The sequence below is a fragment of the Ambystoma mexicanum genome, chromosome 11 (assembly GCF_040938575.1).
Source record: "Ambystoma mexicanum isolate Mex_15411 chromosome 11, UKY_AmexF1_1, whole genome shotgun sequence".
NCBI classification, from domain to species: domain Eukaryota; kingdom Metazoa; phylum Chordata; class Amphibia; order Caudata; family Ambystomatidae; genus Ambystoma; species Ambystoma mexicanum.
Window position 1 is genome coordinate 1,357,050,869 of NC_090934.1, and position 1,153,433 is coordinate 1,358,204,301.

A 1,153,433-nucleotide genomic window follows, 5' to 3' on the forward strand; every position below is an offset into this window, starting at 1 on the left:
CGGGTGGATTCTCCAAAGGGAAGGAACGTCCAGGCAAAAAGCGGCAGCATTGATGCATTTTGTGATCGGGTAATGACCCACGTAACGCAGGATTAGTTTGCGCTTGCCGGAATGCGCAGGTCTAAGGTGGAAAGCCAAACCTTGTCTCCCAGAAGGTATATTGGGGCCAGTAACCGACGCATATCAGCCTGTGCCTTCATACGGTCCTGAGCTTTGCGTAGATGATGAGATACTGCAGCACGAATGGAAAGTAGGGAACGACTTGCTGCTTGGGCTGCGGGAACCCCTACCACTGATGGCAGGGCAGTCGGCATAACTCACGGATGCTGGCCGTACATGGCATAGAAAGGAAAACAGCCAAAAGTGGCATGAGAAGCATTGATGTATGCAAATTCAGCGGCCCCCAAAACCGAGAGCCAGTTTGACTGGTATTGGAGACAGAAGCATCAGAGGTATTGTTCCATGGTGGCATTAAGGCGCTCTGTCTGACTGTCAGTTTGGGGGTGGTATGAGGAGGACAAACGTACATCGATGCCAAGTAACCGGGTGAGGGCCAACCAAAAGTACGAGGTGAACTGTGAACCCCGATCAGAAATGAGAACCAATGGGAGACCAAACAGGTGTACCACATGTTCAAAGAATAGCTTGGCTAAGGCAGGAGCTGAGGGAACTCATTGACAGGGAACAAACTGAGCCATTCGAGGGAAAGTGTCCACAACCACAAGGATCGTTGTTATTTCCTAAACCGGTGGGAGATCGACCACAACATCCAAAGATACCGTGTGCCAAGGACATGGCGAGATGGGCATTCTCTGTAGTAGCCCAACAGGTTTACCAGGCACTGTCTTACAATGGGTGCAGATCACACACTTGGATACATAATCTGCCACATCCTGCTTCATGTTTGCCACCAACACCATCGGTGCAGTACGTCGTGCGTTTTGGTTTGTCCTGGGTGGGCTGCCAAACTGGAGTCATGGGACTAGCATAAAGCTTGTAACCTGGTCCGGACATCTGGGATGAACAGACGGTCCTGTATATAGAGCAGTCCTGACACCAAATGTGCTTGCATAGTCCGAATGGCTTCAGTGTGATCCGCTGTCCAACAACGGATGCCCTCCAGAACAGAGCCTGTTGCGGCACAAACGCAAACCACATTGTTCTTTGGTAGAACAGAATGAGTGGACTTTGGGAGGCATTCGTCGTCACCAATACGTGAAAGAGCGTCTGCCTTGCCATGTAAAGGGCAAGGCCTGTTCGCGACCGTGAAATTGAATTTGGAAAATAAAAGATGCCATCGATCTGTCTGGAGTTAGTGCACTTGACAGTGGAAAGGGCTTGTAAGTTACAGTGGTCTGTAAAAACCGTGACAGGGTATTTAGCCCCCAACAGATGGTGCTGCCATTCCTTCAACGCAGACCGTATGGCTAACAGTTCCCGTTCCATGATGGTCTAGTGTCTCTCAGAAGGGGTTACATTTCTGGAATAGAAAGCCACTGGATGTAGCTGCTGGGTAGTAGGGCATTTCTGTGACAGGATGGCCCCTAGTGCGATGGCAGAAGCATCGGCCTCAACAATGAAAGGAAGAGAAGGATCTGGATGCAGGAGAACAGGAGCCAATGTGAAGGCTTCTTTTAGTGTCTGGAAGGCCTTTTGTGCCTGGGAGTTCCAAGAGAAAGGAACGGTAGGGCTAGTAAGACGTGTTAAGGGTGCCACTACCGAGGAAAATGGCTAGTAAGACGTGTTAATGGTGCCACTACCGAGGAAAATGATGCAATGAATCGCCTGTAAAAGTTCACGAACCCTAGGAAGGACTGCAAACTCTTCAAAGTCGTAGGGGTAGGTCAGTCTAAAACAGCCCACACTTTTGCATCATGCATGTGAACCCCCTGAGAAGAAATAACGAAACCCAAAAACTCTACAGAAGAAGCATGAAAAACACACCTTTCTGCCTTGGCAAAAAGACCACGCTCACGTAGGCGGAGCTAGACTGTCCGCACGTGTTTCTCATGCTGTTCCTGAGTGTCGGAAAAGATCAGAATATCGTCCAAATAGATAACAACGTATACATCCAGCATATCCCTGAAGATATTGTTAACAAAGTGCTGGAACGAGGCAGGGGTGTTTCATAGGCCGAATGGCATTACCTGGTATTCGAAAAAAGGCCGTGTTTGGTCTTAAAGGTCATCTTCCACTCATCGCTCCTGCGCATTCGGACCAAATTGTAGGCCCCCCTTAAATCCAACTTGGTAAAGACCTTGGCGGTTGTCAGCCAATCAAGCAGTTCTGAGATGAGAGGCAATGGATATTGTTTTTTTACTGTCACTGCGTTGAGTGCGCGGTAATCCACACAAGGGCGAAGATCCCCTTCCTTCTTTGGGACGAAGAAGATCGGTGAGGCAGCCAGAGAGCAGGAAGTTCTTATCTGGCCTAACTGTAACACCTTCTCAATATAGGCCTTTAGTTGTGCTTCTTCTGGTCGTGAGAGCGAATAGATACGACCATGGGGAAGGATGGCATTAGGCACCAAGTCAATGGGGCAATCATATACACGATGCAGTGGGAGCTGTTCGGACAAGACTTTGTCAAACACATCCACCAGATCCTGATACATAGGGGGCAATACAGAAGACACAGCCCGTACAGTGGCATTAACAGAGTGTGTGCTCGACACCAAGGCCAGACAAGGTGAAGAAAGAGGTGCCTCCCGATTAGGCAAACAATTTGTTGTGCACGATGGGGAAGAGAAGGCCACTGTTTGTTTTACCCAATCTATAATCGGGTTGTGTTTTTGCAGCCAAGGGATGCCTAGAATGATTCTGAACTGGGGTGCACATATGAGATCAAATTACATGTGTTCTGAATGCCCTTCTGCAGTACTCATTAACAGAGGCAGGGTTTGTTTTGTGACCTGCCCCGAAACCAGACAAGAGCCATCTACCGCATGGACCTGTAGAGGAGGTCCCAGACATGGCCTGCACCCCTTCTCCTCATTTTGAAGTCCCAGGAGCGTATTCGCCAAGGTATGTGATGTATGAGGAGCAAATGAATCAACAAAGAGCTGCACTGGGACTCTGCCCAGTATACATTAGAAGATCCATACCTGTTGAAGTGCCCATAATCAGACAACCCTGGGCAGCACGGTACCCCATCAGACAGCCATACCAGCCGCTGAGGCGAAACGAAGAGTACCTACAGACAGTCCATGAAGAGAACCAAGTGCCCTAATGGAAGGCCAGTGGAAATGACACAAGGGCCTGAACGGACTTATGAATGAACAAAATGGCTATCGAAGATAGCACGCCAGTGCGAGCAGTTGTGAAAATATATGTAATGGACGCAGGAAAGAGATGATGTTAAAACGTGAGGAAACGTTGCTACGAGACAAAATAGAAGCAACTAACCAGTTAAACGTGTGTAAATAGGCTTGGAATGCAAGAAGCTCTAAAGATATCGATACTGCTTGCAATGCTTAGTAGAAGATTAGAGTGGCAAGCACCAACCATATATCTACCTCAATAAGGCACATTATACAAGTGCAACTCCATTTTGCAAAAGCAGAAATGTACCCAGGTTGCCAGGGGCCTGACAGGCCGAGTTTCAGAACCCAGCCAGAGTCAAGAGAAGGAGCGGATTCGAAACTCAAAGAGAGCGGCACATGCTTGGGAAATCGAGGTCAACCAGAGACAGGGAGGAGAGCGTCAGCTAACAAGACTCAAACTTCAGAGCATACAAACCTGCCCCATGAAGGTCAAGATAAGGGGGGCCCATGCAGGTGGCGAGACCGAAACAGAATGAAATACACTAAAAGCTGGAAACTGAAGCAGATTCATGGTGAACAGACATGTGACCAGCCAGGCGCGAAGAGGTACCACCGCCTGATGTCATCCAGGACCCGAGGATGCCATACCTTTTCCTGATAAGAGGCTACAGTTTCAAGGCCATACCCAGCCAACTAATTGACACATAGCCCTAAGATATTGATTGATAGAAGGGAAGCAGGGTGAAACTTGGGACACCAGGCACATGGGTGTCCATGCTGCATGCTGCTAATTAAAATGGGGATATATGTCTAGGGGTGTAACCTGCCCAATCACAATGGACCGAGTTATCTGGAGTCCTATAGATAGAAGAACCAATAGGACGTTGTACTTGTAGTGACGTCAATCACAGGTGATGTAGTGGGATGGGCGTAGACGGCCACCCAATAAGAATTATCCAATCTGCATGCTCTATTATCATATACAGATATAGCACCTATACCTAAGTTACCTTTCCTAACCAATTATATTGCATGTTGAATTTTGTAGAATTAGACGTCAATGATGACGAATATTACCTATAAGAATTACTGTTCAACTGAAGTTTGAGGAAGTTGGAGCGAGACAGGTGATCGCAATGCTGCTGATTTCCATTTGTTTCTCTGTTTGATGAACTTGTCATTAAACAGACTTCCCTTTGCCATACTACTGAGTCCTCATTATTGAGTCGTCTTGGAGTAAGTGAATTCTGCACCCCAGTCCTCACATGGTGTAGCTATCTTGTCTTATAAGTACTAGAGGGTGCGCACTGATCTATGGGCCCGTCAGTGAAACCCCGCTCCTCAGTACACTTGGTTGCGTGAGGATGGTTTCAGCCATTTATTAAGTAATTATTGATTATATAATACTAAGGCACCTTTAGACCGACGGCACAAAGTAACTCTGGGCCTTCGGCAATATCACAAGTCCTTTCGCCATTCCGGCTGAGTAGACTGAGAATTTTCGCGTGGACAATGATAGAGTAAAACTTCGAAAAACTGCAGTGGGTCTGAAGGAACCTGCCTTCCAAGCATAACACTTCTCATTCCCAAGGGCAGCCAATCGGACGAAAAACCCTTAAAAGGCTGGAAGAGAAGGGGCGGTGATCCCAAAGCTAGAGAGAGGAAAAGATACGATTGGTGAGTGAAACAACAAAATCGTTACTTTGGCAAATGTCTTGTAGGCATTAGAGCCAGTAAGGGAAATATATATATATATATATATGTATATATATATATATATATATATATATATATATATATGTAAATATGGGATAATGACTCGAGCATAAGAGATAACGAGTGGATACCGGGGGGACACCCGAGAGAAAAACAAGGGATACCAGGGGGACACCTGAGATACAAACGAAGGATTACCAGGGGGACACCTGAGATAAAAACGAAGGATTACCAGGGGGGCACCTGAGATAAAAATGTAAGGATTCGCCTTGTTCCTGCGCTTTAATACAGCGGTCAGAAGAAACATGAACTCATAGCCCATATAATAAGGGACAATTAGACTACGGTGACGTTTAAAGGCGCATCAAAGGAGTTTGTTTAAACTCTGTGACGGGGTATTGATTAGAAGGCAGGTATATGTATGACCAGCTGGTGTCCATCTAGTCTGTCAAGTGTCTGTCATATGTGTTCTGGTGTACGTCGAATGTAAAATAATTGTATTATTGATTGTGTGAAATATAATTTGGCTTTATTGGATTCTGTAACTAAGAGGGAATCGCCAACGAATTGATAGTTTTCTGAGCAAATTGATATTATACATTTTGGCAGAAAAAGATTGGATTGGCGCTTGCTCATACTATTGGAAGGATAAAAAACTGTATAAACATTGTTGGCGACAAAATCAAGAATGGAGGAAGTTACTCCACTTGCACATTTGTGCAAGCAGCTACCCAAGCATGCACCAAAACTCAAGAAGTATAGCACAGAGTGGGTTAAGGGCACCGCCCACAAAATGTTTATGCCTTGGCCACAGAATGGGTCCCTTTCTAAGGCTGTTTTACAGCATATGATGACCTTCCTACACGCCACATATACAGGCAAGAAGCTAGAGAAACGTCTTGCTGTTCTAGAATTATGGAAGATGTTTGAAGAAACGAAGGTGGAGGAACCAACCACAGATTGGATACTAAATGTATGTACGGAGGGGGGTGAGACGCCTACCGCGCCACCAGCCCCTCCTGAGCCAGTCATTGAAGGGAGTGAAACAGAGGGTCTTTACATGCTAAGAGAACTTAAGGCAGCCACGGGGTATAGCAACCCTGCATATGAGTCGTCTACATACAGTAGTGATGACAATATGAGAAAGGAACAGGAAAACAATATCGCCACCGCGGTCTCAAGGGACTAGGAGAGACGTGAAGATGAAGGAAAAGATCGGGCACAGAGTTGTGCACTTCCTGATAAGGAGAAAGAGGGAAATAAACAAAAGGGAAATGAAGGTAGAGTTGATGAGATTGCATTCGCGAAAGACGAATGGATGGGAGGTCAGGTATTACTGAAGTTGGATGGAAAAGGAAGTGATGACATAAGGCCAAGAGAGAGGTCTGATGAGACGCCAATGAGAGAGAGAGAGAAAGAGATGGAAGTAAGGGATGAAAGGACAGGAAGGAAGGATAGGCTAAAGCGAGAACAACTATAGAGAAACAGCTTGATCGCAAACAAGAGGCAGCCTACGACCAGTACAGACAGAGTAAGCAAAGGATGGAAGAAGAGCAAAGGGTGCATGAGAAGAGAGCGAAGAGACGAGAAGAGGAGGGAATTAGAAGGGCAAAGGAATGTAGAAACAAAAGGATGAGGGAAGTAGACAAGGCTAGAGAAGAAGCGAGGAAGCGCAAGGAAATAGATGAGGAAACAGAACAAAAGCACAGACAGAGGGCACAGGATCTTGACTATCTGGAGCGGGAAGTTAAAAAACCCAATCCTGTTGTAGAATGGGAAGACATAGAAGAATTCCTTCCTGCGAGCGACTCAGTGCAAAGTATAAGTGGGACAAATATTGAAGATGACTTCGACACCAGAAGCATTGGGGAAACGATTGATAAAATATATGATGAGATGGGGCTAGAACAGATATCCAATGGGGGAAGGGAAGATGAGAGCTTGGAGAGCACTCAGCTATATGAGGATGTCACCCGAAGTAGTGGGAGCAGGGGACTGTCCCTAGACAGGCTGGAGACTGTGCAGAACGAAGAAGATGCAAGGAGTTGTGTGAACTGGGAGTATTTGGAGTCTGACTCCGGTGGGGAAATGGAGGATATGGTACAAGAGGAAGGGAGACGGTGCAAAAAACGGTTCCCAGGGGATCGAGTGGTATGATGGTCAGACGCTAGTGAGTCCACAAGTAGGACACCGAAGTCTGCTGCGTAGTCAGGCTGACAAGAAGGAACACCCCACGTTCAGAGGGGGGCGTCAGCACCTGCCTATGCAGATAGATTAAGGGTATTGCCTAGGAGATGGCAAGGCGGAAATGCCACCCCAGTGATAGACCGGAGAGCTATAGGGAAAGAAAAGGAAGACTGGGTATTCCAATTCCCAATGCTAGAAAAGGGGGGAGCGAAACCACAATATATACCATGGCCACACATGGACCAAGAGAACTTAAAAAATAAGCTTCCAATGCTGACATCGGGAGCCGGGAAGTGGATACATGAGTTAGAGAAAATGACGGGGGGTGTCACCTTAGCTATCAGGGATATTAAGGGCCTCTTAATTGCCATACTTGGTGAAAGGGCAGATGTATGGAAATGGGCAGGCTACCCTAGGGTAACCCTAACACCTCCCATGATGGAGCGCCATTTAATAACTGTAGAGCAGCAGTCTGGAAAGCGCTGCGAACGTTATATCCAGACACCTCTGATATGGGGGCTATAATGACTCGGAAAATGAAAGAGTCAGAGGATCCGTTGATTTAGATCCAGAACTTTCAAGGCGCGTGGGTGCTCGAAACGCATGAGTCTTGGACAAAATCTATCCCTGTATTATACCATATATTATGCCAAGGGTTGCCTGAGCCAGTGTAAAAACAGCTCAAGAAATTGGTAGGAATAGCAGCTAAACCATGGGCTGGAATACAGTTGACAATTGCACATTACTGTAGATTGCTGCAAGAAAAGAATCGGAAAAAGGAAGCAAAAGAAACTCTCAAAGTATGCTCTCGAGGGAGCCATGCTGACAAGCCCAGCTGAACCACGCGCACAGCAGGCGACTAACCCAGTGCAGGATAACCAAGGCAGCGCAGGATTTTACCCGAGGGGAAGGGGTTTTGGAGGAAGAGGATGGCAGAGTAATCAAGGTGGGTTTCGCGGTAACCAGGGAGGTTTTCAAAATAATCAAAGTGGCTTTCAGAACGCGCAGATGGGCAGTCCAGCTACGCCAGATGGACAGATGGCCCGACCACCGCCAGTGTGTTGGCTGTGTGGAATGACAGGACATGTGGCGCGCGTGTGCAGAAGCCAAGGCATGTGGCAAAATAGCCAAGGGATGGGGCAGGCATGGTGAATCAGCCTGCCATCCCGCAACAGGGCAATGCACAAAATAACACAGTGCAGCAGCAGGCGCCAGGCTTGCAGCAAGGTGCACAGCAAGTGGTTCAACCCCTGCACATGGGGAATGTACTGCAGGGACAATCCCAGCAGGCACCACCACAAATGTCACAGGGCCCTAGCTCCGGAGGGGGAGTCAACCGTGGGACTGGGGGAAATCAACAAGTATACAGTGGGCTGAACTTATATATGAAATAGGACAGCTCACGGGAGACACTGATGTGTTCTATCCTATCAGTGACACCAGACCCTAATAGGGAACCTAGCGTGGATGTCGTCATAGGGGGTAAAGAATATTCCTTCTTAGTTGACACGGGTGCGATGCGCTCATGCATATGAGAAGGCAAGTTTTCCTTGTCCAGCGAGGCCATAGATACCCAGAGTTTCACGGGAGCTCACAGTAGTGTTGCCTTTACAGACGCACTCCCAGTCTCTGTGGGAGAGCGCAAAATGAATGTACCCTTATTATATTCACGTCAGACCCCAGTAAACATACTGGGTCGGGACTTAATGACTAAGTTGAAAGTTACAATCTTGTTTACCGAGAACAGTATAGTGTGCTCCACTCCAGGAATGCATTATTCGAACGTGTGCGAAATGATCAGCGTATACTCAGGACGCATAGCCATGAGAGCTACACCGTTAGAGCCAGAAGTCTTCGCATATGGGGTGAAGGTACTCATGGCAGGATTGCCAGGCCTCGCAGATAGAACTATGAGGACACCTGATGCGTTTCTATTCAGACCCAGAATACCTGTGCACGAAGAGGAGGGACAAGTATTTCCCTTAATGATACAATCTGTCGCAGTGCGAGCGAAAATGGTATTGGTCGAATGATATGATGACGAAGGCAGACAATGGTGTGTGATTATCGCCATTGAAGAAGGGTATCGTGTGACTGACGTCACTGATGATGATCTGTTCGAAGAACACCCTGACCTAGAAGAGATGATGGTGGAAGTAAGTCTCACATTTTGGGTCAAAATGATCAAACGGGAGGTGCCACAGAGAAGGATGTTGGCGCTGATAAGTCCAGAATACTTTGATGACGACATGGCCCAAGTGCCTTCCGCGGTATGGACTACAGGGCCCTATGACGTAGGCCTCCTAAGGGGGGCAGGTGAAGTAAAAATTAAACTGAAACCAGGAGCAATTCTACCATGAGCACGAAAATATCCTATGTCCAGAGAGGCAGATGAAGGAATCGTGAAGACAATTTCCGCCATGATGGAGCAGGGAATTCTAGTGACGTCAGAATCACCTTGCAACACAGTGATTTACCCTGCCAAGAAATCAAAGGGATGGTCTTGACATTTAATCCAAGATTTAAGAGCATTAAATGATATAGTCGAAGCACAGTTCCCTCTCGTCCCCCATCCATCCACCATTCTATGCAACATACCCACTGAAGCAAAATATTTCACGGTGATTGACTTAAAAAATGCGTTTTTCTCAATCCCGTTGCACCGTGACTCTCAAGACCTGACGTCATTTACTTTCAGACAAATGCGCCTGAAAAGTACAAGGTTGCCAAAGGTGTACTGTGAGTCTCCATTCATTTTCAACAGAGTCCTGCAGATGGTCCTAAACAATATTGCAGTAGACAGTGTTGTTTTGCAGTATGTGGATGACATTCTGATCTGCAGCATCGCTGAGGAACAATGCAGGCGCGACTCTGTCCAGCTACTGACAATCCTGGCTGAGAAAGGATATAAGGTTGATACGGAAAAGTTACAATACTGTCAGCGAGAGGTGCTGTACATAGGCTAGGTAATCTCACACGAAGGGAAAAAGGTAACCCCAGAAAGGGCTGAAGCTATCATGAACACGGCTAAACCATTCACGATAAAACAAATGCAAAGCTTCTTAGGCCTTTGCAACTATGTCAGAGCATGGGTCTTCGACTACAGCTCGTATACCAAGCCCTTGCTTCAGGCCCTAAGGAAGGCCCAGACGACAAGGGAAAAAATCGAATGGACTGAAGCAATGGAAAAGGGGTTTGTAGAATTTAAGGGGGCAATTTCTAAGGCCCCAGTTCTCGGGATTCCTAATTATGCAGAGGAATTCTACATGTTCTCATACTCTGATGGCAATTTTATGATGGCAGTGCTCGCGCAGCGAACCTCGCTGCGGTACAAGCCCCTAGCATATTACAGCGGGAGTCTGGACCCAGTCAGGAAGGGCCACTTCCCATGCGAACGAAATCTAGCTGCTGCCGCGTTCGCCATTGAAAAAACTTCCTCTATTGTGATGGGGTGCTCCATGACATTGTACGTCGAGCACTCATTATTCGCCATACTAGAGAAGCCAAAGGGCATGCTGACATCACAGAGAGCATTTGCCTCTGAGGTGATCATCTCCAACCCCAATAGTTTGATGTAAAACTGTAAACCTGCTGCGTTCATAGCAGAGCCAGTTACAGAAGTAGAACCTATACCCGACTGTGCGAATTATGAGGAATTCTGTGATGAAATCTCCAGGGTAAAGGAAAACGCCCTGGCGGGTGGTGAAATCGTGTTCATTGACGGTTCATCAAGAATCGACCAAGAGGACGGACAAAGGTACATGGGCGTGGCCGTAGTGAAACACCTGGTGAATGGGGAGTTTCAGGTAGTCGTCAGTGTGCGTGAATACCATCTCACTATTCAGCTCAAGCTGCAGAACTAGTGGCACTGATACTTGCCATTGAGAATCATGCAGACCAGGAAGTAACAGTGTACAGTGACTCTGCCTATGTGACATCTACCGTGCACGCAGGCTTAGGACGCTGGAAAAGGAGGGGCTACCTCCGAGAGGACGGCACGCCAGTGCAACATGCAGCCTTATTGGACAGGCTGATGAAAGCACTACAGCTTCCAGTGGGCATAGCGGTCGTGAAATGCGCCACCCACACCAAGGGGACAGATTCCATGGAAACCATGAAGCGGACACGGAAGCCAAGCGCATGGCATCCAAAAGTGAAACAATCATGGACGTGGAGGTGGCCCGTACCTCTGAGAGAATGATGGTAGCGCGAGCCACACCTGAGGCCTATAGTAACATGGGGCAGACTCAGCTAATGGAACTCCAAGGGGAGGCACCTCAGGAGGAGAAAAATTTGTGGAAGCGTCGAGGGTGTTCCTTAAACCCTTCTGAGGGGTTGTGGAGGCAAGACAGCACTGGTAAACTAGTAATGCCTGTCTCCCTGCTAAAGGTAGCATTGCAACAACTACACTACCCTATTGTCAGGAAAGGAAGAAGGCGATGGATATGGCAGGGGAAATGTGCACAAAATACACAGTAAACAACCTTGAATCTAACAACGTGCATTCAATACCCAAGACTCGTGTATACCACTATATGAAAAGGAATGTAGGGTAAGCACTTAGAACCTCCTTATGACTGAAAGGAAAGTCGGCAAACTCCTTACCCACTATGCTATTACAGATACTGACAGCGCTAAGCCCACGTAGAGGGCAAGCAGGGACAGAATCTGTAAGCTGACACTCTAGACGGTACTGAATAAAGAATTTGGAAACAGTACTCACGAGGACCGGAATGACCACATGAATGCCAGTACTCACGAAGACCGGAAAGACCACTTGGATGTTCGTACTCACGAGGACCGGAAAGACCACTCAAAAGTCTGTACTAAACCCACAACCCTGTAGATCAAACAAGAACCCAGAAGGCAGTAAAAGCAAAGAGTGAGGATAACTAAATACCTAAACCCAAGTCAAGAGGCAAGAAGGAATAGAACAGTGAGGAAAACAAAAGATAATCACACAGGAGCTAGTTACAACAGCTTCCCACACCTAATAATAAAATAGGAAATAAATGCAAAAAAAGTGTAAAGGAAAACATGGCATGGATCCCAATAGAAGGTAAGGATCAGGAGCAGTGAAAACAATATCAAAAGGGAAACCTTCCCACCCATCCAAGGTGAAAAGGCAGGAAACTAAACCTGTAAAGGGAAGATTAATGCATCAAGTCTTTCAGTAGCAAAGGACAATTTCTAGGAAACAGTGAACACAGGCAATTGGGCTGCAGCAAAAGGAAAGCTCAGAGAAAGGCTGCCTGCAGACAGAGAAAGAGAGAAAGGGAATTCCAGAAGGCAGAAATCAATTAAGCATACAAATACGAATTCCAGGACAAGGAACAAGAAACACTAACTAGAAACTGGGCACAAAAAACTAGGAACCAGGAACAAGGGACCAGTCACGACAGGAACGCTGCAACAATGACCAGCGCTGGACTGAAGCAAACTGAGGCTTTTAAAGCTGCTTAACAAGCACACCTCTCAGTTGTGCCGCCTGCTGCACCTGCAGCCACAGGTGTTGCCTATCCTCCACCCAACCTTGTCCTGCAAGGGAGGAGGTGAAGCAGTGAGCCAGGCATTCTGGGAAGCATAGTCATTCTGGAAAGCATAGTCATTAGATTAAAGTAGCATGCTGGCTGCCAAAAACCTGGAATGGATCCGGAAGGGAAGTAACTTGGAAAATAGGGTTTTAGTGCTCCTAATTCATCACAGTACTGTAGAGTAAGGTTCGGAGGAAATGTCCAGTAGGGAATAAACCCCAAACTATGCCCCCAAGTGGCGGGAACGGGAGCGAAGGGAGCGAGCCGTGACAGTATACCCCCTCCCACGGCCGACTCCAGGTGACCGTTACCCGCACAAAACATCTTCCTTCCACGACAGGAGCGCTTTGTCTTTGGAGGTAGCACTGAGGAAAACGATGACCCGCGGGCAAAAGTAGAAGGACTCGAATGCATAGAATCAGGCCGCAGTCTATAAGAGTCATATGCAGGAATTCGGTGAGGAAGAGACTCATGGGTCGAAGAAAGGCATGAAGGACTTGCAGGACCCGAAGCAGAGTTGGAAGGTCCAGGAAGCTTAGTCACTGGAAGAGGATATGCATACATCTTTGAGGAGAGAGGCAGGCTGGTGCAACATGCCTTAGACAACGGTAGAAGTTCTGTTAGCCTCACTGCCGAGAGTGGACACACAGGAGGTGAGGAAACAGCAGGTTTCAGGAAATGTTTATGTTCGGAAGAGGAAGGTGGCGGCTGAGGTAGAGGTTCGGATACTCTGTCATCCATCTGGGTAAAGGTTTGTGGTTGAAAGTGACAAAGATTCGCCTGCATATGTTCCATGCCTTGGAGGTCTGGAGATCCAATGGGTTGTACGAGGCTGGCACTCCCGTTGACAGTCATGTAGCCACCTTGTTGCACGTGGGATACAACCGCAGGAACGTTTGGCATACTGATAGGAGTGTTAGACGCAGTACTCGGAACATCAGGCATACTAGCAGCGGGAGCAAAAACAGGCACATCTTGAACTGCAGCAGACATTCCCCTCCTTTGGCTACTAGCACCCAACTGGCGCTGCAGCTGGGGGGCCGTGCCCGTCCCCTCCCTCAGGCTCATGTGGGATCCGACAACAAAAGGGTTGTCAAGCGGTTGATCCAAACCGGACTCCAAACGTGGACCGTCCAGCCTGCTATCCTGGTCGGCTACTCGTTCGGTGACTGGGCCGTGGCGGATGGCATCCGTTTCTCTCTCGTAATACTCCAGGCAAGTCCAGCGGCCTCGCATGTAAGGCCCTCCCGAGTCGTGATCCGGCTTGATGTTTCTGAAGAGAGAGCTGGCAGAAGTCTCAGGCTCAGATGTTGCATATTCGGGAGGCGCTGATACTACAGTCAAGCAGTTGGGAGAATTGTTTTGTGTACAAGGCAGGCATTCTGGTGATCCCCCTGAAGCATAAGAAGGGCAAGATGGACGTTCATCCGTAAATGGTTGGGATTCAGGAGGTATCTCTGAAGCAGAAGAATATGCAGCATGATCAGACAAAGTAGACAGGTACGCCTTCGATATTGGCAGCGAGGCTGAGCAGGATACGGGTCTCTCACGAACCGAAGCCAACCTAGCAGTAGGCTCTGGGACCGAAGACATGCACTTAGGACATGCTACCGGAGGCTCCATGGCTGAAGGATAACCCGCTGGATGAGTCACTGTAGCCTAAGACAGGCATGCCAGAGGAAATTCTGAGGCAGAGGGCATGCAAGCTGGAGCCATCTTGTTAGCTGAAGACAAACTTGTCAAGGTCTTTGGCTCTGACTGCGTACATGGTGAAGGCTCTTGGGTGACTGGCAGACATAGCAATTCTTTATTGATCGAAGATACGTGTGCCAATGATGACTGCAGAGCTGTGGACAGGATTATTGAAGAGTCAATGGTCGTAGGAGGACAGTCTGAAGTCCCAGAAGTCGACAGACACATTTGTGGTTCAGGAATGGAAAGCCCCTTTAGGGCAGTTGACCCCTTGGCACCAGTAACCAATGTCTGAGCTGTACCCCTGCCGTCCCTCTCCTTAGTGGATGACACAGAGTCTCTTCCTTTGTAGAAGTCAAAATCAACCAGAGGAATCACCATAGTAAAGTCTCTGTTAATCAGGATTTCGTCAATTGACCATTCCTCTGTCTTAGCTTCTGAAAGTGGCTGATTAACAATCAACAGTTCAGGGATCGCCTGCCAGGTTTTTGGTTCAGTAATCTGTGGAATGAGTCCATCAAAACATGAATTCTGCACTGTCTTTGACTGCTCGTAGTGACCGAAATTGGCAGAAGGAAGAGCGAACACAGAGGTAGCATCGTTTTCCACATCAGCTTGAATGTCTACTTCAGTCTCAGCAGCTAGATCAAGGGCAGAACCTAAGCCTACAGTTGTGACTGATTCTGTGTATGCCACCATTGTGGATTGTGTTTGGAAATCAGAAGCATGTATGTGTTCAAACTCAGAGTTATGACAAACTGCTACACAGGAAATCTCAGGTAAAGGAGTGGCTTGTGAATCTTCAGCTAACAGCAATTCCTGACAAACGGTAGGCCAGTTGTCAGAACCTGTGCCCTGAATAAGCGCTGTGCTTGAAAAAAGACTTTCACTCCCAATAGATCTTACATATTGACAAGTATCATGATTTACAAAAGTCTCCGCACTCAGGGACTGAACAGTATTCACTTCATCAACGGATAAAGTTGGAGGTGTATTCAGAAAAGACTGTAACATCTTATTCTCCTCTTTTAAGGAAATGTATTCTTGTTTTAACTCCTCAAATTCTGCTTTTAGCATGTCCCGCCTTAACTGTACATCCCTATCAGTAGGCACAGGGGAAGGCATGGTGGCATCGGGGCTGGATCCTGCCCTAGCCATCTGGAAGTGCACTGATTGTATATTGTCATCTACTGCTTGCAGGTCTTGTGATCTATACTCTCTCTTACCGACGTGGTCTGTGTTTCTTTTAAGCAGACTATTGGCATCAGACCCCTTGGCATTAGAGACCACAGTAAGAACCTGTGCAGAGGAGTAAGCTGTAGACTGAGGGCAGAAAACAGAAGATATGCAAGGAACCCCTCCATTCTTCATGCTTGAATCATGAAACTGTTCAATCTGAGGTAAAGCACAACCGGAGTCATGGGGTTCAATAACAGAGGTACTTGTGTGTATAAATTCTAGCAGTGTGTTGTTTTCCACTGCTAAGGCTTGTGCGGACATAGACTCTGGATCAGAATTAAAGACAGAGCTAGGATCAGGCAATGTAGGATGGGCCACCCAGTGGGAAAAATACTTTGCACGTAAATACCCATTCGTGTCAAGGAGTTCATTTAAGTCAGGAGCAGAGATTCGATTTTCATGGGTAATTGTAAGGGAAGCTTTCTGTATAAACTTGTTAGAGGCCTTGCTGCCTTTCCTTCGTAATCTGGCCATGTTCAAACGGGAACAACGGCTGGTCATTCTGTCAGGAAAGGAAGAAGGCGATGGATATGGCAGGGGAAATGTGCACAAAATACACAGTAAACAACCTTGAATCTAACAACGTGCATTCAATACCCAAGACTCGTGTATACCACTATATGAAAAGGAATGTAGGATAAGCACTTAGAACCTCCTTATGACTGAAAGGAAAGTCGGCAAACTCCTTACCCACTATGCTATTACAGATACTGACAGCGCTAAGCCCACGTAGAGGGCAAGCAGGGACAGAATCTGTAAACTGACACTCTAGACGGTACTGAATAAAGAATTTAGAAACAGTACTCACGAGGACCGGAATGACCACATGAATGCCAGTACTCACGAAGAACGGAAAGACCACTTGGATGTTCGTACTCACGAGGACCGGAAAGACCACTCAAAAGTCTGTACTAAACCCACAACCCTGTAGATCAAACAAGAACCCAGAAGGCAGTAAAAGCAAAGAGTGAGGATAACTAAATACCTAAACCCAAGTCAAGAGGCAAGAAGGAATAGAACAGTGAGGAAAACAAAAGATAATCACACAGGAGCTAGTTACAACAGCTTCCCACACCTAATAATAAAATAGGAAATAAATGCAAAAAAAGTGTAAAGGAAAACATGGCATGGATCCCAATAGAAGGTAAGGATCAGGAGCAGTGAAAACAATATCAAAAGGGAAACCTTCCCACCCATCCAAGGTGAAAAGGCAGGAAACTAAACCTGTAAAGGGAAGATTAATGCATCAAGTCTTTCAGTAGCAAAGGACAATTTCTAGGAAACAGTGAACACAGGCAATTGGGCTGCAGCAAAAGGAAAGCTCAGAGAAAGGCTGCCTGCAGACAGAGAAAGAGAGAAAGGGAATTCCAGAAGGCAGAAATCAATTAAGCATACAAATACGAATTCCAGGACAAGGAACAAGAAACACTAACTAGAAACTGGGCACAAAAAACTAGGAACCAGGAACAAGGGACCAGTCACGACAGGAACGCTGCAACAATGACCAGCGCTGGACTGAAGCAAACTGAGGCTTTTAAAGCTGCTTAACAAGCACACCTCTCAGTTGTGCCGCCTGCTGCACCTGCAGCCACAGGTGTTGCCTATCCTCCACCCAACCTTGTCCTGCAAGGGAGGAGGTGAAGCAGTGAGCCAGGCATTCTGGGAAGCATAGTCATTCTGGAAAGCATAGTCATTAGATTAAAGTAGCATGCTGGCTGCCAAAAACCTGGAATGGATCCGGAAGGGAAGTAACTTGGAAAATAGGGTTTTAGTGCTCCTAATTCATCACAGTACTGTAGAGTAAGGTTCGGAGGAAATGTCCAGTAGGGAATAAACCCCAAACTATGCCCCCAAGTGGCGGGAACGGGAGCGAAGGGAGCGAGCCGTGACACCTATACACATGTCTAAAGAAAATATCGCTGCAACGCTCGCAGAAGACTGGTTTACACCGAATTTAGCAGAGCATGTTGCGTTCTTCATGGTGAACTGCATAATCTGCCAGCAATTCACAGCTGGGCACACATTTAAATTAATGAGAAGAGTTATCCCCCGGCCAAATGGCCCATTCCAGCACTTGCATGTCGACTATGTCGACATGATTCAAGTGTGTAACGGGTATAGGTATTTAATTGTGGTGGTGTGTCCATTCTCTAGATGGATAGAATCAGGTCCCTGTACACACCCTGACGCTACCTGTGCTGCCAAATTTCTAGTGAGGGAAGTGTTCCCTAGATGGGGGGTGTGCAAGATAATGAGATCAGACAACGGGGCTCACTTTGTAAATGCAGTCTTCGAACAGATCAGCTTATTGCTTGGTATAAAGCACAAGTTCTCATCGGCGTATCACCCGGAGGGGAATGGGATATGTGAGTGGCTCAACGGCCTGTTAAAGGAAAGGATAGCCAAGTTGAAGCTCACATTAAGAAAGGGATGGTTGCACTGTCTACCACTGCCATTGTATGCACTTCGGAACCAACCCGGCTCCGAACATCATCTTACGCCGCACAAGATAGTTACAGGCAGAAGGATGAGGACCCCTCTCACTCCCCGAGATAGAGCTAAATGTGATGCCCAGCCGACTAGAGAGGTTCTGGGAACAGAGATGCAGGAGTACCTTAACTGTATGACATCCAGTGCCTCTCTCATTTCAGGCCAGCTGCAGCGATGGTGAAAAGGGGACAGTGCAGCACAAACCACATCAGGAAGTGCTGAAGCAGACTCCGCGCAAAGTCTACATGCGCCCCTCGTCTTCCCTGGTGACAATGTGATCGTGAGGAACTTTACCAGGAAGAGGTGGGATGAGCCACGATTAAATGTCCCTTTCATCATAGAGGACTGCACCCCTTCCGCCGTCAAGCTCCAGAGCAGAAGGCCTGGATCTTCATAAATGACATTAAACCTTAAATAGGGGAGAGCCCTCCTGCTACATCCAAATGCGAAGAAACTACAGACAACAGGGAAGAACCTCAGCACGTACAGACAAGATCCATGGTGAGGAAAAAGGACGCATGAGCAGCATAATAAAGGCAAAAGGAACACTGATTTAAATTGTGGCTTATAAACAAGACATTTTCTCAAACCAGTGAAAGATAATAAAGGACATAAAACGAACACTCTGTGCATCCCAGTTACAGGGTAAAGAGAAGCACATCCAAAGCCACAACAACATTGATAAAACAAACTTTTGAAAGCTTGTCATGCCCAAGTAGTACAAAGAATCAAGACTCTGATAGACTGCAAACAAAATATTTTCTGAAAGTGTAACACAGTACCCTGCAGCAACCAGTATCGAGACTTTGTTCGCAGAATGTATGGTACATACCAGCAGGAGTCTCAAGTGGGATGTACTCCCCTATTTTCAACATGTGGTGTTATCTTATCCGTCACTCATAGGGAGAGAAGCAAGTGTCACAGACTTTATTCAAGATCCAGCTAACAAAACAGTAATCAGGCGATTGCTGACTGTCATCACGGAAGCCTTCGCCGAGCTACCCGAGCACAGCGAGGAGGACACAAATGCTTCCACCGCCAGTTGACATTGATGAACTCACATTTAATTTGTTCTTTCAAGTAATCGAGAAATGCCCAGGACTTGTCGGGAGAACAACTGACACACGCACTTTCATCAGAGACCCGAGAAATCTAGTTAAGTTGAATCAGCTGTGGACTAAACTAAATCACCTTGTGGTAGTCCACACAACAGGAAGGTGCAGAGACTGTGCAAATCAAAAAATAACCCATAACCAAGACAGAGCAAAACAGGACAAATGTTCCTATCTCCCGAGGACACCCGACTGGCACACAATGTCCTACTTAGACTAGTCACAGACTATCCAGAAATGGTGGGGAGGCCTGCAGATGTTGACGTCATCACCTTCCTTAGAGATCAGCCAACTCCCCACACATGGGCACACTCCTCTACGGCATAATGCTTCAGGTGGAGCTATCTAATGTGGGATGTATTAACTCATGCATCCGAGCCATACCTCAAAACTGTGCAGTACTGACATGGAAAACATCATGATGGCCAGAGCTTCCCAGAAAATGCACAGGGAAATGCATGAAGAATAGGCTGCCACTCATTTTTGCCGATGTTATGGGCACAGAAGGAAACTGCCTAAAACCACCATTGGACTACCCGCACAGTAGTCTGAAACCATTGGGAATGGCAATGCTGATTGCCAAATGCAACCTAGAATGGTGGGGAATTCATTTCTTAAATCTCAAAAATGGGTGCAGTACCAGTACTCACCACTATCCAAAAGCCGGCATTTTAAAACCACACCAGATTTTACTTTTTTGTGTAAAACTGAATGAACCCAAAGCAGGCTAAAGAAAGACTTACTGAGAGGTGGATACAATGTAAAGTGATATTCTGAAGTGACTTGAAGGTTTATAACAAGACTGGCTGAGCTGTGGATTGCAGCAGTTTAAGTTGCACTGGATTAAAGACACTAAAATCGAAAATGTTTAGATTAAATGAGTGACCTATGTTTGGTGTCACATGCCTTTGTAACTGTTGAAATGTCATAGTTTAAACTTAGAATCAGCATTCTAGCTGCATGTGGAAAATTGCAAGTTAATTTAAAAAGCAACAAAAAAACATGACAGTTAGCTGAAAGTCTGGTTTAAGGAACTGAATTCTGCCTGGCAACTACCCCCATCAGGAGTGAAACTTGAGTCACAGCTGTGTTCCCAGGCCTAGCTGCCCTTTTTCTGCTCACACTAAGGATATGCCATCTATCTGATAATTGAATTACCTGTGCTCTACAGGAGCTCTGAACAAAGCCCTGTCCTGGCTCAGGCAAAGGTTTTATTGGCAGGAGTCGTAAATGGTCGTAAAAAGTGGCTTCCTCCTGAGGAAAGGGGAGGGGCACTGCCTGTGAGAGCAAGCTGGCTTGGCAGAACTGGATAAACCAGTATTTCTACCTTGTGCTGAGAGGAAACCACACCCCTTTGGAGCCAGAACATAACTTTAAAAAGATGGATCATTCATAGAGCGGACATGTGAAAATTTTATAAATGATACCATAATTCTTGTGATTTTTCTGCCCACATTTTAAGAGGTTTTTCGACCCGGTGGCGTGTTCAGGGGGGTTTTAGCGGAAAAGTGGATATTACTCTAAATGTATGCATGTTAAAAATCTGAAACTTCATCAGTTAATGTCCCTACTCCCTGCACACATGTATGTAAAGTTGGGTCAATGTCAGAAAGTGAAAAATCAGTTAAAAAGTCAATTATGTGCCATTTCTGAATGCAAGCTCTTAGAAACAGCAGATTTGGACCGAGACATGGCTAAATTCAGCCACACCATGTATATGTAATTTCAAGCAACTGTGTAACTGTGAAATATGTCTTTTATTATCAAATATAGAATGTGTGCAATCTGACAGAGGAGTGTCCTATCTGCAAGCCATAAAATGACATCCCTCTGACTCACAGTTCATTCCCCAATCAAATGATAAATGGAAGTTTGACCAATTAGAAGCTGAGAGAGAGGTAGGGTCAGTGATGCTAGAACACACCCACATTCTAAACACATAAAAGCAGACAGACAGGACAGATAGGGACCTTCAATTCCATCTGCAGCGGGACGCTCTGCCGGAAAAATCCATACTTTACCTCCATCAAACCTCCAGAGAGCCAAACTAGAGACTTCAATCTATCCAGAACTAGAGACCCAGACCAGAGAACCAGAGAGAGCTGACCCAGATCACTGTGAAGAGAGAGACCAGAGCCCAGTTTAAAACCTGACCAGATCCATGGCGAGGCCCATTTCACTGAAGAATATAGTGTGAGTACCTAGAAAACTGTGCAGAACCAATCTCTTAGTTAAAATAATATAATTCAATCTATTTAATCTAAGTAGAACTGCCTCCTAACTGTCACCTGTCATTTGTAAAGCTGTCACTTGTCATTTCCTAGTTGCAAGCTGCACTTGTCTTTTGGAACTTTAAAATTTCAAATCTGAAAAACGACCTTTATTTAATCGCTCATATCTCCGCAACCGTTTGTGCTAGAGACTTGCAGTAACTTTCATTTTGAAGCTGAGATCCTAGGCTTTCCTAGGACCCCAAAACGATAGAGATAGTCCTTGTGGTTCCTCTGTAATAGCGCTCGACGCATCCGCGAATTTTACCGCGATTTGCAAATTTCTCCTCGTGTAAAAACAGCTGCTGCTTGCCTTCCATTTGCCAGAAATTCGTTTAACCTGCTAACTATCCCTGCCTCATTGCTAGTGTGAGCCTGGACTAATATTAAATAGATACCAATCACCCTGAACCTCTGAAAGGGAATTAAAAGTATTTTAGCATACTTTTCAATTCATTGCCAGCACATATCAAAGCAATTTGGGCCTGTGTTTTCAAATTTATGTAGTCTAAGTTTGCTGGATTGAACTGAATTACAGTTGATTGCATTTCTGAGAACTGTGTGCTTCCTTCCATTTCCTTGCCTTGCATCAAGGGGGGAAGGGGATTGCCAGAGAAAAGTGATTACATTGTTTTGCTGAAATCATATCAAGTTGTTTTCTATACTGCATTTCATTCATTCAACCTTGAATTTCCTTGAACCTTATAAAGCATTCTCTACCACATTATACTTCTGTACCTATTTACCAGTGTGCTACCTTATCCATTTCATGTCAACTCCTTATTGACTATAGAGAAGCGTGTTAGTGCCAGATTCTCCGTTGTTAATCTTTATCATATCAGATTAAGTGTGCTGGTCAATTATTAATTTATTATAAAGTGTGATATATATATATATTTTAATTTATCAAATAAACCTTTTAAACTTGCAAAACAGAACTACTTCTTGGCTCAGTGGGGTCAGGGGGATTCCAAGAGAGGGGTGTTATATAGGGGTAGTCATCCAGAACGCATGAACTGGACCTAAAGATATATCAATAAGGGTTTTCATTCAGTATTATAGACTAGGCGTTGACTTAGCTGTAGTGTTGAATTGAATCCCCTTACAAATTGGGGGCTCGAGCCGAGACGTTGGGTTAGATTTACCATTTGTGCAGCTTAATACAGTGTGCGAACTGACGGGATACATACATCCGGTCGGATCACCACGCTGCATTACGCTGTGAAGCATTCCTCAAAAGGGACACTCCAAGAAAAGTTCTGTTCTGCAAAAATAAAATACAAACTTCTGTAAGTCAGGACAGAGACCAATCTCTAGAATGACGACCTTGGTAGATATGAAAATAGCCAGAGAGCACCTCTTGCATAAGCTATTTGTGAGAGGTGAATGGACCGAACAGGGCCAGGATGTGTGGTTGCAGGCCATCACACAACAGGTCACTGAAACAGGGTCAGATATATATAGAGATCAGGGTCCATTACATGTGGCCCTGAGTGAACTATATATGGCTCCTAAAGCCAAAGAGGAACACAATAAGATTGCCAGGATAGCAGCATACCTGTACCTATATATGGGAGACATGCAGGATAGATGTGCTGAAAGCCAAAATCTGGCAAATAGGCAACAGATGGCATTACAGAAGGCCCAATCTGATCTGGACTCTTCTGAGCAGAGGCTGCAGAGGAGCCAGGAGGCAGAAAATGATAGTAGGCAATATATCATTAAAATAAAAGAGGATATGGGCATCCTACAACAGGAAAAGACAGACCAGGATACCAGATTTCTGGCCTTGCAGAAGGAGCACCAAGACAGTTTGAACTCCCTACTGCAGAGCCAGAAAAAGCTGGAGCAACAGATCAATTTCAACAGGGCATGCACAGAGCAGGTAGCCACCCTGCAAATCCAACTAGACAGAGAGAAAGAGGAGAGCAATAAACTGATCCTGAAAGACCTGGATACCCAGGCAGAGTTTGATCAGGAGCGCCAGAAAGCTGGTGCCTTCCAAAGGCAAAGGGACGACCTGGCGGCACAAATGCAGGCTCTTAGTCAGGAAAGAGACGCCTTAGGCCAGGAAGTCTGCCATTTAAAAAGAAAAATGGAAGAAAATCACCTGGCCCTCCAGGGGCTGGGTGATCTCCAAAAAGAAAACCAGAACTTGGTAGAGCACACCAGAAGGGTGGAAGATGCTCTAGCAAGAAAGGAGCAGGCCAATAGGGACATTGCCCAGGAGGTAAACCTCCTGCAGCAAAGACTGGCCCAGTTCTCCAGGACCAACCAGGAAGCACAGAGGGAGAATGAGGCCCTCTGTCAACACAATGATAGGCTCCAGCAACAGGTAGCGATGCAGGAGAAACTGATAGAGTCGAGTAAGGCCTTAACAGAGGAACTGAAGGCACAAATGCAGGCTCTTGCATTGCAACAGGGAGCAGGGGCGGATAGAGATGAGGTTCGCTGGGAAATGGAAACTCCGGAGCATAACCTCAGGAGTCCTAGTACCAGAGGCCCTCATACTTCTCAGTCCCTGGACTCTGCCACCCCCATGTCCCCTGGTGCACATGAGCACAGGGCCACAGGGATGGCAGATTACTATCCAGCTAAAAGTATGGGGCTCATAGGCCAGTACCACTCATAAATGGAGGGGTGGGCATCCGGGTATGGGCACCCAAGTACAGTACAGTTCAGTGGGGAACCCCAGGAGAGTAGGCCCATTAAGGGCATCCTGAAAACCTCTGCCCAGTTAGGTCAGTGGAGGGGGTACCCATCAAATCCTGGCAGCAAGGAGGAATCTGAAGACTCCTCTGAACTGCGCAGGACACAGGAGACCAGGTCCCCACATTCTGCCAGCCATTCCCAGGCTCGCAGAATCCGGGAAAACCTGGAAGATCAGACGGGAACCTCTGGGAGCAGTGCCTCTGAGTCCGAGGATGAATGGACAAGGGTTACCCGAACCAAAAAGGCCAATAAGGCAAAAAGGGCCTTGCTTAAGGACCCCTTAAAGCAGATTAAGGCGATCAGGAGCGTCATTACGCCTTACCATAAGAACGCTAAGTATTCTGTTTGGGAGCACTTAGAGTTGTTTGAACAAATGATGGAGACTTTCCATTTGAAGGACAGCCAAAGCTGTATTCAATATGTAAAGTGGACCTTCTCCCCGGAATACTCCAGTTTCTTTGCGGGGCTGGAGGACCAAAATCATTTAAGATGGTCCACCTATAAGGCGGCCATCCTGAAACATTTTTCTGTTCACAGAAATCCTCAAGAGGCTCGCAAGGCAGCCTACAATTTGCAATGTGGGGAGGATCAGGCCCCACAAGAATTTGTGCAGGAGTTAAAGCGTGCTTTTGCACAGACCACAAGAAGGGTGCGCACAGATAGCAGGGAATTTATTAATACGTTTTTCCATGCCTTGCCCAAATATATCATGACCCAGCTCGTGAGGGATTTTCACGAGAAAAGATCTTTAGACTGGGTCATTGAACAGGCTACCCGGATCTATGAGGTGCAGAAACCGGTAGATAGCAAAAGTAATGCCCAGAAAAACCCCAAAGCCAACACCACCCCTGCTGCTGCCAAGGTGGCAGAGGTAAAGGTCACCCCCGTTTTAGATTTGGAGATGGGGGGGCCTAAAAACCTACCTGCACCTAATAATGCTAGGCCCAGAAGGTCCTCGGGCCAGTCACAGACAGGGAGCCAGGGAGGCAGCCCCACAAATGGGGTCCCTCGCTCTCCTGATTATGTAAGTCCCCGTTACAAGGGAAACAGACCCATCCTGGGTTATGTGTGGACTCCTCCAGCCCAAGGGGGGGGATCCAGCCAAGCACCTAACCCAGGGAACTTCCCTCCTAACTTCCCACCGGAGGGCAGAAACTCTCCAAATCCTGGGCAGAACTTTTTCCCCAGGTATCCACCCAACTTTCAGCCCCAAAACCATCCATCCTTCTTTCCCCAATTCCCTGAGCCCAGACCACTGAATCCGGGAGAGGGGAGGCCAAGGGTGGAGGGGTACCCAAATCTTCCCAACCAGGGGTACTACCAGAGGAGGGACAGCTACCCTTCCCGGGATCAGCCCAGGGGAGAAAACAGGGCCCCGTATCAGCCTGAGCGGGTTTCCCAGTTAGAGCGCCAGGTTCAAAACATGGTGCGCGATATGGGTCACATACTGAGGGCTCAGCAGAACCCTCAGATCGGCATGCCGGCGCAGAACGTACCCAACTCTGGACCTGGTGCTCCAGAACAATGACGGGGGCAGCACCCCGATAACTCACCGGTTCCCAGGGAGGAGGCACAAAGGGAAGGGGGGTGTAAAGCCTTGGAGGAAGCTTCCTTCCTCACTTGTAAACAGCCCCTGGAAACCCAGGAACCGGAAACAAGATCTCTGGCCCCTGAAAGTCTGCCTCCTAAGGAGCAGAGGGGGGGTAGGAGAAACAAAAGACCCAAACAGACTCAGTTTGAGGAGGAGGTACAGATCTTCCAATTTGAGGGAGAGGGATCCTCAGAGGATCCTGAGAAAAGGATCTTCTCCTTCAGAGAGGGGGGAACTCCTCCCAAAGAAAAATGGGTCCCTAGGAATGCAAATCCAGACTGGGGAGATGTGGAGACTGAGCTACCGCCGCCCACCATCTCATCCCAGAACCAACAGCAAGAAAATCCCCGGGTTCAAACCCATACTGGGGACTGCCTCCAAAAAAGGGGGGGCGGCCCAGAACTGGAACCAGGGGAACCCACAATGGCTCTGATCTCCAGTTGCCAAATTTTTCTTTCAGATTCCCAAGGCTCTCCACAAGATTCTGCCCAAATCTCTTCGCTAGCGATGTCCAAAACCAGAAAGTTAGCCCACCAGTTGTCCAAAAATGTACATTACCTGTGCCCCCTTGAGGAGAAGGAGGGAAGATATTATGCCCCGGTACAAGTACAGGGGCAGGGTACAATCTCGGCACTGGTGGACACTGGATCTCAAGCTACCCTTCTGTCCAGAAGGGCCTTTGACGAACTGAATGCAGGAAGGGGAGAGAATTACCAAATTCCTCTCACCTCTCTTCCGGGACAACTACAGAACTTTGACGGGAAGGAAATTCCCGTTGAGGGGACTGCAGACTTGGACATTAAAATTGGGCGACATAAGTTGAAACACCCGGTCATAGTTGTGACCCCGGAGGGCACCCCTTGTTTACTAGGGAATGACCTCCTGAGAAGGTTGTCACCCCTAATAGATTGTGTAAACAAGGACCTCTGGACCCAGACTAGCCGACCAATAAAATTAAAACAGAGTGTCAACCATGTTAGTTTAAACGGCACATGCCACATGGTTGAACAAAAATCTGACCAAGTAGAATTTCACTTCCAGAACAACCAGATTCCAGACGTGACAGTAATAGCAGTAGGACAACAGACTAGTGATGGGGGGTCCTCTCTATTTCTGAAAATCAACCTTCCTTCCAGTTTAAGGTGGTATTCCACGCTGGAAGGAAACACTCTGAAATTCTATACCAATCCACAATCTGAAACTCCCACCCCTATAGTCCAGAAAGATGTGAAATCAGCTCAGAGCCTGGCTGATATTCAGCAAATTGGAGAGCAGTTGTTCATCCCTGTTCAGTTAAATGATGGGAAGGACTCTGTTCTCGCTCGAGCGTGTGTGAACAACGGTAAGAGCTTCATCAGCGAAGCCATGTTTCGCCAACTCCCAAAAGATCCAGCCATTCCCACCTTCAAACTGATAGACAAATGGGAAATGGACCTGGAAGCACCTAATTCCAAACATCTCCTGCCAAGCAGGTGTATGCTCAAAATCTCCATTGGCAACAAGAGCATAGTCCACAATTGTTGGGTCGTGCGAGACGTCCCTGCCGCCTTTTACTTAGGCAGTGACATTCTCAATCGCTTTGCCATTAGTTTGGACCTAATAAACTTCAAAGCTTGGTCCCGATTAGCGGATAATCCCATGGGCTTTGATGATCCAGAAAAAGCATTTAGGTCAGCTCAATTACTACCTTATGCAGTTGAAATTCAGGTTAAAGAGGAAGTCACCATCCCAGAAAGGACCCGACAATTCTCCCTGGAAGTGAAAGTTAAAAGGGGACAAGAGTTGAAAAACCCTGATGCTTACATACATCTAAATGCTTCTCTCCAACAGCAAGGGTTGGGGGTAAACCCAACACCATTAGTCAACATAGAACATGACACCATTCCAATAGAGGTGGATAACAGCGACTTAAAGAGTATTACTCTAGCCGCAGGCACCATTATTGGAATGGCGGTTGATGACCGACATTTTTCCATCGACTTAGTAAATGAACTGTTAGGACCAATCCCCAAGGACTGTTTTGACAGTGACAGTGATGACAATACAACACCAGACAGGATCTTTACCCGGCATGGGGGGAACTTCCTGGTGTACACTTCCTGCCCCTATGGTGAGGAAGATGTGACTTGTGACTTCAGGAGGGATGAGGTGATTTTCCAGGTCCATGAGGGCTGCCTTTCCCACCTGAAGCCTCCAGTCCAAATCAGCACTCTGACCAGGGACTTCTCCACCCAGCTGGAGGAGGCCGCGGAGATAGCCAAACCAGAAGTCTTTCCAGGCTTCAGGCAGATGGTGGAAGAGAGAGTCAACCTAGCTGATGCCTGTGTGACTCTGGAACAAAAGCAAAATTTGAAACAAGTTTTCTTGGATTTCCAAGATCTCTTTGCGGTAGACTCGTATGACTGTGGTCGCACCGACATCCACACAACAACAATCCCCACGGACCCTGGCATGACTCCTGTGTTTGTGAAGCAATATCGCTTGCCTCTCGCATCAATGGAGTCCCTTACTGAAATAATTAAGAACCTTGAGTCCCGGGGAATAATCCGTCCAGTCCACAGCACCTTCAATAATCCGGTGCTGGGAATATTGAAGCCAAACGGCCAGTGGAGACTCTGCGCCGACCTCAGGGAGCTCAACAAACGGGTCCATACTTCCCGATGGCCTCTGCCCTACATTGACCAAGGGCTGGCCCAGATCCAGGGGTCACAGGTATTCACTGCAATAGACCTGACCAATGGATACTGGACCGTGCCTGTCAGTAGGGAGGACCAATACAAACTGGCTTTTACCTTTGGGGGCCAGCAGTACACATGGACCCGGACTCCCTTCGGATACCTTAACTCCGGTAATGAGTTCAATATTTTCCTACATAAGGCCATGCCCGACCTGGGTGCAAGGGGTAACCTGGCTTATGTAGATGATGTCCTCATCAAAAGTTCATCTGTGGAGGAACACATAGTGGAGATCCGTTATGTTCTGACACAGTTGAGGGCCGCCGGAGCAAAACTTTCCTTTCAGAAAGCACAGTGGTGTAGAACCCGTGTTAATTTCTTGGGGCATGAGATTACTCCTCAGGGTCTCTGTCCCCAGGAAAAGAAAGTGGAAGCACTTCAGAAACTGAAAGACCCCACAACTCTGCGGGAACTAAGGAGCCTCCTTGGACTGACTAATTACAGCAGAAAGTTCATTGAGGGCTACGCAGAGATCACCAGACCCCTGATTCATCTCCTGAAGGGGGGGGTCAAGTGGGAATGGGGTCCAGAACAATCCGAGGCAGTAAGACAACTCAAAAGAAGCCTCTCACAAGCGCCTTGCCTAGCTTACCCTGTCAGAAACAAGGAGTTCTTCCTGGAGACGGGGTTCTCTAATACGTGCTTGACGGCAGTATTATACCAAAAGCATGACAAGGTCAATAAAGTAATCTCCTATGCGAGCAAAACTTTATCCTCTGTGGAGGAAAAATTCAACGATTGTGAGAAGGCACTCCTGGCAACGGTGTGGGCATTGAAGAATTACCGCCCGTTTATCCAGGGGGAACACATCATAGTGGAGACTCCACACCAGCCTCTGCAATATCTCCAAAGTGACAGAATCCGGGCCGGAAATGTGAGTAACTCCCGAATTACTTCCTGGATTCTGTAAATGCAGGGCTTTCCTGTGGAGGTCCGATATGGCCAAAACAAGAAGAGTCCCCTCGCGCAAGGTCTGGCTGACTTGCATGATTGTGCCAGAGAAAACTGTCTCGAGGACGAAAGTCTAAAAATCAAGGACAACATGGAGGCATACCTTAATTCCCCACACAAAGTCTTTGAAGAAGACAAGTGTGAGGGAATGCCCACTGTCTATGTGGATGGATGCTCTTACCATGTTGACAACGACGGGGAGAAAGAACTGGTGGCTGGCGTAGGGAATGCATGGGTGAATGAGTCCCCAGAACCCTCCGCTGGATACAAAATTGGTCCCCGAAGTAGTCAGGTGGCAGAATTGATGGCTGTGCATCAGGCCATCCTCACTGCTGTCCAGCATCAACTCCACGAACTGGTCATAATCACAGATTCGGATTATGTACGGAACGGGTTCGTGGAGCACCTGGTTAATTGGAAAACCAGAGGCATGTTATGTGCTAACAACAAACCCTTGAAACATGGGAAGTTGATCCAAAACATTGATGATTTGGTCACCTCGAATGAGATGACCATCTATTGGAAAAAGATCAAGGGTCATTCCAAAGTAGAGGGACCAGACAAAACTGGAAATGACTTAGCTGATCAGCTGGCCAAAACCGGGGCCATCCAAGGGGATCAAATTGAGATTGAGTCCCTGTTGGGGGAAATCCAGGTCACAGCTATCACTAGGTCCCAGACAAATGCTCACAACGACCTTTCAATTGTACAATGGAGTAAGGAGACCCCTGATGCTGATTTGATTACCGCTCAGAAGGGGGATCCAATAATTGGTAAATTCTACCAGCACCTTGAGGACCCTGAGAACTTTCCCCTGACGGATACCGATTACATTGGGAAAGAGGACCTAAGAGTGTTGATGAAATGTCCAAAAATGTTCCGGATCCAAGACGGTTTGTTGGTAAGGAAATCCAAAGCTGGCCACGATCAGTGGGTGGTTCCTACCTCATTCCGAAGCCTGATGTTAAGTCACGCCCATGATGCGGCCACCGCCGGTCATAGGGGGTTTCACACAACATTGGAAATCTTAAGAGAGGTTGCATACTGGCCACACATGGGGCAGGACCTCGACCAATATTTGAAGGGTTGTCTTGTGTGTGCACAATTTCAGCCGACATCCCTCACGCACCGGGCGCCTTTACAAAAGAGGGGAATGACACTCCCATGGTCAGATTTACAAATCGACTTTGTAGGCCCTGTGATTCGCTCGGCTAGGGGGAATAAGTACATGTTGACTGTGACATGCTTGTTTACCAAGTGGGTGGAATGTCTCCCAGCCCCAAACTGCAAGGCAGAAACAGCAGCTGCCTTGATGATTAACCACATCTTTTCCCGTTTTGGTCTACCTCAAAGGATTGAGTCAGACAGAGGTAGCCACTTCACCAGTGAAGTAATGACAAAGATGTGGGAGATACTGGGGGTCAAAAGGAAGTTGCATATTGCTTATCGGCCAGCTTCTTCTGGGGCAGTAGAGAGATATAACCGGACAATTGTGAGCATATTAAAGAAGTTTGTGGCAGATTCTGGGCCAAGTTGGGATATCCGATTACCTCTGGTCCTAATGGCTATCAGATCTACCCCTTCATCTGCAACCAAAATGTCACCATTTGAGTTGATAACTGGGCGCAAGATGGTGCTTCCTCAGCATTTGCTCTATAGGACCCAAGAGCAGACACTGATAAATGCCTCCACAACTCATGAGTATGTAGAGAATTTAAGGAAACACCTCCAACATGCTTTTGCGTATGCTCAGCGGAATCTAGAAAGATCAGCTGATAGCATGAAGACCCATTATGACCTGAAAACTTCCAGGAAGGAATATCAGGTGGGGGACCGGGTCTATCTATACAACTTCCAAAGGAACCAGGCCAAGCAGCGCAAATTTTTGCCTACATGGAAGGGACCCTTTGAGATCATCGACAAGATCTCCCCTGTGGCCTACAAAATCCACATCCCCAAAGGTCCTTTGGCAGCGGGGGAAGACAAGTGGGTCCACATAAACCAGTTGAAATGTTGCCATCCCAGGCACACTCTGCAACAACTGGAGGAATCCTCTGGAATCCTAGCGGGTACTGTCTCAGACTAATTCAGTTCCAATCATAAAACATACCACATCTAGTCTCTAAAATATTGTGATTTGCATGAAACTGTCTCTTAGTTATACTGTTTTTTTTTCAAAATAAGAATGTAATGTTTCGTTATGATGAAATGCATATGCTGTCCCACTATCTCACAGTGGTGGAAAAACGTCTATGAGTAGGTATTGCCGCTCTTCCTTTGTCGTCCTAGGAGAAAGAAAACCTGGAGACGGGCCAAGGAGGGCGATCCGGAGACCAGGAACGAAGATCCAATGGGCCCAGTGGACCGCCCAATATTCCCATCAGGACCGGCGAGGAGAACCGATCGATCAGTACCGGATGGAGAAGAAGATGCTGAACTGTGCCATCTATTGGAAGAAGATGAGGAAACATCCCAGATCTTGCGAGTCCCATCAGTGAAACCGAATGGCCATCGCAAGAGGGGGGCTTGTGGGATGTATTAACCCATGCATCCGAGCAATACCTCAAAACTGTGCAGTACTGACATGGAAAACATCATGATGGCCAGAGCTTCCCAGAAAATGCACAGGGAAATGCATGAAGAATAGGCTGCCACTCATTTTTGCCGATGTTATGGGCACAGAAGGAAACTGCCTAAAACCACCATTGGACTACCCGCACAGTAGTCTGAAACCATTGGGAATGGCAATGCTGATTGCCAAATGCAACCTAGAATGGTGGGGAATTCATTTCTTAAATCTCAAAAATGGGTGCAGTACCAGTACTCACCACTATCCAAAAGCCGGCATTTTAAAACCACACCAGATTTTACTTTTTTGTGTAAAACTGAATGAACCCAAAGCAGGCTAAAGAAAGACTTACTGAGAGGTGGATACAATGTAAAGTGATATTCTGAAGTGACTTGAAGGTTTATAACAAGACTGGCTGAGCTGTGGATTGCAGCAGTTTAAGTTGCACTGGATTAAAGACACTAAAATCGAAAATGTTTAGATTAAATGAGTGACCTATGTTTGGTGTCACATGCCTTTGTAACTGTTGAAATGTCATAGTTTAAACTTAGAATCAGCATTCTAGCTGCATGTGGAAAATTGCAAGTTAATTTAAAAAGCAACAAAAAAACATGACAGTTAGCTGAAAGTCTGGTTTAAGGAACTGAATTCTGCCTGGCAACTACCCCCATCAGGAGTGAAACTTGAGTCACAGCTGTGTTCCCAGGCCTAGCTGCCCTTTTGCTGCTCACACTAAGGATATGCCATCTATCTGATAATTGAATTACCTGTGCTCTACAGGAGCTCTGAACAAAGCCCTGTCCTGGCTCAGGCAAAGGTTTTATTGGCAGGAGTCGTAAATGGTCGTAAAAAGTGGCTTCCTCCTGAGGAAAGGGGAGGGGCACTGCCTGTGAGAGCAAGCTGGCTTGGCAGAACTGGATAAACCAGTATTTCTACCTTGTGCTGAGAGGAAACCACACCCCTTTGGAGCCAGAACATAACTTTAAAAAGATGGATCATTCATAGAGCGGACATGTGAAAATTTTATAAATGATACCATAATTCTTGTGATTTTTCTGCCCACATTTTAAGAGGTTTTTCGACCCGGTGGCGTGTTCAGGGGGGTTTTAGCGGAAAAGTGGATATTACTCTAAATGTATGCATGTTAAAAATCTGAAACTTCATCAGTTAATGTCCCTACTCCCTGCACACATGTATGTAAAGTTGGGTCAATGTCAGAAAGTGAAAAATCAGTTAAAAAGTCAATTATGTGCCATTTCTGAATGCAAGCTCTTAGAAACAGCAGATTTGGACCGAGACATGGCTAAATTCAGCCACACCATGTATATGTAATTTCAAGCAACTGTGTAACTGTGAAATATGTCTTTTATTATCAAATATAGAATGTGTGCAATCTGACAGAGGAGTGTCCTATCTGCAAGCCATAAAATGACATCCCTCTGACTCACAGTTCATTCCCCAATCAAATGATAAATGGAAGTTTGACCAATTAGAAGCTGAGAGAGAGGTAGGGTCAGTGATGCTAGAACACACCCACATTCTAAACACATAAAAGCAGACAGACAGGACAGAAAGGGACCTTCAATTCCATCTGCAGCGGGACGCTCTGCCGGAAAAATCCATACTTTACCTCCATCAAACCTCCAGAGAGCCAAACTAGAGACTTCAATCTATCCAGAACTAGAGACCCAGACCAGAGAACCAGAGAGAGCTGACCCAGATCACTGTGAAGAGAGAGACCAGAGCCCAGTTTAAAACCTGACCAGATCCATGGCGAGGCCCATTTCACTGAAGAATATAGTGTGAGTACCTAGAAAACTGTGCAGAACCAATCTCTTAGTTAAAATAATATAATTCAATCTATTTAATCTAAGTAGAACTGCCTCCTAACTGTCACCTGTCATTTGTAAAGCTGTCACTTGTCATTTCCTAGTTGCAAGCTGCACTTGTCTTTTGGAACTTTAAAATTTCAAATCTGAAAAACGACCTTTATTTAATCGCTCATATCTCCGCAACCGTTTGTGCTAGAGACTTGCAGTAACTTTCATTTTGAAGCTGAGAACCTAGGCTTTCCTAGGACCCCAAAACGATAGAGATAGTCCTTGTGGTTCCTCTGTAATAGCGCTCGACGCATCCGCGAATTTTACCGCGATTTGCAAATTTCTCCTCGTGTAAAAACAGCTGCTGCTTGCCTTCCATTTGCCAGAAATTCGTTTAACCTGCTAACTATCCCTGCCTCATTGCTAGTGTGAGCCTGGACTAATATTAAATAGATACCAATCACCCTGAACCTCTGAAAGGGAATTAAAAGTATTTTAGCATACTTTTCAATTCATTGCCAGCACATATCAAAGCAATTTGGGCCTGTGTTTTCAAACTTATGTAGTCTAAGTTTGCTGGATTGAACTGAATTACAGTTGATTGCATTTCTGAGAACTGTGTGCTTCCTTCCATTTCCTTGCCTTGCATCAAGGGGGGAAGGGGATTGCCAGAGAAAAGTGATTACATTGTTTTGCTGAAATCATATCAAGTTGTTTTCTATACTGCATTTCATTCATTCAACCTTGCATTTCCTTGAACCTTATAAAGCATTCTCTACCACATTATACTTCTGTACCTATTTACCAGTGTGCTACCTTATCCATTTCATGTCAACTCCTTATTGACTATAGAGAAGCGTGTTAGTGCCAGATTCTCCGTTGTTAATCTTTATCATATCAGATTAAGTGTGCTGGTCAATTATTAATTTATTATAAAGTGTGATATATATATATATTTTAATTTATCAAATAAACCTTTTAAACTTGCAAAACAGAACTACTTCTTGGCTCAGTGGGGTCAGGGGGATTCCAAGAGAGGGGTGTTATATAGGGGTAGTCATCCAGAACGCATGAACTGGACCTAAAGATATATCAATAAGGGTTTTCATTCAGTATTATAGACTAGGCGTTGACTTAGCTGTAGTGTTGAAATGAATCCCCTTATACTAATTTCCAGCGAGAATAACTTAGGAGATTCCAGTAAGACTTTCCGCCGTGGAGCAAACCGAGGACAGAGACACAGTTCTTCAATTTTCAGCCATGGAACAAACCGAGGACAGAGACACAGTTCTTCAATTTTCATCCGCAGGACAGATCGAGGAGAGCAAAGAAAAGAACTACACCATCCTATTTTTCTTTGTACTTTTCCCCTACTTTCCTTATTTTTATTTTTTATTTTATTTTTATTTTTACTCTTATTTTCATTTTTATTTTTTATTTTTCAAGTTCACTTTTATTTTTATTTTTATTGTTACAACATTTTATTTTTGTGTGATTTTTAGCAGTTCCATCGTTTCATTCCTTTGCATTGAACAGGTTCCAGCATGTCCTCAGGACCAAAGCAAATTCGAGGAGTGCACTGGGACCTCACCTACTATAGATATGCATTATGAATGTGATGTACCAAGGTTGCTGGCCTAACCCTTTTTCATAGTCTAGCACAGGAACTGTACTCCATACCCAGAGACTACCGTCATCACCCACAAGAGGAGGGACATTTGGAAAGCACTCATCACTTTAATAGTAATGAACTCTGGAACTACGAGATTAGAGCAGAAGAAGGAATAAATAACAGACTATGAACTCATTAGAAATGGGGGCTCAGAACAGTAACTTAGTTTTACCCCCAACAGAAAGGTGCCCCCACTTTCCTGGAAGAAAATGCTGCAAATTGTCTTTCCAAACGATAATGTGCATATGTATAGTTATTATTATTGTTTTTCTGTCATTAACAATCAGAACTGCTTTCTTTATTGGTGCACAAAGTGTCCCAATCTCAGTGCACCCACCAGATAATGAACATCTGGAGCCTACAAAAGCACCCAAACCCTATATAGTAACTCCAATCCCAAGAAAACCTGATGGTAAAATTAACGAACTAAAATTAAATGTAATTAGCAGTGATTTAGACACATTTGAGGTAACAAATGAAGAGAAAAGCTGGAGACAGGATCAGCACGGAATGAATGAAAACGCAGCACTGACCACTGCACGCACCCACACACAGGATGCACACAGACAAGGGCAAATGTCAATGCTACAGGGCCTCCAACGAAGGCAGCAGAGAATGGGAGACAGCCTGCTGAACAATCAGTTCCAGAAAATAGTGGAAGTAACCAAGAAAAGTCAAGTGATAAACCCAAGAGAGAGGGCTTAGCAAAATACCTTGAAAGAACAGAAGTAGCCACAAAGGAACTCACAGAGAAAACACAAACGCTGATAGATTATTTGTTCCCATTCATAATCAGAGCTAAGAAACTGCACGAGGAGCTGAAACATAGAACTGCAGAGACTATAACGAAAAGCACGTCAGCTTGAACACTGCTAACAAGCACTAGATCTACGACACAGCCACACGTTGAGGAGTTGGTGAGCCAAGGGCGGCCAGAGAACATCAGTGAAAAACTACAAGAGGAGAGGAAGAGAAACGAAAAACCTTTTCCTACCACAGCAATGCAGCCAAAGGACCATGCTCCACCAAGACACACAGAGTGGAAAAGCAGCACAGATACATTTAGAGACATAGGGCCTCATTACACGGTAGGTGCTAAGGGATTACCGGCACCGGTAAGGCCACCGGTGCCGGTAATCCCTTAGCGCCCTACTACGAGGTCCCTCAGCGGGTCCCGTCCTTAACGCCTGGTCTGACCAGGTGTTAAGGACGGGACCCGCTAAGGGACTTCAGAGCTAATAACGGTATCGCGAATTGCGGTACGGTTATTAGCTCATTCCCCATTCCCATTGAGCCCTATGGGGGCTCGAATGGGAATGGGGAATGGTATTTGGCATGGGGACTTACTGAGTCCTCCAGGGTCGCAATGAACTGGTAAGTCCCCATACCGCCTACCCAGACCCGGTATGCGGTAAGGGAGTAGCCAGACTTACATTCCTACCGTGTATTCAAAATACATATTAACACTCAATCACGGTCTATGGAGAAGTTATTCTAATGTACCTATTACATATGTATACTCAGTACACCATATACTTTTAACAACACTTACTAGGGGGCCATCGCTCAAATGAGGGAAATGGCACCTCAAGTGCAGAGGAAGGAATGATGGTGACTAATTCCAATTCTTACAAAAACAAAACAAAATTATTAAAAATCAGGCTTAGTGTTTTAATAACAACAATTAGAAAAAGCAATTAGAAAAAATGGGGCATTTTACATTAGATAATGCCCGGTTCTAGATTTTTTTAGGGCTTTCTATGCATAACGTTGTGTACTGTTTTATTTAATTAAACAGTGTGATGCTAGTGCCTAGAAAAATCTCACACCTATTGCTGATATAACACACTTAAGGATCCTTAACAATAAGGTCCTTACGTACATATAAACTTGATAAAACAGACCTACAACTCAGGTCACTTTAAATTCTTTTAGACTATGTCAAATTGCTTTATAACATAGATCATAAAAAAGCACGAGACCAGCTCATACTATGATAAGGTCGACCGGTTTCATAACCACACTTGTTTAGGTCATCTTCTTCAGGACGTATGTTTCAAGAAGGGGTGACTCCCTGATGGAAAAACTTTTTCCAAATATGTGTGTTCTTACTCCTACAAGGAAGTGAGACAAAAAGGGATATATCATTCCTATAGTGCCTTAATTGCATTTATGTGCTAATTTCCTCTCAATACAGTGCTTGAAAAAAGTATCTCTCAAACTATTAGCTAAAAGATCAACTTATATAGCAAAGCTGCTGTTTGAGAATTCAAAACAGCACCTTAAAAGGCACTTGACAAGGAAAGGGGTAGTGGAGGGGCGTGCTCAGGGGTGCTCCTTATGGTCCGATTCGTACATGCATAATGGGCTCTTGTTGGTACACCTTATAGCCCTATTGTGCAGCGGGTGTGTGGAAAAGTAATTAAAAATATTTTTTGTCTTACCGCCATGTTCAAACTTATGACGCTGACTTATGTTGCCAGTCCTAATGCGCGTTGTGCAATGTATCTTTATCCCTGCAGCCAACAAGGAGAAACAATGGAAGAATCAACTTCCATATAGCACTTTAGCTGACTCGCAAAACGTGTACTTGTCATTAGCACAGACAAATTTAAAGGATATGTTAAGAGTGCTTACCAGTTCTTTATTATGCTTCTAATGCACGTTTCTCATCATGCGAAAGTAGAAGGGCTGAAGGCGCCGTGGGATCGACTAGGGAAGCAGCTGTGTTGCTGCTTTCCTAAAAGGAAGGAAGCCGCAAGTACGCCAGCATTATAAATAGCTCTCTGTTACGGAAAAGTAGTTCTGTATTAATGCCGATGCGCTGTCTCAATAGGGCAGCAACAAGAGAAAGGTGCAAAGGCTGCTAATTCGTACCTTAGATCCTAACGTGTGTGAACACTGTCGGGTCCGCTGCTCTGGTCGCTCTGCAGCTGCTGTTTGTAACGGGCTGCCTAGGAGCGATATCCTATTTTAGTTACTCGCGTCCATAGCCTCTCTATGGTTACGACGCCATGTTGAATAAGGTGGACTCAGTCGCCATCTTTAGTCAGGCAGCTCAAATGTAGCCGGTATGTTTGCAAAACTAATTGGAACCTTGTTTATCTCGCACCAGTACGCTTGTTTTACATAGTGGAATACAAATACATTTTTATGAAGACTTACTGTCTTTTCTACTCTATTTTCTTGTTTACAAGCAAATGGTACATGCACATAAAATGGGCTCAGACTTGTGGGCGTATAATAACGACCCTGACCGGCCCATATCCCAGTGTTCTAAATTGTCTGTACAAAAAGAGATGGAGTAATGGCTAGTTCTGTTCGGATAGGCAGTCCCTCATCATTGGACATTTTTAACAACATCTTTAATGGCACTTATTATACATTACGTATTCAATAGTGCTAGGTTAACAAAAAATGTAAGTAATACATAGCAAACAAACACATCCAGATTCCACATAGAAAGTTAAACATTTTTGGAAGGGAGAGGGGGGGGTTGTATTGTTTAGGTCCACCAGTCCTATTTCGTGGGAAATTCACTCATCAAATGGTACCATCTCAGTGGCCAGAAATGGATACATTGACGCATAAATCCATATTGCAGATATTTTAACAAACAGTACGTTATGTACATCACAAAGGCATAATGGCAACCCAGGGAATCAATTGCTATCATTAGGGGTCCCTCTCTTCTAGGAAATGTGGCAACTAATATACCGGGGGGTCAAAGACATATATGTGTCCACAGGAATTGTAGTGTCACTACCAGTGAATCAGCGTGGGAGAACTGCCAACTCATTCCATTGGATTTGTTCATTCAGACCACTCTTATGCGTATTAAGTCTGAAAATCCAATTTTGTTCCCTTTCCTCAAGAGGATGTCATGGTAATTCCCACCTCGTTTAGGAAATTGTATTTTTTTCAATGACTGTCCATTTAAAGTCTTCAGGACCATGTTTTTTTGATATAAAGTGGTTGACCATTGGAGCTGTGAGTTTTTTAGTTCTAAGGCACGACCGATGTTCTATCATCCGTTTTTTAATCGGTCTCATTGTCATACCCACATACTTCAGATTACATGGACAAACTATCAAATAAATCACTCCTGATGTATTACAATTGGTAAGATGTCGTTGTACCCAAGGAGTACGTAACCCCAGGTCTATTTCCTTTGTGCGTGCCGTTTGTGGGCACATGGAGCATGACCCACATGGGGAGTGTCCTGTTGGATAGCTGCTATGCCAAATAGTTGCAGTATGTTTTTCTTTATCTTCACGTAGTGTGGTTACTAGTTTGTCTCTAATATTAGTTCTTCTTTTTAGGGCAAATTTTGGTTCTTCCAAGTTGTGTTGTCCAGTATTCAGAATTGGCCACAGATTCTTAACCTCCTTTTTAAGTTTATTCACCATAGGTGAATAACTCAGAACAGCCATTATATTATCCTGTTGTGGTGGTTTAGGATGTTGTTGAAGAGTAGTGCTCCTAGGGATGTTACGGGCACTCCTGTAGGTGGAGTCAATAATCCTCCTTGGGTAACCTCTATTAGAAAGTTGTATTTTAAGGTTTGTACCTTGTTCTTCAAAATCTGTTACTTGAGTGCATGTTCTTCTGTAACGAAGGAATTGTCCAAAAGGCAAATTGTCTTTAAGTGCCTGAGGATGGAAGCTTGAGTATCTCAAAAGTGAATTTCTGTCTGTTGATTTTTTATAGACTTTGGAGCATAACTTGTCTTCTATAACCATGATATTAAGATCTAAAAAATGTATTGGGCCTCATTCCGAGTATGGCGTTAAGGGATAGCGGCCACCGCTAACGAGAGCGGTGGCGGTAATCCCTTACCGCCATACTCCGAGTTCCCTTAGCGCCATGGTGCTTTTAACACCTGCTTTTAGCAGGCGTTAAATACCATGGCGCTAAGGGACCTTGATGTTAATTACGCCACCGTAATTTACGGTGGCGTAATTGACGCCTTCCCCACTCCCATTATGCCCTATGGGGCAAGAATGGGAATGGGGAAGGGTAAATGGGGATTGGGGAATTACCGCCCCGCCAACCTTGGAATGGGGCGGTAATTCCGCCAACCACCAAGGCGCTGCCGGTCCGGGTACGGCGTCAACCAAGGCGTTAATAGCGCCATTGGTTAGCGCCGTACTCGGAATGAGGCCCATTGTTTTTTTGTTAAATTCCAACGTGAATTTTAGGTATGGATTCTGTACATTAAGACAGGTATGGAACCAACAAGAGCCCATTATGCATGTATGAATTGGACCATAAGGAGCACCCCTGAGCACGCCCCTCCCCACGCCCCTCCCCTACCCCTCCCACACGGAGGGGAGGGAACAAAGGAGTGAAACACATTACAAACAAAATATTTAAAGCAGTTGAGAGAAAAAAGAACAAACCTACTATGCCGTGTGAGTATTCCGAATGTGCAACTGCAGCAAGGAAGAGGGCAGAGGAGTTAAGTGCTGGGGAGTCCAAGCTCATGGGTGAACCACAGATGAAGTGCGTGGAATGTTGAGTGCACCACGGCCTGGAGCCGTGTTAGTTGTAAGTGCGAATCACCAGAGCGGAGGGTGTGCCAAGGTAAATGCTGAGGGTAGATATGAGCTGGGGCGATTGCGTGTGGGATGTCAGGGGCCCCAAGGATGCATAAGGGCCCTGGACACCAATCACAGCAAATGTTGGATTAGCAGAGGAGGGAAGAAGGTAAGGAAGGAGGTAAAGAGGAAAGTCTTGAGGAGTTTTGTGAATTTAAGAAAGTCCTGCTCAAGGCACAGAGGGAGGGGGAGGTTGTACCATAGGAGGTAGCCAGCTGAGGAAAGCGATCGACCACCTGCCCTCTAGTTAGCAAAATGCTTTAGACACAAAGAGTTGGTGCTAGAGGAACGTAGTGGTCTAGAGGGAGAGTATTTAGTAAAATAAAGTTGACGGTAGTGAGGTGCCTGGGCCCAGACACCCCTGTGAATGATACAGAGGGATTTGAATTTAATCCGTCCAGCAACAGGGAGCCAGTGAAGACTTTTTAGTGCAGGGAAGATGTGGTCCCTGGGCTTAAGGCCAAGGATAAGTCTTGCTGCCCTATTCTGGATTAGCTGGAGGGGTTGCAGAATGGAAGCAGGTAGATCAGGAAGAGGCTATTGCAATAGTCAAGCCTGGAGAGAACCAGGGCTCGGGTTACATTGAGCCTCTGGGGGAAGTGACAAAGGGGAGAAATTCCTTTGAGAAGGAAGAGCTGAAAGTGTGACTTCTTGGCAATGTCCTGATTGTGTGTGAGGAAGGAGAGAGAGGAGTCGAAGATGACTACAAGGATTCTGGCTTCAGAAGAAGGAGCAGGGGGAGAGACCAAGGAGGAAGGGCAGAGTGAAGGGAAGGGAAGAAGGAAGGAGCAGGGGTCCCAATGGGAAGGATATCAGTTTTACAGGTGTTGAAGCAGAGACCGTTGGAGGTGCACCAGGACTGGATGGCAGATAGGCAGTCAGGGATGATGGGGGTGCAAGAGGGTCATTAGGAAGTTTGAAAAAGAGTAGTGTGTCGTCTGCATAACACTGGATGTTGGAGGAAAAGGCGGAGATGAGCCATGCAAGCTGAGCAAGGTAGATGTTAAAGAGCCAAGGGGAGAGGATAGAGCCCTTGGGGCACCGCAGGTGGCGAAGGAAGTAGGAGAAGAGAAGGTGCCCAGGATGACTTGGGCAGAGCAGTCAGGTAGGAAGGATGTCAGCCAGTCCAGTGCCCGTTCCGAGATACCAAAGGTATCATGGAGCCTTTGTATGAGGATGGAATGGTTGACTGTGTCAAAGGCAGAGGAGAGATCAAGAAGGATGAGAACAGCTGGGGAGTTGGAGTCCAGGGATGCGAGCAGTTCTTCACAGGTGTTGAGAAGAGCAGTTTCCATGCCTCTGGATGCCTGGAATCCAGATTGATGTTTGTGGAGACCACCAACAAGTCTGGTGTTCAAGTTGAGTCGGGGCATTTCGAGCTTCTCCAGCAGCTTCCCCAGGAAGGGGGTGATGGAAATAGGGCGGTATTTGGCAGGATAGGTAGGGTCTGCTGAAGGTTTTTTCAGGAGCGGGCAGACAAGAGAGTGTTTAAGGGAGGAGGGGAAAGAAACGGTGGCAAAAGAATGATTTCAGAAATCAGCAAGTGCGGGGGCAAGAGAGCCAATGTTATCCTTGAAGGTTCTGGATGAGCAAGGGGAACCCTGTTTAGAAGATATGGATTGGGGTATAACCTGGGTAGGGTGCACTAAGGCCCTGACCTATCGGTTTGTTGTCTGCAGCAGTGTCAGCATAAGGAGGAACCCCTAACCTTTCCAATCTTACATGTATAGAATGAATGCTTGACAAATTGTGCTACAACTTCTGACAGTATTGTACTCGACTGATTCTTAAATTAAATATTGCTTTCTCAATGGGTTGATTGTTCTATTCAATAGCTAATGCCATATGTCTCCATATCTATTGGTGCGCTGCCTGGCTACAACCTCATGGTGATGGCATCTGAACCAGTGCATTAATAATAATTGGAACTTTTGAACATTTCCCAAGGTGGGGTGTATATATTTATCAAGTAAAGATCAGGAGAATCAGACTTATGTAGACACATTTGGATATGGTGCATGTAGCATTAGCTATTGAATAGAACAATCAAGTACAATCATTATGATTCTACAGGACAGGAATAACTAAATTAGGTCACAAGACAGTGCATGGAAACCAAGAGAAACAGCACATAACTCGAGCTTTGATTGGATAAGCTTGCTGATCAAACGCACATCAGTTATATATCAATCGACAGATGAAGTTGCCTTGAGGACGACCGAAGGATGAAGCATGTGTCGGCTGTGTTTGATACCACAATTAAAGAATATATTTATAGATAACCTATTGATGAAACAATATTTCATTTAAGAACCAGTCGAGTACAATACTGTTAGATGGTATAGCTCAATTTGTCAAGCATTCATTCTCTACCTGTTTAGAAGAGACCTTCGTAGAGCGGGCAACTCTGGTAACTTCTTCAAATTTGACAGGGGAGAAGGAGGAGAAGGAGGAAGGAGGAGGGTGATTGGCCAAGGGAGACAAGGGGGTGTGGGATGGGTTGGAAAGGAGGGTAACAAGGGTGTTCAGGGTGTCCTGAGTTTTGGTGGTGAAGTGAGTGGCCAGTGCATTGCAGAGGACCTGGGAATGAGAAGGGTTGATGGAGACTGTGGAAGGGTTGGCTAGTTCCCTGCAGATTTTGAAAAGCTCAGCCATGTTATTGGATGCACCGAGAAACCTGTGCCTGTACGTGGGCTCTTTTCCTGGCACAGATGGAGAGTTTGCATTGCTTTTGGAGCAGGTGGCAGGCCAGTTTGTCAGAGGATGAGCCTGACGTTTGACAATTCCGTTCCGCCACCCTGCACTTTTGTTTCAGGGCCCCAAGTTCAGAGTCGTACCAAGTATTACGCTTAGAAGCAGATTTTAAGTGGATCCACATCACTGGGGCAAGAATGTCAAGAGTATTGGTGATGGACAAGTGAAGGTTGCTGAGAGCAGAGTCGGCAGTAGAAACTGAGGTAGGGGGGTGAGAGGGGATGAAGGTAGAAGCGAAGGCAACAGCTGACACTCGTTTCTTCGGGCAAATGTTAGTGAATGAGGTTGGCAGGGCTTTTGAGGGTTCGGTCAGAGGGCCAAATGGACCCAGGTGGAAGGAGAGGAGAGAATGGTCTGACCAGGAGAGAGAGGTGACCAGTGTGGGGGGGAGGAGAGAGAGGTCAGAGTGTATGAGGGCATCAAGAGTGTGGCAAGCCGAGTGGGTTGGACCAGAAGGGAGAATGGAGAGGGAAAGAGAGGGGCAGTGGTCAATGAAGAGAGTGAATGCTGAGCCAGGGAAGTCCAGTTGGATGTTGAAATCACCCAGGAGGAGGAGGTTAGAGTAAGGAAGAACAGAAATCAGCCCATTCAGAGAGGAACAGGGTGGTGGCGCCAGGAGGCCGGTAAATGGTACCAGTGGCCAGGTTGGAGATGGGAGAGATGACCAACTTGCAAACCAGGCTCTCAAAGGAAGAGTAGAACTGAGTGGGTAAGTTGGAAGCAGGAACTCACTCTGGGAAGATTAAGGCAACACCCCTGCCAGTGCAGTGAAGATGAGGCTTGGAGATGATCCTGAAGCCATCTGGGAGGAGGGAGTCAAAAGCAGTGACTGTGCTGGCATTGAACCATGTCTCGGTAAGAGCGAGAATGTCAAGATCAATGGGCCTCATTACAAGTTTGGCGGTAGCCCTGCCGGTAAAACCGGTAGGCTGCCGCCAAACTTACAATTTTTTCCAGCGCCCACGAATGGGCAATTACCGGGTCATTACCGCCCTGCTGGACCTGGTAATTGCCCATTCGTGGGTGCCAGAATGTAATGCTCCCCATTCCCATTGAGCCATGGGGCTCAATGGGAATGGGGAGGTCGGATGCACCGGCACCATTCAGAATGGTGCCGGTGCATCCGACATGCTGTGCTCGCGGGTGCCGCTCTGCCCATCAGTCCTGGTGGGCAGAAATGCACCCGCGAGCACAACTCGTAGTTTGCCGGTTCGTGAACTATGGTACCGGCAAGCTTACCGGTACCATAGTTCCCAGACCGGGAAACTTGTAATGAGGCCCAATGTCTTCAAGAAGGAGACAGATGTCAGCGGCGTGCTTGTTGGCTGAACGGGCGTTAACAGTTGCCAGGTGGAGGAGGTCTCTACCTTTGAAGGTTATCTGAGGTTGGGTACACGGGTGTGGTACACCAGTCAGAGGAAGGATAAAGAGAGAGTAGTAGGGGGAGATGCAGGAGAAGGAAAGAAGTTAATGAGAGAAGGCAGGATCCGGTCAAAGAGAAGGAGGTTGGGTTGAGGAGCCTCAACCAGGATAGTGCCTGTGTGATAGCCATTGACCAATCAATGAGAAGATGAGAAGCCGGCCAAAAGACTTCCCACTTGGTGCCACTGTTAATAGGAGAGGAAGTGGAAGGAGAGAACTTAGAGAAGAGCATGAGGGGTGTCCATAGATCTGGAGTGGGGACAGAGAAGAGGATATCAGTGAAGACCTCTCTGGAGGAAGAGCTGACATAGGTGTCAGAGATGGGAAAGTCAGGGTTTGCACTCAAGATGTATTTTTTGTGCTTTTTTTTAACCAGACTTTGTGAGAGAGGGGGTATAGGTGATAGTGCAGCAGTTAGAGAAAATGGGTGAGATGGAGAAAGTCCTAGGGGCGGTAGGGGTTAGTCAAGGAGTGAAAGAAGAGTGGCTGAATAGCACAGTTTTAACTAGACTCACCAGGAGGCCTAGTGGAAGTTGTTAAAAAGGTATAAATGCAAACCCGAAAGGAAATCGAATAATAGGAGACAAGAGGTGCACAGATGTAAAGGTGCACACAGCTAAATTCGATTTTTAAAAAAGGAGGCACAAATGCAATGCTAGAGGTGCACAGATGTAAAACACACAGCTAAATTCGATTTTTTTTAAAGGATGCATAATGCTAGAGGTTCACAGATGTGAAGGTAAACACAGCTACATTCGATTTTAAAAAAGGGCGCACAAATGCAATGCTAGAGATGCACACATGTGAACGTACTCAGCTAAATACGATTTTATTTTTAAAGGAGGCGCAATGCTAGAGATGCACAGATGTGGAGGTGCACACAGCTAAATATGATTTCAAAAAAAGAAGGCACAAATGCAGTGAGAGAAGATGTAGGGTAGATGAGGCAAAGAAGGCAGAGTACATATGCACAGTGAATTGAACAGAAAGCTTGGTGGAGGCGGCAGTGGAAGAGTTCAGCCATCACACACTCGCAGATCTGCAGGGAGCGTAGATGTCCAAGGAACTGAAGACAACACATGTGGGAGCAGTAAATAGTCTGGAGGCCAAGTCATAGTTTGTGTAGAGGGGCCTCCAGGTCTGGACAGGCACAGACAGGGCCTTAGGGGTGGGCCTTGGAGAGGGGGTCATCTTAACCTGCCAGCTATCTCATTGGCCCAAAGGCTGCTCTGTTGCCCAATCAGAGCAGAGGCCAGGCGGCTTGTGGTGGGACACCGCATAAGGAAATGGAGACCGCCATGAAGGAGATGCCCAGGACTCAAACAACAGCACCAGCCCCAATGGGTTGCATGAACAACAGGATCTCAATGTGTGAAGAAAATGCAGCAAAAATCAAGCCGCGACTCGGCGCAGGCAACCAGTAAACTTAAGGCAATTATTGGCAGCAAGATCAAGGAGCGTTATTAAATTTGAGGAGAGCCATGCTGGGCTTACCTTCAGGGTCTGATGCAGGTACAAGATGGATGGAGCCTCGTGGTGGCAGGGAGGCTCAGCTGGAGCAGGCTGTGTTCGTGCCTGCTGATGAGAAATGAGGAACAGCTAGCGCAATGGGGCGTAGAGGTGGGCCTTGGTGAGGGGGCCAGCGTAGCCAGCTGGCTATCTCATTGGCTTAAAGGCTGCTCTGTTGCCCAATCAGAGCACAGGCCAGGCGGCCTGTGGTGGGACACCCCACAAGGAAATAGAGACCGCCATGATGGAGATGCCCCGGACTCAAACAGCAGCACCAGTCCCAACGGGTTGCACGAACAACAGGATCACGATTTATGGAGAAAATGCGGCGAAAAGCAAGCCGCGTGCAGCGCAATCATCCAGTAAACATAAGGCAATTATTGGCAGCAAGATCAAGGAGCATTATTACATTCGGGGAGAGCCCTGCAGAGTCCTATGCAGGTACAAGATGGATGGAGCCTCGTGGTGACAGGAAGGCTCAGCTGCAGCAGGCTGTGTCTGTGCCTGCGGATGGGAAGTGAACTGCAGGGTCTGATGCAGGTACAAGGTGGATGGAGCCTTGTGGTGGCAGGGAGGCTCAGGTGTCTTACTGAATTGCTCCTGAAAAGGCCTGCTGTAAAAGTGCAGTGGGGAAACGTGAGTGTAAAAGTAATTTTCCACTGACCTAAAAATATCCACACAATCAAAGCTATTTCAACGCTGCCTTTTCAGATACCCAAAAGGACTAATGAGAAGCTCCAGATCAAATGATTGACATCCTTGAGTGGTCTGACATCTTGGAATATTTAAACTCGTATGAGGTGCATACATCAAAGCAGAGTCCTTTTGAATGGGTGATAAAGCAACCTAAAATGACATTAATAGAATAACGAAGTTTTAAAGGAGGCGGATGTTTATAACCATATTGTGTAGCTGTGTTGTACTTGAGCCCCCAGTAGCCCAAGCTAGCATGGTGAATGGTGATGGAGCATGGGTGTTGTAGTCCCTTCCTAAATCCTCTAAACTCTTTAGTGTGCCTCTTGCTTGCCCACACTGTCGCCTTAAAGTTGATGGTAGGGTGTGGTAAGGAGTTGCCAACAATGACTATAGTTGGTATCTGCTGTCACCTGGTAGCCGGGCAGCGTCATACTATCTATAAGGGACACTAGCTGCGGCCTTTTCAGAATGCAGCCTCCTGCGCCCACCAATAACGTGCTTTGAGGAAGGCAGTCTCTGCCACATATGTGCCCTCTTGAGCGAAAGCCTCGCTCCTTTCCCTGGGAGAGCTCTTTGATTATAATGTGGCCTGTGTGTTGAGAACCTCCTGGAAGTGGGATAGAAACCCTGGGCCTCATTCCGAGTAGGGCGGTAAGTATAGGCGATTACCGGCATGGCGTAAAGAGCGTTTCCGTTTCCGTGCTGGCACAAGACCATAAAAATCGGCCTATTCCGACTCCGCGTGCACGCGCTTTGCGCCATGCCGGTAATGCACCTCAGCGCCATGCCGTAAAAGGGCCCCAAAAGCCCTTACCGGCAACAAGCGCACCGTCCATAACACTACCGACATAGAGAAATTAGAGGTAATAAAAATTAAATTAAAAAACGGAACCGGAAAAAACGTCATCGCACAGGAACGGGAAGGAGCACGGCGGCCATCTTTAAAATCGCAATCCATTGCCATCCTCTCCATACAGGACCTGGAGCCATATAGTGATCAGTGAAATAGGCATTGGAGACCAGCATCATGCCCAAAACATTAAAAAAGGGTGCTGCACGCATAAGAAAGGAGCGCTTTACCCAGGATGAGCTCCAGGTACTGGTCGACACTCTGCACAAACATGCAGACACTGTATTCAGCAGTGATATGCGCAGGTCCACCGTCGTCAGGAAGAAAGAGATCTGGGCCTTGGTGGCACAGATGGTGAGCGCCATGGGAAACACCCCCCGCACCACCACGGACTGCAGGAAACGTTGGGATGACCGCCGTCTCAGGGTGCGGGCCATCCTCTCGGCAAACCGAAGTCAGGCCCTGGAGACAGGAGGAGGGCCAGGTTCCCCCATCAAAATGATGCTGTGGGAGGAAACGTGTGCGGCCATGATGGGCACAGAAGCCATAGAAGGTGTTAGAGAAATGGAGTGCGGTGCAGCGTCATCCGCTGATGGAGATGAGTGTCATGAGTCAAGACAGAACATGCATTCCTAACGTAAGTCACTGCCAAGGGCTGGGCAAGGTGTCACGTCATGGTTGGGCAACCCCCCCCCCAATGAAATCATGCTGTAACAAGTGGGACCCAGGATGATGTCAGGTGCATGGCTGTAACCCATATGGGCCATACCACACAAAGAGGCTGAATTTGTGAGGCACACGGGGCAGTGATTGTAAACATTGTGAATGTGAGTCATCACAGTACTCCGCCAACATGAGTGACCCAGACATCTGCATGCATTGACCATCCAAGCCCAGATCACTGTCCCACTCACCACCCAAATGTCAACAAATCACTGCAATCCCATTGTGATACCATAGGCATGTAGAAATGCTGACCCCCAAATCATTGCTCATGCCGTCTCTCTCTCGCCCCCCCACAGGCAGCGAGCATGACAGCGAGGACCAGGAAAGCACCCGGGCCAGTACCTCCAGGGGCAGAGTCAGGGGCCGCCGCATACCTGCAAGCAGGAAGACAACACAGGCGACACCACCTTCTCCAGCAACCCCCATGGAGGGTGCACAACCCCCACCCACACCTCTACCCATGCCTGCAGTGCCGCTGGACACATGTGCCACGCTGCACTCTGAGGAGTCCAGTGTGGCTGGTGAGAATGCAGCCATGTGCCTCCTCGATGTGCCAGACAGCCCCCCATCAATATCGGGAGCCAACATGGAGGACACCAATGACATTGGCCATACCCCTGACACACCATCATACAGCCAGGTGGCACACAGCGACTCCGGGGAGAGTGATACCCCAGGGCTCACAGGGCAAGGAGTACAACCTGCCTGTCCTGTATCCACTTCCCCTGCAGAATCTCCGGGAAGGCCTGCAGGCCCAATACCAAGCCTGCCAAGCACATCGGCCACATCGGCCATGGATGTAGTGCGCTCCCAGCATCTCACAGGCCTCATTGAGGAGTTCATCAGGGACAATCGCGAATCAAGGGTGGAGTGGCGCAATGACCTTCAGGCTCTGGGCGAGGTGATCACAGCGAGCACAAACCGGCTCTACAACGTCCTTGGCCGGATCGCAGATGCCCTGGAAGCAGCACACCCCACACCATAGCCCCAGCGGGAGGACCCACCTTCACAAAGCTCCTCCACCCAGACCAGCCCGGTCCGTCGTTCACTGCGTACATTGCGCCGCCACGACATGGATCCCCCTGGCTCTGGGAGTGCACATTGACCATGCCGGCACACACATGTGGCCTATGTTGTCCTAATTGAACTATTGTGGGGTTGTTGTGGGGGGAGGTGGAGGGGGGTGAGGGTGTGTGTGGGAGTTGGGGAGGAGGGGGAGGGGGGTGAGGGTGTGTGTGGGAGTTGGGGGGGAGGGGGAGGGGGTGAGGGTGTGTGTGGGAGTTGGGGGGAAAGGGAGGGGGGTGGTGGTGGAGGTTTTGTTGTACACGTTAGAACTTTATTATTCAATACACCGGTTGATCATCCACAAAAAACAGAGTGGACATTGATCATTGTGCATGTGTCTTTTAATGACTTGGCCTCCACAGTGCATGGTGTACATGTATCCCCACACCAAGTGCCTGATGTCCTGTCATCCTCACACCCTCAGCTGACTAGTGAGTCAGAAATATTGTCTGATCAATGATTGCCGCACGGCACGTCCCTCCTGTGCATCGGCACCGTGATGCTGTCCTGCCATTCCTTCCTCCTCCCCCTCATCATCATCTGGTGGTAGCAGTTCCACGTCAGGGGGCAGTGGCACGTTCTGGCGGATGCACATGTTGTGCAGCATTACACATGACATGGTGATCTTGGACACCTTCTCGTGGCTGTAGATGAGTGCCCCACCCGACCGGCTGAGGCAACGAAATTGTGCCTTCAACAGGCCAAAGGTCTGCTCTATCACCACCCGTGTACGGGTATGGGATATATTGTAGTCCTCCTCGTGCCTGTTCTGTGGGTTGCGGACCGGGGTCATGAGCCACGGCTTCAAAGGGTAGCCAGCATCACCTGAATGAGAATGGAATGAAGGTAAGTGTTTGTAAATTCATGGTGGAGAACTGTACTAGTCTTACATGGCAGCAGGTGATTACTGGCCATACACACATGTCCCAGGATGCATTCACCCCATAACTGGCCCGGCTATGTGTCCTGTGCAATGGAATGATGGAGGGGTAGCTTCTTCATGATGGGTTATGGTGTGCACTCACGTCTTGTTGCATGTGCATCGTATATGCATGTAGCAGTGTTGGACTGCATTCATTGATGTGTTGTGCGAGTTTTGGTGACAGGGGGGGGTTGGCTGTAGTTAGTAGCATACTCATCATTCTGCACTGATCTATGCCATGGTGACTTGCAGCAATCCTATGGGTGTCCAGGACCAGTCACACGCTGTGGGATCCCTGTTAGACTCACTTCTATGCGCTCCCAGGGATGTCTGTCCTGTGTGGTGAGATGCAGGAGTCTGCGACATGGTGCTATTGCACTGCATGGTGCAGGATGCCCTTACGGTGTGTAAGGGGCGCCGATGAGTGGTGCATGTGTCGTGGTATTTGGGCAGGTTTCCTGTTAGTCATGTTGTGTTAGGTGTCGGCTCTAAATCATCACTGTGTGGTTAGGTAGTCATGTGCCGTGTCCCTTGCCTTGGGGCACAGTGTTCTGTGAGGTGCACATCGTGCACTGGCGTGAACATTTCCACACAGGTGAAGTAGGCATCTCCCCCCCCTTTCCCACCCAGGTGAAGTAGGCATCTCCCCCCCTTTCCCAACCAGGTGCAGTAGGCATCTCCCCCCCTTTTCCCACCCAGGTGAAGTAGGCATCACCCCCCTTTCCCACCCAGGTGCAGTAGGCATCTCCCCCCCTTTCCCACCCAGGTGAAGTAGGCAGCCAACATACTCACAGCCCCAATGCACTGCCATGGCCCATTCAGGTTACTCACCAAGGAGTTCCGCAGGACCAAGGAGTCATGAGTTGATCCGGGGTATTGGGCATTGCAATGTGTGATGGCTTTACAGGCATTACACACCATCTGGACATTGATGGAGTGGTATTGCTTGCGGTTGCGATACGGCACCTCCATGGCATGCGGGACCACCAATTCAACGTGGGTGCAGTCGAGGGGACCTATGCAATTTGGCATGCCTGCCAGTGCATGGAAGGCAACTTTTGTATCATATATCTTCTGGGGAGTCCGGGGTAGGGATATGTAGTCCCTTGTGTGGTTGAGGAGGGCATCCAGCACTTGGTTGAGTATCCGGGAAAATATGGGCTGTGAAATGCCATGCATGTGTCCCACTGTAAACTGGTAGGTGCCTGTGGCAAGGAAGTGGAGCACAGACACTACCTTCTTCAGTAGAGGGGGGATGGCAGTGCTGATTTCTATGAGGCTCACTATATCGTCATGTATCAGGTCCACTATGGTGGTAATGGTGTCCCAGTCAAGCCGATACAGGGTGTGGATCTGCTCTGGTGTGAGGTTGAAGGGGGGGCTCTGATGCAGGGGATTGGGGGCTGGCGGCGTGGTAATGTTGGCTGCACCGGTAGGGCATGGTGGGCCTGTCTCACCCCCCTTCTCCTCTTGTGTATCCTCTGTGGTGGGGGCTGTGGTTGTTGTTGTTGCTGTTGTTGTTGTTGCTGTTGTTGTAGTTGCTGCCTTACAAGCAGGGCCTCCAGCTCCAGGAATGCTGCTACAATTGGTATCATCTTGGTGTGGGGTGTGCTCTTTTTGTGCTGTGCCAGATTCCATTGCCTCCACCTGATTGAGTGCACATGTGCCTCTTGGAAACACTGCTCATGGTTCTTAACACCTTCTCGGCGATGTCGTTATTTACTCCATGCCGGTAAGGTACTTTGCGGCCTTGTGGAGGCCGTTTTCTGCATGTCCACATTACTTGGGATCAGCTCCGGTTTACGCCATGCCGCTAATTTCGGCATGGAGTGTCAGGCGCGCGCCACTAGACCGCTATTTACGACCTGGAACTTCACGGCGCCGTAAATAACGGTCTGGTAGGGCAGAATAGTCCGTAACGGGAAACTATGCCGGTAATCCTTTTCCGGCATCGTTTTCCCCTTACCTCCTAACTCGGAATGACCCCCCCTGTTTATCTGATGTGGCGATGGATTTGTTTTTTGGAGGCCGAAATGACTGTGTTCCACCAGCTGCCCTCCCCATGTGAGCATTATCTGCGCCTGTGTGGACAGTTTTTTTTTGTGCGTAATACTGACCATGGGAAAATAGTGACCTCAGCAGCTCTTTTGGGGGGCATAGCGTCCCCTTGTAGTGCCAGATTCATTGGTTTGGCCCCAGTGACAAGCTGCTCCCATGTGGATGGGGAGTGGTGCCCAGGATCCTCCCCACATGACCCCCTGGGCCCCGCGTCACTTATGGTCACCCTACCCTTCACCCTAAACCAGGCAGGGAACTTTGTCAGCACCCCCCCCCCTCCAATCCAACCCCACCTCTTAACAAGAACCTACTGATTCTGATTCTTAAAGAAAATTATGGGAGGGAAGCAACACCCTCTGCTCCTTCACATCATCACATGGGTCCTTATATTGCTTTGCGGGGGCGGGGGGCGCGAGGGGCAGGTGAGCCATCATGCTTTGTAAGGCCTGCAGGCTTCATTCACCAGGAAGCCTCTCAGGGTCTCTGGCTGCTGTCCTCTTCACTCCGCAGCCCTCATTTCCTCCTGATGATCCGCCTGGAAGCTCTGCTTCCCTGGGAGCCGAGCGCGCTCCATGGGGCCGAGTCTCCCTGTCCAACTATAGCCTCGTTCAACTACTGGGATCCATCTGTCTAACAACGCTCTGTCTCCCCTGAACTCTGCTTGTTATAGAACTTGCATGTTCATATTTGCATAAAGTAAGCTCTCTTTTATTATCCACTGTTCAGTCTGTGCTGTCTCAAAGAGCTGAACATGGGTGCTACCATGACCGCACTCGCCCATACTCGGCTCATCCACCTTGGAAAGGTGGCGGTTCCAGGTCAGCTAAGATTCTATAGCAAAACAAAAGAGTTGATGGCTGGAAGGTTTAGAATAAATCTTGACCTCTGGCATTGCTCTGGGCAACCCTCCAGACCATCGTTCTTCGCCTGCCAAGCCATTACAAAAGGGGAAAAACCATATGCAAATCAGGCTTGGTCCCACCCCCAAAGGGGTAGTCCAGCCCGAACTGCTAGGTCACATCCCTTTTGCACGAGACCACAAGCATCCCCAGACATGTTTCAGCCTTGTTGGGCGTCATCAGTGAGGAGTAGCTTGGTTCTCTAGGCCCAGCAGGCAAGGGACCCACGTCTCGGCATACCCTTCCCACTCGGGGTGACAATAGCAAAACAAAAGAGTTGATGGCTGGAAGGTTTAGAATAAATCTTGACCTCTGGCATTGCTCTGGGCAACCCTCCAGACCATCGTTCTTCGCCTGCCAAGCCATTACAAAAGGGGAAAAACCATATGCAAATCAGGCTTGGTCCCACCCCCAAAGGGGTTGTCCAGCCCGAACTGCTAGGTCACATCCCTTTTGCACGAGACCACAAGCATCCCCAAACATGTTTCAGCCTTGTTGGGCGTCATCAGTGAGGAGTAGCTTGGGTCTCTAGGCCCAGCAGGCAAGGGACCCACGTCTGGGCATACCCATCCCACTCGGGGTGACAATAGCAAAACAAAAGAGTTGATGGCTGGAAGGTTTCGAATAAATCTTGACCTCTGGCATTGCTCTGGGCAACCCTCCAGACCATCGTTCTTCGCCTGCCAAGCCATTACAAAAGGGGAAAAACCATATGCAAATCAGGCTTGGTCCCACCCCCAAAGGGGTAGTCCAGCCCGAACTGCTAGGTCACATCCCTTTTGCACGAGACCACAAGCATCCCCAGACATGTTTCCGCCTTGTTGGGCGTCATCAGTGAGGAGAAGCTTGGGTCACTAGGCCCAGCAGGCAAGGGACCCACGTCTGGGCATACCCTTCCCACTCGGGGTGACAATAGCAAAACAAAAGAGTTGATGGCTGGAAGGTTTAGAATAAATCTTGACCTCTGGCATTGCTCTGGGCAACCCTCCAGACCATCGTTCTTCGCCTGCCAAGCCATTACAAAAGGGGAAAAACCATATGCAAATCAGGCTTGGTCCCACCCCCAAAGGGGTAGTCCAGCCCGAACTGCTAGGTCACATCCCTTTTGCACGAGACCACAAGCATCCCCAGACATGTTTCAGCCTTGTTGGGGGTCATAAGTGAGGAGTAGCTTGGGTCTCTAGGCCCAGCAGGCAAGGGACCCACGTCTGGGCATACCCTTCCCTCTCGGGGTGACAATAGCAAAACAAAAGAGTTGATGGCTGGAAGGTTTAGAATAAATCTTGACCTCTGGCATTGCTCTGGGCAACCCTCCAGACCATCGTTGTTCGCCTGCCAAGCCATTACAAAAGGGGAAAAACCATATGCAAATCAGGCTTGGTCCCACCCCCAAAGGGGTAGTCCAGCCCGAACTGCTAGGTCACATCCATTTTGCACGAGACCACAAGCATCCCCAGACATGTTTCAGCCTTGTTAGGCGTCATCAGTGAGGAGTAGCTTGGGTCTCTAGGCCCAGCAGGCAAGGGACCCACGTCTGGGCATACCCTTCCCTCTCGGGGTGACAATAGCAAAACAAAAGAGTTGATGGCTGGAAGGTTTAGAATAAATCTTGACCTCTGGCATTGCTCTGGGCAACCCTCCAGACCATCGTTCTTCGCCTGCCAAGCCATTATTTTGAATAAACAACGCTGTATATATTAAAAGATTAACGTAAAGAAGCAATCATTTTTGAAAAAATGATTTATTAACAAAATTAATAAATGTAAAAAAAAACATGAAAGCACAGCAATTAAGGGGGCGCCAAGTAAGGCTCCAGGATGGAGAGGCACCAGGGGGCCGTGAGCAGCACCCAGAGGACCGCAAGTTTACTTGGGCCCCCATGTTTGTGTCTATGCTGTCTGCAAAAAGTCCCAAGTTTGTTCGGTAGGGCGTAGAAGATTTACTCCGTGGGCAGGAGGCGTTTATCTTGGAAACAAGACAAAGAAGAGCAACACAGGTTCTCCGGTATTGAGCGTGTTGTCAAAAAATTATTAATTAATTTACATTTTCTATTGTTTATATACCATTGAAATGTAAAAGGAAGCCTTTGAACATTTTAACAGTTGGCATGTTCTTATTCTAAATACTCAGTAGACCTTTACACTCGCGCCCCGCACCCTCTCGTTAGCGACCATCACACATCTCTGATAAAAGGGTAACATTATGAACCCATTATCACTCCACGGGTTACAAGGTCATTACGCTCCAGTACAATTTCTGAAATCAAAATCCTGTATAATTAATTCTTTCTGAACGAGTGGCATGCACTCGAGGCCCATTGGCAAGCCGCCATTTCCTCTAATTTCTATGCTGAAAAATGGCCCTTCCTATTGGCAGTGTGTACAAAATGGCAGGTCACAGGGGGCTGCTACACCGTAGTTCAGTGGCCAACACCATTTATTCACTGCGAGAGTTCAAAGCAATTTTATTTTCCAACAAATACCATCTAGCCCTTTGCACAAAGCCAACATCAGAGAAGTTTCCGTTCCCCTAGTCGCTGCTTCGAAAAGCACTGCGTATCAGGCAAACGGGTCAGCTTGACGCGCAGCGGGCAAACAGAGGTGTTTGGGTGACAAGCCGGACTGATGAACTTGTCTGCTTAGTATTTGTTCCCCGAGATTTGCTCTGGTGGCGTGTGAACATTGCTTTCATCCATGTAAGCCATTTAGTAAAGTTATTCTGGTGCAGTAAACTTGATTTCTTGGGTTACTGTTAAAGATCATGGCTTGTTAGTCGGATGAATGTAATGTTTTGTGAGCAGGCTAATTGAGTACAGGACTAGACGGCGTGTATTAATTAGGTTATGTCGATGTTGAGCGTCTCTTTCCATGGGGTCATCTCAGTCGAAGGACCCCACAAGATATTTCTTATGATTCGTTGTGTGGTGGCTGTAGAGAAGGCGGGGGCCCACTTCCACCCAATCATCTTCAGGAACAAAGACGCATTCAATCAGCCTGTCTCCCTTGAGTGGGACAATATGGGTGCATTTATTTGGGGGACATTTGAATTGTCGCAACCATTCAGTTTAGTGCTTTTATTGGGCCGCGCCATATCGTAGGGGAAGATGCTTAACTTGTTCATGCCGATACAACTGAGCACTCTTCACCCGCTTTTTCCAAAATTGTTGACCAAAAAATGTAAAGGTGTCCTAAGTAGTCCAGCTCTCTTCCTCGTCTCCTTCTTATACTCCTTCCTCCCTGTCTACATAGATCTCTGTCTGCCACCAACTCTAGGAGACATGAACGAAACAGTCATTCATGTCGTTTCAAGAACACACGCTCTTGTAGTCATCAAAACCTGCCATGCTCTTTACTGTGCGTATGCAAAAAACTGGAGCGGTACATGGCTGCTGCTTGTGCATCTGCCATCTACAATGAAACCCGCGTTCCCACCCTGTTCTGTGCTCGGTCACCCTTAATCGTGGCTTTCCATCGCTGGCTCGGCTCTGTGCCTTGACGTTCTGCCGGCCAAGCAGCCCAAGCCCAGCTCTGGGCACCATCTGCTCCGTTTATGCGCCTTTATGCTGATGCCTAATTCATGCCCATCTGACCAGCCCCTGCTTGTTGCGTAAAAACCTTTTGGGCCACAGCTTCTCAAAGTAGATTTACCTTCAAGCACCATTTATTTATTAAATCTTCATCCATTAAAAACCATAGCTCGCTGGAGCTGTGTGCATTAAGCCTGATTATAAAGGCTGTTGCACGGGGTGGGGTTGGGGGCGCCAGGAAGAGCGGCATTTTGCATCCTCTGGTTGCCTGCATTGTCCTCCTCAGTCAATGCTCCTCGCACTTTATGCCCGATGTACGGACTGGAGCAGGACGCTCATGGGCCCTGCACCTTTGTCGTCTGGAAAATTTGATGCGTCGTCGATATAGCGACCTGTAGTCGGTCGATCTTTGGCTCCAGCGAAGGGCATTTTGCTCTATATGAATGCAATTAAAGCTTCCCTTGATGGCAGGCCACTAGGCAGTGTATGGAAAGTAAGGTGCCGGGTGCTACAAAAGGTGCAGGAGGAAGAGGGGGCAAGTCAGCGGGTCTCTTGAGGAGAATGAGTGGCTCCTTCAAACGTGCCTCACTCAAGGGCTCGTCGTCCGGATCCCAAAAGGTACGTCCGAATCATCTTGATCCTTTACAGGCAACGCATATGGGGGCAGGCAGATCTCCCATCACGCTTGCTTTTGTGTTGCTATAGCACTGCTAAAGCAGAACTCACTGTGTGCAGGGTTCGTTTAAGGCGAACACGTTTCTTGGTATTTGTAACTGATCACTAGCACTTGTAACACACTCATCTCACAGGTCCACTGTGCATGCAGACATATGGGAAGGCTTGATATAAATACCTCGAATGCTGTTAATGCAACCCACACCCTCTAGCCTACCACACTGTTAAATTCTTGAAATTCTTGTAGCCGCATTAGTTGCGTGAAAATTGTGTCCATTAACAATATTAATCCGAGTTTTCAAATCTGCAGATTTTACAGGGATTATGTGTGGCGATGCATCGTTTTTGCTCCTAAATGCCAAAGGTTGATTTGATGCATTTCCGGTGCTTTCTGGTGCCTGTAATGATCTTTGCTTCTGATTCTAAATTTGTTCCGACCTTTGTTAGAGCTAATCGATAGGGCAATGTTATGCAACCAGCAGTTTTGGACCTGTGGATTCCCCTTACATCTCACTATTGACTATGGTGGCTAGGGCTGATGGGAGTTGTAGTACAAAACATCCGGAGAGCCAAAGGTTGCAGATCCCTGCAATAGAGCAAGAGTGAACACAGGTCTGTGCTGTGCCAGTGTCCCATTAACGCCTGCTGTGGTGGTTAACACCGCAGATGGTCAAACCCACTGCATTCGTGGCAGATTAATTGGTACAATGTGTTGTTAATGTGGCTGGGTTGGGGTTCGCTGTCAGTGAAGGGCCGTTTTGGGAGCGATTTTCTTGGGACATGCGGTTTATTTTCTAACTGGTTCCTAGTCATGCATAGCAGGCATGAAGCCGCAAAGTCTTCCTACTGCGTACTACTAAACAGTCAACAGAGCTAAGTCTTTCCCTGTGTTATGATTTGATTGACGTGAGATGGGCTCCACAGTGATACAAGTGTGCCAGGCACAAGAAATATTGAATACAGTGATGTGCTCCCACCAGCGCCTGTCTGACCCACAGCTGGCACCAACATTGATATATGCGTTTCAATCAAGGCACTGGCGTTTCAATCAAGACACTGGCCGTAGGAGGGGACATATTTGGAAACGAGAGAGAGAGAGAGAGAGAGAGAGAGAGAGAGAGAGAGAGAGAGAGAGAGAGAGAGAGAGAGAGAGAGAGAGAGAGAGAGAGAGAGAGAGAGAGAGAGAGAGAGAGAGAGAGAGAGAGAGAGAGAGAGAGAGAGAGAGAGAGAGAGAGAGAGAGAGAGAGAGAGAGAGAGAGAGAGAGAGAGAGAGAGAGAGAGAGAGAGAGAGAGAGAGAGAGAGAGAGAGAGAGAGAGGTGTGTATGAACACATAGGAGGGGAAGGGGAGTGTGAGATAGCGAGAGATTATGAGAGATGGAGCGATGGCAGAGGGCGGCACAGTCTGTTCAGCAGTCCTAGATGCCACCTTAATTGCCTATCTGCTGCCCATTTAGGTGGCACCTCAAGGAGGGCACTGCTATTGTTCTTGGGAGCCGTCAATACCCAAACACTTGTACGACCTTACTCCACAGGCAGAAAGTGTGAAATATTTGTATCAAAAGAAAACTTGAAGTTGCTACACATCTTCAATCGGTTCCATGTGATAATGTCCCTGCAAAAATGTCGCCATGCAAGAATGGTGCAATGTTTTTGCAGAGACATTGGGCCTCATTCCGAGTTTGGCGCAAAGGGATACCGGGCACCGGTAAGGACACCGGTGCCGGTAATCCCTTTGCGCCCTATTCTGAGTTCCCTTAGCGGGTCCCTTCCATAACGCCTGGTTTTACCAGGCGTTAAGGACAGGACCCGTTAAGGGACGTTAGAGCTAATAACGGTACCGCAATTTGCGGTACCGTTATTAGCGCCTTCCCCCTTCCCATTGAGCCCTATGGGTGCTCAAATGGGAATGGGGAATGGCTTTTTCAATGGGGATTTACCGGTCCCGCAAAGGTCGGAATAGACCGGTAAGTCTCCATTGAACGAGGGCAGACTCGGTCCCGGTATTGGAAGTAGTCATGGCCCTAATAGCGCCATGATTACTTGCAAACTCGGAATGAGACCCATTATCCTTAGGAACATGCAGGGGACAACCCCGCAACCCCTGACATTTTTTTTTAAAGGGATCAGGGTATACCCCTTCAACCCCCGCTCCCATTTACTGCTTATATTGTCCCCATATATAATGCCGCCTATGCCGTATCCCGGCAACTATATGTATGGCGAAATTATATACAGGGACAATATTACCTGATACCCTTCAAACAATGTCAGAAAATGTATGAAGCCAAGCTTTACTGATGGACTTAGATGTTGGGTAAATTATGCTTCTTCGATGAGTGATGCGAGCTGGTTGATGGAAGAGGAAGGGTCCCGCAAGAAGCCTGTTAAACTGTAGCAGCACAATCTGGGTAATCATGGGGGTAGGGAGGCCCGGATACTGGTACACCTTCTACCCATGTATGAATAAATGAAAGGTGTACATGTTGTTTTATGGGAGTTCTGTTTGGGGGTGGTAGTGTTGCCGTACTCCTTGGGTGCATGGGTGGGGTGGGACTACAGTGCCAGGAGGCCATGGCCAAAGAACTCCACTCCCTAATTCCCAGCTCTGCTGCAATACTTATCTTTCATGGGATATCTGTCGGAATGCGGAGGTGATGTCAAACTCCTTGATCGACAAAGGGCTGAATTAATTTGGAGTCCGAAACGGATTTGGAGGATACTTCCTAGTTTATGGGTCCACTGTCATTTATAAGAAGTCAATGTTTTTAGCAAAGGGCCAAAATTACTACATTGGGACGGAGGAGCACTGACAGGAATTGAAGCCTGAGTGGGAACTTCCAATATAGGCCATACTCATGCCGTCACTCAAACAGAGAGAATTTAAAAGGTGTTACGATCTAGAGAGAGATAGAAAGAGAGAGCGCGCATGCTCAAGATACTACTGCACAAATGTTCCTTTTTACGGTGAAATTGCACACGGAGGGAAGATATCAAATCATTTGATAAAGCCTTGTGCACATAACAGGAGTCTTGCTATCTCAGCCCATAGAACGGTGGCCGTCCTCCTAATTTGAAGGATTTGAATGAATGGCCTATAATGTACAGCTGTCCTTATGTGTTTGTGCAAAGTAACTCACTTCTGCATATCTAGACTTTTTTTTAGAGAGAGATTGGGAATATAATTATTTTCGTACCCCTTGACCTACGTTTCTTAAGGGATATATTTTCAAAACACGCGTAAGGCACATGTTATTCTCTACTGGGCCAGTGGTTTGATATGTGATATTAAGAGCGTCACCTCCCGCCATCTTGCAGACATCAGGAGATCCATGGGGGCATATATTTCAGAATACGCAAGACACTCTAGGGTCGGAGCCGAAAAGAGACATGCGTCTCCCCACAGCCACCTCCACTCGTCGCCAAGGGTCTCTTACCTCCAATCTTCTTCAGCAACACTCTCTTAAGGTTGCTCTGTCATCTGAAAGGTTGTCATGGTTGGTTCTTTCTGTCCTTGAAGGATAATCTGCTTTGTTTCAATAGGAGCTCTTTGTCCCCGCAGCCGGACATTTTTAAAAAGTATGTGCTTAGTCCATACTGAAACCCATCCCCCACGCAAACCACTGACGAGCCAGCCAAAACCTTCTATACATTCCACTCTGCAAACTTGCCTGCACACAACAGGCCTTTACACACTGGGCACCAAGGGCATGGAACACCCTGCCTCTCCACGTACGCACTGCCTCCTCCATCACCACTTTCAGAAAGAGCCTCAAAACTAAACTGTTTCCCCACACTTAACCCTGCCTTCCTCCACTGCCATCGCCTGTCTACCTTCATCTTCCTTTCCTGAAAACATTTTGTAACTTCTTTTTTCAACTCCTACCTTTTCAATATTTGAACATTGTAAGGCGCTCTGAGTCCCTGTGGGTAGAGCCAGCGCTAAACAAAATAATTCAAATAAATAAATAAATACTGGAATACAGTGCCTAGGTGTAGGCCAGGTCTGTGGAGCTGCTCATCCAGCCCCACCCTGGGTTACTGGGGGGTCATGAGCGATATCCGGATGAATCACTGGAGCAGAAAGCATAGGCAAATTACAATATCAAGCAACGACCTTACAATATCAAGCTATACAAATGCACACAAATGTTATAAAATGTGTACGACTCCCTAGAGCTATAGGGGAAATGTAACATGCGTTTGGTGTTTCAGCGAGCATTATTTTGTAATTTTGCATTCAAAGACTGCGTGTTACACTTTGACGATATCAATAATGGGGCTCTTCAAACATTTCAGAAGGTCGCCCAATTGAATCTCCACCTCCTCCAAACCTATTGGACATTTAGTAAGTAAGCACGCTTCTGCCATTGGTTGTTGCCCTTGCCCCCATGCAATGAAAGAAATTAAACCTAACATTTGAATTATGATGTGAATCATTTATTGAAATACATTAATTTTAAAAAGAAACGACCAAGGGCCTGTAAGATCTTTTTTAAATACGAAAATGAACATATGCAGTAATCTTGAAGTTCCTTCACATCTGGCAAACACGTGCAGCGATTGCCCCAGTAGCAAGATTGCCTTTGTGGAAAAGGGAAAGGCCCCTTTGGCCATGTTCCATCAAGGATATCTCGTAAAAAACCATTGTCACCTTTCCCCCAGTACCCCGCAAGCCCCCAACCACTCCCCACCCCCAAACGCACCCCCTCCAACTCCCCACCCCCCGCCTAATCTGTCAACGAGGGTTTAGCGGAAGAGACGCCATGTTTCTTGCATGCCTAGGTTTCCCTGCTCATTAAAACATCAAACAATAGCTTTTGTTATGTAAGATAGGCTGCGGGTGTCCTCGCTTGGCCCCGCTTGTTGTGGAGCACATTTCTGGGATTGGCAGTGGCATTCCACAAGCAGAGCATGTTAGAATTTATAATTCCAAGGATCAGTTTCTATGACGCAACACGCTGCACCAGATTGATTTAGAATACATTTGCATGAAGTTTACCAGCAGTGTACATTTGCATGGCCAATTGTATGTCCAGACTTGTAAAATATGGGCAAATAAAAAGAAATATTTGACAAATTGTGTCAAATATTTATTTTTATTTGCCCGTATTTTAGATTTTTGGACATACAAGTGGATTACCAATTTACCATGCAAATGTAAAATGCTGGTGAATTTTGTATTGGCTTTGACCGAAACATTGAGACAGCCGTACTCTCAAAAGGCTGCCTTTCTGAAAGTCTGCAGTTTGGTTGACTACTTTTGGGTTCAACCAAATACATATACATATATCGAGAAGGGACACTTTCATAGATACATCAGAAACTGATAATAATTGACACTGCTTGTGTGGGGCTGAGGATTGGTTGATGAACAGAAAATAGGCTTTGGATCCATTAGGTTTGAGCAACCTGCTGCCCTTCATGGTTTGATTGCTGAGATCCCTAAATGGCTTGCCATTGGCTTCTCTTGCTGGTGACTCCTTTGGAGGGTTGAGTTCTTATTGGTAGAAGACACCGTGATCTTAAGGAGGACCAGAGGTAAACGTTGAAGTGCCCTGGTAAATACAGTCATCCCTGTGAAACTCTGCATGCTGCCTAACAGGCACAGATGGGGGCCAGCTTAAGTTGCTTAGCTTGCCAAGTTTGCAAACGAGGGCAAGGTGAAGCGGTGCACTCCTGCTACCTTCGAGAGCAGATGCAGTATGTTTAGCTCCCATGACGTTATGGCTCTGGAGTTTGTAAACTTTTTCTTCCAAACACCTTGGGCAGGTGCTCCACTGCCATACAGTGAGAAAGCTGTGATTGCTATGGTGGGCCTGGAGTTGGGAATTAACATTGCTTTCTGGAATCTTTGATCTGTGAAGGTGGAGAGAAGAGTACAAGAAGATGCCCTCATGTGTTGATGATTGCCAGGCCACGTGTTGAGTTGGTTTATGGTGCTTGCTGGTTTGAGTGTCCTGGAACCATTCCTTCCTTGAAGGCCTGTTTTATGAGATGAGCTATGCGTGGGGCCAATATCCCTTCACACCTTGATCTGGGGGTTGTTCCAGGAATCAATGTTATGGAGCTCCCTGGGTGCTGGGCTCGTTGTTGTACTGCTTCCCCTGACGCCACCAATCTGCTGTCTGTCTGACCTCGAGCAGTTCTATAAGCTTGGAAAGTGCATAAGACACTGGGTGGGGCAAGCTTGGAGAAGTGTTTCACAAATGTAGCCTTCTGATGGACTACGAGTGCCTTGAAGGTTCCTCTGGGTTCTTGGGTTCCATGACACTGAAGAAATACCCACACGTAAACTAATCAATTAATAGAAACATGTCTTAAGCACACCAATACTGTGCTAAAACTCCCCAAACGGCAGAAAAAGTTGTGGGGAGTGCCCCAATTTGGTCCCCAGATATTTGTTGGATGCAGGTTTGGCTGGCCTAAATATTGAATCTCTTTTGGGATCACATTCATGAAAAATGTTAGTAGTCCAGGTGTCTGCAATCCTTGGCTTTCCAGAGATTTCGGACTGCAACTTCCATTAGTCAGAAAACTCAATGGAGAGGGATCATGGGAGTCAAAGTCCAAAACATCGGAAGAGCTGCAGACCCTTTAAAGACAATTGTTTATAATCAGCAATTTAATATGCAGCATCTACGTGCCTGGTATACTGGGGACTCCTTAATGTGATGTCCCTGCATTCAGACATCCTGGGTGAAAGCATGGTCAATCATTGCTTTGCTCTTTTGCTTGGGGAGTGCCTATGTCAATGAAAGGAGAGAAATAAGCTCCATGATGCCCGACATTTCAAGTAAATGGAGACTTGCCCAATCAGCCCTGCTGGCAATTTGGCAAAGCCTGCATGCAAAATCCTAATAATGGATCTTCAATGCAACGTTAACTCACCAAAGCCACTAAGTGCTGATGGCAGATGCTAAAAGAGTCTCAGGAATGGCCCTGACATCAGGAAGTAGAAAGGTTAAGCTTGCTCTTCTGGGCTTCAAAACTGTGGTGCCACTGTCAGGGGTGTTTCTAGGTCTGGAAAAGACCCAGGGCTACGCTGATGTCGGATCTGTTGGGACTGAGGGCTAGCTAGCCGTTTGGCTGTAGATCCTGAGATTCTATCCGGGGCTACCACCAAAAGACCAGGCGCTATAGCCACCTTAGCCCCCCCCCCCAGCAACACCTCTGGCCACTGTTGCATAAGGTGCATTAACTTGCTGTGCTACTTTTCCTGCTTTGTGCATCAGTAAACATTTCTGCCAGTGCATCCAATTCACAAACATTAGTTTAAATAAACTGAATTGAGAGAGTTGAGAGTTTTGCCACCAGGCTTATTGGCTAGCACTTTGTGCAGTATCCCCGTCTACATGGTACTGCCTTCTAGGCTTGTACATAAATTGAGGGGTCAATAACATTGATCGACATGTAAGTATGGCCTGATAATGACTGCTATTGAGTCTGAGCATCATGGACAATGGGGGATTCAGGCTTATATCTCTACTAGGCACATCAAGATGGAGAGTGAGCATAGAGAGAGGAAGATAGAGTGGTGGAGAGAGATATAGAGAGAATGGAGAGAGTGTAAGAGAGGGGTGGAGAGAGAGAGAGAGATGGAAGGACAAAGAGAGAGGGGGATGACAGAGAGAGAGAGAGAGATAGAGGGTGCAAGAGAGTTGGAGTTCTTGTAAGATCAGGTTGTTGATTAGGGGTACAGAACCTGACAAGGGCATACCTAACCCACATGCCAAGTGTACATAACTGTTATAAGAGTATTACTGTATTATTTCCATTACTGCCTTACTATATTCTAAGATTGTGTTTTGCCATTGTCTGTAACCACGCAGTGATACCTCAGGGTCTGGGCGTATAACAAATGTAATAAATAAATACATTTATAGGGGTGGCTCATCCAGTGACCTGCCCCCCATGTGCCCACTATGGGTGAGGCAGGAGCCCATGAAAAAGCGGAGAGAGAACAGCGCACAGATGCACTCTCTGCCACTGCAGGAATCCCACATTGTGGCCCGTTCCCAATGGGCCATGCCTGACTGGGACCCTCAGCTCTTCCAACCAGGCACGGCACATTGGTCATGCTGGCTGAGTTACTGCAGCAAGATGGAGCCCTCTCTCTGCAGCCGAAATGAAATCGGGGAGCCCTGGCATGCGCAATTTCTGTATGCGCGGGGATATAACCATCACATGACCAACGCTTTCCTGAGTGCGGTTTCCCTGATGGGGGATGTGGTATCCTCCCTGGAGGCGGAGCAGAGATGCAGCGTGAGACTAGAATATAATATCACTCCAGGCACCAATGAGAAAGTGGCCCACGCTCAGAAATGCCAATTCGTCACTTTTAATGCCAGGCTGTGATTTCTACCTAAGGGGGAGTTTGTGGTAAAATGCATGGTAAATAGTGCATTTAAAGCATATTTGATGAGAACTACTAGGTGCACAGCTCAGAATGTCATCAAACTTGTCCTCTTTCGCCAAAAACAATGACCTACATTTACACAAAAGAAGTGTCCTATACCCTGTATTGCTGGCACTTGAGCATTGCTCTATTTTCCAATAGGACAGCCTGAGCCTGCACAGAGGGACCAGGCCATAATGTAAGGAAAGTTGATTGATTCGGTTCTCTGTATATGAGTGAGTGTGAGATGCAGGTGTCTGCGAGCATGTGTATATTAGAGGGCGGCAGTCGCCGCCCTACAGTTAAGGTGAATGACTTGATCCATAGGAAATGTGAACATTCTATTGCTAATAATTGCTGGCTCGCTGGATGGATTTGGCTGATACTTTCGAAACAAACAGTGTGTAATGCTTCTCCCCTAAGGACACCCCCCACCAGACTGGGCATTTTGGAAAAGATTCGTTAAGAAATAAAATGTTATTAAGAAAGCAAACAAATGCTGTTTTTGGCCTACTGCTTTCATTTTCCCATAGAGAAAAAGTATACATTTTGCCAAGCCGAAGCACAAAACTACTGGACGGAATTGAAGCAAATGAGAGACAACTTGGGCATCAAGAGGTGTCGCGTTTTCCAGGACAGGTTTGGGATGAATCCATCCAGGAGTTTTAAAAATATTCGACAGGGAAGGGGGTGCCCCTGCTCCAAAAAAATTTACTTATATCTCCCATTGTACTTTGCAGCAGAGAGCCTCAGAGGCTTTTTAGAAATGAAAAAGCAGCCATTTTTGTCCCAAAATTCAATTGCTAATATTTGTTGTCATGCTGGATGGATTGGATGACACTTTCAAAACAAAACATCTGTCAAGGGCCCCCCCAACCGCAAACTTTGCGAACAATACGTTATAAAATTAAAACGTTATTAAGAAAACATAAAAACACAGTTTTCAGTCTACTCCCATTTTTTCCCCTAACATAAAAAGTGCAGTTTTTGAAAAGCCATAGCGTGAAGCGAAGACCACTGGGCACATTTGCACCAAATAAGAAACAATTTGGGCACAAAGCATTGACTTAATTTCCTTGACTGGTTTGAGGTAAGTCCATCCAGTAATTTTAAAAATATTCAACAGAGACAGGAGGGTGCACCCTGATCCTTAAAACATATATATATCTATATATATATATATATATATATATATATTTAGTAAAGCCGATGATTAGCCAACAAATTGCGCTCTGCCTCATTACTGAGCTGGTGCTACCAGGCTAGAGCAGGCTACACTCAATATATGTTAAACAGAAGGGTAAAGGTGCTGGGGAGAAGAAAGCTCTCCCACAAACACCTACCAAAAAATGCCCAAACACACAAGACTTCAAATTGTGTTCAAAATTTCATTTTATTTATCCAAAAAGAGTGAACATAGTATAAAAAGCATACATAACAATACCTAAGCAGACCAGGTGTCATGCAGCACGCACCCACAGCGGGTGGAAAACGCCACGCGTTCCGCTCGACTCGCGAGCTTCCTCAGGCTAGTATGATTCCAAACGTTTGTTTCCTTGTGTTTTTATACCCTTGCACTGAAGGTGATTGGGTCTGCACAGCTGTGCAGCTTACATAACGTAAAAAAAGTTGACAGTTACATAACATGAAAAAAACCTTAACAGTTAATTGTTTAGAACTCTATGGTTCTGATTGCAACAAATCCACCATTGTTCAGTGTGTAAATACATAGTTGCCCACATTTGTGAGTTGCCTAATTCCCCATTACTATACTGGGTGTATGCCAGCTGACGATAAGCCATAACAGCCCTTCACCTTCACTTGCTTTACAATGTTAAAAAAAAAGTGACCACAAGTAAAAGCGCTAGTGCGCCTATTTAATTTAATGCTGCACCGTGATAGAAAAAATGTCTTCACGGTGCTGCTCTCTTCCCGCTAGTGGCATAAAATTCCCTAAAACGAATGTGTGCTGCTACTGCCCTGAAACCACAATGCCCGCTTCCGTACAGTAAAATAAGCCTTAAAGTGAAGGCCCCCTATATATGCACACTATAAATGCAACATGGCAATACCAGTGTATGGCCATATAAAAACAACAATAGTGTTCACTACACGGGGCGAGCATCTGTGGTATGGACAGTCTGATTCTCAATGACAAATTAAAACAATATCACGATTGGTGAAAAGTCACCATATCGAACAAAGTGACTAATGCATTAAAGTACAATATAAGACAAAAGCTGAGACCCAAGTTCCTATTCAGTGCAAAAGTATGGCTGTAAAACATCCAGATATCCATAAATTTAAATGAATATTGAAGTGTGTTGATTCATATAATACACACAGCCAGTAAGAGGGAGGGTCTACCTAGATCGGTATCATAACTATAGACAATAGTTTGTAAACTTGTGATAATCATATATGCAGAATGAATGGACATATCAAGGTGTGTTGGTTAATATAGATTAGCACCTGGATATCAATGTTTATATATATATATATGTGTATATCGGGCTTGGCACTTTGTGTACAAGAGGCTGAGAGGCTTTTCGGAAATGAAAAGCCACCATTTAGTTTTTGCTTGATTGAAGTGATTCCAACATATTACCGGGTAAGCTGCAGATGAAAGAACTTAAACTGTATTTGGAGGAGGAAAATGGATGACATCAAACTTTGGAATTAACTCCCTGTGGCGAACCAGAAGAAGGAGTGGGCACAAGTTAGACATTTCCATCTTCTTTTATTTAAGCAAAATAATAAAATGCCTATCTTGTCCTATGACTGTAGGGTTTTCCCCTGCCTAAACAAACTAACTAATGGTGCTCGTCAGTCATCAGAAATCAAAAAACCGAAACGTCCTTCCGTCCAACAACATAACCCTATCTGGCACTACCAATTGGAAACAAATATGGCAGCTTCCCTTTAGCTTGCTCTCTTCCTTTCTTTTGGGGTATTTTATTCCCTTTTCCTTTACTTGATAACCCACATTCTGTGGTATTTCCTCTGGTTTCAAATCTCTTTGACTTTTATTCTCAGTGGTTTGGGCATAACTCAATATCTTTACCCCAGATTTTCTTCCAAGAATGCCCGTAATCCTCATAAGTTTTGTTATGTAACTCTCTTGCTTTCCTCCAATATGAGGTTTCCCGTTCTATTAGCATTTCAACCTCAATGTTGCTATCTTTTTGGTAACCTTCATACAATCCCTGTGACCTCGCCCTCATTTGAATCACCCTGAGTAACCTCAGTTATTATTGGTTGATTCCGTGGGCTCTGCGATGAGACGTTTCTGCTTTGTCTGCTTTTTGCCTTCAGTTTCTCGCCTCCCTTCCAGACTCTTCCTGCTTATTTTCGCTAACCTGCGGTGGTCAGAACACTTTTGCTGATGGGAGGGTTTGTTCCTCCAGCTGGTACAAGTCTCAGCGTTGTCAGGCTGGTTCCCAGCCCACCACAATCCTCTTGTAAGGGTTGACCGCATATCTCTGCACTCTCAAATAGCCCACTTCTTAACATGAATTGAGTGCACATTGTCATTAAACCAACTTTTATTTTCACAACAGCAGCTGGGAGAGAGGCTAGACAACTCCTTAGAGATTGAAATAACCTGAGTCTCTCTTCAACCAAAGAACAAATACAGTATTTATACATTTCCAGAACACTAAACACACTCCTACATTTCCCTCATGTTCCCTTACAAGTCATTACTGTAAGGAAGGCATGGAATAAAACAGTAAGGTACAGTTCTAGGGTGTTTATTGAACTTCAATTGGGTTTAAAAACTCCTATCTAATCCTAAATCTAAAGATGGGAGCAAGCTACGACCATCAAATTACAATAATGTAGTCCTAGCTGAGTCTGTCAAAATAAAAGGGCCTATACTAAGAAACCTATTGCCAATACTTACTTCTAAATACAAATAGTGTGAGAAACAATGTTATGTAAAAGAAAAGTTTTCAAGAAATGATATGTCAGGATATTCAAGCTGTTGGCTTCCCTTCCCCACGTTTTGAGCATGGGACAAGGTGGCACACTCAAGCGTAGCACATTCATTGGCTTCTCTAGCATGAGAATGCAGTTCAAAACCTCAATATCAGGGCCTTCTGTGCCAAAGTCTCTTTGCCATTCAAAGGCCCTGATTCATGGATTAGTTGCGCAAAAAAGAAATGGGATTTGTGCGCCATTCTGCCCGCAAATCCCCATTTGTTAAACAGGGATTTGCTGGCAGAATGGCGCACAAGTCCCGTTTATTTCGGCCCAAATAATCCATGAGTTAGGGCCAAAGTCTCTTATTTAAGAGGGCCTGATGCAACACGACAAACATTAAAGTTCCTTTCTTCTTAAGAATTCACATATACAACTTCTCTGGTGATTTACTGTTCACCTCGGATCCCCCTCCGCCGGGCTCAGACTGTTATTCACCACACCATCCAGCTAGGGGGCGTTGATTACTGGATCTTGAGTCAATCAAATGGAACGGGGAGATGACACTCTATGGTTAATCACTCGTCAGCTAGGGTTCACCAAGAACTCATGCCTCATCGACTTGAGGGAACTGTTCTTTATGATATACCCCTCTGCTGTTCTAACAATAGAAAGACAGAGGTGTTGATCACACAAAAGAGTGGGGACACACGCACCACCAAAACCAAGGCTGTAATGAAAACACAGGCATTAATACAAGGCTTAAAGAATACCATCAAACAGGGACTTGAATGATCTTCCTAATACCTGGTACTGTTGGCGTCTAAGACGTATGGATTCTGAACCTAAACGGAAAACAAAAAACTATCAACCCACTATTCCTGGGAACTAAAGACAGAGGGCACAAAATCAGGAAAAATGAGTCTGGTTTATCACAGGGGAATAGATGTGGTGTGAAGGAATGTTAATAGTCCAGAACACAACGGAGGGATATAATAACAAATAGGGTGGTTAGTACAGGTATTGTTACCCAAGTGGTACGAGGGTCGCACTAGGTATGCGTTTGTGCACCAATCAGGAAAGCGTTCGGTAGTGCACGTGATGTGTTCCTGGTGGAGTTGATCCTTAATGTCTTTGGACAGTGGAGGTTAGGTAGTGCACGTGGTTATTCCTCTTGATGATTAATATCTTTGTACAGTGGGTAGTAAAGTGAACTAGGACAGTGAAGGTTCAGAGCCCAAGTGCGTATGTGGATAATGAACTGCTGAATGGGACTCAATTTAGGTATTAGGTGTCTATCTGAAGAGATACAGAGAGAAAGTAGCACCCAAACAGACAGACGTAATGCAACTGTTACTGGTGGTTGAAACAGCTGCTGCGAGTAATGGAATACTAACAGAGCTTATCTGTAGTCAATGTGGCTGTTGCGGGTAGCGAAATACATGGAATCCAAAAGCAGGCTGGGTCGGCAGAAGGAGATCAGGACGAAGCAAAACGTGAGGCAGCAGAAATCCGGAAAGCGGAAACTGTCATCAGATGGTCCGAACATGGTACCAATGGATCAGGCAGAAAGAAGTCCAAGTAACGTAGCCGAAGTCAGAAAGCAATAGATGTCACAGAGTGTGTTAAAGTAAGCTGCAAATAGAAGCGCTGTGGCTCCGCAGAAACCTGCATTTAAACTGTAGAAGGAAGGCGAGATTTGCGATGAGGCGTAGCATGCGAGAACTGTTGACGTGTCACATGACATGAAGTACGCTCTGTAGTTGGCGTAGTTGTTACTCATTTCCATGGCAACTTCCACCTATGCCAAACGAAAAACTTCGCACAGTGGTTCCATTGAGATACACGTCTGCCAGCATGCGGCGCATATGAATGCAATTTCGGCAATTTCGACTTCATGAGTGCAACACAGACAAACTTAAACATATACAACTTCTCGGGTGATTTACTAGTCACCCCGGGTCCCCCTCTGCTGAGGAAACCCTTTTAACAAAAAACCTTCAATTGTTCTCACTCTGCAAAGGTTCAGACCAAAATTTATCTACTTTTTCAAACTTTCTCTACTTCATCAAAATCAAGGACTTTCAACTGTGCGCAGGATTATGCTTGACCCGTAGCAGGACCACTTCAATTCACAATTACTCACTCTCTTCTGGATACCTTACAGACACCTTCGATGAGCACTCACGCATTGCCGGAACACTCAGTCACAGGTATTGTATCTTGCTCTTCAATCACTCAGCGGTTCGACTTTACTTGTGTCTCTTATCAAATGCAATTTAACAATGTTCATTCCAGCGTTCGCCATACAATGTTGCTGCTTGCAACTTTGGCTTCAACACAGACCAGTCTTGTATCGGTTACGCCAACTAACCAGCTGTGTTGATTTCACTGACGCTGCTTTGTTCTTGGAGCCAAGGTCGGTACCATGGAGGCTGCTGCTTTTCCCTGCCTTCATTAATGATGCAGGAGGGCCCCGGGTATCTCTGACACACAATGCAGGATTCTTCAGCCTGATTTCATGCTCTTACACTTTCTATTCTCAAGGTTTCTGCAAAGTACTGGTTCCTTGTTGAAAAGGTCAACAGTACTTCCATCCTTGTGATACCCTTCTGTTTTGCCATCTTTCTTCTCTCGTTCGGCTGCTGTCACAAAACTGCTGTTTCCTCGTGTGCTCTGCCTCGCTCAGAGTGTGCTCTCGTGCTCTGCCTTTTATCTGTGTGGAGAAACTTAATGGAAGTCAGGTGTGTGTGATGGTCAGTAATTGCCTGACCCTGCCAGCCAATTGTATTTGGACATGTCAGGTATATGCTTGGGTGTTAGTCTGTTTTCTATCATGGCGGGCTGTCTGTGTGAAAGTGTTTGTGTTGTAAAAGTGGGGGGTAGAGTTCCTAGATATCCTACCTGGTAGGATGGGATAAAGATGTTACAGAGAAGGGGATACTGCGTCTCACAGCCGATGCCCACTCCCATTCCCTGATCCCAGGTGATCCTCCCGCACTGGTCCACCGCTAGGAACTGGATCCAAAAGCGATGGCCATATCCTGGCCACCTAGATGACAGATCCTCGGGAACTAGCAGGCGAGACACCTTCTGGTTTCTCACACTACCCAAAATGCAAATGGGTTGGCCCTATACAAAGAAATCTAATCCCCACAATTCCATTGGCTGCCCTCCATGGTAGCACCATCGCCTTGAATACACAATGTTCATCACATTGCAAATACAATCCCAACCCTCTTCTTTAGTTTCTTCCTGCAAAACACCCAACCATAGCATTGCATACAATACATTTTCAGTACAGCTTTCACTTGGTCACGGACCTGCAATGCTAAATCTGACATGCATGGTTTATGTATGCACACTTTATAAGGCAAGAGAGCTAAAAAAAAAAACAACTCCTTTGATCGGACCCTAACTCATTTCTCCATGCACTCTGACACTCTAAATATGTATTCTTGCTGTTTCTCTTGCCTTTCCATTGTGCACTACAACCAGTTCAATCCCTGTGGCCTCTGTTCCCATTATAATATTGTTCCTGCTAATCCATGTAACTTTGTCAGAGGCCCATAGCCATTCTCCACTTCCAGTCACCCTGTTACAAATGTAGCTATTGCCCCTAGATTGACAATGCCAGATGGCAGATGCTTCTTTGGCCACACTTACCAGTTTCCAAGCTGGAAATCCTGTGCCCTTCCATTGTAGCTCCAAATACATATTCCCACGTGCTTTCAGCTGTTACCCTGCCAACCTCATGGCCAGCCACTTTCCCTGAACAATCTTCGGTGCTTTGTCTATTTTTATGCACGTGTGCTCAAGACTACAGCATATGAAATCTTTGCTTTTAAATGTCATCGTGCTAAGTAGCACAATGTGTTCCCCTATTATATTCACACAATGTTATGTTGCCATATGTATGCAAATCTAAGATGTATCACACTTGACAGAAAATAACACTAAAAGTAACCTTTAACAAACCTCTATCAACTATGTTAAATACATGCAAAACTGCCAAATTGTTTTCCCTATTGAGATGAAATCGATCTGCCCCAACACTCTTGTAGTCATGCCACCCTTCCGGATGGTCTCCTGGACCCCATCCACACAGCAGTTACTCCTCTGTATGTTACGCAGCATCTTGCTTCGACGTTCTCCTTGGCTCAGGTTGGCTCTGGCTTAACGGCTCAATCCTGTTCCACCTATCCTATGCGTGCGTACTTCAAAGGGCTTTGCATGCGTATGTTTCTCTACGCCCCGCCAATGATTTGCTCATCCTTTATACAGGTTGATTTGCTGTCCACGCAATGTTAAATTATTCTTCTGATGTCGTACACTGTCCAGCATTACCTGAAGCCAATTGAAGGGAACCCATGTTATTGGTATTTAAAGGTAATCCCAAATACACAGACAGTTTTGCTTGTGTAGGTAGATCCTTGTGGTAATGGGAGTATGTTCCCCTATAAGGGAGTCACTGCCAGTGAGGAACCACTTGCCAATTGTCTTTCTTAGCAGGGTCACCTCCCTTGTCTCACAGAAGGTGGCTCCCCATTGGGGAGAACGGACAAACACCCTAGATTCGTCATATACCCCATGACCTTACAGGGTCTAATACCATTCTCAACATCAGAAAGAGACTCAAAACTCTTCAATTTATGTTGTCACTCCTAGGTCAACACTGATTGTTTTGAACGACGGTGCTTAGATGGCCACACAAATACCAATAGCACAATCAATCACATCAGTCTAGAGGTTTGGCGTGGGAATGAAGACATCACTGTGAAGTTGGGGGTTTTGGGGGTGGGTTGGGGAGCCAGTTACGGGTAGAAAGATTTCAATTTATCAGGTGAAGACCGCCTGAATCTCACGAGATTATGTCAGCAGCGCTGCAAGACGCCCTCAGAAAATAATTAAGCGATGAGTGACAGGGGGTAATGAGAGAGGGTTAGAAAAGATAAAAGCAATTGAATGGAGTGAGGGAAAAAAGAAGGGAGACAAATGTTGAGTGCCGGTGAGGACGTGGACGATTTTTTAATTCTGAGCTGGGATTTATGTTATTGGAAATGATTGCTGTGAAATCATCTTGGGAATAAGAAGTTACAAAAAAAAGGTTTAACATCTGCAGTGCCTACATCTACTAGACAGGGGGCAATGTGTGTTGGTAACAAACTACTGGTGTGACATGGTCAGTGCCCACACATAGTTTGGAGGTGATATGGCTAGTGGCCCCAAAAGAATGATATTGGTTCAACACGTACAGGGGCCATGGTTGAAGGCCATAGCTAGTGAGACCTCAAGAAACTATGCAACATGCCATAGCAGAAGGCCATGGCTAGTGAGCCCTGAGAAAACCCTTGAAGTTGAAGGAAAAACCATTAATTAAGAGATAGCTATGGTGCTCAGACAACAAACCCCCTGAAATGTAAAACTAGCATTTCAATCAAGTCCACCTTGGAGTAGAAAATGCATCACACAAAACAAACCAAACAGTGATAGGGGGTAATGTCCAGGAGAGCGCCAAGGAGGAGAAAAGCAATTGAGGGGAGTGGGTGGACCATGGAAATATGAGGGTGGCACTTGGTGAGTGCCTGTGAGGACAGGGAAGAGTTTTGGACTTTCAAGTGTTATCAGTGGAATACCAGGGGAATCCCACGAGCAAGAGTAGTTCAATGACGCTGTATGTGGAGTTTGTTGCCATTATCAGGAGAATACCACAGGAATGGGGAGAAAGTGAGAGAAAAAAGTAATTTTACACCTGCAGTGATCACATCTCCTAGGAAGGGGATAATGGGTCTCTGTGCCGAAGGTCATGGCTAGTGGACCCCAATGAAACCTATTGGTGCAACTTGTACAGTGGCCACGGCCCAAGGCCATGACCAGTGGGCCCCAAACACACTATAGTATAACAAACCCCTTGAAAGTCAGTGAAAAACATTAGTTAGGAGACAGCTAAGGTGATCAGATTTAACCTGATCTCCTTAATACTCTTTCTTCTTGGGATTTTGCAATTAAGCCCTTTCCTGGATTGAATCCTACCTTGCACCTTGCCATCTCTCTGTCTCCTGGAGCAACAATACCTCTCAACTCACGCTTCTAACTGTTGGTGTTTCACAAGGCTCTGCTTTGGGTCTGCACCTCTTTACACTCTACATGGGGCACTACTCTCCTCCTTTGGGTTCTCATACCAAGTCTTCACAGGCGACACCCACATCTTCTTCTCTTTTCCTGAACTCTCCTCTCATCTCTTTATCAAAATGTTCAACTGTCTCTCTGCCATTAAATATTGGATGGCTTCGCACTCTCTGATGTTAAACTCTACCAAAACAGAGGTAATCTTCTTCCCTGCCAAAAGCTCTCTCTCATCTATTCTTGTGCCTATCCAGTTCCCACCAGACACTCTCCCCTACTCTTCTTCAGCTAGAAACTCCTGTGTCATCTATGACCCTTCTCTCACCTACACTACTTCCATCTTCAAACCTGGAAGAGCAGCTTGCCTCAACCTCGTGAATATTAGGAAAATCAGCCACCTCCTTCCTTTCAAAACCACCAAGCATCACTTTAACCACTCTTGTCACCTGTAAACTGGACTACTGTGCCAGCATCCTTTTTGGTCTGCCCACCTATGCTTTCTGTCCTCTCAACAAGATCATTAACTTCGCTACCAGGAGTCTCTTTGAACTCCCTCACTTCACACTTACTTCCTCATACCGTCACCAGGCCAGGGGCTGATGATGCAAAACAGGGCCAGATTTAAATGTCATCTTCTGGTTCACAAATCTATCCATGTTAACGCACCCCTGTATCTATCCTCCTCTATTCAACTCTACAAGCCTTCTCGTAATCTCTGCTATGCCTCCTTGATTTCCCTTGTGGCTCCTCCCCCTCCCTAAACTTCCTCTTGCTTCCGCTCTTTCTCTCTTCTTGCTCCCCTTGCATGGAATTCTCTTCCCCTAGAAATCCGCAAAAAAGTCCACACGGATTTGTTCAAAACCAAAATAAAAGCCTACCTCCCCACCTCTGAGTTACCCTCTTAACATACCTCTCATCTGCCTGCTAGCTAGCATTTTCCCCTCGCCTCTAACCTGTCCCTGTCTCTCACTTCCTCTCCCTCCACTCTAGCACTTCCCCCATCATGGTCATGTCCCGCGCACAGCTGGCTGTACCGCCTACCTGCACTTAAAAATGTCCAAAGTTGGTTATCTTTAATCTATGTATGTCCACTTATATATTGTCCCCAGTGACTGTTCCATTTGCTCCCCTCCACAATCTGGTCAGAATGTCCCTCAAACTCACCCCATTGTAACAAGCTAACTGCTTCCCGTTAAATCTGATTTCTTATCTAGTACTTCTTGTACATTCTTTGGTGATCAAAAGAGCATTGTTCATCCTGTATACACATAAACAACATATACGTATATATTTCATACTTACACATTACAATGTATTCTGCTTGTGTTTCTTTAGATGTAACGCACGGTATGGTATACATTTATAGGTACATACAGACAGCATTACAAAGAAGAATAGCATGTAACCATGTATGTACTTTAGGAGGTAATCTGTTATATTGTAGTACAAATGCATGCATAATTTATTTTCAAAACAAATGACTAAAAATATTAGTAATACCATTGCTATGTCAATAATTAAATATTTACTTTCTAATCTTCATTGCATTTCTATAAGTGTAATTATGTAGTGTAAGTAACTGAATCTTTATGCATATTATCCAAACTTTTAATTCTTATATTATAGATTATCACAAAGCACACTGGCACGTACTTACTTTTGTATGTGATTATTTTTTATAAAACTTGTAATTTAGAAAATAATGTGTTCATGTAATGTTATTACAGTAAGGAGAATTGGGTGTCCTGTTATTTTTTCTAACGTAAAAGTTTCGAATGGCAAACTTTTGAATTTTTTTTGTTGAAATGCCATTCTTTCGAATGATAATTTCTTTGTAAAAAAATTGAAAGTGCTGTCGACATGGGTTAGGGTTAGGGTTGGGGCTTGGGTTAGGGTTGGGGGTGGGCGGGTGACGTGGTGGTTGGGGGGGCTGGACGGGAATCCCCCAATATACAATAAAACCTTGAAACGTTACATGGAGCTGTCCAGTGCTGAAATTACAGCACTGGACAGCTCTATTTAACGTTTCAAAGTTACAAAAAAAGCATTGAAATGCTACTTTTAACATGTAAAAGTGCATTTCAATTGAAACCAGTCCATGACTATTGTCGACGGAGTGGTTTAGAAAGAAATGCACTTTGCATGTTAAATATAGGCTGTCAAAGCTTTTTCTTTCGAAACTTTGTTTTTGAAACTTTTGTTTTTCGAAACTTTGTTTTCGAAATTATCACTATAAACCGGAGAATTGTACATTTAAATGTGAGCATTGACTATTTTCATAACAGTTACTGTTAAACATGTTCCTACTTCTATCTATTCTTATTTTTTTTACTACTATATATACTTATATTATGTTTGAAATACCTGAAATAGATTTACCAGAATCAGGTACTTTCCCTTCATTGAAGTATTTTAATCGTTTACTAATAAATGAAATTCAACCCATTTGTATAATGTTACATATTTTTGTTTTAAGTTTTATAAGTTGATAAGTACTACAAATGAATCCTCCACATGTAATCATATCATACTTCTGTATCAGTGTATTGTTCCATGTCATGTTGTTATTATTGTTAAGTGTAATAAAATAAAATATGTATCAAAATATTCAAACTTATTTAATCAGTAATGCCACATTTGATGTAAATACTGATCTTAATGGTGATGCTACCTATGATGTAATTACTGATGTCACCAGTGATGCTATCTGTGATGTCCTCATTGTGCTCATACACTGCGCAACAGGGAGCGCATATTTAAGGTGGACTTGCTTGAAATGCTATTGCAGAATTTCAGGGGGGTTGTTTCATTAAATCTGATCACCTTAACTCTCTCTTAACCAAGGTTTTATTCACTGAAAATAAATATACATGTGTGTGTGTGTGTGTATGTGGATAAGAAGTGCGGATTTCTGCGAGTGTACATATGGGTGTATGCAAATTTTATAAGGCAATGATGACATAGGCCCTCATTACAAGTGAGCCGGTATTTTGCTGGTGATTCCATGGATAGGGTGGCACTGTTTCTGGCAAACGTAACCACGGAATCACTGGCATATCACAACATTGCAGGAGCGCGCATTGGGGCATGCCGAAAACAGTGCAACCGGCATGACAGAAACAACATCATCGCTGAGTGAAATCGGTTGCACCGCTAGCAACAATGCCGGTGCCATCGTTTACAGCATGTCACTCACGGAAACAACAGCAACAGAAACACCGGCAGCAGAAACAATGTCATCGCTTGAACTGGAAGTGCGCTAGTGGCCACTTTGCAAAACACAATCCATTGAAAATCACCCAGATCCTGTTGCCATCTGGACACCAAGACTCTGGTATCTCACTAGCAGGCATGGCATCTCATATCCCTGAAAGACATCAGTATAAGGCACGTTTTTCTGAGCAGGAACTAACCATCCTGACTGACAGCATTGTAGAACATGCTGGTGTGTTGTTTGTGACGAGCCATCGGTGCAGTACACAACAAAAAAATGCTATCTGGGAGGAGGTGGCGTAGAAGGTGTCATCCGTGGAACCCGCACCCTGCACAGTACATGACTGTCAGAAGCGGTGGGATGACCTCTGCCTGAGGGTCTGCAGGGGTGTGGGGACAGTGGAGGCTGATGCAGGGACATCTGGAGAGGGTGGTGAGTACAGCCTGCCACACCAAAACAATCACAGTGGGCATGCAAATGCAGCACACAATACAAGAAGACATATCCAACTGCATGACACCAGATCACATCCAAACCATACAGTGTCCAACGAACCATTGCCATTGGCCAAGGGTTCACAAACATTGCCCCCAAACATCCAAACACACATATGCACATGAGTACTGGTCATGTGCAGACGTCGACAACATGAGTAGCAACACATACACACGGCACACTCTCCAAGGCGGCATGCATGCACCACAAGCAATATGCCCCGTGACACACTCACATGCATGCATGCATCAAATGCGCCCTGATGGACCTGGCCCTGGCATGGTTGACCACCTACCTGTCTGACAGACACCCCCAAGTGCAATAGTGGCATTCCCTCACAGCCACCTCACTCCCCACCTGTGGCATGCCCCAGGGCACCATTCAATCACCATGGTTCCCCAACAGCTACCTTGCCCCTCTGGCCACCACCATTGCACCCCACTACCAGTGTAATGCTAATGACACACCGCTCAACTTCAATCTTCCATCCTCTTATTCCTCTTCATCCTCACTCATACATGATTGCCTGACTGCTAATCATGCTACATGCTCTGCTGGTGATCCCTGCCTTAATGCCAGCGAGACAGAGAAGCCCCTCATCGTTACCCACCCATTCCCTTGCCATCCTCCATGGGCCCCCTCTGCACCCCTCTGAGAGGCTACAGACCTTGGTGTCACCTTTCGCTCAAGCCACACCTCACCTCTGCACATCACGGGCCATGGCAAGCGGTCCAACATACAGCACCACCACCTCAGCGGCCCCCTACCACACCAACCCCCAGAAGCCCAATGTCTCCAGAGCCCTGGTTCCCACTAGGCTTGACAACAGCAACAGCCTCTCCCTCAATCTATCTCTTACCCCCTTTCGTCCCCTCAAACAAACCCAGAATAGTGCCGCGTGAATCAACATAAGTCTCAAGCACTGGGACCGATTCCCTCCAGCCTTGAAATCACTCCACTGGCTCCTTGTGACCGCATGGACCAATGTCAAGACACTTTGCCTCATACACAAGGCTGCTGGTGGCCTGGTCCCCAGGAATCACACTGGTGTCAGACCACACTCGTTCAGTCACCCCCTTCATCCCTTAGTAGCCATGGTCCACGGACACCCTTCCCTGGACTATCCCGAATCTGGACCACCCCATCCTTTGCATTGGACTCCCCTCCCCTCCCTCTCATCCCTGTCCCATCACTCCTCCTTTCCCTGCACGACATTGTTCCCTGCACTTGCACAGTAACAATGACACAAGACCCAGTACAGCCGAATCTCCTAATTATTCCACCCATGTCCATCAACATCTTGCTGGTGGTGCCTGGAAACACTTGTGTGTATGCGCCTTACAATTTGGCAATGCATGAACTGTAAACAAAATGCACAAATATCATGTCACATGATGTTGAAAGGCCATAGGATGGCACAGAGGTGACTAACGGCATGCCCATCTCACCCCCACAGACACATCAACTGACAGCGACCAAGGTGTACCAAGCACCTCACGGACACTGTAAAGAAGGTGTGGTATCAAACAGTGAAGACAGACAAAAGTTATCACAGTTCAAAGGTGTTTATTGAACTTCAGTGGGTTGGTTGAATGCCCACGGGACAAGGCGGCATAGGTAACAGGGCCTTATGCGCCAAAGTCTCTTTCCCAATAAAATTCTCTTATTGCAGAGGTCCAGTCGTAACAAACAAGCACCAAAGTTCCTTTCTTATAAGGATTTTTACATCCATATGTTCTCGGGTCTACTGTTCACCATGGGTCTCCCTCCTTCAGGCTTGGACCCCCTTTTAGCACAATGTTTGCAATTGGTCTCCCTCGATCGGGCTCGGACCACGGATCTCCTTCACTCTGGCTCGGACCCCTTAAGCACAATGTTCACAATTAGTCTCCCTTGTTCGTGCTTGGACCCCTTAAACACCATGCTCACAAATGGTCTCCCTTATTCGGGCTTTGACCCTTTAAACAAAATATTCACAATTGGGATCCCTCGTTCGGGCTCAGACCATTTAATCTCACTTTCTAAGCTTTCCTCTTTGTATCAAAAATCAAAGACTTTCGATCGTGCAATGTATTTTGCTTAAACCGTTGCACGACCACTTCGAATCACTTCATTTCTCATTCTCGTCTTTTACTTTCACTTCTGCCACTCCTTGGCTAGATACCTCACAGAGACCTTCGATTGAGCACACTCATGGTGCCGGACCACTCTGTCACTGATATTGTATCTTTCTTTGTTAAAGTTCAAACATCCATCAGCAACCAAGCTTTCCTCATGTCTTTCCTCACACTCGTTACTAATCTTAATTCTTGTGCTCTTTATACAATGTTGCCACTTGCAACCTTAACTTCAACACCTACCAGCCTTGCATTGATGTCCCCAACTCTCTGGGTGTGTTGATCTCTCTAGTGCTGCTTTGATCCTTGAGCGAAGGATGGTACCACGATGGCTGCTGCTTCTCCCCGACTCAGTCAGCCATGCAGGAGGTTCCTGGGTGTCTCTGACACACAATGCAGGCTTATCAGTCTGATGTCCTGGCCTTACACCTTTTAATCTGAAGGATTCTGGAAAGTAAGGTTTCTCACCGGAAAGGTCAAGGGTAGCTCCCTCCTTGCACATCCTTCTTGGTTTGCCGTCTTTCTCCCCTCGTTCAGTTACCATCTGGAAAATGCTGTTCCTTCGTGTGCTTTGCCTCACTCAGAGTGTGCTCTCCTGCTCTACCTTTTGTCCGTGTGGGAAACTTAATGGAAGTCAGGTGTGAGTGGTTACCAGTAATTGCCTGCCCTTGCCTGACCATAGTAGTGGGACATGTCAGGTACAATGCTCGGGTGTGAATCTGTTTTCTCCCACAGCGGGCTGTCCGTGTGAAAGTGTTCATGAAGGCAAAAGGGGGGGGGGCTAAACTTCCCAAATATCCTACTGGGTAGGATGGGGTAAAGGAGTTAGAGGGAGGAGGATACCGCGTCTCGCCATCAGGTGTCCCACTCCAACTCTCCCAAGGTGCTCCTCCAGCACTGGTCCACCCCCAGGGTCTGGATCCAAAGGCAATGGCCATGCCCGGGGATCCTGAGAGAGAGACACCTGAGGACTAGCAGGTGAGAAACCTGCTGGTTTCTCACAACACTCACACAGAGGAGGAGAGCCATGCCACGTAAAACCACTGCCAAGGCAACACCGGCCAAGCAAGGCACAGGCCAACTGAGCATGCCAACTGCCCCTGCAGTAACACCTGCTGCTGCAACATTGGCCCAGCCAGCAACCCCTGCATCAAATTCTGCTGCCCCAAAGGAGGCACAGCCAGCAGCCCCTGATGCACAGCATTGTGTGCCAACAGGATGACCACGATCCCCCACACACCAGCCTCCCATTTACATTAGTGCATCTGCAGACGATGCCGGGCAGAAGGCCAGAGACACAACTGAGGGGACACCAGAACACACCCTCTACCACTGTCCTTCATTCAGCCCCTCTGACCTCCAGAGCCCACCTCCTCCACCCGTCCCCAGTATCAGAGACATGGATGCACGCATGCAGCGCATTGAGGAACGGCATGAGCAGATGGCAGGACTTGTGTGCCAGCACCTGGATGAGACCAGGTTGATGTTGGAAGAGACTGGGTTGTTGTGTGAGAGCGTGCAGGCCACTGGCTGGCACTGTGCACATGTCCTGGGCTGCTCAGAGGGTCTGGGAGTAGAACGAGGCAATTTTGGCACTAGCTGGGTGCCTGACCCTTTCCCTGCAGGAGGCACTAGAGTGCAGGGACATGGCAGGTTCTGACCCACCCTTAATCATCACCACGCCTGGCAGCTCACAACAGAGCAGCCAGAGGCGGCGATCCCGGCACCTGTCAGGCTCAGCACAGAAGGACAGGTCTGGTGATAAGAAGCCCCGGAATCGAGCCAGTTCTAGACATCTGTGACACTGATGCCACCTAGGGAGTATTTTTGTGACGGTGTGTTTGGGAGGCTTAGTCAGGGAGGGTTAGTTGGGGTGGGTCAGTTGGGGTAGGTTAATGGTGGGTTTATTGGTGGTGAGTTAGTGGGGGTGTTAGTTGGGGGGCTAGTTGGAGAGGGGTGGTGGGCCACACATTTCCGGTTGTTTGTTCATGCAATAATGCAGATAGTTATGCATATGAATTCACTTCTGGACATTCAAATTGTGTAGTGGAGTGCTTGATTTTTGTGCCATGGGTGGTCTGCAGGTGCTGTGTGCTCGGAGGTAATTCTGTATGAGTTTCTGGCAGGCTGCACACCCATCCCTGCCATCCCTGTGATGGTGTATTTGCATGTCTACAGCTGCATCCACATCACTGTCATCATCATTGTACGCCGGAGGCATGTCCATGTCCGGGGGCAGGGCAATGTTCCGCCGGATGCACATATTGTGCAACATGGCACAGACCAGGACTATCTTCCCCACTTTTACTGGCCTGTACATAATTGCCCCACCAGAGCAGCGAGGGAAACAAAACTGTGCCTTCAACAGTCCAAAGTCTGCTCAATTGTCACCCTTGTTCTGATGTGAGCATGATTGTACGCTGTTTCCTGCTGGCTTTATGGATGTCACAGGGGTCACCTGCATGGAAATGGACACAGTCAGAGCCATATTAATGAGGTGACTGGGAAGTGCATGCATGTTGGGATTTGGCTGTGTGACACATGCATCTGAGTCTGTGCGCTTGCAGGCCGTCAGTCACCTTGCTGCACCCACTGACAGGTAATGCTGGGCAGGACATGTGTAGGATCTGACTCGCAAGGATGGGGGGGTGGTGGTGGGTGGGGCATCGTGAGGATATGCTGTGCTTTGTAACATGGGAGTGATGCATTCTGGTTCCTGTGGTGCATTACATGTGCCTGTCCATCCATGCCCAGATTGTGCTTGTGTGTCCTTTCGTTGACTCATGTGGTACGTGCCAGTCGTGCCCATCATGCCCACCATCTTGCCTGCAGAATATATCCCTCCATTAGCATGGTGCCTGTGGGCCATGCACTGGTGACAGTGAACACCCCCCCTGCCCTGGTGCACATGCAATGTGGTGTGTGTGTGTGTTGATCCTTTGACTCACCCAATAGCCAGATCCGCTGTCCACCGTAATGTGCCATGTACCCGGGCAGCGTGCTATGCGCAGGTCCATGGAGTCATGCGTTGATCCAGGGAAGCGTACGCAGCAGTGTGTGATGGTCAAGTCTGCATCACAGACGACTTGCACATTCAGAGAGTGGCACAGCTTTCTGTTCCGATACAACTCCTCTGTGGCATGGGCTGCCACTAGCTCTATGTGGTTATATGTGGCTGTATCGAATTTTAAAACAATGAATGAATTTTGAACAAAAGAAAACAATCTAAAAACAAAATAACACATATTTTCCCATTATTTTTGGCTGATTCCCCCCATACCTAAAAGTCCCCTCTTTAAAAAAAAAAAACTTTTCCCCACTCCAAAAACTACTATTCCCATTCCCAACCACATTTGTATAGTTTTAATAAATGTGTTATTTTTTGTTGTTGTTGAATTTTTGGGTTTGTTCAAAAATCTATTAGTTGCTTTCTATTCGATAACATCACTTCATAATGCTTTATGTGTGTGCAGTCCACTGCTCCCAATACATTAGCATGCCCACAAGGGCATTTAAGCGACCTTGGTGGTGTTCACCTGTGCCTGTGTCGTTGGTAGGGTGGTGTGCTGGGACACATGATGCAGGAGGGCATCCAGGACCTGCACAAGCACAATTGAAAATGCTGGCGTGGAGATGCCTTGCATCTCCACGACTATGTTATGGAAGGTGCATGTGGCAAGAAAATGCAGCACAGACACCACCTTCCACAAGAGGGGGTATGGCAGACTGGATGCCAATGATGCATTGGATGTCATCCTGGATGAGGTCCACTATTGAAATGATGGTATCCCTGTTCAGGCGGTAAAGTGTGTGGATCTGCCTGTCAGTCAGGGACCAGGGTGTGGCCCTTGTGCGGGGTGTAGGTGCGAGCTTGTGGGGCACAACTTGCTGCCCATTGTTCCTCCACATTCTCGTTCTCATCCTCCCCCTCCGCCTCCACTGCCTTTCGGCCTATTGCCACTATTGCACCTCCTGCTCATAAAGCTGCACTCCTGCATGCAGCACCTCCATGTCCATGACTGCTGCTACAAGTGGCAGCATGGTTGTATTGGAAAGTGTGTGTGGTGTGGGTGTGGTCCTTTTTCAGCAGTCCCTGTGTTTACTGTGTGTAGCTGGGTCAGTTGGGTGCAGCTGTGAGTTCTTCCTCCACACCCGGGCCTGGTTACCACTAGCTCTGTGGTGCTGGTGTTTCCGGCACTGTTTTCTTTGTGGTACCAGCAGTTTTGTGCCAGTGTTTCTGGGAAATCTACTGTTGGAATGCTGCCTTTTTTCTGTGGTGCTGGATTTTCCGGCACTGATTCACAAGGGCCCTGCAGTTTTAGTTACCTATGCTACCGGCAATGGTAGCACAGTTTACTCTGTTGCTGGCACCATTGTTACCGGCATTCCCTCTAGTAGTGCTGATGTCTGGAATGAGCGCTGGCAGTCGGAATTACTGACACGTTGTTTCCAGACTGCCACACTTGTAATGAGGGCCCTAAATTGGTGGCATCAGCACCATGCAATTGTTTGTAATTACCAATGATAATATTTTGTCAGCACCGGCATCATTAACTGTTCCTAAATGACAATGCTGATGTATATTGCTGTCACCAATGTCATGAAAGTGTTTTAGGTGGAAACGATGGCATAATGGCAGCATCAGCACCGTGAAATTATTTTAAGTAGCAATGCTGGCGAATTTTGTCAACACCATCACTATTTTAAGTGGCAAGAATGACATATTGGCAGCACCAGTGTCATGGAAGTGTTTTTAAGTGGTAAAGATGACATATACATATTAGCAACACCAGCTTCCTGAACTTGTTTTTAAGTGACAATTCTGAAATATATTGGTGGCACCAGTTCACTAGTGTGATTTAAAGAGGCAATGGTGACATATATTGGGGCACCTGCTTCACTAGTGTGATTTAAAGAGGCAATGGTGACATATATTGGTGGCACCAGTTCACTAGTGTGATTTAAAGAGGCAATGGTGACATATATTGGGGCTCCTGCTTCACTAGTGTGATTTAAAGAGGCAATGGTGACATATATTGGGGCCCCTGCTTCACTAGTGTGATTTAAAGAGGCAATGGTGACATATATTGGTGGCACCAGTTCACTAGTGTGATTTAAAGAGGCAATGGTGACATATATTGGGGCACCTGCTTCACTAGTGTGATTTAAAGCGGCAATGATGACATATTCTGTGGACACCAGCATCATGAAAGTGCCTGTGCCAACAATACATGCCATCATTGCCACTTAAAAACACTTTCTTCAGTGTCAGTCCTGGCACATATTGTGGCAGAGACATCATAGAAATAAGTTGGAAAAGGCTCCTTTGTACGGTTGGTGACATGGAATCTATAATGTTTGTATATATCCTGCCCTCCCAAATTTGATGGAAATTGTATAGCATTTTTCAGCAAAATATATGCTGGAAAATTGTACCATTCCATTTCAACCCATTATTAAAAAAAAGAAAATGCTGATGTCTCGGTGGGACACCCTAGGTTGGTTTGGGTTCCCTCGTTGAATTTGGAGCACATACAAATTCATGGGAAATTCCCATTCGTCCCATTAAGCTAAACCTGCACTGATGGCACTTGTGCGCCCTGTGATCTTTCTTACCAATTTCTAAATCCTAGTCTGGATCAGCACTGACAATATATGTCCAGGAAAAAGATCGGCCTTGAAGAAGTCCACCCGAGCAGCGTAAAATGGCCGTGTTTAAAAAGAAACCACAGAGTATACAGGACTAGAGTCTAAAATACATTTTTGGTGCAAGTGATGAGGTGCACTAGTGCATCTCATCATTTGCGCCAAAAAAAGGTTCATCTCAATCCACAAAGGACTTCAAAATGTGTGCATCACTGTCCTTTGAGCATTTGTGCAAATACGGGGGAGGGGAGTTGTGCACTTCTCTGCACATTCTGAATCCACAAACGGGGTGCACTTTGAAATGCCCAAAAATCAACGACATGCCCTTGTGCCTGCCCGGATTGAGTGCAATGCATGAGTGGACATGTACTCAGTCAATTCTGTGCACGCAACAGCATGAAGAGGCACATGGAAGACATGTTGGAGGCATCACTCTCCCCACACTGTGCATATGATTGCATTGCCAGCTATTCCACCACAATGAAGGTCATGCAGCTTCCACTGTATTCTGGGGGTCACGGTACACGTCCATGGCAAAGATGATACAGCAATTCATGCCTAGGTACTATGCTGCACTGCCCCCTGCTGGCTGATATGCAAAAGAATACTCATCATTAGATAAAGGGGGCGATGAAAGTGGCGGCGGTTTTACCTCCTATAATTTGTTTGCCATTCAATAGAAATGTTTATTTATTTATTTATGTATTTCGTTGTCTTTAGTTCCAAAGAACATTTACAACTGGTACACATAACCTTTACATAAAATAAATATATAAACATCTATTCAATTTATCATCATCTACTAGTATAACTCATATATACGACAATACATACAGCCATTTCCTATTCAACTCCATAAGATCTTATTATTATTACAAATTGTCTTAAAAGGGCTCATTTCAGTCCTTTAAATTATTTTTGACATATATCATTTTTGCTAACAGATTCACACAACACTTAAAATTCTAAGTCATATTTACATTTCCATAATTTTACAAAACAGTCTTGTAATTTTGAGCTTAGAACACTGTTATTGGTCACATATTAGAAAGTGCACTGTGCTTTGAAACGTTTATTTGTGTGGGTTGATTTTCAATAGAGGCACTCACCCATTTTCGAAAAAAAATTGTAGTGCCTTTGACTCACACATATACATGTCCTTAAATTCAATGACCACCTTCACGATGAAACAAAATATGTGCAGGCAGTAATGACAACCTTTACTCCACTGCATTGATTGTAACATCATCTCAATACATGCATGGTTGTCTTTCTTCCGTCAATAAAATGCACAACAAACTTGTCTGTAAACCGCATTCCAAACAACGTAACTTATTACTGTATTTGAGAAGTTCAAGAAAACAAAACTGACATTCATTGAACTGGCCGTGGAATCTCAAGCATGGTGTAGGCAGCTCTGTGGCACTACCAGGGCTCGGAACTGACACCAATGAGCTAGCCGTGGCATCTCGAGCATGGTGTAGGCAGCTCTGTGGCACCACCGGGGCTAGGAACTGACACTCGGTGAGCTAGCCGTGGCATCTCAAGCATGGTGTAGGCAGCTCTGTGGCACTACCAGGGCTCGGAACTGACACCAATGAGCTAGCCGTGGCCTCTCAAGCATGGTGCAGGCAGCTCTGTGGCACCACCGGGGCTCGGACTGTAAGGAATCCTTGCTTCTAGCCGTGGCATCTCAAGCATGGTGTAGGCAGCCCTGTGGCACCACCGGGGCTCTGAACTGACACTCAATGAGCTAGCTGCGGCATCTCAAGCATGGTGTAGGCAGCTCTGTGGCAGCACCGGGGCTCGGAAATGACACTCAATGATCTAGCTGCGGCATCTCAAACATGGTGTAGGCAGCTCTGTGGCACCACCGGGGCTCGGACTGTAAGGAATCCTTGCCTCTAGCCGTGGCATCTCAAGCATGGTGTAGGCAGCCCTGCGGCACCACCGGGGCTCTGAACTGACACTCAATGAGCTAGCTGTGGCCTCTCAAGCATGGTGTAGGCAGCTCTGTGGCACCACCGGGGCTTGGACTGTGAGGAATCCTTGCCTCTAGCCGTGGCGTCTCAAGCATGGTGTAGGCAGCTCTGCGGCACCACCGGGGCTAGGAACTGACACTCGGTGAGCTAGATGTGGCATCTCAAGCATGGTGTAGGCAGCTCTGTGGCACCACCGGGGCTAGGAACTGACACTCGGTGAGCTAGCCGTGGCATCTCAAGCATGGTGTAGGCAGCTCTGTGGCACCACCGGGGCTCGATACTGACACTCATTGAACTAGCCGTGGCATCTCAAGCATGGTGTAGGCAGCTCTGTGGCACCACCGGGACTCGGAACTGTCACTAATGAGCTAGCCGTGGCATCTCAAGCATGGTGTAGGCAGCTCTGTGGCACCACCGGGGCTAGGAACTGACACTCGGTGAGCTAGCCGTGGCATCTCAAGCATGGTGTAGGCAGCTCTGTGGCACCACCGGGGCTCGGAACTGACACTCAATGAGCTGGCCGTGGCCTCTCAAGCATGGTGTAGGCAGCTCTGTGGCACCACCGGGGCTCGGAACTGACACTCAATGAGCTAGCCGTGGCCTCTCAAGCATGGTGTAGGCAGCTCTGCGGCACCACCGGGGCTCTGAACTGACACTCAATGATCTAGCCGCGGCATCTCAAGCATGGTGTAGGCAGTTCTGTGGCAGCACCGGGGCTCGGAACTGACACTCAATGAGCTAGCCGTGGCCTCTCAAGCATGGTGTAGGCAGCTCTGTGGCACCACCGGGGCTCGGAACTGACACTCAATGAGCTAGCCGTGGCCTCTCAAGCATGGTGTAGGCAGCTCTGCGGCACCACCAGGGCTCTGAACTGACACTCAATGATCTAGCCGCGGCATCTCAAACATGGTTTAGGTAACCCAGTGGCACCACCAGGGCTCAGAGTGTGTGGAATCCTTGCCTTGAGCACTGGCCACATGAGCCAAGCCACCTAATGTGGCATGCACACTGCATGGGGTGTGTGTGTGTGTGTGTGTGTGTGTCCATAGAGCCCCTTTCAAGTCCATGCTGTTGTTGTGCAGCAATGGCTTGTGGTCGTGACATCAGCATCAGCATGAGCTCTTTCTGCACTTCCCCAGAATGGGCTCTATGTCAGTCCATCGCCAGGTTTTTTTTCGCAGAGTTTTTTGCTGAAAGAACTCAGCATTTTTTGTTATTATTTGGGCTGGTTCCCCCAATCCCCTCCTTCCCAGTTATTTACTACCTATTCCCCACACCCCCTTATATCCCTTTATCCATCCCCCCAATATTTTTTTTTTGATTTTTTTTTATTGGGTAAAAATTTGCCGCAAAATAATCTGCGAAAAAAACCCTGGTGATGAAGGAACGTCATATCCCAGAGTTGGTTTCATACGCTACAGTGGCGGCATGGATGCTCTCCAGCTCAGTGCAGTGCTGCTTGGCAGCTTCCTCTTCTCCATCATCTGGTGGATGATGGATGGCAGATTCTCATCCTACTTTGGGGCAGAGCCTGCTTCCCCCACGGGTTGATCCTGTGGGCCAGTGCCACTCGGGTTCCAACTCATCATTTCCTGCCTGGAGCATTGGTGACTGGAGTGGGATTGCAGGGGTCACAGGCTCAGCCCTGTGACACTGTTTCACCACATGCGCAGGTTGAGGACATTGAGGGCCAGATTCTCGAGCAGCAGCGCACATGGAAGGAGCACAGAGAACGCGCTCTTTTAATTTGCGCCGCTTTCCGAAATGCTCAGGTCACCTTATTCTCAAAGATGACCTGAGCATTTCTGGAGGGGCGGGGCTACAGCACAAAGATGCACCGTCCAGCCCTTTTGCATACATTAGTCTCAAGAGCACACAGTCCCAACACTAATGTATGAAAGGCTCCGCGCATTTCACTGAGACAAGCAGTTAAAGGGGCGATCTCGTTGAAATAACAACACAAAAAGCCTGTCCATCCCCGTTCGGGGGATGGAAAGGCTAGTGTGACAGCCAGGGTTTAACCAGCGGCTGTCACACTTGACAAGAAAAAGATTACAGGCTCGGAAAGGACCCTGTCATGATTTGCTCCTCCCCCTGCACCTGTTTTAAAAGGCGCATGGAGAGGACCCTCGTTTCTGGCCATTTTAATGCACATCCCATTTATGAATTCGGGATGTTTTTTAAAATTCCCAGAAATGCCCCCTTATTTGTTTAAATATGCAAAGGGAGAAAAAGACCCTCTGAATGAGCGCAGCTTGACGCGTCCCTTTGATTCTGGGCAGGTGCCTGGCCTTCATCCGATGCCAGCCCTCTCATTCATCACATGCAGGGGTAGAGACAATATGAGTGGCTTGCCAAATGTGCACACGTCATGGTAGTCACCTTCATATTGCTGTGCGGCTTCATGTGAACAACATGCCCCATTGACATCACGCCATTAGGCAGGAACATGTCTGTCAGAAGGCTATGCAATGATTGTGGTTGATATTTACATGGGGAGAGGGGACTACCATGCATGATGTATGGGGACACAGATGTGTTACACACCATATGGACACACCCTGATCCACAGGAGGTTGCCAGCGCTCCAATCATAATGGCTGCTGTCAGTGTGATTTTCTGACCATTGTCAGCTGTCTCTTGAATAGCCAGGGCCATGAACTTTGCCCACTCGCACCACCTCCGATACACCACCCCTTGCCCACGCCTTTCACATTCTCACCTTTGACGATCATCGAGGTAGAAAATATCATTAACAATCTCAAACCGTCTAACCGCCAAGGCGACCCTTGTCCAGCCCCTATTAATAAGGAGGCCGCTCACGAATTAGCCCCATTTATTACTGCTTTCATAAATTCTTCATTCAAAACACACACTGTTCCTGACAACCTTAAGGACGCTTGGATCATCCCCCTCCTCAAAAAAATGACCCTCGACCCAAGCATACCCACCAATTACAGACCCATCGCAACGGTACCATTTCTGCTTAAAATACTGGACCGTGGTGCCTACTTACAGATCCAAGAATACTTAGAATCTAACAAACTCCTCGGCCTTAGGCAATCTGGCTTCCGCCCCAGGCACGGCACGGACACCGCCCTTATTGACTTGAAAATACAAATTGGAGACATGAAAGACCCAGGGAAATTAGCACTCCTACTATTGTTAGACCTATCAGCGGCCTTCTATTTGGTCAACCACCAAATTCTTTGCCAGCACCTCGAATCAGCCGCCCACTTCTCAGATCCCGCCACCTCATGGATCAAGTCATTTCTCAACAACTCCATGAGGGTCTTCTCCCCCTCAGCATCCGCCGAACCTTCACCAGTATTATGTGGTGTCCCACAAGGTTTGTGTGTCTCGCTCACTTTATATAACGTGTTCACCAAACCCCTATTCTATTTTCTTGACTATCTGGGTGTCACCTAAACGAACTATGCTGATGACACCCAGATACTCATTCCCATTACAGGAGACTATCAGGCCGACACCACCTCACTCAATGAAGTCTATGCAGTCATTCAGGCATGGATGGCCCAACACAAGCTGTGCCTCAACGATGACAAGACTGAGCTCCTCATCCTGGGCTCTAACTACCGACTTAAGAAACTTGACCCAGCATTCAAAACATTCAACATCGACGGCAACACCATCAAGGTCTCGAATGACACCAAGACACTAGGCATCTACCTCGATTCCACTCTATCTCTTTCAAGGCAAACCAATGCCGTCAGCTCAGCTTCCGCATACATATGCAAACTTATCATGCCTGCCGCCCCTTCCTCACCACAGCTAACTGCATCATCTTAGCTAGAACTCTTATCATGTCCAAAATGGACTACTGCAATTCCCTCTACTTAGGTGCTAGCCAACATAACTTAAACAAACTTCAGATCATTCAGAACAATGTCATCAGGGCGGCCTTAAACTTCCCCAGGGGTCAGCACATCTCGGATACCATACTCAACTTATGCTGGCTGTCGGTTGGTCAAAGAATCTCCTTGAAATTGCTGGCCCTCACCCATAAACGCCTAAGCAATCTACCTTGCCTGCCGCTTCACTCCCCACACATCATCCCGATCACTCAGATCCGCGCAGGCAAATAGCCTTTGCGCTACCCAGATTCAAATTACAGAAAGCGGGCGGGACTAGCTTCCCCACATTAGCCTCCAAACTTTGGAATAGTCTGCCCAGTCAGCTTAGATCGGAACCCTCACTCCTTTCCTTTAAACTCAAAACCAAACTGTGGTTAGCAGAACCTGTCAACCTTCTGACTGCCTGAGATTTCCCATGCTCATGCCGCCCCACTGGTGATAACCTGCATTTTGTAGATACTCTGAACTTTCCCTGTAGAGCCATGCCTCATCCCTGTATATTTTCTTATTTGCTTCAACACATTGTATATCTTTGTACCTTATCACTCTGTTTTACTGTATATTGCATTACTTTATTCTATACTTGTATCATTATGTATTATACTGTAAATCTCATATGTGTGTCTCTGTAACCTAAATGAAGCGCCCAGATGCCCTTGGGCCCGGCGCGCTCTACAAATAAAGAAATACAAATACAAATGGTTCATCATCAGTGATCTTCAGTTAGACACCCAATGTCACAGAGAATGCACACTACAAAGGAGACAACTTTTACCATTGGCATCATGGCATACTAGTTTGGGGAACCTCAGAAAAGGCTGGCCCATAAATTGTATGCGGTACAGTGACTAGTTTTTTAACTACTTATTTGCAGAACTGGTCTGTGCCGGTATTTAAAAGAATAAATTGCAGCTTTTGCTTTTTTAAACTAGCCCTTTGTCATTAGTGCTAATGTCTGTGTACCTGTACTTTTATCTAATTTAAAAAAAGACATTTTAGACAATGCATAGGCTTTGTAGGAAACGTTATCTTGATAGTCTGAGCTACTAAAATCAGTATAACTCTGTGCTGTGAAGATTGGTGTGTTTTATAATTCTGAAGCTGTTGACTGTTTCACTTGTTTCATCCCATTCCTGAACTACAGTTCCCTTTCGTTTTGTAGTTCTTGAACTACTTATTTGCAGAACCTCTCTGTGCCGGTATTTAAAAGAGTCCCTTGCCGCTTTCGCTTTTTCAAACTTGCCCTTTGTCATTGCGGCTAATCTCTGTGCATCGGTACTTTTATCTAATTTTAAAAAAAGACATTTTAGACAATTTCTAGGCTTTGTCGGAAACGTTAACTTGATAGTCTGTTTGAGCTACTACAATCAGTATAGGACAGTGCTGCAAAGACTTGTGTGTTTTATAACTCTGAAATTGTTAATTGTTTCACTTGTTTCATCCCGTTCCTGAATTACAGTTCCCTTTAGTTTTGTAGTTCTTTTAACTACATATTTGTAGAACAGGCGTGTGAGCGCCGGGGCATGGGGGACTGGCCGATCTGTGTCGGATTGTGCTGCTGTGGCTTTCAATTTACGGTCTGCCTATAATGCTGCCGGTTATCAAACACCTGTTCTAATTGCTCTAGCCAGAAATACATTAGGTATGAGCCAGTTCCCTGTTGATATACTGCAGCACTATATGACCTGTGCAGCGGAAGGTTCTTTGTCTATTACTACTACTATACCAACGCAAACTGTTTCCGCTACTTTGCCCTTGGATTGTGTCCCTGTTTTCAGTCCTCACGACGACATTAACCCCGCTGATTCAGAAACTTTGCAGCCTTTGTCTCCACTCTCCCCTTGATAACGTTGGGGCTACTAATATTGCTTGTGAAGACCATGTGGGGACTAACTTTCACATTTCCTCCATTATTAAGGTGGGGCTTTTGAATATGCGGCCCCTAGTGGGACACGCTGAGGAGGTCTCTTCCCTGTTACTTACAAGCACATAGATGTTTTATGCCTCATGGAAACATGGATCTCTGATGTCACTAACCATGCTGCTGCCATTGCTCTTCCCAAATGCTACCAGATCTTTCAGACTGATCGTCCATCTGGTTGGGGCGGCGGCACAGCAGTGATCATCAGAGAAACGTTTATTTCACGTACTTGCAATTCTTCACCTATTGATGATTGCCAGTAGACCCTTATTAAGATTGCTATGGATCCAAACACCGTTATCTGCTTTCTCGCCATCTATCGCCCACCTTCACATACGTCACTGTTTGAAGAACAGTTCTTTATGCTTCTGGGTGATTTTATTCAAGCCGCCTCGTATGTAGTTGTTCTTGGTGATTTCAATTACTGGGCACATAGCACAGATGATCCTGAAGCAACCAATCTGATTCTCTCGTTGGAGCCTTATGGCCTGCACCAATATATAAAGACCCCTACTCATAGAGAAGGACATATTTTGGACTGGGTGCTCTCCCATCCTTTATCTTTGAATAACTTTGAAGACCTAACACGTCCTTTGTTAAATCACTCCCTCATCACTCCCTCATTACTTTCTGGATGGACCTTCCGGCTAAAGTCACCAGGTTGAACTCCAGTCCTCGCGGTGAACACACGGTTCGGAACAACCATAAGATTACACCTGCGGCTTCCTATGAACTTGCCCAATCTATGTAAGCAAACCTGCCACTTTCAGGTTGTACAAATATTTGGTTGGCCAATACATGGCCATTATTTCATCTATTATTGATACTCTTGCCCCCTCTTCTGTTAAACTCGCAAAAACTGAAACACTGGGTAAAACACATTTTTCAAATGAAATACTTGGCTGCAGAAAATTAAAAAGTAAAAAAGAGCAGGCTTGGCAGAAAAATTCCTCTGAGGACAATCTTGTCTCATACCGTAAAGCTGCTTCTGACTATAAAACTGTCATCCTGGCAGCAAAACATAATTTCTACAATGGCTGAATCAGTAATGCCAAGTCGTCTCAAAGAGAACTTTTTATCATTCTTAAGGAATTTGAGGGGAAGGCCAATTATTTTCCTGCTGTCACCAAGGTGGTGCCAGGGCTTCAATGCTAGGCTCAATCATTATTGCGACATAATTGTTTCACTACAAGCTAAGCTAGCTTCCCCTGCCAGTAATACATCTGATAATGTTCTCGACCTGTGTCCCCCTGACACTACCAACGCTATTTTTAATTTTAAAGAAGTATCTGAAGCTGAGCTGTCTGACATTGTTCAGCACCTTAAGCCATACTTCTGCCCTGATGACATCTGTCCTCCCGCTAAAATTAAGGACGTCTTTCGTTTTCTGTCCCCTCTTGTTACTAGATTGATTAATTCATCCTTTGCTATTGCTACTGTTCCCGATTCTTTGAAAAATGTTTGGATCCCTTCTGTTCTGAAAAAAGCCACTCTTGACCCTTGACCCTGCCTCTAGAGATAATTATCACCCAATTACCAATTTTAGACAGGGTTGGCTACACACAATTACAGCAACATATCAAAAGCAATCACTTATTGGGTTCCATGTAGTCAGGTTTTCGTGCTCTACATGGCACTGAGATTGCCTTGGTGGATTTAAAAGCCAATTTATGTCACATTGTTGACTCGGGACATGTTGCACTTTTGATACTCCTGGATCTCTCTGCAGCTTTAGACCTTGTCGATCACTCACTACTGTTGGGGAGTCTAGGAGCCATTGCGAACTGTTCCAATAATGCCCTGTGCTGGCTGTCCTCATTTCTGGGTCCTAGATCAGCCTGTGTTTCTTCTCGGGGCTTTAAATCCCCTGCTGAATTGCTTAGATGTTGTATTCCGCAGGGAGTTTGCCCCTCTTCTACTCTTTTTAACTTATACATTCGCCCTTTCTTCGATCTTCTCAATAACATTGTCGTAAATTACACTAACTACGCCGATGATATGCAGGTGTTGATCAAACTGACTGGCAACTATGACCTAGATCTTATACACTATCACCTCCATCTATGCTACTATCGAAGTTTGGATGATTAAGAACTCCCTTGACCTCAATGGTAATAAAACTGAGCTCATGCTCATCCGTACCTCTCAGCGCCTTGCCAAGCAGTAATCAAGAAACTCTGCTTTCAACATCTGTGGAGTTTCTATTAAGATCAGTCCTTGAGTCAAGACCCTCGGGCTATACCTCGATTCTAACCTTAAAATGAAAAAACATCTTAGTCAACTGAAGGCCTCTTGTGCCTATACAACACGTCTTATTAGACAAATCAAACCATTTTTGGCCGATTCTAACATCGTGGCCCTTGCTGTTGCTTTGGTCAACTCTAAACTTGACTACAGAAACAGCCTTCTGGCAGGCACCTCACAGTCTAACCTGGCCTGCTTACAGGTGGTGTAGAATAATGCTGTTGGAGCAGTGTGTGGCCTGTCGAGAAGGAATCACGTCTCCAAAGCACTTAACTCTCTGCATTGGCTTCCTGTTGAGGGCAACATTACTTGCATGGTGCTGTCTCTCACATTTAAGTGCCATACAGATAAGGTACCATGTGACCTGAAGGCAAGGATCAAGCATTCTCGTACTTCCCGCTCACTTCAGTCCAGTAATCTCAACAAACCTGAGCAGCCACGTTACAGGCTTATTCGCTTTGGAGAGTCTAGTTTTGATTTCGTTGCTCCATGCCTCTGGAACTCTCTACCGCTCTCTCTTCCTCTTTGCTCAGAGTTGCTTCCTTTTAAGATATCTCTCAAAACATTTCTTTTTAACTCTGAGGATTAAACTTTCTTAGTGATTCCGGCGTCCTCCCTTGGCTTTTCCATGGCTCCTTTTCCCTTTTCTTTCTTCTTACTTGCTGCACACTGATGCCTTTGGGGCGAGTTGCACCTTATAAGAGTTGATTAACATTAACATTAACTTCACAGGGTGTGAAGCCACACGAGCAATACCCAGGGAATTTCAAGTGCTTCCCTCTACAATGGCCAGGAGTGGACTGACCTACAGGGGGCTATTGAGATTTCCCGGGTGGCCTCTGCACCCTGGGCCTCTTTTATTTGGTATTTTCAAATGTTCCCATAGGAAAGGGGTTGGGCTTGCTGAAAATTTGTAATATAGGGCCACTTTGAAAATTATTTCCAGGGCCTCTTTTGGTTCAGAGTCCACCCCTAACTGTGGCTGCATGGTTAGAGGCACCCTGAATTTCAATACTACGACCAATGTTCAGTTTGTGACTTCGGGTGGTGCAGAAAGCTCAAAGGGGCACCTTTCTGCATTGGTGTACTCGGCCAAACATGGTTTGTAGGGGTTTGCTGTTATGTGAAAGCCATGCCTTTCAGGGAAGCTTTGGAATGGTGTGTGTGTGTGTTGGTTGCGAGCATTATATGAAGAGGGCACAGGTGACTGGATACTCTGTGACCCTCATATAAGAAGGACTGTTGCTCTCTGCAAACATGTAGTCACCGATGTCTTACTTACAGGCTGCCTGATATTCCTTCTTCAACCTCCTGGACAACTTCCTCCTTCATTTTGTGAGTTCATCTGTAATGCAGGCTCTTTTTTTACAGAAATATTGAACGTTCTGCGATGTAGTTTCGATCTGCGCTCTGCTTAGGCAAATACAAACGCCAAGTGACACAGTGGCACCTAGGGACGGGGTCAGGGCCTTTCACCTTTTTCACTTGAAGTAGCCTCCAAGACTTGGGGAACTCGGACCAGCTGACCTGTAGTTGCTGTCTTATGAAAAAGCAGCATGAACCTTTAATACAGCACACTAAGTGTACACTTTTCAGCGCCCACGTTACAGGCTGCCTTTGCAGGCTATCATATCCCTGGGCTTTTCAGTGTCCAGCAGTGTTCTTCTCACCACAATGCTTTTTCACTCCGGTTTCCTCTGCATTAGTAACGTGTGCTTTACAGCGCACACATTGCAGGTTGCCTTTGCTAGCACGTCCAGGCCATTGCCTCTTTCATGAGTTTCAGTATCCCAGAGGGTTCTTCTAATCTTGTTGCCTTTCTGCTCCGGGTTGTCTATATTAGCTCCTTGCTGGCTATAGGTTGCTCAGTGGCCATTTCGTGTTTCAGCTCCCTACTGTGCTCACCCCTTGACAATCTGCATCCCTGCTGCATTCTTTTGCATCCATTGTCAAAGGAGAACCTCCTCCCTATTAACACCAGACCCGCCCTATTGATTCTACATTTCGGGGATGGAGCTCAAGACCCTCCTCTTCAAGGAATGGCTCCTCGATAAAACCTAGGTCCACCCACATTTCACTCTCCACCTAACCAGAGCTTAGGGGTGGGGCGATCCGTTCCCCCCTGCGGCTGCTTGAAGATCCCTTCCTGACAAATGTACTCTCAGCCTCCTTCCCCGTTGTTTGCTCCCTTGCATCTTGATAGGTTATTTATAACACGCTTAGTACCCAGAGGTTTCTAAGTGCGGACCCAGGGGATCGAACCTGTGTTGCTCCGTGTCGTCTTGCTTCCAAGGCGAGCACGTTGCCCCTGAGCTATCCTCCCGAGACAGAAAGGATAGTTTCCCCACTGTCCTTTTTCCTATCACTTGTAAAGCACTCCTTTGCTTCCCAAACCTAGGTCTGTGCTCAATAAATAGCCTAGTAATAATAATAATTTAAGCATCCCGTGGGCGCCTCAGACAGTTTTCCCCAGCTGCAGACAAGGAGTCCCCCAAATATCATATTGAAATGGGCTCCCACCAGCTGTGACATATCTTTAGCTGGCTGTGATGACATCACCTGTGTCCTGGAACTGCAAATGTCCACAGAACTCATTCAAATGAGATACAACTGTGGACTCTTGAGTTCCTAAACCACCTAAAGGAAAGGAGAAAAGGAAGGAAGGAAGGATGGAAGGATGGAAGTAAGGAAGGGAGGGAGGGAGGAAGGAAGGAAGGAAGGAAGGAAGGAAGGAAGGAAGGAAGGAAGGAAGGAAGGAAGGAAGGAAGGAAGGAAGGAAGGAAGGAAGGAAGGAAGGAAGGAAGGAAGGAAGGAAGGAAGGAAGGAAGGAAGGAAGGAAGGAAGGAAGGAAGGAAGGAAGGAAGGAAGGAAGGAAGGAGGGAGGGAGGGAGGGAGGGGAGTGAGGGAGGGAAGAAGGAAGGAAGGAAGGAAGGAAGGAAGGAAGGAAGGAAGGAAGGAAGGAAGGAAGGAAGGAAGGAAGGAAGGAAGGAAGGAAGGAAGGAAGGAAGGAAGGAAGGAAGGAAGGAAGGAAGGAAGGAAGGAAGGAAGGAAGGAAGGAAGGACTGCAATACTTGTTTTGCTCAAACATATGTCTAAAATACAATATTTAAATAAACTTGTTCGCGTATTGTTTTGACAAAGCTTGAAGAATTTCGAGACATAATGAAAGGCACACAAACACAGTTTGACCAAATTGTAATAATGAACAGAGGAGAACTTAGCAAAAAAAAGTAAGAGGGGAAAGGAAGAGAGACACATGAACATATAAAAAAAGAGAGAACGAGGAACATAAAACTATAGAATAAGCATTATTGAAAATGGAGACATTGGAGGGAAAGAAGTTAAGAAAAAAGTTTTTGCAGTATTAGAGTGAAAGAAAAAGAGGCAGAGTGCGAGGAAATGTAACAAGACGACTGGTACCTATGTCGTGAACGGAAAACCTATGGGGAAATGTATATATACGAACAATCATAATATGTCACATTTAGACGTAGATGTAGGCGTGCACTGTCACTATTTGTAAAGCTAATGAAAAGGTCAAGAGGGCTAAAATGCCAAAACCCTACACAGCAGTACGCCAAGAGATGTTAGGGCAGGGCTCTGCAACCTTTGGGTTTCTATTGATTTTGGACCGCAACTCCCATCTGCCCCAGCCAGCATAGTCAATGGTGAGGGAACATGGGAGCTATAGTTAAACGCATCTGGAGAGCCACAGGTTGCAGGCGCCGGTGTTCAGGGATTGCTCTGTGATCTGCCTTCTGTTTTGGTGCCTTCCAGTTGCAGTAAATGTACCTGGCTTTTCAAAGCACTAACATCGTGGGACAGCGTGTCCTTTTGAAGCAGGCCACAGACTTTTGCAGACCATCTGGCCAGGGGATTCCTGCCATGAAGGCTTATGCAAAGCAGGGCCTCCATCTGGGGCTCAAAGCCGGGACATTCCCTTTTAGTGGGATCGCGCATATTAAACCCCTTCATCCGAAAGACCGGCAACCTTCGGAATATAACGCAAGCTCACCATGTGCAAACAATTGGCCATTCACATGTTTCAAGTACGGGGCGAGCAGCGAAAGCACCCTTCCATGCCAAAAAAAACACACAGATAGCTTTATTTATTTATTTTTACTTATCTATTTGCATTTTTAAAGCGCTCACACAGCCCGGGGCCATCGAGGCGCTGTTACAAGAATATGTCTTAGTTGCGGATTTATAATACACTAACAGGCCGTTTCATGGAATTCCTCACAAATCAATTTCCGCGCACAGCGTATTCATGGATTCTCGCCTCCAAAAGCAGACGTGGCGCAGAGTGGCACAGCGACCCTGCAGCAGCGCCAGTTACGCTCCCAAGAACGCCCTCGCGCAAGGAAAAGCCATCAAGATCGCAAAACCATCGCAAAGGGCTGCGCCAACCCTGTACCAGTTTACCGGACTGGCAAACAGCAAACGCAAAGCGGGGAACGTGTATTACGGGTTTCGGGAACACGCGTGCGCGAGAAGTCTCACACGCGATCTGGCCTGGGGGAGCGTGTGCGTGTATTTCAGGGGTGCGCGAGAAGTTCCACACGCGATTGGCCTGGGCGCGTGTATTTCAGGGGTGCGCGAGAAGTTCCACACGCGATCGGGCCTGGGGGAGCGTGTGCTTGTATTTCAGGGGTGCGCGAGAAGTTCCACACGCGATTGGCCTGGGCGCGTGTATTTCAGAGGTGCGTGAGAAGTTCCACACGCGATTGGCCTGGGCGCGTGTATTTCAGAGGTGTGCGAGAAGTTCCACACGCGATTGGCCTGGGTGCGTGTATTTCAGAGGTGCGCGAGAAGTTCCACACGCGATTGGCCTGGGCGCGTGTATTCCAGAGGTGCGCGAGAGGTTTCACACGCGATTGGCCTGTGCACGTGTATTTCAGGGGTGCGCGAGAAGTTCCACACGCGATCGGGCGTGGGGGAGCGTGTGCGTGTATTTCAGGGGTGCGCGAGAAGTTCCACACGCGATTGGCCTAGGCGCGTGTATTTCAGAGGTGCGCGAGAAGTTCCACACGCGATTGGCCTGGGTGCGTGTATTTCAGAGGTGCGCGAGAAGTTCCACACGCGATTGGCCTGGGCGCGTGTATTTCAGAGGTGCGCGAGAAGTTCCACACACGATTGGCCTGGGCGCGTGTATTTCAGAGGTGCGCGAGAAGTTACACACGCGATTGGCCTGGGCGCGTGTATTCCAGAGGTGCGCAAGAAGTTTCACACGCGATTGGCCTGTGCGCGTGTATTTCAGGGGTGCGCAAGAAGTTCCACACGCGATCGGGCCTGGGGGAGCGTGTGCGTGTATTTCAGGGGTGCGCAAGAATTTTCACACGCGATTTCAGCAGGGTACGTGTATTTCAGGGGTGCACGAGAATTTTCACACGCGATTTCAGCAGGGTACGTGTATTTCAGGGATGCGCGAGAATTTTCACACGCGATTTCAGCAGGGTACGTGTATTTCAGGGGGGCCGGGGAGTCCTACATGTGATTTGGCAGTGTGGGGCCTCCCAGGTGTCCCCTGTACACCCTCCACAGCCCCTGCAGGCAGTCCACACCACAGGGGACTACCCTGCATCCCTGGTCATGTCCCGCAGGCAGCCCACCCAACATGGCCATGCCCCCCAGCAAAGGCACATGTCTCATTGCACTACTGATCACCAACTCATGTCCCCTTGCACCCCCACCCCCAGCATTGTGGGGCACCTGCCAGCAGGCCCCCACCCATGTCCCACTCATGTCCCCCTGCACCCCCACCCCCAGCTTTGCGGGGCACCTGCCAGCAGGCCCCCACTCATGTCCCACTCATGTCCCCCTGCACCCCCACCCCTCAGCATTGCGGGGCACCTGCCAGCAGGCCCCCACACATGTCCCCCAGCCAACATGTCATCACAATCTAGATCCCTGGCCCTTATGGTCAGCCTCCAAATGCAAAACACCCACTCGAGTATTGCATCCACCCACTTAGAAATGGCAATGACATGATAGAAACCCAATAGCAAGTTTGGAAATGAACACAATGCCCTCACATACACCCAATGGGTGTCAGTGAATCTCAAAACCCATATCATGATATGCATGATACCAATGAGATGATACTACACATTGAAGTTTGATGAAAAAAATGTATTAAAAACAGCATAAATGGAATAAAAAATAAACAAATGCCAATGGGAATCAAAAACCAAAAGCAGCATGTCCGTAAAATAATGAAAAACGACAAATCATAATCCAAAGGAAAGGTGTCCAAAGTCACAGTTCAAGAAAGTAAATCCAAGGTAAAAACAAAACCGAAAACCATTGCTCAATGGGTAAATCAAAAAAATAAAATAAAATCCAACAGTCAACTATATACAGATAAACAAACCAGGGTCCATGATCCCAACTGAAGAAATGAAACCTACATAAAAATACTACCTAATAAAATAAAACTATATACAAAAATGTGGCCCATTGTCCAAAAGGTCCAAAATAAATAAAAAAGCAAAGGAAATCTAACACTAACTACATAACTATTTACAAGGGCAGCGGGCTAGTCCGACAGCTCACTGGTTGTTGTCATGGGCCAGGGCATCATCGAACTCCTGTTCAATGACTTGGAGGCGGGCATGTTCCCTGGCCCCGAGGTCCCGCAGGGATAATGCAGTGTCCAGCTCCAACTCCCTGCGAAGTCCCTTGAGGCACTCAGCCCGCCTCAGCGCCCTCAGCATGGAGTTCTCCGCCCTGACCATTGTGAGCCGTTCCTCCTCTGCCCGCTGCCGCTCCGCACCTATCTGCTGGCCCAACCGCTCCCACACGGAAGCCACTCCCATTCCAGGGTTCTCCTGCCCTCCGGCCGATGCCTGCACCCCTGATGTTGATGGCCCCAAGCCATGATGCCTCCCACGTCGAGCCTGACGCTGCCTCCGACGCAACTGCCTGTGCCAGCACGACGGCATCCAGGCTGATGGAAACCACTGACGCCGTCGTGCACGTGCCCTGCCCGATGATGCCGTCACATCCTCCATCTGCTGGGGTCCAGTTGCTGGTGTGTCCACCCCTGCTGGACCTCCGACTCCCGACTGTGGCAGGGATGGGATCTCCACCGAGGTGGCTGCATTGGTCGGGGCAGGTCCACAGGGGGCCCTGGTGGCATCTGGGCCGGAAGACGGCATGGAGTACGACTGGCGCATAGCCTCCACAGAGGAGGAGAGGGTCGCCAGAGTGCCCGACACATGTACGAGACCCCCGACCATGACCGCTCCCAACTGGGCCACGTTGGCACGGTGCTGTTCGTGATGACGTGCGTGCTCCCCCCGGGAAGCACGCACCTCATCACGAATGACAGCCGTGAGCAACGCGACACCAATCAGGACTTTCTCCATACGGCCAGGGGTCCCCTCGTCCACAGGTGGAGGGGAGTCAGATGACATGGACATCCCCCCTACCTGCGGACGGGCCATGGTGGTGCAGTCACAGTGTCAGGGACAGTGACATGCACAGGCACCTCCACGGCGACCTGTGCTGCCTCCTGCCCCTGCCCCTGGACTGCACCACTTGCACCAGGAGGGATGCCCCCACCAGGCCCCATGTGCGGCTCAGTAGCGGCCTCCTCCTCCTCTGTGGAAACCACCAACCTGGATGGCTCCACACCGTCTTCCGCCGTTGCAAGCCCCTGTGGGGGCTCACCCACCCCTTCCGCTGCAGCCGTGGGGGCATCCCCGCCGCTTAGCTCCACAGCGCCGTCTCCGCCCTCTTCTTCACTTTGCGCTGTGTAGAGGGCGACATAGAACACAAGCATCAGGGTACTGTACAATGGTCCCCTAGACAGGAAGCAATAGCAGATGAGTGGCACTGTCAAAGATCACTTCCATCATGTCCCTCCACAACACATGGGTCAGTGCAGGCAAAACACATGCAGTAACAGGCATGGCGCATGCTATGGACATAAGCAAACATGTCCAAGGGACTCTTGAAGCATACAAAGTTGTTTTTGGACTAACATGCATCATGGGTCATGCCTATCACATGCACACACTTCAACGTACTTTCATCCATCCGGACTCGTACACCCCAGACACAGTGGATGCAAGGATAACTATGCTGCATCAGTGAATCTGAACATTGTCACAGACATGTGTCATGCATCCATGGCATCCACAAGTCACAGACACGCAGGTCAGAAACACAGACATGGACACCATACATGTACATGGCATCAGCACCCATCCCTCACCCACACCCATGTCCAGGAACAGAGACTGGCATGCTCTCATGTGTCCATTCCGCATAGGGCTCCCCATGTTACATTTCAACACATACACCAACCGTGTGCTTCACACATTACTGGTCTCACATGCATGACCATGATGTCCCTGCACACACACACACACGCGTACATGGCCTATGTCACACATACAGGCAAGCATCAGACGGCCAGCACGCTGCAACATGCCCTGTCTCACACAGCAATGCTTGGCCACTTACCGCTCGACTCCAGACGGGTCTGCCTCTCAAGGATCTGGGCATGGAGCGCTGGGCGTACGCATTCCAGGACCCTCAGCTGGATGGTACTCATGCTGCCCCGGCCCCCCTCCACGAGGCGCCGGGCCTTTATGAGGGTCCTGGACCTGAAGTCCTCCCAGCGCTTCTTGACTTGCTTGATGTTGCGGGTTGCCACCCCCTCCGCGTTGATGGCAACCACAAAGTCGTCCCAGATCCTGTCCCGTCCTTCCTTGTCGGCACGTGGTGATCCGAAGAGGGCATCATAATGCCCCAGGACAAGCTCCACCAGGACACCAACTTCCTTCTGACTGAAGCTGGTGGCCCTATGCCCCTCTGGCTGGGGGTCGCCAGTGGTCTCGGATGGTGTTTGCCCCGACATGGCGACCCCCGAGGCAGGCGTGGGTGGGCAACTGGGTCCTGGGGCTGGGCTGTGGAGCGATGGTATCCCAGTCGGGAGTGTTCTGTTCCAGCAGGGGTGGACACAGCAACTGGACCCCTGCAGATGGCTGATGTGCAGGCACCAAATGGCAGGGCATGGTGGCAGCAGGCAGGCAGGCAGCAGCAGATGGCTCGTGGGAGGCTGCTCGGGGCTCTGGGGGCAGTAATTCGGCCTTTTGGGCAGGAGCGTGGTCTTCCGTGTGCTTACGCGTGGCCAGCTTGATACGGAGTGATTTGGCACGTGAAAATTCTGCACGTCAGCGTGTGAATCTAGGAAAGGCCCTTAGCGCGTAAGCGCTTCAGCATGCATACGCGATTCCATTGGACCCAAGGCCCTTAGTGCGTATGCGTGTCTGTGACGTATCGCGCACGGGCGTTGCTTTTCGTGGGGTGCGGTGCGTGTGTTTTGCAGGCTTTGGGGTTCACACGCTATTACTTCACAGCGGGTGGGTGTTGGCTAAGCGTTCTTCTACACGCAAGGCAGACGTTGAGTTGTACCCTGCTCCCCCAGGCCCGACCGCGTGTAAAACCACCCACGAGCCCCTGAAATACACGTACCCCGCTCCCCCAGGCCGTTCGCGTGTAAAAACACCCGCGAGCCCCTGAAATACACGCGCCCAGGCCAATCGCGTGTGAAACTTCTCGCGCATCCCTGAAATATACGCGCCCAGGCCAATCGCGTGTGGAACTTCTCGCGCACCTCTGAAATACACGCGCCCAGGCCAATCGCGTGTGGAACTTCTCGCGCACCTCTGAAATACACGCGCCCAGGCCAATCGCGTGTGAAACTTCTCGCGCACCCCTGAAATACACGCGCCCAGGCCAATTGCGTGTGGAACTTCTCGCGCACCTCTGAAATACACACGCCCAGGCCAATCGCGTGTGAAACTTCTTGCGCACCCCTGAAATACACGCGCCCAGGCCAATCGCGTGTGGAACTTTTCGCGCACCTCTGAAATACACGCGCCCAGGCCAATCGCGTGTGAAACTTCTCGTGCACCCCTGAAATACACGCGCCCAGGCCAATCGCGTGTGAAACTTCTCGCGCACCCCTGAAATACACGCGCCCAGGCCAATCGCGTGTGAGGAACTTCTCGCGCACCTCTGGAATACACGCACACGCTCCACCAGGCCCGATCGCGTGTGAAACTTCTCGCGCACCTCTGAAATACACGCACACGCTCCCCCAGGCCCGATCGCGTGTGAAACTTCTCGTGCACCTTTGAAATACACGCACATGCTCCCCCAGGCATGATCGCGTGTGAAACTTCTCGTGCACCTTTGAAATACACGCACACGCTCCCCCAGGCCCGATCGCATGTGAAACTTCTCGCGCACCTCTGAGATACACGCACACGCTCCCCCAGGCACGATCGTGTGTGGGCCTTCTCTGGAGCACATTTTTTCCTGCGCAGGGACGCTACCGCCTGCTTTCGTGTGGCAGACATGTATGGGCCTGTGCGCGTCTTTGGCCGTGCGCTGTTTTTCCCTATTCGATTCCATGAATACGTGTTGCAGGCGAGCGTGTGGGCGTTCTGCCCACTTGCCTCCTGTACTTCCCCCGTGACGCCCACACTTTCACGAGTTGTTCCCCATTCTGCGTGTGACGCCCCGTGTTACGCCTACTTTTGTTATGTGTGCCGCGCTATGTGCGAATTCGCTGTGGCCTTATCGCACGGCGTTCGATGAGCTGTGCGCCAGCGTGCGCCGCGCACTTTTTCAGCGCACATCCCACATTTTGCGCGTGCACGGACTTCCATGAATTGATGTGCAATGTTTTCTGTGCGATAATCGCACTTGCACTGCGATTTTCGCTATTTCACTGTGAATCGCACGTTTTCGCACGCGTGCGCCGTTTTTTCGGCGCACATTAATTCCATGAATCGGCCTGTTAATACCCAGAGGTTTCTAAGCACAGGCTCGGGGATTGAACCTGCGTTGCCTCGTGTCGTCTTGTTTCCGAGGCGAGCACGTTGCTGCTGAGCTATCCTCCCAGGACGTTTACATTTGTATAGCGCTCTAATCCCGTGGCCATGAAGGCGCTAGTTGCAGTACAGGTTACAGAGATTTAGACATCATTCAATAAAAGGTCAGAAAGGGTAATTAGGCGGTGGCCAACATTCAAGGAGCTCCCTAGGTGAAGACCAGTAAGACTGCTCAGAACTCAGTAAGACTGCTCAGAGCTGGCGGTAGTGCACTTCACAGTTTTGCTGCAATGATCGGGAAGCGAGAACCACCTGCTCTGGCCCGTCTGAATCGAAAGTGATGAGGCGGTGAGGTTACGCAGATCTGATTGGACTGAATAACTGGACTTTTGTGAATTTCTGTGAAAGGTAAGGGGGCTGAATTTGAAAGGCACTGTGGGTGATTGATAGTGTTTTGAAGGTGATGCTTTCCAGCTTTGGGAGCCAGTGAGCGGCTCTTCTGACAGCAGAGATGTGTTCTCGCTTCGGAATGTTGAGGGTGGTGCACAGTGCATTGTTCTGGATGACTTGCATTTTGTGGATTTGCTGCATTGAGGCGCCTGCAAAAAGAGCATTGCAATGGTCTAGTCTTGAGACGATGACGGCTCAGGCGAGGGTGAGGCAACTCTCGGTGGATAGGAAAGGCCTACAGGCATTGATAATGTTGGTGGTGTGGGCAGTGCAAGACACAATAGCATTGACATTGCGAGTTAGTGAGAGGGAGGCATCGAGGTAAACTCCCGGGGTCTTCACTGTTGGGGAGACTGGGATCGAGATGCTGTCAATGGTGAAGGAGCAATATCATTTGTTAAGGTTTTTAAGCACTGCTGGGGACCTCACAAAGAGAATTTCAGCAGTTAAGTTTTGCAATAAAAAAAAGGTATAAAAATAAAATCAGGTTTTAATATAGCACTTCATGCCAGATTTCTAGCACCTCTCAGCGCTTGAAACAATACCTCCTATAGCCCAATTTAATAGTACTAAGGTGGTTGATGAGAGTCATTACAATATTGGGACACAATTTAGCCCACCAAAGCCTTTGGTGTTGTGCTAGAGAAAGAATTTGACACTGTGTTAGTCCAGTTTTACCCAAGTTTTTATATCTTTTATTGCATTAACTGAAAATATCTCACAGATTTCGAAAGCTAATGAAACTACCATCTCAGCATAATATTTTCAGCTGGTCTAATAAAAAGGTATCAAAACCTAGATCGCGTTTGATTTGTTTTGGTACATATACTTGTTACATTTGTTGTTTCACAAAAGGTCTCCTGGCGCAAAGCACAGTGCTATAGCAAAGCAAGCAGTGACTGGCGTGCCAGACATCTAACTACCGATGGGATATTAGTGTTTTCTGATTCCTGGGCTCAGCACTTGTACCATTCTTGCATTAGTGCCAGTAAGGAAAAGGCTCAGCACTTGTACCATTCCTGCATTAGTGCCAGTAAGGAAAAGGCTCAGCACTTGTACCATTCTTGCATTAGTGCCAGTAAGGAAAAGGCCCAGCACTTGTACCATTCCTGCATTAGTGCCAATAAGGAAAAGGCTCAGCACTTGTACCATTCTTGCATTAGTGCCAGTAAGGAAAAGGCCCAGCACTTGTACCATTCCTGCATTAGTGCCAGTAAGGAAAAGGCTCAGCACTTGTACCATTCTTGCATTAGTGCCAGTAAGGAAAAGGCCCAGCACTTGTACCATTCCGGCATTAGTGCCAGTAAGGAAAAGGCTCAGCACTTGTACCATTCTTGCATTAGTGCCAGTAAGGAAAAGGCCCAGCACTTGTACCATTCCTGCATTAGTGCCAGTAAGGAAAAGGCTCAGCACTTGTACCATTCTTGCATTAGTACCAGTAAGGAAAAGACTCAGCACTTGTACCATTCTTAAACAAGGGCTCTGGAGCGGAAAGAAACCAATGCTGACATCTTGGGGATAGTAACAGACTAAATGCTCCAGTTGGGACTGTAGGGCCTGACTGGGAGAAACCAGTAGCCATTGCATAACCCATCAACTGGATGTGGTGCACCACTGGAAGCACCCGTAAAACTGGAGTGTTATGGTACTCCCGAATCCCAGTGTTATGGAATCTACAGGGATATCCTAGCAACAGGCAGGGTACACATTCTGGAGTAGTTTCAGGTGTTGGATTAAGTACGGCAGCATGGCAAGTAGCCCCATACGTCCATTATGTCCACCTAAATGGCCTTCTCTCGGATAACAATTGGCGTTATTGCTCATTCCCACAAGCAATATGAGAATGATGTTTCTCTAAACCTCAATTATTGGAGGTCGCATAAGGATGGTCAAGGCACATAACTGCCCATAATAATCTGGTGAAAGCGGCTTCTGCATTGGTTCAATCTAGACTAGGTTACGCTAACTCTCTCTATCTGGCTCTGCCTGAGTATAACCTGAGACTTGCAGGTTCTCCAAAATGCAGTAGCTCGCCTTATCTTTGAATTACGCCGCTCTTCTCAGTTGTCTACTTAACCAAGCTTCAGTGGGTCCTAGTGAAACAGCATGCTATCTTTAAAGCTATCTGCGTGGTACATAGGTGCCTTTACATCCTTTTTCGTGGCATCTAAGCTGAGGACGTATAAGACTTGTTTGCATTCCTCTAAACTTCCCTTACGGTTGGCGGCAACCTTCAGCGAGTGACATCCTATCAGCCACCTTGATGGTTGGCCATCCCAGCGTTATTTCTCAGAAGGCCAGCATCCTGATTGGCTAACAGGTTGCCAACATTCTACTCCGGTAGCCAATCAGCACTTTGTACCATGGTCATTATTCGTCTTCGGTGGCCACTTCAGCAATCAAGATGCTCTTTACTGCAGGGTACAGAATTGCTGGGAGCTATTTAACTCCTATTTCTAGCCTAGGAGAGCCTGGTTGGCTTGACACCAAGAGGTACCCAGAGCTAAATTTGGCTCCTGGGCCAACTGGTGTTGTCCAGACATGCTTATGTGTCATTGAATCTGTGTGTTTGGGAATGTGTATAAATATAACTAGGACACCTCTGAATGACATTTAAAGCATAGTTGGTCATATACATTATGCATTTTATGTGGGAGTTACATTTGTGGAAGATCATGCAACAGCTCCTGGGTTCCATCGCTCCTACCTACTGGGTGATGCTGAATACCCAGGAGCTCATTTTAGCCCCTGCTACTCAAATCCTTATTCCTCTCCCCCCTGCTGACAAGACCTCATCTCTCCCGACTAGCTATTTTATCTCTTTTATTTTCATCAATTGCATCACTATGGCAGTTACACACCATATTCTCGCTTGCCACAAAACATGGCTGCCTACCAAGACACCATATGCACATGGAGCCTGCATGTGGAGCAGAGCACTGTTCCTCTCTATCTTACAGCACATCCTTCTCTCTTGGTTTACCCTTTCTTCCTCACAGATTCGGCTTATTTTAACCAACATTTTGGAATTCTAAGCTTTATATTTTGAGCCCTAGGAAGCGTGTGTCCAGTGCAAAACATACATTGACTGAAGGATGGACTTTATGACTATTGACCTTTCAGGTAAGTGCATCCTTTTATAAAGCATTAACTAATTCATCTGCATTGCATTAACAAGCACTACTACGGCTGCTTCTTAATTCTCCACTGGTAGCATGACTTTAGTCTTCTACCGCAGCCCCTTCGATTAGATAAAGTGGAGCCCTTGCCAGGATCCTTCTGCACAGCAACCTCTTATACACCTCAGAAAATCATGCAGACAACTGCATTGTGTTTCTTTCTGGGATCCATCTGAACAAGTCTGGAGTCTCTGAATAGACAAGGGGCTCATTGGATGGGATTGGACCAAGTGGCAAATGCACTAGTGAGAGAAAGGAGTCTTGGGAGACTGACAAGTAACAAGCCAACAACCAGGGGTGAAATAACAACAGAAATCGTCTTGTTAGTTTGAGACAGAAATGACCTTGAGGAATCCATTGCCATATGTATGACTGTAGAATGTGTGTATATCTATATTTTCATATAGTATAGTACGGTGGTTGCCACACTATAGTTAAGGTGTGTAGCATGAGCCGTAGGAAATACCAAAATTCACTTGCTAATAACTTTTGACTTATATGACGGATTTAGCTGATATTTTCCAAACAAAAAGTTTGTCGCCCGCCCTACTAAAAATTATGAAAAATATTTGTTAAAGCATGAAAAAGTGATTAAGAAAGCAAAAAAACACTGTTTTCAGCCTACTCCTATTCATTTTACAATTGAGAAAAAGTCAAAATTGTATAAAGCTGAAGCTCAGAAACCTGTGGAGTGAAGTGGTCCAAATTAGGAAAAACTTGAGCACAAAGCATTGACTTAATTTCTGGGACAGATTTGGGGTTTTTCCGTCCAGTAGTTTTTAAAATATTTGATTGGAAAGGGGGTGACCCCTTTGCATAAAAATATAGCTATATCTCCTATGTTGCTTTGCAGCAGAGAGGCTTTTTAGAAATGAAAATCAGCCATTTTTTGTTATTGCTCGATGCGAGCGATTACCACAGTGATATCAGGGAATGATAAAACGAAAAAAGTGCAAAAAAAGCTATTTAAAGGAGGAAAAAGTTGCATCATGCTAGTGGTGTGGAGGGGGAAAGAGGACATCATGTGAAGTTGGGGGTGGCGTGGGGAGCCGGTTACAGTTCAGACATGTTCCCATTATCGGGGAATACTGGGGGAATCTCGCCGAGATTACTGCAGTAAGAACACAAGAGGTGCTTGAGTGAATAAATGCGTCACACAAAGCAAAAAGAGAAAGGGAGTAATGGGAGAGTGCCAGGGAGGTAAAAATCAACTGAGGTGGGTTGGGGGACCTAAGGAAAAGGAAGGAGTCACTTGGGAAGTGCCAGTTATTTGTGAGTAATCATCAAGGGATTATGGGTGGAATGAAAACTGAGGGGACAAAATAAATTGGGAAACATCTGTTGTAATCACATCTACTAGGCAGGGGGAAATGGGGTGTCGTGCCAGTTGCCCTGGTCAGTAGGCCCCAAAGAAACCTATTGGTGCAACATGTACAGCGGCCAAAGGCCGTGGCCATGGGCAATCGCCGAAGGCCTTGACGAGTGAGCTTGAAAGGAACCTAGTGTATTGAAAAATACAGTAAGCACAGCCAAAGGCCAAGCTCACTGGCCAGGGCTGAAGGCTATGGCTTGTGGGCCCCAAGGAAACCTATAGGTGGAACATGTACAGTGGTCACAGCTGAAGTACGTGGCCAGTGGGCTCTAAAAATATCGATTGGTGCAACATGTACAGTGGGTCGGCCAAAGGCCATGGCTAGTGGCCCTTGAATTAACTATGGTATATCTAAACCCTTGACATTAATTTAAAAAACTTTAGTTAGGGGTCAGCTCCCTGTCAGCATCAGACTTGCCCCACACTACTACAATTCAGAAAAGAACTCAAGACCCATCTCTTTAAGAAGTCTCTCCCCTTCAACACCTAAGCCATCACGTCACCCCCGTGCCACCTGACTTGCTAGAAGCTGTCTTCACCTCTCCTCCCCGCCACCCTGCACAGTGGTACCACTCCTCTGTGTCCCTCTGTATCCTACACCCGCAGTACATCTGTTCTGTTATTACCTCTGAAAAGCATTCTGTTATTCATCTGTACTGTTGTATACCACGTGGAAACACTCCCTTGCTTCTAAAAGCTAGGTTTGCGCTCAATAAATGTCACAATAATAATAATAATATTAATAGTTAAAGTGATCAAATTTAACGCAACAAAACCCTTGAAATTCAGCGGATGTGGGCAGTTATGATCATCTTAACTCGGTGTCCCCCCCGTTGCAAAGAACACATACATAACAGATGGGATTCAGAATGACAAAATGAGAGGCTGGCATGATAGCTCAGTGGGATGAGCGTTCGCTGCTGTGATTTGTGTGTGTGATCTGCAGGTTTAAATCCCGGCAGGGCCAACTCACCCTTTCATCCTTCCAAGGTTGATAAAGGAGTACCAACTCTGTTTGGATGATATTGTATGTGTATGTGTTCTATGTAAAGTTCTTAGGTGTAACTGCTATAGAACTAACACTTCATTAGATCCTAGAGGTCATCAATGGGGGATATGCCAAGTTAAGATGATCATCACTCACCATATCTGCAGAATTTCAATGGTTTTGTTGCTTTAAATCTGATCACCTTAACTATATATTACATGGCTACAGTAGTGGCCATGTAGTTATTGTTAAGTTGCTGTTTCCATAGGAAGAGTACTTTTTGGGCAGCTTATAACTCCACTCCCCCTGGACGAATCCTCACCGAACTTTGCAAAAAAAGTATATGGGCCACTCTGATTTTTTTTGTAAAGTTTGGTATTCTCATACGTCCAGGGGGAGCGGAGTTATAGCGGGGGTCCCAAAACGTCTTTTTTTCCCCATATATTGAATGGGGGAAAAACTTTGCGCACGGCTACAGGTGAAACTGCTGGACGGATTTTGATGAAATCTGCGGCAGGTACAAGGGCTTGGTCCAGAAAGTGTGCTTTTGTAAATTTTGTCACCATACGTGCAGCACGTTTATTTATAATTATGAAAGAGTAGGTCTGAAATAATTAGTGATATCTATGTTCGTTCCGCGGTCACACTTCCCTGTTCGGTCAACGAACAAGAAACCGATTGGCTAAGGGGCTGCCGTCATAACCGCGTACATGCGACGTCTCTGCCCATTGGCTTCTGCGAGACCTGTTCTGCGTTAGATGGTTTGGATGCCCCCGACATCTTGGATCCGCGGAAAGCAGAGCAACAACCAGTGTACACATGCTTTTTTCATTAATCTATTTTGCTGTGTCACAGAGCATTGGGAAAGGTTCAGACAGTAAGAAATGGGTGATCCATGCATTTGTTCTTCGCCCGTCATGATGTAATTTCTATGGACACCTTGTACGTACAGTAAATGTGGGGGTGTAATAACGATAGCACTTCAGTCCATGTAGTGGGTAGGAAATTTGGAACACTTCAGTCAATGTAGCAGACAGGAACATTTTTAACTCGTGAAAGCACACGGGTATAGGTAAGGCTTCATTGAAATTGACAACATGCTGTGAACGTATTATTTCTCCCAATGGCTATTTTTATATTCATTAGCACACCACCATGGGTGGCACATGCTACGGTGGTAGTGGCCAGGGGCTACAGTCTTAACAAATGGGTAAATAATGCACTTGTTATGGGGGTTGGTCGTCATGATATAATGTGTATGGACATCTTGTGCGCACAGTACTCCTATACCTACTTAATGACGTATGTTCTATGGCCTCCTTGTACGAACAGAAAAGGAGGGGTCCAATAAGGGCAGTATTTTTAGCCTGTGCACTGCATGGGGGAATTGTTACATTTGTAAGGGCACGTGTGGTTAGGTAACATTGAAATTGCCTACATGCTGTGAATACATTACTGTTTCCAATGGCTATTATTATATTCATTAGTACACTCTCATGGTTGGCACATGCTACGGTGGTTGTGGCCAGGGCCTAGAGCCTTGGATGCATGGCCGAAGGCCTTACTTCCAAGACTCTAGGCCCTGGCCACAACCACCGCCGCATGTGGCACCCATGCATACACCCCTTGTGTTGCATTTTCATTGGGAAGTTGTGGGGAGTGCGTGTAGTGTTGGGTGCATGGCCAAAGGCCATGCACCCAAAAACAAAGAGGTAGTTGTGGGGAGATACTGCACTCTTGGGTGCAGGGCCGAAGGCCATGCACCCAATAATACACTTATACCTACTTTATGACGTATGTTCTGTGGCCTCCTTGTACGCACAGAAAATGAGGGGTCCAATAAGGCCAGTATTCCAGCCCGTGCAGTGCAGGGGGGAGTTGTTAGGTTTGTAAGGACACGTACATTACTGTTTCCAATGGCTATTATTATATTCATTAGTATGCTCCCATGGTTGGCACATGCTACGGTGGTTGTGGCCAGGGCCTAGAGTCTTGGATGCATGGCCGTCGGCCAAAGGCCTTACTTCCAAGACTCTAGGCCCTGGCCACAACCACCGCCGCATGTGGCACCCATGCATACACCCCTTGTGTTGCATTTTCATTGGCAAGTTGTGGGGAGTGCGTGCAGTATTGGGTGCATGGCCAAAGGCCATGCACCCAAGAACATCGAGGTACTTGTGGGGAGATCCTGCACCCAATAATACACTTATACCTACTTTATGACATATGTTCTGTGGCCTCCTTGTACGCACAGAAAATGAGGGGTCCAATAAAGCCAGTAGTTCAGCCCGTGCAGTACACGGGGAAGTTGTTAGATTTGTAAGGACAAGTGTGGTGTTAGGGAACTTATCATAATCATTAGTACGCTGCCGTGGGTGGCACATGCTACGGTGGTTGTGGCCAGGGCATTGAGTCTTGCATGCATGGCCGTCGGCCAAAGGCCGAAGGCCTTACTTACAAGACTGTAGGCCCTGTCCACAACCACCACCACATGTGCCACCCATGCACACACCCGTAGTGTTGCGTTTTGATTGGCAAGTTGGGGGGAGTGCGTGCAGTCTTGGGTGTATGGCCGAAGGCCATGCAACCAAGAACAAAGTGGTAAGTATTAGAGATGGAAGACCCTGCACACCCATCCCATGTAAGATCTACAGACACACACCTAGGAGGGAAGCCTCTGGCCAGAGGTACTTAACGAAAACACACATATAGAATAACCCCCACTACCACACATGACCGAGGTAGTTGTGGGGAGACCCTGCAGTTTTGGGTGCATGGCTAAATCCCATGCAAGCAAGACTGAAGTTATAAGCAGTGGAGTTACAAGTTAATATGGGTGTGGTGGATTGTGATTGTTGTGTTCATGCCCTAGTTTCTTCACTTCATGGCTGCAGACGATGGTCCGCAAAGTACATTTATAAGCAGCTAATTTACAAGGACCATGTTTTACATATGCAGCGATGGTTGTGGATAGGAACTGTACTCATTGAAACTTGCTTGTAAGGCGTAGGTGGTAGGTTACTTACCGCAGACAAAAGGCCAGATTACAGGCACTGCAGTATATTACTACCATAGATCAGACAAGTTGATTCCCATGTGTAGAAAATGCCTGCCAATATACTTACTCCTTACTTTGTTCAGAATCCATACATTTTTTTTACAATTGGTTATCGTATTTGGCAGAAGAATCAGTTTTTCCATTTCTGTGATGAAAGATAATAGACAGTTATTTTTTTTTAGACCCTCATATTTAGTTTACAAACCAGTGTACTGTGCATTGCGCTCAGTTTCTGTGTTTGCTTTTCTAGTCTTTGGGTCTAGGGAAAAAAATCCTTGTCGGATTAAAAAAAACCTTCATTTCTTATGCAACTAAGTACTTCATTTTTTCCTTTCAGTGTTTTCTTCATTTTTCTAATCAATGTTATGTTTGTTGCCTCCCTGCCCATTTTTAAGAACAGTTAGATACCTGTAGGCGTATTCTAACTGAGCATGTGTTCTTACAAATGTTTGATACGCATTCATTTGTGTCGTTGTTACATCCTGTTTCCTTCATCTTTTCCATTATTGTTTTCTTTGTTGCCTTCCTGCCGATTTTTACCAACACTTAGATACCCATATGCATATTCTACCTGTGCATTTGTTTCCAATGATCGGTGATTATCATTTATTTGTGTCATTCTTCCATCCTGTTGGGTAGTTAGATACCTGTAGGCGTATTCTAACTGTGCATTTGTTCCTACAGATTTGTGATACTCATTCGTGTCGTTGACATATCCTGTTTCCTTTATCTTTCCCATTAATGTTTTCTTTGTTGCCTTTCTGCCGATTTTTAACAACAGTTACATACGTTTAGGTGTATTCTGCCTGTGCATTTGTTTCCAACGATCTGTGATAATCATTTCTTTGTGTCATTTTTCCATCCTGTTGGGTAGTTAGATACCTGTGGGCGTATTTTAACTGTTTGTAGTCTTTCACATACTTTGTTGACAATTTTAAAGTACACCTTATTACGTAAATTTTGGCTTCAAGAACATTAAATACCCGTTTGTTAGGTTAGCTGGCAACCTCTGCTTTAGAGTAATGGTGCTATCATTACATTCAAACCATCCAGAACTCTTTTTAATGTATGCAGTGAAGTGACCTGCATTGGTTGTAGCTCCTGCATGGTAGATTATTCCTAATGTTGTAAAGGATTTCTTTCCAAGTGACACTTGACCGTGTGTAAATCCAGTTAGTATATCAAAGCGCATTATAACGTAGAAGCATAACTATTATGTAGGCACTATGTGATTGTATCAGTAAGGTAGAGCGATTGTCTGAATTGCAAATACTACATAATCTGCCATGGTTTGCATTTTGTACCAGTTGCTGAAATGGAATGCTCTCACAATTTGGTATGGTAATATACACAAATCGCTCATTTGGAATTTCTTCCTGTATCACTTTGTTACAGAGAGTGCATGTATGTTTCCACATGTACGAAATTTGGAACATTTCATTTACAGGTATGCTTTTGTTTTCCAATACTAATAGTATGTACATTAGAAATTCTTGTGGATCTTCTTGTGAGTTCATAGTGAATCTCACTATTCCAGCACAGTCGTCCAATTGTTGCCTTACTCCATAAACACTGTATGTGTTGTCAGGATGGCTTGTTGCGATTCTATGCAGCGCTAACATTTGCAAACACAATTGGTCTGTGCTGCGCAGGTAAATATTGTTAACAATTGGTGGCAATTGAATAGAATATTCATTGCTACATTTGCATAGTAACTTACCCCACTTTCATTTGTAAATTTGAATGGTACAGCAAGTTCTGTATCTGAGTGCATTTTTCGTTTTTTCTGTTGCTTCTTTGCTGATGTGCCTGGTTTACATTCCCTAATAGGTTCTTCTATGTTTGTGGCAATTGATGAAACTTTAGCTTCTTTTCTTTTTTTTGCGGAATTTCCTGTTGAATTTTGTTGCATTTCTGTTTCATTTACTTTTCTTTTACCACGTTTCACTTTATCTGGAACAGGGTATCGTTTCAGATGAGGGGTGTACAGTGAACGCAATCTATTGTATTCTACAATGCAAGGAATATCAGCTTTGACATTACTTGAATCAAAGTTTATTAGCATTAGACCGTCAAGTATACGTAAGCGTGATAATGCTATGTAGCTCATGCCTTCCTTAAACACTGTTTTACCTATATCTATCATGGCTTTCTCTAGGGTAAGACCTTGGGATTTATGAATGGTAACTGCATATGCAAGAGTTAGAGAAAATTGCTCTCTACGTACATACATGTCTTTGAAGAGAAGGAATTGAGCCATTGAGCGCCCTATCCTTTTTATTTCCGAAACTTTATCAAAGCGTATATTGACAAACTGAATGCTGCTATCACGTGGGTATGATTGAAAGCCAACAACTGTGCCCAGTGCTCCATTAACTAGCCCATGCTCTACATCAAGGTTACGTTTAAGCATTACTCTACAATTTAATGATAATTTCAATACTTTTTCCAACCAAGCTGTGTTGGAGATTGAATTTTCTAAACTATTTAGTCTTGTTGTGGCTTGCTCACACATGGGTACTGTCAAACCACGTACGTCTCGTTTGTCTGTGGTGCTAATTTCTATAATTGCTTGAATTTCTTTCTTTAACATTGTTTCATTGAATTTGAAACAGCTTGCAAGAGTTGGCATTAAGGCCATACAATTGACATTTTTGTGCGCTATTTTTTCCATAATATCGGTTGCACATGCATTATCGCCATAAAATGCATGTATATGCCGCTTTTTCAATACAGCTTGTGCTTCTTGCGATGATACACCAACTCTAATACTTTTCAAAATGTTGCATAAGTGAGATCTGCAGATTGCTGCATGTTCTCAGTTAATTCTCTGCATTGGAAATGTTGCCAAATGTTAACATTACCTATGCTACCAACAGTTTTCCAGCAGAGTTTGTGGCCTAAGGTTTTAAAAATCGGTTCACCTTTTACTGGTATCAATTGTAGAAGATCTCTAAAAACGATAATTTGTTTCCCTGCAAAGAGTTCTTTGTTATTACTTTAAAGTACTTCTTGCAATCTGAGATGAATCAAAGCCAACATTAGATTGGAGACCATGCTCACTTCATCTTTTAGTAGCATTTTCATTTGCTTCAATACTCTACGTAATTCCATTGCAGCTTCTGCAGAAAGTTTGTAGTAGTCTAATTTATTTTGATGCTCTACTGGAAGCAGTAGTAATCGGTGTAAAGTCACACCGCCTATGTTGTAGGCAGCTAAACCTGTGGGGGCTGTTACAACAGCTGACAGTTTGTTGTTTTTTTCAATTGTTGGAGGAACTTGCTGATCATTTTGATTAAGAATGTTTTCCCTGATCCAGCTTCACCACTGACGTACAGCAGTATAGGTTTGTAATTTTGGCAGGTACATTCTTTATTTTCGTGTTGTACGCCATGCACAATTTGTTTTGTTATCTCTTCAAAAATGGTGTGCTGATCGCTGTTAAGTTTTCCTTGTACAGTTAAGTCCTCTGTATCTTCTTGATACTGATACATGGTGTTTTCTATTTCTGCCATAGCAACTTCAGCCTCATTTGCTATTAGTGGTTGTCCTAATGGTTCTTGACTTCCTGTTACAGAAGGTTGACTACTGTCGGAAGAGTCTTTATCTAGTTGGGCCTGAATTTCTTCTTCCTGTTGCGGCTCATTGTGTAACATTGTTTTGTACTGCGTAAAGTTACTATCGGTGATAGTGCTTTCATTTGCTTTGAAAGCATCTTCATAGCACTCATAATTATGTAGTATGTCTTCCTCTTTTCTCCATGGTTTGAAAAGTTAATGACAATTTCACATGATTAATTAAACTTTGTTAGTTAAGTTTCACTGAGCTCCCTTCACAATCGGTCACTCTATATCGATGTTTACTTTCATCGGGTTTTAGATTATTTTTGTATGCAAAGTCTTGAGCTATGTGCTATAGACACATGCTTTCCAGATTGGTACTCCTGTTCAGATAGTATGTCCTCATATGATTTTAGCACTCTTTTTCTAGATTTTGCAGGACCAAGACTGAGATACTATGTTGTCTGATTTTCCATACAAAGCAGTGCCGGTTAAACGATCTGCTGCTTCATAGGCCCCGCATTCTCTATGAGAGAGCATTTTTATGCCTAGGCTGTGCAATTTCTGTGATAATGTTTTGTCTGATGCTAGCTCATCCCAGAGGTCTTGAAGCTCTATTTTTTCTGCTTTTGTTAAGTAGGCTGTAACATGTCGTGCAACAGCAGTTGAATTGTCTGTCTGCAATGTACTGCACATCTATGTTTGCATTCCATAATAGGGCAATGATTGCATTGTAATCATTGATATATTTTGATTCTTCCCTTCTTTTTATGTAATACATGTTTTTAGGTGATTTACCTTTAACACTATGTCGAACTGAAGACATGAAGTTGTTTACTTCACCTGTTTCTGTAACTGGTCTAGGGAAACCAAAGCGGCATTTAGTGTAGTATTTATCTTTGTTTTTGTATTTACGGCGACAATATTTGCCACATTTGTGTCTTTGAAATTGTAAAATATGCCCATGCAGCTCACTATGTGTCTGTTGTGATGGGATTTCAGATGTGATATATTTCTGGATAAACTGCAAAACAGTGCTATCACTGTCGTGCACAAATTTCGGAGCACCTTTGATCCATAAAAGCATGTGAATATGTGGTGCTCCTCTCACTTGATATTATTTTCTCCAAAAGAAGTGTTGGACTTCTCCAAGGGGAGGAACAGTTTTATTGCAAATAAAGTGTAGCATTGCAATGAAACGATGATGGAAATATCTTGAGACATTAACTGGATCTAGAGAGCAAAATACTCCAGGTGTTAATAAATCTATGTTGTTTTTGTTGCTGTTTGCTATGCATAGGAACTCATGCAAATCTTCCCATGCATATTCTGCACAACTTAGCGTAACAAACCAAGTTGGTGGTCCAAGGGTTCTGATCATGCAACGCACGTCTCCGTGACGTCTGAACCAGTATTCCTTTGTACCATGCATGTTTGCAAACAAATTTGTTATACTTGACTGTAAAACCTCATCTTTTTCTTGTACTTTTCGTATTAACTGCGTAGCTGACATATTTTGAAAGTGCGTTCCAGATTTAAGAATGTGTGCAACTCCATAAAATAGTGTTGCTAATTCACTTTCACAGAGAAGGTGGAATATGTATTCCACATTTTTCCTAAATCTGGGATCTTGCGAATACATTCGTAATGAGCGGTATTCTGATGCCCCAATCTGAGTGGGTCTATCATCGTATCTCTCACCTTTGCCAGTTGGAAATAGCAGTGGAAAAGCACGTGCTTCTATACTTTTTTCCCAAATACTCATTGGTGACCCTTTGGTTTTGACGCATTTGGTAAGTTTCTAATGCACCATCTATGCTTTCATTGGAATGCAATGGATGAATTGTGTAATGGTCCAAAAGAGTGGAAACTGTAGCTGGATCCAAACGTTCGAATTGCCCAGTTTCTGATGGCTCTTGAATTATTTCAGTTGTTTGCCTCAAGCTTTCATCAATATTTATTTCCTTGTAGTACTCATTGTTATCTTTTAGATATTGCAATGCTTCTGTTACTTCGTGGAAGCCTACTAACGGTTGCCAAATTATTTTATCCTTTGTTGGTACTCCATTCACCAAGACTATTAAAGAATGGTCTATTGAACGTTCCACTCCTAGAGTGTGCACATTTTCCGTTATATCTAATGGCAAGTAAACTACTTCCTTTCACCAATTCAGAGGAAGGTAAATTTGCTGTTTTTGGATGAAGGCGTATAATTGCTTGAAATGGGTGAACTGTTTGAATTATTATGCTCTCATACAAATTGAGCTGCTGCAGGATTTATGGTAATGGAAACAATTCCAAATTATTTGTAATTGTACGTGAAGGAGTGTGGTTGTTGTCTAATTTTGCAGTACAGTAACTGCAACGTATTAGGAGTTCAGTTATTTCATATTTGCTTTCAGCTAAAAGATACAAAGCTAATTCAAACCATTTAGAGTCTTCATTGTTTTCTATTTTGTATGCTATGTCCACATTTTTTGTGTTCCTTTTGTAAAACGTTCTGCGGCAACATACACACACATGGTTTGGTATTTCAGCCGATGACCTTTTCAATTTTAGTATTTCTTTTCGTATGTGTGTAATAGAAGGTTGCTATGTGCAGAATCGTCGCTACTATGCTCTAAAACTGTTGCATTTTCTACTTGGCTTTCACTTCCAAAATACTTTTTCTGAATACTGTCCATTTCTTCGGGTGTACCATGCAGAAGAGTGGTATTTAAATTGCCTAATTCTGAAGCTGGACTTTTTGCACAGTATATTTTCTACACTAAATTTCTTACTTTGGAATCATGTACTGCTATTCTTTTGATATCATGGAAGGTACTTTTGCAAATAGGGCCAGAAATGCAGGCTAACGAATGTCCTTTTATTCCTGTGACTTTCCGCACTACACAAATATCCATATTTTGCAGCACTTTCATTTTACTTTTCTCTTTACATTTTACAAATTGATTGAGGAACTGACATGAAGATTTGAAAGCTTTGTTTGGAATGGCACACATTGATGTGCACGGCCATTTGTATACTGGACGGTGTGGTTCTGCAGAATCAAGAGGTAATTCTGAGTTTTCAGAAGACAGTTTTGTAAGCATTGTTTCTTGTTCCATGATGGTAGTTTGATTTTCTCATACCGTTGTCCACTGCTGTGGATGGCAATTGTGTTTGTTTGATTTTGTTTGCATGCTTTTTCATTAAAGTATGGCTCTGTGCTTGTTGTGTGACTCCATTCACCACCACAAACATGCAAAAAATTATTTCTGTTCACATTCCGTTTATTGCTGAGTTTCATTTGTAGTTTGGTACTTAGTTTTGTTAATGCTTTCATCCTTTTCAACACTAATATGAACAACTTCCTTTTGAGAAGGATGGCACTGTCCACGAGTGCTTGTAGAATTAACTTTCTACGGTACGTTTTAAGGGACGAGGATGATTTTGGTCCTCTTCTTAGTAGATTCTGAAGTACTCTGTGACGAAACATTTTCTTTTACTGTGGGTTGTTCTTACACTATCAAGATTATTAGGAACATTGTTAGCTGTACTGGTAGCTGTTTTTTGTGACAACATTTCTGTGTTTTGTGACACTTTTTGATGTAGGGGGTACAGTTTCGGTATTTGAGACTTCTTTTATTATGTTACCCAACTGCATTAGGTGGTTTGTACCAAGATTCTCCACTAACTCTACAACAGGTGGATGCTTACATTGGGCACCTTTATTTTTATTTGCTCTAATTCTGCGTTCCTTTCTACGGAGCTGCTTTTTGGTAGGCATTCTTTGGTGTCTGTTGAGAAAAAAAAGTATACTTTGGTCTGTTCTCCAATGTGTGTGTGCTGTGTGCATGTGTGCATAAGTGTGATGGGGATGCTCTTTGGCATGGTGTGTCAATGCACAGTGACCTCTAACTATCATTTGGTAAGGCTACTTTACTGTTTGTATACTAGTACAATGTGCTTTAGATGAGAGTACAAAGTGCCCTACTTGTGACGCGATCCATTATTAATAACCGAAATGCCACAACTTACTTTCACAATCTAACCTTCTAAGGATTCTCTATGTTCTTTCAGTACCAAACACACAGGGATTTGTCAGCCATTCCACCTGTTATTCTTTGTTCAATAAATGGATATTTGTAGGTAGAGTGGTTTACAAATAAATGCCTGCTTTGGTGCCCAAAATAAACAAATAACCCACGCAGCCTCTTTAAGGAGTAGTTACAATATGAAGGTTGTACTGTACTTACTTTTTGGCACAAGATGACCAGGTTTCTTTTGATATGTCGTCTGCAGTGTAGATGCTGTTGATTCTCAGGACAGTAGTCTTCACTGTGAATTAAAAAAACAATATCAATTACTTTGTGTGTTTGCAGTGGTCATGATACTGCAGACTTTACTTGTACTTCTTTCAACAGAGGATTAAACTTTCATATTTTACCCTAGTCGACATGCACATTTCACTTCTCTCTATGCAGTCTTTCCATACTACTTTCAATATGGTACTTGAAAATCCTTCAAAATAACTACATTTTTTAAGGGTTTGGAAATGCCTTGTTCTTTACAAAATGTAGTATGCATAGGAGAGAGGTTTGTAAGTGATAGGGCAAAGTACTAGATGGGCAAACATTTTGTACTTGTTAATGAAAATCACAATGTCCAAAAATCGGGACACCCTCCGAAGGACATGTGAGCACCACAATCGGGAGCGATTACTATTCTCATACGATCACATTGCAAGAAGCATTACTGTAGGCAGTGCAGAGTACAGAACTCTGACATTTTCACATACAAAATTGAGGTCTGCCCTAAATTCTACTTCTGAACTCACACGCTTTTGGTGGGTGTTACCCGCCTTGTAAAGGGCACACTCACCCGCCAAGCCTCCTGCATGTCCATTCTATTCAATGGACGTCTCACCCACCAAAAACAAAATCGGCTGATTTCACCCACCTTTAAAGCAAAAATGGTTGAGAGCTATGCCTAAATAGGCATGCTTGCAACGTATGTACAGGTTATGCAGAGGACAGTAAGCGGTCGTGCGATTTGTTAATGACGAATCGGCATTGTTGCACTTTAAAAGGGGGAGCGTTGTTATGTGACCCCTATGGAAATTTACCGCTTTTGTTTTGTCTATTTTACATCATAAGGGTTCCACATGTACTCTGATTAAAATGTACATACCTGTACTCTATACTGATGTATGTGCACATGCATGGAGCTGTATGTAGAAATTCGCAATCCTTGCACAGTCGCTTGTGAAGTAGGTGCTTTTCAATGGTATGCGATTTTCATTAAGAATCATCGACAGTAATTTTGAAGTGCGCAATGTTGATGACGGAGTTAAAATTAGCGATGTTCTATGTGATTGGTGGATGATTGTGCGCCCGCTTATTTGTGTCCAATGAGGGACTCGCTTTGGTACCACTGTAGAAAGGGTGGAAGGACTGGGACAGAGTTACGTGCCGCACTTTGGCAATGCTTGTCCGCTGGTAGGGCGTGTCACATACAGGTTTCTACAGCAAATCCTGCATGGCAAGACGACTGTAGGCATCAGCCAATCAGATGTTCACATTAGTCTTTTGTGTCGAAAGACGGTGTGCACACTGAAAATGGCAGAGGAACAGAGGGTCAGGGTTTTGCTGCTTGGAGACTTTTTTGTATAAGGTTTACAACACTATGCCAAGAGTAGGCATGTGGCACACCATTTCGATTTTCGCGAGGAGTGGAGGTGGTGTGGAGCGCTGACACTGATGCCAATGCTGCCGCAATTCTGCAAATTTGCAGAAACATTTGTCGAATGACCACTCCTCATGTGGTAATTTTGCACTACGGTGCTTGCCACTTGGGATACCTGACTTCACCTACTTTGTTGGCAGATTTGGCACAGTTGGTTGAAGCACTCATGACCATCTTCCCAACATTGAAATTTATTTTTTCTGCTTTACTCCCGAAAGTGCAATAGAAAAATACTTCTGTTTTCTGTCCAGATCAAAGCATCGGGAGGTGCATCATCAATCCCGGCATGCGTGCATTCATGCTACGAGTTGGTATGTTTTTTTGTTGACACAATAACATTGCTCCAAGCAATGCACATTACTTTGAAGGAGTTGGTGTTGTGCTATCCTCTTTGGGAAATGCAATGTTTTTTTGGAACCTAAGACTTGCTTTAGAGAAGGTTCTGTAATGTTTGCACGAGTAAAGCAATGACAAAAAATACAAAAAAATACATAAAATACCACATGTCTGTACGATATGTGGCCAAAAACAAATAAAGGCTCTTATCAGAGCCTACCTTAAAGGGGAAAAGGGGGAATAGTACTTTAATATACCGTTGTCACGCTCTGATCCTGTACATGTCCGCGAACATGGCAGTAGTTAGCAGCCAGTACATATCATCACCGGGGATTGAAGGGTGGAGCATGTAAATGAGAATGAGCGGAGTATGGGATTGGTCCATAAAGTTCAGTAGGTGTGTTCTGACCGACGTACTTTAGTAAGACCATCTTCTCCCTCAAAGGACACCACACAGCCATGGCTTTCCATGCTCGAAAACAGATTATCTGGATTGTGGGAGACTCATGGATACATTGGTTGAAGGTGCATGCAGAAAGCTGCAGTTTATCTACAAATCTCGGATTTCCACATGCGGAAGTGCACTGGCATGGCATGCGTGGCATGAGATGGGTGGACTTGGTACCTCTTTGTATTACTTTACAGACAGGGCATCCTCCAGATATACTCATCATTAATTGTGGAGGAAACAGTTTAGGCCATGGGTGACCCTGCTACCTTACCGATTCCGCCATGGTGAATGGCGGAATTACCGCCCCATTCCAAGGTTGGCGGGGCGGTAATTCCCCATTCACCGTTGGCCCCTCCCCATTCCCATTTTTGCCCCCATAGGGCTCAATGGAAATGGGGAAGGTGGTAATTACGGTACCGCAAATTGCAGTACCGTAATTACCTCCAAGGTCCCTTTGCGGGTCCTGTCCTCAATGGCTGGTAAAACCAGCCATTAAGGGAGGACCCGCAAAGGGACCTCGGAATTGGGTGGTAAGGGATTACCGGCCCCAGTGCCCTTACCGGTACCGGTAATCCTTTACCACCCGGGTCGTAATGAGGCCCCATATATCTGGCATTTCTTTACAATTTTCCATGAAGGAAGGACTTGCGAAGCTCATGGACATGTTTCCAAATTGTCAAATTACTTTTTTCCCGTATTGCCCAAAGACAAAAATGGTTGCGTTCTTCAGCATTTGGTCCACAAATGGAGAAAGCGAGACGCAATGTGAATAAGGCTGTGTGTGCCTTTTTAAGAGATATTGGCATGTCCTCTTTCCACAATGAAAACATTTTGTTTCGTAGCACTTTCATTTTCCGCAGCGATGGAGTCCACCTCACATATGCTGGTAATCAGATGTTTCTTCACAATTTACACAATGCATTGGTTCCTCTTTTGCAATCACACTAACCTATCTGACAATCCGTTTTCCCCAATCAACTGGTTTTCACCCACACAACACACCACCAAAAGGCACTTTTCAGAGCCGCCACTTACTCCCAACGTACACTTTATTGCGTTTGTGCTGCTTGCACCCTCCCTTTTTCCCCTCTATGACTGTCCGCAAACTTTTGCTGAACTCTGCAGGGGTCTATGGCCTTCACTTCATAGTTCTATTGTTACACTGAGAAAGCCGGCTCTGAAAAGAGCCTTTTCTGTCATTTTTTATTGTTTTTACGTTCATTAATTAACAGCACTCGACACACTAGGAGAAGAGGCGAAAGGAGGGTAAGGAAGGGACACCAGCCACGGGGATAAAAAAGGACAACTGAACAGACAAATATTACGGGTGATCTTTATTTAGGTAAGGAGCAAATCTTCTGATGCTCAGTGACTGCAGCCTCAAAAGCACTTCGAAAACTCTCCTCCCTGCAGAGTACTGCGGCACAATACGTGCACACTACTGTCACCTTTGAAAGGTAAGGGTCCACAGCATAGCGAATGGCTTGTGAAGCAGCTGGAGGGAGGCGCTCCCCCACAGGAGTGTCTCTTGTGGTGGGTGGAGCAGATTCTGAGGATGCTGTGGAGGAACTCAATCGACTACACTCTTCACATGGCACCACCTTGCGAATGTCCGCAGTGTGGAACAAAGTGATGTGTGGTTTCATGGTTGTCGTACCAAAACTGTATGCTACAAATCTCCCGCGACTCAACACCACATCGCACTGGTTACTCTTCACCAGGTTTGCACGTGCTTTTAGTACATTCCCATAAACGGAAAACAACTGCCACACCCACGACTCCCGCCGACTGCTTCTAGTGCGGAGTTCCTCCACTTCATTCTCTTCCTCCTGCTCTTCCTCAATCTCTACATCCTCAGCCATATATCTCTCTGTAGGCCCTTGGTGAGGTGGTGATGGTGGCGGGTTTGGGGGGTGGTGCAGAGGCTAAAACCCAACAGCAGCCATGGATGCCATACCGATTAGTTTCCTTTTCGTCTCTACAGCGGTAAAGGCAACGCACCTCTATCTACTATAGCTAGAAGGACAATGAAGATGCACTCGGGGGTGTGGCCTTTTGAAGGGATGCAGGGGTGTGCCTCGCGCCCGTCTTCATCCCTACAAAACGGTACACACATTTTACGCAGCAATTCATGAGGTGGCCTATTGTTTGGGATGTGTGAAATTACATTTTTACACTCCTCAATAGTTTGCCTTGTGTCTACAAGTTCATTTTTAGTGTTGCAGAAGCACACAAACTGCGGAAACTAGTCCCCACGCGCAGCATAGGTGCAGTCACAAGATGACGTCCTCAACACATCCTCCCCCTTAATGAAAGTCCCCTGGATAGCAAATGCAAAGATGCAAACATGCGCATGCGCACAAGTGTCCTACGGAGAGTGTTCGGGTTCTCAAACTACTTCAAAGTGCGACACAAGTGAGACGGACAATTAGCAACTGGCGCAATGTTGCCAATCCTTTCGTTTGTACTGCGCATGTGCACGCATGCACTGTTCACTGTATGGACAGTTCCAGTGTCCTTAGAACAACTGCATTTTGTTTGCCTACGAACTTGCCGGCCACTGTGCCTGTTCTACGGACGGCACCATTTTGACTGCGCCCAATATGGACCGCTATACTGTCCTTCCCACACTCCCTTTTTACTTATTTACACCCATTCTGGACATCTTGTGTGTTCTACAACCATGTATTATCTCGTTTCCAAGCGGTACGCCAAGGTAGTATATCCTTTGGACACCCCTTTCTGTTTATGTACGCACATTTTGAAAAGATGGTGCAGTCACACATCACATCCGTCTTACTTGGCATTAGACAGCACCCAAATTCCATTGCTTGCGGATAAGTCGAACAGGCATGCTGTTCGCGAACATTTTACATCTTTTTAAAAAAAAAAATTACCCACAAACTCTTTCTCTACAACTACTGTACAAAACCATTTACTATACACATACACACACATCAATCTAAAGAAACAGATGGGGAAACGGACACTGAAACAAATATGGGGGAATTTGGATTTAAAACAGGCTGGTTATGAGGGGAAGATTTGTGAGGGGAAGAAGGGATGGATACTTCGTCGAAACATCTATTTTCCTCTTGCAGGTTTGGGGATGGGTCACTAGGGAATGGAGAAGCAGGGCCGGTGCAGGTGGGGCAATGGTACCAAACGTTTCCTCTCACAACGTCCTCTACAAACTCCCGTAAACTTTGAAAATTGTCGTTCAAAATGTTCACTTTCTGCTCTATCCTTTTTATCCTGTCTTCTTCTATCTCGTTTGTTGCCCTTTCCTCTTTTTTTTCCTGGTCTGTTGAAAAAAATAACACCATAAGTTAAATGCCTATAAACTACTGGTCACTATTCTCCATATGCACACCATTGTGTACCATTGTTGACGCTGTCCTCAGACATTTCCCTGTGCGGGAAATACTCCTCCAGCGACCCAAAGTACTAGCCATTTCTGAGTCAAAACAACAGAAAGAAATTATTATTTCTGCACCACATACCAAAAAAAAAACACACGCACATGAAAAAATGGCTTGCACTCACTCTTTTGATGTAATCTCCCTTCGTCCTACTGCGTCCTCCACTGTCGTTCCAGGCTGCCGTGTTTCTGTGAAGTGATTACGCTGGAGGCATCCTTTTTTTTTTTTGGTTCCATCCACTTCATTCTACATGGTTATTAAATGTGTTGTTTTCTTTTCACACCTTCAGGTTTCCATATTTACTTATTACTACTTACAATATCTTTATGCCCTTCTTCAACGTTTCACACTTTTTGTATAAGACAATAGTACATTTTCAGATACTCCCTGCCTCTTTGGTTGATGGTGATTATGTCCGCCCCGTCCGCAAACAGGCGCTCAGTCCGTCCCTTTCTAAAATCAATAGGGAGGGGGTTCTGTATGTTCTATGTTAAATGAATGTCAAGTACATAGATTATACTACATATCTCTCAAAATCACATGATTACATTGCATATTCTGCTCAACATCTTCATTGCCACAATTTCATGCTTAGGTTCCACCTTCCAAAAACCTGTACAATTCCCTACAAAAAAAACTTTGCTAAGGGGACGTTATGGTTAAGTTGCCCTCCCAAAAACCAGTGAAATTCACTACAAACTTTTTTTTATTGAGGGGACGTTATGGTTAAGTTGCCCTAACAATAACCTGTTCACATCACAAAAAAAAAAACTTTTTTACCCCCCCCTGTGGTTCAAATTAAAACCGAAAAACCCCTGAAATTCGCCAGTTATGGTCAACTAAGCCCCCAACCCTGCCACCACCCCTTGTGCACTGCTAACACTGACGCCCAGACCATGAAAGATGTCATCTCACACGTCAATGAGGCCATCAATGACAACATCACTTGTTTAGCCCCTTTGTTTCCCTTCCCTGCCATACATATATATATGTACATTAACTAAAAAGACTTCACTAAAGGAATGTTACACTTCACAGTGCACCCAAACTCCACTGCACATTCCCCCTTTATAGTAAGCTAAGCAACCATAACTCACACCATCTACGTGCATTGCTAAGACTAACACCCAGGACATCAAAGATGACATCACAAATAACATTGATGACATCACTGATGTGCACTCTCTGTGGTTTTATGTAGAGCATCACTATTATGTGCAAGAGCAGTATCACAGAATCTTTACCCTTGAGCAAGTGCAATCAGCGCTTTGGGCAACTTTTGCCTAGTACCTGTAGCATTTGCAACAGTGCCTAGTTTCTGCAATTCCGCCCCAGGAGTCTGCATTTATTTGGAAAGGAAAGGTTATATTTTTCTGCATATTTCAACAGGTGTTTAACACTTTAGTAGCTGAATCTGTGGTTCAACCTTTCCATTCTCGGAAAAGTTTCTGACCACCATCTTCATAGGACGGAATTGCCAACCTCAAACAGTCTTTTAAGTTGGTGTCCCCCCAAAATTTGGCAACTCCCTCTCCGCTAGCTTTCTCTGACTTTTAAAAAAATTTAGAATGGAATACATCCACTGTTTCTTGCTATGGGTTGGCCAAAGGAGTACAAGTCCTATCTATAAATGGCTACTGCTGCCAGTGCTGCTCCTTCCTGTGCATCGCCTACCATGGCAATACAGCATCTCTCCTGTCAAGTTATACTGGCCAAATAAGTAGTGTGGTCCGTCAATGGTCAATGTGGTGTATAATTGTCAGCCTCAACTCTATTCTCCTTCAAACCCCGTTTTCCCTCCTCACCTGGTAGGCTGGTTTCTGTGCCAATTGGACTCAAAGATCTTCTTGCCTGGTAATCTCTTCTCTTTTTTAATGGATGTCTGTGTCTCACTCGGAGGGAAGCCACAGTGGAAGCTTAGGCAAGAGTCCACGCCCCTCACAGTGGCCCCCTCCCGAGAGGGACTGATGGGTAAAAAGCCAGGCATTGTGGAAAACACCCCAAAGAATGCGTCCATAGGAAGGCTTCCAGTCTGGCGTATTAGCTCCTTAGATAACAATATCTTCCCTCCTGAAGTTGGGCTGCGACTGGCTTCAGCCGATGGAATGCCACTGCAGGTGACAGTGATCAGGCGTTGGAGGAAAGAAAGAAAAAAAAGGTAAGAGAGAGCCGAAGGCTTCAGTGAGCAGAGAGAGACCGCTGTGTTGTGCGGAAGGGTCCGCACAACCAGAGTCACACAGAAACAAAGGCAGTGCGAGGTAGGCGAACACCACGAAGAAAGGCAAAAGATGGTAGGAGGTAAGTAAATAGTGGAAAATGAACGATAGAGGGTCCTAAGAGAAGGACACTAAAACAGAAAGCAAAACTAGCGTACAGCAACAAGAGGAAAGCACAAAGTATCAGCTAACCAAGCAGGGTTGCAAAGGAACGCTGCTGAGAGTGGGTGTGGCTTATAAGCACATGAAAAGCTTCGGCAGGAAGCTAGACCGCTACTCGTGAAGCGAACGTAGCCGAACAGTAGTGTCTCCTTAAACAGAAATGGGGCCAAATGCACCAAGATGTGAGACGTTGCATGACAATATGCCCCCCCAACCCCCCCAATCCCCCCACCCCCAAGTTTACCAGGATGGGCACGGTGGAATTTTCTCAGGAGCAGCGGGGATGAATGTGGGAAAGGGGTTCCCATGAGTCCTCCGAGCTGGGATATCCTTTCCAATGGACCAGGGACTCAAGGCGACCCCCTCCTGTACCGAGAATCATGCAGTGACAAAACTTCGTACTCATCACCAGACCCAGGAGGCGCAGAAAGTGAGGTAGGTCTGAGGGAATGTGACACCATTTTGACTGCGCCCAATATAGACCGCTATACTGTCCTTCCCACACTCCCTTTTTACTTATTTACACCCATTCTGGACATCTTGTGTGTTCTACGACCATGTATTATCTCGTTTCCAAGCGGTACGCCAAGGTAGTATATCCTTTGGACACCCCTTTCTGTTTATGTACGCACATTTTGAAAAGATGGCGCAGTCACATATCACATCCGTCTTACTTGGCATTAGACAGCACCCAAATTCCATTGCTTGCGGATAGGTCGAACAGGCACGCTGTTCGCGAACATTTTACATCTTTTTTTTAAAAAAATGTACACACAAACTCTTTCTCTACAACTACTGTACAAAACCATTTACTACACACATACACACACATCAATCTAAAGAAACAGATGGGGAAACGGACACTGAAACAAATATGGGGGAATTTGGATTTAAAACGGGCTGGTTATGAGGGGAAGATTTGTGAGGGGAAGAAGGGATGGATACTTCGTTGAAACATCTATTTTCCTCTTGCAGGTTTGGGGATGGGTCAGTAGGGAATGGAGAAGCAGGGCAGGTGCAGGTGGGGCAATGGTACCAAACTTTTCCTCTCACAACGTCCTCTACAAACTCCCGTAAACTTTGAAAATTGTCATTCAAAATGTCCACTTTCTCCTCTATCCTTTTTATCCTGTCTTCTTCTATCTTGTTTGTTGCCCTTTCCTCTTTTTTTTCCTGGTCTGTTGAAAAAAATAACACCATAAGTTAAATGCCTATAAACTGCTGGTCACTATTCTCCATATGCACACCATTGTGTACCATTGTTGTCGCTGTCCTCAGACATTTCCCTGTGCGGGAAATACTCCTCCAGCGACCCAAAGTACTAGCCATTTCTGAGTCAAAACAACAGAAAGAAATTATTATTTCTGCACCACATACCAAAAAAAAACCACACGCACATGAAAAAATGGCCTGCACTCACTCTTTTGATGTAATCTCCCTTTGTCCTACTGCGTCCTCCACTGTCGTTACAGGCTGCCGAGTTTCTGTGAAGTGATTACGCTGGAGGCATCCTTTCTTTTTTTTTGGTTCCATCCACTTCATTCTACATGGTTATTAAATGTGTCGTTTTCTTTGCCAATCCATGGAATGCGATGGATTGGCACTTTTTAACAATCAAGCATGGAATACGGGATGGACAGGTCTCAGACTCTGGGGCAGTTTCAGGCGAAAAGCACAGGGTTGATCTTTGCCGTGATAGAATATTGCCCTAGAGAGTTTAGAGGAGGTGTCCATTGTGGCAGATATTTCGTGGATAGCCACACCCTTGAGCCCAGTTGCCAGTCCGAAACCTCCCGTCGACGCTTGTCGGCTTGTGTTTTGTAGGAATATAGGCTGTCGGACAAGCTGGGTTTGGCAGTCTGGTGCGCCTCCAGAATCCTGGATAATCCGTCTTCCACAGCAGGCGGAGGCGGCTGTATGGGAGACAACGGAAGTATGGAACAGGGATGGAAGCCGTGGGTGCAGTAGAATGGAGTGAGTCCAATGGCGGTATGCCTTGCATTCTTATATGAGAATTCATCTGTTGGCAACAAGGATACCCAGTTTTCCTGCTCTTGATTGGTATAACTGTGAAGATATTGTTCTAATGTACTGTTCAATCGCTCCATTTGTCCATTTGTCTGTGTGTGGTAACCCGATGACAGAGCTTGTTCTATGGCCAGGTTCTGAAAACTTAGAGACGTATTGACTTCCCCGATCAGAGGTGATTTTCTCTGTGAGTCTGTGGAGTCTGAATACATCTTTGATGAACATCACTGCCATATCTTTGGCAGTGGGCAACCCAGGAAGAGGCGAAAAATGTGCCATTTTAGTTAGAGAGTCCACTGTGACCATAATACATGAACACCCGTGGGAAACTGGCAATTCCACTATAAAGTCAGTGGAGATATGGCTCCATGGATGGTTGTGGATCGGACTCTGTTCTAGCAAACCTACTGGTCTGTAGGTGCTGTGTTTGCTCCGGTTGCAAATGCCACACAATCTGGTTTATTGCTTGACATCTTCTGATAGGCCTGGCCAGTTAAAAGCCCGTCGAACCAACTCCAGGGTACCTGTCTGGCACCTATGTCTGGCCGTCTTGTGATTGTGATACCATGATAAGGCCTTTTTGCGTAGGACTGCAGACGGCAAAAACAAATGACGTTTATGGAACCGTAATCCCTCCACCTCAGTTAGCTTTCTCATCAAAGGTTTGGCATCGTGTTCAGTTTCTTCCTTCAGTTGTTCCAGAAAGGATGAGATATTCCCGATGATCTTGTTCCTAGGAAACAGTCTTTCCAGAGGAAGGGAGCGAGGACCGGTACCATTGGATTTTCTTGAAAGGGCATCAGCTAGAGTGTTCTGTCTACCAGGGATGTAAGTGATCTGGAGTCATATTGGGCAAAACAATGAGCCCACCAGGCCTGGAGGGAATGTATGCAGTCCAAAGATTGCAGAACTTGTAAGTTTGTATGATCTGTACATATGATGAATGGATGAGCACCCCCTTTTAAGAGATCCCTCCACTCTTTGCACGCCTTTTTCATGGCCAGGAGTTCTCTTTCAATTACAGAGTAATTACGTTGGCTGTCGGTAAGTGTCTTCGACAGGTATGCAATTGGATGTTCTTCATCTTTATGTTTCTGCAAAAGGACAGCCCCTAGAGCTGCGGCTAAAGCATCAGTTTCCAGGATAAACTGTTCTCTTTGACCAGGATGCTTTAAGATGGGGGCACTGCAAAACAGATGTTTGAGATGTTGGAAACCGTCTTCTGCCTTTTAATTTCATTGAAAAGGACCAGCCGCCTTTCTTAGGAGATTAGTGATAGTCAAAGCGGTTTCAGCGAATCCCAAGATAAAACATCTATAGAAGTTTGCTAGACCTAGGAATCTCTGAACCTCTTTGACCAAGGTTGGTACCGGCCATTGTAGAATAGCTTCAGTCTCCTTTGGGTCAATCTGGACTCCTTGTGGGGACAAAATAAATCCTAGGTATGAAATAGTTTCTGCCCCGAAGATGCATTTCCCCTTTTTTTGCCAGGAGATGATTTCTTTTTAGACGTTCTACGACTTCCGAGAGCTATTGCAGATTTTCTTGCCAATTCCGTGAAAACACCAGTATATCATCCAGATACACCACCAACGTTATAAACATGAGGTCTGAAAAAATAAGTTCCATGAACCTCTGGAAGTCGGCGGGTGCATTGACCAGCCCAAAAGGCATCATGTGATACTGGTACAAACCAGAAAGGGTCCAGAACGCAGTCTTCCACTCGACCCCCAACCGTATCACAAGCAGATGGTACGCGCTGTGTATATCCAGTTTGGTGAATATTGTAGCACCTTGCACGGCTTCCAGTATATCGGGTATGAAGGGCATCGGATAGCGATCCTTTATTGTCACCTTGTTTAGGCCTCGAAAGTCAATACATGGTCGAAGAACTGTGGTATCCCGTTTGGGTATGAAAAAAAGCAGGGCTCCTGCTGGTGACTTGGATTGAAGGTTGTCATCCAGGTACTTCCTAAGCACTTCTTTCTCCTTTTGGGATAAAGCGAACATCCTACCAAAAGGTGCCAGTGCATTGGGCAGTAGGTCGATATTGCAGTCTTCCGGCCTATGAGGTGGTAAAGCCATTAGAGTTGTTTCCACAAATACAGACTCATATTTTTCCAAGAGATTCAAATGGTGTGAACACCTACTGCAAGGTTCATGGAGCTGGATATTGACATTGCTTCTTGATATTGTACTGTATGTAGGCAGTTCTTCATGCAATGAGATGAGTCGAAAACCAATTTGTTGGAGGACCAATCGATGCAGGGATTGTATTGACGCAACCATGTGATGCCCAAAATGAAAGGGAAATGAGCTGCACGTATAATATCGAATTTGATCTGTTCCGTATGCTCTTGACTAGAGAGTTGTAGTAGCTCTGTAGTTTGTGTTATTGGCCCGGAACTTAGGGGTTTGCCATCAACACCCTCCACTTTCTGGTCCTCTTTGCGGTCTATGCACCATAGACCCATCTGTTCTACCCATAGTGTGTCTACAAAATTTCCCGCAGCACCGCAGTCCAACAAGGCTAAGGCTTCTACTGAGTGACCGTTCACCATAATCTTTACTGCCAGCACCATTAGGCAAGAGTCTTCCTTCTTATCGGTAGACCCGATTGACATTGAAACGTAGGTACTGGAGCCATTCCCTCGATATCCCGTCCCTTCTAAGAACTTTGACACACCAGAGTCAAAGAACTGACTCTGGTGTGTTTACTGTGAGCACCATTAACGCCGCATGCAGAGGGCCTAGTGGGGTGGCCCTGCATCCGGAACGGTGCCCCTGCTGGGCAACACCGTCCCAATGTCTTGATGGTGCCGTGTGATCACAGCGATGGGGGCGACCCCGGCCTGGGTGCCCCCAGCCCAGGTGTTCCTCTCCGGGGATCCGGAGCATGCAGGGTGCTCCCTGCTGTGTGCCTGCTGCGTGAACGCAGCCCTATGGTCCATGTTGGGTGGTCCCGAGATCTACCCACAACAAACATAACGTATGGGTCCTACGATCCGCCTATGGGCCTCGTTTACGGTATTGTGCCAGCGAATATTGCTTCCCGGCATTTGAGTTGATTGGGAGGGGTCACTAGAATGACAAGACATCTTTCAGCCTCAGCACCCATCGGGTCCTGAGCGCCACCATTTGCTGCAGTGGGGGATGTCTTCGATGGAACGGCAATGGGCATTTGGAATTCTGTTCAATGGTTCTGGTGACCGCATTGATATGTGTAGTGCCGCCATCATTGGCCTGTCGCTGCACAGTCTGGGAACAGCCATCAGCTCAGTTCTCGCTTTGTAGGACGCGTCCTCTGCAGTGGCCCTATCACCAGGGCTGGGCGAATTCCACATGTGGAAAAGTGCAACTGGGAGGGGCTTGATTCAAACTGTGCTTTGCTCGCGAAATGTACATCACAACTATTGCCCATGAAATATTCGTTTCCGACAAAATGGATTAAAACATTTGCTTTGTTAGAAAAACAAATCGATTTCATTTTGAAAGAGGTGATTCTGTAGAAAAACAATACATTTGCGAAAAAAGCAATCAACTCTTAGTGCCTCATTACACGGATGGCACTAAGGGATTACCGGCACCGGTAAGGGCACCGGTGCCGGTAATCCCTTAGCGCCATTACTACGAGGTCCCTCAGCGGGTCCCGTCCTTAACGTGTGATCAGACCACACGTTAAGGACGGGACCCGCTGAGGGACTTCAGGGCAAATAACGGTACCGCTAATAGCGGTACCGTTATTTGCTCCTTCCCCATTCCCATTGAGCCCTATGGGGGCTCAAATGGGAATGGGGAAGGGCCTTGGTGAATGGGGAATTACCGCCCCGCCAACCTTGGAATGGGGCGGTAATTCCCCCATTCACCAAGGCGGAATCGGTAAAATCCCGGCGGCAACCATGGGCGCTAATAGCGCCATGGTTACCGCCGTCTGTGTAATGAGGCCTTTAGACTTGTTACAAAAATGAAACGAGTTTTAAAACAGAAGCAACTTCATCAAAAGAATCGAAATATTGACAACAAATACATTCTAAATTAAAATGAATCATTATCCACAAAATAAGTGATTTATTTATTTATTTACCCAGTTTATATAGCGCTTTCATCTAAAGAGCTTTACAGAATAAAATAATGGTACAATATTAGGAGAGAAGCAGAGGCGTGACCCACAACTTATTATTGGTGAACTAAATCTGACAGAAAACACCTCCTTGATTTGCTTTAATAGTTTAAAACAAAATGTGTTATGTGCCCATAGCTTACAATTAAACCTTGCATATATCATTATCAGAAAAAATACAATTCCATAAATAGATATTGATATAATGAAACAGACACAGGGCTCATAAAACACATGTAAAATCACAACAAAGAATTGCAGTACCAATATAAAATAAAAACTCGTACATTTACAAACAAGATTACACAGGGAGCACTCATGGCAAAATCTCAGCAATACGCCATGGCTGCAATAATCAAAGACATTTCAGACCCGGTCATAATTTGGTTCCAAACAAGCACTGGATTATAACAATATTGGTTAGCTATAAATCTATTGTAATACTTATGCCGCAATTTTAAAGTTGTTAACCAGGACGTCAATAAATGTTCCCGTGTTTCTAGGCGATCACCAGTATTGCAGAATCTGCATCTTTAAGAGCTCTATCCAAACTCCCATGGGGAATTCTCACATTTTAAACCATTTTCGAAAATCCCCATTCCGAAAAAAAGAAGCAAAAATAAATATCTGGGGTCTTATTCTGTGCCCACCCTACTTCTGTCAACCAATGCAGCAGAAAGTCAGAGAACTTGAACTGTTTGTGGCACTGTGGCAGATGGAAAAAGCACAAGCTCCAACAGGTGCAGAAAAAGGCCTTTTCGTGTTAAAGTGGGTGTGGGGGAGTTGTGGGCACACGTTTTCAGTGTTACGGTGGGCGTGGGGCAGTTGTGGGCACACGTTTTCAGTGTTATGGTAGGCGTGGGGGAGTTGTGGGAACATGTTTTCGGTGTTACGGTGGGCGTGGGAGAGTTGTGGGCACACGTTTTCAGTGTTACGGTGGGCGTGGGGGAGTTGTGGGCACATGTTTTCAGTGTTACGGTGGGCGTGGGGGAGTTGTGGGCACATGTTTTCAGTGTTACAGGGGGTGTGGGGGAGTTGTGGGTACACGTTTTCAGTGTTATGGTGAGCACGGGGGAGTTGTGGGAACATGTTTTCGGTGTTATGGTGGGCGTGGAGGAGTTGTGGGAACATGTTTTCGGTGTTACGGTGGGCGTGGGGGAGTTGTGGGCACACGTTTTCAGTGTTACGGTGGGCGTGGGAGAGTTGTGGGCACACGTTTTCAGTGTTACGGTGGCCGTGGAGGAGTTGTGGGAACATGTTTTCGGTGTTACGGTGGGCGTGGGGGAGTTGTGGGCACACGTTTTCAGTGTTACGGTGGGCGTGGGGGAGTTGTGGGCACATGTTTTCAGTGTTACAGGGGGCGTGGGGGAGTTGTGGGTACACGTTTTCAGTGTTATGGTGGGCGTGGAGGAGTTGTGGGAACATGTTTTCGGTGTTACGGTGGGTGTGGGGGAGTTGTGGGCACACGTTTTCAGTGTTACGGTGGGCGTGGGAGAGTTGTGGACACACGTTTTCAGTGTTACGGTGGGCGTGGGGGAGTTGTGGGCACACGTTTTCAGTGTTACGGTGGGCATGGGGGAGTTGTGGGCACATGTTTTCAGTGTTACGGTGGGCGTGGGGGAGTTGTGGGCACAAGTTTTCAGTGTTACAGGGGGTGTGGGGGAGTTGTGGGTACACGTTTTCAGTGTTATGGTGAGCACGTGGGAGTTGTGGGAACATGTTTTCGGTGTTACGGTGGCCGTGAGGGAGTTGTGGGCACACGTTTTCAATGTTACAGTGGGCGTGGGGGAGTTGTGGGCACATGTTTTCAGTGTTACAGGGTGTGTGGGGGAGTTGTGGGTACACGTTTTCAGTTTTATGGTGAGCGCGGGGTAGTTGTGGGGAGCGCGGGGTAGTTGTGGGCACACGTTTTCAGTGTTATGGTGGGCATGGGGGAGTTGTGGGCACACGTTTTCAGTGTTATGGTGGGCGCGGAGGAGTTGTGGGCACATGTTTTCAATGGACTGTGCTGTGTTGCATGATTGCTCACTTCAGAACTGCCCGGAAAGATGATGCGTGTAGCCAGGGAATAATCTCTGAGAATGGCACTGTAAAAAACATGGAACAGCTGGTCTGGGATAATGCTGCCTTCTATCTGCTTTCATGTGATTAATCGATCCATGAATAAAACCTGTACCTCGTGGAGGCAGGCCGCTGACTAAGCTTCGCTAACTGCGTCGTTTCCGTCCAGCCTGACACTGAAAACGCACCCTCGCTGCAGGATGCTGCGGCTGCTACATGTGTCCTTGATCATATTCAGAGCCCAGAAAAGCGCGCCTTTTCCCGGTTATGAGAAATCCCTAAAAACTACAGGACACCTGCACCAGATGCCAGGGGTGTTGCTGGGTCTGGAAAAGATCTGGGACTGCACTATTGTGAAGGACTGTTAGGGTTCTGGGCTAGCTAGCCTTTTAGGTTGTAGCCTCTGAGCTTCTATCCCCAGCTACAACCAAAAGACCTGAGGCTATAGCCCCCTCCACGCCCCCCAGTCCCCACTTAGCAGTGCCTCTGTGGATGCCATCCATCATCTAACAGAGTATGCTTCGTAATGCGTGTTTTCAATGACTACTATTTAAAAGTTTGCATTTTGTTTGTGCTCTTTTGGCCCAAAATTGATCAATTACATATATATAGTCATGGTATACAGTCTTTATAATGATATGATATGATAGTTTATTTATATAGCGCCTATACACAATATGTTTCAAAGCGCTTCAAGGCAAGGGAGGGAACAAGGGAAAAAACAATGACATTCTTACAAGCCATGAACAGTAAGGATGTGAAATTAACTATCGTACTCGGCCTGACGACATTTCATATAGTGCAAGAGCTAAGACATAGATAAGGAAGGGAGGGGGAGAGTGGGAAGGAAATTGAAACAGACCGTTGACTACCGTACAAGGCCTGATGACATTTCTGGTAGAGCCGGAGAAAAACAAAAGATGACGGAGAGGGGTGCAGAAAGTGAGGGGAGAAACAAAACAAGCGACTATCGTACTAGGCCTTACAACGTTTCAGATAGTGCTGGAGGGAGGGGGGGGACAGTAAGGGGATGGGGGAGCGACAGACGAGGTTGCTATCATACTAGGTCCAGGGACAATTTTGATAGAGTAAGTGCATAGAAGAAAGTAAGGGGAGGAGATAGGAAAAGAAAGAAGGGAAAGGAAGAGAGAACAGAGATTTAGCAGTCAAAGAGTGGAGACGCAAGAGGGGAGAGTGAATGAAAATTGTATGCAGACATGCACATATACTGAAACCTTTACAATGACAAAACATAACGAAAATGAATGTTGTGGTGGGGTAAAGGGTTAAATATTGTGGGGAAACGGTTGGGGTGGTTTTGAGGGGTGGCAAACAGGGGTTTGGGTGGAGGGCCCCCAAAAATAAAAATAATAAAAAATAATTAAGTTTTTCATTGTAAAATGTTCGATATACGTGCATTCTACATAAAATGTGTTGTTAGAAAGACATCTAACCTATACACATCTTTATGTGGGAGTTGGTGGTGAGGAGGTGGGTTTGTGTGCTGGAGAGGTATGTGGACTCACTCCCATTTAAAAGACAATAATTGTTGAATTCTTGACAACCAAAGGTGCACGAAAAAAGGCAGTGTATGAAAACATGTAGCACCTGCCCACACATGTATTTGATTAATGTTGTCTTTTGCCAGTGAATGATCATATGTTAAAATCCAAAGTGACAGCGCTCCTTAATGCCTGAGATTATTGGCGTTGGGGCTGAAAACGGTGCCCGCTTTTCAAAATTTCGAATCTGAAAAAGATTAGTTCATGTCCTCCGTACCTTTTGATGTCACCCAATTCCTGCTTGGACGTCTGCTTGAGTTCATAGTAATTAGTGTACTTGGGAGCAATGCTATTTGATGATACCTCCTGTTTTGTTAAGGGGTGAAAGGTCGTGATTCATCGCCTCCCGGGGAAGTCACTTTGGGGTGGGGTCAAATGACATCACTTCCGGTGATGTCATCAGAGGTCTAGGGTCTTGAGGCGAGGCGTGGGCCACTTTTTTGAGGCGAGGGGTGGGCCACTTTTTTTTGGGTGACCGGGCCTATTTCTTGTCCCAGTCCGACCCTGCCCACAGCTGCAAGGTAAGCCCACCCCCAACACCTGCCAGTTGCTCGGTGGTCACCGAGGTTTGGCCCGCTGCCCCCTTTCCTGCATTTTTTAAAAAAACAGAGCAGCATGGGGGCCAGAGGAGCAAGTCCCTGTGATCCACCCAAATGTGGCTGGGGGAACCCCGAGCTTTGCCCTGGTGGCACACCACTCATTAAAAAGAAGAAAATGCAGCTGTGGGGGCTGTTAGGGGAAGACCTGACGAACCCTGAAATTGCTAATGGGTGGTCACCGGCCTTGCCTTGGTGACCTCGGCTGCTGCTTTAGAAAAGCTTTAGAAAAGCAGCAGCAGCGGGGGCCAACAGGGCAAGATCCAGCGACCCTGCAATTGTAGCTGGCGAGTCACCTGGCCATACCCTGGTGGACCCACCATTAAAAAATAAAAGCAGCAACTAGGGCTGCCATGGCAAGATCCAGCGTCCCCTGCAATTGTTGCTTGAGGGAGTTGCCGGGCCTTGCCTTGATGCCCCACCCATTTAAAATTTTCAAAATGCAGCCACAGGGGACAACAGGGCAAAACCCGGCGACCCCCGCAATTGTTTGCTGGGGCATTGCTGGGCCTTGACCTGGCAGCCTTCTAGGTAATTAAAAACAATTAAGCATCAGGGGCAGCTGGGACAGGGCCCAGTGACCCCTCTTGCACAGAGTTTTAAAATATAAAACAATATGGGGGGGCTTTCAGGGAAAGGCCCTCTGCAACAACTGGGGAGGTGGTCACTGGGCCTGGCCCTTGTGAACCCCATATTGTTTTGTCTTTTTAACCTCTGTATCAGGGGTGTAAGGAAAACTACTGTTTAACTCACTATTCGGCTGCGGCTGAATAATTGGACTATTCAGCAGAATAATAAATTCACTATTCGGTACAACCATCGTGTTTTTAACTTACAGGGGCTGGAGTAATGAATGTGGTGTATGGCCACTGCATGCCCTTGTTCAAGCGCATACAATGGGGGTCATTCCGAGGTTGGTGCTAAGGGAACAAGGATGCCGGTAAAGGATTACCAGCATCGAATACCGCTACGGGCTATTCTGACCAGCCCGACCGCTATTGACGGCAACGTAAAGTACGGTGACGTTAATAGCGGTCTGGGCGTGGGCACGTGACCCACCATGCCGGCAATAGCGGCATGCCGTAAACTGGAGGAGATCACAAGGTAAGCGGACATGCAAATAACGGCTTCATGAAGGCATTAAAAGTGGTTTATAGTCATAATATCGAAAAAATAATTTCGAAGTACAAAAATGTCGAAAAAAAATGTCGAATGCAAAAATGTCGAAAACACATACACATAATAGAAAAAGTCATTAATTCGAAAATAAAATGTCGAAAAAAATCGAAAAACCAATGTTAAAATAACTATGTAAAATGTCACACATACTAACGTTTTTTATTGGGGGGGGTCCCCCCAAACCCCCATCCCAAACGCCTACCCCAACCCCCCCCCTCCTCCCCATCCCCCCCAACATCCCCCATGGATATACCTTTAATTTTAAAAAAAAAATATTTAATTAAACATTAATTAAATAATTAATTATTAAAAAAACCCATCCCAAACCCCTACCCCAACCCCCCTCCTCCACATCCCCCCCACCCACCATGGATATACCCTTAACCATTTAAAAAAATTATGTTTTATAAACTATAATTAATTAATTATTTATTTAAACATTAATTCGAAAAAAAATCGAAAAAAATTCGACATTTTTGTAATTCGACATTTTTATTTTCGATTAAATATTTTCGACATTTTGACTTTCGACATTATTGTATTCGACATTATGACTGGATACCATTAAAAGTGCCTACCGGCATGCCGTAAATACTGGCATTGCAGACCTACCGTAAAATGCCATGTGCAGTGATCCCAAATGCCACAGGTGCACACAATCAGCACAGGTGGAGGCAATGGAGTTTGCCCCACTACAAAATGAGCACACCCACACACCACACCCCTTATCACACCAAGATCAATACAATAGCAGCATCAACACTTCAGCTGGAAGACATGCATGCATTGCAACACCAGCAACAACACCAACGACAACAGCAGGCACCACAGAGGAGACGCAGCAGGAGAAGGAGAGTGAGACAGGCCCTGCATGCCCCACCAGTGCAGCCAGCTTAACCACGCATGCAGCCCCCAATCCCAAACATCAGAGCCAGTCCCTCCAACCCAACCCCGCAGCACAACCACACCCTGTACCGTCTGGACCGTGACACCATCAACACCATTGTGGACATGATACACGACTGTCAGTCTCATTGAAATATGCACCGCCATCCCCCATCTACTAAAGGTAGTGTCGGTGCTCCACCTCAAGCACACAACAGAATACATATCTCTACCACGGACTCCCCAGGAGATACTAGAAACAAAAGGTGGCCTCCATGCCATGGAGGTGGTTTAACGCAATCACAGACTATACCACCACAAACAGGTGTAGATGGAAGGTGACGCAAGCAAGATCTTCAGACATTGTGGAGGCCATTATCCCGGATCAACCAAAGGAATGCTGGATGTCACCATGGGAAAAATCAGCACAGAATGCCCAAAATTGCAGAGGCTACTGCCAACGCTCACCATCAGAAAATCCTACACAACACAACAAATCACTAAATTCACACAAAGACAGCAATATGCGTACACAATGCATGAGCTACAATATGGCAGAGCACACCGTGTATCATCTTGAAGATGCAACCCACACCATTATTCCATGGCACAGGACACATTGAGGGCCAAAAAATATCTTGCATACAACCAGGAACATGTGCATGTGACCAACGATAATCTGCCGGCATGTGTGACTAGTACAGCTGTCCATCATTATTCACATGACATTTACCTTTAATTGCCTCTCATGCAGGTGATAGTGGCTATCCCTTTAAGCCGTGGCTCCTCACCCCTCTCTGAAACCCACAGAAAAGGCACGAGGAGGACTACAATCGTTCCCATTCCTGTACCCGTGTGGACATTGAGTAGACCTTTGGCCTGTTGAAGGCACGATTTCACTGCCTCAGCCGGTCGGGTGGGGCACTCTGCTACAGGCATGAGAAGGTGGCCAAGATCATCATGGCATGTGTCAAGCTGCACGATATGTGCATCCACCGGAACGTGCCCCTGCCCCCTGACATTGAACTGCTACCACCTGGTGATGATGAAGGGGAGGAAGAAGATGTGGCTGGACATCATCGTGGTGGCGATGCACAAGAGGGCCATACTGTGAGCAAGTCAGTGATTGCACAATATTTGTGACACACATGGCAGCAGAGGGTGACATGATGGTTGGACAGAGGGCACAGGGTGTGGGGGTACATCGACACCATGCACTGTAACTGAATAAATGACACATGCACATTGATGAATGTCCACTCAGGTCTTGTTTTTCACACAACCGGTGTATTAAATGTAACAAAGTAAACATAAGTGACAAAACCCTCAACCACCCTCACCCTCCTCCCCCTCCCCCCACAACTCCCCCGCACACCCTCATCCCCCTCCCCCTCCTCTCACAACTCCCCCACACACCTTCCCCCTCCTCCCCCTCCCACCACAACTCCCCCACACAAGTCCCATTGAGTCCCCAAAGCCTACATGAGGCTGCCATTGACAATTACTCGGCATTCCCTGGCCCAGGGGGTGGCATGTCTTGTCGGCACTTTGTACGGGCCGACCTACAGAGAGGGATTGTTTGCGTGGAACTGGAGGACGACGGTGTGGCTGCCTGCTGTGGTTGTGTGGCGGGATGCCCTGCCTCCATGGCATCCGCGATGCGGCCTAACACCTACTGGAGGGCTGAGACCTCCTCACAGAGGCAGCTGGTGTTGTCCGAGAAAGATCTCACCATGGAGGCAGTGTTGTCGGTGATGGACTGGCCTAGTGCGGCTAAGTCCGTACGCCACTCCTCTCTGGCCAGCCTGTTGTCCTGGACGAACTCACGCACAAGGGCAGTTAGAAGGTCAGCCTGCTGCGGCCCTGCGGGTGCACCTGTGGAGGTATTGGGCCCCTGGCTGTCATGCCCAGCCTGCTCAGCCTCCCTAACCCTGAAAACTGGACTGAAGTGTCCTCTGTGTGTTCATGAACGGACTGCTCTGGGTTGGTGGCGTTCTCTGTATCAAACAATGATACTTGGGGGATGCCAGTTGAGTTCGGGTATGGACCACATCCGAAAGATCATCCTCCATGGGCACCCAGATGTCCTCCTGTGTGTCATCCACAGTCAGGGGTGCCGTGGCTGCCACCTCCCCAGCCAAACTCGACTCCCCCAAATGTGGTGCCTCGCATGTGTCATCAGGCTGACCAGTGGGTGGAGGTGGTGCTTTGCCCTCCACGGGCCTTGGTGGCACAGGTGAAATGTGTACCTGGGGTGGCTTGGATGCTGGTACACAGCGCCCCTTGGGTTGTCCCCTCTAGGTTGATGGCCAGTTGCTCTCATCCTGGGAACCCCTCTGGGGTGTGTCCTGTGCAGGGGTTGCGTCCTGCCCATCGCTGTCATGGTCAGTGCCTGTGGCGGTGGAAGAGAGGGACGGCATGAGTGATGTTTTGATAGGCATCATACATACATTGGGGCAATGGCTCATCCACACAATTGGGGGTAATAAGCGTTTGTGTTTGGAAGAGCACGTCATTTGATACATGGGTGGTTAATGCAGGCATATGTCAGCATCACTCATGTTGGCCAGGAACAGTGCTGTCTGACACGCATACTATTTTTGTCATGCATGCTGTGTGACTCGTGGAATTTCCTACTTTGCGTGGTATGTTTCATGTGCGGTATTGCCTTGCACCAGGCATCTGCATGTGTCTGTGATGCATCAGCCTACTTTGTGGGAAGTGTGTGTGTGTGGGCGACCATAGCTTGACACTTCGAACTTACATTGGGGTTGACTTTCATCAGATTTGGCATAGCAGTGTTTACTTTGGACACTCACCTCCATCGCCCGATGTTGTGGCGCCACACTCCATCTCGCCTACACCTTCGATGGATTCCATCCCAATCATGCTTGCACATATGTCCTCCCATGGGGTGAGCTTTATCAGAGAACTGGGACCTCCTCCTGTTCCCATGGCCTGGCTGCGATTGACAGAGATGTTGCGCACCCTTAGTCGCAGGTCGTCCCAACGCTCGCGACATTCTTTTACTGTGCATGGTGTGTTCCACACAGCACTGACCTTCTGGACAACAAGTGCCCAGATCTCTTTCTTCCTTAGCACTGCCTCTCTCTTCATGTTGCTAGAGAAGACGGTGGCAGCATGCTCCTGCAGTGTGTCCAGCAGCATCTGCAGCTCATCCTCATTGAAACGTTCTTTTCTTAGGCGGGCAGCTCCCTTCTTCAGGGCCTTAGGCATTGTGGTCTTGGAGGTGGATGTTTTTAAACAATCAGCAGTGTCCCAGGGGTCCTGTGTGGTGAGGGTGGCAATGGGTTGTGTTTGTAAAGATGGCCGCCGTGCTTCTTCCCATTCCTGTGCAATGACGCTACTTCCGGTTCCGCTTATTAGCAGTGACTGTAAATAGCAGTGACCGCTAATTACAGTCACCGCTATTTACAGTGACTGCTAATGACGCATTGAACAATGTCGGTAGTGGGATCTGCGCTATGCTTGATGCCGATAAGGGCTGTTTGGGGGCCTTTACGGCATGGCGCTAGATACCTTACCGGCATGGCGTAAAGGTTGTGCCCGCGAAGCCGTAATAGTCCTCTATTAGCAGACTGGTGCCAGCACGGACACGCAATTTGCGCCATGCCGGTAAGGGACGTTACTTACCTCCAAACTTGGAATGACCCCCAATATCTGCCAGCGGTACTTTGAGGCAGTGCTTCATTTTATATTTTGCGCCTCAAAGATTAAGGTTCAGACTACACGTTCTTTCCGGCTCCCGCTAAGGGACCTCGGAATTGGGCGGTAAGGGTTTACCGGCACCGCTCTCCTTACCGGTGACCGTTATCCCTTACCGCCCAAGTCGGAATGAGGCCCACAGTGTCACTTAGATGGGTGCCATGTGTGATCCCATCCCATCATCACGGACCACTGAACGGTCCCTAGAACACTCTTTGCTCGCTTCTAAACATCACAAGGAGGTAGACAATTAATGTATGCCACCTCCCAGGAGGTACACATTAGTCATGGTTCAATAGGGTCTCTTTGTAGAAGAGCATTCTTTGTTGCTACAAACTCGAAAATGCACAGCATTTTCGTGTTTCGTGCACAGCAATCGGTTTGACCTAATTTCCATTGGTGCACGCTCCAGTGCAAATGAGGAAACAAGCCCTTAAGAATGTGTGTCAACGACAACTGTAGGTGTGCCTTTGGTATTACCAACGAGCCTTGTGGTAAACTGGAGAAGAAAGAAAGAGACAAGGGACTTCACTACGAATACTAGTTCTGTCAAGTGTAGCACAGTGTGGTGTTAGTGATGTATAAATTCAACATGTTGGCTGGGTGTGTGTTTAATATTATATCACATTAAGCATATGTCTGTGCAAGCTTCCTTCAATGCTCGTTCTGTGTTATTGCGCCATGATCCGGCATGCAAGTGTTTGCCAGTATACACAGACAAGTAAGCGGTATGGATTTTGGGGCGTAATGTGATTGTGTGGACTAGGCTGAGGTTCAAGAAAGGGGTGTACCAAAACGCATATGAATGGTTTAGGTATTCAGCCGAAACTGAATATGCAGCCAAATAGTTTTATTCAATACATCTTTTTCCGAACTTGAAAAACAAATATTTAAAAAAAAATGCAAGGCACTATTTTGTATGTGTCCCCATGTTTTTATTTCTCCTCATTTTAATCAACATATCAATTTTATTTAGTGCATGGAAGCTAGAAAAGTACAGATTTAAAAAAAAGCAAGAACAAAATGCATGGGAGGGTGTTGCAAATGAAACTCCATTAGCAGGCTTCACAAAATAAAAGTGCTAAGTTGCAGTGAACAAAATGGATATTCCAACGGATTTGCTTTCGTCACACACATTGCAATCTCTTCCAAGCTGTACAGTAGCTTGTGTGGGGAATGAGTTTAAAAACGTCCTTGCAGCTCACATAGAAATGTATACATGCTTTCGATTCACTTTCGATTGGAGCCAGGCATAAGGTATGAGCTAATTAAAAGTACCATTTTGCATTCATAACTGGGAGCTGTAAATAAAGAGGGCAGTTATGCGTATTGTACTAGTAGTTGAGGGGCATATGTAATTCCGTGGGATTCTGAATGAACAGAAGTTATGAATAACGGGGGTGCATTGCAAATGAAGCATATAATCATGTATTACCAGGTGTTTGTCTGAATTTATGGCAGAGGGCCTGTGTGATGTCATTTATCCAAGATGACCGCCATTACAATTTATGAATAAGAATTTGATTTATAACTCCTTTCCGAATGATCCTATCACATATTTTCTAAGGACCTATTTTGTTCACCATAAACACAGATTAAAGAATTTGGTATCTCTTATTGTTTAGATGTTTCTGTTTGCTGTTTGTTTTTCTGACCTTTTTTCCTTCTATTTTGTTACAGTTTCTGGTAATTAGCAATAAAAATATTTAGGAGCAGTTGAAGCGTGAAATTTGATTCTATCTTCCAGTAAAATCAATTTTTTCAAAATGTCGATACCTCCAGATATCGAAAGTCATTGATAAGTAGAACTACACCATCAGCCAAAGGATAACAGACTTTCTGTTATGTATCTTATTTCAACAAAGAAAGAAATCTCCCCTGTTCAATCCAAAATGTATTGAAAAGGTTTTAGAGTATATTAAGAATAGAGCAGAGTGAACAATAACAAATACTTGAACATAAGTCTACGATTATGCAACTTAATACCTGAAGGACTGAAAAATAAAAAAGCATCATGGCATTCGGAATGCTACAAGCAATGTTCTCATAAGGCAAACATGGATCGAAGCAAAATAATGTATGGAGAGGAGTTATGTGAGCCAAAACCCTCTATCTTCTGCCATGAAGAAGAGGAAGAAGTAGAACAAAGCTACACTACAAGATCAAAAATACCTTTATATGACAGAAATAAATGATTCTTTTGAAATAAAGAAAGAAAAAGAAGAAATCCATTATATTTGATAGCAACTGATTGATTCAGCAGGCGTCCGTTTGAAGAGCGCAGTAGAACTGTCTAACAATGACACATTGAAGATTCGTTTTAGAGATGGTATAGATCCTGGAGACCCACACGCAAGGGAAATTACGTCACAAGCTATGTTTGAACACACATGTAGTGAATGTCTTATGACACAAGCCTACACTAAGCGGAAAGATGCAGCCAAATTCACTGTTTTACCAAGCATCAAATGTTGAATTTGTATCTTCAATCAGTGATTTTATCCTTGAATGCAATGTATCAACAATGGGGGAATTGAAAAGCTTTACAGGAAAAATGCAGCTAACAATGGTTTAGATTCACAGCGGTATTCAAACAGTGGGGCGTGGCCCCATCCCTGGGGGGCCGCGGGAGCCCAGCATGAAATGTAAAAAAAATTTTAAAATTTTTTTTTAGATTGGAAGAAATGGCCAGGGTCACATGGTCGGGACGAAGCATGACACTGTTTCAGGCACCAATGAAAAAGTGGCCCACAGTTGTAAATGGATATTCATTCACAGACTGTTTAAATAGTACCCAAGGGGGTGCTTTGTGTTAAAATGTAAGTACGTTGTGATATTTATAGAATATTTATCTAGCAACCATGGTTAAAATGACTAACTGCATAGTGAAGTAACTCATCAAACTGGCCAACATTGGCCAAAAAGGTGGCCAATTTTGACTGGTGCACACTAGCATTGTGTATTTCTGGTACAGGCATTTCCCTATGCACCAGTCCGAGCCTGGCAGCTCATCCAAAATGGCGAGGGGGCACCCACCCAGTGGCCCCCTCACTGATTATGGAGGAGCTAAGGAGCCAGCCCAGTGAAACAATGAGCACTCCCTCAGCTGCTTTTTCCAGCTGAGGGAGTGCTCTTGGGCTGGCAGAACTGTCAAAGGGAAACCCGATTTCCCTTTGACAGTTTATTCCCCAGCCGCACATGCTCACTGAGCCATGCAAAGCTGGGGTGTTTTGCTTTGCCAGCATTGCATAGCTCATTGGAAATGCTGGCTGGGGCACTGCATGTCTGTATGTGTGATGGGGAGCGCCTGCACCTCCTCGCACATACGGACAGAGCAGCCTGGAACAGGGCGTTTCAGCACCCACATGCAGGCCAATGCAGAAGGTATGTTTATGTTCATTTATTTTATTGAGACGTGTATGGATGTGTGAATGCTTGTGTTATGTTTGAGTGTATGGTGATGGATGCTTGTGTGAATGACAGAGTGATTGCTTTATGAATGTGTGTGTGTGTGTGTGTGTGTTAGTTTGTTCTGGTCCGTTGAGCTGATTTTGGCAAGTGGAGGATAGAGGGGGGAAGGAGGGTTGTACAACAAAGGCATTTTTAAAATGCCTAAATGCCTTTGTTGCACAATCCCCCTACCCACCTGCCAAAACCAGCTCACCTTCTGAGGCGCTGTGGAGCCCAGGGGACAGGGATGGTATTGTTTTACTGGATTTCTATCATAGATGTGCAGTCAAAAATACCATGCTTTCCCCCTTGGCACCCCAGCGCCTTGCATACACACATAACCATGTTAATTGCGTTAGGCCTAGTGGGGCGCAGGGGATAGGCAAGGTATATTTGTGCTGGAAATTTTGCTGGACATCTATCATAGAGGGCCAGTAAAACATGTCATGTCTGCCCCCTGAGGCCCCCCAGCAGCAATTGCAAACTGTTTGGATATTTACCCATTTTTTTTAAAGAATGCTCTACAATGCAACATTTTAACCCATTATTTTATTTTAAAAAATCACAGGGGGAAACCCCCGAACCCTCCCTTGATTGGTTTGGACTCCATCACTGCGCTCGGTCACTATGGCATTTTTGAGGGAAATAGTTATGCCCCTCCACTTAAAAAATTCACAAGCTGCCACTGGCTCTCAGACTGTGTTGGGAACGGGCCCGGGGAGCCAAGGACTTTGGTGGGAGCAGGATGGGCAGGAACCATGGGATATTGGTGGGAGCAGGGTGGGGAGAGCCCAGGGACTGGGTAGGAGTGAGATGAGGGAGCCCAGCCACTGTGATGGGAACAGGTGGGGGAGCCCATGGACTATACTGGGAGTAGGGTGCAGTGACGGTATGCAATACTTACTGTCCATTTGGTATTTTTTTGGGGTCCCTGGCCTGCCCAAATTTTGTTCAAGGGGGGCCCAGGCAAAACATTTTTGAAGACTACTGGCCTAGTTGATTTACAATGTGAGGCAACTCGTCAGAGTCTCATATACAAAACAATCCACTGTGCTTGTGTATGGACATCACACATTTCGCAGCTATGTCTATAAAAAAAGTTAACACCAACACAGTGGGGCGGGGCAGGGGGCATCCCGAACAATGTATTGTTTGCTCAGGGGGGACTTGGCATAAAAAGTTTGAAGACCACTGGTTTAGAAGAAGGACAGGTGAAAACAAATCAAAAGTTTCATAGAAGAAAAGCTTCATTGTATTGGCATTATTGTTAGTAATCCCTAAAAGGTAAATGAACCACAACGAGTCTCACAGAAAGTAACAGCCGATGTCACTAAATCACGCGGAAGATGAATTTGAGGATATTGAGAAAAATACGAGAACCCTTCTTGAAGCAGCTACTATTTTACAGAGGGCCATACTAACTTGTGAAAAATGGAAATTCGCTGGAGGTTTTGAAGAAGTGACTTTGACAGATGTTGTTCCAAAGGAAGTTGTTCTTTTTTACAAGTGATGCTGCCAAGGAGAGCTGGATATGAAAAGTAATGCAGAAAAGGGGGATACCGCTGTAATAGGCAGGGCTCATACATTTTCACAGATGTTTATATAGGAAATGCTATCACCACAACAAGCTTCTTACATGAGCACGTCTACCACACAGCATACCTGCAAAATGCCCTTGCAAGTGGCAGTTGGACTCGCAATGCACACAGCTACCCATAGCAAATGTATCATTCAATTTCTGCCTAGCATGGGAGCTTCTATAGATTATGCCAGAGTCCTTGGATTTGAGACACAGGTAGCCACTGAGGTAATACAGCGCATGGATGAAAGTGGAGGATCTTACGTACCCTGAGAGTTGGTCAGAGTCAGATTTGTGTATAGTGCTGCTGACAACATTGACTTCCTTGGTGATATTCTGTATGGTAAAGGCACTTTGCACAGTACACTTATGGTGGTCGAAAGGGGGGTCAGATGTCCTAAGCCCAATTGAAATATCAGGACTTCGATCACTGCAGAGGATTCCTCAGTCCCTGTCTGAGGTTATGTCTTGCAATATAAAGGGCGTAGACCACAGAATCCTGTAAGCAGTCAAATCATTGATTATACAGAGAGGAATAAGGTTATTTTAGATTCCAACAGGCTTGAGTACCTACTTTGGATGATGGCAGAAGTCTTGTCATTGAGTGATTTTCAAGAATGTTTTGAAGAAAGGTTGCTGGTGTCATGATCTCTGCTTCCAAAAGATCAGGACTTGCCCGACTCCCTTGGAAGCAGACCCATAACCCCGGTTCCGAGTGCCAGCCAGTCCCAATTGGGACCTTTTGGACCCTGTCCTGGCGCCAGTGGCACCAGGCTCATAAAGATGCCCAGTCCCAGCGCTGGAAGCGCCGGGCTCATAATGCTTGGGTGGACTTACCTCCAGCAGACCATGCTGCTTACTTACCTGCCAGTTGAACCCCTGATCCTCTTCTGTTTGGGACTACTTTTCCTGTTGGGTGGGGCAGGAGCCACTCCCTAGGTTCGGAACACTGGAACTCTTCTGGAAAGCAGGAACTCTTTTCTTACCTAGGCGTGGCTGTGGAAGGAGACACCTAAGCACTACAGGAGGCTATTTAAACCACACCCGATGGATGAATCTTGCTTTGCGTTATTCTGCATTCTCTGCAGCAGAACGCTCATCGTGTCTTCTGCTTCTGATCCTGGGCCTAAGGGAACAAAGGCTTACCATCCTGGAATCCAGTCTTCAGCAGCACCTGTAAAGACAAAGAAAGAACAGGTTAGCACTACGGTCTTCAGTGGCAGCGCATCTCTTACCTGGTCCATCGGCTGTCACCAACGCCTCGCGCTGCATTCCGGCATCTGAAAGACAAAGGCTTACCTACTCTTCGCATGCTCCGGAGGTCTTCGCACTGCATTCCGGCATCTGAAAGACAAAAGCTTACCAGCTCTTCGCACGCTCCGGAGGCTTTCGGCGCTGCATCCCGCATCTGAAAGACAAAAGAAGGTGCGTTTAAAGACATTGGGCAACTTTATTACTCACGTGCCATTACTCCTTCCCACGCCGAATCCAGTGGGTATTCCAGCACCCTTCAGCTTCTCTAAAGCTCCGAACTTGTACCTGCAAGATAAAAGGGACAGTTAGTGCGCATCGTGAAGCAGGCTACAAGCGCTTACTTACGTGCTTCCAGGCGCTTCTATTCCTCGCGCGGGTTCGATCCTCAACTCTCATCAGCCCGCCATCCGCCATCGCCGGAACCCTGCAAAATAAGAGATATCATTACAAAAGACTTTTAAGACATTTGAAGTGCCCAGAATTTACCGTTCGTGCAGTTAACGACGGACAGCAGTCCTCTGAGGTCAAGAGGCCTGCACCCTTATCCAGTGAAGAAACTGGTTACGGCACCCTGCCCCGAGGCAGATGGAGAGCTCGGCGTTCACTTACCTAAGGTGAGGGTGTTAACCTTTGGGGTTCTACAGGAGAAGAGAAAGGGAAGAGGAGAGAGGCACCCAATAACCCCAGTTCATTAATCCCATATTTTCTATCTGCAGACATCTTACTCTTCGAGTCAGACAGAGGTCCAGCCCAAAGAGCCAACAGTGTGTTACACATCACCTTTGAAGATACGGCATTCAACCAGTCAAGACCGGCGCCTCTGCGGGAATCAGGTGAGCGTTACAGCTGGTGCTGGATACACATTGTACTGTCACTGAAGAACCCAAGACCGATGATTGTAATACAGAGTCAGAACCACTGACCACAGTTCAGATTTGGTCAGCTTACAATTACGTTATAAGTGATCCTCCAACTAAAGAAACTAGAGTCTGTGTACTCCCACTGAAATGCCAGCCCAGCCAGCACACAAACACAGCTCACATTCAAGACGAAGTTGGAGAAAATAGCATCTGTTATCAGCCCAGAATCAAAAACAGTCGTAACATTGGATCCTGACTTTTACAAACCTGTTTTCAAGTTAGCTATGGCTTAAAAAGACTTGTCAATGAACTGGATGCTTCGACCAGGTGAGCTACATGTAAAAATGGTAATGCTTCAAACTATTGGATGGAACAGGCATTGAGGACACCTTAATTGTACTTTATGATGCAAATGTTGTGTCGAAGATTCTATCAGGGAAATGAGTAAGGAGAGCAGTTAAAGCACACACGTCACTTAGGCGTGCACTTTTCAAATGCATCATCAATGAATTATACATAGAGTATGTTGAAATCAAGGAAAGGATGGAACCTGAGTTTAAGAAGTTGCTTAAATGTTTCCAAGTGGATGATTCCCAAGAAACAATGTCATTCTATAATTATGTTGTGAAAGTTCTGACAAATTTGAAAGTGGTGGCCAAAATGGAAACATTTGGGGCTAAGGAATCTCAAGAAAATTCAATGCTCAGAGTTGCTCTTCATTACATTCATATGGTGGACACAATGCTTTTATTTATCAGATCCGTCTGTATTCCAAACTGGGTTTTACACCTTGCATCCCTTGAAGTGTTTAAGTACTTTTTTTGCCCTCAATTTGATAAACTACACAGGTATGAATAGCATGGTACTTAGCAGAAATGTAACAGCTTGAAAGCAAGCTCTCAGACTTGTGGAATGAGTTTGAGAAGGCAATTGGGTAGCAAGCAAGACAAAAGTACCCTTTTGTGCTTTAGGTACAGATGAAGCTCTGGAACAATGAGGGCAATGAGAGTACTTGGTGCTGTGGTTACTATTACTCAAAAGTAACTGGCTCTAGCACAGTTCTTTTTAGCCTCTCCTGAGCTGTCAAGGCTTTCTACAGAAGTAAAACGAATTGTAGGAATCACAGATCATGAACGGTCAAAATATCACAACCCAACAGCATCCAAAGCAACACCCAAAAGGAAGATGTTCAACAGATCTACAACGCGATCAGGACATTGACCAATCCCGTGAATTATGATGGAAAAGAGAACTCATCAACATCTTGACAAAGGCAGTTGTAGAGAAATTCAGAAGGACACAGCAAGAATGATAGAAACAGGTTATCAAATGTACAACAGCTTTAAATAAGCTTTAAAGAAGACCAGATTGAATCTGGCAGTTGTAGACCCTGGGCACCAATGAAGAAAGAGAACCTTCAGCTGTGCAAAAGTGCACGCAAAGTTGTTAAGACAAAAGTATCAGACACCACAGTGCAGTTGAAGGCACATCATTCTTTGTTCATACATTGCTGATTGACATTGATCTACAGCAATGCTTGAGTAATTACGAATTCTCTGTGGTACCTCTTTCAATGTTCAACTTAGATGGTACAATGATTTTAGCTGCAAACAAAAGCAGCCTAATGAAAATATTTCAAGAGGAACAGCATACAGATGTTTCTAACAACATGACAGGGGTATCTTCGTTTGTTACTGAGGAAAGATTATCTGTACTAGAGCAAACATATTCATCAGCTGTCCTTGATGGAATGGCACAATTGCAAGCACTGCAGAAACCACCATATGTGAAAACATCCCATGACCTTGCAAGTGAATGTAACAAGAAAATAGAACCTTATCTGCTCAAGTATGATGAAACTCATTCAGTATTTGATACCTACCTACACAATTCACTCAAGAACTCCATGCGAAGGAAAAGAGCAGGAGACCCAACACCTGTTTAGTACAAATTCTCAGATTCTACAAATATTGAAATTATTTCCATGAGAACCCTCCTATTGCATTCTAAAACTAAAGATGAGTTAACAGTTTACTTCTCAAATAAAGCAATTCTGCATGCACAGAGGATACAAAGAGGTCTGGCAGCCAGTTGGAGAAATGAAGCCAAGTCATCAGATGGAAATGATGTTGGAGACATTGAAAGCACAAATGAGGAGGCAGATACAAAAATAATTCTTCACTCCCTTCATGTAGCACGTCATCATGCTACTTACTACCCCTCCCATGTTTTAACCTGATACTGATGTTTTTGTCCTTTCACTGTTGTGGTCACTGTTTTTCCCATCTGGAAGCATGTTTGTCACAGGAGTTGGAACTTATAAAAGATGTATAGATCTCAAACGTGCTCCTGCATAGGAGCCTCCAAAAGTGCAGGCATTACTAGACCTTCATAGTCTTTCAGGGTGTGATGTTACCAGGTGCTTTACGAAGAAAGCAAAACTATCTTTCTGGAAAGTTTTCAAGACTTCAGAAAAAGAAAACCTTGAAGCTTTGGGAAGACTTGCATATCTAGAAAAATTTAAGAAGGAAGGTATATGATTGATAGAGTGATTCATTTTTCAAGTCTACTCGCCGGGAAGAAAGACTGCGTAGGTGGATGTTCACAAAAACAGATATGCAAAGTGAAAATCTGCCATCAACAAGATCCTAATACCATACATTTTAAGGACTCATTAACAGGTGATGGAGTGGCAACGCGCTGATCAACAACACCCGAATCTACCAGTGCCACCACAATTCGGGTGGGACGACATGGCCAGGTTGGTTGACAGTGGTGGAGTGGGTGCCCTGATTCTGTTACATCTCTTAGCAGCTTTGGACACTGTCGACCACTCCATTTTGCTGTCCTGCCTGCCCATGCCTGGCCTCTCCAGACGCGTCCTTGCTTGGTTTTTCTTCCCTTCTTAAGGATAGGGGTCAGATTTTTTCTCTCCCCCTTTTTCCTCCTCCTCTTTTGCACTTTCCTGTGGGGTCCCTCTGGGCTCTGCTCTGTCCCTGATGCTTTTTAACATCTATATGCAGCCTCTTGTTTGTCACATCCGCTCCTTTGGCCTCCAGTGCTACTCCTATGCCGACAACATGCACAATTCTGGTGAGGATTGATATCTGCCTGGTGGAGGTGTTGTTGTGTTTGCGTTGGTGCCTGCTGGCAGTGTGGGAGTGGATGAACAGCAATTGGCCAAAGGTTAATGGGGACAAGACAGAGGTCCTGGTGGTGGGTTCCCCTCCGATTCCCAATCTTTGAACTCCCTCTTTTTGGCCTCTTTTACTGGTTAGTTTCCCTCTTCTGTTGACAGTGGTGAAAAATGTGGGGCTGGTTCTGTCCTCCACTCTTTCGATGGCTCTGCATGTAAGGACAGAGTGTAAAGCTGGCTACTTTTATCTGAGGTGTTTTTGGCAGGTTCATCACTTTCTTCATGCTCACCTGCGCCCCCCTGTAGCGGCTGCTCTTGTGCTTAGTCGGCTGTACTATTGCAATGCACTGTTCCTGGCTCAACCAGTGGTACTGATTCATCATGTTCAGATTTTGCAAAATCTAGCTGCACGCATGGCTACCAACTCTCCTTATGGCACTCGCACTTTGCCGGTTTTACTTTCTCTGCACTGGCTTCCGCTGGCAAAGAGTATTGAATTCAAGGCTATCTGCTTAGCCCATTGAGCTTTTTATAAGCAGGGATGTCTTATCTTTGAAAAATGTTTGTCCCGTATTGTCCTGTTCGAAACCTCAGCTTGGCTAATGCTTGCCTGGTAGTGATCCCTAGCTTCCGTCTCTCCCGTGTGGGTGGTTGTGCTTTCTCCATCGCTGCGGGGAAGATGATGAATGCTATGTTGCTGTTAATTAGAACTACTCAGAGCCATTTGGAATTCAGGCGTCTTCTAAAAACACTCCTCTTCTAGACTGTTGGTCTGTCTTCTAGGTTGTCTCTTATTGCCAGGATGCCCTTGGGTGAACGTGTGCTCTATAAGTTGTGATAAATTAACATAACATAACAAAAGGCAGATAATCAATATTCTCCTACTATGGGCCTCATCACAACTTCTGTGGTCACCCTTAAATCCGGCGGTAGCGCTATTACCGCCGGATTTAAGGGTCCGCCGAATCAGGGCTTCGGCGGATTTCACCCCAGCTCTGAGCTGGGGGGAAATCCGCCGAAAATTCGCGCTATTACCGCCGGCGGGAAATCCGCCGGCGTTATTATCGCAAAGATTCCTCAGTGAGCCCAATGGGGAATGGGGCATTCCCGAATGGGCTCAGTGGGGAATGGGGACTTACATTAGCACCGAACTCGTGATCCGGCGCTATTAGCGCCGGGGAGTTCGGCGGTAGGGCTAATACCACCCGCGCTAATAGCGTTACCGTTACCGCCCAAGTCGTGATGAGGCCCTATGTCTACTGTTCCATGTGCTCTACAATTAATCTTACAGCTGGTGCAGTGTGCATGCATCCAAGGACAGTGTGCTGTGCTTTGCAAATGCTGAGCTCAGTCACTAAGGTGCACAGAACTGTGTAAGTGTGGTGGCGACAAAGAGCTCTGTGATAACAACGATTTTATAGAAGATGAAAATGAACTCTGGGACTCAGAAGATGACCTGTAAAACCTTAATTTCGTGCTTCAAATGTAAATCACTATTGAAGTTTGAATAAATATTATATTTCAACAAGAAAGTTGCAAATTATTTCAAAATTTTGAATTTAATGAGCATACAGTCGAAGGTTTGTGATGAAGTAGCAATAATTTACCAGGCTATATCTCGGAAATGGTGAAAGATATCAGAAAATTCCTTATATGTACTCTTCTATTCCTTTGATCATGTTTAACAAAAAAACCTACTCGGCAAAATCTTCATAGAACTACCCTAATAACATGTTGCAGCTGAAAAACAAAATTAATCTGTAACGGTGGCCATCTTGGATTAATGATGTCACACAGGCCCTCTGCCACAAGTTCAGACAAAACACCTGGTAGTACATGATTGTATGCTTCTTTATCAATGCATACATTCCCTTCATTCAAAATCCCACGGATTAGGTTATTGTAACAGATGCCCCTCAACTATCGGCAGGGATTCAAAGCGAGCAGAGGATGTACCTGATCTGGCTTGACTGTTGTCCATGTGGTAATAGTATAATGGGTTCCATATTGGATGTTCTATATCTGATACTGAAATGCTTGTAAGGCACGTATCCCTTCGGCACTGCGCTTCACACTTAATTGGCTCTTTTTACAATGTCAAAATGTTAATTTCTAATGATCGCTTCCACTACATATTGTACTCATAATACAAAAGTTACAATTGTCTTATTGAGTAAAGTACACTATAAAAACGTAGACTATGTAAATGGTTTTCTTATAGAAGGTTATCATTCCAAGTTAGACAGTCTGGAACTCCTGAAGTCGTTTTTAGAAATACCACTCTGGGAAAGGGGAAGATAACAAATAACACCAGTGAGGTTACCAGCCTGCTTTGCATAAAATCAAAAAGTATTTTGGGAGCATAAGAATGACCGCCTACCTTTATACATGACACATAGGCCATGTGATTAAAAAAAGCTTGTATGCATGCATCACTAGTACATAACGCACACTGGGCTTGGTGTTCATTTCATTTTTCTAAACTGTCACCCTAACATTAAAATGTGTGCAACGTTGAATCCTAAATTCTTATTCAGAGAGAACTAGGACTTTGGTGCAGAGAATCTAAAAGAATGGCTCGGATATGAATTGCTTATTTTCTCTCCCCTATTCCCCACACCACTGTTCTCTGGCCTATAGCCCTGCAGTGCTTTGAAGCAGCCTAAAGGTGGCGTTAAGCGCTATAAAAGAAGCATACATATAAACACACATGAGCAACTTTTGGCAAATTCTTTAAACAGGGTTGAAGAAGAAGTCAATGAAGCACCCAGGGAACATAGACGTGTTGTTAGTGAATTTCCTAAATGTCAGTGATCGATGGAGGGGTTTCAGCCAGCCATTGATTTGAAACACGGTTCATCGGATGCAGGTTTGCACTCCAGGTCTCGTGTGTTTGCACTTTGTGTCCATCCACTTCATGGAAAGACCTGTGCAGGGTGAGGCTGCAGCTGCCACTGGAGGTCAGCGCAGGGCTGGCACTGCAAAGGTTAGCTCGGGTCAGGATTGGGATGCACTGGCGGGCATGGACCGGGGATATTTTGCTGAGGCTGGCAGAATTATGCTGATGAGTCTTTCATTTTGCCATTTGCCAAAACGCGAAATGAAGTGATTAAAATGATTTAACCGCAGCATATGAATTAAGCGAACTTTGTTAGAACACCACATATTTATACCATTTTACATAAAAGTAAAATGGTCGGTTTTTTTTCTAACCATTTATTTTACTGCCAAATGCGGCAGGAGGCTCCATAAACTCCCCAACCTACCTACATCCCCACGCCCTTTCTATATAGCTAACCCTAACCCACAATATATCTTTTTGCAGGGAAAAAATGCAGTAAAAAAAGTACTACAAATAATTCGACCAATTTGCTTTCGACAAAAGTGGTGAAGAAACGAATGAAATGCCCAGGTAGCTGGAGGGCAATGATCCTCACTTTCCTCTGTCATGATACAATGACTCACTCGGCAGACCTCAAGGCTGTCCCACTGGGGCTGGAAAGCAACTGAGGCCAGAGAGCAGGTCGCCCACTGCTGGCTCTCCAGCCGGATGTTGCTTTCAGCCACCCAGTTTTCAGGCGCATAATACGGTATGTATGCCCTGTTGTGCCCTGGGAGAGCCCTGGGGTGGTGTGTGGGCCTCCCTGGGTCGGGACACCAGCGCGCGGTGACGGCGCGCAAGAACACACGCTGGAGACGTCTGCTCGTTCCGGTGCTCCGGCGCGAACTGCCCGGGCACCGCCTTTATTAACTAGCGCGCATGCGCCGGCCCGCTGGGCCGCGCATGCGCGCTTCGTGTGCCACGTACACAACATCCCTCCTTTTTCCCCTCAAACAACAAACACATCAAACAGGGGAGCCAACGTGGCTCAAATCAAACTGTACTTAACAGACTTCGTTGCTCAGGCTGCCGAGTCCATGTTGAAGTCTTGGAACCTTTGCGGTGGGCGGCGCCCTTCCCTGCGCGGGTACCTGGGCGAGCCTCTCTCGAGGTTCTCTGGTCCCCCGGGGTCTTCGGGCGGTTCACCGCCTTCCTGCGGCGCCTCTGCTGCTTGTCCTTGGTCAGGAGTGGTTTCTCCCTCCGCTGCCACGGGTCCTATGCGCTTGAAGAAGGACATGTTTCTGGTTACCGTTGCTCGAGCGTTCGCAGCTGTGACCATTGAACCTTTGACATGAGTTACTCCCATTGGTTGGGTTTCGTAAGTCATCGAGAGTTTTCCTTCCGGTTTCCTATTCCGGACTAGGACGGTGTCTCCTACTGATATCTCCTTTTCCGGCAGCCTCCGCCTTGTTGTTTCGCTCTCGTTTCTCGCTGCTCTGTCTGCTGTCACCCGTGCGCTATCGATCACTCCTGGGCGTCGATCTCCCGCTTCGGGTATCAGCCCTCTGGGGATTCGCCTGAACAGCGCCTCGGCGGGTGCGATTCCGGTGGACCGATGTGGGGTGGACCGGTACTCCCGGAGAAAGTCGATTAGGTTGTGTCGCAGGTCCTCCCCTCCATTGACAGAAATGCGAAAAATTTTGTTAAGCGTCCGCATGAATCACTCAACCTCTCCATTGGCCCTTGGCCACAGCGGGGTCACCTTCCGGTGCTTGATGTCTCGTTCTGCGCAGTATCTAGCGAACCGCTGCCCTTGGAACGGCGCTCCATTATCTGAGCAGATCTCCAATGGGAACCCATGGGTGGCGAAGATTTTGTCCATGGCCAGGATGGTGTGATCGCTGGCGGTGGATTCCACGAGTTCCACTTCCGGGTACCTTGACCACTGGTCCGTGACCACCAAGAAATATAGACCTCTTCCGGTCGAGCCGAAATCTGCGTGCACTGTTCCCCATGGCACGTCGCTCCGTTCCATGGCCTGAATGGGTGGACCCCTCTCCACGGGACTTGTGGCATGGCAGGGGATGCAGGTCCTCACAAATTCGGCTACCCTGTGTTCCAGATCGGGGAACCAGACCTTCAGCCTGAGGCGCGCCTTCATCCTGGCCATGCCTTGGTGCCCTTTGTGGGCCAACTGGAGGACTCTCATGATCAACGACCTGGGGATCACGATTTGGTCCCCTCGCAGCAACAGGCCGTCCGTGGACACCGAGAGCTCGTGTCGAACTTTCCACAGCAGTTGTAGGTCCCTTTGTACCTCTGGGTTCCTCCTGGCATTGTTTAGAAGGATGTCCCGCCACTCTCCGGTGGCCACCGCCCTTTTCACTCTTAGGAACGCCTTGTTGGAGTTCGAGTCGTCCGCAATGTCCTCTCTCGACAAGGCTACTGGCAGAGCTGATTCAATGACGAGATGCACAGCGTCCCCAGCGTCTGTCGTCTCTACGGGAATCTGGGCGTTCCCCGAGCCTGGGTGGCGAGAAAGGTAGTTGGCGGGGTTATGAGTGCCTGGGCGGTATACTAGCTTGACGCCGTATTCAATGAGGGACAGCATCCATCTTTCGATGCGGGGAGGCGGCTTGGATGACGTTCCGGACAGGATAGGAATTAGGGGTTTGTGGTCCGTAATCACGACGACGGGTTTGCCAAGGATGTAAATTCTAAAATGTTTGCATCCCCACAAGATGGCAAGGGCTTCCCTTTCTATCTGGGAGTACCGTCTTTCCGTGTCGATGAGGGCTTTGCTGGCATATGCTATGGGCCTCATGACCCCTAGTTCGTCTGCCTGCATGAGGACTGCCCCCAGTCCCACCGGGCTGGCATCGACCACAATCTCTGATTCCCGGCTGGGGTTGAAATAGGCCATTGTCTCCTGCTCTGACAGGGCTTCCTTGATGGCATTGAAGGATCGTTGTTCAATCTCAGTCCACTGCCAAGCCACGTCATTCCTCGTAAGTGCCCTCAGTGGTTCCAACAGAGAGGCTAGGTCTTTGATGAATCGGCCACAGTAGTTGACCATCCCCAAGAAGCTCCGAACCTCCGCCGGTGATGTGGGTGGAGGCGCATCCCTAATGTCTTTCACTTTTCCAGGGTCCGGGGATATGCCCCCCGCATGGAAGGTGAACCCAAAGAATTCCAGTCGGTCTTTGAGGAATTCGCACTTTTCTTGGTGCAGGGTTAGGCCTACCGCCTGTAGTCTCTCGAAAGTGTTCTCTAGCCATTTAAGATGTTCAACTTCCGACCTGGCGAAGACCAAGATGTCGTCGGACATGTTAATGACACCTTTCAGTCCGGACAGTGCTCCTCTGATGGCGTTCTGGAAGACCTCTGCCGCGGACGAGATTCCAAAGTTAAGTCTCTTGTACTGGTACAACCCCTCGTGAGTAGTGAATGTCGTAATGTACCTCGACTCGGGGTGTAGCTCCAACTGGTGGTACCCAGACCTGAGGTCTAGTTTGGAGAAGACTTTGGCGCCTTGGAGTTCTCCGACGATGTCGTCTAGAGTGGGTGTGAGGTGACGCTCCCTTTTGATGGCGGCGTTTGGGAGCCTCATGTCCACGCAGATGCGTACAGCCCGCGGCTGTTTCGGCTTTGGGGCTACTACGATGGGCGAAACCCAAGGGGTGGGGCCTTCCACTCTTTCAATGATGTCCCGGTCGACTAGCTGTTGCAGCTCCTCCTCCACTTGGGCTCTTAGGTGAAAATGAATCCGGCGGTGTTTGAGGGCTGTCGGCCTAACGGACTTGTCGATGTGTATGCGAATGGGCTCTGCGTTCAGTTTACCAATGCCCTTGAAGAGAGTTTCAAACCTGTGTAACATGCTTTTCAGATCGGCGTGGTATACCCCAAACGTGAAGTGGACAATGTCGAGTGCCTCTGATGCCGCACAGCTCAACAGGGAATGTGGGCTGACGCTGGTGACAAAGAACCTAGCTTTGATGGTGTTTTGTCCATGAGAAACCGGGGCAACGAACACGCCTTGGATGGGTAGGGGTGTTTCCCCCGCGAATGCATATATTCATGGCGTGGACGCTGATAGTTCCGGTGGGCCTGGCAGGGCCTCATAATGTTTGGTAGCTAGCACGCAGACCGAAGCCCCAGTGTCAATGAGAATGGGGTTGGGAACGTCATCGATGTTGACAGTGCATGTGGGTTGGCGCCTCGTGCCAGGACCTTTTGCGATGCCGGAGATGAAGAAAACCTCTTCCTCCTCCTCTTCTTCTTCCGCGATGTCCAGGTCCTGCAGGCCCTGATCGATCGAAGAGATGCCTCTCACTCTGCGAGCGCCTCCTCGTCCAGCTCTCTCCGGTCCTCTTCCTGCCGCAACTGGGGAAGCAGCCCGGCACATCCTGGCATAGTGCCCCGGTGTGCCACACCGGGCGCATGTTCTCGACTTTGCCGGGCAGTCACCACTGTGGGGAAGGTCATACCCACAGTAGGAGCACGACGGGGCGTTGCCTGGCGTGGGCGTGGTATCAGGCCTTCTCGGCGCCCACCTTGACCTTCCCGCTGCTGACCGTCCCACAGCGAATGCATCCTCGTCATTCTTTGGTCGCGTGGCAGCGTCCATTTTCGCACCTCTGGCTTCCGCCAGCTCATGTGCTCTACCCAGGTCCAAAATTTGCTGGAGGGTCAGGCCAGGTTCTCTCAGTACCTGCCTTCGAAGTTTTCCGGAGCTGCACCCCTGCAGTAATTGGTTGCGGACCATTTCTTCCTCATTGACCCATCTGCAGGAGGTTGCCAGGTGTCTCAGACGGGCGCAAAATTTGTCTAGGGGCTCGTCGTCCAGTTGTCTTTCAGCGCCCATGACAAATCTATCAAAATCCACGTTAGCCATGGGGAGAAAATGGTCTTTGAGCGCCTGCTTGACTGCGTCATACGTGACCACGGGGATGACGAGGGAGTCGTAGATCTTGTGGACTTCTGCGCCTGCCGAGTAGATCATAGTCGCAATTTTGGTGTCATCATCGTCCACCCCAGATGCCCTGAAGAACATATCTAGTCTCTTGACCCACAATAGCCACTTTGGGCCCAGCTTGGAAGGGGGGCCAGTAGTATCGAATTCCGGCATGGGGGCTAGGGAGTTGCGAGGTCTGCGGGGGATTGGGGCAGCGGCACCCTCATCGTCGGCCTCTTCACCCATTTCTGCGTCAAGTACTCACAGTTGTCAGTCTGGAGAGAAGGGCGGCTTGTCCTGGTCTCGTGGTAGTGTTGGGGCGTAAAAACCCACTTCTTTCTTCTTAATTGCCACAGCCCTGTGCCTGCAGGACTGTGGGCTTTTCCAAAAATTGACTGTGTCCTTCAAACACAGCTGGCGAGTGGCGCACGAGCACCCTTTCGGGCCGCAACCACTGCCGCCTCGTGTGAAGGGGGGAGCTCCGCGGGTCCGTAATACGGAAGGCTTTCCGTCCCTCCGAGGTAGTCGGGGCACGGAAGCAGTCCGTACCTCCTCGTCGCCAGTGTTGTGCCCTGGGAGAGCCCTGGGGTGGTGTGTGGGCCTCCCTGGGTCGGGACACCAGCGCGCGGTGGCAGCGCGCAAGAACACACGCCGGAGACGTCTGCTCGTTCCGGTGCTCCGGCGCGAACTGCCCGGGCACCGCCTTTATTAACTAGCGCGCATGCGCCGGCCCGCTGGGCCGCGCATGCGCGCTTCGTGTACCACGTACACAACATGCCCCATGTGCTTGCATCGCGCTTTGTATTGCAATGCCACACAGAGAGTCTTTTGTAAAGAGTGCAGTGCCACAAGAAGCTTCTCGGCACAGACCGCTGATGTACCTGCGACCTGGCGACACAGACTTCGTGCACGTAGAGGAACACTCTGAGGTTTTTCTTAGAGGGCTGAGCAACAGAGCGGGGAGTCTTAGGGAGAGAGTTTCAGATAAGATACCGCACCCGTGTTATGTTATGTTATATTGATTTATACTGTGCACTGCTACCACCCAAGGGCAGTCTCCAGGCGCTCAAGTGGAAACAGTTAATCCACATATGGTTTACCGTCTGTATTAGTTAGGTCTAGGAACACCACAGGATTCCTGAAGTACTATACCTGAAACCTGCAAGTGATAAAGCAGGTTGACTATGAAAATTGCAATGCACCGTGCACTGGCCCTCGAAGGGCTAGATAAAAGCGATTTCGTTGGGAACCAATGGATTCCACATTTTATTTTGTGAATCAACATTTAATGGATTCTTCATTCATTCTACACATTAACTTTTAGAAACAGCCAGAGATTGCAAACTGTTCAAGAGAGGGGGAGATGGGCTTGGTTTGCAAAATGACACATTGAGTGGGCTGCATCATTGTCTAAGCATTGCAGCTGTCCCAGAAGATAACTGTGTGGTCCTAATAGGAACCAACAGTCGGTAGCTTAAGGCTGGGCTTGGTGTACATGTTCACTTTATCATTATCTACACATTTGTCTGTTACGTATGGCCGACGAGTGCCTGACTTTTTCATAAGGGGCTGGTGTGAATGTCAGAAGACATGTGTTGAGTGTGCAAACGGTCATGGTTTTGCAATTCTTTTTTATACCATTTAATAGATTATCCTTTTATGGAATAGTGAGGCTGATGACAACAGTTCACTATGCAGCATTAGTACCCGGCGAGGGGCAATCAAATTGTTACAATCAATTTGAATGGCCGTCGCTGGGTCGTTACACAGCCAGGTAAGAGTTACCTCAAGGACACGTTGTGTGTCCCTTGCTGTTCCTTTCCTTTTCTACCTGGCTGCCATTCTCTTTATTTACTTTTTTTAATGGCTGTCATGGAAAGGGAGAAGGGACGACGTGCAGTCCCTTCTCCCTGATCCCGGGTGGCCATTTTGGTTTCATTTTTTTCTCACGTTGAGAAAAATTGCTATTAGTACCCTGGTACAATGTGCTGGGGTACTAATAGTATTGCTGCAAGAGTGAGAACTGTTGTAGCTGTAGGAAGCACGGCTGCTGATGAAAAGGTGTGCTGCACAGCTATAATTCCAAACCTAGGTCTTTGCCTGTGTAAGTGGTTTGACTTGGGGTTTCCCATTATTTTAAGGAGTTGGAGGCAGTGGAGTAACTTTCCTTATAATGTTGGGGGTGGCGGACATGACATCTAAAGGAACGGGGCCCCTGGCAAATGAGGGGTACAAAATGGTGTGCCACAAAAATTGGTGGGGACAAGCACCCTTGTCCTCCCCCTAATATGATGTCCATGATTGGAAGGGCCTTTGCATTTTCCCCAGGACTTAATGCTGCATTTTTGTGTGATCAAGATGTGGGTTGGGGGTGGCCTATTAACTCATTGAGATGTCTGAGCCACAAAGATAGAACTTTAAGTCAGACTGCATGTGGATGACTTCCTCATATAATGTCTCTTTAACAGAGTACTGACGCAGGAGTCAGGAATTTGTATTAGTACCCTGCAAGGGTCAGTGAGCTTGTAAGAAACAAGCTCATTCGCCCTCGCCAGGTTCTTATAATGTCTCTTTAACAGAGTACTGACGCAGGAGTCAGGAATTTGTATTAGTACCCTGCAAGGGTCAATGAGCTTGTAAGAAACATGCTCATTCGCCCTCGCCAGGTCGTTACCAGCCCTACAAAGTCTTTGTCAGGCCAGTTGCTCCGTGTTCTGGCTGCTATGGAAAGTGAAAAGGGACTATGTGTAGTCCCTTCTCCCCATTCCATGGCGGCCATCTTTTTTGTTTACTTTTTTCAATGGCTGCCATGGATGCTTTTAGTACCCCGGTACAATGTGCCGGGATACTAGTAGCAATCAAACCCTTGGAGGCGGGCAATACTTGTCAGGTAATGCCCCCGGGGCTACGTTAAAGCCCTTGCTTTGCTCGGCCTTCTAACTATCACCCCAGAGGCATTACCCTACCAGTAATCCCCCCCTCATGTTCTATTGCATTAAATATAGCATTAATGGCCAATGAACCGGGATATACCAGCTATTAACGGCTATTAATGGCCCAGAGACTAGGTTAAACTTAAACAACGTGTTTGGCTCCTTTAACAGACTGAATAGCCCACTTCGATGCCACTAAGGCTATTAGTAGCCATGAAATCTGCCTGGGTGCTTTTTTCCAACGCAGGAAAATTATTTGAGCTTGGAGCTCAAAGAAGTTACCCTTATTGAAATAAACATTAAAGATGGCTGCCATCGAATGGAGGAGCATACTTTCTATTGCCAGTGTGGCCTGGCTGTGGGAAGCTGTGGAACAATGAAGGGAGAGTCGCTGCCGTGGGCGCCGCCCTTTGAGAGCAGATATGTTTAAATCTCTGCTCTCATCTTTTTTTAATAATCAAGGCAATAAACTGGAGGAGAGGACCTTAATGAACATAGGCATAGTGTGAGATTATGTGAAAAATCCAATAGTTGAACTATTCAATTAGAAATATTAAGAACATTAAAACAAGAATATAAAGACTGGATAAAGTCAGACAAATCAATTTTATAGCAGGGTAACTCAGAACAGATGCTCAAAATACTTGTAACCAATCAAGACAGGTGTTTCTGGGAAACATATTTTATGGACCAAAGTTTGCCTAAAATAAATGAGAATCCTATATCCGAATCAGTGTTGACAAAACTCTATACATAATAATATCTAAACCTTAATAATCACTCATAACTTACTTGGTAAGGACTGTAGATGGTTATTTTCTCTGGAATATGATGATATTGTCAACCAAATTATTAAAGCTAAGAATTTGAGAGCCCCGGGTCCGGACGGGATTTCTGACATCACCCTTAAAGGGAAACCGGAATTGTGGGCAGATATTTATTATCTGGAAGAAAAGTAATCCAGGCTCCTGGCGGATGGCTCACATAGTACCCATTTACATAAAGGGTGATAAATTGAACACCAGCAACTATTGACCCATAGCATTTATAGTTGCTACCAGTAAAATGTTCACTTCAATAGTATTTAGCAAACTTAATGCTTGGATAAAATACTTAACACTTTTTATTTGCATTTTGTAAATAAGGCGAACAGTAAAACATCCCAACATCCCCATCCCTTCCCACCTCCCTGATTTCGCATCTCTCGATCGATTCCCGTAAGACCTCTCAACCCATATCTCTTCTCTCGTCAGCCTCTCCCCTTTCCTGTAAATGGCAGGCACTGTATGCAAATTTTCCTTATGGGTCCCCTCCAAACCCCTCCACACCCCACTCGTTCTCTCCTCCCTCCCCATCCTCTCGCTACCCTCTACCCCATCCCCCCTTCTTGAGCCAGGTGGCCAAAAGGTCTATATATTCAGAGTACAATTCTATAGGCAACCCATCACTACCAGGCCCCGTACCCTTCCGCATGTAGCACAACGGCCACCAGATATCACCCTCCTCTATCAGAGCCTCCAGTCCTTCCCTCAACTCCAAACCTAGTTTTGGTTGCCGAATTGTGTCAAACAGCTCACCCACATCTTCTTCCAAATATCTCCCTTCAATGTGTGAAGTTCCCTATGGAATTCCATGAAAGCCCTATTAATCCGGTCCTGGGTACTACCACTATTTCCCCCGACTTGGTTCTAATTTGGGTTATCACCTGCCTCGGACTCACCCTACTTATGATCCAGGCAAAAAGCTTCCCTGCCTTATCTCCCTCTCTCTGTAGTCTAGTATCACGCCTGCTGCTATCAAAGTGTGCCATGTGTGCTAGGGTCTTATTATATAGTGCCAGGCTCTGGGCCAGTCTGTCCCCCACCAGCTTACCCTTTACAGCCTCCTTATCCAATTCCGCCACCTGCCACCTGCCCTTCTATCTGTCGTAGCATTTCCTGTAGCCTCTTCCTCATCCCCACTGTCGTTGAGAAGCAGACTCCTCTTATATTTTCCTTGAAGGCCTCCCAAAGCACCCCTATTGATGTCACTGACCCCTCGTTCAGCTCAAAGTAACTTTCAATCCCCTTCTGTATCTCGTTCTTGAAAGCCCCATCTGGCAGCGCTTCTCTCTGCATACACCACACCTGTTGTGGGATTCCCCTGCCCCTTCCCACCAGCTCAACCACCAGTGGGGAGTGATCCGAGAGGGTATGCCCCAAATATTCTGGTCCTTCGAATTGTTGCCAATGTGCCCTCCCTGTCAATAGGTAATCTAAGCACGAATACGACCCATGTGCTCCTGAATAGTATGAGAACCCCCTCTCTTCCCCATACCTTTCTCTCCATATCTCCACCAGATCTAATTCCTCCATTACCCTGTGAAGCGATACTGTCATTTGTCTTTTGCCAAGTCCCACCCCTCCCATCCCATCCAGGTGTTCGTTCAGGTAACAATTAAAATCCCCCCATAAAATAATTTTGTCCCTGTAAGCTCCTACCATATGGAGAACTGAGGGGAAGTATTCCTTATCATAAATATTCAGTGTGTACGAGTTCACTATGCATATTGAGTGCTCCTCCCATTTCCCCTGCATGACTACCGTTCACCCCACCTCGTCCTTCAGCACCTTTTCCACCTGCAAAGACACCCCTGCCACCACCCATATCAGTACCCCTCTCGCCTGTGATGAGTATAACGTGCCCACCACCTGTCCTCCCCATTTTCTCCCCAGTGCTACTAGGTCCACCTGAACCAGATGTGTTTCCTGTATCAGGGCAACCTGTATCCCCTGTCTTTTCAGGAACTCTCTCTTTGCTTCTTTTGTCTTGTACCCAACCCCCGAACATTCCATGTCCCGATTTTCAAACCTTTGATCCTCATCATTGCTGCTGGCTGACTCCTATATCCCACCCCCCTCCCACCAGGGCCCTCTTCCTATCCCCACCCATCCTTCCCCTGACACTCCCACCATCCCATTTTTTTTTTTTGCGATGTTCCCCTCTTCCGGTCTCTGCTTTCAGGCTCTTATGTCTCGTTGCTTGGTCTCCCCCCACTTTCCCCACCAGCTCCTTGCCCCTTAACTTTGCCCAACCCACTAACCATACCCAACTTGGTGCTCCCCCAACTCCCTGCCCACCCCAACTCCTCATTCCCCCCCATTCTCCCCATCTCCCTCTCCCCTTCCCCCCATGTGCCCCTCCCCCTCCCAGCCCTCAAACTTTTTCCCTTGGGGTCCTTTACTCGGGTATAGTCCCCCCATTCCTGCTGTATTGGACCCCTTGACTGGTACATCCCACATTTTCCCTTCTTCTCGTGGGCTAGCAGCCAGTGGCGTCATCAAGGGGGGGGTTCCATGTCACCCCCGCTCCCACCCGCCATCTCCAGAAATCTCCTTCTCCCTTTCCCCATTGTTGCCCCAACATCTTCTCATCAGCCATAGACCTTTTCAGTTCCCTGCTTGGGTTTTTGCTCCTCCCGACCCTCTCTCGGTTTCCGGCTCCCCTCCGTGTGATGAAGAATCTATCCAATCCCACACCTCCTTTGGGAACATAAACAACCATGACTTCCCCCCTTATATGACTTTCATTTTAGCCGGGAAGAACATCATGTATTTTATGTTCAGTTCTCAAAGTCGCCGCCACACTGTGTCGTACGTCCTTCTCTGGCCTGCAACTCCAAGGTGAAATCTGGGAAGATGCGTAGTCTCGTGTTTCCAACTTCATAGAATATCGTCTTGCGGGCCTCCTGTAATATAGCGTCTCAGTATCTGAAGTTCATGATCTTTGCCATTATTACTCTTGGCGGGCTACCCGGCAGCGGGGCTGTACCCGGCACCCTGTGGGCCCTCTCAACTGTGAAAAATGTGGATAGACCCTTTATCCCTAACACCTCCAGGACAAGGTTTTCCACAAACAGTTCCACACTGGGCCCTTCTTCTCCCTCTGGTACCCGACCAGCCCTATATTGCAGCATCTAGAGAGGCCCTTCGCATCCTCCGCTCTCATCTCCAAGGTCCTGGTCGCCTCCACCAGGCCGGCCACTTGATTTTTGAGATGCTGGATATCATCCTCCACTGTGCTAACTTGTTGTTCCACTTCCGTGACTCGTTCACACCTTGCGCAGGTCAGCCCGTACAGGGACACATCCACCCCCACCTCCTTGAGGCTCCTACCTGGTGGACTGAATCGCTTCCATCAGTGCATAGAGAGTTACCCCACCATCACCTTCTGTTGCCCCTTCCTCAGTGGCCCGGGCCGGTCCCTCCTGTTTCTGCGCTTTGCCCTTTGCTTCTGTGTATTTCTGACCTTTGACCATGCTGGCCACGTTGCAGTCCAGGCCTGCACTCGTATGTATGCTGCCGTTGCTTCAGGTCGTCCCCAACTGTGTGTCGTTGTCCCCTTCTAATCCGTCCTGGCACCTTTATCTATATGTGGTGTCTTAGTCTAGTACTTGGTGTACTGTGTGATATTATGGGGGATCACCCCCTCTTGTTCCCCTGGCTAATTCAGACCACCAGCCCAGTCCATCCAGCATTGCCCCTCCCGTGTCGGTAGTGACCTGCCTGTCCCAGCTTCCTTTCCTTGTCTTGGTATTAGCCTTTCGTCATGCTCACTGCCTTAATCATTCCCACCCGCTCTGTCCGGTGCCAAGGGGGCAGGGCGCAATCTGTTAGTAGGGCCCACGGTTTATGGGATAATATCTGCTCCCCTGCCTCTCATGTCTTTGTATTCCCAGTGCACGTCTGTCTACAATCTCTGTTCCGCTTGATCTCTTCCTTCCTGATCCGGATCACAGTATGTGGCCCTACGACCTTCCAAACTCCACATATCCCCTTTGGCGCCTCCCTAGCCATGTGTTTCCTTGTAGGCTGGCCGATCCAGGGCCGCCGATCAGTCCTTGTTCCTTTCACCGGTTTTAGGCATCTGTCCCTCCTTGCATTATGCCTGCCTGCTGCTCCTTGCGGGTTCACCTCCTCCACATCAGCGAGGGCTCACAATGCCATACACGGCCGCTTCCCGGCCTAGTCTTCCACCCTCTGCGGCCCTAGGGGGGATGGTCCCCTCACCTCCTGGGGCTGTGCAGTGAGCGGGAGTATTCCACCAATCTAGTGTGGCCCCCCTTCAGCCTCGGGAGCTGTTCGCCTCTCCCTTCATGCACGTCGGGGCTGCAGTGTCCCTCACCGGGCTTGTTCCATCAAAACCCCCAACGGGGGTTAATAGGCTGGTCCCTGCTTCCAGCCTATTAATGAAACAGCAGGCACCCACCGCGTCTCACTGGGCATCCCTGGTGGCCATCTTGGGTATGTGATGTTGTTTCCACGCCGCCGGATTACGGTCCTGATTTTCGGGGGATGTACCCCGTGTTACTTCCCCACCGGACCTCCACTCGCGGCACCAGTCTCTTCCGCACCGTTTGCACTGGTCCTGGGTCACTTTACGGGGTTTCAATTGTCGGATATTAACAGGATTTCAGTTGGTGGACCGGGAGCTCCGCGGAACTACGTGCGCATACCTCGTCGGCAAGCCACGCCCCCCTCGCCAAAAAATACTTGACAAGAATAAATCAGGCTTTAGAAAATGGTTGGGTACGTCCTTGAATGGATTTCTGATATATATGCCACAAAAACAGGCAAAACTTTGAAAAAGCCACTCTATGTGGCCTTAATCGATTTAACAATGGCATTTGACATGGTCAATCAGGCCAAAATATGGTCTAAATTAAGGTCTGGGAATGTCCTAGTCACTTAATAGACATACTGTACCTGCACACGGGAACGGAAGTTCAAATATGACTAGATAGGGAAGGTACTCTAACAGTCCCAATTCAGACACACTGTGGCCTTTGTCAAGGTTTTGTCCTTGCATTGCCCCTTTTTAATTTATATATGTCAGTTGTTCCTTCTTATAATGTGAGCAATAGAGTCTTTCTCCATCCGTTGGGGACTTTGCCCAATTGTGCGCATGGCATTTGCAGATGCTTTTGTTTTACTGGACCACAACCCTACAGGGTTGCATTGTTCAATAAGCGATTTTGCCAATTATACCAAAAATCTTGATTTGGAGTTAAACCCGAACAAAGCTAACATTTTTATTACTTACCCTATGGGTGGCAATGGCAGTAAATTTAAATGGCTTTTGAATGAGATTGGATTAGAAAATGTGACATCTTGGAAGTATCTTGGTGGCAACAGTAAAGGGTGTTTATTAAACTGTATAATGGGTGATAAAAAATGCCTAATCTAAACCTAAATCTAAGATGGGAGCAAGCTACGACCATCAAATAATGATAATAAGGCAGTCCTATTGGTGTCTTGTCAAAGAAAAAGAGCTTATACTAAAATAAAATGTTACCAATCATTAATACTAAGTTACAAAATAGTGTGGGACAATGTTCACAAGAAAAGAAAGAAGTGTTTACCAAATGGTAAGTTAGGATGTTATAGCCGGGGATCTCCCTTCCACACGTTTTTAGCACGGGACAAGGCAGGATCTTTGAGCACAGCACACACCTGGGCCTCGCCAGCACGAAGTTACTGTTCCTTTCAACGATGCCAGGACCTTCTGAGACCAAGTCTCTTTCCTGCAAAGTCTCTTGCCTTAGAAGGCCTGCTGAACCATAACCAACAAACAAAACAAATGTTTATTTCGTAATCTTTCACGTCGGGCAATTGTTCTTCGCCCTTATCCCCCTCGGCTGGTGTGTGATCGTTCTTGCCACGTTAGCCTCCCTCAATCGAATTCACCAGGGCCTTTCACTAAAAAACGTATCATTCAAAAGTCTCAATGTCTTTTTAAACAACTATCAATTGTGAACATCCCTAAGCCGGGTTCACACTTATCGTCACACTGTTCACAGGTATATCACTGTTTCCGCTCATTTCGCAGGCATCCCTCTGTCGGGTTCACATTTGCCAGCTTCACAGTTCAATCAATTTTCTCCAAAGTGTCAAAGACTTTCCAGTGTACGAGGGGTTTTGCTCGACGTTCGTAGGACCACTTTAGCACTTTACACGGGTCTCTCTTAAGGCCTCCTGGTTCTTGTAGTTTCAGAAAAAATACATGACTCAAAAAGGCTTTAGTCAGAGTCCTTCAAATGAGCGCCCTGCAATGCCTGACAACTCTGCGTCTGAACCTTTTCTAGGCTTTCTTTAAAGTTCAATCACACACATTCTTTGTTCAACAAGGTTGCCACCTACAACCTTGGGCCTGGCATAGTTCGGTTTTACTATCTATCTTCTCTGACTCACTGGCTGTGCTTAACTGTTGGAGTCTCTTGGCTCAGGCGTCAAGGATGGCATCAAAGCGGCAATCGCTTATCCCTGCTTTGGCTATCAGCGCGGGAAGCCCCTGTGTGCCATTGACACCTGTCAAACCACACGCCAGCTGGACTTCCCGGTCTTATGATTTCCCTTTCGGAGGCTTTGCAGGTTTGAGTTGAAAAGGGGCAGGGCAGTTCCCCCTTCTTCGTCTCTCCAGGTCTTGCCGCCTTTCTCCTCTGTTTGAACTGCTGATCCGGTGTAGCTGTTTCCTTGTGCATTCGGCCTTGCTCAAAGAGTGCTCTCGTGCTCCGTCTTTTATCCCTGTGGGGAAGGGAAAGGGCTGTCACGTGTGCGTAATTATTGTCAATTGCCTGACTTTGCCTTACCCTTGTGTTGGGACATGTCAGGTAAATGGCTTTGCTGTTAGTCCGTTGTCTTTCACTGTGCAGGAAAGTGTTTGTGTCAGAAAAGTGGGGCAGGGGGTAGAGCTTCTAAGTATCCTACGGGGTAGGATAGGGAAAAGGGGTTAAAAGGAAGGGGGTACTGCATCGCACCCATCGTGTCCCACTTCCACTCCCTGAAGACCCCCCATCCAGGTGATCCTCCCCCACTGGTACACCCCAGGAACTGGATCCAATAATGATGGCCATGTCCCAGCCACCTGGATGACAGACCTCCGGGGTTCTAGCAGGTGAGACACCTTCAGGTTTCTTACAGTTATCAATGAAAGCAAAAGCACATGATGTTAAATGATTACAATTAATTTATCTTTAGAAGTAATGCTCTTGCAGCACAGATGGGAGAGTGATTTGGAAAGATGGGCAATCTTTGCTTAGGCCGGTTATTAAGTTCTATAAGGCCAAAGTTATTCCAGCTCTAATATATCGAGCAGAATTCAAAGATATCAAATTTCCTTAGGATAAAGTGGAGGGTAAATTCTGGTGACAGGTGTTGAACTTACCCCAAGGTAATTGAGCTAGAGCTTGCACTTTCTCCGACTATCGTTATGGAGCAGAAAACACTCTCCATTTACGCCAGGGTCCTTTCTCGGGTGTCAAATTTTCTGTATGTGGATTTAGATACAATGGCAACTCATGCTTATGTCTGACTCTTAATCAGTGTACTGGGTACTGTTTGTCTATACTAGAAAGGATTAAAGAGTCTAAAGAGGACCTTGTCATGAATTCAATAGCCGTTAAGACAAAACTTATTTGGGAGGATTGGTCCTCTATCTAGATAAGAGAAATACATATAAATGATTTTATCAGTTATTATCTGATGAGAGAAAGCTAAACCAGTTGCTGCACTATCTATGTTTAGGACCAAATGCCCTTTTTCATAATGCTCTAAACTAATAGAAAAACTAGACTGTTTTTTGGATAAATGATTATGTTAGAAACTGATTGCTTTTGGGATAGAATTTTAAACGGGAGACACAAATCCTTAATTATTATGGCATACATCAATGCTTTTTTGGGAATTAATGAACTTCTGACTATAGTTTTAAGGCTGTGCATTGAAGAATTGAACAATTGAATGACTACTCCAACACAAATTCTGAATTGAGGGGCTTTGCTTTAAATCATAATAGGAATAATTGTAAGTGTATTGCTGGGGACATCCATTATTAATGATCACATTTTTCTAGGTAATATGCCATATCATTTTTAGATGCTAAGGATAAATAGAATTGTGGGGAATTTGAAGTAATGTTATGTAATCATGGATATATGTATTTGAAAATGGATGTAGATTAAGTCATTTATTTTAGGAAATTTAGAATTGGGGGGTCATAGATTTTAGTGTATTTCTGATGAATTTGCAATAGGCTAGTATACGTATTTATACATTGTGTATATGTTTGTTTTCTTATAAGAGTAATGTTATTGTTTGTTGATGTTTTTTCTTCTTTTGTGAAGGTTTCAATAAACCATACACAATAAAAAAATATATATGTTTAAAGAAATAAAAACGAAATGGTAGGTGGAGACATCCTTTCAAGCTGCACAGAACACGGAGCAATATCAGCACTTATTGCCCAGCACCACCTGGGTGCTAATATTTACATTTGGGAATGATTTGGATTGTTTACCAGTTTTCTTTGGTTAAAAGAGTAAACATTAGTGAATATTGTGTTGATATTTAGAATATACTGCTTTTAAACCCCTTCGCCATTGTTCTTATATCTCTGGTGTTCCCATTCAGACTGCCCACAGAGCATAGTGGCACTGCAGGAAGAGTCCTGCCCAGGGCCTGGGTGCGCGTCATGCTCTGCAGGCGCTGTTTCTGAAGTTGCAAGTTTAAAGTGTATCATCAAAAACAAAAGAATTACTGAAAAACCTTTATAAGATATGTTGGATACATGACATATTTAACTTTCTTCAAAGAAATGATCTTCATCAAAGTGCATTATTCATCTCACATCAAGATCATGAAATGAAAATTTCATTTTCTGTTATGAAAATCCTTCTCAAGATACCAGTACATAGCCCAAACATTTCATATATCTAGTGACATTAGAAAACTGTAAACGTGTAAACTAAAAATTCTCTTATACTCCATACTATGAAAATTGGTTTTGTTTTTTTTCCTACTTACACTATGACATGAATAGAACAACATTATATGCGTATAATCTTCCCAACCTATTCCACCACATGAACACCTTCCTGCATTGGGACCTTGTTTACCCCACTTGGCCAACACTACTGCAAAGGGCAATGAATGTGCTCTCATTCTGAAAAACAGGAGCTCTGTTGAGTTTTTTCAAACCAATTACAACAAGCGTTCTGACTACTCGATAATTTTAAAGGTAAATAACAGCAGACAGTGCATTTTTCCATTTGGGTAGCTTCAGTTATCAACTCTTTAACATAATACAGTGAGCATTGAGTTTCTCAATGACGCCAGCGTTTTGAGTGCATGGATTTTTCTTCAGTCATCTTAAATTCCTCAGCAGTGTTCTAATATTTTTTCAGTTGCTTAAATGTATGAAATCATATGCATTTATATAATATGAGTCATATATATTGCACTGTGTGATTCTCCATATGCGCAACCATAAAATAATTGGGGCAAATTCAAGTTGTGTCTTTAATGAAACACAAACACATTATTTTAATAAAATAAGAGTTGGAATATGTGTTGGGGCCACTGCTAGAACAAGGTGAAAACCATTGTGGATTCTTTGTATATTTTGATCTGAGAACCGTAGAGCGAAGCCAACAATTCCACCTGAATAGAAAGTCACTGCCCTGATTTTGGAATTGTGAATTTCAATTGTATTTTTCATTTGAAGGCCACCAATATTGCCAAGGAACAGTTTAGCGGTCCAATTATTTGAGTGCAAGCAGCTGCCTGAACATTGAAATGAGCAGCCCAGTTTAATGTCCAAGAAAAGAAAATACCTAAATTTGGGTACAGTTCATACCATTGTAGTTTAAGTTTATTTTATTTCGTAGGGCGTACTTGACACCACAAAAGATGGCCAAGTTTAAGAATATAGGATGGCAGGCATGCCCTAAGTGCGATGAAGAGAATGTGGGCATGATACACATGTTCTGGTCATGCCCAGTTATTGAGTGCTTTTGGGGTGAGATTGCACGTAAACTGGAAGCAAGGGGTATCAGGCTCATGGTGGACACTGCATGGGCCTGCCTGTTAGGAGTGTTCCCTAGGCCACGGAAAATCAGGCATGTAGGCAAATTGAAAGATCTGGCAAATGTGCTTGCAAAGCGGAGGATCGCTATGGGGTGGAAGGCGTGCCACAAACCACGATTGGAGTTGTGGTGGAAAGACCTGCAGAAGTGGGCAGAGGCTGAAACCATGGTATGGCAGGAAGCTAGTAGCACTGGGGGGGGAGGAGGAAACAGAGACGCTGATGGCCTGGAAACTGCTTATAGCGGAACTATTTGGGTCAATTCAAGACCCCTTGGATATAACGTAAGGGGAAACCTCAGCACAAGATGCAGGAACTGAACACTAGAAGTGGTAGGCTCAGAACGGGGGGTGGGAATAGGGCAGCAGTGAACACGGCTGAATAATGTATATGTGAAAAGTTATTATATCCACTGCAATTATGGTTTGTACTGTTTGTTAAATGTTCAATAAAACTTTTTTTTTTTTAAAAAGTTTATTTTATTTCGTTAATTACAGTAAGTCGACGGGAGAAGCCTGCAGGCATAACTTTTGATTTGTGTACATTTAGACAAAATGATTCTTTTTCATGAACTTGGTGTAGGACAATACCAGTGCTTGGTGAGCTACAGATGTACTTGCCAATAAAACAACATTATCGGCAACAACTTGATCGATTTTGGGTAAATTAATAGATACTGTTCCAAGGGCATCATTTAAAGCATTGGCATAAAGATTAAAATGATGAGGGTTCTAGTCACGTCCTTGATGCACCCCTCTAATAAACATAAGACAATCTGTTAAATACCTTACTTGTGAAAGTCTAACATGAGCCGACCGATTATTTTACAAGACTATGGTGATTTTTAAAAGATCGAAGGGGCCCCCAGTGTCTTTAAAATCTTCCAAAGTTCTTTACAATTTACAGATTTGAAAGCCTCTGGTAGAGCGTGAAACTAAGATAAATAACAGAGTCCCGGTCATTGACATATTTATCTAAAATGAAAAATATATTGAAGGCTTGCACAACTGCCCTGACTTCATCTAAAATTGTGAAGTTTTCTGCCCAGTCTCCCAAAATGTTAAGGATACTCCTGCCAAACCGCTTTACTGAAGATTCAATTAATGGGGTTGGCCTGTAGCGTTCCAGATTCAACTTATACCCAAAAACTGCCTCTTCCCAGGTGAGGGGAAATGAACCATAGGCCATAAAGGCATTTGGAAAAGAGAAAACCTGATGGACCGTAATGCGTGTGGACATTTAAACAAATCAGTAGGAACAGCATTCAAGTCAGGTGCTTAGTTATCTTTAGAAGCTAAAAGGTTTGTTGTACTCCCTTTCTTCTTTGTGTGATATTCAAATCCAAACGTAACTGAACAAATTATTCTTTCAGCCCAGATAGTCAGATCATTATAAATGGATGAGAAGACATACAATTCAGGTTAATGTTGCATCATTAGCCCAATGAGGTAGAGAGAGGGGCCAAATCCTAGGCAATAACTTTCCAATATGCTCTAAGAGCTCCAGCTGCCTGTTGCACTATATAGGAAGCGTCATTACAAATTTCTTTGTTGCGTGCATGTAATATGCTTCTACGTTGCTGTCTAGCCCTCGTTATGTTGCCTTTATCTCTAATTTACTTTCTCAAAACATTCTTCAAACTTTCTCAAAACATTCTTCAAACTTTCTCTTGCATTTTCACAATCAGCATTGAACCATCATGCGTTATGGTAACATAAGACTTACATTTAAAAAATCCTTACACATTCCTAGAAAAACTACTGACATTTCCCAGTTATGGTCTTTAATGCAACCGGAGCTTGCTGGGGATTGGAGGAAGGCATGTAATGTGTCTAGAACAGGTGGCCTGTAGTCAGGCATATTTATCCTGTAGAGAGTCCCTGGCCTTGGCGACTTGGACATGGACTATCTAGCAATGGTCTTAGACCGTGTGATGCATGGGATTGTTAAGGCGCCCCCGTTACTGGATCTGAGAAAGTGGGCATGAGAGTACCATGTGACTTTTAGGTAGAGTGGAGCTTCCAGACATAGTGGGGCTTTTCCATATTGTGCCTTGATGTCAATTTCATCATCTTAAATTTGATTTTGGCCATGACAGGGAGCCTTGTAGTTTGTGAAGAGTGAGGGTGATGTTGGCTTTGACAATCCTAGCTGCCACATTCATCCTGGGTGCCTTAACAATCCCGTGCATCACACAGCCTAAGACCATTGCTGGATTGTCCATGTCGAAGTTGCGAAGGCCAGGGACTCTACAGGAGAAATATGCCTGACTACAGGCCAACTGTTCTAGACACATTACAAGCCTTCTTCCAATCCCAATCTTTTGAGAACCACCCACAAATAGTAAGTTACAATAGTTAATCTTGGTAAAGATAACAGAATGGACAGCAAAGTGCTGATCTTATAGGAGTCGTCTGAGATGGCGCATTAGCACCAGGGAATAATTAGAGCTGCTCACAAGGCAACTCACATAAGGAGCCATGGACAAGGGAGGGTAAACATTGAACTCGAACATTTTGGTTTATACCTTAAACAGTAATCCTGGTGTCAGTAATTGAAAAAATAGCTGTATAGTAATGGAATACAATTCCAACCTGTAGAAGGAGTTAATCCAATGCCTTGACAAAGGTTTTGAATGATACATTTGGTGAAGAAGAACCGCTGGGACGTCACAATCCACATTGCAGAAGAAAGATTTAAACTCATCAACAGTGAATTGCTGATTTTCTGCCATGCTTAAATGGACTCTAGCCAATTCCTGGACTCCCTCGAGAAACTGCCCAAGTCATCTATTCTGCTATCAAAGGTTGCCGACAGCTCCTTCAGTATCAGAGAGCAGCCTCTCCCCCATTCAGAATCAGCAGCAGGTTATGCCTGGCATTCAGGAACATTATTTATGTATTTATTTGTTATTAATGTGTTATAGTTTAAATAAACTTTACACATATCATATAAAAATCCATTACTCATAAAATTCTATTTTACCACTATCATGCGAATACTAAATTCATCAAACATATATAGTTCATGGTACAAATTCTCATTTTGATAACTTCACATGCTAAAACTCACTTAATATAATTGACCAGTCGATTAGGGAGAAGATGATAAATCTTTTAAAATCGATTTCAAATATCTATCCCCATTCAAATGAATCAATCTGCATAATTAAATAGCCATTTCTTTCCTAGCATACATTATACAACTCCACAACAAACACTAAAACACCAATAGTAACAAAAATACCTAAAACACTTAAGAATCCCTATGCGAATGATACACAGCAGATCAGTTTCAAAAAGCAAATTTGCTTATTGCTGCAGTTTCTTCAAAACCACCCACCAGACTCTACGAAGTGCTATGTGGGGAGCTTTGTTTGTGGTGTCAGGACATCTCCTCCAAAATGAGGCATCTTTGATTGAGTCCATATCACGTACTTGATTGCCCAAATGATACAAATACGTAGAACCCAAAATAGGGCACTCTGTTAAAACGTGTTTGGACCTTTCGCAAGCCTGAGACTTCTTAAAGATACGACAGAAACGATCCGCAGTTGGAATCGCTGCTGCAAGGCCCACCACTGACAAAACTGGGAGACGATTTATAAGAAATAGTAATAAAAATCTTCAAAGGTTCTTCGAGGGACAGATGACTAGGTAGGGTTGAGCTTTCTTGTTTGTATAAATCATCTCTGATGCAAATCTATACCTTTTTAAGGAAGATAAATGATTGAAATGTTTACACCGATCCCAATGATCTGATTCGTTCTCACAGGCAATCTTTAAATCATAATAATCCATTTCCCAATCTGGGCTCCAGTCAATCTGCTCAAAGCATGTATCATGACTCAACTCCGAACTAAATGCCCCTCATGGCTGTATCTGGTTTTAATATATAATAATACATAATAAGGCTCGTTTTTCAATAATGTAGTTTCTAAGGCTGTCAATCCTAGTTTCAGCCTTATAATTTCCATAGGGACACACTTAGGTGTCCCCATTAAGTTCATCCAGTAATTTCCCTCAGTTCTTTGGAGCCATGTCAGACTGGAAATGGTAAGACTATTCAACCCCTATAAGACTGCTGGAACCAGACATTGGAGATATATTTGTCTAGTGCCTTCAAGAGTAAAGTCCCCTGTGCACTTGACAAACTGGGAGATCAAAAGTGAGCTGCTTAGCTTTCCCAATACGAGCGTCAATACATATTTTATATCCCCTCTGTGGCTCCAACTCAGCCCCAAGTTACTTATAATAATTGGTATACTCAATCAGAAACCCCCCCCCCCAACATTTATCTTAGGTCTAAATATTTTTCCAGCCGTAATTAGAATGATCTGGATTTTACTTCTATTGATATTCAAGCACTTTTCCGCTGCATACTTCCACAGTTCATTTGCAACTCGGACCAAGCCCATGATAGTAGGATCCAATGTAGCCAGATCATCTGCATAGGCTAATACAGAACAGTGATGTATATCCAACTTCGGGGGGCACCCCTTGGCGTCAAGGAGACACTCTGGAAGATCAGCCAGGTGGAGGATGAATAGGAGGGGGGCCAAGACACAGCCCAGAACCCTATTAACTATTGGTATTGGGTCCGTCAAGGCCCTCTCTCCATCCAGCCTCACCTGTGCTGTGGTATTCTGATGAAAGAGTATGATAAAATGGAGGATGTGTGCAGGGCACCCATATGATTCAAGCTTATCCATAATCGTTCCCTACAAACCAACACAAAAGCTGACTGGAAGTCCACAAAAAGGGCGTAAAGTCCGGGTTTCCCTTTCATACATGCCCTTTCCATCAGACAATCCATCATCCTGAAGTAATGGATAGTCGAATACCCTGGCCTGAAACCAGTTTGAAGCCTTTGCTGGATCAGCGTTGGTTGCCCAACTTTGCAGTTCTTGAAGTATAAATGAGGAAAAGGGCGTGCGTGTTGTATCAAGCAAGGCGAGTAATCTCTAATTGCCCGGTATTGAGACATCCCCTTTTTTAAACACTGGAATTCAAATCTCAATTTGCCAGGATTCGGGAATTCTACCCGATATTAAAATCTTTCCATATAATATCTCCAACAGAGTGGCCCATACCTCAGGGTCCTGTTGGAGTCTGACATTAACAAGGCCATTCGGACCTGGGGCCCTGGAGGCTTTCAGTCTACCAATTTAACCATTATTTCTTCTTTGGAGACTATTGGGGATGGATCACTAGTATCCCTGCTACAGACAGCCCTCTTCTTCACTGTGGGTTGAACTGCACTCTTAGCCAAATATTCCTGCCATCATCTTGCATTTATAGGATTCAAAGTGTTCCTATTCTTCCGGCCTTTAGCCTCCCCCAATAAATTCCATATGCTCCTCGCATTTCTAGTATTTAAAACCCCCGCCATTCTTTGCCATTCTGAACCCCTAAAGGAGGACCGCCACCAACGTACCCCATTTCTGTATACATTTTGTATGGTTTTACTTTGGACAGACCCTCAGGTGAATTTGCTTATTTAGCTTTTTCTTCACGTATCTTCCTACACTTGAACCATTTGCTATCTCTAATAGATTTATCAAACAAGATGGGAACTTCACCCTGTCTATCAACGAAATAGGTATTATGAAGTGCATATTTCCCTGTACATTTTTCAAACCAATCCTCAGTTTTCTTCTCATCCCCAGTACGAAAATCAGAGGATAAAAGGGGACCAGTGCACCCAGTGGATTTTTTTTCGCTCTATCAATGTTTAGGGTCGTCCATTTAATTCTGTTTCCAGGGTGATTCATTTTGACCCCTCCAATTCTCTTTAATGGGTTAACCACATAATCCAGTGAGACTGTCATGGTAATAGTAGCATGACCACTCCAATCGTTACCCTGCACTTTCATACTTAAAATGCTTGGTAGCGTCACACAGTTAACAAAAAAGTAGTCAAGCGTAGCTTACCTATTACCAAGCTGCCAAGTGTATTCCCCTGGGCTATCCTCCTTAGAGCGACCATTGAACATTATTAAATCCCAGTCCTCAACAAAATGTATCCATTTAACCCCTTCCGAATTATGTTTATCTTGTTTCATGATACCCCTACTACTAAACCCCAAGCCTGAGGCAATGATCTTTTTACTCGCACAATAACTGTTAAAGTTGCCTGCCAGGATGAAAAAATCTGCCTTATCACCCTTCGACCAATTGGCAAATAACACAGAAACAACATCCCCTGTATGTCTTCTCCATACGTAGAGCCACGTGGGTTACAAACATTAACAATCAGAATCCGGCCATTATTGTCAGGTGAAATGTTATCCACCTTCACAGCTAAAATGTAATCTTGGCACGTAGATGTGCAAATCCTTCTGGAATTTAAACTGTGAGATAACCCGATTGACAATCCCCCATATGGTCTTCCGTGTTACCCTTTCTGGCGAATGTTTGATGGATAGTCTACCCATCAACATAAATGTTAGTCATTAGCCATGTCTCTTGTAATATGAAAATCTGATTGTGTACAACAATGGTAATGGGCAACTAGGGGCTATGAGATGGACGAAACCATCAGTATTCCATGGTACTAAGGAGATCACTCATTTTTGTGCAGCCATTGCTGCAGATATAGCTCCAGCTAACCATTTGAGCATAGATTGTATGTCAGATAATCCTGCATTTGCCGCATTGAGGGGCAGATTATTCTTAGCGCCAGTTTGATTTGATCCCTGTGGACCAGGCCGTAATAGTCTAGTGTCCACTTTCCACGTCCAATTCAACCCCACAATTAAACAATTGCACATTTATTTATTTATTTATTTACTTATTCGCATTTTTAAAGCGCGCAGCAGCCCTTAGGCATCGTGGCGCTGTTACATAAAGTCTTACTGGTTACATAGGATAATAGAAATTCATCATTACATGGTCACATGGTGATTCCGTATTAATGTAGCCGTATCAAGACTTTTACAATTGATCTTCATGATGTTAGGAGTAATGCTTCAAGAGGTTCAAAGTATGCAAAGTCATCCGACACTAATACACGCAACTGGGGTATTTAAGTCAAGACTGAGAGAGAGGATGAGCGGGAAAACTATTTTTTCCGGCTTTTCTGATTCACGTTCTTCACAGTCAGCTTCTTGTCAAAGAGCACTGGATTCAGATCATCCAAATTGTTCACTCCCCCAGACTTTACAGTAGTTGTTTTCATTAGGCCAGATTCCAAACTTTGCACTCAATCGGGCCAGATGTATTTTCCTGCAAGGACTCTTCCAGACCCAGATCTGTAGCCACACTCGTAGCCAATTTATCATTAATTAACCCACTCGTCAATTTGCCAAGATGCTTAGACTGATGTTTTTATTGTGAGCAGCTATTTCCTAATCTTTTTAGACATCCTTCATGGAGAATTGGACTAGGTTTACTTCAACCATCTTTTTCGCTTATCCTGCGCCTCCCGGGCACGCTTAGCCAAGCGTCTCTGTTTCCTAGAGATATAAATATCAAATTATTTGTTATTCTTATTCTTTCTTATTTAGGGTCACTGCTGAAAGTGTTAAACTTGTGGAAACCCTCCAGAAGCACTTTTTCGGGGGTAGCAAGGGAGACCTCAGGGGTCGCAGTTGCGACCCCTGGCCTCCCCTAAATGACGTCCTGGACTACAGATACAAGCTGAATCCAGTAAAACAAAGTCTATGCACCTTACAATGCACAGTAGTGTCGGGAGAGTGTCCAGACGGGTGCAGACATGGTGGAGGAGAGATGACCAGTGATAGGACTGGGGGGTGACGAGGGAGACACATGAGCAGTGGCAAGTGTATCAGCACAGCTCATTCTTTGAGATGTTCAATGTGTTCACATTTGGCAACTCTCCAACACCCAGCCCTTAGTAACCATGGCCATGCCACAGGGGGCGTGGCTAGGCGGCCATGGCGTAAAACGCACTTCTGACCGTCTCCTGCCGATCCCAAATGATCCTTGAGTGCATGGGCACCTTAATCCTGAACATTCGCTACCAGAGACAGACCAGAGTCAGTGGGAACGATAGCTGCATCGAATGATGGCACTCCGCTCAAAATTCATCAAGTATTAGAGCGCCTACCGAGGAAATTGTGCTAGCGGCGGAAGACGGCGCTCAGAATCAAAGATGGCGGCCGTGCGAGCTCGCCGAACAAAGGAACGGATGGACTGAGGAGGAGGGCCCGCTGTGCACCTTGAGAGGAAGTGTCCCTGGTCGGCCAGGACAGCGGCCCAGATGACAACGTGAAGAGCCCGAGCTGTGCTGCAGCGGAACCTAGAGGAGTGGACGCCTCAGTTGCTGACACAGGCGTCCAGTGAAGGCAGGAGAGCACGTGCGCTCCGCAGACCTGGCGGCGCACAAGCGCTCTGTGGACCTGACGCAGTAGATACAGGACACCCCTGAGGGGTCCTAAAGGCGGTTGTAGATAAGGCGGCAGCATCCACCTGGGACTGAAGGGCAACAGGGGCCAACAGCTGGCCCCCAACGTACGGCTAGCCCGTCGGCTGACTGATGAGATTGCGAGCCTTTCTGATCTACAGCATCGTTGCCAGGGGCCAGTAGGCCTCGCTTAAAACCAGGGGAATGCCAGACGGCAGGACAGCCTCCAAACTTCTCAAATCCAAGGTGAAGCAGCCTACAATGGAGAACTTCACCAAGACCCTGCAACAGGCAGAGGGGGCGAGACCTAAGGACAAGATTCCACCTGCAGACATCACCCCTACACGCGTCGACCGGCAGGTCCTGGAAGCAATTGCAGACCTTAAGGCATCATGGGAAAGCAAGCTGGAGGCAGCCACTGCCGAATTTAAGGCAGCGGTGGAGCTCAAAATTGGTGTAGTGCAAGAGGAGGTCAACTTGCTTAGACTGTATGTGCGGAAAATGGCAGAACGCTCAGATGAGCTAGGGAAAGAAGTGACTATGAACACGACTGCCAGGGCCTCTCATGCTTCGGAGATCCACATCCTGAAGCAGCAGGTGATCAACCTGGAGAACAGAGCAGAGGAGGCCGAAGGGCGTGCTCGAAGGAACAACGTGCGCATAGTGGGCCTCCCCGAGGTGGAAGAAGGCCCTAATCCGATGGACTACGTCGAAAACATGTTGTTGCAGGAGATAGGAGCTGGGATCTTCCCGCAAGGCTTTGCTGTGGAGCGAGCACACAGAGCGCTCACGAGGAAACCCCCCCTGTGACCCTCCGAGGCCGATTATCGCCAAGATTTTGAACTATCGGGACAGGGAGAAGATACTGGAATATTTCAGGAAGGGGGACACCATACAAAGGGCTTCCGCGACCATCTCGGCATATCCTGACTATGCACTTCAAGTGCAGAGGCGGAGGCTGATCTATGGGCCAGTGAAGAGGAGATTGCGAGTGGCGGGGATGCGATACATGTTGATGTACCCAGCTAAGCTGAAAGTGATCCACAAAGCCAAAACATTGTTTTTTGAGAGCCCTGAGGATGCGATGGAATAGTTGAATGGCCATAATTGCCCGGAGGGAGCGGACGGCTGGAAGAAGGACGATGCAGACAAGTGAGGCCCGTTAACGGGACCAAGGTGCTGTACATATTGTGACTCTGGTACTTGATTATAATGCAGCGTAGAGATGTGTTGACTCTCAGGGGCGTCATATTTTATTGTGATATGGAGGATGCACAATGTACCATAGTAACTAACAGGAGACAAGTAGGAAGCACTCTTAACCCCAACAGTTAGGACATTAGTTAGGTCACCAAATATTGGTGACACCCTGCCGGGTTCCCGACCTCGACATTTCAAGGTGGGACCAAACGCGGGGGAGCGTGAGATCCAGGGATGGAGCTGGGCATTAGTTTGGATGTGGTTGAGGGGCGGGAGGGAAAGGGAAGTATGCTGTGGGAATAGTTGAGTGGGGGGAGGGGGGCGGGCTAGTTGAAGAGCCCAAGAGGGGGGAGGGAGGGGAACAAGCCCAATTTCATGCTGACCGGGACTGGGACGGTGACCCGGGGAGGGGGGAGGCGGTACATACTTCGTACAGTTATGGATAGTCTCCGGATTGTAACTTGGAATCTAAGAGGTCTCAACAGCTATCTGAAAAGGAATAAAGTAATGAGGCACCTGAGAAGCCTGAAAGTCGATATAGCATTACTACAGGAGACCCACCTTACTAGGGACAAATTAGAGCTAGTCAAGAGGAAGTGGAGGGGAACCACAACAGGAGCTACATACTCAGCATATGCAAGGGGGGTGGTCACATGGGTAGCACCTCATGTACCATTCCAGCTGCTTCAGTCCACACTAGACCCAGATGGGAGAATGTTAGTGGTGCGAAGGATGTTGGAGAATAGGGATGTCAGCATCGTGAACACATACGCTCCCAATCAAGATACAGCGGCCTATTACAGGGCCCTATATGATAAAATTAGCCCCCTAATGGGCAGCGCCACCATCTGGGGAGGCGACTTTAACTGTACAATACACCCCAAGATGGACAGTTCTGATAAGAAATTTGAGAGACCCACCCATGCGGCGAAGGCACTAACGGCCCTCCTGCGGGATTTTGATCTGGAGGACATATGGAGGCTACTGCACCCGGGGGACAGGCAGTACTCGCACTACTCGGCCCCCCACAATTTATATACTAGACTGGACTACATGTTCGTGTCCTCGGGAATAGCCGGGGAGATGACGGGTTCGGAGTATAAGGCCAGAGTGCTTTCGGACCACTCTCCCCTGGTGGTGGAGTGCATGCATCGACCCCCAGGGCGAGAATCCCGACGTGGAAACTCAGAGCTGAGCCGTTGCAGGATTCGGGATTCCGAGAAGACCTAAGGGAGGCCATCAACGAATTCTTTGACATCAACACTGGCAGTGTGCAGTCGGAAGGTACCCTATGGGAGGCGTTTAAAGTGGTAGTACGGGGCATGGCCATATCCAAGTCTAGAGGGCTCCAGGGGGGCATAGAGCAGGAGCTACAGGAGACAGAGAGGGAGCTCAAAGAAATAATACAGTCAGGGTTTACCTCACAGGAAGATACAGCGAGGGTGGCCCTACTCCAGCAGGTTAGCAGCGGGCACTGGGACAGGCTCTGCAAGTTAAGCTATAAAAAGTACATCGAGGCAACATGCAGGAGGAGATAAACCTGGCAGGCTGCTGGCGTGGCTTTATAAGAACGAAACGCTGCACCCAGTGATCAGGGAGATAAAGGATGAGGATGGCCAGACATGGGATACCCAAGAAGGAGTCAATGAGGGATTTCTTAGATTTTACAGGCGCTTATATAAGGACACGAGGGAGGAGACGGGGCAAGAGACTCAGGAAACCCTGGAGGACATAGGACTGCCCAAGCTTGCTGACCAGGAGCGGTAGGACCTAGACGCCCCAATCACTCTTGAAGAACTAGAGATGGTGGTACAGCACCTACCTACGTGTAAGGCCCCGGGGTCAGATGGGCTCCCGAGTGAATTTTACAAGACATACAAGTAGCAGGTGCTTCCCCCGCTGCTCGCCATGTTAAACGAGGCGTATGAACAAGGGAGGCTGCCGGAGTCCCTCAGGGAGGCGGTAATAATCCCACTCTTGAAACCAGGCAAACCAAGCTCGGACTGCGGATCCTACCGACCCTTGTCCATGCTCAACCAAGATAGCAAGATCCTTACTGACGTGTTAGCAAATAGGCTTAAACGCGTCATAGGGGAATGTAGTCCATACCGATCAAACAGGGTATGTGCCAGGCAGGAATATAATGGACAATCACAGGAGACTCCACCACATAATCGAGCAAACAGAAAAGGACCCGGGCGAAATGGCGATAGTCTCATTGTACGCCATAAAGGCGTTCGACTCGGTGAGGTGGCCGTGGCTGCTGGCAGCGCTGAAGGAAAATGGCCTGGGGCCAGGGTACCTAAGGTGGGTAAGAATGATTTATAGCTCCCCAATCACCAGGGTCAAAATCGGTGCCACGATCCCGGACAAATGGCAGCTTAGCAGGGGCACGAGACAGGGCTGCCCCTGGTCGCCCATGTTGTACATCCTCGCTCTGGAACCGCTGGCAATCTGTCTCAGATAACAGTATGGGGAGACTGGCATCCCCACAAAGGGAGGGTCGCACCTCACTTCGCTGTTTGTGAACGACATCCTGTTATACCTGCGCTTCCTAGAGGAAAACTTGCAATTTGTCCTGGAGGTAATGGAACATTACGCCACCCTTTCGGGCATAGCGGTGAACCCCAGGAAATTGAGCATGTTCCCCTTGGGGAGATACAGAGGGGCCCCAGTGGAACACTTGCCGGTCTTGCCAATACCCTGGCAGACCAGGACTTTTAGGTATCTGGGCATCGATATATACCACTCGGTTGAGGACAAACACAAATACAACACAGAGCGGGCAGTGGCAGGCATTAAGAACAGCATGGGGTTTTGGTCTAGGCTCCCTTTGGCCATGATGGGTAGGGTGGCGCTGCTCAAGATGGTGGTCCTGCCGAGACTGTTGCACTTCTTTGTGAATATTCCACATATTCTCCCTAGAAAGTTCTTTTGGAGGCTCCACAGTCTATGTAAGGGCTTCATCTGGCACAATACCAGAAACAGGGTGACTTTATGGAAGTTACAAAACCCGAGTGACAAAGGGGGCATAAATTTACCGAACTTTGAGCTATACTATCTGGCAGGACAGCTTCAGTATGTGACCAGGTGGCTGTCCGAGGAAGAGTCCGCTGAGACCAGGCTTTTGTACAAGGACCCTGCCCCTTATTACCTGAGGGAGGTGGTGTGGTTGCCAAAAACTAAGGTACAGGGAAGGGCAGGGCTCCTAACACTGGGCTGGGAAATCTGGAACAGAACGTGGCAGCTGGTGGGAATCCCAACCCCATGCTCCCCGCAGGTGCCGTTGGTAGCAGTATGCGGGGAGGACCCGCAATGGATAATAGCGATCCGTAAATACTGGGAATCAACAGAACTTGTGACCCTTGGGGATGTATGGCAGGGGGGCGAGGCACTGGGCTTCGGTAGGCTAATGGAAGACACCGGGGTGCAGGTAGGTCAGAACATTACCCACACTAGAGTCATTAAACGGGTGTCGGACAGATGGTCTGCGGAAGTGCTATCAGAGCAACCTGACATGGTCTTTGAGACAATGTATGATATCTCGGAGGGTGGGCATGAAGTGTCCCGTATATACGAGTTACTGATGTCTAGGGTGGGTAAGGAGGTGCTGCAATTGAGACGGGATTGGGAGGAGGAGGTGGGAGAACCCTTGTTAGATGGACAATGGGACAGAGTCCAGAGATACCACAAGAAGGTGTCTCGCAATGCAAGACTTATGTCACCCATAGGGCATATATGACCCCCGGTAGGATTGCCAAGTTTGGGAACCCAGCGGTGCTAAAGTGCCCACGGTGCGGGGAGGCGGAAACAGGGCTGAAACACATGTTTTGGGCTTGCCCGGAGGTGGGTAGATTCTGGACAGAGATCAGGCTACGCCTGGCGGATAAAGGGATTGCATTGGAGGTGGAATCAGTATGGGCATGTTTGCTGGGGGCAGGCGGCATGGGAATAGGGGCTTGAGTTAAAGGGGGGGGGACTGCAATGTTTGATGTATGACTATATCGCATTAGACTTGAATGTACATGTCCTCTAAGTTGTAATGTTTGGTGTGTTGATGATAAAAAATAAAAAATACATTTTTTTAAAAACCATGGCTATGCCACAGGCACACGGCTGCTTTACTGAGCATTGCTGCACTTCACACACAGGCGCAACTCAAAAGCTGTGGCCGCCTTCATCACTGGTATCTTGCTCCAGACTCCATCTTAAATGTGAACGTCAGTTGTGGAATTTTCTGGACTGTTCCTTCTTTTGTGTTTTCGAATATCTACTGGGAGCATGTAACCTTATTACGCAGGAAGATGCAAGGAGCACACAGAGGAGGGCATGTCCAGAGGCACACTGATCTATACTGCCTCGCCATATCTTTTCGCAGTTCTTCACTGATATTGTACCAGTTGGAGGAGGCATGGCTGCTTTGGCAATGCTGAGAGCATACACTGTGAAAGCCATTGCAAGGAACGCTCTTGGAGGTTTTGGCTCCTGTGTTGACATGCCCTTTGCTGCAACATCATCAAGTCTTCCAATTGCATGCACCGCTTGTTGCTACTTCTGCAGGTGCTGATGAGCCAAAAAATGAAGACATCGCACTTTGGATGCGCAAACGGATGCCTACCGATGTGCCAATGTCATTCTAATATTCAACACCCTCATTCTGCTACTGTGTCCAGTCAGTAGAAAGTAGGTCTATAGACTTTCTCGTTATTGCAGTTTGAGTGGGGGTGGGTGGGGTGATAAGTGAATTGTGCTTTCGGTGATATGGGTGGGGTGATAAGTGAATTGTGGTTTATTGTATCTTTCCATATATAGTCATGTACCCACTGTAAACAGGTAAGATACCTCAGTGGGTTCAGTGCCCACAGCGGCGATCTGTGTGTGATCTGCCGCTCGCAGTTGACAAAGCCAACTTAGCCTTTTATCCTTCCAAGGTTGATACAAGAGTACCAGCTTTGGTTGGGTGATATTGTATGTTTATGTGTTCTCTGCAAAGCGCTTTGGCGAAAACGTAATCTAAATAACACATCATTATCATTACTCGACCTGCAGCTCTTGAGTGAATTTACCTTTCAACTCATATCATCCGCCACCAATCATTAATTCACGATGTGGACCTCAGCATCTGTGGAGCCTACCCCCAAGAGCCTACCTTAGCTCTTCGCGTTTCCAGATTAAGCACCGTGATTGCCATCCCCTAAACTCCCTTCGCTTGTGTCCTCCCTGCCGTGCACAGCAGGCAGCAGCTAACACAAAACGTATAACCCCAATTGCCTGCAGCAGCGTATGCGATGAGGACGACCAAAAGGGCGTGGCCTCGGCTATGCAGTGTTTCACTGGAGTGACGGCTGCAGCAGATGGGTATGTATAACCACCTGGAGTACTGCAGGTTGCTGACCCCCGTGGTGTAGTCATTTCAGGCTAACATGGCCTTTTCAATTTCTTACAGGATTGACCCCCTGACGCTCATGGTAACAGACAAAGAGAAAACGCAAAAATGCCCTTTTCGTTTCGTTATATTTACACATATTGACTCAACATGAATTGTGGTATGAATACATAAGTGCATCCAGGAACAGTGACCGGGGCGGGGACAGTGGGGTGTTGTGAGAGAGTCGTGGAAGGTTCGTGGCATGGGGGTTATCTAGAGGTGGATGGGGCAGGGAGGGGTGACGGGGTGGGGAAGAGGGCGCATAATGGATGCCAAGCATGCCGTCACTGCATGCCCATGAATTCATTCATCTTATTCTCTCGTGCTGGGCAGGCTCGGACTGGCCTATAAGGCAATAGGGCAATGCCCGAACCAAAAACACAAAATGCTATTGTGGGCCAGTTTTCCTTGTCAAAGTGGGACACTTTTTTGGGTAGTTTGATAAGTTACTTCACCATGCGGCTAGTAGTTTTGACCAGTGTTACTGAATAAATAGCCTTTAAAATGCACAATTTGCATCACATTTGATCAAAAACCTCCCCCTGGGTACTACTCAAACTGTCACGAAAGGAATGAATTGCCATTTGCAACTGTGGGCCACTTTTTCATTGGTGCCCGAGACAATGTTATGCCCCAGTCCGACCATGGCGCTGGGTGCGACTTCCTATGAATCCTGAGTGGGAAAAGATGAGAAGTGTGTTCCTCGGATTAAGAGGCAGTGGTGGCTTGTTCTTTGACCCACTGAAGTTAACATTTTTAGAACATCGCCGATACTGTTCAAAACTGACCGAATTTTTTTACACAATTTTGGAAATCTAAACTGGAGAGCTCTGAAAAGAAGTAACAGGTGCTTCCTGCTGGAATGCGTTCAGGCAACATATTGGGCTTCAATACGAGTTTGCCGGGCTGGAGACAAGGATGCTGGTAAGCTCACAGGGACCCATGTTTTTCTGGATCAGCAAACTCCAAGTATGCATGCCGTGGCTGCTGTGCCCGACAGGTCTGACCCTGCCGGAGGCTGCGGCCACGGTAAGCAGACCTATCACGGAAGCACCGGCACCATTAGCAAGAGTGCTTCATTTGGCCCCACTCCCATAGAGTCCCATATGGGAATGGGGACTTACAATTTGCCAGCGCCTGACTTTCTGGGCCACCGGACTTGTAATGAGCTGGTGGAACTGGAAAGTCAGGTGCCGTTAAAATATTACAGGTCCAGCGGCAACCCGCCGGTAACACCGGCAGGGTTACCGCCAGACCCGTAATGAAGCCCATTGTATATAAATAAAGATTGACCTTTGCCGCCAGCTCCCTTTGCTCGTTTTGTACAGTCTCTACTAACAAGCAAACATGTTTGTTCAAAAGGCATGAGCACAGTTTCTGGCTGCACAGCTGTGGAATATCCTTTTCACCCAGGTGCCTGCTGTGAGTGGGTACCCTGGATGTGCCTGGCTCTTTTTTGGGGACCCATAAGTGTTTGCTTAGGGCACTCGAGCTGGGTTTCTGCGGACTCCTGCACATCCTGCACCTCAGCTCCATCGCTGGGGACATACCTAGATGTTTCTGGCCACCACTCAGGGGTGTCACTCTCAGGATTCTTGAGCAATGCTCCCTCCTGATGTTCTTCCCACACCTTAGCTCTGTCACTAAGGCAGTGGTCTTCAAACCTTTTATGTCAAGGCCCCCTGAGCAACAAAATAACTGTTCGGGACAACCCTGCCCTGCCCCTCTGTGTTGGTGTTATTTTCTTTTATAGAGATGGCTGCAGAATGTGGGGTGCCATCATTGTTGAAGGGATATGTTGTTGGGGAGACATTCAAAGACAGTAGGACAATCACTTCAAATCCAAACATAGAAACCGTGCAAGTAAACACGAAAGTGTCCAGTAGGGCTTTTATTTTCTCAAAATACATTCCTATTAGTATATTCAGCAGAAGGCAGTTTGATTTTACAGAGCAAGTACTAAGGGGAAGGGTGGGCCTGTCTCTCTGCAGAAAGTGAGTCAATGTGTGGCTTTATTTTTGAGACCGCCACTCTGAGGTTGTCCTCCACTTCCAGCCTTGTGCGGTATTTCTTTTTCAGTACAGCCAATGCTGAAAAGCCCATTTCTCACAAGTAGGAAAACCCAAAGGGTAAGAGACTCTATAGCAGAACTTGCCAATGTAGGATACTCCATGATTACATTCAGCCAAAAGTCGCCCACTGCAATGTTCCTAAATTCAGATTGAAGAGTAGTGCCCAACTGAACCTCAATCAGCTCCTCCTGGGCATAAAATGGAAGATGCACAACCGCCTCTGCCAGAAAAGGCTGCTTCACCCAGTCATTAATGCCAGCATTTTCTTCAGGGGAGTATTTATCAAAGCTGGACCTTAATGTTGTTAGGTGACTTGTGATTGGTTCTAGGACATGCAGCAAGTTGTACTCTGTTTCCTCAATTGCTTCTACAAGCAATGGGAAATGAACTGCTACCCCAGCTCCAATTGTTCTTTTCCAGAGGTCTAGCTTCCTCTTGAAGGCAAATACTTTTTTATTCATTGTAAATGAATTGGCATTGGTTCCATGCAAAGACATATTGAGGGTATTTAGCTTATCGAAAATATCAGCAAGGTGTGCCAAGAGCACAAGCCAGCAGGAATCATACAGATGGTTTGCTTTGCCAGTGTCCACATCCAAAATGAATTGCCGGGACAAATAGCACCAATGAGGATTCCTGTATACTTAGCATTAAATCACAGAGCATTTCAGGACTATAACTGTGATCGGAGATCTCTACATTTGATAAGCAAGTCTGTGATAAAAGGATTGTATGTGTGAATCCATAAATGTGTAACTGCTACATGGTTTGGTGCTCACATCACGGTTCACTATACTCACCCTAACATTAAAATGTTTGTAACCATGAACTATATATGCTCATTTGGACAGCTTACCTTTTTGGATACAACTATAAAATGGCTGCAACATCAGCTTCTCAAAAGGGGTACAAGGGCTCTTTTGCTTCTTGTTTCTGAATAGTTTTAGAGGAGGAAGGGCTTGGTCACAGTGTGGGCATGCCCAAACCCAATACAGAAACATCTTTAGGGAATTATATCTACAGACAGGGTAGGATACCGCACAAGAGAGACCCAATAAACAATGCACAGAAAGGCTACACAGAAAGGATTGTACCTCTTTCAAACTATAGCCTGACTAGTAATAAACTGATGAAGCATTTTAAAAAATACCAGCCTCTGATGCGTGGTATAGGGCCCACAGTTCCTCAGCCACTACCTCCTCACCATTGCGCAGGCCTAAGGGGTTACTACGGCAAAAAAGAGCAGACCCATGCTTTATCTAACAGAGCTAGCATTAGCATCTCTTATTAGTGCTGGCCTGCAGCTACTTAAGATCATGGCGTGGCAGTGTAGAACGGGCGTTTGGCTTCGTGCATTTACAATTTGAGGCAACTTCTTTGATTGCTTTACGTGTTTAAGTGTGGGCACAGTATGGCATGCTCGTCAGAGTCACATACATAAAACAGTCCAGTGTGCTCTTGTATGGACATTGGGCACATCAGACAAAAACAGTTATATGTGCTGTCACATAAGGGAGCACCACATAGACACCATTAACCAACAGGGTGGCGGATTTGCAGCACACAAATCATTACTGCACACATCACTGCATTGATTTGCCATGGACTACTGTCTGCATGGTGTCACACAATGAACTCCACTTTTCTAATCAAGGAGCCACGTGACATTGAGTTGCCATCTGGTGTGCTCGTTCTGCAGTGGCTGGCTTGTTAAGACATTTGATGCTGAGAGGATGCATTTAGTCCATGTCCCAAAGCAGCCACTATAATACGTATACAAGAAAACTAGAGTAAACCTTTGCAGGGATGCGCCATATGTAACTAAAAAGTAATATTTAAAGAAATAAGTTTTAGTGTGTCAAATAAAGAGCCATGAAAATAAAGAAAATGGTTTAAAGCATTTCTGTGTGGCACGTTAATTCTCTTTTGCAGAGGTTTGATCAGCTAACTGATACTTGTGCTGGCCTGGTGAATAAAAATGACCCATGTCCAGTTCTTAAAACTGAAATGTTAAGCATATGCTGTATAAAAACAATGGCTTGTTAAATGAGCCATCACTTATACAATGCCCCACTTGAAAGGCTGTTAACACAAAGAATGAGGGGCACAGGGTGTGTGACTCCAGAGCATCTCACATGCTGCATTTGGAATATGCATTCCTTTGTTTGCATATTCCGAACGCATCCCAGTCATTCACAAGTATGCAGAGAGAAGCCAGCCCCACATCGCAGAGAAGCACTTACCAGCACAGCAGGCTGCTTAATCTATTGTCCGGCAGCTTTCTGTGTGGGCCCATTATTGTACTCACCTACTGAGCTATTTAGCTGAGCTTTTCAAGCTGTGGATGCATGCCTACATGGGTATGAGGCTGCGGTCCACCAGAGGGGTGCACCCCACAGTTTGAATACTGATGCACTAATGTCACAGGCAGGCCACTCTGTCTCCATCTCCCTCTCTCGTTAGATGGTGTTGCCCTGTGGCATTAATTCCTCCAAGATGAGACCCAGCACGTTAAGGTGACGTGATTCTTATCACCCCTACCTCCAACGCCTTCCCTCCACCCCTAGGGGAGTGTCCAAGACCCCCTCCAGCAGTGGCTGTGGTAGGCGTAGAGGTAGGAAAAAGCATATGCCTGTCACTGTGCATCAGCAGAGAGAGCAAGCAACAACCCCATTCAGTGGGCGACTACTCTCATTCATCAGCACAGGGGAGGCCCACTAATGTCACATTGATGGTCTACTGCTCATACCTTCCAGTAGCCCTTTATGAGTATATTAAAGACATGGACCATATAACATATCACTACACAATACATTTAAATATATGCCCCACACATCATGCTCAGAATCAAAATGCTTCTGACAAGATTCCCAGTAACGAACACTCAATGAACGTTCTTACACTCTCCTGTATAGTGTCCATCTTTTAATTATGAGAAATAAATAATATAGGACATTGCTACCACTAGTGTCCCTAAACATAATACAGTTAATATGCTAAATGTTATCAATGAGTAAGCAGCTATCATTGCCACTGCCTCAAGATCAATCCATCATTTCAGAAGCAAAATAGCCTCTTCAAAAGTAATGATCTCCCTCCTCCGATTGCGCTGGGCAACCTCCTAGAATGATCTGCCCTCTCAATATGCAATACCGTTCCTCTTTCCCAATGTGATATTAAAGATGGGTAAAATAATTCATACTCACTACTCCTTAGAAGGTATGGAGATGAATGGAGGTGGGAGCCCAGAAGCCTGTTGTATGGGTGGTGAGCTGGTTGCCAGTAGGGTTATTCCCCATACAGCTCAGTCAAAATAGTAGATCTTCCCCAAAAAATAATAAGTCTGCCCAGAAAGCAAATAGCAGAGTCCTTCTGAGACTCAAAATGGCCAATAATGCAATTTCAGGGGCTTCACAATCCATCCAGTAAAAAGGAGAAATAGTCCCCCCTTCCCACTGCTTTGGTTTGCAGGAAGGGAGTTTCCAGTCTGCTTCTGGGTGTCCTCCAGCTGTATGTCTTCCTCATCAGCCAGCCTCTTCAGGCCTGCATACAGCTCATCGCCTGCTTCTACTCTATGAAGCCTCTCAACCTATCAGTGTCAAGAGCAGGATGCAGCTTAGGTCATCCCTTACTGTCGGTATTAAGCAAGGCTGAAGTGAATTACTTCAGCCTTTTACCCAGTTATGACTTGCTAATGCCTCTGGCATCACAGGAAGTGCTGTAGTTCTCTGCCGTTCTTTGTAGTTCTTTCAATAATTGCTATTTTAGTTTTGTTTCCTATTACCAAGACACTTGGCGCGCTTTCCAGTAAGTCTGTAGTGCATCCCAATAATATTGTTTGTTTTGTTCACAGTGTTCCTTAACGTTGGCACACATCCCAGAAAGCTAAATGAAATGTAATCCCCTGTTCTTCATTGTGAACTCTTTTGCATCGCCTTGCCTGAATGTAATTCAATTGCATTTCAAACAATACACAGGTTGAAAAAATACGACTATACACCTTGGAATTATGCCCAGACGTCAAGCTCTAAACATTTCTAAACATGGCTAAAACTGAAAATAGATGTCAAAGGAGCAGCTGAGGGGCTGGCATACATGAAATCAAAAACACACAGCATGTTAATGTCACAGAATCTCAGAAATGGAAAGAATTCAACACACAGTACTGCACCCTATATCAAACTCTTCCAAATGCAATAGAAAATGAACAACATCCTCACAAATGAGAAGAACACAGCACACAGTATTTGCATACCAAACTCTTCCAATGCCAGCAGAAAGTGCAATAGTTTACAATAGGAGGATAGTCATTGAGACGAAAGAAGCCCAGCGTTTTGCTTACAGCTGTCCCTTTGGCTCCCTACTTTCTATGCTAGGGGACAAGGAAAGTTCTTTCTTTTCTGAAAAAGACATTTTGAATTCAATCATTTCAGATGCCTATCTATTAATTTTCCATTGGATATTTTGACCTGCCACCTTGCTTTCCTCCGTAACTGGTGCCACCGCTGTCACTGCATCCAGAGGTGGATGGTGGGGCTTGGTACAAGGAGGCTGTACCTTACACTCACAAATTCAGCATGGCCTCCATAACTCTGATCCAACTGCAGTCCTGGACCTGACTCTGCTTTTTCACTATGGTGTCCAGATGACATTCAGGGCAGCAGGGCTGGGAGGGATCTGATCAAGAAGTGGCCAAGTGGCAGTAGGACCTCTCCCAAGTCAAAAGCAACAACCTGCCTTGATAGACATCTTGTGATCTACATCCCACTCAGTTTGACAGGTCATAGATGACTTTGGCTCGCAACCCTTATGCAGCACGGGACTTCACCATCCTGTCCCCTCAGCCATGTCCAGTGCTTGGAACTTTCTTTTTTGTCTGGCTCCCAAGATGGTCTACCTGCTCAATTAAGTAATGTCATCTTCACATACCTAGAGTATTCATAGGACCATAACATTGACCCATCTTATTGGCTAGGTCGGGGCCCTCCACATCATCAGAGGTAGGGTCTCCTTCTGAGCAAGGCCCTTTGCTATTGATCCATGCATCTTTGGCTCATAGGCATCCAAACCTCTTGGTTGCAAGTGGCAGTAGGGGAACGTCTGTTGGCATCTGGCCAACAGTATGTCTGAGAGCTCAGAAAAGGTGGGGTGATGATAGTAGCACCTTTACGTTGTCAGTCCTCTATGTCCTTCCCTGCCCCTCGCTGAATGGATATGGGAAGTGCAAACTTCCCATTTGTGAACTCCCAGCCATTTGTGGAAAGCGAATACTTGTGGCAGAGATGCCTAGTAGGGAATTCCATTTCTTTATCCTTAAGTCTTATTCATTTTTTGAGAATTTTAAATCGGGAGGATTGGAAAAATAGGCAGTTAAACTCATTGGGCCTCATTACGATGTTAGAGGTAGCCTTGCTGGTGAAACCGGCAAGTCTACCTCCAAACTCGCAACCGGGTCCGGCACCCATGAATGGGCAATTACTGAGGTATTCCGGCTCCGCCGGACCCGGTAATTGCCCTTTCGCCTTTGCGAGAACCGGTACATCCCAATTCCCATTTGAGCCCCATAGGGCTCAATAGGAATCGGGACGTCGGATGCACCGGCACCGTTCACAACAGTGCTGGTGCATCCGGCTTGCTGTGCTCGGGGTTGCCGCTCTGCCTGCCAGTTCGTAGTATGGCAGTACGGTAGAAACGGTGCTGGTAGCGCTACCGGCACCCTTGTTAACTTACCGCCATAGAGGCCCAATGAGTTTTATATCTGCATTTGCTAGAGGTGGGGAGTCATTTTTATCTATTGTCAATAAGAACATGGGTAAGATGTTATTTATTGATGTGGCTTTCGTACTTTTTTTTCCTTCCCTTATTTTTCTGTATTTTGTTATTTATTTGTAATCCTTGTTATGTAAAAACGTTTCAATGGTGAGATTTTGGTAAGGTTGAATTTTTGCACCAAAAATATAATTAAAGAAAAGAAGGCAGATGACCTTCATAAGTAAGTACTGTGATGAAGAAATTTAGTGTAGCCCTTGTTTCCCCAGCCCAGGTCTGTGCAATGTGTACTCTTCCCTTCCCGGAGAAGTTCCCTTGGATACCATCCCCTCCGAGACAGCTGGGTAGGGGGGGGGGCGCTGCACCTGCTAAAATAAAATCCCTGTTAACAGGAGAAGGGCTACACCCTGATTTCATTCAGCACTAAGGGGCACAGACAGCAGTGAATTTGATAGTGATCCCAAAGGGTGACCCCTCTTTATTTAGCTGTATTTTTGAGTATAGCCAATGTGTTATATTTAGCTGCCTTTTGAGTATAGCCTATGTGTTGAATGTAGCCTCACTTAGACCTCAGCCTTTTGAGTATAGCCACTGAATAGAACTTAATTATTCATTGAACTCCTCCCCGTCTAAATCTAGCTGAATTGTGATTATAGCCCTGTTTTAAATTCAGCTGCATTTTTTAGTGTAGCCACTGTGTAGAATTTAGCTGTGCTTTGAACTCACCCCCTTCTAAATTTAGCTGCATCTTAGAAGCCAAGAAACCAGCCAGGACACACTGGTAGTTATCACACTCCATACTTATGCAAGATAGCCGAAGGCACGGCCACCCACCCGCATGCATCTGCGATCATACACTACTTTAAGACACATCGCACAACACCTGTGCCATAAGCTATCTCTCACAGCACAGATGCAGTCTAGCTGGACACATAATGATTCTCCTGCACTCGTATACTCTCCAGACTTCCTCACAGCGCCCATCCATATGCCAGCTCGACATGGGTAGCTAGTTTGGGCTTGGCCACCCCTACCTACCTTCGTATTGGCTAAAATGCTCACACGTATTCTAAATTCCTCAAGCAAATTTCCCATACCTTGGACTTCGGTCCTTCGAGGACGTTCACCTACAGCGCTTTGAAACCATACCAATGGGAAAAGGTGCTACACAAATGACAATTATTTAATAAAACTGCTTATAGCTGTTATACTTTTCCCCTAGGATTCCCCTGGTGTGAGCTCCATCGAAATGAGGGCTTCCTTGGAGAGATCTCAGGGACCCTTAGAGTGAGTCTAGCACAACTGGCCCCCTACCTAAACTCAGGTTCCACCTGCATGGAGTGTGTGGCCAGAGGATGGCCTCTGTGGGGGTCCCATCTCGCCAGGCGACCTCAGGCAGTCCACAACACTAGCCCACTACCTCACGCCGGAGTACCTACCCTCTACCCCATTTTCTAGTTAACATTTATATACCTTTTTAATATCTTACCCTACTTAACACTTAACCCGTCTTAGCATTCCCTCTAACGCTTACCCCAAACATGACGCTCCCCCTACATAACAATCACCTTACATAACAGAACTTAAATATGTACATATAACTACCTAAAACACTATGTCACAATGGGGTGACTGCTGTAACCAGTCGCCCCTTTCACAGTGCCTTTGTGAGTCTGTCCTTATTAGCGCTGATTCTGTGCTGGTTGGATGATGGGTGGTAGGGGCCTGTCCCCTACAGATGATGGCTGGGGCCTGTCCCTTCTTCTTTCTTCACTATGGTCCCATCCATCACCACGGGCCACCCACACTCACCGCGCAGCCCTCACTTTAATGTAGTCCTGGGCGGCACCCCTGTCCGTGTAGGGGTCCAGCCATGCTCACTGCCATGACCACAGCACTTTTTTATCAACAGGGTGAGACGCATTGGCTCGGGTGGCACCCGAGCTCACAAAGGCACTCAAAGCATTGTCAATATTTTTGGGCTGGGGGCACACCAGATATCACCGCAGCGCCCGCGGCATCTTGCTAAATCTTCAGATGGCCCTGATAGCCTGGAGGCAGTCCCCATCACTGCATCATCCGCACCACCATATTGAAATCAGTGCGGCATCCCCGGTGTTATGAGGGACGCCGCCATGATCACCACTACACCAGCTGCCATGTTCAGGTTAGGCAGCATCCCCATGGCAACAGGCGACACCATTGTGATCACTGGCACACACCAGAGCCTTCTTCTGGCCCACTCCCTCAGCAATGTATTGTTAAACTCAGGGGGCGGGCTGCAAGCTTCACCCAAGCGGCTCAGTTGGTCCGCCCGGGGCTTTTCTTCACCCGGCCCGCTCAACGGAGCAACCCAGGACATCCTCTCTTCTCCAACTGCCTTCCTAACTGTCATTTCTTTTATTACATCCTCCTTGATTCTTTTCCCTCCCCTGCCCAGCGCATTCCTGGGCAGGGGAGTTCTATTCTATTTTTCTCTTCTTTTCTTTTTAAACATTCCATCCAGCCCCATGGTGGGCTGGGTGGTTTAGTCCAAAACACACACATGACACATACAGAAATAAAACACACACTACACATTAAATAAAACAATCAGCCTCATTACGACCCTGGCGCTGACGGAATGAAGGGGGCCTGTATGGGACCGGCCCCCTTCATTCTGTCAGGGCCGATTACGAGGTTCCCTTTGCGGGACCCGGATCAGACGTCTGGTAAAACTAGACATCTTTTCCGGGTCCCGCGAGGGGAAGAGGGAGATAACAACGGGACACTTGTAATGTGCCCATTGTTATGATATGATGTGATATGATAGGTTATTTATAACACGCTTAATACCCAGAGGTTTCTAAGCGCGAACCCGGGGATCGAACATGTGTTGCTCTGTGTCGTCTTGCTTCCAAGGCGAGCATGTTGCCATTGAGCTATCCTCCTGAGAGGAGGATGTTACCTCGATCCCTATTGAGCCCTATGGGGGCTCAAATGGGAATGGGGAATGGTTCCTGCAAGGAGGACTTACCGGGTCCTCCTATGTCGGAATGACCCAGTCATTCCTCATTGCAGGAACCCGGTAATGGAGCCCGATTTGGAGGCAGCCATGGAGCTATTAGCTCGTATTGAGGCCCAATGTATTATTACCCTGGTTTCTGCATCTTTAATTTTAGGGGTTCTCTCAGGGACAAGCATGTAGCCGCACTGGCCGGGCCCTGTGGGCTCACAGGCTTCATTAGGAGTAATGACGATTACTGGTAAGTAATCAGGTGTTATCCCCTGGAGTGATCATAGGGGCTGCAGGGCATTTATTTTAATGCACTAAGGTAGCAGGCCACATGTTTCTGTGCAGACAGATAGAGGTGTGACAGTGCAGAGGAACCCGCCTAGTGCTGGTGGATACCGGCAAGCTTGCACCTCTGTTAGGCACCCGAATGTGACACATGACAGAGGCGGACCTACAGCCTCTATACCAGACCCTAAGCACCTATAGCAACACTAAAACACATGTATTTACCATAAAAGCAACATCAGAACCTCTCTGTTTTGGAAAACCCCTTTTCTATCCCTTCTCAACATGTCTACGTGGCATCAAAGCTTGTGAGACAACACAGCAAGGAATTATGGGTTTATGACTTAAATCACATAAAATCTACATTTAAATGATGATGTGTAAGCTTCAGAAAACTGACCTATATAAACCCTGCACGATGTTATGATTGTGGTAAGTGGAATGCTTTGTGGAAGCTCCCATGGGGATGCATGTGGCAGCAGCATGAACAGAAGCAGATGCAGATTAATGGGATAGGCTTTTTACAACAAGAGCTTTGGCTGATGGCCCAGTGACCTAGCCCGGAACAGGGGTTGCGCTTAGGGAGGGAAAGAACGTGATCTGTATCCAGTGGCTTCAAGGGTAGTGGTCAAGGCGGGGATGTGCTGATTACTTACCTGCTATCTTGTTTTTCTGAATAGGGTGGTGCTGTCAAGCGAAATAACGTGGTATGGTGCAGCTTCCTGCATGTTAGTAACTAGAATGCATGGTAGTGCCACATGCAATAGTGTTATTTTTCAGTCAAAGGGCTTTTCTCACCCACCATCAATGCCATTAGCGAGGGGAAAGCAAAACACTTGTTTATCCACTCCAAGATGGCGCCCATGACCATGCACCAGAGCAGCTCCTGCCTTCCCCAAATAAAAGGGAAGATTACATTGCTGATCGGTGGTTAGGATATTTTAAGTTATGGGTTTTATCGATGAGCAATAAGCATTTGCCCTAAAGCTCTTACAGTGGTAATGCAGTCTGCCAATCATTGCTTTAAACACCAATAAGAGTGGGATTAGGTCAGTACGGGGAAAAAGGACACAGGGCTTCTCAACCCGAACAGAACAGACAAAACAGGCAGCCATCTTGATGCATAATGATTGAGCAGATTCTGGTCCTGTGGTGAGGCAGTTTACATGTAAATGAACGTTTGGTTTTATGATGTTTCCTTGAGAAACTGTTTTTCAAGGCCCATGTATTTTACACATTTAACCGAATAAAAAGCAGGGAGAGACCTAACCCCCACTCCGCCGTCTACATTTGCGGCAAAATGTGTAAAGAAAACACAAACAAATGGGCCTCGAACAAATGTGCCTGCGAACAAATGGGCTAGTAGCAACGTTTTGCTAGTAGCAAAAGCTAGTAGCCTACTTTGAAATAAAAAACTGCACTTTTTGTGAGGAGAAAAGGGTGCCCTCCACTACCGTAACACAAATACATTTGGCTGCTGGGCTTTAGTACTATATAGAAATACATGTAATTTATCTCTAAGTTATGTTAAAGAGTCAACGCAACTATATCACCATAAAAATAGCCGTGCCAATGCTGAAGAACTCTTCAAAACAGACAATTTGCTCCTTATTCAAGATATAAAGCTACTGCCCGTCTACCCACAGGGCAATCCGTGGATATAGTTCCACATTGTTCACCATCAATATTGTATTTCCACAAAATGGAACACACTTATATTTGCCCTTTTAACCATAGGTGCTCCCCAATGCTTCCATTATCTCAAAGAAGTTCCCCATGGGACCCAAGGTAGAATTTAGTCTACAAGCTTAGAGTGGAACAGATGTTCTGCCGCTTCCATCAGCACACACACCAACCAATGCATCCATGGATATGGCTGTCGCCTGCCAACTGAAACCTGAAGCAGCAGAGTTCAAGCCTCTTATCAATAGACCATTCAGAGAAGATAGAATTCCATTACCTCTAAAATGGGCCATAATCCATCTCCAACAGTCTACATACATAGAATTAAGGGTAAGTCGACTTCAGGCAGATCAGATCCTCAAACTCTCTGCTACAAACTGCTCCTAGATTTGGCAAAGATCAGAGTGGGAGCCACACCTTCTCTGTTCGCTGTCCAATAATTTGGAACTTATTTCCTTCAACCACCAGTCAAATCAGAATATCTCCTATTTCAGAAGAAAATGAATACCCAGCTATTCATTCTCGCCTTCAGGCATCTGCAGTTTAGTATCCGACTTTGCCCAAATACATTGTTCCCTTACCCACCACCATGCCAGAAAATCTTGCGTTCTCGCACCATTCCATTTGCCACCTATTGTTGCAGCCCCTAAAGTGGATCCTCTGGATGAGCATGTTATAAATAACCCATAAAATAAAAATGCATACCCTGCTGCTCAACTTCCCAGCTCCCAGAAATGGCTAAAGATATGAAAAATGTTTTTGTTCAGCAATTCCAATACTTCCGGGGCAAGTGCCAACTTGTAGACGAACTTCAATCAGGGTTCACTGCAATCACAGCACAAGCACCACAGTTCTCTCTTTGAGGTGTGGTGGCAAACTGCAGGTAGTGCGTTAGTTTATCTCTGCCATATTCTTACTGCTAGACCTTCAATGTAGGAATCAATACAGCCTTCTCGAATCGACTGTCTATAGTGGGAAAGGGCTCTCAACTATCAGGTCAATGGCTCAAAGCATTCCTTGAAGGGAGAGAATACATTGGGACTCATTACAAGTTTGCTGGTCCGGTAACTACGGTACCGGTAAGCTTGCCGGTACTGTAGTTACCGGACCGGCAAACTACGAGTTCTGCTCGTGGGTGCCTTTTCACCCCGCCAGGTCGGACCTGGTAGGCAGATCGGCACCCGCAAGCTGAGTGTGTCGGATGCACCGGCAACATTCATGAATGGTGCCGGTGCATCCGGCCTCCCCATTACCATTGAGCCCTATGGCGCTGAAATGGGAATGGGGAAGAATTTTTTCCGGAACCCAGGAATAGGCAATTACTCAGTCCACCGGGGTTGCAATACCCTGGTAATTGCCCATTCCTGGGCGCCGAAAAAATGTGCACGTTCGGCAGCAGCCTACCGCCGGACTTGTAATGAAGCCAAACTTGTAATGAGGCCCATTATCTTTTTAATTTTAACGTGGGGGTTTCATTATGTCACCAGGATTTTTATAGCCCAACCGATGTGACTGAAGTGGCTTCTTTGCAGTAGAGAATACATTTGGGAAAAAAGTGAATGCTGCCTCGGAAGGATAGCTCAGTGGCAATGTGCTCGCCTTGGAAGCGAAAGACACAGAGTACGCAGGTTCGATCCTCGGGTCCGTGCTTAGAAACCTCTGAGTATAAGGTGTGTTATAAATAACATATCATATCATATCACCCACCATATGAAAGGATTTGCATCAATATTTTAAAATTATTTTCAAGAACATGACTCCTATATTACCTGATATGAAACATTAGTAAATTATCCAATAGATGTCTTAGTTTCAGAAATTCTTTTACCATCAAGAATAATTGGTCAGAAAATAATGGTGGTATAGTCCCCTTTTTGTGTTTACACATGTGGGGTGGGCGTATACAAGTGCCCTCTCCTTTGCCTTCTTCACGCTCATAGGGTATAAGTTATCCAAATCAAGTCCTGAAGAAGAGGGGGGTAGAGGGTGCAGTCAAACACCACCTCTTGAATGTTGAAACACATGTCGCCATCAAAAAGAGACTTGTCCTCTTTTGCCTGATCAACTGTTCTTAGTATTGGGAGAATCTCTGTCAGTATCCACTTATGCAGTGAAGTATATTGTCTCAGCTGTCTCACTGAGAGACTATAAATTGTATTTGATCATTTGTAGTTGTTCATATGATCCGCAAATTATATGCTTGACAATATGATACAAAGCATTGCGTATGGTGTGGGACACTGCTTTTGAAAAGGGTATTTTGTCCCGCCCCCTCACCAGCAGGCTCACCCCTCATTGCTTTTTTTCATTTTTTATTTAGACTGGAGAATAAAAGGCTACTAGCTCAAATGGAAAAGTAATCACTAGTCGCAGATGGAATTAAAACCAAAGATGACACCCTGAGATAATGCAGGTTTGACCTGATCTCCCAAAGGCAGTATACATTTGAATATCTCAGATTTGTCTCATGAAACTATTCCAGAGCTCATGTTCACGAATAGACAGTGTCCAACTTTTCTTGAGATGAAAGATCAACATGAAGTTGACAGCAGCTGGTCGTAAGGTTGGGATCTCTGCATAAGACAGAGGGCACTAATCCCATTAAAGGCTTGTTTGGCAAAAGATAGGACTTCAAGATTGATTTATTTGATAACCATGAGTCAATAATAGCCCCACATTATTTTGTACTCACTGGAGGTTTTACTAGGATTGAGCAGGTGAGGCTACATATAGTTCAACATCATACGCTTACCACAATAAACGCATGCCGGTCACTTCTGTGGCATGGTAGGCAAAGAAGGACTGAGGAAATGTCCTTTCTAGCATAAGCAGATGGAGCCAGCAGTTATGAGATTCACAATGACTTTGAGGGACAATGCAAAGAGAAACATCAGCAAGGACCCAACAAGTTCTTCCTTGGTAAAAAAAAGATCGGAGTGGAAGGACCAAAGACAATAACCTGTTTTTATTTGAACCATTCCAAGCTCCAACAGACCATTGTCACAATAGATAACAAGAGAATAGCTAGTAACAACATCAGTTCTACACCCGAAGGAAAAGTTCAGACATACCTATCACTCCACACAAGACTCACTAGGATACAGCTGGATCCGCACCTCACCATCACACACTACAGCTAGATGGCCTATCAGCAACAACCCCACCCACAGGGACAAAGCGCAAACTGAACCAGAAGTATCAGAATCAAAATACAGACCCCACTAACCCCAGCTTCAAATCTCTGCATACTCAACCGACATAAAACTCACACAACCATTTATCTCCCAGCAATCCGCATGCACTTTACCACACTGCATCAACAACAAATAAACAGCACCTACAGCACGCAAGTTCTCGCCCGATATGATACTTGCACCAAACCCCAGAACCCGGTGTATACCGTGCTGAAGCCGCCAACAGCACACCACCTCTCCCACTCTCCTACTCCCGCTCCACATGACTAACCCTGCCCGCCCTCCTTCTTGTTTACAGATCCGCCAGAGCGCCTGGGGACCAATTCCTTTGGTGACGGTGCGCTATATAAGTACCTTCAACATAACATAACATAACATAACATAACATAAGAAGATTGTGGCACATCTAAGACCCTTGCTATATTAAGCAGTTTATATGATTTGGTGATGAAGTGTGATAGGTTTGTCATCCTAAGCTGAATGTGCTTGCCATCAGCATGGTTCTTCATCATGGCTCAGGGGGAGGGAATAATCGAGGGATGGAGTTATATACATCTATCGGATCACACAAGAGTGAGCACGGGTGTACTCAAATGAGATCAGTTAGCAAACACTTTTTATTTCGGACATTATTTCTAGATTTAAGCTGAGCTATAATATGCAAATATGCAGTAAAGTTTTTATTACAGAATAGAACACTGAATAAAAATGCCAATAGTGTCTGTAAAAGTTATACGCAACGTGTCTAGTGACACCCTTTGTCTGTTTCCTGCAAAAGTAACAATTCAGTGTGCTGCCTTGCGGCTTTTCACCCTTCCTTAGGCGCTACATTATTTCTAGATTTGCAGAGTAGCAGCTGGAATGAAGTGGGAGCAAAGCAGACCAGTCAGGAGCACCACATCAGTCACATGATATTGGGAGAAAAAATGGAGTGCCGATCATTCTTTTTGAAAGAGACACCCAGAAATAGCGGGGGGAAATCCATCTTTTTTTTTTCCTCACCCAACTTAATTTGTTCACAACGACACACATTTCACTGCATAAACACGCTGGGACCACAATTGTAGCGGGTGTGGCAAATACATGGATGCCCATGTCCTCTGCAATGCACAGGTCTTGAGAAGGATGTGGACAGCAATGCCCTCCAGAGATCTGCAGTTAATCTTCCATGCCTCACCTTGGAACATAAGGATTTCTTTCAAATCCACTGATTAAACGATTGAAAAACCTTTGCATGCATCGCTCCAACCCTCAGGAACATGGCAGTGGGTAGTGAAACTAACTTAGAGCACAGAAGCGACAACTAAAATGAATGCACTCGCTCCAGCAGCACCAGACTTGACACAGCTTTGAGCCACTCAGTCTCCAAAGTGATCAAGCCACATCTGCAGCATTCTGATGAAGAAACACAACGGAAGAAGAGATACACACACTGGCCCTTTCTCTTGCAATCATAGTCCCCCACAGAGAGTTACATGCCCAGACTACTTGGCTGACTGTCATGTAATTTGTCATTTGATAACTGTCACATACCGGGTTGATCACATATAACACTTGCTCAATGGCCATATGTCTGTTTCTATGAATCAGGCACACGGTAATTGGGGGAAGTTTGAGTTTGCCTTCATGTTTGATGCCTAATTCCCACAATAAAACCATGCCATTGATTTAAATGGCAGTATTGCAGCCTGAACCCCCTAATAAGGCGCACCTTTGTTCAGCAATCATGGCAATACTTTTTTGGGTTTTAGGTCAAATTGGTTATTTTCTTAATTAGGGACCTTGGTTCTTTATGTAGAATCAAAGACATGTTATTAGTTACTCACGTTTTTAAGTTTTTTTTAAAATTTGTCTTTGCATAAAGCATCTGAAAAAAAGGGGTACATTCCATAAGCATATCACACCCAGAAGGGCCTTTTTAAAATGCTTTCCAAAGGACTATATCTTCAGTATAACACTATAAATTGTAAAGGTTCCAAAGTAAGGTTTGATTCGCAAGGGACTGTCCACTTTTTCAGCTGTGAATGAGTGCCATTCCTGGGTGGGCTTTTTTTTTTTTAAATATGAACATGTTAGTGGGCCTATTAGTCAAACTGAGACAAGGTTATCTGAACTTGATCTACTTGGACTACCTAATTAAGTGTTTGCCAAGGTGTATAGTCATAGCATCGAATGCCAAAACATTGAATGCCTTACCATCTAAACAAAAGTGTGGAAAAAAAGTATCGAATGCATTTTCTTTTCTTTCTTTTTTTTTAATGGGGCCCTCCCTTACCCCCTTTTTTAACCTTTAAAACCCAATAAAATTAAATAAACCCTTTACCTTAAAAAAATGAATTAGATGCGTTTTTTCCGATGCTTTTTTTTAGATAACAAGGCATTTGATGCTTTGGCATTCGATGCTATGACTAGATACCGTTTGCCAAACATCCAGAAAGCTGGGAATGTATAGACGTGCCTCGTTCCTCACATTAGGAGGCCCTTGGGATGTTTCCTGGTGCCCCACTGGTTGAGTGAAACCTATGCAGCTGATTGACGTGCTCCCTAGTGGACAGGCCCTCCCATACCTGAACAATAGGATTGTGTGATGTGCACATACCCTACCCTTATAAAGAGTCTGAATTTAAGCTATCTACCAAAGGAGGCTGTTGATTCTCTTTTATGGGCGCTACCCTCTGGAACACTCTCCTAAACAACATTCAACCCTCTGAAATGAAGACTGTCTTTCCTAAATCTATCACTTTAGTCATTCCCAATTCATCTGCATAAGGTTTATACCAGTGCCTATTTATAGAGTTCACTTTTAAAAAGTTGGTTATTTCTTTTGAGTTTTTTGTGCAGCTACTAGCGATTTCAGAGTGATATCCCATGGGGGGCGAGGGGTGGAAAAGAGATGAAGACACACACTGAAGGGGGGGGGGGGAGCAGGGAATCAAGCAGGGACAGTGTACATACAGTGCACTCAGGAGATTACGCCGGAGTGGCGCAGCAATGGGCGTTCTGGTTTCAATATCCATTTGAAGCTTGAAACCAATTGGCTTTAAGTCGGAGTGCAAATGTCATGCCGTTCTCTTCCAGCCTAAAGTGGGAGGGGTGGAGTGCCAACGAGTTGTGCTGTGGTGATGTGCGGGTCAAATCCTTTATTCTTGGCCGCAGGGCAGCGCTTAGGCCGACCTGAGGAATCTGGCTCGGCATGTGAAGTTGAACAAACCTTCTGAGATAATCGGGAGTCTGCTGACTCAGGGATATTGTGCATTGTGAGTAATGTCTTAAAGTGAAATATTTCCTTAATATCACTGCCAATCCTCACTCTGCCACCAATAATCACAAATGAATACTAGTAAGGATACCTTGATCCACAGAAATATGGTACAGTGGCAGGGGTGTGGGTTGGTTGCTCTTTCATCCTCATAAAGTGAGAATGTGGGGTGACACTTCATCAGGGCATGTTACATTATAGGGATTTGGTACAAGAGAAGGGGATTACTGTCTAAATGAGATTAAGCCTGGGGAAAAAAAAACGTAAAATCATTGCAAATGTGGCCTGATTGGCAGAGCGCTGGGTTAAGCTTTGCCAGCTGGGCAAATCCGATGGATTAGGATTTTCACACAAGCTGAACAAAGCAGCCGCTTTAGCTGCAATTGTAGGTCTCCAAACCGAAATGTACTCCGTGAAAATGAGATGCAAATTGGGTACAAATTCAGTGCACCAAAAATCCTCATACATAGAGGATGCTGCTCCCATACAGTAAAACAGCTTACAGGTCTTCCCCCTATATCCATCATCCTGAAGCATGTGTGCCTTCTCAAATGTATTGCATGTTATGTACACAGTCTTAACTGTTGAGTAATGTTTCCCAACATACTCTCTTTTCAGTAATGTGTAGTGTTTTAGAACAAAGGGCTTCACATATAACTGAGTAGCTGCCAAGTTTCCCAGTTCCATGCAGAATCTTTGCGCTAGTCTGGGTTTTTCCTGCGCTGCATGCTGGGACTTGTAGGCCCACCCTTTCAATGGGAAAAAGAAACTACAAGTTCCAACATGCAATTGGAAGAAAAATCAGGACTGGCATGAGGTGACACGCATGGAACTGGGAAACTTGGCATGGAGGTAACCGTAAAAAAAAATCTGCTTAATAGTGATATTAACATATGTGTTCATATACATTTGCCTAGTCCTATTCTTTTACTCTGGAACCAGTCCTTGCCAGACAACCTAACTTCTTCAATTAATTTAATAGTCTTTGTAGTTTTCGTCATTTTACAGATAATTTGATATTCGTTTTAACACCGGAGCATATCAGTGTAGGATGACGTTGTTTCAGGTCAGCACCCATCATCAGATCAACCACTGGAAACATAAAAAAGTGAAAATACAAATAAAAGAAATAATACTAAAAAACCTGCAATCAACACTTAGTTGAACGCTTAGAAGCGTTCTTTGTGTCTCTCAATACTTTCTGCACTTACTCTGAGCACAAATTCATTCCATTGAAACAGCGTGCTTCCTGGCAACAGTGCTAGCCGGTAACCAGTCATTTCACCGAAAACAAAACAGAGTGGTTCATTTCACCGAAGTATGTAACACTGAAAAACACTGAAAATATTAATTAAATATATATGGGAGAGTGGGTTAAGGGGTTAAAGTGAGTCAGGATGGTGTTGGGTGACGTTATAAGGGTGGAAAAATGGGGGCCAATATAATTTGGGTCTGTAAAATCACATATAATCGTGCTAGCTCCATCACGCCCCCATGCAAAATAACTCTCTGTGCTGAGATGTTGAAAATCATAGCAACCCTTTTGTGCATTTTGTGATAAAAGCACCACATTTGGCGCACATATACCTCACTAGCGGGCCACTGCATATCTGGTCAAGGACAGCTAAGGAGGGCCTTTTCCAAAATGGCCGCCAGGAAGGTGAATTGGCCCTTACAACTGCCAAGTGCAGAACACCTAAGCAACTTCAGGCTGGGATAGTACACAATGAACAGCTATCAGGAGGGTGTGTAACATAGGTTGCAGGAAGTTATTGCCCTTATTACACTGTTTAAATGGTTACATTCAGGATACATTGCAATTCTATGCATAAGAAACATGGTTTATTGAACAGGTGTTTTTTAATATATACATAATACACCTAACCACCATATTATAGGCTTAATATCATCAAGAACCAGTCAAATATAATGTGTAAACCCTAAAATGCCTTCTATGTAATGTAGACAACCAGCCTAGCGTCCTCAGCAGGCCCAGGCAAACATTTAGTTGATCTCGAATTCCCAAGCATTTTATCCCATTGTCGCTATTATCACACTGGTATAACGACCATTACACTTATCAATAAAGCACAGTAATAGTTCGAAAAGGATCAGGTTCAAAGGATCATTCAACAACATGTGTCATTGTCAGCAATAAGACATTTTTCCAACAGTTGTTGCAACTAAGCATCATTCTCCCACTCTTTGAGCAGGAGGTACATTTTTTAAACACCCTCCTTCACAGACACGTAGAACTGTGCAGTTAAGTGCCGCCCTTTTGCATTGTCTTCATGTCAGGCAATCCTAAGTACACTTGCATGACATGAGCTCAGGGCAGGTTTTCCCTGCTTCTTTAAGTCCCGTACAACTGCCCCTACGGTTACCGGCAGCTGATATTCCAGTATTACCAGGATATTCCAGGTGCCGGCAATGGCGGGAAATCCGCATTGCATGGAGTCCCATAGGAATTCACGGAGGGATTGCCGCAAGTACTGGTGCTGATAATTTAGCATTTATTTGCCAATGGGGGCCTGAGATACTGGCAGGTCAGGCGTGGAGGTAGACCAGTGGGCCCCCACTGGCGAACTTGTGTTTCCCCAGTACGATAAAAATGCTGGTGCTGGAATTACCGGCAATTTTCCAGTACCAGGGAAACTATAATGCTTCAATCCACTCCCTCACCTGTGAAATTTGAGGGCGATAGCAGTGCTGTGAAGGGAGAATTTGCTGTTCTTGCACTCAGATTGGGGTCAATATGATCTACAGCCTCAGTTGTGAAGATGCCGTCAAGCATGTCCGGGGGCTGACCACTCCTTCCCTACGAAACTGCTGAAGAACAGAGGAAGGCAGGACTCTCTCAAAAGTATAGGGACAGGGACTGAGAGGAAGCAAAGTATTAATCATATGAAGTCCCAAGTCAATGAAACATATGCCGACAGACACAAATGAATTAACAAATTAAACTAGGGTTCTGTGATGATTACTGACAAAAGACATTGTGTGTACACACACAGACGGCGTGACGTACAACAAGCCACATAGCTAAAGCTTACACGAGTGGTGGGATAACAAATATAAGAAAAACATAACAACATGTGGTAAAGAAGCATAACAACAGGAACATTAAATATATGGTGGTTTGCACAAGTGTCAACTAGCATTTGTAAAGCACATAGTAAATAGTAGAATTTCGTGGTTTTAAAACATAATGTAGAAGTACATGTAAAGGTACAGTGGGTAACAGGGATACTTGTACACAAAGTCACTATCTGTGGTCCATAGAAATTGATGTTTTGGCAACATGGCCATCTAAGGTCAAACATATCCCAGCCTTCATCAGGACAGGTGGAGATAACAGAAATGAAATCTTCTTGCCTGTTGTAAGTGGTTTATGGTAACTCCTCTGGTAAATAAATAGCAGAAGTTGTATCGTTGCCGTTCTTTTGCATTTATGGATATAAAAATAACAGTACTCAATCTATAGAGGGGCACTCACTGTGGTCGTCTGGGAAATGGGGTTTGAGCTTAAACTGGTTGAACATTCTTAGGGTGGATGTGTGTCACATTACGGGTGGGTCTGTAAAACAGAATATAGAGGTAATGGGATCAGCATAAAGGATGACCGGCAAAACACTCTGTATGTGTGGGTAACGCATGAGGACAAAGAACGGCTTACCCAACCCAATAGACTTTTTGTCCAGCAGAGGTGGGTTTAAAAGGAAGGTGAGGTTGAAGTACTCTGACTATCTGCAAAGAAAAAATGGAAAATTACCAGAGTGGTTGAAAGCGGGTATTATGGTAAAGGAACTAGATCATGTAGTCCAGGGAACCATCATGCATTTGCCTAGTATTCTGCAATGTCATGGTAAATTGCACCCTAGAGGGATTGTATCGGCGTTTCCCACGAGTGCAGATCACATCTTCTGTTTGTTAAGTGTCTGCCGCAAGCGCAGGTCGCATCTTGTGTTTGCTTTTCACCGACTCGTGCTTCCCGAAAAGTATAGAAACAGAAAGGAGACTAGAATTTGCATCGACGAAGGCTAGAATGCTATGATTTGAGGAGTGGTGTCTTCATTGCCAAAAGAAAAATGTTCTTGCCCAATGTTATCTGAAGATGTTTGATGAGAAAGTTTATGTGTACTTCATGGAGTGAGGGATGTTAATTGACCATATGTTCTGCCACTTCGAGGGCCTGATCTTGGGGACTGTTGGTACAGAGGTCATTGATGTCAAAGGTAACAAGTAACTGTTTACAAGGATTAAAGGGGTGTAGCTCAGCAAGAAATCACATCATGGGTATCTTCAGAAAAGCTTTGCTCGAAGTGGGCAATGGTTGTAGGAAGAAATCCAAATATTTGCCAGTGGGTTCCAAGATCCAACTGCAGAGAGAGATGATTGGCCTCCCGGTTGGATTAGTAATATCCTTGTGGATTCTGAGGAAGGCATAAAATGTAGGGTTCTGACATCTCTAGAAGTAAGCAAGGAGGCTTCCTTCGGGCTCAGGATTCCCTGTCAGATGTAGTCGAACAGAGGACTTGAATATAGATCATGATCTCTGGAGTTAGTTCTAGGTCCAGCTAGGTATAGTGATTTGTGCTGGAAAGTAAACCATTGACTATATGTTCATATTGGTCCGTGCTAAGTATCACTATGCCTCTGCCTTTGTTGGTGAGTTTGATGACTATTTATCCTTTAGACTGAGGTTAGTGAAGCCAGTTTCCTTCTTGGAGAAATATTGTTTGTCCAATGTTTGAAACATAATCAGAACATTCTCGAAAGATGGTATTATTCCCACAACCTTAACTCATACTTCTGTTGCTATTGTTTTTATTTTACAACTTTTCTTGAATACCTGTTTTTCGGTGCAGCATCACAGTACCTGAACCACTGTTCCATGTTAAAACTGGCAATACAGCAATACATCAAGCCCCATACAAAACCACCCTCCCCCCCACTCTAACACTCCATTCTCAGTTATCGCGCTACTGCTAACTCTACATTTCTCCTCTTCAGTTCTTATTGTAATGAAAAGTTTTTGCGGAGAATTAGTTTATGTGTGAGCACTAGATAGTCTTTGTCAAAAGTAAGAATCAATTGGACTGGGCTAATCATGTAACTAATTGTGTACAGTACAAAGATTTCAGCACTTCCCTCTTTGTCTCTAAGAGATATGGTGTTATGACGGATTATCTGGTAAAATGTCCTTTTCCTAACATACGTGATAAATATTTAAGGTTTCCATTAAACCTATGGGACGCACAAGATATTCTGTGTAGAAGAAAAATGTTGTCACCTGAACAAAATTACTTCAGATATTGTCTAAATGTAAATCAAAGTGAAACTCTACAGCATTTAGTAGTGGAGTGTAATGCATTAATAATACTGTGAGAGAAGTGCTTTAATAGGGTCATTACATTGCATAGCTACATGTGGAGTGACCAAATATAGCAATTTTTATTTTCAAATCCACGTCCAGCTGTGCAAATAGCCATAGTACAATACTTACAAATGATTCTACCATCTTGTAAAGAATCATAATATTTCGGGTTGTTGTTTTTTAAGTTTTCTTTGATTTGTGTTTTAGGTTTTATGGTTTTATAATGTTTTTGTAAAAACAAAATGTGATTGTAACATGCAAATGAGAATTTGAATATTTGAAAAGTTGTTAATTCAACTAAACCAAATAAAACCATTTTTTAAAACATTAAAAAAGTAAGAATCAGTGACCAAACGTCCAAATACCCGAGCAGATGGTTTCCCTTGATCACTGTCACCTTTTCTGCCACCAAAATGTCGCCTCCCTTCATCCACCCCATGGCCCGAATCAAACCCTCTTTAGATTTCCAACAACATGCAATTGACATTTTTTCGCAGCTACAAACAAGTGGCTGATAAGGGTCACAGTGGATTGTGAGCTCGATTAAACTGCCTCCATGTTGTTACCCAGGAGAACAATAAGAGGGTCCAATGGTAGCTGTACTGTTGTTAGATCTTCAATGGTAGCTATCACATCCAACCAGAACGAACAATAGGACATTCCCACCATATATGAAATTAGCGCCCATTAAGCCTGCATCCACGCCAACACACTGGGCCTAATGCTGTTATTAAAAACATGAAGCATTAAGGGTGCATAGTACCACCAATAACACAGCTTAAATACACACTCTTTGTTCATTACACAATGAGATGACGAAAAGCTTCTGGCCCAACCCTATATCAAGGAATGATCCTCCAATGGGCGACCTAGCTCCATTTCCCATCTCAGGCTATAGCTAGGCTTTTTAGTTAACATGTCTGTCCCCAATAATTTCTACATTCTCGAGATATGGCCCTGGCCCCGTCTACCCCTATGGTGAACTCAAGAGCGATCGCGGCCCGCAATGCTACCTCTTAGTCCCCGTTTCGATGATCCAGTGTCTCAGCTAGGTACATCTAAATCTTTATTTCTCCCCAACTTCAAATTTCTCCTTGCACTCCATAAATGTCAGGGTGCTCCATTAGGGTACAACTGTGAAATATTAATGAACCTCCTCCCCACTCCTGGGACCATGACAAAAAGGCCCCTCTGCCCAACCCAGGAGTGAACTCAGGATGATCCATTATTGGTGATAAAGGACCTCACCCCAGGTTCACCCCCTTAGCCTTAACAGCTGTTTTCCAGTGCCCTAGTGAGGCCTTCGTGGAGGCCAAGAGACAGGTCTGAGATATTAGCTCCACTTACCTAACTTATGCAAGGGAATCCCTGAGAATACCTGGCCCAAGGGCACCCATTTGGGGGTTTGACTCCTCCTTTTCCATGTCATAATGTGGGTGAACTGAACTTCGATATTATATTTGCTTAAGTCGTGTACTCTCAGCCCCCACACCCTGCCATCCCCAAGAACTACCCTCCTGGCGATCCTGGGTTTTTTGTCCCCTCATATAAATTTTGAGACGCAGTTCTGTAGTTGCTGACGTGTTATGATTTGGATCCTGACTGGGAGGGACAAGCATGCATAGAGAAATGTCAGTGTGAGATTCATTTTAACTGCCGTAATTCTTTCCAGCAAGGAGATTTCTTGTGTACCCCATCTCTTCGGGTCATTCTCAAATATTTTGAACAGCGCTGGAAAATTTCATGTATAGATATTTTTGGGGGATGCAGGAATTGTCACGCCCAGGTATTTTATGTTTTCTGTACCCCATTTCACCGGACATAGTAGTTGAAGGGACTCCAGTTCAGTTCTTTATTTCAAATCCTACTACCCGTTTCAAAGACTCCAGTTCCGTCATTGCTGTTTTCAGTGAAGCGTGCAGATTGGTAAGTGTAAACATTACATTGTATGCTTAAAGGGAGACCTTGTATTGTATCGTATACCCCGAACTCCGATCCCTGCGATGCCCTGGTAATGCCTCACCCATTTAGCAAACGGTTCCATCAGTGAGAGCAAAGATAAGTGGGGGCAGGGGGAATCTCTGCCTTGTCCCACACGTTATTGAGATAGGATTTGTATGTCTACAATGTACCCATAACCTAGTGACTGGGGTACCAAAGTTGGCCAAGAGCATTTGGTGAAATACTGGGCCAAAGTTGTACGCTTGCAATACTTTCGTAGATAGGGGCAATACACCCTGCCAAAGGCTTTAGTAGCATCCAATGCCAAGATTCCTATACCTTAACGTTCCCTTTATGCAATACCAATTAGGTTGACTACCCGTCGCATATTATCAAAAGTAGTCTGATGCAAATTTTGATTAACCTTTCTTGTCTTGAAAAGGTTTTTTCAAAAGCAGAGAAATTAGTAGCATCCCACCACGCTCCAAAATAGTGTACTCGGAATGGTACCAGAGCTGCAAACCCAGTTCAGTTCCCACAACTTCCTTCTTGCAGTCCAACTAGAGTTCACAACCACTAGTGGGATGGGAACTGCATCGACCTATCTATTGCACAACATCTAGAAGATCTTGGATAAAGGCCTAGTGAAAGTGCTACTTCAAGAACTATTGGTAACTTTCCACACCATAACAACCCAAAACCACCCGGACCCCTTGAATACATGTTCCACATCTCTAAGGAAGCTCTACATAGTGTTTGGTGTTCCTATATGGAAATTCACTAAAGATTAAACTATGGATCTTCACATCACCATGCACAATTGTAACTTGTGTATTAACTCGGGCATACTCTCTCAACACCATGTTCTTCAATGTATACTTGCCTACTGCTCCTGAACATCAATAGAGCTCAAAGTGCCAGCCTGCCTTCTTTGCTGATGGCACAACTGTATTTTGGATCGCCGAGACACCCAAACCATAAGGTAATGTATATCATTATCTATGGAATGTAGACATCTGTGTAGCTACACGCTGGATCAATCTAAAAGCACCCAGGATGGAGCTGGAGTGATCCTGTGAGCTGCACCATTAATGCTGTGAACTATTTTTTTACTCAAGGCTCACAATATTTAACGCCCACAATACACCACAAACAAATGAAAAACACCTTCACAGATAACCGAATAGAAATCTTCTCTGTGAGTTAAGGGAATGCTCGCTGATAGACTGACGTCTCTTATGCATCCTTGCACAATGCAAGTTTCTTTAATTGGTGTGGTATGGAAGATCGACATCATGCATGCTGTCATTTCATTAACCATCCCATGTGGGAACCGTGAGGGTGAAGCAGGTGTTGGGATCATGGAGGAGATGGAGAAAGCATCTATGTAAACGTCATCTTGTGGTTAAATATATGTAAGACTTTTCCTTCTTGATGTGGCTCTGTGTGTTGAGTATTTACTTAACTCGTGTCTTCAGTGATCTCTGCCCTGTAGGCTTTAGGTTAGATCACATTTGTCCCAGTACCACCACAGGAGGGACATATGCCATCTCCATGAAAGGCACACCGAGGACTCCCCATTGGCTCCCCCTAAACCAAATGACTATTATTCAGCCAGGTAACGATAAGCATACGTAATATGTCTGTAGTATGACAGTGTGCTATCATGGTGAACATATGGTAAACAAAGTGTATTTATTATTACATAGTAATTCTTACATTTTAGATCTTGTTTTTCTAAAAAAGATAAGATATGACCATTGTTGTCTTCATCTACATATGCTTTGTTTGTCTATAATTCTCAAGAGCAGATCAGACTTCCAAAGTGTGCTATGACCAATTGTCGGTTGCTCCATTATAATCACCTCATTGGTGCTCTGACTACCTTATCACAAACTCTAGAGGACATTTTAAAACACTTTTCCAAATTTTCAGGCAATTCGACCAGATACTGATCGAACAGTAAGAATGATACAAAACCCCACTTCTTTCAACCATTTCCTAGTGTGATTTATGTTTGCAAGGGTATAACCATTAACGTGTGCGCTTTGGCCGCTTGAGTCTATGCTGTGGCAAGCTGCGTCTCCAGTACCAACGGGTCTCCCCAAAAAAATCCCCTAACGGTAAGTCACAGAGTTTGTTGGTGCTGGCAAATCGCGCTAAACCTATAGATTTTAACTACTACTGTATATGTGATTGATCAGGATAAAGTCTATATACACCACAATAAAGTCATTAACAATTAGGTCTTGAGGTAATTCTTCTGTTTGAAATGTATTATCATGTATCAGCCGACACCTGTTTCGACACTAGGTAATTTTCAAGGCCAATGACAAAATTCTTAAACACTTAGGCCCTCATTACGACCCTGGCGGAAATCGTGGTGCAAAATGCACCATGGAGCACGGCGGAAAGCTGCCGATAGCGCCATGGGGGTTGGCGGATTTTCCGCCCCATTCCGACCTTGGCGGGGCGGTAAACCCCCATCCCCCATTTTACCCTTCCCCATTTTTGCCCCATAGGGTATAATGGGAGTGGGGAAGGCGTTAATTACGCCACCGTAAAATACGGTGGCGTAATTAACAACAAGGTCCCGTAGCGCCATGGATTTCTCCGCCCGGAAAAACCAGGCGGAAAACGCTCCATGGCGCTACGGGAACTCGTAGTAGGGCGGACGGGTCCGCCGCGAATACCGCTGGCGTAAACCCACTCCGCCAGGGTCGTAATGAGGCCCTTAGTCCCGTTCATGCGCGCTATCCTTTCTTAAAGGTCAGTCTTCCAATAAGTAAACCTCCTTGAGGTGTCTTCTTATGCCTTTAAATCTTTAAATCATTCAGTGGTCTCCAAAAACTGTCTAGAGCAGGCACGCGGCACCCAGGAGAGAACCCATTTATTTTGGGATCACGTTTCAACAGATTAACCTGATAGAAACAGGACAGTTTTTGGATGTCTGACCCAGCTTCATCATGTAAAGCACTCTGCTTATGGCTCTACTGGGAAGGAACCATTCTGAAGCTCACTCAGCCTGATGTCATTGCATTCACCAGCATCCATAGGTGGATTTCATGCAACATGTCCATCTGATAGCGTTCCCGAGAAGTTTAGGAGCAGAATGGGGTGGTAGACGTAAGCATTTGCACCTGCAACCTATCTTGCACCAGGTCCATCACCACCCTATTAGGCCTATGTTATGAGCTCAGATTCAATTAAAATTATTTAGGGTCTTTGAAGTGAACGAAGACCACATACTTCAGAAACGTCCTCAGTGGGTGAGGAATGGGAGGGAACCATGCACTGGGCCCAGCATTCTGGATCTAGGGTTAGCGAGACATGAACATTTCCACCATAGCCTGGAGCTCTGGATTCCTTTAAACATTTTGGTGCCACACAAATGGAACTGTGTATCCGTTCTCAGGTATAGCCTGCCAGCTGTTGCTCCTGCAGAAGTATTTGGAACTATCTTCCTTCTGCTCTTCATAAAATTGATTCTTACTTTTTATTTGGAAAGAAACTCAAAACCCACCTTTGCCAATAATTTTAACAATACTATCAGTCATTTTAAATATCACCTGCACCCAGATACAGTTTCTGTCCGGGTTTCCCCATAAATGAGGACATATGCACTTAACAAATCAACTGAAAATCTAAGGTGCAGGTTTGATTGCGTGCTGGGCCTGAGACGACCAGCTGGCATATCAGTGGCATTCTTAATTCTACAGCACTACATAACTGTCCCTTCATTCTGAACACAAGCCCTCAATGTGTGCGCAGATGGTCCTGAATAATTGTTCTAATAATTGTTCTAATCCCTGTGATGGAAGTGGTCACCCCTTCTGCTCTGAACATTAGGATTGTAGTGTCTTTAAAAAAACACCATAGCACATATGCTTTTCCAGCAGCATATCCACGTATGAAAAACTCCAGATTTGGGACTCTTTCATTTGCCATTTTTTGGTCACTTGGTCTATTTAAAATTCATATGACACTGATATGTCCATCGATTGAATGGCATGTAAACCAGAGAAATCAATACAGGGTTAATTGAAAGGGAAATCAGTGCCTGATACTTTAGGTCTCACCACTGTGACCTATTGAACTGCACGGTTTGAAACATTTCCATTTGTGCATTTTGCACTTTACGGCTGTGGCGATGTATTTTAAGAATGTTAGGGAACAATCGCTGTCTGCAGTTCTGCTCATTCTTCCATAAACTACACATCTCCTCTTCTACTCCATCATCGTGAAATTCCTATAGATAGAAATTACTTATTTCAAAGTTCTAAGATATCTCTCTCCCACATCCAGGTTTTCCTCTGCCGGGATCAAACCTAACAACAGTTCAAATCCTGCATCTCAGTTTCTTTCTCTTCCCGCCACTTCTATGGCATCAGACATTTCACAGAGACTTTCGATTGGGCAATCTTCTTTCGCCAGACCGCTCTGTTACTGTGTATCTTTAATTTATAGTTCTTTACAATGCTTTGCTTTCTCTCGCATCTTATCAGTATATGCCCAACCTTCATTCGTCGGATACTGTTGCCATCAAGTTTCATTTAAAACAGACCGGACTTTCATTCAACTCACCGGCTGTGTTAATTCATTTTCGTCTTTCGTGAATTTGATCCTGAAGTCAAGGTGGATACCACAACGGCCATTGCACCTGCCCAACTCTGCTGTTCACCCGGGACGGTGGCTGGTATCCTTTAAACACAAAAGAGGTTTGTCTCTTCTTTCTGGCTGGGCTTCCTTGCACAACCTTCAAGGCCCAGGTATCGATCTCTCGCCGAGGATTCCAAGGTTTCTCTGTACCTCGGTTCTGTCCCTCAGCCTGTCGCTCTGCTCCACCTGGTTATCCATCACCCTGGAGGTACTGCTCTTCTCATGCACTGCCTTGCTCGTCTTGCTCAGAGTGTGTCTCAGTGTTCCAAATTTCAACCATGTGGGGAGAGCTAATAGGTACCAGGTGTATGTAATTAAGATCAAGTGCCTGAACCTGCCTGATCTTATTAGTGGGACATGTCCAGTGTATTGCATGGGTGGTGCTCCTTTCAGTCTCAGACCCCCTCTTCCTCGGCTCAGTGTTTGTGTAGGAAAGGGGGATCTGGGAAGTTGGAATATCCTATAAAATAGGATGGGACAGGGGTATTTGGAAAGGGGGGATAGCATGTCTCACCATTGGGTGTTTCTCCCCCACTTCCCAAGACCCCTCACCTAGGTTGACCCTCCCGCACTTGTCCACCCCAGGGATTGGATCCAAAGGCGATGGCCGTGCCGTGGCCACCGGAGAAAGGGATCCCCATGGTCTAGGCAGTGAAACACCCTCTTGTTTTTCACAGCGCCTAGAAAAACTTGTGTTCGGGCGCGTTATAAATAACTTATAATATCATATCATATCATGCACCACCTCTTTTACTCATTCAACATCAGAGTACTTTCCTACTTTCCATTAATGATACACCACCTACTCTACTCACTCACAGACTCCTTTTTAACAGTGCACCATTTCTTCTACTCACTCACCTTGAGATGTCTTTCCATTAACGACACTACCTCCTCTACTCATTCATCAAAAACTCATTTCAATTAATGACACCACTTCTAACCATTCATCATTAGACTCCTTCCCATTAACGACACATCACCTGCTGCACCTATTATTATTACAAGTATTATTCGTACTTTTATTATTAATAATAATAATAATAATAATAATAATAATAATAATAATAATAATAATAATAATAATAATAATTTACTTAATAAGCACAGACCTGGCTTCGAAATCCATGACCCACTTCACAAGTCATTGGAGGAAATACACAGTAAGAGAAACAGATAGCAAAAGATCAATACAAGGGAGCCAGGAGGTAACTACACGCCTCCTTTTCATTAAAGCAAGACTGCCTATTGTGAACCCTCTCTTATAGTAAAACATCATCTGACTCTGTTACGTTGATGAAACTGGGATGCCAGCATAGTTCTTCAAGCAATGGTAGCCTCTTGTGTTTTTCCAGATGTTTATGCTAATTCAGCTCATACACATACCTCATTGCTAAGGCAAATGAGATATGAAGGGCAGAGCACATCCCGGGGCACCTGATGGGCAAAACCATGTTGCCCAATTTCTAGCCAGAGTGCCACACAAACGAACAGACTGAAGTCACTCTGAGTATAATAAGGGATGACCTCCTGGCAATCAGATGTACCATAGAATGATCCACTATATATATATACGATTCTGATCTATCTGCCCTGAAACACAAGTGCAGAACTGCGGAACGGAAGTGGCAGACCTCGAGCTCATCCTCTGATAAACTGTCCTATCACCTACTCCAAAGGCAACATTGTCTCTCCATTTGCTCCAGGAAGAGGGCTCACATCCAGGCCAGTGTTTCTGGAGCTTCTCACAACACAGCTGAATGCTTAAAAATCTGCAAGGAACTAGACAATCCATCCGCAGTCTCTACCTCCCCTCTTCCTTCCCAGGCCCTCTGCACTGCACTGGCCACCCACTTCGCTGCTACAACTCAGGATTTCCTGGCTTCTCTCTCTTCCTGCCCATCCCCCATGCCCTGCCACCCTTTTCCTCTCTTCCTCCTCCCCGTCCACTCTCTCCTCCTTCTCTCCTATCACATTGGATGAGGTCACTAGAGATGCCCACTCTACGAAGATCTCTTCCAAACAGGTCTGCCCCTGTTCTTCCAGAACTATTAAGGACAACATCTGCTCCCTTGCCCCAGCACTAGCTGATTTCTGCAACCACTCTCTTGCATTTGGGTTTTTCTCCTCTTCTCTCAAGCACTCCCTTGTGCAACCCCTCCTGAAAAGCTTTCTGCCGACCCCTCGTCTCCAGCTAACTACCGCCCCATCTCTATCACTCCCTTCCTTGTGAAACTCCTGGAGAAGTTGGTCCTCCCCCAGCTGACCCAACATACTGAGCTTGTTGGTTGCTTGCACGACCATCAATCTGGATTCCGAGTATTTAGAGGCATGGAAACTGCTCTCCTGAACACTTGTGAAGAATTACTCGAAACTCTTGATTCTAACTCACCTCTGTTCTCATTCTACTCGATCTCTCCTCCACCTTTGACACGGTCAACCACTCCATCCTCATAAAGCGGCTCCATGATACCCTTGGTATCTCGGGTCGGACACTGGACTGGTTGACCTCTTTCATCACTGACCATTTCTCCCAGGTGATCCTGGGTTCCTTCTCCTCCCCCTACCTTTATCTCCCATTGTGGCGTTCCCTTGGGCTCTATCCTCTCGCCTTGGCTCTTTAACATCTATGTCGCCCCTCTCGCTCACCTGATCTCTACTTTCTCCCTGCACTTCCAGCGTTATGTAGATGACATCCACCTCTTCTTCAAACTCCCTACTGCCTCTCTTCTTACTCCCTCTGTCATTCCTGATTGCCTTTCCGCTATCCTGTCTTGGTGCAACGCTAATGTTCTCTATCTCCATGCCAGCAAGACTGAGATCCTTCCTATCGGGACCCCTGTTTGCTCTTTCCGCCCTTCACTGTGGCCACCCTCTATGGGCCCTGCCCCTTTTCCTTCCTCTGATGCCAGAAACCTTGGAGTCATCGTTGACTCCTCTCTCTCTTTCCTTCCTCACATCTTGCACCTTGCCAAGAAGGCCCATTTTCAACTTCACAGCCCCAGAGGCATTCTCCCTTTGTATTGTATTGTTCATTTGTATAGCGCCTATACACATGCAAATGTTTCAAAGCACTCAAGGAGGGTGGGAATAAGGGGAAAAACAACAGTCACTCAGAGCCCGTGAAATTCTGAGACGATAACAGTCTACACAATAGAGTAATTGCATAAAATACATTTACCAGTTAACAGTTAAGACACAGCAAATGGGCCTGATGGCGATTCTGCAGCTTTACAAGTGCAATGAAGGGGAGAAGACAAGGGATTACAGACAGACAATCCTCAGTGACGTTGCATTTGGGTTGTGCAAGTGCATAGAAGGTAACAGGGAGGGGGAGGTCCAAGTGTACCCAATCAATGGAGACTGGGGTAAGTGCAGAGAGCGCCACTCTCTTGGGTTATTCTAAGTGCAGTGAAGGAGGGAGGGGGTAGGGCCCTGAGACAAGTGCGAGAGCGGACTGGCGGGGGTGCCCGGGACCAGTGAGACGCTGAGGTAAACCAGGAGGCCAATCAGCAAACTGTAAGGAGGAGGAGGGAGAGATGGAGAGCGGAGAGGGCTACGTTAGCAGGTTAGAGGGAGAGCGGAGGAAGAGGAGAAGAGGAAAGTCTTGAGCAGTTTCCGGAACGTAATAAGGTCAGGCTCAAGACACAGGGTGGCAGGGAGGATATTCTAAAGGGAGGCACCTGCTGAGGATAAGGCTCTCCCTCCAAATCTCTGCTTGGAGAACCGGCTCACTTGCAGAAGGTTGGAGGTAGATGAGCAGAGGGCTCATGAGGGACAGTATTTAGGTAGGCAGTGTTGCAAGTAGGTAGGTCCGAGGCCCCAGAAAGCCTTGTGCACAATGCAGAGGGTCTTGCACTTGATCCTTGCAGCCACGGGAGCCAGTGAAGATATTTCAGCCCCAGAGAGATGCGGTCCCTGGGCCTGAGGCCAAGGATAAGCCTTGCAGTTCTGTTCTGGATGAGTTGCAGAGGGCGCAAGGAAGAAGGAGGGAGGTTGAGGAAGAGGCTGTTGCAATAGTCCAGCCTAGAGAGACCTAAGGCTCTGGAGACAGTGAACCGCTGTGGGAAAGTGAGAAAAGGAAGAGTACCTCTGAGGAGGTGTAGCTGACAGTTGTACATTTTTAGAGATGTCCGAAATGCGAGTGGAGAAGGAGAGAGTAGAGTCGGAGATAACTCTGAGGTTTTTTGCCTCACATGTTGGTGTGAGCGCTCGACCAAAGCGAAAGTGGGAAAGCCAGAGCAGGGGTCCCAATGTGAACGATCTTAGTCTTACTGGCATTGAGGCAGAGGTCATTTGAAGCACACCATGTAACGCTCACCTGATTCCCGCAGAGGCGCCGGTCTTGACTGGGTGAATGCCGTATCTTCAAAGATGATGTGTAACACATGGTTGGCTCTTTGGGCTGGACCTCTGTGCACTGTATGTCTGACTCGAAGAGTAAGATGTCTGCAGATAGAAAATATGGGATTAATGAACTGGGGTTATTGGGTGCCTCTCTCCTCTTCTCTTTCTCTTCTCCTGTAGAACCCCAAAGGTTAACGCCCTCACCTTAGGTAAGTGAACACCGAGCTCTCCATCTGCCTCGGGGCAGGGTGCCGTAACCAGTTTCTTCACTGGATAAGGGTGCAGGCCTCTTGACCTCAGAGGACTGCTGTCCGTCGTTAACTGCACGAACGGTAAGTTCTGGGCACTTCAAATGTCTTAAAAGTCTTTTGTAATGATATCTCTTGTTTTGCAGGGTTCTGGCGATGGCGGATAGCGGGCTGATGAGAGTTGAGGATCGAACCCGCGTGAGGAATAGAAGCGCCTGGAAGCACGTAAGTAAGTGCTTGTAGCCTGCTTCACGATGCGCACTAACTGTCCCTTTTATCTTGCAGGTACAAGTTCGGAGCTTTAGAGAAGCTGAAGGGTGCTGGAATACCCACTGGATTCGGCGTGGGAAGGAGTAATGGCACGTGAGTAATAAAGTTGCCCAATGTCTTTAAACGCACCTTCTTTTGTCTTTCAGATGCAGGATGCAGCACCGAAGGCCTCCGGAGCGTGCGAAGAGCTGGTAAGCTTTTGTCTTTCAGATGCCGGAATGCAGTGCGAAGACCTCCGGAGCATGCGAAGAGTAGGTAAGCCTTTGTCTTTCAGATGCCGGAATGCAGCGCGAGGCGTTGGTGACAGCCGATGGACCAGGTAAGAGATGCGCTGCCACTGAAGACCGTAGTGCTAACCTGTTCTTTCTTTGTCTTTACAGGTGCTGCTGAAGACTGGATTCCAGGATGGTAAGCCTTTGTTCCCTTAGGCCCAGGATCAGAAGCAGAAGACACGATGAGCGTTCTGCTGCAGAGAATGCAGAATAACACAAAGCAAGATTCATCCATCGGGTGTGGTTTAAATAGCCTCCTGTAGTTCTTAGATGTCTCCTTCCACAGCCACGCCTAGGTAAGAAAAGAGTTCCTGCTTTCCAGAAGAGTTCCAGTGTTCTGAACCTAGGGAGTGGCTCCTGCCGCACCCAACAGGAAAAGTAGTCCCAAACAGAAGAGGATCAGGGGTTCAACTGGCAGGTAAGTAAGCAGCATGGTCTGCTGCAGGTAAGTCCACCCAAGCATTATGAGCCCGGCGCTTCCAGCGCTGGGACTGGGCATCTTTATGAGCCTGGTGCCACTGGCGCCAGGACAGGGTCCAAAAGGTCCCAATTGGGACTGGCTGGCACTCGGAACCGGGGTTATGGGTCTGCTTCCAAGGGAGTCGGGCAAGTCCTGATCTTTTGGAAGCAGAGATCATGACAGCACCCCCCCTCAAGGCCCCTCCCAAACCGGGCTTCTCCGGGGGTTTGGGCTTGTTAGGAAATGTTCGATGAAATCTTTTGATTAGATGAGGCGCGTGGACATATTCTGCAGGTTCCCAGGATCTTTCTTGGGGACCGTAGCCTTTCCAGTCAATCAGGTAAAATAGTTTAGATTTGGAGATCTTGGAATCCAGGATGCTTTTGACTTCAAACTCGAGTTCTCCATCAACTAGAATAGGTTTTGGAGATGTAGTTAGTCGGGTTTGAGGTTGCACGGGTTTTAATAGAGAGACGTGGAAGACCGGATGTATCTTCATGTGAGGGGGCAAGTCCAACTTGACCGCTACTGGATTTACTATGGTAGTGATGGAATAGGGACCAAGGTATCTTGGGTTGAATGTGCGTGGTCCTTTTAGAGGTAGATATTTGGTGGATAACCAGACTTGATCTCCTACTTGATATTGGGGGGCTTCCTTCCGATGTTGGTCTGCTCCTTTCTTGTATTGTTCTTTAGCCCTTTGAAGGTGAGAAACGGCTTCCTTAAAGGCTTGGGTGATTGTAGAATGCAGGTGGTCTACTGCTGGTGTTCCAAGATCTTGGAGTGGATCCAACTCCGAGGTTCGAGGGTGACTACCGTATAAAAGAAAAAACGGGGTCTTCCCAGTTCCCAAGTGGACAGAGTTATTGTAGGCATATTCGGCTATCCAAAGGATATCTTTCCAAGTTTTTTCAGTTTGTTGTAGCATGCAGCGCAAATACTGTTCCAGAGTTTGATTGGTCCTCTCGGTTTGTCCGTCGGTTTGAGGGTGGTGGCTGGTCGAAAGTCTCACATCAATTTGAGCCGACCGACAGCAACTTCGCCAAAAATGAGAAATAAATTGACTACCTCGATCCGAAATTAGAACTGAAGGAAAACCGTGCAGTCGGACGATGTTTTCGAGAAATTCTCGGGCCAGAGTTGCTGCTGTTGGTAAGCCTTTGAGTGGAATGAAATGCGCCATCTTGGAGAATAGGTCCACGATTACTAGGATCGCATTGTATCCGGAGCATGGAGGTAGATCGGTGATGAAGTCCATAGAAAGCGTATGCCAAGGGTGAGGCGGGATGTCAATAGGGCGTAAGAGGCCGGCTGGTTTTTCCTTTTGACTCTTGTTTTGGGCGCATACTCCACAGGACATTATAAAGTCTCTGATATCTTTTTTCCAAGACGGCCACCAGAAGTACTATGAGCTCTCTGAGGACATCGTTCATAAAATATTGAAAGGCGGCCGGGGCATTGCAAAGTCCGAAGGGCATGACCTGATATTCAAATAGTCCATACTTGGTGCGGAAGGCCGTCTTCCATTCATCGCCCTCTTTTACTCGTACCAAGTGGTAGGCTCCTCTAAGATCCAGCTTTGTATATATGCATGCTTTTCTGACTTGGTCCAGGAGTTCAGGGATCAAAGGTAACAGATATCTATTCTTAACGGTGATCTGGTTCAGGGCGCGATAATCTATACAAGTTCTAAGGTCCCCTTCTTTTTTTGGAACGAAGAACAAAGCTGAGGAAGCAGGGGACTTGGAAGGACGAATAAACCCATTCGCTAGGTATTGATCCAGGTATTGTCAGAGGTGAAGATTCTCAGGCTCGGTGAGGGCATAAATTCTACTACAAGGAGGAGTAGATCCAGGTATCAGGTCTATCTGGCAGTCATAAGACCTATGAGGAGGTAGAGAGTTAGCCTGATCCTTCCGGAAAACATCTTGGAATTCTAGGTATTCAGGAGGTAACTGGGGAGCCTCCGAGGAAATTGCTGCCAGTGCAACACCAGGTCGAGGGTGACAAGTAGAGACACATTCTGGAAACTGAACCGTTCTTGCTCGCCAATCGATCTGAGGATTGTGCTTCTCTAACCAAGGAATTCCTAGAATAATCTGGAACTGAGGGGCCTTGATCACATCGAACACGATCTTCTCATGGTGTCCATCTTGACTTACTAGCGTCACTTCTTGGGTGGTATGCGTTACTGGTCCGGAGGCTATCTCCGTACCATCCACCGTAGTAATGACGTCCTTTACAGCCTTTGGACAAAGAGTCAGATTCATCCTCAAAACCATTTCATGATCCACATAATTGCCGATGGCACCGCTGTCGACGTAAGCTTCAATCGCATGTAATCGATCCGGATGTTCAGGGCTAATGAGGACCATAGGTATCACGAAATGCGAGGTCACTGAACTGGTTTTAACGCTCGGCAAGAGGACCTCTATTCTTGTCGGGCGAGGTTGTTTCCCTGCTCAGAGTTTGTGACCCTGGTAACTGCAGCTCCTACTGCCTTCTTGGCTGGTTTCACCGGACAGTCTCGAAGAAAGTGCCCCGAGTTTCCGCAATAGAGGCATAATTGCAGCTGTTTTCTCCTTTCCCGCTCCTTTTGTGTTAGTGGTCCTTTCAGGCCCCCTATTTGCATGGGTTCCCCGGAGTCTACTCCTTTGGTAGGAGTTGGTGGTTTGGAAAATACTCGAGCATCAAACTTGGAACGATCGGCCTTCCTGTTCTGCAGTCTGTGGTCAATTTGAACGACTAAGTCAATATAGTCCGAACAGTCTTGCGGGGGATTCACTACTTGGGCTAACACATCTTTGAGCTCTCCACGTAGACCTCTATAAAACAGCGTAATCCTTTTGTCCTCAGGCCATCGAGTTTCCACTATCAGTCTGTTGAAAGACGCAATATAAGCCAAAAGGTCTTGATTACCCTGTCGCAATGAAAGGAGCTCATTGTCCAAGGCCTGCCCCTGTGAATGTCTTGCAAACAGTTTTTCCATACTGAGCTGAAAAGCTTGAAAATCATGGAGAACCGGATCATCTTGATTAACTAGAGGGATCGACCAGTCTGCCGCATTGCCACTAAGGTACGAAAGCACGAAAGCTACCTTAGCTTGATCAGTTGGAAAGGCTGCTGGCCGGCATAAGAAGTGCAACCGGCACTGATTAATAAATAATGCAAACCTCTTTGGGTCACCAGAAAATCGTTCGGGCGGAGCCAGAGGTACATTCCCAGGTAGGTTGATCTGCACTGGGTTCGTAGAGGATGTTGAAGGAAGATTTGCCCCTGATGCGGGTAACGGAGTTTGTCCGGCTTGTGACTGTAGCAATTGTCTAGCGAGATCGTCTGTTCGCTCCTTGGAAATAATCAGTTCCCTTCTTAGAGCATTTGTTTCCTGACGGGCTGCATGCACTTCTGCTCTTAGTTCCCCAAGTAACTGGGCTAGCTGGTCGGTATCCGAGGTTTCCATAGTGCCTGGGTGGGAGTTTTTGCGGTAGGCTTTGTGTTCTGTAACGCTCACCTGATTCCCGCAGAGGCGCCGGTCTTGACTGGGTGAATGCCGCATCTTCAAAGGTGATGTGTAACACACGGTTGGCTCTTTGGGCTGGACCTCTGTGCACTGTATGTCTGACTCGAAGAGTAAGATGTCTGCAGATAGAAAATATGGGATTAATGAACTGGGGTTATTGGGTGCCTCTCTCCTCTTCCCTTTCTCTTCTCCTGTAGAACCCCAAAGGTTAACGCCCTCACCTTAGGTAAGTGAACGCCGAGCTCTCCATCTGCCTCGGGGCAGGGTGCCGTAACCAGTTTCTTCACTGGATAAGGGTGCAGGCCTCTTGACCTCAGAGGACTGCTGTCCGTCGTTAACTGCACGAACGGTAAGTTCTGGGCACTTCAAATGTCTTAAAAGTCTTTTGTATTGATATCTCTTGTTTTGCAGAGTTCTGGCGATGGCGGATGGCGGGCTGATGAGAGTTGAGGATCGAACCCGCGTGAGGAATAGAAGCGCCTGGAAGCACGTAAGTAAGCGCTTGTAGCCTGCTTCACGATGCGCACTAACTGTCCCTTTTATCTTGCAGGTACAAGTTCGGAGCTTTAGAGAAGCTGAAGGGTGCTGGAATACCCACTGGATTCGGCGTGGGAAGGAGTAATGGCACGTGAGTAATAAAGTTGCCCAATGTCTTTAAACGCACCTCCTTTTGTCTTTCAGATGCGGGATGCAGCGCCGAAGGCCTCCGGAGCGTGCGAAGAGCTGGTAAGCTTTTGTCTTTCAGATGCCGGAATGCAGTGCGAAGACCTCCGGAGCATGCGAAGAGTAGGTAAGCCTTTGTCTTTCAGATGCCGGAATGCAGCGCGAGGCGTTGGTGACAGCCGATGGACCAGGTAAGAGATGCGCTGCCACTGAAGACCGTAGTGCTAACCTGTTCTTTCTTTGTCTTTACAGGTGCTGCTGAAGACTGGATTCCAGGATGGTAAGCCTTTTTTCCCTTAGGCCCAGGATCAGAAGCAGAAGACACGATGAGCGTTCTGCTGCAGAGAATGCAGAATAACACAAAGCAAGATTCATCCATCGGGTGTGGTTTAAATAGCCTCCTGTAGTGCTTAGGTGTCTCCTTCCACAGCCACGCCTAGGTAAGAAAAGAGTTCCTGCTTTCCAGAAGAGTTCCAGTGTTCTGAACCTAGGGAGTGGCTCCTGCCCCACCCAACAGGAAAAGTAGTCCCAAACAGAAGAGGATCAGGGGTTCAACTGGCAGGTAAGTAAGCAGCATGGTCTGCTGCAGGTAAGTCCACCCAAGCATTATGAGCCCGGCGCTTCCAGCGCTGGGACTGGGCATCTTTATGAGCCTGGTGCCACTGGCGCCAGGACAGGGTCCAAAAGGTCCCAATTGGGACTGGCTGGCACTCGGAACCGGGGTTATGGGTCTGCTTCCAAGGGAGTCGGGCAAGTCCTGATCTTTTGGAAGCAGAGATCATGACACACCATGACTGAATTGCGGACAGCCAGTCAGATATGAGCGAGGATGAGGAGGTGGCTGAGGGTAGCCTGAAAGATAGGTACGTGTCATCCGTGTAACACTGGAAATTAGAGGTGAATGTGGCAATCACACATGCCAAGGCATGTAGACGTTGAAGAGCTGGGGGAAGAAGTTAGATCCCTGGGGAATGCCACAGGTTAAGAGAGCAATAGTCAAGAGAAAGGCTCTGAGTTCCACCTGAAATGGGCGATCGGAGAGAAAGGAGATTAACCACACAAGAGCCTGAACTGTGATTCCCAGGGTGTCACAGAAATGCGCGATCAGGATGTTGTGGTTAACTGTGTCAAAAGCAGAGGAGAGGTCAAGGAGAATGAGGACAGAGGAAGTGTTAGTGTTAAAATTTGAGAGCAGGTCTTCACGGGTGTTCAATAGAGCAGTTTCTGTGCCTCTGGATGCTCTAAAGCCAGACTGATGGTCATGGAAGCAGCCACCAGATTCAGTCTGGAGGGTCAGCTGAGTGATAGCCAACTTCTACAGGAGTTTGCCCAAGAAAGGAGCGATGGAGGTTAGGGCAGAGGTTTGCCTGAATGGAGAGGTCGGCAGAGGGTTTCTTGAGCAGAAGGTGCACAAGCGAGTGCTTAAGGCCAATTGGGAAAACCCCAGTGGAAAAGGAGGGATTGTAGAGATCAGCCAAGGCTGGGGCGAGGGAATCAATGTTGTCCTTAATGGTTTTTGAAGGCCAGGGGTCCACCTGTTTGGATGAGGCCTTCATAGACCAGACTTGTCTGGTGACCTCATCAGGTGTGACGTAGGAGAGAGAGAGGAGGGGGTAAGAGGAAGTGGGGGCAAAGGAGGCTCCAGTGCTTTCCTTACTTTTCCCCAGAAGCTCACGGTCTCCAGAGCTCTGGTACTCTCTAGGCTGGTCTATTGCAACAGCTTCTTCCTCAATCTACCTTCGTTTTCTCTCCGTCTCCTCCAACTAATCCAGAATAGGGCTGCGAGATTTATCCTTGGCCTCAAGCCCAGGGACCGTATCTCTCCAGCCCTAAAATCTCTCCACTGGCTCTCAGTTACTGCAAGGATCAAATGTAAATCCCTCTGCATCATTCATAAGGCTGGCTGGATCCGGGGACCACACTATCTGCAACTCGCTCTCACCAAATACTCTCCTTCCAGATCCATCCAATCCTCTGGCTCCAACTCTCTGCTTGTCAAGTGCTTCTCAAAGCAGAAAGTGGCCGGCAGTTCTCTTTCCTCAGCTGGCTCCCTCCTCTGGAACAGCCTCCTTCTTTCTCTACATCTCAAGCCGGATCTCCTCAAGTTCTGCAAGCTTCTCAAGATTTCCTTTCCTTCTCCTCCTCCTTCCCTCTTTCCCTCCTGTACTAAACCCCACAGTGGCTGAGATTGGCGGCCTGGGCCGACATGAGTCCTACTGGCTCCTGGCCTTATGTCTAATCGCCTACAGCATCTGCCCTCCCCCTGCACTTGCCTTTGGGCCCACACTGGACTGTGGTGTTTCTCATGTCTGCACTTCTTGTATTGGCAGGTGGTCAATACCAGGTGGTCATTGCCTCACATTTACCTGTTGCCTTGCAACTGGCTCTCTGGCATTTCCCTCTCTGCGGGACCCTCCACCGTGTCCCCTCTCTATCTCTGCACTTGCATGCTCTGAATCTCACGAGGCCTAGAAGGACTGCTGTTGTCATTTGCTTTTCATTGGGCCTCATTACACGTTAGGCGGTAAGGGTTTACCGGTACCGGTATTTTACCGGTACCGGTATTTTACCGGTACCGGTAAATCCTTGCCGCCTTACTACGAGGTCCCTTTGCGGGTTGGGGAATTTAACGCCTGCTTTTTGCAGGCGTTAAAAACCAACCCGCAAAGGGACCAGTGGAGCTAATTATGGTACCGCAATTTGCGGTACCGTAATTAGCGCCTTCCCCATTCCCATAGAACCCTATGGGGCAAAAATGGGAATGGGGAAGGGCAATGGTGGAAGGGGGAATTACCGCCCCACCAACCTTGGAATGGGGCGGTAATTCCCCTTTCCACCAAGGCGGTGCCGGTATTTTACCGGCATGAACCATCGCGCTAATAGCACCATGGTTCACTGCCTTCCGTGTAATGAGGCCCATTGTCATTTTTTTATTCTCTTGTTTCCTTCCCTTTTACCCTGTGGGTGCTTTGAAACATAATTCTTGCTGTATGAGGGCCCTACAAATGCCCAATACATAAAATAAATAAATAAACGAATAAAATAGGTTGTGACTTAAAAGGAGGATATATATATATATATATATATATATATATATATATATATATATATATATTCAGTGAAAAAACTTTGTTAAAGGGACGTTATGGTTAAGTTGCGCTACTAAAACCCTGTGAAATTCAGTGAAAAAACTTTGTCAAAGGGACGTTATGGTTCCAAGTAAAACCGAAAAACCCTTGAAATTCGCCAGTTATGGTAAGCTAAGCAACCATAACTCGCGCCACCACCATGCACTGCTAAGACTAACACCCAGGACATCAAAGATGACATCACAAATGTCATTGATGACATCACTGATGACATCACATGTGTATGTACTTTTCATGAAATATGTGCACAAGGGATTCTTATTATAATGTTGCGAAACAAGTGTCAAGGATCATTGCAATAAATATCATATCCTAATTAGTGCATTGAATGATGCATTGATATAAATAGCATTCTATTATGGGGTTCTATCTAGTATACTAAGCTACTCATACAGAAACATAACATTGTGTGCAGTGTACAAGATGAAGGTATAATATTCGTAATGTTAATATGTTGAATAATGAAATGATAATTGTTTTCTTAATAGATTTTTGTGTACTGTGAAATATGTAATAAGTAGCTAATAAAACACATGTATTACATAATTGCATTACTATAGACAAAACACAAAGACACAAGAACACATACCAATATGGGTATATACAGGGAAAGTGAAGTTAGCAAAAAAGCACAAGTAGTAGCAGAAACAATTAATAACTTAACTGATTATTTTCATGCAAATAAATGATTGCTCTGTTTCAAAGCTGCTATTTACCCTAGGTATATGTATCACTTGATGTGATTGGACCCTAAGGAAAGTAGTGTGAGTACAATGTATACAAATATGACCATATACAGGGAAAGTACAGCCATAAAAAAAAAACAGAACTATCAGAAAGTGCTCATAAGTCTAGTGATTATCTTTATGCACAAAAAGGATTGCTGTCTTTCAAGCTTGTGTCTTCCCATATATATATATGTTTCATATGATGTGACTGGACTCTAAGGGAATTACTTTAAGAACCTACTTGAAGGATACGTCTACAAATAAAATAAAATGTTTAGTTTCTGACTGTTACTGAAGAAAACCATGTTGCCTAGATATGTCAGCAAAAGAAAAAAGAGTGAGCCAGACATGTGATGTCATCAGTGATGTCATCAATGACATTTGTGATGTCATCTTTGATGTCCTGGGTGTTAGTCTTAGCAGTGCACGGTGGTGGCGCGAGTTATGGTTGCTTAGCTTACCATAACTGGCGAATTTCAAGGGTTTTTCGGTTTTATTTGGAACCATAACATCCCTTTGACAAAGTTTTTTCACTGAATTTCATAGGTTTTTACTAGCGCAACTTAACCATAACGTCCCTTTAACAAAGTTTTTTCACTGAATTTCATAGGTTTTTAGTAGCGCAACTTAACCATAACGTCCCTTTAACAACGTTTTTTCATTGAATTTCATAGGTTTTTATTAGTGCAACTTAACCATAACGTCCCTGTAACATTTTTTTTTTACTAAATTTTAAAGGTTTTTATTAGTGCAACGTCACCATAACATCCTTTTCAATAGAGGAAGACCACTAACATCTTATGTCCTCAAAGTGGGAACGCCGGGTGGTAAAAGAAAAAAAAGATGTTCCTGCGGCGTCCCGGTGTAGGAAGGAAAATCTTTTACCAAAATGGCCACCATGGAAAGGGAAGGCGGGGTGTATAAAGAGAACACAACAGGGCATGAGCGGGGGTGGGGGGGAACAGGGGAGACACATGGGCATGAGCGGGGGGTGAGAGGGAACAGGGTACAAACGGGGCATGAGCAGGGGGTGGGGGGAAAGGAAGGAAACACGGGGCATGAGCGGGGGTGGGGGGGACACGAGAGAGACACGGGGCATGAGAAGCGGGTGGGGAGGAACACGAGGGAGACACGGGGCATGAGCGGGGGGATACAGGGCACACACGGGACATGAGCGGGGGTGGGGGGAAAGGAGAGAGACAAGGGGCATGAGCAGGGGGTGGGGGGAACACGAGGGAAACACGGGGCATGAGCGGGGGGTGGGGGGTAACACAAGGGAAACACGGGGCATGAGCGGGGGGTGGGGGGAACACGCGGGAGACACGGGGCATGAGCGCGGGGTGGGGGCAACAGGAGACACATGGGCAGGAGCGGGGGGTGGGGGCAACAGGAGACACACGGGGCTTGAGCGGGGGGTGAGGGGGTACACGATGGAGACAGGGCATGAGTGGGGGCTGGGGGGAACACGAGGGAGACACGGGGCATGAGTGGGGGTTGGGGGGAACACGAGGGAGATACAGGGCATGAGCGGGGGGTGAGGGGGTACACGAGGGAGACACGGGACATGAGCGGGGGGTGGGGGGAAAGGAGGGAGACACAGGACATGAGCGGGGTGGGGGGAACACGAGGGAGACACGGGGCATGAGCGGGGGGTGGGGGCAACAGGAGACACATGGGGCATGAGAGGGGGTGGGGGCAACAGGAGACACACAGGGCATGAGCGGGGGGTGGGGGGGTACACGATCGAGACAGGGCATGAGTGGGGGTGGGGGGAACACGAGGGAGACACACGGGGCATGAGCGGGGGGTGAGGGGGTACACGAGGGAGACACGGGGTATGAGCGGGGGTGGGGGGAACACGAGGGAGACACGGGGCATGAGCGGGGGTGAGGGGAACAGGGCGCACACGGGGCATGAGCGGGGGTGGGGGGGAACAGGGCACACACAGGGCATGAGCGGGGGTGGAGGAACAGGGCGCACACACGGGGCATGAACGGCGGGTGGCGAGGAAGGGGAGAGACACACGGGGCATGAGCGGGGGGGTGGGGGGAAGGGAAGAGACACATGGGACATGAGCGGGGGGTGGGGGAGTAAGGGGAGAGACACACGAGGCATGAGCGGGGGGTGGGGGAAGGGGAGAGAGACACGGGGCATGAGCCGGGGGGTGGGGGGAAAGGAGGGAGACACGGGGCATGAGCAGAGGGTGGGGGGAAGGGGAGAGACACACAGGGCATGAGCGGGGGGTGGGGGGAAGGGGAGAGAGACACATGGCATGAGCGGGGGTGGGGGGAAGGGGAGAGAGACACGGGGCATGAGCGGGGGGAAGGGGAGAGAGACACGGGGCATGAGCGGGGGGTGGGGGGGAAGGGGAGAGAGACACGGGGCATGAGCGGGGGTGGGGTGTAGGGGAGAGAGACACAGGGCATGAGCGGGGGTGGGGGGGAGGGGAGAGACACAAGGGGCATGAGCGGGGGGTGGGGGGAAAGGAGGGAGACACGGGGCATGAGCACGGGTGGGGGGTAACACAAGGGAGACACGGGGCATGAGCGGGTGGTGGGGGTTAACAGGGGAGACAGGGCATGGGTGGGGGTAACACAAGGGAGACACGGGACATGAGCAGGGGGTGGGGGTAACACAAGGGAGACACGGGGCATGAGTTGGAGGTGGGGGGTATCACAAGGGAGACACAGGGCATGAGCGGGGGTTGGGGGGAACATGGGAGACACGGGGCATGAGCGGGGATGTGGGGGGAACATTAGGGAGACACGGGGCATGAGCGGGGGTGGGCGGCGGGTGGGATAGAGACACGGGGCATGAGCGGGGGGTGGACGGCGGGAGGGATAGAGACACGGGGCATGAGCGGGCGGTGGGCGGCGGGAGGGATAGAGACACGGGGCATGAGCGGGGGGTGGGTGGCGGGAGGGACTGAGACACAGCGCAGGAGCGGGGGGTGGGCGGTGGGAGGGATAGAGACACGGGGCATGAGCAGGGGAGGGATAGAGACACGGGGCATGAGCGGGGGGAGGGATAGAGACACAGGGCATGAGCGGGGGGTGGGCGGTGGGAGGGATAGACACACGGGGCATAAGCGGGGGGTGGGCGGCGGGAGGGATAGACACACGGGGCATGAGCGGGGGGTGGGCGGCGGGAGGGATAGACACACGGGGCATGAGCGGGGGGTGGGCGGTGAGAGCGATAGACACACAGGGCATGAGAGGGGGTCGGCGGCAGGAGGGATAGAGACACGGGGTAAGACCGGGGGGTGGGCGGCGGGAGGGATAGACACACGGTGTACTAGCGGAGTGTGGGCGGTGGGAGGGATAGAGACACGGGGCATGGGGGTGGGCGTCGGGAGGGATAGAGACATGGGGCATGAGCGGGGGGTGGGCAACGGGAGGGATAGAGACACACAGGGCATGATCGGGGGGTGGGCGGCGGGAGGGATAGAGACGCAGGGCATGAGCGGGGGGTGGGCGGGAGGGAGGGATAGACACACGGGCATGAGCGGGAGGGAGAGAGACACGCGGGGGATGGGCAGGAGGGGGAGAGACACACGGGGCATGAGCGGGGGTGGGCGGGAGGGAGAGGGACACACGGGGCATGAGCGGGGGGTGGGCGGGAGAGTGAGAGACACACGGTGCATTAGCGGGGGTGGGCGGGAGGGGGAGAGACACACGGGGCATGAGCGGGGGGTGGGCGGGAGGGGGAGAGACACACAGGGCATGAGCGGGGGTGAGGGGGAGAGACACACGGGGCATCAGCGGGGGTTGGATGATAGGTGGAGAGACACACGGGGCATGAGCGGGGGGTGGGCCTTAGGGGGAGAGACACACGGGGCATGAGCGGGGGTGGGGGGAAGGGAGAGAGACACACGGGGCATGAGCGGGGGTTGGGCGGGAGGGGGAGAGACACACGGGGCATGAGTGGGGGGCGGGCGGGAGGGGGAGAGAGACACGGGGCATGAGCGGGGGTGGGGGAAGGGAGAGAGACACACGGGGCATGAGCGGGGGGTGGGCAGGAGGGGGAGAGACACACGGGGCATGAGCAGGGGGTGGGAGGTAGGGGGAGAGACACACGGGGCATGAGCGGGGGTGGGGGGCATGAGAGAGACACACGGGGCATGAGTGGGGGTGGGCGGGAGGGGAGAGACACCCGGGGCATGAGCAGGGGATGGGCCGGAGGGGGAGAGACACACAGGGCATGAATGGGGTGGGGGAGAGGGAGAGAGACACGCGGGGCATGAGCGGGGGTGGGGGGAAGGGAGAGAGACACACGGGGCATGAGCGGGGGGTGGGCGGGAGGGGGAGAGACACACGGGACACGACCGGGGGTTGGGCGGGAGGGTGAGAGACACATTGGACATGAGCGGGGGTGGGGCGGAGGTAGAGAGACACACGGGGCATGGGCGGGGGGTGGGGGGGAGGGAGAGAGACACACGGGGCATGAGCGGAGGGTGGGTGGGAGGGAGAGAGACACACGGGGCATGAGCGGGGGTGGGGGGGAGGGAGAGAGACACACGGGGCATGAGCGGGGTGGGGGGGAGGGAGAGAGACACACGGGGCATGAGCGGGGGGTGGGAGGGGAGAGAGACACACAGTGTTCGTGTGCAGGCGGCAGATCCCGCTCCTTGGCCCTCCGCTGGCCACCGTGTACCGATGGCGTGAGCGGGGGGCTGGAGGAACAGGGGAGACACGGAGCATGAGTGGGGGTGGGGGGGACAAGAAGGACACATGGGGCATGAGCGGGGGTGGGAGGAACAGGAGACAGACACGAAAGACTTACTGTGCAGGCGGCAGATCCCGCTCCTGCTGACAAAGCCTCTCATGCGAGGAACAAAGATGGCGGGCGTCTCTGAAGCCAGACGCACTGCACGCTTTCACCACATCCAATGAGAGAGCACGTCAGATGTCCGCGGACATCACGCAAGCTGCTTGCCCAATCACCGTCTTGTCCGCGGAGCGAACAGGGAAGTGTGTCCGCGAACACAGATATCACACATTTTTTTCACTTACATTTTTGTCATTTTTTTTTAAACTACTGAACGGATTTACACCAAATAAAGCAAAGCACGCTTTCGGGACCAAGCCGCCACTCCTGCCGCAAATTTGGTGTAAATCCGTCCAGCGGTTTGGGCTGTAGGCGTGAGCAAAGTTATTTCCCATTATGTCTATGGGAAAAAACAAAAGTTTTGGGACCCCCCCTATAACTTTTCCCCCCCGGACGAATCCTCACCAAACTTTGCCATATACTTTTTTTGCAAAGTTTGGTGAGGATTCGTCCAGGGGGAGCGAAGTTATAAGCCGCCCAAAAAGTGCTCTTCCTATGGAAACACCAACTTAACCATAACTACATGGCCACTACCGTGGTATTCTGATTGCCAGGTCATCCCTTATGATACTCAGAGTGGCTTCAGCCTGTCAGTTTGTGTGGCACTCTGGCTAGAAATTGGGTACCATGGTTTTGCCCATTAGATGCCAAGGCTGTGGTCCACCCTCGATATCTCATTATATATATATAATGATATTGTTAGAGCCTGACACACTGTTGATGACCCTGGCTGGGTGAACAGTAACTGCTGGCCATGCCATAATGAGCTTGAGCCACCACTTTTCAACACTTTACTGTTGTGGCCCTTAAGATACCCAACTGCCAGGTATCCCAACTCCAGGTGTTACCACTTCTACTGTTGTGCCTTCAATATAGGCATCTCTGCCACTTGCCATGTTTCCCAAATCTAGGTGCTGCCACTTTTACTGTTGTGTCCTCAATCTAGACTTGCTCCCACTTTCCAGGTGTCCAACCTGCCAGGTATCCCAAATCTAGGCGCTACCACTTTTATTGTTGTGTCCTCAATCTAGGCCTTTTCTCACACTTGCCAAATATCCCAAATCTAGGTGTCAATGGTTTTACGTTGTGACCGCAATCTAGGCCTTTCTCCCACTTACTGGGTATCCCAAATCTAGGTGTTACCACGTTTATTGCTGTTTCCTCAGTATGGGCTTTTGTCCCACTTAAGGCATCCCATGCTAAGTACAGATAATGTGCTCCCAGACTGGGCTTCCCCCCCATCCCTTGGTATCTAAGGTACAGGTGCCCTTTGAGTGATCGCTGTGTCCCCAATCTAAATACTTCCAACCAACGCGGGTTCTTCATACCCCAGCTTGCACGGTGCTTCAAACCTAGGTGTTCCCACCCCCTCAGCCGTGTCCCCATCCCACAGGCTGCCCATCCACTCGACTGTCCAACCCCTAGGGGGTCGTCCTTTGTCCACTGAACATGGACCACTAGGTCTCTACCACTTCAACGGTTAGCTAGGCGCACAGCCTATCCTCTTTCTCAGCTGCATACCTTTAATAACCCCCTAGAAGAACCACACCCCATAGTCAACCCTACCACCCGCCACCCTGACTAGCCCATTCAGAGGTGCTGAACAGCTACTCATCTGAACCTAAACAAAACCCAACCACCTAAATTAGCAGAAACTACACCGGGCGAATAACCAACTTCGAACCCCCAGAACAAGACAGAGTTGACCCTACAACATCAACCAAGGCACCCCCCAAAATAAACTCCAAAAACCACATCAGAGCCACAAAGGAAATACCAGTAAATGAGCAAACCACAAGTGTTTACAACCCCTGGTTCAACAACCGCAACCAAAGGTCCCCCAAGATAAACACCAAAAACCATATCAGAGCCACAAAGGAAATACCAGCAAATGACAGACCCGCGAGGGCTTACAACCCCTGGTTCAACAGCCACAACCAAATGACCCCAAGATAAATACCTAAAACCACATCAGAGCCACAAAGGAAATACCAGTAAATGTCCGAACCACATTGGTTGATAACCCCTGGTTCAACAGCCACAACCTCACTAATCACAAGCAGCAACTAACCACAAATAGCGAAAGGTGAACCCCAAGGACCAGGGAGCATACCAATACAAAGAGGATGCACACTCAAAAGAATCCAACCCACAGCCCAAACACCATGCCTCGCAGCAAAAAAGACAGCAGAAATAATGATATGATATTATATGATAGTTTATTTATATAGCGCCGATACACAATGTGTTTCAAAGCGCTTCAAGGCAAGGGAGGGTACAAGGGGAAATACAATGACATTCTTACAGGCCATGAACAGTAAGGATGTGAAATAAACTATCGTACTCAGCCTGATGACATTTCAGATAGTGCAAGAGCTAAGACATAAAAAAGGAAGGGAGGGGGAGAGTGGGAAGGAAATTGAAACAGACCGTTGACTACCGTACTAGGCCTGATGACATTTCTGGTAGAGCTGGAGAAAAACAAAATATGACGGAGAGGGGTGCAGAAAGTGAGGGGAGAAACAAAACAAGAGACTATCGTACTAGGCCTTACAACGTTTCAGATAGTGCTGGAGGGAGGGGGGGACAGTAAGGGGATGGGGGAGCGACAGACGAGGTTGCTATCATACTAGGTCCAGGGACAATTCTGATAGAGTAAGTTCGTGGAAGAAAGTAAGGGGAGGAGAAAAGGAGGGGGAGGAGATAGGAAAAGGGAGAGGTGAGGAGAGAACAGAGAGGAAGCAGTCAAAAAGAGTGGAGAAGCAAGAGGGCAGAGCGAATACAACTACAGAAGTCAGTAGTAACACATAATGTTGCAAGCCAGGATACAAGATGAAGATGGGAACATCATGATTCAAGATCACCATGAGTACAAGATGCAAAGGAAGTCCAGCATGAGAGTTGAGAAAGGGTAACGCACCGTGAATTAATGAAGTCCATAAAAGTAAAATCCAGCATTGGCCACAAGACGGTGATGGTGAAACCAGAATGTAGCAGGACAGACTCCTGTGTGAGGGAAGGGGGGGCACAAGGGAACAACACGGGGGGACCAGAGAGTGTGGGGATGACTTGTGGGGACAGAGGGTGTAAACACATGTTGTTGCATGCTTACCTGCTGTCTTAGCAGGGGTTCGGGTCCTGGATCCTCCTGGTCCAAACAGGAATTGCCCTTTTCTTTGACTGCCCTTTGCTTTGGACGCCCGGGCAAGATACACCCTTGATCTAAGAGTGAAGAGCAGGAAGAAAGAGTCAGGGCTAAGAAGATGGGTGGTGCTTAGGCCAGGTGACCTAGATCCACTTACACCTGCTCCCCAGCTGCAAAGGAAAAGAGGCTGAAGGGAAATCGCAGTCATACACAAAGAACACGGTTCATAGTGATAATATCGAAAACCAAAATCTCGAAAACCAAAATCTCGAATACAAAAGGCCGAAAAATAAAATATCGAATTTTTTTTTCAATGTGTTTTTTTTTTAAATGGGGGGGTTCCCCCCCCCAACCCCCCTTTTTTTTCATTTTTTTTTATTTTACCCCTTTTTTTTACTTACCTGACCCCAAAAACATATATAAATAAATAAATAAAAAATTCGATATTTTTTTTTTCGATATTTTTTTTTTCGGTCTTTTTGTATTCGATATTTTGGTTTCGAGATTTTGACTGACTACCAAAGAACACATCACAGCGTCTCAGCTCATCCCAACTGATGTAGAAAACTGTGACTCCCTCCTTGTCAAGACGAAACTCAATGACCAAACCAACATAGTATTCCTCCTGATCTACCGACCACCATCTTACAACCCCAACTTCGCAACAAAATTAGCTGCCGCTGCCGCTTTTTTATCAACCTACCATGACAACCTAAGTCATACTGGGAGACTTTAATATCTGGTTCGAAAAAGAAAATGAATTAAGGAAACCTCTGCTGCGCAGGAAGGTGCCAACCAGCAAGACCCCACAACTCTGAAAAACTGGGTGAAGAAGAGGCCAGATGGAATGAGGACACATACAAAGAACAGAGCAAAAACAGACGATATCGCTTGCTAGCTCTCCTCATACGACTGCTTGGTAAGTAAAGACGGACCACCAACAATAGACCTTCAGGAAATAAGCAAAACAAATACTGACCCCACCGGGACGCCAAATACAACACAACAATTGTTAAACAACCCCAACCAAGACTATACCTGAACTATACTCCAGCTAGAATCAGGGACAAACTGGAATCCATTGCCCTCAACACGCCCTACATCACCAAAGACTTGAACAAAGGACGGGCACGAACACAACTCGCCAGCCAAAATTGAACCAAAACCAATCAACTCTGCCATCAACCTAATCAGTCTGCTTGACAAAAAGACTGACCACCAAAGAACTCCCCCTCCTAACACCACAACCAGGAGAGAACCACCAGCAATGGAAACCCAACCAACAACACACCAAACTGAACCAGCAATACAAACAACAACTCAAAAGGAAAATCAAACAAACTATACTGCAGCCTTCTCAACATTAGATCCATGGCAAAACACTTAATAGAAATCCATGACCTTCTAAGTGAAGGAGGCACAGATGTGCTCTTTCTCTCAGAAACCTGGTTATCGGACAACCACAGAGCCATCACGAATAAAGTAATAACGGACAACTTTAAATGAATACACGCCAACAGATAAAACCGAAGAGGAGGCGGAATCGGAGTCGTACACAAAGAATACATCGGAGCGTCTCAGCTCATCCCAACTGATGTAGAAGACTGTGAATCCCTCCTTGTCAAGACCAAACTCAATGACCAAACCAACATAGTATTCCTCCTGACCTGCCAACCACACTCTTAAAATCCCAACTTCGCAAAACAGAATTAGCTGACACTGCCGCCTTTCTATCAACCTACCATGACAACCTAAGTCATATTGGGAGACTTTAATATCTGGTTCGAAAAAGAAAATGAAACCACAGAGAACTCACTCTGCGCACTCCTGGAAACATTGCTTTTCAAGCAGATGGATCCACTCATAACGCTGGACACACATTAGACACAATTTTCTGCAGAGATGAACTATGAGCATCTGTGCCACCTACACCAATGGTATGGAGCAACCATTACCTGATACCTTTCTACATCACCCTTCTAAACTGCCAACCAGCTGGAAAGGAAATACTCATTGCCATCAAGAAAAGAAACTGGAGGAACCTAGACCAGGAGGCCTTAACAAACTTTCCAGACTCTGTCCTTCCAAGCAGAACAGAATCCATCAAATCAACCGTAGACGCAGCAGAAAACAAACACACTCAACACCTGGATCACCAAGGCCCTAGACCACCTGGCACCAGCAAAACCATTCAAAGCCATACCAAAAAAATGGTTCACATAAGCACCTGAAAGATTTAAAAAAACAACCACAAAATAGAGAAAGCAATACAACTGACAAAATAAAATAAAATACCACAGACAGCTCAGACTATATAAATCAACAGTCCTCAATGCAAAAAATTACTATTATGCCACAAGAAAAGAATTGGCAAGCAATCCACAGAAAGAACTCTTCAAAATCATCAAAGGGATTAAAAAAACCTCATCCTGCAATAATTCCATCATCCCGAAACAAGCACTTTGTGACAACATAACCAGTCATCTGAGATCAAAAGCAGACCATCAACATAACCTGGGCTAATACAACCACAACCATCGAACCACAGACACCGGACGAAACACAGACTACAGCAAAACTCACCTGCCTAGAATCAATCACAGAAGAAACCTTTGTAACACTGATCAAGGACACCAACCTTGGAGGATCCCCAAATGACCCATGCCCCATGATATCTTCAAAGGAATCCTCAACCACAGAACCCCGGTGACACACTTCCGGAACCTAATGAACCTATTACTCAAAAGAGGAATCGTACCTTCTGCCTTCAAGTCAGCATACATCAAACGACTGATAAAAAAGGAATCAGAAAGGGCAGAGGACCCAAGCAACTGCAGACCAATATCCAACCTGCCCTACCCAGAAAAGATCCTGGAAATCCCTGTGTACAAGATCCTACTAAAATACATCAAAACAAATGGAATACTTGACTGGTCACAAGTTGGCTTCAGACCAATGAGAGGAACAGAATCAGCACTCCTATCGATATGGGATGACCGGAAAATAAACGCAGACGACGATGCCCAATCAAGTATGCAATACTAATAAAAAGACTGATGGAATGTGGCATAGAGGAATCCACACTAGAGTGGCTTACCTCCTTCTTTCAAACTGAACCGATAGAACCTACCTACCACTGTTCACCTCGAACATCAAAAATATATTCTGCAAAGACCCACTGGGATCCAGCCTCTCTCCTCTGCTGTTCAACATCTAAATGTGCCCACTGGAGAAAATCATTTGAACCCACGGACTAACCGCCTACGCAGACGACACACAACTGATTGTGAGAACGTACACAACCCAGGAACAAAATAACTCCCTCAAAAACTGCCTCCCAGACATCTACAATTGGATGACAATGAACAACCTTAAACTGAACCCGGCAAAAACGGAAATAGTGCTCTCACCAGTAAAAAAAAAGACATGAAATTCAAAGCACTCTGCATCACCCACAAAGGCTTGCAGAGACAAGGAGCCGAATTCCTCCAAGACAAGATCAGCCGGGACCACCCAAGAAGGGACCTAAGATCCAGCAACGGCCTACAAATAGAGACAAAACATTATGAAAAACAGAAATTTGGCATAAGAGCTTTCTTACGGTAAATTACAAACCTCTGGAACACCATGCCCAAAGATATTAGAACCACAGAAGACCACATCACCTTCAGGAAAACAACTCAAAATCTGGGTATTCAACAGGCAATGACAACCACAAAGGGACAATGGCTGCAATAACATCACCGACAAACAACTAGAGAGTAGGCGAGATGGGCTTACACGCTGAAAGCAAGAATGTGAGTAGCTACCAACAAGTGGCAACCGAAGAGTCACACCACAGGCTCCAACAAACTGACCAATTTACTAACCCATTTCCTGCTCCTCTGACATAACCAACGCCACTACGCTAGACCTTGGGTTGGCCACATTACACATAAACACAAAGAGAATCAATTCAATGCTCACACCCACCATCGCTGAGAACCTGAAAGCAAACCTAGAGTGAACCACCTTCCACATAGTCCATAAAACCATCCACAAGTACACACCCAGACACCAGATAGTCATACAGCAACAGCCACCTGTGACTCTGAATCCCTTATGGACACAATCTAACCAGTGCGCACAACCACAACCCACCCCAACATCACATAACACACCAACACCAACACAAACACTAGCACACACCCGAGGCACTGAGTCTTACCATACGGTTACAATGAAAGGGCCTCCCGCACCAATTCCCACAACGCAAAGCAACACTCACAGATGCCAGTTCCTCCTGGTTCTAGACCTATCCTCTCATTCTATCCTCACAAACCACCCAAACCTCCTCTCTTGCAGAGCCTCGCAAGCGCCTGGAGACTGCCCGTGGATGGTAGCGCTGCATGGTATAAATCAACATAACTTAACATAAATCAACAGATCTCTGGACTGTAAAGTTCAGAGCAAGTTACAGAAATCTGTGGGTGGCAAAGCTCAAAGGGCATGTACAGTGACCTAAAAAATACTTTGCTCAATAGTGCTCAGCCCCATATGGGGATTTCCTTACTTTGGAGGAAATCCCAAAGGCAAAGGTGCATTACTGAGGAACCAGCAGGATCTCCTAGCATTATGAAATGTGAAGGCTTGGTTTTTCCAGAAAGTGCTCTAGAAATACATTGTCTGCTTGTTCTGTTGATGTCTGTAGACATTGGCAAGGCTTTATTTTAAAGAAAGATGTTATTTGGTGATTTATAGTGCACCCAAGGCATGCTCAGCACTCCATTTCCTATACATCTGAGAACATTAGGCTATTACTACTTTCCAAATCTTAATCATTGTTTCCTTCAAAAATATTTATCCTATGACAATTACAGGTAGCCATACATTGGCCTTTTTTGGTCGTCATACTAATTTAGTTAACTCCTGCTTCTATAAATAATGGTATGACACAGAGCTGGCTTCAACTCTGGATGTGAGACTCTGTGTGTCTTGTTCTAATCTTATGTTGTCTATCTGTGCGCCCTGATGCCTGCGGGCTATGTCATGTTAGAAATAAACAAATAAAAAATAAAAAAAATAAAACTAAACCAGGGTTTTGCTAACTCAGACCCACCAATGTTTTAGACTGCAAATCCCATCAGCCGTAGCCAGCGGAGTCAATAGTGAGGGGTTATTGGTGGTGAAGTGCAAAACATCTGGAGAGACACAGGTTGGAAATACCTGAACCCAATCCAAGGCCCTTTCTCCATCTTCTTTAAAAACAGACCATCTTCAGACTTTTCCACATGGGTTCAATCAAACGTTCCACTTGCTTTCTCCTGTCAAAGGTCTGCCATTCATGTGTGACATTGGGACGGTCACCCAGTTATCAAGCACCACACCAGTGCAGCTTGGTGGCAGAGTTTTGAAATTGGGTAGCTAGACCATCTGAAGAATCTTAAATCCTTCTTAGGAGAAAGCACTCAACACAAAGAGAAACAATGATGATCGATATCCCGTAGTGTGCTACCGCAATTCCTGAGAAGAAGCATCAAATTGTAGTTGGGATGGGACATTTTAATTCCAATGTTGGCACAAGGATCTGCAACCTGTGGCTCTCCAGATGCTTTAACTAGAACTCCCATGAACCCTCATTATTGATTATACTTGCTAGGACTGATGGGAGTTGTAATCCATAACATATGGCAAGTGAAAGGTTCCAGACCCTTGATCCATCCCTTTAGATTGGTCTTGAAGTTAATTGCCTTTTCCAATATACAAAAACCAATTGATATGGCAAAGCAGGATAAAGAGATGATATGCACATAAACCTCTCATCTCCCGAAATGACAATGCATGAAATCGATCAAAAATATACTCCCATCATCATGTGTTGTTCTGCTTCACAAGACTTTGCCGGCTAGAGTTGTAGTGTCTGCACATGCGGTGATCATCTGGATGCATTTGCAGCTCTGGTGTCCCCTTTAGTGTGAACTTCAAAAATACAATAGAATGTTGGTTCTGTAGCTTTTATTTATTTATTAACATATTTAAGGAAATTACTGGATAAGCAATGCTTTTTTGGCACAAGAATGCATACACATGTTTTAGCATTGATTTACAGAGCAGAGGACCAGTGTCCTTAACAATGGGTGAAAGGATGTGGATGTAAGACCTGTTGATGCAGGGGAGGTAAAAACATGAAGCAAGGACGGGTACAGAAGAGCATGATATAGGAACGGGATATTGGAGAAAGTGCTAAGTTTTAGGATATTTTTTTTTAAACTTTATTTTTGATTTTTCATATAAAACAAAAACCGCTCTGCACCAATCGGGTGCAGCCTAAAAAGAATGTTCATGACTAACAAACTTCTGTGCAAAACCCCCATCTCTCCCGTAGTGTCTGATTTACGTTTCGTTCTGTAGACTTGTTCACTGTGCTTCACTTCGCCGCTGGGGAGATCAGAGATGCGGATGCATTGCCTCTCTGTATTTGCGAGGGTTGTGATTGAGAGTCTGAGGCATCACAGTTGGAAAGTATGTAGGCGATGTGCAGGCCCCAATGCATGGAGGGGTAAAGTTCTTATAAATTCGGTGTCCATGTCTTGGCAATACGTGCTATCTTTTTTCCAAGTTGTTAGTGTGGCGAGAGGACCACGTCCCCAGGTCATAGCAATCCTCCTGTGTGCCAATACCAGAAGAAGGGCTGCCAGTCTTCTTGCCGGAGGTTGTAAGTATTTGGTCAAGCTTAGAAGTGCAATCGTCGGGAGAGGGGCTAGTTCCTCCCCCACTATATCGGCAGTTGTTTGTAGGACCTAAGACCAGAACCGGGATATCCCGGGACAGTTCCAGGCGAGGTGGAGAAAGTCTGCGACCCCTGCACCGCATCTTTCACATTGTGCTGTTAGTTCAGGGTGTTGTCGCTGTTTTTTCGCCGGGTTATAGTAGGTTTGATGCACAAAGTTAAAGTGAATTTGATTAAAGCGTGTATTTATAGCAACTTTCTGGGTTTGGCGAAGGATGTAGGTCCAGTCATCTTCTGGGATAATAGTCTGAATAGCTGTCTCCCATCGTTGTTTCGTGCGGGTGTCGATAGGTGCTATGTCTATTAGTAGGGATTTGTATATCATGGACACTAGTCTCTTCTCTCCTTTTGCCTGGATCACATTGTGTAGCAGATCCCATGTTTCTGGCTGTTTAGGGAATGAAGGAAACTGGGCTTGTAGGGTGTAACGTAGTCTAAAATAGATGAATATATTGAGAGAAGTATTACCTCCTCTCTCTTTAGCTAACTGTGGGGCTATGAACGTGCCCTCGGGGAAGAGGTCACCAAGGGATTGGACATTTACTTTATTGAGCCATAGGTGAAATACTTTTTCGCTTGTCAGAGGTATGCCGGGGATAAACTTGATTGGTAATAGGGGAGAGTATCTCGTGTGATTTTCGTATTTTTTGGCGATTCTTTTCCAGATAGCATAGGTGGAGAGGACCGTGTTCATTGTATTGTATGGTACTGGGATGTTGCTGAGAATGACAGCTCTCAGTAGGTTTGGAGATGCGAGTGCCAGTTCAACCTGCACATGTGGGCGTATAAAATGTATGGTGTACCAGTGACTCAGGAATTGTGCCTGTGCTGCCTAATAGTATTTTTCCATGTCTGGGAGTGCGAGGCCACCCTGTGATATTGGTAGAGTCAGCACCGCATGAGCGACTCTTGCTGGTTTTCCCGCCCATATTAGTTCAAGGACGAGGCTTTTAATTTTTTGGAAAAAGGAGCGTGGAAGTATCAGAGATATGTTCATAAATAGATAAAGAAGTTTGGGGAGGATCACCATTTTGGTCAGAGAGGCCCGCCCCCATAGTGTTAGGGGAATAAATTTCCATCTGTGTATGCGCTCCGGAAGGGAGTTCATTGTCGTTGCGTAGTTGTCTTTGAATATTTTGTTATGGTTAAGTGACATGTAGATGCCGAGGTATCGGACTGTGGAGCTTTCCCATTTAAACCCGTGATCATGAGGGAACCTTGGGGTGTTCGGCGTTAGTGGGAATATAACCGATTTGTAGTGATTGGTCTTGAGGCCCGAGATATGGCTACATTTGATCACTTCCCGCATTATCGGGTTTAGGTTTGTTTGGGGATCATTGACAAATAACATGACATCGTCAGCGTACAGGGAGACCACTAGTTTATGCGGACTAAGGTGAGGCCTCTGTGGAGTTGGTGGGATCTTAGTCTTGGAGCTAAGGGTTCCATTATTAAGGCAAAGATGAGGGCAGATAGGGGGCAGCCTTGTCTAGTGCCACGTTCTAGCCGGATGCTGGGGGATTTCGAGTTGCCTAGGGTAATGTAGGATCGGGGGTCATTATAGAGCAACAAAATCATTTTGATGAAGAGATTCCCCAGTCCCATTTGTTTGAGAGTCGCAAAAAGGTATGGTCATTCTACGGAATCAAAGGCCTTTTCGGCGTCCAGCAGGACAGAGATTGCTTGTTGTGTTGGGTCAAGTGCCGCAATGACGCCAAATCGCCGTTGGATGCCATAAGTTGTATTGCGACCCAGGAAAAAGCCGGCCTGATCAGCCAATATCAGTGCGGGCATAAGGGGGAGTAGTTGTGTCGCTAGAATTTTAGCCAAAATCTTGTTATTGAGGTTGATTAAGGAAATCGGTCTGTACGAGGTGCAGTCTTCCTGGGGTTTTCCTTCTTTATGTATTAGAAACAAATTGGCTTCGCGTAGTGTGGGTGGGCGGATCCCCTGCTCTAGGGCTTCTTCGTATACGCAGAGAAGTAATGGGGCTATGGTGGCTGCATGGAATTTATAGAATTCCCCTGTGAGTCCATCAGGGCTGGGTGCTTTGGTATTTGGAAGAGTTTTTATTGTTTCTAATATTTCTCCTAGTGAAATGGTGTGTTTAGGGGCTACCCAGTATAGCTCGGTGTCTTTGTGGAAGTCTCGGAGTATCTCGGGGCTCGTAGTGTTTTTGGAGCTATATAGGTCTTGATAAAATTTAGAGAATGTGTTAACTATTTCCTCCTCCGTGTAGACCAGGATTCCCTGTGCGTCACGGATATATTCAACGTGGGCAGGTGTTTTGTCTATTTTTAGTAAATGGGCCAGAAGTGCCCCAGGTTTTTGACCCTTGTCGTATTGCCGGATCTGGTGTCTTCGTCCGAGGAACTTGAGCTCACGTTCAGCTAATTCTTGGAATTTCAACAGTTCTTCTTTTAGGTCAGCTCGGTCCTGTGGTTCGTTGGATGTGGTACACTTTAGTTCAAGCTCTTTCAGTTGTCATTCGCTGTCTGTCACTTTGCGTCGTATTAGTTTTAGCATTCCATTCTCTTTTGCCATGCACACACCTCGTACATAACATTTCAGAGTTTCCCACAAGGTGCCGGCAGAATCAACTGAGTCCTGGTTTATTTCCAGAAAGGTTGTGATCTCTTGGTGTAGTCCCGTTGCAAATACCGAGTCTGATATTGAACCACCTTTGAATCTCCAGTTGGGGGCTTTCGTCCCGGTGCTGGCTAGAGTGAACTCCAGTTTCACTCTTGAGTGGTCGGAAAAAGATTGTGGGAGGATTTGACTGGATTCCCAGCAAAATGGGCTGTTGGTCGATACCATAATATAGTCAATGTGCGAGCTGTTGTTTTGGACTGCTGAGTGGAATGAATAATCTCGCTCTTCTTGGTGGGTGTATCTCCAGGTATCGGTTAACTCGAATACTTGACAGATCTCCCTAACCTGAAGGCTCACTCTGGAGGGTTTACTGGCCGTGTTGTGAGATTTATCGATTTTGGGGTCTAGTGGAGTGTTGAGGTCCGCGCCCCAGATGATTGTTGCTGAGGTGAGTGTTCCCAGCTGGGACATAACCCAATTGAAGTTGTTTGGTCCGTCTGTGTTGGGGGCATACGAGTTCACCAAGACTATTTCTTTCCCCGCAAGGATTCCTCTCACCAGTAGAGCTCTTCCCTCTGTATCTTTCTTTGACTCGATTAAGCTGAAGATGGCCTTTTTGTCAATCAAGATTGCAACCCCTTTTGCAAATGATGAATATGATGAAAAGTATCTGTGGCATCCCCAGGAATGGGCCCAGTGCTTTTCTGCGGTTGGGGTGAGATGTGTCTCCTGTAGCATGACAATACTGATTTTGTGCCTCCTGAGGTATTGCAGGATCTTCCTGATTTTGGCAGGTTGGTTTCCACCACGGATATTCCAGGTGGCTATTCTGAAAGGCTCTATAGGAGGAGAATTGGGTGATCAATGCTGGGCACGGCTTGGTCCGCCACTTTCGGATGGCTCGTGTGCGTGGGTGAGAAGCTGAAGGTATTCATAGTCGTCATGATGTGGGTGTATGGAGGCTTTGCATTAGAACGTTGGTGAACAGTCAATAATAACTTTGTGAGATTAATATCCCTCCCCTGCGTGGGCAACCCCTAACTGGCCCACGGTGTCCCCTCCCTTGTGAACAAAACCATTAACATTGCTGGGCTTGGAGCGCTAGTAGCCTTCCAAGAGGGAGAGAGGCTCCCTACAGTTGTAGGATTATGACTCTGTGCTGCCTGTCTTACGTGTTGGCGGAGGTGACTCAGTACCTCTGTTGTTAATGGCTTGAGCGCTCTGTTATGGCAGATCCCTTCGCATTCGCTCGCCGCGTTGTGGCCTTGGGTTGTTTGAGGCTGGTCTGCACCCAGCGTGATCTAGGAAGTCGTTGGCTTCTTCTGGTGTATTGAAAAATTGGGTTTTCCTTTCATGTTGGATTCTGAGTTTCACAGGGAAAAGTATTGAATATAGTATTTGATTGTCCTGCAGTCTCCGTTTTACAGCTGTGTATGAGCACCTTTGCGCCTGTACTGTAGGGGAGAAATCTGGAAAGAACTGGATTGGGTCCCCGTCGAATTGAAGTTTCCCTTTCTCTCTGGCAGCTTTAAGTATTGCGTTACGGTCTTTATAATTTAGGAGCTTTGCTATGATAGGGCGTGGGTTTGCCCCTGGGATCCATCTAGAGTTGGGGATTCTGTGTGCACGCTCTATAACGAATAATTGGGAGAGAGATTACTTTCCAAATAGTTCTATGCAGATCTGTTCAACATGGTCTTCCATTTTAGAGTGAAGTTGTTGCTCTGTGACGGTGTCCAGTCATAATGTCGAATACAATAATGTCGAAAGTCAAAATGTCGAAAAAAAAATGTCGAAAATAAAAATGTCGAATTACAAAAATGTCGAATTTTTTTCGATTTTTTTTCGAATTAATGTTTAAATAAATAAATAATTAATTAATTATATTTTATAAAATATAATTTTTTTAAATGGTTAAAGGTATATCCATGGTGAGTGGGGGGGATGGGGAGGAGGGGGGTTGGGGTAGGGGTTTGGGATGGTTTTTTTAAATAATTAATTATTTAATTAATGTTTTATTAAATACTTTTTTTTAAAAAATTAAAGGTATATCCATGGGGGTGTTGGGGGGGATGGGGAGGAGTGGAGGGTTGGGGTAGGGGTTTGGGATGGGGGGTTTAGGGGGGGACCCCCCCAATAAAAAACGTTAGTATGTGTGACATTTTACATAGTTATTTTAACATTGGTTTTTCGATTTTTTTTCGACATTTTATTTTCGAATTAATGACTTTTTCTATTATATGTATGTGTTTTCGACATTTTTGAATTCGACATTTTTGAATTCGACATTTTTGTAATTCGACATTATTTTTTCGATATTATGACTATAAACCCTCTGACCCCGATGATTCTGATATTGTTTCTATGGGAGCGGCCCTCCAAATCGTCGTTCTTGGCGCAGACTGCCTTCATTTGGGATTCTAGCATGGAGACTCTGGTGGTCATGGCCATAGTGCTGTCGTCTAGGTCCAATACTCGTTGTTCCACTGTATCCAGTCTATCGGCGTGTTTGTCGAGACGCTGTTGGAGTTGGTCGACCTTTGATGATAGAGTATCTAATTTGCTCCCTAGTCCTCCAATTCCAGCGTTTAGGTCCATTAGTATTTCTCTAATGTCAAAATTCTGGCCCTGCTCCTCAACTGGAGAAGTGTCCGGCGTGGGCGACACCGGTCTGCTGCTGACGTTGGATGGTTTAGTTGAAGAACAGGCTTCAAAGTTTAGTTTCTTTTGGGACTTGTCTGTTTTCCCCATGATTAGCTTTGATTTGATTTCTGCTGGTTTGCTAGCGTTGGTGAATTAAGCCAGTAGTGGTGATCTTCGGCGTTTTTAGCTGCTTGGGGTGCTTTTTACCATTCCTTTAACAAGCTTTTGGGGGGGTGGTTATTGGTTGCTCTGTGGTTCAGGTACTTTGGACCCAGTCTGAGGGTCCAGCCGGGACTTTCCCGCTGGTGGCTGTGGACCCGAGACCCCCGGCGCACCCGGTTGCAGCGAGAGGTCTCTGTGGCGTCTTGGGCAGATTACTCGGAGTGTGGTGACTGTAGTTGGTTGTGCTCCGCAGCCGTCGTTGTGGTATACTTGGTACGGGTTAGGTAGTGTAGCGTGTGGCCAGCTGCTTGCACGGTTTTGTCCCTCCTGCATGCCGGGCGGGTCACATGAAGGGTTTTTCTAGTCGTGCTGGTTTGGCTGAGTTTAACAATGCCGCCCTCAGGTTTTATATATGTGTGACCAAGCTGCTTGTGATGGTTGCAGCACTATTTGGTGCTAAGGGGCCTTTATTGATGTGATCCGATGGGGCCTAGTGGCTTAAACGAATCCAGCGATTGCTCCCCTGTTGTTGGTGTGATGAGTGGGCCTGTCCGGGAGGGCTCCTTCTCGCCGCTCCACTGGCCTTGTGGTGCAGGCGTGCGATCTCTGGCTACTTTGTGCGCAGGTGTTTTGCGCTTGCCTCTGCGTCTTTTGCTGATGCTGCTTGTTACCCGGGTGGGCCGGGGTGCCCGCCACGTTTGGGGCACGAATACGAGGCTGCGCCCTTCAGCGGCTGGCTCCTACTTGGACGCCGGTCTGGGTCTGATTGGGCGGGCCAGCGGGGCTTCAACACCTTGCTCTGAGCTGCGGGGATGGAGACTTTCGCATCTCTCATGGCGCCGAGGCGCACACATCCACCTGCCTTCTCGGAGCGGCTCGGGTCCACAAGCAGGGCCGGTGCAGCTTTCGTTGATGGCGGTTCGGGCCTCTGCAGGGCTCCTCCTTCCCCACCCACCAGCCACGGCGGCAGCTCGGAATCACGGCTGTTGCGGGCTGCCGGGCTTGTGATGTGTGGGCCGTAACTCTGCAGAGATTTAGCCGCCGGGAGCGAAAATGGTATCAAAATGTTCAACAGGGTACCATAAAGCTGCTCAGTGTTAGCTGCAGGCGATCAGGACACCACAGAAGCTTTGATGTTGAAAGATTAATTAGGAACTACAGAGAGCTCTCTAGGAAGCCGCCATCTTGGTTGGCTCTCTAGCGCCATCTGCTAAGTTTTAGGATGAAAGTATGAGGGATAAGTGCAATGGGGTTTATCTAGAGTGCAAGAGGGAGAGGGGAGCTGGGAAATGTGGTGGCATAGAATGCTATACAAGTGGTTCTTCAGAAAGAAGGAGAGCTAGGAGGTTGGATTTAAATAGGGATAGAGTCAGAGTAGTGCAGAGAGAGAAATAAAGATCATTGTATAGTAAGGGAGTGAGGACATGGAGAGAACAGAAACGAGAGGGAGTGCAAGGGGCCAGGAAGTGAGCCGAGGATGATCATAGGAAGCGAGGGGAAGAGTAGGGAGTGAGATGGACTGATAGGTAGGGTGGGGCAAGTCTGTGTATAGTTTTGAAGATTATGAGAATGTGTTTATGCTTAGCCATCCGTCTCATAGATAGCCATCCTAAATGACGATGGGCTGGAGAGGTGGAGGTGAAGCGGGGAAGGTTGAAGAAAGTATGGACAGCAAATTTGTGGACTTTGTCATGAGGTGGAAAAACATAGTTCGGAAGGCCATAGGGGAGAGTGGCTGAGTAGTCAGATCAAGAGAACCTAAAGAGGAGACAAGGTGCTAAAGGATAGAAGATGTCTTATTTTTCTGATGTTCAGGGGATTAAGTCTGGCTGCAGTGGCAGATTTGGAGATGAAAAGCGAGAAGTTGTGAGATGGGTTGAAGATGACATGAAGGCTGCGAGCAGAAGCAGAGTAGGGAAGGTGGTCAGGAGAGAAGACTAGAAGAGAGGAAGAGGAAGAGATAGCCTGTTTGGATGGGAATTAGAGAACGTCAGTCTTAGTGGAGTTGAGCATGAGCGAGTGAGATGTGTAAGGGTGCAGAAGTCTGACACAGTGGTGGCATGCTTGTTGGCAAAGACTTTTATTAATAAATATAAAAGAAAAGGAAAAACCTATCTTGCCCTAGAACTTAGAGGGGTTACCCAACCTCAACAAAAATACTAAGGACTCTCTCAGGATGTCCGTAAAGTAAAAATGTCCACCGTCCTGTGGCCAAACCTATTTCCATCCCTTACACTCCTCCACATATATTTAAGAAAAACAGAAGAGGATCTAATGGGGCATTGTCTCCCCTCTTCTTTCACCAATTCAAGATCAAACCTAGTTCACTGTCCTGGCAGACTTACCTGTGGGCTCGTCTTCAAATAAAACAAAGTTTCCAATCTTAAATTTGGGTGGGGTGGGTCCTCTCCACCTATTCCTCTTCCAGTTTACCAATGTAGTGCCCAGTCCAGTTTACTATTTTTCCAGACTTGCACTTTGGACCACAAAACACATGTTCTGAGTCTTAGTAGGAGTCTCTTCTCAGTCCTCATTCTCCAGCTCACAAATTAAGCGTTCACTATCCTGCCAGACCTGACTGTAGACGTTTCATTACAAAGCAAAGTTCCCGGGGGCGCTGTTGCATGGCTGGGAAAATGGCTGCTGCCTGATAGAGCTCTGACACAGGCCGAACAAATCCTGTTTATTATCCTGCATTGCGACTGTACCGGATAATATAATACCAAGTGCGGTGCACCGGAGGAGGTGGTGCTGCAGTGGGGAGGTTCCCTGCCTCCTACAACCCTGCTGTTCCATATGCAGGCCCCGTCCCTCCCAGGAGCGTGACCATTATGCTCTCCGGTGTGGAAGCGGGAACCCAACGCTTCCAATCCACCCCAGCACGTCAACCCTTCTCTGCCCACCCTCACACAGTGTCTTTGTCTCCAAGCAGACCACATCACCCAACAGCCCTGAGCGAGAGAAAGACCTCGCCGAGCTTTGCTGCTCTTGACTTCCGAAGACCTGATTGGCTCCATCAGCCTGCAGGTCCAGGCGTTGTGACATATATCTCCTGCAGCCGCGAGAGTGGATTGCGGCACCCAGCAGCTATGGGCGGGAGCCCATCCCCCACTGTGCCGCTCGGCTCTGAGCCCCATCGAGCCCTGGCTGACCCAGGTGGCCCAGCGACCCTGGCACTCGCCTTCACATAACATCTGTACCTCTGAGCGGACCACACAGCCCGATGGCCCTGTGTGTGAGAAGGAGCCCGCCAACCTGATCTGCTCCTGGTTTCTGAGGGTCTGATCTACTCCACTGTCCTGGCCTGATTGTATCTCCTACAGCTGTGGGTGTGGACAGCAGCACCCGGCAGCCGTGAGCAGGAGCCCATTCCCTGCAGTGCTGCTCTACTCTGCGCCCCCCCGTGCCCTGGCTGGCTCAGGAAGCCCAGCGACCTTTTTGGCCAACATCACCATCCCCTCCAGCCTTGACCGGAGGTCTCTGAGCACGACGCAGCAGCCGTCATCACAAATCAATCTCCCGTGTAGATGGGATCCCCTATCCGGACAACCCAGACAGATTGGGAGACAAAGGTATCCTACGAGACTTCTCATGAGTAGGTGGGGGCAAAAGGGGCACATTCATTATTCCTGACTTTCTTTGATGCTCCATAAGCCCTCATCCCCTCCTCACCATTTGAAACCAACCATAACAGGCGGGAAGGAGCCCCCCTCCGCCCCAAACACGAGACCGGTGCCTCCCCCATTCCCCTCGTCATCCCTGGAGTATTCTGCTTCTGCTCCAAAAACTCAACGGAACCCCGTATCTTAGCATGTTCCATCCTTATACAGGCTATCCTCCAACCAAGGGGTCTGCCTAAGTGGGAAGAATGAGAAGCCTCCTTGGCCCACCAAACAGCACAAAGGGGATTAGCTCTATAACTCTGGCCACTTATTGCTGTGAATGGTCTCTATCCTCCACTCTCTCTTCATCTGCCTGGTGTGACAGATCACTCATTCCCCCCTGGAGTGGCACTGGTAAACATACCCTAAAGTGCACCACAAGTCCCACTGAAAAGACAACGCATACTGTCATCGGATCCTGCCGAGAAGCAAACAAATAAATCTGTAACCTATGGCCCTATTATGGGCAACCATAAGAGTCAGGTAAAAATTGACCAAATCGCCAGATCGGATCAGATGCTCCCTCCCGCTCACTGAAATGCCAGGTCCATCCCAAATGGATATTGCCACACTAAGTGCAACATAACTAGCCCTGAAAAACAGTACTGACAACTTAGGGGTGAAAATAGACGCTCTGACCTGCAAGGTAGATATCTCTGCAGTTCAGATTGATAAATTATGCTGCCGAATGTCAGAAGCGGAGCACAGAATTTGTGATGGGAAGGATTAAATGGTGACCCTTCAGAGAGAAGTTGCAACCCTTCAAAAAAGTATTAGGAAAGTGATGGCCAAGAATGACGACCTTGAACGGAGATCCATGAGGAACAACATCCGAATGACATGAGTACCCAAATGTACCCCCACAGACCATAAGGAGTCCTTCAACAAGAAAATACCTATGGAGGTCCTTTATGACCCGCCAGTCACAAACATGTTTATTGTGGAGAGAGCACATAGATCACTGGCGGCTAACCCCCCTCCCTCTCCCCAGGGGCTCTGGAAAGAGCAATAATAGCTAACATTTTCAGCTACCGAGACAGAGATATTCTACTCCCGGCTGCTAGAGAAAAGAAGGATTTATCCTGGGGTTCAGCCAACATTCGACTTTTCCCTGACTTTAGCCCACAAGTACAGGACCAAAGAAAAGCATTCCAAGCAGTAAAAAATATCCTAAGAAAAAAAGAGATACAATATTCTATGCTGTTCCCGGCCAAGCTCAGGGTGGTCCACAACGGCAGTGTGATATTCTTTACATTCACGGAGGCTGCTGTACACTTTGCAAAGGGCATCCCGGACACAAGAGTCTAGCCCTGTAGATCTCCGTAGCAACCTATCTCATTGGTTGTTTCCAATACCGCTCTTTTTGCATGGCGCCCAATCCATGGGTGTAAACTCAATCTTAAATATTAGAAGTAAGGTGCATGGAACCCTCCAATGGGTGACAGCAAAGCAACAAATGTAGTACCCGGCCTCTGTCACATGGAGCAATCCCAGCCGCCGCTAGCTCCCCGTGCCTGACGACAAACTTAACACTGTTTTTTCTTGTTTTTTTTGTACTCTCGGGGTGTGTACTAGATGGGGGTGGACACTATGGGGCTTGTAAATTGCTGTTTCTGGCGTGGGTCGGGAGAGGGAGGGAACCGGGGTTATGTTTGCAAGTTGAACATGTTTTTTGTTCCGCGTTGGGGAGATAAGAAGTGCCGATCGATGAAACACATGTATACAGTTAGCACCTCGGCGGGCCTGAAGTTCATGAACAGCCAGATACATCCCTACTAGGTTCGGGATGTTGCACGAATACTTACAGGAGAACTTGATCAACTCACAACATTGGTACCCCTGATACAACTAGAGGAAACAATATGAACTTGACATTGTTAACTTGGAATATACAGGGTTTTACTAATGGGAAAAAAGCACTGCTGATCTCGAACTATGCAAAAAAACATGGGGCGAACATCCAATGCCTACAGGAAACTCACCTGGCACAAGATAACAAACTTCCCAACCTAACAAGGTGGGGTGTCCACAGACACGGCTCACCCTATTTAACACATTCCCAATGTGTAGCCATCTACATCCATCAATCACTAGAATTCAAACTGCCTACTCAAATTGGGGACGAGGAGGACCGTTATGTATTGCTTGCAGGAGAAATAGCGGGCTGGTGTGTTCTCATCATGAACATTTATGCCCCAAATAACGACAATCCAGACTTTTTTCAGCGCTGCGCTGCCCATTTATATACGTTCCCAACCTACAAGGTCATGTGGGTGGGAGATTTCAATGTAGCCATCTCGCTGGATCTAGACAGATCCTCATCGCCCCAGCAATCCCTCCCAAAAGCAGCTGAGAAATGGTCAGCCATAACCGACTACCATGATCTCCACGATTCCTGGCGACTACTACACCCCACAACCAGAGAATACTCATACAACTCAGGGGTACATGGCAGCTCCTCAAGGATCGATTATGTTATGGTGACATCTGACTTGACCCAAGATATCATGAGCACCCGGATATTCCCCCGAACCCTCTCGACCACTCCCCAGTATTAGTAGGTTTTCTGGTCCCAGCTCGCCCCCCTAGACACATGCAAAGACGCTGTTTTTCGAGACTAAATTGGATGGGATATTCAAACATTCTTTGAAGTAAATGTGGGTTTAGTATCAGACCCCAGGGTTGTTTGGGAAACCTTTAAAGTATATATTAGAGGTGGCTGCCTGGCGAAAGAGGGCGGTGTCTTGAAATCCATACGTAATTCCATATCCTCCCTCGAACAGGAAATAAAATATCTAAAGTCGCAACAGGGCCTTAAAGACTCTCTGGAGGTACGGTCCGTACTCCAAACAGCCAGAGAAGAAATGACCCTCCTGACAGCTAGAGAGGAGGGAAACTTAGGTGATCCCATTGCAGCTGCCTCATATGCCGAGGGAGACCGCCCAAGCCGGAATCTGTCCTGGGCAATCAAACCCGAGCACCAGTTGGAATCCATAATGTAAATTGAGGAACCAGAGGGAAACTTGACTAAAGATGGAACAGGAATCAATGAGGTATTCAGTGACAACTATGAAAGACTATACACTTCTCAGACACAGTCTGGACACAATTCTTTTGTGCAATACTTGGACAGGGTAGAGCTGCACTGGCTAGAACCCACCCTAGGGATGGCCCTGAACGACCCCCGCCCCACCTACAAAGAGTTCCATAAGGTGATTCTCTTTCTCCCCAATAGTAAAGCCCCAGGTTTAGATGGGATTACAGAAGAATTATATAAAGCATACGCTAATCTGTTGATTCCCCATCATGCAATATGTATGAAGCCGCCAGATCACTGGGGATGCTCTCAGAATCCACTAGGACTGTCCTTGTCAATATTCTACTGAAACCCACCAAAGATCCATGTAAATGTGCCTCATATAGGCCATTATCATTAGCCAACACAGACAATAAGATCCTAGCGAAGATCCTGGCCGACAGGCTCCTGCCTCCTATGCTGGCGCTTGGTCTTCCTGATCAGAAGGCCGTTCCACCCAGAATAATTTGCGCCATTTATTCTCGCTCATGCATAATGTAAACCCCGAAATCCAAATTGTGGTGGAAGCGTTAGCCGCTGAGAAGGCCTTTGATTTGGTGGAATGGTCTTTTCTTTTCGAGGTCCTTCAGCGCTTGGGCATAGCAACCGCTTATCTCCAATGGGTGCAATTATTGTACACAGCACCGAAAGCAACAATATATACTAATCGCATGTTATCTGATTATAACCTCCTGACTCTGGGCACTCGGCAGGGCTGCCCCCTGTCTCCCATCCTTTTTGCATAGGCGATTGAACCCCTGGCCTGCGCCATACGGGAATATCACGCTCACAGAGGAGTCAAAATGTATTCCCATCTCTCCATAATCTCCCTTGATGCAGATGATATGATGCTGTATGTGAAACACCCCAAGCATGATCTATTACCCTTAGTGGAGGAAATACCCGGTTTGTGGACATCTCGGGTTTGAAGATTAACTGGTCCAAATCAGAAGTACTCCCTTTGATGCCGAGCGTAGTCCGCTCCGATATTGGTGAAGCCTTTCCCTGGTATCCCAACGGCATCTGGTACTTGGGTAAACTGGTAACAACCTATCCGAAGGAGCTGTATAAGACTAATTACGTAGAAACCTTAGAAAAATGTGAACACAGGGTGAATGCAAAGGCTCTCTTGCCCATCTCCCAGGTGCCCTGTATGTCACTGGAAAAGATGGTAATTCTTCCAAAACTCCTCTACACCTTTAATAATGTCCCCATGAGAGGAGGGTAGAGGTGGTGGAGAAAAGTGAGCAGGTAATTTGTGCTCTTCACTAAATGCATAAGGGAACTGATCAAGCAGATCTTGTCTATCCTCTTGTTTTTAAGGAGGTAAATCCAGTGGTATCAAACTGTGTTCTGTGCTCTCTGCATAATTGATAATTCTCAGGTTTGAGTTTCCTGTCTAACTGTGACACATGATAATTAACTGGTGCCTGTTTGTTCTAAGATCTCATACAGGCTGTGCCACCTTGAGGGAATTTTGTGTCCTAAGGTCGGTAATAAGACCAGAACATTTTGGTCGATAGAAAAATACCTTTTATTATCTTCTAGTCATAATATGCTTTTTGGGCACCATGTACTTTCTCCAGATGTTTATGCACCAGTTTTCGGACCACATTTGTGTGCTCCTTCAGACGTTGGGCCATCTGAGATAAAGGAAGGACAACCTCCTCACATTCTTCTGACGGTTCCCTGAGCATATCTAGGACGTCCCTTGGGTCCCGACCATACAAGAGTTCAAAAGGAGAAAAACATAAAGAAGTTTGGGGAGATTTCAGGATTGCATAAAGGGCCCACGTCACCATTAAATCCCAATTTCGGCCATCAGCCTCAACCAGCTTCCTAAGAATATTCTATAGGGTCTGATTAAATCATCGCACAAGCCCATCTGTTTGTGGATGGTATACAGAGGTGTATAAAGTGGTAATGTGGAGGATTTCTTTCACTTCTGCAATGAGCTTAGACATAAATGTACTCCCTTGGCCGGTTCGAGTTTCCTTTGGGAAAACCCAGCAGTGATAAGAAAGGTATCAAGTACATTAGTATTTGCTGAGAGGTGTTACTCTTCATCGGAAACACTTTTGGTTAATGGGTCTCGTAATCAACAATGACCAACATATATTTGTTTCCTAATCACTAATCACTAATATGTTACTAACAGGCCTACAATATCCATCCCTATTCTTGAGAATGGGATGTCTATAATCAGAATGGGTTGTGGGGCCAGAGGTACATTGACCTGAATTGGTTTCTGGCAGAGTGTGCATGTGGCAGCAAAGTTTTTTAACATCTGAATGTATCCCTGGCCAGTTGAATGTGGGTATTATTTGTTTCTGCTTCTTGGTAATACCTAAGTGCCCAGATGTCAGGTGGGCATGTGCCATTTCTAAGAGAGTGTGGTGGTGACTCCTAGGAACCACCATTTGGGTCCTCGATATATTCCCTCATGTGTAACATCTCTTCGGTAAAGGAGGCTTTTCTTTATAAAAAAAGAAGGATCCTCCCTTTCTCTGCCTTCTTCCTTGGAAGTGGCATCATGAAAAGCCTCAGTCAAAATCAGATCATTTTATTGTGCAAATGCTAGTTCAGGGACTACTTCCGTGTCTTAATCAACCAAACCCAGGACTTCAGCACTAACAGAAGCATCTGTGCTTGCCATTGATGTAACCTCTTTTGGAGAGGCTCGTCGGCTTGCCTAAAGCCCTTGATACCCCATTCTGTAATCTCTTGCTCTGGGACTTTCACAGGTTTGGAAGGAAGGGCTGCCTCCAGTATACTCTTGTCTATTTTATCTCCAATTTGGATGTGGTAGGGTTTCTTCTCATGATTATGGAGCCAAATTGTTACATCTCCCCGGTAATCCGGGTCGATCACACCTGCTACTACATCTAGTCCATGCCTCCAGACCAAGCCGGACTTTGACAATAGCCTGATGTACGTGCCTTTCGGTGGGGATAAGATTAAGCCGGTGGGTATCAATTGGCCTTTGACTACCTCAATTACCATGTCCTGACTACTACTTACATCAAAGCCAATGGATTTGGGGTGGCTAGCGTAGGGTCGGAGGCAGTGCTTGTTTTGTGCCAGTGTTTGCCAGTGGCCAACACAGGCACTCTTTTGTAGGCACTGACACTCTTTAGTCTGCAGCAGAGTCGTGGGCGAGCTGACAGCTCCCAGTGCACTGCTGCAAAACCGATATTCAGATCTTCAAAAAGAAAATGCCAACAATGAGGTGGCCCAGAGAGTACAACATGGCCTCTGCAGCAGGGAAGCTGGCCTGCTATTGAGCACTCCACACAGTGTTTAGCAGCAGGCCAGCAGATGCAGAGGCCTAGGTACTCTGTGTGGCTGGCTCATTCTTGGCATTTTTGTTTGAAGATCTGACTGCTCCCAGAGCCCCAGTGTGAAGCAGATAGTTAGATCTTCTTCACAAAAGAATGGCATCAACGAGGCATGCTGTGCCGCTGTCGTGTTGGCATTTTCTGGGGGGAGTAGAAGATCACCTGGGCACTGAGTTGACCCTCGGCCTCGCTGCAGCAGCAGCACGGCATGGGCCTGGTGGTAGCCCAACAATTCAATTCTTATTGCTGTCACCAAACCCAGCAATATGCAGCAAAGCTTGCCATCAGGCCGGGGGCCCGGGACACAGATGCTGCGGCGGTTCGGGTCCTCCGGGGCAGCCAGTTGACTAACTTGTAACAAGTTAGTCAACTGGCCTGGAGGACATGACCCGTCTTTTGCATAATGCATACACAACACTAGCAGCAGACTTTATTGTATACTTAAGTGAGTAATGTTGCCCTTGCCAGACAGCCTAATTAATTCAAACATGCTAGCTGTGTCACCCAGTAAGCAATCATGCTCCAAGAGGCGTACCAGCTTATCTCTTTTCTTTTCATGCGATGCCGGGGTGCCGTGCCAGATGAGTCAGCCAGGTCACGGTTTTCTGAATGGGACTGTCCATGTGTGCCAGCCAGGCAGGGGTGCACAGACTCAGTGAGTCTTAGACACACTCTAGCTGGTGCACAAAGGCAGGCAGTGGCACAGCAGAGGTGACTGGCGACAACTGAGACTTTTTTTCGGTCACCTTGGCTTGAAGCAGTCGGGCCCGGGACAGTAGTACTCTCCTCTGAAGTCTCGGCTCAAGGTGAGTAAATCATTTATTTATTTTATTTATTTTAATTGTACATTTATAACTCGCTTAATACCAAGGAGTGGTTTATAAGCCTGAGATTCAAACCTGTGTTGAGCTGCATTGTCTTGCTTCCAAGACAAACGCATTGCCCCTGAGCATTCCTTCCTCCCCAATCATGTGTCTGATCCCATCATCCCAGCCAGGCAACTCGTTCAATCTCACTGTGCATACGCGGACGTGGAAAAAAAAGCAACTAGTAGTACTCTGGCTGCTTGCATCCAAAAAGGAGGGAGTGAGGTAGCTGGGAAGGCAGGCAATGTTGAGGGGGTCGGGGGGGGGTGGGGTTGACCAGTAACACAAACATTGGCTCAAATAGTTGGATTTCAAGGTCTACAGTAATAATGGTGTATATAGTTTACTTACAAAAAACAAAAATTGCATGATAAATCCACATGACAGCATGTAAATCCTTAACATGTTAAGCCAAAAGAATATCCTTGTGGCTTTCATTTTCACATCCTGAATGGTAAGGGATAAGTCCCAGAATGCAAGATAATGCCAACCTGAAAAATCTAGTTAACCCCACAATGCTTTCAGTGATTTAAGACAGTTGTGTAATAAACAAAGATAGATATGCAGAGTCTGTCACAAACTTCCAGCACATTGTTATTCATGATGGGCACTTTGTGTTGCTCACTTTAACGTGCACAGATTTCTGTGAGTTCTTTGAGTTGGAAATGTTCCATCATGCATATGAAAGGCTCTGCCACTGAAATGTGTTTCAACCTGAGCACCTTAACACCTGCATAGCCACGGATGCTGTGTGTGTGTGTGTCTACCTAGCTGTGACTTGGGAAACAGGCAGTGCTTGAATGTCCGGCCTGAGCCGATTATTTATTTGGCTCAGGACAAAGACAAAGTATCAAGGATGCGTTTCTTGAGCCTTTGAAGTGAAGGTACGCTCTATAAAAATTAAAAGAACTAGTGGTACGGTGTACCAATGATTGGGTTCAAATGCACTCTTTTGCCTCTGGGGGTGCCGGAACCACTAAACCTACCAAATGAATTGTTTTCCAACTTTAAAGCATTATACTTCCTCAACCCATATGTGCTCCTTCCCATCCATCCCACTACTAGCACTACCAGCAGTTGCTGCAGCGGCAAACATTTGACACAGAGCAGCAGTGTGACAGGCTAGTGGGGGGCTAATCTAGCAGTGAGCTGGGCCGCTGGTGCTGCGGCACTGCTGGGGCCGATAGTAGAGAGTCAAGATTTTTTGGGCCTTGGCGCTTTTTTTAATAAGTTTAAACTTAGTAAATGTAAGGGTCCCCCCATTTTTGCCAGCTGGGCAGGATCACACCTCTGACACCATTTGTGGCTGCATGGAATGAAGAAACTGACCAAGTGTTGACGTGATGTTTTCAATAAACTTGTATTCAAAAGAAAGATAAGCCTATCTGTCCTTAACTATAATGGGGCTTTCCATACCTAAACTAAAGACGCTCTGGTGCTCGACAGGAAGTCTGTGAAAGTCAAAATCAAAAGGCACTGTTCCAGTCAAAAACCTCCTATGCCATCTCTGTCACTACAATAAACAATAATAAAGTTCAGTTTCTGATCGTGACCAGGGGAATGACTCTCCTGGATGGAAAGGGTACCATAAGATGCCAGATTTTCTCAAAGTAAAGTTCCACTTAAATTCTGGGCTTTTCGTTACCCACAACAAAAAGAAAACAGTTCTACGGGATCCTTGTGAGGCTAGGAGAATACTTCTTCTCCTAGCTGGTTCCCCAATGTTCCTTATAGTTTTCAGCAAAACTTGTAATTCCTTTAAGGAGGTTTCCACATTGAACTTTCTTTATAATCTTTATCCTGCCTCCACTGGGACAATGAAAATGCTCCCTGAATCCCTCTTGACTCTCCAGCAACACACTCTTGTGGAACTATCCAGGGACTTGTACTTGTTCCTGTTACCTTCTCCGGGGGAATTCTTCACCGGTTTCACCAGGGGTTGCGGGTCGACTCTCTCTACTTCAATTTCCTCTTCCATGCTACTTCTGTGGCCTGTTTCTCTCCATGGCCAATTACTGCTCTTGGTCTTGGCGCAGTTGTCGGACCCCTCGGTCCACCTACGACAGGTCACGCCACCACCACTGTCACTTATACTCTCTGCATATTTGCCTACACAGCTCTGCTGTATGCTACTGTAGGGTGCCTCGGCACCACCTTTCCACTTCTTCAGGTTTTCGATGCTGGTTCCCAACCAACTTGTAATAAGCTTCTTGGGCATCCGCTGCTTGTCTCTTTAACTACGGCGGTGTGCCTTGCTGCAGTCTCCCGAAGCCCAAGTTCAGCCTTATGGCCTCAATGCATCTCCCTCGCTTGCCGGGTTCTCCTTTTGGATGTTTAACAGCTTTCAGCATACCAGAACTGCATGGGCCGCTGCTGGGAGGGACAGAAGACGATGAAGAACCATGTCCTTCTTTGCTGTTAAGTTTAAATAGCAGGGGCAGCCCCAGTGTAACATCAGTCCAATTGACAGCAGCTGATCAAGCCTATATCCCACCCAATTGTAGCATTCTCAAACTATTCCTCGTCACTGTACCAATGACATCATGGTGGTTTGATACTTAACATGAACACATAGTTTTGGACGTGAGCTCATATGTAGAAGGTTTGGGCATTAACATCAGCCTACGGGTTTGGGGTGAAAAGGGGCTGTGTCTCCCGGTAGCGGTCTTATCCCCAGTAGAGCAGTGCCTCTCCATGTGATCCTCCCACATGTTATCACCTCTAGGGGGTCTATTGGTTAGTGGCCTCACCTCCCTAGCCTCATGGAAAAGGGCTCTCCCCTTCGGAGAAGTGACGCTATCTAAAGAATCGTCACAAACTGCACACATGCCCCATGTATTCCACCCCAGGCCTGAAAGCAGTTGCTCAGAAAATAGAAGCAGTAACACACCATGGGCATAGAAATGGTATGTGATGTTGAGCTTGCAAACACTGAATGCTACGCAGGGTTTCCTGGACCGACACACAATGAAATGATGCTGCACAACAGAACGGTGTCAGCCTTCATGGAGACAATGGTGGTCCTAATGATATGATATGATATTTTATTTCTATTGCGTTCATATACAAGTGGTTCAGAGCGCGACAAGGCAAGGGAGGGGAACAGAGGAGAACAAAACAATGATCTTACTAGGCCCAGTGACATTGAGAACGCGCAAGTGCATGAGAGAGGGAGAGGGGAAACGTGCATGGAAGGGGGGAGAAGTGGAAAGTGCGGAGCAAAGGAGAAACAGATAATAATAATAAATAAATACATAAAAATAATAAAGGCAAGAAACAGTGGTAGTGCAGCCAGCAAGTGGCAAGTGCTGGGTCTATGGCAGCAGACAGGGTATGTCTTATAATTGCAGGAAGAAAAGGGTGGTCGGACTGTATGGGTACAGATACAGACCCCAGTGTAGGCGGTGGCCCGGAGGCAGTGCGGGAGGGTGGTAGGGTGAGCAGGTACCTGGGCCCGGAGGACAGAGTGTGGCCAGGTGGAAGGTGCTGAGAGAGAGTAGGGGAGAGGGGGGCGAAGGCAGAAGCAAAAAGGAAAGTCTTGAGGTGCTTCCGGAACCGCTGATGGTTCTCCTCAAGTTTCAGAGTGGCAGGGAGGCTGTTCCTGAGGGAGGCCCCAGCCGAAGACAGAGATCTACCCCCAACTCGTTTCTTTGAAAAACAACTGACCCTGAGGGAGTTAGAGGTAGAGGAGAAAGGAACCCAAGAGAGGTATTTGCGGAGGGATAGCTGAAGGTATTTAGGACCCAGGCCCCAGAAAGTCTTATGGACAATGCTGGGGGTTTTTAATTAAACGGTTGCATCCACTGGGAGCCAATGGAGAGATTTCAGAACTGGAGGGATACGATCCCAGTGCTTGAGGCCAAGGACAAGTCTTGCAGTCCTGTTCTAGATTAGTTGCAGAGGGCGGTGAGCAGAGGCAGGTACATTTAGAAAGAGGCTGTTACAATAGTCCAACCTAGAGAGAACCACAGTTTGGGAGACAGTGAACATCTGGGGAAGGAGAGGAAAGGCAGAGTACCTCTGCAGAGGTGCAGTAGGAAGTTTGACTTTTTAGAGACATCAGAGATGTGGGCGGAGGAGGAAAGTGAGGAGTCAAAGATGACCCTGAGATTCTTAGCCTCACAGGTGGGGGTAGGAGGAAGGCCAAGGGAGGCCGGCCAGAGAGTAAGGGGAAAGGATGGTGAAGGTGTGCCGATGAGGAGGATCTCAGTCTTGCTGGCATTCAGACAAAGATAGTTGTTGGCACACCAATCATGAATGGCATTTAGGCAATCAGAGATGAGAGAAGGAGAGGAGGTGGCCGAAGGCAGCCTGAAAATGAGTTGAGTGTCGTCAGCATAGCACTGGAAATTTGAGCAGAAAATGGCAATGCAGTGGGCGAAATGCAAAAAGTGGTGAGATTTAATATAACAAGCCCCCTGTTGGAACACTTTGGGAAGCACTATGCAAGTGTGGCACAATACAGTAGTTATGCGATGCAATGAAGAAGTCCCTTACCTGGAAGTAGCTGTAGATGGATAGCGAGGTGTCTGGCAGCGCTAGAGTGCCAGGTGAGCAGGCAAACAGCAGTGGTGGGCACCCTATGGAAAGCGCCCGGACCCTGTGCCCTTTGCAGGCTGCCCGGGCAAGTTGCTTAAGAATTGGACAGTGGGAGAGGAATGGAAAAAGCTAGAAACATACAAAGGACTAGACCATAAAGACAGGGCACCCTAGGAGCAGTCCAGCTAAAAAAAAACAGATAGGAAATCAAAGTAAAAACACAGATAAATCCCTGCAAAAGGCACGAAGCAGGCCCTAAAACTCCTTGCCAAGTGGTTGTTGTGCAGGATAGCTACAGATTACAATCAGGAAAGGCTGGGGCAAGCAGTAAGAGGGGGCTGTGAAGAGAAAAGAACAGGGACAATTGCTAAGGGGGTGGAAGGGGAAAGGAAAAAAAAAACATTGTTAAAGCTTTCTGTATCATTCAATGTTTTTTGGTAATTCAACATTTTCCTTTCTACGTGTTTAGAGGTTGACATTTTCTCTACATCAGAAGTCAAACCAGATTCATGCACCGTCGGGTGATGTAGATGTACGAAAAACAATCACAAAACAAAAAAACATGCGAATGGAGAATCCGTTGACAGTGAGTACGGAAGCTCACTTGTGATGGTTCTTCAGATAGTTGCCATTATGCGTCAAGGTGATATTTTGCCTGCGAGACAGCTCAGTAAGTTAAGCACCCATTTCTGGCATTTGTGTTCAGCCTGCAGGTCACAGATTGACATTCGTGCAGTTCCCACTCACTCCTTTTTTCAGCTGAAGGTTATGCATTGAGTCGCATTACATTGGGTAATGTTAGACCCTGATGCAATTGGCATTTTGACTAGCACTCAATAATTCTAAAAAAGAAGCTCCTTAGCTTCTTATTGTTATATTATACCACATGCCAAAGGATCCAGTAACAGAGCAGGCTGAGCTAAGGGCTCTCTCCAGACCCCCTGTTCAGACATCAGGGCACACATGTGTATCCCAGCAGGGCCAATGCAGCCTGGCATCTATCTGAGTTCCATCAATTGATTACCATTAAATAACGTTACTATTTTGCAGTATTGATTTAATTTGCAGCCAATCATGAATAATGGATGTTAATGAATCGTTCAGAGGTTATTGGCCCGAGTGAAGGGGTTAATTAACACCTTTAATGACTGCAAACATCATCATAATGCCATTAGCCTATATTGTCTGTTTATAGGTTTGGGGCATGAATTTAAAAAAAAAAAGGATTTAATTTCAATGATTTTTAAATGGTGAGTCACATTAGGATGAATGATGCCTTTAAACACAACCGAGTGATAGACACAATGTGCAACATGCCCAGGTTTAAGCAGCTGAAAGGTGTGCTCTGTTTGAATGGGTGAAATATGCAAATATGGTACAGAACAAGTTGAATGCTGAAATGTACAGTGTTTACATGGCATATGCTACAAAGCAGTGTTGTCTCTCCCATACAGCTAGCGAGCATCATTAGGGCAGTGTGTACGCATGGGTGCATGCCAGCAAACATGAGCGATGTTTCCATTCACATGTGAACAGCTCCCTGAAGATGTCCAAGGGAATGATCTGCTGGCCTTGAAGCCATTAGCTATAAAGAGCCATTTCTTTATGAGGCGGGTGTTCATGATTCATTAGGAAATGGGTTGCGTTATAAACTTTCTCTCAGCCAATCAGAATGTTTACATGTAGTCTCTAATCTCTGGTAAAGACCTCCTTTCAAACATCTTGACTTGAGCAACAGCCTATCAAGCAGCACAGAAACCATTGCATGAAACTGTGTAAAGGCAGGGAGGGGAGTGTCCAGACAAATTCCCCAGACTAACCACCAACAGTGAAACACAAACATGTATAAAGATGGTGATAACTTGCATATTGCCGTTCAAATAACATGTCATGTGACTTACGAGTGATCCCTTTCTTGCTCACAATAAAAACACTTTCCGGGTTAGTTGCAGTCTTCCATGTGTTAATATCCTTTTAGATCTGGCAGGGTCATTATCACTTGGGATAATGACCAATCCCCAAGGTATAGCCCTCAGCTTTGCCTCAGGCAATAACCTACGGGTGCTGGTAACTCATCCTGCTATAATGATCTCGCCCTAGTTATTACAGTTTTCAGATGTTGAGGAAACCGGCATGAAACATACATGATGTGCACGTGTTTCTAATCAGCAAGAGAGCAATCTAGATTCCCTAGGTCCACATGTGTATGCATCGCTTTGGTCTTATATAACATGCTGCATACACAGTCGCTTCAGGCCTCCGAAAACATGCCATGCGCACTTAATACCATTTGATTCACTTGTTTTGACTCTGGGGTTTAATTTACATGGGAAATACAGCTCTCTAGCTAGATGGGTAAACATTGTAGGGCATAAAGCAAATCCTATAGGCCACCTCGGAAGACAAGAAGCCCGACTCCTTCAAGTTCAGGGCGCTTTGTTGCATATTTTGTTACTACATGGCGGTGCAGCCCCTTATACAAGAGACTGCTGTGGAGTGTTTGCATGACCTATCACCCTTACTCACCAGATACTCTTTCATGGTTCGATGTGTTTTTACCTCTGATTTTTCCATCCCTAAATGTTTTTTTTTTCAAATGTTCATCGTTTATAAATTCAGAGTATCAGTAAAATGCAGGGGAACCCCAGCCGCCCCCATTCTCCCCAAATCCTAACCCGCCCCTAAAGAAAATGATCCCCTTTTCCAAACGTACTACTTGAACCGTAAGAATTATGTGTTGTAGGTGAATTTCTGGGTGATGAATATTTTGCACTGAAAGATGTGTGTTGTGAACATTCTGCAATGAATTCACTAGGTGCATTTTTTCACTACCTTACAGGTCCAGAATTAACTTTTAAATGAGAAAAGCCAAGGTGACACAATGCACAAGCTTACAAAGTCCATCAGACTTAGAATGAAGTCAGGGGAGCTTGGATATTTTCATTATTGTACCATATTAGGGTCCCATTCATCTATCGAGACTGAGCCTAGTTGAATTCTTGAACTGCACTTCAACAACAACAGAGCTTTCTTTGCACACTTAAAAAGTAAAAAAAAAAATGTAAACAAGCAATCTTAAAAGGAGGGTTTCTGAACTTGGGCTAGCGCATGTGTTGTTCTGTAAGCTTTTAGTTGATCTGCTATTTGGTCTGAAAGCTTGCAAAGCCAAAACATGCTTTCATTATTTCAAGACTGCCTCTCTGCTTTTCCTTGCTGTGCCTGTCCTGTCCAGTCTTCCCTGGAGTGAGGCCATGGTGATGAAGACATCAGAAGCCAAAAGGTGCTAATCCATGTTGATCAGTGCCTGAGGCATTGTTTGTACCCAAAGACGGTCCAAGGGGGCCAGTGCTTTGGAAAATATGAACACGTGAGGGAGATGTCAACCCACTGGCTCCTTGAGAGCTGCCTCCCGTAGCCCCACTGAAGGTTTTCTTCAAGTTGGGGCTGTGGGGTAAAATGCTTTCTATAGAGGATATAAAATATAGTGTCCCTCATTTCGAGTTTGGTGGTAAATCAGCCATATGAATGCCAAAACGGATTAAGTGGGGTCATTTCTCATTTTTCTAGTCCATAGGACCCCATGGGGATTTTTGGCAGATTCATCACTGGCAATTACTGCACGGTAAATCAACAGATTTGTGGCGGATTCACCTCTAGCTTTTTGCTGGGGATAAATTCTCCTCTTCGCCTTCGAATGTGTAATTCAGCCGTGTGGGAAAACAGCAGTAATTCTGTTACCACACAAAAAAGTGGTGGTCACGGAATTACCACCACTTTTTTTCTGCACCACGGAACTTTGAATGAGGCCCATTGAGTTTTTGATGATTCTTTCTGCCTTGCCCCTCACTTCCCCCTCCTCCGGCCACATTTCTCCTCAGCTGTGTCTGAATTGCTGGGAAATCATTGACACCATGTGCCTGTTTTTCTCAACAAATAGTGAAGGAAAATATTAGTGACGTGAGTCACTGTTTCACGGAAGAGACAAAATAATTTCTGCAACAGCATGGAATATAATTAACAGAACATTCCTTGAAAGCGGACCAAATTCCGTGATGACGTAATTTCCTCCAATGTACGTCAGCTAAAGAAAGTTTGCTATTTTTACACAGTTGTTATGAAACTGACAAACAGGGTGACAGTGGGTTAGCTGAGTGCTCTGTGCCTTTTGTTCAATTGGTAGAAAATTAAATTCAATGTCAGCTTTAACATATGTTATGAGCTGATGATGTCAATACGAGGGCTCCCTAGGGGAACACTGCTGGCCAGCCCTCCGGTTTTTGGTATGGGGCCTTCGCTCTTTAAGCTTTGCCCTCCAAACTGGAGACATTAACACTGATTGGAGAAATTGACTAAATTATTGTCATTTTGTTTGATCTTAAATACAACATTTTGAAAACATGTCTCCTTAAGTGCTAAGGACGTGTGTGTTCCTCCTGAATTCCCATAAGGAATCGTTGTAGCCTCCGCCCACTCCCGCAGTAATGCATGTAACTCAAGAGGCCCCCTGTAGGCTGCCATGGGTCGGGCAGAGTCCTGGTGACTTTAAATGAATGTGCAAATGAATGGGACAATACTAGGGGCTGATGGGCTTTCTTCTACTAATGTTTCCTGCTGCAGCAGTGGTCTGGATAGGAAGTTAGAGCAGGGTAGGCCTAGACCGGATACACATGGTCCTAAGGGAGGGGTATCTGTGGGCTGTGAGCTTCCAGAAAGAAGCTCAGAGACCTGTGGAAAATGGGTGATGCCTTGTCCCTCAGGCCGCTCCCTATCTACGTGACTGGCTGACAGTGCAGTGTCATCCATGCCTGGCGCACGCAGCCAAGGCACCGTGCAGCTGCGACACACACCTGCATCTGGGTAGGCATGGCTCCCATCTGCGTCCATTTGTGTCGGATGCACATTTCAGTAGCTTGACCCTGGCACATTCCAGCTTCATGAGCCACACCGTGCTGGACCGCACAGCTGCATCCACCCCCCGCCCACGAATGTAGCTGTTGGGCCACACTTTCAATGGCAAGTCACACCCAATGATGACCAAATCACTGCACACCTTCTGCCTGCCTCTCCTGCTGGCAGCATGCTGGCAACTCCTTCTGCCGCATGGCTGGGTACATACTGACAATGCATGGCAAAGGAGTCCACCATATAAGTGTGGAACCCCCGAAACAGATACACTGTACTGTACTGTACTCCTACGACCCACGAGATAAAGGACTCTGGCAGAATCAGACCCTAGGTCATGGATCTGCAACCTGAGGATCTCCAGATGCTTTGGACTACAACTCCCATGATCCCTCACCATTGCCTATGTTGACAAGGGATGATGGAAGTTGGCAAGGGATGATGGGAGTTGTAGTCCAAAAGAACTAGAGAGTCAAAGATTGCAGACCCCTGTCCTGTGTGACACCAGCGGTTAAGGACTGCTACTCAGTGGGTTAAGCTGTAGCCACACTCCAACCTTGGCAGTCATGCAGCGCTGAGCATATATCTCTAACCAACACCAACCTGTATACAAGGGCATCAATTGGGTTTCCCACACATCTCAAACATAGCCATGTATTTCACAGAGAACAATTGCAGCGCCCCCTGAAAAAGAGGGTGCCACAGCCCCAAGCAGCATAGGCACAGGCAAAGCTCAGAACCCTTGGGCCACAGAGTCAGTGGCCCTTAACATAATTGGGATCAATTATATTGGGTCTATGCAAAAGCCAGCAATATATTTCTCCAAAAAGAAAGGTATTCACAGAAAAAGAACCCAAGTGACTGACCCTTATTAGGGAAGTGTTCATGACACCTTCCAGACATATGAAGACATTCCATCTAATGCCATTCCATCAAGTACATTTTTTCCATCTAAAAAATGTGCATTGAATGCATGTTTTTTGGGGTAAAGGGTTCATTTTTGTTCAGGAGGATTTTAAACGGTAAAAAACAGGGGTTTAGGGGGGTGTCCCCCCAAACAAAAAAAAGAAAGAAAAAAATGCATTTGATGCAAATTTTTTAGATGCACAAATTTCGATGCAAATGCATTTAGATGCAAGGAATTTGATGCAATGACCATAAACCATGAAGACACACAAAGATAAGGGCACCTGTCATTATTATACATTGTATTAAATAGACACAATCATTGAAGGAGTAAAGCAAAGGAAAATCTGAGTGTCTTACGAGAGAGAGAGAGAAAAGAGGCAACATTCAACTAAGACACAGAGCCAGACAGGTCCTTTTCCTTCACCCTTTTGGGCTCTAGATTACGTTTAAGGGGGAACGGACACCCATTATCCATCCATTTGTCTAGAATAAAAGCAATAGGACAGCTTAGAGACATCATTTAGGGGTCGCCAGAAGTCGCAATTGCGACCTCTGAGGTCTCCCTTGCGACCTCTAAAAAATAAAATGCAAACAAAAAGGGTTTTTTTGTAATACAAGCTCCTGGGCTGTGGCCAGCACCATGTGGCTCTTTACTTCTAGAGTGGCTGGCTTTCTTGTTCAGGCCCCTTAAAAAGAACAGGAGTGCCACAAGTCTAACACTTTCAGCAATGACCCTAAATAAGAAAGAATAGGAATACCAAATAATGTGTCCTTCTGAAATTCTATAAAATAATTGCTAGACCTATTAAAGGTTTATTTCAGGCACACTTCAGGGGGTGAGTCCCTGATTTAGTCTGTTCTTAAAAGCCTCAACTCAGCCTTTCATCCTTCTGGTGTCCATAAATGAGTACCAACACTGGTTGGGTGATATTGGGTGTATAATTTTTCTATATAAAGCGCTTAAGCGTAAGTAATAACACATCATTATCATTTGGTCGTGGACGTCTGCTTGCATTCACAGTAATTTGGTAATATTGGCCTATACACACTGATCTTAACAATACATATGGCCATCCATTCTTGTATGAAATGTACATCACATTATAGTGATATTGTAACCATATATATTTTTCGTAGTGTACAATGCTATGTGATGCCACTTCGTGTCAACGGGTGAAAGGTTGTGTACCACTTCGCAGTGGGGTCAAATGACATCATTTCCTGTGATGTCATCAGGGGGTCAAGGGTCACATGATGTCACTTCCAGGAATTTTGGTGAAATGACGTCCCTAGAACAGCTACGGAAATCCACTGATGTAACGGGACACTGTCTGGAGATAGAGTTAATTCACATAAGGGCACCACACGCAACTGTACAAGGCGGGGGTGATGAGATGCAAAACACTGTCAGTACCATTTAAAATGAAGACTCAAAGAACTTCCACAGGCTTCTAGGGGCCTGCAACATGTGGCTCTCCTCTTGTTTTAGACCATGGGCCTCATTACGAGTTTAGCAGCATGGCTACTCCCAAACCGGGTACCGGGTCCGGGTCCCGCAAAAGGGGACTTACCATTCCAACATTGGAGGGCCCGGTAAATCCCTTTCGCGGGACCCAGACCTGGTACATCCCCATTCCTATTTGAGCCCCTATAGGGCGTAAATGTGAATGGGAGGATGCTAACAACGAGTCCGTTGTTAGCATGCTGGTCTGCTAGCGGGTCCCGCTGCAGACCTCGTAATAGGGCGGCCCAGAATGAATGGTGCTGATAAGGGTTCCGTGGCCGCCTTCCTCGTAATGAGGCCCCATGTGTCCAATGATCCTTCACCAGTGACAATGCTGGCTAAGGCAAATGGGATTTGTAGTCCAAAACATCTGGAGAGACACATGTTGCAGACCCCTGCTCAAGACCAAGCCTGTGGGTGTCTCTGATAATTGTCCAAACATTAAACAACACAATAGTAAACAATGACAAATACTAGACTACAAGTGAGGGCAGCACCATATCAACCACACGGGTAACGCCCCGAAGAGATGTTGAGGTTACCACTGAAATTCAAGCTTTCATGACACAAGGAAACACAATGGACCCAATGCTCAAATGTGTATGAAAAAGAGTGTATGATTACAGTAAGGGGGCAATTGACAGGTGTAACAGTGTAAGAAGGGTTGAAGTAAAATGTAGACAGGGGTCTCCACACCTGGGACTAAAACAAAAGGGTCATACATCAGCACATGGAATAATTGGACCATTCCACTACTCGCCCAATACATGGTAATCCCCATCACTTCCAGGTGAGACATTCCTCATGCCTGCATGCCAAGAGATAGAGTGGTAGTCCGGTGGCACAGGAGCAGGGCACGGATCCCGCATGGAGTTACTTTGGGATACCAGACTATCTTGATGCTTACATACATTATAACCGCGTGGCTGAGATAGTTTGAGCCTTCAATGAGGAGTGGCCCACGGGAAGGCTGACCATTAGCTCACATGGATACTGGCGTAGACCATCCCCATCACCTAGTGCTCTGCCTCGGGCGGCCTCCTCGATGAAAATCAAGGCCTCCAATCGGAGCCTGCTGTAATAGGGCATTTAATTCTGGCATGCTGATAAGATTATTAACAACGCAAGATGGCTTAAGTACAGGGTATCCAGTATTTTGTCCAAGATCTATTGATCTAATATGGTGAAAAAAGACTGCATACCGAAGACCGCAGCCGGGCCGAGTCCTGCCCAATGCTGCATATGTGTGCGTGCAGGGGCTGACAGGGCCGGCCTCAGAGCGGCCCACAAGACGCTGGTGCAGAGAGAAGATAAGTGTGTGTGTATGTATGTATGCGAGGTCTGAGAGGTGTGAGGGGTGCAGGGCTGGGGACGGAACTAAGTGAAAAAAACTATTTTATGTTGGGGAAAATCCTGGTGGCGCGTGAGATGGAGCAGAAGTGGAGCGGATGAGGGTGGGCACTTAAGGGGCAAAACTCCCTGAAATACCCATTTCCTGCCCGTGTAAGACGCCACCAAATCGACCTAAAAAGCATTTTTGGGATGTGGCTTTTAAATAGCAGGAAATAGACATGGAAGGAAAGTCCCGCCATTGGCACGAACGCCCCTTGTGATTGGGTTAATCAAAGTATCATGAGCTGCAGAATGGCCTCTCGATTTCAAGACTGTCTGCCGTATTCAGAAGCATTCCTGGCCTATTCGGCAGCACCATTGGCATTCTGAGCAGCACCCATGGCATACTGAGTAGCACCCATGGCATTCTGAGCAGCACCCATGGCATACTGAGCAGCACCCATGACATATTGAGACATTTCCTTTGCATACGCAGAGCACCAGGATGTTACTGACAGCATCTTGGAAGACTGACTCTTTAAATGCTGACAGCATTCTTGCTGGTAAAAAAGCTGAGTTAAGAATGCCCCTCAGATACCCGTGGAGGGCCGCAGAAACTGCTGCTAATCCAGGCTGGGCTAACTCGGTCATTTTTCCTTCTGTGGTCAATACACTGAGTACCACTTAACTATGCAGTAATAATAACAGAAATCATTAGAGCACTCATAAACTGGACGAATCCAGCATGAAGTGCTACATACAAATCTGAGATTATTACGGTTATTACGTCACTGCAAATCAAGAAGCCCAGAGATTTCATTAGCATCTCCTTGAAATGTAAGCAATGCCCTAACATTGCTGGGAGCCTGCTCGCTACCTTAGATCAGCTACAATATGTATATATATATATATTCAGTAAAAAAAAAACGTTGTTAAAGGGACGTTATGGTTTGAAGTAAAACCGAAAAACCCTTGAAATTCGCCAGTTATGGTAAGCTAAGCAACCATAACTCGTGACACCACTGTACACTGCTAAGACTAACACCCAGGACATCAAAGATGACATCAGAAATGCCATTGATGACATCACTGATGACATCACATGTACATTTACTTTGCATTAAAACTCTGTAGAAGGTATTCTTATTATAATGGTGACCAAAAAGTGTCAAGGATCATTGGAATAAATATCAAGTGCCAATTAGTGCATTAAGCAATGCATTGATATATGTAGCATTCTATTATGAAGTTCTATGCAGTATACTAAGGTACTCATGTAGAAACATAGGCATTGTGTGCAGCATACATGATGGAGGTGCAATATTCATAAGCTTGCCATGTTGAACAGTGAAACGATAACTTTTTTCTTATTAGAGTTTTGGCTACTGTGAAACATGTGATAAGTAGGTAATGAAAACCACTTACTACATAATAGACAAAACACAAAGAGACAACATCACATACAAGTAAGTGTTCATAACCTAACTGATTATCTTTATGCAGAGAAATGATTGCTCTGTTTCAAAGGTGCTACTTACCCTATGCATATGTAGCACATGATTTGACAGGACCCTAAGGGAATTACTGTAAGAACATACTTGAAGGAAAGTCTACAAATATAGTACCTTTTATATTTTTAATTCCTGACTGTTACTGAAGAAAACCATGTGGCCTAGATATGTTAGTAAAGGAAAAAAGGGGGAGCCAGACATGTGATGTCATCAGTGATGTCATCAATGACATTTTTGATGTCATCTTTGATGTCCTGGGTGTTAGTGTTAGCAGTGCACAGTGGTGGCGCGAGTTATGGTTGCTTAGCTTACCATAACTGGCGAATTTCAAGGGTTTTTTGGTTTTACTTCGAACCATAACGTCCCGTTAACAAAGTTTTTTTAGTGAATTTCTTAGGTTTTTAGTAGCACAACTTAACCACAACGTCCCTTTAACAGAGTTTTTTTTACTGAATTTCATAGTTTTTTAGTAGCGCAACTTAATCATAACATCCCTTTAACAAAGTTTTTTTTGCTAAAGTTGATCGGTTTGTAGTAGTAGCACGTAACCATAATGTAGAGTAACATTTGACTTCATTGCACACCTTGCGGAGAATGCCACATGACCATATGCTGGTGCACAGCACAGTGACGTGTCAGAGAATCCGTACACACTTAACAATAAGATGTATGCCTCGTGGACAGTGTGGAAATACATTTTTTACTGATGTAGGAACTTCCACCTTCAACATTTCCCTTGCACAGCTCGAACACTTAGTCGTAGTCAGCCATTAACAATGTAGTACACAGTGCATACTTTTAGCAAAAGTACTAGTTATCTGAAAACGACATGAGCTAAGGGCATCCCTCCTACCCAAGAAACAGCACCATATCTGTAATGAAGGAGCATGAGAACCACTGCCCCTACCTTACAAGTAACAAACGCACAACATTTCCCCCGTCCACCCCCCCACCATATTACTGTTTGGTGCCTCTTTCCTCATTTCCATTTGCAAATTTTCTTATTAGCTGTTCTTTAAAAAAAAAAGCCATCCGTAAAAAAAGTAAATGTTCCTGTAAGAACCACCTTTCACAGTGTAAACATATTAAAAAAAAAGTCCCATACACTCCATCTACTTTATATTTCTCAGTAAAGGACATAGACACAATAAGATTTGCCATTAACAATCTAGATTTGCAAAGCAGTAATGTGTGCTACTAAAAAATAGGATTGTGCGTTATAATTCGGGACGCCTGTGGCGTCCCGTATTACAAAATAAAATCCTTTTCCAAGATGGCCACCATAGAAAAGGGAGACATGGCCCCTCTTCGCTTTCATGGCAGCCTGCAAAAAGCAAAACTACGTGCCGTGACGCAGAACCTGAAAATGAACACACAGCGACATACAATGTAGCACATTACATTTTGAAATAATAAACTGCTTTGTAAAAGAAAACATTAACATTTTAGATTTTGTAAAGTACTTTAAGAACCACCTGTCACAATGTAAACATATATTTTTTTTAAAAATCCCATGCACTCCATCTACTTTATATTTCTCAGTAAAGAACTTAGACGCAATGAGATTTGCCATTAACAATCTAGATTTGCAAAGCAGTAACTTGTGCTACTAAAAAATAGGATTTTCGTTATAATTTGGGATGCCTGTGACTTCCCGTATTACAAAACAAAATCCTTTTCCAAGATGGCCACTATGGAAGGGAAGGCGGTTGTTCCATACATGGCCCCTCTTCGCTTTCCATGGCAGCCTGCAAAAAGCAAAACTATGTGCCGTGACGCAGAACCTGAAAATGAATACACAGCAACGTACAACGTAGCACGTTACATTTTGGAATAATAAATTGCTTTGTAAAAGAAAACATAAACATTTTAGATTCTGTAAAGAACTTTTATTTCACATAAACTGTTCGACACGATCTGACTATTCCCATTTTCAATCAAATATTAACTTTGTTTCTTGGGTCATCTTTGGAAATGTTAATCGTGATGCACACGTTGTTCTTTTCGCATATGCAAAGTTTTTGCTTTTGATAAAGCAACCGCTTTGGTCGCTCAGTGATTTCCAAGATGTCGGCATGAACTTCGGCCTACACCACCATAAAACATGTTATGTTACTCCTAATGGCCACTCCAGCGTATGGACAAATGGGTCCGGGCCTGTTGTCAGACAAAACCGTAAAGGTTAGGCAGCCGGTCACGAGTATGTGCATCTGGCGTGGAAAGAAACCATCACTTGGCATTTGGAATCCATGGCAATCACAGTACAGCAGAATGTAGCTGTTCGGAAAACGTAACAGAAAATGCGTATCAATACCCAACCTTCATCATACAATTTAAAAAAAGACAAAAATAACGTGGAAACTGCTACACAAATCGATGTGGTCATACATGATATTTTAAAGAAATAATAGCGGTGAACATGGGTGAACCTAGTGATAGTCTACAAATGGCGAGAATCTGCACTCGCCATAAGTAAGAAAAAAAAATGCCAACTGCACAGAAAGATAGTACCTCAGTTACAATGCCAAATTATTGTTGTGGTAATAAAAAATTAAAACTCACTCCTGTGTAGAGTCGTCAAAAATAAACTTACACAATATTTACAGTCTCCATTGACTTCGTTAAACCCAGACAGCAATAAATGTGCACCAGAGAATCTTCTTGAACTGATATTACATGAGTCTTACAAACGTTTTCAATACGTAACCTTATCAAATGGTATTTTTTCCAAACTTTCACTCCCTGCATTCTTACTGAATGTTCCCTCTGGCTCAAGGTCAGAAAACAATTTACCCTTATGGGTTCAGTCGCATGCGTGGGCCTACTGAGCTCGCAACCAAAAAAGCAAACCAAGTGACCTTCACTCAGAATGAAAATACATTCTGATTTTGCAACAACATATCTGAATGCATGCATGAGAACTGGTACTTCCATACACTTGCAGACCCGCTATTTCCATCAAACAGTGCAGGTGGCTGCCTCAGATTTCAAACTCTAGGATGCCAGTCTGTCTGCAATATTATTTTAAATACATTGTAACACAGACGCAGTAATCCTTCGCATGTACTCAGTGGACACTGCATGGAGCAGCAACTTCCAATTTACTGTATGACTTTGGTGACAATAAACCCCACTTTTTGACTTCCTGCTGCCACACACCATGCCAGCCTCATTAATCCTCACCTACTGAAACAGTATTTCCTAAGGTTAACAAGTGCAATGGTGTGTTGTTTTTTATATGTTAGCGGCGATGTCCGCGTACACCAAGACCCAAATGAAAGATGGCAGGCGTAGCGAAAGAATCTGACGCACTTCACGCAGTTCAACATCCAATCAGTGAAGGCGCCACATGTCCACGGACGTGATGCTACGGATTAGGCAATCGGTATCTTGTCCGTGGAGCGAACAGGGAAGTGTGTCCGTGGAGCGGACATAGATATCACTCATTTTTTTAGACACACTTTCTGGTCATTTTAAAGAAAACTACTGGACGGATTGGCACCAAATTTACAAAAGCACGCTTTCGGGACCAAGCCGCTGCTCCTGCCGCAAATGTGGCGATAATCCGTCCAGTGGTTTGGGCTGTACGTGTGCGCAAAGTTTTTCCCCCATTCAGTCTATGGGAAAAAAAGACGTTTTGGGACCCTCCCTATAACTTTTCCCCCCTTGGACCAAACATCATCAAACTTTGCAAAAATAATCACAGTGGGCCATATACTTTTTCGGCAAAGTGTGGTGTGGATTCGTCAAGGGGGAGCAGAGTTATAAGCCACCCAAAAAGTGCTCTTCCTATGGAAACAACAACTTAACCATAACTACACAGCCACTACGATTGGCATACGATTTTTGCAATTGTAATGTCATGTTTTTTTTTTTGCCACTGTTCATCTGATTGCTTATCCGCTGGAAGTGTGTGGGTCATTGTAGCTCCTAGGGAAGCCTAAAATACTAGTAATGGATCTTAGGCCCATATTATTGGTTAATGGTATTAGTCCCCTGTTCCTGGTGATTGCATTGACAGTCAAAGCATCAACAAAACATACCATTGACAACAAAGCATTAAAAAAAACATTGAATGCATTTTTGTATTTTTTTATGGGAGGATCCCCCCGCAACCCTGTTTTTTAATGGTTTAAAACACATTTTTACTGAACTAAACCCTTTACTATTGAAAAAAATGCATTCAATGGGTTTTTTGAAGCTTTTTTTCAATGGTATGGTTTGTCAATGCTTTGTTTTAGATGCAATGACCAGATACCTATTCCCCGCTGGCTTACAAATTATACCCGATTTCTCTACCATGGAAATCGCGTTATTCTCGTTGTACATCAGTGCCTTGGGGCAAGGGCCTTGGCAGGGTGACAGACATTGCAGTATTGGCTTCTTTCTTGCATGAGCTCCATTCCAGAAATAAAGCATTTTAGTTAACATGTGCAGGATAAAAAGCTACCTAAACCTATCGCCTTCGACTACGTGACCCCTCCTGGGAAACATAGCATCACTTGCTTTAGTCTCTATGTCTATGCATCTGTCACGTCATTTAGAGAAATGTTTTCACTCTGCGTGTGCCATGCCAGGTTTTCCACCGGGCCATACTTGAAACATTGCCAAAGCTCTGTGTCACCGTGAGTGCTGAAGCTTTGCAAACTGTTCAGGGAATGCTTCCTGTTTAGAAATTGTATGACTTTGTATGTGGGCTGCCTAAACCAGCTTTTTTTGTTGTTGTTGAAGCACACAGGAAGATGATTGTTAGGACATTTGTTCTAAAGTCCGAACAAAAGGACTTTGTAAAGCTATACCTTGGGCAATACAGAAACTCAAACTCTTAGTGTAAGGCTGTACCACCTGGTATATTGATCTATTAGGAGGGAGAGAGGGCTGTAGGAAGGTACAAAGAAGGTGTAGAATACATATGCTGCAAAGAAACACGTATACACTAGGTAACTATCACCCCATCACCCATCTTCCCTTTCTTGGATAAGATCATTGAGAAAGGGGTAGGCGCATGAACTGAAGAAACACATCGACACCAACAATCTCCTCCAAACCTATTAATCTGGGTTTAGATCCAGATGCAGCACAGAGACAGCAACCATAAAGGTGGTTGACGACGCCCTCAACATCCTTGATGACGGTCACCCTTGCCTCCTTGTTCTACTCGACCTCTCAGTCACTTTTCACACAGTTGACCACCAGGCGCTTACAGACACCCTACATCTGTGCATGGGGATCAGCAACCTTTCCCTACGCTGGTTGAAGTCCTACCTTGCCAACCGCCAGCAGTTTGCTCAGCTGGACTGCTCTAGATCGCCAATGCTACCTGTCACATTTGACAAGTCCAGCCGGGTTCCATCTTCTCCCCACTGATCTTGAATCTATACATGGATCTGCTGGGAGCCCTCCTAGCCACACACAACATCCACATCCACCAATACACTGACAACACACAATAAAGACATCCATAGGCTCAAAACCTGCCTCTCGCAGATCTAGTCACATCCAGTCTTGAATGTCCAGTGCTTGTTTGAAACTCAACCCCTCCTACTCCTAACCAACAACACTGAACACCCAGACATACAAAGCTGGCTACCAACCATGAACTCTGGGGGATTCACAACTGAGCTCACCTCTTGCACATCAACAAACACCTCTCCTTCAAGACGCACATAGCTAAGAAAGCTCAGACAGTTTGGTATCAGATCTCCCCCTGCAAAATGTAAAGCCCTTCCTCCCTTCCGGACAGCTTTAGATCCATTGTTCAAGCACTGGTCCTATCCCACCTTCATGGGGGCAATGCACTCCCCTAAAACCTCCCATCATCCTCCCTTGTGTCCCTTAGAAGTGTCCTACACACAGCTGCACGCCTAATCAAGAGTCTATGCAGATAAAAGCACATCACCTCAGCCTTCACTGGCTCCCACTGCACGCAGGAATCACCTTCAAGTCTTGATGCATCATGTATAAGTGAGTGGTCTTCAAGTCATCCGGCTACCTTTCGGAGAAACTCTGCATATCTGGTGGACAGCGCACCACCAGAAGCCAGGACATGTGCAGACTTTAAATCCACTCCTTCAAAATGGAAAAGACCAGAAAACAAACCACCTCCTCCTGTGTCCCAAGACTATGGAATCTCCTCCATGTCAGCATCTGACTTGCCCCGCGCTCCTATAATTCAGAAAAGAACTCAAGACACACCTCTTCAAGGAATCTCCCAGTCTCAACACCTAAGCCATCACATCGCCCCTCGTGCCACCTGACTTGCTAGACGCCACCCGCCCCTCACCTCTCCACCTCAGATGTACCCCTCCTCTGTGTCCCACCCCCACTGTATATCTGTTCAGTTGCTACCTCTGTAAAGCGCTCTGTTATGCATCTGTACTGTTGTATACCTCTGTAAAGCGCTATGTTGTTTCTCAAAGCTCGGTCCACACTCAAACAATACCATAATAATACTAGTACACTGATATATTGTACAAATAATGGTTTATTTTATATATACACAGGCAAAGAGAATTATTTAAAAGGTAAGTACTATTATAAGTCATAAACTCAATTATAAAAACTAACACAATACTTCTGGCATGTAAACCAAAGTATAAACCTAATTTAGAATAGTAGTATGCAGGTCAAGGTGAGTAAACCTAGTGTTACACATTTAGAATGGCAGTATGCTATTCAAGGGGATTAAAACCACATTATTGGACATTTAGAATGGTAGTATACAAATCCAGGTAAGCAAACCCTATTGGTAGTAAACTGTTAAACCTATTATGTTTCACACAATTCAAAGGTAAGTAAATAACTTTGTGATACTTTTCAGAATGGCAAAATGCAGTTCAAAGATAAGTAAAAACTCAGTATTATACATTTAGAATGGCAGTGAGTTATTCAAGGCGAGTAGAACCCTATTGGCAGTAAACCCATACATTTTTTCCGTTTCAGGAATATGTAGGCACACAAACATTACTTTCTAGAATAGTGGAACACAGTGCAAAGGTAAGTAAATAACTTTGTATACTTATCTAGGGCATGTGTTCTCAGAGGCAGGAGTGGGACGCTGGTTGTCCAGTGGCGAACAGTAGACAGGTCAGGATAATGCACAAATGCAGGAGAAAACCAAGTAACAGATTTTAGAGCTAGTGGAATTGTTCAGGGACTTCGTAGAAGGCTCCCTAGATGCTTTCCAAAATTAGACCTGGGCAAACGGTATGGGTAAACTCCTAAACACGTCCCTAACAAGACATGAGCGACACAAGACTTTAGGTCAGTGCTTATCTCAAGCCACATAGTGCCACAGCAGTGATGAAGATTTTACAGATGGATGCCTTCGCAATGCAGCAGCACAGGACCTAGTCTCTGGATTCTTGGTCATGGTGATGAAAAAAAGGACACTTGCTGGGAAATTGCAACATCAGTCAAGAGGAAAGGCGCCCAGCAAAGGATTCTTTGGTGCTTCTTGTCGCTCTGTGGATTTGGTGTTCTTTTCAAGGTACCAGGTGTGTAACGGTCATCGTCTGATCGCTTTGCCTTGCTATCTCAGTCCAGCACTCTGGTGAGGCAACTTCAAGGAGTGGAATATTGCTTCTGGAGGTCCAACAGGATACCACTAAAGTTCCAGCGAGATTTGTTCATGGTAAGATGTTGCACAGCACACAGCCTTGAGGTCCCAGGCCATTGGCAGTTTGCAGCCCAGAAAGGTCACAGCTCATCATGGCAGGTCTTTTTAAGACTGATTGGTCCCACTAGTCTAAGGGTCAGAGTCATCATTTTATGGACTCTTCTGTCGCATGGAAGAAGGGGTCAGCATAGGCAGCGGTTACACAGAAGGCATCTCCGGTCACTGGAATCAACTACAGCCATAATCCCTTCTTCTTCTTCCTCATCCGATTCAGTTCTGAGCACTATACAAACATATATAGATAGATAAGCTTGATCTGTATGTTCCACGCATTTTGTCTGTCATGTGAGTGCTCTGAGACCTTCAGGTTAGTCACTATAAAAAATAGATAAATAGATAGATAGATAGATAGATAGATAGATAGATAGATAGATAGATAGATAGATAGATAGATAGATAGATAGATAGATAGGTGTCGACTTTCTCTTCATCTTCCATATCCAGGCAATTTATCCAGGATCCCAACCAATCAACACACATGCTACATTCAAACTTTGGAGTGGGTAGCTGTCTTTTTAGGACAGCCAGCTTAACAGTTAGGACTGGTTCCAGGGAGGCATGCTTGAAGACAAAGGGATATAGAGTTTCTGACTCCTCCCTTGTTTCTTGTCTTCACAGACAGCCAGGGGCCTCAACGGGCTACATAAAGGGTTCCCGCTGAAAACAAAAATGAAACCAGGATCTCCCCCTCCCAGGACAGCAGAAGAAGGACCAAGAAAGGAGAAGCACACTCAAAATTGCAAGAAAAGTATACAGCCAACATTCTAGATGAATGGTGACTCTTCTGTGCATTACCACAGCTGGGTTGACAGCCTGCCACACATAATCACATAGAAATAGGTAGAACACCTCTATTGCCACTAGCCATAAAGGTATGATTGTCCCTGTAACAGAAATGTTACAGGTGCAGTGAGAAAGGGGATACAATGGATCCCCTCAGCACTCCTCATAAGGTGTGGTGCTGCTCTCAAAAAATAAATAGTAGAGAGGATATAAACATCTCTCTCTACCCTTGAGAACATGTGTTCTGCAAGGTAAGTAAAGGACTGTAACAGGAATGTTACAGAACCAGTCAGAATGTATGTAACCGCCCCCCACCACACAAACGTCAGGTGGGCTGATCTCACAATGCGGATTGTAGAAAGGATAAACAGTAGCCATCTACCCTTGGGAACAGTATTTCACACAAGGGTCCCAAGAGAAAATAAAAATGGATACCACAAGTCTCCCCAGCAACAATGCACAGAAAGTTCTTCATACTGCAATTATAAAATGTAGATGCCCAAAAAGTTATAGGAAAGTATGACTCCCAAAATAAAGTATGGAGAGTCGCTAAAATGACTTCCATGGAAAGGGTAAAAGAGAGGGTGTGTATGGAAAAAGGTTCCCACTCACTCAGGCACATAGAAAAATAGTCCACAAGCCCAGCAAAAAGTGCTGGGGGTCTCACAGGTGAGTGAGATTTAGCATAAATATGAAAATCTAGCCTAACAATGATGCAAGCATGGGGCGCGCACACTCTAGACCATGTGAGGAGAACAATTGGTGTTTGTATGTCCTCGTGGCAGCAGGTTTCACTAAACCTCAGGAGACAGGGAGAATTACTAACATCTAGAAGCTGGAAGATCACATCTCCTGAACGTTGCGTCTAGACGTGCGGTGGAAAATAAATGCATAGCCAGCTTGGCGCAGCAATGTAGCACGGTACAGGCTGTGTGCTGCTTGTATTTGTCCCCGCAAGACAATGGATGTTTGTTATGTGTGGTCATGTGACATCCTGATTCCTAGCTCAATTTAAGGATGTCATGCTGTGTGCGAGCTGGCACGAGCACAGCAGGCAGAACAATACAACGTCAGTAGTTTACTTAGTACAACAACACTAAACATATTCGCTAAAACGATCCTCTCTAAAGGGAAACGTCCCTTTAATGTATCTCACCAGGTATTCGGAATGAAACTGTGAGCTGTAATGTACCACATTCCAGGCAGGCATGTGCAATGCTCCCATGCTAATGAGAGCCCGTGCCTCACCTTCTGGGAGTCACTGCGGGCAGCTAAGATCACATGTCGCTATTATTTCGCGTGTTCCTTGGCTTACCTGGAAGTCATATGGCCCCTAACCCCTCAACAGGTGGTAAATGCCAGTGGAAAAATCCCAGTGACTAGAGAAGTTCCCAGTGTGCTTTCTGCTCCAAACACGACTGATGACATCATCCCCCGTTAGCACCCTGGAGAGTGCGGTGGTCCCTTGGAAAATATGTGCGGTAGTTCAGCACTAAAGTTCCAGAGGCTTAACATGGTGGCCCTGCCCCAGGCAGGGTCATGGACTATGTTCCTCTAAGCTGTGCACATGTGTGCTTCCCCAGGTCCCATCTGGGTGTTGCCCAAAAGAACATTAGCAGTGAAAACAGACAATGACCACATTCTCAAGCATTGATAAGGCACAAGCCACAGCGGTTACCTGCCATTTGCTTTCTCTTTTTAGATGGCTGTATTATGCAAACTAGTTTCTTCACTCTGGTTGCGCCCTCTTTACACACTACGAGGGTGACCACGCCTACCTGTTTATTGGCCCTCTATGGGATTTGGGAAGGCACATGCCGTGCTCACACTCTCCTACTTCAGCAGCGCCAACATTGCCCTGTGAGGGGAGAGGAAGATTCCAATATCATTTGCATGACCTGCGAAGAAGCATGTGTCTGGAAATATTCCTGCCTCTAGTCACACACAGCATTAGGGCAAGAGATCTTGAGAAGTCTACAATGCTTTCCAGGCAAGCGCTTGTCAAGTTTCCAGAGTTCCATCGGGCACAGACTTTAATGAACGCTACAGTAAATCTTTCCTACGAAGGAATGCTCTCAGGGAGCACTTGTATAATCCTACCCAACAATATTAGGAGGGTGGGATGATACAAGCAATCTTGGTTGCACTGCAGAACTGTCCCTTGTATACAGATTCATGACAGTTCCTTAACACTGTGCATACTATTATTGCAAGGCTTTAAATATTAATTTTACATGCAAAGTATTGTGGATGTATAGATATCCTGGTGGGTGTGTTGTTGCAACCATCCTCAGATGAGCCTACTTCACTGTTTATTGAGCCCTGGCACCTAGTATTGTTTGGCAGCACAGGAGCATGGGGGCAGAGGAGTACATTCCTTGGGGGTGAAGGACAAATCAGACACACTACAGATGCTTTGGCAGTGCAACACCGTCAAGACAGCGTGTTGTTTGCTTGCATTGAAGGACAACAATCTCTAGTAACCGTCTAGTAAAGGGCACCTCCTGTTTCTTGCCCGTGCTCAGCTTCTGAAGGTATGTCAGTATATTCATGCATGGTGTGTTTGTAGCAACTGCATCATCATTTGTTAGAGTCACTGTTATTATTTACCTCCTTGTATTACGTCCTTCAAATAAAACCTTTTCAAACTAAAAGAAAAGACCTCCAGCATCCCCCAATCTTGTTTAACTGTTAAGAGAGTAGTGTAGAAGAGTGTCCCCTACTTAAAAGACAAGGCGCTCCATCTGTTATACCCCTGAGCAGTTCCGCTATTAACTTCTAAGTCATATGCAACTTTTTGGGGGTTCTTAAGGCTTCATTCTGTTTAGGCTGGGGTGAGGAAGGGTGGGCCAAGTGACCATGGGCTAGATTCCGTGCCCAGGCATTGCACATCCTATGTCGGGATAACAGGTAGGGCTCACAAACGTTTTTTTACTTCATATTTTTGGAAGTTTGGAGTCATATTACTTCTCAGGGGACAGGGAGTAACAAAAAAGCCATTTGTGCTGCCAATCAGAGCACTTTTTGTGTGAGTTGAGATATATTTGAACTTTGTAATAGATACGTTTTTTTAATCCAAACTTATTTCCACCTAGTAATTCATGCTTATTAAAATATGTTTTTCCTTAATTGTATTCTTTAGATCGGGGGTGGGGGGTATATTATTAGATAAAGATCCTTCCTGTGGTACTTCCTGGGTAAAAGGGGATTGGATCATAAATTAGTTTGTTAGGTATATTTTGGCTCCCTGTGTTTTTGTTCAGAAAATTTGCCAGTTTTAAGGGGCTAGAGGCCGGTATGGCTCTAGTATAGTCTCGAGGGCTGTTTACGAGTAAGTGTTGTCACTTGTCTGTTCTCAAGGTAATCCAATGTTGAGGGCATGCAGTGGTACAGGAATTCTGATTATGATATTCTGGGCTACAGAAATTGTGATGCAACCAGGAAAGGCATGTTAATCTGACCCCTCATTTACATCATTCTAGTGGCACATGAAATTTTCGTAGCATGTTTTCTAGCACACTTCTTTTCGTTAAGATTATTATGTCTGGCTGGTACCATCATGTCTGATTTCTTTGCCAGCCACATGAGTAATGATGAGCAATATGTGTTCTTTGTATCACAGACGCTTTTTTTCAAGTGGCAGTGTGTTCTGCCTTTCCTCTAAGCATTGGTTGGGATTTCACAAATTATTACCACAATTACACCAATTGTGTATACCAAGGGTACCATGCCTTCAGCTGGTTCATATATGTATTTGTCTCTGCACAGGGAGACATGTTGCTATGCTATTTGGCAAATATTTAAGTCTTTTGGCCTAATTACAAGTTTGCCGGTGTCCTGCCTGTAATTCCGGCGGGATACCTGCAAACTGGCCCTATAGTTTCGCTGCCTGATAGCCTGGAATTACCGGGATATTACAGACGGCAGAAAGGGCAGTAAATCTGATCTCCACGGAGTGCCCAGAGGACTCCATGGCGGGGATTGCCAGAATTACCGGCACTGGTAATACCAGTGCCGGTAATTCTGGCATTTATTTGCCAGTAGGGTCCAGATTTACCTCCAGCTCTTGTGCTTTGCCAGTCTGGTAAAATTGCTGGTGCAGAATTACTGACAATTGTACTAGCAATTTTACCGGACAAGCAAAACTGTAATGAGGCCCTCTGATGAGCTCTCTTAGAACAGCATTTAAAACAATTATTGAATAAATATTTTTGGAAAAGGTGTTGCAAGATGCCTCTTCTCTACTGTTCTGTAAAGGATCCCAGTGGGTAGGAAGGGGGAGATTACCATCCACGCCACCTTCGGAGAAGATAGCTCACTAAGAGTGCATGCGCACATAGTGGATTAAATCAGTTGCGCACATGGAAAATAATGTGCACACAAAGGCAAACCATCTCCACACTTATAGAAAAATAATTAGAGGAAACCTGGGGAAATGTGGGGACAATTCCAGAGTGATAAGAGGGTGTTGAAGGAGATTTCTGAGTGGAAAAGAGAAGAGTGAGCAGTAGCATATTGCCCGGTCAGATCCTTAATTCACAACATTTAGATGAGGGCCTGATGACAACCTTTGACTGAGGACTTCTGACACCAAAATGCTTCCTAAGCTAGACCATGAAAAAACATGAACCTGTCCTATTTGAACAGCTACCCAAGAGAGAGACTGGCAGGGGTCAGGATTGGCAGAGTCTCTGAATGGACTTTGACTAGCCAATCAAGATGGTGGAATTCTGGGCACTAATCTATCATAGTGCCCAGATTGCGGCCATAATGGTGACACCATCAGCAACATCCTCTCTGGCCCCTTGCACACCTTTTCTGTGTCCACTGCTGCTTCCACTCTCACTTCGGGCTGTCTCCGCTCTCCTTGGCACGTTGTAGTCACAGTCCTCTGAGCGGATAGGCCTCTGCACCCCTTCGCCCTGAAGCACCGTTCCCTAATGCAAACAGATTACTCTAGTAATGTGCGGCACTTGGTAAAGTGCACCCGCTCTTGCTGGTGACGGGGCACCCACTCCTTCCTCTAGTGTCTCCTTAGTGACCCTCATGGTGCTCAGGACAGTTAACTCTGGCTTTCTGGGCGCCTAAAGGCTGGCATTGCCCTCACTGGTGGTGCTGATGCTTAAGTAGATACCGTTTATGATGCGGTGAACGGGCCTATAGGGAACGCTGGGGATTTCCCGGTAGGCACCTGCACCTTGGGCCTCTTTTGTGTGGTTGCCACATTTGCTCATAGGAAAAAGACTGGGCTTGCTGAAAATGTTTAATATGAGGCCATTTTGAACATTATTTCCAGGGCCTCTAAGAACAAAACATCATTCAATGAAGGACAACATATACAGATGTTTAAAAGGAACAAAACAATTTGTGCAAAAAACTTGCATGGATCAATCATGGGTCATAGGTAAATCGCTGGCCTTCAAGGCTATACATCTATCCATCACAGTTCATCTGATCTAGATTTTTGTTAATCAGAGCCATGAACAAATCAATGGACATAACCAGGCGTTTCTAGACAAGTCAGTGAGCTAGGACTATTTATCTGGCATACTCGACATCTGGCTTGCGTGGTGGTCGCTGGATGCTACAACCGTCTGATACTTACAAATGTTTTGGTGAGGAAAATGTATCATACGCCTTCATCAGGACTAGTATTTCAGAGAAGCAGGTGGCTGCAATCAGCAGCCAGGTGTGATGATGCAGATAAGATCAGCAAACGGTCTGGCCCCACCCCCACCGGTTCCTAGAAGCAAACAAAGTTACAAGCTGAGAAGTGATCTGTAAACAACCACTTTAAACATTACAGGTAATGCAACCGCCATAAAGAATAGAACAGATTGCGCTACACACGTAGGGTGAGAAGTAGAGTGCACTCACAAGTTTAGTGAAAGGTTGTAGATTACGCATATAGAGTTACACAGGTAGCATAGAGATAGGCGAAGGTAGGAATAGATCGAAGAATGCCTGGTCAGGTACTAATGTATGGCGCCATGGAATGCCCGAGACAAATATAACATTAACGTGGCAGAGAATGAACCAGAGGACTGCCATTTTCTAGACAGATCTTTGAATTGCCTTTATTCTGAAATACTGAATCCTGATTTCACTCTGTGAGTGACATGCCAGGTTTTCCAACGTGCCGTACTTGGAACCTTGCCAGAGCTCTCTGTGAACATGAGTGCTGAAGCTTTGTAAACCGTTTAGGGAATGTTTCCTCTTTAGAAATTGTATGACTGTGTATGGGAGTTGCTTAAACCTCCTTTTATTGTTTTTGCTGAAGCAAATAGGAAGATGAGTGTTAGGACATTATTTCTAAAGTCCACACAAAAGGACTTTATGAAACTATACCATGGGCAATACATAAACTCCAAATCTTAGTATAAGGCTCTACCACTGGTTATGTTGTTAGCAATGATTGAGCAGCGAGGCTTATTTTAGGAGGGAGAGAGGGCTGAAGTAAGGTACAAAGAACTTGTAGCATACATATGGTCCAAAGAAACACTAGGTAACTATCGCCCCATCACCCATCTTCCTTTTCTAGGTAGGATCATCGAGAAAGCAGTAGCCCCACAGCTGCAGAAACACATTGGGCCTCATTCCGAGTATGGCGGTAAGGGATAGCGGCCACCGGTAACGAGACCGGTGGCGGTAACCCCTTACCGCCATACTCCGAGTTCCCTTTGCGCCCTCGCCCTTAACGCCTGCTTTGAGCAGGTGTTAAAGTCGAGGGCGCAAAGGGGCCTCCAAGCCAATAACGGTGACCGTAATGAACGGTCACCGTTATTTGCATCTTCCCCATTCCCATTGAGCCCTATGGACCTTGGTAATTCCGCCATCCACCAAGGCGCTGCCGGTCCGGGTACGGCGTCAACCAAGGCGTTAATAGCGCCATTGGTTAGCGCCGTACTCGGAATGAGGCCCATTAACAGCTACAATTTCCTCCAAACCTACTAATCCAGTTTCAGACCCAGGTGCAGCATGGAGACAGCAACCATACAGGTGTTGATGATGCCCTCAACATCCTTGTTGATTTCCACCCCAGCCTCCTTGTTCTACTAGACCTTTCGGCCACTTTCGACACAGTAGACAATGAGTTACTTATGGAATGGACACCTACATCGGTCATTGGGATCAGCAACCTTGTTCTACACTGGTTCAAGTCCTACCTCGCTAATCGCCAGCAGTTAGTTGAGATGGACTCCTCTAGATCATCAATGCTACCCGTCACCTGTGGAGTCCCACAGGGTTCCGTCATCTCCCCAGTGAACCTGAATCTATACATGGAGCCACTGGGAGCCCTCCTAGCCACACACAACATCCACAGCCACCAATATCCTGATGACACACAGTTATACCTCAAGATCGACTCCATCAAGGACATCCATAAACTCAAAACTTGCCTCTCGCTTGATCCAGTCTTGGATGTCCAGTGCATACTTGAAGCTCAACCCCTCCAAGACTGTATTTGTACTCTTCACCAACAACACTGAACACCTAGACATACAGACCTGGCTATCAACCATTTACTCTGAGGGATTCAGAGATTTCTCATCAAACAAGTAACAGACTTTAGAGTTAGTGGAAGTGTTCAGGGACTTCATTGAAGGCTCGACAGATGCGTTACAGAATGAGGGCCTGTGCGAACATTATCCCAATCACCACCCTAGCCACACAGGAGCAACACAAGACTTTAGGTCAGTGCTTATCTCAAGCCACACAGTGCCACAGCAGTGAAGAAGAGCTTACAGATGGATGCCTTCACGATGCCGCAGCACAGGACCCAGTCTCTGGATTCTTGGTCGTGGTAATGCAAGAAAGGACACTTGCTGGGAAATTGCAGCATCAGTCAAGAGAAAAGGCTCCCAGCAGAGGATTCTTTGGTGCTTCTTGCCGCTCTGTGTATTTGGTGTTCTTTTCAAGGTACCAGATGTGTAACGGTCGTCGTCTAATCGATTTGCATCGCTATCTCAGTTCAGCACTCTGGTGAGGGGAATTTAAGGAGTGGAATCTTGTTTCTTGACGTCCAACAGGAAACCACTGAAGTTTCAGTCAGATTTGTTCATGGGAAGATGTTGCACAGCACTCAGCCTCGAGGTCCCAGGCTATTGGCAGTTTGCAGCCCAGGAAGGTCACAGCTCATCATGGCAGGTCTTCTTAAGACTGATTGATCCCACTAGTCTAAGGGTCAGAGTCATCAATTTATGGACTCTTCTGTCGCATGGAAGAAGAGGTCAGCACAGGCAGCGGTTACACATTAGGCACTTCCGGTCGCTCGAATCACCTACCGCCATAGTCCCTTCTTCTTCTTCATCAGATGCAGCTCTAGGCACTATACAAAAATATATGTGTAGATAAGGTTGATCTGTATGTTCCATGTGTTTTGTCTGTCATGTGAGCGCTCTGAAACCTTTGGGTTAGTAGCGCTATACAAAAATAAAGATAGATAGATAGATAGATAGATAGATAGATAGATAGATAGATAGATAGATAGATAGATAGATAGATAGATAGATAGATAGATAGATATTGACTTTTTCTTCAGCTTCCAGATCCAGGCAATCTATCCAGGATCTCAACAAAACAGCACACATGCTACATTCAAACTTTGGGGGCCAGCTGTCTTTTCAGGACAGCAAGCTCCCGAGTTAGGACTAGTTCCAGGCAGGCATGCCAGAAGACAAAGGGCTGCAGAGTTTCTGACTACTCCCTCGTTTCCTGTCTTCACAGAAACTCAGGAGCCGTGGCGGGCTACATAAAGGTTTCCAGCTGAATCAAAAATCAAGCCAAGGTCTCCCCTTCCCAGGACGGCAGATGAAGGACCAAGAAAGGAGAAGCACACTGAAAATGGCAAGAAAAATATACAGCCAACATTCGAAATGAATGGTGACTCTTCTGTGCATTACTGCGGCTGGGTTGACAGCCTGTGAGTAATAAACACGGAAATATAGGTAGAACACATCCATTGCCAGTAGCTTTAAAGGTATGATTGGCACTATAACATAAAAGTAACAGGAGCAGTGAGAAAGAGGATACAGGGGATACCCTCATCACTCCTTAAATTTCATTTTCTCTGCCTAGGCTTTAAATATCTCCACGGTCTTGTCCCCCTTATCTCTCCTCCCTCCTCTCTTTCTACACTCCCTCCCGCTCCCTTCGCTCTGCTGACCACTTCCTTCTCACTGTTCCTCCATCCCCTTGTGCCACATCCCATTTCCGCTCCTTTCAACTCCTAGCCCCCCTGCACTGGAACTCCTTACCTCTCTCACGCCGCTCTATTTCTACCTTTTCCTCATTCCGCACATCCCTTAAATCTCTCCTTCTCCATTCCCCGCCATGAAACCCCTCCCCTTTCTTGTTCTCTCTCCCCCTTTGCCTCATCACCTTGATCATCTCCCTCCCCTCCCCCGTAACCCCCCATTCTCACCCTTTACCCCATTTGTTTCCCTCCTCCTCCTCTTCCCCGCCCCTCCCTCTCCCTCTCAGTTCTAGAGCACTACTCGCCTCTTCCCTTCAGTTTAATTGCTCTACTTACTGTTGTGTTGGTCTGATTCACAATTGTAAATTGCTTCTACTGTTACTGTTATAATGTTAATTGTTTTATGTATCCTGTTGTTAAAATGTGCAGCGCTTTGGAGTAAAACGCTATATAAACTAAATAAATACAAATACACATACTCCACATAAGATGTGGTTCTGATAGACAATAAAAATGTAGAGAGGATATAAACACCTCTCTCTACCCTTGGGAACATGTGTTCTGCAAGGTAAGTAAAGGACTGTAACAGAAATGTTACAGAAGCAGTCAGAATGTATGTAACCACCCTGCACTCCACAAAAGGTGGGGTGTGCTGATCTCACAATGGATATTGTAAAAAGGATTAAAAGTATCCATCCACCCTTGGCAACAGTATTTCACACAAGGGTCCCAAGAGAAAATAAAAAGAGACACCACGCGGCTCCCCAGAAACACTGCACAGAAAGTTCTTCATACTGCAATTATAAAAGGTAGATGCCGAAAAAGTTATAGGAAAGTATGACTTCCAATATAAAGTATGGAGAGTCCCAAAAATGACTTTCATGCAAAGGGTAAAAGAGAATAGGGTGTGTATGGAAAAAGGTTCCCACTCACTCAGGACATAGAAAAATAATCCACAAGCCCAGCAAAAAGTGCTCACAGGTGAGGGAGAATTAGCCTAAATATGAAAATCTAGCCTAACAATGAGGCAAGCATGGGGCCGCACACTCTAGACCATGTGAGGAGAACAATTGGTGTTTGTATGTCCTCGTGGCAGCAGGTTTCACTAAACCTCAGGAGACAGGGAGAATTACTAACATCTAGAAGCTGGAAGATCACATCTCCTGAACGTTGCGTCTAGACGTGCGGTGGAAAATAAATGCATAGCCAGCTTGGCGCAGCAATGTAGCACGGTACAGGCTGTGTGCTGCTTGTATTTGTCCCAGCATGACAATGGATGTTTGTTATGTGTGGTCATGTGACATCCTGATTCCTAGCTCAATTTAAGGATGTCATGCTGTGTGCCAGCTGGCACGAGCACAGCAGGCAGAACAATAATACAACGTCAGTAGTTTACTTAGTACAACAACACTAAACATATTCGCTAAAACGATCCTCTCTAAAGGGAAACCTCCCTTTAATGTATCTCACCTGGTAGTCGGAATGAAACCATGTCAGTTTTAATGTACCACATTCCAGGCAGGCATGTGCAATACTCGCATGCTAATGAGAGGCCGTGCCTCACCTTCTGGGAGTCACTGCGGGCAGCTAAAATCACATGTCGCTATTATTTTGCAGGTTCCTTGGCTTACTTGGAAGTCATATGGGCCCTAATCCCTCAATGAACATTAGCACTACCACAGGTGGTAAATGCCAATGGAAAAATACCTGTGACTAGAGAAGCTCCTAGTGTGCTTTCTGCTCCAAACACGACTGATGACATCATCCCCCGTTAGCAGCCTGGAGAGTGTGGTGGTCCCTTGGAAATTATGTGCGGTAGTTCAGCACTAAAGTTCCAGAGGCTTAGCATGGTGGCCCTGCCACAGGGAGGGTCATGGACTATGTTCTTCTAAGCTGTGCACATGTGTGCTTCCCCAGGTCCCATCTGGGTGTTGCCCAAAAGAACATTAGCAGTGAAAACAGACAATGACCACATTCTCAAGCATTGATAAGGCACAAGCCACAGCAGTTACCTGCCATTGCTTTCTCTGTTTAGATGGCTGTATAATGCAAACTAGTTTCTTCACTCTGGTTGCGACCTCTTTACACACCACGAGGGTGACCACGCCTACCTGTTCATTGGCCCTCTATGGGATTTGGGAAGGCACATGTCGTGCTCACCCTCTCCTACTTCAGCAGCGCCAACATTGCCCTGTGAGGGGAGAGGAAGATTCCAATATCATTTGCATGGCCTGCGAAGAAGCATGTGTCTGGAAATACTCCTGCCTCTAGTCACACACAGCATTAGGGCAAGAGATCTTGAGAAGTCTACAATGCCTTCCAGGCAAGTGCTTGTCAAGTTTCCAGAGTTCCATCGGGCACAGACTTTAATGAACGCTACAGTAAATCTTTCCTACGAAGGAATGCTCTCAGGGAGCACTTGTATAATCCTACCCAACAATATTAGAAGGGTGGGATGATACAAGCAATCTTGGTTGCACTGCAGAACTGTCCCTTGTATACAGATTCATGACAGTTCCTTAACACTGTGCATACTATTATTGCAAGGCTTTAAATATTAATTTTACATGCAAAGTATTATGGATGTATAGATATCCTGGTGGGTGTGTTGCTGCAACAATACTCAGATGAGCCTACCTCACTGTTTATTGAGCCCTGGGACCTAGTATTGTTTGGCAGCACAGTAGCCTGGGGGCAGAGGAGTACATTCCTTGGGGGTGAAGGACAAATGAGACACACTACAGATGCTTTGGCAGTGCAACACCGTCAAGACAGCGTGTTGTTTGCTTGCACTGAAGGACAACAATCTCTAGTAACCGTCTAGTAAGGGGCACCTCCTGTTTCTTGCCTGTGCTCAGCTTCTGAAGGTATGTCAGTATATTCATGCATGGTGTGTTTGTAGCAACTGCATCATCATTTGTTAGAGTCACTGTTATTATTTACCTCCTTGTATTACGTCCTTCAAATAAAACCTTTTCAAACTAAAAGGAAAGACCTCCAGCATCCCCCAATCTTGTTTAACTGTTAAGAGTGTAGTGTAGAAGAGTGTCCCCTACTTAAAAGACAAGGCGCTCCATCTGTTATACCTCTGAGCAGTTCCGCTGTAAACTTCTAAGTCATATGCAACTTTTTTGGGGGTTCTTAAGGCTTCATTCTGTTTAGGCTGGGGTGAGGAAGGGTGGGCCAAGTGACCATGGGCTAGATTCCGTGCCCAGGCATTGCACATCCTATCTCGGGATAACAGGTAGGGCTCACAAACGTTTTTTTACTTCATATTTTTGGAAGTTTGTAGTCATATTACTTCTCAGGGGACAGCGAGTAACAAAAAAGCCATTTGTGCTGCCAATCAGAGCACTTTTTCTGTGAGTTGAGATATATTTAAACTTTGTAATAGATACGTTTTTTTAATCCAAACTTATTTCCACCTAGTAATTCATGCCTATTAAAATATGTTTTTCCTTAATTGTATTCTTTAGATCGGGGGTGGGGGGTATATTATTAGATAAAGATCCTTCCTGTGGTGCTTCCTGGGTAGAAGGGGATTGGATCATAAATTAGTTTGTTAGGTATATTTTGGCTCCCTGTGTTTTTGTTCAGAAAATGTGCTTTTTTTAAGGGGCTAGAGGCCGGTATGGCTCTAGTATAGTCTCGAGGGCTGTTTACGAGTAAGTGTTGACACTTGTCTGTTCTCAAGGTAATCCAATGTTGGGGGCATGCAGTGGTACAGGAATTCTGATTATGATATTCTGGGCTACAGAAATTGTGATGCAACCAGGAAAGGCATGTTAATCTGACCCCTCATTTACATCATTCTAGTGGCACATGAAATGTTTGTAGCATGTTTTCTGGCATACTTCTTTTCGTTAAGATTATTATGTCTGGCTGGTACCATCATGTCTGAATTGTTTGCCAGCACATGAGTAATGAAAAAGCAATATCTGTTCTTTGTAACACACAAGCTTTTTTCAAGTGCCAGTGTGTTCTGCCTTGCCTCTAAGCAGTGACTGGCATTTCACAAATGTTTATCACAATTACACCAATTGTTTATACCAAGAATACCATGCTTTCAATTGGTTCATACATATATTTGTCTCTGCACAGGGAGAGATTTTGCTATGTACTGTGGCAAATGTTTAAGTCTTTTGGCCTTATGACAAGTTTGCCGGTGTCCTGCCAGTAATTCCGGTTGGACACCGGCAAACAGCCTCTACCGTTTCTGATATCCTGGAATTACCGGGATATTACAGGCGGCAGAAAGGGCAGTAAATCCCCACTACATGAGGGGATTACCAGAATTACCGGCAATGGTAATATCAGTGCCAGTAATTCTGGCATTTATTTGCCAGTAGGGGCCAGATTTACCTCCAGCTGCTGGCTGGAGGTAAATCAGTGCCCCCACCAGAAAACGTGTGTTTTGCCAGTCCGGTAAAATTACTGGTGCCGGAATTACCAGCAATTATACCAGCAATTTTACCAGACATGCAAAACTGTAATGAGGTCAATAAGCTCTCTTAGAACCGCATTATAAACGATTTTTAAATGAATATATTTGGAAAAGGTGTTGCAAGACGCCTCTTCTATACTGTGCTGTAAAGGATCCCAGTGGGTAGGAAGGGGGAGATTACCATCCACGCCGCCTTCGGAGACGATAGCTCACTAAGAGTGCATGCGCACATAGTGGATTAAATCAGTTGCGCACATGGAAAATAATGTGCACACAAAGGCAAACCATCTCCACACTTATAGAAAAATAATTAGAGGAAACCTGGGGAAATGTGGGGACAATTCCAGAGTGATAAGAGGGTGTTGAAGGAGATTTCTGAGTGGAAATGAGAAGAGTGAGCATATTGCCCGGTCAGATCCTTAATTCACAACATTTAGATGAGGGCCTGATGAAAACTTTTGACTGAGGACTTACGACACCAAAATGCTTCCTAAGCTAGACCATGAAAAAACATGAACCTGTCCCATTTGAACAGCTACCCAAGAGAGAGACTGTCAGGGCTCAGGATTGGCAGAGTCTCTGAATGGACTTTGACTAGCCAATCAAGATGGTGGAATTCTAGGCACTAATCTATCATAGTGCCCAGATTGCGGCCATCATGGTGACTCCATCAGCAACACCCTCGCTGGCCCCTTGCACTCCTTTTCTGTGTCCACTGCTGCTGCCACTCTCACTCCGGGCTGTCTCCACTCTCCTTGGCACGTTGTAGTCACAGTCCTCTGAGCGGAGAGGCCTCTGCACCCCTTCGCCTGAAGCGCCGTTCCCTAATGCAAACGGATTACTCTAGTAATGTGCGGCACTTGGTAAAGAGCACCCGCTCTTGCTGGTGACGGAGCACCCACTCCTTCCTCTAGTGTCTCCTTAGTGACCCTCATGGCGCTCAGGACAGTTAACTCTGGCTTTCTGGGCGCCTAAAGGCTGGCATTGCCCTCACTGGTGGTGCTGATGCTTAAGTAGATACCGTTTATGATGCGGTGAACGGGCCTATGGGGAACGCTGGGGATTTCCCGGTAGGCACCTGCACCTTGAGCCTCTTTTGTGAGGTTGCCACATTTACTCATAGGAAAAAGACTGGGCTTGCTGAAAATGTTTAATATGAGGCCATTTTGAACATTATTTCCAGGGCCTCTAAGAACAAAACATCATTCAATGAAGGACAACATATACAGATGTTTAAAAGGAACAAAACAATTTGTGCAAAAAACTTGCATGGATCAATCATGGGTCATAGGTAAATCGCTGGCCTTCAAGGCTATACATCTATCCAACACAGTTCATCTGATCTAGATTTTTGTTAAACAGATCCATGAACAAATCAATGGACATACCCAGGCGTTTCTAGACAAGTCTGTGAGCTAGGACTATATATCTGGCATACTCGACATCTGGCTTGCGTGGTGGTCAGTGGATGCTACAACCACCTGATAGCTACAAATGTTTTGGTGAGGAAAATGTATCATACGCCTTCATCAGGACTAGTAATTCAGAGATGCAGGTGGCTGAACTCAGCAGCCAGGTGTGATGATGCAGATAAGATCAGCAAATGGTCTGGCCCCACCCCCACCGGTTCCTAGAAGCGAACAAAGTTACAAGCTGAGAAATGATCTGTAAACAACCACTTTAAACATTAGAGGTAATGCAACCGCCATAAAGAATAGAACAGATTGCGCTACACACGTAGGGTGAGAAGTAGAGTGCACTCACAAGTTTAGTGAAAGGTTGTAGATTACGCATATAGAGTTACACAGGTAGCATAGAGATAGGCGAAGGTAGGGATAGATCGAAGAATGCCTGGTCAGGTACTAATGTATGGCGCCATGGAATGCCCGAGACATATATAACATTAACGTGGCAGAGAATGAACCAGAGGACTGCCATTTTCTAGACAGATCTTTGAATGGCCTTTATTCTGAAATACTGAATCCTGATTTCACTCTGTGAGTGACATGCCAGGTTTTCCACCTTGCCGTACTTGGAACCTTGCCAGAGCTCTCTGTGAACATGAGTGCTGAAGCTTTGTAAACCGTTTAGAGAATGTTTCCTCTTTAGAAATTGTATGACTGTGTATGGGAGTTGCCTAAACCTCCGTTTATTGTTTTTGCTGAAGCAAATAGGGAGAGGAGTGTTAGGACATTGTTTCTAAAGTCCACACAAAAGGACTTTATGAAACTATACCATGGGCAATACATAAACTCCAACTCTTAGTATAAGGCTCTACCACTGGTTATGTTGTTAGCAATGATTGAGCAACGAGGCTTATTTTAGGAGGGAGAGAGGGCTGTAGGAAGGTACAAAGAACTTGTAGCATACATATGGTCCAAAGAAACACTAAGTAACTATCGCCCTATCACCCATCTTCCTTTTCTAGGTAAGATCATCATGAAAGCAGTAGCCCCACAACTGCAGAAACACATTGACACCTACAATTTCCTGCAAACCTACTAATCCAGTTTCAGACCCAGGTGCAGCATGGAGACAGCAACCATACAGGTGTCGATGATGCCTTCAACATCCTTGTTGATGGCCACCCCAGCCTCCTTGTTCTACTAGACCTTTCGGCCACTTTCGACACAGTAGACCATGAGTTACTTATGGAATGGACACCCTACATCGGTCATTGGGATCAGCAACCTTGTTCTACACTGGTTCAAGTCCTACCTCGCTAATCGCCAGCAGTTAGTTCAGATGGACATAACCAGGCGTTTCTAGAAAAGTCAGTGAACTACGTGGTGGTCGGTGGATGCTACAACCGCCTGATAGCTGCAAACGTTTTGGTGAGGAAAATGTATCATGCGCCTTCATCAGGACTAGTAATTCAGAGATGCAGGTGGCTGCTCTCAGCAGCCAGGTGTGATAATGAAGATAAGATCAGCAAACGGTCTGGCCCCACCCCCACCGGTTCCTAGAAGCGAACAAAGTTACAAGCTGAGAAGTGATCTGTAAACAACCACTTTAAACTTTACAGGTAATGCAACCTCCATAAAGAATAGAACAGATTGCACTACACACGTAGGGTGAGAAGTAGAGTGCACTGACAAGTTCGGTGAAAGGTTGTAGATTACACATATAGAGTTACACAGGTAGCATAGAGATGGGCATAGGCAGGGATAGGTCACAGAAATACATGGGCAGGTACTAATGTATGGCGCCATGAAATACACGAGACACAAAGAACATTAACGTGGCAGAGAATTTACCAGAGGACTGCCATTTTGCTTACAGAAGTTTGAAAGGCCTTTATTCTGAAATACTGAATGCTGACATCAAAACTGTTTTGCATGCAATCCCAAGTCCAACGATGTTCAGACAGAAGCTCAGGCATCAAGGTCAGTAAGGAAGGGGGACCCGTCAAGGAATCAAAACCACACTAGATAACATTCTCCAGGAGCACACAGCATGCAACTATAAAGTTAATTTGTTTGCATTGGTAGCAGTGAGAAAGTACAGATAACCTTGATCTCCAGGTGCAAATGGCTACCATGCCAAAAGGCCTCCTAACGACAAACGCACAGCGCCTCATACACACGGGCCCTGATAGCAGGAAAACTCAATAAACAGGCAAAAATGAGCTCTGAACAGCAGTCCTCAGCCACGTAATTGGAAGTGATCATTTATTTCCAAGCCTAACTAGATAGTGCACCAGCTACTCCCTTAGCATATCCATACACCGATGACATGGCAAGACCACAAAAACGCTGGCAGATAAAGCCTCAAGCCTGGGAACGAGAAGGGGGTAACTTCTTCAAACTGAATCATAGCGGTCGTTTCATCTCCACTTCCTCACCACACACCCTGGCATCACATGAAAGTGCCCACGGTCGGTTGAGCAAACTATTAACCAAGTAGGATTCTGCCCGCTATGTTGGCTAATGTAGCATGGTGCCAACGAACAAAATGTTAGAATGAAGTGTAAGATTTTTATTAGGGCGACCGTAGGAGGAGCCATCCGTTAAAGAATCTCCAATAGTAGTAGTCCTCACATATAGAATGTTTAGGTGTTATATATTATTAATCAATAGGACACGTGAATACAAGTGTTTTCTTATCACTAACCATGAGATTTGTGACGTGAATTTGATTCAAAGGTTTGGGTTCTGTATTATATCATTGAGAGAATGCTGTGTTGCATGAGCTCCTGGTCCTTTATATCCGAATAAAGCTGGGGTTTTCACTTGCAGTTGGTGTTACTCAATTCATTTTGTTATTCATCACCTAATATCGATGATCGTTGACTGGGACCACCTTAAAAGTGGCAGCTTACCCATCCTTTTTCACAGTACTGCGTGTTGGAATTTGCTCTGCGTCGCGTGAAAGTGCTGGTTGGTTCCCTTGTACTTTTGAGACCCAGCCAATATCGAGCGGGTAGCCTTGATTCCTAGCTGACATGATAGCAAAGAGTGCTCGGCACTGACAGCTTGCTGTGGACACAGGTCTGCACTAATGACAGCCCGCACTGTCACGGCTTCCTGCACCCATCTACACAACACAAGACTCTGTTCCCGAAGATGAGTTCAGGACACACAAAAAAGGCCAGGTGCTCACACGTCTTCATTAACTGAAATGTGGACAATAGGAGCAAGATGGACAACCTGCAGATATATATTTCTTTTTAGTGTGGTGGGTCAATTTTTAAGAATAACATTCTCCACATTATTGGGTGGATAGCTCAGCAGCAACGTGCTCGCCTTAGAAACAAGACGACACGGAGCAACACTGGTTAGATACCCGGGTCTGTGCTTAGAAACCTCTGAGTATTAAGTGCATTACAAATAACCTATCATATCACATAGAGTTGACACAGAAGTCATGAGTGCATAGATGGATTTTTAGGTTCCTTGTGAGTATTTCGAATGACATTTTTTTGAATGCCATAATGTCAAAAACATGTCACCGAAAAAAAAGATTAGAATGTATTTGTTTGTTATTTTTTGTTTGCAATGGGTGGGTTCTGCCCCCCAACCTCCCTTTTTTAGCCCTTTTTTTTACTCGCAAAACAAAACAAAAAAACATGTAAATTAAAAAATAATACATTCAAAACATTTTTTTCGGTAAAATGTTTTTGACATATTTGTCATTCGAATTTTTTTTTTCGACATATTAACTGGATACCGGAATTTTATATAGACCACTTTGTGATTACTTTCTTCACAAATAGTTTTTCTCCATTTGTCAACATATGTTTGCTGCCATAGGAACTTCTTCAGGACAAGGAATGCATGATACCAATAAGTTAAAGTAGTTCCTGTTTCTCTAGCCCAAGGGCTCAGTGTTACTCAAAACCCCTATTTCGCAATGAGGAAGAAAATAATCGTATAGTGGTCTCAATACGATACCACCTTATGCAGACATGATTACAGTCTCAACTGTTTTTGGAAATGTTGAGCCACCATACTTCAAAGACAAACAAGGGCAGGAAGACACCTGCTCGTTAAGTTGGGAGTGGACTAGCCGAAGTACAGTGCACGATGCACTAAGAAAAACTCTGCTTTCTAAAAAGAAAAACAACTTTCTATGCTCTTTAAAGTACATGAAACAAAATTGGGACCTGGTAGTCAGAAGCATCACCCACACTTGTTTTCCTTAAAACAGAAATCACTAATCCTTAACCTGTCAATCATCCCCCATTCTGGGCCACTTTGGCACCATTGGTTTAACCCAGCTCATTCTCTTTCTACCCCGCTAGCCTCTGCCAAGCCATCCTCTCACAATCTGCCTTGCAGCAAACACATAAACTACATGCTACACTCACACCCACACAACACACACCACAGCACATACACAAATGCAAACAAAAACAGAAGCACACACCAGCACACATGTACACACCACATACACACCACATCATGCACACACACCAACACACACAGACATCAAACACTGTCATGCCACGGTCCTGGAAGTATTGGCATAGGTGGAAGATCTCTGATTGAAGCTACTTGTGTGACTAGTTGCGGTTTAGTCCTCATCCAATATGGCCGCTGCTCCCTATAACCTTTTACTGTGACGTCTGCACAGTGCGTTGTATCCGTCCCAAGGAGACTCACTGTTGTTTCTTCGTTCCTAGCAGCTCTGTATGCTAATTGGATTTCCCTTCTTGCACTCCTGATTACCCCCGTTTTCTTACGGGTTATTACGCCTTTCGCGCCTTTTCGGTGTTTGTACCCTCAGCCTTTCTGGCATCTTGCTTGTTTAGCTTCTAGCGTTCCTTCGGTCCTGTTGCTTTTCTTTTCCACCGAAGCCTCGCCTTCGGCTTTCCCCTGCTTTCCTCTCTTCCTCTAGCGGGTAGCTGTCTTCTTTCCTCCGGCAATCTGCCTCCTATTTTACTTGCAACAGTATCTTTCTTCTTACCGTCTGCTTTCATCCTTTCCTGATACTGTTTGTATATCTGGAGTTACGCCTTCTGCTTGCTCCTGCTGTCTTCCTCTCTACAGCGGGTGGCTTTATTACCTCTTCCTGGCAGCCCAGACTTCGTTTTAGCAGCGGTTCTTAAGTAAACCATCTGCTTTCTAACTATCCTGTACTGTCAGACGCCATCTTGCGTGGTACCCACTCTGTTATTTCCGGCTTCATACTTACCTGTCTTCACGAAGTCTTTGTTGTTCCTTTAGTCCTCTGCTGCCTTTGTCAGACTTCTGTATTCTTGTTCTACCCTTTTCATTCACTCAACTGAACTTCAGATTGAGGATATTATTCTTTGGGAATCCGAATCTTCTGATTTCCATAGCGCTTAGGTGCGAGCTGACCAACACCTGTGCCGCATTCCTTCCAGCACAGAGGACAGTAGCCTTGACTTTAATCCGTTTGTGTGGACTTCTTTTCCTTCCGGAAGTGTGTCTTTTGGATTCTACAAGGACTACTAACACCTTACCTACCAGGCTTTGTTGGTGCCTGGAGGCTTTTTCCCTGGTTTTGTGCGGGCTCTCTAGAGTTCCCTTTGGCGTGGGTTTCGGATCCAGCCAAGGTGGCCCCTGGGGGAGCTCGTTCTTATTTGCACGACAAAAAGCAAAAGAAGACCAAGGGGAAATCCAAGCAAGGACGAAAGCCAAGACAAAAGAGCTCAGCAGACTCTGGAGACAGCTCTTCGGAAGACAGAGGTGAGGAGGGGTCTCTGAAGGTATCACCAGTGCAGGACACACACACATCCAAACACAGACAACACACACTCATACCAACACATACACACATGCAAACTTAAACATAAGCACATACACACAAAAAACACATGTACACACACACACACACACACCACAAACTCACATCAACACATACATGCACACACACCAATACACATGCACGCTCACATGCACCACCACCCCACACAGACATAAACACACATATGCAAACAAAATGAGACACACACACACACACACACAAACGCATATGCACACAAAAACACACATTTTCACCCATAGGAGGAAACACACATACTCACAAACAAATGCAAAGGTTTGGCTGGTGCAGACTAGACAAAAAATGTATACCTCACCAAGAAATCAGGTTAGGGTTCAAGCACTCGGGGCATAGAGAACACAGTTGGGCAAAACTCGATCGCGTGAATGGGTGAAATAAAAACATTCAAATAGACCAAGCATTTGCACACGGGTTTCTCTATCAGACAAGTGTTTGGCATATGCACTTCGTTCTTGGGCTTTAGCCGCCAAGGCTAGGGCCAGAATTAGGGGGCTTCCCTTGCTGGACTATATTGTTTGTGGAGTAGTGTGGCAGATTGGCAGAAAAATGATTTCTCACGAATGACAGTTGAGGCATGGCACGGACCTGCATGCACACAGGCAGCCAGCCACACACGCACACACACATAATCAGTCACTCACTAATTTCCATAGTGAAATACTCACTCTCACACTCCCACACTCCATCAATCCTTACCTTTCCTTACCTTTCAAGCTACCCCCACATATACACTTGGCTACAGCGACTATTTTTCAGTATTCAGCAGTCACTACCTATACAATCAGACACCATTGAGTAGGGAAGGTGAGAGAATGCGTGTGCATAGTGAATTGGTAAATAAGGGATGTGAGTGTGGTAAGTGAGATGAATGAGGCGAGTACATTGGCATATTAGGCGAATACCTGGAAAATGATATGTACCTGAACACATGATGACAATACTTGGCAAAGGGTGCTTACACCTGGGCATACAATGGAAATACCTGGACAATGTGCCTCATTCCGAGTAGGGCGGTAAGGGATACCGGGCACCCGTAAGGAGACCGGTGCAGGTAATCCCTTACCGCCCTACTACGAGTTCCCTTAGCGGGTCCCTCCTTTAACGCCTGGTCTGATCAGGCGTTATGGACGGGACCCGTTAAGGGACTTCAGAGCTAATAACGGTACCGCAATTTGCGGTACCGTTATTAGCGCCTTCCCCATTCCCATTGAGCATATGAGGGCTGCCTTTGTTCAGTGCAGTGAGGATGTGAGCCGGTAGTAGAGGTTACACTACTGCTGCTGCAGTAGATTCAGGCTGCTGTGCAAAAGATTGGGCCTCCCTTTTCTTAGCAGAAACGTGACAGACAGTAACTCAGAGGGTTGCAGCTCCAGTATACCTTACATGCAAAGTGAACTGTTTCAAGTGGGTTTCAAAAAAATCACTTTTACCAATAGTGTTTAGTTTGCGAAAGATATAGGTCACTGTTTTTTTTTTAAAGAACTGCAACCACGCCCCGTTGCAAATATAGCTCCAAGTTACACGTCGTTTGTGATTCTTGGACACACAAGCTCTGCACGTATTTACATGCCTCACAAAAACATGATATTCTCTCTACAGAACTGTAAATGGTAGGCAGACACCCAGCATCACTAAAGCACGTATTGTGCCTTCTAACCGATAACGCATGCATTTTGAGCAAAGGTTAGATTTGGGAACTACGCAGCATGGATGGCTTAAGGGGCAGCTTCCGATAAGCCCTTGGTCAGGGGACCTTAAGCTGCATAAGGGTAATGAATGCCCCCTTTGTCTGGCATTTCCTTAAGGGGCAGAGGGATATTATTGGGTCTTGAGATTTTTATGTACGCATTTGAGATTTTCAACATTGTACAAAGAGCCAATTGTTTGGCGCTAATGGGCACGAGTTGCTGAACGGCCCTGGAGAATGAGCGAATGTTCTGGTCTTTTCTGGTGCGGGCCTCGCGGCCATCACGGGTTGCGCAGCGCCGCTGGTTTCTTCAACAGCCCTCTCGAGGCATTCACTGCGCCTGTCTTCCAGAGTGTCCATCGCCCCATCCCCAAGGCAGGGCCTTCCCTCGAGAGGCAGGGCAGAAAAGGCCTTTCTTTATGATTAGTTTAATGTTCTGTTTCACGTGACCGCACGACTAGAACTCCAGACGACCACGAGGCCGGCTAAATACAGAATACTGCCACCTCTTCTTCTCCTAGGACCGCAAAATGGTTGACCTGATTAGTGGGGCTTTCCATAAAACATGCACTTCCGATGAGGCTGAAAAGCACATTTCAAGCAAGTCGCACAACCTGGACTCACAAACACTACTGTTCTTTCTGACGTAGTTTATCATTGATGCATGTTCCTTGTGGCACGCACAGCGCAACCATGATTACCGGAAGCGCCATTTGCTTGCTAACTACATACGTAATGTTTACATTCCACATCATGCCTTTCTGATTCATGAAACTTGCTTCCTACACCACACCACTGTGTTCCATCTGTGCTTGCTTCTGTTACCATACCAATGTGTTACTACACCATGTTTGCTTGTTGCTTCATGCCTGATCGTTGTTATTATGCTACGTTAGTGGGATTTCCAGCACGCCACACTTCCATTTGCATGGTCTACGGGTGCCTGTGTATTATACTTGTTCACTGCGTCACGCCATATTTATGGTTCTGGTTCACTTGTTGCCTCCCGCCTGTTTTTTGAGATCGTACTTGCTTGTTGCACCCTGCCTGTTTGACGCGTCATGCCTGCTTGAGATGTCAGCATGTCTGCTAGAAGCTGCGAGTAGGTGGAGCTTGTGTGGAAGAGGGAGCGGCACTTTCACAGCGGCTTGGGGCCCACAGGGTGAAGTTGCTTGCTTGCTCGGCTATGGAGGAAGGCAGTTCTCAGCATTGTCAATGATCACAGCGAGAAACCACTGTGGCCCTTGGCTGCTGTAGACCAAGGTTTTGGAGGACTTTTCCGATCTGGGTGTGGGTTGGGAGGGATCTGATTTTGAGAGGGGTTTGGGGCGTGTACAGCAAATGGGCAATCACCCGAGCCTATTTGTTTAACTGGGGGTCGGAGACAGGCTCAGACTGGCAATAGGGCAAAGCCCAATCTAAAAACGCAAAATGCTAGTGTGGACCAGTTCTTTTGGTCACAGTGTGCCCCTTTTTTGGCCAATGTGAGCCACTTTGATCAGTTACTTCACTATGTGGCTAGTAGTTTTGATCATTGTTGCTGAATACATACTCTTTAAATTGCACAATTTGTATTATATTTTCTAAACAGAATCCCCCTTGGGTCCCATTCAAACAGTCTACCACAAAAGGAATGAATTACCTTTCGTAACTGTGGGCCACTTTTTCATTGGTGCCCGAGACCATTTTATGCCCCAGTCCGACGCGACCCTGGTTCCAGAGCTAAGGAGTCTGTGGGAGAGTAAAGGGCTAACTTTGCTGCAGAGGTGTGGTGGGGTTTTGGCAGCTATACACTTGAGAGTGAGCCAGAGATGTTTACTGTGCAGGGCAGTGCCACACAGTCTCTTTTCTTAATGCCAGTCCATAACCTTCCTTCAGGACTTTGAACCTTCCTTCCACAGTTCAGCTGCTGCACTGGGAAGCAGACGCAGAGAACGCTCTGCAAGGCAGCTTTCATTCTCCACTGTCTCCACTATCATGGCATCTACTTCTCTGGCTGTGCATGTGAGAATCCTTCTCGGTTGTTGCAACTGAAAAGGGGTGCTCTGATCAGTCCACGTCTTTGCTTGACCATACTTGGGCCGCTGTCTAGATGGTTTATGGTGGAGGCAGCGGAGGTGACCAGCCATCGAAAGGAGGAGGAATGAAGCGTGTGTGGTTCCTGCAGGAGGACCTTTGGCTCAGGGCTCAGTTCCAGGTTGCTGTTTCTTAGGCACCTCTATGGCACGTCCAGACGTTTGGAGATGTGGGGGTAACATGGCTTTGTGTTCCACATTTCCGCGAGGAAGGTCAGAGGTCATGCTGCAGGAAATGGAGAGAGCGGTCCAGTCTATGGTTTTCTTTTGGGGGGCAGTAGGAATCTCGATATTGGGAAGTGCAGAGGGATAGTAAGGAGCTCGTGTAGACAAGCACAGGCATGGAATCAGAGTGTCCACAAGAAATACATAGAAATACATGTAGATTTATAGTGTACTCCAGTTGCGTTTATTTGCAAATATGTTGGCCATTATGAAAAACCGACTGGCCTTTACAGTTAAGTGAGCCTAAGAGCCTTTCCTGCCAGAGGGCGTTTGGCGCGGGCATTGAGGGGCACTGGACGTGATGTGGGAATGACTGAGAAATGGGAGCAGGTTTATTCACTGGAAGCTGTTAGCAGAGAACAGTGTTGGACGAAGGGCTTAGTTGCACAATGCAGCCCTTCAGTGATGGTTGTCTAGTAAAATGAAGGCCTTAGTTGCACAATGCAGCCGTTCAGTGATGGTTGTCTCGTAAAATGAAGGCCTTAGGTGCACAATGCAGCCGTTCAGTGATGGTTGTCTAGTAAAATGAAGGCCTTAGTTGCACAATGCAGCCGTTCAGTGATGGTTGTCTAGTAAAATGAAGGCCTTAGTTGCACAATGCAGCCGTTCAGTGATGGTTGTCTCGTAAAATGAAGGCCTTAGGTGCACAATGCAGCCGTTCAGTGATGGTTGTCTAGTAAAATGAAGGCCTTAGTTGCACAATGCAGCCGTTCAGTGATGGTTGTCTAGTAAAATGAAGGCCTTAGTTGCACAATGCAGCCGTTCAGTGATGGTTGTCTCGTAAAATGAAGGCCTTAGGTGCACAATGCAGCCGTTCAGTGATGGTTGTCTAGTAAAATGAAGGCCTTAGTTGCACAATGCAGCCGTTCAGTGATGGTTGTCTAGTAAAATGAAGGCCTTAGTTGCACAATGCAGCCATTCAGTGATGGTTGTCTAGTAAAATGAAGGCCTTAGTGGCAATGAAGTCGGCCTATGGACCAAGGACTTCCAGCCCATGCAGCTGCCACCTCCGTGCACCTAGCATAGCTGGTACTATATGATCAATAGATGCAAACCCTGCCTACCTAAAGAAAACAAAAACATAACAGTGCACCAGTGACATAGAAGTAACTATGCTTGGCTAAACTCTCTGGCGAAACGTACAATAACTCAAAAGGAGCACCGAGCAACCCATCTTATAATTCTGCCAGAGACCCAATAGATGGGCCCTACGGATCCTACTACAGAGCGTATGGAAAAGGGCAGCCCGACCGAGACAACACCACTTACCCCACTGACCTTGCTACCACTCTGGAATCCACTACCATGAACCATCAGGCCAGACACGGCCGGTGCTCCTAATACACTACAAGTAAAAAGGCCACCCACGGACAACCGCAAACACACATTCCTAACAATATGCTCACTCTCCACTTTGCATCTACAAACAATACCCCTCGATCAATTCGGACTAGCTGCACACATAACTCTATTCGCTTATAGAACACCTCATCAGCCTGGTAGAACGCAGCTATACTCCATGACAAAATCGGCCTAGCAGCTCACACAATCTCTATCACATGCCCCACGGCAGCCAGACACATGCCTCACGCTCCATGCTGCGAACATTGCACTGATCTCTCACATCCCCAGCATGACTTAGCAGTAGAATGCAGTGCAAACCACTCTGGCTACACACATACCAAGTGCACCCAAGCACTATATGCTTCACTATTCTCTCAACTGATACGGACCACGGTCCCCGAGGGCGTTCAACGCACAGCGTCTTGAGATCATTTCAATGGTACATACGGCGCTATACAAATGCACTATAACATAACATAACATAACTAGCCATGGCCTTCGCTCAAGACCATTGGCCCCAGCCTACTGCCATGGCCCCTTTACGTGTTACCCCAATAGCTTTGTTCTCGCCCCACTAGCCATGGTCTTCGGCCATGGCAACTCTGCATATTGTTCAAATAATATGCCTAAACAGGCCCACTAGCCATGGCCTTTGGATGTGTTCACTCTCCATATTGCACCCCTTGGTATGTTGCCCCAATAGGTTTCATTGGCACCCACTAGGTCATGTCCACTTTCCATATGGCACCATTTGGTACCTTAAAGTAACCCAGTACCCAGATCTTTTGGCCACACCCATCACCACCACCTTACTGTAGCTGTAAAAACCTTTTACTCTCGCTTAAAAAAAAATGTTCTTCCCATAACTGCGGTTATATTAGAAATGCACTACAAATAATCCTGGTTATCCATAAACGGTTGTGGTTATTTACGTGTGATTTCATTCCTGATCCCATTTTCTACTATTACTGGGGATATCCATAATATAACCCTGGTTATACAAAAATGTTTGAGCTCTGAACTTGATCCCCAGCTCCGCTAACTCCCCAAATTCTGATGGTGTCCTCTTTCCCACTCCCCACCTCTAGTCTGATGCCATTTCATCTTTTTCATCCTCCAAATGACATTCTTTCCACTTTTTGTTTGTTCGGCTAACCCCGGTCTTACCCATTATAACCCATTTATCTCTCACATCGAACAAACAAAAAATGGCAGCTTTTTCATTTCTGAAAAGCCTCTGTGCTGCAAAGCACCATGGGAGATATAGCTTTCATTTTGGGAGGAGGGGGCACCCCCTTCTCTGTCAAATATTTTGACAACTACTGGACGGAATAACCCCTGATCCATCCCCGAGACTTTTGTTTGCAAAATATCAGCCAAATCCATCATGCAACTCAAGTCAAAAGTTATTAGCAATTCAATGTTCAGGTTTCCTATGTAACTTGATACCTAACTTAACTAAAGTGTGGTGACCGCCGCACTATTATATTCCTTGAATAAACTTTAGTTAAGGGACAGTTATGGTGATCAGATTTAATGCAACAAAACCCTTGAAATTCTGCAGATGTGATGACCATCTTAATTTGGCGTCCCCCTGTTGATGACCCCTAAGATCTAATGCTTTGTTATTTATAAAGCGCTTGCCTAAGCACTTTACATAGAACACATATACATACAATATCACCCAACTGAGTTGGTACTCATTTATCGACCTCAGATGGATGAAAGGCTGAATTGTCCTTCCCGGGATTCGAACCTGCGACCTGCAGATCACACACAGTACGCAGCAGGAAGCACTCAACCCACTGAGCTATCTTGCCAGCCTCTTATTTTGTATGTCATTGTGAATTCCATCTGTTGTGTATACGCTCATGGATTTTGCAACAGGGGGATGCCAAGTTAAGATGATCATCACTTCCCTCATCCACTGAATTTCGGGACTGTACCAAAATGTCACCCAAGCACTGCGAAATGTCAATTACTGCGCTTTTGCGCCGTACTAACATGCTGACCCTCACTACACCGACAAAACGGAGCAGGTGTCCCAGGGGTGTCCCTCGCTCACCTTTGTTGGTGTAATGGGGATCAGGGATTCTGGGGTGTACCCCGCGTCCATTAGCACATAGCAGGGGACAATAGAGAAAAAAAGATTTCAAAAAAGGAAAATAAAGATCCCTGCAGCGTCAGTTCAGACCCACGTTAGGGGAGTGAACTGACTCCACAGGGATAGAGGAAAGACGGCGGCACATTTTTGTGTGTGCCTCCGAAAAGGTAAGTGGGGGGCTCAGGTAGGGGAATGCGGGGGACAGTGATCTATGTGATCACTGCGCTGGGCCATAATGGAAGTTGGCATTTTGAAAGTCGACATTATGGGCAGCGCAGTGATCCCTTAGATCCCTGAATTTCAAGGGTTTTGCTGCACTAAATCTGATCACCTTAACTGACCCTTAGCTACAGTTTTTTCAATTAATTTCAATGGGTTTTGTCCTACCATACTTTATTCAAGGGCCACTAGTCATGGCCTTCAGCCATGGCCTCTGTACACATTGCACCAATAGCTTTATTTAGAGCCCATTAGCCATGGCTTTTGGCCTTGGCCACTGTACATGCTCCACCTATATGTTTGCTTGGGGTCCACTAGCCATGGGATTTGGCGCTGGCCAGTGAGCACAGCCTTCGGCCTTGGCCATTGTATATTTTAAACACTCGGTTTCTTTCAAGCCCGCTAGTCATGGCCTTTGGGTATGATCAGTGGCCACGGGCTTTGGCTGTGGTCGTGGACCCTGCACGTGTTGCACCCATAGGTTTCTTTGGGGCTCACTAGCCATGACCTCCAGCCAGGGACATCATTTAGGGGTCGCACTTGCAACCCCTAAGGTCTCCCTTGCTACCCCTAAAAAAAGGTTTAAAACATCTTTTTTTTAAAAAGAATTGAGGCTCTTGGGCTGTGGCCAGCAGCATGTCGCTCTGTGTTTCTTGAGCGGCTCGTTTTCTGATAGATATAGCCGGCAAGATAGCTCAGTGGGTTAAGTGCTCGCTTGCAATGTGCGTGTGCTCTGCAGATTGCAGGTCGGCATCCAGCAAGGTCAACTCAGCCTTTCATCCTGCTGGGGTTGATAAATGAGTACCCACAGAGGTTGGGTGATATTGTATGTATATTTGGTCCATATGAAGCGCTTTCGCGTAAGTGCTATATAATAACACATCATTATCGTTTGGCCTTGGACATCTGCTTCCGTTCACAGTAATTTGGTAAATGGGCCTATACGCGCTGATTTTAATGATGCATATGGTGATCCATTCTTGTATGAAATGTATATCACTTTACAGTGATATTGTTACCATATTTTTCATAAGGGAACTTAGAACCAATGCTATGTGATGCCACTTTTTGTATTGTCAAGGGATGAAAGGTCATGATTCATCGCTTCCTGTTATGTGACTTTGGGGTGGAGTCAAATGACACCACTTCCTGTGATGTCATCAGAGGTGAAGGTCATGTGATGTCACTTCTGCTACCCATGGTATTTTGGCCAAATGACGTCCCTGCCTCCAGCCTTGGCCACTGTGCATATTGCAGCAATAGTTTTCTTTGGGGCCCACTAGCCATGCCCTTTGGCCATGGTCAGTGGCCATGGCCTTTGGCCGCGGCCACTGTTCATGTTGCACCAATAGCTTTCTTTGGGGCCCACTAGCCATGACCTTCGGCCACGGCCACTATACATGTTGCACCAATAGGTTCCCACTAGGTATACAAGTTCTTTTTTTTCACTCTCTTCTGATTCCCACAAGGTTCCCCCAATATTCCCCCGATAAAGCAATGAACTACATATACAGCTGCAATGAACTACTCATGCCTATGGTATTCCCTCGATACTGCAAAAACGCTTGAAAATAAAAATCTATTCAGTGCCCTCACAGGCACTAATCAAGAGGCCCTCTCCTCTTTTCGTTACCCCCCCACCCCCCAGTCCCCATAGCTGCTTTTTCCATCCCTGGCCCTCGCCCATTATGCCTTTTTACTCTTTGCTTTGTGTGACACATTTTCTTTTCCGAGCGCATCTTGTATTATTACTATGAGAATCTCGCAAAATTCCCCCGATAATATGAAAATGTGCGAACTGTAACTGGCTCCCCAGACCACCCCCAACTCTCCAATTTCCCATGGTATCATCTTCCCCCCTCCCCACCTCTAATGCAATGATATCCTTTTCCCTCCAAATAGCTTTTTTTGCACTTTTTTTCACATTCCCTCGTTATTACCACAGCAATTGCTCACACAGATCAAAAAAAATATGGCGGCTTTTAATTTCTGACAAGTCTGCTTGCTGCAAAGCACCATGATATAGCTATATGTTTGGCAGAAGGGGGCACCACCTTCACCGTCAAATATTTAAAAACCTACTGTACAGAATAACTCCAAACCTGGCCCGGGAATTAAGTAAACGCTTCATGCCCAATTTGTTTCTTATTTGGTCGAATTCCATCTGGCGGTTTTTCATTTCTTAACAAATCTTTCCCATCATTTCCAGACTGGGGGGCAGTGACAAACTTTTTGTTTGGAAAATGTCATCCAAACCCATCTGTCAAGTCAAAGGTTGTTAACAATAGAATATTTCAGATTTCCTATGACTCATGTCACTCACCTTAACTCTAGGGTGGCTATATATAACATATATATTTCTCACTTTTGGTTCTTCGATTATGGTGGACCAGCCAAACTGCTCCCAATTGCAATCAGGCCTTGTGCTTTAAACCAGACTCCTATGTGTTACATCGTATCACACTGCACATTTATTTTTTACCCCACACCTACTTCACAGTGGAGACAGGAGTAGAATTTTCCGCCATGCCGCCTATGCAACCATATTCGTAATGTCTTTCTAAATGTAAGATGCTCTGAAATGTTCTTGGGTGCGTCAGAAATGCTTTCCTAATTAACTGTCGCCTGTGTCCTAGGTTTTTTGGAGGCAGTTTGAAATCTTGGCAATTTGATCATTTTGTGGTTTCTAGGCAGGATGGTCCATGTGTTGGTGGTTTGATTTCCTAATACCTAAATGAGGCTGGTCATATCAGCTTTTAAGGAGTCACCAGGTGTATTCTTTTACTCACCGGGAGGTTTTCTAGGATGTTGTATTGTATTTTTTATTCTTATAATTCACAAGAAATCCCTGTGAATTTTGCATTTGAAGGTGTTGGAAATAAGGTCTGTTTATTGGTGGATATTGAAACATTGACTATTAAAATGATCAAAGAGGGAATTTAAACATCTTCAATGCCCATTTTTTGTAAGATTTCTACATTCCCCCAGCAGTCCCTTCCATGCCTCCTACTTCTTACCTCCTTACTGAGAACAAGGGACTGGTGGGACCACCCCATTGTCTCATGCAGTCCCCATTCCCTCCAGGGAGAACACTGTCTCCAGAAGATTAGCTCGCTCGCTCTAGGACCACATGGACTACATTTCAAATCCATATTGGGTTATCTTCAATTACTTAGCTGGTATGCATTGGAAGGCCGCCTATTTTTTTTGTCTGCTTTAACTAATATGTTCAAAACATATTTTTTAAGATGGAAACAAGAGGATTGCCAGATATGGCTAAGCTACAAAAAACTGTTCAATGTTCATTATTCAGTGCCTATGATTCAATGTATCAGTGCCCGACTCTGCCAGCCTCTGCTTGCCCCAATCAATTAGGTACCTCCTCCAACTTGTAGGTATCTGGCAATACTACAAAAGAAAGCTTGAAAGGGAGGGAATCCCCAGTCTCACAACCATTCTAAGGCCAGCCGAGCACCGGGGTCTGTAACCTGTGAAGCATGGTGAGGAGCAGGAAGAGGCAGTCAGCTGTTTATCTTGTCAATGTCTGGATGGCTCCTTCTTTCTTGCTGAGCACCTCCAGAATAAGAGGTGGCATGTTGACCTGCATGTGGCAGGGTGAGGTGGAGGACGAGGCAGTCAGCTGGTTATCTTGTCAATGTCTGGGTGTCTCCTCCTTTCTTGCTAAGCACCTCCAGAATAAGAGGTGGCATGTTGACCTACATGTGGCAGGGTGAGGAGCAGGACGAGGCAGACAGCTGTTTATCTTGTCAATGTCTGGGTGTCTCCTTCTTTCTTGCTGAGCACCTCCAGAATCAGAGGTGGCATGTTGACCTGCATGTGGCAGGGTGAGGAGCAGGAAGAGGCAGTCAGCTGTTTATCTTGTCAATGTCTGGATGGCTCCTTCTTTCTTGCTGAGCACCTCCAGAATAAGAGGTGGCATGTTGACCTGCATGTGGCAGGGTGAGGTGGAGGACGAGGCAGTCAGCTGGTTATCTTGTCAATGTCTGGGTGTCTCCTCCTTTCTTGCTAAGCACCTCCAGAATAAGAGGTGGCATGTTGACCTACATGTGGCAGGGTGAGGAGCAGGACGAGGCAGACAGCTGTTTATCTTGTCAATGTCTGGGTGTCTCCTTCTTTCTTGCTGAGCACATCCAGAATCAGAGGTGGCATGTTGACCTGCATGTGGCAGGGTGAGGAGCAGGACGAGGCAGAAGCTGTTTATCTTGTCAATGTCTGGGTGTCTCCTTCTTTCTTGCTGAGCACCTCCAGAATAAGAGGTGGCATGTTGACCTGCATGTGGTAGGGTGAGGAGCTGGACGAGGCAATCAGCTGGTTATCTTGTCAATGTCTGGGCATCTCCTTCTTTATTGCTGAGCACCTCCAGAATCAGAGGTGGCATGTTGACCTACATGTGGCAAGATGAGGAGCAGGACGAGGCAGTCAGCTGTTTATCTTGCCAATGTCTGGATGCCTCCTCCTTTCTTGCTGGAATGAGTCAGCTTCTTTGTAAGCTCCCAGCCTGCCCTCTGACGCCACTCACCGACCCCAAGCCTAAACCAATGTGCATATAAGTGGGTGGGCTTTGTAGAGGATCTGGCTGAAGTGCTGATAAGACTGTTAGTGATTCGGTGTCCCCTGGAAACTAAATAAGTTAAGGGACACATCGTCCTAAGGCGTGCACCCCACAAAGGGAGGAGGGTTGTATTCTGGCATGTCCAGGACTTTTGGGGATCACACTCTTAGTGAAGGCATAGATCATTCCTGAACACCACTGGTCTTCAGTGTGGGGCTGGCCCTCAAGGGAGGCCATACTCTTTTAAAACGAATGAATATTCTGTTTTTAATATAAAATACAAGCACAGTTTTGTACTTATATTTTCTATTAAAAGCAGTCGCCTTAATCAATTTTTAAAGAGCATGGGCCACCCCCGAACATCCTTTGAACTCGGCCGGGGAGCAAACCCCTAAGTGAGGGGGGGGCAATATTTTTTCTAAAAGGGGGCTCAGTATGAAACAGTTTGAATACCCTGGCTGTAAACTAACCCTTATGTATTCTCTATCCTGAGTGGGGCACCGCACATTTTAGAATATGTTATCTCTGGAGCCTCTACGGGGAGTTATGCAGAAGACCCTGTGGACATGTATTCGCATGAAGGTCTACATTTAAAGTTAGGTAGAGTACATTACATGCAATGTAGTCCCATGGGGCCGCTATAGTATGTTATGGAGCACGCTTTCTGGCATTTGCTTGGCGATCCTTCTCGTTAGGGGACCTCTTACATTCCAGCACGATTCAAGGAATCCTGTCCCGAAGGAACTCAAGACGGCCACCTTCCAACAGCTAGCCGTGCCAAGCTTTCAAAAGCAACACTGCAGAAGCCTGCTGTGCAGGCAGAAGCCCTCTGGAACAATTCCACCTCCATCTCTGATGCAATCAAAAAAGGGCCTGTTTTGCCTGGGCTACTGACCCAATTACCTTTTTCCTGTTGTAAGATGCCAAGCTTTCTCCTCCCTCCTCATCTCCACCTCTTCCTTCTAAGGCCCTTGCTCTCCATAATGCACCCAGCATTATCAAACCTCCGCTCATCATTGTGCGCTCTGAAGTGACAAATTGGTCCGCATGAGCACGTGAATAATTGCCAATCTAGCTATGTTCTATATATATAAATGTCAAATTGTCTAAGTTTGTAGCTTGAAGGAGCATTGTTACTTAAATAATTCTACACCAAATTGTGCATAGTTGCCTGTTAGGACCCTCCAGACATTACTGGCTACATGACATTTGGACACCCCACCCCTTTTCCTGTATTTCAGCAAAGATCAAAATTTGTTTGTGGGATTGTGGCTTGTCTAAACATTGTTCCTTATACAATTCCACACCATTTCACCAATCTACACCAAATTGTGCATAGTTACATGGAAGGACCCTCCGGACATTGCTTGCTACATGACATTTGGACTCACCACCCTTATCCCCGGATTTCAGCACCTTCAAACATGAGACGATGGCCTGAAATCGGTGAAACATCAATGTGGTCGTAGAAGGACCGGTCTCGACATGAAGAACAAAACTCAAGGTCCCTATGGAACCTCGAAAACCATGTTTCAAGGGCTGTATATGTTTGTTTCTGAGATAGGTCCCAATATGCAGCAGCACACCAACTCTCACCTCCCCCCAATGTCTGCTCTGGGGTATGTCAGCCAGCCACACGTGCCCCTTCTCGGTGCAGTTTACTTCAGGGTGCACAGCACATCCAGCGATAAGGGAATCAGAACAGCGACCTACAGGATCATTGATTTTCAACAATTGATGAGTGTTGCCATGTCTGTCTACAGAACCCATTCGGGGAACGGGTACTTTGTGCTAGGAAATAACAAATGAGAGACTGTGCCTAGCCACTGAGGTTGTATCTGACATATAATGGCTATACCTGTATGGATTTAACCCATTGCTCTCAAGTCCTAAAAGTACTTAAAGAATATTCAGAAGCACTATGTGCGGCAACAACATACAGTTTACATTTATTTTTCGGCTAGGTCTTGACTAGGGTGCTTTCTAGCTGCAGAAGGTATATATGGCGGCAACTGGACTATGAAGGCACTATATGTAGGGGATATTTGAGGCTGTCCGTGGGCACATGATGAAAGTAGTGGAGCATATGAGACTGCAAGGAGTGTGTTTGATCCTTCAGTTTCCTTTTCTTTGGTTAATTCTCAGGTTACGGTTAAACCTTTCCATAATTTTCCTTAATAAGGTATCTTGGGGGACTGATAAGTATCACATGCTTAAGAGAAACAATGCTGCCAATGTTAGCTGTTTGGAAACATCAGCTTTTTGGGCACAAAACCATAATGGCAAAGAAACAAAAACAGCCAACTGCCCAGAGTTTGGGAATAAGTCTCCATAATCGCCTCTTGAAACTGCGCAAATGCTGATTAGTGGCTCAAATCGGGCGCAAGACTTTTATTCCCAGGCTCAGTGGATGTTTTGATAGCTTAAAAACCTCCAATAAGATGGTCAAGCTCCCGTTTGGATTATCTGTATTAATTGGGAGTAATACTGAATGAATAATGGCTCCAGGTCATAGCCACTCTGCTTTAGTGCTGTTTGCTTGGCCATATTGCTCTTCCGAAGTGTGAGTTCTTCTCCATTTGACAGCAGAATCCGGCCCTGGTGTTCACGGTTGCACCCTTCATAACTATTGCAAGGATTTTGACTGAACACTGGACCTGTTGTCAATACCATGAAAAAATAGGATGGAAGTGGAGGTTCTGTGGGTGGGAGTGAGAGTGTTGTTTGAGGCCTCTACTGTGCTTCATGAACTAGGCACTGTGGACAGCGGACGATTTAAGGAAAAGGGTCCCGTGGCCAGAAATGACAGAGGGCCCCAGGTGGGTGGGTCATGGAGGCGGGGCCTAGAGCGGGCAGAGTTGCACAATGATGAACTAGAGACAAATGCTAAAGGTCTTTTGTTAGTTTTCTGTGTTTCGGGGTCTGACTCTAGCTAGAGACAGATGGGCCTCCTCACCAGATTTTGCTGTCAATACTGGTAATATATTTAAATAATCAAGCATGAAACTAATGTTGTAAATTATAGGGTTCAAGGCAATGGGCAATAACATGGGCAATGGGAAGGGACATTACAGGAGGCGATATCGCGGGATAATACCTACCGCATGCAGAATCATTTTGTGCATGTCCCTGGTGTTCTTACCCCACACACTTAAAATGTCACTGAACATCACAGACTTAAATTAGTTCACCTTTGAATCGCTAAAACATACCAGGGGTTACCTTTTTGTGTGGGTGCTGCTTGCGGCACTTGAAAGACCCCTTAACTCTAACCCGCCAGCACCATATCTCCTCCAGCTCGACGGGGCCCTCTAGAAGGCAGTGAATGGAAATGGAGAGGAAATAAGGGCATGAGAGTGAGGGAGAGAAGTAGAGAAGGGGCAGCTAACATGAACACTGATGGGACAGGAGAGTGGAGCATGTAGGAGAGCAGAAGCATGAGGGAGAGATTGAGAGTGAGGGAATGCAGGAGATAAGGTGATTCAATGGAGCCAGCTGAGGGTAAAAGGGAGAATGGGTACAGAGAATGAAAGCGGGCAGGAGAATGGGCAATAGTTAATGAGGGACAAGAGTGAGGGGAAATGCCAGATAAAGAGGATTAAACTGAGGAGAAATAGCGAGCAGGGGGTTCAGGAGTGTAAAGAGAATGGAGAAGAATGGAGGTCTGAAGAGTCAGGGAGAAATGAAGAGTGAGGGATGCTAGGAGGAAGGGAGAGAATGGAGGCAAGTGAGTGATGAATTGGGAGTGGAGGGGCAGCAATGTAAAGGCAAATGGTGTGACATGGGTAAATGAGGTTGGGGAAATTTGAGTGAAAGCAGGCAGGTGAGGATGCGGATAGCAGCAAAACGACAAAGGGAGCCGGATATTTATAACAAAGAACTGTTAGCAGAAACGGAAAAAGAAAATGACAGGAGGATTAAGGGAATGAAGCAAGAAAGGGGGACGACAGAGTGTTCAAAAAGAGCAGGAAACAGTTGGATAGTAGAGAGGAAATTGCTAGTAAAGAAAAAATAGAGAGGAAAAAGAATGCTGTAAGGGAGAAAAGGGAAGCAGGAGGGAAAGGAGTAAAACGGAGCATATTTGTGATGTGAGGTGGGCAGGTGCTTGCCCTAGATGCCCACCTATACGCAGTCACAGCTGCAATGGATTAATGAACAGGGAAACAATTAGAATGCAGCCACTTAGATAAGGTTGTATTGAAATGGACCAAAAAGATCCACGTTTGATGAAAATCTCCTTTGTGCGAGTTTTCCATGTTCACCTTATATCAAGTCGCCAGCTAAACAAGCCCAGATGAAACCCAAGGTTGGGGAACAGGGCCGGGTGTGTCTGTAGGGTGGCCACCCATCCTGCATTTTGCAGCACTGTCCCAATTTCATGTGATGTGTCTCGCACACAGCCAGCTCGTGACAAGACTAAGTCCTGACTTTTCTCCTCTGAAGCAGGATCAGCTGTCCAAACTCTTCTCAGTGCACACTTTCTGTGTGACAGTTAAAAGTGCATGTAAGCACAGCGCCTTTCCCGCTGCTCCCCAGTACCCCAGGATCAGCTTTTTGTCAACCTCATTTCAAAAAACCTATTAAGGGTTGATGACCCAGACACACGGGGCGCCTGGGTAATGACTGTTGTCCCTTGAAAGGTACGATTGGTGGGTGACAATAAATGGTAGGGGAGTATAATGCTGCATGCTGTGTAAAATAATGGGTTAAGCAGATCACCTTATATTGAATTCTCTTTCACTGTGAATACCTTGTTTTAAAACCAAATGATATTATTTTAAGGTCTACATTCCTTTTCAGGTTGCTACTGCAACCGTGCATTCAGGGTGGCGAAAATAAAGCTATGCATGTCTTTTTGCTTGACCTATTTCTATAACAATGTATATAATGTCAGGTGGTTTCTTATGTGATTTGTGTACTTTGAAGGCATTGATTGAAAAACTAATTATTTATTTTTTGGAAACCCAAACCGTAAAACATATTTCTGACCCATCACTGAGAAGAAGATGTGTAGTCAAGTGCTTAAATCACAGCCTGCATCCAAATACTGATTTCCCCACTTTAACGAAATGTGTGATCCTGGACCAATCAGTTAATCCCACTGTGCCTGGTCTGCTGACATTGGGTGTCGCTAGAAGTGATTTAGTTTGCAATTTTTGTCATGAAGAAAAACCCTCATGGTTTACTAAACGATTGAGTTGTTGGATATTAATAATAGTGAACATGTATTTATGGCACAGCGCATTATTCTCTTGGCTTAAAGGTGAATAGGAGGTAACTCAAGCATCTGCCTCTATTTTGTGTTTCTTACTACACAGCAAAATATGTCTTTCTTTCATGGCATTAAATGCACACTTTGACTTGTGTGCATGTTACAGGCTGCCCTTTGTCGGCTGCTGGCACCTTAACTGAAGACTTTAAATGTGCGCTTTGCAGCAGGTTGCAGCCTGCCTTTGTCAGCACACAGCATCCAGCAGTATTATCACCTCTTTGCCTGTGGCTCTGGTTTCATCTATGTTAGCACCTTGCTGACAGAGAAATTACTAACTTTTCAGCGGCAGATTAGTGTTTCAGCTCCCCTCTGGCAGCCTGCCCTAATGAGTCCTTTGTATTCGTTCTTATTTAAGCCACCCAAGGGTGCCATAGGCGGTGTCCACTCCCACTAACTGTAGGCAATGGGGGCCCAATCATATTGAAATCGGCCGCCACAAGCCCTGTCAAATGTTTAGCCGGACCCTGTAATCGATCGCTAAGACGCTCTTTGTTATTCCAATGTGCCTGACTGCCAGCAAGCGGGGATGTGGGCGCGCGTGTTTTGGCAGATATGAGGAGATAGGGGAGGTGTCAGATCAGTACACGGCAGGACCCGCTCTGACTTTCTGTCCATCATCTGAGTGCTAAATCTGCCTCTGACTGTGGACAATTAAATATGCCGGATCCCTTTCGGCATCTGGTGTACCAAGATCCAAAAATGGATCTAGGCTAGAGAGAACTTGCCTCCTTCAACCAAAATCAAATGAAATACTGGAAGTAGTAAAACATGCCCTTTTACCAGCAGGAAAAAACACAGGAAGTGGATAAAAGGCAATCTGCAATAAGTGTAAAAACCACATAACTTCAAAATGTAATAGATGCAGATTGATAGGCAAGCATAGATGTTAAAAAAAAGGAGTGTCAGGGAGAGGAAGGTTTGAAATGCATACACTACTACAATGTACAGACAACACTTTGCACCCCACTGCACTTGAATAGAGAGGTCCATCTACATCACGTATTATATCTCTTTCTTTTCCCTTCTGTTATCAATCTCTCCATATATTCTCCTCAGATTGCGTAAATAGAATGCAAATGGCGAAAGAATTATGATCCTGCAACAAAAATACAATACAGAGTCTGATCTGCGGTTTATTCGGCCACGATTAAAGCAGCTAAAACTATGTACTGTGCCACCAGCATTGAGACCTCTTTGTGTCAGCCTAGAGCTCTCTTCTCAATAGTTAATGCGCTCTCCTGATCAAAGAAAATGACCCCTAAGGTTATTCCTACTCAAGCGCTATGTAATGCCCTATCTTAATATTTCATTACCAAAATTGACACTATTCGACACAATATTTCTCTGTCAGGTACGACAGCCCTATCCACTACTCTCAATACTGCTGTTCATGCCGTCCTTGCTCACCCTCCTAGTAAGGAATGGTCGACCTTCCCTAAATTCTCAGAAGAAACTGTTCTTGGTGCTATCCAAAAAATGAAATCTTGTTCACCCTCGGATGCCATTCCTCTACGGGGTATGAAGGATATTGCTCCAGAATTTCTTTCTGAGATCACTATTGCCATTAATTACTCTTTCCAATCAGGGCTGATTCCCCAGGAACTGAAGTCTGCCAGAGTTGTTCCTCTTCTTAAGAAGCCTACCCTTGATCCTGCTGTGCTGTCTAATTTCCGCCCAATTTCTCTTCTTCCTCTCCTCTCTAAGCTTCTTGAATCACTGGTATTGCCTTTACTCTACTTTTCTAGAATCTTCTAATCTTCTTGATTCTGCTCAGTCTGACTTTCGTACAGGTAGAGGTATTGAGAGTTCATTGGTCGCCGTCCAGGATGACATGGCCAGGCTTTTGGACACAGCTGGAGTGGGCGCCCTGATATTACTTGATCTGTCAGCGGCGTTCGACCACTACATCCTTCTGTCCCTTCTTGCCCATTTTGGTATATCTGGCCAGGTGCTGGCCTGGTTCGTGTCATTCCTGGAGGATCGTACTCCTACCATCTCAATGCCACCCTTCTTTTCTGACCACTGTCACCTCAGCTGCGGAGTCCCACAGAGTTCCTCTTTATCACCAATGTTATTCAACCTCTATATTTGGGCCCTTGTATGTATTATCCGCTCCTTCGACGTCAGATGCTACTCTTATGCGGACGACACCCAGATTCTGATCAGACTTGATCTTGATCAGGCTGAGGTGTCGTCGCGTCTGAGGGAGTGTCTGACAGCCTTGGGAGAATGGATCAACTGCAATTGGCTCAAACTGAATGGGGATAAAACCAAGGTGATGGTGGTGGGCTGTCCCCCTGATCCTACACTTTGGGTGTCCTCCTTCTTGCCTGATTCCCGGGGTCCCCTGCCTGTTCCTGTGAGCAAGGTGAAATATCTAGGGGTAATCCTCTCGGCCACACTCAGCATGGATAAACAGATTACCGCAATTTGTCAAGCTGGTCATTTCCAGCTTAAAGTCCTTAGGAAGGTCCTCCTATGATTCCCGCTCCACTCCGCCCCCAGTGGTGGCTGCACTGGTACTATCATGCCTAGATTACTGCAACTCTTTATATCTAGCTCAACCTAAGGGAAATATATTAAGACTGCAACGTCTGCAGAATTTGGCAGCGCGAGTCACTACTGGCTCCACTTTTGGTGCGCATATCACTCCGGTACTTCGGGCCCTTCATTGGTTACCTGTGACCCTACGGATCAAGTTTAAAACAGTCTGTATTGTCCATCGCTCCCTCCATGAGCAAGGCCCCGAATACCTACAAGCTAAGTTTAGCATGCACTGTCCTAGTCATGACCTTCGCTCAGCTTCTGCAGGTTGTGTAGTGGTACCTAGATATAAACGGGCCCGTGTTGGCGGACAAGCCTTTTCTACTGCTGCAGCATATCTGTGGAACGAGTTTCCACTACCTATAAAACAAATATCAAATTACTTAGCCTTTAGAAAGGCTGTTAAAACCTTCTGATCCTTTAGTGCTGCTGACCTGTTCTCACTCTCATTAGCGCCATGATACCTTCGGTGGCCGCACGCTCAACAAATACATTTAACATAAGATATTTCACTCTAACTCTGTCATTCTCAATCTCTCTCGTTCTCTTTCCGTCTCTATGTTTTTCTCCCCTCTCTCACTAGCCATCTCGTAAATTCTCTTTCTCGTTCTCTCTCCTTTCTGTCCATCCTCTCTCTCTCTATCTCTCTCAATTTCTCTCTCTCTTTGGCCATCATATCTCTCTCTCTCTCCCCCTCGCTGCCACTCTCCGCCTCCCTCTTCCTTTAGGCAAACATGGGCGGTACAGAGGTGGCTAACGTGGCCACTCCCTTCTTTAAAAGAGTCCCTGACAGTGGGGGCTGCTGCCACACAGTGGGTACCCTTATAGATGCTTTGAAGCGTGATTGCATTGTAATGTCTCCCGAGGAAGATGCCGAATGTTAGGGTACATAAGATGGGGGTGGTAAATAAGACAGGGACCAAGTCTAGCAGGCTTTATCCGAGTAAGATTAACGACCAGTCCACTACTGAAAACAGCATAGAGATTGCAACTGCAACTGCAAGGCTGGGTGACCCATCAATGACCCCCCACCATCAGTTATTGTGTCATAGCATATCTCGCCATAGGGTTCTTGCTTGCGCGTACAGCCCCATTCTCTCAGTACATGCAGGCTCCTTTTGCAAATAGATATTGCTGCCCGCAGGATGCAATGAATAATCTGCCTGATGTTATGACATTCGCCGTCACCCTTGTCAGGTGATGGCTTACGTCACAGTTACAATAAATGTAGAGGTCCGCCCTTGCACGAGAACAGACTCTTCGTGACCACACCAGTGGCTAGTGTAATTCTTTCCAGGGCTCTGCCGCTGGTGAACTGTCTGGCACCCTAACATTGTGCTTACTAGGTTCAGCAAATGCAAGATACATCATTGCATGCTTACTGAAACTGTAGAAAGGGAAGACACCTACAATTATATATCTGATTCTAAATGGACCCTTATTTGGATCTTGGGCCTTTAATGAGGGTGTGCCTAGCTCTGGTGTGCTGTACATTGGTAGGAGTAACTGGCATACATTAGAGATGCACACAAGGGGAGCAATCCTTACAACACAGCATTAACTACTGTCCTGCCATTTAGGGTAGTAGGGCATGGTTCACATTACAGTGAGTTGGGAACCCGTGACTCTGTTGAAAAGTGGGAGGAGTCTGGAGCAGGAAGGAGCAGGGAGCTGGGATGTAGAGGATTTTGTCCAGAAGGGGTTACCAGTGAGAGGCTTTTGGGGGTGTATGTCTGACTGGGTCTTTTTTTCTATTAATTCTTTCACTAGATTCAGCAGGTATGCAGAGTAATGCACTGGTTGCCATCCCTTTCTACTTAGAATGTGGGGGAGGTGGAGATAGAGGCTAAGGATTAAGGGTGAAAGTAAGTGTTGGCATGTGAGGGAGAGCTGATTACTGGATTGAGGGTGAGTCAGGAGATGACGAATGCCACTGCAGGTACAGGTGTCCCTCTAGACCTTGAGGCAAGGCAGGATAATGCCCTACCAAGGTTGCCTCCGTATGCAGTTTGGGAGTGTTGTTCGGATGGTCAGGAAAGGTCCCCATGATTACAAGGAGTTCACGTTGTATGCACCATATGGTTAACCTGGGGTGGCGTCAAGCTGGACGTCATGTTGCAATTTTATATATATTAAAGTGTAGTTAAATGTGGATGTCGTATGTTACTTTAGTATTCTTGTTAGTCTAGAAATTGATACATATTAGCTTGCGTGCGCTTAGAAACGATAAAATGTTAAACGCACCAAATGTAAAAACATACATGTACAATAATACAAATACATGGAGATTCAAGAATCTGACAAATTAATCAGGAACACAGTAGGTGGGACCGTTTTTGCAAAAGGTACTTTGACTTTTAAACTGACTGCTAGGTTTTCAGAAGGCATGAGGCCGGTGAATGAGTAACTTCAACCTTCGCGGTTAGTATCGCTGTAGAAAATAGCCATTCGTTTTTATGGTTTCATAAGTATCGTAGATAGTAGATGTAATCTCCTGATGCATGAGAACGTGACAGAAGGGGTATCATTATTTATTTTGGTCAGTAGTAAAACTACGGCTATTCAGAACTTTCAACTGTGTGATGTAGTGGGAGATTTGTAGATTGAAAAGTTTCAATAGAACGGTGACCTCGGAAATGAGATAGCATCACTAACTCAAAGAGAAATCATTCGCCGAGCCTTTCTCATATTGCAGGGAATATTCATTCGAGCCATGTGCAAATCAAGAGTTAGGGTTTAAATGGCTTAGGCCAATTATTGCTAGTAATTATGTTTCAAGACCAATATTTAACCATGTGCTGACGTCATGACATACTACAGACGAATCCTAAGAAGAGGTGTGTTATGAATATGATCTGAAGATGACTATTAAGATAAAACTGGTCAATGAAAACATAGTAAGTGGGAAAAGATGGGACTCTTTTGAAGAGGCTTTGTCCAATCATGTTTGGGGGTGGAAGGCAATAAAGTATTTGGGAGTGTTTTAACTTTTGCAAAACTGTATAAAAGACGTGAACTGGTGTGTTTTTTTGAGACGTGGGTTAGTTCGGTCCTCCAACACCATCTAACTGCTCCCTGGAGAACTGTACAATAAACTTGCTTTGTGTACAACCGTGTACTCACCTCTTAAGTGTTGGGCCTGTTCGGGTTAAGGTGATTAAAGGCCCATCTGCACATTTGTCGAGTCAAGGATTTCCGAGACATTGGGGGTCTTCTGTCCACACCTCTTAGCTGCGCCACCTCATGACAGGAACCAGTTTTCCGTGCATAGTGAAAAAGAGGTCTGCGCACCCCATATTGGTTAAAGGTCTGTCTCCTCCCCAGAGACGTAGTGCTGTGGCCTAGCTGTACAGGCCGACTTGATGGAGCACCACATCGGAGCGCCTTTGGTTCACATGAGTGCATGTTTTGGGTATAAAGCAAGGGGGAAATAGGGGTAAAAAAGGGGTTGTTTCTTTGATTTAAGGGATTTTGGTAAGGGTAGACTTGAAGTGTGTGTGTGAAATTAGTTGAGGTTGCAGGGATTGGAAAAGTGGATTTTTTGACGGAGTGATTGAACTGTTCTGTTTTGCAAGTCCCTTGTATATATTTCATTACCTAGTTCATTATTTTAGAGGTGGTATTTTACCCTACACCACCAGTGTGAGGTTTGTCCTGATACCTTTTAGTTTGCTTGTCTTGTAGGCTGTATGTCTCGTCTAAAGGTGGGGTAGTATCTTATGGTAAATCCAACCATAGATACCTTTCTGAAGTAGACTCTTGCCATTCCCTTGCATTAGCTGTGTGGGTGGAAACCTCGCCTTGGTCTTATTAGTTAGTTGAAGTAGTGAAGGGGAAACTTCCTGTAGTCAGGAAAAGAGGATCTTGTAGTAGAGAAGGTCACACTAGTAAAAGAGAGAGAAGCGAGAGAAGCGAGAAAAGCGGTGCAGTAGTGGAATTCATTGAGCCCCTCCTATGCTCGAGTGGTGGGGATATCTCAGAAATATTAGCAGGCTAGTGTTTGTGATAAGATGCTGTCTTTTGTGTAAAAGTGAGAAGCAGAATTGAAGTAAATAGCTGAGTGAGGTGATTGAAGTATAGACAAGAACGGTGAGTGAGCGTAGAGAACAACTTAGGAATTGGTTAAGGGCAAAAAGAGGATTTGTTGGGTGAAAAATAAATCTGTGCCATCGATACGCTCAACATTTTTTCTGTGAATCTTTTTTAAATAACTTGGGGAGGAATATGGAAACTCCATTGAATCATTTGTGGCAGGTGTTGCCCGGCTATAAGGTGAACATTCTAAAATACCACAGGAAGTAGTTGCGGGAAAGTAAGGGAAAAATGATCAGTTCTTGGCCTATTGAGGAAACCTATGATACAGGGATATTGGAGAACCTGCATACTTTTTAAAATACAAAGCACAAGGGCTCGAAGTTAGAGAAGCGGTTAAACATCTTGGAATTATGGAGGATTTATGCAAAAGGGGGGAAGGCCAAAATGATTAAATTGTTGTGGGAGGGCCGAAAAAGAAGGGTGCAGGAATTCCTTCTGCACTGCCCCCATATGGGTGCTATACTTTACAGACCTTGAGTTTGTACCACCATTTTCCCCAGCGGCCACTCCAGTGGTTGCGAGATGGACACAGATAACGCCTCTATCAGTTACGATTTCTAAGAACTGGGATTTTGAGGAAAGTGGAGGGATAACTCCTTCAATGGTTAAAGCTGCAGAGAGGTTGAAAACAGAGAGCAGGAAGGGGATATTTCCCCCGACTGCTAGGTTAGCAGATAGATTAAGGGTGTAGGAGCAAGAAAGAGTAAGCCGGTAGTCAGAAGAGTAGAGGAAGGATTGACAATGAGAGAGAAAGAAGAGGTTAGGCTTCTTCTTGCTAGGGTAGAGGATAGGCTGCAAAGAGTGGTAGATATGAAAGAATGGGAAGAAATTAAGGAAGCACTAAGGCTAGCGAAGAAAGAGGTATTGCTGCTTTGGCAACAAAGAGATGAAGAGCGGGAGGAAGTGAGAAGACAGGAAAGGGATTTAGAAGAAGAGAGGTGGAGATATGGGCAGGTACTTGTTAGATTGGACAACTTGGATATCACAAACATTGACAGCCTCACAAACTCCTCCACTAGCCATACACGGTGGAGAATGTCCACAGTCTTTAAGTGACATGAGATCAAAAGGTTCTTCATTTCCCCGCTCCTCATACAATTCTTCATTCCGTCTCTCCTCATGCAATTCTTCATTCCGTCTCTCCTCATATGCTTCTTCCCCTCCTGAATCATCTTGAAACATTGCATAGCAGAACAATTGAGGTGGAAATGGAGAACAGGGATGCTGCTACTGGTAGAGGGGCTGAGCAGGGAGGATGGGAGATGGCACCCTATGGTAGTGCTGATTATGCTTCTGTGCCTGTAGAAGGGTCAGGGGATATAGTAGCCGGAGTAGATGATGAAGAAGCAGAGGAATGGGATGTTGAGCAGGGAGAGCGGGGTATAGTCACCCTACCTACCGCTCCATTAGCAGCGATAGAAAGCACACCATGGAGCCATAGAAGGCGCCAGGCCTCTCTCATGGCTGTAACAAGTAGTAGGGGAGAGATGGGGGAAGCCCCACAAAAAGCAGGGGTAACTCAGTTTCCGTTGCTCCAGAAGGGTCTGGGAAGGGCATATTATGTCTTGTGGTAACTTGATGAAGACACTCCATTTGCTCATTGCAGGGGCGGGAAGTGGATTTTTGCATTAGAGAAACACACTGCCGGTGTCATGTTGGCCATAGGGTACATGGAGAGCTTAGTCACAGCCCTAATTGGGGAACAGTCAGACGAGATTTGGAAGAGATTAGATTATCCGGGCATTCAGTTGGATACAAATACCCATGAAGGGGCAGCTTTTAATAATCTCACGGAACAGGTACGGTGGGCCTTGCGGATTATGTATAACGATATGCCTGATATCAATTCAATGTTTGCTAAAACAATGAAATTTGATGATGATCCTGCTGAACGCATCCATTCAATTCAAGAGATGTGGAGTGCAGAAACAGAAGAAGCATGGGACAAGAATGTGTTGATCTTTACCACACGCTGAAAGGACTTCCTAAAGACGTCCAGCATGATTTAGATAAAGTTGTAGGGCAGAGGCCAAGGGGTGACCAGAGATTCAAGCACATATTGTGCATTTTTGCAAAAGAAGACAAGAAAAAGAGAGGGAGAGAGTAGAGCTGGCACAAAAAAATAGAGGCTAAACTTGTTCAAAAGACATTTGGGAAAATTTGTCAGAAGGGGCAGTAATCATGAATTCTATGTAGGGACAGCAGGGACACAGTGTACCGGTACGTAACAGGGGTGTATGGAAGGGTATATCCCCGGTCCAAGGCCAATGCAAGGGTTTCCGAGGGGCAGAGGAGGATCTCCACATGGAAGTGTGTCATTTTGGTGGGTTCATAAGGAATGGGTCGTTGGTTTAATGGGCCAACAAGAAATAATTATGGAGGATTTTGTGGGATTCAGTTATGATCGTGTGGAAGGTTGAGACACGTGTCACGGGATTGTCATGAATCACCACAGTATTTTAACACTAGAGTTCAACAGATACAGGCCCGACCCTGCCATATGCCCTGGGCTCTGTGCAATCGCAGCAAGCATGGGTTGAACAGCACCCACTGACTGGGTCTGCACAGACCTTCGGGATCTCACCAACCCTGCCTGCCCAAGCATCAGGGTAGAAATGGGACAAGAATCCCTTAACTCAAGGAACAATTGCTCACTACACTGGAGCGACTGTTATCAGGGGAAATCTTTTTTCTCTCCCAGGTGCTAATATGTACCAGAAGTAGGACAGCCCACAAGGTTCTCTGATGTGCCCAGTCCTGTCCATTAGCATTGATCCGAAAGAGGAAACCTAGATAGGTGTTCAGGTAGGTGACCAAATGTTCTCTTTTATGACACAGGAGCTACAAAATCTTGCATCAAGGAAGTTGAGAACCCCTTGTCAGGCATAACGATGGGCACACAGGGATTCTCTGGGGATATCCTGTCAGTTCCTTATACTGAAGATCTTCAGATCAAGGTGGGTAATCAACATTTATTAGCCCCTTTGTTGTATTGTACTGACAGCATAGTAAATCTTTTGGGAAGGAACATTCTGAGCAAGTTGCAAATGTTGAACGCTTTCACAGAGGAGGGTATAGTATGCTCAACCCCAAGGTTGTATGCGGTAAAGGAACCAGCGCGTTTTCAGACCTATTGTAGTGACAGTGCGATTAGGGGTGTTCCCGTGCATGCAGCATTATTTCTTTATGAGGTGATGGTTTTGTTGAGTTGGGTCCTGGGGAACAGAAATCAGGCCTGGCGGGTACCATTTGAATTCTTATTTTGGCCTGATGTTCCACAGGACGTAATGCCAGGTTCCATTGCTATGATTCTCTTAGAAGCCATAGTGATCAAGAAGAGAAGGGTGGTTCTCTCAGGCACAGATGAGGAAGGTAGAGGATGGCGCATAGTTCTGTGCATCGATCCAACCTTGTTGTTGAGGGACCTGTCCGACGAGCAATTGTTCGAAGACACTGAAGGAACAGGAGAGATGGTCTTTGAAATTGGCGTGCCTTGCCAGATAGCGATAGAGTAAAGGGAAGTGCCACATTCCATGCTCATTGTTAAAAATACATCGCCATTTTGGAAGAAGGAATTGGGAAAAGTGCCGGACCATTTGTGGTCCGCAATCCTCATGATGTGGGGTTGCTAAAGAGTGTTGGAGTGGTGAGGATAAAATTGAAACCTGGTTCAATATTACCAGGGGTTAAGCAGTACCCCATGTCTAAGGAAGTGGATGAAGGGATTTATGAGACCATTATGGCTTTTTAAAAGCAAGGCATAATACAACCTTCTGTGTCCCCATTAAATACGGCTATCTACCCTGTGGGAAAGCAAAGGGTTCCAGTTGGACGATGGTCCAGGATTTGCACCCCCTCAATAATATTGTTGAGGTGGAATTTCTAGTGGTACTGAATCCTGCCACAATTCTCTGTAAAATCCCTACTGGGTTGACCCAATTCACGGTGCATTTTTCTCTGTTCCCTTACACCTCGATTCTAAGTACCTCATGGCGTTTACATATCGTTGTCAGAGATTCAAGCACACAAGGTTGCAACAGGGGTACTGTAAATCTCAGAGTGTTTTTAATATGGCAGTTCAGATCGATTTGGGAAATGTACATGTGTCCAGTACTGTAATTCAGTATGTGGACAATCTATGAGTCTGCAGTACCTCAGATTAGTAGCGTTGAGTCGTGTCGAGGAGACTCAATAACGCTCCTCACCCTGCTCGTGGGGAAGAGGTACAAAGTGGACGAAGAAAAATTGCAGTACTGTCAGGCAGAGGTAGTATATTTGGGTAAGTAATATCACCTGCAGGAGGAAAGGTAATGACAGAGAGCCAACGCAGTTCAGAATATGCATCACCCAGACACAGTGAAACAGATGCAACAGTTTATGGGGATCTGTAACTATTGTAGATCATGGATCTTCAATTACTCTAGTTATGTGAGGTCCTTACTGCAGCGACTAAAGGAAGCACAGAAGGTAAAAGGTCCAATTGAGTGGTCTGAGGAAATGGGGCCTTGCTTTCATGAACTGAAGGCTGAAATCAGCGATGTTCCAGTCTTGGCGACCCCGAATTACAAGAAGCAATATGTTCTGTTTCCCATTCAAATGGGCAGGTGATGACAGCGATCCTGACCCAGCAAACATTGCTAGGCCACAAACCTTTAGCGTATTACAATGGCCTAATAGACCCAGTTATGCAGGGACAGTTCTCTTGTGAGCAAGCTCTAGTGGCAGCGGCTTTTGCAATTCAAAACTCTTCGACCATTACTATGGGTTGCCCAGTGACATTGTACGTGGAGCATGCAGTCTTTGTCCCCCCAGGGACAAGCTCAGTATTGTAAGGACAATTAAGATCTTTTGAAGAACAGGAGGTGTCATTGGAAGAAAAGGCACCTAATCTAGAGTAAAAACTTAAGAGATAGGGCCGTCATAAATTCCTACCTTTATGCAAAGAACAGGGGCACCGCTGAGGGAAATCTGAATGATCTGGCCAAATGTTTAGGGAGGCGGGATGCCAACATCATTCTCTTGCTCATAGCTAGTAAGGACAGGCATCTGTGCAGGCCATTAAGGATCATTTAATTGGTCAAAACAGACATCGGATTACTAGCTAATTGTTTGGCATTACAGCTAGCTAGTCTACATCTAGTGCACATGGAAAAGATTGAGTTTATTTGTGGTCGGCACTCAGATAAAACTTGATTGCTCGGGATGGAGGACCAAAGGACATGGTCTTGCAGAAAAAGTCTTCATGTGAGGAAGATGAAATAAGTGATTTATTTCCCTTGAGGTATTCAGCATTTGATTAAGCTTCCATATGTATGTCCAAAAGCCACAGTAATACCAATCAATTTTTCCCTCCTAGCCCCTGCCTCACATTCAGCTCTTACTGGTACAAGAAAGGGAGAAGGGGCTGTGCCCAGCTTCTCTATTCCCTGTATATGCAACCTCTGCCCTAACTGTAGGATATATAGCCTATGTATCTGCAGGGGTGATATATAACATGCATGTCACTCTATGCCAGTGCTGAATCACTCCCTATATTGGATCCAAAATGCTCCACATCCGACAGAATCAAGAAAGTTCGGAGATGCGGATTGATCTTAGAATATAAAGTGAATTTAATTAAATCAGAATGACTAGATTTCACCAAAACAAGTGCTGCTTATCCTGTAGAACATGACCATTCACTGTTCAGACCACACAATTAAGCATCTAGGCCTCCGAGTCACTAACGGCATGCTGAATCTCTATCCATCAAACCTGAATTAAATTGGGTATCAATCCTTGAAATGTTCTCCCTATCCTAACTACAATAAGGATCAAAGCTTTAAACTTTATCGCAATGACCAAATTGCTGTATCAGTCAGATTAATACTCATCGTTGGTGCAAAAAAGGACTTTAAGACAATTAATGCCCTGTTCAAACAGCTCGTCTGGATACACCACAAAGTACACACTAATGGTAAAGACCCTCAAGGCATTGAATGAACTAGCTTTCTCAGAATGGGGAAGGGGAATTCAATATGATAGCTCGATGGGCATATGTAAACTGTTGAACCACGGCTGCCAATGAGTAATTTAGGAGTCATTGATCTCCCCTTTGCACTTTCATTCCATGGTCTTTCTCTGCTCTCGTGGAGACATAAGTCGAACAAGTCTTGCTTGAGAACGACCAGCATTACCACTCAGAAAGAGACATGATGATGATTGCTCAAGATATCTACTAAGAGACCTGAGGAATCAAAATGATGAGATCAAAAAATCATGCAGGCACATTGTTTCACCATTAATCCCTATATGACTGCAATCACTTTCCCACAGTGCGATTGCCCAATTAGCCGTAAATGCGCAAAGAACGTGCATGTCGCATTCTTGACTCTGGGAAGGTGGTGCCAATAAAATGACACACATGTTCTCAGCAGTAAAGGGGCTAAGAATCATTAAAATACATAGAAACTCATTTGGGACTCATTTCATGATTTCTGGATTATAGGTATGATTGAAATAAAATACCTCAATTGAGAGGCGCACATGCCCTTCTTAAATTGTTCTAAAATGAATGGCAGTGCACAAGGAGACAACTATGGTGTTAGTCTATTGTATTTTATCTAATTGTGTGTGCGAATTCTCAAACGCACATGTGACCACTACGAAGCTCTACTTCTTCTTCGTCCGCACCCCCTGTTTCCATCTACTTTCCACCCGGATGCCTTCAAACAAAGTGTTATAAAATAAACAACTTGTCCTGGAATCATGTGACATACTACTGCCACAGCAGTAAGGAACATGTCTGATGTATGATCATGAATGTGCAGTGTTAATGCTATAGCTCCCACACTGAAGGCTAGACTAGGAAACAGAAAAGGAGGACGTGAAGTCTAACTGTTGTTTTCTATTGGAGAGAGTTCGAGAAAGGGACTACCGCAGACCCGGCTGTATCCCGTTAACACAACTATCATAGCCTACCCAAGGCGCAGAGCGGCTGCGCTGTGAGTCCAGCACTGATTCCTGTCACAGAAAAGGAGGACGTGAAGTCTAACCGTTGTGTTCTGTTGGAGAGAGTTGGAGAAAGTGACTGCCACGGAACCGGCTGTATCCCTTTAACAAAAGTATAATAGCCTACCCCAGGCATGGAGCACCTACATGGTGAGTACAGTGCTGAGTCATGTGGCAGAAAAGGAGGATGTGAAGTCTAACCGTTGTGTTCTGTTGGAGAGAGTTGGAGAAAGTGACTGCCACGGAACCGGCTGTATCCCTTTAACAAAAGTATAATAGCCTACCCCAGGCATGGAGCACCTACATGGTGAGTACAGTGCTGAGTCATGTGGCAGAAAAGGAGGATGTGAAGTCTAACCGTTGTTTTCTGTTGGAAAGAGTTGGAGAAAAGTGACTGCTGCAGACCCGGCTGTATCATTTTTACAAAACTATAATAGCCTACCACAGGCGTGGAGCGCCTGCACAGTGATTCCAGCGCTGAATCAGGTGCTGAAGTCAGACGGGGAGGCAGGAGAATCAAAGCCGAAGCCGGGCGGAGAGAATGGGCGGCCATGACAAGAAAATTCCAGAGCCGAGAAGACGGGAAATACCACGAGGCGAGGCTCCGTAGCCTGCGGAGCACTCACCCCACCCCAGCAGACTGCTCAGAGCCAAAGAAGCCCCGCTCTTCACTGACCTACTCAGGAGCACAATGAGCACGATGAGCACAAGGAGACCCATCCCTCTACCCGGACACCCTGGATACTCCCGTAAGCAGTACCACAACTCGGGGCTAACGATTAACAGCTCGCTTGCCTCTGAGAGTCCTTTTGACTTAAAGTGTTTAACATCGCCTATACATCTTACACCAGAGCATGCCACATGTCCTCCTATGGGGCGAGGGCTTGAAGTTATAACAACTAGCCAAGAGCCACACACGAATAAGACGTGGGGAAGACTTCAGAGAATGGAGGGAACAGAAGAAATCATTGAGGCTGGGGGGGGTTTGTTGACTGTTATTTAGAAGCCAGTAACCCCAGTAAAAGCACAGAGGAACAGCCGCATAACAAACTGAAGACCCCAAACTGCACCAGTGAGCCAGCTTTGGAATTACTGGAAGCGAGAGATACACCTGGGGAAGCGTTAGCAAGAGGTGCAACACAGCCCATCCAGGACGCCCCTGAAATAACAAAGAACAGGGCGCCGAAAGGTGAGCAGGATTGCCTCCATATAGGGGGGAAGGAGGAACAAAGAGATCATGAAGTAATTCTCCCAACCCCCATAATGTACTCAAGAGACAAACACTCACGGACGAGCACCGGTGCAAAAGTAGTCGTTACCAGTTCAAATCGCCACCTTCACAAACCATAGGATGGAAAAAAATAGCCGCTTCACCCCACTGGCCAACATTGAATTTTACAGTAAACCAACCCCAAAGCTCGGGTGGTAGTGGAGGGAAACAAGTGCCCGGAAGAAGAAAATAAGCCCAATGACCAAAAACCAGGATAGGGTTGGGTTCCCCCATGAAGGGGTGAAAAGGGCTGGACATAGTCCAACCTGCTCTACACTACAGTCAAACGAACCCACGGATAATGAGCTGCTGCAGAGAATCCTGGATGAGGAAGGAATAACACCCAGGGAGCAACCAAGTCCGAAAATTACGATTCAACATAATACATTACAGGAGCGACCGTCCCCACAAAAGAGACTGAGGAGCCACTATATGGACATAGACCCTGCTTCCTCTTTACCACCAAGCATCAGATAAGCCGGAACACAACCGACTGAAAAGAAAGGGCACAGAGAAACCTAAGTGAAGCTGTGCGGGGGGGAGAACAACCAGCGAAAACAGCTGAGACGCATGCAAAGAGTCTATTAGACCTACAAAAAGACATGAATAGGCAAAGATACAAGAGCGAGCAACTGATTACCAGTGCCACAAAAAAACCTAGTCTGAAGGGTGAAAATCTAGAAAGCATGATCATTGGTGATGCCAACAGCTCCACAGAAGGCTAAGAGAAGATGAACAAGGAGAGTGGGGAGGAATATATCATTACAGGCAACCCCGTCCTGGAACTCACCTTGCCCGGCCAGATAAGGGCTCCATCAGAAAGAGCAAACCCTGCAGACAACGAGAGACTATCTCCAAGATGGACTCTCCACATCCACCTCAAAGCCAAGAAACAGAACAAACCAACCTGGAACAGTGGGGAACAAGCATCCATGATAGATTACATCTTCGTCGTGAGACACCTAATCGATGACTTAATAGCATTCGTAGTCCTGCATACAAAAGTAAGTGACCATAACATTCGAAAAGCTACTTGGCAAAAGGAAGGGAAAAGGGAATCTAACCAAATGACAGCTTCAGTAGAGTGCGTCAACAACGCCTGCAGGCTAAAAATCATAAAATTGGAATTTATGAATGCCCAATATAACAAAATCAGAACAGAGCCAGACCCACAAGGTCCCTCAGGGGCACCTGACTATACAGCAATGCTCACCCCGTTCATGTTATACAAGACAAATAGACACAGAAACAATAACAGAAATCACAGACATACCTTTGATAAACAATTGGCGATGAACAGGAGAGAACTGTGAGCGGCACTCAAGCGGGCAAAACGCAAGGACAGCCGAAACTACAAAGTAAACACTAAAAATTAAGGAACCAACATAAGAACTCTTTGAAATGGTATAAATTCACGATAGTTCTGCAAGATGCAGAAACAATTATAAGAGCCATTTCAAATGAAAGCTATGCGAAGATCTGGAGCTATATCAATTCACAGGGAAACCACCCGAAACCCCAAAGATCAGTAGTGTACCAGAAGAGACTTGGATAAAACACTTTAAAGAACTATATGACAAGCCTATCTCAGAGGACTCAAAGACAACCCGCACACAAGCAGCGTGGCACTTGACATACGACCGGGAGGATGTTTTTAACCTGATAAAATGAACAAGCACATCATGCGTGCCAGGCCCTGGCGACGTATCTAACCATATGCTGAAAGAGCACCCAGAAGAATGGGCAGAATGAACGTGGCAAATAATAGGAAACTTGATAAAAATCAAAGAGTTCCAACATTATGGAAAATGGCAAACGTGATCCTGATTTTTGAGAGTGGCAATAGGGACGACCAAAATAATTACCGCCCCATTGCCCTACTGGATATTATTGAGACGATATACGCATCCCTACTTCTAAGGAGGGTGAATGACTGGGCATTTAACACAAAGTGGCAGGACACATTCCAGTGTGGTTTTGTAAAAGGACTGGGTACCTCGCCTCCGACCTTACTACTATCAATGGTAAAAGAGCAAGTAAGAAGAAGGAAGACCAAAATGTTCATATCATTGATATGATATGATATGATGTGGCATTTATAACGGGCATGTAAACACGTGTTTTATACGTGACAAGACAAGGAGGTGGAAACAAGGCAGGACAAAATAACGATCTTACTAGGCCTTGCGTCATTCAGATCGTACAAATGTGGGGGAAGAGGGAAGGAGAGAAGTGCCAGGGAGGGGGTAAGGGGAAAGTGCAGTTAACTCACACGTGCTGCCAGCAGGCGGCTCATAAGTGCAGAGAGAAGGGACTGTAGGGTTGCAGATACAGACTCTTAAGTGCTGGGGAGGACGGAAGCAGTGGGAGGGTAACTGGACATGCAGGAGCCCGGCCCCAAGGTCAGAGGAGTTCAGAGGGTGACCAGGTGACCAGTGCGTGGAACAGTCAGGTGCATCAGCAGGGGAGAGGACGAGAGAAAGCGGAAGTGAAAAGGAAGGTCTAGAGTTGCTTCAGGAACCAGAGGGGGTTCTGCTCAAGTTTGAGAGAGGCAGGGAGGATGTTCCAGAGGGAGGCCCCAGGTGGGGAGATAGATCTGCCCCCAACTCTTTGCTTGGAGAAGCATCTGACCCTCAGAGAGTTGGAGGTGGATGAGCGGAGAGCTCGAGAAGTAAGATGTTTTGAAAGAGAAAGTTAAAGGAGAACAGTCCCAGGCCCCAGAAAGGCTTGTGAACAATGCAGAGGGTCTTGAAGTTGATCCTTGCCACCACAGGCAGCTAGTGAAGAGATTTCAGAACTGGAGCGATACGATCCCTGGGCTTGAGGCCAAGGACAAGTCTCACAGTCCTATTCTGGATAAGTTGCAAAGGTCGAAGAGTAGAGGCAGGAAGATTTAGAAAGAGGCTGCTGCAATAGTCCAGCCTAGAAAGGACTGAGCTATGGAGACAGTGAGCTTTTGGGGTAAAGTGAGAAAAGGAAGAATACCTCTGAGCAGGTTCAGCTGATAGTTTGACTTCTTAGAGACATCAGAGATGTGAGGAGAGAAGGGGAGGGTGTAGTAACAGATAGCACCAAGGTTTTAAGCCTCACAGGAAGGAGCAGGAAGAGGGCCCAGAGTGGGCGGCCAGATGGAGAGAGGAAAGGAGGAAGTGCGTGTCCCAATGAGGAGCAACTCAGTCTTACTGCCATTAAGGCAGAGATCATTGGTGGCACACTATTCCATAATTGCAGCCAGACAGTCTGGTATGAGAGAAGAAGCAGAGGTGGCTGAGACGAGGCTGAAAAAGAGCTAAAGGTCATCTGCATAACATTGAACATTGTTATGTTGTGTTATGTTAATAAATGTATAGGGGGACAAAGCCTGTGGGCATCCAGGCGCCATAGCAGAGAAGGAAGTAAGAGTGAAGATCTACTTATACAAACAAAACAGTCTTCAGCTGCTTTCTAAAAGCCAAATGGTTGTCCATTTTACGCAGATGTTATGGCAGCGCGTCCCAGGCTCGTGCTGCATGCACATGGAAATCACGGCTTATATCCACGTACTCTCTTGACCTGATCTTTCTCCAATAGGCAAGCTTTAGAGGAACAAATATTTCTTTTAGGTTGATAGGCATTCAGCCTCTCTTTAAGATAGGCTGGTGCATCACTGAAAAACACATTTATGGCAGGTAGTCAGCAGGTTAAATTGAATCCGTGCCGAGACTGGCAACCAATGAAGTTTCTTTCATGCCGCTGATGTAGGTTCTGTACGTTTCATCTGGTAGATAATGCGGGACGCTGAATTTTGGATCTTTTGTAGTTTATGGATATCGGTCTTATTTACACCTCCTAACAGAGCATTACAATAATCTACACGAGGTAGAATCACTGCTCTAACCAGTTTTTCACAATTTTCTGTAGAGACTAGTGGGGCAACTTGCCGAAGCACCTTGTGGTGGTAGTTGGTGCTTTTAGTGATGGCATCCACATAGGCACCACTGTCTAGACTAGCTTCAAGTTAAGTACCTATGGTCTTTACCTTATGTACTACCATGATCTGGCTACCATCAATTTTGAAGTTGGCATATAGGTGACCAAGCTTATCTCTGGCTTGTCGAGGACCATACAGCATAAGTTCAATCTTAGTCGCATTCAAAGCCAGTTTGTTGTCATCCACCTCTTAATGGTCAAATAGACTGAGTCTAATACTTGTTGATCCTTTCCATAGTTCCCACTGATCTCCAATGCTAACTGGAAATCATCTGCATAATTGTAGAAAGACAAATCCAAAGTCTCGAGATCCATGCAGAGAGGAATAATATAAATGTTACACAAAAGGGGGGGAGAGGCAAGCCCCTCGGGAACTCCACAGGTAACAATTTCAGCCTCAGAAGCACTTTCGCCTCAGTGAACTTGGGAGCAACGTCCTCCAAGGAATGACTTGAGCCAATTTATTGCCTCCACTGAAAGACCCCCAATGGTAGCCATCCAGTCCAAAAGGATCCCGTGATCTAGCAGGTCGAAGGCTGCCGATAGGTCCAACAACATCAGCAGCCCGACCTACTTTGTTCCAGTCCAGAAAGCATATGGGTCTGCAAATCTAGCAATGTGCTTTCGGTACCATGAAAGCGCTGAAAGCCAGATTGCTTTTTATGTAGTTTGCCAGCTCCCAGAACATAAGTCTGGAGTTGCAAAGTGGCAACCTTATCGATTAACTTAATTGACATTGGAGCAGAAAGTAGTGATGCGGTGGGCAAGAGGTGCCAGGCAGTGGTTGAAGAGCCAAGGAGAGAGGTTAGACCACTGGGGAACACCACAAATAGAGAGAGAGAGATAGAACAGAGGAAAGACCCCAGTTGTTCCTGACAGGGTCAGTTGGTCAGAAAGGAGGTCATCCAGACCAGGCCCTGATCAGTAATACGAAGGTAGTCCTGGAGACGATTGAGCAGGGTGGCATGGTTGACCGTATCAAAAGCAGAGGATAGATCAAGGAGAATGAGGATAGAAGGGAGACTAGAGTCAAGATTGGAGAGCAAGTCTTCACAGGTGTTCAGGAGAGCAGTTTCCATGCATTCGTCAATTTGGCAAAAGCCTTCAATACAATAAACAAACAGCGGCCATGGAACAAGATGAGAGCATGGAACTCCTGTGAAGACTTGGTGGCACAAGTCAATACCTTATATACAGACACCAGTATGAGAGTGCACCTAAACCTGGAAGGGCAACTGACAAAAGAGATTCGAACTGCTAGGGGAGTGAAATAAGGTTGCACGTTAGCACCCGTCATTTTCAACCTCTACCTCTTTGACCTGGGACCATTCATGCAATGCTGCAAGATAGGCGGCAAGGCACGTGAGCTGCCTGCTCTACGCAGACAACATAATGCTCATGGACCATACAAAGATAGGACCGCAGAGACAGCTGAGCATACTGGAGGAATATACAGCCAAAAACGGCCTTCAAATCAACACCAGCAAAATGGAAATCCTATGTCTGAATGGGGGAAGGCATAAGAGATCAAAGGCATTCCATTGGAATGGGAGGTCGTCCGGTAGAAAAAGTAAATCAATTCAAATACCTAAGAACGATAGTCAGCAAAAGCCCAGTGGAAACAAAGAACATCCTTGCCCTAAAATCTAAAACGGAGATGTTGGTGAACCAAGCACAGGTGCTAAAAGAGAGATACTGTTGGTACTCGCTTCTCCCACTGATAGAGTTCAACAAAGGTATGGTGGCGGCTATCATATCATACTGCACAGATGCACTGATATAGCTCCCAAAGAAACTGTGGCAGCACCTGGAAGGAATGTTTTGGAAGAAAGTATTAAGCCTCGCAAAACCAACTCCAATCCAGGTAATCAGAAGGGAACTAGGCCTGACTTCATTAAAGGCAACGGTGAACTGGAAGACACTATTTCTCTACGGCAAATGTATGAAAGAAGCCGAAGCACCTATCTGAGCAATAATACAATCTGAGCTGGAGAAAGGTCCAAAAAAACCATTGCAAAAATGGGTGATAGCCTGCAGAGAACTGCTGGACCAGGCAAATGCTACTTTAGAGGATTTATACAGAAAACCGAATAACTTAAGTGAGAAAACAAACTGTGGGAAAACGATTGGATACAAACGTGTGATGGGGCAAATCAATTCAAACGACATCAGAACCTAGCATTGGAAATCAGAGCCTTAGGAAACATTTCGGGCTCCATAAGAAAATATCCAGACCCCAATACAGGACACAGTTCATGGGGGTGAGACTCAATTTGTACAACACAAAAGTGGTCTAGGCTGTAAGAAATAAAGAGGGACCGTGAGACAAGTCAGGTAGATTCTGTAACAGTGAGCGATCCCAGGAAGATCTGAAACATATCCTCACGACATGCACTGCATTGACGGAAATCAGGATAAGATTTTTTACACGCTTCCTGGAAAACACACAGATACTTTCCGCTGAGGACTGGTGGAAACAACTGTTGGGTGGGGGGGGGTTGACAAGATCTCCCTAGTGATCGCACCAATTAAGTTTTTAAAGGAATGTCTGGGAACCGACAACGAAGTGACCCGACAATAACACAAATCTTACATCGGAGCTAAAGTGAGACAATAGGGGCCAGATAAGAATGATACCCTAAACCACTTGCTTTTGCTAAAAGTTTTAATAAACTAAAATGCTAAATCATTTTTTTTTTAATAAATACAAATAAACTGCAATATTCTCACCTGCTTGTAGTCACTGTTTAGCACAGACTAGCCACTTGCTATTCATATTCTGAATAACAATTCAAATTACATAAAAAATCAAAATGATTTGTGTGTTAAATAAGCAGACCTAAAAATAAGCTTCATACAGTTCTGAGACATTTGGGGAACACTCTCCTCTCTCAGGCCCTTTCGACTTAAATGGCATTTAACAAAGGTAAGAGCATGCAATACGACATATGGCACCAGTATGTGAGGCGACATCAGTTTTCACCAAAGAAAGCACAGGATTATGCACTGGCATGAAACGATCTATCCAGGACCACAGTATCTTCCGGCAGCAATGAGGGGAGTCTTGACACTTTGGTTCCACTGTCTGTAATTTCCCCCAGTGGGAGGCACAAGCTCTAGGCCTACAACATACTTCTGCTATTTCTGTTTTATGACTAGAGCTTTCTGGAGTAGCAACATTGTCTTGTGGTATAGAAGGTGTGTGACAAAATGACTACCGCTCTGCAGGAGAACAGGGATGAGTACTGGTTAAACCGCCTACTCAGCCCCACACTAGTACTAAAGCAGCAATGCTACCAATCATTAAGCTAAAACAGGCATAGCCCAAAATGTATACCTCCTTCGCCGTCAGGCAGAAGGCAGGCTATATGTCCAGGAGGAGTGTGAGCTGATAATAGTAGCAACACAAACAACTTAAATACAATAGACCAAACTAAAAGAATGCCCAACCAAGGTTCTATAAAAATATAGACTTTTAATCAAACAATGAAATGCAAACATACTAATTAGAAAACACTACAAAATCCTCCAACTGTAAAAGAAAACACAGAGAATGCAGAATTGTGTGCACGGTCAAATGACCAAGGGTGTTCAGGCAATCAAGCAGAGCAACAGTGTCAATATTCTGTGTTCTTTAAGAAGAAAGTAGTGATGGGGTCCTTCATGGTCACTATGGCAGTACCTGAAATCTTTGTGTTAGGTGCATTGAGGCATTGAGTCACCTTGAAACGTGGCTTTGTGTGGATCAGATCACTGCTCAAGACAATGCAAGTTGATGGCTTGCAGCAGTTCGTTTCAGCGGTCAAGCAGGGTGTGAAACAATGACTTTCAGCAGGCCGAGTAGGTGGTGGAATCGGGTTGAGACAAAGTTCTGTTCAGTCGAAACGGCACATGGAATAAGGCAAGTCATATTTTTCCGAAGCAGCAAGCTGGTGTTCGAGTCACAGCGGCAGTGCTCTTCACCAGACAGCGTTCAGATGGTACAAAGAAGCAGGTGAACAGCTCGAATGGTGAAGAATTTCAAAAGCAGCACTGCAAGTCCTGTGTTAGCTTGAATGGCATCAAGCACAGCCAAAGTGGCTCAAAAAAGTCTTGAGGCAGTACAACAGAATTCCAGATGCTTTTGGACTTCTGGATTCCTGTGAGTCCTACTCTAGGGGCTAGAAGATAACGTGAGAGCTTCTGTTTTCCACTTCCACTCCAGTGAGTTTGTCTGGCAGAGCCTTCACCTCCAGCACACAAGAGCAAGGTACCAGTGCAGCCAATAGAGCAGCCTTGGTACAACCTCAGTTCACCCCCAATGTTCCCTGGAGATGGTTAGTGGACCGAGCTCTCCTTTACCTTGGATGCTGTCTATCTTTTCTCCCTGGCAGAATACTTTGGGACAGACTGTAGACCCAACAGAGATCCAAATGAATTCTTCTTGTCATTTTTGGAGTCCAGAGATGAATCAATGAATCGGAGTTGGGGGGGTCGCCTCTCCTTTTAAAGGCAAAATGTCACATGGGATTGGTCCAAAGCAAGCCTGCTGCAACATGACCAATCTAGGTTATTGTAACCAGTGAGCTTTACCTTAACACATCACACCCAGAATACCTTGCCTGCAGAAAATGGAGGGGACAGGAAAGGGAAAGGGGTCTCAGCAGAAACCAAGATGGTGAGACCCTTTCCTTAGCCCATCTCCCCTCTCTGGCTACTCTAATTCAGCCCCCTTCCTATGACTTCTTACTTCAAAGGGACTCCAGTGAAAGGACCTTGAATAAGGCATACAATTATTATCATTTGGATCAGGGGTGCAGAAGATTAAAATGCCACCTCTTCCTGTAGGTGTAGGAACTTTGCGTTCCAGACGCAGTCAGAAATGTGCCTCTGACCTTTCATCCTGTTCTGTGCCACTGCAGAGCTGGGGCTGTAGATGTCATGATTTGGGCATGGAGCATTAATGAAAGTGGGGCATGATTAGCAGCCCACTCTTTCAGAAACAGAATTACCTGCAGCATTTTATGTTAACAAAAATCACGCGATGCCCTTCACCCCTTGCAGATGGAAAACCATCACTAAATGTTGTTACTATCACAAACACTTATAGACTCAGGTTGACCAAACTCAGAGAGAAGAAAGACTGAGTTGCCATGCCAGGATATGGTACTGTGATCTGGCATATGAGCACTGAGCTATGTTAGTTACCATCGTGGCACTCAAACATATCATTCTGCATTTCAACATTAGGGATTGCACATGAAGAAACAGTGTAATCTTGTCTGTTGGAAGACGCTGTCCCTTTCCAAATATCTGACCAAGACAACTTACCATGAACTGGTTACAATAGAGGCAGAATTAACAATGAACAAAGATGGGTCACTTTCCAGGTTCCTCTAGCAGCGTATCATCTGCAGATGATCAGAAATAGAAAAGAGCACAGGAAGGCTCAGGACAATATACAATAGGCGGCAGCCATCTTCAGGGAGCGGCCCACGGAGAGGGAGGAAAAGGAACGTCCCTTACTACCAGGAATTCTGCAACTAGAGCGCAGCTGGCATGGTTGGAATCCAGGGGAGGGAGTACAGGAGATGAGTTAGTCCTTGGAGTAGAATTAAAAATACCTAATCAACACCCTCTTGTTTTCGATTAATCCAATTGAAACCTTAATAAACATTGGTGTAATCTTCACAACTAGGTTGATCCTTTGTACTGACCAAGAAAGTTAATTTGTTAGAAAATTAAACTTGATACGTGTTTTCATAAGATATGTCTACACGTTTTCTTTGGGGCCCATTAGAGTACATCTAGTGACTTGAATGCCCAAAGACTACTTTCGCCAAACAGCAGCCTGTTGGGGAACAACAGATGCGCTTACTTTGCATCTGTGTAGCATGTAGGGAACGGGAGGATGGCAGGGAGGGTGGCAGAGTTGGCCCTTGTGATACATATGCCATGGTGAGGGCGGGGAGAAGGGTGGGCGTAGAGAAAGGGGGTTTCACGGGTGTAATTGTAATTGGTTATTTATAACGCGCTTAATACCAAGAGGTTTTCTAAGCGCAGACCCGCAGATCGAACCTGTGTTGCTCCACATCGTCTTGCTTCCAGGGCAAGTGTGTTGCCCCTGGGCTATCCTCCTGAGACATATGTCCCTCGCATAGGAAGATAAAACGAGGGGGCACTGAGAGGGTAAACTGTTTCCTTGTAGCACCGTAACGGTACTCGAACATATACGAGTTTCAGCGAAAACGGGCTGTGGGAAAGTTGAAAGAATCTTAAGTTATAGATTACAGAGTTATATCACCTCTTAAATCACTGACCACCTTTACAGCTGCTGGTCGCACAATGCCACCCGGGGTACTAGTCTTCTGGAAGGAAGCACTGCGTGACATTTCTAAACTTGAGACATCTACTACAATCTCACCTGCCACATCAAAATCGGAGAGTACCAGGGTCCTAGAGTTCTGACAGCAAGGAAAATTTGAACAGATGGTTGTAACATTGCTTAACTTTGAGTAGCATTCCTCCAGTCTGCATCAAGGCCCCACTGGTAACATTTGGGAATCCATTCTGACATTTATTTAGGAAGCATTGAGCCAGAATAAATTCAACAGTTTGAATCAAGAGAAAGCCACTCTCCTTGTGTCTACACACTTCTGACGTGTTTGACCTCCTTGAAAGAGATTCTAGTGACTACGGGCACTTAAGCTTTGAAATTGAACATTCTGCACGCACGAGGAAGCCATTTCATGTATCAAGCAGGAAGTCCCACAAGAGCAGAGCAAGGATATTGATTTGGCCAACTTCATGACAGCATATGTGAAAACAGCATTCTGGAACTCTCTTTTCAGTTTGGTGACCAATTTACCTAAAAACCAAAGTAACTGCAATCGGGTAGTCCTTGGCCCCAGCATCGCCAGTTATTATATGTTATGCTAATTGATATTTGCATAGCTCCTACTGTCGTTGTTATGGTCTCGAAGCACTGCAGTGTGAATGGCCCTTCAGTAGGCCATTGTCTGAACAAACATGAAAATAAAAGATATGATACGATATTTTATTTGTATCGCGAAGTGTTTCAGAGTGCGGAGAGCATTACAGAGCATTACAGTGCATGTGAACAGTATTTAGAATGTAGGCGACTATCACTACCAGAGATGACAAGTTTAAAGAAATTATGCTAGCCATGCAATGCAGTATGTTCAGGCACACAGAGGAAGGCTAGGTCAGAGAATATGAGACAACTGGGCCGAATGTTTCATGGGGCTGAGCAGTATTCTGTGAATCACTGCTCTATGGCTATTATAAATTGGTCTATCAACCCCTGTGGCAACTGTCTACAGTTGAGGGCTCTGCTATACTTTACATGCAGAACACATGGACATGCAATAACATGTAGTCACATGAAAATCACAAGCACATTTCACATCCCCAATTATTTGTAGCATCGAGTTAATTCAGCAGAATTTTTTTATCTTGCACAGTATGGCACTGTTGAACAATTTAATGCAGCAGAATTGTTTTATATTGAATACAAATATTGTGTTGCACTGTTGAGCATAGTGAAGAAAGCCATCTTTAATATTAGCAGTAATACATTGCCAACTTAAGAGACAAAATATAGCCTGAGCTACCCTTGCAGGTCAAATTAATTAGGCTGTGTAAACATAAAAAAACGTAATCAAGCATGGCTTTGGACATACATGACAAGCACTACACATGTACTTAAGGGTACCAACCCATTTCAGACTAATATCCTAATTGTGGAAAAGGTACATTGGTGATGTGCTCAACGACTACTGATTTGTGTATGGAGATCGATGACGTCAGGATCACGAGTCTTCATAGTACAGCGCAAATCTTCTTCTTGGATTTAACAAATAGGTCAGAGGCAGGATCCACTACCCGAAAAAGACCGCGGAGCACAGCACGGGGCGACAGTAGCTTAATAAGCAAGCCCTGAAGGACCAGCAGTGTATGGCCCATTGTTATAGCTGTGACACAATTGTTGTACCACCCCTGAATATTGTGTGCATGCCACCCCCTCCCAAAAAGTAGACTCCTAGAAAGAGGATAACTTTAAGAAAAGTGTTAATAGACTTTTCAGAATGGCACTAATTACCCCAAGGGGACATACCCTGGACAAAAACGAAAGAAGCTATCACAATAAAACATACCTGCATAGTGATGTCTAGCCGCTGTAGTAACTCCTTAGGATGAGAGATACTTAAACATTTGGCTCTGGTAACACCTACATTGACAAATGAAGAAAGACTGCGCTTAGCATTCAAAGTGGCGGTTCATTTGAAGGACCAACATGTCCCTGCAAAACCTTTGAAACAAATCAACGAAGAAACACCATCACCGCTACATGGTGACTTCCTCCTACCACAGGCCTTGTTCCGTGTGGTACTTGCAGTGCGTACACTTTTACTAAGAGGAGACTTACCTTCTGACAGGAGTCTGCATCAGTTTACCAGCTGCAACACTAAGCGGGCAGCACGCTGCGTCAGATGCCCATGTACAACACGGCCAGGGCACGGTACAGAAAATAAGCATCAATGCAGGATAAGGTGCTATGTCAGGGTGGAACCCTTGGTAACACACTTCATATCCAAAAAACAAGAAAGATCAGAGAGGTGTGTCTAGTTAACTCTACCACAAAACATACAGCTATACGCAACGATGATTGGTCTACCCCCTGGTACGTTCTGTTAATACCTAAGCCTCGGTACACCCCTGAATAATTTTTCTAGGTACCTCTCCACATGGACATGGTTTTTCAATTGCCATCACCCTCAATAGCCATAAAAGGAATAGGAATCAGTAATAACTCGATTAATCCACCTGCCTAGTGGCACATTCTGTCCACAGCACTTGCATGTGACTCACTTTGAGTCACTATTAGCCTCCTTCTTCGTTGACCACCCATTCCTAACATATCTTTCCTGCACTACAATGGCGATTTGTACTCTGTTTCCATTAGATCCTCAAATGCATAGATGTCAACAAAGGTCACAGAAGCAGTGTCTTCAAATATGTCATGAACTAGCCAAGCAAAGGGTGTCACTGAGAGCAACGTGCCCCGACGAGCGATATGGGGAGAACGTGGGCAGCAGGCAAGAGGAAAATGTCTGCTACAGTGGCAAGGCTGGAATATATTGTTGGTCACTGGCAGAGTGAATGTGTATTACAATGGCAATGCTGACTTTTATTCTCCGGCACAGGCAGCATGGAATTATGTTTTACAGTGGCAATGCTTGCAGATATTGTTGATGCAAGCTTCATCATAACAGTCTTTGGGCCCATTAAGCATGAAAAGAGGGCACATTTTGCTGACAGGTCTCATAATCTGCTTTGAGGACAACCAGATTAAAACAAGGTTAACACTGGCATATATTGCTGAGACAAGCCTCCTGAGTTTTCTCTGGCCACAGCCTGCATTAAAATGTGTTGCAATATTCCATGATGTACTGTTGGTGTCTTGACGGTTATAGGAGCGAATCAAAAGGGTCGAATGACAAAAGGGTTGAGTCAATTCGACCGAAAAAAAGGATCAACATTTTTTTTTTTTTAGGGGGGGTCCCCCCAAAAACCCTGTTTTTTTGTGTAAAAACACCTTTTTTAAGGTAAACTAGAGCACAAAAAAAATATATACATTTTAAAAAATCTCCATCCTTTTGTTTCCGGTCGAATGTACTCTCACCTTTGCCATTCGATCCTTTTGTTTTCGAAACTTTAACTGGACACCTGTCTTGACATCTATTGGAGGTGTTCATGTTTTTCCCTACAAAACCAATTATGCATTCATTGGCTTTTAACCGAATTTTTCCTAAATTGGCACTGTAAAATTTTACATTTGAACCTAATATTTAAAAAAATGTCTTCCGGGCAGTACCCACCTAAACCCTGCCGAATTGGTTTGTCTCACACGCTACACTCGCTCTGGGCCATTTTGAAGAAAACATTTGCAACCCTCACTTTGAACAATGGATGAGTTGCTGCTACTGGCGCCCTAACGACCACAAAGGACTGGTGTCAGCCTTGGGTTTGCAATATAGGTCAATAATTTGTGCGGGCTCTGATTTATGCATTGGTGCTGCCGATCTTTGCTGTGCCTGTAGAGTGGAGACTGTGGGTGTATGTTTATCCAGAATTGTTGGTGAGTCTGAACAAGCAGGGAGTGGTATTTAGGACCTGTGGAGGACAGCAGACGTTGTTAAGGGGTCAGGATCCAGGACCAAAAGATACAATCTTTGTAGAGAGTGCGAACAGCAGCTCTTGTATTATTTGCAGAGCAGCTTTGCTGTATGGGAAGTAACTTTGACCACATTAGGAGTGTCTGCGGGTCTTCCTGTGTTATGGCTGTCACGTGATCAAATATTCAGAAAGGTATTGTAGCCTTGACAAGTTCCCAGGATAGGCACAAGAGGGTGTTGTTTAACGGGATATGACTAAGCTGAGGAAAACATGATCAAGCAAAGTTTTTTTGAAGTGCACTATATGAAAATGAGAAAAATCTGTGCAAAAAGTTGTCCACCCCCAGGGCTCAGATAGTTTAGCCTTTTGGCTGTTTGAGGCGGACATCTCGTCCAAACTTGAACATTGTTCTGAAGAGGATTAGAGGCCATTAAGCCTGCGTGACCTTTCTCCTCTTTTTTTTTTCTTCTTTTTTTTAAAGAATGGGGGTTTAATGAGGGCCGCTGAATAAACTATTAGGCCCAATTGTTTCAATTATGCAAATGAAGTTGACATTTTAGCAGAAAGGGGAGACACTTCAAATTAAAAGTTTCAGCTCTGTCTGGGGCCAACCTGCCCGACACACACGCCTTCTCAGAGCAACCGGTCACTTTTCTGAAGGTGGGGGCGTGGGCCCACGAGGGGTGTCCAAAGGGGGTTTAACAAGCCGGGGATTCACGAGGCCGCTGTTGCAGCAGATTTGTCGTGCCTTGTTCCACCATGAGATGAAAATACCCTCCGGGTAGGGAGACGGGTCATGGGACTCTGCCGGATTACCTTCAAAGGGGAGTCATGAGGTTGCCTGCAGCGTCGACGCTGATTGGCTGCGGCAAGGAAGCTGCTCACATGCTTCTCATATGAGGCTCTCTTCTTAAAGTGTCGGGGCCCCATCCGCGGCAGGATTCTCTCCAGCGTCCACAGACTCTGCAGGTACCAGCAGGCGACCCGGGCAGAGGCCAGAGAGGCACCATGCACCCGGCCGTGTATGCGTAAAGGCGCCCGCCCGGCGCGCAGCAAACACGTCAGCGCCTGTGCAGAGGCTTCCGCTGGCCCCAAGGTAGGAGCTAGACTAACTCTGCATGTTTAGTGTCTTTTTCCTCTGCATGCTTCCTCCAGAATGTAACTCGCGTACAGCAGGAAAAGAAGATTTGAATTCCAAGCTTGGGCCAAGAATAAGAAACATCACTAGGCTACTAAACGGTGCCATTTGGGATCAGGGTTTTGCACACAGGCTGTTTGCTTTTGGAAGGCAGGGAGCAAGTGCACGCTTAACCAATCTGTAAGGGTGTTTGCAGTCTCTCTCTCTCTCTCTCTCTCTCTCTCTCTCTCTCGAAAGTCATGGGCTTTGAGTGATATTGGACACACGTTACAGGGCCACGTCGTTAGACAGGGGATGTGCAGGCTGTCTTCGGCCTTTCTCAAGTTACCAGGCGAGTTTTTAAGATTCGGTGAGTGTGTGCAGAAAGATTCTTACTGGCGGGCTCTAGGCCTGCCCCATGCTGGTAAATAACCGCATGTTACTGCGCGCGATAGCATCCAATCAATACTGATCTGGAAACTGACAACATCATTTTAACTCAACAAGGTAAATGGGATGTACCACGTGGCTAGACATGTGTAGTACACCCCTTTATGCTGCAGTACACGGTTAGACCTTTTCAGTACACTCCTGTATACTGCATTAGAGATTTTTAGTATACTCCTCTATTCTTCAATATGTGCTTAGGTGCGTGTAGTACACCGCTGTATGCGGCAGTGCGTGGTTAGACCTTTGTAGTACACTCTCGTATGCTAGTGTGTGCTGTTAGAGATTCTTAGTACACTTCTGTATGCTGCAGTGCGCGGTTAGACATTTGTCGTATACTCCTGCATACCACAGTGGGCAGTTAGACATGTTTAGTACACTCCTGTATGTTGAAGTATGTGGTTAGACATGTGTTGTACACTCCCATACGCTGCCCTGTATGCTGCAAGGTTAGACATTTGTAATACACCCCCGCATGCTGCAGTTCTTAAGGGTTAGATGTTTGTAGTACACTCCTGTATGCTGCAGTATATGGTTAGACGTTTGTAGTACACTCTTATACGCTGCAGTGCACGGTTAGACATTTGTAGTGCACCCCTGTACGCTGCAGTACGTGGTTAGTCGTTTTAGTACACTCCTCTATGCTGCGCTAGGTGGTTAAATGTTTGTAGTACACTCTTGAATGCTGCAGTACGTGGTTAGACATCTTTAGTACACTCCTGTATGCTTCAGTACATGGTTATACATGTTTAGTACACTCCTGTATGCTGCAGTATGTGGTTACACATGTTTAGTACACCCCTGTATGCTGCAGAACGTGGTTAGACATCTTTAGTACACTCCTGTATGCTGCAGTACATGGTTAGACATGTTTAGTACACTCCTGTATGTTGCACTAGGTGGTTAGATGTTTGTAGTACACTCTTGCATGCTGCATTGCGGGGTTAGACATCTTTAGTACACTCCTGTATGTGGTTACACATGTTTAGTACACCCCTGTATACTGCAGAACATGGTTAGACATCTTTAGTACACTCTTGTATGCGGCATTTCAGGGTTAGACATTTGTAGTGCACTCCTGTATGCTGCAGTATGTAGTAACACATGTTTAGTACACACCTGTATTCTGTAGTACGTGGTTAGACATCTTTAGTACACACCTTTATGCTACAGTACGTGGTTAGACATCTTTAGTACACTTCTGTATGTTGCAGTACGTAGTTACACATGTTTAGTACACTCCTGTATGCTGCAGTACGGGGGTAGGCATCTTTAGTACACCCCTTTATGCTGCAGTACGTGGTTAGACATCTTGAGTACACTCCTGTATGCTTCAGTACATGGTTAGACATCTTTAGTACACCCCTGTATGCTGCAACACGTGGTTAGAGATCTGTAGTACACTCCTGTATGCTGCAGTACGTGGTTAGACATCTTTAGTACACCCCTGTATGCTGCAACACGTGGTTAGAGATCTGTAGTACACCCCTGTATGCTGCAACACGTGGTTAGACATCTTTAGTACACTCCTGTATTTGTATTTTGTATTTTATTTATTTCTATAGCGCACCAGGCCCAGGGGCAACCGGGCGCTTAACTTAGTTACAACAAGATGAAGGCATGACAGGCATGTGACAGAGTATTACAAGAGTATTACAAGAAGATTTACAAAATTTACAAAGTATACATTCAAGCGCATATAGATAAGGCAGTGATATACAGGATAGTTAATAATGGATGCAGAGTAGGTCAAAGTGCAAGTAGGGCAGTAAGCTGGTGTTAGCTGTCTTGGGAGGATAGCCAAGCTTTGGTGAGGTGTTTGAATTTCAGGAAGGAAGGTTCTGCTCTAAGGTCATTGGGGAGTGAGTTCCAAAGTTTGGCTGCCAGGATGGGGAAGCTGGTTCCACCTGATCTTTGGAGATTAAAACGCGGGATGACAAGGCAGTTGGCTTGGGCCGCTCTGCGAGGTCTGGTGGAATTGTGGAAAGAGAATCTGTTTGCCAGGTAACGAGGGGCTTGGTTGTGGAGGCATTTGTGTGTGAGAGCCAGGGACTTCAAGGAGATGCGATGTGGGATAGAGAGCCAGTGCAGGTTGCGCCTGGTGTCAGATATATGCTGGCGCCTAGGAATGTTAAGGGCCGCTCTGATCGCATTGTTTTGGACAATTTGTAGCTTGTTTAAGTTGCGGAGATTAGTACCTAGGTAGAGGGCATTACAGTAGTCAACCTTGGATAGTACGAGGGTCCTGGCCAAGGTTACGCAGTTGGCAGTGGTTAGGAACGGGCGACAGGCGGTGATGAGCTTGCAAGTATACGCTGCTGCAGATGAGACTGCGTTGGACTGTCTAGTCAAGGATAGGGTTGAGTCGATGTAAATCCCTAAGGTTTTCGTGTCCTTGGCAATAGGGATGGTGTTCCCATCAATGGTGAAAGACTTGAAAGCAGGGTCGAGTTTAGTGAGTTTTTGTGGTGAACCAAGAATGAGGAGCTCTGTCTTTTCATCATTTAGGCAGAGGCCGTGTTGGGCCATCCACGCTTGGATGACCTGGTAGATGGCGTTGATGGCGCGGGAGTCAGTTGTGTAGTCTCCTGTGATGGGGATTAGTATCTGTGTGTCGTCAGCGTAATTAGTATACGTGACGCCCAAATGGTCCAAAATATCGAAAAGGGGTTTGGTAAATACGTTATATAACGTGGGCGAGACACAAGACCCTTGAGGCACACCACAAGAGACCGGAGCGGGTGGTGCGGCCGCAAGTGGGGAAAACATGCGCATAGATCTATTATCCAGGAAGGATCTGATCCAAGTAGAGGCATTTTCTGAGAAATGTGCGGCTGATTTGAGGTGATGGCAGAGAATTTTGTGATTGACAAGATCAAAAGCAGCAGAGAGGTCCAGGAGAAGTAATAACGCCAGTTTGCCTTTGTCTTTGAGCTCTTCGATCTGCGTTTTTAAATCGATAAGGGCGGTCTCAGTGCAGTCCCAGAAGTTTATTTGATTCAAGGTATTCCTGAATTTGTAGGTAGGCCGCGCGGTCAAGGATTTTTAGTAAAAAAGGTACAGTGGTAATTGGTCTGTAGTTAGTGGGTATGCTGGGATCCAGGGTAGGTTTTTTCAGAAGCGGGATGACCCACGCATCCTTAAGATTGTCCGGTACAATCCCAGAGCTGAAGGAAGAGTTGATGAGCGTAGTGATGAATGGTGCTAGGTCGTGAGCTGCTTCCTTAATAATAGGTGCAGGACAAAGGTCACCCTGACAATTGGAAGGTTTAAGGCTAGAGATGATCTTTTCCACTTCGAGAATGGAGAGTGGAGAGAAGCTAAAAGGAGTCAGAGAATCTGTGCTAGAGAGGTTTATGGTAGGTATAGGGATCTGTAGAGGGTTGGATTGAAGGCTAGATTGTTTGTTGTTGATTTTAATTTGGAGAGTGGCAATCTTACCTAGGAGAGCTTCTTGGATTTTGGAGCACCAGGTGCTATCTTTGGTACAAGTGTCAGGTGGAGTAGCAGGAGTTTCAAGTTCTTTTAGGATTTTAAACAATTCTTTGGTGTTAGATTTGGCTTGTTCGATACGTTTGTTGTATGTGTCTTTCTTTGCCTGGAATATAGCTTCCTTGTAGTTAAGGGTGGCCAGGAGTACGCGTGATTTGTTAGCTGGCGAGTGATTGCTTCTCCAGTGGGATTCTGCAATTCGTTTTTCTTTGCGCAGGGCTCTGAGATGGGGTGTAAACCAAGAGTTTAGGTGGGCTCGAGGTTTAGATTTTCTCAGTTTCGAGGGTGCGATGGTGTCTAAGGCTATAAGCATGGCCTGGTTGAATGTGTCGACCAAGGCCGTAGGGTCAGAGCATGAGGGATCCCGGTCATTGAGAGCTGGAAGGAGGAGGGGGAGGAGTCTATCGCAGGTAATGTTGCGTTTGTTACGGGTGGCCATAGCTGGGGCAATGTTGTGAGGGAGGCTGATAGGTTTGGACTCAATATTGAATGTAATTAAGTTGTGGTCTGTCCAGGCACACTGTTGGTTAGAGGTGATGTTGATGGGACAGTTGAGGGCGGCTAGCCAGTCAAGGGTTCTGCCCTTGTTGTGGGTGGGTTGGTTTAGGAACTGAGTGAATCCAGCATTAGTGAGGATGTTGTCAATAGACGAAGCAGCAGTGTCCTTGGGGTCGTGGAGGCCTAAGTTAAAATCCCCCTGTATGCTTCAGTACATGGTTAGACATCTTTAGTACAGTCCTGTATGTGGTAAGACCTTTTAGTACACTCCTGTATGCTGCACTAGGTGGTTAGATGTTTGTAGTACACCCTTGAATGCTGCAGTACGTGGTTAGACATCTATAGTACACTCCTGTATGCTGCAGTACGTGGTTAGACATCTTTAGTACAGTCCTGTATGCTTCAGTACATGGTTAGACATCTTTAGTACACTCCTGTATGCTGCAGTACGTAGTTACACATGTTTAGTACACTCCTGTATGCTGCAGTACGTGGTTAGACATCTTTAGTACACTCCTGTATGCTTCAGTACATGGTTAGACATCTTTAGTACACTCCTGTATGTTGCCGTATGTGGTAAGATCTTTTAGTAAACTCCTGAATGCTGCACTAGGTGGTTAGATGTTTGTAGTACACCCTTGAATGCTGCAGTACGTGGTTAGACATCTGTATTACACTCCTGTATGCTGCAGTACGTGGTTAGACATCTTTAGTACACTCCTGTATGCTTCAGTACATGGTTAGACATCTTTAGTACACCCCTTTATGCTGCAGTACGTGGTTAGACATCTTTAGTGCACTCCTGTTTGTTGCCGTATGTGGTAAGACGTTTTTTATTACACTCCTGTATGCTGCACTAAGTGGGTAGATGTTTGTAGTACATTCTTGTATGCTGTATTGCGGGGTTAGACATCTTTAGTACACTCCTGTATGCTGCAGTATGTGGTTACACATGTTTAGTACACCCCTGTATGCTGCAGTACGTGGTTAGACATGTTTAGTACACTCTTGTATGCTGCATTGTGGCGTTAGACATTTGTAGTGCACTCCTGTTTGCTGCAGTATGTAGTTAGACATCTTTAGTACACTCCTGTATGCTGCTGTAAGTGGTTAGACATCTTTAGTACACTCCTGTATGCTGCAGTATGTGGTTACACATGTTTAGTACACTCCTGTATGCTGCAGTACGTGGTTAGACATCTTTAGTACACTCCTGTATGCTTCAGTACATGGTTAGACATCTTTAGTACACTCCTGTATGTTGCCGTATGTGGTAAGACCTTTTAGTACACTCCTGTATGCTGCACTAGGTGGTTAGATGTTTGTAGTACACCCATGAATGCTGCAGTACGTGGTTAGTCATCTTTAGTACACTCTTCTATGCTGCATTGCGGGGTTAGGCATTTGTAGTGCACTCCTGTGTGCTGCAGTATGTAGTTAGACATCTTTAGTACATTCCTGTATGCTGCAGTATGTGGTTACACATGTTTAGTACACTCCTGTATGCTGCAGTACATGGTTAGACATCTTTAGTACGCTCTTCTATGCTGCATTGTGGGGTTAGACATTTGTAGTGCACTCCTGTATACTGCAGTATGTAGTTACACATGTTTAGTACACTCCTGTATGCTGCAGTACGTGGTTAGTCATCTGTAGTACACTCCTGTATGTTGCATTACGTGGTTAGACATTTGTGGTACACCCCCGTATGCTGCAGCATGCCACCCTTTCAAATGCCTCGGTATAAAGCCAGTTTTAGGGAATTTCTTTCAGGAGTGTGTCTGCCTTATTGTTGCAGGCCACCTTTTGAGCCACCGGAAGAGAAAGATTTAAACCCCGAGCTTAATTTGAAGTAGCCAACAGCCATGTATGTTCATCCCCGGCGGCAGAGCTACTATTTTCTGTTGTTGAAGTTGTTGGTACACGTTCATGATGTACACTGATCCATGAGCGTATAACGCAGAGGGATGCTCCAATTATTACTGCCATCTCTTGAATAGTTAATGACGAGGGGTCATGGGAGTTGTAGTCCAAAAGCTCTGCCATCCACAGGTTGAAGACTCCTGAGTCTAGCAGGTACGATGCTGCGTGTGTAATTCCCACTTGTTGTCCAATGGAGCACACGCCTAAGGTGTCGAAGGCCCAAGCGACATGCCAACCTACTCTTACCTTTTGAGTGAGATTACTTCTAGGTTGCCAACCTGTGAAGACCTACAGCGAGGTGGCGGAAGATTCCAGAAAGATGGCAGATAGCTTGGGGGTCTCGGGGCGAGGGGATAGTAAGCCTGGAGGTTCTGAAAACGGGATTCCCCAGGAGTTACGGCTGCTTCACAGAAGTCTCCCAGGGAAGCGGGCACGCAGGCCCTTCTCTAGGAAGCTGAGCGCGATTCACTTGCACTTTGCTACAGCAGCCTACAATGGGGGGTAGGGGCCCAGGGTGGGGGGGATCCTTCGACCCAGGTTCCGACTCGACCACAAGGCCAGAAGAGCCAGCCCAACAGGCCAATGTGTAACAGTAATCTAGTATATCATATAAAAAAGGATAAGATGGTAGACTTTCTCTACTCACACCCCTCTCTCTCCCCCCTCAATTAGAAAACTCTGATAGATTTTCCAGGCACTACAAGTCTTGACAACATAGACTGCGTGCAACATTCCAATTTTCAAAAAACATTCTTGTTTATTCAAAATATTTAAATTAAAACATAAAACACTACCCTCACCTAACACAGTGTAAATACTAACACTAAAACCTACAGAATCTAAAAAGCTAGGCTTCAAATTAAACACACATTAAATCACATAACAAAATACAAAAATATCCTAAATGTGTCAATAAAAAACATATAATCCCAACATGTTTCTGTTCTTCAATGCCCCTTTCGGGTGAACATTCTTCAGGGGAAACTTTAAAACATCCACTATTCTCTTCAACACCGTGTTGAATGGGTAGTTTCAGGCAAACAAAGCTTTAAAATGGTGAACCTTCAATGCACGTCTGTAAATGACCAGTATACTAATTTCTCGCCAATGAGAAACCAAACACTTCAATGGGCGTCACAGTCCGCCGAGATATCATCACACCTCCACAAAGGTGGGAAAACCCACAACGTGGGACACTGGAGGACCCTCCCTTGTGGTGCCAACCGGACCCAATCCACAAACTTCTACGATATAACGCAGTGCCAATCTGCACGTTGAGAAGAGCTCTGCAGTAAGTGCCTCAACACAATGAGATGATTTACTTGGGTTGAGAACTGATGCGGCCTGGAAACTGAACCAAACAGTAATCTAGGCCTGTACATTCTCTTAGTTCTCTGTGCAATTGATGCTAATGTCCCAGTTGCCTTGAAAATACAGAAATTCACACACATGTTCCCAAACACCTATGTTAGCAGGCACTGTTCAAATGGCTGATTCATGTGAATATGAGCAACTTGCATTCAGCGCCCGAGACGGTTTTATTTCCCAGGCCCACACTGCTTGGGCCATCGTTACTTATTGGAGGGCGCCGACAGTTGCAGCCCTTGCAGAGCTGCAGGGAAGGTGCGCGCGGGTATGTTAAGCGCCTGTTGCATATTAAACAGCAGATGTAGGTAACAGGACGAAACCACCAATGGATGTGTTGCATCTCCCGCCTAAAATGTTGAAATCAAAGTATTACACAAAGCTAGCTTTCCATGCCAGCAGCAGTGGCCTCCCAGAATTTCCTTTTTTTGTCAGTGGTGAAAATGAACAGAGTCCTATTTTCTTTTCTATTGTGATTTTAAGGCGCATGTTGTACCCTTGCAATGAGTTAGGAACATGGCACTGGCTGTCGTATAGGGAACACACATGTCAGACAAGGTGGCGTTGTACTGTGATGGCCCTGCTAAGGTAAAAGCTGCTTAAAAATGTGTATTCCATGCAGTTGCCATTTTTCTCTCTGCGTTATTGTTTCCTTTTCAAGGAGAATTTTCTTTTCCAGCAGCGGTGGGAATCAACCTTCTTCCCTAGTCCGGGAATGTCAGCCTAGTGTTCCGCAATGCCAGCCGGTGAAAAGTTGGTCCTTTCTGTGTCCAGTGCACAGTTTCCGACCCCAGAAGAGCGGCCACAGTGCCTATACGTGCCCTGCTTTGCACGGCGGCCATCATGGAAGTTGCCAGAAGCTGCCTGATTCCCGAATGCACGCCAGGCCGTAGGGCCCACCGTGGCCATGTTCTAGTGTGTGAGTGGTATTCCCTGGCCCAGGGCACTGTGTAGCTATTCAGTGTTATGCTGCTGCAGGCGCCAACCTTTACACGCTCCTAATATGAAGGATCTGTTCAATTCCGTTGTCCCTTCTTGGGATCCTCAAAAAAGTTCTTCTGGCCCAAGGGACCTTTCCATCCATTTACATAGTTGGCCCGGTAGGCACTTTGTTGTAAAAATGTAATCTTGGTCCAGCTGGTTTTTCCAGTTTAGGGCCAATCAAAGCATTGGTTTCGTAAGGGAAACGCTTTGAAAGAAAGGTCGTGTCACAACTTGTATTGGAAATTTCCAGTCATTTTTTACTGAGGGTCAATTAGTCTGGCCTTCGTTCTGACCATGGCACGGTGTAAGCTGCTACTTAGGTAGTCAATGATGTCAGGCCTATAGGATTTATTTGCTCATGCTCCTTGACCTCTCAGCGGCTTTTGACGTGGTTGACCAGGCGTCGATCTCGAATATCTTTTCTACCATTGTGGGCAGCGTGAAGCGGCATCCTGAAGTGGGTTTCATCCTTCCTAACTTGTTATAGCTCGCAGTTCGTTCAGATGTGGTCTCCTAGGCCAAGAGTGCTTCATGTGCTGTGTGGGGACACCTCAGGGTTCTATACCACTTCCCGTGTTATTTATCTTGATGGAGAGCTCAGGCGTCAGCGTATACAATGCATTGATAAAACCCAGTTCACTCTAAAGATCGCGTCCTTGGCCAACGTCAATCACCTGTGTGATTGTCCAGTCCAGGTGCCCTGGAGTATTGGCTATTTGCTAATTTTTTTAAGATAATCCATCTTAAAACTGATTTTTTGGTTGTGCTCATCTTCTTTCTTTCCATGTTCCCTTCTACAACTTTGTTTCCTTTATCTTCTCTAGGGATGTCACCAGTACTGTTTTCCATCCGTCCACTCTCTTGATTTTCCTTTGAATTGATCTTTAGATTTCCGCCTCCATATCTCGAAGTTAGCCCTAATGTTTTTCTTGCTATAAACATTGACTTCTATTATTCCATTCTTATCAATGTTAGGTCGCTTGTACAGGCATTGGTAACCTCAAGGTTGGATTTTTGTCCTTTTCCTGTTGTTCTTCCGGTCTTTTCTTAGTTTCCCAGTGCATTTTGTGTTGCTCTCTGCAGCACGTGTGGTGATGACTATGTACAATTACCAACACACCATTCTGTTTTTTCTCACACAGTAGCACTTCTTTGTACAATTTCATCACACTCAGCCAGCCTGCAATGCACTTATCTCTGGAGAGGGGGGGTGTGCAATCTTTACCTATCCATATATTTTGGACTGCAACTCCCATAACCACAGGTCACCATAGTCAATGGTGAGGGATCATGGGACGTATAGTCCAAAACATCTGATGAGGTGCAGGTTGCAGACCTCTGACTTAGGTAAGCAGACTCACTTTGGTCTGTTCAGGCATTGAAATCAGAGTATCCCTTTCAGGAGACACAAGTACACCACACTCACAATTCCTTTGCAACTCCTATGATCTGTTCATGCATTGAGATCAGAGTATCCCCTTCAAGAGACACGAGTAGAGCACATCCCGTTTCCTTTGCAACTCCTATGATCTGTTCATGCATTAAAATCAGAGTATCCCCTTCAGGAGACACAAGTAGGGCACATCCCGATTCCTTTGCAACTCTTATGATCTGCTCATGCGTTGAGATCAGAGTATCCCCTTCAGGAGACACAAGTAGACCACATCCTGATTCCTTTACAACTCTTACGATCTGTTAATGCATTGAGATCAGAGTATCCCCTTCAGGAGACACAGTTAGGCCACACCCCGATTCCTTTGCAACTCTTACGATCTGTTCATGCATTAAAATCAGAGTATCCCCTTCAGGAGACACGAGTAGAGCACACCCCAATTCCTTTGCAACTCTTATGATCTGTTCCTACATTAAGATCGGAGTATCCCCTTCAGGAGACACAAGTAGACCACATCCTGATTTTTTTACAACTCTTACGATCTGTTCATGCATTGAGATCAGAGTATCCCCTTCAGGAGACAAGGGTAGGCCAGACCCAGATTCCTTAGCAACTCTTACGGCCTGTTCAAGCATTGAGTTCAGAGTATCCCCTTCAGGAGACACGAGTAGACCACACCCTGATTCCTTTGGAACTCTCACCAACTCTATGTGCATTGAGATCAGAGTTTCCGCTTCAGAGTACCGAGAAGGACATCACGTGTTCTTTTCGAATCCACTGTGTCTTCATTCAATGAGATTAGATACTTGGCTGGTGCCAAGGCAGGTACTTTGGGCAAGGCTGACATTGCCAGGAAACTACTATTTGTGGCTCATGTGTTGTCTATTTGTAAGTAAATCGGCTGCCCGCAAGGGGTTGCACTCACTCGCATGAGATTTAAACTGAAGCGACAAGCGGGCTGCAAGAAGATCTGCCGCGGAACTTCATTAAATGCATAATGGCTTTTAGTAGTAGACATTTGAAAGAATTTAGAGTTTTTATGTCTGAAATAGGGGGCGTAGTTCTACCTCCCATATGAAATCAATCACGATTGAGCGACTTTTTTTAAGAAAGAGAGACTCTGTAATAAAAAGGTTGTAGAAAGTGGTCACTTCTATGCATCGCGTTTCAGAGCAGCCACCAATGAGGAGGGATCATTGCGTGGTATTACGCGGGCCAGTGGGAGTAAGGAAGACCCGTCCATTTTATTTACCTTGAGAGAGTACCGGCATAGCCAGCCGTGGCCCTGCCTGTCCTGCGTGAAATGGTACGGGCTCTGCTGCTACTACCTTATAATGAAGCCGTCTCGGGACTCATGGTGAGTTGAGATCAGGAGGCCAGGATCTCCTTTCATTGCTGTGGGAGAGGCAAGGAGACAGCATGTGTGTCCCAACAAGCAGGGGCTTCCCATTGCATGTCCCCACAGGGTTCTACAGGCGAGAGTTGTGCAGCTGACGGATCTGCCAAACATAACATTATGTTCATATCTGACCTTATTACACTCGAAATAGTGACTACTATAAATTCCAATACTGGGGAGAATGACACAGCCACTGCACCAGGTGCTAACTTCAGTGGTAATTGAACTGGGGCCAGATTACAGAAACTGCATTTTCACAACATTTGTGCACCAGGACAGAGTTTGCCGTAGTGCTAATACGGAATGGGGTAAACTTTGCCCTAATGCAAAAATGCTTCACAAATGTATATTTTTAGCACTATGGCAATTTTAGCTATGGTGCTTTTAATATGCCAAACTGCACTTGTCGAGGTGCAATGGTTTTTAATGTGTCCCAGTGTGTTTAAAAATAGGGCACACTTTGCCCTAGTGCTAATACCGTGCAAACTTTGCACTGGCACTAGTGCAACGTTTCTGTAATCTGGTGCATCTGATGCACGGGGGACATACGCTGCCCAGCGTGGTGATACCCTGTGAGCGCTCAGCTGACCCCCCCCAGCCCGCTGCTCACTTCCTGGGCCTGCAGCAGTCTCCTCTGAAACATCATGTGAGTTGCGAGTGATCTCGAGTCTGCACACGCTCTCTCCTCTCTGTCTCCCCCTCACCCCCCCTCCTGCTCTGTCTCTCTCCGCACAGCATCGGTCAAGACACATCAAGCAGTGTGGAGACATAGGACTTGAGTTTATAATTAAGCACAAGTTCTAAGTGTGAGAACATACATGTGCCATGGTTCACACCAACATTTGCACCTTTGCTATAAACGTGCTCTAATGATGGCGTGTGATCCCAATCCGGTGTCCTCCAAGGCAAACGTGAATCAGACAGCTTTTTGTACAATATCTGCTGTGTAACATACAAATAAATATGTTTGCTGCCGTTCTTTGTTACGTGCCCAACATAGTAAAAAATATCAGTGGGCTTCCAAAATAAAACAGACTGTTTTTAGGTTTGACCAAGTGGCTCCCTTGGCTGTTATGGAAGGTTCTAAATTGGTGATAAGTTATTATGCCCCCCTTAGTACTCGCTCCTGTCAGATAAAATGAAAGAGAAATACAAACCGCCAATGCTCCAGATAAGATTTTGAAGTGGGAGTATTTTACTCCCTATTTATTAAAGTTGGGAGTAAAATGATTTTTTAGGGAGTAAAAATGAAAAGCCAGTTCCCAATGGGAGTATTTTGTAAGCGGGTAAAAATATGTTTTAACCGGGAAACGCAAATGTTTTTTGTAATAAATATTTCTTTGCACCTAGTTATTCATACACATTAAAATATACATGTTTACTACTTCTTATCAGTCAGTAATAATAGCAATTTCTTCCTCTGGTACTATGTGTAGTGCTGGCCCAAACATATCCCTGGAGCTGTGTGAGTGAAAGCAGGGGCACAAGGTCATATGTGCCTGTTTCCCATTTTTTGTTGGGAGTATTTTTACTCCCTATGTTTCTTTTTTAGGAGTATTTGCCTATTTTTAGGGAGTAAAAGTGTCTGATAAACGCTTTTTCACAGTATATATTAACTATTTACTGAATTGAAGAAAGAAGTGTATGCATTGTATTTCATCATCTTGATTTTGGGCAAGGAACCCTGCTTTCTGCTTTTAGTGAAGTGTACACAGAAATACAGACGGAATTCACTGTGTCCTTTCAGGATTTGTTTGGGAAAAAACAGAAAAAAAGTGGAAAGGCATGCCTCTTGCTTAGCTCTCCAGATTGTCAGTCAGGCATTTCGAAACAACAGTTGTGCAAAGTAACACAAGAGAGAGGCTTTCAAATGAATTCACGTCTCTTTCATGATGTTTGAATGGCTGCAGTCCGCCACCACAACAGTAGCATCCGTGTCCCATCAAGCGCTGTGTAATTGCCGATGCCCTGCACACAAGTCCAACCTAAGTGCATAGGGTGCACAGTCCCTCACTGTGATTTCATTGTAAACTGCGGAATAATGTCCCTTAGGTTACCGCAACGGTTCGTGCGCCCCAGCATCAGTGAGAAGCGTTCCACCTTAACATTTGTATTCCGCTAGGGCTTTCATGTTATGTTATATTATGTTGGCACATTTTTAAGGCGCTCTCTGTCGTTCACCAAAGGTATCTTGGCGCTGGAAACCAATAGAAACTGACTAAACCACCCAACAACTAAAATAAAAGAGTTTTTAGGAAGCGCCTGAAGACGATGGTTTTCTGTGTCTCTAACTGCTTGTTGAAAAGCATTCCACAATTTAGTGGCATCCGCCAAAAAAAAAAGCACGGCCCCTGGTTCTAGCCAACTTGTATCGTGGGATAACAAGAAGGCAGCCATCTTGCGAGTGGAGGCAGGAACATGAAGCTGAAATTTAGCCTACAGATACTCCACACCGCACCTTATCCATAAAGGTGAACGACACAGAGTGATTTAAACGCAATACGTTTCATGATTGTGGTTACCCCTATTTCAACCAAAGTGTACATTAACCGTAAAATATATTTATCTAGATAAGGGATTACAAATTTTTTGCTACAAACTTGACTCTATCAGATCACCGGATGTTTTCGATTCAATTCTAGCTCAATCGGGCAACAAATGATTTTCCTTATTTATTTTTTGTAATTTGTTTTAAAAGACATTGATGCTCTTAAGCACTGTCCGGCTATATATGCAGCACGCCATACGCTGGGCATCTTTGGGGGACAGATTTAGAATTCGTGTATATATACCACTTTAGACCATGAGTAAACTTATTTCATTCATTACATTTGTGCAGTTTGTAACTTCCCATATTTGAGATAATGGGAATCTGCAACTAAATACCTTTTATTTATACCCTTTCATAGACAGAGAAATAGTCTCAGATGAGCACAGTTCCCAAAATTGATTACAGACACATTTCTCATGGTACTTTGGTACTTGTTGACGCTTGTGGGTTATGGACACATTGCCTGGGAAGCGTATTCTCTTTACTAATTTTGTTAAGTGAACAAAACTCTTTGATATTGGCATTTCCCTGTGACAGCGTTTGCCTTTTATACTGAGCGCCATTTATTTAGCATCGCCTTTGATGAAAGTGGAAGGGCGCGGATTAGCGGACAGAGGGAAAAGCCTGCTTAATCCCATTTCATCTGCTTGGCCTCCCTCATGGTCTCCTCTGTCTGCGACTGGGGAGCTCCCCTTTGTGACATGCTTTCCCTTTCAGCGGCTTTCCATAACAAGGATAAGCTGTGCTCTTACGCATGTTTAGCGCTGTGGACGCTGGTATATTTTGGCAACAGGGATGTACATTTATTAGGGGAGAGTGTTGATCTTCCCAAGGAAGAGATCTATGTGGTCTCGAAAGCTGCCGGACAAAAATTTGAGTTAGTCAAATAACAAGATCTGTGGAAGATCCCAGGGGGGAGTTTCCTTTTAAACAAAAAGTTGTGCGTTTTGGCTGGTTGGCACTGTATCCCGCCAAGCCAATGAAGGCCGCCCTTCGGAATTCATTACCTAAATTCCTTTGGGAGGAAGAAAATCACTGGTGTATCGAAAACAACTGAAAACCTTCCTCTTGTGTTAGTAAGTTGAATTTATTTTCTTTCACCCTCACTGGACTAAGGCTTTAGAAACATGGCAAGCACCAGGGTGCCCCTTTGTGGGCATAACCTGTCCTGTATAAGTAGAAAATAATGGTCTGACATCTACAAATAATTAAATGAAGAGTTGACCACATGTTCATTGAGTAGTAGGGAGGGCCAACGGCACGCGTGCGAGGGATCCGAGATGATGACACGTGATTTGGGTTTGATAGCCCTTCATCAGGACATGGTAATGAGAGTCAGTTGTGCATATCGGTCGATGACTGGATCACAGGCACATTACATAGACTGCGAGTTGCCCGTATTTTGTTTGACGAATAGCTCCATGTAAGAATTGCTCTCGCAACCATAAAGTCATTCACATGCACATTCAGTAGGAGAGTCAGTCACATTTATAATCTGTGTGAAATGGTGTCCCGTGCAAGGGTGAACTGGGTATTTGAAAATGCATTGATTGAGTAGGAGAGAGTGAGGGCCTTTGTCGCATTAATCCGGAGAGCTTGTCCTGCTCACATTTTCTAGGAAATGGGGCTATATATACAGGTAGGGGAGTTGGTTTTATATACATTTGATTAGCGGTCCAGGCACATGTATTTTGGGCTAGAGAATAAGGCCTTTGTGGATTTACTTGTGCCCACCTTATCTGAGTAATTGCAGGAGGCGCAGTTGAAGGGAACAATACTCCCCAACAATGGGTCAAGCTACAGAGGCAGAATCTCCGAAACCAGACAAGGATCAGACTCTGCAGTGCCAGACAGACCCTCTTCCTCATTTAATACCAGCTTCAAGACTCCAACTAGTGTTACAGCGCAGCAGGTTCTGGCATAATACTCGCTCTGGTCCACGCCAACCAATGAGGCGACACCACAATATAATGGGCTTGTGGAGGAGCCAATGGCAGTGTCAGGTCTAGATGCTGAAAGGGCATTTCATTCCTTGAGGTGGGACTGTTTATTCTGTGCCTTACAAAGATCTGGGGTTGGGCAGTCGCTGATTTGTGGATTAAATGACTCGACACAAATCCGACTTTCTGGGCATGTACTGCCCTGAGTGGGAATTGCAGCCTGGTTTGAGGCAGGGGTCCCTACTGTCGACACTTGTGTTTGGATTAGCGAGGGAACGAATGCCATGCAAAACTATCGATAAATTCAGTGGGAAGGGTCAATCGGTGGTGGGCACCCACGAGATCATCTTTCCATATATGGGCAGTATTTCATTATGTACATATATGGAATCCGGAGCAAACATACCCAGAAATGTAGATGCAGATGGACTTTGAGGTAGCAACAGGCAGGCAAATACATTGTGCCAAATCTCTTCTCTTCCCAGTAGCTGAAAACAAGAGTGGCCCAAGCCTGGATTCAGTAATAATGATCTCCTAATGGATTTCTCTACTTGGGGATACCGATATGCCATGCGGAAAGATATTCTATGGTGTAATCTCTACAGTAAAATGGCAGGGATGGAAAAATACACAGATCTGGCGTAAGCTCCATATCGATGATGGGCAGGATAGTGTTGGGGGAAAATGGTGCTACTCCCTCTGCTGTGGTCATTCCCTCGCAGTACTGGCTGACACTCAATGGAGATGAATACAACCTAAGCAAAACTAACTTGGTATGCCATGCAAGCTTAATGCTCCTGAAATGACCCTACCAGGAGTAAAACTGTCATGTTGCAAGCTACTAGACAGACTTAAAAAGGAACCTACTCTCTCAGCTCTTCACATATACGGAGCACACCATCTCTTACTCACCAAGAGTCAATTGTTATTCGCCATTGGAGAGTGGCAAGTACACATTTTGGGCTCTGACCCTATGATAGAGGTGGTGAAGGGAGTCCCATACTTTGAGTGATATGGCACAGTGACAAGCCGGAGTGGAATGGGTGTGGGGCGACAGGCAGATTCTGCTGCCGCCGCGGTGATAGTTCAGCGCTGGGCATGATCAACTCACCTGGAAAGCGTGCTGGAAGAGGCCCATCACGTAGCGGGAACTTGTCTGTATTGATTCCTACTGCGTCATAAGCAAGAAGAAAGATAAACAGGAGTACGCACCTGGGGAATCCGTGTGACCCGAAACAGACACTACCAAATAAGTGTGAGATACAAAGTAGTGTGTCTGCAAGGAAGGATGATTTGTGGCTAGGGGGAGCAGGTCTGCAACAAATGGGGCCTTCTATGTGAGGGAGATAACGTGATATTAGGCAGGAATTTGATATTCCAGTCAGGTAATTTCTAACATACCTGAAGATCCAATCGCTGGCTAGATAGCCGGGCTGGCTTATTTTATGAGCCTCCCCGGTCAACCTTGATTGTGTGCCTTGTGGGGCATCGTGTTAGGTTGAATTGGGAACAGGACCTGGATGTCACATTTGCGGAGTCAGATTGGGAGAAAGCCTTTCCTCGTGCCAAACAGGTTTCACCGACTAAACAGGCTTTACCGAATACAGGATTTACATGGATTCAGTTTACAATACTACGTAGGAGCTCCTCAGAGGTTGCCTACATATCCTCCCAAACGCTCACTGAAATGCCACAGATGTGGGCAGAAGATGGTGGTCTTCCTTCGGAGGATTCGGACATGTCTGCCCTCACAGATTCAGCGGTGGAAACTCCTTGACTACCTAACAGCACGGAAGGGTTCGGGTAACCTACACATGGATAGGATACGTGCACTAGGTTTGTTGCCAAGGGCAACATGAATAGAAATCTCATTGCACTGGCTTTGCTGTGACGTAAGCGCTCCACCATGCATTGGTGCAGCAGCGTGCCGATTTGAAGCTTAGCACAGAGATATGGTTAAACGAGGTACAGTGGAGGAGGCATGGCTGACCGAGAGGTAATACTTGGGTACAGTCCCTTCTTGCACCAGAGAAAGAGTTGGCGGAGGAAATGCTTTGAGCTGGCATGAGTACTGGGGAATGTTGCTGCGCGTATGGCAGCACTGAAGTAAGGAGCGTTAGGGCGCTATTCACAGTGGTGAGTAAGAGAGAGAATACAAAGCGGATACTTTCGGTAAACTCCAATCTTTGAGGGCAAATAATGGGGTTTGTCCCTTGCAAGGAAATGACATTCCAGTGAAGTTGTCATCTTTTTTAATATATATGGAAATTACTAGGATGAATTTTCTGATCAATCCAGCAGAATCCATTATTGGATTAGATAGTCACGAGTGTTGGTTTAGATAGTCGTTGACATGAATTGTATACACTTTATATGATAGCCCAACCGAGAGATAGGGTAGTATTTGATGCAAGTTTGCATATCTACATAGGGTCGAAGAGTTGGTCAGACCTATACTGGGTGGTCGAGTCATTTATAGGAGTGCTGATCAAACATGTGTTTTATAGGCTAGTCAGTCGTGTATACAGTGGGCACGGGAGTGGGTCACACATACAATTTATAGGAGACTAAATCACACGGGGATTGGGTGGGAGAGTGGCTCATATATGCATTGACAGAAAAGGCTACAGTTTAATTTGAGTCACCCATGAATTCACTGAGAAGGGGAGTCAGTCAGATGACCATTCATTAGAGGAGTCAGTCGCTTATTGCCTATACGAGCAATGGTTACACATAAACTGACTGATAGAGGAGGTTTAGATACTTTGAGCCCGATTCACAGAGCATTTTTCAGTGGGATTGTGCCATTATAAAAGGCTTCTTATGTGAAAGAGCTCGTCACAAATCTGTTGGTGTTGAGTAGGTCCTATGCATATTGAGTAGGAGAGTCAGTCACGTATACCTCATGTAGGGGAACCAGCTTGTTGGTCACAAGCACTGATTATTGACGTAAGATTCTTCAATAACTCTGCAAGACTTTGCCAATATTTATCTTTCTGTGTCTCTGGTTCCACACTGACCCCACTTGGAAGTGACTGACTGCCCTGAGCCATCACAGTGGACGTAAGCACACTTAGTTGATGGTTCTAATCCATTTGCAATGACCGGACTTGCACTTCACTGAACCTGCCCCGCCTTACCCCACTGATTGAACATAGAAGCAAATGATTAGATACATGGTAAAAGTATGAAGTTTCCAGTCACTAACCAGCCACACAGTCACTTGCCGCCTCAATTCTATACATACACACAGCACTCCATTTCTTTCTTGCCAAGAGTCAATTATCACTAGCCAATGACTAGTAGTACGTAGGATATTTCAGAAATGGGTTACAGCACATTGGCGATGCAGTGACTGACGGGGATTGCGCACTGCCACAGCTGGTACATTAGCTATTCTATGTTAACCATTAGCATGCTCCCTTCTGGGGGAGACAACCAATCAAGAGGCTAGGAAGATGGGCTGATACTGTCAATATAACCCACTTTCCAAACTGCCTAATGGCCGGTTCCTCCGCCCCACCTTCACCCCCTGACTCTCCCTTCCCTTCCCTTTTTTAACAATCCGCTCTTCCCCACCTACCTCATTGCTGTGGCAGCAGCGAATGCCACCACCGCAGCTGCTGCTTCCGCTCCATAAGGTTGCCATGGATATGTACGGAGCCCCACCTTCCCAATCCGTGGCTGCCATCTTGGCATAGTATTTTCTTTCCGTGAACGGGACACCGCGGGTGCTAAAAGTGTTAAGTCGTGAGGGCTTTTAATGTGGGCCCTGCGATGTTACCCCCCGGTATAGCCCGTTGAACGGGTTCTTAACGCCATATAAAAAACAATACTGTGGCTACAGGAAAGCACTCGAGCCAGAGCACACGACAGCATATTGCCATTAATGGCTAAGCCAATGCCGTGGAATATTTTTAACTATCATGTATGTTAACAATTTATAATTTTAAGATACATATTACCGAAATATGCAAATACCGAAAAATTGAAATTGTCAACATCAACAAATTTTGGGGGAAAATAAATAAATATATATATATATATACATATATATGTGCAAGGGATGTGGGGGCAGGAGGCAATGGATTGGAAAAGTGCGAGGGGCGTTGAGGGAACCACTCCATGTATGCAGGGTCGTAAATGGTGTTACAAAAAAAAATAAAATAAACAGGAGCCTGCATTCGTGAAAATCCAGTTTGGGAATATGTGGGTGGAAAGACCCGCGGCCCACAACCAAGCCAATGACGGCACGTGTAATTGATGGACGTTCTTTGTATGTCCAATAGACATCCTCTTGGCAGGAAGTAGCTCTTTTCGCTCTTTTTTTCCCCAAGTCAGGGCGCTCTCGTTTTCGACCACAGAGCAAAGAAACTTGATGTTGGTATCACTGCCAACTGAGAAGGTGATCCTTTAAGGACCTTCAGAAGTAAAGAAAGGTGTGTGGGCTCCGACCATCATTGTAAAACAGTTTGTTCCAGACTAACTGCCTGGGACATCTCTACCTCGAGACCTATACACCTTTGGGGGCCTCTCTACTGAGAGTCTTCTCTACTCTGGGGCGGTTAGTCTGTAAAGGGCCATGTTAGACGGTTGACATCTGTAATAGGCCAGAGGATATTTTTGTCTGCTAGCTTCCAAGCCCACCAAGGTCCCCTTCCTTGGCAGTTTTAGTTACTTATAGTATAAAGGGAGGCATTGTTGTAGCTGACCGCTGTAAAAAAAGGACAAAAACGGACAATCAAGGCCTGCTGCCTCCTACAATTGTCCAGCCGTTCCTCTCTTTCTCCACACAGTCAGCCTATTAAAAATATGTGGAACGCTTTGTTTATCAGGCGCTTTTTTAATGAAAGCCCTTATGGAAGACTCCCGCGTCTTTACCACTAAGGGGGCCTCCAAAAATCAACCTGCTTCATTTCAAACGTGTACAGGGGATCTCTGAATCCGAGAGACGGAGTCAGCCGGTAAGTATTGTTAAGTGGGGTGCTCCTGCTTTTAGTAAAGACTAGTTGTGCTTGATTGTATTCACAGGCCTCCAAGTCTGGTCCTTAAAAGCCAAATCCACGCCAGATTTTCAGGCTATCCGCACAAAATACATTTCACTGCACTGAATCCTAATGCGATTTAGTCACCTAGTCAGTGGTTATCCTGAAAACCTGGTGTGGTTGTATCAGTGTGTGGGATTTATAAAGCAAAAAAACGAGTTTAGAAGCACCTGGCGGAATACAAGTAAAGGGGAGGTTCTCCAGAGAGGCTGCGGTCTTCAGGTCCTTCCTGAAGTGTAGGATGGAGATAGGCAATCTTTAGTCTCTAGGACTGAACTTAGAGAAGCGTGATGTATGCTTTCCTTAGGTCAAAGGCAGAGCCGGCCTTAGGGGGGGCAACCGGGCGGCCGCCCGTGGTGCCACGTCCCCACGGTGCCATTAGCCCCCAACACGCCAGCTCGGGGGAGTCTTTCAAGGGCTCCATTGAGCTGGCGCTGTGGGAGAAGGTGCAGCAGGCAGCCTTTTACTGTGAAATGTACCCACGGCGGCGGGTGCATATGTGCCCTCCTGCCACGGGCACTTTTTATAAGAAGAGGTGCCATTAGCCCCTCACCACGCCACATCCGGGGAGTCTTTCAAGGGCTTCTCCGAGCTGGCGCTGTGGGACAAGGCGCAGCAGGCAGCCTTTTACTGTGAAATGTGCCTGCGGGGGAGGGGGGTGCATTTAAATGCGCCCCTGCGCCACGTACACTTTTCATAAGAAAAGGTGCCATTAGCTCCCCACCACGCCAGCTCGGGGGAGTCTTTCAAGGGCTCCCCCGAGCTGGCGTGGTGGCAGGCGCCTCATTGTTATTGAATGAACCCGCAGTGGCGGGCTCATTCAATGACAATGGGGTGCTAACGCACCTTATTTAACCTCCTTGCCAGAGTGAGGAGTTTAAAACATTTTTTTTTTAAATTGCCCATCCTGGCCCCGCCCCCTGTTAACCAAGGGCGCGCAGTGGCCGTGGGAGTGCGGGGGGCACCATTTCGCCCAGGGCGCTGCTGCCCTTAAGGCCGGCCCTGGTCAAAGGTCACCTTGGGAAATCACTGTGCTGACAAAGTTGACCTGCACTGTCCGCTCCAGAGGGCCTAAACACCAGATGGTGTGCAGGGTCATCCCTTGCCATTCCAATGAGAAGTGCATGGATGTCACCGCCATTCCCAAAAGTCCCCTATTACGACTAATGGTACTTTCCAACAGTTCGGGCGCCAACGCTTAATCCTTCTATTTATCTGTCAGTGACTTGATCAGAAACCAGTATCTAGACTGAGATAATCCTCTTTCGATCCGTCTCCTCTCTGAGGACTGAAGTTGGACGTTTTGGGGCCTAGCTTCAGAAACTTTGACCAGTGCAACTATAATTGTACATGGTAAAGAAAAAGGACAATAGTCCTCTGCTTGCAGCGCTCTGCACCTATGTTACTGTCGGTGTACCCAAAAGAAGGTACCATTTCAGTTTTCGGCCTGTCTGGCTATATTTATTTGTGAACAGCAATCAGATAATGTGGACATGTTTACAGAATGTTCACTGGGTAGGGATACTTAGTGAATTACATATCAAACCACGAAGTAAACCTAACAATAAAACATGAAAAAACACATGACCCTCTTTCGCTATAACAGGACTCGCTTGTCCTTGTGTCAATGCATATAACAGTTCCTGAAATCACATCCAGTATTTCTCAAACTTTTTGCATTCGAAACGTAGATGGGAAAAGCAATAGAACATTAATTCACTTAGGTGTAGCGCGCGGCAAGCAGAGGACAATTATGCTTTTTGTTTAACTTGATCTAATAGGTCACCTAGGGAAGTCACCAGATCCCCTGCTACTGCAGCATATCCCCATTTCTTTCAAGCTTTCCCATTCCATAATGCAGACGAGTGTATGCGCACTCCTGTTTAGGTTCCCTACCCCTAGGTTTGTATACATTGGGCATGGTTTTAGCACTAGGCAAAGCTAACATTGTCGCCCATGTATCCCCAGGACAATCAATGCCCTGGTGCAAACATGCATTGAAAGAATGAGGTGTTTTAACTAGAGTGCCCTCGGGCAAATTCCGTGCACCTCTGGAAAGGGTCTTTAATGTGGCCCCTGGATACCCACACTGTATGCTTAATATTAAACCAAGCTTGTGAACGCGCGCCATGATGTTCAGACAGTGAATGCCTGCGCTATTATTCGACCGGGATTAAAATCAAGCTCCGAATAAAACCATTAAACAAACCAGTGCAGTGAAACTTCAAAGGCCGTCTAGGGAGCATTCTTCCGATCTGCGCGGCTTGGGGTTGCTTTCCCAACACTGGCGTTGACAGACAAACCACTGGGGCAAGTAATGTCGTCTTTGTGAGGACTGACAGAAGGGGGTTTGCAGGCGGCGTGTTCAAAATGGAAGTCTAAGTTACTCCGCAGAACATCCTAGAAAAATCAGTCCTATCACATTTTTTGTGGCTCGGTATGCATTCCAAGCTCTAACAATTTATTGAGCCAGAATTACGAAATAGTAATTCCTGATTACCAACAGAATGAAGCCCTTACGGACTAACTTCTCGTGTTAACATCTAAGAACACCTGAAGAGATATTACCATTCACTTTTGCAATAAGGGTGCATTGAATACAACCTTACGAAGACTGAAGCCCATACAGATTAAATTACTGTGTCGATACCAAAGAACTTTTAAAGAGATATTACTACTCACTCATGAAAAGAGGGCCCATTGAATTCAACCTCATGAAGATACTAATGGCAGAGGCAACTATTTACTAGCCGCTTCGAAGAAGATTTTTCCAAACATTTGGATATTCACAGTATCAGTTCAGAGAACCTCTGCTGATACAGCTCAAAGAAAGGAAGACATAGATTGCACTTTATAATAGCCTAGGTGACTTCTACAACTCCTGATGAATGTTCCAGAATGACAACAGTGAACAGAAACATGTTGAGAGCTATAATTAGTTATAAAATTGTGATGCTATGTTAGATAAAAACAACACGTTGTATATGTTTACAATCTGAAGGACAATTAAGAGTCAAGATTCTCTTTCTTCTTCTTTATTAATCAACTCTCAGTCATATGAGTGCCAACATTAGGATATAACCAGTCACAGACTATGTTTTAATAGTTTTTATTTGAATTGATGTATTGATTGTCTTTAGACTCATTCATTGTATTTTTTTACAGATGTGTTTAATACATTTTGTTATATTTTTCAATTTACCACTAGATTCCCTGAACTGTTTTGTATGATCCAACTACCTCACTAATTACTTAAACATGTTAGTTACATGTCACGTATGTAGAGTTGATTGTTTTTAAAGAATGAAAGCCTTCTGCATCATCGATACCTTACACACAAGAAAGTCAAAGAAAGCATATGTATAATAAAATGATCTGGTATAACAACTCATGCAGGGTTTCCTTCTACATGTGCCACTGCCATGAAGCATGGGACACCACCCCAAATTTTTAATGTACCTATAGAGGCCTCGCAAATGCATCAAAATCACAGTAGACCTGCAGGTCTAGATCCTTGGTTGACATACTCGATTTTAGAAAAATTCACTCGCCCCTTGGCGAAGGGTGACAAGAAATGTCTCAGCGCTTTTTGTAAATTGGTGTATGTCGCCATTAATGCACTTCATATTTGGTACAATGCTGCCACACAGAGGCCAGTCATGCACAGTGAAATTTCATTTGCCATTTACTGCAAGTAAATGTCAAATTAAAGTTTCAAACATCCCCATAATTTTCAGCAAGTTCGAGTATCATGCAAATGGTACACACACTTCATAAAATCTACTCAACTGTGTGAGTAGATTTTGCAAGCAATGTAACTCTTAACATGAACTCTTTCAGATTCACCCAAGTAGTCAGCTATTTACCATGTTTGCATGTAGGTGCCCTACCTGAGATAGCGTGGTACAGTGTGCTGTAATATTCTTGGTTGACTGATATATTGACCAAAAAGGGGAAGCAGTTCATTACTTAGCTGCAGGCATTGTGCCTTTTGTCAACATTATTTCTAGTGCACTTCTTTATTTTGTATACTGCTTTACAGCATGAAGTGAAATATTATATTCTGAAATGTTTTCAGGTTGCCTGTGCACATGCCAGTGGCACTTGGTGTTTTCATATTTCTGACGTGATCACATATGAATATTCACATTCAATCTCCCTCATGGAGGGGTACCAATGATGCTGACTAAAAAAGATCACCATTGTTGACCGGTAGTGGCCTATCAGTCGCTGTGCCCCAATGTCTTTCCGATGGCGCCTTGGCACTTTACAGGCACAAGGATTTCGAGAAGGGTGGCCCTTGTGTAGTCACACGTGGAGGGTGAGGGAGGCATATTGTGTCCATCATATGCCCCCCACCCTATCACTTCTGCTTGTTGAGTGGAGGAAACTTTGTCCAGACAATACCCCTGCCTAGCAGCTTCTGTTTGTAGCAAAGGGGTGCATTCTGTGCAGAATATATTCCAGCCTCATCACTTCATTCTGGGTAGGAACTTTCCAAGGTGTTTTAGGGTACCCCCCCATCCATGTTTATGAAACATGCAACTAAAGCCATAAAAAGGGGCATATTGCAAGCGGTGCCATGACTGTTGATTGAGGGCCTGATTCATGGAATTATTTGCACTGCTGAAAAGTGACTTTGCACTGCCAGCTCGAATCTTGATTCATGGAACTATGCAAAGTGAATTTTTGCAGTGCAAAGTCATTGCAGAGCCATTTTTGCAATACAAAATGAACTTTGCACTGCAAAAATACACTGTGCACATTTCCATGAATCAGGGTTTGTGTTGGGCGTGCAAAGTCACCTTGCAAAATAATTCCATGAATCGGGCCCCAGGTGTTTTAACAAAAGCTTATTGTGGAGATGGATTTCGGGAATGTAACTTTCTCACTGCATAGAAAGTAATAGTGCCGCTCACAGTCGTGTAAGCAATCAATCGACAACATATGGTATTGGCCACTCGCCCCTGCCTCCTCGTCGCCACTGGACACACACAGCTGGTCTTGCAATGCCTTGTTCCTTGCTCGTTCCTTGGAGACACAAAGCTCCACAATATCCCAATTTCCCCCTAGAACTTCATTGTAAATGAGGCCCTCAACCCATCACGTCCATCCCTGGCACCTTGGCATCCTCAGTCTGACGTCTTGTTTTCTTCCAGGGTCAAAAGGCATGGATAGAGAAGACTTTTTCCAAACGCGAATGCATCTACGTAGTTGCCAACAACAAAGATGTTAGCCGGTGAGTGCGGGGGCGGGGGGTTGGCCGAGAGTTTGTGTGACAAGATACAATTGGCGCCCATTGCTTGGTGTGTTGAACACAGAAACATAGGATGTGGAAGCTGGTAGCAGGTGGTTGATTGTTGGCTGATTTTAGCAGCGTAGACTGTTCTTGAACTGTATTAGGCGCTGCATCTGATTCAGAACTTTTTCTAAAATTTTGTTGTTTTTTTCTGCCTCCTGGATACCTGCTTATGCGTAATAGCATACATTTGCAATAATTGTACAATACACTCATAGGTCTGCTTCAAAGCTCTGCAATTGCCAGATGATCGCCATCTCCCATGGAATGGTCTGTCTTGGGTTGATCAAGCTATGTATAAAATAGCACTGCCCTCTAAGACAAAGGCAATGTTGTGCAGCAAAAGGCTTGCAGGTGGGCTAATGTTCATACCCACAATGCTTTGCTCATGTGGCTCTGAATTGGAGGTGAGCTTCCAGTGATGGCTACTGGTTGGCCCTGTGGCATCTGTGACTTGGCTCAAACGATGACACACACGCACGCAAGCATGAGCATTCTTTGCTGGTGTCTTTCCATCTAAGAGAGAATTTTTGAGTAGTCCCAAATTTTTGGCTCCCCAATCTCTACTTTACTTCCAAGATGCAAGTTCTTCTTGAAATGAACAGCACTCTTAGACCATAATCTAAAGTACGACTTCGAGGTGGCAGCTGGCAGAGTTTTACCTTGAACCTCTCCTTACATTGGCAGCGAGAATCTCTGGTTAGTAGCCCTGACTAAACCCCCAAGAATACACCTTCATCTTAGTTGGATCAGATTGCGTATATTTTGGTGCTAGTCAATGTGCTGGCAGCAAAGCCTGCTGGCACCTATGCAAGAGGGTATTCACTGATTTGTGTGGGCGTCGGGGAAGTATAAACCCTAAGATTGCATAAAATGCGTTGGGTTGTGTGCTCCACCTTCCCGGGTGATTCAGAAAATGCAATAGTATTTGGGTGGGCATTTTGCAAAGGTACAAGAGAATTTCATGTGACAGCTATTTGGAGTGGATTTTGAGCAACCTTTTTGTGATTGGGCAAGTGCTGCTAGGAAAATGATTATAGTGGACATTGACAAAGATCCATTCTGGATCTGCAGATAGTAACATTGTCTAAAATGTCGGATGGGCTGACGTGTTTTATTCTGACCAGATTTACCCTCGTAAAAAAGAGATGATCCTAGCTCGATCTGTCCTAACTGGTTGGCTCTTAATTCAACATATCCAAGCAGTGTTTCTTTCCCTCGTTTGCGTATCTCCATGGGTGCTTGTAGACCTGGACGAGAGAGCTTCAAACTTTGTTGCCTGAGAAAGTGAAGCATGTGGTGAAACATCAGAAGCAGGGGTCTATCCCATGCCCTGTTTTGAATCATGATGAACTCGATGATTTTTAGAAGACGGAGCTATCAGCACAGGGCACCTACTGACTTGTGATCACCTAAAAGACTAAACTGTTGATGCAGAGTCCTAATATCAATGTGCACCACTCACTAGGAATGTTAAAGATGTGGTGAGGTCACTCTGCGGGTAGCCAGGGGTGTCAAACTCCAATCCTGGATTGGGCCCTCGAGTATCGCACATCCCACCTTTCACTCTATGTCAATGATTGTCAAATATAGTTGACACGTACTGCCGTGCCGTTTCAGGTGTTGCTGTGGTCAGCCCCTCATTCAGCATGTCCCGGTACCTCAAAATGTGACAGCAAATAGAAATGGCGAGGACAACAAACAAGTGGAAAGTCAGCCTGAGAAATGGTCCATCAGTAAGCACACTCAGAGCAGCCCGACCGATGCCTACGGGATTCTGGAGTTCCAGGGCGGTGGACACTCAAACAAGGCCATGGTAAGGGGAGCGCTGATTACACAAATGTCGGGTAAGGTGGGCACCCGCTATTCTGGCATTAAATACTTTGGGAAATCCTCATCACCATCACTTGATCGGTCCAAGCAATTCTGGTGTTGATTGGCTTGCTTGGATTGTGAAACCTTTGTTGGCTTCTAGTTGGGGTGATTCTTGCCCAAAGTTTTTCATCTTCTCAATCATAATGGGTCATAGGTCGTTGAACACACAACACAAATTCCCTCAGGTGTGTTCCATGTTTGTTTTATGCATGATTGACATGAAGAAATGCAGAGATGCAACAACACTTGTTCACTGTTCCTTGCAGTACATCCGCGTATCCTACGACACCAAGCCCGACTCACTTCTTCATCTGATGGTGAAGGACTGGCAGCTGGAGCTTCCCAAACTTTTGATCTCTGTCCACGGGGGACTTCAGAACTTCGAGATGCAGCCAAAACTGAAGCAAGTATTTGGCAAAGGGCTGATCAAGGCTGCGATGACCACCGGGGCCTGGATATTCACCGGAGGAGTCAGCACGGGTAAGACCACTACAGACTGGACTCCTCCATACGTATATTGCTTTGTTTAATTCTCTTACCAATGTAAATGTGTCACATGGTATTCCTGAACTGGTCAGGTCAGTAATACCTCAGTTAACACCTGCCATTCTATATTAACATTTATTATTTATTGACATGTTTTGTTTCTCCCAAGAATCGATCAATTCCTGAGGATTTTCAATATTTGGAACACGCCTCTGATTCGGGCTAAAAAACGTCCAACTCACAGACTTTATTTATTTTTATTTATTTGCACTTATAAAGTGCGCAGCGGCCCTCAGGCACCGTGGCGCTGTTACCGAAGATTCACTTGGATAAAAGAATACAGTAGGATAACAAAAGAAATACAATGGGCACAGATAACACTTCATACATGTGAGTTATCTGTGCACCCTACCCATTGGATCACAGATGGCCTTGCACATGGGCCGGGTTTTACACACCTAGGAACACAACACTATAAGTCTCATTATAGAGATCCTTAGTTTATGGTGAGCTTCTGTGCCTTCCAAAGTCTAACACTAAAACCAAAGAGAAATATTCTTCAATAAACTCAACTGGACATCACTTCAGGAGGCGCCTGTTCTACCATGGGTAGGTGCTGTAGTACTTTACGTGCTATCATATAAGGGTGCTTGACAGTATAGATACTTCAGGATCGGTCCGGAATTCACAGTAGCACTGCTAGTAAGGGGACAAGAATACAGCTACCTCACTGGAACACAATGTCACATAGATCCTTCAAATGAATGAAAGATGCCGCTCCTGGTCACATTTGATTAGTGTATGTGACCTAGAACCTTAACTTCCTTCACAATCACAACATTTCGACTCCATAAAATCCACGGCTACCCAGGAGAACATATACAAGTCGGTGATGCTGACAGGTCAGCCCACCACTTCTGGGTTAATTTTACATCAGTTTGAGGCATATAGATGATTTTAAGTGGTCGATGTTTTGCTGTGCACACTGCAGCAAGAAAGCTTTAGATCTTGGAATTATAGTAGAGTTAACTAATCACATACAAGCTAATGTAACACACATTGATACTGTGTAACCCACTGAGATACCTTCAAATGACATGGCATGTAGCCCATATATTTGCTATTAATGTTACTATAATGTTCTCTGTATGGATCTAGACATGCACACCTGGGATGATACGAGCATCCCTTAGAGTTTTGTTGCATGCCTCCCAGTTCAACACAAAATAGGTTCTATGTTAAGATATGGTCATAGTGGCCCACATGCCTCTTTTATGCTCCAAGAAGATCAGAGGGCAAGCTGATGACTGGTTCACCTCGGCAAATGCCTAGTAGCCATGTGCCCTGACAAGAGGGCCTAGCCAAAGATCTCAGTCTGCCCTACTTGGTGAAGTATCGTAGCACAATATTGAGCACACTGCAAAATGGTACAATATTACAAGATATCTAAGGCCTTCCTTATTCACAAATGAGGGAGCTTGCCAGAACGATTTACCGTGCCTCGTAAGGCACCGAATCCAAAAAGAACGAGAAATGAAAGAGTCTTTGCACTTGGAAACTCAAATCAAATAAGGTGAAAAAAACCACACATAGTATCACATACAAATAGCCTTGTGATCTCACTTCCGATTAATTAAATCAGTCAGCCATTTCAGTTTTGGGCCTAATGTCAACCAGTGAAAAAACAGTTGCTCAATATGAAGGTTAGGTTTGGACTTGTGTCACCATTTCATCCCACACTTACTGATCTGCCGACCAGTTTCAGCCCAAAAACAGTTTACCGTTCATCAGGACTTAAAAGCATGATTACTCCAGGATACCCAAGCATTTTAATTCAATAGCATAATGCTGCTGTCCACTACTAAATACACCAAACAAGAGAGGAATACATTACTAGACCCATATTGCATGTATTGAATGCACAATGTATTGATATCTATTCAAAAAGAGCGCAATAATACATGATGTCCTATGTGGTAGTTCAACAGCAAAACAACTGGAGCCTATTTGTCCTTGGTGAAATAATGATGTATCCAACAGAAGTTAAAAATCTTTCTGAAAATTGTCATCAGTTTACCACTACCTGCGGTAAGGGCAATATGAAGTACATACATAGAGCAAAGTAAGGGCAATGTGAGGTCCTATGAGTGTCCACTATTACATTAATCACTGCTTGGGCTAGACAGAGAAGATCTGGGGAAAAGTGGGAACCGGAAATGGAATTTCATCCAGGTACCCCATTCTTCCACTGCACTCTGTGTTATGTGTTGTATCTCCAAACTCAATCTATGTGCCTTTAAAAACATGAGTAGTGTTTTGATTTGTCTTAGGGAACTGCTATGAGACTTTGTGAGAATATGCTTGGTGAACATCTGCCGTTGTGCACTTTGTTAGTGTATGCCAATCTTGCCCCTGTAAAGTATTGCACAACTGATCCACGTGCTTAGCTTGCTTTATCATACCATGGCGTATCTCTTTCTTAAAGCCTATGTGCTTCAAGGACATGTAGGCATTTTATGGGCATAATGGAATTTTACACAATGCATCTTTATGTGGTCGAATGGAAGGTCATGTGTATGTCTTTTACATGGTTAGTAAACCTTGCCCCTTGGAAATCCAATGACTTAGGTGTCATCCGGCACGTGGGAGATGCCTTGAAAGACCACTCGTCCAAGTCCAGAGGACGAATTTGTGCCATAGGAATCGCACCCTGGGGCATCGTGGAGAACAAAGAGGACCTCATGGGAAGGGATGTAAGTACTTGTAGGGAATAATATTGAACCCTATTTGGCTGATCAACAGTGGCATGAGTGCAATGTCCCTCTATCCAACCTGGCCCTTGTGGGTGAGTGAGTAGCAAGAGACGTTCACCAACCCATCCTGACATCTTAAACTACCCATAGTCAATGCAGCACGTTTTTCTAATTTCATAACTATTATTAATAGTCTATGTGTTGTCATGTACTACTGCTCACTGACCATGTTCTGATGCTCTTACATGGTTTGAGCTCCCAAATTGCCCAAAATATTGCGTTTCCTTAATGTCACTCTAAGAGCCCATTACCTTTATCAAAAAAAGTGCAAAATATTCAGAATCTGTACACAAGTGCCCTGTTGTTGGGTGTCTTGCACTTTGTCCAACCAGATTCCCCATTCTCCACTGGACAAGGTATATCCAGAATTTGATGTTTCCTTCATGGTCAGTTTTTTTAATCATCTTTATTAAGGTATCAGTGAGGTACACATCACTCTCTTACTATCTAGAGCAATTACGGTGCAACATTCTTTTAAAAGTGCGTTTGTCCTCACAACTTCTCATCCTATAAGAATTACAGTTGGTTCACACAACAGTGCAGACAGTCACAGGGTACGCAGACATTTGAATCATATTATGTTGGCAGCTGCAGTTGTATTGTTTTTTTATTTTTGTATTTGTATTTTTATTGTGCTTTATATATTGCCTTTGTCAAAAGCGCTTTACATAAAAAGAGAACAACGGTACTTAAGAATCAGTAGTGCATATCAACACTCAGACACTTCTGGTAACAGGCAATCAAGGAGAGTGGAGCAGGTGCGTTTTCAAAGAACAACGGAACAGAGAGTAGGAAGTAATAGAGCAGAGACACAGGGAGAGCATGTTCCAATGGAGAGGAGAAAAGAGCTGAAAAGAACAAAAGCGGGATTGAGCACAGGAGGGGGGGGGGGAGCGTTCAACCCAAAAAGCCAGGAAGAACGAAAAGTATGAGAGGCAGTATAGAAAGAAAGAAGAGAAGCAAGGTAGCCAGGTGCGAGCCCATAAAGAGATTTAAAAACGAAGCAAAGAAAATGAAATTTAAGTTGAGAATGGAAGGGTAGCCAACCAAGATAGGCAAGAGAAGGAGAGACTGAGTCCCGATAGGGAAGAAGACAAAATAAGCGAGTAGAAGAGTGATTGATTTAAGAGGAGCTGGTGTGAGCAGGGAAGGCCAAAGAGCGTAACAGAGCAATACAATAAGCGAGAAAAAAATGAGTGAGGAGACAAGATGTTTCGTAGCATGAAACGTCAGAAAGGGACGGACTCTGCAAATATTATAAAGGTGAAAGCGACAGGAGCGAAATGTGAGGGAAATATGATAGGCAAAAGAAAGGTTAGAATATATTGTACATATACGCCTGATATCCTTCCCATATATTTTTAGGAGGGTGAGACCCTGGGATAGCAGGGATATAGGTCTCTTCCCTTTCATTTGAATGAGCTAATTCTTTCAGCCACAAAGGCTGTGTAGGGGCTAGGTGTGATTTCCAAAACCTAAGGATGCACATCTTGGCAATTGGACATGACAAATTAAATAATCTGTGTTTCTCCACATGTTCAATGTTTTCAATGTTTGTATGTGTATTTTCTGCTGTAACTTGGTTTCACTCATGTCTGAGCAGGCCTTGTAAATGATTTAAAATCTCATTAGATATGCAAGTAGGTTAGCTTAGTTCACCTACTCGATCTAAGAGAAATGCAGTTGACCCACGGTCATGAATGACAACACTTTTTACCAGCACTTTCTATATAATGGTGAATGTCACCATAAACCCACTTCATGTTTGGTGCACTGCTGCCACCCAGAGGCCAGCCATGCACAGTGACATTTTTATTTGACATTTACTGCAAAGTTTGTTTGCAGTAAATGACAATTAAAAGTATCAAACATCCCAGAATGTCTTTGTACTACCCAGCAAGGTACCATGCAAATGGTACTCGACCTTCATAAAAACTCCTTGACTGTGCGAGTGGTCGAGTAGATTTTGCGAGGCCTGGTGACTTACCACATATGGATAAAACAGATTGCCATGCAATAGGAAAAACACAGTAATCAGCAACACAAATGCAAGACAACCTGTGCATGAACTCTTATTTTACAACAAGGTCCTTATGCAGGATATAAATGGGTTTATGGCCAGAACTTTTCAGTGCAGTGGTCAAACATCTTCCATAATCCCTCCCTTAATTTCCAAATTCTAAATGTTTAATATTAGCCCGCTCACAGTATAGTGGACACATGGCAGGAGAGCTTTCTCTGTTATTGGAGTGAAACTATGAAACTCCGGAAATTCTGGAAAGGACTAAAGGCCTGTATCAGCATTCTAGCAAAAGCCTTTTTCAAGCACCCCCTTTGGTCCTACTGCCTACCATTCCTGTGCATCCTGTTAACACATTCTGAAACCACACCCGGGGCACTCAAATGTGAAATGCGTGAAACAATTATGTGGAAATTATGAAAAGATGTCTATATTATTATAGGAAAGGTCACTGCAAACATACAGCATGCAATGATAGAATTGAATATTCATTGGCGATATTCACATTTTACTGAGTAACTTTTCAGTTTGTCATTAAATGTGCACTCTTTGTCTGGACTGGTCAAGGGAAGCAACCGTCTACTAAAACTCTTTCGGTATAATTAACAAATTTCTGTACTTCCCGGTAAGTACTAGAAACTTCCCACAGGGGGCATACTTTCATTCATAGGAGCATTGAGCAGGTCGCCCTTTGCTAATCAGTGCTGTACTCTGATCGTTCTACACTGGCTCTACAGGCATGACCGCTACCCCCAAACGTTGTTCCTGCCCTTTACTCTCTTACTTACACAAATCTTTAAGGCCCACTTAACTGTTCCCCCACTTGGCCCGCCAACTTCCTCTGCTGCCCGTTTCTATTCTCTTGTAGCCCGCAGTCTGTGTACCTGTCTGACAGGGGAGCCATTTGCCTCTAGCCAGACACGCCACTGCACTGTTGGACCGCTAGGTTGGTGATTGGCGCAGAATTTTTAAAAAACTGCTTGCGTGACTTAACACCATAGGTACAGAAGAATTACATTTTTTAGAATCTTTGGAATTGCAAGTGGCATGCCCACCCTATTAGGATGACTATAATAATAATAATAATAATAATATATTTATCCCATCACAGAAGGTCTTCTCCTTCCCCAGCTCAATGTATTGACCTTATCAGGAGGACACGCTGGATCAGCTGTGCCAGGGATTCATTCTAGTGACCTGCAAGTCGCAGGGTGGGGTGCTGGTGGTTTGGGGGACCTGTCCATTGATTCCAGGGCACCATCACAAACCTGTTAACATTTTTCAGCAACAGAGTAGTCCTTGATCCAAAGATCACCATACACCATATGAGACTGTGGGACGCAAGGGATACTGGGGGTGGGGGGGGTAGTGGGGTCATCAGGAGATACTTTGTTTGTGGCAAATGAAGAATACATGATGCAGTCTACGATTGGGGGTGCGGGGTGGAGGGAGCAGAGCCTATGCACTTTAAAAGGCCCTGGACAGACACGGGGCACAGTTACTGAGTAAACAGAGGTTGGGTAGTTGACTAATTCCAAACTTTGTGTCAGTCAAGTGCAGCTCAGGAGTTGTGCAGTCTAGGCACTGGCAGCCATTTCCCGCTTTTAATGTCTGCGCGCGTTCCCCACGAGTGTAGCTAGGGTGCACACGAGTGAAGATAAGACCCGCAGTCTGTGAGAGGTATGAGCACAAACGTTCCTCTATTTCCTCTCCAGCCACTGAGTTTGTTGTCTGGGGAAGGTTGCAAGTGTTTAAGGTGCATGCCATCACTCATGCCTGACTCACAATAGGAGTCGATATGTGTTGTGCTTCCTCTATAGCATCATTAGGCTGAGCTTCGCCTCCCCCACGGTGGTAAGTATGGGGGGGGGGGCAAGGGTGTTTGTCCCCCCCAACTTTCATGGGTTGTGCTTCCTCTATAGAATCATTAGGCTGAATATGGCCTCCCCATCGGCGTACGTTTAGGGCAGGTACAAGGATGCTTGCCCCCCCCCCCCCCAACTTTCATGGCACACCATGTTGTCCCACTCATTTGGCAAGGGCCCCTTTCATTTAGAAGTCATGCCCCCAACCCCCAAGAAAAATCAACAAAGTTACCCCACTGGCCTCCCCTGTCACATGCCAGGTGAAGGAGATTGCACAGTCTCTTCTGATCCCTGTCTTTGTTTTTGTGCTCCAATAGAAATGCTCATGCTTTGCATTTCTGTTTTTTCTTTGACATATCCACCCTTGATGTAGGTGGAAAAGTGAAAATGGTATTGGCAGCAATGGGACCCTTAACACTTTCACTGCCAGTGTGCATCCTGCACTTATGTGGACGCAGAACCGATCACAGCCTTACATACACACATGGGTTTAACCCCAACACTTATACAAGCATGAACGTGCTAGTTGAGGGTCCCTTGCTCCCACAGCCAGTCATTCCACCCGAATGCAGATACCCCCTACTGAATTAGGTAGCGTGCATGTAAAATGTGTAGGGGCAGGTACCCCTAGTGAATAAGATGAAGTGCATGGGGACGGCATAGGGGTGTGAGGGGCAATTTGCTCTGCCCTAGGATTTTAGATACCTATAAGGAGCAGGCCTAGAGTGTGGTGGATGTTATTAATCATGCAAAAAGATCAACTTGTAACTTTGTACGTTGCAACCCCTAACAGGTAACAAAACCTTATCAAACCATGTCAAACCCGCTGAGCAAGCTGTCAGTCCTAAACAACTCCCATACGCACTTCATCTTAGCAGACAACGGCACACTGGGCAAATACGGAGCGGAAGTGAAGCTCCGGCGTCAATTAGAAAAGCACATATCGCTGCAAAAAATCAACACACGTAAGTACAAGAGGAGGGGGTAGGTGAAGTGTGATGATCGGTGCGTGATCTTTGCGTCCTCTGTTGCTGGTACCCCAGAGATGTCTGAAGGATTACCCATGTGTTTAGTGTTACGTGAACCATCTTGCAAGCCAATATTTGATTGCACCATTAGATCTTTTCTTATGCTTCATATGAGAGCAACATGGGCACGTGTTACCAGCGTACGATGAAGTCAGAACTTCCCAAGGACCACAGTCATCGGATGTGATCACAAAGCGATTAACCTGATAATTTATCAATGACTTTGATTCATCATTACAAACACGTCTTCACAGTTGCCACTGCGGCCATGTCCCGGGGCCCTTGATTCACCTTGGATATTGATGGCTGTGCAGCTTATCATCTGGAGGGGGCACCATTGATACTCATGACCCCTGGGCTTCCCTTTGTCATCCTATGCCTGGAGATTGAAGGGAGGCAGGGACAGCAAAGGGATGCTTAAGTGCCATGCTTCTTACGTGACCAACTGGTTCATTCTCAGCATTCGACATATCACCGTCCGACGTCAATTATCAACGAGAAGATTAGCTAGAGCCGTGCTGTTTGGCTAAGTACTGTGTGTAGTCGTATGGTAAAGGTGAAATAGGTGCTGATCCTCATGTGGTCTACAAAATGTCAGCTCCTTTGGTTTGCGTTGATGGAGTAGCCCAGCAAAAAGCATGTGTACGATTTGTTTCTCGTGATCTCCTTTCCATGGTTTGATGTTAGTGCATCATCTAAGTTTAGGTCAGTGGTGGGAAAACTGCAGCCTTCCAGGTGTTTCACCATATATCTCCCATGATCACCCAGCATGGACCATGCTGGCTTGAGCTGACGCAGTTGTAGGCAAAACCTCTGGAGGGCCACAGGTTGCCCATGACTGATATAGGTTCACTAATTTCAGCAGGATTTGCTCAATAACATCTCATTGTCTTAAACCATTGAAGGTCAAGGTTACATGTGCAATAATGATACAAATCCAAAACTCGGCGTGCATGCCATTCTTAATGTAGATCAGAGAATATTTGGTTAAAGTTTATTTAAAAGGGCACTTGCCTCACCGAGAAATTGTTGTAAGGATCTAAGAAGCTCGATCTCCTGTGCACAGCTGCCAAGTTGCCCCTTAGCATCAGCCCTTCCTGGTGATATAGTCCAGAAGCTGTCTTTATACAGCAATGTCAGGGTTCATGCAACAAATGGTAAAAAGAGGATATCAAATCCCAGAATGATTTAGACAATTAAAACAAAATTAACTGATGCTGTCATAGACAACATGGGGTCACCTGGGAGCCCCCCTCAAGCCCCAACACTGCATCTTTCTGTTCTGTGGTATTTCTCCTGGTCCTGGCCTCCCCCTCTACCTTTATTCATTCACATATTTCCTTCCCCTTTTAAGGTTTTCATCACACAGATCCGGATGGAAAGCCATCATTGTGTACTTCCTTTTGTGATTTTCTTTGTTGCTTTGATCTGTTGGTTTCTGGCATATCCTGTGTTTGTCTATGTGCCCAACTGAGATTCAAGAAGACAGTGCTTTATTGATCATTATTTTACATCAGTGCAACTCAATACATATTTGGTTTATCTCCTTTTTTTAAATATTTCATTTCCAATAGTTTGATAACGGGACTGCCACCCTAATATTTCCTTGCCAGGATCCTAAATGTTTAGGAGACTGAGGGCCTAATTCACAGAAGCGTTTTATAATGGTGCATTCCCATAGGCCCTGAATATCTGTCTTCCAGGAAGCAGGCTGATGCCCCCAAGCTATTTAAACTCAGGAACATGTGCCCTCTGCAAACCTAGGCTATAGTGAGAGTAAATTCCCCTATATGTGAGTAGCATTGATCCATCTCCAAACCAGGTCATTTCTACATCTGTTTTACGGACCTCTTCCTATGTGTGCTAATGTTTTGAGTAGGATATTGATCATTACTAAGCAAACTCTTATATTGTGTGCACTGTGCGATTGTCGGCATGTCCTTCTCAGGTGTGCACCTAGAGGGAATAGAAGATGAAATCATGACCCGTGTCTTGCATGAGAGAGCAGTGTCCATGTACTTTCTCTCCTAGGCCTGGGGCAGGGTGTACCCGTGGTTGCGCTAATCGTAGAAGGGGGCCCCAATGTGATCTCGATCGTCCTGGAGTGCCTGCGAGAAGAGCCCCCGATTCCGGTTGTTGTTTGCGACGGAAGCGGTCGAGCATCGGACATTATATCCTTTGCCCACAAGTATTCTGAGGATGCGGGGTAAGGCTCCAGTAACAGGTGCTGGGAGAGCTGAATAATACTCCTACAATGAACCACAAGACACCAGTACACCAACCCTTGCTATTTTAAACATGTTTTTTTACTCTAGAAACAGCCAGAGACAGGAAGTCGTAGGTTCTTGTGACATCCATGGGACTCTTGACTTATTGGCTCCTGGCTTCACCTTTCTGGCCCTGTAGAGGTCCAATAAGGATTTTGGAGCATTGGTCCTAGGAACTGCAAACAAAGAATCTGCATGTTATTACTTATTTTAAAGCACAACATGAAAACTTGTTTTGATACATTTTTATTAAACTGCAAAACATTGCAAGCTGGATATCAGCAAGAGATTCTAAGCAGATATGAATCAGCTATTGGAAGATCTCTTACATTAGAGTAAGCAAGAGGCCAGGTATTAAAAGGGATGACAGTGCGGCCATCTTTTACCAGGGACGTCATTTTTACATTGAAGCTCCTGTCCTGTGGCCAGTGCCATGTGGCTCTTTGTTTCTGAAGTGGCTGGAATTTATGTTGAGGCCTCTTAAAAAAAAAACAGGGGGTTCCACAAGTACAACACTTTGAGCAGTGACCCCAAATAAGAATGAATATGAATAACAAACAATTTTTCTGTAATTCTATACAATAATTGCTAGACTCATTAAAGTGGTGTTCTGTCGCTTCCCATGATGTCACTTGGGGTGGGGTCAAATGACATCACGTCCTGTGAATGTCATCGGAGGTCAAGGGTCATGTGACATCCCTTACGCATTTTGGTGAAATGACGTCCCTGTTTTTTACAAGGATTAAAATGCCTTCGATTGTACGTAAAAAAGGATATTGTAAGTCACCTCAGAGTTCCGTGGCCTTATAAAGGAATGCAGCCTTTGGCCTCGTTCCTCTGTTTGTTCACAGAACTCTTCTCTGACTTGCAATATCCTTATATCGTACAGTAGAGGGTACTTTATGCCATACATTTCCACAAGTGTTATAAAACCATGATACACAATTCAATGACTACATAACACAGAACTTCAAAAAGATCAAATGAAATAAAGTGAGGAATACATAAGCAGTAAAACAATTGTGCATCCACAATAAGTAACTCTACAACAGCATTCGAAATAAATATCAAAGTGTACTATTACTTATAAAAATACCTCAGAGTCCATTTTGGCCAATTTGCATCTCCTGAGGCAGACATACCCAGCATGCTCAGAAACAGCTACCATGCTGCCATTTAAAAGGAATGATCTGCTGGGGTTCAAGCAGAAGCTAAATTACACGTTATTCCTCAAACATGGAACTAGGGTTCAGGGCCTAAACACTCTGAACAAAAGAACGACTTTGCGTTATAAAGGCAGTGAAGGCTGCTCACGCAAGGTCAGTCTTTTGCTCACAGTTGCTTCTCAGTTTCGGGGGAGAGAGGGGGTATGACGCCATCCGGAGCGTGGCCTCCCTCCCACCCACTTTATGGCAACATCCCGGAAGGCCAGGGCTCAAGTTGAGCGTACACGCGGGGGGACAGAGTTCCCCACTTTTTTCAGAGGACACCTTGATAAGCAAATTTCTGGTGACACCACATTCAATTGCTATGTTAATGAGTCCCCCCACTTTTATTTTCGCACTTACCCCCTGTGGAAGCGTCACGTATAGGAAGACACACTCCTGTATTCCATCTTTTGTTCATCGTGTTTCCGGGTTCTTGGCAAACAGACTGCAGCCCTAAACTAGATATCTTTTGCGAACATCATTGTTTGCAAGCCGGACACAAGAGCAAAACATTTTCAGCACTTTCACTGCTTGCAGGTGGCACTCAAATCAAAACCATTCTGTTTCCATTTCCTCAGACGGCTTAGCAGTGGTAAAATGCCCAGCCGGAGCTTCATTGGAAGGCATCTTAGAATGGAGGTCAGGACAGAGCGCTAGTGCTGGAGGCTCGATATGTACCCACCTAGACCGAATTTGTCATGTGTTCTCACTGTATTCTGATGGCAGAGCTGTTGCGGCAAGCCTCGTGTTTCAGTGTGAAACGGTACTGTGACCAGCTAGACTGAATTTGTCATAGTCGTAGCTGCATGCTAGAGTGCGTCGATGGATAGCCGTGCCTGCGGCGGATGTCCTCCTAAGTAGTGCATTTATACATACCTTAAGCTCAGATGGAGCTTATCATTGATGTCGCTGCATCATCCAATCTTCTGTGGGGAAGAAAAAGCCGGCTACCTTTGTAGACTGTTCTCAGCACTATGGACCGGCTGCCCTTAAGTCTAACAAGTGCAATCGGCTGGTTGTCCTAGAAGATCTTCTAGGTGGGACAGACAGGCTACCAGATAAACTAGTCTAATGGGATTCTCTGAGCGCAATAGACTGGTTACCTTTATCGTCTTACAACGTATTATCCACATTCTACAAACACTTACCAAAGCAGTCTAATAAGCACAATATCAAGGAAAGCTGCACGCAACCACTGTGCGGTCCAATCGCTAAACCATAACATGTCCTTCGGCACTGAATGAAATGTGGTGCTAAGGTTTATAAAACACATATACAGAGTCTAACTTTCACAATTGACAAAATGACAATCTGAAATGCTGTTTGATCGCTTCAAAAAGGAAGGCAGGGATGGACAGAAAAAGCCCCCTAGAGCTAGCTGAATTAAGGGGGATTCCCAACAAGGAACTGCAGATCTTCTGCAACAGTGGGAGGGGCCACCAAATCAGCATCTGTGAAGCTTAGCAACCAAGGCAGACAGTTGTGGGAAATGGCACTGTACTAACAGGGTGTAAGATACCTGGGTCCTCTGCCCACTGGGAGGCCCACACAGGAGCGGGATGTTCCTGTTCGTCTCTTACTTGTACGTCCTGATGCCTTCAGACTCCGGTGCGGAATAAATAAATACAGGAGTTAGTGGGAACCCCCTGTGCCATCCCAGTGCCCCTCTGCCCCTCAGTTTCTAGCCACCACAGCAACAGCAGGACACCCAAAGCTGACGGCACGGCTGCAGCGCAGCCACTTTCGTTCCTGGGTTGGCGTGCGCCAATACACAGATACGCGCGCCTCCAATGGCATTGTGTCCTCTTCCTCTAAATGAGTGGTCCTCCCTCGTGCATAGGGGGGGAAACCAAATGGCCAACTCAATTGCCATGTGCAGTGGCATCTAGTCCCAGAGTGTTGCCAGGGCCCCCCTCCCCCGTCGTCACTTTCTTGACCCGGATCAAAAAGAAGCCCCCCCCCCCAGCACGGATCACTCTGTCTCTGTGGAATCTTATGCTGCTTCACCATCAGTTGACTTGCTTGCTAGAAATATTTGAGACATCATGAAGTATCCACACATTTCAATGAAGCTAATGGGTGGCATTAAAATAAACAAAAACACATTACTGGTGCTCGCAAAACCCACAGCATGAAATATTTACAGAAAGGGGCCTTTTTCTAAATTATTTTCTAATCCTTAATGGCCTGCATATTAAAATCCTACCTTTTGGTCCTTATTGAGGCCAGCCACTGCCACTGCGGCCGGAAACATGCGCAAGATGCGGGTTTAGTGCACATTTTCCCCAAACCTACCGGTGAGTCGCAGGCCAGAAGTGAGCAGCGCGCCCAGTTCCTGTCACCTTGCATCGTGTGACTTGTAGTTCTGCTTTTACAATGAAAAATCATTTCAAGAATGAAAAGAATACAACTAGTTCTATATTGACTTACCACAAAACTTGATAGCGCTGTACAATCACTTTGTAAGGAAGACTTTTAAGCTTAAATAATTCCAATCTATGTATCATGTCATAATTTAAAGGTGCAGACACTTTAAACAAAACTTTATCAACCGAAGAAATATGTCTTTCAAACACCAAATGGGGTTCTTTCTACTAGGACACACGATTTCTAGTCCTCACTTTTTTATTAAGAAATTAATGCATTGTGGGTTTTGTAGTTGTGGGTATAAATGGGATTTAAGCCTAAACACACGTTGCAAATGAATTGTAAAAGGAAACATCAGTCCTCTAAAATTGATGTCACAGTGAAACTGAGTCATCGTTTCATCCTACTCCAGGGGTCTGCAACCTGCGAATCTCCTGGTGTTTCGGACTCGGACACCCTCCCTATTGACTTTGCTGAGTAGAGATGATGGGAGCTGTGGTCCAGAGCATCTGGAGTGTCTACGGTTTCATATCCCGCCATACTGAAAGAGTCATAAACAAATTTCCATCAATGTGGTGGTTTTTCAAGTGATGGCTCAACGAGTGGAAAATAGCTAACACCACTAATACAAATAATTAAAATACATATTAACTGCAGAGTATTAAATTACCTGGTTGCATACAAGAAGTACACTAAACAAAGGCAAAAAAAATCTTGCTTCAATACACATAGCTGTCAAATGGCTCCATGTCATTGCTGACAGTGGCATTTTCTTCTGGATCTTAAGAAAACAAAACGTTGCATTCTGGGACTTGTAGGTTTGTTATTAGCAATTGTAACGAAGGGTCTATAAGTCCAAATACACAGTGTACTATTATCTAAAAAAAAAAGCCTAGAATCATTGTAAGTGTCTCACATGACACAAGGGCACTTAGAAACCTTAGCAGCTATGCGTCTTGTACAGATAGTTTGTGTTATGGGTCTTGTAGTCTTACGTTTTAAACACGTCGCCAATTGGCACCTACTGATCACGTGTGTTTCTTTCATTTGGTTGTGTCTCTCTCATCAGGATAATCAGTGAATCTCTCAGGGACCAGCTTCTAGTTACTGTCCAGAAGACCTTCAACTACAGTCGGAACCAGGCGCACCAGCTGTTCATCGTTCTCATGGAGTGTATGAAAAGGAAGGAACTGGTAAGGCGCTGGCACGTCCTTTCTCGCTGTTAAGTACTTAGCGCATGCTTTTATTACTAACAATTAGCAGGTGTGTGTGTGTCTGTGGGTTACACCTTTTTTTACCACCTTTTTTCTCTTACACAGGAAGAGACTCAAACCATGCCAGGCAGGGGTCAATAGTCCGGCCAGTCCTAGTTTTGCGATTTGCATTGTGGTACATCAAGTTTGACATTACACACTATAAATATGGGACCACAATACTGGAACCAGGCGTACTCTGGCCCTGATTCACAAAACTATTATAACATGGGAAAGACCCATTGAAAACCTGTTTGTAAATCAGGCCTGTGGCTCTAAAACATCATTAGTTCAGTCATCGGCTGTCCCTTAACGAGAGATTAGTATCATGAGTTCAAAACCATCTTGTCCATTTGAAGGGAAGGAAAGTTAAGGAAGACTGCAACTTCCCTAAATACATTGGGGCTCATTATGAGTTGGGCGGTATTCCGGTGGTAAATCTCGCAGAATACCACCCACTGGAATTACTGTAACTGCCATTTGGTCCAGGGTATTTATCGCCAAATTACTGGTTGTGGTGGTGGTGTTAATCTCCATTAATTTGGAATTCATAGGACTCCATGAGGGATTTTGGCAGAATTGGCACAGTGGTAATTTCACTGGCGGTATTTCCACCAATTTTGCCGATTTTTCAGCAAGAAATGGAAGGATTTACCTGAAGCATAATGCTGGAGGTAAATCCCCCACTTCAGGGCCAAACTTGTATGGCGGAGCAGGACAAATGGCGGCAATTCCGTTACCACCACTTTCACCCGCACCACCCTACTCGTAATGAGCCCCATTGGATTGCTGAATCAAAACCCAGGACTGAAATAGTCCTATCGAGTTTTCTGGTGACCCAATGCTTCAAGACCAAGAACTCAAACAAAAAAACAGGACTCTTATGAGCTACTCACGCCGGACATGGGCTTGAGACCAATGTACATAATTCTTCACCCTTTAATAGACCCCATCAGTAGCCTTTAAGTGCATGACGCTTTATTAATACTCTGTTTTGATGACCTCCTAACATGCATGTCCTATTTTTCTGGGAAATTTCTGACATCAGTCTTGGGGTCTTAGAAGGTAGTGAATTATGTCAGAATTAAATATAATTTCTATCCCCTAACATCATATTTCCCACTCTTTCAAAAGCATAGATCTCAATTTTCCACATGCCATACCAGGGCAGGTCCCAAAGATGGTTTTATTCTTAGCATTCTGGGACTTGTAGATTTGCTTTCTCATTTTACACCAAAGAATGCCAAGAAAATAGCGGGACTGGATGACCTGCTCAAGCACGGCATGGGGAAGCCCGAGTGTTCTACCTACAGTGACATGTAATAAAAGATCCTCAGCAAGTACTTTGAACAGATGATTGAAGACCTAGGAAATTGAATTTCACTCCTCCATAGTAAAGACTGGGCTCAAATTGGCAGTTTTTGCAGTTCACAAAATTATGGACAGTCATGAAATAACAGTGTTTAAAGGCATATGTTACTTATTTGAAATACAAGCAACTAACCCTCATTCACACTTTTGCTCCCCAACAACACCATCCAACCCCACCTTGCAGTATCGTTAACCTGAACGTTGATTTGGTCAACCCCCTTTATCCATTTTTGATGGCAATAGCTTGTCTCTTTCCACAAAAACACTTCTGCCCCACTCTTCTTTTTCACAGTTTGTGTGGCTTGGATCATTAACTTTTTTGGGATAGACGAGCAACCTCAACACTGAGGTAAAACATGTTTCATGATCCTAAGTTTCAGTAGTGGGTGATCAATCTTCTCCAAATTCCACAAACAGAAAGAAGCCAGACCAGAGGTGCCCACATGGTGAAGGTTATTTTGTGGAGTTTAGGTACTTTTTAGCAAAGTGAACAGTGAGTATGAAAAGAAGAATGTATAGTATGTGGCTCCAAATGTAAATACATTTGAAACATTTGTCATATTTGCTTACCTTTAGAAATTCCTAAAATGTTTTACCACAATATAAAAGGTTCAATGCCAAAATTGGCACAGCACCGCCACACATTTTCGCATCAAATCTATCACCAGCAATAACCTTCTTAAGAAATACCTATATCAATTTTACAATGCATTTCTAATAAGACATTGGAACTGTCTGTGAAACGTACTCACACATATAATGGAGGACAGACTTGGTTCACTGGTAAAACTCCTCCTCTAGAGTATTTGATGGTGACATTGGTCAAATCTTGCCATGTTGATATGACAGCATGTCGTTTGTTTAGTACTTGTTGGGATACCACTGTAGATATTATGGGTGTCGAAATTTGAGTGTTGATTATATATTACGCTCCGAATTAAGACTAGACTGCATAGACACAAATGAAAATATACAAATGTTAACCTGAAAAATACTACACTGTACCAGAACTATCCAGAAAGGCATCTGAAACATTTGTAAAAAAATCAAAATGTTGCTGCAGTAACAATAAAGTGCTTGAGGGATTTCCACAGCATGTTCAAGTGACAAGGACAGATTGTCTCTTGTCCCAACCATGTGATAGAATGTTTGCACCAATGAAAGCGTAGCCTTTATCTGCAAATTATTGAAGGAAAGAGAATTGAGTTTTTGTCTGTGCATGCTCTACTCACCCCTAATAAATGGCCATTTGCGGACAGCCTCACTCTTCTACATAGACAAATGAGTAATTTTGATTATTACAGTTCTGGAGCAGAATTATGGTAAATGCGTCCCATTAGGGTCATCTTTTCCATAGGTTCCTGCACCTATCGCTGCTCAGGCGCCCAAATAGCATCTTTCAATGGTTGTGTCACTGAGAGATAATTTAAGAGGTGCTATGTAATTTGCTTAAAAGGGCACTCCCATGCATCATTTTTATTTAAATTGAAGCAACCACCTGTATTAAACAGCTTGTACAACTATTTTAATTAGCTGGGAATAAGGCCTTTCCAATTGTCTGGGAAGATATTTTACAGTTCATTTTTCTCACTTCTTGCTTTGTCAACAAAGCAAACATTACTGGCACGGAAATCTCATTACAATGTTGCAAAGATAGACCGGGCGTGAAGGCAGGCCATTCTTCAACTATGAAGTGCAAAGAATTCAAGAATCAGTTGATCACGAAAAAATAAGCGAGAAAAAAGGACCTTTAACTTCTTATGTGACATAATCCAAGTGGTGGGGCCTTTGCTCTAGTGAATGAACATATTTGTACAAGATATACGATAAGCCAAGCAGAAATAAATTTGTACAGAAATAAATCAGTTAAAATCACTGGAAAACTGTGTGTCTCAATAGAATGAACTTCCTTGCCATACACTTATAATGTGTTGTTGGCATGGCCCAGGGAGTGAAAAGAAAAATATCTCCTTCATTCATTGTTTACATTACTTTATTGACAATAGTATGTTTCAGATAAGCATTTCTTTTTCAATGTCTGAGAATAAATAACATTTACACATTTGCTTTGGGGGCATAAACGGCAGGTGCACATTTGCTGTTTTAATCTACCTACATGATAAGAAATTAAAATCATAAGTAAATCATACAGAATTTCGGCTTTTGTAGAGTACTTTACAAAATTTGCTTTCTTTGGCACAATTTGTCCACTTGCTAGTAGGTTATATCAACAACTGTAGTTGCTACTAATGCTAGACTAACATGCATTTTTAATAATAGAATGTGTGCTCTGCAACAATATCAGCTGTTATGTGTGTGACACATATGCCCATAGTGAACTTGTTCACACATTCAGTGTACTGCAGTCATGGTTCCACCATTTTGTTTTGTCATGACATGCAGTGTGCTATTCCTGTTTATTGAAAGCAGCAGTATTTTTCTACATGAACTCAATTTGGATTAAAAAAGAAGCAACCAAGAGATGTTTTATGTTACTTGTCCTACATTGGTATATGAATATACACTTCTTCAAAAAAAAGAGCATGATTTCCCCAATATTTCACAAATGGCTTTTGGCTTCAATTAGCTCCAAAGTGTGATGTTATGCTATGTGTATTCATTAAATAAAAACATAATACATGAATTGAAATTATTTTTGAAATTATTTTTGGTGTTTTCTTGTGTAACATGTTGAATGCATATTCCTAATTTTTGTATATAGCTGCTTTGATAAGTAGATCCTCCATGAATTATGTGTTTCCATTTGCTCTTTCAAAATCTTCTTTCCTGTAACTTTAATATTGAAATTACATTTTTTGTATTTTGAGTTGAATTGATTGTTTATTTGTATAGCGCCTATCCACAATGTGTTTCAAAGCACTTCAAGGAGGGAGGGAACATGGGAGAAATAACAGTTACATTCTTACAAGTCTTTGAAACAAATCAGAATGTGAAAACGAACTATGTTAATCAGCCTGGTGACATTTCAGATAGTGCAAGTGCAAGGAAAAGTAAGGGAGGCGCAAGGGGTGGGGGGGATGAGACAAAACAGGTGGTTACATTACTATGCCTGACGGCAATTGACGTAGTGCCGGAAAATTAGACAAGAGGGAGGGGGGAGGATATGGAGTGAAGGGAGAAGGAGAAGAACAACACAAGCAGCTAACATACTAGGTCTGACGACGATTCAGAGTAGCGCTGGAGGGGGAAGTGGGAGGAGAAACAGGGAGGGGAGGGAGGAGAGGCAAGGAGGAGAGACAAACAAGCTGCTATTACAAAGTCATGGGACAAATGACCGCTACCATGTCCTGCCTCGTAATACTTCATAAGTGGCATTTAAGACTGAACATTAGCAGTTTCTTCCCAGGGAAAACTGATAACTTACTGTCTCAAAACACTTTATTAAAATATGTGTATTAAGTTAATTCAAACTATGCACTCATATTCACTCTCAAATACACTTTTACGCACTGAGTGTCCTACTGAAAAAAGTATGTTTTCTGATTCCAAATGTAGTCTATACGGAAGTTATTCATTTGCGAGGTCATACATTGCAGTTGATATGCTATTCACTGAAATGTTTTTGTGGCAAATGCTTAATTTTGCTTGCCAGAAATTAGGCATAATAATAAAAGGAATTCACAAAAAAGTGCACTGAATTTGTGACCCAACTTGTACAGACGAATACAATGCGTGCAGTATGCATATGTAGTCAAATCTAAATATGTTAACATATAAATTACTATTTTCTACAGATTACAAAAATTGGTGACATGACAGTCACTTCCTACACACACACTGCCAATTTTACAAGCATTGGTGAATTTTTCCAAAAGTATATTGACTGCTTTGATCTGGATCATTGATGTGTAAATTAGAGGTGGAGATTACTGCGGGCAAAGCATTGGGAGATGTTTGTGATCAGCCACCAAATTACGACTGTTTTACGGAGTGCAGATCTCCCCATTACTCTCACTGAAGCTCTTCCTAAAGCTCCACTTGGAATTCACACTCATGAATGTATGGAAGTGAGGAATATGACAAACGGGCCTTTCTGGGACTGACTTTTCTTTGCTTGTCTCTATTTTATGAGTTTGTAAACTCCTGTCTTTTGCAGGTGGAAGTCAGTCTTATTCTTGGAAAAGGTTTTGTAAATTGAGTAGTGGGAAACAGTAATCGATGTTTGGAACCAGCAATTAACAAGTTCCTAGAGGCACGTGATTACATTTCACTATCATTATAATACATTATATAAAAGAAACAGAATGCGATCATATAATGTTTATCATATTTATTGTTCCAAGTTCTGTTTGTCTAAGAAGTTGGAAATACAGTTCCTTTGTCTATTTAAGGATTCCCATTATACATTTCTTTTTTGGTGATGGTAATCCCCTGTCCACCTAGAATGAAGTTTATATAATGATGGTGCCAGTGAAATGTATGCAAACGTTGCTAGTGCAGATGGATTGCACCCTTGAGGAAACCTGTGGTTTACATTAGAGGTAGGCAACCACCGGCTCTCTAAAGGTGTTGGCCTACAACTCCCATTAGCCCTTGCTAGTATAGACAACTGTGACCGATCATGATAGCCAGACACAAAACCATTCGGAGAGTATTAAGAATAGGGCAATCTTTTATTACGCTTCTTTTGATTTCCAAAACTCTTTGACACACAGATGGGAAATGCAGCTTTCTCCTATCGTGATATACACTAGAAGAATCGTACAGTATGCCTCCTGTCTCGATACGTGAAATACGAATGGGGTATGGAGGGCTATTGCATTTTATATTTGTATTTAATTGATATTTATAGGGCGTTTTCGACGAAGTGCTGCACATAATAAATTAACGAACATTGGTACAAGAAATCTGAATTGGTGACAAAAGGTTGGAAAACAGTAAAGTGAAAAATAAAGTCGGGAGAGAGAGGCCAAAAGATGGCCTTTTACACAGGAACAGAAAATATGAAGAGAGCGGGAAATCGGATATCATGAGCCAGAGCGTTCCAAGGTTTAGGAGCAAGAATGAGCAGAAACGAGAAGGTCTGTGTAACGTGGTAGCCATATAGTCACCTACACCTCACTCCCTGTTTGAAGTATACACTTAAAAAAGTATTTCTGTCAATCTCATTTAAAACTCATACGATTGTGGGAGAATAAACACAACACTGAAATGTATCATTTGTTCTTTCAGTTAGTCAAATCATAAATTATTGTGAATTTATGAAAAGGTGATTAAACAAGCTCTAAAAGGAAAATCCATCACTAAATTATATTTTCTATTGTGCTTTCAGACATCTATTTTGTTCTGTGTGCTTTTCCGAGCCATTTATGTTCAAGGCGCTATTCAATGCGTACCTTTGGGTTTTCCATGCATAGTGACAAAAATGACTTTGGACTGTGCACATTTTGCTTTCTTGCAAAATACACATATAAATACCTAGTGCCCATTTTTACAAAAAGGTGGAAAAGGGGCAAATTGCAGAGATCAATTCCCCAAAATGCCAGGCATAGCAGAAGTGACACCAGATATCCGATGGCAGCGCTTCTAGTGATGTCAGATACATTCTGATGCTGAGGGTATCACACACATCACACATTCTGATGCTGAGGGTATCACACACAGTGACGCACATCATCTCTTCTTGTTTGGTTTGTCCTGCTTTGTTCACAGCCCCATAAACTGGCTCACCATTTTTTCTCATCTATATGCTATTGTACAGGCAAACGTCGGGGGAATGCCTCCGCCATCTGTAAATGTGTTATTGTAAGTCTTTTCAAATCGAAATTGACCTCTTTGATCTTCAAATAAATACCAATACTGATAAATACTTTTACGCTGATGCCACTAAGGGATGTCTCAACCATGGCCCCAAACGCCCCTTGTCTGTATGGCAGGCATGCTGCCACCAGCAGCCTGCACTCAACCTTGTCAGCAACGTCCGCAGCACTGTCGCCGTCTACCAACTCTGCCCTGGCACAGACAAGCCCGCAGCTCCATCTTCCTGGCTTTACCAACACCAGCATTGAAACAGCTGCACTGTCTCTTCTGCCACCCATTCATCTTCCCTTTTGCAACATGTCAGAAGAGTCCTGCCACTGTGTTCTAGGTCTCTCCTGGATTGTGCCATTATAAAATGCTTCTGTGAATCGGGCCCCTTGACTCTTAGCAGCCATTTGGAAGCTTCTGAGGAGCTGGAGGAAAGAGCAAGGGGTGCGAGTTATGAAAATTGTGAAATACTTCTGTTCGGTTTGATGCAGTGCCTATGATCCCTGAAGCAGGGTTCTCACAGGGGAGAAACAAGGGTAGCAAGCCAGTGTCAAGTAGTAACAGCTTTTATTCCACATGAGCTCCAAATACCCTTCATTGTATGCAGCAGCACCCAGTTCCGAAATGCTTGTGTTGTAGATTTGCAAACGTATTGTGGTCTCTGTGAGCACAGTGCACATGAAGCTAAATGCTCAGAGAAGGGTTTCAGTTTCGAGAAAAAAGCGACGTCACAAGCAGTGCAAGTGCTCAGGGATGAGAGCCATGTAAATCAGCGTGGGTACTTGGCTTCGCTGTAGGAGTACTATAAGATTGAGCGAAGTGTTCTTCTAAGGAAAAATAATTAAAAGATGAACCGTTCACTCCTACTAACCTGTCTTAAAACAGGGACAAAGTACAGCCTGGTGAAGCAGGGGTAAATCATTTGTTCATTTTGTTTGGATCACCAAAGCGCCCTTGGACTACACCATGGGCCTTATTCACAGAAGCGTTTTACAATGGTGCAATCCCATTGGAAAACACTCTGTGAATCAGGCCCATATATGTTTCCCTCGTTTTATTGCCCGCCATTGGTTGGAAGAGACAGGGTATCATACTTCTATGTCAGAGGTTGTAACTTTTGCCTCTCCAGATGTGTTGGACTACAACTCCCATCAACCCCGGGCCATCATAGTCAATGGTGAGTTATTGTGGTATTTGTAGTCCAAAACAACTGGGGAGTCACAGGTTGCAGACCCCTTCTCCGTCTGGACGTTTTGAGGTGCAGCATATGCTGGATGGCGAAATAACGAGGCTTCTCTATTTACATATTATGAAGTGGAGGGAGGGACTCCTTACACATCATGGCATACTCACATGCCTTTACTGGTTTAGTTTGTGACTTCAATATGCAAATGAAGTGCCAATATGAAGGAGAACCCCGAGAAGGACTCCCAATTCTTGGTGTTGGTAGCTGGGTTGGTCTGTCTTAAGCTGCTGAGAGCACCCTAGCGGTTGGGTTGAAATCTGGCCAGTACCTCCAGTGTGAACTACTGTGTCCACTCTTTAAGATGGAAACAGTAGTTTCAAAACAATTTCGATTGTCTGGGGTCACTAAACTTGCCACTCACTTAAATCACTGCAAACATTATATGATTCTCATGGCCCTAGTTAAACCAGATGGCGATACTTTGGGAAAGGGGAGGATGGCAATTTTCTTATACAGCAAAGGCTTTGTCTGGTTAATAGTCAAACCTTTTTGGATACCTACAAGCATCTACTTATGTGCCCGGAGAGAGGAAAATCATCATTGACTATGTTTTGTGTGATTTGGCCAATTGGGGTCTGGTGGATTGTAGGAGGATTATCATAGAAGTTGAAAGTCACCATGGACCTTGCAGTGCAAAACAATAGCCCCAGAAGTACCTCTGTTTCCTTCGGGATCTTAATAGAATCTTTGATGTTTAAAATGCCCCCGGGTTCCGTGCGCTTTATAAATACCTAAATAAATAAATAAATACATAAATAAATAAACAACAAGAGGAGAACTTCGCCAAATTGAATAGGTTGGGAGGCCTTGCTATGTGCACTTAGCAAAGGATTGTCCCAACTGGATGCAATCCTCGGCCGTCCAGCTCATACTGAACCAGTTGTAGCACAATACGAGATCTATGCTCTATGCTCAGTAAATGTGAGCTTTTTCAAAATTCCTTATATCACAGACCCAAGTTAGCTAAAAGGGCTTTCTGGTTTCAGTGAAGGCTTGTTTGTTTGTTTGTTTATTTTATTTATAATGCACGCCAAACTCGGGGGTATTAAGGTGCAGAAAGCATAAAGAGGGTTGTTCAACTTAGGTTACATTACTGTAAAGGTATATGTAATTTGGGGTTAACATACATTACATTACAATACATAGGATTACAAAGCAGTATGGTATCATACAGTTTAAACATAACATGGGAGAAAACATCAACAACATGTATATACAATAGGAATAGGCAGTGGCAAGTGATGTGAGCAGGATATGGTGAGGGTCAAATGTCATGTTCCTTAATCAAGTGGATGAGTTTAGATCTAAAGCATAAGTAAGGTAAGTCTTCCGTTAAGGTAGGTGGGAGTGAGTTCCAGTTTTGGGCAGCTTTGACCGGGAAACTACTTCCACCCGTCTTTGTGCTTTTGAATCTAGGCACTAGTAGAAGGTTAGCTGTAGCTGTTCTCGAGGGGCGGTTGAAGGATTGTCTCAAGAATCTATCCGATAGGTATTGTGGGGCGGCCTGGTGTAGGCATTTGTGTGTCAGGGAAACTGTTTTGAGGAAAATGTTGTCTTTTATGGAGAGCCAGTTGATAGATCTTCTAAGGTCGGATATATGGGCTTTCTTGGGAATATTTAGAGATGCTCTCATAGCATTATTTTGTAAGATCTGGATCTTATTGGTGATGTATTTGTTACTCCCTACATACAAGGCATTACAATAGTCCAATTTGGATAATACAAGGGCTCTTGCTAAGGTGATGCAGTTATTAGGTGAAAGGAATGGCTTAGCTGCTCTAATTAGCTTACAGGTATAAGCCGTAGTTGAAGCCATGGAGTTTACTTGTTTTTTGAAGGTGAGAGTAGAATCTAAATAGAAGCCAAGAGTTTTGACTTCCTGTGCTACTGTGATATTGCTTGAAGTCAAAATATGCTTTAACTAAAAATTCTAAAAAGAAGATTGATTCATTCATACTAATTAACAAGGAGGATAAAAGCAAGTCCAAGTTACCTTTCGCAAAAGAAGAAAAGGGCATTTACCCTGAGCACATCGAGAGAACAGCAGCTAGTGGTGAATAACATCGACACAAAGAGTTTTTGTATTTCTCCGGAGGCTAGCTCAGGGGCAACATGCTCGCCCTGGAAACAAGACGACAAAGAGCAGCACAGGTTCGATTCCCAGTTTCCGCACTTAGAAACCTCTGAGTATTAAGCGTGTTATAAATAGCCAATTATAATTATCATTTATTTGAAAAATAGGGATGTCAATTTCGATTAGAAATGACTCACAACAACACATGTACAGATGGCAGAGGCATGCATGGGGCATTCCAACAAGGTGTGCCTGTAAAATAGCACGAAGATGAGGACAGGTAGTGAAGAATCATATACCAGGGACTAATACAAAACAAACAGAAACAAAATGTATGAATGGAAAAGGTGACATTAACCTAAGGGAGCAAGTGCTTCAAACCAAAGAGGAGTACTAATTAAATTTACAACATTGCTTTATTAAGCATCAATGGCAGCAGTGGTGGGGTCAAATAAGGAGTATGTTGGAGGGAGCAGGGGAAGCTCCAGCTGTAGCAATTGAAGTTAAAGACTAGCTTTAAAGAGATCCACAGTTGGGCTGGTATTTATTGTTATTGTCGAGCAGGCGAGTAGGGAGAAAGAGCAGTAGCGAAAAGAGGCACAGGCTGGGTATGGGACAGTGAGCAGAATAAGATTGGAGGGAACAAGATGGTGAGTAAACCGAGATGCAATTAGACAGGTACTGTCGAGAAAGACCACTAATAGCTTTGTAGACCAGGTGAAGGAACTTGGAAATAGAGCGGTTGTGCATGGTGAGCCAACCAGCATGTTGTCGGTAGGTAGAAGTGGGGGGATGGTCTGGGTAGGTTATAGAGTGCGAGAAGCACACTTAAGGTCCTTGTCTAGAGGTAGGAAGTAGTAGAGATAAAAGGCCAAGGAGTAGGCTTGAGCAGTAGTCCAGTTTGCTGAGCACAAAAGTGGAGAGTTTTTGTAAAGTGGTTAGTAAGAAAAGCACACATTTTCCAAATGTTGGGGAGGTTAATAAGAGCAGCAGAGGCAGTGGTAGTGATTAATTGCTGAAGTCGGGTGTCGTTATCAAAGAGGACCCCAGATTGGGAGCCTTGGCTGAGGGAGCAAGACGGCCAGGCAGGAAGGAGATAGGGTAGGGTAGGGATGGCATTGGAATGTGGGAAAAAGATGATGTCCATTTTTGAAGGGTTCAGCATGAGGCAGTGGAGAGCCTTCCAATGACGAATAGCAGTGAGCCAGTTCGTAATCTGTTCAGAGATGGGTGGGGTGAAGGAGGGAAAGGAGAAAAGTGTTTGAGTGTCATCAGCAAAAAGGTGCTAGTGAAAGCCAAAGGATGAGATAACTCTTTCTAGGGCAGGGGTATAGAGGGTGAAGAGCAGGGGTCAAGGACTGATCCTTGGATGACACTGACATGGAGAGGAGTGGGTCGGAGGTTTGCGAGTTCCGAGAGATTGTAAAGGATTGATCTATCAGGTAGGAGGCAATCCTTAGCAAACCCAAAGGTCCTGCAGAGTGAGAAGGAGAAAGGAGTGATCAATGGTATCAAAAGATTTGAGGAAAGCAGGAAACAGTCCATGGAGGGGGGGAAGAGAGAGAGAGAGAGAGAGAAAGAGAGAGACATTTGATTGAGACTAAACCTTTGACTATTTGGGAAAGAAAGGGGCTGATAGGAGCATAAGATGGGTTGGCAATGCAAAGGATGGGTGCTAATTCTATAGGACAGATAAAGGAGAAGTAGTCAAGCGTAGAAGAGGTATGGTGGAGAAGTGGTGGACAGAAAAGGTTTGTGAGGGAGGCAGGAGGCATGTGAGTGGCACAAATTTTAGAGGAAAAGTAGTGCAAACAGCTATTTGCAGAAAGAGAGGAGGTTATGCATTGTCAGAAATCCGGGAGCCTGGTTCCGCGTTGACCTGTCGTGAAGAATATATTTCTTCCTACCAATGTGATTCTCAGGAGTACGAAAGGACAGTCTAAGAATCCAATTGATCGGAAGATGGTGTAGAGTCGTTGGGATCGTAGAGCTGAGCGGCCCGCAACTACCCGGTAGATGATGGTTCCAGGTTCCGTCCAACAACTGCAGAATATTATACTGATTACAATCAAATACACCCCTTTCAAGAGAACACGTAACAAAATCTCAACAGACTAACCTGCAGAAAACGGTTTAACCAGAGGTGTTTCATGCAAGAATGTCCTCTATACTGGGGTACTCTGGAGACCAGAAGAAGAGAAAGACAATCAATACCAGAGAACGAGTAAAAGAAAAAAAAATGGTAAGGAAAGGTAGGTTTCTTACCCTGGTTTCCCTGGAAGTGAACGTCTCTGGCAAGTCCTTCTTTTTCTCTGTAGGAACAGTGATGGTATCTGCCCTCTGTTCGGTGGACCAAACAATCCAAGGTGTAAGAAGTCACTAGTCCAGCAACCACCTATTCCCGCCGGCACGAGGACGCCTAAAAGGTGCTCAGGAAGTCTCTAGTCCAGCACCGAGCCTATACCCGCCGGCACGAGGACGCCTACAGCACCCTGGGGAAGGATAGAGAAGGGTTTGGAGGGGGAAAAGGAAGGAAGGAAAGAAAGAAGGTAAGAGGTCACCCAAGCTTGAGGTCCGATTTCGACAAAACCAAATCACTAGGCAAGAATAATCCATAAACAATCCGAGGTCAAGATACCAGAACAGGTAAGGGTAATCCAAGAGCAATCCAGTAAACGTAATCCGAGATCAAACAAAACCACAAAATCCGAGCAAGAAAAAACCACTGTCACTATTGGATCAGAAGCAGCGAGAAGTGGGCGCCAGACCATTAAGTACTTGAAGTACCGGCACCAAGATGGTCACGTGACCCAACACGTCTTCTATCACGTGGAAGATGCTGCGTCCACTGACGTAGTCTCCATGGCAACTTCCACGTGAGGCGTCGGGAACTGCGTTCCCGACGCAATTGTGTTCCGTGCGTAGAGCGTGGATACCGCAAGCCCGCCTTCCGTATGGTGGTATAACGGGACAGAAGCTTTTGGTGAGGATGAGAAACGTGAACCGCAGGGGTGATACGAGACCTGGAGCGTTTTCTGACAATGCATATTGCCTTGGGAGGTGTGAAGAAAGATTGGAGGGTAGATGAAAGTTTGTGGGGGTTATTGCAAAGGGAGGAGATTAGGGTTGTCCAGTTCAGAGGTTAGGACAGCAGGGGAAGTTTGTAGGCTAGGAGTGGGGAAGGTGTCCATAATTTGCATCAGATTCATAGGTCACAGCACATGTTTGTTTTGAGGGTCTGAATTTCGGAGGTGATCCAAGGCTGACGGCAAGGGCGGGAAGATGTGAATGTGCAAGCAGGATACCATTGGTTAAATGGAGTCATAAGTGCATAGTGAAAGTCAGAGAAATTGCGGTCGATGGAAGAGGCCTGTATAGAGTAACGAGATAGCAGAGAGGTCCTCACATCATCTAGGTAAGCGACAAGAGAGCCCTGCCTGAATGTTCCCTTAGTAATTGAAGAGGGGAGATGATGTTACTCACGGAACCGGAAGGTGTACTTGGCCCCGAACTGGATCGAGATGTAAGATGAGCCATAGAAGTCTTCAGAAAACCCAGGTCCCCTGAGTTCAAAGAATCAGGCTTCCTCTTAGAGAGGGGCTCTTTTTCACGACTTACCACTCTGCTTATTATGTAAAACAAGACAGAGTAGTCTATAATGCAAAAGAGCGGGATTGAGCGCACCACCAACCAATGCTGTAAAAGATACAAAAACTGTTTTGAGTATAATGCTAACCTGGTGTGAAGTATATAAATATTTAACACTATAGAACCGCTGGTACCTGAGATAGGAGAAATGAAGACCTTGAGAGGAAGTCCTGCGCCAATTCAGTAAGTGTTCAGAGTTCCAATGAGAAATGACAACGAAAGGATAAAATAACAAATGGGAAGGTTAGTATAGGTAGGACAACCCGAACGGCACGAGGGACACACTAGGACCGGGTTGGTGCAATTCTGGAAAGCATTCGTAATGCACTTAGTTGAAAATCCACATCATCTTTCCAGAAAGTAATCACAGTCAATAAGTAGTAGAGCAGAATGAAATCCTAAATGTGAGCAGGACTGGGGAATAGGACTTCACTGAATACAGCAAGAGGACAAGCAACCAGCAAGAGGACACTTACGATTTAAAGGAGAAATTCCTTAAGCGTCGTGTTGAAGTAGCTCACAGCAGGTCTGAGCGTAACGCCGGAAACAACTGAAAGCAGAGGCGCTTGCTGAAGGAGGGCTGGAATTCAGTTCTCAGCGGGGAAGTGGTGTGCCGTAACCCGACAGAAGGCCAGTCAGAGCAGGGAGCTCAGCAGGGGGCTCGGCAGTGTAATGGAGACTGCAAGCGGATTTGAAAACCGAGACAAGATACCAAAGGACAATCCAGGTTGCAAAACAGGGAACAGATCCCAGGTCTGGTAACGCTAGATCAAAGTCGAAGCAGGATACACGGAGAGTAATCCGATGGAAAACAAGCCATAGGGAGGCTACGAAAAGGAACGTCGTAACGAATCAATTAGCAGCAACGAAGCTCCCGCGGCAACTCGCTTTAAGGAACAAGAGGGCGTGGCTTTCGTATACGCGAGGCACGTCGGATCAGCTGACTAGCGGATCTACGTGACCCAAACAGTTTCCAAGGCAACTTGTAACGCTGCCAAAGCGAATTCCGTGATTGCGAGATACTCAGTGAGAACCTTCTTTTCTGTTGCCGTAGCGTAACAGCTGAGGAATAGAACGTGGAGGGACTGAAATGTTAAACTGAACAATAGGGTGACTAGAGACAGAGGAGTCAGTGGAGAGGTTGGAGGAGGAGAGTGAATTAGAGACAAAGACAAGGTCAAGAGAGTTTCCGCCAGAGTGGATAGGCTGGTCGTGGAGGGAGTAGAGGGAGTGGTTAGGCAGGTGGCTGCAGAGGGCGTGGGAAGGTTAGAATTCCCCAGCATGACAACGGAGATGTCGTTTGGAAGTGACACAAGGGAAAGGACAAGTCGGTCAATACTGAGCCGGAACAGTGAGAGGAGTAGGAGGGAGGAGTTGAATAGTGGCATATTCAAAAGAGGAATATGTCAGTGAGGGTAGAGGGGCAGTGTTGAGGTGTTGAGGGCCATATGGATAAGGAACCCCACACTGCTGCCCTTCCCAACAGCTTTTTGGAAAAAAGGAGCATCCATTTCAACTGGGAGCTCCCCTTTCTCTGTCCCCTGTGATAATATCAATTGGGATACTTAGTTTACCCATTTCTTACACATCTATTCATTAGCTGCTTCCCTTAGTGTTGTCTCTTCTGAGCATCGATCTGAGGACACTAGCCAGGTGGGTTTATTGGATAGTCTCTGTGAGGGTGAAGAGGAAAAAGTATATAAAGCCCTTGGCTCCGATCGATTCTAAACATGTAAATTTCATGAGTGGTTTAGGTGGTTGGAGCCAATTTGAATTTTAAATCATTTAAGACTTTCTGGGTTGCATCTGCATTTCAAGTTAATTGATTATAACAATTGTTATCCTGGTATTTCAAGAAAGGAGCAAGGAGCACGCCTTTTAATTATCTCCTTGCTGGACTTCTTGGGCACGAATTTTGGGAAACTGTTGCTCAAGGCCTCAATAGAAGAGAAAGGGCTGTTATCAAATTTTCAAGCAGAATTTAGCCGGGAACAAAGATCCATCAATCAGTGTTTCTTTTCCGTCAGAAATATGTTGTTTTGAAAAAATGCTTCCTGTACCTGTCCCTGACTGATCTCTGGCCGGCCTTTGATTATTCACTCAATAGATAGAAATATTTAGCCACTGTTTGAAGTGGGGAGAGGAAGAGACTAGCATAAGGTCTTCTAAGGACTAACACATTTGTATAGATCAATTCAGCCTCTGATGGATATTGAAAAGAGGGAAGGACTAGTTCAGGCTTGTGGACATGTCTGAGATACCATCGATGTTCAACTAGTAAATATGATAAACTATATAAATATAGTGTACATGCAGTAATATCACTTTTAAAGTAGACAATCATGGAGAGTAAATTCGAATCAAAGTAAGCTTATATTTTTATTTACAAATATGTAAATGGACAGATTCAATCCAACAAATAAAATGGATAGTCAATTGTATTGAAATTCACAAATAATAGGCAGTAGCCTTAGGGGGGAACCAGACAAGATGTTCCGTACTTGACGCGTTTCAGTTGGTGGACCTTCATCAGAAGTGGTTGAGGCTAAAAGTACAGTCGGAACATACAACAATAATTTAGCCATTAAATGTATTCAGAACATTCAATTTCACAAAGCTTCACCCCCACATCCCATATTAATTATTCAACTGCTAGAAGTACCTGTATGTAGGCATTCATTCTTGTAACACTTTGCAAGTCCTCACTAGACAAGAAGACAAGGGACCCTGATGACAGAAGGACAATAAGAAATGGGCTTAAACAAATATGTCAAAGCAAAACATACATACATGTATACAGAGATATTTACCATTCATGTGTACTCGAATGCGGGAAGTTTCTAAGACACGTGACCTATAAATCAATATAATATAGTTATTCTACCAATGTGAGTCAAACAATAACAATAATATAGAAATGTTAGCTTTCAGGGTACCTTGTCATCACTTGCCGGCTCATAATATAAGTCTGGCTTTGAATAATTGTATCTCGGCATGGAATCATACAACTCAAAGGTTCGCTAGACTGTACATTTATGGTGTCAACCGTGTACAATCCGAACAGGGGAGAATTACATTGTGTAACATATTACCTCATGGCACACAGCAGCGGGAAGATGTGTACGGCGTGACTAAAATGTTATGTGAGGCGTACGTGATAGTCGGAGCCACAGTAGAACTCAGTGACATTACCCAGGCACAACTCTCAAACCAGTTCTGGACAGAGTGTAAGCATGAACGTTTATGTGGCATGACAAAGGATTGGCACATTGTAGGCAGAAGTACTGGCCTATGCCGGGATGCATCCTCCTGGAATATGCTGTACTCCAGGTTTCCTCGCTTTCCAACCAATTCGGGAGACATTTGGGAAAGCCACTGTAATAGCCAAATTAGGTCTTGCCATCAATGGAGAAAATAAAGAAAATTAAAGTTCCCTAATGTACCTCATTAAGGAAATTGAATTTAATGACTACTCAGAAACAAGAAGGGCTAGTCACTGTATGTAAGGAATCACCCACCTGGCGAAGAGACCAATAGTCAGTTGAGCGCGTAGTGTAGCCGTTGACCTCTTCCTGACAATGCAACTCCCAATAGTACAAATGGACTGTTTGGAAGGGGAACTGCCCGGAAGACGGAAACTCGGAACACAGCTGCATAATGGAAAAACCCTCTGAGCAAGATTTGCAGGTAAGGACGAGGCGGGAACCTATAACAAAGTAAACCAAGAGAATGGACCTTAGTGGATAATTATGCGAAATGCTTCCAGAAGAAGAAAAACTAAAGACTCATCCCTTACCCAGAAACATTTAGGAAGCACGTCTTGGTGAGGTGACTGAAGAGGATCAGTAGTCTGAGAGGAAATGTTCCAGCAGTGAATGTCCCAGGATCCCAAAAGGTGTAGAAAAGTTCATCCGAGGAGTGAAGTTCCAGAAGAAAAGGACAATCCGACCTAGACCTGTACCCCGCCGACACGCGACGCCTAAAATGGATAAGGAAGTCTTGAGTTAAATGCAAACAGTACGTGAAGTGCTCCTTCGGTGAAAGTACCAGCAGGGTGAAGATGAGTGCCGTAATTAATATGCAGTGGAGAGTTCCGTGCTTTGCCAAAAGAAGTGGGAAAACAGCTTTGTGGTTCTGTGATAAATGATGGTTCAGGAAGTGCAAGATGTTAAGTTCCGAAAGGGACACAACAGAAAACGTTGAGCTGAAAGGCGTGGTCATTCGTTCTGTAGTCAAGAGTTTTCGTGGACATTCAAGTAAGGCAGCCAAGGGTATAATCAAAGGACAATCCGTTAAGCCAATACAAGGTCGAAAAAACACTAGAGTCGTGGTATCAAAAACATGAAGAGCTCCGAACGAAAATCAGAAGCAGAGTTCTGCTGTTAGGGCGGAGCTTTATAGCAAGTCACATGACCATTAGGAAAGACGCTGTGAACGCTGTAGCCGTGCACGTAGGTGCTCTGGCAACCAACGTTTCCAGGGCAACCCCCAGCGTTGTCGAAGGAATCGAGAGCGTGAAACAATGAAGCGTTTCGATCCTGTCTTGGGAGAACATGGATTTACTGAGTACCGGGGCTCCACATGTGTCTTAGATCTGGAGCAGGGCTGTTTGGCCGGACATAAAGTCCTGGAAGCTGGACCCCTAATCACAGGTTTCCTGACACGGTAGTTAGAGACAAAATAAAAAAGTGAAGCTATATGGAAACACAATGGCTCAGTAGTTCTTAAATGGACTAACTCTTCAAGTCTTCATGATGCAGGCAATACAAGCCTCCCGTTGTGTGGTTAAGTTGTGGGGCTGCTTCCTACCTCCCCAAATTAACAGTTGTGGAAAACATATTTCTCTAAAAAGGCCTTCGCTTTACCAAGAGTGCCCTGAATATCTTAGTTTGTCTGGAATTCGGTATAATGGGTACTGACTCTTTGGCATCTTTTAAAACAGTGGCATATTGGATCTGTTTGTGGGCATCATTAGATTTAGAATTGTAAAAGGCTGTCATATTAGGAAGTTACAAAGGAGTGTTCGAGCCCCTCTACTGAGAAGGAACATGGGACAAATACCCTGTTCTATGGAATTTCTTCCACTCAGGAGGGTCCACAACCATGTTTCAGCTCACTGCCCCCTTCCAAGATGAGATATATCCATTTGCATATCAGTCTTTGTCCCACCCACAAGGGCAGTCCAGCACCGAAATGCTAAGTATATCTCATCTGAGCAAGAGAAACCATCAGTAGCACCAGACACGTGTTTCGGCCTAGTCGGGCCTCATCAGTGAAGTGAAGCTGAGCCTCTGTAAGACACAGTGAGCAAGGGGTTCACGTCTGGATTACCTTGGTTTATTTAGGGTGAAAACCCAAGTTTTACAAAGTTACAAATGTGTGGGGGAGCTCCTCTACTGAGAACGAACATGGGTCAAATGCTCTATTCTATGGAATGTCTTCCACTCAGGAGGGTCTACAACCATGGTTTAGCTCACTGCCCCCTTCCCAGAGGAGAAATAGCCATTTTCATATCAGTCTTTTTCATTTTAGGAGTTTTAAATCAGAATGGTGGAACCTCCCTTCCTTGGATTAAAGGAGAGTTCCGGGACTTTTTTTTTATTGTCCCTACGGGTCGGCCATGTGTTTGTAAGCATAAATCGGTAGATCGTAGGAAACTTTCCTATGGACCTTACCCGACTTTTCGCCCCTTATCGCACTCGAAATCAGCCTCCATTTTGTGATAATCCTATCATTCCGCCGCATCGACCTGGCTCACCTGCCTTTGCGGCACTAAATCAAATCCCCCGCCCCTGAGCCTGACATCAGCAGACGCGTACTGCCCATTTCAAGCACGTCTCGTGTCAACAATCGCTGCGCCTCAGCTATTGACGTGTTGCCATGGAAATGGCAGGACGCCTCTTTCCCCAATAAGTATAAACAGACCGTTTCACAACATACAGCAGCAGATTTTCGATTCCATTCCTCTCTCTGTGTTACTTTGAGTATTCTGTGACTCGTTTCAGTGCTCTGGTCAGCTACCTTCGCCGCTTGTAGCCCGTGTGAACAGATACCAGTACCACCGCTATAAATTATTTTACTATCTTTACCGCACAATGGCCACAATAATGCCGTATATGTACGAGCCCGAGTACACCGAGGAAGAACTACTGGAAAGGCAAGCACGCGAAAACGATGGGGATTCGGACGGCAGTTGGGAGGACCAGTCAACGGATGAAGAGCCTGGACCATGTCGCATGGACGGCGTCTCCACCTGGTGCACGTGCAATCGGTGCGAGCTAATGCCAACTGAGGAGGAGAACTGCTGCTGCCGTGAAAATTCCGGGTGCTTGGCCTACATTTCGGAAAGCGAGCAAAGTCAGCAGGAAGGCGAGCAAAGTCCGCAATGCATCACCGAGCTGCCAGAGTTCAGGGAAGCCTGCCTCTCACGGACAGTGTTGAGGATGATGATGGTGCTTATGCACGAACTTCGTGGCACTGTTCGTCCGCGTAATCCGAGTAACGAGTAAGTATACTCTGTTTGTGATGTCAGTGATGCCACCACTATTTCATGGTCGTCTCCCACATATAAAATTACATTTACATATCATTGGAACGCATGTAAATTGGTTCCATATAGTGCATTTTCTAGATATAATTTTTTTCTAAGAAAAATGACATGTGTTACCTGAATCGACATTGATAAGAAAGTTTGGTCAGTTTAATACAGTTTGCATCTTTTTTTTTCACAGGTGGTACAGGCTGGTGGCCTATCGTTGCTTCACTTGGTGGCTTCACGGGAGGCTCGGACACCGCGTTCGGAGAGTAATACCTGCCTGTGCGGTACTTGCCATTAGACAACATTTCCCCAGTGACAGTGGACAATACCGCGGATTTTCCCTCGATGTGCTGCAACCTCAACTTTACAATGTGTAATGTTTATTATTTATGTTTAATTAAAATCTAAAATAAAGCCCAACATATATTTTAACAATGGTTGTTTTGATTTTTTAAATGAATCTAGTGTATATTCTCCTGGGAGGGTGAGGTATTTATAAACTCACCCCCCTGCCTTCCATGTAGTAGATCCTGCAGCCATCCTCTTACATTCAGTTAGATGGCCTCTCCTTGGTGAGGCCCTGCGGCAAACGGGTCTTGTCTGCACGACCACCGCCCCGATCCACCCCCCGCCCTATCAAAGGCAGTTCGCACCGGGGTACTTGAGCTGCTGGCAAGTGGAGCTGTCAGGGAGCGATAAAGGCCAAGAGGTGCCAAAGACCATGTACACTTCAAAGTGGTCTATAGAGCATGGGTTTGTTGTTCCCATGTCTACCTCCAGACCCCGTGTCTCCTGCCAAGCATCCCCCTCACGCTGGACGGCCCCCTGCAATCCACATAAGTGTGTCTCCATTCACGAGTCTTCCTGTGTCTTGTCTGCACGACCACCGCCCCGATCCACCCCCCGCCCTATCAAAGGCAGTTCGCACCGGGGTACTTGAGCTGCTGGCAAGTGGAGCTGTCAGGGAGCGATAAAGGCCAAGAGGTGCCAAAGACCATGTACACTTCAAAGTGGTCTATAGAGCATGGGTTTGTTGTTCCCATGTCTACCTCCAGACCCCGTGTCTCCTGCCAAGCATCCCCCTCACGCTGGACGGCCCCCTGCAATCCACATAAGTGTGTCTCCATTCACGAGTCTTCCTGTGTCTTGTCTGCACGACCACCGCCCCGATCCACCCCCCGCCCTATCAAAGGCAGTTCGCACCGGGGTACTTGAGCTGCTGGCAAGTGGAGCTGTCAGGGAGCGATAAAGGCCAAGAGGTGCCAAAGACCATGTACACTTCAAAGTGGTCTATAGAGCATGGGTTTGTTGTTCCCATGTCTACCTCCAGACCCCGTGTCTCCTGCCAAGCATCCCCCTCACGCTGGACGGCCCCCTGCAATCCACATAAGTGTGTCTCCATTCACGAGTCTTCCTGTGTCTTGTCTGCACGACCACCGCCCCGATCCACCCCCCGCCCTATCAAAGGCAGTTCGCACCGGGGTACTTGAGCTGCTGGCAAGTGGAGCTGTCAGGGAGCGATAAAGGCCAAGAGGTGCCAAAGACCATGTACACTTCAAAGTGGTCTATAGAGCATGGGTTTGTTGTTCCCATGTCTACCTCCAGACCCCGTGTCTCCTGCCAAGCATCCCCCTCACGCTGGACGGCCCCCTGCAATCCACATAATGCCACGACATATACACGTCATTCATTCACAAACACACCCCTGGTTCGAATTCTTTATAACCCACCTCATATTTCTAATGAGAACTTCTTTGCGCTTTGCTAGTCAACCCGTGAAGGTGCTGGTTATCTGCTCTTCGTCTCTGTGAACTTCCGTGACCACTTTGAGCAAACTCGTCAGTTTGCAACCTGTGAACTGCTCCCTGTTCTACGACAAGAAACTACTCTGATCCCTGCATCTAACTGTTTGTTCGTCAAGGTAAGTCCATGTACCATAATCATTTTGCGTCCAATTTTTTAATTTATATCTATTTGCTAGTAGTCATCAAATTGCATCCATGTTTTCTTTTCGTTCACGACAGTACATGCAAGGAACTAGTCACATGTTCTGAGTTTAGTCAAATTACTTTTTCTATTTTTTGAAAGTTATTGAAATACTTATCCGCATGTGAATAACGTGTATAGTTCCAAGAACCAAAACGGACCTTGCATTGAACCTTTTATGTGTCATTTACTGTTTTAACACATTGGTATTCATAGAGAATTGTTGATCTTTACTTTTCAGAACTTTCCATAATGCCTGCCTGTTCCATTGGCGGTTGCCCTTCGAAGACCCATAACAAATCTGAAGGTACTATAATGCATGTTTTCCCTAAGACAATAGATCAGATAAGAGGATGGGTCCGATATTGCGGATATCCAGCCTCTGAGCTAGAAAGTAGAGTCCTAGAAGTCTTTGCGGACAAGAGGGGTGATCGATACCGCATCTGCAGCAGGCACTTTAGCCCAGACATGTACTCCACATCATTGCTAATAAAGAAGAAAACACCGCGAGCGAGGCGAAAATTGCTCTCAACCGCTATTCCCACTCTATTCGTCCACATGCCTCCACTGGTGAGTCAAGTTTACGGATCTAGTTCTCGGCCTTGCGGTAGTGTGTAGCAGTAGCTAACAATAATTTCCCCATTTATGTATCCACTCAATATGAAGGCGGAAGATTCTCCATCCGTGTCGTTATTGCAGTCATCAGCCACTTCAAGCGCCTATCGGGTAATCTTACTTAGCTATTCTGACACTGACTTGTTTTAGGCATGTAAATCAATAGTTTTAATTGATCGTGTAATTATTTTACCTAATGGTACACCCTTGTACTCGTCCTCTAGTCTTTGTTTTCAGTTATAATTATTGTTATCCAAAATAATGCAAGTACTGTCTTTCAGGGAGATGCTGAGGAGTCCAACGCATTGACGACAACCGTAGATGTCACTCAGATGCTCGAGGTACGTTTCTTTCGTTTTTAGCCATTGATATGTCCTTCTGTCGTCGCCCTCCTATTTGTCTTCTTTTTTCAATATTGTGTTCATTACTAATGAAAGTCCTATGTTTCAGGGAGTCGATGGAGCATTAGTCCAAGTAGAAGGGGGAGCATGCAGTTACGGGTCGGCGCAACAGCTTGCAGAAGTGTGCACCGCAGTTACATCGTCCCTTGATGTTCTTATGCATTTCGAGGTATGGATACTGACAGTTCGATCAAGCGAAATCATATGACGTGATTACATCCGCTATACTTCCTTCTTTATTAACGCAAGTACTATGTTTCAGGGAGATGACGGAGCTTCTTCTACAAGAACATCACCCCTAGTAGTTGATGCAGATCTCTGGGTGGTGACACTTCCAACGATCGAGCAAATCGAATCATATTTACATATCCATTATTTATTTTAGACAACTGATCATTTGTGCAGGTCTATTTAGATGAGCCGTTGACGCCTGCTCAAAGTTTATGTTCTTTTTAACAAAATAGAAAAGCATACTAATGCAATTACTGTGTTTCAGGGAGTTGCTGAAGCGTCATCTTCAATAATATCATCAATGGAAGTCTATGCGGAGCCCGAGGTATGGATCTTGACAGTTCAATCTAACTAGATCAACAATGCGTGAACTATTGTCGTTTGAATGTTCTACACAATGCGTTCATTCGTGTTTTGCTATTGAGATGTACGTATGGGTATTGGTCCCCAAGTACATTTTGTGTTTTCAATATTATTATACATACTAATGAAAGTTCTATGTTTCAGGGAGTCGATGGAGCCTCAGTGAGTGATGGATGTGCTTATCATGAAAATATAGTCGTTGCAGCGCGAGAGGAAGTGGAGACATGCACACACGAGTCGGAGCAACAGCGTCCAGATGTTGAAGTTCGAGGCAAGAAAGTTTCAAAGAAAAGAAAGCAAAAGAAGGTTAGTGTCCTGTTCACTATATTATGTTGTCTTTCACTGTCAATAGTTCAATACTGTAAGTTGTGTTTAAACTGAACATCCCTTTTCTAATCTGTCCTCTAGTTGCGAGTGGGTGTAAGAACTAAATCTACACAGACAGTGAAGCGAACGAGAGATGTTGCTTGTCAAACCTTTTGGCAGGGACTTGAGACTGGAGATGCATCGTGCCAATGGGAAGAATATGAAGTGATTGACAACGGAGCTATACCACCACCAGCCATTGATAGTGAATGTCCTCCTGGTAGTTTGGATGCAGTCGGAGATCAATTCACAGAATCCACACCCGCAAAAAATAAGAGCGCGCGAAAGTTGAAGACATTGTTTTTTTCTCCCATCTCCGGACAAGGAACAGATGTTGCAATGGAAGAGAATGACGTGGACGACAATGAAACACCATCAATATCACTCAGCATAGCGGAAGACGATATCAGAGATTGTACCTTTCATGCGAGTGACATGTCCTCAACGTTACAGGCCGAACCAGCTGGGATGCAGAGTGAAAGTATAAGGAAAGAGGCCAAATTCATTGTATTCGATAGCTGTTTGATGGATATTATTATGATGATGAAATGTGGGCATTCGGTTGGTGGGGAAGTATGTGGGGAGCCATTGATTAATGTGACTCGTGCAATTCGAGGCACTAACCTTAAAATACATGCCACCTGTACACAATATCATCCGTTCGCATGGTCTGCACAACCCATGCTGGGGCAACTGCCAGCAGGCAATCTACTTTGTGCAGCGGCCGCACTTTTTAGTGGTTCAAGTTTTAAAAAGTTACAGTATTTCTTTCAGTTTGTGGGAATCCATTTCATTGCGAAAAGTCAGTTCTACAAATACCAAACCGATTATCTATTTCCAGCCATCAGCGAAGCTTGGAGAATGGAAAAAATGTCAATGGAAAGTACATTCGCGGGCAAACGCTTCAGGCTAGCCGGTGATGGACAGTGCGACAGCCCAGGATTTTCAGCCAAGTACTGCACCTACCACTTTCAGGACATGGAAAGTAAGAAAATTGTGAGTTCGGTGGTCGTGCAGGTGTCACAAAGTACATCCTCAGTGGCCATGGAGAAAGTTGGCTTTGTAGCATCATTGCAAGAACTACAATCGCGGGGAATGGTGATCGACCTGATAGCCACGGACAGACACGTTTCAATTGCCAAGACAATGAGAGAACAGTACAAAAATATAAATCACCAATTTGACGTTTGGCATCTTGCAAAATCAATCAATAAAAAATTGTCTGCTGCAGGTAAAAAAAAAGAATTGCAAGGTATTTCACAGTGGTCCAAGTCAATCAGCAACCATCTTTGGTGGAGCTCAAAAACATGTGAAGGGTCGTTGGAAATTCTACTGGAAAAATGGCGGTCAGTAATGTTGCACTGTAGCAACGTACATCGATGGTCGACAAATGAGCATTTCCACAAATGTGAACATGGCCATTTGTCCACAGAGGAGGCACGGAAGAAGAAGTGGTTGATTCCTTCATCACCCACTCACAAAGCCATTGAAAAGATTGTATTTGATAAAACTATAACAAAAGCTTTGAGGGGACTCACGGAATTCTGCCACACAGGAGATTTGGAGGTGTTCCACAATATGTGCCTCAAGTACAGGCCCAAAAGATTGCATTTTGGCATGGAAGGCATGATAAATCGGACTCTTTTAGCGGTCTTGGCACATAACCATAATGTTGGCCGTCAACAAAGTAGGACGACCGGAACTTTAGGGACGCTTCGCTACAATAAGGCCTTCACTAAAAGAAGTAAACAATGGGTGATCAAACCAGTGTTTGAGGATATGCAATATGAGTTTATTGAGAGACTTATCGTAGATGTCCTCGATAGGCACATACATGGAGTGGTGAACGAACCTATGCAGGGGACAACTGCATTGCCACCCAACATTGCCTCTGTTCCATGTCCACCTAAAGCAGAGCTCATTGAGAAATACACATCACGGTTTAAATGATTGTAATTTGATTGTCTGTTCTCTCGAGTCTCCTCATGTTGCAGGCCCATTGCAATTAAACCAAACAGTAATATAAATCATTTTTACAAAAATTATAGAATGTTTCCGTATTGCAAAAACATGGCCGACCCATAGGGACAATAAAAAAAAAGGCACGCAGACAAGATGTCCCTAAAACTAACTGCAGCTAACTAGAAATGTGTGCTCGCTCAAAGTGAAGGTCAGCTGCTTTGATGTTTTGCTCGGGTGGCGGAACGGCCCACGACCCAATATAAGGTTCTATTGTGATTTGACCTTGACAGGCCGGGACCATCCTGAAAGACTAAGAAAAGATAATGAATAAAATTTCAGAAACGAAACGATGAGCCACGTTCATTAGGAGAAGTAACGTCGGCAAAGAAGGAGTGGTGTTTCGGGTCTGCCCTACACAGAGACACAATGGAAAATGCAAATATAATGTAAGTAACTTTTGATGAGTTTATACCGCAATTTCATTACTATACAGTGGCTTTAAAGACGGGTTCAGTTGTACTTGTTCGTTCTATGTGGCATATTGTTTTCTACCGCGCACTATCTTGAGGAGAAACATCTGCTTTTACTGAAGCACCTCAAAACCTTCCTCTTTGCTTCTGCTTTCTCTCTCCCTCTCCCCTGCTACAACTGGTCCACTGTCTGCGACCTCAGTCCTGGGCCCTTCCACTCTCCACCTGCACTCCCCCCCCCCTCCATGCCTCGCCACGCCTTTAAACACTTGTGTACACCCAGTAGCGCTGTCCTCGCTATGAAATGAATAATTTTAATAAGGATCTGATGGTGAGACTAATTTCATTTTTTATGTTTTTAGGTACATCATTCACTACTGTCTGTGTCACGAGTACCAGACACCGGCGGACGGCTTCTACAGCCGCCAGTTGCTTCTCCGCGTGAACAACGTTACCACCCTGACCATTTTATGGGACGATCGCCAAGTACAAGTATGCCCTTACGCGGTACTAACGGTTAGATGCAACATACCTACCATTGTGGTGGCCTAGCGCCTCGTTGTTGGAACAGCCATGCGATTATCAGTGCGACAGAAGAGCTTATTTTTATCGTAAACCAACACCCTGTGTACTGCACACGAACATCGCTTCCCTCAAGACGAACTAATTTGGATCGAGAGCAAAGAAAAATGCAAATCGCTGAATATTCTCTAAACATTTGATGTCCAATAAACGTACTTTGCCAAATGTACAATCTTGCCGTTTGCTTTTAAACCACGGTTTCACATTCCGAATTGTGGTGCTGTATTGTGAGATGCTCTAAGACCCTGTGTACAGCAAAGGACCATCGCGTTCCTCAATACGAACTTTTTGGAACATGAGCAAATAAAAATGCAAATCGCTGAATATTCTCTAAACATTTGATGTCAAATAAATGTACTTTACCACATTTACAATCTTGCGGTTTGATTTCAAAGTACAGTTTCATATTCCGAATTGTGGTGCGCTGTATTGTGAGCTGATCTGTGTTGATTTCCGGGGTCTGTGTGGAGTCGCGTAGAAGACGCCTGGGCGCGTTTGCCTACGCAGCACAGTCACGTCACGGATAGAGGCGGGGAATATGAATGTTTTGATAAAGTCTGTTTCAGGGGCGGGGGATTTGATTTAGTGCCGCAAAGGCAGGTGAGCCAGGTCGATGCGGCGGAATGATAGGATTATCACAAAATGGAGGCTGATTTCGAGTGCGATAAGGGGCGAAAAGTCGGGTAAGGTCCATAGGAAAGTTTCCTACGATCTACCGATTTATGCTTACAAACACATGGCCGACCCGTAGGGACAATAAAAAAAAAGTCCCGGAACTATCCTTTAAGCATATAAATAAAACGTCTAACATAAAGTAGAGCCTTTTGATTTCACCCTGCAGTGCCAAAGAAGGCCTATACATCAAAGCATATTGAGGTAATGTTTGAGAACTACTACACAACTTAATTAGCTAGGTCATATCTGTTCATTAGGAGAGAGGTGGGCTACAAAAGGTGTATTGATGTGAGTGAACACCCCCTCCCCCACCCCATGCAGGAACTTTATATCTCAAGATCAGCTTGGTATATCATCTCTTGCTCCAGTACTGAAACTGTGCAATGCCACAAATTCAAGTAGATGTGTCATTTGCAAAGACACTGAAGAAACATCACAACACATATTTACTCAATTTTCTCTTATATCATGTTTTCAGATGACCTCATCACAAGGGTTGCATAAATAATCATGGGCTCAAACGTCACATTCAGGCTGAATCATTTTGCAAAACAACAACAGCATCTGATGTAACGTTGGTTGATCCAAATTGTATATTATTTATATATTTTGCATGTTATTATAGAAAAGTTATCTGAAATGAGAAGCAAAGTGGGTATGCATATTTCTCATGAATGATATTTAATGATGATTGTAATCAGTTGCAATCGATTTCACTATATGTTTTATGTGGCTTGTGAGATAGTGAAATAAAGCAAAGAATTGTAATAAAAGCCACTGTATTCTGATAGAGGAATGACTCTCAAGAAGGCTTGGGAGGACTTTGGTGGTGGCACAGGGGAAAAGGGCAGAATGGAAGCAGATAGTGCCCATGCATGCCAGACACATGCAATGATAAAAATGGGTACACAAGTGGGTATTTTAGGAAGACCTGGACCTGTCATAGATCCCTCTGGGTTGGATAGAAAAAAGAATTCAGCATGCCCGTTTTATCATCTCAGAAGTGGGAAGGAACAAGGTTGGGATTCTTGTTTCCAGACCGGCAAACTAGGAGTCTGTCTGCGGGGGCTGCTGTGCCTGACCGGTCTGACCCTGCCGGGTGCAGCGGCCACAGTAGGCAGACCGTTCACTGAAGTACTGGCACCGTTGGCAACAATGCCGGCTCTTCCGAGTACCCACTCCCATGGGGACTTACATTTTACCGGCACCTGACTTCCTGGCCCGCAGACTTGTAATCTCCCAGTGGCACCGGGAAGTCAAGTGCCGGTAAAATTGTACGAGTCTGGCGGCAACCCGCCAGTAGCACCAGCAGGATTACCACCGGACTAGTAATGAGGACATTCTGTAAACCCTAGATTTTTAAGGAGGGGCATACAGGAGAGTGGTAGGAGGACATTTTTAAAAATCAATTTCCAAACACTGGCCAGTACTCAAAGAGAGTAAGAGGTGGAGGCAAAGAGCTAACAACAGATGGTGGTGCTTCTTACCGCCATATGGCCAAAGGAACCAGGTGTGCAGCTGAGCCAGGACTTTGCAGAACCCACCGCCCTATACCAATAAAAGGATGCCAGACCAGGAAGTGCCCAAGCCTTTCCTGATGCCAAGAGTCTTAATTGAGGGCTATTCTTGGGCACGTCAGAGGGCACAGCCAGTGGTGCAAATCTGACCCTTTCTCTCAAAAAAGATGAATATGAGAATGTGGGTGTCACTCGTCCCTGTCCCGCATCTTTCAGGATCATGCAACGGAAGTCCTGTGATGGGAATTAAGTTGTAAAAGATGGACGGAACCAGGGTGTCCTTTTAAAAGAGAGGTGCTCACCATGCAGCTAAATCCGGCCAAAAGTCTCAAACATGCCTTTTCACTGCAGGATATCTTGACATAGGCTAGAATGAGGGGTCAAGGGAGGACATTTACTTTATTTTCTCTCACACACACACCAAACGACTTTAAGGAGATCCCAGAATCAAAAGTATGATTTCTTGACCCACCTTAACAAGCTTGGAGTTTTAATTTAAATTGTTTTATGACGTGCCTCATACCACACCTGAGTTCAGTTTCTAAGCATGGATCGGGGATTTGAACCACTGTTGCTCTGCGTGGTCTTGCTTCCAAGACCAGCGTGTTGCCCCTGTGCTATCCTTCGTTCACCACTCATCAACAAATGATCGAAAACATTTCTATGCATAGGCAAACATGGAGCATAAATTATCATTGTACTACCAGATGTCCTACATTTCTCACTATGCAATGTAGCTTTCACAAAAAGGAAGCTAGTGTGGCACCCATGTTTTGGGCCCAATCTATTCAAGATCGCGGAAACGCGGACTTAATTTGCTGATCAAAGTATGCGTTTGATCTTGCTGCCCGGCGCCTTCTCCGTGGGGCTCCCTTTTCTGTGCAGCCCCCTGCCTGCTTTGGACCCTGGCGATGCACAACCTCCACCTCCCCAGCCTCACACCGGTCTTGCATCCACTTGACTCTGCCTCACCCATATTTCTTGCCTCCCACTCCCCTCGCCCCCTGCACACTTCAACCCCCCCTTCTTCCCTGGGCCTTAATGTCACGTGTCTTCGCCCATCTCCTGCGGCCTCTTTCCAGATTCCACACTCCTCGCCTGCTCTGCCCTGCCCCACCATGGAAATTGAAGAGGGCCTCTGCTTCTATTTCCTTGGAGCCTATTATGTGTTTTTGTGTAAAACAACTGTCCCTGCCCTCACTGCTTACCGTGCAGTGCAATCTGTGCTGCGCGCTCCAGTACATTCTTAACTGGGTTATATTAGAACCAGACAGATTTGCCACACTGCTCTTTCCTCTTTCCCACTACGTAAGGCTACGACAGCAAATTTATCAGACGTACCTGTCACATCTCTAACACCTCTAAGACGCTATAAGGATTCTCACCTGCATGCCCTGCTTTTCATCCACTGAGATGGATAGTCTTGGTCTGCTGATGTGGGGCCTTCCTATTTGGAATGGTGACCCACTCTTAATTATGTTTTGGGTCCTGAAGAAGGCATTACAATAAACTATTGCCGAAACATCCATCGATGTTGGCCCTACGGCTCAATCCCGGGAATAATACCATGGATGTCTCCAGAAGACACTGCTTACATATAGAGATATACGCGGATTCATACCTTTCTCTTGACGTCTTTTTTTCACTTTGTACTGTATGTAATTAATTGTTCTAGTCCATGTTTTCACGTGACAATTAGATTGATTCTGTGTATTACTTTCATGTGTAAACCTATGGATTTGGGTACAACATTTATTTGCGCGTTGTCAAGTTTAACTGATGTATAAACTAACCCTTCATTTTTTCCTTTATTTATGTATTAAATGTCCCATATAAATAATATATATTGCTTAAATTGTCGCTGTTTGCAAGACAGGAAAACTTGATGTTCTTATTGATTAACCCGATCTCCTGTCATTGGGGACATATTTGTGTTCTGCGATGTGCTCACTGTGGGACAGCCTGTCATACAAAATACTGGCCATATGCACCGTTCGGCTAAGCCCTATTAACTTGGGCCATAGGCAGTTACCACCTGGTACATCCCACAGAATTTAACAATATTGATTAATTATAACATTGAAATATTGGCGGGCTATTGTAAAGAATGAGTCAGCAGAGGTCCTTAACCACGGTTACTAGTCTGGAATCTTATGCAATCTCTTCTTTTCCCAACATTCCATCTTGACTATGCTCATGCCAAGGTTCCAAGCACCCTCTTCCTCTTTTGTTTTGACCTGTTTAGTGTGGTGTTGCCATATTTTGAAAGTATTATAGACCTGGAGATGAAGAGTGAGAGGTGTTATCATCCCATAGTCTCATTATCTAAGTGCCCTCTGCTTCACCTCGGGCAAATACCTCTGGTGTGGGCCAATAACACCTGTTACAGCACATGTTGTAACCCGCTATTACAACCACTGGGCTGTAATGCCACAATGAAGAAAGAGCAGATTTTCCAGAAGGAAACTGCATAAACCTTCTGATAGCCTTGGAAGTTCGTGGCTCTGCCAAAGATGTATTACTGAATTTTGAGAAAAAAACTGCTTTCAAGTTTATAATGAAATGATATTATAAGTAATTTATAACGCGCCTGTACACAAGTGTTTCTAGGCGCGACAGGACAAGGAGGGGGGACAGAAGGAGGATAAAAAACACGATCTTACTAGGCCACGTGTCCTTCAGATCGCACAAGTGTGGACAGGAGGGAGGGGGAGAAGTACTGGGGAGTGGGGGGCAGTGCAGGTTACTCAATAAGTGCAGCCAGCGGGTGGCTCATAAGTGCAGAGAGACAGGGGATTGTAGGGTTGCAGATACAGACACTTAAGTGCTGGGGAAACCTGGAGGCAGTGCAATGGCAACTTGAATTGCAGGAGCCTGGTCCAGAGTTTCAGTGGGTGGCCAGGTGACCAGTGTGTGACGGAGTCAGGGACTTAATGCTAAGTTTATTTAATGAAAAGGGTTTAAAATGAATTAAACAAGACAAAAAGTAAAGAGATTATTGCTAAAACATTGCCCTAAAATAAAAAATAAATAAAAAACAAACTAGTCTTGATTTACTTTCTTTCTAAATCATCTTCATTCTCCACATGTACTGCACTGAACACTGTTTGAGAAGGCAAACACTTATTTTCAACATAAAGCAGTACTTCTGTTTTTTGTTACATATTTCATAATTATCCTTCCAAAGACCCCTTTCTAGGAATTGTAAGAAGCTTCAGGTTTCTTTTTAACTAAGAAACAATAAATCCCTCCCAAATCTCCTTACCGTTCCCAAAGATTATTATTATGGGTGATTAAAAGATTACTCTGTAATACTTAACAGCAGTTGGGTTTAATCAAGTAATACGTGTATGGGTATCAGAACAGGTGGAAATTAAGGGGATAGCTGGCTAGCTTTAAGATGGTGGAAGGGGAATGGGTAGCATATGCAGAGTAGCAGAGCAGTGGGTGGGAGGAGTTGAAGGGGTAGGAAAAGTGGGAGCAGAGGGGGAGTTGAAGGTCAAGATGGAGATGTAGGTACAGAAGGAGTTGGAAGTGCAGGAAGAGCTGAAGGAACAGGGAAAGAATGAGAGGTTAGTGGCAGTGAACAACCAGGAAGATAAGGGGAGAAATCAGAAGAAGGTGGAGAAGGTGAACATCCAGGAGAGTGAGGGGGGAAGGCAGGAGGGTTGGTGGAAGTGAACATTCAGAGGATAACGGGAGATAACAGGAATAGTTGGAGTAGGTGAACGTCCAGGAGTATCAGGGGAGAAAGCAGGTGAAGTTGGATGAGATGAACACCCAGAAAGATATGGGGAGAAAGCAGAAGCAGATGGAGAAGGTGAACATACAGGAGTATGAGGGGAGAAAGCAGGAGACGTTGGAGCAGATGAACACCTAGGAGTATGAGGGGGAAAAGCAAGAGAGTTTGGAGGAGATGAACATCCAGGAGTATGGGGGGAGAAAGCAGAAGTTGGAAGAAGTGCTGTCATGCACAAGCACAGGTTCCAGTACCCAACACTTACACCAGGAGCCTTTAGGCTTTACCATTGTTGGCACCAGCCTGGGAGAGGCACGCCCAGAAGAGGCTGCAGTTCTTTTCGGCCTCCCCTGCAGAGCGCTGACCACCCTCCTTGCTCCAGGACACAGGCAGATCAAGCCGACCCTGTGCTCGCAGGATTATTCGTTCTCCCAGTCGTCCTTGCAACTGGACGCCGCCATCTTCTTCTCCCCTTACCAATGGCATCACGTTCCGACGGAGTCAAAGACAGATGAACGGAGCTCTGGAGTTAAATTGGTTATATGTGATTTTACTGAAGTAAAATTCAGAGTGGTAAGTTTTAATGAGGTAAAAAATACTGAAAAACGACTCCATTTTTTATTTTTTTTATTTGGCTGGGGAGCCCCCAAGCATCCTGGTCCCTTATAAACCCATCCCCACCCATTTTAACCACTTACCCCACCACCATATATGTGTATATATATATATAACATTTTTGGTATTTTTTTGGTATTTTTTACTTCTGTAAAATTTACCACTCTGAATTTTCTTCGGTGAAATGACTGGATACCCGTTACGTTGCCTAGCAACTAATGAGGCACAACCTTGTTCTCATCCACAGCCATAAAACACTGGATGAGACGTAACTCAGCACTCTTGTTGCTACACTCTCCTTTCCAGCTCCCTTTATTCTCTGTGCATCCTGTCTGGGTGTTTCTTGTCCAGCAATCCTTGCCTGGTCTGTTTTCTTATTGCTCGCTTTACTCAGACTCCTTTTTGCTCTTATTCATTATTCAAACTTTGCGGTGCCCCAGTCCAGTATTTTACACCGTCCTTGCACCACGTTAATGGGGTAACTTCCCGTGGTGCAGGGAGAGCTACCCTATTTTCTTCCCCACAGAGATTACGTTTTCAGCGAACAGATTTAGGGCAGTGCTACTGTGTCACTCTTGTTTCTGTATCTGGTATCGTAAAGGACCTCAGACTTCATTGTGGCACTCCCAGCTAAGCGGCTCTCAACATCAGGTATGGAACAACCCCGATCTACAGAACTTGACAGGGGACCATCCTGGAGTATGAGTGGAGAAAGCAGGAGAAGTTAGATGAGGTGAAGATGAGGTGAAGATCCAGGAGTATGAGGGGAGAAAGCAGGAGAAGTTGGAGGAGTTGAAGATCCAGGAGTATGAGGTGAGAAAGCAGGAGAAGTTGGAGGAGGTGAAGATGCTGGAGTATGATGTGAGAACGCAGGAGAGGATGGAGGAGGGGAATATCCAGAGTATGAGGGGAGAAAGCAGGAGAAGTTGGAGGAGTTGAAGATCCAGGAGTATGAGGTGAGAAAGCAGGAGAAGTTGGAGGAGTTGAAGATCCAGGAGTATGAGGTGAGAAAGCAGGAGAAGTTGGAGGAGTTGAAGATCCAGGAGTATGCGGGGAGGAAGCAGGAGAAGTTGAAGGAGGTGAAGATCCAGGAGTATGATGTGAGAAAGCAGGAGAGGTCGGAGGAAGTGAATATCTGGAGTATTAGGGGAGAAAGCAGGAGAAGTTGGGCGAGGTGAAGATCCAGGAGTATGCGGGGAGAAAGCAGGAGAAGTTGGAGGAGTTGAAGATCCAGGAGTATGAGGTGAGAAAGCAGGAGAAGTTGGAGGAGGTGAAGATGCTGGAGTATGATGTGAGAACGCAGGAGAGGATGGAGGAGGTGAATATCCAGAGTATGAGGGGAGAAAGCAGGAGAAGTTGGAGGAGTTGAAGATCCAGGAGTATGAGGTGAGAAAGCAGGAGAAGTTGGAGGAGTTGAAGATCCAGGAGTATGAGGTGAGAAAGCAGGAGAAGTTGGAGGAGTTGAAGATCCAGGAGTATGCGGGGAGGAAGCAGGAGAAGTTGAAGGAGGTGAAGATCCAGGAGTATGATGTGAGAAAGCAGGAGAGGTCGGAGGAAGTGAATATCTGGAGTATTAGGGGAGAAAGCAGGAGAAGTTGGAGGGGGTGAAGATTCAGGAGTATGATGTGAGAACGCAGGAGAGGATGGAGGAGGTGAATATCCAGAGTATGAGGGGAGAAAGCAGGAGAAGTTGGGCGAGGTGAAGATCCAGGAGTATGCGGGGAGAAAGCAGGAGAAGTTGGAGGAGTTGAAAATCCAGGAGTATGCGGGGAGAAAGCAGGAGAAGTTGTAGGAGGTGAAGATCCAGGAGTATGATGTGAGAAAGCAGGAGAGGTCGGAGGAAGTGAATATCTGGAGTATGAGGGGAGAAAGCAGGAAAAATTGGAGGAGGTGAAGATCCAGGAGTAAGAGGGGAGAGACTCACTTTCACATAATCACAGGGATATAATATCGAGAATATAAAGGGATACAGAGAGCACACACTGGGAATCCACGGTGGCTTATCAGAAGAGCAAAACAACAGGGTCAGATATGTCTATTCATCAAAATGTACAGGCAGCGGACTTGGCAGCTGATGACAATATAGGACGTGATAGCACACTGACCTTGATTATATCCCAGGAAGTGACATCCCATGGCCTTTGACTAGGATGCCATCACAGGAAGTCCATGGAGGAAGCGCAATGGTTTACATGACTTTACGATTGCTACCAAGTTTCTATTAAATCAAATAAACAAATATTTTAGTTACCAACCATATTTTAACTACTTCCTGGATATGCCATGTATGGGGTCATGATGTGTATGGTCCACACCTAACTAAACCAACATAGGCCATAGGTACTGACTATACTTATCATCTTAGTGGATATGGTCAATAGCTTCGATCTTATGCATGGCAGGTATATTAATAACCAGCTAAACATACCACAGGTGATGTTATAATATGCAAAGTGCAGCCTCCTATATGTAGGCAGCGTCATCTTATGCCAGTTATAGCTCACATGTCTGGTACAGTTATAGTACTTAAGTACAAACTGACATATCCAGGTGCTGGTATCATTTGCCAGCTGAAACCTCAAATTCCCCAGGGGTTCCATTGTATGCCATTTAATGCCACATGACACGTAAAGCTTCAAGTGTCCCAGTAATGTTATTTAATGCTGGTGAATGTCACACATAAATTGTACATTAACGACATGTAAGGTACATCCTCATATGTCCAGGTACTACCATCATATGGCAAGTGCAGCCTCATGGGCCCTAGTAATGCCATATAATGCTAGATAATGTTTTACATGCATAATATACTCACCATGCGTATGGTACAGCCACACATATCCACACGTTGTTCCTCAGCCCTGACACACACTCCCCACTCATGCACCTGCACTTAGCTTTACATGCACCCACCGCTCCATACTACAGCTACATGTGTGCAGCTGGAGCTGCTGCCTCTTCACCAACCTCTCTGGCTGTAGCAACACTTGCATGTGAACCTCCTACTGGCATGGTGAGGGTGCCAAGAGAGGTTCCCGCCCCATGTCCCTCCTGCATCAACTCAGAAGGTATGGGAGGAACCCGGTTTGGGAAGTGCAGAGGCTAAACAAAGCTCTAAAGAAGCCATGTTTACATCCTGGCCATGGCACTGCCCCTTGAGCTCTTAACATGTTACTTAGACCAATAGAACATGTCCACCCATTCGTACGTTTGAATTTGAAGTCTAAAAAGGCAGGAAAAACTAAAAGACAGGAAGTGATTGGATGGCCATTTACGACAGATGCAGGAACACTTTAACCAAAGCACATACAACTAGAAAGGCCCTCTTGAAATGACTTAAAGATGTTTGGACTTGGGTTTCAAGCATGGTCTGGTATGGGTGAACAGAAAAGTGGTCTGCATAGGCAAGTAAGGCAAGTCTTGGCAATGGCATCTAGGAAAACATAATATTGTGTGCTCATAGAGGATTGTTTCCCTGGAACATGATGTGGGTACAACACATGGCCAGTATTTCAATCTTGAAGTTAACCTTGTTACAAACACAATTGCCCATCCATGTTTGAATTGTATGTATGCTATTTATAAAGTGCAAATCTAGCAGGGATGTAATGGAACGTTCGACATAGGGGATGTAAGTGGTGTGTGGGTATAGCAGAGAAGCTGAGATGGGTGGGGGCAGAGGAGGGGGAGAGCAATAGGGATTGAAGTAGGATTGAGTGGAGGGATCAGTGAATGGCGAGATGTTCTTTGAAGACAAGGGTCTTCCAGTGCTTCCTGAAGTGTAGGCTGAAGGGGGGGAGGCAGTCTTACCCGTTCTGCTAATTTATTCCAGAGACAGGGTGCATAGCAGGAAAAGGACAGTTTCCTTCCATTAAGATTTCAAAAGCAAGTTTGGATAATTTCTTAAGAAGTTAAATTCAAACATATAAAACAATTGAATAGAAGGAAAATAATGGAAAAATCAAGGTTACTTGGCATGTAAAGTCCAGAGCGAAGCCTCATGATAGACTTGTGAAGGCCATAACAATGGGAAGATGTCATCAGATGCACAACCTGTGCTCTCCAATGTAAAACGCTCTGTTTTAATACATTAAACCCTCCATGAAACCTGTTCTACAGTCTCGATTATCCCATTTGTATGAATAAAAAAGGAAACAGGCTAGATTGCACTTGCTAACACCCAATTTCTCCAAGTGATGTTTCACTTAAGGATTTGGGAAAATACAGGTTGGTTCGTTTAAAGTCATTGGCTGAAAATTGGAAAATTCTTATTTCTTTTTCTTTGACTCGTTATTTTCTTTTCAACAAATCATCAAAATATTACAAAAACGAATCGAAAATTGGAAAATTCGAACCGGTACATATGTTTTTAGACCCGGCACAGGGACCACAGAATAGAGTCTCAATCTTTCAAGGCAATTCGACAGGTTCTATAGAGATGAAGGAGACCATATTTACTGGCCCTTTTTGGACCTATGGACAGCTTTGAATAGGGTTAACAGGTCTGAACTGTGGAAGGTCTTGGAGAATTTGGAAAACATCTTCTGAGCATTTTGATGCAGCTTTACACAGCCACCACAGCCGTTATTCATTATGGCGGGTCAGGCGCATGTACCACATCATTCTGGATACAGACAGGTGTGTGACAAGGGTGTGTCATTGCACCTTTGTTATTTAACCTGTATCTCAATGGCCTTGAAGTCATCTAACTGCATTGGGAACGAACATCCCTCGTGTGGAAGCTAGATGTATTCCTTGTCCACCAATGACGTGGTATTAATGGCAATAAGAACTTCATGGCTGCTCGCCACAGGCAAATAAACATTGTACAGTCTTGAATAATGATATATCAAAAGGGTCTAAAGAAATCAATGAGATTCTATATAGATAATGTATTATTGACTAACACCTGGGTGCTTACAATATTTGTAAGGCTGCTGGTTTTATGGTATTTACTTTTTGCACCATTTCTGTCTGTATTTATCCATATTTATTTTTTGCCATGTAAGTTGTACGTAGTATTTTTCCACATTACTTTGCATGAAAAAAGCACATTAGATATTGGATGCCTATAACAAATGGAACTTCCAATTATAGAAATTTCTGGCACCATTTGAAAAACTTTGAAAGGAATGAAATTCCCTTTTCAACCTTTCTGTTATGTTGCTTTGCAGAGCCATTGAGCTGCCATGCATGTTTGACAACTTGAATACCCAACCAAGAGGCCTGCATTCCTGTTTTTATCAATTATTTGCAAATAAAAGCTCAATGGTAAAACAGTGATTTCCTTCTGTATTTATGTGTAACAATCAGAGAAAACGGAAAACAGGGAGCCTTAATTATTTGAGGGTAAGGTTTTCTTCCAGGACCCTATGGTCGGCCTATGTAGAAAAATGCACTACCCGCATGATGCAGATGAATATTGGGTATTTTTTCGTTTTTCCGCTAGAGATTAATGCTGCCCACCCTGTGATAGAAGTTGAGAAAGCTAAATCCAGTGGAATGGATTGATATGCGGAAGGTGTCTGGGTGAGACTGTCTTTGAATCCTAGAGCAAGGGATGAAAGGACATTTTTAAGAAACAATTTAAGTGTAATGTTTAGTACTGCCAAGAACTTCTTTATCTCAAAACTGGCCTGAAATCGATTAATATCGAACTGCAGTTTGCTTCTTTAATTTTGTGGTAGTCTCTAGAGTGTAATGAAAAGGTGGTCTACAGTGCAAAGTTTAAAACATGTCTGTACTAGTGACTCCGGAATGGAATGGATAATGTTGGCATGTATGCAGTTTAATATGAATTCATAATCCTCTTCCATGCTTTCATAGTTATGTTATCCAATTTTTTAAAGTGCTCGTTCACCCTAATGCATCTTGATGCTGGGGAAAACATAAAGACAACCGACTTCCCTCAAAAGAGTAATGTTTTGAGGAAACGCCTGAATTCCAGATTATTGCGGGTTGCTCTAAACGCAAAGGGCAAAGCATTCTACAATTTACCAGCAGCGATAGAAAACACCCGGCCTCCCACTCGAGAAAGACGAAACCTAAGGAGGCTGGCATTGGTGGAATGAAGATCTCGGCACAGACAATAAGGAAGAAATGTATCCCACATATACACTGCTGCCTGCTTATAAAAAAGCTTGATGAGCAAGGCAGAGCGCTTTAAATTCAACGCGCCTGGCCACTGGAAGCCAGTGCAGAGAACAAAGAACTGGAGAAGTGTGAGTAGTATAGGGAGAGTTTGTAGCAATACAAGCTGCTAAATTTGGCAATATCTGGAGACGATGGATCCGACCCACAGATTGAGCCAAGAACAGGGCATTACAATAGTCCCGTCGACTAAGCACAAGAGCAGCCACAACAAGTGGACGAAGGTGACTGGGTTGAAAAGTAAGAACCCTCAGATGAAAGTGGCTAGCTTTACAAACTGCACCTACCTGAGGAGCCATAAAAGAGTGGAGGAAAGGACAACCCCAAGGCTGTTCACCACCACCACAGGGAGAGGACAATTACCCAGTGTAAGGGGCCAAAACGAAGGAGTCCAAAGCGAACGTATAGGGGGAGAACCCACCACCAAGACCTTGGTCTTGTCCCCATTGAGTTTCAGCCAATTGCTGTTCATGCACTCCTCCACCACCACCAGGCACTGACACAAGCACTACGACACCTCAACCTGGTTAAGATCAACATGAACCAGAATTTGAGTGTCGTTGGCATAAGAGTAGCACCGGAGGCCAAAGGAACGGATGAGACATACAAGAGGCTGATTATAGATGTTGGAAAGCATGGGGGACAAGTCAGAAACCTGAGGTACCCCACAGGATAGTGAATTAGAAGGGGAGGATAAAGGAAGAAGAAAGAGTGATTGGCTCCTATCCGTCAGGGAGGAGGTAAACCACTCCAGGACAAGACCGTAGAAGCCTGGCAAGGCCGGGCGGGACAGCAGAATGGAGTGGTTGACGGTGTCAAAAGTAGGGGGATACAGCATTCAGAAATGGAAATAGTTGCTAATAGCTTTTTATTTGAACCTTATACACCAAATAAGGACACTCATAAATTATCCAAATCTAGAACACATATGCAAGGGTTTGTCTCCTGTGTTTTCAGCTGTTAGGCTTGAACAAGCCTTGAAATAAAGCACAGAAAAGCAGGAATGAAATACCATCAAATATTAGAATGCAAACTGTTAAGACAAATATGGATTTAATTTAATTGAATGGCAGGGTGTGCCCATCATGAAGAAATGAGGGGAAGTGCTCCAGGACACCGGTGTAAACAGGAAAAACTCAAATGTGGCACAGGCTTCACAAACCGTTGGGGAATTTAAGGGGTTATTATGAGTTAGGCGGAAACGGGAAAAACAAGGGGGCATTTGAAATGTTGCATGTTACCTACCATCCATCTAATTATAGGCCCATGAGGTGTTTAACTAAATAAGGGAATATAGAATTCAGTAAATATCACAACCTAATGAGTCGGAAGTCCACACAGGAATTTCACACATTTTTACATAAACCCAAAAAATTCAAGGGAAAAAAAGTTTCAACCCCAACTGAAAGATAACAATGTTTTACCCTTAGAGTAGAGCAATGCTCTAGGTATTGCTTCACCGTAAAGGACATTTCTGATGTTTGTTAATCTGCTTAGAATCACATGCTGTGCATAGGTCCGACATCCAGTGGTCACTGCGGAGTATTGCATTTTGTTTTTCGTAGTCGAAAAGGGGACGTCGACAAGGCGTGTCTGTAACACTATCCCTATAGTGACGTGCGTTGTACCCACAATCCCTCACGCGTCGAGGTCCCTCAGATTGTTTTTTTCCGCCCAGCTTCTGGTCGCCTTACGCGGAGCTCCTAGAGAGACATTGCAAAATACTTACTACGGACCTTGGTCCTTAATTATACTTATTATATTCTTAAAGATCCCTCCACTCGACGTTAGCTGTGAAGCTGTTTCTCCGCCAAACAAGTTTTCGACGGAGGGGAAGAGACGGAGGGGATCCTTCGGCGCTGCCGAACACGTGGCCTGGCCTCGCCGGCCAACATACAGTAGGGAGAGTGGGGGTTTGAACTTTTATCTTCTCTTTGAGAATGTCTTTCTTTCTCCCCTATCTTTCCCTTGGGGTTGTTATCACCAGTTATTATTGCCTCAGCTATGGAGAGGACACCTTTTAAGTTTTGCCCACGCTGTAGGGGCAAATACACTTGGAAGGATAAACACAAGCTCTGTAATCGTTGCTTGCCCCTCGATCATAAGGAGGACAGCTGCGCGGCCTGTAAGCTCTTGAAACCAAGAACTCTTAAAGAACGGAAAGTTAAGAGGTGGGCGGACTACGCTATGTCGAAGTCAGTTTCCTCACCTGCCGCCGCTGTTACAGAAAGTGACGAGGAGGGTGATAACTCGACGTCCGTTACGGAAGTCATTAACCCCCAGAAGGAGCGCTCGCGCTCCTCGACGTCCGTCCCCGGCCCCGACGGGCTCGGCTCACGCCCTGCTTATGGGGATGAACACCCCGGTGACAAGGATGCACATAGACCCCATAGGCCTAAGCACACAACCCACGGCTCTTCTTCGTCGAAGACGAAGGATCCATCAGCGCCGAAGGGGACGCAGGGCACTCAGGTGTCTACCTCAGACCGTAAGGGTCTCAAGCCCCACCCGCAAACGCAGCCGCGACCAGCGATTGGGCTTTCATCAAACACGGGCGCTACCTCAAAAACATCCGACGTAACGCTCCATAGAGCGGCCGTCGAGAAACAACGCGTAACGCAGGCAACGTCGATACCAGTGCCCTCTACCGACGAACTCGTTGTCGAGAGCCTGGCGAGAATTGTTTCCGAAGACAAACGTAAGCGGACGACGAAACAGACGTCGAATACCGCACCAAAAGCTATAGAAACGCCAAAAAAGCACAAGAGTAGCCAAGAACTGCCCCCTTCATCTAAGGGCACTTCTGAACTACCGGAGGGCTTTTCTGAGGGCGAGGGAAACCTTTCGTCGACGTTGTGGGAGCGTTCTAAGCGTTTGGAAGGCGAAAACACTGATTTCCCCCTCTAGACTATTCAGGGGTCCCCCATGAGACCCTTGAAAGACTCCATTCTTGTATGGAGAAAATGGAAAGGTTTTTGGGAAGCCAAAACCCACCCACACACAAAAGACCAGGAGAATGGCCCCAGGATGACCCTAGGGTCAAGATACCTAGACTGTTTCCCCTTTCTACAGACGTATATAACGTCACTGAAGAGGAGCAATACCTCCAAGAAGATGAGGAGGGTTTGGGTGGAGAGGAAGAACATGAGGAAGAGGGGTTTGAAGAAGATCCTTACACTAGTGCAGGAGTTTTTGAAGAAGATACAGCCACCTCGCAGCCCTGGCAATCCCCATCAGTGCAGCCTTGGCAATCCCCATCTGTGCACTCAGACCCTGATGCCTTTCACCCTTCTCCTCCCAAGGATTCACCTATTGGAAACACCTCTCCCATAGATGACCAACCTTCCCTTAATGCACTATTGCGCAAGGCAGCAGCGCATTTTGAAATAGACACAGGGGAAACTCTTCCTGACATAGACTTTGTAGAAAAAGTTATTAAAGAAAAAGCCCCTGTTAGTCAGTCTATTCCGCTCCTGGAATAACTCCTTCCCTTTCCAATCCTGCATTAGTCAGAGGGGTCAACCCTCGGATAGAAAAGCTCTTCAGCCCTTCGTCCTCTGACCCCTTGTACATCAGAGGACATTCTATTCCGGACTCCCTTGTAGTTACTAATACAAGAAAAAGAGCAGGGGTACCACTATCCACTAGTGAGGCACCACCTGACAAAGAGGGCAAGAAGCTCTATGCACTTGGGAAGAGAATCACGACCTCCGCAGCCTTCTCAACTAGGATTGCGAATAACAATTCCCTACTAGCTAGCTACGCAGATGCACAGTGGAGCAAGCTGCGCAGCGAAGCAGAGGACGCACCAGAACCCCTGCGTTCACGCCTGTTAGATATCATCTCAGAGGGAACTCTTGTAAACCAGGGCATCGTAAAGAACTCCTTAGATGCCGCAGAGACGGCTGGCCGTTCCCTGGTTCAGGGAATACTTCTCAAACGCCATGTCTGGCTGCGCAATTCAGGATTTAAGCCGGAAACCCAGGCTTCCCTGATAAATAAGCCCATAGAACAAACACACCTGTTTGGGAAAGCAGTTGATGAGGCCCTAGAACATGCGAAGAAGGAATTTGATACCATCAAGACTCTTGACCAAATTTCTAGGCCCCCTAACAGACGCGGCTATGGCAATAGACGCTCCTTTCGTGGCCAACGCCAGCAAAACCAACAGCAATTTTACTCTGCTACCAACTGGCCCTCTAACCAGGATAACACCCAATTCAGTCAAAGAGGCCAACGCCGTGGCAAAGGAAGAGGTCGCGGCTCCAGCCCCAAAGGTTCCACGCCCAATACCAACAAATGACCCGAAGATTCGGGTCCCCTCCCATGCATCACCGGTCGGGGGCCGGCTAACATCGTTCCTATCAGCATGGGAGGAAATATCGTCAGACCGCTGGGTTTTATCCACCATAGCCCATGGATACTGCATCGAATTCAACGGTTCCCCGAAGTACAGACCCCCACGGAACCGACGCATGACACCGGAACACCTCACCATTCTTCTTCAAGAAGTAGAAGAGCTACTGAAAAAAGAAGCTATAGAGGCTGTCCCCCTATCTCAGGTAACAGAAGGTATTTATTCAGTGTACTTCCTTGTACCCAAAAAGGACTTAACCATGCGCCCTGTATTAGATCTGCGCCCAGCGAACAGGTTTGTCAAACCCCAAAAGTTTCGTATGGTGACCTTGCAGGAAGTAATCCCACTGTTATCACAAGGGGATTACATGACAACACTAGACATGAAAGATGCATACTTTCATATTTTAATGTTGCCAGCGCACAGAAAATACCTCAGGTTCAAGATAGAGAACAAGCACTACCAGTTCAGAGTACTACCCTTCGGGATAGCATCTGCACCAAGGGTATTCACGAAAGTACTGGCAGTGGCAGCGGCCCACCTACGCAGGTTATCCATCCCGGTATACCCTTACCTCGACGACTGGCTCATAACAGGGGATTCTTACGAAACATGCTTCTCCAATACCCAAAAGACCGTAGACCTTTTGTCCCAACTGGGCTTCTCCATCAACGAAAAGAAGTCCAGCTTAGACCCCAGCCAAATCAAACAATTCCTAGGGGCTCTAATTCAAACAAAGGACGGCCTCGTCTTCCCCTCCAACGAGAGGGTCCAAAACATGCTGTTTCAGATCCCCCATTATGTGGCAGGTCGAGAGGTGACGGTACGCAAGGCAATGCGCTTGCTAGGGATGATGGCGTCATGTATTTATTTGGTACCTCACGCGCGCCTGCGCATGCGCCCAATGCAAGAGTGGCTCTACAGCCAGTGGTGTCAGGCCAGCGGGCAATGGGACGATCTAGTGGTAGTCTCGCAGGCCTTGGTTCTCTCGCTACGGTGGTGGACAAAAGAAAACCTGTTATTAGGGAAAACTTTTGCCACACCCGCAGTGGAAGCCACTCTAACCACAGACGCTTCCCTTACAGGATGGGGGGCTCACCTATCCCATTAGACTGCTCACGGAGCGTGGACTCCGAGCTTAGCATCCAAGCATATAAACCTGCTGGAACTACTGGCGTTGTTCAAAGCACTGAAAGCCTTTCAGGAACACCTACAAGGAAAGACAGTGATGGTCCTCACAGCAGCACCACAGCCATGTACTACCTCAACAAGCAAGGGGGCACTCACTCTCCAGGACTGTCCAAGCTGTCCCAGAATATATGGAAGTGGGCTCTCAAACACAACATGTTCCTACTATCACAACATGTACCAGGGGAACTCAATCTGCTAGCAGACAAACTCAGCAGAGACTTCCCCCTGCCCGAAGAGTACGAATAGCAATTGCACGAAGGCATCGTCTTAGACGTCTTCACGCAATGGGGGTTCCCGGAAATAGACCTGTTCGCAACTCTGGAGAACTCACAATGCCAAAGTTACGCCTCCAGGTACCCCCAAAACCAGTCCAAGGGGAACGGTCTGTTGATTCAATGGTCAGGGAAATTTGTTTACGCCTTTCCCCCGACTCCCCTTCTCAACAGAGTGGTGCACAAGATGCACCAGGAGCAGGTTACCATGATACTAGTGGCCCCAATGTGGGCCCGGCAGCCATGGTTCGCTCACTTGATGGAGATGTCCCTATCTCCCCCAGTGAAACTTCCCTGCCCGTACAACATGCTGTCACAAGACAAGGGCAGGACACTGCATCCATGCCCTCAGACCATGAACTTAGCAGCCTGGCTCCTGAGATCATAGAATTTGGACATTTACAACTCCCGCAGAGATGTATGGACATCCTCAGGGAAGCCAGAAAACCGAATACTCGCCACTGCTATTCTAGCAAGTGGAAAAGATTTGTCATCTGGTGTACAGGTAAGAGCATCAACCCGGTTGACTGCTCTCCCACTAACATTGTTCTGTACTTGACCCATTTACTGGATTCAGGTCTAGTCTTCAATTCCATTAAAGTCCACCTAGCGGCACTTTCTGCATACACCACTTCCCAACTTAAAGTGTCGTGGTGGAAGATACCAGTTATCAAGGCCTTCATGGAGGGGGTAAAGAGAATACACCCTCCGATAGCTAACCCAGCTCCCGGATGGGACTTAAATGTGGTACTTTCTAGACTCATGGGCCCTTCTTTCGAACCCATGCACAAGGCAACTCTTAAAGACCTCACTCTTAAGGCTGCTTTCCTAATAGCTATCACCTCCATTAGGAGAGTAAGTGAACTACAGGCTCTTTCTGTACTAGACCCCTTTGTAACAGTTCACAAGGATAAGGTGGTTCTACGCACACATCCAAGGTTTGCACCAAAATTCATCTCGAAATTTCATGTAAACCAGTCAATAGAACTACCAACGTTCTTTCAAAACCCTTCTAGCTTGGGAGAAAAAAGTCTGCATACACTAGATGTACGCAGAGCTGTCATGTTCTACATGGAAAGAACCAGACCACTGAGAAAGACTAATCAGTTCTTTGTCTCTGTGGCAGCAGGAAGAGAAGGAGATGCAGTTTCAAAGTCCACTATATCTAGATGGATTGTTCAATGCATCACTCTCTGTTACACTCTTGCTAAGAGAGAACTACCCTTCAAGCCAAGAGCACATTCCACTCGAGGCACTGGGGCTTCCATAGCGTTCATTGCAAATGTTCCCCTTGAGTCCATCTGCAAAGCGGCTACCTGGAGTTCTGTGCACACCTTTACAAAACACTACTGTCTAGATGCACACTCTAGATCTGATTCCCAGGTGGGACAGGCAGTATTAAGACATCTTTTCTCTACTGTTCCTTCTCATAACCCACCGCCAACTCCGGGTACTGCTCGCTAGTCTATGCACAGCATGTGATTCTAAGCAGATTAACAAACATCAGAAGACAATGCATTACTTACCGTAAAAGCATTTCTGATGGTTGTATCTGCTTAGATTCACATGCGCCCACCCTTCCTCCCCGCTCGGATGGAAGGAACATAGACATCCTTTTCTATATTTCTCTCTCTTTTCTGTACTCACTCACGTCTAGAAGGCTCCCTCAGGGCAGAAAAATACAAACAGAGGGACCTCGACGCATGGGGGATTGTGGGTACAAGCACGTCACTATAGGGATAGTGTTACAGACACGCCTTGTCGACGTCCCCTTTTCGACTACGAAAAACAAAATGCAATACTCCGCAGTGACCACTGGATGTCGGACCTATGCACAGCATGTGAATCTAAGCAGATACAACCATCAGAAATGCTTTTACGGTAAGTAATGCATTGTCACATTTGATGGTGGACCGCCAAAGGATGTTATGACATGGGCATCTCCCATGCCACATTCTCACCCGCTTTGCAGTATAATGCACAGAAGGGTCATTGGTGCCCCTTCTGTGCGTTTCTCTTAATGGGATAGTAGTGGCATGAACCTGTACAGTCCGATTTGTACTTCCATTCCACAAACAGGAATGGAAAGGCGTTATAAACAGTTCTCGAGAAAATGGGATAGAGTATTTCGGAAACACTGTATGTGATATTTCCAAAATGCTGCATCTTTGCCTATCCGTCTTCCGTCCTAGTGGTGGTAAACTCAGCTTCATGTTGTAACAGTATTTACTGCATACAGTCACATTAGAAATTGTAATTGTAATGGGTAATTTATAACGCGCTTAATACCCAGATGTTTCAAAGCACAGACCGGGAGATCAAACCTGTTTTGCTCCGCATCGTCTTGCTTCCAAGACGAGCGCATTGCCCCTGAAAGCTCATAATGAGGTATTAAGTGTAAATATAAGAATCCCCATAGAAAATGATACCTATAATAGCCAATCAGTTTCCTTCTTAATCCTTTGAATTATTTGTCGTGTCATAATGCCCTTCTCTCACAAGTCCTGCTCAGTAACACCAGCTATTGATTAGTAAGAACCTGCTTTTCTAATTGTTTTTTTATAGATCACTGTATTCCGTATGGGTTCAGAGGGGCAACAAGATATCGAAATGGCAATTTTAACTGCTCTGCTAAAAGGTAAGTCACTTTATAATTCGTCAATATGTGTTTTTATTTTAGCAGAAATGTAGATATATGTGGGATTGTCTATGGAGTTTCAGAAAATAATATTTCTTAATTATCTTTGAACTGTTCCATGAAAACGTTTTCAAAAACTCTGCAGTATGACTTCGAGGTAGCTAACCCTACATGGAAAACTTCATAATTGTTCATAGTTGGCTTTATATTTAAAATACATTTCATTTAATCATGCTTTGAACAGCTTTTAGCATGGGGTTTTCTCATAGGAAGAAAATGGGCCAAACATCTCAAAAATGGCCTCTTCGATTTTGAATATTTATGGCATGCACCTAGATTTTATCAGGACTTCATGAACTGAAAAAGCTTTATAAAAATTAAGTTGGCCAATTTTGCAAAATTCAACTTTTAAGATCTATCCATGTATCACGCATGTGCAGAATGAATGTGTATGTTTTATACAAACTGAACATGTATGTGCAGAAGATGTACATTTCATGCATGTATGCTACTATACCTATGAAAACTCACAACAAAATCAGGACTGATTTTGATGTCAGTTTTCATATGTTTATGAAGCATAAAGGAGATGGAACTTGCAAACATGTAGGAAATGTAAAACCCCTTTTCATCTCTTATACACATTGAAAACTCACAGCAAAGTTAGACCTCACTGTAATGTAAGCTTTCATACAGATATGTGGCATTTAAGACATCTGCAGAATGAATGTACATCTTGTACAAAAACGGTACACATACGTGTAGCCGTAGGAGAGGTACATGTACACTAATATGCATATGAAAACTCACATCAAAGTAAGGACTGACTTTCATGTTAGCACTGATATATTTATAAGCCATATACAAGATGCGAATTACATACGTGTATGAACTGTGAAACTCTTATCTGCCTCCAACATGCATACAAATTCTCATCAAAGTCTGACCTCACTTTGATGTGAGTTTTCATATGTCCAGAAGGCATACAGGACGTGCGCATTTCATAACCTTATGCCACACACTAATGCACTACTTATGCACCATACATTCACATGCCAGACACTTATAGCCCAAACACATATACGCCCACACACTCTAACGACGCACAATCTTATGACACACACACATACGACACCCGCACTTATGACTCACATACTCAAGCCACACACTTACACCACACACTCTTATGACACACGCTGTCACGACACACATTCTTTCGATCCACACTCCTATGGAACACACTCTAACCGACACACTCTCTTACAACACACAGACACTTCTGGCAATTATGAGACATACTCTTACCAAACACAAACACAACACACTCCTAAACCACATGCTCTTACACCGCACACCACACTTACAGCACATTCTGTTACAACACACACTATTACAACACCTGCACAGTATGAATTTACATCTTCGAAACAAACTGTACACATATATGTAGGAGATGTACATTTCGTACCTGCACACTAATATATGTATGACAACTCACATCAAAGTCAGGACTGACTGTTAAGTCATGTTTCATATATATATATATATATTTATATATATATATATGGAATGTATAGGAGATGTAAATTTGAGATTTGCAGACTGTAAAACTGAATATATTAAAACTCACATCCAAGTTAAGCCTCACTTTAATGTGAGTTTTCATTCCTATGAGAGGCATATATTACATGTGCATTTCATTAGACTTTACACCAGACAAATATATTACTTCTATGTAATACACAAATGCCAAACACTTACACACTAAATACACTTATGCCACACACAGTTACGCCAACACACACTTACGCGATACACTTATGCAATGCAGTCGCCTATGTATAGAAGGTCCAGAAGACATGCGCTAAATGGACATCTTCTACAAGAGTTGAACATGTACGTGTATAAAATGTACATTATGTATATGTATTCTATTATACATATAAGAACTCACATCAGTCAAGACAGATTTTGATGTGAATTTTCATATGTATCTAGGACATATAGAAGATGTAAATTGCATACATGTATGAAATGTAAACCATTTGGCTCATATGCCATACGTTCAGAAAATGCTACACTCATATCATATAGTATATTCACATACTACATACACTTATACAACATATACTCATACACTACATGCTTTCCTCACCACAAAAAAACCCACTGATATTAAATATAAAAATCGTTTTAAAGAAAGAGGTCAGGTTATTCTAACACATAATGTCTACAAACGAAGGTAGGGTACAAACACTCACTTTATGCCCCTATAAATTCATCCACACAACTCTACATACAAACACTCTCTAAGTATTGAGCAAGGTACAGCAATACCATAGTTGATGTTTGATGGATCTCCTGCCTGGGCTGCTCTCACTGAAACTGTGCACTGAGTGCCTGTCAATCAAATAACTTTCATGAGCTTCACATGCAATAAAGAGACTTCTAAAAAGAAAGGCACACATGCCTCTCTCCCCCTTTCCCTTGCTTTATGCATGCTTTATATTCAGCTTCAGAGGATTTTTCGTCCCACTTCATCCCATTCCTCTCATATTAAAATGCTTTTTGCCTTAAAGTGGATCCTTGGTGCCCATAGCTGCCAACAGAAGTTATGAGGCAGAGGCAGGGCTAGGATAGTACATTAATCATCATCATTTCATTTCTATAGACAGTCATAACTTCTCCTGCCAAGGTAGAAGATCCCCTTTTATTTTTAGACGGACTTCTATTTATGCTTCACATTTCCCAGAAATATATTTATATTTCTGTATAAATGCCATACATATTGTATGTTATTAACAGTCAGAATATTGGACATTTGTAAAATGTGTGTGTGGATGAAGTAAAGATATAGTTGAGGTTCAGGAACAAACATAAGCAGATGGGATATTAAGAACCGTTTCCTGCTGGAAGGATATCAAAGGTCAGCTGATGCTGACAACCAGCAAACAGTTTTATAAATCCTCTAAGACTGGCAAATGAATAATTGGCATAGAGGATTAAAATGTGCTGCTGTTGAAAGGTGGGCTATTCTTTGCAAACTATAGAGGTACACTCCAAACAGAATTATTTTATTACATTCCAAAGTGCCAGAGGAATAAGAATTCTAGTTAAGCACACTCCCAGAGTATTTTGATATTCAAAAGTCCACCTATTCAATTTAATTACACTGTTCTGGCTTGGCAATGAATTCAACTATCATACACTGAAACACATTTATTAACATCAGCAAAGGATGCCCTTTTTGAGGTTCTAACCCAATGTCTCTTACTTCATGTATTTATCCCCCAAGATTAATAGCCCCTTTGAGTTATTTTGCCCAATGGTGTTCAACCACATTACAGTCAGTCCATTGGGTCTAACGGCAATTCCACAACTTTAGTGTTTGTGAGCACACTTCCATATTCAGTAAACATATTTGTAGACTTCTAAACTATTAATTGATAATTGATAAACTTGACCTATTTCGGTATTATACCTTCACATGTGTATCATCTCACCAAAACAGTTATAAAATAACAATTAGTAAAGGACATCCCTGACAGACTGAAAGAGTATCATAATCCAACTTTCATGCACAAATTAAAAAAATACAAAATGTATCTGATGTTTTCTTTCTAAATCCTTGTATGGCTCAAGATCAGCAGCATTCCAAAGCCACTAGCCCAGAACTGGAAAAGTTATTTATGATAATCCTCCATGTGTCGGAAATCCTGATTACAGTCAAAAATTATCTTGGGCATAGTGCCACATCTCACAGGATAGCCATCACAAAAAGGGTACTAGAAAAATGTCGTTATTATACAACTGATGTGAGGAACTAAGGCACTTCCCACATTTTTCAAACAGTGTTTCTAGTGTTAGGTTCCGATTAACCGCGATTGTTGTACACTGTGATGCTTTGCTGTTGGTTGGCAACTCGAATCCCCCACTACACAGGGCTGATATAATGGATTACAAAGATCTTCCAGCAAAAACTAAACACTACTTTTTAATGAACTATAATCTTGTCGACTTTGTATGGCAGATGCGAAAATAAAAGTTATTGCAATGATAAACTAAGCACTTTATATCACGTTCCTCATTACTAACAAAGGATTTCAAAGTATTTAATATATAGATCAAAAATCAGTCTTGTTGTATTAAAAGTCTTTCAATGTCACCCCCCTGTTTAATGTATCAAAGAGCTGCAATACTTGGCATTTACGTTGAGACAAATTATTTCCACTTTAAAAAAAATGTGTACTTGGGATTTAGCATCCATATCAGTAGGATAGAACAATGTTCCTTTGCCTGAGTTTCACAGAGTGATTTGTTTTGTCTACATAAAGTAGGCCCCAAGGATGCTTGATTGAATGTTTCACAGGTAGCAAACTGTCTTAAGTGAATCTTTGTTCCCACAAGAATGTGTCAATACAATACGCCTCTTTTAGACCAATTAAGCCAAAGATATAGCCCAACTTTTACCCAGAAGTTGTTGGTGTGGGTTACTTATTTGTTCAGCCTTATAGGGTTTTGGGAAATGTTTATGTAGTCTGATTTGATTTAAATCCCAGTTCTTATAAAGCATCCTCCTAAAGTGTGCACTCAGGCCCGCACAGTTTATGTTGGAATTTAATTATGGCTCTGTTTTGGCCAAGATCAATTCATGTAATTAATTTAGTGTTTTAGTTGTGGTTTTTGTCGCAGCTTCATCCAGTACATCTCGTAGTTATGCTCTTTCTTTAAATTTAGCAAACCTTCCCTGTTATTGTTATTCTTAAATTATTTATTTTATTTGGGGTATTTAGTGAGTACCAACCTAGCTGGGGGAAGCAATGGAGTGCACACAAGTAGGTCATATAAGACATACAAGGGAGACAGGCATTACAAAACAGCATTCATTACCGGCATTCTATTTAGTGCAGCAGAGAATAGTTAATATTGATTGTTAGATGGAACTGATAACAATACTGAAAGGTAGCCCTGGGCATGAACATGGGGGTGCTGTGTGGTATCAAGAGGAATACTGGACTGAGTAGATGGATTCAGAGGGGGTACACCTTATGGAGCGTTAAGGTGCTCCTTGTGGAGCAGGGTCTCGATTTCTTTTCTGAATTGCAAGAGGGTTGGAGCAAGTCTGGTGTTGATGTGGATGAATTTCTACTGGTTTGTCTTACATTGTTTTCCCCAGTAGTCTATGGTGTTGGCCAAACAGTAAATGTCATATTAATTATGTTTGGTAAAAACTCATATTGTCTAACACATTTTCACACTCTGTCAGATTGATAAAAATAAAAGGGACATATTTTTTATTCTTGATTATAAGCCCAAACAATAGACTGATGGATTTCCATCCATTGATGCAAATTTAACCTGTCCATTTGCTAATTCACTATCTAAAAAAAGGTACCAGCTCTCATGTGCCTCTCCAAATACCAAATGCACCATCTATAAGTCTTGGGCAAAATATCAATGTACTTTACCTCTCTGGATGGTTGAGCATATATCCCTCAAAGAAATGCGCACAAATGTGAGAGCCATAGCAACTCTCACACCTATGCCTGTAAGGCGAAGATAACATTTCTCTGCAAATCTAAAGAGGTTGTTTGTGATATGACTTTATGAGACATGCCTAATCTTCAGGTTTTGTTGATCTATTCATCTGACTCTCTATGCTCTTCAGGGGGAAGTAGAAGTGTACAGATTGTTCACATCTATAGTAACCTTCAAAGATTCCTTGTGATGTGTTGGGTGGTGCAAACTATTTTCTCATGCGTGAACTACTGTTTGTGCATATCATGAGTGATAGCATCAGTGTTTATGATTCTAGTTGTGTTGGCTGTTTTGGACCAGTTACTACCCTAAACATTTATTGGACGATTCAAAGTCAACGGTCCTGATCAGAGAGCATGACAGATTAGAATTTAGGCAAGGAATTGTACAGTAGAGCCTAAAAGGCAATAGCCCGCAAGGCAAATATATTAATTGCTGTTCTATGTGCCAAAGTTAATGTCACCCGTGAGCTGAATGTAGTAAGATTGTGTACTGTTTGTGGGTAGGCTTCTTTTCCCCAACAAGGAGTCAATACATGCACAATTCAACATTACACCCATCAGACCCCAGCTTTCTAAACCCTCCTTTTCTTGTTAAAGGGCTGAGGCGGGGTATCGCCATTGTCAGTAGCGATAGATGGAATGCCGGAGGAGCTTCTCCCAGGTTTCGTCTTTCATCCCACCTACCTGGCACTTGATGGGTGAGCTTGCACTCCTCTTCATCATGAGGGGAACATGAGCGTGAATAGACTGGAGGAAGAAGGCGTATCGATTGTGTTATTTGTGGGTTGAGATTGTAGGAGCCCCGTAGCGTGGAAGTGATCGGGAAGATGACATATTTTGTGAGGTGTGGAAAAGAACCAGCAAAGGTGGAATACGCTCTCCAGAGGTGGCAGAAAAGATGCTTGTCTTTTCTTGGGGACCCGCGATAGCAGGATCTTTCTCTGTGAGAAAGGAAAGAGATCATTTTGGAAGACGACTCCCCTTCTCTTTCCCAGCACTGACCCAACACACAGAGAACATGGCCTATCGCCACCAGAAGACAGAACTAATGGTCACTGCAAGAAAGGTTAGATTGAGATGCAAACACACAATACACATTGCTTCATGAGCGTAAACACCCAGAGACAATGTTGCATTTCTTTTCCTAAGTGACAGAAACTCAAGCTATTCTTCACCCGCCTGACATGATCTGCTCCTCCACAGGCTGCCCCCGTAGATGGATACGTTGAGCTCAACAGAGCGGCATTGGCTTGAAGAGCCTTTTTAGGTAGTTAGGCTGGAGAGTACGATTGCTAAAGATGCCTGACAGGACTATATAACGCAACCGCATCTATTCACCCTTATTTAAAATAAGAGATTTGCAACTAACTAAGGTGTTTAAAACAGGGGCGGCTGAATGTAAGATATTAAAACAATGCTAAGAGTATATGTGCATCAGAGTACTTCCAAAAACACACAAATAAAAGATGCATGAATATGCCGAGAAGCACACATTTATTTTTGAGTGTTTACAGGCGTCTGCAGCCTTTGCTTCTCCAGAGGTTTTGGACTACAACTCTCTTGATCCCTTGTCATCGATTATGCTGGCTTGTGCTGGGAGGTGTAGTCCCAAAGCATCTGGAGAGCCAAAGACTGCAGGCCCCTTCTAGATGGTTGGCTACCGGCTTGAGAAGTGGAGACACAGAGAAGCAATGTATATACTTAGGAACACATTGGCTTCCCACTTAGAGCTATCAGTGCAGGATCTGGCGAGGGTTACCCGCCCAATGGAATACATTCATCCAGCACATTTAGTGATTTGTGAATGTCCTAGGACTTGCAGATGTATGCTTGAGGTACTTCAGCATTCAGCGAAACCTGAGAAAAACAAACAGGGACATTTTCATTTGTTTTAAAGTCATTTGAAATGTGAAATAAATAGGTTGACTATTTCAGGTACGAACGCATCTGCACCAGATCAGTTGAGTTTGGCATTAGCTTGGAACCGGGTTGACATTGCACGAAGCCAAATTTTCGTCTTTGGGCACCAATGGCCGGTAAGAAAGATTATTTTTCATCATTTAATTAATTAATGGTTTACAGTTGGTTGCTTAAATGCAGTTGGAGTTATGCAGTTTTCAATCATTGAACATGTCCCCTGTACATTAGCCAGACACTAAGTGCCTTGGCAACCCGCCCACTCCCATTTCCCTTCACTCCCTCTTAGCAGTCCTTGCAGCCAGCTGTGAATGTCTGTTCATAAATTAATGCACCCCCATTGTTCTATTGTCTGAAGGTGGAGAGAGTGACTGTCTGGAACGGGCAGGTGACTGCTACATTTTAGTAGCCTGTGACTAGTAGATGATAGGTCTTAACGAGCATGAGAATCAATGATTGCAAGAGGAAAAGCCGGAATGACTCCAACCTGCAGGGTAAAAAGCTGGTTGCCAGTTTAGGAACAGTTAGGCAACATTCCAACATTCCAAGGGTTTAGGGGATACGTTACGACATTTGCTAGGTCAGAAAAAGTTTGCATGTATTTATTTATTTTCTCATTTGTAAAGCGCACCTAACACTGAGGCTTCTGGGCGCTGTTTTTTTATTTGTAAAGACAGTGCAGCATAAAGTATATGCATACATGCCTAGCGATTATAAATAATGTATGTGGTTATGGTTAACAGTTCTGGTGAGAGTTCAGAGTAATGCATACAGTTAACAGTACTGGGCATAGTAGGTATTTCAGGCGGGTTGTGAGAGAAGGCTACTTTGGCCGCTCTTGTGTTAATAGCCAGGTTTTCAAGCTTTTACAGAAGGACCAAAAGGAAGATTCAGATCTTAATGGTAATGGAAGAACATTCCAATGTTTGGCAGTTACCACTGGGAAGCTGCAACCCCCTGCTTTCTGTCGTTTGAGTCTGGGTATGGCGAGTAAGTGCGAATGGGCTGAGCGGGTGGGTCTATTGGATTGGTTTTTGGTGAATTTGTTGGATAACTACTTAAGGGCTGAGTTGGACAGACATTTGTGTGTCAAGGAGAGGGTTTTGACCAGGATTCGTTCGTGGACCGGAACCAGTGGGCATTCCATCTCGCCATGGAATGAAAAGAGATACGCTATGAAATGATACCCAGTGACAAGACGGTCAGCTCTTGTCTCCCTGTTGCACAATCTGTGAATGGCTACATATGCTGATAGCGTCATTACGAGTGTAATTCTGGACATACCATCTGCCCTTTTCACCATTGACCATCAGACCACAGTGGGCAATATTTAGTAAGTCTTTGGTCGCTGGGTTGGTTAGACTTCTCCTTAGCGATGGGCAGCAAAGGATCCTGCTGGCACTTTTCCTCTCAGCCATGTGTAGTATCATATGTGGTGTTGCACAAGGCACAACCAGATCACCTTCATTCTTCAACCTCTACCTCGGAACCGTGGCTAAAAAATCATTCATTTGAATGCACAGTCCATTCTCCAGTGACACAAGAAACACTGAACCCCCCTCCCTATTGCCTTCTGCCTCCAGACCATGTACTCTTGGATGTGATCCAATCGGTTGATGCTGCACCCTTCAACAACAGAGGTCATGCACCTCAGAAAAGTGGCAGAAAGTACGTTCAGAGAGTATTTAAAAACCTACCTCCAGAATAAGCTATCCCCCGCGTAGGCGATTATTTGTTTTCAGCCATCTTGCATGTGCTCTGTGAGTCTGCGTGTGGCATCTAGTGCAGTGGAGGAGGTAAGTACAACATCTGGGTAGTCCGCCAATAAGGGACGTGTGGAATGCATTCTGTGGTATCCCATATGTTCAAAACCCCTCACTGGCCCTGAAGACAAGATTAGTTAGTGTCGCACGGTCGCGTGTATGACTCTGTCATGGAAGAGGGGGAGTTGAGTGGAACCGCAGTCCCCGGCTCTCCGGTGTATTTGGAGCTGTGCATGCATATTGGTGTCCCCTCTCTGAACCAATGCCTCTCAGTCTCCGTCCGGGTGACGTCTCGTTCTCTATTTTTGCAGAGAATACGAAGATCAGCATGCATCGGAACCCGCCATGGATCTTGATTTCTGAGACGCAGTACAAAACAAAGGAAACATTGCACCACAAGCACCATAATGCATCTGAGCCCAAAGTACAAGACCTGTCCTGGAGCAGGAGGAACATGTTCATTGCCCAAATAGAAATGGACTGGCCTTTCAACTTCCTAAACTGATTGGAATACCAAACACCCCCCCACACCCTCAATCGCAGATGGACTACATGGGAGCAGTGGGGCAGTAGCAGAACTGGAACTGGCGAGGAACTGCATGGGAACAGAGGAGACCAAAGAACACTCCCCAAGCCGTGTTTGAAAAGAGACTCACCCAGGACCAGAGAAAATCAAAGAGCAGACGACCCTTTTAACCACATGGTTGGCTGCAGGAAAATGGAGACTGTAAGGGGCGGGCTAGGTGGCTTTTTGAAGAGTTCAAGGGGAAGTCACGGGCCCTAATTTTAGAGCTCAGAGAGATTGATCAGGGGAGCGTCTGATTTAGGGAACCAATGAGAGCTGTAAGCTGTAGGGAACTCTTTAACTGAAAGGTATAAAAAGCCAGCAGTATCAGTTGAGAGTGAAAGGTATACGTTTGAGGTTGAAGAGGAGGAGGTTGACCAAGAGACCAGCAAGGAGGGTGTAGAAGGTTTAGGTAGAATTGGAAGAGACTGTTAGCGTGCTTTGAGAGAGTAGAGGTCAGACGTTGGCACTGGGTGGTACGAATTTGGCTGTATAACAGTGAGTGAGTGAATGAGTGAGTGAGAGGCTAACTGAATGATGTTTTGGAGGGAGAGTAGAAAAAGAGGGGAAGCCTGACAGTAGGCATAAGATAGGGTGTGTGAGAGAGGGTGTGTGTGAAGGAAGTGAGAGGCAGGAGGGTAGAGGCAAGGAGAGGCAGGGCTAGTGTTGGAAGCAGAGAGTTTTAGCGGGGGGCCAGAGTTTGTGTTTGGCTATATTACAGAGAGGAGAGAGAGAAAGAGAGAGAGGGGGGTTGGGGAGTACGGCCAGGAAATGTAGCTTGGGGAGAGGGGAGAAATCAGTTGGTGGGTAGCGACAGGAGAAGGATGAGAGAGCGGTAAGTCCAGGGTGATGGCGTGCAGAGAGAGAGAGAGAACGATGCAGGCAAGTGAGGTAAAGATTGAGAGACAGCCTTCAAGTGAAGGGTGCGAGGACAAGCAGACTACCCTAGTGGGTCTTTTAGGAAGTCTCTGCGGGATTCAGTCATATAAGGCAATGGTCTCTATTCCTCTCTAGGGCAAGGTAGAGGATTGGACAGTAGGGGGACCATGAGTACATTCATCTGAACTTGATGAAAATCAGGGTTAAAAGGGGAGACTGGGCTACGGGGGTGGGAGCTCTTCAAGGTTGAGGGACAGAGTGATGGGCCCACCCTAGAATGGGAATCGCAATTGTCTGGTATACATAGTTGAATAATAAATGTTTATACTTCTTGGCTGTTGTCGTGAGATTCATTGAACACCTTATCGCATTGGTAACAGATACTTGACATCCGATGATGATCATGGCAGTGCTGCAGAGCAGGTGCCAACTGCTTCACCAAGGAACAAACTAGCAGTATTCCCAATGGGGTTCGATAGACCCTGGCCCAATGCATATAACTATTTCATGTTGAGCCAAATGCTGTGTCAATCCTGGCAGGATGGGTGAATAACACAACAAAGACCAATGAGTACTGCAACTGAGGATGAGCAATGCCAGCGGAAGTGTGTCCGGTACTCCGGCCTGACACCAGGCAATGGATACAACATGACATGTTAAACCCATCTATAAGTCTACCATTCTTCACTTTTAACAAGGTAATGGGAAATACAATATCTACTTACATTTTACATATTTCCCATAAAATTAAACAACTGATACATTTAAAGGTATTTGCACCAGGGGTTTACACGCTCGTTCCTTAAGAGGTCAATCCACTCCAGGTTTTCAGGACATTCACACAAAATATACATGACTATAGTGGATCTAAATGAGCGTTATCTAGGAAGGAAGTGGTTATACTGAACATCTGGTGTGATGTGGCTCTCAATGGCCGGTCTTGGATTCCTCTGTTTTGTTCTTTATTCCAGACATCAAGTTGCTGCTCAGGAGGAAGTTGCCCTTTGACCCATTCTCTTTCAGTGCATTTTAAACGTCTTCATTTACCTTTTCTGGATGTTTCTGTCTTAGCCACTAGGAAGCCTTACTGCGACTGTGGATAAAGAGAAGCGATCCCCGGCGCCTCAGGCCAAAGCCATGAGAGGGAAAGGAAAGGGGAAGAAGAAAGGCAAAGGGAAGGAAGAGCCGGAGGAAGAGACCGACCCACGGAAGATCGAGCTCCTGAACTGGGTGAGATCTATGCCCACCTTCTGATACTTTGATCTCTATGACCCTCCATCCTCCATCCCCCACCCCTCCGATGGCACTCCCACTGCTCAATCTCTCACCTATTATCACTACTAGGGTGTGTGGACCTATTTGTTGGAAGAATATTTGTTTGCTGTGGTTCGTTGTTAGAAAGGAGCCCAAGTGCAAATATGGACCTAACCCTGAAAGAAGAATAGCCCCACTGCAGTTTTTGCACCACTGATGAACTAGCACCTTGGTACAAAAAGCATGGTCAGCACTATAGTTAGGAAATGCCGGTGCACCATAAATGGTTCTCCCGAAATAGCACCTCAAAACCAGTGAAGAAAAACTGTCAGCGGAAAGTAGGTCTAAATGACAGTGCTGTGCAAGATGCATGGGCAACCACTAGAACACGCACCAATCAGGCTTAAGCTGTCCTCTGTGCAGTATAAATATTCCACCGCCACAGGCAATGCCACTCTTGCTTTGTGAAAGTCCAGTGCCCACCTCCAGTTTTGATTCCCGCGAATTCCAAGACTTCTAGAAAGCCCACAGTGAACGCGGCGTACTAAGTTCTTGGCACTGTCCTCTTGAGAATATTTGCTGACTTATTTCAGACCCAGTCGCTCATAATTGTGCAATTAACAATCGACTTGATGTTCGGTTCTGATCCGAGATCAAGGAGGCTTGCCACTTCTTAAGCAACAAGCACATTCCTTGATGAATGGGATGCCATTTGATATAGCTCTGGGCTTCCCAGTCTATACTAGTGCTTGTACATAGAAGAAAATATATATATATACATATTTTAAATAAATTAATTGTGCATTAGTCAAACACAAAATCTTGACTTTTTCCACATTGCACAAAACATAGGCAAGACATCACATTAGAAAGAAAATGTTAAAACATACAATACGCAGGTTATACAATAACTTAATACAAAACGATCTCTAATTTCGATCAAACAAATCCTTTAAGAACAATAATATTTCATCCAACAGCAGGAACAATAAGAGTATCACCAGATAAGAGCAAATAGAAAACGAAAGAATTCAAATCAAGATGAGAGAAACCAGAAGATAACAACTAATCTATGGATTCTATGAATTGATGCAGATTCATAAGAGAATACATAGCAGTTGTTTATGGCTTCCCTCTTTTAATCAACTTTCTTTCCAGTAAGATTCAACTCTTTCAACAGATTGACCACTTCAGCCGTAAGAAAAATGTAATTTCCTGACGCCAGTGTTTCCCAGAAGGTAACAGAATCTAGAGATCGAACGTCATTTACGAATCTTTGGAATCTTAAGACTCTTCGATCCCAGGATCTGTACATTCCGATAATAAATGACAAATTCATGGGGCCTCATTACGAGTCAGGCGTTAAGGGGTTAACGGCGCCGTAAACGGCGCCAACCCTTAACGCCTGATTACAAGGTCCCTTAGCGCCATGGTGATTTTAACGCCTGCTTTTTGCAGGCGTTAAAATCCATGGCGCTAAGGGACCATGGTGCTAATTACGCCACCGTAATTTACGGTGGCGTAATTAGCGCCTTCCCCACTCCCATTATGCCCTATGGGGCAAAAATGGGAATGGGGAAGGGTAAAATGGGAAATGGGGATTTACCGCCCCACTCACCTTGGAATGGGGCGGTAAATCCGCCATCCATGGTGTAAACGTAGTTTACACCATGGTGGTAAGGGTATGAACCAGGCGGTAACTTACCGCCTGGGTCGTAATGAGGCCCATTGTCTTTTTGTTTCGTCACATTTTTCACAAATGTCTGTGGGGAATTTCTCCTCATCTCTGATATGAAGAATCTCTAAGGTAGACCGAATATTTAGTCTAAACCTCAGAAATTCCATTTTAATACCCGAAGGTAGATCGACAGAAAGGACTTAGGATTGTCAGTAGATGTAAATGAGGATGATATTTTTGCTGACCTCATCTTTTCTATGGTCCTGATCCAGCCCATTGTCTTCGTGGACACTTTTACTTTTACAGGATTTTGAATCACTGTATCAATCGTACTGTCTGATCTAATTAGTATTTCATTACACTTTGATTTTAGCTTACTCAAAAATATATTATCTGTTTTATTCATTATTATAGCTACATCTTCACATAGAGACAGAAAAACGAAATTAGAGAAGGTGAACTTTCTCATGACGAGGGGCCCAATCTATGAATGGAGGGTCTGCTGGAGCAGGTCCCACAGCCGTGGCCATACAACTGAAAGATGCTTGTCTCCTTTCAAGTTGTAGTGTGTTCTAAGGGTCTGTCTGCTATGAAAGGGTGCCTAGGGGACGGCTCTGCATTGCCATAGTTTAAGAGGAACATATGTGTGAAGTGGGCGGCAGATGAAGGGTGTTCCCATCTCTGTTTCAGCCTGAAATAAGACGACCTTTCATTTCTGATGTTCTGTCATTTGCTCCACCAAGCTTACCCCCTTAATATGAGGCTGATGTCCCGGGTGACATCTGCCCCATATGGGAAGTTCCAGGAGGTACTCGGCTATCTCCTTACAGGTCTTGCACGGGGTATTAGCAGGTGGGAATAATGGGAAGAGTCCTTGGTCCTTCCAGGTCCTCCTCTTACCACCTCCATTTCTAATTGCTCAGCTTTGTTTATGAGTTTGTGAAAGGAGGGAGAAAGTAGAGTTGACAATGCAAAAACAAAACAGAAATGTGGTTGTGTGTGTGCCTGCGTGTGCGTTTGTGCATGTGTGCATGAAATAAAGGGGTTCACAGTCACCAAGGCAACAAAATGAGAGAAATGCACCACATTTCAAAGGCAAAGGGCCTCCTTACGACCAGTGTGGTAACCATGGCGCTAGTAGCGCCATGGTTGCCGCCGGTATTTTACCCATTCCGCCATGGTGGATGGCGGAATTACCGCCCCATTCCAAGGTTGGCGGGGCGGTAATTCCCCATTCACCATTGGCCCTTCCCCATTCCCATAGGGCTCAATGGAAATGTGGAAGGCGGTAGTTACGGTACCGCAAATTGCGGTACCGTAATTACCTCCAAGGTCCCTTTGCGGGTCCAATCCTTAACGGCTGGTAAAACCAGCCATTAAGATAGGGACCCGCAAAGGGACCTCGTAATTAGGCGGTAGGGGGTTAAAGGCGCCGCCACCTTTCACGGCGCCGTTAACCCCTTACCGCCTGGGTTGTAATGAGGCCCAAAGTGTGGGATGGGAGTGTGAGAGAGAGGGAGATCATAGATGCAATGGGAGAAGTTAAATGAGACAGAAGTGGGGTTTTGATTGGAAGCAGAGAGTTGGTTGTGGAAAGGCAGGGAAGCAGAGACATTTTTATGGGAGAGCAAAAGAGGCACTTGCCCAGGGCACCCAACTTGGAGGGGGCCCCACAATGCTAGATGATCTGAAGAAGTAAGATTCCATTGTTCACCAGTGTTAATAGCACACGCCAGGATATTTTATGGGGTGCTGCTGAGGCTCTAAACCCTTTCCTTTCTGTTTTGGCAAGTGCATTCTGCCTTGATCAATTCATCATGTATTGCTTTCCGTGTTCACTGTGGTATACATAGTTTGTGTGTTCCTTATGACACAACTCTGTAGCATTCTTTCCTTCCTGTGGGAATTATGTCGATCATGTGCAATAAGCAATGTTGAAATGCATATTGATAAATTGAGTGCCACAATGGTTCAGAAGTTAGCTCAGTGTGTGAAACACCCATTGCAGAGATATGAGTTCATAATCAAAATTAGGATATCACATTCCAGCAAGGCTGGCTGAGCCTTTCCTATGTCTGAAGTTTATAAACCTGCCTGCAGATGTGCTTTTTATTTTTGCAGAACAACATCTGCTGTTATCAGCAATGTACCTGTACCAGAAAGGGGTTGCTATAAAAACTAACATATCATCTGTATGGTGAAGGTCTAGAAATTGGTTTGTTCAGATGGGGTGTTGGAAAACCTAGGCAATTGCCTCCAACAATGGCATACACTGTTAGTGCAAGAGGTGAATAAGTATCCAAATTAAAGAGTATGGAATAACTGCGTTCATGTTTGTATCCTGGATTTGCCAGCAGACGATACAGTGATCCTGGTCAAATCATCTAATATATCTTACATTACTGTGCTGTCTTCTGTGAGGTTTGCCTTCTTGTATGCTGCTGGCATCGTTTAGCACATGACTTGCTCTTTCTTCTTATGTATGCCATTTGGGTGGAAGGGTTGGTAGACCGAAGAGAGCAGACCATATGTTGCAGGCCTCAGGAAAGCATATTTTAAGGTCTGCTTGTTTGACACAAAAAACGCTCTGCTTTTTGGTAAAAGTCAAAGATTTTTATGCACTTTTATGAATGAAAATGTTGCAAGCCATTGTTTTGGAAGTATTTAATGCTTTAAAATACAAAAGACAAACCCAGATAAAATTTGTTAATTTACATCGATTGGTAGGCTGGTTCTTATATGCTTCCATTGATAATGGAGAGAATGAAGCTAGAATCATTCCCATTTTGCAGAACGCCCTTCTATAATATTTTGTTTAAAAATGATCATGTTTGGTAATGTGATTTGTGTACTTTCCAAGCCCGTTTTTTAAAAATAAAATTGGATTGTTTTAGTTCATGGTAAGAACTGGAAAAGAAAGTATTCAAATGCAAAAATTGCAAAGTTGGCATAAATCCCAGTTTCACACCTTAGCCAACGTGTAATCCTGGGCATCTCATTTAATCTTATATTGCTAACCTCTCAATATTGCCAGTCCCTAAACCTTTCAAAATTGTCAGCCCTTCCAAGTGATTTCCTTCTCATGATATGATCTTCATAAAAGCCTTATTCATGGTTTCACTGTGTTAATAGTGAGCATATTTATATCAAACACCACATGCTCTTATTCCTTTGATATCTAATGGCAACACTATTTGAACACCATATCCCACTTCTAATATCAGTCTGTCTGGATAACGACACCTTCCTGGTAGCTTCTAATCTGCCTCCACTATCCATGCTGCGGTATGTGCAGCGTTCTCCTTGCTTCCCGTTGGTGGTCTATATCCATGCATGAGCACCTTTACATTCAGTGAGGCAGCTAATGTGAGTTTTCTGTCCATTATGGCTTACATGTACCTTTTACATAAGGCCCTGCATTAATACTACATCTACCTTTCTGGATGCTATTGATAAAAAGCATCCTGCATATACTATAACAGTAACCCCTTTGTAGAATGCTAATGTTGGTCTTCAAATGCTACTTGTTTATCATTCTGATTAGAGCAAGAATGAAAAGGGCAGGGGGACTTAAAGGGAGTAAACGTGCTTATTATGCTGCGAGACAGCATATCAAACTATAGGTTGTGAGCGCGACGGGTGGGCGTTGGGGGGCGCGACCAGTATTCTCGATCCCTTAATTCCTTTGGTTTGGTGGAAGGGGGCCTCAAGATGTCCGTGCCCAGGGCCCCAAAAGTGCTTAAAATGGCCCTGCAGGGAAGAGCGAGTGTGTGAAAGACAGAAACATGTCTGTCTTGTCTGTCTGTGTGTAACAGGGACACTGGCATTGGGGGAACAAACATCACAAAAAGACATACTCATACACACTTCTAAAATGCAGTGGGACGGGTTGGAGAGAACAAAGTCACAGAATGGAGGGAGATGGGGCAACAGGCATTCAGTGATATGTTGTGTTATGTTATGTTATGTTAACGGTTCTTATACTGCGCACTGTTGCCCCTGCATGGTATCTTGGAGCTCTGGCAGATCTGTAATGCAAGGAGGGTGGGGTGTATGTTAGTAGGAATGAGCGGGAAAAGAGCAAGAGAGCTGTGATGTGCTGTTGGCAGCTTCAGTTCAGATACACCGGTCACTGAGCATAGGTGTGTTTGTCGGTTAGTGGGTGCCATGTGGTGTTGGGCAAGATTATGTGTGGGTTGTTTAGTTGTTGTGGTATTGTAAAGCACGTGCATGTTTAGTTTGAGAGGTGCACACAGAAGGGTGAGTTTTTAGTCCAGTTCGTTAGTGGCAGCACATTTCCTATGCCAGATGTGAAGGATGACTATCTCACGCAAGTGGGGGAAAAGCAAAATATCACAATCTGGTACATTTGGGCTAGTTGTGAAAAGAGATTACCTCACACTATTAGGGTAAATGCAGAATTTGACTACCTCATAGAGTTCTGCAAAATGGGTTGAAAGTGAGATATGGCTTACACAAGTGGGTTAAATGCGAGATATGGCTGACTAGCACAATTGGGCTAAATGCGAGATATGGCTAAGATAATTGGGCTAAAAGATATATAAGACCAACAGAGGCAAATATAATCCTCAAAGGAACAAAGTTGAGAGAGAAAACCTTCAGATACACAGATGTAAGAAAGAGCTCGAAGCCTCAGTGATGAGACAGAGAAGTTTCCTGCAATAAAACGAATAAACCTTCTGCCCACACATGCAGTATGCTGCTCCATATATCTCTTTGGATAGTGTTGGGCCCTAGTGCAGCATTCTATTTGTATTTATTTAAGAAAGGTAGTCATGAAGAACAGAAATGACTTACAAAGTGGACATTAACAGAGCAGAGGCAGTACTCAGGAAAGGCACCTTCACATAAAAGCATTGTTGTATGACGAGTAGGAATATACCATTGTCAGGTACCGAAGGCCATGACAATATGTTTAACATTAAGAGTCTGAGGCCAATGTTTACATATTCACAAATTAGATAGAGAGGGCAGAACACGGGGAGGTGGGTAAGGACGATAGTTTGGATAGGAGGCTCTGGGAGTTTAAGAAGGCCTCTTCCATTCATTCAGCAAATAAGTACCAGCTGTACTGAATAGTAGTTAAACACATATGTCCTAATTATGCCCACCACAAGGATCAGTAATGTATAGCAGACATCCCTATAGCGTTTAAGAATGGGGGGAAACTTTTGTCCATGTTTAATGTGTTTGCTCCCACTCAAAGGAGCCCCAATCTCGAATACGTCCGCTATTTGTGGATCGCATCATCCGAACAGCTGTCATAGCTCTTTTGCTCTTGAAAGATGTACCACCGAGTTTGGTCTTCTCTAATTTGGTAAAATGCATTGAGCAATTTACAAGGCAGTTGAATGCTGCTGTTTGGTGCATTCAGAAGCATTGTGCATGGACGGACTTATTAATCGCTTCTCATTTTAACGTTAACATGAGAGCAGGCCCGATAGCACAGCCAGCTGAGCACTAGTTATGACATCTGTGCACAGCTTGCTGATGCAGGTTCGAATCCCAGAAGAATTCCGCGGTCGATACATTAAGTACCATGCAGTCGAATAATAATATCAACTGTATTTTCAGTGCTTAGATACCTGCGGGTTTGTAGCGCTATATAAAACTAGGTATTATTATTGATTTTTATATTTTTTAATGAATGATTTCTTTCAAGCTTGGTTACGTTATAGTTTTTTTTAGCCTGTATCAATAATAATAATGTTGTTGTTGGTGCTGGTTAAAAATGGGGTTCGGTGAAAGATGACCACCGTGGGATGTCTGTGTTCTCGAGGGAATGCAGTGGAGTTGTTCACCTTCCATTTCCTGCCCTTAAGTGACTAACATTCTTTTTTTTTTTCTCTTTATAGAAAATTATACCTTCAATACATAAATACATATGAACATCATAAACATTATATAAAATTCAAAAGATTTTAATTTGCCAAAATAAACAGTGCTACTACATTGAGTGATAGAAGCTACGATAATCCCCTTGTACCAACATTAAGTAGTCTCAATCCCATTATACTATATCTTATATCCATTGGGCCTCATTACGACCCCGGCGCTAAACCATGGTGCTATTAGCCGGGGTCTGCCATGGTGCATGGCGGAATTACTGCCCCATTCCAAGGTTGGCGGGGCGGTAATTCCCCATTCACCATGGGCCCTTCCCCATTCCCATTTTTGCCCCATAGGGCTCAATGGGAATGGGGAAGGCGCTAAGTACTGTGCCGAAACTGCAGCACCGTACTTAGCACCAAGGTCCCTTTGCGGCACCCTACTTTAACGGCTGATAAAGCCAGCCGTTAAGGTCAGTTCCCGCAAAGGGTTCCCGCAAAGGGACCTCATAATTAGGCACTAAGTGTTTAACGGCACCGCAGCCTTTTACGGCGCCGTTAATCACTTAGCGCCTGGGTCGTAATGAGGCCCATTGAGTGTTCAATCTATCTATATATATATATATATATATATATATATATATACTGTTGTACATTATTTAAAGAGCCTCATAATGTAAGATATAGGTCTTCGCGATCCTTATTTAACTTTAGTACTTTCTCATACTTGGGTAATATTAGCACCTCGGTAATCCAGACATCTGTACTAGGCCTTTTCCTCGTTTTCCAAACTCCAGGATCAACTTAACTGCAACTAGCATTCTTAAGGCCTGGCTTAAGCCACTTTTCAAGGATTGTGCCTAAAGACATTGCAAAAAGAGCTATGGGGTTCCAAGTCACCCAGAGACTGCATTTTGGGCCTCCATGTTTTCCAGTAGTTACACCGTAAGCAGTAGGCGTGGGGTCACTAAGGAAATAAAGGGATGTGAACTTTGCTCATTTGGGGTATTCTTTACACCAGATCTCTTTTACAAATGTCAATGCTGTCATTGACAGTTTTGAAGACAGGGGTCTACAGGTCCATTCCTTAAGAGCCAAATCCACTCTGGGTATTCACAATATCCACTTGAAATACATTTTCATACAGTGAACATAAGCGGGAGTGTTTCAACTATTTTGGGTGTTATTCTGAAAGCTGGTATGATGAGAGCACTCAGGGGCCATATTTGGAAGCCACTGTGTTAAGGTTTTTTTTTCTTCTGAAATTGAATGTATAATTTTGTTTGGGGCTATTCATCCAAAGTATTTCTTGTCTTTGATGTAGGCGGCAGCTTAGGCCTCACTGAGCGATACGCTGACCTAATCCTATGGCTTGGAATCCTCAGGTGAACTCGCTGGAGCAAGCCATGATGGATGCCCTGGTTCTGGATCGCGTCGACTTTGTGAAGCTTCTGATTGAGAACGGAGTGAACATGCAGCGCTTTCTCACCATTCCACGCCTAGAAGAGCTTTACAATACAGTATGTACCGGAAGGACTCCCTTACAAGTATATGATCCACCCTGTGAAATGAACTATTTGTCTGCGGTTGTGCCTTCACTAGAATATTAAAGATGATTAACTGATTTGCTCACTGCATCTTATCTATGAACATGCTACGTTATGTAACGTCAGAGGCATAGACATGGTAGGGCCTGAGCGGGCAAGGCACTCACAAAATTGGTAAATACCCACTCAGTAATGCTGTATGGGCATTTACAGATGTTAATCTCAGTGCAGTATGCCCAACTACCTTAGCTTCAGGCCCTACTTGTTAGACAATGCTGGCTTCAACTCTGCGTAACGTGTCATTCGTAGAGCACACTCCACCATACCCTTGTAGCACTGTAGGATGTCTGGGTATTGAGTACTGGTTCTGACCAAGAACATTTCTAAGAGACTTAGTGAGACCTACTTATTCTGCTTCTGAAATCCCCCTCATTGGAAATGAGCAGATCTGGCCTAAAATGTGGCAGATTCTTTTCCGCTGTAGTTCCCGCTGTAGAATTGATAGGCAATTTGGCATCAGTGGTGCATGGGACCAGAGCGACAGTAGCACGGGTCACAATCCATTCTAATCCGGCTCTGACCACTCACATTAGCGGGTACAGAGTATTGATGGCTACAGAAACAGTGGAGGGAGGAGGGACATTTTTACATAAAATCGAGCTGATTCAAACTGGATGTGGTGCAATTATTTATAGTACTCAAATATTATGGCCCTGAACCATCTCAATCGGCATTGTAGGATGCCTGTAAATATGTTTCACATGTGCTTGCCCTAATAAAGTTATTTAATGTTTCAACTAGAATATTGTTGATGTTTAATATAGTGCACTATCACCGGAAATCTGGTTTCATAGCACATGGTACTAATGTTACTTATTACCATCATATTACCCACAATGTGGCTGGTACTCCATTTATCACATGGGAATTGGGGGAGTCAAGGGCTGAGTTTGCTGACCCATGACACACGCTATCCTCATGTTCCCAATGCTTGAGCTAACTGTGAGGAGCCAGGAATTAGACGCAGACACAGAGAACGTGGCTATAAACATTTATTTAACACAAAATGGGTTTTGAAAATACCTAACTGTCCCTATTTTAGGAGGTGGTTCCCTACCTCAACCAAAACTAAGGGTTTGTGCTATGTCAAGATGTCCAAAGCAAAATGTCTGGTGTCTAAAGTTCTATTTTGGTCCTCACATTCTAAAAATAATTTCTAAGGTGAAAAGGGTAATGTCTTTGGTCTTGAAAGTGCACAAATGTTCACATTAAGAGAAGGAAAGGCGTATCTTGAGCACAAAAGTTCTCAAATGGATGACTTTCACAGTTCCAGGGTATTGTTCCCTTCCCCAGGTTTTCGTCTTCAAAGTATTCAAAACTCCTAAGGGTAGGAGTCTTTAATCATAATTCTCTGATCAACAAAATGACTTTAATGTAAAACAACTTGGCTGTTATTCTTAATTTTATAGGATGTGTATTCCCTTGCCAGATTTATTTTTCTCTATAATGTAAAATTGAACAGTCTTTGGCTATATATGATGTATCATTATATCAGGACTTCCTCATGTGATTTCCTTTTACACATTTGCCAACTTGACTTTGCCTGGTATACTTCCCTGCCAGGGCTTTCTCATAAGCTTCATTTGACACTCTTGCAAACTTAAATCTGCTGTGTGTACTGTCCTGCCAGGGCTTCCTCATGTAATCTATGTGACACTCTTGCAACCATGAATCTGCCTGGTACTCGCCTGCTATTGCTTTCTCATGTGTTTCACTTGACATTCTTACAACCCTAAATCTGCCTGGTATACTCTCCTGCCAGAGCTTTCTCATATGTCTCACATAGCACTCCTGCAAACTTGTATCTGCCTGGTATACTCGCCTGCCAGGGCTTTCTCATATGCTTTATTTAACACACTTGCAAAATTGACAATATCTGGTATTCACTCTGTTATTTCTCTTTTGGAAAAATCGAGCCTCACATTCAGTCTTCATTTATTTTTATTTGCCTTCGGTAAGGTTGCCGAAGTGCCCCATTGTCCCAACTTCCATCTTGTGGACTCACCGGCTCTCTGTGGTTTGTGAAGGTTCTCCTGTGGTAAGCATGCAGTGGTTTCTCTGCGTCCTGTTCCTTCTCTCCGGTTTTGTGCACCCCATTTGGAGGCTTCTATTTCCCTTGTGGCTCCCGATTGCTTGCTAGGTGCTTTTCTGTGTTCAAGCGGTGTGGATGCTGCTCACCGGTACCCATGGACAACAGGTAGTCTTCCCTTCTCTTTCTCTCATGGTGTCCTTGTGGCAAACCAGCTCCTACAGTCTTCTTTCTTTGGCCTACTCCATGAGCTAAGTTTCTCCCAGCTAGTGTCTCCCTCCTGTCAGCTGGTTATGAGTTTTAAATGTCCCGGCACCAATTATGCGCTTGCAACTACTAGAGCGAAGCTTGTGCTTTTGGTCTTGGTTGATCTTCATTACTCCCCTCAGCTTTCTCGTCACAGTACTTTTGTATTCATGGAAAGGGAAGTCAGTTCTTGGTGACTTAAATACAGAGCATGGGAAGGCATGTGTAGTAGGTTCCATGAGTGAGTGAAGGGAGTAATGACAATATGCCATTAAGGCATGGGGAATGGAGGGTGTTTCACAAAAAGAAAAAGTGCAATACCATATCTCGTCTGATGATGTCATGTCACTCCTTGAGGGTTACCTGCCCCCATGTGATCCTCCCTCATATAGCCACCCCAAAGGCCAGGATCATGTAGTAGCTGCCATACCCTGGCTACATGGGGAGTGATGACACTATCAGATTCATCACATATCCCCCAGAATATATCAGTTATACAGTATTTTGAGACATAGCAATACACCCCAAATTGGTTCCACAGATGACAAGGTGTATTACTTGAACTACTGACATCAATCAAATTACAATGATATAAAACTGACCTGGATGAGATGTAGCAGTTAGAGGTTAGGAGAATCCCCCTAGTCGCCCTGTCCCCTCCGGTTAGGAAATAACAAAGAGAAGACAGGGATTCCAGGAAACCCCTCTCGGAAGAAAACCCTGTGGCTCCTATCTTGCACATGAACTGGTGGCTTCAGTTGCCTGGAATGTCGAAGTCCGTATAGTGTCATCAAAGTTGGGTCCCTCTGCAGTGTGTAATTCGTATACAACAGAGACAAATGGTTTTAATGCTAGAGACAGAGATAATAAATCAAGAGACTTGATAGTTCTCCAAGTTAGTTTACCCTGAGGCGTCTTCAGCAGGAAAAGGAATGGTGGCTGTTAAGAAGTTTGTTGGTTTCAGTAAGAAAGGCGCAGCGTACTGCGTAGGTGAATGTTTCAGATCCTAGATAATCAGAAGACAGAGAGGGTAAACGGTAAGGTGTCGGAGCATAGTGTAAACACAAGTAAGATACCAGAAAGTGTAGGACGGCAGTGCGATATGAGTGTTCGCCAAGTGTCAGCTGCGATGTTTGTAAGAACAAGTATCGAGGTTCCATGGAGGGGGATATGTTCTGTGTAGGTTTGTAGCGGGTACTGATTCTCGGCTGAGGAGAGAATGTAGAAGGGAGACTAACCGTTGGTTCGTTGTTGGTGTGCGTTGCCTAGGGAACGACTGAGCAGAGTCAGCTACCCAGAAGTGGGACGTCTATGGAAGCCAGCCGTGGCAAATGGAAGGATAGCGAGAGAAAGGAGCGTTTCTAAAAGAGGGAAATAGAATATTAGAGCGGTACAGAGCACACAGAATAGCACAGAATCACTAGATAATTAATCACAAACGTACAGAGCGCGTACCATGGAGAGTAGCTACGCGAAGCCTCTCAGTTCGTGCAGCCAAATGAATCCTTGCAACTTTAGGGGGCGGAGCTTGTTGCAGGCACAAACCACTGATGACTGGAGCGCAGCAGAAGCTGCCAGTCACCATCTTGGGGGTATCCCTAAACACCACACCTATCCGTCTCCATCGCTGCCACAGAGACCACTGAGGCTTACTACTCATGACACAATTAAACCCTTGCTTGAGATAGCAAATCAAGACAGATGCCATCAGAGTGTTGCTCTTTATGTGGTGCTTTTTGTGATGGTGTTGAATGGTTTGTTGTGAGGTTTGTTGACTATTGTTAACAGACCTGGATTTTACCGAAATGGTATTAGATTGCCTTTAAGCTTCTACATGCAACTGTGTGCTCTCTGCTAACCTCAAATTCTGACTGTGTTTGAACCTTTTATATGTAAAATAATTTCCAGTCACACAATCCTTGCTGGCATTTTCCCATAAAAAGGGGTGGAGCAACTACCTTGATAAAGTTTTCCAAGGTGTCTGACAGCAATAGCGACATGCACCCACCCTCTGGAACTCGATCCAAGTGTCGGCTCGGAATGCCCCCACAATTCTCCAATTTCGCAAATCTCTCAAACCATGGATCTTTCAACAACTGACCAAAGACTAATTCCAATGGATGCACATACTGATGCACAGACCTCACAGTACTGCGCTACTTTTAAAAAATGCCAGCCCAAATGCCACCTACTCACACTCTGTACATCGCTCTACTGTACTTTAAAAATTAAAATTAAATTAAAATACTGGTTTTTAATCTCCTGCATGCCTTGCAAGTCTCAGTGACCCATATTGCTTTTGCGGATTAACCCTTTCCAATTTCTAGCAGTCAAGTTTCACAAGTTTTGTTTAGTAGCTTATAATCGATTTTCTGCTAATGTGCTTGAAATCCAATTTCAGGGTACCACTAAAGTTGATGTCATTATTTTTGCAGCGTTTTGCTTGTTTATGTTCAAGAAATGTCATGCATGCGCTCACTGCCAACTAATAGATGGCTACATTATTCAGTTGTATGTTAACACCCGGCTTAGAGTTCGCAGGTGGAGCTTACATGATTAGAAAATGAACAAGATGGCAGTTGAAATTGTTTTCATTTTAATATCCCTGTTTTATAAACTCTTCTTCCTAAATGCAAGGAACTTATTTTTCCAAGTTGTCGTATATTGCCCAGGGGGGACCTGCTATCAGATAGGTCAATTGGGGGCTGCCAGTGTTAGAGCTGCTACCCCTGGCTCGCCCTCTTCTACCCTTAGACCTGTCCTTGCTTCCCCTGGCCACTGGACAAAGGGGTAGTGCCAAGAGCAGATGTCTGTGTTTTACCTGAAAAAGGTGGTTGTAAATGCACCTAAATGTGCCACCACTTTTTTTTACATGGAATCTAGATCTCGTTTGCTGCAGAAATAACAGGGGTGCAGGAAAAAGCATGAAGCTGCCATCACTAACAGGTTGACAGTCCATTAGTGAAGAATGCCTGAATGGTTGGGTTCAGAGGTGGGGGTGTCTGTGCAGCTAGCACCCAGTACTGTACCTAAAGGAAGGGTATGGGGGCTAGGTTCTATTTAGCTGGGAATGGGTAAGAGCAGCCTGCAGTACTCGATTGCAGCACAGCATGAACACACATCTCAACAGTGTACCTCGTTGTCTGCTTTGCACATCCAGTGAGCCACTGGGCCTGTGATGAGAGGGGTGTGCCCCAGTGGCTTCTGCCACCGATCCTCCATGGGCACTGTGTGACCTGACCCAGATCTCCCAGACCTGCATCACAGGCACACTGTATATAGACGCAAGGTGAGATAATTAATTTACATGAAGTTGTCCTCCACCTTTTAAGTAAACCATCTGTTGCTTCCTCAAGCAAAACACATGTATATTTGGAAGGATAGTTCAGTGGCAACACACTTGCTTTGGGAACAATAAATGCTTTGTAATATGGGTTCAGTTCCTGAACTAGTGCTTAGAAGCTGGAGGAGGCTGGCATTAAGCAACATATAAAGGACCAAAGAAAATAATAAAATGGGCCTTTTCTATGGCTGATGTCATGGCGCTGCTGCTGCTGTTTACATTTTAAGGTTTTAAAAGAAAATGCAATTACTGTGACCTGCCACACATCCTTCCCCTCTATCTCCCATCTAACAAAAAAACTGTGGGTTACTTACCAAATAAGCAAAACAGAAAGGTGATGGCTGGAAGGCTTAAAATCATTCATAACCGCTGGCACAGCTCTGGGGTTGAGGTGTGTGCTTGAGGCTCAATATTATGGGGGCTGTTACTGGAGACTTAAGATGTTGTGCTAGTGGCTTATAGATGTTGTGAGAGAGCGATTGAGACGTTGTGTGTTGTTAGAGAGTTGAAATGCATTGAATGCAGATATTAGATGTTCGAGGAGGGTAATTGAGACTCACACTGTTGGGGTGTTGAAGGGGGGTACTGGAGACTTAATTTGCTAGTTTGCTTGAGGTTGATGGTGTTTGGGAATACTGGAGGGTGGCACAGTGTAAACATGAAGGTGTTGGAGCAAGGCATTGGAGGTGTAAGGTGTTGGAGGGTGGGAGTGGATGCCAGGCAATTAAAGCTGTTGACGGAGGGCCCTTAGCTACCCGCAGTGGATTGTGGATTGTCCGTGGTGAAAATGGTTGGGGGATATTCAGGCCCTGGGTGACCGGTGGGAGTGGGTTGCTGTGCAATGGTTCAAAGTGCACTATTGACAAGAACATCCCTGTACGTATTGTCCATGTGTAAAAGCATGAAGTGGTACAGCCTCTGATTGTCATCTGGTTGCACTTGTGTTGGTCAGTTGCTGTTTCCAGTCTGTGGCCATACACTTGGCAGGCACCGGTGTCTGGCTTTGGGGTTTAGGCCTCTTTGAGATGCTCTGTCTACGGTTTAGCTCAAGGGATGTACATAGTCGAGGTTGTTTTGTTGGATGTCTGGTTACATTCACAGTAACTTGTTAAAATGGGCTTATACACACTGATATTAACACTACATATGGTGATACATTTGCAGGGATATCGTAACCATGTGTTTCTCAGTGTACTGAGGAACATTGCTATGGGATGACACTTCCTCTTTTGTCAAGGGGTGAAAGGTCATGAACCATCACTTCCTGTGATGTCACTTGGGGTGAGATCAAATGACATCACACCCTGCAATATCAAGAGAGGTTAAGGGTCATGATGTGTCACTTCCTCTACCCCTGCCATTTTGGTGAAATTACATCCCTGCCTGTTATGTGTGCACTTAAGTGCAAACACGCACCCTTCTGTCAATTTTCCTCATTTGCACTGCAAAGGGCAAAAGGGGCGAGGGTATATAATGCTGGCTATATCACCTTTAAGCCTCCGTTTGGCACTTTGCAATGCAAACAAAGTAAAAACTGCCTGCATTTACACATGGTAGACTGCATATGCAATGGATTCCTATGGAGTCCAAATGATTTTGAGGTGTATTTGTATGGTGGAGAAGATGGTGGTGGCAGTAAGAGATATTCCATTCTGTGCCCCCTCTCCCCAACCATAATAACGAAAATATAGCTTGGAGCAACAATCGTATTTACACATTCATGCGCCATAATAAACATGAGCTCCCGCATGTTTTAAGGGTATCAGGTAACATTATCCCCATATATATGGTCGCCGTAAATAATATCGCCGGGAAAAGGTCGCAGCGATATTATATGGGTGACCATATATGTGGGGACAGGGGCAAACAAAAAAACAAAAATGTAAAAAAAAAAAAAAAAAGAAAAAAAAAAGTTTGGGGGTTGCGGGGGTGTCCCCCGCATGTTCCATGCGATAATGTTGGCGATATTTTTGCATGGTGAGATTTTTGTGGCGACATTATTACATGGAACCGTTTTAAGCGGGTCAGTGATTAAATCTCTTATTATAACAAGAATATGTTTCATGCAGTGCTTCATGTTACTCGATTATGAACTTTTAAATCATGAATAATTTAAATGACTGTGGCTATTTTACATCTAGGCCATGTTCAAAGTGTTGTTTTTTCCCTTTTCCTTCCTTTTTAGAGTAAGCTTGACTCTCTCTCTGGGCAGCGAGGCTGAACAGTCAGGCTTACTCTAAAGAAGGGAGAGAGCTGTACAGATGTAAGCAGATCCCAAGTGAACCATATAAGAAAGACACAGAGTTACTAATACAACATTTAAGTACTTAGAGATTACAAACCCAGTCATAAAACATAGATGTAAATTAAAAGAGTGCATCTTCTAAGAGACGTATGGCACTCTCATAGGGAGGGTAAAGACCAGCACATCAATGGTAAAGCCCACACTGTAAATCTTGAAATGCTAAGGCCTATGGAAGAATAAGGGCATACTTATATACATGGAAACACTTGGAATACATTCATATGAAAATGCTACAATGCTGTTCTATGGCAGAGTGACTTCCAGTGTTTTAATATACATTAAACATGTGCATAAAATACTACGAGTGTCCAAACACATCTAGTTCTTTGGGGAAAACTCTAGGATCCCTCCCTCCCAGGGATCAGGGGGAAAATACTACCACTGTCCATTGTGAGGGGTCAGTAATGTGAGGCAAACAACTGCTTGTAGTTGTCTCAGTATTTGACATTTTATTTTAAACAAAAAATGCAAAGAAAACATAAATATACCTACTCTACTAGGGGATTCCCTGCCTATTCTAGGATCTAAGGGAAAATCTCCTAGCATACACAAAACTGCCCCTCACACTAAACAGCAAAACAGTTGAACAAAGCATAAAGTTCAGAAATGGAAGATAACCAAGCAACCAGTGTCTTGGATGACTTTTATCTGGCCTCGGTTGATCTTCTTCCCAAGGAATGTCCAAAGTCAATTTACTCCAAGGAAAATAGTCTTAAATCGGTTCTTAGAAAGTTTGTAAGAAAAAAAGTTCAGTCAAACAAAAAATCCACTGGTAACAGTTCCTTCTTCAGTCGTTGCAAACTTCCCTTTCCAAGTTCCACGAGAAAACAGCACCAATGGTAATCCTGGATAACCTGCTTCCAGTATAAATGTATTTATTGTGCATTTGTAAGACGCTTATACAACAAGAAATTGTGTTTCAAAGATGATACAGTTCAAAACAAAAATACCACTTCTGCTTTAACAACAACTCTTCTTCTGTAACTTCTGCAGCGTCTTTAATATAACTTGTCAGGATGCTTTTTTTTAAGGGGGTTGCTTTCTTCTTGGCAACTCCCTTCTGCCAATGATACTCAGAAAGCAGGCTCCTTTGCCTCACAGTCTATTACTGTTTCAACTACATTCCATATAAAGTGTTCTGACACAATTATAGACAACCACAGTTCTACTGCTTCTGCTACAACTTGATACTTTGAAAATGTATTAGGCAACTTAGACCAGACTCTTTGATCTCTACAGGTAGGCAAGGCACTCTTCTGTCATATACCATAAGAAAGGGCCACCTCTTTGCCTATTCTGTCTGTCTTACAGCTACCATAGAAATCTGTCTCGGCTTCTAGACTGCTTCTCTCTCAGCTTCAACAGTCTCAGCTTCACAGAGTGTTGATCAGTTATTTTACCAAGCGCCCAACTCCCTTCCCCAGCTTTATGTACACCTTCTGGCTTCCAGTAGTTAACCCAAAGCTGTATTGCCTGTCTTCCAAACTTGGATAACCCTTTCACCCTTGTATCAGAGGACTATGGGTTTAGAACAGCTTCACCAACTTTGAAACATCAGGGTTTAGTTCTTAATTGGGCTGGTTTCACCTTAGAAAGGATCTGTCTGATGGCTTGGGTAATGCTTGTTCTTCTCGTGACTTAACCAACTTCTACAACTGCTAAATAAGTGTTATGAATGTTACAAGAGTCAGGTTTCACTTTAGAAATTAATTTAGGCACACGCAATCTCTCTTTGATAATAAACTTCCACTTAAATGCTTGCGTTCCCTTTTCTTCGCACAGCGTTCTGCTTTAACATGAATCGGGAAACACTGTTTCTTACATGCGACTTCTCTTTGATATTAAACAGTCTTATAACATTTCAGGAACGTCAGCTGCTACTTCTTGATGGATCACCAGCATGGTTGTCTCTCTTAATAGGAGACAAACTAAAACCAGAAATGTGATGGGTGGAAGGTTTCGAATTAATCGTAACCACTGGTGTTGCTCTTAATAGGAAACACGCAGCCACTCAGTAATTATATGAATGCAACAATGGGAATATGAAGGGTTTTCTTTCCACGCTGACACGTAACTTGAGCTGCATAAATGCATGACACAATTCCCTTTGTTATGAAGACCTCCCGCTACTACGAACAAGTGTACTCACTTCTACGCAAATTATATGTTAGCTGGTTACAGTTACCAGCAAGGAGTTTCCTGTGATTTGGAGTTCAGAGCTTCATTCACTGGCTCAAAAGTCACAGCAGTTGCAAGCTGCTTCCACTTCCCGACTTCCTTTCTTCTGCTACTACTGCTACAGGCACTCTTGAGATCCACACCCCTCTGCAATACCGGTGTCTCAGATCCGCCCTCGGCAACAGAGAGTCTTCTTTTCTCAAGCTTCCCTTGGCCTGCTTCTGCACATGGGCCTCGAGTGGATGCACAACTTCAGCTCTGCATTGAAAGCAATTAGGCGCACCTGGAAATTCTATTAGCTTCTCCCAGTCTCTTCCAATGCAGCCACAGCCAAACAGGGTTTGTGAGCAGGGGACCAACTCAGAACCTGCAGGTGAAATCTGCTTTTCTGTCGTCCCAGCGTCCCTTGTGTGATTACACTTCCTAGTGAACTGCAAGCCTCATGCTCTGCTTCTTCTTCTGCTACTGCTGGCGGCCTTCCAGCTCCTGCTCCAGCTTCCTTCTACTACTCCTTCTTGCTGCAGCCTTTTATGACGCTCAGGTGGGGCAACTGGCTTCAGGTACAGGCCCTTAACACTAACTGCCTGGCCCTGGCAAAGTCTGTTAGGCCTACCAGCCTGTCCTTTGCCTCTGCATGCCTCTTCAGCCCTCTTCTTCGTCACAGTCCCCGAGGGATTCTGGAACACATAGATTATGATAAGGAAATTAGGTTTTCCTACTTCTTTACTAATTTTACCAGTGTTTTTACTTTCCTTGATTTTTTGGAGGAGGGATTGTAGGGTTTAACCTGTTTAGAGACAGATGGGCTACATTTCCTCCATCCTTCTTGGTATACCTTTGACATTGGGAAGGATGTTTAATTTTAGAGGTGCAAAAGACTTGTTCTTTGGACACAATACTTTGTTGGAGTACACCCTTGGGGTTTACCCTTCCATCCTTAATAGGAGGTTGAGATATACAAAAATGACAATAAGCTAATTCCTCTTTTAACTCAGTGGCAAGAGTATCACTCTCCAAGTAAAAATACTGTGTCTCGCCCTGCGAAGTCTCCCCACTGCCCTTGGCCTTGTCTCCACCCACGTGATCCTCCCCCAGTACACCACACTCAGGACTGAGATCAGGAAGCATCTGCCCTCTCCTGGACACCTCGGAGGAGACTTTAGGCAGGGTTTCTCCGGGGGATCTGCAGGATTCTCCACACCAAGCAAGTACAGTTCCAAAGAACCCAGGTCTGCAAAACAGCATTTATAGGTCTGCCTTGTAGTGTGCTAATAAAAGGGATGGCCAAAAACAAAATGGCTGAGGCACGACATAGGAAAACCACATTAATACCTTAGTGGCAACCATATAGGTGCATTGTCCTACTAATGGCGTAAAAGGGGTAACCTGAAACCTAAACTAAACACACACTGCCTCCAGTATACATTATAGCACACTTGCTGACTGGCAAAAGTCACCCATAGGCCACAAATAGTATTCTCTAAAGCACATCTACATTGGTAGCGAAAAGGGCGACCATGGCAGCACAACAGGTCAAATGCTTGCAGGGGCAAGGGACTTGACTAGAAGTCAATCTGACCCAAAAATAAAGTCTAGAAAAAAGAAGGGAACCAGCAACAAAACATTCAAAAGATTTAGGCATCCCAATAATAGGGACAGAGCACCCCAACAATTGAATTTTTCCCTAAAAGCCACTTTAGTTGTCTTTTTTGCTTTGTGGCATATGGTGGCACTGTGCTCCACCATTTCGCCACAACCGAACGTTGTTGGTAAGGGCGTTCAGAAGATGAATGCGTGGTTGGAATGGCAACTGGCAATGCTTATGACAGTTATTGGCTCCAGCACTGATTGTGGTTTTATGTGTTTTCTCCCATGTCAACCATTGAGGGGATGTTTTACTGTATTTGTGCCAATCAGTATTTCTGACATAGCAAAGCAGGGATGCTCAGGCTTTCTTTCCAGCGCTTTACAATGATCATACTTGCTTCTGTACTGCCAGACCCTGCCAGACCCTGCACCAATGTCTAGGGCGTCCACCCAGTAGTAATACTCCCCCAATTCTGAATCACCACTGTTATACAAATCACTGTTATGTTATGTAGAGGCATTGCTAGTTTTGTTTCTCTAATGGGAACTAGCTCCTTGAAACTCTGGGTATAGATGGCAGATGTTTGTGAGCTTGTGTGCTGATAGTCCTCTAATGCGACCTAGCCAGACCACACATCCAGGGGCAATGCTGCAGGGTTTGGCGTCTGAACTGAAAGACTGCTGCTAGGGTCTAAGAGGGAACATTCACTGGCTCCCTAATCCTGACATCATTACTGTGAGTAGAGCTTTAGTTTTACTGTTCCATATTTCAGCTGGTTATGCACATTGCTGATTGGCTGTAGACTTTAGATTTCTGGAAGTGAATAGGAGAAGAGTAGGATGCCAGGACTATATCCATCTACTTTAATCCTTATATCGGGAAATGGTTATTCTTTGACTAAACTATTTTCAATGTCCATTTATTATCTCTACAGGAGAGTAAACATACATAAATGCTAAATAGGAGCGAGAGTATTCTTTTTAAAAACATTTAACAGGCACTGCTGTATGATTGCTTAGTCATAAAACCGTGTAGGAAAGGTGTGTCTACATCTAATGTTAATCATTTACACAAGTAAAATAAGAATTATTTCCTAGTTGTTTTGAGGTTAGCCCCGCAACAATAGTGTTGCCCAATAGTAAACCTGTCAGACAGTAAGGGATAGTGCATTAATTTGCCTTAAGCACAGAATTCAACTCTTTTTTGAGCCTTGCATTGCATATAGCACTATTCACTGCCACAATACCTGCCACAGCACCAGGTTGGCATTTTGGCCTTCTCTGTGATGGAGGTTAGGCTCTGGAAAACAAGGGTTGGTGAAAATCATGACAATTCCCTATGCCAGTTCCTTGCCCTTTTGAATGGTCATCTTAATCACAGTCTTCTCCACTGACAGCTAATGTTGTTAAGACCCTGGGCTGATGGTTTAATTATGAACTGCAGTTTAAAAAAAGAGATCTCTGATGTTGTTAATGCCTTCATATGATTTCTTTCTGGCCAACACCATCCATCCATTTCTGCATACCAGCACAAATCACCCTGATTGGAGCCACTATCCCACAGATGGACTATGCATCATCAACCTTTACTGGTTTTGACATAGATAGACTCCAAATCATACCGAATATATACAATTGTAAACAACAGGGCTATATTCCAATTTAGGGCTCAGAGGAACACTAGATAGACGATTGTGTATGATGTCACTAAATAAACACTGAGGTTTAATGTATCCATATGTGTTGATAGTTACTTATTTTCAATGTTATCTTATGTGGTGCCCTGGCATAATTACTGCCTTCACACAGTCCTTCTAAAAAAGTACACTTACACCAGATCTCATTCAATTCTCTCTCATGGTGGACCCGCCCCCAATCCTCATAAAAGTACAATCATACACAGTATCCGGTCACCTTCCCCATTATCCACACAATGGCCCCTCTCTCCACCCCTCATGAAAAGTATACCTGTATATTGGCACACTGCGCCACCTCCCTCATAGAGGCACCTCACTCCCAAGGAAAAACATAGCTGACTCTTTACCACCTTCCCTAATCTCCCTCATAGTATTTCCATCACCCAAGCAAAGGTATGCCTGCCATTCTGCCACCCTCATCGCCTTCCTTCCCTTTTGTGTCTAGGACTAGAACTGTGGGTAACAAGAGGCATTTGAATCTATGGAAGCACAGGCTGTGGGTGTGTTTCTTCCAGAACTACAGCTCTGGTGTTCTCGCAGAGCACACTGCACCCACCAGCCGGGCTCTAAGGTCTACTGACAAGCACAGACAAGTCTCTAAGGGCCTCATTACACGGATGGCGGAGAACCATGGCGCTATTAGCGCCATGGTTCATGCCGGTAAAATACCGGCACCGCCTTGGCGGAAAGGGGAATTACCGCCCCATTCCAAGGTTGGCGGGGCGGTAATTCCCCCTTCCACCATTGCCCTTCCCCATTCCCATTTTTGCCCCATAGGGCATAATGGGAATGTGGAAGGCACTAATTGCGGTACCGCAAATTGCGGTACCGTAATTAGCTCCCTGGGTCCCTTTGCGGGTTGGTTTTTAACGCCTGCAAAAAGCAGGCGTTAAATCCCCCAACCCGCAAAGGGACCTCGTAGTAAGGCGGTAAGGATTTACCGGTACCGTTATTTTACCGGTACCGGTAAATCCTTACCGCCATCCGTGTAATGAGGCCCTAAGTCTGTGTCTGACTTTCTCTATTTCCCTAGGGTATTGGATACCAAGGAGGCAGAGACACTGCAGTGACATCATGGCAGTGGGAAACTATTTTCTTTTTCCATTGCAGTGATGTCACAGTGGAGGAATACAGCTTTTCAGGAAAAACATTTTTAATAAGTACTTCTTGTATAAGCCACAACAATGCTGTTCAAACTATCTACAAATTGCAATCAATGGATCACGTTACCCTTATTTTGGCTAGGCTACATTGGTGTCCAGTGTGTACAAGTATTAAATCCTGTGTAGAGCTGTCAAGGACACAGCCTATCTAGAAAAAGCATTCTCCAAGCGCGTACTGCAAGGATTTCAGGACATCTACCATCTCGGGCTTTATAGCTTAAAGGTGCCAAACCTGAAATCGGGGGGCACACCTTAACACTTAAAAACACAATATCCCAAAGGGACTTCCAGCTACCCGCCGCGAAGGAGGAAAATCATATTCGAAGAGGGGGTGATAATTGTACCGGATTGCTGTCACTTCTTGATGAGATTATGAAAGCCTATATACTAATGAAACACTGGCACTCTGAAGTGGCCTACGCATGCATGACAGCATGCAGTATATAAAACCCTATAACACACACATAACAAAATGAAACCCTCCCACACATTCCATATTGTGTGTAGATAGCTCAGATGTAAAATAATAGTTGTATAATCTGGAGGCGATTACAAATCATATATTGATTGCCCCATTGTGTACTCAGCAAATGACACCATGAGCAGCTTTTGAACCAATGCTTGTAAAACCTTAAAGAGTTCTTAAGAATAGAGGTGATTCGCCTCACTAAATGTTTAAAGTACAAATTGTCTGAAAAATATGTAATGCCTTTTAATTTTTCTTTCAGAGGTTGGGGCCTCCTAATACACTGCACTACCTGGTCAGGGATGTGAAAAAGGTACATTTTCTTACATCCTTCAGCAAAGATAAGCGACAAATTAGAATCTGCATGATGTTTGCTATGCATCGCCATAACATGTCTCGCTTTAAAGTGTCAAGAAACTATGAGCATATGGACAGCAATGTTGTTAAGAGTCTGGAAGCACCTGAATACAGTGATTGGCTCTGATAGAGCCATGGATGAACAACAGAGGGGTGGTTTGTAATGCTAGGGATCTATGTCTGATTTCCTGTGTCACTCTAAACTGTGAGTGAGGAAGGTGAATGGTCCACCTTGCTCAACCCCTGGACGATAAAAGGGAAGGGGGTCTGGTACTTGTTGCAGCATTGACAACCCCAGCTTTTGTGTTTGAGTATGTCTGCTTCATGCATTTTAAATAGCTCTGATTCCAAAGTCTGCTACTGTCAAAGTTTGGGTCCCTGTCACCACTGGGAGGAAAAAAGGATTGATATTAGAGTTTCCCCAAGTTCTGCTGTGCTTAGCAAAACCCTGCCATCCAGAATCCTAGATATCCACCCTCCAAACTTTGATATCCAGGATTTTCTTAACCAGACCGCTGTTTCCAAATACATGTTGGCAGCACATTCCAATTAATGGAGTGCCAGATAAAAGAGCTGTGCCATGCATGCTTCTGCAGATGCGTGCAGTTACCTGTCTGCATAAGACAGCCTTCATAATGACCGGTCTTGTCTGAGTCTTCCCATGAGTTATGCAGCAATACTAGCATTACCCGCATTGGTCCGTTCTCACGTCGCTCTCACAGATGTCACTCCTCCGCGGTCATGTGTTGACGGAGTGCACCTCTTAGCGCGGAAGCAGAGATACAAGAAAGGGCCTTGTGTAGTTGAAGAGAAAAATTAAAGCAAGAAGGGAGTAATAAAGAAAGAGATTGTAAACTTTAAGTCAATGCTTGAGGGAAGAATCAGGGCTCCAGTAGAGGGTACACGCAGGGGGACGAAGTCCCCCACTTTATTCAGAGGGTGGACTCAGTCCCCCCCCAGCAAAAAGAGAAACATTGCATGTCCTCTTTGAATTTATGAATTAAAGTCGACCTTTGGATCAAGTAGTCAGGTTTGTAGGCCGGACACTTGACCACTGCACTATATACCCTGATCAAAAATAACAAACAACTAAAGGGGAAATATCCCATTTCGGTACTGCAAGTCCCAGCGAAAACATTTGTATTGGTTCTTGGAGTTTATAACATGCACACATTTTAATGTTTTCAAAAACACTATTAGAAGAAAATATCCTGTCTTGGTTTTGTGTGTGTGTTGATTTTATGAAAGGCAAATGCCATTCGTCCTGTGCAATTTGGGTGGTTATACAAAGCCAATCTAATGAAATGTGCATATTTCACCTTCATATACTAATTCCTGGTGACGTCACATCCCATTGCGTTTGTTGATGAGTCCCCCCACTTACAATTTTAGGACTTGACCCCTGGGAATAATTACTACAGGGCCATATTACATTACATTTTTAATGTTACAAAATACATTTTCCACGATTTTTTCTGCATGGATAATAAAATAGTGTAGCAAATAGGTTTTGCTCCTATCCATATTACATAACACATGTTTGCACAGGGGAAAAAACATACAAAAACGATTTTGCACTATTTACAATGTTTCGATAATTATAAAAGAAGAAAATACGTGTTGCCCAAATGTTCAAATGCAAAATGGGGGAGGGGCACATGTATGTCAAAATCTGTTTGTGTTGTGCGCTTCGGTCGAAGCTACGGGCAAAATTAAACATCCCTTTACTCAATTTCTGCCAAAGTGTAAACCGTCTACAACTTAAAAGGACCCGATCAAACCATATCCAAGCCTTTTGCTATTCTACAAATACCAAAAATAGAGGAACGCGGATTGGCTGAAATGTTTGCAGCACTGATATATTCATGCACAATGATACATGTGTTGTAATTAGGAGTCTCTAAGTCTGGCCCTTGACTGACCTAACCGGAGAGGAATTTCTAGACACATATCATCTAAAGACCTTCTGTTTAGATGCAGCGTGTGTCCCCAGAAAACATGCACTGGATTTGCATTTTCAACACTGGAGTTGGAACTCTATTTTTATATCATGCATACCTTGAGAACCATATGCTAACATCCGTTTCCCACACTTTCTTTGCACGGGGGCTCCATATGCCTGCCAACTTGGTCAAGCTGTCAGAGAATGCAGTAAACCTATGATAACAGTTACAGAATACCCTATAATGCTTACAGTGCTGTCACAGATCAGAAATAACTCATGATCCAAAAATACAATCTTGCTAAAGATCTCCCACCCTCAATCCCGGAAGAAAATAAAATGACAGCCACATTCCTGCATTTTACAAGCAGAGGGTTTGGTAGAATCTGGATACTAATGATCCTGCATAAAGAAATTGTGGTTGTGTTCTATTAGATACATTTGCGGGTGCAGAAATCCTTCTTCCTCCACCAAATAGGATCAGATCTAGTTTTATGAAACAAAGTAAAAAAGGAAAAACACTTGCATTAGAGTGATGTACAAAGCTGAAAGGGTCATGAAAGAAAGAAAGCCATGCTAATGTCGCAAAGCCCTTGCGTGTGGGAATTTGCGTTGTCTCCTATGGACCACTGCTCATATTTGATGTCTCATTGTTCATGCGGATTAACTGTTCCTGTCTTGTTTTTCATGTCTGTGCCGCCATCCGTCATCCGCCTCCATTTCCATGCCGCGGCTTGCCATCACGCAGCGAATGACTAGTGGATTCGGTTGGGTTCACTTGGAGGTGACTTGCTTTGCCTAGAATGCGTAGCCGTGTAGATACCACTATTTGTATTGGCAATGGCGGAGCGCGATGTAGAGCTATAGTAACTGAGCAATGTTTCGTAGAAGGGTGTGCAGTGCAGTGTGAGCAGCTTCCAGTCATTAAATAATAAAATCAATGAACAACAGATATCTGTACACCTGAAAAAAACAATAAGAATTGTGTTCAAAAATGCATTTGACAGGCTGCTGTTGGTAGCATTTAGTTCCAATAATTTCACAGTACTTTTCAGTGTGCCTATGGATTGGATCTGACTCACTCATTAACCTACTTCAGCCCCACAAGGATCTGAGTTGAATATGAACTCTTCCCACCATTAAAGTGTGCATACATTGCGTGAAGTGCAATGTTTATGTTTGAACTAAAATCAGCCACTGATTGTCTTCAAACGTACAATGGGCTAGTTAATACAAACAGGCAATCACCTGAGTAAACTACAACATTTGTGAGTTATGCCCCTAAATAGTCATAGTTTAATACTGGTTGAGTGCAAAGAAACATGCATGGCCTGAGCATGTGGAAAATGTACATCTCGCTGGAGCTTACCCACCGAAGTGTGTGATAGTAAAGTAACCTATATAGATCCCATGCACGTTTTTGTTAGTGCAAGTGTGCATATCAAACGATTTGCATGTGGTTGTCTATAGAGGGCTAGATAATTTGGTCTGCAGTAATAAAATCACGGCAAAAATGTAATCTTTACAAAAAAACGCCGCATAAATGCTGTGTTTGACCTGGAGAAAGGTGTACCCCATTATACAATTTAAGGGGAGCAGGGGCTGCGGGGGTGTCCCACACTCCCCTTAAATGGTATAATGGGTCTAGGGGTTTCAGGGGTGTCCCCCGCATCCTTTACATGGATTGCGGCCTCAAAACCACAGCCTTTTTGCCGCAATTTTTTGTGTAAACAGCAATTTTTGTCGTGATTTTAACACATGGAACCGATAATTTGTTCACTTCAGAAATATATTTTTGAAACACGATTTTTTCAATGAAAAATATTTTGCAGGGAATGTCACGCATACCGACGCGCACGCTCTGACAATGGGGCAATGTGATCATATTGTTCACATTTTCTACACCATTTATCATCATCATATCTCTTTTATTCAGCTTAAAACCATAAACAGTACCACAAAACAATATATAATTTCTTCAAAATACAAAAACACAGTTAAAAGCAAGATAATAAGCACTAAAGAATGAATACCCAGGTTACAATAAGATAACACAATTTGCTCGTAAGTGGAACCAAACATCACCAAATATAGGGGGAAAAATACTTGCAGCCATATTAATAGGCATTAGATAAAATATGCTAACCTGACATGAAAATTAAAAAGCCAGCTAACTAAAATTGCCCTTTCTAGGGAAGAGAAAACTTGCAACCCCAGCATAAAAACATGTCTAATGTACACAAATACTCAATGTTCTGAGTAATGTCTTGAGGCCTATGGGTGATGTGGCGCGTTGCAAAGAATTTAAATAAATAAATAATCAGTCATACAGCAGGTAAATTCGACCCCTTGGATTAAAGGCATAGTTCGTCCTAGCTGTAGCTCTCACCAACCATGAACGATGAATGAATTTAGCTACTCTGCAGACCTGATCCATATTATTTGTCTATTTACACTGTTCGAGGGCTTCAAAAGTAGAGTGAGTCCCTGATACTCTAAGGAATGGCCTTAAATAAATAGACTTCAGAGAGCTTAGCTGCGGACACAAAAAAGAGGAAATGTACCTCCGTTTCCCCATCCATGCCACACAGAGCACATTTGTCTTAGTTACCAATACCCCAGGATATCATGAAGGATGCTACCTGAAGACATCCCATCCTAAAGTGGATGAAAAGGGCTTGGGCAAAGTGAGGTTGTAGTTGGTCAAAATACACTTCATAGCCAAAATCCTGCTTTACCCTTAGATAACCAGCACCCAATGTTAACTTGGTGCTTGCCTGGGCCATAGCCCTTCCTGTGCGAGATACCACTACTTTCTTCTGGAACTAATTGGAGAATGCCTTACTAATGTTCTCAGGGTGTAACCAGAGATCTTGCTCCTCCTTACATGGACAGTCCACGACACTTTAGCCCTTCCAGATTCACTACATGAATACGCTCATCCCTACATTTTTCATGGGACGTGGTATGCCACAATCTTAGCCGGTATAATACAGGCTTTAAGCAAGCCTAGACTATCTAGGGGGCTCGGATCAAGTTCCATACATATTCGGTGCACCCTGTGGAAGTTGGAGCACGTTCTTTTAGAAAATTGATTGATAAACAAGACATGTTGGCGCAACCCCAGAGTTCAGCTCCAAATGTACCAGCAGTTAAGGCCTGCTTCCCATACAATACTCACCAGGTTCTGACTGTATCACTGCTTGTTCTTCCTAACTGGTAGGAGGGAATCTAATATGCTAATTTCCGTTCTTGAGAAACCAGGGCTCTAACATCTCCCCCAATAGCTTTTGATCTATTAGTGCAGCCTTTGGCAGACCCGATTAGATAATTGTGACGTGATTGCTATATGCATGCTGATGATGGCACGTCATCATCTTTCTGTATGGTGACCTAAGTGTCGCTGCTCCTACCCTGAAACATTGCATGACTGTCCTGGCTGAATAAACGACTAATAAAAAACTTAAATAATCTTCAAAGCATTGTTCAAGCAAAGATTTTTGGCAGGATACATTAGGTAACTGACCTGATCAAGTGAACAAAGTGAACAATATATGTTTTCATTGTTGATGACAAATGTTTTTGACCACCCCAAACTCGAACTGGGTCAAGTCGCTACTTATGTGAACATTGCTGGTTGAAAAAGAAATAGTCACGATTCTTATCTTTGCCCATAGATTTTTGGTGTTCCCATAACACACTGACTGTTGCAATGCCATCCATTTAGGCCTTATGGAGAAAAAAAAAGACATTCCCAAACTCCAGCGTATTCAGAACAAGGCTGATTGACATCTTCTGAAAATTCCAAACGCGCCCACATACAACAAGTAACACAGGCCCTGTTCTGATTACAGCAGAGCATTGAGTGTAAAACCCTATTTTTTGCACATAGAGAATTCCATAGCTTCTGTTGACAGTTTTTGGTGTTATGTTAAGGGGTCTTGTTGTTTGCATGGCCTCTTGGCTCTTTGACTCATTCAAGTAAACAGGGGGGGATTATATGTGTTTTAGAGGGAATAGAGAAGGGTGTACCTGCAGATCAGCTGTGCAAGGTAGGCCAGGGTTTAGGGTTGGCTTCCTTTGGGTGTACTTGTGCTTTGTGTGCTGTATGTGTTGGGATGTTTACGGGCATTGGTGTCCAGCAAGCCAGAAACCATCACCCGTGTGGGGGCCATTTTGAGGATAAGATGAGGTGGAGAGGGATGTGGAGTTTAGTGAGTGCTTGATTTCTGTGAGTCATGAGGAGCATCTTATTGTAGAGGTGAGTAGGTGATATTTAGGGTGATAGGTTGAGAGTTAGGCAACAGTGGATTATAGACACATCATTACCTAATTTCTCTATAAAATCCCTTAAGGAATGAGATCCTTAAGGCAACAGTGGATTATAGACACATCATTACCTAATTTCTCTATAAAATCCCTTAAGGAATGAGATCCTTAAGGAAGAATAATCCTTTCACAGTCCACAAGATCTGATTGGTCCACTGAAATGGCTGATCTATTTCAGTCCAGCCACCCACAATATAGCACACAATTTCACTTGGGAGCAGGACCAAAGACACTCATTTAGCAAAAACATGTCTCTTTACCTGCAGTTAAACATCAGTCCTAATCATTGCCAGTTCATTGCTGAAGATCCAGCACCACGATGGCAAGTCTGGTCGAAAATGTGATCTAACACTAATAATGTAACATTGCCTAATTTGCATTATATCTTCGTTATTACTTTGCAAACTCTCCACTTGTAGCAGCACCACCACCCCCATGCTGATGCACTTTAGAATGTGTGCGTGCAATGTTCAATTTGAAGCCATTTATACATTCCAGCACCACACTCCATTTAAGCCCATTTAAATTAGGAATATTTCCTGTCATTAATTTGCTTTATGCCAGGAAGAATCTTTTGGTCATCAGGCCGAATATGAATGCTCATATTTACAATATGGATCTCATTTGGTGAAATTGGGTCAACAAAATAGAACTAAAAGAAGAACATTGCTATAAAGTTCAATCCCTTGACGCACAATACTTCAATGATGCAATGTCCAATAGATTTTAAATCCTACCTATATTCCTTATTTGCACCAGGGGAAGGGTGCTCAACCAATCAGGTGGCTGAAAGAGCGGGCGAGAATACACTGTGAACCGCTCATTCTTTCCAGCCACCTAAGGGCCTTCCCCGGGTGGTGCCATCTTGATTGTGGGGAGGCAATAGGGAGGTCCACCCCAGGCCCCCAAAGAGATCCTGCTCCCTTTCTTTGCCCCGTCCCTCCCTCCCCACTTACCTGCTAGACCAGAACTTTGTGTTCCGGTCCCAGCGCTCCTTCCACCTGCGTTCCCTTTTCCTTTGGAGGCGGCCAACTTTTTTGGGGCAATTGGGCTTGCTCAAAACTGAAAAACTAATATCTGCACCCCAGGTTGTGTATAGCTATCACCCCCTCATCAGGTGTGCGTACATGGCTGGTAAGGGCCCACAGTCCTCGCTGCGGCCCTCGCTTTGTTCGGGACTGCCTAAGATCACACCTGCATGCCATTACCAGCCATGTACGCCTCCGACGAAGGGGTGATTGCTAAAATATAGTGTTACAATGCTAATGAAGGTTTGGTACAATGGGGTATTAATATGTAATGAAACCAATCTACCACTGCAAAGTGGAAAGTGGGTTTATAGAAATAAGTTCTTAAACTATCTAGCTTTTTGATGATGATAATGACGATGATGATGATGATAACTGAGCTGGTTATTACCTAAAACAAAACACCTTGTTATCAAGCTACAGAAATGCAAAATAAGCCGGCCTTGCTTTTTTCTATTTTCTCTATCAATCTGCCTTTGTGATAACGGGGCGATTTCCCAAATCCACACTTAAACCTACTCCTGCTTGGAATTAACCCAGATCCCGAGTATCTTTCGCCATCTTCACAATCTAATTATTAAAGTGGCTGAAGATTTTACAATGCATTACCCCTACCTGAATATCCTATGGAATATTGCATTCTTCATTGGAAACCGCCAAGTTGTTTCATTAATTGTCAGCAAGTGGGGGAAACATGTTTGCCAGAAGTAGGGTTGCCTAGTCTCGCTCGTTATGAACAATAGTTAGAGTGCCCAGAGCAATGATTGATATTTGATTAGCGACCTACTGACAATAATGAGGCAAGAGCAGCACTAGAAAATGGCGGAAGCAGGAAGAAATGTCAATGTTTTTTGTGGCCAAACTTCACTTTCAAGTCCATGCTCCTGCGTCATGGTAATTGACCTCATCCAATTGGTTCCATGTAATAATGTCGCTGCAAAAATGTCTCCAGAAAAAAAAATTCGCAGTTTTTTGCGCAGACATTATTACATTGAACATGCTGGGGGGCCGGCCTGCAACCCCTGAACTTTTTTTATTTACAAGGGGAGCAGGGGACATCCCCGCAACCCGTCTCCATACATAATGTCACCATATATAATGTGGCCAATGGCTTTTCCCGGTGATACTATGTATGGGGACATTTTTCCCTGATACCATCTAATTTATCATATTTAAAAAAAAGGTTTTGTGTGTAACTCGAATAAATATATTATTTGTGTTTTACAACTCTTTAAATGAGGGCATAGAAAAGAGATTGTGAAAAGCGATCACAGGGACCAGTGTTTAAGACAAGGAATGAATGTATTCTGATGAAGAACCAATGACATGGCCTCATAATCAGATCTGCGTGAAATTACAGAGTTCAAAAGCCCGACCACCAATAAAAGTCTGTTTTTTCCCCCTTAATTTTTCATATATATATATATATATATATATATATATATATATATATATATATATATATATATATATATATATATATATATATATATATATATATATATATATGGGGGGAGACCCCCACAGCCCACAGCTCCCCCACCTTACAACTATAGATTTGTATTAACTTTATCCCCCCCCCCAGGGGCATGGCTTAACAGCCATGGGATAAGACATCTCTTGTGTTGTCTCCTGCCGATCCTCATGTGATCCTGTAGCCACGGACATCTATATTGCTGTATGCGCCCAAAAAACACACCTGGTGCGACCTGAAACTGCAAAGAACACGTGGATTGCCTTATAATAACAAACCGGTCAGTGATTCAATAGTTACAAGAATAAAGGTGTGTGGAGCCAGTCACGGCGACTTGTAAAGAAAATGGCGACAGATAACGTACAGAGAACATAGGTCTGAGGGAATCCTCAGTGAAGTCAGCTGAGGCGAGATGGAGATGGGAAGCGCGGGCCACAGTCCACTGATGCGACATGCACTGTGGGATCTGTGAGCCTCACACCCCGGAGACTTACGTGCAACGAGGGAGTGAAACTACAAAGGATTGAGTACTGTGCGAGTGCGCCGATCGTTGGACACTGTGCGCTGGACCGTGACGTTCCACGCGCAAGGGGAAGTCGGCGCAACAGAGGGCTGGAGCTCATGAGTAGCACTAGAATGCACATTAGCCCACCGGGGATTGCAGGACTGCAAACATACCACGTACGAGCCCTGGCAATCCTGAGGGAGCAAGAACATGGTGCTGGCTCAGAAGCCGCGCTATAAGCTGCACCGTGCCCAAATGCCTGAAGGTAGGATTCGCAAGAGTCCTGATTATAAGGTGCACGTCTCGGCAAATTGGAATATGGAGACATTGTACCGGCCGCTGGAGCGCATCTACTGGGGGTCACGTGTGCTGTAACATAAATACAGGGATTCTCGCGATGGACGACGAACCGAACACAAAGTATCAACATACCTGGCACTGAAACAGCAGAAGCTGGAGACTGCTGTGTAACGTGCAACGCAGCCAAGACCTGTGGGCCACACTGTAAAGCGCTTACTCGGAGCATCCACCCAGGCACTCCCCCCCAGAGGACACACACGACAAGGGTGCCAGCATCCAAGGCACCAGAAGGGGGGGAAGCCCTGGATTGGATGAGCAAAATGAAGAGCACTATGAGAGGATTGCCCAGAATAACAGTATAATACTTACTGCACAAATGCTGAAAGTCTGGAGCCCACACGACTAAAGAAACATCAGTACAGAGCGTGTGAAGTTCCCGAGATGAAGACCCGAATAAAGGAAAATGGTGGACGTCCCAATACAAAGGCAGATCCTTAACGAATAGAGGTGCAGTGGGTATTATAGGCATAGACGGATACTCGGAGACAAATACCCCAAATGGCCACAACTACCTAGCGTGCACGACGCGGAGAGTGCGGGCATAAAGAGTGAGACACATGCGGGCCACATACAGAGAGCTGGAGGACCTGTTCAGGCCCGCAGCCTGCCTGGACACACGGTGCCTGGTTTAGATGGCCCACATTGTGGGCGGGTGCTGGATCGGAGTGCAGTCTTACATTCTTACGTGGGAGGACACAACCCACTGCTGCGGCTCATAAATTGCTCTGAGACTCCCTTGGTGTGGCCTGTCCGGGCCCAGGCGATAATAGCTATCTAATCCCGCTGAGGCTGGCTAGTGGCGAGGCTCGCTCACTAGTCTGTGGCACGACGCCATGTCCAAGAAACCTCTGAGAACGAAAAGCAAGCAACCCACGTTAGACGAATATGCCAGAACACCACCGGGCCCAGAAGGAGCCAAGAGCAAAGACAAAACCCCTGCTGGAAGCACGGTCACCATGGGCACTAATCGGGAGATCCTTGCTGCGATCTTGGACCTGAAAGTGGCTTTTGAGACCATATTGGGACTGGCTATGACTGAACTGAAAGCAGCATTGGAGCTTAAAGTCGGTGCAGTGCAAGAGGAAGTGAACCTTCTCCGGCAAGATGTCAGGTCGCTGGCGGAACGCACAGAGAATTTGGAAAAAAGGTGGGCCCGAACACAGCGGACTGTACAACTCACAAAGCAGACCTTCACACCCTAGTGCAACGCGTGGGCAACCTAGAAAGTAGGGCGGAAGAGGTGGAGGGACGCGCCAGAAGGAACAACATCCGCATTGTTGGTTTGCCGGAGGGAGCTGAGGGACCCAACCCTACGGAGTTCATTGAATCCATGCTACTGCAGGAGATAACTGGAGGAGTGTTATCCTAGGAGTTTGCGGTGGAAAGAGCGCACAGGGCCCTGATGAGGAAGCCGCTCCCGGGTACCCCCCCCTGAGGCCGGTGATAGCCAAGATACTGAACTATCGAGATCGGGAAAGGATCCTTGAACATTTCTGGAAGGGCGGAACAATACAAAGAGGAACGGAAAATATAACCGCATACCCAGATTATACCCTGTTGGTACAACGCAGCCGCATGAACTTTGGGACTGTGAAGAGAAGATTGCTTGAAGCAGGCTACAAGTATATGCTGCTCTACCCCGCAAAGCTGAAGGTGTTCCACAAAAACAGAACCTTGTTTTTCGAGTCATGGGGTGGCTCAACAAGCCGAGCTGCCCCCAGGAATCGGGCATCTAGACAGGAGAAGGTGATGGAAGAGATAAGTAATCTGTGTACGCTGCACCGAGGGGGGTTGCAGCCTAAGACTATGGGACTTGATTATTGTGTAAGATTTTTGTGTAAGATGTAGTTCATGGGCGGGCATGATCAGGATAGAATTGAATATAATCATCCGTGAGCACTGGAACTGCTAACACAAGAAAGGAGCCTCACAGAGCTAGTCCTCATACCCCCATTTAGAGTAGCTTAGTTAGGTCACCGGTAGTCCAGTGACACCCTGATGGGCTTCTGTCCTCGGCACACCGAGGCAGAACCAATCGCGGGGTTGCCTGAAATCCAGGGATGGAGCTGGGCATTTGTTGGGGTTGGGAAGGGTGGGGGGAGGGATGTGGTGGAGTGTGGGGGTTTGAAGTTGGGAAGTGGGAGGAGGGGGAGTTTGTTGGGAGGGAAGGGGTAACAAGCCAAAATGTGAATCTTGGTAGGCGGGATGAGGGGCGGAGAGGCAGGACAGGATATTGTATCTATGGCGTCGGGGTGCCTTAGAGTGGTTACCTGGAACGTCAGGAGCCTCAACAGCTACTTGAAGAGTAATAAGGTGATGATTTACCTAAAAAGGATGAGGATTGACATAGCATTATTGCAGGAGACCCACCTCACCAGGGAGAAATTGGAGGTGGTCAAGAGGAAAAGGAGGGGGAGCATGGCGGGAGCCACATATTCGGCCTACGCTAGAGGAGTTATCACTTGGGTGGCACCGCATGTACCATTTCAGCTGCTTCAGGCTACGGGAGACACGGAAGGCAGAATGATCGTTATGAGGGGGATGTTGGAAAACCGGGAAGTGTGTATTGTAAACTTATACGCCCCCAACCAAGATACAGCGGCTTACTTTCGGATTCTGTATGGCAAAATTAGCCCCCTATTAGGTGGCGGGATCCTGTGGGGCGGTGACTTTAATTGTGTACTTAATCGCAAGGTTGACAGATCAGATAGTAAGCTAGACAAACCCAACCAGCTGCAAAGGTGTTACAGGCCCTCTTGAGAGACTTCGACCTGGTTGATGTCTGGAGACAGCTGCACCCAGCAGATAGGCAATACTCACACTATGCGGCAACACACGACCTGCACACGAGGCTGGACTATGTGTTCGCCACTACAGAGATGGCGGAAGGGATGAAAAGCACGGAATATAAGGCCAGGGTGCTCTCAGACCACTCCCCCCTGGACCTGGAGTGGTGACACCAACCTCCTAGAGCACGGATTCCTACTTGGAAGCTCAGAGCCGAGGCTCTGCAGGACCCAGGATTCTGGGAGGTTTTAAGGGAGGTGATCACGGAGTACTTCAAGATCAATACTGGCAGTGTTTGATCTATGGGAACCGTGTGGGAGGCATCAAAATGGTATTGCGGGGGTTGCTATATCGAAAACTAGAGGGGGGCATAGAGCGGGAGCTGCGGGGAATGGAGGAGGAGTTGGAGGACATTATGCGTAGGGGAGGCACCTCCAGTGAAGAGGGGGGCAGGATGAGACAGCTACAACAAGCTAGTGGTGAACTTTGGGACAGGTTATGTAAAATAAGCTATAGGAAATATGTAGAGAGACAGCATGCGTGGGGAGACAAGCCAGGCAGGTTGCTGGCCTGGCTATATAAGAGCGAGGCACCACGGCCGGTGATCAGGGAAATTAAAGGGGAGGGAGGCCGGATCCTGAATACCAAGGAGGGAGTGATAAAGAGTTCCTGGGATACTATAAACGCCTCTATGATTACCCAGGTGGATCGAGTGACCACGAAATCCAGGAGACATTGGAGGATATAGGCCTACCCACCTTAGATGATTTAGAACGGGCAGACCTGGATGCCCCAATTACAATTGAAGAACTTGAGCTAGTGATTCAGCACCTGCCCACCTGTAAGGCTCCTGGGTCAGATGGGCTCCCGAGTGAATTCTACAAAACCTACAAACAGGAGCTGCTTCCCCCGTTGCTGGCTATGCTTAATGAGGCGTAAGAGCATGGCAGGTTGCCAGAGTCCCTACGAGAAGCGGTGATCATTCCGCTTTTAAAGCCGGGTAAGCCTAGCATGGACTGTGGGTCATACAGACCCCTATTGATGCTTAACCAGGACAGCAAAATCCTTACGGCTGTGCTGGCAAATAGGCTTAAGCGAGTCATTGGTAAACTGATACATCCTGACCAAACAGGCTACGTCCCTGGTAGGAACATAACTGATAACCATAGAAGATTGTATCATATTATTGATTAAACAGAGGAGGACCCATGTGAACTGGCGATCGTTTTACTGGACGCGGTTAAGGCCTTCGATTCAGTAAGATGGCCATGGCTGTTGGCGACTTTGGGAGGCTATGGAATGGGGCTGGGGTATTTCAGGTGGGTGAAAATGTTATATAGCTCTCCAATTGCTAGGGTTAAAATGGGTGCTACTATATCAGATAAATGGCAACTTAGCAGGGGCACTAGAAAGGGCTGCCCAGGTTATATATACTAGCGTTGGAACTATTGGCTGTCTGTTTTAGACAACAATATGAGGAAATAGGGATCCGCACTGCGGGGGGGTCCGCATCTTGTTTCATTATGTGCTGACGATATACTATTGTACCTGCGCTTCCCAGAAGAGAACATACAATACATTCTGGGAGGGATGGAACGGTATGCTGCCCTCTCCGGCATAGCGGTTAACCCCAAGAAATCTAGCAAGTTCCACCTGGGGAAATATAGATTTGTCCTACCCAGGGGCTTGCCGAAATTACCAATAACCTGGCACACCAAGTCTTTCCGATATCTCAGAATTGACATATACCATATGACAGGAGAAGAACATAAACACAACACGGAAAAGGCAGTAGAATGCATTAAAAATAGCATGGGATTTTGGTCCAGACTTCCCCTGGCCATGATGGGGAGAGCTGCTCTGCTTAAGATGGTAGTCTTGCCCAGACTGTTACATTTCTTTGTAAATATCCTGCACGTGATCCCTAGGTGCTTCTTTGCTAGTCTCCACAGTATGTGCAGGGGCTTTATTTGGTACAACTCCAGGAACAGGGTGGCTCTTTAGAAATTACAGAATTTGTGCGATAGGGGACAGCTGCAGTATGTGGCGAGATGGCTGTCTGGGGAGGAGACGGCTGAAACCAGGCTGTTGTGCATGGAACCGGCCCCCTTCTTCCTCAGAGAAGTGGTGTGGCTGTCCAAGCCAAAGGTTCTAAAGAGGGCGAGGCTGTTGGTGCTTGGCTGGGAGATGCGTCATAGGGCGTGGCAGATGGTGGGATACGCAGCTCCATTTTCTATGCAGGTGCCGCTGGCGGCGCTATGCGGAGAGGACCCTCAATTGATACAAGGGGTCCGTAGGTACTGGGAACCAATGGGCCTGGCCACCCTGGCAGACATATGGCAAGAAGGGGAGGCACCGGAATTCCAGAAACAAATAGAAGACACTGGGGTGCATAAGGGGCAGTATATAACCTACTTCAGAATTGTCAAACGAGTGCGAGAAAAGTGGCCGGCGGTGGTGCTTACTGAACAACCGGATTCCACCATGGAGACAATATATGACATTTCAGAGGGTGGGCATGAGATATCCCGTGTACATGAGCTGCTGGGATCAAAGGTGGGGAGGGAATTGTCCCATTTGAGGCAACTCTGGGAAGAAGAGGTGGGAGAGCCCATGTCGGATGGGCTCTGTGATAGGGCCCAAAGACATCACAAAAAAGTGTCCCGGAATGCAAGGCTCCAGCAGATCCAATTATATGTCACACATAGAGCATATCTCACCCCAAGTAAGATCGCCAGGTTTAGTGGTCAGACGACTCAGAGATGCCCCAGGTGTGGGTGGAGGAAGCCGGGATGTTACATATGTTCTGGTCCTGACCAGAGGTGGGAAGATTTTGGTCAGAACTGAAGACACGCTTAGCAGGAAAAGGCATTACGCTGGAGGTGGAGTCGGCCTGGGCATGCATGCTGGGGGGTTTCCCTAGGCCACGTAATTTAAGGTACATTAGCAAAATGAAAGACCTGGCATTCATCCTGGCCAAACTGAGGATTGCAATGTGCTGGATGGTAGCCCAGCTGCCGAGGATAGAGTTGTGGTGGGCTGACCTCATGAAATGGGCAGAGGCAGAAACGGCTGCTTGGTTTGAAGCGGTCTGTAGGGGAGGGGAGGAGGAGGTAGGGCCCGTAATTGAATGGAGGCAGTTGGTGGCGACTATGGTGGGCCCCCCCAGCCTGATCACAGTGATGATGATACAGATAACAAGATGACGATAGACCCGCCTGAAGAAGTTCAGGCTGATGACATGGACACATTGGCTCAAGTTAAGGGGGCGGGAGGGAGTGGGTCTGAAGAACACAATTTGTAATGTTATGCAGTTAAACTTGAACATGGAAGTCCTAATTAATGTAATGTTTGCTGCGTTGTTATAAAATAATAAAAATTGTTTAATAAAAAAAAGATAGTTGTTCTTTAAACCCAATTGAAGTTCAATAAATACCCTTGAACTGTGAAAAAACGAAGAAAAAAGAAAACTTTAACCCCCCCCACAACCCCACATATACATATGCAAATAAATGGGGGTCAGACTTTTGGTGGTAGGACTTTTCTACTTGGGTAATTTCGTCCTAACCCTTATAATCAGCATTTCTTTTGATGATGGATGGAAACACTATGGATGTCTCTTTAAGAACCACTTTGATGGGGAGTAACACAGGAAGCTACAACATCAAAGCAATTTTCTGAACCTGATCACATCTGGGCTACTAGGCAGACCCACTGGAGAATATGATGCAAGGCTCTGCGGTGTTCATTTCATGTCATCATCTCAACATGCCCCGTACCCACCCTGATCACTGTGCTTACTTTGCTCGATGATACCCTGTCACCCTCTCTGTTTGCCCCACGAACCAGAGTTAAGACCCTCCTTTTTCGATCCGCCAGAGCGCCTGGGGGCCACTCCGGTGGTGATAGTGCATGGTACACATCCCTTTAACAGTAACCTTAACATATATCTTCATATAGGACTGCGGAGCTAGGAAAACTTCAAACCAAAAAAAGGCCAATAATGTATTAAGTGAGGGACTGATCATAAATATACAAATGTACAACTCAGATTCCTTTGCACTTAATATAATCAAAGCAAGCAAGCACACTTAGACAGGAAAAATCACCAGCCTCGCAGGAGGATATTGACAGGGCTGGAGATTATGCGCAAACTAAGCATTCATTCCTGGACAGAAGAAAGAGTGGTCAGCGCACAACTTTAACGTTCAACAGACCGTAGAGAAAGGACTGTGCCTTGATTTTTGTGCAGCAAGTAATTTAATGGGCATATGTATAGCGTCTTTCGTCATTGTTAGCGTCTCAAGATGCTGTAGTTTAACGCCCTTGGTAACAGAAGTCCAAGTTTGGTGTGCAGCTAGCCCGAATTGATATTGTGGGGGGATAGCTGCATTCTAATGGCATAGGTGCTGTGCAAAATGTTTTAAACGGATGAGACATTATGTGTGCAGCTAGACTGAATGTCATCGTGGGGGATAGCTGCATTCTAATGGCAGAGGTGTTGTGTAACATGTGTAAAGCAGGAGAGACATTATGTGTATAGCAAGACCACATTTTATCATGAGGGATAGCTGCATTCTAATGGCATAGGTGTAGTGCAAATGTGTGAAGCAGGAGAGACATTATGTGTACAGCTAGACCACATTTTATCATGGGGGATAGCTGCATTCTAATGGCATAGGTGTTGTGCAACATGTGTAAAGCAGGAGAGACATTATATGTACAGCTAGACCAAATTTTATCATGGGGGATAGCTGCATTCTAATGGCAGAGGTGTTGCCAAAATGAGAGAAGCAGGAGAGACATTACGGGCCAAATACACAGAAGCGTTTTATAATGGAAAAATCCCATTGGAAGACGCCATGTGAATTAGCCCCTATGTGCGCAGCTAGACCGAATTTTATCGTGGGGGATAACTGCATTTTAATGGCAGAATGGTTGTGCAAACGTGTCTTCGAGTTGTACATGGGTGCTGAGGGTTTCCTGCAGAGTATGCGAGAGAGACATTATGTGTATAGCAAGACCACATTTTATCATGAGGGATAGCTGCATTCTAATGGCAGAGGTGTTGTTCAAATTCAGTGAAGCAGGAGAGATATTATGGGCCTAATACACAGAAGTGTTTTATAATGGCAAAACCCCATTGGAAAACGCTCTGTGAATTACGCCCTATCTGCGCAGCTAGACCTAATTTTATTCTGTGGGATAGCAGCATTTTAATGGCAGAGGTGTTGTGCAAAGTGTCATAGAGTAGTGCATGGGTGCTGAGGGTTTGCTGGAGAGTATGCGAGAGAGATGTTATGTGTGCAGCTAGACCGAATATTATCATGGGAGTTAGTTGCATTCTAATGGCAGAGGTGTTGTTCAAAATATGTGAATCAGGAGAGACATTGGGCCACATTATGAGGTCGGCGGTAAGGGGTTAACGGCAACGGTAAGGGTGCCGTTGCCGTTAACCCCTTACCGCCGCATTACGAGGTCCCTTAGCGGGTCCCCTTAAGGGCACCTGGTTTTACCAGGCGCCCTTAGCGGGAGCTGCTAAGGTACCAGGGAGCTAATAACGGGTCCGCTATTAGCGTGCCCGTTATTAGCTCCATCCCCATTCCCATTGAGCCCTATGGAGGCTGGAATGGGAAAGGGGAATGGTTCTCAGAATGGGGACTTACCGGGTCCTCCAAGGTTGGAATGACCTGGTAAGTCCCTATTTCGAAAACCCGGACCCGGAATGTGGTAAGGGGGTAGCCATGGTGCTAATAGCACCATGGCTACCTCCAACCTCGTAATGAGGCCCATTATGTGTCAAGCAAACAGTGTAATGGAGAGGGAAAGATGCCATAGTGTTCACATTAAGGACATGATCATGTACCTCAATTGGGCTATAATGTTCTTGGAGTTGGATCTCAACAAGGGATACCATCAATGGGAATTGTAGTCCCAATCCAGATGTATTCTGGCTTTCTCGACATAACTAGGACTTTACCGGCACAAAACATTCCATTCCGTGCATAGAACTTGTGCCAGCTGGCTTCCACTCAATGCTGACAGCTGTGAAATGAGACAGTGTAAAAAGGGAACCAAAAATCTTTACACACATATTGTCTGATAAAATAAATCAAACAAGACCAAGACAATCTTGAAGCAACAGTGATGACCTCACCCCAACTCTCTCTATCTTCCAGGGAAATCTTCCACCAGACTACCACGTCAGCCTGATCGACATTGGCCTCGTACTTGAATACCTCATGGGTGGAGCATACCGCTGTCACTACACTCGCAAGACCTTCCGGACTCTTTACAATAACCTGTTTGGACCAAAGAGGGTAAGCTTACGCATTAAGCGCAGGACTGCAACATCGTTTACATTGTAACTTTAGAGTGTCCATCCTTTCACGAATGCTCTGGATTTTGCTATCGAGACCTTTCGCCATTTCGGGATCTGGCACTGTTGAGTAATGCAATGCTTTCAGCACACTAACAATACCAGAGAGACATTAAGGGGAAATTCACAATGAAATGTCTCTATCATTCCATCATCCATTTTTTTCGTGGGATTTTTTTGCAGCCGATGTTTTGCTGCAAAAATTCACTGAATTGTTTTTTGATTTTTGGGAGTGGTTACTCCCCCAACTCTCCTTCACAGTGAATTTATAACCTAGTGCTCACAGCCCCTACCCCGTATATCCGTTTACACGCCCCCCATATTTTTCAATGGGTTTTTGCAGCAAAAAAGTAGCAATAAATGAACGTCATACCATCTCTGCTATATTGTGGACCTCAACCTAGAGAGTACTACATGAGTCACACAAAAAAGTTGCGATGAATACATTTGACTTACTCCTGACTTACTTAAAGTTACTAGGGCTGTACCGAATAGCATATTTAGTATTCGGCCGAATACCAAATAGTTTATCAACTATTAGGCCGAAGCCGAATATGAAGCCGAATAGTTGCTTTATTTAATAAATCCTGTTCCAAACTTCAAAAAACACACTTATTAAAAAAAACAAATAAGGCACCAGTTTAAATGCATTCTATACTTTTATTTCTGTTCATTGTAATTAATGTAGCATCTTTATTTAAAGTATAAAAGCCTGAAATAAAGCAGATTTAACCAAAATGAAGGCACCAAATGTACAGAAGATTGTTGCATATTCAGTGCCAGTTAAAGTAGGAGGCTTCACAAATGCAAGCGCGCTGCCTTTGTGAATCAGATCCATTGCATTCTCTATCCAGTTGCAAAGTCAATGTGGTGGAGTTTAGAAACTTTTTTGCAGCTCACATAGAAATGTATAAAATGGTTCATGTCGGCCCATGCAGGAAACAAGTCAAGAGGAAATCTGATATGCGTGAACTCCATCTCACAACTATTCACCCCACCCAAACAAATGCTGCTCACTTTTCACTTATCTTAGCCACTCTTTCTCACCAATACACAAACATATGCAACTTATAATTTCCTGATAAAATATCAGATAATGTTAAACTCAGGACCCAATTTCTTAAAAAAAGAAAGGGGGGGACTATGATGTACGCAATGAGAAGTGACATGACAGGAAATTAAAGTATCTATGCACATTTCTTGCATTTTGTTTTTTCCAACTGAAAAAAGTGCACATTGGATATAAACATTCGCCAAAAGAAAAGATGATCCTGTATTGTTGCATTCCAAGTATAAAATATGAGCACCTTTTTTTTGTCTAAGAAGCTGTAACAAAACATGCCCTAAAGAGCAGATAACAATATAAGATATTTTTCAGCTGTGTGATAGCTATTTGTCTGGTCTAATTCTATTCTGTTTTGCAAACTGAAGTCTACATTTGCCTTTCTGAGTTCATGTTGCATTGTATTCAAATGAGAATGTCAAAGTATTCGGCAAGAGCCGAATAGCAAGAAACTATTCGGCCGGAGCCGAATAGCTTTTTTTCAGCCGGAATTTGGCCGAATACTTACTCAAAGCCGAAGTTCGGTACACCCCTAAAAGTTACCCACTTTAAGTAAGTCATACTAGCTCCATTGTGAATCAAACAGCCCTCTCCACTTTAGACCAAGAGTAGGCCAGAGTTATGAGTAGTAAATAACTTCTTCGTGAATCGTGGCTAAGAGTTTAAGCTCCTTTTTATAAAGTGATGACGATGGGTGTGTGGTTATTGGGGCGACTTCCTTGTGAATTATCCGACAAATTAATCACAAACATTATAAACCAGTACAGCAGCAGAAATCAATTTCTTGGAATTTTAAATCAAAAAAGAAATTAAATATCTAGTGTAGGTTAATATTCAGTTTAAACACCTCACACTGACGCAGGCATGTCTGTTAAGTGACGACTCAGCTCTGTGAATTTCAAGAGGTCTTGTAGCCTCACATTTCCGCAGAATGCTTTTCATGAAAAGCATTTATGTTTTCATCTGTGTTAAAATCCCATTACTTTTGTGGTTCTTTATTGGTTTCCCGGGGTTCATAACATTGCCACTGGTCCCCTAGTCTCCGCACAATACACATCTAACAACTGCATTTGGGAAATGGTGGCGGTCTGATTCATGAAGCTTTTTCCAAGAGTAAGTGAGACTTAGAAAAATTGAGTCGGGGACCAGTGGGTATGTCGAGGGGATGTGCCAATGGGGAATAGATGGCTTCTATGTAATTTCACTGAGAATAAATCATCGAATTCGAATCCATTGATTTTTTTTTTTTTACTTTTACTCTATTTGGCTGCAGATTTATACAGGCGGGGGGTGGCCCTGCAGCCCTCTCACTTCCCACTCCTTAATTATTAAGCTTACCTACTCCCCCACATATATTTGCAGCCAAATGTGGTCAGAAAAATGCAATGCATTTGAATTCGATGAATTCTCCTGCGGCAAAACCTGCCTATCCCGAATAGATGCAGGCCTACAAAATGTAACTTCATGTGTACTAGCAAAAGCTCAAAGTTAACCAACACATTCTAAGTGTACGTTTTGGGCAAGAGGTATGAAAGTGAATGAACATATATGTGCATGTGCTGGACGTGTGAAATATGAAAGGATATCTCGTGTGAACATAGTGTGAACATGTCAGAAACAATAGATTTTTTTTTGGTGAGAAATTGTGTTATTTTTTCAGTCTGACATGGTGAGAGGGTTACACCATGCCAGACCACCAATATTGGGTCCAGTCCGCCCATTTTTGTGAATAGGTGTTCCTTACATGGCCTTTCCAACTGTATTAAGTCACACCTACTGGGCCTCTTTACGACTGAGGCGGAACAGGTTAACGGGGTCCGCTAAAGGAGGCGGACCCGTTAAACCCGTTCCGCTTCATTACAAGCTCCCCTCGCGGGACCCGGTAAGTAATGCCTGGACAAACCGCAAGGGAAAGAGGGAGCAAACAACGGGACGCTCTCAATCAGCCTGTTGTTTGCACCCTCTACCATTCCCATTGAGCCCTGGGTCCTATGGGGGCTCAAATGGGAATGGCGAAGGTCCGGGGCCGGGTATACGGAGGGAGGAATTACCGGGCCCTCCGAACTCGGAATGGCCCGGTAATTCCCCATTTGGGGACCCGGACCCGATTTCGGCAGCAGCCATGCTGCCAATAGCGGCATGGCTACCACCAAAGTCGTAACGAGGCCCAATGTCTTTGTTAATACTCTTTACCGTTGCATCTGTAATTTACAACAGGTGTGGTTTGTGCCAGAAAAGGGACTGCTTGTCAATCAGCACCCAAGTGTTTATCATTTCACCTGTTAACTATCACCTGCATTTTAGCATTATTACGGAAGCAGCTATGATGAAACCAAGTCTCCACCCCCCCTGAACCCCCCTGCACCCCAATGGCACATTAGGGCCCGCGCTGGCCCCTATAATGCTGATGTTTCTTTAGAAATTACATGTTTTTATCCGGATCATCAAGGCATGCATCAGGGCTGGGCCGGCCAATCAAGAGCTGGATTTTGATTGGGCTGCGGGGACCGATGTCTGTGTAATGGTATGATCCCTTTACTGGCGTGCATTTCACGAGGCGATCATTTTCATTTGAAACATGAATTGCACAGAAGGATCCCCTTCCATTAGCACTGAAGTGCAAAGTTTCCCCTCCATGCAATGTTCAACACTGCAAAGTGGAAAAGTGAAGAGTAAAATACAGTTGAAATCGCATTTGCAGGAGTCATGTTATGTTAACGGTACTTATATAGCGCACCGTCACCAACGGAATTGGTCCCCAGTCGCTCTGGAGGATCTGTAAATGAGAAGGTGGGATGGGTTAGTAAGGTGAAGAGGGAATAGGATAGTGGGAGGAGTGGTGTACTGTTGGCAGCTTCAACTCGGTAGACACCGGGTGCTGAGCTTTGGTTCGAGTATTGGATCGGTGTCAGTCCGCATGTGCTGTTGGTGTGACTTATGTGTTGTTGCAGTGTGGTGAAGTGCATGCAGCTTGTTGTGAGAGAGATGGTTGTGTGAGTTTTTTTTAAGTGTGCAGAGAGTTTGAGTTTATATTGGTTAGTGGGTTATGTGACATTTAACATGCAGGCATTCACAGTTCTGTCTAAGTGTAGCACCCGCCGACCTACACAACTCAGTCTGGGTGTGGCACTCACCAATCTTCACAATATTATCCACATACCGCACAGGCCAGTGCTCACAATTCCATCCAAGTGTGGCACATGCTAACATTCTAGTTCCATCTAGGTGTGGCATATACTAACATTCACAATTCTGTCTAGATACGGCGCAGGCTAATGTTCTCAATTCTAAGTGCGGCACATGCTAACATTCAAGTTCAATCTAGGTGTGGCGTATGCTAACATTCACAATTCTGTCTAGATGCAACGCAGGCCAAAGTTAGGAATTACGTCTAAGTGTTGCACATACTAACATTCACAATCTCGTCTAGATACGGCGCAGGCTGATGTTCTCAATTCTAAGTGTGGCACATGCTAACATTCTAGTTTCATCTAGGTGTTGCATATACTAACATTCACAATTCTGTCTAGTTGCGACGTAGGCCAAAGTTACGAATTACGTCTAAGTGTTGCATTTACAATGAATTCCTATTGATTCTGTTTGCTTTTACCAGACTGTACATTCTAACTGATTCCATAGGGATCCAATTCATTACCACCAGCATGGTGATGCCCGTTAGCGGTAGTGCAGACGCACTTGTCAGGCAGAGTGGGAAAAGCAGGCAGACATGTTTAGCCCGTCCTACTGCCAAACTCTGTCTGACAAATTGTAGGAAATCCAGCGTACTAATGAAAAAGGCGGTAAACGTGTACAGCTACTTGTGTTGTCATTTTTGCAGATCTGCAGGACCAGGAAAATGACCTCCATTCACATTTGGTACAACTTGACTCCCTATTTGTCACCATGGAAATGATCACAGGCCTCTACCGTGACATGTACAGCAGACATTTGCATATCAATAGTCTTCCAATTTCAGGGCAAAAAGGACATATACAATCAAACTCGGGTGCGCTGATGCCGCCGCAGAACTTACTATAGCGGAAAGCAGGGTGTGTCACACCTTGCTAAACGGTCGCTCTCTCTTTGTGTTCCTCGAATAGACGTTACCAGTATTTAATTAATGCACGTAAAGCATATTCCGCAAATTTCAATTCAGGTTAGGTCAGTATATGTTATAATTGATTGTTGAATTAATTCATGTTTTTGCTTAATATTAGAGATAGCATTGTATCCTACTGAGGAAGATAGCACATAACCATGCTAGGTTGATATTTCCAGGAGAACTTTATTAGTGCCAATGCATTTTGGAGAATACACTCTGCTTCATCAGGGCAGTTCTCGATACTAGCCATCATAATTGCCATCAGAATTACAATTACAGCAATAGTGCGAAACGAAATTATCAAAAATGTCATGTATGTGCATGTAAATAAATAATATGTGTTAATAGCATGTACCAAAATTTCAGTAATTCGTTTGTGAAAACACATCAACAAAAACAGGACAAAACAGTAATAAGCCTGTTTTAGCACAACCTTCATATACACCACTTATGTTGAATTGTGTTACTTCAGAGGTTATAAATATTTCAAAATACCTGAACGTAGTTTGCTGTGTGATTGCAGTCCGTTCAGAATCGTGATTCCTAAAGCGCAATACATCTAAATGTGTGAACTAATTCAAAACAAACTGTTATTTTTCCAGTTCTTTGGCAACACGAGCAAAACACTTACTTGAAAGTAGATGCGTCTGCCGTGTTTGTGTAACGTGGGAGGTACTCAAGATTCAAGTAAATGTCCTTAAAAGAATTCGTACATGTTCAATTAGTGTTTAGATAGCAATTATACCTGTCAAATTGTGCTTTTACACCTGAGCGGCGTTCTCTGCTTACCTTGTCCCTCGTTCATCTCCGAACGTTGCCGTACGTGCACGCGTCCTGCTCTCAGCTGTTTTTAAGCGTTGTCATGGTAACAGATGAAAGACTTTGGGTCTGACTCGCCCGTAGGCTGTCATGACTCAGCCATCTTTGGTCCCAGCCTCGCTCGTAAAGCGAGTGCTGGGACATGCCTGCCTAGGGTGACCAGATTTTCAAAACAAAAAACCAGGACGGCCAACAACATAAAAGAGGGACTACCCCATCGCAGCCCACCAATTACCGCCCCTCCCCAACACGCCCCCACAACCACCCGCCAACCATATTTCCAGCACTTCTCCTTTCTATAAACTGTACATAATCTCATTTGTGCAGTTTTGTCTGTTAATCGTGGCATGTTAATTCAAAACGAGCGTTAGCTCTAATTGATATTACATGGCTTGCTGTACAATCATTTCCAAGCCAGTCTCTGTGGCACAGTCAGTAATTGTTCTGACTGGGACCTGAGAGGTTGGGGGTTCGAGCCATTTTAACGACCGTGGCCCCCCAAACATGCACACCCCGGACGGGGTAATACCCCGGACTGTCCTGGGAAAACCCGGACGTCTGATTTCTTAAAGGACGTCTGATCACCCTATGCCTGCCCCCCATATGTACGTTATTTCTTAAAGGAAGTGTATTTAATGTATTAGAGTGTATTGCACGTAATTATATTGCATGTGGATGTCCACAAACACTTTGGACTATTCACGTAAAATACAAAACATTGGTATAACTAATTACCAATTAGTGTGCATGAGTTGCCTAACTGTTAGGGTAACAAAAATAATCATGAGCTTTTGGGAGAATACAGTAATGTCACCCTACAAGCAATGCCATGGGTGTTGCTGGGGCCTCTGCCGATGCGCGGGGGCAGGCTTGTTCAGGGCACGGCGCGGGAGCAGCTGCACGCAATGAAACACGCGACTCACGGCTTGCATGCTTAAACCCGGACTGGCGCTGATCCGCCAGTTCCGGTGATTCCTTAATTCTTTCCGGCGTCACGTCCCTGCGCGCGCGCAGGGTCAAGTGACACCACATTCCTCCCCAACTTGGAGATATTTATGCATTACATTTAACAACATGGTAATTAACACGGGGTCTTGCAAACTGTTCTGACTTGCAGAGTAACGTGCGACTTCACTGCTTCTGCTTTCATTCATGTCCTTCCTGGGGTTCATTTTGGCAAGGGCGTTTGCCTGTAGATTCCTTCAATTATATATCCCTGGAGACGGCATGACTGTTTGGGCTTTTCTCTCAGACGGTAGCGGGTGTTTCTTTCTCTAGGCCTATCTCTTTCCATGATCTCCGCTTCGGTTTCCCAATTGGGCGAGTGTGATCTGTCTACATCTCCTGTTGTGTCTGGACTCTCCGTAGGTGCCGGTCCTCGAGGAGTTTTCGGTGTCCCTCTTTCGTCTTCCCTTGGGGGTGTTGATGGTTCTTCCCACATTTCCGGAGGTACTTTCCTGAAGTGTGACACATTGCGTGTCACGGTTTCTCCTCCTCGGGTGGCGGTGACCATGCTGTGGTTGGTTGCACTGACTGTCCATGGTCGTACTTCAAAGTTTAGGGACATCTTCTTGGGCGGTGCTCTGTTCTTGACAATGACAGTGTCTCCTGGGGTTAGTTCTCGGTGGCTGGCCCGCCTGGCGATGTTCTCCTGTTCGTTTCTCCTTAGCCGTCTGGCGTCTATCGCTGGGATGTCAGGCTCTGGGGCTGTCCAGTGGGGGTGTACAGGGAGTTCCGCTTGTATAGGTACCCCGAACATGAGGGCGGCGGGGCTGATCCCGGTGGCCGAGTGCGGGGTCTGTCTGTGCGTCCTCAGAAACCGGTATACGGCCGTCAGCCACGGGTGCCTTTGTTCTTTGGCAATTCTGATGACCTTGTTAAGTGATCCCATGAATCTTTCTGCGTCTCCATTTGCTTGGAGCCATCTCGGGGTGATCCGCTGGTGCTCGACGTTCACTTCCTTAAAGTAGTCACGTAGTTCCTGACTGGTGAAAGAGGGCCCATTGTCGCTCTTTACTTTCCTCGGGATTCCGTGGGTGGCGAATATCTTCTCCAGCGCGAGGATGGTGGTTGCGACGTTGGTCGAGGTTACGTGTTCGACTTCCGGATATCTGCTAAACTCGTCGATGACCACGAGCAGGTATCCTTCTCCAGCAATGGTGCAGTGGTCCATGCTGACCGCGTCCCAGTGTGTGCAGCTCCTTGGGGTACTGCTGATTGGTTCAGGGTGTTCGGGCCTCCTGGATGCTTGGCAGGCCGCGCAGGACTCCACTAGTTCTACTACTCTTTGCTGCATGTTTGGCATCCACATCCTGGACTTGAGGTAGGCTGTTGACTTTACGATTCCTTGGTGTCCGCTGCGCGCTAATCTGAGAGCCCTTTCCTCTAGGGACTCTGGCAATATGATGCGGTGCCCTTTCAGCAGCACTCCTTCTGGAGCTATTGAGAGTTCGTGCCTGATCCCAAACAGTGCTCTGAGTTTGGTCTGGGCTGGTGTTGTGCGATGGGCAATTGACATGAGATAGTTCTTCCAATTGCCAGACTGGATGGCTGCCGCTGTGTGTTGTAGGACGGTATCTTCTTCCGTCTCACGCACAACTTCTTGTAGAGTCAGGGCTCTCGGTCTTGCGCAGGCCACTACCCGACAGACATGCTCATCGGTCTCCTTCGCGTGGTGCTGTTCACTGTCGGTAGCTGGCCTTGGGTGATGGGACAGGTAATCTGCTGGGTTGTCCGATCCTGGGCGATACTCCACCTCAATGTTGTACGGTTGTAACTGCAGCATCCATTTTTCTATGCGTGCAGGTGGGTGGGGGGCTGAGCCTCGGAAGATCGGGATTAGTGGTTTGTGATCTGTGAATACTTTAGCTTGCTTCCCTAGCAGGTAAACCTTGAAATGTCGGCATCCCCACAGAATGGCTAGAGCTTCCTTTTCTATGTGCGCATAGTTTTGTTCGGGTTTTGTGAGGGCTCTGCTGGCAAATGCGATGGGGAACACTCTGCCTTCATTGTCTGTTTGGGTTAATACTGCTCCTAGACCACAAGGGCTGGCATCCACGAGAAGTTCGGTCTGCTTTCCTATGTCGAAGAAGGCCATGGTGGTGGAGCTAGATAGAGTGTCCTTGATTTGTGGAACGCTTGTTGGTGAGCTGCGGTCCACTCCCACTTCTGGTCTTTCTTTGTTAACTCTCTGAGTGGACTTGCGACGCTTGCGAGGTCGGGGATAAAGCGTGCGCAGTAGGTGGCCATCCCCATGAAGCTCCTCACTTCGGAGGCTGATTGTGGTGCTTTGGAGTCCTTGATGTCTCGCACTTTTGACGGGTCAGGGGATACGCCTTCCGCGCTGAATATGTAGCCAAAGAAACACAGTTCACTCCTGTTGAATTCACACTTCTCTGCGTTGAGTGTCAGGCCTGCATCTTCGAGCCTTTTCAGGACTGCCGCTAGGCGTTGGTGGTGTTCATCTTTGTTTGGGGCGTATACAAGGATGTCATCACTGATGTTGGTGGTCCCTTCTAAACCTGCGATGACTTTGCGGATTTCATGTTGGAATACTTCTGCCGCAGAGGATATTCCAAAATTTAGCCGTTTGTATCTCATCAGGCCGAGGTGAGATGAGAAGGTAGTGATGTACCTCGATTCTTTGGATAGGCGTAGCTGGTGATAGCCCGATCTGAGGTCGAGTTTTCTGAAGACGGTTGCTCCGGTGAGGTCTACGACGAGTTCGTCGATCGTGGGGGTTACATGGCGTTCTCTCCCGATCGCGACGTTGGGAAGCCTCATATCTATGCATATTCTTACTGCATTCGGCTGTTTGGGTTTTTGTGCCACGACCATGGGGGAGACCCACGGGGTTGGTCCAGATGTTTTCTGAATGATCCCTTCTTCTACAAGCTTGGCCAGTTCTTTTTCTACCGTGCTTCGTAGGTGGAACTGGATCCGTCTGTGTCGAACTGCTTTCGGTTCAATGGTGGGGTCTATGTGAAGTTTGATGGTTCTCCCCTTGAGGCACCCGATGCCCTGGAATAGTTTACTGTGTCGTTTCAGTAGGCTGCTGAGTTCGTCTTGTTGGAGGCTGAATGCGAAGTGTATTAGCTTCAGCTTCTCTGCTGTCCTGCAGCTCAGTAGCGTCTCGCAGCCGGCGTCCACTACATATATGCGTGCACGGCAGTTGGTGTTTTCGTGTGCGAAGTTTGATTTGAATGACCCTCGCACGGGGAGGGGTTTCTTGCAACCGTAGGCATATAGTCTGACTCTTTTTTGTTGGAGATCGGGCTTTGGGTGCAGTCTGTTGAATGCTGCCACCGGCATGACGTTCACTGTTGCGCCAGTGTCGATGACCACCTTCAGTGGTTCTCCATTGGAGAGAACGGTGCACAACGGCCTCTTCCTCTGTCGTGACCGATGTGGTTCAACTGCAGATATAAGATGTATTCGGTGTATCCGTCTGCTTCCTTTTTTCCGTCTACTTTTGTCTCCTCTCTCGGGGGACGTGCTGATGTCGCTGTCGTCGCTGTCGCTCGAGTCTGGGGACCTTTGGGACTCATCGACAGCTCTGGCTTTTCCTTTTTGTGTCTGGAGATGTGAGGTTTCTCTGGGCGCAAACTTTTTCCGGCGTTCTTGTGTCTGGCGTGGGGCAGGGTCTTTGTCTGGTGGGTTCAAACAGACCGCGGCAAAATGGTTAAGGCGATTGCATTTCCTGCACGCGGATCCCCATGCGGGGCAGGAGTCGCCTTTGTGCCATGGGCCTCCGCACCATTTGCAGCTTTTGTCCCGCCCTTGTGGTGGGTGGGGCTTCCAATCTTGCCTCGTGCGAGTGTTCTGGCGTCTGGAAATGGCTGCTACATCTTCCGTGGGTCCGGGGCAGTCTAGTGGTAGTTTCTGGATCGCTGCTTCCATGACTGCTACCTGGTCTTCCGTTTGCTCACAGAGACGCGCCATTTCAAGGATTCATGAGAGGCGTATGTTACGTTCTGAAAGTATAGCCCGTCTCAGTTTTTCAGAGGATATTCCGTTAATGATTTGGAGACGGATGGCGAATTCTTCGTCCGGGAACTCACAGCCTACAGCCATTTCACGAAGGCGGGCGTGAAATTTGTCAACCGTCTCTTTCTCTCGCTGCCTCGCCATGCAAAAGTGGAAGCGTTCGTAGTCCGGGTTGAGGTCGGGCTTGAACATATTTGTGAGTGCAGATCTCGCTGCGTCATAGTTGTCTGCGTTGCTGTGGTTGGGTGTTGCATTAAAGAGGCGCAGGGCCGCTGCTCCAATGTTCAGTAGGAGGAAAGTGCGCATTTTCTTTGGCACGGTGATGTCTCTGGCTTCGAGGTGCATCTCGAATTGTTGGAGCCAGATTTCCCATCTGATGGCGGCGCCTGAGGTGAATGGGTCAAATGGTGGCATAAATGAAGTCTGTGTCGGGATGTTCATATGAGATGCTCCTCCTGGAAGAAGGACTCGTGCCGGCCCTCCCAGGGCTGGTGCCTGGACTCGACATGTTAGTTATGGGGGTGTTCTTCCTAGCGTTGGAGCGTGGGCCTAGGGTGGCGGTGTGGACTGTGGCACCACGATGTCATAGGGGTTGTCGCGGTCAGCTTGTATGCCGCTGCGCAGTACCTGTTCCAGGCCGTTGGATTCCACCAGGAGTGATAGATGATTCTGTTGCAGCTGTGTGTGGGAGCCCCTGTCTTGATCAGAAGGTGGGGCTTCAACCACCTCAAGTGCAGCGTTATTCTCGGCTGCACTTTTTTTTTTTTTTTTTGGGGTGGACGTCGGTGTGCGGCTCCGCGTCGGGTCCGTGGCTCACTTCGTCGCCAGTGTGATGTTGGATGTCTGGGCCCCCGTGTGTTGCTGGGGCCTCTGCCGATGCGCGGGGGCAGGCTTGTTCAGGGCGCAGCGCGGGAGCAGCTGCGCGCAATGAAACACGCGACTCACGGCTTGCATGCTTAAACCCGGACTGGCGCTGATCCGCCAGTTCCGGTGATTCCTTTATTCTTTCCGGCGTCACGTCCTGCGCGCGCGCAGGGTCACGTGACATCACAGGCATGGTATGATGTTAACATCACAAGGCAAAACCTGATGTTCTCATTTCCTAACGTAATGCAGTTAATAGCTCTAATCGGTCTTCATTATCTAAAGTAAATACACAAACATATTGCAGCCGCAGAACTTACCAACATGCTCTTAATTACATGCTTTGTAATCAACCGGCATCCGTAGAAAATTCTGAAACAAGAACGTTTGGCTTACTTGATCGCATTTCGGCTGTACCAAAATTTCATACAGCCGAAATAGCCATACGTTCCCAGTATAGCGAACAAGGGGAGCGATGGGGTTGCATGGGTGTCCCCTGTACCCTTCTTTGCTATACAGCGACCAGGAGTTGCAGGGGTATCCCCTGCTTTCCAAAAAAAGGACTCTGCAGCGCTGGTTCCCGTCCAGGTAAGTCAAAGGAACGGACGTCGTAGGGCGGCAGGGGAGTCGGCGGCACACAATGAAGTGGGGTGGGTGGGGAGCAGGTTCGGCCATATATAAACAGATTAAAATTTAGCAATGCGTACGCCATTCAAGTTTTATACGTTTAAAAATGCTTTGTGTTTTCATCCGCACTTACACTGGCCAGGCTGGACTCTTAGGGATGGACTCTTGGTCAGACTGGCACAAAAACAGGACTGCTCACCGATCAAAAGGCGGCCAACATTTGAATGTTGCTTATTGTTACTTTGTGACAGAAAATGTTTGATAGGGAAGTAGGTAATCTTTCTACTGAGCATTTAGTTTGCCTCATTTCTTTTACTTTTTTCTGCAAAAAATGTGATGCTATATTTTACTTTTGTCTGCAAAAAAATGTGATGCTATCTGTGCTATCACACGCTAGGTTTGAGTGAGGCATTATTGGATGAAGGGGGAGAGGGCTAGCAGGAGAGTGTGCAGGCGTTCACTACACTTTTTGCATGAAAAAATAATTTAAAAGTGTGTTAAATAATAGTGAATGAGAGATTGTTTGGTAAAGACACGGAACCAGAGAAGTACCTTGAGGGCTATTTTTGCATGGATTTGAGTCAAATAGTGCATTTTAATAAAACTGGGGTCATTGTTGAACACTGTTCAAAACCACCAACTGCATGATGCATAAACTGTGCCCCACCGTCCCACAAAACCGACCCCCACTCACTTGTAGGGGATCCCTTTGCGCAAGCTGGGGTATACAATGCTAGAGTAACAAGAGCCACAGAAGTATTGAAAGCATTGCACCCAAAGAAGCCCTTTAAATGCTTATATTACTAATTGCAGGCAAATTATCTTTTTTTGCCTAAAGGAATGGTTATGAAGTTAAAAAAAAAGGTCAAACTAAACCTCTATCATAAACTGATAAACCAGGCAAACCCAGACTTTGGGTAAAAACTAACCATGAGGAGACATCTGCAGACAGAGGTATCCAGTGCTGTGATTAAATCTATGTTTCTTTCTTTCTCTTCTTTATTGCAGCCAAAAGCTCTTAAACTTCTGGGAATGGAGGTAAGATGCCTTTTTTGATTGACTAAATGATGGTATGGAGTGAGACTGAGTGAGGCTTCCCCTTTCTACCCAGCACAAGCTCTAATGCTTTAGAGCCCTTTCTATTAGACTGTTGTGTGCCAGGTGACCGTCTCTCTTATTAGAGGCCCTCGCCTTCATTCTGGGACCGCTAACAGGGGTGGCGTTGACCTATAACGCAATGGAGCCCTCTAGCACGGGCTCTAACGCTTCAGTGTTGCACACCAATGGTTCCCACTGGTGTATAGTCATTGCATCGAATTCTTTACATCGAATACCTTTGCATTTAAACATTTGCATCGAAAAAATGAGCATCAAATGGATTTTTTTTTCTCAATTTTTGGGGGGGGGTGGTCCACACTCCAAACTCCCTTTTTTAACCTTTAAAACCCACCACAATATAAATTAACCCTTACCACCCAAAAAAATGCATTCGATGCATTTCTTTTCGATGCAAATGCATTCGATGAAAAGGCATTACATGCAAAGACCAGCTACCGTTCCCACTCAATGTTGAAATCCTGGAAAACTCCATAATTACACCGAGAGTAATATAACTTGAGTTCTTCCACAGCACTTGGTACTGGAGATTCTGCAAGTTTGCAGAGCGATGGATTCCAGATCTTGCCAGCACCCAAGTCAATTGTACTCAGTTTATCAAACCTGTTGGAATCGAAGGCTCGGACTGCTCTGCTGGGATTCCCACCAGAGATATCTTGTCCATAGATTTATTTTGAGGTTTGTGTAAAACGCTCCACACCAGTTTGCAGTCACTACAGACCCCTTCTGAGCAGAAAGGATCCACAGATGAGGCAGGCTTCAAAGCCTTGAGTGAGCCTTGTGGTGGGTTGTGGTTCTGAATTGGTCGTGCAACCTTTTGAGCAAGTGCGCCTGGCCTGACATGTGGCAAGTGCTTGCCAGATGTGTACAGAAGGCAAGGAGGGCTAGTAGGTGAGTTAGTCTTGAATGCAGGTGCGTTATTAGAGTTTTCTGGTGGAAGGTCGTTGCCAAAGGAGATATCCTGCGTATGCAAGGCTATGCCACCAATCCTTTGCGCCTAGTTGGGTGGACTAAGAGTAGATTTAGGGCAGCCAATCCCAGGAGGGCTAAGGTCCCTTGTCTGAGTGGGAACCCAGTATCAGCCCATTGAGTCCTTTATGGACAAAATGTAGGGTTTAAATCGGGCCTGATCCTCTATCTGTCGCCTCTAAAGGGGTGTCAGTGCTGGTGTGATGTATAAAGGGGTGTCAGTGCTGGTGTGATGTCACCTCCAAGATAAACCAGCGTGCATGATTCTGGGCTCTTTGGATTTTGGCAAGTGTTTTTGTCAGTGGTCCATTGTTGATACCGTCGCAGTATTGCACGAGGGCTGATGCCACAAAGTGGAACTCATCCTTTTTGGTTTAGGAAGAAAAGGTGGGTCCCTTCAGTGGGAATGTATGGAGAAATGCATTCTTGGCAACTGCATTCACTTGAGAATAGGGGGGTGCCTGTCAACTAGTGCATCTGTCAGCAACCTTAAATCACAGGTTTGAATCCTGACATGGCCGGCTCAGCCCTTCATCCTTACAGAAACAATTTTTAATAGTACTCAATAATAGGAGTACTATTAAAAGTTGTTTATTTTTTTATTTAGTTTTTGTATACTCACAGCGAATGGCTTTGTATATAAACCACATTACAAAAACAAATATATCAAAACACATAAAACACTGATCATGCCAATTAAATATTCAAGTCATATAAAATCACCATCAGCTCTATAAATAAAAACTTTTAAAAAACATAAGTTGTTAATGATGACAGATATTGTCATAGCACTTAGAAGCAAGAGGAATCTGGCATGAATCACTACATAAAAACCTGATATTATTATTATTATTATTATTATTATTAAGGAATTCATAATTTTTCTTTACTTTAACAAGGATGACGAGCTTCCTTCCAAAGGGAAAAAGAAGAAGAAGAAGAAGAAAGAGGAAGAGATCGACATCGACGTGGACGACCCTGAGGTCAGCCGCTTTCAGTACCCGTTCCATGAGTTGATGGTATGGGCCGTGCTGCTGAAACGCCAAAAGATGGCGCTCTTTCTTTGGCAGCGAGGGGAAGAGGCCATGGCCAAAGCACTTGTCGCGTGCAAACTCTACAAATCCATGGCCCACGAATCGTCAGAGAGTGAACTGGTCGATGACATCTCCCAAGACCTGGACAACAACTCAAAGTTAGTAGTCGAGGAGCGTGTAGGGAACTTCGGAAACAATTTTATTCTTAAAGTATGTTCTATTTAATAAAAGTACCAATTTTTTCATTTGAGATTTTCAATGGCGTAACCAGACTGCAGTTTAGGCCAGGATGCAAAAATTTAAAATATGCAATTGTAGGGGGAATTATGCAACCATAGACGTGCACAATGTATAGGATTGTACATGGGTCACTATCAAGCATGGGGACATTTTTCACTGAGACAGAGTCACAAATGATAAACGAGAGCGATGCTCCAATGGTCTATTGTGTGACTCTGAACTCTGATGTGGAATATTTCCCCTTGGTAGATAGTCACCCGTGTACAATTATATTTTCTATATAGGTGCAAATCAACCTTTTTGAAGTTTCAGCAGAAGGATAGGGTCCTTTCTTCTAAGAGAACCCCGCCTTCCTGTTACGGTGCTGCCTGCATTTGAGGCAGGTTGAAGGCAGTCCAGGACTGAAATTCTAGGCAATTCTCCTCTGAACAAGAGTACCAACAGCAACCCCAGGCACGTGTTTCAGTCTGGTTGGACCTCATCAGTAGGGTGGAGCTGTGCCTCTCTAAGAATAGTGAGCAAGGGGTCCACGTCTGGATTCCCCTAGTAACTTAGGGTGAGACCACAAGTTACTTAAAATATGCAAATAACAAGGGGGTTCTTGGGAGTCAAGGAAAGTATATGGTGAAATACATTTTGAACTTACACTGATTCATTCTTCAGAAATAAAATGTATGTGGCAAAATTCGAAAGAAGGAATATACTGGAAAGTAGCTTGGGCCTGAGTGTGGTTAGGGAAGTCAGCAACAGAAAGGTGTTATGAATGTGTTAGAAGACATACGTTATAACTGCCAACTTATTTTTAAAAGATAGCATTAAAAGTTTAAAGTTAAATTAGGTACATTTGTTTATTTAATTAGTGTTTTCTTGAACTCAACTTATCAGCTGAGAATGGAGAACAGAGCAAGGATCCGGCTGAGGTGCTAGGCGTTGCCTTTTCAAGAATAGAACCTTTGCAGTAAATCCATTGTTATATATGAGAGTTCCTAAATCAAGGGCTCATTATGACTTTACTGCTACTAGGCGGTGGGGGAGTTAAGAACAAAATATACACGTGAATTACTTCATGAAGTAATTGAATGCTACCACATGCTTAGTTTACAGATTTAAATAAAGAAATTCCCTCCCATCACTAGATATGCAGTATTAGTATGTTTTAGAGCCATGCTCGTTGACCCACTAAATAATGAAATTAAGTCAGGCTTATGGTATATCCACACTGAATACAAATGAGATATTCAATTAAATTCAAGGGAGATTATTTGTATTCATATTTTTGGTAATTCTGAATCCCTGGCTACATTTAACTATTTACGGAGTCGACAAGTCCAGAACAATTTGTCGCACATTAGACCCTCAAAGGGGCAACATAGGCTCCAAGCAAAATCATATAAACCTTAGCACACAGGGGAATTTCCTAAGATCGCCGTATAGCCAGACGGAGCCTAAGCCCCTCTGTGTCTCTTGCAGTGACTATTTGAAGCCCATCAGAAGGGATATCACCAATTCACACAATCTCTCAATTTTGTTTTCTATTATGAATGTGTCCAAATGTTATGTTATTCATATTCGAGAAATTCTCAAATGTCATGTGTTTACCCTAGATTGTTGTCTGCTGATCGAGCTAAACTATGTTTTTTTATGTTCTATTTATTCAGGGACTTTGGCCAGCTTGCTATTGAGTTATTAGACCAATCGTATAAACACGATGAGCAAGTGGCCATGAAACTCTTGACGTATGAGCTCAAGAACTGGAGCAACTCCACCTGTCTGAAACTTGCCGTGGCGGCAAAACACAGAGACTTCATAGCTCATACCTGCAGCCAGATGTTGCTAACAGACATGTGGATGGGGCGACTGCGCATGAGGAAAAACCCAGGACTCAAGGTAATTCTAATACACCACCGCTCAGCTGCATTCTCTACATTTAAGATATGATGAAGCGAACCATGTTCTCTAGATTGTCAATTGCTTTCATCGAAGAGCCCAGCTTTGTCTTGTATTTGTATGGACTAGAACGATGTTAAGACAATGCTCTCCCTACCTCTGAATCAGCGGTCGGCACCACAATTTAGTAAACACATGAGCTGAAAGTTTGTAAAAATACCAAAAGCCTTTGCCAGTATAGCCAATGATGAGGGAGGGTTGTGTCATCCTGTAGCGATACTCATAGAGTGCTTTATCACAGAGTTTTAGAGAGAGGTAGAGGATTTTTGGCGAGGCACAATGTCCTGTCTAAATTCTGGTAAATAACAACTTCTTCAGGGACTGTCTACACCTTAAATTATCATCTATCTTTCTGATTACTTCACAGTGGCTCTGCTTCCTCTACAGGGAAGGGTCGGCCACTCACGTGTATCGGAAGATCACAGTGATCTACTGAGAACAAAGATAGAAACTTATCTATGATAAAATCAGGGCCTGAAATGGGTTATGAAATTGTTCTAAGGACCATATAGGCTGCATTTAAAAGACTTCTCTTTGCCACTGGGAGGCAATGTAGTTCCTGGGGTGCTGGTCTAACAGGATCCCTTTTGGCCAGGTGAAGCAGAAGGCGAGCAGTTGCGTTTGACCATGGGAGTTGTTACTCAAGTAGAGCCGCAGGTTGCCCACCACTGCCTTCCGGATTAAAACATCTATCGACAACACTGTCAATTTTTCAGTATCCTAGAACCTTCTTTGTCTGAGACAATCCGGCTCCTCTGTTAAACACTGCAGCCAACACACTGACAATCTAAACATGCTGATGAGTTTGCCTTGTTAGTGTTTGTCGTTGCTGTATTTTACAATCTAGCCTGATCCTAGATCATGTCAGCCCAGAGCAATAGAAAGAGTCTTTCATAAAATCCAAATAGAGATACTAGCACACACGCACCTCATCTCCAGCACCTCGCTCGCATATTGCCAATTAGCACCCTGGCGGGGGAGCCAGCCAATCAGGGTGCCAGGAACACGGGCTTGAACCATCGGTGAAAGCAGGCTTTTCACCTCACCTGACTTCTTCTCTTCGCTCGGGCGGATAACTTGGACTGCCGGACCGTTATTCGCCGTTGCAGCCCAAGGAACGGGGTATTAACGCCATATTGCAAATGGACACAATATTTAAAAAGGCACTGGGGCCCATTTTGTTAGAGTCATGGGATGTCAAGGGTATGTGTAAAGTAACAGCTACAGAGTACTAGAGTGCTGCCACCTGGGAGTGTTGTTTCAAGAACAGGCCCCTCATTTTTGGTTTCAAAGTCATAAAAGTTGTCCTTTCTGCCAGCGCTGTATTTTAGTTGCTCTTTATATGTTGACCTTCCTAAGTCTCGACTAGTGGCCTTTCAGTCCCCATCAGATTATGGTGAGTGTTTCATGGAATAAAAGTGTAGGTAGCTGGCACACTGGAAATTGACCTGCATCCTGCAGTCTCGCCAGTAGTGCAAGGTGAACATGCTCGGTGATTGGCGCATCACCAGACTTTTGCGTTTTTCTGTTCCCTCAAACTACATTCACTTTTCCTGAGATTACATACATGTAAGCATCTGCAGGATGCTGTCAGGTCCCACATGCGTTCCAATATCTTGCACCACTGCCATACTGCGGACTGCCAGGGCATGTAAATCATGTCTCTGTTTCCAGGGTTCTGTCGCTGAAAATAGGAAAAAATATATATGTTGGGTGTGCTGGGAGGAGTGATGATCCATCGGAGGAGGAGGGAAGAAGGAGGGTGCTTTTATGCACTGCAGAGAGTCTGGTTTGCACCCCTAAAAGTGATCTGCAAAAGAAATTCAAGGAAACATCACTTTTTGCTCGTGTCCCGTGAGTATTCATGGCACACTTTTAGGCACACATTTATGGAGGTTCACCCAGCCCTACTCACTGGCAGCAGAAAGGATATCTGATACCACTCACCTACCTTCTAGCCATTCAGACCTACTCTAGTTTCAGAAAAAAGAAAGATCCGAAGATTTACCAAAATGTAAAGTGATTTTTTGATGTGAGCACAAGGTAGATGAATCGCAAGTACATGGATCCACAAAAAGGCAGAGATCATAAATGCATTGAACAAGGACCATGAGGCCCACTGTAAAGTTGCAAGCCTATTGCACACGATAGACGGTGCTCATAAACACATTGACACAAATCTCTTCATGGGATAACCCTTTCTACTCTATTGCTGGTGTAGGGGAGCAGCTGCAAGCCTCTGCAGGAAACCCTGCTCCCTACCTCCCATATGTTGGAGACCTGAGATCGTGCCGTGTTTGACACCTGTAGTTGTGCCAATACTGCAGCGTGTGTTCGAGAAAAGATACCCATTGAGGCAAACCTAGCGAATGTATCCCCGAAGCGATGACAACTTGAGGGACGAACTCCCTGAAGGAATATGAGAAGAGCAGAGAAAAGAAGCCAGTGACGTCACAAAAGAGTATGTACAACTTCCCGAGATACTGGCTGAAGAAGAAGTATAGATCCTTAAGAGACTAATGACCAAGTAAAGAATCAAGTGAACTTTTAAATATGAAAAAGGAGATTGCACGTGCACGAAGTGCTGCAGAAAATCAACCATTCAATAATTGTACACATGCTGAAACGCAAGGTAGACTAAGTCATCATTGGAGCTGGCTATATGTAGTGAATAGGGCGCAGGCGAAGCCACCATTGTATAGAAGCTGGACATCGGTATTTTGAATTTAGTAAGCCAAGACCCTTGAAGTGGGAAGGGAAAACTGTGTCGCAGCAAGAATAAGCAGACTTGTGCAGCTGTATGGTAAGGTTGTCTGACCTGGAGTCAAGACTGAAGCAGCCAAGGTCAGCTATCTATTCTGGAAAGGAGCGAACATGCGAAGAATGAGTCATCCCTTGTTAAGGTGCAAAGAAAGAACACCAAGAGTGCCAAGTTTAATTCATTTAGAGCAATTAAAACCTGCAAAATTGACCAAATCGTGTTCTTCTGTCACATGAGCCAAGGAGCCAAGGATGAAAATAGAGTTCGAACTTGGAGTCCCAGAACACAATAGTGAGTGCTCTCACTCCCATGTATTCTGAAAGACAAGGATACTTTGTAAGGCCAAGTTCAAAGACAATCTGCATGGCAGAAGGCATGGGTGAGGAGAGATGCTGGGCTAATTGGGTGGGGAGCTAGTGTCATTCCCCATCTCCTTGCACCTGGGTCTGGGCTTACGTGCTGCTAAGTGAAGCAAATGTTCCAGACCTGGCACAAGCATGCCAACCAATTGTAGTGGTCCATATAACAAAGGACCTTATAGTTTGAAAACCATTGAGAAAATGTGTATCTAATGTTTCTGAAGATGACATGTTTTAGAGATAGGAGTATGTTGTCCACCTGACAGTGGGCGGCCAATCACAATCCGAGTTCCTATAGAAAGTATACTTAGATGTTCCCCTTAAGCCAATCCCGAACCTTGGTTGGTTTTTCATTATTGCCACATAGTATGATGTCATCTCTGATGTATTTTTGATTTATAAACTATGTTTTGTGTAAAGAACCCTGAGGGAACCTGAGCGTACGTCTGTTGATGTTCGATGTAAACTCCCTGTTTTAGATCATTGTTAATAAAAGAGTACTTTGCATCTTCCTTAGTTGGTTCGGTTATTTGGATTTGGAGTTATTCTGTGACCCCATCCATTACATATGCATGTTCCTAAAGGGCCCTAAGCTCACTGGCATGCATCGTCATGCTAAGATTGTGGCGTTGGGGAGTTCTGGTCAACAATGACGCAAGACCAAGGGTTAACCACTAATGCTGAACCACTCCTCTCACTCCTCCAACATTCTGTTCTTGTTAAAGGTTGACCACTCTTCACTGGATAGGCTTCGTTGGCGGACCCTTTCTTCCAGTATTTCTGCAAACAAACCTGACCTGTATCTTAAGTACTATGGGCTCAAATTGCACTCATAATGCAGGGGAGGTATTTGAGGTAAACTAAGATGCAGGTTGGGCAAGGAGGTGGGCCTCCTTGAAATAGGGATACAAGGCAGGGCAAACAGATGGAAGGGAACAGCTAAAGGGGTAGGGTTAAGAGCTGGTACAATGAACCAAATGATGGTAGGGGTCTCTAAGTCTTGGTTTGGGAGGGGCCTGGCAAAGAGCATAAGAGGGCAAGGGGTCACTGGATGGGATGGCCAAAGTGATTACCCTGCCACCACCTGCAATGGTGGTCTGTAACCTGTGCCAATGCTCTTTACACTTGTCATGCTGGTTGGCCCTCGCACCAGTTGACTAACTAGGGTGAGGGCTTTTAACAACCGTTACAGCCCTCAATCTTGGGCTATATCACATCAATATTCAACACAACCAAGAGAATAGCTGAACTAAAACTGTAACATAGTATCTCTGAGTTCTTCGTTTGATCTGCAGCATCTAACAACTCGGCTGAACTCTTTAAAATCTGCAAGGAGCTGGCCAATCCTGCTGCAGTCTCTACCTCTCCTGTCCCTTCCCAGGCCCTCTGCGTGGCCTTGGCTTCTCATTTAATCTGTAAAACTCAGGACATCCTGTCCTCTCTTTCTTCCTCTCCCCCTGCCCCCTCTATCCCCTGCTCTTGTTCCTGCCCCTCTTCAGCTACCTCTCCTCCCTCCTTCTCTGCCTTTCCCCTGTTCTCCCCAGACGAGGTTTCTAGACAAGTTCGATCTATGAATGTCTCGTCAAAACAGGTTCACCCCTATTCCTCCAAAAACATCAAAGACCACATTGACAACTTGGCCTCTGCTCTGGCTGAATTCTGCAACCACTCCTTCGCCACTGGAGTCTTCCCTTCCCCCAAGAAGCACTCCCTTGTGCACCCTCTTCTTAAGAAACCATCTGCCGACCCGTCCTGCCCGGCTCACTATCGCCCAATCTCCATCACTCTTTTCCTGGGCAAACTCCTGGAAAAGCTGGCCATCTCCCAGCTTAATCTTCACACGGAATCTGTTGGTTGTCTCCATGACCGTCAGTCTAGTTTCAGAGCTGCCAGAAGCATGGAAACTGCACCTCTGAACATCTGTGAAGACCTGCTCTCCAACCTTGATTCCAACACCCCATGTCCTCATCTTACTTGATCTCTCTTCTGCCTTTGACACGGTCAACCATGCTATCCTGCTCAACCGTCTCTGTGATAACCTGGGTATCACTGGTCAGACCCTGGCTTGGCTGACCTCTTTCCTTTCCGATCGACCCTCCCAGGTTCAACTTGGGTCCTTCCTCTCCTCTATCTCTATCTTTACCTGTGGTGTTCCCCAGGGGTCTAAACTCTCTCCCTGGTTTTCAACCAATACCTGGCACTTCTTGCCCACCGCATTGCCGCTCTCTGCCCCAATTTTCAGTGCTATGTGGATGACACCCAACTCATTTTCATGCTCCCCTCTGCCACCTCTTCTCTTTCTCTCATCTCTGACTGTCTGTCTGCTATCCAGGAGTGGTGTGCCGCCAATGATCTCTGCCTCAATGCCAGTAAGACCAAGATTCTCCTCATCGGCACACCTGCTCCCTCCTTTCCTGTCACTCTCTGGCCGGCCTCTCTTGGCCCTCTTCCTGCTCCCACCTATGGCTCAAAACCTCAGGGTCATCTTCGACTCCACACTCTCCTTCTCTCCTCACATCTCTGACATCTCTAAGAAGTCACACTACCAGCTGCACCTCCTCAGAGGTATCCTTCCTTTCCTCTCCTACCCCCAGAAGCTCACTGTCTCCAGAGCTCTGGTTCTCTCTAGGCCGGACTACTGCAACAGTCTCTTTCTAAATCTGCCTGCCTCTACTACCCATTCATATGCAACTCAACCAAAACAGGACTGTGAGACTTGTCCTTGGCCTCAAGCCCAGGGATCGCATCACTCCAGGACTGAAATCTCTGTGCTGGCTCCCAGTGGCTGTGAGGATTAAGTTCAAAACCGTCTGCATTGTCCACAAGGCCTTCTGGGGCCGGGGGCCTCAATACCTTCAACTCTCTCTTCCTAATTATCTTCCTTCTTGAGCACTTCGCTCATCTGCCTCCAACTCCCTCAGGGTTAGTCGCTTCTCCAAGCAACGAGTTGGTGATAGATCTCCTTCTTCGGTTGGGGCCTCCCTCTGGAACAGCCTCCCTGCCTCCCTGACACTCGAGGAGAACCATCTCCGGTTCCGGAAGCACCTCAAAACCTTCCTCTTTGCTTCTGCTTTCTCTCTTCCTCTCCCCTGCTGAACTTCTGGCTGAAACTGAAACTGCACTGGTCAACTGGCTACCCTCTGATCTCGGGCCCAGGTCCCCTCCCCCGCCAGATGCACACCTGCACTGCCTCCCTGGCAACCCCTGCACTTGGGGACTATTTTCTGTATCCCTAGAGCCCCCCACCAGCACTTGACACCTGATGTATACACTTACCCATACACTTGTCACCAGCTTGCCGCACTTATTATTTATTTTTATTTATTTATTATATTTAGTTTTACTGTCGATCCCATGTACTGCACTGCCCCCTTCCCCCTCGCACTTTTCCCCTTCCCCCTTCCCCTGCACTTGCGCAATCTCAATGTCACCTGGCCTAGTAAGATCGTTGTCTCTGTCTTCCATCTGTTCCCCCTCCCTTACCTCGTCGCGCCTTGAAACACTTGTGTATAGGCGCGTTATAAATGCCATATCATATCATATCGCCATGATACTATGTTGATACAGACGCATCTTCTCTAAATCTCCAGGTAATAATGGGCATTCTGCTTCCACCTACCATCCTATTCCTAGAGTTTCGGACACACGACGACCTTTCGTATCAAACTTCGAGGGAAAACGAAGACGGAAAAGAGAAAGAGGATGAGAACATGGTGAGATCTGGATTATATCAGTGAAATAAACTTGTGTGTCTTTTCCAAAAGTCATAAAAGCCGTAGTGGCCTCCCTTTTATGTCGCTGAAGTAATGTTTCAGGAATGAATCTTTGTTGTCAAATGAATGCGAAATATTCGTATCTTGGAAGATGAGCATTACTTCAACCAGAACGACTGAGACCCACTGGTTGAATTTGATTGCTCAAAGAAATGTGTATTTGCCATTTCGATAAACATTGACCTTTTTTCTTTTTTTAGGATGGGAACGCTGACGCTAACTCCAGAAAAGGGGACGAGGAAAATGGACATAGAAAGCAAAGAAGTATTCCAATTGGATTAAAAATATATGAATTCTATAACGCTCCCATTGTGAAGTTCTGGTTTTACACAGTGAGTGAATTTAGCCCCCAATCACCAATGGGGAGGGGGTCGAGAGAGAGAGAGAGACAGAGAGAGAAAGAGACAGAGAGAGAAAGAGAGACAGAGAGAGAGAGAGAGAGAGTCAGAGAGAGAGAGAGAGAGAGAGAGAGAGAGAGCTGATGTATAGTAGGAAACTGATTAAAGCAGACTTGGGATCAAATCACGGTCATGTTATTACACCTGAGAATGTTGGAAGAAAATGACTAGGTACATTTTGTCAAGCCTTTTTCTTGACTCAAGATTAGCCTTTCATCTCCAAATAAATGATGTTGTCAGGTTGTGCCTATTTGCAAGAAATCCTAGATCCCCATTGGTCAATTCACTCACCAATAATGGGAATGAGATCCTGACTATGGCAATGCTCTTAATTTGATACATCCAAGTAAATGCATAGGTTGCATCTTTTGAGCCACACATTCATACATTTAGAACAGCACATGCCAACTATGACAGCACACTATGTCATCTCTGCAGCCCATGTGGACATATCTATACCCAAAGCCCTAGAATCATCGGAGACGTAAATCATGCATGCACCGCACTTGTCATGGATGCTAGTATAAGGCTTGCTTTTGCAAAATCTTCTCAAAGCGTTCATTGATCATCCAGCTTCAGGGAGCTCTTGAAACAACACGGGGGTAAGATTTGTGTGTTTGCACGATACGTAAGAAAGCGCCTTGAAGTGAATGAGTCTGCCTTTGGCACTTTACAACTGTCTCATGTATTCATTCTTTCAAATAAAGCTGTTGCAGCAAAATGCAGTGGTTTCTCCCATAAAACTGAGGGGTGCATAGATAACATCCTATTCTGGTGGGGAGCACTATTCAAGAGTCAAATGTCTCTACTATGTTATTGTAGCAGTACAGGTTGTTTGTTGGCCAAAGTAATGTGCAAAATCGCATGAATTAAGTTAGTGCCTTTCACATAATGACTAAATAGGAAACTCACAACCGGGGTCTCATAGCCAGCATCCTTAAGGCGTTTGAGATAAGACATATTCATTTGTCTGTCTTATACAGTTTTAACTCCGGGTTGTTAAGATGGTAAGATAGCTCAGCGAGTTGAGCGCTCGCTACTGTGATCTGAGCGTGATCCGCAGGTCCGAATCCCGGCAAGGCCAACTCAGCCTTTCATCCTTCCGAGGTCGAAAATGAGTACCAATTTCGGTTGGGTGATATTGTATGCAAATATGTGCACTGTAAAGCGCTTTGGATTAAGGCGCTATATAAATAACACATCATTATCATCATTATCTTTAAGAAATTGAGAAAATCATGAGACAGAGCAAGAATCCCCGCTCAGCGCCTTATAAAATGTTATCAGTCAAAAAATGTTGAGAATAGCTATGCCAAAAATACCGAAATCAAAATGTGCAATGCTTTAAAAAAGCACACATTTCATATATAAAAATCCAAATAACTAGTTCTAAATTGCAACATAAACACATTTGGTCTGGGGCTGTATGCCATCGCACTGGTGCTGGCTACTTGGGGGTTCAGCTAAGGGCAGGTTCCCCATGTCTTAACATGTCTCATAAAATTCATGATTCCATTGCTTGAACATATTGTATTTGTTGGTAAGTATTGCAATGTTGCTACATAAACCACACACAGAGTTAAAGAGCTAAATTCCAACACCTGTGAAAGTCTGATTGGTTTAGATAGCTTCTTGTGAATATTTGAAGATCCCTGTTGCCGGGGGATATTGACCGCAGAGTTTATAAGGCCCATATAAGAGCCACATAAGAATGAGTGCCGCAAATGGCTTGACGCAACATGTCAGAGATAATCCCAATAGGTGATACATTGGCCCGTCAATAATTATGCATATATGGGAATGAGAACTGAATGAATAAACCAGGGTCTTACCCGGACTTTCACATGACTTGCCCAAGTGAACGTAAATACGCAAATTACATGGGCGGGGCCATGCATGTGACCTGGTCGTGTGACTCAAAGAAGTATGAAAGGGAAAAGAGAAGCCGCGCTAAAAGATCAGAGATGGGAGAGGATGATGTCTGAGGAAACTAATTGATGGAGTGAGAGTGAAAGAGCAAGTAGTTACCGTCAAGTGGCGGGTTATCTGGCAACAAGAAGTCTGTTCTCTCTTTTCAGATTGCCTACTTGGGTTACTTACTCCTCTTCAATTACATCATCCTGGTGAAGATGGAGCGCTGGCCCTCCGTTCAGGAATGGGTGGTCATCTCATACATCTTGACTCTGGCTTTGGAGAAAATAAGGGAGGTAAAAATACATCGCCATCTTCCATTCCTTACGAGAAATCCACTGAGGGCCAAAACTGTGATCCACTGGACTCGATCTGTTTTATTAAAAATTTGATTTCTCTGTTGAAAGAGCAAAGATTAAACCTGATTCCAAAAGCCCTGATTCCACATTGCCTATATTTGGGAACATATGTGACTACAATAGTCAAAGGTTTGCATCTGTATCTTATATGTGGGCACTCGGGTCTCTGGACTTGGGACATGGAGGAGTACTCGTGAGAGCCGCACCTGTTGAGATGTTTCATAGATATGACATGCGTGCATTTTCAAGACATTGTGATGGGGGTTGAAAAATAATTTTAAGTGTGTCCAATCTGAGGTCAATGAGGAAAGCCAACCGTTTAATGCAAACGGTGCAGTCAACATATCAAGGTGCTATCCCCTTTTTGAGCTGGTGAGAATGGAGGGAATTGTAAACGGGTAGGGACACTTCGTAATTAAAAGGCCTTCCATAGTTTCGTGTCCATCACTTCTTCAGGAGAGGAGAGGGTCCATTGCTAGATGGGACTGCTTGGCTGCAAAGGTGATGCAAAACTTCTGTGGGTCATTATTTGCGCTTGCCATTGATCTTGATGGCCATTTTTGCCATTGATCTTGATGGCCATTTTTGTTGATGTTGCAGATCTAAGGCCATCTACATAGGAGCGACGCTGCAGTGTGCCGCTTGGTAAAGGCTGTCCCCTCGCAAGGCCCCTCTTTGTTTTCCCCCCACCAATGCTCATTTTCAGGGCCTTTATCCCAATCCCACTGGACACACACTGTTGCGGCCTTATGGCCTGTCGAAATAAGGACGCACACAAGGGATGCGAATGCACGTCTTTCTTTAATAACATTAAACAGCATACTAAACTTTGCCCCTCCTTTGGGCCTCCTCCCTCATCCCACGTAATGGCCCACGTGATGCTGTCCCGTGAGCCTGTCTCTGTCTTAAAGTGACATAGGGGGTCATTACAAGGTTGGAGGTAGCCATGCCGTTATTAGCAGCATGACTACCCTTTTACTGGGTACCGGGCCCGGGTTCCTTAAATGAGGAATTACAGGGTCATTCCAACCTTGGAGGACCTGTTAATTCCTCATTTAAGGAACCCAGACCCGATACCTCCCCATTCCCATTCGAGCCGCCATAGGGCTCAATGGGAATGGTGAGGGTGCCGTTGTTAGCACCCTGGTCTGCTCGCGGGACCCGCTAAGGGCTACCGAGTCCCGCGAGAAAAACTTGTAATGCGGTGGTAAGGGTTTAATGGGGCCACCAGCTCTACCGGCCCCGTTAAACCCCTACCGCCAACCTTGTAATGACCCCCATAGGCATGTAACAACACCCCCGGACATGTGTCCTTGCTTCCCCTCAACATTCCTCGACAAGGCGAAGTGGTTTCCTGATGGCTCGTTGCTGGCGGGCAATGGGGTTGTCACTTGGACCCATCTCAGGACTGTTGGTGGGCTCTGCCCCATGGCGACGCGACGGTCCGGGCGGAATCCACAGATCGCCCCTGGATTCACGAGGATCTTGGTCCAGATCAGGAGGTGGAGGCCTCTCGTCCTCTCTCTTAATAACATGTTTAAACAACAAACTGTTCTGTGTCACCTCTTTCTCAGAGTTCACAGCGGTCACCATCGTCCCTTTGATGGCGGCGACCTGTAGGGGGTTCTGGGCAAACCGAGAGTCCATCTTTCTGGCTGTGGTTTGCTTGCTGGGTGTCTGGATAGATAATCAGCTGGGTTATTCTCACCCCAGGCCTGTGGATGAACTCAAAATCGTATTCTTGGAGCCTGATGCCCCATCGCTCAATCCTGGGGGACATCTTGGTCCTGGGGTTCCCGAATAGTGACAGTAGAGCTTGGTGATCCGTGATGAGGGTGAATCTCTTCCCTATCACGAAGTTGTGAAAATGCTTGCACTTCCATACTGCTGCCAGGCTCTCTTTCTCAGCCTGCGAGTAGGCAGACTCAGGCGGGGCCAGTGCCCTGCTGGCATAGGCCACGATGTGTCTGGGGTGAACATCTACACCATTTGTCTGAGCTAGTATGGCTCTTAGTCCCACAGGACTTGCATCCACTACGATTTCAGTGTGCCAGTCCGGGTCAAAATAAGCAAGCCTTCGTGTTTCCGCCAGCGCCTGTTTAATGGTGTCAAATAGCGCTTGGCACTTGTACGACCATGCGAAAGGGACGTCCTTATGTAGCAGTAGCCTTAACGGCTCAGTAATGGTGGCATAGTGTGGGATATACCTGGCACAGTAGCCTGCCATTCCCAAAAACGATCTCACATCTGCTACCTGGCCTGGCTCTTGGAGGTTGAAGATGGTGGAGACCTTGTCGAGATCGGCCGTCATGCCATCTGCTGAGAAAATATGCCCGAAGAACTTCTTGGACAGTGGCACAGGTTGCGCACAAAGCAGTGTTGTGATCCTCACGCGACTTCCCAAACACAAGGATATCGTCACTGTAGTTAAGTGCCCCTCGCACCGGCCTGATGATCTGTCTGATGGCCTCTTGGAAGATCTCGGTTGCCGATGAGATGCTGAAATTTAGACTTTTGTAATGGAACAGGCCCTCATGAGTTGCAAAAGGTGTGATGCCCCTTGATTCAGGATGAAGCACCATCTGATGATACCCCTGATTGAGGTCAAGCTTGGAAAAAAGTACAGCCTTGTTAAGCTGGACAATCATGTCCTCTGTGCGTGGTCCTGGGTGTCGTTCTCTCTGGATGGCAGTGTTGGCCATCCTCATGTCCACGCAGAGTCTCAGTCGACCCCTTCCTTTGGCACAATCACCAGCGGTGAGACCCACATGGTCAGGCCTGTGTCTGGTTCAATGATGCTGCCTTCCAATTGCTGATTGAGCTCGTTTGACACAGCAGCTTGTAGGTGAAAACCAACTCTCCTCGGGGGTTGGGGGACAGCCCGGACCACTGTGACTATGTGCAATTTCACAGGGGACCCTTTCATCTTGCCTAGTCCTTTACACAGGAGTGGTAATTTGTTCAGAATTACGTCCTTCATGACATGGCTTCCGGGCAGATGACCATTCCAAATGGTGCAGACTTGGTCCTTTGCATCACTGATCGGGGCAGTCGAGCGGATGGTGTCACCTTCATGGACGTGAATGTCAATGAGCCCTAAGCAGGATTCAGTGCGGTAACTAAGTAGACACCATCCTTTGGTCGGGCTTCGGATCACGTGAATGATTGTGGTAGTGGATCGTTCTCTGTGGATGAGCTGGTGCCTGAAATATCCGATGGAGTGCAACGGGAGGTCAGTACCCCATTGGAAGATCTTGGACACTGGCTGGGCTAGCGTCAGCTTGTCAGGGATTTGAAGACATTCTTTTTCACCTATGATGTTCACAGTGCCTCCTGAGTTGACCAGAAAGCAGAACTGTCTACCGCATATCTCCACTGGTGTCCCGGGGGCCTCTCTTGCTTCTCTGTCATTCATGATGAGGTTTACGTATTCATCCTGGGTGTATTGGTCATACTGGTCACTCTCGTACTCCAGCCCGTGAGGCACTGTCACGTAATGACTTTGGCGCGGCTGTGGCGGTCCATCATACTCATCTTGAATCCTTGGGTTCTGTTCATACACCTTGAGCTCTTCTGCGTCATCATCAGGGTAGTGGTCCTCCACTACTCTCACGTACCGTCTTGGCCCTTGCTGATATGGACGCATCTGATATGTTTGGCTTTGCGTGGTCCAATTGTACGTCCGGTACTGTGGCAGTGGTGGAATGCGCGGAGTGGGGAAGGCTCTGCCCTCTCTACAGACCGATTGGAAGTGGCCTTCTGTGCCACAGTTCCCACACTTCTGGGATAGCACGGGGCATACCCCTGAGTGTGGGAACGCCATCCTGCAGCAGTAACACTGCCTCTGCATTCTGGGGGCTCTCTGGTATCCTCCTCTGGTGCTCCTGTCTCTGGCTCTTGGGTGGCTTGGTTGGACGGCTGCAATCAGCTCACACTTATCCTGCTTGGACGTGGCGTTTCCTGACATCTGGGTTGCTTGTACATCCACTCTCTCGAAGATTCTAGCGATTTTGCTAACTTCATCGATGGAGAGCGGTTTCTTGAGCAGTTGTTTCTTGAGGGTCTGTGATAGCGGCAACCTTTGATCACCCTTAGGCGAATGGCTTCATCCAACGAGAACGCATGGAACTGGCAATGTGCCCCTTTGATCCTCAGACGGGTGATGAATTTGTTTACTGTCCCTTCCACTCTCTGGGTACACTGATTGAACATGTACCTTTCGTAGTCTCTATTGGGCTCATTTACAAGTCTCTTGTTGAGGGCTGTGACCAGTGCCGCGAAATCAGGCTGCTCTGCTGTGGGGATGGTCTTAATGAGTGTTTTGATTTTATTGCCAGCTATGTTGAGGAACATACTGTGCAATTTCGGAGAGTTTTCCTCACCTGCCGCTGCAATAAAGTAATTGAAATCGTCAAACCATTCCACCCACTGTGGGCCTTTGTCTACATGCGGGGTCATGGAAAATGGGGGCGGCATGCGCCATGCAGTAGCTGTTGACCTCATAGGTGGGACTGGTATGGCCTGGGGTTGCAGGGCAAGTCCAGCTGGTGAGCTCTTGGTGGTGACCGGTGAAAATCAGGTGGTTGTGTCACTTAAGAGATATTGGCTGCACCACTGAAGTGTCGTCCTTTATAGGTTGTGGGAAGCAGCACTGCTTTCCTCGTGTCAGATTGCGTGTGGTGGGTTGCAAGTGTCCAAAACTTGTGTGCAAGTGGCCACAGCATGTCAAAACGTGTTTCCAAGTGTCCCACCGGTGGAGTGCCCAGGCAGGCTTTGGGGGAAGGGAGTGGTTAGGCCCATCTCAGAGAGCCCAGCCGTCGGGGTGCAGTGGGAGTTCCTGGAGCCACGTGATGACTGACAGGAGTCACGGGATGAACGTATGAGGGGGCCACCCACCTGGAGTTCCACATGCTCCAGTATACGCGGGTGCCCCAGCCGCTGGCGGACTGATGCACGGCAAGGAGACAGCGCTCTTCTCTCCTTGCGCCGCCTGGAGGGCACCATGTGATGTTGGCAGGAGGAGGAGGTGGGTGGGGGCCCGGGTTTGGGTCTCTCCTTGTCAGAGGAACACCAGGACTGCACTGGATGACAGCCATGGACGCGGCCTGTCAGCAGCCACTGGAGCAGGCACGGCGCAGCAGGATCGCTGGCGTGCCTAAGGAGGAGGATCCTGGTGTGCAACCGCAGTTGGCCTCGTCGCCAGCTGTTGCGGCCTTACGGCCTGTCGAAATAAGGATGCACACCAGGGATGCAAATGCACCTCTTTCTTTAATCACATTTAACAGCATACTAAACTCTGCCCCTCCTTTGGGCTCCTCCCTCCTCCCACGTCATGGCCCAAGTGACGCTGTCCCATGAGCTTGTCTCTGTCTTAATAAGACATAGGCACATAACACATACCTGCCTACATTCCAAAATGAAAAACCCGGAGTTCCACCTCACTGGCATGCCACGCCCACACGTTCGCAAGGCCACGCCCACACGCTCAGCCCACATATTTAAAAAAAAAAAAGCAGCAAAAAGTTACGCTGCGTGAGGAAAACAATTCGGTATGCAGGGTAACTTGTTTTTAGGCCGCAATAGGGACCAGATAAGAATGTGACCACAGTATGTGCATTGCTCATACACTGATTGGATCCCTATTTAAAATACACTGCACTAACCACAAAGAGGAGAGGGTTGGGTTGCTCCAGTGCCTGAACAAGTTGGCCATCGGAATCCTGTGCTCTATCACCAGGGTTACCCAGGATGGGGGATTAAGGGGTGGCGGGATGCTGAAGCTTATGCTGCAAACTTTGACCCAGGGGATGTCCTGGGAATCGACATCACATGAAGTGACATCACTGGCACGTGCCCGAGGCTGATGGACAATGGCTAGGCTTTGTTTTTTCAGTTACAGCCTGCTTTCCACCAAAACTAAAGAAGGATGGATAGAAGGTTTTAAATTAATCATCACCACTGGGCACCTTCACATGCCCTCCTTTGGTGGCTGGACCAACAGTGGTTTACAACTGGCTGGTGCCCTTCTGCAATGAGACAAATAAGCTTAAAAGTTGTGGTTTGGAAGGCTGCCCAGAGAAATTATAACGTTCAGGATTAATTCAAAGCCTTGAACCCATCACTGTAGTAGTGCAAAAACCTGGATCAAAGAGGTTGCACAACACAAAACCCATTTGATAACATTGTATTACTTTTCTTGTTACTCTGCTTCTCCTCCTGTATTATTGTTCTCATATATCAATCTTGATTTTTCACCTATGTTCAAAAAAGGTAAACCCACACAATAGATCATTTTTATATAATATGCAAGGTAGCTCAGTTAGTTGATGCAGCTGCTGTAGTGATCTTTGTGCAAGCAGTGGGTCACAAGTTTGTATCCTGGATGTGCCGGCGAGGCTGATGCAATGAATAACACGGAGTCGGCTCACGCCCTCCTCACAGGAAAGAGACAGGCAAGCAAGAAACAGAGATGCCAGTGGGCTTAAGCCCCAGAGGAGCTTGCCCTAGTCACCTAGCAGGCAACTGTGGCAGCCCAAGGTGGCTCCCACATGTCCAAGGTGGTGGAAGAGAGGGGTGGGGGTAAAGCAATGTGTGGAAGGTAGCAATCCTGAGGATTAGGCAAGCCCCCATGGCTTACATTAGTTTCTTCTCCACCCCCCGACTCACGAAGCATGTCTCAGATGGAAACCCCATAGCCATTCAGTCTAGGCTTATTGGGGGGAGGGGTACTAAGATGAAATCAGGGTGGCCGGTGCCTTACACAGTTAAGGACCGGGAAAGCCCCCTTGCCTACTGAAATGATTTCATTTTTCTTTTAGGGGGAGTACAATGGCTCACAAGCGATGGCTCCATGAGCAATCATTAGACAGAGACTGGTGCAGATGGAAAGCTTTATAACATCGCATAGCATGTTGACCTGAGCGCGTCTACATGGCTTCACATGGTGATCATGGTAGCGCGCCCCCACCTCCACTCTGCATAAAAAACCTTCAAGGACATTGAATTCAAGTACAATTTTAAATATCGTTTTTTTAAGCAAAAACACAAAAAGGATCTTTAGATCCGTTTGCTCTGGTTGAGGTAACACTGCGTGCCAGCGAGTGGGAACGTCACACTGATTTGTTGTTGGCGCAGCTGCTGACACTGCTTGTGTCTGCTCTTGGCCAATGGGCAGGGCCGGCCTTAGAGGCAGAAGCACCCTGGGCGAATTGGCTCCCCCCACTCCCCGTGCGACCCTGGTCACCAGGGGGATGAGGGGGGTTTGGAGAGGGGTCAGGAGCGCCACATTTGTTTTGTCTCTCCCTGCTCCGGCATCTGGCAGGGGGTTAATCACTGGAATAGGACGCTCATGCTAATGCATGCATGAGCGTCCTATCCCAATGAAAACCGCTGCCACCCCTGCGTCGGAGCGGGGAGGTAATCATCATGTGAATAGGGTGCTATTGGTACCCTATTGTTATTAAATGCGCCCCACCATCAAGGGCGCATTTAATAACATAAACTTGCCTGCCGCACCTTCTCCCACTACGCCAGCTCGGGGAGCCCTTAAAAGACTCCCTCAATCCTGCGTGGCAGGGTCTAATGGCACCCTGGGGGGGCATAGCGCCCCGGGCGATCACCCGGCTCGCCCTGCCCTAAGGCTGCTCTGCCGATGGGGCAGAGTAATGGAAGGAAAGGTTAACTTTAGACGTTTTCCTGGCCGGCCCGCCTTAGTACCTAGGTTGGGCTTAGACTCCTAGGATTTTCCCAGTGTGGGCTGCAAGTCTCCAGGCCCCACCTAGTCGGCGCCACTGCCCTCAGCCCCTTGAAGGCTCCTTGATTAAGCTTTTCTGAGCTTTGAAGGGGCAGAGTTGGAAAGCACCTGGGCTTTTCCCTGGGATTCTGCAGCTAAGCATCTGAAGTGCTACCTGTGAAGCCGCCCATCCACTCCCTGAGTGTAGGCGCACGGCATCATCAGTACCATGCCTGTGTGTGTGTGAGTCTGCATACAGTCCATGCTAGACCGGAAAAACTTCCCGGTGTTCCCGTGCACTCCGATCCTGCTTGCGCCATCCCTCAGTCTCCCATTTTGGAACCCCATTGTTGGGCAGCGATCGAGCGAAGGTTCTCAGTACTCTTCAGGTGGTGTGCGGCTTAGGTCCCAGTACACACCACATCTTAATGATCTCCAGAGCCTCACTGCTGAGCATGACCTTACTCTGGAATTTATGGTGACTATAAGAACATTCGTGTTGTTGATATTTCAGTGGCGTCGTTATGGGATTCTGGGGGGGCCGGACACCCCCTTCATAGTCCTGTGCTCCCCCTCCTAAGGCAAGCAGTGACCGTGTTCTCTGTTCGTGTTGTTATTTGTGACACACACTAAGGGAAATGTCTGCATATCACACGGCAAATCCTCTCCTTTTGTCTCAACGCTAGCTGTGATCTTGTTCTGCATTCTGGCATCGGTGTGAACATGAGCACGAGCCACTTCTCGGGTGTTCCTGCCCGGCCTCTGCACATCGACCCCCATAGTGTGCAGAGCAGCTTGCAGCCCCTCCCACCAGAATGTAGCGCATGAAACGGCTAATAATGGGCCATTAGTCACTGAATGGTTTCATTCCTGCATTCTGATGGGAGAAGAGGTGCAGTGTGGTTTGGGTAGTTGGTGTGCACAAAAACTTCTTTGCAGGAGTGCTTTTGACGTCACACATTACCTTTCATAGGCACCCCCCACTTTTGACTGTGCTCACCCCCTACTTTTTTCTTTGGCCCCCTCTGTGTCCCTCCTAAATGTGATTCCTAGTGACGCCACTGATCAAGTTTCATCATGTGTTCACCTTAATCCTGTCTGCATGGGTTACTCCTCAGAAGTTTAAAAAAAAATATACAAGGAGGAGTGATACATTGAGTAAGCATATCAGACCATGCCCCGGTACACGTAGAACTGAAGTGGGATGCAGCAATACATAGATGTTACAGTTACAATACAATTAAGTTACCATCTGAATATATGGTTATAATGATATGTTATTTATATGACGCTTTTGCCAAAGCGCTGTACTTAGAACTTTTTTACATACAAATATCAGCCAACCGAAGTTGGTGCTCATTTATCGACCTCGGAAAGTTAAGTTGTCCTTGCCAGGATTCGAACCTGCAACCAGCAGATCACACGCAGATTGCAGCAGCAAGGGCACAACCCGCTGAGCTACCATGCCATATAGAAACAATATGGTCTATAATTAAAAATGATTCTGCTGCTCGGGGCAACTAGATATGAATTGTTTCAATCATTGTCAATGTTTAGGTCAGTATCAATGTGACTACCTATTCCAGTAGTACAACATGGCTGCTCAATAGGGTGCATGGCAGCAACTTCTTTACTCATAAGCACATTCAGTGAGTTAGTAAATGAGTATATGGGTGAGGTAGCCGGTGTGCTGAAAGCCTGCACATGCCATGTGTGGCCTTGAGGGAAGGGTGTCGTCCTCTACTGGCATTGCTCAGTCGCTGGTCCTCATGGTACAAGTCAGCAGCCAGGGACGTGCTTGGAGAGATTGGTTTAGAAGGCATTTCAGCAGAGCGGGTGCAGGGGTTGGTAGTTCACCCAATGGTAAACTGAGGGCGCTCCCTTCCTTGTGCCCTCTGTGATCTCCTGTGCCATTTGGTTGGTGCACAATCTGAGGGTCGTTCCCTCATAGATGGCCACGTGCACAGTGGAGAGCACTGGAACTGTAATTCAATATGTCATTGGGACCCAGTGTTGGGTCTTTAAGGAAGGATCAATGGGGTTTTCATGTTGAGGCCAGATTTGGCCACCTGATTCTTACTGAATACTATGGCCAAGGTGTTTTGCATGCCTTTCAGAACTATATCCTTGACCAAAGTGCCGTCACTGGTTAGCCGAGGTATCTGTCAGACCAGTGTTTGGTGTTTGGATGCTCTTGGATGCTGATTGCTTTGATCTCAGAACAGGATCTCATACATTAGAATTAGCCCATGAATCAGACCAACCATATGTTAGTGCAAACACCTTCTCTGATGACAATACTTGTCAATGGTTTCAGAGAAAACTAATCATTGAGAGTTGTTTTGTTGTAAAAGTGATGTTTTGCAATAGAGCACTAAGTCACGAAGTAGGTAACCTCTTACTTGAGTACTTGAAGACATATCCTCCATGGCAAAAGAACAGGATGCAATAACTATGGGCAATGTCAACCACTCAGACACATTTCTAGAAACACATTTGTATTGTTGGGGAATAGATTATCGTTTTCTAGACCAAAAGATAGAAAATTGAACAGGCGGAAGTGAGTCATTAAAATTACCCTTAACCACTACAAGAAACACATGAATGGATTTAGATCTGCTAAGAAACTCAGGGGCTGATAATAAACCTGGAGGCCAGTGTAGAAAAGAACTCACGCATCTATTTTCAGCAGGGCGCACCTCCCTAATCTGGTAACATCTGCGTGACATATCCCAATGGATAATGTTTGTATCTGGGTAGATAGCTCAGTAAGATAAGCGCTCTACTCAGTCATCTCAGGTTCGCCTTCAGCATACTGGTACAAATCCCTGCCGTGCCACCCAACCTTTTTACACTTCTGAGGTCAATAAATTCAGTACCCTTAAAAAGAGGCGATGATAATACCTATCATTGCAGTGCTTTTAGAGGCCGGACGAATCCTTCAAGAAGCGCAATATGAAAACATTGTATAATTGCTTCAAAGGGAGAGGAGCACTGGCAGATGGGCATTCACCCTGTAAAAGCCTCATAAATACAATGCCTGTGTTAATATAGTTGATAAGACATCCAAATGAGTGATTTGAATTCTCAAAAATGGCAGGTATAGAGGAAGTGATGTCACACTCCCTTTTACTCTTCCACACCTAAGAAACAGTCAGTGGCATGACTAGATTAATATGTTAGGAAACACTACCAAAATGGACGAAAAGCCATTTCTGTTATACAGTACTAGCAGAAGTACCTGTTCTTGTAGACAGATATGATAACACTGATCCTGTAGGTCACTGTTCCGATTTGCTTATCGCTTGATGTGCTTTGCACCCTGAAGCAAACTGCACTGCGAATGGGCCTGTGTGGCTGGCTGAGATACCCCAGAGCAGACTTTGGGGGAGGCGAGAGTTGGTGTGCTGCTGCATACTGGGACCTTTTGTGCTCCCTCCCCACCTGTCGCCACACCCTGGCATGGTGCAGTTTGTTATGGTGCAAATATCTTGGAAACTGTGCATCCTTGAGCCTAGACCTCGAGTTGTGTTCCTCATGTCGTTACTGGTCCTTCTAGGACCACAATGATGTTTCAGCAATTTCAGGCAACCGTCTGATGTGTGAACTTGCTGGAATCCGGGGAAAGGGGTGCAGAGCGGTGAAACAGTGTGGAATTGTATAAGGAACAACGCTTCGCCAAGCCACAAACCCATAAACAAATTTTGACTTGTAAAATCCAGGAAACGGGGTATGGTCTCCGAATGTCACGTAGTCAGTAATGTCCAGAGGGTCCTAACAGGTAACTATGCAAAGTTTGGAGCAGGTTGGTGAATAGGTGTGGAATTGCATAAGGAACAACGCTTTGCCACAAACTCACAAACAAATTTGGACTTTTGCTGAAATCCGGAGAACAGAGTAGGGTGTCCAAATGTCAAGCACTCCGTAATGTCCAGAGGGTCCTAACAGGTAACCATGCAAAATTTGGTGCAGATTGGCGAAACGGTGTGGAATTGTATAAGGAACAATCCTTCACCAAGCCACAAACCCACAAACAAATATTGACATTTGCTGAAATCCAGGGAAAGGGGTGGGGTGTCCAAATGTCATGTAGCCAGTAATGTCCGGAGGGTCCTAACAGTCATCTATGCAAAATGTGGAGCAGATTGGTGAAAAGTGCGTGGAACTGTATAAGGAACTAAACTTCGCCACAAATCCGGCCACAAACAGACACATTTTGACTTTTATATATATAGTTTTCTGAACCAGGGTGCAGCCATGACAAACTAAAGCTGCGGAAATTACCTGTGGACAAACAGGCTATTTGCAGGACACTGCTGGATTGGCAGACTAGTGAGCTGGCGGAGGCCCTACTCGCCAGGGTCTATTGCCCATTGGGGTGAGGAGAGTACTAATAAGTAGAGAAGAAGCAGGGAAGTTGCTATGTCTGGAAAAGATCCGGGGCTACGCTGATGAAGGGACTGTCAGGACCCAGGGCTAGCCAGGGAAGTTGCTATGTCTGGAAAAGATCCGGGGCTACGCTGATGTAGGGACTGTCAGGACTCAGGGCTAGCTATAGCCTTTTGGTTGTAGTCTGTGAGCTTCTATCCAGGGCTTCAACCAAAAGACCCCTCAGGCCCCGCACCCCAGCAACAACTCTGTGAAGGAATCAGAGAAACTGCCTGCTATTGTCTGTTGATTGGCAAAGGTCAAAGAACACAGCACTACAGGGTGCATGCGTGAAGGACGTCTGGGCGTGATGGTTGCACTTTGAAAGAGAACCCCAGTGAACTGTGTGCAAAATGTTAAGCCATCAAGAAAGGTAATAATTACTAACACTGGGATTAATGGTTACAAATGTCAGACTCTCCAATCGGAGAGACAAGGAAACATGCTCTGCCCACCAGAGCGGATAACTGGGGGTCGAGAGGTCATTGGTACACTGCTGTATATTTACACTTCCGCGCGGCAGCCGCCCATTACGTGCTCCCAGTTCCGTTGCAAAGAACAAACACGAAAACGACGACATAGCCTTTCACTTACGTAAAAGAAGACATAAACACCATGTAACAGGAAACCCAGCCCATGCTGGCGTGTGTGCATGTGTCCGCTCTGCGCTTGTTTGCATGTGCTGGGTTTCCTGTTCCATCGTTGAACATTTCATTTTAACCCCATGCATCAGAGAAGAGTGGTTGGGCCTGAGGAGCCACGTGGCTTCTCTCAGATACCATCGTTCCACTTGAAAGGTTAACTGAGGTACATCTGCTGAAGTACCAGCAGCATTGGCTACCGTTACCACCACGCGGTCGCATGGACTTACCACGGCATCCGAGTGCTGGTGGGACGCTGTTAGTGCCCATTTTTGCAGTCCATAGAACTCCAGAGGAATATTGGCGGATTTGCCATGAGTGGTAAAGTGCAGGGCCCCTCTGATGATAAGGGGGTTCTCATACTTGAGGAGAGACTCCACATCTCCTTGGATGCTACCAGACAAGGCAGCTAGGGAATTGGGTGTTCAACAACCTCCATAAAACTACAGCTAGACTACAGTTATACTACAGCTCACCTGGGCTCCCATGGTGTGGACAGGTGGTTTGGTGAGGGAGTCCAAGCTAGACAAGGTACTACTAAACGTCTGCAGGTTTTCTCAGAACACCATCCTAACACCTTCTCCCTGGGGACAGAGATACACACCCGTTTGTAGACTTTGGGTAAACGCTGTAAGTCCCTGATGGGTCTATGTGAATGTTGCAGCGATTCAATGCCGCTGCTGCGGTGCTGCTGGGTCTGGCACTATACAACGAAGGCAATGGGCTCCGGCTTGCTGAACGCCAACACCGAGCAAAAGACTAATGCATACCGCATACACCAGGCAACTATAGAGTACAGACTGCAAGACAAAAAATGATCGGATAACCAGCGGAACTCTTCTACCTCTGCTCCACCTAATCCACCCATGCTTGCAGGAACTAGAGTGCCAAGAGGCCATGGAAAATGGCAAACGATGCGCTACCTCAAGAACCAATGTCATAACGTAACTTGTCTGGTAAAGACCATCCAGCGGTTGCGACTGTTGGCAAACATTTTGACATAGGTCACGTGCTGATTGTGGCTGTCTGTGTGATGTGATCTTTCCAGAGAATGTCTTCAAGGGCCTCATTACACATTTGGCAGTAACGGAACTACAGCTGCATTTACCGCACCGCCCAACTACGAGTTTGGCTTTTAAGTGAAGGATTGACCACCAGCATAATGCTGGAGGTACATCTGCCATTTGAATGCCGAAAATCGGCACTGCGTAGTGTTTCTGCCTAAATCTGCTTTCCCATTTGGGGCTCTAGGGCTCCCTACAGCGAGCCCTAGAGCCCCAAATGGGAAAGCAGATTTAGGCAGAAACACAGCGGCATGTAAGCACAACCGTGTTGTGTTTCTGCCTGCCTTTGCTTTCACTTTGGGTCTCCGGTGCTCTCCTGGGGGAGCACCGGAGACCCAAAGTGATAGCCACGGCAGGCAGAAACACAATGCGGTTGTGTTTGAAAACGCTGCGGTTTTTCTTTCTGAGTTTCTCAGGCTCCTCCGAGCCTGAGAAACTTAGAAAGAAAAACCGCAGTGTTTTCAAACACAATAACGTTGTATTTATGTTTGCGGTCACTTCAAAAGCGACCGCAAACATAAATACAACGTTTTTAAAGCTGCGGTTTTATTTCTAAGTTTTCCGGGCTCCTCCAGTCCGGAAAACTTGAAAAAAAACGCAGCTAGTGCTTATTTAAAAAATAAAAAAAAAAATAGCACTTACCGAGATGCAGCCGCAGCTTTTCTGCCTGTAGTCTCCGGTCCGTGTCCTCCGAGTCCCGGCACCAATGAAGGGAAAGCCACCCTGTTTACTACAGCTGGCTGGCTTTTCCTTCATTAGTGCCGCAAAAGCCAGCACAGGCGGGCAGCCATTTCACAAAATGGATGCGCCCATGTGCTTGCTTTTTCAATTTTTGAGCTTGAATTGCTCAAAATTTTACATAGGGACTTCGAAAAAAAAATGCCAATCTTTTTTTTATGTTGCCTATCTAATTTTGAAATAAAAATGTTTGGGCAAACCATTCCTTTAAGTCAGCCCCACTCCCTGTCTTGTACAATAAGCCATGCATGTCCTCTCTACTCTAAGGTCTGTTGAGTGGGACAGTCAATCCTGAGTAATTTCACTATGTGCCTGATGTATTGCACCCATGACTACAAGCACCTTATCAAATATGGTCCATGAAGTGCCCCACATGTGATGCTACAACACTCATCCGTGTGCCAAAAAAGCGCCCAATGACGAAATTGCTTACCAAATGCACCCCGGGCTGACTATGAATTCAGTCCGCAATTCTTTACTTGACAAAAGCTGTGAAATGGTGAGGAGCTCTCCCAACAGACTCCTTGCCACGCAGGGAATCTCCCACCTTCTTTTATGCGCAGAGCAGTGAACTGCTGGCCATTACGGCAGTCCTCAGGCTCACGACTGGGTAGCGTCCTTCATTTATAGTTTCTGAATCAAAGATGGCCACAAGCTGGAAAGTCTGGCTAATGCAGTTTTGAGCTGGTCTGGTTGTTCCAATTGAGGTTAAGTGCCCCTTATGACGGTGAAGTGCCCTCACCAACATGTGCCTATGAAGTATTTGTTAAGCCCACCATGTCCTTCTGGGACATCACAGTGTGTTGGCAGTGCTCATAGGCCTTCAACAACCTGCGCCTGCCTGTTTGCAGATAGCATGCTGGCTCCACCCTGTGCTTTTGACCGGATGTTGCAATAGTTTGTCTGCCAACCTGGCTTCTGGCATTTGATCCTCCTCTGGACCCAGGTGTGGTGTATCTACCACAGAAACCTCCTGATGGCCTACTTAGGACCTGGAAGGTCCCTGGATTAGTCGCTGCCCCCACTTAGGTTGTCAAGTGCTTGATTTGGGCGATGCTTGTTGAAAGCCTCACATTTAATAGTGGTCCAGCAGTTCTTTTCAAAGTGAAATGTTGACGACCGAATAGTAAGGGAAACTTAAGCACAATGCCAACAATTGAAAATCATTAATGTAATCATACTTACTACAGGCAACAGACAAGGATTTTTGGGATTGCAAAAAGTGTAACAATGTTGCAAATTGGGAAAAAGTATCCAAACCAGCCAATGAGAAGCTGTGGTTCAGGCCTTCCAATAAAGTTTATTTTAAGCATCTATGTTATTCAACGGCAATGACAACAGCCTCCAAAATGTGATCTGTGCATATGGCAGCCTTGTGCCAGGGTGGGCCCAAGACCTAGGTTGTAGTAGTGAATTATGTATGTATTTATTGTATTTGAGGGTAGCGCCCAGACCCGGAGCCCTCACGGCGCTAAGTGATGGCCCAGTAAATATGGGTACCTTCTCGCTTTACACAAATCATGTCACACACTCGGGGGAGTTGCTAGGCCCCCTTAGCCACCCCCCAGGCAACGCCCCTGCACACACGTCTTCTCAGCAGGCCACACGCTGCAGCGGAGGATGTTCTGACGGTCTTAGACAAGGTGCTGGGAGTTGCAGGTCTCATCGTAAAGGAAAGTGAAGTGTGTGAGCATGAGTGTGCACTCATTGAAGTCAAATTGTGTTGGAGGAGTGTCATTTGCTTCTCCGAACAGTTGCTCATGTGTCATTATTTTCTTTAATGGGGGGGGGCAAGGACTTGGATGAGAGTTGAGAAAACAGTAACCCACTGACAGTGATTCATCAATGACCAGGCTTTGCGCATTGCGTAAGAGGGGCAAGGCGCAAGAAGCCACTGTTATTGGTGCCTTTTTTGCTGCCAAACAGCAAAGTCCAGGCAGGTGACTAGTATCACTCCTCTGGCAAAAACAGGGTTTATTGTACTCAGTTTCTCACACAGCAACCTATGACTCGGGGAGATAGCTCAGGGGCAAGGCGCTCGCCTTGGAAGCAAGCCGACGCAGAGCAGCAGAGGGTCGATCCCCGGGCCCACGCATAGAAACCTCTGGGTATTAAGCGCCTTATAATAATAATAATATTCATAGCAGCACCGCCAGAGTTCAAGGTGCGCTCCTACTGAGCCACATCCAGGGAATCCTGGAAAATGCTAGTCCTTCGTTCACGTTTGTGCGTTTATAAGGCCTCTGCTGCCAATCTCTGCCCACGGTACAGATTCTTCTTCCAGCAAACAAGGTGGAATGGACCAAGCAGTCCGTCAGGGGGCAGATTCCCCGGTCCAGTTTTCAGCCCTGGAGATTGCTTGTAGCTCTTGTGGCAGGAACTCAAAACCTAAGGACAGTCTGGGATGCTCTGCAAGATGCCTTAAATGAAACGATTTCTCTGAGAAAGGCGGAATCCCTGAGCCTAAAATAGTTTCATCCCAGACCCCAAACACCTGCACTATGTCTGCCTGCTAAATAAGTGCGAAGGTTGCAAACATCATAGAACTTTCCTTCCTACCATCAGCTAAGTCCCAACCTCCTTTTCCAGAGCGGCAACGAGAACCTTTCACCAAAGTTGAGTCCTGAAAACCAAGAGAGTTGGCACTTAGGCCCAAGCTAAGCACTCGAGGATATGCAGGTCAAGCCGGCTCAAATGCCCATGGATTCCTAGTCATCATTTACCTTCTTGATAGAGAGTTAGCACTTAGGCCCAAGCTAAGCACTCGACAATATACAGGTCAAGCCGGCTCAAATGCCCATGGATTCCTAGTCATCATTTACCTTCTTGATAGAGAGTTGGCACTTAGGCCCAAGCTAAGGACTCGACAATATACAGGTCAAGCCGGCTCAAATGCCCATGGATTTCTAGTCATCATTTACCTTCTTGATAGAGAGTTAGCACTTAGGCCCAAGCTAAGGACTCGAGGATATACAGGTCACGCCGGCTCAAAAGCCCAAGGATTCCTAGTCATCATTTACCTTCTTGATAGAGAGTTCTCATTTCCTTTGGGATGCAGGTGTAAATTGTTGCACTAATCATGTTCAAACGTTCTCAGCCTTCCTTAACAGAGAATGCAAAGGACCAGATGTAAGATATAGGCTGGCCAAGCTGCCGGCCTTGTCATAGACTTTTTATCTGATTAACTTGGTAAAACCTCATAAGCCCATGGCTAAACCTTTGAGGGTGAGATACTTTAAGGCAATTACAATGATCAGTTTGATAGTGTCCCAGAAGCTTCCTGAAAATTGGAGGACTGGAAGTGCACTAATATGTGTTATAGCATGGACTTTTCTAAATCTGCAAATGTACATGCATTGTTTGGGGGGCTTCTCCGGGCAATACTTGCATGCATACAAAGTATGCACATCCCATTGGCTGCCATTAGTACCAGGTCAATGCATAACCTGTGTGGTTCAAATACAGTGCAACATTTCGTTGCCTGCAGACCTATAGTCCGTTATGGGGATAGTGGATGGCAACAAGGATGTCACATAGAGGGGGCCCGCAGGCCTTGAGCCACACCCATATTTGCACAGGTTAGACCCAACAAGCTGAAGTGAGCAGGGGTTCAGATGAGAGTGCTCTTAAGTGAGTTTAGAGCCTCACAAAGAATGTTTCTGATGCGTCCTCACAATTAGCCAATGGGGATTCAGCAGAGGAAGATACCAAATTGCACTCAACTGAAGCCATATGATCCTGGGCAAACGCTTTATAATATGATCTCCTGTGTTCTTTATAAATTCATTAGTTTGTATTTTGAACACATTTAGCAACGAGTATTTGGCAATATAGCAAAGTGAATTTTTTTATCCTAAAACTAACATTGCAAACAAGTGTTTGTCGTGCCCATTTCTACCTTTTGACATTATTTTTGCACAAAATCTAAATGTGGATACCTTTGAATAGACTAACTGGGAATATTGTGCAGCATGGATATTGTGAGGGTAAAGACGAAAGAGGGTGACAACGAGGGGTCAAGTTTGGGGCTACAAACTTTTATTATGAAAGAAACATTTGTTCTCTCACTGCTTCTAAGGGGCTTGCCTTGTCTCAACCTAGGAAGCTTTAATGACCTGATAGAATGTCCATCCAAAAGTACTATGTTCTCTGTCCACTGTCAGAAACCTAGCAATGTAACCGTAACACCTAAACCAAAAGTCTATAACAAAAGTAAAGTTAATTCACCACGAGAATAATTTCCTTCTCCTGGCTTGCTTTAGTCTTCTCGTAATAGTAATTCTTCCAGTGTCCCTTCAGAACGGGGCCAGGGGAATGACTCCCTGGTTCTTTTATCAAGGTTCTCCATGGTGATCCTTCAGCACTTCTGCAGAAAGCGTGTGCCAGTCCCTTGAACTCTTTCCAGGAAGTAGAAAAGCTCATGGCTTTATCTGGCCTCCCTTTAACATCTGGATGATAAGTATCTTTTCCAGGCTCCTCTGGGTCCATATTTTCAACCTTTCACAAGTCTAAGTGAGCAATGGTAATGGTTGGCCACTGCGATGAGGGAGATGACTCCCAGTGCCTCCTGCCGGAGCAGTAGTATTGGCTTGGCCACCGCGATGAGGGAGATGACTCCCGTTGCACTTTGCTGGAGCAGTGGTATTGGCTTGGCCACTGCGATGAGGGAGATGACTCCCAGTGCCTCCTGCCGGAGCAGTAGTATTGGCTTGGCCACCGCGATGAGGGAGATGACTCCCGTTGCACTTTGCTGGAGCAGTGGTATTGGCTTGGCCACTGCGACGAGGGAGTTGTCTCCCGATGCACTCTGCTTGAGTAGTGTTATGGGTTTGGCCACTGCGACGAGGGAGATGGCTCCTGTTGCACTCCGCTTGAGCAGTGGTATGGGTTCGGCCACTGCGATGAGGGAGTAGACACCAAAGGTACTCTGCTTGAGCAGTGGTATGGGCTTGAAAACTGTGCGGCGGAGATAACTCCTGATGCACTTGGAGTAAGCTGGGTCTCTTCCAGGACCGATCTTTTCCAGTTACCTGTGGTGCCTTGGGGACATGTTTCCTGTTCTTCACAGGGTGGCAGGGGCCTTTCCTCCTCCTCCTCCTTCTCGCTCTCTGCACGGCACCTCGACCAGTTCATGCTCTCAGTGTCATTTCTGGACTTGACGGCCCACCTTCCAGTGGTCACGCCACCACCAAGTGAGTCAGCTCTCTGCTAGCTCTTAGGAAACTCCAGCAACATCCTGCCTTACCTCTCTCGTTCCCTGGGGGGCGTGATTGCGCTGGCTGCAGCGTTCCGAGTTTGAACTTCATTGGCATTGTTCGCATACTCCTGGTTTCTGCGATGAGATCTCCTTTGTCCATTCTCGCTTTCCTGTTTATACTTTAGGAACTGCCCTCATGTGACATCAAAACCATTTGTTAAAGTCTTCTTGGCACTCTTCATGCCTCCAGTGAGCCACCTCATTACAGTACTTGGCTGGCTCTTCATCTGGTCACTCCATATGCCTCTCACATTCTTCCCCGTTGCAGTTGGTCTTATAATTGTCACAGTCATGGCTTTACAGTAGCACAAGGTTCTAATATCAAGGGTCGATGAAAAGGGTGACCATGAGTGTCAGAGTTTATGTGCTGTGGCGGTGTTATGGAGGCTTCCCCGGGATCACCCCATTACTTCACAGACCATTACTGTGAAGAAGAAAACATCACATCATTTACAATTAATTTATGTGAAAATATAGATGGGGGTTGGGTTGGGGTATTCATTAAAGTGGGGCAGTGTGGAGGATGGCTGCGAGGGTCTCCCCCACATTTATTTTCACGTACATTTGTTGTAAAACATTCAATGCTTTTGCATTCACACTCATAGATGTGTTATTGTCACTTAGATCCCTTTTCCCCAGGTGGACGTCCTTATCCCCAGCAGGGGAGACCCTCCCTATGAGGTCCTCCCACATTTTACCTCCCCTAGGGAGACTATTGGGTAGCTGCCTCACCTCTGTTACCTCATAGGAAAGGGCTCCCCCACGGGTAGAAGTGACGAAACCTGGTGAATCATCATAATACAATGACATTGTTTTCGAGTTTGAATAGAGTTCTTCATCAAATTATGTAGCGGGAAATGAGTTGAAAAGAAACACACCCTGAACTGTTGTTTCCTAAGAAGAAGAAAAACATTTTCAGTTCAATCTTCATTGGGTAATAGAGTGGTTTGCATGCCTGAGATCACCACCTTATCTATAGGACATGTATCTGGCAGCAGGAAAAGCACATCTAGTAACACCCACTTTTGCTTGTTACTACATTTGAAACCATATAACATTCAAAGGTTAAGTGTTAATAATCCATGCTTCCTTAAAATGCATTTCTCAGCACTGCTGGAAATGTGAGTTGTGTGCAGTGGCTTCTGTTATGGGTTTTACTTGCTGCACAGGGACCATGAGGAAACATTGCAATTGCGGAAAAGTGATGTGCAATGAAGATCATGGGCATATACGCGTACCCTTCTAATCACATCATCACCAAGCAACATGATTGATTACGGCCTTGTCCTTACATTACAGATTCTGATGTCAGAGCCTGGTAAACTGAGTCAGAAGGTGAAGGTGTGGCTTCAGGAGTACTGGAACATCACTGACATGGTGGCCATTTCTGTGTTCATAATTGGAGCGATCCTTCGGCTTCAAAATGAGCCGTACATGGGATACGGAAGAGTCATTTACTGTGTGGACATCATCTTTTGGTACATTAGAGTGCTGGACATTTTTGGCGTCAACAAGTACCTGGGGCCTTACGTCATGATGATCGGAAAGATGGTTAGTATTGGAGTGGCGCGTGTCCTCTTTCTGCATCACTCCCACTTTCTGTTTCCACCAATCCCTGTTTCTCTCCTTCCCTGTGTAGGCGGCACACAATATCCAATAATATCCCTCCATTTCAAATGGACCCATCTGCTCTCCTGTGCTTTCCCTCATTTCTCCTCCCATCTCCAATCTAAATGTATATTTCTATTTATATCCATTCATACTAGTAATAATGAAGATGGAGTGCCTATTAGAAGATACATAATCTGACATGCTTTATTTTCCAGTCAGTTTCTTCTTTATCCTTATCATTTAGGCTTAGCTAGGTTTATGCTACCCAAGATCTTTAGGCCAGAACCACAGACACTGTCAACCTTTGTGTATGATCAGTGTTGCGTACAAAAGGCTCTGATAAGTGCATAACCTGAATGCCACACATACTCAAAGGTAAGACTCAACTAGCAAATGGTTAAGCGCTTGCCAAACTATGCAATCAATTTTACATTTCCTGGACCCCAGGAAGTGAATATTCTTAACCATCTTCTTGATGTAGGTCATCTGTATCAGTCTATTAATTTTTTTATTTTAGTTTTGTAGTTTGTCAATGAGCCTCATTCTTTTTCGTGACTGTGAATCCTCCAAGTACAGTGTGGCTGGTGTCTGCTGCCGCTCAGGCTTTTTCCGGGGGATTCTCTTCGTGACCCACTCCATTTGGAGGTACATCACTGATTCTCTACATGCACGGGCGACCCTCTGGAAGGGGCCGCGCAAATAGTTCCCTCCGGCATGTCTCAAAATGCAGGCGTAAAATCCTTTTTTAGTCTCTGCTGTGGCGTTATGTGCACAGTGGTGAGAAAACAGAGGCAAATACCTTTCATTTCTCTCCTGGGCAGGTACCCCTTATATGTGTGGCATCTACATTATAGCTCTGTCTCCTCTTTAAACACGGATCTTTGTCCTCCCGGACTTAGACAGAGTATACGTTGCTAACCTATTTCAGTCAACCGTATACCGGGCTTCCTCCCTATTTAAGTTGTACCTACCCCTAAACCTTCCCTCCACAAGCAAACTATCTACTTGGCCCAAGATGGCCCCTGAAATCTAACGCTACCAAGCTTCACCAGGTACATGGCCGCATAACATGTCGGAAGAAAGACTTCACAATCGGGAGGGTTTCGATTTGAGTCTCAGCATCGTAATTTACCAGTTCCCATGCATGGCAAAGGTGTGTCCCCATGCCAGCCCTAATTGTGCTGCCCGATTCTCGCGCACAGGTGAATCAGCTGATGTGGCAGAAAAATTCTACATTCATCTCTCCAGGACAATGGTTGCTTTTGTAGTTTTTTCCAGCGATGTAGCCTTCAATTTATAGACTAAAAGATGAATCACTTACACTAAGCCACAAAACTCGTCCAGTTAGAACAGTTGCCAAACATTTTAAGATGTCCTATTCATTTAGAAAATTAAACTAAATGAAACAAGACATTATGACTTTAGATCATTTAAAATGTATAAGTACATTTTCCTTTGAGAATACATATACATAACTATATTGAGTAAAACACTGACAGTGCGCAGTGAAATATACATAGAATTGATACGAACACTGTTTTGGGTCAATATTTTAAAATTATTTTTGCCAGATCAGGCTTAAAATATCAGGGAAAACCATATGCTTGAACAAAGCATATTTTATATTAGACATTGAAATCAAAATGTAGCCTTCTTGGTTCTCTCACTAAGAAAGAGTGATATTTCTTCAGAAATTCTCCAATACGCTTTGAGATGGAGGAAATCCCTGGAGTAGTTAAAGCGACAGACCTTTTTTTTGTTTTCTTCTCCCCAGATGATCGACATGCTCTACTTTGTGGTCATCATGCTCGTGGTGCTGATGAGCTTCGGCGTGGCTCGTCAAGCGATCCTGCATCCCGACGAGGAGCCATCTTGGCGACTCGCCCGAAACATCTTCTACATGCCTTACTGGATGATCTATGGCGAGGTGTTCGCTGACCAGATAGACCGTAAGACTAGAATTCATAGTAAGATTCGCTTTCCTGTTTGTGAGGCCGATCAATCGAAACATTGATCATTTGGAAACACCAGAAGAGATGTATTTTAATCAATTTGTGCTGCACTGATTTGTTATATTAATTAAAGGAGAAGACAAAGACGTTCTGCTAAAAACACCATATCGCATTCTGTTTGGATGTGTAGTAATTCACTGCTTGTACTAATGACTGCAAAACCATTGTTTTTAAAGTATTTGTTTTAGATGTTCTAGTTTAGTTTAGTTTCGTTTTTTATTTCTATACCACACTTAACCCTCAGATATCAAGGCGCTTTAACTTGGTTACAAAATTACAGATTACAGTTACAGGATGCATAAAAATAACAATTTAGATTTATCCCTGATTGGGGAGGGAAAGCAATAAAATAGCTTTATATATGCATCAAATGCAGAGTAAAGAGAATAACATATGTCTGTCGTGTTTCAGAATTCCTACAGGTATCTCGCCGTAGGAGCAGATTGACCAATAGGACACATGTATGTACATTGCACCGTGACACTGTTAGGTGTAATTGTTCGCAGGTTCTTTAAGGGAAGAGAACTGTGGCATGAAACTTGAGGTCAATTACTGTATGTCATTTCCTGGTGGGTGTAGGTTACAGCAGGTAGTCAAGGATTAGTGACTCCTGCCGTACGTCATTGCAGATTTATAAACCGTTTAAGTGGATAAGACTGACCACCCATTGGAAATGATTGCTTGAATTATTTAATAGTTTATATTCAACAGACATAACGGTATTATGTAGCGCGTCATTAAAGGCGCTCTTGTCCTTGCAAGAACACATTCCCATGAAAGTATACTTTTCACACATGCATGAAATACTTGACTGCCAGTTGTCCAAGCAACAAGTTACAATGTGCATATGTATAATATAGGAAGACGTAGTGTGGATGAAGCAGTGGGGTTTGCCAAGGAAAATAACGTTTTGGGTAATAGTTTGAGTCAACTTTGGCGGGTTCTCAACCCATGACCTGTAGGTAAAAGAGACATTCCCTGCTGCGGGCACTTTGATCTTTCTGGCTGATACTGGAAACTGTGGACTGGAGTTTCATACAAAATGTTGGCAGCAGGTGCCTTGCATGACTGAGCTTTCTTACGTTTGTTGGCATTGGGTTTATAGCCCAAAAAGGATAGAAAACCTTCAATGAATCATAGCCAGAGGGAGTTCCTGTGGAATGTAGCCATTCCATTAGCTTTAAGCCTGTCTGTGCCATTACACAAGGGTACCAACCACATGCAAATCAGTTTTAGACTGACACCCAAAGGTGCAGGGCACACAAACTGCCAGACGGTATCCTTTCTGCACTAGAGCAGGAGAAACCCTATGATGGGTCCAGCGAGCCAGCAAGCCCAGGTTTTCCAGTGGGAGCATGCCGAGCTATTGGTCACTTGTTTGCTTTTAATAAGGGATAATGGGGATAATAATATCATTATGTAGCACGTTATACCACAATCGTCCTGCTTCCAAGCACTGTAATAATAGGTTTATTATTTTCCACATTTATAGTGTGCAATGTATCGACCTCCAAAGAATGAAGGGCTGAGTCAGCCTTGTCAGGACTCAAACTGACATCTGAAGCGAATGCGTAACTCACTGAGCTAAGTTGCGGGCTAGGGAATCGGCATGCAACTCAGTGAAGTGGGCCAGAATGTCCACAACATATCTTACACTGTGTGTGGTCCCATACAGAGAGGTACACCGTTCCCTGTAACCAGGAAGAGCACTTGGGGTGCATGTGGGTCTGGCCAACAGGACATGGGGAGCTTCACTGCCCACCCTGAGAGCACTCTATCATCTCACTCCTCAAGGCTCTGCCACTACTGCTTCCTCGGGCATCATACTACCTGCTCCCCCATGCAGCATTAAGGTGCGTCCAGGAATCTCCATGACATTTTCTGAGACCCAAAAGGCAAATGAATAGAAAAATGTAACTTCCGCTTTGCTTGTGGCCACCCTCACCCGAGGCCCCCCGTTGCACTTGCAGGTGCACACAGTGTGCTGTGTCCTCACTGAAATCAGGGGAAACAACATCCACAGGCAAAGTCTAGACTGCTAATTTGCAGCAGAGACCATTTTAAGATTGGCATGAATTAGGTGTGTGAAACAGTAAGCTCCCTTTAGCCACACCTATAAATGCACTGCTATGATGGAAGGAATAAGAAATGAACAGTAGATGACGGCAACTCTGGTTCATTCCAAATCCTGGAGAAAGATATTTTGTTTAGGCAATTAACTGAACCAATTGGCCTTCTAGCTTCCTTTATTGACTTATTGAGTGGCATAATGGTTTAACATACATGGGCCTTGTTACAAGTCTGGCAGTCTGGAAATCAGGGTGCTGGTAGCAACGAACAAGTACATTTTTCGGACCACCAGACTAGGCAAACGCCTGTAGGGGCGGTGCTCCCAGCAGGTCTAACCTGCTGGGGGCACCGGCCCCTGCAGGTATGGTTTTCATGGAAGCACTGGCACCGTTAGCAACGGTGCCGGTGCTTCCGTGGTCCCCATTCCCGTGGAGTCTTATGAGACTCCATGGGAGTGGGGACACGGGAGCACCAGGATTTCAGGTGGCGGAAACAGTGTTACAAGGTCAGCGGTAACCTGCCGGTGCAACCTCAGAATGAGGCCCATAGTCTTGTATTCATATCTCCCAAGGATAAGCATACAAAGCCATGTGCCAAATAAGACATTAAAAAAGATTTGGATATTTGCAACCATTAAGCTACAATTTAAATTGATGTGACTAAAACCATTAAATATCACCTTATTTGGAGGCTGAGTGAGAACATAGGCTGTATAAGAGAGATTTTGCTTTACCTTTGGGTGCAGCAACCATGGGGAGGATGAAGTCTGAGCCAACTAAAGAGTCAACCACTCAGTTGTAATATTCCACTTTAGCACCAAAATTGATTGATTGCGGGGGAAGAACAACTGTACTGCCTCTGGTCATTGACAGTGTGTTTTCTCAGACTGCTGTCTTTACATTGTGTGACCTCCAAACGTCTCCATCCCTGGACCCAGAAGCTTTACTGGCCTGAAGTTCCCTTTGACCAATCATGCTTTGCAAACTTCACAGAAACGTATGCCGCCATCCCAAGGTAGCAGCATTCTCAGTTTTTTTGTTAGAGAAGCCAGGCATTCAGGCCATAGAGCCTAAGAATCAATGCTCATCTTGTACAGAAGGGAAGTTGATCAGCGATGCAGTAAGGCAGCATAGTGGCAGGTTGTTCCTGTCATGATGCCCGCTCCCGGGGAGCCGGTTCAAGCCCTGCGTCCCCGAAAGCGGACATCCAGTCCCCAAGGAAGGACCCAGCAACCCCATATAGGGGCCCTTTGGACAGTGTCCTGGTGCCTATGGCGCCAGGCTCATTATGGGAGTGCTTGGGTGCACTTACCTGATGCAGACCATGCTGCAGGATCCCGGCCTCCTTGAGGCCTGAAAGGAACTACTTTACCTGTGGGACTAATTTACCATCCGGGCGTGGTCGGGGAAGGATACATACCTGATTGGAGGAAGAATACATACCAGGAACTTCTTCCAAGGCTATTTAAACCCCACCCGAACAGCCACACGTGCTTCGCGTTGTTCTGCATCTAGCAGCTGGACGTTCACCGTGTCTGCTCCTGCAGCCTGACTTCTGCCATGCCTGCCAGCATCCTGGATCACCTGCAAAGGAAGAGAAGAAGAGAACAGAAGAAGGAAAAGTCCTTACCTGCTAAATCCGCATCCCGGAGACATCTCGCCGACAATCCTGAAAAGGAAGACTTTAATTTAAAAGCTCATTGCGTCGATCGCTGCAGCACCGCATTCCACTCACCTTTACAGGGCGCCTCCATGTTCAACAGCGATCATCTGGATTCGCAGTCACGCCCCAGCGCCTAGGGAGAAAAAGACCAGAACAAAAGGTGAGAGAGAGAAGGGAATAAGGAAAGCTAAATCTCCATGTTAAGACTTACCTGTTGATTCATTCCCTCTTCATTTCGGGTCCGCGCTGCATCCTGGCATTTCCGGACCCCAGCCCCTAAGGGGAAAAAAGACATCAGCGTTAATGAGCGATTGAAAAAACATTACCAAAAACGCTCATTAAGGACTTACCTGATTTCTATAAGGATTTCACCTCTCATCTCGGACGGTGCCTGTTCCCCGGCATTCCGTACCCCGGCCCCTATAGGGAAAAAGACACTAGCATTAGTACATTAATGCATGGACACAAGGGGAACCTCTTATCAAAAAACTTACCTGGAAGCCAAGCAAGTTTGGTTCTCACCAATCCGAAAATCCAGTGAAGTAACTGGATACCAACGCGCCCCTGCATCAGAAGCAGGATGGAGAGCTCGTCCTTCCAGAGCCTAAGAAGGATACTTCTGCGAGCCAGACAAGCCAGATTTGGGGGCCCGGTCCAGTCCGTCTTCCGAACCCTGCGCATCACCTTAGAAGAGGTCACAGCAGCGTGAACCAGGCCAGCGCCTCCGTGGGAGTCAGGTCAGCGTAACAGTTCCTCTGCCTCCCTGCAGCAATGGTCTTCATGAGATGCAGCATGGGGTGCCTCAGTATATCCAAATCAGCACAGTAAACATGTTTGTTACTTATGGCGACAAACATTTGTCTATACCAGCTAAAGTCATGAGAAGTCATTTATGTGAGTCAGTGGCCCCCGTGGCATCCTTCCTGTGAATCCCCTCTGTTTTAATTGATTGAATGATTGACTAGGAAACTATATGCCTGAATAGACTCAGAGGTATTTCCCTTGTGTGCAATTGGATTCCTTAATAATAATAAATGTGTGGCCAAAACTTATTTAGAACAGCTCAACAGTGGCAACACTGGCATGACATTTATTCAAATGAAGTTCTTTATCACTGTGTTGGTCCAAAGAACATGTATGATTCATGTACTTAGAAAAGGAAATAACTGTTGTTTAACAGCAAAGCGAGTTCAGATAAGAAGAGCAGTGCAGCCAATGTGGGATATCATCAAAAGCCCCCAAACCAACGGAACTGAAGGGCCATGTGAAAAAGGCCTACCTCTCTTTAACAAAGGAAAATACGTTTTTTAATTCACAAAGGCAGAGGAAATTCAAAGGTTCCTTTCACATATAAAACAGGATTTTTAAATAATTACACAAAACGACTTTGCATGTGTGTTTGCAAGTTAAAGCAATACATTAGAAAAATGTCCCCATGCCAACATAAAGATGTCAGGGAAAAGACATGGTGTGTGTGTTGACAAAATGTAAGGTGGATTATGCTTCACATGCAAAATATCGGCAAAACATTTTAAAAGAAAGCCAGCTTGGTTGCGATGAAAAGTTCCTGTAGACCTATTTAGGCAGACTATGCGGGTGTCTTTCTGCAAGGGAAATCCAGAGAAGGCTAAAACAAAAATGCAATCCAAGTGCAGATTGGAAAAGCACATCACATTACTGGCTGAGAAATAAAATGCAGTATTTTCACTGAAACTGCCACCAATCAAAAGTTGGTGCACTGTGACAATTCAGACTCACTTTTCAGCAAGAAAACGAACAGCAGATAATTATAAGTCCATTTCAGCCCAGGACAAACGGTGGTGCTCTGGGCAAAAGTCATAAAGAACTGCCCCACTAAGACCCTGGCTGGCATCCACCTGTTACAACTACAATAAAATGTGTCCTGCTAAGAAGTGTTGAAAACAGACTTTCCCTAGAACTACTGTCTCTGAGGGCAGTTCTGAGCAGGCCAAATGCTCGGGCTGGTGCATGGCAAAAGTAGGGAGGAGGTGTGAACACAGGGGCTATAATTAAGGCTGAACTGGAGAATAAAATACAGGAAAATAGAAGTTTTTCAGATAAGAATACTGGCTACCAGATGCCTACAGTGGGGGATCTATGTGAGGCAAATGCATCATCCATTTACAATCTGCACCCTACACCTCAAACAACAAAGAGACTAATAAAAACACTGGCCCAGAGAGGCAAATGGCCCTGGAGATAGGAGGCCTCCAATTTGCATGGCCCAAAGATTTGCTATTAATTTAAAAGGACTGCTATAACTTCGGCCTTTTTTCTCAGCAACCACAAATTGCACTGATTACATGTATGTTTCATATTTTAGATAAGTTCTAAGTGATTTTGGTGATATAAAATTCATCCACCTGCGACTCAGGTAACTGTAATGACCATCTAAAATGGGTTTCTGGCCGATCTGAAAGTGTCCCGAATTTGAAAGTTGGCGAACTGGTGGATGGTAAAATTAGGTATGTGGGGAATAAATTGCATGTTCCTAGTAATTATGCTTTTTGTAAAAATGGTAGAAAATTGCCAAACGGCCATGCAACATGGTCTGGGCCTGGCTGTTGTTTTATTAAATTCCCCCTAATTAGCTGAATGGAAAATATTTATATTATGGCAGTTACTAGTAAATCACAAAGTCTTTGACACAACTATTTTTTGACAAAAATATGACATGTGAACATATGGAGATTGTAAATGGAAGCTGCCACATGTCTGCTCCTGTCACACTCACCTGTGTCTCTGCAGGAGCGATGGACAAGCCTCCCTTGACTCAGAGTCTTCACTTCCCCTGTTTCACCCGGAGGATTACCTGTCAAATACAAGGTGTATACTCAGACCTGAATAAACCCGATTCCCCTGGGCCCATCCCTTCTCTTTACTGTGTGCTGTGATGTCCTCCTTTGGGCTTACCTTGATCTTTAGTAGGGTGTGCACTCCATCCTGCATTCGCAGGTGTCTGATTCACTCTTGTGATCGGTACCAATGTCTGTAGGCTGAGTTCAAATGCCAAACGCTGTTTTATGCTTTGACAGCGAGGCCGAGTGTTCAAGGCGCCCGTTTCTTCACCGGCTCGAAAGTCCTTGCCACAAGTGAACGTTGCACGGAAAATGTTGAGTGTCCAAAATTGTCTGTATTGTCTTTATTTGCCGGTATTATTGTGGGTGAGTAGCGCTGCATGTAGAAGCTATCTGCTGGTAGGTTTGCGCAGCGCCTTCAATTCGAGCATGCCTGGTAATGTCTCTCCCTTTCACTTGCAGGAGAAATTATGTGGTATTAGCACCTCAAGTCCGGGTTCAGCGCTACTGGAGACTTGGTGGTTAGGTAAGTTTGCACGGAGGCTTTTGGTAAGTATGCACCGCGTAGAGAGGGAGAGTGCAGTGAAATAAGTGTCTGCGTTATTGGAACGAGAGCAATGAATAATGTCTCTTCTTTCTTTTACAGGGGTTTGTGCGCTCATACAACTGACCTGGATTCCAGCGTCGCGGGAAGATTCAGTGAGTATGCGGAGCGTGTTAGCACAGTTCTTCTTTGTTCTTACAGGTGCCGGTGTAGAAGTCCCCTCTTGACTTGAGATAGCTGCGGTGTGGAGTAAGAATGGAGGTTCTTCCGGAGCAGGTAAGCAGAAGCAGGATGATCTGGAGCAGGTGAGCAGAAGCAGGATGATCCGGAGCAGGTAAGCAGAAGCAGGATGATCCAGAGCAGGTAAGCAGATGCTAGCTGATCCAGAGCATGGCAAGTGTGTTGCTGATACAGCTCACAGTAAGCAACACGAAGCACTGGAAGAATCTTGGGTGGGGCTTATATAGCCAGCCACACCCAAACACCAGAGAGCTCATGAATTATCTTGCACTTCCTATTTGGCAACAGGAAGTGGTAACCAGCAAGTTACTACAAACACTAGGAAGGAATGAAAGGAGGGATTTGTTATGGGTTCTTTGTGTGCCTATGCCAGGCCTGCCAAGCCTCCACCCAGCTTGCCCCAACTACCTGCCTGATACCCATGACAGCTCCAGACTCCTAAGCCAATCCTTAGAGAGAGGTTGGATTTGGGAGGACAGAGAAAGGTAACTGTCCAATCCTATCTGCGAGAGCACTCTTGCAGGGCACTCCCCAAGACTGTAAATGTGATGGTGTCATCCGTGCTATATAAAGTGGATGCATTATGAGTAAAAGGTGAGAGCTGCTGAAATTTACCATCGGGGAGAGCTGCTGAAAGTTGCAACCTCACAGCTGCCAGGGAAGACTAAAAGGAGATTTAGCTGTAATAGGCTATGGGTGGAGCTGTCTATTTCTGGGAAGGCCTAAAAGATGACTGTGTTCTATGGTGAAACCTTCCAGCCATCACCTCTTTTGTTTTGCATAGTCACCCCAAGTGGGACGGATATACCCAGACATGGGCCCCCTGCCTGCTAGGCCTAGAGACCCAAAGCTGAAACATGTTTGGGGATGCTTGTGGCCTCGTGCATAAGGGTACTGAATAAGCAGTTTGGGCTGGACGCCTCTTTTGGGGTGGAACCCAGCCTGATTTGCATATGGTAGTTCCCCTTTTGTAATGGCTTGGAAGGCAAAAAACGATGGTCTGGAGGGTTGCCCAGAGTAATGCTAGAGGTTAAGATTTATTCTAAACCTTCCAGAATCACCTCTTTTGTTCTGCTTAGTCACCCAAAGTGGGACGGGTATGCCCAGACGTGGGTCCCGTGACTGCTGGGCCTAGTGACCCAAGCTACTCCTCACTGATGAGGCCCAACAAGGCTGAAACATGTTTGGGGATGCTTGTGGTCTCGTGCAGAAGGTAAGTGACCAAGCAGTTTGGGCTGGACTGCCCCTTTTGGGGAGGGACCAAGCCTGATTTGCATATGGTCTTTCCCCTTTTGTAATGACATGGCAGCTGAAAAAAGATGTTCTGAAGGGTTTCCCAGAGCAATGCAAGAGGTTAGCATTAATTTCAAACCTTCCAGCCATCACCTCTTTGTTTTGCTTAGTCACCCCGAGCGGGACGGGTATACCCAGATGTGGGTCCCGTGCCTGCTGGGTCTACAGACCCAAGCTACTCCTCACTGGTGAGGCCCAACAAGACCAAAACATGTTTGGTGAAGCTTGTGGTCTCATGCAGAAGAAAAGTGACCAAGCAGTTGTGGCTGGACTGCCCCTTTTGGGGTGGGATCAAGCCTGCTTTACATATGGTCTTTCCCCTTTTGTAATGGCTTGGCAGGCGAAATATGATGGTCTGGAGGGCTCCCCAGAGCAATGCCAGAGGTTAAGATTTATTCTAAACTTTCCAGCCGTCACCTCTTTTGTTTTGGTGCAGGCCATCCTTGAGAGTGGAGTGACCACATCCCTGCCCTGTCCTTCCAGAGGGATCTGACATGCAGCTGGCTTTCCTGACTTTAAACAGGTTTTCTATGTCAGTAGAATTGAACCGTGGGAGACCGAAAGGTGATGGAATCTGCTAGCCTTAAATCCTTTCCCTTTATAGGGGGTGGGCGGGGAAAACTGGGTAGATCCATAGCCTATTTAACTAAACATATTAATTTAATTAATTCCCCTTGGAAGTACACCACAGGGTGAATTTTGCTAAAATTCTAAATTAACAAAGCTCATCCCAGTGTACGCCAAAAACTATAGACTGTAATTTAATTGGTAATCTTTCGGTCCAGCTTCACCAGCACAAGCCTTTAAGTGAAGGTGGGCTCTGAAACCCAAAATTCTCAAATCATCCCAATTTTTTTTTTAACCGTCCAACTTCCCCAACACAGCCCTTTCAGTGAGGAGGGTCTGAAAAGAAACTGCTAAATCGCCCTGTGTTTATTTTAATCCAAAAATGTCAGTGAAATCATAATTGCTATATGCATTTGTGCAAATCTATAAACCCAGCTACTCGCCTTTTAAGCGTGCAGGAAAATCGAAATTGCACAGCATTGCACGTGTAAATGACTTTTGCTAATTGAACAGTTGATTATTTCTTGAAGTGTAATCTTTCAAAATGAAAAGTATTGTAATTTGTGTTGGGAAGTGGGGGTGATAGTCCCAAGCTCCCAAAAGGTTCAGCGTGAGGCAGAGGCCTCAAAGTGTGTTATAGACGCTTGGGCAGACTATAGGGGAAAGGGGTGTTGCTAGAAGCTGCATAATGGGGCAACTTAGTGCATGTGTGGGCATAGGGTGTATTGGGAGGGGAGCGCTATTTTAGAAATAGCAGCCATGTTGAAATCGAGTCCTAACGCTGCACTGCAGCCAGGGCAGTAGGCCCAGGCCACAAATGTGGAAATAAGAGCAAGCATAGGGGAATAGGTTGTAACATGGGCAGCAGTGAGAAAGGCCAGGGCTGCAGAGATTCATAAACCTTCCATCATCTCATACTACCAGCATTCATATCCCAGGAGGAATGTGCCCTGCAAGGCCAGAAGGGGGCTGAGAGCTCCCTGCAAAATGTTATCTCAGGAGAAGGAGGGCATGAGCCTCTGACCTTTTCCAGTCTCAGGGTTAAAATATAGTGCTCATATGCCCCTGCCCCAAGGTCCCAGCATTCCAAGGTATCAGCCAGTTCCAGACAACTGGCCATAAAATAGTTAGATCCCCAATCTATCAGAAAAGATCAGAAAGCAGCGACGGCTGCCCCTGTCACTAAGTCATGTGATTTGTGCTGCGAGGTGCCGGGAGGGGCAAAGCAACAAACATAAAAAACGAGGGTGGAAAGCTTTGGAAGGGCACTCATGCGCCTGGGGTCGTTCCTCGAAAGTATCCTCCAAGCCCATGCCTGCAGAACAAAGTGCACATTAGGTAAGAGATAGACAAAGCATGGTTTTTCGTTCCTAAATGGTGATTAAATGCAGCTTCGCCCCTGACAATGCACCAGAAGGAGCCCACATGGAAGATGACGGAGAGAAGAGGCTGGGACCAATGGCCTGGCATCCCTTATGGAGCAGGTAGCCTATTTATAGGGTCACACTAACCAGCCATTCGGATTTGTAGCCAATGTAATTTGCGTCCCTGATGATGCTGTGCGTCCTTTTAATGTTTTGCTTGTCTTGATTTTGCCAGGGTGCTCTGTGGCAGCAGAGTCCTTTTGTGGAAATAAAACTTGTTCTCCTTGCAAGAGGAGTGCCAGGCCTTTTTCCCTAGTGCAAAAAAGGTAGCAGGCGCCCCTGTCTAGAAAGAACATGGCATGAAAACCTGTTCTGTGGTTTTTACCCACTTTGTACCCATTGCTTTTTGCTCACTGTACTTTTCACAAAAGGAGAAATATCCATTTGCACCAGTCTTTGTCCCGACCACAAGGGCAGTTCAGCACCGAAATGCCTGGCAAACCTCCTTTGAACAAGAGTGCCAACAGCAACACCAGACACATGTTTCAGCCTAGTCTGGCCTCATCAGTGAAGTTGAACTGTGCCTCTATGAGCACAGTGAGCAAGAGGTCCACATGTGGGTTCCCCCAGGTAACTTAGGATGACCAATCCCCAGTTCCTTGCAACAAAATAAAAAGATAGCAGGTGCCCCTCTCTAGAAAGAACATGGCATGAAAACCTGTTCTGTACCCACTTTGAAAGTCCGCAGCCATCGCTTTTTGCTCACTGTACTTCTGCCCTAGTGGGTTGCATTTTTTCTGGTGTGAGCGTTGAGGGGTTTCTCTACATTTTTGGTGACACCAATCTGATCCCAGGTTTTCCGCAAAGACAGAGGCTTCCAGGCCGCATCTCTGGAGGTGCTGCACCCACCTGCAGTGAGCAGTCCCAAGCGTGCCACCCACAGTGGTGTACAGGAGCCGTTTCAACAGAATTCCAGTCTGCTCTTTGGAGCAGAGCACGGCTCCTAGGAAGGTGCAGGCCGACATTTGGACCCCATGATGGAGGAGCTCTGGGTGAAGTACACCTCTTGCGGGTGACAACTGGAGGGCAAGAGTGAATGGAGAGATGTCGTATGATTGAGTAAAAAGAGAGTGCGAAAGACCACGTGGCGGTTTTGTACTTTTTGTTTTATTATTGTTGTAAGGATAATGAGGAGAAAAACAGAAGTGTCGGACCCTTTCCGAGCTAGGAGAGAAGGTGGTGCTATATTTTTATTGTAAGCGGATACATTACCGTATAATTAGAGAGCTCAGATTCCTGTGCTCAATATATTCTGGCTGGGAGAAGGAGGTGAAGTAGTGGTTGTTATTTTGGCTTATTATTTTAGTTTGCTGTTTTACTGTGTTGAAATATTATTGTGTATTGGGTTGAGGCCGAGGGAGGGCCTGTGGAAGGTTCCATGTGTTAATATCACTGCAAAAATATCGGCATACAATAATGGCGCAGCTTTTGTGCGACTATATTAACGCATGGAACCTGCAGGGGGCACCCCCGCAACTGCCATATTTTTTTAAGGGAGCGGGGGACACCCCCCACCCCACTCCCATTTACCCCATAAATAATACCCCTAAATAATGTCGACTAAGTCGTTTCCCGGAGACCATATATAGAGCGACATTATTTATGGGGATTATATTACTTGATACCCTGTGGAAGTAGTGTGGGTGTTGGGTGTGAGGAGTAAGAGGGGTGGGAGTGTTGACAGTAGGCGACCGGGAAGCGGGAACGGAGGGCTGGTAGTGACATTTATGACACAATTGTGCATGGTGTATATAACAGTTTTTGAGCACTATGATTATTAATATGAGGCTACTGTTGTAGTTGGAGTATATGTACCGTGCATTGCCATTGTATAAAGGATAAGATTGAGAAGTATCCTAAGCAGTGTGGGGCAGAAACCCTAAGAAGGATGTCCCGCCCATGGCCAGAGCAGGGAACAAATGACAGGGGAATATTAGAGCACATGTCCATGTTTTTGGCAGCCACATACAAGGGTAAACAACTTCAGAAAAGGAAAGGGATTCTTGATCTATGGAAGATGGTGGAGGAAATAGAGCACACTGATGGGTGCAAGCCCCAGTGTGATGACAGTGTTGCCTCAAGCACAGTAAACGCAACAGCACCAGAGGAAACACTGCAACCCTCACGTAGAGGAGGACTGTAGCCGCTCACCTCCCGCCCAGCCACGGAATACACAAACCCAAAATATGTGCCCTCACCCGCCAATGCCACAGCCCCATATCGACCGACATCTAACACTGCAATTTCGTGGGATAACAAATCACAGAAAGAGTTGTAGGAGGCATTCGAAACAGTGCCAGCAGAGTTGGCACGGTTGAGGGCATTGAAGGAAGGAGAGAGCAAACTGGGGTGTGGTTTGATGTGTGGAGGGCTGGAGATATTCTGTTCAGATTAGACAGCACCGCAATAAAGGATGTGCATATTGAGAAGGGGAATAGTGGCGATGGAGGATCGGAAAGTGTAGGTTATGGGACAGTGAGGTCTGATAGGGACACAAACAGAGACTTACAGGAAGGAGAATGGAATACCATGGATGAGCTGGAGGAAGAAGTGGAGGCACAGGAGCCACCAGAAATGACACCAAGAGTAGAGAGCTTGTGGGATCCACGATTGTGGAATAGATTTGGGTGGGGTAGCAGTGGCTAGGAAAAGGGAAATGATGGAAGGAAAGTAAAGTGGAGAGTTGGCACGCAGTTGCCGTTATTACATAAAGGCCCTGGGAGGGTGCATTATGTCCCATGGGTACAAGTGGACAAGAATGACCTGATTAAAGCACTCCCCTCACGGCAAATTGATATATGCATTTGAGGAACAGATGCCTTAAATCCCTTTAGCTGTTGGGTCATGAAGAGCCTGCTTGTTGTAATTGTGGGAGATCAGGTTGGAGACATGTGGGTTAAGTCTGGGTATCCAGGAGTGAAGCTAGGTGATGATGCACATGATGGGGCCCCCTTCAACAACATCAGAGCACAAGTGTGGGATGCGCTGCAGCAGGCATATCCCGACACGCCAGACTCACAGTCCATAATACAGTACACCATGGGGATAATGAAGACCCCGCTTAGTACGTTTTGAAAGTGCTGCATATGCGGAGAGTGGAGACGGGAGACCAGTGAGACCAATCAGTTCCTCTTTTCTATTTTGTTATCAAAAGGGGGTTGCCCAAAGAGGTGCAGAAGGCACTGGAGAAGATAGTGGGTATTGAAGCGAAGGAGTGGGCCGAAATACAGACTATAATTATACACCACTGTAAGTGGATAAAAAAATGGCACAGAGGTTGCAGGCAGAGGAAGCAAAACTAGTACAGAAAAAGTTGGCAGTAATAGCAGCTGAAGGGGCGGTGGCTACAGATACTCAGATCGAGCCAGCGGAGCAGGTAGCGACACAAGCAAAGGTAAGAATAGCAGCCTTTGGCAAGGAGGAGGACAGGGGCAACGGAGCAGTGGACCTCAGCACCAATATTCTGAGTGACATCAAGGAGGTTAGCAGCAGAGAAAAGGGCTTTCCAAGGGAGCATAGGGGGTCGGGTGGTTTTGGAGGGATGGGGTCGAGAGGGGCAACAGGACCCAGTCAGTGCAGGAGCTGCGGGAAATGGGGGCACTTTGTGAGGGAATGCAGAAGCAGAATGGCAATGGGATACACTCCATATGCACCTACTGGCCTAATACAACAACAGCAGCACTTCCCTACACCCCCAATGGCCACTTTCATCCAGTACGAAATACACTAGGCATACACACAGTTGCCACCGCGACCTCTACATATGCAACAGCAGGCCCCGTCTGGTACCCCAAACCAAACCACACCAATCAATCAATCATATGGCTCCACCGTGCCCGGAGGCAATGTTGCTCCCAATGGAATGGTGGCTCCATACTGGGGGGTGAGTGTCATGGGAGGCAACCCTTTCACATTTCTGGAAACAAACACCTATCCTGATTAGGACAGCCCACAGAGAGCCCTTGTGTCTACAGTCCTGTCCATGACTACCCACCCTGACGAGGAACCCTAGGTGGTTGTGAGATAGGAAACAAACAATTAATCTGTGTGGTTGACACAGATGCCACTAAATCATTTATCAGTGAAGGAAATTTCTGATTATCAGGTGAAATGCTCGACATGCAGGGATTCTCTGGGGCTGAAGCAACGATTCTGTATATAGAAGAGGTAGCTATCAAGATAGGAGGGAAACTGGTACGTGCACCCTTGCTATACTCAGAATCCTCCCAAGTAAACTTCCTGGGGTGTGACCTCCTCAGCAAGTTGAATATGACAATTTCTTTCACAGATCAAGGAATAGTGTGTGTTATCCCGGTCATGTGTGCAATGGTTCACGGCACCCCCATTGATCCTGAGATGTTTGTGTACAGAATCACAGTTCTGCTTGACTCAGTGCCTCAGATTGGTAGGGCATGCTGGAGGGCCCATCTGATTTCATCTTTAGGCCCGTGGTGACCCCAGAGCTTGTGGCGGGTACCATTTTATCACTGGACCTACAGGGTTTGTTGGTGTCGGCAAAAAGTACTCTTGTAGTGGGAACTGATATAAATGGGTAGCACACTGTATTGTGTATTGAGCCTACCGTACCCCTTAAAGAGGTGACAGATCCAGAATTGTTCGAAGATATAGCAGATGATGGAGAAATTGTGTTGGCGACCTGCATCCCATGTGAGATCATGGTGCAGTATCGTAAATTGCATTGTTGGTTGATGATCATTGCCACTCCTCCCTACTTTACTAAGAAAGATCTAGACCAGGTCCCAAAGAGGTTATGTATAACCAGTGCCCACAATGTGGTTCTCCTGCAGGAAATGGCCCCTGTATGAATAACACTCAAACCTGCTCCTGTGATGCCCTGAGCAAAACAATATTCACTGTCAAAAGTAGAAGAGGATGGCATTCCAGACACCATTACTGTGCTTCTGAATTAGGGAATTATTGTGCCCTCCACCTCCCTGTGTAACACAGTGATTTACCCAACAAAAAAGGCAAAAGGGGGGAGTTGGAGAATGATACAGGATCTCTGCCCCCTAAATGACATTGTATAGGCAGAATTTCCCATAGTTCCTAACCCTGCAACAATTTTGTGCAGCATCCCCAAACAAGCAACGCATTTTACAGTAGTAGATTTGAAGAATGCATTCTTCTCCATACCCCTTCTCCCAGACTCACAGTATTTCACTGCATTTAAGTATGGCGGGCAGCGATTTGAACACACAAGACTGCCACAAGGGTTCTGCAAATACCCTAGTATTTTTAAAAGAATACTGCATGCTGACGTAGGAAACATCCAAGTGCCAAGTACTATCATTCAGTATGTTGATGACATGCTAGCGTGCAGTGAAAATGAACCGCAGTGCCAGAATGACTCTGTCAATCTCCTGCAGCTGTAAGCATACAAAGGCTACAAGTTTGATAAAGCGAAGTTAAAATATTGCCTCCAAGAAGTGCTTTACTTGGGCCAATTGATATCCGTCCATGGTAAGAAAAACATACCAGAATGCGCTGCATTGTTGTTCATTGCCCCTCAGCCAACCACTGTTAAGGAAATGCAGACACTCCTCGGGCTCTGCAATTACTGCCGAGACTGGATTCTAGATTATGCAGCATACACTAGGCCCCTGTTAGAAGGCCTCAAAGGAGCACACAAGGCAGACAAAAAGATAACATGGACAGAGGAGTTTCAATGACCTAAAGGAAGTTATATACACTGCCCCAGTGTTAGAAACTCCTGACTACACACAAGAGTTTTACTTGTTTTCCCATTTCAATGGACAGCTGATGACAGTACTACTTCAGTGGAGTACTAAATTCAGTGATGCAGGGCCAGTTCCCATACGAACAGGAGCTTGCTGCCACTGCGTTTGCAATTAAGAAAAGCTCCACTATTGTCATGGGGTGTTCCGTGACACTGTATGTGGAACATGCTGTATTTGCCATCCTCGAGTGATCCAAATAAATTCTGACCACGCAGAAAGCATCCGCATATGAGGTCATTTTGTGCAGCCGAACATCCACATGCAAAACGGTAAATCCTGCCACTTTTTTAACCGAAATGTGTACTGATGAAGACCTTGCTACATGACTCTGTGGCATTTGAAGGGGAGGAGTATGACATACCGGAGTCACAAGACAGCCCACTCGGGGGGTTCTCTTCATTGACAGGTCAGGGACTATTGACCAGGGGACTGGTTTGAGGCATACTGGTGTGGCAGTGGTCCACCTTGTAGACGGGGTGTATGAGGTACTAGTGCCAAAACAATTTCCCATGCACTATTAAACCCAAGCAGCGGAGCTCATAGCACTTTACCCAGGGGTACTGTATAACAATCTATTCCGATTCTGCCTACATCACCACTACGGTGCACTCAGGACATGCACATTGGAAGAGAAGGAGGTTTAGGAGAGCTGACAGGTCCCCAGTACAGCATGCAGCATTATTGGACAAGCTTATTGAAGCACTGTCACAGCCTTCACTGACTGCAGTGGTGAAATGCACCACCCACACTAATGACACAGACACCGTCTCATGCGGATGTGGCAGCTAAACAAGCAGCATACCTCCCTATGACTACGGTCCCAGAATATCCACTCCTAATGCAGGGACAATCTAAACTGTCTGAGTCATACAATTTGTTGCCAATTGCACAAATAATTGAATTGCAGGGTTGTGCGCCACAACAGGAGAAAGATCTTGTCAAAAGAGAGGGTGTAAGCAGTCCCCTACAGGTTTATTGTGGTGGCAGGAAACGACAGGCAAAGTTGTCATGCTGCTCGAGTTGCTGCTAGTCGCATTCGACCAGCTGCACTACCCATCACATGTGTCAAAACAGCATATTGCTACAGATGTACAGGAGCGCTGGTTCATGTCCAATCTGCAGGAGATGTTGCCTAAAATGGCTATTCACTGCACTACGTGCCAGACCTATAGCATTGGCCTTACCTTAAGAACAATTAGGGGTACCAGCTCCCACCCAAATGGGCTGGTCCATGAGTTACACATTGATTACACGGACATGGGAGAGAGATGTAATGGGTTGCGTTATATGATAGTGGTCGGATGTCCCTTCGCCCGATAATCTGAAAGGTTTTCCTTCATTTGGGAGTGTGCGATGTAATAAGGTCTGATAACGGCATTCACTTTTTCAATTAGCTGTTTAAGGAAATAACAGCATTACTTGGCATCGAGCATCAGATGTGCACAATTCATTGCTCCCAGACCAACAGGGTTGTAGAAGGGTAAACAGCCTTTAGAAAAGTAAACTGTCCAAGCTCTGCACCACATTGAAGAAGAACTCAGTGCACTGCTTGCCCCCTGCCTTCTTTAGCATGTGCACGCAGCCCTGTAAGGATTATCATTTGTCAGTTGGGACAGGGCAGCGAATGCACACACCCATTTCTCCCATCAGAACAACATTGGATGCACACAGGGCTGCGTCCGTTCTAGGAGATGAATTTAAGAGTTACTTGTTTGCCTTAACAAAAGCAATAAAATGAATCTCTGAACAGATAGTGCTACCTCGGTCGGAAGAATCTACCAGCGCTGCACCTGATCCACAAACATCATCTCCCATCCAGCTGTTTCCAGAAGATTTCATTTATATTAAAAATGTCCACCGGTGGAGTGAGGCTAGATACAATGGCCCCTTTGAGGTCATCTTTTCTACTCCCCTTGCGGTAAACGTTCACGAGCTGCGATATTGGGTACATCTTTCTGATGTCCGAAGAGCACCCGATGCCACACCTCCCGCTCAAGTTAAGTAAATGTTGAAGATGTAAGAACTGTAATACGCGCTGACTCGTTGATCTGATTGCTATTTCTGGAGAAATATTGATGCATACCCATAACATGCAACTGAATAATGTTTTGCGGTTCCATTTTTAATGTAGCCTGATCTACCTCCTCAGTATACAAATGCTGCAATGCATTATTTACACAAAAGTGCTCTCTCTCTCTCTCTCTCTCTCTCTCTCTTTCTCTCTCTCTCTTTCTCTCTCTCTCTCTGACTTTCTCTCTCTTTCTCTTTCGCTCTCTCTCTCACCCACTCTCTCTCTCGCTTTCTCTTTCTATCTCTCTCTTTTGGTCTCTTTTCACTTTCCCTTTCTCTTTCCTGTCCTCTTTCTGTTTTTTTTCTCTTTTGTCTTACAATGATCGCACACGTTTCAAACCATTCAGTTGATAAGTGGTCAAGTTCTCGTCCCCGTGAATATTCTCTAATAACAGTGTTTTCTTCAATGTATACCTATGTTATGCACTGTGTTGCTGGATTGTTTGTGCTTTCTATGTTTGGATTAGGTATATATTTAGGGTGAAGTTTTATATGGGGTGGACATATAAAAGGGGGGAAAGGGACATGTAAATATTACTAATAGTTGTCTAACAAATGCCAAAGCTACTGATGTCTTCTTATTGAACAAAGTAACTGAAATGTACATTACCACAGCCGTGGTTCCTAAAACAAAGACAAATGTAACTACTAATAGTACATGCCACCGAGCAACATGTGGGGAAAATAGCTAGTTTACTGATATTATCATTGTTTCCTAATGTGTTTACTGACATTATTGCACATTTTTGTTCTTTTCCTATTGGTCCAAATGTGAATGCATCGAAAATGTTTTAAAAGGCAGGTGAGAAGAGCCAAGTACGACGAGTACAGAAAGCTCTGTGTGGACATAACAGAAGATGTGCACCACCCAGAGTTAAGCAATAGGTGGTATGCAGACATGAGCTCGGTGGGGAAAAAGAGAGTTAATGGGAGCTGCTACATTTATTCCTTGATACCACATGCATTGGGGGCCCCCAACATGCTATTGCCGCAGGCAATTCTGCTTTTGGAGGCTCAATGTCCATCTGACGTTATGCAGGCTGAAGAGCACTTTTCGAGCATGGAACATACTACTCAAGATGATGGACCCAGACAAAATGCATTGTGCCCAGAACGCCCGAAGATTACAGTGCTTACAGAGGCCATACATGAAGATAGAAGGGGTGTATTTTATGGTGAACAGGCGGCAGGAGACTACAATGAGCTGTATGGCAGGAGGCCTAGTGGGATTCAGTGAAGAAGTCATAAAAAAGGTGAACAATGTGTGCCAAGGTTACTGAAAATGAGCATGTGGCAAAACTCACATGGAGGTGATGGAAAAGCCAGTGAAGGTGCAAAAGCAGGAAGAATATGACTCTGTTTTTATAATGAAGGAAGTGTCTTTGTGGGGGCTAACAGCAAGTGCAACAAGACATTATACATTCCAGACCTCAAGAAGAGTAGAGCCGCTGTGATGGATAACTACTGTGTCTGTGATCAGCAAGCGTTCCTGGACCTCCCGCCTCTGTGGATGGGCATGTGCTCGCTGGCCACTTTGCACTCAGCTCTCCTCGTGGTCCCTGAAGAACACCTAATATTGGGACCCCAAGGCTTTGTCACCGCAACAGCAGCACCAGTGATAGATGCCCCTGCATTGGTAACACCACCACCCATATTCTGCATCCGGCCAGAGAAGAGCAGGCAGGAACTGTTGCGCAGAAAGCAGAGATCAAATTATCTGTCTCAGGACTCATCAGAGTTGCTGAAAGAAATACCTGATCAATATAGACTGTACAGTAAGGAGGCGTCATTCTTTGCCTCTTTGCTAGTGCCTGGAATACAAGCTGATGCAAATACCAAATGACTCCAAATTGTCCACTGGGAAGTGATACAGCTGGCGAATGACACTTAGCAGGGCCTCAACGCCATCAAGGCTGAGATGCGGGCAATCAGGTTGATGACCCTGCAGAACTGCTATGTCCTAGACTTCCTAATAAGGATGGAATGTGGCGTGTGCCGCAAAATTGATGATTCATGCTGTACATAAATGCGTCCAAATGACAAATACAACGAGTCCCTAACACAAATAATAGGGGCCCTGCACACTCTCAGCACACACATGCCAACAGAAGCGGGTATCCAGAAAATTGACTGGTATAATAATCTTTTTTCCTGCTTTTTTCCTCCTTTTGAACATGCCAGATCAGACTCCGATGCTGCACCAAAGCAATGCCAAGCAGCACACTGATGATGGTTTCAATTGGGGTACATGGTGCACCTTGTGGTACAAAAGACAGTGCAGTCCAAACAGATGACCCTGACAAACCCTGCATGGTCAGGCTAGAGCAATGCCTCCACCCCCCAGGCACTACCACAATTCCCCCACCAGACCCCTTAAATATGTGGAACAACTGGGTAGACTTAGCAGGGGACGCAGGGTGTATATATATGACATGTACCCCCGAGCAATATACACAAGCAGGGGAAAGTTTACAGTCTGTATGAAGAGCATGCGTACCAAAGGAGGGGTCACCACCCTATTTGAAGGATGAGAAATTGTCGAGGGAGAAAATACAAAAGGAGGAGAAAGAGAAACGTACCTGGGAGTTCCTTAATGTGGGATTAGTGAAAGGGGGGAATGTTGGGAAGCTGGAGCGATCGTCACAGGCTCCCAAGTGGTTCAGGGTGAGGCAGAAGCCTTGAAGTGTGTTGTAGACAGTTGGGGAGACTATAGGCGGGAGAGGGGTGCCACTAGAAGCTGTATCATGGGTGAGTTAGTGCATGTGTGGGTACAGGGTGTATTGGGAAGGGAATACAATTTAAGACATAGCAGCCTTGTTGAAATTGATGCCTAACTCTGCCCTGCAGTGAGGGCAGTAGGCCCAGGCCATGAACATGGAAATAAGCATGTGCATGTGGGAAGAGGATGTAACATGGCCAGCGGTGAGAAAGGCCAGGGCAGCTAAAATTCATAAACCTTCAATTTTCATAATTCTGTCAGCATTCCTATCCCAGGTGGAATGTGCCCTGCAAAGCTATTAGGGGGCTAAAAGCTCCCTGCAAAACGTTATCCCACGAGAAGGAGGGCATAAACCTCCGACATTTTCCTGTCCCAGCTTTAACATATCGTGCCACATGCCCCTACTCCAAGACTCCAATATTCCAAGGTCTCACCCAGTTCCAGACCATAAGAATGTTAGCTCCTCAATTGATTAGAAAAGATCAAAAAGCAGAGATGGTGGCCCCAGAACAAAATCATGTGATTTGTGCTGCAAGGTGCCGAGAAGGGCAAAGCAACAAACATACAAAACAAGGGAGGAAAGCTTTTGAAGGGTGCTGACGTGTCTGGGATCGGGCTGTGGTTTGTAAGTTATAATTACCTCAAAAGTATTCTCCAAGCCCATGTCTGCAGAACCAGGTGCACATTGGGTTAGACATAGAGAATGCATTGTTTCTTGTTCCTAATTGGGATTAAATGCTGCTTCGTGCCTGATGACACACCAGAAGGAGCCTACGTGGAAGAAGACAGACAGAAGAGGCTTGGACAAATGGCCTGGCATCCCTTAGCGTGACTGGGCGCTGCAATTCTAGCACACACGGAATCCGTTCCATTTTATTTTCTTACCTGTTATTATTTAAACCAAAGGGTGTCCTGGGAGTCCCTCTACAGGCATGAACACGGCCCATTGACCTGTTCTTGGGTTGATGGCCGTCAGGAGAGTCTCAACCAAGTCTTTAGCTCACTGTCCCTTTCACAGAGGAAAAATATCCCTGCATATCAGTCTTTGACCTGCCCAGGGGCAGTTGAGCACCGAAAAGCTAGGCAATTCTCCTCTGAACAAGAGTACCAACAGCAACCCCAGACACATGTTTCGGCCTAGTCGGGCCTCATCAGTGAGGTGGCGCTGTGCCTCTCTAAGAACAGTGAGCAAGGGGTCCCTGTCTTGATTTCCCTGGTAATTTAGGGTGAAACCCAAAGTTACTTAATATACAAAACAAGGGGGGTTCTGGGAGTCCCTCTACCAGCACAAACACGACCCGTTGACCTGTTCTTGGGTGGATGGCCCCCGGGAGAGTGTCAACTAAGTCTTTAGCACACTGTCACTTTCACAGAGGAGAAATATCCCTGCATATTAGTCTTTGTCCTACCCACGAGCAGTCCAGCACCGAAATGGGAAAAGGGACAGTGATTTTAATATGAGGCTGAAGTCGCCTTGGCCTCCGATGTTAGGCTAGTTTTGTGAGACAGTTCTTGATATTAGCTTAACTGAACATGTGGTTGAGGTATTTTAGATCTGGTCTTCTCTTCATTCCCTGATTTGGTAATTCTGCCTCTTCTACCTGATCATTTTCTGGTCTCATTCTTGGTACCCTTGAGATCCCCTCTCCCCATACCAACATCACGGTCAGTAGTGAAGAGAAACTGGCACAATGTGAATATTTCTCATCTGGCGTCCATGGTCAGGAATAACTGTCCGGCGGAAGGCCCACGATCTGTCCAGGGCCTGTCTCAGACACTTCTTGTGGCTGCTGATCAACTGGCACCTCTGAAAGTGGCTCAGTTGCGTAACTGCCCCTCCCAACCCTGGTTCTCTGCCGAACTTAGACTGGCCAAACTAGGGCTGTATCAGGCTGAACATAAATGGTGTTCTATGTATTGCCCGGAGGCTAAACTGCTTTTTGTCTCCCAGTCCAAAAGCTATCACTTGGCTATTAAAATGGCCAAGCAGCAGTTTATCACCTCTCAGATAGAAACAGCTCTTCATCAATCTAAGGAGTTTTTCTCGGTTGTTAAGTTATTTTCATCTACTGCTCGCTTTCTGCCTGCTGTGCCGGTTTACCAGTCTTAGTGTGATGCTTTGGCCACTTTTTTCCACTCTAAAATTGAAAAAAGTGTCATCATATATAGCTTTGTCAGGGCGTCATAGTCTTACAGACTAATGCCACCCCTGTGCCTGTTACCCCGGGCTGGTCTGCCTTTCCGGTGTTCACCAAGGAGGATGTTTTGGCTGCCATTTGCCCTTTAGAATCTGTCACACCCACAGATCCTATCCCTTTATTTGTGTTAAATAATCTTATGCCTGAAATCACCCCTCTGGGGGCCCAGGCTATTAATCTCTCCTGTGGCTTTGGAGTTATTCCAAAGGATCTTCAGCAGGCCATCATGACCCCTCTCTTTAAGAAGCCGTCACTGGATACTTCTGTTCGTTCTAACTTTCGCCCTATCTCATTGCTTCCTTTCTTCATGAAACTACTGGAATCTTATTTCACCGATTTTAGCTGCTTTCCTTGAGAATTCCTCTGTACTTGACCCCTTCCAGTTTGGTTTCCTTCCTGGGAGGGGAACCAAGAGTGTGCTAGTCTCAGTGATGGATGATATGGCCAGGCTGGTTGATGGCAGGGGGGGTGGGGGGGCGGTCGGGGACCTGATTTTGCTCGATCTGTCAGCGGCCCTTGACACAGTGGACCACCCACAGCATCTCTTCTGCCTGGCTTCCTTCGGCCTCTCGGGTCCGGTCCTGGCTTGGTTTACCTCTTTTTTTACTGGCAGGCGCCAATCAGTCTCTCTCTCTCTCCCATTTCTTCCCTCTCCGTAATCTCTTTCTTGTGGGGTACCCCAGGGCTCCGCCTGCTCCCTGATGTTATTTAACATCTATATTCAGCCACTGATTTGCCTCATACGCTCCCTCGGCTTCAGGTGCTACTCGTATTCTGATGACACCCAGATCCTGGTACAATTAGATCTTGACCGTGGTGGGGTGTTGTCCTGTCTGAGGGACTGCCTGCTGGCCGTGGGGGATTGGATGAGTGCCAATTAGTTTAATTAGAGTGCCAATAAGCTTAATTAGAGTGCCAATAAGCTAAATTGAGACAAGACCGTTGTTCTTGTGGTTGGTACCGCTCCTAAATCCTGTCCTTGGTCCTCTGACTTCCGGCCTTCTTCACTGGGTGGGTTTCCAGTTCCAGTGACAGTGGTGAAGAATTTGGGGGTCTACTTCTCGGCATCTCTGTCGATGATATGATATGATATGATAGTTTATTTATATAGCGCCTATACACAATGGGGCTGATTCATGGAATTTGTTCGCCGAAAAACGGGGATTTGTGCGCCATTCTGCCCGCAAATCCCCATTTGTTAAACAGGGATTTGTGGCAGAATGACGCACAAATCCCCGTTTTTAGGTGCACAAATTCCATGAATCAGCCCCAAAGTGTTTCAAAGGGGTTCAAGGCAAGGGAGGGAACATGAGAAAATACGATAATAATAATAATAATAATAATGACATTCTTACAGGCCATGAACAGTAAGAATGTGAAATTAACTATCGTACTCAGCCTGACGACATTTCAGATAGTGAAAGGAAGGGAGGGGGAGAGTGGGAAGGAAATGGAAACAGACAGGTGACTACTGTACTAGGCCTGACAACATTTCTGGTAGAGCCGGAGAAAAACCAAAGGTGAGGGTGAGGGGTGCAGAAAGGGAGGGGAGGAACAAAACAAGCGACTATCATATTAGGCCTGATGACATTTCAGATAGTGCTGCAGGGGGGGAACAAGTAAGGCGAGGGGGAGGAGACAGATGAGGTTGCTATCATACTAGGTCTAGGGACAATTCTGATAGAGTAAGTGCATAGAAGAAAGTAAGGGTGGAGATAGGAAAAGGGACAAAGAGAGAGGAGAGAACAGAGAGTAAGCAGTCAAAAAGAGTGGAGAAGCAAGAGGGGAGAAGGAAAACCATTGATGAAGATGGGAACAGCATGATTCAGGGACACCATGAGTATAAGATGCAAAGGAAGTCCGGCATGAGAGTTGAGAAAGGGTGGCGCACTGTGAATCAATGAAGTCCATAAATGTCAAATCCAGCATTGGCCACAAGACGGTGATGGTGAAACCAGAATGTATCAGGACAGACTCCTGCAGAAGTTGGCTGGAGGTGGGGCAGGGGGAGCAGAGGTGGGTTCATGGCCCCGCAAGTAAGTGTTGTCTGTCAAACTGGGCACTTTCTATTGGGGGTTCTGCGGAAGGTTCTGCCATTTCTTCCCCATCCTCTGTGTTAGGCAGAAACCTGTGTAGTTCCCTTAGGGACCACTGCAAAAAGTTTAAGACTACAGGTGTTGGCAGTAAACCCAATTGGTAGCAGTCTGTACCACCCAGATTTACCTGGTAGCTGTGGCTGAGCAGTCAGACTTCTCTCAAGAAGAGTTAAGCAGTATATAGAGTATACACATTAGGTACAAAAATACAGTAGCACAAGCAAACACTGACCAGAGCTTTGGTATAAAAGTATATAATTATTTATTTAAAAACACACTTGTAAAAATACACTGGCACTAATATGTCAAGCAAGTTCAAACACAGTCACTAGAAATATATACACCTCCCTGATTAATTATTCGACAAGTCTTAGGAAAAGAACACCACTTATTATCAAATATAGAGGTGAGCGCTTAACCAAGATGGCACTCCAATAATTATTTAAAAAGGGAGGGAAAAGGCAGAATTAGAAAAGCACACAATACCAACACTTTTAAAAGAACCACAGCAAGTCAAGAAAGGCAGAGTCTACTGTAGAGCAAGAAAGTTCCTAGGTCAGGCTCACTCTTGGAGAGAGCAAGGCGGAATGTGCCCAAGATCACACAGTTGAAGTACACTTAAAAAGTCTTTGCAGATAGTTCAAAAGGAGTTGGATCAGTTTAGAAAAGTTAGTTAACAGGTCCCAGGTCACCCCAGGATAGAGAGTCAAGGATTTACGGGACACCTTGAACAGTCTGTTGCAAGGGAGACCAGGCAGGACACAGTACCTGAAATGGTGAGAAAGCTCCAGCGGGGGCAGTTGTTCCTGGCAGCAGGTGCAAGTCGGTGCTTCGTCCAGGGGAAGAGAAGATCTCGATGTGGAGGAAAGCTGGAGGTCATTGCACTGCCAGGGAAGAAACCAGCCGCAGAGTTTCCCGGTTATAAGGTACTACCTTTTTATTCACGGTAGTGGAGAAGCGTGGATATCCGGCCGCCGGGGTGCTTGGCACGGGGGATTCGACCACGCGACGATCCAGGAAGGCGAAAAGAGGGCAAACTGGTTAACCCCACCAGTTCAAAGGAAGAAGACTCTCCAGGATGAAGATCTTCTCTGTCGTCGGGAAGTGGTGAGGCGGTTCAGCAGGGCTCCACCGGTGGTGTCGTTGTTGCAGGTCGGCTCAGCTTCTCCCTCTTCGGATTCTTTAGGTCCTGTGGCGACTTCTGAAGTTCCAGTCCCCAAAGCCCTGCTTTTATGCAGAAAACCCCCATTCACCAGTCCTAGCTGTCACTCAAACATGCTAAGTGGTGAGCTGGGCGGCTCACCACTGGGCCAATCACACAAGAGTGCGACTTGAGTTGCCGAGGCAACTCAATCCAGGGTGCCTATTCCCCCCTCCCACACATCCTGTAGACCCAGACAGAGTGGAACCACTTTTGGAGGCTTCTGTGCAGAAGCCCGCCAAAAGTGGACCAAAGGGCTCGACTTGGGTTGGAGTTACAGAGGCGAACACAAACGCCATTTTAAAACCAAGTCCTGGCAAAAAGACCCAACCGGGGAATAAATATTAAATAAATAACCCGGTGGTATCTTTAACATTGCACCAAAAAAGTGGTGTGTTTAAAATGAATGGGAAAATCCCATAGGAAATATTCTGATGGAATATTTCGCGTGGTAACCACTGCCACCAGCCAGAAACTCGACGAGGGGGGAAGTGTTTCAAAGGGTTTCAAAGGGGTTCAAGGCAAGGGAGGGAACATGAGAAAATACGATGACATTCTTACAGGCCATGAACAGTAAGAATGTGAAATTAACTATCGTACTCAGCCTGACGACATTTCAGATAGTGCAAGGAAGGGAGGGGGAGAGTGGGAAGGAAATGGAAACAGACAGGTGACTACCGTACTAGGCCTGACAACATTTCTGGTAGAGCCAGAGAAAAACCAAAGGTGAGGGTGAGGGGTGCAGAAAGGGAGGGGAGGAACAAAACAAGCGACTATCATATTAGGCCTGATGACATTTCAGATAGTGCTGCAGGGGGGGAACAAGTAAGGGGAGGGGGAGGAGACAAATGAGGTTGCTATCATACTAGGTCTAGGGACAATTCTGATAGAGTAAGTGAATAGAAAAAAGTAAGGGTGGAGATAGGAAAAGGGACAAAGAGAGAGGAGAGAACAGAGAGTAAGCAGTCAAAAAGAGTGGAGAAGCAAGAGGGGAGAAGGAAAACCATTGATGAAGATGGGAACAGCATGATTCAGGGACACCATGAGTATAAGATGCAAAGGAAGTCCGGCATGAGAGTTGAGAAAGGGTGGCGCACTGTGAATCAATGAAGTCCATAAATGTCAAATCCAGCATTGGCCACAAGACGGTGATGGTGAAACCAGAATGTATCAGGACAGACTCCTGCAGAAGTTGGCTGGAGGTGGGGCAGGGGGAGCAGAGGTGGGTTCATGGCCCCGCAAGTAAGTGTTGTCTGTCAAACTGGGCACTTTCTATTGGGGGTTCTGCGGAAGGTTCTGCCATTTCTTCCCCATCCTCTGTGTTAGGCAGAAACCTGTGTAGTTCCCTTAGGGACCACTGCAAAAAGTTTAAGACTACAGGTGTTGGCAGTAAACCCAATTGGTAGCAGTCTGTACCACCCAGATTTACCTGGTAGCTGTGGCTGAGCAGTCAGACTTCTCTCAAGAAGAGTTAAGCAGTATATAGAGTATACACATTAGGTACAAAAATACAGTAGCACAAGCAAACACTGACCAGAGCTTTGGTATAAAAGTATATAATTATTTATTTAAAAACACACTTGTAAAAATACACTGGCACTAATATGTCAAGCAAGTTCAAACACAGTCACTAGAAATATATACACCTCCCTGATTAATTATTCGACAAGTCTTAGGAAAAGAACACCACTTATTATCAAATATAGAGGTGAGCGCTTAACCAAGATGGCACTCCAATAATTATTTAAAAAGGGAGGGAAAAGGCAGAATTAGAAAAGCACACAATACCAACACTTTTAAAAGAACCACAGCAAGTCAAGAAAGGCAGAGTCTACTGTAGAGCAAGAAAGTTCATAGGTCAGGCTCACTCTTGGAGAGAGCAAGGCGGAATGTGCCCAAGATCACACAGTTGAAGTACACTTAAAAAGTCTTTGCAGATAGTTCAAAAGGAGTTGGATCAGTTTAGAAAAGTTAGTTAACAGGTCCCAGGTCACCCCAGGATAGAGAGTCAAGGATTTACGGGACACCTTGAACAGTCTGTTGCAAGGGAGACCAGGCAGGACACAGTACCTGAAATGGTGAGAAAGCTCCAGCGGGGGCAGTTGTTCCTGGCAGCGGGTGCAAGTCGGTGCTTCGTCCAGGGGAAGAGAAGATCTCGATGTGGAGGAAAGCTGGAGGTCATTGCACTGCCAGGGAAGAAACCAGCCGCAGAGTTTCCCGGTTATAAGGTACTACCTTTTTATTCACGGTAGTGGTGAAGCGTGGCTATCCGGCCGCCGGGGTGCTTGGCACGGGCGATTCGACCACGAGACGATCCAGGAAGGCGAAAAGAGGGCAAACTGGTTAACCCCACCAGTTCAAAGGAAGAAGACTCTCCAGGATGAAGATCTTCTCTGTCGTCGGGAAGTGGTGAGGCGGTTCAGCAGGGCTCCACCGGTGGTGTCGTTGTTGCAGGTCGGCTCAGCTTCTCCCTCTTCGGATTCTTTAGGTCCTGTGGCGACTTCTGAAGTTCCAGTCCCCAAAGCCCTGCTTTTATGCAGAAAACCCCCATTCACCAGTCCTAGCTGTCACTCAAACATGCTAAGTGGTGAGCTGGGCGGCTCACCACTGGGCCAATCACACAAGAGTGCGACTTGAGTTGCCGAGGCAACTCAATCCAGGGTGCCTATTCCCCCCTCCCACACATCCTGTAGACCCAGACAGAGTGGAACCACTTTTGGAGGCTTCTGTGCAGAAGCCCGCCAAAAGTGGACCAAAGGGCTCGACATGGGTTGGAGTTACAGAGGCGAACACAAACGCCATTTTAAAACCAAGTCCTGGCAAAAAGACCCAACCGGGGAATAAATATTAAATAAATAACCCGGTGGTATCTTTAACATTGCACCAAAAAAGTGGTGTGTTTAAAATGAATGGGAAAATCCCATAGGAAATATTCTGATGGAATATTTCGCGTGGTAACCACTGCCACCAGCCAGAAACTCGACGAGGGGGGACTGCACAGTGCCCCCTCGAAAAACAGATCCAGGGGCAATCTAATTACCCCTACCAGTACTTCCACAATATGATGGTTTGTACTGGTTATGTTCACAATTTAAGACTAGTAAAGTCAATGGTGACTTTACATGCCCTGGGAGACAGTAGTCAGTCCCAGGGTATGGAGTCTATGTTTGGGGGTCACTATGACACCCCGGTGTTACTGCACTGAAGTTGTGTAACACACATCCCAAAAACACATGAAGCCCTATGGAGTAAAACACATTACAAAGTCAAAGGACATTCTCAAATCATGCCTAAGAGTGGGAGAAAAAGAGTCTCACTCTTACCAGGAGAAAAAAATAAACCCCAAAAATCCAGCAAAGCTGCTGGGGGACTCACTAGGTTTTGGAAATTAGCCTATACAGAGAATTCTCCCTAACACTCTGCGTCTTGTGGTTGTCGCCTCTCTTGTTTCCAGTAGGCTAGATTATTGTAATGCTCTGTATCTGGCCCAACTAGCTGACCTTATCCATCGGCTTCAGCTGCTTCAGAATGTGGCCGCCAGGGTAGCCACAGACACACCGTACGGCTCTCACATTAGCATTATTGTTCATTGTCTGCAGGTAGGGGCGGATTTTCTTTGTGATACATTTCATCCCTATGTTCCTTGTCGATTGTTGCGATCTGGCAATGATCGCTGTGTTCAGATCCCCAAATTTTGCCTTCATCAAATGGGTGGTCGGGTCTTTTCAGAAGATGCAAGTAAATTATAGAATAGTCTCCGCCTTCGACTCAGGATGACTGAGAATCATTTACTTTTTCACTACCTGCTAAAAACAGAGCTCTTTGTCCAACCTTGAGGGCTGCCTCTACTGTTGCGGTGTGCATCCTTGCACCAAGATGCCCTCGGGTGATGGAGCGTGCTACAAATACTAATAACATAACATAACTAGGGTCACAACAACCAGCCATTCCGATTTGTAACCTATGTAACGTACGTCACTGATGATGTTGTGCGCTCTTTTAATGTGTTGCAAGACTTGATTTTGCCAAAACGCTCCGTGGCAGCAGAGTTCTTTCCTGACGCATTTTTATCTTTTGTGAAAATAAAACTTGTTCTCCTTGCAAGAGGTGTGCCGGGACTTTTTCCCTAGTGGGTTGCCTTTTACCTTACACCACGGGGTGAATTTTGTTAAAATTCAAAATTTACAAAGCTCATTATCAGTGTGCGCCAAAAACTATAGACTGTAATTTCATTGGACAGCTTTCCCAACAGAGGCCTTTAAGTGGAGAGGGGTTTGAAATCTAAAATTCTTAAATCGCCCCAATTTTACTGTCCAGCTTCCCCAGTGCAGACCTTTCAGTGAGCGGGGTATGAACACAAACCGCTAAATAACACTGTGTTTATTTTAAACCAAAAGTGTGGGAGAAATCATAATTGCAATATGCATTTGTACCAATCTATAAACCCAACTGCTTGCCTTTTAAGGGAGCAGGAAAATCGAAATTGCACAGCATTATATGTGTAAACGACTTTTGTTCATTGACCAGTTTGATTATTTCTTGAAGTGTTATCTGTAAAAAAGAAAAGTATTGTAATTTATGTGATTGTTTTTTTGTGTAACAAAAAGTTAATTGTGAGCCACAAAGAAGTTGGCGTGTGTACGCTCTTGTGATTTCTATTACTTCTAATTTAAATAAATACAAATACATTTCCTGTACAACGGCCTGGTACTTGGCTCGTTTGTAGCTCAGGGGTGGGAGGGATCCAAGGGGCATTAGATAATTTGGAGACAGGGCTGAATAAAAGAACCAACATTAACCGTTTATTGTGTGACAGCGAGCTTGGGGAGGGAAGGAACTCCCTGTGTTGAGCGTGGCCTCTCAATAAACCGTTACACCTAAAACTCTAATGTATTGTGCCATCGATAACTAGCTCAGAATGAATGAAATATGCCACAACCTACGACACAAAGATTTCTTGGACAAAGGAAACTTTTGAATTATTCACGTCTGCATATATGGAATCCGCAGAAAGAAACCAATAGAAAAAAAAAGGAGAAATGACTGAATTTCTTTGACCACAAATGGTAGTATTTTTCTATATGTATAGTAACTAATAGGTGGGGGTGGGATAAGGGTATAAGTTAGGGTAGGTGTATGAGCGGTGAGGAACGGGGGGTCTTACCCCCACTTTATTTAAAAAATGAAGTAAAAAATGCAAAAAGTAATTTTCATTTTTCGGTCAAAAAAATGTGGTCATTTCTCCCTTCTTTTTTTCAAAATTCTAAATGTTCACGATAATCCTGCATATATTATACCAGGGAGGAATGAAAGAGGCTTTTGTATAGATTGGACAAAGTACCACAGAGCAAATTTGACAATAGGGTAGGGCCTTATTTTGAGTATGGTGGTAATGATAAAAACATGTGGCCTATTCTGTTGCAAATGACTGCAAGGGGTAAATTAACACTCTGCTGAAATGACCACTCTGGCAAAAGGTAATCCTCGTGGTATTGTATTTATTCATGAGCCCTTGACAATGGGCCTCATTCCGAGTACGGCGCTAACCAATGGCGCTATTAACCTCTTGGTTGACGCCGTACCCGGACCGGCAGCGCCTTGGTGGATGGCGGAATTACCGCCCCATTCCAAGGTTGGCGGGGCGGTAATTCCCCATTCACCAAGGCTCTTCCCCATTCCCAAATGAGCCCCCATAGGGCTCAATGGGAATGGGGAAGATGCAAATAACGGTGACCGTTCATTACGGTCACCGTTATTGGCTTGGAGGCCCCTTTGCGCCCTCGACTTTAACACCTGCTCAAAGCAGGCGTTAAGGGCGAGGGCGCAAAGGGAACTCGGAATATGGTGGTAAGGGTTAACGGTCACCGTTGCCATTAACGGTGACCGTTAACCCTTACCGCCAGCCTCGGAATGAGGCCCAATATGTTTTATTAGCCGCAGTAAATTCCGCTGGTGGTCATTACAACAGGTGGTAAAATAGAAGACCGGAAAGACACACATTATTGAGATTTTTCAGTTAACGAAATAGCACTGGGATTACAATATACCACTGGCTGGCAATTAATAATAATCCGTCAGCTACAGCATATATTAACCCTGGGGCACTCAGATCTCCTACACCAGCACCTTAAAGTTTAGCCTCCTACGCTGCTGTGCACCTCAGGCAGTGCTAGCCAGTTTAGAACTGTATCCTGTTTAGAATCAGTTTATACTTGATGTTATTTCTGGTGGCATTATTTTCTTCCCATATCGAATTATCAGTGACAATGCATTTTACACCACCTGCAGTAATTTTACCACCAGTGGTAATTTCAGTGGTGGCAATAATCAGTTCTCTCTTTCTGTAATAAGCGGTAGTGCCCCTATGGTGATAAATACAACGTACCACTAACAGGAATGACACCGCCGTTTTTCGGATAGGGTTTTTGATATTTTAAATTCCACCCTTTTTAACAATAGCACCTAATTATGAAATGGGAACCCATGGAATATTTACCACGTTGTGTTAATGGATAGCACTGCATGGGGCAAATCAACATATTCCTATGCAAAGACTCCAAGTGGGTAAGAAATGCACTTATTGATTGAATATTTAAGTAGGCCTACAAAGAATTATTAAATGCATAGTAATTGTTTTTTTGTTTTGTTTTTGCTTTGGTTGCTAACCTCACTGGGCTGTTAATTTACATGCCGACATGAGAGGCCATCCCTGTGACGGTTATGAAATGTATTCGGAATGTTCCCACACTAATGATTTTTTTATTTTTGATCAAGGTCTACTGTAGCATTGTGTAAGGCAAAATAATGACTATGTTCTGGAACAGCTCACGCCATTGCTAGACTAAATGTCATGCACAAGTTCAGAACTAGTTTTAATCTGCGTTTAGACCTTTGTGGACTGCCTTTCTTAATTAAGCCTGTTGCCGATGGGCCATATTGCTGAATAACGACTCTCCACCGAGGCGGCCAGTAATTGTGTGCACCCGGTTGAATCGCAGAGGCAGTCTGGGGTTTTAGAAAGTTAGTCTGAATGTGGGCAGTTTGGGGATGGGCGCGCTGGTGAATATTACCAATTGGGTAGATAAGGTAGGTGGATCTTGTAGATATAGCCGCCTTGGCAACAGGCCCCCCCATTTAAATGCATACCCTCCTACAGCCAGATGCGTTGCTAGGGGGGACTGAGGGGGCTATAGCCCCGGGTCTTTTGGTTGCAGCCCCGGATAGAAGCTCAGGGTTTAGAACCAAAAAGGCTGGCTAACCCCCAGTCCTGACAGTCGCAAAATTAGAGTAGCCCCGGATCTTTTCCAGACCTAGCAACACCCCTACCTACAGCCCACCAGTGGGATTTCCAGGTTTATGGAAGCCTCTACCAAACACACCACCTGGGTTTGGAGATAGGTGGTCTCTACCAGCCATTGGTAGACGTGCATGCCACCAGACAGTAATTACCGTCCATTTCTATATGGCCTTGTCTAGATTGTGAGGACCTACCTTGTAATAATGAACAGAACACTCTGGCCAAAAACAACACATTTGTTTTAGTCAAAGTTTTGTATGTCCTTTTTTGCTCGTTTTTTCTTATTAGGGTGAGGAGGAGAGCCCCCACAACCCCACTATATCCCCTGACAATAATGTATACCCTAACCCAAACAACTACCTATTTTTCGAAACAATTTACAAAAATCCTACAAAAATGAGATAACAAAAATGTGTTGTTTTCGTCCTCAGTGTTTTTCAATTCGTTTTTATGTTTATGTTTATTGTGTTTATGTAGTGCTTTACGCCAAAGCGCTTTACATTATAACAAGGACACAATAATAAACAGTAGAAGCAATTACAAAATATGAATCAAACCAGTAATACAGTAAGTAGAACAATTTGCCAGTGAAGATAAACGAGGGAGGAGGGGGTGGAGAAGGGGAAGGAAGTGGGAAACAGGAAGAGGAATAGGCTGAGAATGAGAGAGGAGGAGAGGGGACTTAAGAGGAACAGAGCAGGGAGAGAGAGGTAAGAAGAGGAGGGGGGTAAAAGGGAGGAGAGAGGAAGGTGGAGGGATACCGATTGAAATACTTGTATTTTCCCAGAGTATGTTTTGCAAAGCTCCCCTCATGTTTATGCCTTTCAAGAGCACTGTAAGCATTTCCATCAAGCATTCTATGTCCTTGACTTCCTAACCTAATGTCTTTATCTGGCTTCCTTCCGGCTGATGGACGGCTGTGTAGTCTACGCAATGGAAATAAACCGTAAGTCTGCGCGGGGGCGCGAGCGTTGGGTCCACGAACTGATCGCCAGTCACTCTTGGGTGTGTCTTTCCGCTGCTCGGGGTTATTTTGTCAATGTGTTACATTATAGCCAGCTGTATCTTTCGTATTTTAAACATGTCATTGCATGTCGCACCTGTACGTAGTGCCTTTCTGATTGAGTCCTGCTAATGTGCACAGCAATACAACCGAAAGCTCACTGATTGACTGCTGAAATTTGGGGGTAAACTAAAAACTAAAAAAATGATGCCTGGAAGCTAACAGTGTGTTTAAACTCTGGCTGGTTAATGTGAATGGAAGCAGTTCAATGTGCAGTGAAATAAATGTGATCAAAAAAGATTAAAAAAATAAACATTCACAAAAGTTCACCGGTACAGGCATAATTTATGTGGGACAACATTTATGGCTACAAGTCATGAATTATGCCCGGACATAGGCTTTAAACCACAACTGCAAAGGCCCGTTTTCACAAAAGAGCACACTCTTAGTTCTGAACAAGGGGATTAGTGTAAAAATGGGACTTGAAAATGATGGTGTTTGAATAAATAAAGTTGGTTAAAAAAAATGGGACTTGAAAGTTGTAACTATTTGATTCCTCTTCGTGTTGACCTATGAGCAAGGACCATGGTATGTAGTGTACAGCGAGAGATTGTCTTGGGGCAGTAGAGAGGGCACGTGTGACCTTAGGCTGCTCAGTGTTTGCTCAGATGGCCACCAGTATTCATTTTGGCGCATCGGGGGCCCTTTTGAGGCACCATCAGTTTTAGCTCGGGCAGAATGTTGGGCACCACTGATAGCTTGGGCTCATAGGGTCACTCAATGGCACGCCCATTAGTTTTAGCTCTTGGCTTGTGCTTCAGCGCCACCTGGAGAAGCCTTATAGTGGTGGCTGAATCACAACTATTGGTTTGGGCTCTTTGGTGGGGCTTTGGTACCAACAAGTCAGGTTACATAATTGTGGCTCACACCAGGTAGCCCTTAAGCACAGCCTTCAGTGTTGGCGAGTGGGTGTAGCTGGGGCGCTATTAGATTTAGTGTGTGAGTGGCGCCATAGGCCCAAACATGCAGCACCAGGGATATTGCTATAGATATATGGGGATGGCATGCGACAGACAGTGCACACTCAGAGGAGGTAGCATGAAGGCTGAGGTACCCAGGGCACACTGGGGCCTTTCCCTGCTTTCCTGCGTCAGTGCTGCTTCGGCCATACAGGCTGCGTCTCTCGCCCCACCGCATGGGACATGCGAGGACGCCTGTCCAACCAAAGGCGTTCCATTTAGCAAAGCCAAAACGGATTCCTTTGCTAAATGCAAGTGTCCTGTTATTACTCTATACAAATGATTTCCCCATGGCCTCATATATCGAGCTGTGACAGTAATTTGTGCAATGTCCCACATTTTTTTCACCACTTGCACCTATGTCACTGAGGTGTGAGTTAGTTCAGATATTGAGTCTGATAAATACATTTGCAGACGTTTGTGAATGTCATGTCAGTTTCAGTTTGGTGGGTGTTGCCCACCGCTAGCATTGTCCCAGCCTCTATCCCTCCCTGGCACTCACCACCTGCAACCCCCACCAGAACAACACAAAGTGGACAAATCCTTGAAGTGCATGGCCCACTCTCCTGAAGCACTTGAAAAGTATTAACCTATGGCATGCTTACCTTTGCTATTCACTTACACATTATGTAACTCTCCAAACATAAACATATTGTTTTCTTTGTCCATTTCCTCAGCACCATGCGGTGATAACCTCTTTGACGAAGATGGGAAGCGCCTCCCTCCCTGCATCCCGGGGGCGTGGCTCACTCCAGCCATCATGGCGTGCTACCTCCTGGTGGCCAATATTCTTCTGGTTAACCTGCTGATTGCTGTCTTCAAGTGAGTGTTGCAAATAATTTTACTTGTTCCTCAGGTTCACCCGAGATTTAAATTAGAAAGTGCAGAACTAGCCTTTCTACCCAGTACCAATGCTTCAAAGTACAGCAAGTGAGGACCAAGTTGTTTTGGGATCAGAGAAAGGATATGTAGACTGCAGCCAACACCGTTCAAAACCTTCCCCATCCTGGTTCTTGTTTAGTTTATTTCAGATGTGTACTCTGGTGTCCACAAAACACACATACAGAATGTGGAGGGGCGCACCATTTATATCATAGTGTACAATTAAAAAATCAGATGTCTGCAAAAGTGAAAATGCTCAAGGTGCAGCACCCATTAAGGAACTACTTTAGTTTATTTTAGATTTGTATACTGAAACCCGTACAAAATACAGAAACAATATTAAAAAACAAAGTTGAAAAAAAAAACGTTATCACACTCTATAAAATAAGCAAATGCCATGTCTTGTTTAAGTGGAAATGTTTAAGGTGCAGTGGCATCAAACTAAAGATATGAATGAGTATACTTTTTGATGATACAGATGTTATCGGTGAAGCAGTCCTGCTCGTAACAATGGCTTAAGCCCCAATGCAGAATATTAAACCCAAACGATCTCAGATACCATTCACTAGTTAAAGGCACTACTAAAAGAAGCGCATGCGTAAGGTCTGAGCTCACAATCTTCTGAAAATGAAAATGTGCATGGCCTTATTGTAGTCGAGGACCAAAAAATGACTTAAGCATACATCAAACATTTCCATTCTGGACAGCTTCTGAAATGTAAATCCTTGATAGAAATGCCTAAAGAATTTTTCAGAGCCTGAAATGAACATCATACTCTAACTCTATGTATACGCATACATGTACTAACTGTACAAATACACCCGCGGGAGATGCCCTAGCCAATCAGGTGGCCATGAATGAGGGCAAAAAATTGGCTGCGCTCAATTCCGGCTGCTGGCACAAATGTCACCTTTGATTCGGTAGCCAACCAGTCGCCCACTGGTTAGTCTTCATGTGTTGCTGTGGTGTTTGTCGAGTTGCACGCCATAGATTTACTTTGCATGTTGTGTGAAATCATCTTCTAAAAATAGCATTATTCATGATTAATAATTTACTTGTAATTCATTCTAAAACAACATAACAATTGACGCAAAAGCCAATTACAATTTGGGTGACAAAAAAGATTTTGAAAAATTGGAAAGAACACTAAAAAAACACTTAAAATACGTACCAGGTTCCAGGAATGACGGCTGGGGACTGAGAGATAGAGAGACAAAGAGGAAAGATGCTATTAACCTACTCTCCTTACTTACCTTCATTTCCATACTTGAAACAATAAAGCAAGCTTTCTTTTTGTACATACCTTGTGTACATACCTAGTTCCTGATTGCTGGCTGATGATTATTGCCACCCAGATACTACATTTACCATGCCTTCACATCTATGCACCTCTTTGCCATTACCTATTTTAATCTTCTTATCTTCTCTAGCACATCAACATGGCTACTTTTATCTGTCTAGCTTCTCCTTGTCGCGGTTTATTACGTGGTCACACTCAACTCAGGGAGTTCCTTTCCACCCAATCAATGTGGCGCACAACAAATCACTATGATTTTGATTCAGGTTCAATTTGGTAAGGCCTCCAACCCGTCTCACACCCAACCCCAACAAATACCCGGCGCCACAATGGACTAGGAACCAGGCCGGTGTGAAGTAAGAGTATAGATTTATTAATTTATTTAAACCAAAGTTGACAAACAGACTTACATCAGCCACCAATGCTGTGGCAACACAAAAACAACAATGGCTTCTGTATTGGCACCAACACAGAGATAATACTGAGATATGCAGTCATATTCTCCCAGGTTTCTTTTCAAATCACCCTCCAAATCACCCTCCAATACAGAACAAGAACAATTCAAGACACACAGTGATTGCTGATTTGGTTATTAAGAGAATGGACTGGATTCGTACCATCTCAGTGAGGAAATCTAGGATCTATGCCTCTCCTACACCCACAGACAAACCTAGATTTACGAGGACGACCTACCTGACAAAATTCCCTGCCCCATCTATAAGAGCTCATTTTCTGAGATTTTGCTTAAATTTGCTTCCAACTCTGGAAATCTAGAATATTAGAGATGCTGTTATGATAGCGAACCCAATCGTTCAAAGATGCCAGGAGAATGAGATTCAAATCCTGAGACATTTGATGATTGATTGCCACAGGACATCGAGATGAGAGCACAAAGGTTAGTTAGATTTGCCCCCCATAACTGGTGGATTAAGACCGATTGTTTTTGGAATAGATTGGCATCAGGACAGAAGGTCTTTCTTACTGTTGAAGTGGTAAAATTATTGCGAGACTGGAACTTGCTGAGATTATTTGTATCACTTACTAATTTTAAAGTTTGTATGATTAACTGATCTTAAAGTTTGAACATTTTGTTTGTTTTTATCTGTTTCTTTTAATCTGTCTTTTTGCTTTTTTTTTGCTTTTCGTTTATTATATTTTATTGTTCGTCGATTTTTTGTGAAAAGTCAAATTTGAACATGTTTTGTTTTGATTATATCACATATAAGAAAATAAAAAATAAACATTTGGTTATAATACTTTTTCTCCCAGCAACCCCCACCCTCCAAACATCAATTAAACTTGACCCCTCTGAATTGAAGGCCAGTGGCAGAGATTAAGAACACAATGGGAACATCGTTTTGGGTTCTGATAGCAATGCACTCTTTGGCAAAGGGATTCAAGGGGAAAAATCTTTTTTCACTTATTACCACAAATGCAATATGAGAGAAAGAAAAGCAATCAGAAATTCGTTTTGCCACACCTAAAAAGAACAGGCAGGGCTTTGTGGTTTGGGTCAGAGCACAATGGGAACAAAGGGGCAATTTTGTTGTTCCTACCACACAGGCAAAGGAGATTCAAAGCTTCACACTTCTGATCTACAATGCGGGGGATCAATGGGGAATTTCGTTTTGCACCCTGCCCACTCACTTGGAAACAGGATTTTAGGGATTCATGCTTTTGGATTCTAGACGCCCTCCCCCCCTCTGTACCGTAGTCAGGGGTTTTCTTACAAATAGTCAAACACATCTTTATGTCTACACCGGCTCAAAACACACTGAGAGGAGCTTGTTAGTTTCGAATGCTAACAAAACGAATCCCGTGATTTCTATAGGGGAATTAATTGATTTACTTGAATTAAATATACTAAGGATCTACACATACAAACAGGGTATTTTGCTATGGGGGAATAACTAGAACAATACTTGAGAAAAATGCAGGGCCTACACAATCGATGGCTTTGGGATAGTTTCACTTACAGCAGAGGCCTTGTAATGGGCATCAGGGAACAACAAGGCACCTCTGGGACAGCTATAGTGTCAGTCAAGGATTGTCCCCTCTGGCTCCTCCAAGGGGTCCCAGTCAGTTTTTATGTCTCCTTGTCACTGCCTCCAATGCAAGATTTGGGGCCTCTATGCTTGAGTGTTTCTCGCAAGAGTCCAGCAGCAGGTTACCTCTCATGATAAAATGGAAAATCCCAGTTCTCATGCAAACTGGTTTACTTATAGGGCAAATTACATCACTAACCTGTCATGATTCCTGGGAAAGGATTGGTTGGTATCCTCTACCCACCTCCCACCTGTGTGCTAATAGGACAAGGAGATGAGGGGTTTGAGTTAGGAAAGCAATGGGAGGAGAAATCTTTGTCATTCCAAACTGACATGTGGGTTTGGCAAGTTCAAACTCTGAAAATCTACCAACATGGAAAGTACCCTAATTTTTCAAATCTTTATATGTATGTATATATTTTTAAGAACTACATTTAAGGCAAATCAGATGATGCTAATCTGAAGTCGGCACGCCCTTCCTGTGCAGAGAAATGTTTTTTCTTCATTTACTCAGAAGCCGTACCAGTGAAAAATATGCCACTTCATACTTCCCATGTTAACTCTCAAAACTCTCGGAATCATGGGAAGGCCCAAATCAAATTTTCCTTAATAACTTGTTATGTTTTTCACACAAAAAACGTTTTTGGCATGTTTCAAAGGGGTTTACTGTCACCTTTAATAAAAGTCTGGAATGAGCATTGCAGCATATAGGATGCCCTTTTTATGCAATACTATGTATTTTTCTATTAACTTAACTCCAACCTCACATGCCTCACTCACTCTGGCCCCCACCTTTGTTCTCTTAACTTGAATTTCCCCTTAAGCATGTGACCAGCCAGATGCTGGCTCATTTTTATCTTAGCATATCCCTTCTTGGCCTTGTAATGGTCCTGGCTGCTGCTTTAATGCACAATTTATGGAAGTTGTGACCTCACGGTCACTTCTGCTGAAAAGACAGGCAGGGCTTTATCTATTTCCACCAAAGTTTCCATCAAACGCAGTGTATTTCTTTATATTTTTAAGCATGGACCTGATTGATTGTTGATCACGAGACCTCCCTCTCCAGGACCAGCAGAGGAAAGGTGTTTGAGGTTAAAGTTTCATTTCAGGAGAAATGACCGGCTGCATGTAGAACTCACACACAATGCATTTTACATGACATTTTATAATGCACCTAGGCCTTATATCCATGTGTAATGTACTTCTTTAATCTCACAGTTGCAAAAGACAAGAATATCACTTCTTGATTGTCAATATATATAGGGCAGTTATATGACAAAACCATGTTCACCTTAAACCCAAGTACGCTCTCTGCGTACTGTCATTTAGGATGAGGAAAAAGGGAGTTATTTTATTTGTTATAAATGCAAAAAGCTTGGTTTCACTGGAGATTTTGGGATCACAATCTGGTATTACATTGAAGATAATGTAAACACTGCTATCTGTCTCTTTAAGTAAAAAGTGTAGTTTTTCATGGATTTAGTAAAACAGCTTTGTCACCCACGTCTTTCTTTTCCTTGCTGAAATGCATTGTGCTTATTTTTACACTTTTCAGATTTAAGCCCACTTTCTTTCCTTTGAGACATAGGCCTGTTTTTGGTTCAATAGGCCTCATGTCTGACATCATGATTTCTGTGCTGGCTTTAGACTTCAATAGGATTCCACAATCACTCTGGCCCCTTTATTTCTGGCGCTCAGGGGCTATATTTTACCACACAACCTATATTTTGCAAGCACTTTCTCCAACCTCCTGCTTCTGTTTATTCTCACTTTTCTGCAAAATCTACTTCTCCAACCTTGGATTTAAATCCCCATCCAATGCAAGGAATAGCATGGCATAGAAAAATCAGTGTAAGACTTCTCCATCTTTCTGCCCTAATTAAAGACTGGATGTCAGGGTAAAGTTACCATAATATTATCATCAATGCTCTATAACCAGATATATTTTTGAACATTATTTTGTATTCAGATGAAAATGTACTAGCAAACATTTTATTTTACCAAATTGTTAACTGCAAAATGCAGGCGAAGACCCTTCACACCTCACCCTCACCTACACCAATTCCCACTTACTATATACCTAACCCAACCCACCATCTACCTATTTGCAGCAAAAATAAAAAAGGTAAACAAATTCAGTACAAATAATTCATCCATTTTACTTTGAACCAAAAATGTGAGTTCCCAGAAATGTCAGCATCTTCCTGCAGGGTAATTTATTTCCTATGCCCTTTACATTGATCTCAAAGGACAGCATGGTGTACTGATGGAACAACAATAGCAAAGTGCATTGATAAATAACTATGACCGCCGGATTTCATTTTCGGCTTTGGGGTCATGATGTTGCATGACTAAGCTAGACACTCCTCTGCCTCCAGTTGCAGCAGACAAAGATGTTAAACCATCATGAGGTTACCTTAGTAACAACGTGCTATTTTCCCTGTATCTCACTTCTGTGACACAGTATTTTGCTGCCCACGAGTCTGCTTTTCAACACCAAAGTGATGTCCCTGCTTCAGTGGAACGGGCACAGCCACGAAATTGCTGACACCTATCAGATAAGAGACCAATAGCAGAGACAGTTACTTCAGTGAAATCAATCGCTCTCATTCAATGCTTTTTTGAATTGTGATAACCTATTACTTCTCTTTAACAAAAATTCTCAAAACCCTGTCTTCCAGCAACACCTTCTTTGAAGTGAAGTCAATTTCCAACCAAGTTTGGAAATTTCAGCGATACCAGCTGATCATGACGTTCCACGACAGGCCTGTCTTGCCTCCGCCAATGATCATCTTCAGCCACATCTACATCATCATCAAGCGCCTTTGCTGCCGCTGCAAGAAGAAACAAGAGGGAGACCAGGATGAGCGAGACCGGGGACTGAGTATGTGAGGAGCTTTTTGGTTTCTTAATCATATCCTTTTTATTACTAACAGTGGTGGACAGTTCATAGTGGATATAGGGATGTAGTCTAGGCGGTGGATGTTCCAAAGACTGTGAGGCGGGGGACGGAACAGCCCCCCAACAGAATTTACTTATGCCTCACTATTACACATGCATATTTTTATGTTGTGGGCCAGTGCGGGTGGGTCTGTGAATCTGCAGGGGGGGCCAAAGAAAAAATAAATACTAGACACTGTGTTTCATTGTGGCTAGTAGTTTTATGTGTTAACTACTAGCTTGTGGTACGAGGAAAGAAGCATGATACCTGTTTTATGAAGCAGAGGTTATCAAGAGTCACTTTTCCCAGTGGCATTGGGCTATGGGAGATCAATCCGCCCTCCACCAAAAAAACAAAAACTCACATGCATTTATTTTTATAATGTGGGTAAGGGGTATGTGGGGCAATTCTGCTGCTGTGGGTTTAGGATGGACCATGAGCTATAGACCAGGCGCAGCTAGTAAATATTTTGATTTTTTTTTAAATTGATTATTTCCCACACATATTGGCTTAACGCAGTGCATTGTAGACCACACTTTTTGAGACAAAGCCACACAATGTACAATAACTGTTGTAAGGTAACCGATGAAAAAAATCAAAACGCTTCCAGGTCACCAACAATACGCACAAGAGCATTTCCCAACACATTTTCACGACGCCTTTGCCAATAATTTATGCCAGTATTCTGCCATTTTCATTCTGGCTTCCCCCCTTAATGCCATTATTACCACTGTAAGAAGTATTCCTATGTAAAAACACAGTCTTGTTTGCTTTTCTTATCATGCCAGTAATTCCATTGTAAAAGAAATACCCATGCTGGCTGCACAAATGTGTGCCATTATCCCATGTAATTATACCCTCATGTTTGCTGTACTCAAATAGCCAGTAATGCCATTGCAAGCAAAGATGTCCATGCTGGTTGCACTGATATGTGCCAGCATTGCCCCTCAATGTCGCAAAACAAATGAGGTGATGACTGGAAGGTTTGGAATTAATCCTTACCTCTGGCATTGCTCTGGGCAATCCTCCAGACTATCGTTCATCGCCTGCCAAGCCATTACAAAGGGGCAAAGACCATATACAAATCACGCTTAGTCCCACCCCAAAAGAGGCAGTCCAAACCAAACTACTTGGTCACATTCTCCCTTCTGCACGAGACCGCAAGCATCCTGCAACATGTTTCGGCCTTGTTGGGCCTCATCAGTGAGAAGTAGCTTGTGTCTCTATGCCCAGCAGGCACCGGACCCAAGTCTGGGCATACCCATCACACTCGTGGTGATTTACGCAAAACAAAAGAGGTGATGGCTGGAATGTTTGGAATTAATCCTAACCTTTGCCGAAATATGTCTGGGGGTGCTTGTGTTTCCATGCAGAGGGGACCTGGCCTAGCAGTTCGGTCTGGGCTGCTACCATTGGTGGCAGTAACTGACTTATTTACATATGGCTGTACCCCTTTGGAAATGGTGCAGACAGGCTAATAAAACTGTGGTGCGGATGGTTGCCAGAGCAATGTCCAGAGCAGTGCCAGTGGTTCAGAGTTATTCAAAACCTTCCACCCATCACTTTGTTGTTTGTAGTTTGTCTCCCTATGTGAGAGAGGGTATGCCCAGACGTGAGTCCCTTGCTCGCGTGTGCCATAGAGAACAAGCTGCACCTCACTGAGGCACAATAAGGCCGAAACATATCTGGGGTTTCTTGTGCTTCTGTGCATAGGGGACCTGGCCTAGCAGATTGGGCTGTGCTGCTACCATTAGTGGCAGTACCTGCCTGATTTGCATATGGCTGGACCCCTTTTGCAATGGCAGGGACGGGCTAACAAACTGTGGTGCGGAAGCTTGCCCAGAGCTGTACCAGTGGTTCATATTTATTCAAAACCTTCCACCCATAAATTTTTTGTTTGTAGTTTGTCTCCCTATGCGAGAGAGGATATGCACAGACATGTGTCCCTTGCTCGCTGCACCACAGGGAACCAACCTGCACCTCACTGGGGAGGCTCAACAAGGCCGAAACAAATCTGGGGTTGCATGTGTTTCCATGTAGAGGGGACCTGGCCTAACAATTCGGGCAGGGCTGCTACCACTGGTGGCAGTACCTGAATGATTTGAATATGGCTGGACCCTTTTTTCAATGGTGCAGAGGGGACCTGGACTAGCACTTTGGCTGGGCTTCTACTATTGGTGGCAGTACCTGACTGATTTGCATATGGCTCGACCTCTTTTGCAATGACACAGACAGGCTGAAAAAAGGGTTTGCGGAAGGTTGCCCAGAGTGGTGCCAGTGGTTCAGATTTATTCAAAACCTTCCACCAATCACCTTTTTGTTTGTAGGTGGCCCCTTACTGTTTGCTGCCATACCTCTCCTTGTTATCCCTCACAAGGGGTGTACTCACGTCTGCCCGTTCACCCAAGCTCCTCTGTCCCTGGGTCACAATAACGATCTGCACTCTCCCAGGAGCCAAGCCTGCTCCAAAGAGCAGACAGGAATTCTGTGAAAATGGCTTCTGCACACCTCTGCAGGTTACGTGATCGGGACTGGTCGCTGCAGGTGGGTGCAGCCCCCTCAGAGAAGTGGCCTGGAAGCCTCCATAATCGCAGAGATTGCTGGATCACGTCGGGGTCACCAAATGTAGGAAAGCCCCTCAACGCTCACACCACAAAAAATACAACCTATGAGGGAAAAAAGGCCCAAGACACCTCTTGCAAGGATAACAAGCATTTTATTACTAAATATAGGAATGCATCAGCAAAGAGCTCTGCTGCTGCCGAACGTTATGTCAAAATCTGCATGAGCAGCACTTTAAGAAGATATATCGCCTCATCAGTGACATCATTACATACCATAAAAACATGCACAGCTGGTTGGTGAGACCCTATACATAGGCTGCCTGCTCCATATGGGATGCCAGGTCATTGATTCCAGCCCTTTCTGTCCATCTTCTTCCAAGTGGGTAATGCTGCAGTCATCGGTCCTGAGGTGGCAGCTAATTGGCAATTATGTGAAGAATAAACAATACATCTCTATCTATGTAGCAGTGCATCTGGTACAAGGAGAGAGGGGCCCGGGGAAAAGTAGAGGTCATACTAACTCACAAACTTTGCTCGATCCCAGAGAGGCTGGCATCTCTCCAAGATCTCCCACCCTAGTTCTGGGCTATACTTTTATCCCTCCCTGCACCTCGCAGCACAAATCAAGTGACTCAGAAGTGAAGACAGAAAGTCCTGCTTTCTGATCTTTCTTGATCAATCGGTGATCTAACAGGTTTATGATCAGTGGTCTGGGGATGACTGGCACTGTGAGAAACCAGAGGGTGTCTCACCCGCTAGTCCCCAGGATCTCTCTCTCAGGTGGTAGATGGCCATCGCCTTTGGATCCAGACCGTGGGGGTGGTCCAGTGTAGGAGGATAACCTGGGTGAGGGGTTTTCGGTGAGTAGCACTGAGGCAGCTGATGGCGAGACGCCCTATTTTGTTTATTCAACCCATCCTACTTTTTAGGATTCACCGAGGTCCCAACCCCTAACCCCCTTTTACACAAACACTGGGCTCTGGAAGAGGGTGACTGAGAGTAACAACTTTAACTTTCACACATCGTACTGGACATGTCTCGCTAATCGGATAAGGCCAAGTGAAGCACTTGACTCTAAGTGCATACACCTGATACCAGTTAGCTCTCCTCACGCGAATAAAAGGCAGCACCCAGAGACACACTCTGAGCAAGCCAGAACACAAATACGAGCAGAACTTCTGGGATGAGGGCAAATCTACTGGAGCAGAGCAACGGGCCAAGGGGCAAGAGCAGCAGGCCGAAAACCCAGAGTTCCCTACCAGAGGTCGTTGCCGCAGAAAACACATGGAGAAGGACACATCCCACAAGTGAAGACTGCATTATGTTTCAAGGATGCCAGCAATACTCCCAGGTGAATGGCAGAGTTGGGCAAGCAGGGCCAAGTCTGTGGTACTAACCTTGACTCGTAAATTGGATATCGCAAAACCAAGATAGAGATGCACACAGCCAGTGAGTTGGCAGGGGACCTGAGAGACTGGTGCGTATTAAAGTTTGAAGTAACAACATCATGTTGCAAGTGAAGGCTGCACATGTGTGGATGAGATGTGAGGGAAGGCAGACCTGTGAATTAACTTTGAAAGTAAAGATAGCTGCAAAATCAGCAATACTAAGTAACAGAGTGGTCCGGTGAAAGGAAGTAGCCGACTCAAAAGTAAATTTGTTTGAAGTGATAAAGCGTATGAACAGCAAAATAAAAAAAGTGAAATAAAGAAGTTTAACTCCTAGAGAAGGGGAAAGTGAAAATTGAACTGTAAGTTTTGAGTCAAAGTGGTCCTACAGTGGTCTGAAAAGCACATTCGAAAGTCTTCGACATCTGAAAGTGGTCCGAGCACGACAGAGGGAGGCCCAAAGTGAAATAAGCTTGGGGAAGGGAGCCCCTTTCAAATTTGTGTTGAACTTTATTGTGAGAGGTCTGAGTTCAGCAGAGGGGAACCTACAAGAACTGTGTAGTGCAAGGTCTGAGCCCCACAGAACCTTTGTGAACGTTTTGGTTGAAACATTATTTTGGAAATGGAGAAAAGAGACTTAAACATGGAAGGCCAGACGGGCTTCAATCCACGTTTTGGAACTGTTTATTGTATTGGATGCCGAGCCAGAGAGTGTCATCCTGCCTATAAGGACAGCCTTACTCCGTGAGGTCTAACGTGGAGAGGAGAGCTGGTTCAACCACACTTATTTATTTGAACACCGATTTTTCCTTTTGCATACATTTCTCCTTTTTTTCACTTTTTTGTACAAGAGATAGGGCAGGCATTAAGGACTGCATTATTTGTTATTTGATTGTCGAGACTACTCCCATCTTAGTTATAGGGCAGAATAGAAGTTTCTCCAACCCCAATAATTTCAATGAAGATTTTACGGATAGTACCCGTTGTGTCAGTGTCATACTTTTTGATACCATGCCTTCCCTACGGTGTCTTGGAATTCAGGGGTCTTAAGTCTAGGGCATTTGGGTGCTACCACTTAGAGTTGGGACTGGTGGGGGTCGGAGGCCTGTGCCCTCCTTCTTGTGCGATTGTGTTACACAAAGGAGCTCAACCCTCCTCCTGTGGCGTTGCTGGGCACATTCCTCCCAAAGCACAAAGATTGGCAACTTTTAAGAAAACAAAGGGTTTATGGATCTCTGTAGCTCTGGCCTTTCTCGCCAGTGCCCGGGATGCAACCTATTCCTTTTGTCATGTTCGTGGCTTAGGCCTGTGATGCTGGCTACTGTGCCGCATTTGTGTCTTGTGTTTTAATATGGCTGCTAACATCTAAGATGGTGTTTGTTCCCACATGTGCACTACGTCTATGAAGCATGCAATAATAAGATTGCGTAAAGCACTTTAGTAGCACACCCTCTCCCACCTGGGCTCTTATATTGCACTTCACGGCCTTTGAGTTATTCTAAACCGCTTGGGGTGTGGGAAGGTCATCCCCTCTTGCCAACATTTGCTAGCACTAAGAAAGCACTCCTTTTCCCTGCACGTTCCTGGCCCCACCACATTCATCCACATTCATTGACTCCAAGTGCTTGCATTCACAAGACCCATCCCCAAAACACCCTGCACGCACGTTCACTCACTTATGAGTTCACATGTGCATACATTCACAGACATATACAACTGTAAGGAAGGCATGGTATCAAACAGTGAAGACAGACACAAGTGATCACAGTTCAAGGGTGTCTATTGAACTTCAATGGGTTGGTTGAACTCCTATATAAACCTAAATCTAAGGATGGGAGCAAGCTATGACCATCAAATATTAATAACACAGTCCTAGTCGGGTCTCTGTCATAATAAAAGGGCGTATACTAATAAACCTATTACCAATCCTTACTTCTAAATACAAAATGGTGTGGGACAATAATGTATGCAAAACGAAAAGTGTTCAAGAAATAATATGTCAGGATAGTTGAGCAGGTTTCTTCCCTTCCCCCCATTTTCAGTACAGGGCAAGGTGGCACAGTAGACCTTCGTACACCTCTGGCTTCTCTATCACGAGGATACAGTTCAAAGCATAAGTATTAGGGCCTTCTGCCAAAGCCTCTTTCGTAATAACAGTCTCTTACTGAAGAGGGCTTGTCGTAGCAAACAATCACCAAAGTTCCTTTCTTATCAGGATTTTCACATTCACAAGTTCTAGCTTCCAGTATTCACCACGGGTCTTCCTCCTTCAGGCTCAGACCCCTTTTTATCACAATGTTCACATTTGGTCTCTCTCGATCGGGTCCGGACCATGGATCTCCCTCGTTCGGGCTCAGACCCCTTTATCACAGTGTTCTGAATTGGTCTCCCTCGTTCATGCTTCGGACCATGTAATGTCACTTTCCACATTTTCCTATTGATATAAAAAATCAAAGGCTTTCGAATGTGCAATGGGTTTTGCTTAAACCGTTGCAGGACCACTTCGATTCACTTTTCAAAAGGTTCTTGCCAATCTTCTATTTTCGTTTCTGCCACTTCTTAGCTGGATACCTTACAGAGACCTTCAATTGAGTACCCTCGTGGTGCCGGACCACTCTGTCACTGGTATTGTATCTTTTCCTTTAATGTTTAAACATTCATCAGCAATTAAGCTTTCCTTGGATCTTTCACCACACACGTTTCATTCTTCGTTCTTTTGCTTTTTATACAATGTTGCTGCTTGCAACATTGACTTCAACACAGACCGGCCTTGCATCGGTCTCCCCAACTCACCGGCTGTGTTGATCTCTATGGCACTGCTTTTAATTTTGGAGCCAAGATTAGTCAGTCGTGCAGGAGGGCCCTGGGTATCTCTGACACATAATACAGGATTCTTTGGTCTGGTATCCTGGCCTCACGCTTTCTAATCTGAAGGGTTCCAGAAAGCAACGGTCTCTTGCCGAAAAGGTCAAGGATATTTCCCTCCTTCCGTACCCTTCTTGGTTTGCCGTCTTCCTTCCTTTGTTCGTTCATCTGCTGTCAGGAAAGTACTGTTCTTTCGTGTGCTTTGCCTCACTCAGGGTGTTATCTGGGTGGGGAAGTTTAATGGACATCAGGTGTGAATAATTACCAGTAATTGCCTGACTTTGCCTGACCATAGTAGTGGGACATGTCAGGTACAATGCTCAGGTGTGAATCTGTTTTCTCCCAGAGCAAGCTGTCCATGTGAAAGTGTTCTTGAAAGGAAAGGGGTGGGGGATTGACTTTCTAAATACCTCATCGGGTAGGATGGGGCAAAGGTGTCACAGGGAGGGGTATACCACGTCTCACCATCCAGTGTCCCACTCCTCCTCCCCGAAGACCCCTCACCCAGGTGATCCTCCTGCACTGGTCCACCCCCAGGAACTGGATCCAAAAGTGATGGCCGTGTCCTGGCCACCTGGATGACAGATCCCCAGGGACTAGCAGGTGAGACACCTTCTGGTTTCTCACACAACCCATAGCATGCATGCCTACGCATACACACAGATATGTTTGGTTACCTGCTCATCATCACTCTGCAGCTAGCCTCAGATCTGGAATTCCACTCATGCTGCCCACACTAAGGAAAAAGAGTTCTCCTTGAGTTATGGTTCCTGACTTGCTGTGTTCTACAGTTGGGTCACATGGTGGCATGCCCCCTGCTGAATTTAGCAATTCTAATTGAGTTCCGGCACGCATGTGATCTGGTAAGTATTATAGAAGTGGCAGTGGGACCACCTGATACTTTTCATTAAACTTATTCAGAGACGTGTATCATCAGAGGTGGGAGAAATGTATGGCGAAGAGGGACAAAAAAGGAAAGATGGAGATGGGAGCTAAGGAGTACAAAGGGCAAAACCACAATAAAACTCAAAAATAGAGAGGGTGAAAGAAATAGATGGAGCGAAGTAGACATAGAAGGAAAGAGCACAACACTGGAGTGGGAGAATGTGCAGGGATTGAGAGGAGGAGAAAGAGGGTGCACAGCAATTCAGAGGTTGACATGGGGGCCCAAGAATAGAGACAGTTGGAGAGAACGGCCCCAAGGAATGGAAAGGGAGGAAGTGAAGAACAGAGTAAGGTTGGAAATGGCAAAGGAGGATGAAAAGAGGTGAGTGAAGTATTCGAAGAGGAGAGAGGAGTGCTGGAAAGGAGAACATTCCAGAAGGGATTAGCACCAAATAGTCCTCCGAAAGACAGTCGCTCTGACCCACAGCCAATTCCAAATGTGTTTGTTCAGAATTCTGTTTAGGATTTTTGTTAAATTATTGTGCACACTGAGACCACGATCTGCTCCCTAAAAACTTGTAGTGATATCAGACTGACTAAACGAGTTCAGTTGGGCTGGTGCCGGCTTGTACACAAATTTCATGGCTTCAGATCACAGATTAGACTACTGATTACATTTCTAATAATCTCATCCTGTGTACACTATTAAGGTCTACTGTTCTCAAATGATATACCTATAGAGATTGTAAACAGGCTTATTTAGTACTATTCTAGTATGCTACACAGATGTATTTCATGTTGGGTTCGGATGGCAATGCATAGTGCATGTTATACATGTACGCTGCCCTTGGAGAATAGTGGGGCGGTGAGGACAGATTACAACTGAGCAATTTACCCATGAACGACGGGTCATTCGATTTTGAACTAAATGACTACAGGGTGCCCAGCCACAATGAAAATATATCTGAAAACAGAGGGTCTCAACGAATCGAATAACCTGTTCACTCTAATGGATTTTTGTGCCACCAGGTATTTTGTAAATTTGACTGATCGCAATTTAGACACATGGTTTTGCGGACACGGATTGCACCAGTGAATGAATTCGTTTTTTCACCTACACAACATGCCGGTGGAAACTGCTGAAATCTAATGATGCAGATCCGCGCATGCTAACCACACTCATGTGGGATGAGTGAAGAGAAACAGAGTTTTAGAGTAGGAGTGGGAGCTAAGGGTTTGGCCCTGAAGACGGATCATATCCGAAATGCATAGGCATCGTGTAAACCCTTCTCAGTGCTTCACTGCCTCATCTCTGTACATACATTAAAATAACACTGTGCTACGATCGCTCTTGAAGCTTTGGTCTTTGAATATGAAGAGTAATAATGCATAAATGCTGTTAATCATTTAGTAATTGAAACCTTAATTGTTCAGCCCACTGGTAGGGCATTACGAGAGCCTGTGGTTTTCACTGGGGATTCCTTGTGAGTGTTCTATATTTGTGTATGTTGTAGGCCCTGTGCCAGGGACCTCTTTTTACCACAGAGCCCCATACTGATGACACAAAATAACTGAAGAATTTGTGCAGTTTAGTAACAGAATAATTGAATATAGCAGTGCCCACCTGCACCACGCCCATGACCTTTCTCATGAACTCCTCACACTCTGATGGTAGGAGCTGCACTGATCCCTGAAATGGGTTCTGTTCTCCACTTCCATTCCCAGAGGTGAAAGGGGGAGGAGGGGGGTTGCTTCGCGTTGACCAGACCAACCGAGCTCAAAATAAATCTATGAGCAAGGAGGCGGTTCTGGCATGCTTGTGTAAAAGACATATAGAGATTACACTGATATTATGAGAAAGTAGTTTATATCAGCTGGCACCCCATCTGCGTTCCATTGATCGAGAACGCCTTTGATCTCTCTCTCAGGAGAGATCCATCCAGGGCCTACTCAATTTCCAAAAAGCGTTATTCTTAGAATTCCTTTTATCTGTTAACGAAAAACGTCAGTACCAAGAGGGAGCCATTAGGAATATGCCAAAATGAATATCTGCTTTATTTTTTCAAGACAATGACTACATGGCAATCCGAAAAGAAAAAAAAGTGTGTGTGGGTGCGTGCGTGTGTTTGTGTGAGAGACAGAGAAAGACAGAGAGGTATGGAGATTGACAGGCAGGGGTCTGATGGATAGATAGATAGGTTGGTAGATAGGTTGGTAGATAGGTGGGCAGAAAGATAGATAGAAACATAGATAGAAAGAAAGACAGACGTGCGGGTGGGCAAACTGATCAATGGCTGGATGGGCATGTGGTCAGATAGATAAGCAGATGGATAGATAGAGATAGAGAGATAGGCAGATAGACAGATAGATCAATCCATGTCTCCTTGCCCAGAGTGATGCTTGCAATACAGTCTCTTACAGGCCGTTAAAGCCTGCATTCCAACTTTTCTGGTTGTCTAGGATGCTGCAAACAGAAGAAGAACCAAAGCAGCATGGAGTGTCGGCTTTTATTATTGGTTGGGGCCTGCATTCTGCACTCTGTGAGCATGGAGTGTCGGCTTGGGGCCTGCATTCTGCACTCTGTGAGCATGGAGTGTCGGCTTTTATTATTGGTTGGGGCCTGCATTCTGCACTCTGTGAGCATGGAGTGTCGGCTTTTCTTATTGGTTGGGGGCTGCATTCTGCACTCTGTGAGCATGGAGTGTCGGCTTTTATTATTGGTTGGGGCCTGCATTCTGCACTCTGTGAGCATGGAGTGTCGGCTTTTCTTATTGGTTGGGGCCTGCATTCTACACTCTGTGAGCATGGAGTGTCGGCTTTTCTTATTGGTTGGGGCCTGCATTCTACACTCTGTGAGCATGGAGTGTCGGCTTTTCATATTGGTTGGGGCCTGCATTCTACACTCTGTGAGCATGGAGTGTCGGCTTTTCTTATTGGTTGGGGCCTGCATTCTACACTCTGTGAGCATGGAGTGTCGGCTTTTCTTATTGGTTGGGGGCTGCATTCTGCACTCTGTGAGCATGGAGTGTCGGCTTTTCTTATTGGTTGGGGCCTGCATTCTACACTCTGTGAGCATGGAGTGTCGGCTTTTCTTATTGGTTGGGGCCTGCATTCTGCACTCTGTGAGCATGGAGTGTCGGCTTTTCTTATTGGTTGGGGCCTGCATTCTGCACTCTGTGAGCATGGAGTGTAGGCTTTGCCTATTGGTGGCCTGCATTCTACACTCTGTGAGCATGGAGTGTCGGCTTTTCTTATTGGTTGGGGCCTGCATTCTGCACTCTGTGAGCATGGAGTGTCGGCTTTTCTTATTGGTTGGGGCCTGCATTCTGCACTCTGTGAGCATGGAGTGTCGGCTTTTCTTATTGGTTGGGGCCTGCATTCTACACTCTGTGATTTTCTAAAGAGAAGATTACATGCTCTAATGCTGCTTTAAGTGACATGCCCAGAAACAATCGCCCAGAGAGGGATATTTGAACACTGAAATGCACATAAGGCCATCAGAATAGATTAGAAAATTGTCAAATATATAAAGCAATGCAAAAAATAAGATTTTATTCTTAAGTATTTATGCATGAGTTTTGTGAAGAAACAAACTGGTCACCTCGCAGACAATTGACAGCACTTGTGGGAGTTAAAGGTGACATGCCAAGGAAGCTCCTGATTGGCCCTTCCTTGTGTTAGGCCCCGAAGAAGGGCTCTCTGTGGCTCTCAAGAGACTATCATGGAGAGAAGCTATAGGTGAGCTCTAGGGGGGCTAAAGGAGCCCAATTTGAGGATGTAATAAACAGTGTTCATGTGCTGACGGAGGCCACATGTTGTTCACCGATGGGCATTACTTCAGAAAGCCAAATGCATCGGTGGTAGCTCCACAAACATTCTTTTTTTTACCCCTCTCTAGGCAAAGTACCTGAGGTAGCGCCACATTCTTTTTTTTACCCCTCTCTAGCCAAAAGCATCTGTGGTAGCGGCACAAACATTTTTATTTTACCCCTTACCAAAAGCATAAATGGAAGCGCCACAAAGTTTGTGTCACAAGTCTCTCACTTTCTCACCTGTTTTTCTTTACTTGCGACCTTCTTGAAAGTGACTTCCTTCTTTCGCACGGTCCGGGATTTATACAGGCCCATGTGTGAGTCTTCGGATTCCAGCGTGAGGTTTGCAATGTCCTGTGCTGGGTAACGTTCAAACATCCAGGATCGGGAACCAGGAAGGGAACAAAGTCCTGACTCGGAGGTACGGGAGAATTGTAGGACCGAGTACAGAAAGGATCCAGGAAGGAAGCACAGAAGTAGGAGGGTAAGGAAAGGGAAAGAAAGGGAAAATATAATCAGGGAATTGGGAACAAGGACTAGAAAGGAAGCACCGAGCGGACTCCAGCAACACACTTCTGACTACTCCAAGCAGTAGCATTGAGACGCGCAGAACCGCGGGGGCATGGCTGTTTAGTAGGAAGTTGCATGTAACGCGCAAAGGCTAGTAAGCAGTGTTTCGAAAGAGACGGCCATGTTGGAAGGAACACGGAGTTAAGACCACGGTGCATCATGGACCATGAAGTCCAGAATGGACGTAATCGGCGGTTCAGGACAGCATGCCTCCTCCGAAGCCCCGCACCTCTGGGTTTGCCTGGGTGGATATGATGATATCTTTGTATCAATCGGGGGGCATTCATGTTAGAGACAGGTTCCCAGGTGCGCTCACTGGGAGGATATCCTTTCCATTTGACCAAATACTGGAGTTGACCTCTTCTGTACCTGGAGTCACATTCCTGGAAACCTCGAATTCGAGTTGATTATTGACAATTACTGGAGTTGGTCTTGGAGCAGTTCGAGTGGATTGTACAAATGGTTTTAACAGAGAAGTGTGGAAGACTGGATGGATCCTTTTCCACGACTCTGGAAGTCGGAGTCGATAGGGCACTGGATTAACAATTTCCTTTATAGAGAAAGGTCCATAATACCTGGGAGCCAACTTATTTGGTCGTAGAAGTCGCGGAAGGAGTTTCGAAGACAACCAAACCTTATCTCCTACTGCATAGGAAGGACTAGGCCTTCTCTTGGTGTCTGCATAGTGTTTAACAACTTTTTGGGCCTTTTCCAGGTGTTCTTTGGCTTTCTTGTGCACATTGAGCAGTGTTTCAATCCAGGAATCGACCGCAGGAACTGGGGTAGGATGTGGAAGAACGGAGGGTAGTACTGAAGGGTGAAATCCTTGGCTGCAAAAGAACAGACTGATCTTGATAGCTGAATGATCCGAATTGTTGTAGGTGAATTCGGCCACAGGAATCAAGAGTGACCAATCATCCTGTACCTTGGTGGCGAAGCAACGAAGGTACTGTTCCAAGGTCTGGTTGACTTGTTCAGTTGCTCCATTGGTCTGTGGATGATACCCCGAGGGCAATGTGCGCTGGATCCCCAATATCCGACATAGTTGTTTCCAAAACTGGGATATATGCTGGGGCCCTCTGTTGGAAATGATCTTGGAAGGTAGTCCAGGGAGTCTGAATATGTGTTCCAGAAAAATCCCAGCCAATTCAGGTGAAGATGGTAGCTTGTACAAAGGTGTAAAATGAGCCATGTGTGTAAACAAATCGATGGTAACCATTATGGTTGTGTATCCTCTGGATGGGGGTAATTCCACGATAAAATCTGTGGCGATGATTTCCCAAGGTCTTGTTGGTATCGCTGGTTGGTGTAAGAGACCTACTGGTCTTCTGTTATCATATTCATTCTGATTGCACACTGCACAGGATTGGACATAAGTTCTTACGTCGTCATTCATCCTTGGCCACCAGAAATGTCTCTGTATAAGACGGAGGGTGTTGGTGATTCCATGGTGTCCGGAATGGAGGGTATCATGGCATAGATTTGTGATCTTATGTCTCGGCTCTTGTGTGGGAATAGCCAGCGGTGTTTCCTTGAATAGAAATCCATCCTTCATCATGAGATTCCTTAAATTGCTTCCTTTAAACTCCTTCCAAAGTTCGGAAGACGGTGTCTTGGCTCGAATATCCTCCAGTAGTGTAATGGCTTGGGCAACAAACACTGTTAGGAACATCTTGGGAAAAGCCCGGTCCTCAAGGGGCTCATAATCAGGACGCCTGGACAGGGCATCAGCTATGAGGTTATGTGCTACAGGAAAATGGTGGATTTGGAATTGATATTGGGCAAAAAACGGCTGTTTCTGCATTCCAGGGATTGTAAGACCTGTAAGTTCCGATGGTCCGTACAGACTTGTACTGGGTGTTTGGCTCCCAGAAGGAGATGACGCCAGTCAGTGAAGGCTTGTTGGATGGCTAGCAACTCCTTCTCCAGGACGGAATAATTAGTTTCACTGGGAGTCAAAGTACGGGAGAGATAGGCAATGGGATGTTCCATCTTGTCATCAAGTTCTTGTTTCAATACTGCTCCGATGGTGTAGTCGGATGCATCAGTTTCAACTAGGAAGGGTCGATCTGTATCAGGTTGAGCTAGGATAGGGGCTCGAGTGAACTCCGATTTCAATCGTTGAAATGCTGACCCCTGAGCTGAGGACCACTGAAACGGAGTGTCTTTCTTTAAAAGTGTGACAATAGGGTGTACAATGTCGGAAAACGTGGGTATGAATTTCCTGTAAAAGTTAGCTAGCCCCAGGAAGGATTGAATGTGTTTCACAGTGGTAGGAACAGGCCAAGACATTATGGCATCAACCTTGGAAGAATCCATTCAGATGCCTTTTGGGCTAAGAACAAATCCGAGGTAGTGAACGGTTGATACATGGAAAAGACATTTTTCAGGTTTGGCCAGGAGTTTATGTTCACGTAAACGCTGTAGACGTGTTCTGGGTGTTTTTGAGGTTCCTTGGAGTAAATCAATATGTTGTCTAGGTATACAATGACGAAAAGGAACAACATGTCAGAAAAAACCTGATCCATGAAACGTTGGAATACGGCGGCGGCATTAGCAAGTCCAAAGGGCATCACCAGATACTCAAAGTGGCCAAAGGGAGTTCTGAAGGCTGTTTTCCACTCATCGCCTTGTTTTATACGAATGAGATGGTAGGCACCCCTGAAATCGAGTTTAGTGAAGATGACTGCCCCCCTCACTGCCTCCAGGATGTCCGAAATAAGAGGTAATGGGTAACGGTCCTTGAGGGTGCATTCATTGAGGCCACGGTAATCCAAACGTGGTCTAAGCTCTTTGGAATCTTTCTTAGGAACGAAGAAGAGATTGGCTCCCACTGGGGACTTGGAAGGCCGAATAGTTCCGTTTGTTAGGTTGGTGTCCAGATGTTCTCGGAGGGCCCTCTTTTCTGGCTCGGATAGAATGAACCTTCTTCCAAAGGGAATCACAGCTGAAGGTTCTGTCATGATGCCTGCCCCCGGAAGACCAGACCAGGCCCAGCAGCCCCGGAAGCAGGCATCATGCCACTTGGAGCATGCCCAAAAGCCCCAGTTAGGGGCTGTTTGGGTGCAGTCCTGGCGCCTATGGCGCCAGGCTCATAAAGATAATGTCAGTCCTGGTGCCATGGGCGCCAGGCTCATTATTGATAACTTACCTGAAGCAGACCATGCTGCATACTCACCTGAGGCAGACCATGCTGCATGAAGACTCAAGCCAAATGAGGCTTAGGAGGGACTATTTTACTGAAGGGACTATTTTGTTACTTGGGTGGGGCTGTGGAAGAATACTTACCTGGATCTTCTTCCAAGGCTATTTAAACCACGCCCAGACAGCTACACATGCTTCGCGTTATTCTGCTTGCTGCAGCCTAACGCTCACTGTGTTTTCAGCAGCTCCAGTCTTCAGCCACGCCCGCTTCAGTCCTGGGACTCCTGAAACAAGAAGAAAAGAAGGATAAAGGTTAGAACAGGAGTTTTAACTTTAATCCTTACCTGAATCCTGATCCATTTTGCCACGGAGCTGAAAGACAGAAGTCTTTGAAGCATCGCTTTGCATTCCTACGGCGCCGCGCTGAACTCACCTGCTTGGCGGTACTTCAGCATTCCATCACGCTCTCTCCATCTCGCGGCCGCCCTCCGACACCTAAGGAGACAAAGACAGCAAGGTGAGCAAGGGGACTCTCTAAGGCTATACAAGCTACCCCCAAGGACTTACCTGATTTACCACGGGGGGTACTCACCTCATCTCGGGTCGGCGCAGTCAACTCTGCTTCATCGCCGTACCCCAGCCCCTAAGGGGAAAACCACAATAGACTTACCTGAATCTTACCAATTGCCATTTGGAAATCTTCGAGTGGATTAATCGGCAACCTGCAAGGAATCGGACAGAGTGAAGATCAGACATTTGAACTCTTATGAACAATTGGACTTTAGAGTCAATACTGGAACTCACCAATTCCTCTACGCCAGTGAAGTAACTGGTCATCAACGCGCCCCTGCGGTCGACGCAGGATGGAGAGCTCATCCTTCCAAACCATCAGGTGAGACTAAGGAGGGGACATCAAGAGTGATCTGTGGGAAGACAACAGGAGTGGGGAAGGTGGGTTGACACTCAATTCCACGGGTGGTTAATTCCTCTTCTCTTTTGCAGAAGAATATTCCTGCGAGCCAGACAAACTAGGCTGAGCGGGCCAGTCCAGTCAGTCATCTCGGCGCTACACGTCACGCTGGTGGAAACAACAGCGGCCCATTTCCGGTCGATGCCCCCGTCGGAACCAGGTGAGCGTAACAGGTTCAGTATCAATGGCACAATCTTCAGGCCTGTGAGGTGGGAGATATTGAACAATGGCTGTTGAAAACACATCTGAGTATGTTTGGTAAGCCTGGGGAATCTGGACGATGTTGGCGACTGTTACTGAGGATTGCCGGGGTTCCTGGAGATTTTCTGAGGGGCTTGGCAATGTGGTAAGAGATAAACAATGGGACATGTAGTGTTCTGATCCAAGAAACAAGGAGCCTGCTGCCCAATTGATGTATGGATTGTGTTTCTGCAGCCAAGACATGCCTAAAACCAGGGGATAGTGGGCAGATCTTATGATTTCAAATCTAATCATTTCTTGATGGTTGTTTATCGAAAGCAGAATCTCCTTGGTTTGATGAGTTATGGGTCCCGAAGACAAGGGTCTGCCATCAATGGCTTCAACAGGTTGCATTACCTCCTTTGTTTCTCGGGAATGTGATGGCTGAGGGCCCAATCATGATCTATGAAAATGCTCATGGCTCCGCAATCCACGAAGGCCAGGATGGGGTAGGATTCTTTTTTGGAAGGTGACAGAAATGTCTATAAAATCATGGGATTGTTCTGTCCTGGGGAGTTCAAGGAAGGAATTGATGAGGAGCAAACATCTTTCTCCCGAAACTGTGCTCCATTTAGGATCGGGAGCTGGCGTTTCCCAAATGTCGAGGCGGCGCAATAGGACCCTCTGTCACAAGGTGTTTATCAGAGGCATAATACATGCACAGCCCTGTATTGATCCGATGGATCCTTTCGTGGGGGGAAATTGGTCCTCAGAAGGTGCCTAGTTGCATGGGTCCTGGATCTGAGGCCTGTGATGCAATGGCTTCTTTCTTGTAGGGGTGGTCTGTGACTGCCTTTGGGGATGTTGGCTTAGGCTTCCTTTTCTCTGCCTTTCTTTCCTGGATCCGGAAATCAATCTGTAGGGAGATGTTCATGAGAGCTTGGAAGGAGCTTGGGCGTGCCACCCTAGCTAATTCGTCCTTTATCTCATCATTCAGACCTCTCCGAAAGAGGGTGAAGCTGGCTTCTTGGGACCAATCAGCCTCTTTTGCTAATTTTCTAAAGCGAGTCACATATGTGAGCCTATCCTGGGACCCTTGTAGGAATTCAAGCAGTCTTTCTTGTGCACTATACACAAATTCTGGGCGATCAAACATGGCCTTAAGGGCGTCCACAAACCCATCGTAATCATCCAGGAGTGCATCACCCGCATTGACTAAGGGGGTTGCCCAGGTTAAGGCATTGCCCGTGAGATGTGATATCATAAATCCCACCTTAGCTCTTGGGGTGGAAAAGTAGTACGGTTTGAAGGTAAAATGTACCAAACAAGAATCAAGGAAGGAACGGAGGATTTTTGATGAGCCATCGTATTTGTCCACTACTCCTCCCAACAAGACACTTTCTTTGGCTGCAGAGATAAAACTAACTGCTTTAATGCTGCATTCTCTGCCTTAAGGTTCTGGACTTTAGTGGTTAATTCCTGCATACCTCGCATGAGATCTTGAGCTGCGGCTTCCATATCTGCCTTTGTATCAGGTTTGAGGCGTCTCAATCTGTCGCAAGTCTCTCCCTTCTCACCTGTTTTTCTTGCGACCTTCTTGGAAGTGACTTCCTTCCTTCGCACGGTCTGGGATTTATACAGGCCCGTGTGCTAGTCTTCGGATTCCAGCGTGAGATTTGCAATGTCCTGTGCTGGGTAATGTTCAAACATCCTGGATCGGGAACCAGGAAGGGAACAAAGTCCTGACTCGGAGGTACGGGAGTATTGTAGGACCGAGTACACAAAGGATCCAGGAAGGAAGCACGGAAGTAGGAGGGTAAGGAAAGGGAAAGAACGGGAAAATATAATCAGGAAATTGGGAACAAGGACTAGAAAGGAAGCGCCAAGCGGACTGCGGCAACACATGTCTGACTACTCCAAGCAGTAGCGTTGAGACGCGCAGAGCCGCGGAGGCGTGGCTGTTTAGTAGGAAGTTGCACGTAACGCGCAAAGCTGGTAAGCAGTGTTTCGAAAGAGATGGCCATGTTGGAAGGAACACAGAGTTCAGACCTCGGTGCATCATGGACCACGATGTCCAGAATGGACGTAATCCGCGGTTCATGACAGTTTATTTTTTCTACCCTTTTTTACCCCTCTCTAGCCAAAAGCATCTGTGGTAGCGCCACATTCTTTCTTTACCCCTTTCTAGCCAAAGGTATTGGTGGTAGTGCAACAAACATGTTTTTGTTACCCTTTTTTACCTTTCTCTAGCCAAAAGTATCTGTGGTAGCTCTACAAAGATTCTTTTGTTTACCTCTCTGTTAAGGTGATCCCAATCAATAATCGATAATCAATAATTAGACAAACTCAAGAAAATTGAGCAACTAAAAGTGCACAAGAACATGAATGGCTGTGAAAACACATTAAAACATTCTCAATCATCATAATACAAAACATAAGCTTTTAAATGGAAAACACATTTTAAACGGTTCCTGGTTAGTCATAAGAATGTTTTCATTTTACATTTTTTAAATTATTTTTTTTGGCTTAGTTGCATATTTGTAATGCGCTTAAACAGCCAGAGGTTACAAGGCGCGGACCCGGGTATCGAACTTGTGTTGCTTCATGTTGTCTTGCTTCCAAGGCAGGCACGTTGCCGCTGAGCTATCCTCCCTCCATCATTCACACGTTCTGCCACAGCCCCTGCACCACAATTCTACGCATCCTGCATCCTACCTCTTGCCAACACATCCAAATATGCTCCATAAAATTACACCCCGCAACTTTCCACCAAATCCCTCACGTTCTTTTATTGACTTATCCTATTGGTTAGTAAAATGTAACACCTACATCTATAGGCGCAGGCTACTACTATTGGATATTCATTAACTGAAAACTCCTCCTAAGTTTGTTCTAGTAAACAATATTGCATTTCATACTGTCATTTCATTGATTGGCTCTATACCACCATAGCCAATAGCCACCCTAGCAGACAGAATTCTAATTGGTCGGTAGTTTGCTCATCTGACCTTGGTCACTTTAATATGATGCCAAGATGGGTGGTGAGGTTGGAGTGATGAGCGGGCTGCTATAATCCAAATTGAAGAAGTTACTCCCTTCTCGTTCCCAAGCCTGAGACCATGCCAATTTGGTCATGGGCTTGGCGTGTCGTCCTTGTGTCTGGATGTACCAAGGGAGTACCAGGTGTGCTATCTAGTTGAGCCTGGAATAAATGATCACTGTTCAAATCACCTGGTAGATCACCACTATTCAGAACTCATTTGTGTCTTATTTATTGAGTTTTCTGCAATTCTAGCCTGTGTGTGATTTGCTGTGCATTTATTCATTAGGAGGGTGCTTGGCAGGGTAGCTATTTGCACCTGGAGATCAAGGCTATCTGTACTTTCTCGCTGATACCAATGGAAACTAACTAACTTTCTAGTGTGGTTTTGATTCCCTTTTGGGGCCCCCTTCCTTGCTGACCTTGATGCCTGAGCATCTGTCTGAACATCGTGAGGCTTGGGATTGCGTGCAAAGCAGTTTTGATGTCAGGATTCAGTATTTCAGAATAAAGTCCTATCACAGTTCTATTTAAAAATGTTTTTGGTGTCTTGCGCGTGCATACTGCCATGCATTATTCCCTGCCCATGTATTCTGCAACCATACCCCTACCTATGCCCATCTCTATGCTACTTGTTTGACCCTACCTGGGTATTTTGCAACATTTCTCTGTAAGTGTCAGTGCACACTACTTCTCCCCCTACGTGTGTAACACAATCTATTCTACTCTTTATGGTGATTGCATTATCACTAATGTTTAAACTGGCTGTTTACAGGTCACTTCACTTTTCAGCTTGTACCTTGGTTCACCTCTGTGAATATCTGGGAGCGGGACCAAACTTTGTGTTGATTTTATATGCATCAATCACACCTCTCCAGACAAAAGCATCTGTGGTAGTGCCATAAACCTCATTTTTAGGTTCTATTGCAGTTTTCTGACCCTAGACTTCACTCTCCACATATTTCCCACCACACTGCACTGCTGCACACCAACCTTGCACGCACTCCACCATTCCCCATTAGTCCCCACTTCACTTAAACCTGCTAGACTCTAAAACATCACACAAAGCTCCACCGCACTCGATCACACCCAAAACAGTGCACAACAGCCAGCAAATCTACATCACTTCACACTAAGCTCCATCATTCGCACGTTCTGCCACAGCCCCTGCACCACAATTCTACGCATCCTGCATCCTACGTCTTGCCACCACATACAAATATGCTCCATAAAATTACACCCCGTAACTTTCCACCAAATCCCTCACTTCCCTACCACATTGTATCACACTGAATTCCCCACCATGCTCATCAATCCTGCACCACTATACTTTACTGCACCAGTAAAGCGGGTTAGATAGCACAGCGAGTAGAGCGCTTGCTTTGACATCCGCAGGTTCAAATACCGGCATGGCCAAACTCTGCCTTTCATCCTTCTGAGGTTGATAAAGGAGCACCACACAACGTGGGAAATAATGAGCAGCACTCAGATGATTGAGGGTTCGTAGCGCTATATAAATGTAAACGATTACTATTATTATTACCACACTCCCCGCTCCTCCTCATTAAACTTCACTACTCGCGATCACATGCAAGCACATGCCACCAAATCAAATTCCACTCGGCCACTCCTAGACACAACCAAGCACCCTCCTCTACGGTTGTGTACTAATTGACCTTTTCACAATTGACCTCGGGAGAATTGATCTAATTTAGAAGGTCAATTAGGACATACATGCGGGGGGAAACCCCCCGCAAACCCCCCACCCAATCCAAAATGCCCTGTAACCCCCCACCCAATCCCCTTATATTATTTATAATCCAAAACCAACCCAATACATATATAAAATAACTAAAATAATATAAAGGTCAATTGTGCAGAAGGTCAATTAGGACCACTTTAATTAGGTCAATTGTGCAAAAGGTCAATTGTAAAAGGTCAATTTGGGTAATACCTCCTCTACATCACACTGTAATGTGTCCTTGCCACTACCCACCATACTCCTCTACACCACTCACCATCACATTCTGCCACACGTTAAGAAATGTCACACCAGGATCTGACGCAACCAACCACATTGCACCATTGCACCACATATGTAGTGTTCACTTACTTTTATTGGCCATTCACGTGAAACCCCAAACCAAAGGACCTCTCTGCACTTTTAGGAGGTGACATTCCTATGAACCGCAATGAAATCCAAGTTTTTTACTTTAGAAAGAAGAATAGCAGTGTCTTGCTTGCTCAGATTCTGATGTACATGATCTGTGCTTTAATATCCCTCTGTAGCTGGTGCATTCACCTCATGAGCTACGTAACTGCAGAGTGAAATGTGCTGCTTCACTTTGATAACAGTCACACACAGAATCGGAGTCCCCTTCCTTTTCTCTGGAACCACTGAGGCAATCTACAGCCTCACGCCCCCAATCCTACTCCCTGTGCAGACCTCTCCACTCTCATTTGAAGGTCTATTTTCAGTCTTCTCTGCCAAGCTCTGCGCCAGTCTCATGGATTTATTATTTTTCTGAACAGAGTTATTCCTGAACGATGAGGAGCTGAAGAAACTCTATGAGTTTGAGGAGCAGTGTGTGGAGGAGTACTTTCAGGAAAAGGAAGACGAGCAACAGTCGTCGAACGACGAGCGGATCCGCGTCACATCCGAAAGGTATTTAAGAAAGGTTTTTTTTTTAAACAGACTGCTGTAAAATATGAATATGATTCTTCCCATTTCTAAGCAACTTAATAATAGATGGTACTTTTAAGCACCTTAGTTGTACACAATTTATCAGCCACACAACGATGAAAGGCTGAGCTGACCTCCCCCCAACCCCACGACCTCCTCCCGGAAGTCCAACCCACAAGGTCAGATCTTTGAAGCAAGCATATAACCCACTGAGCTATCCTGCCAGCTTGGCACTTATTTGAAGTATACAAAGTTCCTCCCTTTCTCAGTATTAACGTTTTGGTGGACTGGCACCATCTCATAAGAATCACCTTTACTTAGTACTGGCTTTTCAAGAAACACCACTTTAGCATTTTCCATTGTAAACAGGATCCTACATGTCCCAGCATGCAAGGTGTTGCCAGCTAAGGTGTCAGGACTGGATAAAGATCTAAGATGACATGAGGCAAGCTGCCATTGATCAGTGGACATGAAAAGGCCATGAAATGTACGTTTAGAAGATACTAAAAAGAGTAATGTTTGAAAGGCCCAGAAGTTTGCAGAGTTCAGCAATAACCAGTTGCCATACAACTCCAAGTGTGAAACCAATTGGAGGACTGCAAACTCAAAATGTACACAGTACCCTCACTTGGCATCAGATTTTTCATCAGTGCCACAAGTCTTCTTTATCCAGATGATGAAGGAATCACTGTAGAATATGGTACAGCACCCAGGTGTTTTGTTTTACATTTTGTCAACAAGCATTGGCAGAGACAAAAGTTTTGACTTTTGTGGAGGCCTGGGATGGGCATTTGTGCAGCACTACCATAACTCTACCACCTGGCCATGAGATGGCAACAGCTGGCAAATGGGGTGAATGCCTGGGCATATGGTGGCAGTGTCATGCAAATGCCCAATACCCAGCCAGAAGCCAAAACTGTTGACTTTGCCAATGCTGACTTTTAACCACCAGTGAGCGCAAGGAACTGTTGTGAGAATATATACATTGCAAAAAAATTAAGTATTTGAAGGCATACTTTTTAAAGATATTCGTATTATGTCAGGTGCTGCTTTACAGCTGTAATTAACTCTCCTAAGACTACCTCGAAATAATATTGCCATCTGCTCGAAAGCACAGAGCTAGCTGAATGAGACCCCAGGGTGTGTGTTTTGGGCAGAGACGGGCAGGTAGTGGGTGAGAATGGGCACAGTAATTAGCATGGCCGTGGGTGGTCTGTGGGTCGGTAAAAGGCAAAACAACCGCCACAAGTGGTGCGTCCCTTCTCACATCCTAGCTCCCTCTTATCCATACTCGTATGCAACAGTGTTAGATTAGCAGCCATTAAAAGCCACAACTAAAAATAGTAGCAGTGGTCATTAGGTCCAGCCGTAACATGAATAAGGCACAGCTGGGTTAGACTACTTGAGCAAACCAAAAAATGATGGCTGCCAATGAATATAATTACCCAGAATCCCACTACAACTGGGATGCCAGTGGGATTGTCCCAAGATACATCCTCAAAATAAACCCCATGATGAACGCGGTAAAGAAGCTGGCAAACAGTGCTCTAGCGCAGTAAATGTGCCGGCCAGGTTACCAGTGCCACCGGAGGCCATATAATGGGCATTCAATGCGCGAGGCGCATATGCCATGTGATGCAGAAGCCCACAGTCCCATAGATGGTCAGCTCATACACTGTAGGTCGCAGTATCATTCAATGCAGGGGACCCTCGCATTCCTGCAGCCCCCTTGGCAGACACTAGACCCTCAAGACCGTCATTACCTCCCACCAATGTTAATGTGCTATTGGTCCTGATGCTATTTTATTCACAGAGCTGCTAAAAGACTGCTTAATTGATCTAATCAAAGAGACGATTGACAAGCACATGGCATCTGGTTTCATACACTGTATTCCCATCTGATTGACAGGGTCCCTCCTCTTCCTACATGCTTCCGGGTTGGCCAGATATTAATCCCCATCAGACCAGTGTCTCCCCGTCAGACCATTGTTTCCCCACACCCCTATGCCTCCCCATCAGAGCTACGTTACCAACTCTGCCTTCCCATATCCCCCATCAGAGCCTGCATGTTTCCCCATGGCCCCATTGCTCCCCATAAGAACCACCATGTTTCCCTATGCCCCCATCACCACATAAGAGCCTGCATGTTTCCCCATGCCCCCAATCCTCCCTATAAGAGCCTGCATGTTTCCCTATGCCCCAATCCTCCCCATAAGAGCCTGCATGTTTCCCTATGCCCCCAATCCTCCCCACAAGAGCCTGCAGGTTTTCCCATACCTCCAATCCTCCCCATACGAGCCTGCATGTTTCCCCATGCCCCCAATCCTCCCCATCGGAATTGTATGTTTCCCCATGGCCCCAATCCTCCCCATAAGAGCCTGCAGGTTTCCCCATGCCCCCAATCCTCCCCACAAGAGCCTGCATGTTTCCCCATGCCTCCAATCCTCCCCATCAGAGTTGCATGTTTCCCCATGTCCCCAATCCTCCCCATCAGAGCTGCATGTTTCCCCATACCCCCAATCCTCCCCATCAGAGCTGCATGTTTCCCCATACCCCCAATCCTCCCCATCAGAGCTGCATGTTTCCCCATACCCCCAATCCTCCCCATAAGAGCCTCCATGTTTCCCCATGTACCCAATCCTCCCCATAAGAGCCTGCGGGTTTCCCCATGCCTCCAGTCCTCCCCATCAGAGTTGCATGGTTCCCCATTGCCCCAATCCTCCCCATCAGAACTGCAGGTTTCCCCATGCCCCCAATCCTCCCCATAAGAGCCTGCAGGTTTCCCCATGCCCAATCATCCCCATAAGAGCCTGCATGTTTCCCCATGTCCCCAATCCTCCCCATAAGAGCCTCCTTGTTTCCCCATGCCCCCCATCAGTGATCCATGTTTCTTCAAGCCCCCATTCCTCCCCATCAGGCCCCCCATGTTTACCCGAACGCCCATCAGTGCTCCATGTTTCTCCAAGCCCCTGTGCCTCCCCTTCAGAGCTGCATGTTACCTCCTCTTCCATCCCATATCCTCTGTCAGAGCCTCCATGTTTCATCAGGCCCTCATGTCTCCCCAGAAGACTTACATGTTACCGCTTCCACCTTCGCATACCCCCAGCCCGCCCCATCATCACTCCATGCTTCCTGTACCCCCATCCCTCTCCATAAGAGCCTCCATGTTTCTGCATGCTCCCATGTCCCCCCACCAGAGGCTCCATGTTTCCTCATATCTCCATGCCGCCCCCACCCGCCCATGAGAACTCAGTGTTTCAATATGGCCTCCCCATCCCCTTGTCTCCCCATCCATGTTTCCCCTGTTCCATGTTTCCCCATGACTCCCTATTAGAGCTTCTCGCTACCACTCTGCCTTTCCATGTCCCCCTACCAGAGCCTCCATGTTCCTCCTTGGCCCATGCCTCTCCATCAGCGATCCCTGCTATAACCTCTACTTTCCCATGTCTCCCCATTAGAGCCTCTAGTTTCACCCTCCAATGATAATAATCACACCAGGAATGTACACGGATCATCATTCTGCAATCCCCCTGATGCTAGGTGCTGTCATAAAGGTGGTTCTCCTGCCTTCCAGCAAAACGACCCTAAGCCCAGTCCCCCTACATCTCCCCTCTGCCTCGTCATATGTAGTACAAGGCCCCTGTGTCTCTTCATCAGCGCCAATGTCTCCAAAATGACTTCTCCATCTCCCCTCCCCCCCCCCCGGGTTACACATGACTCCATGAAGCCCTCATGGTGCCACCTCATCTCCCCATTAGCATTCCCAGATCTCCCTCGTGGCTTCCCATCAGCCTCCCATGTCGAGCCACAGCTTCAGATGGTCACACTGTGTGTCCCCGTATACTCGAGTCACTCGTTCCATCTGCCCCCCCAAAGCCCCATGTCTCTTCCAGTGTCTCCTTCCATGCCCCCGCAGAAACAGTTCCATGCAATAATGCCCCTGCAAAAATGTCTCCTGACAAAACAGTTGCAGTTTCTTGCGCAGACATTATTACATTGAACATGCGGGGACACCCCCGCAACACCTGTTTTTTTTTTATATCACGGGGAGCAGGGGACCTCTCCGCAACCCGTCCCCATACATAATATTACCATATATAATGTCGCCAATGGCATTATTCTCTGATACCCTGAAAAACACCTATTTCTGCCAATCAGCTCCCTGTGTTTTCCACGGTTCCATGTGATTTCATCGCCTGCTGTTTCATGGCAGATTTTTTTTGGAAAACCCCCCCATCCCCTTTAATTATTTTTATATCCCCGTATACCCACACCCAATTTATATAATTTTTTAACCCCCACCCCCCCCCCAAAAAATGTGATGATTTTTTTTCGAAAAAAATCTGCAGCAAAAAACCCAGCGAAAAAACATCCAGCGATGAAATTACGTCGTACCGTTTTGGTTCCACACAGCCAACACTGTCTACAATAGTCACACCTAAAGGCATACTTATCTTTTCAAAGCTCAGCCGCGAGCTTAATAAAACCACAGATGTTTCCAGTCAATATTTATAGTATATCGGAAGCAAGTTGTGAACAGTGCACAACTATCGCACCCCTTAGCTTTCACTACATGATGCCGCTGACATTCTGTAGCTGCACAGATGTAGGGATTTTTTGTATAACTGAGGCACTCCTGCCTTAAACCATTGGTCTGCAATAGTTGTTAGCTCCAGGCTGTCTGTTCTTCTTTGTGGAGTAGGTGCCTGCACCCTGACACAAATTACAGAAAATCTGTTACAATAATTGTTCCTGTGACGCATCGCCATCTTTCTATACTCCGAACCGCCAATGTGAAGGTTTCCATTTTATGACACTGCTGTGTGTCTGAAAGCTTCACTGCCCTGCTGGCAATAATCAATTGTAACATGTTTTCTTTCATTTGTGGCAGGGTGCAGGCACTGTTTAAAGACATAATGGACCTTTAAACAGTGCCTGTACTGCATGTAGCCGACACGTGTTTCAACCCACAGGGGTCATTTTCAAGGCAATAAGCGATTGAGGGGAATGATTGCACTGAACGCAGTGCAGCCGACAGGAGACTCCGATTAGAGCCCTACAGGCCTCGTTATCTCTAAACTTGTGGATACCCACTGATCCAGTATACAGGGCCCCTCCATTGAACATACACCAAGATGCAATCAGTCCCCTCAATCCTTCAGGGTGCAGGCACCGGTTAAAGACACATAATGGACCTTTAAACAGTGCCTGTACTGCATGTAGTCGACACGTGTTTCGACCCACAGGGGTCATTTTTAAGGCAATACGCGATTGAGGGGACTGATTGCACTGAATGCAGTGCAGCCGGCAGGAGACTCCGATTAGAGCCCTACAGGCCTCGTTATCTCTAAACTTGTGGATACCCACTGATCCAGTATACAGGGCCCCTCCATTGAACATACACCAAGATGCAATCAGTCCCCTCAATCCTTCAGGGTGCAGGCACCGGTTAAAGACACATAATGGACCTTTAAACAGTGCCTGTACTGCATGTAGTCGACACGTGTTTCGACCCACAGGGGTCATTTTTAAGGCAATACGCGATTGAGGGGACTGATTGCACTGAATGCAGTGCAGCCGACAGGAGACTCCGATTAGAGCCCTACAGGCCTCGTTATCTCTAAACTTGTGGATACTCACTGATCCAGTATACAGGGCCCCTTCATTGAACATACCCCAAGACGCAATCAGTCCCCTCAATCCTTCAGGGTGCAGGCACTGTTAAAAGATACATAATGTATCTTCAACCAGTGCCTGCACCCTGTCACAAATTAAAGAAAGCATGTTACAGTTGAATCACTGCTGAAGTAACCCAGTAGTGTTTGTCTTTAGAATTGAATGCTCTCTCAGCCCTCAACAAACCCCAACTCCCTCAGGATCAGGTTTCCATGAAATCTTATGAGGACCAGTAGGGCAGTAGAGGACGAGGATCTGTGCTTGACTGAGGGATTTATGTTTAGTTGAATGGCCAGCATCGCATGGCATCAACATAGGAAAATCAGGACAGCAATGTGAAAGTTGGAATTGTACATAATTGCTACACTGCTGCCTCTGCCTTCAATTCTGTTCCAGCAGAAAAGGGAACATCCTGATTTCATGAGATGAGGAAAACAGATAAGCGAACAATCTGAGAACCAGATTTCAAAGAGCACAAATATGTGCACTACATAGGTCATGAATTTTGTTAGGTTTATGGGCTTTCTATCGAAAATTAACCATCGAAATAAAACCAACGAAAAAAGATTCATCGAAATTAAATTTTTTCAATTAAAAGTGCATATCCGTCGAAACCTTTCCATTGAAAATATGGAGAGGTTTGATGGAACCCTAACTCTAACCCTAACCCTAAAATCCATCGAAATGTATTCAATGAATATGCTTTTCGATGGAAAAGCATTTCGATAGATACATTTCGATGGATAGTAATTCAATGGTAATTGATTCGATGGAAATACCTGACACCTTTTGTTAGCATGGTGAGTGGCAGGCGTGGTGTTTATAATGCCGCATTTCATTGAGGACGAGTCACTGGATCAAGAAGATTGGAGGATGCGAGAATATCTGTAAACGGGGTAGGGGGCCTTACCACAGCTTGAGGAGGGAGTCTCTAGAGCAGTTTAACTCCCGGGTGCAGGAGAAAGCGCAGCATTGACCATCAGTTTGGGAGGGGTCGTGACAAGCGGGATAATGCAGCCGATAAGGGATCGGGCAAGCAGGAGCTGATGGCAAAGTTGCAAGCTGAACTGATGGTGAGGGAATTGGCCTTCTGAGTCTCAGTTGGTGAAATGCTGGGAGTGAAAGAAATGAAAGCAACAAGAAAAGGCTTATAAAAAAGTGTCACCGAAAATGAATTGGAAGCACTGGCTTCTCCCTCCCATATTTACTAACAGTAGAGTCATTTTTTGATGACCTTTAATGTGCTGAAGTCCTATTTCTTTTATGGCTACTATTGCCAATGGTCCTTCCTTGATGTTGACTGTGGGGAATAGCACCTCCTACAGGGGAGGAGAGGTTACCACAGCACAGGAGCCAGGGAGGAAAAAACAACATCCAGATATCCATTTACAAAAGCAGGAGGTGCTCAAATAATGTATGTTGTTAGCAGTACAAACGTGTGGTCGTTTAAAAATATCTTGCTCTTAAAATACCACCCAATTATGAGTCACGAATGCCTGGAATATTTGTCTTTAATGGGGTAAATATGAGTTATTTACATAATGCAGTATCTGATAGTTACCCCATATTGAACATATCCTATGCAACCCCAATAATTTGGTGAGTTTTTAGAAACAGGAAACATTTAATATGCCACAGGTTTTACGTTTACCGTCATACTCTTAATAAAGCCCAACGTGTTCATTGTGGACCAAGAGCCTAAATGGTTGTGGGTAGTTTTTCTAGTCATACCCCCTACTTCTGTGTCACCTACTTCCGGTTCTTCATCGAAGCAATTGAAGGATCTTCCCCATGCTCCAGTGAATATTGGCTCGCGTAGCATGGAATATATCCTCTCATTTGAAGATGCCTTTCTCAGTTCCTTGAAGCGAACTTGACCGTTGGGTCTAATTTGCATTTCTCTAATTAACTTCCTTAGCATCCTATTGATTTGAGCTTTCAACTGGCCACCAATCAAGATGCTGGGAACACAGGTATAACCGGCTAGTTTCCCACATTCCGCAGCCACACCCTCTTTTCACCGATGCCCACACCTTTGCCATGTCGCCTGAATTTCTCCACGCCTCTGTCTCCTCCATCTCGTTCTACCCTGGTGCTTCCCTACTAGCAAGCGCGTGCTGCGTCACACCACACCATGCTATGCACCCTGGTGTATTGCAACAAACACACAACAAGTTCTTCGGATTTTTCCTCCACTATTAAACTAGGTTTCCCAATACCCGTGTCCAAAATGTTACCAATTTAAGGCACAGCATGTTGTTGTTATGTAGAAAGTAGGTAGGGGACCTTGCACAACCGCACTCGACACTTTAGATTAGCGAGAGTATAATCCATCTATTAATGAATCGAAAACGTGGTTCTTGCAGCAGTGGAATAAGTGTTTTTATTCATGTAGTGGACATGTGTTTCGACCCACAGGGGACATTTTCAAGACAAAAAGGGATTGAGGGGACGGATTGCACTGAACATAGTGCAGCCGTCAGGAGAATCCGATTAGAGCCCTACAGGCCTCATTATCTTTAACCTTGTGGATACCTACTGATCCAGTACACATGACTCCTCCCTTGAACATACACCAGGAGACAGTCAGACCCCTCAATCCCTTATTGCCTTGGAAAGGACCCCCGTGGGTCAAAAGACCTGGTGGCTACACTGCTTCACGAACTGATTCATTAATGGAGAGATTCTACTCTTTCTACTCTAAAGAGTCCAGTGTGGTTGGACAGGGTCCCCTACCTACCTTCTGCCTTCCCAGTTCTGGACAGTGAGGCACTGTCTTAAGAGGCACCAGCACACTCCGCAGGGCACACTCAAGAATACTAATAAGGCCCAGTCGTTCCAACTTTCTAGTGCTCCCAACTCATAATGTTGTTGTTATGTGACAGCAGTTATAAAGCATTTGGTCGCCATCACTGTTGTCTCTTGGTGTGAGGGAGATACACCTAATAAGATGACCTTTGATCTACAGTATATCCCTTGTGAACTATTCCAGGAATGGAGTTGGAGAACCTCTTGGAATGGTTTTCCCCCCCATACCAATCCTCCAAACTCTCATCTTGAAACTTTTCAAAGCAGCATATTTAGATGGGCCAGTGCTGTACATAGACCGGTGGGGACCACGGGAAGCATTGAATTATCTGTTTTTCCATGCGGTGCGAAGTGCCCCACATTGATAAGCTGTACGTCCCAAACATGTATGTTCTTCTCCCAATCTGAGACATGTTCAAGGTCAGTGGAGGACGATGTCAGTTGTAAGGTAGTTCAATGGTGAATGCATGAGTCCTGCATCTTCAGTACCTTTGTATTTTGAGTTTCAATGGGATTTAGTTCCATCAATCTTAAAAGCTCAAATCGCAAAGCTCAGGCTGCCATTAACTCAACAGGGCAACTCATACGGATGCCCCATTTAGGGGACTACCCCTCATATCTAACCATAATCTGATCATGTTGTTTGTCTGACAACAATGCACATGACACACTATTTGTAACGTTTAGTTTACATTGTTTATGTACTCAATTGTCTGTCTTCTTAGATCCTTGCACAAGATCAATTCTTCCATAGAAACAGGCAGTGCACAAATACATTGCCTTGGTTAATGGAGTCATATTTGGCAAAATCAGAACCACTTTGACTAAAATCATTAATAATGTACAGTATGGGAATAATTGAGACAATATAACATGCTCAAAAGAAAAGTAGATAGATAAGGTTTCTAACCGAAATTGAACTTGTATTCAGCGTGGATCATTTTAATGCAGGCAACATGCTTGATGTTCAAGCCTTTACTCTTGAGACATGCACATCGCATCACGTTTATTATCATGATCCCATGTCTGAACTGTCAAACTGCTCTGAACACTTCTCCAATAAACTTCTTAATTGTGTCTTGCAGAGTTGAAAACATGTCAATGAGGCTGGAAGAAGTCAACGAGAGGGAGCATTTCATGAAAGCGTCTCTCCAAACGGTGGATTTGAGACTCTTGCAGCTGGAGGAGCTATCTGGTCGCATGGTGAATGCTCTTGAGAAGCTTGTGGGTATCGACAAATCAGAACTTTTGCATGCAAGGGCCCGGGCTTTGTCAGACTGTGATACGGCTTACCTTCTACGACAAAGCAGCGTTAATAGTTCTGATGGCTATAGCATATACAAGTACCACGTAGAGGGAGACGAGGTGACGTGTGATGAGAGCACAGGATCCACCTCTCCAGCCTTAGGACTACGCCGAAAAGCCTATTCATTTGGTATGAAAGGAGAGAAGGATGGAGCTGAGCCAATGAACCAGTTGGTCCCGCAACGTCAGAGTAGCCTTCGGTACGCCTCCAGTACGAGTGCGGTAGCTGCCACGGATTACAGTATGGCTACATTAGGAATTTCACCGCACATTTTACAGCCTAGTTCCCGCTTGGAAATTGCTACTTCCAGATCATGCAATCCAACGGATGAAGAAACAAGAGCCAAAAGTTTAAAGCAATCAGATATCATCATGAATGGTCAGTCTGTAATTAGAGCTGCCGAATCAGACTGTCTAAATCCTCAGTTGACGGTGGAACGAACAAAGTTAGAAGCTACTATCTCCTATCCGTTGGAAAAGTCTACAGCAATGCGTTATTACCCTTCTCAGGCCTTCAATACTTGTCAAGCAACCATGACTAAATCTAGAAGCTTTATATTTGCCAAAGGGGGGAAATTGGTTGGTGGCGTGGACAACTGGACAACAGACTATAACGCCATCGTGGACACGGTGTGTCCATCGGCGATTGAGGAATTGACAAGACAGTGGAAATACAGCACCCAGGAGACAATTGTTCATGAGCAGTACCCAGAATTCCCAAACGTTTCCTCAGATGCGGAAATACAAGCAGAGGAAAAGCCATTGCTAACAGACACGGAAGACGACAGTGATGTCGGCGATGTAGGTATCAGTGCCTCTTATCCATGCACACCTTTCTCGGACAGAGTCCAGGCAGACAATGCACTGTCAGTGCAATCAGACAGGACTTGTGTGTTCCCATCGGTGAGGTCCAAGAGTTTGCACACCCATTCACGGAAAGCTAAGTCCCTTATGGATAGGTTAGACCGACCTGGACATGCCAGCAGTGTAATGAACATAGTGGTGGCATGTGGCAGTGCCATGAATGAGCAGAAGAAAGAAAAGTCCTCCACAGAAACGGAGTGCTAGAATGTCTGCTGAGGAACACACAACTCTATAGCGCCTAAAAACAGAATGCTGCCACAAGCCCATGGACTTTGCAAATTGTATGCTTTTTTATATAAAAAAATACACTTTCTATACTTCTACAGGGTTTACGCGCTGAATGATCAAAATTAGCTAGCTATGTTGTGAACATTCCTGATGTTTATTGATTTTTTTAAAGTGCAAAATACAAAGCAAAACCTATTTTTTTTTACATCTTTTGTATGTAAACGCACATATATCTACCTACTAGTGCGTCCAGGCAGTGTAAGGCTTTCAAGATGATAGGAGCCACTAATGAAAAGTTTGCAATCTTTGGGTCACTAGATATGTTGGACTACAACTCCCATCAGCTCTACCCAACATAGTCAATGATGAGGAATTAGGGGAGTATGGTCCAAAGCATCTGGACATCCACAGGTTGCAGGCGCCTGTCTACAATCTTCTACCACATTTAGTGACCACTTCTTCTTATACAGTACATGAACACCATGCACAAGTATGAGGTTGACATGTTTGCAGCGTAGTTCAGACACTATTATTGTAAGCAAGCACCTTATAGTAGTATATGATGGGGGCACCCACCTTTAAAATTATGAATGCTTTAAAACCAGGGTTCTCTGACCTCAGGCTCTCCAGATATTTTGGACAATGATTTATGCAATCCCTCACTATTGACTATACTGGCTAGGGCTGATGGGAGTTGTAGTCCAAAACATTGGGCGGGCCAAAGGTTTCAGACCACTGCAAAATAAAGGAGAGATGATTATATCTTTGGAGAGACAGTGAAAGGTATGTGGATTAGTGGACTAACGCAACCTGTGATCTGCGTTTGACCACATGATCACAGGTTTGACCCAGCAGGTGCGCTCAGCCTTTTATTCCTTAGGGGACAATAAAATGAATACCGTTGAGTTGGGTAACAACAAACATCCGTGTTCAGCAACGAGAGACTTCCAGCAAATGCGCACTTTAACAAATACACTTGTTACATCATGACCTTCTGTGGAGTCACTGTGACATCACCCTTTTAGGACCAGGTCATTGGCCAATCAGTGAGCCTCTCAACTAGACCTGCCTATTCCCAACAGGTAGTTTTACCTAACGCCCTGAGGAAGGACAGAAAATGAGAACTGCGCACATTTTTTTGAACATCAGTTGACTGGCCGCTGTCACAACACCCCTTAAGTGCCTAGGACGAGTATGCTTGTCCTTTTTGCATAGATTTGCATAACAGCCTGGCAGTTAAATTACTTTTCAATATTATGCATAACCTTTCAAGCATGCTTCAATTAACATATTTTGTGCAATGAAATTCAAATTGATAGCTTGTTAATCCATTTTTGTCCGGTTTCAGTCTTGAAATTTAGGCAACTAAACTGCAATAAAGCTCTCACGTTTCCCTGGCCCCATGTGTGGGAAGGCCTCCCAGCCCTGTTTTTGCTTGGAATTCTGGGGCTTGTAGTTTTCATATCTTTCAAATGGTAAACAAAAAACTACAAGTCCTATAATCTAAAAGTAAAAATAAACAGGACTTGATGGCTGTCTCAGGCATGTCCATGGGGAAAGGAACACCTCTGCAATAGGTGTAAAATATTCAGATACTGGAGCATAAATAGCAGACTTACATCTAAAGAAACATCTCAAGGCATCAGACAAGTTTCTCAAGTGTACACAACACATATTCATGCTTTCTGTTGATAGAGCTATAGGTTGACCTCACTGTCATAAGCCGTCTTATTCCTAATACTGGTTCTCTATGTTAAATTAAATATGAGCTCCTCAATCTGCCCAAATGTAAAGCCCATTGGTTTCAGGTTATCCCCAATTATTAGGTATGAGGATAATGTACATATGATGATGATCAGAGAAGGTCATTTGCAGACCGGCCACTTTGGAACCCCTTGACATTTGTGTCTTGCGATGGGTCTAATTCCACTTTTGAATCTCAAATTACTCACAATTCTTCTAACATGAATGTTTAGGGCTCGAATCCCAGCGGGGGCCTTTTTTGTTAAAAGCACTACAGTTTTTAAAAAGAAATTTATAGCACAGTAAATTCATTTTAAAACCTTCAAAGAGCTATAAACAGTTGTAACATGTGTGTTTGTCGGCACATTTGGTGATATGCAACCATTCCTGGATTGCTCTTTTCGGCCTCACTATCATCCTCTTTCACCTTTTATCTCCACTGTTTACACCTATGTTTCTTCTGATCTGAATCCTCACTACAGTCTTCCCCCGCACCAATCCGAAGTTCACCCTTTTCACTCTGCTGAGACTGCTTTACTCTATAGAGCATCATTACGAGTTTGGCGGTCCGGAAATAAAGGTGCCGCTAGCAATGTACCGGCACCCTTTCTGGACCGGCAAAGTACAGGTCTGGCCTGCCGGGAGTTCAGGCCCCTACCTGCATGATTTTCACTGAAGAACCGGCACTGTTAAGAACAGTGCCGTTGCTTCATTGTCCCCATTCCCATGGAATCCTACCGTACCACGGCCGCTTGTGATATCCCGGTAGCATCGGGATGTCAGGTGGCGCTAATGGTAATACAGTGTTGCCGGCAACCTGCCGGTGCACCGGCGTGTTACCGCCAACCTCGTAATGAGGGCATGTCTCTGACTTTCTTCTTTCTGCTCGTGATGTTAATTAGTCCTTTTTTCTTGTCTTACTGGACCTCTCTGTGGACTATTCCATTTTATCCTATGCTCTTTCTTCTCTAGAAATATTTGGTACTTTTCACAAGTGGTTTCTATCCTACCTCTCTGAAGGTTCTCACTCAGTTTCAGATTGACCACAATCTTTATCCGCATTGCATTTGCAATATGGTGTACTCCAAGGATCTGTTCTCGTCACCTCTTTTCTCATTTTATAGAATTCCCATCTCTACTGTTTCCTCTTCCTTCCATCTTTCCCATAGTTTCTATGACAATGACTTGCAGCTCTTTTTCTCTCGTCCCTTCTTTTCTGATTCTCTTCGTGCCACCCTCTCTGCTTGACTAAGAGTTTTGCGCAGTGCTGGATGTCTGCAAATCTCCTTCATTTAAATACATCTAAGATTGAAGCTTTTTTCTTCCCATCCTCGCAGATTTTTTTATATAGCACCTCCTTCCATTTCCTCTTCTCCTTCTCAGCTCCCTCTCTCTAACTCGGCGTGGACCTTAGATGTGATGTTTGACTCTTCTCTTTCATTGCATCCAAAATCACCTACATTGCCCGTTCTTGCCGCTTTCAATGATATAACGCCTGTGGGGCTCGTCCTCGTTTTGCTTTTCCTGTTGTTAAGCTTCCTGTCTCCCTACTGGGCTGCCCTTCTTCTTGGTGTTCCAGCCTTCCAGCGTTCTCCTCTTCGCCCTATTTATCATTCTTCTATTCGACTGATCAGCCATTTTTCTCCTCTCGATTCCATGTCCCCGGCTCTTTTCTGCCTTTTCTGGCCATGTCTTGAAGCTTGCCTGTTGTATCAGTTGCTCTGCATTGTTTTTAACCGTCTTCACGGCCTTGCTCCACTCATTCTTTGTTGTCATATCTTTGTGCTTCATCTTATTTATTTGTAATTCTTCTATAGTGCTACTCGCCCATGGTCCTCCAAGCGCATGTTTTCGCTGCTTTACTTTCTGAGCTTCTAAATATTGGAAACTGCTACCCCTCTCGATTAGGCCCTCGCTTCTCTTTCATTATTTTTTTCCTCATTAAAAAAGCTATCTTCCCTCTGCCTCTTCAACTTAACTATGTTGGTTTCGCATCATTTGATTTGAATTTGTATCATTTTAGTTGCTCACTATTTACCAAAAGTCCTACGTGCAAAAAAAAGAAACCACCTCTGCTGGAAATTATAGTATAAAAAAGCATATATCAAGAGCTCACAAATAGCCATCACTTTCAAAGTTCTGAGTTTGGTCCATCTGGGAAGGATTGAAACCCCCCCCAAGATCTGCACAGACAGAAAACGAAGGGGAAGTCATAGTTATGGAAGTGCCCCAGATATGTTTCGTGTCCACTTTTTAGAGTCTTGTTTCGTTTTTACACACGTCTCAGTGAAATGCACAATGGTACAGCTCAGGCCCGATCCCTTCGACCATTAGAATCAAAAGCTCCCGATCCGCAGTGTTATTCCTTGCTTTCACGCGATTTCAGTACACAACTTACTTTACTGCGGAGTGGGCAACCTGGAGCTCTCCTGATGTTTTGGACTCCGACTCCCATGACCCCCACCATCAGTGGTCGACGTGTACGAAAAGAAGTAGTGGAACTATTTTCCCTACTGGTCTCCACTGCTCCTCACAAACCCCATCGCCAGGCCCCCTCCCATGCACAATACAAACCCCAAAACACAAGTGCCTGCTGTTTAAGGGAACGTCCAGTGTAGTGCACTGAAAGGGCAAGTTTCAACTTCTTCCTACACTTTTATTTTAAAACAAAACCATTCCTGAACGGTTTCTTTTTAAAATAAAAGTATAGGAACAGTAAAACGTAATTAAAAGAAGTAGAGGAGCACGCTCCCGCCCACTTCAACCACTGCCCACCATAGACTTGGCTGGCTAGGGCTGTTGGAAGCTGTAGTTTATAACTTCTGGAGAACCAAAGGTTGCAGATCAATGCTTGAATTCAATGCACGCGCCAGTAGACACCCAGAAGCAGTTCACTTTTAATGTCGATACTTCAGCGTGTCAACAGTAAGCCGTAGGCAGAACACTTGAATTTTCAGACAAAGTACACGCTTTCACTTTCTTCGATAGAGGAAGTGTTACTGAACCCACAGCAGCGCTCCTCCCCATTGCAACAGAGAATTGAAAGTGTGGGACGGTGTTGCACTTATGAACATACAAACACATACAGCTTTGTCAGATGGATGTTGCTGTCAATAAATGTCCCCTGACACTTCCTGGACCATATTTACTGCAAGATTGTTTTATTTTTTTATTAATGTGTTTTATTTAGTTCGATTTTAACTTTTCACATCCATTTCCTACAAATAAATAAAAAAATATTTAATCATATTGCATTTCCCAAATACATATACTAATCTAAAATGATCACTTCCACAATTACCCTTTCATTAATACATAAATACAAACTCATTTTGCATAAAACAATGTAACCTATACATAAAGAAACTCTCTACATTACACTATTATACAAGTCCGGAATCATGCTATTTTTAATTCTAAGCCTTTCTATAATTGGCACTTATCCGCCTTATGTCCTGTTTCTTTGGCTATAATACAGTACCTGATTCCATCCTGGCCAACCTGTCAACAATCATTTCCAACATCTTGTACAAAGCAACATTCAACCTGCCATCAGTAGCCATTACACATTTTCATCAAAAATCATAGGATTTTATACCATAAGGGGCCTATGAGAAATCCCCCAAATAAGTCATGTATATGTCCAAGCATTTTACATGAGGTCATGATGTGCCTGTTTGTTTCTCTAAGATGTATGTCATATATAGGCTTGCACAGTCTACATTCTCTCTCTTTCTCAGACAATCCCCTACGAGGTCTGATAACCCCCAAAGGTATAACGATGTTTCATCGACAGTCATTTTTACGACTGACTTTTATACGAGTACAGAATTACAAAAAAGATCATCAAAATTTAGGGGGGTTGGGAAAGGACAGATAAGGGGTGGGGGGGTCGGAATAATAAACAAAAGGGAGTGGACGGGGGTTTAGGGTATGAAACCCCCCCCCCACCAAAATAAAAATTATTTCGGTGACCTTTTTTGTAATTGTGTACTCGTAAAAAAGGCAGTCGTAAAAATGAGTGTTGATGAAAGAGCATAGAACCCCCCCAAAGTGGGCAGTTGGTGAAGCCGCGTCAATAATACAAACCTTCGATGAGGCGAAGGAGATATTTCCAAATATTTTGGTGGGCGTAGAAACAAAGTTTGGCATTCCCTGTATTCTTTTGGAGTCTTCAACTTGCCGAAGTGCTCATAATTAAGGTTCCAATCCCACACTTCAAGCTTGGCAATAAAATCCTTTCTCGACAGACAAAAAACAGTGTCCCAGTAAGGAGCCCATCCAATTTTATCGAACTGCTCCGTATTCATTTTCATGAATGCACTCAAGAAAGGGGCACCTCCAGCTTTCATATCTTCCCCCATCTTAGCCAGCAGCGAGCACTTTGGATCCTTAACCGCCTTTATGTATAATATTCCTCTCCTTTCCCGTTACCTTCCAAGATCTTTAACCAAGCCATGTTGCCGCTTTACGTAGTTTCCAGGCCATATAACACTGTGGGGGTAATGAATTGACACTACCATATTCTCTGCCCATTTCTTAACTAATGTGACATGGGTAAGCGCTCTACACAGTTTGGTATCCACCATATCAGTTAGGGTATTATCCCTATATAATTATATGCCCAAATACCTATATGTAGGGACTTGCTCAATCCTAGCTTCTTTTACAACAAGGGGGATTTTGGTAGCTGTCCCTTTTACAATACACCTCCACTTTGTCATCTCATAATTAATTATTAATCCATCCTCTTTAACATACCCATTCAAGGAAACAACTGCCCTAGACAGACGAACCTGCATGTAATCTAGGAGCACATCGCCGGTATATGATAGCAATTGGACATGATATACACCAAACTTTAGTGGGAATCTCCTGGTCCCCTCCAACCATCCAGGTAGGTCTGCCAGTTACAGGTTGAACAACATGGTGGCCAGCACACATTCTTGTTTTAAACCTATCTTAGTGGTTATCTCTTTAGTGCATGGGCTGTCCAACTTGACCTGGACCCTAGTGGCCAAATTAAATTGCTTCAAGATCCGGAAAAAACAAATAGAAATTTCCCATCCAGCTAATTTTTTCCATAGCCATTGTCGATCCACAGTATCGAATGCAGTTTCGAAGTCGACGAATAGCATATTTAGCAGAGGATTTTTGCTATCTCTTACCTCCCTGATTAATGTATTGAGCATTAAGATGTTATGGACAGCGTTGGATCCTTTTCTAAAACCAGTTAGAAAAGGGTTAAGCAATTTTTCCTGATCGGCCCAGGATTTAAGCATTTTTACAATAAGGGAAGCGAAAATCTTTCGAGGGACGTCTAATAATGACAGAAGCTTGTAATCTGTCAGATCCATTCGCACATGTTTTTTTATAAATCGGGATTAGAATTGCTCACCTACAAGAGTCAGATAAAAGCCCCTCCGCACAGACTTGCTTATGTAAAATGAACTTCATGTCTCCCCATACTTTAGGATTTCACAATAATACAATATTGGCAAAACTCCCAATATCCTCCCTATCGAAGTCAGTCTGAAAGGGACTCACCAACATATTCTCTTCCTCATCCTGATTATCTACACATCCACTAAACGTTTTAAGAATATAATCACACCAGGTCTTTTCCTCTACCAGGTTAGTTATAATCTATGCCTTTGGTCCTTTGGTTTCTCTAAATGCCCCCAGATGCATTTAGCATCAATTCATTTTTATAATTGCAAACATGGATTGCCATTTTGCATTGTCAATAGATCTCCACCTCCTTTTAATCCAATTATGATATTTACTCTTCATTTTTAGTATTTGCTGTTCGGGCACACCTGCCTCACATCTCTGGTTTCTAATGAGTCTAAGGTCACGCCTATGTTTAGTTTTAGCCTTTCTTATTTCTGGGTCATAATAACCCTCTTTCTTATCATATCTATCGCCCCATAAGGCTCTTTCTGTAGTGAAGTTAGTATACCATCTCACAATTTCTTGCACTGGTAACTCATTCCAATTTGATATCTCATTTACTGCCCATCTAAAAATCATTGAGTTCATGGTTCTTAGATGTTTACTCATCCATCTTATTCGTTTTTTTCCTGCACTAATTTCCACATCCCGACATATTGTCTCTGTGGGAAGTTCCAGTCCCATTTTAGCAGTAACTTCAACGTAGCGTGATCACTTAATTCATTAAAGTTATGTCTAGGCACTCCATTCTTGTTATATCTGCATTGTTTATCCAAAAGTAGTCCAACGTTGCGACTTTACTTCTCATTCTCCTAGTGTGTTCACCTAAAACATCCCCCATTACTCTTCCGTTCATTATAAACCCTCATTCCATCATGAAGTGCACGCAACACCTACCCTGTGGGATGGGGCTGGCTTTTTTCATGGTGTACGCTTCTTTTATATTACCAATTCTTTTATTTTATTTATTTGAACATTTATATAGCGCACAAAACCCAGAGGTGTCTAGGTGCTTACAATTTACGAGATTGGTTAAAGGCATACATTTCAACTTAATCACAGAAGCACATGTAGAGGTTACAGGGTAGAGTACATGTATGGTTTGCATTATTTACAAGAAAATCTTTTACACAGATTGCACCAGTAGTACTATTTGTGCAAGATTTGGCAGGCATCTTGTTTGAACATCATAGTCTTAAGATTTTTTCTGACGGATGATGAGGACATGTCCATTCTTAGTGATGGGGGCAGAGTGTTCCAAAGTTGGGCAGCAACCACCGAGAAACTAGATCCGCCGGCTATCTGTCTCCTGAATCTTGGCACGGAGATTAAGCTGATGTGGGAGGATCGGGTAGGTCTGCTGGATTGGGTTTTTGCGATTTGATTGCAAAGATAGACTGGGGCATTGCTCGAAAGGTCTTTATGGGTCAGTGAGAGGACATTGAATTTGATTCTGTCTCTTACTGGGAGCCAATGAATATTGCCTTGTGTTGATGAGATGTGTTTGTGTCTGGGTATGTCTAGTGCAGCTCTGATTACTTGGTCGTCTATGGAATGGGCATTAAAGTCCACACGATCACCGCTGTTTTATCCCAGTTTCTTGAGAGCCGACCTGATATCATTTCTCCAAGTGAATCCTGTATACTACCAGTCAAAACACTTCCAGGAGGATCATACAAGTTTATTATCAACATTTTCGTCCCATCACTATGTTTAGCTTCCACTCCGATTATGTTGGTACCACACGCAGGAGCCTCAACCTACATACTGGTTACTTGGTTGGAGACCCCCATCATTAGGCCTCCGCATGGGTCTCCCATTTTGCCCCTGCTAGCCAATGACTGGTAGCTGTTATATCCATGCATATAAAACGGGGACCTCAAACAACACTCTTGTAATAGGTACATTTCATTTTCACACAAAAGCCTATGTTGACCTTTTTCACCAAAGTAGTGACTATGCCGACAGGTGTTCCATGAAAGAATGTTGATTAATCATCGCCTCTTCATCAGGTTGCCTGGAAGAAAACGAGTTAGCCAGTCCCATTCTTCTATGCATCGGTCGCTATTGTCCACTGGCATCTCATCCACCACCGTCCTTTCTTTGTTTGTCATTGTGATCTTCAACCATGTCAAGTCCTTATAGTGACAAACACGATTTCCATATAGGACCCTGTACCAATTGTAGCAGGTTTATCCTTTGGGATTCCTCATTCTGTGTATTACCTTTCTGGTTTTCCTCCCATCTGTCATAATCCCCGTACACTACTTCGATATCATATCCTATTTTTAGAAATCATGACAGATGGGCTTTCGCCAGCTCTACAGTCTCACAGGTAGAGCGATGAACCATGGCTGTGGGGACTTTGGCTTTCTCTATGAGCTCTACATATTCAACATTGAGTAACTGGGGAATAGTGTAAAACAGTTGTAAGATTTGTTTATCAATGTGTCATTTCTGGATGGGAACAGATTGCTTATAATAAACTTTTTACTGTCCCCCGTCTCTTGACCATTGCTTAATCCTCCACTTGTAGGGCCTTCATATACATGAGGATTTTCCACACCCTTTGCCAAAATCATCCTTTGCCTGTCACTATCATCCTCCATTTCAAATGTCTCCTCACCTTCCTGTATCCAGCTGTTATCATCCTTTTGCTCCTGTTTTTCTCCCGTTGGATTTTTGTCTGTAGCTTTTACCAACCAACTTATTAAAACTCCATTTCTCTTGTTGGCTCTTTTCAATTTTCTTTTTCGATCTTAACGTAGCTACCCTTTTGAGGCGGTGTCTCTCCTCATGCGACAGGCATATACTCAGTGAGCTGTCATGAGGATTTTCCAGCGCCACCGACTAATGTTCCAAAGCCACCATATCCCCTGGTTTACTATAAGGTCGTATTGCCAATATGCCGTCATCCTCCACAACAGGCCATCATTGTCTTTATCCTGACCATTTGTAAGACCCCCATGACTATCTTTATTTGTATTTATCAGTCTCCCCATCCTTAAAGGTTTTTCACGCTGCGTATGCGTGTTCTTAAAAATCCTATTGCAAAGCTTTAGCACGACTTTTATCGCAAACTGCAGGGCACATGGCAGAGTTTTGAGTTAACGTGCTCTCATCACGAGCAGTGTCTGAGTCCTCCCTACTTCTTTCGGCAAACAACTCGGCAGTCGCCGATAACCTGAGACTTATCATAGATTTGACGCTGGTGCAAGATTCCTGCACATTACATTGTGCGTCTTCCACCGGCCCACCACCTGACCCTCTCCCTCCAGTCGGTTGACGGTTTATCTCATTTTTTAAGGAATAACATAATTCCAAGAGTGAGTGGTTGTCTATCACAGTGGATTGAGATCTGTTACTTGCATCCAACTGAGCAACTTCCCCCGCCTTTTTTTCAGCCATTTGCTGGTTTTGTTCAGCCCCCCATAAAATTGCAATTTTCCCCTTCTGGCAATTGGGTGATGGATCAGTAATTACTATAGCCGTAGGTCCGCTATTTCTCCCCCCCTCAAAGGCTTTTTTTTCCAATGCTCTTGTTTTTTTATCCATTATTTTGAGACCGTAAGTTATAGACTCCTTTTTTGTCCTTCGTGCGGCTAGTCTTATTGGCTAGTAATGAGACCAGCTACCCTTGGCAATGCACTCCAAATTCCCAAAAAACTAAATCTGGGGTCTCACTCCTCCCCGGCTTCCGCTTACCTCCCAACTAGAGCAACTTTAACTTAACCGCAGTCTATGAGGGTCATTACGAGTTTGCTGGTAAGCCTCCGGTAGTACCGGTGGCTTACTTGGAAACTCGGCTTACCATTTCCGCCACCCGATATCCCGGTATTACCGGTTCTTCCTCTAAAGAAGACGTAACATGCAAAAAAAATACAGAGAAGTACAATAATCCCTGTCCAATATGCATGTATTTTGGATCATGGCATGTTTAGCCTAAAGCCCGAATAGCCCAATGCCGTGTCAAATATTGATAATTTTCCAAAGTCTGGGGGATTATCCTCTAGATCAGGGTTCTGCAGCATTTGCCCTCCAGAGGTTTTGGACTACATCTCCCCTCAGCACTAGTCAACATAATCAATCGTGAGGGATCACAGAAGTGATCGTCCAGAAGATCTGGGCAGAGGAAGTTTGCAGGCATCTGTTCGAGACCATATTCTTGTGAAAGAAATAACTTTTGTCCTGAGGATCAATAACTTGATGTTAGTCCGGGGGTGTGCAATGCAACCTTTGACTTGCCAAATGTTTTGAACTACAGCATCTATCAGCCCGTGCCAGTCTGGTCAATGGTGAGGGATCATGGGAGTCATGGTCCAAAAGATCTGGAGATCTGCTTGTTATAGACCACTGCATTTGTCAATGAATATGCAGGTGCTGGCTGCACGCAGGCGCCTCCATATTAATTGCCAGGCCAATAATATGAATATGCAGGAGCTGGATGGCCACCTGATCATGAATATTGATCAGATGGTAATGTCCCCAGGTTCAGCACGGCTGGCCCTCCTTTGCACTCATTTCAACACAGCATCTCACTGGTTCCCAGGACGGAACGTAATGGTTGCATTTTTCTAACTTTACATGAAATGTATCCTACATTTGAACACGTGGGCCATGGCACAAAACACAACACTGAATTTGCCAGCGCAAAGGGCATTCCAGACCAAGGCCAGAGAGCGTCCCATGCTAGTGGCGGCCGTGAATGAAAGCGTATCCCTGCTTCAGAAAGGGTCGGGCTAACGAGTGCGGCAGTCCCCGCGGCTGTCGCACGCCCTTGAGCCTCGTCCCCACTGGGGCAGGCCAGGTGCAGAGAAGGCAGAATGCTCTTCAAACGCCTTGCGCACTTAATAGGCCACAGATAGCATGCAGTAAGCCAGACTTTTTTGCATCTACTAATTAATGCAAATTGAAAGATGCATTTTGACCTTTAAGTTCCCCTCCGGTTCAGGCAGTGGTATTGGATGCCTTCCTGTGGCACTTCTCTGCTGGCACCTCTGAGCCATACCTACCCAAGCAGCTGTGTGGCTGGACTCGAGAAGCAGGCTCCTCAAGCCCTTGGGTTCATAGTTTGGCTCAGAGTATTTTTACTCCCTACTGTTTTGTTGCCTGTATTTGCCTGTCTTTAGGGAGTAACTGTGTATGGAACAGTGCTCACCCGTAGGGCTGGGTACTGAGGTACATGATGCCTCTTTTTTCATTGCATGAAACTGTGCACATCAGTCTCTTGCACATTATTGCACGCAGAAGCCTGCGTGCCTCAAGCCCCCTGTATCATAAACGATTAGCAATGATCAATACAGAGGATTTTTTTAAAAACATGACAAAATGAAGCATAACCAAAACAGTTCATACAAACTAACGTTAATGTTCCGCACATCCGCATTTTCACCCCGGTCAATCTATTAGACATTCGTTTTGCATTTGGGAGGGATTAGTGGGGAAAAGATGGACAGTCACTGCACATCCAAATGATGCTTCTTATGAGAGCTGCGAAAACAAAAGGCATGGCACTGGGTCACATTGCATTGCTGTTGTTTAAATATAGCACGATGATTGTATGCTGTACTTGCATTATTGTACCTTTTTGTAAAATGATGTTTGCGCATTTTTTGTGATAGGTTAGTAGCTTACATTTTTTAATAAACTAGCACATGTAAGGCGATAATGACATGCAAATCTAAAAAAAGGGAATTTTCTACCTCTGATATAGTGTAAGACTTTATTTGAAGAGTCCGGAATAAACCTGCAAATTAAATGGTGTTGTTAATTTGTTCTGGATGACTGGGCTTTTGGGGACATAATGTATGAATGCTTGCTAAAAGAAGGGAGGGATGTGTGTGCTAATGTATGCATGCTTACTAAAGGATGGAAGGGATGTGCTTACTAATGTATGAATGCTTGCTAAAAGAAGGGAGGGATGTGGGTGCTGATGTATGAATGTGTGCTAAAGGATGGGATCGATGTGTGTGCTAACAAATGAATGCTTGCTTAAGGATGGGAGGGATCTGTGTCCTCATGTATGAATGCTTGCTAAGAGATGAGAGGGGATATGAGTGCTAATATATGAATGCTTGCTAAAAGAAGGGAGGGATGGGGGTGCTGATGTATGAATGCTTACTAAAGGATGGAAGGGATGTGCTTACTAATGTATGAATGCTTGCTAAAAGAAGGGAGGGATGTGTGTGCTAATGTATGCATGCTTACTAAAGGATGGAAGGGATGTGCTTACTAATGTATGAATGCTTGCTAAAAGAAGGGAGGGATGTGGGTGCTGATGTATGAATGTGTGCTAAAGGATGGGATCGATGTGTGTGCTAACAAATGAATGCTTGCTTAAGGATAGGAGGGATCTGTGTCCTCATGTATGAATGCTTGCTAAGAGATGAGAGGGGATATGAGTGCTAATATATGAATGCTTGCTAAAAGAAGGGAGGGATGTGTGTACTTATGTATGAATGCTTGCTAAAAGAGTGGAGGGATGTGTGTGCTAATGTATGATTGCTTGCTAAAAGATGGCAGGGATATGTGTGGTAATGTATGAATGCTTACTAAAAGATGGGCGGGATGTGTGTGCTAACAAATGAATGCTTGCTAAAGGATGGGAGGGATCTGTTTCCTCATGTATGAATGTGTGCTAAAGGATGGGAGGGATCTGTGTCCTCATGTATGAATGTGTGCTAAAGGATGGGAGGGATCTGTGTCCTCATGTATGAATGCTTGCTAAGAGATGAGAGGGGATATGAGTGCTAATATATGAATGCTTGCTAAAATAAGTGAGGGATGTGTGTGCTTATGTATGAATGCTTGCTAAAGGATGGAAGGGATGTGCTTACTAATGTATAAATGCTTGCTAAAAGAAGTGAGGGATGTGTGTGCGTATGTATGAATGTGTGCTAAAGGAGGGGATGGATGTGTGTGCTAACAAATTAATGCTTGCTAAAAGATGGAAGGGATCTGTGTCCTCATTTATGAATGTGTGCTAAAGGATGGGAGGGATCTGTGTCCTCATGTATGAATGCTTGCTAAGAGATGAGAGGGATATGAGTGCTAATGTATGAATGCTTGCTAAAAGATGGGAGGGTTGTGTGTACTAATGTATGAGTGCTTGCTAAAGGATGAGAGGGGTGTGTGTGGTCATGTATGAATGCTTGCTAAAAGAGTGGAGGGGTGTGAGTGCTAATGTGTGAATGCTTGCCAAAAGGTGAGAAGGATGGTGTGCTAATGTATGAATGCGCTCTAAAAGATGGTAGTGAGGCTTCGTAGCTGTTGGGAGGAGATTTATGATAATATATGAATATTTGCTAAAAGATGGGAGCGATGTGTGTGGCAATCCATGAATACTTGCTAATTGACGTGGGTGGTCATGTCGGGAAGCTTACTAATGTATGAATTCCAGCTAAATGATGGTAGGGAGTTGTGTGGCAGTGTGTGAATTCTTGCTAAATGATGGGAGTGAGGTGTGTGGTCATGTGTGCATGCTTGGTAATTGATGGGAGGGAGGCGAGTATGAATACTCGCTAAATGATTAGAGGAAGTTGTGTGGTATTATTGTACCATTTTGTAAAATGATGTTTGCGCATTTTGTGATTGGTTAGTACCGTACATTTTTTAATAAACTAGCACATGTAAGGCGATAATGATATGCAAATCTAAAAAAGGGAATTTTCTACCTCTGATATAGTGTAAGACTTTATTTGAAGAGTCTGGAATAAACCTCCAAATTAAATGGTGTTGTTAATTTGTTCTGGATGCCTGTGCTTTTGGGGACATAATGTATAAATGCTTGATAAAAGAAGTGAGGGATGTGTGTGCCAATGTATGAATGTGTGCTAAAGGGTGGGATCTATGTGTGTGCTAACAAATGAATGCTTGCTAAAGGATGGGAGGGATCTGTGTCCTCATGTATGAATGCTTGCTAAGAGATGAGAGGGGATATGATTGCTAATATATGAATGCTTGCTAAAAGAAGGGAGGGATGTGTGTACTTATGTATGAATGCTTGCTAAAAGAGTGGAGGGATGTGTGTACTAACGTATGAATGCTTGCTAAAAGATGGAAGGGTTGTGTGTACTAATGTATGAATGCTTGCTAAAGGATGAGAGGGGTGTGTGTGGTAATGTATGAATGCTTGCTAAAAGAAGGGAGGATGTGTGTGCTAATGTGGGAATGCTTGCCAAAAGGTGGGAGGGATGTGTGTGGTAATGTATGAATGCTTGCTAAAAGAAGGGAGGGATTTGTGTGCCAATGTATAAATGATTGCTAAACTATGGGAGGGATATGTGTGCTAATGTATGAATGCTTGTTAAAAGATGGTATGGATGTGTGTTTTCTAATGTAGAATGCTTGCTAAAAGATGGGGGATGTGTGTGGTCATGTATGAATGCTTGCTAAAAGAGTGGAGGAGTGTTAGTAGCAATGAATGCTTGCTAATTGATGGGATTGAGGTGTGTGGTAGTGTGTGCATGCTTGCTAATTGTTGGGAGATATATGGTAATGTGTGAATACCTGGTAATTGAAGGTACTGAGTGTAGTAATGTGTGCATGTTTGTTAATTGATGGGAGGGAGGTGTATGTTAATAAAATAATGATTGATAATTGATCAGAGACAGGTGTGGGGTAAAGTATGAATGCCTGGATTGGTGTGATATGATATGATATGATATTTTATTTGTATCGCGCTCATACACAAGGGTTTCAGAGCGCGACAAGGCAAGGGAGGGGAACAGGGGAGAACAAAACAACGATCTTACTATGACCTTGAGGCCCATGACATTGAGAATGCGCAAGTGCATGGGAAAGGGAACTGGGAAAAGTGCATGGAAGGGGGAGAGTGCGGGGCAGAGGAGAAACAGATAAATAATCATAATAAATAAATAGATAATACAGGTAATAAACAGTGGTAGTGCAGCCAGCAAGTGGCAAGTGCTATGTTTATGGAAGCAGTCTGGGTAAGCCTGATAAGTGCAGAAAAAGAGGAAAATGGGGATTGGGGGACTGTATAGGTACAGATAGAGTCCCCAGTGCAAGGGGTGGCCAGGAGGCAGGGCAGGAGGGTGGCAGGGTGAGCAGGTACCTGGGCCCAGGGGACAGAAGGTGGCCAGGTGCACAGTGCCAAGAGAGAGCAGATCAGCAGGGGAGAGGGGGAGCGAAGGCAGAAGCAAAGAGGAAGGTCTTGAGGTGCTTCCGGAACAGAGATGGTTCTCCCCAGTTTTTAGAGTGGCAAGGAGGCTATTCCAGAGGGAGGCCCCAGCCGAAGGCAGAGATCAATGTATGAATGCCTGATAATTGAGAGGAGGGATGTGTGTGGTAATGTATTCATGCTTGCTAATTGATGGGAGGGAGGTGTGCAGTCAGTTGTGAATGTTTGTTAATTGATAGGAGGGGGTTTTCTGTAATGTATGAATGACCATTATCTGATATGTAATGAAATATAAAGAGGTCTTGTTTGACATCCTTCTGGCAGGCCTGTTGGCTTCACTTCATGTGGCTCTGTAAGAAAAAAGAGGGAGGGGTGGTTAGTTGGATATCAGGCAAGGCTGGTGTGAAACCTGTGGTGTTGATGGTTGCAGTTCTGTAGTACCCGGGACCTGAGTGCTGTTTCGCTTCATTGCGTTTGGCATAGGCACTTGGGAGATTTGTTATAATATATGAATGCTTGCTATATGATAGGAGGGAAGTGTGTGGTAATATATATGAATGCTTGCTATGTATTGGAGGGATGTGTCTGGCAATGTGTAATTGCTTGCTAAGTAATAAGGGAGAGGTGTGTTGTAATATATGAATGCTTGCATGTAATAGAAGAGAGGTGTCTTGTAATGTATAATTGCTTGCTAAGTTATAGGAGGGAGGTGTCTGGGAATGTCCGATTGCTTGCTAAGTTATAGGAGGGAGGTGTGTAGTAATGTATGATTGCTTGCTAAGTTATAGGAGGGAGGTGTGTGGTAATATATGAATGCTTGCATGTAATAGAAGGGAGGTGTCTGGTAATGTATAATTGCTTGCTAAGTTTTAGGAGGGAGGTGTCTGGTAATGTATGATTGCTTGCAAGGTTATAGGAGGGAGGTGTGTGGTAAGATATGAATGCTTGCATGTAATAGAAGGGAGGTGTCTGGTAATGCATAATTGCTTACCAAGTTATAGGAGGGAGGTGTCTGGTAATGTATGAGTGCTTGCTAAGTTATAGGAGGGAGGTGTGTGGTAATGTATGATTGCTTGCTAAGTTATAGGAGGGAGGTGTGTGGTAATATAGTAATGCTTGCTAAGTTATAGAGGGAGGTGGGTGGTAATATATGAATGCTTGCTAAGTTATAGGAGGGAGGTGTGCGGTAATGCATGACTGCTTGCCAAGTTATAGGTGAGAGGAGTGTGGTCATGTGTCAACACTTGCTGGTAGGAGGGAGGTGTGTGGTAGTGTATAAGTGTTTGATATCTGGAGGAAGGTGTGTGGTAACCCATAAATGCTTAATAATAGGAGGAAGGTGTGTGGTAAACATGGGCATAACTTTAGGGGGCGACAGGGCTGTGTGTGTCCTCCAACATTTGTGGCTCACCATTTTGTCCCACTCTTTTAGCAGGGGTCCCTTTCATTTAGATGCCATGTCTCCCCAACATTTTCAGAGAACTTACTCCACTGGTGGTAATGCATACATGTTTTCTAACCAGCAGGAGGGAGGTGTGTGGCAGTCTTCCTCATGGACTATGTAGCATGTTGACTGAGTGTGACATCACCTGGACTGGTCATGTTCTGCCAGGGGCAGTTGGAGGCTGAGGTGACAGTGCTGCTGGAGGATGCTCTCCTTAAACCCACTTACTTGATCCTAGTTTCCTGCCGGCGTGGTTGTTTATTGCATCATTTTGATTCGGCAGGGTGCTATTTAATCATTCCGCATAACCCCTTACATTCTATTCATGAAAGGGCCAATGCACTTATTTGGAAATGGCATAAATCAGGTCTCCTAACGGATGTTGAAAGGAATTTCCTCACAGTTGATGGGCCTATCATGCCCACTGTATATTTTCTTCCGAAAATCCACAAAGCATTTTCACATATACCAGAGGGGAGACCGATAGTTAGTGGAGGCGGTGGGATACTGGAACCAATATCCATTTACATTCATGAATTTTTACTACCTGAGGTATTGCAGACCCCAACATTTATCAGAGATACTATGCACATTTTGGCAATGTTAGATCAAATTAAATTTGACCAAGACTGTTGGTTGGTTACCTTAGACGTCAAAGCTTTGTACACCTCAATAGCCCATCCTAAAGCATTACAATGTGTTGATTTTTTGTTTCGTGATTTCTCTGCTTCTTATTTTGAGCATTTAGAAATGGTTAAGGAATTACTTCTATTTACTTTGCAAAACAATGTTTTTGTTTTTAATCAGATGTACTTTCAGCAATTGATTGGCATAGCCATGGGCGCAAGCTTCGCACCGGCTCTGGCAAACGCTTTCATGCATCATTTTGAGCAGACATGTGTATTCTCTAAATCTATATATTCACCTTTTATATATTTGTGGAAACGTTACATCGATGATGTTATTTTAGTATGGACAGGCACAAAAGACCTTGTTGTTGAATTTGTCTCCTGTTTAAATGATAATAATTGGGGATTACAATTTACCTCGACTTTCAGTCAATCCCATATTGACTTTTTGGACCTTTCCATAGATCTAACCCCTGACGGTCTAATTACCAAAACTTTTCGAAAATCTACTTCAGTGAATGCCACGTTACATGCAAAATCATGCCATAAAAAACATGTCATTGTTAATATCCCCAAAGGGGAATTTATTTGTGCTAAGAGAAATTGCTCCCACCAGCTGACTATGACCAAGAATGTGCTCTAATTAAATCTCGGTTTTTGAATAGAGGATACCATAAGAAGTGTGTTGAACAAGCATCAGCTACAGTACGTCAGGTCAAGAGAGCTGATTTATTGGTGCCGAAAATTCGGACGAAATCATCATATTCTGAGAATATCAGGTTTATTACAAGATATAATTCTGATAGTCATAATATCCATACCATTCTAAGTAAACATTGGCATTTGTTACATCTCGACAAAGATATTTCAAATTGGTTGGATACTAATGTTAGTGTGAATTATAGCAAAGGTACATCCCTCAAAAATCAATTGAGTCCATCATTCATGAGCCCGTTACCTACTCCCAAGACTTGGCTTAATTCCGCTAGAGTTCCTAGTTTTCATAAATGTGGTGGCTGTAATATGTGTAACTTTACATTTGAAACATCTTCAGTTTCATTTGGGCTACGGGGCAATCATGAAATCAAGTCTTTCATCAACTGTAATTCCAAGTTCATTGTGTATTGCATTATTTGCACCTGTGGCCTAAAATATATAGGGAGCGCTATTCGCCCACTCAAAATTAGGATTCGAGAACATCTGGCCACTTTTGGGAGCCAAGATGTCAAATACCCTCTTGCCTACCATTGGCAAAAATCCCATCAAATCGATTGTAAAAATGATATTCGGTTTGTGGCGTTGTGCAAAGTCACATCGCCTCCACGGGGTGGCAACCTCACATTAAAATTAAGACAATTAGAGGCCAAACTAATCTGCAAATATCGTACAGTTTCCGCAGGACTTAATTCGGATCATGAGTTTGCCACCTTTTTATAACTCATTTTTCATTTGTGAGGTTTGACAAATGCCTCTAAATTCCTTAAATTGTTCTATTGGCGTGATCTCTCCCCGTCATCTCATTTTTGCTCAATGTGCATTTTATATTGCAATACTAGGCAATGTGCCTTTATGTTGTATGTTGATCAGTAGCAGCGCACTCAGGCCCCGGATGGGTCTCTTTAGTGTATTATATATGATGGTCCATTCAAATGTTACTTTAATTATCAATGACCTGCTGAGGCTAGGCAACATTTCAACTAATAAATCCTTCTTTTTATAACAATTTTTCGAGTTACTCATGGCCATTCATCTTTGGAAAACACTGGTTTACTTAATTCAGGTTTATTTATTAAATTGTTTAATTGTGCTAATGGACCTTTCCCTTTAAGTCAGGCAACTTTGAAGGTGTGTATGGTTCACCCAACATGGCGGTCCTTTTCTCCTTTTCATGTTTACCTCAATTGGCTGACCATACATTGTGCTGCTTGGCATTTCAGTATAATTAGTCCTACCTTTCTTTCGTGCACTGTGCTAGCCCAATGTGAGCAGAATGAAACGTACGCTGACCACGGTAGGTTCGTTTATTTTGTTCTCACGTTGTAGTTTTAAAACCCAATTGACTGGCTATGTGGTTAACTGCTTGGAAAGCATTTACATTGACATAAAATTACGTGTCAATCGAGTTAATTAAATGGTTACTTTGGTTGTTTTTGGAAAACTACTTGGGAATCAATTATATATTTTTGTAGTTTTAAAACCCAATTGACTGGCTATGTGGTTAACTGCTCGGTATTTATTTACATTGACATATAATTAAGTGTCAATCGAGTTAATTATATGGTTACTTTGGTTGTTTTTGGCAAATTACTTGGGAAACAATTATATATTTATACAGAATTACGAGTGAATTCAGTTAATTATTTTTGTTGTTTCTGGAACACTAATTCGTTATTTATTTTCTTTCTCCTTGTTGTTTTGGTTTAATTAGCTTTCCGCAATTGCGAGGTGAATTGAGGTATGTGTTATTGGCACTATTATGGTGCGTGCTAAACGAAATAAATTTTATTCTTGGCCTTTCATTAAAGAATTCAATTTTTACTTACAGAATTATATCTGGCATTGTCCTACTTTAAACTTGGAGCACTAATTGCTGTAACCTAAGGTATTGACTTTTTCAATTCAGTATACATTATAGTCTTTATTTCAAGACTCAGTTTACCAGGCGGAACTTGATTGCGCTGCTATGACCAACTTATGTCTCTAAAGTTGTGTTTCTTTCTCTTTCTTTATTTGTTTGTCTGTTACACGGACTACTACGAATAAAATTGGATTATTTGTGGTAACCTACTCTTTATTTATTTTTTACTTGTATTATATGTGATGTACATGTGTTATCTTTGGTTGCATCGCGTCCTGGACTTATGTCTCTTAACTTGTGCCTATGTGTTGTTTTTTATGTAACATTCTTTGCACATAACATATATGTGTACGCTATATTATTTAATGTGCATAGTAATGTTGTATAATGTAATTTTAGCCTCTGATGAAAAGCTGTACACAGCTTGAAACACGTGTCAGGCTACTTTTTGCACAAATAATAAATTTCAACTTCTTGGCGCAGTGAGACTGGGAACCATCTCGTTTTTCTTCAATTTCTCCAGTGGATTTGTATTGGCAGTACACCCACACCGCCCAGATACCCGCAGCCTTGATGTTTAATCCTTCTAATTACTTTGCAAGCGCTGTGGACTTGTGACTTTCTCTGCCATAACCGTGGTTGTTTATTGCACTGCTTCCCTGGCTGTCTCTCTGTTCCTGAATGTATGTCTGGTGTCCCAAGTGTCCGCGGGACTCTGACCTGCATTTTACACTCACTGTGCTTCGCCACTTGTTTCTGGCTGGGTGTCTGCTGTTTGCTGTGCCTGGGTTGTGATCTGCTAGCGCTGTATGGTTCCTATGCCATGTTCTTCTTGTTTGGGTGCCTGGCATGAATGACTTTGCTCTGACCTATTTTGTTCCATTTGGAGTTCATGATCGGAGGTCAATGTTTCACAATTAATCTCTACCTTCCTTTTCACGTTAGTTCTGTATGGCCTGCGGGCTACGTGGTATTGCTTCATCAAACAGTGTTCTGCTTCGTTTCATATTAACAGTGTACATTATACTGTAACTCGCTATGTGGTTTGCTTGCTCTAGTTGGTGATGTGTCTGTGCATTTTAATTTCTGATTCTCTCCCCATAACCGTACATGTTCTTACAGGGTCACTCGCTCCACTGCAGATGCGCTTCTTGAGGGTTCCTTCAAGAACATCTGGAATCTCTTTGTCTCAATCCACTGACCCTGTAATGCTTCCGGTCCCTTCAGCGATCGACTGCAAGAGCCAGACATCTTTGACTCTGAAGATGTGTTGGACTACATCTCCCAGCAGCCCTAAGCAGCACAGTCAATGGTGAAGGATCGTCAGATTCTTTGCTGAAAATACATTGGCCCGCATTACGAGTCTGACTCAAAATCGGCAGTAACTCTGCCGTGACGGAATTGGCGTTACCGCCGTGTGGATCCGCAGCATTTCTGCCGATTTACAACCTGCTGGAGGCGCGCACACACCAATGGCGGTAATGTTAATTCAGCCCAGCGGAGATACCACGAGCAACCTGTGGAACAACGCAATTCCACCAAACTCTGTGGAATTACAGTTACCACCAGGCCGGTCAGCTGAATTTTCACCAGCGGAAATTCAGCCAGTGGAAATTCGTCATCGCTACATAAGGAAGCACCATGGCAGTCATTTTGGAAATCAGAATCTATTGAATATCTCATGATAGGAATGCCATCCAGACACCCAACCAAGGACAAACATGTCATCAAGAAAGTGCAAAGGCAGGGTGCCAAATATGAGGCAGCAGAAGCCTAAATTCACAGAGCAGGAGCTCACGGTGTTGGCAGAGCAAATGGTCACCCACTCCAAGGAGCTGTATGGGGCATCGCACAGGAAGACCAGCCAACAGTGCAAAAACAACATATGGACGGAAATACGGGGCAAAGCGGTGGCTGTAGGACAAGTCCAAAGTGAGGTTGAGGACATGAAAAAGAGGGGGAATGACCTCACGGCCAGGGTCAGGAGCCTCATCTCTATCCACCACCGCAAGACAGCTGCCGCTGGAGGTGGGCCAGTGGAACCCTTGCAATTGACTCGTGGGAGGACATGGTCAGTTGCATCCTGCACATGGTTGGCATAGAGGGCCTGGGCAGGGCCGAGCTAGGAGCCAGCAGCCAAGCTGAATCTGGTGAGTACCATAGTGACATATGATCCCACAACTGGACAACCCTGCAGGAATCCACAAACACCCACACTGCAATGCAAGCAAGCAACATGAACCCCAGCAAGTATGCACCATCAAGCATGCACCATCCAGCATGCACCATCCATGTGAGGCATCCGGCCACAATGACATGATGCAGTGGGTACAGGATCCCCCTAGCATGACACCTATGCACAGGCAACATAGACACCATGTAACCCTACGACATGTCCATGGCCATGGATGCACAACAGCGGATAGTTGTGTCAGAGGCACTAGTCCCTCGACTGCAATGCCCCATGTAGATACACATTGAGGAGTATATATTTGACAACATGGCCACCTGACCCACACACAACATAATGTACTGCACCCACCTGACTGCAACACTGGATACCTGTCACCAACTGTCCTGACGCACCACTGGACAGGATAGCCTTTAGCCCAACACATCCCTGGGATGTATGACCAAATAGAGCCGGCCAGCCCACACCTGGCTAGCCAGACGACAAATGAATGTTGATTTGCCATGCACCTCAGCACCAATCTGGTAACGCACATGTCAATTTTCCCCAACAGGAATGCAAGACACCCAGGAAACCACTGAGGAGGCTGGCCCCTCCACGACACCTGGACCAACCACTGCCAGCAAACAGCTAGGCCAACGCAGTTTCAGGGAGAGGCACCACGCCATCATGCCATTGACAGACACTCCGGCCGTCCAGACGGACACGCCCATGCGGCCACCACAGACTCCAATTGTGCAATAAGTGCCACCAGCAGCAAGCCAGGACACAACCACAGCTGATCCGACTGTGAACGCACAGGTGGGGCAGAGTGTGGACAACAGCCTACAATCAGAGCAGGCCACTGCAGGCACGGCAGACAACCAGTATGATGTGTCTCCCCTTCATCCAGCCAGCTACATTCCCCACATCTGCCATTTTTCACCTGTCTTCCCCCTGCGCAGCCTCTCCCCACTGCACACACCACCATCACATTGTGCATCCTGCCGTGCCCTACACTATGGGGAGGATTTATCTGACAAGAAGGCTGGGAATGTTCGCCATCAAGGGCAGCATGAGGAACATTTCAGAAGACATTCACCATGGGCAGTGCCTGTCCCCACACTCCAGGGCATCTGGGGCCGTCTGGACCGGATGTAACAGAGGCAGATGGATATGCACGTCATCGCACATGAACACTTGGGGCATGCATGCTGAGGCCATGCGTGATTGCATCCAGGGGGCTTCAAGATGGTTGTCGAGGTCCATCAACCGTCTTTGCAGGAGCTCAGTGACATGCAATTCAAGCCTGTCCCTCACAAGCCAGAGGGCGCGGGAGCTGGCTGAACAATTGTCCTAATCCCATGAGTGCATGGCCAGAGCCATACAACTCTGCAGGGACCATTTAAGGGGCAGCATGCGGGGGAGCTCACAGTCTGCTACCCCTCTGAGGGGTCATTGGCAAGCACCCCGCCCAGGCGCTCACAAAGGCATACCTCAAATGCTGCTAGGCCTGCGGACAAAGGGGAGAACTGCAAGTGCTAGTGGGAGTAGTTCTTGCGGTTGGGGGTGGGAGTTGGTGTTGGTGTTGGGCCTGGGGGTGTGGGGTGGGAGTTGGTGATGGGGCTGGAGTTTGGGGGTGGGAATTGGTGTTGGGCTGTGGTTCCATTGTTGCCAGAAATAAAAATATTTGAATCATGATCAGTTTGAGGGTTTTCATTTAATGCAATTTAGACACATGCATTCATTGCATGTATGTGCAGCATGTTGCTGGAGTAAAAGGAAATTGTCCATGAGCTCTTGGTGGACCATCCGCCCTTCCGTTACATCCCCAGGTATGGCCTGTGGTGCCCTGTTGACTCTTCTAGCATCTTCCACAACAGAGCTAGAGAGGTCATTGTCCTCACCTGCGGGCATTTCAACATTCCTACGCATGCACCTGATGTGCAACATGGCACATACCACTGATTTTGCCAACTTTTGTGAGTCTGTACATCAGTGAACCACCTGTGTGATATAGGCACCTAAACCTTGATTTCAGAAGACCAAATGTCCACTCAATGCATGACCTTGTTCTCCTCTGCACCTCATTATAGTCTATCTCCTGTGGTGTAGCAGGGTTTCTTACAGGGGTCATTAGCCATGGCAACTGCGGGTATCCAGAGTCACCTGTAAAACATGAATGGACTGTGTGAGACATATCGGTGTGTAGGCCGGGGAACAAGATAATGGTACTGACGTGTATACCCATATGTTCATGACTCAGTGGTTGGGCACGGTGCACCCTGAGTGCATCGATGTTGATTGGACTTGGGCTACATGGTTCAATTGCAGTCATTTATGTTATGGGAGTTGGCAGTTGTGTGATGCCTGACACTGCTGTGACATTGGCAATGCACTGGTCAACTAGGGTGTTGCAGTACACCATCTAGCGTGCATCGTGATGCTTATATTGGTTGTACCTAGCCCTGACTTTGTGGTGCTACCTTGCATGGCTGGATGCCCTATGTTGTCAGATGGTTCAAGTCTTTGTCATGGGGTAGGTCAGTCAGGGTGCTTGGCCTGTTCTGTGTATTTGTGGTGCTGCATCATGGGACTTGTAGTTTGTTCACTTTACCCCTCTTTACGTACCCCTGGTGTGTGTGTCAGTGCTTTTGGCAGTCAGGTGTGAGTGCTACTTACCCACAAGCCAGGTGTGCTGTTCTCTTGCCTCTCCTTGTACACAGGTAGGGTGCTGTTGCACAGAATCAGTGAGTCATGTGTGCCCCAGGATATCGGGCACAGCAGTGAATGATGGTGAGGTTGGCATCAGAGGTCATCTGCACATTCATCGAATGGTATTGTTATCGGTTGTGGTATGCCTTTTCTGTTGCCTGGGGGGTACCAACGCCACATGGGTACAAACCAGTGCTGCAATGATTTTGGGGAGATGGGCAATGTTGTAGAACCTTGCCTTGGCAGCATGCACCTGTACCTGGGTGATGGGCATGGAGATGTGCAGATGTGCATGCATCATTAGGGCAACCTGGACCAGCACCTTGGAGAAGGTGGGCTGTGACATCCCATGCAGTGTCCCAACTGTGTGTTGGAATGTACCTGTGCCACATAAGTGTAGGACTGCCACAAGCTTCAGCAGGGGGTAAAGGGGGGGGGGGGGGGCTGTTATGATGGCAATGGCCCTCTGCAGTTCTGCCTGTGTCAGGGTGAGCAGTTTGGCGATGGTTGGACGGTCCAATCGGTATAGGGGACTAATTGGCTGTCCGTGAGTGTCCATGGAGATGGGCGGACACGTGGAATGAGTGGTCTCCATGGCATTCATCTCCTGCGCCTTTGTTGCACCTGTCCCCTTCCCTGCTGTTCTCCAGCATGCTGCTGTAGCTCAATGTAGAGTAGCAGGCTGTGTAGCCCGAAATCTACATCGGTGTGGGCTGCATGTTGCTCAGTTAAATGTTTGGGGTGGGTGTGTGCCTTTTATACTCCACCTGAGTGGATCTGGTGCACCTGGTCCTTGATTTGTAACACCTCAATGCATTTACCTCCACCTTTTTTGTGTGGGTATCTGTGCTGTGTTTTGGCAGAATTCCCTCCAATTTTGGGAGGTAATGCTTCTGTTTTTGTGGCAGTAATGGATTTTGTTTTTTTGGTGGTAAGTCCACTGGTGGAATTAGTCCCCACGTTGATTCGCTGGTTCTTGTCGGAATTATTGTTGGAGGTAATTGCGCCAGTGGAATTACTGCCACATTTTTGGGCAGCCGTAATGTGGCATAGTGCTAAAGTTGGCAGTAACGGAGTTGCCAGCAATTTTACCACTTAGCGCCATACTTGTAATGAAGCCCATTGAGATCCAGAAATTGCAGACGATAAGTGGTTGGCAATAAAAACAAAATGGCAATTTGGGATGAATGTGTTCAACACACATTAACATGCTTCTTGCAAGATGGGACTTGCAGGTGTGAATGGACACGATTGAAGAACAGGCCTGTTTTACTATTTACTTGTCAGTTTTATTTGCTTAGAATCTCAAGTTCATGGAGTTTTATGGACATACAGGGTCGGTCAGGGACAGCCCCAGATGGGGAAATACTGAGGCACTAGTGCTGCAGAGGAGTTACATCCCCCGATAAAAATATATATCTCCCTTTGTTTATAGAGACACGTCGGCAGTAAGGGATATCCACCTTTAGAAGTGGTTTCGAAACAAACATAACACAGGGAAGCAAAATAACCTGTTACGAGTGAGAAGTGAAGCGAAAGGTTTTTTCACATTCAGAGTGACAAATAGCGAATAGTGAACATGCTAAAATACAAAGTGAATAATAAATGTGTACTGTTGGTAAATAATTTGAATCAATAGGATGTTATAGAGAGAATGTTTCTCTTTGGGTAATTACAATACCAAGAATTAATGTACCATCTGCTTAAAAGAAATAGAGGCGAAGATACAAGAGATGCTATAATATATTTTGCCAGACCATAAGTGATTGTAATCATGATTGTAAGAAGGATGGTTCTGTTTGTTTGTTTTTAGATAACCATATGTATGGCTAACATTGTGTGAAGACATACGAAGAAATGGGAACATACACAAAAGATTAAGTGCCCTGAAGACAGCACCAAGAGGAAATGCAATTGGAATTAAGTTGCATGCATTCTCTGATGATTGTTTTGGTCCTAGAAACACATTTTGTTAAGTGTAGGCACATTTCCCTCGCCCCCATTAGACAAGGAGGCGACACTAGAAAGAGCAGTAGTAGAGATACTTATCCTCTTCCCATCTGCATTGTATGTTGTTCCACAATACAAGTTGTATATGTATGTGTAGATGTTATTGTTAGAATGAATTGTTGAATATGCTGTTGTTTTTATCATAATTTATTTTTTGGAATTGTTTTTGATACATTTAAAATATGGATATTTTTGATAACATATGGTCGTTCACTCCCCTTTCTTTCATGGTTAAAGGGGTCATACATGAGTAGGTCTGTAGGCATCTCAGTATCTCGCCATAGCAGCACGGTAAGGAAGTTGGTTTGTGGGCTTGTGTTCAATTTGTGCGTTTAGTCACTGGCAGCCAGTGGAGTTTACGGAGCACAGGGGAAATGTGACAGCAGCGAGGAGTAGAGGTCGCCTGTCAGGCAGCAGAATTTTAAAGGACTTGCAGGTGATGGAGAACAAAAGCGGGCTGACCTAATTAAAGAGAATTACAGTAGTCCAGTGAGGACCTGACCACAGCAGAGATAACTAGGGCATGGAGATGCTCAGGGATATATGGAATAAGTTGTCAAAAGAGCTTAAACTGAATGTGGCCCTGCTAGCAGACTGTACTCACCTGGGCTCCATGAACAAGGATGAAGTGAGTTTTACCCCTAAGTCCTTAACCGTGGAAACTGGCAGGGGAAAGGAACCCAAAGAGGTCAGCCAAAAATCAGTTGTCCGAAGGGAAGAAGCCGAGGGGGGCCCAGCACCAACACCTCGGTCTTGTCACCGTTCAACTTGAGACAGTTGTTATGCATCCATTCCCCCATGGCCTCCAAACAGGCATGGAATCTGCCCGCTGACTCAGAAGAGGAAAGGTCTAATCGAACCAAGATTTGCATGTCATCAGCATAAGAATAGCACAGGAAGTCGTGGGAGAATATCAGTTTGGTCAGAGGTTGAACGTAGGTGTTAAATATAACCTGGGAGATGGCGAACCCCTGAGGGACACCACATGTGAGAGTCGTAGCCATAGAGAAGAAAGTGGGAAGAGAGAGAATTTGGCGACAGTCAAAAAGAAAAGAGGAAAACAAGGCAGGATGGATCCCGAGTGGCCGGCCAAGGCTACATGGCCTAGCAGGACTCCCAATACCATAGCTCAATAAATCGAAATTGGTTTGTTTGAAAAGCAAGTAAAGAAGTGTATGTACCCTTACTGGTGATGAATGCTCTAAGCAATTGCTTGGTTGGACAGATACAAAGTTTTGGGCCTGTCTCTCACAAGTTTTTCCAAAATCTGGTCTCCTGAGTAGGAGATCCAAAGATAAAGTCTATAAGTACTAATCACTCACTGTGTTAGAAAATACAGATATTAGAGAACAATAATTTATTTGCTAATCATAAAAAGAACATGTAGTGCATAGATTGAAAAAAGAAAAGAATGCTGGAAAATACGACATACATGTGAAAAGTAACAGTTGACAGTGGCATCAAATGGCAAATGAAAAATATACTCCATACAACGAAGTAAACATAAAATACTGTATGGTTGATATATAGATAAGTCTAAATTATTATTTCATTGGCACAGTAAATATACATGCTTGTGTGAACACATAAATGCTTTGTGATGAATCCAAAAAAAGAAGAAATAAAAGGGCTACAAAGTTTCCCAAGTTTCAAAGGTGTCCCAATTAGGGAATAATTTCCTGTATTTGTTGAGTATTTCTTCTAAATATAACAATAAATGTTACAGGGTCATAGGGAAAACAAGGTATCTTTTTTCCAACTTGGCAGAGACTGAATATACTGAGTCTGGTAAAACAGGGAACTGTTATAATCGGGTGTTCCCGATTTGCTTCACGTTTCGGCGGATTTGCAGTGAGTTGCGTCCGCCTTCTTCAGGGCTCCAGAAGGGCGACCCTGCAATGTGTATAGAAAAACTCCAGTGAGTGAATTTGTAAAATGCCGTCAGTTTTTGAGCATGAATAATGATACAACAGTTCTCACAGCACCGTGCTGGTATCTTACCTGCCGGTGCTATGTATCCCAAGTACTCGGTTTTCGGTCACTAAGAGGCCTAATGCTGAGCATGGAGGATCCTCAAAACGGGTCCCATTTGAGTATGCGGGAGCCCGGACAGTAGTGGTGATCCACACGGTGGTTCTGTGTGGGGAACAAAAAAAAATAGAGGGGTAGATAGGGAGCTTCTAGAGACCCATAATCCTTTAAAAGCATCCTATAGAGGTAGTGAAGGATATTGGCTGAAAAACCAGCAATGAAAGGAAATGCTGATGTGAAGTACGTGCTGACTGGATGGTTCTGATCCACTGTTTGTTTAGTAGGCTGTTGCTGGGATTAGTTTCCTTAGCAGCGGGCTGTTATCTGATGAGAATCCTGGATAGGTCAGGAAAAGAAGACGATGACCAAGATGAGATAGAGGGCCAAAGTTAACAGAAAAGGTTATTATTGAGGGGGGTATTGTGTTCATTGTGTTTAATGTGCACATGAAAATATGGTAGCGGGTAGGGATCACCGTGCACGCTCAAGTTTTAAGCTCTAAGCTGGTATGGTGCACCCGTGTCGTTAATCTATAGTGCAGGGGCAGGAGCCAACAGTCATCTTAGTAATGCTGTCTGTGAGTTAGTGGCGTCCCGATGATTCATGGGTTCATAACTTAATAATGGTTGCCCCGTGAGAGGGTGTAGCGGGCAGTTATATAGTGGGGTGCCCGTGTGTCCGGAGTGATGCCTCATACATGAAAAAGTGTTGTTAGCCTCTACATAAGGGAGTTCCAAAACAGATTTTGGAACGTCCGATCCAGAAACGGAGAGCCACTTGTGTGGGTGCGCCACACAGTTGAAATTGGCATGCGACAAAATATGGCCGGCAGGGGTGTTCTCACCTGGTAAAAGGACTCGATTATACCTCCTGTGTAGGGAAAGGAGCTGGCCGGCATACACAAATCACGTCTTAACGATGTCTGTGGACGCGCGAGCGTCCCTGGAGACCGCGCGTGCGTGGAGCCCAGGGCGCCGTGACGGCAAACATCCAATGTGATCAGGAAGCGCAACCGTGTTAAATGGATGTGCGCACGCTCCCAGGGTTGTTGTTATACTGGTTGTCATGGAAACTCGTATAGAGCACGTGTCAGAAAAAACTATACTGCAGGTTGTTCTGAGCCCAGAGTCCGTATCTCGTACACAGTCAGTCTTCATAAAAGGATCCCTGCACATGGTATGGAGGAGCACTAGTTGTACAGCAAGCCACAGCCCTGGGTCCATGTGTAATTCTAATTTTTGTTCAGTGATGCAGGGGACATACGAAAGCAATGCGTTGTGTTCGGGAATTACTGTATGCGAGGCAGGTGTCTCAAAGTTCACTAGGGCTGAAAAGTAGGAACAGTGTAACGGTGGGTAAACGTGCAACGGTACTTGGAGAGGGTGTAGCCAAGAAGGATGCGTGGTGAGGATCAGGGCAGCAGTCTCCCCACTCCAGATATGACATAAATAAGAGGTTGAAAAAACTTGTTCAAACCATGATGGTATGTATCTAGGCGGTAAATCCACCTAGATTCTTTTTTCAGAAGACTGTGTGGGCCATCACCCACCACAAAATGTCGTTGGGGGTGAATTGGCGTGCGACACAATTTCCGCATGGGTGGTGACCTTGTAGGGGGCGGAGGGTACAGGAACTACCGCCAGCTGTGTCTGGCTGGTAAAGGGAATGTATCAGATGTTCTTGTTTGAAAAGCAATTCATGACCCTCTGTTTTGCTCATCCCACACACTTGGCCCCCTACCTGCCCTGCCTCCAAACCATTAATGCATGTATTGCTACAAGCTCCTACTGCCGCCAGGGTCACAGTTTCACTACTTTTCTTGTTCCACTTCTTCACCTGGGATAATCGATTCCTTAGTTCCTGCAGAGGAAAAGTGTGGATGGTGACTGACTATTGTTGACAATTTAGTGGCCCTCTCCTCTCTGCGTTGGAGATGACAAGTGCCATCCATATGTTTTCTGCTTCAGTAAAGGTCTCCGGAACAGCTGCACACTGCACAGTGTGGCATTCCCCAAATTTACATTTGGAAGCAAATCTCCAACACTAGAATGAGAGATGAGGAGGGACAAGAAGACAGCTGATGGTGCAGAGGGAATAGACACAGCAAGCAGACTTTGTTGGGAAGATTCTTGCTGAGCCCATGTGAGGCTCATCAAAGTTTGTCAGAAGGCCAGGAAATAATACTCTCTGTGCATTCCTTCTTTTTTACTTTGAAGAACAGCCGCTGCATTCAAGAATAAATCTTGACACGTTCCACATTTTTTGGAGAGATAGTGACTACCTTCTTATTTATTGCAGAAACACAGGAAAAAAAGGCAGACATTTTGTTGCAAATCTATTGCAGAGTTTCACTGTAGAGCCGCTGAACGGGAAATGGATGAATGCCCACCTGCAATAGAAAAGCCGCACATGGCGGCCCTACAGTGATTGGGCGCATTGATGCTCTCAAGACCTGCCTCAAAGTTATAGCTCCCTTAGAGTGAGCACAGAGCAGGGACTATTAGCAAGCAATCGCTTTAGGGTCATCTTCCCAAAAGTGGTCATTGCACTGTCAACATTTGCACTACCTTCCAATTCCACCCCTGCAAATGTAAACATATGTGAGACAATGAGTGCACAAAGCCTGCTAGAACAGGTGAAAGTGCGTTAACATCTTTTTTTGGCACCATTTTTTGCAGAAAAGGGTGCATGCCTCCCGCAATTAACAATTGAGGGAGGTCGTTATAATGGGTTCCTATGGATTGCTTGCCTTTAGCAGGTATTAAAGACAGGTGGATTCTATAGGAATTCCTTGGTTTAATAATGTCTGTGAATCAAACGCTTGTTCAGGCACAGCGGTAATGCACAGTGGGTACATATATCCCTTTCAGCCATGTCCGCACTCGGCTTGCAAAAATAATGCAAACTCCCTGGATCGGACAAACAGAGGATAAGACAGGTATTTCACTTTGATACCTGCTGTTAGCATTTTTTTCGATGTGGTGGACTTGAAAATAAACACCTTTGGAGTTTATGTTCCATTGGGGCATAACATTAATGAAAGGCGTAAAAGCCTCCATTAACATCACGCCCCATTTTCAATCATTTGCATGGTGGAGAGGAGGGGCAGAACACAACTTGAGTTTCCGTCGCCTCCTTTCCTCTAAACCATACAAATGTCCCTGCATTTGCACCAGCGTGCATTTTCATGCCGGCGCACATGCTGGGGACCACAATGGAACCCGCCGGCTTTAGGCACCAGCATAAACAGGCAGACTCCATAGGGAACCATTGTAAATGTTGCCTGCAATGCGCGTTTAATTGTAATTGTAAATGCTGCCTGCCATGCGAGTATGATAGAAAACATGTACTCATTTGCACGGCCGAGTGCAATTGTGCAGGGCCAAAGGGAGAGTACACGCGTGTACGTCACCTTTTGCCCTGCACTTTTGCACACCACCATGTAAAAGGCCAAAATGTTGGGCCCGGAGGCCGCCTACGTGCATGGCTACATGCAACGTCCTTCAGCTGCCGAATTACATCCAGCAGCAAATGAGCTCCTTTGTGTCCACTATCACATTGCTTCGAGCTCCATGATAACCTGGGAAAGCAGACTTGATTTCTGCCTCCTGTTTCTCTTGCAGTGCACACCAGCATTTCTTTTCCTTGTGCCTCCTGTCTCCATAGTCACATGCAAGCATTGAGCATAAGATGTAAGAGTGTGAAAATTAAGATTCCCTGTAATTTAATTTGATGCAATTAATTTATTTTTTCACAGAATGACTTAATTAATAACCTGTTCTCACATTGTTTTCCTTACAAATAATGGTCTTTAAACCACTCTGTAATAATGAAAAAAGGGCAAGTTAATACTTGTTAAATTTTGGGATTTAACCCAGGTACTTCTTGCATCAGTTATATTTGATTGGGAACTGGAGTGCGCTCCTCGTCTTCCTCTTTTTTCACATAATGTTATGGGAGTCCCGGGCTCCAGAGGCAGCAGCACCAGGGTTACTGTGCCCCACTTGAGAGAGCCATATTAATGGTTTTCTCCCTTCCCCCAATTTTAGGAAAGATCTGTGCTCTTGGAGGGGTGTTGGTTCCTGGTCACCTGAATTGTAAAAATAACAAGAAAGCGCTTGGAGGAGAAGAACAACAGAGCAACTGAACTGCAGCAGATGGGATTCAATCCTGTTAATACTTGTTCAATTTTGGGATTTAACCCAGCTACTTCTTTCATCAGTTATATTTGACTGGGATCTGGAGTGCGCGCCTCGCCTTCCCCTTTTTTCACTCTGTAATGATGGCTCAGTTTTCATTGCAGCACGGCCATCTTTGTTTTTAAATCGAGGTTGGTAGGGATTATCGTTAGTCACCTTTACCTTTCCACATGCTAATGGTAGCATAGCCAGTAATGGAACACGGAAAACTCCTATCTATCACAGCTTCAAGAGGTAAAGACGGGAAATAGTTGACTTTAATATGAACAACGTATTAGAAAATACATGTTTATACTAGATGTTTTAGCTTCTTCTTTCAATTCTGGAGTACATTATAACTTCATATATTTCTATTAAATTGACTTGATCACTGGCACATGTAGATAACCAATAAGTGCTTTGAAAGAGTTTTTTCGTCTAGAGTTGTAGCAACAGCGTAGCTGTGGTTAACATACGAACTAGCAGAAACATTTACAGCAAAAAGGTGCCTCATTTACTATTATTAGACTTGGTCTTACCAAAATAGAACAAATTGATCTATAAGTAGATTGGATACTACAATTTAAACTGATTAACAAGAGTTCTTCTTCAATCAGCACTTCTATATTGTTGACAAAATCATACTAATAAATATGAATTTCCTTACTAAGCACATTAATAACTGTGTGTGTGTGATCACAGTCAGGTAACTCACACATGCTTGACATTATCCCTTCCAATAAGGAGACGCTTGTTCAGTCCTGGTTTGAACTTTGTATTCTGGGGATTGTAGTCCTGGTTTTGTCCTTCATAAAAAAACACAGGACTACCAGTCCCATGGTGCAAAGGTAAAAGCAAGACTGGACTAATGTCTCCTGAATGCAATGGATAATGCTGACATGTATGCTAACACTATTGATTATGCCAACCCTTTGCCCCAACCCACTTTGTCATACCATTCTCATACCATTCTCTCTGAGATTTTTAGTTGTTTTAATATGAATATAATGTAATACAGTGTTTGTTTGTACTTGTCAGAATATGACAGTGTTTACAATAGACTTAAGATATTGTACTATTAATTTTCAGCACTGCGACATTACCTTGAGAAAGGGCAATGTCCGAAACACGTGTAGGCATTTGGCATCGTTATGCTAGTTGAAGGTTGTCTAATACTGAGTTGTGAAATAAATGTAGTGAAAAAACAAGCCAACCTCAATACACTAATAAATGTGGACCAATTACTTTATAGCATTTACACGTACTGGATGATGATTACTGACAGTGTATGTATCAGGGATGACATGACATCTATCAACTGGAGCAAGAGCACAAGTCCTTTCTAACGTGACTAAGTTGGTCACATTTAACTACTGATTTTATACATTTAATCAATTAATGTTCTCACTGTATCTATGTTAAAAGACACCCTACTTATTTTTATTTTTTATTGAAGTGAACTAAAAACAAGACTTTCAAAAGGCCTTCAAAAGACATGGCATGGGAAGTATTCCAATATATCTTATTGTGCAATGGAAATTTAGTTCCTAGTTATTTAGTTCCTAAGAAGCTGACTAGTTTTCCCATATGGTAGGAAAGTGTGCAAGTTCTAGTTAAAATAGCTACATCTTGTTTAAAGAAAATCAAAATTAAGGTGTTCTACACGCTCAGCAATGTGCAGGTAAGAACAATGCAATTTAGATCGCAAAAGAACATACAATAGATATCAGATTTGATGAGAAGCAGTGGGCTACTTACAATGGGATGAACTCTAGTGACATTCTGACCAGGTTGTGGAGGGGAGTAAATAGAGCAGTCACCGGGGACAATACATGTGTGGACTTGCATAGATTAAGGCCAACCAACATTAGACATTTTTAAGTGCAGGTAGGTGGTACAGCCTGCTATGTTAGGGATGTGATCATGATGGAAGAAGTGTAAGAGTGGAGCCAGAGAAAGTGAGGGACATAGGCAGGTTAAAGGTGAGGGCAAAATGATAGCTTGAATGCAGGAGAGAGGTAGGTTTGGAGGAAAACTCAGGGTTGAAGAGGTAAGTTGTCAATTTGGATTTGAACAATTTGGTGTGGGCTCTTTCTTGGATGTCCAGGGAAGAACATTCCATGCAAGTGGAGCAAGAAGTGGGAAGGGGTGGAAGCGAGCGGTAACTCACAGAGGATGAAGTGCCACAAGGGTAGTCTAGGAGGCAGAGCTGAGATTACGAAAAGGCTTGTAGAGTTGGATAGAGGAGGATAGCAACAGTCGTGCCTTACTATGGATAGATCTGTGAACCAGGAGAAGACATTTAAATCCGGCCCTGCTGTGCATTGTCAGCCATCCAGCGTGCTGACAGTAAGAGGAAGTAGATGTGAAGTGAGGGCGTTCAAAGAGAGTCCTGGTAGAAAAGTTAATAAACTTGTCAAGAGGGCAGAAAGCATAGTTGGGGAGAGATGCTTCGCACTGTTGAAAGGAAGGAGGTGCCGCCTGATTTTCCTAATATTTTGGAGGTTGAAGCAAGCCACTGTTGCAGTTTTGGTGATGAAAGTAGAGAAGGTGTGAGAGGAGTCATAGATGATGCTGATGTTTCTAACTAAAGAGGAATAGTGGAGATTGTCAGGTGGGACCTGGATAGTCAGCAAAGGAGATGAAATAGAGTATTTGGCTGGGAATATGAATATCTTTATCTCTTTTTTAGAAGAGTTCAACATTTAGAGCGTGGGCAGCCATCCACTATTTAATGGCAGAGACACAGTTTGAAATTTTGATAGAGATATCAGAGGACAGTTCAGAAAAAGAGAGTAAGATTTGGGTGTTGTCTGCAAAGAGTTGGTATGAGAACCCAAAGGAGGAGAATACTGCCTGTGAGAAACCTGACTCTGTCTCCCTGACTAGTCCCTGGGGATCTGTCATCCAGGTGGCCAGGACACGGCCATCGCTATTGGATCCAGTTCCTGGGGGTGAACAGTGAGGGAGGGGACTCCTGATATGAAGAAAGCCAAGCAGTTCATCACAGCCAGTGAGTCGAGGGGTGAACCAATAAAGAAACCGAACTGTGTTGAACCAAAGTAGCAAGCGGCTTATTGCAGAATGTAAAAAGAACTGTTGATATAAAAGGGGAAAGCCAGCCACCACGTGGATGCTCACTCGAGAAACTCTGGGTGTTTAACCAATTGTTGAAACTACTATTAACAGAAAGCCTTAGGAAAGGTGAGAAGAGGGTCAAAGTGGTCATACAGGGGTCTGATAAAATCCTCTGTACAGTCGAAAGTCTTTGACCGGCAGATGATCGTGAATAAGGGAAGTGAATCCGATGTAGTAAGAAAGTAGAAGGAACTGTGAGATTGGCAAGAGTGAACCTGGAGATGGGATGTCGATGGAAAGGGGCAACGTCTAAAGTCCCAAAGAACAGTAGTGTTGACAAGAGTGAATCCAGAAGAGGTTTGTGCACCTTGAACAGTTTAATAAGACATTAAGATTTGTGAATACCAGAGAGGGGGATCCAAGGCAGAAATGAACTTGTGTTGTTCTTTTGAATGCATCAGTCCCTCAAAGGCAAGAGACTTTTTACAGAGCAAGAGACTTGGCTATCGAAGATCTTGATAGCTGAAAACGGAACTGTCGTTTCGTGCTGGGAAAGCTCAAGCGTATGCTGTGCTCCAGAGTTTCACCTTGTCCCATGCCCAAAAGGTGGGGAAGGGAGACCACGACTACCGCATCCTGACTTATTATTTGTAAACACTTCTTCATTTCTTGAGAGCCCTATACCACTCTCTTTTGTATTTAGCGTAAGGATTGGCCATAGGTTTTTCTTAGAATAGGCCTTTTTATTTGACAAGACATCACTAGGATTGCCTTATTTTTGATTTCATGGTCGTAGCTTGCTCCCATCTTATGTTTAGGTTTAGACTAGGTATTTTTCCACCCTACCTATACAGTTTAATAAACACCCTTAAACTGTGATCACTTGTGTCTGTATATTCTTGATACCACATGCCCCAAGAGCTGATCTGTAGAGTGTAAAGAGGAGAGGACCCAGGACAGAGCCTTGTGGAACACCAACAGTTAGAGGAGTGAGTTGGGAGGGGTTGCTCCAGGGGACAGAGAACTGGTGAGGTACAAGGTAGGATTCAATCCAGGCAAGGGCTCGATCACGAATCCCAAGAAGAAAGAGAGTATTAAGGAGATCAGAGGGGTCGACAGTGTCAAAGTCAGCGGACAGGTCAAGGAGAATTAGGATAGAGGATAGGTTGGAATGCTTGGCAGAAGTGATGAAGTTGGATACATTCATGAAAGGAGTTTCAGTGAAGTGACCGGAGCAGAAACCTGATTTTAGGGGTCTCGAAGGTTGTGGATGTCTAAGGAATTGGTAAGACAAACAAAACCCTTTCCAGCACTTTAGAGCAATGTGGAAGGAGAGACACAAGGTAAAGGTTAGCCGGCAGGTCCGACTAAGCCTATTGCTTTTTTAACGGAGGGATGACCATTGACATTTTGAAAATAGAGGCAAAGCAAGTGGGAGGACAGCTTGAAGAGTGCAGCGAAGTGAGATGCCACCGAAGGGGCAATAGGCTTGACTAGCTGAGGAGAAAGAGTGTCTGATGGGGCACACGTAGTGTTAGCCTTCATCAGTGGAGATAGGACTTATTCAGTATTATTTGACTAAAGTGGGAGATGGAGGCTGAGGATGATGGTAGAGTAGGCAGAGTGGAGAATGTAGGAGGAAGGATTCGGAGGAAGATCAGACGAGTATCTCATTTTTTTTTATGTTTTCAGCAAAGTATTCAGCTAGGTCATTAACTGTGAGGGTAGAGTTGATAGTCGTAGGTTTAGGAGGAGTGAGTTTAGAGTGCTCTGCAAGGATGGCTGGAGTGAGAGTCAATGGGGTGAGGTGTAATTCCCTTTTTGCTCTATCAATAGAGGACTTGAGAGTTTTCAGTCCAGATAGGTAGAAGTGCAGGTCCTCGAGTGAGTGGGTAAATCTCCATTTGCACAGCAGCCAACGCATGTTTGGGCAGAGACAGCATATGAATGGAGTTACCCATGATTGAGGACATTGAGACTTAGAGGTGAAAGTTAGCACTGGGAAGTGAGATCAGAATGAGTCATATAGTAGGGATTGGAAGCTTGAGAAGGCAGTGTTAGTGGAAGAGGAGGCATCAGGTGTACAGGAGGAGAGTGATAACTATAGGTCAGAGAGAAAGGGGGAATGGCATAAGGTTGAAGTTTCATTTTAGGAATGGATGTGGTAATAGGTAAGGAGAGGTCAGAGAGTGCAAAGGAGAGGGTGGTGGACACAATGGAGTGATCAGATATGGATGGTGTGACGGTAGTAGTGGCTGAGAGAGAGGTGGAGATAAATGATCCAAAGAGTTACCCCTTGTGTGGATTGGTAGGTTATGGATAGAGTGGAGAGCGTGGTCACAAAGAAAAGACTGAAGTTCATATTTCTGAGAAGTGGTTGGAGCGAGGAGGTTAAAGTCACCTATCAGAATGAGGTGAAGTTTAGTGGAAAAAGAATCAAGCAGTTGCCCAAGTTCATTAAAGAATGGTCTAGTGAGACCAGAAATGCCATAGATGGATAAGATGATGAATTAGCATGTGTATACTCCCTGGCTGTATGCTGGTTAACAGACCTGAATTTAGTACAATGTATGGTCTGCTCTGTCTCAGGATTTTGTTCTTAAAAACATGACAAGGATCCCCAATGGTCATAACTTCTCCAGAATCTAAAATTCCAACATCTCCAGAATCTTTCAGAGCTAAAATCGTTTTATTAGGTTGAAAATCTCTAAAGTGAATACAGGCTTGTGAATGACCTTCCCTCAACACGGAGCCTTCTCAAAGCATTATAAAAACAAGAACTGTTGCATGTTCTCATCGTCAGACAACTCAATTGCATATCAATTTCATTGGTTCTTTACTGCTGATACTCCTCTCGTTTATAAAACCTAGTTTTACTGGTAATTGCATTTGCACGTGATAAATAAACTACTACCACTACTACCATCACAGTCACAAAATGATGCCCATGGTCTCGGAACGAAAGCTCAGGGGCAACATGCTCGCCTTGGAAGCAAGACGACATGGGGCACCACAGGTTCAATCCCGGGTCCGCGCTTAGAAACCTCTGGGTATTAAGCGCGTTATAAATAACCTGATCTATCATATCATATCATATAATTTGTTTACATTCAATCTGGCCATGTATTAAGTGTACTAACAGTGAAAGGGGCATGGACACACCATGGGCAGAGAGAAGGGCACTTCCTTAAGGCCTATATCCTGTGAAAGACCAACGTATGGTTATGGGCTCAGCAGACTAGTGTCTGAGCAATGTGGTTCTATATTCTGCTGAGCTGATTGACTCCTCCTTGTGGATTTCTGCTAGATTTTGCTATGCTACCCTTAGTTTAAAACTCTGGAGACTGGTGAAAAACTGGAAATTGTACGTGCTGTTAAAGAAAACAACTGTACAAAAAAGGCATATCAGGGGCTTTGACTACCACTGCCACTTTAACTAAGTCACATTGGTACTATAGGTTCATCAAGGAGCACAATTTCAAGTTGCAAGCCACAAGCCAGCCACAAAAAAAGTCACGTGTAACCTTAATTCTGCACACCATAGACAGCAAACCGTTTCTTACTTGCCAAGAGTCAATTTTCACTAGCCAATGAAATGTTGCGCCCTCGGTTCCTAGCCGATTCATTTAGTTTGCAAGTAGTATTTCCTTCTGTGTCACCATGCTCGGTTTTTGTTTGTGTGTATGCGGGTTGGAAACTAAATAACCAATGAGTATTTTCAAAATGTACCCTGGCAAAGTTAAGGTGGGTTTAAAAAGGCTTGGTTGAAAAAAAAAACTTTCCCCTTAAAGATGAAAATAGAATAGGCTTCGCCCATTAGCCGTCACTGGAAGTTTACCTCCATTTAGGAACCACATGAGCAAGCATTGTGGGTATGCAAATTAGACAAAATGCAAAAAAACAGGACCCTCAAAAAAGGTCCTGATCTCTGAACTCCCCCACTCCAGACCGTGTGCTATGATGCTCAGTATGCTTCATTTGAAACACCCTTGCATTGGAATGCTTCTCATCCACTGGAAGGGAATCCTCTGTGCTATAAAAAGGGGTTTAGGCCTTTATGGTCAGATTGCTGCCTGTACTGCTTCCCTTCAGTCCAGTTGATTAATTAAATGTTGTCATGAACATTGCTTTATAGTTGTTATTACTCACTCTATCTGCCTAGGGGGTTGGGGATGGCAAAGAGATGCTCTTTTGTTTCAACAATATGATTGCCCGCCACACAAATGTGTTTTGTTCCATGGCTTGCTAAAGTAATTCAGAAATGCTTGCACCCCTACCCCAATGATCATAATCTCGAGCAGCTAGACTGATGCCAGGTGAAGACTATGTGAGGCTATCATCAGGCCTTGCATTCTGTCAGCAGAAGCATCATGGCATTTGTTGGTGTAAGATACAGCAGAAATGACTGAAATGTTAACCAAAATAACGTAATGTTACATTTACCTAGAGTTAACCATCTTTTATTGAATGTTAAACCTCAATGACCTTTAGGTGGGACAAGTTCTAATCTTCTATGTCATTTTTCTAGTGGTCAAAACGTGTTATATATCACGTCAAGCCTGGCTCAATAGAACACTCTTCCGCTCCCTTAGAACATGTTTCTACACCCATTTACACTGCTTTAGTGAACCATCCAGGACGCCACTCGTCCCCATTTTTTACAGTCTCATCCCTCCCACTCATTTGGAAACACTCATCCTCATTCACTTATAACCCACCTACCACTGAAATCCTCTACCACAAGCGGCATACATTTACAGGGTAATTCATAGAATTTCGCACAAAAGTGGAGCACACTAAAATCGATATCCGCACACAGCGTATTCATGGATTTTACCCTCCAAAACCAGCCGTGGCGCAGAATGGCGCAGCGACCCTGCAGCAGCGCCAGTTATGCCGCCAAGAACGCCCCCGCGCAAGGAAAAGCCATCAAAATTCCCAATTCAGTGCAAAGGGCTGCGCTAACCCTGGACCAGTATACTGGGCTGGCAAACAGCAAACGCTGAGTGGGGAACGTGTATTACTGTGGTGCGCGGGAAGTTCCACACGCAATTTCAGCAGGGTACGTGTATTTCTGGGGTGCGGGGAAGTTCTACACGTGATTACAGCAGGGTACGTGTATTACAGGGGTGCGCAGGAAGTTCCACACGTGATTTCAGCAGGGTACGTGTATTTCTGGGGTGCGGGGAAGTTTTACACGCAATTTCAGCAGGGTACGTGTATTACAGGGGTGCGCGGGAAGTTCCACACGCAATTTCAGCAGGGTACGTGTATTTCTGGGGTGCGGGGAAGTTCTACACGCGATTTCAGCAGGGTATGTGTATTACAGGGGTGCACGGGAAGTTCCACACGCGATTTCAGCAGGGTACGTGTATTTCTGGGGTGCGGGGAAGTTCTACACACGATTTCAGCAGGGTACGTGTATTACAGGGGTGCGCGGGAAGTTCCACACGCGATTTCAGCAGGGTACGTGTATTTCGGGGGTGCAGGGAAGTTTTACATGCAATTTCAGCAGGGTACGTATATTACAGGGGTGCGCGGGACGTTCCACACGCGATTTCAGCAGGGTACGTGTATTTTTGGGGTGCGGGGAAGTTTTACACGCGCTTCCAGCAGGGTACGTGTATTACAGGGGTGCGCGGGAAGTTCCACACGTGATATCAGCAGGGTATGGGTATTTCGAGGGTGCGCGGAAGTTTAACACGCGATTTCAGCAGGGTACGTGTATTACAGGGGTGTGCGGGAAGTTCCACACACTATTTCAGCAGGGTACGTGTATTTCTGGGGTGCGGGGAAGTTCTACACGCAATTTCAGCAGGGTACGTGTATTACAGGGGTGCGCGGGAAGTTCCACACGCAATTTCAGCAGGGTACGTGTATTTCTGGGGTGCGGGGAAGTTCTACACGCGATTTCAGCAGGGTATGTGTATTACAGGGGTGCACGGGAAGTTCCACACGCGATTTCAGCAGGGTACGTGTATTTCTGGGGTGCGGGGAAGTTTAACACGTGATAGGCCCTGTGCGAGTGGGGTACGTGTATTTCGGGGGTGCAGGGGAGTCCTACACGTAAATTGGCAGTGTGGGTCCTCACAGGTGTTCCCTCTACACCCTCCACGGCCCCTGCAGGCAGACCACATCACAGGGGTTACCCTGCACCCCTGGTCATGTCCCCCAGACAGCCCATCCACCATGGGCATGCCGCCCCAGCCAAGCCACATGTCACCTTGCACTAGTGATCACCAACGCATTACCCCCTTGCACCCCCACCCCACAGCAGTGCAGGGCACCTGCCAGCAGGCCCCCACTCATGTCCCCTTGCACACCCACCCCCCAGCAGTGCGGGGCACCTGCCAGCAGGCCCCACTCATGTCCCCTTGCACCCCCACCCCCCAGCACTGAGGGGCACCTGCCAGCAGGCCCCCATTCATGTCCCCTTGCACACCCACCCTCCAGCAGTGCGGGGCACCTTCCAGCAGGCCCCCACTCATGTCCCCTTGCACCCCCAACCCCTAGCACTGAGGGGCACCTGCCAACAGGCCCCCACACATGTCCCCTGCACCCCCACCTCCCAGCAGTGAGGGGCACCTGCCAGCAGGCCCCGACACATGTCCCCCAGCCAACACGTCATCACAATCTAGATCCCTGGCCCTTATGGCCAGCCTCCACATGCCAACGAGCCACCCAAGTATTGCATCCACCCACATAGAAATGCAAATTACATGATACAACCCCAATGGCAAGTATGTAAATGAACACATGTCCATCACACACACACAATGGGTTCAATTGAATGTCAAAACCCATATCATGACATGCATGAAACCAATGAGATAATACCACACATGGAAGTATGAAGAAAAAAATGTATTAAAAGCAACATGAATGGAATTAAAATCAAACAAACAACAATGGGAATAAAAAAGAAAAGCTGCATGTCCGTAAAAAAATGAAAAACAAGAAATCATAATCCAAAGGAAAAGTGTCCAAAGTCACAGCCCAACAAAGCAAATCCAAGGGAAAAACAAAAGTGAAAACCATTGCTCCATGGGGAAATCCAAAAAAAAAGATGAACCCAATAGTGAACTATATACAGATGAACAATCCAGGGTCCATGATCCCAACTGAAGAAATTAAACTTATCAAAAATACTACCTAATGAAAAACTATATACAGAAACGTGGTGCATTGTCCAAGCGCAACCGAAATAAAGAAAAAACCAAAGGAAACCTAACACTATCTAACTATTTACAAGGGCAGCGGGCAAGTCCAACGGCTCACATGTTGATGTTCCGGGCCAGGGCATCATCGAACTCCTGCTTGATGTCCCGGAGGCGGTCCTCTTCCATGGCCCCGAGGGTTCGCAGGGACAATGACATCTGGAACTCCAGGTCCCTGCGAATGGCCTCGAGGCACTCGGCCCGCCTCAGGGCCCTACGCATGGAGTTCTCCGCCCTGACCGTCGTGAGCCGTACCTCTTCCGCCCGCTGCCGCTCCGCATCTATCGCATGGCCCAACCGCTGCCACACGGAAGACACTTCCCGTCCAGGGTCCTCCTGCCCTCCGGCCGATGCCTGCCCCTCCGATGATGAAGGCCCCGAGCCATCATGGCTCCCACCTTGTTGCTGCTGCTGCTGTGCCGCTGCCTGTGCCCTGGCTCCTGCTGCCTGCACATCCTCCTCCAGCTGGGGTTCAGTTGTTGAGGTGGCCACCCCAGCTGGACGTCTGACTCCCGACTGTGGCAGGGATGTGTCCTCCACCAGCCTGGCCGCAGGGTCAGAGGCAGCTCCACAGGGCACCCAGGTGACACATGGGTGGGAAGATGGCACGGAGGACGACTGGCGCATAGGGGGTTCAGTTGAGGAGGGGGTCAGAACAAGGTCCAGAAAACGGAGGAATCCGGCTCTGGTGAGCTGCCCCAGTGGGTCAATGTGGTCAACGAGCCATGCGAGAAGACGTGCAGTCTCCTCATGAAAAGACTGCAGGTCAGCTCGCATGGCACGTTGACGCAACGCCACCCCACCCAGGACAGGCTCAACCCGGTGCCGGATAGCCACATCCGCAGGGAGAGGAAGGCCAGTTGGTGTAAGCCAATCCCCTCCCTGAGAACAGGTCTGGACGTAGGTATCCCTGCTGGTGCAAGATGATGCAGTCACAGGATCTGGGACAGGATTACGCACAGGCACCTCCACGGCGGCCTGTGCTGCCTCATGTCCCTGCCCCTGCACTGCACCACTAGCACCAGTGGAATCCCACCTCCAGACCCCATCTCTGTCCCTTGGACGGCCTCCTTCTCCACCAAACCCCCCACCAACCTGGATGACTCCGTGCCATCTTCCTCCGTCGGGCCCTGTGGGGTCTCAGCTGCCCCTTCGGCTGCTGAGGAGACCAACTCCAACCTCCACCTTTTGGACCTCCCCTCGGCTGCTGCGATCTGGGACGCGGCACCGGACTCCTCACTCCCTGATGAGATGACAACCTGGGAGGGGAGCCAGGCCTTGCGTCTCCGGCTGGCAGTGCGATCCCTGCCGCTGTGCTCCACAGCACCTTCTCCGCCCTCTTCATCAGTTGATGCTGCAGACAGGGAGAGATAGGAGACAGGCATCAGGGCACTGTACAATGGACTCATACACACATGACAGTTGTACATGAGTGGCATTGTCAAACTTCAGACATGGCATCACAATCCCCAACACACATGTCATTGCATCTCACACACATGAGCTATTCCACAGCCATATTGCAACAGCCAGCACCATCCATACACATACAACAGCATGAGCAGCCAAAGGTGAGCCAGACATCACATGAAACACAGGGAGTGCACTAGACATGCACACGCGTCACCACAATTACATGCATGTGTACACCTACGCCAACTGTCGCAGTGATGAGATTGGCATCCATGTCACATCTGGCAATCAGTCTTCTACTTATCAGTCTCACATGCATCCATGATGCATCACTGTTGCACCCATGTCAAATACACACACATGCACATGTACACGGTGCAGATACATGCAGCCGGAACAAACATCCATGTGTGACACCACAACCATGCCAACTTACATACACAGTAATCCAAACATGTGTGCACACACATCTGCATTTGGCCAGCATGCATACCCACACATACACCATCCATGTGTCTCACACATGAAAGGGCTTGCATGTGTCAGCCTCACAGCCCTGTACATACACATCCATACATGGCCCTACAAAACCGCATGTACAACCTGCATACTACTGGCACACCACCACACGCACAGCTTCCAATCAGTATGCATATACACTTACCGCTCGACTCCAGACGGGTCTGCCTCTCAAGGACCTGGACGTGGAGTGTTGGGCATATGCGTTCCAGGACCATCATCTGATGTTCCGACAGGTCGCCCCGGCGCCCCTTAGCATCCGCTGCCTTCAAGAGGCGTCGGGCCTTGTTGAGGGTCCTGGACCTGAAGTCCTCCCAGCGCTTCTTGACATGTTGGAAGTCGCGGACTGCCACCCCCGCCGCGTTGATGGCAGTCACGATGTCCATCCAGATCCGAGTCCGTCCTTCCTTGTCGGCGGCCGACCTTTCGAAGAGGGCATCATACTGCCCCAGGACTTGCTCCACTAGGACACCAACTTCGGTGGCAGTGAAGCTCGTGGCCCTCTGCCTCTCTGGCTGGGGGTTGCCAGTGGTGCCAGATGGTGTAGTGCCCGACATGGCAACCCGAGAGGCAGGTGTGGGTGGGCAACTGGGTCCTGGGGCTGGGCTGTGGAGCGATGGAATAGCAGTCGGGAGTCTTCGGTTCCAGCAGGGATGGTCACAGCAACAGCACCCCGGGGTGACGTGCAGGCAGCAAATGGCAGGGCACGTGGGCAGCAGGCAATCAGGCAGCAGCAGATGGCAGGTGGGAGCGTGCTCGGGGCTCTGGGGGGCAGTAATTCGGCCTTCTGGGCAGGAGCGTGGTCTTCCGTGTGCAAACGCGTGGCCAGCTTGATACAGAGTGATTTGGCACGTGAAAATCTTGCACGTCAGCGTGTAATTCGAGGAAAGGCCCTTAGCGCGTAAGCGTGTCAGCACACGTACGCGATTTCATTGGACCAAAGGCCCTTAGTGCGTAAGCTCATCTGTGACGTGCGCACGCGGGCGTTTCCCTGAACCCGGGTGCATGTTACACGTCCAAGAACTGCACGTCCGAGTGTCAGCTCGTGTAATTGGAGGATAGGGCCTTAGCGCATATACGCGGAAGTGACATTGGACGTGTGGGCCGGTTAAAAAGGTACGTGTAGGACGTCATTTCCTTGTACGTGCTTTTCGTGGAGAGCGAGTGGGTGAATTCTGTACTTCTTGTCGGTTCACACGCGATTTACTTCACAGCGTTTCTAGTTCGTACTCCCTGTTACCTCTGACAGCTTTTTTCTAATTTTCTGTTGGGCCTGTTTCCTCAAACAGCGTTCACTTCTTCTTTTGTCCTGTCTCCTCAGACAGCGTACAATTCTTCTTTTGGCGGGGGTGTTGCCAACGCGCACACGCGTGTATTTATCACGCTCTTTTTACAGGCAGACGGTGAGTCGCGCACGTATTTACCAACTGTGCTTGCCCCGTGTGTCGCGTACCCCTTCAGAGGTCATTGTAGGCTGCGTGTAACACGCGTACGTTCATTTTTGTGTTTCTGGGTGCCACAGCGTAGTGCGGGTTCATTTTTCCATGCACGTGGTCTACAAGGGGTTGCGTGCAAGTTATTTTCTGTTTTTGGGGTGCCTGTGCATTGCGTGACCCGTCATCTTTCCCCAGGGGTCACATACAGCCTTGCTAGAGCACTAGGGTACGAATTCCATCTAGTACCCTACCCCTTTGACCCCAAATGCCCAGGACAATAGTTTACTGCAACTCCCATACGCACAACAACATCAGTGCCATGGTTGGGAGGCAACCAAGCGGTAAGGGTGGCAAAGGTGGCCGAGCCTCAAGAGGTGGGCGTTGTGGGCGCGGTGGGGGACGTGGCCAGGATTTGCAGGGTACGCCTAGCCCCCCATGTGTGGAGGACCAGTCAGGGACACCCATGCCCCCCCCATGGTTGAGGGGAAACGTGGCTGACACCATCTCTGCTCAGCCCTTGTTGGAACGGCCCATTGTGGCACCTGACCTGGCACAGGGAGACTCCCAGGCTGACTTCCAGGTCGCCAAGTCTAGGCCACGTGTGGCGGTGCAAGTTGGTGTCACCAGGCCACGTGGATCAGGGGCAGCTATGTCATCTGCTGCCCCGAGTAGGCAGGGTGGGGAGGCTGCAGGGGCAGCTGCAGCTCCATCCACCCCAGCTCTGACTCTCCCAGCCAGGGCAGTGTTGGTCCCAGTCCATCTTGCTAACGTTCCCCCTGACTACGTCACACTTCAGCCAATGCCTGCACCAAGTCCCATGCTCAGTGTGCATTCCCACAATCCAACTACCCAGTCCACCGTGCTCCTGCCTCTAGTGGCCAGAGCGGCGTAGGCCACTCAGGATCCCCACCACCTTCCAAAAGAAAGAGGAAGAGTGCTTGTCCAGTACAGGCTGATACCCCAGACACGGCTACGCAGTCCAGCACGGCAAGGAAGCCTAGCTTCAATGATGCCGAACGTGATGCACTTGTGCAGTATGTGTCCGCACATGACAGCGAAATGTTGATCACTTCAGGGTGCAAGACCACACCTGCTCGACGTAAGGCACACTGGCAGACCGTCGCGGACATCATAAGTGCCCTTGGATTTGTGAGGCGCACAGCTGGTGAGTGCTACAAGCGCTGGAATGACCTTAAGCGCAGGGCAAAGAAAAAGCTGGCCTCAAGCCATGCCGCTACTCTGGTGACTGGAGGTGGGTCTCCAAAAGAGGACATTGAACTCACTGTACATGAGTCTGTTGCTGGGACCTACGTCACAGAGGTACAGATCCAAGGTGTGGGAGAACTGCCAGATTACGAGGCATTGTCTGGTGAGTGCACATGCATGTGTGTGTGTGATTCATGTGTATGTTGTGTGAGTGAGGGGTTCTGATTGAGTGCCAGATGAGGGTGTGTGTGCCTGAGTGGGTTGGGTCACCCATGTGCTTCATCCAAAACATTCTGCGCCCCTGGATTTGGGTATTACAGTATCCCTTCTGCCCACAGTAGACATTTTGTGCAACATCACGCCAGTTGCCCTTGAAGTGGCATCTTGCAACAACATTGTTCTGTATTTTTCAGTGTTCATTCAGGCTGATTGTTTCAATTCCTACACTTTCACTACGCATTTCTCAGCCCTATTGTCAAACAATATGTGACATGCCTATGGTACATGCCATCTGTGTGATGGCATGTGTCATGTATGTGGATTGGACATGCCACTCACAGGCCAATGTGTGATGGCACTGCTAGCCAGCATGCAGCTAATGTGTTGCTCTTCCATCTTGGTGTCATCAGTGTCTGACATTTTCCTCCCCTTCAAACTCAGTGACAGTGCATGCATGGGAGGGTTATAGTCATGTGGGACATGTGTCAATCAAGTACTGGTTCTGTAGCTTGTCAGGCCTAATTGTGTGCCATGGTACTAATGCCTGTTTCCATTTTTTGTCTTTCATGTTTTTGCAGGGGTTGACGCACTTGATGCTGTTGAGGGTGAGGAGATGGTGCAGACCCAGGAGGGATCTCTGGCACAACCGGGCACCAGTGGGGTACGGGGTGTGGTGGTGGGTGAGAACCCACTCTTGCTGCAGACCGTTCTCTCCAGGGGTGTCTCTGGGTGCACCTCCCCAGACCTCTATTCAGGTGTTGATTCGGATGATGAGACCTATGTGGCTTCGCAGGTAGGTGTTTCTGGAAGGGATTCTGTTCTGTACGACCCACCTGCACCAGGGGTTCAGCCCACTATGGGGATGTCAGTGTTGATAGGTCCGCCTTTGGTGGTTACGGATGCAGGGCCACACTCCGCAACATCTGATCCTGTTCCTGGGCCAGCAGATCAGAGGGGGAATGCAGTCCTGCAGCCTCAGGCAGTGCCTACACAGCAAGGCACAGTTCGCCTTGCCCCAGACAGGTGTGGTGCCCGCCAACGCGGTGGCCGTACGCCACCAGGCAATACCGCATGGGAGCAATCCATATACGGTATGGCAAACCAACAGGCAGAATCATCTGAGATAATGGCTCAAGCAATGGAGAGGGTGGCCACTTCCATTGTCCCCCCAGAAAGGCAGATGGGGCAACTACAGCAGGCAACAGACTCCATTTGCCAATCACTCAGGGAGGACATGTTGGCCTCCAACAGGGACAGACGGGCGGCCCTGGACACTCTGCGGGAAGCCATTTCTTTAGAGTCCCAGGGCCAGAGGGAAGCCCTGAGGGTAGAAGTCCATCACCTCAGGCAGACTCTTGTGGACCTTGAGGCTTCCACTGTCATAAGGACAGAACAGCTGCTGGAGCGGGTCACACGTACGCTCTCAGCAGAGATGCGGGCAACTCGGGAGGAGATCCGGGCATCACGTCAGGTGGTGCATTGGGATCTCCGCACCATATTCCTCCAGAACGAGACCTTCCACACCCGCATGCTTGCTGCCATGGAGGACCAGACTAGGGCTTTGCGTGGGCTGCCTCCCATAGCACCACCATCTCCTGTGGCGGCAGCAGCACAGAGTGATGAGAGCGACCACAGCGATTCTGAATCTCTCACGATAGCGTAGCCGTGCAGGCCATGAGCCCATGGAGGTGTTTTGTTTTCGCAACATCCGCACAGGTGGCTGTTGGTGTGCACCCTGTCCTCGGACCTCCTGGGTGGCCTCCCCCACCCCCACTGTCCCCCACATGGCAATTTTTGATTTTTGATTTTTGTTACAGTGGGTTGCCTTGTGTGGCTCCCATGGGCATCCACTGTATTCCGGCTGGGCACATGCAGGCTTGACCTGAGTTTGGGTTAGATGCTTGGGTTCGTGAGACACACACCCCTCCTGCTTCCCGTTTCCATGGGCTTGCAAAGGGTGTGCCCAAGTGACAGTGACTTACACAGTGACGTTGGACTCCCATGACATGTGTGGGCAGTCTGTAGTCAATACTGTGTATACATTCCTAGTGCATATTGTTGTAGTATTGTACACTGCATGGTGTATTGATGTGTGCTTGTGCATCCATGTCTCCCTCCTAATTTGCAGGTTCATTCCTCATGTCTTCACAAGGCCGTCTACTTTGGAGATGGAGTTCATGTTGTAAGCAGTGCACTTTCATATTTGCGTGGCACCAACACTGTACAGTTGGAAGTGGTCGATGTGCTAGCATCACCAGGTTGTAAGACTATGTATCCTTTAACTTAGTACTGTCATGTGAATGCTATGTTTGGGGTTAGGTAGCTGCATTGTAGTGTGGTAAGTATTTGGTCATGTGTGTTGTCAGCTCTACATTAATGGGAGCATATTGTGTGTGGCCAGTTTCCATTCGGGACACTGTACTTTGTGAAACTTGTGTCATGTTTCGGGGATTCCTTTGTTTGCTCTCACGTAGCATGACATGCCATGGTTTGTTTGGTGGCGGTGCTGGGGAGGGGTTGGGTGACATGGCACTGTTGTCATGTTGTATCTTGCAAGCGGGTAATGATTTTAGCAGCATAGAAGTGTGTCTTTTAATGACACAGCATTGGTGGTGTTTGTGTAGGTAGGGATGCACACAATGGAACACTTCCAGGTGAACAATCTCAGGCTGGTATCGTTGTGACAATTGACTGTCACTTAACTCATCATCATTGATAGTCAGCTGGTATGTGCCAGGGCTGTGTGCACTCCACAGGGGTATGATTTTAGGTGAAGTAATTATCCACCAGCTGCGTACGGGCTGCCTCACCCCGCGCCCTTTCCCCTCCCATGCGCAGCGGGCGTGCATGGGTTTGGGGATGTGGGGGCACCACCATGTCCACAGCCAGGCCCCGGCGTGTTGCAACATTGTGCAGGACACATGCTGCAACTATGATCCTGCACTACTGGGGGAGTGTATAACAGCTGCCCGCCAGGACGGTCAAGGGAGCCAAAGCGTGACTTGAGCACTCCGAATGTGTGCTCCACTATGCCCCAGGTTGCAATGTGGGCTGTGTTGTATCTTACCTGGGGTGGCGTGGTGGGGTTCCGAATTGGCGTCATCATGTGGGTGCTCAGAGGGTAGGCACTGTCCCCTGGGGAGGTGGTGATGGGTATCATTAGTGGGGTTGTGACATTACTCAGTATCTGACATGCATGCATGTGCAGTGGCATTTATACTCACCAAGCAGCCATGTATCGCCATGCCGCCCAGCTTCTGGGTCTCGGTTTAGGGTTGACATTCTGTAAATGAAACAGTCATGGGTGGACCCTGGATAGTTGGCATATACTGAGGTGATGATTCCCTTGGCATCACATACTACCTGGACGTTGATGGAATGCCAGTGCTTGCGGTTTCTATAGATGTGCTGAGATGCCCTGGGGGGACGTAGAGCCACATGGGTGCAATCAATGGCACCTAGCACTTTGGGGAATTGTGCCGCCCCGTAGAAATCCTGGGCGGCAGCCTGCCTTTCTGCAGGTGTTCTGGGCAGGTATATGTGCCTACGGACTGATGGGCGTGTAGTGATGATGGCCAAGACCTGGTGTAGGCAGCGTGACTGCGTGGCCTGTAACACCCCCCCCACTATGGCACTTGTCCGCTGAAATGATCCAGTGGCCAAGAAGTGCAGTACATTAAGGACCTTCTCCAGGGGGCTGAGTGCTTGGGAGCACAGGGTGGGTGATGTGAGGTCATCCTCCCACTCACTGAACAGGTCGAGTATTATGTGAGGTGGAAACCTGTACCTCCCATACACGTGGTCATCAGGCATCCCAAAAAGGCTGGTTCTGGGTGTAAAAATTCTGGCCCTGACTATCCTCCTCCTCCTCCTGTGGTATCCCACGGCCACTGCTGCTAGGAACGGTATATTCATCCTGGCGTCTGAGCTTGTTTGTTGTTTGCGCGCACTTTTATGATGCGCAGGTCAATGTATGCCTGCTTCCTGCTGGCGTACGTGTTTCCGGATTGGCCCATCTTTTTGGGCGCATGCCTTAGCCACGTTTGATTCCATGAATACGTGTTGTAGACGAGCGTGTGAAACTTCCCGCACCCCAGTAATACACGTACCTTGCTCGGCCAGGCCCAATCGCGTGTGAAACTTCACGCGAACCCCTGAAATACACGTACCAAGGCCAATCCTGTGTGACACTTCCCGCGCACCCCAGTAATACACGTACCCCGCTCACCCAGGCCTGATTGTGTGTGAAACTTCCCGCGCACCCCTGAAATACACATACCCCGCTCCCCCAGACCCGATCGCGTGTAAAACTTCCGGTGCACACCCGGAATACACGCACGCGCTATTTTTCACACAGCGGGTGTCGCTGTTTGTCGCGTACCCCTTTGCACGTCATTTGTCCTAGGGGGCCACAGTATGGGACATTCAGCAGAGCTGTATATTCGTGCTTTTTGTTAGCGCACATTTTGGCACACATTTTGCTACCCCCTGCCTTCGTGTGCCGGACTGGTTTGGGCCTGTGCGCGTCTTTGCCCGTGCACTGGTTTGCCCTATTCGATTCCATGAATACGTGTTGTAGGCGAGCGTGTGGACGTTCCGCGCACTTGCCTCCTGTACTTCCCCCGTGACGCCCACATTTTCACAAGTTGTTCCCCATTCCGAGTGTTCCGCCCCGTGTTCCGCCTACTTTTGTTATGTGCGCCGCGCTATGTGCGCTTTCGCTGTGACCTTAGCGCACGCCGTTAGATGACCTGTGCGCCGGCGTGCGCCGCGCACTTTTTCAGCGCACATCCCTGATTTAACTCGCGCACGGACTTCCATGAATAGATGTGCGCTGGTTTCCCTGCGATATTCGCACTTGCACTGCGATTTTCGCTCTTTCACTGCGAATCGCACGTTTTCGCACGCTTGCGCCGAAATTTTCAGCGCACATTAATTCCATGAATCGCCCTGTTAAAGTTTATTTTTCTCCTGCGGTATTAGCTGTCTCGGATTTTGCTTAATGATCTTCTACAAAATGCAATAATTCCCTCTGCTTCTTTTCTCATCTGGATTATGAAGGCCGTAATCTATTAAAAAAAAATAATGCCCGCTGTGGTACCTGCACAATTAACTAATATTAACAGACTGCGGTGTGAGTGATTGAACAATTTATCTTTGATGTTCCAAAAATATTCTTTGCACTAGTTCCATGTAAAATATTTTTCTTTATTGCGCAATTTGGGTATCATGTTTCTGGAGAAGGTGAGGGTTATTGAACCTAGAATCCTAGCATTCCCATGAATCACTCAAAATGCTAGTCGCTGAATGGTATTACCATGAAAACAACTTCACTGGCAGAAATCAAGTCCCCAAAGAACCATGAAGACAAGCAACCTCTCTGACCACAGAATATTTTGGCAAAGACTTGCCGAAACAATGCTGCTCTTTTTTATGGCTTCTTTTCTATTACAATGATTTCATACAATAGAATCGTAAGCCTACATCATCTGTTCAGGAGGAGCCACGCCCATTAAAAGCCAGAGGGTTAATGCCTCAGAGAGAAGCGTAAGGTCAACCGTGTGTAGGCGAATGCACAGAACCTTCTAGAATCCAGTGCCTACACATTTGTCTAGGAGGAATTAACCAAGCCCCTCACGTTCCGATCCACTATCTCGTTTGCCCTTCTAATCTGGATGTTGCTGTGCACATGATAACCTGAGGTGTGAGGGCTGTGGGGAAACCAAGAGCTCGCCTGGCCTCCAAGATGGCCTCTATCCCAGGAGCCCTGTCACCTCTGGACATAATGGAAACAGTTTCTGTGGGAGTCAGTCGGGCTTAGGCCTTCAATACTTTTTCGACAGTTCACACAAGCCTCCCTCAGTTCGGACTCAGGCTTGAAATGCATTTCCCCAGCTCACACAAGCTCCTCTCGATCGGGCGCAAGCTTCAATCCTCGTTATTTTCTATTTCTAACAATCCCTTTTGCCTCTGGACTTTGTGTGCTACGTTTAAAATGCCTTCCCTTTCATCTTTACATAGTTCAATAGTTTCTTCTATTCAGGCATGTTACTACAGAGACTTTTGACTGTGCTGTATCCAACAGCAGGACCACTCTGTGTACAATGTATCGCACTGTCTCTTTATAGTGTTGATCTTTCTTTACTTATGGTTGCTATATTACGGGCAACCTTATCTTGATACAGTTACTTTCAAACAAAAACAACCAGGCCTTTGATCTGTTTTGTGAACTCACCGGCTGTGTTTTAATATTGTTTGTGTGTCCGAGTTCAAGGTTCCTTTTCTCGTAGCTTTATCGAACCTCCCCAATACAACAATTCACAGGGAGGGAAACAGGCTTCTCATAAAGGTTCCTCAGAAGGACGACTTCCAGCTCTGGTTATCAGCTGCATGTTGAAATTGCATTTCTTTTGCATGGCCTTCTTGAGACTTCTCCACAGCTCGTAAAGTCCTCTGGCTTTCTGCCCTCCAATCTCACATTTGCAGCACCTCCTGAAGTCCAGTCCCTTCTCGCTCCCAGCCTCACTCAGAGTGTACATGTATGCTGCGCCTTTTATCCCAGTTGGAGAAGGTGACAGATTTCAGGTGGGAATGATTGGAAAGGGAGGCCTGACCTTGCCTGGCCTCATTGCCGGGATGGAGCCATTGAAAATAGTCAGAGGTAATCTTCATGACTCTGTTCCTGATCTTCCTTGGTCCAGTAGTACTGATAGGTGATTTCACCATTTTTAATTATACCCCAATAGGACTTCAAAATAGTTTAATCACCCTGGTCCAGTATATGAAAGAGAATCATTTGCAAATAAATCCTGGTAAATCCATTACAATTATTTTTGATAACATGAACAAACCAAATAACCTTAACTGGAAATTGGATTAAATATTAACCAAGTGGACAATGTTGTTTACCATGGAATTCAATTTTCATTGAACATCCTGAGGATTGAGTCTTTGACCGATTACGGTTCAATCTCACTATCAGCTCAAATGATGAAACTAAAAATGGAGATTTTGCAAGTGATCATTGATTCCTCTTAAAACATTTCATGAAAAAAAGTGATACAAAGTTAAGTTTTGGCAGTAACACTTCTGTCATACTAGAGGTCATTTAAAATAATCAATGGTAAGTTATGATCTACACTTCGAATTTACCTCCCTTGATTCCCAGTGTGATCACATAATGAACTGGGTTTGTCATCTTTAAAGATTCTGGTGACATGGACAAAATTGCGAAATGATGTTAAGATTTTACAAATGATTAAGTATTCTTTTTAATGTGATTTGTGTTGAATCCTAAAGTTGAAAACATGTCCTTAATCGATTTTGTTGCGAACTGTGAAGAAATCCTAGTGAAATTAAGATGTACTATTCAAATGCTTACGCATACTTAGAATGCTGTAAAAAATAAGTTCTATGAATTATACGGGTGTATTATGGTAGAACTGAACATTATAAGGAATATTCTAAGCTCAACTCCCGACTAGGGCAGCTACTTAACTATTTAATAGTTTCCTAGTAAGGAATTATGAAGTACATTTATGTGATTTAGGTTACATTTTATATGTTATAAGTGCAGGGTCCGATTAGATGAATAATATCAAGTCAAATGTTTCATGGACTATGTAAAAGAACGGTAGCGCAAGGTTAGTTTCTCGCAGCGCACGCAGCATTGCTATTTTTAATACATTTTATTTGTTCTTACTGTGTTTATTATCTGATAACACCTTAACTATTGGGTTTTTTTATTGTACCGCTGACACACAACTTGTTTGGAGCTACTCCTTGGAAGGCTCCACCTCTAGCTCAAGCGGGAGTCCTCTTTCTATGTGCCTCATGGCGTGGCACACGCCTTCTTGTTCTCTCTTTCTGGCATAAATGTGCCAGAGAGAACGCCGCACAGCGGACAGGCTTAGCGGGCACACCGTCAGCAAGCAAAAGGTGCACTTAAGGCAAGCCCGTCTTTGCCAATGCGCAACTGTTCCGGGCCATGGGCCCTGGAGAGTAATTCTGCCAACAGCGAGAAGATGTGCGCAACCACTTACTCATGCAATGTTCTTATTAACTTAGCTCCCTCAAGCGTTAGATGGGCTGATTGCTTCAATACCTCTTTCCTGCCCACCACATTAGTGAGTACAATCTCTTCTCCTCCTACTCTCAAAGGCCTTCTTGTCAATGCACGGTCAGCAGTTTCTCACTGTGACAACATTTTCATCTTTCTTGATGAACTTGTACCTGATGTTCTCTGTATTACAGAGACTTGGTTCAATGTTGCTTCTGTGCCGGATATGGTTCAGATGCTCCTCCTCGAATATGACATCCTTCATCTGGATCGATTTATGCCTAAATCAGGTGGTGGAGTTGCTATTCTATTTAAAAAAAACTCCATTACTGAATTCAATCATAAACTTACCTTTGATTTACTTCTTCTAGGAATTCAGGTTTCTTCTGAATAGTCGCTATACTTTCTCCTTGTTTACCGTTCTCCCTGTTATGCAACCAATTATTTTCTTAATAGCCTCACACAACTGATGGCCGAGCTTTCTCTGATACACCTTAGAATTATTATTCTATAAGATTTTAATCTTCATCCTAATAACCCGCTTAATCAACAAGCGGCTAAACTTATCTCATTGTTAGCTGACTGTGGCCGACATCTCAGTAACCACAATCCTACTCATCGGGCTGGCAATCAGCTTGATCTCATCTTCTCTGATATTCCTGATTTTCTTTCTTTTTCTCCTCTACCAGTGCTCTGTACTGATGATTTCTGAGTACCTTTCTCTATTCCTCTGGCTCAGCCCAAAACTAGACCCCCTCTCTTTCTTAGTTTCAGCGCTGATGGGCTGACCTTCCTCCTGTAAATGTTGCTATGTCTATTGAAAATCTCACTCCTCAAGGTCTTTTAACTGATACCAATCCCTGTGATTCCTTGATTGAGGGCTTACAGTCCACTGCAGACTTGTTGGCACCATCTAAACGTACTACCTCTCGTGCAAAAGAATCTGCCCTTGCTATTGTCCTGAACTGCAAACACTTAAGCAAAGATGCAGACAAGCTGAACGCAGACGGCATCGATCTCGTAAACCTACGGCTAAATTGGCTAACGTCGAAGTACGGAATATCTATCTAGGCAATATTAAAAAAGCTAAAGCCCAGTATTTTTCCAACGGGATCCTGAAAGCTACATGCTCCTCTAGGGAACTGTTCTCTGTGGCCAAGGAACTGACTACCCCGATTCGCTCCCCTCCTGCCACTCTGCATACGTAAATACACTGCCACCGAATTGCACTCTTCTTTAAAGAAAAGATTTGTAAAATTTGTGAGCAGATTGGTGCTGAATGACATGTTTCTGACATCACCCCTGAGGTCTCTTTCCTCCCAGTCTCTTCCCCTAACAGTTTTCAGTTTACGAAAGTGACAGACACCATGGTCTCTACTTCCCTTCTCAAGCTTAAATCTGTGTCCCCTAGTGACCCTGTTCCCCTTTGCATTCTGCAATCCCTCGCCCACAAACTCGTTCCACTTCTGACCTCAGCTCTCCAATATTCCTTCTCTACTAGTTACATTCCTGACTCACTTAAACACGCGGTAATCTCTCCTCTCCTTAAGAAGTCACATTTAGAATCTGCAGCTGTTGAAAGTTATCAACCCATCTCTCTTCTTCCGGCTGTTATGAAACTGCTTGAAGCCATTGCCACCACGCAACTCTCTGCCTTTCTTGAAATCAATCATCTTCTTCACCCTTTCCAGGCTGGGTTCTACCCTAGGATGGGCACTGAGTCTGTTTTGGTCTCTATTCTCAATGGCATTGCTTTACTTCAGGACCGCGGAGAGACCGGTGCTCTTATTCTCCTTGATCTCCATGCAGCCGTTGACCATCACAGACTCCGCTGTTGTCTTCATGAAGCCAGAATTTCTGGTGTCCCCCTGAAATGGTTTACATCTTTCCTCTCCAACCGAGTTCAGATGGTCTCTCTACACCCTTTACTTCCTCTCCTTTTACCCTGGATTGCAGGGTTCCGCAGGGATCTTTCCCCTTTCTTGTTTAATTTGTATATGCTGGCTCTTGCTAAACTCATCTCTAGTCAAGGAATTCACTTTTTTTCCTATGCCGATGACACAAATTCTTTTTCGCCTCAACTCCCTCTCTACTGATCTGTCACGACTGTCAATTTCACAATGAGTGTAAATGGTAAATTTGGCACACAGAGGTACTAAGCCATCCGCTCACCTTGGCGATTGTAGACTCCAACCGGAAGACTCAAAGCAGATAGGAAGATTACCCTGAACAAATCCTGACACCTCCGCCCGAGGTAAAGTAACCCGGGTGAGGAAGCAGGATTCCCAGGGAAACCCTCTAATGGGAAGAAAACCCTGGACGACTTCCAAGCACGGTGGTCCAGTTGACGGCAGTGGATAGGACAGCTCCGGCAGGAACCCTCAATGGTAACCTCAGAAATCTGATCTGTCGAACAAGGGAAGAAGCAGAGGAAAGTTTAGAGGAGAGCGCCAGGTAAGAAAAGAAATAAAGAGGTAATGGAAAGCTTCTCACCATCCGAAGATGGATTAGGAGTGATATCCGGAGCGTAATGGAGTAGGAGAGCTTCGGGAGAATCTAGATCGGGATAAATGGGAATAAGACACTGCGGTAGAGGTACGAGAGCCCCTAAAGAGCGGGAGACTTACTCAGCTGGAAGGGAGGCAGAGACGGGAATCAAAGGAGAGTAATCCGTGGAACCGAAGGCGAGCGGGATGAGCGGGGATGGAGAAACCGGGGAGAAGACTCTACAGAGGATCGAAAAAGACAGGTAAATCAGAATTGTTAGGTTGAAGAGAAAACAAGTGAGTTAGGAGAGAGAGATTCAGTAGCGAACTCACGGAGCGCCAAAGGCAGAAGCGACGCAAATTGCCGGTCGCTTGGTTTCCGTATAAAGGGTCACATGATCTCCATGCCACACGTGATCGTCTGTTCGCACGGTATGGGAGCGTGCAACAACTAGACCGCTGCTAGTCGGATGAGGAGAAAGGGAAAACACCCGCCTAGCGGGATGAGTAATCAAGGCACCACACAGACGGGTTCGAGCCCATATAGACCACTTGCGATGAGGTGTAACAGTATGCCCCCTCCTCCGGGAGGGCGCCCCGGGTTTACCCGGATGAAGTAGGAAGAACCGTCGTACCAGACGAGAAGCGTGAACCCCAGAGGCAGGTTCCCAAGTTCTCTCAGCAGGAGAATAACCCTTCCAATCAATAAGAAATTGTAAGCGACCTCGATGGATTCGTGAGTCACAAATAGCCGCAACCTCATATTCAGGACCATCATCAGTGAGAACTGGAGGAGGTAAAGATTCCCCATCACGATGAAAACGATCCTGTACTACAGGCTTGATCTGGGACAGGTGAAAGACTGGATGAATCCGAGACCAGGAAACCGGTAAGGCCAGACGAACAGCAGCAGTGCCTATCTTGGAGAGGATTTGAAAAGGACCAAAGTATTTGGGAGACAATTTAGATGGAACAAAACGACGGGGAAGAAACCTGGACGACAACCAAACAGAATCCCCAACGGTTAAGTTCTGAATGTCTCGTCGATGACGATCAGCATACTTCTTGGCTCGATCCTGAGCTTTTTGTAACGACTGTCTGGCAATCTTCTGCCCTTCATGGATATCAGCAACCAGGGAATCTATACCTGGGCAGCCAGATCCAGAGGGAGACACCGATGGAGCAAATGAAGGATGATACCCATAGGTACAATAGAAGGGAGTGGTTTGTAGAGCAGAATGTAGAGAATTGTTGTATGCGAATTCTGCAAACGGAAGCATTTCCACCCAGTTGTCTTGAGCTGCAGAGATGAAACACCGTAAGTATCCCTCAAGAGTCTGATTCAATCGTTCTGTTTGACCATTTGTCTGGGGGTGAAATCCAGACGAAAGGGCCCGTTTTACCCCTAAAATGTGACAGATCTGTTGCCAATAAAGAGAGGTATACTGAGGACCTCGATCAGATACAATTGTCTCTGGTAGGCCATGGCGAGAAAAGATTTCAGAGAGGAATATCTTGGCCATGGATGGGGCACTGGGTAGTTTTCGCAAAGGAGTAAAATGCGCCAATTTCGTGAAGTAGTCGATGGTGACCATGATGGTAGTCATTTTCGCCGATGGTGGCAGATCAGAAATGAAATCAGTTGAAATTATCTGCCACGGTCGTTCCGGAATAGGCATTCTTGCTAACAGCCCTAATGGGGAGGAACGAGGAGTCTTAGCATGAGCACAAACCCTGCAGGCAGCAACATAGTCCTGGACATCAGATCTCATACTTGGCCACCAGAAATGTCGCTGGATGAGCTCCAAAGTGGGAAGGACTCCTCTATGTCCGGCTGCACGTGAATCATGACAGAATTTTAAAACCTCCAGTTGTAGTGAAGGAATAGGAATCAAAACCTGAGTACCATGAAAGTAATAATCTGCTTCCTTGGATAGTTGGTGAAGAGAAGCCAAGTCTTCACAGAGTGATTTATTACATCTGGAGGCTGATTGTATCTCTTGAAGGAAATCAGTCAGAACTGCGATAAAACTAGCGTTGGGAAACATCTTTTCCGGACGAAAGGAAGAAGCTGGGGAATCCTTGCGGGATAGAGCGTCAGCTCTGAGATTATGTCTGCCAGGCCAGTAAACAAACTCTATTCGATAGGGCAAAAAAAAATATGCCCAACGTGCTTGCCTGCTGTTAGTGGTGTAAGCGTTTTGGAGAACCTTGAGGTTTTGGTGGTCAGTACGCACCAAGACTGGAAAGGGGGAACCCAATAACAAATGTCTCCATTCTTCAAAGGCGCGTTTGATGGCTAACAGTTCTTTCTCGAGTACAGAATAGTTTGTTTCAGCAGAACTAAAGGTTTTTGATAGGTATGCTACTGGTCTCTCTTCGCCATGAGCAGAGGACTGTAGAAGCACAGCCCCTAATGCATTTTGGGAAGCATCTGTTTCCACTATGAATTGTTTAGATTGATCCGGATTGATCAAAACGGTCTCTGATGTAAACAGTTTCTTCAGAATATCAAATGCTTTCTGGGCTGCTTCATCCCAAACAAATGAGACACCCTTCTTGAGAAGACGGGTCAAAGGAAGGATGATTTCAGAGAAGGATGGGATGAATTTCCGATAAAAATTGGTGAATCCCAGAAACCTCTGAATTTCTTTTACTCCTGTTGGACTGGGCCACTCTATCACTGCGGAGATCTTTCTTGGGTCCATGGCGATTCCCTGGGACGATAGAACAAAGCCCAAGTAAGTGACCTGTCCTTGGTGGAACTCACACTTAGATGCCTTGCAGTAGAGATGATTGGATTGAAGGCGTTCAAGTACAGTATTGACATGATTGATGTGTTCGTCCTTGTTGTTGGAGAAAACGAGAATGTCATCGAGATAAATGATCACATACCGGAATAGAATGTCAGCGAATAAGTGGTCCATAAATCTCTGGAATACTGCTGGAGCATTTACTAACCCGAATGGCATTACGTGGTATTCATAATGTCCGAAAGGAGTGCGGAAAGCAGTCTTCCACTCGTCTCCGGGTGCGATACGGATGAGATGATATGCTCCACGAAGATCTAATTTGGTATACCATGAGGCCCCTCTAACAGCTTCTATAATATCAGTGATGAGTGGCATCGGATACTTGTCTGCGGTTGTTATCTTGTTGAGACCCCGATAATCTATACAGGGACGGAGCTCTTCTGAATCTTTTTTGGGAATGAAGAAGAGAGATGCCCCTGCTGGAGACACTGACTCAGAAATGAGGCCATTCCTCAAATGGGTTTGCAGATAGTCCTTCAATACGGCTTTTTCTCTTTGAGAAAGTACATACATTCGGCCAAAAGGTATAGGTTGATCGGGAAGCAGATCAATATGACAGTCATCTCTTCGATGAGGAGGTAAGGTAGGAAAATCCGGATTATCAAAAACGGATCGGTAGAGTAGATGACAGTCAGGAATCTCAAGATGATTGATGGAGGATACAGTGGGTTTGAGGGTCTGATCCGAAGGTATTCGGATTCCTACTGATTCGAGGGAAAGGCAGTGATGAACACAATAATCCGATCCTAAAAACAAAGTACCAGCAGTCCAGTTTATGAATGGATTATGTAGTCGTAGCCAAGGAAGTCCAAGGATGATTGGGTAATGGGCCGTTCTTATGACATCAAAAACCAATCTTTCCATATGACCCGAGATAGAACAAATAAGTGGAATGGTTTGTTCTTTAACAGGTCCAGAACTCAAAGGTGTACCATCAACCCCCTGTATCGGAGTTATCAACGTCTTTGGTACCTGAGAGATATTGTGTATCTTAGCCCACTCTACATCGATATAATTACCGGCTGCTCCACAGTCAATAAGCGCCGGAATACCTGGGATAGTCCTTTCAGACAACTGGATAGAAAGAGAGACGACCACCATGGACTGTTTAGTGAGTGAATCGTCAAGAGACATATTGGTCACATACGGGGAAGAATGTTGTTTGGCACTTACCGGTCTTCCCCTCACGGTAAGGCTTTGGAGTTTTCCGACTTAGGGAAAGAAGGACGGCGAGGGGGAACCAGATGACAATCCTTCAACACATGAGTCGAAGATCCACAATACATACATAGCTTTAAAGACTTTCTCCTCTCCCTTTCGGCAGCCGTAATAGGTCCACGGATGGTCCCAATTTGCATGGGTTCTTCCGATGAAGACAAACTTTTTTGAAGCGAATGGGACTGATCCCACTGAAATCGTGTTGTTCCTTTCCCTTTCTTACTTTCATATGCCCTTTCATGCATGCGATAGTCAATTTGCATGGCTAGGGTGATCATGTCGGCTAGATTAGCAGGACGAGGAACTTTAGAGACTTCATCTTTAAGTTCGTCTGTAAGACCTCTCCGAAACAATGTAAGTAGACCTTCATCTGGCCATCCTAGTTCAGAGGAGAGTTGTTTGAACTGTGTGATGTACCAGAGTAATTCTTTGTTTCCTTGTTTGAGATCTAAAAGGCGTTCTTGTGTGGCAACTGTTATCTCCTTTCTTCCGAACATGGTTTTGAGGCTATTAGTAAAGGCAGCGTAAGAATCGAGAATTGCATTGTTGGACGTAACTAGAGGGGTTGCCCAAGCCAAGGCTGGTCCCGAAAGACGTGACATCAAATATCCAACCTTATCTTTGTCGGTCGGAAAAAAGCGAGACTTAAATGTAAACAAGACGGTACAACTGTCAAGGAATTCCTTTAATTTGTAGGAATCCCCGTCGTACATAAGGGAATGCACAGAGGACGGAGGGGTATCGGAAAACACTCTGTCTACACGATTACGTAGTTGAGCATTGTCTTGTTTCAGGGATTGGACTTCTAACGACATGGCCTGCATGGCTGCCATTAACTGCTGCATTTGTTGTTCCATTTGGAATAACAATCGCCAAGAGCGATACCGATAGTATCTTTTTTATGGCGTCGCTTACTGTCACGACTGTCAATTTCACAATGAGTGTAAATGGTAAATTTGGCACACAGAGGTACTAAGCCATCCGCTCACCTTGGCGATTGTAGACTCCAACCGGAAGACTCAAAGCAGATAGGAAGATTACCCTGAACAAATCCTGACACCTCCGCCCGAGGTAAAGTAACCCGGGTGAGGAAGCAGGATTCCCAGGGAAACCCTCTAATGGGAAGAAAACCCTGGACGACTTCCAAGCACGGTGGTCCAGTTGACGGCAGTGGATAGGACAGCTCCGGCAGGAACCCTCAATGGTAACCTCAGAAATCTGATCTGTCGAACAAGGGAAGAAGCAGAGGAAAGTTTAGAGGAGAGCGCCAGGTAAGAAAAGAAATAAAGAGGTAATGGAAAGCTTCTCACCATCCGAAGATGGATTAGGAGTGATATCCGGAGCGTAATGGAGTAGGAGAGCTTCGGGAGAATCTAGATCGGGATAAATGGGAATAAGACACTGCGGTAGAGGTATGAGAGCCCCTAAAGAGCGGGAGACTTACTCAGCTGGAAGGGAGGCAGAGACGGGAATCAAAGGAGAGTAATCCGTGGAACCGAAGGCGAGCGGGATGAGCGGGGATGGAGAAACCGGGGAGAAGACTCTACAGAGGATCGAAAAAGACAGGTAAATCAGAATTGTTAGGTTGAAGAGAAAACAAGTGAGTTAGGAGAGAGAGATTCAGTAGCGAACTCACGGAGCGCCAAAGGCAGAAGCGACGCAAATTGCCGGTCGCTTGGTTTCCGTATAAAGGGTCACATGATCTCCATGCCACACGTGATCGTCTGTTCGCACGGTATGGGAGCGTGCAACAACTAGACCGCTGCTAGTCGGATGAGGAGAAAGGGAAACCACCCGCCTAGCGGGATGAGTAATCAAGGCACCACACAGACGGGTTCGAGCCCATATAGACCACTTGCGATGAGGTGTAACACTGATCCTCCACATAAGTTAAAGAATTGTCTTTCCGCAGTCGCTGAGTGGATGCCCAGAAACTGGCTCAAGCTTAACAGTGACAAAACCAAGGTCTTATTGGTCAGTTTCACTTGTCCCCGTTCTTCTTGGACATCTGACTACTGGCCCTCTTCTCTTGGCCCATGTTCGAAACCTGCCTCTGTTATTAAAAGCGTAGGCATAAAAATCATCGTCCAGGTCAGCTCAAATGTCGGCCATTTGCCAAAAGGCTCTGCTAAACTTAAACTGTTAAAAAGGTTCTTCCCTTCCTTCCTATTGACTCTTGTTCCCAAATGGTCACGGCTTCTATTATGGGTGTCTTGTGATGATTGTAACATGATCTATCTTGGCCAACCTGAATTTTTATTACATTGTCTGCAGACGCTTCAAAACTCGGCCACTCGCCTTGCTCTCAATGCTCCAAAACTGGCCCACTCTCAGGAACTTCTTCTTGAGCTTCACTGGCTTCCTGTGAAAAGCTGTATTAAATGTAAATCCCTTTGCCTTGTTCAACGTGCTATTCATAGCACCAAGGCAGAGTTTCTGCAATCTAAATTGGGTCCTTACAGACCATGCTTAGTTCTCAGTTCGGCTAATCTTTCACGACTTTGTATTCCTCAGTTCTTACGGACCTGTGCCGGAGGAAGATCTCTTTCTGTTCTAGGCCCGACTCTGTGGAACACTCTTCCAGCTGAGCTTCACAATATTGCTCAATTTCTCCCATTCCGTAAATGCCTAAAAATCTTTCTGTTTTAGCTTCTGTGGGCACTTCCCTCATCTCCTTTACCTAGCACCTTGATGCCTTTACTGGTCTTGTTCACACTCTTTTGAGTTTCTGTACAATGCAATACAATACAATGGAACATATGGAAACAATGAAACATATAATTGTATAATATGAACAAATACAAGAATTAGAAGGGATATTTTTAGGACATGCGTACACACTGTGTATACATTGAAACTGATTATTTCTTGAATCGTCTTATGAGTGGGAAACAGGTCTCTCTAACATTATCTCTTGTTACATAGATTAAGAAAATATATACATTGCTTAAGAAAAACATGTTTGGCCATAAGTATTAATATTTTGGATTTGTTTTACAATGTTTTATCAATTAGAAATGTTATTATAGTGTACTGTTTTATGATGAACATGGCTTTATTTAAATTTTATTTAAATTTGCAATATTAATTTTTAACAAATTGGAATTGTCTTAAAAATATGTATTTATAGATATTTTGTTTTGTGAAGAAAGCCAAACCACAATAAAAATTCAAATAAAAACAAAAATGAGTTTGCAAATTATGAAATTAAGTTGTATTCAGTGTAAATGTGAATACGGTTCCCTGGCTAACATATGCTAAATTGCAAGTGGCCAAAACAGAAATCACGTTATTACCTACCACATTCTAAAACGGGGATAATAGGATTAAAACCATGATATTAACTAGATACCATTATGATGGAAACAATAGGGAGTTACTTAAAACAATACATTTATTTTTAGAGATAATTATGTTTGATGACAACATTCAACCTTATTTGGAAAGTCCCGGTATATATCCGCATACAGGGGTCTACATTACGATTGGATAAGCAGGAGCTAAATGCAGCTCCTGGGTGTCCAGCATTAACCAGTGACCAAGTGCTACCAATGGGAAACAATGAGCTAGTGCATGGCCTTCTGCACATTTAACTGCCACATAAGATGCAAACATAACATCATTATTTTTGACACCTTATGCTTTAAAAAGTTGCATAGATGTAATTGAATGTGTATTTATAAATTGTCCCAAACATACTAAATAAAATTCACACAGGTTTGTTTGGCAGCAGTTGGCTTAGGGAGCCTAAAGTAGCTCCTGATAGTTGTTTGTATCAAGCTAATCAGGCTCTTGTGGGCTACAAGAACACAAAAAGGAGGTCCTGGGCATACAATTAACACAATCAAAGGCAGAACGCAATATATAAAATGTATTACAGAAAAGTTTTTTTTTGCAATAAATGTAAAGCGATACAAACATGGAGAAAGCATATATCCAGATAAACAGAAGAGAAAAAAGAGTCAGGCAATGAGAGTTATATTTTCACACACAACCCGACCCACACATAACCCACGCGTAAATCATACCTAACTAACAACATGCATAAGTACAAGAAAAAAAGGGAGTTCACATCCAAAACAAAAATATAAAGAACGCAAGTGACAGTTTCTGATCCTGTCTAGTCTGTGCTTCAAAACCTAGTGAAACCACAACTATGCAAGCCTGCGGTGAAAGAAACTCTTAACCCATCAGGCAAAACCTATTAAGTAACAAAATGTAGGCCGCATAAAAGTTAATTATTTGCTGGCCAACTCAGGTTTCGGCTTTAAGTGTCATCATTTCCGTACACACCATCTTCATCAGCGCCATATAAAACATTTTCAGACAGGGAAAACTCAAGTCCATGGCTGAGGGAAATTTACAGTTGAATCTGACATCCACATGGAAAGGACCGGAGCCTAAAGTGACCCAGGTAATCACGCACCTCCATAATTTGCAGTCATCAGTTGCTCTGAATACATGCTAAGAAACAAGCAGAACATCAAATGCCTTAAACGCATTGGGACCAGGGTGCTGTGAAATCACTGAGAATGTTCATTAGTCCACTTTTGTAACCAGCAGCATTCCTGTTGGATTTAGGACCAGTGATGGCAGACCTTGAACATTCTTAATTATTGTTTCCACCATACCGCTCAGTGATTTCACGACACCCTGGTTCCAATGCGGTTAAGTTGTTTGGTTTTCTGCTTTCCTGTTGGGACAATGTTGCGTGTTGGACAGAGTAGGGGATGGCCCTTTTGTAAAACGTACAGAAATTATGACACTTCAAGCCGAAACTTGAGTTGGCCAGGAAATGATCAACTTGTATGCTGTGTAAATTGTGTCACTTAATAGATTTTACCTGATTTGTTAAGAATTTAGTAGGTAGAGGAGCAGATGTACACATCATCTCTAGTTCCCGCCCCCCAACTCCGTCATATTAGGACAGCAGTAAGGGAGCACTATGCGTGACACCAGGTATCTTCCCAAAACTGCACCGAAGATACAAGAGACTTTATGCACTCAGACAACCATATTTAATGTACCCTCGCACTGATGTGGTGGAAGGATGTCTGCATACACCATTGAACACCCAAGACCTATAAGTGAAGCCTGACAAGAGCAGAGTGATGTCATGTACAGAAGACACAAAGAAGCACCAAAATTATATGAAAATACTTAAAGAATAAAGATGCAACTGAAGTAACAACAGAATCATGCGATAAAATAAGAAGAAATCATGTGCACCAAAGAAATAAGTGAGAAGAGACAAAGTGAATGTACATACACAGAAACGCAAGGTAGATGAGACATATAGAAGCTTTCTGCAGAAGAAAATGTAACATGACTAAAGTGACCATGATGAAAGGATGGATGTCGGACTCATGTTGAAACCAATCAAGCTACCTCAGAAACAGACCAGGGCTGCAGAGTCAGGAGATTGCAGAAAAACAGCTTTTTGATAGGAATAAAGACTATCTGTTGGCTTGGGATCAAGGATGCCACATCAAGGAATAATTGCAAGGCACAAAGAGGATAAGCCATGTACGTAAGACATAATTCTCTTAGATTAAGCAAAGAAGAAAACGTCTGCAAGTGCTGATTATTGGACAATCAAAGACGCAGAAAGCCTATGTGAGGTAGAGCAACCAGGTCCCAGAGGCCAAGAGGAGAAATGACACCCAGCCTAATTGAATTAAATAGCATTAAATAAAAGGTCCAAATGGACAAAATCGTGGTCTCATCACACGTGATTCAGAACTCAAAAATAAGGCCTATTCATTAAGCTCCAGGCAAAGATAATGGTGTACCTACACTACCTTGAAGGTCCTAGAGCAGAGAACAGCCCGCAAAGTCAACTACAAAGAAGAAACCTTGGGTTGGGGCCTGACCAATGAGAGATAATGGACTAATTGGGCAAGAAGGTAATAGTCTGACATTGCTCTCTGCACCTGAGTTTGGTTTTGCTTACGAGCTGCTAGTGAACCGAAAGTCCAAGGCTGGGAGAAAATTCCAACCAATCATAAGGGTCTATGCAGCAGTGTGGTATATAATGTTGCAACAACTAATTTTCTGCCATTATTCTGCTATAATCTGCATTATACGTATTTAGAGGTGGCTCAAGGCGTGTCCACTAGATAAGGAGCATCCAATAATGATACTACCACTTATATGATATATAGGTACATATGTTACCTTAACCAATCCCTCCCTTCAACAGGTTTTACAGTTTGCCACATAGGATGACAACATAGCTGACGCATATTGAGGTATAAAGACTTTGTATAATCAGATTTTTTTTGTGAGTGTGTGGACCTCAAACCAATGTTTGCCAGATTTCCCTACTTTATTGAGCTGATTATAAAGTAGTACTTTGCCATGTTCTTTGAGTCTGTCCGGTTGTTTAGGTTTGAGATCATTATAAGTACGTCCACCAGGCACTTGAAACGCTCCAGATGCTACTGCACATTTTGGTAGTGGTGCAGATGGTTCTGGTCCAGTCGACCGGGCCCAGATCTAGACCCTTGAATTATCGACATCTTGCACCATTAGCCAGAAGATCGCAGAGTTTCTGGTGGAAAATGGAGTAACGACATACGTGTGACAGCGAGACGGTTGGCAGGGTCCACTTTGACAAAATTCCTGTCCGGTCCCCGCACGTGCCCTGTTGACAGAAGGCGAAGTGGTTGATTGGGGAAGGGTCGATGCTGAAGGAGGGGGAAAGGACTGTATATATATATATATATATATATATATAGAGAGAGAGAGAGAGAGAGAGAGAGAGAGAGAGAGAGAGAGAGAGAGAGAGAGAGTAACAGGATTTGTGGGTTAAAAAGGGAGAGATACCTCGATTCTTTGTTCCAAGAGGAGCGGAAGGGTACGCACTAAACTCCAAGTGCCGGGAGGATAGCTTAGAGGCAATGCGCTCATCTTGGAAGCAAGACAACGTAGAACAAACGCAGGTTCAAATCCTGGGTCTACACTTAGAAACCTCTTCGGTATTAAGTGCGTTATAAAAAACAATTACAAGTGGGGGTATTATTTAAGGATTGCTGAGGCAAGGCCAAGATGAAGAGTGTGTATCAAACTTCAAAATGGGGTAAAAAGTGAGATGAGATACATTTACTAGAGTTAGTAAAGGATGGCGTATGCAAAAAATGTAAAGTACACGTGTGTATGGGTTTATAAATTTGTCAGCGTAAAACTTTTATTGTGTCTAGACTAATAGATATAAAATGAGAGTAATAATTAAGGTGATCATCAGATTTTAAAAATCAAGAGATTGACGTCAATCAGAATGATACAAATTAAAGGAGAGTAATAAATAAATAAATAAATAAATAAATAAAAGATTTGTAGAGTATCGATGGTAAAACAACAGGACAGCAACAATTAATAGAAATTGTAAACAAAGGAATAAAAAGAACATTATCGCATAGATTTTGAAAACATTTTTATTTGTTTTTTCTTGGTAATGGCCGGCGATTGGTGGTGCTTGCTCAAATCGATTGTTGTGGTACAAAGGCCCGACCAATAAAACACTCATGTCACGGCCTCAAGAAGGCTGATTATCGAAAGCAATACTGCAACACATGAGAATATACTTCCATGCTACATATAAAGGGAAGAAGTTACAGAAAAGGTTGGCCGTCTTAGAATTATGGAAGATTTAACAGAGGGAGAAAGAAGATCTACCAGAGAAGGAGTGGATGCTTAATCAGCATAAAGGGGAGGATGTAACGCCTTCTGCTCCTCTTTCCCCTTCTGTAAACTAGAGTGCAGATACTAAGAAGCAGGGATTTTATCCTTTAAAGGAATTGAAAGCAGTGGTGGGGTATGACAAACCCGGCACATGAGCCCCCCGCTTAAAATAGTGAGGACAATAGACAATAGGGAATGTAAATATATGTTAAAACACAACGAAAATATACAGTGTGATGAGAGAAAGGGCAGACTGATAGAGATAGTGGAAGAAGCAAAAACACAAAGAGAAGTGAAGGACAAGGTCAAGGAAGTGACATTAGTACAGAATGAATGAATGGGAGGACAGATATTACTCAAGCTAGATGACAAGGGCATTGATGGGGTTAGAGAAAGAGATGAAAGAGAAGAACGGGAAAAGAAAGAAAGAGAACGAGGGAAAGAATAAAAAAGAGAAGAAAAAGAGAAAAGAGAAAGTAACAACAAAGCGGGTATGAGGAAAAGAAAGAAAAGGTGAGACTAGAGCAGAAAAAATGAGAGGACATAGAAACACAGACAATGAAAGAACATAGGTTGCAAAGAAGGCAAGAGGAAGAAGAGAAATGGGAGATGAGAAGAAGGGAAGAAGAGATGAACAGGAGTAGGGGACAAAGGGATGATGAAATAGATTCTCTATTCAATAGAGGCATGTGCCGATTGAAGCACGGGAACGATGGGAAGAAGAGAGAGGGTTACAACAGCCCCGCAGGGAGCTGCAAGGGATGCCGAGAATACAAATATGGGCTGATGAGCATGAGGCAGAAGGCATAGGGAAAACGATTGGAGATTTATATAGGCAGATGAGGGATAAAGACGGGTACAAAACCAAAGAGGATTTCAAAGGATCTCTATAAAGGAAAACATGAGGTAGGTCAGACAATGTAATGACAGAAGAGCATAGAATGCTATCTTTAGGTAGACTTGATTTTGATGACATGGAAAAGGCCGACAGCCATACAAGTTGGGGAATAATTATGTCAGACGAAGGAAGGGAAGAGAATGAGGGGGCCACAAGAGAGGGCACATGCAGTTTTTCAAAAGGCTCAAGTTTAGGAAAAGGGGTAAAATGGTCAAACTTAGAGGACCCTAAAGAAATAACACCAGAACCGATACCATACACTGAGCAACCGCTCAGTGTAGGGAACCTATGCCCACCTTATGTAAGCATTAAGGTCACTGCCAGGATGTAGATGAATGGGTGAGACTAGCCCCCCCCCCTGAAAAACAAGAAGTGTTGGTGGGTATGATTGTGGACCAGGATTTACACAATTTCCCTTATTATAGAAAGGAGAGAACAACCACAATGTATACCGTGGCCACATATGGATAAAGATCATTTGAAATGTAAATTACCTAGTTTGACTTCAGGTGCAGGAAAAAATTATTTATAAGTTAGCAATCAGCAATATAAAAAGCCTGCTAGCGGCCCTTCTAGGGGAGAGGGCTGACAACATTGGAGATGAGCAGGGTAAGCGAGTACAGCACAAAACACGACATACAATGGAGCACAATTTATAAATTGTGGAACAGACGTATGGCAGGCACTCAGAGTACAATATCCTGATACATCAGACATGGGTGTGATTATGACAAGGGAAATGGGTGTGGAGGAAGATCCTGTTGCCTTTATTCAAGATATTCAAGAACGCTGGCGTTGCGAGATGAGAGAACTGTGGGATAAAACAGCTGCATTATTTTATCATATTTTATGTCAGGGACTGCCTGAGTCAGTGCAGCGGAAAATGAAGAAACAGGTAGGGATAGAAGCAAAGCTGTGGCCAGAGATACAATTGACTAACGTGCATCATTGCCGATTGTTACAGGAAAAGAATAAAAAGAGGGCTAAGAGTAGAAAGCAGGAGGAAGAGAAGAAGTTATAGAGTAAATGGTGGTTGTCCATGGGACAGGCGATGAGGGAAGAAGATGGACAGCAGTGATAGCCCTTGGTGAAGAATATAGATTGACAGACTTGACAGATGAAGAACTTTTCAGGGATGATTACTCAGATGATGAGTTAGTTTTTTTCATACGTCTCACTCATTTCATTAACATGGAGAATAGAGGGATACCGCAGAGAATGGCAATGGTAAAAAAGAAACCAACATTTTTTAACGAAGATTTAGGAAAGGTGCCAGGCATTTTATGGACCAACAGTCCATATGACGTGGGTCTATTGAAAGTAGCAGGGGCAGTCAAAATCAAGCTTAAACCAGCAGCAATCCTACCATGAGCAAAACAATATCCCATACCATAGAAGCAGATGAAGGTATATTTGAGACTATTTCCAGGTAATGTTAGGTGCCATGAAAGTCCCCAAGTAACACGGCTGTGTACCCAGTGAAGAAATCAACTGGCGAGTTGTGGAGATTTATTCAGGATCTCCATCCCCTAAATAATATTGTTGAAGCAAAGTTTCCTTTGATTCCAAACCATGCTAAAATATTATGTAATATCCCATCTGAGGCCAATATTTTACAGTAATATACTTAAAGAATTCATTTTTCTCAATCCCCCTACATGAATACTCGCAGGATTGACTTCATTTTCGTATAGAAATCAGCCCCTAAAACACACTCGTCTTCCTCGGGAATACTGTGAGTCCCCCCAATCGTTAATAGGGTCTGTCAGATGGACTTAGGTAACGTACAACTTGACAGTGCAATAATTCAGTACGTAGATGATATATTAGTGTGCAGTGAGACAGAAGAGCAATGTAGGGAAGACTCAGTTCCACTAATGACAATACTAGCAGTGAAAGGATACAAAGTGGACAAAGAAAAATTACAGTATTGTCAGGAAGAAGTCCTGTACATAGGACAGTTAATCTCTCAAGAAGGGAGAAAAGTGACACCTGCGAGAGATGAAGCAATTATGAAGACTTCAAAACCTAAAAAACAACAAAGGAAATGCAACAATATCTAGGCCTATGTAACAATTGTACGGCCTAGGTTTTTGATTATAGCACATATATAATAGTACACAAAAATAAGATAACTTAGACAGATAAAATGACTGAAGGATTAGAAGAATTAAAAAGGGCAATCAGTACAGCCCCTGTGTTAGGAATTCCAGATTGTAATGAAGAGTTTTATCTATTTTCTCATTCAAATGGAGAAGTTATGACAGCAGTCCTCACACAGAAAATTACATTAGGACATGGACATAAACCATTGGCTTACTACAGTGGCATTTGAAATCCACTAATGAAAGGGCATTATCCTTGCGAACAAGCGTTAGCTGCTGCGGCATTTGCTATTGAAAAAGCTTCAAGCATTACAACGAGGTGTTCAGTGGCATTATTTGTCAAACACTCGTTATTTGCCATTCTAGAGAAGCCCAAAAGTACATTGACTACACAAAGCAAATCAGCGTATAAGGTAATTATTTTGAACGCATTGATCAAAATTGTTGGATGTAGAATAGACAATCCAGCAACATTCATAGCAGAACCAGCAGGGAAGGAGGACTCTGTACATGACTGCACAACGTATAATGAGTTCTATGATGACATTCCCTGCATTACAGAAAATGCTCTCGGAGGGGGGGGGGGGAATTCTCTTTATTGCTGGTTCTTCGAAAATTGTTCAAACGACCGGCAAAAGACACACTGGTCAGCAGTAGTAAAGCTGGCCCGTGATGGTGAATTTGAAGAAGTGACAAGTGCTTGACTGCCTTCCCATTGTCCAGCACAGGCTGCAGAATTAGTGACGCTTATCGCTGCACTTCAAAGATATGAGGATGAGGAAGTGACGTGTACTCTGCCTATGTAATGTCAACTGCTCATGCAGGTTTGTCAAAATGGAATAGGAGGGGTTTCTCCATGCAGACGACACACCAGTGCAACATGCATCCCTATTGGATAAGCTCATTCAGGTAATAAGACTCCAGTTGGCTATTGCTGTCGTGAAATGCAAAGCCCACACTAAGAGGACAGACATGATTTCTCGCGGTAACGAAGCTGCAGATGTAGAAGCCAAAAGGGCAGCATATTTCCCCAACTATTTCTGATTTTAAAGTAAAAAGTGTTAAACAAATGTGCATGGTGGTGAGGGAGAGTTTTAATATGTTGTCTATAGTTCAGCTAATTGAGTTCTAAGGTTAAGCCTCACAAGAAGAGCAAGAATTATGGAGGAAGTGTGGGTGTTTTCCCCCACTGAAGCTATATGGAGACAGGATAGCACTGGAAAGCTAGTTATGCCTTTAGCATTATTGAAGGTGGTGCTGGGGCAGCTTCACTACCCCACTTATATGACTCAAGAGAGTCTTGCTGCTATGATTGCAGAAGATTGGTTTTCACCAAATATATTAGAACATGTGGCAAAGTTTATTGTGAATTTCATCATGTGCAAGAAATTTACAGCAGGGCACACTTTGCGGACAGTGAGTGGAGTGATCCCTAGACCCAATTGCCCTTTTCAGCATCTACATATAGATTATGTGGATATTTTACAGACATGTAATGGTTATAGGTACATGTTAGTAGTAGTATGTTCCTTTTCCAGATGGATTGAGGCGGGTCCATGTACGCATCTCGTTGCCACAAGCGCTGCCAAGTTTCTCGTACGTGAGTTGTATCCTAGCTGGGGTGTGTGCAACACTGCGGTCTGATAATGGACTGCATTTTGTAAATGAACTATTTGAGCAGATTACTCTATTATTTGGCATACAGCATATGTTTTCTTCTTCCTATCACCCACAGGCGAATGATATTTGCAAACATTTAAACTGACTCCTTAAAGAGAGGATAGCTAAAATCAAGATCGCTTTAAAGAAGGGGCAGTTACATTGCTTACACCTTGCATTGTTTGCATTACAAAACCAACCTGGCTCAGATCACCACCTGACTCCTCACGAGTTGGTGACTGGACGCTGCATGAGAATACCTATTGCTCCTCCTACTAGGGCAGAAACTGATGCCCACAGTGTAGTGAAGACATTAGGTGATGAGATGCATGATTACTTGACATTTATGACTGCTAGTGTTTCTTTTATTTCTCAACAGATTAAGAACCAGAGGGAGGGGTCAAAGAGGATTCAAGAAGACAGCCAAGAAATTGATCCTGACAATCTATTGAAGCAACCCAGTTTGTATCCAGGAGACCAGGTGCTGGTACATAATTTTGTCTGCACCTGAATTAAACCCTATTGTGAAGGACCATACACAGTAGGAGAAGTTACTCTCATCACAGCTGTCAAGTTACAAGGAATGTCAATCTGGAAAAATGAATACCCTTCATTTGAATGATAGACGCAACTTGATGGCCGTGGGCCAACCGTCTTATGCACCGAATTATAGAAATATAATCCACTATGCTTGACCGACGAGCGGCCATTTTAAAATGTAGCAAGAATCGCCATTTTGCTTGTTAACCATTGCTCATTGCTTTCTGTCTAAAAACTGCATTGCAGCTTGCAATTCTTGCGGATTCTGCTTACTCTGCTCAACTGTTAACATTGTTGTCTGAATATGAAAGGACAAGGTCGCGGGACTGAAGAGTTTGCTGAAACTCCTCATGAGTAGCCCAGAGAGGAATGCCCACGCTCCCTCTCTGTAGCCTTGGGAGGAAGCTGCAGGGCATTTAATCACTTCACAGCTGCCAGCCAGTCTCGTACGATGGTAGAATATGTTAGAATAATACAGTTAAAGGCTTGAATTATGCTTTTCTTACGGCCCCCCTTCGCAAAACCCTTTAGAACGTGTCGGCTCCCAGGACACAAATAGTACCTCAGAGATAGCAAAGCTTGGAATGTGGTTCTTCCCCCGTGTACAGCTGTCTTCCAAGAACAGAACCACTGTGTTCTAAAAGATGCCTCCGCACTTTCTAAATTGCACATTGTTACTAGAATAGATATTGAAAGCATGATAATCGTCATACTCGTCGGATATGTCCATCGTCATCCCGAGTTCAAAGGAACTTAGTAAAGAGGGGTGTTGAACATGACTTTGCTGATTGTATGATATGCATTTTGTATATATGTAACTGATGTACGTAATTTGCTCTCTTGCGTCCCTCAAGGTCTAGGAAACTCACGTCGCGGGGCGTGAGATCAGAATTGGCCAATTGATACTATCTTTTGCTTGCAATAAACCCTAGCATTGGGAATTTGAAACCTCGTGTCTGGCGCATCTTTTCGTGTATGGTCATTGCCTTGTTTCCATAGCACGAGGGACCCCTAGGGGCCCCTTTCAGGAAGACAAGCCTGGCTGCACCTGCACAACATCAAGCCATACAAAGGAGAGAGTTTGTCCCCTCCTGCATCCGCTGACAGAGAAGCAAGAGAAGAGGACCCCCGGATGATGACAAGGTGAGCTGCCAAGAACCAAGACAAAGATTCATTAAAATAAGGACAGTTTGCATCCTTAAGGAACTTTTCAAAGGCAAAGAAAAAGGACGAACAAACATTTGAATCAGTTCCAGAACTATTTCAGAGCAATAGACAATGGCTTAACATACTAGATCCAAAGAAAAAGAGCATACTGCTTCTTCTATGCTGCCAATCATAATAACATTGCACACATACTTGTATGCTGTTTTTACCTACATATTGCAGTCTTATCCAACTCTAGTAAGGCGACATGTAGACATTGGGACATTTGTTGGTTACCCTAAAAACAGTCATATCATTTTCAGAATCATTATTGCAATCATTCTGCGGTTTCTGATGTAAAAGTGTGATTTATAAAGGATAACAAAAAATACATATTGAATTAAAATAAAGGGAATGCTCTAAAATATAAGAGACTCACTACCAACAGGAAAGTCGATAGGTTTCTTTGGAATATTAATTGTAACTTTATTCTGCACTATGATTTGTCTTTTCTTCCTTAATATTATGGTATTTAGACACATAATGATTACAAATGCAGATACAGTGATTGACAATGAAACATCTCTTATTTTCCCTAATAAAAGCACAAGTAGCATTTTCCCTGATTTTGCTAAACAAATTGTTCGAGTTTGCTGGCCATTTGTGAAGACCAGGAGCTAAGGCCATGTTCTGCAGTCTCTACGGCTCCCATTCAACATCCAGGAACCGGCACACCGACCACAGCAAGATGTGAATTCTGCTGCATTTTTCATTTGCCTCCAGTACCCCAGCACCATGTTAAAATAGCCACCATTGTGCCTGAACCTCTCCTAGGCTCCCAGGCTGCCTCAAGATGCCAGAATCCTGATTGGCTGAGCTCCAGGCCCACCATGGCCACCGCTGCCAGCCGGGAGGCGCATCCGGCCATTTGCGAAGGCCAGGAGCAAATGCCCTGTTTGGCAGCTTCTCCCGGCCCCCTTCAGCATCGAGGTACCAGCACACCGACCACATCGAGACGCAAATTCTGCTGCATCTCTTATTTGCCTCCAATACCCCAGCACCCTGTTAAAATGGCCACAGTCATGCTTGAGCATCTACTAGGCTCCCAGACTGCCTCAAGATGCCAGAATCCTGATTGGCTGAGCTACAGCCCAACCATGGCCCCCTCTATCAGCAGGGAGGCGCATCCAGCCATTTGCAAAGGCCAGGAGCAAAGGCCCTGTTCTGCATTCTCTGCCGGTCTCTGCTGGCAAAACCACAAAATGCCAATCCCCTAGTGCCACACCCGCACCACCAGAGAATCAACAACATCTGTTACCAAAGGTAAGACTTTCCTGCTGCTCTCTGTGCTTGCACTGGCTAAAATGTGTCCCGGTATAGTGCCCTACCAGACTCTGGCACCCGGACCTACTGCCCCTTACTACCCTCTCTACCCTGCACTGTCACGCCCGCTCTCCCTACCCCAATGCTGTTCCTCCAACCTTTTCAGGCATTTGCAGTGTTGATTCTTATGAATAGGGTCCTGCTCAGCATTTTGCTCCATCAAGCTTCAAAGTGCCCAGTGACAAACGCCTGCTGCTATTACTGGCTCCTTCCCATGCCTTGCATCTCTGAACAAGGTGTGCGGAAGTGTGTCACCCAAACAGGTCTCTGACCTGCACCATGGCATGCCTCCTCGAGCACTGACTCGCAATCACAAACCCATCCAGGCACCATCCTACAATGGCTCACAAAGTACCTTGCCTAAATGCCCCACTCTTCTTTGTGCCACCCCACTCTTCTTTGACAGCAACGGGCCTTCAACCTCCAGGGGACAAGCCAGTGTACGCCTTGTCCCAGCAACCAAGCCACTTCAGGTACACATTGCACCTGTACCACCAAGGCCTGGGGAGGGCGCAGCACCACCCCCACCCCCACCCACTGCCCTGGCTGTAGACACCTGTGAGCCACCCCATTCGGAGGAGTCTAGTGTGGCTGGGGAGGTTGCAGCCACGGCACCCCTGACAGTGGATGACTGCCAGGAGGACATCTGGGGCACCATGGAGGACGATATTATGGATGTGGCCCTTACCCCAACCCAAATTGCATCCCCCCAAGTATCATCGATCGATACCGGGAACGCCACCACCCCAGAGCTGTCTGGCCAGGACCACACCCAGGGAGATCTCAGTCCAGTTTTCAGTGTTGGGGAGGATGAGCAGGCTGGGCATGACAGCCAGCTTCCCAGCACATCCACAGGTGCACCCGCTGGGCTGCAGCGGACTCACCTGCTCACTGAACTCGTTCGTGGGTTTGTACAGGACAACCGTCAGGCCAGAGAGGAGAGGTGTACAGAATTAGCTGCACTAGGCCAGTCCATTACGGACAACACCAGCCGCCTATGCAAGGAGGTCTCGGCCCTCCGGCAGGTGCTAGGGCGCATCGCGGATGCCTTGGAGGCAGGTCATCCTGCCCCATAACCTCAGCAGGAGGCCACACCATCGTCCTGCCGTTCCACCCAAACGAGCCCGCTCTGCAGGTTGGTACGTGCACAGCGCCGACGGGACATGCCACCCCCTGGCTCAGGAAGTGCCAAGTGAATGGCATGGCAGCCTCATGTAGGCTTAGGGGACTCAATGGGACTTGCGTGGGGGAGTTGTGGGGGAGGTTGAGGGGAGGGGAGGGTGTGTGGGGGAGGGGGGTAAGGGTGTGTGGGTGAGTTGTGGGGGAGGGGAGGGGGTGAGGTTGTGTGGGGGGTTTTGTCACTTACATTTATATTTTTACATTCAATACACCGGTTGTTTGAAAAAGAAGACCTGAGTGGTCATTCATCAATGCGCATGTGTCATTTAATCATTTACAGTGCATAGTGTACATGTACCCACACACCCAGTGCCCTCTGTCCAACCATCATATCACCCTCTGCTGAAATGTGTGTCAGAAATATTGTGCAATCACTGACTGGTGCACAGCTTGTCCCTCCTGTGCATCGGCACCGTGATAAAGTCCTGCCACATCTTCATCTTCCCCTTCATCATCATCAGGTGGTAGCAGTTCAATGTCAGGGGGCAAGGGCACGTTCTGGCGGATACACATATTGTGCAGCATTACACATGCCATGATGATCTTGGCCACCTTCTCATGCCTGTAGAGGAGTGCCCCACCCGACCGGCTAAGGCAGCGAAATCGTGCCTTCAACAGGCCAAAGGTCTGCTCGATGACCACACGGGTACGGGTATGGGGACAATTGTAGTCCTCCTCGTGCCTGTTCTGTGGGTTTCGGACGGGGGTGAGGAGCCACGGCTTCAAGGGATAGCCACTATCACCTGTATGAGAGGTAAATGAAGGTAAATGTCAGGGGAATCATGAAGAACAGCTGTACTAGTCACACATGCCAGCAGGTTATTGTTGCCCACATCCACATGTCCCTGGATGCATTTACGCCATTTTCTGTCCCTCCATGTGTCCTGTGCCATGGTCTAATGGTGTGGGTTGCATCTTCAAGATGATACATTGTGTGCACTGCCATCCTGTTGCACATGCATCATGTATGCATACAGCTGTGTTAGTGTCAAATTAGTGAGGTGTTGTGTCCTGTGAGATTTACTTAGAGGGAGCATTGGCAGTAGTCTGGGCAATATTGGGAAATCAGCATTGATCATTCCCATGGTGACATGCAGCACTCCTGTGAGTGTGCCGGTCCTGTGCCGGACTGTGAATTCCCTAGTAGGTGCAGGTTGATGCACTCCCAGGGATGCTTGTCCTGTGTGGTGATATGCTGGAGACAGCAACATGGTGCATTTGCACTGCATGATGCAGGATGGCGTTGCGGAGGGTGAGGGTCGCTGATGGGTGGTGCACGTGTTGTGGGATGTGGGGTGGTTTCCTGTTAGTCATGTCATGATAGATGTCGACCTTACTTCATTCATATGGTATTTGTGTGTCTTGTGCGGTTTGTGATGGTTTCGGGCTCAATGTTTGGTGATATGCACATCATGCAGTCACATCAACATTGGCAGCATGGTGGTGTGTGCATCTCTCCCCCCTTTTCAATGCCTTGTGCCAGTCCTGCTACTTACCAAGCAGCCAGGTACGTCGTCCAGCATGTCGCTCCATGAAGCGTGGTAGCATTGAGTTCCACAGGACCAAAGAGTCATGAGTCCATCCTGGATATCGGGCACAACAATGTGTGATGATCTTGCTGGCATCGCATACCATCTGCACATTGATGGAGTGGTATTGTTTGCGGTTGCGGTACACTGGCTCCATGGCATGCGGGACCACCAACTCCACGTGGCTGCAGTCGAGGGCACCTACACAATTTGGCATGCCTGCCAGTGCATGGAAGGCAACTTTTGTATCAAATATCTCCTGGGGAGTCAGTGGTAGGGATATGTAGTCCCTCGTGTGCTTGAGGAGGGCATCCAGCACTTGGTTCAGTATCCGGGAAAAAAAAGGTTGAGATATGCCATGCATGTGCCCCACTGGGTGCTGGTAGGTGCCTGTTGCAAGGAAGTGGAGCACAGACACTACATTCAGTAGAGGGGGGATGGCGGTGCGTATTTCAATGAGGCTCACTATGTCGTCGTGTATCAGGTCCACTATGGTGGTGATGGTGTCCCGGTCCAGATGGTAAAGGGTGTGGATCTGCTCTGGGATGAGGTTGAAAGGACTGCTTCTGATGCGAGGGATTGGGGGCTGCCGGAGTGGTAATGGTGGAGAACAAGAAGGGCTCCAACCACAGATAAACTTCAAGACACCTCCCTAATGTCGGGGTGTCTGCATGATTCTATTATGAGGACTTCAGGCTGGTGCTTCAAGTAGTAAGCCAAATATCCTTTACATGCATTATCAAGTCAACAAATGTGACAGAAGAAGGCAGAAATCCCTCATTCTTAATTATAATTTAATTCAATTTATTGATTCTTTCATGTTAACCAAAAACATCATGAACCATAGCTGCCTATTTATTGAACAGAAAAATAAAACATACATACAATTTGTTGGGAAAACAATTTCACAATGGATACTCTCACTGTTCAGTAATCACACAGTGAGTGGGTTAGTATCTTCTAGTGGTGCAGAAAAACATATTTGTGCACAGTTAATGGAAGGAAACAAGGTTTTTGCAGTTGTATCAACAAATAGTTCAGTTATTCTGTAACACAATTAGAGTGAATATGTTGGCCAATCGTTTGGTCCCCATGTTGTAACAAAGGTTGACTAATAACCCTGCTTGAAGTTGGATATCCAACGGGGAAAATTTCACTGGTTAGGGTGAATTCAGTCAGGGCAGAGCCAAATTGGTTTGTCCAAAACGATGCTAGTAAATAATAAACAAAAAACAAGGGAAAATGTTGAAAGAGGGGAACTCAATTAGTTGGTCCACTAATAAGGCCAGGTGCTCTAGTAGCCCAGCTGTACTTAGAGGGACGGAAGAGGCAAATCAGGGTATCAATTGAATTGCAAAAAGCAGATTACTAAAACCATCGGTCCAAATTGGTTTATCAAAAACGATACTTGTAAATAATGCACAACAAACAGGGGAAAGAAAAAGTTGAAAAGGGGGAACTGAATTTGTTGATCCACAAATAAGGCCAGGTGCTCAAGAAACCCAGCTGTACTTAGAGGGACGGAAGAAACAAAACAGGGTATCAATTAAATTGCAAAAACAGAGGACCAAAACCATCTGTCTACGCCACGAGGAGGGGCCCCCTATCAAGTTGTAAGGGTCAGTGGGGCATGAAAAGTGCTAGGCCTTGGGGCGTTTCGGCTGGATAATGGAACGCCTTCGTCTGGGCCTCCGGTTTGGAAATCTCTGTGGGTGGGAGCCGCTGGACCTCGTTGCGACGGGGCGGGATCCTATCCTACACTCAAATCCAGGCATCCACATGCAGAATTAGTTCAACTGTCACATAGTAGATGCATCTGCAGGGGGGTATTAGTTGTCCCTGGTGCAGTAAGAAGAGTCACCTCAAGGGGTGATAATCATAGTGGGGAATATTAATGGGAGTATTCTCAGTCGAGTGGTGAGGTACAGGTTTGCTGGAGTACTGCAAGCTGGTGCAGGTAGTTGGCACTTCTTTGTTACCACAGTAAACAGCTGTGGAGGAATAGAGCCTCAGTGATTCTGAGACGTCTCGTTGCTTTCCGATGCGGCCGGAGCTCTCCTAAAGCCGCGAGGGAGCTGTACCAATGAGTGGTAACGGTGGCTGCAATGGTGGGGCATGCTGGGCCTGTCTCATCCTCCTTCTCCTCCTGCGTCTCCTCTGTGGTGGTGGCTGTAGTTGTTGCTGTTGTTGGTGTTGTGGCAATGCAAGCAAGTCCTCCAGCTCCAGTAATGCTACTACTATTGGAATCATCTTGGTGTGGGAGGGGGTGTGGTGTGTGGGTGTGCTCCTTTTGTACTGGGCCAGACTCCATTGCCCCCACCTGTGCTGATTGTGTGCACCTGTGGCAGTTGGGAACACTGCTCAGGGCATTTAACGGTAGGTCGGCGATGGCGGTATTTACGGCATGCCGGTAAGCACTTTTTCCGACTTCATGAGGCCGTTGTTTGCATCTCCGCCTCACTTGGGATCTACTCCAGTTTACGGCATGCCGCTAATGCCGGCAGGGTGGGTCACGTGCGCGCGCCCAGACCGTTATTAACAGCTCTGTACTTTACGATGCCGTTAATAGCTGTCTGGTAGGTCAGAATATCCCGTAGCGGTAATCGATGCTGGTATTCCTTTACAAAAAAAATCGTTTTTCCCTTAGCACCAACCTTGGAATGACCCCCATAGTCTCTGTCTGAATGATGATTAGACAGAGCTACTCCTTATCAGCCCCTATCATGCTTAGCTAAGCTCCCCAAGGAGTACGAAGCATTCAACATTGATGGCCACATTTTTCCAGTCGCCAGCACAGTAAAAACCCTTGGAGTCTATTTGAATGCCTCCCTTAACATGACCCGCCACATGAACCATATTGCCTCCACTTCAGGATACACCACGAAACTGATCACTCCCAGTTGACCATTCCTTTCGACTGAAAACTGATTAGAAGTAGCATGTGCACTTGTCTGCTCAAAACTTGATTATTGCAACTCACTGCTTGCAGCACATCCAGCAAAAACCTGAGCAAATTTCATGCAATCCAAAACAATTGACTGCGTGCAGCCCTTGACATTGGGAAGCGCAATCACATCACTGAAGCAAGAAAATCTGCCCATTGGCTAACGATAAAGGACCGTATCAACTTCAAAGCCCTCTCCATCACACACTGGTGCCTATCCAACTTCCTGATCAAGCGACTCTGTGAGAGCCTGGGCATCACAGATCAGGCCCTGGAGTGGTTGACCTCCTTCCTCCTGGACCGACCCTCCCAGGTTCAAGTTGGGTCCTTTCTCTCCACCACCTCTCTCCCCACATGTAGTGTTCCCCATGGCTCTAACTTCTCACCCTGGCTCTGTCTACTTGGCCCATTTGACCCACCTGATTCCTATCTTCTCCTCTAACTTTCAGTGTTATGCAGATGACTCTCAGATCTCTTTCAGGCTCCCCTCAGCTTCCTCTCCTCTCTCGCTCATTCCTGACTGCCTATCCGCGTGCAATTCAGGAGTGGTGTGCCTCCATTGACCTCTGCCTTAATGCCAGTAAGAAGACAGAGATCCTGCTCATTGGGACCCCTGTTCCCGCTTTCCCTCTCTCACTCCGGCCTCCATCCTTGGGCCTTCTTCCTTCGGCTTACTGTGAGTCAAAAAACCTTGGTGTTATCTTCGACTCCACCCTCTCCTTCTCTCCGCACATCACAGACCTTGCTAAGAAGGCGCACTACCAACTGTACCTCCTCAGAAGTATTCTTCCTTTTCTCACTTTCTCCTAGAAGCTCACTGACTCTAGAGCCCTGGTTATCTCTAGGCTGGATTACTGCAACAGCTTCTTTTTCAATCTGCCTTCCTCTACTTGCTGCCCTTTGCAACTAATCCAGAACAGGACTGTGAGACTTATCCTTGGCCTCAAGCCCAGGGACTGTATCTCGTCAGCCCTGAAATCTCTCCACTTGCTCCTGGTGGCTGCAAGGATCAAGTTCAAGATCTACCATCAACCACAAGGCTTTCAGGGGGCAGGGCCCGCACTAACTCCCGCACTAAATCCAGCTCTCTCTTCCAAATGCCTTCCTTCTTTAGCCCTTCGCTCAGCTACCTCCAACTCTCTGAGGGTCAGACGCTTCTCCAGACAGATAGTGAGGGGTAGATCTCTCTCCTCTGCATGTGCCTCCCTCTGGAATGGCCTCCATGCCCCTCTCAAACTTAAGCTGGACCACCTGAAGTTCAAGACCTTCCTTTTGTCCTCTGCTTGCTCTCTCTCCATCCCCTGCTGACCTACCTGTCTGTGGCGCCAACTGGTTGCGTGACTGCCCTCAGAGTCTCACTGGGTACCAGGCTCCTCCATGATCAGTCTCCCCTTCAGTACCTCTGGGCCTACCGCGCACTTAGGGGCTGTAACTGTAACCTCTACAGTCCCCTGCCTCCTTGCACTTACCCAGAGCTGCGTTGCCCTGGCTGCACTTACTCAGAGAAATGCTGCCCTGAATGCACTCTTCCCCCTTCCCTCTCCCTGGCACTTCCCCCTCTCCCTCCCCCCTGCACTTTGCATTGTCGCACTTGAACAATGTGAATGACACAAGGCCTAGTAAGATTGCTTGTCTTATGCTCCCTCTTTCTTCCCTCCCTTGTCTTGTCGCGTCTAGAAACACTTGTGTACAGGCGCGTTATAAATGACATATCATATCATAACAATGCCCTAGCTTTTCTCGCAACAGAGCTCAATAAAGACATTCACCAGCGAGGCCCCTGAGATCCGCCTACAGACACTGTCTCGCCATCCCCAAGTTGCACTGCAAGAGGGCAAGTGGCGCCAGTTTCCCACTGCGTGCCTCTAATCGTTGGAATGAGCTGCCCATTCACCTGAAAAGCGAACCATAGTACTACATCTTCAGAAAAAAGCTCAAAACTCACCTCTTTTTTTGTTCTCTGCCCTGCTCCTTTCCCCACATTTCCCTATTGCTTTTTTTTCTCTGCTTAATGTAACTGGCACCCAGATGCCTGCGGGCTGGGTGCGCTACTGCAAATGCCAAAATAAATAAATAAACTAAAAGAAATGCTGGTGAAGATCATGAATATATAAATGCATGTCTTGATAATTTGGCCTACTTAAAGAATAACATGTGATATCAACACATGAAGGAGGTGGGGAGAAGAATGTCAGATGAAAGCTGCTAGAACACAGCTAGAACATTTATTGCAAGAAAAATACCTGAACACAAGGCAAGATGTCTTACTCACTTAGCAGCATGCAGCTGTTTCCATATGAAGATGGATATACAAAAACTCAGCAAATGGAAAAAATAACCAGTTTGGATGAGCAGGTTGCTTATTTACTCCATCAGTGGCATGACTGGTGACCAGATAAGGATTGTTGAACAAAAGAGACTAGGATTTGCAGATGCATGGGAAACACCAGGATTGCCAGGATGCTAGGAAAGTCCTCATGTTGACATATGGACGAGTAGCAACCAGCACAGCGTGGAAAGATGGAATGCTGGCCTGTAGTGCATATTTATTGATGACAGCACCACTGCAGATAGTGCAAATAGTAAATGACGAGTGCCTGAAAACATGGGCCAAGTATGCAAAACTGTATGAAACACTTGTGTATGAGCGCAATATAAATAAAATATCATATCATATCATAAACATGGGTCAAGAATGAAGCTGGACCTGTATCTATGTCACCAATGAAGAATATTACACTGTGCTTCAGAATGACAGGATCAGTTAAGCTAGGAGAAAATGAGGACTGTGAGGACTGTGAGCATATAGTTGAAGTTCCAGGAAGGAGAGGAGGAACTGCTGTGGTGATGGGCCATTACTGCAGAGCTTACATGCAGCTGTCTAAAAATTGGGGAGGGATATGTTCTATCGTGGTCATACATGTTCCTGCTTTGGTGATCCCCCAAAGCGATCTCCATATTGAAGAGTTTCAAAAGATGGATGCACAACCTCCTCCGGCTGAAAAGGAAAACTGTTTCTCAGCAAATTCAATAGAAGCTTACAAGCATAAATTGTTCAGCAACATGGCAGTGATATTTACAGCCATATTCATGCCAGGAATACAGACCGCAGTGAATGCCAAGTGGTTGCATATTACCAGGTGGGAGCTGTTACAAACAATAAACGCAACAATCAAGTGATCCAAGAGGAATTGAGGGCCATCAGGATTATGACCTTCCAGAACAGGTGCTGGTCTTGATTACTGGAAGGCAGCGTGTGCGCTAAAATTGGGCCTTTCTGTGCAAATACAATACCTGCTCATGATGGAGAGAATTGAACCCTGAAAGAGACAATAACTATGCTGTCAACCCTACATACGAAGATGGAGGAAGAAGTTGATGAGACAGAGGAAGATGATTGGTTTTCGTCTCTGTTTTCCTGGATTCCGACCTGGTTGGCAAATGCCTTTAAGCTACTTGGAGCAATACTAGTGTTGGTATTGCTAGGATTCTGTCGTGTAAGGATCATTATAGGACAATGCAAGAAGACAGCAAAGAAAGCTATTGGGATGAAGATAATGATTGGTGTGAACGATGGCCATACACCACAAACTGAAGACACCACCCATGAGAACATGAAGACGATTTTGCTGGCACACCCAAGGGTGACGTTTTAGTACCCAAAGGATCATAAGAACTGTATGGGAAGTTGGGTATTCTGTCAACTGACTGAAAAATGCTGACACATGTCCTGGAGTGTGAATGAACATGAGGGGCGTGACAAAAGTATGGATCCTGAAGAAGCCAAAGTATGGAGAAAAGATGAAGATGAAGAAGAGGAGGTTGTCAAGGACTCGACCAAAGGGGGGAATGTAGAGGAGATGATGAACAGGTCATCACTAGTTCCCGCCCCCTCGACTCCATCATATTGAGTCAGCAGTAACAGAGCACTATGCATGATACCAGGTATTGTCCTAATACCACATCGAAGATAGGAGAGATATTATGCACTCAGACGACCATATCAAATGTACCCTCACAATGACGTGGTGGAAGGATGTCTGCATACACCATTGGACACACAAGACCTATAAGTGAAGCCTGACGAGAACAGAGTGACGTCATGAAAGAAGACACAAAGACACACCAAAATGATATGAGAATACTTCAAGAATAAAAATGCAACTGAAGTAACAAGAGAAGCATGTAACAAAATACAAAGAAATAATGTCCACCAAATAAATAAGTGAGAAGAGACGAAGTGAATGTACATATGCAGAAACACAAGTAAGATGAGTTATATAGAATGTAACATGACTAAAGTGGCCATGATGAAAAGATGGACGCCGGACTTGTGTTGAAACCAATCAAGCCACCTCAGAGACAGACTAGGGCTGCAGAGTCAGGAGACGCTGACAAAACAGCCTTGTGTGACAAATAAAGAATATCTATTCACTTGGGATCAACAATGCCACATCAAGGAATAATTGCAAGTCACAAAGGGTGTCAAGAGGATAGGCCATGTACATAAGACACATTTCATTTAGATTAAGCGAAGAAGAAAACATCTGTAGTGCCAAGTATTGGACAATCAAAGACGCAAAAAGCCTGTGTGAGGTACAGCAACCAAGTCTCCAGAGGCAAGGAGGAGTAATGACACCCGACCTAACTGAATTAAATAGCATTAAATAAAAGGTCAGAATGGACAAAGTAGTGGTCTACTCACACGTGACTGAGAACTTGAAAACAAGGCCTATTCGTTAAGCTCCAGACAAAGATAATTGTGTACCTACACTCACTTGAAAGGCACAGAGCAGAGAACAGTCTGCAAGATCAACTACAAAGAAGAGGACTTGGATTGGGACCTGACCGATGATGGGCTAATTGGGCAAGTGGATAGTAGTTTGATGTTGTTCTCTGAACCCGAGTATCGTTTTGCTCACGTGCTGCTAACAAGCCAAAAGTCCAAGGTTGGGAGAGAATGCTAACCAATCATAAGGGTCTATGCAGCAGTGTGGTGTACAATGTTGCAGAAGTCAATCTACTGCTGTTATTCTGCTATAATCTGTATTGTACGTATTTAGAGGTGGTTCAAGGTGTGCCCACCAGATAAGGGGCATCCAATAATTATACTAACACTTATATGATATATAGGTACACATGTTCCCTTAACCAACCCCTCCCTTCAATAGGTTTTACAGTTTGCCGCGTAGGATGATGTCATAGCTGACGCACATTTAAGCAATAAGCCCCTCACTGCAGCGAAATTACTGAGTCAGGTAATGCCCCGGGCCCATAGTTACAGGCCCAAGCAAAACAAGAGCCTTAACGAAGGCCCCGGGGCATTACCTGACTCAATAATGTCCCCACAGCAAGGGGCTTATTGCTATTAGTACCCCAGGCCATTAGACCGTTAAGTCTGTTTTCCCTTTCCATTGCGGCCATTGAATAAAACAGAAAAAAGTAAACAAAACAAATGGCCACCGTGGAAACTGGAGAAGGGACTACATGTAGTCCCTTCTCTGTTTCCATGGCGCCCATTAAAAAAATGGCTGCCATGGGAAGGAAGAACGGACTACGTGTAGTCCCTTCTTCCTTTCCATGATGGCCTGTCACAGATCGGGAAGAGACGTGCTGGGGACAGATGTGTTCCCCATGCATCCGCTCCTGAAAAGGACTTCAACTAAGGTAAGTGGGGATGGGGGTAGAGAGGGAATTCTGTGGATGGGGAGGTGAGAGGGGAGAGGGGAATATCAATCTTATTATGAAAGGCTTTATACCTCATAAGTACCCGGTGGGAGACGGGGGCGGAGACGGGGTGACAGCCTCCAGCCGTGAGGCTGCTCGGAGCGGGAGGGATTACTGCTGGTAATGCCCCCGTCTCCACCCCCGTCTCCGACCGGGTACTAATGAGGTATAAAGCCTTTCATAATAAGATTGATATTGTGAGTGTGTGGACTACAAACCGTTGTTTACCAGATTGCCCTACTTTGTTGAGCTGCTAATAAAGTAGTACTTTATAAGATTTGTTGAGTCTGTGCGGTTATTTGGGTCTGAAATCATTATTGGCAATTCCATCTGGCTACTGCACAGTTTCTTTCCCCACAGGCTTGTCTAGTCCGCAGGCTTGTATAGTTGTAGTTTCACTAGATTTTCAAGCACAGATTGGAAAGGATAAGATACTGCCATTTGTGTTCATTATATATTGTTTTGGATGTTTTCTCCCTTTTTTCTTTTACTTGGTGCGTGGTGTTAGGTATGATTGGCGTGTGGTTTATGGCTGGCTAGGGCTGTGTATTAAAATATGATTCTCATTGGATGATGCTTTTTTCTCTTCTGTTTAACTGGGTATATGCTTTCTCCATGTTTGTATCACTTTACATTTATTGCATATATTTTGTTTATGTAATACATTTTATATGTTGCATTTTGCCTAGATCGTGTTAATTGTACCCACAGGATCTCCGTTTTGTGTTCTTGTTGTTTGATCCCCATTGGTTTTAGGAGTTTCAGATTAGATTGGGGTAACCTCTTGTTTGTGTTGTTCTCTTGTAGGCTACCAGCAGGAGCTTAATAGCTCCCAGCTCCCCTCTATTTCGTACCCTGCGCACATGAAGCAGAGAAGTGTTATAATTTGAACAGAGTAATTTATTGCTGAACGAAAAACTCTGATTTAAATCCTTTCTATTCATTTTGTACAAATCAAATTGAGTCACAGATGCACTTTATTTTATTTTGCACTCGTCCTGCTCATTTCAGGAAGAAGACAATGTTACCTGTTTTATGAGATGCTGCCATTATATAATGCCACCCTGCTTTTATATATGATTTATTGGCTAATATTGTGAGACCAGCTTGGACACTATTAAAATATTTGAGGGTAGCTTTGTACTTAAGATCTAAAGAGAGCTGATTTTCTGAAGATTTTCTGTTGTATTTTATTGGTATGTCTTTCTTTATATTGTATTTTATTTATTTTCGGTTGTGAGATCTTTTTCCTTGGTTATGCCCTTTTTATGTCATAAAATGTATTCATGATGGATGCTCTTATGGGAAGTAATCCCAAAATAAACCGGATGATGATAATGATGACGAACAAGCAGACAGCATTGGGTCATGAATAACCAGGACTGAGATATGCCACCCTCTTTTATAATAAGCCTTCTCACCCACCACCATCTGAGGCAGATATTTTATAAAGCAAGAAAGAAAGGCCCATCCAGTTTACCCACCAGAAATGTTTAGCACCAACTCCTTATTTGCAAGAAACGAATGTTTAGCGACACCTCTTCCTTACAGTGGTGCCATTGCTCTGCAAATTAGACATGAGGTCTAGGGTGCTAGAACCAGCTACAATGCTGGTGACAGAAGAAAGCAACACATTGGCCCTCATTACAAGGTTGGCGGTCCGGTAATAACGGAGCCGGTAAGTCAATACCGGCATCCATTACTGGTCCCCAGTATTACGACCCTAGACGCTGGTCCTACTGGCATCGACAAGGACCCGCTGTGGCCATGCACCACCGTACCGGCATGCGGGCGCGCGCGCGGGCCCCATTCCTGTAATACCGGCATGCCGCACGGAAGAGGACATGACGAGTCGCACAGACATGCACATACCACCTTGATGCCGGCAATACCGGCATCGCGGATCGCCCGTTAACAGCAATCTGCTGTTTAACCAACTGCCACAGGTGCACACAATCAGCACAGGTGGAGGCAATGGAGTCAGGCCCAGCACAAAAGGAGAACACCCACACACCACACCCCTTCCCACACCAAAATGATACCACTTGCACTTGCCATACTGGGGCTGGAGAACATTCTTGCACTGCTACTGCTTGAGCAGGCAGTACAACAGGCAACACAGAGGAGACGCAGGAGGAGAAGGAGGGTGAGACCGGCCCAGCAAATCCCACCAGTGCAGGCAGTTGTACCCCGCAGACAGCCATCAATTCCACGTATAAGGGCCAATCCATTTGACTTAACCCCAGCACAGATCCACATCCTGTACCGCCTGGACAGGGACACCGTCACCAACATAGTGAAATTAATACAGGAAGACCTGGTCAGCCTGATCAACATCCACACAGCCACCCCCCTCTGCTGAAGGTGGCATGTGTGCTCCACTTCCTGGCCACAGGCACCTACCAACACACAGTGGGCCAAATGCATGGCATGTCGCAATCATGCTTCTCTGTTGTGCTAAACCAAGTGCTGGATGCACTACTAAAGCACGCAAGGGCCTACATATCCCTACCACAGACACCACAGGAAGCGAATGCCACCAAAATATCATTCCATGCACTGGCAGGCATGCCCAATGTAATTGGTGTCCTCGACTGCACCCACGTAGAGTTGGTAGTCCCACATGCCGTGGAGGTGGTGTACCGCAATCGGAAGCTATACCACTCCATCAATGTGCAGATGGCGTGTGATGCCAGCCAGATAATAACACATTGCTGTGCCAGATACCCAGGATCCACGCATGATGCCATGGTGCTGCGGAACTCCTCACTATCCCGCTACATGGAAGGAGACGTCGTACGATGTGGCTGGCTGTTGGGTGGGTCTACCCAATTGGCCATGGGAGGAGAGGATGGGGGGCTACATGCATATGCAAGGGGAATACCCACTGGGCCTTGAGAGGAGAGGGTGGGGGGGCTAAATGCTTATGCTGGGGGAATGCCCACTGGGCTATGGGAGGAGAGGGTGGGGGGGCTACACATGTGCGTACATAAAGGACCTTGACAATGCATCGGGGTGCCTGGTGGTTCCAATGTCTAGGCCCCTAAGTCATGTACGTCACCCAAGGCTAGCACCATGGATTGGCAAGTACTGTACAGGGCAGATAGTTATGTAGAAGTGGCTGCCATCGACGAAATAGTGCATGTGAACAGGAAATATGTACAGGCTGAGCACATATGGCAACTGAGCAGTATCCTTACACATACCTCCTTCTGCTCCCATGCAGGTGATGCTGGCTATCCCCTGAAGGTGTGGCTCCTCACCCCTGTCAGAAATCCGCAGAACAGGCACAAAGAGGACTTCAATCGTGCACATACACGCACGCGTGTGGCCATTGAGTAGACCTTTGGCCTGTTGAAGGCAAGGTTTCGCTACCTCAGCAGGTCAGGTTCATTTATGGGCCTGAGAAGGTGGGCAAGATCATCATGGTATGTGCAATGCTGCATAACATGTTCATCCGGCGGAACGGACCCCTGCCACCTGACAGGGAGCTGCCACCACCTGGTGAAGTAGAAGGAGAGGAAGGAGTAGATGATGGACATAGGCCAGGATGCGATACACTTGAGGGTCGCGCAGTGCGCCAATCGGTCATAGACCAATCATTCTGATGTACTGGGATGCAGAGGGTGCCATGTATTGGGAACTGTGGGCAGTGGGTGTAGGGATATATGGGCACAGTGCACTATGAAGCAATAAATTGACACACACCAAAGAAGCAATGTCCACTCATGTGATGTTTTGTACACAACGGGTGTATTCAAGTGATGGTTTATACAACATGGTTTGACACTCTACGCCCCAAACACCCCTCCCCTGACACACCCCCACACACCCCACACCCTCCTCCACTCCCAATACTACACCCACCACCTCCCTCCACCCTCCCCCTAACACCCAAAGTCATCAATGGCACAACATGTGTCTGGATGCGGTGTTAAACAGATTGTGCAAGGTGGCCCTGCTACTGTGGAGCCCCCTTCGGAGGTGGGGGTTGCATCTCTGAGCGCCGTGCACTTCGCAGGGACAGATGAGGTAGATGGTTGATGCAGATGAGGTAGATGTGGTAGATAGTTGTGTCCCCAAAGCCGCAGTTTGCCGCTGCTCCATGCTGGCTGCAATCCTGGTGAGGATCTGGCCCAAAGCATTGAATCCATCCCACACTTGCTGAGAGTTAGAGTTGATGGCCTGGATTACGGCCGCAGTGCTGTCACAGATGACACAGCGTGTTGCCTCGCCTTCAGCAAGGTACTGTTTAACATAGCCTTGCATCTCCTCCTGCCGGCCCTCCATCCTGGACAGACGTCCTTCAAGGTCCCGTATGGCAGTGTTGGTGGTGGATGGTGGGTTAGGTGGTGATAGTGCAGCCAATATGGGGCTGTGCAATGTTGGAGACCACTCTCCATGGCTGCCCTATCCTGATGAATCCTGGCAAGGGGTGTCCTGTGGGCCTGCAGGCTTGGGGTTTGACCTACAGGCTCTGAGTGGAGGACTCCTGCATTGGTGTAATCGTCAGGGCCAGCTTCCTCATCACCAGTATGCTATGCAGATGCAGCCATCTCCCCAATTGAGCTTGCGGCAGCGGACTGTGTGCCATCATTGTCTATACCAGAATAGTGTCCTCGCCCTGTGTAGGTTGTGTGTCTGGGGGTGCAGGGGCAGGTGTCTGCTGGTCCTGTGTGGGTGGCAGCGTGGCTGGTTGGGCACTGGTTGTTGTCCTGCGTGCCGCTTGGCCCATCCTTGGTTCCCTCGAAGTAGATGGCCTGGTGCCATCATCTTGGCCCCAGGCCCTTTTGGCTGGTGTTGTGGCTTGAGCACTTCCATGTACTTCTTCTGTGTCTGCATCCGTACCTGTGGGGGACAGAGTGTGGCAGGACATCAGTAATGGTGGTGCTTGCATCATGCATGCATTGGTCTTTGTGCAGTTGGCGCCATGTGATCATTTGCATGCCTGGCTTTGCAGCAGACTGGGTACGTGCAAGATTTTGCAATCACGCAGGTGCTCACAAGTACACCATGGTGTCTGCTGTGGGGCCTTGAGGTGTGTTGTGACTTGCGTGCTGTATGACACGTGCAGGTCATCTGTGTGTCGGGTGTGTATTCATGTATGGGAGTGGCATGCAGCATGCATTGGGATGTGATAGTGGTGGGCCCAGCATGTGTATATGGATATGTGTAGGTGTGTATGATGTGCCATGTATTGGCTGTCATCGCTGTCAAATTTGGAGGTCAACTGTGATGATTGGTTGTCGTGTGTTTGTAGGGACACTCACCTTCATCTGCCGATGTTGGCACGCCGAACTCCGCTCCACCAACTCCTTCTCCACTAGGGTATCGGCTAGCATGTTCAGCTCCTCGTCCTTAAATTGTGGTTTCCGCAGGCGGGCAGTGCCTTTCTGGGTATCCTTTGGCATTTTGTCCGTGGTGTGCTTGGAGTTTTGCTGGTGAAGGTCCAGTATGTGTAGGATGGCAATGGATTGCAATGGATTGTGTTTTTGAAGATAGCCACCAAAGCATTTCCCGTTCCAGCGCAATGATGTTACTTCCGGGTCCGGTTATGACGGACCCGTTCTTACCACTATGTTAATACCGGTGCCGCTATTTAGGGGTTGCCAAGGGCATAGGTGTTATGTGCGCATTCAATGATGCCGCTATCTGGGGGTTTGAGGGTCGTTACCGGCATGCAGGGATGCACATGCTTGCGCACTCATGATCACCCGGTGTTTGCTGGATCGAGCCTACACGGACACGTTATTACCGGCATGCCGGTAAAGGCAGATTCTTAGCGCCAACCTCATAATGAGGGCCATTGCGTTCGGTGAGATTGGGAAACTGAAGGAATAGGCAGGAGAGCATGAGAAAGCAACAACACAAGCTGCACAAGGATGAAAGCAAGTCACAAGAGACACAACACGGACAAAGGTAGATAAATTAAGCTACCATCATGCATGAGAAGGTTAATTGGAGGGGCAAAATACATGAGTAATCAACCGCAGGACCTAGAAGCAGGAAACTATTTGCAACAAAAGGAAAGCAGAAATGGCGAGTGGCACAGTTACAGACAGACGAAAATGTCCACATGTAATGTAATTGTCATTTGTATAGTGCCTTTTCCCATTGGTTTGGCCTCAAAGCGCTGCAGGTCAATGCCCTTGCGGGACCGAAGTCCACGGTATGGGAAATTCGTCAGAGAAGTTTAGAATGCATGTGTGCATTTTAGCCAATACGAAGGCAAGTAGAGGTGATCATGTCCAAGCTAGCTACTAATTTCAAGCTGGAATGTGGATGGGTGCTGTGAGGTACTCTGGAGAGTAGCTGAGTGCAGGAGACTCATTATGCGTCCAGCTAGACCGAATTGTGTAGTGGGGGATAGCTGCATTCATATGGCAGAGGAGTTGGGCGATGTTTCTTGAAGTACTGTATGATAGCAGATGCATGAGGGTGACTGTGCCTTCGGCTTTCTTCCATAAGCATGGAGTGTGATACATACCTGTGTATACAGGCTGGTTTCTTGGCTTCGTAGATGTGGCGTGGTTCAATTCAAACACAGTGGCTATACTCAAAAATGCAGATGAAATTAAAACAGGGCTATGTCTCAGAATCCACAGGTTTATCACTCACACTTTCCTCACCACTAACCCACTCCTCACCTGATGATTCTGTGTGTGTCTTTACTGATTCGTCGGATGAGCTTTCCAGCTTTTCCCTCAAGGCAGTCATTGTCTTGGTCTTGATGGCCTTGTTCTTTCGTTTTACGGGATAGGGGCGAGCTCCCATAGAGGCCACCTTGACTATAAAGCTATTAGCCCGGCAGCAGGGGACTCCAGGGAGCCCACCCCAAACCAAGGAAAAGCTTTGGAAGATCTTGTAGCTGAAGTAAGCAGTGGTGGTTGTAGTTAACCAGATAGACAGTTGTAGGTGTGCGCTGGTATCCGAACTCCAATACCCAGCATACACGAGTAGAAATGTATAGTTCCAACGTACTCAGTTTCAGAATGTAAGCCACTGGGAAGCAGAGCCGCAATGTCCAGCTCCGATGTGCACGAGTTCAGAGAGTACGGGACCACAATAACCAGCATGCACTGGTAAGTCTTTGTAATGGATTAATGAATAGAGATCCAGTGCAGAACAGCACAAGCAGTACAGAACTCTGGTGTACTGAAACAAAGTAGCGCTTCCAGCCTAGAGCGTCCGATGGCAGGTGAGACACCGAGGGAGGAACGCGTGCAAGAAGGCAGCGCCGTGTGCGGCACAACAGCGGAAGCAGAACACACAGGTAAACTATTAGAATGGGAGGAACACCGCAGGAAGCAGTAAAAGAAAAAGACGGGCTGACAAACAAGGAAGGAAGGCAAGGGATCACAGTGGAACAACAGGAGGTAGAGAACGAGCATTGCGAAACTCACATAGGGAGCAAGAAAGTTGCAACGCACAGGTGTTCTCATTTTCCAGGTACTTGTAGGTGCAACAACAGAAAGACTAGACCGCATTTTGCAGTGACTCTGAGTTTTATTCCTTCTTCCACATCGCCCATCTGCTCGATACTTTCCATGGGCGATATATGACAGTATGACCCCTTCTCATCTGTCCTCCTCCCGGTTTACCCGGGTGTAAATGATGAAACCTTCTGATAAGTTGGGCTGCAGATATATGACTGACCGGTTCCCATGAACTCTTAGACCTTGGGTACCCTTTCCATAGCACAAGATACTGTAAGGTGCCTTTCTTGCATCTCGAGTCCAATAATCTGGATACTTCGTACTCCTTCGAGGTTTCAATGGGTAGGTTATCGGTTCCTCTCTTTCTTCTGTTGCATGGATCTTCCACACATTCTTTTAGTAAAGAGGTGTGAAACACCAGATGTATCCTTTGTAGCCTTGCAGGGAGAGCCAAGCGAAAGGCGACAGTATTGATCTTGGCAGTAATCTTGAAAGGACCGATAAAATGGGGAGAGAACTTTCCTTTATGCACCCATCTGGGTAAGAACTTGGTGGATAACCATACCTTGGTACCAATATCCCATTGTGGATTGGGTCTTCGCTTGAAATCAGCCCACCTCTTGTTCTCTAGACGGGATGTTTCAAGATTAGCCCTGGTTCTCTTGTGAAGCGACTGAAGGGTGTCCAAAAGATGATCCACAGAGGGTATGTTAGTAGACACTGGACCAAACATAGGGATGTGTCTGGGATGAAAACCGTAGGTACAGGAAAAGGGACTCATGCCTGTCGAGGAATGTCTTGTGTTATTATATGAAAATTCTGCCATGGGAAGCAAATGAAACCAATTGTCTTGTTCCTGATTACAGAAGCACCAAATGTATTCTCCTAATGTTGCATTAAGACGTTCGGTTTGTCTATTGCTCTCCGGATGAAATCCTGAGGACAATGATCTCTTTATACCCAAAGCCTTGCACAAAGCCATCCAGAAATTAGAGGTGAACTGTGAGCCTCTATCCGAGACTATGGATTGGGAAAGTCCATGTAACCTAACCACATCTTTCAGAAACACCTCTGCAGTGGTACTTGCTGTTGGAAGTCCTTTCAATGGTGAAAAATGTGCTAATTTACTGAACGGATCAACAGTGAGCATTATGGCTGTATGTCCATTGGAAAATGGTAAGTCTACAATAAAGTCAGTGGCAATGTGTTGCCACGGCCCATTTGGTAGAGTGTCCTGTTGCAGTAAGCCTAATGGTTTACAGTAAGCATATTTGTTCTGAGCACATATGGGACATGTAGCCACATATTCCTTGACATCTTTTTTCATAGTAGGCCACCAAAACTGTCTTGACACCAGTTCTATGGTGGCAAGTTGACCCTTGTGTCCTGCTGACGGTATATCATGGCACCAAGCCATGGCCTGTTCTTGTAAATTCTGAGTGGGCAGAAACAAAGCCTCTTTCATAAACCACAGATCTCTTTGGGTCATTCCCTTGTCGTCTGTCTTCATGTTATTCTTTTGGGCTTCCTGTACTTGTTGAAGAAATGTGTTAACCATATTGATGAACCTTTTCCCTGCTAGAAGGATTTCTGGACCTTGGTATCCTCCACAGTCACTCCCTTTACTGCAGGAAAGGGCATCTGCGAGTGGGTTATCTTTTCTTGGTAAATGTGTGATAAGAAAATCAAATTGAGAAAACAAAAAGGCCCATCTGGCATGTCTGGAATTTCGGCATTCCATTTTCTGTAACACCTTTAAATTCTGGTGATCAGTACGAACCTGAAATGGACAAACTGCTCCTTGTAATAAATGTCTCCACTCCTCGCAGGCCTGTCTTATGGCCAGGAGTTCTCTTTCAAGCACTGAGTAGTTTCACTCACTGGGACTAAGGGTTCTAGAATAATACACTATAGGGTGTTCCAATCCGTCCTCTTTTTATTGTCACAAAGATGCTCCAATCGCACCTCCTGAGGCATCGGTCTCCACAATGAATGGTAAAGATTGATCCGGCTGTCTCAGGATTGGAGCTGTCACAAATGCTTCTTTAAGTCTTTGGAATGCTTGATCCATTTTCTGGTCCCAGAGAAACTTGCTTCCTTTTTTAAGGAGGTTTGTAATGGGAAGTATGATGTCCGAAAAGTTTGGTATAAACTTACGGTAAAAGTTTGCGAGTCCCAAGAACCTTTGTATGTCCTTTACTAAATTGGGTGTGGACCACTGTGTTATAGCCTGAATGTTGGCTGGATCCATTTGTACCTGATCTGCGGAGAGGATAAATCCTAAGTAGTGTACCGAAGTAACCTCAAAAACACATTTTTCAGGCTTGGCCAACAGACTATTGTGTCTTAACCTGTGGAGGACATCTTTGAAGTGTTGACAATTTTCAGTCAGAGTGTTTGAGAATATGAGAATGTCATCCAAATAAACCACCACTGAAGTATACAACATATCTGCAAATATCTTGTCCATGAATCTTTGGAACTGGGACGGTGCATTTACCAGACCAAAGGGCATAACCCTGTTCTCGTAGTGTCCCAGGGGAGTCCTGAAAGTTGTTTTCCATTCATCTCCTTCACGTATACTAAGCAGGTGGTATGCCCCTCGAAGGTCTAATTTGGTGAAGAGATGTGCTCCTTGGACCGCCTCAATAACGTCTTTCATTAAGGGCATGGAATACCTGTCTCATATAGTCAGACTGTTCAGGCCTTGGTAATCTATGCATGGCCTTAGTTCCGTGGTCCCTTTTTTGGAGATAAAGAAAAGAGATGCCCCTGCTGATGATGAGGATTCCCTTATGAGGCCATTTTGCAAATTGGTTGACAAGTATTCCTTGAATGCCTCCTTTTCGGGTAGTGATAAAGGAAACATCCTTCCAAAGGGTATTTCAGCCTCCGCAATCAGATCTATTCTGCAGTCTTCCTTCCGATGAGGAGCGAGATTCCTCAGTTGGGTGTCTAGGAACACGTCTTCATAGTTCTGATACTGGATAGGAATTGTATTCACACTGAGGATGGTATTTTGTATTGTTGGGAGTACACAAGATAAGGCAGATTCATTAGTCAAACACTGTTGAGAACAATGTGTGGATCTGAACTCTACTGTGTTGAGTTGCCAGTCAATTGCCGGGTTGTGTTTTCTAAGCCATGGCATCCCTAATATGACTGGAAAATGAGCCGTTCGAATAAGATCAAAAAATAGATACTCCGAATGTTTTGACACTCTGACTCGTAGTTCCTGGGTTTCCTGGCTGATGGGTCCAGATATCAAAGGTGTGCTGTCAACGCCTTCTACTGGAATTGGTCTGATCTTGGGGCGTCGAGGTAGGTGGTGTTCATCGGCCCATTTATCATCTACAAAGTTGCCTGCAGCCCCACAGTCCAACGATAGCCAAAGTTTCAATGGGTTTGGTAGAGTTCCAATCTAACGTGATATTAACCACCATCAGAGTGTTATTGTTGATCAAAGCTGGTTGAGCATTAGCACAGGGATGCATAGATGTCTCCCCTTCCTTATCCCTGTTCAAGGTCAGGGTCTTTCGTTTCCCAGCTTTCTGGGAGGAACTTCGGGGCAATCTCTCAGCAAATGTGTGTTGGACCTACAATACATGCAAAGTCCAAGGTCCTTGTGTCTTTTCTTTTTTTTGGCTGTAAGTGGTCCTCTAGCAGTTCCTATCTTCATTGGTTCTTCGGATTGAACCTTTTCAGGGACTGAGGATAGGCTAGTGAAAGGTGCAAAAGACCTAGGCTTTTTCTTCTCAGCTTTCCTCTCCGACATGCAGAATTCTATCTGTAGTACAAATGACACTAGTTCCTGAAAGGAAGCAGGTCTGGCTACTCTGGCCAGTTCGTCCTTTATGTCTTCATGCAGACCCCAACGGAAAATAGCCTGCTGCGCTGTCTCAGGCCAACCTGCTCCTGTTGCCACCTTCTGAAAACAGGTAACATAGGTTTGTATGTCGGAACTTCCTTGACATATGTCCAGCAGGTTCTCAAAGGTGGAGTATAAAACTTCTGGTCTCTCGAATCTCTCCTTGAAATGTGCTACAAAGGCACCATAGTCATTTAGAGTTGGGTCTGAGTTAGTTACCAGTTGGCTGGCCCAGGCTAGGGCATTACCAACTAAGTATGAAATCAGAAATCCCACATTTGTTCGGTCAGACTCGTAAGTCTTGGACCGAATGGTATAGTGGATCGTGCAGGCATCCAGAAACTCTTAATTTCCTGGGGTTTCCATCATATTTGCCACATGCTAGAGATATAGGAGGTAGTTCTCCTCTGGAATCCTCTCTCTGTTGTACTTGTTGCCTCAATGCGGTATTATCCGTTTTTAGGGCTTGTACTTCAACCCTATGGGCTTGGATGGCGTTAACCATTTCCTGGTATTGCTCCAGGCTGGTCATCTTTACTGGGCGTTGCAATCTCTCAGAATCCGCAGGTTTATCACTCACACTTTCCTTACCACTAGCCCACTCCTCACCTGATGATTCTGTGTGTGTCTTTACTGATTCGTCAGGCACGCTTTCCAGCTTTTCCCTCCAGGCAGTCATTGTCTTGGTCTTGATGGCCTTGTTCTTTCATTTGACGGGATAGGGGCGAGCTCCCCCGGAGGCCACCTTGCCTATAAAGCTATTAGCCCAGCAGCGGGGGACTCCAGGGAGCCCACCCCAAACCACGGAAAAGCTTTGCCGAAAAACCCTGGAAGATCTTGTAGCTGAAGTAAGCAGTGGTGGTTGTAGTTAACCAGATAGACAGTTGTAGGTGTGTGCTGGTATCCAGACTTCAATACCCAGCATACACGAGTAGAAATGTATAGTTCCAACATACTCAGTTTCAGAATGTAAGCCACTGGGAAGCAGAGCCGCAATGTCCAGCTACGACATGCTCAACATAGCCTTGCATCTCCTCCTGCCGGCCCTCCATCCTGGACAGACGTCCTTCAAGGTCCCGTATGGCAGTGTTGGTGGTGGATGGTGGGTTAGGTGGTGATAGTGCAGCCAATATGGGGCTGTGCAATGTTGGAGACCACTCTCCATGGCTGCCCTATCATGATGAATCCTGGCAAGGGGTGTCCTGTGGGCCTGCAGGCTTGGGGTTTGACCTACAGGCTCTGAGTGGAGGACTCCTGCATTGGTGTAATCGTCAGGGCCAGCTTCCTCATCACCAGTATGCTATGCAGATGCAGCCATCTCCCCAATTGAGCTTGCGGCAGCGGACTGTGTGCCATCATTGTCTATACCAGAATAGTGTCCTCGCCCTGTGTAGGTTGTGTGTCTGGGGGTGCAGGGGCAGGTGTCTGCTGGTCCTGTGTGGGTGGCAGCGTGGCTGGTTGGGCACTGGTTGTTGTCCTGCGTGCCGCTTGGCCCATCCTTGGTTCCCTCGAAGTAGATGGCCTGGTGCCATCATCTTGGCCCCAGGCCCTTTTGGCTGGTGTTGTGGCTTGAGCACTTCCATGTACTTCTTCTGTGTCTGCATCCGTACCTGTGGGGGACAGAGTGTGGCAGGACATCAGTAATGGTGGTGCTTGCATCATGCATGCATTGGTCTTTGTGCAGTTGGCGCCATGTGATCATTTGCATGCCTGGCTTTGCAGCAGACTGGGTACGTGCAAGGTTTTGCAATCACGCAGGTGCTCACAAGTACACCATGGTGTCTGCTGTGGGGCCTTGAGGTGTGTTGTGACTTGCGTGCTGTATGACACGTGCAGGTCATCTGTGTGTCGGGTGTGTATTCATGTATGGGAGTGGCATGCAGCATGCATTGGGATGTGATAGTGGTGGGCCCAGCATGTGTATATGGATATGTGTAGGTGTGTATGATGTGCCATGTATTGGCTGTCATCGCTGTCAAATTTGGAGGTCAACTGTGATGATTGGTTGTCGTGTGTTTGTAGGGACACTCACCTTCATCTGCCGATGTTGGCACGCCGAACTCCGCTCCACCAACTCCTTCTCCACTAGGGTATCGGCTAGCATGTTCAGCTCCTCGTCCTTAAATTGTGGTTTCCGCAGGCGGGCAGTGCCTTTCTGGGTATCCTTTGGCATTTTGTCCGTGGTGTGCTTGGAGTTTTGCTGGTGAAGGTCCAGTATGTGTAGGATGGCAATGGATTGCAATGGATTGTGTTTTTGAAGATAGCCACCAAAGCATTTCCCGTTCCAGCGCAATGATGTTACTTCCGGGTCCGGTTATGACGGACCCGTTCTTACCACTATGTTAATACCGGTGCCGCTATTTAGGGGTTGCCAAGGGCATAGGTGTTATGTGCGCATTCAATGATGCCGCTATCTGGGGGTTTGAGGGTCGTTACCGGCATGCAGGGATGCACATGCTTGCGCACTCATGATCACCCGGTGTTTGCTGGATCGAGCCTACACGGACACGTTATTACCGGCATGCCGGTAAAGGCAGATTCTTAGCGCCAACCTCATAATGAGGGCCATTGCGTTCGGTGAGATTGGGAAACTGAAGGAATAGGCAGGAGAGCATGAGAAAGCAACAACACAAGCTGCACAAGGATGAAAGCAAGTCACAAGAGACACAACACGGACAAAGGTAGATAAATTAAGCTACCATCATGCATGAGAAGGTTAATTGGAGGGGCAAAATACATGAGTAATCAACCGCAGGACCTAGAAGCAGGAAACTATTTGCAACAAAAGGAAAGCAGAAATGGCGAGTGGCACAGTTACAGACAGACGAAAATGTCCACATGTAATGTAATTGTCATTTGTATAGTGCCTTTTCCCATTGGTTTGGCCTCAAAGCGCTGCAGGTCAATGCCCTTGCGGGACCGAAGTCCACGGTATGGGAAATTCGTCAGAGAAGTTTAGAATGCATGTGTGCATTTTAGCCAATACGAAGGCAAGTAGAGGTGATCATGTCCAAGCTAGCTACTAATTTCAAGCTGGAATGTGGATGGGTGCTGTGAGGTACTCTGGAGAGTAGCTGAGTGCAGGAGACTCATTATGCGTCCAGCTAGACCGAATTGTGTAGTGGGGGATAGCTGCATTCATATGGCAGAGGAGTTGGGCGATGTTTCTTGAAGTACTGTATGATAGCAGATGCATGAGGGTGACTGTGCCTTCGGCTTTCTTCCATAAGCATGGAGTGTGATACATACCTGTGTATACAGGCTGGTTTCTTGGCTTCGTAGATGTGGCGTGGTTCAATTCAAACACAGTGGATATACTCAAAAATGCAGATGAAATTAAAACAGGGCTATGTCTCAGAATCCACAGGTTTATCACTCACACTTTCCTCACCACTAACCCACTCCTCACCTGATGATTCTGTGTGTGTCTTTACTGATTCGTCGGATGAGCTTTCCAGCTTTTCCCTCAAGGCAGTCATTGTCTTGGTCTTGATGGCCTTGTTCTTTCGTTTTACGGGATAGGGGCGAGCTCCCATAGAGGCCACCTTGACTATAAAGCTATTAGCCCGGCAGCAGGGGACTCCAGGGAGCCCACCCCAAACCAAGGAAAAGCTTTGGAAGATCTTGTAGCTGAAGTAAGCAGTGGTGGTTGTAGTTAACCAGATAGACAGTTGTAGGTGTGCGCTGGTATCCGAACTCCAATACCCAGCATACACGAGTAGAAATGTATAGTTCCAACGTACTCAGTTTCAGAATGTAAGCCACTGGGAAGCAGAGCCGCAATGTCCAGCTCCGATGTGCACGAGTTCAGAGAGTACGGGACCACAATAACCAGCATGCACTGGTAAGTCTTTGTAATGGATTAATGAATAGAGATCCAGTGCAGAACAGCACAAGCAGTACAGAACTCTGGTGTACTGAAACAAAGTAGCGCTTCCAGCCTAGAGCGTCCGATGGCAGGTGAGACACCGAGGGAGGAACGCGTGCAAGAAGGCAGCGCCGTGTGCGGCACAACAGCGGAAGCAGAACACACAGGTAAACAATTAGAATGGGAGGAACACCGCAGGAAGCAGTAAAAGAAAAAGACGGGCTGACAAACAAGGAAGGAAGGCAAGGGATCACAGTGGAACAACAGGAGGTAGAGAACGAGCAATGCGAAACTCACATAGGGAGCAAGAAAGTTGCAACGCACAGGTGTTCTCATTTTCCAGGTACTTGTAGGTGCAACAACAGAAAGACTAGACCGCATTTTGCAGTGACTCTGAGTTTTATTCCTTCTTCCACATCGCCCATCTGCTCGATACTTTCCATGGGCGATATATGACAGTATGACCCCTTCTCATCTGTCCTCCTCCCGGTTTACCCGGGTGTAAATGATGAAACCTTCTGATAAGTTGGGCTGCAGATATATGACTGACCGGTTCCCATGAACTCTTAGACCTTGGGTACCCTTTCCATAGCACAAGATACTGTAAGGTGCCTTTCTTGCATCTCGAGTCCAATAATCTGGATACTTCGTACTCCTTCGAGGTTTCAATGGGTAGGTTATCGGTTCCTCTCTTTCTTCTGTTGCATGGATCTTCCACACATTCTTTTAGTAAAGAGGTGTGAAACACCAGATGTATCCTTTGTAGCCTTGCAGGGAGAGCCAAGCGAAAGGCGACAGTATTGATCTTGGCAGTAATCTTGAAAGGACCGATAAAATGGGGAGAGAACTTTCCTTTATGCACCCATCTGGGTAAGAACTTGGTGGATAACCATACCTTGGTACCAATATCCCATTGTGGATTGGGTCTTCGCTTGAAATCAGCCCACCTCTTGTTCTCTAGACGGGATGTTTCAAGATTAGCCCTGGTTCTCTTGTGAAGCGACTGAAGGGTGTCCAAAAGATGATCCACAGAGGGTATGTTAGTAGACACTGGACCAAACATAGGGATGTGTCTGGGATGAAAACCGTAGGTACAGGAAAAGGGACTCATGCCTGTCGAGGAATGTCTTGTGTTATTATATGAAAATTCTGCCATGGGAAGCAAATGAAACCAATTGTCTTGTTCCTGATTACAGAAGCACCAAATGTATTCTCCTAATGTTGCATTAAGACGTTCGGTTTGTCTATTGCTCTCCGGATGAAATCCTGAGGACAATGATCTCTTTATACCCAAAGCCTTGCACAAAGCCATCCAGAATTTAGAGGTGAACTGTGAGCCTCTATCCGAGACTATGGATTGGGAAAGTCCATGTAACCTAACCACATCTTTCAGAAACACCTCTGCAGTGGTACTTGCTGTTGGAAGTCCTTTCAATGGTGAAAAATGTGCTAATTTACTGAACGGATCAACAGTGAGCATTATGGCTGTATGTCCATTGGAAAATGGTAAGTCTACAATAAAGTCAGTGGCAATGTGTTGCCACGGCCCATTTGGTAGAGTGTCCTGTTGCAGTAAGCCTAATGGTTTACAGTAAGCATATTTGTTCTGAGCACATATGGGACATGTAGCCACATATTCCTTGACATCTTTTTTCATAGTAGGCCACCAAAACTGTCTTGACACCAGTTCTATGGTGGCAAGTTGACCCTTGTGTCCTGCTGACGGTATATCATGGCACCAAGCCATGGCCTGTTCTTGTAAATTCTGAGTGGGCAGAAACAAAGCCTCTTTCATAAACCACAGATCTCTTTGGGTCATTCCCTTGTCGTCTGTCTTCATGTTATTCTTTTGGGCTTCCTGTACTTGTTGAAGAAATGTGTTAACCATATTGATGAACCTTTTCCCTGCTAGAAGGATTTCTGGACCTTGGTATCCTCCACAGTCACTCCCTTTACTGCAGGAAAGGGCATCTGCGAGTGGGTTATCTTTTCTTGGTAAATGTGTGATAAGAAAATCAAATTGAGAAAACAAAAAGGCCCATCTGGCATGTCTGGAATTTCGGCATTCCATTTTCTGTAACACCTTTAAATTCTGGTGATCAGTACGAACCTGAAATGGACAAACTGCTCCTTGTAATAAATGTCTCCACTCCTCGCAGGCCTGTCTTATGGCCAGGAGTTCTCTTTCAAGCACTGAGTAGTTTCACTCACTGGGACTAAGGGTTCTAGAATAATACACTATAGGGTGTTCCAATCCGTCCTCTTTTTTTTGTCACAAAGATGCTCCAATCGCACCTCCTGAGGCATCGGTCTCCACAATGAATGGTAAAGATTGATCCGGCTGTCTCAGGATTGGAGCTGTCACAAATGCTTCTTTAAGTCTTTGGAATGCTTGATCCATTTTCTGGTCCCAGAGAAACTTGCTTCCTTTTTTAAGGAGGTTTGTAATAGGAAGTATGATGTCCGAAAAGTTTGGTATAAACTTACGGTAAAAGTTTGCGAGTCCCAAGAACCTTTGTATGTCCTTTACTAAATTGGGTGTGGACAACTGTGTTATAGCCTGAATGTTGGCTGGATCCATTTGTACCTGATCTGCGGAGAGGATAAATCCTAGGTAGTGTACCGAAGTAACCTCAAAAACACATTTTTCAGGCTTGGCCAACAGACTATTGTGTCTTAACCTGTGGAGGACATCTTTGAAGTGTTGACAATTTTCAGTCAGAGTGTTTGAGAATATGAGAATGTCATCCAAATAAACCACCACTGAAGTATACAACATATCTGCAAATATCTTGTCCATGAATCTTTGGAACTGGGACGGTGCATTTACCAGACCAAAGGGCATAACCCTGTACTCGTAGTGTCCCAGGGGAGTCCTGAAAGTTGTTTTCCATTCATCTCCTTCACGTATACTAAGCAGGTGGTATGCCCCTCGAAGGTCTAATTTGGTGAAGAGATGTGCTCCTTGGACCGCCTCAATAACGTCTTTCATTAAGGGCATGGAATACCTGTCTCATATAGTCAGACTGTTCAGGCCTTGGTAATCTATGCATGGCCTTAGTTCCGTGGTCCCTTTTTTGGAGATAAAGAAAAGAGATGCCCCTGCTGATGATGAGGATTCCCTTATGAGGCCATTTTGCAAATTGGTTGACAAGTATTCCTTGAATGCCTCCTTTTCGGGTAGTGATAAAGGAAACATCCTTCCAAAGGGTATTTCAGCCTCCGCAATCAGATCTATTCTGCAGTCTTCCTTCCGATGAGGAGCGAGATTCCTCAGTTGGGTGTCTAGGAACACGTCTTCATAGTTCTGATACTGGATAGGAATTGTATTCACACTGAGGATGGTATTTTGTATTGTTGGGAGTACACAAGATAAGGCAGATTCATTAGTCAAACACTGTTGAGAACAATGTGTGGATCTGAACTCTACTGTGTTGAGTTGCCAGTCAATTGCCGGGTTGTGTTTTCTAAGCCATGGCATCCCTAATATGACTGGAAAATGAGCCGTTCGAATAAGATCAAAAAATAGATACTCTGAATGTTTTGACACTCTGACTCGTAGTTCCTGGGTTTCCTGGCTGATGGGTCCAGATATCAAAGGTGTGCTGTCAACGCCTTCTACTGGAATTGGTCTGATCTTGGGGCGTCGAGGTAGGTGGTGTTCATCGGCCCATTTATCATCTACAAAGTTGCCTGCAGCCCCACAGTCCAACGATAGCCAAAGTTTCAATGGGTTTGGTAGAGTTCCAATCTAACGTGATCTTAACCACCATCAGAGTGTTATTGTTGATCAAAGCTGGTTGAGCATTAGCACAGGGATGCATAGATGTCTCCCCTTCCTTATCCCTGTTCAAGGTCAGGGTCTTTCGTTTCCCAGCTTTCTGGGAGGAACTTCGGGGCAATCTCTCAGCAAATGTGTGTTGGACCTACAATACATGCAAAGTCCAAGGTCCTTGTGTCTTTTCTTTTTTTTGGCTGTAAGTGGTCCTCTAGCAGTTCCTATCTTCATTGGTTCTTCGGATTGAACCTTTTCAGGGACTGAGGATAGGCTAGTGAAAGGTGCAAAAGACCTAGGCTTTTTCTTCTCAGCTTTCCTCTCCGACATGCAGAATTCTATCTGTAGTACAAATGACACTAGTTCCTGAAAGGAAGCAGGTCTGGCTACTCTGGCCAGTTCGTCCTTTATGTCTTCATGCAGACCCCAACGGAAAATAGCCTGCTGCGCTGTCTCAGGCCAACCTGCTCCTGTTGCCACCTTCTGAAAACAGGTAACATAGGTTTGTATGTCGGAACTTCCTTGACATATGTCCAGCAGGTTCTCAAAGGTGGAGTATAAAACTTCTGGTCTCTCGAATCTCTCCTTGAAATGTGCTACAAAGGCACCATAGTCATTTAGAGTTGGGTCTGAGTTAGTTACCAGTTGGCTGGCCCAGGCTAGGGCATTACCAACTAAGTATGAAATCAGAAATCCCACATTTGTTCGGTCAGACTCGTAAGTCTTGGACCGAATGGTATAGTGGATCGTGCAGGCATCCAGAAACTCTTAATTTCCTGGGGTTTCCATCATATTTGCCACATGCTAGAGATATAGGAGGTAGTTCTCCTCTGGAATCCTCTCTCTGTTGTACTTGTTGCCTCAATGCGGTATTATCCATTTTTAGGGCTTGTACTTCAACCCTATGGGCTTGGATGGCGTTAACCATTTCCTGGTATTGCTCCAGGCTGGTCATCTTTACTGGGCGTTGCAATCTCTCAGAATCCGCAGGTTTATCACTCACACTTTCCTTACCACTAGCCCACTCCTCACCTGATGATTCTGTGTGTGTCTTTACTGATTCGTCAGGCACGCTTTCCAGCTTTTCCCTCCAGGCAGTCATTGTCTTGGTCTTGATGGCCTTGTTCTTTCATTTGACGGGATAGGGGCGAGCTCCCCCGGAGGCCACCTTGCCTATAAAGCTATTAGCCCAGCAGCGGGGGACTCCAGGGAGCCCACCCCAAACCACGGAAAAGCTTTGCCGAAAAACCCTGGAAGATCTTGTAGCTGAAGTAAGCAGTGGTGGTTGTAGTTAACCAGATAGACAGTTGTAGGTGTGTGCTGGTATCCAGACTTCAATACCCAGCATACACGAGTAGAAATGTATAGTTCCAACATACTCAGTTTCAGAATGTAAGCCACTGGGAAGCAGAGCCGCAATGTCCAGCTACGACATGCTCAAGTTCAGAGAGTACGGGACCAAAATAACCAGCATGCACTGGTAAGTCTTCGCAATGGATTAATGAATAGAGATCCAGTGCTGAACAGCACAAGCAGTATAGAACTCTGGTGTACTGAAACAAAGTAGCACTTGCAGCCTAGAGCGTCTGATGGCAGGTGAGACGCCGAGGGAGGAACGCGTGCGGGAAGGCAGAGCCGTGTGCGGCACAACAGCGGAAGCAGAACACACAGGTAAACAATTAGAATGGGAGGAACAGCGCGGGAAGCGGTAAAAGAAACAGACGGGCTGACAAAAAAGGAAGGAAGGCAAGGGATCACAGAGGAACAACGTGAGGTAGAGAACGAGCATTGTGAAACTCACGTAGGTAGCAAGAAAGTTGCAACGCACAGGTGTTCTCATTTCCCAGGTACTTGTAGGTGCAACAAAAGAAAGACTAGACTGCACTTTGGTGTGACTCTGAGTTTTAGTCCTTCTTCCACATCGCCCATCTGCTCCATACATTCCATGGGTGATATATGACACTATGTGAAGTGTCAGGAATGGAAACAGGGACACATATACGGTTTTGTGTAAAGCCTTTTATTGATGAAAGTGAAGGGATTGGGAAAAGGCTTTGCTGTCCATGCGCTAAAGTTATTTCCCTACGTAAACTCAAAATTAAGGATCTGCCAGTGTCAGAACGTCCCAAAAAAATCCTCCTGTTTCCAAAATGCTATTCTGACCTTCACATTTTAATTAAATGAATGTTAAAGTGAAAAGGGTAATGTCTTTGGCCTTCAGTTTTAAATAAGTGTTCTAAAAAGAAATAAACAACTCCAAATAAAGTTCATGGAAACAGTTCCTTGATCCAGAGGTTTCCATCCCTCGCCTGAATTCTCATTCACAAGTTCTTGACAATGAAAACTCTTGTCTTTTCCTTCTGTTCAATATCAAAGACACTTATATGTCTATCTTTGGTCTTTAGATTTTCAGGGTACCTGGTATACTTTCCTGCCAGGGTTTTCTCTGTTTCTCTAATTTGGCACACTTGCCTGGTATGCTTTCCTGGCAGGGCTTTTTGTTTTCTCACGCTTGTGATTGCCTGTTATACTCTTCTGCCATAACTCCTTGTTGCACACACTTGCAACTGCCCTGAATAGTCTCCTGCCAGGATTTCTTAGAATTGTCTGTTTCTGTGACTCAACCTTTGATAGTTTATCACATTTACTCCTTTGGCTTATTCCTGTGTTTCATAGTTTATTTTCTCATTAGTGTTTTGCTCATTCACCCCTTAGGATTGTGGGTTCATACACTTGCATTGTCCTTTAAAAATTCCTTTCTGAGGTAATCAGGCTTTTAATTTCTTGTTTTCAACACCATGACATGATTTCCTCTCTTTGTCAAAATTCACCACCTCAACATTGTGGGTTAATGTACACTATCCATTAAAGATTCTCTCATGAGGCAAACATGCTTTCAACTTTGTACTTTCAGTATCAAAGAATTACATCCTCTCTTTATCTGACTTGCATGGTTCAATGCTTAACATACAGCGTGTTTGCCAATACACCCTGGTGCTCCCTGTGTCCCAGCGTGGAATCACCATCTCTTTGTGGCGTCTACTGCTCTATCTGCAGCTGGCCAAAGTCAGCCATTGGCTTCCCTCTCCTCTCTCCTTCACGCTTCTCAGCTTTCAGTTTCCACCTCTCTTGTGGCACTGGCTGGGCTTCTCTTCTTCTTGCGGCTTCCCGGTAAGCTTATCTCTGCGTTATTCCACCGGCGAATGCCCAAGAGCACTGTTCTCGCTTCTGGTGTTCCCGCGTGAAAGCTTCTCCACGTCTTCTTGTTCTGCTCTCCGAATGAGCCGGTTGGCTCCAATGTGCTTCTTTCGTTTCTCCGGTCTCTCGAAGAGCTGTAGCCTGCTCCCACCAGCAGGTTGGCATTTCTTCTTGTGATCTTTGTTTAAAAATCCCAGGCACAGGTGTATGCTCACAGTAACTAGAGCATCGACTGTGCTCAGGGCTTCCTCTGCTCTGCATTCCTCCATTCCTCTTCTTCGTCCGATTGTTAAGGGGTTTGTGGGAATGGTTGTTTCTTTTCATCAACATGCACAAAAGCATTGTAGGAATGGTTTCAGCATGTTCTGAGGGCAAGTTAGTGTTTGAGAACTGTTTTGGGGATTTATATGAGCAAGGTACAGCACTCTCCTTCAGGAAATCAAGGAAGGACCCACAACAGGCATTTAGATGTTGTGTAGGGGAGATTCATCCTGTTTTGGAAAAGGGGAATACCATGTCTCATCCATGGAAACTGCCACTCCCCTACAGAGGTTGTCTCCCCCCATGTGATTCTCCATCATGTAACCAGCCCCAGGGTCAGGATCAGGTAGCAGCTGCCATCCCCAGGTCACATGGGAGGAGGTCACCGCCGGGGAAACAGTGATGGGTCCATCGGATTCATCACAGCTATATTCATAAAATGCAGCTAGCTTGAGATGGGGGTGAATTCAAAGCATGGTTAATTTCTACACAGTGGGTATACTCAAAAACCCAGCTGGGTTTAAAATAGGGCTATAGTCACAATGCAACTAAATATAGCACAGTGACTATACTAAAACAAATGCAGCTAAATATAACACTCTGGATGTACTCAAAATGCAGCTCAATACAGTGGCTATACTCAGGAGAGTCTGATGGGGTTGCAATGGTAGAGAGGTCACCCAGTTCGCGAACAGGTTAAAGATTCAGAAAGAGTTAAAAGGATGAGGCAGTAAACAAATAGTTGAACGGTCCAAAAGTTGTCATGCCATGTATTGGTAAAATGTTAAAGCCCAGTCAATTGAGACAGAAAGAGATATAGTAATCTGATCAGGATAACATAATATGGTCAAGTAGAGAAGCTACGACACAAACACAGGTGATCTGCTTCCTAAGACTGCCACTTCTCCAGTAAATGATGTCCTCTCCCCAGGGAGCAACACAAGATGGAGGCTACTCGGGGACATATCTCAAGGTTTCCAAACAGTTCTGAGGCAGGAAAAGTGTTCAGAGGCGAGGCAGAAGAAAATAGATATGAGAGAGAAGACTGCTACACGGAGGACACTGAAAAAAAACATCAGGCAATCACAGCCTGCAAGCCCGTTCCCTTCACTTCTGTAACAACACAGACCATAATATAGCCTCCAGCTCGGTCATGCTCTCACACCAGTATTACTTCCCCCAATTCTTCTTCACATCCTTAAATCCTTTTACTACTTTTGTCCCCACCACTCCATCTGGAACCCGGTTTAATAAATAAAACATCCTTTCTGCTGAGAAATCTACCACCATTCCTAGCTTGTTAGATTAACCATTGCCCAACTGCACCTCACTACCAGACTTTTCTGCTAGACTGATTTCCACACTGTCAAACTGTTATTTACTCCCTGGTTGCCTGCTTAATTTCTTGATAATCAACACACTGGATTAGATACTGATCAGCTGTACATCGCTTCTACACAGCGTGATTAGATACTGACCACCTGTATATCAGTTCTACAAAGCTAGATAAGATACCGACCAGCTGTACAACGTTTTGACACTGCTACATTAGATACTCACAGGTGTAAACCGCTTCTACATAGTTTAATTAGATACTGACCAACTGTACATCGCTTCTATGCTGCTAGATTCGCTACTGACCGAGTGTATATAGCTTCTATACTGCTAGATTAAATACGGACCAGCTGTACATCACTTGGGCACTGCTAGATTAGATACTGACCAGCTGTACATTGCTTCTATACTGCTAGATTAGTTACTGATCAACTGTACATTGCTTCTACACTGCTAGATTAGATAGTAACCAGCTGTACATCGCTTTGACACAGCGTGATTAGATACTGACTAACTTTACTTCGCTTCTATACTGCTAGATTAGATGCTGACCAAGTGCACATCGCTTCTATACTGCTAGATTAGATACTGACCACCTGTATATCACTTCTAAACTGCTAGATTAAATATGAACCAGCTGTACATTGATTTGACACTGCTAGGCTAGATACTGACCAGATTTACATCGCTTTGACACAGCGTGATTAGATACTGACCATCTGTACTTCGCTTCTATACTGCTAGATTAGATACTGACCAGCTGTACATCGCTTCTACACAGTGTGATTAGATACTGACCAACTGTACTTTGCTTCTATACTACAAGATTAGATACTGACCAAATGCACATCGCTTCTATACTGCTAGATTAGAAACCGCCCAAGTATACATCGCTTCTATACTGCTAGATTAAATATGGACCCGCTGTATGTCACTTCTGTACTGCTAGATTAGATACTGACCACCTGTATACTGCTTCTATACTGCTAGATTAAATACAAACTGTACATCGATTTGACACTGTTAGATTAGATACTGAAAAAGTGTACATTGGGTCAACACTGCTAGATTAGATTTTGCACAACCCTACCTTGCTAGATGACTGCATAATATTTTTTTTTATTACTTGTTTTGATCTTATTAGACCTTTACAAAAGAGCACATAAAAAAGGCAATTCATCATCTTTACAATTAAAATATATACCATACAAACATTTCAAGCCCTCTGAAAATAATAAGAAAGAGATTTTAGCTTTGGAGCTTATTTGAGGATCCTCCATTTCAGATTCTTATTCCATCCGACAGGTCCTAATCAAGATTTCCAGTTACTCGAAATCCAACTTTCAAGTCGAAAGGGAAAGAAAAGAGAACCAGCCAATTTCTAGCTTTTCACCTCCCCCCCCCCCCACACTTTCTCATACATCTCTTTATGACTGCTGTCCTCATTCTCATTCATTTCCATGGATAGCAGACCAAACTGTGTTAGGACCTGTCCTACTGCAATTGTTAGAGCAGTATTATAGCCTGAAATTAAGAGATTACAAAACATTTCTGAGCACAATCATTCCACCCTAGTTACAAACCTGGGAAAATAAATTATTCTAATTTCCCACGTTTCGGCACAGTCTCGAAGCAGATGCTGCAGATTTTGTTTTTTTGTATCTGCACACATTTTACAGAGAATGATAGCTTTGTGTTTTTGGTCTCTAATGCTTAAAATTTCGCCTGTGTGAATTAGGTTTAATTGTGTTCTAAAGAATATATTTCTAGAGTCACGATCAGGATGTTTTCGTAAGTACTTTGGCAGTCCTCCCAACTTTTTTTCTACAGTCAAAAAGTAATTCTTTGGTTTTGAAAGCCGTCTCTACCCCTGTTTTGATCCAGTCCATTGTTTCTGTTTCTTTCTTTGCCTTCAGAGGGTTTTCTTTCAGTGTTTCCAATGTTGAATCAGCTTCAGCCAAGGTGTCCAGAACTGTTTTTTCCAGCTGTCGGAGCATCTTAGATCTGTCCAATTGGAGCTGCAATTTTATGTCCTCATAAAGTGAGTTTTTTTTAGGGGTTATTATCAGCCTGTATAATGAAAGCAATGTCCATCCCACTTGCTGCCGTAACGATTTTAAACCAAATTCAAACCTTAGAACAGGCATAGGGAGGCAATTAGGCAATCCCAAAGATCTTTTCCAAAGCTGGCCTTCCACTTTTTGCCAGTCTATGTCCCACATTGTCGGTTGTGCCGCCAACCCATGAAGTAGCACCGGAATTATTGAAAATTTACAAAGGTCATAGGAGATTTTTTTCATTTGTGACACCGCTTTCTCAACCTTCCGTCTCATTTCTGTTTCCACTTTGTTAGCTGAGGGTGAGGAGAATATCGTATATCCCACTTAAATTAGCTCTTCTCTTCTCCCAATTGGCTCTCCTTCGAAGAACCATTTTCCATAATTAATGTGCTTTGCCGGATGTTTCATCACTAAGATTTTAGATTTCTTAGGATTTATTTGAAATCCATCATTTTGATATATGTACTTAGGCCATTCAGTAGATGTTGTAGTCCTATTGCTGTCCTGTCAAATAGGACTATGTCGACCGCGTAAGCGAGCCAAAACATTTTGGTGGAGTTTAATTTTGGGCTCACCATTGTCCAGGATTGCAGAAAAGCCCCCAGGTCTGAGAGATACAGATTAAAGAAAAATGGTGCTCCCAGACATCCTTGTCTCACGCCTAGCTCAACTCTAATTGAGTCAGTAAGATGACCAGCCTCATCCAATCTTGCCATCAACGAAGTGTCCTTATGTAGCTCAATCAGTATTGACAGCAGACGTCTTGGTAGTCCTCACTCTCTCAGTTTGGCCCACAATTTCTCTCTTATTACTAAATTGAAGGCCTTCAAAAAGTCTATCCAGGCTCCATATATCGGGCCCTCCCCATGTTCTTTAGAGTATTCTGCTAGCAGGTTCAATGTTAGGCCATATAATGTTGTGGACATGCCACGTCTAAACCCTGTTTGGAATTTGGATAGGGCATTTGATGTTTTAGCCCAATCCTCTAATTCTAACAAAAGGATTCGCATAAATATTTTGCTTTCAATATGAAGGAGGGCGATTGGTCTATAGTTCTCTGGTTGAGATCTATCACCCCCCTTGAAGAATGGTATAACAACTGCTTGCTTCCATGAGGCAGGAAATCTTTTTGACTCTATTATCTCATTAAAGAGGTTATAGAGGAGATTTGCCCAAGTTTTTGCATTGTTTTTAGGACCTGGTAGGTTAGCCCATTTGGGCCCGCTGCCTTCGATGATGAGGCAATCAAAATGAGTTCTTCTATTAAATTTGTGTCATATTTGAGTTCCCATTGTGCGGTTTCCTGCTCCCCTCCTTTGAATTCTGATGTGTTTTTAAAGTTCTTTGTGAGATTATCTGTCCAGCTCTTTAAAGTTACCAAATTGCATTGGATGTTGTTAGCGCCTGTTTTCTTCCCCACTTTATTTATAATTGACCAGAAATTCTGTGTGCTATTTTCACAAATGGCCGAAAGCATCTGTTCATTATCTTGTTGGATTCTCAATACTTTTCTTGCTCTTGACCTGTCAATAATGCATACAGAGGGGGAAATCAATCCCCTTTCCCGAACCACAGAAGCCGAATAGATCGACCCTCCCACCGTGGTTGGCACGGGCGCCTGAATATAAATAATACAGGGAACCACGTGGCAGCCAATGGGGGGAGGACGGAGTTAGGGAAAGGGGATGGAAAAACAAAGGTAAGATAGGGGAGAGAAACAAGCATATATATAGCAAAACAACCCAAAACTACTCCTGTAACCTGCCTGCCGAAAACATACTCCTGACTTAATACTCCCTCAAGCCTACTATACACCAGAATATTTGGGACTCAATGATAGACTTGCAAAAGCACATGGAACATAGAGGTTAGTGGCCTTGACTTGAAAACACAGGAAACACCAACAACCAACTTCTCATACACAGACCATAATATTTCAAAAGCAGGATGGCACAAACATGGGGAGTTCCCTGCAATGACTGTGACAAGGACACATGGCCCTAAACGGGCAAGCAGAAGCAACAGACAATACACATAGAACAGTACATAACATGAGCGTAACCATTGTGGAGGTGAACCAATTGTGGGGTAGTACTATTAGCACTTCTTTATGATTGTCCCAACACCTCCAACCCTTCCAACCCCTCCTTAGACACACAATTCTGTTAAATGTTTGTTTTCACCAAAATAAATGTCTTGTGGGAGTAAACCGAAAAGATCTGTATGCATAGAGACTCTAAAAAGACACCGGATCTCCCAAAGGCACGTAATGCCTGCTTCCGAAATACCGGAGTGGGGTTTTACGAGCCTAAAGCCATGGCAACAAAGAAAGCAGAAGAAATCACTTAACTGGATGTCTAGGCGTCTCGGAAGCCACCCGAACCTGAAGACATGATTCAGAAATGGCAATATTGCAGGCTCTTCTCACCGCCGCGAGCCGGGCCTGTTCACACACGACTCTCCTCACGCGACTGGAAATGCTAACTTCCGCATTCCCATCAGAGGTCGCAATGTGCCCGCCTGCCCGACTCACCATCTCTCATAAGCCTGTATCTGCTGCTGTCATTGCTGCCGCCACCGCTGCTGCTGCCGTCGCCGCCACCTGTGCTCTCCAACAACAATCATCAGCACCGGAGCACGGGCGGACGCCCGTTATAAGCACGCCTTGCAATTAATTGCAGCTGCTTAGTGGCGCGCATGGAGAACTACACCCAATTCCCTTGGCCTACTGAGAATTGTAGTTCCATTACTCACAGGCGCACCACACACCTCCCTCTGCCCCATCCCCGGCTCCTGACATGACCATTGCTTATATCCTCTTTTGAGTTTTTGCAGTTCTCCTCATTGTTCTGTTTGATTTTTGATATTTTTCTTCACTTGTCTGCATTCTCTCTTTAGGATCTTTTTCCGTTCCCATGTTTCTACGTCAAATGAGTGTTGATGATGGGTTATTTTCTTTGGTGCTCCTGTATTTGGCGGATGGACAGATCAAATAAAGGACTTAAAGCATTCAGGCCTGCAGTTTTCCTTTTGTTCTTTCAGGGAGATGTGGTTCAGCTTATCATTTAACTTTTTCCCCTTTCTCTTATACTTTACCAGTGCTACTTTGCCTTTACTCACAAGTAAGTCGTGAGCATACTTTTCCGGATCTTTTTTCTTGATGTTTTGAAGACTAGCTTTTAAGCGAGCGTGATCACTCCCTTCTCCCCATATGATTTCTAATACTATTTTCTTCGCTTGTAGCTCTTTTGAGACAAAAAATTAATCCAGTGTGGAGAAGGAGTTACCTCATAGCCATGTTGGTCTTGATGGATTATCTCCCTGTACCGAGCCGTTTAGCATGTAAAGTCCCCAACAGTTTAAGTAATTTACCCATTGCATTCCGGCCTTTGATTTTTTGGTCCATTTTAAATTATTCATATGGTCCTGTGTTGCAAACATTGTGCATTCAGGTCACCTCCAAAGATCACACTGGCCTCTCCATGATGTAATGCGATCTTCTCCAGTACTGAGGTTAGCAATGTGTGAACATTTTGGAGGCTAATTCGTGCTTGGTTCCAATACACAATTATTATTATGAGGTGTAGGTGTCCCTCTGTTGTTTGCACTCTTATTTTACATGCAAGAATACCATCCCGTTCTCTATGTAAGAGAGTGACCTCTTTGCTCAAAGAGTTGTTAACACCAAGTAGTAGCCCTCCAGATGGTCGACCTTATAATTTTTGAGTTGCTGGCACAGTAAATATAGTAAAGCCTTCAATTTCTATTGGCTGCATATGCCAGGTCTCTTGAAGTAAAATGTCATCAGAGTTGGAAAAAAGGGCTTTCTTTCTGCTACTTGCTGTAAAAGTATTTGTTCCACGGGTATTCCAGCTCGTGATGTTTATTTCATCTTGCCTAAAGGTTCTGCTGACCCAGTCCCAATCTTTGAAGTACCTGCGTGAGAATCTCTGGGAGTGCTGCTAGGGTATTGGCTTTTGAGTCTCCATTTTTCTCCTGAGTACTCGCACATACCTTCTGGTTTAGAAGGTCCTTGGCTCTTGAATTTTTCTCTTCCGGGGCAAAACTCCCTCTTTCTTTTTTTCGCATTGGTTCCATCAGGGGTGTTTCCAAAATGTGCAGATTGACTTTTTCTAGTTCTTTTCTATTATTTCAATTGCTTTTCACGCTTTTAATGAAGCAAATCCCACCTCTACCAGTTTCACATTGCTTCTGCTTGGAAATTTTACATATTTCATATCTCCCGATCCAAAAAGAAAGAGGTTCGGGACTTTACTGAAGTAGCTCAGATTAGCCCCCCTGCAGAGTGAGGTATGCTGTGGAATTTTGTTCAGCGCCCTAAACCACAGTTTTGGTACGGCGTATTCTTGCTCTTCCAGTTTGTTGACCAGTGGCTAAGACTGTGAGTTCTCCTCCAGAGAACCCGTGCTTGAACAATCTTTTACTTTCCCCTTATGGTCATCTTCTATTTCCTTCATCTTACCTTGTCCATGTTTTACTTGGATCACCCTGGGAGGAGTTATATTTCCATGAGGTGCTCTTTTTAAGAAGATCAGTGCTTTTATAAGTGATTCTGTTGTGGCAGCAGTATTTTTTTCGAAAGGCTTGTGTTTCCTTTCCCTAAGAATATTGGGGGCTGAAGCTCTTTCAATGGCTGATAAGTCTAAGCCTTGTTTTGCAAGCTCCACCATCTGCTCTTTCAACAAGGGTATAATTATTGTATTAATTGTTGAGGTAAGCCTCACTATAGCTGGTTCTATACAGGCTGTTTTTCTGGTCACCTCCAAAAGAGTTCCGACTTGTAATTGTACTTCAGATTTCAGTTGGTCAAAGACCATTACCAAAGAGTTTAATACAAAGTCCTAAGCTGCCAAGGTAGCAGTACTTGATTGCTTCGGAGCCTCTTCTTCTGTTGAATTCCTACAGTCTTGCCCTACTTCCCTAGATGTGTCAATTACTTCTTTTCCAGTATTTTGTTCCCGCATGGATGTCCCCTCTCCAGCTCCTTCCCTCATTGTGTCGGTTGTTACCTCATTTCCAATTAAGTTCGCTTCTTGCGTAAACACTGGGGGGGAAACAGCTTTGCTGGGTGAGGACTCCATATCTTCATTGTCTGTAATGGTTTTACTCTTGGAATAGGTGTCATTCTCGTTTAGGCTTTGGTTTTTTTTCCCAAAGTGTTCCTCGATTTTCCTTTGGATTTTGTTGGTCGTAGTAGTATATTCCAACCCGCGCTTCCATGAATGTGCCATATCAGATGGAGTACTAGTAGTTGTCAAGTACCCTATATGCCCCGCATGCACCTGTGCTGTAACTATGTTGGCTGATGCCAAACTTGAAATGGAAGCGCTATGTGGTGTTGGTTCTATATCTTGGGTTACTAGTTCCTCTGTTCAGGAGCCATCCCATGCGGGGCATCTATGATCATCTTGTAGGACATTGCTGCGCAGTTTCATGTTCAAAGCTTCTTGATTGGAAATCAGTACAGAACTGCAACTGCAGCAGTCTTTGCCCCAAAGTCCAGATGAATTGCAGATTGTTCTCCTGTTGCTTGGTTTTCTACAACATCAGTTACAATGTCACACTCCCAGTGTTGTGTATTATTTGCCGTACTCTCTAAAGGGACTGAGATTGTGAGCCGTCTCTTTCAGATGTAAAAATCTTTGGGTCAAAGGACGCGAAACAAAATTGTGGCCCGCAGTCCCCGAGGAATAATTGGCCCAAAATCAGTATTAAATTGGGTATTTCTTGATGGTCATGTCGATACAAATAGCAGATTATAGTTAGTATATTTCACCCGCTTACAGTGTATTATTAATGAGCGGTTAATAGCTATTTATTTTATATTATTTGTTCACTCTGCTATTGCTCCAGCCCTTGGTTGCCCACCCATGCTTTGATTTTGGCACCACATAAATTGTCTCACCATGCATCAATCATGTCCCACTACATGCTCTGCTATCCCACTAGATCCACCTCTATGGCACTAGATCAACTGACACTACCACATCAATTGGGCATACTCCTACTTCAACCCACGTTGGTTGCCCTGAGTACCTCTTTATCCCAGATTTCCTGTGGCCAACAGTGAGCTCAACCCACACCTAACCAGGACCCTCTCTTGAAAGAAAGTACACAGTCCCTAGCAGGAGAACCTCAATAGTTTGCTCTAGTGCACACCTGTACGCGCAGTGGCCCACAACATAGAAAGAGTGCATCATGCTCAGAAGAGGGAAAGAGAACAGAGCTCAAACAGAATACAGAGCCTGGAAAACTAAGAAGTCCACCTTTGCAATGCAAAGAAAATCAAACAGACATGAGAAGTAATCCTAGCAATTAACTGAAAAGAGCCTTGAAGGCTACCATTTCGCGATACCTCAAAAACGAATTTCCTGCAGAGGCAACAAATGAGCAAGTCTCACCTCTAGCCAAAAACTACTAGGAAACACAAGAAGCCCACCAACTTTCAAACACCCTCACCCTCAACCAGTTGGGTTACACCACCAACCAGACTAACTTTCTGTTGAATGTCCGTCAGTTGCACCTTTGATCACAAAATAGCACCCTATACCCATTTTGAGCTGATCCAGGACGAACGTCCTTATCTCACCAAGAACCTCCTTAACTTGTTTGTGTGTCGTTACAATCAGCCTTCAGATGGCCATCGACAACAAACGAACAAGCCTCAAATTCACTCTACACATAAATGGTTGGAACCAGAAGCCTTTCCATCAATGCCCAAAGTATCGCAAATCATTCTTCTGAATCTGGGCCTTCCTTGTCGAGGACAAAAAGCTAGTTGTCATCACAGAAACCTGGCACTCAGAGGATCAATCAGCAGTCATACAGAAAACTATTCCCACAAGCTACAGAATGCAGATTGCCAACATGAACGCTAAGAGAGGACAAAGTTTTGCACTTTTACAAAGAGACTCCGACAAGGTAAGAACATATTTGACAACATTGCAGGCTGCAAATTACTCCTAGTAATCTGCTCAACCTCCTACGCATCCACACTAAGCTAGTCCATCCACAGACCATCCCCCTGCCCTGCCTACAAGCTTTCTTATGCAGATCATCTGGCTGACAAAGTCGCTAAACCTTTGGAAAAGCATTTTAACACCTGGCTGGAGGTGCGGTAGATACGCCTTAAACAACTTGTGAAACCACCAACCCAGAAAGCAGGACACACCAAAGACTGTGTTCTATAACTGATGAAGAAGCTACTAAACAAAACCATGACTTATTGGAAAATATTGGAAAATAACGGCCAGTGGAGGGAATTTGGTGGAATATGGGTACAACCTAATTTGTCAGCTAAACGAAATAAACGTTAGTTAATTAGGTGCACATTGCAACAAGAAGCTTTATTCCTATTGTTTAATAAAATGCTTGCTACACGGACACGGTAGCACTGGCATGCAGTAACTTTCTTTTTTTACCGGCAAAATCGTAATGAGGCCCCTAGATTTTGAAAACAATTGCTAAGATTGGACAATAGCCAGAATGTTAGCTGCATTATTGAACTCTAAAGCAGCCCACAGATTGGTAGCTACTACAACTGTGGATACTATTCTTTTGAGCATTTTGAGGCTCTGCGATGGGGAGTTCGCGATCAGCAGACGGGCTGATGGAGCTGAGTTTTGCAGGTGCTAGACCCAACACCGTGCCTGCAATAATAAAGGTCAGAGAATTTGGGTGCGGTTGTGGCATTGCGGACTGCTACTGACCCAGAAACCCCAGGCAAGATTTATTTATCTTCCTTGTCATCGCCTATGCGAGGTGACGGCCTGGAGGTGCGTGCTGGATTAGGGTACATGTGACTGGGACATAATGCTATGGCTAAGTATACACCCTAACCACTGTCTTAACATAGTTTCTGAGTCTCACCAAGGATGTTGGTGCTTCCCTTAGCAGGTACCTGTCATGATGCAGGATTGATGCTCTTGTGGGGCTGGGCTCCTCTGGGGTGTTTCTCTCTCTGTCCCTGGGTTTTCCGACACCGGCTCTCTTTCTTCTTGGTGCAGTGAGTGAGAAACCTGAGGGTATTCTCCTAAGTAGACCCCAAGAATCCCTTATTCAGGTGGCCAGGAAAGGGCTTGCACTCTCAGATCCCAACCCTGGGGATGGACGAGCAAGGGAGGATCACCTGGGTAGGGGAACCCGGGCTTGTGTTCGGAGGAAACCCCCAGGTGAGACGCCATATTCCATCGGGGAGGACAAAGAGGACAAAGTCCTTGAGGCCTTTATAAGCTGTTCCAACTCAACCTCCTTTACACCCAAAGAATCTTGCTTACCCGAATCCAGAAAACCCTCTGCATCTGGTAAAAGCAACAGGAACTCAAACCCCGCTGTGGTAGGAGAATACATTTCCCAGAATCCCTGTTTTCGGGTCGTGTATCCGAATAGTACCAGTCAATTTTCTTCACGCCGAATTCCAAATCTACTTTGACAAAACACCACTGTCTCCCCTATTTGTTTCACAAACCCTACCAAGCTCACCCTTCCAAATTCAACTATCCCCCTGGGATGAAGAATATCATTCCTCATGACACCTTTTCCCCATCATATTACGTAGGATACTCTGAAACTCTACTGTGCCCCCACCCCCCTTTCCGACATGAACACCTTCACACACCACGCAAGACAACGGACTAAAACCAAATCTGTTTACCTAACATGTCCCAAAACAAGGTTCAGACAAAGTCATTCAATTGACCAGAATCACACACACACCTGACAGCCCTTTCCTTTCCCCACAGGGATAAAAGGTGGAGCACAAGATCACACAGGAGCAAGACAGACGGCATGATGAGACAGCTATCCAAACACAGCAGTTCAAGAGGAGGAGAAAGGTTGTGAGAATCGAAGGGTAACATGGAGAGAAGGTGACCTTGCCCTTTCTGACCCAGACCCGCAAAGCCTCCGTGGAAGGAATCATAAGACCGCAAACTATAGCCTGAGTGTATTTCAGCAGATGTCAACAGTACACAGAGCATGCCTATGCTGAAAATTAGGACAGAGAGAGTGAGACGCCTGCTACCGTGGTACTGTCCTTGACTCCTGATACAAGAAAGGCCAAGTGGTTCATCACAGCCAGTGAGTCAAGGGGAGAACCAATAAGAAACCGAACTGTGTTGAATGAAAGTTACAAAGTGGCAAATTAAGAAAAGTACAAACATTAAGGGGAAACCAGTTGCAGAGGGGTTCAGCAGCACGTGGGTGCTCTCTCGAGAGACTCTGATAGATCCTGCATTTGTTGAAACTACCGAAACCAGAAGGCCATAGGAGATCCCCAAGGGAAAGATCAAAGTGGTCATACAGGGGTCTAGCAAAAACCCCTGTACAGTGGAAAGTCTTTGACCTGCACATAATTGGAGAGCTAAGGGAGATGAATCCTGCACAGTGAGTTCAAGAGAAAGAACTGTATGATCGGCAAACAATTGGCAAGAGTGAACCCGATTGAGGTATGCCGACAGAATGGGGCAATGCCTGAAGTCCCATAGAACAGTGTGTTGTCAAGAGTGAACCCGACAGAGGGATGTCCACATTGAACTGTTTAAAAAAAAGATTAAGATTTGTGAAATGCCACACGTGAAATTGATTTGACAAAAGCCGTTGTGAACCCGACAGAGGAAGGCCAACATTCGAGAAGGGTCTGAGCCCAGATACATGGGTGAAAAACCACCACCCCACCGACATGTGAATGCAACAGAGGAATCGTTTGAATACAAGCCAGATTAAATCTGACAGAGGGAGGCTGACATTCGAGAGGGGTCTGAGCCCGGAATAGGGAGATCCAGGGGTGAAGAATCAACACCCAAGTATAGTAAAAAGGCTACTGCTTGAGAATTAAGTGTTAGGGTATGGTACACTGCGCTCCCCTAAAATAAAGTGTTTTAACCCATGCAAGGAACTATTTCAAAAAGACATGCACTACAGCAGCAGTAGTCTGGAGGTTGGAACACAACCAACTTATGTGTATAATCATATCAGAGGAAGGGTCCAGACACTCAAAGTTTGATAAGCTCACAATAATAAATTTTTAAAATTGACCAACAAACAATCCAAAGGAGTTTGGGTTTGTTTTTAATATACTGGTACGTCACAAGAGCAGAAAACAGAATTTATACAGCACACAATTGACACAACCTACTAAAGTGAGCAACAGTCACAAACCCATAACTAGACAGACCTTCCTTAACATGACTGATAGAATCTCATAACTTAAAAAAGCATAATCACATAGGCAAAGAAACCTAGCCTACAAAGACAAGTAACATTCAAGTAACCGTACATTCACATAGGTAAAAAAAAACATTAGAATAACTAAGAAAGTTCAATAACTGATAAAGAACCATTCACATAGGCAAAATAATCCAACAGTAATCATTGGACTGTGTTTGCCAGTGTTTCACCCTCCTGGGCTTTGTCTAGGTAATTTTCAAGGATTATAGCTACATGAATATTTTTGTGAGAGCTACATACATACATTTAATACACTTTTCTTGATTAGGAACCATCCATTGTATTCAAAGATAGTTATCTGGTATACAAAATGTGAGGGAAGAAGGAGGGGAAGGGGTGGGAATTAAAAAGGAAAGGAAGGAACATCATTAGACGTGTTTCATCTAAAGCCTTAGACACATAAATGCTTATCTTCCATATTCATAGAATTTTTGATTAAAAAGACCCAAATGACATTTTGCTAACATTTAAATTTAAAGTCTGTGAATTTAGGGTTTGTTAAAGACCCTCTGCCCACACCAGTTTTAAGTCCCTTCCAGTTTGGCCATCAAGGATAGATTCTTACCTAGTACCATGCATCTGTGTTCAGTGGCACTCTGGACCTGCATAGTATACATATATTGGATTGTTATAAAATAAGCCATCTGAAAGGTCATCACCCAAAATGCATACAGACAGCAACTTTTTGTTTGTTATTTTAAATACTTCAGGCAGCTCTGAGGAAATAGATTGGCTTCCCAGAGTCTCCACCTTTAGAGTAGGAGTTACCTTTCACCCTTTAAGGCCTCAGGCGATTCCCCCTGAATGAAAAGCAGTAGAGGGCAACATTTATTACCTCTGATGTCCCCAAAATGTTATAATACCCAGAAGAGATCAAATTGTAATCTCTGTGGATTTACAGATGGATTACTCTGCCACCTCAGCCATCTATATGATACCCCATAAAAAGCAGGGTGTAGAGATATTTCCCCTTTTATCTTGTGGAGATGAGCTCAAATTTGCTTTGCTCAATTGTTCTCCTACTCCAAGAAGCATTCAGCAAGGTGAAATACTGGGGAAATACTGGGGACCCTTATATATGAAAACTGTTACGCTCACATGGTACCTGCGGAGACGTTGGGGCACAGTTGCAGCCCTCCCGGGGGTGAGGTGCTCGGGTCAGACTTCGCCCTCTACGCTTATGTGGTGACTGGTGGTAACAGGTGATGATGATTGGGACTGCTCCTGCATGGAGAATAGGGGGCGTGAGTATGCCAGCTTGTGCGCATGATCCCCTTCCAGACCCCTTCTCCCACACTGTGGTACCTGTGGGATGCGCTGTCCCTGGAAAGCTCACGTGTTGATTAGTTCTGGTGAGCACTCCATCCTGCTGCTTCTGGCAGGGGCGCATGTATGATCTGGACCGAGTTCCTTCACTGGTCCCTTGCACGTGGTAGTCCAGTCCTGCTGTGACTAAGCCACTATACTTCAGGTAAGTGTTCCTGTTTGCCTTTGTATTTCCTCGTCTGTTTTTGTTGTATTGTAAAGTTTGTTGTCTTGTATTGCTGTCCATTCCACTTTTGATGTTTGCTCTTTTGCTTTCTTCCCTTGCAGGTGATGTTGCCGGCCCGGCAGAAGCTGCGGAACTTGAGGCGGCAGACAGCACAACGAGACAGCTATCCAAACAAGGCAGTTCAAGAGGAGGAGAAAGGTAGTGAGAATCGAAAGGGTAACAAGGAGAGAAGCAGCTTTGCCCTTTCCGACCCAAACCCACGAAGCCTCCGTGGAAGGAATCGTAAGGTAATAACGTGAATAATAGCCAGAGTGTGTTGCAGCAGGTGTCAACGGTACACAGAGCATGCCTACGCTGATAAGCATGACAGAGAGAGCCGCCTACTACCGTGGTACTGTCCTTGAAACCAGATACAAGAAAAGCCAAGCGGTTCATCACACCCGATGAACTAATAACAAACCGAACTGTGTTGAATGAAAGTCGCAAGGTGGCAAATTAAGAAAAGTACAAAGAACTGCGAACATTAAGGGAAAACCAGTTGCAGAGGGGTTCGGCACCATGTGGGTGCTCACTCGAGCGACTCTGTTTGATCCCACGTTTGTTGAAACTACCGAAACCAGAAGGCCCTACGAGAGCCGCAAGGGAAAGCTCAAAGTGGTTGATGGAGAGATGCCGATAGAACGGGGCGAAGACTGAAGTCCCATAGAACAGTGTGTTGACAAGAGTGAACCCGACAGAGGGATGTCTACAGTGAACTGTTTAAAAATACATTAAGATTTGTGAATGCTAGAAGTGAACCTGATTTCATAAAAGCCGTAGTGACCCCAACAAAGGGAGGTAAACATTTCAGAATGTTCTGAGCCTGGAAGAGAGGGATCCAGGGTGAAAAGCCATCACCTACCAGAAAAGGCCATAGTGAACCCGACGGATGGAGGCCAACATTCGAGAAGGGTCTGAGCCAGAAGAGAGGATCCAGGGACTGACAAACCACCACCCCACCAACATGATATGATGTGATATTTTACTTATATCGCGCTCGTACACAGGTGTTTGCACAACAGAGGAATCTTTTGAATATAAGCCACAGTAAACCAGACAGAGGGAGACTGATATTCGAGAGGGGTCTGAGCCCGGAAGAGGGGGACCTAAGGGTGAAGAATCAACACCCAAGTATAATAAAAAGGGAACTAGTGTTTATGATTTTGAGCATACCAAGCTCTTGGAAGCAAAAGATCTAACCATCAGGTCTAGGTATCACTAAGATCTTTTTGTAGATCTGAGTCCGGAAGAGGGGGATCCAGGGGTGAAAGGTCATTACCCAACGTGCATACAGACAGAAACTTGTTTATTTTGAATACTTCAGGTCCTCAGAGGCAAGAGACTGTTTGTAGAAAAGAGACTTGACCACCAAAGAACTAGAGGAACTGTTGTCTCGTGCTGAGAAAGCTCGAGTGTGTGCTATGCTCAGGAGTCCCATCTTGTGCCGTGCTCAAAACGTGGGGAAGGGAGACCCCCGGCTACACCACCTGACTTATCATTTGTGAACACCTCTTTCTTGTGAACCCTATCCCACACTCTTTTTGTATTTAGTTGTAAGGATTGGCACATTTTTTTTTTAGTATAGGCCCTTTTATTTGACAAAACGCCACTAGGACTGCCTTATTATTTGATGGTCGTAACTTGCTCCCATCTTAGATTTAGGTTTATATTAGGTGCTTTTCCAACCTACCTATACAGTTTAATGAACACCCTTGAACTGTGATCACTTGTGTCTGTCTTTACTGTTGCCACCATGAGTACCCTACAAGTGTTTCTTCATCCTCTGTGAGCGCTGGGTGGTTTTATTGATCTTCATGATCTTCAAATTCGTCCACTCTGGTCGTTGTTCCCGGGCCTTCTGTCCACACTCCTTTCGGCAACTGCTTGAACTAAGATGCATTTCTTGCTATCACGTTATTTCCTCGCCGGGCTGTTACAAGGGTGCCTTATGTGGGGAATCTGAGGGCGTCCTCACTTCTTTCTCCAAAATATCCTCCCTCAGGTGGCTAGGGAAAGGCCATCGCTATCAGAGCCTGATCCTGGGGGCGGATATGCAAGGGAGGATGATCAGGGGGGAGAACACTTGGAGAGTGAGGCTGAAACACCCTTGGGTGAGACATGGTATCCCCCATTTCCCTTTCACCATGAGTCCAATGTCCCCCAAGCCTTTATAGGCTGTTGTCAATCCCTTCTCTACTTTTGCTGTAAGTCATTCCCTAAAACACATCAGTTATATATTGGGACGAATAAGAGACCGACTAGGAACACACAGCCTCTCTTTATTGATACAAACACCAGTTAGGTACTGGAACGAGGAGGAGGCAATCAACAGCAATACAGAACTCCCAAACCAGCAATCAACAGTATAGTCTTTTTGTGACCAATCAGCCTGGTGGGAGGTTTAAAAGTAGGAAGACTGAGGAACACAGAGGCAGCTGTGGAAGCAGGTATCAGGACTGGACTGTTGTGTGAGAGCAGACCTCTCTGGGAAGGCCGCGTGGCAGGTGGAGTCCTCGAGGTGCCAGAGAAGATGCAGCGTGTATGCAGCGGGCAGAGGCATTGCTAGGGGGAGGCTAAGGGGGCTATAGCCCCAGATCCTTTGGTTGTAGCCCCGGATAGAAGTTCAGGGGCTACAAACAAAAGGCTAGCTAGCCCCGAGTCCAGACGGTCCCAACATTAGCATAGCCCCAGATCTTTTCCAGATCTAGCAACCCCCCTGGCAGCGGGAAGTGCAGCTAAAGAAAGCTGGAGGCTGGTAGCAAAGTACAGAAGAGGAACCAGCGTGAGCAGGAGAAGCTGCTGAGGGAGGAGAGAGCGGCGAGAGACACATCATTGGTGGGAGCACAGCCAAGGAGAGCCACTGCAGAGGCAAAGCGAGGAGCTGCACAAGAGAGAGAGAGTGTGTGACAGCTGGAAGCCTCGCTGGAATTTTGTAAGCACAGACTGGTGAGTCTACCGAGAGAAGGGGACACCAGGACTGTAGGCGGGCATGTAAGACTTATAAGAAAGTTATTGAATACCAATTTAGATGAAAGCATGCACTTTGATGAAAACAAGTATCTTGAATATTGATTTAAATGGAAGCAAGAATTTTGATGAAAACAAGAATATTGAATACTGACTTACATGAAAGCAAGTACTTTGAACTTTGAATACCCATTTGAATGAAAACAAGCACGGTTGCATACTGTTATGAATGGAAGTTGTTTTGTGGAGTCACACGAGATAAAGGAATGGTGCAAACAATAGCAAGAGCCCCAAGGATATAATTCTGAACTGGGCAGCTAAATAGAACAAGCATTGGCAAGAGCCATAAAGGAACTGTATAACTTGAGAGAAAAGGCATTGGCACGGGTCATGACAGCATGAGAAAGTGCAACAAACAAATGTTGGCACAACAAGCAATGGAAAAGAGCATTATGAGCATAAGTCAAAACACCACTGTAGAGATGAGACAGTGGCAATGCGCCTATGAAGAAGTAGCAAATGAGCTGTGTCGGTTGTGTGACCTGTAATGTGTGGAAAGTGTGGTCCAACAACTGCGCCTAGACTAAATACACCCTCTTTATGGAAAAACCACTTGAAGCACCACAAAGAAGCTTGTGATTTATTCTAAAAGGAAACCTTGTGTGATTAGAAAGTAGGGAGTTGACATTTGTGAAAGATAGTCAAGACAGAAGAGCTGGGAAGAATACCAAGGAATTGTGTTGTGTTGAAACTGTTGAAAGGCTTGAAAGCTTGGGAAAGGAAATCCTTGTTTGAACTGTGAACTATTTGAACCTTGGGTATAGGAAACCTTTTTTGACCAAGAGCCAGACGAAGCTCAGAACTTTTATGTTAACACTTATAATTTTGAGGCAGACATCCCTACACATTGTATCCAAATAGAAGTGAGGGCAAGTATAGGTTTTGGACACAGACAGGCATTTGCTTTGGACTTCCTGACACAGACTATGCTTAATTTTATTTACGTAGGGAACTCCCACCTTAGCTTAGGGCAAAATAGACCTTGTTTCCAACCGTCTTTATTTTGAGTAAATGTTTGTAGCCCAACCTTTAAGTGCATTGTCTGTGCCTTATTCATGATGCCTTCACACCTGCTTCTCCACTACCGTAAATTCCAACCTCTTGGCATGTTTTTTGTTGCTCATACGTTTGTTGGCTCTGACACGTTTGGAGAATACTTGCTAGTCATTAATGATTTTCACTGGGATGGATTTATGATGAGATATAGACGACTTCAGCACTGTTTGGCACATGAGGTTGGAGGGGGATGCCTCTGTGGACGTGTGTGGGGTGATCCTGTAGCCTCTTAGAAGCCAGTGCAGTTCAATGTTCCACGGGAGGTCTTGTGCCTTTGCTATTATGAGAATCCTGTTTAGCATCCGCATGGTACTTTTTGAATTCTTTTAATTGGAAAAGTTGTCCTTTGTTGCTCTTCAATGATAGGGGCTGACCATGAGTGGCAAGCATTTTCTCTAGGGCTAGTAGAACCATCTCGACAGCTGTTCATGGCACTATATTCACTTTGGGGTATCTAGCGTAGTCATTGATGGCTACTTATAGGTGTCTGCGTTCCTGGACTGTGCAGAAATCCACACTTATGGACTCGCATCAGGACATTCCTCTCAGTGCTGAGCATATGGGGTTTGGCCTTGGGCGGCTCCTCTTGCTTGGTATGGGAGGCAGGAGAACATACTTTTGTCAACCTTTTCATCCAAATATGGAAATCACACACTGCTTCTTATTCTGGATTTAGTATGCACTACGCCTTAGGGACCCTCATGTGCAAGGGTGACGACTCTGTCTTGTAGGCTGTACGGTATGATGTTTCGTGATCCTCTGAGGAGCAGGCCCTCAGATGTAATTGAGAGTTTGTGGTGAACAGTCAAGACTCCTGTTAGGAATTCTTGGGTTGCTTTTGTGCGGTTATGATTGTGTTGCAGGAAAGTGTTCCAATTGCCCTGATAGTATTGCATTCTTTGTGACTTTGCAACAATGGTCCTGGAAGAGAGGAAATTGGCAGGGTTGTCTGCCTTGACTTGGTACGCTAGGTCAAATTTGTATTGTTGCAATTGTAGGAGCCACTTCTCTATCCTTGCTGGAGTATGTGGTCAGACCCACTGAAGGTGGGTATTAATGGTTTATGGTCGGTGTACGCAGTGAATTTCTGACCGCATAGGTGGTAATGATAGCATTGCCACCGGACTGCGATCGCTTCTTTCGCTATGTGGAAGTATATTTGCTTGGTCTGGGTGAGTGCTCTGGAGGTATGAGCAATAGGTTTCATGATTCCCGTGGGAGACCTTTGCAGCAGTAGAGCTCCCAAACCCACTGGTCTGGCATCAACATACAGTTTGATTTGCAGTGTAGTTACATAATATGCCATTGTGATTACAGCCGACAAAGAGTCTTCGATGTTTTGAGAAGCTTCCTGGCGTTGATTGTCCAATAGCCACTTCATCGTCAGTTCCAAAAGGAGCTCTAAGTGGTTGGCCAGATTGTTAGTGAATCAGCCGCAGTAAGCCACCATTCCTAGGAAACTCCTGATCTCAGTGGGCGTCGTGGAGGTGATGCTGCTATAATGTATGCGACTATGAGGGGGTCCACTGACACTCCCCTGCTATTGAATATGTATCCAAAGAACGTGAGTTCTTCTTTCATGAATTTGCACTTTTTGCTGTGTAGCATGAGACCCGTGTTGTCTAACCGATCAAGTATGGCTGTAAGTTGTGACAGGTGTACTGCTTTGTCTGTGGCGAATATCAAGATATCATCACTTATGTACAGAACTCCCGGGAGTCCTTTTAGTACTTTTTGGATTGCATGGTGGAACACTCCGGCTGCTGAAGAGATGCTAAAATTCAGGCATTTGTATCTCCTCAGTCCAAAGTGCGGTGAGAATGTGGTGATGCATCAGGAGTCTTTATGTAGTTTCAGCAGGTGATATCCGGCATTGAGGTCTAGCTTGGAGAATACTCGCAAGTCTGTTAGATCAGTGACGATTTCGTCAAGCATTGGGGTGATGCGTTGCTCCATTATGATCGCAGTGTTGAGGAGGCAAATGCGGATGCATACCCTCACTTTCCCTGGTTGTTTTGCTTTGTGAGTAACAACCATGGGACAAACCACAGCGTGAGTCGTGTTACTTTCTCTATTATGCTGGCTTTCTCAAGGACATGGAGTTCTTTTGCTACCAGATCCCGCATCTGGAACGGGGTCCTTCTACGCCTCACCACCTTGAGTTGGACCGACATGTCTATGTGGAGTTTCACTAATCAACACTTTAGACAGCCGATGCCCTGTGACATGTTCGGGTGTTTGGTAAGGAGGGACTGGACCTCGTCAGCCTTGGATATCTAGCAAATTAAATGAATGAGGCCTAAGTCTTCGGCTGCTTCCCAACTCAGTAAGCATTCTAGCCCAATGTCGACGATGTATATATTTTTGATTTTATTGTGCCATCTCCCTTTGTGAGCTCAGTCTGAAACTGTCCCACAACAAATAGGGGTTTCTTGCTGCCACATGCGTATAGTAGAGTTTTTTTGACTTTTAACTCTGGTTGGGGCACATCTGTGTGAATGTTGAGTGGAGCATGATGTTTACTGATGCCCCGGAGTCGACTGTTACTATCACGGCTTGTCCGGCTATGTTTATTGTGCACCTGGGATGCTTTTGCCTGGATGATTTTCCTCCCCAGTTCTGGGCCAAGATCATATGCACTATCCCTCTTCTTTTTGTCATGTTCCTGGTCTGCACGGCTGCTGCTGTTGATTCTTCTTCAACTCCTGATTCTTCTGTTGATAAACCTTCTCTTATGTCTATCTGCCAAGCTTTTGCTTGTTTCCTCTTTGGCTTGGGTCTCGGTTGTGTGGGGGTGAATCTGTTTCACTGATGCTGATGAACGGCCTACTTTGGCGTAGTGGTCTAATCGGCCACATGCACTATAGGTTGTGCCATGTGCTGGGCAGTCTCTCTTCCCATGGCATTGTCCAGCGCACCAACTGTATTCTTTGGAGCCTGGTATGTGTGATGGTGGTGGTTTGCCAGGGGCTCTTTTTTGTCTCCTTTGTGGAATTTCATCAGACACCATTGCGATGGTATGCATGGGGGCAATCTTCAGTTTCTGTAACATTCTCCCCTTCGGTGCGGCTCTGGCGTGGGCGAGTTCACAGTGGTATCCATATTCTAGTATGCAGGGAAGAGGGATCCCTTTCTCACTGGGGAAAATGTGTCTTAGTTTCTCGGATTGCATCCCATTGATGATTTGATGACGCCTTTCCTTTTCATCATTGTCGAATTCACACGATAATGCTAATCGGCGTAGACGTGTGTGAAATGCGTCTAATGTTTCTCCTTCTGCTTGAACTGTTGTGCAGAAAATGAGTCATAGGGGGTGATTACGAGGTTGGAGGTAATCAAAAAACGATGCCGGTAAAGGATTACCGGCATTGCATACCGCTCCGGGCTATTCCGACCTAAGAACCCGGTATTAGAGGCACTGCTAATAACGGTGCCTCTAATAGTGGCAAGGACGCGGGTGCGCAGGCCTTCAGGGCGGCAATACCGGGATGCCGCTAACAGGAGGACCTCACAAGTCAGGCGGACATGCAAATACCGGCATCATGAAGGCGCTAATAGGGGATACCGACATGCCGGCAATGCCAGCATCACGAAACACCGGTAAACTGCTATGTCCAGTGTTCCCAACTGCCACAGGTGCACACAATCAGCACAAGTGGAGGCAATGGAGTCTGGCCCAGCACAAAAGGAGCACACCCACACACCACACCCCTTCCCACACCAAAATGATTCCACTAGTAGTAGCAATACTGGGGATGGAGGACATGCTTGCATTGCTACACCAGCAACAACAACAACAACAACAGCAGGCACCACAGAGGAGATGCAGGAGGAGAAGGAGGGTGAGACAGGCCCAACATGCCCCACCAGTGCAGCCAGTGGTACCACACAGGCAGCCCCCAATCCCTCGCATCAGAGCCAGTCCATTCAACCTAACCCCTGAGCAGATCCACACCCTGTACCGTCTGGACCGGGACACCATCACCACCATCGTGGACATGATACACGACGACATTGTCAGCCTCATAGAAATACGCACCGCCATCCCTGCTCTACTGAAGGTAGTGTCGGTGCTCCACTTCCCTGCCACAGGCACCTACCAGCACACAGTGGGGCACATGCATGGCATATCACAACCCGTATTTTCTCGCATGCTGAACCAAGTGCAGGATGCCCTCCTGAAGCACACAAGTGACTACATATCCCTACCACGGACTCCCCAGGAGATATTTGATACAAAAGTTGGCTTCCATGCACTGGCAGGCATGCCAAATTGGATTGGTGCCCTCGATTGCACCCACGTGGAGTTGGTGCTCCCACATACCATGGAGGTGGTGTACCGCAATCGCAAGCAACACCACTCCATCAATGTGCAAAGTGAATGTGACCCAACCAAGATCTTCACACATTGTTCTGCCCAATATCCCAGATAAACCCATGATTCAATGGTCCTGCCGAACTCCACGATACCACGCTAAATGGACCGACATGCTGGACGATGTGCCTGGCTGCTTGGTGCGTTGCATGGCAAGCACATGGCAGTGTAATGGGGGTAGAGATGCATACTCCACCTGGGTGTGCGACTGGACAATGCCCATACTGCAATACACTGTGCTCCGAAGCATCCCAGACTGAACTTGACACCTGAAATCAATATGAAAGACGTAAACTGCACAACGATGACAATATGCCAGTACTGCAACCATGCCATATCCATCAACACGTACACTGCACATCATCAGACCGTACCCTCTGCAACAAAATGTAGCAACATGCTGTGAGTATGCCCAATGCAAATGACCGCTGAACAGCACTACACCAGACATGCGTCCATGAGTGCGCACAAATGAATCACGCAAAGCCAATACAAAGATTGTCACTTGCACACCACCACAGAAGCGCCAGCATGAGAACATCAAGCGTGGAATGGCAGATCATGATGAGACTGGTGGCAATGGTGCCAGGATGAATGCATACGATTAACTACACATCACATAGATCATAGCAACTACTGCCGTAGGCAACCACAGTGCATGAACACTGGCAAGGAAGTGGACACCCTGCATCAACTTGACGATGCAACCCACACCTGTGGACCATGTGACTTCACACATTGTGGATAGTTGGAATGTCTCCATTCATGCAGGGATATGTGGATGTGAACAACAAATAACTGCAGGCATGTGAGTGATACGTACAGGTGTCATGAAATCACTTACCCAATGTTGCACCCATGCAGGTGATGCTGGCTATCCCTTGAAGAGGTGGCTCTTCACCCCTGTCCGGAACCCGCAGAACAGGCACGAAGAGGACTACAATTGTGCCCATACCCGTACCTGTGTGGTGATCGAACAGACCTTTGGCCTGTTGAAGGCACAGTTTCGCTGCCTCAGCAGGTCTGGTTGCGCACTCCTTTACGGGCCTGAGAAGGTGGGAAAGATCACCATGTTCTGTGCCATGCTGCACAACATGTGCATCCGGAGAAACGTACCACTGCCACCTGACATTGACCAGCATGCACCGGATGAGGAAGAGGAAGAAGATGGGGTTGCACATCAGGCAGGTGGCGATTCACAGGAGGGACGTGCTGTGCGCCAGAATGTGATAGACCAATATTTCTAAGACACATGGATGCGGAGGGTGCCATGGAGGTGGGGCTCAGGGCACTGAGTTTGGGGGGGGGGGGGCATGGACACTGTGCACTGTTAACCAATAAAGCACACATACACAATAACCAATGTCCAGTCATGTGATTTTTCTTGACACAACGGGTGTATTAAACATGAAGTATATACAAAGTGCTCTAACCCTCCACCCCTCACACCCTCTCCCCCCTTCGGCTCCCCCCAGAACTACCCCACACACCCTGTCCCCCCTCTGCTCCCCCAGAACTACCCCACACACCCTCTCCCCTTCTACCTCCCCCAGAACTACCCCACACACCCTCTCCCTCCTCCCCCTCCCCCCAGAACTACCCCACACACCCTCTCCCCTCTCCCCCCAGAACTACCCCACACACCCTCTCCCCTCCTCCACCTTCCCCAGAACTACCCCACACATGGTGTGCATTTCAATGCAGCATGAGTCTGCAACAGTTGCCATTGCCAGGCTGCTCCTACTTTCCATGTCCTCTACCAGCCTCGGGTGGTGGCCTATATGACCGGAGCAAGGTCTGCGCGGACCTGCGCAGGGGGCTGGTCTGCGTGGAGCTGGCAGAGGAGCACGTGCTCGCTTGCTCCAGTCCCTGTGCGGGACGCTGGACCTCCAACGCTGGACCTCCATGGCATCTGCAATGCGGCTGAGGACCTGCCTCACAGCAGCCAACTCATCGCAGATGCGAGTCGTACTCACCTCTATCGCAACTTTAAGGGCGCAGTGTGTTGGCAGCACTCCTGCCTTGCCAGGGCACCTTCGGTCACGTGCTATCCGACCAGCGCTGAGAGCTCCTCCTGGCACTGTTTAATGAGTGTCATTCTCAGCTCTCCGTCCCTGACACCAGTGGAGGTTGATGCAGCATGCGGCAAGGGTACCACATCATGTGTGCTCACTGTGGGGCTAAGGCTCCCTGGCCATGACTCCCCTCCAGACTGCTCATGGCTGCTGACGTTGGGTGTGCTGTGTGGGGTGAGGTGGGGTGACAGCTGCGGCATGGGTGTGCCATGTGGTCCGGATGTTTGGCTGTGTACCTCATCGTCTGTCAGGGGTGCTGTGGCAGCTGATTCACCAACAGAACTGTTGGCAGCAGACAGTGACCCATCTGCCACTGGCTCCTGTGCAGTGGTAGCAGCTGGTGTGGGCACTTTCACAGTGTCAGTGGCCCTTTGCCGCCCCGATGCCGGTGCATTCTGTGATGCTTTGGCCTTCTGTGGCAGTCCAGGTTTGGCTGTGCCTCTTGATGTAGAAGGCCTGTTGCCTCCTACCGTGCCCCTGCCTTCTTACTGGGTGTCGTGGCCTGCGCCGCGGAGTCCTGGCCCTCGCTGTCAGATTGTAAGCCTGTGGGGGACAGAGAGAGGGACAGCATCAGTGATGGTTCTACATGCATCATGCATTTATTGGTATTGATGCAGTTCTACACATTTGAGGGGATTTGGTTTTGTAGTTGTGACATACAGGTTGCTTGCCATATGGGTGCGTCATGCAGGCATATGCCTGGGTCAAACATGTATGAGGTGGTGTATGCTGTGTGACGTGCCTTCCAGTTGTGCAATGCGTGCAGTGTGACACATGACATTTACATGCTTGTAGGGTGTGTGTCAGGTATGGTTTGAGGTGCTGGATGCATGTGGATGTGATTGTGCTGGGGACAGTCTATAGGCAGGGTTGTGTACATGTGTGTGTGATGGCCCATGCATCGGCTCATTTCACGGTCACATTTGTGGGACATCATCATGCTTTGTATTACAGTGGTTTGTGTGGACACTCACCTCCATCTGCCGATGACGGCGCTCCCCGCTCCTATTCTCCCACTCCCTCAAATGACAACATCCCAATTGTCCTGCCACATGTTTCCTCCCAGCGAGTCGTCTTGATTGGTGAGCTTGCTCCACCACCTATTGCCATGCCCTGGCTCCTGTTAGCTGCCAGAATGTTCCTGACACGTATGCGCATGTTGTCCCAGCGCTTACGCACATCTTTCACGGTGCAGGGGGTGGTACCGACCGCATTGACTTTACGTGCCACCTCCTCCCAGATCCCCTTCTTCCTCATATTGGTAGGTCGACTCATATCTGCCGCAAACATGACATCCCCATTTTCTGTAAGGGTGACCGCAAGCATGTTTAACTCATCCTCCGAAAAACACACCTTGCGCAGGCGTGCAGCACCTTTCTTCAGGGCCTTGCCCATGGTGATGTAGCGGTATATGAAGTTGGGGCTGCTGTCGTGATGATGAAGGTCCTGTGTATGGAGGATTGCAATGGATTGTGTTTTTCAAGATGGCCGCCCTGCTCTTTCCCGTTCCTGTACGATGTCGCTACTTCCGGTTCTGCTTATTTACGGTCACCGCTATTAGCGGTCACCGCTGATAGCGGTGCCCGAGAATGCTGTATCCATTGATGCCGGTAGTGCTGTCTGCGCTTTCCATGATGCCGCTAAGGCCATTTTTTGGACTTTAGCGGCATGCTGGTAATGTCGTTACCGGCATCACGCAAATCTCGGGCACGCAAACTCGTAATAGCCCTCTATTTGCAGGCTCTTTACTACACGGACACAGTATTTGCTTCATGCCGGTAAGGACAGTTACTTACCTCCAAACTCGTAATGACCCCCATAGTCTTCCAAACTCCTGTTGTGGCTCTTGAGTTGAATATGTGTAGTGCCTCGTCACCCACGTTGTGTAGGAGATGTGACTGCATCTTTCTGGGGGCCGCAATGTCTCTGCAGTCTATTAACATTTCAAACTTTTGTATCCATGTGGCCCACCTGGGTTCAACGGACGATACGTCTGTGTATGGGTCGGATGGTGGAATCAAGGCCCCTAATCCACTTTGGCTTTGTGTTATGGTTAGGGGGTTGAAACTGGCTGCCAACCTGGCGGGAGTCATCATGTCCTTTGCCCAGTGGTGGCCAGAGGGGCTGCTTGTCCCTGGTGTGGCCATCATTTTCCTGTGTTTCTCCCTGATTTGTGTTAGCTCCTCGCTTTTGGGTGTTGTTATCATTTTATTTATTTTATTCTTTTTCCGCCTGTAATGAGTGGGAACCCCTTTTGGGTGTATAAGAGGTTTTCTTCTGTGCTGTTCACTGTGATTCTGTGTTGTTAGACGTGTGTCTCACCTTTTTTTTCTGGCGTATGCCGATCTGATCTGGCGTCTGCCTCGATCAGTGGCAGAGGGGCGTGATTTTGTCTCTGAGTACGGGGCAGATACCACCTTCGTCGCCAGAGTTTTGTTGAACCGTTTGAGGCTCTGTGATGGGGTGTACCTGTCATGATGCCTACCCCCGGAGCGCCAGGCCAGGCCCAGCACCCCCGGGAGCAGGCATCATGCCCCCTGGTAAAAGCCCAGCGGCCCCTTATAGGGGCTCTTTGGACTCTGTCCTGGCGCCATTGGCGCCAGGCTCATGTTGGACATCAGTCCTGGCGCCATAGGCGCCAGGCTCATAAAGGAAGGTGTTTTGTGCACTTACCTGATGCAGACCATCCTGCAAGATTCAGGCCTCCCTGAGACCTGAAAGGGACTATTTTTTCATTGGGACTATTTTGCCACTCGGGCGTGGCCAGGGAAGGATACTTACCTGGAACTACTTTGGGGGCTATTTAAGCCACGCCCAGACAGTAGCTCACACTTCGCGTTGTTCTGCATCCAAGCAGCTGAACGCTCACCGTGTCTGCTCCTGCATCTGGTCTCCAGCCACGCCCGCCTCGATCCTGGAACACCTGTAAGGAAAGAAGAGAAGAGAAAGGTGAAAACCAAGAATTTTATCAAACTTCTTACCTGCATCCGGAACCTTCACGCCAGCGTTCCTGAGAAAAGACTTTCATTTAAAAGCACCGCGTTGCTCGCTGCAGCGCCGCGCTTCACTCACCTGTCCTCGGGAGTTCTTCTGGCTCCATCGCAACTGTCTGCACCGGTCGCCACATCTCTGCGCCTAGGGGAGAGAAGAAGAGACAAAAGGTGAGCAGAAGGAACATAAGAGGAAAGCCTAATTTTCCGCCATAACACTTACCGGTCTTCTGTTGGTGGACTATTCCTCATTTCGGGTCGGCGCCGCTTCGTTGGCAGGTACCGCACCCCGGCCCCTATGGGGAAAGGACAAAAGACATTACTGGAGGAATATAAAGACATTAAGAGGGATCGCCCCCATCGCTAACTCACCTGAGTTTACCATCGGCAATTCAATCCCTCAACGCATCGCCTTCATTCTGCACCTGAAATAAAGGACAGATCACAGGTTAGGAAGGCAACAGAAAAGGAGGCTCTACACTTGAACTTTTGTAATCTTCATACTTACGGCGTTCCGCTCGGAAAAGTCAAGTGGATTTTGCCAGCGCCATTCTGAAAACCAGTGAAGTAACTGGACAAACACGCGCCCCTGCACCAGAAGCAGGATGGAGAGTTCATCCTTTCAAACCATAAGGTGAGCTTCAACCGGGGATTTCGGAGGAAGTTAGAGAAGAACGAAGGGGGGAAGGAGGGAGCAAGCGCACTATTCTGCAGACTGTTAATCCCCTTTCTCATCTGCAGAAGGATATTCCTACGGGCCAGACAAGCAAGATTTGAAGGTCCTGTTCATTCGGTGTTCACAGTTCTGCGCATCACGCTCGAAGAGGCCACAGCAACCCAGACTAGACCAGCGCCTCCGTGGGAGTCAGGTGAGCGTTACAGAACACAAAGCCTTCCTACAAATTCCCACCCAGGCGCTATGGAAACTTCTGAGACTGATCAGTTGGCCCAACTACTGGGGGAATTACGGGCCGAAGTACACGCCGCTCGTCAAGAGACTAATGCTCTCAGGAGGGAAGTGATTGTATCAAAGGAAAGAACTGATGACCTGGCTAGACAGTTTTTGCAAGGTCAAGCTGGACACACTCCTCTACCTGGTTCTGGGGGGAACCCCGCTCCTGTGGTTCCCAGTAACCCTGTGCAGATTAATCTGCCTGGAAACATGCCGCTGGCCCCACCCAAACGCTTTGCTGGGGACCCCAAACGATTCACCGTATTCATGAATCAGTGTCGTTTGCACTTCCTATGCAGACCTGGGTCCTTCCCTAATGACCAGACCAAGGTAGCTTTTGTATTGTCATATCTCAGCGGCTCTGCTGCCGATTGGTCAGTTCCACTGGTTACTCAAGATGACCCGATTCTCTGTGATTTTCAAGGATTTCAAGCAAGCATGGAAAGGTTATTTGCTCGACACTCTCAGGGGCAGGCTCTGGATGACGAACTCCTATCCCTGCGACAGGGCAATCAGGACCTCCTATCCTACATTGCAACCTTTAATAGACTAATTGTGGAAACTGGGTGGCCAGAGGATAAAAGAATCACGTTATTTTATCGAGGTCTACGCGGAGAACTTAAAGATGTCCTGGCCCAAGTTGTAAATCTGCCCCAAGAATGCACAGAATATATAGACTTAGTGGTCCAATTGGATCACAGACTTCAAAACAGAAAAGCAGATCGGTCCAAGTTTGAGACCCGGGTGTTGGTCAAGACCCACGCTAACCCAAGGGTGCTGATGTCTCTGAGCCTATGCAAATCAGAGGGGTTAAAGGACCTTTAACTCAAAAAGAACATGAAAGAAGACGGCAGATGCAATTATGTCTTTATTGTGGGTCCTCTGGACACTTTCTACGAAATTGCCCGGCAAAACCGCCCAAGAAGGTGGTAGGAGCCGCTGATAAAAACCATGAAGACTCTGTTTCGGGAAACGACCATGCCTGACAAGCGTAGGGGTCCGCTTGCCGAGCTTGAAAACTAACTCTCAGACCTCGCATTTCATTGTGCCAATGGTCTTCGTAGATCTGGAACAGCCTAAGCGGTTGCATGCAATAAAGGCATACATCGATAGTGGGGCTATAGGAAATTATGTGGACCGTGAATTGGTCTCTAGGATTAACCTTCCTCTGCGTCCTAAAACCAGCAAAGATGTCATCACCACAGTTGATGGAACCGAAATTGCCTCTGGACCGGTAACACATTCCACTGCTGAGTGACACTTATAGGTCCGGACGGCCATCGGGAGGCAGTTGTGTTTGATGTAATCAAGGCTCCACAGTTTCAGGTTATTCTCGGAATCCCTTGGTTAGAGACACATAATCCTCGAATTGATTGGCGAGCGAAGAGAATAACCTTCCCGGATTGTGCACAAACCTGCTACCCAGAAAATCTGAAGATTAGTCTAGCGTCTGTAACCTCTGTCTCCATGCAACTACCTCCGGAATACCAAGACTTTCAGGACGTCTTCCAAAAGGAACAGGCCAACACGTTACCTCCCCACAGATCGTACGATTGCCAAATCGATCTGGTGCCCGGTGCACAACCCCCTTGTAGCAGGATTTATGCCCTTACTGAACCTGAGAATCTGCATTTGAGACAATATTTAGATCAATACCTAGCCAATGGTTTCATTCGCCCGTCAAAGTCTCCGGCATCCTCGGATTTGTTCTTCGTGCCCAAAAAAGAAGGCGACCTTAGAACTTGTATCGACTACCGCACATTGAACCAGATAACTGTTAAAAACCGTTACCCTTTGCCTCTGATCCCTGAACTCCTTGACCAAGTGAAGGACGCTTGCGTATACACCAAGTTAGATCTCCGGGGGGCTTATCATCTGGTGCGAGTAAAAGAAGGCGACGAATGGAAAACGGCCTTCCGTACAAAATATGGATTATTCGAATACCAGGTGATGCCTTTCGGGTTGTGCAACGCGCCTGCTGCCTTCCAATTCTTCATGAACGATGTCCTTCGGGAACTCATCGATGTTTGTGTTGTCGTATATATCGATGACATTCTTGTGTACTCCTCTTCGGAATCTGATCACAGAAAGCATGTCAGGGCCGTCCTTGAGAAATTGCGCCAGCACAAACTGTTTGCAAAGCAGGAAAAGTGTGTTTTCCATACCACCGAGGTTGAGTTTCTTGGATTCATCCTGACACCTAATGGGGTCCGAATGGACTCATGAAAAGTGGATGCCATCCTCAAATGGCCATCACCTAGTTCGGTGAAAGGTGTCCAAAGCATGCTTGGTTTTGCTAATTTTTATCGCAGATTTATCCCGGAATTTTCACGTGTGGTACAACTCATCACTGCACTCTTGCGAAAAAATAAACGCTTCGAATGGACCGAGGAAGCCGAACAGGCCTTTCAGGAATTGAAAGCTAAATTCACGTCCGCACCTATTTTGAAGCACCCGCGTCCCGATCTCCTATATATAGTTGAAACCGACGCGTCCAGCTTAGCCACGGGAGCTGTCCTGTCTCAGAGAGACCCTGAAACCAACCAACTGCACCCCGTAGCATTTTGGTCCAGAAAGTTCTCGCCGCCTGAGGTAAATTATGCAATCACCGACAAGGAATTATTAGCCATTAAGTCCGCCTTTAAGGCTTGGCGGCATTATCTTCTTGGCGCCAGGCATACCATCACCGTGATCACTGATCACTGAAACTTACAATATTTAAAAACTGCCAAGGCTCAATCGTCACGTCAGCTCCGATGGGCTTTGTTCTTTGCTGAGTTCGATTTTGTAATCACTTACCGCCCCGGCTGTAAGAATGGCAAAGCGGACGCGCTATCTCGAATAGGAATGGGAGAAATAGACACAAACTCAGAACCTGTGCCGATAATTCCAGAACAAAGAATTTTGGGGATAACCTCTTTACAAACCCTTGAAGACATTCAAGCACGGGTAAAACAACTCCTGGACTCTGCAGCCTTGCAGGATTGGATCCAAAGGGGGTCTTACTATTCGGTCAACGATGGCCTACCTTACTTCCAAGGACGCTTATTTCTGCCAGAAAAGGAATTGCAAGAACTGGTTATTTCCCGTCATCATGATACCCTGATGGAAGGACATCCTGGCATTGCCAAAACTGAGGAAAAAATTAAACGACAATTCTGGTGGCCTTCCTGGCGAAAGGATATTAAATCTTTCATGATGTCCTGTGGAGTTTGCGCCCAAAACAAAGGCCAAAGGACAAAGCCTGTCGGTCTTCTTCAGCCTTTAGACATTCCACCAGCACCTTGGCACACCTTGTCACTAGATTTAATCACGGACCTGCCCCCTTGTAATGGATACAATACTATTCTGGTTGTGGTGGATTTATTTTCCAAGATGGCCCATTTTATTCCGTTGAAAGGATTACCTTCAGCTTCTGTCCTAGCCAAGGAATTCCTCGAAAATATCATCCGTTTGCATGGATTCCCGTCCATACTAGTCTCCGACCGGGGAAGCCAGTTTATTTCTCATTTTTGGAGAAAGTGTTGTCAACTGGCACAAATCGACGTAAGACTCTCAACCAGCCACCACCCACAGACCGATGGTCAGACGGAGAGAACGAACCAGAGCCTTGAACAATACCTACGATGTATGTTGCACCAATCGGAGGGTAATTGGAAGGATATTTTATGGGTGGCCGAATATGCATACAATAACTCGGTACACTCTGGAACTGGACTAAGCCCCTTTTATAGCCTATATGGACATCACCCTCGTACTTCAGACCTGGACTCACCTCTGTGCCTTGAAATGCCCGCAGTGGACCATTTGCATTCCACGATAACTCAAGCCTTCAAGGATGCAACTGCACATTTGCAACAAGCGAAAGGAGGGAAATACAAAAAGAATGCGGATCTGCATCGGAGTGAGGCGCCTCCATACCAAATAGGGGATCAAGTATGGTTGGCTACCAAACACTTATTGCTCAAGGGACCTCAAACTTTTAATCCAAGGCATTTGGGCCCTTACTCAATCTGTCACAATGGCTCCCTGGTTTACTCGACTCCTCACCACTATCCACCGTGACCCTTATGCCCTCCTGCTCACCTGCTGTCTCTTCTTCTGTTTGGAGTCCAAATCTCCTTCTTCTCAGGGCCTCTTCTCGGGAATGCAGATGGGGTCTGCCTCGAGAGGAAGCCACCCTGCCCCTCTGACTCGGGGCCTAGGGGGGCCCCCGAACCGGGGCAGACCAATGAAGGGGAAAAAGCCGCAAGGCACAAAAAACCCCTTCCGATGGGATCGGATAACAGGATGTCAGGTCAGCAATGATGGAAGGATGCCACACGGAACGAACTTCCTTCCAGAACGAAGGTAGGATGGGGAGATGGAACTCGACAGGTAGAAAGGAACAGGAAAACTGCTGATGCCTAGTAGATTGTCAAAACAGAAGGACTGCAGAGAGAAGGGGAGCCAGAGAGGTAAGGAAGAGGATGAAATGGCAATGCAGAACGTTCTCAGGAGAGAGAACGAGAGAGGAACAGAAGCACGGAGAAAGACACTAGAGCGTACCAACCCGGAAGCCTAACGCGAATAGGTTGCAACGCGCGGGCTTCCGGGTTGGCGCTCGTAATAAAGTGCGCCGCTGATCCGACGGCGGAAAGCTAGACCGCGGCGGGAGAACGTGCAGCTGCGTAGCGGCCGTGGCAATGGCCGCTCCGCGCCAGCGTCTCCACCACCGCCAGCGGCCGCGGCAACAGCTAGACCGCGGCTGGAGAACGTGCAGCTGCGTAGCGGCCTTAACAATGGCCGCTCCAGCGCCAGCATCTCCACAGCCGCCAGCGGCCGCGGCTGCCGTGCATGACAGTATGCCCCCCTCCAGATCCTACCCCTCTGGGTTTTCCCGGATGTGTTCGGTGAAAACATTTTAACAGTCTGGGAGCATGTACATATGACCTGGGTTCCCAAGAATCCTCCGAACTGGGATAGTTCTTCCATGACACAAGGTATTCCAATCTGCCTCTATGATATCTGGAATCTAATATGGCAGATACCTCATATTCTTTGGGTACGGCCTGGGGATGACTCGCTATTCCGGTAGCCTTTCTGACAGGAGTGCTTGAATCGACTAGCCGGAAGAGGGAGGAGTGAAAGACTGGGTGTATCCTAGACATGGACTTGGGAAGTTGTAATCTATAAGCCACTGGGTTAATCTTCTTAATTATTTTGAAAGGTCCGATAAACCGGGGGGTTAGTTTGGTTGGGTGTACCCATCTCGGCAGATATCTGGTGGACAACCAGACCCGCTCTCCCTCCTTCCAATCAGGACCGGATAAACGTCTTCTATCAGCCACCTCCTTATACCGGCTTCTGGTAGATATCAGACTTTGTTGAGCGGTAGTGTGGGCAGAGGTTATTTGATCTAAGGTGGATTCGATGGTGGGTATATTTGAGGGTGAAGAGAAAATCGGTAATATACCTCGAGGGTGGAAACCATACGAACAAAAGAAAGGGCTGAGTCCCGTCGCCGAGTGAACAGCGTTGTTATACGCGTATTCGGCGGTGGGCAGAAGACTCACCCAATTGTCCTGATACTTGTTGACATAACATCGGAGGTATTGTTCCAGGGAGGCATTAAGGCGTTCTGTCTGACCATTAGTCTGAGGATGGAAACCGGATGACAAGGCCCTCTCTATCCCTAACCGTTGACATAGTGCGCCCCAAAATCGAGAGGTATATTGAGAGCCCCGGTCCGAGATAATCTTATCAGGTAACCCGTGGAGCCTGAATATGTCTCTAAGGAATACTTCAGCCATTTCTGTAGCGGATGGTAGTCCTTTCAGCGCCGAGAAATGGGCCAGCTTGGTAAATGAATCAATGGTAACCATAAGACATGTCAGCCCCTGGGATCGGGGCAGGTCTACTATGAAGTCTGTGGATATTTGGGACCATGGCTGGTTTGGCAATTCTGGTTGCATCAACAACCCATAGGGCTTGTGAGTGGAGTACTTGTTTTGGGCGCATACCATACACGACTTACAGTGTTGCATTACGTCGTGAGAAAGAGAAGGCCAGAAGAAAGAGCGAGAGATCAACTCCACAGTACCCTTGACGCCCCTATGTCCGGCGGTAACATGGTTGTGACCCCATGCCAGTACTTTCAGTTGTAGGGGTCTAGAGGGGATGTACAAACGCTGCCCCACCAGTAAAAGGCCTTCAGACCAGCGAAGTTGATGTTGTAAGCCACCCGGCACAGTGGTTGCTAAATTTGGTTGGGTTGCTGTCTTAACTTCTTGAAGGAATGACGAGATTATCCCCACTATTCGGTTTCGGGGAAACATCATGTGACTAAATGAAGAAGAGTGATTCTCGGAAGTCTGACATCTTGACAGGGCGTCAGCCAAACCGTTTTGAGTGCCTGGAATATAGGTTATAGAAAAGTCATATTGGCTGAAGAAATGAGCCCAACGAACCTGCCTGGAGTTGACGCATTCCATGTTTCGAAGGATCTTTAGGTTCTTATGATCTGTACGTAAAGTGAATGGGTGTGAACCGCCTTGTAGCAGATGTCTCCACTCTTCACATGCCGTCTTGAGCGCTAGAAGTTCCTTTTCAATGACTGAATAATTCTGTTGACTAGTGGATAGAGTCTTAGAAAGGTATGCGATAGGATGTTCCAGTCCCTCTTTGAGTTGCAGAAGTACTGCTCCTAATGCGCTTGCGGAAGCATCAGCCTCTACTATAAAGGGCTGATTCTGATCAGGTTGGGATAGTATAGGTGCAGAACAGAATCTCCTCTTTAAACCAATAAAGGCTTGATTGGCCGTTTCCGACCATAGAAACGGTTTAGCCTCTTTCTTGAGTAGTGAAGTAATGGGCAGCACTGTCTGCGAAAAATGTTCAATAAACTTTCTGTAGAAGTTGGCTAGTCCCAAGAATCGTTGGACATCCTTCAAAGACCTGGGTGCGGGCCAGTCCAAGATGGCAGACACCTTCCTGGGATCCATGGTTATGCCTTCATGGGATAAGATATAACCCAAGTAAGGAACAGAAGATACGTAAAAAAAAGCACTTCTCGGGTTTGACTAATAGGTGTTGGGATTGTAGTCGATGAAACACTGTCTGAAGATGCGACACATGTGCTGAGGTGGATTCTGAAAAAACCAAGATGTCATCGAGGTAGACTATGACATTGATGAATAACAGGTCAGAAAACAAGCGATCCATGAAACGTTGGAATATTGCCGGAGCGTTAACCAAGCCGAATGGCATTACTCGATATTCAAAAAGGCCAAAAGGTGTCCGAAAGGCCGTCTTCCATTCGTCTCCATCTCTAATCCGGAGAAGGTGGTAAGCACTCCGGAGATCTAACTTTGAGAAGACGGTTGCACCCTGTACAGCTTCCAGTATGTCGGCTATCAAAGGCATTGGATAACGGTCACGCACAGTGACCTTATTTAGACCCCGATAGTCGATACATGGCCTTAATTCCGAGGAATCCTTTTTTGGTATGAAAAATAAAGATGCCCCAGCCGGTGATTTGGAGGGTCGAATAAGGCCATTGGTCAGATGAGAGTCCAAGTAAATCCGAAGCGCCTTCTTCTCTAATAGAGATAGTGAAAACATGCGACTAAACGGAACCAGGGCATCTGGTACCAGCTCGATGGCGCAGTCTTCCGGACGGTGTGGAGGGAGATCCAAGACCGGATTGTCTTTGAAAACTTCTTTGAACCTAACCAATTCTGAGGGAATCTTGCAAACTTCATGCACTCCTTCTTGTTGGGGGTTTAGGACTCGTACAAACTCTTCTGAGGAATGGAGTAAACAGTACTGTTTACAATACGAGGATGTAAAAGCCAGGGTGTTCTGAGCCCAGTCGATTGGCGGGTTGTGCCTCCTTAACCAAGGGATTGCGAGGATAACCGGAAAATGGGCTGCTCGAATTAAGTCGAACTGTAGCTGTTCTGAATGTTGGAGAATGCACGCCTTCTGAAAAATAGTGGAATGGGTGATTTGCCCCGATGACAGAGGAGAGCCATCAACTCCTTCTACCTTCTGGACTTCTTCCAGTTTCTGCAGTGGGAGACCATGTTTATGTGCCCACTCAGTGTCCATAAATACTCCTGCGGCGCCACAATCCAAAAGCGCCATAGTGTTGAAGACTTTTGTCGGGGTTTCCAACCGGATGGGAACAGCCATAAGGCGAGAGTCCATGGTGGTGGAATGAGACGCTACGGTCACCGTAACATAGGGACGTGTGGTCGAACCTCGGTTACTCGTCCCCTTCAGTTCCGAGGTCGGTCGTTTCCCGAGCGTCTTGGTGGGACTTCAGTACAACTTCGCAGTAAGTGGGAACCGGATCCACAATACATGCAGAGGCCCGCTTCCCTCCGGCGTCTTCTTTCTTCGGGGGTCAACGGGGACCGTGCGGACCCAACTTACATGGGTTCCTCCTTGTTACTGGAGTGAGACAGTGAGGGCATAGGGTAGGCACTAGGTAGTGGGGTGACGGACACCCTTTGTTTCTTCCGTTCTGCCTTGCGCTCGCTAAGGCGGTAGTCAATCTGTGTTACTATGGAGAATAAGTCTGACAGGGTAGTAGGACGGGCTATACGGGCCAGTTCATCCTTTATCTCCTCCTTCAATCCTCGACGGAATATTGTATACTGGGCCCTTTCTGGCCAACCTGCCTCAGAGGCCAACCGTTTAAAGGTGGAGATGTAAGTCTGCAGGTCCTTGGTACCCTGTTGCACATCCAAAAGTTCCTCTGCAGCCACATGTGTGATCTCCGGTTGTTCGAACTGCTGGCGCAATAAGGTCAGAAAACCCCCATAATCTCTGATAATAGGGTTATTGTTGGTCACAAATGGGGTGGCCCAAGCCAAGGCATTTCCCGTCATATTAGAAATCATGTACCCCACCTTAGCTTGATCGCTAGAGAACATCAGTGGTCTGAATGCAAAGTAAACGGAACATGCTTCCAAGAATTCTTTTAAGCGCTTTGGGGTGCCGTCATATTTGCCTGTGGACAAGGTCATAGGCGGTAAGTCTGAATCTCTAGCTTCTCGATTAGAGATCATCTGTCTCAGAACTGCATTGTCTGCCTTTACATGCTGTAGTTCCATATTCATGGCCTGAACCGCGGCTACTAAATCTTGTATTTGCTCGGGGGAGGCCATACTTCTTTCTTGGCGTTGCAAGCTGTCACAATGGCTCCCTGGTTTACTCGACTCCTCACCACTATCCACCGTGACCCTTATGCCCTCCTGCTCACCTGCTGTCTCTTCTTCTGTTTGGAGTCCAAATCTCCTTCTTCTCAGGGCCTCTTCTCGGGAATGCAAATGGGGTCTGCCTCGAGAGGAAGCCACCCTGCCCCTCTGACTCGGGGCCTAGGGGGGCCCCCGAACCGGGGCAGACCAATGAAGGGGAAAAAGCCGCAAGGCACAAAAAACCCCTTCCGATGGGATCGGATAACAGGATGTCAGGTCAGCAATGATGGAAGGATGCCACACGGAGCGAACTTCCTTCCAGAATGAAGGTAGGATGGGGGAGATGGAACTCGACAGGTAGAAAGGAACAGGAAAACTGCTGATGCCTAGTAGATTGTCAAAACTGAAGGACTGCAGAGAGAAGGGGAACCAGAGAGGTAAGGAAGAGGATGAAATGGCAATGCAGAACGTTCTCAGGAGAGAGAACGAGAGAGGAACAGAAGCACGGAGAAAGACACTAGAGCGTACCAACCCGGAAGCCTAACGCGAATAGGTTGCAACGCGCGGGCTTCCGGGTTGGCGCTCGTAATAAAGTGCGCCGCTGATCCGACGGCGGAAAGCTAGACCGCGGCGGGAGAACGTGCAGCTGCGTAGCGGCCGTGGCAATGGCCGCTCCGCGCCAGCGTCTCCACCACCGCCAGCGGCCGCGGCAACAGCTAGACCGCGGCTGGAGAACGTGCAGCTGCGTAGCGGCCTTAACAATGGCCGCTCCAGCGCCAGCGTCTCCACAGCCGCCAGCGGCCGCGGCTGCCGTGCATGACACAATCAAAGCTATAATTAACCCAGTGGCAGTCAAGCTCGATCTACCAGCTAACATGCGGATTCACCCCGTTTTTCATGTATCACTTTTGAAACCAGTGCAACCAGGAACCAGATTAATAAAGCCACCAGAACCAATCCAGATAGATGGGGAGCCTGAATTCAAGGTGAAGAACATTTTGGATTCTAAGATCTCAAAATCAAAACTTTTCTATCTAATTGATTGGAAAGGGTACGGGCCTCAGGAAAGGTCTTGGGATCCCAGCGACCACGTACATGCACCTCGGCTGGTAAAAAGGTTCCATCGGAATTTCCCAAACAAACCGAAACCTCCAGAGGGAACGACCTTGGGAGGGGCCTTGGGGGGGAGTGCTGTCATGATGCCTACCCCCGGAGCACCAGGCCAGGCCCAGCACCCCCGGGAGCAGGCATCATGCCCGCGAGTAAAAGCCCAGCGGCCCCTTAGAGGGGCTCTTTGGACTCTGTCCTGGCGCCGTTGGCGCCAGGCTCATGTTGGACATCAGTCCTGGCGCCATAGGCGCCAGGCTCATAAAGGAAGGTGTTTTGTGCACTTACCTGATGCAGACCATGCTGGAAGATTCAGGCTTCCCTGAGACCTGAAAGGGACTATTTTTTCATTGGGACTATTTTGCCACTCGGGCGTGGCCAGGGAAGGATACTTACCTGGAACTACTTTGGGGGCTATTTAAGCCACGCCCAGACAGTAGCTCACGCTTCGCGTTGTTCTGCATCCAAGCAGCTGAACGCTCACCGTGTCTGCTCCTGCATCTGGTCTCCAGCCACGCCCGCCTCGATCCTGGAACACCTGTAAGGAAAGAAGAGAAGAGAAAGGTGAAAACCAAGAATTTTATCAAACTTCTTACCTGCATCCGGAACCTTCACGCCAGCGTTCCTGAGAAAAGACTTTCATTTAAAAGCACTGCGTTGCTCGCTGCAGCGCCGTGCTTCACTCACCTGTCCTCGGGAGTTCTTCTGGCTCCACCGCGACTGTCTGCACCGGTCGCTACATCTCTGCGCCTAGGGGAGAGAAGAAGAGACAAAAGGTGAGCAGAAGGAACATAAGAGGAAAGCCTAATTTTCCGCCATAACACTTACCGGTCTTCTGTTGTTGGACCATTCCTCATTTCGGGTCGGCGCCGCTTCGTTGGCAGGTACCGCACCCCGGCCCCTATGGGGAAAGGACAAAAGACATTACTGGAGGAATATAAAGACATTAAGAGGGATCGCCCCCATCGCTAACTCACCTGAGTTTACCATCGGCAATTCAATCCCTCAACGCATCGCCTTCATTCTGCACCTGAAATAAAGGACAGACCACAGGTTAGGAAGGCAACAGAAAAGGAGGCTCTACACTTGAACTTTTGTAATCTTCATACTTACGGCGTTCCGCTCGGAAAAGTCAAGTGGATTTTGCCAGCGCCATTCTGAAAACCAGTGAACGGACAAACACACGTCCCTCCACCAGAAGCAGGATGGAGAGTTCATCCTTTCAAACCATAAGGTGAGCTTCAACCGGGGATTTCGGAGGAAGTTAGAGAAGAACGAAGGGGGAAGGGGGAGCAAGCACACTATTCTGCAGACTGTTAATCCCCTTTCTCATCTGCAGAAAGATATTCCTACAGGCCAGACAAGCAAGATTTGAGGGTCCTGTTCAGTCGGTGTTCAGAGTTCTGCGCATCACGCTCGAAGAGGCCACCCAGACTAGACCAGCGCCTCCGTGGGAGTCAGGTGAGCGTTACAGTACCCCGATCAGCAGAAGGGCTGGTGGAGCTGAGTTGCGCAGGGGCTAAGCCCAATACCGTGTGTTAAGACGGATATCTGAACTCTGTCCTGGTGGCGCAGAAGTTCAGAAGGCCAACCTAATTACTTGGAACAGGGTAACCTCTGGACAAGCCAGACCAATCAGGGTAGCGATCGGGGCGGTCAAGACTAGGTCTCAAGAGGGGTGAGGGTGACTGAAAGCCAGCAATGAGCACACAAAGCAAGGACACTTACAAACTACTCCAAACAGGTGTTATATTAAAAATATATACACATTTATTCCAAGGCCTTTAAAACAATGACCGTAGCGAGAAATCACAATACAACTCTAGTAAACCAACACATACCATACCAATACAATATATATACAAATACAAACAAGTCTCAAGCGTTAGATGCACGAAATGTGTAGTCCACCTAAAAGGGAAGGAAAACAGGCAGTGCGAAATAATGCTTAGACCCAGTCCGCCTTCAGAGGCACCTAACTAAAAGGAAGTCCGAGCCCTACGAAGAGTGGAGCCCTGTGCTCAAAAGTACCTGCACACGCTGGTGCCAACGGGCAAAAGGGGGGTCTCTTCGAGGGAATCAGGCAGTTCAGTTTAGTGCACAAATGAAGAAGAACAGAGTTCCGCGACTCAAGCGCAGCCTCCACTGTGGGCAGAAGCAGAGCGCGAGTACGGAAAGGCGTGCTGTTTTGACAAGGCGGGGAAAAGCTATGGGCTCCTGCAGGAGGGCGACCAGTTCCAAGCTATGCTACTCACCGGTCCACGATGCAAGCAGACCCAGGCTTCTCCGCGTCAGTTTCAGTCGCTGGCAGGTTCAGGAGAGCAGGTGACGTCTCGTCATCGTGTTGAGTCTGCAGCAGCAGAGTTGAGTTGAAGATGTCCCAAACGAAGTGAACCCGCACAGTTTGTTACCACAGCAGGGCAACGGAGCGGCCGTGTGTATCTGAGCTAAATGTACACTACTCACTTCAGACCTGGGAACGCCAAGTGTACGAATCGTGTGAGAGTGACAAGGACTCAAAATACTACACAACCTGGCGGCGGTTACAGAGCAAGAATCCTGTGTAGGTTGGTCAGTCTGCTGGATGGCCCAGAGACGCTTCCGAAGGCTTACGAGCAGGAGATGGTGAATATGCCGAGAATAGCTGTTCCTGCTACTCCAAGGCTCGAAGTACCAGTACAGGCCTTCTGGTTCGATCAAAGGTAAAAAGGGTTTCACAAGGCGACAGCAGTGCAGAGGAGCAGTCCTTCAGTGGGTCACCAGCGATTCCTCGGTTCAGCCTCTTGGTTGCAGGATACTTGGCTCCTGTATTCCTTCGTTCGTGAGAACTCAGGAGATCGACATGGTAGTGGTGTTTCCAGCCCCCTCTTATCCACGGTTCCCTTCGTGCCAAAACGGAGGGGACCCAATGGGAGACCCGCTCATCAACACTCACACCATACGTGGACCTATCACGGACCACAGTGGTCCCAGGCATTCACACCACCCTTGACTCTCTGGCACCCAGGATGTGTATTGGGACCAGACATCCCAGCCCACATCCTGGAGGCACACACAAGGCCTGTAGAAGCCCGCGAAAGCATCCCTGTTTCGTGGGAAAGTACATGCCCAAATAAGGAAGGCCCCGGGTCGGCTCGACCTGGGGAAGGTGAAGGGAGCAAGACGGTCAGCGGACAGGACAAAGGAGCCTCGTGGTCTGGCCATTTTGGGAGCCAGGCCACCATTTTGGGCTAAGCGCGAGAAACGCGCTTAAAACGCCAAAAGGAGCTCAAAACACAAGAAACGATCGCTGCCACCATTCCCGTCTGTGAATCACTTGCACCGATCAGTTACAATCCAAAAAGAGTATCTAGGGCCTGTAGAAGGCTAGAGACCCAAGAGAGCAGTAACTTAGCTTACAGTGCCCTCTTGTGTCATGTTGCACGAAAGCCGCAACATGATAAAAGAAACTACGGAAAACAGCGTTTCCCGGTACTGACTGTCTTAAGGGCATGTCAGTTTCCCCGTAAGAATGGAGCGAAAGCCCAGAGGAGTGCGGCAGAAGGCTGCACTTCTCTGGCAAAGTCGAGAACAAGGTGAAAAACAACAGCAAAAAGTTTAGGGGTTGCGACATGGAAGGAAAATTACCCACAATTACGAAATCTTTCCTAACACTGTGGCTGAAAAAAATGGAGGTCGGAGACACTCAGTATAGTCGTGGCATGCACAGATCGGTACTGACCCGGAAACCCCGGGTCAAGCCTTATTTATTCTCCTTGTCACTGCCCGTGCATGGTGACATGCAAGAGGTGCGTGCTGGATTGGGGTACATGTGAGTGGGACATAACAGATACCAGAGATGCCCAAAATTAAACAATACCCTTTTAAATCTGTTTTCAAATCACAACTGACTTAACTTCACGAGCTTGACCCTCCCAAGAGAGAGGCTGGTACCACTCCTGAACAAGGGATAGATGTTTTCGAATTTAAAGGCAAGCCACCCACGTTGCTTTCTTTTGCTTTCTTTAAGCTTTCTGCGCCCTAATACCCCGGGTCTGGCGTGCATTACAAATAAAATAAACAAACAAACACACAAACACCAGCTAGGAAGCAGAGCGACTTCTGCATACATGCGGAAAGTGTATGCATATTGATTCTCCAGATTTAGGTGGAAGACACCCGAATTTCTTTTACAATAATGTTGCTATTTTTTACTTTCTCCCTCCTCAAATAATTCAAACCCACAATGCTGAAATGGTAAAGTTAAATTATCCTGCTTTCTGTAAGAAAATCTCCCTTCCAGGTACTGCAAAATGTTGGCATGTATGAAAGTGGCACAGGGCATGATAGAACAATATTGTTTTTGACGATTGTATATGGCATAGATTGAATAAAACATTATGGAATGGATAGTTTACCCTCAATGGTAATGGCTTATTCAAGATTCAAAGATTTCATCCTTTTTTTGGTTGCTGATCTAAACATGTTTGAAGTGTAAATACCATAGGGGTTTTGTTTTTTCATAGCTTACGTATAAGGCTAAATTCATGTATGCACTGGAAAACCTGAGTGTAAGTGACCTCAGACTTTCTCAAACCACATGGTACTTCACGTCTTCCTTGGTGACTGATTGTTTTGTTATGGGCTGTGCCGCAATCGGGGACAGGGCGTAGTAACGCGTGGCGAGTCATCCAGTTGGTCGCTAATACAGCGGCCATCTTGGAACATGAGAGTAGTCTATGAGTAGGGGATCACACCTGGGTAAATACCACTATTGGAGAATTTCAAAAGTGCATGTTTTATACATTACATTTTAAGAAATTATCAGTATTTTGATATTCAAATATAAAATAAAGTTTCTTTAAATGTAATGTCACTGGTACGCCTAGTAGGTTGTTTGCTACTAGCTATCCTTTTATGTTAAAAACACTCTAAGGGCCGTTCCAGTTTCTCTTGTCATTTTCGCTGTCGGACAAACCGCCAACGGCCCTTTTCCCTGAAGTTGGGACAGAGCTGTTGGGACGGAGCTGCCCATTCTACCTCTGTCCTTTGTTTATGTCTATGGCGGCGAACCTGCATCTGCATGGTCCCTCGTCGATGTCCAAGTGTCCGTGCAATGAATCTTTTACGTTTGTCCCTTGTCTGTGTCTATGAGGGTGTGAGGCTGTGAGCCGCCCCAGCCTGCGGCCGCTGTAGCAGGTTCACAGGTCCCCGGAGAGGGCTGTCCGCTTCCCACTGCTCGGGGCTCAGAGCAGGGGCACGGGCTCAGAATTAAGGAGTCAGTAACAACGAGCCCAGCAAGCGGGCGCCGGTGGCCACCCCCAGGGTGTGCTTTGCTCCCTGGGTGTCAGCTGCAGGCTGCCCCCACCCTTACCCGCCTGGGAGTTGAGATGTTCTCCATGAAGCCCCCAAAGCCCACCTTCAGGTCTTACCTGCTGCCACCACAGGTGAGGTTGCACTTCGGGGTGAGCTGGGGTCCTGGGTAGCAGAGGCAGCAACTATGCAAAGGCTCCCAGCCATGGAGGGCACTGATGCATCACGGGGTAGCTGGGGCTTGGGTGTGGACACAATGCCCATCAGCGGGACGGCCCCACCTGTTGCGTCTTATTTGTAAGATGACAGAGTGCACATGGGTCAGCATGTCACAGGACCTTTATCTGTCCTTTGCATCAGTGCCCTGGGGGTAGGGGCGGCATGATCAGGACCCTATTCTCTTTCATTGAAAGGGTAATATTCAGTACTTCTTCATTAAGCTTTCAAGGTTGTAATGGGCTTCATTTATCTTACAATGCTATTTTATCTTGCACTGTTTTCTCAATGTATTTAACTTGAAGTGTCACTTGGATTTGCTAATGCTGGTTTCTCTTTTGGTGATTTGGTGATGCCATAGTTGAGCTATGAAATCGACTTTAGTTTCTGATGGTTTATACATCACTTCACAGTACTGGCTTTTGCCCTCGTCTCTCTTGATTGGGTGTGTGTGTTTTTAAGTTGCTCTTGGTTGCTTTGCAGATAAAAAGAATTAACGTGCTTCATCCGTCGCCTTTTTAGTTTGGGCTCTTGGGTGCTAGTAAGCCCAACGATAGAAGGGAGAAAGAATGTGAGGACAGCTTGTGGGTGGTGTTGACTTTGTACCCACCTATTGACTGGCCATTCCCTCCTTTTGATCTATTGGGGCTAGGTCTATCAGAAATTAATGTCAACCTTTTGAGCTGTATGTGGCCTGCGGTCTTCTGACAGTGGCTCACCAGTGGTGTGAAGAGTTCACTCCATTGGACTGCACTGAAATCTATAACCAAGAACCAGAAGTAACAATAGCCTAACCCCCTCCACCCACCCATTTGATCCCACAACTAAAATATTGTAACCTTACACTTAACTCACTCCAGACGAACCACCAGGTCTAGTGTACCATCGTACTCCAACCTACCCATCTGTCAGTGAACATTCTCGAGGCTTGGCAACCATTATGGACTGCCATCACAGGTAACCTGAGCTGCCTGTACTCACAATGAACAGTTTTCATATTGACACACAGCTAATGGGTACTTGCAACATTCATCCATCAACACCACAGGTTTTGTGCATCTGCCCTGCCTCTGTCTGACTTAACCACCGTGCCTTTCTTACAAGCCGTGCACAGTGATTACAACGTTATTGGGCAAAGGGAGCTATATAACACCATCTACCCGTACCCAAGTTCGTTTTCAGCCACTTCATTTGTAAGCATATGTGTCCTTTTCTCTGTTGACTGCACTGAATGCCTGTTGAAAACCAGCATTGGCAAAACCTGCACTTTTTGCTTGTGTGAAGGTATTAGGCATTTGACATATATATACAGGTACTTGCACCATTTTCCAGCTGTTGACATTTTATGGGCAGGTATTAAGTACCATAACGGCAGTGCCTGACAAATGCTTATAGAAAGCAGAAAGGATAGGCTTTGCCAATGTTTGTGAACAATTGCGGCTATTGTTTTTCTGTCGCCTGAATAGCATACCTTCCTTCTTTATGAATGCGGTCAAACTTTACCTATCCTCCAAAACCTGCTTCTCCATAGCCAGAGCTACAATTGGGGCCGTATTGGGTTATTGTAACGTCCTGTTTGTGGGCATGTCTGGCAAAAACTTAAACACATTACAACTCACTCAAAACAATGCCCCCAGAGCGGCGTTAAGCATACCCAAAAGGGAGCACATCTGCAAGGCAAGGCGGGATGCCCACTGGCTCCCAGTCAAAGAGTGTATACTTTTCAAGACCCTAGCAATTACACACTAAAGCCCATCACTCACAGCACCTCCATACCTATCCCACAAAATAGAGCCACCTCTGACAGACCTAAGTGTTACCACTCCAATCAGCTCTACGTACCTACCTTCAAAAGAGCCAAAGCTGGAGGCTCGAGCTTCCTATTCTAGTGCCAAAAAACTGGAATGCAGTGCCACAACACTACGGAATGAGACCTCCCAGGCGGCATTCCGCAAAAACCAAGCTCTGCCATCCCCCCACCCCCTGCTAAACTTGTCACGAACTTCAGCTGGTTCCCCTGTAACTCTGGAACCTTTAGGATCAAAGCTGCATATCATGTAAATGTTCTTGTTAACTGTGTACTGTCTTGAATCCTGTATCTTTCTCACTGTACCAAATAACACCCACAGCTTGTCATGTTGTTCTCTCCTGTAACTGAGTAAGCTCTATTGTAACAGCGCCATGATGCCCCAGGGCCGCCTTGTGTGCTTTATAAATGTAAATAAACAAAATATGAGAGAAGTGGTCAGCTATAAATGAGTGTGTCAGAACAATGAAAACAAATCTGTTTTCAGTTTTGTATTTTTTTTCAAACTTTGAACATCGAACTAGCAAATCTGCTTTGAGTTCGTCTTTCTGTCACTAGACATTGGGGAATTGCATTACATCAAGCATTGTTGCTGTCCTTATGGCATATGAGTTTGGTGCAGTTGAATCATTGAGCCGCTTGTCGACTTTATCACTTGATATCAATGTGGCTGGGTCTGTGTAGTTTGAAGTTGGTGCTGCTGCTTGTCATGCGTTAATTGACGTCACTTCTGCATGCTTCTGTCATCACTTGATGGTAGCTGCTGGCATGACTCCTGCTGGCCTTTGACAGGCATTCCTTTAATTATTAGACATAACTCTCCATCGTTTCATAAATGTACTTTGTTTCAGTAAATGCTAAACTTGAAGCAACCCAGAACTGTTTTATAGGTTTGTGCTACTTTCTTTCCAGAATGAAGACAAGATCAACCCTGAAACGAAGATTAAGAAACTGGAAGCTGTTCTTTTGCCTGGTAAACTCGCGTTCTGCTTTCCAGAACCGTTTTCTTGGTTTCTTGTTGAACAAGTGGGCGTGGAATGTGATCTGGTGACAGTATTGTGAAATCCGTACACGTTTTTTGCTACTCTGACTACTTAGTGATAGAATTTAGTTGGCTGAATATGACTGATTAATAACTACTTATTGTATGTGTGTTGTCTAATGTACGGGTTTAGTTTGTTTGCATCAATCAACACGTTGTTATACCATTAGTGTGTGTTAGCTTATGCATATCCCACCAGTATTTAAAGGTATATGGTTGAATTGAAACGCGTTTTGAAACATAACACTATGTACACCCCGACATGTCTGTGTGCTTGTTGGGCGTGGGGGATATTCGTATCACATTCAGTTTCTTATAGGGTAAAAACCTTTTTTTACAGAAGTGAATTAACGGGGTAAATCCCTCCAGGGTGTTCCATGCCTGTGTTTTAATGTACGTTATTCTGGCACACAGAAGTCGAAGGAACACGTAGTTGCAATGTATGTGAGTCTCTTGTACAAGACTTTTCATTTTTTTTTGAGGGGGTGGGGCTTTTGTTTCGAGAATATTTGTTGGGTGGGCATTGTAGGCTGGTAATAAATATTGGACTATCCATTCTATCTCAAAGGGGAAGCCCCATAACGCCCTCGCTCAGAATCTCACGAAGTAGTCTTGTATCGTTCATATTTGTAATGCCACCTTTCCTTCGATGGCAGGTCTTGCTTTTGGGTCTAGTCGACTAGGATAGCCGTCTCTTTCCTGCACCCGTGTATCCACAATTTATTTTGATTCTTGCATCACTGTTGCCTCACTCATTGGCTCTACACCACTGCGTATCCTCATTTGCTTTTAAATGTTACAAGTGAATGTATACATCATAGTACCCCAGTGCTGGCAAGTGTCAGAGTCTTTGCTTCAGTTGTTGAAAACAAAGCCACCTGATTAGACCTTTTGGGTGGGGGCAGGGAGGGGTGATGGGTAAATAACTAACTTTAAAGCCTCTAACAATATGTCTTATCATACTGTCTTGATATGTTGATTCCTTCTAACCACACTCTACATCATTCGGCTAATAAGACCTTCTGGTAGCTGGACTATCCCCCCACCCCTCACTGCCCACCCACCACCACCTCTATTAAATGAGTTGTAGCTGCTGCTTTCTATAAACTGAATCTCTTGGCATGGGAAGTAAAGATAGGAGAGAGATGAGTGTGAGGAGGCACACAGTATTTGGGTGGTGGTTGGCTTTTTACTCGCTCATTGACCCCACACCCCCATTGGCTATGCCATCCCTCGGGCCATCCCCCCCAGGAATCTATGAGCTAGCTCAGCACTTTTAAGGGGATGACAATATAAGCGCTCAGCTGAAAGTTAATGGCTTATTTTCAGTGGTCAATCAGCTCCTAGGGTAATAATAAAAAATAACCTGTTATGCCTTCAGCCACTTCATAAGAAATACGTGTGTCCTTATATATACATGTTCCTTGCACTTATTTACTGTTAAAAAACAGCATTGGCAAAGCCAACAGTTTTGGCTCATGTATAGGCATTCGGTAGACCTTTGCCAGGCACTGCAATAATATGCCCATGTACAAACACCATTTTCCAGCTACGATTTCGGCAGTGCCTGGGAAATGGCTATCCCATGCCAACACTAAAACTGTTAGCTTTGCCACTGCTTTGTTTTTAAAGAAGCATACAACGCAACTTTTTTTATTTTCGCTTTTTGTTGTTTTCTTCTTCTCTAACGACTCCTTGTACACCAGCCTGGTGTATTACATACGCTAGTTTCGCCGTATAGGTTCACTTGTAATGCTTGGTTTCTACCAGAGGTGAATAGTGTCTGTTGTTGGGGTGCGTGTGGTATGATTCGTCAAAAGATAAAGTTCGAACAAAGGAATTCTCTTTTTGCAGACAAGTGTGTGATGGCAACATAACTGCAACATATATTCGCAGAATAGACCTAACAGCATTCTGGTGTATGTTTCCCTTTTGCACAGAGCAGTGAATGCAAAATACCAGAACAGTGTTTCTTCCTTTCCTGTGCTCACATAACTTGTTTGCCTTTCCTTCACTGCAATGTTTTTAATTATATTGCTGCTCCCTCTAGTAAAGGCTTGGTTTCACTTCTACTATAACTGTTAAGCGCAGTTACAAAAACAGAAAACAATAGTTGGTATGGTATTTTTAGAGCACCAACAAAGGCATCTAGGCGTTAAGGAACAGATAAGCTAGAAAAAAAAAGTCAGCTAGAACAAGTTTTCAATACCCTACGAAACCGGGCGTGATCAGTGATCTCGCGCGGCATAAGAGGAAGAGCATTCCACAAAGAGCGGGTGAGAACTGAGGAGCGTCCTCCTGAGCGCACTATCCGATAACGTGGAATTTTTAATACATTTTGAGAGGCAGACCATAGGCACCTAGTGGGATGGTAACGGTTCAATTTTTTCTCGTAAATTTTCAGCGCCTATCTTGTGGATTGCATGATGAGTAATACACATAATCTGAAACATAATATGCAAGTTCACAGGAAGCCAGTGGAGCTGTTGCATCATGGCCTGCGAGGAAGCAAGGCTGTGGGTATCCAGAGCCAGCCGAGCCGCAGAATTTTGAAGAGCCGGCAGTCGCTGGATATGAAAATCAGTTGGTCAAAGATATATCCCATTACAATAATCAAGCGACACCCATAATGGACAACGTGACAACCTGTGCCTTGCAATCGCCAGGAAGAATCTTCCTGAGTGTTTTTAATTTGGAAAAGTCGGCATTACATACTGATGAAATGTGGGCATCCCTAGAGCCCAATGACAAAAGTTTTACACCTGAGCTCGCTACTGAACTACGAGGAGCAGGGCACGTCCCCAAAGAGTCAGGCCAAAATTCTGAGCTCCAGTTGGTATTAGGGCTGGAGGAGCCGATGACCAGGACCTCAGTTTTCTCCCCATTCAGCTTTAGCCAGTTTTCTGTAACCCAGTCCCCAATTTCTGATAAGCAGTTTTTCCATTTACATGGGGACTCCAGAACCAGGGAATCCAGGTGAACACTAGTTGCATATCATCAGTATAGGAGTGAAAGAGCGCCGTGTGTTGAGAAATTATATCCGCCAGAAGGCGGAGATATAAGTTAAAAAAGAGCAAAGATAGGGAGGAGCCCTGAAGGACGCCACAAGAAAGAATAGTCTGAGTACGGTGGTAAGAATGGAAGGATACTGATTGCAACGGTCTGAAAGAAATGAAGATGGCAATACGAGTAAAGTTCGAGAAATGCCGGCCTGCTCCAGACGTTGCAGAAAAATAAAAGGCTGCAGAGAGGTCTAAGAGGTTCGACACCCGACCCAGACGCAGCACAAACTTGTCGAGCAACGAGCCCATGACAGATTCCATACCGGTACGTAGTCTAAAGCCTGACTGAAAAGGATGTGCAAGATTATTAGCTTCCCAGCAGAGAGAAAGCTAAGCTGTTATGATCGCCTCCTTAAGCATTATAAGAACTGGAAGGTAGGATTTGGGGCGATAAGTGACCACTAAGGATGGATCTAAATGTGGCTTCTTTTAAAGTGGAGTGATGAGTGCATGTTTCAAGGAGGAAGGAATAACAGCAGATTAAAAAGAATATTGAAGATGAGCATTGAGCAAGTGTATGATTTCTTTTTTGGGGGGGGGTGGCCTGGAGAATGTGAAGAGGGATTGGGCACATAGGGAATATTAAGTTAAGTACTGCCATTAAGTGTCTCGTCCCTGACTTCAAACTGAAAACGTTTCACAGGACCAGTCAGTTTGGTTAAAGTTGCCCCTTGCGTGAGCTCGGAGCAGTTCTGAGTTAGCAATATACTGTCGAATTTTACAAATGTTCTCTGTAAAAAATGTGCTAATTACATCATATTGATTTAACATCATACAGGTGTCATTGATGAAAGAGGGAGTACGATTGTATTTTTTAAAGTCTACTGGTTAGAAAGTAGTAAATTCGATTATATTTATTGGTCACTTGTTAGGCGCTTATACAATTTAGCAAAACTGTTTCAAAGCGACCACAGGGCAACAGGAGAGGTAGACAATGAATTACAAAAGGATAAATAGTTCAATTGATAGTACAAACAAATGATGAAAAAGAAGGAGAGGGGAGAACGTGCAAGTGCAGAGGGGATGGGGTGAGGGGTAGGTGCTGTGGTGCTGGTGGAGAAGTGCTGGGGTGAAGTGCTTAAGAAGGGAAAAGGTAAGTGCAACCTCCTGAGAGAGGTTGAGCCTAAGCAAGCGCACTCAATAGACAGTGGCTGTGATGAATATGTGAGGGGGGACAGAGCCCCAAGGATACGTAAGGGCCCTGCACACTACCGGTCACACTACTCAATGATTAGCAGTAGGGGTGTAACGGTATACTGTTAAAGATACCGTGAACAGCTTAATTGAACTATAATAACCGTCACGTTGCTTATACTGGTATATCGTTTTAGGGCCTGCAGCTATTAAGTGAGCTTTTCAATCTGATTTGGAAAGGCTGCAGTAAGCATGTGCTGCGCATTCTGGATCTTGCACTGTGGGATGTGGCGTTTGGCAGACAAGAGCATAGGGAAAGTGAGGCCACATTAGTAAATGCAGCTTTGATGCAGTGACCACTCTTTCTCTGTGATCAGTAGAGTCGGGTTAAAGATCAGCCGATTTGTAGTTTTCCCACCAATTTGAAAGATGGCAAACTGCACATCCCAGTATTCAAAGGGGGGAATGAACTGGATGCCCTTCTGATGCATGTCCCCAAAAACGTGGATTCTGTAGACTGTATGAAAACTGGGCCTAGTATATAAACTGTCCCCCTCTCCCCGCCCCCACTGTGCTCTGTGTAGATTTACACATTGGCACTAGAGTTATTGCTTCGCTTGATCCTTCACCTGCCTTCTGCATATGGCACTGGACTCAAGCAGGCAGGACAGATTCTACATTCAATTTGAAGTATCCAGAGCAATGGGGGTGAGATATTTCTCAGGTCTATCCTCGATTTGTGACACCACCCATGAAAGCATTCCTCCGTCTCAACTCACATGACAAGGTCCTAATGCGCTCAGACCTGGGGGAAATAATAATTATGGGGCTGTGGTGATGTGGTGGTCTAGGCCATACTTGTGCCAGTGTATTTTAACTTTTTTGTGCCACTATCTTTAAGAAGGTAAATGAACATGTTGTAACGCTCACCTGATTCCCGCAGAGGCGCCGGTCTTGACTGGGTGAATGCCGTGTCTTCAAAGGTGATGTATAACACACGGTTGGTTCCTCGGGCTGGACCTCTGTGCACTGTGTGTCTGACTCGGAGAGTAAGATGTCTGCAGATAGAAAATATGGGATTAATGAACTGGGGTTATTGGGTGCCTCTCCCCTCTTCCCTTTCTCTTCTCCTGTAGGACCCCAAAGGTTAACGATCTCACCTTAGGTAGGTGAACGCCGAGCTCTCCATCTGCCTCGGGGGCAGGGTGCCGTAACCAGTTTCTTCACTGGATAAGGGTGCAGGCCTCTTGACCTCAGAGGACTGCTGTCTGTCGTTTACTGCACGAACGGTAAGTTCTGGGCACTTCAAATGTCTTAAAAGTCTTTAAGTGCGTAAGGCGTAGCTGCTGTGGAGCGGTGCCGAGGAGCACGTGAGTATGGCTTTTGACTTATATAAAGTTCTTTTGTAATGATACCTCTTGTTTTGCAGGGTTCCGGCGATGGCGGGCTGAAGAGAGTTGAGGATCGAACCCGCGTGAGGAATAGAAGCGCTTGGAAGCACGTAAGTGAGCGCTTGTTGCCTGCTTCACGATGCGCACTATAACTGCCTCTTTAAACTTGCAGGTACAAGTTCGGAGCTTTAGAGAAGCTGAAGGGTGCTGGGATACCCTCTGATTTCGGCGTGGGAAGGAGTGATGGCACGTGAGTAGTAAAGTTGCCCAATGTCTCTAAACGCACCTTCTTTTGTCTTTCAGATGCGGGATGCAATGTTGAAGGCCTCCGGAGCGTGCGAAGAGCCGGTAAGCTTTTGTCTTTCAGATGCAGGTATGCAGCGAGAGGCGTTGGTGACAGCCGCTGGACCAGGTAAGAGATGCGCTGCCACTGAAGACCGTAGTGCTAACCTGTTCTTTCTTTGTCTTTATAGGTGCTGCTGAAGACTGGATTCCAGGATGGTAAGCCTTTGTTCCCTTAGGCACAGGATCAGAAGACACGGTGAGCGTTCTGCTGCAGAGAATGCAGAATAACGCAAAGCAAAATTCATCCATCGGGTGTGGTTTAAATAGCCTCCTGTAGTGCTTAGGTGTCTCCTTCCACAGCCTCGCCTAGGTAAGAAAAGAGTTCCTGCTTTCCAGAAGAGTTCCAGTGTTCTGAACCTAGGGAGTGGCTCCTGCCCCACCCAACAGGAAAAGTAGTCCCAAACAGAAGAGGATCAGGGGCTCAACTGGCAGGTAAGTAAGCAGCATGGTCTGCTGCAGGTAAGTCCACCCAAGCATTATGAGCCCGGCGCTTCCAGCGCTGGGACTGGGCATATTTATGAGCCTGGTGCCACTGGCGCCAGGACAGAGTCCAAAAGGTCCCAATTGGGACTGGCCGGCACCCGGAACCAGGGTTATGGGTCTGCTTCCAAGGGAGTTGGGTAAGTCCTGACCCTTTGGAAGCAGAGATCATGACACATGTATTGCAAGAATCAAGAACGAAATCAACAGCGCTCATTGAATGCTGTCCTGTTAGGATTACATGGTCAGCGGTGAATCCAACAACAGACCTTTTATAATACACCAGGCAGATAGTAAACAATCTATAGTGATTTGATCAATATGCAACCTTTCGGTGAGTGTGTGTTGGCTATGACATTTTGACAAAAGAAACACAATGACATGGGCTTTCAGACCTCACATGAGTGACTTTTCTCCCTTTAATGGGATAAAGCATTATCAAAACAAACATGACTGATCGCAGTGAGGGGACATGCTGCTCATGCCTTGTGCTTCCAAAATAATGCAGGTCGAGGCCGATTTTTAAAGCGATGATCTGTGACTGAGCAGCAAGCTCATTGCTCAAAATGTGCATGTTAACACTTCCTCTAGTCACTCTTTCATTCAAGGCGATCAACGAGAGAGCGCCATGAAAGACCAAATCTGCAGCAGCCTTAGATTCCTGGAGGATCAGCTAATAATGTGCAGAGACAAGTTTCAGCTGTCAATTTATGACTTTTAAGAAAATATTTTTCAAGATTAGTTAACTCCACCTGCTATACCACGATAACCATGATATACCGTCATTTGGCAAGAAGGATATCATACCGCCATAAAAAGTATACTGTGACACCCCTAATTAGCAGGGAAGTGAGGAGGAGAAGGAGAAGGAGAAGGAAGAGGTGAAGAGAAAAGTCTTGAGGCAGCTCTGTTTAGCAAACTGCTTCACACGCAGAGAGTTGGTGCCAGAGGAGCGTATGAGTCTAGAAGGAGAGTATTTGGTCAAATCGTTGAGGATAGTCATCCCCGGCCCCAGGTAGCCTTGTCGATGATCCAAGGGGATTTTTATTTAATCCGTGCTGAGAACGGGAAACAGTGAAGGCTTTGTAGAGCAGGAGAGATGCGGTCCATGGGCTTGAGGCCCAGGATAAGTGTCGCTGCACTATTCTGGGTTAGCTGGAGGAGTTGTAGGGTGGACGAAGGAAGATTAAGGAGAAGGCTGTTTGCAATAGCCTAGCCTGGAGAGAACCAAAGCACGGGTAACATTGAGTCTCTGGGGGAAGGTGAGGAAGGGTAGTGTACCTTTTGAGAGGGAAGGGCTGAAAGTGGGACTTCTTGACAATGTGCTGAAGGAGAGGGAGGAGTCGAAGATGAGATTTCCTGGCTTCAGAGTAGGGTGGGTGGAGGGAGAGCCCATGAAGGAAGGCCAGAGAAGGGAAGAAGTAGGGTGCAGGGACCCAATGGGGAGAATCTCGATTTTGCTGGCGTTGAGGCAGAGGCCATTAGCAGTGCACCAGGCCTGGATGGCAGAGAGGCAGTCAAGAATGAATGAATGAATGAAGGGAGGTTCAAGGGCGTTGGTAGGAAGTTTGAAGAAGAGTTGTCTCCTCAGCATAGCGTTGAAGGTTGGGGTAGAAGGATGCAATGAGGCGTGCCAGTAGAGAAAGATGCATGTTGACGAGCCAGGGCGAAAGGATGGAGACTTGGGGAACGCCACAGGTGGAGGCGTAGTTTTCAATTCTTTTTTCCACCATTTGACCACCATAGTGAAGTGGAAATGAGAATATATTGATGGTGGCTAGAAAGGAGCAGCAGGTACACTTAATAGAAGTGGGACGGGATGCTGACTGAAAGGAAAGGTGCCCTGACAAACGTGATGCAGTACTGAGCTATCCATGCATGAAACGGATGACGCACGTTAAACAAGCTGCCCCTTCTGAACCATGCCTCGTGAATGTCCTTGAATTGCGTGTTCTTACCCTTCTTTAGGAAACCTTTAGAGTTTCATCCTTTAAAATATAGCTGTACACGTGAAGTATGTTATTAATTTAAGGTACTCCTTAAATGACGTGTTGAACTCGGTACTGCACATGTCAGACGGCTACCTAAAGAGAAGCATACCCCCCATCCAGTGAGTGGTTATTAGAAGAGACCCATCCGCAGCCTCTCCTTGGCAAATTCGAATACACTTTTTTAAATACTGTGTAGCTTATTTATACGGGACTATCTTTGCATAGTAGTAGCTTTGTATCTGTTTTCTTGGTACGGCCCCTTCCCACCTGGCAAAATGATATATTGTGGTGTAATTAAGAAATAATCGTCGGTGTACAGCCAGTTCGCAGCCATTGGCCTGCTGCACACGAATGCATACCACTTACTACCCCATGCCTCACTTTAAAGTATTTTCTGTTATCAAACATGGTGATCTAAATGTTGCCTATTAAACACTGTTTCGGGTGTAACTTCTAAAGCTGAGGTTTCAGCACTGCTGCCAGGTGGTTTTTGGTCCCTGTTCCCTGCCTTAATCTGCTATTGTGGCGTGTGTTCTGTTCACCAATGGTCACGGGGGCATTTGCTACTTACACCCACGTTTTCCCATTTTTATTTTTCAGACTGTCACTTATCAGTGACCGAATGCAGATGGCAGAATTTTGATTGGATAGAGGGATTTTACACTTTGCTGTCAATTCAATCCCGTTTTTTGTAATCTTGCTACCATTTGGTCCCTTTTCCTGCCATTACGGCTTCATGTGTTCACCCCCTAAGAAGCAGCAAGACTCCACTGGCAATGCCTGTAGGCAACCAATTTGCTTTTTTTCATGATGTGTCATTGTGATTTATGCATCCGTAATGATCCTGAATTGGTTGCTAATTTGCGTGGTTAACTTTCTGCTTCATTGGCAAGATGTCTGTCTATCCCGTTTCTGATTGAAAGGCCGCATGCACGCGCATCTCTGCGATGCCGTGATTGCTACTGTTTTGCACCCGTCTGTCAGGCGTGTCATACAAGCAGAAACATGTGTCTGCGTTTCGGGCGCTGGCTCCAGCTCTTTAATTTCTTCCCAATTATGGTTTCTTAGCGTCAGCCTGAGACGTGCACATGTGCTGCACAGAACCCGTCCCCTCGCCTCTTCCCTTGGATTCGGCGCCTTCACTGCTCCGAAGCTGGCCCTCATCGCTCGCTGGGTTACACAAGAATCTTCTCCAACCTTGCTTAACCACGTGACGGTGGCCATGATGCCCCTGAATTGAATAATCGAATTTGACCCCCTGATGGCGAACTCCAAGTAATTCCCGTTACGTCACTCCTGCCCCTTTTTGCAGCAAGTAGTGACTGGGCAGAGTGCGTCAGTTTTGCTTATTTTCATTACCCTTTTACGTGTTCCTCTGAGATGGTAACCGAGTAATCCAAATTAAGCGTTTGGGAACCCATCATGTGGTGCTCCTGTGCCGCACAGAGGGAGCGGCCTCTGCCTTTTTTAACTACTGTGCCCACCTTTGCTAAACATTTGCAAGCTTCTGTGTAGTTCCAATAAACTGTCACATCCATTAGATCGTTGCTCACAGTCTCTCAAAACGCTGATGCCCCTTTCTGGAGCTTGTTTACAACAGTAATTGGGCTCGTTGTGAGGTTATGCTGTTCAGTGGTGTCCTAGCTTGTGGTGCAGACGGGGAGAGCAAGCCCCGCACCGCTTTTGGCACTTTTCCTTGTTGTTGACTGCCTGGTGGAATGGTTAGAAGTTCATGGGGACTGGCACATGACCTGCCCAACCGTCTTCTCTACGTTAAGAATGATCTGTGTTTGACTCCACTCTGTGGGCCTTCTTTACCTGTGATCCCGCTCGGCACTCTTGTGTCTTTGAGCTCTGAGGTTATTTTGACTTTCTTAGTACTTTGAAGACCACTGCAGACGAGGATTTTACCTTCTTATGAACTTAAAAAAGAACTGTTGTGACTTCTACTGTTTTTGTGTTAGAGGTCCTTGTTGGTCTGGATAACTAGCGGCCCATTCGGTCTAATGTGCTTGTGGTATGTATTTATACATTGGTCCTCCGCCAAATTGCTCTTCAGTGTTTGCATGCTGTTTGAGGTGGTCGGTTCATCTCCATGAGTTAACCTGGACATTTATGTGGCATCAGGTCTGTCCATTTTTCTGACCTGAGAGGGTTCTGATGTGATTCCCACATCTGGAAGGGAGTGAAAGCTCACACTGTGAGGTATTCGACCATCCGCACAGTGGGAGTGTGCTCGCCAGTTTTTAATTTTTTTAAATGAAATATGACCGGTCAACCTCCGGAATGTTTGTGGGGCTAATTCGCACATATTTTCCTATGCTCACCACACAACATACGCATAGACCTGTGTACTCTGGGTTGACACAACCTACAGACGCAGTTCCCCTTGTCATATTTAGTCGGCATCTGACAAGTGGAGTACACAATGCATTTCCCTAAGGGGAGGGCCAAACCTCCCCTCCTCCCCCTCGATGGCCAGCCTAATTAACAAAGGCTCAATGGATCCGCTCTGTCCTTTTTGTTGAGCAATGTAGCTTGTGGTAGTAACCACATAATAATCAGAGTAATTCAAATCTGCCCACATGGGGCCTGGCTGCAGAAGATAACAAACTCGGCGAACTGCCTGCCGCTTGATTGCTGCAGCTGTCTCCCATCTTGAACTCTGTCGCAGAAGCTTCAAAGCTCCCTGCAACCAACGCGACCTGTACCACACCATGAATGCCTACAGCACAAGGTGCATTGCAGTTCTGTCACCCCTGATCCTCCTTCAAAGGCCCCGAGTGATATTTTACGACCCATTTCTCCCTTTGTGTTGAAGCCAAGCAATCTTGAAGTATTGTTATTAATTACTATGCTGTTACCCTCCTGTCAATATCCAGAGTGCATCCCTTTTCCTTCTTTGAGACCGTCTGTCCTCTGCATTCCTATACAGGGTGGGATGTATTTTGTATATAACCTTGACTGGACAATCCCTGTTTCGTTGGGTAATGTATTTTTTTTTTTTTTTTTTGCTTTGTTGCACCTAACCAACAATCCACAACCTTTCGGAGATAAGCCTGCCGTTCTGTCAACGTTACCAAAATTGGACAAGGTTTATAATTTGCTTGTTTCCAAGGTGTTCGGAAGTTGATTAGTCACACACACCTTTTGTAGGTATGCAGCAGGAACATATATCAACCGGATGTGGCTGATGTGCAACAAGACTCGGAGTGAAGGTTGAGGCACAAAATGGATCCGGGATGGGGAGCTATAGATAGATGGAAAGGCTGGGTTGTTTGCCTAGCCTTGAAAAGCTTTGCACCAAATAGTCCTTGCAGACCTGCCTTTGCGACCCTGTGTTGTGGCTCGATGGCATAGAGTTTGGCATGCATGTGTCCTTTAGCAGTGCAGCTGTGGCACATTTTTCTGTGCCTGTGCATAGATATAGTGCAGTGCACCAGGCCTTTAAACAAGGCTCCTTGCCCCTTTCATTCTGTAAGGGTTACATTGTAAGGGCAGAAGTTGCACCTGGAGCCTGAGTGTTGTTCTGCTTTCAGATGTTTAATTGAATGCCTACTACAGTCTGGGGTGAGTAAAGTTGGCAAGCATTGACTAAAGCCCTGGTTACTTTTTAGAAATAGTACTTTACCTCATCGTATCTTGCTCATTGTCCAGCATCAGTTTCTAGCAGTATCCAACATACCTTGCACTCAAGCTGACTTTATAAATGTGGTTTATTTTTTTCTTAAAATGAAATTGGCTGCCTAGCGTGTCCAGACCTCCATTTGTTGTTCCGAGTTCGGGGACTGGGTTACTCTAAGTGGGTGTATTAGAAGTAGATGCATTATACTAATAGTTTGCAGTTAGAGCGTGTGCTAAAAAGGTGGTTGCATCCTTTCATGAATCCTGTCCTAGTCTTATATCATGCTGCTAAGTGATGCTCTTCTCCATACGCACTTGGAAGAGCTGAGAAGTCTTACGTAGTTTTCAAATGTATTGATTATTTGGGCACATCATACCACAAAACAGATGTTTGATCAGGTGCCGACAGTAGAATTGGCCACTTGTAGTTCGTTAGCTTGGTTGGCTATCGGAAAGGGCTAGCCAAGAAGGATCGGGTATGCTGAGACTGAATGTTTAGGGGCGTTGGAGAAACCAAGCTCACACATCAACATTGGATGATGACAAACGGAGACCTCTTTTATACATTGGCTTGATTGGCTTTTAAGTCATGGAAACGGCATCTTGCAACCAGTGGGACCCCATGCGACTGACTTGCTCTGCCCTCCCGACGACTTCGCCCCAGACACCTGAATTAATAAGGATAGTGAAAAAAACAACTGTTCTTCGGCACACTAAACCCTTCTCCTGCCAAAACAGTGAACTCGATAATTCCAGGAAGCCGTCTTTTATGCCTACCTGCTTGTGACGTAATATGACAATTTCCATTCTGCCCATCCCGGCTGAGGGGCATTAGACCGTCTCCCTCATGGTGACGTCTTGTTGTCTTTGCCGGTCTAAGCTTGTTCAGCCTGCTATGCGAGGAGCTTCATCCTTGGGCCAGTTAACTCAGCTGGACAGTGGCCTTCATTTCAATGTGTAGAGCGCAAGCTCAAGGGAGTTCATAATTCATGTCCATAGTTCATGCAAGTAATAGCAGAGCCAAAACAAAACGGTGAAAAACCTAAAAAAAAAAAAAAAAACAAAAAAAGAAAAGTCTGTGGCAATGAATGTTGGTGATGACATGCAGGTACAGCATCAAATTCACCATCGGAAAGTGGACCTGCAAAAGAAACCCCCCCCCCCCCATCTATCCATTCAGAATGTAAATCTTACTCTTTTCTTTTTCCCACAGGGGTTATCACAGGATCGTAGGTCTTTGGAACTCTAGGTTCTTCTAATAGGCTCAGAAGGGAGAGGTTTGTCATGGACTAGGGAACTAAAGAAGCATTTGCTCTATGCCCCCCCCCAATAGAATGCGTGTTATGCAAAGTGGTTCAAATGCTACAACATGTAGCAGTGCATTTTGACTCCTCCTACTAATCTGCCTCAAATACTTATGCTTCTGCAAAGCGAAGTACCCTCCTCTTTTAAAGTTAGCCAGACCTATTTTTTTAAGCCATCTTTTTTCAATGTGGGGGTTTTACCCTACACATCTGTGCCCTGTTGCTTCCGAAAGCAGAAGGAACCCTGGCCTCTTAAAATCCTGGGCACATGACTTAATTCTATCCTTGTGCATGAAGGAATGTTAAAACATCTGGTTTATACAGTATTCAAGAACCTGTTCATTTCCAGCATGTAGAGCTAATTTCTCGGATCATTGGGAACCTGTGCAATAAGCTCACCCAGAAAATACGTGGATTAGGCAAATGAAATCCTGTAAATATGGAAGTCTGGGGAAAAAACCGGAACCAGGTGAATGGTTTTAGTGAAACTACCTTGCCATGGCCAATAGTGGAAATCTATAATACCGTAACGGGAACGGCCAGCAGTGCCATTGGTGGTCTCCTCCTATGTGACTTGGAGGAAGATATAAGGGGTTGAGGAAACTGCACAGGGGCAAACAAATCAAGACCTTTAGGCAGAGATAACTTCCCATTGCTAGCACATATTCAGTAACCAGAATATGCCAATACTTTACATTGTCGGCTTTCTCCCCACAGACATGAAGGCTATGTATCAATGCTCAAAGATGACTCTTGGGGAGGGGAGGGGGGGGGGGTGGTGAGAAAGTTTCATTTGAGAACTCCTAACTTTTTATAGGAGGAGGAAGCAGGGTGAATCAAAGCCCGGGTTAGCAGGACACAAACTAAGCATCAACAAACGCCCTGCAGAGTCTATAAGTGTTGATGAGATCATGGATGAATGCAGCTCGAAGTGTCACAGAGGTGATCCAACATCATTTAGAGAATTTAAAAGTTGACCAAAATGGCAGCCGTGGTGCATCAGTCCTTTGCTGTAAAATAAGCCTACAACATCCCTACGTGATTTCTTAAGCAGGAAATTGTCTGAATACATTCTGTGGTTAAGGTGAGAATACCCTTGCGTGTACAGAAACATCTCTGTGGTAAAGAAAAGCCCAGTGAAGTTTGCCTACTCTTAGACTGTGATCACATAAAGAAACTTCAGCCACGATATAAAAGCCTCCAATCTGTAAAAGGGGTGAGCAGTATTGTATTAAGCCAACAATAAAAGTGAAATGCCCAGTTAACCATTTGAGGCAGGATTACCAAAAATGGTGACTTTCATGCCAATGGGGGATGGTTGAACCATGAACAGTTGATGTTAAGGGACATGAAGTACATTGTTTTTAGTGTGGTGTACCTGATACAAGTGTGTCAGAAGGCTTCCAAGAAAACCAACCAGGCAGGAGGAGACCCTGGTGATTTGTAAACCAGAGTAAGTTACCGAGATAATGTGTGAAGTGAACAAGATTGGCCATCACTTTTTGTGTTGAACAAATAGTTTTTTAAGACATAAATTAAAGAGTATCCCTCTAGATATGTTACAACAGAGTGGCAATAATGCCAGAGAAATGTTTCAAGAAGAAATATGCGAATGATCAAACATGAGTTTGGGGTAGTGGAAACGTTCTACCATGCTATAAACGGGAATGTGAAACTCGCTCAACCGCCCTCTTACATTTTCTGAGCGTTTCCCTGAGTTCAAGAAGATTAGTCCTGAGGAAGTTCTATTGTTTCATATGTATCACAATGCTTCCTGCAGACTGTGAGATGTATACAAGCATGGATGTAGAAAGCCAGAGATTTACAGTGCAATGTTTACTATATGACAACCTTAGCCATTCAGTAAGGAGGGAGTGTTGATTACATGCAAACTAGTAATGGGTCTCTCTGCTTTAAGGCTTTTGTGGAAGTGTATGGGCTTTAAAGGAAAACCTTCTCCTGCAAAGGAGTGATCACCTCCCTTTTAACTCGTATCCCTCAGAACGTCCAACCCAGGGACCATGTTCTTTGGCCTACGTGAATCAGACTTGTCCTCTATACCACTGGCCAGATTTCAGTACCCAAATTCATGGTTGGCATGAAGCACTTGGAGGTCATCATCGAGAGTGTACTCTGGCTCCAAATCTGCTACTATGTACGGCTTATCTACTAATGTAATGCAAACCCAGCCCTCCCTCACTAACCTCCTGCCCCACACACTAGCCTGCATGCCCGGTCTTGGGCGTTTCCTAGTGCAAAACAATGCCTCCCTCTGGGCAGATTATGAAGCAATAATAGAAGGAGTGCAAGACTCCGCAGCAAGATGAAGACAGAAGTGAGACCCTGGACCGATCCGGGGTCCCACATAAACAATATAACAGTAACGCAGTAGTCTGTAAACTTGTGCAGGATCTGCACCTTTTGAAGTAGTGCCAACCTCCCCATACCATGAGCACGTTCAGCTGGAGACCAAGACGAGAAGTAAAGTTGAGGTCCATCATCTGGCTTCACAAACGGCGCACTGAGATTACTGGGCAGTAGTAGTCCAGAATTGAAACCATGGATATCTCTGCTCTACTGAGTAGACTTTTCTCTGAGTATCCCCCGTCTTTATATTGGCAGAGTCTGGTGTTACTTGGCATAAGACTTGGAACAGACGTGGAGCTTGTCCCAACGACGTGACCATAACCGTCTTGTTGGTTTAGTATTACTTTCCGTGTAGTGTATTCTCTCTTGTTCCAGTTCCCCAAGTACCACTGCACCTTCGCCCCAAGCTATCTTCCCATGATTGCAGAGGGAGGGGCAACTACTAAGCCCCCATTTCTAAGCTTATTAGCATCCCACCTCTTGGAATATCTGAGTGGGGATTTTGGGACGGTCTTTGGGTATCCTGGAAAAAGAGCAGAATATGGCGCAGCCAGCGTGATGTTGCCTCGCAGATGACTGTGCTAGTGAACCTGGTGAACACAAGGGTGAATAAGGAACATGGGCATCAGGTTGGGTCCCACTACCATGGGTTCCTATCAGTACCTAGAACATACACTACCCAACGTAGCGGAACATTGCACTACATTATGACAACTCTCCAAAGACGAGCTCATCTGATTTTTATTTTTATGGCTAGCAATTCAGAGTAGCCCTTTCCTTGCTTCTAAGCATTTTCCCTGAAATGATTGATTGTTTGTGTTTGATGGAGCTATGGAAGCTATTGTATTCTTATTACTATACTCGTGTGTAATATCATTATTTCTTGTGCCCGTTTGCTCTGTTTACCTCAGCCTTTTATATTGTACCCTCTGCAATTGCGGTCGTAATGTGACTCTTTAGGGAAAGCTGTACCTTTCTTCTTCTTTCATATACCAGTGATGGCACGTGCAGCACTATATGTACTTTTTGAGGTTTCCCATACTCTGTCCGCCTTATGACATCCTTTAAGTAGCATAGCAGAATGTGTGTTTCTTTATTTATAAAGCATGGACGGGTATTTTTGGATGCGTATCCATGGCTACCTATAAATTGAGGAAGAGTTTTATATACACAGCACATAGACTCTTTTAAACGGTGCTGTTTCTTTTGTATCCGATTCTACGTTTATGTAGAAGAACGGAAGTCCAGTTTTAGTTGCTGCGGTGCCCCAACTTAAAAAGCGGAAACTGTGCTGGTTGACCCCGCGAGACTTCTAAAGAACCGTTGCCAACAATAGTTTTGTGACAAACGCAAGATCACTTGAAGTTTTGTTTAATTTAACACGTTGCTGTGCCGTAATAAAGCAGGCTAAATTGGAAGAGTTCTGTTTAAAACATTAGGTCAAGAGGTTGGGGGTGCATACATGTCTGCTAGAGGTGGCCTGCGGCGTCGCTAGTTATTTGGGGGAGGGTCATCAATGCATTGACGCTTACGTAAGTGAACGAGTGGGATGACCAAGTCATTATTGAAGGGTGAATGTGAGGATGGAGGCACCTGGAGACCTTAAGAGGTAACGGGACACAATCTCAATGCGCAAGAAAGTGAGGTATGAAGTAAAAAGGGTACTTTAAAAAGAATGCAGACTGAAGAGTTGCACAAGAGTGTGGGGGCCATGGAGACCAGCAAAAGCCGAGTGGTTATTTTAGATGGAGAGCTTAGAAGGTAGTTCACTAAGACTATCTGAAGTAACCTCGCCGTGACACGCAGGTAAGTAATATGGTGGTGCTTTATTCCATGTTACAGTGCCATCTCCCATTAGGAGAGATCGTAAGCAACAACACCGGTAACACCTCGCCCGGCAGTAACAGTAATCCCCAACTGCCAAAGGCAGAATCTTCACACCCCACCGCGCACAGCGCATTCTACATCAGGAAACCATCACAAGCCGATGCCTCTAGCCCACGAGCCTTTACAACTCATTACAACACATCCTCCCCCGTTCACATCACAAAGAACACCTCTTTGGATAACTCACCCCCATTACATAACGTGTGGCCAGTACAAAGATGTACCCAAAAACACAGAAACCAAAAGTCCACCTGGATACCGACAATGTACTAACCATACCCATGAAGCCCGAAGCATGCAGGCCAAGAACCATATCACCCAATAGATACAGGGACACTTAAGTTCTATAGGAACCCCCTTAAGCCTAATTTCCTGAAGTAAAACAAAAACACCACAAGATGTTACATCAACCACACATACTAAAAACCTTAAAACCATAAACCATAAGTACCAAGGGGACTCAACCAAACAAGGACTAAAAATAATAAAAATGAGAATCCACCTGTCCCAAGCTGCCCCTCAGGACGTGGGCCTGCCACACCCACAGCATCCCCAAAAAACGAACCACAGCTAACCAATGAGCCTGGCCACCCAACATGACACTCCAAAAACAAGTCACCAATACTCAATGACCCAGTGCTAAGATGACTGTCAAATCACTATCCAAAACCCAAACAAACTAAACACCATTGCCCCCAGGCCACTAGCAAATTTATTGCAATAACAAACCGTGTGGCCCAAACAACAACCACATAAAAAAATGCACTACATGGGCTTAAGACCTCCCAAAATGTAATCATCGCACACCCTTGGCCACAAGCCACTGCCACAGTTAACCAACGCATCCCGAAGGAAACGCCCCCACTAGACAACCCAAAAGCTGGATAATCCTAAGCAAATACCAAAACCAGGGTAACCCAACACCGACAGTCCCAATGCTGACAACCCTATGAAATAGCCACCCCAGCCACCAACAGTATTGACACCACAAAGTGGCAACACATCCCTGTGCACTTTAGCCCAACCTAACTAGGACAGATATACCCCTAAATAGCAATCCGAACCACTGTTAATCAGATGCTACCAAGTAAACTAAACAATGTACTACCACAAAAACCAAAAACAACTTGAGCATAAGCCAACCTCCAGCCTACACTCATGCTAGGCATACACATCACCACATCCAAACCTGGTAAACCATGCATCCCACATGCGTACCAGTCATACCTAGGCAACACCCATGAGCTCCCCCACATCATATACTCGTACACAAAGGAAATGACCAAGCGCGATTTAACAATTGCGGTACCAATTGCAAAAAACAAATTCCCAATTAGCGTCCAACTGCTGGCCCAAACCAAAGTCCATCCTGTAAAAGAAAATTACAATACATAAAATCACATTGGGCCAAAGTGTATACAAGTCTATCCTGTAACAGAAAATGATATCCTTATAAAATCACATTTGGTCAAAGTGTATATAAGTCCATGCTGTAAAAGAAAATACATTACAGTTACACTTCACCCCACCGTCCGTTTACTCCTTAGCCCTCCCTAGAAGGGAAGAAATACATGTAAACAAAGCAGAGTCAAATAATCATTCCAAAAATGTTCTCCTAGTTCCTATTCAAACACCCACTGCAATACCACAACACGGGCCACAACATTGACACTCACACCCATACACGCTATCACACAGGCCCAAAACAACTCACGTCACAGAGGCCACAACTACACAAACCAAACCACATGCATACCAACCTCAGTCAACACCACAAAGTTAGTGTCCAACCAAGTTCAAGTAACGACATAAAGCACGAAAGAAAGTCACCTGGCATGCCGAACACCAATGCCAATACATTTTCTTCCAGTCACCGCAGAAATTACCGTCTCTTCCTGCAAATCTCCTGCTACACATACACCTTGCACAGCCTTGATGGGGAATGATACCCCAGTCGTTGCTCCATGGTGCCTCCATAAGCACACGTCCGACAATTCGCCAGCACCTCTCCCTGCTCCATTCCATTTCCTTGCTTGGTCGCTCGCACCAAGGACTTTTTCCCCATCCGGACCGTCGCCATTATTCCCAATGATGTATGAGGCACCATCATCCTTCCAGCCACCGAAAATGTAACAGGAGTAGCAATCCTCCCAAGCCATTCCCGCTACCTACGAACTTGGTGCACAAATTCTTTCTGGATTCACTGGGAGCACAGACCGCAGGATTGGTTCCAACACCAAACCAATCACAGAGCAGCTATGCAACGTGGCAGTTCCGACGTGTCATCAGTTGATCACATCCAACTCTTAGCGCAGTGCTGGTCAATGCCCCCAACCAGGGCTTCAGAGCAGGACCTCATGGCACAGCACCCCTCACAGCCGAGGCGCCACTGGCTAGAGCACCCCCAGCCGGACACCGGATGCGATGGGTACCACAGGAAGGTCTCTCTTCCGCCTCGAAGCAGGCCGACGCTGCCCTCTCTGCCCACCAGCACACTTGCGGGAAAGCACTGTGCCCCCAACGGCTCTCCTCACCGCCCTCCGACACACCGGCCTGTGCGCTGCACCCGCAAGGAGGACAAAACACAGCCATCTACTTCTGAGGGTCTCTGCCAGCGCTCCCCTGTCCACTCCGGAGCCACCACAGGGGAGGACAAAGGAAACCGCTCGCTGACTCTTCTCGGGACTCCGACCTTCCAGTCCCGCAGTCAGCCCTGCCGTGTGGGGTGACTGGTATGATGGAGGGCAGTGTCGTCACAGCTGCGCCGTCCCCTCCGCGACAGTCATCCTGGTCGCCATGTGAAGTAACCTAGCCGTGACACTCAGGTAAGTAATATGGTAGTGCTTTATCCCATGTTACAGTGCCATCTCCCATTAGGAGAGATTGTAAGCAATGACACCGGTAACACCCCACCCGGGAGTAACAGTAATCCCCAACTGCTAAAGGTAGAATCTTCACACGCCACCACGCATTCTACATCAGGAACCCATCACACAAGCCCATACCTGTAGTCCACGAGCCATACAACTCAATACAACACTATGCAAAAGGCAACCACCATTTCTATGAACCCATCCTCTCTGCCTCCCAGCCATCACCCCTAGAGGACTCTGCTTAGCCAGGCGCACAGGATGATGCAGACCCCCTTCCTGAAAATCAACATAAGCCTAGTGCTCACTCCACGGTAAAAATAAGAGGCCAATCACAACCGCCTACCTAACATAAATCTCACGCAAAACCAATGAGGCCGGTCTAGCATCCAGAACTTAACTATTCGCACCACCACACCTAAGAACTCATCAGCCAGAAGCTAAGAGTGACCCTCACAACCATGACCATACCACCAACACGCAGCGGAAGGTAGAAAGATGAAGGCTACAAGCAAGGCAAGAGGGCGCATCCAAGATGACGTGCTCTGCAACAAAGCGGACATGAAGCAGCGCATATAGTCACTGGGTCATTACCCCCACGACTAAATGTAATTATGAAAGGCATTGATGAATGAAAACCAAAGTGCTAGATAACGTCTGTTTACTGAGTGACGGAAATATCTTATGCTAGCATGCACACTGAAATAGCTTGCCATTCACGCACCAAAAACAGACGAATGTATATCTCAATCTCATGACCTATTACAATGCATTGTATTGTAACATATTCACTTGGAATAAGCTCAACTTGGGATGAGTTTTATCGATGACAATGTCACAAGGAGAATGTAGTCCTGTCACAGAGTAATCTTCAAAAAGTAGTTTTAAATATGTAGTGCTTCTACACTAGTGTAAAGTGCCAACAAGAGCTAGTTTAAAACAAACAAAAGTACACGACTCTAACCCAAATGCTGACCCCCTGCAAAAACCAGTCTACACAGTCCCCCTAACCCTTACACCGAACTCTAACCACAGCCCTTACTGTAACTCTTACAGTCTTCGCTGCCCCAAGTCCTCTTATTTGCACGTGGCAGAATACAAAACGCCAAATAACTAGACAGAACGTGAATAGTGACCGTACCCCCAACTTCATCCCAATCACCAGCCCTTCGGGGATTCCATAAGCCTTACTCCAACTCTAACCCCAAGCCTTACTTTAATGCTAACCCTTGCCCTAAAACGAATCTAACCCTTATGCCCCATGCAACCTCCCTGAGCCTAGCCCTTGATAAATGTATTTATAATGCACCTGTTCACAAGTGTTTCTAGGCGCAAATGTGACGTAATTGTAACCCATATCTTTACTCCACCTCTAACCCTAACCGTACCACTTCAGGCCCTGCTAATTCTTAGAAATCCCACTAGACCTGCAAGGTGAGTTCCCGAGTTTACGGTGGCTACCTAAGAGAAAGTATGCGCCCCATGGTGACGGTTGACAGCATATCTACCAGTGCTTTCTTTAAAGCGGTGCATGTTACCGTAAGTAGCTGCAACCCATGCACAATGACACCTTTATTTGACATTTTGTTTGCAGTAAATGTGGCCGTGAAGATGTGCATTGTGCCATAGGAACTGGCAGCACCAGTCTGTAGTGCTGCAGAGGACTGAGCAGCACCAGTCTGTAGTGTCGCCGGGGACTGAGCAGCACCAGTCTGTAGTGCGGCAGTGGTTCCTGTGTCCGCACAGGCGGCTTGCAGACCTTAAGTGCTGCAGCAGTGCAGGCCCAGCACACATACCTCAGAGTTGCAGCATACCTGTAGCAGTGTGTGGACCAGTGAACCACTGTGATATCTGCAGCACTTGCCTGGACTGGAGCCCACTGTGCTGCACTGTGACGTGCCTGGAGATGCTCTGGCCACCCACGGTTGTTATCTGGTACAGAGACATTGTGATGGGTGTGCAGCATATGGCAGAAGCTGCTGCAGCCTATAAGATATAGGCTGGATTCTAGGGGAAAGGACACGTGCATCTGGAACCCCAGTTCTATTGCCTTAGGCCTGTCTGCAGCAGGAGAACCATCTAAACCTTTATACAGGGACTCTGATTAGGTTAAAGTTGTGTGTTAATCTTTCATGTTTATTATATATATATATATTTTTTTTATTCAGTCTTTTGTACTAGCTTTTTGTATTTGCTTGCTGTTTGGGTTTTTCTGTATTTTTAATTTTTTTTAATAACTTTACTTCTCATTGTACCAAAACATAACATAAACAAGACCGTCCATTGAGCATTTGCACCTTCCATTCCGCTCCTGCCCACCTTCCATCCCACACCCCATCTCGGTTCAGTTTACCGTATAGCGTTTGTATCAGGCCCAGTCCCACATAGACAGTCTCGAGTCCACCTAGCATAGGCCGGGAACATTAGAAGAGGAACAATAGCTGCCACGAAGGTTCCCCCTCCCGCCACTATCTGTCCCCTACTAAACTCCTGTTAGGACTAAGAGTTCCAACCGGTGACCTCAACAGATAGCCTCTCAGTGGACCCCAAATCTCTTTCGGTTGGCATCTGGGTGAGAACATGCTTCCATACTGGGTTTCATATGTTTCACAGTATGTCAAAATCTACAGCCATTGTTGTGGAGTAGGAGGAGGCCCTCTGTACCACGCACCTGCAACCAAGGTTCTTGCTGAGTTGAAAGCCATGTTCAGAAAGCGTCCCCTGCCAATACTTGTTTTATGAAATGGTCCCAGTAACCATGTTTTTGGAGACTCAGGAATTTAAATACCTGTCATGTCACAGGTCATTGCAATTATTCGAGCCCAGAATTCCTACACTACAGGGCAGTTCAATGCCAAATGTATAATATCTGCATCTTCCTCATTGCATCTCTCAGATGTCGATGTCTCCCCATAGATTTCCCCTTGCTTGGTCGGGGTGTAATGGATTGGTGGAGGTATTTGTGGTGTGCTAATCTAAATTTACTACTCAGGGCCACTGTGTGCATGTCTGCTTCCATTGCTCATCCGTGAGTGGTGATCCAAGAGTGGCTTCCCATCTCGCTCTTGCCATCAAGTGGGACCTACTAGTGCCAGCCTTAAGCATTCTATAGATAGTTGACACCAGCCTAGTGTAGCAGGGAGGTGCGGTCATCTGCCCCGCCATGAGAGAGAACAGTGGGGCATTTGGGGAACTATGGATGTGTTGCCCTACTGTGTGCCTAAATCACATGTATAAAAACGTTGTCCATTGGCACCAGACTTATTTAACCTGTTCATCTCTGACCTGGAGAAAGCGTTTAAAACAACTAGATGCTTTCCACCAAAAATTGCAGGAGCCCCGGTTGGCAGATTGGTGTATGCTGATGACAATTTGTTGGTAGATCAGACACCAATTGGACTGCAACAGCAATTGAAGGCACTCCAAACATATGTGGAAGCTAACAATTTAAACATGAACTCAGGGTTATGTCGTTTGGGGTAGCTCATGGAGGCCGTAATAAAAAAAAATATGAATGGAGTTTGAGAGGTGAAAAAATAATGGAGGTTTCTTCTTTCACTTATTTGGGCGTCTCCTTAAACACCAGCAAATGCGACGCAGTAAGAACAGAAGGTCTGAGAAGGAAAGCAAACAACCTGGCTGCCCAAGAGTGTTTGCTGCTAGAAGATTCTGTGTTTTTTCCCTAATCGACTTCTACTGGAAGAAGGTGATTCCAATTCTAGCATATGGCACCTAAACATCTTTTTCACTATCGAAAGATACTTGGCCAATGTTAGAAGGAATCGTCTGGAAGAAGGTCCTACGGCTGCCCGAGAGCATACCAGTCCAGTTTATGAGGCTGGAACTAGGGCTAACATCTATGAAAGTTATACCAACCTGGAAATCCTTGGCCTTCTACCGTAAGTGTATGGAAGAAAACCCAAAGGGAGTATTTAAAGTGTTAAAACAGACCCTAGAAACCAACAGCGAAAGAACTCTTAACAGAATGGCGTATAATCTGTCAGGCGATAATTGACGATCTGGCTGAATCGGATGCTTCCCTGGTAATAACTAGATCAGAACACAGGATGAAAAATCATCGTACATACGATATAGAACCCACCTGTTGGATGCCAGGAAACCTAACACCCTGCCAAAGTAACTTGTTATTCCCGAACTGGTTCTTTAGGGCACAATTTCTGTGTTTCTGTTTTAAACCTTTTCCCAACGAGGGAAGTACTGTCATTAAAGGAAAGAAACGCAGTAGATGTTTCTTGTAGACTCTGCAGAGAGAACGATTCAAGGGGAAACATTGAAACCTCTAACCCTGTTCTGCCCAATGCTAAAAGACGCTAGAACAACGCTGCTGGGAGAGGCGATTATTGGTTATGCACCACACACTAGGGATGAATGGTGGCAGGTGGTAACTGAAGGTGACAAAACCCATCTCAATTTAGCTTTGATTAAGCGGCTGCTCATATTTAGGGAAATTGACAGTGTGGACTCGGCACTGAAAGATGGGTAGAAGAGACTATCGAGGATTATACTGGTTAAGTGGAGGGCACAAATACATTTATTTTATGAACGAAGTTGAATGTCGGTGGTAAAGGTTTTCTATGTTGTAACATCATACAAAATGGTGACAATAAAAATAGATATATATTTTTTTTTTACTTTGTAAGGTCATTTACCAGGCATCTCTCTCTCAGCTGCTGCAGAGTTAGCATTTGGCTGACTGGGAATAGGTTGCCTAATGTGTGTAACCGCAGCTGTTCAAACTTCTGACGGAATAGTTTCTCTTGGGTTATGGGTATCCCTCTGACATTATATAGAGAGATGCAGGGGAATATGGGCTGTTCACCCCTAATTTGTTCTCCATTTTCCTCCAAGCCATTTGCGACAGTTTGTATTGTGGCTCTCTCTGGGGTACAAGAACCCCACAAGGCGGCCCTCGCGTTTCGGGGGGGGGGTGCGATCGCCCCCTCGATACGTACATGGGGATATTCTTGTTGGTCCATAAACCACCATGTGGCATACTGTGCTTTGGCTGCTAGGTAGTAGGCGTGTAAGTCTGGTTAGTCCATGCCCTCTAGTTCGTAGGGCCGGACCAGTATCTCATACGCCACCGAGGGCTGTTCCTGCCCATGTTAATTTAAGCATTAAAGACTTGATTCTGCACCAAATTCTGTGCCACTATGTCTCTGGGGGCACCAGCGGAACATTATTGAAGATGTATAACCTCTTGGGGACTAGCATCATTTTACGAGAGCCATACGCGCTGCCTGTGATAATGGGAGTCGAGTCCATCCATTTACTTTTGCCTCCGTAGTAGAGCTGGTGATGCCCAGGTAATGCATTTTGTCCATCCCTCCAAACAAGATTTGTAACAATCTCTTCCCTACGAACGCTCAGTGTCAAGGCTAAAAGCTCAGATTTTTTTTTCCCCAGTTAATTTGAAGATCTGTGGGAAGCCCGAATACCATAACATCCTCTATAATTGGCTGGAGATTGCGTGCTGGGTGTTTGACGTACAACAACATATCAGCGTAGAGTGATATTACATTGATCGCTTAATACAGCTTGATCCCTCTGCAACGGTTATATTCCCAGATGTGGAAGGCAAGAGGCTCCACAGCCAGGTAAAACGGAAGGGGTTGACAATGGGCAGCCCTGCCACGTGCCCCTAGTAGGTGAGAAGGCCTCTGCATACCATTGGTCAGCATAACTGCCCTAAGGTCGCTATATAGGCGCCTAATCCAGCCGAGGAAGAGCGTACCTAGGCCGGACCTGTGAAAGACATTAAATAGAAAAGGCCACTTGACCGAGACAAAGGCCTTCTCTGCATCAAGTGCCGCTATAATCGGGGTCAAAATTATGCATGAGGGCAAACAACCTGCAGAGATTATTTTCCGTGAATCTCCCTGGTATAAATCCGGATTGGTCGGGGAGGACAAGGCAGGCATATGCAACTGTAGCCTATTGGCGAGTATCTTGGCCAGCAATATATTATCTTTATTAATCAGGGACAGTGGGTGATAGGAGGAGTAGTTCAATGGAGGTTTACTCGGCTGAAGTAGGACATTGACCACTGCTGTTCGGGTGGATGCAGGGAGGATCCCCCTCCTAGGGATGTAATTTCACAAAAATGACAGGGGTAGCGGAAGTGACAATGACCCTTGACATCTGATGACCCCTGAAGTTACATTATGGGAAGCGATATTTCATCCCTTTTAATGAGTCTAGCAATTATTGTATATAATTCTAGAAAGACTATTTGTTGTTCCTATTATTTCTTATTTAGGGTAACTGCTCAAAGTGTTACACTTGTGGAACCCCTGTTTATTTTTTTAAGTTTTTTTTTAAAAAAAGAGACCTCAACAACAATGCCAGCCACTCCAGAAACCAAGAGCCACATGGCAATAGCCTCAGCCCAGGAGCTTCAATGCAAAAATATTTAAAAATTTAAAATAAAAAAAAAAATCTTTTCTTTTTTTTTTTAGGGACAATTAAAAAGCAAATCAGTGGTCTCATTGAGCCTTCCCAGCGCTTCCCCGGTCAAGAGTCTGTGATATGCTCTGCAGAGACGTTGCTTCGCACCGAGTATAGCCAGCTATAGAATTGGGCAAATGCATCATTTATCCCTGCGTTATCCTTGACCATGTCCTTGTTGCCCCCCACCACCTCAACAATATCCCCATGGTCCCCCTCTAGGCGTATGGCCCTGCCCAAGGACCTCCCAGGTCGGTCGCCTTCACCATACCGCCTGGTCCTATGTGGGGCTTCCAGGAGGCAGGCCTCCAGAGCAGCAGGTTCCGCAAATTTCTGTTTGGCCGACCTTAACTGGGCCAGCAGGGCGGGGGTCCTCTGTCTGATCAAAAATCACCTCCATACCTATTAATTTCCTGTTCCAGCTGGGTCATAGATGCCTGCACAGTCTTAAGTATTCCATGCTCTTTAGCCATGCATATGCCCCTTAAGAAAACCTTGAACGCCTCCATACTATGTGGAGATTGTCCACCGATATATTATGAAGAATTGGGTCATTTCCTGTGCTACTTCCTCTCGATTTACCAGGTCGTGAATTATCTCTGCCCGGAACCGCCATTGTCGCCTACGCGCCCTATGTGTTGGCCAACGAAAGGCAAACCTCACTTGGGAGTGGTCTGAGAGTGTTCTAGGCAATATATCGTAGTTTAAATGAGCATGTGGAAATGTGGGTGTCAATATCACATAGTCAATGCGGGACGAGGACCCATGCACCGGAGTGAAATGTAAACTCCCTAGCGAGAAGATGCTCCAAGCGCCACACATCAAAGAGGTTGTAGCACCTTCCGATTTTTTTTTTTTTTTTTTTCTTCCTCTCTTCCCCCCCCCATTGTGCCACTAACCTGGGAAGCGCCATTTGGGTAGAGTGTGATGTATCATTTTCTAGGGTCATTGCTAGGTTAAAGTTCACAGCCCATATTACTTCGTAACCCTCAAACTGTTCAAGGTGGCTTGCACAAGATGTAAAAAAAACTCTGGATTGTCAAAGTTTGGGCCATAAATATTTACAAGAATTATCTTGTAACCCGCAATTTCTGCATCTAGAAGCAAGAAGTGACCCTGCATGTCTGCTACCTCCTTATGGAGCTCCTAATGCTGAGTGAGGTGTACGTATGTATGGAACGACCCCTCCCGCATGAGAGATTTGGATGCCCCATAACAGTGGCCCCTTACATTCCATGTAAGAAGTCTTATCACAGGTTCTCTGTCGGCTAAAGATGGCGCATGTAACGTGGTTGTGGAGTACATGTGGACACGGCCTACCTAAAACCGGGCCTGCACAGGGCTGGTAGGAGCCGTGATTGTGCTGTGGTTGGGATATGGACTGTAAACTCCCCCCCCACCCCTTACTGGCTGAGTTCGATGTTCTTTCATCGCTAGTAATTACAACGTCTGCATTTTATCGTGCACAGAATAACGAAAATGTTAATCAAATCTTGAAGGGGGTTTACCCATTCCCTACCCCCAACCCCTTATCTGCCCTTTCCCACTCACTCCCCCACCCCCTAAAAATTTCGTTTTACATTTTCGTTATTCTGTGCACGTTTAAAAGCCAGGCGTTGTAATTACTGGCCATGAAACGACGTTGTACCACTGAATGAAATCACCCCCCTCCATTCACCCCCCCACCCATACCCTAAATAACATGCAATAAAGCAAATGACAGGCTAGCACAGCTACTCCCTACAATAGTAAACTAACCCGATCCGGGGGAAAAACATGCAGGATTGCTTAGTCTGCGGTTCGGGGGGTTGTACTTCCCACTTGGCTAGTATCTGTATATTACCAGCTGGGACCCAATCAAGCACATTTGTCCTGGTTGCAGAACATTCCCCAGCGCACAATGTCAATGGCCTCTGACCTGGGGGTCGGTGCCCCAGAAACTGTTGACGTAGCGTTTTAAGGATGGGAGCACCACCAGGTAAAGCTCGCAGAGTGCACAATACTATTCAGTGTCCCTACATCTTCTCCAGGGTCTGGGGGGGTGGGTGGGATGCGCACCAAATTCGTCTGTGATTGTGTATTCTGGGGCCCTCTCCTTTCCCTGGCCACCAGCTCTGCCACAAAGCGTGTTGCATCTTCAGATCCACAAAGGAGGGTTTACCCTCATGCATGAACTTGAGCTTCGCCGGGCACAGCCTGGCGTATTTTATATCCTGTTTCGGCATCGTGGCTTTGACCTCCAAAAAAAAAAAAAAAAAAGCCCCCTCGAGACCTGAACTTGTGTGTTGAGGTCCGGGAAAATGCGTATGATGGAAGATCCAAACTGCAACTCCCTGCGCTCCTGGACCAGGTTCAGTATGGTATTGCTATCGATGCGAGCAATGATGGGGTGATCTGGGGCTCCCAGAGGCAGCCTAGGGCCAGGAGACCTATGTGTGTGTTCCACCAAAAACATTGGCGACATCTCTGGTTGGCTGAGCAGATCCAAGTGCAGCCGTTCTAAGAATGGCTCCATCTGATCGTTGGCTGTGGATTCAGGCACCCCGATCACTGTAATATTATTGCCGCGTGACTGTCCCTCAAGGTCTTCTTTCTTTAGCAACACTTTTTTGACAGTTGCTTGCAGTTGCATATCCTCTGTCTGTAGCTCGGCTATTTGATCCTCAGCAGTCCATATGCGCCCCTCTTCTTCTGACTCGACCGCAGAGCATGGGCGGCTGGTTATTATTATAACTAGAGGAGCGTAAATATATGTCACATGTATGCCAAAGGGACCAGCATAGCCGGGGAGCCTGCCCCAATAAAGGATGGTTCAGCCCCCCTCACAGAAATGGTTTTAAAATAATGGGTTAAAATGGTGCATTTTAGACTGCACCTTTTTTAGAAAAATTGGGTAAAAAGCCAAACAGTTTGCAATTGGTTTTGTAGGGTAAATCGTGAACAAATCAAATAGATGCAAGTCACCAACAGTGCACAGGAGCATTTCTCCAACACGTTTTCATGATGCCTTTTTGCACAATGTGCCAGTATAAAACATTTTCACACTGGCTGTGCCCATACATTTTCATGCGGACTGCACCATTGTACCCTAGTATCCCATACAAGACAATACTCATGTTTGCTTTGCGCATAATGCCCGTAATGATAATATAAGAAAAAAGATCTATGTTTGTTCTGCCAATATTTGGCAGCATCCCAACATAAGAACATACTCCAGTTGGCTTTACCATTGAAAATGCATGCCAACTGTCCAAACTGGCTGTAGTAAAATGCCAGTCGAGCTGCATAGTAACACTTACCATGCTTGCTTTATCAAAGATACCTAATGCAAAATGTCATGCCAGAGTATGAATAATACCACTGATCCTACTTGCTTTTTCAAAGATGCCCAATTCAAAATGTCATGCCTCGGTAAGAAGTGGCTAGACTGGTTGCATAAGAAAGGAGTCTTGTTTCGTAATAACACATATCATGCTTGCTTTATCACCCATGCCTAGTGAAATTTGGCATGCCTGCTCTATTGTGTGCCAGCGCCTTGCACTCATACATAATCACATTACTGATGAATGTGATTGTGTGGCGCTGGGGAGCCTAGGGGGGCAGATGTGTGCCAGGAGCTGGGGTCCCAGGGTACAACCATGGCATTTTCCATTGGGCATAGATGCAAAGGAAAAACTGCCCTGCCCGCCTCCTGAGGCCATTGTGTGCCTGTCAGGTGCTGGTGGGCCCAGTCATGATGCCCATTAATAAACCGCATTCCTTCCCTCATTGCCCTCCAATGCCTCACATGCACAGATAATTGTGTATACATGCAAGGCACTAAGAGGCTTGGGGGGGGGTCAGGCTTGACATTGCATGTGAGGCGCTAGGAATCACAGCAAACTGTGCTGGTGTTCTTTACTGGGCATAACCAGTAAAAAATGCCATGCCTGCCCTCTGGGCCCCAGTGCCAGACGCACACGCACACACACACACACACACGCTCCAGTGCCTCACGCGCGCACACACACACACACGCTCCAGTGCCTCACGCACACACACACACACACACACACACGCTCCAGTGCCACACACACGCTCCAGTGCCACACACACACACACACGCTCCAGTGCCTCACGCACACACACACACACACGCTCCAGTGCCTCACGCACACACACACGCTCCAGTGCCTCACGCACACACGCTCCAGTGCCTCACGCACACACACACACGCTCCAGTGCCTCACGCACACACACACACACACGCTCCAGTGCCTCACACACACACGCTCCAGTGCCTCACGCACACACACACGCTCCAGTGCCTCACGCACACACACACACACACACGCTCCAGTGCCTCACACACACACACACACACACGCTCCAGTGCCTCACGCACACACACACACACACGCTCCAGTGCCTCACGCACGCGCACACACACACACACGCGCTCCAGTGCCTCACGCGCACACACACACACACGCTCCAGTGCCTCACGCACACACACACACGCTCCAGTGCCTCACGCACACACATAAATGTGATGATTTGTATGCGAGGCGCTGGTGGGCACTGGGGTCAGGCATGTTTTCTTAATGGACATTTATCATAGATGCCCAGTAAAAAAAAAAAATGCACAACTCTCCCCTGGGTCCCGGGCTCCTCACACATAATCAATGTGGTTGTGTGTGTATGCCAGGCACTGGGAATCCAGCGGGTGAGGATGATATTTTTACTGGACACCTAGCATAGATGTCCAGTAAAAAAATACTATGCCTGCCCCCTGGGCCCCACATCGCCAAACGCACACACTCAACGTGCTTATGTGGATGCAAGGTGCTGGGGTCCCAGGGGGCAAGCATGATATTTTTGACTACGTATCTATGATGTGCGGTTAAAAAAAAAAGCCATCCCGGGGTCCCAGAGCACTTCAGACAGAGAGCTGATTTTGGCCGGTGGGGATCGGGATTGTGCAACAAAGGCATTAAAACACGCGCGCACACGCACTCACACACACATACAATAAACATGCACACACACTGTCAGGATGCTCAGGTCCTAGGCGCAGGAGCGACGCAGTACCAACCACCCCCTCAATGGTTTCAGTGCCTGTAAGTCAGAGCTTACACAGACCTCTTTAACCAGAGCGGGGAAGGAGGGTTAGGATCTCGATGAGTGGATAGGTAGAGGGATTTTAGGATAACCGGATTGAGGGTTGGGGAGAGGTTATGGATGGGACTGGGGATTTTAGGGTAAACGATGTCTGCACACTTTCCTCAAACTGGCTGGTGGAACTGCCGTAACACCTTTACATGTAAAGGTGTTTTTCCTTCACCTTACCCTTAGAACAAACACGTAGGTGCTCCTTTGAGCACTACAGTAAACATACTAGGATTAGCAACAAACAATTGTTGACATGAGCCCATTTACGTTTTCATGAACACAGTCACATGCACTAGCACACTTTGCTTTTGCTTCAGTCTTTGGAAGTCCTGTCCTGCAAAGGCTGTCAAGTCCTGTGCCACGTCCTTGCAGTCCGAGATTCAGGTTCAAATCAGGTTCAAACTAAAAGAAAACAAAGGACAAGCATTAGCGTATGTCTTACGTTCTGTTGGTCTCTCACTCTCTCACAAACTCACTCAACACGCATTCAGCGTTTTTATATATATATTCCACGAATCTTAGGGTGCGCTGCCGCACGTGGCTTATCAAGCCCCAAGTTTTACAGTTTGCCCAAAAACACGGTCTTCCCTCAGACCGGGTGCCAAAACGCGGTCTTTCCTCAGACCGGGTGCCCCAAACTAGTGCTCCTCCATCTCATGCGCCCTTCCGGCGTTTTCCCCACGAGACGAATGCTCGTGAAACCATGCACACTTCCTTCCTTCCTTCACTTTCGCAAATGTGACTTTCCCGTGAACCCGCCCACTTAGCTTTTATGTGATGCGCAGGAGCTCTGGGGGGGGGGGGGATCAGGCAATGCCCCCTGCGCTTCCCCTAAGGATCCCAGACTCTGCTTGGGCTGAGCGGCACTTATCTTGTATCAGCGAGGGGCCTGATCGTTGTTCCAGTGGCTCTGGGCCCCTCGCGTATGGATTCCGGGGAGCTGCTGGGCTTACGTCCTCTCTCCTCGGTGTCTCGAGCACAAGCCCCGTGCCTCGGGGCTTGCGCATGGGCATTCGCGAGCCACACCCAGCGCGGCTTCCCATTGGCTCCCGAGCCCGCGAAGCATGCTGGGGATTGTAGTCCTGGCGAGCCAAACACTGGGATTTGTAGTTTGTAGCCGCATTTTGTCTCAGAAAGGGCATAACAGCCCTCTAAAGTACAATACCCTTCTGGATATGGGTTTCTTCATGGTCCCTGGCCCCACAACTCCAATAGTACTTGGCCTTAGGCCAAGCCTACTCCTGACACACACACACTAAATAAATTAACATACCTACATAAATGCACATACACAGACACACTAAATAAAGGAGTATACACTAAATAAATGAACATACACAGACGCACTAAATAAAGGAGCATACACTAAATAAATGAACATGCACACATTTACACAGCAATCGAGCTCTTATTCACACCACCATCATACATTAATTAATGCATGCATCCATACACATAATTTAATTTTTTTTAAAAAATGAACATAAACTTACCTTCTGCTGCAGGTCTTTCATCTCCAGCGCTCAGGCCCCTGCTAGAATGAACAGGAATCGGGGAGCTTCCTGGTTTCCTTCACATGCATGCAGGGGCCTGAGCATGGGTGACAAGACGCCCCACTCCAGCCTGCTCTGTCTATATGTGCGAGGCGGCGCAGGAGGGAGTGTTTGAAGGAGTGCATAAGAGTTGGTGTTGGCCCACTATTGCAATAAGTAGACCTAGTAAATGTACTTCCGTTCACTCCTATGTCTATGCGTCATAGTGTACAAGGCATAACCTTTGCTTAGATTTATCAGCATAGAAGGGTATTTACTGGGTATTTGGGTTTTTCTGAAGTACTCGGCCAATTATAGCGTATTGAACTTAACATAACACATGCTCCTGCCTTCTTCAACAGTCTTTATTGCTGAATAATGCACTACGTGTAGCATTTCTAGCCTCTCCGGGTGGCAGATGGTACGTACATAAACCTTTTAGTAGTGCCATACAAAATTGCCCCTCGAAATCGATACACTATTCATGATTAAGGCCCACGGTTTTACGAACATTTCTGTCCCTGTATTTGCATTTATTTTTTGCCCTAAAAAAATAGCCACAATTCTGTATTTTTCCACATTTCTACATTTCTATTGAAATTAAAAATATAGTGCTTCAATGCCTTTTAATTAGGCGCTGGGTTCCTGAACCTCTGCCCATGATCAAGTTTTACATTGAAAACAAATGGCTGCTGCTATTGTTGCACTGAGCAACAACGCTGTTGTCATTTAAACGTCTCCAAAGTGGAAATATATATATACTTTTTTTATCTTCTCAGTTCTGTATCATTGCGCAGATGTTGGCCTGCAATACGTGACTGGCAACCTGGAGAACTGAGCAAGAGACCTGCATTTCTAGCACATACTGAAAGGAAACCAAATGATTTACATCTGCATGCATGTGAAAAAAATCAGTGAAAACGGGAAACCTTATTCATAATTGCTGGTCACTAAAAAAATAAGTGTCAAGTGTAAGGACGTGCAGTTAACACTGAAATGATGTATTCCTTGTCTTTCAGTAATTTGGAGTAGCATAAGAGATTAAGGTACTCTGTCCTGTTTGCTCCGCTGTCACTGTGAGTAGGAAACGGGTGTAGGAGGTGGCCGGGTGTGGTCTGCTTCTGTGGGTTTCCTGGACAGTTGAACCATTTAGTTGTGTCGATGGGAAGCTAGATTTAGCTGGTAATGTCAGAGCACAGATCACAGATAATAGGGTCTGTGGTCACTTGCCTTAAGCTGAACAGATACATTTGGAGCACTCAAGAACTGTCTACAGGCGCAGGTCGACTGTTAAATAAATTCTTATGTTCGGCTTCTCATTTATTCATAACCTTTTCAGTCGAAGCGTGGGTGGTGTTTTGGGTGTCTGGTGGTAAAGTATGGGGCAAAATGTAAGTTTTCACAAAAAAAAAAAAAAAACTGCAGAGGCCCTCTGCCCACTTGCCTGAGCCCCACCCCCTCAACCCAACCCTGCCATATTGCCTCATCCAATGTGGGCACACGTCAGGTGGTGGCTGACTCTTGGCTGCTGAGGCAGATTCCCAGTCTCCCCTCACTAGTCCCGTTGTCTAGGAAGCGGACGTGCTGTGAATTCACTGGAAAATTGATGCACCAGCGGGGATGTGGGTTTGTATTTTGCAAGGTATTACCAGCAGGGTGTGCTCCAGTACTTCACTGTAACTTCTCATAGACGTTGGACACGATCGGCATAGCGTACACTAACTATGCCGACGACACTCTGGTCCACCTCGCTCTTTCGGGCACCTATGAAACGGACGCTAAAACACCACACACCGTCTACGCCACCATCCAGGCCTGGATGGCTGCCAACAGGCTTTGCCTAAACGGGGACAAAACCGAAATCCTCTTAGTCGGCCCCAAGGAAACCCTCAACAATCAATACCGCCCCTTTACCATAGACCACACGCAGATATCTTCAGTGAAGACACTAGGGCTTTACCTGGATGCCACACTCTCCATGTCACACCAAGTAAACGCGATTGTGTCTTCAGCTGCATATTCAAGTAAGCGGATCAATGCGGTCAAACCCTACTAATCTACCCAGAACTGTCTCTCAATTGCCAGAGCCACTATAGGTTCCAAACTAGACTATTACAACGTCCTCTTTGCGCGCACCTCAGCAAAAAAACATAAACTGACTGAAAATAATTCAAAACACTGCTCGCTGAGCGGCCTTTGTCATACCCAAGAAGGAACTCATCTCAGCTGCTAATCTCTCTACACACTGGTTCCCCGTCAAAGAACGCATCCTCTTCAAGACCCTTGCCATCACTCATAAGCGCTTTGCCACACAACACCATCTTCTCTCTCGGCGAAGCTAGTCGGAGCCGGCTCCTCCAGGCCTACTAGATCATATTACTCCAACCAACTGAACATCCCCATTGTGAAACGTGCCAAAGCTGGTGGCGCCAGCTTCCCTTTCATGGCCTCAAGACAATGGAACGCTCTTCCACCTACCCTCAGGAACGAATCCTCGCACTATGCCTTCTGTAAAGCCCTTAAAACAAGGCTTTTCAACTAATCCACACACCCACTCCTAGCATAACTCCCCTGGTACCTGTATGCTCACTAATGTAAGGGATGGAGCCGGTTCACCTGTAACCCTTTGAAACACCTACACATGCTCTCTATCCTCTCTAACCAGTAACCTATGTACTTCTACATGTCCTGTATAAGGTTCTCCTGTAACACACGAACCGCAGACAGGCTATCATTCATGTGCAACTAAGTAAACCTCCTTGTAACAGCGCCGCTTTGTGCGCTTTATAAATGTAAAAAAAAAAAAGACCTGCCGAGAAAAAAAGTGAAATCGACAGTGTTTTAAGGTTAAGACGGAAATAAATATAGCTTATGCTACATCACATGGCCCTCGTCTCCCATGCCATGTAGCCCTCCATATGTACACCTCAGTGATTGGTGGACGAGGCAGCGCTTGTGTGTCTTAACGTATACACACTTTTTGGGATGTCGGTGAATATACTTTTGGGATGGGTCTCACTGAATGATGTTTGTGACCATTTTTCTCAATATCAAAAGCGTCTGTCAACGTAGCTCAAATGAGAAGCGAACCGCTCCCTACTTGCGGGTTTAGCTGTGTACGTCTGAATCCAAGAATTTCAAAGCAAATAAAGGGGCATTATTCTTTTAAGATGGCATTTGCAGGCATTGATGGACTGATTTTACAAAGGAGAGGACGGGGCTCACCTCTTATTACGCGTATTGGAGTGGTACATAATTATAAAATGTCCTGAGTAATACCCACACCTATTTAACAATGGCTAATGAAGTTAAAAATTGAGTCTGAATCAATAAATTAGTTGCATTCTTCCTTTTTTTCGATGCATTAAAAGGAGGAAAACGTACTTTCAGCAGCCAGGCATTATTTGAGCTGTGGTTCCCAGACTAGGAAATTCTAATCGTTTGTTGCTCGACCACGAGGCTTTCAGTGCCTGCCCTTGTAGTGTCTGCATCAACCTTCATGATTGAAAATGATGCTGCAGAAAGTCTGCCACTGTTTTACCCACCCATGGAACACTCGAATCCACTGGTGTACTCGGTCCCCTACAATCTGCACGACATCTGTGCTCGGTCGTGTGCACCCAGAGTCATGTAGCAGGCATTTGCACTGTGCTCTTTACCCAGTAGTGGTCTCCCAGAGAGCTGAGGCTTGTCCAGGTAATTTACGTATTGTGCCCACACCCATCACGCGCTTCCTGCCCTCAGCCACGCACAGCATATTGTGAGATTATCCTGCACACTTTCAGTCACATTCTTTGCTACACTTGCAAACCACGCCCTGATTCAGAATCCAGAGACCTAGCACCACGCCCTAAACACCAGTCGCTGAAACCTATACACAATTAGCCATACGCTTGTATTACTCATTACAAGACTGCTTGTGCTCTCCCCTCTGCTTCACCTTGCCTTCTTCTCTCTTTCCCCTCCAAGACCCCTCCCATGTAGGTTTAGATAAAGGTTCCTTTTTGTCCCAAAACTCCAGAATAGTGTACTGTCTCTTCTAAACTGATCCTACTTAAAACTCAAATAAAAGCCTATCTCTGATCATTAGCGTTCCCTTCAGTCCCAAACTGTCATAGCGCGCGCCTTAAGGCTCGGCGCATTCCACATTTGATGACATTAATCTTGTGGTGATGTTCAGTTTTGCTTTTCTCAGCTAATGGTTGTATGGTATAATAGTCTGCGCTTGGGACACAATTTGATGCATACGTTCAATAAATCTTTGCGGATCCAAGACCTGGTTTGTCAACCCTCGTTCACGTCCATCCTGTGCCTCCCACATAGGGCATGCCGGCGTCAGCCTGTGTTTCCTGGGCTTCATGTAAAAGAAACTGCCCAAGAAACACTGCCTAGAGAAGACTGAATTCTGCTTCCAGAAGTAGGAAGTCTGGAATCGTGGGGAGGCGATGCAAAGGGGCATGTTTGCTGTGCATGGGGATGGGTGCGCGATTACCAGGATGGTGAGGAGAGGCAGTTTATGGAGATTCAACCCCAGATGGAGGACTGTACATAGCGGAAGAGGCAGGGCAGGGTGGAGACGTGTACTCTGGCTCTTCACACAAATCACAGACCTTGCCAAGAAGTCCAATTTTCTGCTGCATCTCCTCAGGGGCATTCTACCTTTTCTCACCTTCCCCCAGAAGCTCAATGTCTCCAGAGCCCTGGTTCTCAACTAATCCAGAATAGGAATGCGAGACTTATCCTTGTCCTCAAGCCCAGGGACCGCATCTCTGCTGCCCTATATCTCTCCACTGGCTCCCGGTGACTGCAAGGATCGATTTCAAAACCCTTTGCATCATCCACAAGGCTGTCTGGGGCTTGGGACCTATCTACATCCAGCTTTCTCACCCAAAATACCGCCAGCCAGCCTTCGGTCTTTTCTCTCCAACACTCTGCAGGTCAAACGTTTCTCCAATCAGAGAATGGGAGGTAGGTCCCTTTCCATGGCTGGCCCCTCCCTCTGGAACAGCCCCCCCACGCCCAGACTGGAGCCGGATCCTAAGTTCCAGAAACTTCTCAAGACCTTCCTTTTCTCCTCTTCCTTCCCTCTCCTATGCTAAACTGTCTACCTGCCGCTGCCACCGGGGTCTGGTCCCTTCAGGGACATGCAGGGACCAGACCACCCCCACCACCAATCCCCACCCCCAACGATTGCCCTCTGGCTCCCTTTGACGGACTATCCCAACGTAGTCCTCCATGTCCCCTTCACTCTTCCTCCCCTCCCCCCTCTTTCCCCTGGCACTTGCTGCCTTGGCCTGACCAGCACTTGCCCGCCCCCACCCGTGGGGGTATCCCACTCCTGCATTTCTCCCTCTACCCCCACCCCTAGCACTTATCACCTTGTTATGCACTTGCACGGTAGGATTGTCACAAGGCCAACATAACCGTTTCTTTGTTGTATTCTTGTGATTTCCCATGTCCTCCCAAACCCCAATCTTGTCTTGTGGCGCCTCGAAACACCGGAGTAAAAGCCCCATACAAATGAACAATAAAATAAAAACAATTAAAAAACCCTCTAATAAGGGCAGAATACCACCTGTTGAAGGCAGCTCCGAGGCAGCCCAAAAAAAAGAAAAGGCCGGTTGTGTATTTAACAAAAAAAAAAAAAAATGTTTGGAGCGATCTTCAAATCGCAAGCTAATCATATTGGGCATAGGTAGGTATCCGGTTCTGTAAATGATTAATGCACCTTTTAATATGGCTTAAATAAATGTTTGTAAAAAACATTACTTTGAGTGCATTGTGCAAGTGACTGACATTTGCCTGTGAATCATTTGCATGGGAGAAACAAATGTTGCTCTTGTGCGCTATGCCGTGCCTGCCTCCCTACTCCCAGTAGAGTTGGGAAGTGAGCTCTGATGAGTGCTATATTTGCTGCTTAGTGCTGTTGGCTAACTTACTGAACAAACCAAATGTTCCCCAGTTGCCCAATGCTGGAGATATATGGCATGGCTTAGAGGCTTACACCCGCTGAAGTCTTGTTTGACACAGGGTTGCGCCAATGCACCCCTTTCCTTTCTGTGTGGATTGCCTTGAAATCATGCTTACGGCCAGCAAACCTAGTGTGAAGCTGTGTGCACCTTCCCAAAACCAGCCCCTGCATCTGCGCTGCAGTCCTTTCTCCCGAGTTCACCTGGGCTGATCTATATACCCTTCCCTTCACACTCCACAAAAATATCTTTCACCGTGTGTGCTTGATGGCTATCTTGCTACTGGGCCTTCTGACTTCAGCCCATGTGTTCTACTGTTCTGCTAGTGTTTGGGGTAGAGGTGTTTATGTCCGGGTGAGGGCCTCACTGTATACGGGTGATTTCCGTGTGTGTGTGCTAGCATGTGCTAGCACTAGCTATATGCGATGGGTGGCCCGGGGCAGAGCTCCGGCAGGCTCTGGCAATTGTCTTAGACAGGGCCGTGCTGGGGCTCCCTAATGCCACATGCTATCCTCCGCCCACTAGAAGCCAAGGCTTTGTTTCTAAAGCCTGAAGCTCTCACGTATACTTGAGTACTTCAAACTTTAAAAAAAGCTTTGCCTGCCTTTTCATTGCTTCACCAACCCCACTCCCCCTCCAAGACACCCCTTTCATTGGAAATGCAGGGATCATGTTATGTTATTTGGCATTTATATAGCACTCTATATATCATTGGTATGACCTCAAAGTGCTGGTAGGTTGAGAGCCCTCGGGGACCGTAGTCCAGGTCAGTTGAGAGAGTAACGTGTTGTAGGGTGCTTGGGTGCACCAGTTGTGCGTGCAGCGGATCTAATTGCTTTATGGTAGCTGCATCCTAGCATTAAGTGTGGTGGCATTGATATCCGTTGAATGTGTGAAGTCTGGCGGGTGGACACCAAGGCTGGGTTCTGGCTGCGTTGGACCTGGGTATGTGTGCAGCTAGGCCGGTTTGTCCAAGGATGTAGCTGCGTTTTATTAGAATGATGTGTTCATGTGGTAATGTTCGTATGTGAGCAGATAGGCCGAAATTGATCGAGGGGTGTAGCTGCACTCTAATTTTGTGGTGTAGAATAGAGAGTAAGCATAATGATATGGGAGGTGAGAGTTTGGGTGGAGATATGATCTAAGGAGATTGCTATTCAGGGTTTCAGGCGTGCGTTTGATTAATAGTGACGTAATTAAGTGTATTGAGTGGCGTCTTTGCTCGGCATCTCATTGAGCCTTAGTCATCGGAATGCAAGGGTTCAATCGCTTCAGATGGTCATGGTTGGTATTACAGAAAGAGCCACGTTTTTAGAGCTTTGCAGAACGTCATATAGTCTTGGGTGTGTATAATGTGTGGGGGGAGCGAGTTCCATAGAGTTGGGGCCAAGGTTGAGAAGGCGTATCCTCTGATCCTGACCGAAGGGGGTGATGATCGATGCAGAGTGGTGCCTGGCAGTGGGTTGGTGCTGCAATTAGGCGGCAATGCTTACTTATTTGAATGTCTCATGTTAGGCCACAGCCCTTTTTCCAAAATCAAGCAAAGGCTCGTACAGGGGTGTGGCATATCGGGTGACATTCAGCGGAGGTAAGTGTTGCCTCCGACCCCTTCCTGGTGAGGTGTATTTAGCACTTGGGTGGCGGACAAACCGCAGGCCCTACCATGTCCTGGTCTGCCAACTTCCCAATCTCCTCACATCAGCCCACATACAACAGCCCCCCACACACATCGTCCTGCCCCCTGCTTCCTGGCAGTCCGGCACATTGGAATAACAAAGAGCATCTTCACGCTAGATTACAGGGATAGGCTAAACATTTGGCAGGACTCGTGGGGGCCCATTTCAATTTGATTGGGCCCCCATTGCCTACAGTTAGACAGGGAAGACAGTCTGTGGCACCCTTGGGTTGCTTAAATAAGAATGGATACCAAAGACTGCTCTTTAGAGTGAGGCAGCCACAGTGGAGCTGAAACGCTAAAGGCCCATTGAAAAGTTAGTAATTTCTCTGTCAGCAAGGTGCAGATGACACCATAGTAAAAGGCAAAGGGGTGAGAACACTGCTGGATGCTGTGTGCTATCAAAGGCAGGCTGCAACTTGCTGAAAAGCGAACATTTAAAGTTTTCAGTTAAGGTGACAGCAGCCACCAAAGGCCAGCCTGTAACATGCACACAAGGCAAAGTGCACATTTAATGCACAAAATAGATTGCTGTGTAGTAAAGCAGCTAAAATGGGGGCAGCTGCTTGGACCCCCTCTCCCAGAAGCTCTTCAACACATACACAGAACAACAATCACACTGTGTGACTGTTAGGCATACAGGGCACTGATGTGTTGTAATTGTCTGCAATCCAGGAATGCTGTGCTGCCAACAACCTCTGCCTTAATGCCAGTAAGATAGGAGATCCTGCTCATCGGCACTCCTGCACCTTTCTTTCCTGTCACTCTGGCTGGCCTCATCTTGGCCCTCATCCTACTCCCACCTGTGAGGCTAAGAACCTCCGGGTCATCTTCGACTCCGCGCTTTTCTTTTCCCCACACATCTCTGGCGTCTCTAAAAAGTCAAATTGCCAACTGCGTCTCCTCGGGGGTATTCATCCTTTCCTCTCCTTCCCCCAGAAGCACACTGTCTCTAGAGCTCGGGTTCTCTCTAGGCTCGACTACTGCAACAGAGACTTGCCCTTGGCCTCAAGCCCAGGGATCATATCTCTCCAGCCCTGAAATCTCTTACTGGCTCCCAGTTGCTGCAAGGATTAAGTTCAAGACCATCTGCATTGTCCACTAACTTCCTAGGCCTGGGTCAGTGTTACCTACAACTCTCCCTTCGGAAATGCATTCCTACTCGAGCTCTTTGCTCCTCCACTTCCAACTCCCTCCTGGTCAGTCGCTTCTCCAAGCAACGAGTTGGTGGTAGATCTTTCTTCGGCTTGGGCCGCCCTTTGGAACAGCTTCTCTGAAACTTGAGGAGAACCACCTTTGGTTCCGGAAGCACCTCAAGACCTTCCTTTTTGCTTCTGCTTTCTCTCCCTTGCTGATCTGCCTGTTTTTGCACTGGGCTCCTGGCTACCCTCTTAATACGGGCCCAGCTCCCTGCCCACCCAGCTGCATACCAGCACTGCCTCCTGGCAACCTTTGCACTTGCCACCTGCTGGCTGCACTATCTGTTGTTGTTTTTGATCACTTGTTCAGCACTTTCCACTCCTCCCTTCCCCCTTGCACTTTCCCACTTCCCTCTGCCCTGCACTTGCGCATTCTCAATGTCACTGGGCCTAGTAAGATCATTGTTTTGTCCTCCTTTGTACCCCTCCCTTGCCTTGTCGCGCTCTGAAACACTTTGAATAGGCGCGATATAAATAAAATAACATAACATGTCACGATTCATGCCCCTGGTCATCGTGGCCAAACCAGCCTTTCGGTTGGGGCCAGGTTACAGGCTTCCATTGTGGCCTCAAGGGCCACAAAACACCATCAGGTACTCTCTTGGAGCCAGTCCTGGCGCCTTTGGTGCCAGCCTCATGCTGTTATGTGAAGGACAACATTTGGATTGGGACTTCAGTTAACATGGAGGCACTCACATAGCTCAGTTCCCAAGAACTGAGCTATGCGGTCTAGTGTTTTGGGTGTGGCTGGGCCTGGGACTACTTTACCTGGAACTACTTTACTTGGACTATATAAGCCACACCCAAACAGTAGCACATGCTTTGCGTTATTGTGCAGTTAGCAGCGTAATGCTCACCATGTCCAGTTCTGATCTCCAGTGTTTCTTGCATCCTGCCACATGCTGAATCCTGTATCTGGAAGAAGAATACCATTATTCAGCGCTTACCTGTAAGTGGCATGGCTTTGGTCTTGAATTTTCCATCTTCAAACTACCACCAGCTGCTCCCCTGAATACACGCGATCCGGGGATTCTTCATCACGACGCCGCATCCATATTCGGAACGCTGCAGCAACCTGAAAAAGACAAAAAGACATTATTAGTGAGCGCTCGCTCACAGCCACTCAAGGACAATGTAAACCACTTAGCAAACATCACAGCAGCCAAGAACATCATAACGACCTGCAAAGGAAGCGGTGCAGGCACAGCTCAGCAAAAAGAAAAGGCAAGAAAGCGCTGCGCACCGCGCATTCACTTACCTTGCTGGGATTCTCATCCTATACAGCACGGCAATGCCAAAACTCTCTAACTCATCTGAGGGAAAGAAACTAGAGACATTAATAACAACAAAAAGGCCCAAGAGGAAAAGGGCAAAATAAGACTGTAAAACGGTAGTACCTACCTCATCAAGCAAATCGCAGTCACAGGAGGCTTGGACTCGAACACAGGGCAACGCACCAGTGAAGCAACTATGTCGCAGAACGGCCACACTTTCACCGCGCCCCCGCACAGAGACGCAGGACGGAGAGCACACCATACCTAATATTAAGGTGAAGAGAGCGATTAGGCTTAAGGGAGGAATTCTAGGCTGAGGCAGGTGGGAATCAATCCAAGAGAGACATTTAAGCCTTATATCCAGTTCTCCTCCATTGCAGACGCTATCCACGTCCAACACACTATCAAGGGAGAGGGTTCGAGAGTGCTAATCTTCCAGCCAGGGCTGCCGAGGGGCATCCCCGTAGATATCAGGTGAGCGTAACATGTATCATTTGTCTTCTGGACCTGTCCAGCAAAAGATATGCAGAACCCTAATTTGCAAGATATAGATTAACTTAATCAGAAGTGACATCACAGTAAATACCATTATAAGCAATGACATCAGTCTTCAATACTCTAGAACACCATTGGTAAAGACATTAAAATAAGTTTTCGCATGTAAACCAAGAGTGTGGTGTGTAATATATCCATATTGACTATTATTAATATGCAACCACTCAATCGTTTAGTAAACCATGAGGGCTTTTCTTCATAGCAAATATTGAAACTAAATCCCTTCTAGCGACACCCAGTGTCAGCAGATCCGGCACAGTGAGATTAAATGATTTGGCCAGGATCACAAATTTTGCTAAAGTGGTGAAATCAGTATTTGGACACAGGCTGTGATTTAAGCGCTTGACTACATATCTTCTCAGTGATGGGCCATATTTTCTTTATTTTGTTCGGGTTTCCAAAAACAAAATAATTTTGTTTTTCTATCGATGCCTCAAAGTGCACAAATCCCATAAGAAACCGACCTGGCATTATATGCATTGTTATAGAAATAGGCCAAGCAGAAAGACATGTATAGCTTTATTTTCACCAACCTGAGTGCATGATTGCAGTAGCAGCCTGAAAAGTAATGTGAACCTAAAAACAATATCATTTGCTTTTTTTTGTTTTTTTTAAAAAAAAAGGTACTCCCATTGAAAGAGAATTCTGTATAAGGTAATCTACTTGAGACATTTTACAGCATTCAGCGTTTTACTCCACTTTATTATCACCCACCAATCTCACCTTTTAAGGGACAGCAGTACTTACCCAGGCGCCCCTGTGTCTGCGTAATCAACCTCTAATTGGTTTATTGAAATGAGGTTGGCACAAAGCTAAACCTGGGGCTGCTGTAGAGCGGTGGGGAAAAGATGTGTCTTTATCATTTCCCATTTCTTCCAAGGTTCTTTGTTATAAAGATCCTGCTCTCTTACTCATTTTGCTGCTCTTTGCATCCTCACCGGCCTGCCTTAACCCACTTCCATTGCTCCCTCACTTTCCTCCCTTCTCTCCCTTTCTTCTGCCCTCCCTCACGCTTCTTTTCTCCCTGACTCATTAGATCTATCATTCCCCATTCTCCTTACACACCTTAACCACCTGGTCTCTTTCCCCCCCATCTTAAATCCTCTTTACCCTGAATTTTCCCTCTTGTCTCATTAACTCTTGTCCCATTCTCCTGCCCTCATTCATCTTCTGTACCCATTCAGCCTTTTACCATTCAGCCACCTTATCTCCTGTCTTCACTCTCTCAATCTCTCCCTCACGCTTCTGCCCTCCTTCATTCTCCACTCTGTCTCATCAGTGTTCATGTTACCTCTTCCTTCTCTACTTTTCACCCTCACTCTCCTGCCCTTATTTCCTCACCATTTTCATTCACTGCCCTGTAGAGGGCCCTATGGAGCTGGAGGAGATTTGGAGGTAAGGGGCCTTCCAAGTGCCACAAGCAGCACCCACAAAAAAAGGTAACCACTGGTCTGTTTTCAGATTAAAAGGTGAACGCCTTTAAATTTGTGATGTTCAATTAAATTTCAAGTGTGTGGGGTAAGAGCACTGGGGACATGCCCAAAATCGTTCTGCATGCACTAGGAATTATCCTGTAATATCACCTCCTGTAATTCACCTTCTCATTGCCCATTGCCTTGAACCAAATCATTTCCAAAATTATGTTCAGGCTTGATCATTCAATATTGCCACCATTGACCGCGAAACCTGGCGAGGAGGCCCAGTTGTCTCTAGCTAGAGTCTGACCCCTCCAAACCACAAACTAAAAAACACAACTTAAAGAAAGTAGCATTTGTCCCTAAAGTTCATCATTATGCAACTCTGCCCATTCTAGGCTCTGCATCAAGACACGCCCACCTCTGGTTCTCTGTTCATTTTGCCTTAAATCTGCCACTGACCAGGCCATGCCCCTTTTCGCTAGAACTGATGAAAAATACTATTCACACTTATTCCTTATTATGTATTTATCAATGTTTAGATGTAATAGAAGATTATTTTATGGTGTAGATTATAAAAAATTCAAGGTGCGGGGGAGATGGTCTCAACCTTGGCATTTAGGTTGGAAATAATATAGAAGAAAGATGTTCCCAAAGTAGGGAACTCCCGTCCCCTGCACACTATCAAATAACTGAAAAAAGATCAATCATTTTTAGAAGTGGCATGTGATTGTCCGGTAATACACCCATTCCCTAATGCATACCACCACTTGATTTGAGAAAATTCATATCCAATTCAAAATTAATAATGAAACATGTAAAAATTAGAGAGAAAACTGTCAATTTCCAAATTGCAGTCTTCAAATTTATCACAAAAGCTTGGAATTTGTTGGCCCAACACGTTGCAAGATTTCACTCTTCATCCAGGGCAAAATCATAATTTCTTAGATTCTAAAAATATGAAAATGCATCAATCTTCGCATATGAGCGGGGCTCCATTTTTCATAAATATATATCTGGTACATAGAGCATTTGTATAAAAAGATTTTCCATTTCCATCAACTCGTATATTTAAACCCAGTGGATCATTGATTAAATTGTAGTAACCATATACATAGTTCAATATTTCACCTCTTTCAGGGTGTAGACCATATTGTTTTCTAATACTGCTAGAAATAGTTAGATTAGACCTACCCAAAAATGGTGGTTCATCAGAAATGAAAACAAAGGAAGATATTACAATGTTCAATTAGATAGACATGCTGACCTTGTGGTTTCTTAGTGGGCGTAAATCATGTGTTTACGGGAGTAACCATATCGTAATTCTGTGCGGGGAATGTCTGCCTATCAACCTTGTTAATACCTGAAAGATATTATTAGTAACACTAATAAGATTTAGATGAACTTGAAAAATAGTATTGAGAGAGTAGATTGAATTGTAGCGTCACTTACCCTCTGGGTTTCTAATCACCCCAAACAAATAATAAGGGGTTGTTCAGGTCTCAAATACTATGTGATATAACTTCCGGAGAGTAGGACAAGAATTATCTTGGTATAATCAGAGTAGTTCATAGGCCTGTGGAAATGACAAGGGTTTCCCAATCAGGCTAAAGATAAGCTAAAGTGTTGAGGAGGCAGGAAATAGAAGAAGAAAATGATACTATAAAAAAACTTAGTGAAAATGTGTAGAACAAGCCGGACAGAAGAAGAGGCTTCCTTCTGTGTAGTTACTGCAGCCGCGGAAGGAGGATGTCTTGTAGGTGCTGTGGTTGTGTTTTATAGCATCATAGTGATCACATCATTTCGCACATGCGCGGTATTGTCATGCCAATTACGTCACTCCGTGCATGCCCGAGTGGCGAGAAAATATATCGAGCTAAAGTTTAGAAAGAATTATTAAGATATCTATACTTATTCCAAGTTAGAATACTTGAATGAGATGGTGCTCAAATGGGGTTACTAATTCTAAAATGAAAACCGTGATCTAGAAAGAAGATAACTATATATGTCGTCACTAGACGCATGCGTGTTTACCCAAGATTACGTAGATTTAGAAAAAAGTTAGATAGTATGGCTTAAGTGTATTTAGCCTGTTGATATGTACAGTGATCAGATCAAATGACCATTAGTAACTATAATATACTGGGATGTAACTCTTGCCAACTAGCATATTGATCTATTTCTGAGGCTTGTGGAATCTGCTTAGATCACATGCTGTGCATAGGCCGACATCTAGTGTAAACTGCGGAGTATTACACTTTGTTTTTCGAAACTCGAAAAGGGGTGTCGAACTAGGGCGTGCCAGTAATACTATCCCTAGTGTGACATCCCCTGTACCCATGATCCCTCACTCATGTAGGACCCTCAGATAGTTTTTTTCCCGCCGTACTAGTCGGACGCATGTTGCAGAGTTCCCTTGGCATTAGCCAATTATACCAAAAATATTGTTAAACGTCCCCGTTCTCTTCCACCCTACGCCGAAGATCGACGTCAGCGAAGATCGAGGAAACCAGCCGTCGGAAACTACATGACAGACTTTGGGCCTTGGAAGGCCTCTGGCCTCGGCCCGGGCCTCGGAAGGGCTCTGGTCTAGGCCCTGTACAAGTAGGAAGAGTGGGGGGGTGGTCTTAACTTTCCCACATTTATTTCCTACATATACCAGCCCGCTGCCAATTTCTGACATATGGAGAGTACTCCTGTCAAATTCTGCCCTAAGTCTAACAGGAAGTTTCCCTGGGCAGACCAGCACATTACTTGCAATCTGTGTCTCCCACGAGACCATCCTGAGGCTACCTGTTGAGCTTGCAAGCTCTTCAAGCCGAAAAACACTTAAGGACCGCTCCAATAAACGCTGGGCCCACTACGGCAGGCAACTAGAGGCCATGGATGCCGAAGGGTCATTTAGCGATGGCAGAAATGCCAGCATATGGGACGGCGAGGGCAGAGGGGTGACTTCAGACACCCACACGCAAGCCCCCGACCCTGGAGGACTGGCTGGCGGCACAGTTATGGGGACAACATCCGGCGGCATAAGCGCAATACACACCACTTCCACTAAACGCATCAGCCCCGGCCGTGACTCGACACGCATGTCGAGCGATCGGCAACGGAAGACACTGAGAGAGCGGTCCAACGATTCTGTCCCCTCTGGGTGTTTGCGATCGCCTCATGACAAAGACCAACCGTCCGCGGTTGGTAAAGGTGTTGCACTCCCAATACTCCCAGAGGCCCGATATTCAGAAGACTATTCTGACCTCTATCCTCAGGCAAGGTGCATAGCGTCTACTCCTGAGATTCTTGACGCGAGGTGTCAGATGCCGCCTCCGAATCTCGACGCAAGGCGTCAGATCCTCGGAAGCCCCTAAAACTATTGGGAAACATTCCTCTAGTCATGGGAAGGGGGATAAACAACACAAAAAGCCTTCAAACACCATGTTCATAAGGAGAAACAAAAGGCCCCTATATCAGTAGGAAAGTCCAAGGTCCCTGACCCTCCCACTAAAGGTAAAATTGTCCCTCCCACTGCTCAAGATATGGGCATGGAAGAGGAAACCGAAGATGTTGTGGTTATCCCTAGCTCCAAAGAATCCAATTCTATGACAAAAAGACCCTAATTATTTTCATAGTTATGCCAACACACCACCTACCTCTGCCCCTTCGGGGTCCAAGGCCTCTCAACCCCCTGCTAAAAGACTCTGCTCTAATGCCCGGGCGGAGGGCTTGGTCACAGACCCTTTGGTCATTGAACCTTACCATCCCGAGTCATATTGTGAGGAAACAGAATCACAAATGGTGGAAGACCAGACAGGGGTCTATTATTATTATTATTATTATGAGGAGGATCCCAAAGACCCCCGGTAGATAATCAGCCACTCCTAAATGAGGTACTGGCTAAAGCAGCAGCCCATTTTCATATTGACACACAAGGTGTCCAAGAGGACAGGGATTTCCGGAGGAGATCCTAGGTGACAAAGGAGCCATTACTCAGGCTATCCCTATATTGAAATCTATCCAGCGTAGAATTGACCCCTCACTAGTAACTCCAAGTCTTACTCGTGCAGTTAACCCATGAGTTGAAAAACTATTCCGTACATCACCCTCCAATCCCCTGTATATTAGGGGACAATTAAAACCCGACTCCCTGGTAGTAACAGCGACCAGAAAGAGAGCAGGTACACCACTTGCTTCTCAAGCACCTCCCGATAAAGAGAGCAAAAGACTATATGCTCTGGGCAGGAAAGCTGCCTCCACTTCTGCCTATCAGGCACAAATTGCTAACAGTGCCACTCTTTTCGCAAGCTACCATTGCCATGTGTGGGAAGAAGTACCTGCTTTAGTATCATCCGCACCTGAACCACTGAAGGGCCAGTTGGCTTTGCTGGCAGCAGATGGTAGGTCCGTATCAGGATGAATACTGAAAACAAACTTTGATGCAGGAGATAATGCTGGAAGATTAATCGCAGAAGTCACTAATAAAGCGTCCCGCATGGTTATGACAGTCGGGGTTCAAACCCGAAACCCAAGCCACCCTTATAGACATGCCGGTAGAGCCGAATGTACTCTTCTGCAAGGCAGTGGAGGAAGCCTTAAAAACAGCTAAGGACGAGTACGAGACCTTAAAGGATAGTTCCGGGACTTTTTTTTTATTGTCCCTACGGGTCGGCCATGTGTTTGTAAGCATAAATCGGTAGATCGTAGGAAACTTTCCTATGGACCTTACCCGACTTTTCGCCCATTATCGCACTCGAAATCAGCCTCCATTTTGTGATAATCCTATCATTCCGTCGCATCGACCTGGCTCACCTGCCTTTGCGGCACTAAATCAAATCCCCCGCCCCTGAAACAGACTTTATCAAAACATTCATATTCCCCGCCTCTATCCGTGACGTGACTGTGCTGCGTAGGCAAACGCGCCCAGGCGTCTTCTACGCGACTCCACACAGACCCCGGAAATCAACACAGATCAGCTCACAATACAGCGCACCACAATTCGGAATATGAAACTGTACTTTGAAATCAAACCGCAAGATTGTAAATGTGGTAAAGTACATTTATTTGACATCAAATGTTTAGAGAATATTCAGCGATTTGCATTTTTATTTGCTCATGTTCCAAAAAGTTCGTATTGAGGAACGCGATGGTCCTTTGCTGTACACAGGGTCTTAGAGCATCTCACAATACAGCACCACAATTCGGAATGTGAAACCGTGGTTTAAAAGCAAACGGCAAGATTGTACATTTGGCAAAGTACGTTTATTGGACATCAAATGTTTAGAGAATATTCAGCGATTTGCATTTTTCTTTGCTCTCGATCCAAATTAGTTCGTCTTGAGGGAAGCGATGTTCGTGTGCAGTACACAGGGTGTTGGTTTACGATAAAAATAAGCTCTTCTGTCGCACTGATAATCGCATGGCTGTTCCAACAACGAGGCACTAGGCCACCACAACGGTAGGTATGTTGCATCTAACCGTTAGTACCGCGTAAGGGCATACTTGTACTTGGCGATCGTCCCATAAAATGGTCAGGGTGGTAACGTTGTTCACGCGGAGAAGCAACTGGCGGCTGTAGAAGCCGTCCGCCGGTGTCTGGTACTCGTGACACAGACAGTAGTGAATGATGTACCTAAAAACATAAAAAATGAAATTAGTCTCACCATCAGATCCTTATTAAAATTATTCATTTCATAGCGAGGACAGCGCTACTGGGTGTACACAAGTGTTTAAAGGCGTGGCGAGGCATGGAGGGGGGGGAGTGGAGTACAAGGTAAGTAGCATAAAATAATAAATAAATAGGGCCAGCTGGTGGCAAGTGCAAGGTAAGTGCAGAACAAGTGCTGGGAAGGGGGGGCTGTAGGATACTGAGACAGTCCCCCAGTGCAGGGGTTGACAGGGAGGCAGTGCAGGTGGAGAGTGGAAGGGCCCAGGACCGAGGTCGCAGACAGTGGACCAGTTGTAGCAGGGGAGAGGGAGAGAGAAAGCAGAAGCAAAGAGGAAGGTTTTGAGGTGCTTCAGTAAAAGAAGATGGTTCTCCTCCAGATAGTGCGCGGTAGAAAACACTATGCCACATAGAACGAACAAGTACAACTGAACCCGTCTTTAAAGCCACTGTATAGTAATGAAATTGCGGTATAAACTCATCAAAAGTTACTTACATTATATTTGCATTTTCCATTGTGTCTCTGTGTAGGGCAGACCCGAAACACCACTCCTTCTTTGCCGACGTTACTTCTTCTAATGAACGTGGCTCATCGTTTCGTTTCTGAAATTTTATTCATTATCTTTTCTTAGTCTTTCAGGATGGTCCCGGCCTGTCAAGGTCAAATCACAATAGAACCTTATATTGGGTCGTGGGCCGTTCCGCCACCCGAGCAAAACATCAAAGCAGCTGACCTTCACTTTGAGCGAGCACACATTTCTAGTTAGCTCCAGTTAGTGTAAGGGCATCTTGTCTGCGTGCCTTTTTTTTTATTGTCCCTATGGGTCGGCCATGTGTTTGTAATACGGAAACATTCTATAATTTTTGTAAAAATGATTTATATTACTGTTTGGTTTAATTGCAATGGGCCTGCAACATGAGGAGACTCGAGAGAACAGACAATCGAATTACAATCATTTAAACCGTGATGTGTATTTCTCAATGAGCTCTGCTTTTGGTGGACATGGAACAGAGGCAATGTTGGGTGGCAATGCAGTTGTCCCCTGCATAGGTTCGTTCACCACTCCATGTATGTGCCTATCGAGGACATCTACGATAAGTCTCTCAATAAACTCATATTGCATATCCTCAAACACTGGTTTGATCACCCATTGTTTACTTCTTTTAGTGAAGGCCTTATTGTAGCGAAGCGTCCCTAAAGTTCCGGTCGTCCTACTTTGTTGACGGCCAACATTATGGTTATGTGCCAAGACCGCTAGAAGAGTCCGATTTATCATGCCTTCCATGCCAAAATGCAATCTTTTGGGCCTGTACTTTAGGCACATATTGTGGAACACCTCCAAATCTCCTGTGTGGCAGAATTCCGTGAGTCCCCTCAAATCTCTTGTTATAGTTTTATCAAATACAATCTTTTCAATGGCCTTGTGAGTGGGTGATGAAGGAATCAACCACTTCTTCTTCCGTGCCTCCTCTGTGGACAAATGGCCATGTTCACATTTGTGGAAATGCTCATTTGTCGACCATTGATGTACGTTGCTACAGTGCAACATTACTGACCGCCATTTTTCCAGTAGAATTTCCAACGACCCTTCACATGTTTTTGAGCTCCACCAAAGATGGTTGCTGATTGACTTGGACCACTGTGAAATACCTTGCATATCTTTTTTTTTTCCTGCAGCCGACAATTTTTTATTGATTGTTTTTGCAAGATGCCATACGTCAAATTGGTGATTTATATTTTTGTACTGTTCTCTCATTGTCTTGGCAATTGAAACGTGTCTGTCCGTGGCTATCAGGTCGATCACCATTCCCCGCGATTGTAGTTCTTGCAATGATGTCACAAAGCCAACTTTCTCCATGGCCACTGAGGATGTACTTTGTGACACCTGCACGACCACCGAACTCACAATTTTCTTACTTTCCATGTCCTGAAAGTGGTAGGTGCAGTACTTGGCTGAAAATCCTGGACTGTCGCATTGTCCATCACCGGCTAGCCTGAAGCGTTTGCCCGCGAATGTACTTTCCATTGACATTTTTTCCATTCTCCAAGCTTCGCTGATGGCTGGAAATAGATAATCGGTTTGGTATTTGTAGAACTGACTTTTCGCAATGAAATGGATTCCCACAAACTGAAAGAAATACTGTAACTTTTTAAAACTTGAACCACTAAAAAGTGCGGCCGCTGCACAAAGTAGATTGCCTGCTGGCAGTTGCCCCAGCATGGGTTGTGCAGACCATGCGAACGGATGATATTGTGTACAGGTGGCATGTATTTTAAGGTTAGTGCCTCGAATTGCACGAGTCACATTAATCAATGGCTCCCCACATACTTCCCCACCAACCCAATGCCCACATTTCATCATCATAATAATATCCATCAAACAGCTATCGAATACAATGAATTTGGCCTCTTTCCTTATACTGTCACTCTGCATCCCAGCTGGTTCGGCCTGTAACGTTGAGGACATGTCACTCGCATGAAAGGTACAATCTCTGATATCGTCTTCCGCTATGCTGAGTGATATTGATGGTGTTTCATTGTCGTCCACTTCATTCTCTTCCATTGCAACATCTGTTCCTTGTCCGGAGATGGGAGAAAAAAACAATGTCTTCAACTTTCGCGTGCTCTTATTTTTTGCGGGTGTGGATTCTGTGAATTGATCTACGACTGCATCCAAACTACCAGGAGGACATTCACTATCAATGGCTGGTGGTGGTATAGCTCCGTTGTCAATCACTTCATATTCTTCCCATTGGCACGATGCATCTCCAGTCTCAAGTCCCTGCCAAAAGGTTTGACAAGCAACATCTCTCGTTCGCTTCACTGTCTGTGTAGATCTAGTTCTTACACCCACTCGCAACTAGAGGACAGATTAGAAAAGGGATGTTCAGTTTAAACACAACTTACAGTATTGAACTATTGACAGTGAAAGACAACATAATATAGTGAACAGGACACTAACCTTCTTTTGCTTTCTTTTCTTTGAAACTTTCTTTCCTCGAACTTCAACATCTGGACGCTGTTGCTCCGACTCGTGTGTGCATGTCTCCACTTCCTCTCGCGCTGCAACGACTATACTTTCATGATAAGCACATCCATCACTCACTGAGGCTCCATCGACTCGCTGAAACATAGAACTTTCATTAGTATGTATAATAATATTGAAAACACAAAATGTACTTGGGGACCAATACCCATACGTACATCTCAATAGCAAAACACGAATGAACGCATTGTGTAGAACATTCAAACGACAATAGTTCACGCATTGTTGATCTAGTTAGATTGAACTGTCAAGATCCATACCTCGGGCTCCGCATAGACTTCCATTGATGATATTATTGAAGATGACGCTTCAGCAACTCCCTGAAACACAGTAATTGCATTAGTATGGTTTTCTATTTTGTTTAAAAGAACATAAACTTTCTGCAGGCGTCAACGGCTCATCTAAATAGACCTGCACAAATGATCAGTTGTCTAAAATAAATAATGGATATCTAAATATGATTCGATTTGCTCCATCGTTGGAAGTGTCACCACCCAGAGATCTGCATCAACTACTAGGGGTGATGTTCTTGTTGAAGAAGCTCCGTCAGCTCCCTGAAACATAGTACTTGCGTTAATAAAGAAGGAAGTATAGCGGATGTAATCACGTCATTTGATCTCGCATGATTGATCTGTCAGTATCCATACCTCGAAATGCATAAGAACATCAAGGGACGCTGTAACTGCGGTGCACACTTCTGCAAGCTGTTGCGCCGACCCGTAACTGCATGCTCCCCCTTCCTCTTGGACTAATGCTCCATCGACTCCCTGAAACATAGGACTTTCATTAGTAATGAACACAATATTGAAAAAAGAAGACACATAGGAGGGCGACGACAGAAGGACATACCAATGGCTAAAAACGAAAGAAACATTGTGTGTAACAATCACGCTACAAGAATGCAAGATCTGATGATCTCCATCGATGGAACTGTCCGGAAACGTACCTCGAGCATCTGAGTGACATCTACGGTTGTCGTCAATGCGTTGGACTCCTCAGCATCTCCCTGAAAGACAGTACTTGCATTATTTTGGATAACAATAATTATAACTGAAAACAAAGACTAGAGGACGAGTACTGTGGTGTACCATTAGGTAAAATAATTACACGATCAATTAAAACTATTGATTTACATGCCTAAAACAAGTCAGTGTCAGAATAGCTAAGTAAGATTACCCGATAGGCGCTTGAAGTGGCTGATGACTGCAATAACGACACGGATGGAGAATCTTCAGCCTTCATATTGAGTGGATACATAAATGGGGAAATTATTGTTAGCTAATGCTACACACTACCGCAATGCCGAGAGATAAATACGTAAACTTGACTCACCAGTGGAGGGATGTGGACGAATAGAGTGGGAATAGCGGTTGAGAGCAATTTTCGCCTCGCTCGCGGTGTTTTCGTCCTTATTAGCAATGATGTGGAGTACATGTCTGGGCTAAAGTGCCTGCTGCAGATGCGGTATCGATCACCCCTCTTGTCCGCAAAGACTTCTAGGACTCTACTTTCTATCTCAGAGGCTGGATATCCGCAATATCGGACCCATTCTCTTATCTGATCTATTGTCTTAGGGAAAACATGCATTATAGTACCTTCAGATTTGTTATGGGTCTTCGAAGGGCAACCGCCAATGGAACAGGCAGGCATTATGGAAAGTTCTGAAAAGTAAAGATCAACAATTCTCTATGAATACCAATGTGTTAAAACATTAAATGACACATAAAAGGTTCAATGCAAGGTCCGTTTTGGTTCTTGGAACTATACATGTTATTCACATGCGGATAAGTATTTCAATAACTTTCAAAAAATAGAAAAAGTAATTTGACTAAACTCAGAACATGTGACTAGTTCCTTGCATGTACTGTCGTGAACGAAAAGAAAACATGGATGCAATTTGATGACTACTAGCAAATAGATATAAATTAAAAAATTGGACGCAAAATGATTATGGTACATGGACTTACCTTGACGAACAAACAGTTAGATGCAGGGATCAGAGTAGTTTCTTGTCGTAGAACAGGGAGCAGTTCACAGGTTGCAAACTGACGAGTTTGCTCAAAGTGGTCACGGAAGTTCACAGAGACGAAGAGCAGATAACCAGCACCTTCACGGGTTGACTAGCAAAGCGCAAAGAAGTTCTCATTAGAAATATGAAGTGGGTTATAAAGAATTCGAAACAGGGGTGTGTTTGTGAATGAATGACGTGTATATGTCGTGGCATTATGCGGTCTGCAGGGGGCCGTCCAGCGTGAGGGGGGATGCTTGGCAGGAGACACGGGGTCTGGAGGTAGACATGGGAACAACAACCCATGCTCTATAGACCACTTTGAAGTGTACATGGTCTTTGGCACCTCTTGGCCTTTATCGCTCCCTGACAGCTCCACTTGCCAGCACAAGTACCCCGGTGCGAACTGCCTTTGATAGGGCGGGGGGTGGATCGGGGCGGTGGTCGTGCAGACAAGACACAGGAAGACTCGTGAATGGAGACACACTTATGTGGATTGCAGGGGGCCGTCCAGCGTGAGGGGGGATGCTTGGCAGGAGACACGGGGTCTGGAGGTAGACATGGGAACGACAACCCATGCTCTATAGACCACTTTGAAGTGTACATGGTCTTTGGCACCTCTTGGCCTTTATCGCTCCCTGACAGCTCCACTTGCCAGCACAAGTACCCCGGTGCGAACTGCCTTTGATAGGGCGGGGGGTGGATCGGGGCGGTGGTCGTGCAGACAAGACACAGGAAGACTCGTGAATGGAGACACACTTATGTGGATTGCAGGGGGCCGTCCAGCGTGAGGGGGGATGCTTGGCAGGAGACACGGGGTCTGGAGGTAGACATGGGAACAACAACCCATGCTCTATAGACCACTTTGAAGTGTACATGGTCTTTGGCACCTCTTGGCCTTTATCGCTCCCTGACAGCTCCACTTGCCAGCACAAGTACCCCGGTGCGAACTGCCTTTGATAGGGCGGGGGGTGGATCGGGGCGTTGGTCGTGCAGACAAGACACAGGAAGACTCGTGAATGGAGACACACTTATGTGGATTGCAGGGGGCCGTCCAGCGTGAGGGGGGATGCTTGGCAGGAGACACGGGGTCTGGAGGTAGACATGGGAACGACAACCCATGCTCTATAGACCACTTTGAAGTGTACATGGTCTTTGGCACCTCTTGGCCTTTATCGCTCCCTGACAGCTCCACTTGCCAGCACAAGTACCCCGGTGCGAACTGCCTTTGATAGGGCGGGGGGTGGATCGGGGCGGTGGTCGTGCAGACAAGACCCGTTTGCCGCAGGGCCTCACCAAGGAGAGGCCATCTAACTGAATGTAAGAGGATGGCTGCAGGATCTACTACATGGAATGCAGGGGGGTGAGTTTATAAATACCTCACCCTCCCAGGAGAATATACACTAGATTCATTTAAAAAATCAAAACAACCATTGTTAAAATATATGTTGGGCTTTATTTTAGATTTTAATTAAACATAAATAATAAACATTACACATTGTAAAGTTGAGGTTGCAGCACATCGAGGGAAAATCCGCGGTATTGTCCACTGTCACTGGGGAAATGTTGTCTAATGGCAAGTACCGCACAGGCAGGTATTACTCTCCGAACGCGGTGTCCGAGCCTCCCGTGAAGCCACCAAGTGAAGCAACGATAGGCCACCAGCCTGTACCACCTGTGAAAAAAAAAGATGCAAACTGTATTAAACTGACCAAACTTTCTTATCAATGTCGATTCAGGTAACACATGTCATTTTTCTTAGAAAAAAATTATATCTAGAAAATGCACTATATGGAACAAATTTACATGCGTTCGAATGATATGTAAATGTAATTTTATATGTGGGAGACGACCATGAAATAGTGGTGGCATCACTGACATCACAAACAGAGTATACTTACTCGTTACTCGGATTACGCGGACGAACAGTGCCGCGAAGTTCGTGCATAAGCACCATCATCATCCTCAACACGGTCCGTGAGAGGCAGGCTTCCCTGAACTCTGGCAGCTCGGTGATGCATTGCGGACTTTGCTCGCCTTCCTGCAGACTTTGCTCGCTTTCCGAAATGTAGGCCAAGCACCCGGAATTTTCACGGCAGCAGCAGTTCTCCTCCTCAGTTGGCATTAGCTCGCACCGATTGCACGTGCACCAGGTGGAGACGCCGTCCATGCGACATGGTCCAGGCTCTTCATCCGTTGACTGGTCCTCCCAACTGCCGTCCGAATCCCCATCGTTTTCGCGTGCTTGACTTTCCAGTAGTTCTTCCTCGGTGTACTCGGGCTCGTACATATACGGCATTATTGTGGCCATTGTGCGGTAAAGATAGTAAAATAATTTACAGAGATGGTACAGGTGTTCACACGGGCTACAAGCGGCGAAGGTAGCTGACCAGAGCACTGAAACGAGTCACAGAATACTCAAAGTAACACAGAGAGAGGAATGGAATCGAAAATCTGCTGCTGTGTGTTGTGAAACGGTCTGTTTATACTTATTGGGGAAAGAGGCGTCCTGCCATTTCCATGGCAACACGTCAATAGCTGAGGCGCAGCGATTGTTGACACGAGACGTGCTTGAAATGGGCAGTACGCGTCTGCTGATGTCAGGCTCAGGGGCGGGGGATTTGATTTAGTGCCGCAAAGGCAGGTGAGCCAGGTCGATGCGGCGGAATGATAGGATTATCACAAAATGGAGGCTGATTTCGAGTGCGATAATGGGCGAAAAGTCGGGTAAGGTCCATAGGAAAGTTTCCTACGATCTACCGATTTATGCTTACAAACACATGGCCGACCCGTAGGGACAATAAAAAAAAAGTCCCGGAACTCTCCTTTAAAATCTCTCGGACAACTCGCGAATAAACCCTCAGGACAGAGGGGAAACGCTAATTTTCATCGCCTTCGGGGCCAAAGCTCCCAGAGGTGTTCAAACTACCATCAGAATCAAGGAACCTCATGGGGCAACAATCAGTCATCACAAAGGTTCCCCAGAGGGCAGCGCAGAGGCCGCATTAGGGGTAGAGGCAGCCCCGCCAGAGGTGGTACGCCACCCAGTAAACAGTGACGTTCCGCTTCGGGTACCCTCCCATGCATCCCCAGTAGGGGGGCGCATTTCCACCTATTGTCCACAGTGTCCGCAGTATACTGTATAGAGCTACTAGGGCGCCCCCACGGCCATCCTCCGAGACAGAAGGTACACTCTTTGGAACACCAGAAAATCCTCCTTGAGGAGATCGCCATTCTGCTTGCAAAGGACTCTATAGAACTCGTCCCGGGCAGCCAGGTAAACAGGGGTATTTTATTATCTTCTTCCTTGTGCCAAAAAAAGATTTAACAATGCGCCCAGTATTAGATTTGCGCCCTGCAAACAAGTATGTCAAGCCCCAAAAATTCAGCATGACTACACTACAAGAGGTAATCCCCCTACTTAAAAAGGGGATTACATGGCAACATTGGATATGAAAGATGCTTATTTCATATTCCAATGTTCCCAGTACACAGAAGAATCTTGCGTTTCAAAATAGACAGCCAGTACTACCAGTTCAAGGTGCTGCCCTTCGGAATAGCCTCTGCTCCAAGAGTATTCACCGAGGTACTGGTGGTGGCGTGCCTATGCAGGGAGGCAATCCCAGTGTAACCTTACCTGGACGACTGGCTCAATACAGGGGAATCACCCTTAATTTGCAGACTAAACATCCAAAGAACAATCAACCTCCTCTTCCAATTGGTCTTCTAAATCAACGAGGAAAAAATCAAGCCTAGTGCTAAGCACCTCAAAACAGTTCCTAGGAGCTGTCCTAAATGCCCAAGAGGGGTTGACCTTCCCATCAGAGGAAGGAATTCGAAATCTGCTGCAAATTCCTCAATATCAGGCCGGTCGCCAAATAAGGGTGTGCAAAGCAATGCGTTTGCTAGGCATGATGGCATCTTGCATTTACCTGGTTCCTCATGCGCGCCTGCGCATGCGACCCATGCAGGAATGGTTGGCGAAACAGTGGTCTCAAGCAAGTGGTCAGTGGGATGATCTAGTGGTTGTTTCGCCAACACTAATACAGAGTCTTCACTGGTGGACAAGAGAGAATCTTACGAGGGGGAAACCCTTCTACTATGAAGAGATACAGGCCATTGTCACAACATACGTCTCCCTAACAGGGTGGGGAGCCCACTACCTTCACCATACAGCTCAGGGTCTCTGGTCTCACATAGTGGCTCAGAACCACATCAATCTGCTAGAACTTCTGGCAGTTTTCAGAGCGCTTTGGGCATTCAAACCACTCCTATCCAACCAGTCAGTGCAGATCCTAACAGACAGCATGACTGCAATGTTTTACCTAAACAAAACAAGGGGGCACTCGTTTGCCAAATCTGTCCAAGCAATTTGGAAATGGGCACTCAAACGGAAAATGTACCCATCATCCAACATGTTCCGGGGGATCTCAACTCACTAGCAGATGTTGCGAGCAGGGATCCCCTCCCAGAAGAAACAAGAGTGGACACTACGCAAAGAAGTCGTTGGAGACCTCTTCTCTCTGTTGGGTTTCCTCACTATAGACCTATTTGCCACAAGTGAAAATAGGCAATGCCCAAACTTCGCATCCAGGTTCCCCCAGCCAGGCTCCAAGGGGAACGCCCTATGGATGAGTTGGTCAGGGATGTTTGCCTATGCTTTTCCAACAACCCCTATGTTGAGGAAGGTGGTGAACAAGATCCACAGGGAATCTACGCTCATCCTGGTTGCTCCTGTGTGGGCAAGACGACCATGGTATCCACACCTATGCAGACTGGTGGTGTGCGACCCCATCAAACTCCCGTGCCTGTACAACATACTCTCCCAGCACAATGGCCTAATGGTGCATCCTCAGCCCAACTCAATGAACTTGGCAGCATGGCTCCTGAAGTCCTAGAGTTCGGACATCTCAATTTACCACAGAGATGTATGGATATCTTGAAAGAGTCAAGAAAACCAAACACAAGGCACTGTTACTATGACAAATGGAAACGATTCGTTATTTGGTGCCAGACTAAGCAAATCAACCCATTTGATTGTACTCCTTCTAATGTTGTCACCTATACGCTCCACCTATTGGATGCAGGGTTAGTGTTTAACTCACTTAAAGTGCACCTGGCAGCTTTATCAGCCTAAACCACTGGTGTCATTGTGGAAAGTGCCAGTTGTAAAAGCATTTATGGAAGGGGTAAAGAGACTCCACCCTCAGGTTGGGACCTTAATGTGGTACTTGCTAAGGTAATGGGACCTCCCTTTGAACCCATCCACAAATCCAGTCTCAAACACCTGACTTGTAAAACTGCCTTCTTAGTAGCCATCACCTCCATAAGAAGGGTCAGTGAAATGCAAGCTCTGTCAGTGCAGGATCCTTTCTTTACTATTCATAAGAATAAAGTTTTACGCACTCACCCTAGGTTCTCACCTAAGTTCATTTCCAAATTCCATGTTAACCAGTCTATTGAGCTACCGGCCGTCTTCCAAGAACCCAAGAGCTCTGCTGAGGTGAAACTCCACACACTAGATGTGAGGAGGGCGATCCTCTACTATGTAGACAAGACCAGACCGCTAAGAAAAACAGATCAGCTGTTCGTCTCCATAGCTCCAGGCAGAGAGGGAGACCGCGTCTCTAAGAATGCCATCTCTAAGTGGATAGTCAGATGTAGCCAACTGTGCTATTCCCTTTCAGATAAAACACTGCCTTTTACGCCAAGGGCCAACTCTACGAGAAGTACTGGAGCCACTCTGGCTTTCATTGCAAATGTACCCCTTGACAGCATTTGCAAAGCAACTACATGGAGCTCTATTCACACCTTTACTCAGCACTACTGCATTGACACTCATACCAAGACAGATAGTCAAGTGAGACAGGCGATTCTAAGACACTTGTTTGCTCGTGAACCTTCTCACATCCCACCTCCTTCTAACACTGCTCGCTAACCTATGCACATCATGTGTTCTAAGCAGATTCCACAAGCCTCAGATGGGATACATTACTCACCGTAATCATATTTCTGATGCTTGTATCTGCTTAGATTCACATGCGCCTGCCCTTCCTCCCCTCTGAGAGAAGGCGCATGGATGCTTGTCGTCTTATCAGCTTTGATACTCTGTACTCACGCTACTCCTCATGCTACCTCATGTCAGAAAAAATACAATCTGAGGGTCCTACAAGCTTGAAAGATCATGGGTACAGGGGACGTCACACTAGGGATAGTATTACTGGCACGCCCTGGTTCGACGCACCTTTTCGAGTTTCAAAAAACAAACTGTAATACTCTGCAGCTTCCACTAGATGTCGGCCTATGCACAGCATGTGAATCTAAGCAGATACAAGCATCAGAAATATGATTACGGTGAGTAATGTATCCCATATTGTGGACATGTTACCACGTGCGCGCTCCTAACAGAAGAGGAAGAATGTGTCTATAAGAAAGGAAGAATAGTAAATGTTCCTAAAGAACGATTTCAGTGGACAGATTCATGGTTAGCGTATGTGTGCAAGGCAACAGTTGTTTGCACAGAATAGAGTACTTAATCACATAGTACTTGGACCAGAGATGTATTCCCTTTGTAATGTAATCAAACCGATCCACCAGCGGTGTCCAATCTTACAATTAATTATCTCATACAAAACATTTATAATGCACTGCCAGTGCATGTGTATTGATTCCTGCAGTGGTTGAAGAAAGGAAATCATATTGTTCATGATCTACATAAAGGATTTATACTGTGTGTCATAAACCCTGTTGGGGGCTATCAATTGTCTTTAAAACAATAAGTGGAGCAATTGTATGTCAATTATAGGTAATCATAACAAATTCAGTAACTCATAGGGTCATCCTCAGTCACACCTTACTGTTCCAAACCGGATTCACATTCTACTTTTCACTATGATGTCATGGCAGACCGAATATTCAGTTTGTCAGCGGTATCAAAATGATAAAGGATAGAGATAAGTGATATTGTCTTCTAGTACAACACAGAAATTGAGAGATAATGGAAGATGGTATAACCCAGGAAATCCTAGAAATCCTGCCAATGTATTTATTTTAATTGGAAAAAATACAAGTAACAATGAAGATAGTTTGTTAATGCTCTCCTAGTGATGATTTATAGAAAGGGGCCAAGGTAATAATCCTTGGTAATCCCTAAGGGGTTTTGTGAGTCTAGACGATGGATCCAGTATAGTTCTCTTTGGGATAACATTTTTGTAGATCTCCCCCTCTTGGAAGTGGGTGTACCACTTCCAGTACCACTACTCTCATTTGTGATATATTGTGGTGATGGTCTCTGGAATGTCTGTATACAGGTGACTTGATGTTTTTAGTCCTGATATTAGACTTATGGTCAGTCCATCTTTTTTTTTTGCTTTTCTGGCTGTCTTTCCCACATAGTACTTTCCGCACAGACAACGTAACGTGTGGATGACATTTTCTGAATCACAAGTCGCATAATTGTTTAGTCGGATTTTCTTTCCAGTGTTTGCGTGCCGGATATGGTCTCCTTTGATTACACTGGAGCAGTGTTGGCAATTTAAGCAGGGGAATGTGCAATATTTTGGTCTAATTGGGCAAGTTTGAGTTGTTGGTTTGGGTTTCTCAGCTTTTATCAGTCTGTCTCTGAAGTTGCTACCCCTTTTGTACGCAAGCATAGGTTGTTCTGGGAAGAGTCGGTTCAAAGTTGGATCTGACTTGATGTCCCAATTTTTGTGTATTATGTGCTTGATTTGAAAGCTTTGGCTAGAATATCTTAACATATGTATCAGATTTGTTTTTAATTTCTAGGTTTGGGGCCTAGAAGTTCTTCCTGACTTTATGCTTCTGTTCTCAATATTTCCTTATCTAGAAGTTCTTCCCTATCTGTAAATCTGGATTTCAAGACTGCATATATCTCTTGTAGTTTCTCTGCATCCAAGGTGACTCTTTTGAGCCTTAAAAGTTGGCTATATGGCAAGTTTTCCTTAAGATGTTTAGGGTGGAAACAATTGTGTTGCAGAGAGCTGTTCACATCTGTAGGTTTTCTGTAGATACGAGTATTCAGACCCAGATTCGTAATTTCAATTGTTACGTCCAGGAAATTGATTGATGGTTTGCCAATTTCATTGGTAAATTTGATCCTGTCATTGCAACTGTTGAGATATTCCCAGAAAAGCAAAAGTTCTGGCTCTGTACCAATCTATATACCAAAGACATTGTCAATATATCTTAGCCAGCTTTTGATCTTATGTCTCCAAGTAGGGTGGTCCAAGACATGAGTAAATTCAAAGTGATACATAAATATGTTCGCGTATGAAGGGGCCACTGATGAGCCCATCAGGGTCCCCGATGTTTGTAGGTAGTACTGGCTATTGAACCGGAAATAGTTGTTGTAAAGAATGATATTTATGAATTCAAATGCAAATGTTTTTTGAATGTTGATCTCCTCATGTTTCAGTGAAAACCATTCCAGGGCTTCGATTCCTTGATTGTGTGGGATGGAAGTGTACAAACTACTGACGTCCATTGTGAACAACAGTAAGTTGGGTCGGTCTATGTTGAGTGATCTGATAGTTTGTAAGAAATGGGTCATGTCTTTGAGGTAAGTTTGGGTCTTTTGTACCAACGGTTGTAAAGCTGTGTATACAGCTAAAGGTTGAAAGATACTCTCTGTCCCAGCTACAATTGGCCTTAGGGGAGGGTCTGTTTTGTTTTAATGAATTTTAGGTAAGCCATAAAAGACAGGAGTCACCGGATGTTTATTGATCAGAAATTCACTTGTTCTTTCTGAGATCCAAATTATGTCGTGAGCTTCATCAATGGCACTTGGGTTTTTGTATGGATAAAACCGGGTCATGATCTAGTGTCAAGTAGGTTTTGCAATCTGATAACAATTTGTAGCATCCTTTGTTGTACAAGGAAGTGTCCATGATAACCAAGGCACCTCCCTTGTCTGCCTATTTAATAGTAAGGCTGTTGTCATCCGCGAATTCTTTGATCATTTTCAACTGATGCTTCCTAATGTTCTGTTTATTCGAGGTAGCATACTTAAGACATCTTAGTGCTCTCGTAGTTTTCATTTTCAATAAGTTGACCAAAGGGTGATTGACTTGAGGGTGAAAGTTACTTTTACTGTTCATCTCTAGATAAGTCTGGGTCTCCTTGTCCTGTGTGTCCTCAGTCAGGCTTTCCTTTTCCTAAAAAACATTCTGGTACTGATATGGTTCCAGCAGCTGTACTTGGAGGTTCTGGTTGTGTGTTGGCTGTGCCTGGAGTTGGGATTATTGTTCCGCTTGTTGAAGGTCTTTCTTCTAGTTCACCGCTAGTGACTTCGCTCCTGTCTGTATTGTTGTTATTGGATGGTGGTTTAGGTGGTCTGGCTGGGGTAGGTGTTGGTCTATTCCTACTGTAGAACTCTTGCCAAGAGTAAACAATATCTTGTGCATAATCGAGTGTGTCACGTCTGAATCTTCTGATCTTCCATTGTTCAATCTCCTTTTTATAACTATCCAATTTGTTGTTGGTATCCTCTAGAATTGCTTGTAGTTCTGTGGCTGCTTTTAGTTTAGAGAGTTGTGTGGATACCGTCAATTTCCTGGTTGATTTGTGTTAATGACTTTGCCAACTCTTCTATTGTTAATGTGTTCGGTATCTGCTCCCAATGTTTTACAAACTCTTGATTGTCCTTGCAGAGAGGATACCCAGAGGACCACAGGTTTACCTATGCCCCACACTCTGCAAAGTGCTCTATAAATGTTTAGTATAAGATAATTAATTGTAAGATTGTACACCCCTGATGGGTCAGTTTGATTACATTACAAAGGGAATACATCTTGTTCTAAGTGCTGTGTGATTAAGTACTCTATTCTGTGCAAACAACTGTTGCCTTGCACACATACGCTAACCATGAATCTCTGTCCACCGAAATCTTTCTTTAGGACCATTTTACTATTCTTCCTTTCTTAGACAAATTCCTCCTCTTCCATCAGGAGCGCACGCGCGGTAAGATGTCCACAATATGTATATATATCAATTTGCTAGTTAACAAGAGTTACATCCCAGTATATTATAGTTAAGAATGGTTATTTGATCTGATCACTGTACATATCAACAGGCTGAATACACTTTTTTTCTAGATCTATGTAATCTTGGGTAAACACGCATGCGTCTAGTGACGACCTATATTGTTTATCTTCTTTCTAGATCACGGTTTTCATCTTGGAATTAGTAACCCCATTTGCGCACCATCTCATTCAAGTACTCGGACAGATATCTTTATAATTCTTCCTAAACATTAGATCGATATATTGTCTCGCCACTCGCACATGCGCTGAGTGACTTCATTGGCATGACGCTACCTCACATGCATGAAATGACGTCATCGCTATGATGCTATAAAAACACAACCACAGCATCTACAAGACAGTCTCCTTCCGCGGCTTCGGTAACTACAGTGAAGGAAGCCTCTTCTGTCCGGCTTGTTCTACACATTTTCAGTACGTTTTTTGATAGTATTATTTTCTTCTGCTATTTTCTGCCTCCTCAACACTTTAGCTTATCTTTAGCCTGATTGGGAAACCCTTCTTGTTTCCACAGGCCTATGAACTAGTCCATGATTATACCAAGATGATTCTTGTCCTGCTCTCCGGAAGTTATCTCCGATTAGTTTTTGACACGTGAACACCACACCTTATATTTTGTTTGGGGTGATTAGAAACCCAGAGGGCAAGTGAGGCTACCTTCAATCAACTCTCTCAATACTGTTTTTCAAGTTCATCTAAATCTTATTAGTGTTACTAATATCTTTCAGGTATTAACAAGGCCGATAGGCAGACATTCCCCACACAGAATTATGAGGTTTACTCCCGTAAACACATGATTTACATCCATTAAGCAACCACAAGGTCAGCATTTTTCTCTGATTGAACATTGTAATATCTTCCTTTTGTTTTAATTTCTGATGAACCACCATTTTCGAGTAGTAGGTCTAATCTAACTATCTCTAGCAGTATTGGAAAACAATATGGTCTACACCCTGAAAGAGGTGAAATATTGAACTATGTATATGGTTACTGCAATTTAATCAATGATCCACTGGGTTTAAATATATAAATTGATGCAAATGGAAAAACTTCTTATAGCATTTTTATATGTACCAGATATATATTTATGAAAAATGGAGACACGTTCATATACTAAGATTGATGTATTTTCATCTTCTTAGAATCCAAGAAATTATGATTTTGCCCCTGAGTATCTCGAAACGCGGTGGGCCAACAAATACAATACATTTCAAGCTTTTGTGATAAATCTGAAGACTGTTATTTGGAAATTGACTGTTTTTCTCTCTAATGTTTACATGTTTCATTATTAATTTTCAAATTGCATTAGGTAATAGGTGTATTACCAGACAATCACATACCACTTCTACAAATAATTGTTCTGTTTTTTCAGATATTTTATAGTGTGCAGGGGATGGGAGTTCCCTACTTTGGGAACCTCTTTCATCTTCCATGCCCCTTTTCAACCATGCGCCACTAAGCGCCCCGGCTCGATTCGGCATGCCACTTAAGGCACTGGGTACCCATCCCGTTTGCCTCTCTGGGATTTCATCATGGTGTTCTGTATTATATTTAGGATGTTATGGGGATTTTCAGTTTTTCCAGTTCCTTCCATATATCTGCTTTGGGGCCTGGATATGCTACTTGTTTAAGGCTACTTAACTGGATTTATCTGGTGGAAATATGGGGGTTTATGGGAAAGAGGACGATATGCAACTGTTTGACATGCTGCATGGCCGCAAACCTTGAGTATAGGTTGTTTCTGAAATGCTGATACGACTGAGAAGTGTATGCCACATACCAGGCCTGTGGGGCCCAGCGGGTGTGGGGGAGGGTAACAAAAGGTCCTGTGTTCATACCTTAGTGGGTGTTCAGACTTCGAGCCCTTCCAAACATTGTCATTCTACCAAGTGGAAGTAAAGTACTATTCAGAGCATAGCTGCACTGTGCCATTGAAGGGGTCTGCTTTAAGCTCCTTCTTTTCCCGGCAGAGCACATTCTACCTGCTTCAGACTGTCTACCCAGCCCATCTTTGCAGTCACTGCTTGTACAATATGAAGCAAAACAAAATGTATCAATGATCAAGGCTATTTTTGTCACACCACAATTGTTCAAATATTTGTATTTAGACTTTTTTGTTTATTATAAAAATACACGTTTATTATTTCTTGTACCAAACACTCAATTTTATTTTAAAACAATTCACCTATACACATTCTATGGCCTTCATTAAGGCCTTCATACAAATACAAATCTATATTCCAGACAAACAAATAGTCATTAATTTCAGTTAAGATCTATTATTCACATAGATCCCTCTTCTAAGTGCAATGTTTACATATGTAGATCCTGACGTAGTGCAGGACAAATAAAAAGTTTTGTTCTTTTTGCATAAGACCTGCCCTATCTTGGCAGCGTCAGTGGGTGCTATATTTTGTTTGACAGTGTGTTTCGGCCGTCGGGTGCACCAAAGGTGTGGTGCCACAACTACGCGGCCCTCACCAGGACAAATTCAAATATATGGTGCACAATAATGTTTTCTGTGTCTACAAAAGAAACACATACATGTGTGTATTAGACAGAAGGGTGTGACATGTATATTCAGAAAGGACGACCAAATGCGTCAAAAATGATTTGGCTGTAACCATCAGTGCGGGGCAGCCTACCTTTTTGTAGTAGCTCAGTGTTGTACCGAGGAAAGTCAATAGTCCTCAAGAGACCCTGGTCCTGTAAAGCTGGCAGACTGGGGTTAGCCATGTACACTATTCCCCAATTAGTTTAATCTTTTAAGCAAAATGCTGTATGATGGATATAGCCATGTAAACGGCAGCATTGTAGTCCGCGAGATGTAGTGGCACAGAGCCCCCATCCTCATCTGATAAAACGAAAAGGATCTAACACTAACTTTGTTGTGATAGTAACTATATAGTAATGCGTTAAGACATCTTCTTTGTTGTCTGCCACAGTGCTGCGGTAAGTCTGAAGCCACTCGTCCAATGTTGCTAGGATATGAAGGAATTCGGAATGCCTTGCAGGTTGAATGCGAATGGCAGCCCACTTTTATTACTTCAGTTAGATCATTAGCTTATCATTTTCAAAAAACAGTTATTACTGACTTTCTCTTTTTATAAGCTTTGCCAATGCTGGTTAGATCTGAGGCAGCCAAGAGCCTTGGCTTTTGTTGTAGGCATGTGGTAGACTTTTTCCAGACACTGCCATGATGGTACTACCTGACCATAGGATCGAAGATGGGGTTGGCACCATTGTGTATTATGGCAGTACCTGTCAAATGCCTATCTAATGCCGTTAACAGACCTGTTAGCTTTGCTAATGCTTTATTTGTTTTTTGTGTGTTTTTTTTTAGCGGGGAATCGATTCAAGGGGACAAGTGTCCGGACACTCTCATTGCTTATGAATCAAGTGACTGACTGTGCACATGGGCATTTATTTGGTTAGACTAGTAGCTAGTTTACAGTTGCAATTGAGCTATTACCCTTCAGAAGGCTGCCCAGAAATAACATTGAGCTAGCTCGCCGCGTGCTTTTAAAGGGATACCAAAGAGATGCCAGTGCGTGTGTGTTTTAGGCAGGGAGGGGCAAGTAGTGGGTGGGCATGGTTATAAGGACAACCATAGCCATGTAAGCAGGTGGTGGGAATAGCACCAAACGGCCGAGGCTGTGACATTCTTCACTTCCTCCCTCTCTTCTGTATTCAATTCCCATGCAAACCGTTCAAAACATAAGCAGCGCTTGGAATGCTATCTAATAGTAAATAAATAAATAAAACTGACATGCAACTCGTAAAAAAGGGCTCAAATGTATTCTCTATTAAATAACCTTGGTTGAGTTTTTACTTGTCATTTGACATGCTTAATACCAAGGGACGTCATTTCACCAAAATGCCAGGAGTAGCGGAAGTGATGCCATACGACCTTTGACCGCTCATGACATCACAGGAAGTGATTTCATTTGACACTGACCCTGAAGTGACGCCATGGAACTGATGGAACCCGACCTTTCATCCCTTCACAAAACAGGTAGTGGCCTCACACAGCATTGTTCCTAGTACACTATGAGAAATATGGTTACGATATCACTATGTGATATACATTTCATAGAAGAATGGATCACCATATGTATCGTTAATATCAGTGTGTATAGGTCCATATAACCAAATAAGTACGAATGCAAGCAAATGTCCAAGGCCAAATGAAAATGATGTGTTATTATATAGCACTTAGGGTTAAGCGCTTTATATAGAATAAATATACATACAATATCACCGAACCTGTTTTGGTACTCATTTTTACCGCAGAAGGATGAAAGGCTGAGTTGAGGTATTTAAGCAGACTAAATCAGTGACTCGCCCCCCTGAAGTGTGCCTGAAATAAACCTTTAATGAGTCGAGCAATTGTGTAGAATTCCAGAAAGTCAAATTATTTGTTATTCCTATTCTTTCTTATTTAGGGTCACTGCTCGAAGTATTACACTTGTGGAACCCCTGTTTTTTAATGAGGCCTGAACAAGAAAGCCAGTCACTCCAAAAATAAAGAGCCACATTTAAAAAAAAAAAAGAAAAAAAAGTTGTTATATAGTAGTTATATTATTTATTATTTTTTTTTTTTGGGGGGGTAGCAAGAGAGACCTCCGGGGTAATGCAGGACGGTGCAGCGCCCTTGCCACTTGATTTCCATACAATGGAAGCAGCAGTATGACATGTGAATGATGCAAAAGCAACTTTCTCCAAATGTGAGATAATTTGCAGCAACATGAGTCGACACACTTATTTTATTTTCTGGGGAATGTGAAAAAGCTGTGTAGTGTGCCACGATAACCAAATGGCATATGTTTTTACTTTACCAAATTTGGGCTGGTGGGTACAGAGCGAAAAGAAGATGCAAGCCCCAGCTTGCTTGCTGGCTCTTTGTTTTCAGACAAGTTATGGTTAGATGGGCGCGGGGGGGGGAGGAGGCGTCCGCCACCCTAGTTCACCTTGACCTGCACTGGCTTAATCATGATAGAATTTAAAAAGTTTTGCATGACGGTAGTGCGTTCTGGGCCCAGATGGGGGATTTATCATGTGTATTCGCCAAGCTGCTTGTTTACAAAAGGGGAAGGGCCAATCAGATCCGTATCCTGAAAGTCAGGAAAAGGAAATTAGATGGTTAAGCACTTGAAGCCGAAGACCACCGATCATGCCGCTTACCCACTTGTGAAGTTTTCATGGACGCTTTTATTCAAGGCCTCCCTTCTCCTCCGAACCTCTTTGTTAACGATTGGTTTTAAAAATGTCCTTTTAGACTTCTAAGTTGGCTGCCAGGAGGAGAGCAGCGTAAAGGGTGTGCTCTCATCTTTCCGGCGCCAACAATAAAGCAGCTACCTTAACCAAGCGGGAAAACTGCCGAAAGAGGTCCAACACTGGAGCAGGAAAGCCCCAGTGCAGGCGGACGACCCTGGAGCAAAGTGCCGGAAAAGGAGCAGCCCAGGGCCGTGCAGCCGTGTGGTGAGCTGCAGGTCTGAAGCGCAGGCAGGCATGGCCTGCCACCCCACACCGAGCGGAACAGCGATCGAAGGAGAAGAGCAGGGCGGACCGCAGTCATTGTAGCGGCTGACCAGGTTCAGGCCCCCCCCAGCAGCGTGGCGAGATGGGGGTAACGCCAGATGCCCCCGGAGAGCCAGCAGGTCAAAGGGGAGTCATGGGAGACAGGGGCTGGCTGCGCACCGAGATGCGGTGGCGCCCAGGGCCAGTATAACCCACGGGTCCCCTCTTCTGGGGATAACCCTTCAAAACTGTTCCTCTTCTTAATGGATTTTGGGTGATGATTTCGCCTCCTGGATCTCCCTCGTTCAGGCTTGGACCCGTCTCGACTGATGGCCTCCCTCCGCCAGGTTCCTTGTAGTTTTCAGCAAGTCTTTCTGCTATTCTCACAAAAAAGTATTTTCAACAGTTCGTTGTGAACCTCCTTTGCTTGGGTTCACGTGATTGCTTTACATATTTTTAGGGTGTTAGCCTTCCACCCCTGCATCTCCCTCGTTCTTGCTCAGTACCTCTATGACAAAAGGGACAATGTACTTCTCCTGTCCTTCTGTGTCTCTTGGTTTCTCCCTCGGTCTGGCTCGAATTCCAAACAACCAGCGGGACAGAGTACCTCTCTAGTCCCCTCCTCAGCATCTCCATGTCTTTTCAAATAGTTCATAGTGGACGTTCCTTGCCTTTGTCAAAACATTGTTTCTCAGGACTTAAGACTTTGCCCCTTCTCGTTAGCACCCAAAGATGAGTCGGAGGGGACGGGATTGGCAGGGTTGCTGGGTAAGTGGAAATTGCAGGGTTCATGACATGAACAAAGGGGATTGTGGCAATTGTAGTGTTTTGTCCAATCAGGTTGGGAATGCAGAAAATGATCATCGGAGGGAAGGGAAGAAGGATGGAAAGTCTTCGAATGGAGACCCGTGAAACAATGATTCTGGGAGTTACGCTTTTTGGGTGTAACCAGGTTTGGGACCTTGGAGGATTGATTACGTACAGATGGGATGTTGGATCGGGGTAGGAGAGGTCTAATGGGAGGAAGGGAGGCAGATGCAATACAGCCCATGAATGCCTCAGATATCTCGCCCTCCTCTCCTTCACTGGCAAGATACCGCATCTCCCATCGGCATTCTCCTGAGCATAACCCTGGGCTCCCCTACCCAGGAGATTGTTTCCCGCTCGTCTGCCTTCCGGGACAGGATAAGAGAAGGTCCTCCCTTTCTTGGGCACCTGAATAAGGGACTCTTGAGGTTTGCTAGGTGAAATACCCTCAGGTATTGCACAGCAGCGGAGTATCTTGCTAATTGTCCTCTCCTGAAAATTGCATCGCAGGAGAGGGAGGAACTGGACAAAGAGATCTCGCTGGAAGAAGTAAGCATAGCAGTAGATATCCTACCGGTAGGGAAATCCCTGGGATCGGATAATTTCCCAGTGATTTTCTACAAGATCTTTCCGGAGGCGACAATCCCTGGCTGGTGTCACTGCTCAATTCGTTTGGGGGTTCTGAGAGAATCACCCCATCTATGTAAGAGGCTATGGTTATTTTGCTCCTGAAGCCTGGCCAAGAAGCTACCTTATGTGGCTCATACTGCCCTATTGCGCTTATCAACTTAGATGTAAAATTGTATACCAAGTGTTAGCAACAAGCTTTAACAAACTACTCCCCAAGCTGATCAACCCTGACCAATAAGGGTTCATTAAAAAGATGGACCTTTTAACAATATTAGGAGGGTGTGCCACTTGATAGGGAAGGTAAACTTAACTAGGTCCTCCACGTTGATGCTAGAGTTGGACGCAGAGAAGGCATTCGACTGGGTCAAATGGCCATTTCTCTTCAGCACAATGGAGAACATGGGTTTTAGATCCCACTTCCTTATGTTAGTCGGAGCTAATTATCGGGTGCCGCTTTTGCACCTACCAATTTAATAGACACCTTGCCAGGGCTATAAAAGTTTTTAGGGGCACCAAACACAGTGTCCGCCCTCCCCAATATTGCATGCAATATATTTGGAGCCGCTTTTGGCGAGAATCAGGGTGACGCGCAAGGAGCATAAGGTTATGGCCTTTGCGGATTACCTGCTCCTCTTGGTCTCAGAGCCGGACACAACACTTATGGTGATATCGAGGGAACCCAGGCCTTTTGGTGCAGTGGCAGGTCTTAAGATCAGTGCTCCTAAGTCAGAGCTGTTGCAACTGACTGGCCCCTCCTTAAGGGCGCAGGGACTGGGGGCGGGGAAGTGTGCCATACAAGTGGGCCGACAAGAGTGTGAAATACCTAGGGATACAAATTGCAGAATCGCTGGATTTGCTGTATCAGGCCAACTACACTCCCCTGCTGGAGAAGGTGAGGACTTCTCTCCATATTGTGGCTGGGGAGGGTCAACATGCCGGAAATGCTGATGCTACCCTAGATACTGTATTACTTTATGGCCCTCCCAGTGGCAGGCTTCTGTAGGAGTCTCCAAAAACATGTGGGGGCATTTCTGAGGAATCGTAAAGATCCAGGGTGTCCATGAAACTAATGATGGCTCTTAAACGCAAGGGGGACATGGGAGTGCCAAACTTCCAGCTTTACTACTTAGTCGCACAGATTAGATGTGTCCGGCAAGGGTTTTTGGGTAACCGCAAAAAATGTTTGTGCCGGATAGACGAAGCGGTGGTGGGTAAGCCACTGGAGATAGTCCGGAGAACATGTACCTAAGACGGATAACTGCTCCAGTGGGGTATTCCTGGGATGAGTTTGTTCAGCAGGTGGCTCTAACCTCCCTGCCTCCCTGTTAACACCCTTGTTTAGGAACCCACAGATTACACCGGGGCAGGCAAAGGGAACGTATGTCAGGTGGGAAGAGGGCGGAATGCCTACAACTACGAGATATGTTCGTAGGGAATGAAGTTAAGACATTCCACAGTTGCAAGTGGGATTTTGGGCTGGAGCAAGGCGAGAGATATCGATACTCGCCGCTGAGACACTGGCTCTTGAACCCTTTTATCGGAACCGGGACCAGCCGGGAACTCATTCCATTTGAGAAACTTCACAGGTACTAACCCACACATCAGCGCTGTGGTGGAGGGGTTGTGGGGAGGTGGACTCATGGAAGCATATTTGATGGGAATGCGCAATAATACAGCCTTTCCGGGTATGATCTGCACAGTACTACATGAGGTCTTTGGCGTTTAGGTTTCGGATGAGGTGGGGGGAGATCTTGTTGGGGATAACTGACGTTTCTGGGTAACCTGTCCACATGGGCGCAATAGAAGGAGTCCTGATGATGGTGGTGGTGTTGCTGTTGGTGGCGCACAAATGGAAGCCGATGAGTGCCCCGTCAGAGCATGAATGGGTGGGAAAGATGTGGAACTTTGTGGCTCTAGAGTGGGTGACTTGCTGAATTCAGGGGGTCCATCAGAAATTCCTGTTGGACTGGGACGTAGTTCTGGAATTTCTCAAAAAGGACTCTAGAGGTGTCTGGTGCCCTTGAAAAATGCAGTTGTTGGGCCTGGTTTGAACATGTATGAGCGACCAAAGAGGGGAATGTGGCTGGCTGCTTTTTGGGCCCAAAATGGCTAGGGCCAGGGTGTGACATGGAGAGAAGTGGGTGGAGCTGGGGAGGCCTTGAATCGGAAGAGGGACGTTGCGCTGAGTTGAATGGAGCAGGCTCTGAAGAAAACTGGAGGTAGCGTACAGCGGGGCGGGGTTTGGTGGGGAGGATGTGGAACTGTAGGGGAAAGTTTGGATGTTATGGGTGATGAAATGGGGTTGCTTGGTCCTGTATGGGGACCAAAGGGGCATTTGGGAAGCGGCGAGTGGGGGAGGGAGGAGGAGGAGGGAAGTTGTGGTTATGCTGTTACACAAATGCCAATAAAATGTACGTTTAAAAAAACCTGTAATTTTGCACAGCATAATGCCCCTAAGCCCTGAAGCCGTCCTATGGATTTAGCATCCCACAGGAGCCTAAGCATCTAAAGCAGGACATCGAGTTGTGCATTGCGGAGCTGTGGTTCCTCCCTGTGTTTGGTGTTTTGCTGGAGTTAAGGAATGTACTTGTCCCATTGAGGCATTCCTCAATTTGGCTAGGGAAAACTTTTTCCTGAACGTTTAACGGCATCCTCTTTTACAGGTCTGCTCAGGTGCTCTTGTTAGTTGACCTGCAGGGACTCTGCTTGGAATGTCTTTTCAGATGTGCCCATGAATGGTTAGCTAACCATCTCTGCCACAGGTGTAGGCTTGAGGCTGCAGGCTCAGCCTCTTCTGGCCTGACTGAGCACATTCTAAATGAGTTTAGAGTCTTTTCTGACTGCACATGTCGACCAAACAAATCTTTGAGCTAGACCTTCCAGGAAACACTGAAACAAATGTTCCAAGCGTGCAATCCCCCACAGACCACTCCTCTGTTACTACAAACAATCCTTCAGCACCCTCTTCTAAGCAACAATATGCAGAAAAAGACCTATTTGACTCTACAGTAGTAGAGCTCTTTACATTACAGAATACCCAAACACAGAAAAACCAAAAGTCAAAAAGACCGACTCCACTCGACAAAGCCCCAAAACCATCGCGCCAAAAATTGTTGAAGGAATCTAGGTCTTGCTTACAAAACTCTCAAACGTCAAAACACAAAAAAAAGGTGCAATAAAAAAACTTCATCCGCTTCTATCAGTCGCTCTTAAAGACTTCTTCAAAAAACAATGTAAAAGAAAGCTGGACCAAGAACTCTCGGACGTGGAAATTCTGGAGGCTATCCAAGATCTACCCCCAGTGCCCAAAGTAAGGAAAGTGACTGAAAATGCAAAAAAGACATCCCGGCTACCAACTTATGGCAAATCTACGCTGGAAAGAAGCGCTAACCCCAATAGCGCCTCACCCCCTACGGATGACCAAAATCTGCCCACGGCAAACCCGCCTGGTGATACCGCGAAAAATCAGTCCCCAGTTAAAATCACCGCAGCAGGGCTGTCCAAAACAAACTCAAACCAAACAAACGCAAATACAAGCTGAGAACATCAATAAACCCATTTCACCTACAGAACAAGAAATAAAGGTGCGCGCACAACCACGAGCCACTGAGAACCCACCAAAAGAAAACTCACCTACTAAAACAAAGTCGGCACTGTCACCACTCTAGACAGTATAGCGTTCCTGGCAGCCCATCGAAGAATCAACTGGAAACTGTCCAACCTTTACTCCAACCAAAAAACTTGAACAGATCAATCCAGACAGACGAAAGCTTTGCATTTACAGTGCCACCATCGCTGTGTACAACAAGAGATCGATCACCACCTAAAAATAGGAAGTTAAGTGAAATATCTACACCAAGCACCAAGGAACCATTTTCAAAAAAACCCGACCTAACAACTATTATGTCGGCTATAACAATAGCACTAGCACCTTTTGGGAAACTCTACGAGAACATCAGTGACTCTTTAAAAGATCACATCACAACAGGAATGATGCACACCAAGTTGATCTTCGTCGAAGGCTTCATTACAGCCCTGGAGCAAAGGAACAGGAGACACAGACACTTGGGATCAGAAATTTGCTTCGCTCGATGAACAACTAAACTCCTTAAAATCTACTACTCTAGCCAAACGAAGCATGGCTGATAAAGAAACCCAGACAACGCCATCACCTCCGCCTATAGAATTGGCTCCGGTGTTCTTAAAAACAACTGATAAACATCCTTGTTTGCCAACTAAAGCACCTAAACCTATGCCACCAAGTGACATTTCTCTAAAATCGGCGGCCGCCACGAGAAACCATCCTGTGCTCAAACTTGCTTCAGGCGTCCAAGAAGACTCTTCCCACTCGGAAACAGTGTCAGCGCTTGATCTAGTGCTGGCTTCAAGAAAAACTACTAAAAAAAAAAAACAACAAAAACGACGGATGAAAATCAAGATATTCTATACCAGAGCACAATGACAACGCGGAGCCACACGATACCCCCTCCCCCAGGACTACGGAGGACTTCCTGATTCGAAGCTCCATGATTGACTTAACACAGCACTGGGACACAATAGAAAACTCAGAATCACAAGCTGAAAATGCTACCAATTCAAAGACTGAAGCACCAAAGGCCCCTCCTAGTTCTAAGAACGACAAAACCAAGGAAACATCCTTAAATCACAAATCTGAGAACAAGGATAGAACGACGACATCGCAGCTCTCGGGAACCGTCCAACCACAACAGAAAGAGATGACAAGTTGCCTGGCAACTTCTCCCGAGCAGATCTACTCTAAGCAACGGAAATCGTCGTCAGCAAACCAGAAAGAGACCCTTTCAAGATCAAAAGTTCCCACAACAAGAGCTACCCGTCTATTTAAAATGGAACAAAAAATTACCGAGGAACACTACATGATTCTAAACGGAAGAACAGTGCTCAAGATTCTAAAACAAGTACACACGCTACAGGCCTTAAATTCAAACGACTTCACCTTAATCGAGCCGTACCACAGGTCCAAGCAAGCAAAAGTATATCTTCATATCAGGAGCTCGGCACTTCGTGAAATTCCTCAGGGCGTCTATAAGGAGTTAGAACAGTTGGGCTTTATACTCAACGAGGTCCCAATTCAGAGCACAAGTAGCAATCACGAAGAGAACTGTAAGACCTCAGACATTAAAAAATATAGATTCAAATCACGAACGGAGGACTTATACGGATCTTCGAGAAGGAGGAAAACTTCATCTCAGTCGAGAGAAACCATCCAAAATTATACCAGATCAGCCTGGGAACGAACAAACACACCAGATAAATCGAAACATGGTCCATCCAGAAATGGGAGAACCCTAACAAGAAGAGAGCCCAGAAACTACGACGACAAAGGGAGACACCAAACTCCCCGATACTCCTCAAGAGTTCGACATCAAGACCATTGATCCTCTCCGGAACACGCTGTTGAAAGTAGAAAAAAAAGATTAGACCTTCCCATTACTAGCTCAGACGTCGTGCCAAAAAAGGGCAGCTGGTCATGGATACGGGATGCCCTAACACCAGGTATCAAAAGATAGCAGCAAATAGGGGGCGGCGCCAGTCCATCGACCCCCCCCCCCCCCCCCCCCCTCCCTCCCCCTCCCTCCCCCACCCCCGCGACCAAAACGAGAAGCTCAGGAAAACTTGTTTCTCTCCATAGCCTCATGGAACACCAGAGGCCATATGCATCTAACTGAACTTGACAGCTACAACTTGGGAGTACATGACATCCTTTGCCTCCAGGAAACCTGGTTGTTGGACAAACCGGTATTGGATGGTTACAACATAGAGATCTCTCCTGCCTACAAAGGCCCACTGGGTCGGCCGTCATCTGGCCTATTAACAGCTACCCACATAGGCTCAGGCATACATATCATCAAGAAAATAGAAGCAACCTATGGATTCTTGGTTGTCCTTGCCACATGGACGGACGAAATCGTAGTGGAAAAAATCTTCTCGAGAGCCCCTTGCTATCATCAATGCCTATTGGAACCCTCAAAAAACACCAGAAAATTTCTGCGATGCAGCCGCCAATATCATTGACAAAATCAGAATTAAACATCAAACCCCAAACATTTTCATCTGTGGGGACTTAAACGCAAACTGTGTAGCCCTAACCGCGCCAAAGACGAATGCTTCTCCCTACACTCTGGCGGAGTCAAGGGGAAAACTATGGCTAGCATTAATGACCTCTAGGAACCTCCACAACGCAGCCAATATCATAAACGACCAAATGCTGATACCTACCTGGGAACGTGATAGCTCATCAGCCACCCTCGATTACATCTTTGTCTCTGAAAAGGTTTACCAGCGCATAACCTCCTTTGAAATAATTAGAACAAAGGCTAGCGACCACAACCTATTGAACCTTAAATGTAACACCCGTGTGCGCGACCATCTATTTTACAAACCATCGATCAGGACAAATTCCCAGGCTACCCATTTGTGTATGTCCTCCAAAGACATCAAAACTCTTACTGATAACTACAAAAGCCTAACTTCTGATATTGAAGCGAAAGATGCAATTTTCAGAGACAGCTTCATTCTTCTGCTCCTTCCTTTTTAAAAAAACCACGAAGCTCACCAATGATCTAAGGTCTAATCATAACCATGTGTATAACGCTACCCTGGTAACCAAACGTAGATCGTTAAGGAAATTAAAGAAAGAAGCAGCTGCGTCGAATACAGCAACCTTGTGGGAATCTTACCATACTGAGAGGAGAAACTGCAAACAATGGCTGAGAAATGTAAGATGTGACCTTTATCAATCAGATGCAGAGAGCATGCTCAAGGCTTTAGCCACCAAAAAATCTCGGGAATTCTGGTCTATGGTCAACCAAACAAACTGTCATCCCAAAACCCTAATGATTAACTCTGTCACCGAAGAAAATTGGGTCAAACACTTCTCAGAACTCTTTGACTCACCTTCAACGTCTATTGACCCACCAACGAGATCACTAGAGGGAAATTGGGTGGACCTCTCAGATGAAGACGAGATAAAAAAAAAGTCATCACAAGGCTGAAACTAACAAGAGCCCCTGGACCGGTCGGGTTAGTAAACTCTGATCTAAAGGAACACCCAGATGACTGGTCAGCGGTATTGAGTCTGATCTTCAAAGACTGCAAAAACCGAAGGACACTACCCGACTCCTGGACCCAGGCAGTTATCGTCCCCATTTTCAAGAAGGGCGTCAGAGAGGACCCCTCCAACTATCGACCTATAGCCCTGCTGGATGTCATAGGCAGGGTCTTTGCCACAATCCTCCTGAGCTACTTTCAGAAATGGGCACGGCTTTCTCCCTCTACTGACCCTCTGCAAACTGGATTCCAGAAAAACACAAGCACTGCAGCCAATATAATGATCCTGAGTATCATTAAAGACCCTCTTGTCGGGAGCACCAAGAGTTTTCCTCGCATTCGTCGACCTATCTCAGGCATTCGACAGAGTTGACAGGCCTAAACTATGGAATAAACTAAAGACCTGGAACTGCCCCGACGAAATCCTGGCTCCCATAATCGCCCTCCACTCGAACATCAGCATGTCTGTCCGTCTGAACAACCAAGGTCTACTATCCAATCATATACCTTCTCACCATGGAGTGAAACAGGGCTGCCGGCTAGTGCCCGCTCTTTGCATATCTTTCCTAGGTGACTTTAAAGATTCTCAAGATACGATCTGGTCATTTCCACCTAAAGTCGGCAACGTAAGGGTCAATCGACTTCTATATGCTGACGACCTGATAATCCTGGACCACACACAGGTCGGACTCCAGCGCCAACCGGACAACCTCGCACAGTATACCAAGGACAACAATTTGGAGATAAATAAATCAAAAACTAAAATCTTGATTATGCAGAAAAAGGGAAAAAAGAAAAAGCCTGCAGTGGTTCCTCTTCAAGTCAAAAATCGAAGTCGTCTCAACGTTTAAATACCTGGGGTCGAAATCGACAGCTCTAAGAACGCATCTAGCATGCAACAATCTTTATGGACAAAGACCAAACACCTAACGGCCCAGCTCCGAGCAGTTGATAGGAAACATGGCAAATTTAGCCTGTTACTTGCAATCCAGTTTTACAAGGCAAAAGTAATTCCGTCCTTGGTATACGGCATGGATGCAACACCTTCAATCCCGTCCACTCTCTGGCCTAAATTGGAAGGCTTTATCTGGCGAACAGTTCTTGGACTTCCAAAATCCACATCGTCTGCAGCAATAAGACGAGAACTCGGCCTGCTCTCTTTGACTGCAATAGTGGCCCAAAGCACAATTCGGCTATTTAGAAAGATTCGACACCCAGAGAGCCTCCAAATATACTGCATGATCAACGAAGAAATTACCAAAGGAAACAACCAGATGCTAAAACATTGGGTTGAAATTCAACAACAAACATTGCAGGAGATAGCTTGTTCAGAAGAACTACTCCAAAACCCTTTGAGAATCAAATCGAAAAAGGAATGGCTTGATTGGATAAATACAAACGAAAAAGCAGTATCAAACTGCTAAGCCATCTGCCACCTGCTCCTAACAAGCTTAGACAGCCAATGGAGTACTGCATAAAGTATCCAAGTAAACTGCTAATGAAAATTCTACTAAAAGCTCGTCTCAATCTACTACCCACCCAGGAAATCTTAGCTATCAGAGCAGCAACTAAGGACAAAACTTGTCGACTCTGCAAAAATCTGCGAACAAGAGAAACTATAAGACACCTCCTGATGGCCTGCCCGGCGATTGCACAAGAAAGGGATGCCTTCTTTGGCCCTCTGCGCATAAACTCTTTCGTAGATGATGAAGATACGTGGTGGAACCGTCTAATCACAGGAGCTCGAACTAGATGGCTAATTCCAACGTCTAAACTTCTAATCATCGCCATGGAAAAGATCAACCCTCACTGATGCCAACGTGAAATCGCATCCATGAGTTAGACGATGATCTAGATCTCCCTGCATAGTCTAGACGATCAAAGTTTAGACGACCAAAGCTCTTGTGGTAACTTTCTTGAGTTCATCTACTTCCTAACGACACTCATTTTGTAAAAATCTAAAAAGATTACACACAAAAAAAAGAATGTTTCTGAGGTTCCTGTTTTTTCGAAGCTTGGGGGACACTAGTTTCGTTTAATGGAATGGTTAATCCATCGCCTAGTACGGGAAACCCTCTGCGATCCCAGTATCGGGTGCTATTTGTCCAATCCTTTCAGTTCTGCAGTGTGCTGCGTGATCCACAGAAGTCGCTCGAGCCGGCCTCCTGCGTCTGCACGCCTTTCACGCTGCCTGCTGGGGCGCAAGCACACAGGGCAGCGCGCCATCCTTTCTAGTACTTTGTGCTCAAAGGGGTAGTTTGCTCAGAAATGTAATTGTCCGAAACAATCGATGTATAATCTAAAATACATGCGGATCGATTGGGACAGAAATATTTCTGACCCGACTACCCCTTTAAGGGACTGATGTCTGCAGGAATCAATGCATTCTAAAGACGCATGGTGGTGGCTATGGTTAGGAGAGGGGGGGTGTCTGTGTGTGTGTGTGTGTGTGTGTGTGACACCGAGAAATAATGTTTCACTGTCTTCTTCTTGCCAGTTGTTTGAATGAACCCCTCTGTGGACATTATTCTGGTTAAGCGCCGGTCACACAGTGTGGTTTCTATGAGGTAGAACGTCTTGGCATTCAAAGCATTTCAGTGGCCCAACCTCCTCCTGACATCAAGCCCTTCTGGTCGGTTCCTCATTGAATTGGGAATAGTTACAACATCAAATGTAAAACCCATTGGCAAGGGGGGGAATTCTTGTGCACTAGGAAGACACCCCCCCCCCCAACCCAACACGCATGGTGCGATTGGTTTACACATTTTGCGGCAGCAAATAAATGTTATGCTGCAAATGTGCAAATATTGCGGCTAAATTTAGACATTAATGGGACCCACTAAACTTCTAAAAGTGAACTAACTGCTGATGATCCTATTGTGCCTTCTCAGTTCTTGCGTGGTTAGCTCCCTGGTTTCAATTTTGTGTGGGGCTTTTGGCCACTAGTCCTGTGAGTGTCCCTCATCAGCTGTTTGAGACTAAAACGAGTAACAGATGGCTACATTTCCCATTTTTGGGCTTCTTGCATGCGGCACATTTGAAAATAATAATTTTCCTTCTTTATTTGAAATGTATGCTGCGCCACACGTCCGGAGGCCTCAGGGCGCACAAAAGACAGAACCAGGCCGACAGGGAAGGGTAGGGAGAAGGGAAATCCAGTTATGACATCCAGGAGGCAGAGGAGCAAGGCAGTAGTAGAAAGCAGTGGAATTAGTAAGGAGGAAGGTTGAAGAGATGAGTCTTCAGCCTTTTTTTGAACTCTGCAGTCGGAACCGTGGCTCTGAGGTGGTGCGGGAGTGCGTTCCAAGCAATAGGGCCTAGGACATCGAAACTGCGACCGTCTGCTTTGGACAGCCTAAACCTTGACTGCACTAGTCGAAGTTGATTCTTAGATCGAGGAGTGTGCGGGGGATGTAATGCAGAAGGCGATCAGTGAGCTATTGTGGAGCTGTGTTGAGTACACGTTTGTGAGTTAGCGTGAGAAGCTTATGTGTAACTCTGTGCTTGACAGGGAGCCATTGAAGATCACACCTGCAGGCTGTCATGTGAGCTCCATTCAGAGATATCTGAAGGGAGGTTAGATTGAGCTAGGAACATCCGCTCAAGAGACTGTTGCAGTAATCCAGGGTGGTAATTGACTAGGGGCGGTAGCTAAGATGGCCGCATTATCATGTGACACAAAAGACTGGATGTTCGAGTAATTTATTGACAAGGCCACAATGCACAAATCTGGGCGACATGCTGATTCATAGTTAGCTCAGCGTCTAGAGTGACGCCAAAAGTCTTCACCTTTTTGGCTACAGGGATGACCATGTTGAACATAGTAAAGCTCTTTCCTGTGGTAGGGATTTAAGTTTCAGGCAGGAGGCCACGATCAGAAGTTCAGTCTTCTTAGCATTGAGAGCCAGAGCATTAGTAGCCATCCAATCATGCATAGCAGAGTAGATAATGTTGAGATTGGCTGGGTCCATGAGTTTCATGACGACCTGGGTATCCTTTGCATAGTTGGTGTGCTGGACACCCAGATCGTCTAAGAGTCTCAAGAGGGGGATGATGTAGATATTAAACTGGGACAGCGAGATGCAAGACCCCTGAGGCACGTAACAAGTAATGGCCCCCCAATGGTCACTCTGGCATTCTGTGGGCTGAGAAAGGAAGGAAGCAAACCAATGATAAGCCAGGCTGGAAGAGCCTACTATGGAGTGTGTTCTGTCCACCAAGATAGTATGGTCCACAAGATTAAATGTAGAGTTTGAATCCAAGAGCATTAGGAGTGCTGGTTGACTGTGGTCAACAATGTTTAGTAAGTTCGCTTATAGGTTTAACATGGCAGTCTCAGTGCCATGACCGGCTCTGCAGCCTAACTAGTGGGAGGCGAGGATGTTGTTTTGTTCAATAAATCTCTGAAATTGTAAGTAAGTGACTTTGTCAAGGATTTCAAGAAGAAACAGAATGCCTGTTATAGGGCAATCATTTTCCAAGGATGATGGGTGAACGTTGTCCGTCCTTCAGTGATCCAAGCCTCCTTGAGAGAGAGCGGGATGGATCCCTCAGCAATGAGATTGACTAGCTTGGTTACCCATGGGCAAAGCACATCAGTACAACTAATGGAGACTAGAGAGGCAGACGTCTCCCCCGGCATGAAGTAGGTTTCATACTGGTGATGATCTGAGAAATAACAGTCATTGCAGGGGGCAAATGCGAAAGAGGGTGTATTGAGGGCTTTCAGGGGGGGGGGGGAGTTATGTTCAGAGAGAACAGGGGTGGAATCTTCCATCTAATTACGTGAGTACCTGAAGCACTGAATGGAGCTTTGATACGAAGTGACCTTATCAGTGAAAGCATTATGGATAGTTTGACACCAATCATCCTTCACAGGGCCCGGCATAGTGCAGGGCTTGCCCTTAAATTAATTTAAGATGGTGAATAATTCTTTGGAACTGGATTTAGCTTGTAAAATCAGGAAGTTATAGATGGTGGATTTGGCTTAAATGATAGCTTCCTTGAATTGTTTGACAAGTAGTTTATAGGCGGCCAGAGTGGAGGGTGAGGAGTTAATACGCCAACAGCGTTCAACAGACCGTTTCTGTTGTCTAAGGTGGATGATGGTGCCATTAAACTAACATTTGTTCAGAGTTTCGCTTTTTACATGCCAAGTTTTCGGTTCCATGTGTTAATATCCCCGCAAAAAAAATATCGCCATACAAAAATATTGACATATTTTTGCGCCAATATTGAGGCATGGAATCTGTGGGGGACACCCCCCAAACCCTCTGTGGGTGTTATGCTCTTCCGAGTTTGAATAACTAATCTAGGCTTGGTATCTAGTCTTGCTGCTGGCCCCCGGAGTGTTAACACAGAAGGTAAGCAGATGGGGATCGGACCAGATACAAGGAGAAATAACAAGGTTAGTTACTGTCAGATGGTGTGGGTTGACCCAGTCAAGGGTATGCCCTGCAATATGTGTAGGGCCTAACACCCATTGAGGGAACCCTATGGCACCAAGAGCGCATAATAAGGAAGCTGTGGCAGAGTTAGATGGAACGTCGGCCCAGTGGTTAACACCCAGAATCAGGACTGGCGAATTCGTCTTATTGATTATGTTCAGGAGGCTTAGTTGCTGTTCTTCAAAAGATGGAAGAGCCCTGGGGGGCGGGGGGGGCTATAAATGATAATAATGGAGAGTGACATATTGTCTGATATTTTTAATTGCACTGAGGCTTTCACAGTCATCCGGGGACTCATGGGGGACCAGGTGATAGTGTAGCGGCTTCAGAGGAGGTAGCTTCATTGAGCCACGACTCAGTAATTGCTAAGAGGTCTGGGCTTAAGCCTGTGAGGAGATCCGCGATCTCCACTCCATGTAACAGAAGGGCGCGGGTATTGAGGAGGGCAAAGTGAAGCAAATACCCAGAGGCAGTAATGGGGACCGAATGAGCCACAGTAGAGGCAGGGTGAGGGGACTTTGCAACACTGGCGTTATTAGTTGTACAGGTGTCGGATAACTTTAAGCAGAGTATTTGAGGGATCAGTGGAGTCGGTCATTCTTGAATTCAGGCAATTAGCACATATGAGGTGTAGCAGGGAGGTCAGCCATACAGTCTAAATCTAGGGGTGGTTTGTGGTAACCAGGAGTAGTAGTATTGTTGTGAGAGGGAGGATACCTGGAGGGCTCAGACAGTGAGACAACTATTATATCATCTTGTTGTTGTGCTGCAAGCCTAGCTTTCAGATTCCTCTGAATGCTCGAGATTAAACCAATGGGGACACGTTAAATAAGCAACAACAAGATGCGAAAATCCAATAAGGTACAATAAGAGGGGATAACGACCCAGAGTCAGCAAAGCACACGCGTACCAGATACGAACCGGCACGAACAAGCTTAGTTGCGCATGCAAGCCAAATAAAAGGGGCAGCGAACTACAATGATGCTGGGTAATGCCGTTCGGTCGGAGTGTGCAGCGTTTTAACAAGACGCACACTGATTCAAATCGCCCCGACGGTAAGGATAGATAGATGGATGAAGGAAAGAGAAACACTAAGTAAGATCATTTGGCCAAATGGCTGCAAGCTGGATGGTCTGTTCTAGAGTCTACACCCATGATTCATAAGAACACCCACAACCTATTTCAGTGCTGGCTGGGGCTCCGTGGAAGCTTGGGCACATTGCAGCTAATCAATGGCACCACCCTTTGAAATATTATCTAGATTTATGCTGCATTATAGTTGGTCCCAGGTATACAAAGCAGATAGCAAACAGAAAGATTTCTCTTGTGTTTAGGGCAAGACAAGTGAAGAGGACACTTTTGGCACCGGGTAAACGGGGACAGTTGGCTCCTCTCCTGCTGTCTGCAGAGTGCAACAACTCTGTAGCCTCATTCACATGCCCACATCTTCATGCACATCATATTTTTGTATCAGGAACAGAGAGAGACGGACTGGTAGGAGGAAAGTAGAGGTACTGCGCTCTTCTCCCCTTGCTGACATAGGAGAGTGGTGGGCCTGCTAGCCGGCATATCTGCATACATGAGCATATGGCTGGTGATGTGTTTAATAACTGCCGCAATTTTAGAACCTGGGAATATCCTGTCAGTATCTGGCGAGTGGTGTGAGTAGCTTTGTAATTGAGGCCAGTACATGGTGAATGGAAAACGGGCTCCCGTTAAGAGTACTACTCGTGTACTAACTCTTGGCAAAGTAAACTGGGTATCTGGGAATTTGATGTCCATTCCTAGCAACAGTTGTACCCCTCATATGATGGCAATAGCTCAGAAATGGTTTGGTTAACTGGATACATGTTCCTAATACCTGGCTAATTAGTACCTGTAGATTTGGCACGTGATGACAATGTCTGGCAGAAGACAGATGTTTAGGTATTTGATGGAAAATCCTTGCATAGCATTTGAAAATGCAACATTTGGCTCAAGTGCATGAACACATGATTGCAGCAGCTGGTAAACTGTGACCACCTGGGCATAGGTCACTAGCTGGCAATGCAGAAAACCTTTTCACTATACAAAGAAATGCTATTAGCTTTGTTAATGCTTATACTGAGTAGCCTGATTGCATTTGTTCAACAACATGCAGTGCTATGCAGATTCCTGTGTCCTCCAAAGGAGTGCCTGGTCATTCTAAGCTTAGCGGTATGAACCTGTGGCATTTAAATAACAAATGAATATAGAAAGACGTGCACAGCTCTGCCCTCTTCAAAGTCTGGTCTAATTGGGTGTGTCTATATGTACACAGCTGTATGTTACCTGAAGGAGCAACTTCTCAGAGTTGGTTAGTCTGGCGAGTTGGTAGTAGCTCCAAACTTTGACTCCCTTCCCAAGCTTCCTCTCCAGAGAGGTCTGCCTCCATCCTTTTTGACCTATGGCTCTCCAATGCCCTCAAACCACTCTCCCCCAGCGGATCCTCCTCCCACAGACAAGACCCTTCATATAGTTTCCTGAATTGGGAGAATTGGAAAGCAATCAAATAACATAGCCTACTTAAATGTGCACCAATCACAGCCATAATTAAAGAGACATTCACTAGTATGGCAGACAAGATCCCATCACTGGGAAAATACATCAAAATAAATCCCACATTCGCCCACCTGGGCTTTGTCTAGGTAACTTTGACTTGTTTCTTATTGCACAGTAACATAAATTCACACAATTTTGCAGAAGGTATTGGGTTCATAGATAATTGGCTAATAACATTTATAGTCCGTTCAGCAACACTCTGAACCTAGATATTTATCTAGTATGCGAGAAGGGAGGGAAAGAAGGGGAAGGGGTGATATAAAGTAGAGAAAGAAACATTTACATTGAGCTTAATGCTTCAAAAGCTTAAACCTTATTTATTTGAATTTATATAGCGCATAGCGGCCCTGAGGCATCGTGGCGCTGTTACATAGTGTTTGCTTAATACATACATAGGTGAGTCAAACCATACAGCAAAATGGACAATAAGTACATTATATACAGAAAAAGGACGATGTGCATGTTCTTTGTTACAGAGGAACAGCATTGTGTGCCAGTGAAATTGTTGGCAGTTACATCTGTTACAATTTTTGCCGTTTTTGAGGACAAAATTCTTAAAGGGGATCTGGATACAAGAGTTCCTATGGTAATGACCAAGGACAATCTTTTCAAGGCTTTCCGCGAGGACAACAAAGAGGTCGTGGTACTCGTGGCAGAGGCCAAGCTCGAGGTGGCACGCCACCTCGGAGCAAGTGACGTTCCGCTCCAGGTACCCTCCCATGCATCTCCAGTAGGACGACGAATTTCCAACTTCACCCACGCATGGGAGGGTATTTACATCAGACAGATGGGTGCTGTCAATGGCAGCAGGGGGCTACTGTGTAGAACTTCTTCTGCAATCACCCCCTGAGACAAAAGGTAGACTCAGAAGAACATCAACGAATTCTTGTAGAGGAAATTACAGCGCTTCTATTACAGGACGCCATAGAAGTGGTCCTAGGCAACCAGGTAAACAAGGGTATTTATTCAATTTACTTCCTTGTACCCAAAAAAGATTTAACAATGCACCCTGTTTTAGATTTAAGGCCCGCAAACAAGTATGTCAAGCCACAAAAATTCCCCATGACCACGCTACAAGAAGTAATCCCACTGCTAAAAAGGGGGCATTACATGGCAATGCTGAATATGAAAGATGCCCTTTTCCATATTCCAATATTTCCAGCGCACACAAGGTTCTTGCGTTTCAAGATAGCGAACCAGCACTACCAATTCAAGGTGCTGCCCTTCGGAATAGCCTCGGCTCCAAGGGTATTCACCAAGGTACTGGCGGTGGTGGCAGCGCACCTGCGCAGGGAGGCAATCCCAGTGTACCCTTACTTGGACGACTGGCTCACAACAGGGGAATCACCTCTGATTTGCAGACAAAACATTCAAGCAACAATCAACCCCCTCTTTCAATTGGGCTTCTCGATCAACGAGAAAAAATCAAGCCTGGGGCCCAGCACCTCAAAACAGTTCTTAGGAGCTATTCTAAACACAGAGGAAGGGTTACCCCTCAGAGGAAAGAGTAAAGAACTTGTTACTGCAAATACCAGACTATCGGGCCGGCCGGCAGATAAGGGTACGCAAAGCAATGCGTTTAATAGGCATGATGGCATCTTGCATTTACCTGGTTCCACACGCGCCTGCGCCTGTGCACTCGTCCCATACAAGAGTGGTTGGTGAAACAATGGTCTCAGGCAAGCGGTCCGTGGGACGATCTAGTGGTCGTTTCGCCAACACTAATACAAAACCTTTGCTGGTGGAGGAGAGAAAATCTGACCAAGGGGAATCCCTTCTACGATCTGGAGGTACAAGCAGTGGTCACAACAGATGCCTCACTAGCAGGGTGGGGTGCACACTACCTTCACCACACAGCTCAGGGTCTGTGGTCACACTACGCCGCAGAACCACATCAACGTGCTGGAACTTCTCTAGCAGTGTTCAAAGCCCTACAAGCATTCAAACCCCATTTAACAGGTCTGTCCATGCAGATCCTAACAGACAGCACCACAGCAATGTTTTATAATCAACAAACCAGGGATGGACACAATCTCCAAATCTATCCAGACTTGCACAGAAAATCTGGAGATGGGCACTGAAACGGAAGATGTTCGTAGCATCTCAACATGTTCTAGGGGAACTCAACGCTCTAGCAGAGTCACTGAGCAGAGAGCCCCTGCCAGAACAACACGAATGGCGTCTACACGAAGAGGTTGTAGAACACCTCTTTTTTCCCGGTGGGGTTCTCCAACTATAGACCTATTCGCCACAAGTGAAAATCGCCAGTGCCTAGACTTCGCGTCCAGGTTTCCCCAGCCAGGCTCCAAGGGGAACGCCTATGGATGAACTGGTCAGGGATGTTTGCCTACGCTTTTCCACCAACCCCTCTGATGAGGAAAGTGGTGAACAAGATCCACTGGGAACCGATGACGCTCATCCTAGTTGCTCCTATGTGGACGAGGCAACCATGGTATCCACACCTACGCAAATTGGCAGTGTGTGACCCCATCAAACCCCCGTGCTGGTACAACCTACTCTCCCAGCACGAGGGGCTAACAATGCATCCTCAGCCCAACTCAATGAACTTGGCAGCATGGCACCTGAAGTCCTAGAGTTCAGATATCTCAATTTACCCCAGAGATGTATGGATATCTTGAAAGAATCAAGAAAACCAAACACAAGGCACTGTTACTATGACAAATGGAAACGATTTGTTATTTGGTGCCAGAACAAACAAATCAACCCAGTTGATTGTACTCCTTCTTCTAATGTTGTCACCTATATGCTCCTCCTATTGGATGCAGGTTTAGTGTTTAACTCACTTAAAGTACACCTGGAAGTTTTATCAGCCTACACCACTTCCGATAACAAAAGTGCCAGTAGTTAAAGCATTTATGAAAGGGGTAAAGAGACTCCACCCTCCAATTTCTAACCCACCACCAGGCTGGTACCTTAATATGGTACTTACTAAACTCATGAGGCCTTCCTTCGAGCCCATGCACAAATCTAGTCTCAAACATTTGACTTATAAAACTGCCTTCTTAGTAGCTATAACTTCCATAAGAAGGGTCAGTGAAATCCAAGCTCTGTCAGTGCAGGATACTTTCTTTACTATACATAAGGACAAACTGGTTCTACGAACTCACCCTATGTTTTCACCTAAGTTTATTTCAAAATTCCCCGTTAACCAGTCTGTTGAGCTACTGGCTTTTTTCCACGAACCCAAAAGCTCAGCTGAGGTAAAACTCCACACACTAGATGTGAGGAGGGCGGTCCTCTACTATGTAGACAAGACCATACCGCTAAAAAAAAAAACAGACCAGCTGTTTGTCTCCAAAGCGCCAGGCAGAGAAGGAGATTGCGTCTCTAAAAACGCCATCTTAAGTTGGATAGTCGGATGTATCCAACTGTGCTATTCCCTTTCAAATAAGACACTGCCTTTTACGCCCAGGGCCCACTCCACAAGAAGTATTGGAGCCACGCTGGCTTTCATGCAAATGTTCCTTTAGACAGTATTTGCAAAGCTGCTACATGGAGCTCTATACATACTTTCACTCAGCACTACTGCATACACAAGTGGGCCAAGCGGTTCTAAGATACTTATTCGCTCATGAACCTTCTCACGTCCCACCTCCTTTGCTCGCTAATCTATGCACAGCATGTAATCTAAGCAGATTCCACAAGCCTCAGAAGGGTTACATTACTCACTGTAATCGTAGTTCTGATTCTGTATCTGCTTAGATTCACATGCGACCCACCCTTCCTCCCCTCAGAGAGAAGGCGCATGGATGCTTATGAGCTTGTCTAATAGTATCTGCTTGGATATAGCTGTACTCGCGCTACACCTCATGTCCGAAGAAATAACAGTCTGGGGGACCTCGACGCGTGGGGGATCATCGGTGCAGGGGACGTCACACTGCAGATGGTGTTGCTGGCGCACCCTGTCGACGTCCATTTTCGTGTTTCGAGGACGGCAGCTGTGGTGCTCTGCGGCTTCCATTGGATGTCGAACTGTGCACGGCATGTGAATATAGGCAGATACAAGCATCAGAAATACGATTACTGTGAGTAATGTATCACCTATAAATAAATAAAATCCACCATGGTAACCGATAGAACAAACAGAAAATAAATTGCCTATTAATTAAAACGGACAAAGTTAATAGAACGGATGAAGGGGCTGGAACGGATGAAGGGACGGGATGGTCCGATCAGGAGTGTACGGACCGGGTGGAGTGGACCGGCCGAACAGGGTAATTAAAACAGGTAGAATGGCTGGGACAAGTAGAGCGGATGGAATCAGGTAGCGTGATGTAACTGGTATGGAGTGAATGGCGGAGTGGATGGCGGAGTGGATGGAGTGGAATGGAAGAAGTAGAGTGATTAAACATATGGAGGCTACTAAACTGATGGAGTGGATGGAACAGGTGGAGTGGATGGGAGAAGTAGAGCGGATGAAAGGTAGAGTGATTAAGCAGGTAGTGTAGATGAAACATATGGAGGATACTAAATGGATTGAGTGGGTGGAGTTGGTGGAGTGGATGGAACGGATGGGAGAAGTAGAGTGGATGGGAGAAGTAGAGTGATTAAACAGGTAAAGTGGATGAAACATATGGAGGATACTAAACGGGTGGAGTGGATGGAACGGGTGGAGTGGATGGGAGAAGTAGTGGATGGAAACATATGGAGGCTACTAAAAGGATGGAACGGATGCGAGAAGTAGAGTGATGGAACTAGTACAGTGGATGGATCAGGTAGAGTGAATAAAACCTATGGAGGCGAGAAAACAAATGGGGTGGATGGTGCAGATGGAGTGCCCGAACTCATCCGCATAACTGATAACCGCCATATCACACCACCATGCTTACTCTCTCCTACACACCAACACCCTTCTAGAACACAGCGATACTATGACACATTCGGTATAGCTGTTCTAATACTAACACCCGCCGCATATTCCCCATCATCCTGACTAAACATCAGCTGAGCACACCGCTAGCTTAAGCGTCGTCTCAGGCCGAACGCAGCCACAAATCAGTCTGGGCGTCATCCCCCCAGAATGAACATATGCCTGACCTCCCAACCGCTACACCTACTGCTAAGAAGCAGCTAACACGCAACTGCCACGTCTGCTGCACACATAGCCGGTGCACACATGCACCTTATGACCCCTTCCCTCTCTACTGACTTCCAAGGGCGTTTCACCTACCAGCGCTTTCAGATCATACCAATGATACATAAGGCGCTATATAAATGCCAAGTAACATAACATAACATGGTTAGTTAAACAATTTGGTTTTTAGCATTTTACAGAAGACATTATAGGATTGTTGAATTATGAGTGCAGTGGGGAGGGCATTCCAGTTCTTGGGGGCTAGGTGTTGGAAGCTGGAGCCTCCTGCTTTAGCCCTTTTGAAGGAGGGGACATGGATCTGGTTAGAGAGATGTGTTCTAGTGGGTCTGGATGAGGTGTTGCGGGTGATTCTTTCTGAAAGGTAAGGAGGGGCGTTAAGTGACAGGCACTTGTGTGTGAAGGCCATTGTTTTAAAGAAGATGCGTTCTCTAATCGGTAGCCAGTGCGCATCTTTCCTGGCCTGGGAGATATGTTCCCTTTTGGGAATGCTCAATGCTGTTCTCAGGGCATTGTTTTGTGTTACTTAGAGCTTACTGAGGTTTTTGGCAGATGTGCCAAGGAAGAGAGTGCATTGCAGTAGTTGAGCTTGATGTCTACTGTGGCTCTGGCAATTGATAGGCGGTTTTTTATTGACAGGAATGACAGGAATGGCTTGACTGCGTTGATGATCTTTGTGGTGAGGGCAGCGGAGGAGGCTATCGCACTGACCTGGCGTGTCAGGCAGGGAGGAGTCAAGATATACCCTTAGGGTTTTTACTGATCATGACGCAGTAATGGTGGTATTGTTGATGTTGAAGGTGCTGTATTGGGGGGGAGAGTTTAAGTGTTTGTTCGTGCCTACCATGAGGATCTCTGTTTTGTCTCCGTTGAGACACAAATGCGGGTCCTCCATATTTAAACATTTTAAATTGCAGATTTATACAACGTTAGACTAACATTTAAGTCTAGGGATATGGGTTTGGAAAGAGACTCTGTGCCAATACCAATATCACTGCACCCCAAAAGAAGGGATATTGTAAAATTCATTGTCCGCATTGGTCATGCTTAAATTCTGTAGTCAAGACTGTAAAAAATAAATGAGTCTATAAAGGTCCCCCAATCCGACCATTCAGAATAGGTCCTTACCTAATAGTAATCATGAGCAGTCCTCCTATTTGCACTTGAATCTATAGTCTATTCGCCAGCATTCTGTAACTGCATGACATGCATCTATTAGACTATTGTCAAATAAGACTGCCTGTTACTATATTCAGCTCAGGGTGCGCACAAAAGAAATTTGGAATACCTTTGGTCATTAGTTGTGCCCCTTAAAGATAGTATTACTGATGTTGGTGTTTCAGAAGTCCTTCTGATGTTTGGTAATCACATATACTCTCCTTAATAGGATTGCTGAAATGAAAGGGGGGTTCTGTGTAAGCGAACATCTGCTAATATACGTGTGCACACGTAATGGTGCAGTATTTTAGAATTTGCCCATGATTCAATCTGTACCTGATTAGCAATGAGATTGACCTCCTCGTGGCAAAGACTGTGTTTCTGGCACACAGTCACCATTTTAAAACTGAATTTAAAGCGTGACGTTCAAGCACGGATTACAGCGTCATGACATCATCGGGTGCTTGGCATCATAACGTCATCCCGTGCTCAAGGGTGGGATGACCAAGCTCTGTTCGCTTACCGTCTGAGTTTTCATAATTGAGAATGGAGCACCATGAAAACCTATCAAGCTGTAAATGTAAAAAATGGGAAGGAACTTCAGTTGTTATTGGAACATCGTTAAAAGATATGAGGGTATATATTTCACTTGGACCAATCATTATGTGGGAGGAGGGTTCACGCTTATACTGTATTGGACCCCTATTTAATTCACATAGTTTGTTTATGGGAAGGGGGCGTGGCCTGGGGCTCATGTTGTGAGGCTGTTTGTGTTGAGCCCCAGCATTAATCCTCCAAAGATCCTTCATATAGCATTTCACTTGCATTTCACTTCTCCCTTTGCATCGACTTCGCTACCTCCGCTGCTGACAACAGGACCGTCTCAGACATGCCTGTCACCTCCGAGACTGCATCAAAGATCGAGACTCAAAGATCGAGACTCGGACTGCTGCGCAGTAAAAAGGAGGCGTCCAGATGCGGGCGAGACGAAATCCTCACCACTGGCGGACTGCACCTTGCCGAGCTGACTGGCGGCTTCCCTGATATGGTGCCTGAGACCTGAATGCTCTGTGGGAACATATAAAGCCAGCTGTCCATGTTAAAGCCGACCGTCCATGTGGACAGCGCTCCAGCGCAGAAATGAACGTGGAGAAGCAGCTGACTACATTCACGCCGACATGCTGAGGGATATGCTACCCCAAGCAAAAGACAAAGAACACTCGCCTGAGGGAGTGCCTAGCTATTGAATTGAGCTCCACTGACCTAGGCGGTGTGGTGGAACGGCCAACAGCCGACACCCCTATCTAAGGTGAGATCTGCGGCGATCAGTGATTTCCCTCCTGAAAGTCCCCCGCGGGGCACAAACTGATTGCGCCGAATAGCGGGTACTGGATGGTATTATACCATCGGTCCCTGAGAGACTGTTGTCAGTGGGTGATTAGCTGACACGCAGTAGCTCCCTGCGTGGAACACATGGGCACAACTGGACTACTGAGCTCGACTTCCTCCTCTCTGAACGGAGGCTCTGCTGCCCGTACTGCGCTACGGATACTGAAAGGAGGAGTGTATGCAATTAGGCAGTCGGCGGGACTCCCTGAAGTGTTCGCTGGAGGACGGACACTGCACACACCCACGGCACACGACTTCCCTCACTTCCTTGAAAGGTGCCTGGCCCCACAGCTGTGCTTCTAACATCCAACTTCACTACTGGTGGTGGCAGTGAGTCGTCATGAAATGGTCGCATCAAGGTACTACTGATAACCCTGGTAAGTGACTGCACTGCCTACTCTGCAAAGTTGCGCATTTGGTGCCGCCCTGTATGAAGCTTTTAGGCCCCTTATGCCTGGACCTTGGTCTAGCCTTTCGCGCTTGGCGTAGCGTGCTAGCAAAGCCTTGGCACGGCCGGCCCCACCCAGAGCACCCGTTAGCGAAAGCGCTACTCTCGCTGGGAGCTGCGCAAATCATTCTTTGTTTGGCTGCAGAGCACTTGCACATAACTCATCAGAGGAGAGGAGAACTGATAAAGTAATGAGCAGCCCTCCAAGAGACCATTGACATTGCATAAACCAACTTGGGCTGTAGACTCTGCGAACCTCAAGTGCTTGACTTGATCCTAAAGGCTGCTAGGTCTGTGTACCTGGCATATTATTACAGCCATAATGAGCATGTGTGCAATGTGAAGATGCACCACTTGTTCTGTTAAATAAATACTGGCAGTACAACGCAACAACATCCACTGAGCGGCGGAGTCTGCTAAATCGCCTGTGAAAAAAGTTCAAACCATAATAATTTAGCACGGATCGGTAGGGGGTGCTAACCTGAGATTGGGCTTCACCTGAAAATGCTGCTCAGCGGTCAATAAGTCATACAAGCAGCCCAACCAGCAACACGCCACAGAACAGTAGTTCTGCCTTCCACAAAGAGTAAGCAGAAGGGTAGCATTATGGACTCTTTTGCAGGACTTGGAAAAACAGTCGCCGACCCCGGCGCCCAGTGCTGTGGGCACAGCGGAAACGGACGCACATGCAGACCCACAAGAAGACAAAATGTTTGCAGCCATTGCGGCACTCAGAACCTCTCTGGAGCACAAGATTGATGAGTGTAAAATAGATGTGCAGCTACAACGCCATGTGCGGTCCCTGGCAGACCGGGTCATGACCACTGAGGAGCTTCTAAAAGATACTCCTGCCCCCACCACCAATCTAGCCACCTGACTAAAAACTCTTGAGACCAAGAATCGCTTCCTAGAACAAAGAGCTGAAGATGCAGAGGGCCGTTCCCACAGAAACAATGTCAGGGTTCTTGTTATACCGGAAGACAGAGAGGGCAGACACTCGAAAACCTACATCGAAAACTTGTTCCTGCATGAGGTTGGCCGAGGCAAACTCACACGGATTTGCGGTTGAAAGGGCTCATCGATCACTACAAAAGAGGCCTCCACCCGGGTCACATCCCCGCCCGATCATAGCTAAAATATTAAACTTCTGAGACTGAGAGGTGCTTCTACAGTTCTCTAGAGATGGCAGAGTGATACAACGTGGGGGCTCGAATGTAGCCATTTATTCAGACTATACCCTATGGGTACAACCACAACGGAACCGATTAATTTCAATTAAAGCTAGGCTGCGGAAGGGGATCAGATATATGCTCACTTATCCGGCACGACTCAGTGATACACAAAGGGAGGTCGAGATTCTTTGAGAGCCCAGAGGCAGTATCAGTGTGGCTAGAGCATAACAACCTTGACACACATAATGATCCCACGCAGCAAGAGACGGGGACAGAAGCTCCTTGAGATGGCCAACTCCGAAGGACTTCACTGCACCCTGTCAAGAGCAGACGATTGAACACTGAAAATGAAGTGAACCCTCTGTTTTTTAAAGGTGACGATGGCGCATTTGGGAGCGCTAGCGGAGATTCTGCCAACTACCGCGCAGCATCCCAAAATAATGTATATGCGAAGCCGTGAAATCAGCAGCTAAAATGCCGGAGCCTACAACCAAGCCCACTGAGCTCTGATGGAATTTGCCCTGATCCAGATGGACATTCGATGGAGGACGTTTGGCCGGTGCCTGCTTTGGGAAGCAGAAACCAGTGAGCTCGAACAGATCATACCTGTTGAGCATAGTTTGTGTACCCCATGTTCCAAGGTTCGTTGTTTGAGTTTAACTTGTTTTACCCAACCAAAGTGCTTTTTCCAATTTATTGTTCGACACACTGCATGAGACTGAGAGGTACGCAACATTGGTTAACGTCTGAAATATGTATAGTATTCTCCTTACTTTCACAACCAGCAATGCCCTGATATACTTCCTACCAGATCCTGTTAATTACGGTTTGTGCCTTATACTGCAGAAATATGAGAGGAAGGAGAAAGTCACTGTGAAAAGCAGGTACCACACTGCTCGCGATCCCACTCTAGTGCACCCTGACAAACAGACCACTAACACCTCCCATCCAGCAATACGCACACAGAAAGATGGCACAGATTAAAATTGCCACATGGAATGTCAGGGGTCTAGGCATATGTCCCAGAAACGGGGTCAAGTCATATCTTCAAAAAGATCTCGATAGCCCTTTTACATGAGACCCACCTGACGGGCAAGGAACAAGAAGCCGTGGCAAAATACTGGGGAGGTGCAATATATGGGTCCCCATATTCTAAATATGTGAGGGGCGTCCTCATGTGGGTTGATGGCTCACTACCCTTTCAGTTTCTCAGTTGTGATACCGACACAAAGTGCAGATATGTCATTCAACATGGGCATATAGGATATATGCAAATAGTTAGTCAATTCATACTTCCCGAACCATGCTATACCAGCCTACATACAAACACTCGTAGCCCGCATAATTCCACACAGGGAGGTCTTCTTCATATGGGGAGGGGACTTTAATTGCGTGAATGACATCACACAAGATAGGTCCATCCCACCTAGGTGCCAGGCCTCTCCGGCAACGGCAGCCCTCAACACTGCCATGACGGAACTAGTCCTAGCAGATGTATGGCGAGAGATCACCCAGACCTGCGAGAATATTCCTACTACTCCTCCCCACATGGCCATCACACGAGACTAGATTACATCTTTGTGAGCGCTGAACACCTACAAAACTTTGCTGGTGCTGAATACATGGCACGTTTAATATCTGATCATTTCCCCCCTCCCACCCCGCTCATCGCGATGTGGACATTTGAGGTACCACGAGCCCCCGTCCTGACATGGAGTATACCTACTGATGCATTGTCAGAACTAGCCTTTAAGGAACACCTCAAGGACACACTGACACGCTTTCTCGAGGAAAATGGTGGTAGCGTAGAAACCTGGAGGACAGTCTGGGAAACCCTTAAGGTGGTCACTAGAGGAGAGGTAATTGCTGGGGCTGGGGAGTTCAGAGACCACTAAGGGCGGAGCTTGAAGCTCTGGAACGTAAAGTGAGAGAGCTAGAAACGAGACGGCCTACGGGGGAGTCGATGAGCAGACTCTTCGAGAAGCCCGACAAGACCATCAAACCACGTGGGAGCGTTTATCCAAATCTGACTATACAGCCTATTGAAAGATAAATTACATCTTTGCCACTTACTACGCCAAATTATATAGTTACAATAACCAGATCCCTATATACGGCAATAGAACAAGCTTTCACAGAAATTCAGCTCCCTACACTCAATTCCGCCCAAAGTGAACTCTTAGACCAACCCTTCTCCCTACAAGAATTACAAAGCGCAATCACAGCAACTGCCGTGGGAGGAAAAAAAAACCCTGGGCAGCGATGGCTTACCAGAAGAGTTTTATAAAACGTATCAAAACACAGTAGCCCTGACACTGCTGAAGGTCTTCGAGGAAACCTTTGAGACAGGGAACCTTCCAGACAAATGGGGCACATTTCAGAAGATGGATTAAGATACTATATACTGCTCCTACCTCTAGAGTTGGAACCGGGTGTTATGTATCCAAACTATGGGACATACAGAAAGGGACTCGCCATGGGTGCCCTCTCTCTCCAATGCTTTATATACTACCACTAGATTTAGATGATTTAGAAGACGTATGGAGTCCGGTGTCCAGAGTATGTAAGGCCTTGGTAGATAACACGATCACAGACCAAGCAAAGCTCACGGCCAAATGGGAGGCAGATTTGGGAGAAGAAATTACAGACACAGTGGGCATGGGCGCTCAGTCATGGCAAAAGTGTCTCACGAAACGCAAGGTTCCGACTCCTACATGTAAATGTCCTCCATCGCGCATACCTAACCCCCGCTAGGGTTGCTAAATTTAATAAGGAAGCGACATCCGCCTGTCATAGATGTAATCGAGCCGATACCCATGTAATGCACATGTTCTGGGAATGTGATGCTGTACGAAAGTTTTGGTCTAGAATGACTGGGTATGTACACCAGTAATAGTAAATGCAAGCACATCACCAGGTTCATGGGCTTGGCCTGCATATTAGGCAAGAGATGCATAGCCATGACTTGGAAATCAAACAAGGGCCCTCTGTGTGAAGTATGGCTAAAAGATATGCAGCACTGGAGCACAGCAGAGACAACAGCCTGGGGCCATGCCATAAATGTACACGGAGGGGACACAGGGCTCCTTTTTGAGGCCTAGAAGGCACTGGTTAATACTGCTCTCTACCCTTCTGATGATAAACCACCGTGAACTCTCACAGAGAAAAATGAAACTTGAGTTCCATAAGATTGCGTAACTTGTCACCTGTAAAGTATACCATATCGGCCCCTTATCATGCAGACTGTGACTTTAACTACAGACCCTTTTCTTGTGTTGTGAGTGAACCGAGAGGTGCAGAATTATCACGTACTAACAAACTTGGTTGGATTTTGGTTGTTTTTTCCTCCTCCCCCACCCCTTCCCAAATGTTGGTTACCTCCCTTCCCTCCTTCCCTGTTTTGTTCCCTTTATCTCTTACTTTACAATGTTTAAGCAAATAGTTTCAGACCGAATCTTTATATAAATAGAACCTTAAAATACCCATATGTGGTCAATAAAGTATGTATCTGGATCAGATATATTGACGGTATACTGTTGATATGGAATGGCACTGAAGAGTATCTTATTACCTTTAAAAAATATCTTAATGACAGTAAGTTTAGCATCAAACTCACTTTGGAAAAGAAACATTTGTGGACTTGCATATTCTAATTGAACAGAATAAAGGACACTGAAGTCAACTCAATCTTATATTCTGACAGCTGTCACAAAAAAGTGTCATAGACAACATTCCAAAAGGTGAATTTCTATGTGCTAAGCGGTACTGTAGAAGAGTCAGAGAACATATGGAAGAGAAATCACTTAGAGGGGAGTTTTTACAAATAGCGTTACAATAGGAATGTTATAAATCTGGCCAAATCCAAGGTGGCTAATACAAACAGAAATGTGCTGCTAACCCCGAAAATTTAAATATCTCAAAAAATACCTCTTTTACCACTTTAATATTGTTCCCATCAATAGTGAAATGAGGAGTATGTTTCACCAAGTTTGTTGAGATTGGCTAAGAGGAGCTCTGTTTTATTGTCATTCAGGCATAGACCGTGGGAGGCCCTCCATGCCTCAATGATTAGATACATTTTATTCACTAACGCCACGTCCATGTCAGTCCCCGCTGAGGGTTATGAGGATCTGGGTGTCATCTGCATAGTTAGTGTAGGTGACACCCAGATGGTCCATGTAATAAAACAATGGCTTAGTGAATATGTTATACATTGTTGGTGAAACACAGGAGCCTTGTGGCACTCCACAGGTTATTGGGATGGGGTCTTCAGCCGCTGATTGAGAGAAGACTCTTGTGCTCCTATTTAGAAATTATTGGATCCAAGCTATGGCATCCTGCGAAAAGTGTGCATCTGAGGCAAGCTGTTTGCATGGACCACAAAGTACTACCAAGTCAATGGCGGCAGACAGCTCCAGAAGTAGTAACACAGCCCTTTTTCCCTTGTTTTTGAGTTTGTCTATTTGTGTCTTTAGATCAATCAGTGCTGTTTCAGTGCCGTGTTGTGGCCTAAAACCTGATTATCGGACACCTAAGAGATGATTGGCCTTTAGATATTCCTGTATCTAGAGATAGGCTTCCTTGTCCAGTATCTTTAGTAAGAACGGGACAGTTGTGTTCGGCCTGTAATTAGTAGGAATGGTAGGGTCCAACAATTGTTTTTTTAGGAGTGGTAAAACCCAGGATTCCTTTAGGTTACTAGGTACAGTGCCAGATGACAATGATGCATTAATTAGTTTGGAGATAAAGGGTGCCACATCTCTGGCCGCTTCTTTATTTATCTGAGCTGGGCAACTGTCACCTTGACGGTTTAAAGGAGGCAATGTTATTTTCTATATCGCGGATGGAGACTTTGGAGAATTTGAAGTTTTGGGGAAGTTGAGGGGTACAGGCTGGCGTTCTGGCTTGCGAGCCTACATTAGGTAAGGTTGCTGTTTTATCTGCGTTTTTATATTGGAGGAGGGCAATTTTATTTGTTAAGGCGTTCTGGATGTTAGTACACCAGAGTTTGTCCTTCTCACAGGCGTCTGTAGGAGGGCTGGGAGTTTCCAGCTCTCTTAAGATAACAAAGAATTCTTTAGTGCTAGAGCTCGCTTTGATAATCCTATCGTAGGTTTCCTGTTTAGTGCGTATTATTTCTTTTTTGTATTGGCAGAGATATTTAACAAGTTTGTTTTGTTCTCCTCGGTTGGTAGGTGTCCATAGGACTTCCATTTTCCTTTTTTCAGTTCTCAGGATTTTTAGTTGGGGAGTGAACCATGAGTTCAGGTGAGCTCCAGGTTTGCTCTTCCTCAATTTGAGCGGGGCGATGCTGTCAAGGGGTTTAGCAATAGTAGTTTTATATACATCTACTAATGTGTCTGGATCGGTGGTATCAGCCAAGAAGTTTAGGGTAGGGATAACGAGTGGTAGGATCTTATCCACTGTACTATTCTTTTTGTTTCTCGTATGGAGAGGTGGTGCAATGAGATTCTCTTTGGTAGTGGGGATATTGGCAGAGGTTAAAGGCGATAGGAGCGTGATCGGACCAGGATTGAGGTGTAATGGAGGTGATAGAGATTTCACAATTGAGATCAGCTACCCAATCTAATGTTCTGCCTTTGTCGTGGGTTGGCTGGGTCACTCTTTGGGTGACACCAAGTTCAGTGAGCACATTAGCCACTGCTAGTGTTTGTTGGTCAGTAAGATCATCGAAACGTAGGTTGAAGTCTCTAAACAGTATTATTTGTGAGGAGGCTTTTGTGTTGTCCGATAGTATTATGCAGATGTCTTCCTCGAACAGGCCAATGGACCCTGGGGGTCTGTATATTACATAGGCAGTTACGGTCTGGAATTGGAGATGGGTATTTTAACTGAAAGTAGTTCACAGGACGTGACTGTAGGAGAGGCGGCTGTTCTCGTATCTAAGCTGGCTTTGGGGATGATGGCAATACCTCCTCCGCCTCTGGAGTCTACTCTGTCTTCTCTTATTATGTTGTAGTTCTCAGGTACTGCAAATGAGATGGCAGGGCCTGCAGCTGCATGTAGCCATGACTCAGTGATTGCAAGGAAGTCTAGATTTTCAGCTGTAATCGGGTCTGCTATGTCGGTAGCAGGAGCCACCAATGACCTGGCGTTAATTAGAGCACCCTTGATGGTAGGGGTTGCGATGTTGGTAAAGATGGCACTAATTTTTCTCTGATTTCCGCTGTTATTGTTAGGGTCTCTGATTTTAGATCTATAATTATTGTCTAGGGCTTTGTTTTTAGTAGAGCCATTAATATTGGCATAATAGTTATTCCTTTTTGTGGGGGGGGAGAACCTTTGAAGTACTGCCCGATGGGGTGTAAAATAGTCTTGAACTAAAGTCTGCTATTTCCGGTACTGGTAGGACAAGTTATGTTGGCTTTGGTAAATTTGGTATCGCACCGTAAGTTCACTTTAGTGAAAGATGTATTGCTACCTGGGTTGATAGGTTGTTGGTGTTCAGGGACCAGGGCCTTGTTCTGTTCAGAATGGGAGAGATTAGTGTTTTCTTTCAATTCTGGGAGAAATTTTGTGGGTTTGATGGAAGTGTGTTGCCGATCATAGTTGAGCGGGGGCAAGAACGTTGTAGGTTTGATCCCAGGTAGGGATGAGGGTTGGATAGGCATGGCAGGAAACTCGGAGCCTAGGTCAATAGAAAAAACTGTCTTGGCCTGGTGTCGAACTGCCCGTAAGCTGCACAACACTTTTAGGAACAGGTAGTTGGAGGCGTGCATAGTACCGAAGTGTGCCTAGCTAAGGTGCTAAAATAGCTAATCAGATTACCTAGGCAACAATGGTGATACTAATCCTTGTGCAATTAAGTTACTATATTAGCTATGCATGCAGATATCTAAATACACGTGTGCAGGGTCTATTTTAGTTTTGGTTGTCACATGGAGCAAGCAGTCATCAACTGAGAGGTGCTGGTAGGCCACATTACATAAAAAAACAATTCGCTTTTAGTGCGCTGGTCTGGTTGGTTCATGGGGAATCGTAGGCCTCGGTAGATAACATTGTAATGTTTGTTAAACAATGGCGAAGGCACGTCGGACAGTAGTAATAAGTACAATTAGTATAAGCTTGAGCTTATTTGGCAAGGTAAGGACCTAAAGGACACTGGAGAGTGAAAGGTATTAAACCATGCAGTCACCTTTACACTTGGCGCAGAGCATAGTGGGTCTGCTGGGTTAAAACAGAGAACTGATGCTGCATGTGGTGGCAAATGAGAGCTAAGTGACGGACGCAAGAGACACAGCGCCATGAGTAGGACAGCGAAAGTTTCATACAGCTAGTTACTATATTGCTAAACATATGAGGGATAGTGCATGACTACGATGATGTTCCCTGTTAAGTAGAGGTGTGGTACTTATTTCTTTTTAAAGAAGCATATCATACCAACTGTATATAAATAACATTATCTAGATTCTATAGCACACCTGATGCTGATGTAGTGGGAAAGTACGTATGGTGGGTTGAACAAGTACATTTATACTATGGGAGGGGACGACTTATGTGACTCTATCATACAGTAATGTTCCGTGGCACAGGCTAGGAAGGTCTATATCCTGTGCTATGCGGTTCAGATGCAGCTCACGCCCCGACCGGTGTGAAGTCCTCTACTGTCGTATGGAAGAAGTGCGCAAATGTAGCGTGAAGGCAGTTGTGTGCGAGGTGGCAGGGGGTAGCGTGGCTGGCCGGCGGCTGTGCACGGCCCGGACAGGTGCAGACAGGCCTGTGCCTTAAATGGGTGCCTTTAACAGAGGTGCCGGCTCATGCCTTCCAGCAGAACTGAGCTGAACAAAAGTAGTAGCTCGGCCAATGAGTGACGGAGTAGTTTGCTAGGCAACTAATGACAACATGGTGGCGGTGGGCATTTTATAGGAGCTCCACGCGGTTCTGCAGGAGAAATGGATCAATAAAGCCCAAATGTGATCGTGGGACATAGCTGGAGGCAATCAGGTCCTTCTGGGCAGGGTGGTGTGGCAGGTTGCTTACCATGCTGTGAGCATGCTGGATGCTGCTTCAACTCGTACTGCGGCTGATCTGCAGGTGTCGTGTTCAGAGAGGGATGGCCTCCTACCCAGCCGACGAACAGAAGAAGATGCAATAGGCACAAAACGGCCTGGTGCTTTTAAATAAGTAGCCTCATAACTGTCTGTATCTCGTGTGAGGACATTTTCTGGCAATAACGAAAGAGATGTATAGTGAAAGGATCTGGCTTTGTTTTGGGCTCTTTGCCCTCTGTGTTGAACTGCACTCTTAACAGGATATTTGTGTGTGAATGGGACCTCTTGCTGACTCCAAGGGTATTGGAATTAGGCCTGCACTTTAACAGGAGGCTGATTTCTTTCTTTGAATAGGGGCCACTTACTGACTCCTAAAAAAATTGGAATCTGGTACTAATCGAACTATGAGCAGCAAGTGGGGTCCTGTTAGCACAATAAGGGCTGGGATAATTATTCATAAAAAAATTGCACTGTCTTTTAAGATTCTATTCATATAAAGATTCAGTCTGAACCAAACTGTGTGAATTAAGTAGGGGTTCAATACAGTACAAGTGTGAACCCTCATCCCACTTAATGATTGGTCCAATTAAAATATATATCTTCTTTCCATGTTCCAATAACTGAAGTTCTTTCCAATTTTTGGAATTTACAGCTTGATAGGTTTTCATGGTGCTCCATTCTCAATTATGCCAACTCTGAGAAGGTAAGAGGATAGAGCTTGGTCATCCCGCGCTCGAGCACAAGAGGACGTGATGACGGCAAGCACGTGATGACATCATGACGCTACTTGCGTCATGATGTCTGTAATCGGTGCACAAAGGGCGCGCTTTAAATACAGTTTTAAAATGGCAACCATGCGCCAGAAACACTATCTTTTCCACGAGGACTACAATCTCATTGCTAATCAGGTACAGATTGAATCATGGCAAAATTCTAAAATACTACACCATTATGTGTGCACATGTATATTGGCATATGTTCGCTTACACCAACCCCCTTTCATTTCATCAATCCTATTAAGGAGAGTATATGTGATTACCAAACATCAGGAGAACTTCTGAAACATCAGTAGTACTATTTTTAATGGGCACAACTAATGACCAAAGGTATTCTAAATGTGTTTTGTGTGCACCCTGAGCTGAATAAATTAACAGGCAGTCATATTTGACAATGGTCTAATACATGCATATCATGCAGGTACAGAATGCTGGCGAATACTGTAGCGTCAAGTGAAAATGAGGTCTGCTCAATGTAATGCTTTCTTTTTTTGTCTTTCTCTCCTTTATCTCACCCCTTCCCCTCCTTTCTTGCATACCATATAAATATCTAGTTTCAGAGTGTTGCTAAACTGACTATAAATGTTATTAGCCAATTATCTATGAACTCAATACATTCTTCAAAATTGTGCAAATTTATCTTACTGTGCAATAAGAAACCAGTCTGAGTTACCTAGAGAAAGCCCAGGTGGGTGAAACATTGGCGCTTGCTGTCAAATGAGTTACTGTTGGGGACGTACTTGTTTTTTGTTTTTTTTGTTGCCTATGTGAATGTGGGATTTGTTTGAATGTAATTTTCCAGTGATGGGAACTTGTCTGTCATACTAGTGAAAGTCTCTTTAATTATGGCTATGTTATTGTTGCCCATTTAAGTAGGCTAGGTTATTTGATTGCTGTCCAATTCGCCCAATTCAGGAATGGATTATTATACTAAAAAATTGATCCACAGCACACTTTTTTTTTTTGCATACAGTTATATACATAGGTCGGTTGTAGTGTTCCAGACCATTGCAGCTGTGGGATATATTGACCCACTCAACAGTATTTCTCCACATCACCAAGCTACCTTTCTGCAGAAAACAGCAAATGGCTGCGCTGGCTCCTGTGAGCACTATGGCCTCAAAACTGCGTTTTTACAGCAACAAAAAGATGGCTGCACCTTCTTGCCCAGCACACAGGGGCAGGATAGAACAAGGGGACACACTAAGGGAGTGTGCCAGTGTTTTCTTACCTGTACAAAAGAAATGGAGTGAAAAGGCAGCACTGCTTTGCTGAAAGCCCAAGATCTCCATTATAAAGGAAACCTTTCACCTTTAAAATGATGCTGCTGACGATATTTCCATCTGTTCTTCCTTAAATCACTGTGAATAACAAGGCCCTGCCATGCTCAGTATCTTATTGTGCCTCAGCAAAACCAGGCATGATTTCTGAATGACAGGCCCTGTCAAATCAACTCTGAGAGAAATCAACAAGGAATTTCACTTTTAGTCGCACAGGAAAACGCGTTCATTTCTTTACAAATGTATCAAAGCTCAGTAGTTCAAAAGAGACTCCAGCTAACTGAGCCATATCCGTTTCAATGCATCTGTGCTTCAGATAAACTAATGCCTAGAAGAAAATAACTATGGCTATGAGGCAATATTGGGAAGTCTGATGGCAAAATCGAATTTGAAAGGAGATGCTAGCAGTTTTCAACCAATGTGTAAAAATGAGCTTTTGCAAAACTAAAGGAGAAAAAGGCCCGGTTAAAAAGTAACTTGTTGAAGGAAACCATGCCATTACCTAGCAATGTGAAGGGCTTTGTGGCTGGTGAAAATACATAGATGGGCTATTTTATTCCACAGGTTTGTTTTAAGTCAGGACCAAATATCAGAAAATAAAGGTTTTAAACCGTCCTGGCTGGATTTGCAAGCTGTCAAAAACAGGTTATTCCGGTTGGCAGAGTTAAAGCTTCCCCCTAGGAAGGGATCTACACCATAAACTTCCAGGACACAAAAGTGATAATTGCTGGCTTGAAAAACTTTGAATGGACCAGGACAAAGAAAGTTCACACGCTCGTTGGGCATTCATCTGTGCTCCAGACTGGGATAATAGAAGTCCTGGCACACCTACCTGTGAAGTGAACAGGGCCATAAAAACTTCAATCAAACTAGGAACCCCCACCCCACACAGGGCTGAAGTGACAGTGGGTGGTAGCTGAAAAAGAAAAATAAATGGTCCAGTGCAAGACAAAGGACTGCCATGTGCTCCCAAAGACTATTTTATAAATAAACTTTAAAGACTTTTTATCTCTGCAGCAGGAATTTGTAAAAATGAGAAAATGTTATAGTTTAAATATGATTTTATGGGCTTTCAGTCAAGATGTCATAGACTTCATTGCCGCATGGGGAACAGAAGTGACAAAGTATTGCGGATTACAAAAGCAGCATCCATGTTGCAAATACAAATTTTTGTACATGCATCCCTTATGATAATCCACACCCATGTATAAAGTTATAGAATTTTGAGTAATATAAATCCCATTGAAAAGTGTGAAAAACTGATAAAAGGACAAAACAATGTTTCACAGATTGCAGGATTGGACGGCTGGGCTCTCCATCGTCCACTCTCGTCCAAACCCACATACTCTCCTTTCACCTGCCCTATCTTCTCCTCCTTCTCCCCCCATCTCACGACCGAAATTCCTGAAGCTACTTGTTGGCATCCGTCCATCTGGATCCCCAGGAGATCATGCCATCCTGTCCTCCTTAAAGATGGATATCCTTTCCTAAACCTGTGCAAGCAGCATCACAAGATCGATCATCAACTCCTCCCTCACATTAGGCACATTCCCTGCAGCTATCAATACATTACACATCAAACCCCTACTAAAAAAAAATAAACTCCCTTGAACCCTCGCCCCCTTATCCCGGCCAATTACAGAACCATCGCTAACCACCGCTTCATAGCCCAACTTATTGGCTAAGCGGCCTGCCCCCAGCTTTGCCTATTCACCAAAGCCAACCAACTTGTCGACGCCCGCCCAGTCCGGCTTCAGACGCCCTTGAAGAACTGAATCATCCCTAGTCTCCCTCTGGGAGGACCTCAGAAGAACTGCAGACTCGGAAGGATGTGCCACACTTACCCTCTGCGACCTCTTGATGGCCTTTGACCACTGCATCCTCACAGACTGACACCACTCGCTCTGCATTTGGGGCAGTCTTAAGGTGGATTTTCTTCTTCCTCACCATCCGATTACAAATCACCCTCAGTCCTCCCTTCTCGACACCCTGCCCTCTCATCAACGTGGTAACACAGGACGTCTCACTATCCCTCCTACTCTTCAACTTCTACCTGAGCCCCCTCTCTGCTCTTATTCGCTCACATGACCTACACTTCTACAACTACCAAATGACACCTAGATCATATTCAAGATCCCTAAGACGACTTGCACCCCCAACTCCAGATCTTACACTTTCACACCACATCACCTCTGTCTAAATCTTGCAATCTACACCTGTGCTTTCTCAGATGCATCTTCTTACCTCTCCTACCCTCACAGTCGCAGCAATCATGGCTATCATCCTCTCCTGCCTAGACTACGCTAACTCTGTTTTCCTGGGTGCCTCTGTAGATCAACTCAAAAAACTCCAGTGGGTTCAAAACACTGCAGCTAGGCTCCTCCTAGCCCTTGGCCCCAAAGAGCACATCACACCCGTCCTACATGTCCTCCACTGGCTCCCTGTTGGGCAACGGTCCATTTTGAAAGCCATGTGCATCACCCACCGTGCCCTGCACAAAACAGGCCCAGAATAACTTCAGCACAAGCTCACCTGTTACCAACCCAATAGAAACATGTGATCAGGCACTGCACCCCTCCGTGCCACCCCCCCTTCAAATCGACAAGATTAGGGGGGGTCCTCCTGCTCCCACTATATGGAACTCCATTCCTCTTAGAATCTGCTGCTTAGAGAATCACCTTGCCTTGCCTTCTGGAAGGCCATCAAGACTTGGCTCCCTCCTGCCCCCACACATCCTGACAAACCCGCACTTTGGGTTATTTAACCCCCCTGTCAGATGGGCAGCGACTGGCCCCTCATAGAATGTACTGATCGTCGTAGATGATATACTTCAGCAGACCACAGGACAGAATCCACACCATGCCTACGAAACCAGCCAGAACACACAGGTACGTATTGCACTCTGTCAATGAAAGAAAGCCACAGGCACGGCCACCGACCCACGTGCTTCCTCTGTCCTATGCTATTTGAAGATGCATCGCACAACACCTCTACCGTTAGAATGCCGCTGCGTCTCAGGACAAAGAATGTGGTCTCGCTGGACACATTATCAGTCTCCTAAACTTGCATACTCTCCCGACAACCACACACCACCCATCCACAAGTCAGCTGGACATTGGTCGCTAGCAGGGACTTGGCCACCCCTACCTACCTTCGTATTGCCTAAAATGAACACTAGCATTCCAAACTCCTCTGACAAATCAAGGGCGTTCACCTACAGCACTTTGAGGGCATGCCAATGGGAAAAGGCGCTATACAACTGTCAAATTGCATTACAGATGACATTACTATGACATAGCCGGTCAGATAGCACAGCGAGTAGAGCGCTCGCTTTCACATCCGTGCAGAGCCTGCTGACGCAGGTTTGAATCCCGGCAGGGCCAAACTCAGCCTTTCATCCTTCCGAGGTCGATAAATGTGCACCACACATCGTGGGAAATGAGCAGCGCTCAGATACCTGAGGGTTCGTAGCACTATATAAATGAACAAAAAAACCAAAAAAAAAAATTATGTTACTAAGACTTGGGGTTGTGTTTCGAGATACTTGTGCAGTCATAAGCAGTTGGAATAGCCTTCACTTGCAAAACACATGATGACCAAGGCTCAATTTTCGATGTCTTTTTCATTGAGCCATACGTACCTTTTTGGCAACATTGTATATTAGGGAAATACAAATACATTGTAATTTTAAAACCCTAAGTATTTTGCCATAATACTAACTTTCTTTTCATACAAATGATGTTTGGGAATTTCTCTTCAGATCAGACAAAGACCATATAATAATGGAGCGCCTCTTGCTGATGCTTCTGATGTGAAATCCGCAAAGGGGCGCCTGCCTACCTCTTATTCGATGTATTTTTGGGGACTTTTTACCTAATTTTAGAAAGTAGGCACAGAATACACTCCTTCTCTGTAGAGCTGCTTATGGCTACATTTGCGCTTAAATCGGGGAAAGACGCTCAATTATTCAGTAATATGTAACTTTTATATAAGAATGTGTGCAGTGCTGCACTGCACCTTTTTTGGCAGCCTGCAAGTGTTTGGAGTTGGGTACAAACAAAGGGCGGCGGTGCTTCTAGAACTGTTGCCATGCATTTTTACCATTCAACGTGTCCAAAGTTAGTCTCGTGGTTAAGTACCCCACTTGATAAATCAGCAAAATGATGATGGGGGGGGGGGCGGGGGGTTATCCACAAGTGTCCTAACCTGCCATGAAGAGTGCCCAAGAGGAGTTGTAAGGTGTCTGACCATGTCTTCAGGAAAATTGTCACACTGTGAACGCGTGCTTTGATAGGACCGTGTACAATGTTTTACCTAAATGCAAATCTACTTTGCTGCCCGCTCTCTAAAATCAATGCATTTCCTTGACCAGTCCACAGTTTCTCGTGGCAATGTTTCATATGAACTTTTATGTTTTTCTTGGACCGCTCATGTTTTCCCACCTTGTCTTTCTGCAGGAGAAATTGTAGTGAATGAAGCCAACTTTGTGAGAAAATGCATAGCCACCGACACGAGTCAGTATGATCTGTGGGGAAAACTGGTCTGTACCAATTTTAAGCTTTCCTTCATCACCGAGGACCCGATGCCATTGCAGGTCAGCATTTCGTCTATAGACCTATATTTGTGCATAAACTTGAATGCAACAATGAGCAGGGCGGGGGGGCTGGGGGGGGGGGGTGGGGTTGCAGTAATAATCACGGTATCTCTGGTAAATAACTTTTGATTTGAAAGCTTGCATCATTAATTTTTCAAATTGTATCCTTTCTTTTGTGCACTGACAGGCTTGCTTAATAGGCAGGGTTTTCACTGGCATAAAATGCAGCAACGTACACAGCAGTACTCTACCATAACTTGCTTGTAAAACACCCCCCCCAACACACACACCCCCCCAACACACACCCCCCCCCAACACACACCCCCCCCAACACACACACCCCCCCAACACACACACCCCCCCAACACACACACCCCCCAACACACACACCCCCCAACACACACCCCCCCCAACACACACCCCCCAACACACACACCCCCAACACACACACACAAACCCCCAACACACCCAAACCCACACCCCCAACACACACAGACCCCCAACACACACAGACCCCCAACACACACAGACCCCAACACACACAGACCCCCAACACACACAGACCCCCAACACACACAGACCCCCAACACACAGAGACCCCAACACACACACACTCAAACCCCAACACACACACACTCAAATCCCAACACACACACACACACTCAAACCCCAACACACACACACACACTCAAACCCCAACACACACAAACCCCCAACACACCCAAACCCCCAACACACCCACCCCCAACACACACGGCCAACACACCCACCCCCAACACACACGGCCAACACACCCACCCTCACCCCAACACACACCCACCCTCACCCCAACACACACCCACCCTCACCCCAACACACACACACCCTCACCCCCACACACACCCTCACCCCCACACACACCCTCACCCCCACACACACCCTCACCCCCACACACACCCTCACCCCCACACACACCCCCCCACCCCCACACACACCCCCTCACCCCAACACACACACCCTCACCCCAACACACACACCCTCACCCCAACACACACACCCTCACCCCAACACACACACCCTCACCCCAACACACACACGCCCTCACCCCAACACACACACACGCCCTCACCCCAACACACACACGCCCTCAACACAGGCACACGCCCTCAACACAGGCACACGCCCCCAACACAGGCACACGCCCCCAACACAGGCACACGCCCCCAACACAGGCACACGCCCCCAACACAGGCGCACATCCCACACACACACGGATTAAAACAAGGTTATCTTTTCTACATTCAGTTTCCCTTAATCTCAAGCTCATTTTGAGATCTTTAAATATATATTAAATGGCCTCGAATTAGTTGGCTAAAAACGCTGGTGATCCACGATATGATGGGGTGCATTTATAGAAAGTAACTTTCACTCGTCCCATAGTTTGCCTATCACACCGAGACTGCATACTTTTCCAGTAAGAGATTATTATTATATGGGTAAAATAACAACTAATGGCAAATACTTTCTCCGCGCGGATGCTCGACTTGCACTCAAATTCGTAATATGACAAAGTTGAAATGCTATCTTTGGTTGAGGTACCCCTGAAAACAATAGAAACTGCCAATGGACTATTTAAATCCATAGAAGTGGGGCTACTTGCCTGTAGAGGGCTGTGGAACTTGCTGTAACCCCTGCCAATGGGCTCCTAGGATCCACATGGGTGTACATCCCTTATGGTCTTCCTGGAAACCTAGGGATTAGGGGGTGGCAAGGAAATGTGATTCACCAGCCAGTAAAAAGAGAGGGGAAAATAGCAAATGGCATGCAGCATAGCCCCTGCCTTTATGCAAGGAAAACAAGAGGGGGAGTCCTGTCTATGGAGACAAAGCTGATTGCAATTTAATTATATGCAAAAGAAATTTGAAGTGTATCTACTCCTATATTGTAGCATGATTTATGCATATCCAAAGGATGGGTATACGAACAAAGGGAAGGTAATACACGCACTCATGTAAATTAAATTAAATAGAATCTGAGAATAGTTTTTTATTGTCTCTTCTCAGTCATTAAACAAAAACTGGATTGTAAATACCAGTAGGTAAAGCAGACATTGCATTTAAACAATTATACAATTATTCCGCATTACCAGAAAAATGCTGCATTGAAAACTTTTGCGGCACATGCATAGCGGACCTGGGTTAGTGAATACATGCAAATACCGTATAATGACATTTCAAGGAAAAAAACACATATACAAGCTCACATTTTTTTACTTTTAAGTACATAGCTTGTTCTTACTTCACCTAATGGAAATACCAGGTACGTTACACCTTTATCACAAACGTATAGAAACAACATGAACAGTTATTGCTCTAAACACAGCACATCTTGCACACGATTCTTTATTCTCCTTATTCCAAGTTAAAGGACTTTCTCAATTTAGTCCATAGTTTATTTTTATTTGTCCTTTGGGCTGCTGTGCAGCAAGTTCATAGGGCCCCTTAATTCATAGGCCAGTCTTTTACGATCCACTATTTTGTGACCACAGAGGACTCGAAGCCTCAATCTTCTAATTCAAATAAAATAGTCAGTTGGGGGCATTAAATTGTTTCTGGGGAACACAAGGATGGGGGAGTTTCTTAAAGAAAGTCTTCAATTTTAGTTGCATCTGGCTGGATCCCTCAGAAATCCTTTTACAATGAGGACAAATAAAAATAAACTATGGACTAAATTGAGAAAGTCCTTTAACTTGGAATAAGGAGAATAAAGAATCGTGTGCAAGATGTGCTGTGTTTAGAGCAATAACTGTTCATGTTGTTTCTATACGTTTGTGATAAAGGTGTAACGTACCTGGTATTTCCATTAGGTGAAGTAAGAACAAGCTATGTACTTAAAAGTAAATAAATGTGAGCTTGTATATGTGTTTTTTTCCTTGAAATGTCATTATACGGTATTTGCATGTATTCACTAACCCAGGTCCGCTATGCATGTGCCGCAAAAGTTTTCAATGCAGCATTTTTCTGGTAATGCGGAATAATTGTATAATTGTTTAAATGCAATGTCTGCTTTACCTACTGGTATTTACAATCCAGTTTTTGTTTAATGACTGAGAAGAGACAATAAAAAACTATTCTCAGATTCTATTTAATTTAATTTACATGAGTGCGTGTATTACCTTCCCTTTGTTCGTATACCCATCCTTTGGATATGCATAAATCATGCTACAATATAGGAGTAGATACACTTCAAATTTCTTTTGCATATAATTAAATTGCAATCAGCTTTGTCTCCATAGACAGGACTCCCCCTCTTGTTTTCCTTCTATTGATAGCCCTTTGTCCTGTGCTATTTTTTGGGGCTCTCCCTCCCGTATTTCCCTGCCTTTATGCAGTCAGGTTATAATATAAATCCATTAGATCAAGCCTTCGCCTCGTTTTCATACCTATAGTTGGGGTAGCGCATAAAGCCCACCTCTCCTGCCCATGTTGGATCCCCTCACACTTCTTACCTCTCCAACATCCTGTGAATGAGTTTGCCCTCAGTTAATTTTGGTCCATACTTCTGGAACATGACTGCACGTCCGTGTAAACCTCCACTTTGCTGATGTGTACTCTTTTTGCTGTGTCCATTCGTTGCTGGGCAGTCTCTGCACCATGTTTGTATTGGCTGCTTCAGCGTTCCTGCTCTCCTGGTCAGGTTCGGGCCATGGAGGGTCATCCGTGCACTTATAATAAACCTGCCTGTTCATCAGTGGATTGACCAAGCTGCCTTGACTTGTGCACCCTTTGTTTGGTTGGTTGGTAGTTTAATACGTCAAGATTCCAGAACATATAATAATCCGTCACTTAAGTCTCAAACACTGAGAACAAGGTTTTGTGTAGAAGCGAACCCTTGACTGACTTTTGTCGGTCCAGCCATCCTAATGTGTGCATGTGTTTGCGTGTCTCCACAATGTATTTTTGATGTGTTTTTTAAAAAAAGTTAGTCCTTCACGTTGTTTGAAAATCTATAATTCCTGGGAATGACCGAATGGCCTAGCCAATCATGTGACTTGCATATGTGTAAATAAAATGCACGTCTATGGACCCTGATGGGAGAACGAGAGGATGTATTGCTGAAAGCTACAGGCTGCAGTCTGTATTGTTGGTTTTCTCCTAGTGTGTCCATGCCAGCCTATATACCGTGAAAATCTAGTCTGTATTTCATTCGTGAAAGCCTCTATTGATTTTTAAAGAACAAAATGCGATTTTGTTCGTTTTCTGCAAGGTGCAATACTTCAATGACTATGGTTCTTGTAAGCGTGACCAGTCTGCCATCTTATTGTTCATGTGCTCTGATGCATTGGCTGGCCACATTCAGGTCTAAACCATGGCATGAGTAGTTAAAACCAAAATCTTTTAGGAAGGAAATCTTGAAAACTCCGTCCATCATCTGCACACATCTGTGCTCTACTGCACGGGCCTGCACAGTCGAGATTAGTTCTGTCTGCTCCTGGCTTAGTCTGGGGGGTTGCGCTCTGTGAACCCCAGTAACTTTTAACCAAACCACTGCTACTCCCTCATTGACAACACTCACTTGGACTTACTCCATACCAAGCGTGTGATTGTATTAGCAATGCAAACATATTGCCTCCTACTGAATTCCCACGCTCCACCCAAAATAAACTGCTACTTTCCCCATAATCCAGGATCTTTTTTTTCAGAAGTTGCTTAATTTTGTCTGGAATAACCCCTGTATTACAACACTTGGCAATGCTTTGTTCTGCAATTGGCTCAACACTTTGTTAAACATCTACTCTATACAAAGTTCGTTTGTTTCCGAGAATGAAAAAACATTGTATTCCAATATATCTCTTTTTGTCTTTGAACAGAAATACCATTACAAGAACCACCTCCTGGGCCAACACGACGTTCCGTTAACATGCATCGAACAAATAGTTGTAGGTAAGGATGATTACTCAACATTCGATACCCTGGATCTGGAACTATGCTTCGCACACATGTCCTGCCAAGAGCCGGTAATTATGAGGCATTACGCTCCTGTTGCAGCACTCGTCTCTCTGAAGAGACTAAGGCGTGGCTGCCTCCAGTTGAGATGTTAACTAAGTCTGGGCGCTGACGGATCATTTTGAAAGAACAGTAAAATATACTGAAAAATGTCGACGTGTGCATAGACTGGATACTTTTCACAGCTTTGCCTGCCGCTGTCAAAAGGAATGCCTTTTCAAGAGGTGTGCGACTGAAAAAGAATGAGTGTAGTCATCTCCTTGATCGATAATTGTACCTTGGTGGTTATGAAGGGCCTTACAGTTTGGCACATATGCATTCTAAACTCCCGCGAGGGCGTTTACCTACAGCGCTTTGAGGCCAACCCAATGGGAAAAGGCACAATACAAATGCCAAATTACATTACAACATATGAATCGAGCATGACTTTCCATAAGACCCATTGAGTGGCGTGCTAAGCAGTTTGTTGGGATTTTACACTGTACATTTTACCACTAGTTTCATATAGTCCGACATTTGATGGTGTAAGCTCACCCTGTGCCTGCCCCATTCGAGTTGATTAAAGGGTATTGTGGGAGGAAGCTCAAGGGTATTGCATGTAGCAACCTTATAACCACTGCAAGCTCACAAGACATACATTTACTCAGGATCCTTGCCATTGTTGTTCGTCTGGAAGCACTACACCTTTGTTCGACAAGGCTGTCTAATCCACCCTTTGGATGCCTTTCCAAGGAGTCCATCCCTAATACTACATACATTTTATGAAGCGGAGCGTCTTGGGTATATCATTTCAGCTGACAAAAGAAGCACCTCTCTCCAATAATCAACCTGCAGGAATTAAAAAAGGGGCTTTCTTTTATACTTAGTAATTGTATGTTTTTCCAACTTTCAGTAAGTGGACAGATTTACTCATTGGTTAGTTTTAAGCAGAGGCTCACTCCTGCCCCCAAGAGCCAAATGGTTCCTTGCTGGTGAGTAAAACAGACAATGTCAAAGCCGGCATGCTCATTTTTCTTGTCTATTTAGTTGGGCAATGAGAATAGAATGGTGGCTTTGCTTGAGAATAAGTTTGGTTGTACACGGGTACAATGTACTTGTGCTACCATCTAAGACCATGCCCATTTATGCCCCTCTGATGCACACCTTCATTCCTTGCACAGAAGACGTTTTCCAGCGAACCTCTACCTATATTTCTGGCTTTGCCACTACAAGGAGATTAGAAAAGGCGTGTGATGAATCGGGTGAGCATGGCTTCTTTTTTTCATTCCCTACCTCCTTGTAGACCCCTCTGCCTCCCGCCTGGCTTACTGAGCGGTTCTACCCAGGCAGGCCAATTGCAGAAGAGTGCTCCGGCTCAGTCTGGTTGTTCCTGATGAAATATATGTGGCATACCCCAGGTGGCCACAACTCCGAGACCCCCTTGAACTGCCTTTCAGTTTTTCATATATTTGTGTTTGAGCTAATGGTTCTGCATACATCTATGGGGGTTTACTAGAGATTTTGAAAGCATAAGGCAAATAATCCTAAAATTTAACTCTGGCTGCGGGCTCCAAATTGTATCTATTTTTCTGATTTGTTAATCTGCTTAGAATCGCATGCTGTGCATAGGTCCGACATCCAGTGGTCACTGCGGAGTATTGCATTTTGTTTTTCGTAGTCGAAAAGGGGACGTCGACAAGGCGTGTCTGTAACACTATCCCTATAGTGACGTGCGTTGTACCCATAATCCCTCACGCGTCGAGGTCCCTTAGATTGTTTTTATCCGCCCAGCTTCTGGTCGCCTTACGTGGAGCTCCTAGAGAGACATTGCAAATACTTACTACGGACCTTGGTCCTTAATTATACTTATTATATTGTTAAAGATCCCTCCCCTCGACCTTAGCTGTGAAGCTGTTTCTCCGCCAAGCAAGTTTTCGACGGAGGGGAAGAGACGGAGGAGATCCTTCGGCGCTGCCGAACACGTGGCCTGGCCTCGCCGGCCAACATACAGTAGGGAGAGTGGGGGTTCGAACTTTTATCTTCTCTTTGAGAATGTCTTTCTTTCTCCCCTATCTTTCCCTTGGGGTTGTTATCACCAGTTATTGCCTCAGCTATGGAGAGGACACCTTTTAAGTTTTGCCCACGCTGTAGGGGCAAATACACTTGGAAGGACAAACACAAGCTCTGTAATTGTTGCTTGCCCCTCGATCATAAGGAGGACAGCTGCGCGGCCTGTAACCTCTTGAAACCAAGAACTCTTAAAGAACGCAAAGTTAAGAGGTGGGCGGACTATGCTATGTCGAAGTCAGTTTCCTCACCCGCCGCCGCTGTTACAGAAAGTGACGAGGAGGGTGATAACTCGACGTCCATTACGGAAGTCATTAACCCCCAGAAGGAGCGCTTGCGCTCCTCAACGTCCGTCCCCGGCCGTGACGGGCTCGGCTCACGCCCTGCTCATGGGGATGAACACCCCGGCGACAAGGACGCACACAGACCCCATAGGCCTAAGCACACAACCCACGGCTCTTCTTCGTCGAAGACGAAGGATCCATCAGCGCCGAAGGGGACGCAGGGCACTCCGGCGTCTACCTCAGACCGTAAGGGTCTCAAGCCCCACCCGCAAACGCAGCTGCGACCAGCGATTGGGCTTTCATCAAACACGGGCGCTACCCCAAAATCATCCGACGTAACGCTCCATAGAGCGGCCGTCGAGGAACAACGCGTAACGCAGGCAACGTCGACACCAGAGTCCTCTACTGACAAACTCGTTGTCGAGCCTGGCGAGAATTGTTTCCGAAGACACACGTAAGCGGACGACGAAACAAACGTCGAATACCGCACAAAAAGCTATAGAAACGCCGAAAAAGCATAAGAGTAGCCAGGAACTGCCCCTTTCATCTAAGGGCACTTCGGAACTACCGGAGGGCTTTTCAGATGACGGCGGAAACCTTTCTTCGACGTTGTGGGAGCGTTCTAAGCGTTTTGAAGGTGAAAACACTGATTTCCCCCCTCTAGACTATTCAGGGGTCCCCCATGAGACCCTTGAAAGGCTCCATTCTTGTATGGAGAAAATGGAAAGGTTTTTGGGAAACCAAAACTCACCCACACCCAAAAGACTAAGAGAATGGCCTCAGGATGACCCTAGGGTCAAAATACCTAGGCTGTTTCCTCCTTCTACAGACGTATATGACCTCCCGGAAGAGGAGCAATACCTCCAGGAGGATGAGGAGTGTTTGGGTGGAGAGGAAGAACATGAGGAAGAGGGGTTTGAAGAAGATCCTTACACTAGTGCAGGAGCTTTCGAAGAAGATACAGCTACCTTGCAGCCTTGGCAATCCCCATCAGTGCACTCAGACCCTGATGTCTTTCACCCTTCTCCCAAGGATTCACCTATTGGAAACACCTCTCCCATAGATGACCAACCTTCACTTAATGCACTATTGCGCAAGGTAGCAGCGCATTTTGAAATAGACACAGGGGAGACTCTTCCTGAATAGACTTTGTAGAGAAAGTTATTAAAGAAAAAGCCCCTGTTAGTCAGTCTATTCCGCTCCTGGCTTCTATAAAGAGAAGAATAACTCCTTCCCTTTCCAATCCTGCCTTAGTTAGAGGGGTCAACCCTCGGATAGAAAAGCTCTTCAGCCCTTCGCCCTCTGACCCGTTGTACATCAGAGGCCATTCTATTCCGGACTCCCTCGTAGTTACTAATACAAGGAAAAGAGCAGGGGTACCACTATCCACTAGTGAGGCACCACCTGACAAAGAGGGCAAAAAGCTCTACGCACTTGGGAAGAGAATCATGGCGTCCGCCGCCTTTTTAACTAGGATTGATTGTACAATGCATCACTCTCTGTTACACTCTTGCTAAGAGAGAACTACCCTTCAAGCGAAGAGCACACTCTACTCGAGGCACTGGGGCATCCATAGCATTCATTGCAAATGTTCCCCCTTGAGTCCATCTGCAAAGCGGCAACCTGGAGTTCTGTACACACCTTTACAAAACACTACTGTCTAGATGCCCACTCTAGATCTGATTCCCAGGTGGGACAAGCAGTATTAAGACATCTTTTCTCTACTGTTCCTTCTCACAACCCACCTCCAACTCCGGGTACTGCTCGCTAGTCTATGCACAGAATGTGATTCTAAGCAGATTAACAAACATCAGAAGACCATGCATTACTTACCGTAAAAGCATTTCTGATGGTTGTATCTGCTTAGATTCACATGCGCCCACCCTTCCTCCCCGCTCGGATGGAAGGAACATAGACATCCTTTTCTATAACTCTCTTTTCTGTACTCACTCACGTCTAGAAGGCTCCCTCAGGGCAGAAAAATACAAACAGAGGGACCTCGACGCGTGAGGGATTATGGGTACAACACATGTCACTATAGGGATAGTGTTACAGACACGCCTTGTCGACGTCCCCTTTTCGACTACGAAAAACAAAATGCAATACTCCGCAGTGACCACTGGATGTCGGACCTATGCACAGCATGTGAATCTAAGCAGATGCAACCATCAGAAATGCTTTTACGGTAAGTAATGCATTGTCATTCTTCCATTTCTCTTCTGTGCTTCCGTGGAGATATACGTTTGGGACACGTGTGTCAGAGTGGTCTTTGACTTCTGCAAGGGTGCAGAAGTGTAAGGCTTGGACACAATAGTGGCATATGTTTGGATACAGACTTTTGTTGATCAAAGAAAGAAAGTTGGAAAAATGTCTATCCCTAAACCGAAGAGGGTTTTCCTTTCCTCAAAGAAAACTAGTGCAATTGCCAGGAAGTCCAAAACTAAAATAATCCATCACTGTCGTGTCTCTAAAGCCTACCTCTGTTCCTAACACTAACTCAAAACAACTGTGCAAGGATGTCTTCCCAAAGGAAAGTGTTCATGGTAGTTCCTACATTGACTGATTTCGGATGGGCATCGGTGCCCCTTGATTACATCCTGCAAAGAGTCCTAAGCCATACTCCAGGTAAGCCCTTAGTCATTGATCAGAGGCAGCCACACCTCTTAAAATGGCTGACGCCATGTCGGAGGGCCTAGAACTCAAGATGTGCTCCACCTTGCTCCCGTCTCCCCTGACAGCCGATTGGCCGCCCTGCAGCACCAATACTGCAGTTCCACTGAGCCTGCAGGCAACGCCGGCCCCCCACCAAGTCCAAACACCAAGGCCTCTTGTTCCTGTCTGGCCCTGTCTATCCCAGGGTGATCATGGACGCCTTCCCTCTGCTCCCACTATGCTGCGCCTCACTGCATTGCCTGTAATCCTCTCGTTTGGCAGCTCCCTCGCCCCACCCTCCAAAATCAGGCAGCTCCGACCATACTCCGATACCATGCAAGGAAACCGTAATTGTGCGCTCACAATAAAAGTCTTACTTGCATACAGCTCGTTTAATAGTCCGCCCACCCTGGATGTACACGTCTCGTCTGCTTCTCTTCATGCAAGCCTCCTTTTGACCAACCCCAGACAGCCACGCACGCGCACGTCTCCAGGAACGGTTTCCAACCGCCCCTTTTCCTACAGTCCACACGGAAACTGATAAGGCCACTTATGCCACCCGCAAAAAACTAGCTGCTCCTCTCCCGCTGCTCACTCCAATGCCCCACAATGAAACAAACCTCTCCATTGCCCTAGACCTGTTGGCACACTGGACCCAGAACCCACCTTGCCACCTACCTGCATAAGCATTGCGCCTTTGTTAGGAAAGATTTCCATTTATGGGTAATTCCACTGATTCCTCCCCCGCTGCCCCCCACGATGACTATCATTCCCTCAATTGCTGCTATGCCTACCATGGTCTCAAGTGTTGTGTTGCTTATCATGGCATCAACTCCTGCGGCAGCCGCCAAATGTAAGTGGATTTACCACTGCCCCCACAACCACCCCCTGCCCGCTATCACCTCCTCTTTGACCTTGCCAGCCACTGGCTGCTCACATAATGCCCTGCCTGCTCACCATAAACACCCTTCCGACCCACCTCAACCCACTACTGGAACCAAAAGCCTCCAGAGAATGCGAGTGTGAACCTCACTAGCTCCCACAAGTTACACTGAGCCCACCTGCCCCATCCTTGGATCTGCTCGAAATGGCAGATTATCCTGCTGCACTATCAACCCCTGGGCCCTCACCGTCCCCTAGCCCCTTTCCCAACGGCAAAGATGCATCCTTAAAGTGCGCACTGATCAACACGCTCTCTCTTGGGGCACATGCTATTGACATTCACGACCTGACTACCGACCTCGACTTGCAATCCCCGAATCATGGCTGCACGAGGCCTCGGGCCACTACTTTCCTTAGCCACTAACTACTCTATCTTTAGGACAGACCGCACTAGCACACCAGGAGACTGCATAGCACTGATTGCCAAATCTGCTCTCCGCAGTAGCTTCATTGAGACTCCCCAATTACCTACCACGTTATAAATCTCTTCTCCTGAAACTGCCCTCAACCCTTAGACAACGTATAACTTCCTCCTCTTCTACCACCATCCATATTATGTTGGCCAAGCGGACTCTGACATCCCACGTTTGATCACTCCCTTGATCAAACCCACCACAAAGTTCATCATACTAGGGGAGCTCAACCTAGATTTTAATGACCCCAGTGATATTGAAGCTGCTAGGCTTGTTCACTCGTTCCTCCAGGAGCTGAATTTCACACAATTGGTCAACTCCCATACGCACAGTAAGGGACGTATGCTTGACTGGATTCTCACCAGCCACACCTCCATTGATATCTCCGCCATCACACTTGTGACCTGATCTGACCACTTCTTCATTGAATTTGCTATACCTCTTCCCACCCCTCCTGCCATGACCATTTCAGCTCGCAGCCCAATCCTGTTTGCAACACCCGGAATCTCATGCAGGAGTTGCTCATGCCTCACCCTCTCCTCCTTCCGTTCCTCCTCTCTTCATTCCAATTACACTTCTGAAGCCCTCGCTTACCACTGCCTGCAGAACCACCTCCTAACGATCGATCAACACGCCCGCTCAAATCCAAAACCCCCCAACTGCGGAACCCTCAAACGCTTTGTTTTCTGACGAGCTAGTTGCTCTCCACTGAACAAAAAAATCCTGTGACCATCTCTACAGCACCTCCTCCCCTCCCAAGCCAACCATGGCGGCATCTTCTCACCTTCCAAAAAATTACAAAAAAGCTGTCTTTTCCCACAAGGCCTACTCCTACAACACTAGGATTGCCAACGCTAGCTCTCACGCAAAAAACTTTTCACCATTTTACAGGAACTAGAGAACCCTCCCAGTGCCAACACGATTGCAAGATCCAATAAAGTTTGGTGCACAACCATTCAGGATGCACTCGCCAACAAAATGAAACTACTTGGGAGCAAAATCAATGCCAAGAAAATCCAACCCCAAAGCATCTGACACCACCACCCCATCCCTCCTCTCCCCACTGACATCATACCTTTCTCCTTCTCACAAGTCCCTGTCGAGCAAGTACTGAAGACTGTTATCCCTCAGACCCTCTAAATGCAATGGTGACTCCTGCCCACCTCACATTGTAACCATGTGTGTGCCTACTATAGCTCCAATTATTAAGATTTTGTCAACATCTCATTCAATGCCTGTGTTGTTCGCAAAAAGCATTAAAGCTGCCTGGATCACCCCTCTCCACAAAAACCCCACACTTGACCCTACCATACCCACTAACTACCTTGCATCAGTACCGTACCCTTCCTGCTCAAAATCCTCGACCGGGTCGCCTATTCCCAAGTGCAACAGTTCTTAGAAGCCAATCATCTGCTTGGAGCCAGGCAACCAGGGTTCCGACCTAACCACAGTACAGAGACTGCCCTGCTAGATTTAAAAAAGCAGATGGTTAGCATTTGTGAATCAGGAAATCTAGCCATACTCCTCCTTGGCCTTTCCACTTTTCTTCGGAAGCCCTTGCATTTTATTTTATTGAATTTTTATAAAGCGCCTTTGGCGAAAGGCGCTGAACAATAAAAAAAAGAATCCAAGAACAGTACAATCCAAATGATACAAATGCAATATGAGGCAGGGTTAGATCGGCAGAGGGAAAAAGCAAATACATTTTAAAAAACAGAAGAGTAAAGAAGGTAGAGTTTAAGATTTGTTTGGAAAGGGCAAAGAGATGAGGAGGAGCAAGAGCATTCCAATGTTTAGGAGACAAAAGAGAAAAAGAGCAGAAACGAGACCAGGCACAGGGAAGCATAGGAACAGTTAAAATAAATAGATTCTGAGATTGTAAGGGGCATGGAGGGACATAGAAGGAGAGTAGGGAAGAGTGGTAGAGCAGGACCAGGCCTTCAGTGCATTTGAAAATGATCGAGGGAAAGTGATACAAAAGATGAGATTCGAAAGGAAGTAGTGAAATTGAGAGCAAGGAGAATGTAATAGGGGACCAAGTGGGTAGAGAAAAAAGGAGAAGAACGGAGGAGTTCTAGATAGAACGAAGAGGGAAAAGGTGGAAGGCAGGGAGACCAATAATAAAGATGAACAGTAGTCGATATGGAAAAAGATGAGAGAAAAGAGAAGAAGTTTAGCGTGAAAGGAAGGATGGGGGCGAGCACGTTGAATGTTAAATGAGCATGGGTGCAGAAGCGGGCAATAGAGGAGATGTGAGGAGAGGGAAGGATCAGAGGTTGCCCACTGAAGGTGAAAAGGAAAGGAAGGATGGGGGAAGGAAAGATAACGGGGGATGGAGTGTAAGAGATAGTAAGAAAGAGAGAAAGAACAGAACATCAGTTTTTGAGGGATTGAGATGTAGAAAATGGAAGACATTCAGTTCTTAAGAGCTAAAAGACAGTTTGACACAGTGGAGTGCTGGGCAGAATCAAAGGAAGAGAAGGATCTGGGTGTCATTAGGGTAAAGGTGAAAGGAGGAAATGAGGGCAGAGAGAGGAGCGGTCTAGAGAGAAAAGAAGAGGGACCAGTACAGAGCCTTGAGGGACAGCATAGAGAAGAGTGAGTGAGGGAGAAGAGTGTCCAGTCCAAGTAACGGAAATAAGTCTGTTGCGAAAGATGGGAGCGACACTATTTGAGAGCAGACCCAGAGATGCCCAAAGTGCAGACTGCTTGGGTGCAAACCTTCCTTGGAGACTGCATCTCAAGAATTTGCATTGGAAATTCAGCAGCTGACCCGACTCCTGCACCCCTGTGCGTTGCCCAAGGTTTTTGCCTATGACCGATCCTCCACAACACCTATACAACGCATCTCTTTGACAACCTGGACTCCCTCAAAATCACATACACTACTTTGCTGACGACACCCAAATACTCATCCCCATCACTGGCAAACATGAGGAGGATACCATCAACAGGATCTACGCCACCATACAAAATTGAATGGTCACCCACAACCTCTGCTTGAATGATAAGACTGAACTCCTCATTGTGGGCTCCCCAGTCCACCTCAGCGATTATCCTTCTTCACTTTCTCCATTGACGGAACCTCTATCCCTGTTCTCAAACACATCAAAACCCTGGGGGTCTATCTGGATGCCCAACTCAACATGACCAATCACATTGACGCCAAAGCCTCATCCACTGCTTGTGCTGCCAAACTCATAGCACTGAGTCGGCAATCCCTCTCCCCAGAAAACTGCCTCACAGAGAACTCTTATCAGCAGCAAGCCCGATTACTGTAATGTCCTCCTCTCAAGCACTTCAACAAACCTAGCTAAGATGCAGATCCTACAAAATAAAGCCCTCTGTGCAGCATTGGGCCTGCGCCGCTCTGATCACATTACTTCCTCCAGACGTGAAGCTTATTGGCTTCCCATCAAAGCTAGAGTTTAAAACCCTGACACTGGCGCACCGCTGCATCTACAATGCAGTCCCCAGCTACTTGAACAAGAGCCTCACCCTAAAACTCCATGCTCTCTGCTCATCTCAAAGTACTTTGCTTACTATTCCAAGATTCAAAAAGTCCAGAGCAGGAGGAGTCTGCTTCGTAGTCACTGCCCCATAATTTGGAACTCTCACCCCCCCCCCCGTCTATCAGTAACAAAACCTCTTGCACCCTCTTAAAGAAACTGGTCAAAACCTGGTTATTTAACTGGTCCGCCTGCTTGTAATTTCTGCTATTCTACCGTCTTACCAATGCCTATTTGTACAAACGCTGAGAAACCCTTGGCTCTGGGCATTACAAAAATGCTATAAATAAATAAACCAACCGAAAAGTTTCCAGTCTCTCGGGTAATCCAAACTGATGAAATAAACAATGTTCACAAATATAGGCTCCAAGGCTAGGGTTGAGGTACTTTCCCCTAGACTACTTCTTATTCTACTTTCCTTCCGTTTGGGCTCCTGAGTCCCGTAGCCTCTTGGGTAAATGCCACTGGGCAATTCACAAAGATATGCATTTCAGATGCAGTTATTTATCCCATCAACTTGGCACACTTCCCTACCGAGCGTAGGGTTCCTTCTAATTCATTTTCAGTCCCAGGGTTCTCAACCCTCTTATCCTCAGATTTTCATGTGGGTGCGGGTCCCAGACTTGCAATATAGCGTTACATCTGCTTGGTTTACTCCCCTGCCAAGCAGATGACTCTTCCTTGTTTGCTTTCTTTACAGTGAGGGTCACACACTCTTATTCTCGGCTTCTCATATGGGTGTGGGTCCCAGACTCCTCAGTTCATCGTTGTATCTGCTTGGTTCACTCTCCTACCAAACCTACGATTCCTCTTTCTCTAGCTTGATAATTTTCGTGGTCCCAGACCCTCTTATACTTCCATATAGGTGCATGTCCCAGACTCGCAATCTCTTCTCAGGGTCCTAGACCCTTTCACTCCAGCTTCTACTTTCAACCTTTTGCTTGCCTGGAACTCTAGCACCTCCCGGATAACCCGCATGCCTGCTGCTCTGCCCTGTAGGTACTGGCTTTTCCTGAGCAGCTGCATTGCTTCTCGAGCCTCTGGTAGCATTTGGGCTGGCGGCGAGGTCTGCAGCGACTCGGCAAATGTCTCTCTTTCGGACTGCGTGCCCTCCCTCTCTGGCACTTTCCCGAGGCCTGGTGAGCCCATAGGTTTGACTGTGCAGTAGCCCAGGTAGTCCTTCCATCCTGGACTACGTTTGGGTTCTCCTTCACCACTGTTCATGGCTTCCCTTTCGGCTTTCGTTTGCTCGCCTGGTGCACGGCTCCCGCAGTTCCTCCCCGGTGGACAGCTCTCTGTCTCCGCTAGATTTGCTTTGAGCCAATTACATATCCTGAGATGCTAGACCGCTCACCCTGCTTCTCTAGAGTGAACCTCAGACTTCCGGTCATCAATATCTTTGCAAAAAGAATCTCCTGTGACTCTTCTCATTTCAACTTAAAAACTGTTCTGACTCTGTAAGCAATTTCACCTTGGCTGAAATCCCTGTAAAAGGTATAAATTTCAATTGCAGTGCAGCCCTGCCATCTTCTGTCTACCCTCCGCCACTGTCGAGTTCTGCCCAGACTGTAAACAAGAAAGTGATTTTTGCAGTGGCTGCATCTCCATAAGGAGGGCAAAGCTATTTGCCACTGTGTAGATAAATAAGTCGAGTAACTATAGTTTCAAAGACTGACAGATTTGTTCTGTAGAGTCTTGGATTCACTTTTCTACATGGCAATGTGAGTTAACGTGCCAAGTCTTGCATCATTCCATCTCCGAGACGATCATTTGTTTTCTTTTTAGGCACTGCTTGACAGCAGGTTGGGACCAGCATTTCCTTCAATAGAAAAGATAGTGCCTGCCCACCAGCACACCTTCATGACAGCAGAAGCATGTCTTTCACTGTGTTTTTGTTTCCATGCCCATCGAAGAGTGATAAGTTTCAATTGCATCTAATTTCCTCTTGGATCCAGGAATAGACCCCAAAGTGACAGATTTTATTTCACAGTGTGGTCTGGCACGTATTGAAGCAGTGACCCATGAACCAACCTTTTTAAATGTGGATTCACTTCACCCAAATTCTTAGGCTATCATTAATGACTTCTGAAAAGTGCTTCTCTGCTGCATTCAGAAGACTTGCAGCTTTTGGCTGGCCCACGTAAGGAAATTGTAAATGGATATCCTGGTAAATGCCCTATTCATGGCTTAAAGAACTTTGAGTTTGGATCCAGCCAGGCAACATTGCTTTTATGTTCCGTATCAAAAAACAGATTAATCTACTGGTTCTATTGCTGGTCCCTTTCGTGCCTCTTGCTTAAGGAGAGAATCTCTTTTGACTGCACCAGGAGCCTGACCTCCCTACTTTCTCTCCATTCCTATGCTTGGCTGCTTGCTTTCTCCAGAAACTGGTTTATAGGCATTGTGATGAATCGCAGGAATTCATCCCTTCTCCCCAAGGGGCATCCCCCTTGCCCCCTATGAGGCTAGGGAGGTCAGCCCGCTCTGCAATACCCTCCCTTGGGTTAGAGGCAATTGGTACCTCACTGGGAGAGACCTCCCCCTTTGGGGACACAAACTCCTGTTCCCAGGAGGAACTCCCTAAAGGACCTTCCAAAATAACATATTTAAATCTTTCTGATGACAATTTCTGTGAAGAGCAGGCCAATATGTGTTCTTGCCAACATGAAATGGAAATCCTCTTTCTAAGGTCCTGTTTCACTGGGACGAAGAGGACATCTGAAGGAGAAGAGAACCCACAAAAGAAAAATGGACAAAGCCCCACAGCTGCTTCAATCCAGGAGGTGCCTGAGAAAATGAAGGAAGAGCCGCACAGCATCCTGCCATTGGGAGAGATTGAGAGATGACAGGCATGCTACCATCGGTAGCAAGAGAGCCAGGCAAACTGAAGCCGAGAAAGAAGCTGAGACTAGTAGCATGACCAAAGGATGTCTGTGGTAAACCAAGTGTCAGCGCAACAACGCTAAAACAATTATGCCACAACAGTCTCTGGACAAGCCGGTACCTGAGATACCGGATCGCCATCCAAGACAGAGGGAGGAGAAGCTGGTGAAAGGAGATGAGATGCCAAGTTAGGAGGAAAGGAAGTCTATCCTCCATGAATGACAACCCCAGTGACGTTAACCCTATGAACGGAAGGTAATGGGGATAACTGGAGACCCCGGTGAGTGAATTAAAACAATTATTGCAATGCTCATACTCATCTGTCTAGAAGGAAGTTGTACAGTCGGTGCAAAGGGAATTGAAAGAGAAATATTCTGGGAATTACCCACTTAATAATAATTCATACCAAGAAGGCCTAAGTAAAATAGAAGAGCGGGTTCTAAAAGAGAAAACTGAGAACAAGCTGGACTTTGTAAAAAATATATGCAGACAAAGAGCAAATGGAAATCAAAGATTATGAACTATTCCGGAAAATAAGAAATAGCCCAGAAGGAAAATATACTTATTGGATAAGTTTACCGGGAGGGGAGAAAAGGATCACTCCTCATAGAAGAAAACGAGAAGAAACAAAAGTCCAAGACAATAATAAATGAACTATACAAACTGATACAAACTATCACTAGAACCTACCTAAAGATCATCTAGTGAAAAGTGACTGAGAGATGAGCCAACAAACCTCGGGAAAAGGGAGACATTCTCCTGACTTTGAGTTGTTAAAAATAGCGTTGGGGTCAGATAGGTTGGAGTTGGGCGGTGGACAATTTCCTAAAGACATTCACTTATTAGTTTCATGAGGTAGAGAAGCCTTGTAGAATAGGGAAAGATAGACTGTATTCACTTTCTTTAATAAACATATCAGTAAAATGTCTAATCAGTCTGTGTCCTCCTTCTGACCTACCTCAACATCTAGGCATTTTCTTTTCTTTAAGGAAATATGACATGATGAAGAAATCCCACCAAGCACACTTGCCCAGTCCTTCATCAGCGCTGAACAGTAGTTTATCTTTTGATTACAGCCGTGCTCGTCCTTCATTCCCTCATCACATTGATACACACCTTAAAAGGCATATAAAGCGGGGAAATGTCACAGCTCATGTGAAATGGTACTGCTGCCTAGGACAAAACATTACAAAAAGAATATTTCAATTGGTGTCGATCTGCTTGAGACTCACAAGTACGGAAATGACTCAACATGATTTACTACCTTAGCTATGGATTGTAATGTAACCAGAATGAAACCTAGTGAACTGTTGGAGCTAAGAGAATCTTCACTCAATCACTAACTGAAAATGTGATTTTGAAATATAAAAAGACAAGACCGTGGAAAAAAAGTATTTGAGCTGCATGCTACCAGCCAATTAAATATTCTCTCAAAAGTTATGCAGGTGGCGGGTGGCAAGTGGGGGATGTACATTTCACAACATGTGTTCTCTTGTTTGAGTCAGTTAATTATTGTCTTTTGTTTTAATGGCGAACTTGCAGAAGAATGCATTGTACAACTACTACAAACTATTGGCTACAAAAGGATGGTTGTGAGTCTCACTGAAACGTGTGTATAATACTTTGCAGGCACTACTAAATTCAAAGTTTGCATCTGTATGGGGGGGGCCTTTACGTTCAGCACAGATGGAGTCTGTTACGAAATGTACCTGTTACTTTCCTGCATTCCCAATTAGGATTCCAAGGCCAATTAGTTGTATTGTATCTTTCTTCATAACTTGCTTACACTGCTCATACTAGTTTTTATTTGGGCATGTGCTAATGCCAGAGACAAATGTTATTTCTCACATAATCACAATGTCCTTTTTGAATCTCTTCTCATTTCACTTGCAGTAAACGACACAAAGAGGAAACAGAAGATACTTGCACCCAACCACAAACTTAAATTCAACCCGACTGAGCTAATTATTTATTGTAAAGACTTTCGCATTGTTCGCTTTCGCTTTGATGAGGCAGGCCCTGAGAGTGCAAAAAAGGTATTTAAAAATACAAAAAAAATCAAACTTTTTTTCTCATCTTATGTACGTGTTACTGTTTGTTTTGGTTGTAAATATGCAATGCAGGTGACTACTATGCAATGCCTGCCAAACCAGTTTATTATTTTCTGTGACCAAAGGCTTCTGTGGGGATTTTCCCCTACTGATCTTTTCATTTGTGTGACTGTTAGCTGTTAACAAAGGTTTGCCATGCTCTCGTTGGTCTAGTTAGGCACTCAAACATGATTCAGCTTGAAACATCCCCTGGCTATTGCTTCTAGTTTTTAAACTGAAAGAAACTTGCCTATCTTGCTATGCTTGTCCTATCAATACGATTTGAATGTTTGTTTTAGGGCTGTTGACTTCAAGACACCTTGTTGTGACAAACCTCTGGAGTATATGCTTTGAGGGCTCTGTGATAGTCTCCCTTGTCCCTCTGGGAATATATGGTGGGGTGAACAAGAGGACTGAGTGTCTCCCCAGGCTAGAGGTCGGTTGGCTGTGGGGGGAGGAGGTTTGGGAAGAACTCCATTAGGCCCTGTCGGATGGCAGTGGAAGGTCTCGGGACGAGTTTGTACAGGCCCCTTCCTCAAGCAGGCTAAAGGGTCCCATTAGCCTGACCCAAAGTCCCAGAGAGAATGGACAATTGCACTGTCTCCTTGCCATTCAGCTTTATAATCCTGATACTTTTCAAACTCACACTGTAACCAAAGCTCCCATGATCGAGAATAACTTGCTTAAAAGGTCCAGTGAAATTAAAGTTCACACACGTGATGCAGTGTTGCCAGTTTACTACTCGCTAGCAGAATTTACACAAGCAACAGATGCAGTCTTCACAATCTGTTGTCTGCCAGCAGAGTTTTCACTTGCAAGAGAGACCGTTGTATTTTCACCAATGATAGACACTTGGGAGAACTAGAGAGTTTATGGTGATTTGCCACCATTGATTGTACATGCTGTGAAAGCAGGGCAGCTGTGTCCTTCCTAGCAATTCCCTGCAGTGGCAGTCGGGGGGGTTCCAGAATGGTGGGCAGGCCGTGTGGAGGCTTGGTCTAACCCCTAGCACTCAGGGTAGGCTAAATAGTCAATTGATCCCATCACTTTGAGTGACAGTAGCTTCTGAGAGTGTTGTCATTTTTGTGTGTTGACATGTTTGTCAGGATAGCAGTTTTTAGCTTTTTTTCTCTGGTGCAGCTTGCAGCAAGGCTGAGATTTTTCGGTTTCCAAAGCAAAGGGTTGTCTGGTAACTGATAGTGTTAGGGCTTTGAGTTATTTGGGGTATGGGAGTCTGTCTGTTTGACTGCACCACTTGCCTCTTTTGTTCATCTGATATATGATATGATATGATTGGTTATTTATAACGCGCTTAATACCCAGAGGTCTCTAAGCACGGACCCATGGATCGAACCTGTGTTGCTCCGTGTCGTCTTGTTTCCAAGGCGGGCACGTTGCCCCTGACCTATCCTCCCGTGACAATTGTTGAATGGATGTAAACTAGACCGTGCATAGTCATCATTTTACACACTGTTTTTATAATTAGTGTACATTTTATGATGTGTAAAAATTATCTGCCTCCGCATGATTATGCACACAGCACCGGAACTCTGAAAAATACAATTGTGTAATACTAGTTTGCTTTCACTACAAAATATAAATTCTCGATTGCATCTTATTTTTCCATCTTATTAAATATACAATTCTAAAATTCTAGGAAAATAAATAGGAACAGTGCATCTGTTTGCTCCACACACACCACAGCAAAAGCTGAATGGAAAGAAACCATTACTTTAATCACAGCATGCAGTTTCCTTTTTTTGAAAGGCTTCTGAGAAGTGCATTCTGTTTCAGAGACTTTTATCTATGGCTTAAATTACATCCATGTAGATAAAAATCAAGAGTTCTGTTTCTGTCAAGTAACCTGACCTTAGCAGTGCCCTCTGCTCTAAACCTGTGTGTAAATGTACACAGGAAAATAATAAAGCTGTCGTATTTACAAGATTTTCATGCGGAAAAAGGCCTGGTATGCACCTTATCTGGAGGCCTGCAGATCAGTGATGCGGGGTGCCTGGTGGCGTTCACATAGTATGGCCTCATTTTTATGGATCAAGGGATGATTTACTAATTCTCATTGCTGAAATCTGCCCCCTGACATAGTAGGGGAAATATGACCCCGCTGTGTCCTTTTCCATCTCTGTTGCCCACCCTCCCCTTGTACCCCAAACCCTTCATCCTCTCTGCATACATCCTGCCCCACTGGATCCGCCACATTTGTTACCATTGGATGGGTGTCACTGCTCCTACACACCCTTCACCCACATATCACTCTCTCGTTTCATTTAATACCTGACCCACATACTTCACCGGGTTTCCATCCCCTTCACTCTGGCACTTACCTTAGCTTGCATCGAGTCATGATTGTGTTTGCCTGATATGCCAGCCACCAGTGCAAGCAGCAGCCACAGACTGTCCCGTCCAGCCCAGCCTTCCCCACAATGGCACTGAAGATGAACCAGTTCTGGCAAATTAGAATTGCTCACTGTTCCTTTGAACATTGAAATAAATGTGTGCACCTGGAATCTGATGGCCGGAGAATCTGTGAGTTGAGATTCAGTGAATTTAAAGGCATATAGTCAATGACCACTTTTCATTCTATAAATGTCTTCTAACATGGATATGCCTAACCTTGCCCCATTTACTGAATAGTTCTAATTAGGCAATTAAGGAGATGATCAACCAATCAGTTATTCCTGGTACTTACAGATATCGGCTCAATTAGCCAGCAGCTGTTTCGTGTTCTTGGCAATTTCCAACCATCTATAATGCTAGTTCATGCACACATTAAATGTGGAAAAATAACAATCTCTGCGTATCCTAAGAACACAGACTGTCGCAGCCATGCCACTTGCGCATGGCAGGCCCAAGCCACCCACTTGCAGCACATTTGGCCTTTATGCCTTACACACACACAGTTCAATATAAACCGCATCACTAAAGCATCTTCACCCAGGCTCTAAACCTAAGTTTCCATCTTGGTAGGATAGATATGACCAATGCCTTTTGTTATTACACATGACTTTGGCAACCACAATGGTCCACCTGCCTTATAGCTAGCATTATCCATGTATGATGCACTTTCCTACCCACCCTCCGCCTCCACCAATGCACTATGGACATTTGAAAACCACTACCAGGTCGCACCAGTTCAAGATGTGCAGTATCCAAATGCCATTTTGCAAAATTACGAAACTTTGCAAAACTGGTATATGGCCCGCTCTGAAATTTTTCTGGAAAGTTGGGAGAGGTTTCGTGGAGGGGGGGGGCAAGTTTATAGGGTGGGCTCCCAAGTTTTCTATTTTTTCCCATAAACTGAATGGGCAATAACTTGGCTCACGCCTACAGGCCGAACGGCTGGACAGATTTTAACCAAATTTGCGGCAGGAGCAGGGGCTTGTTTCAGAAAGCGTGCTTGTGTTTGGTGGAAATCCGACCAGTACTTTTGTTGCAAAGAACTGAAATGTATGTTGCAAAAAATTAGTGATGGCTGGCTCCGCTGACCCATTTCCCTGTTCGCTCTGCGGACAAAAGGCTCATTGACTTGCAGTATGCCGTGATGTCGGCGAACATTGAACTCAGCCGTTGGTTGGCTGGAAAGAAGCGTGCTGTGCGTCAACATTTTTGGGAAATGCCAACATGGTGTATCGGAGGATAGTGCGGCGCCAAAAGGGCCTTGCAAACATACTTTACGCCATGTGGTGGTGAGAAGAAGGGATGGAAAGGGTGGGGGAGTGACAAGTGGTTCATCTGAGATATGGTGTTAGGTGGAATAAGACGGTGGTGTGCCTGCAGTATCCATGTGTACTCCACCAATTCATGGGTCCCTCCACAGGTGACTACCATGTGTGGAGAATGCAGGCAGCCTTTGTTACGGCACCGTAGCTTGTGCCGCAACCTCTTAGCGTGGTGACTGGTGGCAGCTCAATTGCAGAAGGGGAGTGCATTACACTTGACATAAACATTGTAACATAGCGTGTGCTATGTTGTGTTGCATGTGGTAAGCCTGTAGCCCCTTCCATGCATGGCTGGAGGCCTTGCACCAACAACTATGGGCCCTGGTTGCAAGTAGGTTTGACATTCTTGCCTTGTGTGTGGTTTGTCAGCATTGCATACATTGTTGGTTCGATGGGAGCACCAGAAGTGAGCTGACATGCGTATATTGTTGGTTGCATGGGTGTGGTCATTGTTAGAACATCCTAAAGTTTTAGGTGTCTGGCTGGAGATGGTGCAGTGAGAAGTCCTGCAGTGTGCCCACTGGGTGCATAGTTGGAATACTTTCAGTATAGAAGAGGGTAGGGTGCAAGTGCATCTTCTGTGCTTGGATACTGCAGTGCAAACTGGGTGCAATGTTCTAATAGTGTGTGCATAGAAGTGGATAGGGTTGAACTGCTTATTTTATGGGCTTGGGTAGTGCCCATTGTGCGGAGTGCTGACTACTATACTTCACTGTGAAGTATTGGTTTTGTGCACTGAATACAGTGTTGGGAACAGGGCCACTGTTGTGAACAATGTTTTGGGTTGGTTGGTAGTAACAACATAGTATGTGAATGAAAGTGGGTAGGGGTGCCGGAGGTTGTGTTGTGTGTAGATTCTGCTAACTGTTGCACGTGTCCATCTATAGCTGTATCACAGTGCAGAGTTTGGGAAGGAGTGCCGGTGGCTGTGGAATGTTTGTGGATTGTGGTAGTTGGCCACATGTTGGCATGCATGGTTGCATTACATTGCGGTGGGCGTGTCCAAAGCCTAAACTATTGGGTGCATGGCCAAAGGCCATAGGCCATTCACCCAAGAGCAAAGGCTTTGACCACACCCACCGAAGCAGTGCAGTTTGGACTCTGCATCAGTCAGAGGGTGGTGACCTGTACAGAATGGTTGTGGAGCGCATTTTAGACTGGATAGAGCATCGGAAGTGAGCTGACCTGCGTACATTGTTGGTGCCATGGGCGTGGTCATTGTTGGAACATCCTACAGTTTTCGTTGTATGTCTGGAGATGGTGCAGTGACAAGTCCTGCAGTGTGGCCACTGGGTGCAGTGTTGTACTGTCAGTGTAGAAGAGGATAGAGTTGAAGTGGGTGTTCTATGTGCTTGACTACTCTGGTTTGTGCAGATTGGTGGGAGTAGGACCAATGTTGTGAAGATTTTGTGGTTTGGTTGGCAGTAACAATACTTAGTGACTGGAAGTGGGTAGGGGTGCCGGAGGCTGTAGTATGTTTGTGGATTCTGCTATCTGTTACATGTTTCCATGCATCGCTGTTTTATGATGCGGAGGTTGGGTAGAAGTGCCACTAGATATGTAACGTTTGTGGAGTTTGGTATCTGGCCACATGTTCGTATGCATGGCTCCATTATGTTGTGCTGGGTGTGGGCAAGGCCTAGACTTTTGTGTGTATGGCCAAAGTCGTGATTGTTGGCGCTCTGGATGATTTTGGGTGTTGAAATCGGGGATTCTTTCCCAGACCTTTCTACTGGAGGTGCTTTGGAAACACATGCGACGAGCACTCGAAGTGGTTAACGGTAAATATGGAGTGCTGTACAGAAATCATATTGTTGGATGCAGAGGTCTGGATGTCAATGGTGCATGAGTGTGTGAATGTCACAGTACCCAATGAGGGAGTGCTGGGAAGAAGTACTGTCCGTGCTTTACTGGGGTGCTGCCCTCGCTGTAGCTGGGAAAGCGCATGTGCCACATCCTGCCATTCTGAGCAAAGTGGGCATGGGCATGGAAATGGAACTGTGGGGATTATCCAATCGGGTGTTCAGGGTGTGGTGACAGGAAGGGGCAGATTTATTTTTTCCCAATACTCTGTCTAGTGAGGTTGGTAGAGATGGAGACACGCACAGTGCTGATTGTGGGTGATACTTTTGTGCAACATCTGCACAGGTGTGCCGTGCAAAGAGCCGTTGCTGCTAATTTCGGGTTTGGGGGGAGTGGATGCTTTGTGGGGCAGTCTGAGTGCAGTTTCCGCGGGATGGTTCGACTTTGCAGATAAGTGGCCTCTGTGGCTACCGTTAATGTTGTTGTGGTGCATTATGGAAGTCTATATTTGGGTTACATGTTATGTGGATGTTTTCTCCGTCACCTATTGCTGAATGTTCAGAATTTTCCTACTGCCAAGGTAGTTTTCTCATGCATTACACCAAGAGAAGTATGGGATCATGCCGGTGTAGTTTATCCCCACCCAGAACCTGGAAGGTGTCTTATAAACAGAAGCATGTGTGAATGTAAGCCCACTGCTGGGATGTTCTCCAACAACTATGAGATCATAACTATGAGGTCGCAAAATATGCAGTGGTTCCATAGAAGTGGCATTTATTTGACTTGCAATTTTCTTTTACACTTGCAAGAAGCGTTGACCAGAATTCGGTAAAAATGTAAAGAGGAGAAGCAATCAGAAACATGTGTAAAGAAAAAAAAAAGGTTGTTTGCAAGCACGTAAAAACCAAGAAAACAAACAAAACATTATTTTCAGAGCCTCCCCACCATGTTTCAATTGTATTTCTTCCCCTCCCCCTCCCCTTCCTAGCACGATAACGCCACTGATTCCGCAGTAGTTTCAGGATTGCACATGCCACATCTGGCCCTTTTCAGTACGGCAGGCATGGAAATGGGACTGTGGAGGCAAACTCTTTGCTCAATGCAGGTTTGTGGTTGTGATGTGTACGCAAAAACTGTGGCAGAAGGTCTATTTGTACAGAGACCTGCAAAAGGCTATGGTAGAAGTGTGCAAGTTAAGTGGAAGGCCTCTTGTTTGTATGCATGCACTGTATACACTTGATATACATTGCTAAGAAACATTGAATGCTGCTTTTCTGCGATATTCTTACGAATTTTGTAGGAGATGGGTAAGTGCGGAACAAAATTTGTTGCATTATCGGAAGGCAAGAAGACAGTTACTGTTTGGATATAGAATGGCTAATATGGGTAAAAGAAAACGTTGAAAGCATATTCCTTTGCAGTGGCACTAGATGGGAGAAAGAACAGTACGTCTTGTCAGTGCAGACGGCCTGCTTAGAGGCACTTATAACAGAGTTGTAAAAATAGTGTACAGAAAATATTTCTAACTGTATTTTGTGGTGATAGGTGGCCATGTGGATGCAGTAATCCTGCATAGTTTTACAGACCTTTCTACTGGAGGTGCTTTCGAATCACACAACACTTGCACTCTGTGTAACAGTACATATGAAGTGTTGTACAGAACTGACAGTATTGCATGCTGACGTCTTCGATGTGATTGGTGGATGCGTGTGTGACGATTTAACAGTACCCAATGAGGGAGCACTGGAAAAAAAATAGTGGAAAGTGAAGAAGGGCTGGTCCTGTTTTACTGGGGCGTGGCCCTAGCAGTACCTGCGGAAGGGCACTTGCCGCAGTCTGAGGGTGTGGTTCACAGGAAAGGGCGGAAATGCAATTTTTCATTACTCTGCATAGTGAGGAGGGCTGATATGGAGAAACACATTGTGTTGGTTTTGGATGATGCCTTTGTGGTAGATCTGCACAAGTATGCCCAGGAAAGAGACTTTGATGGTGATTTTGGTTTGAAAGGAGTGGACGCATCGTGGTGCGCCGTCCATGTTCGCAGTTTCAGCAATATGTTTGCACTTTGCAGACAATTGGCCACTTCGGCTACTGTCTACGTAGCCATTGTGCATTATGGTGGCATGCATTTGGGTTACATGGCTTATATACGTTTGTTCCATCAACTGAGGAGGTTGCTGAACACAGTGAAGAGGATTTTTCCCACTGCAATGTGGTTTTCTGAGCCATACCACCAAGAAGAGTAGGGGACTATCCTAATGTATGTTGTTCCCAGCTAGAGGCTGGAAGGAGTCTTGTCAACATAAAATAAAAAAAAAAAAAACACACACATGCTTGTCTGCTAGTGGGATGTTCTTTTGCAATAATGACATCATTAATTCTCGAAATGCAGTGTTTTTCCATGTGTGGTGTGTACGCAGTGGACTATTGTACAGACCTAATACTGTTACATGGAGAGCTCTACAATGTGATTGGTGGCTGCGTGTGACTATTTAACAGTACCCAATGAGGGCGTGATGGAAAGAAGATGGTGGAAAGGGAAGGACTGTTTCTGCTTTATTTGGGCGAGGCCCTCGCTGTACTTGGGGAACCGCACGTGCCACATACTACCGTCTTCAGCATGCTGTCCATGGGAATGGGACAGTGGGGACTATAGGTACTGAGGGTGTGGGTCACAGGAAGGGCCGTTAATACTTTTCTCCATTACTGTGCATAGTGAACCGGGCTGACATGGTTGACATTACTTGCAAAGGTAATGTAGCAGAGCAGATTTGGTCCGACATCACTTACAGCTCAAAGCTATGTGGGCCGCCTACTCTGTTCTGAAAAGTTACAAACAGATTGCAGAGCCTTTTGTAAGGCTGCTGTGGAGACCTTGCACCCAGAAAACAGGCCCAAATCGTTGAAACAAATACATACATGTGCATTGTCACAATGTAGGGTGTTTGTAAGCGTTTACTTTCCCAATAGCACTCCGTAGATTGCAGAACACTGTACTTTTCTGCTGTCTGAGGGTCCGGATCGTATCCACAAAATAAGGGCCCACGTGCAGCTGTGGTGTGATCGCATGGTGACCTCTCCAATGTTCTCGATCGGGCAGAATACTTTGTGCGCATTTGCATAGGTGTCCTATGCACACTGTTGGGCTCTCTGGACTGATCAATAGTGTGACACACATGCGCTGACCATTTTGGGACACGCTGGGTGTTTATAGGGTATAGCAGGTGGGATGTTTATGCGTGCAGCTACCTGTAGGACGTGGGTGGGCGGCTTCATGTAATTAAAGTTTGTCACAAGTTTGTATATGCTGCAAAAGGGTGGTGTCACCAGGAGACAGAGGAAGAGATGCGCATGCGTGTACTTATGCAACAGACAAACTTCCGCTACCACAACTAATTATAGGTGGTTCACAAGAAGCGAACATGCGGGTCATCCAGGCGTGGTACGGATGACTCCATTGTGATTGCGGATAGGTCGGACAGGTGTGGTGTCCGTAGGACACCTCCCTTTTACTTAATTGTGGTCATTGCTACCAGTACTGTGTACCGCTGAGTCATAACGGCATTTTAGCAACAAAGGGAAAGGCCACAACACTCAGCAGCAATTTAAATATCAACGTTCACTTTCACACATTCATACATACCATTACAAAAGGGAGGGGGTAGCAGAAGTGCATACCTATTGTGCAAATCTCCAATTCCCCACAAGTTCGTCTTAAGGGGAGGAAGGGATTGAGGTATCAGCGTAACGTCTCTAATCTCATGGAATTTGGAGGGATGGCGGACTGTGAAATGGGGGAAGGGGTACACATGCAGGTCAGGCAGTGGTACTTGATTTTGTCCATAATATGTCCTTGTACATACTCTTTTAAGGCGGCAAAATTATTCAACTATCTTCCATTTTGCCTTCCAGGCTGTCCACTCTGCTATTTACAGAGTTTCTTTCCTTTATTGTGCCGGTATGCTGTTGTGGAAGGGTTGCCACTTGTGTTGCCTTGCTTTCCTTTCCAATATGTTCTTATATAAAAATAAATCTGTTAGGTGTACATGAAGCAGTAGATATTAAATATTTTATGTTTTAAACTCCGGTGCGTACCAATGGGGTTACTATCGTAAGTCATTGCGTCATGAGGGAAGTTTTTTTCCAGACACTCTAAGGTGGTTGTCATTGCTGCGTAAAAAAATAAACATTATGCTGTTCTGCTGTTGTATACTGCACCACCTGTGCAATTATCAGACAAACTTTATTGTGCTTAAGACTTTGTAGTGCCGTTTTGCTCTTAGTACTTTCCAGTCCTTACTCTGCCTGTTCGTTCTTTGTTACCATGTAAAGTAGCAGTGCGGTAAGACTTTTGGCAGCAGAAGTCACTTCTCTTGTTGGTGCATTCGGTTATGGTGTACTCTCTATGCCTTTGTGCTGTTTGTTTAATAAGTACACAGTTTGCAGACCTACTCTATTTTCCCTTGCAATTCATGTACAAGGTGCTGTTTCTATTGTTCCTTGTGTTTGCTGAATGGTACCACTACGTAAGAAAGCCCCTGCCTTTCTGAGCAGGTTGGATGCCACCCGAAGTCCGCAACCAGACGCATAATCTGCGATTGCTGTAAGCATTAACATGGTGCCAGCAGGTTCAGTATGTTGTACAGTACATCTTTACAAAGGGTATCCTGGTAAAAACCTATGCAATTCAGTGAAAAAACATTGTTAAAGGGACTTTATGGTTAAGTTGCACTGGTAAAAACGTATGAAATTAAATGGAAATTCGTTGTTACAGGGATGTTATGGTTGCAGGTAAAACCGAAAACCCCCAGAAATTCGCCAGTTATGGTAAGCTAAGCAACCATAACTCGCGCTACCACTGTGCACTGCAAGGACTAACACCCATGACATCAAAGATGACATCACAAATGCCATTGATGACATCACGTGTGGCGCCCTATTTTTTTGTTCAGTGACATGTACACCAGGTGCTTTTCTTCACTGAGAGTCGGGAACAAAAAATTGAAAAGGTACAATATTTGTAGACCTTACCCTTCTCATGGTCTTACACGACTTTCCTTAGGATTCGGGCACATGATATGATACATACATAGGGGAAGAAGTAAGCCTGAAAATCAGCAATCATTTCTGTGCATGAAGATAATCAGTTAGGGTATGAACACTTTCTCGTAGTACTGCTACTGTTTTGCTAACGTTCCTTTCCTTGTATATGCTCCTATTTGTATGCGTCGTTGTCTTTGTTTTGTGTATATTTGTACAATTATGTAGTAAGTGAGGCATTCTTTGCAACTTATTAAATGTTGCACAGTACACAAAACTTTGAAACGAAAGCATTCATCATTTTACTATACAACATGGGAACATTTTGAATAGTGCACCTGTATGATGCATGCTGCAGGCAATGCCTACGTTTCTACATGAGTTGGGTCATGTACTGGAAAGAACTCTGTAATGTAATGGTGTTTATAGGAATACATTGGTTAATTAACTGTTTATCTCATGATAGTTCTTCCAATGATCTCTGATAGTTTTATTCCAACATTACAATGACAACTCCTTGTGAAGGCTTTTCATGAAAACTAAATACACATGTCATCAATGACATTTATGATGTTATATTTCATGTCATGGGTGTTAGTCCTTGTGGTGCACAGTGCTAGCGCAAGTTATGGTTTCTTAGCTTACCATAACTGGCACATTTATGGGGTTTATCGGTTTTACTTGTAACCATAACGTCCCTGTAACAACGTATTTCCATTGAATTTCATATACGTTTTTACTAGTGCAACTTAACCATAACGTCTCTTTAACAACGTTTTTTCACTGAATAGATATATAGATATGTATGTATTCACATGGTTTCCTGCCTGTGACCAAGAAGTACATCAAGACCCTATGTCCATGTTTACTGTATTTTATTTGGGGATTGTACAAGATAACCGCAATCTTTTAGAATATCTCAAAATAAAAAGTTGACCTTCTCAAACTAAGAGTTTGGATGGTCCTCTCCTCATTGGGGCTGAGTGAACCACACTTACCCCTTTCCAAATGTCTGCTTGCCAGTTGTGGATATTTTAGCCCTTCCGGTCCTCAAAACAAGTGTCCTGTTTCAATAGTTCACAAGAGGTTACCTCACCCCCTGTGGCATTGAAGGCTTTAGAGTGATTTAAACCATTTATTTGTCTTTATCTGAAGTCACTCCATGATAGTCTTGTGAGCAGGCGGATCAGTGGACATATATGTTAGAGAGGGGTCCGAGAGAGGTTTGCCTAAGCATATCCTGATGTGCCTTTCCTTACCTTTCTAAACTTGCAGTAATCCTCTTGACACCAGCTGCCCCTCGGAACCTGCCTGTTTTACTAGCTAGATCTGGCATCTCTCTCCCCTCCTGGTCCCTTGCCTCGCCACCTGATGTTCTTGTCTGAGCTTCCTTTTCTCCTCCCAATGTTGTTCCCTTAGTACCACCCTTGGAATTACGGTCACCTCTTCCTCAGGGGAGTTTTATCCCTTCAGCCTTTTTAAGTTCAGTCTGTCCCCATGATGTTGCTTCCTCTGTGTCACTATCAGTCTCTGATGTTGCCACTTCGCCTGCTTTCATGTTCTTAACGTCTCCTCTTGACTGTCTAAATGTTATCATCTTAATCTGCCACCGTCCTGATGTTACCACCACCGCACTTATGCTTTATTGCTCATCATCTCCTCTTTCCCTCTTCCTCACTCTGTTACCATCTCCCTTTTATGATTACCTCCACCTTCTCCTTGACCCTCTTAGCTCTGCTTCCTGCTCTCCACTGCTGCAAGCTCTCGACTCTCCAGCCTCTGCACATTCCACCGCACATTCCACGCTCCAGTCTTCTCCAAAGGAGACCCTCCTGCCCACACATTTACCAAAGCTGGATCCTTTTATAGTTTGTTCCCTCATCCCCCCCCATTGGGTCTTTTAGTGAGTCTGTATGTGATGCTAGTCATTTGGTGAGAGTTGTGATTGTTTGTCCAACCGGTGCATGCCTAAGGCTGTTTTGGCCGCTGGTTGGACTGATGCTGTAGTTGTGCTTTCCGCCATCTTAGATTTTGGTATTTCCCCTCGGACCTTCCCAGTTGCTTCCTGGACTGTGCTGAGCTCATCCGTGTTTCCAGCATTTAAGTTTGAGATGCAGTTTGTTTCACGAAGTGTATCGGAAACTAGCACCATTGTATCCCAAGTGTGAGAGTTTCTTACCGTGAAACATTGCTGATGAAACGCTTCTTGTGCACAATCTCGGCGTTGGTAAAGTCGTGAACTCTCAAGGTTGTATTTGCGGTTCTGCAGAGTTCATGGCATTTCTGCAAACTCCAGCATAAGAGTTCCTTGTATCGAAGAACATAATGAGTGCATAGAAACACTCTTAAATGGAAAGCTTATTTTGTAACTTTTATATTTTGGTCTGCTGAGGGTGGGCTTCAGGTTCTCTGTTGGACAGGGGGGGCAGTCTGATATAATAAAAGGTCTCTCCAGGGCTTTGAGTAGGGCCAGAGCTGGCTGAACAGGGCTGCCCTATCGGACCAGTAGGGAGGGGTCGGTTTACACTCCCCAGTTAGGTCTCGGGTATGGCACACTCATTGTCCCCTGTCATGTGGTGGTGGGACTAAGGTGGAGTGATCAGGTGACTCTGGCCTACCACCCTTGTGCCCAACATCGCCTGGCTCTGGTTGGCAACCGCCCCCATCAACCCTCAATCTACCCACCCCGAGTCACCACCTTGCCTGTTGAGAGAACCAGGCAGGGGAATTAATCAGTGTATTTTCATTACCTTGAGCTGTTTAAATATTCTTATCACATCTCCTCTGATTGCTGTGCCCTCAAAAAACATGAAAGTTGTGTTGGTGCACATTTACTATGTTAGAATTAGTGTCTATCCTCCAGTTCTTTTTGTATCTTATATTATTTGTAATCTTCCTTTGAAGAGTTTTCCTTTTGAAGAGTTTGTTTGTAGAAAAGGGCACTTTGGTCTAGATATGGTTTCGCTAATGATTTAGTGAATGGCAGGCATCCCATTCTCACTTTTCCTGTTACTTTAGTCTAATGTCCCATCAAAGCATCAATTGTGAATCGAAATGTAACCGACAGTTGGTGCCATCTTCCAAAATGTACTAAGTTTCTTATGTTTGAGTGGCATGTTTCAGTAAGTTTGTCATTTTCAGTTTTATTACAGAACATCTAAGATAAATGACATTGACGGCTTTATTACAAGATTGTCGATGCAGGATAAAAGTGGCGTTAATTGTATTACCGCCCCTTTTTTATGGTGGTAACTCAACTACCACCGGTTTTCCCACACTGCCAAATTATAATTTTCGTGAAATTACTGCACAGTAAATCCACCGATTTTTGGAGGAAAATTAGCGGATTCACTTCTGGGTTGTAGCTACTCCACTTTACCTCCAAAAATCAGTGTATTTACCACACAGTAAATCTGCCAAAATGAGGCATTACTACCACTTGTAACCCCATGGGATCAAGTGGCAGTAATAGCAGGTTTGGCAGAATTACTGCCAACTCGTAATGAGGCCTAGAGTGCTGAAACGTGCTCCTTCAATATCTGCGTACATTAGGGAAACATCTTGTAGTGTGGGGGGGGGGGAGAAGAGGGTGGACTTCCATGGTACAGTGACATATATAGAAGATTCCCTTTGGTAGAGTCCTACAAATATCCATGCGTTATCTGGCATCCCCTGTTTAGCTGAACCCTTCTTATAGTCCTTTTCTGGCCATTTAACTGTTATGATGCACTTTGCTATGTAAGTAGTGTTGCCTACAGCAACACTCCATATAAGAATGTTATTATATAGAATATGGATATGGTGAGGATTCCAGGCACAGCAGTTAGTGGAAGGTGACCAAGAGAGAAGCTGGGCTGGGGGTCTGTTGCTGTATTACTCAAACGAGATACAAACCTATCCATGTGTCCATGGTTCATATCTTAACATTTGCGATGAAGATTCTAAAGACTCAGACCCCTGGCACCGTGCAAAACGAGACTCTGTTAAGAGAAACGAAGAAGAGCCGCTCAGCTGCCCTCCACGGGGTTGATGTGGCAAGTGAGGGAATGGGTGTGTGCCCACCTATCTATAAGTAGCCGCTCCACCACCCATCTGGGCGTTGATGCGAGGAGGCAAGGGCTTACGGAGGTCCCTGCCACCCCAGAAGTAAGGTAATTGGCCCTCTCCAGCGTCCCGAGGAAGGCTGCACCCCGGGGAAGTGCACTCGCACCCCGGGGAAGTGCACTCGCACCCCCGGGGAAGTGCACTCGCACCCCCGGGGAAGTGCACTCGCACCCCCGGGGAAGTGCACTCGCACCCCGGATAGCTTCAGTGATCCCATCACCGAGCCGCGGGCCTCGCGCATGTGCAGGTCTGCCTTTCTTTGCAGCCCGGGACAGAGGAAGATTGCGCATGCGCAAAGTACTATGATAGCAACTCTACTGCTTTCATCTCCTTAAGGACATGAAGGCGCCTGCACGGTTTACTGCGTGCTCCCCTGGTGACACGCCTTGCCTCCTGGCTCCAGCATATTAACCCTTAACTGTCCAAGGAGAATGGTAAAAGGCAAAAGGATAAAGGAAAAGGATACATTTCCTCGCTACTGAACACTGCAGTAAAGAAGTGAAATGGCAATGCCAGGTGTACCTGGTCCTCCTGTATCATGGCGTTTCCGGGCCCTGCAAAAGTGAAATGGGCACAATGGAAGAAAGATTTCATACACAACATAAAAGCTGCCTGTGGAATCTCTTTTTCAAATGATTAAAAAGTCTTGCTATTAGTGCACTACCTAGGCTATGAGGGCAAACGCATATTTGATACTTTACCTCCTCTATCAAATGAAGGTGGTGGCGATAGTGCAAATGAGCTGGGCAATGTGCTGCTCAAGTTGGACTTTCAACCCCAAAACGAGCACCATTTTAGAGCGGTACAATTTTGGAGTCTGACTACAAGAGCAGGGCGAGACTATCAAGGTGTATTTGACACTTAGGTCAGTCGTGCAAGTTCAGAGTCGTTTGATGATCACATACGTGATCAATTCATGATCCATTGCAATAAGATTAGAGAGGAGCTATGATTGAAAGACGAACCCACATTGGATGAGGTGCTAGAAAATGCCAAGCGGGTTGAACACTCGTTGGCCTTTGTTGCAAAAATGTCGGAAAAGGAGTGCAGTGAAGCTAAAGTGGAGGTGTTAAGTGTAGTGGACGGAAAGCAGAAGAAGAAATCGAAGGAAAAGGCGGTGGCGAAAGGAAACTGATTCCAAGAACAATAGATCAAGAGCGCAAAGGAGAGAACATTTATGTTGTGGTGTACCAGCAACTCACACTTTGCCGGATCAATGTCATGCCCAGGAAGAAGAGTTACATGTGCAAAGTGCAAAAGACGAGACTACTACAGGAACTTAGAGTTTAATCAGAAGAAGGTGTTATGTAAATGAAGAAGAGGGGCATAGCTCTTCCGAGGAGGAGGGTGGATGCCATGTTGAAAATGTTACTGTAACATGGTCCAGGGTGTGGATGAGGAGGAGTGTGAATATCCGTATGCAAGTGTGAGAGTGAATGAAAGGGCGGTTTCAATGATGGCATACTCTGGTTCGAAGATATCGCTCCTGTCTAGGATGGTGTTTGAGCAAGATATGGAAGGTGATATTCGGAATTTGTTAGAACCAGATGTTGATCCTGGGGGGTACAACCAGGATAAAATTGACTATCTTGGATACTTTTAGGCTAAGTTCAAGTTCAAAGGGAGATGTGCACAAGGAAAAGTGTACGTGACCAAAAAAGGAATGACGCTCCTCGGATGGCTGATCGAAAAAGACTTATAAGGTTGGATCCCAATACCGACGACCAGGTCATGTGGGATCCATCGTGAGCGAAAAATTCAGAAATGTGTCCAGGAAAGGAGTGGGGAAAGTGAGTGGTATGCAACATCAAATTGTGTTTTTAAAAAGGAAGTGTCCCTTTTTGCAGCCAAATTGCGGCCTGTTCCCTTGGCCTTAAGGGAAGGTTTGAAAAGGGAGTTGGATAATTTTTTGCGAATGGGCCTCATTGAAATGGCTGGTGGAGATGAGTGGACATCCCCTTTAATGGCTGGTGGAGATGAGTGGACATCCCCTTTAGTTGGTGTAAAGAAATCATCGGGTGAATTGCGGTTGTGTGTGGACCTGCGTGAATTGAATAGGTGTGTGATGATGGATCAACATCCATTACCCAACATGGGGGAAATGTTGTATATTGTTGGCCAAGGGCGAGTATTTTCTAAATTGGACATGGCGTTAGCCTATCATCAGGTTGAACTAGCTGAAGAGTGTAGAAAGTTGACAGCTTTCATAACGCATGAGGGAGTATTCTAGTTTCAAAGGATGCCTTTTGGCCTTATTTCTGCATATTCTGTATTCAAGAAAGTAATGGATAGGCTCTTCAAAGGGATTAGCGGTGTGTTCTGCTTCCAGGATGACGTATTGGTGTGTGGTGAATCGGAAATTGAATATGACAGGGGTTTGGGGGAAGTTCTTAACATTCTGGAATGTAGAGGAATAACTTTCAGGGAGGAGAAGTGTACGTTCAAAGTGAATAAAGTTGAGTATCTTGTTCACAAAGTGTTGGTGCATGGCGTGAAACCAAACAGTAGTATGGAGTGTGCCATAAGGGAGGTGGACAGGCCTAAATGAAAAGGGGAATTGCGCTTGTTTTTGGGTATGACATTTGTAAAGAATTATGCTGACAAAGTTGGCAAAATTAGAAAGTTACTAAAGAACTGGGTGGATTTCAAGTGGAAAAGAAAATGTGAGGATGAGTTTAACTTGATAAAGGAGGACATTGACTTGGCATGACCTCTGGGAAGTTTTGATACACATGAATGTGTGGTCACAGTAGATGCCAGTGACAATGGCATTGGTGCAGTACTGTCGCAGGTGAAAGATTCGGAAGAGGAGATAATTGCTCACGCAAATATCAAGAATCCACAAGCAATCCTTTATCTGCTTCTTGCTGTGTGATTGTATCTATAGTCCGCAATCTGCTTTCCATCCCATTCCATGTTGGCGCGCTGCTTTATATAGGTACAGGTCTTCCTTGGTTATAAAGCCTATTGCATTCAGGAAGAAATTGAATATATTTAGCCACTGTAATAAGACTGATTTGATTAATCAATTTGTTGTAAAAGCTAGTTTATGGGGACATGGCACACAATCTGTTGGTTACATTTGTTTATCCTGAAAGTGAAAGCTCATGCATTTGAGTAAAAGAAAAAAAGTAACCTGATCTTCCTCCGGTATTCTTTTTGCCAGGATCCTTTCTGTCGAGCACATTTTTGCAATTGTTTTTGGCCAAGTCCTCTTTTCCTCTCAACCATAGAATTGGTAATTTATGCCTATATTAGGTTTAAACATCTTCTCTTTGATACTCTAGAAAGGGGGCAGTAATGTGATTACGTATTGTGACAAATTTCTGGATGTTGTCCCTTCTTCCCTAAGAGGAGACCTTTCCCATGGGGGCCTGGGTTGTGCCCCCACAGTACAATAGTCCCCCATGATCGCATGGGAGAGGAAGCCCCTTATGGGATAAGGGATGACCATTCTCGGAGAACACAGCATAAGTCTGCTTTAGTATACCCTCACTCTTTGCCCTTACCAAACTCTCCTTCCGTCTCTCCAACTAAGGCCTGTATTTTTTGTTGTAAGGTCAGCCAACCCAGTATATTGGAGCTGACTAAAGCACCTGGGAACACAAATTGCTTTCCATGTAGTTCCAATACAAGTACTGTGAAGAGGATAACGACCCAGGAGTATGAAGATCACTCCAGAGAACCGGAGTGAATGGTCTAGTCTCTCACAGCATTTGCTTGGTCAAAGGCAATACAAAATAGGAGAGGGAAACCAACATGGAGAGAGCCATCCTCTGACGAAACCTGGGAGACGCTGACCCGGTGAAGAAGGGAGCGTACCACGAGACTCAGAGCACAGTGGCTAAGAGGAGCAGGAAGTTGGTCCAGAACGTAGGAGCTATCGCTGATCACTAAACCCTCCAGGTGTCCCAAAATCCGGCGAGCCACTGGAAAACAGAACCGCAGCCCGAGAAGGGAGCAGAATCTGGCGGAGCAACCGCTGTCGACAGGAGAAACCCAAACACGGCTGGACATTGAGGATCCAGCCCAAAGGATTGACCTGCAGAGCTGCCGCCGACCCGACAGAAGACCTGAATGCTGTTGGAGTCTCGCAGCAGACCACCGTTGCCTGGAAGACACGAATCACAGGAACAGATACGCAGGTAGACCGAGATGTGCTAGTGGTGCGTGAAGAGTCTGTGAACAATAGCAGACCACAAGATAAAAAGGGTCTGGGACCCTGAGAGGAATAGTGAGACAAGGAAATACTTGCATGATTGGCAGGAGAGTAAACCAAGCTGTTATAATAAATAATTGTGAGTCTGGGGCTCGCACCCACAGAAAACCCTGAGGATAAGGGCAAGTTCATTCAACAAAGTAGAGGGTCTGGGACCCAAGGCGGTAACCAGTACAGGAAATCACATAAGGAGAATACAAGTTCCTAACTTATCAACCAGAAAGAATCCAGGGGAAAGGAGCGAACCTCTAATCATTGGAGTACTATGTTAAAGGAAGAAAGGAAGAGGAACATTATTTTTGTTTTGACAACCCGAGACATTGGAAACGTTTTTGTTGCCAAGAACTGTCATTACCACTTTAATTCTGGAAAAAAACGTCCTTGCACATTAGATGCAAGTTACTAATGTTAGGGTCAGAAGCAGGGTTTTTGGACACAACAGTGACTATTTGTTTGACATCCTGACATGTGCCTACCATTCCCTTGAGGTAGGGAAACCCCTCTTAGCTTAAGGGACAGAGGCTGTATTTCCAACCCTTTTACTGGTTAATAAAAGTGTTGACCAAAACTATGCCACCTTTTGTGTCCGAGCCTTACTTCTGCACCCTAACGATATGCTCCCTGTAAAGTGTACCTGTCTTCTAGTTTGGAGAACTGTTGCCATTATTTCTGTGAGAATCTTGGTGGAACCGGTTTATTAAAACTACCTCTAGCTGTTCAATCTAAGCGCACCTGTAAAACTGGAATCCCCTCTTTGCCCCGGTGGAGATTCTGGAATCCTCTTTTTGTGACGATGGGGAAACTGTTCAGTCCCATTTTGTGGGCCATGGAATGTTTATGCACAAGTTGCCCGAAGCTTAGGAAACTAGTGTTCATGTTCAACTTCAGCGATCTTTGAATAGTACGCGTTCTCTGGCCTAAGCATCACATTCTGAACTTGTTCAAACCTGCCAGCATGGAGTTCATTACAGGCCGAACAAGAGGTCTATTCATTGGCACTTCTTGGCACATCGCTGCTGCATTTTCATTTCTCAAGCTTTCTCAAATCATTGAGTCTCCAATGCCTCCAACATTAAGAGAATTGCACATAGGAAAAGCATAGGTGGATTTAGTAAAATAATCTACATTTTAGTTAAAGGGCACTAGAGCTTTGTTTTTGGCATTTTTCTTTATAAAGTGCTTGTGTGCTAAATTGTTACTTATGATCAAATAATGATGAAACAATTCCATGTTTAAAACCAATCATTGCTTTTTTGCAGCAGGATGTAGAACTTGTTTAGTTTAGTTTAGTTTATTATTTGTAGGGCGCGCCAAGCCCTGGAGCATCAGGGCGCACAAGACAAGAATATGCTCAACTTTGTTACAGGTCAAGATAGATAGCTAGAAACAATGAAGTTGCGATTAAGTTACTCCCACCAAAATATTTGGTGACAGCATTATTTCATGCAAACTAGATTTTAACTTGTGGGAAACCTGTTCAGTGTCTTATGATGCTGTGAAAGGTGAAAATCCTGAGAACTCGCTGCAAGCCTTTGGCTGGCACCTTTCAACAGTCAAAGGAACTCACTGGGAGCATGTTGGCATTCTCAGTTTTCTCCTCCTTCATTCCATACACTTTGCCTGAGAGTTTGGCCCTCAACGTGTCCCAGAAATGTCTACGCTCAAATAACTATCCCTTTTGCTTCATTGCTTATGACCAATGTAGTCCACGAATTGCAAAAGTCTTGTACATATACTCACCGGTCTCCTACTGGGAGACATGGCCCATGGTGCAATGGATTGCTTTGTTTTGGAGCCTGGGGTGTACTACAAGGATGGTTGTTTTGGAATGTATTTGTGAAATTGAATGATCGTTCAAGCTCAAGCTACCAAAACCCTGCCACGCCCTTCTGTTATCCTGCGACCATTGTTACAACAGCCACAGAGAATTCTCAATCCACCACTTGTGTGATTGTGGCACTACTCAATAAAGAGAGCCCTGTTCATAAAGGCCAGAGATCATAATAAAGAGTAAATTGCATAATCACTACGTTTGGTAGGTATAAGACTATGCAAACAAATGATTTTTATTGTTTACCAATGAAGAAGGCGGGGAAGATTTTAACTGTTTTGTTATATAGTTAAAGATGTTGCCAACTTGTGGCTTAGTGCTTACTAGGTCTTCCCACTGAGCGTCTGCAATTTCTGGTTGTGGTGATGCCTGAATGTCATTTCTCTAGAGGTTGCTTGGCAGAGGCCCCATCTCTTGTATAGGATGTGACATTCCTTCTCTCCACTGCTATTTGCATGGCTGAGGCTATTTTGGAAAGGGATTCATACCTGAATGATTACCGTTAAATATAATTGATGGTGAGGATTACGGATCTCTTTCCGAAAGCCAATACACAAGTGCTTCAGGTGCTCTTGTGTTAGTATTTGACTCAGAATAGTTCCCTTGCCATGTTTCGCTACTGCTTCCCTGGCTTAGGCCTGGAGGAGGTGCAAACACACCTTTGCATCAAACAGGTTTGAAAGCTTTCTTCTAAGGAGTTCTTAGAAGATAGGAGGGCAAAACACAAGATGGGGAAATACATTGATTTGAGTATGAGTGGTGAGCATGGAGGGCATTACATATGCGTTTTCTTATTCAGTACCTTGCAAGAGGAGCTTTGTCAATGGGCACAGGGCAGACATGAAGGCACAGCCCTCAAGACTGAAATGTAAACTGTAGAACTGGAGGAAATAAAGCATTCATAAAGAGGCAGGCAGAATGAGAGGGAGAGGTGAAATATTGTGGCAATTACTGAATCATTCCTCTCCCACCCTGCATTATTCCAATTTCATTGCTGCAATCGAATGGATCAGTTACTTTTATTTTGCTATTTTCTTGCTTGTCAATACTATTAGGCGGCTTCAGTGATATTGTAGTTGCACAAAACCTTTAGATTATAGCTATAAAAATTATTTTTCCGAATCTCTTCTACAATTTATTTTGGTTTGCACCCTTTTTTCCTGTGCAGTTTAGGGCAGTGTTTGTTAGGATGAGGTCCGATTCAGAATATTGGTAAAGCAAATGTACGGCTTTGAATAAATGGGTGGAAGCGAGAAAGAATGATCTGAGAAAAGTTGAATGCACCGAGAAAGAGCTAATAGAAAACCCAGAAAGAATTAAAAAAAAGACGGAAAACATGGACTGGATTGTGACAACAGCAAAGGCGGTGGAAAACAAACTCCTGAAACATCTCCCACCCACTTTCAACAAGGGGAAAAAAAACGCTCCAGTACTGTGTAAAGTTTCCAAATAAGAAGCTGAGAATTTCTGTCATGAGAGCCAGATTCAACCTCCTCCCTACGAGAGAGATCATAACTTTAAGAAGAAATGGAACCTAAAGCCGCTGCCGTTTATGTAAAAACGAGTCCGCTATTGAGACTTTAAAACACCTCGTGGTCGAGTGTCCCAACACAATGGAAAACAGAAGGCTATACCTCCCCTGCCTGGCCGAAAATATGTGGATTTTCCAAGTAGATGAACTATGGAATAGACTGATATCTGGCGAGAAGACAAGATGGACCCTGGCTCTGGCCAAACTCATCGATTTAGTATTTGAACAAATTAACAGTCTTCGGACTGAAAATACTTCGGTGACGGTCTCTGACCCTGCTGAATGAGGCCTTTTAGCTTCCCGAACAGGGTTTAGGACTTGGACTGTGGCCCGGTTTGCCAGCCTCTAGGGGAGGTTTTTGGGAGAAGCTACCCTTCGTGGGTTCGCCTTCTTTTATGATATGCAAGATAGAGAAGGTTTTTGACAAAACTCAGTCTTTACTGAGTAAAGTTCAAATTAAAAAAAAAAGAATATTGGTAAAAGAAAAAGGTGCTGGCGTACTCTATAAACTGTGCACAACATTTCATGCAATGTAAAGTAAATGTTATCATTTAATTGCGGAGCCAACAACTGCAGTCAGTTAATTCATGGTTAAATAGTTGCAGCTTATAATGTATTCAATCCACCTTTTAGTGCTATGTCCCCATAATAGTTGGCCGAGCCTGATGACTAAATTCAGGGCTCAAGCCAGTAATTACTCATTTCTTTAATTTCTTCATTGAAGTTTTTATAAAGCACCAGCCATGGGCAAAGCCGTTTCGTAGTGCCTCCAAAGCAAAAGGGAAACTGAATGAGAAATGTGATCTTTCACAGGCTTTAAGGACATTCAGATAATTCCAGGTCAGTGATTAGATGGAAGAGAATAGGGCTTATTGCATCAACCACGAACAGAGGGAGTCTGAAAAAGCTTTCAAGTGTCTGAGGTGTTCAAGCATCCTGGTGCAGACACCCGAGTTCTTTGTAGATATGAAAAACTCTTCTGTCTAGGTAGAAGCTGGATCAACATGATAGTGGAGGAACGCTTTCTTTTTCGTATTATAGTTGCTTAGGAACCCTTTTGACATTGGAAAAGACACAGCACCCTACAACTAACTCAATAAACCTCTTAAATTGACTTTACAGTACTTGTCATCACACCAAAGCAATTGTAATTTTCCTGCAACTGGACTATGCATGCAATGTGCAGTTGTAGAACCCCCCCCCCGCCCACTCTACAAAACTGCCATTAACAAACTCTTCTAAATATAGCGCCATAGGCTAGTACTAGTCGACTCTGCCAAAGAGCTCCTGCATTTGTACATTTTATCATGTATTATCCTTTTCCTGCAATGTACTGTTTTACCATGTCATTTTCAGACTAACTTGTTTATCAGGATTGCATGAAAGGTTATGGATTCGGATGCATTTTTTATTTCCCCTCTTGTATTACCATTTTCCACCATGTTGCATTAAACCCTGGACTGGACACCACTAAACCGATGTGCGTTTCTAGCTGAGTGGCAGCAAGAAGAGAAGGGCCTAATTGTCTAAAGCTCGTGCAGCGCATGCATGCGTGCGTGCACAGCTCATACTCGTAATATTCACGGCCTCACCCATTCTTGACTAATTTATGCAAGCGTTTTGGCTTGAAGCGCTATATACATTCAATAAACATATAAGACTGCTTAGTGTAGTCCAACAATCTGCCTTTCCCAGTTTGATCATTTCGCTTGTTGTTCGCAAATAACTATTTCTTTATAGATGAAAACATGGTCGCTTTAAGAAGTGGGATTTGATGACATCAAGTAGCGCTTGAACACGATGTATAGTAGCTGTTGGCTTGTTTTTCCGGGAGTAGTAACCATGAGGTAATTGATCCTGGGCTCCGCCCAATTAGAGACTTATGTCTGCGTTCACGGTGATGGATTAAACTGGCCTTTTAATAGGATAAGGAGGAGCACATGGCACTAAGGCAATTACATAGCTGGAAATAGTAGTCCCATGAGCAGCTTTTTCTTTGAGCTCTGTCAGACTTGCTCCTAAAATAAATGGGTTATTTTAACAGCCGCGTAGTTAGAAACTGGAGTTTTCGGCATCAAAAACATGTCATGTGGCGAAATCTGATATTTGCATTATGGTGAGAAACTTTTAAATAAGGACATACATTGGTTCAACCAAATAAAAGATCTGTGGGGCTTCTCTTTAGCACTCTTGTGGGTTAACAGAGCTGTACTTAAAAAAAAAAAATATATCAATGTTATTTTTTTAAATGATTGTTTAACTGTTAAAAACACCATTCTTGTTTTTTTTGGCAGCTTGAGTCGTTGGCCCCAGAACTTCACCCAGCATTTTAAAACTATTGTTGGCAGAGCCGATAATTACTGTTTGTATGGGGAAGAGCATTGCTTGTTTATAATCCAGGGGTAGGCTGTGCACAGTGATGAAAGAAGGGAGAAATCACACAACCAGATGTCATATTGGGAAGGCTACAGGCCATAGGGCACGTAAGAATAACAGGAGGTTGGACTCGTTGGGCTAGGAGCAGCCTTGTATGTCCACACACTGGTGTTCTGTTCTTGGGTGAGTCCATGTGCCATGTTAGACAACCTACTCCTAGGCAAGGACTCCACTAACCACGTATTGTATCAAATGCCTCGGTACACCTATCACATGCCAGATACTGGAATCCTCATCATCCTCATTCTAACATTCATAGCACAACTATCATCATGATGGCAGTCTCATTGTGTTGTATTGTTTGCTTATTTATATAGCGCTCTTTCCCCATGAGTATGGCCTCAATGCGCTTTGTGGTTGGAACGCCCTCCGTGACCGTAGTCAATGTGCTGGAGGTTCTAAGAGCTTTAGATTAGGAGATGTGTGTGTGCATTTTCGCCGGTCTAGGACTTGGGTGGCTGGCTGGCTAGGCTCGACTAAGCAGCCCAAATAGGTCAGGAACGTGGGTGAGCACTGTTGGAGGTTTGCGATAGTGCTTTTGTTAAAAAAGAGTCTATGTGTGGCCAGCTATACCGAATTTCATTTATTTGGTTGCTGTATGCTAGTGGCAGAGGTGTTGAGGTACGTTGGGTGTTTCAGTTTGGACGGCTATATGCGTTGCTAGACCGGATGAGCATAGCCATAACTGCATTCTATCGTGCATGGATGCTTGGCCGTGCCTGTGGCCTGTGGCCTGTGTCCATAGACGTGGTGTGAGGTATACGTACCATAGGCTTCTTTGCAGCTATCTTTGTCCAGTGCAGACTGCCTGGTCTCCTTATTCTTGGTCTCTCTGGTGCAAGAGTCTGAGCCATGAGGGCGAGTGATATGGCCAGATATGGGTGAGGGCAGACATGGCCTAGGTTTCACAGTACAGTCGTTTACCCTGTATCATAGGCAGATAAGGTGGATACACCTAGATTTTGGGACCCTATATAGTAGGATTAAAGAACCTGTACAATGGGAGAGGTCTAGGTTTCAGATACATTTGGTTTCACAGTATAGTAGGCAGATACGGCCAAGGTTTCACAATACAGTCGGTTACCCAGTAAAATAGGCAGATAAGGTGGATACACCTAGATTAGCGAACCCTGTATAGTGGGAGAGAGGCCTAGATTTCACAATACAATAGGTTACCCAATATAATAGGCAGATTAGGTGGATACACCTAGTTCGGAGAACCGTGTATAGTAGGCGAGAGGACTAGATTTCACAGTACAATACAGGTATGGGAGACGCAACTAGATTTGAATCCTGTATAGTGGGAGAGAGGCCAAGGTTCCACAATACAGTAGGTTAGACCGTATAATAGGCAGATAAGGTGGATACACCTAGATTGAAAACCCTGTATGCTAGGAGAGAGGCCTAGGTTTCAGATACAATTTGGGTACAGGGGGACACACCTAGAATTGAGAGTCCTATATAGTGGGAGAGAGGCCTAGGTTTCACAGTATGAAAAGTTTTGAAAGCATTTTGTGTTGACGATGGACTTTCATCAATATTCACAGTTTTATCTCAGTGTGGCGCAGGCTAATATTCACAGTTCTCTCCGAGTGCGACGCAGGCTAATCTTCACAGTTCCATCTCAATGTGGTATTGGCTAATATTCACAGTTCTATCTAATGTGGCCCAGACTAATATTTACAGTTCTATCTAATGTGGCGCAGGCTAATATTCACAGTTCTATTTCAATGTGGCACAGGCTAATCTTCGCAGTCAGTCTTTGTGTGGCATAGGCTAATATTCACAGTTATATCTAGTTAAGCTGGTTAGTATTAACACCATGGCGTGCTATGTTCTGAGGGTAGGTAGAGTGGCGGGGCATCCGGAGTACAGTGATTGCTCTACTCCCCACCCAGGCCACACCTACCTTGATGGTCGCTGCTGGCCACGGCCTCCACTGCTGATACCTGCAGACAGTCTGGAGCTTCCACTATAGGAACCACCCTTTTCCTCTGGCCCTTAGCCGCAGGGGCTGCAACGGGCAGAGGACTGCCCTAGCACTAGGATGTATACGCAAGGACTGCAACGGGCAGAGGGTTGCCCTAACACTAGGATGTATAAGGGGACCGTAGGCCAATCCTGGGAGGGGGCAGGGACAGGAGGCAGGAGTAGGGTTGGAAACGCACGGGCAAGGGCCTGGTGTTGAGGGATGAGCGCGCAGGGCTGGGGGGCTCAAATTCAGTACAAGGAGTGAAAATGGGGGCACCAGTGAAAAGGCAACACGCTCACCTGCCCTGGGATCTAAATGGTGCGGTGGTCAAAAAGTTACTAAAAGTTATTACTTAGCTTATCTATGTTTTGCTATTTTGAATAGTATGTATAGGAATTACTTAACTTGAATACGCGGGGGTGGGGGGGGCAGGATTGCAAGCACACGGGCAGGGGCCCGGTGTTGAGGGATGATCGTGTGGGGCTTGAGGGGCTCAAATTCAGTACGAGGAGCGAAAATGGGGGCACCAGTGAAAACGTTGACATAGGCAAGAGGGCCAGACTGTGGTTGGTTACTTCTGCAGGAGCTAGGTTTTTAGATCCCTGCTGGCGGTGAGGTGGTCGGCTGGTTCTTATTCATGCATGGAGGCAGTTCCTTAGGAGTAGGAATGACTGAGAAAACTGGTCTATTGTAGCAGGATTTGTTGAAGCATGGAGTGGAGAGAAGATAGTTGGAAAAGGAGCAGAGGTTCCTGGATGGGGAATAGTGCTTAGTTAGGAAGAAATGGAAGGGAGCCGAAGTGGTAGAAGACTACAATTGTAAATGTCTTGTTGCAGAAAGACAATGAAGGGAGGAGTGGGTTGGAGAGCTGTGCTCAGTTTTCCTGGGGCTGAGAAGCCGGGCTGAATCATTCTGTTCAAGTTGTCGTATGTCGTTAAGGAAGGCTGAAGTATACAATATTCCACCTATTGTGATGTAAATTTTGACAATGATCAAGAAGATGAAAAAATTATGGATTTTCGTGCATTTAAGGGAGGTAGAAGTTGGAATGGACGATGGTGTTTCGTGGTAGGTGTTTCTGGTAAGATGGTGGGAGGTGCTTGTTGAGAATGCCCAGTTTTTTTTTACATATTACAAACACCCAAAAAAGGTGACCTGTTGGAGGAAGTCCACAGTTGTTTGAGTTTGTTTTTGATGCAGATGTTTATCGTGTTGCTCTTGTGTTTGACCCAGTTGTCTTGCATTCATTTATGAATAGCTTCTATCCATTGCTGGTTTGTTGGAGAACCCTGAATGGGGAGTAGTTTGTTCGTCCGGGAATGACCAATATTTGGCTTCATCATCCTAAGGATAAAAGGTTAGACCAAATGAGTGAATGAGTTGAAGCCATTTTGTGGCCTTATGTGTTGAACAGGAGGGGGGTAAACCTTGAACACCCATGTGAGGTCTTCAGGGTTGGAATTGCAAACGGGAAGAGAAAGGCTTCTGTAGGGTGCAGATTCGTGAGAGCGGAACACCTTGAACTCTGGTAGTGCAGAGACAGGAGACCAGTAGTATTCTGTGGTCGATGTGTCAAACTCTCCTGGTAGATTAAGAAGAGTAATGGTATTGATCCTGTTGATGTAGGTAATGGGGGAAAATTATCAAAGACTGAGGTGATGACTTATTTAGTTCCTCGGGGGAGGCGGAAGCCAGCCCTTTTTCATTGAAAAGGCTGTTTCAAAGAAGTATTGAATTTGGCTAGTGGAAACATTTTCAAGGAGTTTGGATATTAAAGTTATGATGAAGATTGTGCTGTAGGTTTTAGGAATAGATGAAAAGGGAGATTTTTATAAACCTGTTTAATCGCTTTATAACAAGAAGCAGATTACAGTGCCCTGTTTAAAGGAGAGGGTACCAGCCATTGTGAAGTGGAGTGAGCGGTGTAAAAACTTGATGCAAAGAGCTACTATAGATTTGAAGATAGCCAGGGGTTAAGGGTAGTAAGTTGGAGTATTCAGTTACGCAAAGGAGAAAAATAAATTGAGGGGTAGTTTGATGTTCAGGTGGTGAGGCTGAGCGGCCTTGGTCGGTAAATAGTATTTTGTTAATGTTGAAATGTTGTCTCTAGCAGAAGGTGGTGATGTTCGGCACAGAGGAACCCGGAAGAGTTCTCTAAACAGTTAACCGCACGGTTTGCCATATCGTGACATCATACACCTACGTCAAGATCTAGGGTTGCCATAAAATGCTCTGCTCCCGGGCCAACAAACGTCATTCTTGATAATAAGAATACAAGATTTCTGCCCAGGATGTTGCAGTGTGACCTGTCCCTATACATGCACGGTAAAAACCTATCCACATGAGCATTCCAAATTAATAAGGCTGACTGCAACTATGCCGAAATAGAGGGAATTGCACGCAAGCAAAGCTTATTGTCATGGTCATGAAGTCAGGGGCACAGGCATGCAGGGGTCGCATGCACAAGAGACCTGCGTGGACACTGTCCTGGCGCCTTTGGTGCCAGGCTCATGAACAAAAGTAAACAAGAACATCCATTTAACACCAAAAAGCTTTTATTATGGACATAGCACTTCAGATGCATTAACCTTGAACATTCCATCCATTAAGCAGGATGCATTAACCTTGAACATTCCATCCATTAAGCAGCCCCAAGTGTATTCTTGGGTGTGGCTGCTTATGGATTGCCTTCTCACGTGCTCACTCTCTAAGAGTGGCAGGGTGTGGCTGGCAAGTCGGCCCTAATGGGCGTGCCCACGATCTCTGCTATATAAGCTACCCCGATCCTCAAGACACACTGCGTTATTCTGCACTTGCAAGCAGCGTAACACTCAGTGTTGCCTGAGGTCAGACTTACCTTTGAAGATCCTGCTTCCTGGACATCCTGCTTCCTGCCAGCATACTTAACCAACTGAGGGAAGCTGTTCTTACCTGTACATATCTTCGGTGAACCAAGTATTCAACTTTACACTTTCCGGAACGCCAAAATCTTCATCTTGGCACCGCAGCACGACACGCTCCTTCGTCGACCGCAGCGCCTGCAAGGAAAAACAGAAGACAAAGTTAGACATCGAAAAAACTGTCAGTTTAAGGTTGCGCTTCACCACACTTTGCGCTTTTCCTTAAACCATCCCTTAACTGCTGTCGAACATTGCAGTCGCATCCATCTTCCATCCGGCCGCGTCTCGTGTCTCACAGCTACATTGTGGCTGCATTTCCATATAAGGGAAGAAAACAGGAGAGACATTAGTGCGGGCATAAATAGGAGCAACATATAAAGACATTAAACAGAACGAACAGCATCACAAGAGCTCAAGAAAGACTTAACAATCATAAGGAGAAGCATAGTCGCAGCTGGACTGGACTAATCCTTTTCAGGGATCGGTGAAGGAACTAGATCCCATTCGCCGCGCCCCTGCCAGAAGTAGCAGGACAGAGAGCTTATCTTCCATAATTCACAGGATTAGTATCCCCACGGACCACCGCTCACAGCTTTTCTAATGAGGGAGAGGCCTGAAGGGGGTGATTCAAGTTCAGGGAGGGCTGCAACCGTGCCCCAACGCCTATGCAGAGACCAGTTGAGCGTAACACCTATTTAATGGCAGTAAGAGTAATAAAGGTATTGACCCAAACCAGACCTTGATTTCCAGTTAGTCAAACCCCCAGAATATTGAATGTGATCATCAATACATTTTTTAACTTAAGGAAATGTGTGGGGCACTAGTTACTGCCACCATATCAGGTCCCAGTGCTGAATCCTGCAGGAGCAGACAGTCCTCCAGACCCCTTAGCCCGGTACTTCCAGCAGTCTTTTAGTTACAACTATTGAGCTAACCAGACTGGGGGGGAAAGGGGGAAGTGGACAAAATAACAGAAGATCAGCTCTCCTCCGAAAGCCTCCAACTTCAGAACCTCTGGCCTCTGGAAACCTGCAATAAATGCATCTGATGGTTAGTTTTTTACCTCCATGGAAACTCCCTAAATTATCTCTCTGGATTTGATAGAGTTCTAGTTACTGTAGACAAACACTTTCTCTGGCACATTTCCTTTGTTCAATTATTTTGTGATGTGTCCATTTTTTACTAGAGTCACTTTGTCTCTTGACCACTGAAAAAAGGTTAATCCCTCAACCATTTACTGCTCGAGTTCATCAGTTTTATCCGTAGTTTCTTTTTAACTGACCTTTAGCTTATTTTATTTTCTCCTCATAGAAAAGAAATGAGCCCTTCGGTTTCACTGTACTATTTGAATAACGCTCATCCTGTAGGTCACTGTTCCGATTTTCTTCTCGCTTGTTGTAATTTGCACCCTGAAGTAAACTGCACTGAGAATGGGCGCATGTGGCTGGCTGACCTACCCCGGAGCATATGTTGGGGGGGGGGGGGGGGGGGCGCGAGAGTTGGTGTGCTGCTGCATACTGGGACCTTCTGTGTTCTCTCCCCACCTTTCGCCTCACCATGACGTGGTGCAGTTTGTTGCGGTGCAAATTTCTTGGAAATTGTGCATCACTAGGGCCTGGACCTCGCGTTTTGTTCTTCGTGTTGGACCAGTTCTTCTACCACCTCATTGATGTTTTGCTGATTTCAGGCAACCGTCATGTGTGAAGGTGCTGAAATCCAGGGAAAAGGGTGGGTTGTACTAATGACATGTAGCTAGTAATGTCTGGAGGGTCCTAACAGCAACTATGTAAAATCTGGTGCAGATTGGTGAAACGGTGTGGAATGCTATAAGGAACAACGATTCGCCACAAACGCCTCCACAAACAAACACATTTTCACTGTTATATATATATTGATTTGGCTACACCCAATGCAAGTAAAACAAATAGACCTTCCAAATGGGAAACTTGCCACAGCTCTTTAAACAAGGTAGAACATCTTTAGAGTGGTGTGTTTGGAGTATAGGACGGCAAAGGATTACCAGGTCACCATGAGAGTCCAGGCTCTGCCTTTCTTCCTATGAGGCGGTAGTATGTCTTGTGCAAACACCAATAGCCAAGCTTTCACGGGAGCTGTATGACTGCAAACTAGCAGCACAGCCGCTCTACAGGAGTAGCCACTTAAAACTCCACTAGTAGCCTGCCTATGGGTAATCAGTGCTTCACTGTGTTACCCTGAACAATGGCAAGAGCTTACGGTCTTTGCTGCCAGGGTCTGTTGGCATGAGTTTGTATCGCAAAGTGAACCATTCGTAGTGGAGCAATCCAGGAGCTTTCAGGAAGACCTTTCCTGCATGGTCACGCCCCAAAGTCTAGCTTTTTTTAAATTGACATCCCTTTTTCTGAAGATGACCATATGGAAACACACTGTATCCCCACTTATGACCTGTTTTAAAAAGATATATTAAAGATACCGTTCCATAGAAAACTTCCCTCAATGCTATTATTCTTTTCTAGTGTTTGGCAACTGTAGTAGAATGCACACAGAAGGATCTGATTACTGTTTAATCCCTGTCAGCCACAAATATATTATTTTGTAATCTATTGATGCCATGCCTTCACTGGAAGCCTGCACTATCACACCAGCCATGTGTTCTGAGCTTTGTCTTTAAAACTGGCCTCAAAATAAATTTGCGCTTGCCATTAACCAGTGATAATTTGCTCTTAATGAGTAAGAAATGGTGTGCTGTGTGCATGGAGGTATTGAGGTGGCACAGGATTTTGTAGGCCTGTGTAGAACCTGCAGCTTGAAAATTTGACGTCTGTTGAAAACCATGAAAATACCCTGAATGCCGCCCCTATTAGACTCCAAAGACTGCTGTAGAGGGCTGACACTTTTACTTTCATTTTAGCAATACAATATTGGGCCTCCCTAATGGACTTGCATCTCTGGCTGCCCACAGGAGTACCCGCACCTACCTATATGCATTGCTCTATTTATGAGCATTTAATACCTCCATAGCAATCTGTACACAACCAATGTCAAGCTCCCAAATTTGAAGATGGGGAAGTCGGATAATGGCATCCCTTGACAATGAAAGGATGGCTTCAGTAGCTTTAAACCACACTGTCCAGATGATTCTAGTGCTGTGTGGACACAGCCCTTTTCCTTCTGAGCATGCTTTTCTGAATATGGGAGGCTGCACATGCATGTAATCTAAACGCTGCCTATAGATAGTCCCGGCCTGTTGCCTCGGTATCAAAGAGTGGAGATCCAGACTCCAGTGCTTATCGACTCTGCTGGTACTTGTGTTGCACTGAAGCCTGTAGTCCTCTAGTCCTGTGTGCCAGTATAATTCGAAGTGGTTTGTGGTGGTGATATTTCCATATGTTTTATCGAGAGGGGAGGGCCATGATGCCAGCGTTTAGACACTGGGTGCGTAACAGGTCGGGAGTTGGTATGTACTAGGACTAAAGAACTTGTGGGCAGTGGCACTCTGGGGCCTTGGAGTATGAGCAGTTAAAGAGGAAATCCCCTGATAGCAGTTGCTGATCCCTCCAGTGATAGTCTTAGCAATGCCTCAGTGCCTGTTTTGCATAATGAGATTTAAGTGTTGGACGAAGAATACATAACACACCACCGCTGCAGTGCATCTATGTTTGGATGCTCTGGCATTTGGGAACTTTCCAAGATTATTTTTCTTTTGTTCTATCCCAGAAATGTTTAACCTAACTGGATTTGTAGTGCAGACATCCAGCCCCACAGGGCGTCTTGGTGCGATAGACTGACAACCAGTGCTTCTTGTTACCCAACTCAATGGTACTCTTTATCAGCCTCAGAAGTATGAATGGCTAAGTGGTCCTGCCAGGATTCAAAATCTGTGACCATGACGTCTAGCACAGATCCTTGTAGTGGATTAGTTAGTCCACTGTACCACAGACCCAGCTTCCATGTTCACATAATAGCATCTTTCAACTGAATGTCTAGCTATTTGCATTTTTACCCTTTTCTTAAATTCCTTTTTTGATCATGTAGTGTGGATGCAGGGCCTTCCTGTGCCATGTCTGTGGAGTTGAGGGTGGAAGCAGAGGTCCAACTCCTATGTGTATGTTTTACATTTTTTGTTGGGATTTAGAAGATGTTGCCCAATTGAATTATTTTTCTCGCTAGTTTGTTGGGATTATCTGCCTGTTTTTACGGAAGTAAAAATGTTACCACGTCGCCATACTGTCCTGCTTGTGTGTCCCACTGATTTCATATGCCACCACAGCATTGCTTAATTATAAGTTCATTTTACAATTTGATGATACTTGGTACTTGTGTGACCGCACATAAATGTTTGTGTTTCTGTACGCTCTCTGCTTTTACATAGCGCATCCAACTAAAGAATTATTTTCATATGGCAACCAAAATTGCATCTCAATTGTTTTGAGAATGTGTATTCCAGTAAACAGTAATTTATTTGCTTCTCTTAGGTTTGTCTCGCTCTTGCTCATTACTCCCAGCCAACAGATCTTCAGCTTCTTTTTGCATTTGAGTATGTTGGAAAGACGTACCAAAACCCAGGTATGTTAATATTTACATTGTTTTTTCAATTCTTTGTGGACTCTTCTTTCCAGGTTGAGGGCATTTGCATGTAACAAACTGATAATGCGGCAATGACCTTGCTCATCGATGGCTTACTCCTGCGAAACCCTAGCTAGGAGAATGACGAGGAGTTTGCTCAATATTCAGGAAAGCATGCAAGATTTCGATTATCAGAATTGCCAATTCTGCTAGTATGAAAGGACAAATTCTTCAAACAAGAAGTAGATACTATGGAATATTGACTCCATACATGTTCTCGTTCTAGCTGACAAAACAAATGGTGTAGATCCTGGAGGAGGAGGAGGAGGTGGCGGCGGCCCAAAAACACCCTTGTTTGAAACTTACTCTGACTGGGACAGAGAAATTAAAAGGACTGGTGCGTCCGAGTGGAGGGTTTGTTCCGTTAACGAGGGCTATATGATCTCAACGTGGTAAGAGTTGCACAATTTTCTCATGCTGTTTTCCTTTTCCGGCACTATACAGAGTTTGTTCTCTTTTAATCGCCACAAAAAGGAAATAATCGGACATACTAACATAAAGTTCTCTTACTGAACCATGATTGTGTGCATATTACCTCCCCACAGCTTTCAGTCTTCCAGCCTTCCGTGATTTCATCCAGTTCAAGATTTCCTCATACCTTTCCAATGAAATCTGTTTAGTGTTTGGTCAGAAATTACGCCCCTTGTGCTCCGTCTTTATTTATGAATGATTTTTATTTTGTTTAAAGTAAATACAATATTCAAAAAGGGTAGGGACTACATTTTTCATACAATGAGCATCTTCACATTTTATAGCAGTAGGACTCTATAATTATTGTAGTCATATGTCTATAATCTACAAAGTGGGGCATGAGAGAGAAAAACTCAATGAAGGCGAAACCTGAGGAACATTGATGCATATACATGAGATATACAAATCGAAAGATCAGTGACAGTCATATATAGGTCTAGCAATAGCTATCCTGTCACATTATAAATCGATTTGATGGGTCGTCATCTTTGAGGAGATCGTGACCTTACATCTGTTGATTTAAAGCCACCTTGTGAGGCAGACATATCGGTAACTACTATGTGGTGAGGGGGATGGCATGGTAAAGGCAGCAAGAAAGAGCTGATGGCTCCAAAATTAGTTTTGGCTCGTAGGCAATGAGGGTACATAATATTAGTTCTTAGATGGTACTTTCGCATTTGTTGCTTTTCTCCTATAGGTAGTGCATTTGCTTTTTTCAGCTAGATATGTTGGGTATATAGGATGATGGGACAACCATCACACTCTTCTGTCCAAACACTCTTGGATAACTTGGATGTCCAGGAATTACATTAGATTGTGAATGCTATCACACTCGATAAGCGTGGTCATATTCCTATTATTTTCTGTTGGTGTTTTTCAGCCTTGAAAACGACATCATTGTCGAAACACGTGTCGGCTGAACTGTTTATAAAATAAACACTACCAACCTGAAATGGATGTTTTCGTCAGTACATTGGAACACATATCAAGATGGACTTTAACTATTGAAACTTAACAATAACTTTTCCTAATTTAATGGCTTTCAACTACTCCAACTTTGAAATAATCAACCTAACTTTGAAATCTTAAGGGAGAGCGCGTATAAACAACTGGTCATTTATCTTTTTGCAACTATTTTACCTTGTCCCTAGGTGAATGGGAATCTTTTTCCCCTCTCACCTAGTCTTTTACTCCTTTTATGGGTGACCTTGTTATGTCTCTCCACAGTGTATGGTTGAAGTTATAGTTTCCTACAACCTTTGGGTTTAGGCTGGGTTGACCCTTTGGGCTCCCCTATTCATTTCTTTGGGCTTGGGTGAACTACAGTTCGAGGGGATTGTGTCCTCCGACCTATTCCACATCTATGACAGGTAATGTCCACAGCTGTGCTGCTTCGGAAAATTTTCGGCAGAGGGCGTCCTGCATCGATCCGTTGTCCCTCGAGGGCCTCCGTCGAGGGTCAATGTCACCGGATGTTATATAATGGACGCACAGTGCCCGTAGCCTCAGTTCTGTTTTTTCTTCAGAATCTCGGCGCGCTCGATTTTTCTCTTCAAAAGCAATGTCTTCAGGGTAGTAGAAGAAGATGAAGTTGGGCTTTAAAAAATGCTGGGACTGCGGTTCGAAGATGTCCATCACGGACCCGCACATAATCTGCCTCTGGTGCCTGGGCAAAGCCACGCCACCGACGACTGCAAGGATTTTCAGTACCTGACATCTAAGGCCTTGCTGGAACGTAAGAAGAAATTGAAGGTAGCTAGGGTGCCTAAGCCCCATAAATCGAAGTCCGCTGGGCTTTCGACCGAGGACTCAAAGGCTGACTCTCCGCGTCGGCGAAAATCCAGGGGGGGTCTCAGTCTAGGAGTGGTTCCCGGTATGAAATGCGCCATCACCGGTCGCCTTCCTCGTCGGAGGACTCCGCCAGACGGTTGACTTGTCCCACCAAGTCTTCGTCGCCGGCCGAATGGGATTCATTCCGCCGGCAGATGTTAGCGATTTTTGAATCACAAGGCACAGTTCCATCCGCGCTTTCGAAAGAAGCCGGCACGGAACGGGCTTGGTCCACCACTCGCACGCCTTTGGGCTTGGACGCGATCATCGGGAGCCGTCGAGGTCCCGTTTGGACAAGGGAGATCGCAATAGCCGTGCCAGATCCAGATCCAGGACCCGGTCCTCGATGCCATCGAGACCGTCGGAACCTGTGAAGCCTTCGAAGGAGGCGTCGACGTCATTGGCGCTGTGTCCGTCGAGGGGCTCTCTCGAGGCTCTGCCCTCGAAGTTGTCGTCAGCGCCTCGGTCGATGTAGACGCTGATTTCCCTCGATGCCGTTTGTGGAGGATTTGCCGGAGGTGCCCCGAGGGCTGTGGAACCTCTGAGGAAGGCTCTCAGTAAGTCTGTGAGGCTTGTTTTTGCGCCCTATTCTGTTCCTCCTCCTAGATTGGACTTTTTCCAACCTTTGCAAGATATTTCAGAGGATGAGGGATTGTCTGATGAGGAGTTGGTTGTGCCTCCTGATGTCCCTGTTGATCTTTTGTCTGGACATATTCAGATGGAGGAACTCTGTCAGTCATTGCATGACGCTAGTGGCCTTGACACCTCTCCGTAGGTGGAGTTTGGTAGACCTGAGCCCGGGGCGCATGCAGATTCCTCCTATCGGTGTCTCATGTCAAGGGTGACAGAATACTTGGGGTGGTCTGCTCCACCTGTTGATTTTGCTCAGGATGATTTGACAGACATCCTGGATCAAGGTCCACCAACTGACCCAGTATTACCTTTTCACATGGCTTTGCAAAGGAGGGTGGCAGCGGCTTGGACTGCTCCGGAGAGTCTACCAGCAGTTAATAAGTCATTTCCGAAAAAATACCACCCATTCAGTGGTGACCCCTGCTACTTATCGACGCACCCTACTCCAGAGAGTTTGGTGGTGCAGGCGGCTACAGGCTCCTCGAAACAGGCTGTGTACCCTACCATCCCTCCTGATAGGGAGGATAAGCACTTTGATGGTTGGACGAAGAAGGTGTTTTTTTAGTCTGGGGAGGGTATGGCGTTGAAGGCAGCCAACTCCACTTGTGCCTTAGCGAGATTCACACACACTCTGTGGAACTGTGCATCTTTGGCGGTTGAGCATATTCCCGAAGGGGAGGAATGGGATGGTTTTCTAGCCCTCGTGCAAGACGGCAAGGATGCCATGTGCAAGTCGATTCAGTCGGGTTTGGACACGGCAGACTGTGTCAGCCGGTCCATGGCTGCGAGCACCTTGATACGCAGGTTTGCGTGGTTGCGGAAGTCAGGGTTTGCTCCTGATGTGCAATCCTGTCTTCTGAACATTGCCTTTGATGGTGTTCATCTCTTTGGCAACAAGGCTGACGAGTGCCTTGAGAGGTTGCAGACCTCCAAAGCTGCAGCAAAGTCTTTGAGTGCTGCAGTTCGTCAACCTCCACCTTTTCGTCCTAATGGGCAGCAATGGAGGGGAGGTTCCTTTCGGTACTACTCTTCCTTTGGTAGATCGAGGGGGCCACCATAGGAGTCCCAGGGGTGGAAAGCAAGGTACTCGGGGTAGTTGACTCTTTGCCTTGGGCAGTTGACTCTTTGCCTTCAGGCACTGCCGCAGCTGCGTCCGCTCAGTCATGAGGCCATGTCCCATGGTTCGCCGGTTGGGGGCAGACTTGCGCAGCATCTTGGTGAATGGCGGGCCATTACTTCAGATGTGTGGGTTCTGGAGATCATAGCCCATGGCTACTGTCTTCCCTTCCGGCAGAGGCCTCACAACAATCTACAGGGGAAGCTCTCTTTGAAGCGTCCGGATCCGCTCCTTGCGCAGGAAATCCTATCCCTGCTGGAGAAAGGCGCCATAGAACTGGTGCCTGTAGCAGAGAGGAACAAGGGATGGTATTCCCCTTATTTTTTGATCCTGAAAAAAAGACTGGGGATTGAGACCCATCATGGACTTGCGTTGGTTGAACAAGCTCCTCAGGCAGGACAAGTTCTAAATGGTAACTTTCTCAAGTCCTCCAGGCCCTTCAACTTCAGGATTGGTTGGTGTCTCTAGACCTCAAGGATGCTTACTTTCATGTGCCGATTCATCCCAAGCACAGGAAGTACCTAAGGTTCGCGGTTGGCGACTCGCACTTTCAGTTTCGGGTCCTGCCGTTCGGATTGACCTTCGCCTCAAGGGTCTTCACCAAGCTGATGGTGGTGGTGGCAGCGTATCTCAGGAAAGGGGGAATTCATGTCTACCCCTACCTGCACGATTGGTTCATCAGGGCGCGCTCTCCCGAGCAAGCCCTGGATCATCTGTCCGTCACCTGCCACTCCCTTCACAAGCTGGGCTTCTCCCTCAATTTAAAGAAGTCACATTTGACACCTACCCAGCGGCTCCAATACATCGGAGCAGTGCTCGACACATCCTTAGTGCAGTGTTCGCCTCCCCAGGTGAGGGCTCATCACATTCTTCAGATGGTGGACAAGTTTCAACGTGCCCAGAGTCTCCCAGCGTTCGAATTCTTGAGGTTGCTCGGCCTCAAGACATCCTGCATTTTCCTGGTGCCAGAGGGCCAGGCTGCGGATGAGATTGCTGCAGTGGGCTCTCAAGATGCAGCAGTCGCAGTTCTCCGGCAGGATGTCGGATCCCGTTCAGATTCCGACCTCGGTCGCCCAGGATCTTCTATGGTGGGCCGACGAAGGCAGTCTGATGAAGGGAGCACCATATTGGCAGCCATTACCAGAGGTGACGATTGTGACGAAAACGTGGCAGCGGATGCTCTGAGCAGGCAGAGCACGGTCTTTCATGAGTGGGAGCTGGCTCAGGAAGTTCTTTTGGAGATCTTCGCCCTTTGGAGAACCGCCCACAAGTGGATCTCTTCGCCACCAGTGTCATCCGGAAGTGCGAAAGATTCTGCTTGCAGGAATTTCCTCCAAAATGAGCCTTGGGAGACACGTTCGTAGTGGAGTGGTCCTTCCCACTGCTGTACGCATTCCCTCCAGTCCCCGTCATTCCGCAAGTGTTGCAGAGGTTTGGTTCCCGAATGATCCTCATTGCTCCGGCGTGGGCCAGGAGATTGTGGTACCTGGACCTTCTAGACATGTCCATCTACCCTCCACAGTCTTCCGTACCGAGACGATCTGCTCTCGCAGGAGGGGGGTCGGGTTCTTCATCCAGAGGTCAAGTCTCTCAGCCTTCATGCTTGGTATCTGAAAGGTTGAGGTATAAGGATTGGGACCTCCCCGAAGACGTGATGGAGGTGGTGCATTCTGCCAGAAGGCCCGCAATGAAATCCCTGTACCGTTGCCGTTGGAAAAAGTTCTGTGACTGGTGTAGGGTACAGAATGTGGATCCTTTCCAATCTTCCATTCCTTTGGTTTAGTTTTTTTGCTTTCTGTAACCCAAAAGGGCCTGCACGTGGGTACCATTAAGGGTTACCTGGTGGCGCTGTCCATATTTAAGCGCTCGTCTGAGGAATGTTCATATTTTAAGATCCCTTTGATTTCTCAGTTTCTAAAAAGGTTAACTAATGTGTTTCCACCGTCGCATTTCCAGGTGCCGGGATGGGATTTGAATTTGGTTTTAAAGTTCCTAATGGGAGCTCCGTTTTGAGCCCTTACATTCTTGTCTGTTGCGACTGTTGTCCTTTAAAACTGTTTTTAGTTGCGGTTACTTCCACACGCAGAGTCAGTGAGTTGCAGGCACTTTCCGCCAAGCCACCCTTTACTGTTTTCCATAAGGACAGGGTTGCCCTGCGGGTGCGGCCGTCTTTTCTCCCGAAGGTTGTGTCGGAATTCCATTTGAGCCAGAAGGTGATTCTTCTGGCGTTTTATCATCCTCCACATCCTGGTAAGGAAGAGGAGAGGCTCCATAGATTGGATCCTAGAAGAGCTTTGAGTTTCTATCTCTCACGGATGTCCCGGGTCAGCTCTTTGTTGGTAATGATGGAAGTCGCTTAGGCCAGGCTGTTTCTAAACAGACGTCGTCTAGATGGATAATTTTGACTATCTCCGAGTGTTACCGTTTGGCGGGAAAGGACCCTCCAGCAGGCTTATGGGTTCACTCTACTAGGGGTGTGGCTGCCTCCACTGCTCTACAGAGGGGCGTTTCTATTCGCAATAAAAACTATAACTGAGGCTACAGGCACCGTACATCCTATATATAACATCCAGTGACGTCGACCCTTGACGTACAACGGATCGACATCGACGCAGGACGCCCTCTGCCGAAAATTTTCCAAAGCAGCACAGCTGTGAACATTACCTGTCATAGGTGTGGAATACGTTGGAGCACCATCCCATCGAAAGAACTTTACCAGATATGGTAAGTAACTTGTTCTTCCCAACTAGTAAAGAGGGATTTTCATCCCCCTTTACATTTTATATAGTGGGCCAGCACACCTCACCTTATGTGGAGTGCTAGGGGGATACAAAGTATCCCCTTTCTTACTTACCTGGTGACAGTTTTACAGTTGCGAGTTTTACATGAATGGCTGGTGGCCACCTCTATGACTTTGTCTTTATTACTCACAGGGTTTTAATTCAGCCTCAGTAATGCACAGAAGGGCCACCATTTTTCTAAAATGGTGGACTCCTTTTTTCGCCATTTTCTGTGTTCTTGCTGTTTCTGAGGTCTTCCTTGTTTCTCCCATACTAGGCAGGAACAACCTCAATGGCTGTTTTGTCTTTGGCGGGAATCCTCTGGATTCCCCGCCCATCGTCCAGAAGGTCTGGAAAGGTAGGAAGCAAGGAGTTCCTGATAAATATCCAGAATCTGGAAGCTGCTAACAAGTCGAACTCTGGAGCTGAAACCAAAGCAGAAGATGGAGAATCGAAGGCTGTAGCGATTTCCAGCGACCGGAGAGCCTGATGTGTAACCGGAGCCTGCTGTAACCCTTCCTTCCAATCGACATGGGGGAATCCCGAAAACTGATGACACTGACCCATAGCATGGTGAGATCCACTAGACTTAAGAAGGCCTGCACTTTGAGCCATCCCATATTGTCCTGGGACCTCGAGCAATTGTGCGGTGCATGTCTTCCGAATTCCGAATCAAGCTGAATCGAGCTGAAACTATGGTGGCATCCTGCTGTAAATCCAGAGATGGGATTTTAGTCCTAAAAGTCCCCTCTTGCGAGTGCTGGACCCTGTAAACGACGAGAATCCGACCAGCAATATTCAGTCTTCTTCTGGCTCCTGAAAAGGGCACAAAAGCCAGAGATGCATCCAACTGCAAGGATACTCTTGCCTGGAGCCTTCCCCCTTGATCCCTCCTTAAAATTCCCTTCCAAAGTTACGTCTTCATGACAAAGGAATACATTGACTGGGTCTTTGACTACAGATCCTGAAGTCTTCCTGCTGCAACTCTTCTGTGCTGAGGTACTGTGTTGGCTGGGGTATTTACTTACCGTAAGCCTGTTTGTTTTCTGTAAAGCTTTTTGGGTGTTTTCTGTGATTGGGAGTCCTCTCATCCAGTTCACCCAGGCCCACTGCTGGACTCCTCCTATGGTGTCTTCTCTGAAGTCCCTGGACCCTAACTAATTTTAAAGTGAACTACTTACTTCAGGAACTCTTACTTTTGCCTGCACCAGAACCCTATCTCACCCTGCCTACAGCTGGCACCTAGACCACTAAGGTCCCTCTTCTGTCTCTGAAAGAACTCTTCAATAAACTAGGGATGGACTGAATAAGAAGAGGATTCCGTTTTAAAAAGTATAACAAGTGGTGCAAAGTACTTGTGAAAGAGTTTGTTCGTAACTAACTCTGAGAGTGAGCAGTTACTAAAGTTCTTACTACCTAAATGTGTGTAGTGCCATTCTGAAAAGTATATCCAAGGTTCTTCAGCATCTGGGTCTGGCATGGATTTACATGCTCAAGAATATTCCCCGTCAGGCTGGGAATGCTTGGTAAAAGAAAAAAGTTTCACTTTCACTTAAAATACTGTAATTCTTTTCTAAACCAATCACTGTCCCCTGGGTCATACTGTCCCTCCTCCCCATTCCAATCGCAGTCCCCTCACTAAGCCCCTCCTGCGGCAGCCATCTCTGAGCTATTTGCATGTGTTTTTGATGGAAAAAGTTCTATTTTTGTTTCAAAGAGGCCCGTGTGCCCTTTGCTTCATCTGCTGACGGTGGGGACCCATTGTCAGTAAAGTTCTGCACCCCTTAAGGGCGAAGATCATCGTAGATTCTAGAAGGCCCTTGTGCCCACTTCACCACCCCCCCCCCCACCCCGACCATGATGGAGGAGAACGAGGGAAGGTCCCTCTTCAGGGCCCTGCACCAAATGGAGACTACAGAATGTGTTTGTGGAGGATAAGCACCTGCAATGCCTCTGTCTGCACCCGGACCACAAAGAGGTGGAGTGTGAGATATGCCTCAGTTTCTCCAAGAAGATGACGAAGGACAGGCATGGTAGACTGGCGGCATGGCTTAATGCCAAGGCCTCTGACCCGTGCTCCCAGCAGGGTCATACCTCACCCGGGACCGGCCGGTCCAAGGAGCGGTCTTCTAAGTCCTTTGAAGGCTCCTTATCCGCGGGGGCACAAGAGTAGGCCAAGAGCTGCAAGTCCACCGAGTTAACATCGGAAGCGGTCCCAAGGTGGATAGGGCGCGATCAACATCACCTTCCGCCTCCATTTCCAGCGGCAATCAAGCTCCTCTTCGAAGAGGAAGTCCTCTACCCTGGCTAAACTATGTGAGAAATCCGAGAAGCCGCGGACTGAGGAGAAGGCGGCAGAACAGCGCAACCAGCACAGGCTACTGCTACTGCCACAACCTCTAAGGGTGCTGATCATGCAAGGGTAGCCCCCGCGGCTCAGGTGTTCCTACCCCCAAGGTGCAACACCGCCGCAGTAACTTTGGCAAAGTCTGTAGGCGTGCCAGAAGGGGGAAACAGGCTAAGGCCCTGGTTCAAGACCCTCTGGGTGGGGGGGAGGGGACAGGGCTCCTAGGCATCCACGAACGATGAAGACCATGAGTCCTTAAACAAGATCCACGAGGACGTCGAAGAGGACGATGGCGCAGTGCCTAGTTTTTCTGTTTTACCTTCTCAGCAGAGGCACATTTACTTGGATATTCTGTCGACCCTGCACACCTTGGTGTTAGAGCTCCAGATGAGAATGACTCTGGTACCTGTGATTTCCCCCAGGTCCCGATCAGCCTCTAGCGAAGAAGAGGAAGCATCATTCAGTGATTTTCCCCCTCGGAGTCCTCCAGCAGACCCAGACGTGGGTACGGGGCTGGATACAGCCACAACGACGGATGACGATATTGTCGCAGTGGATGGTGAATCTCCCCATTTGGATGCTCCACGTAGGGTGTTCCCACCGGATGACGTTGGATCATTCCACTCCATGATCTCCAGAGCATCCGAGCTATTCCAGCTAGTGCCAGAGGAAACCAAGAAGGAGGGCTTCTTGTACAAGAGGCGCAAGGCCAAGCGGAAGACCATCATGGCAGTGCCCCATCTGGATGATGTTTGGGAAGAGGGCCTGGCCCTCATGAAGAACCCTTGCACAGCTCCAGCCAAGCGGGATAGGCTGGAGAAGAAATATCGGGTGCCAGAATCCCCTGAGGTCCGAGCCATTGCCAGATTTGGTGGTATCAGCAGCCGCGAGGAAACAGTGGGCCAACCAGTCCTCGTTGTCTTCGGTCCCTCCAGACAGCGAGGGGAAGAGGATGGATACCATGGGAAAGATGATTTACATCGGAGCGTCCACTATCAAGGCGGCCAACGCACTGGCGATCCTGGCCAGGTATGACAGGAAGTTGTAGTACAAGCTGGTGCCGATTCTGGAGTTCCTCCCCGACGATAAGAAGATGGAGACAATCGCTCCCTTCCGATGCCACTTCCCCTTCCCGGATCACGCCATCACAGTGGCATTGGACGTCACTGACATGGGGTTCCGACAGATGGGGAACAGTGTTTGCCTTCGTCACCAAGGTTGGATGAAAGCCACGAATTTCCGTCAGAAGGTCCAGGCGAAGGTGCTGGACATGCCCTTCGACAGAGAAAATCTATTTGAGAAGGCCGTTGATGATTCCCTCCATGCCATCAAAGCGGATACGGAGACAACCCGTTCCCGGGCACTCTCCAGCAGCACTGCTCTTCTTTTCGCTCCTCCAGAGGAAAGTCTAGTAGGTCTTCCAAAGGTTTCTCAACATCATACCGACAGCCTTCCAGATCCACAACCCAGGAAGCCTGCAGAGGCTGTTCCCAGGCCTATGGTAGCGGTGGACAGCATCGCCGTTGCCCGCAGCGCAGGAGTCCGGCACCGAAGCAAGCCTGAACCTGCCGGGGCATCGGGCCCCCACTTGTGTACCCCAGTGGGAGGACTGGATGATGAGGTTTGTCAGCGAGTGGAGTAAAATTACCACCGACAAATGGGTGCTGGACGCTCTTGCCCAAGGACACACCCTGGAGTTTCAACGCAAGTGTCAGGGGATACCTCCGGTTGCATGTCATGAGCAGCACATCGCTCAGCTCCTGGAAGTGGTACAGACCATGCTACTGAAAAAGGTGATGGAGCTAGTTCCCCAATGGCTCCTGGGCTCCAGAGTGTATTCCAGATACTTTCTGGTCAGAAAGAAGACAGAGGGCTGGAGGCCCATCCTAGACCTACGGCGTATGAACAAATACCTAAAATCCCAAGTTCAAGATGGTCACGTTGCAACATGTGCTCGTCCAACTGGAAAAAGGGGATGTCTTGATGGCGTTGGACCTGGAGGATGCCTACGTCCACGTCCTCATTCACAAGAAACATCGGAAGTTTCTACGTTTCATAGTGCAGGGACAGCACTACCAGTTGAAGGCTCTACCGTTCGGCTTGAAGTCAGCCCCCAGAGTGTTCACGAAAGGCCTCGCTCCAGTGGCAGCCCGGCTACGTCTACAGGGCATACACGTATACCCATACCTGAACGACTGGCTGATTCACGCCCGCTCAGACTCAATCGTCGAAAAGAAGACTGCCACTGTGCGGACCATCAAGTCGTTGCTGGTCATAATGTTGTCCTGCATCTACCTCTGCAGGTTGCCAATGCGACCCCTTCAGGAGTTCCTGGACATGCGCTGGATAGAGGTATCTGGAAGCTTCACAGGCAAGCTCTCAACGATGAATTCCATCAGGCGATAGGATGGTGAGGCGTCCTCTCCAACATCGCCCAGGGCACGAGATTTTAAGGCCTGCCATACCAGGAGACGGTCACCACGGACGTCTGCACTCCAGAGGCATGTGACTGCCGGAGGATAAGAATCTTCATATCAACATCCTAGAGCTACGGGCAGTGTTCTGAGCCCTCAAGCCGTTTCTACCATCTTTGAACGGCAAGGTGATGGGGATCTTCATGGACAACACCACCAACATGTTATACATCAGGAAGTAGGGGGGCACTCGATCCCCGGCGTTCTCCAAAGAGGTGCAGGTCTTGCAGCGCTGGGCTGTCGGACAGGGGATGTTTTTCGTCCCTCTCCACCTGGCGGGAGTCGAACACCATTGCAGACTCCCTCAGCAGGGAACTGTGCTCCTTCCATGAGTGGGAGCTTCGTCTGGATCAGGTGGGCCAACTATTCGTCAAATGGGGCAGGCCACAGATTGATATGTTTGCGACGGCGGTGAACTCCAGTGCGAGAAGTTCGCCAGCATATTCCACCATCCGTGGAACCTGGGGGACACATTCTCCTTCCTGTGGGAAGGGCTGTTCCTGTACACGTTTCCTCCGTTACTGCTCCTGCTATAACTCATCAACACAATGAGACAGTGTCCATGCAGGATGATACTCCAGTCAAGCTGCCAGTGGTTCCGGATCTTCTCATCGGAGAAGGAGGTGCAATTCGTCATCACGACCCAGGATCGCTGATCCTGAGGGCTTGGCTCCTGCAGCCCTAGAGTTTGGGGGATACGAGTGGCCTGTGGACTGCAGGGAGGTCTTCGCCAAGGCGAGGGCATTGTCGACTTTGAAGTTCTACGGCAACAAGTGGAAGCATTTCGCTACGTGGTGCCGGTCTCAGAAGATTACCTGTGTGGGTGCGATTTCTCGCCGTCACCATAACCAGTACAAAAGGGACCCTATAAAAACTCAAACAGAAAAGAGTTGAGTAAACATTGCTTTATTAACACACAAGCATTCGCGAATGGGCCACAAGTTCAACCGTCTCGCAAAGCAAGTCGTCAAAGTACCGCCCTTTCCCTTGCAAATCGTGGTCCTTTTATACCCATCTGTTTTACATTGTCATACATTGCTGCACATAGATTATGTCCACCACAAGGCGGTTCCTCCCAGTCATGACTTTGCATCAACGGTAAACAGTTCAACATCTGCTATTGTGGTTTCCTGTTATCTGTTATTCGCTCTCTCTCGTGCCCCTCTGTGTCCTTATCTCTGTGCACGAGGCTGTGCTTACTCATTCCTTCCCCCACCCGTAATCTGCAGATAGTTTTAGCAGGCTCAGCATGCTTCGACATACAGTGACCAAACACAATTCTTCTGTTAAAAACAAGTTCTTGCCAGGTCAACAGGTCTTAAACGCCGCTGCATAAAGAGAATGCCTCTTCTTTTAACAAAAGGGTACATTCTTTTAACACATATGGTGATTAGTACAAACTCCAAGTGTGAGCACAACATTACATATGTATGCGTACCTTCACCTGTGAGGGTCACGGCCCTGCAGATGCTTCCATAATTGCTATCCTTGGCCAAGGCTGGACTGGCGCACACCTCGATCAAGGTGCATCTACACTAGGTCTCCAGGAATATCTTCACTTTGGTCCCACTGACTCGTCAAATAATTTTTCAAAGGACTTTTTGATCTTTCCCTTCGGTGAAGGCTTCCGCCCCGGCATGGGAACTAGACGTGGTACTGACAAGGCTCATGGGGGGCCCCTTCGAGCCTATGCGTCGGTCCCCACTCAAGTTCCTCTTGTGGAAGATAGCTTTCTGTATGGCAATCACCTCTGCCAGGAGGGTGGGTGAGATCCAGGCCCCATCATACAAGCAACCGTATCGGACTTTGCGCGAATCCAGGTCGGTACTGAGTCTGCACCCCTCTTTCATGCCGAACGTTCCGTCAGAATTTCACCTCAGCAAGCCTTTGGTGTTACCAATTTTCTTTCCGAAACCCTCGTTGGTGGAAAGGGCCTTGCACTCACTGGACGCTGCTTGTGCCCTGAAGTTCTACGTGACAAGCACAAAGAGTTTTCAGAAGACTTTACAACTGTTCGTGAACTTTGGTCCTGTGAACCATGGGAAGGCCTTGTCCAAGGCTTCCAAATCAAGGTGGCTCTCCGGGTGCATCATGCACTGTCATTGGTTGACGTACACTACACCAGCGCAATCGCTGCGACAATGGCGTTACGGTCTGGTATGCCCCTCCTGGACATCTGCAGGGCTGCTACGTGGAGGTCCACGTACACCTTAAAGTTCTACTGCGTCGACAGGGATTCCAGGAAGGAGTCCAGAGTCGGCCAAGCAGTGCTACGCAACCTGTTTGCTTGAGGCGAGTCTGTTCCAGAGTTAAGAGTTAATTGCTTTTGTTGGGCCTTGCCACCTCCCGTGGTTGTGTAATGTTGTACTGCTATGCATTTGCTATTCATGCACGTGTAAATCAATGACAGACCCCATGCTGGAGAAGGTTTAAGTTACTTATCTATAACTATTGTTCTTCTGCATGGGTCTGGCATTGATTCACATGTGTCATACTGCCAATTTACGTGCTTACCAAATCTGAAAATGTCTGCCAGATGAGGGGCTTAGGGAGAGAACTGTCATTGGATGGGGCAGTTTGACACAGAGGACAGTGATTGGTTTATAGGAGAAATATAGTTTTTAAGTGCAAGTGAAGTTGTTTTTTCTTTTACTGAGGATGTGCATCCATGCCAGACCATGGAGAACCATGGGGAACAATAGATACAGGTAAATAACTTATACCTTATTTTACTCCCCTGTGAATTGTTGGTGCCTCTTTCCAAAAGTAATGCTGTTGGCTTCGTATTTCTTTCAGAGAATAGGTGCATAGGTTCCTCAACTGGGTCTTGCTTCCCCTAACTTGCTGTGTAGCCGGTTTAGAATAAGCCTGCCTTAGGGTTTACCTACCTAGAATAACATTGAGTCATTCAAAAAGTGTAACATTGGGGTTTGCTTTCCCTTGTCTATTTTATACAGATGCTAAAACGATCTTAGGTCTATACAAGCCTTTAAGTTGCTGATGGCTCCTTTGAAAACTATATGGGTTTTACTAACCTTGAGTTGGCCGTGTGGCATCCTAAAATAAGTTAGTTATTGCTTACCTCAGTCTGTGTTCCACTGAGCTGAAAGGCATCTGTAATTGAATATTACACCAACAGGTCTTACTCACCTAGTATAACTGTGCTATCCTGAATTACTTATAGGGATATACGGTTCCATGAATCTGCGTTCCACGGTTCTGAAAAGTATCCTGGTAACAGTGTTGGTTGATTATGTAATTTCTCCACTAAATGTCACTGCATAGCTGAATTACTGTAAAGTAATCTGAAAGTAACTAATGGTTTTACTCCCCATGAATAGGTGTGCACTATTCTAAATGTTTGATAAGCTCTGGCTTACCTACACATACTGTAAGTTTTCTAAATAAGGTCTATGCTTTGGTTTGTGTATTGTAAAGCATAGTGTTGCGTCTTTATGTGTTTATGATCTGTGATCGTACGTACTTCCCCACAAGAGTTACCTTGGCCTACTTGTATTTAAATAAACACTTCATTTTTTTTACAATACATAGTGTTTGTGTTTCTTTGGATCATAGATGTACTATCATTTCTTTGTACCGATTCTACAGCCCTCTCTCCCTCCTGAGATGAGCCTGGCTGCTCTGTCTGTGCTACCATATACTTCAGCGGTACAGCCTTATACTAATGGTGGAGTCTTGTACTGTCTTAGGTGAATGGTTTAACAAAGCCCTTAGTTGGACTTCAGAAAAACTGTCCTAACACTCATTTATCTCATTCTTTTTCTATAAAGCACCCTCACGTGCCTTGTTTAACATGTTGCCAGAAACTATTTTAAAGCCTGTTCTATACAATTATTTAATTTAACTTGCATATTGCCAGTGAATATTTTCCTAAAGCTACTGAGTAGCTTGAGAGCAATGCTGATAGTGTAGCCCATCCTATTAACAGACATTGTACAGGGGTTTCTTAATACTAGGCGCTACACTGTCAGCAATGCTGTTAAACTACTCCACAACGTCAAAAAAACTATATTCTTTGGTAATATGTGAAAGTCTTCAGTGCCATCAACGCATTGGTGTTAACAGGGACCTTAATACCCTCAGACTTGAAGTCAAACAATCACAGGGCCAATAGCATCATCTCTTTATTGATAGTACCACTTGCAGATCAGTGTGGGAGCACCACTGTTAAGACCTGCTCAAGACAAAATCTGTTTATTACATGTGTAGTTTTGAAGGAACTTTCTACTTCTTCCTTCACAGGGCTGGTGAACACTATGCCCCTCCTCTGAGACGACAAAACTATTTTTTTTTTTACACTATTGCAAGACATTATGTTGACTCAACTCTTAATGTTATTCTTCCCTCCTCTCAACCAGTGCCATTCAAATTAAGACCTGTTCCTACTTTTTTCAGTGGAAGAGATAGCTGCTCTACATGTTGTGGGCCTAGCGTTGGGGTCACCAATTAATTATGATATGATTATATAGCGCCTATACACAATGTGATTGAAAGCGCTTCACGGCAAGGGAGGGAACAAGGGAAAATACAATGACATTCTTACAGGCCATGAACAACAAGAATGTGAAATTAACTATCATACTCGGCCTTACAACATTTCAGACAGTGCAGGAGCTAAAGCACAGATACGAAGGAAATGGGAAACAGACGACTACCGTACAAGGCCTGAAGGCATTTCTGGTAGAGCCGGAGATTAACAAGAGGTGAGGGAAGGGGGCGGACATAGGAGGGAGAGGAACAAAACAAGCAACTATCGTACTAGGCCTGACGACATTTCAGATATTGCTGGGGGGTCGGGGGGGACAAAAATGTGTTATCAATACATGAAGAAGTTTGATTGGTCTATCTATTACCTACGGATGAATGGGATGTTGCCTTGGGATTGAGGCAGACTAATTATATGTTTCTAGATATTGTCTCCATCTGTTTGTTTTACAATGGGGCCTGCTCTTAGACTAGGTCCATCATTAGTGACTAGAGTCTCATCACTCCCCTCAGTCGGAAACCTATGCTGTTTAGAATTGCCTGCGGTAACAACCCTCCCTAACAGATTTTAAGTGTACCAATGGGTTAGCAATTCCTTCAAATGTCCTCATATCACACCATTATTATTCTCCCCTGGTGGTTTATATACATTTATGATTAGTCATTATTTGTGACTGACTCACATCATAAAGAACTGCCGATGAGACATAGGAACAAGATTTGTCCCCCAAGAAGGGTTTCAAATGTAGGAAAGATTTTGCCCCTATAGCCAAGCCACCCATTGGGCAACCACGCATATTTTGTTTTGCATGAGTACAAATGATGTTAAACCCATCAATAACAAAACCCTCAGTTAACCAAGTTTCCTGCAAAAGGATCTTCTGATGTTAGATCAAAATAAAAAAATAAAGAGTTAAAACCGCTCTTATTCGATGAAGCCCATTGTAATTGAGTTTGGTATCCAGGTATTCATGTAGGACACAATTTAAAATAGTTAAGGGAAACTTGCTTCCATAGTCGTTTTACATCCCAGGCACGTGCACCCAATTTTGTTTGCTGGAACATTTGAGTTAATACAGCCCATATGACAACAAGGATTAATCATCAGTTGCTATTGATTAGGAGATAATTCAGAATCAAAATAGTTCCCAGCTTGTTTTCGACAAACAGTAAGTTGGAAGCCCATTTGTCTTCGTTCATGATAGCAAAGATTCGAAAGGGCCGTAATGGCCGGAGAAATAAATTCAACCAGGCCCAATTTGTGGAACTATGCAAAGTTGGAAGAACAATCCTTGTTATATCCATTCCACGTATATTCCTAAGTGCTGGTATTCGATGGAGGAGATCCATATTGAAACTTCTATTCATAATTGGGCTATACCTTCTTGGCTGTCAAGAAGAGACTGCGGGACCTGGGAGTCAAGTACTCAATGTTGTATCCCGCCAAATTTAGGATTGAACACTCTAACCAAGTCCTGTTCTTCACCATCCCTGAGGGGGCATCCAAGTTCATCGAGGAACACTTCCCCGGTGTAGCCAGCACCTGGGATGGAGCTCTAGAGGTGGCCACAAACCTTTCCAATGTTATTGTTCAGCTTCTACTTTGGGTCTGGCCCTGGTCGGCTCCCTTGAGGGGGGGGGCCTTCGCCTGTGGTGAGCCCGTTGGCTACTGGCCCTGACTCGCTACTTCGATCCTTTTTGTTGCAACTATTGCAATATCACTATGATATGCACTGCGTCATGTCTAGCCAATACCCCGACACGGTCGTGTTACTGCTCGAATGGCGCTAAGCCCCCCAGGCAATGTCGCCACTGGTTATGTTTTGGGTTAAGTTGCGTTTGGGTATCACTTCTCTGATTGGGAGGGAGGTGTGGGCGGGGGAGGGAAGAGGAGGGAGTTATAGTTGGAAAAAGGCTTGGCAAGTGACTGGGAACTCGAATCTCCTTATTCTTTCTGACAAGATCGGTGAAATCTCTGCTCTGTGCTTATTGGCCGGTTTACTGTACCCCAATCCTCGGCTGAGACCATTTGTTCCTGGAATTGTACTACCGATATGTAGATGGTTGACTGCTTACAATGCATGAGCTGAAATATCAGGGGGATGGGCAATTATGCCAAGATGAGAAAACTGCAACTCTATGTTGAATGGCACCAGATTAACCTGCTTTTCTTACAGGAAACACATGCCCTTACAGGCACATCTGAGGGATTCGCGAAATCCTGGGGCCCCCAACAGTATTATACTACTTAATCCTCCTAGAATTGAGGTGTTATGACACTTCTCCATAAAGGTCTTCAATTTCAACTGAAGAAAGCGCACATAGACCCCGCAGGGCAGTATGTCCTACTCTTTGGGTCCTCACAGGGAAAGGAAATCGTATTGCTTAATATCTATGGCCCCAATATTGATGATCCTGACTTCTATACATATGTCTCCTCACTATTGACTGGATTCCCGCTTGTTCCAATTCTTTGGGGGACTGACTCCAATACTATTCATGACGTCCATTATGATATATCAGGCTCTAAACCCCATCAACTGTCCAAGGCAGCTAAAACTATCCTGGAACTACAAACGCAATTTGACTATACCGACCCATGGCGTCTTCTTTATCCCGACTCTCGGATGTTCTCCTTCTACTCTTTGGTGCATGATTCCCACTTTCGCATCGATAGGTGGCTCCTCACAGATATCCTAGTCAAGAGCGTTACCCATATGTCTATTCTCCCCAGGACATACTCTGACCACTCCCCTGTGACAATCTCCTTGTGGTGGACCACTTACCCAAAACCCGGTCGTGGGGGCTCAAACCGCGTTCCCTGTTAGATACCGCCTTTGAATCCGAACTGAGCACCAATATAGAGGACTTCTTTACTTTAAACACGGGCACTGTCCAATCCCTGGCTACCCTGTGGGAGGCGTTTAAGGCTTATAATAGGGGCACAGCGATCTCGAAGGACGCGGGGATCCTTAAGACTATCAGAAGGGACATTAATAAAAGTGAAACGAGACTCTCCCTCCTCGAGATTCAATATGCTGCTACGCAATCGACACGCTGGCTGATATTGGCACTGAATTAGATATGTTCCGCGCGCATGCTGGGCGGGAGCTGAAATTCTTAGATTCCCCCCAGGCTGCAAGGCAATACGTGGAGGCCGAATGCGCTGGTCGGGTTCTCGCCAGGTTGATCAGACTTGAGCAGGGTGCATCACATATCCCGGCAATAGAGAGAGCTGATGTACTCTGGCTGTGACATTGCAAGAAGTCAACTCTGAATTCCGCTCCTAGCTCTACTCCAACACTGAAACAGCCAGTGAAGCTGACATAGGGGTGTTCTTGTACAGTCTCCCACTCTCCGTTCTTCCTTTTGCAATTAGAGATGCCCCGATCACATCTGATGAAATATCTAATGCCATAGACCAGCTGGCTTCGGGAATGGCTCCGGATCAGACGGTCTCCCTATCAAATTTTATAAACACTACAAATCCTGTCTCGCCACTACGGGCGCTATCGAACGAGGTGTGCCTTGTGGGAGCCCTGCCCCCTTCCCTCCATGAAGCGGTAATAACTGTTTTGCCCAAACCGGGCAAACCCCCACACAGTGCAGCTCCTATCGCCCTCTCTTACTCATCAATTGTGACGTTAATATTTACGCCAAAGTGTTAGCCCTGCGTCTGGCCCCATACATGCACTATATTATTCACCCGGACCAATCCGGTTTCATTCACCTCTCGGGCATGTTGCTATCATTTCTTTAACATCCGCAAAGTTTTTTCCTCTCTCACCTTCCATGCTGTTAAGGGACTTCAATTCAGTACTCCAACTAAGTCAGTGCCTAGTCTGGGATTTCCAAGGGAAGCCCTTATTTATATATTTTTATGACAAGTTCATAGATCTGGATGATAAACCCTTGTATAACACCCCTCTCTTTGAATCCCCCTGACCTCACTGAGCCAAGAAGTAGGTTTGTTTTGCAAATTAAAAGATTTATTTGAAAATTAAATATATATATATCACACTTGTATAAATAATTTAATATTTGATAACACACTTATGAAGATAATGTTGATGGATACTAGCACACTTTTTTATCAGTTAGGAGTTGGTACAGAAACGATAAAATAGCTGAGAATGCTTTATGGTTTCAAGGAAAAGTACTGATGGAAAGGAATGCAGTACAGAAATAAACTGATATGGTTTCAACCAGAGAAAATATAATCACTTTTCCCCTTTGTGGCAATTCACTCCCCCCCCCCCCTACGCAATATAAGGAGATGGAAGGAGAGCACACAATTTTCAGGAATACAAACACAATGCAATACAAATTTCAGTTCTCCCCTAGCAAGCTTAGAGCAACCGGTATGCTTTGAAAAGATGCAGAAATATTTTGAATGGGATTTGCAAAGAAGTGAAAACTATGCTAAAATGATTTTAATTCCCTATAGGAGATTCAGGGTAGGTGACAGCTACTTGAATTAGTTCAGGTCAACACTAGCAATGATTCATGAGCGATTATCAGGTTGAAAATGAATTTCAGCAATGCAATGCAAAAGCAGCTATATTTTTACAGGTGTAGAAATTAGTCAAATTGCAATTCGCGGCACTTTTTCCGAGTGCGTCGAGCGCGATTACGGAAAAACTATGTAGAAAGTCGGTTTTAGGCTTGTTGGAAAGCTTAGATTCTTAGCTTTATAAAATCTCGTTCCAAGCACATACGGTTCCAAAGATGCGGATGATTTAGTGGAGGTAGATTTTCAGAAGTAAAATTAAAGTTTCAGAATGACAGATGCGATGTGGAAGGTTTTGGATCAACTGGATGGACACACAATTCTATGATGCAGTTCTAAATAGGTTAAAATAGTTTTAATTAGATTATTTTAAAAAGAGATTGGTTTTGCACAGTTTTGGCTGAGTACTCGCACTATAAATTTGAAATAGGCCATCAGGGTCTGGTCAGGTTTGGGCTTCACTCGCCACAGACGGTCTCTGGTACTGGTTCTGAATATAGTGGTCGGGGTCAGCTCTGCTCTGCTGGTCTGGTCTGGCACTTGGCACTGCACGGTGGTCTGGATCTCTGGTTCTGCTGGTCTGGATCAAGTGGATTCTGGATACAGCACTGCTTTCTGGGTACTGGCACAGGGTTCTAGCCAGAATCAAACAGCACAGCCCGGCTGTTGAAGAGTGGAGTTAGGTTGCAAAAGATTTTGAGGCCTGCTGAAAAAGGATTCAGCTGGTGGTTCAGGCCCCTCTGCTACAAGTTCTGGAGTCTGGATTCTAAGTTCTGGTTCTGGAGTCTTCTGGATATTGTCTGGTCCGGAAAAATGCTTCGCAAGAAATCAGTTTGAAGTGGAAAGTGACTGTCCCTTCCTGGGTCTTAGTGGCTCTTTTTATGTCTTTTTGAAAGTGGGTGGGGAGGCTGACTTTCTATTCCCCACCCTCTCATGATCCGGATAGGCTATAGAATTCTCTGTGCTCTCACTGGGGAACTAAGTAGTGAGTCGGGATGAGTCAGAGTGATGCTATTTTTATGGCTGGCTGAAGTCCCTCCCCTTTGCATTTACTTAGAAAAATGATTTTTTCATAACCACACATGCTTCCCAGATACACAAGTTGTTGAAATTACATGTACACATTGCAGATGAATTAAGGTACATTCTTGCCCAACTCCGATCTTCCTAAGAGCTTGGGTTCTGAAATGACAACTTATTTTCATTTTTAGTGGGTTTTGCCATATTGGACTTTTACCCAAATTTACACAGAGGTACACCCCCTCTCTGGGCATATTACAGTAAATTACTATGTCTCTAGCATAAACGCAGTGTCTACAATATTCATAATTCCCGGGGTTTTGCCTCAGAACATCACTGAGCGACCAGCTGAGTCTTGAACCGTGAGTAACATTGTCATTTTAAGAATCTCAAAGTTGTACATTTCTGTCATCTGGTTACAATTAGTTATCAGTATTTTTATAAAACATATATTTGCCTTCAATTCACAAGTGTCTGGGTCCGCCCCCAGAAGCTTGGTGAGTCAGATGGTCACATGGCCTGTTTCCTGCCAGAGCACTGTTTACAGTTAACACCCAAATCAGCATATTCTATTCAATTGAAAGAGTCTATTGTGTTGTGTCCTGCAGGCAGCAGGCAAGTCCCCTCCCTCCCAATCAACAGGGCCATATGATATCCTGGGCTGTTGCTGGGAAGGGCAGGTGTGAATGTTTCCCATGGACGGGCAAGTCTTTTGAACTTTTAATTACATAAGACCACCTTCTGATCAATGCACAGTTCTGCAAGACGGCTCTCCTGTCAGGATTTATAGAGCGCCAGCGCCGTTCAGTGGCGTGCAATGGTACTGCACCCATTTTTGACAGCTGTCTTGAATTAATGTCTTTCAAAAAGGGGATTTAGCTTGACCGCATATGATTTTAGCTGACATCGTTTTGATGGGCATCCTTGCAGTAGAGTGATGTAGAACGCCCCACCAGAAGTTGGATCTTTATAGTTGTCTTGTGGGCCATGATTTTAGCAACTTTTGACACCAATGAAACGAATTTTTGAACAGCTCTGGGTGCAACCAAAGGATGAGTCTGGGAATTGTCAAAAGTGGATGGTGGCTTATCTGTCACGTTTTCACTGCGCTTTTTCTGGTGGGCAGCATTGCTTTTTATGCTATCAGCAACGTAAAGTGATGTTGTAGGGCTCGGATGCGTGGGTGAAAACATCCCACAATGCTACCAAACTTAATCTCCTCCCTGATCTTTTCTCGTCTTTTCTGTTCTTCTCCCTTCTATGGTCTTCCCGCTTCCCACCTTGCTCCCCTCAAATCCCTTTATCACTCTGCCATCCGCACCTCTCCTCATGACTACGTTTCCAACTCATTCTCTCAGCTCAGATGGCTTCCTTTCCATTCCCAACTTAAATATCACTTCCTTTGTCTGGTCTTTAAATCTCTTCACAACCTTGCTCCTCCTTACCTCTCCTCTCATTTTACACCCCCCTCGCTCCCTTTGTTCTGCTGATCTCTTCTTACTTTCAGTTTCCCCACCCTCTTATGCCTCTTCTTGTTTCCGTTCCTTTCAGCTCCTTGCCCCCTTACACTGGAACTCCCAACCTTTCTCTATCCGTTCCTCCCCTTCCTATTCTTCCTTCCACTCCTTATTGAAATCTCTTTTTTCATTCCCCTCCCGGGTCCCCTTGCCCCTCTTCCCCTCTTTCTTCTACCCTTCTCTTTGTTCTTTATCTTCCCCTTCTATTTTAAATCTCCCTTCTTCCTACTATTCACTTTCCTCACTACTGTCTCTCCCCCTTCTCTCCACCCCCCATCCTCGCCTCTTCTTTCTCATGTAAATTGTTCTACATGCTGATTTTCTGGTTTGATTCATGTTTACTGTTTTATAGTTTCTACTGTTCCATGTTTAATGTATATTTTGTTGTTCATTGTAAAGCGCCTTGGATTAAGGCGCTATATAAAACAGTAAATACAAATTCCAGGCCGTTCTACCTCCTTCAATCTACGTCAACTATGTAATGTACTGACTCGCATTGATCCCAGCACTCAAGCAGTTGCAGCAACAATAGATATGTAGAAGGCCTTTGATTCTGTATCATGGGGATACCTATGCAGGTACTTGAGAAATGCAAATTCGGTCCCAGTTTCAGAGCTTGGGTGAAACTGCTTTACTCCTCCCCTGTTTCCAGGGTCCGCACCGACATCCTGTGCTCGACCCAATTCCCGATAGAAGAGGCACTAGACAGGGCTGACCCTTCTCACCACTAGTCTTTGCCGTCGCCATTGAACCACTAGCTGACAGGATACGCAAGAGGCATACACACAGAGGCATGCACACAGAGGCATACGATTGTCGTGCCCATGGGATATCATTTCTCTATATGCGGACGATGCTCTTCTTTTCGTTCGCCAACCTGAGCTTAACCTTTCCCCAATACTAAAAGACGTTATCACTTTGGTTTGTCGGGCCTCGAAATTAATTGCACCAAGTCCATACTATTCCCACTGACCGAATCACCACACTGCCAATGAATCTCCAGGGGTTCACATGGGCCCAGACTGAGATCACATATCTGGGCGTAGTGGTCGCTCGTGATCCAGCCACACTGTATGATGCTAACCTCGGTAAATACCTAGCCATTCTAGTCCAGAAGTGTGCAGGTTGGACAAACCTGCCAATTACCCTGGCTGGCAGGATTGGCATTCTCAAAAGGGTGGTGCTGCTGCAACTACTTTACAGGTTTTTAAATTTCCCACTGTGGCCGGGCCATAAATTCTTTGCAACACTCACTCGTACCATCAATGCCTTCCTGTGGCACTCTGGCGCGGTCTGGCTAAAACAAGCAATACTAACTGCCCAAATAGCAAAGGGAGGATTCGGAGCTCCGAATTTTGAGGGGTACTGGATAGCTGCTCAAGCTCATTTTGCATAGTTTTGGTTTATGCCCTCCGACCCTGCCCGTTGTGTCAAACTGGAGAGCCTTGCTGCGGGTGCGAAAGATATCCGTACCATAGTCCTAACCCCTTATGATACCAGATTCGAACCCGCCAGTCCTGTAGGCACCACAGCTCTAGCCTTAACCAAGATATGGAAACAGACTGGTGACATATGGCCGTTCCACGGCGAGCTCCCCTCTGGAACTTTTTACCCGACTACCCCTCAGGTTGACACTGCGACCGTGAACTGCTGGGAGGAAACCGGCCTGAATACTATTAGTAATATATTTGAACAGGGCATTTTGACTGAATGGGCCAATCTGCCGGGGTCCCTGCGGGTTATGCCCTCACTGGCTACATTATGCGGGCCTGCGATGCGCACTAAAGATCAGACTCCCCGACTTCACTTCACTTCGGCAAGATAACCCAATACTATCAACTATTAAACATTGCGGCTCTCGGGGGCAAAGTATCCAGATTATACACCGCCTTTCAGTGTGGGATATCCTCACAGCTCGCTAGGCACAGGGGATTGTGGGCCAGGGATCTGGGAACCGAGATATCCGACCAGCATTGGGAGCATATGTATACCCGCACACACGACATCTCATTCAACTCCGGTTTTAAACTTATGCAATTCAAGATCCTACACAGGTTCCACTATACACTGGTCTGGCTTCACTGCATGTTGCGAGACCACCCAGCCACATGCCCAAGATGTAATTCTGATAACGCAGACTATATACACATGCTGTGGTCATGTCTGCGACTTCCCAAATTCTGGACCGAAGTGTGTGCATCCCTCTCTGAAATGCTGGAGTGCACCATCACCCCAGCCCCTTTGACGTGTCTCTTTTACGAACTTCCCACATTAAACTGCGGTTCCAGGAGACTGGCAAGTTTGTGCCTGCTTCTCGACACACGGTGCATCCTCTTACTCTGGCTCCGGCCTAGACCACCCCCCCTAACATGAACAATGGCTCTGCGCAGCCACATGGGCTGCTGACACCGAAGAGTGCTGGCTAATGTTACAACCGATAAGAGCTAGACCAAGTAACATGTGGGGCCCTTTCCGCTCCTACATCTCCTCCCTGTCTGGCAATTCTGGGGGATGAGGTCAACGAGTCATCATCCCCTCCTCCCGAAGTTGTTTAGTTTCTACGTATTGCTATATTCATGATACTTGTGTTGATGTCATTTCCCTGAATATTTTAAAGGATTGCTCCGTTGCTCATTAACGATTTGTGACTATATATGTACACCAGATGTATACTCACTGATCAATCTTGTACTGTCTGTTTCCAATGTTGCATTTCCAAGCTCATTAATAGTGTTTTTTAAAAATGAGCTAGACGTAAATGGCATAAATTCCTCCAACTTTATCTCTCTACCCAAGGGTAACAATTTGTCATTATGTTCCTCTACAGTTTGACTAGACCTATTTCCAATCATTTGGGCTCAAAGTGGGCACATTGGCATCCATATTTTGTAAATTGGTATCCCCTTTAGAATCTCAAATCCTATCCCCGGTACCTGATGCTATGAATTAATCGCTAATTATATTATGAATATGAAGGATTATTGTAGACAGCAGTGATTTATTTTCTGGTTGTGCACCATTACAACTCAAACGTAGCCATCTTTACATAGGGACTCGAATATCTACCTGACACATACTAATGTTCTGCCTGACGGTAATAACGGTTTTACTGGTTTGGCCTTGACTATTATAAACGCTCATCATTGGTTACATTGACAGTCCATTACTAAGCGTGTTACTGAGAGGCTCCATCATAATTGGATTATTTTTGGTTTCCACTGTGTTGCAAGTTAGGAAGTATCTTCCTTGATGCATAGGGCAGAGCATTCCCTTCACGCTTTAGTTTCTTCTTTCCTTTGGTAGGTTTGTGCTGGGAGTAAGTGTCCTTTGCCCTTCAGTCTCATTTTCCACAAAATAAGGACACCTCACAGTCAGGATTTTCATGTTCAATCCTTGGCACAGACTGAACTTGGCTCGTAAGATCAAAAGTAGTTCAGGATGGTTCTAAAATACAACTAACAGTAGCGAGTGAGTATTTAAAATCTCTACACAGTCTAATAAAATCAGACACAGAATCAACAGCAGGAATACATGTATCCTGTGGTTCCACATTATAATCACATTAATTTAGGACCAGATCTACCATCTTAGTCAACATTGTTTTTATTTTACCCCTTTTGGTTGCCCATATTAGTGCATACCACTAATAAAGAGTCTACAGAAGCTACAATTGCATTCAAGGAAGGCTGCACTGCCTCTTCTCCCGCCAAAGCCCTGACGGACATCAAACCGGCATTTAGCCGTGGTTTCTGGTCCACATCTACCCCATCCTTACTCTGGGTCACTGTCCTAGTGACTAGATGAGCTGGATGATGAAAAAAAAGGGGGGGGTCTCTTGCTGATTTATTTGCTGCTACTTTATTGGCTCTGCTTAATTCTACCCTTCAGGAAGGCTTAATTCTGACAACAATCATAATTTTTAGTTCCACTACTGAAAAAGCTCTTTGAACCACACAGCTTTCCAGCCTACCTTTTCCCCTGGTGCTCGGCAAATGAATGGGATTTGTGGTACAACCCTGTAACCCAACTTCCGTTAAGCCTCTTCCACTGAGTCTGCTTTTGTTGTCATTTCAAATAGCCTCCGCCAGTAGATAACTGCTTTGCCACTGCCCTTGATTTATGCTTGATCATGGCCACATTTTACTCTTACCTCCATAAGCATTCTATCTCTTTAGACCCTTTTTACTGTCAACTCTTTGTCCTCCTTAGACAATGCCACATAAGTCCACTCATTCTCCTTGCATTTTTAATATTGACCCTCCCTGCTCTTCCATTGCATGATTTCAGTTTTGCACTTTGATTTACATGCGGATGATGGACAGATCCTTGTTTGTCTTTATCACGATATGGGTGTCATTGTTCGATTTGCTGATGCCTTGCATCTCATTGACCAATGGATGGCTTTAAATTGGCTTAAACTCAATACTAATGAAACAAAGGTGATGGTTGTAGGTGTCAGTCACTCATTTTGTGATCCCCTGTTTTGGTCCTCTTAGTGCCATGTGCTACATAAATAGCTTTATCTTTGACTGCCTCTTCGGGCCGAGACAAATGGTCTCTAGATGCCCACTGTCATATCTGCCTCATTCGAGGGGATTGGGTCCTCCGACGTATTCCATATCTATGACAGGTAATGTCCACAGCTGTGTTGCTTCGGCAAATTTTCTGCATCCTGCGTCGATGACGTTGATGCGCCGTCCCCGAGGACCTCCTCCGATAGCCGACGTCACCGATGTGATAAGTAGGACGCACGACGCCCGTAGCCTCAGTTACGTTTTGTCCGCGAACGTGTTTGCTTTGTGAATCTCGGTACGCCTCGACTCTTTGGAGTTTGTTGTATTCTTCTCGGTTCTTTGAACCTGTTCGGTTTTTGTGAAAACCTGTTTGTGACAATGTCTACCTCGTCTTCAACCCCGCGTCCGGCTTCAAGAAATGCGGGGGCTGTGGGTCCAAGATGTCGGTAACAGACTTGCACGACGCCTGCCTCTGGTGCCTCAGGGAGGCCCACGAAACAGATGACTGTGTCGACTGCCAGTCGCTCACGGCCAAGGCTTTGCGGGAGCGCAAGAAGAAGTTGTCAGTAGGTAGAGTGTCTACGCCCAGGAAGTCGAGGTCTGCAGGGCTTTCGACGGATGATTCGAGAGGCGACTCTCCGCGTCATCGTCGGAGGTCCAGTTGGTCTCCTTCTAGGAGTCGGTCTCCTTCTAGGAGTCGGTCTCGCCACTACTCTGCCTCTTCGAGGCATTCCCGGAAGCGCCAGCATCGGTCGACCTCCCCTGTCCTCTTCCGAGGACTCCACCCGTCGGCGGGTCGCTTATCTCACCATGCAAGCGACACCGGAGGAATGGGCTTCCTTTGGGGAAGAAGATGTTGGCGATTCTTGAATCGCAGGGTACTGGTCCGTCCGCGCCTCCGAGTGGGGTCGGTCGTGATCGGTCGAGAGACACACCGCTCGCACGCCTTCGGGCTCAGGTGGTCGGCACGGTTCGCGGGAGAGGTCCCGCTCGGACAAGGGTAATGGTTCTCGCCATGCCCGTTCCAGGTCCCGGTCCTTGACGCGCTCGAGACTGCGTGATCCTGTGCCGTCTTCGAGGAAAACGTCGAAGCCTGTGGCGCCGAGGTCGTCGAAGGACATGCTCAGAGCCCTGGCTTCGAGGCCTGTGTCGACACTGCCGATGCTGGCGGCGGTGTGGCTGACGCTGATTCGCTCAATGCCGATTCTCTCGGCGCCGACTCGTTCGGCGCCGTCGACGCCTTTCGAGGCGGTGGTGTCGGATGGGCCCCGTGGCACGGGGGTAGCCCCTAGAAAAGCTCTGGCTAAGGTCCTGGCATAGCTTTGGTCCCCAGGTGTCTTCCTCTCACCGCCTGGAGTACATTTCAGAGGGTGATGAGGGCTCTGATGAGGGCTTGGTTTCCGGTTACGGTGCCTGAGCTTCTCTCGGGCCATAGCCAATTTGATGACCTGAGGCCGTCACTGCATGATACCAGTGGACTGGACACCTCTCCAGAGGTGGAGTTTTGTAGGCCGGAGCCTGGCACTCATGCCGATACTTCATACCAGCGCCTTATGTCTCGGGTCACCGAGTACTTGGGATGGTCGGCTTCTCCAGGGGAGTTTGTTCAGGATGATCTCACGGACATCCTTGATCTTGGTCCCCCCCCCACTGACCCAGTACTGCCGTTTCATATGGCTCTGCAGAGAAGGGTGGCGGCGGCTTGGACTGCTCCGGAGAGTCTCCCGGCAGTGGGCAAGTCTTTGTTGCGAAAATACCGTCCAGCCAGTAGCGACCCCTGCTACTTGTCCAGGCACCCCACTCCGGAGAGTTTGGTGGTGCAGGCGGCTACGGCCCCAGCAAAGCAGGCGTCGTATCCTACCATCCCTCCGGATAGGGACGACAAACATTTTGATGGCTGGGCAAAAAAAGTGTTTTCTTCAGGGGGTATGGCGCTTCAGGCGGCCAACTCCGTATGTGCCTTGTCTCGTTTCACACACACTCTGTGGAACTGTGTTGCATTAGCGGCTGAACATATTCCCGAAGGGGACGAACGGGATGGTTTCCTTGCTATGGTTCAGGATGGCAAGGATGCCATGTGTGAGGCCGTTCAGTCGGGTTTGGACATGGCAGATTGTGTCAGCCGGTCCATGGCGGCGAGCACCGTAATATGCAGGTTTGCGTGGTTGCGGAAGTCGGGGTTCGCTCCTGATGTGCAGTCCCGGCTCCTCAACATGCCCTTTGACGGTGAACATCTTTTTGGCAGCAAGGCTGACGAGAGCCTTGAGAGGTTGCAAACCTCCAAAGCTTCAGCGAAGTCGTTGGGTGCTGCAGTTCGACAACCTCCGCCTTTTCGTCCTAGGGGACAAAAATGGAGGGGAGGTTCCTTTCGCTATTACTCGTCCTTCAGTAAAGCGAGAGGATCTGTCAGTCAAAGGGACCACTGTAAGAGTGCCAGAGGTGGAAAACAAAGTACTCGAGGTGCCAAGGCCGCTCGGGCAGTTGCCTCTTTGCCCTCAGGCAATGCCGCAGCCGCTACCACTCAGTCATGAGGCCAGGTCCCATGGTTCGCCGGTTGGGGGAAGGCTGGCGCAGCATCTTGTAGAGTGGCATGCCATTACTTCAGATGTGTGGTTTCTGGAGATCATAACCCACGGCTACTGTCTTCCCTTTTGGCAGAGGCCTCACGACAATCCATCTGGGAACCTCTCTTTGAAGAGTCTGGATCCGCTCCTTGCGCAGGAGATTCAAGCCCTGCTGGAGAAAGGCGCCATAGAACTGGTGCCTGTAGCGGAGAGGAACAAGGGATGGTATTCCCCTTATTTTTTTATTTCGAAGAAAGACGGGGGATTGAGACCCATCATGGATTTGAGCGGTTTGAACAAACTCCTCAGGAAGGACAAGTTCAAGATGGTTACTCTCTCTCAAGTCCTCCAGGCCCTTCAACTTCAGGACTGGTTGGCGTCTCTCGACCTCAAGGACGCTTACTTCCATGTGCTGATCCATCCCAAGCACAAGAAGTACCTGAGATTCGCGGTTGGCAACTCGCACTTTCAGTTTCGGGTCCTGCCGTTCGGATTGACCTCCACCCCAAGGGTTTTCTCCAAGCTCATGGTGGTGGTGGCAGGGCATCTCAGGAAAGGGGGATTCACGTCTACCCCTACCTGGACGATTGGTTGATCAGGGGGAGCTCTCCCGAGCAAGTCCTGGATCATCTGTCCGTCACCTGCCACTCCCTTCACAAGCTGGGCTTCTCCCTCAATTTAAAGAAGTCCCATTTGACGCCAACACAGCGGCTCCAGTACATCAGAGCGGTGCTCGACACATCCCTGGGGCTGTGTTTTCCTCCCCAGGTGAGGGCTCTTCACATTCAGCAGATGGTGCACAAGTTTCAACTTGCCCAGACGCTCCCGGCGTTCGAGTTCTTGAGGTTGCTCGGCCTCATGGCATCCTGCATTCTTCTGGTGCCAGAGGCTTGTCTGCGGATGAGATCTTTGCAGGGGGCACTCAAGATGCAGTGGTTGCAATCTTCCGGCAGGATGTCGGACCCTGTTCAGGTGCCGCCCTCGGTCGCCCAGGATCTTCTGTGTTGGGCCGTCTAAGGCAATCTGATGAAGGGGACCCCCGTTTTGGCTTCCCTGGCCGGAGGTGATGGTCGTGACGGACGCATACCTCACGGGATGGGGAGATCATGCCAACGAGTTGACAGTCAGCGGTCGTTGGTCTCCGTCGGAGTCCAGACTCCATATCAATCTGTTGGAGCTGAGGGCCGTCAGGCTAGCCCTGAAGACTTTTCTGCCGACTGTGCGAGGAAAGAGTGTCCTGATCCTAACGGACAACACAGTGGCCATGCCCGCAACAAAAAGGGGGGGGCAGGGTCACTTCCTATGTGCAGGGAGGCGATGCCGCTCGAGTTCTGGCCCATCCAGCAGGAAGTTTCGATCTCGGCTGTTCATCTGGCCGGAGACGACAACAAGACGGCGGACGCTCTGAGCAGGCAGAGCACGATCTCTCACAAGTGGGAGCTGGCTCAGGCGATTCTCCTGGAGATCTTCGCCCTTTGAGGGACCCCTCAAGTGGATCTCTTCGCCTCCAGTGTCAACCAGAAGTGCATAAGGTTCTTCTCGTGGGAATTTCCTCCAAAAGGAGCCTTGGGAGACGCGTTTGTGGTGGAGTGGTCGTTCCCACTGCTGTACGCGTTTCCTCCAGTCCCCGTCATCCCGCAAGTACTGCGGAGGTTACGGAGGTTCGGTTCCCGCATGATTCTCATTGCTCCGGCGTGGGCCCGGAGGACGTGGTACCCGGACCTTCTCGACTTGTCCATCTCGACCCTACCGAGACGATCTGCTCTCACGGGAGGGGGGGGTCAGGTTCTCCATCCAGAGGTCAGATCCCTCAACCTTCACGCTTGGCTTCTGAAAGGTTGAGGTATAAGGATTGAGACCTCCCTGAAGACGTGTTGGAGGTGTTGCTCTCGGCCAGACGGCCGGCAACAAAGTCTCTTTACCGTTGCCGTTCGCGTAAGTTCTGCGACTGGTGCAGAGTTAAGAATATGGATCCTTTTGAGTGCGACATTCCCATGGTTCTGTCTTTTTTGCTTTCCTTGGCCCACAGGGGCTTGCAAGTGGGTACCATTAAAGGTTACCTGGCGGCGCTGTCCATATTTAAGTGCTCGGCTGAAGGATGTTCCTATTTTAATATTCCTTTAATTTCTCAGTTTTTGAAAGGGCTCACTAATGTGTTCCCTCCGTCACCGTCTCTGGTGCCCGGTTGGGATTTGAACCTTGTTCTTGAGTTTCTTATGGGTGCTCCGTTTGAGCCTTTGCATTCTTGCCCTTTGAGACTGTTAACTCTTAAAACTGTATTTTTGGTTGCGGTTACTTCCGCTCGCAGAGTGAGTGAGTTACAGGCACTTTCAGTTAAGCCATCCTTCACTGTGTTTCACAAGGACAGGGTTGTCATTCGAGTTTGTCCTTCCTTTCTTCCGAAGGTGGTTTTGCAATTTCATTTGAGCCAGAAGGTGGTTCTTCTGGCATTCTATCCTCCTCCACATCCTGGTAAGGAAGACGAGAGGCTCCATAGGCTTGATCCTAGGAGAGCATTGAGCTTTTATATTTCGCGCATGTCCTGGGTAAGAGTGGACGATCAACTTTTCATTGGTTACGCTGGAAAGCGTTTGGGACAAGCTGTGACGAAACACTGTCTCATTTGATTATTTTAGCTATCTCCGAGTGTTACCGCTTGGCGGGTAAGGACCCTCCGGCTGGCTTGCGGGCCCATTCTACCAGGGGTGTGGCTGCGTCTACTGCCCTGCAGAGGGGTGTTACTATTCGTCACATCTGTGATGCAGCCACCTGGGCTTCGGTGCATACTTTTGTACGTCACTACTCCCTCGATTCCATCCGAGGGCAGGATCTGGCCTTTGGCAAGGCAATCCTTTATTCTGCAATTTGATTGGGCATGCTAAATTTGTGTTCTAAATTCTTTTCCCACCTCCTTGCTTGGTACTGCTTTGGGAGTCTGTCATGGATATGGAATACGTCGGAGGACCCAATCCCCTCGAAGAACAAGTTACTCTCTTACTTGGTAACGTTCTTTCGATGGTATGGTCCGACGACGAATTCCATATCGCTCCCTCCCTACCTTCCCCGCTGCAGAATTTCTTATGCGATTGCAGCTTGCGTTCCGCAAGGCCTTGTGTGTCTGACTGGCAGAAAACTGGTGTGTCACGTTCTGGGGAAAAAACTACAACTGAGGATACGGTCGTCGTGTGTCCTACTTATCACATCGGGTGACGTCGGCCGTTGGAGGAGGTCCTCTGGGACGGCTCATCGACGCAGGACGCAGACAATTTTCCGAAGCAGCACAGCTGTGGACATTACCTGTCATAGATATGGAATACGTCGTCGGACCATCCCATCGAAAGAACGTTACCAGGTAAGAGAGTAACTTGTTTTTCTGCCACGTCTTGGTTATTGCAATGCCTTGTATTCATGACTACCTCCATTTATTTTTTTTCATCTCACCATCAGACATACAGAATACTACAACACCTCTACCTTTGAAGGGTATCGGGTAATATTGTCCCCATACATATAGTCGCCAGGAAAGTGCATAGGCCACATTATTTATGGGGACAATATATGGGGTAAATGGGAGCAGGGATTGTGGGGTGTCCCCGTTCCATTAAAGAAAATGTGGGGGTTGTGGTGTGTCCCCTGTTCCATTTTAAAAAATAAGGGGTTTTTGTGGGTGTCCCCCGCAGGTTCCATATGATGTTGCCGCAAAAAAGGCACCATTTTTGTATGGCTACATTTTTGCAGGGACATTATCGCATGGAACCCTTTGAAGGCCCTCCTCTTACTCTGCTCCTTCTACATTAGACATTAATCGGCTGCCTAGTTGGCAAATCGTTTTTAGGACTGTTTTGTTCAAAAGGCACTCTATAATTCAAGCCATTATTTCCTTACAGATAAACTGGTTGTTTATACTCCTGTGCCTCTTTTGATCTCATAACTCTGTCCAGTTGTACCTCCATTTTCCCAGTTGCAAAGGTGGCCCAGCTTCTTTCACGATTACTCCCACCCTATGGAATGAACTCCTGAAATTGAACTCTTGTGACAAATTCGTCCTTTTCTGCCATCGGCTGAAACTTTTCTTTTCTCGCTGATTTCTTGTTTACTGTGTACATTGCCCTCTTTCCGTAGTTCAGCGCCAAGATGCTGTTTTGCAATAGTGCCCTTTATAAATGCACTACCCATATGTCACCTAATATGATCTAGCAAGATAGTATTACAGCCTAAAATGGCATACTATAATCAGATGACTCTATGATTGGTATGATCATTGCCTTTTTTCGCTTTCAAACATTTATTTATTACTGGGTTCTTTTTCATTTTGGATATTAGAAGCCAAAACAATTACATTATGGTGCACATAGGGAGAAATGGCATATGAGGGGAGGGGGATACAACTTGTAGATGTTTCGTTTTCTACCCACCCATTGACTGCCATGGCCATGTTAATCACCATGGCTGTTCCCATCCACTTTCTAACCCCCTGCCGTAAATACATTCCCCTGTGATCTCTTTGAGATAGCTTTATCAAGCCTCACTGTCTAACATTGTGCTCAAAGTGCCAGTCAGTGTTTTTTCAAAGTAGTCTTCCAGAGAGTTAATTACTTAATTGGAGCTGTCAATATGATACTGGTGTAATAAAACTGGCTTAACCAGGTCTGCCTGTAGCCACTAGATTTATAAGCACAATGGGCCTCATTACGACCCGTGCGGTAACCATGGCGCTAGTAGCGCCGTGGTTGCCGCCGGTATTTTACCGATTCCGCCATGGTGAATGGCGGAATTACCGCCCCATTCCAAGGTTGGCGGGGCAGTAATTCCCCATTCACCATTGGCCCTTCCACATTCCCATTTTCGCCCCATAGGGCTCAATGGAAATGGGGAAGGCAGTAGTTGCGGTACCGCAAATTGCGGTACCGTAATTGCCTCCAAGGTCCCCTTGGGGGTCCAATCCTTAACGGCTGATAAAACCAGCCGTTAAGGGACCCGCAAAAGGACCTTGTAATTAGGCGGTAAGGGGTTAACGGCGCCGCCACCTTTTACGGTGCTGTTAACCCCTTACCGCCTGGGTCGTAATGAGGCCCAATGTGTGTCCTTCACTGATGTTAAAAACAAGCACTAGCAAAGCAGTTTGGCTAGCGTAACAGCATTAGGAATGTGCCAGGCACTATTATATGCAAAACAAAAGAGGTGATAGCTGGAAGGTTTGGATCTAATCCTAACATCTGGCCTTGCTCTGGGTAACCCTTCAGCCTGCCAAGCCATTACAGAAGGTAAAAGACCATATGCAAATCAGGCATAGTCGAACAATGGTATGGAAGGTTGCCCAGAGCAATGGCAGAGGTTAAGATGAAGTCTAAACCTTACAGTCATCACCTCCTTTGTTTTGCACTAGTATTATATGCCCAGCTACTCGCACTATTTTGCAGCTGCTACCATCATGGCCAATCCATAACAATACAGCAGCCAAAACTGTTAGCATTTCCAATACTACTTTTTTTCACTTTTGAAACCGAGTGTTACGTTCACCTGGTATCCACGGGGACGCCCCCAGCCAGTTGGTCGTTGGTGCCCTTTCCAATGATTCCCTGGTGTGGTCTTGGTGTGGATGGGATTCCGTCTGGAAATGAAGACTATATTATGAGTGGGCGACCAAGGTAAGTTTTCCCCCACCTCCCTTGTGTTTCCAGCCCCTCCAGGTTCTCTTCTCACCTGGTTGTCAGAATTGGTGGGCTCGCCGTCCTGCTATCTGGGCAGGGGCGCGTTGTCTTTTGTGGGCGCGGGCGGTCCAGTTACTTATTGCGATTGATGGCGTCGTAATTCTTGCATGCCTTTTCTGTGTTCTAAATGTCTCTTTTTTTTATCTCCCTAGGAGCGTGGAGTGTCCGCTTGGAGAACTGGATATGCTGGTTCTCACCGGGAGATGATGGCGCGCTATAGCGCTATGATGCGGTAAGGAGGCGCTTTGCATAGCGTTGTCTTGTCCTCACTGACCTGTGATTTTCTCTTTTCGTAGGTCGCAGTGAGTTCCCAGCGCAGATGTAGTTCCGGAGCTATGCCGGCAGAAAAGCAACCAACCAGGTAAGTCTTTAAGCGCTTTGTGGTTGTAATGTCTCCACTACCTCGTTTAATGATGTCTTTTTCCTTTTCTCAGGTCCTTTGATCCGGGCGGTGAACTCTACCAACAGAGCTGCCCAAGAGCTGCGAGCAGTGAAGGGTGATGAATGTAGGTAAGATTCTGCTGCTAACGATGTTCTTGGTTTTTTCTGCAGGTCCGGAATTCACCAGGCTCGTGAGAAAGCTGGACACGGTGAGCGTCACGTTGCTAGAAGCAAAGTAACGCGAAGCGTGTTGTCTTGTTCAGGTGTGGTTTAAATAGCCACTGTAAAGTAGTCCAGGTAAAGTAGTCCCTAGGCCACCACACCCAAAACACTAGACCGCATAGCTTGGTTCTAGGAATCAAGCTATGTGGATGCCTCCATGTTGGCTGAAAGCCTAAATAAAGTAGTTCCTCAAGCAGATATCTTTTCTTACTGATGAGGCTGGCGCAAAAGGCGCCAGGACTGGCCCCAAGAGGGCCTGAGAAGTGGATGCCAGGCCTTATTAGTGATCCGAGCCCTGATTCCACCTGGCCAATGGGCTTGCCAGTGGGGATCAGGGCTGAGGGTCGTGACAGCACTCCCCCCTACCCCCCAAGGCCCCCTCTCCCAAGGTGTCTCCTGCCTGGTCCAGGTTTAGTTGGAAAGTTCTGATGAAACTTCTTGATCAGACGTGGTGCATGGATGTTCTCACTGAGTTCCCAGGATCTATCTTGAGGCCCAAACCCCTTCCAGTCGACGAGATAGTACAACTTGGCTCTAGAGTACTTAGAGTCCAGGATGCCCTTGACTTCGAATTCTGGTTCTCCATCTATTAGTATAGGTTGAGGTGGTGTCTTGATTCGTGTACCGGGTTGCATTGGTTTTAAGAGGGACACATGGAATACCGGCTGGATTTGTAGATTAGGTGGTAAGTCCAATTTGACGGCTGCTGAGTCGATAATTGCCTTGATGGTATAGGGGTCCCAAATATCGAGGATGGAAGGTCCGGGTCCCTTTGATGGGTAAGTATTTGGCGGCTAACCAAACCTGGTCTCCTACTTGATAGTCTGGGGCCTTTTTTCCGATGCTGGTCGGCGAAGTGCTTTTGTTTTTCTTTAGCATCAATAAGATGTTCCTTCGCCTTTCTGAACGCCTGAGTGATGGTTGTATGAACAGTCTTTACTGCAGGCATTTCCAAGCTGGCAGGAAGGTCAAGTTCTGATGTACGTGGATGTCTGCCATACAAGGTGTAAAAAGGTGTTTGGCCCGTGCTAGAATGTACAGAGTTGTTATATGCGTACTTGGCTATCCACAGTAAGTCCTTCCAATCTCTCAATTCATGATGCAGCATGCACCATAAATACTGCTCGAGGGTCTGGTTGGTCCTCTCGGTTTGGCCGTCTGTCTGGGGGCGGTGACTGGTGGATAGCCAGACGTCAATCTGTGCCATTGTGCAGCATTTTCTCCTAAAATTGGATACAAATTGGCTACCTCGATCGGAGACCAGAACTAATGGAAAGCCATGCAGCTTGACAATGTTCTCCAGAAATACTTCTGCTAGGGTGGATGCGTCCGGGAGGCCCTTGAGAGGAATAAAATGTGCCATCTTTGAGAACAAATCCACGATTACAAGAATGGTGTTAAAGCCTTGACTCAGTGGCAGATCAGTGATAAAGTCGAGGGAAAGAGTGTGCCATGGAGCGGAGGGATGTCAATTGGTTGTAGGAGACCCGATGGTTTCTGTGATTTATTTTGTACACAGACGCCGCAGGACTGAACATACTAGACGATGTCCTTATGCCAGGTAGGCCACCGAAAGTTCTTTTTTACCTTGGCTAAAGTTTTAGCGATTCCAGTGTATCCTTCGATCAGAGAGTCATAATAACCTGAAATGATATGCTGTTGTAACTCTTTCTCGGGTACATATAGCCAGTCCCTAAAATAAGGTAACTGATCCTTGATGCACTATTGTTCTCCTTGAGTTTGCCATGCGAGGAAAGCATCCGGGTTAATTGACTGTCGAATTTTGTTTCCTAATTCGGCTTGATATAACGCTGTTGTGATACCCAAGAGTTTGTCTTCAGGTATGATGGGTACCGGGTCTGGAGTTGTATACACCGTTTCATCGATGCCCATTCGCGATAAGGCGTCGGCTTTCCCATTCTTTACCCCTGGTCGAAAAGGTGATCACGTAGTCGTATTCGGCGAAGAAGAGGGCCCACCGTAACTGGCGTGAAGACTGGGATTTGGCTGTTTTGAGATATTGCAGATTCCGGTGGTCTGTGATCACTGTAATGGTGTCTAGCTCCCAGAAGATAGTGTCGCCACGCCTTGAAAGCGGACTTGATAGCAGGAGTTCTTTGTCCGTGATAGTGTCATTTATTTTCCGGGGGTGAGAATTTTTTTGACCAGGATGCAGCTTGCCACGTTCTGGGTCCCTCTGTGAAAGGACCGCTCCCATTGCCATACTGGAAGCATCAGTTTCTACGACATAAGGGAGGTCTGGACGTGGGTGCCGCAGGATTGGAGCAGAGGTGAACCTTTCTTTCAGTTCCTGAAAGGCTCTTTCTGCTTCCTCAGTCCAAGTGAACTTTTTATTGCTTTTTTTTTCGTAGCAGTACTGTGATCAGGTGCACAACCTGAGAGAAGTCTGGGATAAACCAGCGGTAAAAGCCTAGCATGCTCTGTATCCCCTTCAGAGATGTTGGTGATGGCCATTTTAGAATAGCGTCAACCTTATGTACGTCCATTCTGATGCGTTTCGGCGAATGGATGAAACCAAGGAATTCTACTTTGGTGACGTGAAAAAAACATTTCTCCAGCTTTGCATACAAACGATGTTGGTGAGGACTGAACGAACATGCCTGATATGATCTTGTTTTGAGGCTGAGTAGACCAAGATGTCATCAATGTACACTAAGGTGCAAACGTCAATCAGTTCTCTCAAGACATCATTCATGAAATATTGAAACGCTGCGGGAGCGTTACATGAGCCAAAATGCATGACTTGATATTCAAACAAGCCATATTTAGTACGGAAAGCGGTTTTCCACTCATCTCCGCTTCTGACCCGGACCAGGTGGTATGCTCCCTGAAGGTCTAATTTGGTATAGATCTGGGCATCTTTGACTTGGTCTAGCATTTCCGGGATAAGAGGCAAAGGGTAGCGGCAAGTAGCGCATTGTCTTTAGGCTGAACATAAACTACTCGAGAGTCTGCTTTGGACCGGTCTGCTTTCCGGTCCTGCAACCGATGGTCTAGCTGCAAGACCAGATTCATGAATTCGGTACAGTCTAGGGGGCGGGGGGGGGGTGCGGGGGGGGGGATCAACTACCTGGCCCAAGACGTCCTTTAATTTGCCTCGTAAGCCTCGATGGAATAACATGGTTCTTTTGTTTTCTGGCCACCTGGCTTCAGCAACCAGTCTATTGAAAGTCGCAATGTATGTTTACAAGTCTTGGTTCCCCTGCTGGAGGGATAAAAGTGTGTTATCCACTGCTTGTTCCTGGGTATGGCGAGCAAACAGTTTTTCCATTTCTCTCTGGAACCCCCATAGTCCTGTAACAACGGATCATTATGGGTCACCAACGGCACCGACCAATCCGCTGCACTTCCACTCAAGTATGATAGGATGAAAGCTACCCGAGTTTGGTCATTTGGAAATGCCCCAGGGCGACAAAGGAAGTGAAGGCGACACTGATTTATGAATGCTGCTTACTTCCGTGGGTCGCCCGAAAACCTTTCTGGTGGTGCCAGGGGAACTGTTCCAGGCAGCGTGATCTATACTGTTGTGGGGGGTATAAGATGGTGAGATAGGATTTTGCATCGGTGGATTTCCTCCAGGCAGAGGAGTCTGCCCTGCCTGCGATTGCAAGAATTGTCTGCTGATTTCGTCGGTGCGCTCCTTGGTCACTATTTAGGTCTCTCCGGAGTGCATTAGTCTCTTGTCGGGCTGAATGAACCTCAGCACGAAGGTCCCCCAACAATTGGGCCAATTGGTCGATTTCTGATGTTTCCATGGCGCCCAGGTGGATTATTTATGTGGGGCTTCGCGTTCTGTTACGCTCACCTGGTATCCACGGGGATGCCACCCGGCCAGTTGATCGTTGGTGCCCTTCCCAATAATTCCCTGGTGTGGTCTCGGTGTCGATGGGATTCCGCCTGGAAATGAAGACTATATTAGGAGTGGGCGACCAAGGTAAGTTTTCCCCCACCTCCCTTGTGTTTCCAGCCCCTCCAGGTTCTCTTCTCAACCTGGTTGTCAGAATCCGTGGGCTCGCCGTCCTGCTCTCTGGACAGGGGCGCGTTGTCTTTTGTGGGCGCGGGTGGTCCAGTTACTTCACTGACTGCTGCCCTTGTAGTGTCTTTCAGGTAGGTCTTATTGCGATTGATGGCATCGTAATTCTTGCATGCCTTTTCTCTGTTCTAAATGTCTTTTTTTTATCTCCCTAGGAGTGCGGAGTGTCCACTTGGAGAACTGGATATGCTGGTTCTCACCGGGAGTTATGGCGCGCTATAGCGCTATGATGCGGTAAGGAGGCGCTTTGCGTAGCGCAGCAATGTCTTGTCCTCACTGACCTGTGATTTTCTCTTTTCGTAGGTCGCGGTGAGTTCCCAGCGCAGATGGAGTTCCGGAGCTATGCCGGCCGAAAAGTAACCAACCAAGTAAGTCTTTAAGCGCTTTGTGGTTGTAATGTCTCCACTACCTCCTTTAATTATGTCATTCTCCTTTTCTCGGGTCCTTCGATCCGGGCGGTGAACTCCACCAACAGAGCTGCACAGGAGCTGCGAGCAGTGAAGGATGATGAATGCAGGTAAGATTCGCTGCTAATGATGTTCTTGGTTTTTTCTGCAGGTTCGGAATTCACCAGGCTCGTGAGAAAGCTGGACACGGTGTTAGCGTCACGTTGCTAGAAGCAAAGTAACGCGAAGCGTGTTGTCTTGTTCGGGTGTGGTTTAAATAGTCCCTGTAAAGTAGTCCAGGTAAAGTAGTCCCTAGGCCACCACACCTAAAACACTAGACCGCATAGCTTGGTTCTAGGAATCATGTTGGCTGAAAGCCTAAATAAAGTAGTTCCTGAAGCAGATGTCTTTCCTTACTGATGAGCCTGGCGCCAAGAGGGCCTGAGAAGTGGATGCCAGGCATTATTAGTGATCCGAGTCCTGATTCCACCTGGCCAATGGGCTTGCCAGTGGGGATCAGGGCTGAGGTTCGTGACACCGGGGTGGTTTCACCATTTTTAGATATTTTGTTCCCCCGTAGCCAACACAGATCCCAAGTAAAACAACATTGCATATCATTCCATGCCGCATGTATCAACAGTGCAGAGCACACTGTTGCATGTCGTTTGTATGGTGGATGCCTGATATTAGTACAGCCTTGTAGGGCTGTAGGCTGTTATGGATGTGCAACATTGCACATTTTTCGATTCTGTATAAATCGTATTCTTTCAATGCATAAGGAAGGACGGTGCATAGATGGTTTAAGAGGGGGGAGGGTGTTGGCATTCAAGACCAGGCCAGAATTACTTATTCTGGTTGAGGATCTGGACAAAGGAAAGGTCCTTTATAAAATTCACCTGTGATAAATGGTGTTAGGGCAGTTTTTCTGAAGTCCAACTAAGGGCTTCACAAAACCATACAACTGAGACAGTACACAACTCTACTCTTAATATAAGGCTGTACCAGCTCAGTATTTGGTAGCGTAGACGGAGCAGCCAGGCTTATTTTAGGAGGGAGAGAGGGTTGTAGGAAAGTACAAAGAACCTGTAGCATACACATGGTTGAAAAGAAACGCTTACAAAATAGGCCAAGGTTATCTTGGTGGGTAAGACGTTAACACAATATAAAGACACAACACAATGCTTAAGGTACACAGACCAAAGCATAGACCCTATTCAGAATCATTAACCGTGTTTCTGGCAAATCAGACCTAATCATACACATTTGGTATAGAACACACATATTCAGGGTGAGTAAAACCACAAGTTACTTTTAGATTAATTTACAGTAAGTCAAGGGTAGTAGACTCTGACAGTCATGCAGTGACACTCAGTTAAGAAATCACTTAGTAAACCAACCCTGTTACCAGGATACTTTTCTGAATAGTGGAACACAAATTCAGAACAGTATAGGGGTTTCATAAAGAGGGGAGCTGGGAGCTCTTTGCCTCCTGCTTGTAGCCTAGAAGAGCCTGACTAGCTTGGCACATGCATCCCTGGCTAACTCATGCCTAACGAACACACCTATGTGACTGCAGTTCTGTGCATTTGGGATAGTCCTATGAAAGAACATTAATTTGAACAACATTTGAAAGCATAAGTAGGCATAAATAATGGACAAAAAGATACATTTGCATCTTCTATGAAAGTTAGACTTGTGAAACGCTATGACCTAGATCCTTGATCCCCAGTCGTAGCTCCTGGTCACTTGTTCATGCTGGTTGCCCAGGAGCTGCCGTTTGCTCTTACTTATTGAATTTCAATGTTGACCCCCGAGTATGAACTTATAACTACATTCAGGATAACCCTCAGTTATACTAGGTGTGTAAGGCCTGATGTAATTATTACAGATGCTTTTCAGATCAGTGGAACACAGATTGAGGTAAGCAATAACATTCACTTATTTTAGGATGGCAGAAGACAGATCAATGTTAGTAAAACCCACAATACGCTGATTAGGAATTGCACACAGCTATTCAAGGTAGGTAAAACCCAAGGCAGTCTTATTCTAGACCGGTTACACAGCAGGTCAGGGGAAGCAAGACCCATTTGGTAAACATATCCACTTAAGGGTGAAGCCAACAGCATTACTTTTTGGGAAGTGGGGGAACCAATTCACAGGTTGGTAAAAATAAGCTTGTATATACTTTTCAGAATGGCGAACGACATTGAAAGGATAGTACGAACATTTGGAGCTGCTCATATTTCAGAGGTAGTTACCAACCAATTCCTTTACAAGAGACCTACTTTTCTTATCTAGTCCTTCCCTAGTTTATGGTAGGAGTTCTCTGAGGCAGAAGAGGGACCCCAGTGGTCTAAGTGCCAGCTGTAGGCAGGGTGAGATGGGGTTCAGTTGCAGGAAAAGTCAGAATTCCTGAGGAAGTGTCTTCAAAACAACAAAGTAGTTCATGTTGCAGTTAGTTAGGGTCCAGGGACTTCAGAGAAGACACCCTAGAGGGATTCTAGCAAAGTGCCTGGGTAAACTGGATGAGAATACTCCCATGAATCGCCCCCAAAGCTTCACAGGAATCACAAAAGGCTTAAGGTAAATAATACCCCAGCAAATACAGTACCGCGGCACAGAAGAGGAGTTTGCAGCAGGACGTCTTCAGCATCCGCAGCCAAGAACCTGGTCAATAAATTCCTTGTCGTGAAGACTGAAGACTGGACACTGGAAGGGAATTTGCAGCAGGGATCAATGGCGAAGACTCCAGGCAAGGGTTTCGTCATGGCTGGATGTGGCTCTGTTGTGTTGGTGCCTTTTTCAGGAGCTAGGAGAAGACTGAATATCGCTGGTCGGATTCTCGTCACTAATCTGATACAGCACTCTGGTGAGGGGACTTCAAGGACTCAAATCGTGTCCCTGCAGAGCCAGGAGGAGGCCACCAAAGTTTCGGACGGATTCATACTTCGGAAGACCATGCACCGCACAATGGCTTGCGGTCCCAGGGTATTTCGGTATTGCAGCCGAGCAAGGATGCAGCACACCGTGGCATGGTTCAAAATGCGGGTCTTCTTGAGACTAGTGGATTTCGCCAGCTCTGGATAGGAGTCACTGTCTTGTGGCCAATGCTGAATTTGACTTTTATGGACTTCATTCACGGTGCGTCACTCTTTCTCAACTCTCATGCTGCACTTCCTTCGCATCTTGTACTCATGGTGACCCTGAATCATGCTGTTCCCATCTTCATCTTGTATCCTGGCTTGCAACATTATGTGTTACTACTGACTTCTGCAATTGTATTCGCTCTCCACTCTTGCTTCTCCACTCTTTTTGACTGCTTACTCTCTTTTCTCTCCTCCTTTCCCTTCTCCCTTTTCCTATCTCCTCCCCTTACTTTCTTCTATGTACTTACTCTATCAGAATTGTCCCTGGACCTAATATGATAGCAACCTCGTCTGTTTCCTCCACCCTCCCATTACTGTTTTTTTCCTCCCCACGACCCTTCCAGCACTATCTGAAATGTCGTCAGGCCTAGTATGATAGTCGCTTGTTTTGTTCCTCCCCTCCCTTTCTGCACCCCTCTCCCTGACCTTTTGTTTTTCTCCGGCTCTACCAGAAATGTCGTCAGGCCTAGTACGGTAGTCGCCTGTCTGTTTCCATTTCCTTCCCACTCTCCCCCTCCCTTCCTTATCTATGTCTTAGCTCTTGCACTATCTGAAATGTCGTCAGGCCGAGTATGATAGTTAATTTCACATCCTTACTGTTCATGGCCTGTAAGAATGTGGTTGTATTTTCCCTTGTTCCATTCCTTGCCTTGAAGCGCTTTGAAACACATTGTGTATAGGCGCTATATAAATAAACGATCATATCATATCGTGTTCAGGACCCCAGGTCGATTGGAAGGAAGGGTTACAGCAGGCTCCGGTTACACAGCAGGCTCAAATCGCTACGAGTGTTTCTTAATCTTCCTCTTAGGTTTCAGCTCCAGTGTTTGACTACATCTTCAGCTTCCAGGATCTGACCTTTTATAGAGGAATCCAGCCAATCACACAGGCATGCAACATACAAACCTGAGGTGGTGGCAGTACTTTCAGGACAGCCAATCACCAGTTGGAACTGGATCCCAGTAGGCAGGCTGTCAGACAAAGGGCTGTAGAGTTTTGGACTCCTGCCTCACTTCCTGCCGTCCCAGACACTCTGGAGCTTTGTCAGGCTTGCCCAAGGTCTCCTGCCAAAGACAAAATCTGCACAAAGGATTACCCACCCTGAAGAGTAGGGGGGAAAGGACCGAGAAAGTTCAAACTCAAAAATGGCAAAAAAAAGTAGACTGGAGCCATTTTGGTAACATGGGCACCATCGAGTGCCTTTACTGCAGCTGTGACAACAGCCTGCGGTGAAGGTGCACCAAATTAGTAAAAAGGTTCACTGCCACCAGCCATTTAGCTTAAGGTGCCTCTGTAACAGAAGGTTTAGTGTGATAGGGAGAAAGGTGATACCCCTGTATCCCCCCCAGTACTCCACATAAGGTGGGGGGTATTGGTCTCACCAAATCAAATAAAATGTAGAAGGGATACACACATCCTTTCTATCCTTGGGAACTGTAGTTCACACCAGGTAAGCCACAGAAAATGAAAAGGGGAACCCAAAGGGCAACGCAGCAACAATAGACTGCAAATGTGCCAAAAAGGTGTCAGAGGATAAAATCAAAAAGACACTATATAGTCTTAAAAAGATGACACCCATAAAAAGAGTAAAAGTGTGAGTGTGGAAAAAGTATAAGAAAAAATAATCCACCAGTCCAGCAAAAAGTTGTGGGGGTCTCACAAGTGAGAGATTTGGCACTAAAATGAAAATCTTACCCAACAAATGTCCCTTCAGATGTAGCCCAACTTCCTTGGCTGAGTTACCTAAGTGGCCACTGGCAAGGTTGGGGAGAAGAGATCTCCAAGACCCTCCTGAGTATTAATACAAAAGATAACACAGACAGAGCTCCACTAGACCTACTGGCACATAGCAGAGGATGAGCGTTTGCAGAGAGCAAGTTGCAATCCCAGACAGCCCCTCTGCTTCTCAGTAAATGAGCAGAAGTGCCAGGAGTAGTATGTGGAACGGTTCTGCGTTATTACAACAAAGTAAATTACTTTGTGATAATTTTCTTCGTTGCAATTATTTCATATTTCTTTTTTTTGTGGTTGGGGTAGCGGGTGTTTCTCCCCCCTTGCCCCAATACTACCTTTCCCTCTTCACTACCCCCCTACCCAACCCCACGTTTAGCCCTTAACCCTGAAATACGTCTAGAACATTTGAAGTAATTGTAACAAAGTAAATTACTGTAAAGTAATTTACTTGGTTAAAACAATGGGAGATCTGTGGAACATGATTTCCTCTGGGCAGAGGGTGTTGTATGACAAGTTCAGGCCGGAAGTTGTGCCCCGATCAGTTCGGGGGTCGTGGTATGTGACTGAAAGTTTCTACACATGTAGAAATGACAATCCAGTTCATTTTCCTATCCTAGCACTGCAGAATAGTTTTGGTTGGGTGTGCTGTACCCCTAATGCCAGACCCAGGTGATAAGGAGCATAAAGGAACCCATAAAATGGGCTCTTGGAGCAGAATGTCCTGAAGTCGCTATTGACGACTTTATCTAGCGTGCGAGTGCTGAAGTTGTTCAGTCTGGTCAGACATAATAGTTAGAATGTGTGATTGGTAGTGGTTTGGACTTCATCCACCTTTAAGCCCATGCTGTAGATTCTTTAATGATTGTTTTTATCGTCTGCATTCATAGTTTTATGGACTCCGAATGGCTTTTCCTTGTGAACTTTATTGTTGAAGGAAAGTAGGATTTTATTATAGTTCTCCTATATGTAGTTTGTGATGCATGACTTTTTCTTTGTTCGTAATAGCAAAAATGGCTATGTAATAATTCACTTGACACTTCGAGAGTGTCCCTGGAATGACCCTATAGACCCCTATAAGCATGACAGCCTGAAGAGCCAGAAACGTAAGATGCCAGTCACTGTTTGGCCAGCTCCCAGGAGGGCCAGCGACTTCTACGTATGCGAATAGATATTCTCTCAGACAACCATTCAAACCTTATCCAGCTGACATCTTCATGGATACAGGTGCCTCAACACTGGACCTGGTTGACTAATGATAACTATCCAGCTGTGCTGATGTCATTTGAGACACCACGACATAGTAACCACGAAGCAAACTCTCATCCCTACACAAAGTTACACTGACACACACAAACATGCTTATACAGTTCTGTAGATAGAGGACAGATACAGGTACACACTGTCAGACACCTATGCTTTTCATTAGTGAAAAGCAGAAAATGCAAGAAAGCAAGAGATACAGAGCAAGCTTGCAGCTGCTTACTGCAACCTAACCATAAGGAACTACAGGGTCATGTAAGGGCCCTGGAAAAGCCAAGTACCACTAACCCATAAGGAAAATAGTACAATATAGAAATCATTGCATAACTATAGTAGTTACATGAAGCCACAGGCCTCATAATAAGGGGCGATGGAAAACAGATTTTACAGCATGCTGTTCAGAACATTCCTGGCTCCAGGGACAGGGAGCCACCTGCGAAATGGCAGAATAAATCGTCACTAATTGCAGACAGACAAGCTCAATTTTGCAGTCTTCACCCACGTGATCCGGCCAAACAATAGCCATTTACCCACGGTGGGAAGAGGAGCAGTTCCTAGCGAAGCAGACAAGAACTGATACATATGTTGTCTTACGTTGCAACCTACAGGCATTCTCTTAGGAGAGGTGGTTATACTATTGGCAACAATGAGTACATATAGTCTTTCTCATCACCTTGAAGGTACACAGAGCGCTGAGAACAGAGCTGGGTCCCAGGCCTGAGGAGACCTGCTCCAGACAATTAGGCAATACAAATCCAGGGGTCGATGCCAAAGTGCAAGGGCCAATGGTAGTCCTGCGACCCTGCAACATTGTAATACTTTTTGGGTAAGTCTCAGGCGATACCACCTGACGTGCAAGGACCAGTCAGCTAACCTCTATAGGTGCCGTCTATAGGCAATACCACCCCAGCCCCCCAGTGGTGTAAGCTCTTAGGTTTTTGGGGAAGCGCCCCAACTTGTGACATGTACCAACAAAAACTCCTGAGACAGTCTCAGGAGCTCTGATTGCTGAAGTGTTCTCGTTTCCTGTACGATCCCTGTCTGTTATGGAAAATAATGGACAGTTTGCACTTGCCCTTGGTAGAGTTATCGTCTTTTACCTGGGGAGGGTTAGTTGGGCCTAGGGTACTCTGCTGAACGGTGATTGTGTAGCATGGACCCGGTCCCCTGGTATGCCTATACACACTGCATATATATACGTTGGTGTACAGCCAGGGTCTCCAACCAGTAGATCGCGAGCTACCGGTAGCTCGCCTGAGGCTTCCCAGTAGCTCTTTCCTTGTGACACCAAAATGAGAACTGTTTATTTTTGAGTCGAAAATCCCTTGGCCTCTTCCCTTGCCTCGTGCCTCTCTTCCTACAAAGCAGTCAAAAGCTGTGTTCACATTGAGAGGAGGGGCTGCATCTGGGCTTGAAGGGCTTGGGGCTATGTTCCAACATTGGGTTAACTATCGATAACAAAAGTAAATAGGAAATGTGTGTTGTGGTTGTTGTTACTAAGAGGTGATGGCTGATTAGAAAGGAAAGGCATGCATACATCTGCATGCCATGTGAAACAAAGCTGGGGCTCTTACGGTTTCAGTCTCGCTGTACTTCTTTATTTCGGTTAGCCTTACTGTGCATGCTGATAAAACTAGGCTTTCAATCAGAATGGGGGAACATAAAGCTACAGCTGTAATTGTTTTGTGCTCAGTGTGTGTGTAAAAAGACAATACATCTGAGTCCAAGCGTTCAAGAAAAAAGGTACATCTAGCGTTACGTGTTGCTGTTTAGGGTAAAACTGTGATTTATTTTTTTTTTTTATTGAAGGTACTGAGTTTTCTGTTTTAAGGCAGTTGTACTCCCAGCTTTATATGTGATATGAAGGAGCCCACATCTATGCATGCCCCAAGAGCTAATGGCACTTTTGCATTTAAGTAAATGTGGAAAATTACTAGCTGTACTGTATTCTGGTGCTTGTCCACTTACATTTGTAAACCTAAACAGGAATGTAAAATGACATGTACTATCAATGCCAGGAATTGAACAACATGATTTGAGAGTTCTGTTTCAGCCTATGTTTTTTTACAAATGAATTAATTAGGTGGAAAAAGTGAGCAGTGGTCTGTATGTATATATTTTGATATGTATAGGATTCATGTAGTTTAGACCTAATTGCTAAGTAACAGAGCACTGTACACAACAGGGTGGTGCATACAAGGAGTGAACATTGAGGAGAGCCATGGGATGGTAGAACAATTAATAGGGTTTATAATTGGGGGATCTACAGAGATCTGTGGGAAATCTGTACGAATATGTTCAAATTCTGGCAGGGGATTTTCATCCATTACTGGGTAATTGTGTACTTTGAGAGCCCTTTTTGCCCAAATTAAAATACACCACCATGTTTGTGGAGGTGCAGCCCTCAATATGTCAGAGGTCTGCACATGCCAGCCAGCATTGTCCACTGTTCACGCACCAGAATGGCCTGCATGATTCCTGCAGGGAAAGGCAGCAAACCAGTGAGCTGTTCTCTGGGATACTGCCTCCTTCATAATGGGAAGACGAGTGGCAGGTCGCCGCCCATTATGAACGTCACCCCTTGCTGCAACCATACACTTTGTTCAAAATGTTAATATAACTATTCATATATCATCTGGTTTGGTGTTATGATTTACACTTTTTTTATTTACATATAACTTGATTAGATGGTTTCCAAATGTTATTTTTTTCAGTCTTGACAATTACTTTAACAAACTTAAAGGGTAGTCAACAAAGTAGGCTTAGGCTTACTTTTCCTTTGCTGAATTCTGTGACTTGGCATGTAAGCAATTTGCATGAATTAGGATATGATAAACTGGCATTAGATTTTATTTTGGGACAAAGCAGAACGTGGAGTTTGCTGAATAAACTACCCTTGTGGAAATCACTAATCCAGATGCACCATCCAACCAAGGGCCAAATATGCACAATTTCCATCCAGCGTTGGAAAACACAGTTCGTTCTTCTAGCGTAAAAAGAAAATGTGCATCTTTAATCTACAGAACCCACATTATAGTGGGAATAAAGAGTAACATTGATGGCCATTTTGCAATGATGCACACATACTAGGAAAATAACGTTCCCAAAAGAAGCTGTCCGAGATTCTAAAAAGTAGGTAAACTAAACGCTGCAATGCCAATGCTGTTATAGAGGCATCCTTCAATATTGCAAATAATTTGATGAAAATTATTTAATTTTACAGATGGTGCAATTGTGAAGTGTGCAGTGACTCCCATGCTGAGGTTGTTGTAAACGATTTTAAAAACTGTCCTCAAATTATGTCTGCCATGTCAGGTGTGCAGTTATGTGCAAACACTATGGAAAGGAGGGTATCTGTACTATCAACCAATGTGATTGCCTATCTCTGCGAATCAGCCTTTATCAGACATGAACTTCCTGAAATCAAAATGTTGATCCCCCGGTGGATAGCATGCAGTGTCGGCCTTCACAATGAATGTCTCGATTTGATACATTTTGATATGCTTGACCATTTTGAGAAGACAGCTACTAATAACAATAATGAAATAAAGATTTTTTGAGTTATTAATATCATGGTAAATGCATATGTTCCATTTCTTATGCAAAGAGCAAATAAACTGCCCCAAAAAATCTTGGTAGACATTCTCCTACTTGTGGACATCACCACCCGAGTAGATCTCGCCTATTGGCAATTAACTACAAGTAGCTCTTGCCAACGTAAAGGTTGGAGACCCCTGGTGTACACTGTGTACAATAAACATTACGTAATGCCGCCTAGCATAGCCTCATACTGAAAAGGACATGAACATGCAAGTAAGCTAGAATAGAGCAGCATGCTTGCAAATTGCAGTCTAATAAGATTTAGCAACATAGTGTTGGGGGGTTTTACTAAAGTTCACCTGTGGTAGGACTGTAGAAGCCTCACTCTTACGAGTACAGGGCTCCAACTCATAGGTTTGGCCAGAACTACCCAAAAGGTTTGGTAGCTATGATCGAGCAGCCAGGCTTAGTCTAGGAAGGAGAAGGGCTGTAGGTGAGTAGAGACCTTTTGGGCACACTTAGTCAAGGAAACACAAACTGTAGTTATAAAAAAAAATATGGTTAAATATTATATATAAGACAATGTTAACATCGGTGCAGTTCAGGTAAGTAAAAATAGATCACACAGATATATATACAGCCGATATTTACTGTTGCAATACTCCAATTAAATAGCAGACATTTAGATGAGAAACCAGTACATATAAGAGTAGCTTTAGGTTAGCAAATCATTAATCAACCAACATTTACTTAAATTACAATACTCATCGGTTAATAACTTTTGTGTAGGCCTGTACTTTACAAGTGAACCCCTATCTGGGGAATGAGTGTCTCAAAGGTCATATGGGGACACTGGGGGACCATTGACATGTGGGTGTCAGAACAAAGAAAGACAAACACTGTCAAAGTTGTCAAATCTTCAGGAGATGCTTTTCGTAACAAGTAGGTAATGGAATTGGATTCACAGGCTTCATGGGGGTAGGTAGTCCACCTGAAGGGTTTCTGCCTCTAGGGTGGATGTCCTAAGACCTGGTAGAACACGGTTGGGTCGTCCACCCCAATTTAACTAAAAAACCTCAGGAGGAGCAAACAACACAAAAACTGCCCAGGTAAGTTCCTACGAGTAAAACAGTACCTTCGTCGTTGAAGAATAGCAATGTCCATGGCGTGTCCCCAAGGTAAGACAGCAGTTCCGGTTTGGGTCTCTGGCCTTGGCAGCTGGAGGAACAACTTTTGGCGGGAGCAGGGGTGGGGGGGGGTTGGACTCCTTGGTCACAGGGATGCCCTGCAGACTATCTTCACAGCACCTGCTTGTGGAGATTCGACACAGGATCTGTAGCAGCAACCATTGCCACGCGGCAGACTTTTTTCCTGCTAGACTTTCTTCCTGCTCTCGGTCCATGTGTGGGCTGAGGGAACTCCTACGATTGGGATGGAGTCTCTGTAGGCCCAGACGGATGCAGTCAAGTTTGCAGCCAGAACTGCGCTTCACAAGACGATGCACCGCAGCAGTGCCAGAGGTTATTCGGATATTGCAGGCCTGTAAGCTTGCAGCTTGTTGTGGATTGCTCAAACTGTAGCTGGTCTCGAGACTGGTTAGACCCACCAGTCCAAGGGAGGAAGTCACCCTGTCTGGATCTTCCTTGTCGCACAGAAAAAAGGGCTGGAGCTACAGCAGTCACTCAGTCGGCTTGGGTGGGCGCTGGAGGTGGCTGAAGATGTCGTTCTTCTTTCTTCTTCTAAATAGATCTTCCAGTGCTCGACTCTGGCTTCTGCATCAAGACCCTTGACTTGTATACAGGACGCCAGCCAATCAGCAGGCATGCTACATTCAAACTTTGGGTGGCATCTATCCCAATGGGAAATCCAGGCTCGCAGTCAGAACAGAATCCTAGCAGACACACTGGAAGACAAAGACCTGCTGAGGTTCGAAGTCCTCTCAGCTTCCTGTCCCCCCCCCAGACAAACTGGTGCCTTTGGGAGGGCTTCTGAATGGGAGCCTGCTGAAGATGAGTGAGTAGGACTTCCCCAACCCAGATTGGCAGAAGAAGGCTCAAGAAGGACAAGTCCCTGTGAGTTGGCAAAAAAAGAAGATGGGCACCATTTTGGGCAAATGGTGCCCTGTGTGTCCCTTACCACAGCCGCAAATACATCCTGCGATGTACGTTTTCACAAAATCGATAGAAAATCATCCACTGCCAACAGCCACTCAGACTTGTCATTGTAACTACAACGTTACAGGAGAAGTGAGAAAAGGGATACAATGTGTCCCCTCAGCACTCTACATAAGGTGGGGTGTGCTGATCGCAAAAAAGAAAAGCATAGGTTTGATAAAAGTATCCCCCTGTGCTGGAAAGTGGTAACATTAATTTAGCACAAGAAAATAAAAGAAAACTAAAGAGGGAAGCTCAAGGAGCTTCCAGCAGCACTGCACAGAAGGTGATGTGAGCTGTAATAGTAAAATACAGATGCCACAAAAAGATGGGGAAAGCAGACTCCATCAAAGATAACCCAAAGGGTTTCTCAGAGTCACAGAAAAAGAATGAGTGAGGAAAAAGGTTCCAACTCAATCGGGAGAGTCAGACAAATCTAACAGTACAGCAACAAGTGCAGGGGGGCCCACCAAATGGGAAGAATTACACACAAGATGAAAATTCTACCTTTCCATGTTCTTAAATAACGTAACAACTAAGCATAATGCCCAGCTAAACATAGCACGAACACCTAAACCTCCATTTAACAAAAGGTAATGAATAGGAGAAGTACTTTGGGGTCACTGCACAAAGATGTTCGTTTTCTAGAAGTGCTGTACAGGGAACCGTTTTTGCATGCATTGCTCCCTCCGTTTTTCACCTAACAGGGAAGGGTGCATAATAGAACTTGTGCATGCTCGGGCATTTGTACGCCATGGAGGTGTGACACTATGTGGCAGAATGTCGTGTAGTTGTGTGACTATACACCGTTTTGTCAAAGGGGTGCTGTGAGGGAGGGTGGTGGGGTTGGTGTGTGTGACAGAGAGATGGATTTGTTATTGCACAAGTAAGTGCACATTTGAGCATAACTGCACAAAGACTATTTACTGCACAGGGATGTGGTTCATTCATTCAAGTTGTTTGTGCAGCACAGACAGAGCATACATTCCAATGGGGTTTCTATTAATCTTCCTTAACTTTCAAAACAAAACATTTGATGATGTAAACAAACGGCAAGTATTTTTCAGGAGTGAGTTTGGGAGACCCTACAGGGAGATTTTCCTTAAGGCCCGGTAATTGGGGTCCTTCTGTATGTCTTCCTGACTCTCATACTACTAGTGATTCCAGCTCACAAGGCTCTCCAAGTGGTAATCATGACGGAGCATCCCAACTTTCAGGAGGTGAAGTGGAATGGTTCACAATATAATTTTATATGCAAGAAAAGGTAGATAATAACCATACCCATTCAGGTAGGTAACTTTGTCAAACAGAAGATGCCACAATGCATCAGGTAATGTTAAGCAAGAGTACTTAAGAATCATCAATTGAGTTTCCCACCTAGAATGGAGAAGGAAATCACAGGTATGTAAAGGAATTTCAAACGACGCTGGCAAGCTCAAGAAGAAACACTAGTAGTGTGAATGGAGGCAGTCTGCAACGTGGGAGACTTACCATTGTGTGCAAGTGCCCCAAGGAGCATTTCCTAGAGTTCCATTGGAGGGAAGCCTAAGAGTTAATTGAAGAGGCCCCGGGATGAAGAAATGTTTGAAGAGACTTGCTAGCAGTGCTGGAGATATGATATGATAGTTTATTTATATAGCGCCTATACACAAAGTGTTTCAAAGCGCTTCAAGGAGGGAGGGGACATAGGAACATGCAGTTCATTCAGTAAAAGTCCTTGAACAATACAGAATGTGAAAAATAACTATCATAATAGGCCTGTCGACATTTCTGATAGTGCAAGTGCATAGAACAAGTAAGGTAAGAGGTAATGGATAGGAAGGAGAACAAAGCAAGCAGTAACATTACTATGTCTGATGACAATTTACGCAGTGCAGGTGGTAACAAGAGGCGGGGTGGGAGGGGGGGGCAAGGGGAAGGAGGGGGAAGGAAGGAGAACAAGGCACGCTACTGAGCAAAAATGTTGGTGACAAATTTAAAAAGCAGGGGAGGGGGGAGGAGGGAGAAGAACAAGGAGGGGAGGAGGGGAGACAGACAAGCTGCTGTCAAGAGTCACGGAACAGATGACAGGAGTAAGTGCTAGGAGGAGGAGGGCTGAGAGGGGGGGAGAGAGAAGGGGGGAGTAGGAAGGTAGTAGAGGATGGAATTGAGGAGGGGGTTACACAGTGACTAACGGGGGGCAGAGGGGCACACAATGACACACGGGGGGGGCGGCGATCCGGCGTACCACGGTGGACAGCGGTAGACAGGGCCTTAGGAGTGGGCCTTGTGAGGAGGGCCGGCCAAGCCTGCCGGCCTTCCCATTGGCCCTGATGTTACATGCTCCAGCCAATCAATGCCCCCCAGCAGCACCAGGCCCAGCACTCCAGTGCAGGGTAAAAACGAGTGGCCATCTTGGAATGGCAGCTCCACATCAAAACGGAGCACAAAGGACAGCAGAGTAAAACGAAACGGAGCGATTTCTGGCTCACAGAGTCTGCAATTTACAGATGTAGCACAAGCCTGTGCATAAAATATTATTTGCATAAATGTTCATTTTCGAGCGTCCTCGCGCGCCTCTTGGAGTGGCCCAATGGTAGAGGGCTTACCTTCCAGGGTGTCCAGGATCGTAGTGCACAGAGTGAAGAGAAGGTCAGGTGGAGGGGAAAGCTGAAGCCGCTCCGGCAGCCCCATCAGAAAGAGGGATAATGAGGAAGAGTGAGCAGTGGGGAGGGCCAGGAGTGGGCCTTGAGGAGGGCCGGCCAAGCCTGCCGGCCTTCCCATTGGCCCTGATGTTACATGCTCCAGCCAATCGGAGATAGGGGAGCAATACCCTGGAACTGAAGTAGTAGTTCTGGAGCAGAAAGTCAGTGGTTTCTTAATGTGATTGGTCTGCTGCCTGTTAAGTGACCACTAAGAGATCCTGTGATGAGCCACAGGTGACGAAAGGACCACACCGAGCAATTGTTCTCAATCTTATGATTCCAAGTCACAGGTCGGGCCCAGAGGAACGGAAAGGCGAGTAATCGGTGGCTGACCGTTGCTGGTGATGCCAGGTTCACATATCTTCCCCGGGCACCGAATGAATTTTCTGAGGATGGAGTCGGCTGGGCAATACAGTAAGGAAGTACGTATGTTGAAGTAATATCGAAGTTAAACCTCAAAGGCTTTTTTGGTGGTGCGGTTGCAGTTATCATTCATATACAGATGGACAAGGACAAGTCATGTGAACCCTCAGCTCTTCAAGGCAAAGATAACCTTCATTTTCATTAATCGAGGACGGTGGGGGGGTCAAAAAGGCCCCAGACAGATAAAATAGATTCCACTGTGCAGAACCATTTTACAAGGATAAAATGCCACCAGCAGCCTACCCACATGGATTAACAGATGGGCTACTATCTATGGGCGATGAAGAGCTACCTTTGGAGTACCTCTTCCTTGGTAATCAAGCTCATTGTTGTGTTTAGAAACGGAATGGTGTTGTTACTGCAAGGAAGCCCTCATGCCACACAGTTTAGCCCATTGCTTGTTACATTACTGGTTCAAAGTTCCATGAAGCCGATGCAGGAATGGCCAGCAGTTATTGGAAATGATTATATCAAGCATTGCTTTTACGAGGTGGCACCAGGTACTGCTGCAAAAGGATCATACACTTTTTGGCACGTGATATTGAGTGTTGAACTATTGATGGGTCGTAAAATATTGAAAATGTATTGTTGCCTTTGTGCATCTTTTTTAAAATCCTAATCTATTATTGGAACACTGATTTAGATCTAAAACACTTTGTAGTATGTGATGCTGCGAATATCCTAAGGAGTTTCCATGTTTTATTGAAACTGTAGATTGAGTGAACAAATGAGTGTCTTGGAAGGTGGAAGTACAAATATGTATCCACTCCAGAGTAATACATGTAGAATTAATGAGAAATGTCCTAATTATCTGTCGACTGTATTAAAATGGTTGGTGTCTTTGAGTAAGAATCCTTCTTTAATTGTATACATTTCAAATGATTGTCAAGCAGGCATAATTATACTTGTTCTTTTAGAGCGTGCTTAATACCAGAAATAGGTTTCTATGCACGTGATTGGGATTCGAACCTTGATTGCGCTGCATTCTCGTGCTTCCAAAATTAATGCGTTGCCCCTGGGCTATCTTTCATATGAGTCCAACATCATATAGCATGCAATATCATGTCTAAAGAAGAATATTGCTTTTTTGATAGATTTTAATGATCTGAACAATGTTTTATATATTTTGGTGTGATTTTAAGTAATACATCTTTGTACTTGAGATTAGTTGTACACATTTTGTTAGTAAAGGAAGATAGTTAGCTGGTCAGAAAGCACAGCGAGTAGAGCGCTCGCTTTGACATCTGTGCAGAGCCTGCTGACGCAGGTTTGAATCCCGGCATGGCCAAGCTCAGCCTTTCATCCTTCCGAGGTCGATTAAATGAGCACCCCACACAGTGGGTAATAAGCAGCGCACAGATATCTGAGGGTTCGTAGCGCTATATAAATGCTACATTGTCATTATTAATTATTATAGTGTCCAAAAATGGTCTCATCTGTTTATTTTAAATAAGATCCAAGTGAACCTATTCAATTCTAATATTTTCTTCACAGCATCTAGGCTTGTCAATCCGAAATTGACGTCTAACAGTTTTATGAACTCTTATCTTGATTGCACACTCTTTGCCTGATGGCTATGATGCCTTGGGTTCCTGCGCTGCATAACTGGCATCAGCAGGAAGAGCTGTGCCTTTTATTCCTCAAGTGTGTTTAGCGGCATTAGCTAAATTGGTTAAGCAGTGAATAAGTCGAACATTATGTCGAAAGACATGTCAAAAAAAGTCGAATGCTTTATTTTTTAATTTACATGTTTTTTTTTTTGGTTCCGGAGGTAAAAAAGGGGTAAAACGAAAACAATTACAAAAAAGGGGAGTTGGGGGGGGGAACCCCCCCCATTTCGAACAAAAAGCAACCAAAAAAAGAAATTCGGTCAGGTGTTGGTCACCGGTGCAGAGCACATGCTTTTGGTTCTGGTTTTGGGTCCTCTTACTGCCTTAAAGTCCAAAGCATGGTAATACTCTGGCATTACTGTAGATAATGTGTTTCCTACATCAAAACCTCGAAATTAATGCACCCTTTTGCATTCTAATAAACTCTTGTGGTAAGGTAGCCGGTCAGATAGCGCAGTGAGTAGAGTGCTCGCTTCGACATCTGTGCAGTGCCTACCATCACAGGTTCGAATCCCGGCAGGGCCGAACTCAGCCTTTCATCCTTCCGAGGTCAATAAATGAGCACCACACACTGTGGGTAAGCATCACTCAGATACCTGAGGCTTCGTAGCGCTATATAAATGCAAGTTATTATTATTATTACATGGTCAACCACTTGGTCACATTCCTTGTCCCTTCGATCCAGAAGAGTCACAATAAATAACCCAGTCTGTTTCAACAATGCAGAAGTAGAAACATAACCCAAATTCAAGCACACTCTCTCTAAACCAATTAGTACATCATTAAATAAATATAGTAAATCTTTTTAGATTATTTAATCAATATGCTCTTGTACAAGTTCAAAGAAAAATATCACACTTTGTACATTTGTGTGTTAGTAAAGTGACAAACATTCAATGTCCAATCTACACTGTTGTTCTATTCGCCCACTGCATAGCCAGGCAACGTGTCCACAGAAATCCAAGGCATAAAATAAGCTGTGCTGCATAGCAAGTTGCTATGTAATTCTGTAGGTTTGTTAATTAAATTAATATTTGTGTAGCAGAGCCAGCTATTTAAATTACCCTGCATTCCTCTTTCCCTCGAGGCTCTTTCCATGCTCTTGTCACTGTTCAGTTCAAGTTCAAAGGGACTAATGGAGGGAGAGTGTAGTAGTTATCCTCCACTCTCAAAAATGCCAAAGGCCTTTGTGGGAGTGCTAGGCAAGAGAAGTTATTTGTCTAAAAACTACAAACCAGAAGTACTCGGGATGATACTTTTATTAAACTGTACTTTTTGGCAAAGACCAGCATGTGTTAAATAATAATTATTTTCTTTTTTTAAGTGTGCTGCAATTCCATTTCTCAAAATGAAAGCTGTTACATAATGTATAATTACAGTATTGCTACTGTAAAACACTGCATTGTCCATGTTTTAGTGTTTCTAAATTTCATAGGCTCAACTATATTTCATTTTGTTGGGGTCAGTGCATCATAGTGACAAACACTTTTGACATCACATAGTCAAATGCGTTTGATGACAAACCTAGTTCTGTGGCCTGCTGGTTTCATTAATCTGTGCAACTGGTGCTCAACCCATGAGTTGATTCTGAACCCCTTAACATTCTCTCTATGCACCCTGGTGCTTTATAACGGCTATCCTGAAAGTGAGATGGCTGCAAATTACAATGTTCCACCTAGTGTTGTCAGTTTTTTGCCTGCTACGCCATCCACTCTGCTTAGTCTCTTAATTTCTTTCCCCTAACATAATGAATACTTAATGCTAACTAGATGTTTACGCAAAGTAGTGATCAATAGTTACATCCAGTCTGTACATCTACAGATCTTCTGCTTTATCATACACTATAGCTAGCCTCCTAAGCTTGCTTTGCTCTACGATTTTGATTGCGATATATATTTGCACCTGCGGGAGAGGACTCGCCAATCCGGAGGCCAGGCACGCAAGTGTAATCTGCCCAGACTTCACCCTGTCCTTGGAGGCAGTACCCCAGGCCAAGCCCCTCCACTGGAGTGACACACCTCAACCCTCCCCAGCCCACCACCTGACTCGCCTGCACGTCCTAGAAATAGGTATTTGCAATCAGACATGTGTGCATTTTGTTTTTCAGGGAAAGCATGAATTGCTCAAAGTTCAGTTTCTTTAAAAACAACAAAAAAAGTATCAGCACCCCAGGTCTTTCAAGGGCACACAGGACTGGAATACTGGGCTTGAGGACCATTAGTGGCCATGTCCTCACTCGAACAAGTGGTATTTAAAGCTATGTTGAAAACAGTTATATCAATGATGGGCAAAGGCCTTCTTGTGCCACCTAAAGGTGACGATTACCCTGCCTGCCGCAACAACATACTACGTACTTGGTCTCATGCTATGTCTTGTCTTTAACATTGTGTATTTTTTGATCTATGAGACTTCTGAACTTCTACTTACACAGGAAATGATGGATCAAGCATACAATATACAGGACACTGCCCTGTGCAACGACTGCACCCTGCTGCTGCACAGATCCTTGCACTGGAAACTGTTTCCAGAGTCTTATCATATCTATTTATTTCTGTCCATTCATGCAGCTAACCTTTACATTTTAAAGATACTCATTTCACTAACGGCATACTTCAGTGGTGCACAACAATACTGCATTGTTGGTCATTGTATGTGTTGGGTACAAATAACTTCGAGGGACAATCAAAATATTAGTACAAAATTTCTAATTTGTTTGCTAAGCAAGAAAAAGGTAATAGGCAAACTCTAATACATTTTTGAAAAATAATGTATGCCTTGGAAAATCTAATTCAACTTTATAATTTTTGTCCAAGTAATGGTTATAGTGATAAAGGAAATTGAGAGGACATGGGAGAGAAAAAGATTATATAGACAAACCACATGGAAACAATAAAAAAAGGAAAATAAACAGAACTCATTAGTGACTTTAATGGCCAGCACCTGGGAATATAATGGGTGGCTTTTTCGGCATATCATTTTGGACTACTGATCTAAAATGTATTTAACATTGGCCCAAATGATGCAGTCTGGCCTGTACTTCTAGCCCTCTTCTCCTCCCGATGGTATAAACCATGCCAGATGCAGTGGTGAGGTTCACTTTCCAGTCACACGTATTTTGGGAATGAAGTTAAGACATTCTATTTTTTAATCCAGTATTTAATACGATTATTTCAGTTTGACAGAGATTTTGAGGTCCGATGAAGCACCTTATAAACCTATCCAGAGAATCATTCCTGTAAATGATGTTTTCTTCGTCAGATAATCGAAATTCAGTTATTTGTGGTCGAAATTAGATGTAAGAAAGCCCCTTTGAATCACAAGAGAAATATTGTCCACATTTTGCAATAATGCCACTTTGCATTGTTTTTGTTGTTTCAGCCTTCCAGAATACTTTGTAGTGCCCTCTTCCTTGGCAGATACAGATCTCAAGCAATATTCTCATTCTTTTGTTGGAAGGCGGATGCCAGTAAGTGGCTTTTATACAGAGTACTTTTTACGTATTTGATCTTGTGCCACCAGCCATGCAGTGCAATCTCAGAATTGAAAGGAAAGTCATTGATTGTGGGTTACTCTAAAAACAAAAAGTACATTTGAAGAATCTGAACTGACATTATAGAAAAATATTTATAGAAAAGTATAAAGCAATCGATGTTGATTTGAATTCTTACTCTAAAGCGTGTTAGAACAGTGCTTTTCTCAGAGCAATTTTGGTTAAAAAGCAAACAATAAAATGTTTATGAAGTCGCTGTAGTATTTTCAATTTCTAGAGTCAACATCACCTATGTGACTGTTAACGTTCATAGTCTGCTCATTTACTGCTGGCTCTTTTGCAGCATGCTAAATGGTCTGAAATAATTATTTTGACCAATTGTTTTCCGTGTACTCTAGTTTAGCAATAGATCACTGTCCTGAATTTCGGGGCCTCTTTTTATTTAAACCACAACATCCTGATCACCTGTCTCGGTGAAACCCTGGGCATCACAGATCAGGCCCTGGCGTGGCTCGCCTCCCTTCTCTGACCGGCCCTCCCAGGTGGAACCTGGGTCCTTTCTCGCCTCTATCACTCTCTCTACTTGTGGGGTCCCCCAGGGGTCTAACTTGTCCCCTTGGTTCTTCAATATCTACATGGCCCCCTTGCTCCACTGGATCTCCACCTTTACCTCTAACTTTCAGTGTTATGCAGATGACACGCTGCTCTCTTTCAGGCTACCCTCAGCCGCTTCCTCGCTCATCCTGGACTTTCTATCCGCAATTCAGCCCTGGTGTGCTGCTAACGATCTCTGCCTGAATACAGTAAGACAGAGATTGTCCTCATTGGGAGCCCTGCTCCCGCTTTCCCACTTTCACACTGGCTGGCCTCCCTTGGCCGGGCCCTCACCTACCAATGAGGCAAAAAATCTTGGAGTCATCTTCGACTCCACTCTCTCCTTTTCACTCATCTCGGACATCTCCAAAAAGTCCCACTACCAACTGCACATAATCAGAGGTATTCTACCTTTTTTCACTTTCCCCCAGAGGCTCACCACTTCGAGAGCCCTCATTCTCTCAAGGATGGACTATTGCAACATCTTCTTTCTCAACCTTCCTACCTCTACTCTGCGTCCTCTACAACTCATCCAGAACAGAACTGCAAGACTTATCCTTGGCCTCAAGCCCAGGGACTGCATCTCTCATGCACTGAAATCCCTCCACTGGCTCCCTGTGACTGCAAGCATCAAGTTCAAGACCCTCTGCATAATCCACAAGACTTTCTGGGGCCGGAGCCTGCACTATCTACAACGGTCTCTTCCTAAATACTCTCCCCCTAGAGTCCTCTGCTTGTCCTCCAACTCTCTGCAGGTGGGCCACTTTCACAAACAGAGATTTGGGGGTAGATCTTTATCCTCTGCAGGTGTCACCCTGTTGACTCCGTCTTGAGCCGGAGCACCTTAAGTTCCGGAAACTCCTCAAGACCTTCCTCCTTCTCTTCCTCCTTCTCTTCTTCCTTCTCTTCTTCCTTCTCTTCCTCCTTCTCTTCCTCCTTCTCTTCCTCCTTCTCTTCCTCCTTCTCTTCCTCCTTCTCTTCCTCCTTCTCTTCCTCCTTCTCTTCCTCCTTCTCTCTCTCCTTCTCTGCCCAGTTCTGCTGACTGGTTGTCTGGTCCCAGGCCCACTGCTGGTCTTTGCACTTGCCTCCAGGCCACTGCACTATGTTCAGCATTACTGCAGGTTCTGGTTACGTTCTATGAGCAAAGCAACGTCTGCACTTAACCCAGGGCCCTGTTGGACTGGATGAGTTTGTTCCCCCCACACCTCTCTTCCTCGTGCCTCTGTCTGTATGCGTGCATTACCTAAATATCTGTCCTACGCCCTCCCCCCACCTTTTTCTGTTCTCCCTCTCTAGCTGGGTGAAAACGGTAACACTTCATGCACTTGCACTAGGGGAAATGCCATCAGGCCTATTCCACTAGTTCTTCTGTTTAGATCATTCGGAAACTTGAAGGCCTAAGAATTACTGTATTCCCTTGTTCCCTTCCTGCCTTGAAGCGCTCCACCTGTGTATACGCGCTGTATAAATAAACAATTACAAAGATAGCCACCATGGCGGAGTATGATAGAAGCATTGCCAATGCCACGGCATTACAAGCTCAGTGTTAAAATCCTAAATGGGGGTGAACTGCAACCTTTTATGAAGCTGCTTATTTATTTATTGTATTTGATTACATGCCAAAACCCTTAGGTATCACGGCGTACATACATCTTGGTCATACATCTTAGGTTACATATTCATCCATCTTGGGTTACATACAGCATGGTTATTTTACATAGTACAGTCTGGCAGTTACATGAAACTTAGGTCATTACCGGAATTGTGAGATTCCTTAAGCAGACAACATACTTAATCCTCCTTGATCTATGTCAGTTATGACAGTTTTGAGTGTTTTAGGCAGTAGCAGTGGTAGGAAGAGAGTGGAAAGTTTCCTTTACCATGGAGAGCTGACAGTGAGGTAGTGGTATATGGCGTGACAGGGCAAGCTGTATTAGCATTGGCTACGGTGGCTAGTATTTGTTGAACAACCAGGTTTTTAGTTTCTTGAACTTCAAGAAGGATGTCTCGTTGGTGAGGTGAGTGGAGAGCGAATTTCAGATGCGCAGAGCTGCTATGGGGAAGCCAGTATTGCCTGCTCTGGAAGTGGTGAAGTGTGGGATGTGGAGGTGTATATTGTCGCTGGATCTGAGGGATATAGTTGTGATTTTGCGGGAGATGCTTTCGACTGAGATAGTTTGGGGCTGTGCTTCCCTATGAATGCTGGTGCACAGCCACTTCCACAGAAGGGTGAGATTGCATCGAACAGCAACATAGACGACCAAGACACAGCTGAACCCACATGACGAAAATAAGCCTTACAATTAGTGATTACAGGATATTCATGGCTCTGAGGGGCAAGGTTACAAGCTGAGACGTAAGCAAATATCTTTCAGGTGGACCAGTGAATTATGCCGTTGTGACTGCAATGAAGGGGTATGCAAATATTCATCAATGTGTTTTAGTGCATGTCTTGCACCCGTTCCACAATATTTCTCAACAATATCTCAATATGTGTTCCTCTTGTCCTAGCAAACTCCTTTCTCAAAAGCCCCATTAACCAAATAACAAAAATCTGGTTTAACTCTACTTGCTGAATATAAGCTGTAGAAATGACATCACCCCATTGCGTCCCCTAGATGTAGGAGAAATTTTACTTGAAATCACAAAATGTATATCTGTAGTTACGAGAAATTGGACAAATCTCCTGCTTTATGGTGTCATTTTTCTAAAACAAATTAGAAGTTGGTACAGTCTTGTTTCAAGTACGACTTTGTGATACAATGTGCATCAGGAAGGTCCTATCCTTCTGCATGACTCCATGAACATGAAAAAGATACTTACATTTTTACTGGAATCTATTTCAAAACCACTAAAAATACTGGAGAGGACTTGCCGTCAGCATATTTTCCTTAAAACACTGGCTTGTCATGAGCCCATAAATCCTACCCTTAAAAATATTTGTACAAACCTAATATTGTAATGTAAACAACTTAATTATTCTAAGTCTGTGCTCATATTGTGTAAAATAAGAACAAACCTAAAAAAAAAAAGTAAGAAAGCAAAAAAAACAAGGGTAAATTAGCTGTCGCCTCTGTCACATTTAGTGGTAGTGGGCATGGCATATGGATATTAAAACAGGTTTGTGCTTATCGAACAAATACATTTTACCACTGTAAACAAAAGGTCAGATAGAAACCAATTACTATTCAAAGACATTTTCATTTATGCATTTGAAAAACGGAGTTATTGAAAACATAAGTCTAAATGAACACTGTTAATTTAGACTGTTAATATTGAGGGTGGCTCCACTCCTGGCGAAATCAGTACATATTTACTTACACCTAGCTAACTTACTGATAAATGGGAACCAGATTACTCGTAAAGTGCACATGAATGCCACCGTGTACTGCATCCATCACTTGCGGTACACAATCCATGTGGGTCATGTTCCCTTTCCTTCACACTTATGGGTGCCCATCCCATTGGGGTGGGACTGATGCACTTGCACAGAAAAATTCCTCTGATTTGGGGGCTGAGCATGCAAATGTGTTGGGCATGGTCTCCGCACGCAGACTCCGCCCACCAGCAACACCCACCAGTCTGTTCATGTGCAGATGGGACTGGTCGCACAGCTGCATGCTCTTTTGCGCATCTATTTTTTTCCTGTTTTTTGTATTTGTGATTTCTTTGCAGAGCAACTGCTTTCCCTCCCCCTAAGGTGCATTTTGTGGTCTGCTGGTGGTGCTAACACCATTTCTCGTCATGAGACCCATACTCCTTATGCTTGGAGTGTTTGGTGCCCAATCATGGCTGGGACAAGTGCGCAGACTGCAACGCCCTTTGCCAGAGTTCCTCAATTTAAAAAATGAGCACACTGGGAAAGGGTTGCCCCTGAACACCTCAGGCATTTTGCTGCATTGAGAACTTAAGGCGGTTAATTTTCTCTAGTGCACCGACATTTGGGGATTCCTGTGAGTGTCCTCGTCCAGGAGGAACCATTCGGGTTCTGTTACAGCTGCTAGCTGGTCTACCATGGGACACCCTGAGACCCTTAAGCCTGTTGAGGTCTCTAGACCAGTCCTCTCAATGAAACTCTCCTCCAAACACGTGCTCCCCTGCTCCTCCAGAGATATCGAGGACAACAGTGACCCCTCTTGTGCCAGCCTTGGCCGATTTCTGCAATCACTCCTTTGCCACTGGCTCCTTCCCTCTACCCCTCAAGCACTCTCTTGCACATCCTCTCCTCAAAAACCGCTCTGCCGACCCCTCCTTCCCAGCTTACTATTGCCCTGTCTCCATTACCCCCTTCCTTGGCAAACTCCTGGAACAGCTTGTTATCTCCCAACTCATCCAACACACCAAGTCTGGTTGTCTCCACGACCACCAATCTGGCTTCAGAGCAGCCAGAGGCACGGAAACTGCTCTACTGAACACCCGTGAGGACCTGCTCTCTAATCTTGATTCCAACTGTCCATCCATTCTTATCCTTCTGGATCTTTCCTCAGCCCTCCACACGATCAATCATGCCACCCTGACAAATACGCCCTGTGACACCCTTGGCATCACAGGCCTGGCACTTGACTGGTTGCCATAATTCCTCTCCGACCATCCTTGCCAGGATCAAGTGGGCCCTTTTCTCTCCTTTCACTCCCTCCACCTACGGAGTTACTCAAGTCTCTATCCTCTTGCTGTGGCTCTTTAACATCTACCTTACCCCTCTCGCCCACCTGATCTCCTCCTCCTCCTTCTCTCCTCACTTTCAGTGTTATGCAGACAACGCACAGCTCTCCTTCAAGCTTCCCTCTACTGCCTCTCCTTCCTCCTCTGTCATCCCTGACTGTCTGACTGCTATTCAGGAATAGTGTGCTGCCAATGATCTCTGCCTTAACGCCAGTAAGACTGAGATCCTTCTCATTGGGACCCCAGCTCCCTCTTTCCCTCCTACCCCCTGGCTGCTCTCTATGGGCCCCCCTCCCCTCACCCTCTTGTGAGGCAATAAACCTTGGTGTCATGTTTGACTCTTCTCTCCCCTTACATTTCAGACCTTGTCTTGCCAGTCCAATAGCACAGTGAGTAGAGCGCTCGCTGTGACATCTGTGCAGAGCCTGCTGATGCAGGTTTGAATCCTGGCAGGGCCAAACTCAGCCTTACATCCTTCCCAGGTCGATAAATGAGCACCACACACAGTGGATAATAATAAGCAGCGCACCTATGCCTGAGTGTTCATAGCGCTATATAAATGCTAAATTATTATTAAGAAGGCCCACTATCCACTGCACCTCCTCGGAGGCATCCTCCCTTTCCTCTATAACAAAGGTCTGTCCTAATAGGTTTGTTTAGAAGCACAGTGGTGTGCATTCCTAATTTGTTTTCTACTTTGACATTTAATTTTTCAAAACGTTTAGCTCTGTTAGCAACAATTAAACACATTCACAGCGTATGTATTTTTCAATTTATTTTATATACATATAAATAAATAGAGCGTTGGTCTATCAAGTACGCAGCCTCTTAGTTTTCATTTTGTGCAATTACTCTGGAACAACCTTTTTGTTTAAGGATACAGTACTTACATTAATTTGTGTGGCTCACATTTTCCAGTGGGCTTGGGCTTTTAGATGGGTCTCTTGTGAATGAGACCTTGGAGTTACTGTGTAGGTCTATATAGGTCGACCTCACTATTCATTAGTGAAAAGTCTGGGCAGGACTCTGTATTGTTGGATCCTGTCCCTTCTAAGGACGTTTTGGCAGGTTATCTGGTGGTCTCCCTTCATCTGGACTTGATAGGTAGGTTGTAACACCGAAATATTCTTTTACTAGCAGACGTGCATAGTGGTTTAAAATGTAGACGGGTGTATAGACATACAGACTGCTACAAATACCAAAATGTGGCCATCATAATGACTTCCCTTTCCTCACCTTCCCCTAAAAATTCAATGTCTCCAAAGCTCTGGTCCTCTCTAGGCTTGACTCCTGCAACAACCTCTTCCTCAATCTTCCTTTATCCTCCCTTTGCCCCCTTCAACTAATCCAGAATAGGACTGTGAGACTTATCCTTGACCGCATCTCTCCAGCCCTAAAATCTCTCAGCTGGCTCCCAGTTGCTGCTAGGGTCAAGTTCAAGACACTCTGCTTCATCCACAAGGTTTTCTGAGGCCTGGGTCCCTGCTACATTCAATTCTTTCCCCAAATACCTCCCTGCAGAGCACTTCGGTCCTATAGCTCCAACTCTCTGCAGATCAGACGCTTCTGAGTGTGGGGGCGGGGGGTTGATCTCTCTCTCCTTCGCAGGAACCTTCTCTGGAATGGTCTCCCTGCCCCAATCAGGCTTGAGCCAGATATGCGTAAGTTCCTGAAGCTCCTCAAGACCCTCCTTTTCTCTTCTTCCTTCCCTGCTAACTTCCCCGTCTGCCGCAGTAACTGGCTGCGTAGCTGAGTTTTACAGGGCACCAGGTCCCTCCCACCCAGTCCACCCCCTCCTCGCACCTAGCATATGGACCCTCACCCCTTGCACAACATGCAATCCCTGGACTCCCCTTAGCACTCCCCTAGCCCCTCTGGTCCTCTTCCCCCCCCCCCCACCCCTTTCATTTGCAGGCTCTCCTCTTTACCCTACACTTCCGTTACCACCCTAGCTCTTTGCATTTCGAGCAGATGGCACTTCCCCACCCTCCCCTGCACTTCTTGTTACTGCACTTGCACGCTCCGAATGCCACAAGGCCTAGTAGGACCAATATTGTTATCTTCTCCCTTGTCTCCCCCTGACCCCCCCTTTTTGTCTTGTGGCGCCTTGAAACCCCATTTGTTGCATAGGTGCTTAACAGATATCCAAAAAATAAATAATTAAAAATAAAATGGTGCACTGAAGAGGATGGTCTCTCCGCAGCTCTGGTCTTCCATGGGATGCTAGGAGGTGTAGCTGAATTCTTAGGTCTTCTGTGCCAGTAGACCCTCCGTCAAAACCCGGTTTCCTATCAGGAGTTATTGGGCTCAAGGATGAGGGGGCAGATTGGGGCTTCCCCTCCAGAAGGATGCGTTGCCAGGGGTAGTGAAGTATGGAGTAAACCGTGTTTGACTTCAGATGCAGTTTTAACATTTCTGTGCACCCTCTGCCCTCATCTTCAGTGGCCGATATAGCATCACTGTTTCTTAAGGACTTTTGCACTTCTGCATCTTATTGTACCTAATCCTCTGGAAAAGAAGATAATGTCCCTACATTTAGTGGGAAAGAAAGTTTAGGGACTTCATCTGAGACAGAATAATTGCTAGCATTAGCCAATCAGCAACTCTTCCACTATGATCATCCCCTGGATAAACAGACTTTCTTTTGCTTTGGGCTCACTATGCCAGGATGGTAGCGCAAGATCTTTCTGAAGCCTTGTCGTATAATATCATATATATACCTGGGTTTGTGCATAGGGGCTGATATGCACAGATTAGCATGGCTGCATTCCTCCAATTTTCTCAGGAGTTTTAAATTGCACTTTTATGTCCCGAAGCTGTGTCTGTGCTCAATATACTCTAATAAGGCTTGCAGGTAAAAGTATTCTATTTTCCACTTTTTCATAGCTCGACTGATGAGGAGCTCACGATGGAAAAGAAAATCAACTGCCAAATCCCTGTCCGTCCTAACTAAAGCACTACAGAAACCTTTCCATTCTGTCCTCATCTAGGCTGGATTTGGGGTCAAGGAGCACCGGCAGATTTAGGGGTTTCGTTGAAAGATATCAGACAACCTGACGGGTCATCCAGTATACCTAGGATGAAACGGAGGACTGCCATTAAGAATGGCTTCACCAAGCATCCACCATGTTTGCTCAAGCTGAAGAGATGCAAAAATGAGGCTTGTATCCGGGGCCATAGGTCTCCAGTTGGAGGTGGGACTTTAAGGGTTTTTGGCAGGTTGGCATGTCATCTCAAAGGATGCCTGTATTCGTTCAGTGGTTACAGGTTAGCCATTTGGCCGCTCTATACTTCTTCCCCTCCTCTGACTGGATGCTTCCCTTAGTCTCCTTCAAGAAGTGCAAAATCTCCTTGACATGAGGGATCTGGAATGTGTTCCTGACTTGCAAAAGGGTCAGATTTTATCCCAGTCTGTTTTGTTTTCCCAAGAAAGACAAAGCGGTCCAGAGTACAGTGCTGGACCACTGTTGCCTCAGAGTTTCTTTCTTATCATAGACAATCTTAAGATTACAAAGCCTGCACAGATCTGCTCTGCACTGACTTAAAGTGACTGGGTAAGTGCAGTGGACCTGAAGTTACCTGCATGTCTCGACAAAGCCAACTCACAGAAATATTCCTACTCCTGTCTTTTAGAGGTACACACTTCCAATACAAGTTCCACCTTTTGGGCTTAATGCAGATCCCAGAGTTTTTAAGAAGTGTATGTCACTCATCGGGACTCGCAACAACCTCTATCGAAACGACTGGTTGATTCAAGTACCCTCAGCTGAAGAGGCGTGTTGGGATTATTTCCATCTTGTGTGTAATTCTCCCCACTTATTGAGTCCCCCGGTACTTTTTGCTGGACTATTGGTGTTTGTTTATGACTCTCCTGAGTGAGTGGGAACTTCTTTCCTCGCTCATTCTTTGACTATTACTCTGGGAACCCTTTTTGGTCATCTTTAATGGAGGCGGATTTCCTCCATCTTTTTGAGGAATCTCTATTTTGCTATTGCAGCACACAGCACCTTCTTTGCAGTTTTTGCTGGAAGCTCGTTGAGCTTCCCTCTTAATGTTACCAGGGTAGGGGAATGCACGTTATCCTACCTAGGCTTTTCTTTTGAGGGATCAGCCCACCCTACCTTATGTGGAGGACTGAGGGGATACATGGTGTTCCTTCTCTCCCTTCTCCTGTAACTTGCTAGTTACAGTGGCAAGTCTATCTGAGTGGCTGGTGACAATGGATATTCTCTACTGACTTTTCGTGATTTTTACACACAAGTTGCTGTTGCGGTAAAGAATACATAGGTCACCATTGACCTTAAATGGTGCCAGTCTTCTTTTTCGCCAACTCACAACTGCTTGCCCTATCTTGAGCCTTCCTCTGCTAACGTGAGTGGGGGAAGTCCTGCTCACTCCTTTGTCTTCGATGGGCTCCCATTAGGAAGCCCGCCCGGAGGCACCAGTGTGCCTGGGAGGACAGGAAGCTAGGAGGACACAAACTCCTCAGGTCTCTGTCCTCCAGTGTGTCTACTTCAATCCAGTTCTAACTGGGTGACTGGCTGCCCCCTTGGGACAGGCACCACCCAAAGTTTGAATATTGCATGCATGCTGATTGACTGGGTTCCTGCATAAAAGGCGAGGGTCTTGATGCTGAAGCCAGAGTCGACAACTGGAAGAATAATTCCGAAGGACATCTGCAGCCACCTCCAGCGACCGCAAAGCCGACTGAGTGACTGCTACAGCTCCAGCCCTTTCTTCTATGCGATGGGGAAGATCCATACAGGATTACTTCAACCTTTGGACTGGCAGGCCTAACCAGTCTTGAGACCAGCTACAGTTTGAACCATCCCACAAAGGGCTGCGACCTCCCAGACCTGCAATATCCAAATAACCTGGGACCTCTGGCGGTGCATTGTCTCGTCTGGTGCGGTTCTGGCTGCAACGTGAGTGGGGGAAGTCCTGCTCACTCCTTTGTCTTCGATGGGCTCCCATTGGGAAGCCCGCCCGGAGGCACCAGTGTGCCTGGGAGGACAGGAAGCTAGGAGGACACAAACTCCTCAGGTCTCTGTCCTCCAGTGTGTCTACTTCAATCCAGTTCTAACTGGGTGACTGGCTGCCCCCTTGGGACAGGCACCACCCAAAGTTTGAATATTGCATGCATGCTGATTGACTGGGTTCCTGCATAAAAGGCGAGGGTCTTGATGCTGAAGCCAGAGTCGACAACTGGAAGAATAATTCCGAAGGACATCTGCAGCCACCGCCAGCGACCGCAAAGCCGACTGAGTGACTGCTACAGCTACAGCCCTTTCTTCTATGCGATGGGGAAGATCCATACAGGATTACTTCAACCTTTGGACTGGCAGGCCTAACCAGTCTTGAGACCAGCTACAGTTTGAACCATCCCACAAAGGGCTGCGACCTCCCAGGCCTGCAATATCCAAATAACCTGGGACCTCTGGCGGTGCATTGTCTCGTCTGGTGCGGTTCTGGCTGCAAACTTGTGGGCATCTGTCTGGGCCTACAGAGACTCCATCCTGATCGTAGCAGTCCCCTCAGAAGAGTTGAGGACCGATAGAAGGATGAAAATCTGCCATGTGACAACGGCGCTGTTCCGAATTCTGTGTCAAGCCTCCTAAACCAAGTGCGCAATGATAGTATGCAGGACATCCCTGGGACCGGTCGGACCGTCTGCTCCCACCAAAAGTTCTTCATCAAGCCGCCAAGGAACCAGAGCTGCTGTCGTCTTACCTTTTGGTGACATCGCTCTTCATCCTAGAAGGTACTGTCTAACTCATGGGTACTTACCTAGGCAGTTTTTGTGTTGCTGTTCACTGCCCCTGAGCTTCTTGAGTCACGTTGGGGTGGTTGTCCCAACCGGGGTCTCCCAGGCTTAAGGATATCCGTCCTAGAGACTGAAATCATTCAGGTGACCTACCTAGTACCCCTGAACATTTTGAATCCAATTCCATTACTTGTTAAGAAAATGCTTCTTCCACTAGTTGTCAACTTTGACATTGTCTGCCTTCCTTTGTTTTGTCACCCAAGGGCCACTGGTCCCCTGTGCCCCCATATGACCTTTTGAGACGCTCATCTCCCAGATCGGGCTGGACTTCTAAAGAAAAGGCTTTCCTAAAGTGTTTAACCTACAAGTATTGCTATTTCAGTAAATGTTGGTTGTTTAATGATTTACTAACCTAAAGCTCACCTATAATTAATCTAAGGGCTACTACTGAAACTGAGTATTGCAACAGAAAATATCAGGTCTATATATATCTGTGAACTATTTTTACTTGCCAGAACTGTTTTGATCTTAACCTTGCCTTGGTATCTGTAATAAGTCTATTTTTATAATACTACAGTGTACAAGTGTTTCCTTGACAGGAGTTGTGTTCAAAGGTATTTGTACTTAACTACAGACCTTCTCCCTCCTAGACTAAGCCTGGCTCATTGTACATGGTAGTTCAGGCCAAACCTAAGAATTGGAGCCCTGTACACCTAAGGGTGAGTCTTCTTCAGTCCTACCATAGGTGGACTTAAGTTAAACTCCCTAACAGCGAGGTCGGCCTATATGCGTTCTACTGTAACCTCTTTGAAAGCTGGTATTGTCTGACAATCGGGAGATATCCCCAAGGCAATCCATTTTGTTTTCTTTATTGGTTCTCATTGAGATACCAGCAGGGCACAGGTTTTTCCAACATTGAACAGAACGAACGATAACAAGGGAAATACCATATGAAGGAGACGAGACATTCCATGAGGTAGAAAGATCTCTTGGCATGGCGATTTGGTCGCCTTCGAAGGGTGATGGTGTCCTGCATTCCAGCAAATCTTTGTCCATCGAAATAAAAAAAATGTTTTACTACTACTCCAAAGCATTGATGACCATCTCGGTTTTAGGAAACATTTTTGTTCCTGACTGGGCAACCTGCACCTTTTTGGCTCTTTTTGGTAAGTACCAATTGGGCATAATTTTTCCCTTAGCAGGTTTAACGCACAACCCCACCTTCTCGGTGTAAAACATTTTATGACCAGGGGTATCTATTTTTCATTTACCTTTTGAAAACCCTCCAAGGATAGATCAGTAGAATGTTGCTGGGCAGTCTTGGGTACTGGCACATTCGGATTACCTAATACATGCACACTCAAGCACCCTTGGGAGAGACGAGACCTTTTGTGAGTTTGAGCAGACATGCACGCAATCAGCCCTGCGTCTAACGATCTCTGAGTAGTAGAGCCTTCATTTGATAAGGAACTGGTGGGGTGTGGGCAGCAGTCTACACACATCTGTTCACTGTAAAAGTAACGTTGTAATCAAACCAGTACATGCAATGGTTTCCCCCTGAAACAAAATGGTGCTGTCACTAGAGGAAGCAGAATCTCTGAAACAAAGTGGCCATACCATCGTTTTTAAAAGAGCATTTTTGTTAATTATGTAGGAATTAAATGAAATTGCTTATTAAACAATACATTTTGAGCCATCATGAATGAGATGTAGATTTGTATTTCCTTAACCATTATATGCATTTTGTAAACCTCCTGTAGGTGTGGTGCTGGAATCACCCCAATGGAAATGCTCTAGTGAGAATGGCCAGCATTAAAGATCTGCTGCAGCAAAGAAAAATAGACCAAAGGTCAGAAACATGTTGCATTGTATAAAATATTTGAGATGTATATTTATAAATATTTTCACCTGTATGCATTTTTGCACTTGCAGATTGTATGCCATCATGCGTATGTTTTAAAGCCAGGTAAAGTCACATGCTTCAATATTGCCCTCTAATGGCATTCATCTGTGACCTTCTGGAAAGGTATATCTTTTAAAAAAGCAACTTCACGCATGCCTTTGCACTCCCGGGGGTGTTTTGCTGAGTTCATGCTTTACTTTAATACTTTGTTGGTACCAGAATTCCTCATAGTCTAAGGTAATTAGTCTGTTTTTTCTAGACCTGCTTAAACGGTGCTTAGTTGTGTTCATATATGGCCTCGATATAGCCCATAGCATTGGAATCCTTTGCATCATTTGTACCTGCTTTCTGGCACAATCATGAGGGAGGACCAAACCAACAACCCCTGTTAAATGTTTACTCTTCTGCAATAGTTGCTTGGGCTTCTGTTGTGTTATTACAATTCCTCTTCTGTTAGTTCTGGACTTAACAGGATGTACGTGGGTCCTCTTACGATATAGTGCATCGCTTCTACCAGATGAATACAAACAATAAGAGGATTAATGCACATACACAATAGGTGAGCGAGCCGTTATACAGCCCCGCCTAACTCCAACATCGACCACAAAGGTCATGGAGGTGTCTCAAGTACCATACCAAACTGAAGCAAAGTTCTCTCCATAAAATCTCCCATAACTCTCATGAGATCTAAATGAACCCCCAGTACAGAAAGTGCAGACCATAATAAATGACAGGCAACTGTGTAAAATGCTGATTTATAAATATTAATACGTTGTCCCTTTTCTAAATGTTTGTAATAAAGATTTAACCGGAAAAACCTGGTCAAGTGAGCTTACTCCAGTTCGAAAAACAGCTGGTTAGGGGTCCATGTCGGGATTATCTTCTACCCAACTTGTAAGTCACTGCACAATTTTGGCAACCTTTGTTTGCTGAACTGTCCAGCAGTGCAGCCAGTCTATAATTAGACACCTTCTATTTCCCTTTTTTTTCAAATTGGGATAATTATCGTCCCTTTAAGCGGATGATAAACCTGCTCAGCGTTCATCATAGTACAATGTTGTGTTAAGAATGGAGCCCAAATGAAGCTATTGTTCAGAACAAATCAGCCAGAACCATACCAGGGGCGTTACTCTTTTCTTGTGTCTACAATGCCCTTTGGGTTTCTGTTGTTGTGAGAACCATAATGCAATTATTCTACTTTCTGAAAACACTGCTAATAGCCAGTTTTTTTTATACGATTAGAAATGAGCAAACCAACTTTCCTCTGGTGTATTAGTGTTATAAAGCAGCTGCATTTGCAGAATTGAGCAGCTTACCTGAAATCACTAAAAACATGCCCAAGCATAACGGAGGGCCTCGCTTGTCAATACACTAATCAGGAATGTGCTCTCTACCGGGCTTTTTTACTGCAGATTTTTTAATGAAAAAAAAACTCAGTGCATTTTTTTTGGGGGGGGGGGGGGGGGAGGGTCCGCAGTAAAAAACCCTGCAAAAAAAATCCCGCGATGAAAGGATGTTGTACCTGTACTACAGCCCCCATTGCACCTAACCTTCCTGGTCAGTGGTGAGGGATCACATGGGACGCATTGCAAGCTGCAGACCTACACTTAGTGTGCTTAGAGGACAGGCCGAACATCCGGGACAGGGTTTGCACCTTGATTTCGGTCTTGGGGCATGCATTTTGGGATTCTTTATTTTTAATCCGTAAAATAGTCATGTACTAAAACAAGCCACAGGATTACTTGCAACTGCATAATGCAATGCGCTAAGCAAGGTTAGCGCTCTAAAGACTCTGCTGAATTGTCCACGACATATTTATTATATTAGGTAGTGCAGCACATATTTTAATGAAGTCTTAACATTTTGTTTTTAGTTCTGCAATAAATTACAGTACAAGACAATCCTAAAAAGGTGTTGCCAGAGGTCAAATTCAAGCCCAGCTCTCAACACTGTTTCCCGTTCAGAGGGCCATGATGTATCCACTTGCCAATCTGATGAAATGTGAGTGATACCCGAAGAAGTGTGTAGATAACATTTCACACATTCCTACAAGTCACCAGGCCCAAGCAGAACCTTGTGCATTTGCACCATGGCTTCTGTCTGCTGCCACACCTTGGAGAAGTGCCTTTAGTTCCTCTTGGGCATATCGGCGACAGAAGAAACAATCTGCAGAAGAAACAATCTGCAGAGGTCATTTGACAGGTCATTTGACAGGTCTTGCATTGGGGCCAAGGTTGGATCGTGTTAGCCAATTTTTTAAATGTTGATAAACATTACTGTGTCCGCTGATACAGGCAAAGTGTATAATTAGACTAGGCGTTAAACCAATTTGTGACCTCCAGAGTTCATTATTTGCACAGATGGGTGTGACTGGCTGTTTTTAGTCAGAATAGCTTTTGCGGCAAGCAAGATTGTATTTGTAGTTTACATCGGTGTTAACAATGTTGATGCCGCCACTTCTTCCATTTGAGAAAGACATAGATTGTAATATATTGCCCCTTCAAGTGCATGGGTTCATCCAACGGACCCCAAACTACCCATAAATCTCGTCTAGTTATTTGGTGTGTATGTGTGATGCGTGTTGCAGGAATTTGATTAGAAAAAAATTAAACAACAGATATTTGCAGTGTAATAGAACTTGTGGGATTTGTAAGCGTCCTCCTTTTTGATGCCATTGAGTTGCTGCTCACACGTTGGTTACAATGGAAGTACCACCACGAGATGGAGAGTGCCAAGTAGGTTTCAGCCAGTAGGAATCTGAAGTAGTCTCACAGAACCTCAATGTCAAATGGTTGACCCCGAGATGGTTAGTGTGTCTAGGACAAAATGTTGAGGCGTCAAAGTCATTGTCTAAATCCACCCTACTGATTTAAGTGAACCTGAACCCTCCAATAACGTGCTATTTAACTCTAGAGTAAGCAACCAGAAGATGGATATCCTGCTTCATTTACCTCCTGATGGCAAATTTCTTGTCCTTTGCTTTGGTAAATATTCTTCCTCTTGGACTTTCAGCTGAAGAAGATGCACACAATCTTTGATTTGCAAATCGGCCCATTGGCTAACATCTTATTTGTGCACGCGATATGCTTTCATTCCCATGTCTCAGATGGTATTGTGGGGAACGTTTCAATAGCAATGGGAGGGTAATGCAGGTGTGGACTTTCCATTCCTATGGCTATTTTGCATGATATTTTCTACCTCTCGGGTAGACTACACAATTGTCATTTAAAATCTGGCCATTTAAGGAACTCTTTCCACTGAACAAGAAGCCAGTCCTTTTCATCTTGCATTCTGAGGTTTGTAAAGAATACACCAGATTTGTCCTCCTGTAGGGGTACTAATGAGTAGATTGGTACTAAAGATTTGTCTAAGGCTATTATTATATCATTGCTCAGTAGATACAAGGTACTGGCTGCAACAAAGGATGTAAACGTGCACTGTTGTGTGGCTACCCTCCTCCTTCTCCTCAGTCTTCCTTATAACCCAGTTACCTTTTGCACCACTTTAACCTAATTGGATCGCTCTCTGTGCTCTCCATCCACCTGCCACAACCTCCTCCAACAATCAACACTGCCGGACTGGAGTCTCTGGTGTTTTATAAGGTTCTTTATCCTCGCCCTGAGTTGGCCTTTCAGTGAGTGCCTGCTCCTGTGTCTGGTAAATGTGACAGGATTATGATTTGGTGCTGCTACTGGATCCACTTATCCTCACTTTGGGTTTACGGGACAAGACCAAGTCTTCATTTGGCCTGTCCGCCATCTTGGATTTCTCTCCCCTGCTGACCCTCTAGTGCTGTCTGTGCAGGACACTTCTCACTTGGGATAAGCTTTCCAAACTGCTAGAGATGCACATTTTTGACTTGCAGTGGATTTTGAAACATTGTGTCCTCAGCAAGAGCACACTTAACCAGGAGACCATGAATTGGTAACTTTGGCTATCATATAGGTAAAATCGCAGTCAGGAAACCTTGTTGGTGTGCTGTTCACACCCCCAACGCTAGTTTGCATGGTTTGCCCACGATTCTGAATTTGACTAAGAGTATGCTGCTCTCGGCATCTTTGTTCTATAAGCTTCTTACTCTTTGTGAATATAACCTGGTGCCTTCATGTGACAGAGACCGCTGGTATCGGGACCTAGGTTGTGAACTCTCAGATATTGAATGATTTTGTATATGTGCGAGTCCATGCAGATTAAAGATTGACTTGGATTTGCACTTCACGCAGCAATGGATTCATCATTCCATCTATTGGTTGCCCGAGTAGTTTGTGTCCTGTAAATTGAGTCTAGATGGGTTATGTTGGAATTGTAAGTGTTGCAGGTACCACTTTGCATATGCTCTGGTATTGTCAGAGGATCCAGCTGTACTCAGGGAGGTCCTCCGGCATTGAACCTTGTGCTGGGCCTCTCCCTCCCCCACACGACTGAGCTATGCGTTTCAGGCCTATTTCCAGCTGACATTAACTTGCCTGTTGGTAAACTCTCTTGGGTTTATAAAGCTCTTGTGGTGGCAAAGTAGCATATTTTGCTGCATTGGAAGAGCGATGCCAGGCCTACTGTTGATGACTGTCTTCACAGCCTAACACTCCGTTTTGGCAGAGAGCAAGTGTCCTTAAAGTACAAACAGTGACTTGATAAGTATGCAGCCATTTTGCATGATTTTAATGACTTGTATGTTTAGTGCCCACCATATCCCTCCCCCCACCCTTTTTTGTGTTTTTGTCCCTCCATTTTCCCCTTCAGGTTTTTCCTTTTTTACATTTCATATTAATGGGCCTGTTTCCATTGTACTTTAGATGTGTTTTGAATTAGTTGCCTGTTATGTATAGATTGCTTTTGTTCGTCTTTCTGAAAATGTGATAATTAAAAAAAAAAAAAGGAAACCGTGAACTTAAACATTTGCATCAAGCAAAGGTCAATGGACCATTTTTTCAGGGCTCTGAAATGACTATTCTGCTACTACCAGTTGTATTGAATAACTATCGGGACAATTATTACTGAAGCATTTATTTTTCCCTTGGGCTTTGGGTCTTCCTGGAGAGAGCTTCAGGCTCGCTCAGTTGGGGAGGGGATCTGTACCCTCTGTGATGATTCACAGGATCTCGTCACTTCTCCCCAGAGGGGAGCCCTTCCCTATGAGGCTAGGAGGTGAGTCCACTATCCAATAGGGGTGGTAAAAAGCGGGAAGATCTCACAGGGAGAGACCTCCTGGGGATAAGGATTCCCGTCCTGTGAAAGACCTCCCCAAACCCTTGTTCCCAGAAGCAATGGGCCCATCGACGACTCCTGCCTCCCAACCTGAATCTGCTACACTATGTTATTGTGAAGTCTCTACTATTGCATCTGCCAGATTAGATTGGACTGAGATAAAGAAGAACCAAAGAAACATGCAGAACCACAATACAAGGTATTATTCAAGAACGGGGACAAGGTGGTCAGCAGGAGGCATGAAGATAACCTCAAAGGCTTGTATAACAAATATTGACGCTAAGCTGGGGGCAGTCCCAGCAGTATAAAGTAAAGACAGAGGAAGGATGGAGTGTGTTCGGGAGCAGGAAGAGCAGCGAGGGAAGCTGGTGTGCGCCCTGCGGGGGGTTCAAAAAATTCAAACCCAATGTAGAGGAGCAGTTGGATGCATTATCCCTAACTCCTTCCCTCTCACAGCCGTCCTACTGAAACGGTACAAGAAGGGCTCTGTATGCGACCCCATATGCTGTCCTATAACGCAAGTGTATGAGAGACGATATGCACAGACAGCCGTACCGAATGTACCCTCGCAATGAAAATGTGGAAGGTTGTCGGCAGGCACCATTGGAAATCATGGCACGTTGAGTGAAACCGGACGTGGACAGAGTGATGTCATTAAGAAGATATACGAAGCCCTACTGAAACGATATGAAAATACTGAATAGTGACTATGTATTTAAAGTGATAAGAGAAACCTGTACAAAGCGATAAAGTAATCACAAACGCAAATGAAGAATAAAGTAACTTACTGACCAATACGTGTAAATGGGCAGTAAAGCAAGGTAGAAAAGATGCATAGAAGCTTGCTATAGAGGAACATATAACGTGGCTAGGAAGGCCATTATTGGAAAATGGATGTGGGCTTGTGCAAAGATTCAACTCCACTACCTCAAACAAACTGACCAGGGTTGAAGAGTCAGGAGATACTGGAAGAACAGCTATGTGTGCAAAACAGAGGCGTCCGTGTTGTGTTGGGATCAGGGATGCTATTTTTAAGGAATAGCTGTAAAGCACAAAGTGAGGCAGACGGATGATTCTTGGACGTACAACATATTTCTCTAAGATTAAAGAAGAAGAAAACATTTACAAGAGCCAAGTATTGGACAATTTAAAGTGTGTAAAGTCTATGCAAGGTAGAGTGAGAAAGTCTGTAGAGGCAAAGAGGAGCATTAACATCCAGTATAATTACATTAGATAGCAGTAAATTAGAGGCTGAAATTGACACATTCGTGGTGTCTTCACATGTGACTAAGAAGTCAAAAATAAGGGCTATTCATTAAGCCTCGGACGAAGATAGTGGTGTGCTTTCACTCCCTTGAATGTCCGAGAACAGAGAACAGGCTACAAGGTCAACTACAGACGGGAAACATTGGCTCATGACCAGACTGATGATAAATGATGGACTAATTGGGAAAGTAATCAAATTATAGACCTATCTCACTTTTAGATGCGGATGGTAAAATCTTTGCAGGCTTATTTTGAGTGAGCTAGAGAATTGGGCCGAGGGTAAAGGAATAGTACCCGGCGGTAAAGGAATAGTACCCAAACTTGTCAACAAGTCATTATTGGAGGGCCACGTCCCAAAAGCCCTGAAGAAAGCATCTGTTAAACCACCAAAATATTAGAAAAGTGGTATGTGGCCAATTCCAGGCCTTTGTAGATAGCAAAGGACTACTAGACGTGCTGCAATCCAGATTTAGACCCAAGCATGGGACGGAGACGGCATTGTTTGCCATCCAGGATGAACTGTTGGAGGCCGCGGATAGAAGTAAATCCCCAATATTTTTTATGCTGGACCTATCTGCGGCCTTCGACACAGTGGACCATCAGATCCTGTTGCAGCGAATAGAGAAGGTTGGGAGGGCATCAAAACCAGTGGTGGATGGGTTTGGGTCTTTCCTGAAAGATAGGACGAAATAGGTCACCCATGGGGGGGCTTTCTCTACCAGATACTGTGGCTAAAGTGTGGAGTCCCTCAGGGCTCAGCACTTTCTCCATTGTTATTTAACCTCTACATCCGTCTGGTGCTCCACATATTGAGGAAGCATGGGGTGCGGTTTCACTCATATGCGGATGACACCCAGGTCTATGTTGAGCTAGACAATCGAGAAGAGGCATTCGAGAAGCTTATCCAATGCATGGAAGAAATTCAACAATGGATGGCAGTAAATCAGCTGCAGTTGAACGCAATGAAAACCAAGCTGATATTATTCGGGCCAGAGGGAAAGATGACTGGAGAAAGACAAAAGTCGGCACCCCGGATCCTTGACGAGGAATTGCAATATTCAAGGAAAGTTAAAAATCTTGTGTGCCTTTTGACGGGAGAAAATGGGCAGTGAAGCCCAGGTGGGTGCCAAAGTGAAGGCAGTACATTACTCTCTACGAACATTGAGAGACGTGCTTGTATATATTCCTAAGGAAAACCAGGCAGTTGTGATAAGGGCAATGACCAACTTGCACTTGGACTACTGCAATAGCCTGCTGGCAGTCATTCCAACAGGCCAGATTAACAGATTACAGAAGGCCCATCATGCAACGGTCAGGTTGGTCGGTCACTTAGGGAAGAGGGACCATGTGTCTTGCACTTGTTGAAAGTGGAAGACCGAATCAGGTTTAAGGTTGGATTTGTCCCAGGCTTTCGATACTATCAATAGAAATTGGCTATGGAAAAAGAGACTGGGGCCTCCCGGACAACCTATTGCCCATCTTAATAGAATTACATCAAAGGTCCTAATTGAGAGTTAGATTGTCGAGATCAAGGTCTTTGTCCCATCCGGTAGCCATCTATGGAGGTGTGCGCCAGGGCTGCCTGATTGCCCCTTTCCTTTTCATCCTCTATCAGATCTGTCCCAGTGATTGAGTGAGATGGGCATGGCTAGCCCCAAGTTCGGCAGCATGAAAATAAATTGGTTAGCCTATGCGGATGATATTGTAGTCTTAGACTTACACACAAGTTGGACTGCAGTGTCTATTAACTGCCCTCTCGGAATATGCACTAATAAATGATTTGAAAATAGCTCCCAACAAATCAAAATAATCGTATTCAAGCATCCGTTTAGAAAATTAAAACCTTTCTCATGGCAATTGGGTAATTAATCTGTTTCCATTTCTAAAGAAGTAACTTATTTGGGGAGCCAACTCGCTGCTTTTCCAACCAAAGTCCATCTACTTTTGTCCATTGATCTTAAAATCATGAATTTAGGCTCTCAGCTGAAGATCTATTCCCAGTATTGCAATTCTCAATTCTCCCAGTAGTGAAATTCTATACCGGAAAAGTAGTTCCAAGTATTCTGTTTGGTATGGAATCTAATCTCCAAACCTTTGAGATTGACTTGAAGGCAAGTCAATCTCAAAGGTTTGGAGATTAGTTGAAGTCAAAGGTTTGGAGAAGGCTAGTTGAAGGCAAGATTTGGCATAGTATTCGTGCACTTCCGAATTGCCTCCCCATCGCAAGCATAAGGGATGAGATGAGTCTCACTTCACTGTTAGCATGGATGGAGTGGAAATGGGTTTCTGTGTACAGGTCAATCCTAGATCCTCCGAAATCATCCCTATATGAGGAGCTGAAAATTTCCATGTATAACTCAAGAATTTGTTCTTGAACAAGTTAAGCTCAAAATATGAGGATATATTATCTGACTCGGATAGTTCTAGTGAAACAAAATCCATTAAAAGTAAGAGTGAATGAAGGAGGGAATGAAACGCATGGACTGGACCAGGACCATAGGGAAAATGAGAACGGCTAAATTATCCTCGTCTCTCACTTTAATGGATAAACCTAGGTCCTCATTACCAGCATACTTAAAGAAATTTCCGACCCCTTTACTCAATAACATTTCATGAGATTTAGATTAAATACCTTAACTACTCTGGAAATTCAGCATGCTAGAGACAAAGAAACCCATCCCTCTAATATGAGACAGGTGTGACAGAAAAGAGTTAGTCAGATTTTCATCTGCTGTCTGAATGCCCAGGGACTGTAAGACAGAGAATTCAAAGATTCTCAAGATTTACATAAGACGCTTGACTACTGGATCATTTATGTTTTGGCAAAGACTTTCCTCAGGAAATGAAAAATTTCTTACGATAGAGGTGGCACGTTTCCTCACAGAATTGAACTTAATAGGAAAAAGGGAGTTGGTCCTCTGTCACCTGAATAGTGCCTGAGTCTTTGGTCAATATTTAATGGTTTTCTTTCCCTCCAGTATAGTTCGTTATTTTAAATTTTCTTTTTATTAATTGTAATTTGGAAAATTGGTCTTAATGATTGCTTATATGTAATGGAAATAATGAGTTTTTAGTGTAATGTGTAAAATGTTTTTTTCTGCTCGCTAATGCACAATAAATAATAAATTAAAAAAAAAAAAGAAAGTAGGGAGTAATGTGGCGTGATCTAGCACCTTGGTTTCGGTTTTCTTGCGTGCTGCTAGCAGAGTCGAAAGTCCAAAGTTGGGTGAGAAGGGTCTATGGGGCAACCTGCTATACAATGTTGCATAGACAAATCTGCTGCCATTATGTTCGCTATACCCTGTATTGTGTTTAGAGGTGGTTTGAGGTGTCTCACTGATGAGACAGCCAATGATATACTAACCCATGTTTTCTAGAAGTAGACATTTTCCCCTAATCAATCCCTCCCGATAATGTTTTATTGTTTGCCACATAGGTTGACGTCATAGATGATGCATATTGTGTTATAAGACCCCTGTGTAATCAAGTTTGTGTGTGAGTTTGCAAGTATCAGTCCGATATCTGCCAGATGACACTACTTTATTAAATTGAGAATAAAGTAGTACTTTGCCATATTCTTTGAGTCTGTCTGGTTATTTGGTCCGAGATCTTTATTGGTAATTCCATCCACCACAAAGATGCACATGTTGGTAGCGGTGCAGATGGTTCAGGTCTAATAGACCTAGGCTCAGATCCATATTCTCGGACCTTTGGCTGCTCACACCAAAAGCCAGAAGACAGCAGAGCTTCCTGTGGAGAACGGTGCACAACAGATCACATGACAAAAGATACGGCTGTCAGGTCCCCCTTTGATGAAATTCCTGTCCGATCGCCGCAGGTGCCCCGTGGACAGAAGGCGAGCAGGTCGGTTGAGGGAGAGTCTATGCCGAGGGACTCGAGCTGAGCCACAGATGTAAGTAGAACATCAAAAGTGGCAAAACAAGGGGTAGGGCTGTGTTGTAAATAACATATGTATGTATAACGGTAACATGATTTTTGGGGTTGATAAAGAAGAGATGTAGATACCTCGATTCCTGGTTTCAAGGGGACATAAGGGTGCGCACTAAAAAGACTCCAAATAGGCATGTTAAGTATACCGGAGGCAAAGCTAACAAGAAGAGTGCGTATCAAGCTCCAAAATGGGGCAAACATGAGACGAGATACATTTACTAAAGATAGTAAAGGAAGGCCTACACAGGGTAACATTGGGTTATTGATGCCAGTGTAAAGAGATTGACGTCCATCAGAAGGATAAAAATCAAAGGCAACTAATAAATAGATTCTTAAAATATTGATGATAAAACAAGATATAAAAAATTAATAGAAAGGAACAAAAAGAACATCATTGTGTAAAATGTTAAAAAGCGGATAAAATATTTTTTGATTTTCAGATAACCAAGCAGCAATTGATGGTGCCTGCTCAAGTTGATCAGTGTGGTATATTTGATAACATAAAGAGAAGAATAAAAAATCTGGTAAGTACAGATAGTTGAAATCGACTTATCATGGCAGGCATTCCTCTTCTACACTTAGGCAGCACATTATCAAGATATACAGCTAAGATAAGGAAATATCATTCGGAATAGGTCTGAGGCAGAACTAATAGGACATGCCGTGGCCTCAGGAGTGTTTGTTGTCAAAAACTGCATTGCGAGACATCACAGCGTATTTGCATGCTACATATAAGGGAAAGAAATTACAGAAAAGGTTGGCTGTTTTAGGGTGATGGAAGATGTGTCGGAGTGAGAAAGTAGATCCAGCGGAGAAGGAGTAGATGCTTAATCATCATAAAGGGGAGGATAAAATGCCTTCAGTTCCCATTTCCCCTTTTGAAAACAGGAGCATAGACACAGAGGAAAGGGGATTTTATCCTTTTATTGGAATTGAAAGCGGTGACGGGGTGCGTTAATCTGACATATGAGCCCCCTGCTTAGAACAGTGAGGACAACGCGGAAGAGAGCAAAAGCAAAGAACACAAATATCTTGACACGCAATGAAAGTAAACCACGTGATGAGAGGAAGGGCAGATGAGATGGCGATAGAGGAAGGCGCAAAGAAGCAGAAAGAAATAAAGGACAAAGTTAAGGGAATAACAATAGTACAGGACAAATGGATGGGAGGACAGATATTACTCAAGCTGGATGATAAGGGCATTGATGCGGTCAAGAAAGAGAAGAGCAGGAAAAGAAAAAGAAAAGAAGAGAGCATATAAAGAAGAGTAAAAGAGAATGCAAGGAAAGAACACAGAAGATATGGGGCAAGTAAAGAAAAGGAGAGATGAGAAGAGACGAGAGTAGGTAGAAGCTGAAAGAATGAAAGAACATAGGTTGCAAAGAAGGTGAGAGGAAGATGAATTAAGGGAGAAGGGAAGAAGAACTGAAATAGGGGAGATGACGAGAGATTCTGTGTCATAGAAGCATAGTGCTGATCGAACCACAAGAACGACTTGAGGAAGAGTGTCACAACAGCCCTGCATGGAGCTGCATCAGGTACCAAGAATACCATCATGGGCTGATGTGTGAGCTACACAAGACTTGGAGAAATTAATTGGGGATTTATATAGGCACATGAGGGTTAAAGAAGGGTACACAACCCAAGAGAACGTAGAATGAACTGGAGGTAGGTCAGATGATGTCATAATAGACTAGCATAGAACGCTGTCTTTAAGTAGACTCGACCTTGACGTGACAAAGGATGATAGTCATACAAGCTGGGGCATAATAATGTCAGACGAAGAAAGAGAAGGAAACGAGAGAGCCTAAAGGGAGAGTGCATGCAGATTCTCAAAAGAATCGAGTGTAGAAAAAGGGGTAAAATGGTCAGATTTAGAGGACCCCAAAGAAAGAACACCAGAGTCAATGCCATACACTGAGCGACCACAGGCACAATTGCGCAGTGTAGGGGACGTATCCCCGCCTTATATAAACATGTTAAGAGCATTACCAGGACAAAGACAAACTGCCAAGACTAGCCCTGCCTGGAAGACGAAGTGTAGGCGGGTATGATTTTGGACCAGGATTTTCACAATTCCCATTATTAGAGAAAGGGGGAGGACAACCACTATATATACCGTGGCCACAAATGGGTAAAGATAATTTAAGATGTAAATTACTGAGTTTGACTTCTGATGCGGGAAAATTGATTTATTAGTTAGAGAGGATGACATTAGGAATGACGTTGGCTATAAGTGACATAAAAGGCTTGCTAGCAACTATGGGTGCAATTATGACTCGAAAATGGGGGACGATGAAGACCCTGTTGCTTATATTCAAGATATTCAAGACAGATAGCGCCTTGAGATGTGTGAACCGTGGGATAAAACAATAGCATTATTTGACCACATTTTATGTCTGGGACTGCCAGAGCCAGTGCAACGGCAGCTGAAGAAACGGGTGTGAATGCAAGGAAAGCCATGGACAGGAATAAAATTGACAATCGTGCATAACTGCCAATTAATGCAGGAGAAGAATGAGAAGAAAGCCAAGAATTGAAAGCAGGAAGAAGCAAAGTTAGTCCAGAAGTTGTCAAAGTTAGCCATAGAAGGTGTGGTATTAACAAGTGATGAAGAAGGGGTGACACAGGAGATGCAGTCAGGGCAGCAAAACAACATAGGGTATCCCACAGATCAGAGTGGGTACAACGTTTGGCCAAGGGGAAGAAGAATTGGGCGTAAAGGAGTAGGGCGTGATGAATTTCAAAACCCTTAGCGAAGAGGAGGATTTGGTGATTGACAGCCGCAACAATGCTGAAATTGCAGAAGAATTGGACACAGAACATGTAGAAGCGGAGGAGGCATGCAGCAAATTTGGCAAGCTCCAAGGAGGGTGGGTGGTCTATGTTCTGCAATTTAATACTGAACCACAGGAATATTATGGCCAAGATCACACGCAGGTTCAGGCATGTGTGCTGCAACCACAGCCAATGAAGCAAGCGTCGCTAAAAATGCAATCACCACAAGGGTGATCGCAGCAAGTTCCCATGCAGACACAACATGTACAAAATCAGCAAGCACAGACACAGCCGGCCATGGTACCACAATGGAATATGTTTACAGGAGTCCAGCAAGCCTGTGACTGTGGTAGGAGGAAATCCTTTTACAGGTGCAGGGATACATTTATATTCTGAATAGGACAGCCCACAGATTGACCTGATGTGTTCTGTACCATCTGTGACACCAGGCCCCCAAGAGGAACCAAGGGTCAAGGTGACGCTAGGAGGAAAGACATTGTCACAACCCTTACCCCGAAGCCCCCCTGGCCTACCCATGGGCCAGGGGGAGCCTTGACCCCAGTCTCCTCTAAATCCCAACCAAGGCCTTCTTGGGGCCAGTCCTGGTGCCTTTGGCGCCAGGCTCATACTTGATGAGTTTGTGCTTGGGAACTACTTTTTGTTACTGTCATTCAATGTGGAAGCATCCACAGAATCAGGCTTCTTGGAACCTGGCTTGTAGAAGGATGGTTTTGGTGTGGCACCTTGGAACTCTTTTACCTGGACTTCTTTCTTGAAGCTATTTAAACCACGCCCGACTGGACTGACACGCTTCGTGTTAGTTTGCAATACTGCAACGTGACACTCACCGTGTTCAGCTTCAGCCACGAACCTCGAATAAACAGCATCTGCAGAAAAAGAAAGACATTGTTAGAAAAGGTTGCAGCTTACCTGAATTCCATCATTAGCGGTTCTCAGCTCTTCCGACCGGCATCCTGGAACCAGCGCTCTTTCGGATCAACGGACCTGCAGAAAGGGAAAGACAAGGCTTTAGACATTTTACACGGTTAACGAACTCCGCCAAAAGGCTTACCTTCCCACTCGCACTTCATTCCGCAACATCTCTGGAATTCTACACTCCGGCAGAGCACCGCAACCGGTGAAGACAAAAGATAACATGTTAGCAAAGGCAAGGCACCTTAGCGCTGCGTTTAGCGCCAACTCGCCGCGTCTAGCCGCTCCAAAAACACTAATACTTACCAGCGAACCCTGAATCCAATCTTCGCCACGAATTGGACTTCCACGTACCTAACGAAGAGAAAAAAGACATTGTTAATTCCAGAAAGGCATGCAAGGACAGCAAAACATCATAGCAATAAGACCTACCTTAAAGACTTACGTCGGGCCCGCATCAGTGAAGTAACTCGACCGCCATTGCCCACAAAGCACCTCGCGCCCCTGCCGAGACAGCAGGACGTAGAACCCGCCAACATCAAGAACAAGGTGAGAGGAAGCCCAGAGGGACCACAGACAAAATGGGTGGTGAGAGGCTGTTAATCCCAGTTACCCGGTCCTAAACATTGTTTACCTGTATTTCTGGCAGGATTCTTCCACTGGTCACTACTGGGCATCGCAAGGAGGGCTACCTGGGCACCGATTGCTGGATGGCGCCCCCGTGGAACCAGGTGAGTGTAACAGACATTTTAATTTCTCGTGGACACTCTAGCAACTCGTTCCTGTGTCCATGAGGGAAAATACCCAATGTCAGGTATTGCAATGAATGCTCAGGGATTCTCTGGGGCGATGAATTTAGTTCCTTTTACAGATGAATTACCAATCTCTGTAGGAGACCACAACATGTCTATGGCATTATTATATTCTAGGCAAACCCCAGTTAACATATTAGTGCGCGACTTGATGATGAAACCTGGACGATATATTTTTCTGGCAAAGGAATAGTGTGTTCCACTCCAGGGATACATTATATGAAATCAAGAGAGCTTATATTGGCCTTTACAGACCAAAACCCATTACGAGGGGTCCCTTTGAACCCAGAAGTGTTTGTGTATGGAGTGACTGTTTTATCATCATGATTGCCCAGACTATTAAGGTTACCTGATGAGTTTTTGTTCAGACCAGAAATCCCTATGGATGATGGACAGATTATCGCCTTGGAGTTAGTAGCAGCAGTGGTTGGAGAGGAAAAGGTGGTTCTTCATGGGACAGAGGATGGGGGAAGAGGATGGAGAACAGAGATAGCCCTCAGTGAAGGATATAAGCTGACAGATTTGACAGACAAGGAGTAGTTTAAGGATGAGTACTCAGATGATGAATTCGTATTTTTTATTAAGTCTCACTGATTGGATAAAAGTAGAGAACAGCGAAATACCGCAGAGAATGATGTTGGTAAAATAGAAATCATTTGTTTTTCCAGGAAGATTTGGAGAAAGTGCCAAAGATTTTATCGACAACAAGTCCATATGATGTGGGTCTATTAAAAGGAGTAGGAGCAGTTAAAATCAAGCTTAAACCAGGAACACTTTTTTCACATGCAAAGCAATACCTGTCCAGAGAGGCGGATGAAAGTATATTTGAGACAATTTCTGCTTTGATGAAGCAAGGAATATTGGTACCATCCAATTTCCGATTCGCCATGTAACACAGATGTGCACCCAGTGAGAAAATAGATGGGGATAGGGGTCATGGAAATTTATTCAGGGCCTTCGTCTCTCTAAACCATCTAGTTGAAGCGGAGTTTCCTTTAGTTCCAAATCCTATGACAATATTGTGTAATATCCCATCTAAGGCCAAATATTTTACAGTCCTAGATTTAAAAAAGCATTCTTTTCAATTCCCCTTCACGAAGACTCACAGGATTGGACTTCCTTTTCATATAGAACGATCTGCCTGAAACATTCTCGTTTGCCCCAGGGGTACTGTGAGTCCCCTTCAATGTTTAGGAGTCCTCCAGATGCACTTCGGCAATGTTCAGCTCAAAAGTGCAATCGTTCAATATGTAGATGACATTTTGGTGTGCAGTGAAACTGAAGAAATATGTAGAGAAGATTCAATTAAACTTATGACTTTTCTCTCAGAGAAGGGATATAAAATGGACAAAGAGAAGCTACAATATTATGAGTAAGAAGTCTTGTATATAGCACAGTTGGTTTCTCATGAAGGGAGAAAAGTGATGCCTGAATGAGCAGAAGCAATTATAAAGACCTCTGAACCTAAAACAGAGGGGGAAATGCAACCATTTTTAGGCCTATGCAACTATTGCAGGGCCTGGCTTTTCGATTGCAGTACCTATAGTCAACCACTTTTAAAAGGGTTTAAAGAAGCAAAGGTGGGCAAGAGTAAAATAATATGGACAGATGAGATGACAGAAGGATTTGAAGAATTGAAAAAGGTGATCAGTACAGCCCCTCTGTTGGGAATTCCAGATTATCATGAAGAATTTTATTTATTTTCACATTCAAATGGAGAAGTCATGACCGCAGTACTTACGCAAAAAACATTAGGACATGGACACAAACCATTAGCCTATTATAGACTGGTTTTAGATCCAGTTATGAAAGAGCATTATCCGTGTGAGCAGTCTTTAGCTGCTGCTGCATTCACGATTGAAAAAGCTTGAAGTATAACAATGGGGTGTTAGTGACATTTATTTTTCCCAACATTGTTTTAAAGTTATCACAAATGGGCGATACAAATACATTTGCATCTCAATACTTAAGGGCATAATATACAAGATTTCATCTCAGCAATTACATTTATGAATGGAAAGGAAAAGGAGAAAAAGATGAGAGAAAAGAAGAAAAGGAAAAAACACACAGGAGATGCTGGCATTATTTGTTGAGCATGCATTATTTACGATTTTAGAGAAACACAAGTACATTGACCAAACAAAGAGCATCAGGAAACTAAATAATTATATCTAATCCTGTGAATAAAATTCAGATGTAAGACAGTGACGTCCAGCAACGTTCATAGCTCAACCATTAGGAGACGATGATTATGTACATGATTGCAGAAGATATGCTGAGAACTCCGCAAGCTAGGGAAAATGCCTTGGGGATGAGGGGGAGTTTTTATTGATGGTTCTTCAAAAATTTACCAAACGACTGGCGAAAGGCATACTCGATCAGCAGTTGTAAATCTGAACCGAGAGAGTGATAAGTGACACGCGCGAGATTGCCATTGCATTATTCAGCACAGGCTGCAGAATTAGTGGCGCTTATCTCTGGCCTTCAGAAATTCAAAGATGAGGAAGTGACTGTGTACTCTGACTCAGTCTGTTACATCAACCGTACATGCAGGTCTGTCACGCTGGAAAAGGAGGGGCTTCCTCCATGCAGGCAGCACTCAGTGCAACATGTGGCCCTATAAATAAACATATTGAAGCACTAGCACTCCCATTGACACTAAGTCGTAAAATGCGCAACACATAAGGACAGATTAAATTTCTCACAGAAAGTCTCAGATTTTCCAATCCTTTATAATTATGAAATGGAATGTGTTAAACAAATGATAGGACAGTGCATGTTGGTAACGGAGGGCTTTAACATGCTGTCTATTGTCCAATTGGTTGAGATACAAGGACGAGCACCACAAGAAGAGAAGGATCTATGGAAGACACAGGGGTCTTCTTTGTCCCCCACTGAGGTAATTTGGGGACAGGATCGCACTTGAAATCCAGTTATGCCTCTAGCATTATTGAGGGTAGCATTGGAGCAACTCCACTACCCTTTGCATATGACTCTTGAGAGTCTAGCTGCAAAAATTGCAGAAGAGTGGTTCTGACCAAATCTGTCGGAGCATGTGGCACAGTTTATTATATATTGTGCAGTGTACCACAAATGTAATGCAGTACACACTTTGCGACTAGTGAAAGGAGCAATTCCTAGACCCAATGGCCCATTTTAGCACCTACATATAGATTATGTACATATGCTGCAGACATGCAACAGTTACAGATCTATACTGGTACGTCCTTTTTCTAGATGGATCGAGGCAGGTCCATGCACACAGCCTGATGCCACGTGCGCTGCCAAGTTTCTTGTGCGTGAAGTGTTCCCTAGATGGGGGGTGTGTGAGGTTTTGCGGTATGACAATGGGTAGCATTTTGTTAATGAGATGTGTGAACAAAGAGTTCTTCTATTAGGCATTAAGCATACGTTTTCTTCCGCTCATCACCCACAAGCGAATGGTGTCTGTGAACGATTAAATTGATTATTGAAGGAAAGGATTGCAAAAGATAACTTTGAAGAAGGGATGGCTACATTGCCTACCCGTAGCCTTATACGCTGGCTCAGATCACCATCTAACTCATGAGTTGGTGACTGGCTGCCGCATGAAAAGCCCCCTTGCTCCTCCAACTAGGTAAAAAACTGATAGGGTAGAAAAAACATTAGGTGATGAGATGTGTGATTAACTAACAATGACTGCAAGTATTTCTTTCATGTCTCAACAGATAAAGAAATGAAGGGAGGGGGTCAAAGAGAAGCGACAAGGACTATCAACCTATTGAAGCAGAGGATTTGTTAAAAACAACCAAGCTTATACCCGGGAGACCAGGTGCAGGAGTGAATGTTTTTACAGACCCGGAGTATTCCTCGCTTTGAAGGTCCGTTTGAGGTGGAAGTTACACCCACAGTAGCTGAGTTAAACGGACGAAGAGCCTGGCTTCATTTGCATGACATCAAGCCATATGAAGGAGAAACCTTGGCCCCCTCCTGCAACTGCCCACAGTCAAGCAAGAGAAGAAGTTCTGCATATGCAGACACTCATTCTATGGCCAAGTGTAAAGACAAGGAAAGTGAGTAACACAGCAGCACCTTGGCCAATATCTTTTAACATTTGACAAAGAATAAATAGTTTGCAGTTATCCTGGAACTTTTTAGATGGGCTCAAGAGACAATGCATTGAAGTACCGGAGCTGAAAGAAAAAAAGCACACTTCATCTTTGTTGCCTATTGCAATAACATTATACACATTCTTATAGGCTGTTGTTTACCTACATATTAGTCTTATACAGCCTTGATAAGATCAGTCAACTTCATAACGTTTCTTGCAAATCCTAAAAACAATCATTATTTTTAGAATGATTGCTGCAATCATCTTGCAGTTCTTGCTATAAAGGTGCGATTCATGGAGATTTACAGAGTTACATATTTAAAGTGTGAGCAAAAATGAGGCTCATTGCCATCAAGAAAATCGATCAGTTTCCTTGGAATAATAATTGTGGTGTCATTCTGCATCATGGTTTGTGTTTTCCTCCTGATTATTATGACATTTAGACAAGTTATAAGATATATTGGGGGGCAATGAAACATTTACTGTTGCCCTGATGACAGCACGAACATCATTTTTTAAAATCTTACTAGGCATTTATTTCAATTTAAAATGGATGTTTGGGAAAATCATGAGGGTATGAATGTTTATCTTGATAATTCGGCTCATTTAAAGAATAACCTATGGTATAAGCACATGAAAAAAGTGGGAAGGAGATTGTCCGATGATAGCTGCTACGTTTGTTCCCTCATACCATATGCTTTGGGAACCTCTAAAATATTCATGGCAACAGAAGTATCTGTGAAAAAGGCACATTGTCTGACACATGCACTTTGCCTTACCAGAGGACAGTTGCTAGGCAGAACAGCATCCATGGTGTGGGTGAATAAAGCGACATCTCAAAGAAAAGATAATTATATACAAGACATAGTCGAGAGACAAGCCAGAAACAATGCATCAAATAATAAAATACAAACAACCTGGAATAAATGGAGCAGGAATCAAGATTGAAGAAAAGAAGATGCTACAATGCAAGGATAAGGGGAATAGAGATACAAGAATGCTGGGAAAGAGATCAACTACAAATTAAAGGAACAGTGCTTACTCCTGAAGGATGGGCTGAGGGATTGGTTGTGTGCAAAGCAACAGCATTTACCGGGCAATGGGAAGTAGTTGTGGCAAATGCAGAAAAGGAATGCAAAACCCAATGGCCTAAAATTGCAAGATTGTTGACATGATCTACCAGGCATGAAGGAAGGAACAGCGGTCCTGATGGGCCAATATTGGGCCTGTGGATCAAGAACATATATAAAGTTACTACCAAAATGGGAAGGTGTTTGTTCATTGGTGCTGATAAGCACCAGTCTTGGGAGTACCACAAAGTGACCTTCAGATTACAGACTTCCCAAAGATGGACACATACCTTAGGAAGAAAAGATTGTTTTATCGAGGAGAGAGAATTACTTCTCAGCAAAATCAATAGAAGCCTATTCTGACATTCGAGATGAACATACGTTGTTCAGCAGAACAGCAGTGATATTTACAGCTATATTCCTGAAAGGAATCCAAACTGCAGTGAATGCCAAGTGGATACGAATCACCAGATGGGAGCTGCTGCAAACGATCAACACGACAATAAAAGGATCCAACACAATCAAAGAAGAGTTGAGGGCTATCAGGCTTATGGCGCTCCAGAACAGGTATGTCCTGGACTTAATCACAGCAATGGAAGGAGGCGTGTGCGGCAAGATCGAGCCGTCTTGCTTTACATTTACACCTGCCCATGATGAAGACAATGAGACTTTGACAGAAGCAAAAATGAGGTTGTCAACCCTGCCTACAAAGATGGAGGATGAAGTAGACCAGATTGTGGATGACGACTGGTTTTTGTATCTATTTTCGTGGCTTCCAACTTGGTTGTCAAACACACTCAAATTACTTGGAGCAATACTAGTGTTGGTATTGCTAGGATTTTGTCTCATAAGGATCATCTTGAGAGAATACAAGAAGACCGCCAAGAAAGCTATTGGGATGAAGATCATGATTGATATAGATGCTGGAACTGGCGAGCAGATGCAAAATGAAGAAAGTACTTGTGAGAATATCGAAAAAAAAGTACCCTTGCACCTCCACGAGCGAAGTTCTACTACCCTAAGGAGCATAAAATATGTAGGGCGGTGGATGTTCTATCCACCATCAGGAGATTGCTGCCACATGACCTGGAGTGTGGATGAACATATAAAAAATGCAGGTCACCCGAGGGGGGTGACAAAGATATGGATCCCAAAGAAACATTTGTATGAGGAGATGATAAAGTTGAATGAAGAGAGGAATGTGGTTGAGAACTTGACCAGAGGGGGGGGGGAATGTTAAAGAGCAGTTGGATGCATTATCCCTAACTCCCACCCCATCACTGCCTTCATACTGGAACAGTAGGAAAAGGGCTCTGTATGGGACCCCATTTGTTCCTATACTGCATCGAGTGTACGAGAGAGGTTATAGGTCAAATGGTCGAAAAAAAATGATCGAAATACAAATTGATTGAATCAAATTGGTCGAATGTCAAATGGTCGACATCCCATGTACACAATGTAAACGGGTCATTACATCGAATCCAACTGGTCGAAAGTCAAATGGTTGACACACACATAAATAATATACACGGGTCGAAAGGACGATCAACATAAAAGGTCGTCACAGGAGATGACATTAGGTGAAGAGTAAAGCACCTTGTACGAAACCTATGATCACAGATGACGGTTACAAACTGTCAGTGCGTCAGGAAAGTGACAGAGAGAGCAGCGGATCAAAACACGCACGTGAATACCGTATACGTGACTAGAAAAAAACGGTGAGTTAAACACACTAAATAAGCAAATTAAAGAGCGGTTCACACAATTTTATATTATACATTTTTTTATCTTTTTTTTTTGATAGAAATGCGAACTGTCCCGCAAATAGAATTACAAACCGAATGTTTTTTTACGATTTATATATTCAATTTTGTATTTTTAAGAAACAAACATTTAACTACACACTGGTTTACCGAAAATAATAACAAAATAGGTGGATTCATTTCTAAAATTTGCTATTTCAGATAGGGCTTCATAAAAAAAAATGGAATTCATAAAATCACAAAGGGGCGCAGCGCAATTAACGTATGAAGGATATATATACAATAAGGAATGCACAAGACAAGAAAAGAGCTATTGGAAGTGTAAGGAGTACAACAAAAATACATGCAAAGGAAGAGCAGTAACGGAAGGCGAAAACATACGTTTGACTTGCGAACATATCCATATGCCGGACACTACGACAGTTTTCATAAAGAAAACGCTTAACGAATTAAAGGAAAATGTAGAGAAGAATATAAATGAAGCATCGACTTCACAAGTAGCCAAGACATATGAGAGTTTACCGCTTCATATAACGGCACAGATGCCAAATACGAAAACAGTAAAACGGAATATAAATAGACAGAAACAACAAAAAGAAAACTTACCCATGGCACCACAAAATTATGAAAATATGATTATATCGGAAGTATTACAAATAACAGAAAAAGGAGAGCAGTTTCTATGGAAATCTTTAGAAATAAAGGAGAAAATGTAAATTTTTACTACTTTTCAGAACATAACGCACTTGGGAAATTCAAACACTTGGTATGGAGACGCTACGTTTAAAACCTGTCCAACCCCTTTTCATCAGTTTTACAGCATTCATGGAACAATAAATGACAGTTATACCTCTGATTTTCATTTTAATGCCGGGAAAAACAGAAGAGCTATACAGCTGTATATACAAATGAATTCACAAATCACTGCCAGATAAAAACCCAGAAACAATAATCATGGACTATTTTCAAATGAGCGCATTTTCAAATATGTATCCAGAAACTCGTATTCAAGGTTGTTTTTTTCATTTTAGTCAATCATTGTGGAGACGAATTCAAAAATTAGGATTACGGACATTATACATAGAAGATACCGACTTTCAGCACCAAATAAAGAGATTATACGCTTTAGCATTTGTGAAAGAGGACATGGTTACTAAATATTATGATACTTTGATTGCATCTGATTACTATACTAATCATGAAGAACAATTGTGTAATTTACTTGACTACATGGAAAACACATGGATTGGGCAACTTACTAGACATGGGACCAGACGAAAGGGAAAATATGACATTAAAATATGGAATTGCTATGCATCAGTGATTAAAAAAAAATTAAAAAAAAACAGAACAAACAACGTACAGGAAGGTTGGCACAGAAAGATAAACAAAGAATTTAATTCTAAAAACCCAACACTATGGCACTTCCTCAAGAGTCTCAAAAATGAACAAAATAGACAAGAAATAAAACTATCCCAGAATCTATCACTAGAAAACCAACCAGTAACCAAAAAGAAAAAACGGAGACCATGAAGATAGAATTGCAAGCATAGTACACAATTTTACAAATACAGAGCCTATACAGTTCCTGGAAGCAGTAGCCTACAATTTGAAATGTTAAAAATAAATAAAAATACTCACCGGACAGAAAACACCAGCTCCAGGCACGGAAACCATTCACCAACTACAGGAAACCAACTCCAAAAAGGGGCTCGCTGCTAAATCCATCAATGGGGGAAAAAAACAAAATCCCCAAAAAAAACGTACTCCATGAAAACCAAAAATCCTCAAGTTGCAAAATGAAAACATCAGTTGCAGTGAAACACCCAAATCCATGAAAAAAAAAAACATCTTGGACACAATCCAGTGAAAAAAACATCCAGACAAGGGAAATCCATTAAAAAAGCCATTGATAAATCCAAGAAAAAAAAATCCATTAGAAAATCCTTTAAAAACCATGAAAAAGAGGAATCCTGGCGTTGCAAAAAAATACATCCCTTGCAGTGAAAATCTCCAAATCCATGAAAAACTCCTTCCAAGACACGATCCAGGGGAAAAAACCATCCAATCGGGGGAAAATCCATTTTGAAATCGATCGATAAAATCGCAAAGAAAAAAAAAACCATCAGCAAATCCAGAGCGCGAGCAACAGGTCTCCAACCGCGAACACGGAACTTCTAAAATGGCGTCTACGTCGAAAACATAACACGTCACGAGTTACAATATTTGAGAAATTTAATGTAAATATGCTATGCAAAAATGATACAATAGCACCACCTAGTGTTAGAAAAGAAATACACATTTATTATTTTTTTTAAACAAAACAGTTGGTATATTTATTTTTAAAAGTTAACATTACAAAGTTTCAAAAGTTTGAGATGTTAAAATAAAACAAACTGTTTAACACAATACAATGCATTAATATTTAACAAAATAAAATAAATATTTAACTCTAAAAAAGTGTATGCTTCAATCATTTCGAACAAAATTAAATATTTTCGATCAAATTGTAATTAGACCAAATTCAATCGACCAATTGTCTGTCGACCAATTCACTGTCGACCATTTGCCTGACAGCTACGAGAGACGATATGCACTCAGATGGCGTAACAAATGTACCCTCAAACTGAAAGTGTGGAAGCATGCCTTATGGAAGGATGTCGGCATGCACCATTGGACATCATGGAGTACTGAGTGAAACCTGATGTGGAAAGAGTGATGTCATGAAGAAGATATACAAAACCATACTGAAACGATAAGAAAATACTGAAGAGTGACGATGTAACTGAAGCGATAAGGAACCTGTACAAACGATAAAGTAATCATGAACGCAAAAGAATAAAGTAACTTGCTGACCAATAAGTGCAAATATGCAGTAACGCAAGGTAAAAAGATGCATAAAAGCTTGCTATAGAGGAACATATAACGCGGCTAGGATGGCCAGTTTTGGACGCTGGCTCGTGCACAAAGATTTAACTCAACTACCTCAGAAACAGACCAGGGTTGAAGAGTCTAGAGACGCTGTAAGAACAGTTTTGTCTGCAAAACAAAGAGGAGTCAATGTTGACTTGGGGTCAAGGATGTTATTTTTAAGGAATAGCTGCAAAGCACAAAGGGAGATACATGGATGACTCATGGATATAAGACATATTTCTCTAAGATTAAAGAAGGAAACATTTACAAGATCCAAGTATTGGAAAATTTTAAGTGTATAAAGTCTATGCAAGGTAGAGCAAGCAAGTCTCTAGAGGCGCAATAACACCCAGTAGAATTAAATTAAATCGGCTGAAATTGACAAATTTGTGGTTTCTTAAGAAGTCAAATACAAGGGCTATTCATTAAGCCTTGGATGAAGATAGTGATGTGCTTTCACTCCCTTGAATGTCCTTGACCAGAGAATGGGCTAGAAGGTCAAATACAGACAGGAAACTTTGCCTCATGGCCGGACTGATGAGAGATGGACTAATTTGGAAAGTAGGGAGTAATTCAACGTCATCCAAGCACCTGGGTTTCAGTTTTCTTACGTGCTGCTAGCAGAGACGAAGGTCCATGGTTGGGTGAGAATGCCAACCAATTAATGGGTCTATCGGGCAACCTACTATGCAATGTTGTATAGACCAATCTGCTGCCACTTTGTTCGCTATATTCAGTGTTCTACTTATTTAGAGGTAGTTCGAGGTGTGTTTTACAGATAAGAGACAGCCAATGAAGTACTAACCTATATGTATTCTTTAAGCAGACATGTTCCCATAACCAATCCCTCCCGCTAATAAGTTTTGTTTGCAATGTAGGATGATGTCATAGATGGTGCGTATTGGGGTATACTACCCCTGTATTATCAAGTTTGTGTGCGAGTGTGCAAGCATCAGTCCGATGTCTGCCAGATGACCCTGCTTTATTGAATTGAGAATAAAGTAGTACTTTGCCATATTCTTTGAGTCTGTCCGATTATTTGGTCTGAGATCTTTATTGGTAATTCCATCTAGCACAAAGAGATGCTAGAGGTGCTACAGCACACCGCGCTACCTGAAGTCTGGAGAGACAGTCGGCCTCTAGACAAGAGGCTGAAAAGGAATTATGTGCCAGAGGGAACATGACTCACTGCAGAAGCAGGGAGAATCAAGCTGTGGCATGGCCTCGCAGAGGTGGACCGGGTGGTCTGTAAAACACGCAGAGACCACCGCAACAACAGCTTCTCAGGTCAGAAAGGAGGAAAGCGAGACATGCGCTGAACGCAGGCAGAAGTAACGTGACCTGAGACCCTGGGAAGGGCCGACAGCACTCACCAGTGAAAATATAGGTAACTTGAGTAGTGACATTCAGAAAACCAAGAGCCAAGTATTCCTCTGGAGTGAACTCCCCCATCCCAGAGGGAAAGGCATATGTGAAAGATACCAAGAGAATAAAACGTCATGACAAGGCCTCAGCAATAAGAAGGAGAATTGATGGTCTGAAATCTGCAGTGTGCAAACCGCTGGGAGGAATTAAAGAGACTTCTAAGGACTTGTCCAAAAGACTATCAAGGAACAGTCTCCAGAGCTAGACCAGGAGAAGGGAGTCTGGTTGAAGCATATTTTATAAATCAGACCCTATGGCAAGAGTCTGTTAAGTGGAACCCAGATTGGCTTGTTTTACCAGGACAAGAGAGACATTCCTCTGGTGGCTGGGACTAGAGGTTCATTGACTTCTTATCTTCTTGTTTTGTTAGTAGTAGGGATGGAGCAGTTTGGACAGAGGACAGCAATTTGGTTTCTTTTGACTTGCATCCTGATGAGCACCAGAGTTATTGTGTGTTGAGGTAGGGAAACCCCTCCCAGAAATAGGGAGAGACAGGTTCTTTTCTTTCAATAAACGTCTTTGCCCCAAATGATATCTGGTCAGCCTCCTTACTCCATCATGCTGGTTCTTTAACTGTTACCTGCAAGGACCAATAGAGGGTGACCAAGGGATTACCCCTACAATTCCCTTGTGCCATCATCCACTGTCTGTCACCCAGCCCGAGTCACCCCCATGGCTGTCCAGAGTCATGTGACATACCGTGCCACACAACCCATATCTGAGCTGTTCACATTTATGGCAAACACCCCCAAAATTAAAGGGAAAAGTATACATTTTGAGAATTATCAGCTGAGGGTCCATGTTTGTTTTTCATAGTTTTATTATTTTTTCTTTATGAAACGATCTTTATAATTTTGATTTCAAGTTTGAATTATTTTCCATGTTTGTAAACTTTTGTTTTTAAGCTAATCACATTTTATGATGGACAGAAAATGTAAAACACTTAAAAACAGGGAGACCACCAGGAGGCGCAGGCATCATGGCTGCTTCGGCCGTTGTCTCCCTCTATGGACTGCAGAAAATGGCAAGGAGTCCCCCCCCCCCTGAAATAGACACCACACAACTACAAACGAGACGTTTTGGTGCCTTAATGACTCAGGCAGTGGTGGGCACAGGGAAAGGCAGAATCGCGCCTGACTTTGGGAGTCATTGAGCACGACGATTAGAACGAGCTTCATTTGCGCAACATCTCCAAGATGGCCCTGAGGCATGCCTGAAGCGGTCCCGACGAGACCGACATGTTCGCCACCACGGGGAACACAGTGAAGATGGCAGAAGACATCCCCGGCTCCTTTACCGGAGCAGAAACATCCACCAGAAGAAGGCAGTGTGGTATTCGGGCAATATGTGAAAGGGAAGCAGAGAGTGCCCTCCCTCACAATTGAGTGCCACCAGCCCCGTACCGAAGAAGCAGAGAGGCGGAGCGCTCATAATGCTGTGGACTGCTCCTCACAGAACAGCAGCCTTCTACACAAACAGTGGAGCGGGCATGGAGATTCGTTCGAACGACTCTGCCCCTGCACGGTAAGAGACAGCGCTCCGGCAGCAACTCCCAGCGTCTCATAGCCACAGACGTAGAGACATGCTTGTTGGCCGCAACCATCTGCAGAATTAGCCCTCAAAACCAGCGTTGTCCTGAGCCGTGCAGCAAACTCAACAGTGGGCGGCATACCCCCAGCAGCGTCTAGAAACCTCTGCCGTTAACACAGAGCACAGGAACTTACTGCATCATTCAGGTCACCAGACAGCAGGAGCGAGTAGGCCGTAATGCCCCCTCCACCCCACCGGCAGCAGTCATCAGTGATTGGCACAACAGCGACCAGCACAGCAGGGGGCCCCCAAGGGACACATTGAAAGGGGTGACTCACTGCTAACTGGGTCAGGAGCAACAGAGAATGGAGAGAGCCCAACGCAAGCACCACTAAGTCCACACTGAAGGATTCAGATGCACGCCATGGCCCTGGTGCATCGGAAGGGTGCTTTGCTGGGAAAAAGCTGGACCGGCGACCTGCTGCATCAGACCACACCAAGGATCGGGACTCCCTCCGAGTCAGCACCAGAGCTGTCTGCGCCAGGTGGAAGTGGACTGGGCTAGTAAGACAGTCACCCAGGAGGGGTCTCACCTTTGTCAAGCACCTTCGCAATCACACCACCCGTTGTAGTGTGGACAGCGCAGGGGCAAGCACATACCTCTGCCCACACTGCAAGCAAAGGACGTAGTGCAACCAGAGTACTTGGACGAAGATAAATCTCGGCGTAGGGGTTCAGCTTGTGCGAGAAGTAGAGTACCCCTCAAGGAGAAACAAGACTGCAGACTTGAAGCCCTTTCCCTTGGAGAGCATAGGGGGCATCCCACGGCGCTGCATAATACATCACCTCCGAAACTCTGGACCCAAGCATTCTCCAAAGACAGATCCTTGAGCCGCCCCACGGGAGAAATGGAGCAGGAGGAGGTCCAGAGTTCCACAGAAATACCCGGAAACGATGGAGGCAGTTCCACTAAAGCAGACCTTTGTCTCCCGCTTGGGGAAATCAGCTCTATAAAATCCATCTCATGGAAACCGTCAGACCTACAAACCAGGATGGGGAAGGTCGAGGACAGGCTGGAGCGGTGGAGAGCAGCCAGCTGATGGGAGATCTAGCGTTGATGAACTGCAAAGCAAGGTTCAAAGACCTAGAGCAAAAAGAGGGACATCCAACTAAAACTGGATGACTTGGAAACCAGGAGCGCAGGACGAATGTTCGCATACTGGGTATCGGCTAGAAGCAAGGTGAAACCCCGGCTAGCCTAAACAGGAGGGTGCAGGCCCTGGTGGCATCCCTTTTTGACCCCGCAGAAACCCCGACCATGGACTTGGACAGAGTACATAGAGAGGGCGGCCCCCCAAACGACCCTAGATCGGTACTTGTTAAATGCCATTATTATTGGCAGAGGCAGGACATACTCCAAAGGGCAAGAGAAGGGGAGCTCATAGAATTTGAAGGCTCCAACATAAAAATCTACCAGGACCTCTCAGCCGCCACACAGGACCGATGCAGGCGATGCCGCCCTCTGACCACTTGGTTGCAGACCCACGAAATCCGGTATCGCTGGCCTTACCTTTCCCTCTCAATTTCGAACATGGAGAGAGCTTCCGCATCACCTCCAGAGGACGAAGCCTGGGAAGTCTTGGAGAACTTACAAATGGGGGTGTCGGGCCCCGTCGGAGACCCATCTAGAAAGCCTACAGGCCTGCTGAATAAACCTCTACCCTCATCACCGAGCAGGGGCCGAGCATCAGGATCCAGGAAATACAAGTGCTTTAACACTCCCTGACAGTAACTTAAATGAGATCTGGGCCTGCAAATGTATTTCAGGGAGCATTTTAACGTGAGCACTCTGTAGCACGCCACTGATCTTTCCGATAGCGGGCATTTTGCTGCCCGCACATAGTCCACGAAAAGAGGCGGATACTCGTGGTTAAATTAGTCGTGACAGTTACAATGTGGTTAAAGCTTGGTAACGTCATGGGATCTTCCCGCCGTGACGTTTTTTCTTCTTTGAATACTTAAGTTTCATATAGTCAGCCCGGAGAGGGGGCCCTTGTAGTGTGGCCCTTCTTTCTCAAGGGCATCGCTGCACTTGAAGGGCGACGAAGGATGGTGTTTTTCAGGAGGAAAGGGGGTGGATGGGGGGAGGGACTTGCATCATGGGGGAAAGGAAGTGCACTCAAGTGTCAGATATTTGCAAACTCAGCCATACATGCTCAACACATCACGGAAGCTTGCAACAGTGTCTGATGTACCTCACAGGGCCAATCATCCTGGTGGGGCAGTCGCTCAACTCTTAATATACCAACATGGCTTCACTGAGGGCATAAAGTTCGGGTCCCTCAACGTTAAGTGCCTCAACTCCCTGCACAAGCGTTCAACGCTTGCAAGGGAATTAAGACTTTCGGGGTCCGATGTATTGTTCGTCCAGGAAACAATTTGTTCAGGGTAAGGAATTCAAAGTGATCGGCAAAGGAATAGGGGGTACACTATGGGTGTCGGGGACGGAAAGAGAGGTGGGGTGGGAATCGTATATAAGGCGTCACTGGGCCTAAACATTGATCAAACTCACTGGGAGGCGCAGGGGCAGTTTCTTGCTCTGAAAGGGAAGATAAGAACATGCACATCCCATTTTGCTCCGCTTACGCCCCCAACCAAAACCACGCACATTTTGGTGAATCCCTTTTTGACTTCTTAGAGGGATGGAGAGAGAGCATGCTGGTATGCGACAGTGACTTAAATATTATTGCAGTTTTATGCCTAGACTGGGACTCGGAGACAGGGTGCCCAACAACTGAATAGCTCCCCGGGGGAAAGATTTGGCAGCCACTTGCGGGCCGTCCACTTAATTGACACATGCGCACAACACACTCGAAAGTGAGAGCTTTCACCTTTTACTCACCCCAACATCTCACCTACTCAAGAATCGATTATATGTTGATAGGCTGAGAGAGTGAAAGTGCTATCTTAAATACATTCATCGAAATAGTGGCCTGGTCAGATCACGATCTCTGCCTCCTTGAACTGGATATGTTCCCTCCACCATGCACTGAACGTAGATGGACGTGCAATGACACTCTCTATGAAGACCCAGTATTTGAGGAAACCCTCACGCTATTAAGAATTATTTTGCTGAAAACGACACAGGCGCAACATCTTTAAACACAATTTGGGAGGCAGCAAAAGCCACAATCCAGGGGACACATACAAATAGACTGAGGCTGAAAAGGGAAAAAGACCTGAAGGCGGATATAACACGTAGAGAAAAGGGCCTCCAGACACCTTCTGCTGGGAGGGAGGAAATCCTACCACAGAGCAGTGAACTTCGGGAAGAACTGCAAGGTATTTGGCAGAATAAAGCACTTTTGCAACTGTGAAATGTGAAGCAGAGGTTTTACGAAAGGGGGACAAGGCCCACACTATGCTGACTAACCGCTTAAGGAAACAGAGGGCTGATAGTGAGCCCCAAGATTAAGGATTGGCAGGGACGTGACCTCACGGATCCCATAGACATAGTTCGACAGTTCTCTAAATTCTACGCCTCCTTGTATACTGCAGAAGGGGGGTACAGACTTGGAACTTGATCGATATCTGTCAAGATTTCCCCATTGTCCAAGGAACATCTGGTCATGCTTCACACTCTGATCTCTGCCACTTAGATTCAATCAGCTGTCACTAAGATGAAGGCCGGCACGGCCCTGGGGCAAGATGGGTTTACACCAGCCTTTTACAACGCAAACTCAAACACCCTCACTTCCTTTCTAGTGAAACCTTTTAACTCAATTATGGAATCCAGCCAAGCACCCCCCTCCTTTACCGAATCTAGAATAGTAGTCCTGCCCAAAGAGGGTAAAGACCCCACAGAATGTGCATCATACCATCCGATCGCACTGATAAATGTGAATGCAAAGATTTATGCAAGCATTTTGGGTGAACCGCCTGGCCTCAGGTCTTTCCCAGGCTGGTAGACGTGGACAAGGTTGGCTACGTGAGAGGCAGACGGGGTGCAGATACTGTTTGCAAAACTCTCGATTTGATGCCAACTATTCCGGACAGTGAGGACTGCCCAATTTTGTTATCGATTGACGCAGAGAAGGTGTTCGACAGAGTTGAATGGACCTTCCTGCGGGCAGTCATGAGGTGGGCAGGACTGGGAAGTGAGTGGAGATTGGGCGTGACTGCACTGTATCGGGATGCGTTTGCAAAGGTTCTCGTAAATGGAGTGGCCTCAGAACTCTTTGGCCTGGCAAGGGGCACATGGCAGGGATGCCCGTTCCCCTTTTATACACTCTGGTAGTGGAGCCCTTCGCGCAGACAATAAGGGGGGCCAATCACTGCATTTATGGGATGAGGAGAGGGGGAAAAGGAGTACAAATTGGCGTTATTTGTGGATGACCTCTTCGCCTATATATCAGGGCCACTGGATTCTATTCCTACTCTGTTCGCAACCTTGAGGCAGTATGGGGCACTGTTGGGCTTCAAGGCAAATCTTAGTAAAACAGTGGCTCTCTGGCTTCAGTCGAATGAAGCCCTTCTGGCCAACCTAGTGAAAGAATGGGGCTTCCAAGTGCATACTATAGGGATGCGCTACCTAGGGGAGGAGATCACGGCAGACCTGACCAATTTATTCAATGCGAACTATGGGCCCCTCTGGAGGGCGGTAAAGATAGACCTGGAGAGGTCGTCTGCATTGACGGTCTCCTGGGCCGCAAGGTATTCCTCGATTAAAGTAAATGTCCTCCCCCATTGTTTTTCTCTTTCAGTTTCTACCCGTAATTCTCCCAACCGCCTTTCACATAGAAATTAAACGATCTCTTCTAGCATACTTGTGGGCAAATCTGAAACCTTGGGTCCCCTACTCAACTCTGATTCAACTGAAAGATATGGGAGGTATGGAATATCCTGATCTTTAGGAGTACTTTAGAGCTCAGCCCCTTGTTCTTGCAGACCGTCTGTGGGAAAACCCAGAGAAGCAATGGGTGGCCTGGGAGAACAATCTATTCTCTCTGGTCACCCAGGGCGAATGGCTATTGTCCCCGTTCCGATCCCTACCATGCAGAATCAGAGAGCACCCAATATTATCTGTGTTGTGGTCTCTGTGGCGCCCCACCCAAAACATGAAGGGGGTCACGTCCTGGCCTTCTCCCCTCAGCTGTATCTGGGCTCCCCCCCCATTAGAGATAAACTAGCCAGAGTCCATCGCTTTCAACCTCAGTACAATGGTCTGGTGAGAGCGGGGCAGATGTGGAGGGAGGGCACCTACATCTCCAAAGCCGAGCTGGAGGATTCGCAGCACAGGACTCGAGTCCCTGCGCAGACCTTACGGCATTCGAACGGACGTTGAGCGAGAGTTGGGGCACGAGAGGAATGATAGCCCAATTGTACAGCGCATTGCTTACTAAGGATCACCTTACGCAACCCAGCAACCAGCCTAAATGGGAAGAAGAGTTGGAAATCCATGATAAACCAGAGACCTGGGCAGTGATATGTAGGGCAGTGTGGAATTCTGCCATATCCATGCAATACAACCTGCATAATGGGAGGCTCTTAATGAGGTGGCACCTGACCCTGTGCAGGCTATCAAAAATGTTTCCGGGGGTGTCGCCATTGTGCTGGAGGGGGTGTGGAGGGACGAGCGATTACTCGCGCCAGTGGGGGGGGGTGGTGTGAGATGGCACAACTCTTATCTAGTTTTACCCCACATGCCCAGGAACTTGCTGTTAGGAGCGAGAGTGTGCCTAACGTTGAAATGGAAAAGTAGTGCATTGCCAGCGAAAGGAGAGTGGCTGTCCAAAGCGTACTCGATTTACCAAATGTAAAGCATCACAGCCACCCTGCTAGAATCTCATTCCCACATAGACATGATTTGGCACCCATTCTTGGAATACTGCAAAGTATACAAGGAAAAGACAAAGTGGGCGGGCCTAGGCTGAACGGGAAAGCACAGAAATACCGAATAGTTATTTGGGGACTAGGGAGTATAGCCCTCATCGGGTAAGAAGAAGGGACCAGAGAATCGGCTCCGGACACAAAGCAAGCCTTTTACCGTAGGAAAGCGAAGGTTTGGTGCAAATAAGGAAATAATTAATTGGACACATACAGCTCATTAGCCTTCACTGATGGGAGGGGGGAGGGAAGGGGAAAATGGGGATACACTTTAGTCGTTTTTCGTGTTCTATCCTCAGTGTTGCCTAGCTGAAAACATGCAGACCGAATGTGCCCTGCGCATGGACATTTCATGGTGTGCCCTCCGTCAGTTCTCGGGGACCACCACTGAGGATTCAATAACCAGGGCAATGAGAGAGTGAACACCACTCAGTTGGGGGCATCTGAGGACTTGTATGGTTTTTCATGGTCGTTGTTTCCCTTTGTTTGTTTGTTTGTTGGAAAATCAACAAAGCATGGTTTAAAAAAAACAAAAAACACTTGAAACGGTAACCTTGTGTGGCATGAGTATTCTCAAACTAATGGGACTTCTTATTGTGTTTTCCAGCTTATTAAGAGCAAAGTTCATGACTTGACTTAGTTTGCGGTTTACTTGTATTGGTTTTCCTAGTTCTGTGCTAAATGCCCTTTTCGCCATAGGATTTGTAATGCAATAACTAGAAGTCATCCTCAGAGGAGTGAAGTTTACAAATCGGATTTGGACAAGAGTTTGCCAAACGCTCAGGAAATTCAGGCTGGCTTTGTCAAGCTCAAACATCTGTGTGTGAACGGTAAGTTGCACTTGAGTTTTCACTCCCAGGGATTATTTGATACATTTGGAAAATAACAGAGGATGTTGTCTTTCTGACGAAAATGCAGTGTTTGGTCCTCATTGATTAGTATGTAGATTTATTCTAAAAAAAAAACCTATGTGAAGGGAGAAATGTTAAGGCGATAGAAATAAAACTTCGACCCCCTGAGATGGTACTTGATTTTCTTTTTTAATGACACATTAATACCTGTGACAAGTAAAGGCATTATATGTTACTGTGTTCTGTCTTTTGATTTTGCGACTATAAAGAGTTTCCATCTTGAAATAATTCAATATTAGTTTAAATAGCGTGTATAAAAGTGTTGGTGTGTTTTTAAGTAAGAAATGCTCTGTGAGGGGGGTATTTGGGATGGTGAGGGGAGCGTACTCATCTGATCACTTTAATTTCCTACCTTTGCAGTAAAGGTTCTCTGCATAAAATACGTGAATCAAATCATTGTGTACTTTTTTGTCATTTAAAATCGTTTCAAGTAGTTCATTTCATATTTAATGCAGTTGAATTAAACATGTCTATATTGTGAAGTAAAGTTTGCATCTTGTGATTAAATTGATTCAAGGATCTGACTGAGTGTTCCTTTATTATTGAGTTTAATTCTTCATAGAGGGAATTTTTAGGATGGCTAATGATTTTGGAGTAGTTGAATAGACGTCGCCAGTCAAGCCTGGAGGCTAGTGAGACCAAGCCTAACTCATGCCTTATATGCTTTGGACAAAGACTTGGCAAACCCGAGAACTACTTTCCATATATTACCTTGTACGGAACTGCGGTGCTCAGCCTTGTATTTCAATAATCTGGGCTATGGAAAGTGAAGTGAAGTGTAGGGAGCTGGCAACTGCTCTCGTGCCTGTGCTGTTACTGGATGCTCAGAAATGATGGGCACTGTGAGATAAGCATCCTGTGTCCGTGGCGGCGTTGTCGAGTGAAACTTTGTTTCATTAGTATGTTTTTTTTTTACCTTAAAGCAGAAAGTTGATGCAGTTCAGTGGTCTGCAACCTTTGACTCTCCATGTGTTTTGGACTACTACTCCTATCAGCCCTAGTCAATGGTGAGGGACCATGGGAGTCGTATTCCAACACATCTCGAGAGCCGATTGTTGGAATCCACAGGTGCAGTGGCTGAATCACACCATTTGAAAGCCAGACCATTGTTGTGATCATATAGTCACTTCTTAACTTGCTGTTACAGAAATACAGCGAAGATGAGCAACATCTGTCATGGCTTCCATTATGACTGATGTCATAACTGATAGTATGAGTGTTGGGTAGGATTTATCTAGTGTGAGATTCTCCTAACCGGGTGAGTCCCCCAGCACTTTTTTCTGGCCTATTTTTTAATTTTTATTCATGAATGAGTGGGAATCTTTTTCCTCACTCACCTATTCTTCTTTTGTACTCTGGGTACCCCTTTTTGGGTTTATTTTCTTCCATCTTTTTACATGGCATCTTTAATTTCCTATTTTAGCGCACAGCTCCCTATGTGCAGTGTTACTGGAAGTTCCTTTTGGTTTGATTTTAATCCCTTGCAGAACTACTGTTCCCAAGGGTAGGGAGACACTGTTTACCCTACCTACACTTTTCTTGTGTTGGGAAGGGGGCAACCCCTTCCCACCCCCTAAGTGCTTCAGCGAGCAGCATTCGAAGCACTATGATGGGTCAGGGAGGAGGGGGGACAGTGATAGGACCCCACCCCAATATAATCAACACACATAGTGTAGCCCAAGGAGCGAGCAAGACTGCCATTTTGTATAGATGTTGGTGCATTCTGTATAGATGTTAGTAACCATTGTTTGGAGACCATGCCTGTGTAGCAAATGCAGCATTTCATGCACTAGGCCCTAATGAGGTGAGGGAAATCTTCTGCCATGCCCGAGCTCCCATGAGGACAACCACACCCCCAACCGCCTAAGGCTCATTCATTGTTCTAACGGTGTTGCAAAGATGTTTTTCTATCTGCAAGGAATGTGCCCTACAAGGCCGCAGTCATAGACCGGCACCTGGTGTGCATATTATCACACACTGACCACGAGTTATAGCCCATATATCTGACTAAAATACCTCAAGATCCCTGAATTCCATGGCCGTTGATCACCAACCAGTAGCAAGTCCTGAAATGTTCAATCATATGATTTGTATTACAAGGTGCTGGGAGGGATAAATTATAGTTCAAAACAAGGGTGGAAACCTTGGAGCCCAGTAAAGTATTATGATAAAGTAGCATTGTGTTAGGAGTGTAGTTAATTTGTTCTTTGACCTTCGTTGGTGAGAAGATGATCCCCGTAGCACTGAAGTGATGGAAGATGGACGGACTGCGTTGGAGCCAATGACCTGGCATCCCTTATGCGGCAAGCGAATCCTGTATAGGCGCACACCAACCAGCCGCGCAGGTTTTTACTCTAGGTGTTGCACCACAATGACGATGTGTCTCCTCTTAAGCCTCTACTTGTGTTTTTTTGTTTTTTTGTTTTTTTGGCAGACCGTTCTTAGCAGTTCTTTGCTGTTGCTGTCATCTGTGTGTAAGATTAAAGTTATATTTACAAGATCGACTTTATCTTTCATCCCTAGCGGGTTTTTTCTCTGGTGTGAGCGTTCAGGGACTTGCCTTTAATTGGTGACCCTGATGTGATCCCAGCGCCCCCCGTATTTGCAGAGGCTTTCAAGCCCCTTCTCCAGAAGGAGTTGCGCACATCTACAGTGACCGGTCCCAAAAAACATGTGGGATTTACCAAGAGACATTTTAAGAGAAACCCTCTTTGCTCATTGAAGCGGGCGCGGCTCAGAGGAGAGTGCAGGCCGGTGTTGGAACACTTTGACGGAGGAGTTCGGGGGAGCACGCACATGCGAGTAGACTCTTGTAAACGATAACAAGTAGGGAACAGGTGCATGGCGAAGTCTGAGAGGTGTGCACACGTGGAGAGTGATGTGGGTGTGGTTGTGTTATTTTTTATTGGGGTTTATACTGTGACGAGATTATTTCAGTATGGCATTATAAGCTAAGGAAGGAAGGAGAGGGAAAGTGGTACCACGATAAAATATATTGTCTAGAGAAATACAGAAATAAAAGTAGTGGTCTTGTATAAGTAATAAAGCGTACTCTGGGCTCAAAGAGCCCTCCTCCGCCTAAAATGCAGCGGCAGAGGTCAATATTTTAATTAATGAACTCACGTTGTGTACTACTGTAATGTGAACTTTGATTTATAATGGTCACCTCCTTCAGCCCTGATTGAAAAAGGCGAGTTTGTCGCCGAAACACGTGTCTCAAAAAGGGCACTTTGAATATATTCTTATTTTTCTCACAATTACTGTGTGTGGATCTTTATTGACCTCTGGCGCTGCGTTTTAGGTGCAGGAGGGCTCTTTTAGCCCTGAATACGCTTTATTCTCCACCGGAGCAGGGGATTCTACTCCATTACTCCACTGAGTTACTCCACTGAGCAGCCACCACCCATTCCTCAGCGCAGGACACTGATGGTTGATATTCCAAGACCCCTTGTTTATTTACATTACTCTGAATATATATCAACAGTCCTGCTTTGCTTACTACATGATCCTTGTACATTTTTCTGCCTAATATGGCTGAATATCTAAAGAATCGTGAAGAAGATGCAACCAATCTCTTTGCCTCTCGAGGAAGCACTGTACATGCCTTTAAAAACATTAATCCCAAGAAAGAAGATCTTGGGTCCAAATTTGTCAAATTAGAAAGAGCCTCCAGAAAGGAATTTGATAAATACTGGGAAATGATATCACTTATTTAACTAACATTCGAATTCCGAGAGGACTACGTGTCCTAATATTCCCAGACTTTACTAAAGATGAAGACAAGGATTTGGCAGATCTCTGGGAACAAAATTTAAATCATAGCTCTAAATCTATGCTAGAACTATTGGTGGAGCACGCCACACGTGAGTACAAGAGAGCCACTGAATTAATTGAAGAATTGAAAAAAGAAATAGCCAATGCATAAGAAAATGGATGAAATACTCAGACTACCAAGAGGAAATAAAAATTTGCAAACTCAGAAAATATCTAAGAGATGAGAGGGATTATCGTGTTGACCGTGTATACACTTCAAGACAAATACAATCAATTCAACAAACCACTTTCAAGAAGCAGTACTCCCAATACCTCATCTGGCTGTTCAGATGTTGAGTCCGACCCAGAAAAAGACCAAGAAAAAACTTCAGATCAATCACCTAGTAATCAAGTTTTCCTCAACCAAATTCAAAGATACAAAAAAGGAACTTGAAACGCCAATCTCACTAAACAGGTCTGTTTTCAACTTTTCAACTACAAGTCCAAGCCAACAAGAAAACCTTCACACCAGGCGAAGAGGAACGCGGGGGAAATGTAGCCAATCCAGGCGAAACAAACTAAGAGCGAAGACAAACTCGATCCAATACCAGAGAAGCAGCGCGTTGCAACAAATAACCAACCTGGTACTGAATCTTTCAAGCCAAACTCTGAATAAGGATGAAACCTCACTTCTAAATAAAGGTCTGTCCTTTGCCCCACACATGAATGACACAACCGATGTGCACATAGACCTCCAAATTTGTCCGCAAATTAAAATGAAAAAAATATTTTGAAACACTAGTGTCACAGCCCAGACAACTGGAACCAAAACCAATTCAAAGTGACATTACCATCAGGAATTTGGAAAATATCTTTGCCATCAGGTCTTTTCAAGAACGACCCTCCTATAAGATGCATCAAATGCTACATGAGCTAAACATAACACCTATCAGCCTCATCCAAGAAGAAATAAAACCCCAATCTAAATTTACCCCACAGTTGAGTCCTGAGAATACGATTGATGCTTTCTACAAAGCAGTGACTAACGACCTTGACAGGAAAAAACTGACCAATAGCAAGTAACGCAGAAATCTGAAACGAAATGGAATTTGGAAAAGTAATTTGAACCCTTTGGAGCAACTGGTACTCAAGAATCTTAAAAACAACAAGCAAATTGTAATCAAGGAGGCGGACAAAGGCGGTAATGTTGTAATTATGAACCGATCCGACTGCTTACCAATGGCCAATGACCATCTTGGCACTCCAGGCTGTTACGAACTACTATTGACCAATCCTTGACCAGAAATTCAGGCGGAGGTAGAAGAACAAACTCAATCTTGGCATAGGAAAGTATGAAAGGACTACTCTCTGACGATGAAAAAGAATCGATGGGGATCAAACAACCGACCATCCCCATAATTTATTTTTTGCCCAAAATACACAAAACCTACGAATCCATACCTGAGGGCAGACCCATAGTCAATGGGATTGGTTGGACTACAGAAAGAATTTCAGAATATTTGGACCATGTACTCAGACCTAAGGTACCCAAACTACAAGCATATCTGAAAGACTCAACGGATACAATCAAGAGACTGAATGAAATTATATGGCAACCAGACTATTTACTTGCAACATGGGATGTTAAGGCCTTGTATACCTCGATCAAACACAAGACCGCAATCAAAACGCTGCAATACACTATCAGAGAGGAATCGGCTTCCCACTATCATTTTTTAGAAATGCTAAAGGAAATGTTATCCCTAACTTTGACCAACATCATCTTTCTTTTCAATGGTCAGTATTACCGACAGAAAATGGGTGTAGTAATGGGAGTTAAATATGCCCCGGCGATTGCTAACCTGTTTATGGGAATGTGTGAAGACCTGCACATCTACACGGATACATCATTTAATAAGAATGTTATGTGGGCTCGTTATATAGATGATGTCCTACTAATATGGAAAGGACCACCTGAGGAACTAGACAAATTCATGCAGAGAGCCAATCTTAACACCCTAGGAATTATCTTTACGGGCACCCACAATAAAACACACATCAACTTCTTGGATCTAACTATGTGCAAGACAAGCTCCTGACAAGAACCTTTTGTAAGCACACAGAGGTAAACTTGACTCTTTGCAACTTGCTGCCACTTTTTGACCCAGTGAAGAATAACATTCCGAAAGACGAGTAAATCAGAGCTCGTCGAAACTGCACTGAGACCAATACTTTCGAACAAGAATGCAAAATACTTTACCACAGATTTAAAGAACGAGGATACAAGGCCAGGCACATCAAAGCAACGTCTGAAAAAGCACACAATATAACCAGAGAATCCACTTTGATACCAAAAAAACTAGGCTCAGAGAAAAGACCTGAAACAGTAAAACTCATTACCACTTATTGTAGCAACAATGGAACCTTACGTGCAATACTACAGAAAAATTGGCACCTCCTTAAACTGGATGAACATATCAGTAAGGACATTGACGATCACCCTACAATCATCTATCGGAGAGCCAGGACACTCAAATCCAACTTCAGTCCATCCATGCTGCCGGAAAAAGATAAATCCCGAACACAAACATGGTTACAGACAACAACCTCAGGATTTAGAAAATGTGGGATATGCACGATGTGCAAACATGCACATGACCCGACTAACAAATTCAGACAGTTTTGGCACAACAACCAGGATCAAAGATGATATCAACTGTAAATCGAAATTTGTTGTGTACTCAATCATCTGCATATGTCGTAAAATCTATGTTGGAAGCACCATCCGTGAATTAAGGATAAGAGAACATCTATCTACATAGGCAACCTAGATTCCACACTGCCTCTTGCGGTACACTGGCAATCGCACCACCAAATGGACGATAAATGCAATATCAAATTCATTGAACTGAGAAGAATACGCCCTGGTAGACGAGAGGGCAACCAGGAATTGCGACTGAGGCAACAAGAAGCACGAACCATATGTCACCGTGTGGGTCTGAACTCTGATAATGAGATGGGAGTGTTCCTATGAGGAGAATATACTAGAGCCTCTAATGTTGATGCGTGATGCATTGGAATTTAATTGTTACAATTAACTGTGTACTGTTGTTATCTAGCACAATACTTGGTTTGGGTTTCAGTCAAACCCTATTTGAACCTGCAATGGAGTCGTGGCCCCTAAAAGCCCTTACTACCTTCCCAGGGAATGTCGTTAACTCATATCTCAGTCTCTGTGACCCTTGAATGCTGTTTATTCATGCATGCCTATTTAAGGCTATAACATATCCGACTCTGGATACATGACAGCTTTACCACTCATTTATCATTATTATTATTACATTTTTATATTTTTCTATTTTTATCTGCTCACACTACTAGCACTCTCTCAACTCACACCATTGCAACGGTAGATGCATATGTGTGATACTATTTCCAATGATCCAGACCCGACACTCCTCAATTGATGCCAGTAACTAGTTAAAATCGTGCACTACCTTCTATTCCATCCGGCATTATAACCTTTCGGTCCCTTAAACATGGTGCTCTGCTTCACATAGGCAGCAATGACTAGCGAAGGAGGACTGTGGTTGCCATGGTTACCTTCCCATACCACAAATCCCAAGCGCGGCGTCCGAGCCTCTGTTGCAGACGCCGACGTTTGAGAACAGTCACCTCTTGCGAGGTAAGCCCTTAGCCCCTCATATCATTCAAATGCGTTCTTTACTTTCATGAACCTACCCGGCACACGCCGCACTGTAACACAGTGCCGCGCAAGTGAAGCCACCACATGTTATTTAACTTGAAAATATACTTACGATGTTTGAGGATTCACAATGTATATAGATGCACTGCATGATAACTTCCAGCGTACTTAAACGCTTTACCAGACCAGACCTAAGCCCTTCATTGCAGTTGGACACTTATTTCACCCTGTTTATTATACCCGGCACACGCCGCACTGTAAACGGTGCCGCGCAAATGACGCCGCCACCTGTCACAGATCTTGTAAATATACTCGCGATATATGAGGATTCCAAATGTATACAGATGCACTATTTGGGAAATTTTTACCGCACAAAAACGATTTGATAATACGTCCCTTTTATATAAATATTAGACCTAGTATGCGCAACATTACGTACCCTGGGGTATATGCGTCTTAAATGAAACACCATCATGTTCTGGCTAAAACGTATGGAACATTTTCTGATGAATATTACCAATCCGTTTAAGTGAAGTCTCGGCAACTCGCTTCTTAAACTCCTGCAGATAAACCATGGCACCGCTATTTAGCATTATTCTGCACTTACCTGGAACGCTATTAGTTAATGTAACTATCCTTTCGACAGGCAGGATTTATCCCATGAACAAGGCAACCAACAAATTGTAAAACTGACTAACACTGGTACCTATTAGGTAAGAGTTTATTCCTATTGATGAGGTAATATATACTGCCAAAGATATATACTTTATCACGTAGCAAGCTTAGAACTGCTATGTGTTCTAACTAATGCATTATATTTTCTTTTTCTCTTCCCACTGCCATTTTATATATTTTTTCTTTTCCTCACCTATACCAATCCTTCCCTTACCCCTCTGTGATACACTGTATGCCATAACCAATCTACATTTTTTGCAACTTGTACTTTTTGTTTGACTGTTTGTTCAACTTTTGTCATGATTGCTTTATTGTAATTGATGAACTCACGTTGTGTACTACTCTAATTTGAACTTTGATTTATAATTATGGTTACCTCCTTCAGCCCTGATTGAAAAAGGCGAGTTTGTCGCCGAAACACGTGTCTCAAAAAGGGCACTTTGAATATATTCTTATTTTTCTCACAATTGCTGCGTGTGGATCTTTATTGACCTCTAGCGCTGCATTTTAGGTGGGGGAGGGCTCTTTGAGCCCTGAGTATTTTTTATTCTCCACCGGAGCAGGGGGTTCTACTCCGTTACTCCACTGAGCAGCCGCCACCCATTCCTCAGCGCAGGACCCTGATGGTTGATATTCCAAGACCCCCTTGTTTATTTACGTATGTCTTGTATAAGTAGTAGGCCTGGAACAAGTAGTGGTTCTTATTTTAGTTTATTGTGCTGTGTTAATTGAATGAAGACCAGGCCCTAGGAAGGGCATTTAATTGTGTGTCCCTGCGTGATGTGGCAGTTGATGGTTGTGTGAAGTAGTGTGGGTGCAGGGAAGGGCGACAGAAAAAGGTGGGAGGTTTCTTTCTTTTTTGTTGTCGATTGTCACAAGCATCAGCGCGTCAGCAGGGCTTTGCAAGGTTAGTGAGACATATACAGCACCGGCATGGTATAGTTTGCTGCACGCCTGGGATGTGTGCAATAAAGGAATGGTGACAATACACACAATGACAAGGGAGGTGGTGGTTCGCGGGACTGCCGTGGACTTTGACATGTTCATTTATGGTATTGCTGTGCTCATGGGGGTGGTCCCTCAGATTGCTGAACGGTGTTGGTGAGTGCCCATAGATTTCATCTTTCGTCCAGTTGTCACCTGATGTGGTGTCGGGACCAATATTGTTGCTGGATTTACAGGAATTGTTGATTTCTGACAAGAGGGTTGTCGTGCTAGGAAATGACATGGACGGTGTGAGTAGCACACAGTGCTCTTTATCGATCCAACAGTTCAATTAAAGGAAGTGACAGATAACAAAATGTTTGAGAATAATGACAAAAATGGGTAGATAATTAGAGATTTGCATCCCTGTGACAGAAGGGTGCATTGCCCCCCGATGGCAGTATAACGCCACCTCTATTTCTTGACGAAGACTTGCAACACGTGCCTTCTCAGTTGTGGACTACAAATTCACGCAATATGGGATTACTGAAATACGTGACCCCTGTGCGTATAACACTGAAGCCAGGTACGGTACTAACCAGGGTGAAACTATCCATTATCAAGGGAGGCGGAGGAGGGTATTAGAAATACAATACAGGCCCTACTGGAACAGGGGTTCATCTTGCCATTACAAAGCGATATACCCTGTCAAAAAATTAACAGGGGACATTTGGAGAAGGATTCAGGACTTGCCCCCCCCACCCCCATGGTACAGAAAGAATTTCCAGTCGTTCCAAATCCTGTGACAATGTTATGCAGTGTCCCCAAAGAAGACACATACTTCACTGTAGTGGACTTGAAGAATGCATTCTTCTCGATTCCACTCCATCCTGAGTCAAGGTACTTCATGGCATTTACACTGGGCCAGATGCCTTTCGAACATACTAGGTTACCTCGGGGGTACTGTGAGAGCCTGAACATCTTTAACACAATACTGCACGCTGATTTAGGGAACATTCAGGTGCCCTGCATGATATCCAATACGTGGATGATCTGTTAGTGTGTAGTGGCCGTGAGCAGCACTGCCGAAGGGATTCCATTACACTCCTTCAATTGCTGGCCTATAAGGAGTACAAGGTCGACAAGGCTAAAATGCAACACTGCCAATAGGAGGTGCTCTATCTGGGATAGTTAATATCAGCAAATGCTAAAAGGATACTAAGAGATAGGGCAGCGTCAGTACGCGCAACCCCCAGACCCACCTCAGTTAAGGAAATGCAGGTGTTTTTGGGGCTGTGTAACTACTGTAGAACATGGTTCTTAGATCACGTAGCTGTCATAACCACCGGACTGGTACCCCGGTTTTCATCCCCTAAAGGGTCCAGCTGGACCCAGACCTGTCGCCTTTGGCGCCAGGCTCATAAAGTGTGCTGTGCACACCTTTTTCCCTGGGCACGTCCTATTCCATCTCATCTCAGTCAGCCACTCGAATCTGGGCCGGATGTGGCCATAGGAATCCAAGAAGCGGTACGTGCAGATGCATTCAGGAGTGGCAGGGTGGAACCATCCAGCAGAGCAAGGGGGTGTGGCCGAGACCAGGCTATTTAAGCCTGCCCCACCCGCTTTGCGTTATTCTGCCCAAGCAGCGTAATGCTCACCATCGCCTGAGAAGCTAGTGCAACCACCTCATTGAAGCATCTGGCCTGTTCTCCAATGACCCACCTCGGAGAAACCCCTTACCTGCAGAGACAGAAAAACCATCGCGGAGAAGCATCTAACCTGCAGAGTCAACAAAACCATTGCAGAGGTGCACTTACCCATTTATCTCCATCAGAACCAGCTGAATCATCGCAAAAGGGCCTCGTACCTGCTCGCAGTGTCTCCATCCTCGACCTGCCAGAGCGCACTTACCTGGCTCGCGGAGGTCAACCACCGACTGCGCATCTTACCTGATTCTCGGCAGGAGCATACTCACCACTATCTCTATCGCGGTCACAGGCTTCTTCCATCTGCCGTCAGGCCCGTGCGCCACCACTCTTCTCAGGGCGCCACCAGATCAGCCCTGCAGGAGAGAAGAAGAAATAAGGTTAGAAACTGGATTGGGACATTATATAAGGTTACGCGCCATCACATTTCGCGCTTACCTTCTTGGGGAACACTTCAAAGTGCAGCACCAGCATAACGGCTCTGCTGCATCGCCTTCGCCTGTAGGAGAGAAAGAGACATTATAAAGAGAACAACCTTAAGTCATGTGACAAGGCATTAATACTTGTATGAACAATAATCAACACAAAAACTCTTACCTTTAAAGTGGTTCGGTCACAGCCGGTCTGGGCCACCACATCTACGGACCAGTGAAGCAACTGGGCCATCCGGAAGCGCCCCTGCTGATCAGAAGCAGGACGGAGAGCTTGCCTTCACTAAATACCATGTGAGCCTATATGGGTAAACGCTTACTCACCTCATTTTGGGATGAAAGATCTGAAGAGTCACGATACCTCCACCCCATTCTTATTACCTCTTGTGTTCCCGCAGGGGCAGTATCAGCATCCAAAACAGTGTACTGGGCAGCAGCTGGGGGTGAGAATCGAGCCTGGGGAGCCGAATCCAGGGAGGGCTTCAACCGTGCCCCAACGTCTCTGCAGAGACCAGGTGAGCGTAACAGTGGTGTACACAAGACCACTTCTGCAGGCCCTTCACAAAAAAAACAAAGGATCATAAGTTACAGTGGACTGCAGATATGATCAAACCGTTCGATCTAAAAGAAGTAATTGGTTCAGCACCCTTGCTGGCCACCCCAGACCACACACAGGAATTGTACTTGTTCTCACATTCAGATGGTCAGCTCCTGACCGCAATATTGACACAGAAGAGCACTATGGGACATACACTGTTGGCCTATTATAGCGGCACACTGGATTGTAATGGGGTGCTCAGTTAACGTTGTATGTGGAACCTTCTCTATTTGCCATCCTAGAAAGGTCAAAGTCCACACTAACTACGCAGAGATTTTCGGCATACAAGATTATTATTTCAAAGCACCACATAAATGGAAAACAGTGAATCCTGCTACCTTCCTAACAGTTGTGCCCTCTGCCGAAGATCTAACGGTGCACGACTGTGCCACATACGTGGGGGAGGAGGATGACATCCCCAAATCGATAGATGGTGGTACGAGACAGTGGTTATGAAAAGATTGCCCATGCCTTATTCTGCACAGGCGGCGGATCTCATAGCGCTCATTGAAGCATTGAACGTCCCAAGGGTGCCATGTCGGAGTGTATTCAGACTCTGCGTACTTCACAACTACTATGCATGCCGGTCTATCCCGCTGGAAGAGGAGGGGGTTTCGGCGGGCCGATGGATCCCCATTGCAGCATGCAACACTGTTAGAAACATAGAAGTATTATCCCAGCCATCTGTTGTGACGGTCTCAAGTGCGCCGCCCACACCAGCCAACGAACATCCAATACCTTGTACAGCATTGCCTATCTCCCAAATAATTGAATAACAAGGAAGAGCCCAAGAAAGGGAGATAGAATTGTGGTTATGGAGGGGATGCAATCAATCCCCAACAGATCTGTTGTAGCGACGAGAGCTTCGGGAAGACAGTAATACCCCGGGAGCTGCTAGCAGTAGCCTTTGAACAGTTACATTACCAATCTCACAGTTCGAAGCAGCACATCACAGCAGATATACAGGCGGACTGGTTTATACTAAATATTCAGGAGAGCATAACAGAAATTGTCATACACTGCAGCACATGTTAAAGTTTCAGTACATGGATGACAGTACAAACATTACAGGGCACATTGCCCCACCATACTGGGCCGTTCCATGAATTATACATAGATTATGCTGATATGGACGAGCGTTGCAATAGCTCCAGGTACCTCCATAGTAGTGGTTTGCCCTTTCTCAAGGTGGGTGGAAGCCAGGCCTTGCGCATATCTGGATGCCAAATGTGCTGCTATATTCTTGGTATGGGATGTTTTCCCTCAATGCGGTGTGTGCAAGGTTTTAAGGTCAGACAATGGCAGACATTTTTTCAATGCACTGTTTCAGCATGTCACAGCACCACTTGGCAGTAAGCACCGGCTGGGTTCAATTTACCACCCACAGGCCAATGGCGTTCTGGAGAGGATCAATGGGCTCCTCAAAAGCAATTGTCCAATCTGTGTACCACTTTGAAGAACTGGGTGCACTGTTTGTCCCTGACCCTCTTCAGTCTACTTACAAAGCCCAGCAAAGACCACCATTTGTCACCTCACGAGGTGGTCACTGCTCGCCGTATGCACACTCCCATATCCCCTGTAAGAACAGCTTCAGACGCACATAGGGCAGCAGCGGTGTTAGGTGAGAATTTCCAAGATTGTTTGGCCACACTAACACGGGCAATTAAATGTGTCTCCTGATAGATTGCACCTCCCGGATTTGCGATGACGGGCACACCGGTCGTAGCAACCACGACAGCAACAGATCCTGAGTGCATGACCACACATCCGCTGCTGCCTGGTGACTTTGTGTACATTCGCAATTTTGTGCATACGTGGAACAACCCTCGGTTCCATGAGCCCTATGAGGTGGTGTTTTTCCCTCCCCTCGCTGTGAAGGTAAAGGGCTTGCGATATTGGGTCCACCTCTCCAGTGTCCGCAGGGCAACTCGGGACCATACGTCGGTGCTTCAATTATCTTAAAAGGAGTGGCAGTAGTACCTGCACCCTATCTAACTCACCGGCCTATATGGGTGCAGTGTCACATTCCGTTGACAGGCCGAAGCTCAGCTGCTAGCTCCATTTTATTCTTTTTTCTTTCGTTCTTTTGCTAGCTCTCTAGCTCTCTGTCTCTCTGGAAAGGTACGTCTTGTACATCGCTCCTTTTCTTTGTTTTGTGTCTTTTGCTTCTATTTCAGGAGAGAAGATGATGAATCTCACAAATGTAAATACGTGTTCGTTGAGTAGGGATCCGAAGTGTAGATGCACAAATGGCAGTATATGGACATATGCCTACTATTGTGGAAAGACAATTATTGGAGGTCCATGTATGATATTGAAGGCACTATTGGGGCTTTATTGGGGAGAGTATGTTATAGGGGGAGGTCCTATAAAGGGGTAATGGGACTGTATATTTAAATGGGGCAGTACATATAAATGTTAATAGTGGATTTACATAGATTAGTAGCAACATGAATGCTAAAAATAATAATGGCAATGCATATAGGAGTAGCAATCGTGTTCATACGAGTATTAGTGATCATTATAGCAGGAACAACACAACAGCATGCATGCCTGCACAATTGGCAATGAGGGTGATAGTAAAGCGTTTGGTTCCAGGAAGTCCAGGCTTGTTTAATAATTTAAAACAGTATGGTGATATTTTCGATGGCACTGTTAAAGCTGGCACCCCTCAGTTCATGTATAGAATATTTAAAAGAGAAGTATGAAAAAAGTATGATGCGTATCAAGGGCTGGTTTTGGATGCGATTGAGGATATACGCCATCCCTAGTTTACCAAATCTTGGTATACTGAAATGAGTGGCATGGGAAGAAACATTGTGAATGGAAGCTGTTACACTCAATCCACACGTGTCAGGGGCTCCCAAGGTGTTAGTACCGCAAGCAGTCCCAATTCTAGAGTCACACTGCCTAGTTCATCTTGCACTATGCAGAATAAAAGGAATGTTTTGGGCACACAGTGTGCCACTGCAATTGGTGGGTCCAGATCTTGTGAAGTATGACGACAATCCAAACATCAAGTGTGTGTGTAGTTACCCTATTTGATGGTGAAAGGACGTAAAACATGTCTCTAATAAATGGCAGGAGACCACACTACCTTGCCTGGCAGGAGGACTGCTAACCTATAGCAAGGACATGATAGCATGAGTGGACAATTTCTCTGCACAAATATGGACAGATCATATCACAAAGATGACGTGGATTGCAACAATGGAAAAGCCGGTGCGAGTGCAGAGGAAAGTATATGGACTGTTCCCGCGCAAGGGTACAGTCTTTGTCGGCTCGAACGAACGTTGCAATAAGATTCTCCTGATTGCAGACATGAAAAAGGGAACGGCAGCTGTAATGGATTACTACTGGGTCTGTGCCCAACAAGCTTACTTGCACCTCCCGCCATCATGGAGGGGCTGTTATTCGCTAACCATGCTGCACTCAACGCTACTAGTAATCCCATCGGAACACCTGAAGGGGGGAGCACTGCCTGCCGAGGAGCCAATTAGCCCTCCTGTATTTGAAGAAGAGGAAAAACCCGTTGGGCACACAAGAGCTCCACATCCTGCCACTAAATAGGACCGTTCCAACAACCAAAGAGGACAAAAAGATCGGCTTACATATCCAACAACTCTTCTGCGTTGCTTGCTGAAATACCAGAAGAATACACGCTCTTCAGATTAGCAGAATCCTTTTTCGCATCTCTACTGTTGCCAGGATTGCAGGCATCCTCAAACGCCAAATGGTTGCAGTGCGCTGGGAGCTGGTCCAGCTTGCGAATGATACAGAGAACTGGTTCAACCTGGTCAATGTTGAGTTGCGTGCAGTGAGACATATGACGATGCAAAACAGCTATGTGCTGGACGGTGGGCAGTCATAATGTCGACAGTCAAAATGTTGAAAAAAATAATGTCGACAAACAATAATGTCGACATTTTTTCGATATTTTTTCGAAATTTTCTATTTATTGTATAAATAAATAAATATATAACTAAAATGTGTTGAGTATGAGGGGTGAGAGGGTGGTGGGGGGTTTGGGGGTGGCAGGGGGTGTTGGGTGAGGGGGGTTGGGGGACACACCCCCATAGTAAATGATACTATTTTTATTTAATTATTGAATAAATAAATAAATATATAATTACTATGTGTTGAGAATGAGGGGTGAGAGGGTGGTGTGGGGGGGTGGCAGGGGGGTGTTGGGTGAGGGGGGGTTGGGGGGGACCCCCCCCATAGTAAATGATACTCTTTTTTATGTATTTATTGAATATATAAATAAATATATAATTAGAATGTGTTGAGTATGAGGGGTGAGAGGGTGGTGGGGGGGTGGCAGGGGGTGTTGGGTGAGGGGGGTTGGGGGGGACCCCCCATAGTAAATGATACTCTTTTTGTTTAATTATTTAGTGGAAAAAAAATATATATATATAATTAGAATGTGTTGAGTATGAGGGGTGAGAGGGTGGTGTGGGGGGGGGTGGCAGGGGGGTGTTGGGTGAGGTGTTGATAGTTCTAATTGACATTTTTTTGTCGACATTTTTTTTTCTAAAAAATGACTCTTTACATTATATGTATAGGATGTCGACATTATTGTTTTCGACATTTTTTTTTCGACATTATGACTATAAACCGTGCTGGACATGTTAACAGCAATTGAAGGCAGGGTTTGCAAAAAGTTTGGCAATTCCTGTTGCACATTTGTGCCTTCGGAGGATGCAGAGAACATGTTATCCCACATCATTGCAGCCGTCCATGGCCTGGGTGTTTGTATGAAGGAGGGAGGAGTACAGGAGAGTGACTGGTTCACCATGGCATTTGACTGGGCTCCGTGGTGGCTCGGAGCGATCGTGAAGATGTTGACGATCATCATGTTCATCCTTATTATCTCCTGCACCTGTCAACTGTTCCTTCGATGTTGTGCCACTGTGGCACCCAATAGCACATGAATTATGTTATCAATTGAGGTCTCAAAAGCACCTCGCCAGACAAGAAATATTGAAGTACAGACTGATCTCCCACATTGTGGTCCTAAGCATGAAATGCTCCTCATCCTGTATAGAAATGAAGTTGACCACCTGTACCACACTATCATTTCTCCACCCCCTGATGAAGAGCATTATACAGAGGTTTGGGTGGACCTGGCGGGGATGGGATATGCATCTATGACTTGCTCACCTGAGGAATATGCACGTAGGGAGGAGAATTTGCGGTCAGTATGCAGGGGGTGGATACCAATAAAGGGGAAACAGCCATATGTGGAAGCAGAGAGGAGATGGCGGGAACGCAGGGATATTAAGAAGTTCATTACTGTAGAAGTAACGAAAGGGGGGAATGTTGTGACTGGGGCAACCCTGTCCCACCCACTAAGCGCTTTAGAGTAAGGTGAGCGGCATTCAAAGCACTATGATGGGCCAGGGGGTAGAGGGGACAATGGTAGGACCCCACCCCAATATAATCAACCCACATAGTGTAGCCCAAGGCGCAAGTAAAACTGCCATTGTGTATAGATGTTAGTGCATTCTGTGTAGATGATAGTAACCATAGTTTGGAGACGAGGCCTGTGCAGCGAATGCAGCATGTCATGCACTAGGCCCTAATTGCGAGACGAGGGACATTTCTAGCCATCCCCAAGCTCCCATAAGGACAGCCCAGACCCCACCCACCATAAAGCTCATTCATTGTTCTAACAGTGTTGCAATTCACCTTCATTTCCCCTCACTCTCTGGCCAGCCTCCCTTGGCCCTCCTCCTATCCCCACCTGCGAGGCCAAGAACCTTGGTGTCACCTTTGATTCCACACTCTCCTTCTCTGCCCACATCGCTGATGTATCAAAAAAGTCTCTCTAAGCTGGACTATTGCAACAGCCTCTTTCTTAATCTACCTCCCTCTATTCTCCGCCCTTTACAACTTATCCAGAACAGGACTGCAAGACTTGTCCTTGGCCTCAAGCCCTGGGATCGTATCTCTCCAGCTTTGAAATCTCTCCATTGGCTCCCAGTGGATGCAAGGATTAAATTCAAAACCCTCTGCATTGTCCACAAGGCTTTCTGGGGCCTGGTCCAAAATACCTTCAGCTATCCCTCTGCAAATACCTCCCGTCTTGAGCTCTTCGCTCCTCTACCTCAAACTCCCCAGGGTCATTTGTTTTTCAAAGAAACACACTGGGGGTAGATCTCTTTGGCTGGGGCCTTACTCTAGAACAGCCTCCCTGCCACTGTGAAACTTGATGAGAACCGTCTCCGGTTCCGGAAGCACCTAAAGACCTTCCTCTTTGCTTCTGCCTTTGCCGTCCCCCAACCCGCCTCACTGCTGATCTGTTCTCTCTCTGCACCGTGCACCTGGCCTACCCTCTGTCTTCCAGGCCTAGGTACCTGCTCACCCTGCCACCCTACTGCACTGCCTCCAGGCCACCCCTTGCACTGGGGTCTGTATCTCTACTCATACAGCCCCCCCTCCCTTTTTCTTCCTGCACTTATCAGACATAGCCTGTCTGCTGCCTTAAACCCAGCACTTGACAGTTGCTGTCTGCACTACCACTGTTTGTTGCTTCTATTTATTTATTATTCATCTGTTTCTCCTTTGCTCTGCACTTTCCACTTCTCCCCCCTTCCATGCACTTTTCCCCATTCCCTCTCCCATGCACTTGTGCGTTCTCAATGTCACTGGGCCTAGTAAGATCTTTGTTTTGTTCTCCCCTGTTCCCCTCCCCTTCCCTCCCCTGCCTTGTCTTGTATTTGGATTTGTTTATTTATAAAGCGCACCTGGCCCAAGGGCATCCGGGCGCATAACTTGTGATACAGACCATATAGGCATTACAGATAATATACATAAAATATGAATGACAAATGACAAACCATAGTTAAACAATAATTATACAGTAAATAGACAACAGCAATTCCATATGTAGAAGCAGGCAGAGGACAGATTGTCTAGGTGTGTGGCTGGTGAGCAGCCTGGTTCAGCGGAGGTTCCGGGCAGACAGCCAGGTATTAGCTTGCCTCTTGAATGCTGGGAATGAAGGTTCCGCTCTGAGGGCGTTAGGTAGTGAGTTCGAGTTTCGCCGCCAGGACGGGGAAGCTAGTTCCCCCAGATCTCTGGAGGTTGAAGTGGGGTGTGGCTAGACAGTTGGTCTGGGCGCTTCTGAGGGGTCTGTTAAAGGTATGGATGGTAAATCTGTTGGCGAGGTAGCTTGGCGCTTGGTTGGTGATGCATTTGAGTTAAGGCAAGGGTTTTTAGGGATACTCTGTGTTACTGGTAACCAGCAGAGACATTGTCTAGTGTCAGAGATGTGGTGATTCCTAGGAATGTTTAATGCAGCGCTAATGGCATTGTTCTGAATGATCTGTAACTTGTTAAGGTTACATTGGTTAGTGCCAGGATAGAGGGTATTGCAATAGTCAATTTTAGACATTACCAAGGTCCTGGCTAATGTGGTGCAGTTGGCTGGGGATAAGAATGGGCGGCAGGCTCTGATGAGCTTGCATGTGTAGGCTGCTGTGGAAGATACTGCATTGGTTTGCCTGGAAAGAGAAATAGTGGAGTCGATATAAATGCCTAGGGTTTTGGTGTTCTTTGTGACTTTAATGATGTTCCCATCAATGGTAAATGAATTAAACGAAGGGTCGAGTTTGAGTCTTTGATGGGTGCCTGGGATGAGAAGCTCAGTCTTTTCATCATTCAGACAGAGTTCATGTTGCGCCATCCAGGCTTGGATGACTTGGTAGAGTTAACAGCGAGAGAGTCAGCTATGGGGTCTCCAGTAATGGGTATGAGTATCTGGGTGTCATCCGCGTAGTTGGTATAGATGACACCTAGATAATCCAAGATATCAAAAAGTGGCTCCGTAAACACATTATGGAGTGTAGGTGAAACGCACGATCCTTGTGGTACTCCATATGTGACAGGTGAGGGTTCAGCAGATGCGGACGGGGAAAAGACCCTCATAGACCTGTTGTCCAGAAAGGAGCTGATCCAGGCCGTAGCCTTATCCGAGAAATGGGTTGTTAGTTTAAGATGTTGGCAGAGGATTTGGTGATTGACTAGGTCAAACGCCGCGGATAAGTAGAGTAGGAGTAAGAGGGCAAGTTTACCCTTCTCGTTGAGATCCTCGATCTGTGTTTTAAGATCAATCCGTGCGGTTTCGGTGCCATGTCGCGGCCAGCACCCTGTGTCTAAGTCCCAGTAGTAGTTTCCAAGAAGTCTTGGATCTGCAGATAGGCCGCTCGATCCAGGATTTTTAGCAGGAAAGGCACATTGGTGATGCGCCTGTAGTTGGTAGGTATGTTGGCATCCAATGATGGTTTTTTAAGAAGCGGGATAACCCAGGCGTCCTTAAGGTTGTCAGAGACTATCCTAGAGCTGAAGGAGGAATTTATAAATGCAGTAATGAAAGGTGCTAGATTGTGAGAAGTCTACTTGATAATAGTGGCCGGGCATGCGTCTCCTTGACAATTTGAGGGTTTAAGATTAATATTTTCAACTTCAGAAATAGTGAGGGGCGAGAAGTTAAATGGTTTCTCGGAGTGGAAGTTGATGTTTGTAGTATGGTGAGATTTGTCTAGTGGATCGAATTGCAGGCTGTTTTTTTTATTGATTTTGGTTTGGAGAGTGGCTATTTTACCAAGGAGTGCCTTTTGTACATTGGCACACCAGGAGCTGTCTTTGATACAAGTGTCAGGAGGAGGGACCGGCGATTCCAATTCTTTTAATATTATGAAAAGCTCTTTGGTGTTAGATTTAGCTTGTTGAATACGTTTGTTATAAGTATCTTTTTTCGCCTGAAGTATAGCCTCTTTGTAGTTGAAGATGGCTAAAGCTAAACTTACTTTGTTCATTTCAGTAGGGTTACTTTTCCAACGCGCTTCTAGATTACGTTTATCTTTGCGTAGGACTCTCAACTGAGGTGTGAACCAGGAGTTGAGGTGAGCCCTTGGTTTCGGTTTTCTAAGTTTGATGGGTGCAATTTGGTCTAGCGCTTTTAGTATAGTCTGGTTAAACGGACCTACCAAGACAGTGGGTCAGATCAAATAGAGACATGACCATTGAGAATAGGGAGGATAAATGGGAGCAATTTAGCACATGTTATGTCTCTTATTTCTAGTGGAGATAGCAGGTGCAATGTCAGGTTTGGTACGGGTGATTTTGGCAGAGATGCTGAATGTGATTAAATGGTGGTCTGTCCAGACGCACGGTTGAATGGAGTCAACATTTATTTCACAGTTGAGGTCAGATACCCATGTTGGCTCATTAATATATTGCGTAGAACCTATGTTTGTAAGCAAGTTATTAATGTTGTGTGCTGGGGAATCATTGGGGTTGTGTAGACCCAGATTGAGATCACCTAATGCGATGATTTGAGATTTAGTTTTAGTGTTGGAGGCAAGAATGTTAGATAAGTCTTCAGCAAATGTGTAGATAGAGCCAGGAGGCCTTTAGGTTAAATGAAGTGTGATAGTCTGACTAGGTGTTAGTGTTAATTTGACTGAGTATGTCCGCTGACATGATTTGTATTGCGTTAGAGATGCGAAGATTGATGTAATTTTAATGAATGAATGCAATGCCACCTCCTTTAGTTTGATTGCTATTGCGATCGTTTCTAATGATGGTATAACCTGTAGGGATAGCTAGAGATAGGAGTGGTCCTGAGGCAGGGTGGAGCCAAGTTTCTGTGATGGCGATAAAGTCAAGATCTTGTGTAAGGATAAGGTCAGCCATGTCAAGTGCATGTGCAGTAAGTGACCTGGCATTGATCAGAGCCCCCTTGATCAGGGTCATGGGAGCAAGTGGTGCGTTTGTGGCAGAGTTGGTGTTCATAGTGGGTTAGAGTGGTGGGGTGGCGTGGGCTGTTGCAACGGGTGGCGACATGTTAGAGTGCCTAATGGTGTTAGCATGGTGGTAGGATATATGCAGGAGTCTAGAGCCCAGTCTAAAGTTCCTCAGAGGTGTAGCACAAGGTTGGTTGGGTATAGGTCTCGTGGCAAAGTGCTCAATTCAGAGTGCAGGTGAATTGAGGTAGGGGTTAAAACCCTGTTGCGCTCTGAAACACTTGTGTACGAGCAAAATAGAAATAAAATATCAATATCAGTACCGCTGCAGTGACCTTGGCAAAGTCTGCTGGCACGCCAGAAAGGGGTGTGGGGGAGGGAACTGGCTCAGCACCCGGTTCAAGACTCTCAGGGGGGGGGAAAGGTGTGGGGATGAGGAGGACCCTAAGCATCCCTCCCAGACCGTGGCCCAAGCCATGGAGGTCTCGACACTGACGATGAAGACCAGGAGTCCTTACACACAGTCCTCGAGGACGTTGAAGAGGAAGACGGCGACTACGGTGCTGGGCCTAGTTTTCTGGTCCTGCCATCTTGGGGAAGGGACATTTCCTTGGACATTTTGTCGACCCTGCACACCTTGGTGTCTGAGATCCAGAGGAGGATGCCCCCCCCGGACACTGCTCCGGTGGTCCCCCAGATCCCTGATCAGCCTCTAGTGAAGGAGGAAGTGTCATTTGACGCCCGCATTTCAACCTTCACCGCCACGCCGGGTTCCTTCTCCCCCAGTAGACCAAGACACGGGTACGAGGACTGATACGGCCACAACAACGGATGACGATGAGGAAATAGTCACAGTGGACGGCGAGTCTCCGCATTTTGGATGTGCCACACAGGGTGTCCACACCGGATGAGGTGGGATCGTTCTACTCCATGATCTCCAGAGCCTCCACGCTATTCCAGCGTGTGCCAGAGGAAACCAAGGAGGAGTGTTTCTTGTACCAGAGGCGAGCAGCAAAGAGGAAGACTATCATGGCAGTACCCCTGCTGGACGATGTTTGGGAAGAGGGCCTGGCCCTCATGAAGAACCCTTGCACGGCTCCAGCCGCACAGGATGGATGGGAGAAGAAGTATTGGGCATCGGATTCTGCACCAAGGTGCCTGAGGTCGCAGCCATCGCCGGACTCTGGTGTCTGCAGCTACAAGGAAATGGTCAGCCAACCCCGTCCTCGTCATCAGTCCCTCTGGACAGTGAGGGGAAGAGAATGGACGCCATGGGACAGAAGGTGATTTACACTGCGACGTTCACTATCAAGGCGGCCAACGCACTGGCGATCCTAGCCAGGTATGACAGGGAGCTGTGGGACGAGCTGGGGCCTATTCTGGAGTTCCACCCTGAAGAGAATGGAGGCAATCACTCTTTTCCAGGAGGGAGAAGTAGCATCTGATCATGCCATCACAGTGGCATTGGACGTTTCAGACACGCGGTTCCGGCAGATGGGGAATGGTGTTGGGCTTCGTCGCCAAGGCTGGACGAATTTCCGCCAAGTGGTCCTGGCGAAGGTGCTGGACATTTCCTTGTCAATGAGTTCCTCCAGACCATCAAAACGCATACGGAGACTGCCTACTCTCTGGACACTCTACAGCAGCACTGCTCTTCTTTTCACTCTGCAAGGACAAAGTCGAGCAGGTCTTCGTACCCTCAATTTTCCAGGTCCATAACTCAGGAACCATACAGAGGCCATTCCCAGGCCTACGGTAACGGAGGACAGCGTCGCCAGAAGGGCAGGAAGCTGATGCCAAAGCAAGCCTGAACCGGCCGGGACGTTGGGCCCCCACTTGTGCACCCCAGTGGGAGGCCAGCTGACTGCGAGTGTCGGAAGATCACAGCTGACAGATGGATGCTGGATGCGCTCGCCCAGGGACACACCGTGGAATTTCAATGCAAGTGTCCACGGATCCCTCCTGTTGCCCGTCGGGAGCAGAACATCCCTCAGCTCCTAGTGGAGGTACGGGCCATGCTGCAAAAAGGGGTGATGGAGCTAGTTCCCCGACGTCTCCGGGTCTCCAGAGTCTATTCCAGATACTTTCTGGTCAGAAAGAAGACAGGGGGCTGGAGGCCCATCCTAGACCTATGACTTCTGAACAAATACCTAAAGTCCCAAAAGTTTAGGGTGGTCACATGGCCAAAAGTGCTCGGCCAGCTGGAAAAAGGAGACTTCTTGTCATTGTTGGACCTGAAGGATGCCTACTTCCATGTTCCAATTCACAAGAAACAAAGGTTTTTACGTTTCGTAGTGCAGGGACAGCACTACGAGTTCAAGCCAAAAGGTAGAGCCCTGAAGTCACGAAAGGCCTGGCACCGGTGGCTTCCCATCTACGTCTAGAGAGCATACACATTAACCAATACCTGGATGACTGGCTCATTTGCGCACGCTCGCGGGAGGTGGCTGTCGGACACACAGAGACGGCCATCCAACTACTGACGGATCTGGGATTCTCCATCAATTTTCCGAAGTCCTGCTTAACACCATCGAAGAATGCGCTGTTCCTAGGCGTCGGACTCAATACGGTGTCTTGCCTGGCGTTGCCCTCGGAAGAGAGGGTAGTTGCCATTCTAGGAAAGGTGCAGCGACTGTCAACGAGGAAGGCCACAGTGCAGGCCATCAAGTCATTGCTGGGTATGATGTCGTTCTGTATCTACCTCATCCGGCTCTGCAGGTTGCAAATGCAACCCCTTCAGGAGTTCCTGGTTGCTCACTGGATACCGGTGTTCGAAAGTTTCATGGAGAAGATCCCCATCGACGACTTATTCAGTTGGGCGATAGGATGGTGGGGCATCCGCTCCAACATCGTCCAGGGCACAGGTTTTCAAACCCCCCCCATACCAGGAGACGGTCACCACAGATGCTTCCCTGGGAGGCTGGGGAGCCCACACCAGACGTCTGCACGCCATAGGCCTGCGGCTACCAGAGGACAAGGATCTCCATATCAACATCCTGGTGCTATGGGCAGTGTTCTTGGCCCTCAAGTTGTTCCTTCCGTCTGAGGGGCAAGGTGGTGAGGATCTTTTCAGACAACACCACCACCATGTTCTACATCAGGAAACAGGGGGGACTCGGTCCCCAGCGCTCTCCACCCTATTGCTGCTCCGAGAGCTATCCTTTTTCGGCCTGCCCGACCAAGCATCCGGTGACTGGATCTGCTGCTGCTGCATCATGGGAGACTCATGCTGCATCCTCTTCTTCACGTTTAAGGTACTGGAGACTCTTGGTGGAACTTAGAGAGTTGCTTTGCTGCTCCTGTGTTGCTGGAGTGCTGACTCGAGTGTTTGTTCATACACGTTCACCCAGGCCTAACGCCTGTATACCTACAAGGGAGCCTTCTCCGAAGCCCCTGAACCTATTTCCTAAGAAAGAAAGTGTACTTACTTGCTACAAATCTTCTTATGGAACGCTTAACTTTCTACAGCTGGTGCCTTGCTCATTGTACCACCAATCTGACTCTGAGACTCTCATAACTAGATAAAATATAAAAAAGGAAATAAAATAGCTAGATAGGCCTGGACAAGTTGTTGGATTTCATTAATTCTTCCTGAAACAGTGATTCCAAGTATTAATTGTCAAGTGATTTTACATTGAATTGCTTCCTACTATTCTACAAGTGTCTACAAAGTTATTTTACTTACAGTATTATCATTCTGTGATTGTTGGTTGATGAATATGTTTGCAAATCTGAAGAAACTCGTTCCCTTACCTACATTCCAACTTGAGACTCGGGAGGATAGCTCAGGGGCAGCGCGCTCATCTTGGGAGTAAGACAACACAGGTTCTATCCCCGGGTCTGCGCTAAGAAACATTTGGGTATTGTGTTATAAATAACCAATTATAATTATAACCTTTAATTGAGTTACAACTGCAAAAGTCCTACTGTATAAATGTTTTTTACTTCCCTGAATTGGAAAAGTGAATTTAACATTGCCTAGTATGTTTAATAAATTATATCAATATATAATTACAAGTGTGTAAGTGTCTTCTTGACTGTGCGTATACGAAGAGTTGGAGCCCTGTACACTAAAAGGAGTCTCTTCTGAAGTCCTAAAATAGGTGGACTTTACAATGAGCACAAAGAACATCAAAGTCTACTGTTAGTACTTTTTATTATTCATTTACTTATTTCTGTTCAGCGCTGGCCCTACACAGAGGGTCTAGGACCACCATATAGGGTTCAAAAGGTGGGAGGTGAAACAGAAATTACAAAATGTTTTTAATATTAGATGGAAAGATTAGTATAGACAAGTGCTAGCAGGGGAGATGGAGGGGGCAGGGTTATGTGTTCTGAGTCTCTTTATGGAACATTAATGGATGGTGCAGTGTGGATGTAGAGACATAGGGTGTTCCTGTGGGTAAATGCTTGTTTTTTTGTGTATATTAGTTTCCTCAGGGAAGAATGTGTAGGAGATGCTACCATGCTTCTCTGGTGTTTGGTTGATCGGTTTGTGTATGAGAGGTGAGATGGGGGTTTTTGCTGGTTGAATTTGAAAACCACGCATAGTCTTTTGAAGGTATTCTTTGGAGTAAGTGGAAGTCGATCGAGCTGAGCAAGAGTCAGAGTGATATGTGATGTTTAAGTAGGTGGAGGATGAGCCTGGCTACTGAGTTTTGGATAGCTTACAGGGGGACAAGGGTGCTGCTGGCAGCCCAGTGAGAACTGCATTGCTGTTGTCCTGCTTGGCGAGAACTAGTGTTTGGACTGCTCTGCTGAAGTCATCAGGAGCAAGGATGTGTCTGATCTTACATAGGAAGCTTAGCTTCAGATTGCATTTTTTGGTGACTGCTATGTGCTTTCTGAAAGAAAGGTGGGGGTCAGTGGTGATGCCAAGGAATTTGAACGCTGTGTAGAGGGATATGTGTGGAGTTCCGTGACCTATTTGATACAGGGGTTGAGTTTGGGTTTTTGTCGGGTTCGGGGGGGAAGATGATGAGGTGGCAATCCATTTTGGAAGGGTTGAGATTGAGAAAGTGGCCATTAAGATGGTGATGGTGAATAGACAGCTCTTGAGGTGGGGAGTTGTTAAGGGGATGGGATTTGGAAGTACATTTGTGTCTGTGTATTGGTGGAAATGGGCATTGATTGCTAAGGGTCTGCCCAATGGATTCAAAATATAGGTTGATAAGGAGTGGAGACATTAAGAAGCCTTGCACAACCCCTTCCTTGACCGGGATGAGTCTGATCGAAAAATGGGCATGGAGACAATGTGTCATGTCAGTAAGGAAATAGGTGAACTAGTGGAGGACAGTGTCTGAGAGTATGATCCTGAGGGATAGAATGTTTAGTGACATAGTATGCTTGATTGTGTTGAAGGCTGCAGAGAGGTTGAGGAGTAGTGCGTTGTCCTTTGTGATGTTGTGGATGTCATTGAGAATGTGAAGTGTAGGTTGCTTGTAATGTGTTTTTTGCAGTTGTGCGTTTACAAAGTGTTGCATGATTCTGGTGAGGTACGGTAGGATAGTTCATGAACTTTGTCTAGTTATGAGAACATAGGGCAGCGTACCATAGAAGGGACAGGAGTAGATGACCCGGTGGGGATCAAGGGGGATGATGCCATTTGATACAGCTTGAGGTGGGCATGCATCATCAGGGAAGTTTGCAGGATTGTGCTTTGGTAGTAAAGGTAATAAGGTTGTCCGTTTCAACGAGGTGGAAGGTGTCCCATGTGTTGGAATGTTTGGAAGAGTGGGGTGGGATTGTTGGAGCAGAAGGGGGGGCTTGCTTGATGTGTATTTTAGAGTTGAAGTAGCCCTCAAGGGAGTTGTAAACTGCAGTAGATGGGGGGGGGGGGGTGTGTGCAAGGTGTGGATGGTGGTTTGTAGATGGATTTGACAATGTTGAATAGTGTGTGTACGATTGGTTGCAGATTGACTTCTTGGAGGCAATGGATGACTTTGACATTGTTTGGCTGTTTTGTATTTATTGCGGCAGTGCACGAGTGCCGGGGCATGGGTTCTTTTACCAGGCTCTTTCTAGGCATCTGGCTGTCAGCTTGATAGAGCTTTCATTATTGCTTTCATTATTGCTGTATGGCAATCTTTTGGGGGACATCTCCTAAGGGCAGTCATTGTACCATACCATCCTGTACACATATCTGGGCTGCTTGTTATATTTGTGTGATCATCTGAGCTCAATGTAAAAGGATTTATGCCCAACATGCTTAGTTTAAACACATTTCCAATTTTGTGCATCCTCCAACCTTGTGCTTTTGCCAGGAGTCTGATGTATAAGACGTGCACACTTTCTTCAATGTAAATTCGACTTCCCTCTACTCCATTTATATTTAATATTTATTACTCGGCCTGCGGTAGCGGGCGTGTACTTATGATTATGTTGCTCAACACGTAGGAAGAGCAGTTTTTCGGCAGCTTATAACTTCGCTCCCCCTGGACGAATCCTTACCAAACTTTGCCATAAAAAGTATTTGGCCTGCTCTGAATTTGTTTGGCAATGTTTCATCAAGGTGGGGGCAAAGTTATAGGGGTTACCCAAATTCACAGACCTAATGGAAATAAAATTTGCTCACGTCTACAGCCCAAACTGCTGGACGGTTTTTCACCAAATTTGGTCCCGAAAGCATGCCTTTGTGGATTTGGTGTAAATCCGTCCAGTAGTTTTTAAAAAAAAATGTTGTTTAAACAACCAAAAAAGTAGGTCCAAAAAAATGTGATATCTGGCTCCGCTCCACTGACCCATTTCCCGGTTCAGTCCTTGGACAGTTATCCAATTTTCTGAGAGGGTGCTGTGATGTCTGCAGACATCGGACACACCCACTGATTGGATGGTGAAAAGCGTGAAGTGGGTCAAATTTTTATGAAACGCCCGCCATGTTGGATCGCGGACATTTGCCAGTGTCCACGGACACTGAGCTAGAAACATTAAACACAACCTTGCACTTGTCAAAACTGTCAATCTCTGGGGAGGTGAGGGGTGATGAGGATGGGATGGGATATGCCCATAAGAAGCCAAAGATTTGTGTTTTTCACCCCAAAAGTCAGCGAACAGTCCGGATGTTCGGGGGCAGTCCTGTGAAGTTCGCGGACACTTCAGATGTTCGTGGACATCTCTGCCTATTTCTGCATTGCAGGGTTGGTGAAAAGCAGTTCTTGGATGGCTTGTAACTTTGGCGCCACTCAATGAAACTGCATGAAATGTTTGAATTTCATTCTAGACTTGATTCTGAATGTTTATGGAAAGTGTGGAGCTGTTTTGTCAAAAGGGAACAAATTTAGAGGGAGGTCCCTAAATATTGTAAAGGCTTATACATGTGGTGCCATTTGACGAATGTGCACAAAAGTTTGCAAAACGATTTTAAATCTAGATATAAATGTTTTTGTAAATGGATTTTCTCAAGAGGGGGCTAAATTAGAGGGGTGTCTCAACATTTTAGATTGCTTATAACTTTGTTGCCTTTTGACAACTATGGACACAAGTTTTCAGAAAGATTATAGACCCAACCTTCAATGTTTGTGTAAAGACTGATTGGATTTTGTCAAGTGGAGGCTAAGTTATATGACTAATGTATGTACATAAATTTTGACACTTGAAAAAATAAAACGTGGGCAGATTTCAAGCAAACCTGTGCAAGGAGCGTTGGCAAGGACCTTAAAGCATGGTTTTGCAAATGTGCCGGTGTTTTATTTTTTTGACAAGTGTCATAATGTAGGTACAAAAAATTGTGAAATACTTTTGGTGGCTGAGGTATAGCCTGCGGCCATGGGCAGTGTCCAGATTGTCTGGGTCATGGTATGAGGTTGTGACCGTGAGAGATGGAAAATGGGGTTAAAGTGGCCATGTCCACCTGGAACCAGCTATGTGGTTAAGTTATTCGAAAGTGGGATAGGTTTGAAAGGGAAAAAAATGTGCTTGTGGTAATATGGCCATAAGGTTCTGTCTTCGCCTTCTACAGGCTGCCATGGAAAGGGAAGATGGGCTCTGTACGGAGCCCCACCTTCCCTTCTTACGGTGGCCATCTTGGAAAAGTATTTTTCTTCCTACAGTGGGACGGTAGGAAGAAAAATCTATTAAAGCACCCCGGGTTCCCACTTTGGGAACCAGGGGTGCCTAATGGCCTTTATCCCTCATCGCAGGGTCTGCAATGGAGGATAATGGTCCGGAGCCCTAATTATTTATAACGCGCCAAAGCACACGGGCATCAGGGTGCACACACACACTTCGCTTGGGCCGATAACTTGGGCTGCTGGGCCGTTATCACCCGTACCAGTCCCTGGAACGGGGTATGAACGCCACATTATTCCCATTAGCATAACACAAAATGCTAATGGAAATGTTGGAAACGTATTGAGTCTATGTACTTTATTGAGAACTGTAAAGTAGATGGAGTCTATAGGATTTTTTTTGTTGTATTTTTTTTACCGTGAAAGGTGGTTCCTAAAGGAACCTTTCTTTTGTTGTTTTAAAAAAAGTTTGCAGGAGAGGTTAGAACATAAGGTGAGAAGGGGAATGAGGGAAGTGGCACCAAGCACTAATATGGAGGGGCAGGTGTACACGGGAAGATGTTGCGCGTGTTCTAAGTTTCTCCTGTTTCTCATGCTCCTTGATTAGTTTCAAAAGCACTTTGAAATTGCTTCCCGCTGCAGAGTGGTGTGTTGCAGTATATACAGAGGAATGTTTTTTTCCAAAGTTATGGATCAAAAGCCTCTTGTATTGCTTGCAAGGTAGCTGGTGGGATTTTGTGTCCCACAGAAGTAAGCTGTGTGGTTACAGTATTGGGTGAGGAAGATGATGTGGAGGAAGACGGCCTACTACTTGCTAAGAAAGGAACAACCTTTCTGAGAGCATTGCGGTAGTTGGATTTTGTGTGGTGGTGGATGGAGGTGGTCCCGCAGGAGTAATGTCCAGGTAGTTTTGACGGAGCGCAAAGTTGCACTCAGTGCATTTCACTTTTGTAGCTTTAGCCTTTGGTATATTCCCAACAGTGGTAAAGAACTGACACACCCATGATTCTCTCTGGGTGCTAGAGGTAGGCACTTTCTCTACCTCATCTTCTTGGTCCTCTTCATTGACTTTGGAAATGTGCTTTTTTTGTTGCGTGGGTCCTCCAGCTGGTGGTGCTGCTGGCTCTTTGGGAGGAGGTATGGCAATAGCTGATGCCATTTTTGAGATGAATAGCAGTTTTGCTACTATTCCTCAAAGTATGTGCTTTGTACTAGATTGTTGATGGATAATGAGTAAGAATAGGTGTAGGAGCTGTGCAAGGATACATTTTGAGCTTGAAAGTTCCTAGATGAGTAGAAAATGCAGTTCTGAACTGTCCTCGAAGCAAGGACCTCGAAAACAAATTGCAAATGCGTTCATGGACACTCCATGCCGCGCATAAGCGCATGGTCACGTGGCACAATCCGGAAGGTCCGTGATGACGTCAGACGTTCACAGACGTTGACTGAAGCAAAAAACAGTGGAAAAGGTATAGAAGTGTTAAAAATTATGCTAGAAGGTGGGAAATGGCAGAGTTGTAAGGTGAAACTTTTTGTAAATTGGGACACAAATGTTGCTATATTGGGGGGGAAGTATTATATCAGTAAGTTGTAGGAAAATAGAATGCACTGGTAAAAACCCATGAAATTCTCTGAAAAGACTTTGTTAGAGAGGTTATGGCTAAGTTGCACTGATTAAAAACCTATGAAATTCAATGAAAAAACTTTGTTAAAGGGATCTTATGGTTACAAGTAAAATCAAAAAACCTCAGAAATTCGCCAGTTATGGTATGGTAAGCAACCATAATTCGTGCCACCACTGTACACTGCTAAGACTAACGCCCAGGACATCAAAGATGACATCACAAATGTCATTGATTACATCACATTTCAGTTACAGCACTGCCACTACATGGCAAAGTGTGCCACGGTCCTGTGTTCTCTGTCCCGTAGTCTGTGACTGTTGCTATTATTTTAATGGCACCATCATCTGTCATCCGAAAACTTTAGGCAGTGTTGCTCTAGATCCCAAATCATTTTGAGATACATTGTAAAGATTTATAAACCAGTTCAACACCATGTTAATTTCTATCATCCTCTTAATGGGCACATGAACTCTCGGTAGCCTTCGCATGGAATGTCGGTTAGCTATTTTGTATGTCATTCACATGCTAGAAGTACTTTAGAACTACCACAAAGTTTCAACAGGTCTTTGTACTTGCACACTTTTAGGGAGCGGTGCAAGTGAACAGTTAAAAGGCCAGTGATTGCATTGAAGGTCAATGTGAATAAGCACACTGCAACAGAAACTTCCCCCTTCGGAATCACTAAGGGCAGTTAGTATAATGTCTCTTCTTGAGTGGCCAAGTCAGTCTCTTAAAGAATTCTCCTCTTTGATCCCTGGAAAGTCTGTCTCAAACTATATAATTTTCAAAACTAGCAGCTTACCAAAAACATAAATAAAAACACAATTATACTGAGTAATTACTGTACATTAAGTTTGGGAATTTTGCAAGCTGCTTAAACAAACTGTGCACACATTTTATTTGGCACTGCATAAAGCATTGCTCCTGTCTCTGTTGCACTTAAAAGCTTAATTGTTCCTTAAAATTAGTATTCTATCTTTTTCAGAACCATTTGAAGAAACTGAAGAGAAATGGCTATCTTTGTTAGAAGGTGCCCGATGGCTTGAATATGTCAGGTACGTTGAAGAGCCTGATTAGGAGAATGTGGGACACTGCTTGCCTCAATTGTTGAAAATTCCAGATTGATTTATTTTCTAAAAAAAAACCTGCTGGAAGAAATGGCTACTTTTACTTAAGCAAAAGCCTGCTACGGAAAATAAAAAGCATGGTTATTCAATTGTACAAATCTGTGTGTCTCAGATGATCGGAAATGTATATAGTATTAAGACTAAATAATTAAGCGCCTATTTTACAATCTTGAAGAATATTTAACTCTTCAGAAGGCCAAAACATTGTCAATCTGCTTAACTGAAGATCATAAAGCTGTGTAAAAATGTTTACAATTTCGATTTGAAGCACTATCAAATATTTGTTAGACATTTTTTACCTATAAAATGTTCATCGGATTGAGGCGCGCCAATTTACATTACGTTTGCCCTACTTTCCCTCTCCATCAATCTTAAACTCTCAAACCACCGCCAGCAAGCGGCACATTTTTTAATTGTTGGACATAATATGCTTTCCTGCTGACACCCGCTGTCATGTCTAATATCATTGTGCCAGGCCTCCATATTGGGGGTGGGCTGGCCGCAGTCTATCTTGTTTTCTCAACCAGCAGATGGCTTCTCTGCATATGGGTGCCCATACATTTCCATCAAGAAAGATGGGTGTGACCTAACTCCTCGTCTGGACAGAGTGCTCCAATGTTCCAAGTTGTGGAAATTCAGTATATGTATTAACCTGATACTGGGAATAATTTTTGAATGACCCCCTTCTCTCGAGTTTATCCTGACAAGTTGGTTGTTGGCATCCAAGATCAGAGTTGGTTGATGGCATCCACATCAATCCCACTTCAGTGCCCAACCTTTGAGCTGCCTATAGGCCTTGCACCGACAGAGCGAGCAAATAAACCTGTGTGAATTGAGTATTTTTGGAAAGTTGTTTTTAAACGGACAACAGATATTTCGAAAAAAAGGTGTTTTTTCAGTACAGCTAAAATCCTATTTTGGAAGAGCAGGTAAGGGTTGTGCAGGGGAAATGGTCATTTAGGACACCTCCTGTTGAAGTGCCCAGTCTATGCAGAATTAAAAGAAAGAGTCTGCTTCCATTATTGACAAGACAAAACATCAAAGAAATGCATCTGGCCCAGTTTTATCATCATAGTGGCAGCTCCCTGAGAATCACAAAAGCTAAACATTATCTGGCAGAAGTGTGTAATTGGAGGGACAAGAAAAGTACATTTTTGATTAGTAGAATCCTTACATTATGGCTGGGTGTCTTGTCCTAAGACTTGGACATGGACCTACTCCAAATGAAACAGACGATAGTTTTGCCCACTTAGCAGTTGTAATAGAGCTGTATGTGAGCTTGACCATGGCTAAACAATCACCAGTCACAAGCACCTTCACCTTGTGGTAACGTACCATGTTTTAAAAGGGAACAAACATTCCTGTGTTTCACTTTAAGTACTTGATTTTATTTTTTTACAAATACACTTGCACAATTGGGCCAGTGCCTATGTTGGCTTGTTGTCGTCGCACCATTTTTGCCATCAATAAGGGCAACATATGTTTTCAATTTTGATTCTCAGCACATTATATATACTTTTGGTTTTAGGAAGCAGTTTAGTTTCTGGCTCCAATTGCTCTCATTTATTTTTGAGAAATGCTGCGTGCAGCCTTGCAAAGTCCTTGGAGTGCTGAAAGGAAGATGGTTGGAGGTGCAGAAGGTGAAAGAAGTAGGTTGCACAGTGTAAGAAGAGTATAGTGAATGTTCCTGTTGATTTGTGATCCTTGTCATTCTGAATTGATGGAAAAGCCTTGATGTGAAGATATTGCATTGTAATGCTGCATTTATTAGTACAAATAAAAACTAAAAGCACCCCATTATCAAAGCAAAACCTATCTGCGAAGCCAAACGCATCACTAGAGTAAAAAAAGTACTAAAATACAAATGAAAAACTATATAAAGTACTCCTTTTTCATTAGACAGCCTAACTAGGAAAGAAGCATTAATACAATGCAATTTGTAAAAGACAAAAAATAAATGCTTTCAGATTTAACACCAGCTCATATGTGAGGCAGGACAGCAAGTACTATGCTTACTTGAAGGGCATTGGTGACGACATGACAAATACTCAACTGGTAAATATGAGCGTACTTTGAGTCTGGTTTATAAGTTAAATTGAATAAAAGCTACAGCTGTGATATTTGGGACCACATGTGTTTCGGCATGTTCTGCTGTTCTCTTGGGTCTTCTTCAGGATGATGTTAAAAGCAACAAGTGTACCAAATAAATAATTTTGTAAGTGAATGCTTTGGAACCGCATTTTTGTTTAATCACTTCATGTACATTGTATTTGTTGATGTTCTCTGTGTACGTTTCCTCATAGGATGTAGAGACCTAGCTTTGACCCTGTGATTAAAACTCGGACAAGAACTATGGTCTAAATTACGTAAATTACTTCTGGTGTGTGATCCTTCTAGTTAGACAGCACGTAAATCCTTAAAATTGCAATACAAAAATTGATTGTGCCAATATAAAAATGGTCTCTTACAAAAAGATGTTGAAGCTAAATTGGGAATTTTAGTGGGTAAGAATACTAAAGTATTCTGAAAGTTGATTAACTCAACAAAAAAAAATATGATACAGGATTCTCTTCAACTTAATCCTATATCGGAATCTTCTTGGGTGGTGCACTTTCATACAATGTGTACAACCACTAGAAAAGTTTAAACACTTGCTGAAAAATGCACACTAACCTTTGATACTGAGGATATTGAAGTCTTGATTCGTAGATTCAAGAGTTCTCGTACTCGGCGGCCAGATGGCCTTTCAAATGTAACCCTGAATGGCAAACCCACACTATGGGCTAACTTTCTCTTCAAGATATTTGGGGAAGTGCTTTCTACAGAAACGATTCCACCCTCTTGGAGACTGACCCTCATCATCCCTATTTTCAAGAAGAGCCATCGATCTAATCCTGCTATCATCCTATTGCACTTCTTGACGTCCCCAGCAAACTGCTCTCTTCTATTATAGAGCAAAAATTAAGAGCTTGAGCTTATTAATCAGGAAAGCTTGACAAAAATCAATCTGGTTTTTTCAAAGGGACTTTTTTTGCTGAACCTTTTGAAGAAAGATGCCATTATTAAAAGCCAGCCCATCGATGTTGCTTTTATAAAGTATGCAATGGTGCTCAACAGTATAAACCGTGAGCATTTGTGGAATAAACATTTTGTTTGAGCTTGCCCTTTGGATCTTTTGAATATGATGAGAACACTTTACACCAAAACTATGGTCAGAATAAATCTAAATAAATCAGGCCTCCTAACCTCTGTGATTGAGACAGACCGTGGGTTAAAGCCAGGCTGTGTCTTGTTCTTCTCCCCACTCACCCCCCCCTCCCCAGCCTGGGTTTAACCGTTTCATTTCCACCATTGGAGAGCACATAACAAAGTGTTGTGAGTTTCCTTGTCATCTGGGTTCCACAGAGATTAATTGGTTATTGTATGCTGACAATCTAGCGTTTCTAGCTTTAACACCCATGGTTTTGCAACGCCAGCTAAGTGCTTTGGCAAATTATGCCAAAAAGAATGAATTATAAGTATTAAAAAAACTCAAATCTTTGTGTTGAAATCAGTGAACTAGCACCTATGCCAGTTTAAATGGCATCTTAATGTGGAAATAGAAAGGACTTTGTCCTTTATTTAGTGCTATACCTATTCACTGGTTTGAATAAAGATTATATATACAAGGTTTTGTTCAGACCTCTGTCATTAATTCTAAATATGGGAAATACTCTATGCTCCCTATTTTAGAGTTTTATTGGAAAAAAAGTAATTCATACACTTACAGTTCCTAAAACCATTATTATACTCAAATTGGGATTACGCTCCATGAAAGCTATAGTGACCTGGAAAAGATTAACTCTCTTGCAGAAAATGATGAATGCTCAGGAGAATTCCTTGTGATGGTCATTGAAAACTATAATGATACACAAATCAAATTAAACATTTAATAAATGGTTGAATAAGTGTCAACCTTGGATGTAATCTGAGCATCCCATGAAATGATGACATCTAATCCCACAAAGACGGAAACAAGTTGTGGGTAACCGACTGAATAAATACAATTAGCGAAGCAAGAATTTATAAGCTGTTTACCCAGATTGTATCTCAGGGAAGACCTATTAACTCTGCTGGATTATCTGATTAAGTTCCCAAATGCTGTGTGGTGAAACCAATTTTTTACGGTTGCGCCTGAATCTCTTTCCTACTATGAAAAATCTGGGCGCAAGATCGAAAATAGCAAGACATCTTAAAACATGTCGGTAATATTTCAGAGAAAAATTGCAACTTTATGCCATCTTTTAGAATGTAGTGGTTTGTGTATGGATCGTCTGCATTTATTTGGGACACTTACAAAGGATTTTAGATTGTTAACAATAGAGGAGGCTTGGTTCAAGGATTGGCTGGAGATTATCAGCCACGTGCTTTTAAAGAAACTGTTTCCTTCATTTGAAGGGGACTGTATTTATTGTTTAGTTTCTTTGTGTTTTTTGATAATGTGTATGCTAAGAGATAATTTATGTAATGTAAATCCGATTTTTCTTTTTGTGAAAGGTTCACAAGTTGAACCATTACACATTAAATAAAAAAGATTGTTTTCATTCAACGATTTTACCATTCTAAATCTTTAACATGTCTCAGCATTTTTTAGCCAATGGTAAAGAAAGCGTCTATAGATAGGTTATTTGATTGAACATTGTAACATCACTGTTAAACTGCAATGCAGCAATTGATTACTCAGTTGATATCATCATAGACGCTGTGTCTTATGTCCTCCCGGCCTTTGAGCTGGGAGGATAGTTTAGGAGCAATGCATTTGCCTTGGAAGCAAGACAACACAGAGCAACACAGATTTGAATCCCGGTCCTGTGCTCAGAGACTGGTCTGCGGTACTAAGCACTTTGCAGAAGATTAATTTATGTCGCCAGGTCTGAACGGAAACCAGGTGCTGCAGGACAGCATATTAACACCCTGCTGTTGTGCTGTCTGGAAGCTGAAAATAGCTTCATTGACACAGTACAGGAGCCTCTTCACACTGCCTATCTACTCATGATCGCCCTTTTCTTCTCTACTGCTTCCCAACATACCATTCTATTTATCTGTAGTCAGAACTTTTCACTTTGTTTTCCTCCTCCTGAGCTGCGCTGCCTTTCAACACATTCTTCGCCTTGAACAAAGACAGCCACTTTGTGTAATTTGTATTAGCAGTATATTGGCATTACTGCTTGATGGAGGTCTTGTCTTGAATTTAGAAACCATGAAAGTGGTGCATCATGAACAAAGGATTGCACTTGATCGTTTGGCTTTCTTTTGCTGTTTAGCAAGCTGTCTTGGTTAACTAATATGTTTTAAACTCCTTTTTATTAGGACTTTTCTTAAACATTCTGCGGAGCTGGTGTGTATTATGGAGAATAAACACCTTTCGGTAATTCTACAAGGTAGGTGTGTTTATGGTTAATAAATGTTAATACATTGTTATGTTTTTGGGGTCTTTAAAGTATTGCTTTGGTAACATATACTTGAAAAGTGTTTCTTTATGGTATATACTTGTGTTAATACTTTCTAAATGTATTGTAATGTAATAAGCTAGCTAGTAAGACATGGTGAAAATGACCAAGTTCTCCTTTTAACATGGAAATGTATAGTGCTCTCACTGATGCAACCTTTTCTGTTTATTTTCTGCCACAGCCCAATCTTTTGGGGTCTTGGCTGTACCGAGGCAGAAATTCAAACCCACCCTCTTCCGCCTCCTTTTCCCTGGATAAGCAGGTTGCATTTCTGGATACTAATACAAAAAATATTCATTCACGTTCTATTGGGCATACATTGATACATTCCTAGCTGGCTGCAATCATAAAATGTGGTGAGCCGGCGCCCCCATGGTGGACTGCTAATTTGGGTGGATGTAGAACTAAACTGGAAGATAGATCACCATACTTGCCCGTTCAGTAGACCTACAATTCCTGGTTGTAAGGACCCAGTTGGGGCAGGAAACTTCCATTTTTTATGTGTATAATAGGCCCAATACCCTGGTTGTTCGCCAGGAACTGTGTGAACTGGCTACACTAAATGGAGGTCAGGGGGGTGGACCCAAAATCCATAGCAGGCAATTTTAACATGGAGTTGGAACCACCTGTGGACCCGGAAGGTATATGGGATGACCAAGACGAGGCATGGGATATCCTGCTTGTAAGAGCTTCACAACCTAAAAAAACCCACAGACTTGCCATCAATACATTTCAGGTATTATTCGGGATGGACACAAGAGCCTGCAACGGGCGTTTCACTAATGATCACCCTGCAAACATGACATATGTAGGGCCAATGGGCTCCACGATAATTTATTATATATTTGTCTCAGTCGATGTATGGTATAAAACAAGTATTTTCGAGGTTCTGGAAAAATTTGAAAGTGATCATAGACCTTTAGTATTAATCCTTGAACATGAGTGCCCCATTCTACCATCAACAGATAAGGATGCACGAAACCAGGCCATTTCAGTCACTGGTCATGGCCGTAGTGCCGTTAAATTGGCAAAACTGAATCAGGGCGACTTCAGACCACGGCTTTATGATAATAATATCCCTCGCCTCGAGAAGATCTGCCTAAATGATGTGGAAGCTCCCAAGGTGATGGGAACCTTTGGGAAAGTGGCCACGGGAATTTCCCCTTTTGTAACAAGTACCAGCAGGCAAATAAAACGAAAAGCCTTATCCAGGGTCGAATGTATGACCAGGACTATGAAACAGCAAAACAAGAGATAGTAAGAGCCCTTGTAAAGGGTTATGTAATGGATAAAGCCATACTCCGAGGAAAAAAAGGTCTGAATATAAATCAATGGTTAAGTCTAAAAAGGATCTTTACTGTAGGAACAAATGGAAGTTTCTGGCCCCTGCATTCGACTCAAGGGATTATGTTACATTCTGGAAGCTGGTGTTGGGTGCTGAGGTGAGAGGAAGTGTAGAGATCCAGTGTAGTATAACTGCAGAGAAGTGACTGGACCATTTCTCTGTTATATGGGGGACAGAGGGAGGATGAACCTCTAAGGCCTATCACAGCCTTCCTTGAGGATCCCAAGGGACTTTAATTTAGCATCAATGATGTGGCAATTGCCATTAAGTCACGAAAAGTTGGGAAGTCGGCAGGCCCTGACAAAGTGCCAATAGACCTATACAAAGAAGAACCAGCTATCTGGGCCCCGATCCTATGGAAGCTCTTTAAAGCATGCGTCATTACTGATTCTGTCCCCGATTTGTGGCGGATGGCCGAAATTGTGCCCATTTATAAGAAAGGGGGAAGGGAGTGCCCCAAACTATTGCCTGATTTCCTTGTTAGTGCGGGTAAAATCTTCGCCAAGGTACTATTAGGACAAATACAGGCATGGGCCTCAGAAAATCTGATTATAGGCATGCTTCAGGCAGGTTTCCAGAGGGGGAAGGGTACAGTAGATCAGAGTTTCCGACTCTACAACATCATTCAAAAATATACCATCCTTAGGAAGATGAGACTTCATGCCCCTTTTGTGGCCCTTAGGATGGCTTTTGACTGCGTCCCACGAAATTTGCTACGGAAAAGAGAAATGCCAGAGGGATTTTTAAGGGCCATCAAATGCATTTACAGAGAGAACAAGGCCGCAGTCAGCGTGGGCCTGGGGTCAAGGTCACCGATAAATTTGATGTCACGAAAGGAGTAAGGCAGGGCTGCCCCCTGGCTCTTTTGTTGTGTATTTATATAGAGGAAGTGGTGAAACAATTGTTGGCTGGGGGCAAGGATCTGCCAAAGCTGGGCAATTGGAGCTATCCTGGTCTGTTCTTTGCAGATGATGCTGTGATTATGTCGACCACCCCCAGGGATTAAAGCAGTTGTTGTTAGCTTTTGTGAGGAGCTAAAACTGCCTTTGAGCACAGAGAAAACAAAAACAATGGTCTTTAGGCCCCGCTTTGCTAAAATAGTGACTCTTGGATTTAGTGCAGGGGGATGCCACTAGAACAAGTAAAGCATGATCACTTGGGTACACGCTTCAGTAATCGTGGCAAACAGTCAAGTCTAATTACCAGAGCCACTGTCACGTTAGAAAAGTATAGTAGTGGCACCCAGGCTTTTTCAACAATCATGCAGGGGCGCGTTTTCCCCTGCCTTGGATTTATATAAGAAGCATGCCACGACAGCTGCCCTTTTTGGGGCAGAACTATGGGAGTTTGTAGACCTAAAGTCACTGAGAACGGTGGAAATTAAGTTTCTCAAGAGACTATTGTCTCCCTTTATGCCCAATGTTCTGTGCATCTCAACTTGACTTATGCCCAATTGATGTCATTGCCGCAGTCAAACCAATTCTCTACTGGCTCTGGCTTTGGGGGACGCCCAAACTTGATTCTTATAGGGCGAACATGATCCACCTGATGAGGCTAGAGGGAGCGATGACATTTCCATTGCTGGTGCATGTCAGAAAAAGCCTCTGACTTGAATGAGCAAGAAGTATGGACCCAACCACAGTCGATTAATAAACTAAAGTCCAAATGTATAAAGGCAAAGCTATGCAAGGAACTATATACAGGACGTATGTTTGTAGCATGCAGGAACCTAAAGTATGCACCCAACTATGTATTGTCAGATTTTGAATTAAAAAAATATATGGACTGGATCAATCCTCTGCTTGCCCATGCACTTTTTATTAATTTTAGATCAGGTTCATTGAAGGTGGCAAAATTCACCGCCTCATGGAGGCCAGGAAATAAGAGTGAGTCCCCCCTGTGTAACGCAAGTTAGGAAACTGTTATACATTTTATGATTTTTTGCTCTGCCACCCAGGGATTGAGAAAGTTCTATTTAAATCCCCTAATAAGACTAGCTGACGTATACACAGTCATCAAAGCCTTTGAGTAACGTAAGACAACCGATGACCCAGGAAGGGTTTATAAAGTATGAAAATGTATACATAGGGCCTGGTTGTTGAGGATTAAAATGTGAGATGTTGCTCTCATGACAAATGACGACCCAGTATCTGATGTTTAGGGAGACTGTGAGTGTTCTATTTTATGACTCATTACTGGCCACTCTCTGGAGTACATGTCTTGTTGGGTACCAATGAAACAACGAACGATGTTGCAGACCATAGAAGGTTTAAAATATGAGATATTTAAAATATGAGATGTTTTTAAGATTACTAGTGATTTAGATCTATTCTTTTGGTTGGCTGCGAGTTTTAAACTGTATGCTATGGAAGTGGAATCTCTCCCCCCTCAAGACATGGTCTTACTAGATTTTATAATTGATTTGTTTTAGAATTTGGATGAATTGAATGTCATTTCTTTTTGATATATTAATTTGTATTCAATCTATTTGCTATGTAATGTGACAATGTTCTTTTATGGCTTAATAGCCGAATAAAAATGACGAAAGTAAAAATGGCTGGTTAATTTAATTCAAGAAGTCTCTGAGAATTGGGTGCAATTACCTGTAACTTGTGATGAGACCAGCAAGAATAGCTTTTTACATATGTCATCAAGATGTAAGAGTATGTTGTACTTGAGCACTATATGATGGTGTTTTTCAGGGATGCTGGGGGGTTAAGAAAAAAGAACTTTAAACTTCCCTGTATTGATTCTCATGATGATCTCCTTTGAACCCACAGAGGAGGAAGGACGGGACCTGAGTTGTATCGTGGCCTCGCTGATTCAAGTGATGTTGGATCCTTATTTTCGTACCATTGTCGGCTTTCAGAGTCTCGTACAAAAGGAATGGGTCATGGCAGGATATCCATTTCTAGACCGATGTAACCACTTGAAACGATCCGACAAAGAGGTAAGCATCTTAATATTTAGCAGAGATTCCTGGAATAAATAATGGTCTTGCCTTTTAGATGTCCCGCTATGCCACTGTGATCCTGACCTTGCCCAAGTTCAGCATGCTTGCAAAGAAGCAGTTTGAATTATAGGAAGGGAGAGATGGATGTTGAAGGCAAGTTGGCACCCAAGTACAGATTCACAGTTCATTTCAGTGATGAAGAGGAGTGTGGCAACTGTTGTCCTTGCATACAAAACAGGGTACTACAGATGCATTGTTAATGGTTTTCATAGTTATTTTGTAGCCAATAAAATATTTCCTCGTGGACAATTTGGGGTGTTGTTTGCAAGCCACTCTTCTGTGATGAATATACAATCAGGCTTTCCTTCTAGGAGGCGGGTGTAGATGTGATGGTGTTTATTTTATAACAAACCTGCGTTTATCAAGCAGCAGCAGCAAAGGTCCTCAGGATGCTATCCTTATAGTAGATTTAGGTTTCTGTTAGAGGAGCATGGGTTGGAAGTGGGGGGAGGTAAGGTGTGTGTTGAAGATGGTTGTGGTGGCAGGAGAAGGAAGGGTAAGCGATAGCGACTTCTATAAGGGCTTGGTGGCCATGTTAAGGAGGTCAAACAAGATTAAGCGCGAGAGGGAGAGGCCTTAAGAAACCCTGCACTTAAGAAGTGAGAAGGGAGGACTGTAGGCGGCATGTATTCCTAGTCTGAGCAGCTGCTGTGGGGCTACAGATGGAGGATGGTGGAAGGGGCTGGGTTTGTGTGGTAAAGGTTTGGCAAAGGAAATGGTAAATGATAGTGGAGGAATGGATACTTTTGGGCTTGATAATGGAGGCTGAGATGGGCTGATTTGCCATTTGAGGGGATTGGTGGACTGCTGGTTGGGTATGTGTTGAGCACATGTCTAGGAGTGTTGAGATGGAGTTATAGAATCTGGCCTCGTAGACAGACTTTAGGCGGCCACTCTAGTTATAGTGAGGTTAGCCAAACCCAATCGAGGTAAGCGTGGAGAGTGGTCAAGGCTTAGCCTCAGGAGAAATTGAGTTGGATCAGGGCTCCACAAGGAGTCTACATAGTGAAGCACACAATAATTAAATTTCGACAGGTGTTAGGGAGTTTTGCTAAAGTCCACTTGTGGTAGGGCTTTAAGAAGACTCCACTCTTAGGAATACAGGGCTCCAACCAAAACGGTTTGGTAGCTATGATCGAGCAGCCAAGCTTAGTCTAGGAGGGAGAAGGGCTGTATGGTGAGTACAAAGACCTTTGAGCACACTTCTAGTCAAGGAGGCACACGCTGTAGTTATATAAAAATATGATTTTTATTATACACGAAGGTAATGTTAAAATCAACATGCAAAGCAGGTAAGTAGAAATAGTTCACACAGATATATACAGTAGATATTTGCTGGTGCAAAACTCAATTCCATAGTAGACCTTTTCGATGAATAATAGGGAAGTAGTAATTAAGTTAGCAAATCATATAATCAACCAACATTTACTGGAAAGAGCAATACTGGTAGGTAAATAAACTTTGTGTAGGCCTTAACTTTAGAAGTCGAACCCTATGTGGGGAAGGAGTGTCTCAAAGTCCGAAGAGGACATTGGGGGACCAGAGACCCGTGGGCGGCAAAACAAAGGTAGGCAGATGCTGTCAGTTATACATTCACAGAAGATGCTTTTTTATAGCAGATGGGTAATGGAATTGGATTCAAGGGATTCTTTGGGGCTAGGTAGGCCACCTGAAAGATTTTAACCCCTAGGACAGGGGTCCTGATTCCTGGGATAACACGGTTGGGTCCCAGGGTATTAAGAGATTGCAGGTCTGGAAGTTCGCAGCTTGTCGTGGGTTGGCTCAAACTGTAGCTGGTCTCGATACTGATTATTTCCACCAGTCCAAGGAAGGAAGTAGTCCGGTCTGGATCTCCCCTATCGCATAGAAGAGAGGGCTAGAGCTGCAGTCACTTAGTCGGCTCTGGTGGGTGCTGGAGGTTGTGGCAAACGTGCTTCTTCAGAATGGATATTCCAGTGGTCAATTCTGGCTTCTGCAACAAGACCCTCGCCTTATATACAGGAACCCAATCAATCAGCATGCATGCTACATTCAAACTTTGGATGGTGGCTGCCCCTAGGAGACAGCCAGGCACCCAGTCAGAACTGGTTCCAAACAGACATACTGGAGGACAAAGACCTGAGGAGTTTGTGTCCTCCCAGCTTCCTGTCCTCCCAGACACGTTGGAGCTTCCAGCAACATTGCAAAGAAGGTGCTGTGTGCTGCAGTAGTAAAATACGGTATCATACAAAAATGTCACCCTCATTTGTGCGCTCCCGCAGTCACTGTGACTTTGGAGGCGCACAAAATGAGGGTGACATTTACTGTGCCCAAGCAGAGCGGGGGTTGCGCGGGAGTCCCCCGCTCTTCCTGGGCGCTGTAATGGGGGTCAGGGGTTGCGGGGGGGTCCCCCGCTTACCATTTTGGAAAGCGGGGGACACATAAAAATAAATAAGCACCCTGCAGCATCAGCTCCAACCCATGTTAATGGGAAGAGCTGACACCGCAGGGATCAGAGTGCGGGCGGCACATGCAGAAGTGTGCCGCCCTAAAGGTAAGTGGGGTGGAGGGTTGGGAGGGGTAATGCAGGCCAGGGGAAGCGGGCACAGTGATCCATATGATCACTGCGCCTCACCGTAACTGCCGTCAGCATTTTCGGCGTCACAGTTGTGAGCGGCGCAGTGATCACATAGATCCATAAAATACAGATGCCACAAAAAGACAAAGGAAAGCAGACTCCATTAAGAATAACCAAAAAGGGTTATGTGAGTCCAATAGTCCAACAAAAAGTCCTGGGGGACTCACCAAGTGGGGAGAATTACACACAAGATGGACATTCTACCCAACACATTTTGTATACAAGCAAACATGTCACATATAATCTTACCTAAATAAGGATGTACCTTAAAGAGTAAATGCCAAGTGAGTGCCTCAGAGTATATGCAGGGGCATACAAGGTAAACTTTAACCAAACTTTGGTAGGACCACCACACCCACTTTTTTCTGCATCCATAGTTCATTCTCTTCTACTCACTTGTCTACCCTATTCACCACTTGCCTAAATCAACAGTTTTGAGTTTAATAGCTTTATTTCGGTCAACAGACAATACATACATATAGGTCATTCTAAATCAACCAAGCTCAAACTTGTGCCACATTTCTAATCGTCCATTCAGCTTCACCAACCCAACACGCTTTGTCACCACTTGTCCTCCCCACCCACCTCAACCTATCCATTTCTCCATTAGCACCTGCTTACCCCGTCTCCCCCAACACCCAGCTCATTCAATTCTTCTCACCACACCCTCACTGTGCATACCACTCAACTGTCACCCACTTACCCATAATTTGCTTTTCTACCAAAAGGTGCCCTATGCTGTTTAACGCCATACTCTACCTCACTTTCTCTTTAGGCAACTTTCCCTCAATATTCTATGGACCCCCAAACCTTTTTCTTCCTGACTTTTACAGGGAAGTGAAGCCTTCAGCTTCCTTTCACTGGCCTTCTGCTAATTTCCCCATGACAAAATGATCAGTCCTTCAGATCCCTTTTGTCTTTTTAACTTTATACCTTTTTGGTAACTTTTTGACCGTGCACACAGCATCTTAGATTGCAGTGCAGTGGGGATACTTTTGTATCACCCTAGTCCGTTACACTTGAGGTTTTTGGTTACTTTTATATGTGCCTGAGGACGCGTTGGTGGCAGGAGATACATGCTTAACAATTTTTGCATTATTTTTAGTCTGCACATTCACGTTTACCACGTCTGGCTACTAAATGTTGCGAGTTCCCTAAAATGGGCGTGCCACAATTTTTTGCATGTCCTTTGGCCATGCTGTACCTTGCTGACACTCGTGTGCTGCATTTCACGGAATGCAAGTCCAATGGAGGGTCGTTCCAACTGTTCACATAGCCACACACGACATGCGCACTATTTGACTATACCCTACCCTAAAAATACATCACCACCAATGGAATACAGCAGAGTACAACAAATTCAGTTCAGCCATCCACATAGCTTCACTCTATTGACAATTTGAAACAGCATCCCGCCCACACCTGCTTATATTGGCTGCAGTTGGGGACCTAGCCATTCTCTACCTACCTTTGCTTGTGCTATTAATGCACACAGACTTTATCACTCCTCTCAACTCAGACTACGGTCGTCCAAAGGGTGTTCCTCCTCACAGCGCTTTGAGGAAGTAAGCGCTATACAAATGCCAAATAACATCACTTTCTGATGCTTGTGAACCTGCTTTGAATCACATGCTGTGCATATAGTTCGACATCTAGTGGAAATCACAGACATAAAGGGACGTCGACATGGGCATGACTGTAACACTATCCCTAACATGACATGTAGTGTACCCAAAATGCCTCACACGTTGAGGTCCCTCGATTTTCCACCAACCCAGTTGATCGCCTATGCAGAGCTCGCAAGAGTTTTATAGTGCTAACTTTATCCGCACGACCTATGGTCGTCTAGTCTCCCGACTAATCTTCTCGACGACTGCCTCGTGGGTTCCTACTGCCAATGACATCAACATCAACCAGGCCCTTACAGTAGGGAGAGTGGGCCCCTGGGCTTTCATCTCTAAGAATGTATTTCCTTTACCCATCTCTTTTCTTCTTGGTTTTGCTGCCGCTATCCTCTGCTATGGAGAGGACGCAGTTTAAACTTTGCCCATCGTGTAACGGCAAGTTTCATTGGAAGGACACCCTTTGCAGATGCAATCGGCGTCTTCCTCGAGACCACGACGAGCACTCAGGCAAGGCCTGCAAGCTCTATTGACCAAAAATATTGAAAGACAGGCGGACTAAACAGTGGTGGCCTACGCTATGCACACCGAAAGCCTTTCCCCCATTGGCGCCGTCACTTCAGACAACGAGGAATCCGTCTGCAGCCACGGCTCCGAATTGGAAGCCATAAACTTTTCAGCAGAGCCTGTAGGCTCCCAAATGCCCGTCCCCAGCCCTGACAGACAGGCCCCTGCTCTGTTATGGGGAGATCACACCCCAGCGACAATGGGCACCCACGCACCATGGATACAAAAGCACCCAAACCCTAAGGCCTCTTCAGAGGAATCATCGAAGCGCACAATTGCAACAGGGCCGCCGTAAACTTCAACAGCACCTTCCGAACCTCACGGTTTGGCACCCTCCATGCAACCGCTTTTGCAGCATGTGACTGGGCATCCCTCTGGAACAGACTTTTACCCCCAAAAAACATACCGTCGTTGACGCACCGTCCAAGGGGACACAAGAACCTAGGCCTCGGTGGAGTCGCCGACCGTGACTGCGCCTCCAGGCATGTCAAAACCTTCGATACAACCGCCATAAATTCACCAAATCCCTGCAGCTATTATTTCGGCAGCCACAGAGCACAAGTGCACCCCTCTCGTCGAGAGGGCTGTTCTGAAGCACCCTAGCCTCTCTTTAAGGCCTTATTGGGAAGATTGCCCCTTCCCGGGCAACCTTTTCCACCTCCAGACCCTAGAGTATTGACATTTCGGACAGGTACATTATAACAAAAAGACCCAGAGAAGAGGACTCGTGCCCCATTCCTTACAAACTGCAGAAATTACCCATCTCTGCACAGGGACAACATGAATATATCTTGCATGTCCCAGAGGACCCACCACAGTAGGATACTTATGAAGACATGAATCCTTTTGCACAAGACACGGCTGATCAAGAACCAGACTGGGATCAGGAGCAGGCGGGGGATCAGGGCCCTTGGCTATCACCATTGCATACCCCTAACCCGGACATCTGCCTAGATCCCCTTTCTCCTCCACAGAGGGATTTGTCACCTGTTGACGACCAGATGTTTAATGCTATTCTAAAAAGAGCAGCCGATAATTTCCAAATTGCAACATGTAAATCAGCTCCAGACTCGGACTTCATGGAGGATATATTCAAGGAGAAGGCTCCGACTAGTCAAGCCATGCCCCTTCTAAACTCTATAAAGTGGCAGCAGGGGCCCTTCCATGCTGTCCCCGTCCCTCACATGGGCGGTCAACCCCTGGGTTGAAAAGTTATTCCGCCTATCACCTTCCGACCCACTCTACATATAAGGGATCATGCTACACCAGATTCTTTGGTGGTCACTGCCACTTGGAAGAGGGCGTGGGTTCCATTGTCTTCGGTGGAAGCCCCACAGTACAAAGACGGTAAAAAACGTTATGCCCTGGGTAAACGGATCACCGCCTCTGCGGCCTACTCCACAAGGATCGCAAATACCCCTCTCCTGGCAAGTTACAGTGATGTACAATGGGGCCTAGTTCAGGATAATCTTCAAGATGTTCCAGAGTCCACCCGATCACGCCTGCTGGCGGTCTTGACTGAAGCCAGGCAAGTCACCCATCACATATTGAAGACAACTCTGGACCCTGCTGAGACCGCTGGATGCACCCTCGCCCAGGGGACCTTACTTAAAAGACACGCCTGGTTAAAGAAGTCCGGCTTTAAACCCGAAACTCAGGCCTCGCTGATCAACAAACCATTGGAAGACTTCATCTTTTTTCGGAAGGCTGTTGATGACACCGTGCAGACGGCAAAGAAAGAAAACAAAACACTAAAGTCGCTTAGCCAGATCACAGCTAAACCCTTCCACCAATGTGAAGGCTCGCCGTTCCTTTCATGGCCAATCTTTTTCCCGCTCTCCCCAAGGACAATACGGCTCAGGGAATGAGCCTGCGGTCAAGGCTCATCTGGTAGCCACCAATACCAACAAGAGACCCTCGTAGGGGCAATGGTAGAGGCTGGTACTCTACTGCTAGAGGCTCCCCGGTCTCCACCTCAAAGTGACTCACTAGTTCGGGCCCCCTCCAACGCTTGTTGTCATTCATCCATGCCTGGGAGGGGATCATATCAGACCAGTGGGTGCTAAAGAACGTTGCCCATGGCTACTGCATCGAGTTTCTGCGGCCACCTCGATACCACCCACGAGAAGCAGACACCTGACGCCTGAACACCTGCGCATCCTGCTGCAACAAGTTCAGGTCCTGCTGGAAAAGAGCGCCATAGAAGTCATCCCCATTCTACAGGTAAATGAGGGTATTTATTCAGTGTACTTCCTTGTACCCAAAACAGATCTCACCATGCGTCCTGTTGTAGACTTCGCCCGTCGAGCAAGTCTGTCAGACCTCACAAATTCAGGATGACAACACTGCAGGAGGTAATCCCACTGCTGCAGGAGGGGGATTACGTGGCCACATTGGACATGAAAGGTGCATACTTTCATATTTCAATGTTGCCAGCGCACAGAAAGTACCTCCGGTTCATTGTTAGAGGACACCCACTATCAGTTCAAGGTTCTCCCTTCAGCATTGCCTCAGCATCACAGGTATTCAACGAAGGTACTGGAGGTAGTAGCTGCTCACCTGCGCAGGCAGTCCATCCCAGTCTTTCCTTGCCTCGAAGACTGGCTCATAACAGGGGATTTGTACGGAACATGCCAAGCATATCCATCACTATGTCCTCACTGCCTCACCACAACTCCATAGCACCTACTAACTTCTTACCATTTTGGCCACCTCATTTGACCACCCATGACACCTCATATTGACACCACTTAATACTACGAACGCTCTCACTCCCACTCAGTGGACTAATCCACCTGCTGCCAAACCAATTCCTAACCAACCATGTGCCACAATAACTAGGAACCGCAGACTAGGCTCCAGACTCGGGCAACCTCACTGATTAGTCACATATGACGAAGCCAAAACTATCAACCCTAAACTTGTATCTGCTAAATATAAGACTACCCCCCCACCTCCAACAATGCAATTATAAATGACCTTACCTGTTTATCTAATACCTACAAGGCCTCAGAGCAAACTAAGTAAATCTAGCATACCCATCAAAGGAGCACTCATCAGTGCCCGATCACAAACGGCCCACACACTAGACATTGCTGACTTTCTCATTGCTATCCAATTAGATTTTTTGGCTATAACAGAGACCTGGCTGTTTACTGCAGCCGGCCCCACACTGTCTCTTGCCATTCTTGATAATTACAGTATCATTAGACTTGACAGAGAATCTTCTAAAGGCAGCGGAGTTGCAGTTATATCTAAGACTCACCTTGTCCTAAGAGCCAGGCCTCACCTCCCATTCCCATCAGCGGAACCTTTATCCATGAAACTCCTGCTTTCAGCATCACATTCCTTAAAAATACATCTTATATACAGACCCCCAGCCCAATATCGACCTTTGAAGAAGATATTTCGCGACTTCTCTCCACTAATACTAAATCTGGCTCACAAATCCTACTACTTGGCAACCTCAATCTAGGCTTTTAAGATCCTAAAGGTGACATTGCCTGAACCATTGCTAATTCTATCTCATAATTAGGCTTCTTTCATCGTAAGACTAAGCCCACTCAAAATAAAGAAAGAATCCTAGATTGGATCGCTGGCCTGAATAGGAACATGGATATCCTCACTAACGCACCATGTGCCTGGACAGACCATCTCTTCATCTCTTTCACCCTACAATAGAGTATCCAACGTAGCCCGCCTACTGCTATGGCACCACAGGCACTAACGAGAAATAAAAGAACATCACAACAGAGAATCTACTAACTCTCTTATCCTATCCTGAAGCACCCAACCACACTCACTGACCCTTCAACATGTGTAGATCTATATAATCGAACTCTTAGCCAAGACATAGACTCTCTAGCTCCACTGAAACTGCGTAAAGCCAAGCCTCAAGCACACCTTAACTCATGGTTCACCCCAAGCCTTAACATTCTAGGTAATAATAAAAGAAGACTAGAAACGTTTTGGAAAAAATACCCTTCCCTCAGCAATAAAGCATTATTTGCAAAAGCTGCCAACTGTAAGTCAGCTATCGTCCAAGCCAAAAGTGACACTTATAATAACAGATTGACCAATGCCAAATCTGGCACTAAAGAACTATTTACCGTCCTTAGAGAGTTGGAGATGACTATGCCTCCCATCGAAACCTGTTTCAAAGGTAAAGCATGGTGCACTAAGGTTGAAGCAGCTTTATACACACTGGTGACAACCTTAATAGGATTTAGTCCTCGGGCGAATTCCTGTTTGTTGGCTTGCTTTAGATAAACTTGGTTGTCAGCTGTGGTATTGCATCATTATCCAGATTGCCATAGATAGTTAAACTATTTTTCAATTGTATACATTTCCACTTGCGACATACCATATAAGATTCTTGGTTTTGAGTGCCAAATAAAAGTTCTTCACACTTGTCAGATTTCTTATCAAGAGTTTAACTTTTTATTGCATACATGAACTTGTTCTCTCTTTCATACATGAATTCGTTCTCTCTACACGTGTTTCAACCTTGTTTTAGTCACAAGGGATCATCAGGAGAGATTTATAGCTGTTTTTTTGGAGAAAAAAACAAAATACATTTGTTTTAGACGAAAGAAAAAAGATAGTAAAAGGGAAACATTTTGGCTGAAAATATTTTCAATAATATATTCTATTAGACATTTTTTTAGTCTTATATAATTCTTTTCATCATATTAGTATTTAACAGCCTCCATAATGGCTTTCATTTTTCTTGTGTCAGCATTATAACATTACAAGTAGAAAATTCTATAGAGATGGCACTCACCAATAATGTGTACTTTGGGCCTTTTTTGCCTAAATTTCAATCATTCAGCTTTGTTTCAATGCACTCTCTTTGGGCACAATTCTAATATTCCTTTTGGTAGTTACCCTATTTAGAACAAGAAAGCACATATTTTTTGTTGGATATAGTCAGATTTCCTTTTGATAGCGGTCAAGGTACTTTTAAACCTTGGGGCAATCAAGAGTTCAAAATTCTTACCTCTTGCTCTCAAGAGATCCAGCTGTCTCTACCTGGCTCCTTCTTTCGGCGCGCCTTTTTTGTGTATTGCACACGTTGAAGTACGTTATCCGCGTATGATGTCATCACGCCTGCGTTCCCAATGACATTATTGCGTACTCGCATACTGCGTGCCGGCCATTTTGAATGCCGGAACCTTGCTCGTTTTTAAGTTTTCCAAAATTTCGTGTTTTTATGATTTATTGCATGAATGGCTGTATTTTGTTCCCAATATGTGAGTATATTGGAGCTTCATGAGTTGTCATTCAATCTTCAGTTTATTTTAAAGATATTTGAAAGTTTTGGCTTTCACAGTTTTGGCAACATTTTATGCGCGAAATTGAAAGTTTTTTGAAGTTTTTAAATTTACATTCAAATTTCATTATTCATTTCTAGATTTTTTAGTTTTATGATTTACTGGGATAAATGCAGGCAAATATTTTAACTAAAAAGGTCCTTTTAGAAAAATCAATTGCATTTAAAGAAGATGGTATTTTACTTCTAATGACAATTGAATTGAAGAGATAAGATTAAAAAGAAGGTTCAAGATTGATGTGAAATAATAGAGAGTGGATGTTGGAAAAAATATAATAAATAAAAAAAATGAAAAATGAAAGTATCGGGGAGAGAAGGTTTAGTGTTAGTAGGTACCAAAAACATATATTCTTAAAGCCAATTACAAAATTCATTCTCCGAGTTCAGTCCAGTATCACGTGTCCATTAAACAGATCCAGTTTGATTCCCGTTGTCTTAGTATCTGTTCCTTGTTCCCTCTTCTGGGTAAATCTTCAATTTTATCCAGACCATAGATTTTGAATTTGTCCACTTTGAGCCCCTGATGTTCCATCATGCAATGAAGTGATAATGGATATTTCATGTCTTGATTTCTTATGGCTCCTTCTTCTCAGTGGATTTAAGGTGACTGGGGCTTAATCTATTCCGTAGTGTTGTAGCTTTTCTATAAAATAAGCCTAGCTTGTCATCAATATGCTTTGGTATTTGGCATTCTAATTTTAGCATGTCCCAATGTTTTTTAAGGATTTTTCTTAAATGTTTATGCATCTGATCCATAGGTGGTGATGCATTTTGTTTTTGTAGGTAACTTCCCCTTTCTCGGTTTATCTTGCAACAGGTATTCTCTTGAAATTATTTCAGCTTTTTTGATTGATTCCTTTATTTTGTTTGCTTTGTATCCTCTTTGTGTAAACTTAGTAATTGTTCCTTCTATGTTTGATTCAAATGCTTCTACTGTAGTGCAATTCCTTTTTATCCTTAGTATTTCCCCATACGGGATATTAGATATGATGTGCTTTGGATGGTTGCTTTGAGCGTGTAAAAGACTGTTGCCTGCAGTTGGTTTTACATACAAGTTTGTAAGGATTTTGTCTTCTACTGCAGAGATTTCAAGATCTAACAATTGGATCTCGTCTTTGCTAAAGCTTGTGGTAAATTTCAAATTGTATTCATTTTTGTTTAGATAGTCTACATATTGGTTGAAGTCTCTTTTGTCTCCTTCCCAGATCAGAAAGATATCGTCAATGAACCGACGCCAAAAGATATTTGTGCAGTCGGTAAAGGCCATTTGGACCCCATCGCGGTGCCTTGTTTCTGCCTATAGATTTTTTTGTTGAAGCAAAAGATATTATGTAAGGTGAAATTCAGCATTTCCAATAGCATGTTATTCTCTTCTTTAAATGAAATCGATCTTGTTTTCAAAAAGTATTCAGATGCAATAATTCCTTGATTATGATCGACACTTGTATACAATGATACAATGTCCAATGTTGCCAGGTTATAGTTGCTTTGCCAAGGAATTGAGTCTAGTTGTTGAATATGTTTTGTATCTCTTATGAAAGAGGCTAAGTGCATTGTTAGAGGTTGTAGATGTATATCGATGAATTGCGATATTCTTTCCGTGATTGAACCTATCCGATTAATTATAGGTCTAAAAGCTGGGTATCCTATGTATTGTTTATGGATTTTTGGGAGGAAGTAAATCGTGGACATGATTAGATGTTGTACATTCATATAGCTTTGTTCTTCCTCCGTTAAGAGACCCGTTTTAAGCCAATTTTGACTCATTACAAGTTTGTTAGTTCCTCCAATTGATTTTGATCTAATATTTCATAATTTAGTTGATCATTAAGTTGTTTTGAAACTTCTTATATAGTCCTGTCTGTTCATTAGAACCAGCTTTCCTCCTTTGTCCACCATTTTTATGATAACTTCCTCGTTTTTGGATAATTTTCCAATTGCATTCCATTCTTTTGATGTAAGATTAAAATGAATTCTTCTTTTCCGATTTTCTAGGTAGTTCTTCCTGAGATTCTCTGACAGCTTTTTGGAATAGGTCTATCACATTTTCTGAATTAAAGTTTGGTGTAAATTTTGAAGTTGGTCTGAGTGTTGTTTCTTCTGAAATAAGTGTCTATTTCCTGTTCCTCTATATATTTTTGTATTGTGTACTCTTCATCTCCAGCTATATTAAGCAGGTCAACTGTTTGCTCTATAAACTCTTCTGAGAGTACTGATGGTGTTATTGTCACTTCTGGTTGAGTTTTTTGTTTTGGATTTTCCTCAAAGTATTTTTTTAATTTCAGTTTTCTACAAAATCTATAGAGATCTAATTGCGTCTGAAAATAGTCCATTTTGTTGGAAGGGCTAAAGGAAAGGCCCTTATTCAGTGCTGAATTCAGATTGGCATCTATTTTTTGATTTGAAAGATTCACTATTAAGTCTACCTTTGATTTCCTCTCAGCTTCGGTCTTAAACGCGCGCAATACACAACAAAGGCACCCCGAAACAAGGAGCCAGAGAGAGACAACGGGATCTTTTGTGAGCAAGAGGTAAGAATTATGAACTCTTGATTCGCCCAAGGTTTAAAAGTACCTTGACCGCTATCAAAAAGAAAATCTGACTAGATTTAACATCCAACTAAAAATATGGGCTTTCTTGTTCTAAATAGGGTAACTACCAAAAGGAATATTAGAATTGTGCCCAAAGAGAGTGCATTGAAACATAGCTGAATGATTGAAATTTAGGCAAAAAGGCCCAAAGCACACATTATTGGTGAATGCCATCTCTATAGAATCCTCTACTTGTAATGTTATAATGCTGACACAAGAAAAATGAAAGCCATTATGGAGGCTGTTAAATACTAATATGATTAAAAGAATTATATAAGACTAAAAAAGAATGTCTAATAGAATATATTATTGAAATAACATTTTCAGCCAAAAATTATTTTCCCTTTTACTATCTTTTTTCTTTTATCTAAAACGTATTTTGTTCTCTTTTTCTCCAAAAAAACAGCTGTAAATCTCTCCTAATGATTCCTTGTGACTAAAACAAGGGTGAAACACGTGTAGAGAGAAAGAATTCATGTATGAAAGAGAGAACAAGTTCATGTATGGAATAAAAAGTTAAACTCTTGATAAGAAATCTGACAAGTGTGAATAACTTTTATTTGGCACTCAAAACCAAGAATCTTTAATGGTATGTCGCAAGTGGAAATGTATACAATTGAAAAATAAGGTTCAAGCAGCATTACTAGACAAAATATTGATGCTTAAATCTAAAATTGAAAAGAAAAAACATAGCATCTCCTCTGAACTAACCATTTCTCAGTCTAAACCTACTACTGCCAAAACTGCCCATTTAATTTTACTCCTTTGTCCATTAAAGAGGTTGAAAACATAATACTAAGCCTCAAACCATCCCATTGCCAAGGTGATATTTGCCCTGCAAATATCATTAAAGAGGCAGCGAAAGAACTCGTACCTCCTATCACCACATTTATAAATGCCTCATTTGAAAAAAGTATGGTATCGACCAACCTTAAACGCTTGGGTCCTTCCATTGCTAAAAAAGCCTAACCTCGACCCTGACATGCCCACAAACTACAGACCTATCACTACAATGCCTTTCTTTTTAAAAATCTTAGACAGGGCTGCTTATTTAGAATACAAGCATATCTAGAATCCAAGAATCTTTTCGTCCTGCGACAATCGGCGTTCAGACACGGTACCGAAACTGCTCTACTAGACCTAAAAACTCAATTAGATGACCAAAATGACAAAGGTAATATATCACTCCTCCTGCTGTTAGATTTATCAGCCACTTTCGACCTGGTCAGTCATGAAATCCTGTGTAAGCACCTTACCCTTTCAGCCCACTTCTCAGAAAAAGCTACAGCTTGGATTCACTCATTCTTTGACAATGGAACAATGAGTCTTCTCACCCACAGCATCGGCAGGTCCTGCTCCAGTGACCTGCGGAGTACCACAAGGGTCTCGTGTCTCACTGATGCTGTATAATAATTTCACAGAGCCTCTTTTCGACGATCTAGACCTCTTGGGTGTCACCTACACAATTATGCAGATGACGCCCAAGTTCTTATTCCCATCACTGGAAATTACGACCTGTATATAAAACTGCTCAACAAAATATACCTCATCATTCAGGCATGGATGTCCTCACATGGCCTCTGCCTTAATGATGAGAAGACTGAACTACTCCTCACCAGCTCCCAAGCCAAACTAAACAAACTTGATCCCAGATACAACTCCTTTAACATAAATGGAAATAGCATTTCAGTCCCAAAGGTATTTGACACTAGGATTTTAGCTAGCGTCATCCTTAACACTAACTAAACAAGTAAATGCAACAGGTTCTGCCACTGCCTACATATGTAACCTTATAAATACCTGCAGACCGTTCTTCTCGACAATCTGCTTGATACTAGCGAGAACGCTGATATTATCAAAATTGGATTACTGCAACATACTTTACTTATGAACCAATACGCGTAATCTAAATAAACTACAAATACTGCAAAACAATTTACTAAGATCAGCCTTTAACATACCAAGATTTCATCACATATCTGAAACCAGACGGAAAGCCTGCTGGCTCTCGGTAAAGCATAGAATCTCCCTCAAAACACTCACCCTTACCCACAAATGCCTTTCCAACCCAGCACCCAAATAGAGCCACTCAATCCCATTGCCTCGGCTTCCCCAGATTTAACTTACAAAAATCAGGAGGCAGTAGCTTCCCTGTCCTAGCACCTGAACTATGGAACTCCTCACCCATAGCTCTATGAGTAGAACCAACGCTTTCACAATTCAGGACTAATGTAAAACCACTGGCTCAACTCCCAAGAGACCTAATAAACTTCCCTGCCTTACTGCAAGGCTTCCTGATGGTCTATCTCCTAACGTACCAGCTAACGTTTTCCCTAATTGATATCCACCTACTCTACCTATTTACTGTACATAACCTGTCCATTATCTTATACTTCCTACTTGTCTTACTGTAAACTGTTACTACGTGATGTATCTTCCCCCTTGTTGTATATAGCTTCTTATTATTTGATGTATCCATATCTTCCCTCTTAATGTACATAAAGCATCTTTCTTGCATTATGTTTGCTGTACTGTGCATGTAGATTATGAGATGCACCCAGTTATGAGGGTCAGGCGCGCTATATAAATAAATAATTCAATTCAATACAATTAAATTCAACCAAACACCCAGAAGACACTAGATCTCCTCTTCAACCTAGGTTTCTCTATCAACGAGAAAAAATCCAGTCTAGACCCCAATCAACTCAAACAGTTTCTGGGGGCTCTAATACGGACCAAAGAGAGCCTTGTCTTTCCCTCCGAGAGGGTTCAAAACATGCTGTTCCAGATCCCTCACTATGTAGCCAGTCACCAGGTGACCGTTTGCAAAGCCATGTGATTGTTGGGGATGATGGCTTCCTGCGTCTTCCTAGTTCCTGATGCTTGTCTGCACATGCACCCCATTCAAGAGTGGCTCTCAAGCCAATGGGATCAGGCCAGCAGCCAGTGGCACGATCTAGTGGTGTCTCGGCAGCACTCTTTCAGTCTCTGCAGTGGTGGTCAAGGGAAAACCTTCTGCAGGGGAAAACCTTCACCACCCCCACAGACAACGTACCCTTTCGATCTTCGAAAGAAAGATGCAATACTCTACGGTTACCACTAGATGTCAGACTATATGCGCAGCATGTAAATCTAAGCAAATACAATCATCAGAAATGCTATTACAGTGAGTAATGCATTTCATATATCTGTGTGAACTATTTCTACTTAATTTCATAATGATTTTAACATTGCCATAGTGTATATAATAAATTTTCATATAACCGCACAGTGTGTGTGTCCTTGATTATATGTGTACTCGAAGGTCTTTTTACTCGCCTACAGCTCTTCTTCCTTGTAGACCAAGTCTGGCTGCTCTGCCATAACTACCAAACCTTTTGGGTAGTTCCGACAAAACCTAAGAGTTCTAGCCATGTACTCCAGAGGTGGACTTTAGTAAAACTCCCTAACAATAATCAATTTAAACATAGCTGTTACAGGGTACTGAGAGTTGCTGATTGTAAAAAGTGAAAAAGACTGAATTCCTAAACTTCAAAGAATGACTGATGGTAGTAATAATTATTGAATGTCTTTGTGGAAGTCCTGTGATGTTGAATATCAAAGTACTTCAAAATGCTACATTACACATAGAGTAATTTAATCGCATTAAACATTCCATGTAGTTTTTCACTAAGCACTCAGTGTAGAGCGTGTGTGTATATAATACAGTAAATTTCATTGTTGCACAAATAAGAACTGAAAATGTAGCAGAACTGGATATTGTCTTAAATATATTTGGAAAAAGTTAAAATTTCACCTGACATTGCCCCAAGTTTGAAAAAAAAATCTATTTAAAAAGTACTTGTTCTAGTAAGAGAATAACTGGTCTATAGGATTTTCATGCATAATATGCTTCTTTTATAAACTAAAATATCATGCTTTTTTAAAGCCTATTGAAAAAAGGATAAAGAGAAACACTCATCTGTATTAGAATATTTGTTTTTAAAGAGGGAAATGCATTTCAATCCAAAAATTGAGAAAAATAATTGTTTAATGACATCTGTCGATGGTAGATATTTATTTTTGAAGGATTATTTTACAATAAATCACTAATTTAGTCTGTCACCACCCATCACCTCCACCAATGCAACAATCTGGGACAAGAAACAAGCTGTTTTAACAAGAATAGTTTGTTTTATTTAAAGTAATCAATACATACAAGGTGGTCCCCTAACTTTCATTGCTCGGGAATTCACCCGCAATATGCATTTTAAATGAGGCAGCTTGTCTACAGAAGGGTAAATGCAGCCTGCCTGCTAATGTCTCGCTCAAGCTTTGATTCCAATTCAATCAAATATCCATATATAGAAAAACAAAGGAGAACGACTGTTCTAGATCATAAGATAATATAGTCGCATTCTAAATGCACAAATTGACATTGATTGTTTATTTTAGAAAGAAATGTAAAATAGTTCTTCAAATTAAGTTCGAAACAAAAGCATGAACTTCGTTTTCTCTGAAACCACTGATGTTTTGACATTGGAGAAAAATAACAATCATGTTTTTCATAATGTTAGGGAAATTAAAATCTAAAATGTTGGAAACTATCTCTGACAAACTATTTGTTCGAGGGGATTGGGTCCTCTGACCTATTCCATATCTATGACAGGTAATGTCCACAGCTGTGCTGCTTCGGAAAATCTTCGGCGTCTGCGTCGATGACGTCGATGCGCCGTCCCAGAGGACCTCCTCCAACGGCTGAAGTCACCCGATGTGATAAGTAGGACGCACGATGCCCATAGCCTCAGTTCCGTTTTTTCCGCAAACATGTTCGTTTTGTGAATCTCGGTACGTCTCAACACTTTGGAGTGCTGTTGTCTTCTTGGTTTGTTGAACCTGTTCGGTTTTTGTGAAGACCTGTTCGTGGCGATGTCTACTTCGTCTTCAACCCCGCGTCCGGGCTTCAAGAAATGCAGGGAATGTGGGTTCAAGATGTCGGTCACTGACTCGCACGACGCCTACCTCTGGTGCCTCGGGGAGGGCCACGATACGGACGACTGTGTCGACTGCCAGTCGCTCACGGCCGAGGCCTTGCGGGAACGCAAGAAGAAGCTGTCGGTAGGTCGGGTGGCTAAGCCCCAGAAGTCGAGGTCTACGGGGCTTTCGACGGATGACTCGAGAGGCGACTCTCCGCGTCATTGTCGGAAGTCCAGTGGGTCTCCTTCCAGGAGTCGGTCTCGCCACTCCTCTGCCTCTTTGAGGCATTCCCGGATGCGCCAGCATCGGTCGCCTTCCCCGTCCTCTTCTGAGGACTCCGCCCGTCGGCGGGTCGCTTATCCCACCATGCAAGCGACACCGGAGGAATGGGCTTCCTTCGGGATGCAGATGTTAGCGATTCCTGAATCGCAGGGCACCGGTCCATCCGCGCCTCCGAGTGGGGTCGGTCAGCACCGGTCGAGAGACACCACTCGTACGCCTTCGGGCTCGGGTGGTCGGCACGGCTCGCGGGAAAGGTCCCGCTCGGACAAGGGTAGCTGTTATCGCCATGCCCGTTCCAGGTCCCGGCCTTCAATGCACTCGAGACCGCATGAGCCTGTGCCGTCTTCAAAGACATCGACGCATGTGGCGCCGAGGTCATCGACGATTTATCTCGAGGCTCTGCCTCCGAGGGGGTTGTTGACGCTGTCGGCGCCTAGGTCGTCGAGAGACACTATCGGAGCTCCGGCTTCGAGGCCTGTGTCGATGCTGGCGGCACTGCAGCTGACGCCGATTTGCTCGATGCCTATTCTCTCGGCGCCGGCTCATTCGGCGCCCTCAACGCCTTTCAAGGCGGTGGTGTCGGAGGGGCCCCGTGGCACGGGGTTAGCCCCTAGAAAGGCTCTGGCTAAGGTCAGGCACAGCTTTGGTCCCCAGATGTCTTCCTCTCACCGCCTGGAGTACATTTCAGAGGGTGATGAAGGCTCTGATGAAGGCTTGGTTCCGGTTATGGTACCAGATGAGCTTATCTTGGGGCATAGTCAGTTTGATGACCTGAGGCAGTCTCTGCATGATGCCAGTGGACTGGACACCTCTCTGGAGGTGGAATTTTGTAGGCCGGAGCCTGGCACTCATGCCGATTCTTCATACCGGCGCCTTATGTCTCGGGACACCGAGTACTTGGGATGGTCGGCTCCCCCAGGGGAGTTTGTTCAGGATGATCTCGCGGACATCCTTGATCTTGGTCCCCCCACTCACCCGGTACTGCCGTTTCATATGGCTCTGCAGAGAAGGGTGGCAGTGGCTTGGACTGCTCCGGAGAGTCTCCCGGCAGTGGGCAAGTCTTTGTCGCGAAAATACCGTCCAGCCAGTAGCGACCCCTGCTACTTGTTCAGGCACCCCACTCCGGAGAGCTTGGTGGTGCAGGCGGCTACGGCCCCGGCAAAGCAGGCGTCGTATCCTACCATCCCTCCGGATAGGGACAACCGTTTTGACGGCTGGGCGAAGAAAGTGTTTTGTTCAGGGGGTATGGCGATTCAGGCGGCCAACTCCACATGTGCCTTGTCTCGTTTCACACACACTCTGTTGCATTAGCGACTGAACATATTCCCGAAGGGGACGAACGGGATGGTTTCCTTGCTATGGTTCAGGATGGCAAGGATGCCCTGTGTGAGGACGTTCAGTCGGTTTGGACATGGCAGATTGTGTCAGCCGGTCCATGACATCGAGCACCGTAATACGCAGGTTTGCGTGGTTGCGGAAGTCTGGGTTCGCTTCTGATGTGCAGTCCCGGCTCCTCAACATGCCCTTTGACGGTGAACATCTTTTTGGCAGCAAGGCTGACGAGAGCCTTGAGAGGTTGCAGACCTCCAAAGCTGCAGCAAAGTCGTTGGGCGCTGCAGTTCGACAACCTCTGCCTTTTCGTCCTAGGGGACAACAATGGAGGGGAGGTTCCTTTCGCTATTTCTTGTCCTTCAGTAAAGCGAGAGGAGCTAGCAGTCAAAGAGGCCACCGTGAGAGTGCCAGAGGTGGAAAACAGGGTACTCGAGGTGCCAAGGCCGCTCGGGCAGTTGCCTCTTTGCCCCCAGGCAACGCCGCAGCCGCTACCACTCAGTCATGAGGCCAGGTCCCATGGTTCGCCGGTTGGGGGAAGGCTGGCGCAGCATCTTGTAGAGTGGCAAGCCATTACTTCGGATGTATGGGTTCTGGAGATCATAACCCACGGCTACTGTCTTCCTTTTCGGCAGAGGCCTCACGACAATCCACCTGGGAACCTCTCTTTGAAGAGTCCGGATCCGCTCCTTGCGCAGGAAATTCAAGCCCTGCTGGAGAAAGGCGCCATAGAACTGGTGCCTGAAGCGGAGAGGAACAAGGGATGGTATTCCCCCTTATTTTTTGATTTCGAAGAAAGACGGGGGATTGAGACCCATCATGGACTTGAGCGGTTTGAACAAACTCCTCAGGAAGGACAAGTTCAAGATGGTTACTCTCTCTCTCAAGTCCTCCAGGCCCTTCAACTTCAGGACTGGTTGGTGTTTCTCGACCTCAAGGACGCTTACTTCCATGTGCCGATCCATCCCAAGCACAAGAAGTACCTGAGGTTGGCGACTCGCACTTTCAGTTTCGGGTCCTGCCGTTCGGATTGACCTCCGCCCGAGGGTTTTCACCAAGCTCATGGTGGTGGTGGCAGCGCATCTCAGGAAAGGGGGGATTCACGTCTACCCCTACCTGGACGATTGGTTGATCAGGGGGAGCTCTCCCGAGCAAGTCCTGGATCATCTGTCCATCACCTGCCACTCCCTTCACAAGCTGGGCATCTCCCTCAATTTAAAGAAGTCCCATTTGGCGCCAACACAGCGGCTCCAGTACATCAGAGCAGTGCTCGACACATCCCTGGGGCAGTGTTTTCCTCCCCAGGTAAGGGCTCTTCACATTCAGCAGATGGTGCACCAGTTTCAACTTGCCCAGAATCTCCCAGTGTCCGAGTTCTTGAGACTGCTCGGCCTCATGGCATCCTGCATTCTTCTGGTGCCAGAGGCTCGTCTGTGGATGAGATATTTGCAGTGGGCACTCGGGCTCCAGTGGTCTCAGTCCTCCGGCAGGCTGTCGGACCCTGTTCAGGTGCCGCCCTCGGTCGCCCAGGACCTTCTGTGGTGGGACGTTGAAGGCAATCTGATGAAGGGGGGCCCCATTTTGGCTGCCCTGGCTGGAGGTGATGATTGTGACGGACGCATCCCTCATGGGATGGGGAGCTCATGCCAACGAGTTGACAGTCAGCGGTCGTTGGTCTCCGTCGGAGTCCAGACTCCATATTAATCTGTTGGAGCTGATGGCCGTCAGGCTAGCCCTGAAGGCTTTTCTGCCGACTGTGCGAGGAAAGAGTGTCCTGATTCTAACGGACAACACGGTGGCCATGCACTACCTCAATAAAAAGGGGGCGGGGGGCAGGGTCACTTCCTCTGTGCAGGGAGGCGATGCAGCTCGAGTTCTGGGCCATCCAGCAGGAAGTTTCGATCTGGGCTGTTCATCTGGCCGGAGACGACAACGAGACGGCGGACGCTCTGAGCAGGCAGAGCACGATCTCTCACGAGTGGGAGCTGGCTCAGGAGATTCTCCTGTAGATCTTCGCCCTTTGGGGGACCCCTCAAGTGGATCTCTTCGCCTCCAGTGTCAACCGGAAGTGCAAAAGGTTTTGCTTGTGGGAATTTCCTCCAAAAGGAGCCTTAGGAGACGCGTTCGTGGTGGAGTGGTCATTCCCACTGCTGTACGCATTTCCTCCAGTCCCCATCATCCCGCAAGTACTTCGGAGGTTACGGAGGTTCGGTTCCCGGATGATCCTCATTGCTCCGGCGTGGGCCCGGAGGACGTGGTACCCGGACCTTCTCGACTTGTCCATCTGCCCTCCACGTCGTCTTCCCTACCGAGACGATCTGCTCTCACGGGAGGGGGGTCAGGTTCTCCATCCAGAGGTCAGATCCCTCAACCTTCACGCTTGGCTTCTGAAAGGTTGAGGTATAAGGATTGGGACCTCTCTGAAGACGTGATGGAGGTGTTGCTCTCGGTAAGGCGGCCGGCAACAAAGTCTCTGTACCGTTGCCGTTGGAGGAAGTTCTGCGCCTGGTGCAGACTTAAGAATGTGGATCCTTTTGAATGTGACATTCCCATGGTTCTTTCTTTTTTGCTTTCCTTGGCCCACAGGGGCATGCAAGTGGGGACCATTAAAGGTTACCTGGCGGCGCTGTCCATATTTAAGCGCTCGTCTGAAGAATGTTCCTATTTTAAGATTCCTTTAATTTCTCAGTTTTTGAAAGGGCTCACTAATGTGTTCCATCCGTCACTTTTTCTGGTGCCCGGATGGGATTTGAACCTTGTTCTTAAATTTCTTATGGGTGCTCCGTTTGAGCCTTTGCATTCTTGCCCTTTGAGATTGTTAACTCTGAAAACTGTTTTTTAGTTGCGGTTACTTCCGCTCGCAGAGTGAGTGAGTTACAGGCACTTTCAGTTAAACCACCCTTCACTGTGTTTCACAAGGGCAGGGTTGTCCTTCGAGTTCGTCCTTCCTTTCTTCCGAAGGTGGTTTCGCAATTTCATTTGAGCCAGAATGTTGTTCTTCCGGCGTTCTATCCTCCTCCACATCCTGGTAAGGAAGACAAGAGGCTCCATAGGCTTGATCCTAGGAGAGCGTTGAGCTTTTATATTTCGCGCATGTCCCGGGTCAGAGTAGACGCTCAACTTTTCATTGGGTACGCTGGAAAGCGTTTGGGACAAGCTGTGACGAAACAGACTTTGTCTCATTGGATTATTTTAGCTATCTCCGAGTGCTAGCGCTTGGCGGGTAAGGACCCTCCGGCTGGCTTGCGGGCATATTCTACCAGGGGAGTGGCTGCGTCTACTACCCTGCAGATGTGTTACTATTCGTCACATCTGTGATGCAGCCACCTGGGCTTCAGTACATACTTTTGTACGTCACTACTCCCTCGATTCCATCCGAGGGCAGGATCTGGCCTTTGGCAAGGCAGTCCTTTATTCCGCAATTTGATTGGGCATGCTAAGTTTGTGTTCTAAATTCTTTTCCCACCTCCTTGCTTGGTACTGCTTTGGGAGTCTGTTATAGATATGGAATACGTCAGAGGACCCAACCCCCTCCAAGAACAAGTTTCTTTCTTACCTGGCAACGTTCATTCGATGGGATGGTCCGACGACGTATTCCATATCGCTCCCTCCCTACCTTCCCCGCTGCAGAATTGCTTTTGCGATTGCAGCTTGCGTTCCGCAAGGCCTTGTGTGTCTGACTGGCAGAAAACTGGTGGCACACGTTCTGGGGAAAAAAACTACAACTGAGGCTATGGGCGTTGTGCGTCCTACTTATCACATCGGGTGACGTCGGCCGTCGGAGGAGGTCTTCGGGGACGGTGCATCGACGTCATCGACGCAGACGCCGAAGATTTTCCGAAGCAGCACAGCTGTGGACATTACCTGTCATAGATATGGAATACGTCGTCTGACCATCCCATCGAAAGAACGTTACCAGGTAAGAAAGTAACTTGTTCTTCTTAGCTTGGGTATAGATGCACAATGTTGGAAACTATGTTGTGTGAATTAGATACAATTAATTTAATGGCTTTGGATGTGTTTGGGTTTTAATGCCCAGCAAACTCCACCTGTGCAGCATCATTTGATGAATCCGTTTTAACAGAGCCTGTGATAGGTCCCTTCATGCACACTAGGGCCATCTTCCTTAACTTCGTTGACCCATTCAGCACTCTGACATAAGGAGATGTGTCAGCCAATATTAGCACCCCCTGTTGGGAATAAGGAATAAAATTATGCTGAAATATTTGGTTTTTGTATAATTATTTGTATGGGCATGTGATGTGTATTAAGAATTATACGTTAAGCTTTTTAAATAAGGGACTTTATTAATTGAACATTTAATATAATTTTGTTTTTGCATATGATCTGTATTTCTTTTCACTGAATCTAAATCTGTAATTGTTCTTTGATCAGTGTCTCCAAGTTACAACTTTAATGGATTGTGGAAAAATTCAAATCTGTTGTAGCATTGGCATTGTCGTTCTATGTGAATTTGTTAGCATGTGTGTGCACAAATTAGTATTCTAAATTCTAGGTCTGGGAAGAGAGGGTCGAACGGAATGGAGGATTGGTGGGGGATGCTTGTGAGGGAGTAAACAAGGCGCCTCAGGAGATGGAGAAAGAACAGTCAGTAGAAGGAGCAGGTTGTACACAAGCATAGTAAGCATATAGATTGGCAGGGGCTGAGAAGTAGGGAGGGAATATGGTTGGTTGAAGACCTATGTGTGCACGGGGGGGGTAATGTTTACCTCGTGTGCCGATGGGGAGTCGGGCAGAAGCAGGAGTTGTCCTTTGCTGCTGTTATCAAGGACTCGCAGTGGGAGGGCATGTAGGGTCTCGAAGGTGAAGAATGGCATATGACTGGACCTCCAATCGCAAAGCTGCCCGATTATAAAATAGCTGCTGTACAGGCAAGGACCAGCTTAGTTTAGATTGAAGCTGGAGATTCATACAGGGAGATGTAACTTGGTCTGGAGCAATGTCAGAAAGGCAGTTTGACTCCTTAAGGGCATGGCAAGAGGATGCATGCATTGTCCTTGCGCTACCCAGGCTGTGTGTGCGCATAAATAAGTCTGTAGGTGTTTCTGAAGGCACAGCGGCTGGTGAAGTCCCAACTGGTTATACTCTGGATGGTTTTGTTTTGATATCAAGTGTGAGTTTGTGTGATGGCCCTAGTACATTTGTGCATTTCATGTGCTTTGAGATTGTTGCCATAGTTGTTTGGCATGGACTGCTTGTGTTATCGTGGTATGTGGTGTAGTTCAGGCCACAGGTTGAAAGACTAGTTGGTTGTTAGTATTGGCTTTGTACGAGTCAATGCCACAGGTGCCTTCCATCTATCTGGTTCACCAGTTGATAATAAGAGAGTCACATAATGGTTAACATTTAGCATGTTTCGACTTTGCAAATGGGCAATAAAATATTGTTGCATGTGAAATAGCATAACAAATCAACATGCACTTGTTAGCATAATAGTGCTGCGGTTGCACAATATACATGGTTGCAATATGGTTAGTTGTGTAAGTTGGTATTTCATGGACCTTGCCTGCCCACATTTTATCTTCACCCCATCTCAAGCTTTGCGGCCGTGTGGTTGGAAAATCTGCAAAGTGTCAGCACTGTGAGAAACCTGAAGGTGTCTCGCCCGCTAGTCCACGGGGAACTGTCATCCAGGTGGCCAGGAAACAGCCATCACTTTTGGGGGGCACCAATGCGGGAGGATCACCTGGATGGGGGTCTTCGGGGAGTGGAAGTGGGACACTGAACGGTGAGATGCAGTATCCCATTCCCTATAACACCTTACCCCATCCTACCATGTAGGATACTTGGGGATTCATCCCCTCACTCCCTTTTTCCAACACAAACACTGTCTCCCGGACAACTCACTTTGAGGGGAAACAGACTTAACACCCCAGCCGTATACCTCACATGTCCCAACACAATGGTCAGGCAGGGTAGGGCAATTACTGATCATTACAGACACCTGAGTTCCATCACACTTCCCCACACAGATAAAAGGCGGAGCATGAGAGCACACTCTGAGCGAGGCAAAGCACACCAGGAAGCAGCAGTTCCAAAATGGCAGTTTAATACGAGGCAAAAGACGGCGAAACCAAAAAGGAATAGGAAGGAGGAACCCTCGACCTTTTCACTGAAAGATCGTAACTATCATGAGCCTTCGAGAATAGAAAGTGCAAGACCTGAAGTCTCCTGCATTGTGTGCAGATGTACCCGGGGCTCTCCTGCGTCAAGGCTTGGAGAAGCAGTTGCCGCCGTGTTACTGCCCTTGGCTCCTACAAACAAAGAAAAGGCAGTGAAGGCGGTGAGTTGGGGAGACTGATACCAACTCGGGCTGTCTGGAACCCAAAGTTGCAAGCAGCAACATTGTATAAAGCATTTTGAAGAGGACAGTGCATGAAGTGTATGTGGCAAGTGATGTGAACATAATGAATGCACTAAATGAGTGACTAAACTTTGAAGCAAAGATAGATGCCATAAACAGAGTAGTCTGGCACCATGTGCGTGCTCATTCGAAAGTCTGTTAGATATCCAAACCCATAGGGGGACAGATGCAAAGAGAAGGAATTGTAAAATCGAAGTGGTCCTGCACCGGGTCAAGCTAAACCCAGTGCACAATCGAAATTCTTCGATGCTTGTGTGAAATTGGTCCTAGCCCGGCTGAGGGAGACTAATTGTGTTTCAATGGGGATCTGAGCCCGGCTGAGGGGGATCCTGAATGAACCGTGAGTCACCAGAAAGAATATACTGTGAATATTGTACTAAAGAGATCTGAGCCTGACTGAGGGGGATCCGGGTGAATAGTAAATCACCTAAAGTGAATACTTGTAGAAATCCAAAGAGGAAAATAACTTATAATTTTTGTTTGGTTACATCAGGCCGTCTGAATGAAGAGGCTTTGAGTAGTAAAGAGACTTGCATACATAAGGTCCCGATGTTAGATTGAACTGTATCCTCGTGCTAAAGAAGCCAGAGACTGTGCTACACTCGTGTGAACAGTCTTGTCAAGTGCTAAAAAACATGGCGAAGGCCGACCAATGACCTGAACATCCTGACATATCATTTTAAACACTTCTCTTTTTGTAACATTATTCCCCACACTGTTGTATTTATAGGTAAGGATTGGAAATAGTTTTCTTTCTTTTTTTTATTTTTTTTAAATACAGGACCTTTTATTTTGACAAGACACCACTAGGCCTGCGTTGTTGTTTGATGGTCGTAGCTTGCGCCCATCTATAAATTTAGGATTTGATGGGCGTTTATCATACCCTTGTTGAAGTTCAATAAACAAGCTCGAACTGTGGTCACTTGTCTGTCTTACTGTTGATACAATGCCTTCCTTACAGTACCCAATTGAATGGAAGGCCCACCTTGCCAATTAAGTACAAATTGTGGGACCTGAGCTTGCATCTTGGGATAGCGTTAATTGACAATTCTTTAATGGCATGTCCTAGAACTTTAAATCATGTTTTTAACTTTGCTATATGCAAGGACTAACAAGCCATGAAAAGGGACAAAATGGCCTTCTTCCCCTGTTCCTGTGCCCACCTGACCCATTCTGCTTCCACTTTCTCTCTTCAAATGTTAAAATCGATCCCCCTATCTCACTGCACCTGTTTCTCACCCCCACTCTTCCACCTTGTTTCCCCAGTCCTTCCCCCTCTCCCTAAGGTTTGTAGCAAGGGTCACTTGATGGCAGGGCCAGTAGAAGAGTCTGCCTTGGAACTCCACTCATTAGGAGACATGCTCTTTTGGTGGACAGAAGTCTTTTTACTATATCTGTTATTAATGTTCTGTGTCTGCGAACGGTCACTTGCAGACTTATTTTTACAACTTTTAATGCAAGCACTGACTATCCCCCACATCAAGTCTTATATTGCATCTGACTGCCTGCTCAACTGATCTGGGTAGCATTCGAAGGTGATGTGTGCCACCTATGTATAGAAATAAGACAAACATCTAAAGGACAAGATCCACTGATTTGATTTAGGTATTTGTATGGTATATACCCTGGGGGGAAAAGGACATCCCGCCCCTACCCCCCAGCTTAAGCCCCCTCCCTCCCTGAGTCCAAGTGGCAGGGAATTCCAGGACTGGGGGCCAAACGAGGAGAACTGCCTATCACCCCAAGTCAGTGTGACTTGCAGAAGTTACTGGTTGTTTGAACAAAGTTGTCGTTGAAGATAGTATACGTGGATTTTCGTAGTCCAGTAAACTGGTGCCAACCCATGGATGCATTTGAAATCCAGACAGAGTACCTTAAACAGAATTAATTGCTGAACTGGAAGCCAGTGGAAATTCCGCCGATATTGTGAGATAGCTGTCTTTCTAGGTAATTAGAAAATTGATAGCTGTCTTTCTAGGTAATTAGAAAAGTAGCCTAACGGCAGAGTTCTGGGCAACCTGTAGTCTTTTAATTTGACATTGTTGAGCCCCCATAAGAAGAGTATAACAATAGTCTAACCTGGCATTGGTGAGTATTCCTATTACCATGGAGCGATCCTTCTCAGCAAGAAGTGATACAACATGCTTTCTAATTGTTAATATATGGATAAGTCTGGCTAATCTGGGAGTTACAGTCCATACTCGACTGCCAGATTCAGCCCAAGTTCTTCATTGTGTCTGAAAATGTGTTGGGAACACCGAACTGTGAGGGACAGGGAGTGCATTGGACAGTATTTCCTACCCGTCTCTTAGGCCCATAACAATAACCTCTGTCTTCGAGGGATCTAGCTAAAGTTTATTTGCCAGCATCCAATCTTTGATTTTATTGGCGCATGCCAGGACTCCATGTATTGCTTTCCAAGGCTGCTTAAATCTTGCATATATCTGTGTATCGTCAGCATGTTTATCGTCGGCATATAAATGGTATGATTGACCAAATTCAGAAAAGATGCTCAGCAAAGTATAGATGTAGACCTTTAACAATAATGGTAACAATGAAGACCCTTGAGGCACCCCACATTCCACAGGGATAGCATTGGAATAATAGGCCCCCAATTTTCACCTGCTGAGTACAGTTAGTCAGGAAACCATTTCATAGCTTCATCTGAGACCCGCACCACCGAGGACAGCCTGTAAAGGAGCATCTCAGTCGACTGTGTCAAAGGCTGCAGACAGGTCCAGCATGACGGCCCCCAACAAGTCATCCCAAACTCTCACCAGGGCTGTCTCGGTGCCGTGGCCTGGTCTAACTCCAGACTGAAAGGGGTTGAGAATCCTGGGTTTGTCCACATAACTCTGCAGTTGACTCGTCCGTTTTTTCTAGGATTTTGGCAGGCCAAACAGGCTGGCTATTGGGTGATAATTGGATAAACCCTTATGAAGCAGTGTCGGTTTTAACAGCAGTGTGAGATAGGATTTCTTCCGGTCTTGGGGAACATAGCCCTGAGATACTGAAGAGGTAACCATTGTTTGTATAACCGTGCCAAGGGCAGTAGGATGCTGCTTGGCCAGATAGGCTGGGATCGGGTCCTATTCCATGTTAGTGGGTTTAAGTTTCCCTAAAAGACCAATGATTTAATCGATTCATACAGCAGAAAAGGGGAATTTAGGCCATGGCTTTGTCAGGTTCTGAGGGCCAATTTCTTCTGGCACACTATTGGTGTCAGTGGGGCAGGTGCTCGTGCTATTTCTAATAGTTTTAATCTTTTCCTGAAAGAAGCAATTAAACTTGTTGGGCATCGCAAATGATGCTGGCAAACTTGAATTAATACAATCTGGAATAGTAAAACATTTTATGGCAAGAAACAGAGCTTTAGGTCTCCAAGGCGGATTTCACTGCCTGGCTATTGGTTACATTCCTAGATTTAAACCATATTTTTTCGTTTTTCCTAAATTGTTTTATAATTTTCAGCTTTTCATTGTACCACTGATTATTGTTCCTTTGGGTTTTTTTAAATATTTTTTTAAGGGATCAGTATGATTGCAATTGGTTTGCAAGCATGACATAACTTTAGAATAGTATTCAGTACAATCAAAGGTAGATTGCATAGAAGGTAGATCCTGCAGGGCATCAGTGCCGGAAATACGATCAAGGTCTTTTTTTGTGGCGACGTAATTGCTGCTTAATGGAGATGTTTTGTTGCTGAAGGCGATAGAGGCTGAAGATTAAAAAACAGACTATAAAATGATCGGATGAACGCATAGGAATTAATTCCGGTTTGCCTAGCATTAGGCTTCAGTAAATCACAGGATCCAATGTCCCCCGGCATGTGTAGGTGAATCTGCATGACAGCATATACGTGTTTGCAATCAGCATCTTTAGGCTCATTGCACCACATATTTAAATTGCCCAAAATCATCAGTTTTCTATGTTGAAGGGCTTCTAGTCCCAAATAAGCATCAAAGGCATCTATAAACAAAGTGGCTAAGTCAGGGAGTCTACAGCTAAGCAATAAATTAATGAGATCATTGGGGGATGGGTGGTAGGTACAGGCCAAAACCTGGGATGTGGAGTCGGGGGAGCAGAAACAAGTAACTTCTAGCGATCTAGTCAAAATAGCCACCCCACGCCCTCTTTGATTAGCTCTGGTATGCCATTGTATCTGGTATAAGTCTAGTATTAACAAATGAAGGATAGGGCAGGCAGAATTATAAATAGTGTGGGTCCCCTATATCGCTTCCTATCTACCCTATTCCAAGTGGAGCAGCATGTCCCCATGGAGATAGCCATGCTCTCTTATCCATGAGTGAGTTGAATCACCAAAGAGCTGCTACGCCAACCTTTGCTGTCACACAAAGCTAAGAGACTAAGATGTTAGTACACAGTTTGAAAGGCAGCAGAGTAGTTTAATTGAACCAACCGGGATGTTGCAGCATACATCGGGAGCAGCCAAGATGTTGTCCTAAGCTTAAATATGGGCATTTGTTTTTGTTCTTTGGTGATGGTGATAGGGGCGTGCAGTAGTACTTGGTGATGAAGTTATTTTGATGATTTCCCTCTGAAATAGTTTAAACAAACTGGGAGGGCAGCTTAAGTAATTAGCCATGGTAGAAGCATCAAAGAGGGCTTCTTCAGGTGAACACAAACCATCCAAGCCTTTAGAGAGGGGGATGTTTAAAATGTTTGTGGCAAAGGGAGAGACGGTTAGGGATCATGCCTTGTACACCTGGAGAACGATACCATCTCTTTAATAGTTTGTGTTTGACTCAACAGACTAGCGGAGTGATGAAATTGAGAAGGTACTAGGCTTAGCAGGTACTTAACCTCCCCTATCCCTGAAAAATTGTGACTAAAATCAGAATGATTTTGGTATAATTCTACAGTGTGAGAGACTGGGAAGTCTATGCAAGGGAATGAGTAATTTTTTGAAAGAGAAAATCTGTAAGGAAACTATGGTAGTGTAGTTTGGTGTGTGATCTGGGAGTTAATAGAGGTGTATGGTGGGCACTCTTCTTCCCATTAAAATGAGAGGGGTCTTTAAAAAAATAATAATACATCCGTGTACTGTGCAGATGCCCATTTATGGTAAATCTTGAGCCAAGCTTGTTGGTCATATCTTCTACAGGCATCACAGGAGCAAACTCTGGCCAGAGATGCCAGCTTTCCCTCACAAACAACTAGCTGCTCGAGTAAGCACTATACTTTGGGGGGAATTGCGGATGCCCAGATCAAGCAAGGCTTAACATGAGGTAGGACTGGGTGAAAGACCAGCCTGACATGGCTGCAACGTATTCACTTAAAAAGGAATGTAAACATGGAATTTACTCGAAAAGCTAATTTGGGAATGTATATGTTCAATACACAGAAATGTTCACAGCGGTATTAATATACATATGTGCGTGTGTGTGTGTGTGTGTGTGTGTGTGTATATATAAACACACACACGCAAAATGGTAGTAGGACGCGTGCTCTTTGAAATGTTCTCTTAGAACGTTTCCTTGAAGGAGGAATGGTGGGGCACTGTTTGCCTGGGATCATGTGGCTGTACGCTTTCCTTGCCAGCTGGCATTGCGCCATTTTAGATTCTGTTCTTTGACATTTAATGTCTCTCGCGACCTGATCTTTCAAAAAAAGAAAAGGATAGGGCATTTTTTCTAACGAGAATATGAATAGTAGGTATTGATTTTTGCTTCAGGCTTGGGTTGGCGGAGCTATAATTCTAGCCATTGCGTTTTTTTTTTTTTTGTACCGTGGGCCCTTATAAATGTCCGAAAGGTTTATAGAAGGGTAGCAACCTTGAAGTCTGTATCGATCTGGTTGGACGTGTTACTGAAATTACAGATTTTAAAGACCAAGCAAAGACCTCTTCATTCTTTTAGCCGTTAGTGTTTTTTATTTTTGTAATCCACAAAATTCATAATACAACACCGAGGCTATAAAGTGTTTGCTTGTGGAAAACAGGGGATGCAAGATGCATTTTGTTTTCTATGTTATAAACTAAATAACGATTGGCAGCGTCTTTGGGGTTTGTATGAATTTAGTGCTGTGGAGGAAATGTAGAAACACGTTTATTTAGGTAGCTGCACAAGTTTGGATCATTCAACTTGCATTCTAGTCTTGCAGGGTCAGTTGAAGCCAAAACATGGTCCTGGCCCCTGCGAAAATGTGTCCTACAATCTTAAATGCTTGTTGATCACTTAATCACCTACGGAATCGTACCTGGGGCATATTTTGGTAACATATTTGGCAAATGGTGTATTTGACAGCATGCTCATTCAGTAGTATTGGTCGAAAGGGTCTGCTCATTTTTGTGGGACACTTAAGAAAATGGCTCACAAAACTGTGCCACACCAGCCATTTGTGCTGGCCCTTTCAAACATTGCCCTACATGCAATTCAGGGACATTTAGTCTCGGAATACTAGGTTGGGTCTCTTAATGGATACCATTTGCCCAGTGCTGGAAATTGATATTAATTACTTTGGGATCCCACCAGCGATGGAGAGGAGGTCCTTGGGGGATTTTATTTCCTCAACCCCTCTGAATCCACCCCCCCCCCCCCCAACACCACCACACAAATAAAAAAGGCCCTTTGGGATGATTAATCGTGAACACCTGGAAAATAACCCAAGAGAATAAGTGGTTTCAGTAATGTTGCAAGCCAAGTATGTTTGGACACCTTTTAAACCTAAAACAGGTACTTAAATATGTTCTGCAGAGTACACTCCTAACAAGCATTCTCACCAGGCGTTGAAGTGGTCTTGTGGGTAAATGTCTTGACCTTGCTCCTAATCCTGTATTTGGCAGGTTTAAAGAAGATCAAAACCACTAAAACTTATGAAGGGTGCAAATGGTTTTCGCTGATCTGAGGTGACGTTTTCACCTGATCCAGAATCTGGGGAAAATCCAGCTCAATGACCAGCCCTTCATGTGCCATGAGTAAAGGATCGAGTAGCACGGATAGCGTGTGCACATAATTGGAAATATCCCAACTCTTCAAGGTGTACGATTTTTTTTTTTTTTATGCTATTAGTGGTTTTTTACCAGCCTGGATTGCAGGGCAAAGGCACGCCTAAATGTTTTTGCATGGATGTAGTAGTCCCTGCATTCATTAGTTTGATGATTTAACGAAAGCTAGGTAACCCATGTATAGTTGGCAAGTTATGTTCACCGTTTTGTCGTTCCAATTAACGTCTCAAGTGCTAAGGGTTAAAAACCCGATGCCAACCCTTCGGGTTTGTCCACATTCAAATATTCATGGCTTTCTTGTTTTCACAGATACAAGACCAAATGTACACTTTCCCTTTGACCCCCACCTCACCACACACAAGATGATTGTTCCCGCACCACCGAGGACTCAATTTGGTCTTTAGCCTTTACAATTTTTATTTTTACATAAATAAACATGAACATGAATAATCCAATAAACACACAGCCAATCAATTCAATGTAAATAAGCAACATATCACAACCAATTTAAAAATAATCATCAATGTACTAAAAATAGAACCGGTTGAAGAAGAAGAAAAAAAAAAAAAGGGAAGAAAAAGAAAGGAAAGAGAAAGGAAAAAAGAGAGCAAATGCAGGAAATAAGGACTAAGAATACTAATTGCATGAACCATACAACAAATTCAATAATAAAACAACCAATGCACATCCTATAGATGTCATACAACACAATAGTGTACAAGGATATGTATATATTGTTCCAGATCAAAGTTCTGCTTTACTCATAGGCATCAAGAAAGCAGCCCCAAATGTCCCAAAACTTGTCAATGTCATCAGTGAGTTTGTAAATAGCTCTTTCATATGTCGAAATTGTAAGAAGCTCCTCCACCCAATCATCAATGTTGAAAGAATTACTCGGTTTCCAGGACCTCAAAATGAATTTTTTAGCAACCATACATGCACGTAGCAGCCAAACTTTCTTTCCAAAGTCAATTTCCTCCAGAAGAGAATCATCGCCTAAAATCAATAATGAGGCATTCATGGGGATTGCAATGTTTAAGACCAAGCTTAATCTCTCACATACCTTTTCCCAGAACTGCATCGTTTTAGGACAGGACCAAATCAAGTGACTCAGAGATCCTCTAGAACATTTACATTTCCAGCAAAGATTGTTGTCTAAAAGTTGTCTCCTGAATAGTTTCTCTGGCGTCCAATAGGCCCTAAACAACAACTTCGTTTGAGAAGCTCTGAGGGACCAATCCAAACTCACCAAACGAGTGTTCTCACAGCACCTTCGCCAACATCTGAAGTTCACATCTTCCCCCAATTCCTCCGCCCACAGAGCAGGTAATCTCGGATCACCTTTCCGAGTAGCTTTTATGATACTATGCATGGTAGAAGCGGGGTGGGATGCACTGAGGCATACAGTTATAGCTGCCCAGGCTGGACACTGAACAGTCAATTGTGGCACCTCAATATAAGCCGAAATAATAATGTTCAACTTTCGATATTCGGCAAATGAGCATTCCGTCATATCACACCTCTGGCCAAGCTGAGTGAACGTTAACCAGTTCTCCCCATCAAACAAATCTCCAATGTATTTGATACCAGCCACAAACCATTCCGTCCAAAACAGTGTTTTGCCCTGATACTTCAGGGCTGGATTATTCCATACGGAGGCATCTGGATGTAAATATGGATCTGCACTCATACGGATTGAGAGTTCACACCAGCAGCCTTGTAAGAATGAAGTAAGGGCGCTGATTTTTCTTGATTTATTCCTTCGAGTGGTTAGCAGAGCTCTCGGGTCTAATTGGGATACAGCACTGCATTCCCAAGATAAGAGGTCAAAATGCTCAGACTGTACATCTCCAGAGTCAATAACTTTGCACAAATGTCGAGTGGAAAAGGATAAATGGTAGTCTGAGAAATTAGGCAAATTCATTCCCCCCAATTTCAATGGGAGTTGAAGTTTCCAGATTGCAAGTCTCGGAGGCTTCCCATTCCAAATAAAGTTCTGCATAATCCTATTGACCTCCTTAAAGATGTTTCCTGGTATCTTAATGGGGAGCATGCTCAGGAAGTAATTTATCCGAGGAGCCAGGTTCATCTTCAAACAGTTGATTCTGCCCCATGTCGATAACTTCAAAAGACTCCACCTCATCAAATCTGATTTTAGAGTCGGAAGAATCCAAGCAAAGTTAATGGCAGGTAACTTCACTATGTCTGCTCCAATCCATATGCCAAGATATTTCAACTTTTCAGCACACCACCTGAATTGAAATTGAACACATGTATGTCGTTGACACAACCCATTGATTGGAAGGATCTCGGATTTACTCCAGTTAATCTTATATCCCGATATCACGGAGAAGGAATGAATGTCTTGCATCAAATAAGAAATACCAACAGCCGGGTCTTGAAGGGCAATCAACAAATCATCAGCATATAACCAAACCAAATTATTCCGACCATTTCCAATTACCGGTTGAAGGCGTACATCCGCCCTTAAGCTCACTGCTAAAGGTTCCATAGATATAATAAAAAGAAGAGGTGAAAGAGGGCAACCCTTCCTTGTACCACGATGAAGCTCAAACGGATCGGAAATAAGGCCATTCGTCAGCACACTTGCAGAAGGGTTGGTATATAACAACTTAACCCATCGCTGGAAATCTTGCCCAAATTTCATCTTCCCCAAGCATGCAAATAAAAAGTTCCATTCAACACGATCAAATGCCTTTTCAGCATCCAGGGAAATGACCGCACTGGCAATTGGTTGATTATGCCCTTTCTCAATGGTCAATAGCAGGCGCCTCATGTTGTCCGCCACTGCCCTGCCAGAGACAAAACCCACTTGGTTCTCATGTACCAGAGTTGAAACCACCCTATTTAACCGAACAGCCAGGATCTTGGCCAGTATTTTGCAGTCACAGTTTATCAGACTGATCGGTCGATAATTCTCACATCTGGTAGCAGATCTGTCTTTCTTCCTCATCACTGTAATCAATGCATGTCCCATTGAGTCCGGCAGTGAACCAGACTCAAAAGCAGCATTAAAAACGTCACACAAGCTGTAGTGCAGAATCAGGGAGGGCCTTATAAAATTCATTAGGTAGTCCATCAGTGCCAGGTGATTTACCCATTGTTAGTTTTGAAATTGCGTGCTGAACATCATCTATTTCCACCTTCCCTTCTAAACTCATCGCATCATCTGTTGTCAGGCTAGGGAGAACATGAGAGTCAAGGAAGTTTTCAATTTCATCAT

General features: G+C 45.5%; 2 protein-coding genes and 1 long non-coding RNA gene across 4 annotated transcripts in view; 2 read left to right on the forward strand and 1 right to left on the reverse strand.

Moving 5' to 3' along the window:
• Nucleotides 1-57,850: 57,850 nt before the first annotated feature.
• TRPM1 (transient receptor potential cation channel subfamily M member 1) lies at nucleotides 57,851-652,386 on the forward strand. 2 transcript variants are annotated; one of them, XM_069624914.1, is made up of 27 exons: nucleotides 57,851-58,197; nucleotides 390,883-390,962; nucleotides 392,643-392,838; nucleotides 393,164-393,377; nucleotides 396,012-396,136; nucleotides 400,875-401,046; nucleotides 403,141-403,315; nucleotides 408,021-408,144; nucleotides 456,908-456,980; nucleotides 464,456-464,556; nucleotides 468,716-468,874; nucleotides 477,811-477,945; nucleotides 493,309-493,359; nucleotides 512,008-512,148; nucleotides 525,677-525,706; nucleotides 527,653-527,945; nucleotides 529,686-529,914; nucleotides 536,685-536,807; nucleotides 537,068-537,199; nucleotides 539,344-539,472; nucleotides 560,695-560,946; nucleotides 562,781-562,973; nucleotides 597,903-597,923; nucleotides 599,677-599,821; nucleotides 605,905-606,107; nucleotides 628,115-628,247; nucleotides 637,835-652,386. In XM_069624914.1, exons 1-27 carry the CDS (start codon nucleotides 58,066-58,068, stop codon nucleotides 639,120-639,122), a joined length of 5,049 nt encoding a protein of 1,682 aa, XP_069481015.1. In that variant the 5' UTR covers nucleotides 57,851-58,065; the 3' UTR covers nucleotides 639,123-652,386. The 2 variants fall into 2 exon arrangements, with proteins under 2 accessions (XP_069481015.1, XP_069481014.1); XM_069624913.1 differs by lacking the exons at nucleotides 57,851-58,197; nucleotides 408,021-408,144; nucleotides 456,908-456,980; ... (16 more) ...; nucleotides 628,115-628,247; nucleotides 637,835-652,386 and adding an exon at nucleotides 364,252-364,665 and having other exon boundaries at nucleotides 403,141-403,319.
• LOC138504426 (uncharacterized) lies at nucleotides 494,832-518,347 on the reverse strand. Its single transcript, XR_011279839.1, has 3 exons — nucleotides 518,162-518,347; nucleotides 518,004-518,068; nucleotides 494,832-496,308 (listed from the first exon to the last, which is right to left on the reverse strand). It is a non-coding gene; the product is annotated as an uncharacterized lncRNA (long non-coding RNA).
• Nucleotides 652,387-797,155: 144,769 nt separating the features above from the next.
• The window catches only part of MTMR10 (myotubularin related protein 10), a 431,932-nt gene continuing 75,654 nt past the window's right edge, over nucleotides 797,156-1,153,433 (forward strand). The window contains exons 1-13 of the mRNA XM_069624915.1: nucleotides 797,156-797,470; nucleotides 800,272-800,332; nucleotides 912,743-912,879; nucleotides 917,729-917,801; nucleotides 932,487-932,629; nucleotides 966,708-966,798; nucleotides 967,085-967,250; nucleotides 1,027,824-1,027,911; nucleotides 1,040,716-1,040,804; nucleotides 1,075,180-1,075,310; nucleotides 1,107,553-1,107,622; nucleotides 1,113,044-1,113,114; nucleotides 1,117,309-1,117,478. Coding sequence (XP_069481016.1) covers nucleotides 797,414-797,470; nucleotides 800,272-800,332; nucleotides 912,743-912,879; nucleotides 917,729-917,801; nucleotides 932,487-932,629; nucleotides 966,708-966,798; nucleotides 967,085-967,250; nucleotides 1,027,824-1,027,911; nucleotides 1,040,716-1,040,804; nucleotides 1,075,180-1,075,310; nucleotides 1,107,553-1,107,622; nucleotides 1,113,044-1,113,114; nucleotides 1,117,309-1,117,478 — 1,347 coding nt within the window. The 5' untranslated portion in view covers nucleotides 797,156-797,413. The remainder of the gene's footprint in view (nucleotides 797,471-800,271; nucleotides 800,333-912,742; nucleotides 912,880-917,728; nucleotides 917,802-932,486; nucleotides 932,630-966,707; nucleotides 966,799-967,084; nucleotides 967,251-1,027,823; nucleotides 1,027,912-1,040,715; nucleotides 1,040,805-1,075,179; nucleotides 1,075,311-1,107,552; nucleotides 1,107,623-1,113,043; nucleotides 1,113,115-1,117,308; nucleotides 1,117,479-1,153,433) is intronic.

Excerpts from the sequence above, each read along its gene's own strand:
- TRPM1 (XM_069624914.1), top strand. The coding sequence starts at position 58,066 with ATGGAAAGTAAGGTGCCGGGTGCTACAAAAGGTGCAGGAGGAAGAGGG. Across the intron at positions 396,137-400,874 it reads AGGACCTCATGGGAAGGGAT|GTAACAAAACCTTATCAAAC; the intron begins GTAAGTACTTGT and ends AACCCCTAACAG. Across the intron at positions 468,875-477,810 it reads AGATCGAGCTCCTGAACTGG|GTGAACTCGCTGGAGCAAGC; the intron begins GTGAGATCTATG and ends TGGAATCCTCAG.